Genomic DNA, 1,153,433 nt, shown 5'->3' with positions numbered 1-1,153,433 from the left:
TACTCGCTCACACAACCGAACATGCAAAATCTGCTCAGTAAATAAAGATGTGTTACACTGGCTCAACGCACTACTTTGCTGAAGTGCTAATCCCAAGGGAAATGTATGCCAAGTACTTCCCCTGCTTTACAGATGTGTTGCTTGGCTATATGTGTCCTCACACACTTGTAGGTGGGGGAATACACATCCTAACATCGAGACATCTCTCTTCTGCTCTTTGTGAACTCAGGAGCAAGCAGTGCAAACTGGGATTTTCAGCTCTGTCTAGTAAAGATGAATGCCCTAATCCCATTGACCTTAATCTCAATCTATTTGCAAGAATTGAGCATCCTTTCTCTGCTCTGTGTTCTTACAGTCCTGGACATAATCTGAAGCTGCTGTGTAAACCTGTGATGTATAAATTCACGTCAGCCACTTTCTGGGATTCCTATGGGAACTACAACCTCTGTTAGGGCCAAGTGATATGTCTTCCCTGTGTTATCTCCATCTACCCTTGCTGTACATTTGGCTCAGATGACTAAATCTTTAGGGCCTTGGCCATCCATCTGAGCCAGGACCTGGCCACAGAGCACCAGAGACCTGGCTTGTTTGCCTGTGTTTCCCCAGTTCAGGACTAAGACACAGCAAAGACCAAGTATTCAATGGATGCAGACAGCATGAGGACCACTTTTATCCATGGGCTACCAAACGCAGAAGTGTTCTGTGGAGCTGAATGAAATTACTGGTGGGATTTGCATTTTCAGAGTCCAACTACTACTCTGATGTACACTCAGTGAAGTAACAAGATTAACAAGCCGAAATAAAGCCAAAATGGAGTGCTGTGACATCCAGATATGAGAACTGAAAGCTCTCAGACTGTTGAGACCCCATCAGCAGTATTGTAGATTCACCTTAACGGACTAAAACCCAGTCCTGGATGGGAATGGCCTTGAACTTAGAAAACAATCTTGTTCTGTTTCTGACCCATACAAATGAAGCTTTCGCACAATTTCTGCATTGAGATGAATAAAAACATGCTCTCCCAGCTTTATAAAGGCAAAGGGCAGAAATTTGTGTTTTATATTCATTGGTTCTGGAAAAACCAAAAAATTTTAAATGTCACAACACTACAGATTTATTCATATAGAGCCCAATTTCTTGGATTCTTATTTGTGCAGATTTTTTGAGTTACTTCTTTTCGAAGAAGAGGGGCAACATTGCATCAAATCCTGTGGCATGTTCTGTATTTGGGGCAGTGGTTTACTTGACAAGAGACAGCCTCACTGGATTGCACAAAAAAGAGAAGGGATATGGGCTTTTTTTGTGGAGTTTCTTTGGAAAGACCAAATAATATACTTTGCTCACTGATTCGTCATAGACCTACACTTGACTACCCCACATACCGGGTTCACATTTCACCTTAGTCTCATATTAACATCATAAAGAGTACCTAAGGTATCATCCATTTCTCTGCAAAGGGGTGGACTTCATTATTTTTACTTGGTCAGGCACCATTACCCTTGATTTTTCTATTAGTTCAGTTTGAAAACTTGTCTTCTTTCTTTTTTTGGTTTTGTTTTTCTTTGCATCTTATCTTTCACAAGTTAAGAAACAACAACCAATTAAAAGGAAACATTTTCTTTGTTCAAGGGAATTTGACTGCAGTAGCTAAGGGAGAGATCTGTGAACAGATAAACATGTTTCTCATATCCCAGGATCCCAAAGCATCAGTGGGTTTGAAGACCATGTGCCTATGGTGTTTCTTCCTCACTACGTCTTTGGAAGGTTTATGACTTGCAAAGGCAAATCTTTGTGTCCTGCAACATGGCTTAAAATACAAATGATCTTCATACCTCAGACCTTCCTGCATGTGGTGTTTCTAATGGGGGCCTGGCCTTTCTAGAGCAACCAGAACAAAACACTTATAATTCCTGCCTCAGCCCATGGAGGACATTTAGTGACAAGCAAAGACATGACTCTACCTCTGCCAAGACATCGACCTCATGTCTGAGCTGGTCTGTAGATGATTACAAGTTGTTGTTTGCTGTAAACAACAGCAGGTGGCTTCACCAGAGAGCAGCTACTACGGATAAGAACTTACAATGGGATTTGGATAGATGACTGGTGTAGGCAAAACTCAGAGGATAAACATTTACTTCTGCAGGGCCTCCTGATAGCTCCAGACAAAGCAAATCTCGGAGCAGATACGAATGAGGGACTCAGCACTGAGTCTGATCCAAATAAGAGGACTTTCCTGGGGCAAAATTTCATGCATTCCATGACAAGGACTGCCAGAAATCTCTATCAGCCATGAAACTAGAAAAACAGATTGGGTAGAGAGCGCTGGAGAAAGCTGCAGATCATTAGTCTGCTTTGCCTGATTGCATGTGGTTTCTCCCTTGGCTCAGCAAAACCAGCTCAATTCCTTTCCCTGTTAGACATTGGCCCAAATTACAGAGTTTACATCCAAACTTTACAAAGCATTAATATTTAGATGGTGGGTTATGTTTCCATCTATAATGCCTTTAATTTTATGGGAAAATAACATATATTCTAGTTTAAATGTCCTAGTTTTCAACTGCTTGTCTGGTTTCTCATCTGATTTCCTGCTGGTTCTATTCCACTAGTGTAATTTCCTGACTCGATGGAGTAGTATCTGATCTTTGTCAGAGTCGAGGAGACCAGAATCACCTGATTCACCTGGTGATTCACCAGAATCACCTGGCTTCCAGAGTCAGGGGCACAAAGGACCTGAGCCCAGTGGCTCCTGGGACCTATCTTCTGGTCCAAGAATAAAACTGAGACAGTTCCTATACTTGAAGAGAAAATTCTACCTTTAACTGAATCCCTTGACACAGGAAACCAGGCAGGTTTTTTTGTGGTTTTGTTTTTAAATGTTCAATGGATAGAAACAAAGCTATTCTGGGAGATGAATTTCAGTTCCCAGAGACAAACTCTGCCTCCTTTGTGTAACCCCATGAAAACAAGGACTGGGAACAGGAAATGTTGCTATAAACTACAGTGTCGTTAATGGGTGACTCTGTAATAATCAGGTGTATTTATAAATCAGGAACAACTTTCCCAGCAAGACTACTTTCCATCACCTCCCACTGCATTATTGTTCCCTGCCAAATCTGTCAGCTCACACTTGCATTGTTAATTAAGTGAACCACTCGAGGCAGGTGAACAGTGAGGAAACAACCAGTAATTTTCCCTGTGATCATTTCTCTTTGGGTCTCTGCACTTGGCTGCCTTCTTTCCACATGACCTGCTTTCTCCCCAACACAGAGGTGAGCCTGTGAAATGCACCTGTGGGGAGAAAGGGGCAGCGAATCGGGGGGAGAGAGAGAAAGCAAGAGTGAAAGGACAAAATTTGCAGAAACCCTCACCTGTAGCTTTCAGCATCTCAGGCAGATCTTTTTACTGACTTCAGAGTGAGGAGGGTAGAAATGCTGTAAGTAAAAGGATCAACAGGAAAAAACCACTTCTTTTCCACTTCCCTCCTTCCTTGCCTCTTCAACCCTTCTTCTTCCTTCCTCTGCTTGCTTAGGAAATTGCTGTACGACCAAAATCCACAGGCAGCTTCATCTCCTTCCCCTCTCTCTTGACCTTTTCACAGTTCTAAGCGTTATTTAATGAGCTTAGAAAAATAATGCATCAGTTAATGGCAGAATCCCTGGAAGGGCAGCATTATCAAGTTTCCCTTTCCTCCTCCTCACCCTCACTGGGGGCCTCATCACCTTCAAACCTCCACTTCCAGCTTTCTTTCTTGCGTACTTTAAAATGTCTTCAAATTAGTACCACTTTATAAAATGGAGAAAGAGATCAGTGAGAGGCCTGGAAAGGGGCATTTATATGTTGCACTTTGAAAAACATAGTCACAGAGGTTTGATCTTCTTAAGCTAGTGAGAATGAAAAGTAATTTCTTTAAAATCAGGATATAACAACTGGTTTACATCAGGAGACATACTAATGTAGTCACACTATTATATCTCATAAAAAAGGCCACTCCACACTGTAAAATAGAGAGGTTATAGGATCACCTATTGCCAAAAGATTGGTAGAGCTTCATCCACACTATGAAGAGCTCAGCAATCCACACAAAATTAAGAAAATTTGTTGTAATAAATCTAGATTCAGTTTCAAGGGACTGGAATTCAATAATTCTGCCCCTTCTCCAACAGAGACAAAACCTACTGCCCACAGGCACTATAAGCAACTCATCTTTCTTCCCAAAATTAAACTTCCCATGATTTCCAATGACACCTGAGACCATGTTATAATTTAATGCAGAATCCAGAAGCTGCACACAGTTAAGAAGATAAAACAGAATACTCTTGGCAGCCTAACCCTCCTTTCGAAATATTTTTGGGCCTTAAATGAAAGAAAAAGCTAGCTGTAAGGGTATTTAAAATGATATCAATTTGCAGGACCTTTCAAGAATCAGACTGATCTAAACCAGAATTGAGTCTTCAAATGTATGCATTTGCTCTTGCAGGTAGCCACTCCATGTAATATCATTAAAATAATCATTCTTCATCTAACAATTAATCGGGCCATTCCATTTGTAGATTCACCCACCATACTGTCAGGACCTAACTGAGGAATGAGCAGTAGATACTAGTTTACCTTAGACCTCAGGTCAGTGTAAGGACAGACATCTCCAAGCGGATTCAGTGCACCCAAGATCTGAGTCACACCCTGGAGGAGGCTTTTTACATTAATTATAGGGGAGTCGAGTATGACTAAATCCCTAGGGTAAGTACTTTCATTTAGTGTCTGTAGTTAGGTGGGATGAATTTCAGGTTTTCTCTCCCCTAGAAAGGCTTTGCAGAAGAGCTCTCTCTCCTGCCTTTGAGAAGCCTGCTCATATTTTTCAGCTTGAATTTAATCGTGGCTAGTTGACATTCATTTCTTCTGTGTCAATGTTACCCTTGAGATTAACAAATCATCTCCTTCTCTGGCATTTTGAATCCTTCTGTTCAACTTCTCCACATACCCTTCAACACTACGTTTAGCAATAACAATTGTTTACCTGTCTTAAAAATTCAAGACTTCAGCTCTCCATCCACTTGATTATCCCATCAGTCCTTTCCTGAACCTGCTCTTATCTGAATTAGTCTACACTGGACATGGATGTCTAGAACTGTACATAGACTTACGGATGAATGCGTACCAGACTTTTATAAAAAAATATTTCCATTTCTCTTGCTTTATTAGACACACGTAGCCTGAGGCATCTTAGAATGTGCCTTTTCCTGTTCCATCACATACTGATACCTCAGCAGACTCTTCTAAGCTTGTCTAACATATCCAGGTATTTCCCAGGCTTATAAACATTGTTTTTCCCACACAGATTTCCTAGTTCACTTGTCCAATGCTCATCAGCACTGTGGCACAAGGAAATTCCACTCAATTTATACCAGCTTCTTCTAACATAGTTCAGTGTTTTGTGCTAATTTCCATTATTAATGAATATGTGAAGTTGGATCAGACAAGAAGAATTTTACTAGTAACCTCCCCCCACTGAAACCCTTCCCTTCTTGGAGAAGTTATCTCTTTTTGTAAGACTCTCTGGTCAGATTTCAATTAATTTAGCCTGGCTCTGCCTTAATGAGTATTTCTCATATTGCACGTATCAAATTTTCTAGCTTATTTGGATACAGATCTAAGTTACATCAAATAGATAGAAATTAGTTAACTTCTCAAAGCAAGATACTACGTTACTGTTTCATGGTCTTTTCCCAGAAAAAAAAAAAAGTTGTGATCCACCTTACACTGTTTTAATTATTCTGCCATTCAAAGTTGTTTTGCATACTACAGGTCACACTAATAGACTTACAAAAGTCTTGTTCAAAACATTCTAAAATACATGTGCTCACTATTCCATCATGTAACATCAACCTGCTACTGAACCAACATTCTGTAAGACAGCTCCTTCAGATATCAGAAATGGAGGCAATTTGTTCCTCTCATTATCATCATATCAACCAGTTTGAATTTTACTTCTACCTCAGCTATAGTGATTTAAATGTCCATACGCTCTTTCCCATTCATGTCCTGCCTTTATGCCACGGTCATTATCAACATCTTTACTGAAATTGAAATAAAATTATTCATTTTCTTTTGAGGATGAACAGAGATTACTTTTAAACTTGGTCCCCCCCAGTATTTCTTCTCTCATTATATTCTCCTTATTTCTATGGGTAAGGAATTTCTACTGTTTGTTTTAATTTCCTCTGCAAAGAATTTCCTTTGCGAGGAAATTAAAACCTTGACATTTTGCAATTCGCACTTTATCCCCACAGCTCATCTGAGATGTTGTTCTCATTGCTGATCAGCCCCTTTCTTTATAGGCCTACTCATAACCCAAGTGGGTATCTGGAAACCTTTGATTTTTCTATTGTCACAGGACATTTATCCTTTTGACTTTCTGAATCCACCTAGTTGTCTGATGGTTTTAATCTAGAGAATTACACAATAGATACCCTTTTATCCTAGAATCTCCAGCCATTTCCCTTGAGTTAAGGTAGCCAGTTACATAAAAAAAATTAATAGAGTTATTTCTAGAGTTAAGAGAATGATCTTATTCCTCAGAACTTCCAGGAAGAGGAGGGAAAAAACCAAAAAGACATTTACTCACTCTAATTAGAGGTCCAAGTGCTGCCCAGGGTATTGAATAGGGCTGGAGTGATTTATCCAGCATACCCAGAGGATGGACATTGTAACACAGGTCAAGTTCATCTGAAAAACATGATTTTGAATATTGAGGTCAGATTCACTCCTCTAAAGGGAAGTGAGCAGAAATACTTTTGTCCATGAATTACATAAGTTTAACCAAAATACATTTATAGCATATAGAGCAGAGAATGGCTTTTTTTCCTAGTGTTCTGCACAAAGATGACTTTCACTTTAGCAGATAAAGCCATTTCTTGCCTCTTGGTCTTTAACTGAAATGCACATCTGAAAAACTAGATTTAACTGTAGATATCGGCTGGGAAAAATCCAAGATCTACACTAGATTTTAATTCAGATCCTTATGGATCTGAATTTCCTTTGCTTTTATACTTTCAATATATTTTAAAGTTAGACCATCCAGTGGCCAGTCAGCTCACTGCCCAGGCAAGTCATTTTACTTTACCCTCCAGTACCTCCCATCAGATCTGGTTGTTTGGGAACACAAATGAAACACAGCAGCGACATCACCATTCAGCCTCTCTAATTTTTGTGTTTACTGGGTTCCCCTGTTGACTGCTTGTACCGGATATTTAGAATACGCATTGTCACTCATTCTGTACAATTCCCTTTCTAGTATATGTACTAATACACAGCATCTGGTAGCATATACATAGCTGTTCCACGAAGACTGGGTAGTTTAAGGACTGTCAGATGACTGGGGCTGAATTACCTAGGGATTCCTTCTCCTTGAGTTATTTCACAATGAAATTCTCATCTGCAGGCTGCAAAGGGGAAACGACAGGGAGAAAAGAAACAGCTTCTCCCTGTCTAAACTTTCTGAGGAGCCTGTCGTGCTAAGTACTGGCCTGTCTCCTCTCGTTTGCATTAACAGTGTCTAAATCACTCTTTCAACTCACTGCCTTCCACAGGAGGAGCTGAGGCAGCAGCACAAATGGATCCTTAAGTACAAGCAGCCAGAGCGAGCTATTTCCATATATACTTGGAGGTAGACAGAAAAAAAAAACCAACAACAAATCCCAAGTACTTTTATCTTCATGTTTCCATCTCTTATTTCCATTACTGCAAGCCTAGAACACCCCAGACCTTTATTCTTGTATTAAATACAGTTCAAAATGGCTTTAAAACTGGTCTGAATCTTAATATCAAAAAATAACAACATGGAGAAGAGTTTTGTTTCCACCCACCAGTGACCAGATAATATGATGATGTTTTAGCTGCAACTCTTATAAGCTCCTGGCTTTGGTCTCATAAAGACCAGTGTGAGACTTAAGACCAAGGTCTGAGCATACCTAGAGCTCACCTGGCCCTGAAGATGTTTGCCTCATGAAGCAGCATTCAGGTACACCTATGAGGAGCTGCCTTTGCCCTTACCTTTAGTCCAGCTGGTAGATGAGTGTAAAGAGCAAAAGCTGTGTCCTCCAGGGCTGTCAGCTCAAACACCCCTCACCTATTTCCTATTCACAGAGGAAAAGAAACCCATGAATGGGTATGCAACAGAGCTTTGGGGCTTTAATCTGGCCAATAAGTTGATCCAGCTGGATCCAGACAACAATAAGGCAAAGAAAAGCCAAACTTCACCTCTTGCAGGCTTAGGTGCTCTGAACACCGCTTTGTCTCTGTTGCTGCTGGAAGCTTTCGCTTTGGAGCGTTAGAGTCACCAAAAAGGAGACTAAGGCCACCTATATGCTCTCTTGCTAAAATTGCTTTCATTTAGAACTATTTATCAGCATTTTCACACCATTTTTCAACCACTCTCCTCAGCTCTGTGCAATGCAAATACCTCCAAGTCATCACTGCAGCCTGAAAGAGCCCAGCCTAATAAAATATAACACACAAGACAGGGAAATTAAATTACAACACATTGGCTGTGCTAACCCCAACTTTTTGTTGTGCTTCAAAGGGGGAAGAAAACAGGTAGACAGATTTTCTAGACGTGTATGCAGTCATTTTTGCTGCTGATCTCTCAGAGGCAAAGTGATGGGTAGGTTTTCCCAAGAGTGGGAGAATTTAACTCCTGTGATACGACCCACTACAAAACCTGAAACTTCATGTCAGTCCCTCCTGAGCTTGGTTTTGAGGATTTACATTAGGCAAATTTCACCCTTAAACTCAGCTCAGAGCATTCATAGATTAAATCTGAAACATTTCTTTGATTTGAAGCTGGAATGGTTGAAAATATTTTCAGTCGTAGCACCAGGGCAAGTAGGGAAATTTGCACATCTGCCTTATCAGTCATTACACCAGGTAAGTAAAAGTCACAGGTTCTCTGTGCATATTTCTCCGCATATTTGAAATTAACCCCAGAAAGTTGAAGACCAGGTAGAAGAATTATTCAGTGTTATATCAGCAATATGCATTACCTGCATCTGATCAGCCCTCCAACCATATTCCCTTAGCAACTGGCAGGACACTTACTTTACCATTGCACGCCAGAATACATAAGAGTGTGTAATGAAATTCCAGGGCAGAACTGTGATCCTGGTGCGGTTTCCAAAACAGGCAAAGTCTCCCTTGTGGTACTTTCCTAATTCAGGACCTTCAGTGTGCAGCAAGAACAAAGATGTCTCCCTTACGATATTCCTTTAAAACATAGTACAGTCCTATGGTACAGTTCAAAATTTTTTTTCTCTTTTCTGAATACACTCATACATATGTACGCATACATACATTTTTTTTCTGTCCTTTGAGTAATTATTTTTGTTCCAGCAGAATCAGAACAAGCAGAGCAGCTACAAATATCTCAGAAGCTTTTAGAGAACAGGCAGCAGCCCACACACCAAGCTGCTTGAAGAGAAAAACTTGACATGATGAAATTCAGATGCATCTTCCCAAGAGGGAACTGCAGCCCGGGCAGCCTTCAAGCCAGGGTGAACCAGGGAGCAATGAGGCACTGCGTCTCATGTCATTGACTCTACCGCTTCCAAACCTGCATCTGTAACACCAGACACGGGCGGCTGAGTCCCTCCCCACTTCGCTGCAGTGAAATGGTTCCGTTGGGGGAATATGGGGAAGGGAGACTAATGGGAAAATAGCATTTGGCTTCTAGGATGTGAAAAGAAGGAGCTGACAACATTTGCTCTACAAGCCTGTGCTCAGGATAACACTGAGAGTATCCATTTCTTCTGCTGCCATGGGACCAAGAAGTTAGGAGCCTCTAGCATGGAGTTATATACGTCCAAAATCTCTGCGACATTTCAGCAGCACATCCAAGAAGTTGTAGCACATTACAGCGACAGACCCTCCAGCACTCATACATATCCATTAGAGCCCAGCTGCATCCCAGGATCCAGGAACCTCCTTTGCTGAGACATGTGCTCTTTACCTCTTCTTTATTACCAAAAACCAGCTCAGAATCTCTGACTTTGAAACATCTGTGAATAACCTATGCGATCTTCTGCCAGCCGCTGCCAGGAACTCCCCCAGCCAAGCCGCACATGCAATTTGTTAATTCTAACCGTACCTTCCTGACGTGCAAAGTCTTATTACTGCTATCCATTACCTTGGATAAATATTGGAGCAGTAGCATTCAGAACACAATGCACTGGGTTGCAAACATGTTCAGCCTCAAGCCCTAAGGATCCTACTGAATTTTTACTCAGGAAAACTGCTCTTTTGAGACCACGGTGATACAAGGAATTAACTTGGCCACACCTATGGAGCTTCAAGGACATTGAGATGTGGCTGCATTGCCTACTTGTGACAAGGTTTAAGCACCTGCTTAATTTTAGGCTGGTTCTTAAAGCTCACAGAGTTTGCACAAAGTGCTTTTCTAAGGGGTGTTTTCCTGTCCTGAATGCCAATGCAGCTACAGCTACATCAATGAGTATCAATAAGAGAAGAGAATCCTTTATGGGGAGAAAAGTTTTGGAAAAGCAGATGTAAAGGATCCATTGCCTCACGCTAATATTCCATTTTGGAAAGCCAATTTATTATCCCTAAGGTTTTGAACATTCTGTTATGGGAAAGCAGTTGTTTGAATAGATGTGTGTGAGAGAAGACACACGCACCCACACACACACACCTCACACACAAGATATTGATTTGAACTGTATTTATGATTCCTCAGACCTTTAAGAAATTGATTTTAGACTATTCTCCCTTTCTCTGTCTCACTCCAGCTGAAAATCAAAGCTCAGTGTAGGATCCCTTAAAGAATTTTTCTGATAGAGAAAAAAAAAAAAAGACTTTTCCTAAAGTTTGTGTGAAAACCAAAAAAAACAACAACAAACAAACAGAAAAAGAAAGCCCAAGAATCCTGTGGATTTGGTGTTCAATATTCTGTCAACTGTCTTTACAAAGAAATAGAAAACTGAAAAATGGCATTTAAAAAATTAAAAAAGCAAACACAGCTCCATTCTTTCTTTCCTTTTCAAGTAAAGTATTGTATTTATTTTCAGTAAGTTCAGATAACAACTTGATTTTGCAATTCTTTCTCTCTCACCAAAGTCTTCCCTGGAATTCAGTGTTCTCATTAAGACATTTTTTCAGAGACTCACACAAACTTAAAGTTACAAAATAACCCCTGTGCCAGCCGTCTGCACTGGCACATATCTGCCAAACTGAATTCAGACTGAAATTCAGGCTTTGGACCTAAATAAACAATCTATCTTTATTAAGCAAAGCACTTAAGTGTTTGCTCAACTTTAAGCCTAGGTTTAAAATAATGCTGTAATTTTGCTGAGTTTTAAATATCGTGATAAGCAAATGCACAAAGCAAGTGCTTGTGCTTTGAAGGAGTTTGTCCTCTTAGCTGGTGTCAAAACTCCTACAGACTCCAGCAAGACCTGCATTAATACCAAGTCACCATAAACTCAGCCTCCAGCGTTTGACCACAAGTAAGTCTTACTTGGGCATATAACATGAGAATAGTTTTTCAGGTATAGACCGCAGGCTTCTTTTAGCTCCTTCAATCTCCTTCATTTTTATTAGCCCCTGTGCTTTCTGTCCAAGTCAGTGTCTTACCCATCCAGGGGATCCACTTCATTTCATTCTAAGCACCAAGCACCAGCTAATTATAAACCAAACACAAATTAAACCCATCTTCCCATCCTCCTCTCTGAAACCCCTAATTGCCCATTACCCTGTATTGTGCTCTGACACAAAAGTAATTCTACTAAGTGGGGAGTTTTGTTGTTGTTTTTTCTTTCATAAAAACTGTTAATTTGCTATTAAATCTCTTGTTGAAAGACTAATAGCTTAATGAATGCATTAAACATGTGCAAATTAGGGTTTTTTTACTGCATTACTTAGCTGAAGATTGAAAGGGTATGATACATCATCGTTGGTTCAGTAGGATTTAATGAGGCATTAGACCATCTTCTGTCTTGGAGGCCAGACTTACGAATGATCCCCGAATTGCACAGGCAACACTTCTCCCAGGTCCCTCTCCTGCTAGCGACATATATTTCCCCCTTGCCTGTTTCTTCTCCTGTCGGCGCTGATGTACGTGAAATAAAAATGTAGTTTCCAGATCAGTTTTATAATGAAAAGTAGCCCATTGCTGATGACAAATGTTGTTTACAGTCACCAGAAAAGAGGGTGGAATGGTGAGTGAATATATTAGAGGAGGAGAGGATAGCTTTTATATTCATTATACTGCCATTTTGGGCCTGCGAAGACACATAACCTTTCCCTTTCTCCCTCCATCATACAGTCACTTTCAGATGTCTACACTAAAATAAAAAGCTGCAGGCGGAATGCTTTGCATTAGCTACTATCAATGAAGACAACGTTTTCCACCAGTCAGACAGAGCTCCTTGTGGGAATACCATCCTTCTAAACACACTTACTGAGGTTTTCCTGGATGCTTTCCCTACTACACTCCTCCCCAGGCTCCTTCTGCTCTACACAAAAGAAAACCTGTGTAAGACAACTAATAAAAGCCAGTGCAAGGTCTTGATCCTCATCAGCTAGGAAGGAGAATGGCGTTACCCCATCAGGATGATGTAGGACAGCAGCAGTCATCAGTGCCTACTTGAGGAGAGGGCAACATCTTCAGAGAGGGTTATTTAGGAAGATTTTGGCTCTCTGGGGTCTGAAGTGACAGTCACAAGCCCCATCTGCTGGGGATAGGAAGAAAGTACCCTGATTTCCTCCAAAAATTGCATCTGAGATGGTGGAAGACTGGTGGATGGCCTCAGGTGGACATGGCTTGCAGAAGCTTGCAGGCTTCTAGCATGGGACCAGGAAGACACTGTTCCCAGAGAGGAAGATTTTGAGTGTGGAGAATGCAGATATGAACAGATTTGGAGGAAAATCTCTCCTGTGAGGCCTAGTAGACTTTGCTGCTCAGGGAGAAGTGGGGACAAAAGGAGGAGGTTTGTAGAAGAAAGAGTTTTATCCTGGCAATTACAAAAATGAAACTGTTTTGAGAAAAGTTAGATAAATTAAATTCCAGGAAAAGAATGCATAGTTTTAATACTTCTGGGGTTGTGCTTGTGCCTGTCAATTAACAGAGGAAGAGGCCTGTGGAGAGGCAGCTGCAGGACAGCCATGAGCTGAGATGTTCTGGAACAAACCCAGAGTCAGACAGGCTGGCACCTATCCCACCCTCATGTCTTTACTTATAACTACTCTGTGGTGTGATCAAAAGGCTGTCAGATACTAATAAAGTCTTAATGCATCATTTCTCATTCACACTGATTCATGTGAGACATCTTGGGCATCCAAGTTTAGTAGGTCATATTCCTAGGCTCTTCCGTAGCCAGCAAAGAAGGATTAGCTCTTCCAGGTTCGGAACAGATAAGTTAGGATCCTGGCAAAAATTACCATTTTTTCAAGTCTTTCTCTGTTGATTTTACAAGGAGCTTTAGGGGTTCCAGCCAGTTATCTCTGACACCCAAGTCAGATGTCTGAACTTAGACAGTGAATATCCTTATAGGACTATGATTTTATTAATCTCTACAAACACAAGTATGTGAAAAGCAGCAGGGCTCAACTGCTGCAATTAACGGCTTGTGGTTAGACATTATCTAGGGGCCAAGAAGAGCCACAGGGCATAGAAGTACTGCTATACCTGTATGTTTTCATCTGAGCTGGTACCCTCCACTGGCCTGAAAAGAATCTCATGGAAAGGGCATGTAAAGGAACAATAGAATGAAAACAAAGTTCTGATTGTATGCAAAGCTGCAATGATTTGGCCGTGGTATCATTCCTGGTGCTGTCCAGCTGTGTTTATATTGGGAGGAACCTCCTGTGGTTTGCATTGAGGCCAAAGCAGATAGACTCAAATTGTCAGGCAGTTCCTTTCTGAGGGATCTAGATTTTAGGGGAATGTACATGGGTAAGAAGGAATGATGGCTTTTCAGGAAACATTCATGTTCTACTGAGTACTAAAGACACGCGTTATTTAGCCCCAGTCCACTGACACATTCATTAATATGTTAATTAATTGAAGCGTAGCTTCTAAGCTACATTTACCTAAATAGAAGTTAAGGGTTTAGTCTCGCCATCCCCTGAAGGTGCATCCAGACGCTGACGGACATCTGTAGAACACAGATTATTTGTCCCATCTATCTGGATATCAGAGTAGGTATGAAAGCAATCATTGTATGAGATGTATAATGCTGTGCACAGACTTTAGAAAGATCCTGAACTAGCATCCTAGACAAGATATCTAAATCTCCAGTGGCTAATGAATTGAGGTGGATCCCATCCTACTGACACTGGAGAACAGCTCCATTAGCACCCTCTATTAATACACTGGCAGTGTAGAATAATACCATCATAAGTTCAGCTAATCTTTTTGCACTTCGTAAGTTATGAAAATGTTTTACAGGTTATCAACAGAACTCACTTCTCCCATAATTAGGAAACATTGGATTTAAAAACTTGCATGAGTGCCAATAGTTACTCTTTAGAAGTACAACTGTTCCTGGGGGGAGAAAAGGCAGTCCATGTACTTTACAATAGAGTTGTTGAAAGCACCTACACCCAGACACAGAGAGTAGTGGAATCTTGTAGTTTTTAAATATTTTAAACCCAAAGGTTCATGCATGGGGAGTTACAAAGAACCTTTTTTTTTTTCAGGACAGTTAGAAATCAGAGGTATTCATTCAAACCTTAAAAAACTGTGAATAATTGTACCTTATACACAGGCAAATACTGGCACATGCACTATGGAAGAGGATGTGTCCCTGCTATTCAAACTAAACATTTCTGTGTTCATATTGCTTATAGTCTGTGCTCACATTGTTACCTGCATAGAGTACAGCAACGACATGCAAGGTCAGTGGTAGACTGCACTCCTGTTGTTAGTATTTGAAGAGGGAACATTTTATCCTTCACAGCAAATCTACATATAAGCTATTAAATGAAATACAATAGCCTCACTACGTTACTTCATCCATTAGCTAGATGCCTGTAAGAAGAAAAAAAAAAAAACAAAGCAAAACAGCAGTGTGTTTTTGTATGATCCATTATGGATTGGGAGGTAAACAACTTGCATTCAGGGGAAAAAAACTGGTATATGATCCCAAAGCTCCCTCTTCCTCCCCAGTATTCCTAGTATCCCTCTGAGCTCAGGACCCAGGTGCCATTCTTCAAAACCTGATGTGCAGGCGACACTTCAAGGACGTAATCAGAAAACGTCTTAGGGGGATGGAGGAGGAAAAGATGCTGACACAGAAAAAGACGTTCTATTTTAAGCAGGCCAAGTGCACGCCTATTCCCGCACTTCAGATTAGCAGGGCAGCCTGCTCTGTGTGCCATGAATCACCCCAATCTGGCTGGGGGGTTAGACTTCTTTCCCCAGCCTTTGCAACAGCATGCTGAAAAGGGTGCAACAAATCCCCCGTTGGGGGTTAAGGCAGCTGGGGTCGGTTTGCTGGCTCCGGCGGCAGCAGCGAGCGGCCTCTCAACGTCATCGGGAGCTGTGGCACAGCAAAGGGGATGTATCTGGCAAGTCAAGGGTGACTCGTGAATCTCTTGAAGATGTCACTGTAGTGGCTGTAACTGGCTAAGAGCTCTCATCACAGCAAGCGCTGCAGCAGGGCTGCTGGGGAAAAGGGGGCAGAGGAGGGATGATGGGAAGCATTTGAGGAGAGGAATAAATTATACACTCCTGGCATAGGCCTTTCCTTGTGGCTAAACTCACACCCTCCAAAAGTTTCCCGTTAATAATTTGATGTTCTCCAATGAGGAACATCACTGTGTCTTTGACCTGTGAGAAAGCACCACTGTACAGGCCAAGGAGAGCTGGGACTGGGCTAGCATAACGGCTACCCCACTCGTGATCCTCCTGTGACTGAACTGGAGCAGCGCACCCCATATTTTGGAGCAAACAGCAAGTGAGTAAAACTACTTCTATCCTGCATAAGAGGGAAGACATCTATTTGCGTTATAAACATAATCCATAGGTGGGCAGGGATTCCACCATTTCATATGCCCAGAGATCACATCAAAACAGGAGCTGAGACTGGAAAAGAAGCTCCCCATAACCTGTCGGTGCACACTATCTTTACTCTAGTCTTCTGAGCATGTAATCCTACAGACCAGCACTTTTTTCTCTCTTTTATTCAGGATTCAGGAGGCATAGGAATGAGAAGGTGGTTGGTCTTCCAAACATTGCACTCAAGCAACTCTTCAGTGTGGAGGTGAATCAGACCTGTGCCCAGTTAGGCATGTTAAAATAGTGCACAGTGAAGGGCAAATTGTCTGCTTCACAGCACTCGTGCATTATGTCACCATCTAGTATTTGTCCCTCCAGGTCTTTGGGAACAACTTCTAATTCCTAGAAAGAAGAATCGGACACGTTCTTCGAGGAAGGATGGGTTAGGTAGCAATCTGGGTTACTTATTGGCATTGCAATTATTTGCATGCTCTGGGCAAGGAGTCTGAGGAGAGTAAACAAAACCTGAAGGGAAGAAAAACAGAATTATCACAGCAGACCTTGTTTTGAGGCCCCCAGAATATGTGATTGCTTTTCGTATGGATAGGAGAGTGGCGTGAACCGAATGTCACCAAGTCTGAAGCAGAAAACATTTGAATGACTTGTCCCATACTGAGACAGAAATTCCTGTGAATCAGGCATATTACATATAGCTGAGACAGCTCGGCCCTTTGGCATGTTTCTGAGCCTGACTCAGTTAAAACAAAAAGCAGGTAAAACCAGGAGGAAAACTCATTGTTTATTTATCATATGTAAAGAACATGTATAGCCTTCAGATTAAAGCTTGGCGTTGTGAGGGCTTCTGCCACCCAGGCCCTGCTCTAATAACAGGCTGCTAGGAAACAATGCCACAGAGCGGATGGGCAAAGACGCATCGGGGTGACAAGGCAGGAGGCAGGGATCCCACAGGCTGATCTTGGCTTTGAAGCTACTGAATGCAATAGAGAGTCACTAGAGCGTGAAAAGCACACCTTCCAGCTGCAGCTGAATTAACTTTCCTCCTGCTGCCTGTGAGTCGAGCAAAGCCTGTTTGATGGCACCTGGGCTGACTAAATTCTCACTGACTATGAAACTGCTGGCTACCTGCATCCCTTCCCTTAGTGCCAGGAGCCTAAGCAAACATGAACCTCACTGTCAGCAAAACTCCTGACATTACCGTTGTATTGACTAACCTTTTAACCAAAACATACATAAATCGGCATTGGACAGCCATACTATCCTATTCACCCACTCACATACCCAGTTTCTGATTCGTTAAGGGTTGCCCTTCACTTACCACCTTCCCTCCAAAATGCTTCCATGTATCTGTTAAGAATTTAGCTGGAATCATCCCCCTAACTAAAATAATATATTGTCTCTGATCTAAGCCACTGCTCAAAATTCCTGTCTAAATTAACATAAAGTTTTCTGCACTACCTTAGAGCCATGTTCTGGTCTAAGGCTTGTTTCACCATCCTCAGCCTACCTTTAGCTTCCATGGACCAAAGCAACTTTCATGGCATCATATTCCCCGGAGCCAGCTTGTCTCCTGAAGCTTTTTCCACTGCCCCAGCATCATCTACCTTTCTGCCTCTTCAGATCTATTTCTTCTGCAAATTCAATTAAAGCCTCTCTGGGAGCCTCATGATCAGGTCAATACAATGGCCAACGGTAGGATGGGTTAAACAGGTTTAAGGCAAGCAGACGTGAGGAACTGATAGGAAGGCAGGCTTTGTTATTAAGAAACTGGAGAGGCAGGGTTCATCACTCCTCACTTAACACTGTACAGCATAGTGGCTACTTTTAAGGTAGGTGTCTATGCTCCCACTACAGTCATTACAGATCCAGCCGATACACTTGTATCCTCCAATCTGCTGACCATACTAGTAGATCTTCATCAGTGAGGCAGGAATTGATCAGAGAAATAAGGGGGCAATATCTCATGCCCCATCCAATTTAGTATGTGATTCTGGGAGCATGAAATAAGCTCATCTGTATGGTCTGTACAGTCTTTTCTCTCAATTACCCTGCAGCTGTATCTGTTCCAAAAATAACAGCTAGCTCCTTTGCATTTTGTGATTGTGCCATCATAATTAAAACAAATTCCAGTCTCCAAACAGCAGTGGTAGGAGCCCATCAATTTTATGGGGGAGAATGGACAAATGTTTTTTCCAAATTATTTTTCCTCCATCCTACCTGGTTTCAAATCTGTCTTTGATTCAATTTTGTTGCTGTGGAAACAGCCATGACATCAGACTTGGGAGTCATGACATCGTTGAGTGAATAATCATATGCTAGAGAAGGCAGCAGGAAAAAATGAAGTAAACAAATGTGTTTATCCACAAATGCTCCTACCATGAGGAACTGGAATCTCCAATGGCAATTTACCACACGTTGCTAATGGGTTTGTTATAATATATTTCTTAATTCTTTTTTCTCTTATTTTGGCTGAATATGAAAGTTCATCAGGGCTGGAACAAACAGGGGAAGCATATTGAAATGAGCATTACAGATCTGTCGTGCTCTAGTTTATGGTCTTTTCTCAGTGATACACAGTAAGTAAAACAAGCACTGATTGAGTCAGCTGCCTCCTGGGTGTTCAGTTGCTGTAGTGTGAGGAATATTAATGCTAAGTACATCCGCGTGCATCAGGAAAGGCAGGAGGAGGCAAGCAGATTACCCCGGCTTAGGGGTATTATACACGCGTCTGCAACTTCCAAAGACACAGAGAGGAAACATTTCTGTGGGGTTTTATCTCTTATCTTCTTACAGTCTTATAGATTTTGGAGATGCATTGCACTGGAGTTTTAATACTTAGAGTTTTCAGGGGGGATTGTGATTATATTTTTTTTAAATCCTCCTTTTTACAGAAAAGAAAAAGCAAAAAAGCAAGCACTGAATTTCATCAGGATAAAGAAAAAGCAGATTCCAAGAGAAGAGAGAGCAGATGAAAAAGAAAAGTTTGATTAAAATCCCCTCTTGTTCCATGTGTTTGATGTAAATATCTTCACACCTTTCTCTTTTCCTTTGCAACCTCAGCAGAGGGCTCAGCCCGTCACCAGGGGATTGAGTTCCAAGCTTAGGGCTTTGTAGTTGCTGCTGCTCTTGCTGCTGTTGTCTAAAGGGATTATAAGCCTTTGTAAAGCTTGTGTTAATACCCTGGAGGGGAAAAATGAGTTTCCAAATAACCTTTTTTGTGTATCTCCTGTCTGAGGTACTCTAGGAAAGGAAAAATTAGGAAGTATTTTGGCTTCAAGAGGAGGTCATTTAAAGTTCACAAGCAAGGTCTCCAGCCTTTCTGACCCGGTCTCTCCCAGTGCAGAGATGGCCCTTGTCGTTGTGTTGCTGACACCACGACCTGTTAGGAATAGCAATGCATTTCTTTGTTCACCAGGGAACATGTTCTTAGACTGGATTTTTAAAAAAGTGCCTGGAGAAACTGAATTAGGTGCTTAGCTCCCACTACATCCTTTGGTAATGTTTGTGTACTTTATATTCTATACCTTCTTTGGAAAATCGTAGCTCAGGATCCAACTCTACAGCTTCAGACTCACTTTCTGTATCTTTTCAAACCCTGTTTTTTTTCTGCAGGAGGATGGTTTTGAGCCACGTCGCAACATTTCCCTTCAGACGCAGTTGCCATTGCAAAGGTGCAGAGCTACTTGGTATGCAGGGAGCGTTGGTGGCTGGGGGTCATTCAATATTCCAGTATGAGGAGTGAATTGCTCAGCAGTCCAAGTGTGTGCCACCGCTCGGTGTCAGTCGGTACCCAGGACTGTACAGCTGTGGATTGCTCAGTATTCCTAGGGTGTGCTTCAGGTGCTTAAGGGCTGTCACGGAGCACTTGGGTGCTTGCCAAGATGAGAGTCTTTCAGTATTCACATCTGTCTCTCTAGTAAGGGGTGAGGCACGCAGCCATCCATTCAATTCTCTGCCCTACCAGGTTTTGAGAATAGAAATGAAAGCGATGGTCAAAGAGAAAATTATGATGGAGAGGAGAGGAAAAGAGAAGTGGGGAAAGAAGGGAAGGGAAAGAACTAAAGGGCAGTTCTTTAGAAAATCAGACCTTTGAACCCCTCACATGGGTACTTTCCAAGATCCGTAGTTTAGGTTTAAATTAAAAGGGGGAAGGCAATGCATCCCATCTTTGTAAGACTGCTCTGTAAGGCAGAGCTGTCCAGATACATTCATTATCACATTTTTTTGTACTGGTCAGTATTAGATTATGTGTTAAGAGGCTAATCCCCACAAGCACAAAGGAGGACAGCAGGAGGTGGAGGAAACCCAATGACACAAGTAGAGAAATGCAGCCCCCTGACTCCACTCCTCCCAGGGCTGCCACAGTGTCCCATCGCTTGGCTGAAATCCACCATGACGAGTGGGAGAGGTTCTTCAGACCACCCTCGCAGCGAGAAGGTTTACTGCCAACAGGGCTATGGGACTTATTGTAGACACAGAGATGACCCTTCTGGGACTGTACTAAACTTTATAAAAATCTAATTCTAAATTTTCTTAAAGAAATTTGTAGAAATTTTGATACGTTGTGTTTCAGCGAAGCAAAACTCCCCAGTGTGTTTTTTTGGGGTTTTTTTGTGTGTGTGTTTTTTTTTTTTTTTTTTTTTTGCCAAATTATAGCAATTTCATAATAATATTGAAACATGATAATAATGATTAAAATAAAACTTTTTCATTCACCCAAATAATTTTCTCTTATCAATTCTCCACTAACAGTCATGCTTTTTCAGAATAAGATTCAGATTTGGGACAGAGAAAAAAGAATCTTGAGTTTTTAGATAGGAGAAAATGTTCTTTTCACAAGACCATCCACTCCTTTGTTACCAGATGTGAGTTTATAGATATCGTCATGGTTTAACCCAGCTGGCAGCTCGGCACCACACAGCCGCTCGCTCACGCCCCACACAATGGGAATGGAGGAGAGGATCAGAAGGGTGAAAGTCAGAAAACTCATGGGTTGAGATAAAGACAGTCTAACAGGTAAAGCAAAAGCCACGCACACAAGCAAAGCAAACCGAGGAATTCATCCCCTCCTCCCCACGGGCAGGGGGTGCTCAGCCATCCCCAGGGCAGCAGGGCTCCATCACGCCTAACGGTGACTTGGGAAGACAAACACCATCGCTCCCAACATCCCCCCTTCCTTCTTCTTCCCCAGCTCTATGTGCTGAGCATGACACCACGTGGTGTGGGACATCCTGGGGTCAGCTGGGCTCAGCTGTCTTGGCTGTGCCCCCAGCCCACTCGCTGGTGGGGTGGGGTGAGGAGCAGAAAAGGCCTTAAGCCTGTGCAAGCCCAGCTCAGCAGGAATGAAAACATCCCTGGGTTATCAACACTGTTTCCAGCAAAACACATGCCAGCTACTACAAATGACAAGCCAGCACTGTGTGCAGGCAGTTCTGAGGATGCCTAGCACATGTCTGAACAAATGGACCGGCTGTGGAAGTGGGAGAAGAAGTTCTGTTTTGGAAAACTGAAAATGAGGATAGAATCTACTGTCTGCCATAAGAGATGTTATACCACGAGGAGAGTGGAAGTGGCCTGTAGCTAGAGGGGGCACCAGTTAAAACTCACCCTGTGAGAGACCTGACAGCTGAGACCTCACCCATCTCCAAAAGCTATTGATCTTTCTGGAGTGAGTAACAGTGAGTCCCGGACAAAACTATGTTTCTTCATTGCTAATATTCAACATTTTTACACAGTTAACATAAGTCTTAATGGTTCTCCAGATCTCTCTTCTGCAAATCTGTGCTTCACAGCCTACTCCCCTTTTCTCCTTTCTGGGTATGCCCACTGATCTGGAAGGCTTTGTGTGTATCTTTTCTTTCCCCATCAACCCTTGGTCTTAAAACATTAAGTTCTCTGGATCTGCTACACCATGAAAGTATTTAGTGGATATAATGTTTATTTGTGATTCTTGATTCACTCAACCCACTCTCCAAAGGAATCTCTCCCAACACGCCCTCAGTACTCAGCTATGAAAATTACATTCCCTTCCCCACGACTTTGTCAACGCAGGGAACATCAGAGTCTGCTTTCAAATGCTGCGCTGCACTTCTCAATGGTATTTTATGACACATTTTTCAAATCAAATTTAAAAGCATAACTGAGTGGAATTAAATTAATGCCGCCTGGTAATGTCAGCAGCACCAGAGCTGTGCATGGCTGGCTTAGCTTCTAAACCTCTGGCAGCTTCTTGGGACTTATTTCTGACTTCAGGGAAATAGTGAGTGTGGTGATGCAAATTTTTTTTTTAACCTATATATATGGAAGGGAGTGTGTGGGAGTAAATAGATGGTAGCTATGGGTAGGGTTTCCTAAAGGAAGATATCTTTAGGGTTATACATTGCTATGTTTCTGGTACATCTGGGAGAAGGGGGGCATATGAATGTAGAATAAGTATCCATGTGAGTTTTAGTGTGATGGATGCCTATCCAAGAGGCCTGAGAATATCCCTGAATTACCCAGGCAGACCTTATCAGGTCTGGGTTTTGTGGGTTTTTGGTTTTTGTGCTTTTTTTTAACCCCTCCCCTCACACTCCCAGTGCCGACTCTGGTAATGAAGATGATGATTTAGAATGGCAAAATGTTGCATCACTGAGCAGAACGTATAGTTTTTACCTGTGTGTATTTTCATCTGTGCATAGTCAGGAGAGACTGCTAGTAGCTTTTGAGCTGGAAAACTCTTAACACGACAGTATTCATACAGGATGAGAAAAGCGAGTGTGTTTATCGTGTGTGTGCAGGGTCATGGACACATGCAGGCTAATGCACTGGGTGCCCATAGATGCTTTAATGCTTATTCTATGAACACAGAGTCCACATATATCTGTCTGATATGGTGTCGGTATAAACACAGCCTCACCTGTGTACCTCCAACTTTTTTCTTTTTTTCTCTTTCTCTGTTTTAAATGCAATGATTCCAGTCCCCCCCGCATTGTGAAAGCATCCCATAATAATTTTAGCCTAAGCAGATCCCGATTACTCCAGGACTATATAGCACAGGATGTACTTCATCAGTGCCTAACAATATTTTTTATTCCTCAATGACTTTACATTTTCTTGTCCCATTCAAAGAGGCATACCTGACTGCATCGATTTTCTGTGCCTCTTTACCTTCCCACGCAGGCAATAATTGAAATGTTCTCTCCATAGAAGAAGAGCAAGAAAATTTCTGCTGGCAAGGCTAGATTAGAACTGCACAGACCCAAGGTGGGTCCCAACAAGCTCTGCAATCTAGTAAGTGTGCAAGTCTCCTCTTGCCCCACTAAACACGCCAGCTGCCATTTGAACTTGGGTTCACATTGTGGAGGGAGGATGAACTACATTTCTTCTGGGATAAATTGACCCAGGTGCAAACTCCCGCTCAGTCCACAGGACAAGACTAGAGCTTGTCTGAAGTAACCCTTCACGAAACATAAATAAAATGACTGTTAGTCCTTTGCTGCTTTTTGTTTGTTTGCTTGCTTTTCACCTTCATAGCCTTAAAGGAAAGGTATTTGCTACGAAGCATATAGTCCTCCCTTTATGGAAAAGGTCATAAGCAAAGACAATAGCCGTCTCCCATAATGCACAGCATGTTTATAGTGGTAACCTCATCACCTTAACGCCATGGTGACTTCTCCCGATTCCTACACTTGCACTATAGGTTTTGGTATCTTTTGGATGCTTTTGTGACAAGCACACTTTAAGGTCAAGTACATTTGTACCGGTATATAGACCACCGGAGATGTTTATGCTTCTCTATAAATAATAAAGCTTTCTTGGATTTACTTGGAGATGCAGGAGTACAGAAAGAGGGAAGCGTAATAACAGAGGGGAAAAAGCCCAACCAAACAAAAAGAGTCAATGAAAACTTATACTAATCCTGCCTAAGCACGACAGTGATGAAGCCAGAGGAATTCCGTACATGAATGAGAGATCTGAGATTCAAAGAGGAAAAAAGAAAGTTTGTAAAGCTGCATTGCTTATTCTGAAATACTGTTTCATAAGCCACAGAGAAAGACTTTTATTTCTAGGTGCCTAGTTTGAGCATGGAGTTTTGCTAGAATTTCCAAAGGAATTTGTGGGACCTGGGATTATCCCAGCATTTCACATTTTATTTTTAAAATGTCAAAGTAAAATGGCTGCGTAAATATTGTTTTCTCCCCCTTTTGTTTCTCAAAGCTTGGACTCAATCAGTGCTGTGCAAGGTCGAAGTAGTTTCATAAACAGTTCTTAATGCACAGGGATTTACACCAGCTAGACTGCTGAGATTTTGTACGCTAGAGAAAGTAAGACTCATTTCCTTAATTTAAGCTTCTAGGTGTTCAACATCTAAGTCTGATCTAGCCATTCCAGGCTTCCTCTACAGACAGCAGCGAGAAACAGGCTCCCCCAGAAGATGTCTCGTTTCATTCTCAAGAAGAGGGTCTAATCTGGGTCAGATGAATTGCCTGTGGAGGTACCCACAGCCCCAGACTACAGAGAGAGATTGGGGTGATTATCTCAGCTCTCTCGCTGTTAGGCTTCTAAAGAGAAGGGAGAGGAATCCCAGCCTTAGCAGCTATTACATTCCTGTGGGTTAGGGTGCTTAAAAATGTCTGTCTTTTTTACTAGCTTGAAAGACTCCATCTCTCTCACCAAGAGACAATTTCATGCTCTTAAACAAAGTACTAAGGCATGAAAGTACAATTTGAGTCTGTTCTTTCTGTAGGGCTGGTTAAAGAAAAGGGCCATATGACGTGCTTTGGATTGAACTGAGGAGCTGACATTGGTATCTGGGAAATGTTCCAGTAGACTAAGCAAGAAGGCTGTGCTCAGTGCCAGCATCAAAAGATACAATTTTCATGGAGATGCATCCATTTACACCTGGTCTGCGTTTGGCATGGGGAAAAGAGAAATTGCCCCTTGATCAGGGCATATTTGACATATTGAGTTATCTCTCTCATGAGTAATGGAGAAAAGATGAGTGCACGTTTGATATGTTATGGTGACTTCCTATAAATATTAAAGCAAAAGGAAACTTCACAGACTTATGGGATGGAAGCACCTGCAATTCATCTGCACAGACCATACTGAGTTTGAGGTGACTGCCAGAAGCAGGCTTCCATGAGGGATCATTACTAGCTCTCTCTGGGCTTTGCCTGCTTGCTTTTCTGCTTTTCCAGGGTCTTTGTGGCTGGAAGGAAAATTTTGCCTTGCTCAGCCTCAATTTTCAAGGCAGCTGAGCTCTCAGACCTCTTTCTACTGTGCTTAGGGAAAATGTGAAATCACCATCACTGGAGGTTTTTAAAAACAGACTAGACAAACTTGTGTCTTGAAAAACATTGATCTTCCTGACCCTACTGGAAAGCAAAAGGGTTGACTAGAGGTCATTCAATAATTTGTCCACTTCTGTTTACCACACATGTTCTCAAATGATATGATCTCCAAAGAATGATTTCTCAGTCTGTGGTCTGCAAAATACCTGGACACATTGCATGAAATAACTGCAAAAAGCAATTGAACTAAGAAATTAAAATGCACTTTCACATGCTATAAACCAGCAAAATGGTGAGGGAACAAATTAATGAGAGACTACTCAAAGGTTTAGCCTCATTTCTGTGTGGCTGTACATGAAAATTGCAACAGAAGTTTCATTTTTGTTTTGCTTTAAAAAAATTTTAACGATTCTCCATCTGAAAACAGAAACAGCATTCTAAAGGCCGGTCAACTGGATCAATACCACAAAGCCTGGGAGGTGGCAAGCCCCACAAGCAGCTCAGTGAGTTTTCTGTTATTAATCACTAATTCACTGGTAGAGCACCATGGGAGCCTGGTATCCCCCAGCCTCTCTTTTCCATGTTTTTATTGTGTCTTTCCACTGCAGATTGCAGGGTAACACATCAAATAATCCCACCAGAGGAAGACTGGTCTCAGCAGGGTTTGCTGGTGTCGTCTGAAGTCATCTTCCTCCTCTTCCTAACCCGCTCTCTTGCTGATGTCTTGCTAGGTTGTTTACACTCCAAAGATTTCTGCTGCACCCCTGAAGAAAGGAGCTGTAATTGCTGATCCAGCTGTTAGATGTTCCCCTCAGTACAATCTGGAAGTCAGTAAACAACTATGTGATGTTTATTGTCGTGATGCAGAGGAACTGAGTGGTGCTGCCCGATTCCTCCCTGGAACAGAGCGGAGGGAGCCCTGCACACCTATGTGCTCTGTTCTCTGCTGGCTCAGCATTTGCTTCCAAGTGCATTTCAAAGTCAGAGTCTGGGATTTTTCAAAGGTACTTGCTGAAAGGAGTGACTTTCTGACAGCCAGAGGGTCGTTAGTAAAACTGGGAAAATGTGTCCTCTTGCTAGGAACAATGCTCATCTCTTGACTTCCCTGGATGGTTTTGCGCAGCTACCTGTCCTAAGGCATGGAGTTAACTGAAAGATGCAGAGGTCACTAAAGAGCTGAACAAGAAAAGTAAAATGATAAGAAGTGTAACTTCACCTCAGTGGAGGTAGCTTCAAAACAGTTGGCTCAGCAACGGCTCTAATTGCATCTACTATTTTGGTTTCTTTTTTTATTTATTTATTGTGTTGCTGTGAAGAGTAGCTTAAAGAAAGGGGAGTCAAGATAAGTCAGACAGGCAACTGCATGTGTCAGGGAGAAGTGTGTCAGGTTAGAACATATAATCTGACAGAGACAGTTGTGAAAGCCATAAAAGGCTTCCCCTTACACAGAGATGGGTAATTCACCAGACCTTTCAACCTGATTTTAGCAGAGAGAAATATATCTGTGAGTCTCCCCTCCCATGACTTTCTTCTTCAGCCCACATGCACTCTCACGCACCCTGTATGAGAGCACAAAGGACAAGTATCAGAAGTCATTTTGGGAGCTGAAGATTCTTGAAAGTAAACAGCTGTGAGGCTCAACATCTGGCTGTCCCAGGCACAGAGCAGGGGAAGCACAGTATTACACTATGAGAGAGGTACAAGTTGAAGAGGAAGAGTCTGAAACCACACCAAACGTAAGACCCCTGAAAAGAAAGGTGCGCATCGTAATTAGCAATACTAGGATATAAATGGTGTATGGTGTGTGATACCTAGAAAGCTGCAGGTAGAAATATTTAGGAGTCCGCTGACAATTGAGGAAATGCATATTAAGAATATAGAAAGGAGATACACTTCTCTAGAGTCACCCTTCTTTCTGCCATTCTTTTTTTTTTTGGTGTCAGCTTTCACTATGCTGATGTCAATGAGGAGCTGATACGAAGAAAACAAACTGACTGGTCCTTTCTCCAGTTCTGACCAGAGTGAAGCCAAGGGTACTGCTCTACCACTAAGAACCACATAGGGAGGTAGCTTCCATAAATCACCCGACAGCAGCTTTCCAAGATCCATATCACCTCTCAAAAATGTTCACACCTCACCACAAGTACATGTTTTGTGGCCGAGCAGCAGTCAGGGACCATTACGTTTCAGAGACTAGCCAGCAGCTGGGTGTGCTTCCACCCAGCGCGCCCGTGAGCCGAGGCACACGTGCAGAAACCCATTAGAGCCGTAACTCCCGGTTGGTGCAAAGCCACGTGCAGAGTCACTGCGCCTTGCGCTCTTTGCGGCATGAATCTTTCTCCCCCCCCCACCTCCAGTGCAGTATCAATCTTTAAATCTTGTCCTCACCTCAATAAAATTATAAGTGTTCTTTTATTACTGCCGTATGTATTGTCAGACACAAACCTCTATCGGCTGCCTGGAGACAATCTGAAAATGGCTCTTGCAGGCTTGGCAATAACCAGCTGAAAGCCCACCTCTGCTTAGACCAGGTATGAAGCTTGAGAAACCTCATTTGTTTCCTTACCCTTTTTCTAGATTTTCACCAGTAAGAGAGAAACAAAATGAGTTTCTTAATCAGCAAGGTGATTTCAGGTTTTAGTGCAAGACCTGGATGCAGTGGACAGATTCTTGGCTGCTGTAAGTCACTGTGTCAATTTATATCCAGCTCAGGTGCCAGTATGTTGTTAAATCAAACCTCTGCATCTGATAAAATAGTTCTTTATGAAATTAAAATTCGGTTTTAACATCTGTAGCAAACAGAGGATGTGTTCACATGTCACATCTGCACCTGTGCCAACGCCAATTAACCCAGTATAATTAGTTACAGTTTTTACTCATTACCACTAAGATCAGAATATAAACCAGGATTTACTCACTCATGTTTTGATTATTTGCTCTCTTACAGATCATGATCTTTCTATCACTAGAGTAGATTGGACTTTTTATGTAGATGACCATCTGGGGGCAATTTGTTTTTCTTAAAAATAAAGCCAAAAGCACACACACCAAAAACAAACCCTCTGAACCAAATTCCCAAGAGCTCAGCGCCTGAAATGCAGGCATGATTTTCAGAAGAGTACGGTTCTTATCTAACCACCCAAAAGAAGGGGTAAATCTTTGGCCATTCTCTGCCTCTAGCAGTTTTACCATGGTGCAGATCATCAAAAGAAATCAATGCACAGAAAATGGAGCATTTTGAGAAAATTTGGCTCCTACTGTGAGCCTTGAACCCTTCTGAAAATGGTGACAGAATGTGGCTATTTCATCACGGCATGGGGCTTTCCTGCCCTACTTCAGATTTTGTGAAAAATACATGTTATATGAAAAGCAACAATGCTCCCCCCACATTATTTATCATTATTCATTAATCACACCTCAGCAATCATCTATATTATTTGTTATTACTCATTACTTTTTGAATTAATAATAACCATAGCAGGGACTACCATTGTGAATAGCATGGGGAAGGACAGGATATTTTTGTAGGTCTTTTCACACGTAAAGTACTAGACTCCCATAGACTTTATTTATGAAGAAGCGTGCTGTGGCTATGAAGAGTAGAAAGATTATTGTAGCTACTATGATTTAAGTGAGGAGAGGCTTGTGAGAAGTATTACTGATTATTGTCCTAAATGATATAATTGAGGATGGGGGTAAAAAAAAAAAATTTCAGAAAAGCTTTCAGACACTGAACTCTTCATTAAAATTGAAACAGGAACAACAAAATTTGCTTTTGGATGCTATTTTTTATCATTGGATTGAAAGGAATGGATTAACATCCATTGTTAACATCCTCATAGGTACTCAGAACTCCTGAGCACTAATTTCTGTTTGGTGGTTTGGTTTTTTTTTTTTTAAAATCTATTGCACTGTATGGAGTTGCATCGATTTTGATGGAGCTCTGGCAGAGAGATTTGTCTCCAGGATGGCTTTCTGATCACTTCCAAAGGTAGAGACTGTGATTCTGATTGAAATAGAAGTCACTCGAGAGCTTAAAGAAAAGGGACATCTAGATCAGGGATGTTAATCAACAGAAAGCCTGTTAAAGTATTCTTAAAAGCACCCACTAATGGATAGTTCATGTTTGTCCTTGCTAGTTGTCTTAAGGGCTAAAATTTCTTCATCTAACACAGATCATCTTTCTGCTGGAAATTAAACCTACCACTCATTGTCTTACACCCTCAGAGAACTGAACCTCTGTTAAAATGTCCTTTAGCATATTAGAAGGCTGCATTGTGTCCTCTTTAAGTCTTTTCTTATTAAGGCTTAACTCCTTCAACTTTTCTCATAGGTCCTGTCTCCTGAAACTCTTCTCCTCTTTGATGGTGTCTCTTTGACTCTCTCCAATTTGTCCACATTATAAAACGTGATACCCAAAAGCCCTCATACTCCATCTGAAGCCTCCTCAGTGCCCAGCTAAGCAGAATATATGATCTGCCTGGTGTTACTTTCCAGAGTGAGATTTGCCTCTTCTCACTGTTAATTCATATTCATCTTGTACAGTATTATAACCCCATGATCCCTTTCCACTGTACTCCCATCAAGGCAGTTATTCTCTGCTTCATGGACATAGCTATGATTTCTCCTTCCTAAGGAGTCATTTGCACCATTGTCCTATTGAATTTCATCTTGTTGCTTTCTTACTGCTCCTCCAACATATCAGAATCATCTTAAATTCTAATCCTGTCGCCCAAACTGCTTGCAGTCCCTTCCAGCAAAGTGTCATTTGTAAATTTTATAGATGTTCACCTTAATACATCATCCACATAGATAATGAAAATATTGAAGTGTGGGTCTCCAATTCTAACGTCCTTCCAGTTTAAAGGAGAACTATTCATGTGTGACTTCTCAGCCAATTGCGGACCCATCCTGATCTAGGGGACTTCCTCTAGATCATATTTTCCTACTTTGTTTATAAGAAAATGAAGTGGTGTCGTATTAAAAGCAAGATACATCACAACTACTGCATCCTTCTAAACCACTGTGGCAGGTGGCTCTGTTAAAGAAGAAAATTAGGTTGATATGACAGGATTTGTTCTTTGCAATCCCATGTAGACTTTTATCATTCTATTATCCTCCAGGTGCTCATAAGTTTATTGTTTAATAATTTAATCTATTATTTTTCTGGGTTAAGATGACTAGTCTACAATAATCTGGGTCTACCTTCCGCCCTTTGCATACGTAGGAGCTATGTTCATCCTTCCCTGGTTCTCTGGGCCCTCCCCAGTATCAGTGAGTAGTTGAAGAGAATTACTAATCTTGCAGACACTGCAGTAACAGTTTCCTTGAGAGTTTTGTGTGGTTAGTCTGACTCATATGCAAGTCACCTGCAAGCTCTTCAAACAATTTGTCTCCTATTGTAGAAGACTCTTGTACTTCACAAGATCCCTGTTATTTCTCCTCCTTGGTCACCTACACAGGTACAAGTCTGTATTTCTCCCTCTGCGTCACTTCCAGAGCCTTTCATTTGGAGGTTGAACTTCTCCAATTCTCTCCTTGCTTGTTTGCACTAGTCTTTTGTATCTTTGTGTGTCTGCATTGGACTCTTGCTTTTCTTCCTGCACTGCTGTAATTTACTACTGTGCCTTTAACATGGTTGCTTTTAGCAACTGCCAGGTACCCTGCATCTCTTCCCATTTGTGAAGTTCATTTATCATTTCCTGCATTTGCTCTACTCTGCTCTCCCTGTTTTTCTGCTTTTCTGCCTTCTCTTTGAATCCTGAATCCAATAGGTTTGTTGTCAACATTTTCACAGAGGCTTATTTCCACCATCTAATTCTGACCAAGTACTTCAGGTTAGGACTACATTAAACAGTGAAATACACAAACAATCCTGAGTGAAGACACCAGCGCTGTAAGTCTTTCTCTTCCCGTACGATTCCTACCAACCATTATTCCCTATCAGAGCTTCAGTAACTGATTTTAATTGGAAATGCCATAAAGATTAGAGCTTGTTTAATTGGATCCTTCAAGTCTGGCAGGTGAATAATTCAGCTCATCCATGTTTTCATCCATCTGTGACATTTTACATCATCTAGGCCTACAGCAGTGTGTGCTATAGGTTACCATTTCCTATGGGGAGACATTACTTTATGTAGATTTCTTAAGAATCGCATAAACTACATTAAGGAGGGGGAAAAAACCAACACACGAAACCAAAAAGACTTTTGCAAAAAAACCAACAGATAGTCATATGGCTAACCACTCTAGGGTCTCTTGAAATCTTTTTCTACTACACCTCTGTTGTGGTTTAACCCCAGCCGGCAGCTCAGCCCCACTCGGCCACTTGCTCACTCCCCCCCCAGTGAGATGGGGAGAGAATCAGAAGGGTAAAAGTCAGAAAACTCATGGGTTGAGATAAAGACAGTCTAACAGGTAAAGCAAAACAGTAATAGTAATAATAATAATATAATGAAAAGGAAAAGCAAAAGCCGCGCACACAAGCAAAGCAAACCGAGGAATTCATTCCCTCCTCCCCACAGGCAGGGGGGTGCTCAGCCATCCCCAGGGCAGCAGGGCTCCATCACACCTAACGGTGGCTTGGGAAGGCAAACACCATCACTCTAAACACATAACTCTAAGCACAGGGCAATAATAGTAATGAGGAAAGAGAAAAGGAGGAAAATTATAAGTTCAAGAGAAAGAGACCTCTGGAGTCAGGCCAGGGACCTGTGCCCCAGCCTTTGTGCTTAGAGCACGTCTGACTGCAGGAGTTTGTTTCCCCCATTGCTACCAGTTTGATATTCTGCATACAATATCCAAGACCACTTCAAGTCAACTCCCGGGGAGCTGGCAGAAAGACCTTTTCCCATCCTCTCAGCACATGTTGATCCACAAGATTGTTTTACCTAGAAGGCAAATTACACTCAAGTAAAGCATTCTGAAGTTTCCTTACCCTGTGTTTGGTGCTACCGAGCCGATAAGTGAAGTTTGCATCCAAAGATCTCGGTTTGCCAAAAGACCCCAGTTTCCCTTTGCTGTCTGTGAAATGATCTCTTCCCCAAACAACCAAGCTGCAAGACAGGAAGGGCATCCTCTCTTTAAACCATAAATCATCCCTTTAACTGGTGATCAGATGCTGTGTGAGAGACCTGGCAGGTGTCAGTTCATCGCTGCGTAATTGAATCCAGCTTGCTCAGGTGCATCCCTGCCCCTCACCTCTGCAATATGTTGGAGAATCAATGCAAGCCTTAAGTGTGACTTACAATGCTAAAGGGGAAAGAGAAACAGGAGAACACAGAAGTTTATCTTCCTCCAGAGCAGTGTCTGGGTGACAGCTGAGGCAGCCTGAGTTGAAAGGCATCTCAGCTGTGCATCAAGATGGTTATCTGACATCAGAGAAACTCCCAGTAACTGGCTGTCCTCTCTCATCACTGTCAGTGGCTGGAAGGAGATGGGTGTACATAGGATTTCCACTACACGGACTGGAAAAACAAATGAAAGAAACTTCTGTGACATACACGCTCCCTCGGTGGAGCTAATGTCTCCTTTAGTTCATATGCTTGATCTTTTCTTTCTTCGATTTCTTTCCCCCCCCTCACATAGGGTGGAGGTACACCATCATGCACGTTGAAGAAAACCCACAGTTTTGTGTAACCACTCTAAAATTTCTGAGAATTAGAAGAAACGTGCTTTCCTTCAGGATAGATATTTAGGCCTTAGATATTTTGGTTGCCTCAAGATTTCAGTCACCTAATTCCTATTTAGGCAACTAACTCCTATTTTAATCAGAAAAAGCTAGGTACTTAAATAACTTTGAAGAGCTGGTCCCCAGTGTCTTCCAGCTACAGGATCCAATCACTGATTCATCAGTCTCTGGATCCAATCAGCAGTGATTGATTTAATGATGTCAGTATTCCTTTCCACTCCTCCATAATTTCCTGTCCCTGCCCTTTATGACTTACTATAGGAAGCAACCCATTATGATAATTCAGTATTCTTACTGCAGAAACTATGCTGAAAATGAAACCCAAAATTCTACACAGACCCAAGAAGCATCTGTAGCTGCAGCATCAACGTCCATGCTGCTATTTATTGAATTGTTTATCTATAATGCAATGCCACAGTTTAAAAAATTAAATTAGTCTAATTATCCTATTTAAGGAGATAACTCTCCTGTTGCTACCACTCCCATAATTTTCCTCATTTCCATCTCCTAAATTATCCACTTCTAGGCTTTTTCTAACCCGTATGTACCTGAAAAAAAAATCCTTCGAGGTATAATTAACTTTTTCATTCAGAATCCTAATTTCCTCTCTCAGACACTTTCTGCAGTGTTTAAACTATTTATTATGCAAACTTAGAGAAGTCAAATGACAAATTGTGTACAAATCTACGTATTGGAGCTCTCAGCTAATCACTGCATCTCTGTGTCTTCTGGTTCAAGGTAACCAAAATGTGCAGAGCGGAAAATACCAGAGTCCAACACAGCATATGGATTTTTTTTTCCTCTTGTAAAAGACATCCTTTCCCCAAAATTAAATAACTCAATGTCATCTTTTTAATTATTTTTTTTTCCATTCTGTTTTCAGGTAATTTCTTATCACCCACCGCTATGTTTGCCTTCCTTCACATCATACTTTCTTCATCTCTCCTACAGTGCTCTCAATAAACTGCAGTCGGACATGTGAAGACTTGCAATGACTTCTTACGCCTCGTGAATGTCTTTACACTTGGTGTTAGATCTTTCCCTTTTTCCTGATCTCGGTTCATTTGCTTATTCTTTCCCCTTGCATTTCTTGGGTTTTGCATTGTGATTTTACATTGTAATTTTGAGGGTGGGGACTGTCTTGTGTGCATCTTGTTTTGTACTTATCAAAAGCATTTGTCTTTACATGTAATTTAGGCTTTGGCATCATCATAAAGGGCACTGTCATTACTGTTGTGATGAAAGCTACATGGGGCTCCAAGCCTTGGCTAAGGCCTTAAAGACACCAAAGAAAAAGATATTTGTGGTCCCAAAGATTTTTCAATCTATGATTATTCTTTCTCCTAATTAATAGCTCATCAGTGGCTATCTGTCCTGTCAGCAGGAAGATGTTCAAAACCCCCTCTAGCTTTTCAGTGGCATATTTTCTTGCAAATCTATTTTAACCAAAATGGAATTATATTGCTTGGAGAAACCTTTTCTCCCCCAACGTATGCGACTTGAAGAAAATGAAAGGAAAAAAAATGCTCTTATTTATTTTTGCATATGGGATTGTTATGATTCATTAGCACAGAAAGTGGACAAGCACTGTGGGGTTATGTCCAGTGAGACAACTGTAAAATAAGTGAATTGTTAGAGCTGGATCTTCTGATTGTACAAGGCTGCGACACTTCATTGAAACCTGTTCCGTTGGGCTGATAGCTGGAGCAGGATTTTCTGAAATACAAAGAGATCTCACAGGGCTTTGTCTAGGGAAATGGGACTTACTCCCTCTAAATTTAGCAGCCAAAAGGTCAGGCATTCAGTCTGACCTACCAGCCCAAATTCAGCCATCCCAGACTAAATAGTTATCAAAATAGGTGGGATAAAATGTCATCCTGGAATTTTTCTGTATGTTGCATATATGTAAAAATAGACTACACTATGTATGAACATAGACTAGACACCTTGCACAACATTTTTTGTTGAAGGGTAATAGTTGGAGCAGGGGAGAAATACAGTCCTGACTCAAGGGCTCTTCTCTAGGAAAACTCTGGCTAGGCTTTAGTTTGCCAGGGCCTTAAAAGCCAGTGGCTTTTAAGCACAGCAAACAAATGTTTGCTGAAGCAGTTTTCACATTCGAGCGCAAAGACAAAGATGTATATGCTTCTGGAATGAAGCTTGACTAATAGATAAATGTTATTAAATGTGTGCAGGTGAAGAAGGAAAGCTCCAGGTTGTTTTCTGGGAAGACTCTTTTAACCATGAGGTTGAACACTGCGCTTTAGCTCACATTTGCAACCTTCTTGAACGTACGTTTTATTCCATGCCTTCAGCCACCAGCCCAGTGGACATAAGGAAAATCTGCTGGATACAATTCATTAGGAAACAGAGGATGGAACTTGTGAGCATGGAAAACAAAATACTAAGGGTCTTTCTGTGAAGCCAAAGAAGATTTTTAGGGGCTTTGGAATTTTATTCTGTGGAGGGACATAGACCTTTCTCCAGATGGATTCCTCTAGAAACCAAGCCTGTCTTCATTATGACTCTATCTGCTTCAGCATGATGTTGTGAGGAAGATGGGTCCTGCAGCCTCCCAAAAGGAGAAGAAAATGTACTGTTAAAGACTTTTATAGCCTCTCCATTTCTTCATAATCAGCTTTGCCTCATTACCAAATCACCCTACGTGCTCTTCTCACTCATGCACCTGTGTGTGTGTGTGAGGTAGAGGGACTTGTTGAGATTTTTGTTTCCTTCTCCACCCTTTCGGAAGTCAACAGCTCCAGAAGAGGAGGAGGAGAAAGAAGGTGGTTACAGCCTCGCTGTAACCCAGTGAGCTTAATTTAACTCCTAAGTCAGGCCAGCTGGGTCTCAAACCTGCAGTTTCAGAAAACCTGGTGGGAATTACAGACTTTGTGGTGTGGTCTCTTAAGCCATCTTTTTAGTCTGGAAAGTTCAAACAAGCTTGCTCTGGGGGGAGGAATAATTGCAGGAAAACCCCTGAGCTGGGGCATCAGATCGAGAGGGGGAAAAATCAAAACAAGTTAAAAGTATCTTCTGCAAAGACAACTACAGGCTGGCAGTTCTGAAAAGCTGAGGTCCTCATCAGGATTCTCACTATCATTTTTATTTACTGCTTCTGACACCTGGTCTATCATGCCAGGAATTCTGGCTCTTCAGCCTCCGACAGTTGCAGTGTGCAGCAAATGCCTTCCCAATGCATCTGCCTCTGTCCTAGCAACAGGCTCAGGATGCAACCAAATCCCACTGTGATCAGGGATGGACAATCTGAAGGATGGATCAGATGGATGCAGCGATGGCTGCTGAGAGGATGAGGCTGAAACCTGCATCTAGGAGACTTGAATGACTGGCTCTAACAAATAAAATATGCACAGCAAGCAGATCAGATGTCAGTTCAGACCTTATTTACCTCCTCAGCAGCAGCTCTGCAAGTTTGTTGCTTTCACTTTTTTAATTATTTTTTTTGTTCGGGATGCGGGATGTCTCTCATTAACCTGCTTTTCTCTGGATTTGTTTGTGTCTGTCTTTGGCAGCTGGCCAGCAGAAAACAGGGCTTTAATTCCACAGACTGTAGATTGTGTCCCAGTTATTAAACCATATTTATTTCTCGGTTTCCAGAGCTTTGTTTTAGGCTTGGGTGGTTGTTTTTTTTCTCTCCCTAGGTCCGCTTTTCTTTTTATTTTTAATTTGGTTTCTGGTTCGCTGTGGGGTTTTAAAATTATTATTATTATTATTTCTATATTATTTTGCTTCTCTCATTCCCACCAAGGAAAAAAGTGTAGAGATTTTAAGAGATTTTATTTAAGAGATATTTAAGATATTTAAGAGATATTATTTTAAGAGATTTTAGAGATTTAGAGATTCTTGGAGTGCCAGAAACCAAATTGTCTTTCCATGTGTCATGGGGGTTAGCCTCAGGCCCCTGATTCAAGGGCCAGATGCTGCTCGGGAAAGGGTCCTGGACAACGTAGTCGCTGGCAGTGCTCGGGGCTGTATGCACCTGTGCATTGACACCGTGACAGATGCTGCCTTGGGCCGAGTGTGCCATGGAATGACTGTGCCGGTGAGTGGACTAGCTGTGGTTTGATGTGACATCCCAGTCCATGGGCTGAGCGGTACCTTGATAATGCAGTGCCCTCTGGATACTTTACCAGTCAATGGGTGAGGTTTTAAGACACTGGAAAGACATTCATACTGCTGAACTTTAACTCTCTAACTTGGAGTGGTGAAGTTGGTTGCTCAGCCTTTACACGTTTGATGGTCAGCAAAGAAGAAGCCTTTTCTAGGAGACAGTTTGAGAAGAGACCTGAAGCCCCCTTGCACGAGCCTCTCTTTTTCTGAATTTGCAAGGAATATTTCAAAGACAAGCTGTCTAAACTTCAGTGTTGTAAATCTTCCCCTGTCATAAGCAGAAACCTGTTTTGCAAACACAGACTCACAGTTCTGCATCTTGGAGTTTGAAAGAGGGTTTAGGCATCTGTGACCTTATTTTAAATAGCCCTTGTGCCTGCTGGAGCATGGACCCACAGATAGGAGCAGCAGAGCTGAATAATCCACATTCAAAGTTGGGCTCAGTCCAAGTTACCACTGTGAAAATTCTGGTTGCACAACTCAGGCAGAATATTTAAGCAGTGCCTGGGAAAGGGGCTTTCATTTCGTAAGCTTCACCAGTACTCAGTGATGTTCTTCCTCACCTAGATCTTGGTATGCGACAGGTCTGAAACTAAAAGCAACACATGAAAAAGGCAAATGGTTCTGTCTTCCTCATAACAAGACCCTCATGGATATACAAGGAGACATGTTTTATCAGAGTGTATAATCAGAACAATCTTTTTTAAATTACCCATTTCTTCACTGAATATTATCCAAATTCTGTAATTATGCAATATCTGAAAATTCTGAAAACCATCTTCTCACTTCTGCAACTGGCAAAAAAATATATCAGTCCATTGTATTTCACCCAGTAATGTCTCTTTTCTTCATGGAGGTGCTAAGATGGCTCATTCAGTCAAGAGATATTACTTAGAGTTTCACAATCCATCAACTTGGCATAGACAAGACGGATGACAGATTCTTTTTAAAGACATGTTAGTTTACACAAGTACCCTGAGAACTGTATTTTGGATCAACTCATTCAACAAAAGTCAGGATTTGTAAGAGACAAAGGTACCCTTCCGATTTTCCCTATCACAAAGTGTAGGTAACGTTTCTAGCACAGCTGCTATCCCAATTAAAGCCTAGTGTGCTTTAAAGCACAGGCAGAAAAATACCATTTTATGTTATTGCTGGTCTCCACGGAACACTTGCCAGTCCTATGAGAAAGAAGAGACACAGAGAGATGCGGGCCCAGACATTAGACATGTTTAGGCTCTTAAGTCCCCATTGAAATGGTTTCAGTAAGGAGCCAGGATAGAGGAAATCATAAGCTCCAGAAATGTCATTCATGGGCCAAAGGTCTCGGTCTGAGGCCTATCTCCACCTCCTATGAATTCCTTCTGTAATTTATGAAATGTTTGTGTTCGCTGGCCTTTCACTTCCCATTCATTGTGACGTTCACTCCTAAGCTGGCACGAGCCAAGCCAAGAAATTATTGGTGTCCCTTCAACAGAGCGGATGTGGGAACCAGATGGTGCATAGCTCTTGGGCTGGCAGGGTATGCAAAGTTGAATTTCAATGTCAATGAGCAGCTGAATGACTGAGGGCTCATCCACACACACACAGTTTATTCACTGGTCTGAAGACATCTAAACTGAACCGTCACAAACACTTAGTGCAAAACTACTTCTGTGGTTTCGAGATAGCTGCACATTTTGCACTCATACCTTGAGCAAACCTGAACATAGACTTTCTTGAATCTGGTACCTGCGTTTTTCTAGGTCACATTTGACATAGCAAGTTATGAATTGTCCTCTAAACATTAGGCTACCCTTTCTTCAAGTGTGGTTTTTGTTTGGTTTGTTTTTTTAAAAATCTTTTTCCCTTGCTAGTGCTAGTAGTATTTTTGAAACATATAAAATGTTGTCGTAGAGTTCCTAGTAATTTACTTTCTTCCCTTTAAATCCCTTTACCCAAACGATTGGGTTCATAATATCTTTCACTGTAGTGAAATCACCCCTGTGTATGCGAGTATCTGTGTGGTTTGGACGTTATTCCATTTGCATGTAGCAAGTGTCATCATGTCGATGTCACTTGCATCTAAACAACTCCAACTTTTAATTTTGTGACTGAATTCTCTTTATCTGACAAGATGATGAGGTCTAGCACCATTTTCCCTCCTGTTGGACAAAACACTTTTAAAGTTAGGAAATTGTCGTCTTCCTTTCAAAAAAAAAAATAATCAAGGATATTTTATTTCCAGCAGCATGAGACCTCCTTTATAAACCATTCAGGTTAAAGTCTTTGTCTTCCTACCTACAATAGGGAGGTGTGTAAAAAAGCCAGACAAGAAATCAAGTCACTCTCTGGTCTGCCATGGATAGCACTCAGGACCTGATTTGGTCTTTATTTGTGAGAACATGAGTTCAGATCATTTGCTTCCGAGTTTTCAGAGACTCAGAAACATGCAATGCCATTTTTGGACATACGACTATAGTCCTCTCACTTTTATTTGCCCAGTTTTGCTTCCTAAATTGATTGTAACCAGTGTTCTTAACATTCCAGTCATGCAAATCTTCCCATCAGGTTTCGGTAGCACCAAAGTAGGTCGAATTTATGCTCATATGTGAGCAATTCCTATTCCTCCTTTACTACCCAGAATCTTCACATTGGTGTACAGGCAATTAAAGAGTTTCTATTCCTTCAACTCTCTTGGTACCTCAATTAATCTGGTTCTCAACATCTTGATTTTGTGCTAAATTAGTGTCCCCTGTCCCTTCTTTTCATCCTACCCTTTGCTATTAGCGTAAAGCTCTTCTGCACCCTTCCTGCTCTGCACAGACCGTCTCCAAACGGCACAGCCTTGTGCTCACAGAGGATGACCAATATTCCACAAAAATACATCTTCTATCTTACACAATTCCACTATAATTTCACTTCCAGAATTTTCTGCCTTCTGACTTACTTTAAAGGGAAGGAGGCTGCCTGAGACGGTTACTTGGGCTTGCCTGTTCTTCAGCTGCCTCTTGTGACCTGCGTCTGGGTCCAGACTTGTCTGTAACAAGTGAGGTTCTATATGAAGCTGAGTTACTTTTACTAGTAAATTGCTTTTACCATACACTTGTCTAAAGGGTTCAGGAATCTCCTGAATTCTTGTCTACTTTTTGTTTGGTTCGAGAATGCCCAAATGAGCGCATCAGGCCTTGGACAGTCTTTCTTTCATTTCTTGAGAGAATCTGAGATAGTATCTCTCTTCTCTTTGGCTGTTTGCTTTTTTCTTCTCCTCCCCCCTCCCCCCCCCCCCCCCCTTGTTTTTTTTACTAGGCATACACAATTTTCTTTTAATCTATGCTATGAGTACATTCTCAGTCCCATGTAGATCCCTATTCCCTTCTACTAATTGGATCATCAGAGATAATTTCCTACATAACAGCCTAAGAGACTAAAAACAACTGAACATTTCCAGTTAAGTGAAAATTATACTGTTTTCCTTCTGCTTGGTGCTCTCATTCTCAGGACTCTAGTCATGTAGTAGGTCACCAAATCCTTTTGGTGCTGGTGGTTACTGAATGCCTGATCGGACAATACTGGACTCAGCTTTTCTGCTAAGGTCGAGGCAGTTTGTGCAATATTAGTATGATTTGCATTGGTATCTCATCAGCGGAGCAGCAACCTTCCTACAGCACCCCAAGCATCGCATACGTGCTGCAGAGAAGCGAAACCATTCCTGATGTTTGCCAGACCCTGAGTCATCATGTTCTCAGGACATTCCTCTAACCACCACCAAATTCAGTTCCCCCACTTGAGAGTGGTCCCTAGTCACTATGTTCCCTTCGAGGATGTGCACATTGACTTAATCCACACAGAGACAAGGCACCAATGCTGAGCCCCAGCGAAAGGCTGGCCCTTCCAGTCCACAGCAAGGTGCTGACTCACCCAAGGGTTTCCAGTGACGGTTGCTTTCCTTAAAAACTAGTACTTTTAAAAGCAGATAAATAATGAACTTCAAGCCACATTTCTGTAGCTCAATGGTGACATCAAGTGACTGGCTCCGTTATTCCCAGGTGTGCATTCTGCAGGGGCCGGCCGGCCCTGTTTCTTGGCTCGGAGAGTGGCTCACATGTCCCTTGCAATCACGGCATGTTCATACTGGAAAATACTTTAAAACAAAACCCCTGTTTGAATTTACATAATCATTTAATTGCAGCGCCTCCCCTCTCTTTTCTTTCCATTGAGCAGCGCTTTGTGCAGCAAGCAAGGCGGCTGTAAACTCGGCTCACGGTCCTAATATACCTGAAAAGGGTTTAGATCCATTGATGAAGGAATTCCAGAGTTTTAGCCTGATTTTCACAAACCGCAGCTGTTTACCTTCCTTGTGACCCAAAGTGATCTGAAATCTTTTATAACCCAGGTCTGGAAATTATTCTTCTGCAGTTACAGCACGCCTGCCTGAGGGTACAGGGCTCGGTGGTGCTCTCCTGGGCTATGTGGGCAGAGACACAGTGGCAGTAAAGGCAGAGAAGAGGAGCAACACTTTGGGTAGGAGAAGAAAAACAAGACACAAAAGGAAAACGGAAAGAGTGATAAGGAACAGAAAAAATAGAAGAGGAAAAAAAAGAGAAAAAAAAGGAAAAAAAAACTTATGGAGCAACACGTTGGGTAGGAGAAGAAAAACAAGACACAAAAGGAAAACGGAAAGAGTGATAAGGAACAGAAAAAATAAAAGAGGAAAAAAAAAGAGGAAAAAAGGAAATAAAAACTTATGGAGGGAAAGGTAGAAAAAGAAGGAAAAAGAAGCTGAAGGGAGAAGTGGAGATGAGGCAGAAGGAGGAGCTGCCCTGATCTCAGCAAGAAATCCTGCCATTAAGGGCTCTCAGTGCAGTAGAGATGGCGTGTATTGAATATACTCTGTCAGTGCAGCAGCACCCAGCTTTCCACAGTGATAAATGTCATATGTCTTTGCTGACACTTGATAAAGGTTCTGTCTATCAGTGGTGCCAGCTAGCGGGGCCAGCCGGCTTGAGCTTAACCTTCATCACTGCTCTTTCAGAGAGAAGTCCCAGAATTTCCTCTGTTTTGCCACTCCCTTTTCGGAGATGCTTCCCCTCTTCCCAGCCCGCTCACCCGGCTCACCCCAGTGCTTTCTGGCACTCAGCTTAAAAGAAAAGACCATGAGCAGCAGAAATAAAACTGTGTCACTTAGCCAGCCAAGGAGAGACAGTCTGGGGTTGGACTCATCTGAGCAAGGCTCTCAGGTAGGATGGAAGACATGGAAAAATCATGGGAATGTTAAAATAATAGAAAAAGTAATGACAAAAATTCTCACCTTTCAAACTAGACTTGCAGCTAACAAGTCACTGTGCCAGACAGTTCCTCAGCCAGTGTTAACAAAACTGTGCTGATTTACACCAGAAGGATTTTGCCCTGTGTCTCATATACCCACAAGGGGAGAGGCACAAGGTGCCAAGGGCACTGGAAGACCAGATCAACGGAAGTGTCATTATACATTTAAATATACTTTAGATTCAGCTCTGAGAACACCGGGAAGTAACTAGAGGCATAACACTACTCATGGGAAGGCCAAAACATCCTTTAAAAATACAAAGATATTGTAAAGCTTGTAGCCATAATTGGAAAGTGCAGGCTGGCCACAATGTTAGCTTCATTTTAGAGGTTAAACAAAAAAGGGAAGGTTATTTTTATAAGGTGAAAAATCAGCAAAATGCCCAAGCGCAAAAACACTGAGCAGCTGGTCAACCTGGAATAAAAACAGGCAGAAAACACCTCAGTTGCACAACAAAATGAACAAATACAAAACACCTGAACTGCAGCTATTTGGGAAGTGAATTATTCAGAAATACCGAAGGATAAGAATAAATCACACATTAGCACATCAGGTTAATATGGCAGCAAATAACAGGAGAACAGGGTTATTTAGGATATATATAAATTCTTGTCAAGAGAGGTCATTTTTTTCTTCCCTCTGGGCTCAATGAGACAAACAGTCAGTCAGTTCTGAGTACCTCAGCATCAACAACATATTGACAACTTGGAGAGAACTCAAAGAACTTCTTCAGAGATGATTTAGGGACTGGAAGGATTGATTTACAAGGAAAGATTTTATGATCTAAGCGGAATAGATTAATCTCTACTATAATTCCCTTGATGTCAAAGGGCCAAATTTTGCCCTCAATTACAACAGTGTAGATGTGGTGAAACTTCACTGGGGTAAAAATATAAGGTCATCGTTAGTGGGGGCGGGGGGGGGGGAGGCGGATCAGAAAGGAATGTCTGTTGGACGTGTGTCTGTGGAGAAATAGTAGAAACTCCAGTCTGCTTGTGACATTTAAAATTAACCAAGATAATAGTATTGAATATTATTATACAGAGACCTGTAGTGACAAGGGAAATAAAAATACATAAGTGCTATTTTCCCATATTTTTATTATGATGATGATTACCATTATATGAAAGGCGGAATCCACATCTGAAATTAACTTCCTATCGGCCCTTTTAAACATTACATGTTTTAATACAGACAGACAAATATCAGGGGAAAATCCATCTTTGGCAGAGCCAAAGAAAATAGAGTTTTTAAAGTATGTTAGGGATAAAGGAAAAGCTGACACCAGTATCAGCCTATCACAACATGGTACAGCTGGTGATGAGAAAGCAGAGATGACAAACTGTTAATAACAATGGAAAAAAAGCAATTCTATTCAGTAACTGTTCATATACTACAGTGTAAAGAGATGGGTCCGAGGAAAGATTTTAGAGGATGCCTGAAGTAAGTTTCAGGTTGATCTGTAATTTGAAGTACGAAGATGATATAGTCCTTACTGGAATCACAGAATTTTACCAATGGGTTGTATGCTGTAGTAGGGAAGAGCTGTTACCCCTTTAATTTATCTCTAAGACAAAAATTATGTCTGTAACAGAAAAAAAAGCTGGTGTTTTTGGAAGAAGGGAGAGGACCTAAACAGATTTCAGGGTTTTTTTGTCTAGGTTTAGAAACAAATCAAGGCAGCTAATGTGCATAGGGTGTGTGGAGGAAGTCAGGCACAAGAAAACCATGTCTGTCACAACCGAGATCTGGAAGATAAGAGGGACCAAAATTCAGGCAAAAGCACACTGCTTTAAAGCAGCTCTGCGAATAAGTATCGCATCTGGCTGGGGGGCAGGACCTCTTCCAGAGAGAAGCGAGAAGTGCTGACTGCACAGTCCTGCAGGCACACGCTGCTGCTTGCTGTGCCTCCCTACCCCACCCAATTCTCCAGCAGTGTAAAACAGGGCTATGAATGGCTGCAGGATCACCCTGCCCTGGCTGGGAGATGATAAGCAGCGCTGATAAAAAGAATTTCTGAAGAAAATGTGCAATAACTGAAGAACAAAATCTTTTAAGGAAGGGTGGAATGAAAAGGAGGGGAAGGAGGAGAAAACCATGCTTACAAGGCATGGAGATGTGACCGGAGCGAGGCTAAATCAGCTACAATACTTCCATAAATGACCGACCAAGAAGTTAATTTGATTGTGACTCCAACCTCTGAACTGAAAACTACTGGTGGCAAGGAAGGTGAAGAGGTCATTTAAGTTCACCAACAGTTGAACAACAACTATTATAGACCAGTCTGGATACTCCAAATCTAAATCAGGAGGTGGTTTGGGAGATATCTATATCACAAATCCTAATAAAAGTCATAAATAATAAGAGAGTTACAGGTAACATGGTCCTCTGATAACAATGTCACATTAAAAAGAAAAATCTTATGTGGGATTACTAGTTACCCTGGATTGATAATTTATCCTGACATAAATGCAGCGAAAATAATGGAAGAGCTAATACAGGAACCAATTAATAAAGAATTAAGGGATGGGAATAGAATTAATGGCTGTCAACATGATTTTATGGAAAACAGGTTTTATCAGATAAACCTGATTTAATTATTTGGGAAGATTCCAAGTTGGACTGATAATCACATTGATGGACTTGGCTTTAGTAAAGCCATTGACTCACTATTGTACAATGTTTTGATTTTAAAAGTTAGAGCTACACTAATACAAAAATACACTAAACAGATTAAAAACCGAGAAACTTGGTAAGTTCAGCAAGTACTAATTAATGGGGCTTTATCATAAGCAATTTTTTCTGTGGGGAATTCCCATAGATAAGCATATCTACAGTCAGCACTATGCACCTATAGCTACGCACTTCTAGCAAAGAACCACAAATTAATATACAATATACAATCACTGTTGCTAAAAACTGTCAATGGAACAAAGGTTGATGAGGTGGTAAATGAAGGTGCTTAGGGGTACCTCCAGGGAGTGTTCAGGTTTGTCTGACTGTTAGGTCCATTCAAGAAAATACCCAGCCACGTACGCGGGCTGTGCACTGAAGCCCGAGTACCTGCCGCTGTTCCGCTGTCCACGTGCAGAGCTGACTTTGCATGACCTGCAAGGAGATATGGAAGGCTCTGGGACACATAATCCAGACATTCCAGATCCCGTTTTCTTTTTCACGGATCCTGCTGGACTGCCCAGTGCACTGTTGGAGGCGACTGCCTGAATTGTAAGTCTTCTGATGCCTCCTCTTTCTTTTCCAGTGTCATCTTCTACTGCCTGCCCTTAGATCCTAAGGGCCTGGCCTAAACCCACGCCATCTGCAGACAGCCACTTCTTTGCAGCCATCCTGCCAGTGACTGTGTTTAACTAATAACTTCGTAGCTTTGGTATATGCTATTAAAACTGGAAGCTTTCTCCTTACGTCCTTCAGCTGCATAGCTAGTTTCAGATCACATCCCAAATAACTCTCCACAGCCAAGCCACTGAAACAGGCTGTTATTTTCCTGAACTCAAACAATCAGACACCTTTGTGAGGGTATTTTTCTTCCCCTCCCCTTTGTCATCCCGATAGATCTCTGTCAGATCCTGTAATAAACGTAATCCCAAAGAAAAACAAGCACTTAGATTTCTCCCCCTCCTCTCCACTTCCCCACCCACAAATAAGTGGTATGCTTTTAGTGCACTTAGTGTTCTCAGATTATGTTAAAATATACCAAACATATACTGTTCTACTCTTTCACGAAAACTTTAAATTGCTATTTCTGGGCTCAATTCAACCCTTGCCTCATTCTGTGATAAAAGGACTTAAAAGCGTTGTTCTACAATAGAATAGGGTTTGGGTTTTATAAAGCATCTTTCTTGTTCACAGTATCCCAAAGGGCTTTACAAAGCACTGATGTAGATACTGGAAGTACAGTAAGCGTGGGCAAATGCAGCATCCATTATGTGCTCGGGGATGGCGCGCACGTCTAGCACCCAGCCTTACGTAACAGCAATGGGTTTGAAGAGGGAACGGAGCATTAGTTGGACATCGACATTACTTTAATGGGCCACAGGGATGTCTAGGAGTCTGAAATAATAGGTGGGGAGAAACAGGGGAGACAGGAAAGTGTGGTGTGTGTGGTGGGGGGGGGCGCAGGTGCATCACTTGAAGCCGTGCAAGCAGGCAGTGGTGCTAATTGCTCAGGGAGACTGCACCTCCCCATCGCTCGTGGGGGAGGTCTGGAGGTGGATGGTTTCCCGAGATGGAGGAGGCATACGTCACCTGTGTCTGTGAACGTGCTCGCCAGAGGAAGAGCGAGCAGACAAAGAGTGTGTGCGGGATAATGTGGTGATGTGGTTGAACAGCTTGCCTGCGCTCAGGGCTGGGAGTAAAGTGTGGGAGAGGCCATAACAAGATGGAAATACTACACGTAGAGCATGACTGTGGAAGGAGTCCGTGTGTAAAATCAGCAGGAAGGAGGCGATGCATGCTCGCGGCTGAATTTTGTGCACGTTATCTCTGTATTTCAGCAAGAGAAGGGGTGAGAAATTGCTTACACTTAGTGTGCAAGATACAGGATTAATATGCACAGATACTTATTCTTTGGAGAACAAAAAGATTCTAAAGGAAAACAAAAAAGTGAACTATGTCAAGTATGGTGAAAGGGTAGAGGTGTGTTGGGACAAGACCGTACAGCAGGAAAGAAAGGTGAGATCGTCAGGGGTCACAAACATCACGCAGCACCAGAACACCGCGCGAAGGGGAGGTACCTCTGCCTGCGACCACAGCTCAGAGCGAGGCAAGGGGATGAAACTACTTCCCATAGCAATGGAGAGGTTTTGTTTGAAATTGGCTACGGGATTTCTTGATGTTTGCGCCAGAATTATTCAGAAAGAACACATATCATTCTACTTCCACTCAGTTATACGTTCCTTTCAAAATCTGGCTTTTTAGGGATGCAGCATTAAAAATAAATGAGAATTTCCCACTAAAGACTGGGTTTTTTCAATACGTCATAAGGTATGCATTTAAATGTAGAATATTTTTGAATGACGGAAACACCTAAAGGAAGCTACTCCCTCTGGTAGAAGCAGACTTTTGTTTTCATGTCATTTTTTTCACTAGAAAAGGAGTTTAAGACAAATTGAGGAAAAAAAGACGAAACCAAACCCACTCTGTAACCTCTCTTTAAACAAAAGCAAAATAAAAGAATAAATTTAAGACACTCCCTCTTCTCTCTCTTTCCTGAAGAAATGCAGTCCAAGTCATGTTATGAGGTGATGAGGACTAAGAAGTCTCAAGTCAGAGATTATAGATGATAACTTACTGCAGTGACATGGAGGTCAGCGTGTAAGTCAGGAAGAGACTTGTGCAGGGGGCAGAGAGACCGTTATAGCTTTTCATGGGGGAATAAATAACTTATTTCAGATGGAAAGGTAGCAGAGATCTTCCATTTTAGCCCTCTATAGCTCAACTGGGATAACCAGAAAAACTTTCATGTGTAGGCACAGATATTAGCAATGCCTATTACATAAAGGCTTTAAAAAATATTACGCCACCTTTCCATTCCACACACTGATGTCACCCCGTCCCTAACTCCCCAGCAGCACTTGTTTTGGGCAGAACTCTGTGAGAGCGATTTGGGTTTGGGAGCTTTAAAGAACTGTGCTTGTTCTTGCTTGTAAAAACGTCCAGGTGTTCAGTTTGCAGCTCCTTCATGGGGCTACACACGGCATTTCCTTTACCCTCAGTTGTCCCATGAATTATAAAGAAGTGCTTGCTGCAGGCCAGAGAGCACACATGTCTGAAATACTGCAGGAGCCCTGGCCCACGATGCTTCCATGGCTGCTTGGAAGAGAAGCAACACTCAGTCCCTTGCGAGAGAGAAGGCGAGGACAAGGAGAAAGAGAACGACACAGGTCACAGAGGGCGACCTCTGCCAGACATCTTTTCCAAGCGAGAATGTTATAATACTCAATTAAAGGAGATCTCAGCGAGTAAATCCACTGACACTTTATCACCTCCCATCAGCCCAGGATCAGACCAGCCTACTGCTCCCGGCCTACAGGTATCGTCAGGCAGCAAAGCGAGACTTGCACAGCCTGCCCGTCCCTGCATTGTTTGATTCACTGCAAGGTGTAAATCGCAGGCTTTTCTCCAGTGACCAGCTACAGAGCGTGTGGGTCGCTCATGCTTCGCTTGTGCATGGGATGAGAGCAAAGGAAGCAAAACAAAAAGATTAAACAGTGGCAAAAGAGCAACGTTCCTATCTAAAAAACTGGTGGACAGAAAGTAGATGAGCCATAAAAGCAAAGAAATGTCTCCCGACTAAAGTAAATAGTAAGCTCTAAAAATCTACCTCTAAGAGATTATGTAGGTGGAACTTTACAAAAGAAATCTCTGGGGTTTACCCCAGTGTGAGCCGTTGCTTTAAATCATTTGCCAGGCACTTGAGAGTTTAATATCAGCTTTTGATACAGTATTTTTCTAAAGTGATTTTAGAGATTACATAGAAGGAAAAGGTAAAAATAAACCTGAATGGGAGGGTTTTGTTGCAAAACCAGTTTTAAAGCCTGACGGAAAAGTCACAAATGTCTTGTTTAAGAATGAAGCCCTAGCAGCGTAGAATATCTTTTCTTAGCTTGCAAAGTTTTCAGTGAACTGTCTAAATATCAATGTGTCTATATCAAGACAGGCAGATGGAAAGGAGCTGATAAGCCACAGAAAAAGGAAGTATCTTTAAATATCCTTTCAAAGGGGTATCATTTTAATGAACAAAGCATAGAAATGGGCTTGGATCAAAGCACTGAACTAAACGTCCACTGGCAAATGCAAAGGTTCTGTTTCATGAACAATTTGAAGATTTGTTCAGTTTTCCTGAAAAAATTATGCATGACAGACTGGAGAGGGTGTGGAAAGACAGGGAAAAATAGCACGACAAAATTAAGTTCCAAGAGTATCAGTAGCTGATGGAGCTCTAATAACCCAGCTTTCCTGAATGAGTGGTTGGAAAATAAAATATGTCATATTTTCCTCATTTCTAGAACCAAAAAGAACACATCATAACTGACAGTTTTCTCCCCAAATGTTTAATGAGTCAGTCTCCCCACAAAAATTCAACAAAACCTCCAAAACATATTCTTGAAAATTTATGGACCTTCTGTAAACACAGATCTCATTATGAAGCTACTTTTTTTTTTTTTTTGAGGGGTTGAAACCAGTTCCCCCTTATATTTGGGCAAACTCAAGCCCTGTAGATTATATGCCCAGCAAGAAGGGACCAATACAACTCCAGTCAAGTTATATTAATGTCACTGATTCATGCTGGCTAAAAGTCTGGATTTATTTCTGCACCGTCCCTTAGGACAGTGTAATCTATAAACTTATTTATAGATTTCCACTCTGTGCTTTAGATTTTTCTTACAGTAACAACAGATGTAAGATGAAACTGAAGCAGACTCAGACTGAGATCTGGGTAAAGCATAACATTTGTGGGATTTGCACAGCACATAAAAGCCTATTTCCCCACCAGGTGATCCCTTTGGAATGGGCTGCAGTCTCAGGAAATAGATGCTTTTCTTGGAAATACTCTAGTTTGACAGCTCAAACTAAGTAATACTCGTAATTCTGAAGTAAACCATGGCAGAAGGAACTATGCCAGAACCTGTCATCTACATGCAGAGAAGATCTGCTCACCCAGGACCAGGCGCATTTCCCTCCTGTGCCCTCCCTGCCTGTTCTGTGCTCTACTAGCTGCCCCTCAAAATAAAGTAATAAAAATTCAAATTAGTTTTCAGAAAAAAATACCTGTGGAAGGGAGACATCTCCTGTCACTTTAATAACATACCAGGTTAATAATATTAAATCACTAGAGGCCAAGGAAATGTCACTGGAAATATTTAAGGCTCCCCACTCGAGAGTGATGAGACTTTCAAGCAGCTGGGAGAGAATCAGAATGGGATAGCAAGGACTGACGAGGCTGATCCTGGCCCATAAGGAAACATCATTTTGCAGGGGTTGGCTCTCATTTAAGGAACTTGTTAATATATTAATATAATAAAAGCTTATGTAACCCTGGAAGTGAAATTTATGCAGGTGAAAAGGGGTAGGACAGATCTGCAGAGAGCAGTCCCCAGTTTATCAACCAAACCAGTAGACGATAGACAAGAGTGGGGCCAGTTTCCAACCTTTTGCCCTGCCAAGAGACTGGTTCCTCAGTCAATGTCAGAAGTGAGAATTTTACTGACGTGAACATAATCGTGCCCATTGGATCTGGCCAATACTTGTGCTTGGGTTTTGACCGTACCTTGATCCACGTGGGCGTTTTGCTGAGGCAACCAGCCTTAAAACAAACCTACCAACCAGAAATGCAGAAACCTCTCCCAAAGACAGATGGACAGCATGAGTTTAAGGCTGTCTGCAATTGCCAGAATGATAGAAAGCTTTTTGACAGAGCTGTGGGATTTGTGTCATTTAAAAAAAAAAAAAAGAAGTTAAAAAAATAGAATTGTATTGAACCCCAAAGATAACTAGACTGTGCGAAAGTGACCACATGCTTAGCTCAGAAAATATTCTCTGCAGTTGTTCTGATTTATACCAGCTAAAGGTAAGATCCTCTTCAACTAGGGGATAAATCCACATTTGTTTGGTTCTTGAGTGTGCTGGACAATGATTCAGGAAGAAGAGAGAGTGAAGTGGGTCTGCAGTTTGAAGGACCCTTACAGCTCCTGCTGCTCACAGCTCTGCTTCCCTTTCCATCAGAAGGAAGACTCGAGCACAAATACTACTTGTTCAGACTCTGAGCTGTCAGACAAAACAGAGCAGGCAAAACCTTATCCATAAAAAACACACAAATCTCAATTTGCTCGTATCTCTGTAAATATAACTTTTGCCTGGTGCAGGGACAAACCCCCATATATGGATTGAAAAGGTAGTCACTGCTTTCCCCATAACCTAAGGATGAGAACAAAGAGAAAGTAGACTGTGACAAACGTGAGGTTTCAGCTTCCCGTCAGTGTTGATCCTTCCCTGGCAGGCCAACATGCAGAGTCATGCTGGCCACCTTCTGACCCTGGTGGAAAGCAGTCTCTGCCCAAGAAGGAAAACTGGCAAATACAACTCCAGCCTTAAAAAACACATTCTGGAGCTGATTCCACATCTCTGATCAACAGATCTGATTGCTGTACCAGGCAAATTAGCCAAATTATTAGAAACTAAACCAAACAGAATTAGTGAACGCATGGATACATAGTTCTCTGGGAAGAGTCAATACAGTTGTTGTAGAGGGAAGTCATGCATCACAAATCCTTCCGGGGTCTTCTAAGTAATTAAGAAATATATCAATAAGGACGATGTAGTCAATGTAGTGCTCAGGAATTAAAACAAAACTAAACCTCTCATGGTAACATCCAAAAGCTCTTAAAGAAGCTATAACCTAATGGGATGAGAGGGAAAGTTTTCTTGTTAACTGCTTAAAAGGACAGAAAGCAAACATTCGGCTATTCATAAGTGGGCTAGAAAAGGAGATTCATAACAAGAAGATGAAGTTAGTCAAAGACACAAAATAATTGAGCATATTCAAATTTGAGTCTGACTATAGAGAATAGCAGAAAACTCTTGAGATACAGAATGATTCAGTGATAAAGTGACAAACGAAATTTAATGCTGATAAGTGCTAAGCAATGTACATGGGGAAAATAAGCCTAACTCTATATTTCCAGTCAGGAACGGGATCTCAGAGTCATTGTGGATAGTTCAATAAAGATGTTAGCTTAGTGCTCAGAAATGTTCAACAAGGCAAATAAAATAGCAGGAACTGCTAGAATATCAGAGAAGAAAGCACGAAGCAGAGTTGTGCCAATATATAAATCTACAGTTCACCTGAAGCTCCAATTGTGCATGTGATTTTCATCTCCCCACCTTTGGGGGTGGAGGCAGGGAAGGGAAAAAAAGAAAAGCGATAACTAAAAATGGAAAATGTGCAGAGGAAAGGAGCAAGTATCAAAGACCTGTAATGGTGTGTGAGGAGAGCCTTACTAACCAAGGGCTCAGGAGGGAGAAAAATCAAGAGGTTAGAAGAGAGGTCTGTAAAGTTCTGGGTGGAAAAAAGGGACTGCAGAATGGGGTGCCAGACTGCCTTATATCAGAATAACTGTGGGGCACTCCACAAAGTCATTGTGCACGTGGTTTCAAATAAATGAAACAAGCCCCTTTTCAAACCACATACATTTCAGTCCTTACCTCAGGATGCAAAGGGAGGTCACATAGCCTCAAAAACGGAGCAAGGAAACTCAGACAGGGAATGCACGTCTGTGGGTTTGGTGTTGGTTTTTTTTAAAAATCAGGCACTCAGGAAGCCCTTGAACCACCGGCTGCCAGAACCTGGCAAGGCACTCCATGAGGCAGAGTGGAATGACACGTGCGAGTCATTTGTGCACCGAGCACTTGCTTCTCTCTTGTGGAGAGTTTTGATCTGACCAGGCTTGACGGCGTATGCAACCATCACCCCCTCCCTCAAAGTTAGAAGGTGAAAGAGCTACTATCAAATGTCCTTCTACAAGGCAAAGCCCTAAGTCACATTCTCTCTCTCACACCAGTATGTATTTAGCCTTCTTGGGAGACATGGAGCTACTGCACAGTGAAGGAGAGTCAGGCCACATGGGGGAGATGCACCTGGTCAAGGATGGTCCCAGTAGTGCTGAGGAAAGGTGGCTCCATGTCCCCCGCTCTGCCCCATGGCACAGCACATGCAATACCGGGTAAGCTCGTAGGAGAGAGGGACTACAGTCCACTTAGCTTTCCACCATACTCTGCTTTCCAGGAAATATTGCACCTTGCCATGAACCAAGCAATAACGCAACAGTTTTTTATGCAACCTAAACACTTTTAACAGGCTTTGTACCAACTGTTCTTCCTGTGTGCTGTCACAGAAGCAACCTGCTTTCATTCTCCACAAGGTGCCACCAGCACCGATGTCACTTCTCATAATAACACACCAGATTCTCTACAGGTGTAAATCGATTTCATCCCTTCAGTCTCATCAATAGTGATAGGCCAGTTTATACCAGCCCAGGAGCTAGTTAAATAACAGTAACACGGGAGATTTCTTGAAAGGACTATGAGTTTTTCATTGCATCTGAGGATTGAAGAACAGGATCAGGTGGGTTTCATGTTCATCAGAACAGGACAAATAAGGTTTTGTTCAGTGCAATACAGATATTTATTTCAGTGAAATAAAAAAACCTGTACTTGCTCTTGTTTATTTGATGTTTCCCCTCCCTACATTGCCCAGAAGAGAAAATAAGCTGATAAATTCTATATTAGCACTAACACATGTATCAACAATACTGACATGTTTTCAGTTGAATTTTCAGTTCATTCTATTTTCCATCTCACAATGAAATTCAGTTCAATTGAAAGATTCAATAGTAATTGGAAATAGGCTCTGGAAATTGCATAATCTCGTTCTCAAAGACCCAGAAATTAACAAACAAACAAACAGAATACACACAAAACTAAAGTAACCACATTCTGTAAAGATGTAATAAGTCAATTAAATTCATGCACAATGTGATTCTTGGCTGACGGGAGAATACAAAGAGAGAGGTCAGATCCTGTTTTCAAAAAGGAGCCTCATGAAAAGGGAAGCAAATGGAAATGTCATTATTGAACATTATGATGAGAGATGAAAGGAGTCTCATCCAAAAAAGCTCCAAGGGGGTGAAATGTAAATTGTTCAGAAAGGAAGCAAATGAAAGGGGATGTGATAAAGTCAGTGATGAGTAAACATGAGGGAGAGCTGCAACTCAGGTTCAGATGATAACAGTAATAAATACTAAAGGACCTGATCCGTAGCAGGTAGAAATCAGCACTGTTTCATCATCTTCAGTGGGGCTGCGCAGATTCACACCCACTGAGTCTTGTCTTATAATAGCACTCAGTATTTAGGTAGCTCTTTCATCTATTGATATTGCGCACAATTATCTTCACCCACATATGGAGAAAGGGAGCGGAGTACAAAGGTCCTGCGGCTTTTCATTTGTTCTCCTAACTGCAGCTGTGCTTTTTGGTTGTTGTGGGACTCGAGGACCTTGTGGGACCTTGTTGAAAGCCAGAGCCAAGTCACCTCCAAATAAAACCGCATGCCTGAAACTTCTGAAGACAAGATTAAATTATTCACCCCAAAACAGATGCTTCCAAAAAGCCTAAGGGAGTCAAAGGACTTGTCCATATAACACAACTCAGGCCTACATAACACCAGTTAAGATCCCTTGTTGAGATGGCTTGAACATAGACAAGAAGTACAGCATTAGCTCAGTTGTCCACTGGGACTGCTTCATAGGTTTCAGGGAAAGACTCTGAAAGGACATTCCTTCATAAGAAAAAACTTGTGTTTGGAAACGTTTATGCCTAAGAAAGGGTTGGATTAGATGAAAAGGGCCAATTCTGAGTTATCATTACCTAAATCTAAGTTGACATCTATACCTGCGATGCCTGCAGGAATTCTATACACAGGCAATGGTGAAAGGGGATCCCTAACCCATATTTCATGCCGGCTCTGTTACAGGGCTCCTGGTGGCAGCTACATGTAAAATGAAAGCCCTGCAGAGACTTCATTTTCGTAGACAAGTTAATCGTTCCATAAAGGTACTCCGTACTCCCTGCCGTGAACTGTTGTGTAGCTCCAGCGCCTGCTTTTAAACTGTCGAGTGAGTCGACTCAAAACTGGTTGCCAATCATTTATGAAGAGATAATCCCTACGCTTGGCATATGCAGGTTTGTCTAATATGTGAAGCTCCATATGATCCACTGGGATGGAAGGTTCTCAATGGATGCTCGTCATCATCAGATGCAGGATGATAGTTAATTAGCTCGCGCGTGTCTCGGTACCCCGTGAGAATAGCCATTCAAGCTTGACAGAGGTAACTTGCCTGAGAAGCGAGTAATCCTGATAAATGTAACTCCAGGAAAGGACAGTAGAAATTAGAGAGGCAGAAGCAGTATCTCACCACATAAGAGTATGAATTTTGATCCCGCTTCTCCCATTGAGTGAGTTAACACTGACACCCTGGCTGGATGGGAGGTTAGGCAAGTGATATTTAGTGCTCACCAACTATACGAACATTGACTCTAAATATTCATAGCTAACCCCTAACAAGGGGACATCAAGAAGTACTTCTTTCCACCACGTTCCAACACAAATATAAGAAATAAATAAGCTATTTGAATGCAAATGCCTTACTGCAGGCACCCACAATTAAAAATTATGTCACTTGGCTGCTACATAGCAAACCCAGAAACAGCCGCCTTTTAATTGTTTTAGTAATGCAACAAATAGAGTTCCTACATGCATCTGCTTATCACTGACGGTAAAACACCACAAAATCTCCTTAAAAGTTGACATGCATGTCCAAGTCCAGCTATGCATAAAGATGCTCTCCAAATCTGGGCCACAGTTTGTGAAACTGCTGAGCGGAAAGGTGTTCCATAAGATATTATTATTAGAATTTTTATAAAACTTTGAAGGTTATTATTGCTCAAGATTAGGTTGAAATGTTTAATTATGAACAGAGAGAAGGTTTTTGGCCTTTTCAAAGGATAGGAGCCTTTATTGATTTTATTAGTCAAAGAAGGTGATAATTTTTATATTAATAACCAGAGAGCAATTTCTCTGTTAAACAGTGATTATAAAATACTAACTGAAATACCATAGGAGAAGTCCGAGGAAGGTCACCTTTTTTTCTTATGTCTTGTAATCAATCTTACTCTATCAAAGGCTGCAGAAATATAGCAATAATCTAAGTTGAATTGTGGACACTTCTGAACTTGCAGGCAGATGTGGCAGTGCCTTCCCTGTTAATTGAGGCTGGATCAAAAGAAAAGCCTTTGATTGAATGATCTATAATTGCTTGCTCGATAGGTGCAAACATGGTTGGCTACCTGATGTGTTTGTTTAATGGCTGTATGCCTTATGCAAACATGTCTGTGGAAGGCCCTGGATAAACAGTCAGGTGGAGACTGGACAGGAGTGACTTCAAATCAACTGAGCGACCAGGTGCAATTCACTTTTGTGGTTTTTGGAGGGTTTTTTCTGGGATTACACATGGGGGAGATGGGACAGGTTTCAGCACACCCTGTCAAGGTGGCTCAGCCATCCTGCCGGCAAAACCAGCACTCTCCAGTTGCGCTGGGAGCTCGTGGAGCCACTGAGACCTCCGCACAGCTGGGGAGTCAGAAGCAGTTGGATGCAACGTCAAGAATCGCAGTTTCACTGTGCTATAGGCTACCAGGCCACTATGGCTCAGCCACAGTTGGCTTGGTTGGACCTTTGGTTCTTATTTCCACCTTTAGGTGGGAGCTGCCTTACTGCAACAGGGCAGAGGCTCAGGCAGACCAGCAATCCCTTCAGCAGTCAGCATCCCAGCTTCACACAGGCTCAAGAAGCCCTGCAGCAAACCACCCCAGGATGTCCTGCCCAGAGGGGCACGTTGATTTCCTAGCCCTCATCAATTAGTAGCTGCTTTATACCCTGAAGCATGAAGTTCTCCATCCCTCATACATTTTTTATTTTCTCTAATAGAATTTCTCATTATTCATATGAATGTCTAATCCTTTTGTGAATCCTCCAAAGCTCTTGGCTTCAATAATGTCTGTGGCATTGAGTGCCACATGTTAATTATGGGCCGTGTAAGAAAAGTATTTCTTACTATCAGCTTTAAATCATTTGCTTTAAAAAAATATTTTAATGGTTAAATAAACCATAATAGAATATCGCATTGGATAGATAGGGCATATCTTGCCTTAAAAATTAATTTTGTTTTCTTGAACACTGGGAAACTGAGGCATGAGAGGACACAACTTACAATTGGTCATTCGCTGCTAGACATAAAGATAGAACCTAGGAGTTCTACTACTCATATTTTTTCTATAAATAATAATATACCATAGTTTTCCCATATACTGAAAGCTGTTTTAGACATCTCAGGTTTTCACGTTCATTTTAAGGAACAACCTTATTGCCTTGCACTCATAAGGAAAAAAACCAGCATTCCTATCTGATACAGAGGCTGTGTTAGAAGAAATGTCAGGGATCATATTCTGCCAAATCAAGTTTACTGTGACCTACTGGAAAGCAAAGATAAAATTCTGAAAAACAAAAGACTAACATGTGGAAGCTACTGGGAATTCTCTGTACTGGACAGGATTAAAGTCATTCCGACTCTTCTACTGCCAATAATCTCTGAGAGGAAATCTGATTTTCCCTCACCATAAACAACTTTGTATATTTTACTTGCTAACATTATTGGGGTGGCGTGATAAACTCATGCAAAATATACCCTACTTACCAATGTGTAGAAAAAGGCTCTGTGATAAAATAACTACCCCCACTGCAAATATACACCTCATCCACATAAAAAAAAAACATAGCTGAGGACAGGGAATTACTTTCCCACTGCTTCTGGATTGTGTGTTGTATATGATGGTTTCTGGAAACATTTTTATCATGCAGGGATAAAGGAGATGGAAAATAATCAACCTTACTTATCTAAGTATGGTATTTAGATGACCCTCATTACCACTGTATTTGAGTGCTTCCACACATTTAATGTATTTATACTCTGAAAATCTCATGAAGCAAGAAAGTGTTGACAGCCCCATGTTAGAGAACAGAACTGAGACAGAGAGAAGAGGTGACTTATCCAACATACAGAGAAGACCTGTAGCAGTGCAGAAACTTGAACCCAGGTCATCCAAATTTTAACTTATTGCTCTATCTACTGCTGTAGCCTGCCTGATTGACCCAGGCTTACAACCCATTTCATCTATCTATAAAGCAGGGATTTATTAGTAAAAAGAAAGTCTCAGAAAATGCCGCTCTCCACCTAAGAAAGCTTTCCTGCTGGAAGCGATATAGATAGTACCGTGAAAATGGCCAGTGGCATTTTTTTTTCAGCCAAAATGGACTGATTTTAATCCCAGCAGGCATTACATGGGATAGGAGTGCCATCATCTTGCAGGCTCAGACGGTCAAATGCCCTTGTGAGACTCAGCCACCGTCACGAGAGATGGCTGATGGAGAGGAGAGTTAACAGAGGTTTCTGAAGACTCATGTGAGCGCTGAACTATCTTTTCCTCTTACTGAAGAGGAAAGACTTTGAGAAGAGCTAGAAAACAAGCCTGAAATGGTTTTGATTCTCCTCATTTTAAAATATACATGTCCCGTATGGACATAGGTATAACAGTACTCCAGTCAGATGTCCTGCAGTGCCTTCTCAATCCTTACTCGTACAACATCTTTCCCCTGTTTACAGTTTAAATTAATGTTTTAATTTTTCAAACAAACAGTGACATTGCTTATGAATGTATTACCATTGAATAATCTCTCTTGAATATCAATTAACTTAAGCAATTTTAAACTACAAAGCCCTTTTAGTCAGAAACATGTGCTTGCAGAAACGGATTTAAAACAACCAAATTTCATCGAGTTTTCAGCTGTCAACAGAAATCAGTGTTTGCGAGGAGTGCTAGCTGTATTCTGGAAGGGGGAACTCGGATGGGATATATATGGTCTCCAGAGCAGCAGTCCAGCAGGAGCCGGTATCATGTCTTACAGCCACGCCAAATGTGACCAAAGATGACGGTTAGATGCCACAGAGGTCTATGATGCGGTAGGACTGGCTGCAGGGGCAGTTATAAGTGCTCTGCAGTATGTCAGAGGGTAAGATGCTGCAGAAATTAGAATTAGTCAGTTCAGGGATACAGGGAGGAATAGGGTCTGCCTCCCGCTTGACACAGTATTGGTCTGATGGAAACTAGAGGGTCTTGAGCGTATCATCCTCCATTTCCTTGTCCCTGTGCAAGGAGAAATGATAGCTCAAGGGTGAGAGCTCAAAAACCAGCAGTCCCAGACTAAGGAGGCAACTAAACCAAAGCGCAGCTATGAACTTTAATTTACCCTGAGAAAAGTAAGCCATGAAGTTTGAAGAAGTTCGCAGCTGAGGTATGTCATTAGGTCTGACCCGGTGACAGAGAAGAAGTATGACCTCTGAAGAAGCTCTCTGACAGGTGTCTTGAGTTTTGGTTGTGTGGTTTTTTGGTTTTAGACTTTTTTTTTGTGGTTTTTGTTTGTTTTTACTGTTTTTTTTGTTTGGTTAGTTTGGTGGGTTTTTTTTTTGGGGGGTGGTATTTTTTTATTTTATTTTTTGTGTTTATTTTCTTCTTGTTGTTGGTTTGTCTTCCCCCCCAGGATGGAAGAAAGACTTGGTTTCCATTGAATTCCTACTGATTTGGATCATGTTCTAATCAGAGGTGAGTAGGGACACAGCTGACGTTGCTCTGAGGACACAGATGCCACACAGCCCCTTCTTGCTCTCAGCTTCCTCTACAGCTCCGGCAGCGGAGGCTGAGCCTGTTGAACTGGGCCAGTGATCAGTCCTCCGAAAGGGTCTTTCCTCTGTTGCTTCTAAGCATGCAAACATGTTAGCAGAATTCTGGCTGCCAAGTGACTCCCCAGAGCACTGAAAGCTCAGACCTCAGCCACAAAAGAGCACGAGCCAAGGAGATTACAAGTTACGATCTATGGTCAACACCTCCATGATCCCAGATTAGTTCCTCTCCTCAAATCTTGCTCGGGGGGAGACAAGTGCTGAGTGACTGCCTCAGCCTGCCTCGCAGGGCTGAGCTTACAAATGGAGGCTGCAATATTTCGATCAATATGGGGGCGGGGGGGGGGAAGTGTAACAGTCAGAGAAGACAGAGACATTATTGATGCTTCTATTACTGTCTGAAATTGGTCACTGTGGAGAAAAACAAGTAGCCACAGAGTGGACCTGGCCTGACCTTTTGCTCCTCAGCAGGCAGCAGATTGGTCATTCTAGTCACTTCCAGTGAAAAATGAAGCTGAAGTCGTCTTCTTTTAGTGGATGAGGGACTAGTGCTCAGTCCCCATAGCAGGAGAGAATTCACAGGTCAGGGGGGAAGCTGTAGCCCTCACTGTGGACTCCAGAGAGATTCCCATATGACACACCAGAATAAGGAATACGGGATTGATTTGCTGCTTAACATGAGTTGTGTGTGTTCAAATGCGAAAGGACAGACTCCCCAGAAAGGGAGAGGAGTTTAAGAGTGATGGACAAACCAGAGCAGAAAAAATTATGTGTGCCCAGCAATGCAGTGAGGCAGGGAAATTTCAAGCCAGGCAGTAAAATGGTGAAGAACAGGACAGAAAAAAAAGCACAGGGGGGAAATTTTGACTACACAGTACTGAGACACGACAAAATGAACTGGGGCAACTCAGACCAAGCCATGTGCTTGTACAAATTCAGAAGAAAGCACAGACTTGGGACTAATCCACAGGGTAGAGAGCCTGGAGTACTGATTTTGTACCTGCCTCTTCTACAAACTTTCATACAGCCTTGGATAAAGTCCCCTTGACTTTCGCTGTGCCGTAGTTCCACAGTAGCTATAAAAATGCTTTCCTTGTCTACTGTGACAATACAGTCCCTGAAGCACGTATCCAAGATACCTTCTTAACACAAGTCTTAAAAAATATATATTTAAGATTTTCCAGCAACAGAGCAAAACTTGTATGCTTAAGGCCAGCTGAAATCAGTCAGACACCTGCAGGAAGCCCCACCTTGGTGCAAAGGAGAGCAGAGGACATCTACGGGGAATAAGCCTACCTGGCATAGAGCAGGAGAAACTTTGCCAAGTGGGTTACCGTTGGCCTGGAGAAAGGGACATCCTCTTCTGTGAGGCCAGAGTGGTCCAAGGAGAGATTTGTGTACCCAAAGGGATGTGCTGGCACAAGTTTAAAAAAACCCAAACAATGATACTAACCTACAAGTGGGCAAAAGCTCGTGAGGAAGCATGCTTGAATTCTTGTTAGAAGAACATAAAATCAGTGTGGGAGAAATTAGAATCTCTCTCCCTCCCCCAAGTGTTTTGTTTTAATCATACCTGCACATTCTGCAACCTAAATGAACACAGAGACCCCTAATATCAGTCCATCTTAATGGGCTTGGCTCCCACGATAAGCTTCAAGAAACAGCACTTACCTTCTTCTTATCACTTTGAACCAACTTGGGTGGTCACCTCTAATGAAGAGCAGACATCAGAAAAGTTCTTTAGAAGAACAGGTCGCAAACACTCATAATAAGTCTGTTTGGGTGCACTTTGGGGAATGTAAATCACTTAAATTATTAAAGTGTTGAGCTGCTGCAGTGAAAGCCACGGCAGCCCAAAGTGAGCAGGGCAAGAAAGGAAACAAGCACATTTTAAATTCAAGCTGCTCCACTTGTGCTGTAGCTTGTAACCATCAGCTGCAGCTGTAAGACTTTACTTAACAAATGACAGGGCTGAAACAGTTTGGCCTACAAGGTGGAGGAAGGGGAGGAAATAAGGATTGGACAGTAACAGCAAAGAAGTGAGGGAAGGCAGTAAAAACACTTGACCGGAGCAAAGATGAGAATAGAAGAAAGGTATAGGTGATGTGATAAGTAGCTCCTCAGTTTAAAATGCAGCCATGATATATGTAGAAAGGCACTTTGAAGAAAGGAGGTTATTCTCCGCATGTACCTGGAAATGTAGTAAACTGAAGGAAATACTAAAATCTTGCTCAAGCATGAGAAAGGTACAGAGTTGGGTTCAGGACCACTCCTCCGCCTCTGCCACTTGGCTGCAGTGCAAGAGTGGCTCCATCTTAAACCTAGGCGGGCTACTTCACCTGCCAATGCCAGTCCCTAACTAAAGACTGTCTATAATCCAGCTCTTCTGATATTTAAACATATTCTTCTAATTAACAGCCTGAATTTATTAATGGTCTGTTTATACCCATTTGTTCTTCTTTCAGCATTGTCCCTTTGATTTAATAGCTCTTTTTCTTCCCCGCTGTTATGCCCCAATCTACTTATATGCAACAATCGCCTCCTCTTTTTCAGCCTTCAGTTTTGCTTGGCTAAAAAAGCTAAGCTCCTTAGTCGTCTCTTGTAAGAAAGGATCTTCATTCCCAGACCATAATTTAGTATTCTGTTGTTTGAAAAACGCCTGTCAAAAGTTCATTATTTCGTCCTCCTTTTCCTTGGCAAAAATTCAACATTTTGAGCAAAATCAGACGTAGGACTTTTTCTGTCTACCGTTACCACCAGCAGCACAAAGACTGACTCAAGTTACTATAAGGAACAGCACAGGCAAACTGTGCAAGCAATTCAGTCATCAGGGGACTTCAATTCTACCAACCCACCTGAAACCTTTTTAATTTGCTTTTCAAACATATTTTAAAGAAGTAAATCCTGCCTGTGACAAAAACACACAGGTATTATTCGCAAGAAACAGTGTTTATTCATCAAAGTCGATAGGAATTTCTCTGGTTTATATAGATCAGGTCCTATTCATTTACAGACGGTGCAGTTCAGAGAATATCCAGCCACAGATAAATACTGGACTTTGTTGATATGATATCTTGTGTCTCTTTCTACTTAAGGGCTTTAGAAATTGATTAACTGAAACCCTTATCAGGAAGGTAACAATTATAATACTCATTTTACTGAGGAGGAAAGCAGAGCACAGAAAAAGCTTAGCGACAGACACAAGGTTACACAGTGATTTAGTGCCAGGAATACTGATCCTATCTCCATCTCCCTGGTTTGACCATTAGATACACTCCCTTAATCAGAACCTGTCTTCCCCCGAACCCTCTGCCTAATTTTACTTGCCTTTTTTTTTTTTTTTTAAATACATTTTCCCTTGCTTTTCAACATTTTCTACTCTGGCTGGAAGCTATGGGAAAACCACTACCTATAGACAAAAAGTTGGCCTCAGCAATATTTTAAGTATGACAAGGAAAAAAAAGCCTCACTGAAAGTGCATATCCTCATAAGATTTTCAGGCTGAATTCGCAGCTTCAGAGAATTGAGCTAAGCCACTGAACGGCTGGGTGCTTTATATGAAGCAAACCTCTTAAGGCTTTGCATTCATGCATTATTAGTAGCTTCATTCTATATCTAAGTTACTTATATGGTTCCTAATTACAACAGTATCCTAATGCCTCATCTTAATGTATTTATCCTTACTGCAGCCCAGTGGTGCAAGACTCTGCTGAGACTCCTGCTCCACGGACAATTTTTATGTTGCAGAAGACTCCAGAAAATGCAGTCTTCAGAGCGATTATAAGCTGAGTCTGCCTCTACTTCCCCTGCTAAAGGCAGACGTCAGGTTACACCTGGTAATGCTTCCATGAGCTTGGCTTTTGGGGATCTGTGTGCTCTGGCCACGCAGAGAACAGCCAGGCTGGTGTAGAGAGGTCCTTACAACTTGCAGGTTGATAGATCAAGGTGTCTATATAAATTTTTGAGAGTTCAGGCTTAAGCACATGCCTGAGGTCACTCAAGAAGTGGGTGGCAGAGATAATTCACCAGGGTCCTGTGAGGGCTTTCCTAGTTTAGCAACAGTGACAAATTCTGACTGAAATTAGAGTTAAATATGCAGGAAGAGGTGAAAACACCAGCACCAGGACTCCATTTCAGGGCTGTAATGCAGGAAAACTTAACAGAAAAGTTGTAAGATAACAAACAATAGCTACGATTTTTCATCAGCCTGAGAAAAGTTCCTTCTTGGTCTCGTCTCCTAACTCCAGTTTAATGATTAAAACGGGTGTATGAGCAATTGGTGTTCAAGATTGATTGAGACCATTTCATTGTAAGTCTAGAGATTGCACCCCAGTGCCAAGAAGTGTCCTCCAGGGCTTTTGGATACCTAAAATGTTGCTAAAATCTTGATCTAGCCCTTTTGCCCGGGGGTAAATTCTACCTGTAATTATTAGGACCAGGAATGCTCACCTAGTCTACGAGTCTGACTACTTGAACATTTATCTCCATAAGCTTTACACTTTAATAAATAATTTACCCCCCAAATGCACTTAAATTAGATCTATAATTCCACCATGAGGCTCTAGTGGTGTGAAGAGACCTCCTGACTTTGCTCCGATCATTTATAATGCCACCATAAGCCATCAGTGGAATTGCAGCATTATTATTTATAACACCGCTTATATTGTTCCTCATATCGTTTATTATACTCAATTGGAGTGGCCCCAGCTAGCCAGTATGAAAAGATGCTGCACAGTTACCAGCTTAGGTTATTTCTTAGCACAGAAATGCTACCTTCTTAAGGAAGCAGAGATGTTATCAGTGTGAGGATGGATATAAATTGCCTGGACATCCTGTCCTCGTTTCTGCTAGTCCTTCCATTCAGTTTGGGTAGTATTGGGGATGGCACAGAGGCTGAATCTTTTGGTGGTTGCTTCTACTTTCCATCTTGAGGGGGACAGACTGCACCGCCGACACTACATGAACTTGTGCAGGAACCTGTACAGGAAAGGGGACAAGAAATGGTGACATATAACGACGCAGTTTTGCCCCATCTCCTCTCGTGCACTGACACACGCTATTCAGATCGGAGCCAGACCTCTGCAAATACGAATCATGTCCTCATTACTGTTAGAAACAGGTTAAAATTACTAAATCAGGGATTCAAAAAAAAAAAGTGTCAGATTTAAGATCACCTAGGTATCCCCAGTGGTTTTTCTTTCCAGATGCATTATGATAATTCTTAATGACATCATCTCACGCTATTTTTATCACAGGTTTTCTTTTTTTTTAGTGGGTAGAACATGAGAACGATCTCCAAGGTGGTGGTGGGGGAGTAGTACTCTGTTTCACTTTATCTAAAACTGCTCATGCAAAACCTAACTTGCAACAGATGTTCCGCATGACAAACCAGAGCCCAGGTAATTAAAAGCAGTTAAAAGCAGAGTATTTCAATGGGAGATGTTGCAAGCATAACCCATAACAAGCCATTGCATTGCCACCGCCCTGCCTTGCCCAGGGCAGTCCTAAATGAATAGGAAAATTCTGCCTGTTTTATTCTCCCCTCCTTAAGTTGCCTGATTTTATTCCAGTGACCAATTCGCTTCCCTGCATCTCTATCTCAGTGCCGACAGGTTTCACGCTCCCCAGTTTAGCCATTAGCTGTAGGGTTTGGCCTAGACAACTTGTTCCCATAAAATACGGCGCTGACAGTCGTGAGGGTACAGAGCTGCCCCTGCAGACACTCCCCTCCGGAGCCAGCGCCAACTTTGCGGCCACGCGCCCGGCTCCCATGGCCTGTGTTTTGGGGGCTGCCCTGGCTGCTGCGTGTGCTGCAGCCCCTATGGACGCGCTGCCAGAGGGAGCAGCCGCCCTGCCCCTCGGCTGCCAAAGGCACCTGTCCTACCTGCGATGTCTGCTGGCCCCCTGTGACAGGCACAAGCACCCGCTGCTCTCCCATCTTAGCAATCACACCTACAAAAAAATACAAAGCAGAAAGGAGGGAAGAGAGAGGCAGGTAAAGGATCAGCACAGCTAAAAGTGGGAATACAGAAAATAAGGAGGAAGATTTCATATCCCTGTAGTTTATATTCCTGCACAGCCAAGCAAGGCAATAATAATGCAGCACATAGTTGGTGAATATGTCATGAACATCAGTCTGGATTTTAGGGCATAGCAGAATCCCACCAGGAAAGAGGGTTTAAATCTTGCAGCAGGAACACAGGAAATAAGGCCTTTTGTAACCCCCTCCCTTAAGAAAACGTATCAAGACATTGGAGTCAGAAGGCCTTCCCAGGTTAAGGTTGGGTTGGGTTTTTGTCTGGAGCTTGAGAACACCAGAGTTTGATTAAGCAGAGCAACCACCCACCCCCCTGAAAGCAGCAGACAGGCAGACAGACTTTGGGGATTTCATTTTTCTTGTAGGAAAGAAAAAAGCCAAGGAAGGAGGGGGATATGACTGCGCTGCCATGTGGAATCATTCATTTTACACTGATCCCCGTCAGCCATCTGAAGCTTTGCTTAAATAAATGTAGGGATTGAGGCTTTCAGAGGCAGTTCCTGCTCACCCTCCCGTGCAGGCAGAGCCCAGCAGCAGGATACAGGATGCACACGGAGGGCTTGGCACAGGGTGGCGGAGAATCAGCCCCTCTGTTTCTCAGGTTCATTTCTTAATTCACTCTTTCGGTTTTCTTCTGTGTATTTCTGGAGAATTAGGAGTCAAACCAGGGAAGTTAGTTAGGTAATGAGCCTGGCTCAGGGGAAAGACGAACTGTCAGAACCCCTGAGTTTCGTTCTGTGCCCCTTGTAACAACCTGGTACAAATCTGCAACACTTCAAGCTGGCTGGTATGCGTGTGCTGCTCCGCAAAGCAGGATGGAGTGGTTTAAGAGGCAAAACATGCTTTTCTTCATTAGGAAAGAATTGCAAGAAAGCAAATTGTAGTGCTGGTGTCTCAATTTTATAGCTGGAGAAACTAAAGCTTGGGAAGATGGTTGTAGCCAAGGTTATAGAGAAAGGTCAGTGTCACAGTCAGCCAAATGGCTGAGGTGTCTCAACTGTCACACTGGCTGCTGAGCAAGGGAGAAGGTTTTGCATCCTTCCTTCTTCTAGCTACCCCTGGGGAGGTCTGCCCAGGCAGCGCTTGTGCTGCCCTCAGCTTACAGCAGGATGGACCACGGACACCAGTGCCAGATGAACCGTGCGCTGCCTCCATCCCCGGCTCAGTTTCCTCTGACCAGCAAGATTATTTCCCAGCTGCTTAGTACATTGATGCTAATAGGGCTGTCTGCAGGCCCAGCTTGCTTTTAAGAGGGCAAAACCTTTCTGGGCAAATGGTGCATTGTCCAAAATGTCAGAGCATCAGCTTGTGGCGGATGGGTTGGTACAGCAGAACAAACTCAGGACCCGTGCACTATGGGGGGGAAAGAAGGGGTCTGCATTCACCTGTGGGGACACCAGTGTCTGAATAGCTGAGGCGATCTGGCCAGAGAGAGCTTCAAATGATGGGGGGTGCTTTTTTCCCTCTGTAGTTATCTGCTGAATATTGTAAATTCAGTGGACTGAGAAAATGACCATCTGGGATTTTAATGTAAAGATATATGTCATTAAAGAGTTATTCAGTTCAGCCCTAAAGTTAGCTGTGTGTCACACTTTTGATGTCTTTTCTTCTCCTACTAAAAAGTAGATATATTAAGAATAAAAGATCTTGAAAATAAAAAAAAAATAAATAGTGAAAAATAATCCCTTTCAGTCTCCTGTATATCAAAGGGTTTGTTTTGGCCACTTACCTTGGCTTTTTGTCATTGACATTTGCTGTGTCTGGTGTGCAGCATAGCAGACAGAGAGGGGTGTGCAAGTTCCAGTAGAAGCCATTAAGGCCTGTGAAATTGGACAATTGGCTATGCAGACATCCCTTAGAAGTATTTCTAGCACTTTTGGTTCCTGGCTGGGTACTGAAAATGGGAATGGAAGAAAGAAAATCTCTCTATATATGTATCAGAGCTTTGAAAGAAAAGAAAAAGGCACTGAACGTGGGACACGGAAACATGAAACTTTCAGTTTCTGACAGACTCTGCTAAGCCTTTATCCCCTCTCTTCTTCTCACCATTCAGAAGCCCAAGTAATTTTCCAGGCATGGAAAATACAACACCCCTCAGCACAGTCAGCCACCTGCATCTACAAACCTGAATTAATTCACCCTCAGTTGACCTGGATTTAGGCAGTCCTGGCTACTCCTGTACTTAACCAAGTGCATAGCAAAGTTTCACATTATGTTGGCATCAGGTATAAGGACTTTTTTTACAGAACTGTAAAAACAATGTTTCCATACATCCTTCTTCCCTCAAAACTGAGAAAGCTTGTTCCGTTTTATGAACAATCCCTGTTTGGCAAGACAAGAAAGGAGAAGCAGTTATTACTTTGCTCCTTTGCTGTCACTGAACCTCCCATGAATTTCAGTCTTTTCCTCCTGTTGATGTATCACTCCTCTTGAGATTTCAGCCCAGCCCAGGAAGGGACTGTTTGTACAATCTGTATCCTCTATATATAAAAGGAATGGACTAGATTCATCAGCACTTTAGTGCTTTTACTCCATAGCCCTATCCACTTCAGTGTTTTTCAGATTATGCTGTAGCTGTTTAGACCCTGCCCTTGCTTTGCAGGTGAACTTTGCTGTCAGGTAGATGGAAATGATTGAAAAGTTCTGGTTATTTCTCAAGAATTGCAGGCTCTTTTTGTCTATTCATCTGTCGATAGGTACATTTTCTCTCTTGCTAACATGGTATATTCAGACAGGATGACATTTTTTCCCCTGAAACATTACCCAGCCAAATCCTCCAATAAACGGCTATATCTTCAGAAGATTTCCAGATACTGATTGCAGAACTCCTGAAAATCTCTCTGGAAGGAGCAAAGGGTTTGAAATCACCACTGTGATTAAGCAACTGACATCTGCTCTCTGCTTTGGAGTGCAAAGGTACACAAAAAAAGTACCGTACCTTGTAATAAAAGCTATTCAGTGATTAGACCTTTGCAGTTTTTTTTTTTAAATTACCTGAATTCATATTTTAATTCATTAAACTTCACTCACAAGATCAGAGAGTAAAGGGGTGCATGCAGTACAGGGAGGCCATACAATTGGCATGGACGCAAATACAGCTGCATGATGTGCCCTTCAGGCCACAGTGATGAGTTTGGGGCAGCCGACTACAGCCCAGAGCATGTGGTTTCTGGTGGAATCGTGATTAAGGGGCTTGAAAGGCTTCCTTGTGAGTACTGAGGGTCTGATTTCACTCAAACCGTTGCCTATTCTGGAGTGAAATTTCAGGTGACAAGAGGGTACATTTTCCCTGGAACGTCTGTATTACCCTGTAGTCAGCAGGAATGAAATTGTCTGACTATGTCCTCCCCTTGGGGACCCTGCTGAAAATGAGATGTATCTCTCATGAGGACCTCCCAGCAAGCACAATTGAAATATCTTTGTGACTGCAGTAGCTCAGTAATGAATGAATTAATTGATTTCACCCTCAGCTTCTTCTTCATCGACCCTGCTGGCCCCACAGAGGGGAAGGAGCTTTGTTCCAGTTCCAGTTTCCCTCAAAGCCCTGTTCTATTTAAAGGCAGGTGAAATGGCTTCAGAGCTCGGGGTGGGAATCCCAAAACTTCAGCTTTGGGTGCCAGCCAGATGGGTCATCAAACTCCACACTGAGTCTGGCTGGAAGGATGAGAACTCTCACCTTTCAGCCATCCCCGAGGTCTCTGTTAACAGACAGAGAGTGGGTCTGGCAAGTCTGACATCCTAACAGCGCATCTACCTATATCTGCATATTGCCTGCATGACTGCCTAAGGAGCTTGTGTGGACATCTCTGGGTCTCCAGGCAGCCCTGGTTCTCCCCTTGCTGCTTAATCTGAATTATCTTGTGGGAAAACAGCCTGGGACTCACGCACCTAACAAACTCCTACCACCTTCAAAAGTGTGATGTGTCCAGCTCTTCCAACCCCTGTGACCAGCAAGGTGACCATAGGCACCACACAGACGGGGCAGACTCTGACATCTGACCTGATAAAGGGCAGGACTGTGCATAACAATTCTGAAAAAAAAAGGTGAAATGATTCAGCAGTGCCTGAAAAGAATGAGTGCTATTCTCATTTACAGGCAAACAGCTCCCCCTCGAGTCAATGCCTGAGGGTATCACCTCAGGGTACTTCGCACAGGCTGCTCGGGCTGGGATAACCAAGCAATTAAATAGCTACAGAAAAATGAGCCCATGGGACTCAGGACACTGCGGGGCTGTTAAAAACCTGAGATTTTTCTTCATACCCTGGAAAGCAAGTCACACAGTGCTGAAGGTCTTGTACAGGGTATCAGATACAACAGGTTCTACTTGGTGTGTTCCAGTCAGCAGAGAGCAGCTCTGAAAGTTACGGCCTCATGAATTTTAACCGCGGCTCTGAAGTCACTCTTCTATGTCTTTGAGCAAGTCATGTGGCTTCTGCTGTGCCTCAGTTTCCCTGTTGTGTTCTCAAGTTCTAACCAGATTTTCTGTCAATTGCAAAATATCTGGTCTCAAATACTGCCCCTCTTCCGGAAAATATTGCTACTATTATATCTCCAATTCAAATTTTTTAATGGAATATTTTAATTAGCTTTTCAAGGGAACATTTCAAACATTTGAATGTTCAAAGTGTTGTTGTTCCACCTTTAATGAAAGGGTTGAGTCTCTTGATTTTGTCAAGTGGACGCGGACATTTTGCAGTTTCATGTTTTGTGGAAGTTAAAATATTTCTTCTCAATTTGGGGATGAAAACAGATATTGAAAAGTGGATTTTTTTCTCCTGGGTAAAGTCTGCCTTATGGAAATCTGAGATATTAATTTCTGAGTAGCCGTAAATATCACTAGCAGCATCATGAAAGGGTTAAGTATGATTGCACAAGATCTTGAATGCCTCTTAAGCAATGCTCCTATTATGTAGGACTTCTGGGTGAGCCAGTAACAAAGGATTAAATCCATCTTTTATTAGTAGATGCCACCTGCCTCAGGACATAATGTTTAAAGCACACAGCTGTATTGTAATCATTTTTACCATGGTGACATCTGAGAACCGCAGGTGTGGATGAGATTCCACTGGTATTGCTCATTGTGAGAAGGCAAAGCAAGAAGTCAAAGCGCTTGTAGTGCAGATACAGCGTGAGTGGACACAAGGGTGGATTTACACAGGTCAGGGAAGGACACTGCAAAGTACGCTTGGTCCAGCTCATGGATTTGCCCTCAGCCTCTTCCGTTGGTTTAAGGACCCAACAAGTCCCCGCAGCAGAGGCTGTGGGCAGGAGGCTAATGGGGCACCCAGAAGCAAGGTTTAGGTGGAGGAAGGTGTCACACCTGCAAACATTCTGCACACAGAGGAGGAGTCAAGTCCCAGACTACTGCCAATGGAGGAATGGATGAATCTTAGGGAGAAAGTTTTAAGGAAGCTTCAGCGTCTTCAGACAGCTGCTCACTACGTCTCAGGCCTGCCTTCACTCACGTTTTCCCCTTGTCCCACCTGAAGGGCTGCATTGCAAGGCGTGTTGCTAAAGCTGCTATAGAGGAAAAAGACTTTGTGCCGGTATTAAACAGGAACTAAGAAAACAGTAAATGAGATGTCCGTGTGAAGGAGGGAGAGGGGATGCCAGAGCCACCACTAGGTTGCCCGTGTCCCCTCTGAACTCTGTTTCCTGATCCATTTCCAGCTGCGCCATCCTCAGATGTGGTTCAGATTCAGGATCCAGACCTGAGCGCCCAGGGCCAGCTTGGCACCTGAGGCGGCCCTGGGCAGACATCCACCTCAAAACGGGAAAGAGCTGCTCCTCAGCACAGCTGAAATACTGCCCAGTCTCCTCTCACTCTTTCTTTTCACTTCTTTTTCTGCCGTGTTTCACTTTGGTAGAAGGGAATTGTTTTGACTGTATCTTCCTTGTAGACATTAAGTACCTTTCAAAGCAAGGTCATAGTCCCTGGAGCTACGACAGCACACATGAAGATAATGGTTCAGGCTGGGTTTGCTACCCTCGTTGCAGTCAGGGAGCTGCCACTCTGTGTCACGGGGGTTTCTCTCAACAGACAGCATCACAGCTCAGCATTCTGAGCTTCCACGGGGAAGAACAGCTCTTGTGAGCCCTCTTTTCCATCCACGTGCACACCTGCGGTAATAGACATGTCACATCTCCCAGGTAATTCGGGAGCTGGATATCTCCACAGTTCTTTGGGATTTTTAGTATGCACCATCAAATTATTGTGTCCAAGGAGAAATAATGCATCCGTTGCATTGAGACAGCACGGAGAGGTACAGCCTCGAAACAGGAACAAGTAATGATCTGTGGCAGACAGGCAGGGCCTGGACAAACCGCTGCACAGCATCATACCTGCCAAGCGGGTTCCTGGCAGCTGGTTCATCTTTCCATGTCACATCTGATGTTTGAATAGAGGAAAAACACATGAGTTTATTTCCAGTGCCTCTCCCTGTTAGACAGGTGACCTTTTCGTAGCTCTGGAGGGCGAGGGAGAAGGCAGCCTACGAAGTGTTCAGACGGTGCTTGACAAATGATGATATGTAAACGAGGTGAGGGACAACAGCCGAGCGAGGGAGGGCCAAGCACCATCAGGCGCGGGGAAGCCTGTCTCACAAGCGGGGGAAGCGTTTGCTTTGGCTCCCATGTTGAGGAATGGCGGTGGGGGCTAATAGCTGGGATCAGACAGCGCATGGGTTTGGATGGAGCGCTGTGGATGGCTTACCCCGACTGGGGAAAGGAAGCCAGCCTGGCAGCTCTCCCTCTCACTGGAGCACAGCTCTGCTTACAAAGCACTCGGGAGAGCACAGAGGGTCTCGCATTGCTTCATGCTGCCCCCTGCCAAACAAGGAGCAATTTTTCCCCCACCAACACCACCCAGCACGCTCTGAGATCCCACCTCTTATCACCCGTGCATGATACCCACCACAGACACACGCAACAGCCAGGTCCCAGAGCTAACTCTGCGCTGACATTCGGTGTTGTGGAGCCTGTAGAGAGCCTGTGGTGGTCACAGTTGCCTGGTTTGGTGTCTTCTGGTCCGTTCAGTCATCACTTCAGAAAAGGCTGTTAAACCTGTAAGGGCAGAACGGTTCCCCCTTATGTCTGTAATGTCAGTTTTGCTCCAGTGTATGCAACCCACATGTATGCCTTAATATCTGCTTCAGAGCATTTCAGTCTCCACCTCCCTTTGCAGCTCCTTTGCCCAGAGCAAGCAGAAGATCCCAGCTGGCCCCTTTCAGACTTTCCCTGTTGGCTGCTCATAGGCACCAGCCTCCTCAGCCAGCTTCTGCATTGTTCCCACTGTGCCGTGTTGCTGCTGATTCGGGACTCTGGGCTAGGAAAGGGCTTCCTGAAGCCAACAATAACTGTCTAACCCCCTACTAACTCCGAGAGGGAACCATTCGGTTCTGGACTCCATCTCATCTGATCCATCTGAAAGCAGAAAGAGTTTGTAATCTGACTGATCCTGACCATAACCCCTCAGCAAGGCTTGAATGTGGTAGATACAAACAAGACTTTCTGCTGGGTGAGCTAAAAGAGCTGGAAGCGATGACTGCTTGGATTACACTACGCAACAGCTTTCTGATTTGTACACAGTGACAAAATTGGACTGGGCTTGGATTTGCAGCTATAGGTAGCTCAGATTATTCTGCATCACTCACTTCTGGGAATGGTGAGACAAGGTGAGTTTTGGTTGAGTAGTTCATGTTTTCTAAAAGTTTTCTTGATGCGATACATAGGTTGTGGATTTTCTGACTAGATAAAAAGTTTGCAAACAGATCTGTTCTCCTAGAAATCTCTTCCTGGATTGCTTTTGTTTTAAAATAAAAATCAATACAATGTTCAACCCAAGCTGCAAGGCACTTTTTCATCAAAACTCCCTCTGCCCTCCCCAATCCAAGCACTTTTGATGACAGATTGGGGATGTTGTTCCTTTAAACTAAGAAAAAAAACCCAAAACAAAACCACCACCACCACCACAAACAATAAAAAAGGGTTTCTATGTTGGTTTTCCACAGAGGATGGAAACCAACAAGTTTTTCTCGGTAGCTCTAAATACAATACCCCTCTAAACACAATACCCCTTAATTTCCACATGTGAACAGGTGGGTAGATATCGTCCCTTACGCACACTTCCCATGTTCAACCCTTGCAGCTTGGGTTGAACATTGTATTGATTTTTATTTTAAAACAAATACAATCCAAATTTAAGGACCCACAGATTCTTTCCTCAACAGTGAAAGACTCATTTGATTTCTTCCTCCTATCCCTTTCATTGTCTCTCTGCCTTTTGGGGTATAGCCAGCACCAGAAGGAGAATGAAATAGAGTGAAAAAAGCTATTTTGTCTCTTGCCAGCTCAGTTGGAAACAGGAAGTACTGGAAACCTCCCAACTAAGCCCAGCTTTGGAAGACCTCCAGCCCACTTTGTCAAGGCCTGAGGCTCCAGGGGTTCTGCAAAGTGGCTGAACTTCTGGGAATTGCCACATACAGCTCACAGACTTCAGCTGTGCTGGTGAAGAGGTGTTGATGGGGACTGGGAGAGAGAGTACCCCTGCCTGGAAAAAAATTTAGTCCGGAAGCTCTGAATTTTATATGTTTCCCTAGGTTCATGCTCATTTATGTGAATACTGATAAACTTCGTTGCAGGTTTGCTCATGAGTAATTTGGGGGAAGTCATGGAATAGTAATTTTGGGGAATAATAACTTTGGGGCAGTCTGCTCTGAATTTATTGGTAAGGATGAGGAGCAACAGGATGCAGGAGGATTGGTAGACTGATCTATGCACCAACACAGTGTATTAGACATATATACATCCTGGATCTAGATATCCACAGATCTTTAAACACAGGACTACATAGAACTACAATTAGCTCAAAATATTAGACCATGAAGGCTTTTGTAGACACCAGGGCTCCAAGCTCTAACCCTACCGCTGTTCCAAATAACAAACCACTTTCTGACATAAAGCCCTCAGCAGCCGCAGACTTTGTGCTGGTGCCAGGTGCACAGAGACACAGCAAACACAGACCCTTGAGAGATACTGAAAAGGCTGCAACTAGTTTTTATTCTCTGGCAGTGTAATCTAGATTGGGGAATTAACAGAAATTTCGTTTTTTGGCTTCTTTTTTGTTGTTTTTGGTTTTTTTTTTTCTTCTGCTGGCAGCTCCTGCTGTCTTTCTAATCATGGCCCCAATCCTTGCCCAGGCCAGCCAGGAAGGCTCTGAAGCTGCCTCCAGTTTGCAGTCAGATAGGTCTTGAACACACGGCCACTGTTTGGATTCAGAGCCTGGAGGTGACAAGGAATGGACAGCACATGCACCTGGTGGGAGTTTTCCATCCTGTTGCAGTGTCACCAGAAAGCCAGGTCATGCTCCCAACCCCAGCCTCTGCAGCTGAACTGTCTTTTAATGCCAGGATAACTCATTATAGCGATGATTGCACATGGCATTATCTCAGCATGACAAATGCAGTCCACGTGTGCAATGCCTCTGCAGCCCTGGACTGCAATCTCTGATGCAGTTAACACTTTGATGCAATCAGGATAACTGTTTCCCAAGGTTGGCTCAGCAGAGACACGTGGCTCCAAGTTCCTACCCTCCACTTCTGTGGAAGACTTGCTCCCGGTCCCTACCTGTGGCCATGGTAACAAACAAAAGTACTCCTCACCAGGCACTCTCCATCTTATCGATTCCTTGGGAGATTTATGGCAGAGACCTGATCTCAGTGAAGGAGCTAAATCCAATTCACTAAGGAATTACAAGCCTGTCCGATCAATAATCTATTTATCTCCTTCACTTTGCCATCTTTAAACACTCCAGCCCTGTCAAAATAAATTGAAAGCTTTTTAAAAATGAAATTATTGAACTCTGGAATGGTTCTGCTAAGGGTTCTGGAAAGGATCTTGAGACTAGGATGGATCCAGCTCAGATCCAGCACTTAGGAGAGGTCTGTCATAGCTCCAGTAACTTGACAGCAATCCAGCATGCAGGCTGGGATGGCAGGGGATGCTGACACACAAAGAATCCAGCCCAGGAGATCACAGGTAGCATAGATACGCAGCTTGCAGGAGATCTCACTTCGACATTAGTGCCAAGAAGCAATATGCGTGTGGGGGGAACGCAGCAGAGTGACTCCTGCATTCCCTTTAGCCAACTGAAACTGAGGAAGGATCGTGCATCCTCTGCTGCACTGGCAGAGCCTAGGAAAGGCTCGTATACCTACATAGAGGTACTAGGAGCTAAGAGGAAACTGAGGTGTGAAGTGCTAACCCCACCTGAAAATGCATTACTGAGGGCCCTGGAAGCTGCAAGCCGCATTCGTTCATGACTTGAGCATGAACGTGAATTAAACTTCATGATCATGAAGTTTAATTTAACGAGCACATGACTTCAGAAGCAGTCATTATGTCTCCCAAGGGCAGAGGTGTGCTGCATCCCAGAAATAATGTTATTTTTCAGCTCTCATGCAGCACTTCTAATTAATAGATTATAAAGTAGTTTGCATGGAAGAAAACCCAGGCTCAGAGAGGAAGCAGGGCTAGCTGAAAGCCAGCCAGTGTCAGAACCAGGAGCAGAATCATAGCCTCTTTGAAAAACAGTTTCCACCCTTCTCCAAACTTCATAGCTATTTTTATCTAACAGATGCAGGTCTTTACAAACACAAGGGAGACTGCGGGATCAGTTCACAGATGTGAACTGCCTTCATAGTAAAGCTCCTTGTCAAAGAAATATTTACGCACATGTTTAAGCCTATCTTTCTTCATACTAACTCTTAAACAGAACATTATTTGCAGTCCCAGTGGGACTGAGCCGTATATTCTGCTGGCCAAAAGACAGGGTATTTTCTTGGTTGTGTAGAACTGGGGAATCACAGCCACAGTTGCTCTATGGGAACAACCGTGCTGGAGAGCAAGCATGATGTTCAGACCTGAAGTCATAGACGTTTGGGTAAGTCAGAAGTTCTGCTGACATTAATGGTGTTGCACCGGTGCCTGTGTGAGATTTCCACCATACTTACGACCTTGCCTGCGGGGTATTTGCTCCCCAGATTGCCCCATTTTTAACAGATTCATGTACCTAGTTTTCTGCACCTGGAAATCCAGCACTGAAGCTGGAAGGGGCTAAATTTCTCTGGAGATGAAGAGGGGCCAGTTCCTCTCACTTCAGAGGTTAATGAATGGAGTCATTAGGATAATTAATGTTTTACTGATGAATTAATCACCCTCTCAAGCAGTTTCTGCCTTTAGCTGTGCAGAGAGGCAGGGCCCTCTTGAGATCTAACACATCCCTTGCTAAGGTAGCTACCTTGTCCTGACAGCTGCCTGTTTTTGGAACAGGTTACCGTGCATCTGCCTTTTCAGCAGGGGAGTTGCTTTCCTGTGGGAGGGAAAACCTCAAAGCCAAAAGCTGTGCTGGAGCTTGAGAGACTCCAGGCTGCCAGCTGCTAGGATTAAGCTTTTTTCCAAACTGTACTAACACTTCCAGTTCTGACCTGGGGCCACCTTGTCCGTCCTCATCCTGAGCCCATTTCACTCACCACCCATCCAGCCCTGCCAATAAGCCTCACTTTTCCTCTGAAGAACCATCTATCCTTGTCCTTCAATTCCTTCTCCTTTATGCTTTTCCTGTCTTCTCCACCCCCCCCCCCCCCCCCATGTTACCCTAGCCCTGACCCCAGGTTTGCGTATTGATCCCAAGCCTGACTTGAATCACACTCTTTTTTCAGGTTCTCTTTCTGAAGATCGTTACTGAAGCACTTCACTAAAGAGCAAATGCCCTTGTTGTTTTCTTGTTATTGGAAGTGTGAGAAAGTGCGTGGTGACCATGCCAGAAAAAAAATCACTAACCTTTCTGTGGCAGTCTATACAGCGCAATGAAACACTGAAAAGAGCTGCTGTCACACAAGAACTTTCTCCCTTGGCTGCAGGCACATTTGAACTGTGATTTCCAGGGGATGGAAAGCTGAGAGTGATTTCACAACATTGCTCCTGTAATAATCCCAGTAAAGTCAACAGGGCTTCTTGAGCAGAGCCCTCAGAGACACAGCAGCATCTCCAGGCAGAGTCCCACATACAGGCCAAGGCAAAGAAAAGGCACCCCTCCTCTTTAAATTGGCACCCTTCAAGATCACAGACTGTCATTCTGTGTTAACATGAGTTAAGGAACTTCATCACTGAATGTCTTTGGCAAAGAGTATTTCAGGCAAAGGATTTTGTAAAGACACCTCGGATAGGATGAAGATATCCTGTAGAAAATATGTAAGGTCTTGGATTTTCTGGTTGGTTCTTATCACAAGGAGAAGGCAGAATCGAAAACTTGACCTTTTTAGTGAAAAATGAATACTACAACAATTTGCTGCTTCACAAGGGAAAAAAAGGTAAAAGTAATTTAGAAATGTTGAAGTGTGGCAAAACGGGATTGCCATCCCACGGCCTGTACTTCTCAAAACCCATACCTTTTCAGGTCAGCTTCTCCTCTTACTTACCCTGCGAGCATTCGGCTCTGCCCTCAATGCTCAGACTTCAATTCTCAAATCCTATTTCCTCCTCCCACTCCGGCTGCCTCGTCTCCTGACTTGTTTATGATTGCCCCTCGGACGGTCCCCTCGCTGGACATCCATCCATCTCTATGTGGCCTTTCTTCTTGTCGGTTTAAATGCTGCCTGTGATTTATGGCCCACGAGCTCCCCAAACACATCTCGGGCATGTTATATGGCACTGGCGTAATGCTAACTCTCTTAAACCACGGAGGAAGCAAACAGCGCTAATTTATGCCTGGCTTTTTTTATTCCCTAGCATAATTCTGATTTTAATGTTCCATCTACACCACATCAATATCCTTTCACTGCTAGCAAGTAAAAACAAAAAGTAAATATTTCATTTCTCATTCTTTCCCTCTTAAAAGGTTTTGCCTAAACCAGCTCACCCGCCATGCCCTGAGGTTAGACAAATAGGAAGCGACTGTGGTCTGCCACAGGGGTGCTTTATGGGAAGGGCACTGCCCACAAGTGTCAGCTTTCTGGGATAGTTGCTATCTATTCGTGCATGAATATAACAAATGCAAGCATCTCCGGCATCAGGTTAAATTACTAGCCTGAGCAAATACAAGGCTCTAATACATCGCTAATTTATCAGCCTGGTATTACCATTTACTTCATGCAGCTATATTCAGAAAGCACAAAGTGCTTCAGGAAAGCAGAATTAAAAAAAAAGGAGACACAGAGAGAGGTAGAGAGGAAGAAGGATAACAAAACATTATGCAAAAATATTAAAAGGCTAAAATAAATCTCTGGCCAAAGGCACTGACAAAATGACTTGGCGGCTGAAGGGATTCGTATCCTGCTGGATCCAGGATATCTGCCACAAGTCTTTGCCTGACTGAGGAGCATCTAGATTCCCACTGGTGTTCCAGCAGCCCCACAGGGTTCTCCACACTAAAATGCAAGCCCTGTAGTCCTGGCTGCTCTTCACATCTCCCTAAAATTGTGGGTCAGGGAAAAACCATACCCATATTTTCAGGGAAAGGACAGAAAGACAATGATCTTGCTAAAATCCCAGTTGAACCCAGGTGTCCAGAGCACTCTGGCTCCTCATCTTGAAACACAGAAGAACACTTCACTGATCCAGCCACCCCAGAGTCTCTACCAAATCTTGGTCTGGGAAGAGATTCACTAGGTAGACACTCTACAGATGAGACCTTTATGCACACATAGCCTATAGATTATGAAACTTCAGTGACTCAAAAAGTAATATCTCTAAGGGGCACTTCTGGTCTTCTGCTGCCTGTTTGCTCCCTAGAGAGCCTATCTTCTAGATGGCCACCGTGCAGACTCCCACTGGAAAGCTGGCCCCAGCAAGGCTCAAGGAGCACATGAGGGAGGAGATGTGCAGAGGGTCTTCCCTCTAGCATTGCCTGAATGCAGTTACACTCACCAGGTGCATGAAAAACACACCTAACGCTTGTGTTCAGCACCCTGCAACGCCTTTGCCTCACTTTGCTCTTCCTGGTGACATGAAATGTCACTGCAATGGGATTATATCAGGGCCAGAGACTTCCTACACCCCAGTGTGTGTCACCACGGTGCTGAGCAATGCTGAAGGGGGGTCACAGCCCCCCATGCCAGGATAGGTCTCGAGACTCCTCCCTTCCCTGCTGAACACAGAGCAACAGCCAGAGTCTCCACTGGAAATCAGGTTCCTACCCTGGAGCTACTTAAGATCATAGTTTGTTTTCCTCCAAAATGAACTGTTGCAAGACAAATACCTCTCAAGATGATTGAAGTAGGTCACATTAGATGGTGCTCTGGAGAGTCTGCCTGACACTTTCCCATCGGCAGCAAGCACTGCTCTGTTCCTTTCTTTTTTTCTCCCTCTCTCCCCCATCCTTTCTCTCCTTCCGTTGCTAAAAGTCCGTGAAAAGGGAACTCTGTGAAGGGGAAACATCTCAAGCAAAATCTGTGTTCTGGTTTGGCAGCTGGAAGAATCAACGCTAACATGGCCCATGACTGCAGACAGCAGCTTACACTCATGAAGAAGCACCAGATGGGCAAAAACATGATGGAGATGAACGGAGCAAGTCAGCACTGTGCAGGGAGGGAGCCCTGCAGGTCTGCAGGGAACAGGACAATAGTATAAGGACTATAGTATAAGGTCAAACATAATTTAAATGAAAGGCATCAGGCACTGGAATAGCCTGAGGGATTCTATTTGCTGTGCTCTAGAGCACAGGCATGAAGGGTCTTCTGCTGCCCACACCAAGGGGAGTGCCCAGGGACATCCCAGCTGGGCTGCTGCCTTCCCTCATGCTTGAAGGGTGGTCCCGTCTCCTCCCTGGGTGCACCCTGAAGACTCCCGGCTCCAGCATCACCTCCCTGCTGCCTGCCCCTGCTCCCTCCCAGTGAGACTGCTGCCAGCTAATGAGATGCCTAACCCAGGACCCCCAGACTCCGTGTTTGTTTTCCAACTGGAAGTGATTAGCGCAGTGGCACGTCCAGTCAGCTTAAGGCTGTAACACTGCAGGGATGTTGCACCCCACCAGCTAGCCCGGAGGGACAGAATGAACGTTAGTTAAATTTAGTTACTCATTTCAGTTCATAAATTAGCAGCAGGCACCCCTCAGCCCATGTTCTGGTCAGTTAAAGCAAAGTTCGTGTGATCAGATAATAAAAACTAAGCATCATATAGTAAACTGGCCCAGACATCAATTTATAATTGGCAAAAGCCATTTGGCTGGAAAAAGGCGACAGGAGATATTTCTTTTTTCCCCCTCTCTCTTCGTTGGGTACTCCACATAGCTCATGCGATAAAGCCGCTCTCTTCTCACTGCCAAGACACTGTGGCTGTAGCTCGATGGAGCCCCACTATGTCCCTCCAATCCAGCACTCCCTACAGCGCTCCTGATAAACGCAGGGTCATTTCGAGCATATTTAAAGGGCTTAAACAGAGCAATAGGAGAAAGTGAGCCCAGAGATGGCAGCTGTCAGCAAATGCCCAGCTACCAGCTCCCTCGCCTGTGCAGCCAGACTCTCTGGTGGAAAAACGAGACGAAGACCTCAGGACCTCCTGCCTGCAAGAGGGACCACAGCCACAGTGGCGGTCCTGCTTACAACAGTCAGCTGAAATCCAGTTTGAGACTGTCTGGTCATGAACAGGGCTTTGCAGTTCAAAGCCTTGAAGAAATGCAACTGGGATTATACTAACAAAAACCAAATTAATTCACTGGTTTAACGCTGTCTGAATTTTGGAAGAATTTTGAGCTGGATGTTTAGAAAGCTTCTGCCTCTCGCAGATGAGCTGCATAGACTGCCAAATGTATGTCCTCTCAGAGGAAAAAAATGAGTTTTATTTCTGTTACAAACCTACAGGACTTCTTTCAGTTTTACAAATTTCCTTTCTAAATGGAAGCATTTTAGAGGAAAAGAAAGTGCTTCAAAAAATCCTTACGAAGAATCCTTCTGAAAATGTTTTGATCTGATTGATCCATCAAGCAGTGGCTCAGGGTAAGGAAAAGATGACAGGTGCTCCTTTTGTTGCATGCTGTTCTGATTAACTTCAAATAAGACGCTCCCTGTCACCCATGGCCCTCCACATCGTGAGTGCACAGAGCTCTGTAGACTCTGCTGAAAACACCTGATGCTGTAGCAGATCTCCTCCTGTCAGAAGGACAAGATATTTTTGCCCAGGACTGTTTGGAAAACCATGATTGGACTTGAACTCATAAAAGCAATAATAAAAATTTAGAGAAGCTTTAAGGAATCTTTCCAAAAGTGTCCGAAGTCAGCCTTAGTCTGCAGTTGTGATCAACACTGGCTCTTCTGAGAGCAAAATCAGGAGCAACCACACAAGGAGGAACTGTGGAGTTTCTGGTTTCCCAGCATCCATCCACCTTCCCTCGACCCTCTATCTGCTTTGGATTGACTGACTCACCTGCCATTTTTTCCAAGGACATTATTTACATTCCTTTCTCATATAAAAAAAGCTGTGCCAGAGCAGAGAGCCACAACCACAGAAATCCAGCAGTGTCCTCCCTTGAATTAATGATACAGGGCAGACTGAAAAAGGGAAGAAGGCTTTTTTCTAAGACTATAGCTAAGAATAAGCTTGCACACACATTTGATGTTCTTATTGATATGGAATATATATTCACCTGAATCTTTGGGATTCTTACTAGATATTTGGAAGGATTTTTCTGTCACTGGGGGAACGTAAAATCCTTTCCTAGCTGTTTCCAGGCAGCGCAAACTTTCTTTCTGAGCTCCCTTTTCTAGGCAGATGAGGCCGCTGATGGGAATTATAGATTGTTTTTTGGTGCCAGGGGGTCTGAACAAAGGCCAGAATGGAAGAACTCAGCCACATTCCCAAATGAGAAATAAGTTTGGCTCCAGCTCAAAACTCCGCTGCCCAGGTCCATCCATGTCACTGAGGATAATCAGACAAGTAGCTTGTTGGAATCCTAATCCAAAAAACCCGAAAGCCTGAGCTAATGGCTAAATAATCCCCACATTAAAACCTTCCACAAAGCTGAAAGAGAGAACCGAGTTTCCAAATGCTTCCAATTAAATGAAACATTAAGGTCAGCACCCGGGTTGAAGGCAGAGGGGGAAGCAGGCTGGGAGTCTCCGAGGGCGGCTGGGACGAGCAGAATTTCCAGGGCAGCATTTCTGACTCTCTCATCTCTGGCAGCATTAAGCACTGACACAGCATTAGTGAAATGTGGTCTTCATTGGTTCATTTTTGTCTCTGTACGTCTGTTTGTATGAGTACAGGGGTAACTATTCAATGACAACCCTGGATGGACAGAAAGGATTTTTCTTTGCTTCTTTTCCTTCTTTGTACACCTCCTCCACCCCCACACCCCCTTCTCCCACCTTAGAGCAGCGGGTAATTTGTGTACTGGCTGAAATAAAACCCACTTAACGATGAAATCCATGGCCAAAGCCTGTGGACATCAGTGCAGACTTAATGAAATTTCTATGCCTGAAACACATTAGTAGGCAAGAACTGAGACTGGAAAAAGATTAGGCTGCTGAATAGCTGGCAGAGCTGGAGCTTTCAGAGTGAAAGTCAGCACAGAGAGTAAGGGAGAAAAAGGAGACGGTCTTACAAGGGGCTGCTCTGGCTGAGCTAACCACCTGTCCACCTGAGCCACAAGCCTTCCCCCACGCCCATGGCCACCCTCTCCTCAAACCCCTTCTGATCTCCAGCCCTCCCTGTGGGCCTGCAGAGCCCTTACAAGCTCCCATAAACCTCCCCATCCTCAGTGGCCTGCACCCACCGCACCCAGAGCTAGCAGAGAGGCTGAGCTGCTGTGACTATAAAGGCCTGCTGGTTGTTTTGTCAGGCTCCCTCAGTTCTGTAGAGATTTAGATTCCCTTGAAGTGGAGGCTTGCATACTTTTGCTTGACTTCCATTCCAATTTTATTCTTGATTTTGGTCCATTTTACACCTAGGCAGCAGAGAGATGCCCAAAGGGCATGTTTATGTGCCGAGAGAAGAAGGCAGGGGGGTCAGATACAGGGAAGCCCTCAGGCTGTTTAAATTTCTCTCGGAAGACAGGTGACTAAGTAGATGGCATCTCAGAGCCTAGAAATGTGCTCACATCAGCACGTTTTATGACCATGCATCATTCAGTCAGTGACATCATTCAAGTCACCTCTCAAATTTACACAGGGCAGCAAGGGGACAGGGGAAACAAGGGGAGAGCACACGGAGGGGAAATACAGCTTCACTATTTTGAGACCCCAATTGGCAGCTTTTCCATCCAGTTTCCTGAGATATTCACAGCTGAGGTTGTGCACACTGAAACCAGGGAGCCAGGCTGGGGCTAGGAGTAGTATGCCTTCCTTCTTGGAGACCTCCGTCCAGGTGGCTCTGGAAGTGTTTGGTGCATACAGGTGTGCGTCTGGAGGGAGATTCTCGGGGGCTTGGGACTAACAAATGCCAGAAGTCGACAAATCTGACTAACAAATTGGGAGAAGCTCCCCTGCACCCAGCCCCATCGGGTGCAACGCCAGCAGCTGCGCCCCATCCAGGCCATTCAGCCATGCTGGTGAAGCTGGCTCTGCTCAAATTGCAGAGGGACCCTGACACCCCTTGGGGTTTGACACGGCCACGAGCTGCACTCCAGTAGCAGTGTCCACTGACCCCTTACCCTGAGCTTTTACATTATTTCTCTGTGCCTTGAAAGGGTCATAGCCATCAGACTTTTTTTAAAAAAAACCCCAACCAACACACACAAAAAAACCCTTTTGAGATCTATTGCTTTTTAAAAAAAAAAAAAAAAGAAAAAACAAGAACAATAAACCCAGTGAATAATTATCAATACTATTGCAGGATTGGTCCCTCAGTTGCCATATTTTCCTTTAACTCCAGTGTAATTTTGCTCTGCCTCCCAGAAGACGAGCGTTTGACTTTTCTGCTGTGCCCTTTCAGAGGCGTTACAGACTGTGATCTTGTCTGTGCTCTTAATGGCTTTGTCAAGAGATCATTTCTGCTCAAACCTTGTTAGCCTTAATAAAGATAAAATAAAGTCATAAATACTTTTGTGGTTTCCTTTTTGCTGGGCTGTAATTTGACTAACAAATTAAATTACTTTAACTTGGAAACTAATAATTATTTCGTTAGAAGTAGATTGAAAGAAGTTTAGTTGAAAATGGACTTTTCATGGAAGGAAAAGGGATACCAGTTCTTGGAAATATAAACTAAACGTAGGAAACTGGATGAGTGGCATTTTGAAAATCTGTTCTCATTAACCAGCTTTGGCTTTCAGTATGTGTCATTTTTATCCCCATTTGTAAAACTAATATTTCTTTCCGTCACATCTGTTGGGCAGACAACTCCACAAAGCTAGAAAACTTTGGTGATGGAGCTATAAAAGCAAAAAGATCTCATGATAGAGATAACGGTCCATTTTCAAAGTTCATATCCCAGACTGCATTGCTTTCTCCTACAGCCTCCAAAGCCACATCCAGGAAAACAATGCTCAAGCAGTGCTGCTACAGGGTTTTACTGATGAGCTGTGATCTAAGTGGAGAGAGTGTTCTGGTACTCTGTTTTCATTTGTTAATTGACTCCTCTCTTACTTAAGATAGGAATTGGAGTAGTTTGTGATAAATGGATTACACAGTCCCCTTTGTTCCAGTGCAGCTCCTGTGAAATAACTGCCAATTCCTCGCGACAGGAACAGAAGTACTGCACCAGGTAAAGGGGCGGAGGGTGCAGTTTGGGACTCCTCCTCTCGATCAGTAGAAGGACATGTTTTTTAACTCAACATTTATCTAATGTAAAATGAATAAACAACACATGAGGCACAGTCCGGAACCCACAATTCCCTTTTCCTGCAAGAGTTATGGTAATTCAGCCCTCCTTGCGAGGGCTCACGGAAGCCCCTGGCTCCTGCATACTTCGCACAGCAGGTCTGGCTTCAGCAGGAAGGATGGAGAGTCTCCACCCCACTTTCTGCGCAGTGGCTAGGACCCTGCCTGGCAGGGAGAAGGTACTGGTATGATACTCCTCCACCCGGCCGGATGAAAGGGACCGAAGGCCTTCCTTTTTCTAAGGGAACTTTTCCACGAGGGAGGTGGTCTCATGCACACTACAGCAACAGCATTTTCAAACAAATGAGGGAACCTCATGCAGGTCGTCGGAAGAAAAACTTTGGCAATCACCCTCAGAAGAGGTCTTTGGTCTCTCTAAACTTCATCAGAAAATCACATTCTTTAGTATTCCTCACAGGTTTCCTGTTTTAGCACTGAGATTTTTAGCTCCACCTTCTAAAACATGTAGTTCACTTCAGGTGCTTAAAAAGAAAGCAAAACTGTCTAACTATGTCCTTTATTGGATCTGGCCCTCAAAAAACAGAAGGTGTTGGCAAACTCTGCTGCAACTCCATATGGTTGCTTTGTGGCTCCCTCTGCTCTTTAAAGGGGAAGGAAGACGTGTTTCTCACTCTCATCCAGACAGGGTCTGCTGCCAGGCTCTGATCTTCCAAATTATCACCCCTACAAAGAGTCAAAGAGACCTTTAACAAGGGCTGGCTTGTCCCCTCCACTGGCTCTCCAGCCAGCATTTCTTCAGTGTCAGAGCTGTAACTCTGCATCTTCCTACCTCTTCATGTCTGATCTTTCTGCTTCTTACTCAGTCCTCCTCCTCTCTCCCACCATACCTCTCCTATCTTTCAGCTTACTCCATCACCAACACATTTTCAACAAGGAGGATCTCTCTTGTGCTTCTTGCTGCCAGCCCGTGTTGTCCTGACACGAAAAGGTAATTATTTCTCCAATGGGGATTTACGACTGCAGGCACATTCTCAGCTTTATGTGGGATCAGAAATTGCCAGAAAACAAGAATTTATAAGAAGCATGGCCGAGTTACAGTGGAGAGAGCTTACAGTTTCTGGCACATCAGGGACAAATTTTAATTTGGATTGTACTGAATGAGAGCCCTTCTCACCGATCCCTATGGACGCTAATCACACTGGGTAGTAAGAGCGGTTCTTGGAGACGGACTGACAGATGTGGGTGGCAAGAAAAGGGCTGAGAACAGGCCCCACTTCAGCTTACAACCTATTTACCTTTTGGAGAAACTGGTGTCTCTATCTCATCCATGTGCGGAAACACTATGGACATACATATGCACGCACACCATCCACGCGTGTTGACACACATACACATTGCTCTTGCTGAGCCTGTGAGGCCGTTCTCCACCCACCTGGTTGAGGTAGGGTAAGCAGCAATGCACAGGCACAAAACTCCACCTACTCTCAGAGCTGCAGCCCTGAGGCCCATGGCACAGGCCTTTTACTCCATTCCTCCCTTACCATTCAAGTCCTTATGTATCCTAAAGATTTGGACATGTTCTGCTTTTTATTTTACTACTCATCGTCTTAATTCCAGCAAAGGCTGAGTGCATGGGTAGTGAAGTTTCCCCCTTGCCATGCATATTTCCAACTCTAACTTACTTTCTTCAAGAGGTCTTTTATAAAAAACAACAAATCCATCTCCAAAAAAAGCTTTGCAGAACAAACAAACAAGGAAATTCTTTGTTATTTCCACCAACCGCATCAAACCAATTGAGAGAGGAGGCAGTGCTTTAACTCCCTAAGGGATGCCTGATGTGAGAGCAGGAGCAAGGCAGAAGCAGTGGTGTTGAGAAAGGGACAAAGGTTTCTGCATTTAGGAGGGAGCCTTGTGTCAATATTCAGACTTGTTCTTGCCCACAGAAAAGGAGACATTAGAGCTCCAGAGCTGAGAGCATGCTCTGCTCTCAACTTACACCAGCATAAATCTACAGGCAGGGCTGTGATATCACTGAGGAAAGAAGGAAGAGACACTTGCCTGTAAACACCTTCACTTCATCCCCTAAAGCCTAGATGAAGGTGGAAGAGCTTCAGAAGGTGCCATCTGGCTGGCAAGCAAGTTGGCATTGGGCAGAGCCTTGGCTTCAGCTTGAGTCGGCATTTAAATTCAGAGGAAACTTAGGCAAAGTCTCAGGCACCACCTTCTCCCTCCTCCCACACTGCATGACACGTTGCAGCTGAGCTTCGTGTAACGACCCATGAGCACTGCTAACACCCCCAGCTCCTCCTGCCAGGTGGTCCCAAGCAAGCCAGGGAAGAGGTTTGGCCCTAAAACGCCTCTGATCTCCAAAGTCATGGGAAGCTGTAATTTGTTACTCACTACAGCTGCTTGCTGCAGACACACAGCCTGGCCCACAGGCTCATCCTGGGCTGAGAGCCTTCTCCCCTTCTTGGGGGGTCTTGCCATCCCTTTCCTCTCTCTACTACTTGAAGTTAAAAAAAAAAAAAGGTAAGAACAAACACTGGGGAAAAATACCTCTAGTCAGATCAATGGATTTTATTTTTACCTCAGTCTTAAAAGTTTCCTTTTACTTTTATGCCATTTGTTTTGATTTTCTTTTGGTTTTCATCATAATAAAGTTACAACCTGAAACAAGGGGGAAAAAAAACAACTTTCAAGCAAGGCTTTTCTTGGTTTCTTTTTTCACTTAAAGCTGCCGCTTTAAGTTGCTAAAATGAGGAAAAATTGCCCTTTTATTCTCACAGAAAACCTGTTTCAAAGAATCAGCATTTTCTGATGAAAAATGCTTTGTTGAAAATTTCCCGACCAGTGCTTTTACTGAGCACACTGAGCATAGTCCTACCGATACTTCCCTTCCCTGTGGAGGGTGCAGATCACCCCCTGAGAGCTATGCTGTTGTGGGTATCAGCTGAGCTAAACGCTGCACCCGATTTGGAGCTGGGTCATGAGAGCAGACACTCATCTTGGGCTTCCCATTTCAGAGACTTCTGCAGATATAGACCTATTATCACATATTCAGCTTTTCTCCCTGCCCCAGACGTTATTTTTAATCTACGTGTCATGACTATTAGTGGAGGTAGTCCTGCGTCCAAGGTCCCAGCAGCAAGGCAGCATTGTGCCTCCAGCAGTACATTTTGGTAGGCGTCATTCTCTCGGTTGTAGGACAGAGCAAATGTCGCCCTCTTTCCTCCAGTTCTGCCAAGAGTACGGGCATGATTAGACTTCCCTGAAACAAAGTGCAGACCTGTTCTCAGGGTGATGAAGGCCACTCTACCACTTGGCAGCAAGGTACAAATATGCCATAGAAGCTCATAGCCCAAACTAAAATACTTCTCTTTTGGGGTGTCTCCTAACCATGGGACGTTGGAGCAGCTCAAAACACACGCTTTCTGCAGGTGATTCAGATACCACTGTCCATTTTATAGTGCTGTTGTGTTCAAAAGAACAGCACTGAATCATTGAAACAGCCTTGCTTCCCTGCCTAGGCCCCTGCCTTCTGCCTCCATGCGATGCGGCTGCTGGCAGAAGATGGAGCCAATCTGCAAAATGAGCATCTCCATGGAGATAAGCTGAGAGCACGAGAAGGTCAGAGCCAAAGCGTCAGGAGCAGCAAAGGAGTTCTTCAAACTTCATTTCCTTCCACAGCAATCACTTGATGGAGATTTGTTGAACATGACACCTGGCTGCCTCGCATTGCCGACTCAAATGAGGAGACAAAAGAGGAAGCTAATTGTTTCCAATGCATTCAAGTTTAATACAGTGCATTTTTAATTAGGGCTCTAAAGGGGAAGGGAATCAATTACCTCTTGCAGAGGCAGACTCCACTGGCAGGTGATGCCGTGCGGAGAAAAGGAATTGCAGCAGGATGCTAAGGCTCCCTGATGAGGAGAGGGCCAGTGTGCTCTTTGGGGAGCCCTGCGCACTGGGTACTCTTGGTGGCTCCAAGGAAGCTTGCCACGAAGTGGCACTGTGACACCATCCAAGAGGACAAGATCAGGGGAAAATGCTGTTGATCCACCCTGCTTTGGAGGTGCTTTTGTACCTGGGAGTCTTTGTAACCCCTAGGGAACATCTGCTCTCCAGGACCTGAGGAGGAGATAAGGACATCTGAGAGAGCACACTGTGAACATCCTTTCCCACAACTCTGGTGAGATCTAGTCCACTGTAAGACATCCTATTCCTTATTTCAGCAGGATTGGGGAAGCCCAAAAACTATTGCTCGATAGGTGCTTGGTGACCCATTCTGGGGGAGGCGGAAACAAAGGCACTCTTATGGTTGGGATCCAGATCCCTGGAGAATTCTGTGCTAGAAAAGCAGTCCCAGTGAGCTGGGGTTGAAGGGACACCAGTGAGCAAACACAGCGAGCCCAAGGACTCCCTCTAAGAAGCAAATCCCTATAGCATACTGTTGAGACACATGTATATACAGCAAGGAGCTGGTATTTCTGAAAACTTATGTTCGGTTTGTTCAGCAGACCAAAGCTTAGGTCTCCAAGGAGCTCAATTTCATGCCTCTAATGAGAATTACATTTCCTAAAGGAAGCAGCCAAAGTCCTTCAATTCAGTGTAACACATTGCAACAGCAGAGAGGTCTCAGGATCCTGCATTGTCAATACCTTCATATTCAGTCTTTGCCAGACAAAAACCACAGCCTTTTTCATGTCTTTCAGCAGGACACCTTGGGATGTGTCGAATTTATTCTTTTTGGATATGAGTGACTTCTCTGTCTATTGCTGAAGTCTATACCACAGAGATTTCTTTGCAATGCCTAAGGGGACAAATTCAGCTGGCTAAAAAGAAGATTAGTAGCACCACCTGAGGGACCCTACAGCATCCTAAATATCTGCATTGGGCTGGCAGAAACAGCACAGGACCAAGAGCAGACTGACAGCCTGGCGGCTAGCTGGGATACTTGATGGTTTCTCAAAATGTACTAGACACCTCTTTTTAGCCAACTGAAGCTGCCAGTATTGGGCCAGTTCAGTGGATGTTTGATACAAAAGCTAGTTCAGTTGTAACAGAACAAGGCCTTCACACTGTGCAATGCTACTTTGCAGCAAGTCTGAGGACAGAAATTAGCTCCTAAAAATAATTTGGGACATTTTGATTGTGAAGCTGGAGCTAAGTTAATATATGGCATTGTAAAGCCAGGAAGTAAAACAAGAACAATATCCATTAAAATAAAATGGTGAGTACAGACTGAGTGCTAAAGAAATAAATCCGAAGGTGAAATTCAACTTACACATATAAGATTGAGATCAGGACTTTATTGCCAGGAAGAATGTGGGGCTTTTTTTTCCACTTTGTGTCTTTTCTATTACTTCATATTTTCTCAATGAATCTCTGGAAGATGCTGTTTATGGGCAAAATGGAGCATGCTTCATGAAAGATTTATTAATCAGAACTGCCAAATTCGTAATTACTTTCTGGGCACTAAAACTGTTTGGCCTTATCAAATAAATGAGAATAACCACTGATTATTGTTTTTGGAGAAAGGAGTAGCTGGTAATAAGGAAAAAACATGCACATATGAGAAAGAGAAAGATAATATAAAAGGACATAGATGTGTTCATATAGATGTCTGAGTGGTCAAATGACTCATCTGCCCTAAAAAAGAAACGTAATTTTCATATTATGAGGCACTCAAACAAGCCAGCAGTACTATCACTCCAACACGATAGATGGACGTCATTCATTTCCCTGGCCCTCTTCTGCCACTGTCGTTTTATGGTTTAGAGGCAGTTGGATTTTCCTTCTGTTGTTTCTAGTTCAAAAATAGGAAACTCTGTTCAATAGACATCAGTGACATTTAATGCCAGCAAGAAACTCATAAAGACCTCAAGCTTTTGCAGTTTTTCCACCTCCAGCCATAGACTCCATGGCAAAATAGCCGCTTCACATACGCAGACGCAACCCTACAGCAATTTCTTCATAAGTGTTTAGGTTTTTTTTTACACAGGCCCTGAAGTTTCTGAAAGTGATAAAACATCTCAACTTCTGATCAGAAAACTGTCACCATACACAGGTGCTTTTGAAAGTGCAACCAGCTGCCCAGATATCCAGGAAACCTTGTCAGTAGGTATGGGACACCCAGCCTGGCGTGAAAAAAATTTCACAGTCTTCAAAGAAGGAAGATGCTTTTGCCCGCCTGCCCTTTAAGCACGGAAAAAAGACATCTGTCTTTACTGACAGGATTTCAGGTGCTCTTGAAAACGTTTCTTGGACTTTCCCAAAGTTGCTCTGTGTGTAACAACCAACCGCCCTCCCCAGCTGCTGGCCCCGAGGCTGCCCCGCCGTGCCCCTCGCCGCTGCCTGCTGCAGCCCCCGGCCCTCGGCTCTTTGTGCTCATGCAGAAGCCTTGCAGCGCCCAAGTGAGAGTGCGGGAGCCACTCTCGGCTCTCTTTCAGGCTGCTAACTTGGGGATTCCTCTCTTGCCCTCTTCCCAGCTTTTGCAGATTTTCCCCCTCCTCTCCTCCATGATGATTTATGGGGGGGGAAAGTATAACTCTAAAATGAATAAATGATATTCTTTCGAAGCTATCTCCTTTACTCTACTTGTTCTCTTAATTTACTTGGTTTATACCAACTGATGACAGAAGCCTATTGTTTTGCTGAAACATTAACTTCACAAAGTCATTCTGCTCCCATCTGCAGCACTAAAATTAATGATTCCCTCTGCAACATCTGTTTAATTAACTATCGGCACCATAGAAGAGGCATCCAAATACCCCAGCGACTAAATCAGCCTCAAATTAGGGAAATACAATGTTAAATTGTATCAGAGAGAAGCAGAGATTATCCTTTTGAGCACTGACATTCATTAGCTACCAGCCACCCCATGTATCTTCATAATGAAAAAGTGTCAGCAGCTCTTTGCTGTAAAGTTTTCATTTGAGGGCTGCTGCTCCTTCAGCCACGGTGATTGGAAAGAGGGGGTGGAGGGAAGTGAGCAGGCTTAAGCCAGTGCTCCATCATCCTCGCTGAAGGATCTCCTGCTGGGATGAAAGATAAAGGTAAAATAGTGCTGCCATTGAGCGCTGCCTCTGCTGCCCTCACGCCTGTGGGAGGCTGGTGCCAGCTTCCTGAGCAACAGGACAGTCCCTGCAAAGACAGCAGGACGCACCGCAGAAGCTGCCCCTGAGATAGTCTACGGGATGGATAGTACCTGGGGGTATGGCCAACGGTAGCAGTCTCTTGGCTACCCTCTAAAAGAGAGGTGGGAGAAGGCAGCTGTAAGAGGGAAAAGGGGAGGGCGCGTGCTTTGGACTCCAGTGAGGTCTCTGAAGTGCCTGGGGTTATTAAAAAGGTTCCTTGCAGGCTCTGTTGCTAATGTAGCTACCCGTCCAACTTTGTATGGGGAATGCACAAAATAAGGGCATGATTCAAGAGTTTTTTGGGTTTTCTTAACTTTTTTCCCTCCTTTGAACTCCCCCTCCTTACGTTGCTACGGCAACAAATGCAGCGTGAAATTGCAAGTTTGCAAAGTGCACAAAGTCAGCAGGCACCCTAAAAACACGGGTCTAGCAAAGGAAAGGAAGCAGGGGAGCAAGGTGGGGAGACGGGCAGGGAAGGAGCTGGGCTCACACAGCTGCCTGCAGAGAGGGCCAGGCAGGCAGGGGTGGGAGGGCGTCAGTAAAAAGAAGGTGGTGCAGCTTGGGTTCCCACTGTGTAGTTATACTTATTAAAATACACATCTACATCCAGACAGTCTGCCCTCTGTCCAGACTTGCTACCTGCTATGAACTTTCTCCGAAGAGGGAACTCTCTGGGGTTTTTTGCCATTTCTTGGAGAACTAGCAAAGCATTAGGTTATGCACTTTAAAGAACGAGCCTGAACTCCTGGAAGTACTGAAATAACTCTAAGGTTCTTCTCTAATGCATGAGCTCAGGTCGGAAAAGTGCACCCACTGAGTCCTCTGGGGTGAGATTTTTCAAAAGCATACCAAGCCTGAGGCTCAGTGCCCACAACGGCCAGGCTTTCATCAGAGCTCAGTTCCCATTTAGGCAGCTAATTAATCTTTGCAAACACCTCAAAGTATCTAAACTGCATCTGTAGCTGTGGTGTTGCCCTGAAAAATGGCTGTGGCTAAACAAAAACTTCTCAGTTTAAAAATCCATTTCTTCTCTCTTTGGAGTAGTATCTGCTGGCTTCTTGGCGAACCATTTCTGATTGTTGTTTCCTGGCTTAAAGAACCGATGCACATCTGAAAGGCCACTCTGAAATCTAGCCTTTACCTTGTCTTCAAATCAAACATATACTTAAGTACCAGGGAGGAGCTGAATTTGGCTCCTTTATACCTGTGCAACCAACACAGAAGCAGTGTGTTAGCACATTGGGTGCGTGAATAAGTTTCAAAGGGACTATGGGAAGACAGAATGAATGAGGCTGCTGTTAGACAATAGGCAGAAATACCACCCTTTATTCAGGAGTGGCTGAAGGTCAATCTACATAATGACTCTTCTACCAGATCTTTGTGACCCTCACCTTTCACTGAGAATAAGTGGTTTTTAGCCCTTTCCTTCTCACCTTTTCCCAAAGATGCTAGCTGTCCTCTGTGTTCTGCCATTGGTCTTAGTGGTTGACGCCAACTCCATCATTAATTCGGTTTTTCAAAGGTTGGTTTCCACAGTCATGCATTCTCTTGTTTCCTAGCAAAGATACGATGGTTGAGCCTTGGCTTGGTATAAGGACAGCCGGGGGCTTTGTGTCTCCATGGAAGATACTCCTGAACACTCCTTTGAATTAATTTTCAGAGTGGGTTTGTCAAACCTTGTTCAAGTTCATGATAATTCATGGTGAGAATGTTTAAGACCATTACAAGAAGCTTTGACTCGTTTGCTTTAAAAATTAGTTCAAACTACATACTCAAGCATTTCTTGGGAGGCATGGCCTATTGTTACCTGTTGCTTAAGGCAGGATTGCAGGTGAGTGGCCCAGTTGAAAAAAATGCTGCCTTGTTGAGAAGAGGCTCCCTTGTGGCTCCAGCAGCAGGACAGTTCCTTCCCATGCAGAACGTATCTACATTTGTGACATCCACACACTTCAGCAAGTAGTTGCTTTCCTAGTGCTCGTGTGCTGAGGTTATTGGCAGAACTCTACTGACAGAGCATGTAGAGAATGTACCAAACCACATTTAAAAAGTGTGACATGAAATTCAAAAGCAGCCAGGGGAATTACAACACTCTGTAGCAGGATAAGATGCTAAAGGAGCATGAAACACATGCTATGCTTAATGTGATTTTTTTTTTTATAAGACTGTTTCCTTTCCAAGCTTGCCAAGGAATACATTGCACTGTCAGAGTACAACTTCAGACATGCACAGCCATGGCAACAGTGGTGAGATGGATACAGAGCCAGAGACAGCATGGCTTATGCTTCTGCCTAGATAAGGGAGTCAGATGAACACTGGCTATAGTGCAACACATGGAAACCTCTCAACACACGGAAAGATGAAGAACGAAAGTGTTATTCTAGGTGCAGAGGATCTCAAACCCTGGATGTTACTGATAATGTAAGGAGAAGGAAGATAAGGAGATTGAAGGCTTTAGGTGAGAGTGCCCCTTGAATAGCCAGTACTGGGAAACGAGGTATCAATATTTACTTGGCAAAATGGCACATGGCTCTGAAAACCAGTAGGCAGGGAATTAGAGATTGCTTGGACGATGCACAGAGAAGCCAGCTGGGGCTGGATGGCCAGTGTGATAGGGACTGCCTGCACACAAATAGGATAGGAAAGCCACTGCCATATTGTGCTTATAATTTTAAACAGATATGGTGAAAAAATAGTGGGAGAAGATATAAGGGGGAAAGGTGGCCTAGAACTATGTAGCAGATCGGTGCCAGAGCTGGGAAATGATTCCCAAGGCTCACAGTCCTTAGCCCACTGTAACAAAATACACTGACCATAAGAGGAACAGCTATGAGTCTCTGTCTTTCCAATTATCCTCAAGGTTTGGGTTTATGTATTTATTTATTTGCCAAACACAGAATGCGTAAGAAGGTTCATAAAAATCTTTTTTATTATCTTTAATCCATCATGACTAGTGTATCACCCATACATTTTTCCAGTTTAAAATAGAATAAAGATGTCCCCTCACATCCTAATCTTTCTCCAGGCAGCTGTGCTCCTTACATCAGCACAATGACCCAAACAGTATGGCTGTATTAACAGATATGATCTAGTCTTTAATGGAGCTCAGCAACTGGGATTAGCTACCTGTAATGTAGTTTGGGCTGTCAGGCACCGTACAAAACTGCTAACACATTACAAGTTATAGGCATCAATTCTTTCTAAGTGAAAAGGCATTTCAAATTCAAAACTTCAAACCTAATAACAGGAAATTATCTTGATGGATCCCCTTCAACATGTAAAAAAATAAAGAGATGAGGAGAGAGGGTCAGGCATCCAATCAAAACAAAATCATAGCACCTTTTTTCTCTCTCTAGTTCAGAGCAAAGCAGAAATGTGGATTTGGCCATCAAGGAGGGAAGAAATTGTGGAAATGTAAGTGCAATGAGAGAGGAAGTTTGCAAACTACATTATAACAGGAGAAAGGGAAAATTTAGCTGCCTGTTTCAGTCAATGTGTACACCAGAAGCATCGGTCTGACCTGACAGGGACTTGTCGTCTAAGATGACTGTTTGAAAAGTTCCTTGCAGCTCCTTAGGGCATTTTTCCAAAGAAAGCTGAGTTGGGAGTTAGTTAGGGCTTTTTCTTAGCTTTCATATTTTGAAGATGCCCAGTATGGACATCCTTAATGAGACCTGATTTTTCAGATCAGAAGACACTCAGTGCTTCCTGAAAAGCAGGTCTTTGTTAAAAGTATCTTTGAAAAAGTACACATTTGGAATGCACACTCCAAAAGTGTGCAGAGTGTCTGAAAATATTGTCCGTTTGCCCCTTTAATCCTTGGCAATGATCCAGGGCTAGAAAACCTCCGGCAGGCTTAGGAGGAGAGGAGGAAGGGTCAGAGTTCGAGTGATGAATGCTGACAAGCTGAGTCATTGATGAGTTGCATGCTATAATCTATCATTTTTAAACCTAGCTTGTCTGAAAGCTTTCTCTGTTGTCAAGCTGAGTCATTTCTGCCTGTGAAAGAGAGGGCTAGGGAAGAGAACTTTATTTCATCTCTCAGCACTGTGTCCATGCACCAATCCTGCCGCTGTCCCGTTTTCTCCACATCTGTCTGTCTCTATCCCTGGCACGTGAATTGGCCAAGCCACCATGTGACATCCCAGAAAGAACAAAGCTTCCCCAAGTTGGCGAAAGAGTCCCTTAAGGAAAACAAAAGGGACTGAAAACAAATTGAAAGCAAGACAGACAAACCAGAAGGCAGATTTTCCTTTTAGCACATTTTTGGAGGAAGAGTGGAGAGAAGTCCCTTATGGCCAGAAAACCACACTGCCACTGGATTTCCAGCTCAAGTCGGAAGCCCAGGGGAAAGAGAGCTCTTCACCACCTGTCAGGAGGGATTGCAAACACAACAAAGTATCTCGTAGAAAAACAGTGCAGGATAGTCATTTGAGACTGCCTCGTTAGTCATACAGCATTTGCACATGCTGATGGCTGAAGGCAAAATATGACCTTAAGTTACATTATCACACCAAACACAATGTCTTTTTTTTTTGCAAGGGGAAAACAAGAAAGAGCGAATGTACTGCATGAGATGTGAGAGATGGGGCTTTGATGGCAACAGGATGTTACAGCAGCCATAAATGTGGATGTCCTTGATTATCATCTCTGTTGGGGTGGTAGCTCAGACCAGGGGCAGCACAAGGTGCTGGATAAAGGCACTCTGGAATAAAGGTGCTCTGATCCAAAGAGCTTTCACCCTAAATATCTAATGTCTCACAGTGGGTGAATATTATCAGCAGACAAGACGGTCCAAGGCAGCAGTGTGATGACATTAAAGCTGTTGGAAATCTAATTCTTCCTGAAAAAGTCAAAGCAGAAACTAGCCCTGACTATGGAGGGAAGGGGGTGTTTTACAAAGTGCAAAGCATCTAGTCCACTCGAACGGAGAGTGCTCTCAAAGTCCTGAAAATGCTGCCTCCATGCCCATGGAGGGTGATATTTGTCTTCATGCAGTGGGTGAGTCCTGCATACTGTTCTATTCAAAAAGAGAGTGTGACTTAAGTAGCATGAAAGGCTGTGTGCTGGTGATCTGCATGAAGAGCAACCTCACATGCAACTTTGTCTTGCCTCTTTCCTGCTTTCACATCCCACCTGGATGAGTTTGGCTTTCTTCTAGCACTCAGAAAGAAATTGAAGTGCTAAGTGTGCCTATGGCTTTCCATGAGATGACCCAAAACTTGTTTTCTTTTTTGACTGAAGAAAACAAAAACACTTTCTGTATTTGAAACCAGAACTAGAGTAAGATTCTTCAGAGTACTTTCTGACTAGGGTTGCTAGCTCAGATCACCTTTCAGTCTGCTGACCAGGTGAGCAGAGCTCTGTTTGAGTGGTCCCAGGGCTGCGCTGTGAAATTCTCTAACATTCGTTCAGTCCCTCCATTTTCTTATTGAAGACTGAATGCATTGGATACAACAAAGAGTGTAAAGGAGGCTATGAACACAGGTTTAACCTAGCAGAGTGGATCCCAAAGTGCTGAGGAGGGATTTGTAAAGACTTCCTTAAAGTTTGCTCATCAGTAACATCTGTGTGCCTCTTCTTCTGGGTCTTGACATATTTTACATCTATTTTGAGGGCTTGTAACATAGGAATATTGGGTTTTAATGGGAACCACTGGCCTCCTGCTTCTAGGAAGGTATTGTTAGGTTGGCTCAGATGAAGAAGGATCATCAGCACGTTCTCAGAGCTTCTTGCTTTGGCACTGAGGAAGATTTAGCACGTTCTGATATCCATTTCCTCCAGAGCTCTAATCTTAACACCCACCTACTGCATGCTAAATGAACATCCCAGCACTTCATAATGGAGACAGGAAATTAATTCCTCATAAAGGTTTTTTACTTCTGCCCCTCTTATTAAGGCCCCTCAGCCCTGTCAACAGCCAACTGAGCTTTCAAAAGTCATAAAGGTGCATTTCTGCAGTCTCATTTCCTCAAGTCTGTTACTTGATGGATTATGCCCATTAATAACCTTCACACTGGAGAAGAGCAGCTGCTGGGGATTGAAGGTACCTTGTTGGATGGTGTAACTCTGACCCTTTAAGCAAGGCACTCAGGAAAACGGAGACATGAAGCAGGGACTCTGATGATATGTGTCTACTTTACTCAGTTCCTCTTAGAGGCAGCAACTATAAGATGATGACCCTCCCTGATCTTGCTGACCTAGGGTTCCCATGGGAACCAGCAGAGCTGGACCACTACCCTGAGGAGGACAACATCTGGAACAAAGCCCATGGTCCTTGAGACTGATGCAACTTTGAGCATTTCCACATCTCCAGCATCCACTAAGTGGATGCATCCATGTTTCCACCATACAGGAAGTCCAGAACAAGATTTTAAGAGGACAAAGTCCATGGAGGTGTCTAACAATAATCTCCTTCCTTGACATATAAATTAGCTAGGAAGTGTAAAATCCCTAAATTTGGTATTATAATTTTTCTCTCCAGCTCATAGTCTGTTGGGAAATTTCTTTTCTTTGGTGGATGTACCTAATCTTTAATTGTAAAAAGAAAATCAGTTTAACGTGAGCATTAAAATGGACTAAGTTGCATCAGAATGACAGATCTGGTTTAAAATTGTGCCATTTCACCCAGTTTTGAGCTCAGCAGCATGATACAAGTTGAGATGATGTTTAGAGAGATGGATCCTAAAACAGCAGGCAAAATTCTTGTGAAATGAAAATGGATCATATCTGTATGATATAGATTTGGAAGCAGCAGAGTGAGAATTTGGAGCTGGTATCAAAAGCTGGAGGGCAGTGTAAAATAAACACACAGATTGCATCCTCAATTTTGGGAGAAACCTTTTAAAAGAATTTCATGCAGCTATCAAAAATAAAAGCACAAGACCAATTCAGTGATCTCAAAACTGGAGAAAATATCCTGGGAACATGACGTTTGGAACTTTCCTTGGTTTCCTTTTCAAAATGTTATGTAACATATAATTTTGGTTTTCACATACCTACGCCATGAAAACTATGGAACAGCAGCATAATGTGACTTTTCACAGGATTTTTAAGTTTTTCAACCAGGCCTAGCATCAATGTTCTGTAGGAAAGGACAGTTACGCTGTTGCTGCCTAGTAAAATGTCTGTGAGAAAGTGTTTCTGTTTAAGGAAAAAACCAAATTAAGTATAAACCTTCTGCGAGGGCATGCTCCCCTGGGACAGTAGATTTCTGTAAGACTCAGAGGGCAAAATTGTCAGAATCTCTTGTTAAAATATAGGCAGCACATCACAGCCACAGAGACCAGAGATATTAAAGTGAAAAACCCTGGTAGTTCTGGCTCAAAGTCAGAAATAGCCGAGTGCTTCTGGATCTCTTGACCCCAGGGAGTTATTAGTAACATTTTTTTAAGTCTTCTTTAACATTGTGTCTTTTGTTTTTAATACATTAAGAAATTACACCCCAAAGGGGAATGGACTCCTGAGTTTTGTGTCTGTGCCTGAAACAGTAAGTTGGCATCTCTAACTCCGCAGCCAAGTCTGTGCGTCCATGCTGGGAAATATGCCCTATGACTACTTCTAATGAGTATTAAACTGCCTTTGGGAAAGGATTAATGGGCTGTTTTGGCTTTTAAAGTTCTTTCTTATTTTGCTGAGATATTTCTTTAAAATCCTTCAAATTCCCCCCTGCCCCTCCAAAATCTTTTCCCACGTAACAACAAAATGGATCAGCTGGCAAGGTGGAGGCTCTGTGATAATGTGGCTTCTGCCTCTCACTCAGGGGGATCAGATTAGGGCCATAAAAGTTCACTAGGGATTGCATTTCAAGAGAGGAACACAGAATAACTTGTAGATAGATGTTCAAAAACATGACCCTTGGCGCCATGGAGTGGGAACTGGAGAAGAACGCAGGACCTGTTACTTTGGATTCCTTCTGCTCTCACCCATCCCCCTCCAGCTCCTCTGTGCCGCACGCACTGCTGTGCCACGGTTGCATCCTTGCTTTCCGTAATGACTAGGTGTGGAGTCCCTAATTAAGTTAGGGTTAAACCTGATTTCCCAACCAATAGCAATATATTCCTTAAATAATTTTGCCAGAAGTCCAGAGAGAGATATTTCTTGAGTACTCATGGAGGGGCTTGACCTGTTAACTACCTACAAGCCCCTTCCAGTACAGATTAACTCCAAGGACTATTTATCATTTAGCGGGGGACTGATTTATCTACCCGGGGGCTAGGTTCTGAACTCAGATCATGAAGATGGTGTCTGTCAAGGACTATTGCACATATTTCATGCATTCTTTCAGAAGTAGGGGATAATTTTTTGACCTGGGTTTCTGAGACGTTGGGACAAGAGTGAGAATGAATATTCTCATTCCTGATCATTCCAGGAGAGTTTTAATTTACACATTCTACATCTGGGAGTCTTTCCAATCCATAAGCAGCTTGTTGAAAGGAAAGAGTATCCTTTAAGCCAAGGGACCCAGGGTAAAACAGCTCTAGGAAAGACCCTCCACATACCTTCCCCTATGAGCTGTGAACTGCATTATTAACAGAAGTTCTGGAATACCTCTTGGGAGATAATCTTGAATATGTGAATGAGAGAAAATGGTATGAACAACCCACAGGGATGCATATGATCAAAGAGGTTTCATACGTGCTTGCAGGACAGATACAAATACAGACAAAGCAAAAGATTGCTTAGAGCAGGAGGCAGTTCCCTCATCTGTGTTGACCTGTCACACCTGTAATGGCTGGCAAGTCCCAGCTCTGCTGTGGCCTCTGGGTCTCAGGATGGCCTGGAGGAGGCACCAAGCCGACCAAGCCAGGAGAAAGGAGGCAGTAGGGAAGGTGGAGGAATGGGGCAGCCACCTCAAATGCGTGCTTGGTGGGCTGTGTATCCCTCTTCAAATCCATCTCTTCCATGCTTCCCTGGCATCTGATACTTCCTGCAGGCAAGACTCATGGCCCAGTTCAGACCTGGCTTGACTGCTGTGACTGTGAAAAGGGCTCTCCACACATATTACTGAATAAAGGCAGGACTTTGTTGTCTCCAGCCCCATGACTGAGGCAGTTGTCACTATTGAGCCTGTCCTAAACCCAGAGGAGGCACTTATCAAATGGATCATTATTGCAGAATGGCCTCACTGGTTGGGTGGACATGCTGGAAGCTTCTTGCTTATGCAATACAGTAGCAACCAAATGAATTATCTTATTATTGTAAATACCTATTTCCAGGCTGGAAAATTGTTCATCAGTCTTGTCTGAAGTTTCCGATCTCAATTCTCAAGCTCTCCTAGCTTCCAGTGGTGGCAAGATGGAGCATGCAGCATATAGTAAAAGCGACTACATGTTTGTCTCCTTCTCAGCTATTTGCAGAAATGTTTAGATGTAGGGTGAGTTTGATTTATGTGCCTTATCTTCCTGAAACCAGATAGAACACTTCCCTTCCATTACAAACACTGCTTAATGGATCTCTAACAGCCTTGCTTTCACAACATCAAATATACAAGAAAATAAGGGGGAGAAGGATGAACCAAACTAAAAACTCTTTATTGTTTCCAGGTGTCCCTGATTATGGTTGGAAGAAGAAGTGGAGAAGAAAGGAGGAAGAGAGATTAAAAAAAGTAATTGGGTCCTTGGCACAAGCTCGTCATATATAAACAGACAAAAAAACTGAATGTTAAAAGGAGTTGTTCTTAACTCCTAAAGATCCCGAGTATTCAAAGGATCTCTGAAAACAGACTCGCAGCTCCTTTTCAAGCCTGTTTGCCTTCTCAAAGCTCTACACTCAAGAAGCAAATAGCCAAGGTAGTGTTACCCCCACCATGGAAGGCTGCTTTCCATCATGTTGCAGACCAGTTAGGGGAGGGGACGTACTGGAAGAGTATATACCAGCTGGTGAAACTCTCTCCCCTTCACCCTCAATATCCAGACTACACAAAAAGTAAAAGTCATCCAATAGCCTCTCTTTTGGGGCAATACAGTTGTTCCGCAAGCTTAGGTGATGGAGGTTGCTCATTACATACAATTTTATTGATCTTGTGCTCATTCCTGCACAGACTTATGCTGAAATCAGGTATAAAGAGTGTAATTTCATTCACACCAGCACCATATTATCTGTCTCCTATGAACTGGACTGGCACACAAACCAAAGCGATCCCAACCTCCACACACCCATGCGTGTATGAAATGGGCTGGCCCAAATGAGTTGAAAACATTCATTATATTATAACAAAATCTTCTGCTATATTTTTTTTCTGTCTCCTGTCTCCTATACAGTCCCATGCTTTGCTTCTGCTTTTCTTACTTTATAACAGTCTCCATCCTTATTCTCCTTTCTGATCTTTTTCTTCACTGACTGACTGTAAAAAACACTCAGTTTGACAGCATTCAGTTTTGAAAATGAAGGAGTCCATAAATAAGGCTCAAGACAGACCTAGGATAATCTCTAATAGAAATGATAACTTTTACAGGGCTGGGCAGCAACTTTTCAATAACACCTTTTGATAGGCAAATATCACTGAATGGGATGTGATCACAGAGAATGATATTTTTAAAATGAAAAGTTCAGGTGTTTTTGCTCAAAAGCATTACATTTCTCTTGAAATGTAGGGGAAAAGTGGGGAAAGAAAATAGAACAAAATATGAAAAGGTGCAAAGAGAGTATTACACCTGATGTGATTCAAATCCTCCCGTCTATTTCCCTTACACTCCAATTTATTTTTAACTTTACCTGTTACCCTGATTCTGGATAGCGAAAGATATTGACAAGTCTATTGTTGTAGAGGTGAGAGGGGAGGAGATGGGAAGGCTTCAAAGCACCTGGTGCAATCCAGGGCCCAGTTCCCTTAGAATATAAATGAGAATTAAATGCTTAATTCCTGCTGGTGGTGCCTGAAGTCCATCCTGGCTTCCTGCTGTAATGCAGAGGAGGAAAGACTCCGATGGGTCTGTGCTGCACTAGTATCTCTTGAGTACAGAAGCAGAGATTATTTGAATGTTTCCTTAGCTGGCAGCCTTAGATCTGTGCACTTCAGGGAAACCTATGTCATACAAGTAGTCCTACAGCTTGTATAACAAGTGGGGTCTTTTCCCCTCTTTCCTATGGCTTCTCTGGATCGGAGCTCAGTCTCAGCCTCTCCATCAATAAATTCCCTCATTTATTTAGATTTCTCTCTGTTACTCACTTGTTTCTTTTCAGAAAACATGTAAAAAATCAATAGCTTTTAGGACTCCCATCTTCCTGTCATTTTTTTTTTTTTTCAAATAGGACACTTTCAAATGATAATCAGGAGAAGCACACAGCCAGATGATGCTCTCAAGCAAGCTTCATTTTCTTAAAGAAACAAGCTTTAAAAAGTCCTGGTTTATAGTGTACTTTCTACAATATAGGAACTAAAATCATTACGTTTCACTCATCCTGTCCAAAAGCTGTTTTCAATGAAAAGGTTGGTTTGAGTCCTTCTCAATGATTCCCAAGATGAATTTACTGTCAGAAATGTTGATCTTTGACCATTTCTTAAATTTATTCTGTAGTGTCATCCTCATCATTCCTCTTTGGTCTATTGTGCACCTACAACTCACCAATAACTTTGTTACTTGTCCCACGACATCACTCCCATCACAGACAACAAGGGATGAATAGTGCCTGCTTCACTGGAGCGACCCTCTCTGAAACACTCCTGAATGAGATCAGAGGAGAGACATAATAACCAAAGCAATCAGAAAACCCCTTCTAACAAGTGTTTGAAGATATTGTCAAGTTGTGCAGGAAAGCAGCATCTGGCAAAGAATTTTCTACTTGGCAGCCTGAGATGCTCAGCTTCGGGCAATGATGGGAGTCACCTCAATGTACGCCTGGGTCTTCACTGCTGCTTGGAAAGATTTGCTTTCTAACTATCAGAAATTATACAATATTATACTGTATTAGATATATTATACTGTACTATACTGTACAATATTAGAGAGCCAGCTGGTATCATGTCCCCTACGAGACAGTGAGCATTGCTTGAGGTCCTTCCTTCCCTCTATCATCCTTCAGGTGACATAAAATGTCATCCCAGATATGTGGAGATTATGGCATTTACAGAGCGGAGGGGAGTTCTTTAACACGCACAGACTGGCTATTGCTAATAGCAGGTTACTGTGCCAGTAATATCCAAGGGGCAGCAGGTTTGAACTTTCCCTGCAAGGTGCACCTGCATGATTTTCAATTCCCACACATGCAGAAGAGATCCACATATCCATTCATTTGTCCTTGATGGTTTAATTAATACCTGAACCGTTCACAGTCATATCTTCCCTTGTCCTTTACATCTAAATGTCACCTCCTGAGCTAGTATCTCCCAAGAAGGTAGAGAAAGGGGGAGAAATACGAAATGAAGGAAATCTCCCCTTGTCTTCCAGATTAACCACCCCTTTTAAATAATTTACCTATCAGATGCTGGAAGGGGAAGGAACAACCCTAATATGAGATATAAAAAGGGTGAGAGATGGGACATAGCAGAAGAAGAAAGTACTTGAGCGATATGCAGGATAGAGATAGGGAATCTAGTGTAATGTGAGACCTTGAGATCCTGAGAGATTTTTACTAGTGGTCTCTGCGAGTCTTATTATTTCATACATACTCTTGTATCTCTGACAAAGATGCTGCATAAATTACTTCCCCTTGTCCCAGGCTGACCCCTTAACCTCTGAGAGATAATGAGACACTGTACCTAGCATCTTCTAATGCTGCCAAGATCTATATCAAAGAACATTAATTCTCCATGATTATGTCTCTATTTATTAATGCAAATGCCTTTAATCCCTCCCCAGCCTCTGCTCAGCAAGCCACCTTTACTTCTATTACTGAAATTTCATTGGAGTTAAGTAAATTGGCTTAGTGTCCCCAGAAGGTGGATGCCACTAGGAGCTGAAGTCTAATGTGTCCCTCTTGGCATTGACACTCACCTCCTGGAAAGATCAGCTCCCAGACTCATTACAGTTGGCAGGGGCTACACATTGGAGCTTCCTGGAGGTGCTGCAGTGTTTGTATTTTCCCTCAGAGTAGAGGAAATAATTAATAATTAATAATTTTTAAACTTTTGCCCCCTTTTTTGGTAATATTTGCCAGCTGTCTGTGAGCAGATTGTGATTTCTCCCTTTCTTCCCTCTCCCCCAGAATTTCATGAGCTGCTAAAGTTATTTTCAGCTTCTGTCTGGGGAAAAGCCTTGCAGTGCAGGTTAGCTCTTCCTGCTAGCTATCAGATGTGCCAGGCCATTTACTTTTCTTAGGACTGGATCAGGGAACTATGCTGGTTTATGCTGAATAATAATCTTTTCCAACCACAGAATCTCAGGGAACTAGGGAAAGAGCTTTAAGCTCTCACAAACAGGCCAGCAAAGAGAGAGGCAACTCCTTCTGTTTAAGAAAATACGGTAGGAGAAAAGCTTGTGGATCTACAGTTCTGCCATTGCAGGATCGTGATCTGACAGTTCAGCTACACAATCAGAGGAGAGAAGCTGTCACCTTCTGAACTACAATTAATCACTAGCGCTTGCCTAAATTACATGAAATGATAAGTCTTTAATTAGCACAGCTACATGTACAGCCTGTCCCTAGCTCACCTCTGCCACACCTGCCTATGCCGCATGAGCAACCACCCCAGCAAAGGTTTCCTTTGGGCACACGAGAGAGGGAGTTATCCGGTACCTCAGTGCAGCAGACACAAGGCAGTATTTCAGCGCGGGATTTCTCTGCCACAAACTCACGCACACACATTCTGGTAGACTGGACCTATAATGAAAAATGATGGGGCTCTTACAATCCCATCCTACCATACTCAAGTGGGAAACCACTTCTTCTGGGGGTAATGCCTTGTGGCAGGAAGGTGAGAATAACCTTTTACACTAAAGGGAGCTAGGAAAGGGAACAGAAACCCCCGTCGCGTGAAGAGAAGGGTGCAGCCACTGCAGCGGCAGCTGGCCCAGCTCTCAGCAGAGCAGCAGTCTGGGGCGGATGCTCAAGAGCTTCACAGGAGGTCAAAGAGACAGGCAAGAGACCAGGGAACCCCACAGTGTGAAGTGCTGGCACACTGCTGCACCAAAGCGTGACTCTATGCTCCAAGAAGTGAAGGACCCTGGAGAACAAGGTGACAGGAGGCTGCTAGATCAATCCTACATCTCTTCCTCCAGCTGGTTCTGGCTGTACCCTCAGGCACAGGAGTGCCTGGGGATGGGCGTTTAGGCTCTGTTCTTGCCAGATGACCCACGTGTAGCATGAAAAAATACTTTGCTTTTCTTGCTCAGTTCCCTATCTGAAAGGGAATTTTATGAAACTTTCCTTCTCGCGTTCTTTGGCTGGTACATTTATCAGGACAGGCACCTTCTGCTATTATGTTTCTGTATGGAGAGCGGCACCGCAAGGTTCAGACCTCAAATTTAGTCTTTGTATGCAACATCAATATTAGTTACTAATAAGTATTAGACATCAGCCTATAAGCAGAGAAGAACAAATGCTTCCCTCTTATGAACTGGTATTATTGTCCCATAAGGCAACGACAGACAAAAGTGGAAAATCTATGTAAGAAACTGAATATCTGGACTGAACTCCAATTTGTCCTACGGTCCAATCTGGCACCTATTCTCCTCTTGCTATTCAAGCCTAAGTCCTGTCAACATCAATGGAAGTTCTTTACAATTATGGCAGGAGGAAAAAAAAAATAACACACTCTGTAAGGTTGCAGTTCTATCACCTTTTCGTTTCTTGGCCATCAAATGCTGAAAGAGTGACCTTGTTTTCATTAAGAGGAACACCTTGTGAATGAATACAGGATGTCAGATGGAAACAGAAGCAGACAAGGCAAAGAATTCATTAGACAAAGTTTCAATACTGCAGAGTGAGACATTCATTATTTTACAACTAGTTCCTGTGAGTTTTAATTAAAGAGACCAAGGGATTTGTATATAATATGAACCGCCTAATATTGTGCCTTAAAATCACACTAAACATGAAGCCAAAGTTTTCCTGGTTTAAACAATATTTTTATCACTACACTCCACCACATGGCCAACTCCACCTAGAAAGCCGGGAGACAGAGCAGTTTGAAGGGTGCAGGTTCACGAGAAAAACCTGTTCTTGGGAGACTCCTGGCTCCGCTGGAGATTTATATAATTCAGGACAACCAGCAGAGTTTTCACTGTGTGTATGTACGGAGTTAAATCTGCAAACACTTCAGGCTCCCTGACATTGTGAGTTGAGAAAATCACGATGAATAAAGCAGCTCTCTGGAGCACTGAATCGAATTGCGACACAGATGGCAATTTCTGAAGCGTTTGGATCGATCCTCCTCCCAGACCCACCACCAACTCCATCTCTTGCAGGAAGAAGTCCATCGACTAGCAATGAGCTCCTCTGAAGCTAGGACACTTGCACTTCGGAGGCACTAGGGCTATTTTAAAGACCTAGGACAGGCAATGATGTTATATAAAGTTCTTGTTATGGGATTCAAGAACAGGATTTGACCCTGCGTAAGGAAAACCTGCAGCAAAACTTCTGCGGAGTGTGCTATGCAGAGCGGGCTCACCTGCCCTGAGCGCTGCAGCCTGCACGCTCGTCATATCGTTGACTAGAAAAGCTTGAACCGATGATAGGTCTCCATGTGCAGGCAGCAGCGCTTTCCCCAGGGGCCTTGGCACACCAACATCTTTGCAGGGACATTTGGATTTACACTGCAGGGGCCCAGGGAATCTGGTCTGTTAAAACAGGCTCAGGCTCACACTTATCTTAACCCACACAATTAACTTCAACAGTCACAGATCCCTGCTGCACATGCAAGAGCAGGAAAGTTCCCTGCGTGCAGCGGGCGTGCTGGATAAGTCATTTGCAAAAAGCAAATTCAGGACTTCTGAATTGAATAATATGAATTTCTACAACCTGAATTAACTGAAGAAGCATTCCATTAATCTTACACATACGTGACCTAACCACTAGTCAGAGCTGTTTGCAGTTAGTAAGGATCTTTTCTTTGTCCTGGTAACTGAAATTACGGCAGCCACCCTGCAGCCCTGCCCCTCTAGGAAGTGGTATTTACTTGTGGATAGGTGCTCAGGCACACACAGGCGGGGGATCCAGGAACATTTTGTCAAATAAATGCATAAAGGAAGGATTATTTTAGGCTGATCCACCTCCCTGTGTGTGTGCGTGTGTGGTGTGGGGGTGTATCTAAGTCTGTGTGTGCATATGTGTGTCTGTGTGTTTGACTTGACTGAATGAATCACCCTACCTGTTACAGTGTAAAACAGCAAACATTAGTAAAACTGATAATAAGCCTAGTGGTGGTGATTCAACCAAAGCTAGCACATCTGTCACTGAGCAACAGACTGTCAGGTTTTTCATCAAGGGAAATACAATTGAATAATAATGTAGTAAAGGTAAAGCAGCTTCAACAGAGCTTTCTGCCAAATTAAATACAAGGTACGCTAAAGAAAAAAAAAAAAGCAATACAAATACATAACCTAACCCCTCTTGAATACAAATCCTGTAGTAATGGGTACTCGATGGCTAAAGACATCACATCTGCAGTCTGAGCAGCTTGTTCAGGAGGTGGGGGGGTGGATGTGGGTGGATGGGTGAGTGCCGAGGATCCTGACAAGCGTCCAGCTCTGGGAACATGAAATCTTCTCTGTGCCAACAGCCAAATAAGGAATTGAAGGGGAGGAGGAGATGGGCTTTTTGACTAATATTTTGAGGCCCGATTCTCTAATGCCATCTGGTCACTTGGCAATGCTTTTGGCGATGCAGAGGATCTGTAACCCCATCCAAAGTGGTCTCAGAGGAATTTCCCTATGGCGGAAAATCCTTTGATGGCAAAGGGCTTCTGCAGTGTTTGTAGGTGACCCTAACCTGGAGAGAAAAGACAACATTGCTGGGGTTGCTCCACTCTCCACAGGCCCTGGCTACTGGACTACCTTTCCGCAGCCACCGGCAGCCAGTCAAGACTCAGCAGCCCCGATCACAGCCCGACCTGGCCAGCACCTGCTGCTGCTGTGACCAAATATCCACGTGTAAAAATCGCCCTGAGATATTTAGTGCCAGTCCTCCTTCCCTCAGCTCAGGCTCAGCACAGGTCAGACGGGTGAGCAATTTGCCCCATAGTGTTTTACAATAGTCCTGCAGCAGAAAGTACTTTTATAGGTAGCGTCAGAGAGGCCGTTTGTAGCCTGCAAATAGGATGGAAAATAGGCATCTCAAGGGTGCAATAGCTCTATATGGAGCTCTTCAAGTTCAGAAGTGAAATCCTAGGGGATTTTTTTTCTGTTAACTTGTATGGACAGGTCATGGGTCCATTCCTGGTTGGGTGCATAGTAACTGCCTGAAGGGCCTCCAAGCAGCGTGGCCTGTCTGCCTGCAAGGTAATGTCAGCACATAGCCCTGCAAAATTAGAGCCTTGTCTCATCATATAAGCCAAAGGAAGGAAAGGATGGGGTGAGACATCTGGTGAGATTACTCCCTTGGACTTGCTTGGGCAGGTGAAAAAACCCCAGAGACCCAGGGGACAGGAGTGATGAAGCCAGGACCTGTGGGGCCAGAGGGGGATGGCCCTTCTCTCACTCACAGGCTTCAGGACCCAAAGCTTAGTCAAATCTATAAATCCCAAGGACTGCAATGGCTGTTGGAAGAGGCAGCACTAACTTGCAGGAATGAGCCCCCGAAAAGGCCTGCCAGACGTTTTAGGAGTGTGTTATGGTGGCAATGCCACTTCTCATAGGGGCCAGAACCAGCCTGATTTCCATATCACCACATCCTTTGTGTATTGCCCTGGTTGTGTAAAGAGCCTTTAATGGGGGTGTCATTGTAAGTGACCCTGACTTTCTTCTGCCAGAGTGTAAATAAGTATAATGGACCATCAGTCTGTCGGCTACAAAACAAACATCTTCATAAAGGAAAGAAAAAAGGGAAAGGGAAGAAAAGCAGCTTATAGTGTAGACACTTCTGTCTGCAGAGGAGCTGTTTTGGGGCATTTCATTTTCCACATCCTATTTCTTTACATTTTCTGTTTCCCTTGTACATGGAACAGTTTTCTTCTATTCTGTTTTTGTTCCCATTTACCTTTTTCTTTTTTAACCAGAGGGGCATTAAAAAAAAACCCAACACCTTTTAAGCATTTGTATTGAGCATTTGCTTGGCTTTTGAAACTGCTGCAGGGCTGGAGATAAAAACACACACACGCGCACACACACACAAATATTCAGACCCCTTCTGGCTGGAGCGGGAGGTGAAATAAACCTTTTGGACTATTTCGAGACGAGACAGATTTGCAAAAGCTACAACACAAAACCCACGACAATCAACACAGCGACAGTTCTGCCAGGCTGAAAGGAAGCCCTCCTGCAAATTTCATTTTAAAACATGCTTTGCAATTGCCTCTCCTAAGCATGTAAACAGCCCTGCTAAGCAGTTCCAGCTGAGTCACCGTTGCAGGCCAGCCGATGCCTCCCCCTCCCCTGCTTCTCCTGTCTTCCCACCGCCTCTTAACTGAAAGAGAAAAGATCAATGCATTCTGCCCAGGCTACCAAACATGCTGAAATATTCAAGCTAAAGAACAGCGTTAGAGGGAAGTGGGGGACAATAAAGCTCACAATGTTAGTGCAGCGCAGGGTGGGCTGGGTTTTTTTCACTCCCTTCCAAAGTTGAACGATAAATAGCAAGCAGTCATACAGAGGCAACGGGGCTGCAAAAGGTGCGATGGCAATTGGGTCGGGGTGGGCAGGATGATGAAGGTCCCCTAGACCAACCACATCAAAAGAGCAAACTGGCTGAAAGGTGAGGAAAAGGATTTAAAAAAGCACCAATATTTGTGAGTGGTGTCACAGCACTGGGTACACCCACGAGGAGCTTGCCGCTCATGTTTACGCATTACTGTACACTAACATTTCGTACACACACAAATTACCCTTTACTGCTGGTGTTGAATCCACCTGCAGCAAACCGCTCCACTGAGCTTGATGCGAAGGGGCTGCGCTCTGCCCCTGCCAGACCCATGCCCACCCCTCCCCTTCCCCGGCTGCAGCCCACGGATTTATTGCTCCGGAGTAGCCAGTCCTAACCCACCTACCTTGTGTTCATCTAAACCCAATAATAATAAAGGAGAAGGTCTGGAGCAATTCCATACAATTCCTGAGCCAGAAAACAGCCGTGCGTTCGGCTCGCCGGATTTTCAGCGCTGGGTAAGGTCATCGGTACCCAGTGCCTGGTTTTCTGCCTCGGGCAATGGCCTACATCTGACACTTCAGAAGAAAGTGAAAATAAACCCATAATGCACTTAAGTGAGCTGTGTGATGCTGTACTTGGGTTGGGAAGATTTGTCTCTCGTAATATCCCTGCAAGAATCACAGCTGTGGGAAAACAAACCCAAGGCAAAAGCAGTGTCTCCTTCCTGAGACTACGCACCAAAACGCGTCGTCCACCTGCGCTGGTCATGGAGAAGCCCACTGGCAGAAGTTTGCAGAGTATCACAATTTTTCCCTTACCGTGGAGTCTAAAAATTGTTTAAGCAGTTTTTTTTTTCCTTAAAATCTTTCTGACGTTTGTTAGTGTGTTGGTGTTTAAAAAAAAATTTCAGGAGAAAATGTTATTGCTACTGCTTTTTCTCCTTCCAATTCTTTTTAGTTGGATAGTTTTCCAACAGAAATATTTCAAAATAAAATGGGTTATTGAAGACAAATAAAAAACCTACATATGTTTTCAGAAGAAGATGCTGAAACAATATTTTTGTTATAAAAAAATTTGAAAAAAAAAAATTGGACGAAAAAGGAAGGAGAAACAGTGATATTATTTGTGGTTCTCCTTCCCATCCTAAACTGAATAGTTCTCAGGAAATTCTTATTTTTAAAATATTGGACTGCCTTCATTCCATGCCACCAAATTGTATGGCTTTTCCTACAGGAATGAGGCCGGCTGTTCTGATCAGAGATCTCTGCCGTGCCTTCAAGCATCAGCTGTTGCGGCCATATCTACCATTGGGAGGTGGCCTGGGATTTAAAACCCCACATTTTTGCTCCTTGCCGTCAGCGCCTTTCCATTGAGTAAGTGAACTTTAGTTGGGTGGCTTATGCTACCCAGACTAAGATCACCTTCCAAAACCAGCCAAGTACAGTCACCAAGCCCCAGGGTGAATTTGAACCAGGTTTCTGGAAGAGAAAGGTAAGAAAAGTAGAACATGGATGCAGTTAGGAGAAAAACAGCAGCATCTTGTCTCCGTTTTAGAGCAAGATGATTTGCCATGAAATATTACTTCTTTAAGACACATCATTGCATCATTCAGCAGTGCTTTCAGACTATTGGCCTCACCCATTTATTTCCACACAGACTGTAAACCTCTTAGGGGAATAAAAATGGAAAGTCTGTTTTCCTACCAGTTTTTGCAGATGGATTTTACCTCTTTTTTTGTTCTCAAAAAAAAAAACCCGCTTGAGCAAATCCCTTACTTGTACAGATAGACTTGGGTACATCTAGGTGCAAATGTGAGCAAAAGGCAACACTGGAGGATCTTATTGTGCCACGCATTTTGCCGTAACCTGATATTTTTAAGCCAAAGTGTTAAAGGATTTTCTATTTCTTTTGCAAAAATAATCAAGAGCAAAATTTTAACCCTCCTTGCTTCGTAAGAGGAAGGGGAAAGGCTTAAAAATGTAGCTCCTAAATTTTCAAATGCAAGTGTGCCAAATAAAAGGAATCTTCCGTATGCTGTTATTTTCTTTGGTACATTTCATGATTTTGATGTTTTCTGCCATGATTTCCGTATGCTCAGGATTGGCAGTGTTGCAGTAGGGATGCGCCATTGTCAGCCCAGAGAAGCAGCCTTGCTTCGGACCCTGTTCTAGCCTTTCCCAAAGTCCAGTGGGATCCAAAACTCCACCATCAATCCCACCCAGACAGCTCCTAGTCTACTGCTGAGCAGGTACCAGAGCTTGGGGGTCTGACCCCTTCTGCAAACGAAGCCTCTGGTGTTTTTCCACAGCATCATGGCACAGGATTTGAGCAGCATAAAGGGTCTGCTACTGCATCCTACATGCCCTTAGTGCATTTTAAATATTAAGTAATAAAAGTATGTTTAAGTAAAGAATACATTCATAAATAAAGCAAAAGTATAACTCAGTAAATTAACTACTATTCCATTACCAGCAGCCATGTTCTCTAACAGAATAACTAAGAGCAGAATTTTCTCCTGACTTTGCTTCTCATTATTAAAATACTACCAACAATTACTTGCAGAACATGCATTCCTGAGCTAATCATTTGAGGATTAATTTTATGTATGCATAAATAACTCATGTTTTGACTCAGGGTCTTTCAAGCAATGTACTTGACAAAACATGCTTGTGTTTGAATAGCACTGGCTCAGCGAGCATATATGCACACAGAGTTTGTGCTTATACAAAGGTACAGGAGTATTAATGCCCTTTTGCTTTCCTAGGAAACCTTTTCACTCTGCCATGTAGCTGGGGTTATTCTTTGAGAAGGGCTTGAAACTTTGTCACCATCCTGCCATTTAAAAATCAGCACGTTTAAAATAAGTGCGGTCGTCAGTAGCTTTTGAAATCAGCTCACGAGTCCCACATAATTTTAAAAAGCAGCAGCCTCTAACTGCATGTGCCCAGGGATGTCACGGCTGAGATACACACGAGGCCTCGGGTGATAAGACAATTTTTGTTCTGCTGCAAAGCTGATGAGACTTCAGGCCACCAAGGTGCTCTATGCATTGCTGTTACCTGTTAGAAGGACCGAGCAAACACGCCCCTAGCACCTCCAAGATATTTATTTTTTCGATGTCAGTATGCTGGCTAAAGCCAAAGCCTTCGTATCTTTACCGCTGCTGCCTGTGAGCGCAAGCTTGTGCTCGCAAAGGTATACTAAGGCATGTCACAAACACAACTGCATTTGCCTGTGTAGCTATATCTTTCCTTTGCCTCATCCACGGAGATTTTAAGTTGTGGCAACATGCAATATTTAGCACAGAAGGGGTCTGATGCCAATGTCAAATACTGTAAGTGATAATACACACCTTCATTCACATGCGCATATGCGGCCTTACCCTATCGCTTAATTTTGCGGAAGAACAAGTTCCATCAGTTTCTAATCTGTTGAATAAGTTATTTCAGAATTGTCAAGTAGGTTATTTCTCACCTCTTTCTCTGATTCAAAATTACTCGGGTGGGAGAATGAATTATATAGAAAATCGTCTGTCTTTTTAGATCTGACTCAGGAAAAAAGTTGAGATTTTCATATTTCTCACTGAATTAGAATTTTAGAAATGATTCGTTACTTAAAATATTTTATTTCAATTGTGTTGCAACACTACATTTTAATAGGAAAATGGTCCATTTTTGTTACATCTAAGTAGCACAATATATTACAAAACACTGGCCATAGACATTTGTATTTATTATACTGTGAACTGTCACAATAAATGCAGTTGGCACTTTTTATTTTATCAAAATAGTGAAGTGATATCAAAACAAAATCTAAATGATTTGTTTCAACCATTCCCAGCTGGAACTATCATTGAAACAGACTCCTTCCAGCAAAATATTTTGTTTTTGACAAACCCACAATTTTTGGAACATATACTATTTTCTCAAGATGTTTTTGGTGTCTTCCACTCTGTATCTCTAATATTGGCCATGGTCTGAGCTCTGATTAAAAGGCAGTGGGGTAAAACCTGTATTTTTACTAGCTTCAGTTACAGGGAGGCTGCTATAATGCAGGCTGGCAATGCCAAGACCTCCATGAGATTCTGCTCCATGGGCTGGGGCCTTTGCAGAACTGCCCCCATGACTTAATTCTTGCAGACCTTCTGGTTTTCCCATTGGAAAATTCTGGTTCATCAAATTTGGTCATCTCTTCTCTCAGGCGACAAACACCAGGACCCGAGGGAATGGCAGGGAGATGTGCCAGGGGAGGGTTAGGCTGGGCATTAGGGAAAGGCTCTTCCCCCCGAGGGTGGTGGAGCCCTGGCACAGGCTCCCCAGGGAGGCGTCACGGCACCAGCCTGGCGATATTCCAGAAGCCCTTGGCCAAGGCCCTCAGAGACACGGTGTGAATTTGGGGTGTCCTGTGCAGGGACAGGAGCTGGGCTCGATGGTCCTTGCGGGTCCCTCCCAGCTCAGGGCGTTCTGTGATTAAGGGTGGGACCTTCCAGACCCAGCAACAGCCTGGTAGACTAATTAGTCACCTGAAACATGAGATGCAACCCACATCAGGACTGCAAATATGTGCAGCGTGGGGATTGTTTGACACTGGGCAATAAACTGGCAAAGTTCACAATGCTCCACAAAAATTCTCCATCTTCCCACTGCATTAGAATGAAATCAAAGCTCTAAATCTTGATATTTCAGGTATGGGGAGGGGCAACAGAAAGCTCTTTTCTGGTTTTTGCACCACCCTTATTTCAAATCAAATCCTTTCTTGTTCTGCACAAGCAGTGTCTTGCACAGAACTGTCTTACCACCATGCTCCTGGGAGTCAGCCACCAAAAAGAAGATTAAGTTCCCAGTTAGAGGACCTTTCCCAAGACATCTTTCACCACCACCACCACCATTTAGTTCCTGTAAGGCAACTGGACTCTGCAACCTTGCTTATCGTGCAGACATCTAGGCTGAACCTCATAGGTATGGGTGTAAAGCACAACAACGGGTATATATGCTTGACTCCCAGATACATTCACTGTGTTTCTTTTGTATGCCCAAATAGTCCCACTTACACAGAAGTGGGCCACAAAGGTTTAAAATCCGGGTGCAAAAGATAGTGCCTCGAGAAGCTTTCCTCAGGCAAGCAGTTGTGGTCCTTGGGTGGCCTGGAGCAGCCACCTGCCGTACTGAGACCGCTGGGGTCGCACTGCAGCTGCGTGACATTAACAGGTTGCTGCCGCTGCAGCCTAGCGCTGCAGGACCTGGTCTAAGCCAGTGTTGTTTTACACCTGATCAATTAATGTTTATATAGCAGTCCGGAGGAGCCAAGCATGCTACCTCTGCTAAGCAGAGTCAGGAGGCACTAAAATCCACACTTTCTCTAAGTAATACACTGTGACTCGCGGTTCTGCCGACGCCTGCTGTTTGGTTTGGTTACACGCAACCAGACCGGAGGGGCTATTCACTTCCCAAGCCCTCCCCCTCCTCAGCACCTCCATTAAACGCAGGGACACCGGCAGAATCTAGAAGGCTGAAAAATTAGAATATCCACACACCTTAAAGGCTACGGACTGCTGCTGCTTAACTTCCAAGCAGTCTGTCTCCGTGCCCCTAGCCTTGTTTGTTCTGAGCAAGGGCGAGCAGGGAGCTATCAGGGGAAAACGGCCTTTGTAGTAAAACCCTTTGCGTTTGCTATTAAAGCCTCATCTGCAGACCTAAAGCGCGGGGCCAGTGGATAAAGGGAGTGAGCACACACATCCATTTCACCTGTACCCGCTAAGGAGTCAGTAACGAGAAGGCCGTTAAAACCACTTTTCACCTCTGTTACAGACCTCCTGCCCCCGGGTACCGCCCTGCACAGAGCGCAGGGAGCGGGCCCTGTCCGGGGGCAGCCCACGGCGCTGAGACGGCACCCCGGGGCTTTTAGCTCCAGCCACTGCACCCAAGACGGGACCTGCCACAGCGCCCACCTCTGCCCCTCGCCTCCAGCGCTCCTCCGCATTGCTTCTCCCCCCTTCCCCTCCCTCCCGGTCACTGCTTTGCCCATGGGCTGCACAGCACGGGGGACCGACCACGGGCGGTGCGGCAGCCACTGCCCCGCAGGGCAGGCAGAGCCCCCCGCACCTCCCCATGGCACAGGCTACCTCTGTGCTGCTCCGAGGGGAGAACCAACGCCATCCTCCCCACCGAAGAGTGGGGGTCACAGCGTTTTATAGCTCTCCTTCCACCTTCATCGCACAGAAGTGCCCTTTTACCTCAGGCTGTAGCAGCTCTTGGATTTAGACCGGTAGGTCTGCGAGTTCAGTCCCCAGCACGGATGACTCACGCAGCGCCATCACGTTATAAATCCTGGTGAACTTTTGAACACAGAGCTGTTTGTAAGCTGCAAAGCAGCTCAGCCAGCCTGGGGCTCCCACCAGCAAACACAGGCAGCAAACTAGGGACTGCAGCGGGGCCGGAGAAGTCCTCGGAAACTGTGGATGCACTGCCTACTTCACTGTCCCATATTTCTGCTGCAGCAACACCAACTGATGCTTTTCCTCTCCTTCCTTGCCACAAAACAGAGCCAATTCCTTTGCTTGTTTACTGCTACCTGCGCCTTTGCCCCAGAGATGGTGCCTACGGCAAATACACAGCAAATAGAAATGTTACATGTGAACAAGGACAGCCAAGTCACCGCAGAAGAATATCAAAGAGTGAGGCAGAGGAGTGGGGAAAAAAAAAAAGGAGGAGAAAGAGAGAAGACTAGAAATGAATGCTTCTCCTGTCTCAGTGTCCCCATGGTGATGTGAAAAGTCATTAAACACCTCAACAGACTTGCACAGTAGAGCAAACAGGACCAGCTAATAGGACAAAGGCACTGGCACTTTATCTCTTGCCTCTCTTTGGATTCAGAGCAATGAAGGCTACACATTCTCACGGCATCCTCCTGTGTTTTTAATATTCTCCTATCAGCAAGATAAAATGCTCCTCACTCCTTTCCTTGAAAGAAAACATACAAGAAAGAGCGCCTTGCTCTCACCACATGAGGAATTTCAAAGCCAGAGCTGCTGGGTTTTTTCTCCCTGCCCCCAGTCGAGAAGACTAGTTGCAAAACAAACTGTTTCACTACGTGTTCTTGGCCTGGACTCCCTACAAAAAACCAGCAGAAGAGGAGCACGGATCGCCAGGAGAAAAACTTCTCTGAAAACCTGCGAAGTGATTCCCTCTCAGGCCTTCTGCGAACAACGGCGGGAGGCAGGACCAGAGGAGCAGGGAGCGGTATTGGACAGAAAAAGGCTTCACCATAGAATGGTGGTGGTGTTGTAAATAACAATAAGGATTTCTTTTTTTTTTAATTAGAAGTTACTAAGCAATTACAGGTGAACCTCCACTGTGCTACATCCTGTGCAAAACTCACTCAGTATCTAAATCGAACAAAAGCCCACTTAGAAAAATAAACAAGTAAATACCCACTGAGAGGGAAAAGCCTCCTGTTGGGAACTTGACAGAAAGCACTGGAGGACCAGAGTCCAGCAGCACAGACCTCTAATGTCAGGGTATGCACACTTCTTTGAGAGAGAAAATGGGTATAAACCTTCCCCCAAATCCTTCAGAAAGGGAATATAATGTCATTTCCCCCTGCAATACTCCAGAGAAAACATACACTCAGGTAAATCCCCAGTCCACTATGTCCTTACTTTTAGCTTACAAATCTCCAATTTAAGCTACTATTCTCTTTTAATGTAGATTTTTGGCCAGCTCCTTCTTACATTCTCCCTTTATACTGGTCAAAAGCCACCTTTAATACTCTCTCTGGTGAGCAGAACTTTGACAGGGGAATATTTTTTCACTGCTATACTACACAAACCAGGCTAGATCAGAGCCAACTGTGAAAGCCTTGTTTGCAGATGATTGAGACAGCTGGCATCACTTACACACTTTTTGCCTTGAAAGTGGGGTTCATCCTAAGTATAAAACCATTTTACCCCAAAGTGCAGGTGCTACTGGATGTACTTCAGCATTCATTCCTCTCCCTGTCCTTGAGTATGGAAACGATTGTCCAGCTGGGGCAGCTGGCCAGTGAGCAAGGTCCACAGACAACCCTACTCAAGAGCTGCCACCTGCTCTTCTGCAACACACCCGAGCACTGATGCCTTCAGAGAATAGCAGAGACCCAGAGTGGATATTCCAAACCTCTCTCACTACTTGTTTTAATGCTGCTTTTTAAGCCAGTTTTGTCAGCAGAGAAATAATTTTATCTCCAAGGATGTATATCGGCTCTGCCTTCAACGCAACTGCCCCTCAGTCGCGCAGAAAGCTGACTCCGAGCGAGTTCTGCTTCCATTCCCTACCAAGGACAACGGAGGTTTAGAAGACGCTGATGGTCCTTGACCAGCAGTATTAAGACACTAAATTACACTGACATGGCCCATAAATCGCTAAATGAGGGACTCCCAGACAACGATGTGGCGTGAGCCGAATGACTACAAGGGCTGCCCGTTTGCTGGGGTGCAGGCTGGAAAACTCAGCAGACAACAGATGCACCAAGTGCCGTGCACAGCACCGAGCCATCCTTGTGCCGGGAGAGGAGAACGCTCTTTACCACAGGGCTTTGTCACTGCTGTGGTAATGTCCCAGTCGTGCAGGACTTAGGAGGCTTCGTTCTATTTTCACAGTAATACTGGCTGTTATTTACATACGTTGGGTAAAGGACAACTCTCTGGGTAGATATAGACAAAGACAGTCTCCACCGCTAAAAATAGAATGAAATGACTATTTCTAAATAGGGGGAAAAAGCCTTTAATCTCCTTAAGATTGTGCCACCTGCCCACTAGCAGGCAGGAAAACATTATTTCGATATTTCCATTTTATTTGGATTTATACGTAAGTTGATACATAAGACCTGAGGCAGCACGGGTTACATTTCCCCACATGAACACGGTCTCAATTTCCAGAGGACGCCATCTACATCTCGCACATGAAGATGAAACAGAACCGATCTTGGCTAAAATCCTACAGACTGAACTAAAAGCAATAGAGTGCAAAGCCCAAGCAGCTATGACGTGAGCTAAGAAACAAGCAGTTCTAGGTGGGAGTTACCCATAATTTCATAACTTCTGGGGCTGTGTGAATAATAGGCCACTAACTGACCTTTATGAATTTCCTCCTTAATTGATATCAAAGTAACAACTAAATGTTAAGGTGACATGAACAAACGGGCTATGCTTGCTATAAAAGCACGCTGTGCTCTGAGAATGGCATGCTCAAGAACCTCTTCTCTTCAAGGAAAGCAACTTTTTTTTAAAGTTACTTTCAAATAAATTGCAGTGTCTTTTCTCTTTTCAGTAAAATATCAGGGTCTTATCTCTTGATGCAAGAATGAGGCAACACAGAGGGTTTCTGCTCCCCCAGGGGTTTACAGCATATAGCTGATCAGATGGCTAGGAGTTTCAGTGACAGCATGGTACTAGGTGAACATAAATCACTATTTATACCCAATAGTTCAATAATACTTCACACGATGCACAGTGCTTCACCCTGTACTTCTGTCTGCTAAGAAATCAAGTGAGTTAAACTTTGCTTTTTAGGATCTCTTATTTGCTCTGTCATGGCTAGAGAATACCCTGGAGAGATAAAAGACAAATTTCCTATGTCCTGTCCAGTTGGCACCTTGTTACTACTTGTAACTGTCACCTCCCAGAACTTGCTCAGGATTGAGTTGAGATCTTTTTTTTTTTTTATTAAAACAGATGCTATAAACAGTCCCAGTGTCAGGATTTCACAAGGGGGATGGGGGAAGACCCTAAGACATAGGCAAATCAATCATGCTTGGTTCTTCCCGGCCAGGCTTTCAGATGAGATTCCTACGCTTTACCTGCGTTTTAGGCTGGTAAATGATCCTTTGACAACAAACAAGTGCAAAGGGAGAATAAGCCATTTCAGTGACAGTAGTTATGCTTCCTCCATCCGAGGTACACAAAATTCAGATGATCTCTACTGCTTTCTCGTAGGGAATTGTTTTGTTTCATAGTGTTTAAACTGAAGCAGATAACTCCCCCCTCCTCTCCCCCCAGCCAAGATTGAAAATGGTATGGGAAAGATGTCCAGATAGCTGATAGAGTCTGGCATCATTTACTCTGGATACAGAGTGTGAGGAGGAATAAAAATGCAGACTCAACAGTTTCAGAAAAGTACCAACACAGCAAGAAAGGCAGGCGGACAGATTGCTTGGATAGACTCCTTTTTAGTAACAAGATCTATAGCAGCACGGGTTTTCTGTTTGTTGTACAGTTTTAAGAAGGATGTATTTTTGCTACAGGATTAAATAAAAGGGAATATTTTGCTTTCCCTAATTCTCCGTTCCCCTCTATCTTCAGAGGTTTGTGTTAGGCTTGAGTAGAAGGAGAAAGATTATTTTTACACTCCAATTTCAGAAAGCAGCTTTCAGTTTGGAAACAGCTGCTAATAACTTCAAGACCTGTGTGGAAAGATTTTTGCTGTGGGAGGAGGGAGCTGATCTGGGTCTCAGAAACTGCCGGCTCCGTTTCACCTGCCATGCATTCACTAAGACTTATTCAAGGTTGCACAATTTGAACGTTTACATTTCTCCACCCGTGAAACCCAGATGAAGATCAGACTACTTATTTTCACCGGTGGTTGTTATAAGGACTCAAATTGCCGTGCTGGATTGCAGACGCTCAGTCTAACCTGGCTTCACGCTTCTCGGCAGCAATAACCCCAAACTTCTCAGATGCCAAGATTCTCATCCAGAGTAAATATCAAAAAATCTACTCGAGGTGAACGTATCCTCCTGCTGGGTCCTGGGCCAGGTTGTACCACCTACAGAAATTTTACATCTCTCACTTTTCAGCCTATGTAATGCACTGCTGAACCTTTTCTTTACGCACGGAATAGCTAGCCTTGCTACGAGTCCAAACATCTGGTAACTTGACCTAGACACCCTGTTCTTTCTTTCTTACCCTTGTGTTAAAGTATTCCAGGATTTTACATGGAAACATGGACACTAGAACCATCTCAGGGACCCTCAGCTTTAAAGACCATTTGACACAGCAGAACCCAGCTCCACTCCCACTATTAAACCCGCAAAATTCTTTTTTTATTCTCCCATTTCAGTTGCACCCCACAATATAGTGTGACAAGCCATTAAGCAGTGCTTGTTCATAGGGTAGAAGGAAGGAAGAAAGAAACGGGGAAGAAAAAGGCGACAACATAATCAGTTATATGTTGGCATGTATGACTGGGTACAAAGCAGAAAGCAGCTTTCCGGAGCTGCTAGCGAGAACGCCTGCAGTCACTGCGTTCAGCCTGCCCTTCAAGTTCTATACACTAGGGCAGAACATTTCATCTTCCAAGACCATGGACAACACGCGTGATCTCAAATAGAAACTGTCCTTCCTTTTACACATCCCTCATAATAATCTGATTTATCCCAGACAGCTTCTTCCATAGTATGTATCTCATGCTGACTCTCACATTCTCTTTTGAAGGCAAAAAATCATATTGCCCCTGTTATGAAATATTCCTTTGATCTAAGGGAAATCATGAGCAATTTGTGTGTGACATTTACTAGCTAATGTGCTGAGGGAATATCACTTCTAGAAAAACACTATTTTCTGGTAGTTTCAATATACTGAATAATGCTATGCCAGTGATGATTCATCTGGAAAAGGTAACTATTTCAGCATGATGAGCAATATTAATAACAACACATTATACATAGTGCTTCTCAAGCAGACAGATCCTAAAGCCCACTGCAAACCTTTTATATAAGGACCACTTCAGTCATTCAGTGAATTGCAGACACCTGTGAATAAAACAGGAACCCCATTTCTGCACCAGCCACAATACACAGCATACAGCAAAAGGGAAAAGGGAAGTGTGATTTGAGTTGAAATACTAGAAGTGGGAGAAATGAATAAAACAAATGGCCCCAGCTGAAATCTGACATTGAGTATGATGCTCCCGCAGCTTTAAAAGAAGTGTATTGGATCATTAATCGTCCAAAGCGGTCAGCGTAGGGTCTGTCAAGGCAGAGAAGAAACAGGGCTGAGCAGTGATTAATGCAAAGAGAATTTTCTGTTGAAGTTGCTGCACACCGACAGTCCTTGCTCTCCTGGCTCCCAGGATGGCTATCACAACCTGCTGTGCGTGAGTCACCAGAGCTCCCCAAGCCCTGGCTTGGATCCGACAGCCACAGACAGCCTCAAAACCACCTTATACCAGTCACCATCTCACCTGCAAGGACATGTTAACCCCTACCTGCAGTCACACAGTAAGTACTACCCCAAGGGTGGGAAAAAGCAAAATCATTGATTTCCCCCTCCCCTGCTGGCAGTCCCCTTTGGGGCCCTCTCCTAAATGCTGACCTGGCTCACCCGTGCTCTGAGAGCTGACAACAGGACAGTCTGTGGGGTCTGCAGGAAATACAGTGCAATACTTAATTATCACTTGCTTAAAATTTAGGTTTTATCTATATTCCATAGTGACATCATTACTGACATACAAGACGTTTCAAGATCCCTAACAACTATACTGTAACACCAAAACACCCAATAAAAATCTGTTGAAATTTGAGAGAACACATGAATGTATTAATCTATTGTGTAGAGATAAAAATATGGACACAACCCTTGCCTACAGTAATGTTTTAAGCTTTGATTCGGCAAAGCGCTTAAACACACACTTTACGTTCAGACAAGCACCGATGCACTTCCTTTGGGGCTTGGCTACACCACGGAGAAATTCCCCTTTTTCCTTCCCCCCCGCTGTGCTCCCATGCTTGCAATCCTTCTGAATTCAGCTGCTGCGTTTGCACAAATTGGATGAACGACCCTAGAGGTGGATTCAGTTCACTTTGGAGTAAGGTGGTGCAGACAGCTGAACTCACACCAAGATGACAAAGCTTCCACAGGCATCCCGCATTCAGGCTTCATCCAGAGCCCTCCCTCCTTTCCAGAGTGCGCTCTCTAGCCCCGGGGCTAAGTCAGGTAGATGTTACTTCTGTGCTTCAGAGAGATGGTCATAGCCAACACCACCGTGTCACCACGTTTTCTGAGGGAATATACCCAGAATCAGAGATCTTCCTTGCTTGTATAGGGTTGCAGAAGAAGGCAACCTGCTTTGTGCACCATGGTAAGGCATAGGTTTAGATGAGCTTCTAATTCAGGACTGGGGAGAGATGAGTTAAAATCTGTTCTCCGGGCAAGTCACTTCATTTGCGTTACTTTGTACAATGGGACAATAGTAACATCTTTCTTACGTTGGCTTTTAGAAAATATATAAAAATTCAAGTCCATTAGGTGCTCAGTGCAATAATCATGTCTTTGAAGATGTACAACACCAAGCATAATGGGAGCTACACTCCCAGCTATGATCTTCAGCTGCCGACATGATACTGATCCCTAGTAACAACCCCAGATATCCGATACCACATTCTGTTTATCCAACAGCAAGCTCTTTTCAGGCACAAGATAGTTTCAAAAGATTCTTAGGCCGGTTTTGCCACTCACCCACAAATTTCACTCTAAAATCATGTTTGCTTTTGGTTCTCTAATAGGAACCCTGAGCTTATTTTCCCATTCCTTACCCCCCAAGGAGCTGTTCACTTTGCATGCTTAGCATTGTTCTCCTTCTATGGGCTGCTGTACCCTCCAAGGAGTTGTTAAGCTGAACATGTGTTGTAGTTCTACTTTTGTATGTTAATTGATACACTTTTTAATTTTACTTTTGCATATTATTTGAATTTGTTTCATTGTAAATTAGATTCTAAAGAACCCCTGTAAACAATTGCTGCTTGCCAGCAGATCTCTCGAACAAGCAAAACCTCCTTCAGAGGAAATGCTGATGAAATTCAGTCTTGCTTCTGAATCACTGATGCAATGCAAAAAATGCCACCTTTAAGAACAAAGAGGGGAGGGGGGAGCCTCCATTAATATAAATGCCTAATTTCCACTGACATTTACAGGGGTTATGATAGCTTCATGGAAGCCAAATACAACCCAAAGGATTATACTTAAAATATCTGCTCAACCCCACCTGATGTTTTCTAGCGCTTAAACATTAAGAAAACTGCCTTTTATAAATATTAAAAATGAACTCAGGGGAAAGTAGAAAATGATTCAAAAAGATTTGCTTTCAAAGTTATTTCTTCACACTGGTTCATAAGAGGAATGCTAAAATACACAGGATTAATTGTTCTATCCAAACTAGTCTCTTACATTATCACCTGCCAGCCTTCATTTTTCCAAATATTTTAAACTTGGAATTTATAAAAACTAAATAGAGGATTGGTTGAAATGAAAATTTCTACATTTTCTTAATTGTAACCTCAACAAAAAAAGGTAAAATTAACTGTTTCAAGAGCCACCATTCCTGTAAAATACTCCTGGACTGAAGCACACATTGTCAAGGCTGTGGTACAGCGTAGGCTGCATGCCAAGCTGGAATACAAAGCCAGCCTTTTGAGGTAGGCTAAAGCTGGTGCCTAGCCACAGTTCAGCTCTGCTAAAACTCCTCAAAAACATAATGCATTCATACTTGGTATATGATGAAGTCACAGCTGGTAGCGGACCACGTTCTGGATGACAGTTTAATTTAATCTGAGGGAATGGGAGAGAAAATTGCTCAAAAAGGAACACAAGAAGTAAGATTTCCAATTCAGCTTTCCTATCAGACTTGCAACAATATTAAACATGTAAAAGAATGAAGCTTCCCTCAAAACATGTCCTTCACTTCCTTAATGGACCCTGTGCACTCTGCAGGGAGCAGCAGTAGAGGCAAGCTCTAGCCAAGAGGGCTGCCTTCCAGCAGACCTAGCAAAGGCATTGATTTACTCTGACAAGTACTAAAATAAAAACAGGGAAAGAACTAACTTTGCGAATAACAGATGTTTTCCTTCCCTTCTCTACTGTATCTTCCTCTTGCATTGCTATATTCAAGCTCACAGACAGTGGAGATGGGGAATTTGTCCTCAGTGCTAGTTCTTACCCTTAGTATTTTGCTTTAATTTTATTTTAAAGTTCACTGAAAATCAAAGTCAGTGGAGCTTGAAGGAAATGAGGTTAAACTAGAAAACGTTTTGAAACCTAAGAAACAAAAACTTGTCTTGGTACCAAAGTGTTTTATCAGCTTCACATACCAAGTCCTCCGTGAAGCCAGCTGAACTGTGTCACTTGCTTTATTCTAGGTTTAGATCTGCCATATAGTCCAGTGCTTTGACTCCCAATAAGACAGATGCTAGAGAAACTCTCAAAATACTCTGTATATGTACTGGATGCAGGAAATTCAATAAAAGAACAATTGGTTGAATAATTATTGAACTCAATTGGTGTCTGAAATCAGATGTTCCAATAAGCCAGAGGCTTTGGCTTGCTTCTCCGCAGTGAGCCCCAGTAAATCTGAACCTGGGAGCAGCATTGTGGTGGCAGGTCAGGCTGGGCTTCAGTCAGAGAGTGAAGAATTTGGGTCCTCTTGGTGCTTATCAATGGGCTGCGTTGTTTGCAGATGCAATTAGACTTTACTCCATAGCAGTATTGGCAGCCAGGTTAGTCCTATAAATCTGACTTAAGTCTTTAGCTCCATGTACCATTTTCAGGTCTTGTTCTCTCTCAGAAGAAAGAGTAACTTGAATGATTTCCAGCACCTGTATTGTTAAGAGATAACTAGCTTTTCCTCAGCCATTTTTCCTTGATATCCTTTTTCCTTTACTCCATTTGTAAAAATATTATGGCTGGACAGACTCAGATTTGCAACATCTCAAAACTAGCTGCAAAAAACAAAGTAGTGAGTGAAGAACTTATATACTGCAGGACCATATTTTCTCTGTATAAATATTAGATTATCAGAACAAAAAGACTCCCTGGGATTCAGCAGCCATACTGGCATGAGCTGAGGACAGAAGAGGGATGACAAGGCACACAAGAGTGGAAGCTCTTCTAGAGCCATGCTTACTAACCAAACTTCCTTCCCCTCAGAGGCAGCTGATCCAATACGTTATTTCCTTTGCTTTTCACCTCCAAGATCTATAGGCAAGCTTTAACTAGGTCACAAATGAGATACCTGGAAAAGAAAACTGCTTCCTAAGGAATATTTTCTTCTCAGCAAGTAATTGGCAATTTCTTTGCCAAAGAACCTGAAGAGGACAAGAAGGAGCATCACAAGTTGATCTGTCATTTTGATGGGGTAAAGAATGGAAAACTAGCTTAGTTTCTTCTCCTTTTAATGACACTTTTCCCTAAATCCATATTTAAGTTACCTTTGGGGATAAATCCCAAATACTTATTTTCATCCAGCTGAACTTCGAATCACACATGTACTTCCTCTTCTAGGAGGTCTCTAGGCAAGGATTTTTGCCAGCTTCATTAGGTCATCCAGAGCACTTCATTTTTTCCACACTCCTTTTCTGCTTTTCTTATTATCAATAGAGGAAGGGACACTACTGATTTCTCTAGGTGTTCATACGTAAACAGAACAGGAACCTTCTATTGAGCAGAGAGGTTTCTGCAGGTGTGGAGAGATATAAGAGTCTGTCTCTCCCTAGGTAATGTTTTCAGGGCTAGTTTTCCCTCCATTTTTTCATGTAAAAACAGAACCTGCCACATTCTCTGCTATTTGATAAAGACTTTCTCTAATACCATGTTCTGTGTCCATGCTTTTTATTTTTAACACAATCAATACATCACAAATCAATTCTTCCCCATGGATGCCACAGATACCCTAATTAAGCCATTATTGTCCAGCCCTTCATTAACTTTTCAAAAGCTTCCAGACAAAACTACTCACGCTGCAGACTCAGGTTCCACTCCAAACTTCTCGGTAATGTGAAATGGTGAATATAGTGAAGGGACCTAAGAAAAAAGCCTTTTTGCTTTCGCTCTGCCACTTGAGATACAGCCCAACATGGTGACAACGCAAGTTCCAAACACCAGAGGTTAAACTTGAAGCACACTCATCTTGCTTGAATCCCACCTATATCTTCCAACCTTGCTGGGCTGCAGGATACTTCCATCTGGATAGGGCAGTAAGTAGAAGCCCTCCCATTAATTTTGAATGATGCATTTCTATCTTCAGCTATGAATAAAGCAGATCAATGACACCAGCATGTTTTATTGGGCCTCCTGTGCAATGAATTGGTAGTGAGACAGCCAGGGAGATGGAGTCGACATGCAGATGAGATTTGTAAGTGAGGACATATTGATTATTTCCATCTCAGTTCAGGCAGTAATTCCACACAACGCCTCTTCCCCTGTTTTAGCTCATTATTTATGCCATAAAAACACTATCTCAATGATAATAACAGGCTTCATTTACAAGCCAGAGCATAAAGCACTGATGCTTAAGGTTTCAGGAAGTGGGTTAAAGGAAGTGAGAGAGATTTAACAAGTCCTGGAGATGCACAAAACTGCTGAGGCTGATCTTGTGGCTTTTTATGCCCTCAGAAAGGAAGATTGAAAGCAGGTGTTAGATTACCAGGCTTTTTATTAATAACTCAAGGCTTGTATGAAGGCTGATTGATAGCACAGTCAGCACTTTCCCAGTGAATAAAGCTCTACTCGCTCTGTGCCATCGGTAGACGTGTCTCTTCTCAAAGAGAAAGCATCAGGCACGCTCCTGATCTCTCAAAGGCAGAAGGCAGATCCAGAGCCAAGAGGATATTCCCCAGGAGACCCTTCACTGGAGAAGATCCCATGTGATCTCTGCAACACAGCTAGGGTTTGTAGCTGTGTTTTATCCCCAGAGTTTTTTTCATTCATTAGAACCATCACCAGTGAGCTACTAACCAGCATGACTTATCCAGCAACAGCCTCGTCCTCCAGACCATCCTAGGAAATTCCTCTACCAGGATGGGCCCATGATAACACCTATGCTTCAACTTACATAAGAGAAACATCACTCCATACTTCCACACATGAAGCAAAACACATTTTAGGAGATAGAAGTATTTATTCTAATTGTTTCATCACATCTGTCCTTTGCAGCTGTGTTAAAATAGCAATAGCATCAACCTCAGCCTGCTTCCCAAACAGCCAAAGGGCATCTGTGGTTAACGGCCTGTACGAAAAGTCTCATGCCTTCAGTTCTCTCCCTTAATTGCTAGGAAATGGTCCTTGAGCATTAAAACATGTCTGATACTTCTATGTTTAAATATCTATAGAGCTATCATGTGCAGAAAAAGAATAGAGCTGGCTACCCAGCCAGATAGCCCAAAAGCCTTTGTTAAGCTATAGTTAGGGTTGTGCATATGTCAGATAAGTCAAGAGAAAAAGAACAGCAGGAAATCCTCTTAAGGCAGCAAGAAATTGTTCACTAAGGCAGGATCTATTAAAACACAGAAACAGAGTTAAGATGTTCTAAACACTCCTCAACAACTGCCATCTCCACACCCAGCAAAATATTTTATAAATGCTGTAGTGCAGCACAGAAGTTCTAGTGCTCTGCAGAGCATGGGGGTCTGTTTCCATCTCTGCTGCTTCAGTTATGAGCCTTTAAGTGCTTAATGAGCCTAGGTAAGAGTAACCAGGCTAAAATATTTATAGATACAGGACTGAGTAAGCTGAACACACATGAGCGATTAGAACGACACTGGAAGACATTATTTGCAGAAAGTCATTGCCCAAGTTCTCCCATATTCCAAGACAAAGTATAATATCTAGCAGCATCAGCACATTACTGGACAATATGTGTATGTATTCAAATTCTTAATGGATTTATGTTTGATAGGACTTTACGAAGTCTTCTTCCAAGATACATCAAGGGATGCCTTTTTAACCTGGCTGTTTCTGATTAGGAGAGCCAAGGGAGTCCCTAGATGCTCTAGGAGCCCTGTTATCCTCACACGTGACTTTAGGACTAAGATGCTGTTCAGATGTTCTTAAAATGTTACCAGCCTTGGTAGTCCCAGCACAACCTAGGAAACTGCAGCAGGGAAGGAAGACTTTTTTTAAAAATATTTAGAGCAACATGGGAGAAAAACATCCCCTAATATAAGCTGTTGATTTGCTCAGGGCAAACTGACAGCAGAGGCCAGCCATAGCTAAAGTGGAAGGGATGGCTTTGTCACTTTTCAGGGATGAGTGACAACCCTTGTAATGAAGTAAAGATAAAAGCTGACCCAGAACTTGTCTAGGAACCAGAGATGAGTTCAATCTCAATATTCAAGAGGCAAATATCACATTTCGCCAAAGTCAGGAAAATAGGTAGAAATGTATTATTGATGAAGCCATGCAGAAACCGCAGCAGGTTATAAATGCAGGCGGTCTTATTTAAAACCTTTGTGAACATAAGGGATATGAGGAACAAAATTGAGAAATGCTAGGTTTTATTGTGCCTGTGCTAGTCACCTGGGGACACAACCTTACTTCTTTGAGTCCACAAAGTTAATAGGAAACAAAGGCTCACAACATCTTTGCCCTTCCCTGGTCTCTAAAACATCTCAGGTCAGCAAGGCTCTTCAGGACATGTCACCAAACATACTGCTAGGCAGGATGCTATAATTATTCAGCTTCTGTGAATTTTTAAATATGAAACCTGTGTGCATGTTATTACAGCACATCAGCTGGAAATCTGCCATCCACAAAGGCCAAGAACAGCTATGAGCTGAATTATGAGAGTAAGAGCAACAGAAAGGAACACCTCCCTGTCAGCTTCTTCACTTACTGCAGGCTCATGCAAATTGGCCAAGTAAAAGCCAGCAGTTCTGACCCCAGTCACGGAATAAATCCATCTTCTATAAGGAAGGAGGGGGAGGCAAGGGAAGGATCTGGACTAAGGAGGAGTTGTGCAGTTTATAGGGAAGCATATATAGTGCGGCATGCCCTGAGAATCCTTCCCTCTGTCCACATCAAGATTTTCTGATTCATTAAAGCTCCTAATCTGCATCATGTTTAACTTTTGTGATCTTCACTGCAATCAGTGGTGAGAGGAAAAATATCTCTGGGGAAAGGCACAGAGTCAGCAGAAAGGATAAAGCCTTTACAGCTCTATGAACCGATACTCCCTTTTCCAAGGGAGGGGCCAGGTAAGATAAGAGTCACAAAATGGAAACGAGAGGAAAGAGAAAGGGGAAATGGAGGCATAAAAATATGGCTATTCACCCTTCTGAGCCACCACTATCCCCTAGACCACACCGCTGCTGCCATGCTGTCCCGGTTCCCTGCTTGTCCACAAATGCAGGGGCGCAACCTTCTTTGAGGTCTTCCCTTTCTCCCTGGCTGTGCACAGGCTTGGGGAATGAAAGATCATGTTCAAAATGGCTTCGGAGGAGAAAAGGGGCCATTGTGATTTTGACGTGGTTTATGACATCTTTGCTACCTTTCAGCGGCTGCCAAGGGGCAACTTCTCCAATAATTACTGGAGTCTGACTTTTTGATTAGGCTATATTTAACAGTTTGTCAAGGACACACAGGCCTTGGGATGGGTGGCTTTGTATGCTGCAGTATACAGTTGATTATGATTAATACACACCTACTAAATACACAAGCAATACAAGGACAAGCAAGGGATGTTCTTTAGCTTCCTCTGTTCCATACCAGAAGAGTTGCCTCCTGCTTTAAGAAACAAAGTTGTATTGTTCTTTTCACCTTTTTAAACACTTGCACAGCAGCTCCTTCTCCTACCTCCGTCTTCCCTTTTGAAAATAAATCTGTGAGCTAGACTTATAAAAGAGCTACAGAAGCAGAATTATTGGGTTGTCCTCTGGCCTCTGATCTTAGCCAAATCATTGAATTACAGCTAAATACCCAGTTTGTAAAGCAGGTAACCAAATCACAGTGCCGCTCAATTCATAAAGAGATTCCACAGAGTGACAAATAGCACAATATTTGTAGTCCGCTTTGTTGTTACCCACTGGCACATCCAGCCTCAATTAGACAAGTACAAGTCAGCACATTAGCTGCAACAGTGCTTCTTTTATTTCAGTGTTCTAATGTCTGCAGTCACAGCACCACACAGCAAACTTCTGGGTGCAAATTTATCCCGCGGTCCCGCCGGGTTCAGTCAGTTCACGCCTGCTCTAATTAACCCGCGTGCAATCATCTTCATTTCCACACCATCTAGAGCAAGAGAGAGAAGTCACTCAGCACTGGGCTTCGCTTTCCTGCGTTTTAAGCAACAGATAACTTGTTCGTTGCTGTGTAATATTTGCTTCGCATAATGTTTCAGGAGTGCGTCATGAGTATTTCTACCAGTAATCACCTGCACACGACAGAGTGCATGTGGGCACGCAACCTAAAATGAAAATCCTGTGCACACAGGTTGCTTCTCCACATAAAGATATGGGTTTTTTCAAAGAACAGAGAAGTTCCAGCCCACATCCTACTTGCACACAAATCTCCAAGGTGTCTCTGGGGTTAACAATCCTCCAGGAGGCTCGGGCTCGTTTGCAACTCAGAATATTTTGGTAGATGCCAGTAAATTTTTACTCCCCAGTCATCAGACTCCCACGATGCTTGCCAATTCCTCTTTTTTTTATTAAATACTCATATCTGTAAACTGCTACTCAGTCTGGCCCTTATCACCACAGAAAAAGAGGAAGCCTCGTATCTGCTGCCTGCTGGCCTTCATATACCTCCTCTCCTGAAAGCAAAGCAAACTTTTCTTCACCTTATTTCTATGCAGCAGTGTCAAAGGGGCCTCTGCTCAGAATGACAAACCAGTCCACAAATCACTTGGGAATCTTCTACACTCAATTTGCTCCAGCTCTGCCTGGCAAACAAGAGACAGGAGGCACATATACATTACTACTGATTAGTCCGTGTCTCCAGTATCAGCAGCCATGCACACAGGCTGACCGTAACTTTAAATATTGATAACCAAACTCATATATCATGGGCCTGGGAGAGTGACAGTTTCAGTGCATAACAACAAAGGCTTTCTACAATAATCAAATACTCAATAATTCATGAAAATATATCCCCCCAAATCAAATTGGAAGCTATTTTGTGTAATATATTATTTAAAATTCAATATTATAATGCACACAACTTCTGCTCCTACCACAGAGGACCATTTCAAAATGTGATTATGTGTGGACTCTATTTAAAAGTGACAATTTTGCTTTTCATTTGTTTAACAGCTTAAATGGAAGAGCTCAACTGGAACTAAGTCGTCTGACAATGAAACCAAAGCCGACATAAGCAACTTTGCAAACTTCATGACAGCTAAAAAGAAGTATGGCTCTTCCTCACTGGTAGCACAGATGAATTCCCCACTCTGACGCTCACCTTTACAACTTGTTCAATGCTTAGTGAAAGGAAATACTCAGCAAAACTGTCTGACAAACATTTTTACAGTTCTACTAGTCTGTCACTCTGGGCTGGTCAAATAGTGAGGAAAAAATATTTACTTGCAATCCAGGGACTCTTGCATAGAAAACAACTTTGGCTTTGCATCTGTTTATTGCCGTTGGAAAACCCATTTGTGTAAGGGAAGGTTGCCTGGTGTAAAGTGCCAAGAGAAGAGGTTTTTGCCCTTGTAAACAGAATGCACCGGAGCATAAAATACAATCAAGATTTGTGACAAAATTCATCCCAGGCAGACATCACTCCTCAGTGGCAGCAGGGAGCGGGGTGAAATGGCACCGTGTGATTGAGGGGACCAATCTTGCAAAGTGATCACAGAGGGAAGCTTGGCAGCGAGGAGCCTGGGCAGCCGTGGCTGAAGAGAGCTGACTCCAAGTGCACGGATCAGCTTTGAAGGATAAAACTATTTTGTGAAGAGGAAAATCTCAGCCTGTTTATGAAGTGTTTACAAGTAGAGTCTGCAGGAGTTAGGTGTCAAACAGTTGCCAACTCTTCAGTCCGTTCGAATGCCAATCTTTTCTTGTACGTCTGCTGCAGATCAAATCTTTTTTTTAGTTCTCTCAAACCGTGGTTTCTAATGAAAGCAAAGTTGAGGGAACAAACATTAAACTCTCTCAAGTTATTAACCTGTAGGAAAAAAGATACTGTCTTGAATTTTCTTCAGTCTGTGGCTTTTTACTGACTCCTTTCCACTTGTCATATTTGATACTTTTTGACCATTTTATTCCTTTTGCTCTGTGGTACCAAATCAGGACACAAAGGCTGCATCCGAACACTGCCTCCTTTCTACAGCTGCGACGGGGCAGCTGAGCAGGGCTGCGCCTTCCATAGGTGACAAAACAAATCAGACTTGGAAAGGTCCTTTCACTGGTGCTTGGGAAAAGGGACTGAAGTCCTGGGGCAAAGCTGGTGCCCACGAGGACAGGAGAAGCTGTTGCAGATGGTATGTCTTGGTTCAGGTTCTGCTCCCATCCCTCAATTTTTGAAAAGTTCCTAAATTACTGTGTATCCGTATCTCAGCTGAGGGCACTCCTCTCATGCACAGCAGAGTCCATCAGACTGGTGTTCTAGGACCAGTTCTGTCAAATACTGCAGAAGTTTAAAGTGTCTGCTTGCACCAAGAATATTTGGTTCTGTTTCACTCTAGTTCAGTTTCCTATACTCCATGTATTATTAGAAATAAAGAATTTAAAAAACATTGGCTCGGCCTTTTGTTTCTGTTCACCCCTGCCCTCAGAGGTTCTCAACCTTGTATCACAGATGCCGGATGCTTTGCCACTGACAGATGCTGACATCATGTTAATGCCCAGAAGCAAATGGAGAAGGCACAGAGGGGTCATAGCGCTCATTTAAGGGACTAGTTTCAGAGCAGCTATAGACAATATGTTAAGCCAAAAGATTAAGAGGTGATGCCATGACAGTGAATGAAGACTCATAATAGGGAAATGTCAGGTATGAAAGAACTTCTCTGGCAGAGAAAGGCAAAACAGAATCAGTGACTTGAAGTTAAAACCTCAAGTTCCCAACAAAAATAAGTCATTTTTGAAGAAGATATGAATCACCACCTGCTTCAGAAAAGAGATGAGCTATTCAGTACCCTGATCTCCCCGTGGATGTTTTGACAGCAGCAGTGACTTAATAGGGGGGGATGGCAGAGAGGAAATATTAGGAAAACACACTCCTGTGGAAAGATATTACAAGTTTGAGTCATATTCTGGAGGTTAGAGTGGTTCACATGAACACACAGGCAGTGTGATTTTTATCAATGAACCTCCAGACTTCCCATGCTCTGAAACAGCTGCCTCGGGGTTTGTGACATGAACTGCTAGCTGAATTCCCTCCCATTACGTTTTCTAAATTACCCAGAGTATGGCAAACCCATACCTCAAGTACCATAACCGCAAGCATGTTTCATGCAACTGTCCATTGCAACAGGACTTTGCAGGGGCACACATGTGGTTAGAAATAAAAGAATGGGCAACTTTTCTTCTGCAGAGTTCCAAAGACCCAGGAAACGGCAATAGATAAATATGAAAAGGAATTCAGAATCTTGGTCTTTATAGCAAAGTCCACAAACTGCAGGTATAAAGAAAGGGCTGTAGACATGGCAACATGCTTGCAAACCTCCTGTGCCCAACCAAGCTGAAACAACTGGGAAGGGGCAGTTGATTTGGGTACCAGTATCACCTTAGGTGATGCGGTCAGTGTGGTGAGTGAAGAGCCTTGTCTCTGAAGGGCTGACCACAGATACCTCCCCGAACCTGAAACAGGTTTCTTTTGGGGAAAAGTGGAATCTGCAGCAAAGTCACCATGTGGGATGTTGAAATTCTTCAGTGTGGTATGGCACTTCAGTATATATGCAGGCATTCACACATGGCTGCATCTCACTTTTAAATGTCTCTCAAGAGTTGTATATTAAACATAAGAAGGATTTTTCCAGGAACTAACACAGTTGGCAGCCTTTTGTCTCTATTTTTTAAAGTAATTTATGAAAGAAGAAAAGTAGCAGAGTCAATTTACAAAAGGCTGCAGTCTGGACTTTGATAGATGAACAGATCTGCTAACAAAACCTCTCACTTTTCACTGAGCACTCCATCTTCTTATCTGTTAATCCTGGTGAGGAAAGAATAAGGAAGGCAGGCAGCTGAATAGAGGAAAGACCTAGGTAATGTTTAAACCAGTGAACAATCAACCAAGACATCAACCTCCCTGCTTTTTTTCCAGAGCCAACCAGATAATCAGCCATGTATTTCCTCTCATATTTTGCCTCCCTTTCAGGAGGGGCTGAGTACGATCACAGTGATTCACACTACAACCTGTTGAAAAGGTCCTATATAATTCCTTGACAATCGAGGACATTGTACTGGGGAGTAATAACAGTTCCAGCAGTAATATCAAGGAGGTGATAGCAAATAACAGCACTTTTCCCAGCTGGTTACGTAGACTTGCTCTCAGGCAACATGTAGGTTTGCTTCTGAGAATGTTACTTCAGTAGAGTTACTTTCATCAGGAATCAACACAGATGTATCTCAGTCATGAGCATACTGTAAATTAGAACTGAAAAGCATCAGAATTAATTAGGGAAAATGCCCTTTCACTTCCAGAAAGACATGGAGGAAGCCTGGGCTCCTCCACTGAAAATTGTGGAGTGTTTCACGTGAAGGCTGGGATGGATTAACATCTATTGGTACACGTGAAGAGCACCACAGTCCTTTCAGTGCCAAGTATGCACCTGCCACTCTGGAAGTGATGCCTACAGTCTCCGCTCCGTCAGCAGTTCTTGTCTTCCTGCATCCTCAGTGGAGTTCCTACCCACTGCACAACTTGATACCTTCACACTGCTGTCTCATGTGGTATTTTTAAACACACTTCCCATTTGTCTTCTAAGTTTAAAATGAAAACTAACTTCCAAGCCTCAGCATTTTTTGTTCAGTGAATTTCTTGATTTGTGATGAGTGTTATAGGAGGAAGCAACAGTCTTTGTGCTTTATCTGTTCCTGTCCCTCAAGTACAGCCTTCCCCTCCTAAACTGAAATTTGTAACCCATTAGTCTTTAATGCAGAAAAACCCTGTAGAGACTTGAAAGGAACCAGAAACCAAGTGAAGAAGAATTATTACATTCTCCTGACTTCAAGTATGTTTCCTGCAATTTCTGCTGGAGCTCCTCACAAGCATTATTAGCACCAGACACATAACGAGCAAAACAAATACAGATTTAACTGGAAAAAGAATCTTCTTGATAAGGGCCTCATGTATTTCTGTAGCAAAACTGTGGACATTTCCTTGTCCAGTAAATCCATTCCATCACCACATTAAGATAAAAGAATCTTAGACAAGATGAGGTGAAAGCCATTTTAAGCAAAAAAAATAAAGGAGTTCCTTGAGCAAAATATGAATGTAAGTGAAAATTGAGATTAAAAGGAAGCAATCACTCAAGTATCAAATGAGCACAGTTCTGCTCCTGCTGTCATTGTTACTTTACTTCCTAAGCTTAGATCTGCAAATCCCATCATTCATTTTTTTCCTAAAGCCCCAGGTCCTGGAGTCACATGATGACACAAAAATCACCTTTCAAATCAAGCTTCACCTTCTCAGGGAGTAAAAATGCTTGGAAAAAAGCAATCATTAAAAGACTCAAAAATAAAAAATAGTTTATAAAATCAACCATTTTTGAGCCTGCCCTGAAAAATATTGCCTCCCTCCTGCTCTGAATGGTAGAAACAAGTGAATGCCCAGAGCTGCTGTGCTACTGCATTACAACATCCAGACAGTCCTTTGCTCCTTCCCCAAATCCTACCTGAGCTCTAGGATCTGCAGCACAGCTTCCCCTCTTCCTTGCTCTGCACTGCATCACTACACGAAGCTCCCTGCATTCCCTCCCCCGTCTCTGCACAACTCCTCTGCACTGCAGCATTACCAGAAACCTCCTTTCCCTGCTCTTTTCCCTGCAGCCCTGAGGCAGGAGCATCACAGCCTGCACTGCTTTGCCTCCCAGCCCTGTGCTGCAGCAGCTCAAGGGCCTCCCTGGTCTCCCACATCCCTGCTCGAGGGTTCAGGTTTTGTACAGCAGAACTGCAGAGATCTCCTGGCTCTGCCACCTCCCTCCAGAGCTCTGTGGCACAGCCCAGCCCGGAGCATCAGACCTCCTGTTTTCTTCCCTGCACTGCTCTTCCCATTCAATACCAGGCTGCATCACTGCTGAAGCATCCCCTGGCTTTTTTTTAACCATCTTTTTTGCTCTTTAGTCCATACCTGTGGTGTTACAAGTATTCCTCTCCTACCCCAGTATGCCCCTCATCTTCAGCCAGATCCTGCTTTGTGGTCCCATAATAGGGTTCACCCCTCCCTCCATCACTTGAGGACAGCTTTATAATCTCTATATTTGTGCAGAAGTCTACATTCGCTGCTCAGGGACAATATTGGAACACACTTGGCAAGTACAGATTGTTTAGAGAGTCATCCTGGATTTAAAGGGAGGTCATGCCTAACAAACTTGATTAATTTCTTTGAGGAGGTGACAATGACAAGGGACAGGGTGAAGAAGTAAAGCATAATTCAATTGGACTTCAAGAGCCTTTTGATACAGTACCGCATAAAAGGCTAATTTATAAGGCTAATACATATGGTATTGATAGCATAATACTTAGCCAAGTAAATATCTTTTTTTAATTACCTTGCAAAGAAAATAGGAGGCAAAGAAAACAGTGGCTAATAGTGGGAAGGGGGAAGGAAACTATCACAGGAACTTCACGTATTTGTGTTCTCGCACCCCTGTCTTGCGGGCATTTTTCTTCCAGTACCTTCTAAGAAGGTGTATATCAGTCACTGTAGAAACTACTTGTTTTGGTGTCCAAACAGGCTTCACATGGTGAAGGATCAAAGTTACATCCTTACTGTGCCTCTAAAGGACATCTAACATAACACAATTTATAGCTGGCTACCGCTTAACGGTGCTTAATACAAGGTATCACGTGAGAGGAACTGGTGGCGTTACAAGTACATGAGACCAGCCTGATATGCAGGGGATGTTAAACAGAAAGCCAAGAAGGAAGAAAAAAAGCAAGCCTCAAAAGTCAGAATACAGCCTTAGGTCTACCAAGGCAGTCATACCTTTTTGGTTGCTCCGCAGGAGACATGTTGCTGCTACCCTCAGCCGTCTTGCTCCGAGCGTTACTAGAGGTTGGTGATCACAACAGCAGAGTTTATGTGCCTTCACCTACAGTCCATGCGCTCCTTAGACTTTAGAAGACCATCTGACAGAATAAGTTTACCCTTCATATTCAGAAACTACCACAGAAGAAGGAGGTAATTCTCCCTCTTGACATGATTTAACTAGAGTTGCAAGCAATCACAAGACCTCTGGAAGGTCCCTCTGGAGGAGCCCTGCACCACCTTCCAGCTTCTTCACAAACTGGAGACTACAACCTGACCACTGCTCTCTACTGCCAGCACAGTCAATATTTTCCTCTTTTTCCCAGAAAAGCACATCTGTTTTCAGTAAATGCTGTAAATTAGTTAATGTTTGTAAAGTGCTCTGATCATGTGAAGTGCTATATAATTACTATGTATTATCAATATAATTTGGCTAGATTGTGCCACAGCCGCCTCCTCTCTTCATGACAGTTTTCAGAGTTTTCTTAAACATCAGCTTTTTGGGGCAGGGACTTGTGTGCCATCCATCTCAAAACAATCTTGACCTTGCCTGAAAAGCCCCAGAAAATAAATTTAACCACATCACTGAAGCACATCTCTGGAGTCATGCACCTACCTGCGTTTCTAACTAGGTCAGACTGATAGGTGCCTCGCAAGGAGGAAGAGCTGCTCTTCAGAAGTTACCACCTCCCAAAGCAAGTGCATGCAGTCCACAGCTTAACAACCCAAAGAATACATAACATATACTTAAAAGTATCCCAAATCCTAGGAAAGACAACAGCAGCCTCTGGTGATGGGCTCACAACTGGTAGAGTCCCTAGTCTAGCATAACAGGAATTGGCTATTAAGGCACTAACAAACCCCTCTGGTCATCTTAATATATCCCCTAGACCTTCCACCTAGGGCAGGGAAAACAAGAATAAACATGAACTGCTTTTCCCAATTGCCTGTTCCCTACCACCTTCTTCCAGGGAATCCCAGATCTTTATGGCCTTGAAAAAAGGGCAAAACCTATGTAAAACACTTTCTAGTTCCAGGCTAAAGTTTGATAGAAAAAAATTCTTTAACATAGGACAAGTGAGCTTAATAACAGGCAGTCTAACTCTCCTTAAAAGATAGAGAAAAAGAATCAAAAACATCTTAAAATTTATCACTTGTAGGAAACAGAACCTTAAAATCAATAAAAAAAAAAACCTGAAACAAAAAGACCAGGTAAATGTTCCATGTACTTTCTACCCCTCTAACATAACTACCATATATAAGGCTGTTACTCACCCCACCCTAATTTAAGGGGCTCATGGGCAGAAGAGGTGCCTACTGGGAAAGGCTGCTCCCAATAAAAGCACGAACCATAAGCTGCTTGCTTTAGCTGACTGGGACATGGTGCTGGTAGGTAGGGTTAGCTCTTTGTATCTCAGTAAGCTAGAAACAGTTATACTTCCTAAAGATAGTTCATTTCTTCTGTATAGGCTATTGTTGGCCTTTTCTAGTGGAAATCTGTGTAGTAGGATTCTAGGTTGATGCTATTGAAAAACTAGGTTAGTATCTCTTGTAGTCTAGGCATAAGTAATGCAATACAGAAGTATAATGGTAAACTTGTGTAAGTTGTTAACCTGTAGTTTTTCTGAAAGTGTTAGTGTGGTGTGAGGCTAGTCTTAAAGTACACCAAGAGGTGTGGTTAGGAATAAAGCTTTCAGTACATTAGTATAGTGAGCCTTCATGAACCAGAAAGGAAAAAACTAACTTTGTTTAAAGGTATTTTCTAGTTCTCTTTCTCATTCCTAGGACAAATAATCTAATTTCAGGGTAAAATTCCCCACAGATCTGAGATCACTGAAGAAATAGAATGGGGAAAGTATTTGGCCTGTGACAAGATGTATTTAAAATTGCTGAAGTGAGGAAAGGAAAAAAATGTTACTAGACTATCAGATCTTTTAAAAAGTGAAAACTATCAGACTATGAAAAAGGTATGATTGGAAAGCTGAAAGACTTCTAGAATATATAAGATACTTTACAAAGGACTAAAAATGCTTGGTCACACTTGAAGTCAGTGTTTCCTAGAGGTGTTACCTGAGAAAAATATTTTCTAACAGGTTCTGTATTTGTATGAAATAGGAAACTGTCCTATGTGCAGACTCTCCTGAAGAGCAGAGAGATGCTCGCTTACAGGTAAGCATCCACGCTGATCTAATTTGCCCAATGTTGCCCATGTTCAGAATGAAATGTCTGAATTAAGCTGTTAAAAATCATGGAGAACCTTATTTCTAATCCATGGTTCACATGCTATGGGTTTCTCTTTTAGGAGTTTTCTATTTCAGAGGTTTTTACCTTTCAACTTTCTGTTTCTGAGAGCCTTCTCTCTGTGCTCTAATGGGGTGGATGGGAAGCCTCGATTCACTCCTAATGTCAAAATGATGTACATCAGACTCATAGCCGGTTCTTCTAGTTAAATCTGCAGCTAATAACAGACTAACATTAGAACATTCAGAAAATTTAAATATAATATTTAAACAATTGCTCAAATAGGCATGGAAATACATCGGTTTTATGAAGCATATGTTACAGTGGGACCTGGAAGGTCTGCCTTTTTCTGGCATTACCACAGATACTTTTGTGTAACCTGCATCTCTTCAGCTTCTGTCCCTGTTCTCAGTGTCAAACATGTAAACTGGAGGAGGGATGGTGCTCGCAAATCTTTCAGAGATAGACTAAGACACGAAAATATTTTTGGCATGGGTGTGATTATAAAGCAATTGCAGGGGGGAAGGGTATATAAAACAGTGGGCCAGGTCAGCTGGAAGTGCAAGTGGTTTTAGCTCTGCTGAAGCCAATGGAGCAGTGTCAATTTACAGCTTCTGAGGCTTGTGCTCAGTCTGCAGACCTGGGCCAGAAATCAAGGCACTGGAGTTGAAACACCTGGCTTCCAAATCCTGAAGGAATAGGTTTCATTGTAAGTTCTTGCTTGTTAGGGTTGAGACAGAAGGAAAGATTCCTTCTTGACCAAGCTTTACCTGGTTAGAAGGAGAAAGAGTGGGATTAAGTTTCTATTTAAAAACCAGGAATGCTGGGCAGAGGCAGACCTCTCTGAGGTGGCCTGCACCAGACCCCCTTTCCTTGTCTCTTGTATGTTGTCCAGCATTAGCTGTCAACTGCTGGTTAAGGTTGTTCCTTTTTCAAGTATATTCCTTGCTTCTCATCTTGCAAAGTGAGAGGGGTTGCTTTAAGGAAAAAAACCTCAAGAAGTGCCAGTAGTTAAGGTTATAAATATATTCTATTAGGGATTCTTTTTCTTTCCTTCTAGACAAAAGCATTTCTGCTTCCAAGCTTGATAGACCTCCTGACCCTGCTGATGTGGGTGGATGGCTCTGCATGTTCTGAATCATTTGCTTCCTTTTCAAGTGTTACTTTCTCCTTATTTCAATTACCCTTCCTTTATAATTACATGGGCTGCTCCAATGAACGGGAGTGCTCCAGAGCTGACAGACCGTCTAACAACAGGGCATGCTGGAGGCAAATTCTACATCCTTATCTACCTTGGGCAGTAGGGAAGGTGTATGTTTAATAGCACAGGAGAAATTGTTTGAGGATATTCAGACCCAAGCACTCTGTAGTGGGTTCACTGCCCAGGCTTGCACCAGGCTGGACCGTGTGTAATTGTTCTCCCCGTCCCCTGGAGAGTTATAAACCATATGTACAGGGATCGCCTCCCCTCATTCCTGCTGAGTGATTGCCTCTGACAGCAGGAGTCAATGCAGCTTGATCTGATCCCATTTGATCTCAATGGGAGCCTTTTAAGTAAACCTGAAAGGAATTAGTTTAGCCCCCAAAAGGTGCAACCACCACTGATGTGGGTAGCACGGGAAGGGAAGGTGGGACACAGCAAGTCACTGCCTGGCTGTGCTGCTGCGGGTGGCTTATGGATGAACTGTGGCGCGACTTCTGGGGCCAGGGATAAATCTGCATAAAATCCAGTTTTGTCCTATATGGCTTTTCACAAAAAACTTGACTTTTTTGTTCTGATTTTTCTTATTTGCAACCAAAATTAAATGGTTGGTTTTGTATTGGGATCTTGCAAAGTGGCACACTTCTGCAAAAGATTAAGCTTTACTTAAGAGAAAGGAAGAAGCTTAACTTCTGTGTTACAAGCTTCTAGTGAAACTCTACCCTCTCTGTTCCAAGAAAATGCTTTGTTAGGTAGTTTCCCAAAGTTAATAACATTTCTGAAGCTTCTTCCTGACTTCTGTCCCTGTAAAAGCCAGTTTCATTGAATATCCCATCCAAACAGTGTGCTAATAATGGGAAGCCTATTATTAGCACATAGGGATATTGGAAAAGTATCTATTCAAAAGGTCCTGAAATTTATACCAAAATAAAAGCAGAAGAGCTACTGCAGCTGTTACAGGAAAGGCACACCCAGTGAGGGCCTGCAGCTGACTGGTGTTTATTGTAGGGGAAGGGATTTTTTAGCCACTTAATTACATATTTCAAATTTAATCTTAAATAGAAATTCTACGAGGCGTGTGTGGGGGAACAGACTAGGGAGAGGGTGTCACAGCCTTCTTTAGCAGCATTTAAGTTTCTGCTGAGAGTTATGCAGAAGGGGCCATAACTGCTGCCACTGTTCTGTGCACTCTAGTACAGCTACCTGTTGGTTATTCATGAACACATTATCTCTTGTATTATTTTGGCTCTGTATGAAAGAGATTAAGCCGCTGGGGTTGACTGGCTGAGCAATACCATGGTACCAGAGAATAAGAACATAGGACTGTTCTTTCCTTTGATTCATCTAGGAATTAAAGGTGTAACAAATAACTTGTGAGACTGCAGATTGTACTACAAAGCGATTTTTTTTTTTTGTACCACCTACATGCACAACTTTCCACTCCATCTGCATTTCCCTTGCTTCTGCTTGTTCTGTGCTCAGCCAACAGGTAAAAGGAGAGGCACGGATGCTTGCTCTCTTCAAAGAGTCAAGGCTACTGCTTTGTTACTGGGGGCAGGGAAGCAAGAGGAAGGCAGTCTTCCCTTACATTCAATGGGCATCAGAAAGACATTAGTGCATATGAGCATGTCAGGGCTATTAGGAAGCAGATAAGTGTGATTGCAGACTAGATAGACTTGTCTCTGCAGTGCTTTTAGCTGAACTTACAAGGTACAACCTTGCTGCAGCAGTTACGGTGACTCCTATCTCCTTTCTCTCACCCAGAGTCCAGTAGGTCCAGAAGCACCTGCTGCTGCTCCACTCGCACAGCGGATTGCCTGCTGAAATACCCCTTTCTTTGCAGCCTAAGCTTATGGGGGCAAAAAGCAGGAGAGAAAAAGGAGCAGGGCAACTGAGAGGAAAAACAGAATAGCTAGATAACAAGTTTAGGGGTGGTTTGTTGTTTTTTTTAGAAGCTTGAACGTATCTAAGTAAAACAAAGAATGGTGAGGAAGACTGTTCCACTCTGGAGTGGGTGAGACTCATTTTTATTTGACTTTTATTGGAGCTGCCTTAAGGGTAATGGATCAGCACTGTCTTAGACATCTGTACATAGCAATGCAAGGGAGCAAAGAAAGCTACAGCTTCCCCAACGCCACATGGGGACATGACCAAGTATTTTTATCTAGGGACTGTATTTTTAACCGCACTTTTATTTTTGGATGCAGCAACAGAGGCAAAGGACTGCTTAAAATTTCCTTTGACCTTTCAAAGCATTCCTGGGAGCCAAAGGTGTTCACAGGAACAACACATTAAATTACAACCTAGATGCTGTAGTTCAGACCTCTAAAAGGATCTGGCAGCTGCTGGAAGCAATGGCAAATAATACCCAAGCCTCTCAGAAATGGCCCTGGATCTTGAGACCTTCCTGAAAGCTAAAATACTCCTTTTAATGCAATATAAACAGATTAGATCCAAGCAAGTCCACCACCATGTGCAAATCTGGAAGTAAAAGAATGATTTATCTTAATGCTTCCATCTTTCCCAATCGCCTTTCAAAACCTGGAGTTTCATAATTGACAGTGTGTCATACCTGCAAAGGAATCAAATGATGGATCAGAGGAGAGAAAATAAACTAGCATCTCCCTTATTCAAAGAAACTTCAAGTTATGGCAGGAGTGAAATCTCACGTAGCACAGGCTCTGTAAATAATGGAGTTCAGATCTCTATTGATGGGATAAGAAGGGAAAGTGACTTCCAGGATTTTCTGAGAATGGAAGATCACTTCTCATTTGAGACTCAGTGAGGGAGGGTAGGAGAGGGCTGTTGCCTTGGGAAAGGGTAAGTGGTCTGTGGTCTGCAAAACTTGGCTCACTTAAGGAGCTGGGTTTTTCTGAAATCCCTTGGCTCCCTTTCTGAGTGACTAGGGCAAAGGCTTAGCAGCATACTGTATTTCTGCCATAGAGAAACTGCTTGTATCAAACCATATTTCTTCTCTTATCACCTGTGTCCAAGCAGAGGGTTGGTATTACAAGCACAAAATAATGAAACAACTTAGAGTTGCCTCTATATCTTAGTTTCTAGTAAAGACTCCACTGCCACAAGTTGTTTTTTTTTCCTCAGAGCAGTTGTGCTCTGCCCTGACTCAGTCCTACCCTGAGGAGTTTCCAGCTTCACCTGACCCTGGGAAACAGAAAATGGGCTACAAGAAATATGTGATTGTTCTTTCTGGGCCTTCACTGATTCCTGCTGCTTGGTTCTGCCCTTCCATGCATTTTCAGCCTCATTGTTTAGCTTTCTCTGGCTTTTTGCAGCTGTCATTCTTCAAAATCCAAGATAGGATTGAACTAAAACCTTGACCTAACAGTGGAGTGCCAGACCAGCATACATTTTCCTCCCAATTAGAATGGATGAAAAGCTTGGTGAGAATATTTGTTGCATCTGTATCACTTCTATTTACATCATGAAATCTTTGTATGGGTCTTCACCCCATGAATTGCCTTGGCTTGACTCACCTTTACTCAAACATCAGAAACTCATGAAATGCAAAGTCAGATAGCTTTGAATGCTAAACCACATGGAATGTTTGTTCTTCAACTGGACAAAACTTTTTTATAATCGGGGTCAGAGGCAGGTGTTTCCTAGATTATATTCTCTCTGCTGTGCACACTGTGTTCTCTGCTCCTAGGGCCTGGGAGATCAGAAAGCTTGCTGCCTTGACAATTCACAGAAAGCTGCCTCAACCAAATCAGCATGAAGAAACATATTGCTTTACTAAAATCTTCTAAACTTATCCTGTAGTGCAATATTACCCAAAAAAGTGAAGTAGAAATAGAAGACAGATGAAGAATGTCTTAATCACAAAATTACATTCCTTTCTGGAAACAAAATCTTCCCTTATGTGTCTATGCACTTGTGCCCATTTGTAGATCATCTGCTGTGTGTGCTGGGGCATCCACTCACTCCTTTGTCTTCCAGCGCAGTAGGAACTAGTGGGCACCAAATTTACTTTTCGCTGGCAAGTGTGCAGTGCACCTGTAACATGTTCTCATGCAAGCTCTGAGATATAGGAAAAAAAAATACAATAAAAATAACCCCGAGAGCTGCCAAAAGATATATTTTCATTTTGGAAGGCTTTGCCCCAGCAAATCAGTTCACCGTGTACCAAAGATAATTAGGGCATCTTATTTAAAACTTACGATCTAATTAGTGCCTTTAATGGTAGTTAATTACACAGAGAGCAACAAAGCAGTTATATTTCCTGCCAGGCTTCCTCTAAGTCATGGTGCAGGTACTTATCTAGGGCCATAAAGGAGAGTGGCTACCACACTTAACATCTAATTACACAAAATTGTCCGCAGTAATTATGAGCAATGTGATTTTATTTATCTGGCTTAATTACTGGGGCTACGCGCAGTCTCTGACCTGGCACGGTGAGAGGGAGGACAGAGGGAAGACAAAGCGCCATCCCTTCGTGAGCACCGTGGCGAACTGCAGACTGCTCATCCTGAGCACAAAGAGTCTGGTTGCAGACCCGTGGTGCCCCTGAGGACTTGGGTACCCTCTGACCCCAGAGGCTTGGAGGAGCCACGCGTGCATGTGGCATGGGCAGAGGAGTGCGTTTCCAGAGCTCCATGAGGTACCTGAGGTGGAGGTGTCATACCTCAAGGAACCCACTGTGAACAGCGAGTACAAAAAGGACAATTTTTCTTTTTATTCAGCAGAAGAGACACTCTATCCCCACCACCAACATCCTAAATCTTTCTCAGACACCATCCGCTGCTCAAACTTTGTAGAAACTTTCAGGGCATCTCCAAAAAGTCAGTGTCTTGTAAAGGATCACTTTTTACTCTCAGGGGGAAGCATAACAAGTTCTTTTTGTCTGACTTTAGATTCTTCTTGCTCATCTCCTTAGCTTTTAACATCTATGTGCATGGGCATAAACCCAGGTTCAACTTAAACCTTATAAGTGCCTGTCATAAAAGAAATCTGCTCTATATTCAGATCAACCTCCACTATTTGCAAATCCCAATAGAATGAGTAACTATAGCATGTTAGTCCTTGAATCATTAAAAATAGTAATAGGTCATGAGGAATATGAGTGAAATGTGGTTATCTGATTTGTCCTTTTACGCCATTGGAGCAGGCGGACATGTGTTAGTGAGAGATGCATTAGTGCTGTCATCAGAAGAGACCAAAGTCCACCCAGCCTGTTACACTTGTGAAAATAAAAATAATGAGTGTTTAAGCAGGAGTATAAGAATAAGGGATTCTTCAGTTTGTATTAGTAACTTCTGTTGCCCAGTCTCTGTCTTCTTATTAATTACTTATCCCCTGATGAGAGGGGTACCTCTGAGATGTAAAATTTAGAGATACATCGTTTACGTGCCAGAAAGATAGCTGGTCTTATGCCCACACCCTTGAAATATTGCATTTTCAAATACTTCCACTTTATAAAATTGCAAGCAGCGGCATGTATAGCTCTGCTTCTCAACTCATACCCCCAGGACATTTCCATGTTATAGCAAATCACTTGTTTAGTGGCTCACTAAGATTTCTGAATTAGTAGTAAATACATTTTGACCTTATTTTTCTCCTGATAATTGCTCTATTTATAGAGAAGTCACTGATTGTCATGCTAATTTCTTCCATTTGAGGATTAGACTGGCTCTATCAGAAATAATCTGTGGTATATCCCATTTAAAAAAAAAGAATAGCCAAAAAAGGGAAAAAAGGAAGCCGTGTCCTTTAAGAGTGGATTTGCTCTTATTCCCTTTTTTTTTAATGAAAGCTAGAAAAAAAAATACTCATTGGTGAAAAAAACAATGATAACTTTCACTGACAAGTTAGGTCATTCTCCTTTAGATATGTTAGCTGTATTTTATGCCTTTGTTTTCCAGAAAGTATTTGAGTATCAGCTTAGAGTAGAATGGCCTATCATAACAAGATGTTTTATAGTCTTCGCATAACCTATCAAAATATCTGTGGCCAGATTTAAATAAAAAAAAATACCCCAAAAGTCTGCTTTTCTGGTTTCTCAGTATTCAGGGCCAGAACTCAGATCTGGGCAGAGGCAAGAGTCTTCCCTTTTTTTTTTTTCCTTTTAAGAAATCCAAGAATCAGTGCTACTTTATTTGATTTGCTCCATCCCTGAGCTCATATGAGCACAATCATTTTGCGATGCCTGAGCAAGGAGTTCTCGAAGCACCCGACCTGCTCGGAGCACAGAGCACATCTGCAGTGCTCTCCTTCTCTTTTTAATCACACAGCACCACGAGTGCGCCCTGTACTTGGGCCACCTTTGCACCCTGATGCAGTAAATCACGGCACGGCTTGGTGGCCGCTGGCTGGGAGGTCCGTGTCTGTCGGTGACAGCCTGGTGGCTGCAGCTTCTAGTTCCTACTGACACAGCAGCCGGGCCGGCTGTAAATCTGGGAGGTTTTGTGCTGCGAGCGATCAACTGGCCCACAGTCTGCGGAGTGATGGAGGGGCCTTGATCTCACTGCGGCTAGTCACCACCGCCTGCATCGCTAGGAGGTTGCTCAGGCTTGAGTCACTGCAGGTTTTATGGTTCAGTACCACAAAGCAATTAACAGCAAGTGAGTGAGCGTTCCCAACCTTTGCTAAAAATCGCGGCTGTTTATCAATGTGTCAGGCTGTTGGCGGATTCAAGAAATCTAAATTTAACAGGTGACTGGTTCCTCCATGCCTGGCTGCAGCCAATGGATCTTCAGGATACGGTGTCCCAACTGGGCAGCCAGAGCAAGCTGGGGAAGAGAAGTGAATGAATGGGGCCAGCTCCAGAGTTCAGTGCAGGGGAGGCTTTTTTACACCTTTTGCTGCTTAATGACTTTTTCAATTGATTTCAGCAGTGCTGCTTTTCGATTACTGATTCCATCCCAGCCATTGGGCAGAAAAATGGGCTTAGGAAAATAATAGGAAGGAAAGAGGGGAGAAAAAAAGTACTGAAAAACCTCTGCACCTACCATAGCGCACTGACATTTGTCCAGATATTTTATGCTGAATTGGAAAAAAAGAGAGAGAGAAATGGCAATTTCTCCCATCGCTCAGCCCATGTTGTGGAGGCGAGTGTGCGTGTACTTGCTTGCTTTCAAGCCCCAGTTCATCCATGCTCGTTGACCTGCTCCTTGGTTTGGAACCAGCTGCAGAAAGCAGCTGTCATCCTCTGTTACTCTGCCAGCCCTATTCTTAAGGCAGCCATCAAAGTCTGGCACTGACTGAAGGCAATTCAATTAGCTGTGACGGTCAAACAGAAACCGAGGGTCAATTGAAATATCTCTTTTTCTTCCCCACCACCCCCATTCCCCTCCTTGCTCTCTCTATTTTCATCTTGAAGCCTGGAGATGCAGAAGTCTACCCCCACCTTGGGAAGCCTTTACGGGGTAAATATCGCAGAACGATGGTGCCTACACAAGAGAAGCTTGCTACAGCGAGGCGAAAAGGGCAAAAGGCAGGGAGTACACACCGGGGAGAGGGGTGTGTCTTTCCTCAGTCCTGCTCAGCTCTTGTGCAGCCTCCTTAAGACGCAACGAGCTCGGGAAGTGGTGCCTTGTTGGATGGCTTGTGCTGTGCTTTGGCTGAATCGGATAGTAATAATAAAACCTCTCTTAGCTTTTCTGCTGCCATCTGCTCTGCGCCAATCACAGTGGCCATTCCAGGTATTTGTCAGACCTGGGGGCTTATTCCCAGCATGCCCAGAGGAAGAAGGGAAAGTGAGAGGAGGATGGGGGGGAGGAGGACAGAAAGGTAGAAAGCGAGAGCCGGGATGTGGTGCCAGGCACAGCTGCTTTCACAGCCCCCTTTTTGCAGCCAGGCTCCACAGCAACTTGCTAGCGTGCAAATAGTTGTAAAAATAAAGGTCAGACAGATAATCTTGATAAATATTTAATAGTTACTGGTTTTACGCCTCCTTTATTGTTATAGATTGAATGTCTAACGCTGGTGACATCTGGCACGCACCGAGCTGGAAGGGAGCATGTACAGTCTCGCCTGGTGCGGAGGGAGTGGGCACAGGGCATGGAGGGGACAGCCACCGTGGAGCCTGCTGACATCGGGCCACCAGCTCGGCCACATCCATCAGCCCTGCAGAGCCTGTCTGGTGTTTGCTCAGGAACAACTGCTTCCACTAGCAGCACAGGCCCATCTTTTTTACTCAGTGAGGCCTCACATGGGGTTCAGTAAATCACAGCATCGGGACTCTGGGTTCCCTCATCCCTCTCTGAGTTAAGTCATATTACGGACCATCTGCACACAGGTAAATCTGATGCACCATGGCTGTGATTAGCAGCTCATTAGGTCACTGTGGGCCCTCTTTCTCTAGAGGTGCAGGTAGTATTTGGCTCAAAGGGTTTACCACAGGACTGGAGACAGATTTCTGCCCCTGTGGTTTCTTGCTGGCCTATTTCCAGGCTGAAGCAAGTCATAGGGAGACTAAATGAGACTTGTGGTGATAACGTTGTTGACCTCAGAGTCCTATCAACCAGCCAAGTTGTTATGGCAGAGCAACTGCAAGCTGTGCTTTTAAGGGATTGCTTGGCAATTAAGTGAACTGTACGCTTCCGTGTAGTGGCTGGTAAGAAATCATCCATCTTTGCACAGCAGATGAATACTTAATATATTGCGGGAGTTTTTCAGTTGTCCATGCATTAATTCATTGTGATCAATAGAAAACTCAGGGTGCCCTGAAAATGGTGTGTTGAGAAAGAGGAACACGTTTTAGACACTTTTAACTCTCTGATACTGTGCAGCACAAGGGTCTCAATATAATTTTCACTTTATAGAGATTCTGTATGAAGCATTTCACTGGGCTTTGGAAATAGCTGGCAGTAATGGATCTCCATATGGAAGAATAATGACCCTAGATAACAAATGAATCAATGTGACAAAAGGAAGAGAATCCAGCTCCACAGTCCCTGCTTTGCATGACCTGGGTCTTTGTACAGCAGATGAGAAATGCCAACGTAGTGGCCTGGCTATGCATCACAACCCCTTCTGCACCGGAGCAATCAGTCCTAGTTTGGACAGGGCAGCCCAGGGATTTAGATCCCCTTTTCAGCAGCCTAAAGACCCTTCAGGTTGTTGGTTTTGTTCTGAGTAGGAACTGGTCTTGGAACAAATAACTTTCCTGTATTCTTTCAGGTGGAATGTGAGATTTTTTTCACTTTTTTCCTTTCAACCTCTGCCTCTAAAAATTCATCTATACTCAGAGCTTCGCACACCTCCTTCCTCCCCCCTGCCCCAACCCAATCTTCATCTCGTTCACAATGCAAGGAACATGTCATTAACATTTGGCAGTGACTCCTTTCCGTCTCCACTGCTGCATTCATATTTTTTCTTTTGTTGAAGCTTTGCCTCCCTATTTTACAGGCTACACAATGTGGAAATTGACAGAAAACCAGGTTCAGATAGAATTCAGAACTGACTCTACATGTGAATTTAAGAGGTGCCAGCATTGGGGTAGCATATCATGCTCCCAAACCACCTGACACAAATAGTGTAAGCATTGATGGCAGTTGAAGACTCACTCAAATACTGTTTAAAGTCCTTAAGAAAAAAAAAAAAAAAGACTGATGGGTTTGACTTCGATGGGAAAGTGTCTTCTGTCAATATTTCAACAGGCTGCTAGGAAGACATGGGCTAGTACTGCAAACTTGAATTACACCACAAAGGCAACAGGTTCCCTGCTCAGCAGCTAATGAACAAACACGGTATCAGGGCAATAACCTCAGGGAGATGCAAGGCAGGTGCTATAGCCATCAAAGCAGTGTAAAGCAGTAAAACCCAGAAGGTCTGGAGCTTACATATAAAATTATGACTAATATTGGATCTTGTGAAAGGGAAGGGGACAGCAACTCTTTGGGATTAGCCTAATAACAGGCATCAGCAATGTCTCTCATCAAAACATCACTTTAGGAGCACAAGTCTGAATAGTAACTCCTAGGTCAGCAAATAAATCTCATTTTCCAGCCTGTTTGCAAACAACTCTCTGAACCCAGCTATGCAACAATCACTCCTGACAGAGTATCACTGGCTGTTTCAGTTGTCTAGTGTTATTTCTGCTCTGACTGGATGGTCAAAAATTCTCCAATTAGAAGAAAGTCAATCAAATATTAAGGTATCTTTAAAAAGAAAGAAAGGTGAAAACGCCCTTTTGCCTGTGAACCTTTGCACAAATAGTCACGAAAGTGCTTGTGGTATTTTTACCTCTTCGAATATTCTTGAAACAAAGGCAAAAAATATCACTCAGTGTTCACAGAATAACAGTAAAATAGGTCAGAAATGCAACTGGAACAAATGTGTTTGAGTAAAAGAAAGCCAAGCAAACACTTGCAGATACTAGAACTGTGCAAACACAGCAAATAACGTAAAGCTTTTCTTCGGGAGAAGAACAATATGCAGAAACCTTGGTGCTTTGGTTCACTTAGTGCAGAACCCAATAGAGAATGACAATGGTTGTGTCCTACTATTATACACCTTTTAAACCCTGAGGGAGTCCGTTATCATGGTTTTGTGTGCAGGCTGTAAGGGACATGTGGGAGTCAGCGGTGGCATTTGACTTGTACGAGTTAGAGCAGCCTCATGGCAGCTCTGAATTGGGCTGTAATAAGAACTTCACCAAAGAGCCGGGGATCGTTGAAGTGTACGCTGCGATAGCTGGGGCTACAGTGTCACCATCCACAGAAAATGCAGAAAATCCCACGTACTCTTTCAAGGGAATAACTTCTAGTAGGTGCCTACCTTCCATCCCTGACATTATTTCAGGCTCAAAAGGCCACATGCCAGATAGATCTTCCGCAATGGTCAAAACGGTCTCATGTCCACGAAAATGTGCATTTTGATGTAAAGCGAGCCCACAGCCTCTGAAGCGGTATGCTTTTGTCCCCTGCATTGCGGACCCAACAGAACTTCCCTTGCCCAGCCATTCAGGATTGCTTCTTTTGTCCCGATGGAGACATCAGCTGCCCTTCCCATACTGCATCCTCACTGCTGGTCCTATTCAAGAGTTTTGAAGGCTAAATCATCACACGGATATACACATGAACCTTGTACTTCTACGTCTCCTGAAGATATTTTATAAAAACCTGCCGAACTCTGTGTTTCTTCCTGCCTTTGTCCCCACGACTTCCTCCAGTGGACGGCACCATGCAGCAGCCGCTTGCCCTGCCTGGGAGGGGGAGAGCTGCTGAGGGGCTCACACTGAATCCTTGTCTGCAACTCCCTCCGAGCTTGCTGGCTTTCGCTTATTGAATTAGGATAAATTGGAACTTTCATAAAGGGTGATATAAATCATTATCTCAAGTTAGCAGATGCGGACTCACCAGGGTAGAGCTCTGTTAATAACTCCTTCGGATTAGGGCTGATTGGTACAATTTGAAACTTGTTTCTCTCAGCTTGATCAGTCTAGTTGTAACTGTGGCAATTATCCCATTTCACTTTCAATAGCTCAGCACAGAGGAACTGCTGCCTCCAATCCATCCCTCTTTAATGAATCCGGTGTGATATGTTCATTCCTGCGGACAAATATACCCCGTTTCCCCCCTACTCCAAAATAAGCATTAAAAAAAAAAAAAAATCCTGTGTCCAAATGACACATAAGTATGTGTTTTTTAGGGAGTGAGATGCTAGGTGTCCCTGTAAACGTCATTTACATATTTGGCTGTTGAAAAGCCTCTCAATTCTTACACCATCATTTGCACTTTTTGGCAGACTTCCTGCCTGAGAAATTAGACGAAAAGACAGGGCTTTGTCCAAGCATTGAAGCTGCTTGAATAGATTCTGATGAATGTGTTACACGCTGAATTGGTGGGGTTTTGTTAAATAACTTATCTGGTGATTTTTTTCTTTTTTTCTCCAGGAGTCATTAATAAATGATTTAATGAGTGAACACAGAATCCTCAGAAAGATGTTTGACAAGTATGTTCTTTCACTCCTCTATTTGACTCCAACAACAAGTCTGTGTCTCAATTTAAAAGACCCTTGAAGAACACACTTACCTTAGACAGTAGTTATAAATTCATCTCTTTTTAGAAAGGCACTTGAACAAGTGTTTGCTTTAAGCCAATGTTTAGATCTTACCTCTGATATTTTGCTGGACCATGGGCTTCAGCAGTAAGGTTGACCTTGTGCTTCAATCATTGCAGTAGTGCGTTACTTGCAGTTATCAGCTCTGCTGTTGACTCTTTATGACCTTTCCAGTAACACATATATATTAGAAGAGCAAGTTGCATATGATTTCCACATTTCCTGTGATTAGGAGCTGCACAAGTGTCTTTGAACCCTCCCCACCCCACTCAGCTCTCAAGCTATAAAATGAGTATTCACTTTCCTTCCAACCGTTGTCTTATCTTTCTGGTTGTAAATTCTTTAAGCCAAGACTGTTGCTCACTTCGTGTTCATACAGCACCTCATACCATGTTTTATGAAACCAACAAAATGTTAGAGATTAAAATACATGGACTGATTTGTCTCCCAGCACCAAAGCTGTACATCTAAAGGAACATTGCTGATGCCCACGGAAACGTGCCTGTGAAAGCAACAGCGTGATCCCACCCAAGCTTTTATTTCTAACAGTGGGAATACGAGAGCTTTCCCATTTTGAATCCAGACCCAGGGCACATCCATTCCTGGAAATCGTTTGAGGGTGCAGTGTAAATAAATGATGGTCTCCCAAAGTTTCGGAGGAGCAGCCACTCCCTTCCCCCCGCTCTTGCCAGCTGCCTCCTGCTTGGCTCTGAGTGCTCAGCCTCTTGCAGGGGCTTGGACAGCTCTGAATCATGCTGCTTGCAATATGTTTCTGCTAAAAATAATAGTAGTAATTAATGCTCTTAGTTTTAGTGCTGCCATCTGCCTTGGTGCCAGCCACAATGGCCATTTTCCTCCTTGTTCCCCAATGCAGGAAGGAGGAAAGAAAGGACAGAGGCGGCTGCTTGTGCCTTTCCCCAGAACCTCTGCTTCGGCTGGCAGTGATTTTTCTGCTATGGGGGTAGCTGTCTTTTGCAGAGACAGCAAGAGGCACTGAAATTCCTCAGAGCTAAAGGTAATAGAGCTTGAAAAGAGACGTGCATGGGAGAAAATACTCACACAGAGGTATAACTTCCCCTGAAGGGTATACTTATACAACTAAATAGCCCAACATTTATAGGAGAGGGTTTTTTAAGAATGGGAGCTCTACAGAATAATTTTGGGGGTATCTATCCAGCTATAGACCACAGCTATATCTCTGGAAAGTGGCTGTCTTGCCTGGGCCGTGCAGATGCCAGGAGCGCACAGGCGGGTTGGGGAATCGAACAATAGGAAGTGGCAGAGTGTTTAACAAACAACATCACAAAAGGCATCTGTCACAATGCACCACTTTCCGTTCCTCCGAGGCTCCCACCAGAGCCTTGCCCTTTTCTTGCCTCCTTCCCCTAATTACAGAATTTACTTACTGTCCCACCAGAGAACAAAAGGGCCACCTCAGTTCACAGGATACGAAGGGTCCATAGAGGCAAAACCACCCACCTGCATGCAGACAGTAACCGCAGCGGTAAAAGTAATCTTCACCCATGGTAGGAGGATCTGGGAGATCAAGATGGCAAACAGTGTAGAAGGCAGCCAGGACCCCTTTAGTTCTCAAGAAAGGGAAATTTTAAAGGCGGTACAAAACCTCTTCTCCCTGATCCTTGCTTAGCAAGCTGGTGAGGCCTTTCTCTTCTATGAGAGGAGAAGAGCTATCACACATCAGCCAGCCACATCTCTCCTTCACAGTGAATGACACTTCAGAAGGCAACCTGTTGGTCCTAGTCCTATCTGCCACGAGTGCGCTCTGAGATGCTTATTTTGTCTAAAGCAGGGCGAAAACGGTTGTTGAGGGTTAGGAAAAAATGTGAGGAACTGCAGCAGCCTGGATTTTGATATGGCTGGCCTAGAAGTAATATTTTTGATAATCCAAAACCTGCGCTGCTCCCCCAGGCTCTCAACCCTCCACAGCCTGAGGCCCCATGTAGCCTCCACAGGCCAGAAGCTTTAGCTCTCACGCACTACTGCTAACGCTCAGACAAATTGCAGGGTTTTGAGCAGTTTCTGTACGTGGGGCTTATATTCCTTGCTTACCTCCTTCCTTGGATCTGACCCTAGTGTCTTAAATGGGAGCACTTCCCCAGTTCCCTTCTTCCTCCCCATCCCCAGATGGTGCTGAAGGGATTTAAGGTGAGAGTTTCCACCCAGAACCATTTCATACATCCCAGAGGTCATCTCCATCCAGGCTCTGGGGTAAGTTACTGGGAGGACCTAATAGGTCTGTAGCTCTTTCATCGATCCTCTTTGATATATGCTTGGTTTTCGCAGGACAGTACAATCTCCAATTGCAACAATACTCAACCCTGCGAGCCTAGACTGAGCAGCTCTGATATAAATTCAGATAACCATCTTAGCAAGCCATGATGCCCCTGCTAAGGCTGCTCCCTTTTGCACAACTAGCTAAGCACTTCCCTTTAATCCAAATATTAGAGATTGGCAAGAGTTTTTCTCTTATTTTTTCAGGAAAATATACGTTTTCAAGGTGACACAGTAAAGTTCATGGTCCACCAGTCCTGCAGACGGTAGGTCATGTCTTGTTTTGGGGGGCTTTTTGGGTTTTGCAAGGGTGCCTCTGCCAGAAGCAGAGCAGATGGTTATATTTCAAAGGGGGGTTGAGCCTAACAGGCAGCCCCGCTACGGCCAGGCTGTGGCTGTGGAGAACACAGGAGTATTCATGTGAGACAAGATCCCAGAAGGTCAATATTGACTATTCATTATTCACTTAAAATATTTGCCATGCATTTTGTGACTGAGACAAATTCCCATGACAGAGGTGACCAGCCACACTCTTTCGCTAAAAAGCATTATGTTACCATAAACAAGGACTGAGCCAGTTTCAGAAAAATAGAGGAGAGAAAATTATTCATCCACTTCTTTGCCAGAATTCTAAAAAAAAAAGTCTGTATAAAAATCTGGATCAGATAATAAATTTCTGCTTTTTAATCAAAAAAGGAAGAAAAGTTATAAGAAATGTCAATTGTGATCAATACTTCAAACAGGATAAATGACATTATCATGAGTGTTGTATGGAACTGAACAGACATCACCTGGCATTTGCTGTCATAGCCTGGCAGCTATCCAGGTAGGTGGCTACTTATCTTTAAAGGTAGGAAAGCTGTTTCAGTTTCAAAGTTTTTCCTTTTTCTTTTCCACTTTGAAAAAATAAATTATAAAAGTCAAACTTTACTGTAAAGCAAAATTCCAGACAAAAATAATAACAATAAAAAGCCACACAAAAACTACACCCAACTTATTTTAAAAAGGAAAAAATAAAGCTGCTCCATTTCCACTTGGAAATAGTAACTTTTAATTTGTGGATACTATTTATAGTGGATTTTTACAAGCTGCTGTCTATAATGCAGAACAATGTGACTTTCTTGTTTAAACCAACGTGCTCTGGCAAGCACGGTGTGATCCAGCTGCAGTACACCTCGGAGCTGGTACCCAGGAGACCCGAATCATCTCCTGACATAGCTGACTCCGAGCAAAGAGATAAGGCACGCAAAAGTACACAAGTATTGTGGTAGGACAATCACGAAGGAAACATGTCAAGGAGCAGCATTTTCAAGAATGTAGAGAGCTTGTGGAGGAAGCAATTTGGGGCAGGGGAGGGGATTAAGAGTCCTTTAGAAGAAGCAGAAGGACATTAGGACACCTACAGGGTCAGAAAAGGTCCCAGAACTTTATGGGTTGCAGGGTGTAAGAGTGTAAGAACAACCATACCAGGCGAGAGGGAAGGCCCAGCTAAGTATCTTCCCTTGGCTGGTGGCTAGCAGTGATGGCTAAGGGAAGCATATGGCTGTGAGTGATACATGAGGACTTGTCACTCAAACATAGTCACCAGTCTAATTCCCATCATCACCACATATTCTATAGATTCTGGTTTGAAGATGAGAAAGATATTTTAGCAAAACGTCCTAGAAAAAATAATCAGACAGCAGACCTTCTGCTTCTCAGAACAAGCAAAAGGGACAGCTGTATATTTTGCTGGTGAAGATGCATTTTCCTCCTCTCCAGCGTGGGAATTGGTTGAGCAGGGAACACGGGGCTGCTCAGTCATGTGCAGGACCCACGTCTCCACCCCTCACATTGCCTGGTGCTATTGCACTCCCCAGGGCTCCCTGCTTCCCAGACCTTTTAATGCTGTTTTAGTATTATACAACCTTTGTCATGCAAGCAAGAAAACAAAGGTAATTAGTATAACTGAAATGTGTATTATAACTTGTCGGTCCCTCCAGTGTCCCTCTGCCTTTGTACTTAGAAACAAATGATGAAGGTCATGGGAATCTTGAAGTAGCCCAAATTCCCTATCTTCAAACCAGCTTCCTCTCCCCCTCCCCCTGCCTTGGCCCTGGAAACAAGAGAAAGTGTAAACAAACATAAAAACCTCCAAAGTATTTCAATAGCAAAATAACTAAAGCAGTTCTCCTAGGGGCTGGTAAATAGCAGGCAAGCTATCAGAGCCCAGAGGGGGAAAAGTTCAGCTGAAACTCTTGAGATGCAGTGTGACAAACTCCAGCCTGCTCCTGCTCTTGCACAGCGCTGCTATTTTCCCGCAGAATGACAGTTTTCAATTACCGGACTGTAGCTAAGAGCAAATTGTGCACTTCAGCAGCTGGAGTTCTCTCTCCTAGATTTTCAGACGTGGCTGGGTAAAATGTACAGGGGCAATGAAAATGGCTTTCTCTGCACAGCTAAGCAAACAAGGACAAGCCCAGAGACTGTCAGGAGAAAGAGAAAGTGAAAAGGGACAGCAAATAGGGAGGGGGAATGGCTGCTGGGTTGATTTACCCCCCTCTCCTCCCCCAGCAATGAGGCTTCAGCTGTACATGCTACAAGTGCAAGCCTGTATCAACCTGTCTGCCTAAACTTTAAAAATAATTTAGATATTTTTTTTCCTAAGCAATGGATTCTCTAAATAGTCTAAGATCTGGACCCCACTATCTTCATTCTTATACATGTAATAAATTTCCCCTTTCCCCCATTAGAGTCTCCCATTAGACCAAAAACTGGATTTCTGAATGTAAGGATGTACTTGAGCTAAAATCCATCCATGGGGGTCAACCCCTTTTGTAAAACCCAGCCAGGAGAAGGAGACAAAGCTAGGCTTAACAGGGTACTAGAGATGTTGCATTGGGTACTGTTCAACTGAATTGTGGAATAAATTGGGGGAAGTTATCCTAATAAAATATTTGTCCTAATAAAATCAAACCAGGAGAGACTCACAAGCCTTTCTCCCCCTATTCCATGCAAGGCAATTTCATCTAGATAGAGACCCACTGAAGTCTGGGGCAGATTTTTCCTGTTTCCTCTGAAGGAGCTTGGGTCTGTAACCAGCTGCAAATCACACAGCATGAAGGATCGAAAAGTGCTGGGGGGAACAGGCTGGCGGCACCCCGAGCTTGTTGATAGCTGCCTGAACGTTGTCCACAGAGTGGTCTTGATAAAATCTTTACTGCTGGGCACCTTGGGATCAGTCATTTTGATGGTTTGGGGTTGTTGTGTTTTTTTTTTTTCTTACAGCAAATCAATGTTTTAACATGACTGCATTGCTTTTCCTGCAGAAACCTTTGCCCTGTGAGAGGGGCCTCTCCTGCCCAGGGCAGCTGTGAGTGCACTTGCTAGAGAGGACAGTGATTCCCACTGCAAGGCTCAGCCACAGGCTAAAAGGCTGCTCTGTGCTTCTCCCGGCATCACCGCCTTTCACCTTCCATCAGCAGAAGTGACGTTGCTTGGAAAAAACAAAATGTTGCAAGGGCTCTGCTGTTTCAGGTGCTCTAAGGAGATCCAGTTCTTGGCTGAGCCCCGTGCCGCCCGTGATTCCTGTCCTCCAGCATGCCACCTTCACGCTTCGGACAGCCACCCCCTGTGCACAGACCCCTGGTGCAGCGCAGGACGACTGAGCGCTCAGCTTGGGAGGCTGCCGTTCTCCTGCACCCAGAGAATCAAGATAACGCTCTTCTCTAAACAACATTAAACATCTCTGACAAAGGCAAAGAACCTGGAGAAATTTCCAGTCACGTATGGCAATGTGTAGCAATGCATTCCTGCCGAATGGGAAGGGGGAAAGCAGAGGGTAGGGCTAGATGAGTACACTTAGTGGTGACATGCCGTTTTTAGACGTAATTATGTAAATTACATAATTCATCTTGAAATATTGAGGGTTTTTTCTGTATTTACTGCAATTACGTCAATTGACCTATTTATGTTATCTGACGTGCTTATCATTAAAATGGGACAATATATCCCATTAGATCCTCTTACTACATTGAATAGAATGATGATTAATTATATCATAAAAAGGAGCTGTGCTACGCATCTCTGAACATGGGATTTGAAGCTTAAAATAAAACAACAACCTACCATCATAATTTCCTGCCTTAAAACTTCATCTTACCCAGTTGGGGAATAGGCTCAGGGTTCCCCACAGAGGATTATTCTGGTCCACGTTTAAATCAATAAGATATTTAGAAAGCCGAACATTATGTTTTCTAGAACCTATTGCTGTGTGTTATGCAGAGGCAGTGTGCCTAGAGAAAAATCTAAGGAACTTGACTCATGTATATGACTTCATTACTATGAGTATCTCCTTTCAGAGTGGAGGAAAGGGGGTTTTTCCCAGCTACATTTGTTGTAACTTCTTAGAAACCACCTTCTGCTTTTCTTGTGGATTTGAGATCTCGGAGTGATCTCAAAGCGAGGAGAGCCCCGGATCTATGGAAGAGTTGGGAACAGTCTTCTCTCATTGAGCAGGAGTTAAACACAAGCTTCTCACGACTGGTGCTGATGGCCTGCCAATAACATCACTGATGAGGCTAGCACACAAGAAAGAAGATAAGCCAGCCAGCACCATAACAAGAAACATAGGAGGGAATCAGTGCTGACCAGATGGAAAATGGCAAAATTAGAAGGGGAAGAACAGTGTGTCTCCAGGGTCCTTGGATGAGGCCTAGAGCAGAGTGAAGTCCAAATTGAAAGTGGAAGGACAAAGCAGGAATAAGGTACTCCAAATTTCCCCAACACCTTCCCTCGCCTAAGACAGGCAGAGCAGCTGGGCATTCAGTTTAATTCTGTAACATAAATGTTGAGTGTCTCAACTCAGGACGAAGCGAAGTCAGCTTCACAGGTTACCCAGGCACCCTCCGACAGGATGTGTTGCACAGGGTGGTGAATGGCATCTACACTGCTTTTTGAGATTCTTGTTCTGAGTTTATTCCATCAACTCCTCTTCCCAGGGACTGGACCATCATCTAAGCTGCTGTGGTGATGCTTGCGTCCCTGAACTACAAACTAACAAGTTTTACAGTCTATTCAGCTTAATAATTGATAGCCTTTGAGAGATCTAATTCCTTTTCTTCCATGTGTGTCTCCCAGTGCATGGAAGATATTTTTGCCTGTTCGCCTCAAAGATTTTCTTTTTATATCTGACTTTGAAGGAGTCTGAATATTTCAGGCCATGTTATGGCTAGTAACACGGTGGCTCTGGGAATGCAGGATGACAGTGAGAGATGTAGTTTTAATTTCTACTTTAAATATGAACTTGAAAGTGTAAGACAGAGTCACTTACTTGATCATGTTTTTCCTAAATAAGGGCTTCATCCCCATCCTCACTTGAGCCAAGCTCTGCCTATTTCTCCTCATCTAAACCTTGTCCTCCTTCAGCCTATGCTACTCTTCAGCAATGTCTCTTTTCAGCATGGGCATGAAAGTTTAGACCTGAACATAAACTGGGCCAGAGAGAAGACAATGTGTGGTGTGTTGGGTGTGTGCAGGGAGCCAGGGTGACCGCTCAAAGGCACAACTGGGTGGCCCCATTCTCCCAGGTGTTTGCTCTGTTGGAAGCTTACAAAATGCCTTTAGCTCTTCATTTTCTGGACAATGATGCAGTCTGGTATAGGCACAGTTTTTTAGTGACTAACATGAAAGTCCCTATGCACTGCTATCACATAGTTCTTCAGAAAGAATAATGACCATATGTCCTTAGGGGACTCAGAGCTATGGAGACAAAGACTCTCAGAAAGAGCATGAAAGGGATCCATCATGTGGATTGTACTGGAGCTCGGTGCCGGTGAGGACTGTCTCCGCAGAGATGTCTGTTAAGTTTCTTCATACTGTTCCTACTCAATCCCTAACCATCTGCTGCTCCTTTGAACAGGCAGAGGTGATGGAAAGAAAAAGAGGATTATTGCAATATGCCCCCTCTTAGCTGGTCTCGCCCTCCCTCACTCGCCAGCACACAGTCCCAAAGGGAAATGTTTCAGCTCATTTTAATCCAATGGAAAGGGCTCGAGTGCATCTAAGGAGGGTTTCATCGTCATTTGTTTTACTCAATTAAAAACCTGCAGACACAGATTAGCTCCCTGCTGCTCAGTGTAGGAATTCTTTTAACACTACAGTGATTTACGATCTACCAGACAGTGTTTAACGAATGTCATCCAGAACCCAGAGATGCTTAACATAGGACTGGTCACTCGTGTTAATGAAAAATGGATTTGAGGCGACAGTCACTTGCGTGGCTGCATTTTGATAACAAATGACATTGCGGGGCCAGAGCAGAGGGAGATTTTGTAATTAATATTACAGTAGAATCAGGTATGTAACCGAGAGCTCGACTTAGAATTAAAATCAATACAACAACTGTTGGGACGTGTCACTCCTGGTCCCTAGGCCCTGAGATATTATACCAGACGGAGGAAGGGCTGATAGGGAGGTGATGACACACAGTGCATATCCATCTTGTGTTAACTTCAGGCAAGAAATTATGCTTAGTGAAACGTGTTGGCAGTTTGGGGATATTTTATTGGTTTTTTGTTAGATTTTTCTTCTTTTTTTCCCTTTTTAGTGGATGGGTGAACAGGAAGTATTATGGACAACTCTCTGTTGCTATTGCTGATTTTCTTTTCAAGCAATATTTTACACAAACCAATTACTGTGTTGCTGTGGTGTGGCAGGTTTTTGGTTTTGCTTTGTTTTCCAGTCTTCTTGCAAGTCAGAAAAAATCAAGTCTACAGTCAATGATGGTCTTGGCTCTCATAAAAATATAACGCACCTCCATGTTTCTGACAAAGCACATTGTTTCTTGCAGCAACAGGGACGTCTCAGTCTATTTTCAGCCTCCCTCTTCCGTCACCTTCCTTCTCTAGCCATTCAGATGGCCACCATCATCTCCAGAGTGGCTGTCATTCTAACAGAATTTTACCTTGAGGCATCACAATGTGAAGATGTGAAAAGGTCAAGTGGTATCTGTATTAGGCTAGCAGAGAAATTGTGTATTTCTAGGAAATTCTTCTAAAGAAAAAAAACACTGGAAATTTACAATTTAACAGTTTAACCACGATCATGAGCAAAAAGTCTGCAGCGGGTAGGGAGACAGTTTGTACTTGATCAAGATATATGATGCTTTGCATTTCACATCAATGCTGACCTTCGTCCTCTCTTGCTTTTTTTGTGTTATAAGCTAGAATTTCAAAACTAGAAGTGTAAATCCATTTTTGTTCAGAAATGCCGGTGGGGATACTATGACAATGATGGAGTTTTTCTGCACTTTCTTAAATTCAGTTATATTTAAATGTGATTATTTAGGAAGCTAGGCTAGTTTTACAACAGGTTTTAGCTCCAGCAAAACAAAATAAAGCCCATGGATCATAGTAACACTCCAAAACAACCTTAGACAGCATCTTTTTGGTCATGTTCTGTACAGCTGCAATCTGTAAACATTATGGTTGGACACTGTAGCAACCAAATACCATAGCAGCTAGTAAATGAGCAGCAATGTCTATATATCAGATGAAGGGAAATCCATTATCTGTATGCATTGCCCCGAGGCTGGAGTTCAAAGCTCGAGCCAATCTCAGAACAAAAATCGACTCAGAAATGATGCCCAAATTTCTGTCAGCGCCTGTGAGTGTGACAGAAGTGCTTGTTAACATCCACCACCAAGATCAAGGGCTGTAATTGTATCCCTGCAGCGAGGTGCCTAAATTAAGGCCTCTTCCAAAGTCCACCAAAGCCAGTAAAAAATGCCCTGACTGATTTCATTAGGCTTTGGAGCTCCTCTTAATGAAAAGCCCATCTGCTACTCAATTCGCAGGCCCCTGAATCTCTCACCTTCTCTTCCTCTACTCCCCACAAAACAAAATCATCCCTCTCATGTGACACCAGTGAACTTCTCAGCTTATTTTTGACTAGGAATACAGAGGACAAATGAAACATGTTAGTATGCAATCTGAATCACTGTAGTAGGGTTCATTATGGAGGGACTGTAGGTTTCTTGCTGTAGACAGAAATCTGGACAAACATGCTCAGTTTGGTTCTTGCTCCCTTCAGCCACAGTTCATGAATGGCTTAATCCAGCAAGCCAAGCTATCCCCATTTATTTTAATCTCTGAATATATGGAATGACCCATAAGGAAATTTTAACTATATCCTAAGAATAGCAAATGCACTTAGAAGTGAAGGTGACATTTCTTATGCCTTCTAATACCCGTCTTCATCATGCAGTCTGACCATGTGTACAGGGGGATAGGAACGGCCTCCTTCATCACTGGCCTTTAAACGAATGAGTATCTGCCAAGCATGATGGAGGAAGAGGTGATCCTGCCTAAGATGACCCTTTGAAGGTCTTTCCAGCTCTACTTTCTACAGTGTTGAGTGCCCAGGCATGTGCAGGCAGGCAGAGTTTTCAAAGAAGGAACGGAAACACCTGGTAAGCCGTGTCCAGACCGTGCTCACATGTGCGTGATACAGACCACAGTCTTCAGGGCCAACACAGAATTCTGAACAAAATGCTTTCCCATGAGAGACACACAATGGGATGTATGTCAGTTTAAGACTCTTGAACTGCAGACTGTGTTGAAATCCAATTTTTCTTCACCATATTTATGAAGAATGAGCTTCCCCTCTCCTATGACCAACCATTGCACAAGACTGGGACCATACTATGAGCCTGCAAATAGGGAGTGTGCTTTCCAGTGGGCCCTTTCCACACTTGAATTGTTTGAGCCTCTCATCCTCCAGTGCTGTCTCAGAGCATCTCCTGCTTTTCATGATTCTTGTGTCCCTGGCTGGTAGATCCCAGTTTAAGGCGAGTAGAGGCACTTAGGACACTTCACCCCAGCGTAAATGAGAGGTCCTTCAGCCAACTTGCAGATGCATGAAGTAGAAGGCTTTGGTGGTTTTGTGTTTGTGGAGAAGGAAGCAGAAGGTGGGACTCATGATGTGAGATGATCTGTGGACCCTGTGGACCTGGGATGCAGACTCCCAGGGAAAAAGGGGAAAGGGAAGGACTGTTCTGCTCTATACCTTTGTGCAAGCACACTTTTGTGGACTCTTTCCCCACAGGGCTAATGCAACTGATGATCAGCAACCCCCATGAAGAAAGGTTCTGAAGGCAGTTGGCCATGATGCAGAAAAAAAGTGGAAATATTTCCATAAGTGGTGATTTAGTGAACACTATGAAATTGAAACATATAGCAGAGAGGGCAGAAGGGCTCTGTGAGAGATACGTCCACAATTACCGATGTGACTGATGTATATATATACGTATTTTAGGCCCACCAGGTGTCTCCAACAGTGATTGAGGGTCTAATTCACCAGGGATAATTACCTTCACCCCATAGGAGGTGAAGTGTGCTCACTCGGTGAATAGCGCTGATGAAGTGCCATGCAGGGAGGCCCAAACAGATCAGTGGAAGCAAATCGTTTCTTAATAGTTTTCAGCCTGTGACCTGTACATTTCAGTAGTCTTAAATGCCACAGGAACACCAGCTCTGATGTGCTGGAGCTGCACCACCCAGGAAGGCTGGTTCGGAGAGGCAATCGGCTGCGAATGCCATTTGCTATTTGTGGTAGTACAGGCAAGGAGGGGAGCAATGAAACCTGTGGATGAGAGGGACACAGTGCATCACTTACAGACCAGACCTGAGCCATATGTGAATTTTTATCCAGATCCAAGACTTTTCCTATGGGTTTAGGACTATTATTGCTGTTCTAATACTTTCTCTTTAATGAAATGCTTTCATTTTCGTTACAAGAAGACATTGTTACACCTAAGCTGTCTGGACTGCCTACTGGACAACTGGCCTCATCATCAGAGCAAAGCTCGTGGCTCCACAACCCTTGGAAATGTGGGAAAGGCATATGTTCATCAGCTCTGAATGGCTGCCCTGGCTTCATCAAGTTGGCTAAGAACCACAAAGAAACAACATGCATTAGCACAGACTACTCCTGCCTGCTCATTGACATCTCCTAATGCACATTTACACTTGTGCCATCTTTAATCAACGGTGACAAATTTATCCAAATCCTTGGCCGGATTTGAGAGCTTTATACGTGAGAAATGCAGTTGCTCTGTTCGTTTCTATAGGGCTCAACAAACAGGAGCCGGTGACGTGAAGCGCAAGTGAGCAAGTAAGTGTGTGCATGTACTCACACAGAATTCAGGTATTTAACCTCTGGCTGAGAAAAAAAAGGACTAGGGTACTTATGAGAAACTCATGACTGTACAGTGGCATCACTTGAGTGGTTATTGAAATAATGATTTATTTTGGAGGCTTTGTATACAAACAAAAGAAGTCTGTACCTAGAATAAATTATTTCCTTTCATGGGTTAAGTCGTAAAGTGTCTGGAAGCAGAGTATTGTCAGCTGAAGGAACTGGCAAATAGATCTGAATAACGTATGAAATTTGGAGAACTTTGTGATCTCTTCAGACAATATGTGAATATGCATCAGTATGCCACGTTCTTTGAATAAATTATTCCTTTTAAATTATTCACTCAGTTCTAGTGATTGTTAAGATGAGGGGATTTTGACAGAAAGTGCTAACTAGTGAGATTTAAAAAAGCTATATACTTCTTTTTTTTCTTTTTTTTTTTTTTAGAATTTTCTACCTGCATTAGCATCACATTTCTCTTTTCAGATAACTTTTTCCTTAAACTTGTCTCTCATTCTCTTCTCTCTATCCATCACTTTCTTCCTCTTTCTTTTCAGAACAGCCTGAAGACAAAACAATTTCTCTGAAGGAGATCCTTTTAGGCTGTAATGGGATTAGGCCTTGGAGCGGAGATCTTGTTTGGATCAGCTGTTGAACTCACAGGAGTCCTGTTAAAGGCCTATTAAAATTCCATGTAATACCTCAGTAAGTAACATGCGAATCCCCAGCTCATCTTTGGGAATTAAAGTGTGCAGAGCTTACTTGGCTGCTGTCAGGAAGGTTACACAGACCTAGGACTCATTTGTTTGAAGAATAAGAGGACATCACCTGCCTATTTCCTACACCTCCAAGCATATATCACAGTTAAATATTGCAGAAGAAAACTGTTCGTTCTTGAGCTAAAAGAGCTAGAGCTCTGAGGGGACCAGACTGAAGATAACTCCAATGCAGACAACTGATCGGTGACCACGGCCTTTCCAGGGATGGCACAGAGATACAGGTGACGTGCATCTAAAAGGAAGGTTTGGAAGATTAGGTTTAATTCAGATTATTTTATCAGAAGCTATAAATTCCGCAGAGTATCTCAGGATGAGTTGAAATAGCTCTCGGCAGGATGGTATCAACCCTGAGATCTCCTAATTCCGCGTAGACAAGAGACACCATAAGAACAGACTTTTTCTCCCCTCTGCAGACACATTTTTCCTGCTTAGACTTGAGATCTGAAAGTCCTTCCGTTTCTTCAGTTGCTTGGCATTTTCAAAGTTAAAAAGTTAGGGATAGCTCTCAGAATGTGCTTGGGTAAACACAATATTAATACATTCTTATAATATATTGATCACCCAGCACTGCCTCAAGCTTTGGTGGTGCTATTATGATGCCAAAGAAATAATTCCTTCCACCCTACCAGGCAACAGCAAACTGCCAGAGCCAGAGGGGGCAAAGGAAAGCAAAGAAGGGGTGAAATGTGAATTCAGAAATAAATAGTCTTTGGTGCCTCTGAAATTAGAAGCAGCTGATCCAAACCCTGTCAAAAGTAAAAGCCCTTGCTTGATGTAAGGCTTGCACTTGCAGCTTGACAGCCGCTTCCATCTCAGACCTTTGTAACCCAAGCATGTCCTCCTTTCCCATGGCATGGCCAAGTGGTGCGCTTCAACACCCAGCCCTGCTTCAGCATTCACATGTCAATGGGGCAGCTTGTACCTCTCCTCATTCATTAGTCTTGGACGATGCTGAAACCTTTTGTGGGCATTTCCTTTTTTAAGAAGATCTCAGAGCTTTTTACAAATCTTTATTGATTAAGCATCAAAACCTTCGTCTGATGTAGATAAGTTTAATGCTATTATCCAGATTTCATGAGACAGGTTTTATTGAAGACATGAGAAGTTAACCAACTTGGTCAAGGTCAGACATCAACACGTGGTAGGACAGGGAACAGAGATGGACTTATCTGTCGTCACTCTGTGCTCTTCATATACATCACCTCTTATAACATTGTATTTCTAATTATTGGGCTTTTGGAGTATTTCAGGCAATGTTATGGATTTTGCTAACAGATATGACAAGGGAAATATATTTGCATACACAGAGAAATAATTGTACAGAAGGGTGTTATGGCAATTGAAGGTGGGAACTGGCTGGCAGGATTTCTGTGAGCTATTTCTCTTTTTCCTGTGATTTATATAGAACTCAGGCTGTCTGTCTTGGCTCCCTTTTGTAGTTTTAACCTGACTGAGGTGAATGCTCCATTCAGGAGGGCAGGATCTGCTGATAGCTTCTGTGATTGGGAAGGGAAGATTCAGAGCTGGGATAAGGTCTAGGACTTTCATATGGTTTGAAACCCTTATTTTGCCCCTGATCTTGAGGGAATTACTGTTGCTCTCTATGCCTCAGCTTTCCACCTGTAAAATGGGATCATTTGTGACATTTAGCTCTGCTGCAGAGACTAATATGGCCAAAAATGTCCGTGGTGATACTGGAATGATGGAAGTTCTTTGAACTGGAAAACTATTGGGCCAAAATTTACTGGGAGCCTGGCCATAGAGCTGATGCATGTTTCCGTGGTGGGCACAGACTCTGCGAGGAGGGGGCGGGGGGGGAAGTCTGCAGCCTTGTGGCCCAGCCCTCTGCCATTGCGTCGGCTGGTCCTCTCCTGCCCTCCTTCCCCTCTCAGGTCTGCTGCTGTGTCTGAGTAGGGCCTGATGTCCATTTGAGCAATAATTTGTCTGGAATGACCCAAATGTGCAGCTGAGCCCTTCCCGCCTGCTGCTCTCCAGCTGTTCTTGCTTGTTGAATTTTACCATGTATGAGTGCTGCAGCAGGGAGGAGGAAGAGAAGGCCTTCCTCCCCTCATCTGTCCCTCTGCAGAAGCTAAACAGGGCAAGTTAGGATTGTTGCGGCTTTTCAGGAGCAAAAGCCACCTGAAAGCTTCACAGCCTTGGTCAGGCTCCCTGAATGGGCTCGACGGGGGGATATGGTTTAACTCCAAAAACAAATGATCTTGAAGAGCATGGTCTAAGTCCTCTGAGCCAGCCTTTGCCCTAGGCCCCTTAGTGCTGCTGTGCAGGAGAAGGCTCTGCTGGTACCTGCCAGACAAGTCCTACGGCCGAGTGCCCAAGAGCTTGTGCTCGGGACGAAGCCCACCCGGCGTTTTGCAAGGAGAAGGCTGCTAACTCACAGCACCGGTGGTGCATCAGCCCTGGGCTGCCTCGCACCCCGCCTCCTCGGCTTCCCCCGGACAGCCAAGGTGGGTCCTCAAACTATCAGAAGCTGGAAGAAAATGTTATTGCTCATTAGCAGTCACGCTAGGCAGCTGTTTGTGAGCCGTGCCAGGCTATCACAGTGCTAGACTACGAAGCCGTGGAGCTGTGGGCATCCACAAAAAGGAATTTGCGTGCTTTTATCCTCAGGTACAGCCTTGCCTAGCGGATAAATTCCTTTTTCCTCATGCCGACAGGGGAGACGCAGTAAAGAGCAGAGCCTTTGCAGCGAAACGTGGAGCTGAAGCAGCGACCACCTGCGCAGCCGCTGCCTTCAGCGCTGCTGTAGATCACAAATGCCCCCTTGAGCCCAGGGAAGGGATTGTTCACACAGACGTCCTCTGTCATCCTTCGACCTTCCTCTAGCCTTCCGGTGAATGAAAAAGGGCCTTTTGTGGTAGAATTTTAAGAGATATTCCTATTCTTTCCATCCTCCCTATTTTGGTGGCTAGCTCTGTGGGCAGTGCTGTTTTGCAGAGAAAAGGAAGGCACAGTGGTTTCCATCTCCACCACCCCATGCATCCCTGCTCTGCCATGGTCTCCTCACCAGGCAATACACAGAAAATGATTTTCCATTTCCTGATCCTTTCTTCTTTGCCTCTGGCTGTGCACGGTGCTGACTACGCAGTCTTTTAAGGGCAGCTTAAATGCAGCTTCTGTTCAGAAAATGTTTTTGGGTCCCTTGTAATAGTCAGGGGGGAAAAATGCATAATTAGAAAGAGTCTGTAAGCAACTGTGTGGGGCATAAGTGAGCTCCTGTCGCCTAAGCCTCATACAATTCATGTCACCTGGGCCTTCTCTGTTCCTGCAGTTTCTGTGAAGGGCTGGCCATGTGTCATGCCTGACTCTTCTTTTTCATGAGTTTATTCTCACCCCACTAACTTCCACGAAAACTTCAGACCTACTTCCTCTCCTATGCCCAGCTAGTCCTAATAGTTAATTTGCTAATGCCGAGCTGTCACGGAGAGGCCCCAGCGTGTCAGCTCCCAGGAACTTAGCATTTAAGTGCTTGCAGTGGTTGCATCCTCCAGCAACCAGCCACTGAGCCTAGCACCTCACTGCTGCCTGGATTGCTGCATGCCACGTTGTACATTTTGATGAAGCAAATGATGCAGCATTCTGCCCTGGCAGATCATCAGATCCAGGGAAAAAACTGAATGGGTATGATAAAACCAGTGATTTAATATGATGTCTGCCCTGCTGTTCCCCAGTTTGGGGGATTCAAGTAAGTGAGGAGCAGATGGGATCTCTAGAGGGAAATTCTAGGCTTGCATTACTGAAACCAATGTAAATTTAGTACTGTATTTCTAAAGTGTTTCTGGAAAGCAGCCAGGAGTCTGAAATCTGTCCAGGGTTTTCACCTCTCTGATTCATATATATACGCACATATATTTATATATATATAGTTATATATACACACACTTATTTATTCATATATTTCTCATGGGTGGGCATATGGGGTTTCATTCTCATATGTTTGTGGTTCAGCTTGCTTTAAATGTCACCTGACTCTCCATTTGCCCTTTTTGGAATGAGAGAGAACATTAGACTCTTGACCAACTGCAACTACCAAGGAAATGCTTGCACTTCTTCTGAGAACAGGTACCAGTAACGCCAAATTTTAACTTGTATAATAACCTTCCAGGTCCCCAAACTTCTCATGCAATTTGCAATGGATAAAGACATTTGTCACTCTTCCTTTTGTGACCAACTGCCTGACACAGTGTCACCGCCAGCTATTGGACCATCATCCCTCTTCTGCCCCTTGAAGATGGCTGCACATAAAGATGCCCCCCCTTTGCTTCACAGTCCATAGTGTACATTTTGCAAAGCCCCTTGAGGAAGGCAGGAATGCTATAAGTACAAAATCCTTTTCTAGAGGTTGTTAGGGTTGCACCCGGGGTGTGGGACGTCGCTGCTTTTCATTAAAGCCCTCTCAGGCCATTCTAGAGGCAAGTTTCATCTGGCACGTTCTGCATCCTGTCCCTATGCTCCCTTCCCCAGCGGTGCACTGAATGATTTGAAAGTACTACAGCCAAGAGAAATCTTGGCCTTACCCTATCTAATCTGATCAGTTCAACAGAGCAAGAGTGATAGAAATCCACAAACCCCGCCAATAAAAAGGTTTTCTTTGGCCAGGGCTGACATTTGGTATCATCTTTATCTGTGTGTGAAAGTGATTAAAAAAATAATCAACAAGAATGTCCCTTAAAAATCAAAACTAAGATTGGATAATATAAAAAAAGAAGCTGACATGAAACAGTCTTTAGCAAGGGGTGTCATGTCCGCCGACATTCCATATTGATTTCAGGAGAAGCCTAAGGGTGGAAAGTCTTCGTGTGATTACTTGCTACTTACACTCTTGTCTTAAGGAACCTGCATAGCACCAGCACCTCCAAAGCAGCAGCGGCCTTTCAACCTGCGCTGGCAAACAGCATTTATAATGCTGTCTCATAGGGTTTTTCCTGGGTAAGAAGCCTCCTATGTCTTCAGCTGAAGATACTACAGAAGTGCTAAATGTTAATGTGATCACAAGTTTGCCAGTGTGCAAGCGAGATGCAGTAATCTGGATTTGGAAGTGAAAAATCAACATTTTTCACATCTCCTTCAAAACTATAATTTAGGCTTTATTCTTCAAGTTCAGCTTAAATGAAGCTAAGGAGTTAAATTTGGCTTCTTGCTTTGTCCTGCATTGCATCTTGTAACTTTTACTGAAAGTCCTCAAAAATTTTTAAGAAATCAATATATCCCTATTAAACATCTTGCTTTCAATAAATCAGCATTTTCCAATAGAAAATCTGTCTGCCTATTCTTATTTTATTTTTGATCAGTGTTATATTTCAGAGAAATGTATTTTGCAGTGCAGCCTCAGAAACAGGTAAATTACTGTGCTGGCTCAGATCCATAATTCGATTGGATTCATATTTTGCATTTGACAGTACAGCGGAGAGGTCATTTCAGAACCCATCGCACGAAGCCCGGGAATGGAGTTACCTGCTCTGGGTGAATTTTCTCCCCAGCCCACCCTAGACAGCCACGATGTGGCTGAAGCTTCCCGAACAGTCTCACACACACTATAGCCTCAGCGACCCTGGTCCAAGTGATTTCCACCTCTTACTTCCCATAGGAAAGCTATTCACTTTACTTAATTTCTTTATTCAAATCTGATTCTCCCAACAGCTTCAGAGGTGACATTGATTTACATCCACGCGCAGTGAGCGGTGTAGAGAGAAGTACTGGGCTCCCCATGAACTGACCCCTCGCTGCCCAGGGACTCTGACTCCATGGATAACCTTTCTTTCCCTACTTCCTTGGGACTGCCATGACCTTTCATTTCCTACGGGGAGGAGACAAAAAGGCAGCCGCCTCCCTTTGGATGGAGCTGCTGGATCATCCAGCAGATGTCTGGTTGTGTGCCACTCAGAAAATGTCACTGCCTGCCGGCAGCTCCAAGCAGGTGATTAATGCCAGATTGAGGATTTTTCTGAGCTACATTTGGATCCTTCTGTTCGTTGCAGCTTAGTGAAATGACAACCTGGCCCTCGTGCCACCGGAGGCAAGCGTAAAGCCTGGCACACAACAGAAGCAGGGGATCTTCCAGGTCTCGCGTGGGGAGGATGAAGGTCTTACCAGAGGACTGGTGAATTATAGATGAATGGGTGATTCAGCTAGGGGCAAATCCTGCAGTCATGGCTCCAGCGAGGGCTCGTGGACATCATCCTTACTCTGTTTGCTTTGCCTCATCAGCTACAAATTGGTCATTAGAAAAATGGTGCTAATTATTTGGCTGCTTCCCCCAGAAACAGATGGGTTTGAGCAGGTGCCATAGAGTATCAAAAACATTTAGGATGGAGACGTTGCAGAGTGCAAGTGACGGCTGGAGTATCAATGTGTGTGCAAGAAAGCCTTCAAGGGGTGGAAAGAAATGTGCTGTTTGAGAGATTAGATTTTTATCCTGTTAGAAGTAAGAAAAGAAGAGGGAGAGGTGAGAGATGAGGGAGGAGTGAGCATGAGAAAGTAATGCCTTCTTGAACCAAAAGATATCATAGGAAGCCTCTGTGTGCGATCGTAGGGGAGTCGTCGACTTGTCAGACCTCCACAATAGGAAGATTGCCCAAACAGACTCAAATGGGGGGTTGCCCCTTCAGGGAGTTTCTTTCCAGTCTAAAAGGGTCAAACATGATAGTGTGATGTCTCCTGATAAAAGCAAAGAAGATTCTATCCTCAGTCCCTTTAGAGGCTTTACAAAACAATATTTGTTTTAAAATACAGGTTTTAAGTAAACAAACAAAAGAATGCAGTACCCTGACCATCATTGCAAGCACGATCTCAGCCTTTTTTCAAGGTCTGGTGTTGAAAAAAGGAAAAAAAAAGTCAGCACCTGACTTTCTTTCCTCCCTCTTCCCAGCTCCTCAATATATTTATCTTTTCTCCGCTTCCTCCACATCCTCAGGCTGGTTGCCTGCACTGCCATGTGAGGGGCTGTTCCTTCAAGCTGACAGTTCCTTTTTGCAAAGTGAAGCATTCCTAAGTTGTTGGTGCTGCTGGTTTCTGTATTTTAAATCTTTGATCTCATGACTGAAATGAGAGAAAAGAAAATCAAGGCTTTGGCTAAATTCCCAGCCCTGTCACTTTCTGACCTTGAGCCAATCACATGAACTTCTAATGTCAATATTCCCATCTGTTAAGCCTCACAAAGATGCTGTAAAGCAAAATTAATAAATTGTATTGGGATATCTACACTTACAGTCAGTAGCATTTCTTTCATGAGTAATCCCATCGACTTGTGTGCAATCACATTGAATAAAGTATTACTCATCATGAGTAAGGGGCTAAGAATCCAACCTTTCATATTTGTAAAAAGCTTGGAGATTTTTGTGGAAGAAGTTGGAGAGAGAGGAGTTCTCTCGGATCCAGCCTGTCCTTCAGAGAGCTCCCGAGTCCCTGCCCGCAGCGCTGTGTGTACCCTTGAGGAAGATGCTGCCCTCGGGAAGAGCCAGCTTGGCTGCTTGCAGAAAGGACAGTGTCAAACTTTGACAGCGATACACTCACAGGAGAGGGTGCGGTGGGAAAGAGACAAGGACATTAACTTGGAGAATGAGAGGCTTTTCTACCCCCAGTCCACCTGCTTATCATGGTGAGACAACAGCTAACATAAGCAAAGCTAGAAGAGCTGCTGACAATTCCCTGCTGATTCTTTCCTCTCCCTCTACACACAAGAAAATATAAGAAATACCTGACTTCGATAGCAGCTGTCAGGCACGGGTCATCCTGCCAGACAGAGTTCTTAAGACTTTTCCCAAGGCAGACTGTAACTCTGGAGGGGGGCGAGGTGGTGGAACTGGGAAGGCAATGGAGAAGGGCCGCGCAGATGACCAGCCCCCCAGCAGTGATGTGCTCTGGGGCTCTCAGTGTCACCTCTTTCCCACAGGCATCCCTGTCAAGACCTTTTCACAGGGAGTTACTCCACCTGTGCCAAATCAGATGCCAATAGTGCCTTAATCTGTGCCTATGGGGTGTGTTTATGCTCTGGCAAGCTAGATCAAAATGCAGATGCCCACTGATGAGTTTTTGTGTCTGGCCCAAGCCTGGTTTCTGTTCAGGGTTCTCCTAGGACTGAGATAAGCTCATGGAAGTGTGGCTGTTTTGGCATCAGTATCTCACTTCATTGTAACTCCTGTGCAGCAATCGCAAATTTTGGCTGTTTTCAGTATCTCTGGTATCTGATGCTGGAGAGACCAGGCCATCACCTGGAATTCAACTGACAGCATTTAAAATTGCACAGATACATCCTTGCCACAGCAGAAATAAAGTCATAGTCCCCAGGTCTGGGTTTTGACGCAAGTCATAAAACATCATCCATTTATATGAGCAGAGGGCTATATCCCATCAGACCTGTTCACAGGAGAATTCAAATGGATTTGCATCCCTCCCACAAATAGAAAAAAATGGATAGGTCCTCTTGTGTGTTCATAATTTTAGCAAGCGTAATGCACTAGTATCTACAATCAATATGCTATGCCCTGACAGCACATGTGATAAACAGAAGGGAGCCTACCATGGTAACTGATGCATATTTTATATATTTGGCCTGATTCTGATAGCTTTTTTGCTTGTGTAATCCTCCTCTCATACCTGTTTGAGTCCATGTGAGATCAGAATTGGGTTAATTGATTTGTGCTTCCACCAGCATAAGCCTGGAAGCTTAAAATAATCTCCAAGATCTGATGTCTAACTGCATTGGGCACCTAGCATACCAGTGTCTCCTATAGGCTTTGGAAGAAGACCTTAAATCACTTGGCTGATAAGTTAATTCTAATAGCTCACTTAACAGCTCACTTAACAAGTACTCCTTCATGGATATATATCCCTCATGACAATATCTAATGTTAAAGCAGTGTTCTGAAGCATATAGGGGAAGTTAGGATCAGAGTCAGAAACTGGTGAGGTTATATGGGTCTCAGCCCACTGCACTAGCTACAGGACAATTTTGGCTGTGTGCAGAAGTGCTGCTCGAGGTACTTCATCTCTTCGAATGACCTGGGCAATTTCCTTCCCCATTTCCCCGCTACTGCAACTCTTCAGACTTAGATGTGTCCTCTTTAAGGAAAGTATTGCCCCATTTCTTTCCTGTGGTTGCAGAACTAACACAATGAGAAATGACTTTATTTAAGCACTCTTCAGAGGCTTAAGGTTGTCATTACTGCCCATGCTTTCTTCCTCGGAGAAATTCAGGAAACTCTCATCGTTATTTGCCTCAAAGCAAACAAGCAGCTGGAAATGGCACAGGTTAGTTATGTTTAAAGAGAGAAATTGTCTCCTTTTATTTACTCTGTTTTCTTCTTAATTTGCTTAAGTGACCTTTTTCTCCATTTAATGCTGTAAAGAGCAAACAGAACAGCTGATTGACCTGGATATCTTTTATTCTTAGATGTTGAACTCCAGGTACTCACATGCAGTTCAACTCACTTCTCTGGGGTTTCAGTCTGTTTTTTTCAGCATAAGCGAAATAAGAAAAACAAGACCACTGTTCATTTCTTTACCTTTTCTTTCTCTTGCTCTTCTACCACCTAGTTACCCCTGCAAGATGGTGACACCCCGGTATTGACATTTTTCCTATGTAAGACAAGAAAGCCTGCCTTACCTGCAGAATTTCTCATTCTTGTCCTTACCTCCTTTGGCCCCTATCTATTTCTGCAATGCTTTCCTTAAGTTGCTGCTCCCAAATTATTGTGTTTTCCAGGGCAAAAAACCCGTGCAGCTGATGTTACAAAACAAGGGAGGAAATATAGTATCTCTCAAAACAGCTTTACATTTCATCCAGGTCTTTGATAACCACTGTGCATTGAATGCGTATCTTCTGCTGAGCTCCCCACAGTAGCACACATCTTCTTTTGTCCCCTAGAGGATATGATTCATTTGTATATGAATAGTTTCAATTGTTCTTCCCAAAGCATGTTATGCATGCAACAACCTCAAAAGGATTTTATTTGCCATTGTATGGCTCACTTACATCCTTCTCTGAGGTCTGTCTTAAATTAATTTCTTGTCATCTTCTCCAGACCTAAGTGACCTAAGAAGAAGATGGGGGAGGGAGGAAATCTCATTCTTTGAACAAATGTTGCCCTTTTCCACTATACCTCCCCATCCTCAGGCCCTTAATACATACCTGTAACAATGCTTGTCCTGGGAGTAGTCCCTGGAGCACCTCCCACTATTAACCTCTTTCCATGCTGAGAATTGGACTTTTTATTACAGCTCTTTGATTTTTATGTCATAGCTTGTTTTCAATCCATGAAAGAACTTTTACCTCTTACCTTAAGGTAACCCACTAAGCTTTCCTTAATAGCTCCTTGTGACGGCTTTTCTCAAAAAATCTTTTGAAAACCTAAATAAATCACCTCTGCTTGTTCAGAGGTATCCATTATTTTTGTTAACATTTTGAAATGCATTAAAATAGACTGAGAAGCACCACGATTTACCGTGACAGCCTCTGTGCTGGTTTGTCCCAAGCATCTGGGGGCATTGTAACTCTGTCTTCAATGGTTTTTCTCTTATCTTTCCCTCAATTGAAGTAAGGCTTGCCAGCCTGTAATTCCTTCATCTCCTTTCACACCTTTATTTAAAGATGGATACAGCACTGGACACTTTACGACCCTCTGGCATGAGTTCTGATTTTAATGAAAAAAGTGACAGGCTTTGTGCTAATAGCTCTACTTCTTTGCTCTCTCGTTCCTTCTGAATTTGTGTCTGGTCCCAGTGACCTATAGAAAATTGATGGTCTCATCCAGTAGTCTTTACGTGTGTGAGTAGGTCCATTAACTTCAGCAGCCCCTCGTTAACTTCAAAGAGCACATCTGTAGAAATGAGTGCTCTTCGATCAGGTCTGTTCCTCCGTCTATCATACTAAGCATGAATGTTTCCATGCCGACTTACACTTCATGAATTGTTTTATTTTGGGAGGGTTTCTTCCACTTCTTCCCCTTTTCTTGCCATTTTTTGTTGAGGTTTGGGCATGGATGGTTTTTTACTGCATATGTGTGTGGTCTGCATTACAGCAGGTATCTAAGCCTTTGTATGAACTGTAGACTTCCCGCACACATCCTTGTCCCTCCCTGGCAGTATGTCACCTTCATTATCTTGAAAGGAGAACTACAAAATGAAGACTTTTCCGTCTTTCCCATGGAGACTTTTCTGTCTTCCCCATGGAGACATGTATGTTTTTAAAAAAAAAAAATAAATTACTGTTTCAGTTTTGTCTGATATGTTTCCTCTTAGGGCTTGAGGATTGAGGGAATTCAGTGAACCAGAAAGTAAATGCGATTGCATTCCTAGAGTAAAAGGTATAAAAAATACAGAAAGGTATAAAAATACAGGAGAGTGAAAAGCTATTTAGGTTAAGAAACGCTGGTAGCACAGTAGTTCATGGGTATAAAATGTCACAGGTGGACCAAACACTAAAAGAAGTATTATAAGAATAAGTGGAGTAACTCTTCAAATAATGGAAAGGGGACAGAAATCAGGCTGCCTATAAGTTGGTGTTTGATGTGTTTCGGATCAAGGTTATATATGTGATTGCCTGAGATGGCAGAGAACTGGATTTGATGACACAAGAGATTTCTTTCACCTTTTTGTCCCAAAGTTTCTGAGACTTAAGTAAGGATGATGCCCTCTGTGGCAGCTGATTTGGACTATGGTTAAAGAAGAATAGTTGGAAGACAGACGTGTCATTAATTCCTCTGGTATTATTGCTGCCTTACATGCTACAACCTTGTTCAATTGGACTGAATGATTAACCAAGAATGTGGATAATCCTCTCCAGTTTGCAATTTAGGATGGATGCAGACAACCCAAAGCCTTGAGCATCTTTGTGTCAAGACAAGTGCAAGGTCTGCAAGATGGTGACCTGTATCCCCTAGAAACAACGCAAAGAGTAAGAGAGTGTTTTACAGAGAAAAAAGGAGTAGCTGAAGGATGTCACCAGAAGGGAAGCATGAATCACAGTTCCTCTCTTGCTGGTCCTTATCCTTTTGTCTTGACAGACTGTCAGGAACTGCTTTTCTCCTTTCCTCTCCACTTTCTCACATGGCATCTTCACAGTCAGCCCTTGGCAAAGGCTTTTTGGTGGCCATTCATTAATTCTGCTGTGGCCTTTAGTAATGTCATCTTGGCTCAAACGTTTTCTTGAAATACAGTGCTGCAGATTTCCCCAAATATCGTTGGCATGTTATATGGCACTGGGGTAATGCTAACTCTCTTAAAACATAGATGAAGCAAACAGTGCTAATTTATGCCTTGCTTTTTATTTCCAACATAATTTTGATTTTAATGTCCCGTCCTCGCCACGTCAATATCTTTTCACTACTGGCATGTTAAAACAAAAAGTAAATATTTCATTTTCCTTTCCTTCACTAAGATGCTCACCCAGAGCATCTGGGAGTATGCAAATGAGACATAACTGGGGGATGCTGCTTGGGTGCTTTATGGGACATCGGGGCATGAGGATATAGCCCACAAGTGTCAGCGTGAATGGAAAATTAGCTACACTGGGTAGTGATGTATGATTTAATATAGCAAACGATATTTACAGTAAAACAACAGCTCACAAGAATACATTGCAGAAATGTAGACTCTGCCTGAAGGATCAGAAAGGTTTATTTATTTAAGATATAAAAATCAAGCCGCCCTTCTGCTTTATTCTGCTGGGTATACGGAGCAGGGCAGTGGCCTATTGCTTTAACTATGATGTATTCCCCTTCCCCACAAAACCCCTACACACTTTAAATAGTAGGCTATCATAATTCTGGATTTCTCATAATTTGAACTGCAGGTGGTGTACAGAAATCCTGCATAAGCGGCCACTGAACACGAGTAAGGCACATTGCCTTGGAGGGGCATTGAATCTGGCCTGGCTGCAGATGTGCAGCTCCTGTGTCCATCAGTTTCATCATCCTTTTGACAGGCTACGGATCTGACCTAATCCCAGAAACTGGGACCAAATTAGTGGTGATTCTGATGTCCAGTTGAGATGTTTTCCCATTATACGCTGCCTCTAAGGGGTTTCGAAGCAAAACTTAGAAGCAGACCCAGGACTGGGCTTAGTCACCTGGAAATGGCTTCTTGAAAAATCTTACTTCTGACAGCCAAGATTATTTTGGGCAAGAAACCCACTTCAGCTGAAACCTTGCCCCTGTTGGAGTCTACAGCACTCACACTCCAGTGGGACAATGGCTTATGAAGAAACACTGGAGTCTGTTTCTGAGGCACATTTTCCTCCTGAGGAGCTGGATTTGGCATTCCTTTCTGCAATTAGTTCCTATTTTCCACCTATTTATTATCTTAGTAATTGAAAAAACATGGCCAGGCAAGCTCTAGGTAGTGCTGCCAAAGCAAAGCTGATAGTTTCACATGTAAGCCCACATGCATTTACATGTAAGCAAACACTTTCTGCTGTGATATAACTTGAAGAACAAGACAAAACAAATATAACCTTGAGATTTTCTTTCTTTTTCTTTTTTTTTTAATAAATAAGTGACTTTAAACAGTGAGATCTTTTCTATCCTTCCCCCCAAACCCACTGAACACAGCAATTTATTATCTGTGCAGCCACCTGCCAGGGTGCTGGAGAGCCATGGGGAGAGCCTGGGTTGGGGATGCTGGAGGAGCCCGGCTGCGAGCTTATGGGAACGGGGCGCAGGTCCCTTCCACTCCATCAACCTGCCCAGCAGGGTCCTGGCTCCCCCTCCTCTTGCACTTTATTTCAGTTTTTAATGTTTGCCAGTAGTGTGCATGGTGAAATAAAACATGAAACAGCTCAGTATGTGCTGTAGACTGTTTGCTGGGGATCCAGCACTCAATTTGTCTCTGTACTTGCCTTGTACAATGGGTAATTTAGTAGCAGCACTTAGATACTGAGGTGATAGATGCCTTGTAAATACAGCAGATAGATTAAGTTATTAGTGTAAATGTGAAAAAAAAAATCACAGATAGGGAAGGCACTGAAGCTTTACCCCTCATACGGTCCATGGAGGATGTCAGTGAATGCTCAGCAATCCTTTAAAAGCGGTGCCCAGGCTTGGAACTGAGTCCAAGAAACCTTTACATAAACTGTACAACATAAGGGAAGGAAGCTAGACCATATTTTCCCACCTTTTGCCACTCCTGGATTGGTTGTGTCTTATCACATCTGACGTAAGCTAGACCAACCCATCCCCAGAACTGCCACCTTCCCCTGGCAGCTCACAAAGTGGTGCACAGAGCTTGCAGGAGAGAAGCGGCCTGGGGGAATCTCAATAGCGTCATGTCTTAGTGAGAGGGCAACGAGAAAGGTCTTTCTGCTAAAGCAACCGTAGTCTTAGGAGTGAAAGAGAAGGAGATGTAAAATAAACCTGACCCTAATCTGAAGCTGTGGGGAGGAACTGCCTCCGTGCAGTAGCTTTATGCTATCAAGTGTGCAGCTGAAGCCTTTGCAGTGTGTGGCTGGGCCCCCTGCGGTGCTTTTCAGCTGGCTCTGTGCAGCAACAGCGAGACTGAACGCAGCGAAGATGCTAGCCCTGCCACCCACTGCAGGGGTGAGCCCCGACTTGGCAAGGGGTGGGGAAAGAGTCAGCTTCGCTTCGTAGAAAAAAGGAAGATGCCAGGGTCTGCCAATAAGGAAAATCTGACTTCTGTATCAGAGCATCCCTCCGCTCTGGAGCGTGCGTAGTGGGATTTCCTCGGGGGGTCACTCCCCATTTCAAGCTCTCGGGGCTGGGGAGGAAGCACGTGGAGCATGCGTGGCAAAGCAGAGCTCTGCTCACATCAGGGCATTGCAGTGACCTCCCTCTGGGCCCCACACCAAGACCAGGGTCTCTCAGGCCCCCAGGGAAGGACCTCATCAGCAGGAGCTGGGTAGCAAACCCTTGGAGAGGATTATGGAATAAGCTGCCACAGGGGAGGGAGTCTCACAGCTCCCTGTTAGTGAGAAGCTGGTTTGTGCCCTTGAATGACTCTCTTTGAAGATTGTGGGGAGGATTGGCTGCCGAAGAGCTGCTTCTGTTCTCACAAATCTACGTTTCTTCTCTGAATCTTGCGCACTCACTCACTTTGGCGCTCAGCTCCATGTGCTTTTGTATAAATGCAAATCATAACAGTTTTAAATTTACCACCCTTCTGTTTCTTGTTCACTACTACTTTGGAGACAATTCTGATTGGACTTGAAGCCTGGGAAAACTTTCATTCCCTTGAAAAATAATAAATATTTCTAGGATATATTCATATTGCCCTTCTTGTTGCAGAGAAAAAAGGAGGGGACTGCAGAGATGACAGACAATTTTCTCTCTTCAGTATGAAAACTGAATGGGAAGCTACTTTTCCTGTTTGCATACAATAAACGCCCTTCTTTCATGCAACTCCTTTAATCAGGTTTTGTGATCAAATTCTGGCCTGTTTTGTTTAATTCACAGGGCTGGTTTTACGTATGCTTTGCAGTGAGAAAATGTCAATGACACATGGAAATGCTGGTACTTGCAAAGCAGCAGTTAAACGTTTGCTGGCTGTAAGCAGAGACAAGCAGGGCAGCAGTCAGTCCGGAGGAGTGAGGGGATGGGGGTCTGTGTTGTGTCCACAACAGCGTCACACGGCGGGGAAAGGGACTATATTGAGTGAAACATGGGAGCAAAAAGTCACCTTCAAAGCTGCATGTGGGAGAAACTTGGACTCGTCAGCAACATCTTGTGAAGCTTCCTGGCAGCTTTTCACTCCTCCTTTCCACTGGTGTGATGACTTTGGCTGTCTCAGGACTGAGCAGGCAGGCCCTGGGTGTCTATCAGTAAGAGTATTTGCCTGAATGTTTTCACACTCCTGACGTGTAGCTGAGTGTAGGGATTGTGCTAAATGTGAACAAACACAACAAATAAAACAGCCTGGGGGTAGGGCTGTGAACTGTGAAGTTATAGGGTGTGAAGTTACAGCTAGGACAGTGAATGAATTTGAATGGGGAAGAAAACTAGATGTGCACACATACAGCTTCATTTAGCAAGTCGCAATCAGCAGAGGTGCTCCAAAATTTGGGTGGACATCAGCACAACTGAAATCACATCGAGGCAGTGCCATTGCGTTCACGCTTACCCTTGGATGGTGGGGCGCTCCTGTGAGAAAGGGCAAACTGTTTAGAGTGACCCTGCATCAGCCCGTTAGCAAGAGTGAATCTTCCTGGCTCGTACAGATTCTGCCCAGGACTTAAGAGCAAATAAAGAAGCCTGAAGCTTGCCAGAAACTGATGATACCTCAGGGAAAGAAAGTGCAGAGGAAAAACACAGACACTCTACAAAATGACTGTGAGAGCTTTCCAGGCAAATACCTGTAGATGAACAAAGACTCCCTGGCACAAAATAAAGATGGCTCTGGTGAGTCTTTATGACATTACTGTGCATGGCAGGAATTACGAGGAATGTACAACTATATGTTCCTCGTGTATATATTATACGTATTAAAAGCAAGTGCTTGCACCATTAATGAACAAGAAGAGAGGAGAAAAGAAAAAAACAGAAAGCGAGGACTCAGTTGTTCAGAGCAATGAAGGAGGAATGTTCTTATATCAGTCTCATTGCTTCATAAAATAGAAGGGAACTGTGGCAGTTCTTCCCATCCCAAGCATCCTGGGGCTGATTCTGATAATTTGTGCATCATTTACACCTATGTATCCAATCAGAAGATGAAATAAGTTGAGATGGCAGCTAGACCCATTGATGGGGGGAAAAAAAGTACATTAATTGCTGGGTGCACAAGCTTAGTACCCTGCATAGTACCCTGAGTAGGGTAGGTACAACTTTGAGATGGGTTTATGTGTCTAAGCCACTTTGCCCATCCTGCCAAAGCAGTCCTGTATGCTCCTTCTCCTCACCCGTACCCTGGGAGCGTGCTTGGGAATCATAACTCCAGCACACTTTGTATGGGCAGTGCTGCTCACATGTCCAGGAGACACATCCAGTCAAATAAACAATTCAAAATCACTTAGAAGCAAGCAGGGAAATCAGTAACATCCATCATGGATTTGTCATGCACAAATCATTTGAAAATCAATCTAATTTTCCTTTGTGGTGGGACAACAGGCCTTGTAGGTAAAGAACACGGAGCAGCTGTGGTATACCCTGATGTCAGTAAGGTTTTTGATAATTCTTTTTCATGTAGCGTTCTTGGAAGCAAACTAGGAAGCATGAAAGCAATTTAGATGTCGTGCCAACGGGTATCTAACCTATACTCTGAGTGGCTGTCTGTCCTGAAGCAAAAGGATTCATGGGAATGGATTCTGTAGAAATTGGTCCTGGCAGCAGTTCTGCTCTATGATTACATCACTGGTCTGGATGAGAGAATGGAGCTCAGTAGTTTAATACAAAAATGAGACTGAAAGGGCTGGCGATGCATAAAAGCACAGGAGTTTTAAATGAGTTTGACATGAGGGAGGTGGGGTCTGAGAAGGACATACAGCAGGTCAGTAGGGAGAAGTGCAAGGTTCAGCACTGTAATATTCAAATGCATAAGTGCATGGGAAAAATTAGCAAAGCAGAAGTTCCCCAGGCAGGGCCCTGGGGTTTACTGTCTATCAGAAGCCAAATATGACACTCCAAACATCATGCTACACTATGTAAAGGAAGCGTACGGCTGATGAGACACAAAGTGATCCTCTTGCAGTTAGCTACGGTAAGACTGTTAGCTGGAGGACTTTGTGCTTCCAAGAAAGGTGTCCAGGTTGAAGACAATCCGGAACAGAGCTATGAGGCTGGCTAGAGGTCTGCTAAAGCCTGCCTTATGTAAAGACAGCATGATATGCCTGGTTGTCTTCCAGAAGTGAAAGGGAGTGCAGCATGACAGTAATTCTTGCACTGAGATAAGTTTGTTACAAAAAGGAAGGGGACATACTATTCTCCATGTTCTTATGGGGTGGCTAAAACCCCAACGTTCCCATAAGGGAATTTTTTTTTCTTTCTCATAGGACAGATTGAGAGACTGGAATGGGCTGTCTGGGTGGGGAGCATGGGATGTGACATGCAGGAGATCATGTCACAAGCATGACTGCTCTGCCTTGTCACAGGGACAGGGACAAGACAAAGTCCAGCAGCCTGTTCCTACCCTGTGATTCTGGGACTATAGAAGTCATGTTCTCGGATTTTGTTGTTGTTGGGGTTGTTTTGCTTGGCTGATTGTTTCCTGGAAGACATTAACTCAAAGTAAAACACCAATAATCACCTTACAGTATTAAGAGTTTACCAAACTGAGGAATTTCCTTTCAAAAAACGTCCTTAAGGAGGACAGTCAATGCAGTTTATGAGGATAAGAAAAGCCATCTAGGGAGCTAGTACAGGGAAGCTGCTCCTGTGGCTAGGATGCTAACTAGGACATAAGTGTTAGGTTTTATTTGTGGTGTTCTACCATACATGTCTTGCGTGCTCTTGAACAAGTCTGCTCAATCAGTAAAATGTAACTAGTATTACCTTCTGGTTTGGATATCATGCTTAAAGCATCTCTGAATTCTGCCAGGGGCTTACATGTTATAAAATGAGGGTTCATATAAAATACCTAAGATAGAGAAGTGCAGATATAAGACTCTGTAATCATTTTTACATGGAGAAAACATATACCTAGCCTGATAGTCTGTCTCCAAATAGAAGCTAAGTAAAATGGTTTATTTAGGATGATTGATTATAGGAACCCCACTCATACATCCCAAACATATTCTACAATCACATCTTCTTTTCATTTGTAATGGCTGAAAAGAATTTTCATCTCTTCTCCCCCTTGTGATTTATCATTTCTGAGGCTAAGCCTGTTATCAACATGGGCTCACTCTAGAGCTCCCATAACACATTAGCATGTCTTATTAAACCAAGGCTGTGGTTAGATCTGCAGAAATAGCAGTGCTCTGTCTAAAGAAAAAGAAATAATAAAGGATCGAATTCTGCATTTATTATTTCTTCTCCTGTCAAAGATCTCTTTGGAGGTTGACGGGCCTTCTGCTGCACTATCAAGGGCCCCATATAACAATTTAGGTAGCATTGATCTAATCAGGCTTAGCCCATCTAAGATTTAGGTACTTGGTCTAAGACAGATTCTGCCAGTGGACAGGGCTAGGTATTTCATCCCGCTTGATGGTACATGTTCAAGATAGATCAGAAGAATTGTCCCAGAAGTGCCCATCTTTGCAGCTGCTTTTATAGGAGTCCAGCTGCTCAGCCTGGATTTAAGCTGACCAGATTTTAGACAGCTAATGTCAAGTATGATTAAATTAGTGTTTGACTCAGAGCCCATCAGCATAAACAGGAATCTTTCTGTTGACCCAAGTGAGCCCTGGGCCAGGTTTTGATGTCATGAAAATACGTAAATCTAGTACCTTTCCTCCTTCCAGATCAGGGTGTCAAGATGTTGTTCTTCACTTATACCTGTTATTCCATTGCCTTTGGAAATGATGACAAAAAGGCCCAATAACCGGAATGAGAGACTTGTCTGAGGCAGAGCAGCAGGACTGGGCCCAAAGAGCACCATTTTGGAATTAATACAATGATAAATGACAGCTTGCTCTGAACCCCATCAAAAGCAACAGAAAGATTCCCAATGGGAGTTAGTTCAGATTGTATGTTAGGCAACAGAGATGATCATTTTACCTTTGCAGATGAATCATGGTTCCTGCGGGCTTGATTTTACAAACTTCCTACAGAGATCAAAACTAACTTATCTGAAATGTGATCCTCTGCGTGATACTAACTGTGCCGGTTTGCCCCAGTGGGATATAGCTTCCTGTTCATTATAAGGGTCCTTCTTCTAATCCATCTCTACAGAGGTGTCTTAAAGAGCTCAAATAAGTGATTAGAGGTATTCCTGCTGTCACTTTAACACACTTCCACAATCAAAATGAAGTCCCAGGTTCCAGTCATCTAAAACAGACCCTTGGTGCCATGGGAGTGGGCAGGCTCCAAAGCCCTCTGGGAGATAGTATGTACTTAGAGCAGCATTAACACCCATGCTCTTCTTGATCTGTCTTTGATTTTGTTTTAATTTTTCTTCCTGAGCCAGGTATAATGCAAGTTAGCATGGTCTTCTGGCTGCAGCTGGGAAGAGTCTGCATGTCCAGGGGAGGAACTGGTATCAGGAGATGCTAAAGGTCTGAACATTAGTGGTGACCCCCTTTGAATTGCAGCCCAAGATGCTCTATTGCCCAATTATCTCTTGGGACCATGATGTGTTTGTTGCCCACAAGAAAACCCACTTTAGGAAACACCAAGGATTTCTAGATAGTGGAAAAGCAGCCAGTTAGAAATCTCAGAAGAAGCCTCATCTTGTAAGATTGACTTCTCACATGCCAGAAACCTGTCATCTCCAAAGAGACCTATCCCTTGCTAGTAATGATTATCAAGAGGAGGTGGGTTGTGGCAGGAAATCAAAGCAGAGGTGGAAGGGATATGCTTCAGTTATCCACCTCTGTGAGGGGACGGAAAGACAAAATGATTGAACAAAAGGCTGGCTTCTCAGGGAGGAAGGTAGCATTCCTCCATCCCTTGTGAAGCTTAAGATGGCTGGTGCAAAAAATATCACCATAATGACAAGGAAGAAGATGAATGGATGAGAGAGATCCTAGCTTATTCATCTCCCGTTTCTCAGAAGAGAAAAATACCTAAAGATGGAGGAACCAGGTGTGTAGCAGGTGTAAACAGACAGGACCTAGTCATCCCCTGCAGCTACACTGATTCACCCTAGCTCAGAACTGGGTGTCCTGGTGCTTTGTTGGTGTCAAAGCTTTGCCTGCAGAAGGGAGCTAACTTCTTTCCCTGGGTGACACGGGGATGTGAATGTCAGGATGCTGCTGTCTTCAGGAGTAACTGAACTCCAGAACTGGGCATGTAAGACCCATCTCACACACTCAGCTGGGCTCCAAATGCCGCAATTCCCTTCTCGCTTAAATCCCCGCAGAACAACACACACTGCCTGCACAACGCTGCTGTTTCGGGCTCAGCCAAAGAACATAGGGACCTTTAAAAACTGAACCAGATAGGGCACATCCCAAGGTAAACAAGCCTAGCTATTACTGGTTTCTAACTTTCAATGGTCAAAGGCAGAAAAAGGAGCACCTTTTCTACAGCATCTCCTTCCCCCTGTGTAGATGGGAATGTTAGCAGCTGCCAAAGACCCTACAGCTGATCAGAGCCTGGAAGCTGCTGATGTACTTTGTTATTGTAATTTCTTTTTCATTGTTTCCTGTGGAGCACAACCACGCTGTCCAATCGCCTGTGGCAGCAAGCAGGTGAAATGAGGCATCAAGGTGAGAGAGAACAGAACATCTAAAAAAAAAAGTCCCACCAGCTGAAAATGCATTAGTACTTCTATTTTCCCCCTTTCCCACACTCCCTATCGTGTTCATCTTCCCTCTACTGCTGCCTGGGCTTTTTGCAAATGTGTTGTGAATAACAAACAGCCCCACAGGCAGTGGTGTTCTTTTGGACACAACTGGTAAGAGGTCCCTGAGTATCCTCCACAACCAAGAGAAACCACCTCCATGTCAGAAAATCAGGTCCTGCTTTAGAAACCAGCTTGGCACCCTGAAAAACAAGTGTTTGAAAGGCTGGTCTTCCTATGGACCTGCTCCTTGGGTATGGGAGCCAGCGTCTAACATAGCAATTGCTCCTATCCCTCAGCAACCAAACCTTTTCCTATCCATCCTCTATCCAGATGCTGCTTTGTCACGCAGCTGCTGGGAGCGTATGTTTGTTTACTCTACCTTTCCACTCAGCTGGTTGAAATTTGATGCTGAGGCAAAGAAACAGATAAATAGGCAAATTAGGAAATGTTATTATTTAATCTTACTTCCTTAAGGAATACTCCTCACCCCTGAATCTGCTTCTATCCCACAGCACTGTTGTTGTTATTTTATATCTCTTTTATACCTGTTATGTAAAGCTAGTCATGATTTTTCTTCCCCTAACTGAAAGGATAATTTCTGTATTGGCTAAGTGCTATATCTGTGCCTCCTTTCCCTGCTGAACGATGATGCCTGGTACAAATGGGTACAAATGGGCTTAATTCTTTCTTCTCACCATCCCGTGCTACGCACCAATGTCCTCAGCACTCCACTGTAGTTGTCCTTGAGCGCACACCTACCCAGGTTGTATAAGGAAGTTTGCCTTTCTCTTTTACTCTCATTGTAGGGCAAGAGTGCGAATGAAAAGTACATACTGGGAGAGCAGAGGGTGTGTAGGATCTGTCTCTCTGACCAATGGCTCATGTTTCCTGAACTACTTCACGCAGTGACTCAGCCCACACCACTGGCATGTGTTACGCAGGCTTGGGAGCAGGCAGGGTTGGATGGATAAGCAAGAAATGTGGTAGGCATGGACCTGGGCAAGGGGGACGCACCCCTTCAGAGATGGAGAGCTAGGTCAGGCTGTGAGCATTCATAGAGTAGACAGAGCAATCCGCTTTCTTTAGGGCAGTTTGGAGTTTTGCTATCGTGCAATTTGCACATGGTAGTGTCTGGAAAACGAGAACGGCTGCCCATGGGTCAATGCAAGGCTCAGCTTCCTTTTGACCCTTCAGTTCTTGCCTATGGTTTGAGCTGTTGCTTGAGGACTTGGGGTAGTACTTCCATCCTGCTGGGAATGAAGTTCAACAACCCATGGGGACTAACCTGCTCCAAGGGAAGTCCTTGAGAGTTGAAGCCTCCTGTAATTTCCCCATCAAGTTGGTCCTGTCTTCCTGGCTCAAAACTGTTACATGAGGTACTGAGGAGGAGGAGGAGGGAGAGGGAAAAGAAGGGGCAAGCGCATCAAAAGTTTAATCCTCCACAAAGAGTTCAAATGCAAAAATCTAAAGATGTATCACAAACAAAATAAAGCTCCCTGAAGTATTTGTTTAATATTTATCCAGTTCTGAATCCTTGTCTTGGCAAACGGTCTGTTCTCCCTGTGAAGTGAAAGGGCTGTGACTGCTTGCCAAGCGTTTGAAGACTTCAGAACAGTACATGGGAGACTGTATCTCAAGGATGGAAGCAATGCAAAAGCCTACTCCCTGCATCCCAAGTCACAGGTGAAAAATGTTCGAGTTCAGCTAACAAAAAACTCTGGTATCTGCATACACTTTCATATGGGTACATCTTGCATCTGTTCATTTCTTGAAAGAAAAGCATCCTGGCAACTGTCTGTAGAGTCCCTGCTGTTTTGCATCTTGCCATCTTTTATTTCACCATCATCATCATCATCACCACCATCATTATTATTAATACTGATATTAATATTACTTCCCTATAAAGTTGCAGCTAAACTGCTGGCTCTGAGATTTAAAGTCTTCATTTCTTCAATGAAAAAGCCTCATGGATCTGAGCCAAAAGCCAGCAACTGGGATTTATTTAACGGATAAAGTTCTTTTGCTCTTTTCAATGCAACACGGGGACATTGAATATTTGGATTTGAGGATGTTAGAACTTGTTTTTAAAAATTCATGTGCATACCTACGTTCTGTAGATATACGCATAGCTTCAAAATATGCACTCATGTATCTATAAGGGCTGATCTTATTGTTCTACATGTGGTTGCAGACAATACACTTCCCTTAAAACCACTTTTTTAAAAAGGGAGGAGAAAAAAAAATTTAAAAAGGCTCTCACTTTACTGAGAGCTGGTTTAGAAGAAGTTTTTAGTGACTATTGGCTCAGGTCAGGATCCTTTGCACTTGAATGTCTAAAGGAAAATAAAGTTCCACATGGAAATAAACCAGGATAAGGGAACAGGTGAGAAAAGGGATATTTTAGCAATGAAAAAGGGCAAAGCACATGGCCTCAGGAGGTGGGCGGGATGCCTGGAGATCTCAGGGGATTGGTAATGAAACATAAAGTCTTTCACCTCCAGGTCGTGGTTCAAATCCAGCTGAAGACAAAGAACGGGTTGATGGTCTGTATGCAGGGAGTTGATGATCGTCTCAGACTGGTTTCAGACGGAAAGGGCATCCACTTCTCAGCCAGCTCTTTCAGTGGGACATTCTGCCTAGCAGAGGAGGTGTCTAAGGCACAGAAAGCAAATTCCTTGCTCAGTCCTGACACAGAGCAACCAGAGGTCAAGACTGAGACACACTGGACCCAGTCACCATGTGCAGAGGCTCCTCCAGCTCATTCATGCACCAGGGCTTTCAATTCCACAGCCTTTCTGAGAAGTTACTTTTTATAGAAAATGAAAATAGAGTCTAGGTCACTTTTTAATGGTATTCTGCCATTTCTGTAAAGGCCTGTAAAGTTAGACTCATGGGGTGTAATTTTCTAATTTCCAGTGGTTCCAGTTATTTCTGTACGTGCAGCACCTGGAATTATCCCATCACATTAATGGGAACATTGTATTTAATACACATAATGTGGCTATATATCGCTATCCTGCCTTCCTCCTGTGATCCTACGTGGAGGTTATGCAGCAAAGTCCAAACCATGGCATGGGTGTGAACTGAGGCTGACAGTCATTCCTACCTATGCACACTGCTCTTTTTTTATCTTTGTTCCCCAGAGCAAGCAATATTTCTGGGAGCACTGCTACCCTTTTCAGCCTTTTTCCTGTTACTTTAAGTTTTTCCAGCCCAAGAGCCCCTGCTTCAGGCCACCAGTGTTGAAGAGCCAGGTCCACCGTGTCCTGCCCTTATTTTCTGCTTGGTCATGGCTCTTTGACCCCCATTCTGTCATTGTCATCCATGACAGCAAGGCATCTGGGACATGACCGAGGGTTGGGAGATGATCAGTATAATGGCCGTAAAGAGGTGGGGTGGGCACATTTCTAAAAGCATTTCCTTCTCTAGCAGGCTGCTTGTTTTCCCTGATGGTGCAGCTGCAACCACCATCAGCTTTTAAAACGGGCTGTGAACCGTTCACTCAAATCCCTTAGTGGGTCCCTCCGCAAACAGCGAGAAACTCCATCAGCAGTGGCAAAGCCCTTCAACATACCCTGTGGTGTCTCTTTTTCCTTCCCTCCTCCCTTTCCCCCTCTCCAGCACTCCCAGTTAGGTCATTAATCCTAAATCAGGCACACCAAATCTGCTGCCATGGCAGTGTAAGCGTCCCTGCCATGAGGGAAAAGTGGGCTCAGCATGGGAAACCAGCAGCCACTCACTCTCAACTGCTTTGTGTGTTAATATAACAGCACTCTGAGGAGGATCCTGTCTGGGGAATGGAAATCTAGTATTTGCCACTTGTTGACAAAATTTTTCTCCATAAGCCACCTGTGTGTTATATATATACACATATATATTTTTTCCTGTTTTCCTCTGGCTTTCCTCCCCCTGCTAACTTGCGTGTAGCAATTATTCTAAGTGAGAGCTGAGACCAGGACTGTGATTGGAGATCTGGAGCTGATAGCCCTCTTCTTGACACTCAACCATTTCTTTTGACTTCAAAGCAAGAAACAAAAGATGTTTCAAGGACTTCTTTGGAAAATCACCATTAGATATGATGAGGCTTAGGGCTGTTTCCATGGCAATGGAGCCTTTTTACATTGTGATCATTGCTGCAAAATGGAAATGTTCTTTTGTCTCCGAAAGTCTGTTCACTTATTTATATATATGCGTGTGTGTTTCTTTCAGCAACAAAAAATAATAAAAGGAATTAGATCTTATGGCAGGTTCCCTAAACTGAGTCACCTTCTCACCCTGTGAAGTTTTTCTTAATACTTTAAAATCCTGCATCAAAGCAAAAACTTCACAAGGGTTTGATTTAAGTGAATATTAGTATTTAGGCCACCAGACTAACAGCCTTTTAACAGAGGGTACTAACATCCAATTGTCCCAGTAGACTGGAAGCATGATGAACAGAAGGTGCTCTGTTGACCCAAAATAGCAAATCAAACGGTTCCCTATGACTGTGACTATCACCTCTTTTGTCCTACTGTGCTTGATATCTTGTATCTGGTCCTTCATCCTACTACTTTGTCACCACTGATCGGAGTTTGCTTGAAAATCAATGATGCAATCAAAACCCAAGGCTGCCCCAAAGCTGTATCACTTTCCTGGAGCACACACACTTCTGTCTTCATCACACATGGAGATGACTATTTGGGCACGCCGAAAATGAACCCTAGCCTTCAGATTAAAATATTTGAATTTCCTCTTTCTGATAACCAAGTTATTTTTGGACAGGGTAAGAGGAGAGCGGTGGGGCGGTGACAAGTACAGCTCGGGGGCTGACGAGTATGCAGTTCCCATTTTTGCAGGCATTGTTCTGCTTCTAGTTTATGCCTGTGACCAGAAATGCCAGGACCAAAATGCCACAACCAAAAGCCACCTCTGGCACAGCGTTTGTGTATACTTCTCCATTTCAAATGGCCCATTCTGAACCTTGCTGAGGTTATTACTAAGAACTGTGCATGGTTGGGAGCTGTGCTTGGCTGCAAGCTCTGTGATGCAAGGGAACCTTCTGGCCCCTGTGCATGCACCCGCCGTACAGCTCAGGGCCAGATCCTTGCACAGCTCTGACTTGTGTCTAATGAGCAAATCCACTCCAGAGGCTTTGCTCCCTCCCAGTGCCACTCTCTTTTTCCTCTCCACCCTCAAATGTGGACAATGGCCTTCCACTTGTGATAACAACTGAGGAATCTGCCCATAAAAGCTAAGGTTTCTCTCCTGCCAGTTTCCTCATTTGTTGTTTTATTGTCATTTCACTGTCAGTTAAATGGAGTTTTCTTCCACTCTCTCCTCACGATCCTTTTGCTTGCATAAAACATGATGCTGTATTGTGAACAATGCAGGAATACATTACATAAATTTCTCTTTGATATCCAGCGTGTTTCCTGCTGTAATGGAATCGGAACAGAGCAACCTCTCCTCCCCGACATGTCAGATAACTCTCTATCCACTCTCCATTAGGACAAATGTCTGCAAGCCTTTGAAGAGCTAAAACACCATAAAGAAAAAAGAAAATGTTAAGGGTGCTCCAGTGGGTATCACTGGAAATAATTGGGTTGAATTAAGGGAAGGGAAAATTTAGGCCAACTAACGGGAATAAAAGAGCAAAGTCTGTTATGCTGAGAAGTTGTCTCCGAAGCTATTAGCCTGGGGAATAGTCTCAAAGGAAGATGGTACAAACTTTAAAGAGCAAAATGTATGATTTAGGGAGACAGTCTATAAAGACAGTTGGTGAAAAATGTATGGCTTTGAGTCATTTTAAGCTAGACTGAAACGAAACACTTCAGACCAAAATGCAGTAGAGAACACTTTGTTAGACTGTGCAGAAGATGCTGACCTACTGAAACTCTTCCATATTGACTCCTTGTGCCTTGATAATTCAGAGAATAGCTCCATGTACACTTACACAGTATATCTGCAGACTGGCTGGCAGCCGAAGTGTACCAAAGCAGACCACGAATCCTGGTTGTTACGCAAGATGAACTGGGGGAAATTATATACGTCACTATCTTCCTGGACTGGTTGCTTATTCCCTGTTGGAAAGTACACACCCTGTCAAGTTGTTTGTCGGTGGCAACCTGAAGGCAAAATTCTGCTCTTTGACTTATGTTCCCTTAACGCTCTCTCCCACGCTGCTCTGGGCTATGGTATAAAACAGGCTGTTGGATGTCACCGAGACATGCCTGAGCAGGTTGGCATCCCACATGGTCTAATCCACACAGATTCAATAAGAGACTGGAAGAAAAGTGCTCAAGTGCCACCCACACTTCCTGATTCTGACTAGCAACTGAGATTGGAAATGCTACAGATACCTTTAGAGAGTGATGAGAGCAAGATGCCTTCTTTCATTCAAAGGTTTCTGCTTTGATTCTTCTTACTACTTCCTTCTGATACAGCAGTAGACCATATTTTTATGTTAAAAAGCCTGCTTTTTTTTTTCTGAGAAGAAACTAAAAAACTTATTTTTCTCCTTGGATTATTAGACTTCCTGACACACTCTCCACAAATCCAGTATCTACAACCTCATCTCCATCTGGTGAAGTTCCAGTTCACAGTTCTTACCTCCATACCTTTGTCCTTCACTGCCAACCTCTCCTTATGTTTCTCTTAGATTTCTTATTCCAAAGACAATTCCTAAATCACAGCTGCAGATCAAGACTGGAAAATGAAAGGCAGGCTCGGGTCATTCTGGATCACACATCGGTCACGACTCGGCCCCAGCTGATGGGGCGTAACTCTCAGTTCCATGTTTCTCTCTAATCATGTGAAAGCCATGATTCTATTCCCAGCTATTCATATGAGTGAGTTACATCCAAGCTTTGCTTTCTGGGACTCTTGTATCTGGACATTTTTTGACCAGTAACTGCATTCATTCATCTCTAGTGTCATGCATCTAAAGCTATTAGTATACATGCTCTTTCAAAAGTCCCTTGATCTGGGACTCCTTGTCCCCTTTGCCATCATAAGCACTCAAAAATTCTTCCAGTTTACTGCTTTCATTCTCCCTCCTGGGTTTTTGCTGATCAGATCTTCTCAATGACATGCTAAGTTGTTTTACTGACATTGATGCATTATGCCGGACTCCATCAGCCTAGCAACCTTTGGGACCAGTCCTAGGAGTCAGGCAGCCAGACAGCTCAACTTGTCTCCATCAATCAGGAAGTGAGACTGTATTGGCCACAATGAGGGCTACAGGTGTACGCCACTGTCACAGTTTTAAATAAACACGATCAGTTTGCCCAGTGCTAAGCAACTGTTTCTGAGAGCGTGTTGGTAAATGTGTTTATAAAGCATAAGAGTCCAATCCATCAGCCCTCAAAGAGCCTAATCAATATATTCCAATTTGATCTTAGAGAAGTTTCGCCTCTGGGAAGTTTAATTTATTTCAACTCATGACCATGAAAAAATGAACAGCCACGGCACTTTGACAAAATAGAAAAAGCAGGTGATGTTGTATCCAGCACCCGTTCCATTTCAATTTTCCATTTTACCTGAACAAATCTCCCCTACATCTTGAATGACCATGAAAACTGATCGAGCGATGGAGAGAGACTGCAGGCCAAAGGGGAGACAGAAGGAATAAAATATGGATGGGAAACATAAAATGCAGGACTCCTAAGATGCTTGGCTGCATTAGTTTGCTCTCTGCGGAGTATAGCTGAAGTGGAATAACTACTACTTAAAATGCAAGGTAAATTCATTCGAATTGCAACTGCACAAGGCTGCACACCTAGTGTCTAACTCGGCTAGTGTATAGAAGCCCCTTCCCTGCATTGATACAAGACTATTCTTGTGTATTCTTATAACCTTTTCACTGATGACCCTACCGCCCATTGCTCCTGATCCCAAATTCAGGAACCAACTCTAAACCCTCCTTTAAAACATTATTACAGTGGCTAAACAAAAGACCATCTGGAGTTCTTCTCCTGAACCACATCCAAGTGTTGCAGTGTCTGAGCAAATTACAGCCAGAAATGAGTAGCTGAGGAGCACCTCTCCAGGGAACACCTGCCTGAGCATTACAGCTGTGAATCCTGTGCTTACACCTTCCTGTCTGAAGAACTGTTTGGACAGGAACTGGTTTTCATGGTCTTTATGCCAACTCGTTGACTGTCCCTTTAGCAGAACTACCAGGTGAAACCCCGCTGCCATGGATCAGGGGTATTGCAGGTAATCCAGTTGTTATTGGCAGCGGCTCACCTCTGTTCTAGAGGTTCGGACCACGGCACTCTAGTTAGATCAATGTACAAGATACTTCAAAGTGTATTTAAGAAAAATACCATGTAAAACAAATGAAACATTTATTTCACTAGCCCCCTAAGGAATTAAGCCAAGATTCTTGACATCCTTTATATTTTACAATGTGGTGGGATTTTTTTTCAACCCATGCTAGTTTCCAGCAAGGATTTTGTTCAGAATGGACCATGAGACTGTGTTATAAAGTCTCATTGGTTTTCATTCAAGGTGGAGGCTGGAGGAGGGAAAAAAGGTGTTGTCCCATTATCAGACTCACTTTTCTTCCTGGGAAGCATCACTGCGTAAGCAACAACTTTTTTCTGTCCTTGTCCTATGCTGTCAGAAAGGATTTGAGGGAGGAGGCTCTGTTTAATGCTAATTTGTTAAGAATTGAATCTAGTGTCCTCAGCAAATGCAAATCAGTTGTTTATACTGATGCTAGAAAATGTAAAATCAGAAATGAGTGTGTTGATTTTCTTTCCTCCAACTGCATTTCATCCTAATGCTTTCTGCTTTGATGCCTCCTCCCCAATCTTATTTGATATAGCATCAGACCATCTTTTTTATGTCAAACATTTGCTTCAAAGCTCCTCATAGCCTGTGCTAGTTGTCAAAAGTTGGAGGCAACACGTTTTAAGCATTCAGCAAGCATTCTTCCGAAAAGAAAACCACTATTTCTAATGAGCATTTGAGAGTGCCGTACATTGCAGAAACTGTTTTCTAAGATCTGTCACAAATGATTTACTTTTATTAGTTTTAATGGCCCTTAGCTACAGGCATGGAATATAAGTGAAAATTAAGATATTTTTCACAAGATGAAAATAGATTTCAATCAGAGACGGTGGGCATTTCCCTCCCCTCACTGTTACCCTCTCTTCTTTTTGTTTCTGAATAAACATCCCTGCTCCAAGGAAATGACTTCATAGTGCTATGGAAGACACACATCCCTCTACCAAGCACGAGCCCTGCTGACATCAGATGCCCTTTTCCTAATGCTACACAACCCTATTCATCAATAGCACTTGCATCATTCCCATTGAAGCGACTTCATATGTTCTACCAGGGTTTGGCCACAGACAGGAACATAGCAAGATGTTCAGAACCATAGGTATGTCTTTTCTGCTGTTGAACTGAAGATCTAATTTGAAACCAACATTTGTTAATTCCAAGTCATAATTTCTCCCTCTTTTCATTTCTTGTTGCTGTTCACATACTCTTCGTCTTAGATAAAAGCACACTCTTCCTGTTTGCATTTGTTATTTACAGTTTTTTTTACTTTAAGATTGCGTTTTTTTAGAATGTGCTTCTATAATGATTTTTATCACCTCCTTTTGGTTTGTATTCAGTGGAGGAATAGTATAGCTAAGCCCAGATACTTACATTGTGAGGGCTGCACCTAGAAACTCCCTGCATGAGCAAGGCTCTGCAAGGCGCGTTGCAAACATGAGCAAAGCTCCAAAGGAAAAATGTTTCTGCAAAAGGATCTCACCATGCCAAAACTCCTACTTTGTTTCCAGCCACCATACCATGTTATTCTTATTCAGCAATAGCTTTTTGTGTTATCTGCAACCCATGAGAGTGAAGTAGGGGTCTGTGTTTCCCACTACAGCTCCTCTGTATCAAAGGTGAGTAGACTTACTGTGGCTGTCAGTTCATGGAGTTCTTTCTTTGGCATCAGCAATAGAAAAACTCACTGTATTCGTTGTAATAGTTCCAGATTCAAACCTTCTCTAAACCCCAAGAATCATCACTTTCCTCTCTCTTTCTAAACTGTAGCAGTTCTAGAGCTCCAGACTGGATGAGATTGGCAAGAACTGTGATAACTAACGGAAGACACCAGACACCTGATGTCATGAGCTCTTCCTGTTTAGTCTTTGGGCACAATTTCCAATCTAAAAGCATTATTGTTTTCCTCCTTAGTCCCAGTCCTACTTTCTCCATCTGGAATGTGCTCATTGAACTGGGTCTCTCCTGCCTCCTTCATCATGCTCAGTAATTAAGATTTTACAGCTAGAACCTGACTGATATCTTTATTGTTGATTTTAAAAACAGGCTATCTCCAGCTCTGTGCCCACAACTTCATCAGCTGTGTGGTATCAAGAGAACAACCACTGGTTTTACCTGGGGAAGTAAGTATTTGGGACCTGAAGACATGGAAGAAGGCAGACTGGGCTCTTGGTTACCCCAAAGAACATGGAGACTGACTTCACCAAGTCAGTAATTACTCTGGATTTACATCAACAGAGTTGGGAACATGGTTTGGTCAAGAGAGCAGATCAGTGGAATAAAACCAAACTAATTTTACAGGGTTTCTTCTCTGAGCACAGCCACAATTTAATGGTCACCTATAACTAGTTAATTCATTTACTACTATAATAAATGCTTTGCAGCATTTATAAATGTCCATTAAATGTGTCAAATCCCTTCCTCCTTTCCTCCACACAAGCGCAATTTCCTTGGCAAGTGAGAAAGCATAACCAAATCAAAAGGTGAAAAGAAGGATGTTACACGAAGAGGGCATGCTTTCCCCTGTCACTCAAATTCACATGCTTGAATGAGTAACAAGTATTCTATAGTGAAGTTTTAAATGCAACAGATTCCACCCTGAAAAGAGGAAGCAAAGTCTTATCCTTTTTTTGTAGTTACTGGTTTCAGTGGAGCATCACTGATTTAGCCTCATGGAGGATCCTGTTGTGGCTTTGACTGGAAATACCTCTATAGGTAAAGAATGATGAAATAGTAGAGGGATAATTGCATCTTTTCATGAAAAAGGTTCTGAATTTGGTCTACAGAGATACTTCATACTTCCGGTTTAGGTGATCAGTGACTCTCAGAGCCTGGAGAAACACCTAACAACACAGGTCAATTATTCACCTTTCTTTCTTGAGCTCCTGCAGCTTCTCCAGCATCTGCCTCTCCCCATTGCTCCAGCTCTCTCTATTAAAACACATGAATGGTGATGTGGCGGGTTGACCCTGGCTCGATGCCAGGTGCCCACCAAAGCAGCCCTATTGCTCCCCCTTCTCAATTGGACAGGGCAGAGAAAATATAACAAAAATCTTGTGGGTCAAGATAAGGACAGGGAGAGATTATTCACCAATTACCATCACAGGCAAAATAGACTAGACGCAGGGAAATTAGCTTAATTTATTACCAATCAAATCAGAGTAGGGTAATGAGAAATAAAACCAAATCTTAAACTACCTTCCCCCTACCCCTCCCTTCTTCCTGGGCTTAACTTTACTCCCAATTTTTCTACCTCCTCCCTGCCAGCAATGCAGGGGGACAGGGAAAGGGGGCTGTGGTCTGTTCATCACACCTTGTCTCTGCTGCTCCTTCCTCCTCGGGGGGAGGGCTCCTCACACTCCTCCCCTGCTCCAGCGTGGGGTCCCTCCCATGGGAGACAGTCCTCCATGAGCATCCTTCCTATGGACTTCAGTTCCTCACAAACTGCTCCAGCATGGGTCCTTTCCACGGGATGCAGTCCTTCAGGAACAGCCTGCTCCAGCGTGGGCTCCTGTCCCCACGGGGCCACAGGCCCTGTCAGGATGCACGGGCTTCCCTCAGGGTCACAGCCTCCTTCGGGCATCCACCTGCTCTGGCGTGGCATCCCCCATGGGCTGCGGATAGATATCGGCCCCACCGCTAACCTCCCTGAGCTGCAGGGCACAGCCCGCCTCACCAGGGTCTTCTCCACGGGCTGCAGGGGAACCTCTGCTCCAGCGCCTAGAGCACCTCTTCCCCCTCCTTCTTCACTGACCTTGGTGTCTGCAGAGGTGTTTCTATCACATATCCTCACTCCTCTCTCAGCTGCAGTTGCGCAGGTTTTTTTCCACCTTCTTAAATGTGTTATCCTAGAGGCACTACCGCTGTTGCTGATGGCCTTGGCCTTGGCCAGTGGTGGGTCCACCATGGAGCTGGCTGGCACTGGCTCCTTCGGGCATAGAGGAAGCTTCTCACAGAAGCCACCCCCATAGCCTCCCCACTACCAAATCCATGCCACACAAATGCAATAATGCATTTACACATCAATCCATATTTCCGGAAGCTCAAAGGTGAAACTCGAATTAAAAGCAGTTTTGAAAGCCTAAGCTCTATTCCCTTTGTTTCCCAGCTCCATTTTCAGAAACACAGGGGACCCTCTGAGTCTGGCCACCAGGACCAGGCACGGGTGAACTGGAGCAGCCCACAAGCCACCCATGATTCACTGGTGGAGTGGAGAATCGGGGTGTCCTCTTCCTCAGTGGAGTTGGGCATGGCGGAAAGTCCAATCAGTCTTTCACCCTTGCACGACCCCTTTCCTGTTAGCTTTTTAGCCCCATCGCTGACCCAGTAGCCAGGCATGTGCTTTCCCTGAGGAGTCACTGTCCAGTGTGGCAGGCAGCAGAGCCCTCTGCTCCCGTAAGACCAAATCCTCACCAGTTTAGCTGGGCCATGGGCTGGCTACTTCTGCTGGGGCGGCAGTATCCTAAACACAGTGGTGCACAGTGCGGTCTGCTCCTGAAGTCCATGGTTTGACCGACATCCACAACACAAAGGAGCAACCCTTAATCTGTCACTTATATAAATCTCCTAAATCCTTCTTTAATCCAAACTGTATGCTCAGGTCACACTGGATTCATTGACTTGCTTGCTTTCTCTATTTAAATACAGAGAACAGACAGATAGGTGACCAACAAGCAGAATCTCAAGTGGTGGGTCGGAGAACGCAACTTAATCTGGGGTTGAAACTCTGTATTGAAATGTTAAGCACAGGAGCAGACATTGCCGGCTGTCCGCTGGGATTCTGTTTAGGGAAAGGGGGGTCATTTCCCCAGCTCCGGCTTTCAGCATCTAATTCTTTCTCTCTTTTTGCTTCCCCCAGAGGAAGTCAGAACAGAGAGATGGCAGGAGAGTAATACAACAAACTATAACACATTGTGTAATTGAAATGGACCATAATCACTAATATTAAAGACAGTGAATCATTCTAATCGAGCCATGCTCAGCAAACAATGAAAAATTATGTGCCAGAAAAGCTAATGCTGGTTTTAAAATGAACAGAAATGAGGCGAAATGGAACCTCACTCTTTATTCATGAAGGTCAATTTAACGTGATTATTTTTTCCCTGGCATCACAGCTTCGTGATTACTGTTGTATACCTCAGTGCTATTTTCTAACCTAATAACAGTAAAAAATAACCAGCTGGTGATGATTCTGTTTAAAGCAGAGACTAAATGCTCACAAAAACCTGCCACTGAACAGTTGCACATGCTAATCAGACACAGCTCAGCCAGATTCCCAATAGAGTCCATATTTCGCAAATTTCAACTGGTTGACTACATTGAGAAATTAGATTATGCCTCGGACATTCAAGACTCAGAGTGATCTGCGTTCATTCATTCCTCCTGGGTGAAATCAAACCCTCCGCAGATCCAGCCAGGCGCTTTTAATTCATCCCACTCCATATCTTCCCATAATATTTACCATCGTGCGGTACAATCGCTTTAGGGGCTTGGTGTTTCTGTGGAGGCAACGGGGTCTGATTCTCCCTGGGCATATTCTCGCTTTGTAGGGGAGAAACAACTTCGACTTCAGTGAAATTACTCCTGGTGTCAGCCAGGGACAACAAGGAAAGGATCAGTCCCCGCAGCGTATGTGACACTGGAGGAGGGCTCTGCTGACGACATTTGGAGGAAAGCTGACACCGCTAATAACTGATAATTTCCAGACTTGCCTGTGAGTGCTGTGAATTTCAAGGAGGGGGGCAGGAGGAGGGAGAAAAAAAGTTAATTAAAAAAAATGCCCAAACGTTTCTCTGCTCGGAGGAAAGTGTTGTTTATACTGGAATGGAGTAATGCCTTTTGTTTTGTTTATTTCTCAGCTGTCTGTAGTTCTTAGCAGCGATGTTACTGAGGTTTATGCTATACAAACACAGACCTTTTTACTATATAAAAAATATTTTTTTTTCACTTACCTCATTTTTTTTAATTTTGCTAAAATCCCAGAGAGACAAATTAGTAAAGAGGCAGAGCTTTGCCAGGGAGCCTTCATTAGATCAGCACTAATAACTTCTTTCAGCAGCCATGGATAGCTTCTGACATCACAGCTCAAGCTTGTCTGAAAGCTAATTATTTTCCCTGTTATAAAACAAAGGTTCTGTATCAAAGGCCCATAATGTGACACGGCACACGCTCCAGATGCACTGATTTGCAAAATAAATCAACTGTGTCAGGGTGGAATTTGGAGGAGAAATTACAACAAATTGCAATTATACTTGCAGTGGTACACTATTTAAATGCATTGTCAATTTGTTAAATGCAAGACACCATGTGTGTCTTTTTCCAGGTTGCTTATGGGGGAATAGAAGAGGAAAAATTCTTATCTGCCAAAAGGATTAAAATACTCTTCTCCTCCCCTTCACCCCCTATACAGCTTCTTCCAGCCTACAGATGCTATCATAGCAGGCTTTATAAAAAATTTAAATGTTGTCATAAGAAGGCAGACTTAACTAGCAGGAGCAAATGGTTGGAGCCCATCCCTGGAAGAACAAATTAAGAGATATGTTTAATAAGAGAAAGCATTCAAAACCTTTCTGATTTTGTTATCTTGTTTAGACTGCTATTTAAACCATATCACCAAGTAATACAGTACCGTGAGAGATTTGTTTTGCTTTGTTTTCCTTGTCCACAAGGAGACAATTTTCTTTCCTTTTTCCCTTTTCCCTTCCTAACCTTCTCCTCCCCAAAGAGTACCGAAAGAGCGGCAGTGACCCGCCCTCCTGACAGGCAGTCAAAAGGCCAATGGTCGGTGAGACACAAACGGAGGGTTCCCCAGGATCCTGCCTCCACCAGCCTGTCTCACCTGGGTAGTTAGATGAGAAAGGGACAGCAAGATGATGGCAGGAAAGGCTACGTAGGTGGAAACATAAGAGGTGTTGTCTGCATGGGCTGGTGTCTCCAGAAGTTCCTCAGCACTCTCAAAGCCCAGATGAAACGGGCACGTCCCCATCACACCGTGGCACCGTGAGAGGTGGTGTCTTCTGCAAGGCACGGACACCACGGCGGGTAATTAGAGCCCTCTCGCTCCCAGTTTGAATCCCCTTCCCGGCCTCACGACGTTGGCCTCCTCCTCTTTCTTTGTGATTGTATTATCTGTTTTCTTACACTTTTTCCCTTCCTATCCACTCCTTCATCTATTTTCTCAGTTTCTTCTCCTTTTATCTGCTTGTGCCTGTGTATTTTCAGCCTCTAATTTCTGCCACATTTCCTGTTTGAACTTCTCCTGTTCCATCTCCTTTCCCATATTAATGTCATCTGTTTACTTTAGTCTTTGCAAACACTTTTCCTTTCATTTCCAGGGCTTGTTTCCCTTCGATTTGTGTCTCTCTGTGTGTATATACACACATACAGATGCATACATATATATACACATAAATCTTGAAGCCTTAGCCTTTTGCGTTTCAAAACTAGCCTGTCTCTGGAGTCAGTTTGTTATTCCGGTCTCATTCACTTTATTGAGTTATTTTCTTTGCTGCTATCAGTCTCTAAATACAACCCAGTAAAGATACAGCAATGATTTTTGACAACTTGACCTTTCTGTGCTTTCTTACACTTGTTTAATTAGGTACCGCATGCAGCTGTGACTTGATCTTTACAGTTTTCCAACCTCCCCCACCCCCTACCTGGAGGGGGAGGAATAAAAAAAGAGAGAGATATTGTTGAAAGAAGGTCATTTTTGACAGGTCTGCCAGTTATTTCAGGCGTCAGAAGGCCAGCAAGTTCTTCAGGAATGGCAGGCCGTGCTGTCTGTATTTTGCTTAACAAGTTACAGAAAACTTTTAGCTGGGGGAGGTAGGGAATTAGGTGATTTACTGGTTTGATGAGGGCCTGCAGTGATTTAACCTTCAGGTATCCAGTTTAAACACAAATTTGACAAACAAGAAAGGAAGCTGGGTAAAGATCTGCCAGGTCTTTGCTTTGGCAAGCTGGGATCTCTGGGGTAGCCAGGCTGTGGGTGTTTATAGGCAGACAGGAGGGATGCCCCCACAGACCCTTAGGTATGGGAGATTACTTCAAGGGGTGATGGCAGGCAACCATTACTAGCAGAACATTGCTTTTTTGTGTCCCAGGTGGAATGTTTTGGTAGTGTATGAGTTCTTCCATAAAATCAAAGATACTTTTTCAGTTTCTGGTGGATCATAGGACTATTCAGGCTTTCAGCAGACACATGCCCATCTCATGAACTCCTCAGGGCACTGTAGTGTGAGCCTGCACCCTCGTCAGCAGGTCTCAGCCATGAACCAAAAGCCAAAACGAATCATATTCCCAAGAATTAGCACCCTCGTGGCTGTTTCGGCCAAATGTGCAGGCTGGGAGGGTATATTGCTGTTGTCCCACATGAACTGCAATGACACGTTCACGCACACCTGAGATCCCTCTTTGTCTGGCGGAAAGGTTGAGGTTTGCACCCAGTGGCAATGCCAGGTCTGCAGGCCGTGGTCACACCTTCTGCAAAGTTGTTTATACCTTTATTGTTCAGAATGATCCTAGTTCAGCAGTGGTGGTTGGTAGATTTTCCCATTGTAATACACGTGCTAACTCAAACAATCTGCTGCAGGATCATTCAAAGCCCATGGAAGACAACTGGAGTCCTTCAGCTTTCCAATGTCCTCCAGTACAGATCCTTCTGTCCTGACACAGGCAGATCTCCCACTGACATCCAGGTGCATGCATTACTTGTATTTTGGTATGGATATTATTTAAGCAAAAGGACATGACAAACTGCCTAGTAACGCTGATTAATGGGTGCCCCTGGGGAATAGTGAGGCATGAGATGAAGTTAAATAACTCCAATGTGCATTACTCAACACTGCCACACCACCTGAAGTGTCTCATTGTGCCTAAAAAATGGATTCCCTTTTAAAAAGGAACATTTTTAATGTTTCACATTAATTTTCTCAAAAGTCCTTACACTGTGAAAAATATTGCCCATGGAAAGCCCTCTCCCCACCCCCACCATCACCGCCTCCCACCAAGCCTTGCCCTACAGGTGTCCAACGTATCTTTGACAAGGTGAAATAGCTCCATACATGTACTGATAACCCACTTGCCTACCTTGATTTATACTGCACACTTATGTGGTGTTGCTTTGAAAACCAGTGGATTCCTCACGAGAGGCAAAGCTGACTAAAATACGTTCTCGCTGGGCAGACTACCAAGGAAAATGGTCCTGAGCCCTTGAGCTGCATCCTCACCTGCCCCAGAGCACCACAAACATCAATTAATGCCTGCACAAGCTCTGACCATCCAGAGTTCTCTTTGGTGCTTATACCACCACTGGTTTGCTAAGCCTGTCCTTACGGGCACATGATCTGCCTTGAATTCGGTGTGATTATGCACGCATAAGTGGGCAACTCCCAATGTCCTTGGGTGTCACAGGAGTTCATAGCAGAAGGACTTCATGTTTTTTTCCAATGACTTGCAAGGCTGGCTGCAATGTGATTACTCAAATGTTTTAAGTTATGCATGTGCTTGTCCCAGATGTAGCAGGGAATTTAAGTCTATGTGCTAAAAAAAATCTTCCTGATGCTTAGTTAAACAAATCATGTACTAGTAGTACGCCATAGCTCTTTTCCCTCTGATTTTATTTTTATTAAAATTTACATTTACTAAAGATCAAAGATTTAATACAAGGATATAAAATGGCATTCTCTGATTGTATTCACAACAGATGCTAGATACTCCTATCGCACAGTTCATTCTTCCAACCAAAAGATCCATGCACAGATAAGAACTGCTTGGTCATTTATCACATGCTGGCCCTCAACAGACCACATACATAAATACAGAAAACAACATTTTCCAGAAGAAAAAACTCTTCTTCAAAATTTATCCACCTAAAATATTAGTGTGCATGATATAATAAAGGGTGATAACGTATCCACTTAAAAAATTGAAAGGTTTGAGTTATAGGGACACTGGCAGCATTCTCTTACTATAGGGGGAAGCTCTAGGAACCAAAGGATTTGATACCTAAGGCTAAATTTTGAGAAGGCTCATATTTGCTTCCTTGAATCACAGAAACATCTGTGTGTCAAATCAGTCCAGGGACCAGCGGTCCTTTAGACCATTGAAAATCAACATTTAGTCCACCAAAATCTGTGGCTTAACCTCATGCTAGAAAAGAATGGTGGCCCATTTGTTTTCAGTGACTCACTTTTTAACCTCTGTCAGTTTATTAGGAAAAAATGAGTATTTAAATAACTATCGTTCCACTGCAGAGACCCCGGTGCAGGTGTGAATTCTGCACCAACAAAGTGAGCCTTTGAAGGAGAAATTGCCCTTCCCAGGTGATGCCACTGGGCAGGCTGCAAACTGCCGTGCATAACCAAGTCCCCAGCCTCATCCTAAGGCTAATATCCTGCATGATGACTTTCAAGACAAAGCAAATTTCTACATTCCCGTGATGAGAAAATGGAATTTGCACTGCAAATTCTGGTGCAGGTGTGAGGGGTGCTCTCACGCAGGTGGTGGGGTTGGCTACATGGCAGCTGTCACTTCTCCCAGGCACGGGGTTTTACAGTGACTTCTCAGCAGCCTTAGTTGTCCTTAGGATAGAGAATGTCACGGCTGTGTTCTGGAACGCGCAGCGTCCTGGGTGGTACGCAGCTCCTTTGGGATCACGGAAACGATTTGATTTACAGAGTCCTCACAAGCCTCTATTTTATGCTGAGGCAGGAAGACTTCTGCAAAGACTGTGTTTAGGGCCTAATCATCTACTTCGCTTGCTCAGCCTGAAGTCAGCTTTGTTGCAGAGTTGAAACTTCAACAGTTAGTGACAGGTCCCACGTGGGCTGGTGAGGATACTCCAGTGGGATCTGACTGTTGTTCACCTTGGAGATAGGGCAAAATAACCATTGAATCTTGCCTTGCATCTGCAAGCGCTGTGGATCCACGGCTCAGCACAGCCTTGTTAAAATCTAATGTAAGAATACAAAGTAGAGGGAAGCTATTTTCAGTGCCCGTCAAGAAACACCGTGGACCTGAAAAAGTCTGGGAGCTAGGCTGCTGGGTTTTAGACATTGCCAACAGGAGGTTTTAAATGAATCATTTGTCAGAGCACAGAGGCAGATGTTTCTCATAATTGGCCTGAGGAGAGGGCCTCAAATATGGGGAAGTTCAGGTACAAGTCCTCTGTACATCCTCCTCCAAGTCCAGGCTCAGACAAACATTCCAAACCTGAACACAATCTTTCCAAAGTTTTGAGACGTAGATGAGGTGTGTGCACGGTCTGTGAAGGACTGGTTTAGTAACAGAGCAGTAAAAAGCGCTATCTTGTCTGTCGAATGCTCCAAGCAGGTCTTCAAGGTCTGCAGACACTGAAACCACATATCTGAAAATGATTGAGTTACTCAAGTAATTATTAAATTGGATACGACTCAAATCTGTTCTGCTCTTTATTATACACAATGATTCACCATTTATAGGCCCATAAATTCATTTGAAAGAGGTGTAGCAAATCCGGGCTGTGGACATACTGCAGAGGTTTGGAAATGAAACAGAAGCTGTAAAGACTGGCTCGTCTCCAAGGGGCCGAGACGTGAAGCCCTCTGACCTGTTAATGGCAGCTGATAATTTGTGACCTGTAGTGCAGCTACTCCGGCAGGCGCTCAGCACCTTGCCATCGACCCTGGGCTGCAAGGGGATGAAAGACAGGGAAATAAAGGCTTTGCCCACATGCCAGGAGTCTCTCTGTTCTTTTTCATGTTGCTCTCTTATCCGCTCCCTCAGCCATCTTCTCTGACTGTCAGCCCACCAGCCCAGCTTTCCGTCTGACAATGCATTTTATTTCCTTAAAGTAGTTCTTTACCAAGGATTCACTTCAGTAGCTGTTTGTTTGTTTTCCCTTCTGGGAAGTGGTTTAAATTACCATACTTTGATCACCTATTTCCCCTCCGCATACATAGAGGCAAGAAAAATAAAAACAGTTCCAGTGAAAACAGGGTCTATTTTGCAAACAACCTAGTTTTTGGGGAAAAAAAAGTAGTGGGGAAAAATGCTTCATCACAAACATGTTGGACATCCTCTTGTTTTCTCTTGCTTTTGTTCCCTTGGCAGCTGGTAGAAGCAGATTTTTATAAAATAGCCATCCAACACTCGGAGGCACCGATGAGGTTTGTTAGACTCATGAGTTTCACAGGGCAGACACTGTCCAGGGAAAACATCTTGCTGCTGTAGTTATTTTGAACTAAAATCTGTGCTTCCACAAACACCTTCCTTTGTTCTTACACAAGCCTAAATGAAAAGCTATGCTTTTTTGAGGCCTGGATTAATCAGGTACCAGTCAGCCGGTAACAAGGAAGCAAAGTTCCATCACATCTGTTAAAGCTGCTGTAGCTCCTCAATTGCTCAGTAAAACAATCTGGTAATTTTTGTCCAGTACTACATGTTCTTTCTGGACTCGACTTCTGCTACCTGCACAAAGGATTCTCATTTTTTGAAGAGAGCTGTCTGTCAGAAGGAAAAGAAAAAAATATGTTTTGTGCGCTGCTCATCATCTCTGAGCAAGAAAGTAAAAGAAATACTCACCAAAATCCCGTGAATTACTTTATCCTTCTAATTGCAAAAGTCTTTGTTTTTCCATCTGTCAGTGGCAAGGACTCAGTTTTGCAAAACTGTTGAAAAAAAAGAATTGGGAGTTTTTTTGCCAATCTGAACGTGGAAAGCGTTAGTGAGTCTGCAAACTTGGACGAAATTCAGTTACATTTTGCACTGTGAACTTGAAAACCTCAGTTTGGCTGAGAAAATATGTTAGAAAGTGAAAAAGCAGATGCTGCTTTCCAGGTCTGTCATTCACTTTTTAAACGTATTGCTCAATAATCACTAAAACACAGCTTTATCAGGTGTTAAAACATCTGGGATTCAACATCTCTCTTAACCCAGATCACTGGGAATTCTGAACTGATTCACCAAGTTTCAGAGAACAGAACAGGTAACTTGGCTGAATTTAATCCCATTAGCTGAATGTCCAGGTTCCACCAGCTTTACCTCATAGATCTGAACTGCCAGCGAGCATCTCTTTTGTGTGCACAGAGAAAGCCGATGTTTTGCAGGAACATGCCATAGAACAGACTGAATATCCAAACAAACTGTGTTTGCACGCTTGTCTATGGCACCGTAGGGGGGAACTGTGTGGGCAATTAAAGAATTGGCACCCACCAGTGGTTGTCTGCACCAGCTCTGCCTGCGAGCCAAACAAAGGTTGCATATAAGTTTGACCTACAAGAATGTGTCTCTTAGACACATGGTGTGGTCTAACACTGGGGAAGGGGCTTTCTCAAAGTTCGTTTTACTGTAGTTCTTCCAAGGTACTTGAAACCCGCAGCAGAACTTCAGGGACGCTGCATCTAACACCACCCTTGAACGCAGAAAGACCTTGGCCACCTCTTCCATCTCCTCCTCACCACTCACCTTAAAATATTCCCAGCACTGTTACAGCTCACTCAAAGGTAGGCAGGAATGTTGTGCAAAATAAGGATTAGGCTTTAAAAACAAGTAATTCACTGGTCACCGATTGTGTGTTAATTAGTATCGTTCTGTCCCTGCTTTAAGAAAAATGTTCCACAGATGGCTTCAGACTGAGAAAAAAATGCAGGTTTTGTTCTAGCAATCCTGTTTGTTTCCTGCCACCACCCCTCCAGCTACCCTCTAATTGAACAAAGTGGACTTAATTTGAATTAAACTGTCAAAAATCTTCCACTTAAATTGATTTATCAGCCTTCCCGGCTGAAATGGATTCATTTCTGCACAATATATATGAAGTGTGTGTTGATGGATTACATTTCATGGAATGGAAACATTTTTTATGCATCTTCATTAGATTCAGCTCAGGTATGCAAAGGAAAGGGGGGGAAGCGGGGAGGAGGGAGGGAGAGGGAAAAATAAGTGTGCAAGAGCACATGAGGGAGGAAACACGAGATGGAGAACTCCAGCGTGAGAGTAACAACAGTCATCTTTCACTGACTGTGTGTGTTCAGAGCCCATGCAACGGTCATGTTGTGCCCATATACCCACAGGCACTCTTGGTGGCACTTCCAACAGATGTCAAGCAGAAATCTTATGCAAACTCAAGGTCCCTTCATCACAGAGGGTCCCTTCTCCATACCCTACCAGCTCTCCTCCCCAACCCCTCCCTCCTTTCCCATGCATCAAACTAGAGAGCTCTCCACCACCTCAGCTCTGGACCCACGTGTGAGTCTATCCAAGCACACCGACATGGCTTTTTAGGGATCTAGCTGTGCCATGGGAAGGGTTACTGTCCCATCTGCCTGCTGCTGTCCACCCAAAGGAGTACCCTGGACCCAGCTACTTGGCAGCTGAACTGACTTAAAGAGTTAAAGAGAAGATTCTTGCTAAACTCAGAAGTGAGAGAGACACTCCCATGAGAAGCAGAGCTGTCTGGTCGGAAGGACCTCCCACAGGGCCCATGACCAGCAACATCGAGTGGGTTGGAAGATAATTATCCTTTCATTTGGCCCAGCTCTGTTTGCAGAAACATGTACTTCTACCCTCAGACAGAGAATGCCGCTTGACAGGCAAGTAAGGGAGTATGCTGGGCTGGCTGAAATGCAGCGCACCAGGAGGACACTGTGGCGGTACGTCTGGGTCCCCCCAGGACAAACAAATCAAACCTTCCTCCAGTGAGATGGTTTTCAAAAGAAGGTTTATATGGAAGGGGCATTAGACAGAGAAAAATCAAAATCTTCAGCCAGCTCCACTAAAAGCCTTTCAATTATAAAATTTGTTATTGTCTTTATTTCTGCTCTTTTCCTGACCTAGTGTGTGTTTAATGCAGTAGGAACCATTCGACAAACTCAATTAATTTCCACTTAGAATAAGGTATTTAATCAGAAGAGTTTTAGATGAACTGGGGCAGGTGTAGTTTGACTCTCTGATTGATTGAATTAAACTTCTATTCATTTCCAGCCATGCTAGATCCAAAAATTTTTCAACAGTTTCTCTCTTCTGTTCCTTCTGCCTGGCATGTTTTCTTTCCCTCCTTCTGGACATAAGAATGGTGGATGGGATTCAAAAGGGGCATTGGTTTCTGAAAATGGTTGAAATAAATGTCAGAGACAGGGAATACCAGAGTGAAGGTGTCCAGCGTGGAGACGGCAAAGGAATTGCACTATTTATGGGCAAGGAAAGCAGTGACAGGAGGCTGTTTCTTGAAAGCTATCTGAACAGACGTGATGATCGGGGAATTGAGGGCTATCCATCCAGCCAAATGAAGCCGGAAGAGATGGATTTTTCTGAACAATTTAGCATGTGGAGTTCTGAGCACCTAGTCCTGTTGCAGGTAACAAAACCCCTGAAAACAAGACCTGTAGTTTCACTCCGTTGGCCTCAAACAAACCTGATCGAAGTCATCAGGAATGTTTCCCATGGCTTCAGGCTTTGGAAAGGGCTTAAGTCAACAGGTGTATGATTTCTTGTTGTGAAACCTGCCTGCAGAGAATCAGAGAGCTCTGCCACTGATGACTACAGCAGTAACATTCGGTTCCGTATCCGGAACCGGCATCTTTTCTGATGAAGGTTGCCACAAGGAGATGCCAAAAGTCTGCTCCCCTTACACCCCCTCCCTCATGCTCTTTCACCAGCAAGAATATGAATCAAGTCCTGAAGAGAGCTGTCAGTGAGGGATGGTTTTCCTGTGATTATTGCCTGGGTGAGAGATTATGCCTTGTTTTTTTGCAAACTGCCTTATTTGCAGAGCAGAATGCATTGGGCTCATGTCCAATTGATACATTCCCCTTCAAACAGCAGATCCAACTACAGAGTGAGATGCAAATTTAATTATTTCACATGTAGGAAACAGAAACGGAATCTCATTGTTAAATTTGTTCTCCTATGTCGGAAAGATAAAAAACAAAAAAAGATGTTGAAGTGGCCTGTGTGAGCTGAATACATTTTACTCCCCAGAGCTGGAGAGAAATGAACTCTGTTACTGCTGCAGAAGCTTCACTGGATAGAATTATTTTTCTTTTTTTTACTTTTGCATATTCAGCATTACAATGAGCTGCTGAAACTTCTTCCTCATAAGCAAGCATATGTACAATTCCCACCCCATTTCCAGGGACCGTTTTGGGACCACTTCACTTTCCGTTGAAAGTGATCTCCTGGGATGAGAACCAAGTTAGTTGGACCTTAGACAGTGGGACATCTAGATCAAACCTGAGACAAATGATTTTCCTTAAGGGATTTTTCCACGTAACACAGCTCTGTTAAAGCTGCTTAGGGGAACACTCTGTAACCTGTAGACTCTGTTGTTTCCTGCTGTCCTTCACAATGGGGTGGGAGTCCTCTCCCATGGTCCCATTTCTCCACTGGTGTCACAGATTCTGAGAGGGAAAGGGATCTATATGGAAAGATTTGCACTCTTTCTTTGTCTCTCTCTCTCTCTCTGCATTCACTAATTGCTGCAGCTTTACTCATGCCCTGCTTAGGTAGTTCTAGTTGCAGTGAGGCCCGGATGTACTTATGGGCATTACAAATGAGAGGAGGTTTGTGGTAGGGAGCACCATCCTCTTTGGCACTGAGTGACTTGTTCATCTTGAGTTCATGGGCTTATTTGTGTAGAAATGACTCCAAGGTCTACTTTGAGGACAAGCTGATCTTTCATCCATCCATCTCAATAGCATCTGGCTCCAGGAACTGGTGTTCCCTAAAGAGGAGAACCCAAAAGGTTCCTAGAATCATCTGCCGCAAGAACTGATGTGACTTATGGGAAACCAGAGCTCGGAGTTTGGTCTTGTGCAAGTCTGTGCTTCAGGTCTGTCCCCTTCCACTTGCAATTCAGGGAGTACAGCTTTTGTCTCAAGGACAATTTGCCTTTTCTTCTTTGGATGGTACTGGGAATCCCATTCATAAGCTAAACATAACTGATGAGGTCTGTCGTAACAGGCAGCAACAGAGCCCAGAGCCGCTCAAGCTCACCTGCGTTAGACTGACTGCTGCCCCAGAGCCAGTGTCACACTCTGGCCAGTGATGGATCAGCCATGCTAGACCCATTAATTATAGCTCATATCTTATGATAGCAGGAATAGATCTGTACCCTGTCACCCAGAAGAAAACTCAGTGTTCTCTCTCTCAGTGCTTCCCCCATAGCCATAAGCTATTGAGGAACATCAACACTGCATAGGGATGGGGAAAATGTCCATGAAAGAGATCTGTGTAATAGATAGCATATCACCCCACAGAGCAGTGGCACTCATCTCCTGCTGTTCATTTGCAGATGCCTGCAGGATCATCCTTTTCCATGAGCTGCCAGTCATTTACTTCTGGAGGCATGCTCCTTTACTGTACACAAACATACCAAGAAGATCTGTCTTGTCTGAGCAAATTTCCCTACCAGGAGCAGAACAAAGGGCGCGCAGGACTCCAGAAAAGTGCGGTGCAGTTTGATGGTGTTTAGAACCGTGCTGTGCGTCAGCAGTGTCTTTTTCAAAAAGGGTACCTTTCCTGAAATGATCAAGCAGGATATGAGTGGCAGGTGTTTGGTGGTTTTTAAACATGGATCATTTCTGCGATGTGGTTTGCAGCATAACCCCCAGGTAAATGCACAGGTGAGGGGGTGAAGTGCTGCAACACAAGGGCAGCCAGAGGCAAGAATTTTTTAATTAGCTTTTACACCGGAAAAAGTGTTTGTGTGGCCACACTTTTAGCTCAGGGGAATCCTTAACCCAGCCTCGCACAGCCTGAGCCTGCTTACCACAGAAAGGGAAAGAAGTTAGTCAAACAGGGGAAATAAACATTGGGTCACAGCTAAAAGGACATAATTTTCTACCAAACTCCTTCTATGTTTACCATATTAAATGATCAACACATTTGCACTGTATCAAACTGTGCAGATGTAGCATTAAAAGGTCAGCTGTTAACCTGAAGAAGCAAAGAGACTCCACATCTCTCTCTTAAAGATGATACTCCATTCTGAATGGGTCCCCATGGTACTCCTATAATAACATTAATGCTCTGAGTGATCGTATAGTGGCTCTCATTCACAGTGCCTGGAACCTTTTCATTAAGACTCAGACTCCCACTGTGAAGATGGGAGCTGACTTGCTTAATGGCACTTGAACAACTGGGGAAACTGAGACACAAGGAGATTAAATTCCTTCAGTAAAAAAAAAAAACCAGTCTCAAATTCCTTTTTCTCAGCCTCTCGTTCCAATCTTCAAGCAGGTTTCCACACAGTAGAGTTTGTGGGATTGAATATTCAAGAAATCATGGAATTGGGAAAATTCTAAAGATCTTGGATCTCTTCTGACTAAATTGTTAATCTGTATGGTCAGTAACTCTAAAACAATTAAAATGAGAATGTATTTTGATGCAGTGAGACTTGAAGGAATAGGAAAATCAGAGTCAATGAAAAAGCAAGGTGTCTCTCATGTCTCATATTCACATAACATAGGCGGGCCTACCCTTGGGTGCATCTTACAAAATAAGAGCTGTATTATTACTTAGCCCATTTGGGACAGATAAGAACTAATCTTGCTTGAACATCTCTGCCAGGTCTGATCCTTAGAGCCTGGCAGGGCCACGCATTTGTTTACATTCTAGTTCAGAAAAGGATTTAAGGCCCTATTTATCTTTAAGGCTCCTAGTAGATGCATGAACTTTCAGGTACTTTTCATTGAAGAATGAGCCCTTCAGTGAATCAAAGTCTTGTTACGTCCCCGTAGCAGATGGAAGAGGTGAAAGCCTGGCCCCACCTGCTCAACTTGCTAATGGAGCGGCTGAGCCAGAATACAGATGTTGCCATGTTACCTCTATTTCACAGAAGAAGCCAGGAGTAGAAGGAGGTTTGAGATTTAGAGCATATCTATACTCACAAGACTATGCAAATTACTTATTTCTCTGGCTTCAAGCCTGTGCTTGGAGGTACAATATAGGTTAATTAAAGACACAAGAGAGTATGGGGAAGATGCACAGATTGGACGAAGGAATAATGGTGTGGCAAAGACTGAGGAAAGATGTCCCAAGTCGATTCCTGGATAGAAAATTGACACCACAAACCAGCTTTGCCTTTTTCTTCAGAAGGGAAAAGCACAGCATCAAAGCACTGAGCAGAGCTGGTGCAAAAGTAAAACGGTCACTGTAGATACTGGTTGCCCCACAACTTCACCAACATGGGAAATCTGGGATAAATTTCTCTGTGTGCTTTCCCAAAAATCATGTCTCCCTATTCAGCGGTGCACAGCCTGTTAACGAGTCCTAGAGGGCAAAAAGTCTCATTCTCCACAAATGATGTAGCAGGTTTTCTGGTCTTCTGACATACTGAAATCATGAAGGCATGGGGTATGTTTCTGAAAGACAGGCTTCAGTCACGCACCTTCTGATTCTAGGGTCAGAACAGGGACAACCACTGGAAATTCAGCAATGTATAGTATGGAAGGAGTCAGGCTAAATGACCCAATAACTTGTCCGTGTCTAAAATATATTAGTGGTCTTTGTATGCCAGGACTCTTATGCCTCTTTTTTCCACACGTTAGGGGTGCAGCAAAGAAATTGGTATGGAATTGTCGTTGCTGCTACTTCTACGAGCACTAAATCTTGCTTTGTTTTTCCTATTTTCTTTTCTTCATTTTTTTTAATAGCCATCCAGGCTTCTTTACTGAAGCCATAAAAAATACAAGTTATGAAAAGAAAAAGAAAAAGGCTATTTCTAGGCAAAGGAACGTGTCTTTGTGTATGTTTGCGGACTGAGTAGCACAAGAGGGGACCTGATCCTCAATATGTTTGTAGGATGAGTTACACAATAGAGACCTGAATTGAGCCCTCCAGGCACAACTGTAATGTAAATATTAATTAACATTAGTGGTCTGTGGCCTTGCTTGTCAGCTGGAAGCCAGCAAGGCTGTGCGTGGTAGAGTAGTATTAATTTGTTGTTGGAGCCCTTAAAGCAGTGAGTCTTGTGGTATGGTGAGCACAGCAGCTTTGCTCCCACAAATCTACCCAGCTCTGCTACTGGATCATTCACAGGGAGGAAAATCACAACTGGGATGAGATGCCCGGGCGGGCAGTTTCAAAGAGCACTAGGGACACAGGTGGGAGACAGTCTCTTTGCTGAGCTCTGTACCCTACTGAGGTGGGTACCCTACCACCCTAATGTGGGCTCCTCATGTTACAAACCCTGGGCATGGTGCCATGTATTTGACACTCTGAGAACACTGCGAATGGTGGGTCACACTTCCAAGAGTCTCTCTTATTCTCCTGGGCCAGTCTTTGCTAGCTGCACCTTGTTCTTTTTGCAGCCAGGCACACGGCAATCATTCCAGGGGCTCCAGCTGGAATGTCTCAGGTTCCCACTTGCTCCCATACGGTGGGCCCAATTCTCAGCAACAGCATCTCCCTCTCTTTTCCTCCCTCCTTCTTTCTTCAAGCACCTCCAATGAATTATTAATTGCAACTCATCCAATTAAAGGGCTCCTGCATGTTAATAATTCATGGCTGCTCGTCAGAGCTGTTGGCTGGCAGGCTAGGCGGCACTAGGGTTGGGGTTTCGGTGAACTGAGAGGAGTGAAGTGCAATAAAGAAAGGAAGAAATCAATAGTGTAGCACAGGCTGTACACATCTAGAAGACTCTTTATTATATCTGAAAATTGCTTTCTGTGATTGCTACCATCATTACTTCTGTATTTATTTTTTAACGACTCGTCCATCATGAAGCCCGTATACATAACGAAAAAGGCCAATTGCACTAAAACAGTTAAATTCTTTTAATACCTGGCACTGGGTGAAAGCAGTAATGAGTTCCTTTTGTCTCTACTCCCTCTTACGGTGAACCTTCCTCATCTAGGAGCCAGTTCCATTGCTATCTCTGTAAGTTAGAATAGATCTACTGCTTTTCCCTCTGGAAATGGACCCTTCAGTGATGTTCATGGGACTAACTTGCAGCTTAGCAGCTCTGACATTACTATATAAAGGCAGTTCCTAGGACATGAAGGGCTAGCGAGAAAGCTAGAAAAGTCAAAGTAGAAATAAGGTCCACTTTTTTTGCCAGTGATGGCAGTGCACTGAAAGAAAATACTCAATGAGGCTTTCAACAAGGGTATGTGTAGGTGGAAATCACACCAAGACTCAAAGCCTGATGAAAGGTATGCCTCAAACATTGGGTAATGGTTTACTGCCAATAAATAACCCAGTAAAATCGTGTAGACTATATTGAGCAGGAAGTCAGCTTAAATCAAATAGCTATGTCCTCAGAAGTCTTTTTGTCTCTGGAATGATATCTCTTTAATAGGGGTCATACCTTCCTTTTATAAGCTTCAGGAATATGAAGAGAAGGTCAGATGTACTGGAAGTTGGGGAATGCTTTTTGTAGCCTTGCACATTGGGGCATTTTGTTTTAAACCACATTTGGTGGAAACCATAAAAAAGCCCATTTCTAATGAGCGGTACAATTGGTAGTACATGTGGGTTGCGAGCTTATTTTGAAAGAAACCATGACTTTGTACAGCATCTACTTCAATCAGACTTCAGACTGGGGCTTTGCACCACACTGCGAATGCATAATATTGGTGAAACGCTGTTCCTGCATGGGGGTGTGATGTGACTGAATCGCAAATTTTGAAATATGTAAGAACCTAGAGAGAAGAGTTATTCTTTTTTTAATGCAAGTGATTTTAGTGCTGATTTGAGAGCCCTGAGGAGAATGTGGAGTTCAGTCTTCATGGCCCATTCAGTCTTTGGTCTCTCAGCTGTAATTTCCAATTAGTGCTAATTTGATTGTGGTTTCTGTGGTGTGGCTCATGACGACCTTCTATACCCAGCTGATCTGGCACTGCAATTTGGTGGATCTTTCCCAATGGACAGTAGATAATTTGAGACTCTGCCACCACCAAACGACCCTTATTTACATGTTTTGCTCAGCCCCAGCTCCCGGTTAGCCTGATTCTGAAGGTTATTCCTGGCTAACATCTGTTCCCTCGTCATTTCTGTTTCTAGACGCCAAAGCCATATCCTAGTTCCTGGCCTCATATACTGAATGTGCACTATATGTTTCAGATTCCACTGAAACAATACCACAAAACCTATAAATTGCACAGAAGAAAGCAGGAGAGTTAGCAGAAAGGCCAAACCCCTTGAAACAGTAAGGGACACTTAGTGGAGAGGTGTGACTTAGGAGTGGTACGGCACAGCTCTGGGCGCTGAGGAGGTGCCCTCTAGTCCAACTTACTGCATTGCTTGGTAATCAGCTGCTGAAAGTGCTTGAGGGAAACAGATCAGGGGTGGTTTATTCTGAGGTCTCAGGAGGCTTCTTGGTGATCATGGAAGCATCTCGCCATCCACGCATGAGACAGCAAGGTGGGTCAGCGAGTCTTCGCTGTGACACCCCATCCTCCTGGTATTGCCGTTGCAGTAACTTCCCTTCCTTGGACGGGAACCGACTCTTCTGCTCAGGGACGGGTGAGACGAGAGCATAGGCAGTCTGACACCTGGCATGCACCATTGCGATACAGCCAGCTTCCGTAAGCCGCATGGCTTTCCACATAGCTTTCTTCTTTAAAAGGAGAAGGGGCACTATGGACATTTTTTTCCAGGTTTTTGCAATATCTCTATTTGTCCACTGTGTACGCACAGATCAATTCCAGAGAATAAAACCAACGTGAACTTGTAACATTGCTGGGCTTTTGAACTACAAGAATAAAATCAACAAAAATCTTAGCAGAAAACCAAATTTCTGTTGGGTTTTTTTCATTATTTTTATTGACATTTTCATGAGGGAAGAATTGATCATATCTCAACTCTGGGGTTGAGTTCTTTGAAAAAGCTAGCTTTTAGCTTACAATAAAAAGGTGGAGACATGGGCACAGGTGATACCCCACTTCCAAAGGCCTCTCTGGAAGCTCCAGTCCAAATCCACATCTCTTCTGGCATTGCTTTGTACAATACGATTTCCCACTTGATTCTCTCTCTGTTGTTTGCTTTATTTGTCTGTTAATATCTAAGCCAGTTCTTTTTTATCTTGCTTGTATTTTTGGCTTTTTTTTCCCTTTCCCTGCTTAGTACTAAACTACAGCGCACACATTGTGCTTTCAGCTGCCTGTGATCTGTCAGTGGGCCCAGGAGCTTAGCCTTAACGGTCTATGTAAATATTGTCTCAAAATTACAAATATTCAGAATGGCAGTAATATATGGAGCTTTTTTTAAAGCATCTTGTTTTATGGGCTTAACTACAGGCTGGGAAGCATGGAGATGTTGACATGTTATTTGTACAAGGGACACACACTCACGTGTACACAAAAGCCCAACATTGTACAAATAGCAGTTCAGGCCATAAATATCATGGCAAAATTGCTCCCAGATCAAAACAACTCCCAAAAGAGACATGATTGAAATGAAGTCAGACTGCATTACTTTCAGGGTACACACCCCCTTTTTTTTATTTTCTCTGAAAGTGGGTGGAAAAGAAAACCCCGGTGCTGAGAAGCCTATTCTGGATTAACACATTTAGAAACAAAATGTACCTTTGTATCTAAAAACCTGAGTGTCATGAATATTTAACATGGGGAGGAAAGAATGATTTTGTCAGTGTGTAAAGCAGTCCCAGAGAGGCTCGAATTCTGCCTAGTTTCTATTAGTTTTCCTTCTCTGTAAACAGACTGAGTCATTTGCTGCAGGAGAGGTGTGTGAGCACAGGGAGGGAAAGACACGCAGGTAAGAAGAAAAAACACGCAAAGGGATGGAAATGGATTTGCTGTGCAAAGTGCCGTCTCCATCCCCATTTCTCATGATATGTCGCTAGGTCTGTACAGCCAAGTTTAGCTGCAGTTTTCAGTCCAGCAATGTCACAAACCTGGAAGGTCTACTGCTCTGCTAAAAAAAACAAATGAAAGGTGACTGTACATCCTGAATGACCTGCCTTAGAGCAAAGCAGAGACCCAGAGCCACTCAAAGGGAAATCTTATATTGGTGAAAATGTGGGAAAAAAATCCTTTCCTATCAGCGCATCCCCATTTGGTTGAAACCAAACCTGTCCCCTGTCAAAAGACTGTGGTTATTGGGGTGTGGTGGGTTCCCCATGGACCTCGTGAGCTATGTGCACGCCACGGAGCTTCCAAGCTGCACACTCAACAAGAGGCAGGGGCTGACTCTGATCCAGCACAGCAGGGACAGTTCAGGGCATCTTGATTTTGTGATCCTGGCACAGGGAAGCCTCTGGACTCAGGCAATCATATCAGCAGGTATTGAAGTCCAAAGCAGCAACCTTTAAGTTAAGCATATCTGAAGAGTTTGTCTGTGTATCAGGGCACCAGCGACTTCAGCTTGTTGTTCTCCGTTGTGTCTTTCTCTGTATTTGCTGAGATTGCTCTATATTTCATATTCTTTAGTCCAGTCTTTGGACTGTAGCAGAGCTGGGGAGGTGCAAAATTAAATCCGCCTGTACCTCCTGAACTGGGAGTGGGATAACTTCTGGGGGTATATGGAAAGGGAGATTAACCTGGGAGAGGAGTGGGCTGCAGCCTTCCCTTCCTCACTCTGCGTGAGCACATCCCAGCGGTGGGCAGGGACAGCATGAGTTTGGTAGACAGTGTGTTTTATAGCCTTTTGCCCCTTCCATCTTTCCATTACTCCAATTTTCATATGATAAGGGGCATAGTGCTCATACAGTCTACCTGGGCCAGTCCTGCTGTTTTGCAAATGGAGCTGGTTTGGCATCAGCAAGCAGCTGAGATTTTTATCTTTTCCTGCCTATGTTGCTTTTTTTCCCTCCTGCCTGTACCATGCAGGTGCTTGGTGCAGCCATGAGTCAGAGCTTTTGAGGTGGGCTGCTTGTACCAGGCTGCCATCCAGAGGGGAAAGATACGGTGCTGGGAGTACCAGGCACTTACTGGATGGGAAAGACGGATGAGAGGGATAGGTCCAGTCAGGAAATCAGAGCAGGGCTTTACATCTAGGGCAAGGAGGGGTTTTGAAAGGGGTCAGGTGATTAAAGTAATTTTCAAGATCCTGTGAGCTTGAGCCAAACCTTTGGTCCAGAATCCTTTCTGATCAAATGCCACAACGTGAGCAGCAGCAAAATTTGCAAATTAAAAGAAAGAATAATTTCTGTACATGACACTTGTCACTGGAAGATTTCAAGCACCTCACCCTCTGAATCTTTACTGCTCTGCCCTCCCTGCATCTGGGCTAGTAACTCAGCCTCTGGCCACAAACTTGAGCCTTTCCATCTGCAGGACTCCAGACCTAACCCCAAAGTGTGTCACTCGAGCCTTTCTGGGGCAGAGATGGCCCAGACTGTAGACAGGACATAAAGCAGCTGATACCTGTGCTTTGAGGCAGGACCTGTCTGGTGTCTGCAGGAACACTTGATCCCCAAACTCTCAGACCATGTTACTCAATTGCCATCAGTAAATAAGATGAATACATGAATACACTCCGACAGGACACACCTATATAATCAATACCTATTATCTTTTTCACACATGAATTGTATGTACATATGCATATATAGAGGTAGGCCTAGACACATCTGTGCACACATTCAGGACCTTTTCAATGACTACACATAAATATATGCCGGTATACCTATTATATACAAATATAGAGGCAGTGTGCTGCTCTCTATATAAATTTTTGCTAGGTCTTCCTTTTGCAGTGTGATCAATAACAGTTCTAGTGCAGAAGGTGAGCAAAGTGCCTTGTTAAACTAATAATTGCACAGGAACCAAATCCTTTCTAATAAAATCTTTTAAAACCTTTATAAAATTTCTACTCTAAGGCCAGTTTTCCTGGGAGACCTATAATTATTGAGAGTGGAAAGAAAGGAGCATAACTAGCCTCTCTTACCAACAGCCCAATAGACACTGAAATGGGGCTGCACCGAGAAGGTAGCCCCTGTGGAGTCTCTTGATTGAGACACAGACCTGTAGGCTTGTGCTGTCCATCTCCCGGCAGGGTTTATAATTAAAACTGTATTGCTGTTTATATTCCAGCAGCACCTGTAAGACCCATTGCACAAGGTGCTGTGCAAACAGAGAGACACCAGGCTTGCTGCAAAGGATTTACAACTGTAATAGATAAAGCATGCTGGGGGGAGTGGATGTGGAGAGGGATGAGAAGGAAGAAGGACAGTCAGTCTTTCAAGGTTGTGTGTTAACAGAAAACAGAAGTCAGGGGCCTGATTGCCAAGCTGTTGCCACTCCCTGCCAAGCCATAGGGGCCCTCAGATTTAGTCTTGAAGAAATCCATGTGTGGCTTGACCCAGGCAGGTCCATGTTATATTTGTGCATGTGATCCCACTACGGGGCAGAAACAATGCCTCTTAGCTGCAGCTGAGGTTGTGGGTAGCCTGTCAGGTCACATTTGACTGTAGGAACATGTGATGCGTATTTAGAGTTGACACTGCTAGTGAGACATGCTACTCCCGTGCACCAAGCGCAGGTCCGAGGCAGGACTCCCTGTGGCACAGTGGGACTGGGGAAGGGCAGCTGCTCTGCACGGCAGTTGATGCAACGGAGGCCTTGTTCCTCACCAGCAGGTCACAGGCAAGTTTGGAGGATTGATTCTGTGAGATCTGTGTCTGTAGCTTGTGCAAGTGAGGGACAGGCGTACTGGATGCTGAGGCAGGCTGGAAGCACTGGAGAGGAGGAACCCAGCAGGCTGAGGGTAACAGACGGTCATCTTGTACAGCAAATCCCATCACAGTGGGTGCATTGAGGATCACTCCCAGCCAGAGCAGCCAGAAAAGCATGCCAGTGACTTTTTCACTGGAGCATCCTGCCTGCGCTCCATGGGAAAAGGTCAATCACCATGTAAATGAGGCGGTATCTTCTCTGGAGAGGCCGTTGTTTCTGTGAGGCTTTTCATTAGCTTCAGTGCCATCCATCCTAGGCAGCATTGGCAATATGGGGAAGAAAGGCAAGAAACAAGAAAGTTAGTAAGTCGTGAGCTGTGTTTGGTTAAAGAGTGTCTTCATGCTTCAAAACTAATGCATATGGAAGGGGGTATTATGTAGGGAGACTCAGCTTCCTTCCTCCAAGTTAATTAACCTCCTTCACCTCCACACTGTTATAGACACAAGCAGTTCTACCACATATGTCAAGGGCATAATTAGCACAGGCTGAGCAAACCACACACACACAGAATGGAAGCATGCCTGCAAGATGGACAAAAGTGAAAGCCAGGCATCGGCAGAGACAGTGAGCCACGGCACAGTTGACCAAGTATGGCAGGAGCAAATCTGAGCTGCTGGAGGGAAAGATAAAGGCTGCCCCTTTTCTGTCCCTCCATCTGCTGTCTGCAGTTGCAGGGCATGGATGAGAGGCTGCATCCAGCAAACAAGAGGAGATTCACTCTCTGGATAGATGACAAGGGGTAGGAGCAGCTTGGTGGTGGAGGAAAGTCTTCCTCAGTTCCTATTCGTTGCATCCAGTGGACTCAGACCTCCAGCATTTCCAGCTTTTTGGTGCTCAGAGGACACAACTTTCCTCCCCCATTCAGGTATCATGATGACAGATCCTCAGGTGACCCTTCTCCATCATCCAGGAGAAGGTCTCCATCCTCGCTGCCAACTCTGCAGCTCTGCCCAGCCCTGATCTCCCAAAACCTCTGCAGCCCCCATCTGCCCCCAGTAACTCAGGCTCCATATGCCATCTCTCAGGATGATGACATGTCTGCTGCCATGAAAATGAACCCCCTTGACAAGGAAGACTGAGGTGGAGCTCAACAGTGTTTCATGGATAGAGGGAAACCGCATTGCCTAAGGGCAGGTCTGCAAGGATCCCTGTGAAGGTGCCCACCATTGTTCACACAGCTCATTTCACGGGATCATTGTCCCTCACCCCTCAGTCCTAATGGATGTTGATCATGCCTGTTGATCAACTCCATACGTGCTGCTTCCTCTTTTTCCTTCCACTTCATCTACTAGGTTCTCCTGTCACACCTTACCTGTCATATAGATTGCAAGCAGCCTGGGACAGCCCTGCTCCATGACCAAAGATCCCCACTGCTACTGTCATGCAGATCCCTGTGAATGGAGGGTGTGAGAGGAGCAAATCAGAGAGAGCTCATGGTTCCCTGTAAGGTCTCTCCTCTTCTGCAGCTCACAGCTTCGGACTTTGCCTCCTCCCTTCTCCCCAGAATCACAAAACAGACATGCAAAACATTCCCAGTTTTTAAAAGCTGCAGTTTTAGAAAAGCATAGTGCTTGTTCCAGCTGCAGGCACTAAATCATCCCTCTCCTCTGGACGTGTGCTGAGGAAGTAAGGCCAGTGATGAATGGGGCTGTCCATATTTACATTGGGAGCAGAACAGCTGTGTGAATCTCTATGTGCAAGGAGTACTCTGTGCAAACTCGGCATCCCCCTTGCTTCCTCCCCCACTGCTTGGTGACAGAGACTGATTGTCCACTTCTGCAGAGTACTGCCCAGCAGTTTGTATGACTCCCAGCACCTCTTGAAAGTGAGGAGGGGGGGTACCTAACCCTCAAGTCATGAGAGTGACTCTGTTTCTTTGGCGAGTCTTATTTCCTGTGATGACTTTGCAAACAAGCAGGCCACAGAAATAAAAGAGAAGTGTTGGTGAATTGGAAGTGAGAGCGGGGAGGAGAAAGGGTAGCCTGGCTGTTTCTTGCAAAGAACTGCATCCAAAATGTTGAGCGCCTGTAGCACTTTTCATCCTTCAGACAAATGCTCAAGGTAAATATTGGTGCCAATATGCTCTGTGTGATCAGACACCAGCTCTCTGCATAGAGCTCTTGGACTGTGGCGTTTAAGAAGAGCTTAAAATACTGGTGAGACTTAAGTAATGTATGGACAACCAATACAGGCTTCCTACCCTTTTCCCCCACTCTTTCATCCCGACCCTGGTCTACGCTGTTGACTGCTACCTTTGCTTCGTGGCCTATCTCAGCCCTAGGTAGAAGTAGATGTTTTGTTCTTCTACCAGATCTCCATGAAATCCGGCCACTAAACTTCACTCCTCCTAAGCAGACTCCCATAATTACAGATCTGCCAGTTTTCCTCATACCTGTATCCCTATAACCCATCAGAAAGGTTTCTAGAGATGACCACGATCTGTCAGGAGTTTCATTGCCTTTAACACATCTCAGCGGAATGCATCTCTTTCACCAAATCTGCATATTCTGAGACTAAAAGTATGGGAGTCTGAAATCAGTCAGAACATTTCTGATCTGCTCTCCATTACGCTCCTTAGCTGATGGAGATACGCTGGGTACAAGCAGCAACATTATGGAGAAAGGAATAAACTGTAAGGTTGTCTACATCCCACGTATCTGCAGGAGAAACAGGAGGCTAAAGAAGGAAAGCAGATAAGACTCTAATACCTTCATCCAGCACTTTACATGAAAAAAGACTTAAATTATAGCAGTAGGATGGGTGGTGCCACTGCACAGGGAAGAGGGGTGTGTCTAAAGAAAGGCACTTGGCACTGTGGTTTGGAGAGATGGCACTGTGTGAAGAGAAGAAGAGGAATAATTACGGGCTCCATTTGTATAGCCTCCTACTGTAGCAGACCAGAGGAAGGCTCACCGTGAGATCCCAAACTTGGCAGAGGTTCCCTTGAGGCAGGGTTTAGCACACGGCTACCATCCACACCTGGACTCAGTTCAATCCAGCCCAGCACAAGCTGGAGATGGACTAAGATTTGGGGCTCCGTGGGCTGAAACACGTCTCCTTCCCGCCATCATGGGCTGGGTTAATCACTGAATAAGGAAAAAGAACTGCAAATGGAAAATGCCATTTTCAATCTGCTGGAGTGTCTGGGGAGGGGGAACAAAGCTAGACTTGGGGAAAGGCAAAAGAATGACAGGGAGGTGGGAATGGCTCCTTGCCTTATTCCTATGCTGCTCCACTCCACGTTCAGATAAAGTGGTCCCTTCTCTCCAGCCTTCTTCTTTCTAGTCACACACTCAGTTGGTTAATTCTCTCCTCGTCGAGATCAGAGATTAGATAGAGCCTGGATTTATAGCTAGTGAAAATAAAAAGAGCTGCTCCTATCAAGGATTCAAATGATTAAATATCCCACCATAGAAATACTTTTAACTTCACTTACAGTACAATTTCACTTACAAGCTGATGCAGTTGACAGCACTAACAAAAGCCGCTTGAGTAATATGGGGCCTGAAGAGAGGGAGAAAGAAGCTGGAGGAGAGAATGAGAACAAGGAATAGGGTCAGAAATGGAGAGAGAAAGAGAGTGAGATGCAAAGAGAGGAAAGGGAAGGCAGGGAAAGGGAAGGAAAGGAGGAGGTTGGCTTTCTCTGCCTGTAGCGTTAAAAGTACAAGAGCTAAACCAATTAAACAATGAAAGGAAAGCAAAGGATTAAATGAAGGGCTATGTAAAACAGCTCCTCTAATCCAGCTCATTTACTGCTCTTTATTCTCCATTTCCCTCTCATGTTGATCCTCAGATTCAACAACGCCAGACCCGTAGTGCGTCGCGCCTCGCACATGCAGGGTCCTGCTGGCACCGTGGTGTGCCCCATTCGCTCCTCTCCTACCCCTGCCCCTGCCCACTGCCGGCCGAGGAGGGAACGGCTCTGGTGAGTGATCAGATCATTGGTCTGGGGATGCTCCTGGGCAGGAGAACGAGCTTGGACCGAGCTTTGGTCGCACCCATGGTTAGACTGCTCCTGCTCTCCAGCCAAACTCACTCAAGGACAACCTCAGCAATGCACTGAGAGCTTTTCTGTGAAACGGGACTGTCCTTCTCTACCATCGTTACCAGCAGATCAGAGGAGGACTGTTCCTCTCTGGGCGCTGCTGGAGAGCCCCATTTTGGACAAAGCCTCTAGGCTGCTGGTGATCCAAAGGTCAAAGAGAAATTTTCAGGGCAGCTTCTCCTGCCTCCTCTGTGGCTTCTCTTTTCCCTCATTCCCTTCCTTTTCACAGATTTACAGACACAGGAGCCATGAGGTCTGGAGTGGACACAGCCCCAGTGTGCACGGAAAGGCTGCACCTCTCATCCAATGCACGTCGTGCCGGGGGCTGCAGATAGCAGCACGGCAAGGAGCATTTCCACTCCCTGTGCCCCACCTCCACCATGCCCTGCTGATGCTGGGCTCCGCCACAGCTCCCAGGCCTGTTGTGTGGGTCAGGGAGTCCTGCAGAAACCATGGCAGTTACGGGGAAAGTGTCTGGTAGTTAACATGCAGCAAAAGGGAGATTGGTGGGGACTAATATCACTTACCCACCATCTCCTTTTCCCCTTTTTCTCCATTTGCCTGATGTCCAAGAATGATTGTTTCTTTCCTGGTTACTTCTTACATTTTGATCTCAGCCTCAGGGAGAGCAGAGGGATGGCAGAGCAAGTCATTTGGGGAAGGACTTGAGCACTGGGGGAAAGCGTGGCTCCCTGGAGGAGGATATCTATGCCTGGGCACTGTCTGCAGGGATGCTGTGCTATTTGGAAATGACGTTTTTTCCCCTTCAGCACTCCAGAGCCACAGATCATTTGAATTCACCCTCTCCATCCCTTTCAGGAGACAGAAAGGCCCCAGCCGTACTTGAAATGAGACAGATGCTTATGGAATTGTGGTTTTAAAAGCATTTTTCAGTTGAGTTCTTTCCTTTTCTACACAGAGCAGTCCAATGTGAGCTGACTAATAAATGCATTATCTTTTTTTTTTTTTTCCTTTCCTAGGAGGGTTTGATATGGCAGCTCCATAGATCAGCCAGGTCTCCAGGGATATTTCTGCCCTAAACAAAATGGAAATTGTCTGCCCCCTCACAAGCCCTCAGTGACTCATACAATAAAGAGAACCCATAAATATTTGGGTAATTACAGTCCGTTCACCTAAATTCCATAAGAGGCAGAGCACTCTCTCACTTCGTGTCCTTAAACAGCCGTTGCGTGTTGCTGTTTGCTGCCTGCGTCTTGCCGTAAGCACCCAACTCCCCCTTAATGGTCAGCTCCCAGCTAGCGTGCATTCAGCTCTTCATAGGTAGGTGGCAAAGGTTGGGAGCACTTCACAGTAAAAGGATGAAAAGTTATGCAATGAAGAGTAAGTTAGATGCTGTATTGCTTTATACATGGCACACAGAGAGCCAGTGCCTTCTGCCTGATGCCCCGTCGTGGGTCACCGAGCCCACTCTGTAGCCACCTCCAGGACACAGAGAGCAGAGGACCCCTGCACCTGGCACAAGCATTTGCTGAAATTTGCTGTAGCCAGACTCTCCAGTGCAGAGGCAGTCCTACAGATTAATGTATTTTATAATGTTATTATTATAATAACATTATAATGTGGTGGTGTTATTATTTTACAGCTTGTTGTCACCACTCTATGAGGCAGATCCAGCTATACATATATCTGATCTGGGTGGTCTACAGTCCTTTGTACGTGCCCTGGAATGGTTACACAGGGATCCTGTTACAGCTATTTGATGCTGCATAAATATATATTTTTAAAAGGAACGATTCAGTGAAAGTTTAGGCTATGTTATTTCCTTCCCTCCCTCCCTGCCTCATCAGCTCAGGGTAAATTACAGGCTGTGCAAGAACACTTTTAAAAAACCCTCCTTGAAATTAGCATGTCTGGAGCAGCACTCTCTGCACGCCCCAGCAGTCTGCCTTTTCTCAGTGGCTCATCTCTGCTCTTTGACGACCTCTTGCAGCGCAGCTGATGGCCACAGTGACAGGAGGGCCACAGGTTTCCTTTTGCCCAACCCAAGGCAAGTAAGATAGACACGGAGTGGATTTGCATAAAGTGTCTTTCTTCCTTGACTTCCTGATGATCCTCCGAAGAGCATCTCCACTGTGAGAAAACCGGGCATCGTTGGCTTGCTCGGACCACAGGCCCCCAGCAAGCAGAGGAGTCGCGCTACTCCTGCCACAGGGAGGGATGGACAGGTCTACAAAAATATGTGTGGTCTGGACGGCAGAGGGGAGCTCTCCAAGGAGCTGATGACTGGCAACCCCAGCGTGGGAATGAAAAGCTGTTAAGCTACAGGAACCCGTGAAGGGCAGCCTCCTGCCTCCAGACATAACCAGGCCCAGCTACCTCCAGAGAAGGTCTGAGCAACCCCAGAGCCTGGTATCAGACCTTGTCAGTCACAAGACTTTCTGTTACAACCTGCTGCTTTATCAAATGCTTCATTTTATCTATTTTTTCATCCTCCCTCTCCCTTTTTCTCCTGCTACCTAAAATTTGTTTCTTTCCTCGCTATGGGTGATGGTACTTCTAATCAGCACTTTCCCTGCCTAATTGCCTCATTGCGAGCTTCTCCCTGAACCTGTCAGACACAAGCTCACACTTCTTGCCTTACTTGTCACAAGAAAAATTGTTCTTTTAAACGTGTCTGGGAGACGCACAAGGACATTGAATACTCCAGGGAGAGAGAAGGGTGGAGGAGTGACTGACTGCAGTTACTCATTACATGGTGTTTCTGAAAGTCCCCCCTACTTACCTGGAGGTACACAAACACAGAAAAAGGAAAACTCTCTGTCTCAAAGACATAACAGTCCGTAATATGTTGACACTAAAAAGTCCCTACGGAAGTTATACCTGTTATGATTACAGCAGAGGATGAGCGGATTACTCGGTGAAACAAACCATCCATGGCAGGAGGGATTATTTTGCATGTTAGAGGAAGATTTGGGGACTTTAAATACTAATACCCCATTTACGATTAATGCATCTATTGCCTAGGAACCTGTGTGCTGACCTATTCACTCCCTGTCTCAATCACACCAGATGTGCTAGCAGAGAAAAAACACTTGGTATGTGTTTGCTTTACCAGTGTTGCATTCATGTAAGAAATTTCTGTCCTGTTCGTAACCGAGCAGACCTCTGAGTTTTACCTCCCATATCCAAGTCCTCTGTTATCCACCTAAATTAGATTATTTGTGAAGCATGTTGATGTTCACCCCTGGTGATAGCAGAGGAGTCTTTCAGGCCAAGGTATTTGTGGTTGTCATCTTATCTCCTGATAAGAAGATAACAGTGTTCTTCCAGCCACTGACACATTGGCTTTAGTGCTGGTAGATTTGCCTATCAAAGGCTGGCAGAAAGATAGAGCAGGGTTAGATGTTTGTGTAGCTCAGCTTAGCTTTCCTTGGTGAGATAAATGATGACCTTGGTCTTACCTCCACCTGCTTTGTCTCAGACTAAACAGGTGACAAGGCTGATGTCACACCTTCAGGTCTTGCCTGAATTTGGAGGGCTCCGACTTCATGGCAGTTATATTGGTGACAAGTTGGTCTTGTCCTTTACATTTTGCCCCACAGAAGCAGATTCCCTCTGTGGCACAGGACAAGCCGCTTCAGACCAGGGTCCCTCTCACCTCAGGTGTTAGCCAGAGAGCAAAGTTTTATCAGCAGCAAATAATCTCTTTGTGCCTCGGTGCCTTGCGTACGGGTGACGAGAGCAGAGCTGTTTCCTTTTCCAGTTTCGCCTTTGTGTTTTGGAGTGGTTTTTTGGGGGGGATGGTGCTCAGGGAGGCCCCCGTGGCAGTGCCGTTTGCTTGCTCTTGGGAACATTAGCAGGAGAAAGTGTCCAGGAGCTCGCGGTGCCTTACGTCTGGCATTGGTCTGCCCTTACTGACTCTCTTACTTCAGCTTTGAAAAGTTTCCCCCAGTCCTCCTCTACCTGCCCAGGGTTTCATTACTTATGGTCGCTGCAGAGCTGGGAGCGGTGGCTTCTGGCAGCTGAGCTGCTACAGAGCAGCTGTGACCTCCTGGTGAGGCAAAAGCACAGAGATATTAGCAGGGCACAATTAGAGGGCGGAGTGGAGAGGGAGAGAGATTGACTGTGGGCCACTGCTAAGTATTTTACCTGTCAAAAAATTACTTTAACCTGCACATTTAGGCTATAAAAATATTTCTTCAATCAAGGAAAGGCCTGCTATTCACAAGGACAAAGCTAAGGCAGCATCTTCTCCTTGTCTCAGAAAATTAATTTAAAACAAAAATTGTGGAGAATTCAATAGCAGGAGAGAAGGAGAGAAAGAGAGAAAAAAAACGTGTGTGTGTCCATGGTCTTTAGTTCCTGCCCTTCATACCTCTGCTTTGCCATGGGGACATGGTATAGCTCTTTTTTCCTGGGACCAAAATGTATGCATCTGTGCCTTAAAGCCCAATTAAAAGCTCTGAAAGCCGATAGCACGCTCAAAAGAGATTTTACTTTAAACCACCCTCTGTACTGACTCACTGCTGCCTTCCGAGGAAGGTACCCAAGTCTCCATCTCACTGTGCACGAGAACACCCGTCCTCAGCCCTACACGTCCCCTGAGAGCCCAACCACCACCGCAGGGGCTGCGCTCACCTGCCTTCACTCCAGGTCACCTCCAGGGCTGAGCTCTTTGCCTAGCTCCTGCATGGCTCGTCCAGATTTATGCTAAGTAAAACAGAACCGATTTTGGCCCTTTTTCTCATTAGGATAATAATTCTTTTCCTATACTTTTCAAATCCCTTGCTGTCTGAACGTAGGATACAAATGGTTCAACCTATGCATTTCGTGTCATTTGTGAATCGTTAGACCTCACTTAAGAGGGTTTGCATCACTCCGTGCTCATCTTTATAATCCTAGCCTAATTCTGGGCTTTGGCCAAATAGCATTCAAGCTTCACTTCTTTTCCTTTACCTTCAGTTCTTTATGTACTGTTGAGTTATTCAGGCACTTTCCACTGGGATGAATTGGAAATATAAATTGGAAAAAGCAGTTCCTCAAAAGAAAAATTTACATTTGTTGAAGTTTGTTTCTTTATTTTAAAAATCAACATGCAATACATAATTTTGGCCAGAATAAGACTGATTAAAAAAAGAAACATGGCTCAAATACTACAATTTTCTAAGTGTTTTGCCTGAAAACAATACAACAAAATACTAAATGTATTTTACTTATGACACATTACATGATGCCTTATAAAAATCTTAAGCTGGACACATATTGTCTTTTAACAGCTAGGCTCTCTGTAGAAGACTTTTGGTATGTTGTGTATCAAGGTCATTAGAGGACTCCAGGATATTTTTGGATATGCTCTTTGGAATTCTGTTATCCCTATTTTTGCACTACAGGTCCAGCAAGGAATGTGTCATTAATGACAAATAGGAGCTTAATACTGAGCTGATCTGAAAAATATCAGGGAAATGCAGTAAATCAAAACAAAATATTTTGATTCATTAGGGTTTTTTTTATTTTTCAGAACTGTAACTAATTGCAATGGAAATATCCAAAATAAAGTGTGTTTTTTCACTTTGGAGCTTTTTTTTTTAGGTTTGCTCATCCATAATAAATGTCTCATTAAAGTTTTCCTTGCAAGTTAGGATAAAAACCAGGAGTAGCAATTCCAAATGTAACTTTGTGCTACCTTTTATGGTGACAGAGAACGAAGAGCCAGCAAAAACAGGAATTAAAGTGAGGCTCTTCCCACGCATTGATCACAGTGGGCTCACACTGGTGATGTTTAGAGCAATTTTGGCCAGGTACAAAGAAGGGATCATCACTGCTTAGTTTGAGAACAGAATAAGCACAAAGACATTTCTGACTAGAGAAAACCAGCATGAAACTTCAACTGTGCCCAGGTTCCATCTCTGTCTTAACAGAGATTTTGGCATCTCCATCAGAGGTCCACTGTGATGGGATAGAAAGTCTGACCCACTCCAGTGATCCCTGTGAGCTACAAGACTGCTGTGTTTTTCAGATGTGCTTAGCAAAATGCTTCTCATCTTCCTCCATAGCACTCGGTGACTCCAGGGGAACTGCAGGCGCCCTGGCCCCGTAGGCATTGCCCATGGCAGACACCCATCTCCCCACTCCGGGGACTACGATAAAGACAAAAGGCTTCACTCTCATCGGTGCTTTTGTGGGCATTTTTACCATCAGTAGGATACATATTGATTTTAAGCTGGTCTTGTTTGTCTGAACTCCGGAGCTGACAGTCTGTGGACATCATTTCAATCTGTCAGCACTCCCAGGTGTAGGGTGCCCTCTTTTTATTTTTAAGGCATGTAATAAAGCACAAAATTAATTCCATGTCTGATTTATGCCCAAAGCCACCATTCTGTGTTCTTCCAGCTGAGATTTGATTGGATTTCATTAGATTCTTTCCCATAGAGGGAGATAATTTTTTTCAGGTTTAAGTTTGAGTGTTTCTGGGTTTGCCTGGAGTTTGTTATTGTTTTGTCATTGTTCTTAAATAGCTGAAAAATGCATTCCTATATTTGTCTGTCTGGAGCTATTCAAACAAAAATAGAGAACGTGCCTTTTTAAAGTCAAAAGTGCAAGTTTTGCATAGACGAAGCCATTCTGTAGTTCTTTTCCTTTATTCTTGCTATTTTGTGAACTATCCTGTGTTATGAAAAGGTATTGTCATGAGATGTCTTTGGCACCTTTGTAACAGAACTCGCAAATTATTTACCTACCTAGATTCTTGCAGGCCTGCATTTACTAACAATTCCAGCTTAGCAGCTATCATTTTAAAAAAAAAAAAAAACACTAGACATGCCTAGATGGGCTGGCAAATACCTATCCTACCTTATGTTTCCAGCAGGAGATAAAATAGTCCCCTTTGCTCTGTAGATCCTACCTTAGCAGATAGGCTTGACGATATGACTGGGAGTCAGCAAACCCAGGCTCCGCGAGGCCAGATAACAGGCGCCGCAATAACCCACGTCACGTTGTCAAAGCAATAGCCTGCACCCACCCGTCATTAAACACGCATGGGCTGACTCCTAGTGCCTCTCTGCCAGAGTGAGTCCTCGCTGCTCTTGATCATGTTACCCCAGCTTAAAAGGGGTCTGAGTGTGGCCCTGACAAGATGTATCACAAGAAAATGGAAGCCAAAGAAAAAAAGAAGAAAAAAGAAGATGAAGGAGTGAGATCAGAAGAGGAGAAGCTAGGGAAATAAGCAGAGGAGAAAGAAGGTGATGGTGAAGAAGCAACGCAAGGTGATAACAGAGCTGGATTTAAGTCAGATTTTAATGCTTTCCTACATAACAAGACTAAATTGTCCTTGATGTTCATATAGTCTCCACCAACTAAAGAGAAGTGCCTGAAACATTTTTAACATCCTGCAGATCTTTAAGGAGCCAAAAGCAGCGTGTGCCGCAGCTGGGTACGTCCTAGCCAGAGAGGTGCCGCCGCCGTAGCCCAGCCCGTGCAGTGCGTGCTTCCGCCCTGCCTGATGTGAGAAGGAATTTCATAGAGACCGACAATTTCTTTAAGGTCTGAGATCACAGCTTGCGACTAATTATAGAAATAAATAACTGGTGACTGGAGCCATCTGTTCTTTCTTTGGCAATGCCTTTCTTCTTCATGAAATTAGCACACCTGCAACCCACGCGTCTTCCTGAGGATGGGTCACTCTGCCCTCTAAACCGCAGACGGATTGCTGGAGTGCAGGCAACCCTCTGGAGATGTTGCTGCTTATCCTCCTTCTCCTCACCCCCAGGGAAAGATAATTAACATCCTCAATTGAGTTTCATTAGTTATTCAGGTTGAGGAAAAGCAGCGACTAGGAGGTACAGTAGTAAAAAGTTATTTAGCACCATGGTTTGAACGTCATCGCCAGTGCGGGGGGGGGGTTTGGCCTCGCATTCCGACAGCCAGGCTGCACCCTTAGTGGTGGAGCAGGAGCCTCACGGGGTGTTTGCACAAGCCAGGGGACGTACATGTAGCAAGCAACAGAGTCTGTGATGGGGAGGCCAAGGGGGGAGGCGTGGTGGCAGGGGGTTACCCCGACATGGACCGCTTCGCCCAGGCTGGCCCCGCAGGTCCCGCGCTCCTGCCTTGCGCAGCACTCCTCTCTGCAGAGGTTTCTCATCTCCCGTCACAAGGGTGTGGGACGGACGTAACCCAAAGCCACACAATTAAACAAGAGTTCTCCCATGCCTTCGGTGGGGATAAAATCAGGGGGTAACATAAGAAATTCTATTTTCTTTCTCCTTTTCTTCCCCACTCTCACATTTCCCTTGTTTAATCTTTTGCATTGAGGTGTTCTGTACAGCAATGATCATGGGAATGAATTTTAAAAGGATTATTAATTTTACTCTTTTTTCTTTTTGGAGTTTGACTTTTAGCTTAAGTCAAAAATATTTCAGGTCTTTAGAGCCATAATTAGACATATTGTCCTTAACCAAATGCCAGATAATTTGTACGCACTTGAGGTAAATCTTTTGCTGGAAAGGTAGGCAAATATTGAAATATGTAATGAAAACAAAAGGAGTCATGAATAAAAAAAACCACCTACACAACTATTTTAAATCTTTTAAATTACTTTCTCTTCTCCCTCTCATTAGTAAATATTTTAGTTATTCTTGCATTGAACAAATCCTCCTTTCAGGGCCTGTGTGTGTCTTTCTCATTAACATGCTTTTTTTATTATTTTAACAAGTCATAAAGACCTAGTTATTTTTACAGATCTTATCCTGTACAAGATCCAGATGCAGGGACCAGAGAGAGAGAAATAGCAGTCTGTTAATTCATTCTGGGCAGGGAGTTTTTCCTTCCTACCTTTAGATGAGAAGGAGTTTTCTTTTGGCTGAAAACATTCAAAGTAAGTGCAGCACTTTGGGAAATGGCACATAAAGGGACTTTAGTGGGAGGGAGAAATGAAAAAGGATGGAAAAGTTGACCAGTGACAGAGGTAATCATAGAATTTACAAATTATTTTTTTCTGACAATTTGGCAGCTTTAGGAGGCTGCCTACTCTTTCAAGATAAAGTCACTTGTCATTCCATTAGAAAAAGACAGGCGATGCGTCAGGAGTTATTTGAAATGTAAAGTATTGTTTTTAGCTTCTTTTTCTCTCATTATTGTCGTAGCAAAGTCCTCTCTCTGTGCTGATGGAGAGGCTGAAAGTGCAGCAGGTACGGCGGGCTGCGGGGCCAAGGGAGCTCAGGAATTCCCAGGGCTGGGATAGACCATGGAGGAAAATGGAATTTGGGGACCCACAGCATTGAAGACATGGGGCAAAGGAGTATGTTTGTAACAGGAATGAAGGGAAAGGGGGATAATGAATAGCTCTGTAATGCTGATCAACTCGAGAAGTACTATAGGGCAGCAGGGAGGTAAGGGCCACAGCTCAGCATCGGGGATCCCCTAAGGACATGGGGGCTGCACAGATAAAGAACCATCAGACCACGCTCCAATGAAGGATATCAGTGCACTGACTATTTGCCTATCACAAGGCCCCAGATGCTCCCTTTTTGTCTGAGTCCTCTCTGTCTCCTGCCCCAGGCCTCCAAGGCCAGGTTTCTTTAGTGCTCTTCCAGCTATTCCTCTTCCCAGAAAGCTCCTTCATGAAGTTTCCCCTCTCCGCACCCGTGTGTCTTGGAAGCGCCACGTGAATGCAAAGCGCAGCATGGCCACAAAACAGTATTGCTCTGCAAAGCTGTTTTGATTTTCCACGCGCACTGATCGCTTCAGAGGAATCCCACTATCCGAACAAAAATCCCGAAATTCTTTCTCTGGGCACCTCCGATACTCCACCTGCCTCCTCTTCCTCCTCCCCAGCCCAGCCCCTCCCTGCTCCCATGCAAAGGAAGATTCAAACCAACATTGCATTCAGTGCCAGCCTGCTGCAAGCCCCAGCCGCTGCAGAGACTCGCTGCTCATCGGCTCTGAAGCCCAATGGCACGAGAAACTCGAGGCCCTGAAGAAGCTGGTTTCCAGCTCCCCCTCAGCTATTCTGAGGATGGCAGCAAGGGTTACCCACGCAGGTAGTGCTCTGGTGCTCACAGCTATCCCAACTTTCCTTCTTTAGCCTCTCCCTGTAATGGCTGCAGTTAGCAAAATAACACCGGTGGCAGATAAGCATCTGGTAACCCATGGCAACCAAGTTCCTTTAGAAAATGGTCTTCCGGTAATTTCGTAAATGAACAGGGTTTTGTTGTTGTTGTTGTTGGAAATGGGAAAAAACAGAGGACAAGGGGCTAGAGAAAGGCACCAGGCATGTTTGTGAGCGCACGTGTCCACGCAAGTGTAGAGAGGTGCCATGGGCACCTCTGCAGGCTGCACAGGGATGCTCGGCTGCACCTACAGGTCAGACAACATGGACTTGCACATCTGCGTCTGCCTTTCTCTCTCCACCCCATCCCACCATCCAGGGCCTAGGGCTTTGAATATCCAACCAGCAATTTCTCCCAAATCTCACCATAGCAATGGCAGGCAACTGCTAAAACCCAGTTACAGGATCAGGCCAACAGATGAGATTAGATAGATGTATAGACAGGACGGCAGACAGTGAGACAGATATTTGTGCAAGTTGTTGTTACAAGATGAGGCTGATTATATTCCATTCTGAATTTGATTAGATTGCATAAGTAGACAGACCAGCAGAAATGAGCTGCCTGGTAGAGCAGGACATTTAACTAAAGGTCAGACAAAATTGCCCTGGAAACTGGTAGATACAGCAATGTGTGGAGGTGGAGATGTTAGGGCTGGTTTCTGTTAGAGAGACAGCAAGAGAGTTTAATTGCTAGAATTTCTGAATGCTTTGTACATGTCTCACTCCAAAAGTGCCCACATGAGCACAGCCATACTGCAGCATGCACACCGCAGTGCTCACCTTGCAGTTCAGGGATGACACGCCAGCACCCAAACCCTCAGCGCACAGCCACAAACACCCCAGACCCCCACTTCATGGGCACAGGCATCCCCTGCTGACCATCCCTCGCGGTATCCGGCTAACCCAAGCCACGGAGGAAGGAAAGCACAATCTTCTACTCCTGCCCTCCGCTGCTGGGACGGTGAATCCAGCCAACAGCCTCATAACAGGGAAATACTCTCCCTGTTTGTAAATGAAACCAATTAACAAAACCAGAACTGCAGGGGAACTGATACTCACAGGCTGTGTTGACAGCATCTGTATTATTTTTTCATATATACTTTTTCCCCCTCTAAATTAACTTTTCGTTTAAATACATTTTTCCAGCAGGCCAAATAATTGGATTTTTCTTTGTTAAAAGAAGGGAACATAAATTACTCCTGTTGCGTGCAGATTAGGTTACGGGATTTCTTTTCTTCTGTCACCGTCAATGCCCCAGTGTCAGAGAGCTTTAATATTTAATGCATTCCTAATTAGTCTCCATTGGCCCAGGGCACTTAACAAAACCTGACACCAACCATCGAGTCAAGTTCATTTAGAGAGCACAATTACCCGACCATCATTTCCATACTGCAGCTGGATTACCCATGAAATTCCCTTCCCAACCCCCCATCCTTGCTCCCACCTTCCCACAGTCGCAAGTTAATTAAAAAAAAAAAAAAGAGGATTTGATTCCAGTGACAGAAGATACAAATTATCTCATTTGGTCAGGGCAATGACATTTCCAAGACTCCTTTAATCGCTAGGAAGCTCTGCTGCGTTGAACGGCATTTACTGAAGGATATTGCTGCCTGTGTCACTCTGCTGCCTTGATGCCTTGTTGCTCTGCATGCTCCAAAGATCTGAAGTTCATGCTTTCCCGGTGCGCAGGCTGATCATCTGGGAAAGGAGGAAAAAAAAACATCTGAAAAGGAAAATAAAATATAACTTTAAATAACAATTATTTGCCCAGGGAGACTTAGACTTCAATCAACAGCCATGATAGGGTACGTGCAGGGATTAGTTGGTGGTGATAGATGGCAGAGACAGCAGTAATGATCAGGAGAATGAGCTTTACAAAGAAACCTGGGGGTGAAGAGAGAGCCCAGCTTCACTGCACTGGAAGCTGAGCCAAAGCACAGGATATCCATGCTCTCCAGTTTCTGGGACCTAGTCCTAGTGTAACCCAGGTGCAATTCTTGATAAATCCAAGAGAAACAAGCTCTGAAGCTGTCTGGAAGCACCGACCTTTTGCTGTCAACTCTAGGGACACTAGCAATGCAAAGTGCAGCTTCACGGATTCCCATCTAGAGAAAGACTCTGGCTTTTTGCCCCAAAAAGCCCTGGGTATGACTGAGCTGGGCAAAAAAATAGGCAGCAAAGAATTGCACCAGGACTTCCCTGCTCTGGAGCACAGCAACCCAGACTCCACCAGCCAAACACTAACCTCCTCTGGTGACAGCTCTTGTTGCCACCACAAATGTCTCTGTGTGGCAGACTTGGGCTAAAAATTGTCATTTAAGCGACAAAAATGCTATGAACTGAACATTTTTTGGATGTTAATAACAGTGAAACCAAACTGCTTTGTGGGGATGCATTGGCTTGACCTTCATTTTCAAAGAATAACCACAGGAGCCTTCTCACGGATAAAATCGACAATTACAGAAAAGATAATATCTGTAAAATCTGTCACCCTGTGACTAATTTCAATGACAACAACAAATGCAAAATGTATGCCACATGCTGAAGAATAATTTAATTTGAAACCTTAAAAAATGGTTAGTTAAAAAACATATAATATGAATTAATTAAAAATTGACATCGGTTTCCTCCTCATACTTTCCCCACTGCTTATTGAGGATGAAACCTACCAAATAGCATACTTTGCTAAATAAGCAGTTATAGGTTTTGCAATGCCAAATTTTAGATTGCGCGGTCAATTGCAACATTTGCAGCTGAACCTTTATTCACAGATCACACAGTGTTGCTGCTCTGCATACGTGGGTTGCCTGAAACTGCAGTTGGTGCAATCTGAAGTGTTTGATCCAAGCTCATTGACTTAAATGGAAATTTCTTCTCACCAGTGCCATGCAAATATTTTTCTTTTTCTTTTCTTTTTTTTTTCCCCAGAAGAATCACATGGCGCTGCTATTTATCTGTGTCTGTTCAATATTCAGGAAATAAATCCCTCCACAGCTTCTAAAACTTCTTAAACCGAGCACTAAGAAAGTCCATTCCATGAAATCATGACATTTCTCTTCAGTGAGTGAGAAACAACCACTTGTTGTTAATCCTGTGTATGCACCTTCATCCTCCTCACGCAGAGGCAGCAGCTGAAGGGTTAATCTGTAATATTAACTTGTTAGACTGTTGATCTGCCCTGGGGCCATCGGGAGCTTAAACAGCCAACAGTTAATTAAAAATAAACTGACACTTTACTTTAAGGATAGTTTTAATAACCATTTATAAATGTTACATTAAAAATTCATGCACTGTTATCAACTCCTGCTAAGGATTTACAGCACAATGGAGGTGTTATGAATGTTTTATAGCTTCTGTGGAAACCTCTTCCTGAACAGATATTTTCAGAGGTCTATATGTCTTTCCAGGGCTGCATCATATCTACCCAAGACAACAACAGCATGGCAAATACAAGCAGCTTCCCAAGATGCTAGGGCTTAAGTTTAGACTTGCTCTGCAATATACGTGGGCAACATATCAGAGGCCTCAAATATCTCAAGAAAGTGTTAAAAAATGCCTTCTGGTTTCTCCTCTGAAGCAGCCCGTTCAGCCATGGTCTTTAGGAACAGCTACACGTAGCTTCCCTATGCGATGCACAGATCGGATCAGTTTTCTCAGTCGGTACGTCATAACCCCCAGGAGGGTCACGATAAACAGTCGGGGGCCTCCAAAAGTGCGGAAAATATGATTACAATCTAGAGCAGAGAAAACAACCTAATGCTCCTGAGTAATCTTCATCAGCCTCTCCAAATGCATACACACACAAGCAAACACGCTCACAAACACATCCGCCTAAACACAAACACATACTCGCTGTGCATGTATATAAGCTTGTCACGGGTAGATTTTTTACTTCTCTTTGCAGCTGAGGAGAGGCAGCAAAACTGTTGTGCTTTGAATAAGCAGTCTTTGACCTGGAAAGCATTGAGAAGCTCTAAGCCATGTTGTTGAGTCAGGACTCCCGGGTCTTCCCTTCCTGCCTGGATGCAGTTGCAACGTGTGATCTTACCTTCCCAGAGCCTTCCCTCCCCATCTGTCAGGAGGGATGATAATCCTTCCCATTCCTTGTACAGATAAACTTATTAATGTGTGGGAGGTGGCAAGACAGTACAACGATAACTGCTACGGAAAAGATCACAGATAGATTGAAAGCCTTATTGTCATTATTAGCCATTTTGAAATGAGCTCCCTTTGACAGTGTTGCTGCCCCTTTTGTTTTAACTCTCTGCAAACACTGGCATGATTGAAGCTGGCTGTCTACATGCTTATGGAGAACAAATTTAAGCTTATGCTTACCCGCTTATCTGTGCTACTTCTAGCTCATTCTGCGTATCACTCTGAGAGTGATATTAAGCGGGTGAGATGCTGCATGCTGGAGGAGGGGAATCTGGCTGCCAAGGCCCCGCATGGCACTCAGGCACAGAAGTGATTAAATCCACAAGGTGAAGGCCTGACCACATCCTTTGTACTTAATACCATCCATGCAAACGCAGGTCCTCACTGTGTACGCACTGATGGAGAACAGCCTTCAGACTCTGCAGCCAGCCACCAATCAAACTGGCACCAACCTTGCTTGCTTTTCCCTTTTTTTTCTGTTTTGCTGTGTTTTACAGAAAAGGTTCTGTGAGGATTGGCTGTGGGGCCTGGCAAGAAAAAGGTTAAAAATGAATGAAAAATACTTGGTGTCAGGCAGGTGTCAACCTCTAATTAGGGTAATTGATAATACGATGTTTGCAGGTAGCAGAAGCCCTCAGGCTGCCATGAAAACACCCTGAAGAGACGATAAAGATGAAGTAGGCATTTGCCTAGGTTCATCTCATTAAATTTACACCCTTAAAAGCAGCCAAACCAATGCTGGGTTTTATCCTCTGGCCTAGAGCTGAAGTATATTCCTGACAGGATCTCCCAAGCACCCCCTTCTCCTCTCACTCCCCTTCCAGAAACGGCAGGGTGAGGGCAGCATCCTCAGAGACCAAAGCTACACAAATGTAAACCCTCTCTGAGTCGCAGGAAAATCTGGCCCTGCAACATGACACCTATAGAAGCATATGGTATGGTCAAGGCATGGCCCCGCTATCCAGCTGCTCTGTGCACAGCCAGCCCGGCACGCATCCACGCTCCCCAGAGCTCGTAGGGGCACACAGCCAGCGGCCCGTGCAGGGCACTGGGCCAGATCTAACCCCCCTCAAAGGAGATGGGAAAACTGGGGGTGGTTTTAGTGGGTGACAGGCACCGAGCTCCTTTAAAATGTTGTCTTCTCTATCTTGCATTCCTACTCGCTCTTCCTCCGTGCTGTTCTCTGAATTATTTTCATTCAGGGCAGCTTCTCCTCTTTTCCCTCCAGTGACGACAGTTTTGTTCTGATGGAGTCGTGAGGTTCACTAAATATAGTGAAGGGCTGTTTCTGCAAGGACTTCAAAAAGTTTGTTTCATTTGCGTGGTTCCTTTCATCCTTTGTTGTCCCTGGTTGTGTTGGACTCCCAGCTGCTACCAAGCCTTATCTGCTCAAATTTCTGCTGAGGACTTTGAGGCAACACAGTCAAAATCCACACGTGATACCCAGTGTGAAGGCTGCTACTCCCGAGCTCACACAAATGAATGGCAGCTCAGAGGGACCCCACATGCCATGCACACACATGCACACACCCACACGTGCACACCCACACACGCAGACGTGCACACACGCACGTGCAGCTTCCTGCGGATGCCGCCACCACATGCTCTGAAAGAGTTTCACCTGAAGATACAGGAGGATGATATGTGCATGGACATGCAGAGGATGCACATCCCACGTGTGCACTCAAAGTCTTCCAGCTGCTTGTGGCCACCCTCACCAACACTCAGAGAAGGCCCTTTTGGGCACACTGAGCACTAGCGAGCACCTCTGCACCCCCTCCACACGCAGAGAGCTCTTGGACATGCTTGCAAAGCACCTTCTCTCTGCAAGTCCCAGTTTCAGCCTGCGTGCATGGGCCTTGCTGCTTTTAACGCCGCCTGTCTTTGCAGACGAGTCACGCACTCGCACATGGCGCACGGCAAAAGCCATAAATGCCCCTGCACTCAACGCTGTGTGTTTCTCTCACGCACACGCACACGCCCTCCCCTTCTTTATGAGCATAGAAAAGGGAAGAAAAAAAAAAGAGAAAGGAACAAAAAACCCACGTAGCTTTGGATTGAAACTGGGACAGGACCCCCCGTCCCTCCCCAGGCCTATCCCCAGCCCTCTAGCTATTGCTCAGCTCCGGGAAATTTTGTTGCAGGAATGCACCCCTTCACAGCACCCCGTTCCTGCTCCGACTCTGCTGTAGCTGCTGCGAGCCAGAGAAGACTGGTGTTTTACACATCTAGCTTGCAGTTTTACACCAGATCCTGAGAAACTTGACGCCTGCACATCCGCCATCAGACTGAGACTTCTGGTCAGCCCGTATCCATGCACGGATGCAAGCAGTGATGCAGAGGCTTTCTCACACAGAAAAATGCACACTCCGCAACATTCAGAGCCCCTACCTGGTCCAATTTGCTCTTGTATTATTGCCACAGGAGGATTGTTGCCATGTGTTCACTCACCCAAATCTCCCTGCAGCATTTTTAATCTAATCTTCTCTGTAACTGCAAGGTGAGGGTCATTTATAGCTATTTTTCATAAAAACAATATTTCAACCCAAATACTAATAATGTAGAAGAGAAAAAAAAAAAAGAACATGAGAACTTGTTGGAGAGGAGAAAACACACATGAATTAAGCTCAGAGGCTTGTCTCCCTCTACTGGCCCCCAGACAAGGCAGACAGGAGTCAAACTCCTTTCTAAGGAGAAAAATACAGCACCAAACAAAGCCGCCATCCCGTCTTGTTTTTGCACTTTCTCTGTAGTCATGCACACTCCTCTGAGAGAAGCAGGGACAAGCTGAAAAGTTTTTTTAAAGAAAACGTCTCCTGTTCACAAAGGATTGATCCTTGCACATGCAGCGTAGGTACCAGCACCAGAATACACTTAGATCCTTTTCCCTTCCCTTTATTCCAAGGTAAGATTGTTCACTCCTGCATATTTCTTAGCGATCCTCCTGATCTAATTTTCAAAGTCTCAGCTACAGATCTGCCTCTAAACTAATTAACTGTAACTTGCCCCATAGCTTTCCTGCAGAATCACTTCGTTTCAGCCCGCAGCGTCGCTGCTCTGTTCCCCTCCAAAGCCCTAACCCAGGCTTCAGGCTCACAGCGAGAGGCATTTCGGCTGACCAGGAGCCGCAGGGAAAGCTCTGCTGAGCTCTCATGTAGGTGTTTTTGGTACGAGAGGGAGGAAAGGAGAGGCAAAGAGCAGTCACATACGTAGATCTGATTTCAGGATGGAGCTTCAGAGGCACAGACACCACCTCTCTCTGTAATGTCTCATTCCCAAATGAATTCTGTGCCTGGTACCTTGAACATGTGTGCATGGGGTGAGGGAAGAGTCAGAATTTATTAACTAAAAATTTTCATCAGAGTGGTTTAAAACTCTAGCCTTAGCACAGTTTGCATCAGGGTCTGAGACAATCTGCAATTATTATCCCTGTCCTCATGATTTTTTGAGAAACTGGGGTTGCATTATACTGCTGATATTTATATCTACAGAGCAACCATGGGTTTGGGGTTCTTTGGTACAAATCTTGGCTGAACTGTCTAGATCTTAAACATTTTTGAAGTATCCATGCTGGTTTCTTTCTGCTTGATAATCTGCCTCTTGAAATCTGTAAGAATGGGCATCTATAATGAAAGGAAATCTGTAAGAATGTTCCCTGACTCCTGTGATCATCTGTATTGCAAACAATTAAGGTCTTTCAGTGGCTTGGCTCTCCAGAAATTACTCTTCTTTTTTTTGGTTGAAATGTTAAAGGAAATCAATGCTGTTAAGAAAAAGACATCATAATTTGCAGGGGGAAGGGCAAACATGGTCATTTTTAGCCATCATGAAAACAAAAATTGCTATCCCCTGCTTAAGTATTATTGTGATGAAGTTGTTTTTCCAATCAGAACACATTTGTGCTGGATACTTTACAAGTATACTGGTTTACCCACAGGTAAGATCTCATTGGCATTTATACCAGTATGCCTGGAGGCGAAGCAGTAGAGAGTCGTTATATTATCCCTATAGCTCTGCAGAAAGAAAACTGAGAATTTGCCATTTATGTTGCTCTTGCTTTTCAGATGTTGTCCCATTCATACGCTATCCATACACAGAAACTGCCCTACAAAGTTTTCAGCCATTCCTTGGAAATGCAGCCACCCCTGGAAAGAAACATGGGAGCTTTTTGACAGCCGTATTGGATGGCACTGTAGCACAGAGTGGAGGAAAGGAAAAAACATACCCATCTGAAATCGTGAAGGGGAGACTGGGGAGAAGCCAGTAAGTAGTCAAATTGGAAACTAATAGGAGCGATACTTAATTCCTCAGTAAGGAGGAGGAAGAGAATGAATGACCACACGTGGATAGACAGTAGATGCTGTTTTATACCAGAAATTTTCAGCCTGGATCACAGAAAGTGGGGCATCCATAGGCTTTTCCTGGGAGGTCTGAGCAAGCCAACAGAGGAAAGCGAGCCAACTGCAAGAGCTTATTTTAGACTTCCACCTCCAGCAGGCAAAGCTTTAGGGGGCTTCAAATCAAAACAGGGTGGAAATCAGTGTTTTCCTCCAAAACAGGTCAGCCAGACCCCATCAACACCACAAGGTGGGGTTAGTCCAGCGTAGATCCGCTGCGACAAACACCAGGTAGTGAATAATAATTGCAGTCCCACTTCCTGCAGCAGTTTCTCCATGGAGGTTCCTTATTGACCCAGTGCGGTTTAGCTTGTGAGATGTGATGAAATCATAGCCGGAGGGTTTATGGCAGTGGCTGCAGGCTATTAAAGCTCAGATGCCATCCTAAACTTGTGCTGTGGGCTCTTCTTTATTCATGACATGACAGCCAGAGGATGAGGTCTCAGGCGTAACACTAACATTTCTTGGCACCCATTGGTTTGTATTGCTCACAAAACTTTGCCTTATTTAGGAGACGATTTGTGTATTTATAATTAATATGGATTAGATATTATTATCTATGCAATATGGCAGGCAAGCAGTTTAGAGAGGCTAACAGCTGTTCAATAATGCAAATGATGCACACATAAATTACAGTTTAGTAATGGGATACTATTACGAACACATACAAAAGTTCAGAACCCAGGGGTGGCAAATATAAATAACCATGGCATGGAAACTTTCCCAAGCTTTCCCTAGACATGCAGCTGCGGTGCAGGGAACGGACCCAGGCACTGGTTCCTCCTGTATTCTCCAACTGGTCTCACTGTTCGCAGCAGTTATGAATGAATGGAAAAACAGCACAGCTGGCCTCAAAACAGCCATCTAAGCTTTCTGTGCTTGCTCCCAGCCAAAAAATCTCCCAATGCTTTTGTTGGCACCTGGAGTTTTTCAAGAACGGCATTGGATTTGACAAACATTCACTTGGGAAGGTCGGTCAATTCTAAAAATAGTCCCCAGGGAAGCATCTGGCTGCATGGCCTATTCTTCCATTTTTTGCTCCGTGGAAGAGATGCTGTAGCCAAGATGGGTCTGGGGGTCAGCCAGAAACCCCAGTGTGCTCACTGGACCCTCCCAGGCAGTGCAGGCAAACAAGACCTGGGCTGATGTGCTCGTCCCTCCGCATGCGCAGTAAATCCAAGGCACTCTGGACAGGCTGTACTCCCTCTCTATGAGCTGCCTGGATCACAGCACATATTTCTCTCTAGGAAATCCTACATGAAAATCTTGTCTCACTGGAGTGAAAAACTCCAGTCACAGAGACTTCTGCTTTTAGACCCTGAGTTCTGCCAGCAAGGTGCCCTAAGGTATGGGTTCGCCCCAGATTTCAGGCTCAGCGATACATTCAAAACCCATTGCACCTATGTCAAACCTTGCTTAGAGAGTCCTTGTCAGCAGCACCCTGTTAAAAGTCCTGAAAGCTTCAGCTGGAGTTTATACCTTATTAAACACCAAAACCAGTGTCCAAGACACAAGAACTCAGTGTTTCTTGTGTCTTCAGGACTCCTTATCCCACAAACACCAGGGCCCTGTTCAGGAAAATGCGCCTCTCTTCTGCAAGAGATCTGCATGGGAGGATGTCCTGCTCCACCAGCACCTACCTGAGTAGTACCTCTGCAGGGAGAGGGGAAGCAGGACGACTTGCTCACCTCCTGACGACAGCAACGTGCTTATTTCCTCTCTGGCATCCTGCAAGGGACTGGGAAAGGATGGTTGCCAGCCCTGCAGCTGGGAAGTCTTGAGAGAAGTAAAAGTGAGGCAGAGAAAGCACCGCAACTCTGGCATAGCCTCCCCTCCCCCATATGGGTGATGAATGTAGTAGGGTTTGGCACCAGCACTCACACAGCTCCTCTTGTACTCGTTAAGCCTGCCTAACTGTATAAAATATACTGACAGGGGTCCTGTTAACAGACCAAATCCAAATCAGCTCCTCTGCCAATACCCCAGTAAAGAGCAAAGGAGTGAGAGAGAAGCGGGACACCACAGAAAGGTTTTGATTTTGCACTTCCGAATCAGCTCTCACACAGAAAGGGCTAGCTGGAGATATTGAAATGGGGTGAAAGGGAAGAGTGGAACAGAAGAGGTGAAAAAGCAGAGAAAAGTGAATTAAAATTGCACTTGTCTTCCAGTCTACATCTGCTGAGGACACACATACATCTGGAAGTCTCCATGAGTCAGAAGCTCAGCCGTTGCCAATGTATCCTCACTGAATCCTCCTGCAAGGTGGTTTACCTAAGCTGTGGTACCAATTGACTCCTATTTGGGGCAACAGACAAAATCCACAGGTCTCTCTTCCATCTCAACTTGTAATTCTGCCTGCACTGACAATGTGCAACAGAGGGAAAAGCACGGCATTTCCCCAGTGTTGCAAATAAGGCTGAGATTACTGACAGCATAGAATAGGGCTGATTATTGCAATATTTAATCTGCTGGGTGGGCAATTCATTAAAACAGATATCTAGGCTTTAATCACTCTGCCAGGCTGCCATCTGCTTCCCTCATGCTCCCTCCTGGCTTAGGCCAGGTCTTGATGTAGGAGGGGACAGCTTGTGAGAGACACTTTGGGGTCTGTGTCATAATTCATCATGGGCACACAACAGAGCTCGCTGTTTGGTGCTATGAATCCTACCGCACACATGCAACCATGATGGTCCTATGGGCACACTGAGAGCAGAGCTAGAAGAGCATGGCGGGTCCCAAGATTTGGTTTAGTCTCCGGGCTTAGGCTTGGGAACAGAAGTGATCAGGGGAGCTGGATCCCCTAACCTTGCTGTCATGTCAGCAGGGTTTACAGAAAGCATCTGGCAATATTTACAGAGATGTTATTCACAGATATGAAATCAATTCATCTCATCAGCTTTCTTGCTGTGATTCTCAGTGGCAATAGCCTTCTCCAGAACCTTAGCTCTTGCTGTCCTGTGTACAACCTTAGAAACAACATTCCCACCTTGCAGATCGCTTCTGCCAACAGCTGAAAAACAGGACTTCAGAGTGCTCCTGAGAGGGATCTACACTCAGCCTGCTAGTGACCTTGCCTTCTTCACATCACCCGACCACACCTCTGTGTCCAGCCTGACAGGACCTAGCTGTGGTCTGGCTATGAAGCCTCCTATTAGTGCAAACCCTGCTTTTTCTCAGCATCCCCAGCCAGCAAGTAGAGAAGGAAAGCTCTGTCATGGGCTTCAAGCTCACCTGGCCACGTACGCAACAGAAAAGTACTGTGCTACGTGGAGGAGAAGATCTCTCTGCCTTAGAGGTCTGAAGTTAAAGGTGAGTACGATTTGAGAACATTCCCCAAATGAATTAGCTACACCACTGGCTGTGGACTGCACAGTCTGCGAAGAACAACTCTTTCTCACACACCAGAAAAGCAATCCTGTACCTGAGGGTGGGGAATCACTGGAAAAGTTGTTTCACAGCAGGTTGCAGTAATGCTGCCTATTTTGTGCCGCTCTGGTAGCCAGGTGACACCCATTGCCTGCACTGTGAACCATTCTCCAGAATCGGAAGAACCATTGGGTAGCTGTGGCATCCGTTCATCCTGGTCACCATCTGCCTTGATTTCCTACCTCTGCCATATCCTCCCTACCTTGTTTTCACCCAGATCCACAAAGGGTCTGTTTTTTATTTAGTTACATAGGTCCTGCAAAACATCACAGGGACCTATAGAGGACCGCAAGTGCACCTGAGGATGCGGGGTTCATTCCTTAGCCCCTCTGTTCCTTGCCTGCAGGATGCCATCGTGAATCTGTCTTGTCTACTTAGTAATACGTCCAGGGTCTGGGCTCTCCCTGTTACTCTGTGACCCATTACCACCCGAGCAGTAGATGTTTTAAAATCTAAAAGAAAATTAGTAAGTCTACTTTTTCACTTACTAAATAAATATTAACACAAACAATAAACAAAATGAAGCAGTACTTACCTAATCCTTCCTTATCCATATCAACACATGAGATTTCAGATCCCTCCAAAACAAAGGAGTTTGAGGAAACAATGAACATAATAAAGAGCTATTTTTTAATGAATCTTCATCATATTTGAGCAGGTATTTTTCATTCTTTGTATAATATGCTACACAGCCGGATCCTGATCTGCTAGTCCTAGTTGTGACCATGACCACATGACACCACTGCCACCATCTGTGTCAAATCCTGGGAGGACAGAGAGAGCTCAGGGGTCTCACAGCTTGCAGTTCCTTCAGCCAGGCAATACAAGGGCTGCTTGTCCATGCTGGAGTGAGCCAGAAGGTCATGATCTGAACAGCCACCCTCCAGCTCTGCTAGTTCGCAGGTCTGCTCCCAGCTTTGCGGAGCTCACCAAAAGGCAACTGAGAAGTCTGTTTTTCTGACAGATTTGGTTTATTACACGCATTTATACCACGGTCTGAGTGAGGTTGCCTCACCTCCTAGCCGCAGACTGAGAGTGACATCGCTGCACAGCTTCAGAGCATCTCCTGGACATAGTAGTGCTGTGCTGTTTTATGCAGGTTGTGGGAATTAAAGACAAGTAATATCTCAATCATTTACACTGAGGTATCCGTGAGGAAAACCTTTCCTCTCTGCTTATCTTTCAGCTTCTGGCTCCTCTTGACACATTCCCATCCAGGTCAGGTATAGCTACCTTTGGCTACCTTTACTAGTGGTAAATGCTCACGTATTTCTCAAGCAGACATGGGGTTGTCCAACCACCAACTTCCCTGCTTGCTGGTAAGCAAGGGGAAGGTTGAGCTGCACTAAATGGTTAAATGTCTTCACTGCTTCTCCCCACGGTCACTGACCTGGGTGAATTGTGGGTCCCCAAGAGACGGGAGAGAGGCGCCAGAGGACAGGGAGTACCTCCTAACCTATAATGCTGCAACTCAGACACAGACTGGCAAGGGGAAGGAAGCATTCAATAAACTGAGATCCCCCTTGAAAGACTTGAGAAGGCTCACAGAACCGTATGCCAATGGAATGAAAAATATAAATATCTCATAATGAGATAGGCACTTGAGTCTCAGGAAGATTAAGAGAGAAATGCAGAGAAAAGAACGGATGGCAGTGGGGCAGATGGGGAAGAGGAAGTATTTCTCTGGTATTTCTGCCATAAGGACTAAAAGATCCCATGGGTGACAAATTAAACACGTTATTATTCCTGGGCAAGATGCTGTCATTTGTGTTTGCTAAGGCTCCCAATTCTCTACCCGCATTTTCCAATAGCTGGCCTACATGGGGAGCAATTATGGCTGGGCTGAACTTTGGGAGGAAAGAATCTTTGGGTGGCTTCATGCCCACTGGGCAGGGAATTTGGGTAGACCTGACTGAAAATAGACAGATGGTCATGAAGTCCTATGGAGCCAAGAACAGGGATGAATTAGAGACCCCTTCTTCCCCCAGAGAGGATGACAAAGCTGGTTTTATGGAGATGAGCATGAATCATGGGAAAAGATGTGAGGCACATCACTTGAAGCATCACTGGACAGAGCTCTCCAACTGTGGTGAAAAAGGCAGTGCAATAATGGGGCAGAGCACAGGATTCTTCATTTACTTAAAGAAAATGGTTAATACTAGTTAAAAATAGTGACGTGGTTTTTAGTTACGTGACATCTGGTACCCACCTGGTGTCAGAGAGCCTGCAGTGTGCTACCTCCCTACTCCCAGGTCTCTTCCTCGCAGCAAACTCATCTACCCAACCTCCCTGAAGAAACTCCGCACACACAAAGATTAAGGAAGCATTTAGCCAGCCAGGCAGGAGCATGGTCCCAGTGAGAAGTCCATCTTAACCAGTAGGGGTTCAAAACTAATTTGTCCGTTTGATTTCCAAGAAGTTGATGCCTTCAGTGAAGTAAATGAGTCTCGTAAATGGAGGTCACAGCAGGGCCTGTTGTTTGCTTTTGCTCCTGTCAGGAGCCAAGCATAAGGGCTTTCACATGCCACTCTGCATTTCAAACCAGCAACGGCAGCCGGGGAGCCTTTAAGCAGGCCATAATTAGCACTGATAGATTTCAGGGTGCTCCGAGGCTAGGTTGAGCAGCCTTTCAGAACTGGGAGGCAGTCTCCTTCATTGCTGGAATGACAAAAAGGTTCATTGGGACTTGGTTTTGAAACAGCTCAGTAAAAGTGGTTATGACATGGCCACAGGCCTTGAATTAACAGCTGATCCAACAAAGAAAAGAGGTGAAACAGCAACCAATTAATGTTTCTTCTTGTGCCATCTCCAAAAGACAAACTTCCAGACAACTGCTGCGGGTTTGGCTTTCAGCCATTTACATGCATTTTCTCCAGTCCTTTGAATCCACAAAGTTGGGATGATCCATATTAAAAGCTGTGCCAAGTCATAAATTCCTGGTACCTTTTAACCCCTCTGTGTTTCTTTGATAATTTATGAACTGTTGCAGAATTACGATGACTAGGTTAAGTCTCAGCAGCTCATGCTTTTAACTTGGCATGCCTCCAGTTGTGACAAGTGTGTGTGGGTCAAAAGGATGTGACCTGTGTGTCTTTTACTCATAGAACTATAATTCTGCATAAGTTCTATTCCAATGGGGGAAAAATTCCTCAGAAAGTTGAAGAGACAAATTGTTCGTTAAGAATTAATAAACCCCAATTTCCGTGTATTTGTGTCACTGTTTCACCCCCAACATTTTCCCATTGGAGGCACCTTGCTAGAGGCATTTACAGTCTTAATCACCCACTTTGCATTACCTCTGGCATTCCTCCACCCACACCAGCTCTTTACTATGAGCTGGATGCTCTCACTGTAAGCTGATGTGTTATGTTGGAGCTACAGCTGCCATGACTGGCTGGCCCATGCATGCATGCATGATAACCTTTCAAAGGTTCCCCACTAAAGTCCACTGCAGTGGATCGTATTTAGTCTTGCTCAGAGGCTTACATCCCTCACATTCTGTGCTATGTATGGAGAGGAGTAATCTTGAGGTAAGTGCAGTGGAGGTGCAGGCTATTGAATAGCAAGTGAAAGCACACTGGAGTTACCTTTGCTTTTCTTTGTCATCTTCACATACCCTCTAGATACAGCCACTGCATCCCAGGGAATATGTGAAACACCGTCGGAAAGTATTTGGATAAACTCATGAGTCCTCAATCTTCAGCCTAGGTGCTGAACTGCACCAGCTCGGTGGCCATGGAGAAGCACTTGTTTTGATTTCTCCTTACAGCAGAGCACAGCTATGCTGGGTTTCTTGGCCTCTTTGCAGACTGAGCACTCTATGTGTGCCTGTAGGTCACTTAAAGCCATGGGACCCAGAATCATCTGTTGACCAGTGCTACTCTGCTGCTGACTCAGGAACAGAACAATCTCCATACCCAGCTGGAGAACCTCTATTACACACAGCAAATATACTGATGTCTGCACAAGTTCAAAGAGGGTGCACTGACTTTCAGGTGTGAAATAAACTGGAGTCCTGTGTTCCTGTCTTATCACTGCAGTGGTATTAAACAAAAAAAACCACCCAACAGCAAAAGAAGTGTTGTGTTTAGAAAGTTAATTTAGAAGGGCAAAGGGCTTTATCTATAAATGAAAGGTACGCAGGAATGCAGAAGGAGAGGAAAAACCCAAAAACTTACACAGCTAGGGAAAAAAAAGGGCAGTTAAGAAGGGATTTAATTGATAATGGTTTAGATAATGTCAAGTGAAGTTTCTATTCTCAGCCCAAGTGCAGATGATGAGGCAAAAGGACTAAATGTAGAAATTAAAGAAATACCCATTCAAAGCTAAACTGAGAAACCTTTTGTCACACAGAGAATCATAAGCGTGTGAGAAGTCCCAGCAGGAGAGGTTCTCAAGGCAAAATAACACTGGGGGCATTCAGGAAATAATTAGCTGGCTTCCTGGAGGGAGCAAGTAGATGTGTGTGAGGAGAGGAGGAGTGTGCGAGAGGAGGGGGAGGACTGGAATGAGATAAGATTCTAATAGAAAGAATGGATGAGGAATGAGGGGCCTTTAACTCATTCCACGCAGGGGGAAAAAAAGTAAGCAAGTAAGTAAAGGAAGAAGAAGATCTGTTATGCTCAATTTAATGAGCTCCTCTGGAGTGGCAGTCTAGATCAGATGTGTGAAATGAGGCTCCTGGCTCAGTTGGAGATAAACCGTCCCCAGCTCACAGCATCATCTCTGCGGGTGGCCACTAGTTGCAGAACAAAGTGACCATGGGCTGCTCCTGATCCCTGCAGCCGGCGCACGTATGTTGGTGGGTGTTTGCTCTTCCCTGTTCACAGTTACCTTGTTCAAACCATCCCCAGCTGGAGCCCCTGCTATGGCTTTGCAACCCTCGTTAGGTTGGACCCGCCTTGCTCTTGCATTGATCCCCATTTCAATCAGGGATAGCTGCATTTGTCAATAATATTATTACTACTGTTATTGATGCTGTTGTGAGTCAAAGCTTTTCTGTAGGAACAGTCATTTCAGCTCTCAGGGGAGGAACTACCCATTCCATCTATCTCACACACCACATGTTAATACAGAGAATTGCCCTCTAAATATACTTGTCTCTCTCAGTTGACTACAAATGGAGGTCAGATAACCACCATACTGTCACAGCCTGACTTTTGGGTGGTTCAAACTGTGAGAGGCAAATCTCACAGCACAAGTGAAAACTCCAGTGCAGTGTATTTGCAGTAGGGCCTTGGGGTTTTTGCCTGGAATTTCTCTGGACACTTTGATGTCATTAACCTTTTGCAAGTACCTTCTGATAATTCCTGTGCAAGAAGTTTCTGCCACAATTGCTCTAATCTCAGTATTTTCTCTCTTTATTTTTTTTTACTACAAAAGTGATAAATGATGATGCTTTTAAAATTAATTTTCATTCTAACAGCTCATGACAGCCCCTTTGTCTGTATTACTTGGGACAAAGTAAAAAAATTAAGAAAGGGATTTCATGGTTTTATCCTCAGTGCTAACACATAAGAAAACCTAAAACAGTAAGGGAAAACTAAGCACAGACAAAAGGTGCAAGAACCACAGAAAGACATGTTGCAGATGTTTTTCTGTATCAGATACATCCTCTGATTTTCTTCCTTCATAACCATACCCAAAACGAAGGATGTTCTTTTTAAGAGAATATGTGGAAGGTTTCTGGGCTCTAACCTTGAAATTCCTACCTCTAAGCAGGTAGCAAACGTCTTACCCCAACTGCCTGTCAACCCTTAATTGGAACATTCACCTTTAAGGAACAGAGTTCACTATTTGGGCCTATTCAACAAGTGGCTTTCAGCAGTAACTGCTAATGAGGACACCAATTAGCACGAAATGTACTGGTGGCATTTGCTATATAAGCAGGGGTCCACTAGGAACCAAAGTGGGACTGCCTCAGGATCTGACCTGACCATCTAGCACAGGCCACTGTAGAGCTGCCAGAGGCTAATCACTGCTACCCTTTACCAGTCTTTGCTAGACCTGAACCACTGGCTGCAACGTCCAGGTGCAGTCATGTCCCCAAGACAGTCTTCCCCCATCCTCAGAAAGGTTCCCTGTCATTAGCAGTCCCTCCTTCCACAGCCTCACTCCAATCTCTGCACAGAGGCAATCTGGGCCAGTCTCTGCCCTTGCTTTGATGCAATGTCCTGTAAATGACAAATCCCAATAAAAGTCGTTTGTAGACTGCAAGCAACAGCTTGTCTGGAGGGTTTCAGAGCTGCCAGATACTAAGTATGGATAGGATGGAGTCCAAAGGCATGGGTCAAGCCACTGAAAAGGGGCTGGGAAAACATTGCCTATACCTAGGTGATCTGAGACAACAGAATTGGATGTTAGTCAAAGTCAGAACTCAGATACCATTGCTAGAAACCTGCCTCCAGTCTGTCTTTCAACACCAAATGGTCTAACCCAACATACACACCATTCTGTTGGGTATTTTCTAGCAGCCTAAATCACCACCTGAAAGCAATTCCAAGCTCAGGTCTCTCTCCAGGCAAAAGAGCTTCCCACTCTTCACAGGTGTGGAAATCCAGAGCAGATTTCACAAAGAGCAATTCCTTCTGCCTTAAATAGGCGTGGATCTCTGCTGGAGGGCTTGAGGCAGCCCCTTCCCCACACACTTCCCCCAAAGTAGGGGCCATCCCAAATCATCCCAGCAGGAAACCACTGTGCCTGATGGAGGACCAGTTTCCTCCCTTGCTGCTCTTCTGCAGTCTGTTTCCATTCCTTTCTATTAGAGCCTGCCAGTGCAAACAGCAAACGCACAGTCTAGCACCAGTCACAGCTAAGAAAAGGTCACTGAAGCCTAAATCACACTCTCAGGCTATACCTAAGGAGATGAAGGGGAATAGGGCACTGTGGCTGTAGGCTACAGCTTAAATGGGAGAGAAAGACAGGAGAAAAGCTAGCATCTTCCCCTGAGGTCCCTGACAAGGGGTAAATTAATGAGGGGATACAAAGACTGGAGATTAGCATTTAGTCTTATTGAAGGAGAAGAGATTGTAGGAGGTCTGGAAGGGGACAACCGAGAGTGTATAAACCCTTTAATCTGGCAGATAGTGGCTGTCGGGGGTACATGTTCCAACCTGCTCCATGACACTGTAGGCCATGTTAGCCTTTGTGCTGGTTTAATTGGAGCTTTGCAGTTGCCCTTGGTCACTGCTGATTGCCTTAATTGAAATGGCGCGCATCTGCGCAAGTGGGAATACCTCCCTGTATGGGTTTAAGAGGAAAATACATCCTCAGTGTTCCTAGCCAATGTCCAACAAGTTTGGGCTGAATTATATGATTGCATCGGCTGCCTGCTGTGCTTTAGAAAAGCTGGTTGGATTTATTGCAAGCTTATAAAAACCCAGCTTTAGGCTGCATTGGTTGCATGTGGTTACTTAAGGGAAGGGAGAATAGAAAGAGAATGGAGCAGTGTCTGGTTTTGTAACATTCACCCTGCTGGGGTAGGATCTCTGTCTGCACCCTCTCTCCCTACACACAGCATGTCTTCCCTGACTGACTAAGGTTTGTATGTGCAGCAAACTGAATCAGAGCAGGAGCCTCCATTTTATGCACAGATTTTCTCCGGGCTGAAAGCAATGAAACAGGGTAGTAACAGGAGCCTTAGAGATATCATAAGACACATTTGAGTGGAGGAGATGGAAACTCATCTGTCTTCCCTACCTCTGAACACATGTCATCTCATCAAGAAATTGAACACATAACTCAGTGCACCTCTGTATCCAAATTGTAATTGCAAAATATGGTAATAGGCCTTAGCATAACGTTAGGTGTCTCTTCTCCCTAGCAAGTGCCTTTTACTGTAACCAATTGTCTATAATCATGTGAATCCCCCCAGAAAGCAGAGTCCATCACTCCACCACCTTGCTGAAGGCTCTCATCTCTAAGCAGTCACGTGAAAGCTGTGACTTAAGTTAAAGGAGTCCCACACTTTGCAGTGAGAAGCCCAAGCAAAGGGCAGGACTTAAGAAACATCTCTGTACATGGCATTCCCATGCTGGCAGCTGACTGCCTGGCATCTCCTAAGGTCTTTTGTTCTCCCTCATTTCACAGGGAGACGAGGTGCTGACCTCAGGGCCACAGACTCTGCTCACACCCGTAACCTAGGAGTTGGGCTGCTGTGACACCAGGACTAAATCCTTTAGTTATATCTGGGCCTCAGACTCTCCATCATTGCAGGGGCCTGGAAGCTTGCACAGATTTTGGCATAAGGAGGCTTTGGCAGCCCACAAAGATGCATCACTTTGAGTTAATTTATAAGAACTTGGACAGGGAGAGAGTTCATTTAATTGAAAGATGTAATTATCAGGTGTTGGAGGCAAAGGGGCTCATTAATTTCTGAGACATGCTGTTGACTGAGCTGTCCTCATTTTCATTTTTCACTCCATATCAAGGCTGAATCTGAAGACACCAGATCACTGTTAGTGTTCTGTTTGTTTTATATTCCACAGGGCAGAGGTTTTTCTTTAGCCCAACAGTAACCACAGAGTGAGCGGCCCTGCCCTGCACTGTGTGAACACAACAGCTCCTGTGGGGATCTTGGCATGATTTCATCAGGGCCTGGGCCCAGAGGACTCTCAAACCTTCTGGTAACAGCGTAGACTGGGCTGTGGTGGAAGGTGATGGATTACACAGGCCACATCCAGTGAGGGGAAGGAAGCTATGGACTCCCTTAACACATCTCTTCTCCTTCCTTTAGCTTTAAGGCTTATATTCAGCACTGAAATGAAGAGGACCATGGTGCTTAGAGGATACAAGGGGCCCTACAGGAGGGAATCCCTGTAGGGGAGGGTCCCTGTAAGGGACCAGTGAGGGGCTGTGGCTGTAGGCTAGCTGTGTCCTTTACCAAAAAATTCAAATCACAAACCTCTCCGCCTGGATTCTTACACCCATCCCGCTATTAGTCCCTCCTCATCTCTGCCCCTAACAGAAACTGAAACTACCCTGCTGTCACCCTCCTCGCATTGGTATTCCCTCCAGCTTGCCAGTCTGCGCTTAGATTTATGATTTATTTAGAATTGGATTACACCAAGGCTCAAGGCCAGCATTCCCTAATCCATCACCATCCCCGCCACGGCCATACACAAACATTTGTTTTAGCTACGTCAGCATCTCTTGCTCCTGAAGAAGAACGCCCATTGTTAATTGCTATAGCAACCACGATTCAGGGTTTGGCCTTTTTTTTTTTTTTAATACTCCTTTCCCTACCAAAAAGCACTGGCATTGTCAAGTGATAGATATTTATAACTTAATATAACAGTGGCATGTCTAAGTTATGCCACTGAAACGCATCACAGCCAGAGTTGTTCCGTTATTTGTTTTTGTGCTGAATAGCAGCAAGCGCTTTATGTTATTGTCCTCACACACCCATAAAAAGGGAAAAGAAAGGATGTATAATTGTTGCTCATATTTATAGCAATTGGATGCAGAGTGCCAGGGCACAAGGAAGTCTGCTTTCAGCAATGTCACCCAAGATGATACTGAGGACCATGTTCCCTTCAAATACGCTGATCGTGAATGTCTATTTGAATTGGGAAATGAAGGTTTGGGGCTTGGATGAACGAACTGATTATGCCAGGGATATTTTTGGCCCCAGCTGGCTAAAGTTTGATGAGCTAAGATATGAGCATGCTCAAAAATGTGGAACCAACACGAAAATAATGAATAAGCCCTTTGAAATTACGGAGCACAAGTGCAAATCAGGAAACAATCCATCTTTAATGCACCATGACACACATGCAAATAGTTTGCACTCAGCCACCTCTTACTATTTTCTAGGCAAGGCTCTGTGGAGATTTATTCTTCTCCAGAAACCCCTCAGGAAGGCACGGTGCTCTGACCACACACAGCTATTTCCTATTGAGACAACTCAGAGCTATGGTCTCTTCTCAGGCGCTGCAGCTGATATAAGTTTACACCAAATACATATGTGTGCACATGTCACATGAACACCCGGTGTCTCTGTCAAGGAAAAGATTAGAAGTTGAAACCCTTTTTCTTACCCAGAATTTTTTTCGTTTGATAAAACACAGTCATGTGCAAAGTCAAGGCTGAAGCATGCTGGAGGTCAGGCATGTTTGTCAAGCGCCATGTGGAGTCTCGTTCCACAGACAGCTGCTCTTGCTAAGCAGGAGCTTTTGTAAGGGAAGCAAACCTGAACACACCACATGCCACCAAGTCAGGGGTCCACCTGCTGTGAAGGGGCACAGGGTGCAAGTGTCCCCTGAGCCAGAAAGGAAGCTACAGCACAGGATCAGGTGGGCTGGAGAAAAAGACAAGCAAAAAATCTGCTGTTGTGAGGACTGGAAGAAAGGTATGAAATCCAGGGCATGAAAAACAATCTGTGGTAAAACAAAGCTGAAGGCAACATGGGTGAGGTGGTATGAGAGCAGAGAAGCTTAGAAGAGGGGCCTGTATGGGCTGTGCTGTGAAAAATCCAAGTTGCTTGTGACTGCAACTAGACTAGGGCCTCTAGTCAATGGCCTTTGCATGCTGAGGGAAGCTGTCCACAGACACAACAGCAGCACGCTAAAAGGAAAACTAGAAATCAATGAGGGCCAGATAGGAGTTAAGATCTTATCGAGGTCATTGGATAGATTAAAAACATGTAGAGACACAGAGGAGATCTGGAGGAAAGAGGGAGCCAGAAGAACAGGCATGCTTTCTCTAAAGAGCTGGGAATAGCCTTGGGGATGACAAGGCTTACACGGAGGACAGTGCTATAACCACTATAGAGACATCTGAAGGAGGCATCAGAGTGGAAATCAAGGAGCCTCCTGATAAGAAATGCAACCCTCTGTTTCACCCCTCTATGTCCAGGTTCAGTTATTCATGCCTCATCTTCCCACAGTCTGAAAGCCTGGCTTCCATGATGCCGTTAGTGCTTTGATGATCCCAGGCTGGTGGGATGTGGGAGTCCTGTCATACCTTCTTCTATTTCTAGGGAGACAAGGGGTGGGGGGGGAAGGGCAACTGTGACAAACCACAGACAGAAACCACAGTGGGATGACATAGGATAACATGAGGACCTGTCTCAAGGAAAAGGACAGACCTCCCTCCTTCTCCTGGACCCATTCTGAGCTCGCAGCATGAGCCCTCTCACCGCACATCCTTGGAGGAAACCTCAGGTAGACTATGTGCATTTCCTCCTCCAGACCGCATTTTCCCGTGTGCTTGCAGACTACTTTTCTTGCTCAGCTTCTTTAAAGCAGCCTTCCCCAGTCCGTTGTGGCTCTGGATAGTTTTCGGCAGATCAGGTCATCACCTTATGCTGAAGGGGAAAGCTCCCCAGCTCAGCTGCTCTCGCATGAGGCACCTGATGCTACTTCCCTATAGCTGCTAGGTGGACTGGGGACTGCATAAGAAATGGTTCATGGAGCTGGGGTGGAACGAGGTAGGGCATTTTCTTAAACAGCTTTAAAACCCATCAGTGATTTGATTTGCTTTCTGAGAATGGTTTGGCTCAACAAACAATTGCGAGCTACACAGTCACAAGGTAAAATGAAAAGCCCATGGGCATTAATTATATATATAGATATTAAAAAAGAAGCTACTGCTTAATTATTGTTTGCAAATCTCGGTATTTAAATTGACTTATTTGCAAATGTCTGTTTAGAAATTGACTTTGTAATTATAAAGTCGGTGCAGGCATATCACAGGCCCTGGAGGGGTCTCTAACGAGGAATGATAATGTACCAGGCAAAGTGAACTATCCTGAGCTGCATTTTAATAACCAAGAGGTGCTTGGAAGGGGGAGCGGAGGGTCTGTGAGAAATCCCAAAGCCAACAAAAGAAGAAGCAAGAGATAGAGGATAGAGCTGGCTCCACAAAGCAGAGGGCTAACATGTTTGAGAAGGGGCTTCAGGGGAAATAACATCTCTTCCTGAAGCCCCTGCAATAGGAGTGAGTTGGCAGCGACCTCAGTTTCAGCTCTTGAATGAGAATGAGGCAGTCAGCTGGCAGCAAACTGCTGGCTGCTGCAAAGCTGTCGCTCCCTACCAGAGCAAACGACATGGTCCAGCATGTACCCAGCCATCCCTTCTCAGCGAGCACTCTCTGCAGCAGACGGTACAGACTCATGTCAACTGCCCATAAGCCCCTTCATGGGCACGTTTGCACGCAGGACTGAGGGCAGCTCGCGCTGCCTGTTCGCAGAATATTCGTCAGTAAGGTTATTCCCAAACCTAACACACCTTTCCTGGGCCTGAAGTCATGTCAACTAAACTCTATGGTTGATGATCATCTATAAGAGGGTCTGGAGAGTCTCACGTGCTTATGGCGGTGCTCTGTCATGTGAAGCAGGTGACGTCTAACGGGATACAAGGTGCTCTGGGTGAAGAGTGGTGTCTTTTACCAGGCCACAAATCCTTGTCACTCCCACAGCATGTGTAACAACTCTTAAGAGTTAACTTCAGCATGTGCCCAAGAGGTATAAGTACATCAGTGGTGAAACAAGACCATTCTACCATCTTTTTCTCTCCATCATCTTTGACAACAGCATTTCTAGGTCTCCAGATCTAGTGGTCTAGGGCATTTCTTCTTTATGGACCATCACTCTTACATTTAAAACCAGCCACTGGCCCGTGATTTCTTTCATAGTTCATTAACCAAGAGGGAACAAAGTTTGGCTGCTGAGCAGCACATTAGCAAGATCAACAGCTGGCAGGGTACAAAAATAATAACCAAAAAAATTATCATAAGCAAAAGCTCTGGGTTTTTGACTCGTCTGCTATGCATAGTCATGTTATCCCTTATTCGTGAGCATTCAGATGGCGCCAGTATATTCATGAAAATGTGGCAGCTTAAGACAAGGTCTGAAAGTTAAATAGGATCCAGCATCCTACTAAAGTAGAATAATATTTTTCTTTTGAGTGAAATTATGAGTGAAAGTGTAGCCCTTGTGAAATCAAAGGCAAACACCCAAACACATTTTTTTACATCACTGTGAAGGCAAAGGAACTATGTGAATTAAAAAACAGCTGCTTCCCTGACCAACACAGCTATGCCAGTGTAAAAGCACAACTCTGATGGACTCAACACCCTCCTGATCTGTCTCTCTAAATGCTAACTGCTGCTCAGTGTTTGCGCTCTGTTCCACTGTGCAGCTTGTGCCTATTAAATACAGAACAAATTCTGCTTGGAACAGCAGTATGTGCCTTGTCTGGGAGAGATAAGAAACCCCACCCATTAAAACCAGTGACAGGGAGGACCCAAACTCCTTTATGTCTGCTTGAGCTGGCCAGAAATAAGATGTCTGCCATCTGGAGGCCAGGTAGCCGTATTAGGACAGAGCTGTAAACATAAAATCACCACGGAGAGATCTGTTCTCAGGCACATGGCCTTGGACAGTTTATTCAGCCTGTATGGTGAAACTAGCCTGGGCAATGACTTCGATTTTCTGGTTGTCCTGCTCACTAGTCCAATGCATTTGGTTTTTAATTATGTCAGTGAAGCATTAAAAAAAGAAAAAAAGGTAAAAGAAGAAGCCTGTGTTGAATTTAAAAGGGGAAAAAAAACCTCCAAGCATCTTGATTAGGTTTGAAATGGAAGAGTAAGCTACTTGTTTCACTGGTTTAAAAAAATGTACATTGCATCTTGCATCTTAGTATCAACTTGTCTAACAGAGAAATGATCTATTGTCCTTGTAGAACTGCAACGCTTCCTCAGTAAGCCTCAGTGTTGCCAAGAGGTGTATGCAGTCACAGCTGCTTTCCCAGGTATGAGATTCAGACCGTAGGATCAGGGCAGAGTCGTGTGAGCCTGCACCGACTCATATGTTCCTCCCCAGGTGGGTTCTGCTCAGAGGTCTGTAGCGTCCCATTTACTTTTATTTTTTCCCACAATCCATGATTTCTAGTGTTGTGCTAGGACGGTAATTGTTGAAACAAGCAGCATATTACATCTCATATTTGTGCATTAATTAAAAGCATCCAAAATCTCACAAAGTTTGTCACTGAGCGAATGGGACCTGCAGATAATTAATGACTCTCCATGACAGTTCTTGAAAATTTGGTTTCTGGCAGCAGTCAGCATATGCTGGATAGGTTTGTATTTTATAAGCCTGTTCTGTTCTTAAAGACACAAGAAATAGCAAAAGCAGGCTGTTCTTTTCAATATTAATTAGACCATTATTTACTTGGAAAAGAGAGGTTTTTGTTTTAGATACTTACATGTCAGCTGCTGAGAATTCCACCCTAAGTCACTTAATAGCCCATTAAGAAATTGTTGTGATGACTAATTATTTATTACAAATGCAGAATCTCTTTACTAGCTAGCATTAGTTTTGTTAATTAGTAAGATTACCTTTTAGATTCCAAACTTGTGATGCCTATTCTGGCATTGTCTTGAAATACAACATATGTAAAATATGATGCGTCGTGCATTCTCCTATTAGGGTGTTTCAAGTTCTGCCTAAGGAATATGACTGTTCTGTGCTCCGCTGTGGACATATCATTAAGCCCAATTACAACTAACAGCTACTAATAACAAACACTAATGAAGGGCTTGATTTTACCTTTAGGAGCAATGGAGCTGTAGATGCACTGTGCCTTTACATTTATCTGTGCTAGCAGCCAAAATAAGCGGTGACAAGTCATGACACAGTATGACTAGCCTGAGTTAGCCCACTGGTGAGATGAAGGTAACCTAGATCCTAGCTCAGGTGATCTACCAGAGGTCAAGTCCACATAATGGACCTGAATTAAGGTTGAACCAGGGACCTGACCTATACCCCCTCATCCAAAGTGAATTTTATTTTTCCTAGGAATTTATTCACGAGTTCAAATTCAAATCTTTTTCCCTCCACACAGCCATTTCCCAAGCATTCAAAGAATCTTTTAAACTTTCACACCCAGGCTAGGTGCTACAGTGTCCTGTCCAGGTGCCGCAGCCCCACTAGAGCATGCTACTGCAGCTTGGAGACAGCCAAGTTCTCTGCTCAAAGAAGCCCACAGTCTATATAGCGTTCATCAACTTCAGTGGGCTGACCTTGAGGAGAGCACCTTCTTTGTGTGGAAACAGCACCACGTCTAATGAAAATCCATACTGAGAGGGTATGCAAAGATCAGACTTGATTAATTCTTTCCAGAGGTGCCTCCACAATGTCAACATTGATCTGCTTCCTAGTCGCACCGTTTTCTCTCGGCTGACAACCATATGCCAGTCAGAGCAATGCTGTATTGTAAATTTTAACAGATATGGAGATAGGATCATTAAAATACCCTGAGAATACACAGCAAGTCATTGTTTTGCTGCTTTTGCTGAGAAAAATCTCACAGTAACACTGAAAAAATAAATGCTATAGGCCAATCTTATGGCAAAGAAGTTAATCCTAGAATGAAATTGGATGAAATGCCTAAGGATAGGGACCAGTATGTGGGTGTCTTGTGCTGTCTATGGTAAAAAGTTGCTGTTTTATGGAGCAGGCTTGTAGGACAAGTGCAGAAATACACATGCATTTTATTTCTAGCCATACCCATGGGAAAATAAAAACAGCCTAGTCTCTATAAATGGTCACTCAGAGAGTGCCTATGTTTCAGTCTGCCCTCGCATGTTTTTTCATTAGAGATAGCTTAGGGATAAATCATTTCATCTTACTGGAAAGCAAGCTCAACCACCATCTGTCTTCCTACATACACAACAGGACCTTTTGTATTCAGACTGTATTTCTATGAGTCTCGAGTCATGTGGATATGGCTTTTGATCCAGACCTGCAACAAGCACCAGAGACATACAGCAGCCATTCAAACCCACTTCTGATAGACTCAGCTTGAATCTGGGTTTAGCCCCACCTCCAGCCAGCTATTAATTGCCTAACTGAGTTCAGGTGCAACCAATCTCTGCTAATGGGCCGGGCATCTTTTCATTTTAAATACAGACCTGGGAAGACTGGGCTCTAAGGAGGTCTAGTTAGCATCTTCATGTAATGATGATCTATTTCAGTGGTGACTGTTATTATTAATAAAATGCAGTCATTCTGATGTCCTTTTTAAGGCCTGCTTCACCATTACTCAGAGATCTACCTTTTTTTCTCTCATCTTCTGCCCTTTTGGTTTAAATTTAACCCAAATTAAACCACAGAATGAAAAAAATAAAAGGGAAACTTCCTAATAAAAAAAGTAAAATTAAAAAATATCAGAGGAGAAATAGAGAAATTCTTTTTTTGGGGGCCCAAACTTTGAAAACACAGCTATTTTACCCTTGCAAATAATCACTGCATGACAAAGATAACACATGCGCTGAAGATATATTGAGGGCTCTGTTGTCCTAAAGGTCACAAGCATACATGAAAGATCTCCTTGCCAGGGTAAGTGGTGCCCAGGAAAAATGCATTGCGAATTACTCACCTTTCAAAGAAGTTGCAGAAAAATGAGTACGGCCTTTCGAAGGGGCGGCATGATTACAACCAGATGTTTTCCTTAAAATGCCTCTACAGGCAATAGGAAGAAGTAGTCAAATTAAACCATCAATTCAGCAGCATCTTTGCTACTCATCATGCTGGCATTTCTAGAGAAAGGTTGAAAACAATCCAGAAAGAGATGTCTGTGCAGAACTCAGAGCCCTTTCCATGTGCTAATCTATTCTATTCACTTGTGTCTTACCTGCTCTGCACCTCTGCGCATTTCCCAGCCATGCATTAAACAACACGTGCAGGTTGCTGAACCTTCTTGCTCCGACACTAACTGCTTTGACTTCCACAAACTTGCAGGCCAAGAAGACATCACAAAAGTACCTAACCTCATCTTGAGAGCAGGAGAGGGAGAATTATGAGAACAACTTTAAAGGGAGAGAAAGAGAGAGAGACAGAGAGATTTTATTGCTCAAGGGGAAAAAAAAGAGATTCTAATTGAACTGCAGAAAATTCTCCACATCACGGGTAATGGTGCCTGGGTTACCTCTCTTTATCTGTGCAATAGAGATTAGCAAACGGGGTCATAAAGGGAAATTAAAGTCAAATACATTCTGGGCCAGCACTTGGTAAGTACTGATTTCCTACCATTTAGAAAAAGGAACATCAGAGCAAATGAAGTGGCACAGCATAAGGTAGCAGCCAGCGGAGAGAGCCACGCTGCCATAAACATTGAATGGAGTGGGGACAGACAGCTCCCTTGCCGCAGACTGCCTTCATGGAGGATCGCAGGAGGTTTCCTCCAGGAACGAAGGGCTGTTTAGTGTGGATGCTGGCAGACTCAAGCCCTGAGCACTTCACAAATTGAGGTCTCAGGCAAAGTAGACGTCCAAAGTGACTCTGGAGAGGTAAGGTATTATCTCCCCACTGGTTTTTATTGCCCCTGTCCTGCAGGTTCCCATTTTCCCCAGAAAGATAGATTAATGTAAAGCATGTACGTGCCGTGACCACTTCCATGAGGAACTGGAGACTTAGCATCAGTCCCTCTCCCTGCCCAGACCCCACGCACCTGTCCTTCCTCCAACAGCTTACACCAAGCCCTGGGACCTCACACTGAAGCAGATGGGGAATGCTCACACACAGCCACATTTCCCATTTGGGCACGGCAATGATTGCCAAAGCATAGCAAGGGGAGGCAGGCACTCCAGGGCCAGCCAGCAGAGATCTTCAGTCTTTGTTTGACAGACCCTTTGGGACCACAGCTCCTATTGCAGACAGTGCTTCACCTTTGCGGTGGGACGTGTTGGATGTCTGCAGCCAGCACTGTCAGAAATGACAAGAGGGTTTGGAGGCTATTATTCTGTGATTTCCCAATCTGAGACCCCTTCAAGAGCTTGACTGTCCAAAAGTGCTGGAAAAAAAACCTCTGGAAATTAGGTTTCTGTACGTATCTCATATAAAAAATAAATAAAACACATGGGGAAAAAAACAGCCCAAAGCAGACATTACTACAAATCACTGTGGATCTGTTGAAAGCTCCTTCCTGCTCTTTTTAGAAGTGACTGTTGCTTGTTACGAATGTTTTTTCTTGACTTTCTTAAGTAATTTTTACTGCCCTTCATGCAAATACAGCATCACTGTCCAGTAAAATATTCAGGGAACTTTCTGAAGGAAAGGCGATGTCTGTATTGAGGTATCTTTATTCTTTTCCTGGAGTGCCAAATTAAATCAGAACTCACCTTCCTCCCTGCTGCCTGGATGGGCAATACATGATGAAGAGGAAGAGGGTTTGGCTGTCAGAAGCTGTCAACTGGCGAGAGAGCTGGAGAGCCCACCCCAACCTGTCTCCTGCCTATTACTTTGATGGTAAACTGGACCTTACATCTCCTGGCAAGTCCTGTGCCTTGCAGCGTTGTGGGCAGTTGAGCACGAATCTGGGTCGGCAGCTGATAGGACACTAAGCTTTGCAGCAAGCAGCCTCATCCTTATTTCTCAGAACTGAGGCGGTCATATACGTTGGGGTTATTAGACTTTGCAGTGCAAAGAGCCTGTTTAGGATCAAGTGGGGCAAGGAAATTGGTCTTGCAAGAGACAACAGAGACAACTGGAGGAATAAAGCTGGGGTGTGGGTAGCAAAGATGGACAGAGATCAGAGATAGAAATAAGCCCGTCTGTGCTCTTCTCCACTCACCCCTTTCAAGGGAATGTGTTCCCAACCATTCATTCCTTTGCTCCCTCCCTCTTCCCCTGCCACATATTCTCACTTGACTTATTTGATGCTGTTTGAAATCAAGCACTTGGTTTACCCTTCTCAAGCGGAGCTGATCTCTCCCAGCATGACTCTGACTGCAGCAGGAGGCACAGCGGGATGCTGGATATGGAAACCTGGCATTAGTATCACTTTCAGATGACAGCAGATCAGAGAGCTGGACCTGGGAGCGAATTAATATAGGGCTAAGATTCACTCAGAGGGTTTGCTGCTGTCATACTCCTCTCAAGATGTGAGAGAGAGTTAATGCGAGGGGCTGGGATTCTCTCCGAGTGCTGCGATGGCTGCCTGTCATCCTCAGGGAGCAGTGGGACCTGTGATGCAAATGAACACAGGAGATGGGTTTGCTCCAGAGCCTGCAGGTATCCCAGGGAGCAAAGGGCACAGTCATTTAGCTCCCAATGACCTCCCAGGCTATTGGTTAACTGTCTGATCCAAAATCCACCAGTGCAGATGACTAAGGGTTGGTTTAACCTCAAATAAACAACCAGTTGGCACAGGGTCTTCTTGCTCTGGCGTGATCCTGAGGGATTCACACTCTTCGCTGTGTATGATGCAAATGGGAGTTTTGTGGAAAATCATAGCAGTGCCCCAGATCTCCAATCAACCAGTCAGCCAGGGGACAAGGCACCCTCAGGTCCACTGGAATCCATCTTGGACAAATAAAGTAGATGAACCCAACGGGACCCCTGGTCATTGACAACCTGTACAGGCAGGGAGAGAGCACGTTTCTCTAGGGGAGGACAACAGCGACTAAACTACCCACATCTGGGTAACAGAAATTTGTTTCATGTGCAGCAGCTGCTGATTATCCAGTAGCGGGGCCTTTTCCATAGATCCTCATCCCTGAAAAAGACAGCGTCAGATGTCCTTAAGCAATTTATCTCACCCTTTGAATCACAGAGGGCCAACCTGCAGCCCACATGTGGTCTGCCATGAGTGGTTATAGGCCTCCGTCCTTTCCTGTTCCAATAAGGATGACGAGGACTTTGACTGGGAGCAACCTGGAGATTTTCTGGTGGCCACAGTCAGTCTGTTTTTGCTTTCTGTGGTCCACAAAGCGCCTCCCCTCCCACGGTGGACTTGTTTGCCCAATAGCAATGCATACTCACAAGGACTTGTGTACAGGCATGTTTGTAACAAGCATGGATGTAGAAAAGGGTGCAAAAAAGGTGCCGAGAAAGATCTGTCATTGCAATAGGAAGTGACCCACATTTTGGGGAGGTTAACCATAATTTAGAATAAGGCATCTCTGAGCCAGTGGCTCTGCGGGGCAGGAGGCAAAGGGAGGATTTGCTCCCTCTTTTCAAAGAGAGAGAGAGTTTTGGAGCCTGGAGCGTAAACACAGCTGAGGATTCTGAAAATAGACAATATCCTTCAAATGCAGCCTAGGGACGAGATCGAATCATTGTATACACCCAATTTCTTGAGAAGAGAAAACAAAACAAAACAAAAAAGGGAGGAAGTAGGCCCTTGGAAGCAAAATAAAGACAGAACAATGGAAAACTAAGCACTGGAGGAGACAGCTTCAAATAATTACGTCGTGCAAGCATCATGCTGGGAAGAAGCATATGCTGGAGGAGCCCTCACTGGGGACACAGGATAAGCAGGTGGGAGGGAGGCCAGGCAAACCATCAGCTTCAAAGCATCACACACCAGGCCAAGTTCAGAGCAGCTCCAGCTCCGGTGAGGTCAGCATAATGATGCCAGAGATGAAAATATCCTTGTGCTTAAAACAAAATCCCTTCCTTCCATTGCCAATAGCACCTGGTAATAAGCAGCAGGCAAGGGACTAATATTATAACAGATATTTGGGTCACAGGCTGTCATTTAGTATGAGTGAGATAGGTGTACGTCACTCAGTGCCCCTGCTAAGAGTGGTGAGGCGGCTCAGCTCTCCAAAGACACTTGGAGAGTTGACAAATGGCATTTAATTGTTTACCTGAGCTCAGAGGTGTCTCAGTTCATACAGCACTGAGCACAGGGGGATCTGCCGCTTGGTTTCTAGGGATAAACACCATTCTATTTAAGTTGCAATTTCCTAATGAAATAGATGAAAAGTTAGGACCCAATGCCTTGTAAGAGAGTTGAAAATGGTCAGTTGAGTCAGAAAGTACGTATTGCTTGGGCTGTGCTGGCAGTGCACTCAGTTTAGAAAGCAAGGTTGAATCAGGCCAGTGTTCTGGTTGTGGTCGGTTTTGTGTTGCTGTTTGGGAAAGCTTGACAAATGCTTTTGTGCCTTTGCTCCTGACAGCCCTTTACATATTATATTTAAATTTTTAATTTTAAAAAAGATTTTAAACAGGTTTTTTTAATGGGAACATCTTGGTCTTGTTCTGTAAAGATAAGTAAGTACGTCTTTAGAGAAAAAGAAATTCCTGAAAATGTTCCACTTAATTTCACTTTCCTTTGGTGGGGGAAAGCAGTATATAGGAAGCAACTATGTGTTCTGTAGCTTTATGATCCAAATTATGCTAAGCTGTGGGACCATCACTGTAAAGTCCATCTGGACATGCCTGTGAGAGGCAGGACTTTGCTGCTTAGAAGCTGCCCTCAGCCCAAGAAATTCCCCCTTTCACCTCTCTGTGAAGAGACTGCCACAGAAAAGTGACGTGCCTATAAATCTGTAGTCCAGTGTTTTTCAGTCTGGAGTTTGTGAATCCTTGGAGGCCCTCCATTATTTTGCTAACGGATCCGTGAGTGGTAACTACAGAGATCAAGTCTGTTGTGACAGAGCTCGCATCTGCTACGCAGGGTCTATGGCTCCCTTGGGGAAAAATTTAGGGAGTCAACAAACTGCAAGATGTGCAAACCACTGCTGCAGACAGGCATGGTGCCTTCACCCTTTACGCAATAAAAATACAGTGAACCTATACGAGCACAGATGCACCTTAAATACCCATGTTTACTAACTCAATCCAGACAAACCCAACCTATCTACATATATTTATCCACTCTAGCTGGTTGTGAAGAAACAGAGAAAACAGCAAGCCCCACTAGAGGGCTTGCAAACTGCTCAAAGAAATACTCCATTAGTAGCAAAAAATGTCCCCTAGAGGCACATTAGTGATACACGGGGTCGCTTGTTAAGTTTGGATGTTTTGTAAAGTTCTCTGAGATGGCAGATGTCTTAGCATGCATCTCTTCCCAGCTCCATCCCTCCCTGCCTCCCCTCACCCTCGCTGCCTGCAAAATGAGAAAAATGTCATTCATACAGAACGCTCTTCAGCGATTCTGCTATCGATCCCCGGCAGTTTCATTTCAATATCGACCAGCTCCGTGATGATAACTGATGAGAGATGCAAGTGATGGAAGAGTGAAGATAGCAGCCCTGAGCAGATCTTCCAGCCCAGGTGGCAGGAAGCCCCTCACTGTGCTTTATCCCCATCCCATTTGGTATTTCAAAAAGGAAAAAAGAAAAAACGTTTTTCTATAATTTTTTTTTTCATTTTAGGAAAAGGACACTGCAAATTTCAATATTCCAGTTTGCATGAATGGTCCAAGCCAATCAGCGTGATGGAGTCAAAAAGCTTTTCCCTGAGAGAGAAGAAAGAAAAACAATGAAGAGCAGGAGGGAGCAAGGCAGGCTGAACATGCCATTGAAGATAAAAAAACTGAGCAGCTGAGCTTAATGCTTGGAGGGATTTTGACTGGTTTTAAATATAAATCTCTCCCCCAGGCATCCTGCTGGTGAGGGTAATCTGGAAAGCACAAGAGACAAAAGGTTAAGAGTTAAACTCCCCAGCTCAAAAACCAACAGGCTAGAGGAAGCAAAGGTTGCACTGAGACATCCAGGAGGAATAAGCATCCCTGAAAAGCAGCCTTTGTTAAGTGCTTCATCAAATGGGGATTGCTGCAGCACTGTCACTGCTTGTGCCCATCCAGACTTCCAGCACTGAGTTACTTTCCTCACTCAATTTTAATACCCCAGCCAGCAATGGACATGTCAGTTTATATCCCCAATGCTGTTCCTCTCTAGCTGCTCAGTGATGGACTTTTAATATCACCATCCTAAGAGAGCCTAAGAGATACAGCTCCCGCGGTGCACCAGGCACAGGATCGAGTTGTGAGCTACCAGCAACACAACAGAGCAAAACATATGCATACTAATGCAGACCATGTCATGGAGGTCGCTGGATGTATCAGGTTTCTCATGCCTGCCTCTGCTGTGCAATTAGCTCATAAACAAGGGAGAACATCCATATATATATAAAAAAAAAAAGGTGAAAGAGGGGAAAAAGAAATCAAGGAAAACCTAATTATCTTGTCAGGGACAGCAGTGAGATGCTTTACATCTCCTGGTTGTACAATTGGTCCATGGGTAGAGAGCTGTCAGGTTCTACCCCAGAAGTGGATGCCTTTCAGTGAGGTGATGTCTCTGCTTCTCCTCCTTGGGGAAGGCTTCATAGAGAAAGCTGAGCTGCACTAACAACTCACTGATGTCAAAAAGGGATGGCTATCAACACCTTCTCATGCTGTCCAAGACTACCTGCCATTGTTCTGGCTGTGCACATCCCTTTGCTTAGCTCTGAAGCTCACTAGACTGTTCAATGAGTCAGCTCAGCTCTCTAACCCAGCAGAAGACTAATCCAGCCCCACAAAAATGTGTTAATTTACCTTATTTAATATTATATTTCTCACAGTTTTTATAGTTAAAAAGTTTTCTCATCTAACAACCGCCTCCTCATTTCTCTTGCTCCCTATAGACCATGTGTCCCATTTCACCTTGACTTCTTTTTCATGTTGCCACCCACGCTGGGGAAAACAGCTAAGTCACTTGGTAGCATTTCACAATTGGTTAGCAGCAGTGAGAATGACATTTGCAGGAGTCCCCAGATAGTGCTGTTACAGATAGTGTTACAAGCTCTTTGCCTTAGCCCTTGTGTGGGGTTTAGCCCTAGAGAGTGGTGGTGCAGTCAGTATGAGGTGGGTCTTAGGTTTGAAAGATCTCAGAAGCCAACCTCTGCTGTGGACTCCCCTCAAAGCTAAAAATCTCTCTGGGAGTGGGGTAACAAGCAAATGATGGGGCTTTATATAGTTAGATTTACACACACATGTACACCTTGAGCTCCTAGTGGCTGCTCTCAGAAATTGCTCTGAAATGTCTCAGAAATGGAAACAGAGTAATTGCAATGTATATTCTAATAACTGCAGCTATAATAACACCCCCTCCTCTCCGCTTTCCTCTTTAGGGGTGATCTGCCAAAATGAGAAACAAAATTACTGTGTCTGCTCAGCAAATTCTTACTGACAAAATCTTTAAGAGCTGACAAGAGTAATATACTGAAAATTAGTTTAGAAGTGTTTCAAGTTTAAAAAAATCAATCAAAATCAAATTAAGTTCTGAAGACGCTGTCTGTAGAGTTTAAAGAAAATAGACATCAGCTGCAGCAACATGGGTTCATGGGCTCAACTTCTGAGCAGGAGACTTATGTCTGCTCTGCCACCTCCTCTGGCTTAGGGTAGAGAGCTACAACTGATCATGAGGCTTTGCTGATGCTCTGGCTAATCTGGTGATCTTGGGTACCAGCAACAAGAAACCCAGTCTAAGCAATCTACAACAGGGTCCTCAACATGTCACTTCCCCCATCCTAAGGCTATGCCTTAACCAATGGGCCATAAATCAGGGGTTAGAGATAAAGAAAAGGTTTCCCCTGCTCCTTCCTTATAATTTGTCTCAAGATTTGTTCATCCCAATGCCAATAAAGGGAAAAAAAAGAAAACCCTATCAGAACTCCCAAAGATCCTCAACAAGGGGGAAAATCAGTTTCTAAACTAGTTTTATTGCATGGGATAACCCAAAGTAGGGGCAGGGGCAGAGTTAAAGTCCATTAATATTGCTGGTGGGCTCTTTCCTTCTTGGCTGTGTGACCTCATTAACACTGCTCATAGAATCTGTTTCCTTCTTGGCTGTGTGACCTCAAATAACCCAAGCTTATACTGGCCCCAGTGCCACTGAAGAAGCCCGAGACTCAATGCCTGGTTGAGAATGTGCAAAAACATTGCATGAGGGTTTGTCCCGCTTCTGAGTGATCAGATCCTTTCCGGGCAAGCAGAGTGCGTGGCGTGCTTGGATACGCTGTCTTTTTTGCCCTTCATCCATATGGTACCCTGACCCCGTCTTGGCCCAGCAGGTCCAAGAGCTACTGACCTACAAATCCTCAGCCATCTGCTTTGCAGCTCAGCCGCAACCCAGCTATTCTGGCTTGCTGTTTCAGCACTCTGAGTGGATGGGGTTGCTTTAGGTTTCCAATTATATCTGTCTTAATTATATTCCTCCTTGGGGTCCTAGAGGCCCTGGAAATTTTCCCCCACTCTGTCTTTTCCCAAAACTGTGAGTCAACAGTTCAATTATAGTCTCTTTATACAGGCATGAGAATTTGTTTCTTGGGCAAAGTTCCTTGATAAGATGATATGCTACATAAATGTCTCTAGCAAAACACATTTCACAGTGAATTTATCTCTGCACAACTTCTCCGCCTTATAGCACCTTATCATTCCAAGACGTCTCAAGGCACTTTCCAAAAGGTGTGCAATAATAATACTTCACAGTTATACACAGCCTTTCATGGGAATATCTCAGAGTGCTGTATGGAGAGAAGCATTCAGCTCCATCAAACAGCTGGGAGTGCTGAGGGAAGGGATGCAGAAGAGCCTTGCCCCAACGAATTAGGAAAATGCAGGGCTTGTGATAGAGTCCAGGACCCCACAGAAACCCCCTTCCTTGCTCCTAATGTCCTTCTTACAAGTTCTTTGCCCACCACACCACTCTTGGGGACCAGCCACGCTGCGGAGAGGAGACACAGCTTTGTTCCTTGGTCATGGGATGGGAACTCAGTTCCTATCTACCCTACACCCAACCCATGCGTATTACACAAGGACTAAAACAATCCAAAACTGCAGGTGGTAAAAGGTTTGTAACATGCTTTCTGTCTATCCCTGAAATGATGACGTCTGTGCTCTACTGAGGATCTTGGCCTGGAGCACAGCTGAGTAAAGACCCTGTTTTCTCTGTGGGGCAGAGCTCTGAATGCTGCTGTGATGTCTACAGGAATGGGATTTCCTAGGAGGGCTAGCCAGAAGGGCATAGCAGCTAGGTCCCTTTGCTTCTTCAGCGGCACTTTCATCAATACTTTTAATTCTTTAGCAGTGACCCTAAATTTTGGATCACAAGTGTTCTTTATTTGTTCCTGCCTGAACTCTTGCCCTTTGCTTGGGAAAACTTTCTACCTTCTTCCACCTTCCTGCTGTAAGGTTTTCCCTCCTCTAGTGCTTTTTCTTGATTGCTTGAGATTAGGCTACAATTATAAAACAGCTACATGAAAGAAAACAATCTTCTGGGCTGCAGCATGCAGCTGGATTTCTGATGGACTGCTGGGTTTGGTGTTGAGCCACAATACTTAAAGCTGCTGCCTTCCACCACTCAGCCTGCTATGGCCATAGGCACAGATGCTGCCACACATAATCAGGCTCCATCAGAAGCATCTTCTGTTCCCAAAATCTGGGTGTGGAGTGATGTTAGAACTGTTCCTTGTCTTCAGAGGGGTACCTACTCCAGCCCCCATGGGGTATGGGCACTACTGGTACTCCTGTCCATTGATGTGAGCAATTGCCCACACACCTCATGCTTTGATTCCCTCTCTGTCTGGATGAGAAGTGCCTGAAAAGCAGGAAAGCCATGAATAACAATAAGCATTTGCCTCCTCAGGGGTGAACTTCCCACCAAATAAACAGTCGACTTCCAATATTTGATGGGAAACAGGCCAACAGCCCTGCACTGGGGTCCTGGTTATTTTTAAGGGTGCCTGATGACTACTCAGCAAGCTCCTAAATAACTAACCTTTCAGAGGCACAGCAGCCTGGATGCCTATCCCCTATTTAAGGAGGGGGGTCTGCCTATCCAGAGCTATTTCCTGGCATTGACCATCCCCTTCCCAGCCACACATCTCCTCTAGCACTCTCCCTACACTTTGCTGCCACGTCTCACGTCAGCCCGGTGTCCTTGGCTCCAGCCCTGCCCATCACCTTCCTCTGCATTTTATCATGTTCAGCAACCTCTCCTCTCCCTCCTCCCTCCCAGCCCAGCTTATATCATCAAAAAATCACTTTGGCACCTTCACTGTCAGCAAGCGGCTGTTTATCTGCTATATCATTGGAAAGATCTCTAAAGCCAGGCTTGGAAAACAGCCCTTCTTTTTATTTGATGCAGGATCATCTGAAAGGAGGATGAGAAGCGGCAAGAACATGTTTTCCTTGTACAGATCAATATGACTTTAACCTTCCTCTACAGCAGGGCTGCCTGCCCACCTCCTTAGCTCGTGTATTTCTCCTTCCCTCCCTCTTTACTCACCCTTCCTGCATTTGGGTGTTTGCAGCACTCCTGACACATGGACCTCTCAGTCCTGTGTGCATCAGGGAAGAATTTCTGCCTTGCCGGAGCAGATCCATTCAGGCCAGGGAAAAGTTTCCTGGTCAGTCAATTCACAGACTCAGACACCCCACAGATTTAAAATCCTTTTTGTCTCCTCCTCACTCCACTCTTTTTTGCCACTCCCATGTTATATGCTATACAGAAACCCTCTTCCAGCTCTTGGGAGTCACTAAATGAATTTTCTCTCTCTTCTTTTTCTTCTCCCCTTCTGGAGCAGAAACAATAGTGTCCCTGACACCCTTCACTTCCACCAGTGGCAGATTTACTCCTGCCTGGCTTCCTGGCAGCTGCTTCAGCTGCAACCCTGAACAGGAGCTCCAGCGCCTTTCAGTCCCTCTCCCACTGTGTTGCTTTCCCAGTTGCATCAGAAATAGAGAGGACAGTTGTGCAGGACCCCCAGTGCAGCTCTGAAGACTCCAGGTCAGTCTGAGAAGGACAAGCTTACTCCTGAGCAACCTTGATAATAGACCAATATTATCATTTTATACACAGGGAAACTGAGGAACCGCTTGGTGGAAGGACCCAGGCACGTTGGCACAAGAAATGAGCAGGAGGTCCCGTCCGCCTGGCTCAAACATTAGAGATGTCTTTGCTAATGGGGGAGAAAGGCTGAGACGCGGTGAGTGGGCAGTTCATGGGGATAGTCTGGGCTGCTCACTCTTGACAGGTATCTGCTACATGAACACAGAGCAACCACCATTCACCAGGGTTTATCCTGCCATTCGCAACCAGTGCCAAACTAATTTTTAAAGAAAAAAGGAAAAGGCTGAGTCCTTTCTCAGATCGAAATCCAGGAGCAAACGCCATCCTGCTATTCATACCCAGAGACAGAGAAGCACTTCTTTCTTCTCAGATGGAGATAGGAGGGGGGAGACAGGTTGTTACTATAATAGCAATAAAGACGCCCACCACTGTGCTAAATGACATATTTATGTGTACGTATGTAATGAGAGAGTGTTCTTGTTCCCAAAGCACTGACAGCCTGAAGGAGAAATGCAAGTGCCTTCTCCAAGGTCACTGAGTGGCGGGGACTGGCATCCTGGTTTCAGACAGTGCAGGGAAAGGATTCACCCGCTGTCCCTTTCCACCGCCTCCCTTCAGATGTAACGTGCTTAGCCGGCCTCCTGAGCCGCCTGGTTAGCTAATCCAGACTCAGGGGGCTGACACTTATTCAGACAAACAGGCACGGAGTGTGACCAATGCATATGCAATCTGGTCCTTCATCCTCCATGCACGGCCCTCTTCCTGCAAGGAAGGAGCTGCAAAAACATTGCTGCAAAGATAAGGACAATAAAAGGAAAATAAAGGGAGAGGGAGAAAAAGCCAGAGGTGAAAAAGAGGTGAAAGGACAGACAACAGAATGGATAGCAGCAGGTCAGACTGACAGATCTGTCACTGGGGCTGTGGGGAAGCAGGGCTTTGGGGCCAGCAGCTGAGTGGAGGCACTTGCTGCCCTACAGGGACATGCCCTGGCCTCCACAGCCGCTGGCACTGCGGGCTTGGACCTCTGTGTCTCCCACCTGCGCTGCTCCAGCATGGGATGCACATGGCATCCCTAGCAAATTCAGGATTGCTGCTGTCCTGATAAATAATGTGAACAAGCGTCACTGTTTCTGGGTGGTCACCCTTCACAGACGGCCCAGCACGATGGCCACTCTGGAACTGCTGTAAGCAATGGATGCTGAAAGCAGCAAGGGAGAGAGAAGTGCCTGGGCTGTAGCTGTTTGGCTGGGAGATATCCATCTCCTCACCGCTGAGAAACAGCCATCAGTCAAGGGCATTTTTATGCACCGACTGCAGCAGAGTTTCATCAAGGATGACTCTGGCCTTATAAGCCAAGCGTGATCTAAAGAGTTTTCTGCTCTCCTCCAACACCGCTCCTGCTCCCACCAGTTCCCTCGCTCTTCACAGCCCCAGCTTGTTCTGTGCAGAATAAACGTTGCTCATGTGCACTGCCAGGCATTGCACAGTAAAACAGCTTTGAGTCTCAGAAGCTGTGATTAGCGCCTGAGGGCAGCTGAAATGCCTGAGGGAATCTGCTGTACAGTAGGACGCAGGCAGCGGGTAATGCTGCAGGGTTGCTGTCCCTCAGAGGCCTGCATCCGTTTGTTTGAGATGCTCTACGTAAAGCCATAACAGCATTTTTGATCCATCATCCACCGTTCCCCAGGCTGTCTGTAGTGATGTATCGCCCCCTCCGTCCCGTCTTACACCAGGGGGTCTCTGCAGGAATGGGCTGAACTTTGCGTTCCTCTGCAGAGGGGATTTTGATGCTTTTACTTTGTTAAAACCACATAACTGTGACTAGAGGCTTGGAAAAGAGGTCTCAGCCTGTCATTTCTTGCCAAGGCCTGCCTCCCCACGTGAAGAAAGGACAAGGACGCGCGGCCGCTTCCCAGGGAGCGCCGTGCTGTTTGCAGCAGCCAGGCACGCTGCATCCCAACACCCCGCCTGCCCGAGGGCTAGGCTCCCTGCAGGGACCCCTCCAGGTAAAAATGGGTGAACAGGAAAGAAAGGAAAAGCAAACCTGCAACATCATCCTCTCTCCCCTCACCTCCCACCTCCGAAGCTTCCCTGAGCTGCCAGTGCTGTGGAGCGAATCAGGACCTCTGCGCGCCTTGCATTAGAGGTGGTCCAGATCTGTAACAAATGGGCTCTCAGCCTCCTCCCTGAATGTGATGCATCAGCACTGGCGGTTCATTTAACTGCCATTAATTATACCTTGTGAGAGAAAGGGGCATGTTCAGGTTGGCCGTTTGTCTCTGCTTCAAATGCCTGCCACCTAGACGGGATGCAGAAAGCTGCACCCTGCAAGATGGGTAATAAACCCCAGGCTTTAGGCACAGCAAAACATTTATAGGGAATGGTCCCATGGGGGAGGCAAGGGCTTAACTCCTCAGTTACCCCAGCTTCTGCCTCCTTTCCTTGGCAGCTACCAATGAATTCACCTCAATTTTCCTTCTTCAACAGGCTCCCTTGAACTCCCTGTTGAAGGATTCAGCAGTGAGCTTAAACTATTTGTGACTCGCCTGAAAATCTTCAGCGTGATACACAGAGTCACCGTCTCTCCCTTGGACCTGGTGAGAGCTGCGAGAGCCCAGCACCTCATGCTGCTCCCCCCGCATGGTGCAGGTTCAGGCTGTAAGCCCTGGCACTGCATTACGCCCGTCGCTCCCCCTGTGTGCAGCTGCGGCTGCTGGGGAGTGTGGTTTGACCCTAATAGAGAAATATTCACCTCTTTCTATGATTTATCTTCTGTTTGACTAGCCTGATAATTCCCAAATCTAGTATTCTTCCTCATAAGTGTGGAGTCCTCCTCACTTACCAGCTTCCTTCCTGACAACTTAATATCAGGGGCTCTGAAGAAGATACTGAAAACCTGGAAAGATCTTGAAAACCTGGAGTCTCGCAGCAAGCTGAACACTCTGCCAGCAGCCACAACAGAGAAAACTGTTTTCAAAGGAGGCTTAAAACCCAGTCCTGGCCAGACGTGGCTAATAAATGTCCCTTTGCAGTTTTTAAGAAGCTGATGCTGATGTCCATGCCCCAGTGAAGTTTCTAACTTTCTTTACTACCTTTTTGTTGGCAAGAAGGGAACAGCAATTGAAATTTGAAGCGTGCTTTGCACAAAATGTCCTTTGCCTGATGCTTAGCCCCCACTGCGACCCAGAAGTGGCTAGTCCAGTACTACAGCTGATATCCCTCACATGTGCTAGTGCATAATACAAAATGGAAAACTATCTCCATGCCTGTCCCAGAGGACTTAGAGATTTTTCCTTTACAGAGGCAAGGAGAGGGGGAAGGAGAGGGGATGGCAGTGGCCACTGGGGGAGTATGGGTGAAAGTCTATAGGTCTATGAATTGAGCAGAGGCTATAGCTACAGATGTGACATGTTCATAGACTCCTTGGCACAGCCCAACCCCTGCAGCAAGAGCATGAGGGTACAGGAGCGGGATATTGGTGGGCGAGTGTGACCCCAAACCACATCCACAGCAACCTGCTCTTGTCACTCCTTTAAGCAATCAAACCTCAGTGCTCTGAAGCTTACGCTGTACAAAGAAAAAGTCCCTCTTTTCTCCCCATCACTTGTCGTGCACAGGAGAACCCCACACCTCAGGGTAACCAGGGTCCTTGCTCCATTGCTGGAGTCATGGACAAAAGGGAGGAGGAGGGAAAAAAGACTTCAAGGATTGCCATTAACCGTCCCAAATCCACAAAGGGTTCAACACCATTCCAACTCCATCTGGGCCACATGCACAGCTGGAGCCAGAGTCCAGATTTTAAATTTCCCCTTCCCACGTTCATGTACAGGATTTTTTCTAGCTGGGAAAGATAGACACTATGGCACGTGCAGCATTTGATAGGAGACCCAGGTTATTGATTCACAGCTCTACTTCCCTGAACTTTTCTGGAGGAAAACGGGGCTGCTTTGCATAAGGCAGGCATATGTTGCAGCTTTGGCACAAGGAGAGCTGGTTGGCATTTTCTTGCCAGACTTTTCCCACCCTCCTCTGATACCATCTGCCCCTGTGAAACGCTGAAACTCCCATCTGTCAATTTTACTGTAAACACACAATTATCCAGGCTGCTGGGGAAGAAAAGCAGCACAGCCAAACCTCAGCCATTCATGGAAAGGACCGAGTCGCAATGTGTGGCCCTCAGTGTCCTGACAGGCAGCTTGGCGGAGGGACCCATGCCTTTTTATTTTCAGCACTGCACCCACAGTGATGCCACCAACCACTCTGTCCATGGCCTGGGCCTCCAAGAGCAGGACGCAAACCTGGAGCTCGATTGGAAGCTGGTGGGGAGCTCCAGCCATTTGCAGCAAGTTATGTGGTCATTGCAAGCTAAGTCATGATATTTCCACTTTCTTCCTTTTCTGCCATGTCATGCCAGGGAGGCCAGCCCAGGCACAGCCATCTCTAACCCCTGCCCAGATCCGTGCTATACAAAATATCAGCCGTGCAAACATCCTGGTGACAGTGTCCACCCCAAAAGCAAGGTCAGCACCAGAGAAAAAGCCTTCTCTTGCCAGCTCATGTCAGCAATATACTTGCAACCAACTCTGCCTGTGCCTCACCTCTGGGTTTCACCCCAGCAATGCCCAGATCCTGCAAGCTTAGGTGCCAGTTTGCTTGTTGCTTTCTCCCTGGAAATGTTCTTTTTTCTGGCTCGGGGCAGCTTTCTCTGACCACAGCAGACAGCAAAGAGCTGACAGCAGCCCATGGCATGAACTGAGCCCTGCCAGCCCAGCCATCAGCAACTGGAAGATCTCCTCATCAGTGCTCTGGGTTACTTTCATCCCTTCCAGGACAGCGAAGCCAAAAGAGCGTCTGAGACGAGCTGGTCTGCAGGATGAGCAAGTGAAGCGTGAAGGTGGAGGGGAAGAGAGGCTGCTGCAGATAACCATGGGCTGAGGGCTGATTTGGGGAGGTGGGAGGTGGCCACGTTTTGTTTTATTAAATATTGATCCCTATGTGGTGTCTCCAGCCCAGAAACCAGCCCCACCACCTGTTTCATTTAGCTGGGAAGAGGGAGGGGGCTGTTGGTGGCAGAGGAGCTGGCAGATGGCATGTGTTCCCGGAGATAACACGGGGCTAGTTCAGAGGTTACTAATTGGGTTTCTGCTTGCCTCTCATATTCAATATGAATCAAAATGAGAACATGTGGTTCAACACACACACACACACGTCATCCACCTTCCCTGAGGATGTTCCCCTACACCCCATTCCCCCACCCGCTCCCTCCACGTCCTCACCCAGAAAGCCTGGATCGCGGAGGAGTTTACCATTCATTCACAAGCCAAAGCAAAAAGGGAGAGGGGGAAAATAGTAAGGAGGTTAGTGGGGAAGCAATTAATACATTTCATAACCCAGGGTGGACCCTCAGGCCTGCAACCAGTCCTTCTCCATCACATGCAAGGTGATGTGCAAAGTCCTACTTCGTGCAGCCAGCATGGGAATGCCACACCGCGGGCAAGTGAGGTGGCAGCAAGGCCACCTTGCAGTAAAGAGCACTGTGTGTGCAGAAGGACAAACTGATGGGTCCTGCCTTCAGGCAGCACTCATAGGTTCCTCTTAGTGCCTCACACGGGCACTTCAGTGCTCGCCCCTGTGCGCCCATCTTGCTGCTTGAGTCTCCTTCCCACTGTGGCATGGAGCAGGCTTCAAGGGCAACATCTAGAGATAATGGTAAAGCTGCAAAAGGGAACCCCACCGTGGCACCTTTGGGCAAAGCGCAGGACCCTGTCGTTACCAGTGTCTACCCCCAACCTTCACCTCTGGCACAGAGCTACCCTTGAAGGGCTGGTTTGGGGAAAACCAAAACCTTTAAAGGTGGACTGGTATGTCTGAAGACGTGCTTCAACCTTGAGCTAGAGAGAAAGGCTTGCACCCAAGGAGGTCAGTTGTTACCTGTCCTGGTTTCACCTGAGATAAGGGTTAATTTTCTTCCTAGTAGCTGGTACAGTGCTGTGTTTCAGATTAGTATGAGAATAATGTTGCTAACACACTGACGTTTTAGTTGTTGCTAAGTAGTGCTAACACTAGTCAAGGACTTTCTATCTCCCCATGCTCTGCTGGGTGCACAAGAAGCTGAGAGGGGACACAGCCAGGAGAGCTGACCCAAACTGGCCAAAGGGATATTCCATACCATATGGCATCATGCTCAGCATATAAGCTGGGGGGGAGTTGGCTGGGGGGCGGCGATCGCTGCTCAGGGACTCGTCTGTTGGCAGGTGGTGAGCGGTTGCATCGCTTGTTTTTCCTGGGTTTCATTCCTCTCTCTTTGTTGTTGTTTTTCTTCTCACTACAAAATATTATTGTTATTGTTATTGTTATTGTCATCATCATCATCATTACATTTCAATTATTAAACTGTTCTTATCTCAATCCCACCGGGCTTGGGGAGGGTGAGCGAGCGGCTCTGTGGTGCTTGGTTGCCAGCTGGGGTTAAACCATGACATTACCCTAGCAGAGGTATGGGGCAACACATCTCCTTTGGGGAAGTTCTTCTTCCACAGCCTCCTCAGGCCATGGAGTGTCTTGTGTACATTTTGTGCAGAGATGCAATCTCACAGTCAGAAGCAGGGAGAGACAATCAGGAATAGAAAGCAGGATGTGCACACACGTTCTTGGAACGGGGAGGAGGGTGGAAGTTAACTGAGAAAAACAGAACACTCTTTAGAAAGGAAAAGAAAAAAAAAAAAAAACAAAAAACCAACTCTTTTTCAAGGCTTTTTGCAAATATTGCTTTTTCTCCCCTCCCATTTTCTGACAAGCTGCAATCAGTATTCAATATTGTCACTCAGCGCCCAATTTCACAGGGGATAGGTATCCACAGAGCTCTTTAAATGAAATAAATAAATACATCTGGCCACATATTGCAGGGGTTTAGCTGGGAGCTGAGCTTTTCTGAAAATCTGGTCAATCATGGTGACATTGATTTCAGGACAATTACTCCTGATTTACACTGGTGTAAATGAATGGAATGGCATTAAACTGCTGACTGGGGAGTCCATACACAGGCAGAGCTCATCAGAAAGCCGAGTTCCCATTCTGTGAAAGATTGAGATCAGCTTCCCCATCCAAATCAGGACAAAAATGGTCTATTTTTCTTAAAATGGAACAGAAAGAGGGTGAAAAAAAGCCACTTGGGTTCAATAAAAACTTTGGTTTTGAATGCCTGGCATTTATCAGTTTGACTCTTCAAAATGTTATTCATATATAATAAAAGTAGATAAGCCAACTTTTCTTAGTGTCATAATGAAACTATTGGCTTTGAGTTTTCTTTTTGCCCAGCTAAAACCTAATTGGGGCTAGGGAGGACAGAAATCGGTTTTTTAGCAAACAATCAAACCTGTTCCCCCTGTCTTTTTCCCTCCTGCATTTTCTACCATCAAGCTGTGTCAGTGAGGTTTCCAAGCTCATTTCCACGCCAGCCGGGCTGCCTCCCTTTGCAAGCACAGCCCTGCACCGGCACCCGGGCACAAGCAGGCAGCTTTGAAAGATGCACCCGTAGCAGCACTCAGGGCAGGGTAGAGAGATGGAGACACAGGCTGAGGAAAAGGACAAATGTCAGGAACCTTTAAAAGCCATTTCTTTAGGGATAACGGGTCTTCTCAAATGAAGGAACTGCCTGTTATAGCATTGGGGCGGTGAGGACAGCCATGGAGAGGCGGGAAGGCTCCCTCACACTGTGTCACCCCTGCATATTTTTAGCCATGATTAGTTTATGGGGAAGGAGAGGAGGGGAAGAGGCTAAAGCAATTTGAAAGCCCCTCCCCTAGTTTTTAAAATACTTTTTACCTGGATATATGCCCTGGACATAAATCACTGTTGCTCAGGATAAATGGAGGCCCATAAGTGCCACGAACACTAATGACAACATTCATCAAACACTGAACCGCTCCATATTGCACCAGTCTCCAGGATGCCTGCGGACATATGGACCGAGCTCGCTCCAGCAGCCCCCGCTCCCCCCTGCACCCCTCTGCTCCCTGGCAGCAGGCAGTGAGCCTCAGCCTCGCCACAGCCAGCTCGGAGCAAAAGCAGGAGCGACCATCAGGCAGTCATGCACTGTCTCCTCAAGGAAAAAAAACAAGTGCACAGAATAACTGCCCTGGGAGCCCCATTTCTCAGCGCTTCCCCATCCTATTGCTCCGGAGCCGGCTGCGCTCCAGATTCCCAAAAAACCGGTCTATACCTCACAAAAAAATAAATCAAGCCTCCATCAAAAGTCAGCAACACAGGGCATATTCTCTGAAGCAATCGAGTTACTGAGCCTCCATGAGATAGTCGCTGGCTGGTAATCCTGCTCTATTGCAAAGTGAAACGCATTAGCTTAATTGACAAGGAAAGCTGGGCGAAGCTCTGAGAAGGTGGTTTGAGCTAACAAGAGCTGCTCCGTAGCAGCAGTGGGCTAATATCAAGCAGAGAGTCGGTTACTGCAGCTCAGCTGGCTGATGGGAACTGAACCATGTATTTATCCCTCTCGGGACTAAAGTACCTCCCGTAGGACAGGGCAGTTTAGGAAAATAAAGTTTTCATAATTCTGTATCAGCACTGGGGCTCTGAGGGGGCATTTAGAGTCCTGCAGATCCAATTCAGGACAAAATCCCAACCCCAGAAATAAGGATTTTCACAAAGAAAGTGGAAAAAAAATAACTGTTTCTGGGTAGGAGGAATTTCTTGCATGTGAAACACATTTGATGCTGCTTGCGTGACAAGTCTGAAGGGAAATGCTAAGTTCACGGGTCCAAAATTTCACAGCGTAGCCTGAATCACCAAATAGGTCAGTCTGAAATTACTTATATTTGTTGAGAAATTTATTAAACTGAGATTTTTCTGCAGATGTGTTTCAGGTTCAAGAGTAAATCTTCTCAAGGTGAAATTACTGCTCAAAACCCAGAAGAAGGACCAGAAACCTTATAGGATAAGGGAAGCTAGGTAATATCCACTGCATGATTCACAGCAGGAATCTAAAACTGGGTCTCTCTCACACCCCCAGCTGAGCTGATTTCTTGCTAGACCAAACTCTTTCCCTCTGAAAAATCTGAAAGAGCAAGTTCTTATTGCAGCTCTGGATAAAAAAAAATAAAATAATAAAAAAAAAAAGCAGTGTAGCTTTCTCATTTCCTGGCTTTGAGCTTTAAGAACAAGGTGTGCAAGCGATTTCCTCTATTTCCTAATTTAGTTAAGTTGCAAAACTTGGGTTCAGTTTAAACACAGAAGGTATGGCTACATCCACAAATGACATAGTTTCCCCTAGAAAAGAGGGTAAAAAGTACAGCTCCAATAACGTCCTAAGGAGAGAGCTAGAGATCTTGTTTGCTTGCTCACTTCTTTTCTTAAAACCTATCAGAAAGTTAATTTGGTGTTTGAGCTAAAGCAATTGTATCTGAAGATGTTTATTATAGTTATCTTGCTGCGTTCCCATTGGCATGGAGGGAGGAATATCAGTATAGATCGAGGGGGAACGTGGCTTTACCCTAGTGAAAATCAGCTTTCGTTTCGGACAGTGCTCTGAATCCCTCAAAATATTCATGAACAGGAACATTCACTCAAATGGAAATAAAGACAAGTTTATTGAAATACAAAACTGCAAATCGAAATGGCTGGTTTAGGCCCTTTGCAGCAATTATGGAGGAGACATTCATTTCCTAGCTTTTATATGCAACTAAAAAGATGCTTTAACATAAATTTATAATTTATTTACTCGGGGAAATCCCAGCTTAGATGCAACATCTGTTTTCTTTTTCCTTCTCTCTGCAAACCTCAGTGCAGAAGACTCTTTTCTTATTCAGTTTCTAGTTATGAGCTAGAAGAAAGACAGATGATGTTCCTAAGGTCACGGTGGCAGCCAAAACCACGAATCAACTTATGAGACCGCTGTTGCCAAGGCTAGTTTAATGTCGTGTCTTCATATTACATTGCCTTTACAGTTGTCAGACCTAGGAAGGCATTAGAAAGGGGATGGTGTGTGGTGGCCAGAGGCACCAGCCGGGTTTAAGGACGGCAGGATGGGGTGGGCCACCCTGATGGGAGCCAGTGGGGTCGGGGTCTTTTGGAGATGCAGGAGGGAGAAAAGAAACATGGCCTGACAGGACAAGATTAGGAATTAAGGGCCAGCTTTTGCCAAGTGTTGGACAGAGATCACATCTGTCCAGGGGAGATTACAGTTTGAACAGGCAGAGAGGAGCAAGAGGAAGCAAAGGCATGAGGAAATGTTAAAGGCTGGTCCAGGACGATGCGCATCAGTGGTAGAGCTTGAAAAGTGGCCCAGAAACCCTAATGCAGCAGCAACTACAGCTTCCACTGGATATCTCAGAGTGAGGAGCTGTGACAGCCATGTATTGCCTGGGGACCAGACACCAAAAATCAATCTTCAGAGCACAGTCAGTGGGGAATGCTGGATCCTGCTCTCCCACACTAATGCCTGGGCCGTGCTGCTTTTCCAAGCCAGAGATTTGGGTTTACAAAAAAGGAGTTATTGTGATACGTGTCCTCTTTCATCAGAACTGCCACTCGGGGAGGAGTTACAGAAGTAAGAGATACAACATAAGGGTTCTCCAGGTTTGAGCCCAGCTGCACCTCACAGATAGTTTTAAAAAAATTATATAGGTGCCTACGGTGTACCTTCATCTTATTAGACTGAGCCAAGTCAAGCTGAGTTCTCACGACAGTTAATTTCATAATTCCCTCATTTCATGGGTGAATTTCATGCGTAGAAAATTAGTGGTATGACTGTGCTTTGCAGGTATAAGACCAAATGAGATCTGGATGGAAGACAACTTCTTCCATGAAAAATGTCAAGTTATTTTTACATTTTTAAGGGGAAAAAATCTTCATTCCTTCATCCTGGAAGGTCAGATATTAAAAAGTCAGGAGAACAAATTCTTAGAAAAAGGATAGGTTTATGTTTCTACTTCAAGAAAAGTTTAATAACTTTTTAGCCACACTCTTCTGTCCCTCTGAGTCACCCGCTGAGGGACTAGAGTCCCTGTGCCTCCAGGCCCCCGTCTGCAGAAAGGCAGTCCCTCCAAAGGGGCCTGGCCTTGCTATTTGTTTAGTGAGTCCGTCCCAACAGACATACCCAAGCTGGCTTTGCAGATGTTTAGGAAGAGTGACCGTTGCAAAGATTAAGGTATAGATAGTTGCAAACTCTTGTCTTTGGCGTAGGAATCCTGCTCCCGTGCCACCCACCTCCACCCGCACCCTTTTCATCTGTGGCAATTGTGGTGTGAAATGGCTGCCGAGCTGCAAAAAAAATCCAGCTAACTACATTCAGTGCAATTTCAAACAAGCAGCTTTTCAAACCGATAATATTTCAGGGGCCATTAATCACACACAGAGCTCACTGCTACAGCAGGTGACCACAGGTTAATAAAAAGGGGCTTGAAATCAAACCTAAAAGCGAAGCGTGATGAGTGGCAGACACCCCCGCTCCTCCTCGGCCAGCAAGAGCTGAGCGGTTTTGTTGGGGCAGAGTATGGAGCTTTATTCCTCAAAGCATGTGCCCTTCTGACCAGCAGAGCATCCGACCTCCCTTCCCCTCCTGCCAAGCTGGCTGGGGCTGTCCCTGCACCCTGAGCACCCCTCTCTCCTCTCAAACCTCTTTGAATCAACAGCAGGTATCTCCCGAGCACTGAGGCTTCCTCTTCTAGTTTTGTAAGTGTCTCGCATTACCAGGGACCTGGTTTATGTTTCCCTGCCTTACCATGGTCATATCTCTCCATCCAGAAGATCTCCTTCCACTGCTCATAATCCTCAAGCACCACAGACTGCATCCACCTGGGTGGGGATGTCCTCCTCTCCCCGCAGCCACAAACCTGCCTTCCCAACTACCACATCTTTGCATATTTATTCCATTTCAAACAGCTCGCTGTTTTATTTCACATTCATACAGAAAGGGTTCACCGGGGGAAAGTCAAAGGTTTCCCACGGGGAGCACGACCCGAGCAGGAGCCGTCCCTGTCCCCCGGCCAGCCAGCCTGCAGAAGAAGCAGGGGAGAGACGACAAACGGGGACAGGGGAGGTGATGCTGCGTGTGTGTGTGAGCTCACGTTTGTTTCATTAAGAACTGAGGAAGAGAGGAATTGAGAGAAAGGGAAAAAAATACATCAGTGGCAGAAAAAAAACCACCCAGATAATAAAAAAGTAAGTGCAAGTGACTGAGAGAGCACATGCGGGAGAGACAGCACTTCTGAACAGCATGGACTCTAATTTCGTTACTGACTTCAGTTCGGGAGGCTGATATACCCCTGAGGACAGGTTGACATTTTGATGCTCCTAGTTAAGGAAAACATGAACTGGATGAAGCTGCATTAACAAGCAAATAAATTTATGGTCGGCTGGCACCAAAATGAATCTTGCTGTTTGTCGGCGGTGCTTCCTCAGTGATATATGAACAGGGTGAGCTCCTGGCAAAGTGTCCCTCCCTTCTCCTGCTCGGAGCCAAAGCTTGGTGACAAGGGAGTGGGAAGGTCATGGGATTTCCAGTGCTCCCACCGTGCCAGAGAATGGGACTGAGTAAAACCATGTCAAGGTGAAAACTCAGACCAGCCAGAGGGTATTTTGCAAAGTGCACCGCCACAGACCCGGCACCCAGAGCAGCCCAAGCCGAGTGTGATGTACCCAGCCAGGGAAGCGTCGTCGTCACTGAAACGAGACACCTCTGATTTATAGCTAAAGTCAGAGTGCCTGTGATTTCAAGCAGACTCCTCTCACTCACGGGGGAATAAACATAAATATCTCCCAGAATCCACACGAGGCTAATGCTTAGAGGACCATCCCGGGGCGCAGACTCGAGGGGTTGCTGGCAGGCCTTGGGGGAGTCACCTGGACTCATCCTGCCTTCATTTTTCAGGCTCACTCACCCCACAGAGGGGTGAGAGGGCTTTGGGTGCTTTGGGATCTCTCAAGGGAGGGGTGTCTCCAGGCTAGGAGCATCTTTTCAAGAGGGGAAGCAGTGGTCGGGACGGAGCATAGCACTGGTTTGTAAATCCCTGTTTTTCTGCTGAGGTGGGTTGCTTTCTCCTGAAAAATAAAACTTCAGAGGGTCTCACATCTTTACACTGCAGATAGGGGGAAAAAAATCCCCCAAACAAACAAAAAAGCTGTGAAACCTGGACTTTCTCCACTTCCCCTCCAGCAAAGGATACCTTTTGCTCTGAAAGCTTCCTCCAAGGCACCTTGTGCAGAACAAGGGTGTCAATCACCGGGTTTTGTCTTGCTCTTTTAGGATCCAGATCAAAACTTGTTGAAGACAAAATTCTTTTCACAGACATCTGTGCATTTTTTTCATTGTACTTTTATTTTCCATTTAGGGATATGATTGAATTAAACCTTCCAACCTCTCCACAAGGGAGAAAGAGAGGAACAGCAAGTACTGAACTGTCTCCTGCACGCTTCAGGGAGGGAGACTAGCAGCAATTTAGCACTATCCATTAGCACAGAGAAAAGGGACTATGGGGTCCGATTCTCTTCCCACATGCATTGATGCTAATCGGGTGTAACTCCACAGATGTGGAGGCAGCCCCATGGGCTACGGGGAGAGTCAGGCCACTCTATCCTTTCTACCTTCATAGGCATCGCTAAATACCCTCTGTTTTCCAACCAAGCTGAAGTGGGAATTTATAGAAATAATAATAATGATTAATCATGATTTGCACTTCTCGAGCATTTTTCTTCTTGGGAACTCAAAGCTCTTTTGAAACCGCAAGTAATTATGCTTCATAACCCCCCTCTCAAGGTAGGTCAAGGACAGTTAGGGGCTGTTTCCACCTCCCACAGAAGCAAAGGGAATGTGCGAGCAGCTCAGAGCCGCCCGTCCCTCCAGTGCGGGCTGAGACGAAGGACACTGTGCCGAGCTGAGACCGTGAGGGGCTCCAGGGAATGGCAAAGCATCACGAGCCAAGGCTGGGATGCCCTGAGATTCCCAGTCTTATTCCAGCAAAAGGAGCCTCGGACTACAGTTGGAAGCAAATTTTTTCTCTTGTGAGAGATGCAGAAAGTAATAATATTAATAATAAAAATATCTATTTGTTTCCAGTGTGGAATATAATAAGACCTTTTTAACTGTCTCATAACACTAAAGGGAGACTTGTCCATGCTACTTATCTAGTGTACTGCTGATAAAGAGGGATAGGGTGAGGTGGGAAAGATTCAGGTTCATTTTGCCTCTACTTCTAATTAAGACCAAGGATTAGAAGCAGGTTCTCTTTAAGTATCAGGTGAACATGTCCCTCCAGAGCTTCTCAGCTGTTCTGCTCCCTCTTCCTCTCTTCTCCTTTAACAGAAATTTGATCCCAGACGCAAGAAACCTTTTCCAACAAAAAGTCATCAAATCAGGTAGTCGCCCATGAGCTTTGGACCTTGGAGCCTGCACTTCACACCAGCACAGAAACACTGAGCCTTTTCTCAGCCGTTCCTCCTAATCAGGCCCCATGTTACTCATCCTGGAGGAGCTGAAAATACACTACAAGACAGCAGCTTATTTCAGGAGCGCTCAATTAATTTGCAGGCAGCCAGAAAACAGCAGAAACCTCAAATTTCACTGGTCCTGTTGGTTGTGAAGGAGGTTAGGAAAAGCACAGCAATATGGAACCAAGGCATGCAAGCTAAAAGGTTATCAGCAGGCTGAGTCACTGCAGGAAGTCTTTGTGCCACAGAAGCTCAGCAAACCCCAACCACTCTTCTCAGCACAGATTTTATCTCCTCCCTCCTCGTCCTGCCTCCTCATTTGCAGCTTGCCACAAATGAATCCTTGGAAGTTTTATTCAATTTGAGTTCTTTTTCCCCGCTCACTGGAAACTCAGGGAATGGGCGAGGTGCTCAGTTCCAGGTTTCTCAATATCAAAGCCCTGGTGGGTTCAGCTGGGTCACAGTCTTTTTGAGCATGAGAAGTACGTGAGAGAGAGCAGAGAAACAAGGAAAGAGGAGGGAGTTGCAGTCCCAGGGAAGTCCCCGTGCAGTCAGTGGGGTTGTTGGTCGTGATGCCACTGAGGTCCCCATCGTCCTTCCCCAGGGAAGCAGCCAGCAGCAACAGCCTCCCTATGAATTAACGGCACTGTAAGGTGAAAAACAGAGCATTTAGTGAAAAAGGAAATCCCTCCTCCTCGCACATCTCGAGGCATTCTCAGGGATACCCCCCAGAATGATAAACATGTAATAAAGCTCCCCTTGGCAGCCTCACCGACAGCTCAGCACACCTACGTGGCCAAGGAGCTGGGGTTTAAAACGAGTAAATAAAGAAATAAGCACGCTGTGCCTGCACAAAGTCAGTACAACTAAGGATGCACCGAACCTACGTCAGAGGGGAGGGTGCACTGCCACCGGGGAGGCACGGCTCTGCAGAGCCAGACCCCAGAACACAGGCAGGGGCACGCTGGCGCACGCGTGTGTAGCAGAGACAGAGTCCCTTTGCGCGGCACATGTGCACGCACGCCCTCAGTCTGCCTCCCTGGCGGCGAGAGCTGAGGTACCCTGTGAGCCTCTGCAGTGCCAGGGTGTCCCGGGAAAGGGGAGAGCGAGACGGCTGCCAGAGCCCGAGCTGGCCTGTGGGGCAGAGCAAGAGAGGAGCCCTCCTCTGGGCAGCTGCCTTCCCCTGAGCACTCGCAACCTGCAGGGAGCGGTTATTACTGTCCTCAGGCACAACAAACTTCCTCGATAAAATTAAGCTTACATGTATTAGGGGGCAGGCCTTCATTTGGTTAATTTTTAAGGTCCGCTATATCTCTTGCCAGCAGTGCCAGTGCCTCAAAACTCCTTCAAAGAACTGCTCCCTGGGAAGGCTCAGGCAGCCCCTTTCCAGCCTTATCTGCATGTCTCAGACCAACTATTTGCCTAATAGCATCGCTGTATCTGCCATGAGACACACCGTGTACCTGAGGGAAGCAACGAGGGCTGAGCAAGGGCTCCCCTAACTCCTTGTTTTACACAGCAAACCCTCAGAGTCCCCTTGCACCCCTTTCTGCCTCCCGCTTGGCTTCATCCAGTATTGCTGTGTTCCAGGGGAAGGGCTGAAGTAAATGAACCCCCAGAAGAAGCAACCAGCAGGATATCCCACCGACATTCCATCTGTTAAATCCTAATTGAGCAGCTGAAAAAATTAAACTAGAAATTCATCTATAAATGCATACATGTTTATATGCACATATTTACATGTAAATATACCTCAATTTATAAGTCATATTATAAATTACAAGGCATTCTGACCTGAGGATTACATATGCACGCTGCTCTTTCCATCACAAATGAAAACCTGAGCAGAGCTGGGTCAAAAGTTAGTCCACAGAAGATTTTTCAAGCAGTGGATGCTATGCAATGAATGCAAAGTGGCTTGCAGGAGCATGACAATTCCACTTACATTTTATTGCTTTTTTTAAAAAAAAAAATCCAAATGATACAGTTCTACTTTGTCATTTATTTTGGCTTTCTTTTTTGCACTCTTACCACATTATCACTTGTAAAAGACTCTAAAAGTCAAGATGGACGTGTCAGAGTGAGCTTATCTACTACAAAAGCCAAAACAGTTCAATGCTGATGATAATCATTCCAAATGCAAATATTTCTCTCCAGATTATTCTGTTTTTACAGGGTAAAAAAAACCCCAAGTTTTATTCTACTTTGGAATGAAATAAGCCCTGGGAATTTCACAGGACATAAAATCTGAGTTCAGCTCTATTCTACTTGCTAATTCCCTGCACGCTGATGCAAACTTACCCTACACACTTCAAAACACCAGCCCCAATTGCCATCCACATCTATTCCTGGGAATATTCTACTCCTCACAGAGCCAGCGCTGTGAGGAAAACACTGAGACTTCTGCCAAAATGCACCCAAGCCTGTATTTCATCCAAAATTTCATTTCTATATTCAGTTTTAGTGCAATTCCTACTGCAGTTGTTCTGGCAAAATCCCTGCAGCTTTTCCAAAGTTGAAAATTGAACTGTGTTTAAAAGCACCAGAAAAACAACAGCAAAACAAAAGGTGAAGGCGCTGCGCGGCCAGGATGCCCCAGGCCCCCTCTGTGTGCTGGTGCTGCACAGCCAGGACAGACACACGGACAGGGTCAGGGATGGGGGGGGGGGTGTGAAATGGGGGAGCTCTCTGGGAACCTAATGCTCATTGCAGGACGCTTTCGTGTTTTACAAGCGGGGTGCATTCTCACCCGCGTAGTGATCATTTTCCAGAATACAGCCAGATTGAGCTGAAATAACCCCAAACAGCTTTGCCTGGCCGCACGGATCGGACAGCCGGGCGTCGCCTCCCGGCAAGGGCTGCAGAGGGGCAAAGGCCGACCGACCCCAGCCCTGCCAGCGAAGCAAAGCCGGGGCAGCGCCAGAAGCCCCCGGCGCTGCAGGGACCCGAGCGAGCCGCGCCGCGCACCCCGCGGCGTCCCCCCGCGGCCGCCCGTCTCCCGTGGAGCGGGGACGCCACCTGCCGCGCGCGGGGCCCGGCGGAAAGCCGGCTCCCGAACCCACGGAATGCAGCCGCCACCCCCCAAACCCCCTCCCCGGCTCCGCTTTCCGGCAGTGCCGGGGGACCTGCAACGCTGCGGGGGTGAGGAGGCAGCCTGCCTGCTCCTGGGGCAGTCGCACGGCATCACGGGCTTTGATTTTATAGAGACACACATATATATAAATAATATTTTTTTTAATGGATCCAAAGGATTTCCTTGAAAATCCTCAAGGAAATCCACAGCCGGAAGAGCAGCTGGAGAAGGGAGGGCTGATCCTAACAGAACGCGTCCCCAAAGGCAAGGCTGAGGTGTGGGAAAACTCGCGTTGCCGGTGCCCCCTCGCCCTGCCAACCCCTCTGCCCCGCGCAGGGATGGTGCCTGTCGCGGTGCGCAGGGTCGTGCCTGCGCTGCCCGTGGGGTTGGTGACGGGGCCAGGGAGCCCCGCAGGGCAAACCGGGGGCGTGGTGTCCACGCAGGTGTGTTAGTCCTCACCGCAAACAAGCATTTCTTTGTGGAGAGGACTTTCCCTACGATTTCTGCGTATTTTCTAGGCCAGCGTGGTTTGCACACTTCTCTAAACTTTATTGCAAAGCCCTCAGCTGGGACCAGTCCACCCCGTGACAGCCCATGGCATCCCACCGCTCATGCCCACACTGAAAAATGAGCCACCAGGAGCGTGGCAAGGGTCACTCTTCAAATCAGGCAGGGAAAGCCAGAGAAGCAGGACACATGTCTTACCCACTTTATCCATTTTATATATTCAGTATAGGCTCCCACGGGCTCCCACCTGGAAAATGCCGGGCATCTTGGGTTCCTTTTGCCCCATGCGCACTAGACGTGAGCAGCAGGGCTGCAGGACTGCCAAGGGTAGAAGTTTTTAAGCCAAGTCCCCGGGAAAGCCAGGGATGGAGGCAGGAGACAGCCAGGCAGGCAGGGCGTGGGGAGCTGCTCAGCCCGGCGACTGCCGTGTGCGGGGTCACGCTGCAGCAGCCAGAGTTAAAAATACAGAGCGGGCACGTTTTAAACAAGCTTTCTGAGCTTTAACTGCAAAGAACAAGGGCCCCTTTGAAGAGCGCTGATTGAAATGGCTTGAGGTCAGCGTGTTTGAGCAGCACTGCTGCTCCAGGAAGAGTTGCTGCTCCACGGCACCTCTCGCTCTGGCAAGGGCTGGCAGGGAGCAGCAAAACACAGAAAGTTTGCATTTGGCCGGGGCTCATCCTAAGGCAGTTACAGCACAGTCCTGGCATAGGTACCCAGAAATTGCACACAGATGGTCGAGGAAGGAGGGCCCTTCACCACGCTCTGGGTGACACACTGTGCAGGATCAGGCCCTCATACACACGTGGCCCCTGGCCGCCATGGCTATGTTGGAGAAGGACAAGCCTGGGACGTGGGGGCTGTTTGGGGGACGGGGCCCATCGGTTCACTGCATGGTTTTTTGAAGTCATTTAGTCCTCATATTTGATGCAGCATTGGCTTGGCAGCTCTGAGAGGCTGGTCGGGAACCTCTGAACACAGAGGACCTCTCCTCTTGGGGCACTGCTGCTTTCAAGGGAGTTAGAATAGTTTGCCTAGTTTGCATGAAAAATTTATGCAGAGGCAAAAGATTAATTTCAATCCCAAAGTTTGTTCACAATTTCTTTAGGAAACCAGGAGAAAAAATTCCCCCTGTATTCAGAACAACTCTCGGAAAATATTTCTTTCGATAAGACAAGCTATTTTGTGCTTCATGATTAGTTTTGAAGGGGAAAACAAACTTAACCCAACCCACACAGCAGCTTGCCCATCTTTCTGCACAGCCTCTGTAAAACAGGGGATAATAAACACTCCTTTATCCAGCAGGCATGTTAGTGAGGCTTCATTAACTCCGAGGCTCAATTAAAGTCTTTAAAAGACTTTGAGCTGCTTGACCGAAAGGCTCTATGAAAATTAATTTAGTGCTTTTGTATCTGCTCAGCACCAGCACTGCAGCGAGATGCTCTGTCCCCCCAGAATGGGTACGAGGAGGCTGATGGCAGGCGAGGGGATGCAACAGGCGGCTTATCTGCCGGCACATGGTGGCCGGCGGGCACGGGCCGGCCGCAGCGAGGAGGGAAGAGCTCTGATTTTTAAACACTGGTTTTCCTCGGGTAGCTGGCTTGCAGCTGCAGGCTGAAAACAGCGTGCTCATCTCTTCACAGCTGTAACGTTCGCCTAGCTTGGGAGCCTGATGAGACAGTGGAGGGGCGGGGGGGTTAATTGCCCATTTTATGGTTGCTAAGAGTCCCCCTGAGCCAAGCAGACTGCCTGCTGCACCGGCAGAGAGTCACGTCCAGGCTGAGCGGTGCACCGAAATCCCCAGCCGCGCGAAGGGACGCTCAGATAAATGCTACCCCGGTGCTTCGGTGGCAGATTTACCAGGCTGTTTAGATCTCCGGTGTAAATCCAGTGACTTAGAGATAAACTCGGTCCATCACAAGGAATTGTTTCAACAAAACAGGGCCTGTCAGGAGCAGGGTTATGTTGACAGAGTGGCAGTCCCTGCTGTGCCAGCTCTTGGCATCCCCCAGCTGGAGCCTTTATTTGCACAGCTCTCTGCGTGGAACACCATTCCTCTGAGCATGTATTGCTCTTTCCCAAAGGCAAGGAGTCAGTAGGAGATGTGGGAGAGCAGCAGCATCCTCTCGGACCTTCCCAGGCAGGCAGGAGGAGCGGAGGCATGCCTGGCGCCTGGGAGCGTGGTCATTTCCTCAGTTTCCCCATCTACAGCTACCCCTGAGAGTCCATCCAGAAGGTGGAGGGTCTGGTACCTCTGCATGCAAGCAGAGACATTACCGAATAAAAGGAAAAGTGGAGGGAATGGGAGAGGGAAAGTACGGAGAGAAATAAAAAAGAAAAAAATGGGCACTGGTGAGACACGCCACTCTGAATTTAAATAAACCCCCATCTCTTTCCTCCTGCTCCCTGACAGTTCTGCGTGGAGGTTTCCATTCAGCATAGGCTCCTCAGTAAACAAACACGAGAGTTTTATGCAACAGAATAATTGTTTAGTATTAAATAATTCTCTCCATTTGTACACTTCAAGCCTCAGATGCCTAGCAGAGCTGACACTCTCAGCTCAGTCAGAAAAGGAAAAAAGCATTCAGGTATGGGGAGAGCCCAGCTAAAGCCTTGCGGAGGAGCACACAGCAGAGGCCAGGCTTTGCTCCCCCACCGCCTCCCATACCACAGACTCACCGAACTGCTGGGACTGGCGGGCACCTTTGCACCGTCACCTCAGCCAGGTGATGCTCGCGCAGGGCCAGCTGGAGCCGGCTCCCCCGCCCCACCACCCAGACGTGTCTCAGCAGGGCTGGGCAGAGGGGCAGGACCTCCTCCCTCCTCCTGCTGGCCTTGCTCTGCCCAATGTCCCCGGTGCCTGTTGGCTGTCTTTGCCACAAGGGCACGACTGTGGCTCCTGGTCAACCTGGTGCCCACCAGAACTCCCATCCTTCTCTGCAAAGCTGCTTTCCAGCATGTGCCGGTGCCTGGGGTTATTCCTGCCCTGTTTAACTTTATGAGATCCGTGCTGGCCCATTTCTCCAGCCAGCCAAGCTCCCTCTGAGTGGTGCCACAACCATCTGCTCTACCACCCACTCCTTACAGTTTTGTATTGCCTGCAACCTCGCCGAGGTGCACTCTGTGCCGTCGCCCTGGTCATTAATGAAGATGTGGAACAACGCTGGCCCCAGTATCGACCTCTGGGTTGCACTGCCAGTGACTGGCCTCCTCTAAATTACCTGTGTGGGTTTGTAGTGCCCATCCCGAGCATCTCACAGCTGTCCTCGTGCATCGCCTGGCCTATTTGAGACCCTTCAGAGGCAGAGCGGTTTTATCCTCCCCACTAAGATGGGGGAGACTGGGACCAAACCCTTCCAAAGCAGCCGCTCATAACAAAAAGGCAGGGAAGCTCCCACTGGTTTTGGAGTGAATGTCTCAGAGAGCCGGGAATGGACAATGCTCAACACTAAACATCCCTCCCAGAAGAAATTTCTTGTGCGTTTTCCCAAAGGCCAGCAGCATATTAGCTGCCGAGCCAAGAAGTCTCTGCTCGTAGCTCACAGCTTAAAGCAGCAGACAGAGACAGCAACTCTGGAGACTTTAGTGCTGTCTTAATAGAAGACACTGCGGTAGGGGAAATATTATATTAAATCTCTATATTTATATGTGTAACAAAAGTGGTATCAGCAAAATCCTACAGCATCAAAGCAAATCACTTACCTATTTTTAGCTGTGTGATTTAGTCACACACTCTGAGGAAATAAGGTCAGGTTCTTTGCAATGTATCCCTTTCTCCCTGTCTCTCGGTCTTTTTTCCTGTCCTTATTAAAATTCTCCACCCTGCAGCAGAGCTTAACGACACGGAGACTTTGCGAGATCCTTACCATCTGCAGGGTCGAGCTGTAGCACTGTCCCAGTAGGAGTCTGTCCTGCTGTCAACGTGTCTGGATTAGAGGTAACAAAGGCAGGCAAGGCAGAGCCAGAATTTGCATCCCAGCATCTCCACTAGTCAAGGCTGCCCGGGGGGGGCTCCAAGCCGGTCTCTCACTGGTCCCACAGTGGTGAGAGGGAGTCACTGGCAAATGCCACCACTGATGCCACCAGGGACCTGGTGTGGGAGTGCCCAGGGGTGACAGTGCTGCTTCCGTCTGCTTCAGCTAGTAAGAAATCACTCCCTGCCTCAGTTTCCCCAATTTCTATGTCATGCTTTTGGTCTCTCATTCAATAACAAAATGGGGAGTTACAAGCCTTAATAAGAGCATATTAAGTTTGGGCTTCTTTTAAATGTCATTGGAAGAGCAATTCGAGCAAATAATGGGAAAATTATTCTATTTCTTTGAATATTTAATTTCCCAAGACCTTTTTATAGAAAACATTCTGGCAGACATTTTTCCAATTAAAAAATAAAAAAAATCATTTTTATATTTCAAAGAGAAACTACCTGGCAAAACTCCCATAAAGAAAACACAGTATTTTCTACCTGCCTGTAGAGCACCTCAACATGATTAGCAGTAACAAGGGAAGCTAATTTAATAAACTAAAATGGCTCTTGTTACCTTCTTTTCAGTGAGACTTTATTTGTTCTGTTTCCACTTTAGTTACTACAAAAAGATCTAGTCTGGGAGCAACAACACATTCATCTCATGATGCAGCTGAACTTTGAACCCCTTGGTCCAGCACACAGTAACCTTATTACTGCTGCTTTTTTCAGTTTGATAATTCACAATTATTTTTAACCGCAACATTAACTGCTCTCTGATATATTTTGATGTTTTACCTGTTGAGCAATGCCCATGATTTATAGCCTTACTATCCAATGTATACAGCTCCTGACCCCTGAAAATTCCTTTTTGCTTTGCAAGTTACAGTAATACACATGAAAAAGCTAAAATTGGCTCAAACTTGATTTCTGGACCATGTGAAAAAAAAGATTTCTGGTAAGGAGATATAGAAAAACTTTGTAAAATTAGTTTTTCAGTCTAAAGTCAACTGAAATTTTCTTCATTTTAATAACCTAAAATTAAGAATAATAAAAAATGCCTTTGAATTGAGAAATGTTTTCAAATTAAAACTTTTTTTTTTTAATGCTGAGGATCTAAAGTAGAGGGCTTTGACCCCACGAAACATTTTATTTCATTTTAGAGGAACATTTTAGTTCCTCTAAACAAAATTATGCTAACGTTGCAAAGTTAACAGTGTCAGTTCAATAAATAATAATAAATAAAATGCTTTCCCTTGAAATTAATGTTATGTCTGAATATTATCAACAAACTCTTAAGAAAAGAAATGCCTTAAATACTGTTTCCAGTTTTGGAGGTGGGATATAGTCTCTAGCCCTTAAAACAAACTGTTTTACAGTTATGGATTGATATTTGCTCCAAACTCTAGATGTTGTTTTCATGTTCATTATTTACCACCTGGAGAATGTATTTTGTTTGCATAAATTACGTTGTTTTGAGTACTGGGGCAGAGTTAAGGTTATTGTTGAAACTTCAGTCAATACCTTTGATGCGTTTTGGCCTGTGTGTTTTTTGACCCGCTGATTCTACATTTGTTTTAAATCTTGCCATTGAATAACAACAAAAGAAATCCTACTATTTTCATGAATAACTGCAAGGTACTAATTATGTTCCTGTAAATTAATGGTCTATTTATTGCCTTAACCTATCTTAACAAAGATTTTGTTTGGGGATATATTACTAATGAAAAAGCCTTGACATCCTAACACTCTCCTGGGTAAATCGTTAGAATAGATTCCGAATGCAATTAAAGAAAGGGGGGTTTTTTTAACCACTGTATTAGGAGATAAATAGGCCCTTACTCCCCTCTGAACGCTTGTTTGTAAATTCACAGAATTTCCATTAACTCCATGCTTCTTGCCTCAGAACTGGTCTGCTGCAGGAGGACTAGCAGAGGTGGTTGGGACTTGGGGAAGGAGTTGGTTTTTTGGTTCGCTTTCAGTTTTTGCACATGAAGTGAAAAATGGAAATGAGGGAAATCCCCAGAGGTGGCAGCAGAAGAGGAAACACTGGGGGAAGCTGAAAGCAGAAATTTTGACCTGGGGTGGGAAACTCCTCCAGGCGAGCAAGGAAGTTCCTGTACGTCCCACAGTCTGAACCACCGAGAAGAGGCTTCTTAGCATGTGGGGGGGAGCCCTGGGCGCATCAGGGCCGGGCAGGCCAGCTCCCCCCTTCACAGGACAAACGCATTGAAGCCATTTCTTCCCTTGGTCTTTGTGCCCATTTCCCCTTTTGTTAACAGGAGCGGTTTCCAAAGCATGGCCAAAAAAACAGAGCATCCGAAACGTTTCAGGACAGGGGGAAGGAGAAGGCAGTTCATTGCTGCCTCTCTGCCACAGATTTGCATTCAAGCAGCTGAATTAATCCGTAGTTTCATGACTGCTGGTCCCTCTGATTGGGCTTTTATAATTGGAACAATCTTGTCCCCAAGTGTTTATGAAAGGGCTCCAGTGCAGGCTCCCAGCTTCTTATTACAGCTGAATTTAAGTGCATTTATTTGGTTTATTGCTGCCACTCCCCTACGCTTATTTGCTAACAAGGGCTTTGTTCCATGCTGGGGATTTAAGAGGGACACAAGATTACTGCAGCCCCGCCACCCCTCCTCTCTCCGTCCCAGATCTGTCTCCCCGGCACACACTGGCTCCATTGGATTACAGCATTGTGCCATGCCGCATTTCTGTTTTTATAAAGTGGATTGATTTACCCCTCTCAGCCTGCTCACTTTTCTCCCCACCTTCCTCCGAAAGAACAAACAACATCAGATATGCCAGAGCTTCTCGTGTCACCATTAAGATTTACTGTGCTTTGCAAAACAAAAGCATGTGACTCGGTGGCCAGAAAGCAAGAGCGACAGGCAGGAGGGTAAGACTTTCTGAGGACGAAAGAGGGGAGAATTAATTACAAGAGAAGGCTTCGTGCCAGGGCTTCGAAACAAAGCAGGGCAATGCCCAGCACACCCCACTCTGGCATCCGGGAAGAACGGGACGCTTTCTCCTGCAAGTGTGTTTATAGGGGAGGTACCCATTCCCCATGCCCAGACAACCATCTTCCAGCTATTTAGTCTCCTCAGACCTCCTGAGTTGTAGCTCTCCTGTGTCAGTGGTCCTTAAACCACGCAAGGCTACCGCTGGCACCATAGCCCAGATCCTGCACCAGCCACATGCTGCCTAACTACATTTTTGTGCTAATGTCTGCAGTTTCAACCCTCGGTGGGTTTGAGGCAGGAGGGAAGGCCGGGTTTGCTGTAAAAGGACAGTTTTCAGCCTTGAAGAAGGCATTAGAAATCTCCATGTTTAGTCGCTCACTTTCTTCTTCTCAGTTTGGTTTTGTTTTTGTAGATTTATTCCCCCCCTGGTGATTTTCCTGCAATTTAAATATGTGCCAGCAGTTTACAAGCCTTTCTCGGCACTGCCTTAGGCAGTACTGTATGTTTTCACCTTCCCTGCCTTCAAGATTTAGCTCGAGGGTCGAGCCTCCCCGGTAAAATACCTGGCCCTTAAAATTCCACCCTGCTGCCATCGATTGCAACAAATAGTCTTGGGCTTACTCGTCAAACTGAACAAAACCGAGCCCATAAATATGGGGGTTCAGAGGGCTGAGGGGCAGGGGAGGAGGCAAAGAGGGGGAGACACTGGAGGGCAGAGCCGTGGGCACACGCACGGCCCGGGAAGGGGCTGCCGGCTCGGCCAGCTGTGCACGCAGGCGCCGATCCCCCCCAGCCTCGCACACTGTGGTCACCCCACACAATAGATGCAGCAAGCTATTTCCAGCAGGTAGGTCATAAATCCCTCGTTTATTGCCTTTTATTATGTTGTTTCAACAGCTCTTAAAGCTGGAACAGCGACCAGTTGATAGCTGCTTTAAATCTCTTTCATTTTCTGCCCATATTTCTTTAGTTTTCGGGGAGGGGGGCATCCATCTTTTTTTCACCTATCCACCATCTCTTTCCCTTCATGAGTCAAATCCCATCTCTTTCCCTTTATGAGTCAAATTTTATAGATCCCCCTCCACAGTGGGAGACGGCAGCGGCATCGAAACGCTGCTAGTGGTTGGGAAACAGCAGCCGGGGAGCACGCGTGGAAGGGGGCACGGTGTTTATGCTTTGCTGGGAAATGCATATCGATTGAATTCGAACCAAGAGGGGCAAAGCAAAGAGAGGAGAAGAGGTGACCACTCAATGTGGAATGATTGACTGCCGTGGAATCGGGAGGGAGAGACCCACAATTAAAATACTATAAAATGATTATAGCCTGGATCAATTTTCAGGCGTTCATTTGCAATTGCATTCCCTTCTCTTGAACAGCTGTCTTATTCTATGGGAACAAACACCACTTTGGGGACGGTGTCTAAGGATGCCAGCAGATCTTTAGGGAGATGCCGGAGGGAAGTTATGGATCAAATCTCAGTATCTCGAGCAGCCCCTGTGCAGCCCCTAGTACAAACCCTAAGCTGAAGGGTCACCAGGGACCTCTGAGTCACGCCAGCAGCAACGGTGGTGCCAGGGCTTCCTCAGCCAGCGAGCCTGAAGGCAGGGGTGTGATTGATGGTAGCATTAGGAAATCTCAAGCATCACCCTCCCAAAACCTGCATTTTTTCCAAGAGTTGATCAAAAACTTATTATTTTGGTCAGGGTAGCTATCTACTAGCAAAATAGTTTCCCCATGAAAACATTTCATAAGGATATGTCCACAGCGCTGAAATTTATAGTGGGGGGGGAACGAGTGAATTATTTCAACAGTGTTTGCTCCAGTTCTCATTTTGATTACCTTCATTTTGACACGTATTTTAATATATTCATATTTTCATGCTTTGACCTTATCAGAACGAAACGCTTCATTCCATCTAAATGAAGGGATTACAAATGGGCTGGATGAAACTCCTGGCTGTTCTGAATCGGAAAATGTGACAACTTCTGTTCCATAGAAAAGTTCCAAATTTCAGTGTCTCATACGCATTCAAAGCAAACTCCCCAAAGAGTGAAAAGGTCTTGAATGAACACCGATTAGAAGTCCAGGGCCACTCACCAAATAGTAGCCTTTTTAGGCAGGTTTCCAGCCTTCATTAAGGCTCTAACTAACAGCTAATTTTCATGCTGGATTCAGACTGGTCACATCTGAGAACTTGCTTTAATGGTGGGTTTTAAGCACCTGGAAATCCAATCCCAGGTTCTCCGGGCACATCTGATCCCACAGCCCTCAGCACATCTTTCAAAACTCCTTTTCTGGCTGGAGGTGAGGCCTCTTAGCAGTCCATTAGCTGTAAGCAGCCCCTTTGCAGGGGTTTAAGAGAAACACCGAATACCAAAAAAACCCCCTATGCTTAAAAAAAACAAAAAAATAAACAGTCACAGCAATTAACATCCTTTCCAGTAAGAGTCTCTTAGGGCTGTCGCTCTATGCTGTGAAAGAAGCCATCTAGCCAGCGGGGTAACTCATGCACCATCTGGGAGGCCAGAAAAAAGTATCTTCAGGCTTCAAGGGTTATGTATTTCCACACAGTGCAAAGGGATTTATACCAATAAATCCCAAAGGCCAAGTGTGAAATAACTAAATCATGTGCACATGCCAAATAGTGTGTGTGTGTGTGTGTGTGTGTGTGTGTGTGTGAATTTCCAGTCTCTTCAGTCCAATAAACACATTTCCTCCCATCCAAAATGAGAATTAACTGTCTTATTTTCTTTCTAAATTAGCATGAGGGTGCAGAAACCAGATATTTTCAGCATGTGACTCCTAGTTTTACATCAAATACAGCCAGATCCCATGTCTTGACTGACTCCACCTTTTCTGATTTATGTGACAATTTGTTCTACTGGGAACTGTGACAAACCTTGTCATCTCTGATGGATGGGATGTCGCCAGCCAGTGAATTCTTACCTAGGAGCTTTTGAAGCAAGGAGCACACCTACTGTCCAACATCTTCATTTCAACACTCCATTGCTGTATTTTTAAAGCACTCACAGATAAAGGCCAAGTGTACACTTAAAAGTTTGGCCAGCATGAGCTGTATCAGTTAAAAGGGTGAAAAGCTTTTCAAAATTTTTTTATTATTTTATGACTTAGATGTACCAATAAAACTCTTGGCCAGTTTTCACAGTTTGCTTGCTGAACCAAGCGCAAATTAAACTGAGAAAGCTGGGTTTTTTTCCAGGGACAGAAGTTGTAGAAGAGCTGCTTTCTAGGATAGCTGTCCAGGCAAACCTTCAGACTTTATCCAGAGTTCCAGTTGGGATTTGTAAAACTGCTTTTCTTGCCTTCAGAGAGACATCAACTAACATTCTCTTCTTCATGCAATGTGAAGAAAAAGACATTCATCTCTGAAAAGTCTTATTCCAAGGATTTAATACATGATCCAAACAAATAAGCACAGAAATAGAGTTAAGAAAAGGTGGGATTGAATCTAAAGTAAATCTGTGTCCAAACAGGAATAAGGGTGGCACAAAACAACGAGGAGGTTCAGGGCTAAAACTATCCAGCTGGGTCTTAGGTGTAAACTTCTGAACATGGGTGAAAATTCAGCATAAAAGGCAGATTCCACCCTGCCTTCCCATCAGATCTAGTAATTATAAAATTATTGCCCTTAGCCCGGGAAACCTCGCTGGGCTCTGCTTGTGCTGAGCTGTAGAATCATGCTTCCAATCATGGTTGGCTCAGCATGATTTTTTTGTTTAAGGCACATGAAATCAAGCCCTCTCCATCTAGTTCCTGCCTGCAGTCTCATTTATGCTATAAAACAAGAGTTGCGCTGACAGGTCTGCAAAGTAGGACAGCTAGCATGCCCAACCGACGTGCCCAGCGAATCACAGAATCACAGAATCCCAGGTTGGAAGGGACCTCAGGGATCATCTAGCCCAACCTTTCTGGGAAGAGCAGAGTCTAAACAAGGTGGCCCAGCACCCTGTCCAGACGACTCTTGAAGGTGCCCAATGTGGCCGAGTCAACTCCTTCCCTGCGGAGATTATTCCAATGGTGACTGTCCTCACTGTGAGAAATATCCCTCTGGAAATACCTGGCTGCGGGCAGCTACACCACGACCTCCCACTAAACCTCATCCCCAGTGTAACACATCCCATCCAGGACACTAAGAAATAAACAATCCCAAGGGTTTGGGGCTTTGAGGGTTTTTTTCAGGACCATTAACAGCAGCAGAAAAAAACACTCTGGAAATCCTTGAAATTGTACAAGAGAAAAAAAAAATACACGTGTCAGTATAAAACGCATCTCAGTCAAGCCCCCTAGTGCATCTGCAGGTCTGCTTGCCTTAGGCAGGGCCTATATCACAGACTGCCTGAGCATCCTTACGCCAAATGTTTTGAAGACCTGTGCCTCAGTTTCCTCACTTGCAGGTTGGAGGAGGCAATGTTCCCCTGTCGCACAGACCTCTGCATGTGGGGGTGGCACAGAGGCCGCTGGCACTGGGAACCTTGCAGAACTCAGACTGTTGGATCCAAGAATACTGCTGTTTCGCATTAGCAAACTGTTTGTGAATAACCACTGCCACAGCAATCAAATATTGTCCCCAGCAGCTCTGCGGTTTTCCACAAACCGTGACAAGCCCTCACAAAACTTCTCTCTTAATCCAAGTGCCAGACTGCCTGCGCGGGTGACTCCGTTTCTTACTATTCCTGCCTTTAATAGCTGCAGCACTGATTAGATTGCTTGGAGTAGCCCATGTTCAGCAGTTTAATGGGTGCCAGTCCAGACAGACTAATGGATGTGGAGACCAGGAAAGAGCAGGAAGGTGAGCTGAGTGGAGAATATTGAGGCTTTTAAGGCAGAAAAGTAGCAGCTAGACATGGGGTAGCTGACTCACAGAGCCTCGGTGGAGACAGATATCCTCGCTGATCGTCCTCGGTCATTCATCACACTGCGACATGCCCATGAAAACTGGTCATTTCTAGAAACAATTCGTAAAATGCAAAGCAGAGCTGGAAAGGGTTCCTGGGGCTCAGGGCCAGACACTTAGCCAGGTGAATTATTGTAGTCTGAGCTCACAGGCTTTTCCCTCTCCTAAAGAAGTGCATTTCCATTCCTGATGCCTCATATCACCACATAGGAGATGCCAGCGGCTCACAGAAACCAAATGTCCTAGCTCCATCCAGCACAGTTCATTTTTCTGGCTCTGAGAGGTCCAGACAAGCGGTATCTGCTCCTCCTTCTCATAACTACCAGGCCCCAATAAACAAGATCTGCTGGGGAGAGAGAGGTCTTGAATTCACTCCTCTGCAGGGAGTCGCCCAAAGGCTGGTTTTACCTGCACGTGGTCACTGGTAGGTGACTTACAGGGTCTGAGCCACAGAGGACAAACTTCAGCCTACTTCAAGAAGCATCTCCAGACAGTGATGCCTGGGTTCTGGGAAAAAACTGTTTGAGACATCTGCCATAGCAGAAATAGAGTAAATAGGGAAGGATTTGCTAAAAATTATTCTCATGTTCTCATGCTTATTCAGTGAAACCCTTAGGGTCTTTGTTTTGCTTTTTCGTAAAAAAAAAAATTCTGATTGCATAGGAGGGGAAGAAGATAGAAATCAGGGACACTGCGTGTCCTTTTGCAGAAATATTCATAGAATAATATTTATCGTTCCCAAACTGACTGTGAAGTGGATGACCCTTTGCCCTCTCCTCCCAGGTATTAAGTATTCTGAGCAATGAAGAAGGGTTTGCACCAGCAGGAATATGAACAGAGAACATCTAGAAATCGTTTGAGTAAACCATCAGTCGCCAGCAGAGAATGAAGTGACTTCTTACTGATATGATGCAAGGGGAGGCTGGGAAGGGCAAGAGATTGGAGGGAATGTGAGTGATCTCATAATTAAACAAAAGGCTTTCTCTAAAGTCCCCACTGATGGATATCCTCCTGCAGGCTGGGAACCAGCTTGCGTTGTTTGGTCTTGCTCCACCAGCCATAAATAACAGCTCTCCTGGGACTTGCGAGGAGGGTAAAAATGGCATTTGGCAGAAAAATTGCAACGAGGACAAGGATGCAATGGAGACCTCGAGTAAGGGATGCAGAAGCCAAGGCGGAGACAAACTGTCAGTTTATCCTGACCTTCCCTTGGAGCGTCCCTCCCCCTTCCCAAATCTACAAAATGAGGAAGCCAGAAAACAATAGCTCAGCACAGACACAGAGATGATGAGGAAAGCAGCAGACAGACAGGACGTTACATCAGGAGGCAAAACCTTGTGGGGAAACAAGCTTCCAGGGGAGGGAAGAGAGTGACATCAAATGTCGCAAGGCATGCCATCCTTGCAACAACACCGCAACAATTTACTAGAAGATTTCTATGCACATTGAAGGGGGCAGCAAATCATTCTCTGGCTGCTGGAAACCAAGGCATGGGGAAGGGAAAATATGTCTGAGTCAGAAGGAAAAGCCCTGGGAGAACTTAAGTACCCTGGTAATGCTTAACCTCTTTGCTCATGCTGCTTGGTGTGCCAGTCTTAACAATGCTGCATCCGTCTTGGCCCTGGAGGGCACATGGCAAGTGATGCTATTTAAGAAGTCCTCAGACATCTGGAAATCCCCCAACCCCACCAGCAGGAATGAAGATTTGCTGGCCCCCCAGTTCGGAGGAGGCCAGGCCAGGTCTGTGGGGGCATCTCTGCATCCCAGACAGCCCAATGTCACCGATTGCCAGGAAGACCTCAGCCCAGGTCTGGTCTCGGGAGGTTTCTCACACAGCAGCTCCTCAGTCCACTGGTCACAAAGCCAGTACAAGAGACCCACAGACACTCCTCCTCCCCAGTTTACCACCCTCATCGATTATGCAAACACGTTTATTTGTGGAGTTATGCAATAAAACAGGAATTAGCTTAGATTATGACCTGAATTAAAAAACTTTATCTTAACCTAGATGAAAACCCTTCATGAACACCACTTCCACCTACAACACACACACAAAAGGGGTGAGCAGATGAGCAGCAATATTTCAGACACCAGGGAATTGGATCAGACTTTGCTGTCATTTTGCTGTATAGTGACGAGGTGGCCTTTCTAGAAAATCTGTCTTTTGGGGCCTAAATATTAAGATCATATCTGCAAATGTGAACTCAGGCTTGCTGGTTGCATTCGTCTGCTCTTCTGAGTAACGGGTTTTGGACAGTGAAGTACCTACCCCTTCTCCTGCAGACCTGAACCTCAGCAGCTACGCCCTACAACAATGTTATACACCTTTTCACTTTAGTTACTTAAACCAAATTGCATCTCAACCCTGGCAAATTTAAAAGGTAGCCGGCAAACCCTCCGAAGAAGAGCCATGATAGAATTCAATTTGTGTCGACTCCAACCTGGCAAGGATTTACAGCCGTGCTTGATCCAACACAATGCACTTTATTCTTTTTATAGTGCAGCCTGAATGCAATAGTGTAACAGTCACGTTAGAGGGAGTCAAGCAGAAGCTAAAGAACAGGAAGGGATTTTATAGTTACAATAAGATTTATGAAGAGAGACGTTTCTCTGGAGCGGGAAGCGAGGGAATTTCCAAAAGCAGCAGAATACTTCTGCTCTTCCCCAGATGCTTTTAATGGTGAGAGGAGTCTGCCATATCCTTGAGGGTTTTTTATCATAAAATAGAAAGGAGCACAAAATAGCATTGTGTTCCGGTGACTCAATGGCACAGGAGGTGTACAGGGGTCTGGGCACCTTCACACGCCCTAATTCTCCACACTACACGCTGTCTGCTCTTATGGGATACAACTGCCTGCTGACTTCAGGGGTGATGAGGAGAAAGGGTTTAGGTCTAGAAGGGTATGGTGGGAAACCGTCACCATGGCTGAATTTAGGAGACCGTGAGATGCAAACGTTGCTGCTCCAGTTAATGGTCCCACCAGAAGATTAGTGCCTAGGGGTTGTGGGGCATGATTAATTGTCTATCAGTGACTGACCACAGAGACTGGTTGTCATCTTAGCTATCAGCCTGAGTTAGCAGAAGAGGAAAGTGTCAGCTGAGTGTGCCCTCTCTTGCAGGGCATCGCAGCACAGACAGGAATGATTCCTCCATTCAGCACATAAACCATTATTTTAACTGCAGTTAAATCTTCACTGAACTGCAGACAAAGCTTGTGCAAAGTCTGGGATGCCATGGCACTTCTTGCGTGTCACTCAGTTTCCTCTAAAGTCAAGGTACTGGTATTTACCTATGAAATCCGTAAAGCATTTGGAGACTTTCAGATGTAAAGATATGTGGGGTAATAGATCTCTTCTAACAACTGTACCTGAGAGCTGCTCTCCCCTTCCAAAGGCAGAGAAGCCTTGTGAAAGACCTCCATTGTGGTGGGTCAGCAGAATGTCCACAAAGCCACAGCTGGTTCAAAGTACATTTCTGAAATTACAGGCAACTCCTAGGCAGCAACATATTTTCTGAGCTCCCCTAAATAGTTTTGAGGCCCCCAGCCCTATCATGTGCTCCTCTGAGCTGGTACAGACCCCTCAGGGTGTCTCAGTGGCAGAAGATATTGCACTCCTGTTAATTCCTTACTGCCATCCTCCTTCCCCAGCCGCCAGTGCTGCAGCTCTGCTAGCTCCAGCTGCGATTAATTGGAAGATCTCCCACTGATTCCTGATTAGCTGCTTTTGATTAGGGTTTAATGACTTCACTCGGCCCCTAATTCACAGGGACGATCTTTGAAATGCCTGCAAACTGCTCAGACAGAATTACATTTTCTCCCACCCTGGAGCCACCACTTAAGCTCTGTAAACACAAGCCCTGCTCCTCCTGACCCTGCATAACCTACCACCCCCAGCCCTCCTCCTCCCTGCAGCATCAGGCAAACCTGCAGCCAGGGATGCCAAGCTGTGACTCCTGGTGGCTGGGGGGGAGCTGGAGTGAAGCGCAAACACAGGGATGGATATTTCAAAGCTACTTTGGGACTCAGGTAATCTATAAAATTCAGTATTTTGAACGCGGCTTAGCCACATAGCTAAAGCGTGCCTGAAAAACTCAGCCTAGAGTCAGAACCACGGACCCTTGGGTGACTATTCTAATGCCTAGTGGGATGATCAGGGATGGCCAAGACAGACCTATGTCGGACTTCAAGTCTTCAAGGAGTGCAAGAGCTGATGTGGTCTAGCCTTCAGTGGAGAGCAGCAGTGGCACTGCATACTGGGAGCTGGACATCTGCTAACTGGTGCGTCCAGATGCAGGACTTAGGGCTGAGTAAAAGTCTCAGTACCTATATAGTCCTGAATCCTGGAGTTTTGGCTTAGTCCCTCCCCCTGACTCCATCTTCCATCTCTCTCTTTCCTTCTCCATCCCAAAATTCTCATTCAATGCCTGAAGAAAGAGGGTAGGCAGAGGTGAGGGCATTTGCCCTGGCAGAGACTAGAGATAAAACCAAACACCACATGGCTGACTGGTCCGGCTATGCTACTGGGAGCTCTGGTACCCACTCTGCTGCTGGGGACCAGGATTTGTATCTTGGCTTGACCTCAGAGGCTGAGCCGAAGGTCATGTCATGCTGCCTGCCTGGCTTGTCACCAGCCAAAGAGGTTGTAAACACTGGTTTGAGAGGCTGCCTTGCCTTTTGAAGATCTGAAAGTGCATTTATCTTCCAAAGACATGCATTAATCTATTAACTACCAGTGAAGATAAGGGGATGAAAAGAGGCTTGGAGGGGGAGGGAAAATAAAATAAAATAAAATAAAATAAAATAAAATAAAATAAAATAGCCATTTTCAAGAGAAAGAAGAGGTTCATGGGCTCTTTCACAGTGCCTTAGGCACAATGTCCCATCACGCAGCTGCCTTATCACAGCTCTCCTCTGCTCCAGTCTCACCCCGACAGTGTGAGGTGACAGCTCACGAAGAGTTGGGGTCCCCTCGCTGTGCCCCAAGCTCCACAGCTGATGTCTTTAATCGCCATATCTCGGTGACAAGGCAAAAAAGCAACTCAACTCCCAGCAAGGCAAATCCAAAGCAGGTTGTTTATTTTCTCTGCAGGCAGCTTCAACTCCTTGCCTGGAAGAGCCAAGCAGGGCCAGAGCTTGGAGCTTTGCAGGAATAACCCCTTGGTACTCTGTAGCTGGACCTCACGTCCTGCTGTGGGAGGCAGAGGTATTTAATAGAAAATATGCCTGGGCTATAATCCCAGCTACACCGAGCAGATCACCTCCTTGTTCCAAGCCTCAGTTTCCCCAGCTGGGAGAGAAGACAATGAACGTTCTCATTCCATATAAAGGAAGTAGACGATAAAGTACCTTTTGGGTTTTGTTTTGAATTATTCTCTGCAGCCTGCTCCTCTGCTGGCCTCCCTCCCTGCTGAATTGCCTGCAGCAGGCGCCTCGTGGGTTCAGGCACTGACGGGGTTGCTAACAAAAAGAAAATAAAGGACACCAAAATGGCTCAGTTTGGAGGAAAGGACACTAGAGCTGGTAGGAGGGGAAGAGGGGCTCAGCTGCCTCCCTAACCTGGCGGGAGAGAGTCCCCCAACCCTTGTGCAGGGAGGGGAAAGGTGGGCTCCTCCGCCATGCAGCGCAGTGGTGGTTTCATCAGCAACATGGGGAGAGCTGTTTTTGGGCTGCATTTGCCCTCAGCTACATCGCGACAGGCTCAGGGCAATGCCACCACGTTTACAAGTGCAGCGGAGATCTCCCGGGCATCTCCAGCCAAGCCCGGCCCTGAGCTGCTGGGCTGCTTGTCTCCGCTGCGGCTGAAGACCAAAGAGAAATTAGGGAAAGGGAGGGTGGGAGGAAAATGCCGCAGAACTAAAACAGCTTTGAAGGAGATGGGGAATTGAGTCAGGTCCACATTAAAGAGCAAGGAAATGAATGCTGAGATGAAGGCGCCTGCAATTTCAAATGTATCAAGCTGATAAATAAATAAAGTTAAAAGAATGACTTTCAATTACTTTTGAAAGAGAAAAATGGGGAGAGCTTGGGAGAACAACAGGAAAAACACAGACAAACCCAGGCGCTCTCGAGCACTGCACTCCTCTTGCGGGGCGCTCCTCTCGCCTGCCCGGGTGAGCCCAAGCCAGCCGTCGGCAACGGCAGGGCTGCGGGTCCCAGGAAGATCAAATGAACGTGGTTTTAATGCCTCAATTAAGGTTCATTCTGTTCAGCTTTAAAAAGCGATTTAGCCCTGCTAAGCTGCACCAGGTCAGAAGCAGGGATAGATGGCAAGTCTCATTTGAAAGCCAAACACATATGTTCCCATCATTAACAGTCCCTTCCCATTAATGGGAATAATATTGTTGGCTTGTAACGTTGCTTTCATTTAACAACTGGAGAAGAATGAAATGCTTTCCTCTGATTTTGGTCTGGTGCCAGGAGCTGCCTGTAAAATCCAGATAAGAGCTCTCAGCACAAACTTCTGATAAGGGAATTAACAGGTAAACTTTAAACTTTGGGGAAGGAGGAGGCGAGGAGGAGAGGGGAAGCATTTGTGATCTCTTTGCTGGTGTCAGCTTGCCAGGCTGCATCTCAACAAACCCGGCTGCCATGCTCCCTGGGTCCTCATCACTATTATCTGTCTATACTGGGAAATTAGCCTTTTCCATAGCTTAGGCTAAGGCTTCATCTCCTTAAGGAGCCTCCTTTTTCCTCCTCTTTTTGCTTTCTTACCTCCCCAGAGACCACCCTCGGTACTATTCCTAGCATAGCTCTTCTCTTAAGTGGAAACTAATTCCCCATCAAATCTTTTGGGGTTCTTTCATCCCTTTTTTTTTTTTAAATTACTTTGCCTACTTCATCCACGAATTGAACCAGAACTAAAAATGAATGTATTGACTCCAGATACCGCTTCCCCTTGCAGACGCTGCTAAGAGCTCCCTCTCATGGTCAGGATGAAACACCTGGATGAAGATGAAATGCCCTCTGGGGAAAGACACTTTCACCCTACTTGTCTACTTTGCCAGGGCTCAAGCTCACGAAAAGCTAAAGCTGATCCACCAGATCTAGGAAATCCTGGGACATGTGAAACTTGGAAGAAGAGGATAATAAAGAAATTAGTCGGTTCTTAGTAGCAGTTCAAGCTATACATCCAGAGGGTGCTCGGTGATAAATTTCATTCATCTTTGGCCACTATTTGGCTGGACAGGTTAACTTCAAGGGTATTTCTTCCATCTCTCCTCTACAACTAATTACTCATTCCACTCCTGGACAACCTATGCCCAAGGGAGATTACATGAACAGCTCATGATCACGGAGCAAATTAAGGTCAGAAGAAGAGCAAAGATTAGAGCCTCAAGTCCTCTCTCTGTCTAGCACTGAGTCCTTGGAGTAGCTCCTAGCCAAGTCGCTCTGTGCTTGACTTTTAAAAATAAAGTGGTGATACAATCAGCTGGTAGGCAAGAAAATTTCTATGATCCTCCTAACACTGAACATACGAGTTTGCCTATTCCCCTCTGTTGTTGAAAAGGTGAGTAAGGCACAGGAGCAGAATGACTCCTCACAGAAGCCCCAAGGTTTAGCAAACTGCTCCTTCCTTCTTTCAAATACTGGCACTTTCCTTCAGTAGCTGCTGCCTGAGCCAAGCAAACCAGCTTTGAGAAAGCAAGGGTGAAATCCAGGCAGCTCAAATAGAAATACCAGAGTTTTTCAGATGCTAAAAGGAATTTGATTAGTTTGCCCAACACTGCTGTTTCTGGACTTTTATATCCTGAGAGGGAGCACCAAAATAACATGTCAAAGGCTATTCACAACAAATTTCCTGCTTGCACCGGAGCAGGCAAGCTGGGAATCCCAGAGCATTTGTATGATCAGCAGCACTAACTCACCAGGCTCTCAGTTTTAGGACTGATTACGACCTCCCAAGTCCTCAAAGTCTGGGAAAGGCTGAAGTCCTTGTCACCCTTGGATACGGCTCCTTAAGACTTATATTCTCCTTTTTGAACTGCAGCCTAATATTGCCCCACAACTTCTGTCCCCTGCACTGCCCGTCGTCAGGTATGCCTGTCCCAAGAAGCTCACTATTTCTGCAGCAGCAAGCGCTGGGCAGGAATATCTTGTTAAGACATCTATTACTGTCTGAAAAAGGCTGATTCATTTCAATTGAAATGCTTCACAGAAAGAGAGTCAGTTTGATGAATTTCTTCTGTCGGGAAAAAAATTGAGACTAAGACAACCTGCTTTAACTTTTTATTCAAAGTCACTTTGTTTTGAAATTTAAGCTGATTATAATAAAAACATTTTTTTTTAAATGAAAAAGAGGTCACACATGAAACACTTTGATATCATCAAAATGAGGTATTGCAAGCAATTTTTTTTAGTTTTTGTCAGCTCACAAAAGTCTTAGCGATTTTGACTTTTCATCCAGGACAAGGAATTTCAAGCCTCTATGTTTCTTTCCGGGATGAGAAATCATTTATTGCTCATTCCTAATAGAAAAACAGAACCAGCCTTTCAGTTTCTAGTTCTGCTTTGAACCGAGACTGAGTTAACTAGAGTGATCCGGAGTTGTTAAAATCCAAGAGAAAAGCTTTCATATTTCAGACTTCAATCTTTCTCTGCTCCCAGTGGCCAAAGAAAATGCCATTAGCCTTGGAGGTACTTTTGGTAAATAAAAAAAAAAAGGGAAAAAGAAAAAAAGAGAAAAAGACAGACGAGAGAATAGTCTTTATCCTTTATTTTTCTCTCATATATATATTATAAACCATTTTCTCAAAGGCATGAAAGTGTCTCACTTCAGCCCAGAGAGTCAAGGGAGTCTGAGTTTTCAAAGTCACATTTTGAAAGGGACCAGTGGCTTTAAAGCCCATCTCAAACGTAGTTTGCTAATACGGGGTAGTTCACATGGGTTCGTGCAAACGCGGTGCTCCCTGCAGAGATCCCTTCAGCAATTCTTATTACGAGTGTGAGAGTCTGAGGCAAAACAGCACAACTCTGCGCTGGCTGGAAACCTCAGACATTATTTGCACATCAATACCCAGAAGGAGGGGACAAATGCTTGCTTATCAGATCTCCCAGGCTTTGAGTTTCTTGCTACTTAGCTATTTCTTTGAAAGTATTTAGGAGGGGGAGTTGTTCCAGGGAGATGGGTAGAGCCCAGGGTCAACACTGCTGTCCCCCACCGAAGGGATCAGGGATTTGAGCAACTCAGTGGCGACTTTTGCTCTTATAAAGCTGGAGCTGATGATATTTTTACTTATAGCTTTGCTGTCAAGACCACACTGACAAACCGGTTGCTACAGGAGCTGCTGTTGTGTGGAAGCTTATTTGGAAAGAGGTTATTTTGAGAAGTGTTGCCTGTAAACAACGTCATGTGGGAAGTTTGCATCTGGGTCTCTACATTTCTTGTGGGTAGGTGAATCAATGCACAGAGAAAAAGCTGACCTCTCACTTTGTTCTCTGCTGTCTCCCTGCCCCAAGGTGGGGCCAGTTATGGCTTCTCCACAGGGCCTTCTTTTACCTCGTCCCTTATTGCCGTAGGGGTCCCTTTGCTTCCAAACTGGTACCTGCTAAACCCAGAGGAAATAAACAACCAAAAAAACCCCTCCTGAAAACCAGCAACAAAACCAAGGCACGAATCAGCAGCCAGGCGAGACTGCTAGAAAAACCCCCTTTTACTTCAGCATCAGTGTGTCCCCAAAGGATCGGCCTCAGGACCAGCACTGCAGGGCCGTGACTCCGGCTGGCCCTCAGCGAACTGCTTCCCACACGGCGATTCCCACCTCACCTCTGTGCTTCTCCCCATGAGAAAACTCTCAAACTTCAACCTACTCCATGAGACTACTGGGATCTCGCATGATTTGGAGTGACCACATCTCAGATTTCTTCAGGACTGAGCCCCTAATGGACTTCTGACAACAGCAGATATTCTAAAAATCAGTTTTAAATTTCTGCCAAGCATGCTACCCATTTGAATGTCAATCTGGGAAGCATATTCCCCTTGGGGAAGTGTATCCTCCATGACTCTTCTCCTAATCCATCTGCTGCCTAATGTCTGCGTTGATACATAATGAAATGCAGCTCCAGGAGGGATGGGAGCGCGTTTGGGACCTAAGGCGTTGTGAATCTGGAGAGTGCATTGCTGACAAATTACACACAAACTTTTGCACCTTGAAGATTTCTGACAATGCTTTTGCATTGTGCCCTTGGAAAGTCGTATGTCTGCCAAAACCAGAAACTGTCTCCCTGCTGAGGGCATGCACAATTGCACACTGTGGATTTCAGACTGAGAGAGGAGAGGAGAGGAGAGGAGAGGAGAGGAGAGGAGAGGAGAGGAGAGGAGAGGAGAGGAGAGGAGAGGAGAGGAGAAGAGAAGAGAAGAGAAGAGAAGAGAAGAGAAGAGAAGAGAAGAGAAGAGAAGAGAAGAGAAGAGAAGAGAAGAGAAGAGAAGAGAAGAGAAGAGAAGAGAAGAGAGGAAAAGGAAAGGAAAGGAAAAGGAAAAGGAGGAAAGGGAAGGGAAGGGAAGGGAAGGGAAGGGAAGGGAAGGGAAGGGAAGGGAAGGGAAAGGAAAAAGAGGAAAGGAAAAGGAGGAAAGGGAAGGGAAAGGGAAGGGAAATGGAAAGGAGATGGAAAGGAAATGGAAAAGGAAGGGAAAGGGAAGGGAAAGGGAAGAGAAGGAATGATTCTTCTATCTACTAGCAAAATCTGTCCTCTGAGTAATTATTTGAAGTGTGTCAAGATTTGCGTGAAAAGATATTTGTTTCCCTGGTTGCAAAAAGAAAAGTAAGAACTCTGATTCTGAGTCTTTTCCTCTGTTCACTCTAATTAAAAACTCCACTTTTAAAAAGGGGATCCTGTAACAAGTGCCCTGGTCTCATGCAGGTCCTGGTAGGCAAGATGGTCTTTCCCAAGTCAGATGCGGGCTCACATCTCAGTAACAGCTATGTCTAGGGTTCCTCTCCTGGAGGGCGGGTCACAGGCATTTAAAGTGACTTTAGGCAGCAGCGATTTGGCAACAAGCATGTGTTGTGCTGGGAAGTAATATTTGCTGCAATGACGCTGCATTACCAGCCCTGGAGAAGCCCTCGTCTGCATGTCAAGGGAAGGTCATAGTCACCCCACCTTGTGCCATGATGCACGGAGGAAAGGGGAGGGTGTCGAGGTCTGCACATTGTGTTGGAGGAGCTCCGTGAAACAGCGCCACAAGAGAAACACAACAAGATAGTTTGAATGCTTCCAGATAAATGGTTCCCAGAGTGAGGCATCTGCTTCTGGCTCTCCCTGCTGAGTTCTTTAAAATGCTGGCGACACAGTATTCAGATTTGAAGTCACTGGGAGTTTTACAACCAAGATGAGTAGAGTCTGGCATTTCACCCTTTCTGAGAAACTATTTGCAATAGCCAGCCATTGCAGTGGTGAGGAGCCCACGAGGGAGGAAGGAAACCACAAAGCACACTTACTCAGTAGTGCAGGAAGTCAGTTAATGGTATGGCTGGTTTTGCCCGTTAAAAAGCAGATTCACTTTCAGCGAGCTGCCTCCAGAAATCCAGCACTGGCAGTGCCACCAAAACCCGTTTTGGGTGGAAGAAGCAGTACAACTATGCTTGTCTTCTAAAAGGAAATATGCAGGAAAGGCATCTCAGGAAGGGTACAAGGTACATTTATTGACAGAAAAGAGACACTGATAAGCTTATTATTACCATTATGGCAAGGATTCTACTGAAAATTAGGCTAGTCCTAGTGGCGGATGCTCTTCACATTACAGAAGACGTTCCCAAATTCCAAGGACCTATCTGCATGCAACTCCAAAACAACCGGGTCCGGTAAGGTGACCATGGCCGCTTGAGACATCAGTGGCGGAGACAGGGTGGTTCTGTCCCACTCCAGCCATGCGCTAATTGCATCCGCTTTGTTTTTCTTGCTATGGAGTGCAAGCCTTGATAACGGAGCTGCAGCAAAACACTGCTGATTTTGAGCCCTCGGGGAGCCGCAGCCCCTTTCATGGATAAAGACAACTGCGCAGAAGCAAGGCAGCTCTGGTGTTAGTGACGCTCCCGCACTGCAGTGCTCGGGTGCCTTTTCTGCAGATATTTACAGTTGCACTCCTAGGGAGTCTAATAGTCCCATCTGGAAACATCAGAGCTTAGAGGGGGCTAGAAGTGGTTGTGGCAATTCCAAGCAGCAGGAGATGGATGTATGGGGCTTCATAAAAGCCATTGCAAGGATATGACACAGACAGTCCTCATCTCCTCTTGCATCAGAAACAGGGCGAGGACGCGGCATGGCTCCTGAGAGAGCACACAAGCATGGAGTGCCTGCACTGTGCTTGGGGGGCAGAGAGTTAGTGTCTACCTCCCCTGCGCAGGTGTGTACGTGTACGCGAGTGCGCGCAGAACACCCCGGGCAGAGCAGCTGCATCTCATCTTCGTGTGTCCCTCCAAGACTCCTAGCCTGGAAATGGCCTGGAGGTCTTCTTAGCAGGCATGTCCAGCTTTAGGGAGCGGGCTCGGAAATCTCTAGTGAAGGAGTACACCGGAGGCATTGCAGGGCTTGCCCGCCTGCTGCTGGTGCCAGGGGAAGGTGAAGGGTGGGTGCCCAGCTGCTGCTCTGGGCTCCATGAGGGCTTCGGACTGTGCTGCCAACCTTTGGGAGGGTCACAGGAGTGGGAGGGCAATACCCTGACAACTTCAATAATCTCCTTTCTAAGGCCACATTGCTCCCAGCCATTGCTTAGACTCAGGGTGACCCTTGCTACATTGATCAAGTATTTCACATCCCTGTCAAGCAAAAACTTCTCTGTCAGCAGCCTCCCCCATGATCTCCAGGAGTATTTGCATAAACATGCAGCTTTACATCCTTATTATGCACAAATGGATACTTCTAGGTGCATTTAGGGGATAGTCTTGACTGTTTAACTCCACCAGCCCACTTCCACCTGAGACCCACAGCCCCATCCTTTGCTCATACCATCACAACGCAATGGTCACTAGAAACCACATGTGTATAGCACAGCACAAAAATAGCTTCCTTCCACGTAACCAGCCAGATCTGACCTTGTCTGTGACATTCAAGACCAGGTCAAACCCCTGGTCATCCTCTGAGGAGTCAGGATGACTCTCATGCACCATTTGCAAGGTTTTGCTGGCACAGGTGGAAAAAGGGAAAGCAAATTTGTTGCAGAACGACAGATATCTCAAGATGCAGGTTTTATCATCTCTGTCAGAAAGTGTCTAGTCCTCACTGTTGTGCAGAGAACCATCAAAGTCGTGGCTGTGGTAGCTTTGTCAGGGCTCTCCTGCACAAAAAACCACAGGCCACTTGTAAAGCGGGACTGTTCCCCAGGGCTGGTCACGGTCACTCGCAGCTCCCAGTTCTGCAGAACAGGCTTAGGCTTCCAATGCTTCAGGAGTACCGCAAGACAGGTTTGAGCTGAAAAATTCTACCCCCCTCTCATGGCTTTATTTTGTTTTGCAATCAGTCCAATCCGGAGGCAAATTATGATTAATAAAAGGAAAGGAGATGAAGGTGGCCTTTGCTTTTAGGCAAAGTATGTGATAGGGAGCACCCCGGTGTGCCTGCTTATGAAAAAGAAGCTGTGCTTCCCAGAGAGAAAATTGCAAGTGTTCATTTAGGATAAGACAGCCACGCAAGGCACTGCCTAAATAGGCAAGTGGTCGCTACTCTGTCGTGCTCCCCCAGAAAGCCTGCTTTTTCTGGGGCCCTTGCCATGTGCTCTCAGACAGCAGAGGCGCGCCGGCCACCGGCACAGGTCAGGTTGGAGGGCCAGGGCTCTGCCTTCCATCCCTTCTGCGGTGCTTCAGTTTCCCCATCCTGTTGCTACCAGCCAAGGATATTGTGAAGGTGAATGCAATATCAGCTGAGAAGGGTTCTCAAGTCATTGGAGGGAAGGACTGAGGACAAATATAATGTTAAAAACAAAATAAAGCACAGAAATAGTATTCTTATGAGCAAAGCAAAAGAGGACATGCTATTCTGGGCAGGAATAGGGAGCTGGGCAGGAGCCGGCACAGTGTGTCTGTGTTTGGGATGCAGCACCAGGGGTGGGAACCCAGCAGCATCCTTCCCTGGCAAGAGCAGGTAGATCGGAGCTCCTGCAGGTGGAAAGTCACAGCGGTGTGGGGCTAACAGCCGAGGGAAACAGCCTGGTGTTGTGGTCCACGTGGATAGAAGTGCTAGACTCCTACAGCTCATCTGCACTGCAAAGGGCTGTCAGGATAGCAGTGTTGATAACCTCGTGGAGCAGGGACACAAAACCTTGCAAAAAAGAGCATCTTTTGGTGAAATGCATGACGCATCACCTCCCCTGCATGTCTGGCACTGGTGCGAGCAATAAAAGAGTCTTTCTCTCCTGCCAGCTGCCAGTGCTAGTTTGTGCCTTCCCCAGCCCCATAGCCCGGAACCCCCAGCCCGTTCCAGAGCTGCCAGGATGCCCGTTCCTTGCCCCCCTTGCAGAGCACCTACCTGTCAGCCCCAGAGCATCCTCAGCGGGAGGAGCTGGACGCACCCAAGACCCAGCTCAACTTCTGATCTCGGACAGTGAACTTGAGACACTTGGAACTCTTACTTCTCTTTCTGTCACCCAAAGCACTCAGCTGGAAAGGGATGCAAATTTTGTGACGGCAAAGAACAGGGTGTGGAGACCCAGCCCTTGCTAGCAAAGCTAAATCGCTATTATCAGGAGGTGGTTTGCTCCCTTCCACCACCAGTTTTGTTCACCAAGCTGTGCCAGAAGCAGACAGGGGCAATCTTACGGGGAAACCCACAGCCCCACACCGCCGTCAGTCGGTCTGAAATGCACTCAGGACTTGTGGTTTTTGCTATGTTTCTTCATGCAAAATAAAATGAACAAAAAAGTGTCAGCAAATTGGAGGGGTTCCAGGAAAAGGAGATAAAGATGATTAAGGGTTTAGAAGGATTGACCTATGAGGAAAGATTAAAGGAACTAATTATGTACAGCTCAGATAAAGGATGAGTAAAGAGGTGATTTAATAATGGCCTGCAAATACTCAGGAAGGTGTCAACAGTACGGAAGGGGGAGGAATTATTTAGAGTCCTTCACTGGGGAACAACACAAGTGATGGAATGAAAGGGGAAGGTGACATGGGACGTTGGCATAATGTGGACAAAACCAGAGATTTCTTTAGGGATCAGCAAGTGAGTTAGGAGCACAAATGCTCTGGAAGCACTCTGGCCTTCCACCCTTAAGTCATCTGAGAACGCATTTTCAAAGGTGTTTAGGTGCTTAAAGGTGCAGGGAAGTGCTTTAATAGCATTCTCAGATGCGTCTAAGCAGGTTAGGCAACAGATTTCAATATTTCAGTGGGAGTTAGGCACTTAAAGAGTTTCATCAGTTCCGTCAGTTGCTTACTTATCTTTGCACAAAACAGTCTGAAGGTCTGGCTCTAGGACTCATCAGAAATCGCCCAGTAGGAGAAGATTAGAACTGAATCCCAAGCTGCTGGAGCAGTGTAAATGTGGACTGGCTGATGTGCTGGAGTACGTTTTGTAGGAAACCATCTTGCCTTGTCAGGGCATTGTGCATTGATCTGCACAGTCGATTTGAAAGTCAATGAGATTTAGACTCCCAGGCCCATTAAAATAAAAATTTTAAAATGCCTTTGGCATTTAAGCACCTTGGTCAGTTAGGTAGGTCTTTGCTGCAGAGCAGCTGGGGGTTATCAGTGCCCAAGGTGAACAGAGTCAGAGCGAAAAAGCCTACCCAAAGCTGCATGTTCTCCGTTGTGCTTCGCTTCAGTGTGACTCCAGGTCCCCAGGGAAACACGTCCCATATTTCTCTGTGCTGTAATTAAGTGACCCATTGTTTTCCCGGGGACAGGGGACATCTTTCTCCAGTAAGTGACAGGAATAATGAACTGGATGGAGGAGGGGTGGGAAGACATTAAGGGAGAAGCAGCATTGACAATGTAAATTGAAAGTCAAGAGGTTGCCGGGATGAAAGCCCCGCCAGAGTTTCCAGCTATAGTTTCCTATGAAATTATAGGTAGGAAATGGCAAGTGTGGACTTAGAAGAGGATTACTGACCTGAAAGCTGTCTCCCCAGTGCCCCATGCAGACATTGTGCAAAGCTTCAACACCAATCCGCTCTCCAAGGAGCTCAGCCAACAGCGCCTACTTGGTGGGGCTCTCCAGTGTCATGCACGGAGATTCACCCTTGTGCCCGAGGCTGTCCACTTGGCTCATTGCACCTACCTAAGCTCTCTTGGACAGCGAGGTCTCAGAGGAGGTTACCACATCCCCACCAAACACCCTCCAGCTTGTTGGTGGGACCTCGAACCCTGCACTGTAGATGGTCACAGTGAACTCACATCTCTGCCCCAAGCCCAGAAGCATGAACAGTTGTGAAGGGCACTTGCTTTCTCACTGCTCCTAAATACACACGCAAATACTTTAAAACAGAAAAAAAAGAAAAAAGCAGCCAGAATTGCCAAAGGTAAGCTTACCCAATATCCAGCCATTTGTCTGTCACAGTTATCGCAGCTGCAAGTTTAGATTCTGTACCAGAATTCTGAACACAGTAATAATAGAAGGCAAGGTGAGAGGACAGAGGTTGTAACTCGTTCTTGTTATCGCCCTGAAGGGTTTTTCAGGGCAAATATTCTAGAGACAGTTTTCATTAAACCACAAACTTGTCAATTTAGCCTAAAATATATATATATTTTTTCAAGTAATTGCTTAAAAATGGGGAGATATTTGAAAGACTGGTTTAACCCTTTCTCAGCATTTGAGACCACTTGAAACATTATGAAAAAGGGAAGTTAGATACAAAGATAAATGCATAAATGGCCAAAGTTGCTATAGAAATGTAAGAGGATGGAAATTGAAAGTCAATAGAGGACTTACTGTTCAATTTTTAAAATAGTCTTTCTATACAGAAATGGAACATTTTTCAAATCTCTGTTGGCCTGTATTATACAAAATGGGAACTGGTTTTGTGGCTGGGTACATCTATTTAATGCTGCATGCTCAATCTGCAAACTGTATGGTCGATGGTACATACTAAGTGGGACCTTTTTCTCAGGTTAATGCTAATCTCCATCACAGCTACAGAGCTCTGGTGATAAATGTCAGCCATGAAAAGCACGGGTATGTGGGTCAAACTTTGCGGGATATAATGACAAATAATTTGTAGGGATTTCAGGTAAGGTTTGTTTAATTTTTGAACACAATTTCCCAAGGAAACAAGGCTTATCTGATTGGGCTAGCTGGCCTATAGGCACCACATAATAGCTTTCTAAACCTGCTGGCCTGCAATCAGGTTTGATGGAAGACGAGAGGTCTCAGAGGAATTAAGTTCTAACAGGCTTTATAAGGGAGAATATACACAAATTAGCACTTCTTCCCATTGCCCTTCCACTTTCCATCCCACTCCCAGGATGTGATATGAGCTTAGCCACTCTATCAGACACCAGAGAACCCACAGGGGAGACGCCCGTAGGAAACCAGGCTTCCTATGTTCCACCGCTTGCAAAATGACTTGTTTTATTAAGATAAATGTAATACACTTCCCTGGTTCCATTCAGAGAGGGAGAGGGAATTATGTTTGAACAGCGTAAAACTCCGTCCATGAGCAGCATATCAAGTGGAAAGCGCGGCTTTGCTTCACACCAGCCACACTTGCGCTCCCTCCCCACTGCCAGGCGCTGCTGGGGCTTGTTGGTTGATTTCTTCACCTACAAAATGTCTGGTGCCATTTTGGCATTGGCAGCCCAAAATTCACAGCTCACGGTGTCCCACCTCGCAAGGGCACGACTCTTTTAGCCCCTTGGTCTCCCCCCCGCCGTTTGCAGTGGCTTTCCCCACCGCTTCCTCTGCGGTGCCCAGAAGCTGCAGGCAACCGACACAACGCACAGCCCTGAACGGGAAAGGGGAGTATCCCTGGGACATGCTCCTGACCGTGTTTCTCATGGAGCGGACGCCCGTGACCCTCTCATGTGGCTGGACGTGTATTTGAAGCACACGAGCCTCAGACAGCAGTTTTCCGACAGGTGGAGGCATCTTACTGGCTTAGGTACAGCAAACCTAAAAAAAGATTAACAGACAAGGAAGATGCCGAAATTCAGCTTTCCAGTGTGAAGAACTGGCACAGGCTTCAGACTTGGCAAAATAATTCTGCCACTTCCTTTTTTCTGAGCCATGTTCCCCAAGTCTAGCTCCATCCACTTCTGCAAGGGGTTTGAAAGAAATCCATGGCACCGGCAGGATTCTCACCAGCCCCATCTCCCAGCCCGTTAGAAAAACACCTTTAAAAATAGTTACATGCTGCTGGGTGGGATTTTCTTCTGCAGGTGCTGTGCAATATAGAGTGAGATGAGATTCTAATCATAGCTCCTTCGCAGAGGGAAGGGTTCAGGGTTGAGCTGTGCGGCAGCAGCCTCATTTTCACAGCAATATCGTTATATTCTCTGGGTGTCAGGGGGACACATATTGCTGTCATTTCCCCGCGCTGTGTTTGGATATCAGATGCAAAGAGCAGGAATGAAGCACACAGCTATCACCACTCCATCGCACTAAGCCAGAGGAGAGCAGCCCGCCTGGTGGCCCTGTGCATCTGCTCTGAGCTGAGCTCCGATGGCGACCAAAGAGCTCTCGGCCAGTTCGTCCCATCGGGGAGAGGGTCCCTGGCCTGGAGGGTGCTGTCCCCTCCAGCTAGAGGGGTGGGGAGAGAGGGCTCCCCAGCCGAACAGGGGCTGGGCAGAGAAATAGGAGCTCAAGGCTGCGTTTCCCCGACACACACGTCCCACCATGTGATTTACGCTCACCCGTGCGGCTCTGTGCTCACCACTGAGGACTGTCCTGTCCCCAGCAGCCCAATGATGGCTCATTAAAAAATCCCCACACCATAAGACAAATGGTTTTCCCAAAAATTAGTCAAAACCCCCAAATTCCTCTTACAGCAAGTTGCCACCCCCCTGCTCAAGGTGTATGACCTGCTTGGTGTGTGAGTGCTCATTTTCTCTAGCTGGCTATCTCACCAGGGTGCCAGCGGACGCTCCTGCTGAATGGGTTGTGCACCTTCTGCCAGGCCGCTTCACAAAAGAGCTGTCCCCAGGCGGAGAAGGTCCCTGCCAGAGCCTCAGCATCTGGACCTCTTCAATGGAGCAGACTGGAAGCCTCAAGACACGGGGGATTTCTGACAAGGTCTCCCAACCTAGTCCAGCAAACATGACTACCATCTGCTGAAGTTCACATGACTGAAATGCATGTGGGAATTGCATCACCACCACACAGCACAGGCAATAGCACCTTCTCCTTCTGTTTTCCTCTTTATTTGGCACCATCTCTACTGAGCTATGCCCACTGCCTTCTGCCAGCTCATACGATTAGGGCTGCAGTAGCTCCGCGATAGTGCTGTCTTCCCCATTCCTCCATTGCTGCGTTTTCAGAAGCTTGCGTCTAGCCACCTACAACGTCCTGGAGGGTCACAAGGCATCACCAGCTTACTTATGGTTAAAGAATGTTTTCTAAATGGAGGTCTGAGCCAAAACACCGCTCCAAGGACTCTCACTGCCATGAACAAATCCTGGGAAAGCTTGAGAAGGGACGCACTTGGGCCCGGCGTTCAACTCCTTTGGTTGTTTTGCCTGTTGTTCCTTCCTCCCCAATGTATAGTTCTTTCCTGAGCTCCAGATTTTATGAGGATGTTTCATTTTCAGCCTTTTGCTGCAATATTAAAGCAACTAGTCTCTACTTTTGCTTTAAGGACATGGAAATCCTCAAATGCACACTTCCACATAGAGATGCTTCATCAGATGCACGACAGGGCTCGCAAACCCTGTCTCAGAGCTGTTCAGTAGTTACCAGCAGCAAAGCTATTAAGCCCCCTTTGCACCCCCATATGTATTCACTCCATGCATTTAATCCTGACAGATCTAGTAAATTCTTCCTGAAAAGAAAAGAAACCCTTTTTCCCCTCCCCCTGAGCTACTGCTTCTTGTTAAATGTCATTAAAAGCAGAACCCACAATAACATCAGTCCTTGCTGAAGGTTGAAAACACCTTGACTGTAATCTCGGTGTGGCACTGGATAAGAAAAAAAAAAATAAGCAAAAATCCCAGATACTTCCTTCCACTTCTCTGTCAGCTCCACTTTGCATCAAAACCTCTTTTGTATGTCACACAGTTATTAAAGTTGTGGATTGCAGCTCGGAGTGTGTGTGTGTGAACATGTGTGTGTGCCTGTGCCTGTGTCTCAGAAACTGGGTCACCCGGAGAGCGCTCCGTGAAAACTCTGCCCTGACAAATCCAGGCTGGCGAGACTCAAAGATACCCCTTATAATGTTTTTCTGCCTCCCATCATGCTTTGAAAGGAGCAAATAATACTACTTTCTGCTGTATTTTTGTATCTTTTATTCAGCAGCTTCCCGAGGTAAATAACCTCTGGCAGGCAAATCTAAGGGGATGCTCCTATCTCACTTGCTGTCTGCTCACACCGAAATCATGATATACTTTGCTTTCATGAGGCTGTCTATAAAACATTCCCTTTTTTCCAAGAGAAGCAGCTATCAGGGAGGGCAAGCAACTCCCCAGATTTGGCTGAGGCTCCAGTCCCAGCATCTTGGCATCTTTCTCTCCGCCTCGCAGCCCCAGGGATGCTGGGAGGGCACCTTCCCAGAGCACGGCACATCCCCGGCACACCGGGGACGTCCGCGGGCATCTCCCCGGACAGGGCAGAGGGCTGCTTTCCAGCCACGGCACTTTTTAGCAAGCAGGTGTCCTTTTATTTCTGTCAGTGTTCTGAATAACACTGCCCGGGCAGTTTCTGTCTGAGGCTGAGGTGTGAATTCTGTCACCCCCCTGCCCTCATCAGGGCAGTGAGAGGTGGGAAAAAACCAGCAGAGCGTAGAGTGGGGCTGGCCCAGCTCAGCACCTGGCAAGACATGGGCTGCGAGAGGTGGCAAGCGGCAGGGAACTGAAACTTGCTGACTCTGTGCAGGTCAGAAAGACATGGGTCACAGTCTCAGGAGGAGCGGAAGTAGGGAATACTGTGGGTTTTCTTATTAACAGCTTATTTTAACACTTACGGTGTCAGTGAAGGGATGGCAGAAAGAAAATCCTTGGCAGGGATGGCTTTACCACTAAGGCAGAACTGCAAAGAGGGTCCTGGGGGCCAAATACCGCTTTTTCTTGTGCTATTGTCAGTGCACTTATTTCCCTTAAAGAAAGCAAAACTTAAGTGACCACGAGCAGGACCAGTGATGGGCCAGGGGTTGGAAGGACCTGACTTCAGACACACATTTGCTGGCATGGGGAGATCTGTAGAGAAGAATTTCAAGACCCCAAGATGGGGGAAACGGAGTTGTGGAACAGAAAGTGCAGTTTTCACGGGCTCTGATCTGGACTCCACCTACCTTTTAGTGTTTCACTGCAATCAGTCACAGCAGCAGGTAGTGAGCCCCATTTTACCAACAGAGAAAACGAGGCAGGGCAAAGACAACAGGCAGCGATTGTCATCTAAGAGGGCTCGGCAGCATCCAAAGCCAGGCAAGGCTGGAAGCGTGCCCTTCCCAGCAGACTACGCTACTTGGAAAAGAAAACAGATGGATCACACCCCAGGAGCAGGGGAGGGGGCACAGGCTCCCACCAGATCCATTGCTGAGACAGAGCCCGTGAGAAAGGAAAGGAGAGTGACTTTCAGGAATCGCCTTGCGAATCCCGCTGCGTGGCAGCCGAAGCACTGCAGAGCATCCCAGCGCTGCCACGTCGGGCAAGTTTGGGTTTGTTTTGGGTCACTGAGAGAAATGCCCACCCTGGAGCCTCTGGTGGATGCACTAAACTGGACCACCGGGCTGTAGGGAGCGGGGACACGTGTAACAGTGTCCTCAAACCTGCTCCACGTCCTCTGGCTAATGTATTCAGGAGTGAGTTTAGGGGATCTCTGGAGAATGAATTGTCAGAGCGTCGGAAGCGAGCGATGGCAGGGGAATTACTGCTAATCCTTCCTGCAGACCAAAACACTCCAAAGGATTTAAAGGCTGTTTAAAAAATGTAAAAAAAATAAAAAGGACATCCCTCCCTTCTTTCTTACATTTTGGGTTGGTCACTGGCTGCTGGCTGGGAGTTGAAAGGGAGTGAAAAACTTTGAGAGGGCAAGGATGAGAGAAGGGAAGAAGAAAAGATTAAAAATGGAGATTAGATCTGGAGAAAAGCCTATCTTACTCTCTCTGGGAATGTAGGCTGCAATTAAATCTCTTTTGCCTAACAATACTCTTTTGTTATTTGCACAGTACTCAAGATGTGGCGATAAGGGAGGAAGGAGCTGCGGGCAGGGGAGGCTGCAGTTGTTCTCTTATCACTGCACTGCCGACAGTGTTTGAAATCCTTGGGCTGGGGGGATATGGGCCCGAGCCCCAGAGGTGGGGGTGATCCTTTCTTCAGCTGAGAATCTGCCCCACCACCAGTAATGAATGCTTTTTGAGCAGCTCTGGTGAGAGGACTTTGGAAGCGTGGGGCTCGTACGCCTCCCTGCTACACATCTGATTTGTAGACATGATCAAGACTTTCATCGCCCTTTCAACCTTCTCCTTAATGCCCCTCTTCACTCACCACCTCAGCTGCGGCTCAGCAAAGGATGCTGTTGAAGAAGGGGTGCAGTAAGGTGCTGCAGGGTGCCGAAAGCCTTTTGGGAAGCGGAGCCCACACTTTGCCCATCAGTTCATAGGACTGAGACCCTGTGTGAGAGAGGGGTTTAGACAGGCCAGGAGGAAGGGGGTATGTGCTGTTGATAGGAGGGCTTAGATAAATGGGTTAGATATGCAAGCAGATGCGTGTTGCCTTAGGACTGTCTCTCCTTCTATAACTTGTGTCCTGTAATTAAGAATGACTATAAGCAGAGTGAAGAATAACAAATTGTGACCTGGAATATTTTTCGTATGTGCTGGTTCACTCCCTCTGTATATTGGGTAGTCGGGCAGGCACAAAGGCAGATCCCGGCTGGGCTGCTTTTGCCCCGCAGAGACGCTGAGGTGCTTTCATTCCACTCACCTGCCCCAAGGGCTACCAGGCTCCACCGTGTCACCTGCAGACCAAGGCTGGTACCCGCGCAATGCTCATTTCCGTCCCTCCCGTGCAGACCCAGGTCTTAAACCAACACCAGCTCTGGCATGTGGGCTGCCAGGGTACTGCAAGGGCAGCAGACTTATTTATACCATTGCTAAAGCTGAAGTGGCCCAAAGATGTCGTTTGGGCAGCTGGTAAATACAGACGTGCTTTCAGGTGCGGGTGTTTCATTTGTTAAAAGGGGAGGCTGTAGGGGGAAGCAATGCAAGGGAATGTTAAGGGAAGTGCCGTCATGCTTTGCTGACAGGGCACCCAGTGACAGTAATAGCTAAAATCACACTTTTTGCAGAGTGAGGTCATAGAGAGCATTGCAGAAGGGGTTTAAGGCTCCCCTAATGAACGCATGAAGGCACGTACATAACAGGCATAACAGACTTCAAGGCCAACGTTTCATCTGTATTTAAATACATTTAAATCGTGACTCAGTCCCTCTCCTCCACATGGGTGGGAACAGGACTAATGCAGGAGTGAACGCTTGCCCAGCCTGAGCTAGCCTCTGGGAACTGCCCAGACATGGAGAGGAACATGCAATGCACCATTGCCATCTTGGATGCCTCAGGATTATGCTTCGAGAGGGTGAACTGGGCTCTCCCAGCAAGGAAGCACCAAGGAACCACAAGGAAGAACCTCACAGGTCCCCAGTCTGGGCTCTCCCCTGCAGGACTTGCTGAACAAAGCAGAATTACCTCCCTTTTCTCAGGAGTGATGGAAAACACACCACTGCTGCCTTAGTTGCTCTCTGAAGAGGCACTGGCTTGCAAAAACCTGATTTAAAAGCAACTTCTCAGAGGTCCTGATTTCAAGACATGTCTTTATGAAAAAGGTAGCACTTACAGATGCATCACAAAACTTCTGCCCTCTAGGCGCTTCAGGCTGTTAGTGCTGGAAACCCTGGGACCAAGCCACTTCCAGCAGCTGAGAGTCACCCGGCTGCTAAATTGTGGCCACTTTCTCTGAGATCCTGTACCAATCGCTTTCCTATTCTTTTTGTCCCTCTTTCTTGATTTTCAAGGCTTTTAACAGAGCCGTTCTCAATTTTGCAATGTTTCTATCTCTGTGCTCGCAGCAGTGCAGGGAGGTCCAGGCTGGCGGATTACTGGCTTTGTCCTCTACATGACCTTGAAGCTGAGGAAGGTTAGCACTATGGCAGATGGGCTCTTCTTCTCCAAATCATGCTTTGCTGTCATTTGTCCCAGTTCTCAGCCTGAGCTGCGATGGCAAAGAACAACTTGTTAAGAAACTGCTTCTTTCCTATCATGTTCAGCTGGTCTCAGTCTCAGGCAGTTCGTGTTGATCGACGGCACCTACTCAAGATATTTTGCAAAAGACACTTAGTGAAATTAATTCTGGGGATTCTTCAGTGTTTTTTACTGCCCAAACTACATGTGTGATACTGCCAGGTGAAGGTTTAACTTTCAGAGGATCTGGGTAAGAGCTGTCATGGAAGAGGAATTTCCATTTTGTCAAAAGTTCTGCTTTTCACCATGGTACAAAAATGAGAAATCATTAATTTTCCCATAGAATTAAATTTGTGGGTTTTAATTTGGGTATGTGGAAACATTTTTACGTTTTGGTTTTTTTTGGGCGGCTAGTCAGGTTATGTAAGTAGAAAGAAATTTCAAAATGAAAAGGTACTCTGAGAAACAACAGCAAAAGCCTAAAAGGACATTTTAAAAAATTATGTTCTGGAGTAATTTGACTTTTAGTTGAAAACCCTTTTCCCAAAGCCTCCAAAAGGTTGCAAAAATCAGTGTTTCATGCAAAGTGTCTGTTCAAAGATTACAACCCCATGCAATACTAAACCAGAAACCCTGCTATGACAATTTCTGTTCCATAGATTCGCTATGCTACCTCATTAAATTACACAAACCACCTACAAAATAGCATTTCTCAAAGAACAAACACTCTTCCAGAAAAGTTTCAACCGGTTCCTGTCAAGTATCAGTTGGTCCAGAGGAACCAGCTGATTTTTCTTGTTTTCTTGATTTTATAGCTGACACTGGAAGTCTGTGCTAACACTTGGGGAGGCCAAGGGAGTATTCACGCAGTGCTGCTCCTGCAGCCAGCCAGATCCAGGCGGGCAGCAATGCAAATGGCTCTAGTTTTCAGCTTTTATATAATGCAATCATGCTAATGAGGGTTTGCTCTGTTCAGAGCCCTCACTGCAAGCCACGTCTTGGTGGTGATGCCAGCACATCAAGATGGCCCGCCTCCGAGACATCACCTTCTGCGATGCAAGACCAGAGCTTCATCTGCACTGGCGTTTTGCATGGGTCAAATTAAGCACATAGTGAAATCAGGGCACATCCCCAATACAAATGAAATGAAATAGCTTGGATGCAACAACCCTTTGGAGCTTTGTCGCCATCTGTTTTTATGACCTGGGTAAAATGAATGCTTTAATAACTGGACCGTGTTCAGCTATTTACATGAGAGATGAGTGCAGACCTGCATGAACGTTTGGTTGGCTGCTCATTTATTCACCCAAAAAAATAAATATCAAAGCTACCTGCTGCACAGTGAACATTTTCAAACAACAATGCATGCCAACATGTTTGGAGACATGAGAACATTTGGTTTTACTTTAGAAATTCGCTTCCTATAAAAAAGGCAAAGAAGTGTGTCTGCTTCCATTTGCACCACAATGTTTTCCCCATTTATAGTATTGGGGAAAGTTATTTTGAGTTTCCAAAAACAAGTCTACTTTTTCTCTGCTGGGTAAATGGTGAAAATACAATTGTTCACACAGCCTCTTCCCTCCTAGACTCAGACACCACAAAGTACGGAGGACAGGCAGCGCCAGGGCAGGTTAATGCCCCCTCAGGGAGGGCTGGGAGCCGCTCATCCAGCAGGCGTTTACAGCACGTGGCTGTGCCTGGCACCCAGGTCCCATCACGGGGTGTTCATGTCACCAGCCAGCCCTTCCTGAGCCTCCTTGTGCCACGCAGCAAAAAAAAAGTAATCCCGGTTCTGTTGCTGAAGGTCTCAGCGATAAAAGAAATCAGCTCGTGTCTTCAAAGCTCCAACTACTGCTGAGGCCAAGCCAAATCTCTAAATGCATGGAGGGAAGCAGGAGGGATAGTGACTGCGGGGCTGCAGAGGATGAACCTTTTCCAAACTCCCTTGTTTCCTGAATGCTCCAGCCTCCAGTCTCTGTCTCACTGAACCGTCTCGCTCCCCTCACCCCTTCCAGAAGCTATGATGGGGTTGGCACTTTCTCTCAGGAAGTAAAAAAGCCTGGGGCAAGTCACGTATCCAGCTCTGCTATAGAGGTTCGGAAGAGGAAGAAAAGAACAAGTGACTAGTTTCTTTTTAAATTGCGCAGGTGGCAGCTCTCCTCCTAAAGTTGCTTTGATATTCAACAAACACTCGCTTTTTAAACAATACTGTCCTAAACCCTTATTAAAATGCCCAAACTACTTGCAGGCTTTCTGAAACTCATTATTATAATTACAATCAAGAATCATAGGACGCTCTGCTTTGTGCCAGAAATACATATACAAATTGTTTGTGAGGAGCCACAGAGAGAAAGAGCGAGGGAGAAATGCCTCTTCAGTGCTGCTCAGTTCAGGAGCAGGAACTCCCACCCCTATTATTTTTTCCTCTTTTGTTTTTCAGTTTAACTTGTAGCTGCTGAAAACTGAGCTAATATTTGCTTTGTTCTCCATGCCCTCCTTTGGCATCAAGCCAGGGAATCTCAAGCTGTGCCCTGGTTTACTGCACCCCTTCCCCAGCCCCAGCCGCCTCTGCTCCGGGTGAGGAGGCAGGTCTGCTGGCAAGGTGCAGCGCTTTGGGCCCATCAATCACAGCAGAGGTGAGGAGCACCGCACTTTGGAAATTGCTGCAACAATACTTAGCAGATGCAAAACAAACTCGCTGGGCAAGTGAACATCGAGCTTGGTTTTATTAAAGCTTCATCTCATGGGTCACAAAAAACCTTAGAGAGGCCTGTGGGGGTTTTTGGTAGTGTTATCCCAATGTACTACTGACACAGCACAGAGGGAGGGAACCGTGATTCAGCTTTAGCCAGCACAAGCCCTGGAACTAGCTCTCGGGCTTTTGCAAATAGGGTCTGATGTCGATCTCACTTATCACTGGCTTCCACGGAGATGTCACTGACTGGTGCTTAGAAAAGTGAGATGGATCAGGCCCTTCCTTCTGAATAAATATCAGATCTGATTCACCACTCAATTGCTTCTGTTTTATCTCTGTAGAACGTCATTGATTATAGAAGGATTTGCAAGTTTAAAACTAGACTAATTCAGTGATTAATCCCAACCAAAGCCTTCCGTAAATAGAGAGCGGTGTTCAATATTCAACACATCAATGGAGTGCTCTGTAATATGATTCAATGGCATTTAGACTTTCCTTCCCTTTTTTTCAGGGCAGTGCTGGGATACATTTAGTTTGGCTAACCCAGACTTTTCTCCTCTATCTATTCTCACTGCAAAATGTCAGGCACATTCTCAGTAAAACAAAGGCAAAACTCTCCCATCCAGTGACTGTCCCGTCCAAAGTATCAGCCGAACCATTGGAAAGGCTGAGCACGCATATTGAGATGCCCACCAGGACCACAGGCTGCCACAGCGTGATGGGAGGGAGGAGGAGGGACTTTCAGCCTCATTGCTAGGTCCACACATATCTAAAGCCCATTTCAAACCATGGGCTGAAGGCTCCTGCAGTGCCTTCCAACAGTGAATTAAGGCTGGTCCACAGAGTGGAAAAGCTTATTCAAGAACTGGCTGGCTATAAACATCAAAACAGTTTGCTCAGGCTCAATCTTCCTCATATAGGACAGTCCCACACAGTATATCTAGAAACACTGGATAAGGAGAAGCAGTTGGAGCAGAAATATCCTGATTAAAAAAGGTATCAAGCATTTCTGCAGCTTCTTCTGCTCCCACTGATCTGTGGTTATCAAAAGACTTGAAACCACTCTCAAATGCTATATAATCTGGATATAAATAAGGGTTCCAGGTAATGGAAATACTTGGGGTGTTCAATATTTAGTCTCGGTTCAAAGAAAACTGAAATAAACATGTTGGGGAAATTTCCATCAGCAACCTCCCCCCCCAACGATGACATAACTGCTCAGCTTCACTGAGTAGCTGCCAGGTGGTCTGCGGTTGTAGGGCACCCCATTTCCCTCTGTAGGGTTTTTCCCCTGTGTCATGGTGCCTAAGGAGGCAGACTGAAGACTTTCAGGATCCAAATCTTGTTTCTGGGTCCCACCATTTTTAGAGCCAAGAATCCTGTGCCTTTTCTCTCCCCTGGAGATCCTGGGGACTACTCAAAGCAACAGACCCTGAAGTTCCACTTGGTAAATGGCCTCAGGACCCAAATCCAGTTTCAGAGGCAGACAAATGATGGTAAGAGCAGTCCGTCTATTCACCAAGCCATGGACCTGTGTGGATTGCTGGACCAGCTTTGGTCGACAGCTATAGACAAACATGGAGCTCAGATATGCAGCTCTTCTAGCTGTTGTCACTCCTTCGCTTGCAAGTTCCCTTGAGAAAGGGTGACCACCCAGGCAGGTATTTCTGTAGTGCTTTTACATCCCGCAACTCTGAACAGCCACAGAAGAACCACCTTCTGAGCACCAGCCACCAGCCAAGGCCAGGATGGGAGACAGGACAGAAGTGATCTCTTTTTCTCTCACATGAGCTTTATCTGCTCATGATTCCATCTTTTGCCTTCTAGCAGGACATCTGTCAGCTGCCGCCAGAAGATGTGCCTGCTTATTTCATTGTTTTTCCACTCCAGATAGGTGTTCCTCCTCAGGTATCGGGACAGCCCCAGCCTCTGCCTCAGCAAGGCCTTATTCACTTCTTCTAGTACAATCATGATGATTCCAGCCTTTCCTTCAACAAGCTGCCAGGACTGGGCAATGTCAAACTCAAAGCTACACCACTTGCTCTCCAGAAAGTCAGTAGAGATGACTGCGATGACATTTCTGCTACTCAGAAAACCTTCTTCAATGATATTGGTGACAATGGGTACTCCCGGTAGGAAATCCCTGTAATAAAGACAAAGCTGCAAGGGAGGTTTTCCTCCTTCTAAGGGTTCCACCAGCTCTTTTATCACCCATTCTTGGTCTTTGCTGGAGTGGATAACAAACGCATCGTAGGTGTCACCCCTTTCTGCAGAGTGTTTACACCCAGTGAGCAGCACCAATGAGTAGTATATCTGGAAGTAGTACTTGTAAATCATGAAGAGGATCACTGCTGCAGCGAGCAACGTGATCACTGAGAATGCCACTGTGCTTGCTTTGAGTTGGCAGGAGGACAAATCAAAACCTGACAGGCTCATGTTCTTCATGTATGCAGGCGTGTGGCATATCATCAACTCCTTGTTCTGCAGTAGCTCCTGCTTTTTCTTGATCCATTTCAGAAAGTTCAGGTATACACAAGAGCAGTCAAACACGTTTTGAGAGATGTCTAACAGGACCAGACTATCAGGCAGGATTTCCAGGGCCGAGTCCAACAGAACACTCAGCCGGTTGTTGCTGAAATCCAGGACTGTGAGGGCTTGGAGAGGCTTGTAGATTAGAGGATCAAAGCTCAGTAGCTTATTGTTGCTGATGTTTAACTCTTTTAGTTCAGAGAGGGCGTCAAATGTACCTTTATCCACCTGTACTAATTTGCAACTTGAAATATCCAAGCTGTGGAGGTGACTTAGGTTTTTGAAGTTGTTGGCCAACTTATTGTTCTCAAAGGAGTTGCCTGCCATCTTGAGCACTTGCAAAGAGTTCAAGCCACAAAATGTACACTGGGATTTAACAAAAACACTGGCATGGGAAATATCAAGATAAATGAGTTTCTGAAGGGATAGAAAGACAGGGTAGGAGCCAGGACCATATAACTTTGTGTGCTGCAGGTCCAAATATAGCAAATTCTTTATATTAGTGAAATCCCCATTCATTCTTACATCAGAATTGAAGCTTAGGTTCAAGTGTTTCAAATTTTGACACTTGTGAAACTGAAAGGAACAGCAGCCAGAGATGGAGAGGCGATTCTCACTCAAATCTATGATCTCCAGGTTACTTAGACTCTCAAATTTCTCCTGGAAACTATTGAGGTGTTTGCTCTTGGTAATACGAAGCACTCTCAGCTCCTTGAAAAGAGAGAGCTTCATGGCAGGCACTTCCTTAAACTTGCATTTCTTGCATTCCAGCTGTTTCACTTGGGAGAACATAGGAACCTGTGACAACTCTTCAATTTCTAGGTCCACCAACCGAATACTGGAGACATTGTGTGTGCAGTTAAAAAGAGTGTCTGTCTTTTTCTCAAATTTCCTGTAACTAATTAAGACAAATTCTTGCATTTGTACCTGACACAGTCCACTTAAGACGCCAGTCTCAGAGCCTAGCTTTCTCTTACTGTCGCTGAATTCTCCAACTATTAGTCTGCTGACCTTTAAACCAGTCAGGCCTTGAAGAGAATGCCTCACATGTGAGTTCTCAAAAGAGGACCTTAGAACCAGCTCACCAAGGTGAATGTTTGCAAAGGACCCTGGCTCTATGTGTTTTATATCATTCAAGGAAAGCACTAGGGTGAGGTTGAGCCTGTTTGCTTCCTTCAGGGCATCAAGGTCTCCTTTGGAGATATATGTGATCTTATTGGAGCGAAAGCTCAGGTACCTCAGAGAAGTCAGGTTGGTGAAATACTTGGGAAGCTTCACTGAAGCAATGTTGTTGTGGCCCAAATTCAGCTCCTGCAGGGTATGCAAGTGTCCAATGGGTAGGTCAGTCAGAGAGGCTATGCTGGTTTCCACCAATACTAGTTTTTTCAGAGATGTTAAGCCATGGAAGGCTGCTGTCCCCAGGTACTGGAGGGAATTGGCAGTTAAAATTAAGGTGGAAAGTTTATGAAGATCCTTAAAAGAGTTATCTTCTATTGTATGGAGGTGGCACCTGTTGGGCATAAAAAAAAAAGAATAAATGTGCATGAAACACTGTCCCTTTCATTACATGCTCACTAACACTACTGCACTAAGCACTGGTGCAACATTCTCAAGCTCAGCTTCACACTGGGGGTTGGTTTGGCTTTACCGTGCTGGGCAGAGCCAGCACTCCTGAATGTGCAAAGAGAACCCTCCCACAGCAGGAGGCCTTCTCTCACCTCCTCCTCCCTCTCTAAATCTGAAGTTCATCTGCAAAGCAAGAGACCTTGAGCCACAGTGAAAGTCAAAAATTCATGCAGGCAGCAGGAAAGAAGCATTTTAGCTTTCTGTTTAGGCCAAAGTAACATCATAATGACCACCAGCGATGGCAGAGCCAACCAGATAGAGCACTCCCTTACGCCTTGCACCCTCACAGCCTTCAGGCTGTCACTTCAGCCACATCTGGGAAGTCCCACTGGCACCGGCATGATGCAGCAGCAGCAAAGCTCACAACTCTGTCAGCGGTTTTGCTGATGATATCTGAGAGGCAACAGACCCCAGGCCGTGATGACTCTAAAGCAGCAAAGGGAAAGGGAAGAAAAGGGTGGCCACCTAAAGGTGGTTTCACATGGGAAGATCCAAAATTTGAGAACCAAATCCATTCCACAATGAATTCAAGCAAAATTAGTTTTATAATGCAGCCAGTGCCTTACAGCAAACCTGCTCTGCCACTCAGCCGCTTTGGAGCTGTAACTGTGATGGGACTGAGTGACATTTTTCAGTGAAACAATTTACCCAGAGAAACTGTTGTCTCAAGTCAATGGAAATTATACATCAATTCAAATTTGCTAATAAGCCTCCCCCATGTCCTCCCCCAGATATGTGAGAAGGGAAAAGAGAATATGTTGATATTTTAAAACAGCCTTTTAGAAAATGAATGTACCTTCATTTTATTTTTTTTAAACTGTGATTAGAAAAACAGCTCACCCAAGATGTTCCACTTCAGAGTTTTTGTAACAGTGAGAAGTCTGACATTTTTCATGTTCAGAGAGAAGTAAAACATTTTTTCACTCCTTCTCACATCCCAACCTACAAGATCAGACTGACAGACCCAGCTCTGAGTAGAGGGTGTTCACTCAGTAACTGGACTAAAAGCTGCACATCACTTGCCCATGGGGATGTGCGCAGAGACAAAAACAAGGATACAGACCCCAAAATAAGCAACCGTAGTGGCCCAGCTGGTGAAGCAAGATTAACAGTGCCCACATAAAAGAGGTCCTTACCTTGTAAGATCCAGAAGCTGCAGTTCAGGGACTGCTGAAAAATAATTTGATCCCAGTGATTTCAAATTGCTGAAACTGAGATCCAAGTTCTGGGTGATATTTGGGACTTCGACAGGAACTCCAGGGACATTCAGTTCTGTGCATCTGAAAGTTTTGTTAGGGATGACCTGTAACAGTGGCAGATCCAATCACGGTCAACATCTGCTCTTCCTGAAGCGTCAGAAAATTACACTGTCAGGAAAGCAGGAGCAGAATGACTAAGCTTGTGGTTAATTTCTAAACAAGCTGCCCTGAGTTTTAGGAAATAACCTCATATATCCTAAGTATCTTTCCCACTTCTAATAGAACCAGCCCTACTCCCCAGGAAGAGCTACATTTCTTGCTGACTGAAGCAGGTGCAAAACTACAGGACAGCGTTCTTTGAGGCTGAACTGGCAGCAACCCTTGGGAGAACCAGCAAAACAGCATATGCATTGCGAGTCCAGGATTAGCTCTCAGCTTTGCTACATTGCAGATTAGCGGGCAGTTCTAACCACAGTCGGTAAGTAATAATTGTCGGGAAAAGTGTGCAAAAGACGGTTGACTAGTGCCAGGCACTTGGGGTACTTGTGAAATCACTCTACAGTACAAATCAGGTGAAAATACTGTATTTTGCAGAAAATATAGACAGGGCTTGGATTTCTTCCTGAAGGGAAACCTAATCTATTAGATAAACTGTACTGCAGTAACCTCAGAGGTACAGAAAGCCAGAAGAAGAAATGGTTCATGCTGCTGGTTCTGGTTCTCAGAGGTTTCTGAGACCAGCATTTATTTCAAATACTTCAATTGCCTTGGTAACAGCCTTGGAAAAAAGATGGGCTTTCATAAGACAGCTAACACATAACAGACCTGACGCACAAATCTCCCAAGCAGAGGGAAAATTTGCACCAGAGAAACAGAAGGATTTCATGCTCGTTTAGAGATCACATACCTCCAGACAGGAATTGAGGAGGCAGCCTGCCAGCTCTGGTGGGACAAGCGCCAGCTGCAGCAGCACCACGAGTGTCCACAGCTGAGGAGCTCCTCTCGTGGGCATTTTCAGGAGGCCAGGCATGCAGGAGAAAGCGACATGGGTATCAGTCAAAGACCTGGAGCGAGAAACCTCCTGAAATGCTGAGCATTGTGTTTCACCACTCCTGCTGCTCACTGCACGTCACAGAGTCGTGAAGAGCAAGGAGGGAAGTGAAACTGGTAGCTGCAAGTTTTTTAGACATGCTCTGAGTGAATTGCTCTTCTTGCATTTTTTTTTAGTTATATAAAAAACAATTAAAAAGGAAGTTTGACTAGAAATTAAAGAGGACCATGGACTGTATCAGTGTACCTCTTTACTTGATTGCCTCAGATTAGCTCAGGTGAAACTGGCAAAGGAAACTTGTGAAATTTGGAGTCCAATTTCTGGAAGGCCATGCTTCACATCCCAGAATTCGAATGCACTGCATAAAGTGAAGGACTTCTGCCTTTGCACCTCTGCCATGCTCCAGCTACACCACACTGGCAAGTAGTGGAGAAGTGCTCAGCTGTGGCAGATGTTGTCTTGAGTCAGGTGACAACAGGTTTCTCTATGGCCAAGCTCTTACTAACATGCATCTATGTCTTAGCCATCTGGCTGGACCACAGTGTTGCAATTATCGCAGGAACAAGCTGCACACAGCCAGGCACGGGGAGTAAATACTGGAGATTCACAGAGCAGTCAGAGACCAGGACCTCACAGCCTTCCCTGGGGTGGGTGGGTTGCTGCGGGCAGCAAGCCCGGAGAGGCACAAACACCCCAGCTGGGCTTGGAGCTATCTGCCCTGGTCATGCCTGAATCTGTGTTAGATGCCTTGCGACAAAAGCGAGTACATCTCAATACCATCCTTAATTTACAGTGCAGACACGGCTATTGTTTCTGGAAGAGGCTTTGTAAAACCTCACAGTTGGCAATATTAATTTAAATCAGCTGTGAGCCTTCTAATAAAGCTTCCTGCCTTCATTTACTCTGATAAATGGTAGTGCATTCATGTACCTACTCCTGTCTTTCTGTAGATAACTACGAAGTGTTACTGGGGATCTAGCCATAGGGTTGCTGGGAATTATTAACACCACGTATTCAGGGAAGGTGCAAAAATGCGAGACAAGAATGGGCTACTAGTTTAGAATTAGATGGAATAGGGAATGACTACTCATGAAAATCTCTGAAAATTGATATTAAATATAAGCTGCAGTATCAGGCCAGTGAGCAATCCACTTATAAAGAAAAGTTTAAAATATGGCAGGAGGGGATTGGACTTCTTTGGCAGGTCAGTAGAAAGGCACTGAGATATGGGGAAATCCTAAAATAACAGATGATCTCTGTGATGAAAACCACATGGCAGCACAATGGGAGCTAAAACCAACACCCTGATGTGCAGCCAGATAATGCCCATTAAGCCAGCAGACAAAAAGTTTGTTGAAATTGGGCAAGTTCTACAAAATCCCTGTTCTGAAAAGCCTCTTGTGATTGCAGGTATTTCCTTTTACAGATGGAATCAAAAGTGAATGGAAACAATTGCTGACTGCTTCTGTGCCTGGATTAAGGAAATTGGCAGAGCATCATGTGTCTGCAGAGAGGACAAATGAGTGCATCTTTTAGTATTCAATATGCAGAACGAAGCAATCCACATTTAATTTTTATCTAAAGCTGAGATGAGCCTGAAGTATGCTCTAGAAATTACCATTTCAATGGAGACTCACTGAAGATGCTGGAGAGTTTGGGAGCATCAAAAAATCCATCCAACAGCCATGCTTAGGGGTCAAGTGGAAAGTACAGCTTGAAGGACGTTCAGAGAATGTGCTGCTTCTATCACAAGGGACAGCTTCACAATACACATTATCATTTGTTCAATGACAAATTGTATAGAAACTGCAAGGGATGGGGCACCAGCAGAAAACATGCAAGCTAGCAAATCAAACCCAGCCACCAGTTTAGAAAGTCAATGCTGGTTAACTTCATATTCTTCAGCTTGCATACAGCAATGTGCAATGACTGTAGAAAACCATAATGTCTATGTAATTGCCTCTTTTGGTTCACAAGAAACAAAAGTATTATTTGGAATCCTTTAAAGCGACAAGAATAACTTCTAAAATGAAACATGACTCACTGTGCTGGCAATTTACTGGTGGGATCATCAAAGATCTCTTAGAAAGGAGGTGTTACAGAAAATCTGTGTTTCTAAAAACACATGCCCAAGTAATCTTTGTTCTCCTGAACATTATTAGAATATATAAGTAACACAACAGCAGACAGTCTATACTCAATCTCTGTGATCTCAAGCAAGGTATTACACAGCATAAGACTGCCACAGTGTAGCTGGACTGACAAAATATCTTGTATTTGCTTATATTAAAAGAAAATCATTTGTGAACTCCAGCCAAAAAGAAAAGTTAACAAAATGCTTGAAGAAAACAACTGGTGATGGCTATGAAAACAGATAGGGCTGTCTATATCTATGGTAGTTTCAAGGTCACGGATAACCCAGTAACACATGTAGAACAACAGCTATTACCCAGAAGAGAGGATGTATTTGCCTCAGTAGACATCCTAAGCAGTTCCCAAGGAACATGGCAAGAACTCTTTCAAGGTTAAACAAACCAGGTCTTATTTTATGTGAAAGGACCATCTGTAACAACTATTTGGTTGTGAGTCATGGATCAGATGGGAGAGAGGATTCCTGACATGCTGGCACTTACACAACACAGTATTTGTGGAGCTAGAGATGAGGAGCACCACAAGAACTTCCAAAAGTACTTGAGAAGGCCAGGCGTGTAGTCAGGCTACACCAGCTGAGCCAGTATTGCTCTCAGATGGCTTGCAGCGGTGACCATATGCACCTTCCTAACTAGCACAGTATCAGCTAATACAACTCAGCTTAGCAGTCACCTGTGGTGAATCAAGCTTAAATCACACCAGGTTGCAGCTGGGGTCTAGGCTCAGGGTGTGTAGACAGTTACTGAGTCCTTGAGGTTCAGCTGACACATCACCAGTCCTTACACTCAGCAAGTCAGTCATCTGTCCAAGTTTGAAAGGTTGTCTGAGTGGATAGGAAATGCAAAAGCAAATGTCTGAAAAAATTTAACAGTATGTTGAATTTTCCCAGCCATTCTGCTGGGAAAAACAATTTGTATAAATCACAAGGAAAAACTGGGGCTGTGGGGGATGTGGGGAGGGTGTGTGTGGGGTGGTAATCTGAAAATAGTTTTAAGATCTTTTTGCTGTGAATTCCACAAATACATTGCTTGCTGGAAGTGGTGAGTCACCACCTCACACAGCAACCCCTGGCTGACCGGGATGGAGACAGTGCTGATCCACACGCACCCTGCACCAAGGCTGGTGAAGGAGCTGAGAAACTGGTGTCATCGGAACAGGTCCTTACTAGAGTGCCTTGATGCCTATAACTCTCACTTGTGATGCTTCCCCACATGATGTGGGTATAATAATCTCACGCTTGATGGAAGATCAGCCTGGAAGACCTATTGCCTTTGCTTCTGGATCTCGTACCTTTGAAGAAGAGAACAACGTTCAAATTGAGAGAGAAACTCTGCATTTAGTTTGGGGTGTTAGACAGCTTCGCTGCTGTCTGTCTGAGCAATGATTGACTCTAGTTATAGATCATTTAACTGCTAGTTTCAAAGCAAGTAGCATCAGTAATGCAGATTGCTTGTCATGCCTGTGACTGTAAGTGACAGGTAAGGACATGGAGGTGGAATCAGAGACAGCCTCTACATGCTATTCAGCACAGACCAAGCCCCAGCCCATTGCAAATGGTGCCACCTAAACCAAAAGGAATCCAGCATAGCTAAGGTGTTTCCCATTGGAGAAAAGGGCAGGTACTGGTGCACAAAGGGCAAAGAAAAAAAAACCAAAAAGCTGGTGTCCAAGTGCGTTCGATGAAAAGCAGCCAAGCCTGCTTTGAAGTAGGCAATGTGTGTCATCAGATGGGCTATTCCCCAAAGCCAAGGTCATATGAATACCCCAGAACTATTCAAAAGCTATTAGGGAAGAACTGTGTCAAGTAACCAGGGACAACTACACAGCTAGAAGAAGTGATTAATCAGTGTCAAGATAGTCACTATCTGTGGCAGCTACTCCATATGGACTATGTCAGGTCAGTTAGGAGCCCTACATTTTACTGAAGTCAATGTTTAATCTAAATGGTTGGAAGGATTTCACACAGATGGTGAAGGCATCCAGGCTCGCTTGCCAAGCATTCATGGAGAGGCAGTGAGTGATGGTGGAGCTCCCTTGACCCCTGGAGAGAGGCAGGCTGGCACCAAACAGCCCAGCACCTCCCTACCCTTCTGCCTCGGGTGAACCATGGTCACCCCTCGGCTGGCCACAGAGCCAGGGATTCACTGTTGCCATTGATGCGAAGGCGTTGGCAGTGCCTTGGTATGAAATGTGCTGTGCTTAGAAGGAGTATAATTGCCTTTCTGCAGCCCTGAGAAGGGTGGATTTACCACCTCAGACTGATGCTAGCTTTTGCTACTGAAACAACAATAGGAGTAATTTTCTTTTTCTTCCCCCCTCCATTACATCCTTATTATGGTATCTCATAGCCTAATTTACATATGTTTTGTATTACTGTGGCTTTGCCTTATCCTCCTTATTCCACCTCCTCTCCCCCAGGTCTCTTGATAATAATGAGTCTGCTGTAGGGCAAGGATTTATTCAGACTATCAAACACGAAAGGTGTGTAGGACATGGAGGACTGCAGATCTCAGACTTCTTAAACTGGATACAAGAAAGGTTGATCTGGGGATTCAGTGCCACCACCAAAGCATGGTTAAATACTAAGCCTCCACCGCATTGCTTAGACATTCTGGGAAAGCTTGAAACAAGAGGCAGCTCTAATGATCGTGGTTACCTGGAGAGATTACAGAACCCTGGTTTGAGGGAAAACCAGCCAGATCTTAAACATAATAGCAAAAAGCTGTGCAGCAGACCTGCTTGCTACAGACTCGGAGAGCACTGCCACAGGTGGTGACCAGTGCTAAGACTCTTGAGCCTCATGTTTATGGTTTCACTACCATGAGCTGACACTACATGACAGGAAGATGTTGCAACAACTGTGGCAGAAAGTGCAGGCACAGCTCCTGCAAACTGTGTCAAAGTTTGTGTAAACGCATTACCTAGAGGGAAAATGTAAACCGTCTCCTGGGGTTAGTTCATAGCATGCTTTATACATCAGCTTTTAAACATTAAGATTTTTATGCCATTTTACTCTACCAGGAGAAGAACATAGAATATTAATTGTCCGCATAGTTGGGAGCCCACTTCTGTTACTTACAAAGCAATAAATTCCAAAAGAGTGGTCAAGCCAGATCCAAATGCATATTTGCATGCATTTGGAACACCATAGTTTTGGAATCTGCAGAACCTGTGTGGCTATTATGTGTTATTTAGAGAATAAAGACTTATTTGTGTACAGAGTAAACCCCAAAACCAGCGTTTACCTGATAAAGAGGCATTTATTAAAACACCCCTTTTCTCCCAAGCTCGGTTCAGTTCTGTTTGCACCTGGAAGATTAGGTCATCCTCTTTCAGCCTTCAGGGGACCTTCCTCAAACTGAGCTGGACCAGGGCCTCCGTTTCTTCCACCAGTCTCCCAGGGCAAGGCAGCTTTGGGGGACCTTTGCCAGCATTTCTTTCGTTGTGCATTGCATGCACCAACCAAGACAAAACAATTTCAGCTCTAATGGAGGAGGAACCAGGCTGGCAAAAGGGAACAGGAGTGGAAGCAACATGAAGGGCATTAATGTTTTGCAGATGATGGGAGACGGGGTGTTTCTGGAGACAGGGCTGAGGTAGTAGAAGAGAAGTTAGCCAGGAAAAGGAGTGACATGAATAGCCAGGAAGTGCCCTGAAAGCCTGACCACAGCAAAGGGGAGGGAAGAAGGAACTGGGAGGGAAAGCAGAAGCTTAATCTCCTGTGGAAAAAATTAGCAGTTATAATGGGTACTGTACTAACGCTCCCACACCCCAAATGGTGCTGCTGTATGACACATGCAGCCTGGTGCAAGTTAAGCCAACACCACTGTTAGAGTTTGCCCTCTGATAGCTATGCAGGAGGAACCTGCTTCCCAATGAGCATCTTGCTGAAGAGGCTGCAGCAAAGTGGTCGCACCAACATACCAATCAGCTTGTAGGTTCATCACTGTAGGTTCTTTCTGCTGGTAGAGGCAGCATTTTGGTGAGGCTGCAAGAGAGGTGAACCCATGATGATAACAGGCCAGGAAGAAAGTAGCAACAAGAGAAGTAAAGAAGGGGAAATATGATATAGCTGCAAGGAAGCAGTAAAGGATGAGAAGATGTGGTCCCAGACGTGGAATGGGGACATGAACCAGCCACGGATAAGTGGGGATTTAAGGCTTCTTAAGTGGGTGTTCTTAAATGCAGAAGATCTTCAGCACACAAAGTAGACTTGGTAGGTTGGCTCCATGCTTAGAACAAGCTGGAAGAGACATGGAAACCTCCAGACAGCATGCTGAGGAAAAAAAAACAAAAGATGAGGGGATTACATGGGATCATAAAGCCATGAGAAGGTCTCAGAGGAAGTACTAAGGTAATTTTCACCTGTTCTGACCTCCTCCTACAAGACCGTGCCAACTTCATGAAACCAGAAGTGCATATAGTCAAACAGAACAATAAAAGAAATGTTTCTTGTTTCCTGCAGACATTAATGATTCCCAGCAACTAGCAAGTCATTGAGATCTCTGAGTGTTCAACCTGGCTTTTTTCCAAAGTGATGGCTATGACTCTCTCTCACACCAGTCTGCTTAGGAAGGAGTTTGAAATCCCATGGCAGGTATTGCACCCTCACTCCCTCCCTTTCTCAGGGGCTGAGAACCAGCTTAATCTCAGTTTAGTGCTTTTCACAAATAACTGATGAGCCCAGGATGGCTGTTTACAAAACAGGAGGGGATTACTCAAGGCAAAAGGGTTGTGCAACACTCCACTCCCCACCACAGCAGTCAGCGGTGGAAACCAGAGGGCAGTGGAGGAAAGGGCAAGTGCTCTGAATCTCAGGGATTCATCTCCCTCCTCACATGTGACAGGACATACTGTGACCTGCTGACATGACCTGCTCAGAACAACATGGAACAAGGGCAAAACCCAACTGGGATCATCAGTGATGTCTGGAGAAGACAGCAAGGAGCAGTTCTGCGCCTGGAAGGAAGGACTGGCTGTGTCAGCAATCACCCCCCACTCAATCATTATCAGCAGTCAGTTCCTCTCAGCAGTGATATTGTGCTGAAAGACCTGCAGGGGCAAGAGAGGCAGAGATTATTCTTTACAGTGCCTCTCATCCTGTCCAAAATACACCAGATCCTGCCCAATCCAACTTTGCATGCAGCTCCTTGCAAGACTTCCGCTGCACAGGACCCTCATCGCCAAACTAGGACAGATGAAAGGCACCCTGAAGGTGCCAGCATCTGCGCCCAAGCTGTTCTCTGAGAACAAAGCATGTTCCAACACATTCCCCTGGCATGTGCCAGCAGGAATTTCCGTGGGTAACACCAGCAATAGCTACCAGACCTCTCAGCTGCTTGACTCCCAGCTTTGTCTAGTAGGTTCCCCGATGGAGAACACCTTAGTTTGAAGGGGAGGCATTTTCTACCTCTGTTTTCTGTGAGTGACCCATATTGTAATAGTGTATTGGTGTAGTGTTGTCATGTTGCCAGAGTAACCGAAGCCTGCAATATTGACCTCTCAGCACATATGGAGGGCTAAGCTCAAAGCGATCGTTCCCATGGTGCCATATATCTCTGGGAAGGGAAAAGACAGAACATCTGTTTAGGATTTCAAACTCATACTTTTACAATACTGACACCAGCAACACCTTTGCAGCTGGGACCAGTAGTTTCTTCCACACTCAAAATAGCAAAAAAAAAAGTAAATAAAATATGACAGGTGCATGGACAGCACTCCCAAATGTCAAACAAAGAGCCTCTTATGAAAAGGTGCTGCAGAAGATGAGGGATCATGAACACACAAACTCTGGGTTGATAGGACATAAAGCTCCATAGAAATCAAAAAGCTTTGGATGGAAGAAATCAGCATACTTTTTAACAAATCCACATCCATGACAAAGCCTATATGAGGTCTTTGCCTTTCTGCCTTTTCCATGTGCCACTTTATGTGTATTCCCTGCTAGCAGCCCTCGTGCGATACCTCACTTTTAATCCACGCATTAAATTCCTGTCCCTGGCCTGTGTGCTACAAAACTGCCTTTTGCTCACGTAAAGCTAACATGACCGTGTACAAAATCAAATGCTGCCTTAAAAGCTGTGTGACAGAGCAGCACGGCCACCATGCTCGCAGGCAGCTGGATATGCTCTCTAGTCCCCGAAGCCTAACTGAGGACTTCGCACTCCTCGCCTGGATTGGCCCACTTTGCACTTTCCAAACATTTTAGCAGGGAAATGTACTTTTTTTTACAGCATTGCTTCATCAGTCAGGCACTTGGCATGTACTCTCGGCCCCAGCCAAGAGTCAATGCATGACCTTGGACAAGGTTATTTTACCACACCAGGCCTTCAAGCTTCTCCTGCATTTGTTGCAGATTATAAACATTCTAGTAGTGCCTGGCAGGCTTAAAGTTAATTAAAGATTGCACAGCACCATCACAAAGATGGTCAGGACCAAAGACAAAGTATCATTAGATTCATTAATGAAATAATCCTCTACCGTGCAGTGAAGGGGAAATCTGTGCTCCAGAAGCAGCGGGCATAACAGCCAGCCTCAGGCCAGAGATCTGTGAGAATGGAGTGTTTCAAGGAATGCCAACCAAGATTCCTCCCATTTTACGCCAGCTAATTATCAGTAATGGTGTTCAGACAGAGAAAGCACAGGAACAAGTATGAAAGGGCTTATACAGCACAGCTGCTCGTCACTAGAGAACCAGGTTTTCTGAGGTCTAGACTATGGACAGAAATATAACTCTAAAAAGGGGTTTGAATGCAAAATGGCAAGTGGTGATGGGACAGGCTGGAATGAGAATAACACTGCAGTGCTGTGAGAGGTGGGGAAAAGTCTTCCTTTTCTGGGTAGGAACAGGGCTGCAAACCTGAAGTACCATACAATAGGAAAAGACTGCATTTACTAAGGGAAGGGACTAGTTAATCTAATGAAAAAGTTTTGCTTCCACTTGCATGACACTGAAACAGTAAGGGGTAAGGGAAGACACAGAACACTGATGCCCATCTCTCTGCTCTCCAGTATGGTATCATACCCTAGATGTTGTGCTCACCTGCAGCAGTTTGTACGTCTGTATGTCATAGGTGACATATGTTTTGAGAATATGCAGCTGAGAGACATTCCCATTCCACTCCCGGGTGGTTAGTGCCCAAACCCCGCCTCCATCTGTAGGAGAAAGGCAGAGAGGTACTGAAGGCATGTCCATGCACACCAGCAAGTGCTGTGATAAAGATCCCCGAGTTGGCTGTGGTCTGCTGCTCTGGGTGGGTGCTCAGAAGGACTCAGGACAGTTCGGAGGAACAAAGGATCTCCTGATCTTTTACACTCACTCCCATACACCTTTCTCCAATGTGGCTGAGACTGGGGTCTTTGTAGTTAGTGAAAAATAAAGTCTCCAGCATGTTATGCAGCTCATTAAATATTTGAAAGACACATGATTATTAGAGCCATTGAGTATGTCACTACAAATAACCTGGTTTCAATCTTCTCTCATTAAAGACATCTCATTTTATTCCTTGTTTTCATCAATACTTCCCTAAGCCAGGGGAAATCCAGGGGCTTGAATGGGACAAACATCATCAGTGCACTGTTGTCATCGTTTTCCAGAGGGTTGGGCAGAGCTGATTCAGGGAAGAAGATTCAGATGCTGGTTCTCTAACCCACGTCTTCCGTGTGCTCTTTTACTGGAGCATCAACTAATCTGAGAATCAAACCCAGAATTTGTCCAATTTAAGTGCCACTTGTTCCCAAGCATGGAGGCAGCTGTGTGCTGCCAGATGCATGGCTGGCCGCATGAACTCACCTGAGGGCACTGACACACGTCACAGCCCGGCCCGGCCCAGCAGCCTCGTTCCATGGCATGGGGCACCCCACACAGACGCACAAATAGTTCCTCCCTTGTAATAAAAAGGCAGAAAGCAGACAACCACTATTTTGCAGAAAGGAAAGTAAAGCACAGAGAGATTAAATTACTTTCTCAAGTCAGAGCAAAGACGCATGTAGTCCTGTAACGCTGGGGTTGCCTGCCACTCCGCCGAGCTGGAGGTGGCTATCCAGCTCCCAGGTTCATCATCTGTGAATGAGTGGTACAAATTCTGGCTCGTGCAGTGCCTGTGCTTGGCCATGAACTGCAAGAAAGTTATTTGATTACCTGAGCTGATGGATCCTAGATGTCATGTTTGCCAGGCAAGAAAGTCACATGCACATTGTCATTCCTCAGCCTCTGCTTAATTGTTAAGGCTTTAGTAAGGATTCAGTACCTTGTGACAACGTGGTGAGAGTCAATCATTTTCTGAAAGTGTTGGCCATGGATGGAGTAGCCATTGCAAACCACAAGGCACCTTTGGCACCGTAAGCTGGCAAAAGAATAGATTGCAAAAGATGAAGTCCTCCTCTGACAAGTGTCTCCGCCAGGTTAGATCAGCATCTGCTGAGGGCCTTTTCGATATTCCCAGGTAACTCCTGGGATGGCATCAGAGGAGCAAAGCCCTGACTTGTAGGACTCTGGCTTTATTCTAGCCAGATGGGTCTTATCTTAGTGACCATAAGGCAATACAGTGCTATCAACATACTACGAAAATTGCAAGATATCTCTTGTTAGCCAGAGGACACGAGACACTAAAGAAATGGGAAGTCGTGTGGATAGCCAGCAGACCAGTAACTAGCAGAGTGAACCTCTGCTTGAGGCGTGCAGTGTATTGTGGAGAAGAAGAATGAGAGACCACAGAATAATTCCTTTAATGAATTAGAGAAAAGAAGAAGGGGCCAAATGAAAGTGTTCGCCAACAGCTGCCACAGCCTACTTCACTTTCTGCTCTCCCTGAACGTGGGCAGGCAGAACTGAGGGAGGCACCCCACTTCCCAAGCCCTGGGCTGTCACACTTGTGATGGAGTTAGAGAAAGAGAAAATAGATGGGAGGGGGCAATACTGAGAACAGAGATCAGGGTATGACAGAGTTAAAGGGAGGGAGCTGGAATCTAGCAGCTTAAGTTCATCAGTATGAGAGCTGCTTGAAAGAGCATGCTTAAAAGGGAGAGAAAGAGAAACCTACTGAGAGGAGATGAACGGTGTCAAGAGTGAGAGGCAGAGAGGGCTGTGAAGTTGAGCACTAAGAGAGAGAACTTTGAGTAGCTGCAGAAACCAAGGCTCTCAACCCAACTATCACTTCTCTCACATGCCTGCTCCCCCAACACCCATCACCAGCCCAGCCTTTGTACCGGGCAAAGGATCTAGGCAGCTCCTGCTGTGGAAGAAGCTGCAACGTGGTAAAAACAGAGAGAACTGGAAGACAAGAAGTTGAAGAGTCATCTTCAGGGAAGAAACGTGGCCCCACGACTGCCAACAGGCCAACTCTCCTTTTTCTTCTGCTCTAAAGAGATAGTTTTCATTTCATAAAGTGCCAGGACACTTTACATGGGAGAACCTGCTCAAGCACTATTCTTGTCACATCCTTCTCCCAACCCTGTCCAAACTGAAGCATTTTTCCACATAAAAGGTATGCACTTTATGACCAGCGCTACCAGCAATCAAAGCTGCTCTGTAATACCTCACACAGAAAAAGGCAAAAGGCACTGACCCACAGAGTATCTTTTCTCCATTACCATTTAGTAACTTCCACAACGGCTCGTCCTTCGACCACAGGAGCATTGCTGTCAGCCTTCCCCTTTCCATCCTTCCTGGCACAGCTAGAGCCTGGAGTTAAAGCGCTTCCCCCTCCTCCCTCACCACCATCATGAACTATGACCATTTCTCAAAAGCATGCCATCGAGTCAGCCCAGAATCCCCCTGGTGCCCAGCTGTATTTCCATCTCTTCTGCAGCACTCACAGCTCCCCCATAAGGGGGAGGCTCTCCAGCTGTGCAGTGTCCATCCAAGACACGACAATGCATTGCAATACGTGAGCTCTGCAGCCCAAAAGGCTGTTTATGGAACCGCAGAACTTTTTCAAGCTCTCTTCTAAAAGGTCTGGCCATGAGCGTGTATAAGGATTTGCTGATCAGGGAAGGGTTCCAGTGAGATTCAAACTTACCAAGAGATTCAAAGAGCCAGTGGTTCAGGGATGAGAGGAGCAGTCATAGCAGTATCAGACACATGGACTACGGCAGCTGAAGCAGGCTGCATAATGAAGAGCTTTGGAAAGCTGCAGAGCTATCCTGAAGTACTTCCCAGAAATGACCCCCATCTTTTAAATACAGTCCTTAGTGCTGTTTCTAATCCACCTTATGAGCTGCTGTGACAGCAAAACCTCATCTCTCTCTGGTTCTCTCTCCCCAGTTCCTCTCCCTTTTCCGTCATTCCTTTTTCTGTACACATCTGGGCAACACTTATTCATCCTGTCATTGTTTATCCACAAAAGGATGGATGAGCAGAATTCCAGTTCCATCCCCAATTTCACTTATTCATTCACTTCATGGCAAAGCTCATGACACCCATGGCAAAACCTCACTGCACGCTGATCACTTAAACAGTGCAACATTTCCCTTTTGATTGTCCTTCAGAGGACATTTTACACACACATTTGTATCCAACATTCTGGTGGCCTGTTGACTCACTTTCATTCATGTCTAGATGCCGTTGTGCAACAATTAACGGAACTTATCTCTGTTCACCTTCTTGCATATCTGCACATAAACCCCAGGCTGCCAGACTCCACCCATCAGCAGCCACTGAGACACTGATTCATCTCTCAACAAAATTCCCCAAACAATGAGACATGGCTAACAAACCTTCCAATAAAAGGCTTTCTCCACACAAAGCATCTCTGGCAAGCACCAACACACCTCTTGTGGAAGAAACAAGGTTCATTTCCTACTAGCCCTTCCTAAAGGCTCTCAGACTGTGGCCGGAGGATCAGTGATATTTCAGGAGGTCTCTTAAAGAAGTCTACAAATTGAGCTCCTGACAATGTCTGCCCTGCCCTTAAGTCACTACCAGGCAGAACAGAGTCCTCCAAGTCTCCAAGGATGCACACCTTACTGGGGATCCGATTCTCATCCAGGTTTTATCCGGGGAGGGTGGTTGCCTATTCTTTCCACAATAATGAATTGTCCCCCACCACTAGCCCAGAACACAGTAGCACTGAGGTCAGAAAAGGGAAGAAGAAAAGGTAAGTTACTCGATGTGACTTTCATGTGAATTCATCGGAGTGGCACAGGCTCTGCACACACAGACCTGGGAAGGCAATGCAGACGGTGACAGAGGCGGAGCTGCTGCACGGCCCCAGCACTACAGCTACCACCACCCCACAGGACCTCTCCCCCCTGACATCTTCCCAGCATCTTCCCAGCCCCTGCAGCCATCAGACCTGCAGAACAGCAGACCCTGTTTCAGCGTTTGGAGCCTCCAAGTGGCTATATTTGAGTTAGCCCCTTACGAGACAAAACTAAACCGGGCCTTCTGGTGATGAACCCTAGTAAACGCAGCATCCTTTTCCCCAGCAGCTAAGGACACTTGCTTACAAGATCAAGCCTTACAGCGCTCCAGAAATTGCTCACATTGATCTGCAAAATGTCAGGGCAACAGTGCAGAGAGGGGAAGGGACTGACCATGGCACTGTCTCAGCCAGACAAGCCCTTGGCCCCTTGGCATGCTCCCCTTGGGGCTGGCCTGACCCCAAAGCCTGGCTTCCCTTCCCTGTACCCACAGCCCTCCTGGCTGTGCCCACTGCTGGGGTAAGCGGTGGAGTCCCAAATTGACAGTGTGGGCTCCCTCACTCCTTTTCCTCCATAGCTGTCAGCTCCTTGGGATGTCACAGGGGACAGGGAACTGTAAGGGCCTTCAAACAGCCCTTGTTGCACAAGGTGATCCGTTATCCCACAGACAGGCGGTAGGATGCAGCTGCAACCCACACCACAGTGCTTGGGAACATGTCCAGAGGACAAAAGCCTTTGCTGAGGACAGCAAAGACTGGCAGCAGTAAGAAGAACTCTACACACAGGAGAAATCCTCCAGTCCTGACCAGGGCTGCTTTCCAGGCTGAAATGAAGAGGTTCAAGCCAGACAAAAGATTAGACAAAAGATTAGCCAAAAGCAGTTCAGTAACACAGACGATAGCTGTCCGAGCAGCTCTTCACCTTGAGCAAGGCACTGTGCTGATTCAGAGCATGAGCTCAGCTCACCCCCAGTGCCCTGCTCTACATGGGTGCATCTGGGTCTGCAGATGCAGAAGGGACAAAGTCCTCCATCATTTGCACCCATCTAACGAAAATGACAGCTGTCACATCTTGGTCATTCAGCAGCAGTGGTTTTTTTCTGTGACAAACAACCAGCCTTTCAACGATGGTATGAAACTAGAATTGGGTTTCTTTCTCTTGGAGGGAGGTCACAAGCTGTTACATACACTCGTACAGCCACTGTACCAGTGGATCTTTCCTGGACCTCTTACACACACCACACAGAGTCTTTCATCAGCCGATTGCTTCTGGGCTGCTACACACATACACACAACACAGGTAAACACCCACCTCTGGACCTTAATCCTGCAAAGATCGCAGCAGCATTTATCAGAGGGTGACTGCTAGACCTCCCACGCACACAGAGGAATTTAATTTGTGTATCACAGAAGCACATTAACCCTGCTCTATCCTCCCACAGCCCTGTGCACACATATCACACAGGATGCAGGCCTTGCACGGGTGTTTGCAAATATTAACACTTCTGAAAGAAGTCATTCCTCCTTTGCCCTTGCTGCAGAAGCAGCATACGGAGTGGGCATAAGGGAGAATTCACTTTACAATTGTGCAAAACAACAAAAATATTTTTACACTTTGGGAAAAAAGCCACCTTTTAGATGCTTTTTCTACTCACCAAACACATACAAGATGACTTGAATTTCTAAAAATACACCCAAAACAGGCACAGTTCAAGCCTCTCTGGAAAAGCCCAGCTTTGCCACTGACAAACACAAATGCAAAGCCTGTGCACAGAAGAGGTGCGGGTGGCAGGGCCGTTTTCAGGAGGGGCCTCAGCATTTGGAAAGTCCAACTGCTGGAGCAATCCCCATGACTAGGGCCTGTGCTCCCATTGCCGATGCCCATGTGTTGGGAACACGTGGGAGTCGTCCCCATCTCAGACTGTGGGGGACACCTAAGGCTGCATGTGTCTGATTTATGGAAACACGTCTCTTCCCTCCCCTCTTCTGTCACTTCCCAATTTGGGGGTCTCTCCAGTGAAGACATCAGTGGCCAGGAGGCTCCCCTCCCTCTGTAGATCCCCAGCCCAGCAAGGGCCTAGGGCAGTGAGTGCTGGCTGGGAGATATCAGGGCTCAGCACGCTCTGAGGTTTTCTTACCTACGCAGAGCCAGATCACCAGCTTTTTCCACTGGAAGAAGGCAAAGAAGAGCATCCCTGCCACAGGTCTGGCGTCCATGCTGTCTCCATGCACAACCTGCAAAACAGTGGAGACCACACCAGTCAAAAACAGGGCTGATAAGCTTTCACCTGGCTGTTTTGCAGAGAGGCAGGCTGGGTGCCCATCCTGCAAGCCCACCCCAATACTGTGCTTCCATCCCTACAACATTGGTCCACCCATGCTCTGTCTGCTGACTCATAAGAACCCCATGCACGGAGAAGAGCGGCTGTGTAGGGTCAAGACCTACTCTCATTGTTTTGCTGGATTCTCTGGCCAGTTGAGGCAGTAAATAAGCACTCAAACTCCCTGCCAGCATAGGCAGGTCCCACCCATACCCTGAGCCCCAGAAGCAGACTCTGAACTAGAAACAATGATCAGGATCAATGTGGCTTATCCCACGCCCTGCACAGGACCCATGGTCACAGCTAGCATATCCAGCAAGCACTGGAGGCACCTAACCACTTTCCCAGGGAGGTTTCCTTCTCACAGCCCTACAATTTGTTCCTCCAACAAGGGAATAGAGCCCACAACATGCTGCTTTGACTGCCAAGCAATAAAGTCCTGTGATCAATCCTCGTAAGCCATAGAGTTCGTAGTGTTTAGGTGTCTGAATTTGACTGACAGCCTTAATTATATAGGGACAGCATCACAGCTCAAAGAGACAATTGCTGGTTCAGGCTGGTGAAAAACAAGAATGATATGCTCCTGTCTTAGCGTGATGGTGCAGAAAGTGAGAGCTTAGCTTACCCATCTGATGGTGATCATCTAATTATCCTCAATGAGCTAGATACAAATCCCAGCTCAGCAGAGGGAAGTGCTTTGTGGTGCTCTCAGCCCACCCTTTTCCCCCCTATAGCCTGGTCTGGAAAAAGACCTTTGCAAGGCTAATTAATCTATCCAACCAGATCCTTCTTGGATCCTTCTTGGACCCAGATGGAGCACCACTGCCCTCTGAAACCCAGGGCTGGATTTCAGAGCAGCAGTTTTGTACTTGCAGCTTCTCATCCCTCTCATCTGCCCCTGGAGTCAGTGTCATCTGGGCACATTTAAGAGTTACTTGCTGTTTCTTGCTGCTGTGCTTTTCCCAGGGGTGAGCCTAGGCCAAGGGAGGGAGAGCAGGTACAATGAGTCCCATAATCAAATACAGCAACCACAGGGGATTAATTTAACATTTGGGTGAAGGAAAGAGGCAGGGCCAGGGTAGGTAGGAGATCCTGTTTCCTTCTCATTCTCGAGACACAATCATCTGAAATGAAGCCATTGCATCTGTCCTGTACACAGCCTGGACCAGAGCTGTAGGAGGTGAAGGTCAAGCAGTTTGATAACAGGTATCTTGTTGCTCAACAGAAACGCAACTGGGTTTCTTCACGCAGTCAGGGCTTTCACTGGCACCTCTCTCCTTGCCTTGAGCAAAATAGTCCCGAAAGCCTGGGTGGGTATATGCACTCGTTCATGCAAAAAGCATCCTGGCTGCCAAAGGGCTCCATTTGCCCATTTCTACTTCTCTCAAGCCTTTTAGGATTCTTTTCACAGAGGATTTTTCTTTTTCTCTGTGATATTTTTTTTAATTAAAGTATTTTTCTCCACAGCAGGAAATATAAACTGTGCAGCAGACAAGCTTGATATATATTTTAAAAGAGAAAAAATGATTTAGCAAAGCTATTATAATCAGGTATGCGGAGAAGCAATCACTAACCCTGTTCCTAGAAGCCAGAAGAACCAAAGAAAAAAGGGAAAAGAGGGATGCTACTTCTTGAAAAAATAGAAAAAAAGTGATGAACAAGTTTTTAATTTGTCAGAATTTTTTAAAAAAACCCCACAACATTCTGTACCGAAAGGAGGAGCTTTTTCCCTAAAAAACTCCAAGAGCTGGCAAGTAGGTGAACTCTTCAGAAAAGCTGCTGCTTGATATTATCACAGAAGAAGGGCTGGCTGCTAAGCACTGGTGAAAACCTTGCTTTGTCTAAGTTTCACTGGGAGCTGAGTGCTGCTGAAGGTCTGGGTTGCGTGTGCTGACTCTAACCTGGGTTTGGAAATCAGCCCTTAGTGCCTGTGCCATACACTGTTCTTGACTGCACAGGCAATCTGAAGGGGAAGGGGCCAATTTACTTACTCTGTGCCTCAGTTTCCCCACTTACAAAACGGAAATTATCACAGTTTAGGCTACAAAACTAAAATCGTTGGCATAGAGCAGCTACAGCGAGTCACTGCAGCAGACCAAGAATAACACAAAAATACCTAAAGAGATGAGGCATTCTCCTTCCTTCAGAGAGCAATTGATTAGTTGAGCTATACTGCGATTTTTGTCCATCAGAGATTGCAAACTTGAAAGAAAAAAGGCCTAGAAAATGAAAGTGCATTCTTGCTGATTCTCTTTCCCTCTTCCTGCACCACTCCCAGCCTCTGCCTCCCCTGCTCCAGAAAAAATTAAAAATCAGCTTCTCTAAATATTGTTTCTCTCACATCAGCCCAGCAGGAGAGGCAGAAATCAAATTATAACCACTGAAATAACCATCCGTGCTTAGTGCCAGGAGGGTGGGTGGAGACACTGGAACATTTTGTTTTAGGTTTCCAAAAAAAAAATAATATCTATATTAAAATAAACATGTGCAAAAGAAGAAACAGAAAGAAAATCAATCAGCTGCATTTACAACAGGGTAATATCAAGCAAACAGTGCTCTATCCAGAGACGGACAAGAGCTGCAGGAACCAGATCCCCTCTGTCCTTCTCTCCTGGAAGAATTTTTTTTCCCCCTCCTCTCCTCATTCTGTGCTTTCTCTCCTTGTTGCTTATGGAAAAGTCCTAGAGAGAACTTTTTCCTAAGGGGACGACAGGCAGAGGAAAAGCAGAGCCATCTACCTTGTGTCCACCAGATAATTCAAGACAACCTCTGTGAAGGGGATCACACTGTTTTCGATACCTGCAGGATCTGGCAATAATTTGAGCAGAACTTGCTGGGTTTATACCTCTTCAATTCTTTGTAGATAAGAACAGATAAATACCAGGATTGTCACATCCAGATGATTTTACCGTTTCTGTCCTGCAGGGATTATCTCAGGAAAAAGCATGTGCTATATAGAAATGCTGTTGCAGCCTTTCTGTTTGTCTCTACGTCTCTCCCTGGTTTTTGGTTAGAGGATCAGTAACTTCAGGAACCAGCAATCTAACAAATTTGCTCATTCTCTTCCAAATCCCAGCTGCCAGCCTGCAGGATGTTATCATGCAAGACCTGCACCAGGGCCTGATTCTGACCGGTGTGTATTTGAAGACCATCCTTCTGCCTGTGTAAGCTTAGCAGGTGAAGCCAGCGGCAACAGGGTCTGAGCGAGCCCAGGGCATGGGCAGCTTTCCTCAGTGCACCCAGGCAGGTGCATTTGGGGCACACTGGTTTACAGGTGCTGCTGCCCAAATTAGTCCTAGACCCACCTGTGTTGCTGCCTGGCTAAGCACAGCTGGTCTCTTTGGGGAAGGTTTGTTTGGGCTTATGCAGAGAGGGAAATGGTCTGAGGCATGCCAAGACCAGGGACCCCCTGCCACGGACAGCTGTGAGGAACCGCTGCACAAAGCATCCACCGTGCATTTGGGAAGATGCCAGCTCATGAACACATGTTCAGGCTCATCTTGCAGCACTTGTGTCTCCTCTGGTCCCAAGGATATGGGAAGACCCTGCAGTAGCAGCCAACAGCTCAAACTCAAGGCTTTGCCCTGGTTCGGGACAGCAGAGCCGGCCCCAAACCTCCCTCCACACCTTGTCCCTGGAAAGACACGGCACCTTTAGCAGCTTCGCCTCCTCAGAGGGGTTAAAAATCCAGTTGAGTTGCAGAGGAGGCTGAGGCGGTTTTGCGCTCCTGCAGTGCCATCATGTGCTTTAGGTACGCACTGCAGACATGCTCCCGGCTGACAAAACTTGCAGGGGCCAAGGAGGCAGAGGCACTGGCAAGCAAAACCTGGGTGTCCCTGGGTGTCCCTGGAGGTGGCATGTCCCAGCTCCCAGCACCCAGGAGCCACTGGCCACCACTGCCGCACGCACACCGAGAGGCAGTCACAGGGCAGCCCTGTGCCATGATGCTCTCTGGGCAACCAAATGTTTCAGCAGTCTTGACATCCTTCAGCACAGGGCTGAAATCAGCCCCATATCCTGCAGGGCTGTTGAAGGCTGCAGAGATCTCAGAGGGGAATAGCAAAAGATCCCCCAGCAAAGGAGCCATGGAGTGGAAAATGGGGATTTTTGCCCTCTGTTTCGCCTGGAAAATTCCCTGTGCTGGAGATTTCCCAGCAGGCCCTTCTTGCTGCTTAATAAACCCTGCTCCAGACATGGCAGGTCCTCAGCTCCTGTCAGCAGGCACTGTAGCATGTTGTTAAGTGAATCCATGGGAGAGAGTGCTCATTAACAACGCCAGCAAACGGCGTCACGGCGCCTCGACGGGACCTATGGTGACAGATGCAAAATGCCCCAATCAGTGATGGCAGCAGTGACTGGCAAGTGCAACATGGTCTCCTGCCACTTCGGTGGACCTGGGAAGGGGTGTCCATTAGCAGACCTGGGGATGGAGAAGCCCTCACCGTGCATAGCGTGAGGAGAGCAGGGCACATGGCTGGCAGCACTCAGGACACTGGTGTCACTGAGTTCCTTTTGCTTGCTGCTATCTGGCTCCCTGGTGGGAAAAGGCACCTTGGGATGCTGCAGCCATGTCTCTTGGGAGCCAGACCTGCTTGCATTTCCTCTGTGGTCAGTGTGGAGGGCTCTCACTGTCATCGCATGGCCTGTTGCCTCTTCCCATTCCCCTAGTCCCCTCCAAGGCATGACTCAAAACGAAACTGTCCTTCAGTCCTCATGTTTTCTCCCATTGCTCTGACACTAGCTTTCTAGCCCAAAGCTTTGGCAATTCATCCTGCCCTCTGCAGGTCTGGCCTTTCTTCCCCCTGAGCCTCTGACAAGCAGCAAGATATGCAAGCAAGCCCTGGAGCCTACCAAAGCCCTAGCCTATTCTGCAAGGAAAAATTAGCTATTGCAAGGGAAAAATGAATTATTGCAAGGGAAAAATGAGCTAATGCAAGAAAACCCCAACCATTCAGGGCAGAAGCCCTGCAGGGCAGGTAGAAGAAGATGGATCCACATGCACTGTCAGGCTCAGGGAGAGATGAGGGCTCTCACAGCCCTGGGGTATGCACATGCTTTCCCTCGTCTCCCCAGCTTGTGGTCCAGCCTGACACAAGCAGAGGGGAAGATGTGCATGTCATGAGATCCCAGCCTCCCCTCCAGTGACCCCTGTTCTGGAGCTGAAGCCCAAAGCCCTCGCAGCTCTCCCCGACTGCCTGCCTGTACCACGTCCTGGGGCAGAGACTGTCCCACTGAGCACTAAGCCCCTGGGAGGGCAGAGCAGGAGGAAATGGCTGGAGAGCAGTGAGAGGGAAAGCCTTTCAGGGCTGCTTCTGCTTGTGCCTCGCAAAGGAGGCTGCAGCCGGGTCCGGCCCTGCATGCTCGGGGCCAAAAAGCAGATGCTGTGAGGACAAAGCTGTGAGGACAAACACAGTGGCAGCACGGGGCACTCCTGGCTTCACTGCCCTTGTTTCTGGCTCTTGCCCTCACCAAGAAAATAAAACCAAAACAAAGTAAAAAATATTAAAAAGCACCAAGAGGGGAGGAAAGTGTAGCGGTCTGATGGCAGCTGGGGTGCACAACACAGGGCACTCTGCCAGCTAGCTGTACCAGGGCTCTGGGTTGTGAAACCAACTGCTAAAATAGCCATGGCCTGAAATAGCTTTTCTGGGGTGAAAAGGAGGAAAATAAGGCCTGGTGTTAGGTGAGGGCAGGCAGGAGCACAAGGGCTGCTCGCAGTCTGCAGGGGCTCCTCCTCCAGGCCCCTGTTTTTTCCTGCCAGCCGGGGCAGCCGTGCGGAAGGGGACCCCTGCCAGAACACAGTCCTGCCCTGTCCCCACAGCGCGGAGGGCTGCCCTGCGCTGCCTGCGGCTGCCTGCCTTCGCCATCCCCGCAGGAGGTGGCCCCAGGGGCTGCCCCCAGGAAGGGGGTGGCATTTGAGCCCCATGCGCTGCAGGCCGGCCTGCAGCAGCTTTAACGCTTCAGCGCTAGAAGGGGGCCCTGTCCTTCCTCGCCACCCAGCTCGTGTCCAGGTGGCCTTACTCACAGTGGCCTTCGTGTCCCCAGAGTGGCAGCCCTGGCCTGTCACAGCCATGAGGCACCGAGCGCCCAGCAGCCCCTCAAGCCCGGCAGCCATTTTTAGCCCTGTGCAGGCCCGTCCCCATTTCCCTGCCCTCATCGGGCACTGCAGACCCTGCAGAGACATGGCCACGGGGGGACAAGCCGGGGCCACCACCATGGTTTGAATCGCAGCCCTGCCCCGGCTGCCAGCCATCCTCACCCCGAGCTGGCAGCACGTACATCCGCCATGGGCCCCCCTCAGCACCCCCTGGGCTGGGGGATGAAAGCCCCGGAGCGGATGAAAGCCACAGAGGCAGGTGGCTGGGGGGATTTGTTTTTCTGAGAAGCTGCTTTCTCTGGCTGCCTCCCTGCCGCAGGGGGGGGGTCCCTGGAAAGGGGTGGCTCACCGCCCCACCACAACGCCCAGTGGAGAAGAGGAGGGGTGAGGTGGGATGGGGGGACCATGTTCCCATGGAGAAACTCAGCCAAAAACCTTCCTCTATCAAAGATTTTTTTGCATCAATTTTGACTTTTTAAATAACTAATAAGGAACCAAACTGTTTAGGCTGAAAGTGTTATAATTGGCTTTGGCGATGCTCCCACCTCAGTGCCCACATTGGGCACATTTCTTGTTCCCTCTCACACTACAGCTCTCTAGCTGCACTGCTTTCACTGCAATAGGTGGCTTTGGCTGGCCATGTTCACTTATTACTTTTTAATGAAAAAAAGATATTTGGGAGAAAGTAGGTTCTTTGCAATCAAATAATAAAATAAAGGATCTGCCCCAACCAGATTCTAACAAAAATTTCTACTCAGAGGAAATTTATGCCAGCGTAAATAGATGCAAAAAGTTATTAGAGTGGAATCATAATACTTCACATTCATTTTATAGTGGTCTAAATGACAGCAAAAACATAAGCAAAATTAGTTGTGTTGATACATTTTCATTTCTTTCCTCTTTGCATGTCCTTACCTTTCCTAGCCTGCTCCATCTGGAGGAAGGTTTCCAGCCAGGCATGCCTGGCAAGGCATCAAGGGCAGAGGGGTGCCCTCAGATCAGTGTCCAGGGCTGATTTTGGGTAATAAGGGAGAAAGAAAAGCAGGATCTATTTAACCTCATGCTCTTTTTTAAGGCTTTATAGTAAAGGACTGTGGTAGAGAGGACTCTGACACTGTCCATCCCATGAACACCCTTAATGCATGCCTTCTATCACTGCAAGACAAAAACTTCCTACTGCCAACTATTCTCTCAGTCCCTCCTCTACTTGAGCATATGTTTAATTTGAAATCACGTTGAAAACGGTAGGATGCAAGTGGTTTTGCTTAGATGGTCTCCTGATGTGGGTGTCTAGATACCGATCAGCCCTATCCCTTTTCCTTCCCCCACTGAGTCACACTTCCCAATTTTTTTGCTGGTGGTGGTGTCTATTTTAATAGATATGAAGGAGATGCCTCTTCAGACTTACTATGCTGCAATCAGCAACCATCTAGTTAGGAGCTGCTGGATTGCTGCTTTCTAATTACCCCTTGAAGACCCAAAAAACCTGCAGCTGGCGGCACAGTGGAAACAGGCTGGTTTTCAGGTTCTCCCTGACATCTCTCGAAAGCAGGTTAAGCCCTTCCTGTACAAGTGGGAGCTTTTGTTTCACATATTTACACAAGACGTCTGCAGGAGGGCTAAAACAAATCACCAGAGCATCCAGAGCTTGATATATCCTGGTATATATACCAGAGCCAGATATATCCTGGTAAATTGAGCTAAGATGCTGCAATCCCCTCAATATCTGCTGGACACCGCCATCCCATCACAACCAGCAGCTCCCACCGTGGACGTCTGCTGGAGCCCTCGCTCCACACACACTGCTAGGAGAGGCAGAGGAGGAAGCACGAAGGCACTGCATGCGAGCTGCCAGCCACCCACTTGCGTCTGCCAAACTTCCCAGTGCGCTCCCCCAGCCCAGATGAATAGTGTAGGTTTGGTCACGCCACTGAGAAGCGTCACTGCTTCAAATCATGAGACCGACTTAAAAATAATAAATGGTGATAAGTGAAAATGCTGACTTCCTCTTCATTTCCACAGGGTTTAGGAGGGTTTTGCAAGCCTTTAGAAGTCCAGTTTTCAGGTTTTTCTGTGATGGATAAAAGTTTGCTTTTGCTTAGGACTCTCTTGTAATTAAAAGGCCCCAAGAACAGGACTTAGAAGTTAATCAAACAAAAAAAATCCAAATATGACTGTATTTGCAATAAAGCCTACCAGAACAGGCTACAGTAAGAGGAGCTTTTTGGTCAGGCAGCTTGCTTGCCTGTGTATTTGCAGGATTTACTGAGGTGCAAGAGGAATGGATATAAATTGACATGGGGACAGAGATGTGTGTTTTTTAAGTTCTGTAAGTAATTCATATGACTTCATCAGAGTGTCTTGCTTTCTGTGCCATCCCCTTTCCACTGCAGCTGCATCGGTGACTGCCACCAGCATCACCTTATGCATTTGCAAACAGACCGTAACACAGGTAAGGACCCTGGCTTCCCTCCAGGCTCGCAGCTGTAGGTACCGGAGGCAGAAGGTATCTGTGGGCACATGCAAGCTGACATGCCCTGAGGAATCAGACTGTCCACGGCAGACTTACCAGTGCTGGTCTCCGTTAGCCCAGGCGTCTCTATGCTGCTCCCTGTTTTGCGAGCCAAACGTGTCCAAAGATGGGAGGTGAAGAGAGAATGATTTTTCACTGTCTTTTTAATGCAAGAACTGGGAACACCATGTTAAATTAGTAGATGGTATGCTGAAAATAAGATATACAGCTTTGCGCAGGAGAACTACGGGACTATTTGAGTAGAGATTTTGTGGATGTTCAAAGTTTGCATAACTTTAAAAGAAATGACTAGGCAAGCTCGTGGAAGAAAATTCCAGTCAGAGCTAGAAACCACAAAGATCTCCCTGGGCTGCAGATTGCTGGAGGCTGCTAGAGAAATAGCACTATATGACTGACCTATTCCTATCATTTCCCAGAGCACACACTGTTGGTCACTGCTGGAGAGAGAATACTTGGCCGGATGCTCTTGTGATTTGATTCTTTTTTCCTTATTTATACCAGCGTATCAGCACTTGAGGGAGGCAGGATCTGGTCACTGAGAAGCTGTTTTCCTGTTTTCGGAAAAAAAATCCTCCTGTGAAGGCTGAGTCTTATCAGGAATCAGTGGTGGGGCCCTGGGATGGCAAGTTAGGGTCCAATGACTGTGTGAGCAGCTATGTCCCCAAAACAGCTAGCAGGACTTTATTAATAGACAGCACTGTCAGGTAGCTTGGATGGAAAACACATTCCTGCTATCGACTCCAAAGGCTCAGCCTGGCAAAGAGTGTGACTGCAGATTGTGAGTGTCTGTTTCCTTTTCTTTGTTTCCTTGTTGTCTTTTTTAAACAATCTGCCAATTCATCATTAAGAAATTAAATATTTTATAGCTGCTGTGATGCTGATGACAGGTGCCAGATTGATTGGTTCTGGCAGAGGAAATTTGCTGCTCATTTCTTCCCTTTGCAGCAATAAGTTATGCACACAGGGGCAGAAAGAGGGAAGAGCTGAAGTCTCCAAGCTGTCCAGATCTGACCCAATAAAGAGTTTAAAAATAGGTGCAATCTGGAAACATTTTGGTGCCAACAACAACAACAACATAAAAGCCCAGCTAGAGTGGCTGCATTTGCTAGTCCTTTACGCAGCGGGTGGAAGGGGAGAGTCCTTGGCACGGCCAGCAGAGATGTCAAGGTTGCCCTGACTTACAGGACCCCCAGGACAGTGCTGTTTCAAACCAGCCACAGCGCTCCAAAAGGAATAATCATGTAATTAAGCCACTAGCCTTAGTGCCAGAGACCTTGATCTCTGTTCTGGCCTCTGCCACTGACTTCTCATGCGGCCCCAAGTAACTCACTGGGGAAGTTAATACACCTCTTTTTTTGAGCCTGGCCTATTTTGGACAGTTTCTGATTAGGAATGAGCTTATCTGCACAGCACCTGGCACATCAGGGAGGCGTTAGCCAGTGCGGCCCAGCAGACCTCCCCTTCCCACATGCCACCTGCCTGCTCTCCCCTCAGTCCCATTCTGAATGGAAAACATCTTGTATCCTGGGAGAAACGGGATTTGGGAAGTCTGTGCCTATCTTTGCCTCTGCCTCCTCCTTCTCCACTGCCTTTCCCATAAGCCAAGTTCCCCTGGGGCAACCTGGTTTATGCAGCACTCAGCTGAGGAGACAGACGAGACACGTTCCCAGAGATGACACTAACAAGATTTACTACGTGACTAAGGCTTGCAATTGGTGGTGATAACTAGAGAATTACCCTGATAAATATTTGATATGATTTGGAGAATAATAATAGATTTTTCTTGCCCACGATTTCCATCAGGAAGAAGCAAGGGGAAAGAGCTGCTGAAAAAGGGAATGTAATTGTGGCATCCATCTTTCTGGCTGAGGTTACCTGTCCTCTGCAATAGATCAGTGGGGAATAGGGCAGGAGGGATGTGGCAGGGCAGAAGGTGACAGGGCAACCCTCAGCCCCACCGCATTCAAGATCTGCTGGCAGGTCTGTGGCTCTGGGACGATTGAGTGTGTGGCTCTGTGTGTGCATGCGTGTGTGTGACAAGCCAAGCTGAAAGATGGAGGGGGAAATAGAAAGGGAGGCCAGAGGAGGAAAATAGGATGGAAAGATCCAGGGTAACAATGGAAAAGGCCTGGGCTGGTGCTGGGGAGGGAGGGCTGGGATGCAAAGGGAGTTTTTCTCTGCGCTGTTGGATATGAAAGGATGTGAGGGCTGGCTGCTGCTGCAAAGGCAGGGCACCCTTTTGGAAACCATCTCAGGGTGTGTGTCCATGGGCAGGTGTAAGCAGTCTGCCTGTAACTCCACTATGCCCCCGGCCAGCCTTGCACCAGCCGCTGCCGGGCCAGAGTTTATGCCTGTGTTAATCAGCCCTGGTCTCAGGCTGCAGGGAAACCTGGTCACCTGTAAGCTGCACCTTTTCTTTAATGAGAGCACCCCAACACCACCAAATCCCAACAGGATTTCAGCTCATCAAAGCCAAGATATTTTGTTAACATGTAGCTCAGAGCAGCAAATTTCTCTGTTGGAGAAGGTCAGAGCAGCCAGTGACACACAACACGGCTTTGAAGAGTGTGAAAGCAGATCTTCCCCTTCTCCCGCAGGCACAGGATGCTCTCAGAGACCCCAAGGTTTTTGCTGTCGCTTGGTATCACAGGCAGCAGGACCAGTGTTGTCCCAGAATCACAGGTCTACCAGCACACCCTCAGCAAAGGCCAATAACTGGCACGTAAGGGTTCAATTTCCATCTTTCTGCATCCACCACAAAGATATCTTTAAGACCATGGGTAAGTTTCCTTTCTGAGAAATCACTTTTCCTCTCACTGCCATTGACACAACAGGATGACCCTGCCAGGGCTCTCCAGCTAAAGAGCTGGGATACCCAACACAGCGGTCCCAGACAGAGACCCCAATTCCTGGCTCTGCCACCAATTCCCTGTGACACAGAAGGCAAGTCACTGCATCCCTCCATGCCTTCATTTTTTTTCCAGTGTTTCCTGTGCCTGGTGTAGCTGTCCCCTTTGGAGCAGAGGTCTGACAGTGCCTAGCACAGTGGGGACTGGATCTTCAGCTTCCAACAGCATATAAATCAATGCGTCCTGATTTTCAGAGAAACTGTCACTGGCAGAAGCAGCGGAAGCTCTCTGCCTCTGAAACAGTGGGCCTCCTTTCACTTTGGTTCCCAGTTTGAGGCCTCTGACAGTAAGTGTTCACCTCATTCTTTATTTCCATACTTATTTTGCACTCAAGTCATTACTCAGGCTGCATTCGGTGGCATCGGCTAAAGGAGATTTTAAGCTAATGCAGAGAAAGCAAGTGAGAACAAAGATCACAGCAAGGAAAGTGGTACTTTGGCATGTTCACATAGCAGCTACTCCATCAGGTGCAACATGACAGTTATTGTAGGAATCTCTTCATAAACCCTAATACACACTCAATTATATACTCTTAAGATTCCGATTTTGTTCCATGTCATTCATCTAAAGAAGTGTCAGATGGAGGAAGGCAATAATCCACAGAGACCCCAATTCATTTTATCCACATGCTCAGGGATAGTTATTAATAGCAAAGCCGCTGGATAATTGCACATGTCCTGTTACAGGAGATCAATCACATATAGAAGAGCTTGAAAACAACTTAGCGCCGTTTTACACAGAACTGTTTAGTCAGGGCTACACGTGTGTCCTTGCTGCGCTTGTACAGCCTTTTGTGAGGGTTAAGGCTTGCCACGGTTGATCTGTCCTAGAGCCACTGCTTCCCTCCCGGAGTTTATGGCTAACTCTAGTCTGTCTGCACAAGCTGGTGTTATCCTTTTGGGCTCTAGTGTAGACAGAGGGGCTAGGGCTTGCAATGTGGATATGCACAGCCTTGATGTCTTCTATGTTAAGAGATAACAGGAAGAAAAAGCCAAAGGGCTTTTCCTCTGCAAGAGGCTGCGGACAATGTGGTTGTCTCTTCTGCAAGCCAGCAGTGGCAGGAGGAAAGGGAACGTGCAGCGACAAACAAAACTAACCACTTCGCTTTTGATAAATCACCCGTCTTTTATTTAGGATCTAGGAAGGGATGGGGATCTTGTTGCATGAGATGCTGCACACACATACAAGCAAGACTTCAGGCTCTTCTAAATCTTTTTTCTTTTTTAAATAATAATAATAACACCACAGTAAAATCAAATGTGAAAAAGTGGACGAGAAGAGCCCCATCAGAGACAAACTCCATTTCCACCTCTCATTGTGTCGTCAAATCCCAGGCCTGTTTCCATCAATTCCAGCTCCCAACAGTCTTCGCTGGCTCTTGAAATGAACAACAACAACTTCCATCATCACATCGTAAAGGTTAATCTCCCCTTCAAGCAATCATCTTCATAAGAATGACGAATTTAATTTTAAGGGATAGGTCCTAGACAATAAAGCTACAACTTACACTGCTGGGCTTAAGATGGATTCAGACAAACAAGGCTCTGCCTCCAGTGATGGATTCATTCAAATCCAGAGAGCTGGAGTCAAAAGAAAAATTCAATAAAGCCTTCTTGATTTTTTCCTTTTCTGCCCATTAAGTTGTTGCCAGATGCCTTAATTAGATACTGTTATTAACAAGAACGTAACACACAAATTAAACCTACTCCACGCTTCATCTCATTTGGCCAGTAAGGTAATTTTACCCAACTGCGTTCTCTAGAGGGCATGGGATCTGCTTTATCTATTCTTCTCACCTCTGAAATAGCTCCAGATCTGGGCCCCAATTCTGCTGTGCATTTGAGCATGAGCCTTGCTCTAAATATGCAGGGTGATGAAATCTGTGTTTCACTGAGTTCAGACAGTTAGAAAAGACTTTTGTGTGTCATCCTGAAACTAAAACAGCCAAAACCCCACGGAAAATGTGGTAACTTAGACCCTGGGCTAAATAATTTTCTGCTTTTTTTCCGAGCCATGCGCTTGCAGCCTGTTTTCACAATACTGATACAAGGGGGAAGTAATTCTTATCCTGACACAGAGCGAGATGTATACAGGCTCTGAAATGCAAACATGGTTTAGTTTAATTTCATGGAAATATGTTGGCAAAGTATTATTTTGAGTGGGGCAGCTCTGTGCGTCGCCTGCAAGTTCGGTTCTGACCTCTCTTCATGCTCGTCAGCAGTGGCCCCGTGCACGGCACTTCTCAGCACACAGGCAGCTAGAGCCTATCCCCTCTGCTTTACAGCCTTGTGCCCGGGATGGCTTCGGTGCCGGATGGATAATAAGACTGGATGGCCCAGCTGGAGAAGTCAGACACGGCTCCATTTCTTATCCCTCGTGCATGGGGGTAAGACTCTCTAAGCACCAGAGAGAGGAAAGCCAGACCCTTGGAGCACAATGAGAAGATGAATCGAGTGGTCTCACCGTGTGCAGAGGAACTAGGGAAGCATCGTGCAGATAGGAGGAGAGGGTTGAGCAATTGCTGGTTCAAGCACTACAGCACCACTGAAGTCTCTGGCTGTAAACCGATTCAGAGCGGCTGAGAAGCTGGCCATAAATGTGTATGTGTTTGGGAGACTTGTACATTCTGCCACTAAAACGGACTCCTAGAAAGGCAGCCAGCTGCCCTTCTGCCCTGGCCTTTCTCCACAGAGCCACTTCCATCTGTCCGTGCTTTGAAAAGGTTGTGGTGCCACGGCCCCAAAGTGCTGGGCATTGACCTTTTCTGGAAGGAACAAATACTAACACTCGGAGGTTTGCCATCAACCTGCCAGCACGGTGATCCCACAGGAGGGGGAGGAGGGCTTCCTCATCCGGTAGTTCAACATAGACAGGGAGGTAAAGCCTGATACTCTACATATGTATCTGAAAGAGAACTCTGGCCTTAGCAGAGCTATCTTCCCCATACAGACCTGCTCTAGGAGAGCTCCTGAGCTGCCAGGGAAAGGAGAGGGGCAGGGGCAGGAGTGGGTGACACAGAAGCCACCAGGCACATACCTGTGTGCTGGGCTGACACACCTCTGACGGAGTGGGGGAATGATGCTCCTGTCATTCAGACACAGGGATCAGATAACCCAAATCTTACAGTGAATGAAGCACCAACTGTTAAAAACTCCTGAATACTTTTTATGGCTGTAAACCTTGACTTTGGACCACTTTCATTCCCTGTGCCCCAGTTTGCTGCTCTGCCAAATACAGATGACGGCATTTTTTGGGGGGTATGGCAAGTGTAGATCCAGGACAACATGTGAGACACTGTGGACAAAAGCATCACCAGATGGGACAACTGGCCAGGCATGAGCATGTAGTATAGGAATGAAGGTGCCACTTGCTGCCCTAACTGCCTGTCCCCATCTCCTCTGAAGCTAGACCATCACCCCCCAAGATGAATGCTGCCTACCAGCCTCTCTCCTGTGCTATGAAAAGAACTTGGGTTAAAAGCAATGGGAGCTGTGGAGAGGGAAATTAACAGTGACAATTATGATTTAGCAGAGTTCCCAACATAGAGAGGAGCAGGTACATCAGAAGGACAAGCTGCCCTTGCATGTATGTTAAAGAGATGCAGCAGACAGCCAGGCAGAGCCCATGTCCAAGATATAATGCAGTCCTCCACCCCCATGATTACAGGAGGGTTAACATTCTGTAAGAGGCAACAAGTCATTGACAATCCGTAATCCACAGCTCCTGCTTCTTCCTTCCTCAGGGCCCGACAGGTTCCCCAATGCCTGGCATCTGCTAATGTAATCATCACAGCAGGGGAAAAAACTGTGTAAAAATTTCCTTAAGCAGCTCTCTCGCCACCGTGCCAGCGTCTACGTGTAATTACAACATGCGTGCTGCTGGTCTAAAGCTGAGAAGAAAACCTGCAGGCTCACCAAAGCCTTCCCCTCCCTCCCTCCCAGGCCCTTCCAGGGACGTATCACCTTGATTGCTCAAATCTGACTGTTTCCCAATCTTCTTTCATCTCGCATTGACCTCCCAGCATGGCAGACAGCAATAATCAAAGCTGTGACACGTGTGATAGCCCTGTGCCAGACAAGGCATTAACAGTTCCTTTAGATTGAAGCCCAGTTCATACCCACCCAGTAAATAGCATTCCCAGCAAGCTCCTCAAATCCATAGTCAGTTCATCAGAAAGCACTTGTCCCAGTTTCACAAAAGGCCTGAAAATGAGGCAAATATAAAGTGAAAGAAAAAAGCATATGCTGGTTAAAATGACTCTAACACAGGAGCAACAGACAGGAGGGGAAAACAAACACTGCGCGAATTGTATCAGCACGCCTTATTCCAAATGCCAGCTTACCCTCTTTAGGCATCGTTAGACCACAAAATGCAGAGGTGATTGTCTCATATGTTGATGTAAGTTAGGAAGAAAGTGGCGAGAAATGCTAACCCCCAGCAGTAGATAGCACAGGAGAGTGAGCCAATCACCGGGACCCTGCACAGGTAGCTTGCTAACTCTTCGTCTGACCTGGTTTCCCTTATTGTTTTACCTGTTCTGGCTACATTAGACTTGAGATTTCCTATGTCTGCTGCAATCATCACTTCGGTTTCCCATGCAGATGTACCGACTCTCTGGCGGGAGCCTGAAGGGATTCTCAGGAGCATCAGGAATGAGAAAGCTGTCCAGGATACTAGGAAAGACTCAAGGGAGAAGTGCCCTGCCTGGGAGCACCTGAATGCCAGGGACCTCCTGGGTGAGCAAGGCCAGTCCTTGTCATTGCAGGCGTAAAAGGAAAAGCTCAGACCTCAAAACCTTCTCTTTTGTCCCTGTGTCTTCTACCAGCAGGAAGGGAACATTTCTCCTCTGGTCTGACTGCGTTCTTGCCCTAGATGCTGCAGGAGCTGTATCCCATCATCTTATGGAGCCATTTTAGCTCTCTGGAACTTCTCCCATATCAACCTGTGGTTTACCAAATTAAACATGCTGTTCCTGACTCTTCTGCTCTCCTTTCTGTGATCTGTTTTCCATCTCCTGTGTCATCATCCAGCCTCCCTCTGCATTCATGCAAGGTTAAGCTTATCCATCTTGACCTTAAGAAGCCACACAGTCAGTGACACCATTTTTTGTCTGTATTTGCTGAAATATCCCTCCTGATACATCCAAGAATAGCACTTGCTTTTCTGTGCCTGACATCTCAGTCAGCCTGCAGTCACTTAGACCACACGGTCCTTGATCATTTGCAGTTCATCATCTCCTATATAATATCTGAGGCTATCACAAGTCCTCAGATTCGTGACCTGTCATCTCAAACTTTCTGTTTTCTATCTCATTTCAATTATTCTTATTCTCAAGGTCACTTAGTTCTTTCAGACTTGTAATGTCATTCTCCTCTGCATTGCCAAAACTTCCAGTTCTGTGTCACTGGGCAATTTAAGCCTCAGGATCCTGCTTTCACTGCCAAGATCATCCACCTGAAGAAAAGATCGGTTCCAAAACTGTTCTGTGAGAAACTCTTTTGGTAAATTCCCTCCAGAGAGTTGTACCTCACCTTACAGTTTACTAATCCTCCTTTCCTCCAGCTTCATTAATAATTTCCCACATGGCACCTATCAGATACCTTACTGACGTCTAGATAAAGGAGATCAGCAGCATTTCCTTTGTCTAGAAAATCAGGTATCTTATCAAAACAAAGCTATCATGTTCGTCTGACACAATCTACATTTCGTAAACCCATGTTGCATCTTATCTCATTTCCCTTTTATCTCTGGGTATTTAATTGTTCTTTCCTTCAAAATTCACTTTGAAATCTTCAGTCAAGGTTAGATTAAGAGGCTTGTAGTTAACTGAATAACTTTTTCTCCACACCTTACTACCTCTACTGTTCTCTGCTCATATGGCATGACCCCTACAAGACATTATTAATCACCTTTTCTGCTGGACCTATACTTCAATGTGCCAATTCTTTCTGACATGCAGCTCCATGGTGCTCAGTTCACTCAGGTGCAGTCCAGTGTTAAAGCCTGGTTGGGGGCATATTACAGGAGAAAGAAGGTGCTTCGGTAAACCCAGGGTGCGGGTGGGATGTGATGGACAAAGACAGAGCTCTGTGGGAGAAGTATTTTGGGACCTGGGTTCTGCTGAGATTCCTCAGAAAAGTGAATAGAAAGAAGGCTAGGTCTACTACTTATGCAAAGTGCAAAGAGGGAGCCTAGGGCATTAACAAGGTATGACCAGGCTGTTTTGTTTGTGAGCAGCTTTAAAAATGTTAGACTTATTAGCGACGGCTGTCAAAGTGCCACTTGCAAAGTTCCCCACATTGCAAGCGACTGCCAGAGCTTTAATGTTAATTGGACAGATTGTCTCTGGTTTTGAAGAGAAAGCTGTGATTAATGAAACAACTGTTAACGAGGCTGGAGGAAAGCAGACCCTTCACCTTCCTTCTTTTGAGAGGAGGTAAACAACTGGCTTTGGCTGCCCTAAGAAGTAGCTGATCAAAAGTAGCTCCTTAGAAGTTCCAAAGAAGTAGCTCCTTAAAAGCAAGGCCAAAACCAAGATGCAGAGATGAATTCAAGGAACTGAGAGGTGTGAAGGCGCTTCATGCCTCCAGGTGCAGGCAGGGCATCTGCAGCCTCTTCTGTAGTTTAATTCCTGGGGAAATCTTCCTAGGTTTATCTGAGATTCATAACTGTCTAGAAAACACAGTCCTGGACCTTAGGTATCTTTGGCCCCACGCAGGTTCTCCATGGTCTTTTGCACTCTGTAACTTTGCACTGGTCTAGGATGGGCATGGTTTCCTCTCCTAACTCAGAACTGGCTTTTAAGCTTATACTGGCTGCTGGGTTCCCTATTTACACTCACACAACTGGCCAGAGGAATATCCTTGGATATAAAAGCTGAAGGGAATGAGTGCTTTTCTTAGTCTTTCTTTATCATTGGCTTTCCCTGTCCATGGACACTTGATCTCTGCCTACCAGCCCTCTGGAGCTGACACCCTCCCTTAATTTCAGATCTGCTTCCTACAGAATTCTGAAGATGCCCATCACATGACACAGAGCTTAAAACAGACAGGACCTTCACCCTCCATTATACACCCTTCCCTCCCATCTAGGAATGCAGTCCCTTAACACACACAGGCTAAAGTATTTCCTATTGGTTTCAGAGGGAAAGTGCTCAGGAGTATCCGGCTCTCCTTTGACTTTTGTCTCCAACTTACCTTCTGCTGAAGGATAATTTTGGAGTACTTGGTGCCTGAGCTCTACCAGTCTTCCTCCTTCCCCAGTGAATTCACTGGGGCATCTCTATGGAGCCATCCAGCCCCATTACCAGCACTTAGGTCTTAATCTTCGTCTCCCTGTAGTCAGCAGCAAAACTCCAGGCTGACTTCAAGGGGAGACAAAGATCACGCCTCACATGTCTGCCTCGAGCAATGAACTAAGAGTTCTCCCCCCTCTCTCATGCTGTGCTCGCACTCTGAGGTCTCCGGTCATTACTCTCCTTGCTGCCTCATTACCAGAATGTGCCATTAAAGTTTCGCTCACTTGAAAATGATCTCTTATTATCTCTCCATGGAAATTGCCCCGGCAACAAGCTTCCTTCAATACCTATCAAGCCAAAGAAAGCCATTAGAGAAATTACAGTGAGCTGCATGGATGCTCATGCCCCTTCCCTGCCAGGTAGGCTCCCTTGGCACACCTCCACATGCTGCTCTGGCTCCATCATGAGGCCAGTGGAAGAGCAGCCAGATGTCTCTGTCAAGGTCCCTGTGGGGATGGGGTGGAGGAGACCTGAAGCCCAAGCCAAAATTGGTACCATTTGAGGCAAGACCGCTCCCCAGAGAAAAAGTGATGTGCTGGGAGCCCGGTCCTCTGTGCCCAGCACCACAAGTGCTGTTTAATAGCTAAAGAAGAGGGGAATGGCCCAGACCACCTCTAAAAAGATGGCTAAAGGTTCCCAAATAATCCTTTCGATTGCTTTCATTTTGGAGTGTCTCCCATGAAATGCTCAGAGAGCCTCCTCTTTTCATTCTGGACATCCATAGTGCTGTTTGTCTGGCTTCATGGCACTAGGCTGCCTTTCCAGTCCATGGACACAAGAGGCATGTCAAGGACATGATTCATTTCACCTACTTTAGACATCAGCACAGGATGAATTGCACCCCAGAGGTATCTGTTCCTCTCCCCTGCCTACAAAAGAAGACAAAATAGCTCACTGCTGTAGGTGTCTGTGTTGCCAGATGAAGCAAATTCTCAATGTATTATTTCCAGAGGTGCCAAATCATTTGGATTAGGGACCTTGAAAAAATTAGTAACACCAGATGACTACCTGTTTCCAAAATATAGCCCAAACCTGTGCGCAGGGAGGACTTTGTCTCATGGTATCTGGGTGTCTGACAGGGGAAGTATTAGGCTTCATCAGACTACTTGAGGCTGTATTTGATATTTAAAATGTTACAAAATCCTCTGAATTCACATGGGGTGGCAGCAGACCAGGTCCCCAGTCCTTCTTTATTCAGTACTCCTTCCCATGACACCGAGTCACAGTGAAGGCACATAGTTATTATTTTTATTTCTATTTCTCTCCCTCAGCAGAATAACAGCACTGCCGTGTCTGCCACCTTTGACAACAGTGTAAGTATAAAACACTCAAGGCATTTTCAGACAAACAAACTAGAAACAAACTGTGGGAGCAGGGCCCTGCTCTGCCCTTTCTATCACCAAACTCTGCAGGTTGCATTTCTGCACTTAGGAAAAGGTTTGGTTTGCTACTTGCAGCCCTGAAAATGGTGAAAGGAAAAAGTATAGGGGCATGTCTTCATTGCCAGTCGGAGGTCTGTCTTCAGGAGGATTTTTATACTAGGAGCTGCACTATAGCATCTCCTTGTCAAGCACTGGATAGCCTAAGTGCAACGTGTCTCCACTACCAGGGTTACATCTTGCCTTTAGCCAAGACATACTAGAAGGGAGAATGGCAAGAGGTTATCTTCCACGCTAGGGACAGGAGCACTGAGTCTGAGTGATCATTATGCTAGAAGCGTAGACTGATCCCCAAGGGTGTTGCATGTTGGATACCTGCTTTCGTCTAGTCAGTATGGTAGTTCCTTCCCATGCTACACAGCCCTCTGCTGTGTGTGTATCTTCCTACCTCCCTGCATGTCTATCATGAAGGCTTGTGCCTCCCCTAAAATGACTAGAGCTTTCTTGTCCCTTTGCCATCACCTTTTGCAAATATAGGCCACTGGGCTCCGCATTAAGCAAGGGCTGACACACGTTTCTGGGAGCAACTGGCTCCAGGAAGATCTTCTGTATCCTGCCTGCTGTTTTTCTGGATCTTATCTTGACTCTATCATCTCCCATTTCAGACATTTACTCTGGTACTCACAGCCTCCCCCTGAACTGGGGCAGCTGCTGTGCTCGGTGATGGACCCCAGCACTCAACCCAGGCCCCCAAGGGCTGTAATTATGCCACTAAAAAATAGCTCAAATTCCTTGACCCCACCTTATTCCATTTGTACAGCTCCCCTTGCCAAACTGCCTGGGCAAGGTGGTGTGATGGCTTAGGCCAGCAGAGGAAGAGAGAGGGAGAGAGGGAGAAAAAGGGACATTGAAAGAAAACCAGGAAACCAATAAACAAAGTCAAAGTGATGCCAGTACTGAAAAGCAAATGGGAGAGATGGACAAAGAGAAGCAAGACATTGGTATGTGCCTTGGTCACATCTGTTCGGTGACAGCAAGTTTCTTGATAGAGCTTTTGAAAGCCTGCCTGGTGTGTAGGACTCTAGGGAGCCTAATTTTTGGTGCTGGAGTTGACTGTACTGAAGTGGAAGGTGCGTGCAGGGGAGTGTTGGGAAAGCATGCTTGCATTTACCCTCACAGAAGGCTCGCAGCCCCAGCAAATCTTATCTTGGTAGTTTCCCTTGCCAATGTCACTCAGATGAGTTCATAGGGAAAAAAAAAAAGGCTAGTCTCATGCAAGAAGGGACAAGTTTTGCTAAGCACAAACCAGAAAGAGGGTCTCTGGAGGCTCAAGCAGTGTTTATGGGACTTGGTTTGGACTTTATAGCCTGCTCAGCTGCAGGAAAGGGATGTGGCCCGAGACTTCTGCTAGCTTACCGGGTCATAAAACAGCCAATTAAGTCTGAAACTCCCATGAGAGGATTTCATTTATTTCAGCTGGACCCCATATGTGCTCTCTTTCTCTGGCTGGCCAGCAGCCAGGTCTGCTAGAGCCGCCTTGGTGTTTCCTGTACCTGGAGAGACTTGTAAGCACTCAGCTGGTTTCTACTTACACTCTATAATGGAACTGGAAGTCAGGACTCCTGGGTTCCTTTCTTGCCTCTATCCCCACCTTGAGGTATCACTTCAAATAAATCATTTCCCTTCCCTGTGCTTGCCATCTGTGAAACATAGCTAATGATATTCTCCTACCTTTTAAGATTGCTGTGAGATTCTCTCTAATCACAGGGTAATACTATTGTAGCAACCGTCCTGGACTTTCCCAGGTCAAAAATTATTTTCTGAGATCTGACTGTGTTGAAGGCTGGTGTTTGCTGATCTGAGGGAGAGCAGTGGCCAGAGAGTAAAAGATCAAGAGCCAGGATATGAGAGGTCTGGGATCAGCAAAGATAACAACATCCAAGGAAGAATATGATGAACAAAAGGGAAGATCAAACTTGCTTAATATTAACGTCAGGAATGGCCTTTCCAATGTTTTATTCACCAACCAGTAAGGGGATGGAGTAATTTTCTGCTTACTGAAACCTGTTGGGAGTTCTGGTTTTGATACTCCGGAGTAGTGAAACATCCAGGATAGTACCCGGGCTCTTCAGTTGTAAAGATAGTCTAGGAATATATTCAACTCAATCTTTACTGACTGGATCACATTAGATCATCAAAATTATGATACCAAAGGGGCTTTCAAATGTTTCTCCAGGCATGGGTTGTTGAGTAGACTGTCATTGCTCTGCCTCTTCAGGGAACAGAAAGAAATTTGATCTTTGGGAACTGGGATCGGAATTTTCTGTTAGGTAAAGAGCCACTGCCCATGTCTCCCAGATGTTGAAGAAGAAGATTTGGCCGAATTTAGCCTTGATATACTTAGACTGTAGCACAGTATGTTCTGGGTCATTTCACACTGGGGAAGATGTCAATGTTTAATTGAGATTGAAAAACTGAAGGGAAACAAAGACGATTGAAGGCCTAAATGGGGTTTGTCTACAACTACCCCATGTGGCCAGAATTCTCAGAGGGTATTTAGCCTGGGGAGGAATGTTAATAGCAGGAGTATTTTAGACTTGTAAGAGTTATAGTGAAAAGTAATTTATTGCTCTTCTTGCCTTATCCCATAATATGAAAACTATCGTCTTATTCCATTAGATTAATGGTTAGGCAAATTTAATACAGGTTAAAAGAAAATAAAACCCCACCACACCTGACGTACCGTGTAGTCAGTTCATGTAATTCACTACTGCAGGAGGTCAGAGAGTGATATGCTGTAGTTGGAGTTTAAAAAGAGCTCTGTAATTTTACAGCCATTAAGAGCATGTCATTATACCTGTGAATGGGGGAATGGAAATCTCAAACTTCAGAATGCAGAGAAAGAATAGCCCTAGGAAAGAAATTTCCCCATCTTCTCCCATCACCTTTCACACTACTGGGGAGTTGTATTAGACTGGGTTATTGCTATTACCCTTGGAATTGCCTGCTGGCAGCCACCATAATGTATGCAGGTGTTCACCGGTGCAGTGAGGCACATCAATGAACATGGTCTCATTCAGTTTACTGAACAAAGGTATGCTTCCTTGCACACTCCGAGAGTCCACTTGCTTATTGGTTTAAGGAAATACTTGCTGCCTGCACCCTGAAATGCAACAGCCACACCATTCCCCACAAGCAGGTCTCCTCCGTCTCCAGTGGATCTGGCCAGCAGCAGACAAGAAGAAAGGCAGTGCAGTTTTGGTGGCACTTGGTGCTCTTCAGCTGATAGTCCCTTTTCCTGTAGAGGCCCTTTTGTAGTTGAAATCAAAGACTGGGCCTCATGGTTTGAAAGTGATGGGTATTCAGCATGGCACTCTCCCTGTGGGGAGTCAGTTCCACGTAAGGCAACACTTACTTGGCTTCCTAAAAGCTTAAGAGAACTTTATTTCCATGGAAGCATACAGAACCAGGAGCAGCCAGAGGCCTCCATGCCAGCCATTTCACCCTCTATATATTCACGGATACATGAAATCAGATGAGCTGGGAAATCTGGAGCTTCTTCAGGGTTTCCTTTTTCCCAGGGAGAACCATGGCATTTGATTCCCAACATCATGCATTTTCTGTCTACAAAGTAGCTCCTCATGTTTAAGTGAGGAAGGCTATCATAGAAGGGCATCTTGGATCCAGGAAAGATGTCATGGATGTGGCAAGCACACCGTGAGCAAATGGGATGCTTCCTTGGGTGATGTATCTCCATCTCCCTTAGTTCATGGTTCACGTGCACCTTAAGGTGCCAAGCTGCATCTTCCTCCCCAGAAGCTAAATGGAGACAGTTTGGTTTGTCACATTTCTAAGAATTAGTCACATGTGGGAACTCAGTGCCTTTTCAACCTGCCTTTACCTTCAAAATTGAATTAATCTGGATTTAAATTGGCATTGTTTTCTGTGTTGTGTGAGGAACTAGGGAACAGATTCATGTTTTAGTCAGGTTCTAATTTGGTGGAGAATTAAAGCCTCATAAATAAGGCACAGTATTTATTCAGCATGTTTGATGAAGATGCCCTTCATAGGAAGGAATACAATCCTTTTTCTTTTTAAAAGCAGAACACACTGAAACATTCTGTATGCCATCAGCACACAAAACTCATGGCCCAAGTGCTCATCTGGTGCAAACTGGCACAGAGTAGGGGCTGGCAATGCAAATGCATCCACTGATACTGCATGAAGAGGTGTCAGAGCTGACCTCGCTTTGCTCTCACATGTCTCTGTAACATTGCCCCCAACTTGTGCAGTGTCACTTGCGTCTCCCTACAGCTTCCCCATCTCCACGTGGAAGCCTTTGCCAGCATGCTGGATGTGGGGGAAAGGGGTCCCAGTACTGCAGTAGGGCAGTGTGAGTTATTTCCTCCCCTGCATGGCTAAAAATTTGCTGTACCATCCTATAGCCTATATTCGTGGGGAAACACAGTTGAAATATAAGTAGTGGAAATGTGCTGGAGAGCATTTCTTGGGCTTAGGCAAGAGATTTGCCTTCAAGCCACCAAAAAGACCTTAAGCAGGAGCAGCCAGCTCAGGACCTGAAGTAAAATGTATTTTATCCAGTCCCATGACTCGAACTTCCCTTCTTGCTTCCCTGGGCTTTCCGGCTCTGCTGAGATTACAAGAGGAACACACACCACTCTGCTCCATGCACTCCTGCTGCTGGCCGTTGGACTCTTCCGCCGGCCTCGCCAGCGTCCCAGGGTCCAAATGGCCTTTCTCCAGCTCAACTAATCTGTCACTGCTAAATCTGTCAGCTGGCAGATAATGTATGTGCACAAGCTCTGAGGTGGGCAGGGAGGAACGGCACAGACCCAGGATTTACAATGCATGTGTCCAGGGGAGGGGGGGGTAAAAGCTGCAAACATGACACTTTTCTCTCCCCATTTATAGCAGGCTCCCCAGCCCATCTGAGGGAGTAACCCCCAGGAAACTGGTGGTTTTGTAAAAGCTTTTGCTGGTACTGAATTAATCCTAAATTTTCACTGTCTCCCTGCAAAGTTCCTTTGCCCCCTGAGCAACCTGCATGGCTGATACCTGCCAGAAAATTAAAAGCAGGGTGTTTGGGGCAAAGCCAGATTTTCAGGGGTGTATCTCCTGCTCTCCTAGGTCCATTTGGATCATGCTTCCTCCCAGCTCTCAGTGCCCGCCGCTGCGGATGAGCAGATCTGCGGTCACGGGGTCCCTTCATCAGACCGATCCAGTGTTGTAAATCCACAAGCTGTACACGTGTGCACCCCAGAGCCCCCAGCTAAAGCCCTGCGCAGCGCAGAGGAGCTGCAAGGCTGGACCCTGCGGCAGGAGCCCAGGTTGGCACTGCTTCAGCTGGAGACCATCCACCAGTGACAGGCCATGTTAAGGCTGTGTTTCAGAGCTTGGAAATCTCTGTCAATGCCTGGGCGTCTTTGGACTCTGCATGGCGAGCAACGCTCAGCTCAGACCTCTAGCGTCCCTGTTAAACAAAGCTCCTTATAATTAACCATCTCCAAAAGTGCTGCCCCTTCACTCGCAGGCCACCATCCCCTCCCTGCAGGCCAAGCTGCCCATTTCAAAAGACGTGGGTCAAACATCAGGCAGGACTTTCAGTAAAATGTGTTGAAAATGATGCTATGGTAAGTAATTATGATGATCCCTGCCTCAGAGATCAGCGACTGGACTCGCAAAGCAGTAACGCTAATCTCTTTGTATCAGTGGTAGGACAACTCTGAACTCTTGCATCCACGTCCAGTTACCTGGGTCATGTCCCATACCAAGATCCAAGGACCCACACATGCTCGTAGGAAGCCCAGGAGCTTTCCTGGCTGAGTGTCGGAGCAAGCGCTGCCTAGTGCATAGGGCCGGACAGCCAAAAGGCTTGACATTGAGCTGATGAACCAAACAGCATGCAGCGTCACTGCAAGCACCACATCGCCCAGGAGGATGGAGCGTGCCTTTGTAAGGAACGCTCTAATTGCACGGAGCTGTGACAGCTCTTGTGGTGCCATCTGAATTACTGTGTCAGCTGGACGCTTATCACCAAGAAAATAATAAACACTTAGAAACAGGGCACATGGAAGCTGTGGATGGCCTTCAAAACCTGCTCAATTCCCCCACCAAAGGAGCAGGTGTTTCTACTCGATGCTCTTCTTGTGAGGCCAGAGAGGCAGAATCTCCCTGCACGTTTCTGGTGACACATAAAGGAAACAGTAATTTAGCACCCAGTCTGCTCTCAAGGCCTTGCTAAAGAATTGGGACCTGACATTACCTCCCCGTCACTGATGGAAATCGGGAATTAACCTATGGCAGTCAGGTTGCTGTAACACTGGCCTGAGTAATTCCTATCTTCTGATTTACACCTGCAGATTTATTGAAGATTTTAATATGATAATTACAAACCAAATTTTCCTGTCCTTTACACTGAACTTCCCCACGCACCTGCTCTCTCTCCAGCTCCAGCTCTCTGGCGCAGGTTGTCAGCACATCTTCTGAAGGATTGCCCACACGCAGGGTTAGATCCTCAGCTGGCATAGAGAGAACTGACCCATCTGTTTTGCATGGTGATGCTGCCTTATGGGAGACCCAGCAGGATCCCTCCCCGCTAACTTCAGCTGGCCAGAAATCAAATACTTAGTATAAGCCAATTGTCTGGCCTTTTCTATGGTCACTGGAGAAAGATTGGCATGTCCCAGGGCAAATTATTGCCATCATACAGTGGCTGTCTAGGGAAGGAATGGTTGAATTACCACCTCATTAGGGCTATGCAAAACAGCAGGAACATGAAACTCACTAGATTTAGCTAAAAAACCTGATCTGCCCCTGGGATAAGTTAGTAAAGCTCTTCTAAACCATGCCAACAGCACATTTGGATTGATCAATAGCCCTGGCTCAGCTATCCTTGATATGCAGTAGTGCTCATCCACAGCAATTACCTAAAAGCCTGGGAAGGGGAGGAGATCAAGTAATTTAGCAAGGGGACAGGACCTTTGCATTGATTAAAAATGTAATGGGATCTCTGAGATGGCTTCAGAGTTGCCCCTGAGGTGCTTCATCAGCTAGAGGCAGAAGTCACAGCACTTCTGGGGCTCTGCCTCTGTTCTCTAGCCCAGCAAACCAAATATAGTCAGGGGACCTCTTTTAGGTAAAGGCAGTGCTTGGTGGGGAAGGGTTGTCTCTACAGCCCGGTTACAGAAATGGTGGATCGGAGGCTGAAAGAGAGAGAGAGGTGCCAGAGATTAGAGAGCATAGAAAGAGGGGCAGGGCCAGCATGTTTAAATCGATGGAACAATCAGTTGGAAGCTAAAGCAATTTCGAGATTAGGCCTCCTTTATGGAAAGCAGTGATCTCTCTTTGATGAAAAAGCCATCCCAGCCTACTGTAATCTTACCTCTGCTCATGCAGTTTCCCGGTGTCTTGTGGCTGACCCACTTCCTTCAGGTCCTTTTCTTGTTTCCTTCAAGTGCAGTTTTAGCTCCATCCACATAAACACCTTGTTTAAATTGCTTTAATCTCCAAGTGCTCTTTCTATTGATTTGAAACAGTTAAGCTGTCAGTCAGCCCTTTCTCCTCACACTGTGGACCAGGGAGGAAGATTAAAATAACAAACAAACAAGAGGCGGATGGGCAGAGTTGTTCATCTGAATTTTGTCGTGGATGCTAGCTCTTAGGAGCCTGGAAACACGTGGAAATTAGGTCCTTCCAGGCGCTGAACTCTGTAGAAAGGCCCTACGCAGAACAGAGGGCAGTGTGTGGTGCCCTGCAATGCCCAGTTCCTAATGCATTCAGGCACTCACATGGCTAAGGTAGGACCTGGATATCTCTTCATGCTAAGTGTTGTGTAAATGCTTCTAGGAGACAACCTCATTCTTACCAAGTAGTATTTCCAGGGACAGTGCATGGATCCAAAGACAGACCGCCCCCTCATGAGGATCTAGCACCTCATCAAACCAGCTCAATAACCACACTCAGGGTGACTTTTTTGAGCAGTAGTGAGGGAGTGAATGGACCTGCACTCTTACAGATACACGTGGCATCCAAGACCCAGCCCGCTTGCAGGTCTGCTCCCCAAGGCTGCGCAGAAGTGCCATTGGGGAAGGACGTCTGAGCTGGACCACTGAAACTGTGGATGCTCTTGCAGTCAGCAGATACAAGCCCTGGCACTTTCCCTCGCTTGGATAGCATACCAGGCCATCTGCACTCAGGACAATCTTGATGGCAAGCTTGAAGCAGCAAGCTATTATTTCATCATTACAGCAAGGATAATGACGGGGCCAGAAAGGCTGATTGCTGCTGGAGAGGTGAACGGTCAAGGAACTAAGAAGGAGAATAAAGATGAGGCATGGCACATGTGGCTTTGCAAGAGGTGTAGAGCTGGCTTAAGCCTTGCTCTAGTCAGAATATTGATCACTAAAATGAAGCTGAGGGTCTCTAGTTAGAGTTTTCAAAGTAGAAACGCACTGAAGTCCAGTCCAGTGCTAGTCACACTCTCTGAAAATCCATCAATTAATCACATTATGCAAAGCCAATATTAGACACAGCAGCACTCAGATACCACATGGGCTCACTGCTCTGCATGGGCTGAGGAGAAACCTCTCTGGTGACACACTTGTTTCTGCCCCTCCCCTATAAAATTTTTTTATAGTCCCATGAGTGCGATAAGGACGTACCCTCTTGTTGTGGTTTAGCCCCAGTCAGCAACTCAGCCCCACGCAGCCGCTCGCTCGCTCGCTCCCTCACAGTGGGATGGGGAGAGAATCAGAAGGATAAAAGTGAGAAAACTCATGGGTTGAGATAAAGACAGTTTAATAGGTAAAGCAAAATTGTAACAGTAATAATAATATAATGAAAAGGAAAAGCGAAAGCCGCGCACACAAGCAAAGCCAACCGAGGAATTCATTCCCTCCTCCCCACGGGCAGGGGGTGCTCAGCCATCCCCAGGGCAGCAGGGCTCCATCACACCTAACGGTGACTTGGGAAGACAAACGCCATCACCCCGAACATCCCCCCCCTTCCTTCTTCTTCCCCCAGCTCTATATGGTGAGCATGACACCATGTGGTGTGGGACATCCCTTTGGCCAGTGTGGGTCAGCTGCCTCGGCTGTGCCCCCTCCCCTCCCACCTTCTTGTGCCCCCGGCAGGGCACGGGGAGCTGGAAAAGTCCTTGACTAGTGTAGGCAGTACTTAGGGACACTTAGCCGCTACTTAACAACAACTAAACTAAACTAAACAACAACTAAAACATCAATGTGCCATCAGCACCACTCCTACTAAAACCAAAACACACTATACGGTGGAAAAAAATTAACCCTATTCGAGCCAAAACCAGTACACCTCTGCTCGGCTTTTATGAGAGGGAGAGCAGCATTCCCAGGACTCTTCCCCTTGCACCCAGCGCAGAGGGATTTTCAGAATAACGCTCCTCCTGCATTGGGTGCTGAAACCTTCTGAACGTCATGGCCTGGGAGGGACAGCAGAGCAGGGAGACACAACCCCAGAGCGGCTGGAGGCGCCCAGGGGTGAGAAGCAGGGCTTGCAGCAGTGCTCTGCTTTCTCCAAGGCAGAGCTGCTGGTCCCGCAGCTGCAGCGCACAAGGATTCCTCAGAAGGTTTTACAAAGAGGCCTGAAATTGACTGGATCATTCATTTGAATGTTTAAAATAATAATAATAAAAAAACCCACCCTTCTTTGAATAGGTTTGTTTCCCCTCAAGCAATTCAGGCAGCTGCTCGATTTCCATTTGAGCTCAAGATCCTTTTATTTATGTGCCATAAAAATTTGCAGGCAGTGGAAAGGTTGCTGGAGGGTTTGCGGTCGGAGGGTCACACCTTTCTCGCCACAGGGACTGAGGGGTTTCCACTTTCTTCTTCTGCCTTTTGGGAGCACGAGAGGGAATAAAGATAGGGACAGAGGGGTCACAGAGGAACCAGTACAGATAAAAAGAGAAAAGATCAGTGTCTGCACAAAATGAAGCAACTGTCCTACAGATAACAGTCTCCTACACTGCTTTTCACTAGTCCACTCTCAAAAGGGGCCAGTGTTAGATACAGAAGGCAGCGGCGGTCCTGGGGGGAAAATAGTAGGTGACAAGAGGAATAAGGATGGCTAAATGAATTTAAATAAGAGGTATATTTAAGGTTAGATGGACAGCTGGCCTTTCATTTCTGGCTGTGCAAACGCTTCCTTTTTAAACACCTACTAATATTCTTTGGTCAAATGGGAGGAGAAGGGGAAGGAAGGCATCGGAGGGATTAATGTGATTTTTGGCATGATAGCAAGGAGGGGGAGGGAATGGCTTCCGCGTAGGGGAGCTTTAGAAATTCCTGATACCTTAGAGAAAACCTTCTGGAGGCCAGTAGAAGACAACTCTACACAGGGAGCAGTGTAATATGGAGAAGGAAGACTATATGTCAGCACTCCCTTTCTGATGATAGAGCAAAGTGTCATGAAAACAAGCAAATTTCAAGGAGGGGAAAAAAGTGAGGCTATAAAACAAGCAGATTTTTTTTATATGTATACAAACCACACAGCCTGGATTGATTTTATGTTTTTAGAGGACTTCAATCATATGAATAAAGATGGCTTTCCCCAGCTCCCCTTTCCCAGTTGTTCAGAGCTGGCTGACAGCCATCAACCACAGCAGCAAGGGCCGGAGCACAGAACGGAGCAGCCAGCACCGACATTGGTGGATGAAGACTACGAGAACAGGACAAAAGAGGCCTGGGGAGAGGTATCAACTAAAATAGAAAGGGACAGCAGCAGGGCCACAGCACAATGACTTAATTTGTGGGTTTGTTCTCCTCTGTAGGGGTGGGCTGATGTGACACCCACGCACTGAGAAACAGCTGGCAACATCTGCCACAGCCCCTCCTCCTCTTCTTCAGCTTTCAAACACTTGCTGTCCTCATCAGTTCTTCTTACTTCTCCTCCCCTTGCACTTCCTGATTGCTGCAGTTTGCTTTTTTTTAATGAAGTCCCTTATCAGGGCTTCAAAGGGGAGGTGCACAGAAGTCAGGAAGAGGAGGGAGTGGTGCCTTCCAGTCTTTCAGGTTAAAATTGCAAACACACACATATGCATACACACTGAGAAAGCAAAGCAAGGAGGGAAATCAATAGCCCTGGTCAAAACTCATTTTCAAATCTGAATGAAGCTTGTCATTAGTAGAGCCCCACAGAAGCCACTGATTCCAGCCTTGATCTGATCCTTAAATGTCAGTCTTGAAGAATCATAGAAAATTAGGGGTTAGCAGGACTTCCAGGTGCCACCTAATCCATCCACTTGTCAAACAGCCCCATATGCATGAGATTCACCAGTAACGGGAAATGCCAGCTCCTTTTAATGGTTTGGTGCTGTGTTTGGACTAGAAAAATGCAATGAGCTGATCCTGCTCTTTACTGAATTTACGTCACCCCTGAAGGCCAGCGTGTCCCAGGATCTCCAACACGAGCAGGGCTGATCACTTACTCAGACCCTCCCCATCGCTAGCTCTGCCAATGGGCTTTAGCATCTTCCACACCGGGTTCAAAAGGGGTGGGGAGAGTTATGAGGGATGATTGTGTGTGGAGGAGGAGTAAATTCAGACAAGTCTAATCTTGTCTCCAAAACTAGTGGTTTGTGGGGTTTTTTTAACCTCTATTTCACTGAATGACAACTTACCAGGACAGTCAATAAGTTAAGTGGTGATGGGGTGGGAGGGTGGAGGACTGGGGAGGGGTAGATGGGAGTATGAGAATGTAAGTGAACAGAAATGAGGAAAATAAGTCCTGTCCACCTGAGCACATTTCTGAAGGTGGACTTAACTGGTGATTAGCAAAGTCCGACTTAGCTGCTATTATCTCCTCCCTAGCTTGCGATGTAAATGTCAGCTTCCTGCAGCAGGGAGAGGACCACTAATGGCTGCGGCAAAGCAAGGAGGGGCAAGGAACTTCCAAATGAGCTTGACATTTTCTTAACCTGAAACAAACGGAGGCTGTGAAAGGCCAGGGAAGGAACCCATCGGAGCGACTGAGAGGGCTGTAAATGAAGAGCAAGACCTTGCTTAAACGCAGCCATTTGTAATGGGCTGTCGAGCTGTGACAGAGGGTGAGTTGTGGGAGTTTGCGTTGGGAGGGAGCGCCAACAGGGTGGGTGGTAGAGCAGATGTGTTCACACTCCCTTTTGGCAAAGAGGATAATAACATTTGCCTTCTTTAAAGGGAATACTGATGAATAGTTAGTAAGCCTGGGCTGGGCTGCTTTCCATAGGCTCACTATCCTCTCTGAGGGCATTTTATATGGGAGGATTTGGGAAGCAGGACCTCTAAGCTAAATAAAAAAAGCTACACAGCAGGAATGATTCCCTTTCTTACAAAACTCAAAATTCAAAAAAATTTTTTATCTTCCTCGGGGCAAAAATGAGAGCTCAGAATTTTATGAGCTGAACTGGGAGGAGCAGCACAACAAACGGTTCCCTCAGATGAGTCAATAGCCTGATTATCAGCGCAGTCACCTAAGACAGTAAATGCAGATGCAGGTCTTTGCCTCAGCCTGGTTCAGAGCAGGGCTGGTATCAACCATAGCTCAGTTGCTTTTTGGGCAACAGCCCTGTGTACCTCACCACCGTGACTCAGTTCTGCATCTATGCCCAATACTCATCCCACTTAGGATTTCATCTAACCTGGTCCATCCCTCCCCAGAAAGAACTGATGTCAACCCCTGAGCATTTTCCAATTAAAATCCATTTCAGGGAATTCAGGGCATAGTAAAGGATTTGTGGTGCTGGGTCAGACCATAGGTTCCTTGAAACCTGCCTCAGAGAGCAGACTGGAAATATTCAGAGCAGGTCTGAGATCAGGACACAAAGAATTACTCTTTCCGCTGGCAAGTTTCCAGAAGTTACATCTCTAACTAAATGTAGTTTGTGCCACTGGAAGAACGCTCGAGTTTCAGGTACAGCTCAACCTGCTAAGTCTCCTGGAAGACCAAAGCACCGGAACTTTCCTTGAACCAGCACACAGTCACCACATTATTTTTGCTGCACATAGGTACGTGCATGGGTTTGAAAAAGCTGCTTATTACAGTTCAATGGAGAAGGATAGACCATATTTTATCACAGATCTGCTTGTAAGGTTCATTATTGATTTTAATGTACCTGTGCCAAGAGGCAACGACGGGCACAGTTTTTTAAAGAGAAGGAAGGAAGATTAAATATACTCAATCCTTGTCACCTTAGCAAACATTTATCCATCCAGTTGTGTGTGATGAGAAGTCTCTATTCCAAAGAAGGAATTAAATTTTAATAGGACAGAAACATGTTTGTAGGGCTGTCATGGCCCAGGATTGGAACAGACTACAGCACGGCAGGGAAACGCCAGAGGCTGCTGACAGAAGAAAACCAGAAGGTGGTAATTCATGCCTGAAACGACTGATTGTGGGGAAGTCAGTGATGCAGGACAGGACTAACGTGGAGTGTCCCAGCCACTGACGGTAGAGAAATTCCCTGCTCAGAAAGGAGGCAGAGCAGGCCCCAGCAATGCCCTGGCTGTAGCTACTGCTCACAAAGGTGATGCCAAAGCTACAATGAAGGCCAGAAAATCTCAGTACAGACAACAAAGTGAGTCACTGGTGTACCAATACGTAGGGTCACTGGTGTACCAATACGTAGGGTCACTGGTGTACCAATACGTAGGGTCACTGGTGTACCAATACGTAGGGTCACTGGTGTACCAATACGTAGGGTCACTGGTGTACCAATACGTAGGGTCACTGGTGTACCAATACGTAGGGTCACTGGTGTACCAATACGTAGGGTCACTGGTGTACCAATACGTAGGGTCACTGGTGTACCAATACGTAGAGTCACTGGTGTACCAATACGTAGATTCTATGGCTCTATACTCACTGCCATGGGCTTCCCTAGCAGCAGGACTCAGTCTGCAGGACTATGTTTACAAGTAAGCCTCTTCCCTTCGTTGCACATGGGCTTTGCTCCGGTCGAGGAAAGTTTAATCCTTCCAGGTAACACCAGCCAAGCTCAATGTTAATGAGAAGGTTAATCTCCTTGCTTGGGCAGAGAAAGGCTGGCCCTGCAGGTGAAACCTTAGCTGGGCACTTCAGGTTACAGCCCAAGGTCTTCAGGACCAGAGTGAAGCGGGTGACATAACGTGCACTAATGAACTGGACCAGTGGAGGCTGGCGAGTGGTTTGGGCAACTCGCACCTCCTCTGCCGTGCCGTGCCACAGAGCAGGCACAGCAGAGGCTGCTGCTCTCCCACTGTCCTGGTGCACACTCAGGTTCACTCCATGCTCCAGCAAAGAACTCACTTTACCTCCTGCCCTTTAGTGGCCTCCACAGCTTCTTACTTCTAGTCATTACCAGCCATGGTCTGGATTTAATGAGGCCAGAGTTCACTGGATGAAATAAATGCAGGTCCCTGAACCCTCTAAACCAAAGCTAATGAAAAATATATGCTCCTGCTCTCATTTTCACATCCTGCAAATTATCTGTGCTAATGCACACAACTCTGCTCCTCCGCAGCTTCAGATGCTGAACTTTGAGTCTTTGTCACATCAGCCAGCACCAAGTAATTCTGTACAGAAGTCTGACATTTCCAGTTGAAAAAAATAAATTGATTAAAATTCAACAGGCATGTAGTGTTCAGCTTTTAAAGGTCGGCAAATCTAAGGAACTATCAACTGTAAAATAATTCAGCATTTAGAGGGGAGGGGCAGCTGGGGGGGTCCTGGGAAGAGGGAGGGAGCACAGAATGTTAGGATCATTTACTGCCTGCATTTTGCTGTCAAGAACATAATTACAGGCAATTTAATTACTGTATAATGGAACGGGTCCATCTTCCTGAGCGTCACGGCCAGCTCCTGCTTTGCCTCCCTGGGCCCTGTGCAGTGCAGATGTGGGAGGGGACTCTGACAGTGACCGGGACCTCCCATGGGCGTCTGCAAGGGGACCTTGGAGGATGAAGATGGGTGACATTGTTTCTGCTGCTTCTCATGTTCGAGACTGGATCAGGCTCATATGAAGGAAACTTTCAGTCATCCAGTAAAAGGAAGAAGGATGGGGCTGTTGGTGCAGTAGTGGCAGAAAATCCCTACTGAGAGAACTGCTTTCACATGTGAAGTATGAATTTACAGGTCCTCTTTCTAGTACACTGTTTTCTATTTGGTCCTGCATGTTTCCTGTGGGCTTCCCTGTTATTAGGAGGCTCTGCTGACTATGGAAGCTAAGATGGACAAGCACAGCCCTGTAAGTGAGCTACAAAGATGAGTACCGATCCCCAAGGAAACCAGGTCAGCATTTCAAAAGCTGCCCCATCCATCTCACTTCACTGGAGTTCCACCAAGACCCAAATCAGTACCTTGAAGTTCCTCCAGTTCTGCCATCTGGGTTTTGCTTTTCAAGGTCTGCACTACCCACTTCTGAATCAGATCACATTAGACAAACAGGAAGCAAAGTCCCTTTGCACCAACCTTGATGGACCACCAACATCTACATGAACAAGAAACCTGGATGCAGAAGTCGTCAGCCTGCACCTTCTTTGACAGGTTGCAAGTTACTAATTAGGACTCTCTCCCTTCCCTTGATTACACTCTGCATACATAAATCATGTTATCTAATGCATGGCTTCTCTTCCTTATCCCACCCTCTTGGTAAAAATCTTTGTTCTTCACATCCTTTTGTGCAGGAACTTGAGACCAACTTTTTCCAGACTGGAACATGTTTGGTTTCACTGTTCTGCTGAAGTCAATAACTACATCCCATGGGAAACATCTCCTAGAGCTTAGTGCCAGAGAGCAGAGGAGGCGTTGGAGCCCACCTGAGTGGGGTTTGGGGCAGTGGCCTGTGGGCAGCCAGTAATTGGCCTCCTTCTGGCTTTCTGTCCTGTAGGTTAGCAGGAAATGGGCAGGGTGATGTGCTGATTGACTTTCCCAAGGACTTGATCACAGCCTATTGTACAACCCAACTGTGACCCCTACAGGTCTTTGAAAAGAGAATACTGCTTTCCTCAGAGGCAGGCACAGGGAGAAGAAAAGAAAATGAGCAAGGCATCTCCTCCATCCTTATCATTCAGTACCCTTGAATATCAGGGCACAGTTGATATGCCTGTGATTTGTTATTCCTTGTAATATCAAATTCTCCTGTTGCTCACACAGGTGCCATGCATTGATTTTAGTGGGGACAGGATCACTGTGACTGAAGGGAAAAACATGGTCCATCAAGTTCCTGGTGAATCATGCTCTCCAGGCCAGAGACCACCAGAGGACTTGGCTCCAGGGAGCACAAATACACATCAAAGGAGAGCAAGATGACTCCTACCGCAAGGTGGCTGTAGGAAGCTTCCCCGGGGAAATTGTGACTCAGCAACAGGCCAAACCAACCTTGAAAAATTGAAATAAGGGGAAAAGAAAGAGAAAGAGAAGGGCCAGCAGGCACATTGCTGTTGCTCTGTCTTTCGCCCAAATGCTGTTTCATGTCAGTACAAAGGAGAGGCAGAAGAAAGGGAACAGTCTGTCTTCTTCATTTAAAATGCTCCCAGCCTAATCTTTGCTAACTCTGCTCCACCCCTGGGCCTCTGTGTTGCCTTGTCTCAAGAGGAATCCACTACGCTGCATCACTGCAATCTCCTGCTAAGCTTTTGATCTCACTGGCACTTATATCACTCAGAAAGTCCCTCTGCCCTTTACCCTGCCTAGCGAGTCCCTTTTGCAAGCAGTGGGAGACTCACACCCCTACACTGTCTCCACCCATTATCTTAGCCCAGCAGAGGAATTCAGCTCATCCATCTCCACATACAAAACCTCAACCTCCCTCCTCCGAGACCATGGACTGGCAGCCATCAGCTCCAGTGCACTACACATCACCCTGGATCATGGTGGATCAAACCCACAAGTGTTAGCACAGCACCAGGCTGCATGGGTACATCCCCACATGGTCAAGATGCTCCAGATCCTAATCCTTCTGGCAGAAAAACCTATGGCCTGAAGCCTGTGCCAGGGAAAGAAGAGGAACCCCTGCAGCTCCACATCCCATCAGTGTGGAGCTTGCAAAACCTGGACCTGGCAAAGGTGGGCACCATAACTCCCCACTGAGCAGGGCTTGCTGATGGCAACACCCAGGGCTCGCTCATGAATCCACAGCAGCCAGGCTAGCTGCTCTGCCTCCTTCCCCCCCTCCCACTGATACACAGCAGCCAAAAAGCACCATGTTGATTATTCAAGAGTGGAGTCTTAACAGCTCTAATCAGTTGATAATCCAATAACACACTCAGCTGAGCCACACTCTCAGCTCCCAGGTCCCTGCCACTGAGAGAACATTTACAGCTGCGTCATGTTGATAATAACTGCCCAGCGGTCAGGAGGAAGGCACAGCAAACGATTCCCCCCTTGCTGCTGCCTCGTCCTCCTTAGCCAGGGCAGAGGCAGGCAGACTTTTCCTCCCCACCTCCCCACTGCCTTCCCCGGCCCCTCTCTGCCTACAGAGAGAGTGAACTGCTGCACAGCTGGCTGCTGGTGCGGTCCTGTCCCTTCCCGTGCAACAGCCCAGCTCCTGGGATCCTCAGCAAAACAAGTTGCCTGTTCTCTTGAGCTACCCCCCTGGCAAAACTGCTTTAAACGTAATAAATAAAAGAGGAAGCATCAAATCCATCATTTTGAGGGCATTTGAAATGCAAGATGCCAGGGACCAGCCAGCACAGCCTCAGGCCCTTTCAGTTCTCCAACACTTCAGCACAAACTGTGAGCATTCAGCCTGGGTGGCCTGGAGCCAGCACGCAGGGAGAGACATTAAATGCAGAAATATCCCTTCCTCTGCACCACCCCAGCTTTCCATCCACAATCCCTTCCCGAGGCAGGCAGAAAACCATTCACACCTGCTTCTCACTGCTTTCACAGCCTGATTTCTCAGAGTGCCTGGCTGAGTCTCCTGGCAAAGCCCCCTTTTTGCCTCACCTTCCAGTCATCCATTCTGTGTAACTCCTCTTGCCCACCCAGGCCCCTCTCTGGGTCTTTGACACATGCCTGGGTCTGTGCTCAACCCCCTCCTGCCCCATACAGGGTGTGCCTGGCCCTGCCTCATTTATCAATACCCCTCATTAGCCCCGTGATTACTTATTTCCTCCAGGTGTATTGTCAGAGCTGCACTAGTAAAATAGTGTGGAAAGCCATCTCTAGGCCTAAATACAGATTTTCCATGAAAAGATTAAACCAATTTCCCCATGCATTGAAAGGAATTGCTGCATTTGTGTGTGTATGTGCTTGCATGTGTGCAGGAGTTTGTGTGTTCAGAGCCTATCACCCTTTATTTCCTGAAACACTTTAGCTGGTAGATTTACTAGACAGAAGAAAGCTGGATTCCTACTGTAACCCTTCTTTGGGTACCTGAAGAAAAAAAGTAACATGAAATAACCCAAAGAGAGAGACCTGTGCAGGTTGTTTCTTCATCACCAGCTCATAATGTCTGAATGCCTCCCGATGCCTGTTTTTCATGGGCAGCCCCATGGAGTAGGAAAATGCACTGCTCCTAGTAATATTAAGATGTTCAGGTCTAATGGAAACTAAACAGGTGTTGTTGTTCACTAGGGAGTTGGAAAGGGAGGAGAGCTGGACCTGGCCTCCTCTGCGGCCGGGGACTGTGGGCACCGCGCACCCAGGGTCCCCGTGGGTTTACGCTGCTCTGTTCTCTCCTGACGCAAAACTTCCTCCCCCTCAAACCCCATGGTGGGACATGCTAGCCTGCTCTTCCTCCCCTTCCTCCTCCTCCTCCTGGGATGCTGCCTGTTGCCATGGCAATGCTGCCAGCCAACCTCACACCCAGAAAGAACGTGCCCAGTTGCCCATCCTCTGTACAGCCTCGTGCAGCACCCAGGAGGGTTCCCAGGAGGGCTGTGGAGGCACCGGCCACTGCCATGCACAGATCATTGTGGACCTGCCCTGCTGCACCCCTTCCACCTCTCCCCAAAAGCCAGCTTGCTCCCCTCTGCCCCTTCTCCTGGCTGGGCCCATCTTCTCCCTTTCCTGCAGACCCCAATTAATGCTGGATGTCAGTTCCCCAGAGCTGCACCAGGAATGAACCGTGCTTGCATGGGGCTGGCTGCAGTCTCTCCCTCCTGTTCCGGCAGGTGTCTTCCATCTCCAACCTCCTCTCGCTCCCTGCAAGGTCTTACCCATGATGGATCCCAACCGGTAATTCTTTCTCTCCTGGTACTTTTGCTCGCTGCCCTCTTCACAGCCTGCCTCTTCTGGCACGGACTTCCATGCCAAACTACTGGTCTCAGGCACAAAGCAGTGGGCATTGCCGCTCACCGCCCAGGGTCGACGCTCGCTGCTGCAATACCATCAGCCTTCAGGGCTGCAGGAGTGGGACACGCACATCCTGATGCTATAGGAATGCAGGGAGCAAAAGAAAAACCCATTAAAATCCAGACCCCAAACCTCTTTCTTGCCTGCAAAGCACACGCAGCAAAGTTAGTTCACCGTTTCCCCTTGTACTGCTTATTTTGGGTAGAATGCAGATCCTAATAGATTGCGATAGCTCCGATGGGGCTCTTCTGCTCTATTGTGTGTGTAATCCCCTTTCTAAAAAACAGTCCTGCCTGATTATATGCTTAGGCAAGAGGCTAGAAAACCCCCAGGGACACTAAGATTCTCTACAGTATATTCTGGGAAGAGCTGGGTTTTTGGAACTGAAAACAAAGTGAAGTGCCACTGGCTCACTTCTTCCTCGCTTTGCAAAAACCTTCACAGCAATAACGATGACGTGCGGGGGGGGCTGGGGCCATGGACGTGCCTGGGAAACATCCTGTCTGTGTAGCGAGGGGGGCGAAGAGGAGAGGAGCTTGTACAGCACATCTCCAGGGAAGGACTTTCCTGGTAGAGGCTCTTCAGGGCTGCAAAATGCCGCTGCCAGCACCGCAGCTCCAAGTCCATATGAGCGAGTTGGGGCCAGATGTGACCACCCCACCAGTGGTTTCAAAGTCCTGGCCATTCAATCCTCTCCAGTCCTTTCCGATTTCACATTAATTGGGCCAGTGCACAGCAATTTAGCGTGATCCCACTGGGCCATGGAAGGTCCACGCAGGTCCTGACCAGCCTCGTTTCATGCTCCAGGCAGAGGGCTAATCCCCAGGGATATGGTGAACTGCCTTCACCTCCCCCCTCCCAGGGCCAGCCTCGCTGAAGCTTCGGGGCCTTTTAGGATGAGGGCCTGAGGAAGGGGTAAGGACCCATCCATGCATCAAGATCAGCCCCTGCCCAGGTGCTTCCCTGTGCCAGAACCTTTGATCCCCTTTCTGGAGGCTTGGGGGGTGTTTTTAGGCAGACTGTAAGGGGCGAGGATGGGCAGAGAGTGTACGAACAGCACAGGAGCTGGGTATGTGGACTGGTGGGCTGCAGAAAACCACACATATGGTGCTTAAACATCTCCAGGGCTTCCTCAGCCCCTTCTCCACATTTGGCCCTTGGTCTCTTTGGTACATGGACTCCGCAGCCTTGACGAGAAGGGGCCCAATTAGCAGAAACAGCTTTACAGCAGAAACCACTGGGCTGAGACTCCCAGCTCATTTCACATATCGCTGGGCCCTGCAAAGCCATCAGTTGGTAATGGCTTTCTCTCAGCACTTGGACGGGAGCCGGTAGCCCTGAGCCGAAGGCTGTGTGGTCTGTTACAGTCCCCTGCACCACCCACCCCACCCCAAATACCACCCCTCTGTGCCGCAGGCATCCCCGCTGGGAAGAGACGACAGTGCACAGGGGTTTGTTTCTCCCCGGGCTCTGCGGAGATCTTCCTCGCACAGAGTGCCCATCGAGGAGTCGCTGCACTGATTTTCCAGTGTTCTGGGGAATAAAACTCTTCACGGCGGTCATTTTGGCTGAGCACTCTTTGGGGTATATTTGATTTAAGCCGTGATAATCAGGTGTACCCCTGGTCCTCAGCAGGCAGCAGCTCTTAATCAGGAGAGTTTCTGCTGTGAGTAGTAAAAGGCGTGCAGGCACGTCCCCCGAGGGCCGTCGCTCGCTGCCTCCCGCCACTGCGCATTGCTTACCGAAGCTGGGGCTGGGAAGGGCAGCGCTGGCAGCGGGAGGCCGGCCAGTCTGGGGCAGAAAGCGTGGAAAAAGGGAGTGCCAGCAGTCAGAGACCAGGCAGCAACAGGGAGGTTTTGGGGCTGTATCTCAAACATTTGGGTGGCACCTGGCACAACGGGCACCTGACCATCTTCTGGGGGCCTTAAGTCCTGTGACGGCCGTGCCCCTGCTGCCGTTGTCTGCGCTGGCTGCCGCGAGGAGCCCTGCAGGGACTCCCTGCCTGTCGCCTGCCAGGATCAAGCCCATGCCTGGGCTGGGGTTTGGCACGACCTGACCCGCTGGCACCGCTGTGGTCCGCTCTGCCGCCGTGCATCCAGGGCTCCCAAACCGAGCTCGGCGTCGCATCCCCTCGCTGCTGCTCTGCCCCCTCCTTCCTGTCATTCGGTGACATAATGGAATCAAATTAAAGCCCCATTTACCAGTTTTATTGCCTATTATTTATAATACTCCAGCTCCAAAGTGCTGTTTTATAGAGTGCTTAAGCTGCCATTGCTGGATAGAGTTTGCCATAAATGTCTCCACATGCACAGAACATAATGTCCTCGCATCGTGCAGGAAAAGGGAAGAGATTATTCTCAATTATTTCATATAGTCTGTTTTATTGTCTTATTGTAATAAACTGTCATACCCTACAACACTTTAAAATCAATAGTTTGCATTAAAAGTAATGAAAAGTAGTTATTAATCCCGCTTAGTGCTTCCGCTCTTCCGCTCACCGCGAGGCGCTGGAACAGGGAGCGGGTGATAATTATTCATTTCCGATCAATAGGAACATTTCCCAGCGCTCCTGTGTGTATCGCCGCTCTCGCAGCTGTCTGAGTTCATGGGAATGGAGGGCAGGGGTGGTGCCTCGGTTTTCCTCCACTGTCAGCGCCTATGGGACAGAATGGTTTTGTTTGAGAAGTAATCCGGACTCTAAATGCAAATGAAGCAGGGGATTGTTTTGTTTTGTCTCCCAGAGAGCTGCCAGATTTATGGCACACAGGGGATTTTTTTCAAAAATAAATCAGATGTATGGTATTGGTCCATGGCAGTTTTTTGCTCATCGCTGGACTAACTCAGCTAACTCCTTCCCCGGACCGGGTGTCCTGGACATCCGACCAGCAGTGACTGAGTCACTGCCAGGCATTTCTGAAACACCCATCGGTGCCACCTCGCAGCATCTCAGGAGACACCAAGGCCCTTGTCACAGGCTCTCAGTTTGAGGGGACGTGTGTAGTTCTCTGGAGCCCCAAAATGGACTCCAGCGACACGGGATGTGGGTGGTGCCCACTCACGTACTGCATCTGTTCCTAAATCTGTGTGTTGGGGCATGAATGGAACCTGTGCTTAGGGCTCTGCTCACACGGGGTGCCAAAGGCCCTGTAAAGATTTAGGAGGAGCCTGGACCTTGGAAATGTAGGAAGACCCAGCCAAGCAGACCCAGCTTCTCTCTGGCAGAGAGAAGCCTCCAAACAGCCACCACCAACTCTTTCCAAACGTAGGCTGTATGTGTCCCCAGTACTTCAGCCCCTGGTAATCCCCAAAATCTTGGATTTATTCATAGCTCTGAGGCAAAGACTTTATGTTCTGCAGGAACAATTTGCATCCTCCATCCATGGTGCAGGCTGGACTTCCCTGCTCCCAGAGCAACACAGCTCTTGCATTGCTCAAGGGCAGAGCATGATGAATGTAGGAAAAAGTTGAGCTGGACTCCAGGTTTCTTTAGGATCCTGCAGTGAGGTATGCAAATCTCGTATGTGCTGGGCAAGATGAACCAACTTTGACCTTTTTCACATCTGTCATCTTTGCTTCATGAGTCCTTGGCCTGGTTTCACCTGAGATAAGAGTTAATTTTCTTCCTGGTAGCTGGTACAGTGCTGTCTTTTGGATTTAGTATGAGAATAATGTTGATACCACGCTCATGTTTTAGTTGTGCTAAGCAGCGCTTACACTAGCCAAGGACTTTTCCAGGTTGCCATGCTGTGCCGGGGGCACAAGAAGCCGGGAGGGGAGGGGGCACAGCCAGGGCAGCTGATCCAAACTGGCCAAAGGGACATTCCACACCACATAATGTCATGGTCAGTATATAAACTTTGGGGAGTTGGTCGGGGGCCGGCGATCGCTTCTCAGGTATGGGCTGGGCATCGGTTGGCAGGTGGTGAGCGGTTGCATCATTTTTTTTCCCTGGGTTTTGTTCCTCTCTCTCTTTTCTGTTGTTTTCCTTTTCACTATTATTATTATTGTTATCATTATTACTATTGTATTTTATTTTATGTCAATTATTAAACTGTTCTTAGCTCAACCCACAACTTTTCTTATCTTTTGCCCTTCCGATTCTCTCCCCCATCCCTTGGGGGCAGGGAGGGTGACCGAGCAGCTCTGTCGTGCTTGGTTGCCAACTGAGGTTAAACCACAACTCTCTTCATACTATCTGGAACAGGTGAGTTCCTCCCTACATGTTGTCCAATGTTGCGACAATGTGACACATAAGTCATAGTGCGTATTAGTACTTCAGTAAAGCAAAATGGCCCTTTCCCAAGGGCACACGTTTATGTTAACGCCTCATTGCAGACATGGTAACATCCACCAATGTGTAAATTATGTACATTTTCCAAAAACTGGATTTTGTTAAACCTGGACAATGGGGTTATGATACAGGCTGAGCTCTCTGCCACTCTACACCTCCAAGGAGGCAGGAACAGTTATCCCTGACCTCTGTATTGAAGTGTAGAGAGGAGAACTGACTGATGCAGGAGTCAAGGCCAGGAGCACGAGCCTGGACACCTTCCCCCAAGGCAGTGTCCTGCTCCAGGCTGGGGCCCGCCCTGGTACACACGGCCCAGCTGGGAATAGCTGCTGAGCAGAGCTCAATTTCAGCTGGGGAAGGATGGGGAGAGCAAATAAAGGGATAAAGAGGCATGCTGAGCACCAGGCCCATTCTTTTATTTCTATTATTTTTTAATCATATTCCCAGTTCTTTTTTTCAATGGGAAAACCCAGCTGGTTGCTTGGATTGACTTTGTCTCTGATTCAATGCAGTTGTAATGAAAAGAGTCCACTAGCACATTAATTGCCATGATAAACATCAAAATCACCCATCCACCTGCACACACAGAGCTCCATGGCAGGCTCATCACAGCAGCATTTCTTCACCGCCACTGTCTGCAATAACTGAGAAATAGAACAAAATACTAGTAGAACCCAGAAGGAGTTATCACTGCCTGATCAGATCTCAAGAGATTTTTTTATTTTTAATAAAGTCCGTCTTCCCCCTTGTTTGTCAGAAGCACTTTGCTTTAAATGTTATATGAGCAGAAGCAGGAATTACCTGTGTCTGCATTCACTCAGGGAAGAAAACATAACAGGGCATTTCCACGCCTTCCATCCAAAGATCTCAAAGCAGTTAAAAGCACCCTTACTCCAGCCAAATGGCTCCATTTTTATAGGCCCCAAAGCATCGATGTGCGAACCCAAAGAGCCACAGCTAACAAGAGCACGAGTCGGAGCAGGCTCCTGGAAATCAGCAAAGCTGACTCTGACCCAACACGAGCAAGGGAGAGACTGAGGGAGGAATAACATTAAACCACCAAAGCACTGACTTCCAGGAAAGGTGAAACATCCTCTGCACACGCTGCTTCTCATTAGCTGTCAATAGACACAGGTGTCTAATTTAGGAGCCTCTCTCATTTGATGATGCCATTCTAAGTGGTGTTCCTAATTTCTGTATGTCTCTGGCAGAGCCAGGAATAAACCCCCCAAATCAATAACCCTTTCTTACTCTGCAGGTGTCCCAGCAAGGGTACTGGGGGACAGCCAGGGGCAATGGGGAGCTCTACCAATGCTGTTTCCACCTTGTTCTTTAATGGTTGACCCAACCACCCCTCACCTCTCCCTGCTTTTCCCACACTCACCCGCACTGGAAGCTCGTTACCCAAGTGTCCGTGAATGGCAGTACTCTGTGCCTCCCAGGTCCCTTTCCTTGCCCCTAGAAAAGGCACCCTGGCACCTTGCAAGCACCATGGGCGCAACTGCATTGAGGATAGGGGGCTCTGCTGCCCAGGAACAGGAGCTGGGGAGGAGGTGGGGAAGGGGGCCAACCTCCTGCACAGGAGCCTTAGCAGTGTGCCAAGACCCAAGTGTGTTCGAAGGGAGAGGAGGGAGAGATGGCAGTCACTGTCCTGGCAGCTCAGTGAGATGGGTGAGAAGGATGGGTCTTTTTTCTTACCTAGACGATAGGGCTTTAATCTGGCTTTGACATTATCTGAAATTAAAATCAAACCTGACACACGGACAGTGGCAGAAATGAATTACACCTCTCCTGCCAGTAGATAATCCCCTTCTAATTCCCCCACTTTATTCAGATGGGAGATGGTTTAAGGAAAGAGGAGGCAAGAAATATTTTCCCTCTCCCCCTTTGCAGATGGCAGCTCTTCCAAAGCCTCTCCCTGGCACAGCCCTCCCAGCGTGCATCTGCTGGCTGCCAGCGCCACACCACATCAGGTCACCCAGCAAACTTCTCCCCCCGATGAGCAGCACCCTCATCACCACCGTGCACTGGTACAGCCGCTCTCAAGACCAAAGCAGAGGAACTGAGAGAGCAGCATGCAAAGGGGTAATGCCTCGGTGCGCAAAGGAACAAAGAAACAAAAACCTGTATCCTGAAACAAAGGATCAAAGAATGAGGACACAAATGTTAACACACAATAGCTTTATGTCTTCTTACCTACTTTTCCCCACCTCTCAGCTGTGGTTCTCTTTTGCACAGCAGCACCTCGTAGTTTTTTTCATTTTCTGAATTACCCTGGCTGTGCTGGACCGGAGGGTTCTCTCTCTCATCCCTCCCTTCCCCATAACTTCTCAACCCATATGCCAGTTTCAACCAATTTAACACAGTAGCTAATGCAAATCTATCATGTTCCTCCAGGCTGTATAAGAAACAGGTGGTCAGGTAGAGGAAAGAGATAGGAACATAATTAGACATCAGAGAGGTCACAAATGACAGCACTACAGGAAACCTGGCTTTGCCTGTCCTGCTGCCCACACGGTGAATCGCTCACTACACCACTGTGCCATCCAGCAGAGTGTTTTTACCCCTGTCAACAGCTGTGAGCCCAAGACACCAAAAGTCTCAAAGGTCTGCAAGGACAGACTGAAGTGCTGACCTTTGCAGGCTGAAGTTCCCGAGGACAGGGGTGCCAGCTGTCTCACCTCCCCACGCTCTGCCGGTGATCGCTACCTTGTGTAGGCAACACCACAGTGGTGAGATGGCCCCTGTGCTCTTCGTGCCATCCCTGGTCAGCACAGGTGAACTTTCACTGTTCCCGGGCAGCTGTGTGTCCTCACAGGAGCTACTGCAAGATGTTTTGGCCTTTGGACCCCTTCAAGACCTCTCAAGACCTCCTTGTGAGAAACTGTTCCTATCATCCCTCCTTTCCAAGCTGTTGCCTTGGAGAGAGGACATAGAGGTAGATGTTAGCCCTTAGTTCCTCCCACATCCTCCATGCCCTTGTTCTCCCTCATCAGCATCCCCCAAGTCGCTCATGCCCCAGCGCCCCTACCCCCTACAGCAACCCTGTCAAACGCTTTCTCCTTCCCACCACTGTGTGCCTTCCAGGCAGCCACAGGCGGAGGGTGTGAAAGCCTCAGCTCCCAAAAGAGCAAAGCTGAGAGACCTGGGAGCATACTCAGAGGGAAGCGAGATGGTAGTGGGGATGCTGTTAGCCTTTGTCCCATCACTGCAGCTCCAGGCGGACACAGGGACATGGAAGTGAGGAGAGATGAGACTGATGAGCTGTTTGCTCCTCAGTCACAGCTTCAAACCCATCTCAGAGCAGTATTAGCTGAAAGCAGGGGAAACACAGTGCTTTTAATGGCCTCACAGCATCTGTCCCTTCCTCAGCCAGCCTGTGGTAAGCAAATACACACTGAACTCCTCCAACACAAATGACCATTTCAGTGGAGGAGGTACGATAAAGGGCAGCAAGACGACCTCGCTGTCCCCATAGTTGAATACCAGCTAGTGCTGCATGCATCAAGTCAGTTTGCCTCAGTGGGTAAATTTTGAGTAATTAAATAAACAGTAAGTTTTAATGTGGGTTCTTTGTCTGCCTGGTGAAAGCTTCTGCATGGGAAGAAATTATTTACAGAGCCCCTCCTCCCCAGAGGGATCCCCTCCTCCATCCACTGTTTCCTCTTCCCCAGGACTAATGCAATCCCTGACCATAAGTGAGTGTGGTTAAAATCAGCTAGGAATCTGCAGCACAATTCAATTTCAGAGCCATTCCAGCCAATAACGGCTCTAAAGAAAATATAATGTGTAATTCACATAGTAATATCCCCTTAATTACATTTTTTGGACCAGTCTTTTCTCTCTTGGTGTCTGCACCCTCCAGCCCCAATAAGCATATCTAAAACTAGAGAAAGTCATCCATCTCTTAAAACATCACAAGGGATGGGAGGGAAATTGCAGGAAGAAGAGATGAAAATTGCAGGGAATTTTGCCCTTTTTGTGGTGCATTGTTCTTGGCATCACCTCCGCATGCTGGGTAATTGATTTTCCATGGAACACTTAGAGATCTTTTTTTTTTTCCAATTTAGTTTTTGAATTTTAAATTAACTTCACGCCCATCAGCTGGACCTGCACATTGAAACCTCCTGTGTTATCCTCAGAATAAGCATAGAAAAGAGACAGCAGGGATGAGTCCTAATCCACATGTCCTACAGCTACGGCTGAATCCCACTGTGTGCTGTGTAAACATTGATGCTTATCCATCCTCATGTATCTGGTCCTAGAAATGGTTAGGCCGTACTGCCCTACATAGCTCTTTGGTGTGATCTTCTCCTGGAAGCATAGATCCTAAGGCCAAAGGGACAACCTAGTTTGACCTCTGATATAAGAGGCCATGGGATTTTCCTGCATCCTGACCTGTTTGGAGTATCAACTTTGGAAGAAAAAAACCAGTCCAGTCATGATGGACGAGGTGGAAAAATCAAGGACCTGGGTGGAAAAATCAAGGACTGGGGTGGAAAAATCAAGGAGAGCATTAAGTCTTCTACTCCTGCACAATGGAAAGGCATCAAACTTCGCAACAGGTATCTAATGTAGCTTTGTCATGGCATCTCTCTCAGCATCACTCCTGTATCTGACCAGAGAGCTTGGGCACAGTCACATCCAACCCTCGCAGCAGAGTCTGCTAGGTGCCTCATGGCCTCCAGCAGGGTATGAAATCTGGAGACAAAACTGCAGCTCTGGGTGGAACGCCAACATATTGCAGAGCTCTGCATTGCAAATCTCCAGCATTTGAGCTGAAAGATGCAGCTCCCTTAGCAAAAGCTGTCACAGGTTCATCAGCAGCTCCGTGTGACCCAGACGGCACAGCGAGGGGGTACGGATTACAAGTGCACCTTCTGTTGGAACAGCTGATCCCATCCATGGCGGCAGGAAAACAGCTCATAACACCTGTTGAGTAAGTGCTGGAAGGAGTAGTATTTGCCAGCAGCTGCTACACATGGGCTATCTTCATAACACGGACACAAGTCATAATCTTGACTGAGATTCCCAGCAAGAGGCTAACTGGGAGGCTATAGCTAACAATGCACACAGCTGCGACTTACCAAGCAAGAGCTGAGCCAGGAGCAAGAAGCCATTAGAAAGTAATAGTGTGAAAACACTAATGGCCTAGAGCCAGATTTGAATTAACAGTCCAGGAGAAAAGAAGCCTATCAACACTTCTTAGTTTCCCTTTTGGTTTGCTATAGGACTGTAGTGCTCTCAGAAACCTGGGAGAAAAAGGTGGTGTATCCTGTCAAGGATTTTGCCCCCAACGCTTTGCAGTGCATTAACCTCTGCTCAGAAGATCCTCCGCTCACTGGCCTTCCAGGCTGGGAGGCTAATGAAGAGAAGCACTGAACGGTGGACCAAAAAATTAAAGACCATTAGGGCTTCCCATATGAATTTACAGGCAACTTTAAAGCACGTCACGTAACAAAGACATACGAGTGACTCAGACTGAAAGCAGGTTCTACTTTATTCTCCCTGTTTGAATTACTCAAACTGAAAGCAATTACCCACTGAGAATGCAAGAGAGCCTGTGCAAAGGTCCGTGACAGATGAACGTGCAATGGAGTCCATTCCCTGAGACCTCCTCCAGCACGCACCTGAGTCAGCACCTAACACAACAGGAATCTGATCTCCTTTGTGATGGGACTGTCGCGGTTTGGCCCCAGTCAGCTACTAAGCACCACCCAGCCGCTCGCTCGCTCTCCCCTGGTGGGATGAGGAGAGGATCAGAAGAGTGAAAGTGAGAAAACTCGTGGGCTGAGATAAAGACAGTGTAACAGGTAAAGCAAAAGCCGCGCACACAAGCAAAGCAAACCAAGGAACTCATTCGCTGCTTCCCATGGGCAGGGGGTGCTCAGCCATCTCCCGGAAAGCAGGGCTCCATCACACATAATGTTTACTGGAGCTGGTTTTATGCATGTTTTTCCAGCTCCTACACACCTTTCAGCACACTGTCCACTCTTTACCCTCTTCTCCCAGACCCTGAAGCCGTTTCCTCCTCTTTCCACCGTGCTAGCTCATTCCACACAGCAGCAGGGAAGGCAGGGTGTTGGAGAGCCCCACACTGATAACCCCGAGGGTCTAGCTATAGAAGCAAAGCACAGACAGCGCACCTCCTCCTTTCCAAACCCCTGACACCATCAGCCTGTACCTGCCATCCCTTCACAGCCTGAGCCATGAGCTTCCCACAGCTGCTCTCAGCATCTCTGTTGTACAATCTCACATGTGCGAGATATATACCAGGTGCTTCCTAGCTCAGCCCCCTCTGGATGTGACTCTCCATGGCCACACACTGGCCTGACTCCCTTCCACAGATGGTTTCTCCCCCTCCTTCCCCTCCCCACAGTAAATATGAGGTCTCTCTGTGATTCTGCATTCTGGTGTGACCGACAGCACTGGGGTGAAACCACTTAGCACAGATGGCAAATTATCCTTCCCAGCTGCTCCTGTGTGATGTAGACCTTTTCTAGCTACGTCGTTCTTCAGCCCTGGGCTCTTCTTCCTCCATGCTGCCAGTGGACCTCAGTGCCTGGATGAAACTGGGTTCCAGTAACTCCCAGTGATGTCAGTAGGGGTTACATCCAGGCTGAGAGGACAGGCCCCACCACAAGCTCTCTGTTGGCAGAAGGAAAGGGAGTTTCTATTCTCTAGCTTATGCTTTGATCTTTTAGTTTCTCTTTTCAGAACTTCTTCGACTTCTTTCTTCAATGGAGGGAGTTCATAGAGGTTGTCAGGGAGGACTACACGCTTGTAAATACGTGTGTAACATCTTACATCTTTTTTTAAAAATCTTTTTTTTTTCCCATCAAACAAGTCAATAAAACACAGAAAACATCTTCCACAGATATCCTCAGGGCCCCCTTATTCTGCCTACTCTGAATGTTTCATCTTTTGCTGATGCTTTGTCTGCCTTCCTCTGTTCTCTATCTACGATCAGGAGTTCCTCAGCTGCGATCCAAACAGAACAGCACTTTCTGAGAAGATACAAGATGGCCTCAAATAGTTTTAGTTGTAGTTAAAACAGCCCTTCTCTTTCCACTCCAGCAATGGCCCTCTTGTCATCATTCAAGTTGGGGAAGGTGACAGGTCTCAAGCTGAAGAGGAATGATGAGAGGACAGATGCTCTGCTCCATGAAGAGATCCATCCGCTGCTTCTGCTCCAGTTAGGCAAGAAAGCCCAACACTTCAAAGTCCCCCTAGAAAGAAAAATCCAGGTAAAGATGCAGAGGGGTAGCCTCAGGTAGACCAAAAGTGGGGTCTATTCACATCTGCTGAGGAGCTGGCCCTGAGAACCTGCCATGGAGAAGCAACCTGATGCCTGGCCTGTCTGTATCCATGAAGTGATGCTCTCTGTCACTGCTTTCTGTTCACTGGCTCCCATGGCCCAGGGGCAGGGCGTCAGCACGCCAAAGATCATCATCCACATTCAGCTTTTATCTGTCTTTCCCAGTGCTGGATACATCTGTGCTGGCTATTAGCTCTCTGAGCCTACATGAAACCCTCTGCAGCACCCACTGCTGATGGCTCCCTGGTGTGTGTTTGTGCCAAGCATGAGATAGGCTGCCCTTTGCTCACGTTTCCAACCTCCCAGATGAGGATGATGATGCCCTTGAGATTCAGCTTCAAATAGCCTTGCAAGACATAAAGTATACGCCATTCCTCCAGGGAGACTCTACCTCCCATCCCCTATATCTTGTGGGTCAAAGCTCCAGTCTACATTTGCTCAGATAAATGCAAACCTTGGGAAAACAATCAAGAAATGTCATTCATTATTGAGGGGGAACTGGGGAATAGGTGGAAATTACTGGCAAAATGACTTGAAAGCCCTCCCGTTTTCTGAACATTTCTCTTTGGTTTCTTGCAGATTTAAAAGGTCGCTAGGAGCTAATGAACCTCAGATAGCAAAGCTGTCTCTTGTTTGTTTGTCATTTTGAGTTTTTCTGGTTGATTAAGATCCATGCTGGCAGTAAGGTATAAAATAGCACATTTCTGTGTGTATAGTGAGGTTGCATTTCCTGCCCTGAAAAACTGCTGAACTTACCAGGAAAAACTTAATCCTAAGGACCAGAGAGCCATCTCTCAGCAGAGGACGTTTGCATGTAGTTCTGTTACCCACATTTCATTTTTCATTCCTAGTCCCATAGGCTTTCAACAGCATCCACCAACACAGTGGTGTGCCAGATCATCTGCAGCCCAAGAGAGGCTCATTCCAGGGCAACCCTATATTTGGGAATGGTAAGGTGTGTCTTCTTTCTCCACCTGAGAACTTGAGCTGGGGTGAATTTGAGGACCTTGTCTGTTTTTCTGTCTCGTCACTCACTTGGAATAGTGAAAACAGAAGCCCAAATGAACAGATCACCTCCACAGCACACGTGCAGTGAGTCCTGCACATCTGGACATGTCACCCCTTTCGGATCTGTGCTGTCCAGACGCCTGGTGCGACGCAGTGTGGCCATGGCTTCGACATACCGACAGTCCGGTTCTAAGTGCCTGTCACACCAAGCTGAAAAATTATGGAACCTGGAAAAATGCCATTGTTTGTGAAGCAACTAGCTCTGCGGAAAGGTCCTGCCGGGTGAGCCCGATGCATACAGGACACACTGATCTGCGCATACTGTGCATATGAACAAGAAATATGCCACAGCAGAGCCACTGGGTTATGTGTACTAGTAATACAGTGGAGCACTGGAGGCTTGATGACTCCTGGATTTGTCAGATTCATGTTAGCTTGCATTCATGCTAGCAAATGCTAGTCAAAAGTATGTTAATACCCCTATTCACTACCATGACTGATGACTCATATTAGTCCTATTCCACTGGAGAGTCCTTGAAGGCCAATTCTGATGATTTTAGCAGTAGAATCATGTCTCTTACAGCTCCAGCTCTGGACCCAAGTGACTATGGTAAAAATAAAGAAAGAAAATAAAATTCCATTTACCTGCTCCTGCTCCCAGCCTACTCAGAGCTAAAGGACAAACACATCATTGTTCTCCTTTCTTTAATCTCCCTGTTTAGCGGAGCTCAGGGTTCACAGCACAGCGCTGAGCAACTCACATTGTTTCTGCCGAAATTGCTGGAGAAGCTGAAGGTGCCTCAGCATTTGCTGAAGATCAGATCCTTCCCAAGAGCTGTTGACTGAAGTGGGAACTTACTGTTTCCACTCATACCACAAGTGAAATAACCCTGGGGAAAGAAATCTTTCTTGCTGGAAGCTTTTCTGTCTGTTTTTTCAGCAGTTGCACCAGTTTTGCAGGCACTTCAGGGGATCCTTCAGACATACTGCTGGGCGCTCATTGCTTTGCCTCTGTCAGAGACAGTGCCCACTGCACAGCTAAGAGAAGCCTAAAGCAAGTGAAAAGTGACCTTACAGACCCAGCTCAAAATGTTTTAAGAATTAAGGGCTCTGTTTCCAGCAAACAGCTCAGCCTGCTCAGGCTCAGAGTTTCATATGGTCCACACCTACCTCCTTGTTGGGGGAGCGGAATGATTTTGGACCCCTACCACAAGGCCCTGTGCTCATTTCCCACCAATGCCGCCCTGAATGGACAGCACACCTTTGAGTGCACCTATGAGGCAGACGAAACCACGAATTGCCGTCCACCCCCAGTGTTACAGAGCCCACCATCGAAACACAGGAAAGGCTTGGACCAGAGCACAACCAACGTCTGGGCCAGGAACCATGACCCCCTTGGATATATCTATATTATACTGCAAAGTACTGACTTGAATGGACAGGGAAGGGCATCTTGAAGGGAAACACTATGAGGAGTCTGAGTTCCCCCCGGTAACTTCAGCATCTGTTAGCACATGATGGGGAGCCACCACCATCGCGTGACTCTGCAGCCCGCTCCGCACGTCAGTGTGAAGATTCCCCTTACCTTCCCAGCGAGCAGTCAACCAACGTGAGGGTGTGTTTGCTTTCCAGTCCAGGCATGACAGATGCTGCCAAGGAGCCAAATGTTGGGCACACAAAATCTGGAGCTTCTTTTGAAACCCTTGCCTAGCCCAACGCAAAACTGACTTGAACTTCCAAAGCAGCAGGTGCCCATGGCAAAGCAGATCCTTTTCTACCTACTCCATCAACAATGGCCTCAACACCTTTGCCTTTCCCTGCTGTGAGCAGACCTCTGCTGAGTGGCATTACCTCACCAACCCTGACCCTTCCACTGAAATGCATCCCTGCTCCCACAGGGAACAGGGAGCAGATGTTTAATCGCACATCGCAGCACAACAAAGTGGTGCGGGCCAGGGAGGGAAGACAGACTCCACACTCCAGTGAACCTGCAGGATGGATTTTGGTAGACAGAATGCAATTATCCAAATTGTAATTTACTCAAGACATAAATCTTTTGAAATAGTTCAACACTTAGCACATAGAAAGCATTATACATGTTCAAAGAACAAATGGTAATGTTTTTGCCAAAAATGTTTGAACTTCCAATAATTAATAATAAGCGAGGAAATTGCATAGCTGGGAGATTTTTTTCCAGCTTTAATTCACAGGAGCAGCATTTTTTTTTTCCAGGAAAACTCTGCCTAGACTTCTCCCTGTCTTCTGTGGATCACGGCTTTCCTCCCAGAGCTGTGCCAAGGAATAAATAAATAAAAAATTAAAATCCCCATCCCATTAAAAAAAAAAAAAAGACTGCTGAATCTTATGAAAACAAAGAAAATGAAAGGAAGATGTGAATCTGTAAGTGGCCACTTTTTAAGGCTAAGTGTCTATAAATAAACTAGACATATACATACCCACTATACATATATTTTATATGTACATATAAACAGATAGATACGTATAAAAAATGCAAAAGCTCAGCCTTTGGATTGAACCTTTGGTCCAGCCCAGCTCCACCCAGCTCAGATAACGGTACATAGCTCACTGTGAAGTTTCCTGTCTCCCCGGATGTGGGATCCAAAAAGGAACAGGTTACATCACTCCATAACTTAAAAAAAACACATGGAGATGGCTATAACACGTCCGGGCTGGTAAGCTTCCCCTCCTGCCTCCTGCTGCCACCTCCGCTTTCAGAAACGCCTTAGTGTGTTTGAGAAGCACATACGGGATCAAACCTTACGCTTGTGAGGAGCGGAAAACCCCCAAACCCCTGTCCGCTGCTCGGAATGGACACCCTCCTCAGGACACCATGAGATTTCACCTGCCCATGCACAGCTCGTCTGCAAACCCGCCCCCTTCAGATGCAAAACTTGGTAACGCGAAGTTGCTCGTAAGAGAGTTTGTTCCAAAGCCAAACACACGCAACGAGCCCTGGTTTTCTGAGCCTAATTGGGATTGGGCTGAACAGCCGGCTCTCACTGGAGCAGCTGGGGGAGTCTGGGATGTTTTTTCATTAGAACAGTAGGCATTGTGTTGAAAAAAAAATGAAGCCATGTCTCTGGACAACTCTTGGAGCCAGAATTCATTTCTCTCACTCTGTTCTCCTAAAGCGTCAACAATGGCCAACATTTCGAGCACTAGTGGCACATTGGCAAATTCACCCCAGCTCCAGGGCCTGTTTCTCGTTTGTATATTTACATAAATTTCCATATGGCTTGGAAAAACAATAAATAGAAGTAGGAATGTAATTTTGTAATTTTCCATGTATCTGAAGATTTTTTCCTGCAAGTGGTGGAGCACTCGCTGCCCAATTCAGCACAAGGGCCTACGCTTTAGCTTTAAATTAAGCATGTGCTCAAGTGTCTGGGGCTGGAGTGCTGAGCCTTCTGCGCTCTCACAGAAGCAGCCCAGGATGACAGCAGGAACACAGGCATTTTTTTAACAGCTGGATGTATCATCTTATAGATGCTACAGGGATAGGAACCTTGGAAACAGGCTGGGGCAGCGAGAGAAGCTGCTAGAGGAATAGACCGGGCCATGGTGCAGAAGCAGGTAGATGGCTTGTTGGAATGCAGTTCGTGCCTGGGCGCTGGATGTGCATAGTAAGAAGGCTGCAGCCTTGCCTCGATCTGGCCGGGAGTACACCTGCGTGCATACACATACACACCACGCTCACTCAACACACGCATCAGGCTGGTTCCGTGGGTCACACGTTGCCCTCAGCCTGTTTTTATTAACGGGGGAGCTTGACAGAAAACCTGAGGTATCCCAAGCCCAGCTTCTAGGTTGGGAAACAAGTTGGCCCTCAGCCCCCCCCAGGCAGGGGTGCAGAAGAAGGAAAGGCAACGTGAGGCCTTCGGCATGTGGGGAGGAAAAAGAGATGCAATCAGTGTCCTGAAATATATTCTTTCTTTAAAAAAAAAAATAAAAATTCAGGGAAACAGACACAAATTCCACCCAACCAAGGCACTATCAAAGCAGCAACCTTGGTTTAAATACCTTTTCTAGGCACAATTAAACCGAGCAGGCTGCTTGAATTTTCCCCACACCACGATGCCGGTGGGATTAAGGCTTTCCGAACTCTCTGAGCCCAACTTTCTCCCCCCTCCTGCTCAGAGATAGAGGGGAGACTGACTCATTTGGTTAAAAATAAAAACACTGCTATCTGAACTTTAACGGCTTTGTTTCTCATTGCTGCAGGCAGTGGTTCATATGCATTCCAAACAGTACTTTGGCTGCAAATGTACCGTTTTGGAAGCTATTCCACCTGAAAACCAGTATCTTTCATCTCTCTGTCTTGCACTGTTGGGGGCTGGGAGCACTCCCGTCCTGGCTCTGGCAGAAACTGGGATGGTGGTGGGGTGGAAAAGAGAAAAGCTGGCTCTGCTGGAAGGATGCCCCTTGCTGCAGCCTGCCTCTGCCCTCCTGGAGAACCCGACGGCGATCTGTAGACGGGCTGGGGATGGAGAGCGGTGTGCTGATGAGCTGGAAGTGCTGCTGGGTACGGCTTCAACCTGCGCTGGAAGCGAATTCGGAATGGTGGGGTGGGGGGTGAGGCCAAGCCCTGCCACACCCAGGACTTACTGAGGGGCCAGACCAGCTCTGTCAGAGGCACTGTGCTCCCTGCACACCTCCCACCCACCGGCTTTCGCTGCCCAGAGGCTCCCTGACACACCCGGAGCAAACTTCTGACTGTAGCATGCACCCATGTGCACGCACCGGTTGAATCTTCCTCGCCCAGGGACCAGCGGCAAAGAGGGCAAAGCGGGAGCTGGGGCTTGCTCTGCCTGGGAGCACACACCCGCGGCGCCCGCACTTGCTGCACACCCTGGTAGCCCTTGCTGAAGCCTCTTCCATGACATCTTCATTGCTATCGTCACCTTTGTCAGGACAGTTGTGTTAGAGCACGTATGCCCTCACCTGTTGAACCGCTATAGCTTCATGGAGCTGCAGAGACATAGCAGCCTTGCAAATGCACACCTGGACGCAGCTGAGCCAGCCTGCAGGGCTCATATGCCTGCTCACAAATGCACATATATTCCCCTTGCCTACATAAAATGCCACACAGACCTCGGGTTTGTCTGAGTTTACGCAAGGGGAAGGCCACGGTAAGGTCTGGGATAGGTAGCTTCTGCAGTGGTCATCACTCTAGCCCTGCGCTTTGGAAAGCAGCGTGGTTTTGCTGGTGGCCTCACTTCTGATGTTGAGTTGCTCGGTTTGTTAGTCTTTTTGTCTAATCTTTGAATGACAGTTCCTCGTATCGCCCCTGCTCCCACAGAAATGTGTGACTAGCCTCTCACCGTTTTTTACATTGTGGGATCTGGCTTAAAAGGGACAAAAACGAATCTGAGTTGGGGGTCACAAAGGGACGGTCAAATAACCGGTCCTCCAAGGGGGTTACATATTCATCTCGTGCATATAATGACTTTGTGGTGTTACCCTAGCAACTAAAGCTCAGAGATGATGCAATCAAATTTGGGAAGGATGTGATTAGAAATGACAGGCAAGGGGAAACAAAGGGAAGCAAAGTTGCTGTGGCAGCTGGGATGCAGCGCTCGGCGCGTAATGCGTGTATCAGGGCTGCGAGATATTCTTCCAAGCAATTACACTAAGTATCATAATCTATTTGCTGGCTAATTACAGAATATCATTCCGCGCCTGCCGTCCAGCCCGTCCCTGCTCTCCCCACTTTGGTGAGGCCCAGGGAATGGTACTCTCATTAACCCGCCTGCGTTTGATCTGCTCTTACATTTTCACTTGGCACCTGTCCAGCACAAACTATTTGCTTTTTCCCCCTCTCTGCATATTCCCTCCCCCACATCATGGCCCCCTCTCGTCCAGGGACCTGCTGCTCTCCCTCGGCAGATCCCCATCCCTGCCTTTGCAAGGATCCCTCCAAGGGGCAAGTGCTGCTGCTGAGCATCTTAAAGGGGAGTGCTTTGCTTTGGGCTGCCTGTGCGTGGCTGCAAGCGCTCAGCCAGCCTTTAAACCCATGTGCAACAGCCCCAGTTGTTCTATGCACCACCTGAGGTGTAATAACACCATAATGTAAAGCTTAAATATCATTTAGGCCTGCACTGCTTGAGCACAGCTGCCCAGATATTCTGCTGGCTTCCCACAGCCTCCTGACTTCACGTAGGGTGCATTGCTAAGCCATGAGCACGCAGCTCCTCTGCGCAGTGCGGGGGACTTCCTGCCCTCCCTCCAAGAGACACCTTGTTTGCTATCACCCCCACCTTGTTTGGGGGGAACGGCGGGGCCAGGGGTGCAAGATGTCCATGAGCTCTGACAGACCCACGCTTTGGGCTTGGCTTGTTTACCTGCCATGGGGATGCACCCAGGGCTCTGCCCCTCTGCTCCTGGAAATAATTGCCCTGGAAAGGAAAGAGAAACAAGTAGAAATATAGAGAATAGGGAATTGCACTGTAAATATTATTGATGATTCATAATCCCTTTTTCTCAGAATTTCAGGTTTCTTAACTATTATCCCTCTCACCGGCAGCCCTGGCTGTTCTTTTGACAGGTTTATGTGACCCAGCAGGCACTTTTCATTCATTTTCACTGTAAAAACAACAGGCTCGATTCTCTATTGCTCAGTACCTGGCGGTGTCATTAGCCTAGTGCCGAGGATGAGGAGGGGGAATGGGAAGAAAGAAGAATCACTGCTGCTCTGATGTGACACCTCTTTACCACCATCCATGCTGTCCTCGGCCGTCATACGTATCTGACAGCAACCAAGAGTCACCGCAAGGATGCGGAAACCAAATGTTTCCAAAGAAGCACTGAGAAGGACACAAAACTGATGCCATTTCTCTCCCAGACCCTCCGGCCTTGTCTCCACTGCCAGAAAAAGAAAGGGTGATTTGAAATATGCATTACCTGACATGTTTTAAGATGATTGTGGTGACAGGACGCGTTGGTAGATGGTCAGGATGAACCCTGATGTTGTCTCTTATGAGCAGAGGAGTGCAGAATAGAGCAGGCTGCTCCTAAATTAGGATTTTAACATGTGAGTTAGCCATTTGGCAAATGTGATAAATGGCCTTTCCCCACCCTCCCCATGCACTCATAATCCCTCTGTTGTTGGCACCCCAAAAGGCTCCTTTCCCCTCCTCCCCATTAATTTCTCCCTCAGGCAGGAGCTGAGGGCAGAGAGGGGGGAAGGAGGTTCTGACTCATATTATCTCTTATATTTTCAGTATTTTCTAGAAAGCTAAAGGAAAGGCTCCACCTTCCATCACCCTGTGAGGGCAATGTGACCCCGTGCTGGCTGGGAGAATGGCTATACCTCACCATAGCCCGACATGTTCCCAAAAACCTCTGGCTTCCCTTTCCTTCTGTCTTAAGCCAGGTGACAGCATCAATGAAGTGCCAGAGGGGACAGTGAGGGTGGGGGGCAAGGTCTGGCCTTCAGCTCCCATCTCGGGGTCACCTCTCCAATCCCGCACCTACATCTTCCTCGTTATCCCCAAGCGGGTGCCCAGCCCGACTCTCTTGGGCTGGTGCCGCGGGCACCATTTCCATGTCTCACATCAGCAGGGAACTGCAGCACCTGCAAAGCAGCACTGTGATACGATCTCCTGCTCCCCCAGCCCTCTCCCACTAGCCCGCGTCTTGCATCCAAGAGCAAGTTGTTTGAAATGACTGGGGCTGGGATGCAATGAGCCCCGGCAGGTGCCTGTGGAGCACCGTGGGCCTGCAAAATTCAGACAGATCAAACCACCATAGGATGCGAGAGAGGGAGAACAGCTGAGAAGGCAGCAAACATAAACGGGGGAGCTGCTATTGCCAGATGGGGCACGGGGAGCCGAACTTAATTTGAATTGCTTGCAGGCTTAGCAGCCAGGCAGAAAGAAATCATCGCAAATCCACCTAATGCAAACTAATGCTGGTCATTAGAAAGCAGGCTAGAAGAGCACAGCCTGCATCGGGGAAAAGACATTAGGTAGAAAGTTTCTGAGCAGGTTTCCGAGCCAAAATAGATCATCTCTGAACAATTTACTCTTCATTTACTGTTGTACTCCAGCCTAGGGAAGGGAGGGTTGGTATTTTCTTTCCCCACAAACAAAAAGTACCCCAGGATGATCTCGCTTGTTGTGTGGCCAGCTTTTTAGCGACGCTGGGCAGAAAGCAATCCTTGTGGCTGTCAGCATAAGGCCCAGTCACTCAACATCACTTAAAAGCAGAGTAGCCCTTCCCTCCACACATGCATCAAGGGTAATATCTGCAATTGGGTTTATGGAATTCTAGAACGGAAAACAGCCCTGTCCGTGACTGGCACTGACCACAGCCCCCCTCCCCACAAACACGGCTGCCACAGCGGTGGTTTAACAAGAAACAAATGGTTTCTGATGACCGTTTGTAAAATATAAACAAATCAATAATTCCCTCTCAGCTGCACGCCTTGGATGAGTTCGTCTAACCCTCCTGGCTGCTAATGGAAGGCAGCAGCACGGCTGAAGGGACATCATGCCATTAAAAAGTTAGCTTTCAGAAATAACCTGTCCTTTTCCAAAACAGCCCCTTTGATTATTCAAAATGGCTTCAGTGTCAAGGCTGCTTCCAACCATTTTCCCGCATTCACTGACTTGTACGTCGTTTCACTGCACAGGGCAATCTCTTAGCACTTAGTATTGGGCATCAGTTGCCATATCACTTGTCTAACCAAAGACTGACAAGGGAAAGAAACTGAGTTGCTGGAAATGGCCTGCTCCCAGCTTAACGTCTGCTCGTGCTGGAGTCGGGAATGGCTGGGAAAGCTGGACCCCCACCCCACAGTCTGGTATCATAAAGTGGCTGGGAGCCTTGAGGGGAAAAAAATAAAAATCACTGGAAAATGCTGATCGACTTTTGCAGTATTTTTGCCAAAACACAGATCATCCTTTGACAGAAACTGCCAGATCCCTTCAGCAGTTACCTTCAGGGCCTCCAGCCTCCAGAAGGAACTTCACAGGATGGGTTGTCCACAGTTAGGATATATGAAGCCCTCCTGTGGGTCACAGGAGACAGGAGCTCTAGTTCAAGGATACTCCCGTCAACTCACAGAGCACCATTTCTCTGAGAAAGAAAATGAAAAAACAAAAAAGTATTTTCTAGATGAAATTACTCAGCATTAATTTTTTGGCTTCCTGAATCAGGTTGAAGACTCTGTAACTCTCAGAGTATCAACCCACTTGCAAGTGACATGAAAAGAGCTTTTCTCTCCTCATGCTTCAGCTGCCCATGTCGGATGAAGCCAGGCAGTGTCTCATTACTGGAGCTGAACTGAAATGGTTTTTGGGGAAATCACCTCTTGTTTTGAGGTCTCTTCAGGGGAAGGAAGGCTCAGGGGAAAGAGGCTAAAGCATTGGAGGTCTTGGGAGCAAAAGCCTTTGGGAAGAGTCTGTAATTCTCCTTGGGACTGTTAGCAAATCACCCCCTGCGGTTGCTCTCTATGAGATTTCAATGAACTCTGTTAATTTTCTATAAAACCACTCCATCAACTGCATTCACATTAAATCCTATAGCACTTCCGCAGACATCCCCAGGGAACGATAACCTGGATCTTTGCCAAAAAAAAACAACAATTCAGCAAGAGAGACTTTCCACTAGAGCTGGTTCACAGATCACCAGGCTGGGCAAGACCATCTCTGCCCCTGCCCAGCCCCTCCTGTATTCTGATCCAAAGACGTTAGTCCTTTTTCTCTGCCAGGGCTAGCTAGCATGCTCTGCACAGGTCTGTTTGACCAGCATAGGGAGTTCTTGCTTTAAACTGGGTGAGCATTTCTTCACTACTGACTCAGCAGACAAGACACTCTTGCCCACCCACCTCCCAAGGAAGGAGGAATCTGTGTGGAACTGATAGTCCTTCCTTTCCTGCACTGAATCCCAACACCTTCATGGAGCAACAGCCACTCAGCAGTTGTTGCCTGCCTGATATTGAGTCTCCGGAGCCAAGAGCCACCAGCTGACCAGAGGAGAGTGACCATGGAGCAGCCCACTCAGTGCCGTCAGTCCAGCATTGGTCTCTGCTGCACTCCATGGGGAGGACGGCAGCTGTTGTAGATCAATCTGAGCTAGTTTTAAACCATCCAACTTGGGCATCGGTGCAGCTGGAGCAGGAGGAGTTTCAGCATGGGCTGTGGAAGCCAGCGAGGAAGACTATGCTGAGGACCCAAGTGCCCTAATGCCCTGATTACACTTCCCATGTTAACAAATATGAAGTTTTAGTGACGCTGGGGGTAGGCAGATCCCATTCCATTGCCCAGAACAGGTGAGACTCTGTAGCCATCGTCTTGCTGTGGCTCCAGGGTTCTGTATCCCTTGTAGGTGTGGCCAGCTATTAAGCTGTGTTTTCAGATAATGGCTTCGCTGTATTTTAAAGGCAACCAATTTTCTTTCTAGGTGATTTGTTTTTTCTTCCCGCATCTGCACTTACAGTTATTTCTATCCTTTCTCTTACCATCTTTAGCCTGCCTTATAATGATTTGCAAATTACAGGAGTTGGAGGTGACAGAAGCGTCATCTTTTGCTGCTTTTCAGTACAAAGTGTCATGAGTTCCCCTAAGCACAGGCAGCACCAGGTGCACGCGTGTTAGCACACCATGACCTGCACGCCAGGAGACCCTGTCCAGGCTCTTGGCGGGGAAGGAGTTAATATGTTTGTCTTGCACAAGTGAGATTGAAGCCAGACTGGGCTCAGCTGGAGAGAATCACTTTATCAGGAAAGGTTATGAGAAAAAGAAACTCTTAAAAGACTCTCTAGCAGAGTGTAGAGCTGGTGGGGAGTTGTGTTGTTTGGACCTGGGAGCAGGCGCTTGTTGTGAAAGCCTCTGTTGATCTCTTAGGGGCAGATTTCAGTGCTTGGTGTTCACCATTAAAGCTGGGTTTTTGAAGGCGGTGGCAGGCAGGGGCATAGTGGCACAGAGAAGGGACTTTGCAGTCATTCAAAACTTTTGATGTTGTTCTGATTGGGAACAGCTGAAAACCTGCATGTACTTCTCACAACAGTATTCCCGAATCAGAAGTGGTTTTTAAAAAGACTTATTTTATAAAATTTGAATTTTTTTTTTTTTCAAAGAGTTTAACTAAACGTTTGTGTTTTGGGTCAATTTCGGGTTTAGTTTCAAGTCAACAAAAAAAAGGAAACATCTGGGATCATGGAAATACCGTTTGACATTTTTTCCTTAGACTTTTCCTTTCTGGTGGGATATGCACGAGCAATAGTTCTGCTAAGCACAAAGTTCTTTTTCTTTTCTGATGTAGAAAAGTTAAAAGTTTAAATATAGGTTGAAAAAATCACCTCCTGGACTTGAGGAAGAGAGTCTGACTGAGTGAGACCAAGGCTGCAGGCAGAGTGCAGGCAGGATAACCGGCCTGCTGAGTACATCGCCATGGAAAAGCCCGGTTTCATGGGGGACCCCAACACACGCAGTCATTTCCCAGGGCGAGCGCTGCTCCGTTAACTCCCTACCAGGAAACCCACAGTCTTACTCCCAGCACATGGTGTCTCCTTGCAGCTTCTGTTTAGTCACCCCAAAAAGATCCCGTCTTATCTCTCGTCACATAACGTGATGGTCCCAGAACTTGAAGGCTGTTCCCAGTCACCATCTTCAAACCGCGCCCTTTCTGTGTAGGGCTCACATGCATGAGCATTTCAGCTGTTGTTTGGTTTCATTTTGTGACTGTTTTGCCACTGCTATTCACCTCCCACTCCTCCTTTTTCCTGACAGGCCAAAGGAAAAAAAAAAAAAGAGAAAAGAAAAGAAAGGAGCTTAAACATATTTTGCGGTTAAACCACTTTTTTTCATGTCGGCTGGTTCCCACTGGGCTGAAAAGCAATAAAAAGTCAGGAAGAAGTATGGGCTCCCCTCTCAGCTTTGTCATGTGGATGAATAGCACAGTAAAAAGCGCTGAATGCTATCGGTTAAAACGAACTCGCTGCTCTTCCAAGTACATTTTGCAATGCTCTGATGCAAAGGGGTGGGGGATCGGATGGTGAAAAACCTCTCCTAGAGATGGATCCTTTGTTGGGCTAAAGATTTTTGCATTAAAAAGAAATTCTGGTTATAATCACTCTACCTACAGCAACATTTTCGGTCCTCCCTCCCTCTGCCCTCACCCCCCTCACTTTTCTGTGGTGCTGAAATAAATCTCAAGGTAATGTAACTTGCAGTAAGGCTATCTTTGAGCATCTTGGAGGCTCTGTCAATAAGAGGCCAGGCAAGAAGTGCTGGAGTGCAAAGATCTTCTTATTATCTCGCTTTGCAGCCCTTCCTGGGCATTTCTCTCCCTTGTGTTCCTCATCAGGTCCCTGATCATGCTGATAAGGAGGAAAAAAAAGAAAATGTGGGGGGCGAATAGCAAAACTGGACGACAGGACCTTGTAGTATTTCACATCATTACCTGGAAAATACCGTGGCCTGGAATGTTAATATCTAATTGCAGATAAAAGTAGACGAGCAATTGCTGGAGAATTTCCCATTAAGATACTCAGGTACTTAGAAATCACTTCTTACTTGGGTTTTGATCTCCCATTGTTGAGCAAGCTGAAAGCAGTTCACTTCAGGAGAAAGCAGGCTCCATTGTGTAAGATCCCTTTCCAGCAGCGACAGCTGGGCTGGAGTTTTCAATAAAAAGGGTTTTTCTTTTCTCTCTCACTTTGCCTCTCCCCCCCCCCTTTTTTTTTCTTATTAGAGTAAAGCCAACTTCTCAAAAACCAAACCTTCCTGAAGAACTTCTCCACCCTGATAAGATGGTTTAGCCTGGCCAAGAGGGATATATGGTTAAACCCTCTTACAAGGGGATAGAGACCTCAGAAGAGCAGAGGATGATCCAGGACTGTCGAGCGCCTGGTGCTCACACCTCCCTGATGACACGGATGCTCTAACGGCCAACTCTCTGTCAGGTCGATCAAGAGCAGGGATTTGAGTCTCAGTCCCTCACGTACCCCCAGAGACCCCAGCAACCGAGTGCTTTGGTGAGGACAAGCTTGTCAGTGATCTCAGGTTCAGGATGGGATGACATTAAAATCTGAACCAGCTTTAGAGGTTGGAGAAGCCATTTTCTGCCCAAACGTACCCAGATCCTCTCCCTTCTTTTGCCCTTTTTTTCAGTTCCTAGAGATTAAGCCTATATGACCACCTGCTTCTAAGACAAAAAGAGTCTCAGACAAGGGTAAATCCAGTTGGTTTACAGACATAGCACCAGAGCTGTGGGAAGGGTCTGCCTACAGACATGATCCTGCCTGCAAAGGCTTTATCTTGGGCAGCTATGGCCAGCCTCAACCTGCAGGCAGGCACTCGAAAAAGCAGGGAGCGGCATGTCCCGTGAAGACAACGGGTGGGTCTCAGTGAAGAATAGTTTGACACTCTACTTCCGAAGCTTTTCTCCCTTGTCTAAACATGGATTTTCACATATCTTCTTTCACTGGTGGGAAATTAAGCAGGGGGGCAAGGATATCTGATATTGCACTCTGGTTGCGTTTGGTTATAATTCACTGGGGAGATGTTGAAGAAAAATAAAAGAATGGAGTTTTATTCCTTAATATCCTCACAGGGTATTTTTGTGGCCATCCCATCACACCCATCACTACATTGGGAAGTCAGAAAGAGTTCTGGGGTTTCCTGGGGGGACTGGGGGATTCTGAATAGAGACACAGATCAGGACAGGCACGGTACCCTGGCACTGGAGGCTGTACACAACAGCCGGTACAGGAGGAGGTGAAAGGTGACCCTCCCCTTGACAGCCCTTGAAGAGGAAACACCAAAAAGGAGGGATGTAGTCATGGCCTCAGCCACTGTGGAAAGAAAAGCTTCATTGCAAAACCACAGGCTGACGGGACCTTTGAAGGGTTCAAGTGCTGCTCAAAGCCAGTCTAACTTGGGTCAGGCTGCTCAGGGCTGGTCCAGTTGAGCCCTGAATGCTTCCAGGGCTGGCGCTCCATCCAACCTCTATTCAAGACTCTTGCTGTGAAGGTTTTTCCTTGTGTCTAGTTGAAATTTCCCTTGTTGCTACTTGTGACCAATGCCGCTCATCCTGTGCTGTGAGAAAAGTCTGGCTCTGAATGCGCTGAAATTCGGGTGGGAGAAAGGTTCTGACCTGTGGAACTCGGTGCTACAAAACAACCACGGAGGGCAAGGGCTCCGGAGGATTCAGAGAGTGATAGACAGATAATGAACATCCATAGATAAGCGGATAAAACGCTTACAAGGGATATAATCCTTTCTGTTCCTGGTGATAAGCCAGCTGCTGACTGACAGAGGCAAGGAGGAAAACCCTTCCGGGAAGATTATTCCAAACCTGGTGAATTTAAGCCATGGATACTTGCAGAACTGGTTGTGGCAATCTCAGATTCATTAGTGGTTATCTCTGGAAGCAGCAGAAGATTGGAAAGGGACAAAAAATGCTTAACTTTTAAAAAGTATTAGGAACATGGGGAGACGTGGGGAACTATAGACCCTTCAGTCTAATTTCAGTCCATGAAAAATCCTGATGGAAAGGTATGAATCCACAGTTTACAGGAATCTGGGAGGTGTCAAGGACAGGAGTCTCAGTGACCATGGATTTGTCAAGGACACCCGTCTTCAAACACCTCTGTGACAAACTGGAGAAATGAGCTGAAAAAATAAGAGGTTGAGATTCAGCTGGGGCAGCCAGAAAGTAATATGCCTAGGGATGATGGACTGCACAGGTGAGCTAGGCTTCAGTTCAGCAGAAAAAGATCTGAGGTTTGTTTTGTTCCACCAAGTGAGCATGAGTCAGTGATATCAAGCTGCTACAAAAACGGCAAACATCATCCCAGGTTGTATAAGAAGGCCGATGATGCAGGAGATGTGCATTAATCCTAGGGACTGGTGATGCCACAGCAGAGCTCCATGACCAGGGTTACCATGTGGGAAGGAAGAGGTGGGAGAATGGGACAGTGGTCAGGGGGAAGCAACAGGAATAAAGAGGGCTAGAAGAAATTATTTCCAAGGAAAAACGTAGTCTAGAAATGAAGGGAAGTGGAACGTCCGTTTGGGTAATGCAAGGCTTGCCTAAAGGGCCAGTTTCGGAAAGAGGAGATCATGGCAATTTCTTTTCTGCCTGGGTCCGGGATTGGACTGAAAGGTCTAGCCAAAGTCAGTGCCTGGGAAGGGCAACTCAGAGGAGCCCTGGAAGAAGAGATTGCCAGACTTATCTGAGGATTGGTGGGTGGTGTAAATAAAGCTTAGGATATACCCAGGCTACGCGTCAGTGGGAACTGCCCTGCATGGCCCCCAGCATCTGCTGCTGCAATGCAACAGGATAGCAGACAGGCTGAGAAGATGTTTAATTTAACATTTTCCTTTTGTTAAATGGCTCCTGCTGCCTAGGCAGGCCTGATAGGAGGGTGGGGGATGTGCCAGACCCATGGTCACCTGGGAGGTGACACAGTAGCAGTCTGCTAGGGTGGGATAACTGAGTCCTCACCTTTGTCAGCACCCCTGACACTGCTGGCTGCTCAGCAGCACTGGATGGACAGAGAGGTTTGAGCAGAGAAGAAAGAGCCCTTGCCCTTGTGTTCATCTGCTGCTTTTTGGGGCCTTGTTTTTTATTCTTAAAGAAAGATGTCCTCCAGCACCACCCATGGCTGTTGCATCTCCCTGGCTTTCTGGGTCAGGAGGTGAAGAGGCACAAGAGAAGGCATTCAGCAGTCTGGCAGCAAGCCTGAAAGCATCATCTCCACCAGAGAGTGGCAGTTAGCAGGGAAAAGTCCTGTTGGACCATCCCAAATGGATGCCCAAAGGCTGAGCGGAGAAGCCTTTGGCTGCAAGCAGCCTGCATAGAGCTGATCCATCTTGGGGACCCTCTTTGATGAGTGCCTGGGGGGAAATAACTTTTATCCCTTTGCAGAATCACAGTTTGATAGAGAAATAGGAGCGTATAACAGCTACCGAGAGATGGGCAGAAGCCCAGGAGAGGAGCAGAGAGAGGGCCCAGCCTCCCCCTGCTCCTCGGTCCGCTGGCAGGACTAGCGCCAGACAGCCCCATGCTGCTTCCAAGAACCAGGCAGCAGAAAATGACTCACGTCAAGTGAGCGCAAAATGGTGTGCAGACAGTCAACCTCCTATTGTCTGTGTCCTCGGACGGCTGCCAAGCCCCGGCGCCTCGGCGAAGGCGGGGTAAAGAGCCTGGCTTGGTTGACATCTGCTCTACTCAAGCTACGACAGAGGAGGAGGCTACAGGGCAACATGCCGTTCTCCTTCCCTCCCATCCGTGGTTGTGCTGGAGACGTCAGCAAGCACTTCTGTTCGTCCCAGGAAGCTCTGGCCTTGTGGCAGTTGGCCATCTCCGGTCATCCGGCAGGTTGCACTGTGCTTAAATCTTGACCCCAGCTGCTGGCACTCCACCACAGACCCCACCGCGGGTGCTTGTAATCAGCTCTACAGCAGCATGAAATGCAGAAAGGAGAGGCTTTGTGGGGCTCCTCTCTCATGCCACTAGGCTAGCGAGCATGAGGCAGACCTTGATCTCACCTGGGAGCATGGTGGAAACCAGGAGAAACCTCTGGCAAGACTCAGAGCCCCAGTAAAAGAAAGAGAGAAGAATATGGGTTTTTTTACATTAATTAAGGGGATAATATCCATACTGACGAAAAAAATAGCTTAGAGCACCGTTAATGTATGCTGTCCTAACATATGCTAAGTCATCAAAACCATGCCATTTTAAAAATATCCAGCATGCTTGCAGTGAATATCAGCCCATGTTATATACACGTTTTACCAAAGAAGACTTTCAGTCTCATTTAAAGATATCCAGGAAAGATTCTGCTTTCCGTCACCCAAGGGTAAGTCTCAGCATCAAAAGAGATAACATCCGTGGCTATAAAACACTGTGTACATTTATCCAGACTCAAAAGGCCATTTTTATAACTTCAATCTTGGTTTACTTTTCAATACTCTTATCTTTTTTGCCACGTTTTGGAAAATATATAAGGATTGGCTATTGGAACATGCAGCTTTGTGCAAAATATTTAATTGAAGCCCTTAATTGCAAGCTGTGAATGTAGTCCTGGTGACAGATTGTAAAGCCAGAAACCATTTGGTCAACGCACAACAGCTAACAAGGGTGTTTAAAAAAAAAGAAAAAGAGAAATACCAGCATATAGGACAGTATTTTAGCACAGACATGAGTTTTATTGCAAGAAAATAACCCTTTCAGAAAACTTAGGAAAAGGGGGAATGTAGGAATGTGTTATCAGATCCATAAGGCATATGACAAAAATCAGGCTGCTTTTTTTTTTAATGTAGGAAAAAATATCTACCTTAAATCAAGCAAAAAGAAGTGATATATTCTTCTTACTAAAAGCAATTCTTGTCTATAAAAACTTCCAGGACTTCAAACAAAAACAAACCGAGGACTGGAAAACAGTCTCTGGAAGATGCTAGCTACTCCTGTTCAACTCATGTTTCCTCTTGTTGCCGTAAAGCTTGGTTGGTTCCTTAAATGTTTGAAATGACAAGCTTCTCTCGAGATGTGCGGTTGCAACTCTTGTGCATCTGTGTACAGACGCTCACAAAATAACTTCCCCGCCGCATTTGCTACACGACTGGCGAGATGCTGCTTGTACAACATGGCAAGGTGAGATGATGCTGCAGTTGGTTACTACTATAGCAGTAGCTGAAGCATAGAGTATTTATATTAATTAGGGAACTAGTTATCTGTCAAGAGGCACCTCACTAAATGTTGTTAAGAAAAAAGGACAATAACTTCTTTAATGACTGCTCAGGTTTAAAGGCACCCTTTAAGAATTAATTAAATTAAGATGATTATTTTGAGAGCTGGAAGACTTTTATACATAAAAGTGAGGTTGTTTGGACTTATTGGAAACAGGATTTCGGTTACTATTAAACCCTGATGAAACTAAAAGAATGACTCAGTAAATTGACCGAATAAAAGAAAAACTCTTAAGATGCTCTGCGAATTTCCCACCGCAAGAACGAAGGCAATTAGAAGTGTAGTGCATAGGCATTCAGCAGATTACGTATTCATGAGCTGAAGACATTACCGGGTCCTTCCCCCACCGAAGGGATGACAGGAGCCGATTTTACATCAAACGTCATGTTACCCATTCCACAAAGCGATGGGATCAAGCGGGGTCTGAAAACTCTGAACTGAGCTGAAAGCCGCATGTTTGTCCTGTCCCTCGCTCCGGGGTCCCCGCAGGCTCCGTGCGCGGGCAAGAGGATCCAGCAGAGCGAAGCACAGGAAGGGGCAGCCGCAGCGTGGGCTCTGCCCAGCCATATTTTCACAGGTGAGATGAAGCCATAAAATACTGCCACAAAATTTTATTTGCATTTTTGGGCTGATTTAAGGAGATATCAAAATGCTCTTATAATTCACAACATTGAGAGCTTCTTCGGTCAACACCAGATTGGTTAGAAATGTTTTCTTGCAATGTAGAGACAGGCTAAATTTGTGTCACAGGGCAGGATAGCATGAGTTTATTCAGATTTAAGAACTTTGGTATTCTTTGAGATGCCTTTCTTAAGGCAGGTCTTACGATGGTTTCTTTTGAGTAAGAGACTTAAATATTTGCACTGGCTTCACAGGGTTTGCTTAAGATTATTCATGTTTCTTATTACTAGCTGTTTAGATTATCCCTGATATACCAAAATAGGATTTACAAGACTCCCCACACACATACAGACAAACCATGTCTGGGCCTTGTTTTTTATCTACCATTAAAACAAGATTACAACTCATTTTAGGAAAAAGGTACTTAGATCCACTCCAAGGGTAAATCCACTCTTGCCATATATAATCTCTGTTACAAAGTCTCCTCAGAGGGAAATGCAGAGGAAACTGTAACTGGAATAATCATCATTTATTGCATACAATCTCCTTTGGTTCAGATTGTTCTTTTGCTTTCTTTGGCAATAAAATAGCCACGAGTCATTCACAAAAATTTTTGTGTTCGTTCTTTATTGAGACAACTTTTGAGGATGGGGCGAATAGTGGCATCACACCTTCCAACTGCCATGAAAGGCGATTTTAAAGATGGGGCCCTCCTTATGCATCTTGCTTTTAGCTTGCAGCAATTCCTGAGGCAAAGCCCAGCAGCTGGAGACATCATTTCTAGTCCCAGTCAGCCTGAAAGGTCCCTTCCTCCTGCACCTGAGAAAAGGGGATATTCAGCACCTACAGCTTAAAAAAAACCCCTTCCCTTGCCATTGGGGTGAATGTCAAGGTGTAACATCACCTGTTGTGTGGTGGGACCCCCAAATTCAGAGGACGGTGCTACCCAGACCCCCAGTACTATGCAAAGCCACAGTGGACACTTCCAAAGCTCAGCCATGCCCCGTTATAGGAATGATTGCTCCTTGGGAACAATTAGTTTCCTTCTTCACTGGAGACTGAGTTATGGGCATCATCTGCTAAGGAGATACACGTGTACCCTCCTCTCCCATGGTATCAGGGCCAGGGGAGCTAACGGGCTATCATGGCCTGACCAGCCCCACCTATCACAGGCTGTATTTAAGCCCAGACCAAGTACCCCAGCCTCCCTTAGGTTATCCATGGGCTGTCTCTAGACCTTTTGTGGTCATACTGCTCCTCTGTGTCCTGTCCCACCAACTGGCCTCCTGGATGGATGCTGGACTTGCCCTGTTCCTACAAGCCTTCCCTGATGCTGTGGTTTCTCAGCAGCTGGCTCCAATGTCCTCTTCAGGTATCATGGGATGGGCTGGGACCACAACAGACCTTTGGCTCCTGGCCTTGAAGGAGCATCATGGCACTTGGATGTGGGGGCTAGAAGTGCCACCTACCTCACTGGTCATTGACTGGAGCTCCTCAGAGGGCTGGCATGGGTAGGGAGGCAGCACACAAGGCAAAATCAGCAGTACTGCGAGCCAAAAGGTGGGGCTGAGTCAGGGTGGAGATCCCTATGTAGGTCCTTCTTTGCACAATGGAACTGAGCTCTCCAGACTACCTCTCCATGCACAGCCTTTCTCCATGGAGGGATGTGGCCTTCAGGGTGTGTCATGGTGACCTCCAGATGCATGAGAAGCTTCATCCCAGTGCAATGAACCTTTCCTGGAAACTGCCTATCTGACCAGGACCCTTCTGCTGTGCTCGTCCTCCCTAGGCCGTGAGGACTACTAGGAGGCACCAGCTGACCTTGCTTTCTGCGGTGCATGGGGCAGGAGAAAGCTTGGTCACAGGAAAGCAGTTTCTCAGCCTGTTTGGCCTGTGCAGCAACAGCTCTGAAAGGTGATTGCTCTATATTTTGGGTTTTTAATATATGTGCTTGAAGGGGTTTAGAGGAGAAAACCATCAGCTCCAAACTCAGTGTTTGTGCACGCTGCAAGACCCTGCTTGTGCATCATTCCTTTCCTCTCCCCTTGTGCTCCCTTTGCTTGTTTGCGACTCTCGATGCTCTTCCTGGAGCTGCTGAAGGAGCTGACCCCTGCAGAAAGCCGCTGCTCCAGCACCATAGAGCCCCAGCATCCACTGAGGAGGACCATATGTACCCTGGCTAAGCAGCCACGAGCATCTCCCTACAGCTCCCAGCCAGAGCAGGAGCGAGGTAGGAAGACTCCGCAGCTCCCTGCTTTGTGCTGTTTGCATTGCTGAGCTGCAAAGGGTGTGCAAATATTCTCTTTGGAGCGCGGGGACATTACTTGTGACAGAGCAAGTGAGCGCACTGGGGCAGGGGCTGCCGTTTACTTTGTGCTTGTAGATTAGACCCAGCTCTAAGAGCTGTTGTACATGGCGCAGGATAAACACTGGGTGAACCGCACAGATCTGAGCTACCAGCTTGTGCATCTAATCATATTTCTAAAAGGTGCCAACAGAGGGCATCCGCTGCCAGACATGTAGCCTGCAAACTCCCTGCTGCAGCCCCTGTGCCTGGCTTCAGGAAAAGAGCATCTCAGGCTTTTTTAACCCTCTCCCACTTAGGTTAGGTTAAGCTTTGTCAGAGGTTTTAAGCAGATGGGTTTTTTCAACGGGTGTTTTCACTGTCCTTTGGAAAAAGGAGGAGGTGGGGAAACAATAATTCACAGCTGCAGTCTTTTGGTCAAGGCAGGACTTTGATAATTAGTGTCTAAGGGCAGTCTCCACACAGCCTGGCAGAGCAGCAGCCAGGTTCAAAGTGAAGGTGGATGCTCTGTTGTCCTGAGCAGCTGTAAACTAAATCAGAAAGACTGCTGTGCTGGCATTGAGGGAGAGCAGGAGATTTCATGACATGGCTTTGGTGGATTTAAATAGTCAGCTTTATTTATAGGTGTTTATTCCTGCTGTTTAATCTCCTTGTTTCATGTCTCTTGTGGACAGTCAAAAAGAAATCAAACTTCTAAAGCCTGCTGCTCCCTCTGGTAAATACGTATTGATGTTTAGGCTGCGGAGCAGGCTCACTCTGAGCACATCGTCACTCTTACTTTGTTAACATCTCACACCAAAACATCCAAGATGTTCAAAGGCCAGGCAGCCTGTCCGATGGCAAGCTCATTAATCCAATTTTGACTGCAGCAGCAAAGGTCCCAAGACAAGGGCTGTTGTTGGGGCTTGTGTGAGGGTAAGGGATGGAAGAAGTCTTATCTGAGGTTTCCTCCCTGCACATAAAACCAGCAGAAGTTTAACAAGTGCAGGAACTGGGGAACTGTGCCTCTGAGTGGACTAAGAACAAGGCTCAGCCTGAGCCGGGTGAGGGCTTAGGTGTAAATGGATGATTCCAAGTGATGTGTTTTATCAGAAATAAGGATAGGGCACAAGCCAGATATTCAGCTCCCTGTAGTTGTGTATTTCTTTTAAATCAGCCTGGGTGGAGTGTGACCTCTTTGAGATCCAGCTCAGCAGTAATGGGGCTGGTGGTTGCTGGGCTCCCAGAAGTATATTCTGTTCTAGGGTTTCCAGTTGTTTTGTGCACAAAATGGGGTAAATACCTAAAAATCAGGATGGCTGGTAGGCCTGGCTAGGATAGCCATCTGTGCTTAGGAAAGCCCTGTCCCTGCCTCATGAAGCTAAACCTGATCCAAGCTGTGCCATGTCCGGCCTGGTCCAGTAGTACCTGTTCTGGGTCTGGTTTAACTCCTGGTGCAGGAACATACACCTTTTAACTTCCAAAAAGTGTACACATTTTCAATGGTGCAGCTTGAAATACATGAACCTGATCTTTTTAGAAAAGGTGTTTGCTTGCTTTGATTATTTACCCAGGGTTTCCCAACTGGCCACCAAAAAAAAAAATTCTGCCCTGTACTCGTAGGTCATCTCTGCTCCACATTATAGGTTGAATAAGGGCCAGAAACATACAGCCAAATCTGATTTATGGACTGCCATAGAGATTTAAGAAATTTATGATTTGATTAATCCATCCCATATATCTTTTTCTTTATTACCGGTAATTCATGCTATATATCATAGCCTTCTGTGCAGCAATTTGGCTGCCTGGTGCATGCCGATGTTTCCTAAGGGTTAAATTCTACGGTGCACCAAACAGACAAATTGCTGTGATATGCTGGTTAAATATGTGTTCAGCAGTACTGGAGTCTGACTTACCCAATAGATTTGTTCCGGTTTAACAAGTGAGTATGTATTTAGGACACAGGGTATGTGCAGGACAACATACTGGGCAGGGGGGTGGTTGGAAAAGAACCTTTGCAAAACACACTGATGTGCCAGGGTGACCAAAGCTTGTAGAAAATGAACAGGGATCTGCAGTGCTCCTATAAACATGCTGAGCCTATAGACAGGGTGACCAGCTCTTGTTATGCAGGAGGACTGCCTGGTGACAGTCTTCACTAGCGGGGCGAGGAGCCTTGGCAGCGGGGTTGGCTGCTGAGAACTGGTCCCTGCTGGCAATCTTTGTTTTCACTCAGAGGGAGGTGGGGGTTTGGCATAGGGCAGGAAAAGCAAATCAACTGATTAAGTCAATGAGATGATAAAAAATAACATACCTCAGATTGAATGAGGATGTGACCTGAGACTGTAGATGCTTCTGCTGCTGGTAAACATGTTTTCTGTTTTTTTTTTTTTCCTGTAACGCTATCGACATTTTAAAATGATCAGAATATTTCAGAGTGCATTTAACAAGACAGAAGTACTGGATTTCAATACTGTCAACTGCAGAAAGCAGAAGGTAGGTCCTAAATTACCTTCAAAATCATAACAATTTAAAAAGTGCAATACTTTCTAATTTGCTTTCTGTTTTTCCAGCTAGTCTAGGTTACCCTGCTCACCGCCTCCTCCCCTGGGAGCAGGACTTTGAAAAGGAGGAGGAGAGGGGTGACTCTGGTTGCACTGGGGGAAGCAGCAAGCACACACCTGACAGCCCTGGAGCACATTCCCTGTGCGGGATCCAGGTGTGTGAGCTTCCCCTGCCTGGCCCTGCCACTGCTGCCTGGGGGGGCCGGGGGACCCCTCTCCCCAGCCCTGCAGTCCTTGGTCTCTGCTGACGGGGAGTGGGGATGCCAATTAGCAGGAGCCCCACTTTCATTTTACATTGAGGACTCCTGCCTGTTGGGGGCTGGTGGGAGTTGAGCAAGGTTTCACCCAGCAGCCTTCAGTAATGCCTCAGCTCTGTTAAGCTGCCCACAATTTCAGCCAGCTGCCTCTTTCAGAAAAGCCCTGCATCTTCATTACCTTCCCCTCGAGCCATCTGGTCCCCCAACCTGACCTTTTTAAAAAAGATTGGTTAAAAAAACTGGAGCAGTCCCTGAACAGAAGACCTTGTGTGTCATGTTTAAGCCCAGAGCAAATTTTTATGTCCAAGCTGTAAAACCTTGAAAATAAAGATTTATAATTGAGATTCTGGCTGAAGCAGAGTGAAGAGAGATGGTCTAATTAAATTCTGTAGTGGATATAATTAACCCATTTATTCATTTATTACCCTTTATACAGCTAATGCAGGCTACCCCATCACCATTTGTTTATGAAGAGCCTGTTACCTGGCTGCCCGGCTTGGGCTGCACAGCAGCCAGGCCCATCGTGATGCTCTGGAGGGGCTGCAGAGAACAAGCAGGTCTGATCTGACAGATGCTTTTTCAGAAGCCAACCCAGCTCTCGAATGAGTCAGCTCAGAAAGAGCAGAGTGGAAAGGAAAGAGGCTCTGGGTTCTGCTTTGGACTCTTGGGCAGAGCTGACAACTGACTTTGATCAAGCGTGGTGGTTTGGGAGAAAAGGGGTTTTGGGGTTTTTCTGGAGCAGAGCGGTTCTCTGGTGTCGTACACACCTGGTACCATGGCCCTGAATCCTTGCTGTGCACTATGGAGGGCCTCTGTAACAGCCATGCTGACATGTCTGGATTTCTGCTTTCTCTGCTTCGTAGTTCAGCATGGAAATGGCACTTGCAAACCCGTAACACAGATAACTACTCACACATCCTTTGGGAGAGCCTCATCTGACTAAAAGCCCAGCTGGCTTTTCCAGAATGGAGCTGTTTCCTTTTACCAAAGACTCATTTTGCTTCACTTTCTTGCAGCCATCACAAGATAAAAAAAAAAATAATGAATCAACCAGAGATTATTTTTCATGAAAGTTTAATCAGGCACTGTCCCCTTCCTGCTCTTGTGTGAGCAAACCTTGATGAGTGTGTAGGGCTTGAATGTGGAGTAAAAAACATCTGCTTGAGAGGCAAGAAGTGCAGGGAAAATCCTTTCCTTGCTGGCATCTGTCTATTTGGGCAGACTGTCCTGCTGCAGATGTGCCGCCTGCAGTTCAGCCTCTGGGTCCCTTAACCCATCCATCTCTTCAGCAGTGAAAGCGAATACCTGCCCCCTCCTTTCCCTCCCTTTGCTGCTCCTTAATATTTCATGCATCAAAGAAGTTTCACTTGTAATGCAAAAACTGATTAATCAAGTAGAGTGCAAGAGTTACATGCATTCAAAGTTTCTTTCCTCTTGGGAAGGAGAGGAGCCACGCTGGAGCCTGTTATTGCTCAGGAAAGAGCGTCACAGGTCAGGCATATTGGGGTGGCTACACAGTACTGATGGAGGGGAAGGACAGCCTCAGTTGCTCGACTTTGGCCCGAGCAACAGGCTGCTTTCCAATTGTCCCAGGGTCCTCCCCTCCTCCGTAGATATACTTGTCAGCCACCTCTGAGGTGGTTTGGAGGGGGAATTGTAGCAAGGCACCTGCCTGGCTCCAGGTGCCTAAGGAAGGCCTTGCCTTAGGGTGTGCGAGGTCCCTTTTTGTTGTGGCTTTGCTCCTGAACATGCCCAGCACACTGCTGACACGATCCATGAGCCACATCTGGCTAAAACCCCAGTGTGCTCCGGGGGGGGTTACAGAGGTACCTGGTGCAGGATGGTGTCACTCAGGAAGAAAACTAGAAAATGCCCTGATGCCACAGTGATGGGCACCTGACCACAACCTTCCTGCCCGGGTAAAGTCAAGGCTGTTACTTGTAAAATAACAATTTAGTCTGTACCTCAACACAAAGTGCTTAACAGCCTTTCCTAGCTGTAGAAATTGTGCAGCCCTCTGTTACCGCTCCAGGCCTTTCTGAACTGAGCCCAGGGGCTGTTTCCCAGCGCACAGCGGTGTTTCACGGCCCTCCAGTAAAAGGTACGAATCAACTACTTGTATCTGAGAAGGAAGAAATTCAGCCGCTCCTGGCTGCTAGCTTTAGCTTCCCTGGTTTTGCAGAGTGTCCCCTCAGGGTGCTTATCTGGAAGTGGTCAGGAAGCTCCTAGTTTGATGCTGTGTCAGAAAGACAACATCTCCTGCAGCTCTGGGCACAGCGAGGGGTCTGTTGCCTCACCACTAACCGAGAAGCAAGAACGTCACCTACTGAATTGCAAAGGGCACATTCTGCATCCCCTCGCTCTCTCTCCCAGGAGGCATTTCTCTGAATTGCTGACCCAGCCTGTCTCTTGCTTTGCTTGCGAGAGCTGACAAAAGCACAGCTTGAGCAACGTGGTCGTTGACCACAGTCAGATACCATATGGCTGCGGACCAGCATTCGTACACCGCAGCTTAGAAACAAAATTAATTTTGTGGCGTTTCCTTCAGAATATAAAAACCCTTCTCACTTTTTTAGTGGAGTTATTGATGCTGATGTGACTCTAACAGGGTGAAATATCAGCCTCTGATTACATCATAGCTGTATGACTGACTTTCTCCTCCACTTGCTAGCAGTAGGATTTGCGATACACGTTACAGACATAAATTCTTCTCTATATTGTAAATACATAGTGCATTTTAATGATTGCTGCTGTATGTACATATCTTTGGTAATAGGGCCAATTGAAAACCACTTCAGAAAGCTGCTATTGATATCTTTGCAATAACCTCCTCCTCTGCGCCAGCCGATAAAAGAAGCATTAGTTCTGGGTGTCCAGAAATCCAGCTCACAGGACTGAAAGTCGAAGAATGCTTCATCTGTGACCCTTTAAATGAGAATTACTTTTTCCCCTCCCCATCCTTTTTAAACTTAGATAGTATAGGTGTATTAAGCATTTTTCAGCAAAATGTCTGCACAAAGTTCTCCACAGAGGCACAAAATCGTGGGTTTGCCTGAATCCCACTTGGGGTATTGTCATACAGAAGAAACTGTCCCTGGGGCTGAGCTGCTCTGCTTGGGAATAAGAAATAAATTGAAGAGCGTCTCAAAGTTCCGGCTAAAAAAAATCCACTCAGGTGAAAATTGGGAGTGAACGTAGGCAGATGCAGACATAAGGTAGGCATAGTTCAGTGTAGCCAAGGTTCCCGGTTCACATGACACACAACATATGCTCTGCCTACTTCTAGAGGCGTCTCCACCTGATAACAGCCCACTATTGCTGCTCAATAGTGGAGAAACTCCCAGCTCATGCGGAGAAAATCTGTGCTTTTTGTACCGAAAACCTCACGCTTGGGACCGTTACAGAATCGATTTCCGCAGCCCTCGGTATCTCTTTTTATCTCTTATGGTAACAAGTAATTATTTTCTTGAGTTTTGATATGTAAGTGAGGACACAACCCGCAAGGGTGGAAAATAGAAGGGATTTGCCCCCAAACTGCACAGTCAGTTAGCAGCTGAGGTGAGAACGGAGCTCGAGTCTCCTGACAACTCGTCAGATCCCCTACCCTCCCCATCACACCCTACCCAGATGGGTCTTGTCAGTGTAATGCGTTTTCACTTGTAAGACGATTTCCATTTTCAGCCCTGAGTTTTTGCTAGGAATGGCAGTTTTTGCTGGTTTCTTGGCCCTAATGCTATTGAAATCGATGGTCAGGCAGTGACTGACTTCCCTCAGGAAAGGCTGGACTCATGAAGAAAAGGAAAAAGATATTAAAAATAGACCTCATTTACAAATAGAAACCTGGGTTACGAACTATGCAGTTGGCCTGAAAATACACATTTTGTGTGGACTTAAAATAACCCCAAATCAGCAAGTTTAAGCAAACTTCTGTAAGTGTTCCTAGAATATTTTGCTAGGAACTGAAACTTCCTCAGTGCAATGTGCTTTACCCTGTTCATGCCATTTCCTTTTCTGTTGAATGCTGCTCAGGGGGGGTAATGGAAATCCGTTACCTCTGTTGTAACCCAGGGCTAAACTTATTTTCCTTTGGAAATATTATTGGTGGTTTTCAAAAAGTGAGGTTTTGTGTTTAGCTCAGTTCTTTGGAATTAAAAAGCAGGTGGAACCCTTTTCTCCTGAAAACCAGAACAGAGGTTTGCATTTACACCAGGAAGGCTCTAGGCTAAATGGAAGCCGAATGTACCCATTTAAAGGCAGTGGTTTGCAGAACGTTCCCCTTTATTGTTGTGTCCATGTTTGTACAGGAGGACTTGCAAAAACCTCTGTGTGCTTCTCAGAAGATAGTTGTTAGCGGTACTTTATGAATACAGACAGCAAGGCAAAATAGGATTGAATGATGCATGTAGAGCTGCTCAAATCTTTGGGTAGGGGCACAGCCAAGACAACCCCTCAGGTCCCTCCCAGCACTCTTTGCTAACATCTCAGGGCTTGCCCAGAGTCAGTCAGTCAGGGGCAACGCAGGCATTTGAACCCATGTCTGCTGATCATTGCTTTCCACCCCTAAACCCTGAAAAACATTCACCACGTTGCTTGATGGTATATGCTGCATCAGAGAAAATCTAGATACACCTAGAACGTGTCATCCCTTCCAATTCAGCTGGATCCATGGCAAAACTAAAGAAGAAACCCCCCACACCCCAAAGCGCACTGCCCAGAACTGTGACCGCAGTAGGTACCTCTGCATCCCCTTCCCACCCCAAGGACATCCCCTTGCCAAAATCCTCCTGTACTTGACAGCAGAAAGAGTCTCTACTTGTGGCACACACAGGGCTGTGCAGCAAGTGGCTACCAGGAGATCTAAGTAACAGGGATGTGGCCTTAAACAGAAATAGATATTTTTCTTTTTCAAGATTTTCAGTTCTAAAAAAGATCAAAAATGTACTTTAGCACTTTAGACATACTGCCTACTAGTGTGACGTTTTGCATATCTCTGCGGTATTGTTCCTTTGCTCTTTTTGCCTAGAAGAATTGTTAAAATTAGGAAAAAGAAATTAGCACACACCCTGCTAATGCCTGGAAATTAGTCCACATACTGACAGCAGCCTAAGTCAGTCCAAAAGCCAACCTTTCCTCCTTTAAGAAAAGAGAAAAAACAAGGGGAAACTCTTTTCTACTGTTACAGCTGACATTTAGGACTGCATTTTTTGCTTGGTTTGTTTCTTCTTTTCCAGCACGCCTAGAAACTTCATCCCTCCCAGTTCGGCAGAGCTGGGGTCCCACAGTAACTATTTTGTTGACTAGTTGCCTGTTTGCTGTTGAGCACTTTTTGGTCTCTCTCTATTCCTGTAGCTGGAAAGAGGCACCGTACTCACACCGCCACTCTCACGGCAGCTTGTTACGGCTGCGAGCTGGAGCTGCGGCTGCTCCTGGAGCAGGGACGGGCCCCGGCAGCGGGGCTCGAGCTGTTTGTTTGCTGGGTTTCACGTTCTTTGCCATCCTGATGTTGTTGTGGTTTTAACATTAGATGACCCAGGTATCTCAGAAGGCTGTTTTGCCTCAATAGGCATGTGATGAATTGATCTTAATTAGCTTGTGGAAATAATATAAGCCTGAGCATTAAGCGTGCTTTGTTAGGGTTTTGACATCTTCTTTTATATGTACATCTACAAATAAAATCAGGTAGATTAGCAGTCACTAGGAAATTGTTGTGAGTCACTGACTCATAACTACCGTAGGCTGCCTCTCCTCGTCTCGGTTAGTCATGCCCGACCGTGGGCAGCAGTTCATGCAGCTCTGGGCTGGGGTTAACTCTGTCCCTTTTGCCCGTGGGGCCAGGGCTTGCCTCCAGGCTAACCCCCATCATTCTACCTTCCCTGCTGGAAGAGCCAGTTGGCTCCGTAGTGGCTCAAGCAGAGCGCGAGCCAAGATCGCAGCAGGGGAGCTCACCTGGTTTGTCTTCAGGCACAAACTCCAGCCCTCGGGAGGCACCGGGGCATCCGTGTGATGGGCAGGTACAGGAATCCGTGATTAGACCTCAGCATCGCTTACTCCTCTGGCTCCCATTTAAACGCTGGCTGTTACAGATCAGGTCAAAAATCTTTGGTAGAAGTCACTGGTTTGTCTCCTCCAGGCTTGTCATTGCAAGCCATCTTCGCGTGCCCTGGCCACTGGAGGTGCCGATTCCCTTGCGAAAGGCCAGTAACTAGTAAAAGCTCACGGGAAGCATATTTCTGTGCTGTTTCTAACTGCAGCCTTGGCAGTTGCCTCCAAGGAAGGGCTACCCTGCAGGTGTGCGTGGCGATGAGCTGCATCCCATGGCCAGGCGGGGGGGCCGGGGGTGTGTGTGGAAGGGAAATCTCGATTTTGTGGCTAAGGAGAGGACGCGGTGATGCGCCCAGGGCAGCAGCCTGGGGTGGGGGGTGCAGGCCAGGGGGACGGAGGGATGGGAAGGGGGGGAAAAGGGCCGGGGGGGCTGGAGGGCCGGTGCCCGGCGGGTCAGGGGGCCGCAGGGAGGGCCGGGGCACGGAGCCGGGCGCGGGGCGGGCTCAGCCCGGGGCGCTGCTCCCGGGGAGCGGCGGAGGGTCCCCGGAACGGCGGCGCGGGCGGGGGGCGGCGGCGGGGCGGGGCGGGCCGGGAGGCGGGGCCGGGCGGCGGCGGCGGCGGCGGGCTGGGGCGGCTCAGAGCGCCCGGCTCCGCTCGCCTCCCCTCGCCTCGCCTCGCCGCGGCTCTCCTGCGCCTGGCTCCGGCCCGGCATGGCCGCTCCGCCGCGCCGCCGCCGCCCCGCCGCGCCGCCCCCGCTGCTGGTGGTGCCGGTGGTGCTGGTGGTGCTGGGCGGCGGGCCCGGCGCGGCGGCGGCGTCGCGGGAACCCCCCGGTCCCTGCCGCGTGAAAACGGTCACGGTGTCCACGCTGCCGGTGCTCCGTGAGAACGACATCAGCTGGAGCGGCGCCCCGCCGCCCGCCGCCGCCGATTCCCGGCTGCTGCTCTTCGTCCGCAGCGAGCTGCCCGGCCGCGTCTCCGTGCAGGACGACCTGGACAACACCGAGCTGCCCTTCTTCACCCTCGGTAGGTGCCCGCGCCGCTTCCCCCGCCGCGTCCCGTCCCGTCCCGCCGATCCCCCCCCTCCCGGGGGTCGCGGAGCATCCCGGTGCGGGCAGCCGGCGTCCCCTCCCGCGCCGGGATTTGTGTGTGTGTGCGTCCCCCCCGCCCCGCATCGCGGCCAGCCCGGTTGCGTTTGGAGCTCTCTAACGCTGCCCTTGCTGCACCCTGGGTTGTTGGCTTATTTTTTCCTGCCGGGGAGGGATTTTTTAGCAGGGCCTGAGGGCTGCTGCCTTTTAAAAGCCCTGGGAGTAAAGCGTCTCTGCTCAGGCTATAAAGTGATGGGTGCTGCCTCTTGTGCTCCAACTTGAACGCTTAGCCCTGCAGGAGGTACCACCGAGCCTGGGAGAACGGCAGAGGCTCGTTTTCTAGGCAGAGCCTAATTTTATAAATGCTTCGTCTTAATTCTCGAAGCTCGCTCTCGCCTCACGCACAACTCCGGCGCCTGGCTCTGTGGCGAACGCCCGCAGACTTTCCTCCTATCTCAGCTTTTGTGGGGAGGGGGATGGGACTAGAAATAATTCTGTTGTTGGACTTTGGGCTTGATGCCGGCTCCTGTTGTCTCAGGTGGGGTGCCCGCGCTGCCTCTTGTCACTTTTATCCTGTGCTGTGCTTTAATCAGCCTGGGGATCCTCCGGGAGAACTGTGGGGAACGCCGTATGGACAGCGTGGTGTTTACTCTGCCAGGTCACCGAAGGTTTTCCGTTGATCTCTTCTTTATCCACTAGCTTTCTTGCTTTTCGCTCTCTGAACCTAGGATAATTCAAGTACCCGCTTAACTTCGGGTCTGCGATACCGCTTGACACGGCTGGCTTGTGACTTCGGCGCATCGCCCTGCGTGCATCAGGCGTGTCGTGGTGTGCCGGCGTGCGGGCTGACCTGGCGGGCACCTCGCCGCGATCCCCTTCCCACACCCCGTGGAAGTGACTGCCTTTCACTGGGTGCGATGAGCCGGAGTAGGAAAATGACTGTCCGTGTCTCCCTGTCCTGTCATTTTACCTCTGTGAAGCTTTCTTGTAGCAAGCGCCTGTAATAAATAAGTTGATGGTACTTCTTGAGCCTCTTGGGTTCTGGCTTTGCAGCGTGGCTTCCTTAGACGCAGTTGGTCAACCACAAAAATCCCAAACAAACCAGATACTCTATTTCAAGTAATGAAAGTGAAAAATCAAAGGTTTGAAGGAATGACGTTTATCTTGCAGTGATTAAAAGTAACAAGAAGTTTCATGGTTCACTGAGTTGAATTTTCATATTGGAGTACGGTTCCTTCAGGGACGGGGTGGGAATTGCACACTGATCTAAATATATCGGAAGGCAAAGAAACCCCTCTGTGTGTTGCTTAGGTAATAGCTCAAGTTGGAGGAGAGAAATTTGTCTTGATAGATCAGAGATATGATCTTGTACAGCAAATCCTATTTCTGTGAGTGACTGCCGACAGAGAGACCATGTCTCGGTCTAAAAAATTATCTTTTGCTTGCCTGGGATATTGGTTACGCGTGTACTCTTTCATATGTAGCATGTCTCTTGCAAAGCTGTGTTTTTGTTGCTGCCCCTTCATAGAGAAAAGACCCCAAAACACCCCCTCCTGTTCCCCCGAACCCGTGGGCATCAGGCGATCGGAAGATAAATGGAAGCTTTGCCCATGGTGGGATGGCTTCATCACCATCCTGAAATTAATCAGCATGTTGCCTCCGGAGAAGGTAAAACACTTGTCCTTCCCCAAGGTCTAGCTCATGAATTGCTGTGGATGCTCTGATATTTCAAATTTGTTGCACTTCTCCCCGTCTCCTGGTGTGGCAACTGAGTCTCGCTTGCAGTTAACTCTTTTCTGGGTGAGTGCTTTAGAGGATTTCTGCTGGCTCGTTTTTCTAGTGCAGGAAGTAAGGCTGGAGTTCTCTATAGTGGTTTTTCCCCCTGCATCCGTCTCGGGGTTCATTGGTGGTTGGGAACCCGAGAGCTGCTGCTGCCTCGGAACGGGCTCTTGGACCTCAGTTGAATGGCTTTGGAGTGACTTGAGGGCAGGGATTGCTTTAAACTGTGGCTTCTCGTCACCAGAATCTTTGAAGCCCTTATCGTTAGCTGATTTCTGATGCTTATGTGTATTTGTGCATGTTGCTGAACATGTTTAGAGGCTGCTGGGCCTGAGCTCCAGAAGGCAGTAAGAGCTGACGTCCTGCTGATTGCAAATGTGTTGAGGGTTCCTAAATGTCTTTAAGTTCTGGCTCTTTCTGCTAGCAAAGACTGCTCTCTGGCCTCATGGGGGTGAGGATGGGGTAGGAGGACCCCCTAAAGCACACATTTCAGGGCAGCCACCCTGACTAGCATCCTGGAGGTGTTTTGAGGAGGAAAAAAAACCCAACCCACCAACTCAAAACCATGAAGCAGGTGGAGCTGAGTCCTGGTGCTGATACTACAGACTCAGAAGCAAAATAAGTTTTAAATAGAGGCCATGCTGTTCTGCAGGGCTCAAAAGTCTTTCCAGACCAGGAAGTATGAAATAAAACATTGCCTTGCTTGGTGATGATGAGTTTGTTTAAGCGCTGTGGGCAAAGGCAGGCAGCCTGAAGTCCTGGGCCTGCTCAGCAGCTCCCAGCTTAGTAAGTCTCCCGAGGCTGGAGTGGTTCCTGCACCTCTCATCACTCCTTTGCGATGGTGGTGGGGGGCGGGGGTGGTGGTGGTGGTGGTGGTTGTCGGGTGTCTGTAGCTAAACGCTGACAGGTGCCAGAGCCTTGCCGGCAGCAGCGTGAAACTTCTGCTCATTCTTTGTAAGGGCAGAGCAAGTTAAAATATGCTGAGGAGATAGATGCTCTGAGTCGGTGGCTGGTACAAAGCACATGCAGTGCTCTGTGTCCCTTTTCTCTAAAGGATTCCTCCTTCTAGGAAGGAAGCAACTTTTTCTGTTCCCTGACAATAACAGATTTTATTCACTTAAGTATAAGCGCATAAAGTGAGAGAGCTTGCAGGGTTGCATCCCTGCCTGCAGGGAAGCCTGGTCTGCAGGAGCCACCGCATGACTGAGACGGAAGGAGAAAGGAGCGCTAGGAAATTCCCACGCAGCTGACCCCCGGCCCCGTGGCGCGCGGGCAGGAGCAGCAGCAGCAGGGACAGGAGCAGCAGCAGCAGGGACAGGAGCAGCAGCAGCAGCAGGAGCAGCAGCAGCAGCAGCAGGAGCAGCAGCAGCAGCAGCAGCCGCTTGCTCGCCCGCGTGAGCCGTGGGTCGCGAGTGGAGGCGCGGGAAGGAGCCCGCTAGGGGGTGGTGGGAGCCCGGAGATGCTCCGCCAGCAGCATCTGCTCTGCCGGAGCCCTCCCTGCGAGGGGTGCAGCCTGCACGCAGCCTCCTGCAGCGGGTGGGGAGGCCAGCGAGGGGTGGTTTTGTCCTCCCTGAACAGAGAGAGAAAACTTTGTTTCCTCCTTGCATCCTTCCTCGGGCTGCAGCAGGGGGACCCGCTGCTGAAACGCCACTCAGCAGCTCTAGTTTGCTCCGTGTCCCTTCTTCAGCAGAGTGTCTTAGTTTCCGTATTTTCTACGCCTCGCTTTATTTTTTCTCTCTTGCACTGGAGACAAGAAGGATGTTTCTCCCCCTACCCCACAGTTACGTTGCTATAAAATTACCCAGCAGAGCACAGTGGTGGCAGGAAATGACAAATGTAACTTTGCCATCGGTGCATTATGAATTGCTGTGCATCCCCTTTCCTGAAAAAGCATCCTGCCCTTTCCTTAACCTTGGATACAACTGATGCTTTGCGGTATTTCCCCCCCAGTTCTTCTAGTGTTACGCTGGCAAATGGTGCAGCGTTGACTTTATTCTTGTACAATGAGGTCTCTCTAAGGTATGTATCTTGATTTAGTCAGCAGCCGTGTGTTCTGTACAATAGCTGCTCCACAAGCAGCGTAGACAGCTTTAAGTGCAATTCAGGGAATGAAGCAGTTAGCTTCTGAGCTAATTTAGATGAGCTCTGCCTATGTGTGAGCAGATATATATAGAGGAGAGAGAAAGCAAGAGGCAGACAAATTTTCACCGCTGCTCTTACCAGTAGTGGCTTACATAAGAACAGTTTACTACACACTTCTCATAAATGGCCTTAATGGATGCTGTGTGACTGGTGTCTGCAGTGCTACAAGGTGCTTTGTTTTGGTGGTTGTCAGAAAAGGTGCTGGTGCACCTACATCACAGGTACATCACCATGACCCCTCTGCATGGCCGATGGTTATCCCCCGCTTCTCGAAGCTGTGCAGCTCCTCCATCTCCTCAGCAGTTCGTGCCACTTCTTTTACCTTCTTTCTTAACTTCTCCTGAAGCCGTCTTGTAACTTGAGCAACTTCTCTTTAGGGTAGGAACGCATTAAAATAAGGGCAAGCACTTAGTTCCCTGCGGATTGTTCGAAATTACTGCTTTTTCTGAAAATACCTGAGCAGGGTTTTGCCGCCCTTGCTTTTGTCAACAGGTCCTGTTTTTGCAGGGCAGGGTGGGGAGGCTGGAGGGTTACTCCTGGGGAGTGCAGGAAGATTTTTGAAGCCACTGTTCAGAAGTGCCATTCTCTGCTTTGAGTTGGCCTGTGAGATGTGGAGCAGCATCGTGCAGGTAGAGGAGAGGCAGCGTGCCGGGCGTGAGACCCCGCTCGTCAGGGCATGGCATATAAAACTGGGTTGTCTCTGCAGAGAGAAGCCAATGGGTAAAGATCGGCTTCAACACCTCCCTTTTCTGTTAACTGTGTCCTGCTAGACTCAAAGAGCTGCACTGCATATCTGGCCGGAGGTTTGCTTAATCAAGTGTTGGGTTTCTTTTTGTTCATTTTTCTTTTTCTGGCTGTTCCCAAGGTAGTCCAAAGGGTAAAGAATCACGTCTTCCACCAGGCAAGTGGAGGGAGCCAAAAAGTCTCAGCGAGGTGGTACAGTGAAGATGAGACGCATCAGTGGGCTCCTTGGGGTACTGGGGAGGATGTAGACCTGAAACCAGGGGCTGCTTCCCTTCCCCTTCATGCCCATCCCCAGCTGTGCGTGGCTGTGGAGTCTGGGCCTGATCCCTCGTGGCAGGGGCTGCCTGGGGAGGGTGTAGGAAAGAGGGGAAACCTGCTGGTAGCAGTCTCCTCCCCTCCTCGTATGAAGCTATGTGATTACTTCAGCTTTCCAGGCCGTTGGGTTCTTGTAGTTGGAAAGTGAAGGAAGGAAAGCCTGGCTTGGGGTGAGGTTGTATTGGTGACGTGGGTCCTGAGCTCGAGATCTGTCCACTGTGGTTGCAGGAGAGGCGAGCTCTGTAACACCCAGAAAGGCTGTAGGTACAAAATGCCCATGAAAATGGGTCTGTCCTCAGATGACCGCTTCCCTCCCCCAAGACAAGGTTGAATGTGACTTGTCCAGCACGGTGGGGTGTGGACTTGCAGGGATTTTGCTTTGTCTTGGGTATTTTCTGGGGTGAAAATCCATGTTAAAACTGGGAATCTGTACCTGAGTGGCAGGCTGTACTCAGGGAGTTGCTGCTTTCCAAGAGTACCCGTGTTGACCAGCTAGTGGCAACAGAAGATTAACTATAGAGAGAGGAGCCGGTTTTCTGCAGCTGAATTGTCAGGCTGGAGTAGGAGGAGGAGGAGGCTGATGGCTGGGGATCCCCTCTGCTCCCCCTTCCTCCCCTGTGATGGCAGCGGGTTTTGCATGATGTTGGTGTGCCAGAGACCTCTACTGCTCTTCTGCTGGAAGAAAAAATGTGCTTTTCTTCAGAATTAGGTGGGGACCTTGCATTTGTCAGTGGAGGCTGGGGAGGTGAGTGACTTCCTACTGCCACCATGCAGATACGCATTACCTCCAAAACTTGCTGCCTTTTCCTTTCTAAGCGCTAGAAGTATGAACCCCGGCTGTGTGACGGACAAGCCTTTGTGCTGCCTCAGTGATACGGTGCTGCTGCGCAGTGTTGGCTGGCTGTGAAACCAGGCTGAGCCCGCGGGCTTTGCTGGTGTGACAGGAGTTCAGGTGGAGGACTGGCTGGGACAGGAGGAGAGCAGATTGATGCCACTTGTGGGAATGATGAGGTATTGATCTTATGCTACCTTGACATATATGTTAGCAGTTGCAGGTGGCTTGAGAAACACCTACCATCACACCAAAATGCCTTGTAGAGTGTGGGAGTAGACTGGGGTTGGAGACTGAAAGGAGAAGTGAAGAAAATAGAAATGCCTTGATTGAAGCCTTTCATCGTCTAATGCCCACAGTACGGCTCGTGTCGGGAGTGTCCTCCTCCAGCTGCAACTATCTGAATTGGGAATTAATGAGCCTCGGCCAGTCTACTCTTGCTGCTCCCAGTCCTGCCCCTGTCGCTACCTGTGGGGTGGGTGACGGCATCGAGCAGAGATGATTCTTGTGCATAACCAGCTCTAAGAAATGGGGCCACTTAAAAGAATTGAATGCTTGTGCTGCTGCTCGGGTCTCAGCTAATGCAGTTAAGGTTTCCAGTGTCCAGACAGTATGGAGACACTTAATGGTATTGAAGAAACAGAAATGGCATGCGGAGGGGCGAGCGGTGATCCTGGCTGCCTGCATCTGTGCTGCCTGGGCGAGGCTTTCTGGGCGTCTCTTGAGAAGGAGGCAGGTGGGGGGAAAAAGCAGAGTAAATGATTTTGGCCCATCAGTGTCTTTGGGCATCTTCCCTGTGTGCCATGCAAGAGGCCCCGCTCTTGAGCGCGTCCAGCGTGCTTATCCCGCTGCGGTCCGGGAGGAAGGAGGGATTCCTCGCAGGAGGAGGTTGGGCTGTGACTGCCTGCGAGAAGATGGGGCAGATAAGGTTTGGAGCCAGGGCTCTGCCTGTGGGCAGAGATGGCTGGTGGGGAGGAATACAGAAGTACGAGTTCCCCTCTGTTTCTCATTATCTGTTCCCTAACAGTCTTGCACCCCTCCCTCTGTGCTTCCACCTCTCCCGTCTCTGTGCAAGACAAAGTCTGTATGAAACCGCAACTGGCTTTGAAAGCAGCAGCAAAAGGGGAGAAATTTTCCATTAGCAGCATCAGCAGTAAAAGAGATTTTTTCCCAGTCACCTGGTAACTGCTGTATTTAGGAAGATTACTGAGCTGATGGTGTTGCTCCCAGGCACATGCATGGGAGCGATCCTGTTAGAGGGGGAAGCAAGGGCCAGCGTGCATGGCTACAGGCAGCACGGTCTGCAGGGAGGCGAGCTGGTAAAGGTTAGCTGCGCATCTCTGCAAGGGAGAGGAGAGCCACGGCACTGGAGAGGGGACCCGCTGGGCCTAGCACCTTGCATGCACCGTCATCTGCTCTTCTAGTGCACAGAGAGTGAAGCAGAAATTTCATTGCCAGCTGCACTATCGAGCTGGGTGGGGGGAGCGGAGTGCGGATCTTCGGGGGTGGGCGCTTGCCCATCCTCAAGTGGCAGAGGGAATACCTCCCCTTTGGGAACAGGCCAGTTATTTTGGGGCCTGATATCAGACCCAGGGAAAGAAAGGTGAGATATGCCTACTGAGGGGTGCTGTGCTGGCTGCAGAGACCCTAAATGTGAATGTGAAACCTCCCTCCCAAAAGCCCATGGTCCCAGAACCGCGTAACCGGGGTGCAGGGTCTGGAGACCCCAGATTTGTTCCCAGCCCTGCTGGTGGCCCTGGGCATCCTCGCAGGGCCTCAGCTGTGCTCATACCTCTGAGGCTTTGGTTCTTTTCCCTTTCCCTGCTCCTTTATCTCTCTCTGGGGGGCAGCGGGATGGCCTCGCCTGGGGCCGGCTCTGCTGCATGAGTGGGGCTCCCCGGCCAGCCCCGAGGGCTGCTGAGGTACTCGCCTAACGTGAGCTGGCGTTGCAGAGTGTGCCTGCGGCTGCCGCAGTCGCGCTGTCTGTCCCAAGGCCGTTCACAGCCTCTATCCTTCCCTTGCTGCTCTTTCTGGTTCTCAAGCAATTGGCGTTCCAGGGAGCGCAGCGCATCCCTAAGATGTGGGATCAAGTGACAGAAGATAGGAGTTGGCAACAGCATAGGAATTTTTTTTTTTGCCTCTAGCCAACTGCTCAGTAACATCAGCTTCTTGATGCGCCGCTCCTGTGTCAGCAGCATGTTGTGATGGCAAATGCAGGGCAATTTGTGTGGGGCAGCAGGGAGGAGGGCTGGAGCAGAACGTGTTTGCTGCAGCCCAGGACCAGGACCTGCTGCTTGTCTGCCCCGACCAGGGAGCACCTGGTCTGTGTGCTGAGGCTGAAAAGCCTCTAGCTCTGCTCACGCTTGCTATGTTGTTATTGCTCTTGCTGCCTGGGGGTCTGATAGGAGCTGGGGTAAAAGCTGATGCCGCCGACCTCATTCATTACTTGTGCAGCGTGCACCCAGAGCGAGATCTGCTCTCTCAAGCAGTTCCCCACTTAGATGGGCTTCCTGGGGCAAAGGGGCTCCCACGGCAGATGCTGCCAGTTGTTCCCTCCTCAGTCTCAGTTGCTCAGTGCTGCCTGGCACAGGCTGCTCTGTGGGGGTAGAGGGAGATTTAAAACCTTTCACCTTGGCTTGCTGGGTCTCAGCAGTGACCTGTGTGGTGGGTTCAGCATAAGTGGTGGCCCTGGAGAGCTCTGGGTCTTGTTGGACATCCTGATATGTCCCTTTTCCTTCTTATCCCATCACACTTCTTTCTTGTCCTTTGTACCTCTCATCTGTTTAAATTAGAGGAGTTTAAACTCTCTTTCCTGCCCTGTAACTTGCCCAGGGAATTCCTCCCAGGCTTCTCTGAAAGCCGCCTTGTTGGCATCACGCTCCGCCTTCTCTGCCCCTGAAGTCTTGGGAAATCTGGACAGAAGGAGGTGTCCAGGAGGAGTGAGGTGTTGGGAAGGTGATCCAAGAGGTGGATGCACGTTCCCCTCCCTCTCTTCCATGCCATCCAAACTGTGCAGCCCATGGTCAAGCTGTGTCCACAGATTCATTTGTAGCATCAATTAGGCTTCCAAAAAAAGTAGAAACCGTTTCCTCCCCTTCCTACGAGGAGCAGACAGGCGTTTGCAGGAGGCACAGCCTGAGCCAAAGCAGCCTGTTGGGGTTTAGTTCCCTGTGCCCGGGGCTTTTGCTGGTTCAGACTCTGGTGTGGCCTGGGATCCCCCAGCCCCGGGGCCACCCGCTGAGTGCAGCAAACGTCTCCTATCATGTTCTGGCTGGAGGAGGAGCTCGAGGTGGGCAGCTCAGGGTCTCCCAGGGGGTGCCAGCGCTGGGGATCCCTTGATTAAGGTAGGTTCAACTCATGGGAGCCTCTGGGCCCTTACTGGGGATGGCTTTTGGTACAGGAGGTTGTATGGTAGCCCCAGCTGAAGAGGAGGGATGGTGTAGAGGAGCCGATCACAGCAGTGGTATTTTGGGGACCCGACAGGTATGTCTGGGAGTGAGACACGTTGCAGGCTGAAGTGATCCAGCAGTGATGACGTTGGCCTTATCTGTGCAGGCAGGTCCTCACCTGCTGTTGCTGGAAGGGCTCTGGCTGCTCCGTCTACCATGTTCATATCAGGGGCTTCAGCATTTTCATCCCCCGCAGAGCGGAAGGGAGGGCTGTAGGGGTGCATTCGTCACCTGAAGAGCCCCTGGGCTTCGGCTGAACTTTGTGTTCGAGCAATAAAACCGTGCTAGGAAATGTGTGCTGTAACAAAGCCCATGGATATAATACATCTGTATCACACTGTACCTTTCATCTTGAAGGATTCCCAAGGAGCTTTACAAACTCGGTGTGCTGCAGCCTGCCAGGGTGACTGAACGCTATCAGTGCAGGCTGCAGTCTAATCTCTGTGGTAGCGCGTCCCCCCCCCCCGCTCCCCCTCGCAGGGGGAACTTTATGAAGTCTGATCTCGGACTAGTGCTGTACCAGGTGTTTTCCTCTAAGCCTGAGTTTCTCAGGAGAAAAAGGAAAACCATGTAGCTGTTTGTTATGCAAAAACAGCAAAGAAATATTCTTCCTGGGGCAGTAGGAGTGGGTGGGAGTTACTTTCGCGCACCTTCAACAGCTTTGGATCTTGGCAGAGAAGCATTTGCAGGGGAACATGCCCTCCCTGCTGTCCCAAGAAACGGGATAATAAAGTTTGAGCACTTGAGAAATTGCTTCTGGGCATAAGCAGGGTGGCAGAGTTCAGCTGATGGGCACCTGGGCTGCTGCCAGGGCATCTCTTGGGAGGGAGACTGCAAATGTCTGCTTGAAGTCATTGGTGTGCAAGTCTTTTGTCACCCAGTGTCCCCTTCTGTCCACGCAGAGACACTCCCTGAGCCAGCTGATGGTGTGTCCGTGTCCTGCAGCCTTTGGTAACGTCTGGGCCGTTGCTGCCTCCCACTGCACAGGACGGCAGCAGGGAAGGGCGATGCAGCCTTCTGCCTCGGTCACCCTTGGTGGTCTCCAGCTCCAGCTGGTTTTATTTTCATCTGTTTTTAGCTTACTTGGAGCCGTGGGGGAGGTGGGAGGTGTCTGAAGTTGCTGTCAGTGGTGGCAGAGCCTAAAAATCAAAACTGGAAGTGGGATAAGGGGCACTAAGTGAAGCTGTCATCAGAGACATATGCTTGAAAAGTGGAGGTTAACTTGAGTCTATTTTTGTTTGGAGTGGTACACGCTGAGGCTGTTTTGTGTAGCAGTTTGTTTATGGGATGTATTTTCCCATCCTGTGTAGCTCCTCAAATGTATGCTATAAACAAACTGTAAAATCAAAAGCAGCCTTTACGTGTTCCCATTAAATGCATCCTGGAGCACAGGAGGTCCAGGGCGCGTGGTGCTGGCAGAGGTACCTGCCAGCTTGAGGTCCGCAATTAAGGAGGAGACAACACGCCATCAAGGGAGGTTATGTTGTTATGTTTGAGTATGGGAATTGCTGCGGGTGCCCCTGCGATGGAGCCTGGACACCTGAAAAGCACGCCTGCCTTATTGTCCGTTTGCTCTTGCACTGGAGGCTCCGAGCCTTCTCGCGTTCATCCCCGAGGAGCGCAGGTGTTGCCACCTGCAGCTCCTTTAGCTTCTCCTCCTTCCCTAGACCCCATCGAGGCGGTTCCTTAGGCCACGAAGGATGGGATGTGGTGTTGCCAGCGTAGTTCATGGATCCTGGCTATTAAGAGCCTTCAGTATTTATTGAATTTCAAGAAGGCAGTAGAGGTTTGTGCTCATCCTTATTGTAGTTGTTGCAGTCGCATGCTGTGTACTGGATCAGCGGCCACATGTTTCTCGCTTTAATTTTTCTGTGCGTGATCAGAGGGGCTAGAAGTGTATTTAATTAAATAGCAACAGCCTTGCCTTTTAACACAATTCAAGAAGCCTGAGCTGCTTGAAGACACAAACTCCATTACGTTCCTTTACGTCTTATCACATCCCAGTGCTTGCTGTTTCCTTCTCTTCTGTTCTTTGCTCTCCCCAGACAAGCAGCACAGTTGTCCTTACTGTGTTCCTGGCTTCTGCTGTGTCGGAGGAGGAAATCCATTATCCGGTGGCATGGCAGCTGGGAGGGAGGTCGGGGACGCTGCCTGTAGGGGCTGCTCGTAGCCAGCTTGGGGTCTTGCCGGAGCAGCAGTTTGCACGACAGACACGCTGCTCCTTGTTGTACTCAATTTTATTCTGCTTTTGTAGCAGCTGCCTTTGCCGCTTAGCTGACAAGCTGTTCCTTAACGTGCCATGGCCCAGCGGCGTGCGGGAACAGGAACAAGAGCTGGGGTCTGGGCAGGATGTAAGCTCCATGAGCTGGAGGTGCGGGGACGCTGCCAGCCTCTGCTTCTGCTCTCCGGGAGTGCGTGCGCTGCCCAAAATCACGTGTGCTGCCCAAAACTGTGCGTGCCGGGGGAGGTTTTCTTTGCTGCCTGGGCTCGCTTTAAAGACTGTTGTAAAATCTTTTCCCTCCTTGCCGATGAAGGGTTTTACAGCGTGTTGCAATGAGCTGCTTAAATGCAAAACAGGAGGAAGAAATCCTCTTTGCAGCACTCCTCCCATCTGAGCGGAGCGGCAGCCCAGGGCCTGCGCTGGGGCGAGATATGGGAGATATGGAGTGTGTGCAGGGGATGCTGAAGGAAAGTTGAGCCTCCTGAGAGCCTTCCCTTTGCAGAGCAATGCACCGGTGTTTCTGCTACGGCCTCTCCCAGCTGCATTGCCTCCCCAAAAACATGTTCCCTGCTGCTCGGCAGGTTCCTCTGCCGGTTTGGGGTGTGCCAGGAGTTGCATAAACTCAATATTTTAGTAGACCTTGGTCTGCAAAGCTTTTCTGCAGCAAGAATGGTGCACATTTGTCCGTGGGTACCTGCCCCCCATCTGAAGCAGCTCTGTGATCACCTCCCTGGGAAGGGTGTCCCAAATCGCCCCATGTCCTGCAGCCTCTCTCTGCAGGGAGCTGCTGTGGGACAGCAGCTGCCCACCCCTGCTCCCGGAGGGGCTTTGGGCTGGGAAGGAAGGTGACTTTTTTTTTTTTTTGCTGTGGTTTTCTGTGGATGTGGGGCTGTGGTTTTTAATCACTGCTTGTTCTGATCCTCTCTCTACAAAACTGCTCTGAAGGCACCTAAGGGCAAACGAGCAGGTGTTAATATTATTCTCCTTTTGCTGTTGTTGACTGGGGGAAGAATTTAGGTTGAAGAAGAGCTGTTATTTGTTGTGGCGCTTCTCGCCTCAGCTGTGGCAGCTGGGGGGCAGGTGAGACCAGGGCGAGAGGAGAGGTCCTCTGGACCTGGCTGGGGAACAGGCTGCAGCTTTAATTTGGCTGGGAATGGCCGCGCAGCGTTTCCCCAGCCTTCTCCATGCTCTTGTTCTTCCAACTCTATGCAAATATTTGCAGCAGTTAGGGAGCTGCCCAGGGAGGTTTTTATTCCTGGCATGAACTGAGTTAGAGGGAAAGGCTGGCTCAGGAGGATGGGCTTACGGGGCACACCAAGGCTCACCCTGTCCAGCAGCCTCTGCTGTGGTGGCCCACAGAAGGTGGGGAACAGGGCACGGGTCCCTGGAGCATCCCGCGGAGGTTTGCTCCTGCATTCCTATGGGATGATTGCTTGCACAGAGCTGCAGGAAGCATCTGTGTGTCCTGACCGAGCTGAAAGGGTCCCACAACAGCTCCTGAGGGGCTCCTGCATCTCCATCATGTCGGCCTCTCTGGGACGTCCCTCTGTTGACGGGGATGCTGTGTTGTGCCGTGCAGACGGGCTGCGGTGAGGGAAGAGGGAGGTTTTTCTTTGAGGTCTCATGGACACGCCAAGTGCTGACCAGGGGCGAGCACAGAGGGAAGGATGCTTCTGTTAATTAGCACTAGATGAAAGGAAGACTTGTCTTTATTCAAAGAGCACTTGTTCCAGTTTCATTGCGGCCCCTTAGTTCTGAGCTTTAAAGTTCGGTGTATGTGTGAACAATAAGTTTGGAAAGATGTTTTGAAGCTGAAATCGCAGCATTGTTATGAAAATGCTGAAGGGGAGTTGTGACACTGTTTTGAAGATGAAAGTATTTTTACAATCTTAAACTGACACATTTAAAAAAAAAAAAAGAAAAGAAAAATAAAGTTTGCACGAAAGACAGCTTTCAGCAAGACTTTCCTTGGCCAGAATCAAACGTGACCATCCATGAAGATTGGTGAAGGCACTTTGAGGTGCTGCTGGCTTTGGTGGTCACATAGGTGACCCTGTGTCCAGCGTGGCGAAGTGAGTGGCTCCTCTTGGTTTTAGTGGTATGTGCTGGGCAAGGCGAGCTCTGTGCGGCCCTGGCGGAGGGAGCGGTGGGTGCCCTCTGCCCTTCTGGGTGCCTGCTTATCTCTGGGCACCTGATGGAGCAGCAGGAGGAGGACACGAGATGAGGTGTTGGTGGAATACGGCCATGTGCTGGTCTCATCCTTGCTGCCCAAGTGATGCCTTCACCACTTTGACCCTAGCAGTGCTCGTTGCTGTTGGAGTTGGTCTGTGAAAACAACATTTTCACAGCTGTTTAGCAAGCATCTGCATAACAGGTTAGCTCAGCAGCACCCTCTCAGTGAGGAGTGAAGGAAGAGGCTGGAGCTGGCCATCTCTGGCTCCGGCTCTGGGCAGCTCCTGCTCCTCCTCTGTTTCCTGGGGCTCATTGGTTCGTGCCATTTCGGCTCACCTGCAGGCACTGGGGAAGCTGGGCTGTGGGGCAGAGGCTGGCTATGAAACACCGGTGTCAGGAGGGGGAATGGCCTGGTGGGTCTGGGGACTTCCAGCACCTTGGGCTCTGTCGCAGCATCTCCCAGTGACTGGCTCCCCCGTCCCAACGTTGCATCTCGCCAGTTTAAGCTGCGGTCCAGCCCTGGCTGCTCGTGCATCGCCTCCTGCACGGAGCAGCCTCTTGCACCCCATGAAGACGTAGCATACGAGAACGTGTCTGGGGTGTCTAATGAGGCTGTGCTAAGCGCACCTCCCCTTTGCCAGCTGCCTGCAGCTCCTCTCGGCCGGGATGGCAAACAGCATCGTTGGTCACTCACCTACCACCTTTTCTTGGGATTTTCTTTTCCATTACCACCTAAATGCACTGGCTTGTGGTGATGGCTTTTTTTTTTATTCCCATTAAGCTCTAGTTTCCATTGCACTCTCTCAGATACCCAGGGGCCTCTGAGCACCTGCCCTATAATTAAAAGCAATCTATTACGATGTCTGAGGGGGTTGTGCGAGTTATAGGGCCACGAGCCCTGCTCTGCTGCAGAAGAGCTGCCAGGCAGTTCCTTCGTTAGAAAATAGACACCAAAAATTCCTCTTCCACCCCCAACTTTGTCTTCCTGCCAGCCCTGGATTCCAGATTTATTTAAGGGTCTTTTCTTTTGGGCTCGGGTAGGTGTGGAGCGTGTATTTTTTGCCATGTCAGTCTGACAAGCCCTTGGGGAGGATGAGTGGGTGTCTTGAAGCATTAGGGAGAAACTTGGCAAGTGCTTCAGCTCCAGGGATCTCTTTGCATTTTTGGCTGCATCTGCTTTTTTATCCTGCTGTGCTTAAACTTTTCTGAACCAGCAAAGTCACACCCCAGCAGCACTGCCATGCAGGAGTAACGCAGCTCCTGTTCCTCGAAGGCCTGGCTGCAGAGACCAAATGGTTTCAGTGGTTTCTCCCAAGGGTGCCAGTGATGGATGGTGCTGGATGGGACAGTCCCGGGTCCTTCTGCCCAGCACTCCTGAATCTGGGTGTTAACCATGGACGGGGATGGTCTTGCCATCTCTACATCATGGAGGAGGGTCCTCCGCTCTTGGAGCTGGGATGGAGCTGGGCAGGAAGGTGCTCAGAGCTGGTTGCACAAAGGGGCAGCTGTGTGTGGCACGTGCATACTGTGCTTGGGTGTTTTCCCAAAAAAAAGACAGGTTCTTCTGAGCCTCTTCAAGGTGTTTATTTCTTGTTGTGTGGTGTTCCATGCTCCCAGCTTGGTTCCTAGCCTTGTACATGGTATTTGGGATCTGGTTTCAGGAGGTGAAAGTAGTCTGTTAGCTGTGTTGGGGGTTAGGGGGAAGAGCTTTATGTTCCATGACCTTTACTGTACTGCAGTTAAAGACAGCATACATGAGTGTGTGGATTCATCTGGTGGAAAATAGGGCTTTTGAATCCTTCTGGGATTGTCTTCTTGGCTTTGCTGCTGACTTCTGAAACGACCTTGAGCAAGCGGGCACACCTCCCTATACCTTTTCCTTATCTCCTGTTTGCAAGGGCTCAGGGGGCTCCCTGTTTGCATCACCAGGGTGGTGTAAAATTCCCGTGTGGAGGCTGTGCCAGTGGGTAGGAAGGAGGGACCCTCTTGGCTCCTTTCCTGCTACCCTGCCTACAGGCTGGTGGTGCATGAAGAGCTGAGGAAAGGAGACCTGTGGAAGAGTGGTAAGTGGACTTGATGGACCAGGATCCGCTGCTTCTCTGAGCTGGGGTAGCTGCTGCCCCATACCTTCTCTAGCTGAGAGCTCTCCCCACGGCTCAACAAGCGGCTGAGCAGTGGGAAAGCAGGATGCTGCTGTGGAGTCCGATGGCTGTAACATGCTGTCCTAACGAGGAGTGGGGGTTTTCTCTCTGCTTTAGTGTGCTAAAAATGATCTGCATGGTTGAAAGTTCTCCTCCTCTCCCCTGCGTGCACGTGCTGTCTCCTGATCTCCGCGAGAATGACAGCTTCTCTAATTAGGCAGCCAAGGAGGTAACCTTAGCAACTCCACGCTGGTGCTGGGGACCATCTCCAGCTACCCTTGGAGATGGCGTGTCTGGTGTTCAGATGGCCTCTCACAAGGACAGGAGGGCTCGGGCTGCTTTCATGCCCTGACGCCACTTTGCATGGCTGCTGGTGTCTGCCACGGAAAGCAAGGGCCGGCCCGGGAGGAGGTACCTACGTCCCATCGCTGCTTGCTCTGTTCCTGCTGATGCGCAGGCTGGGTGTGCTACCTGCCGCAGCTCTGGGGAGAAGTGCTCTGGTGGCTGTGGGCAGTATGGGAAGGGAACTGATGCAGAAGGAGATGCTGAGCCTGCTTCTGCACTGGTGATGCCTGCTCTGCTGTGAGGGGAGGCTTGGAGCAGCGTCAGGGGAAGTGCTGGAGAGCCAGGAGAGCAGGAACCTGCCCTCAAGGAGCTCAGCATGGGGCATGCACTTGGCTTTCCCGTCTCCTTAGGTTGCAGGCAGTGGGACCTGATAGCCTGGCCGCAGAGCAGCGCTGGCCGGGGCTTGGAGGGAGGGTGGTTGCGAGCGCAGTAGTGTCTGTGTTTGCTGCAAAAGGACTGCTGGTGTCCTGTGCCCTGGGAGCTGACAGCTCGCCGTCCCTCCGTCCTCGCCGTCCCTCCGTCCTCGCCGTCCCTCCGTCCTCGCCGTCCCTCCGTCCTCGCCGTCCCTCCGTCCTCGCCGCCTGGGCTGGTGTGACGGCTGCTGCACTGAGCAGTCCCTTAAAATCTGAATGCGCCTCCTGCTCTGTGGGCTGGAAGGGGCCTTGGCTACTTGAAACAGTGCTTGGAAATACTTTTTTATAGCAGCTGGGAGCGAGCCAGGGTGAAAATGAGCTAAGGCCGCTGAAGGGAGATAAGCTGAGACGTAAACTGTGATTTTCTGCCCTGTGAGCCCTATGCATGGATTTCATCTTTTAATGGAAGTGCAGTAAATAAAAGCCATTTTCACAATAAGCTGAGCAACAGGTCATAAGCGTCTGAGCCACTGAAATTGATAGAAGTGAGCTAAGCGTAACAAATCTCCCAAAATTGCACCAGACTCCACTTGTATCTAGTCCCTTCCTGCATCTCACCAATTATAGCAAACGGCAATTATTTCTGAGCCAGAGCTTCCTCTGAATAAAACCTCAGCCAAACTGCAGATGTTTTATCTTCTTCTCAAATAGATTTGTACCGGAGGAAAAAAACGCCGGTGGGGAGAAATCCCATTTGAAGGGGCTTTCCTTAGCAGTGTTTGCAGAAAAGTAGATGCTGGACACGCACGGAGGCGTAAATTTGACCGATCCATAGTTTGCTGGCTCTGGGTGAGAGGGGGATTCAGGGAGATGTCAAGCGTGTTCCCTTTCAAATGTCACTTGTGTCTTTGTTAGGATGGAGCGTGGGCTGAGGATGTGCTGGCGTCAGCCGTCGCGGCATGACCCAGTCGCTGATGGGATGCTCCTGTTGATGGGGCCCTTGTGGAGCATCGATTTTTTTTCTCTTTCTTCCAGTTAGATCCTTCCCAGTCCCTACCACAGGGCTCCGTGCTGGTGCCCAGTGATGCTTCTGGGGTGTAAAGTAGGCTCTCAAGTGCACGCTCAGAATAAATGCTAACACTTTTGTCCCATATAAGCTCTATGCTTTTTTTACAAACCTCTCTGCGGCAGAGCCTTGGGGATGCACCTGCAGCAGGGGTAGCGGGGTGTGTGCGTGAAATTTCCTCATCTCTGCACTAGCTTGATTTGAGGGGGTTACCTGGGAATTTATTTGAATTTATTTGCAAGCGCTTCTAAGGAGGTGCTCATTTTATACGTGGAGATGTGGCACCACTGGTTTTACCTGCTCGGTCTCCAAAGTCAAACAGCCTGGTCTTCACCGTTGTTTCTGGGGTCGCGGTGTTTGAACAAGATGTCCCCGGTACCGTACAGAGCATAGGGCTCGTGGAGGAGGGTTGTGCAGATGGCTGTCAGCGTGTATATGGTCACTCCTTGGCCGAATCTTTGTGCCGAGGCATGAGGCATCTCAGCCCTGATGTTTTTCTGTACGTAGGAGTGAAGTGTGTTGCTTGGGATTTGTTGGAAACGTGCTTCTGCTAGAGAAGCTGACGAAGAAGTGCCACAAGATAGCGGGTGTCTGAAGCTCAGCTGGCTTGCTGATTGATGTCATTAGTGCTCCCTACTGAAAAATCCCTCAGAAGCTGGACACTTTCTGTCTCTGGATTCCTCCAGAAGTTTTAGCTGAACAGCTTCTTGTTAGGTGCTTAGAGGCTGCTAATGTGGCACCTTCCTGGGTCCCTGAAAAAAATTGCAAGGTCTTAAATTGCCCAAGGACTGATTTGTCTCTCATGGTGCTGTTAGCGAAGTGCATCACTCGGTTATTTTGCAATGCCTGAAGCCTGTGGGACGGGATGGGGAGGCTCCATTGCCTGCCGCAGCCCTGGGGCCGCCACTCGGTAAGGCTTTACTAGCACAGGTGAGATGAGAAATCACCAACGGGGAGCGATGAGCGTTGTTCAATGATGCGTCCTCCCCTGTCATGGGGGAGCAGAGTTTGATTGATTTACTTTATGTTAGTTTCACATGAAGAAAAATCTTGGTTCTTTTTCTTTTTTTTTAACACCTTAGACTTGGGAATTACATTTCTGCCCCCCCTCACCCCCATGGAGGGTTGTTAATCAGAGGCACTGAACCAGCTTCTCTTCAATTTAATTTGCTTGCATGAGCTGGCAGTGCCCCACTCCCCAACCACCTCCCAAAAATATATGTCAAATATTTGTTGAGAGGCTTCCAGGGCTGCTTCCAAACGGGCTGCACACATGATTCTGCCGGCAGATGTTCTCCATAAACTTTGCAGCTTGATGCTTGCAGGCAAATACATATCTCTGTGGCCGGAGTCCCCTTGTCCAGTTTGGAGAAGGAGCATGTGTGTGTGCTGCGTCCTCGGGAGCAGCTCGTGGTGGGGGGCTCTGGGCAAAGCAGCTCTCGGAGTAGCGGGAGCCCTATTTCTGTGCTGAGGGAGCAGGTCGAGGAGGGAAGCATTGAAAAGCCACAAATGTTGTATTTCAGACCTCTCCTGGGCTTTCCTGGCAGGGGGAGGGGAGGGTTGGCTGGTCTTGGGGTGATGAGAAGGGCCCTTGTAGCTGACCACAGGCTGGGAGGTGGAGATAGAGGGTCTGGGTGAGCAAGACCTTGGCACTGGCCAGGCCGCGAGCGCCTGTTTGGCTGAAGTTCAGAAAACAATCTGAAGTCCATGCCTTTCTGTGCCCTCATGCCTTTCTTTGGAGAGGTGTTGCAGATTGTTAGTTAAATTTCAGGTGTTCCCTGAGTAGCTTTTTCCTTCCCACACGCAGGTGGGCAGCCCCACCATCAGCATCTCCGCTGCCATGGGGTGGCACAGTCACCAGATTTGGAGCTGGCCAAAGAGAGCCCTGCTCCCCACGGTACCGCTCTGCTGGCTTATCTGTTATCAGAAGCAGGGCTGTCATCAGGCTTTACAACCTCCTTTGCCATCTCTCTGCTAGCTGAGGCACATCTGGCTCTTCTCTCCTGGTCAAGCGGCAGCCAGGGCTCTCGATGTGTCCCATCGCAGGGATGCACTTTGTTGTCCACCTTTGGAGTCTCCTCTACCAGCGGTATTGGAGGCAAATCAACTAAAATGTAGGATCAGAGTGATTATTTAGTACATCTACCTTCCTCTGGCGAGCGGTTTGGCATGCAGAACATGTTCATTTTTTCGCCTAAACAGAATTTCATCGTCCACCTCCCGTGGTGCATAATGAATCCAGCCAGAGACGATTGACCCTCGTAGCCACAGCAGCTGAATCTCCCCAAGATCCTCCTCAAACTGCAACTTGCTCTCCACACCTTGCAGTGTTGCCATAATGCAGTTGGCCCCTGCGAACCTCTTTTCAATTTGGGAAGCACTGTCTTTGTTTCCTTTTGCCTAGCCAGCTGTAATCCCTGCCTGGCTGTACCCCTTACTGGGTAGCCGTTTATTTTCCTTAATCTTTTATGAAGCACTTTTATCATAAGCTCTCTGAAAATCTGCTGAAATTAGACCCTCTAAATCACCTTCATCTATCTGAAAGGCTTTCTTTTGCAGATAATACTGCCAGGTTGCTTAGCATGCCCCTTTTCCACCATTCCTTAAGGAAGTTGTGTTGCCTTGACCTGTTCAGATTATACTTTGCCGGTTTCTATATTGGCTGACCCCTAATTAGACTCTGAGTGAAGTTCCTGCTCTCCTGCAGTTTGGTATTTAGCTCTGTGGCCCTGGGGCCACAGTGTTCTGCTTTTTAAAAATAATAATAGTAATAATAAAAATACTGCAGCTGTTTTAGTGTTTGCATAGCTTTTAGGAAAAGCATCCAGGGCTTGGTGTGGATAGTGTGGGAATTATATTAATGTTTGGTACAACTCTGTACCTGATCTAAGAAGCTTTTTCAGATGTGAAGGACTGAAACTAGCTTGTTGGCCAGCTCTGCGAAGGGTGTGCTGAGACATTTGGGAAGTGCAAGTTTCACTGCGTAGCTACAACCTTTGAGAAATCTCACTGTACGCCTCTGATGTAGCTTTTCTAATAGTTTATTCCTCATTCGGTGTGGGGGGCATTTCTTCCTGGAGATGCTGACTCCCATAAGATGGGGAGAGCCATGGGTGCGCTGGCTGCCCGCAGGCAGCTGCCTTATCAGTCCTTCTGTGCGCAGGGAGGAGGGAGGCTGGTGCACAGCCCGGCACTGCGCTTGAGAATTAGTATTTTCTTTCTTATAGGCTAAAAGAAGTGTGTTCTTGAAGCAAATGGCTGTAGCCTTTCCCTGATTTGAAAGCTTGGGGAAAAATAGTGTTGGTTGACCAGCTCTCTGTACTTGGGAAGGTAAGGCTATTTGGAGCAAAGCCTCCGCCTTGCAGGCTCGGGCAGAACTGTATCCAGCAGCTGGAAGCTGCAATTAGATAAATTCAGGCTGAAAATGAAGAACAAATCCCAAAATGAAATTAGCTGGCCCCCGTTGGGCTGGGGTCGTGCTGCGTGATCTCTCCTGCCTGCGTTTTCGGGAACAGCTGGTTTCTGGAAGGGCTGCTCTCTGGCAGCGTTCTCTCGTACTCCAACTGCTGGAAGGCTACAGCGGGCCGTAATATTGCTTTTTTTCCCCCCCTGCTTCCTACAAATAAAGCAAGCTTCTTTCCAGACTTCTCAGGAAAGGTAGGACACAGGAGGGATGTCTTTGAATAGAAACATCTGTGCTTCCCCCGTCCCCTCACTCCTTTCGCAAGGTTAAATGCCACAGCAGAGAAGGAAATTGAGTTTTGGTGTCTGTGCTCCCGAAGGCTGCTCTCAGCTGGGGAAATGCATCATCCTGCTGGGCTCTCATGCTAATCCCTCCTGGGATTGCTTGTTGGCCGGGAGGCAATGACAGACCGAAGCGGTTGCAGCCAGTGCTCCCAGTGTCCTCGGGTCAATGGGATGCTGGTCCCATCATGCACTTATAATGGAGAGGGTATCTCTAGAACCAAGGATTTATTTACTGTGTCTGGCCTGGCAGGGGTAATTTGGGGTTGCAAGGAATAAGTAATCAGATTTCCATTTTCTGAGGGCAATGCCAAGTAAGAATGTATGAGTCTAATGCTTTTTTTTTTTATTGTTTAGAAGAAAAGAAACCTTGCACTCTCTGCAGTGGGGTGGGCTGTATATTAAAAATAGAGGTTAAAGCCTGGAAGTGGACCTACAGATGCCTTGCAAGAAAGACTCCAGGACATTTTCCTATCTAATCTCTGGTGGAAGAGCTATTGACCCTAGGGTGGCCTTGCGAAGAAGGGAAAATCATGCAGTTCCCCATCCTTTCACCCCTAGTCTCCTTTCCCATAGGACTCAGTGAATTCTTCCTCTGATCATGCAGCTGTCATCAGCTGATGGGAGACTTTATCTATCTTCTGCGTCCACTTGGTGGGGTGTGGATCGGGCTATCCAGGAGAGATCCTCCTGCTAAAGTGTTACAACTCCTCGTTTGGAGATTTGGCCTGTTTAGGAGACTTCCTGACAGAGTCCCTCGGGAGGCAGTCCTGAAGGGCAAGGGGGTCCAGCTGACTGGAGATTAGCAAGCGTGACGCCCATCCACAAGAAGGGGTGGAAGGAGGATCCAGGGAACTACAGACCTGTCAGCCTGACCTCAGTGCTGGGGAACGTTATGGAGCAGATTGTCTTTAGTGCCATCACAAGCATGTACAGGACAACCAGGGGATCAGGCCCAGCCAGCAGGGGTTTATGAAAGGCAAGTCCTGCTTCACTAACCTGATGTCCTTCTGTGACAAGGTGACCTGCTTAGCGGGTGAGGGAAAGGCTGTGGATGTTGCCTACCTAGACTTTAGCAAAGCCTTTGGCACTTTTTCCCACAGCATCCTCCTGGAGAAACTGGCTGCTCATGGCTTGGATGGGTGAACTCTTCGCTGGGTAAAAAACTGGTTGGCTGGCCAAGCCCAGAGAGTTGTGGTGAATGGAGCTAAATCCGTTTGGTGGCCGGCCACAAGTGGTGTTCCCCAGGGCTCAGTGTTGGGGCCAGTCTTGTTAATATCTTTATCAATGATCTGGACGAGGGGGTTGAGTGCACCCTCAGTAAGTTTGCAGATAACTCCAAGTTGGGTGAAAGCATCGATCTGCTCGAGGGCAGGAGGGCTCTGCAGAGGGACCTGGACAGGCTGGATCGATGGGCCAAGGCCAGCTGTGTGAGGTTTAACAAGGCCAAGTGCCAGGTCCTGCCCTTGGGTCACACCAACCCCAGGCAACGCTGCAGGCCTGGGGCAGAGGGGCTGGGAAGTGCCCGGCGGAGAAGGCCCTGGGAGTGCTGGCTGACAGCGGCTGGGCATGAGCCAGCAGTGCCCAGGTGGCCAAGGAGGCCACCAGTCCCCGGGCTTGTGTCAGCACTGGGGTGGCCAGCAGGAGCCGGGCAGGGATGGGGCCCCTGTGCTCGGCCCTGGGGAGGCCCCACCTCGAATGCTGGGCTCAGGTTTGGGCCCCTCGGGACAAGAAGGGCCTTGAGGGGCTGGAGCGTGTCCAGAGAAGGGCAGCGGGGCTGGGGCAGGGTCTGGAGCACAAGTGTGCTGGGGGGCGGCTGGGGGAGCTGGGGGGGGTTAGCCTGGAGAAGAGGGGGCTGAGGGGAGCCCTTCTCGCTCTCTGCAGCTGCCTGAGAGGGGCTGGAGTGAGGGGGGGGCTGGTCTCTGCTCCCAGGTCACCAGTGATGGGATGAGAGGAAACAGCCTCAAGCTGCGTCAGGGGAGGTTTAGATTGGAGATGAGGGAAAATTACTTCACCAAAAGGGTTGTCAAGCATTGGAAGAGGCTGCCCAGGGAAGCGGTTGAGTCTCCATCCCTGGAGGTATTTAAAAGATGTGCAATGTGGTGCTTGGGGACATGGTTTAGTGGTGGACTTGACAGTGCTGGATTAATGGTTGGGTTTGATGATCTTAAAGGTTTTTTCCAACCTAAACGATTCTGTGATTCTATGATCCCATGCTGTGCTGAAGAAGAAAGGTCTCAGTTTTGGGAGAAGGGAATTGAACCCTTGTTGCCCATCAGCACATGTGTATATGTACACATGTATGTATGTGTATATAAAAAAGCCTCTTTAAACATGTTGGCTAATGTGTTAAAAATAATTGTTATTAGTTACAGAAATTACTAGCAATATTGCAATAGCTGTATTACAGCCTAAATTTTCACTTGATTGCTGCCACATAATTTTTAGCAAATAACCAAAGTATTCTAACTTAAATATTGTCACAACATCCTTTTAATAGGCAAATGAGGTAATTATAATCTCCTTGGATAATAGGATAGCTTCTACCTACCAATGTGCATGTAATGCATTTTGCTGATTTCAAGCAGGCTTTGGAGATCTGCGTTTTCTTTTACAGTAGTTCTGCAAAACTTTAAAAAAAAACCCACCTTCAGCTGGGTGAACAGGGGGGTCTGCAGATGGGCAGATGAACACGCAGGTCCTGGTGCCATCCTTCCTGATGAAGCTTTTATGTGGTTGCTTTTTTCTGGGAAGAATTTGTCCATGGGCAGGGGATAAACTCTGACATAATGTGCAGACTTCAGCCCTGCTCCGAGCGTGCCGGTGACTCGGTTTTGGGATTAGTGGCTGAGTGGAGCTTGTGGCAAAGCAAGTGTTTTGGACATGGGGCTGGCTTTTTAAAATGAAATCCCAATCTCTTACAGCCCCCAAACCTGAAATCGTCTCGGGTTGCTTTCCAACTCTGCAAACTGAGTTTTGTGCATGAGTGGCACAAGCAACTCCAAGCTGCTGGTGCTGCTGGGGTCCCGGGGGCTGCAGGCAGCTGGTGCTGGGCACAGGCAGGGGTTGGCATTACAGTTGTCTTTGGGGCCCACCAGCTCTGTGATCTGCTTTGCCTCCTTCCCCTCCAAATGCACCTCGTGAGTATTCATGCTTCCTGTGAATAGTGGGGTGCACGAGGAAGGGCAGGAGCAGGAGGGGTTTCTGTTTGTAGCTTGTCTGTGTTAAAGTTTTCTTGGCCTGGTCTGAGGTTTGCAGTGAAATGTTGCTAGTGGATTCCGGTGGCTTGGATCTTGAATTGGTGGAGTGGAAGCTGGCAGCTCTGCGTTGCTTTGGATTTCAGAATGAAGGGATGGGTGCTGGGCTTGGCTGCAGGAGCCACCGCTGTTGGGGTGCGTATGGGGAAGGGAGGCTGGGCTAAAATTTTACCTGAATTAATTGCAGCCAGGGAAAGGAGTTGGGATGCAGCAGGTGCCTGGGATGGGAGCGCTGCCTGTGTGGGATGGCTGGCTGCCTTCATGCTGCCTGCTGACAGCTGCAGTCGAGGGGGACGTGGCACACGCAGGTGAGCTTGTGGGCTCTCGCGTGCCACCCGCTGCTCCGAGAGCCAGTGGTCACAAAACGTGCATAACAGGTTCATCCCCTGCAGCATCCCCTACTCCTCCGATCTTGGAGGTTCTGGGCTTGGCGGGTCTCAGGGGCATCCAGCATTTGTCAGGGAATTGTTTCACAAACCAGCATCTCCTCTGTCCCCCCAGTCCCCCTGATGCTCCCTCCTGCCTGCGATGGATGCTGATGGGGAAGGAAATTGCAGCTGCAGAATGAGCTGCGCTGCTGTACCTTGCCATCACCTAAGCTATACTTTTTTCCTGCTCTCGCTCGCACCCTGCCTCTGATGATTGTAGCGGGGAAAACGCCTTGATTGCTGACAGCTTCTCAGGAGTTGCGACACAATTGAATCAGTTCCCTTTTAGTGCATAGAAGCCCTTCAAATTGTAATCACAGGCCATTCTCCATCTCAGCATTGTGTTCAGCAGGCAGCTGTGAACCGGCGCTGTCCTCCTCCTCCTCCTCCTCGGAGCCCCCAGGGCCGTGCTGGCTCCAATCCCCTTGCTCTCACCCCTGGCAGGGCTGCTCCTTGGCAGGTATTTGCATGCCCCCTGTGAATAAAAATTGTGATGGAATGGGCTGGGATGGCGTGGCAAAGCCACCAGGAGTGGGTGAGGTGGCTTTTGGGGACAGCCAGCGGCAGCCGGGTCAGGGGCTGTGGGTCAGGTGCTGTGCTTGCGCATCTGCCTGCCGCTCCCAAGTGGAGCGGTGGAAAGCCCTGGGCTGAAGGCAAAATGAGGGTGCTGCCAGGCTCCCGTCCCACCTGCCTTGCAGCCCGAGGCAGATGGACGTAGCGCTTGGAGCTGTAATACTGGCTTCGAGGTGGGTCTTCTAGGAGCAATCCATTTTCTAGTGCTCTTCTTTTTTGGGGGGAAACCCCAGGAGTGAACTGGGGGCAACCACCTTCCACTTCCCAACCCAGAAGAGAAAGCAGAAACGAGCCTCCACAGTCGTGGGAGCAAAACCATCCATGTCTTCCCCTGCTGCTCTTCTGGGTGTCCCAGCGGGGCTGTGGAAAGGTGACCGGGAGCCAGGCAGGGCTGGACTGGTGACAGCTGGAACCCGGAGAGTTCCCACGGGGCGAGGAAACGTCAGCCCTGCCGGTGCCTTGTGCTGGTGCCATGCGGCTATTTCATCACCATGTGTCGATGTTGGGTGCCCTACCCTGTCAACCACATTTTTGTTGGTTTTGCTCTCTTTCTCTTCCCTGACCCTTCACTTTTTGTGCTGCATCATTCTTTGCTTTCCTTGGCTTTCCTTTCGTTCACCGGCTCCCCCTCCGTGTCTTTGTGCTCCCTTCAGAAACTTCCCAGCCTTCCCTCTCCTGCAGGGCCATGTCCACGCAGATGCCGGTAGGACCAGACGGGTGTCTCTCCTGCCCCTCAGCTCCAGTTTCGTGTGGGCAGGTGACCGAGCGCTGCCTGCTGCCTGCCCAGAGCTAGCAAACGCAGCAGAGGGTGGACGTGTCAATGAAAAATTGAGTGCAGAGAGAATTAGGGCAGCAAGGCATAATAATAAAACCTATTGCTGTTGAAACCAAGCCAGGAGAAGCTATAGAGGGAGGGCTGGGTGCCAACTCTAGGGAAAAAAGTATGATTCAGCGTTGCCCTGAGCTCATCTCTCTGGAAGTAAGGATAGGGCTGGGATAAGCTTTTGGGCAAGGGACTGCAGGGAGCAGACGCTGGCCGGGGCAGAGCCCTGGGACCACCTGCCTTTGAGAGCCTCGCTCCCCTCCCCGCAGACCCCAGTGCCAGCTGGTGGTGTTTGCTGGTCTGGCTGCTTCCTTCTGTTCTGTTCCTTCTCTGTAGAGCTGGGGAGGTAAATCTGAAAAGAAAATAAATACTTAGTGGGAAAGAATAGCTTGAAAGGGGTTCTGTGCTTTGGGGGTGGTGGGGGGGGAGGTTTTGTTGTTCTGGTTGTGCTTGCTTGCTTTCCGCAAGGAAAAAACCTAAAACTTGTTAAACTTGAAAGGCCTGAAGTCCCCAGTGCACGGCGTGGCTGGGGGTGAGCGCTGTCGCGGCCTGCGAGCGCACGACAAGTAATTGGGTGAATTTGTTCTGGGAGTGCTGGTCCCGATTTGGCAACGCAGCTCAGGCGTGTGCTTTGCTTTAAGCACCAGTGCTGTGGAGGCTTCAAGCCAATGCTTTGCTGAAAAGCATCCGATAGGCTCAAGATACTGTTTTCTTTGCTGTGATTTTTTTTTCTTTTTCTTTTTTTTTTTTCCTTCATGTTGGGAAGAGGAACTATCTCAAGGTGGCAGTCAATTAAAAAAACAAAACTCAAAACCTGGCTGCTGTGATCTGTTGTTCTCCCCCCCACTAAGCCCCATCGGTTCCTTCTGAATACAGAAGTAATGTTAGCAATGCTAACAACCTCGTTATCACAGATGGTGTCTTTAAGGCAGCCTGGTTTGTCTCCAAGGCTTTCAAACTTTCTTTTGTCCCAAGAAGTCAAAGTAAATTGTAGGCAGCCAGCTAGAACATGGGTTCCTGGGGGATCGGCTTTCCTTGGCAGATAAGCAGGCTTTTTTGTTACTATTGAGGCCTCCTGCATTGAGGTCTCCTTGTGTTCCCGAGCCCTCTGATTGTACAACTGTCACCATTATGTGCTGCATGAGGGCACAATGGGACATACTGGGAAACCAGGTCAGAGGAGCGCAGGCATCCCTGGTGCGTCTCGCAGCATCCTTGCTTGGACATTGCTGGCACGTCGTGTAGCATCTCAATGCTTCAGTGCCTAATAGCAGCACCCAAGCTTGAAACACAGGGAGAGGGGACCCTTTGCCGTAGGACGGCTTGACCTCCGGTTTCACGCATGGCTTCGTGCTGGTGGGAGCCTGAGTTTCCTGAGGAGGGTGGCCAAACCTCGTGGCTAACCCAGTCCTGGAGCTGAGGAAGGACCAACCCTCTTCCCATGCCAAAGCCAGGAAACAAATGGCCCTGACTTCAGCTTAAAAATTGTGTCCTCACATCAGCTGGGGTAGAGTAGCTCATATATTCTTGTTTCCCTAAATGAAGGATGCACTCAAGCAATTGAAAACAACTTCTGGGACAATCTCGTTCCATTATATCTAATGGAACCGGGTGTACGTGGCGCGTCGCGCGTGCTGATATCTTAGAGAAACAAAGCGGGATTTTCCCATTATTCAGAGAATGGATGAGACGTGAAATGAACTCAGAGGCGTTTCAGTTTGTCACAATAGAGCAAAGTGAGTCACGTTTGGAGGATTCGGGAACAAAATGTGTGCGATTTCTTGTATTTCCCTGTTTGCATGCTCCCTCCCTCTTCGGTCCCCCTCCTCCCTTTCCTGTTAAAATTTGTCAGCAGAAACCCGAACTCAAGGCGCACTTGCTTATACTTAAGAGTCATCAGTGGAGGTTAGACTGTAGCCCCCTCTCCTCCCTGGATGGGGCTGCAGGAGAGGACCTCACCAGCTCAGGCATCAGCGGGTGCTCCTGAAATGGGATTTTATTTGTCATTTTGTTTGTAAGCCCAGAGGAGGCGTTTGCTTGTGTCTTAAAAGCTGGCAGTGGCCATGAGGAGCAGCTAATCCAGCGAGCCAAGGCAAGAGCATCTCAGCTCTTTCAAATGTTTTTGTTGGAGCATTAAGAAATAACCAAATATCCTGTGAACTGGAATAATTAATCTCATATTGATAAGTAAGCTAATGGATTCAATGGACTATGGGATGCTGTATTTGCAGCCCTGGGGCTGCTTGATGCTTCCCAGCCAGAGAGGAGCATCCAAAACTCCTTTCAGAAAATATAATTTCACTGAAGAAAGGGCGGGTGGGGGCAAAGGGTGAACACTTAAGCTGTACCCTCCAGTTGGCTGAATTAGAATCAAAACTGTCATTTTACTTTGAAATATTATTTCTCATGGCTGGACTGCAGGGAGTTTGGGGTTCTGCTGGGCATGTGTCCTGCTTCCAGCTCTGCGCCATCATAAATGAGGGATGGGGGAGGCTGGTTTGCCATCGGCTTCGGCATAAACCTGGCGAAGGTGTGCAGCACTTGCCCAGGAGCATGGCCTATTCGAACACCTTTGCTTTGGTGGCACTGAAATATTTCCAGAGGCCAAACGGTGCCACCCAGGTCTGTCCTGGCTTGGGCGGGTGTAGGTGCAACCTTAATGCGAGTGAGGAGCACCACAGATCTGTGTCCTCCCGTAACGGGGGACCTTGTGCTAAACTTGGCAGTGCTTCCAGGGACAATGACCGGCAACGCCTTACCTGGGTCAGCATTTGCTGGGCACCCCCCCGTTTTTGGTTATTTTATGGTTATTGGAGTTTTTTCCAAAGCAAGGCAAGGAGCCGGTGTAGAGATGGCAGAGACTGGAGTGGGCAGCAGCTTTCCTCAGTCAGATGGTGCAGAGTTTGGAAGCGGTGTGGAGTATTTCTTTTATGGCCGGCATGAAATACTCTAGTTTGTTTCTCCTTAAGCAGTGTAATTTAATTTTCTCCTGCAAAAATGCTGCCCAAAAATAAATCCCTTACAGGAGAAACTTAATTAGAAAGCCTTGGACATAAATCTCTTGCGGGGCTTTTTGAGCATTCCGGATCCCATCCTGGCCGTAGGGGTCTCCTGCCAGGTGAGGAGGGGAGAGGCCCGCTTTCAAGACCTTCCCCTGGAGTCGTTTCTACCTCTTGTCAAGCTCCTCTTTGCTGCACCTGGGTTGCTGATTAAGAATTACCTTGAAAGGCATCTTCAAACTCTTAAAGGACTGTTTCCCGACTTAACAAATCAATGCATTAAAATCTATAAATATTTAATCACTGTTTGCTCTCCAGCGAGGCTGGCCTTGTGCCTCTTCCCCTCTCTGTTCCCCTCCACACCAGTAAGACCCTTCCCTGCAATGCCCAGGTAATCCGTTTGCTAATGCCCACTGCACAACTGTGCCCCTTCTTCTCTGGTAGCAGGAGGTCCAAACAAGAAGCAGCCCCCAAAGAGCATGGGAAAACCCTGGCCGGGGTTTCTGCTACAAGCAAATCAGCAACTGCCGTGGCAGGTTGAACCACACAGCTTGAAGGGTGTGGGATTTTTTATTTTTAAATGTTCTCCCATCTCCATGAAGCATCTGCCAGTGCTTTGTCTCGTGTGTGAGGGTTTGAAACTGGTCCTTCAGCACATCCAGGGTAAGCAGGAGGGTGTGTGTGCGGCACTGGGAAGTGAGGGTCCAGCAGGTAACTGAGAAGGCGAGATATTGGCCCTGGTTACGCAGCGGCTGGGTGTGACGGCGGACACCTCCCGTGCTGTACCAGCAGGATGCTCATGGGCGACTGGCTGCCCAGCCGTACGCCTATTTCTGTGCAAGCTGTGGCCCTGAACTGCAAAACTCAAACCAATCCCCAAGAAAACTCTAAAATTCTTTAGAAAAGAGACACAAATAATGTGGCTTATGAAAGGGGTTCTTTATAACTCTGAACTTTTTTTTTTCCTCCCGCTGCAGTTAAATTCAAGGTCTTGTATCATCTGCTCTTATCATTCCCAGGGAGAAGCCGTGACAGCCCGAGCACTGGGAGGAGGGAGCCAGGCTGCACCCTGAGCTGGGGGAGAGGTGGGAGGGCAGCCTGCCCTGGGTGCAGTGCCCAGACCCTTCTGGGAGAGGCTGCTGTGGGGGGCCCTGGGATGAAATGGGACGTCCTGCCCGAGCTGGGCTGATGGACAGGGAGCAGAGGTGCTGGCGTGGTGTGCTGCGGGTGCAGGAAGCCCAGTTTCCCTGCAGGACTGGTGGCTAATGTCTCCAGTGCCCGTGCTAGCTGGGGTGTTGCTGCATGAAACTTGTTGTGGGAGGGGGAACAGGGCAAGTTTTGCGGGGAAAAAGCATTTAGACAAAAACTGATAGCATGTTATGTAGCAGAGGAGGAGCAAAATCTCCCAGCCAGAGCTGCAGGCTGTTGCTTGCAAGAGCTTTCCCTCTCCTCTCCCCCTGCTTGCGAGCTTGATGGCTTCTTGCTGCGCTGTCGCATGCCTGCGGCGTTTGTGTTTTCCCCATTACTTGTTTGGAAGATTTCTGGGGCTGTTGGCCTGAGTTATGGAAAGAGGCAGGCGTCGGAGCAGCTGTGTTGGTGATGATACCAGGGCTCAGCCAAGCTGGGCGCAGACTGCTGCTTTCCTTCGGTTGCCGGCTGCACTTCCCGGGGAATCTCATTATCCTGGCTCTCTTCTCAACCCTTAACAATTTATTAGCCTTTGCCCATCTCTGGAGCTTTGGCTGTCTTTGCCTCCTTTCCTGAAAAGGTGACATTTGAGGGGATTGAAGATGTCAAAGTGAAGGCTTAAAATGGGCAGGCGCGGGGAGATGGGCGCTGGTCCTTCTCCAGGCGGTCGGCAGAAGGTGCTCCCCCAGAGCGGCAGCCCTGTGCCCCGGGTTTTGTGCAGAGCGCCAAGCCCTGCCTCGCGGGTACCGGGACCGGACTTGGCAGGCTCTGTGCTTGTGTGCTGTAATTTTGAGAAGTCCCAGCGATGTGGGTAGACTTTCCTGGGTGTTCAGGGGGAGATGTGTGCCTGGAGATGCAGTGCTGGATGCCTGTTAGTGCTGGCCATCACTGGTCCAGGAAGAGGCTGGATGACGGATTCGCCTGCAGGAACCTTAATGGGGTGCCCCCTTGTCCCATGCTCTAAGTGGCTTCATCTGGAATCTGCTTTATTTCTGAAAGTACAAATGAGAGACAACCAAATATGTGGGGCTGGCTGGCTCCATTTCAGGGGCTTTCGTGGAGTCCTCCAGCCAGGAGCCTGTGGGGAGCCCAGGGAAGCTGGAGGCGGTGGCAGGAGCCATCCCATTTTGAAAACAATGAAATGCAAAATGTCTTTATTTCCCCCTGCCCCTCCCCTGAAATGGGAAGGAAATTCCAAAAAATCTCGTCATGACAACTCTGACACTTCTGTTCCCATTTGCTCCAAAATTACCTTCCAAATATAGTTCAGTTCTTTCCAGCAGAAGACCTGTCAGAGAGACTCTTCCAGGACAGCTGAGGAAGAGGGAAAATACTGAAGCAGCATCCATCCCCACTATCTCTAAGGGAACTAAACGTGGCACATTTCAGCCCTGGGTGCCTGTGCTGTGCTCTCTCCTGCAGCATGAATCCCAAAGGGAGACAATGTTCTGAGTAGTATAATTTGATGATAATAATTCAGCATTTACAGAATCTTCTATCTCTGAATAACAAAGGATGTCAGGAAAAAAATATTACCCCCAGTGACAGGTGGGGGGATGAGAGGTGAAGTCGAGTGAGTTGAGCTGAAGATCTGGGTGTGAAACCTGGGGTTTCTGACTTCTGGGCTGAAGAGCTTTACTTTCCTGATGCCCTCCCCACAACCCAGCTGCCTCGCAGGGGATGTCACCCAGAGGATGCTGATGGAGTGCTCTGGTTGTGGAGGTTTTGGGGATTCTGCAGCCCTTAGTGCAGTTCGCGGGTACATCGTCGCTGCGGTGGGCTCTGCTGGAAGGCGAGATGCCAGCAGTGAGGGGAGGGTGTCCCAGAGCTTTGGAGACAACGGACAGAAAATGATTTGTTTGAAAAGTAAATAAATGCAAGCTTTCAGAAAGGATCCTGTCGCTGTTTCTGATGACATAAGAAATGGCAAGGCTTCAGAGAGCAGGCTGGGTTTGTGCTCCTGCCCTTGACACGCTATTCAGATATCTGTATGAAAGTGATGTCCATATTATCATTATACCTAATTGTTCAAACTCCTTCTTATCTGCATGACTTCACTTCTGAAATGACCGAATGAGAGGATGGGGGAGAGGAAGGGGGGGGTCTGCGGTAGTGAGTCAAAACCAGGGATTAGAACAGAAATTGTCTTATAATTAAAGTTACAGAGCTGCTGCCGCAGCAGTGTAATTACTAATGGGGATCAGTGAAGCGCAGATGAGGAAACATAAGATACCTGGCTGTTGGTGAGCATCTGAGCAGGGGTGAGGAGGCAAAATGATGCTGTTTGGGAGGACAGCTGGGGATGAAGTCAGGGGATGAGCAGGGTGAAAGGAAGGGGAGAGGAGAGCAGTCCTGTGCTGTCACAGCTCCCGGAGGTATTTCAAGCTGGATGCATGGTATGGGGTTCTCTTTGACCAGGTTTGTGTGTGCACCATCAGGTATGGCGAAGCACCTTGCAGCCCCTCCCGCCTGCTGCCGGAGGGGCTCCCGGCACGTGCATGCGTTTCACTCCAGGAGCAGGCGACCTGTTGTTTCTGTGAAGGGAACCTTTTATTTGGTGAGCATTGGCCTCTGCTGCTTCATTTCATGCTCGGTGCTTGAAGATCAAGGGCTGTTTCTTTCCAAGACCTTTATGAAATGCTCCTGAGTTAGTGGAGCTGGATAGGTAACACTGGGAGGGAGGATGGGAGGTGGTTTTTTCCTGGTCCGATACTTGTGGCTGTTGTGTTGCGTTCCTCTGCCCCTTCCATGTACGTGCTGCCTGTTTTTTATTTATTAATGTTGACCAAGCATTGGTTTTTGGGAGGGTTCTCTGCGGTGACACAATTAGAGCTGTGCATCGGCAAACGCTCAGAAATGAGCAGTTATCTGTGTCTGCTCCTGGCAAAGGCCGCGGAGTTGCTGGCCACCGAAATGAGCTTTGGTGACCCTGGTTTGGCTCTTGTGCTCAGGGTCAAAAGGAGTTATTTTTATTTTTGCCTTCTATATGGCCGATAGCATCTCTTCTCATTTGGATGCTCTTTCTGCTGGTGTCTCTGCCCGGTTGCTGCCTGGAGGATGGAGCGCAGCTGGATGTGGCTATGGTACCGACAGCCTCAGTATCCTCCACCCCAAGGCAGGAGCATGGGATGTGCTTCTCCACTACCAGAAGTTAAACTAGAGAGAGGCAAGGGCTGTTTCCTGGGTTGTGCTGGGGGGGTTAAGGTGGAGAAGTTGTTCCTGCTGGCGTGAGCTCTGCACCCGGTGAGGACCGAAGCGGGCTGGGACGAGGGGAGTGCCAGGCTGCAGTACCTTGTGCTAACGCACTTCCCTGCAATATGCAAAATGCTTACAGGAGCAATGGGAATTTCTGCCTGACCTCAGCTGGTGTGATCAACTGATGCCCTGAAGCATGAAAATAAATAGCTCTGACTCATAAGAACAAGTGGTGCAATTACTTTAGCTAGGATAAAATATTTGTAAGTATCTAATCCTTCTCTGTACCGTGTGCAGAAGCGAGTACTTATCTCCCCGCTGCTTCCTCTTCCCTGCAGCAGCACAGCTCCATGCAAGCAAGGAGCCTCTTAAACTCCTCGTGCCTTGGTACATCTGTTCCCGCAGCCTTTGCTCCAAGCTGGGGCGGTGGGAGGGAGGCGCAGCCCCGGGAGTTGCTGTGAGTGGAAGTTGTATCTCTTAGTTTGGGGTTATATTGTGGCTTTGCCTTAAAAAAGTCGGGCAAGAGCGAGTGCCTGGAGATCTGTTAGCAAAAGGACAGCTCAGAAGGAGCAGGAGGTATGAGTTGAAGCCCAAGGAGAGTTCCCTGGCTCCTGGCTGGGTGTGTGGGGTGGCGAACGTACCCGCCAGCAGCATTAGGGTTTCTCCTGGGGTCACTGGTGTGAAGGGGCTAATTCGGGGTGTTTGGCCTGGCTGAGGGTTGGCTGCCGGGCTCTGGGGCTGGCCAGCTTGCCTTGCCTCGCCTCTTTAGCCTGGGAGCGGTGGAAGGGAGATGGGACTGCCCCGCCAGCGGGAGGCTACAGGGGTGGCAGCAGTGAACCCCATTAAATGACACACAGAAGGTGAATTCAGATGTGAACTTAACTTTTTTTTTCCTTCCTTAATACTAGCCACCAGCTGTGTCTCTCCCCTGGATTTGCTAGGTGCTGTTTTATGTTTTAATTTTGACTTCTAATCACTGCAGCTGATCTCATGTGTAGTGGTGGGGAGCCCTCTGCATCCCCTCGCCCCCGTGCGTGGGCACACACCTAATCCCTCCTGACCCACAGGTGTGAAAGGCCTTGTGCCTTGGATGCATTGACGTGGAAAATAAACAGCTTAACAGGCAGGATGCTGGAGTCGTGTCGGGGCTGCTGCGCGGGGCTGGTGCTGGCCGTTAGCAGCTCGTGTTGCCCAGATCTTGGCGTGCAAATGCTGCCTAATCAATGCCGACATACGGAGGCAGCACAGCGGGCAGGAGAGAGCCGGCGAGATGCAAGTTGCGCTCCGGGAAGGGCGAGGGCAGCGCCATTCGTCCCACAGGCCGAGCTCGTGGGGGTCTCCGTCTTGCTCTCCTTTGCGGTGCCCCATGGTCAGTCCCAGGGACAAGGCTGGTCCCAGTGCAAAGCTGGGATTTTTCTGACTCAAGCATTTTCTTTCCTTTCCTTTTCTGTTTTTTTTGTTTGTTTGTTTGTTTGTTTTTTCATTGGGTTTGGCCCAAGAGTGATTTAATGATCTTCTTCTACAATTCAGGGGGTTTTTGGCTTTGTTTCAAGCATTCGCTATTTCAGAACTAATTGTCAAATGAAACATCAAGTTCACAACAAAACATTTTAAGGGTTTTTTTTCCCTTAATGCTTTCAGCAAACAGAAAAATGACTTAATCTCATGGCTGTGGCCTGATGTCCAATCTGCGTTTGATAGTGCTATATTTGGACAAATGTACAGGGCAATACATTCCTCTTTTCTTCTTTTTCCCCCCGCCGATTTCACAGTCAGCAGGAAAATAGTCCTGACTTCAGCTGTACTCTTACAGCATTAGCATCTTGGGAGGACCTGCCCCGAGCAGCTGGAGGTGTGCAGATCACTGCTGCAGGCTGCCCGTGTACTCGCTGGCGGCTGCATCAGTCTGTCTCATGGTTTCCAAGGTTTCTTGCATGTCCAGGGAACAGGACTTGCTGAAGGAAGGCTCTGTAGCTCCGGACCGCAGCGTTCAGATGACTCAAAGGCAGCCTGAGTCTAGCTTACAGCAGAGCTAAAACTGGGGTTAAGGATCTGGTAGTCCAGCGCTACCCTCTCTGATGTTCCCCATCCTCCTCTGAGCCCTGGTGCTGCTGGGGAGCTGCGGGTTTGCCCTCTCCCCCGCGTCTTCAGGGTGTCGTGAGCTTGGGGTGGTGGTGGTGCCTCGGACCAGGGGAGCTCTGCCTGGGGGGGACATCATCTCCTGGGGCTGGGAGAGCGGGGTGAAGCACTACCAGAATAATAGGATTTGGTTTGTTTTAAGGAGACTGAAATAAGCTATTTCTCATAGCTGCTCATCTCTGGAAGACGCTTGCCCATGGGAGAAAAACAAGCCTGGCGTACAGCGCTTTTTAGATAGCAAATAATTGGTGGGAGAAGGCCAGTTTTCGAGAGCTTGAGGCCAGCGTTGTACCTGCTCGGCACCCACCAGCAGGACGAGGTCTCTCCAGAGCGCTCGCTGCCCAGCAGCTTCAGTATTCCTGCCAGGTTCCCCGAGCAGGGCTTGAAACTGAAAATGCCTCCAATGCACACAAACTAATTACCGCCGCCTGCCCCTGGAGAGTGCGTGTGATTTGAGCTGCAAGTCCTGTATCTTGATCATTCCCTGGGAAAGAAACAAAAACAGGCTTGTAGCCGCGGTCCCCACAGACTTGGGAAGATGTGCGACTCAAGCTTGATTGCATTACTCTGTCAGCAACTGCGATATTAAAAACATTTAATAAACACATTTGGAGCGCAGATTGACGCGCCTGCGTTAGGCTCGCTTTGGGAGCCGAGCGCTGAAGTTCACCATGGACGTTGTTTCTTGCTGTGGTGTGTCAGCATGGCCCCGGCAGCGGCTGGTCCTGGCCCCGAGCTGGGCTAACGCTGCGAGTCACCGGTTTCCCAAGGGAATAATTTCCTGGACCTTAATGCTAAAGCTGGCCAAGGGAAAAGGGGGCTATCCTGTGGCAAGCCTCTGGGCGTCAATGATTCTGAGCCCTTAGGATATATATATATATATAAAATAATTTTTTTTCTGCCTTCAGAATGGGGTTGTGTTGATCTGCCTGTCGCATGCATCAGGTTGTGTTTTGCAATTTGGTGGGTTTCTTTTTTTCGCTGTCATTCTGATCAGAAGAGACAAAAGCCTCCCCATGGCACCGGGCAACCTTCCTGCTGAAAGGGGAACACCCTGGGAAGGGTTTGGATTGAGCAAAGCAGGCCCTTCTGATGGAAACCCATTAGCTGCTGCTGCTTCTTTTCTCCCTCCTCTCTTCCTTGCTAGAATAAAGTGGTTTGCATCATTTTCCCCCTTGTTTCAGCCAACAAACATGTTTGTTCCTCCTTAATTACCTGGGTGTCAATGGGATGCTTCATCACTGTCTCTCCTCAGCCAGTTTCTTTTCCTTTCAATATGTAGCAGATAACCAGGGGCCTCAATTGCAAATCCTGCAAAATCCTCCAAACTGGAAAAAAAACCCAAAAATGACCTTAAGATGACTTTCCATGTCCATGGAAATTAAAATTAACTGGACTGATTTGACTGGCCTGAGGGGAGGAAGATATTAAAAAAAAAAAAAAAAAGACACAATCTGACAAATGAGCCAGGAAAGTTTCGAGTGTCTCAGGTGAATGGGAACGTTAGAATATGTATTAGTTATAAATGCTCTAGTGCAGGGTGCCCGAAATTGTTGTAGGAAAATAATCTGTGTGTATGCACGAGGAATGGATGTGAGATGCGCAGGGCTGCGGTAGGAACGTGACCCCGCGAGCTGGTTTCCCTGCAGCTGGGAGAGAGCAGGAGCCGAGCGGTCTGCGCTCGCTGGGGAGCTTGGGGGACTCGGCTCGCTTTCGTGCGCTTCGCTCGCGCTATGAAGATTCATTTTGGTGGTGCTGGCAGCTCTGCCTGAGCTTGGCCCTCACTTTTGATGTGTCTTGCACAAACGCAGAGGGCGGCAGAGCGAAGGGACGTGGCGTGCGGGTACTGTGTTCTGGTAGCTGTGAAGCACAAAATGGCTCACACAAGGTCACGTAGGCTGGTCCTGGCGGAGGTTGTGCTTCAGTCCAGATCCCCTGAGATGCCACTGCTGTATCTCACCTGTGAGGCCTCTTCCATATGGACAAACAAGCTGATGGACACGGGGCGGAAGGTGGCTGGAGATGTGCACGGGGTTGGTCCTCTTGGGATTTCCCAGGCCCTGGGGTTTTGCTTCAAGCAACCACATTCCCAAGGCGGTCGCACACTGCTGTACCACCATGTAGTGTCACCCTTGCCCTCATGTCAAGGGGACGCATGTCCCATGACAGCCTAACGGAGTAGCTGTCCTTTTCTGTCTACTGCTCGAGTGTGCTCCTTGTCTTAGCCGATACCTGGTGAGGTGAAAAGAGACTAGATGAAGGCAAAGAAGCCAAAAGCACGGTGTGTGGAGGGGGAAGGCGCTGGGTGTGTTAACTTGAAGGAACACACCGTCTCATTGACTGTGAGGGTACACTGGGGTCATGTGGCAACCCCCGTTCCCCATCCCCCCCGCACTGCTTGGCTGGGGAGGGGGTAGAAGAGTTGGGAACGAAGCAGCTCGAGTGAGAGCGGCTCGGTGGGGTATGGCAGCCAGCCAAGGTGAACCCACCACGGCAGGCAAGCAAGGTGTGTGCAGGTACAACCTGTCACCCAGCCCAGGGCAGGGTGGCTGTGCTGAGGTTCTCAGGGTTGTGTGTTGGAGGCTACGGCTGTCGCTTCCAGTCTGGAGCTGCTGGAGAAGGGATTCCCTTGCACTGCAGTGTGAAGGGTCTGTGCTCCCTGATGGTCCAGGCCATTGTTCCATCTCCATGACTGCTTCTTGTTTGCCTATGGACTCGTTTGTCAGGTTGGGCAGCAGCATTATCTTGACAAGAGAGAGAGATTTAGAGCTCTGTAATCCATGCTTGTCCATCCTAATTACTTCCCTTACTAGCCTTCAGGAGAGTAACTTTACAGTGGTAATTAGTCTCTTCAATCCCACCCTATCTTAATAATTAACATGGAGTTAGAATGTGAGCGGAGGATCTCTGTTTTGGGCTGAAAAGGTCCTTCGGGGGGGAACAGTGACATAGATTTCTTAAGCCTAGAGAGGACAACCTTGGGGATGGCACGGGGAGGCTGTGTGTGAGGACCTGTGGGACACTGACAACAAGTCGCAAGCAATGCGAGCGAAAACTGTGTTTCCACAGTGTGAGTTTGGATGTTTTATTACAGGAAGCGTTTGGCAGGCGCTGATGATGCGGTATCGGAGTGGTAAGCATCTGCGGTTTGTATGGGCTTCACCTGGAGCTGCGAGCATCCAGCTCTGCTGAAAATGAGCCCATTCATCATCTCTAGGGTTTGAGACACAGCACAAAAAGGGCAGTTTGACCTAATACTACCCTATAGCAGCTGTAATTACTGAAGTATAATTAATTTCAAATGGATCCAGAGACTTCTTTCCATTAACATCCAGAGTAAAAAAGAGTGAGTGGGCAGGAATCGCAAGCCAGGCAGTGATCATCCTGACAGTCATCGCAGGCAGGGGATAAGTTGCATTTTGCAGAGGCAAAGGGCAGGATTAGACCTAGCAGGGCTCCTGCATGCTTCTCTGGGAAGACACTGGTTTTCACTTCTGGTGTTTAAATGAGGATCTTAGCTCTGAGTACAAGCAATATAGCTTATGATGTGATGATCAAGGGCAGCCACGGTGGCAAATCTATTGCAGGAAGCTTGATTCTCAGCTTTTTCCAAGTGCAAGTGCTTCAGTTTATAACACTCAAATCTCATTGGGGTTGTGTGCTGGTTTTGGTTATGTCCTTTTTTCAGAAGGAGGCCCACAGAAGAAGTTTGCAGGAGACGGAAAAGTGGGGCCCTGGAAACTACTCCATTCTCACCAATTTTAGATGATATTGCTGAGGCAGGATGCACAGAGACTGGGTTGTTAGTCTGGACACTCAGTGCTGCCTCAACTCGAAGATCTGGCTGTGTGTATCGAACCTGGTGCTTCTTTGAAATTGGTTAAGTCTCAGTTCAGTCTTGTTTTGTGCTTCTTGGAATGAAGCCGTTGATCAGCAAGGTGGGTCTGAGGAGCAGCAAGTGCTTTTGCATGGTTTGCCAGCTTCTGGGGATGAATGCAGCTGGGGCGCCGCTGCTCTGGAGCTGACCTCTGTCTCTGAGGAGCTTGAGAGTAAATGTATGTAAAGGGAGGGATGGAACTGAAATATTTTTTTTAAGCTGCTCCTTTAATTTTCAGACATCATGTATGTAATCTGGCTCTGGGAAAAACATCTTGGTTTTTATTACAATCCCCAAAGGCTCATACTGATAGGTTGGTTTAGAGCTGGCAGTAATCCCTTCGAGAAAGCATCTGCAAAACTATCTGAAAGCTAGACTCTGCACCATCTCTGTTTCTCAATATCTGTCCTCACTGGCTTTTTCCATCCTTATCCCTAGTCTGTTCCCTTGTGCTGGAGCTCCAAAGAAAACCTGCTTCTGCCAGGTCAGCCATCCAGGTTAACCACTGGACATGGCCAAGAGGGTCTCAGGTCCTGGTTCCACCCAGGCTTTGAAGTAGGAGTGCAGGGACATGGAGGGGCTCACCCGTCTGAAGAGCTTCCCTCCCTTGCCAGCCATTGCTGCGGAAGCTGTATTTCCCTTGGCTTCTTCCAAGATTAATTCGATCCCCACCGTGGAGTGGTGCCAGGCAGGTGTCAGGCTCTGATGGATGGGCAGAGACACTAAGCAGTTGGGTAAGGATCCCGCTTGGTCGTGCCCCTTGGCTCCTTGCCCCGCTCCCGTGCTGGGGACACGGCCCCTCTGCGGTCCACCTTTCCCTTCCATCATCACCATCGTGCTAAACTGAAGAGACAGCCCCGTTCAATAATTCATAACCTCGTGTAGTCTTTGTAATATTTAAAGGAGGAGAAAAAAAAACCCTTTGGTTTGTCCTTCCTCCAGGCTGGAGATAGAGGAGCAGGAGTGATGGAGGCTGTTGGGCTCCTTGGGCAATGCTGTTTGTCCAACCTGGTGCAGCGACGGATACAAATGCCTTCTTGCAGCCAGATGCAGAAGGGAGGGACACAGGGCAGGCAAAAGCCCTCTGAAGGTGTGAACGTTGTGTTGGAGAAGGCTTTGCAAGCGACTCGTGCGGGGGCCAGAGAAAGTGCTGGCTAAGATTTTACTTTTTCATTTGGTTTTGAGTGTGTTTAAATGATTCTTCTGCTCAAGTCTGGCTTTCAAATGGGATTTGATAATTCCGAAACTGGGATGTTACTGAAACCCAGCAAAACTGGCTCTTCAAGCAATTTTCCGATGAGTTTTGAACAGTTGCCTTCCCATCTGTGTAACATAGCCTCATGCAATAACTGTATAAGCTGTTCTGCTTCCTCTGGCTATAAGGTGAGGTGCTGGATTTATCCCCCACCCATCCAGGCTTATTTTCATTCTTGTACAGACTTTTCTGAAACCTGAGTAGAAGGTGCTGTGCAAGTCCAAAGTGTTTGATTGTTTAGAAGTCACTGGAGTATTTTGTGTTCATTATTTTAACAATTGGAGAGAGGGTTTTATTTTCTCCAGAATCATAAACACAATCTTCAGTGTGTTTTATGAAAACAATAAACCTAAACTCTAATAACCACACATTTTCCTTGCTTTATGTACACACATCCTTGGGGAACAGAGCCTCAAGGACTCATCTTGCTCTGCTTTTAACAGAGTTTTAATGTGCTCAAGTTGGTAAGTGGTGGAGAGCTAGATTATGAATTTGCTTTGGTACCTAAAGGAGTTTTCTTTTCCTTTAAAAATGTTCAAGGTGAGCAAAAAAGGCACCTCTGGAAGAGAAAGCCAGTGACGCAATGCGAAAATTTCAGCACTGCGATCCGAAAATCAGGCTTCATTTGAATGCTGTATATTGCAAAATCCTCTGTATGAGGACTAATTAGCTTTCTTGCATCTCTTTCCTATCCTGTGAATAATACTGTTTTCTTTTAGAAGAGATCTGAGGCTCTCAGAGGCAATTTATAAAGGAGGATGCTCTGTTACAGATGGAGAACCAAAGCGGGGAGACGAAAGGACGCAGTTCCTAAAGTATTTAGCCATCTAATGGATTTTTTATTTTTGAGTGCAGAAGTAGGTTAGGGCCTGAGCTTTGTCTGTGGTAGTGCTTTTTTTTTTTTTTTTTTTTTGATTGAGAACTCACTTAACAAGACAGTTTTCATCCAGAAGTGCTGAGAAATCCAAAATACCATGGAGATGCTCCAGTTTGGAACATGTTTCAGGGGAAGGGGGGGAGAAAATCCCACCTTTTCGCATTCTTCAAAGCAGAGCGTGTGACCGGGTGGGTAGGGGTCCGTGTGTGCTGTAGTCACCCTGGGACAGCAAATGGCCATGGTCCTGGCTGCGTCACGACCTACGTTCACTGTTGCTGGAGGGGGTAGACAGACAGGTTATTTTCCCCTCTCCCTCATGGTGAAACTTCCAAATGGTCTTTATTTTGCACCAGAGGCCAGGATAAGGTTCAAAATCTCAGAAGAGCCTCTTTGATCTTCATGGGAGCAGCTTCTCTATTTGTTTGATTTCACTGTGGTGTGAGTAGGACGTGCAGGCCGCGTCTTTGCCTGCCAGAAGCCCCAACAGGGCCAAGCAGATCTATAAATATGTGAATTTATAAATTTCTGTGGGGTCAGTGGCAGAGCCAGGGGTTGAACAGAGGGCTCCTCAGTATCTGCCCAGTGTGGCAGCGATGGGCACTGTAAAGGATCACCAGGCTGCACTTACGGCTCATCCTTGCAAGCACCACGTGCTCAGAGCAGGAACCCCAACGTGTGGGGCACCAGGAGGGACAATGTATGTCTGTAGATCCCAAAGCCGCAAAGCAAAGGGCTGGAGCCCTGAATGCCAGTATCCCCGGTGCACAAATGGTCTTGGCGGGTGGAAAGTTGTCAGGGAGGAAAGAGGAGGAGATGAAAGGTGTTGCTGCTGCTGACGGGCAGAAGGTGGTGTGTAAATGCAGACAAGTGCCTGCCTCCTTGGGAGGGGAGAGCTCTGAGCCAGCACTGCATGGGCCGGCTACGGGCCCCATGCTTACGGTCCTGGGCAGCCGGAGTTAATTTGTGTGGGTTTTAACACGGCAGAGCTGCTGGGCGCTGTCGCTGTTTCAAGCTAAGGTGGAGTTCTCGCGTCCAAAGTCCTTTGATGGTTGTCTGTGAGTATCAGGGCTCTCTGGTTTCCAAAAGGAACAATCCACAGAAGAGTGATAAATGTGTTTAATTTTTGCAGAGCTTGTAGCCTGGTTTTATCCCAAGATCCGTCTCTTGAGGTTTTATTAGCTGATGGTGTCTGCAGGAAAAAGTCAAAGCGACTAGACAGGAACAGCCGTGGAATTGATGTAGGAAGCAAGAGCATGTTTTGGAGATAATGTTTCTCATTCTTGCCATTACTATGTGCTGAGTTTAGGCAGCGCATTTCCAGTTTGCCGTGGTTTTACAGCTCCTGCCTGCCAAAAAATCCTCCGGCTGGCCTCCTGCTTGGGCAGGGTGTGAGCTGCACGCTCTGGTCGTGATGGGCCCCCTGCTCTGGTCACTGGGACAGTCCCTGCTGGGTAGGAGCACAGGGACCAGTGACAAGACGGGTGACAAATGCTCTTCTCCCCTGCGCCCGGTTCTGATAACCGTGGTGCAGAGGAAAGCTTGGCTTGGCTTGCTGAAAGCTCCAGGTGGCAGGAAGGGCCCATCTGCTCCGGGTGTGCTGGCACGGGGAGATGATCACCCTACCTTTGAATCTGGGAGAGAGACGATTTGCAAACATGTGTTGATGTGTTCCCGTAGGAAGCCAGGCACTAAATCATCACCTTGCAGCTTGCATGCAGATTCATCCAGGGAACCTATTTAATTAGGGGATAAATTTAGAAATCAATTATTAGTTGCAGAAACAGTTTCTTTCCCTCTAATGAGGCTGCAAGGATTCATCCCCCTCTGCCTCTTTCCCATGACCTTTGTGTATGCAGATCAAGGGTGGAAATGCTCCGGGTCTCTTCTTTCTCGGTGTAGGTGGCCCTTTTTGGGCAGCTGCCATACAGCTTTCCCCGAGACTCTGTAAGGACAGCAAGTGGATCTCATGGTGTGGTAATGATGGGGGCACCAGGTCCACTGTTAATGGAGACATGGGTTAGCCTTTCCTAATGGGGTAGGGGTTGGGAAGTGATGTGAACTTGTTGGGAAGGGGAAAATAAGGATGAAGGGCTGGAGCGGGGTGGTAGCCCTGTTGCTAATGATAGGAAGGAAGGATGCGGGGCAGGAAAAGCTTCATGAAGCATTTCCACTGGTGGGGAATGCTAGGCAACCTGGCTGGGAAGGAGTGGGACTGTATGGGGTGGTGTGGGTTGATGGTGTAGTTGGCAAAGGTTCTGCAAAGCCAGGTTAGGGCTGCAATGACAGTAAAGCTGGGCCTCATCTGCCTGTTTGGAAAGATGTGGTGCCGGTGGGCTCGAGCTACCAGCAGAGCTGGAGGAACTCCTGTGCAAGCGCAGCGGCTGGAGACCTCCCTGTGCCTGGCTCGGGCTGGCACCCCATGGCATTGCACCCTGGCACTGTCGCAGGCGTTTCCCTGAGCCTTGTGCAAGGGCTGGCACCCCGGCACAGTAACAGGGGTGTTGTAGCGGCCTGGCCACCTTCTGGAAGTGCTGCAGGGTTTTCTAGTGACACAGGATTGCTCTCTTATTTCGGCAGGTGATGCACTTGTTGCAAGACGTGGCTAGCACCCCTGCTTCTCCACTTGCACTGCTGGAGAAAGGGACCCTGCTTTTGCCAGCCCAGGGCGGTGATTGTGTTTGTGAGGACACTGCTGCTTCGGGCTTCGGTCTCTGCCACTTCATTGCTTCTAATGACAAATTGCTTACCTTCTCTTTTGGCTTACCCACTTTTAAATGGGGAAAAATTATTTTGCCCACAGGCTCCGAGAAGCCTTAATAAATTTGGTTGCTTTTATTATTTTGGATTTTAATGTCTCCTCGTCTTACGATGCCACTTTCTGAGCCCTCCAGCGACTTCTCTGTGCTCTTAGATCAGCTGCTTTGAGTCCAGTTCATTTCAGTGCAAGTCAGTCCAGAGAGAGGTGAGGATTTTCACAGCTACGTCTCATTAAACCCTTTTGCTTCTGGCAGCCGGACGGCTTGCAGCCTCCCACCGCAGCCCTTTGCTCCAGGGCTGAGACTGCCCAGGTGGTCTGTCCTGCTCAGGGAGGGTCCTTGGTGCTTGGCCAACGGGAGGCTGTCCGTGTGTCCCGGGCTGATGGCATCCCTCTGAGGTAGATAAATGTGCAGGTTGCTCCTGGATTAAGGTGTAATACTGGGCTCTCAGAGGGAAGTGAATTTTCTGTGAGGTTGCGAGAGCTCATTTCTGTAAGTAGGAGCTGAATTTGGGGTTTGTGTGTAGCCAAGACAGAACCTGGGTGCTTGAGTGGTACCTGGGAGGCTTTGGAGAACAGGGGGCTTTCCAGGGAGCGAGCGCTCAAGAGCCTCTCCCGCAGAAGAGATAAGACCCTTAATACTTTTTAACCGCGGTGGATGACTGCCTTGACAGCAAGTGAAGGGACCCTCTTAGTGTAGGAGCCCCAGGATGCACGTGAAGGGGCTCCAGCAAATGTTAATTCCTGGTAACTGATATTTTTGCCTTTTTGGGTGAGGGTATGCCCAGAATTTTCAGGCTACTTGGCTTCTGATGCACGTACCTGCTGCTCCAGGTGACACATAGGCTGAAGAGCCCAAGTTATCCACTACCTACTTTTTTCCTTAAAATCCCCAGCCAGCTGTCAGCTCCTCTCCTTTGCACTTCTGGCTCTTCCTCCTTGGAGAAGGACATCTGTCTCTCAGGAGGGTGAACATCCTAGTGCTTGTGTCTCTAGAAAGTGGTGAGCCCTCTTTCCTCCTTCCCTACTTTCTCCTCCTCCTCTCCCCATCCCACCCCAGTGCATGGGGAGTTTCTACTGGGAGCCCCCCAGCGCTCAAGAACTTATCGGGAAGGGAGATCCTTGGAGGAACCATGATAGAAAAATTACTTTGCTTCACAGTTTGAGCAGTGCCCTGAGCTATCAAACTACCTTATCGTTTTAAGAGGTATGTTTCTTAAATAGAGACATTTAAAAAACACATAGAGGTTATAAAGCACTTGGCTAGTTTTAATCAAGCTCTGAGTGATGCTCGCCCCTCGAGGCCGGCCCCGTTCGCTCGCTCCCCAGCGTACGCTGTGCAGGACGGCGGAGGCTGTGAAACGTGGTGCGCTCCTTTGTTGTGAAGTCTGCCTGGCTTTGCAACGCTCTTCAAGTCACCCGAATAGGTCACGTTGCCCTTCTGCTCCTGCCGCAGCTTGCAGGGAAGAGAAGGGCGGTCCCCGCTGCCTGGCATGTCCCTTCGCCTGCGTGACAGCCTTTGTCTGCCCCTCGGTGCCCGCCCCGCTGCGCTGAGCTGCCCTCTGCCCCGCTCCGCTCCCAGCCCTCAACTGCTGCAGAAACTAGCAGTCAAAGACAAAGTTGCACTTGCTGCTCTCACCTCCACAGGGAAGAGGCCACAGTGGGTATTTTTTCCGAAAATGGAATCTGTTCTCTTTGCACAAGCCTCATCTAGAGCCATAGTGACACCGGGGTCGGCTCCGCTGCCGTGGTGTCTGTGCTTGAAGTGCTGCTGGCTGCACTGGAAAAAGGCATCCCCACCCCAGCCTCACCGGCCAATGCCTGTGTCAACGGAAAGAAAGCAGGAGGGATGCAGGCAGGCTGGGGCTGACTGAGCACCTTCTCGCTTTTGCTGTGGGACTTGGGTTAAAATACCAGCAGAATCCATCCGGCCCTGTCTCCACGTGCCAGTGTTTGCCACCCACTCGGGGACCGCACGCTGCCACTGCAGGCGATGCACGGTGCCTTGCCCGTGCCTTGCCCGCCCGCCCGGCTGCCTCCTCCCTTGTGTTCCCTCAGCTGCTGTGAAAAATCAAGCGAGTGGTTATCGCAAAAACAGCTCTTGCTCAGTAGCCTCCAGTTGTGTCAATAGACACCTCAGATCTGTTCGTGCTCCAAGCGAAGCTCCCACGTCACCGTGCAGGCAGCAATCTGCGGCGGCAGGCGATGGCACTCCAAGCACCAGCACCTCGGCTTAGCTGAGCTGCGCCTGGGCTTGAGGGTTAAATAGGGTTTTTTTCTTGCCCAAGTGCGGTGGGAATAGACCCTGTAATGCATGTAGCAGTCCTGCAGGAGCCAAGCTGGGGTTTTCAGACGTGTTGGAGTCACGTGCCAGGCTGGAGCAGTGACGGAGAGATGTCCTGTGTGGCAGCGGGTGCGGGCTGGCACCCGGAGCGGGGCAGACCAGGCCCCTGCAGGGCTCAGGCTGAGCAGATTTGCCTGCTCTGACGCAGCAGATCTGCCGGTCCCCTGCATGTTGCTGAATTTTCTGAGCCAGGACATCCCTACTGTCTTCATAAAAACCTGTCTCATTTAATCAATCCTTAAAACAGCGGCAGGCCAGGGCCGGCATTGTTGTGTGCCCATTACCTGTAGGAAAGCTTCCTCATCAAAGACATTGATTTCTTTAACAGGGGTTGGACGCTCAAAAACTGATGCTTGTGCCTTTCAAATAGACTTTTTCCCCCATGTGTCAAGGTCTGTCTCTTGTTGATTTTGAGGAGTAAGTGGGGAACAGAAGCCTTTTGCAGCTTTCCTCATGTACTTCTACAGCAGCAACTTCTGTGGACCGGCAGCTCATTCTCCTGCGACAAAAGGAAAGGCTCGTCTCTTCCTTGCACCATCAAGTGCTCTTTCAGAAGTGAATTCCGTGACTCTCTTGGGTGAGCTGGGAGGCTCCAGAGAAGTGGTAAAGCTCGAGCTTTTCAGTAAAACCCCAAAGCAGCTCCAAAGCAAACTCCTGTCCCTCAACTGGGTGATGGGGATGGAGAAAGGGGAGAGGGCTGCTAAGCAAAATCTGTGCGTCAAGGCTCTTTCAAGGACCATGTTCACTCCCATCCCTCCTGCAAGCCTGCCCTTCATCTCTGCAGGATACACGGGAGGGGCTGTGACACTGAAAGTCACTTTCCTTCGCCTTTTTTTTTTTTTTTTTGACAAAGGCTGCTCAGCTGGGTGGATGGCACTGTCGAGGGGCTGTGGCAAGCCTGGATGTCCCACCTATCCGAGGAAGCTGCACCCAGGAGCTCTCTGCCAGCTGCTCTTCCAGACCCAGCGTTTCTCATTCAAACCGAGATGACCTGTCGTGTTGAGCTGTGCGCGAGTAATTTCTATAGGATTGGCTTAACATGCAGCAGCGCTGTCTGCCTGCACGCAGTTGGCTTCCACCGCTGGTCAATGGGAGTCTCTGCTGACAAATAAAAATGGAATTGAATGGAAGGGAATTGAAAGTCAAAAGGGCCCTGTAATAATTTTAGAGCGCCTGAGGCGCCACGCTGAAGCCCTGGCATTATAAATAAGGGTAATGTACTAGAGACTGAATTGCAATCAAAGCAGCTGTAAGAAAGTGGAGCGTGCGCTGAGCTTCCTTAAGGTGCGTGGAGTCAGGTTATGATCTGAAGGCAGTGCAGGCTAATCAATATCCGCTTGCTGACGTATATAAGGACCCTAAAGCCTGCGATTAGAAAGGCCGAAGGGATGTGGGGACGGTGCAGAGGGCTCCAGAGCCAGGAGGGAGAGCTGTGTTGGAGCAGCTCAACCCTCAAAGTGTTTCCAGGGGCCGAGCTGTGGAAGAGGCTGTCTCTGTCCTCCCTGCTCACCCTGTCTCATCTCCTGGACCATCCATGTGATGATGCAGTCTGCTGACCTCTTGCTGCATTTCATGATAATTACATCTACCTAAATATTCTTTTTTTTTTTTTTTTTTTAAAAAAAGGCATGTCTATGAATAAGGTTGGTGGAAGGATGGGAAGAATCCAAACATCCTGGCTGAGTTCGCTGTCCCTGACATTAACTGGAGTCAGTCCAGTACCATCACTGAGCTCACAAGTGTAACACCAGCTCATGCCTAATTGCACAGGCTGCCCCAGAAGGGCTGGAGCTGAGTCAGAGGGTCGGGCAGGGAAATGTGACGTTGGGTTGGCGCTGGTGCCTGCTGAAGCTGGGCAGATGCTGTGGGCCTGCCTTGGGACAGCTGGTGCAATTGCATGGCTCTAATAGCTCAATGGCGAGACGTGATGGTAGCGAGGAGAGCCCTTCTTGTGTTGGGACTCACTGTCTGGCTTCAAGTGCCGGTGGCTGAATTTATCAGCTCAGTGCATTTATTCCTTCACACCCCACTCAGCCACCGCGGGCCGTGCATGTCCTGCTTTGTGCCATGTGCAAGGTGAGAATCCCTTTTTCTGCAAAAGTGAATGGGCTTGGGAAGAGTACCAGCTGAAGGGGTGCCATGTACCTCTGTGTTGTGGGTGTAGGTGTACCCACAGACCTTGCTCCCACCAAATCACTGCCTGCAGGAAGAGTTTTACTGGTAAAAGGGTGTAAATTTTCAAGCCCACAAGATCAGATGCACGGGATGGGTTTCCAGCTCTTTGAGAAACCAGGGGTGCTGGTGTTCACGAGGGAAGAGTTGCTGGGGTGCTTGGTGGCTCCTTGCTGCTGACAAAAGCATCGACAAGCTCAGTCTGGGAGTCACCCCTGCATGGGGCAGAGTCAGTGCAAAGCCTTTCTCAGCATTTTTTGAAAAGTCTCCAGAAGGATTTTTGGCCAAGGCACTGTGAAGGAGGGAACAACGCCTTCTCTCGCAGCTTTCTGTGCTGGTGATGCCCTACCAGCAGCATGGGGCAGGGCTGAAGGTCGAATGTCCTGGGGTTGCAAGGAGGCACGTTGTCGGTTCGCAGCGGTGACAGAGCAGGCAATTGTGCTGGTGTTTTGTCTGTCCCCTGCCTTCGATAGTGTGGATGGCGAGGTGGTACCGACGGTGCCATCCCCGGTGAGTGCCAGTTCTCCCTGGCAGCACGGGGGGATGCTCTGCGGCTGCGCTTGCCCCTGTGCCTCTCCAGCCTGGCTGTGGGGAGAGACAGGCTCTCCATCTGAATTGAGGAGGCTTTCTCATTTCTTGGGTTCCTGTTGAGCTTGGGCTCAGCCCTCAGGCATGTTTCTCTGATTGTCAGGGATCCTTCGGTGGCAGCTCATCTCTTACCACATCTATGAAGTCTTTGAGGACTGCCAGTCCCAGGAGCATGCCTGAGACCTGGCTTCTCCTTCTTCTTCTTGGGCAAAGACCCAAAATAGCCAAACCCACTTCACTGCAAATCCCATCTTACCCTTGGGTACCTGTTTCACCCGTCAACATCAGATGCACGATGCTGCTGGCAGAGCAAATGAGGTGCAGAGAGAGCACCCCAGCCTGCCCACAGTGTTGGTGGGGTGCCCCATGGACCACCCCAAGACCAAAGCTCCTTGAAGCCCTCCTCCATCCAGCACCATCCCTGGACATGCACCGTGTCCTAGCAGACATGCACAGTGCCAAAGCCACCCCTGAAATGCCCTGCAGATGCAGCCCTGCGTTCCTCGGCCTTTGAAAAGACATGATTAGAGGGAGCTTGACATCTTTTTTCCCCCCCTTCTTAAACTTCTGGGCTTCCCTATTACTTTTTATGATCTGCAGCTGCATTTTTGTGTTGCCCTAGGGAGTACTGCGGGGGGAACAGGGGAGTAGGTGTAGAAGGGAAGGAACATGTTAAAAAATGAGCGGAGTGGTGTGGGGGGGAATATAACCCACCACATTGCCACCAAAAGACCCAAACCCTTAGAACTGTTAGGGCCTGTTTGACTGCAGAATAGTCCCCCGGGGAGCATGGGGGAAGCCCCATTACTAGGGTCGTTGTGGAGCTAGGCTGCTCAGAGAGCGATAATCTATTCTGCAGGGAGCAATCCTGTGCTGGCAAGGGCACTGGGGAGAGCTCTCTGTTTATGACTTTCTGCATAAATTTGGTTTATTAGCATAAGTGGTAGCTAGCACTGAAGAACCTATAAACCAACACTTCACCGGAGGTTGGCGCCTCTGGAGAACATTAACACAGCAGAGCCCCTGGACTAGGCAGGAGAAATGGGGTCGCAGGATTGGGGGTGATGCATGGGCAAGAAGAGGACGATGGTGTCGACAGTGCTGGCTTTTTGTTCGAGATGGGATCGTGTTTCTGAGCCTGCCTTAAAAGGAAATATCATCAATAAACAGATCTCCAGCTTTCCCCCTGCCAACAGATTAAGACGGTGAGTTGTGCAGGTGACCGGATAAAGCCTGGCTGCAGGGTGCAGGTCCTGCTGGGATGAGGCAGGTGGTGAGGAAGAAGGCAGGAGGAGCCTGGGTCCGTACTTGGAAATTACTCACAGGCTTCCCACCCATCACACCAAGGATTTGGTCCTTATTGTGAAGGTGTCTGGCAGGTCCCAGGGTCTGAGCAGCGCTGGGGAGCAGAGAGGAGGGGAAACACAAGGAGGGTTTGGTTATCCGGGGGTGGGGAACCGTGCAGCGATGAACTGCCGTAAGCAAAATGGCTTATTTTAATAATGACCTTCAAGAATTAAATAAAAATACAATAATCATGGTAGATTAGCAAGAACAAGCCAATTAAATACAAAACAGGCTTTGTAAAATGCCATGACAGATAAGGCAGGGCTGCAACCTCCCAAATAACTGATGAATGTTGAAGCATTGCATAAGGTCGGGGCGGGGGCTGGGGGGAGCTATTGAATATTTCAAGCCTGGCAGCCTGCCTTGGAGAAGGCAGAGGTGAAAAGGCTATCTCTGCCTGTTCTCTGCCTTCAGTAAAATAGAGCGGGAGGGGGCGGAGAGGAGGGAGGAGATGGGTAGGGCGGCCAGGAGCCCGAAGGCATGGAGTAACAATCCTCCAACTTTAATATCTGCTGTTTCATTTTATATTCATCATGTCAGCATAATCTGCTTTTATGGGAATCGTCTTGGTTCCCAACCAAATGCATTTAGGCCCTTTTGCTTTTAAGTTTGATTGTAATATGAGTTGAAGACTTCAGTGAAATGTTTATATGTAAGGATTGCAGCAACGGTAAAGGGAATTAGAGAATCACTTGGAAGGGGTCTTGCTGTGGTTGCTGCTGTCCCTTGCCTTGTCCTGAGCGGGTGACCTCCTGATGGGCACGAACCCAGGTCGGGGGCTGAGCCCCGGGAAAGGCTTTGTTTGGATCTCTTGTTTGATTTAAAGGAAAATGTGGAAATTGAAGTTTTATGGGACCCAGAGCCTGAGGAAGGGCAAAAAAGAATGTGCTCTGTGTGCCCTTTTTCTTTTAATTAGGTGGTGCCAAAGGCTGGTGGGGCTGTGGGGTGGCGGCACAGCTTGGGCTCAGCTGAGCTGCGTGATGGGAGACGAAGGGCAGGTGTAAAGAGTTGGGGGCAGGGGCTGGCTGAGGCTGGAGAGGAGACATCTCTGCTGACATTGCAGGGGAATAGGCTCCTCAGGTCTCTGCTGTGGGATGGAGAAACATGTTTGCCTGTGGGCTTCTGTCGGGAACAAGGCGTCTGGCTGGCTGCTGCAGGAAAGGAGGACCCTTGTCCCTTCTCTGCCCTTCTTTGATGGGTGCAGCGAGCAGGTGGGAAGATGGCGTGGCAGATGTTTTGTGGTCTGTTTGGCTGTTTTACTCGGTGTTTTACCCATGAAGTTGTGTTTGAACCCTGGCTGAAAACTCCCTGTCTGATAGATGCTGAGATTTTAAATAGCTATAGACCATAAATGCTTTTTCCATTGCTGCCCATTTAAAACCTTAGCTGTATCTCATTCTGTTTTGGTGCAGGAATGCCCTTAATTTGTTCCAAAAGCATTTGAAAGCTCTCATAACAGGCAATCTTGCTGCAGACTATTGCATCCTTTCTGATGGACGGGCTATCGCTGCTGTAACTACCGTGTAGATAGTGGAGTGACAATGCGTGTCCAGTGAAACACAGGCGGTGTAATACTCATGTCAAGTATATGAGGCCAGGGAACTTCCCTGCCTTTGGATATTGAAGGGTTCTGCAGCTAACAGGGCTTGAAAAGGCTTTTTCTCTTTTGTGAGCAGTGAATCTGATTGAAGGCTCGTGATGTCCTGGCAATGCTGGGAGGGGTAATGGCCGGGTTTCCTGCAACACGGGCTGCAGGGGTGAAGAGCATACTGGTATTTATAAATGTATGGTAAATGGTACCCAGGCTTGGCAAGTCAACTTTCGTGAGAAATTGCCTCGCTGCTGGGTTTGCTTAAAATTGTGAAATGAATGTGAAATTGAAGTTTCTACTTTTGGAAGAGACCTTTTGAAAATGAAACAGGCTTATCTTCAGTCTAGGCTAAAATCCAAAAAATTGCCTATATCTCAGAACTCCCCAGAAATGTTCTCTGTGATCCTTTTAAATATCCCATGCGAAAATGTGTGTGCAAGGGAAAAAATTTGAGGCAAGATTGACCCTGGAGTTTTTTTCCTGGCTTCCTTAATGTGTTGTAGCCTTTGCAGACTGTAGCAGTGGGATCCTGGTGGCACCCACATCAGGTCTGTGCTGTGGGCTGGGTGATGTAACCTCCTTTCCTGAGCTCTTTTGGAAAGGTCTGCTGCAGGGATGTGCGTGTAATGTGTGTGTAATACTGAAAATCATCCTCTCCTACGGGTGACTGTCCCTCTGAACAGAATTAAGATGGCTTTGCATAACCAGAGTCAAGCCTCTTGATGCTTCTATGCTGTCTCACAGGCTGTTTGCTTCAGTAGAAGAGGTTGTGATATCTGTCCCAAAGCTAAGTTACCGCTTTTAGTCCTAAAAGTAGCATTGTTGCAATTTTAATTAGACAAGGAGATGCTTTTCAGGACAGACCTTTGAAGTATTGCTAGGAAAACAACTGCAATTAAGCAGCCCTGATATTCCTCTCATTTTGTTCTTACTTTTACTGCTATAAGAAACCTTCAGTTTTACCGTCTTTGGTGGTGAGAGACACAAGCCTCATTTCATTAGATTCCCAGGTGTTGTGCAGGCTGCTGTCCTGTGGTGCGAGCTGCAGGGCTGGCTTGATTTTCAGGGTAAAGAGTGCAAGAAATGTGTCTTGGTACTGATCTGCTCCAGCAAATGGCTATTTATATTACATTGAAGGAGGGATGGGATTATTAGAAGCAATCTCATTGCAATGACAGAGATATGACAGGGAGCTCGTGGGTCCCCTCCAAAGTGCAAGCCTGGGCTCTTGATGGGTCCCATGCATGGTCTGGAGCTGTTTGGTTTTTTTCCCTTTGAGTGCTCAGATGTGTGTAGAGATTGGGGATAACGACAGGCGCTGTGCTTGGGAGGCAGAGATAATGAGCACAGCCCGCCGATTAGATTCAGGTGACAGTGCAGCCGGCTCAGGTATGTCAGCGGTATAATTAATGAGGTGCTGAATCAGGGACTTGGCAGTAATGGGGTAACCTTGTCCCTGCCCTCAGCTGGGCTGTGCAGCAAGGGGGGGTCCTGCAGGGCTTCGGACACGATGGGGACTTTTCTGTGAGCATGGGGTGGTTGCCTCCATTTTAATCCACAGTGGAAAGCCACGAGCTTGCTGGTGGAAAATGTATTGATTTCAAGGGTAAGAATAATTGGTCCTGAAGGATCAAAAGGTTTTTTTGCTGGGCTGGGACGTGGGTCTGTGGAAGTGGAAGTGCCTGGTCTTGTAGCCTGCATAGTGGCTCATGCGCCAGCACCCAAGTGTCTTGAAGCATCTTGTCCTGAAAGGTGTGGGTAACTCCTCAGGCCAGCCTCAGCTGGGCTTGTTCCTTCCTTCATCTCCACTGGGAGCTGGAACTGGGTGTGCTTTTGCTCAGCAGGGTTCAGGAAGATGAAATGCAAAACGTTCCCTTTGCCCGTGGGGGAGCAAGCCCTGCCCTCCCCACTGACCCTCCGCGGCCAAGGTACGGAGGAGGACCTTCTCTCCACTCCCACCGTGGTGCCAGGGCAACCTGAACTCGTGCTGCCGGCCTTTCTGGAGCAGGCACGCCAGGCAGACTGCAGGTCGTGATCTGTTATAGCTGCTCGCCCTCCCCAAACAGGAGGGAATTGAATTTGGGTCTCCCACAAAGCAGGTGGCTGCCGAAGCCATGGGCCCAGTGACTAAGAGGACCTGACTTGCTTCCCATTGCTTATATTGCAAATGGAAAAACAAACAGAAAAAAAGAGGTGGTGGAAGGAGAAATATTTTGGCTCATTTTGTGCTAGTATTTTTTTTTCGGTTTTGATTCGGCTGCCAAACTGCCAAATCAGTTCTTTGCAGAGATCCGTTTAAAACTTGATGGGCAGCTGTGGAGCTGTCAGCACTCCTGCCTGTGTCTGCTGCTGCCTGGCCAAGGCGGGAGCTGCAGCTGAGGCCCGGAGCTGCTGACTTTGGCTGCGCTGGAGGCTGCAGATCTGGGGCTGGCTTTTGGTTACGTGGTGCCTGGATTGTCCAAGCCCCTGATTAGTCAGGTGTGGTGCCCTAAGTCAGGGGAAGCTGCCACGATGGAGGTGTGTGCTGGGATGCTGTAATCCCAGCTCCCAGGGTGGTTACGCTGTAAATCAGGATCAGGTGGGGTGCAAAACTAACAGAAGGCTGCAGAAGATGACAGACAGACGTGCAACCCTGAGGTCAATAGACATTTGTCAAGCCCGGTGGTTACCTCTTCTTGCTGGTGCTCATTAGTCTGTACTGGCAATGTCCCTCTTAAATACAGCTGCAGTGCTACCTCGCAACCTGGGAGAAGGTTTCTGTTGTAAATGCCGGCAGAGTATGTGCTGATGTCCGCAGTTTGGCTTGCGTGGCACCAAGTGTCCTCCACCGGGTTTGGCTGCAGATCTCTAGGAGCTTCTTCCAGCTTTTTGCTGGGAGAGCTATAGGAGGTTAAAGGCACCTTGTGCAACATGTTATTTGCTGCTGTTGCCTTTCTAGTGCAGAAATCCCAAGGCACTCCGTAGCCCCCTTGCTTTTTATTAAGGAAGACATCTGTTAGTGTTCGTATATGGGGGAAACAGCAGACAGAGGCCAAAAAGCAATGCTTAAGCTCATCCTGTAGATCAGAAGCAGCACTAGGGGTGAGACTCAAAAGTCCTGTTTTCCAGAACTGCTAAGAATACCTGCTTTTAGCCCCATGGAGAAAAGTGATCCTCAGTTGCATGTTTTATCCCTGCAGAGATGTCGGGGACCGTGGCTGACATTTCGCTGGTGCACTGGAAGCAGCAGTGGCTGGAGAACGGCACCCTGTACTTCCACGTCTCTATGAGCAGCGCTGAGCAGCTCTCCCGGGCCACCCCCCCCAGCCTCCAGGAGCCTTCGGAGATAGTGGAGGAGCAGATGCACATTCTTCATATCTCGGTCATGGTGAGTCAAAGCTGCCGATGGCATTGGAGGGCGCAGAAGACCCTCTGGGGGGGGGGGAAGGCGGCTGGCAGCCAGATCGTGGTGGGAGGGTGATGATAAGGAGCAGGATGGCAAGTCCGGTGTGCAAATGTCCATGTCCCTTCTCAGTTGGGCCTTCAGGGAGGGCCAGATGTTTTTGAATTGGCCAGGAAAAAGAAGAGTGGTTGTTCTTTTAAGAAAATGAAATAAGATAAAACAGACCCTAGGGAAGAAGCTGTTGGGAGGGTGACAAGGAAGCTTGTGGTTCCTCCTGCCTCTGCTAGCAACTGGCAACGTCAGTGGAGTATTTCTCCTTGGTCTTGCATTTGGGCGTGTGCAAAGGCAAGGTTTTGGGCTTGGTCATTTCTTTCTGAAGCTTTCTGAAACTGAATTTTACCCATCAAGTGAATATGGGCTGTAGCATGATCCTTCTCTAGCAAAGGACAAGCCTGACCTAAAAGTAAAAAGAAGATCCAGATGCTCTGAATGTCTTAATCTCAGGTGTTTATGTGACCTTTTATTAACAGATTGTGTATGTGCTCTGTTGCCTTTTAAAATGCCTATTTCAGTATCTTCTGAGGTGGTTGCCTACGTATTTGGATCTGGTCCATCTGTGCATAGAGCTCCATCTGTAAGACGGGACTAAATGTATTGTCCCTTAACTCCCATTGGGATAAACTATCCTGCCAATAAAAGAAAAAAAATAAAGTTAGGCTTGTAGGTCCTGTGTACGTGCATGTCATCTATTTGCCCAAAGAAAGTCTTTTATAGGATTGGGGATCCTGTTGCAGCAGCCCTCTGCAAAATGTGTGTCTGTTCATATCTCTAAACCCGTGCATGGTCTCCTTGCCTTCTGTTCTTTGTTTTGGAAGAGCAGAGATGACTGCACAAAGCCTTCCCCCCCACCCCTTTGAACAAGCGGCTATTTGGCTTTTACAACTTAAACTCTGGTTTTTTGGAGTGTCTCAGCTGTTGTCATTGGGGCTTTAGATTGGGCACTGAGTACGTGTAAGCATGGAGAGAGGCTTTGCATTAAGGCTGTTGGGCAAGATAAGAGTCAGCGTGATAGCAGGATGGCAGAAGGGAGGGGAATCGGCGACTGCAGCTTACTGGGTTGGACGGGGAATGATTATTATGTCCTGCTAAAAATGTCAGTGTGATGGAGTTTTGAAGGGGGGGAAAAAGGGGTAAAACTGGTATACTTAAAAAATGGGCCTGAAAAAATGAGTGAGAGAGCAAGGAATGAAGATGGCAAAACCCAAGTCTGAGGTGTGAAAAGCTCGATCCCTGTTTGAGTGTGGGATTGCTCGGCTGTGGTGGGCAAACCTGAGCCATGGAGAAGAGGCCCGTGGCTTTGGGGGGACGCTGGCTCTTGAGGCTGGTGATTACTGCAGTTGCTTGAAATGCGGATTTTCTTTAGTAGGGAGAGATTCAATCCTGGTCCTTGGACCTTGCTGAAGCTGATCTTTCTAAAAAACATCATGATGATTGTAATGAATTGATGCTTTGGAGGGAGAAATGAGTGCCTTTGAGAAATTACTTCCCAGAGCCTTCATTTGCTGTACTGCAGAGCTCAGGAGCAGTGATGCTAGTAGGCTGGAGCTGGAAGCATTGCTGTGCATATCACAGAGAAAATGTTTTTGCACTCTAATCCGGGGTTAGCCAGTGAAGATCTGCTTTGCCACGTCTCGCTGAAGCTGATAGCATGGGAGCATCCGTGGCTTTGTTGTGAGAGTTGACTCATGACTGAGCCTCTCCTGCCTTTCTACAAAACAAGGGGAAGACAGGAAAGTTTGTCCTGCACAGAACGAGCCATAATTCCACTTTCTTTATAAACCCCGATACTCCTTGCAACGGGAGCAGAGTTCCCAGGCAGGGATGTGGGCCCTGGGGAGGCAGAAGCCCTGGGTGTTTTTTTCCCTGGGTCAGGATTGCAGCACTGACTTGAAACTTTGCCCAGGTTTTTTTGAAGATTCCTTAACTTGAGTGAACCCAAGCCAAGTAGAAGATAAATGTGTGTTTTGTTAGGTTTTTTCCACACCTCAAAACCACATGGAGTTCTGTAGCTAAAGCAAAATGGGGCAAAAGTCTTTGTTTCTTGGGTGACATACTTCATCTGAGCCCTTGGGCTCTGTTCAGGCTCCTTTCCCATGCTTGTACTTTCCTCCCTGACCCCAGTTAAATGGTGTCTCAGAGACCCCTCATCGTTCGAGCCCTCCTGCCTCCCCGGTGGTGGGGTTCCCTGGCCGTGCCGTGCTTGGCAGCCGCCCGATCCCAGCACAGAGGGGCTATGTGGTACCCCCCACCCCGTCCTCCCCTGTGCCCACCATGTCCCTATCCCTTCCCCTGCTGTCCACGCAGCTGGATGTCCCTGTGTCCTCCTTTCCAGCTTCTCAAGCACTTTTCCTTCTGCTTCCAATGTCTCCTGCGTGCTCTCCGTAGACTCAAACACCATTCCAGCTATGCAGGAGGCGTTTCAGGCCACGCCAGCGCTGCTGTGGGAGTGAGGGTCTGCGTGCCCCGTTCATCATCAGCCCAGCATCTCGCTACAGGGGACAGGAGCAGACACGGCCAAGTGCTTCCTTCCATCTCCTTTAAGTGGCTGTAACACTTACTTTTACCTGTCTCCTCGTCCTCTGGCTGAGTTATAGAAAGCCGGGGAAGGTTTGCCTGGGGGATCTTGCTAATCTCCCGCTTAGGGAGTACTCTGGCAAAGCTTTATTGGACAGTGAGACATCTCTAAGCTGAGCTCCCTCTGACGGGAACGTTGCTTTGGATTTGTGTAGATGTTTATGACTTGGCTGGTTGCTCCTGCTCTGCCTCCAAAGCCAAGACCTCCTCTGCGCTGTGTGGGGGCTGCAGGGGGGCATAAATCCTGGGTTTACTCTTCCTTCCAGTGATTTTAGCTGTCGGAGTGTGGCTTTCTGGTTTGGGGTGGGTTTGCTCCCAGTGCAACAGGAAAAGGGCCAGTGCTGTCTGTGACCCCACGTCCCTGGGGCCACCATCTGCCCCTGCAAAAGCCATGGGCACTGGCTGACTGCAACGCTCTTCACACCTCCCTTTCTGAGCTCAAGGGCATCTTTGATAGCAAAATAATACTTGTTTTTTTTTTTTTTGTTTGGGTTTTCCATCCCCATCCCCCCCCAGTGTTTTTTCTTCGTCTCTCCCCAATGAGACATAATGTTAATTACTGCAGTTAAAGGGAATTCAGTCTCCATTACTGTCTGCCACCCCTTTCCTCTTGGCGAGGGCATCTGAAATTTGTCTCCCAAATGGAAAGAAAGGAGGAAGGGGAAGAAACAAATATGCAAATGCTAGATTTTATTTATTTACTTTTTTTTTGCACAGTGTCAAGTAGAAAGGAATCAATATTTTTGTCATTATGCCTGTTGTGTGTTTTCCCCACAATCTTAGCTGTCATTTGGGTTTAATTGTGTTGTTTCCTCTTGTGTGGAAGTAAATCTTATCTGTTTTGGATTAAAATTCAATGAAGGTCACAGCAGCTCGAAAACTTACCAGGCTGCAGCAATTAATGTTCATTTGGCTTTGATAAATTGGAATGTTCCCCACAATAGGACTGGAGTGGATTTCAGAAGCAATAATTCTTCCATTAACTCAATGATTCCCCGCGTGATAGAGCGTCTTGTCATTGCTCTGTTTGTCATCTGTCACTTCAAGGATCTGGGCATATGCCTGATATGATTTATCATGATTATTGGGGCTGCTTGTGTCAAAACATTTTAAACCACTAATTATTCCAGCCTTGTAAATTGCTGAATTTAACAAAACATAACAGATATTTATTTTTCTGTTGTTCCCCACCATCTTGTGTCCCTGTTTAATTATTGCTCTGTGTTGTTGTAAATTCAGACCCAGGGCCGCATCCAACAGCATTTGCTGTAGATGGGGGCTTATTTGCTGGGCTCTGGGGAGATGGAGGTGTGGGGAGGGGCAGGACAGGCACATTTTCTCTCTGCATTGACCCACCTTGCAGACCTTTGGTAGGGCCGTTGCACCCCACAGCTCCTCCTGGCCCTGCGGGTGCCCGGGGTGCAGGTTTGGGAAGAGGATGCAAAGCTGCGTCCCATCCCGCTGGCGGAGGGACCAGCCGCTCCGCTCCTGCAGATGTGGCTGCCAGTGCTATGGGCTGGTTTTGCCTCTCGTAAGACTGTATGAGCGATGCTGGTAAAAGCCCTGGCTGCGGGAGATCAGAGCCGGGCCTGTGCCCGCGTGGTGTGCGGCTTTGCGTTGCCTCCGCTCCATCTCCAGCAGAAATAAGGTGGGCTTTTTTTGAGAACGATAACAAGCAAAAGCCTCATTTCATCTTGTACTGCTGCCCTGCAAGGGAGCATTTTGGCGTCTGGAATAAAAGGTGACTAGACCTCATCAGGCTGCCTTTTTTTTATATTAATATTTTTTATTTTTAATGCCTACTTTTTGTTGGTTGTTACTGGCAGTAGACAAGTTAGCTGCTGGTTTCTAGGGCTCCCAGAGGAATTTTTCCACTCTTATTTACGAGTTTCCTTTTTAATTCTTGTTCTTATGTGTTCTGATGTTTCCATAATGATCAGCCATTGGTGCTGTGCTCTGGCAGCCTGAGACGAATATAAAGTCTGCTCTTAAACGCTTTGCTCTGATTTAGCATCCTGCTCTGAAGCGGAGCCGGGTAGGGGTCCCGGGCACCCGATGTACCGCGCAGGTTTCTCATGGCTGCCTCGGCCTGGGGCAGCTCTCTAGTTTCTTAAGCATTGCAAGAGCAAGTGAGGTTGTAGGAGCTGCTGCTGTCTCCTTTCTGAAGCTGCGGTCACCTGGGGAGGGCCATGACAAATGCATTCATATGCCTTTTTTTCCCCTTTTTTTCCTTTTTTGCCATTGTCTGTGACCCATATCACAGGTCCCCCTCCCTCCATGCTCCACTGCCTGTGTTTCCTCAGGGACCCCATGTCTCATTAGGCTCTTGCCTTTCAGCTTGGCCGCAGTGTCGTGTGTGGGCGGCATCACGCTTCTCCTGCGTAACCATTGGGGTGCGATGGGAGCCGTACCCCGGTGGGATGAGCCCCTTGGTGCCTTGGCTGCCCTGGACACAGCGTCCATCCAGCGTGTTGGACAGGATGGTGAGGTCTCCTCCAAACAGCTGCGCAAGCCCAGCTCCCTTTCTGTGCATGTGCGGCAGGGGTTATTCTCCTTCCCATAGCTATATCGTCATGGCGGTGCAGCTGGGCTTATCCTGGCACACGCAGGAGGGGAGAGGAGGCCAAAACCCTTTGCAAAGATGGGGTGATTCCCACCCTCCCCAGCAAACAGGTCTCTGAGGGATTGCTCCAGGTCCTGCAGGCTTCAGACACATCCACGTGCAGGCTCCTTCAGCTCCGCCATTCCCCCCTGCTTGGCCGTCATTTGAGTGGTGCCTTGTTTTCCCACCCCACGGTATTTTCTTCTCCTTGGTGCAAAACCTCCCAATGGATTTACTTCCCTCCCGACCGCGTGCTCACAGCTTGCATGCCGGCGTGTCCTGCGGGATGGCTGGTCGCTCCAGCGGAGCCGGCTGCTCCGGTGGATGCACAAAGTTGCTTGAGCGTTACTCTGGCTCCTTGCAGTGTGTCTTGCCGATGGCAGCATTGGAGCTCCTGTCAGCCAGCGCAACTGTGTGTGGGGGGGAAATAATGGTGTAACTTGAGTAATGAGGTAGTGAAGAAGGCACAACATCTGTGTCATCATTTCTGCACCAGGAGGTCAACCAGATTCATAAAACATGCACTTCCAGCTTGTGATATGTTTAGGAATTAATTAAGGTAGGAAAAGAATTGCTGCCGCAGCAGATTTCCTTATCTGAAAGGTACTAAAAAGCTAAATTGATCTCCAATGAGCTGTTTTTATTAAAAAACAAAACCAAAAAGAAACCTAAAACCCCAGGAGCAGGGTTCAGTTGTGTCCCTCTCTGAGAATCACACCCCCACTCCTCGCATGTGGGGAGAGGAAAAAGAGGTGCCCACCCCAATGTGCAGATGGACCGAGCATCCCCAAATTCCTGGGGGGCGGATGGAGATGCAGGCTCTGTGCTGATGACAGACCAAGCACCTTGCCTGGAGCAGCATCCCATCAGCAGCCCTTTCCAGTCTGCTGAAGATGTCCCTAAGATCCTCCCTGAGCGGCTTTGGGGTGGCCATAGGGGCTTGTGGGACCTTTTCTGGGTCTAGTGGCCCAAGGTGGTGGGGCTGAGCGCTTGCAGACCCTGTCGGTTTGGGGACTGGAGCTCAGCACAGCTGGAAGCTGAACGTCACCCTAACGACCTTTACCTGCCCTGTTGCCATCAGGAGCACCTTGGAGACAGTAATAAAGTCACGCATGTACATTTGGACTGGCGTGGGGAGGGGTTGCTGCTGGATGAAGCTATAAGCAACTGGCCCCAATGTCTTCTCGTTCCCAGGGTCAGGACATTCATTGCCTTGAAATTTCATTTCCATAATGTGCCACTAACCAACCTCTTGTGGACTGGGAGAAGCAACCTCTTTCATTCACCCTCCTTCTTTGCCGAGACAGTATAAAATGGGAATTAAATGTAGTTAACGATGTGCTCCTGTATTTAGGGAATTCATTTTGGGGGGATTTGTCTTTAAAGTGTCACTTTTGTGACAAGGACACCTGTTACGTTAATAATTTTTCACTAATCTCTCTCTCTTTTCTACCTTAGCTGCTGTGAATACATTAGACACTTTATAGCTTTCTAGCTAGCAGATCCTCCCCCCACCCCGTGCTAAAATATGTAACTGGAGTGCTTGATTTGCATCTCTGATAAAGCAAGGCTGGGTAAATACTCTTAGTTCATCCGAACTGAGCAGCAAGCTAACTTTCTTGTGTCATCCCCAGAGCAATCAAAGTTGGTACCGGGGAAAAAGCAGCCATAGGAAGCGTTGGGGAGGGGTTTGCTTTTTGCAGATGGCATCGAAATGCGTGGGAGGGATCTGCAGCCTTAGAAAATTCCCAACCTCGACATGCTGAGAAGAGAGGATGGAGGATAAAAAGTAAGAGCTCGCATTGGAAAGGTGGCCGGTGTAGTCAGGGGGTGCTAGGGCTGGAAGGGGGATGCTGAAGTGGTGAGGAGATGGAGAAGAACCGTGGAAGGATGGTTTTGGAAACAGGGTGAGGAGCATCGGAGCAGCGTTAGCTCATGGCTCAAGGTGGGACACGCAGCAAGGCGTCGTGTGCGTCTGCCTTCGCCCCCGTGGCGGGTCCCTCCACGCTGCTGGCGACAGCGAGCCGTGTATTTTTATCGCACGGCGCGCTGGGCTGCGCGGGGAGTTTGCCGATTTCAGATTCTTGTCTTGAACTTGTTCCCTTCCTTCCTCCTCCTCGCTCTTCCCCTTCCCACCATCTGTCTGGGAGAAATACTTGTACATCTACAGCGCCGCGGGGTGTAGCTGGTAGCATGACCTTTTCTTGGTGCTTTTTCTCTCAGCTTGGGCAAAGCAGATGGAAAAGCCAGGCTTTGGTGGGATAGCTCTGCCTTGGCTCCGGGTTTGCAGAGCAGTCGGAGAGGAAGGAGCATCCCTGTCCCAAGCAGGTCAGGTATCCTGGTGCTGCGGGTCTTGCTGAGCTGCAGGGCTCCCAGAGGGAGCAATTCCACGTGGGCCCCCCCGTGCTAATCCTGCGTATAAAGTGCCGGGAGTGTTTGATGGGTACCTTTTGAAACATTGACATAAACACAGAAATGCTTTACAGCTACTAGCCTAGATCTAATTGCTTTAAACTGCAAGGCTCAAACCTACATACGGCATTAAAGTTGTCATGAAACTTTAATCCAGGAAAACTCTGGTGGATGCTGAGCTCTCTGGGAGGTGCGGTGGTGCCTGGCACCTGGCTCCAAGGCAACTGCTTAGGATGGAGAGTGTTTCCCAGGGCTGCAGAGCTCGCGCTGCCAGCCTTGGGATGCTCCTCGGCTGGGTGCCGGCGGGGTGTAGCGTGCTGTGCCCCCCGGCGAGGCCGCGCTCCGTGCCGGGGGACACCCGGCTCCTTACCTCCCTGCAGGAGTGGCAGGGCTTGCACGCTGTCTCTGGCTTTCTGTCAGTACAACGTGGGCTCTGACCCTGGGGACGCAGGGAGCTGGGTGAGGCTTCTCGCCCTGGGGTTGTATTTTTCTGTTTCAGCTACAAGGAAGACCCTGTGGGCTTGAAGGCTGGGCTGGGGTTCAGTCAAGGAGTGAAATATCTTACTTTTTCCTTCAAATCTGGTGTTACCTCCGTTCTCTCGGTAGTTATTCTTGTTTGAATGCAGGTTAGAAATGTTTGCATTGGTTAAAATGTTGTCGGTATCAGGCATTGGCTCATGTAGAAGTGAACTGTGATGAACCTGATGCAGAATAGCTTAAAGCTGTTTATGAAAGATTTTGCATTACAGCACTACAAGAGACTGAATTTTCATTTGGTTGGCAAATCCCAAAGATGGGAGTGTTAACGACAGGATGAAATGTAATATCGTATTTGTCCCCAGAAATATGATGTTTGCTTTCAGTTTGGGCTTTTTTTTTTTCCATTTAAAAATAAATTGGACTTAGTTTCTCAAGGCAACATTATACTGTGAAAAGGCAGAGCGCTTTTTGTTCAGGGAAGTGTCAGAATGAAATGTTTCTACTCTTCCACACTTTCCACACCCTCCCCAAAACCACTTACACTTTAGTTTCAGCTGATGTGAAACTGTCGAAGCAGATAAACCCTTCCTTGAAAAAACTTGCCAAGCTCTTCATGGAGTAACTGCGCCTAAACCAGAGGAGATGCGGTGCCGTGGGGGATGGCGATGTGGGCCTGATGATTCCTCACCAAGTTTCTCCAGCCTCTGTAGCACCCAGCCCCGGTGAAGAGGATGATAAAATACCTGCTGGTGTGAAACAGGGGGAAGAAGCTCATGCATAAATGATTTTTTTCTGATCATCATAGAGATGCTAATATAGGAAAGGATTTTTTTATGTGCGTGTCTGGTTCTTGCTGCTGTAGGAAGTTGGGCAAAATTCCCACTGGCTTAATTGGGAGCAACATCAGGCCAAGTGTGGTTATTTTTACCTGTCACTGCTCCCACTCCACCTCCTCCCTTCCACCTCCATCCCCCCCCGGACAGTTTCAGCCTTCAAAAGGTCTCCGCCAGCTCCGAGCAGCAGCCTTGTGTTCATGATGTGCAGCAAAGGAAAAGGGGGGGGAAAAATGTAATTGTGCTTATTTTAAAAATCCAATTATCTAAAACTGCAGGAAAATAATTATTTTTGAAGGGAGCTGTTCGGACTGGCTGGGCTTTGCCCGTGGGTGGGAGCAGCCCAGGGCTGGGCTGGGCTGGATTTGTTATGGCAGCAGCTGGAGAGGGAGTGAGTGGGAGCATCAGCCCCAGCTCTACTGGGAAACGCTCAGCTTTCAGGGGTTTGGCACTTCATTCGTTGTGTTGCCCTTTATCCAACAGGGAAACTGGTTGTTTCACCTTCCAGCTTCCTTCTTTCTAGCTCCTCAGGGCAGGGGAGACCACTTTTTTTTTTTTTTTTCGGATGGGGAGGTAAGAAACCTGCCTGCAGAAGGATGGCAGCAAAGCTGGCTGATACCTGCCATTGCAAAGGCAGAGATGCTTTAGCAGAGGCATATCTGGTTATGAACTCATTGCCAGCCACGCCTTAGGCAAGCTTGAGCTCTCCTGCTGTCCTGGGCATGGTTTTACTTATTGCACCAAACTCATGAGTCTCGGGGTGAAACCCAGGTGGTGACAGCAGAGATTGCAGGGGGAGCGGAGAAGAGCCCCGGAGTTGAATTTACTGGTTAATTTACAAACATTGGGTTTTGGGAGCATTGTTCTGCAGAGGTCTGCCTTGGGGTGTGGGTTTGATAAGGCAGAAGTAAAGGGATGGGCAGCCCTGTCTGGCTGCTGTGAGCTGCAGCAGCACGGCAGCCGTCGGCAGCGTGAAATTGCAATGGGGGAACGACTGGATGGAGGGCACTGGTTAACGTCCCAACGGGAGTCCCTAGCTATGATTAAGCTGCGGGCTTTGCTTGGCCTCTCCTGGATATCCATCATTATTCATGCCAGCACTGGGCCTGTCAGACTGCCTCTGCCACAGAAATTGATGATTTGCGCTCCCCGACCTGCTCAGGCACCGGGATGGCGCTCGGTGAGGCAGGCGAGGGCTCTGTGGGGTGCCAACGGAGCTGGGTGCCAGGGACCTGATGCTGCACTACATCCTGGGATGGCCAGGACCTCAAGGATGGTGAGGGCAGGGCAGCCGCTTCTCCTACCACCCTTCCTCATGCTGGGGGCTTGGTATGCGTAGCTGTTTAGACACTGTCTCCTTCACGACCCTGGGGGTTCAGGCATATCTTCAACCCCCTTGGAAAGTGGTCCTTCACCTGCGGGCAGCCTCAGGTGGTTGGGAGAGGAGGGGATGGGGATGAATCCTGGGGCTCCGGTTTCAGAGGGCATCATAGCCATCTGTGGCACAGGATTAGGTAGGGAAGAGGCTCATTTACAAACTGCAAACAAAAGCAATAATTGCTGCAAGGCTCATAGGTCGACGTACCTGTTGCTGTTGCCTCATTTCTGTTTGTTCCTATCACTTGAATTAGTGCCAAGGATTCCTCTCGTCCCGCAGCATCCAGCTAACAAGCCGTGAGATGCCTCTTGGCTGCATGGCTGAGGATCCAGTTATCAAGTAAGGATTGTGCCCTTAGGCTGAGATTACAGGAGGGGACATGGAGGGCTGTGCCCTCCTGTCCTGTGCCCTTTCACTGTCGGCTGCCAGCAAAAGCTTTTCTGCCCGCCTTACGTGCCCTGCCAGGAAGGGCTGGTGCTGTTGCTGCCTGCAGCTCCTGGATCCTGAGGTGACACAGCCAGCATGTCACTGGCCCTGTTCCACACCAAACATCTTGAAGAATCAGCTATCTGGGGATGCTGGTTGGTCTTGGGGATGCTGGTTGGCCTGACAGATCTTACCTCCCTCTTTGAGAGCTACCTTGAGCTTATGTCATCCTCAGCTTTGGGGTTACCCTTTCCCAGATCCACCTAGGATGCTCGTGGCTTGTGCTGCGTTGAATGCTTCAACACTAAATATAGTGTGGAGCCATTTTCAGTTCTCCTCTCCCTCTCTGTGTGCTTGAAGAACCTCTGCCATGCAGCTTGGCGCATCCTTCCCTCGTCTGGGGCCAAGGCAAGGAGGAGGAGTTGGCCACATTGTTCTAGTAGCTGCTGCTTAGTTCTGGGAACTGGGGAAATAACCAGAGGAGTGACCTGATTCTTCTCCCCCCTCAACCCTGTGCTCCCTGGGAAGCAGGAATTAGCTAAGGTGTTTGCTGGCTTGTATTTCCCAGGCTTCCCCCACTGCCCCCACCCCTGGCAGGGAGGTTGGGGTTGCATGAGCATTTCAACAGCTTGCATGTGGTCTGCAGGGATGGCTGAGGCTGGGGTTAGGCAAGGACACAGAGATTTTCTCAAGGATACTGACTGATTTGGATTTGGCTACCACAGTCCCTACATACCACCCCCCCCCGACCTTGTACCCCTCCCAGCACCAGCCCCAGCACCCTGCACTGCTGCCAGGCAGAGCCTTCCCTGCGGGCGTCTGAGGATGAGCTGTTCCCAGTGGTGCAGAAGTGCCCTTCCCCAGCTGAGATAGGTTGGGGTAAAACATTGACCTTGGCAGACGCAGACCTCTGAAGGGTCATGTCCCTGCCTGTGGGCGCTCTGGCTGGCCTGGGCTTCATGGCTGGTGCCATATGGCAGGAGGTAGTCCTGGGTGGAGGTGACCCGTGTTGGCTCTGGGGCACTTGTGCTCCACAGGCTGCTGTAGTACCAAGGTCCTGGCTTTGCCCTCCGGGCAGATCTTTGTGGAGGGAGCACTGTGTACATGCGAGCAGGCTGCGCTGCTCCCAGGGATGGCTTGAGCTTTCCAGGTGTTACACGGTGTAGCTGAACCTGGGGAGGTACCTGGTGCTCAGTTGCCAACATGATTCATGACAACAGGAAGACTGGCTTTAATGATGAAGTCATGTGCTGTGTATCTCTTTGCCAACCACTGTTTTAAAGTGACCACACTTCACCTGGCCAGGCCTTGCCTGTCACCTGGGTGTCTCTGCTCACGTGTGATCTCTTTCCATGCTGGGGTGCTCTGCTCTGCTGCAGCAGCTGCGTGGGGGCTATATGTCCCTCCTCAGGTAAAGGTACCCTGTCTAATAACAGGTGCTGCCCTGCAGCTGGGGGCAGAGCTGTCACCCGGACGGGCTGTCCGTGTGCTGCACTTGGGTTGTTCCTGGGATGGATGGCTGGGCTTGTCTCCTTGCTCTCCCGATCAGTCTTCTTCCTTTCTTCTCCCTTAAAAAAAAAACCAAAACAACAAAGCATCAGACTCATCCTGTCCTTCCCTGGGAAGCTGCTGTGCCCAGCTGCGAGGCTCTGGGTGCAGAGGGCTTCACCCTCTGTACCCTCTGGGTGCTGGCGAGCTCCTTCCTGCTGCAGCATCCTCAGCAGAGCAGTCACCTCTGTCGGGATGGCTGCGTGCGCCCGGGAGGAGAGAGGAGGCTTGTAGCCTCTCTGCCAGCTACCCTGCCTTTTTGGGTCATGAAATTTTGAGGCAAAATCCCTCTCTTTCTCCCCCATGGACTGAAGCCTGTTGGCAAAGCTGTGCACCCAGCAGCGCTCATCTCTGTAGGCTTGCTGGGGTGGGCATGATGCCTGCCTGGGAGACCTTTCTTGCTTTTGGGGGCTCTGTACAGCAGCACGGGGTGCAGGGGGGTGCACAAAATGCAGCCGCTCCCTCCTGCCTGTGAAGGAGGCAGTAGGAGCCCTGCTTTCCCTGTGCTGACTGGAGGATGTGGGGAGGGTGATGGCTTTGCCCTGGCTGCTGAGCAAAGCGATGGTCCCAGGATGCGTCTGCTCACCTCCTGCCGCAGCTCCGTCCCCTTGGCTCAGCTCTGTTTCCCTTAGCAAAACAAGTGGTGGGGAGTTTTTTCTTTCCTTTTTAAATGGCCGCTTTTCACTTTTTTTATGCTCTTCCTCCTTGGCATGCAGGTCAGCAGGGGGAGGGAGCCTTCAGCCAAGCTCTCCATCACATGTCCCTTGTTTTTTGTGTGTTATTTTTTCCCCACTGCTGTCCTTGCCAAGGGAAGGACATTGTATAGCCGCTGAGACTGGCAGGGGCTGTAATGCTGCCTGCCAATAGCCTCGATGTCTGAAAAGGCTTAGGAAATCCAAGCTCTAAATTAGCTCCCAAATCTTCTTCTTCCCTTTCTCTGGTCAGAGTGCCCTGCAGAGCAAGCCAAGCTCCCCTTTTGTCGCTGGGCTCCCCGGCGAGCGGCTGGCTTTGCAGCGGTGCTGGGGGGCTTTGCCTGGCGAGCCCAGTGCGATGGTCCCATGGGGATAACCGGGGAGACCCTCAGCATGGCGTGGCTCAAGGCAAGCTGGAGCACCCCGGGGAGAGGTGGGGGGCAAATTTCTGGCATCCTCCCTGGCCACAGCCTCCTCGCAGCCTTTGCCGCCCCGTCCCCCTGCCCAGCTCCCTCCCCGTATAACCGCTTTGCAGCCTGGCAAGCGCGTTGGGGTTCTCAGCTGTGGCACTGGAGAGGGCGGGAGGGGAAGCGCAGAGCTGAGAGATGGCTGCCAAAAGCCTCCCTTGGGAGGTGGGAGGCCCAGCCTGTGCTTGCCCCAAGGATGCTGCCAAGAGCAGCCAAGGTCACAGCATCGCTGGCAGTGCACACGGCCAGGAGATCTGGGGCCAGATGAAGCCAGAGGAGGGGAGCAGGAGGCGTGCTGGCTGCGTATCTGGTAGAGGAGGGGACAACCTGTGCTGTGCCCAGCTGTCACTCCCGCCCCAGCACCTCATTTCTGCCCTTGCCAGGTCAGTCGGTGAAGTCAGTGGCTGCTTCTGCTGCGCTGTGAGATGGCAGCGGGCAGCAGGTCTGTGCCCCTGCGCTCTGTGTCTGCAGGATGTCTGCAGGGTAACTTTTTTCCTGGGGCCTTGGTGAGAGGTGATTTTGCGGCAGCCGAGCTTGGGGAAGAGCTTTGCTCGGCAGTGCCGCTGTGTTTTGGCGAGACTGTGTCGTGGGGCTTCGTCTTCTGCTTTCTCCTCTCATGAGATAGAAATGGAAAGGACTCGCCTTTGCTATCTCTCCGGGAAATTCAGGCTTCAGCTCTGCAAATGCCTGGCGGTTCAGCACCCCCACTGGCCCTCCAGCCTTCACCACCAAATACAAATCGTTTAAGTGTCTCCAGCAACTCTCTGTAAGTAGCTTTTGGTGCTCAGGTGCCGCAAAGAGAGCACAGGCATCACATCTGATATGCTCTCCTAACCCCAAACCGTCCCGGAAAGGGCTCCTGCACCTTCTGCTTGGGGGTCTCTGCGTCCCTCCTGGCTTTGCCTGTGGGTGAGGAAGGCGATCTTTGCCCTGAGGGCTGAGCGTTGCCAGGGCACGTTGGTGCAGCTCAGCAAGGGAGGTGGTGAGGCCAGGCTGCTGCTGCGAGCATCGCTCCTTCTCCAGGCCCTCGGAGGTGGCACATGTGTGGGGGAGAGCGTGAGCTGTGCAGAGCAGCCTCGGGCGGTGAAGTCTGCCCGCTTCGTCCTAGCGGTGGGTACCTTAGGAAACAGCAGAGGAAAATTCCACTTCTAGAGGCATGTAACTTGGGCTTTGTGGTGTGGTGTTTTTTTTTTTTTTTAAAGGCTCTGTCAAGCTCCTGCTCTCTTTCCCCCTCCCCGTGCTATGCAGCCAGCTCTGAAGCAGAAGTGATATTCTCTGCCAATGCAATGATTAGCCTTTCCGCTAATGACCCAAGAACAGTGTCCAAAATAAATGAGCCCAACCTGCTCATCTTATTAGCCAAATGATTGCAAAGAAAGAGGAAATATCTGCAAAAACGGCTTAGGCAGCTGGAATTTGGAAGCGTGGTGGAGTCATTGCTCGAAGTATGGAGAGGAGCCATATGTCTTCAAAAAGCCAGTCCTCTCCTGGAGGGGGAAGAGCCTTTGTGTTGTAAGGCGGGGTTCTGCTCACCCCCTGCTCTCCCTTTTGCGAGGTGACCCCGAGGGGCCGGAGCTGTGGCTGTTGTTGAGCTCTGTTGGCTCCCGAGGCTGAGAAGCTGGGGATGGACAGGTGTTTCTCTTCCTGTCTTCCATGTACGTCCTTTAAGTGACAGGCAGCAGCACTGCAATGCTGGTCAGGAGAGCAACTAATGTGGTAACCAGCACTATGTCATTCTTTCAGAAGTTGTTCTTATGTCCTCCAGGCTCTTCCCAGTGCAGTTGGCAGTGTCATGGAGCATCCTCGTTTCACGTGCAGAAGGGTGAGGACCAAAAAAGCAAGAGCTGTAGAGGCACAGGGGGTTCTGCAGGGAAAGGAGGTGGAAAGGGCCTCTTGTGATCCCCCTTGTAGGTCATGGTGATGTTGAAGTAAAACAAGATCTCACCTTGGGAAGGGATTTCAGGCTTAATGTAAATGTATGAGAGAAATAGGGCTGGGTGCAGGAGAAGGGGTATGTCATGTGGAGTGGTGACTATGCGGAGAAGCTGGAGGGCTGGGTGTGATAAACCCCCTGATTTCGGAAGCAGCTTGACCTTCTCTTTGGGGTGAACTCAAATGAAAGTTGGGTTGTTTCCTCGGTTGCCGCTTGTGCAGCCCAGTAGGTCTCTCACTAGCTGAAAGGCCTGACCCTGGTGTGAGGCTCTGCGGGAGGTGACAGTAGTGCTGGGGGCTGAGGCTGGAGGCTGAGATGAGCCCTGAATACATAACCCTGTAGCCCTGAGGCTGTATCGCATCAGAGGATGCACACGAGTCTCATGTCTTGTTTGATAACAGAGAAAACCACCCTTGTTCCTCTTGTTCTCTTGAGCCAGGGGGACTTGGCTCACAAAGCATGAGGCCCTAAAAATTGCTGAGGAGGAGGAGGTTGTCCTCCTTCCAGCACCTGGCGTGCATGCCATATGATTCCCTGACCTTCTCCATAGCACAGCCGTTGTGAGCTCCCGTGTGCCGGCTCGTGTGTTCAGCCTCGCAGCTCACGGGCTGGTGTCCCGGGCTGCTCGTGGGGTCCCACCAGCCCCTCAGCGTCGCGGGGCTGGGCGTCCCACTGGGACTCTTCAGCAGGCAAATATGCAGACTGACACATGACCAAAAGCACTTCATGCGCATTATATGGCTCTGCGTGTGCGTGTATGAAATATAAATTTCATGTATATATGTGTATATATATTTTTTACTGAGCTGGGATCTGAAAGGTATAATGTACAGAAACAGGAACCGTGACTTCTTTATTTTTTTTAATTTAACTACATACATATGTAGCTAGTTCTTTGCTCTGTTCCATTTTATACAAACTTAAATTGTGCCTTGAACTTCTTTCTTCCTTTCCTAACTGGTGCGGGAATTGCAAATTGTATGTTTTTGTTCTGAAAAAGTTTCAAGTTTAAACAATTATCTGTGCTGGAAAATATCCTGACAGTGCAAATATTGAAAACTCAAATATGAACTAGATAAACAAATGTCCCTTGCTATCTTTGCACCCGTCTATGTCTTTCACTACACTGAACCTCCCTGGAAAATGCCTTCAGTCCGTGGGGTTTGGAGGTTGGTGAGGCGCGGGAAGCTTCACCTGCACGCCCCAGGCCGCACAAGCGTACCCTGTGCTTTGCGAAAGCGTCAGCTTGTGCTAATTTTTCATTGTCATTTTCTTAAACAAGTTTTTCAGGTTAATGCTGAAGTGGTTTGGCTTGGGAAGGTGTGGCGTTTTGTTGACTGCAGGGTGGTTTTCCTTTTGAGTGGGGGAGTTGTTTGTTCGGTACCCCAAACCTCCCACACGTGCCCACCCTCTCGATGGCACTGGCATCATTTGGCATACTCCAGGGGCCCCGCCTTTCTCAAGGATTTTGCAGGATGAGGATTACTTTTCCATAGGATCTCTGGAGTGGAAGAGATGTGGAGAGGTCATTAAATCCATTTCTCTGCCCCCAGGCAGGATCAATAACCCTTTGTCACTGGTGATGGATGTTTCTTTATCCTGCTCTGCAAGACTTCACCGTCCCCCCAGGCAGTTGTTCCAGGCTGAGCTATCTGACCCAGATTTGGGCTTGGACTGTGGCTGACCCGAGGAGGAGCAGCCTTACAAACCCCACCAAAACACGCTTCCCTTCCAGAACGCTGCCTTCAGCCCAACTTTGCAACAGCCTAATATTTCAAATAACTTCTACAATGTTTGGACTGATTTAGATAAGCAGGTGGTTTGAAGTGATTGATGGAAATCCTTTTTCTGTAAATGTTTTGCTCTGAGGATTTAGCTGCAAGTATCTTGCTGCCGGTAGCGAGCTGGAATGCAGGCTGGCATCTTCCTCTTGCCCCGACGTTGCCCATGGCTCCTTGGACAGAGGTTGCAGGCCCGTGTACGTGCGGAGGATGGCTACCTGATTTTTAAGGGGAAAGGTCTAAGCGCTTGTATTTTCCTTTCCAAGGTGTCACTTGAAAAGTGGGATGTGCCCATGCTCCACGTAGCCACCTCCGTTCCTCTTGCTCCAGCAGCCGGTCGCTGCAGGGACTGGACGTTTGGTGCCTGCAGCGGTGGAGAGCTGCTGCGATGGCTGAGGCCCTTGGTCCTGGGCTTTCGTTCCCAAGGGCTCCTCTTGGTCTGTGCAAGACACGTTCAGCACATGGTTTTAAAACACATCCCCCCTGTCTGGCTTGTGTGAGGGCATCTGGTCTTAGGTAAGTAACCGAGCTGCTCTTCTGTGGTGTCCAGCACAGATCTATCCTTGGATTTATGGATTTATCCTTGTCCCGCTCCCATGAAACAGGGGCAGGGCTGTTTGAGTTGCTGAAAGGACATTGGGGTGCAGGGATTGAATGATTTTTCGGTCAGATAGAGCTATGGCAGGAGCTGGGGACTGAACACATCGTCTCCCCAGCTGTGCAGCGCCCTGACCCCTGCCCCAGCTGCCCTCCCTGTGCCTGGGCGAGCAGAAAGCAGTGAGCTTTGGAAGTGCTTTGGGCAAGGGGTGGCTCTGGGCAGCTTCCTAGGTGTGTTCTTCCTCTTCCTCCCACAGGGTCTCTGGTGCGTAGGAAGGTACTTGTGGTGGATAGCTTGGTATCACGATGCCCAGCAGCCCTAGCCAGGGCAAGGGCTCTCTTGATGTTGCGGCAGAAGCTGCTGTCCCACGTTCCTGAGCTGGTGCTCATGGGTGGTGGCAGGTCACCATAGAGCAGGGACAACTGCTGTGTGCAGGGCGGAGAGAGGGCGCAATGAAGCATTTCGGTTACTGGCCTCTGCAGTGCCAAAGGGCAGAGCTGATGCTCAGCGTCGTTCTGCTGATGCATGGGTTGCCTTGCCCTGGGGAAGCCCAGAAAGCGTGCCTAGCACAGGTGGGTGGTCACCAAGGAGAAGAGTGGAAAGCCAAAGCCTGGTGCAGGTTCTTGACCCTCTTGTGGGGCTGTTAGTCTTGCTGTTTTCATCTTTACACGTTTGCGGCTTGTGAGCATTGTGGGGTCCCTACTAGTGCCACATGTCCCCTCTCTGCTGTAAGGGTGGAAACTGCCTTGTGGCACATGGCAAATGTTCATGGCAGAAGTTAATGATTGAGCTGTTGGCTGGGAAGGATCCCTCAAGCTCAGCTGCACTGTTAAAGAGCATCACTGAGTTATGTGAGGAGGAAAACAAGGGTGGAAGTGAAGGGTCATGAGAATCTATGTTCAGATCCCCTAAACCTCAAGATCCCGTTCTGACAAGACCCATCTGTGGTGGACATGAGGTGCTGCGTTTCAGGGTCCTGTGGCAAATCTCCCTGGAGCAGCCCTGCCTGCTGCTGACCCTGCCAGCCCTTCTCTTTGGGGTTGTACCCACGCTTTACATACCCAAAAGGGGTATTTAAGCCCCCCCTTTAGCAGACCAGTCTTGTTCCATGGTGAGCATTTACGGGCCAGGCAGGGATGCAGTTGCCGAGTGTGTAACTTTACTCACCCGGTGCTCTTGGGACAGGCTGTTCCTCGCCTCCTGCTATCCAGGGCTATCGCATTAAATTGTCTGCTGCAATTGCTTGGCCATCACATAGATTTTTATCTCAAGTGTCCTTACGAAAGGGAGCCCTGAGCTGTTGCTGTGAATGTTAAAATGGTAACTGTGTTTTGCACCAGGTGATGGGAAGGAGCAGCATTAGGGCTTGTGATTGCCAGCAGCAAAGGCTGTAGACTGTGGCTGCGTGTGGGCAGCTCTGCCTCTTCTCCAGAGGGCTGAGCATCCCAGAGGAGTGGGAGAGGACCAGCACCTCTCTGCTTTAGCACAGCCAAGCTCTTCTGGTGGCTGGAGGTGGCTCAGGTCTGTGGCTGTGTCCCGGGATGAGTTGGGGAGAGAGGCTGTGGTGGAAGCAGGACTTAGTAGGGCAGAAGGGTGTGCTGCTGCTTGAGATGGGGACACAGGAGAGGGAGCAGAGCCCTGGGCCTTGTTTTCTTAGTTGTTTTCTTGCATGTAGTGACTCTGGCCCCACTTGGGCTCCTGAGGTCCTGTTTGTGTGCTGGATCCTGTCCCAGCCCTCTGCTGAGGCTGCCAGGAGAGAGCAACTTGTTTTGGAAACTCCTTGATGGAAAGCATTTGCTTGCCTTGGAGCGAAGGTTTCCTCCGTTTGGCTGGGCAGTGCTGGCTCTTCCCTCCACGGTGTCTCAGATCCTGGTGTGTGAACTAGCCCCGCAGAGTCGTCTTCTGCCACTGGAAGATCCCTGCAGGTGTGGAAAGCCTGGCCACGGAACCTCAGGGAAGGCTGGGATGGGCTGTGCAGTGGAAGGGATTGGAGGATGACCGTCTCTCCTTAGCCGCAAGTTAAGCTCTTGGTGAATGGTGTCCCAGTGTAGGGTGCCATTGCTTGGGATCATGGCTAGTAAAGAGCTAAGCATCCTCCTTGCCCTCTTGGATACCGCTTTGCTGCAGTGGCACGTGGAGCACTGATTTCACCAGGTCTCGCATCCAGGTGCTCTCCAACCATGAACTGGAAGGTTGCCTTCACCTCAGTGTTTTGCATGTTGACTGGGTGTCGTCCTGGGCTCCCTGAGTTGGGTGCCTGGACATGGACCAGAAAGGTTGAACCAATTCGCCAGGGCTCTGTCTATACAACATACTTGGGATGCATTTCTGGTTTTTTTGGCTTCCTTTGTCCTGTAGGAAATTACTCTTTTGCAATGAAAGCCTGAAAGGAGGTCAGATGCTGAGGACATCAGCTGAACGCCTGGGGACCAAGAGGTTCTTTTTGTTTGGAGTAAGGGGAGGATGAGAAAGACAGAGGAGACCATGCAGATCTGCGCTGCCTCTCTAATGGATGCTTCTCTCTACCTGGGGGCTCTCTCCTTGCCACCTGCCTTCACTTTGCTAACCAGGCAAGCTCCTCTGGGAACATACAGCTGTATCTTCATCTCCCATTCATGCTTTTCCCCTCAGGCAAAGCTGTTTCTTCTGCAGGAGGCCAGGCCTTCTCTGACTGTGAGAGCGTTGCATGGGCTGGGCTTAATTTAGATTGGATGTGTGCTTGTAAACTCCGCCCAGCCAGAGGATAGGCACTGCATCCAGGTGAGGTGTGATGGAGCTGTAGCTGAGTGGGAGGTGGTTTTCCTGTGTCCCAGAAGCCAAAAACAAACTGTTGGGGGTGCCCGTGCATTGGTGGGGGAAGCAAACCAAAGCTTAATACCCCACTGCCCGCACCGGGAGCGGCACATGGGGGAGTAAAGAGGTGCTTTGTGAGCCGAAAGGTGTGGGGAGAAGGGCTTTATTAGCTCCTTTTGAAATATTTCGTCTTGATTCCCATTTAGCTGTGGAATCTATTTTAGCTTTAAATTTAGATTTTCAAAACAGGCCTGTCAAATTAGCAGAAGGAAATTTGATTAGAAAATGGCAGCGGGATTGAGATCTTTGTTTTTCTCTGTGCGTGATTTGGCTCAGAGATCACTCGTAACCAAAAATACCCTATTGGAAAGTGGTTTCAGCTAATGAACACTTTCCAACTGGGGGGAAAAAAAATCGGAGAGCAGAGCTGGAAAATTCCTGCCACCAGCTTCCCAGCCAGTGGCCGCCCCTCGGCAGGGACCTGGAGGGTTGGGCTGCAGGGCCAGAGCTGCGGTGGTGTTGGGGATGACTCGGGGACTGGAACAACAAGGAATGCAGAAGAGGGTGGAATGGTTTTGTGCCTTCCCCTGTCCTCTCCTGCTCACTGCTGTCCCTGCGTCTGGGTTCAACTGTTTGAACTGTGTGAAGGCACCGGTGGCTGAGCCTCGGCACGGCTCTGGGCGCTGCCCATCCTGTGCCTGGGATAGTGGGGGATGCTTAAATGGGGAGGGGTGTGTGTGCGCGCGCGCTGTAAGGCTGTTTTGGGGTGGAGGTGCAGAGCTTTCACCTGCCTGTTAACCCCAGTCCCTTGGTGCATCTGCCATCCATCCATCCCCAGGCCAGGCTGGGGGGAGTCCGTCCTGGAGGGCAGGATTCAACGGGGAAGGACCAGGGAATTAATTAAATGGTGGCATTAAACACTGGCTAATAACAGCTTTGGGGAGAGGGGGGAGCTGCCATGCCCAGCACCCAGGGCTGCCCCACAGAGCCTTCCTTGGGGGGGGGATAAGAGGGAGGTTTGGGGTTGGGGGACAGTTTTCCTTGCACAGAGCCCTGTTTGAAGCCTGTTTGCATTAATGAGCTGCATCAGCTGAACATCCAACCCGTATGGCTGTTCTTGGCCCTAGCAAGCCCCTGCTGGTGTCACTCGGTGGGCGACCAGGGACGGGGTGCCGCAGAGCTTGTGCCGCAATCAGTGCTGCCGTGGGGGGCAGAGGGCTGGGAGTGGGTAAGTGGGGGTCAGGCTGGCTCCAAAGCAGCCATCCTTGCCCTGTCCCTGCCTGCTGACGGGGATGGTGCCGCCTGCCATCAGAGGCTGAATTCACTCCGTGATTACTCACAGATGCTGCAATTACACTGGCGACACCGTGTCAAAAACCTCATGGCAGCATCGGCGTGCACACGGGGACGGGAGGGGGTTATTAGCCTGTTATTATCCATTTACCCAGATATCCTGGCTAATCAGCTTTCAGATGGGGAGAATTAATTGGTTTCATTTGTAGCACCAAGCATGTTTAATTGAAATGAATTCTTTCCCATTTCCAAATGGGCACTTTCTCAGCTGCTGTTGGGTGGGGAGTGGGCGCCGCAGCGTTCCCATCGTGGACCCTCACGGTATGGTGCAGCTGGGCTACAGTGAATCAGCTGTAATAGCAGTGCCCTTCAATCCTCTCTGCATCTGGGAAGGAGCTCTTGTTTCTTCACACACGCACCCTGCTCAGATGCACTCCAAACCCTTTGCTTAAAGCAAGGCTGGGGAGTGCAAGTCCCAGCCCGCCTCAGTCCTTCGAGGCGTATAGAGCAGTGTGTAGCGGGGAGCTCGGCAGGCCATCCTGGTGGCATGCCGCGGCATTGCTGTGGGCAAGAGGTGCAGCCTGGGGGATGGAGGCAGGAGGTGAGGCTGGGTGGGCCTGTCTAGCATGCGTGCAGGATGCTCAGGGCTGTTGCGAGCTGTGTGCCTGGAATAAAACTGCTCTATACCCCAGCTGCTGCAGCTTGCCCTGCTCCAGGTCTCACCCTGGCTTTGCTGCAGCACCAGGCAGGCTGCTGAGCTGCCCACACAAGAGAAGATCATAGAATCATTAAGGTTGCAAAAGACCGCTAGGATCATCAAGTCCAACCATCAATCCAACACCACCAGGTCTCCTAAACCATGCCCTGAAGTGCCACGTCTACATGTTTTTGAACGCCCCCAGGGACGGTGACTCCCCCACCTCTCTGGGCAGCCTGTGCCAGGGCCTGACCACGCTGGCAGTAAAGACATTTTCCCTCATCTCCAATCTAAACCTCCCCTGACGCAGCTTGAGGCTGCTTCCTCTCATCCCATCACTGGTGACTTGGGAGCAGAGACCAACCCCCCACCTCACTCCAGCCCCTCTCAGGCAGCTGCAGAGAGCGGGAAGGGCTCCCCTCAGCCCCCTCTTCTCCAGGCTAACCCCCCCAGCCCCCTCAGCTGCTTCTCATCAGACCTGCTCTCCAGACCCTTTACCAGCTTTGTTGCCTTTCTCTGGACACTCTCCAACACCTCAAGGTCCTTCTTACAGTGAGATGTCTGTGTTGGGTGGGCCCAGAACCAGGGGACCGAGCAGCGCCCTGCAGCCCTATCAGAAGTGGAAGGGGTGGCAGCTGGTGACCTCTCCTGCAGGGGATGGCACTGATGTTGCCTGTGAGGATGCAGGGAGAGAAAACCCAGCACCCTGGGGGTGTGTGTGTGTGTGGCACTGAGTGAGGCCACCAGCTCCCCCAAACCCTTCTGCCCGTCGGAGCCATTGCTGCTGCCCACTGGCCTCTTCCTGCTCTGGTGCCAGCTTCTCTTAATTAAAGGTCTGCCTCTTCTTTGCAAGAACGTGGCTGTAATTAATGCTGGGTGCAAGGACTGCTTCTTGCTATATGAGAACACAAGTGAAAGCTCACAGCTCTCCAAAGGTCACTTTAGATAGCAGGGACGCATCCCTGAGCCCTGCCCCAGTGGGGGCTGCACTTGGGTTGTCCCCAGGGAGTCCCTTCAGGTCCACTGTTCCCAGTCCTGCTTTAGGAAGGGTGTGGGTTACCTTGGTGGGGGACTCAGAAACAGTCATAGGCTTTAAATTCAAGTGGTTGAGGAGGGCTGGACTGGACTGCCTCAGATCCCTGGTCCTTCCTCAAAATGCACAGAAAAATACTCTTTTGGAAGTGCCACCATCTTGGTACTCTCCTGTAGCATTCTACAGGGGAGAGATGTAGGTGGGATCCCTGCCTTCTTCCTCCTTTGCTCTGCCTCCATCATTTTTTGGGGTTGTTTAGCCTGGAGAAGAGGAGGCTGGGGGGAGACCTTATCACTCTCTGCAACTGCCTGAGGCGGGGTTGGTCTCTTCTGCCAGGTCACCAGTGATGGGATGAGAGGAAGCAGCCTCAAGCTGCGTCAGGGGAGGTTTAGATTGGAGATGAGGGAAAATGTCTTTACTGCCAGCGTGGTCAGGCCCTGGCACAGGCTGCCCAGAGAGGTGGGGGAGTCACCGTCCCTGGGGGGGTTCAAAAACATGTAGACGTGGCACTTCAGGGCATGGTTTAGGAGACCTGGTGGTGTTGGATTGATGGTTGGACTTGATGATCCTAGCGGTCTTTTGCAACCTTAATGATTCTATGATTCTCTGTGGCGTCCTGTATCCATACAGAACAAAAGACTGGAATTGCAGGTGCCTTGAGCCGCAAGTGCATTGGGATGGGGGCTTTCCCCTTGGTGTGCAGAGCTCTCCAGAGCTGAAGCTGCTCCGGCTGCACCCCGGGGATGCGAAGGGCCCCATGGCATTTGCAAACTCAGCTTCTTCCCCAGCCCAGCAGCGAGATGCCCTGTGCTCCCCATTTGCAGCTCTGCCCCCCCGGCAAGGAAATCGCTGGCCTAATCCCCTTCAAAGCACACTTGAAAACAAACGAGCAAAATAAAGCTGGCACGTTCCTGTCCTGTTATGTTACTGGATTTCGATCAATACAGCGAGAGGGGGCTGGGCAAGCGACTAGCTGGGTTTTGGTGAGATGGCTTAGCATGGTCTGACATGCCATGGAATGAAAAGGTTTCCGTGGGCCCATGGGTGCATAAGCAGGGAGTGTGGGAGCTGTACGGCAAGTAAACCCCTGTCCCAGTGGGTTTCCTTTTCCACCGTGGGAAACCTCGAGGTGATCTGGAGGCATCACTCTGAGGGCTGGGTAAAGGGATCTCTTCATTCTTGGGCAAGAAGACAAAAAAGCCTCTAAACACCTGATAAATTCTATGTACGTGCAAAGTCCTGGTGAAGTTAATGGGAGTTAAGGGTATGGTTAAGTGCTGTACTTAACTGGGCTCTTAACAACCCGATGGGAATAGCTGTGGTGTTTTTTGGAAAGGAGAAGGTTGGTGGACTTGCTGAGCTTTTTTGATCCTTTCTTTAAATGAAAGTTTCAGATCTGCCTGCTCTGTGGTGCACGGGGTGGGGAGGGGTCGGTGCTTTTGTCAAATTGCATGTGTGCAAACTGATTAACTCCTTCTTTTCCTGGTGTGCAACGCCCCAGGAAACCAGGAACCAGCGGAGGCTCTTCTCCAGGGCAGGGGGGGCTGTGGCGTGTATCTCCTGCGGTGTGAGTTACAACGCCGGGACTGCAACGATGCCAAACGCTGCGCAGGCACATGCGAGCAGCTTTTGTCGCTTATTGTGTTTGTATACCCTCCCTCTCCCCCGGAAAGCAGCGGTTTGTGTTGCTGCTTTTCAGAAGGATGTTCATTATGCTGACATATTTGCACTTTAAATATGGTAAGGCAGGTTTTTTTTTACGCAAAAAGCTGGATCGTTCTCAGAGCAGCTGCCAGCTCTGGGCTCTGTAATAGACCTTTAAAAAAAACCCCACTGCCAACAAAAAGAGCTCTTTCCCTCCTTTCCTGTGTGCACAACAGCACCTTCCCATCAGCTGCTTGCTCCGTAAATTGTTCTGAGATGCCCATAAATAAACTCTAAACTCCTTTTCCAGTCTTGTTACCTGCCTTCGCTCCACCCTGTGTATGCAGGAGAGCGGCAGTACACACCAATGCAGAGACCACCTGGCCCATCGGTGGGGCTTGGAAGTGTTGGGTTACTCTAAGAAGTCCCTGTTCCTTAATGCCGTGGTGAATTTTTCTCTGTTTTGCCACCTTTTCTGGACAACTGTCCAAGATCTGGCAGCCCCCAGAAGCTGGCTGGGTAATTAAGCAGAAAGGATGTTGTACCACGTCACTCAGCAGTGCTTGGAAGCTGGAGGCACAATGTGAATTGTGTTCGTGTTCCCTCATCCAGAGATGTGCATCTCTTATTAGATTAATTTTTTTTTAATACATGCAGAATATACAGTGGGAACAGCATTAATTCGCACTAATGGTTGTGAGATCCACTGAGAATTAACTGCATTTTTTGTAAATTAGTGGGGAAGCGGATAAACAATTACTAAAAAAACCAAGAAAGGTACTTTTGCAACAGCAGTACATGTTACTCATTTATCTGACAAGTGTTCTTTTCTTTTAATTATATTTCATCGTTTGCTAGCGAACACTCTGCTGGTAGGTATTGTAATAACCCTAGTAATTTGAGACCTCGCTTTAGCATTTGTTAAACCTTTGGAAGGGGTACGCCCTGCAGTGGCTGTGATTTCGGGGGGCCCCGTGGTAACTGTCACTCGAGTCTGTGGTGGCTCCTGGAGGCCCCGGCTGACGCCCGGGAGCCGCAGGGATAAGCTGCGTGCACGTGCTCTGGGAGATGCTCCTGAGCGCTTGCTGTCCGAACAAAGCAGATAAACACGGGGCAGGAGCAAAGGCAGGACGTGCACCGCGTTTTGTGGGGGGCACTGAGCGCTGGAGATGCTGAGGTTTGTGGGTGGCCGCTCAGGTGGGTCTGAAATCAGCCTGAGGCAAAGGCTCCAAAAAGATGTGCAGCTTCTGGGTTTTATCCTTTTTTTTTTTTTATTTTGAATTAGCAGCTTTAACTGCATCCCTCCTTCATCGTGCCACCTTGATGCACCTTTTCCTGTGACTAATACCAGTGCTGCTCTGTTGTTGGGGCCAGCTGAGCAGCAGGTTGGCTTCTCCATCAGATGCTAAAATGAATATTCTGCATTTTTTTCTGGAGTAGAAGGCACCAGCTCAGGCAGAAGCTGGGGAGGAGTTTGTGGCCTCCACTGGGCAGTGGGCGAAGCATGGCTGTGATTAAAAGTGACTGCAGAAAAGCAGAGCGGTGCGACTTGGCCAGCACAGCCGAGCGTGTTGCGCTGGATGCTCTGCCCTTGGATGGGACGCCTGCGCGGGCAGGGCTGAGTCCGCAGCTCAGGTCAGGAAAGTCTGGAAGAACTCCATGTGACGTTCCTGTAGGCAGCACCATCCGTCCCTGAAACGGGAGGAGCGAAGTGCAGAGCAAGGCGGGTTTGGGCTCCTGTGGGACTGGCTGTTCCCGCCCGGGGGTGCGCAGGTGCAAGGCCCTAATCTGCAGGTCTGTTGGAGGGGTCTCATTAAGAGGATCCCCCAAATGACCATCTCTGCGCTCAGATGGGAAGCTCTGGAGGGAGAAGTGGGGCAGGGATGTGGTCCTCGCTAATGTTAGGCAAAGCAGGAATGGTCAATCTGCTGTTACTGTTGATTTTGGTGAAACCAAGCTGAAACTGAGCCTTGGAGGGCTTCATTGCTCTTCTCTTTCGTGTGAGAAGGTATTAGGGCCACAGGCAGTCTCCTTGGTCCTCCTTGATATTGGGTGGATTCCCATTTGCCCTTCCCCTGGCAGAGGCTGCCTTTGCTGGGATGCAGCCGCCGGGCAGCTCCGCCAGCTGTTGGCGTGTTCCTCGCCTGAGCCGGGTCCCCGCGGGCGGTCGGGCTTTGGCCTCTGGCCTGAAGGTGCTTCGAGAGGGGCATTGTATGGGTGGTGGCTCTGCACTTGCCGGTTTTGAGGGACTTGCCTTTACCCCATGCTCAATTGGAAGGTGCTTTGTGTATTGGCACCACCCTGGGCGTGCTCAACCTGCGATGCGTGGCAGCCCGTGCTCGCGAGACCCCCGTGTGTCGGGGAGAGGCTTCCCGTGGCTGTGGTGACTTTTTGTATTTAAAAACAAGGTGGTTGTTTTTTCTTAACGCAAGTGGATTTTTCCTCCCCTTTGGAGCATGGCTAAAATGCAATTCAGGTACTGGGTATAAATGAGCCAAGCAGGAGGAACATGTGGAGGTGTCTCTAGCAGGCTTGACGGCGGGGAAGGATGGGGCTCTGTAGCTGAAACTCCTTGGAGGGGGGAAAAAAACCCTTTTGTATTTGTCTCAGCTTTGTACTCAGCCAGCCTGCCCACATTAGGGAAACATGAGCACGAACGCACGAGACCTTATGCATTTTAAAATCTCTCCTCTCTGAGGGCAAGCTCCAGGTTAGCAGGTCAGCCGATTTAGGTGAGCCATTTACCGCGCATTAAAATCACAATTTATGCAATCTGTGCTCTGGTTTTAAAAAGAGCTAGCAATCAGGTGCTTAATAAAAATCACCTCCAGCCCTCCCCTTTCAGTTCACTGCAAATAAATGCCCTTTTTTCTTTTTTTTTAATTTTGTTTTGCATCATAAAAATGGATTAGGAGTCATTTTGAATTGCAATCCTAGCAAGATGTGCAGCTTGGGATATGCAGGCATGTTCGGTGTGATTGAGGTTTGTCTATTTTGGTGCTTGCATCTAGCCGGTACCTGGGAGACCATTCAAATAAACATTTACTAGAACATCACATTGCATGTCTGAACGGTGCAGAAAGGCCGATTGGCAGGTTCACTCCTCCTTTTTGTTTCCGTTCCTGGATGAAACAGCAAAACAAAATTCAGCGTGGCTTTTTAAAAAAAATAAAATTATATGGAAATGTGACTTTTTGTCTGACTCGTTATTTTTTTTTAACGCAGAAGAGTCGGAGATTTTAAAGTTATGGTTCCCACAGCAACTGTAACTCTAATCTCTTGTGCATGTGTTATGCTTTGCAGGACTGTATATGCTATTAAATTTATGCCCAATGTGCGTGTATGTACGGAATGGCAAGCAGAGCGGCCGCGTATGACGGATCTGCACAGGCCTGATGGAGCGATCCTACGGGAACCCTTCCTTTTAAACCCCTGGGCCAGATCCTGCACTCCCTTGCACCAGTTTAAGCCCTTTCGGAGAGGGTGGTTCGTAGGTGCTGTCGACTCTGGGCAGGGTTGGGTGGCACAGCTGTGATAACAATGCAGTGCCTCATCATCGCTGGAGCTTGGTGAAGTTGTAAGAGCGTGGAAAGAGGGGAGGAAAAAAGACATAATGCAGTTCTCTTCGGGCCACAATTCAAGCAGCCATCCCTGCTCAGCAAAGCGCTGAGGCGTGTGCTTTAGTCTCATGGACTGTAATGGGTATTAAACACATATTTAAAGTTAAGCGTGTGGTTAAGCACCTTGGTGAAGCGGTGCTCGAATGGGGATTTGAAGCATACAGGGAGAAAATGCTATATTTTTTAGTAGATTTGCCTTGTGTCATTGCTGTCTTTTATGGAGAGGTGAGGTTGAGTTGTTTTGAGCTCGGGACTGGATCCAGATCTTTTTGGAGTATTTTTTTTTTTTTTATTCCTGATCTTTATCTCTTCCTCACTAGCCTTCATGCTGGCTTGCTGTCTGTCCTTGGTCATCTTGTCATGCTCTTCCTCAGTTTCCCTGCCTGATGCTCACCTGCCCGTGGGCTCATTTACTGACCCCCGCGGCACGTGGGGGTTCGTGCTGTCAGAGGGTGGTTCTGATTCATGGATGGGGTGGGTAACTGGAGCAGAAGGGACTCAGCAGGACCCCGCACCCCGGAGGCGTGCCAGCACTGCTCCACAATTCGGGCAGGTAACCTGCAGTGACGGAGGTGTCCCAGCTCTCCCAGGAGCATCATGCTTCTTACAGTTGTGCACGTTCTCATCGCATGTCAAGCGGTGACTGACTTCTCGCACCATCCGCCATGGATGCAGGAAGAGAGTAAGCATACTTCTGTCCTTGGTGTACGCTGTCACATCCCTTCAGCTGGCAGAAGCTGTGTGAGGACCAAGCAGGCTTGGGCAGGTCCGTGTCTGTGGGAGCATCTCCTGAGACGGGATCCGGCGCCTTCCCGAACTTCAGGTGCTGCTGCTCCATTTCTATCTGTGAGCCCTGCTTTCCTCTTGTAGCAGATGTGGCTGCTTCTTGCAAAGCCTGTTTCCCGAAGCCCTGTTTCTCTCCTGTCCTTTCCCCCCTTGCATGCTTTTGGTTGGCTCCGATAACCCTTCCCTGCCCTCCTCTATGGTGTGCATTAGTGGATGGGGTGATCTGGGGCCTCTTTCTTCTGCTTATCTCCTCTTATCACAAAGTTGAAGAGATGTCTGTATTTCTGAGACCTTTTCTACCTTTTTAGACTTGGTTGTGATGGGCCAGTGTGTATGGACATGAGAGGGGGAGGACCGAGAGGCAGACAGAGGTGCTGTGGCTGCAGAAACCTTGATTCTGGAGGAAACAGCCAAAACTCCCCCATTACGGGGTTCACAGCTGGAGGCTGGTGTATCCCCACACTAGGGAAGAGCACACTGAATACCATCCTTTCCACTGCCCTGCTGTTTCTTTAAAGTCAGAGGGATTGAGTACTGTCTGAGTATGGCCTACACCCCAGGAGGGTGAGGAAGTGGCAGGGTGCAGAGGAGGTCATGATAAACGGCAGTGTGCGGGAGAGGGAGGACTCCAAGAGATGTCTGCAGAGATCAGCCTTATTTTTCATAGTTAATGATGTGAAAGAAGGTGCAAACAGCATGTTAATCAAGATTTGCAGAAGAAATATTTAAATTGAGAGGTGCAGCAACGAGAGTAAGAGCAATAAGGTAAAGGAGTCCTAGGGAGAAGCTGGTGTGGTGCGGAGGCTTGATCTGGAAAGGGAAGATGCAGATACCATGCAACCCAGCGTGTTAAATGGGGTATTTTTCTTCCAAAGTTGTCCTGAGCATAGCTTGGTCGGGGTACAGGTGTGGGGGTCCTGGTGCGGGGTCTGGCCTTGCAAAGGGACCTGCTAGTGGAGCTGGGAGGGAGAGGATGGACAGACCTGGGGCTGCTCCCAGCCAGCGTGGCCACCGATGGGTGTCCTCTCTGAGTTTGGCTGCAGCAGAGGGTTTGGCCGAGAGGACTGATTGCCGATTAACAGCCACTGTTACTTTGGCTAACGTGGATAATCCCAGCTCTGGTTGTGGTTCACTGTGGGACATGGCCGTGGTGGATCTGTGCCTGGGAGCAAGCCTCCTCCTGGTGAAGCAGCATTTATAGGGTCTCACTGCTGTTGTTCGCCATTGCTTTTAGTTAAATTAATTAGAAATCAGTTAGCTCAAATTACAGCATCGCTAAAACCTAATGCAAATGTTTGCTACACCTGCTCATTGAGCACTGCTTTATTAGAGTCCTTGGCAATGGCAGGGCCGGGCCGGCAGAGGTTTGTGTGCCAAGCTGCGGAGGTCCAAGGTTTGGCCCTTGCTGGTGGCGATCCCCGTTAGCTCTGTGTTAGGTGGATGTGCCTTACCTGCCCGCCTGTGTCCATGGTCCGGTGGCGCTGTTGACCTGGGAGGAGAGGAAATGTTTGAGAGGTAAGATGCTCTAGAGCTGAATGCTGTGACTCATGAAGAAACATGGGGAGGACAAAATTGGGGGACTGGAAGACTAGAAGGGACTGTGGGGTCATCTGCTCTGCCCTTCACTGCTGCACAGGGCACAAGAATTCCCTGAAGCCTTTATTTCTTATTTGAAATAAAGCAAAACTTTTCTAAAAGCTTCTAGGCTTGATCTAAAAAAAAAAAATTGACAGTGATGGATAATCCACTACAACCCTCGGTAAACTGTTCTAGTGTTTAATTACCTTCATGGCCAGAAAGGAAAGAAAGGAAAAAGTACACAGTGTGAAGAGCTCTGAGGATTGTGTGGTTATTGCTGATACCTGTTTGCTTACTGTGGGTCGCCTGCGGGGACTGCGCAGGGCAATGTGATGCTCTGGCATCAGGGTCCTGCTCGCCCCAGCTCTCTGAAGCTGCAGGGTGGGGTGGGGGGGTCTTTGTGCAGGGTTTGTGCTGGGCAGAGCCCGACTGTCCCGGGGGACTGTCCTTGGAGTGACAGCCCCGGGCTGCGAGAGCCCCGTTTCACTCAGCAGCAGGTGATTCGCGATGGGGCTCGTTGTCAGCACAATGTGGGACAATAATCGGTTCTGGATGTCGTGTGGGAGAATAGTGGCTTAAAAGTTAGGAGAAAAAAAAAAAAAAGGATATTATATCCTCCCTAGAGCAAAGCTCTGTGTCAGCGTTCAGAGGAAGCAGCAGAAGGGGTTCTGGTCAGCACCAGGCCGAATGCCGCGTTGATTTGCACTGATTTTGCTTTGTCCCACAGAAGGGATGCTGTGCTGTAACAGGTCTGCTCAGCCCAAACCATGTTCTCCTCCAGCCTGGGACCTTCTGTGGCTGCAGCCCTGTTTGGCGTGGCGGCTGGCAGACCCTCAGGGCTTGCTTTCCTGACGGCTGGGCTGCATCGCTGCGGTTGTGCTGTGTTTGGCTGCAAAGCTGCAGGGCTGGAGGGCCCCTGTGGGGAGCCACGCCAAGTCCGCCCCGCTACGGGGAGCAGAGCTGACCGAGGAGCCCAGGCAGAGTTGGGAAAGGGCAGAACCTGTTGCAAGAAAGAGTTTATCCAGACCCCAGAGGAGCAGGACTCCCCCCTCATCTTTCACTGCTTTGGCAGAGAAGGGTGGTGGCTTGTGTTCGAAGCAGCACATGCATCCTCTTGCTGCTCAGAAATTGTTCAGCAGCTCGGACGGATGCCCAAGCAGTGATCATCCTCCAGGTCGGCAGCTTGGCAGCCTTCATAATTTATATGAGCATCCAATCTCTTGGGCTTTGAGGTGGCCTCTTCCATCAGTTTTCCTTCAGTGCTTCAAGTAAGTCCCAGCCTTGCTGCTTTCCAGCTTCAGCTGAGCTTTGCTCCCGTGCCACGAGCCCTGCAGTTCTGCACACACTTGGGTTGTCCCCGCCAGCCCTCCTCTTCCCCATCCTCCTCCTCCTCCCATCCCTCCTCCTCTCCTGTAGGTCTCAGCAACCCTCCGGTGCCCAGCAGCTCCCGCTTGGCCAGCACGGGGCACATGGGAGCACGACGGGAAGGACATTACGTGGGAGAATATGCATGTTCACAGCTCAGAGGATTAAAGGCCCGTGTTCTTATCACTGCAGAACAGAGTATTATAAATCCAGCCTTAGAATACCAAATCCCCGTGCGGCTCGGCCATTGTTTGGGAATATTAAAAAGCTCCGAGACAGAAATAATCAGTTTCCGAATGACACATTGTCAAATAAAACATTTCTCATATTATCCCTTCCTTCCCCTTTCTCTCTCCCGCTCCCTCAGTTGGATAATTTAACATGAAAAATAGATTAAAATGAGGCTGGCTTGAATGCCTCCTAAGTTTGTCTTTTTTTTTTTTTTACCCTCCTTTCCCCCCCAGAAAGCTCCCCCGGCATGCGTACCACGATTAAATAAGCAGCTGCTGGCCCGGGGTCAGGGACGAAAGGAGCACATTGAAACTGAGCCGCCTGCTGTGAGCCTGTGAGTGTTCACCTGAGGGGCTGGCACAGGCACCCCCAGCCTTTCCCAGGCAGAGGGGGGGCTGTTGTCTCGGTGGCTGGCAGAGCAGAGATCTCCGGCTCACCCCCAAAGGATGCGGGAGCCGCGGCCAGGCTGGGCTGGGAGCCCTTGGCTTCCTTGAGCCGACGCTGTAGGTCCCAATCCAGGGCGGGGGGAACAGCACGCTAATAACCTCTGTGCCTTTACACCATTTTGTAATTTCTCCTAAGCAGAGATATCTTTAAATTAATATGCTGGCAGGTTGATCTGTTCCAAGGCATTTCCTGGGGGCAGGCTCAAGGTGAGCCCAGCCAGGCAGATGCACGGCCCCAGCACTGCCATGGGTGCCCGGACACCTTTCCTGGGTCCAGCTGGCAAAGCTGCTGCTTGGGCAGGGCTTTCTTAGTCACCCCAGCCTTTTCTGAACATCTGGGTTGTCTCCAGTTGTGTTTTTCCAGGGAGGAAGCGTGCCCGCGTCCCTGTGGGTGTGGGGTGCTCTTCTCTGCACCCGCTTTGCAGTTGCAGAGAGCACCCAGGCACAAGCGACGTCCAGCTGGGCGGCTCGGGGGCTTGGCGGTGCAGCCTTGGAGGAGGCTGTTCCCAGTAGTCATGTCCGCATTGTTCTGAGTGTGGAAGGCCAGGTAGGGTTCTCATCCCACTGGTGCTTCAGGTACTGCGGGGCATGAACCCGGTTGGATCAGCAAGCCCTGCCCTTCTCCCACACGGAGATCCCCGAGCATCTCCTGGATGCTAAACCAAACCGCCTTCCTTGATGGTGCATGTCACCTACATTGGGGAAGTCAAGCTGAGCAATATCCTCCCAAATCCCTGAGCCCTTCTCCCATTACTGCCAGTTTGGGGGGAGAGGTGGAGGGGAGAGACACGAGGCTGGGCTCCTCTCTGCAGCGCATTGTGGTGCCAGAGTGGGCCAGGGAAGCATCTCTCCTCTGCTCCTGCTCCTGAGGCCTCTCCCCCAGCTAACTCATCCTGTGAGCTGCAATTTTCAGTGCTGCCTCTTTATAGCTGATCCTGTTTATGAGTCGGAGCCGCGCTCTGGGTACCGCATGGAGCTTTGTATCGAATGCAGATGAAATATTTGAATGTCTCCGCTTTGTTTTTGCACGCTCGGTAAAGTTCTGGGCTGTGGCATCCCCTGTGCCAAAGAAATGCCGGCCCTGCCTTGGCTGTTCCACGTCGTGCTGCAAAGCCCCCATTGCTCACGCCGCTCCGGATTTACATGCCCTGCTTCGCTCATCTGCCACGGGATAAAATTTCTCCAACACTGCGGAGATTAAGAGGGTGGAAGCTGGCACATGCACAGCTCCTGCCTGCACAGGGCTGAGCGCCTGTAACCTCCAGAGCAGCCAGGAGCAGGGCTGGCGCTCACTTCAGTGCTTCCTAGCCCAGCTCCCTTGGGAGGAGATGCCACTTCCACGGACATATGGATACTTAGGAAGTTTATTTTTTTTGGTAAAGTTTGGTGTGGTGTTTTGTGTGGCTTTTTTTTTTTTTTTTTATGGTATGGTGGTTGGGAGCTGTGGTAAATAAAATTTGGAGGTGGGGGAAGAGGAGAGCTTTGCAGAGAAGGTTTTGGTCTGGAAAATGTTGTGCTGTGCCCCCTGGTCTGCACCTGAAGTCTCGCTGAAACCATAGGCAAGTCACAACCAGAAATGATGGAGCTGGGGTAACAGTGCCCTGGGGAGCGGCAGTTGCATGGTGCAATTTGTTGCACCATCATTTATGTGAAATGTTGTGTGTCTCTGCTGAGGCTTTACTGCTCCAGTGTCAGTGGCTGGGTGGTTTTAATGAGGTTTCTTTCTCCTCAGTGGTGGGATGCGATTGCCTCCTTTCCCATCTCCCCGTGCAGGGTGGGAGGGGGAGCTTGCCCGCCTCAGCCCCTGGGCATGTCGGGGGGCTTGGGGGGGACCCAAGGGTGCGTGGTAAGAACAAAGTCACCAGGAGGGTGGGCAGAATAACTTGGGCAGAGCTGAGCTGGGGCTGTCACTGTGCTGTCCCCGGCCAAAGGCCACCTCCAGCATCCTACTGCTCCTGCCTGTGATATCCTGCTGCAGAGGTGGCAGCTCCGTGAACCCACCGGTGTGCGGTTCGTGGAGCACTGATGAAAGGGTGCTCTGGGGGTGGAAGAGGGAGAGGGTCTACAGATGCTGGCCGCAGTGTCTCCTGACCCATCCCTGTGACCCGTGCATCTCCTGACCCGTGCCCTTTGCTCTCCTGCAGGGTGGGCTGATCGCGCTGCTCCTGCTCCTCTTGGTCTTCACAGTGGCTCTGTACGCCCAGCGGCGCTGGCACAAGCGCCGCCGCATCCCCCAGAAGAGCGCCAGCACGGAAGCCACCCACGAGATCCACTACATCCCCTCAGTGCTGCTGGGCCCCCAGGCCCGCGAGAGCTTCCGCAACTCGCGCCTCCAGGCCCACAACTCAGTCATCGGGGTGCCTATCCGCGAGACCCCCATCCTGGATGACTACGAGGACGAGGAGGAGGAGGAGATGCCGCGGAGGGCAGAGCCCAGCACCAGGGAGGATGAGTTTGGCAGCCAGGTGACGCAGACGCTGGAGAGCCTGGGCCGGGGTGGGGAGGAGAAGCCTGACTACGAGAAGAAAGGTTCGTGGCTCTTCTCTCTCCTCTTTTCCCTCTCCCTGTCCTTCACCGGGGTGTCTGTGATGCGCGGTTGCCCTGAAGAGGGTGGCTCATCCATGCATAGCCCCTGTGGCTAGTGCTTGGCTCTCTAGGCTTTGGTCCTCAGGTGTCATCTACAAGGTGGTTTGCAGACCATGTGCTGAAGCTGCCCTTCCCGAGAGGGGAATCACCTTTGAATGGTGCTAGGGAAACTGAGGCACAGTAGCTGTTGGCACTCAGCTGTCACTGTCAGCCCTGAGGACCAGGTCCCCTGGTCTCGCAGCGCTCCCTGACTGTGCTATGCTGGTGGTTTAAGTGCCATAGGGGCACGTGAGCTGTGTGCTTGGGTGCTCCACAGAGGGGTGGGTTCATAGGATTTGACCTGGCTCCTTCATCAGTGTTCTCTTCCAAAACCAGTCTCCTGTTTCCAGCGTGAGCCTGCCTGGCGTGGTGGGATGGGAAGCCGATGGCTCTGCCTTCGGGCTTGGTGGTGGATCTCGTCCTTGCAATGGCAGAGTCTGCTGTTGAACGCCTGGTGGGTTGGGGATGCCTGGCTGGAGGGAGCAGATCTGGCATTGTCCCAGGGAGGGGAGCTGGTTTTTTGCCACGGGCTTGTGCAGCGCCTTGCACGGGACAGCAGGGAGGAGACCTTCCCGCTGCTCCAGAAGCACTGGAGCTCCTGTCTCCTCAACAGGATGGGAATGCTGGGATTCATCCTGACTTGTGGCTGTGGGTGAGTGCACATGGCCATCAATCAGGCCAGTCTTTGCTCTCTAGGTGGCAGAAATGTTCATTTCATTGCTGTCGAGTAGAGCATCAGTTCTAGCGAGCGAACGTGTTGGTGCGCCAGGGCACCACCAGCCTGCTGAACCTTGGTGCTCCTCCAAGAACTGCTCCATAAAGCTCTGTTTTCTACAAGCAGCAAAATATCCCCGGTGCTTTATTCTCTGAGCAATCAGATGAACGATCCTGTAGTCATCTGCAAACAAAGCCATCAGGGCTGTAGATTGAAGGCAAGCACACAGGAGCTCTGTGCGGAGTTGGAAATGGCAGATCTGAAAACTCTCATTGCGGCAAGAACCGCAGAGCTGAACCCACGTGGATCTGATGGATGGACACAGACCCCGAACGTGAGCTGTTTCCCACCTGTGGTGTTTGGTCCTGTTATAGATGGCATGGCGGGTATTTAGAGTATCTGTGGGTCAGATTAAAAAGAAGCCTGTGCAGTTTCACGTGTGGGTTCTGGCTGCTGGCTGTTGTACGACCTGCCTGTCCCTATGGTGCTTGTAGGGTATAACATAGGTTTATGTTGCTGTTATGAAGTATAAATCCCCTGGTAGTAGCTGCAGGGAGCTGGACAGTGAGAGCTGGGCTGGGGTGCTGTTCCTGAGCAGGCGAGGTGCTGCGGGTGCTTTGTGCCTTCCCTGAAGGTGCTGGGCTGGGATTTGGAGGAGCTAAGGTCCCTTTGGGGCTCCTCCTCTCCAAAGCTCTGCCCGGCTCAGAAAGATAGTAGTGGTGGGGTCCCTCTGGGGAAAGCAGTCTAACATTGGCACAGCAAGTAGCCAAAGGCTGGATACAACAGGACAGGCAGAGTCCTCTGCAGTCACAGTGTACACGACGGCACCCGTTGCTGGGTGTACCAGGTGTGTGGGAGCAGAGGGAAGCCTGCGCAGGCAGGGTTGGCAGCGGGTCCTGCGGGCTGAGCAGCTGGGGAGGCGCCTTTCCTGCTATCAGCCTGTGCGGCTTCTCCTGGGAGAGGAGAGACCCAGCCGCGGGCGATGGGTGCTGGTGGTGTCTCAGTGCACTACTGAAAGGCGCTCAGGAGCTCCAGGAGGCGGCCAGTGCCAGAGCCTAAACGAAGCAGTCTAGGCTGGCTGCTCTCTGTTTAGTTGTTCTCTTAACTAAAAACAAAACTCACGCTGCCGAACCGTGTGCTCTCTGCACTGGGAGAGCCGTTGCCGAGAGGGCCAGGCAGGGTCTGGGTGCTGCCCCCCTGCCTGCGCAGCGACGGAGGGACGTGGGCCGCGCGGTACAACTGCGTGACTCGAGGGGATGTTTCTCATGCACGGAGAATAGCGGCTCTTTCCCCAGGGATCCCAAGGCTAATGCACACTTGGTTGTCTGCATTTTTAAAGTATCTCAGAAGCTGCAACACCCACTTCTGCTTATTGAAATGTCATTAGAAGCCATTTAATGTTGTTCACCTGCAATGCACAGTAAAATGCATTTGAATAAACAAAAGCAAAGTACATTAGTGCTAATTGCTGAGTGACTCCAGCAGGAGCGAGGAAGGGATGCTCCAGCTCCCTCTGTGCAGGGAGGGGCCTCCTGGGGTGATACTGGACTGTCCTGCCCTTCCTCCCGTGAGCGTGTGGGATTTCCATAAAGGCCAAGCGGTCCCTGCGGGAGCACCCGTGGTGGCAGGGCTGGGGGACAGGGATGGGGACAGGGACTCTTCTCAGCTCTGTGGAGGAACATGCGGCTCTGAGCACTGCAGCCCGGGAGAGCCCAGGTGATGCATCCTGTCTGGAAAGCAGATCCCTGCACCCGCAACAGTCATAAGTGGTGGCTGAGGCTGTGTTTCTTCTCAAACAAACATGGAGGTGCCCAGGAGTCCATCTGCCATCCTCTAGTGCTGATCTGAGCATCCCTTTTGGCATCCCCCTTTGTGTACGGTGGGCTGTCACCAGCCCACGGTGTTCCCCAACCCTCTGCTTCAGTGAGAATGAACAAATGAAAGCCTTCATATATCGTAACTGAGCTACCTTTTTTTATTCTTTCATATTCTCCTCTTTGTTTTGCTTTTCTATAAATTATTTAAAGTTGTATGAGTGGGGAAGACAGCAGTAACTGCATTTCAGTCCTCTTCAAAACATAATAGTAAACAAGATCTAGGGCAGAATATTAAACTATCCGAGGGCTTCAGGAATTGGCAATAAAGAACTTCTTACGCTGACTGAAACCCCCCCCCAGGCCAGGGCTGGAAGCTGCCTGCAGGGCCAGGGCTACCCCAGGCTGAGGGATATGTTCACAAGTGCTCCCACCAGTTCAGCTCGTGATGCTGTCGGGCTTTGCACCGTGGGTCAAGGCAGGTTTGTGTCTCGCCTGATCTCATCCTTCCAAACCGTGCCAGTTCACTCTGTGTTTCTTCCCAGATGGATGCGGCTTTGCTCGAGGAGTCAGGCTACGGTATGTGCTCGTTGCTGTTCTCTGCTGAAGCTGGCCAGAGCCTGGATCACCTAGGGTGAGGTGGCTGTAGTTCAGATATAGGATTTATAGACTAGAAATATAAATATACGTGCCGTGGGCTTTGCGCTCTGACCTGGTTTGCACACGCATTGGAAACGTGGCGGTCCGGGAGGCGTTGGACGTGCCGCACACACGGGCGCTTTGCCCTGCCCGCAAGCAGCAGATGCAGCCGGGATTCCCTGGGGATGGGGCAGGTGGGGTGGGGACACTCTGCAGTTGGTGCGAGCAGACGCCATGGACCTGGAGCTCCCCAGGGGCTGGAAATGAGTTCTGCTCGAGCATGGTTTTGCAGGTGGATTGAAGATGGATGAATGAAGGCAAACGCAGCTGGAGCACGGCCCTAGCTTGAGGACAGGGTCAGCCTTCCCCCTGGTGCCCAGCTGCCTGGCTGGAGCTGCCAGGTTTTGGTGCGATCACCGGGACCAGGGGAGGAGCTGTGCCCGTGTACCGGGGGCTCCGTCAGCACGCAAGGGGAAAGCTCTCCTTGCTGCTCCTGCAGTGTAGCTGCGTCGTGATAAGGCATCAGCTGGGACTTGTCAGCAGGCTCCAAACAGTATCATCGCTGACGCTGTCACTAGAGGCTCTTTCAAGTGTCACTTCGCAGCATTAATTACCAGGGATGGCGAATCCGATGAAGATGGAGCATTTTGGCTCACCCTCCACCTGCCTGCGCTGCTTGCTTTCCCCCACGTGCCGGGCAGCGATGGATTTGCAGGTGCCAGGTCGTGCCAGAGGCGGGCACTTCCCATCATTTGGGATTCATGCACCCTGTGCTGCGCGGCTGTTGGGCTCCATTGCCCTTTCCATGAGGAAGAGTGTGGGGTTTTTTTTATTCCCCTCATGGAGCTTCTGGATGTACCAGGCCAGGCAGGGAATTGCACTGGATGACTTGCTGTGCACAGCCGCGCAAAATGGGAGAGAAATCCCAGCCCAGGAGGTCGAGCAGCACAAATGTGTGTTTTGCAAATCACGGGCAAGCGGAGCATGGATCAGCGCGCCAAACTTTCCTCCCAAGTCTCGGGCAGCACTCTGCAGCGATGCGGATGGGAGGGCTGCTCCCACGTGGTGCCGGAGCATCTGAAGTGAAGCCCAGCGCAAACAAAGCATGGGAGCAATGTGCTGAATAATGACATCGAGCAACAAGCGCGTCTGAGTGATAAAGTTAATGAAATTACAGGTTCTGACCTGATACCAGGCTCTGCTGTGGGTAGATAAACAGCAGGGCAAAGATGAGATGTTTATTTCTCCCTAGCTGCAGTTGTAATCTGGATGCGCTGTGCTAGGCCATTAACATTATTACTGTTATGCAAAATAATTTTTGACTTGGGGGGGAGAGGGAAGAAAGAAAGAAAAATCCCCCAACTCCCTAGAAAATGGAAAGCTGACAAAATTAGAATTGCAGCAGGAGCACAAGCTGACCTGGTGACATTGCACAGAGCCCAGATGAATTTAGAAGAAAAATCCGAGGCAGTTGGAAAAGAAAAGTAGTCTTTTTTTTATTAATATAATAAAATGAAATGGAGCGAGGAAGGAGGCAATAGCCAGACAGTCCTAATTAGCCAAAAGGATCCCTTTGTTCTGGTGTGGAAAGGGGACCCTGCCATCTCCTCGTGGTTTTGGGTTCTCTCTAGAAATTAGAAAGTCTCCAGGGGCTTCGTGCCCCGTGGGTGTGTGTGGTGCCATGGGGGTTCTGCTGGTGTGGGGTGCGGATTCTGGGGCCTGTCTTTGCTGGGGAGGCCCCCATGTCCGAACCCAGGCCCTGTGTGTACACAGTGCTCTGCGATTAAGAGGATTTCGGTAAATTCATGCAGGTGATGTTCCTGTCCTCACTGCCTCGGTCCTTACTTCTCTGGGTAGTTTTCATTCTATGCTCCTGATGATTTCTGCTCTCCTGCCTTTCTCAAGCAGATGGCCTCAAGCTCCAGCCCTTTGGGAATTCCTAAGTTGCTTTTATCTTTTAATATACCTGGCTCTGATCTTCACTGACACGGTTTCATCCTACAGCAGCAGGAGCACTTTGCTTCTGTCCATCAAGTGCTGTTTGAGGGGCTTTGGCCCCCAGTCCATCGCAGGCAGCACCGCTACGACCCCAGGAGGGACACGTTGCGTGCACAGAGATGGAGTTAGTAAGTGAAAGCAGGTAAAGGTCCAGCTTACCCACAAGTTGCCCAACCAGAAGATTTTGACAAACCAAATCTCGTAAGGGTCAGTGGGAAGCAGAACTTCTGCCTGGTGAAAACTGAGGAGAAAATAGATGTTAGACTTGAAAATCGAGTATCTGCAATTCCAGTCCTGCAAAAAAGGACACATCTTTATTTTCTCAGTTTCTTTCATGTTAAAAAAAAAAAAAAAAAAAAAGAACTTTTCAAGCAGGCCTTTGTGCTGGCTTCACAGACCCTGCAGTCTCGGTATGGCCTCCAAGTCTAGACAGGAGACAGGACTTATTACCGATGATACCGATGATTAATACCGTAGGCATATCAAAGGTGTGGTTGTACAGTCATCTTGAATTCATATCTCCTGGACTTTCTTCTCACCTGCTGTGTTAACTTAGGTAAACCTCTGAAGTTTCTCTTACTTAATCCATGGATGCTTTTCTCTGTAGTGATAGCGAGAGGCTTTGGAGGATGCCCGAAAGATGGTCTGGCACCGGGAGTGAACCTGGAGACGTAGAACCAGCTTCGCTCTGCCGCTGGTTGCTTTGGTTAACCCTGGTCATGTCACTTAATGGTCCAGTCCTCTGTGGGTTGGAGAGGGGAGCCAAGCCAGGCAGCACAAGGAAATGTTGAGAACTTCTAATGTAAGGGGTTGTGGTCCCAGCAGCCTCCCAGCCAAACGGCTCTGGGTGATGCAGTCTGGGAGAACTGCGGGAGAAGGGTTTTTGGCCGGGGGAGGCAAATAGCTTAGGTTTGAGATAATGGCGAAAGGCAGGCAGGGGGAGGGTCCTGGTGATGAGGACGGGGAGCTTCCTGTGCCACCCACCAGCGCTGGAGCAGCTTTTCTGGTGGCCACATCTCAGTCACCAACTTCACCTCCCGGTGAAGACTCCTCTAGGGGAGAGTTAAGGCAGGGCTCTGGCCTGAGGTCATGGGGGCAGGGCTGGGGAAAGGGGCATTTTGGGGGCTGAGATGTGGAAGAGGAGGGCAGGTAGTTAAGCTGTGGCCTAGAGTTGCTATTAGTTGCAAATACATGTGCTCTGCAGTGTCCTGCAGGTGAGATTTAAAGACATGGTGCGAGTCAGAGGTGGTGCCCTCGCAATGGGCAGGGCGGTGGTGTTCTCCTCCGTGATGCAAAAGGGAGAGCCCACGGGCAACGGGAGCAACATGACCATGCTGGTGTTGCCATCCCTGAGCCGGCAGCCCAGCATCCTCGGGGGGACGTCTGCACCCAACTGGGCTCGTGGCTGGCTGCCGGCAGGGCTGTGCCGTCCCTGGTGCCCGCGCCACCGTTCTGGGGCTGGGAGCTGCTGCCGGCAGCTGCCGCTCGCTCGGGTAGGCAGATGCAGTGCCACCCTGAATCGAGCATTAACCAGAGGCTTTCTGAGCCTTTAATAAATAAAATGATGGCTTAACGTTTGCTGGCGCTGGAAGCTAAAACGGGACAGTACATCAGGCTGGCATCTGATGTGTCTTGGGGCTCTGTCTTCTTTCCAGTGACCTGATGGGATCATGACCCTCTTTGTACGTGATCAGCTTTTCCCAGCTTTAATCCCCGTCAACTCCTTGCGTAATTTACAAAGACCTTCGAAAATGTATATTCACATAGCCTGCCCATGGAAAGTGTTTTTTGCAGTCTGCTATTCCTGGCTGAAAAAATGGGCTGCAAATTTCAGCTTTAAAAAAATACTAAAAGACGTGAAGCCCAACAGGACAGGAATAAGGTCCCAGTTCAGGAAGACATTTAAGCATGTGCTTAGCTAGTGTCTGTAGTTATTAGATAAATTAAATGTGTCTTTGTGTCCAACATGCTTAATTCCAACTGGTTTGAGTGCATTAATGAAGAGATATGGGGCCCCAGTTGCAGAGGTTACAACGGATATGCCATTGGGCCCTTCAGTTCTATAGTGATGCCAGCTGACTTTTATGTTGATTTTAAAATGTCCACACCTGCCAGCAAAAAGCTTTGCTTTCTAGAGATATAAACACAGTCATAATTAATATATCAATTGTCTTTTGAGCTCTGGACAGAGAGCTGCCAGGCTGGTGTTTTAGGTTTGTTTTGATCACTCCACACTGAACTGGTTGCCCCCATCCCAAATTTGGGTTGTCCCCATCAATGTGGTGGGAGGGAACAATAGTCTCCTGGCCTGGTGGTCCTGCAGGATACCCTCCACCTCCGAAAAAACTGGCCGAAGGCAGCACCACAGATGTGCAGGAGCGTGCCCAGGAGGTCTGCACAATGGGACGCACATCCACCGTGCCTCCTGCCTCCAGCAGCAGGTCAGAGGGGATGGGGAAGCTCCTGGGCGCTGGTGGCCTCCTCTGGTCCTGCACCCCCCCTGGCCAAGGGATGTGCTGTGATGGCATGTGCTTAATGACTAATTAAGGCTTAAATATCTCAGGCTGGTTGGGGCTCTTCCTGGCCCACTGTTGAGGAAAGACTGGTAGGTTGGATTTCCTGGTGTGGTTTTGTTGTTTCTCTCCCCTCCCTTCACCGTTGCTATATCCCCACTCACTAATTTTGTGAGACAGAGGGAAGAAGCAGACAGAAAAGCAGCTTCTGATGGTGCCATAGTGAATGGAAGAGAGGTGCTTTAATATTCCAGCATTTTGATGAGCATCCCAAAGGGATGGCGGTTTCCCACTGATTTATTGCTGCTTTGCAAGGCTTGGGCTAGTCTTGCCCTGACACTGCACAACAACCCATGTGAGAAGAAATAGTCTTCCCTTCTCCCAGCCACAGCTGGGTGACTTGTGGCTCCTCAAGTCAGCAGCAGCTCTTTTAACATGGGTTTTTGTTGGGTTTTGTGGCGTTGCTGATGCCTGGTGGAGATGTCATGGCAGCTTTGTGTGCAGTAGCCCTGATTCCCCAGGTGTCCAAAGTGCTTTTCATCCAGGCGAAATCACAAGCTCACAGAAGATAAGCTGTGAAGTTTTGGCTGTCCGAGGAAAACAAGCCATCAGGAACTATATTTATATAAATGCTAGGCGTGTGTTGTTCATCACTTTGTGCATCACTATGAATGTTTGATAAAGCACTACATTATTTAAGGCATAGCTGGGTTGTAGGCCAGTTGTTGACCAGGATTAGTTTTGAGATGATTTTTTTTACTACTTTTTTTTTTTCCCTGATGCAAAAATCTAAAAAAAAATTAGTATGGTGGCTGTTCATTCCCCATGGGAGACCCTGGGGATCTCAAGTGTCCTCCCTTGAGTTTGTGTTGCATTGCATCTTGCAGCTGCCTTGTGTGCAGTGTAGAGGACCTGGGGGAGTGTCATCTCTGCCCAGGGCTGTCTGTCCATGGTTTCAGCATGGAGCAAAAACCTGCCACCAGTTTCTGAAGTCAAGCTGACGAGGAGAAGAGGGTGTGGGGTCTGGGATGAAGGAGAACCACCCCACAACGTTCCCCATTTCTGCTGGAAATATATAGATGCTCATGAACTTGGGCAGCCCGTGGGATGCATGGCTCAGAGCTGAGGCTGCTTCAGATCCTGTCACCTGCATGAGAGCGATGGGTTTGTCTTGGACCATGATGGTCAGCGCTTCTTCACCTTGGCTTTTAGCGGTGTTGTGGCTCTGTCTGTGTGCGCAGGATGTTCTCCCCATCAGTCTGTCCCGAGCTTACGGGGAGGGGAGCAGGGAGGGCAGCTGCAGCACCAGCTCTTTGCTCTGTTTGCATGTCCTCTCCCTATCGGTCGTGTTTTACCTGGCCACGGCACCGAGACAGTTAGTTTTGTCAGCTGGCTCCTAGGGAAGATGGATCAAGGCTGGGCACCTGCACTGATTGTAGGTCTGCAGGCACCTTCCAGCCCCATTTATCATTAGGCAGTGACCTACCCAAAGGACCAGCGGGAGAGGAAACTTATTAACAAGGTGCTTCAAATCAATCCTTTCCGACGGCCCCACTGAGTTACAGCGTTTGCTGCAACTCACCTACCGGGTCCTGCAGTGTCTGGCCGCGCTCAGCCTCACTTCTTTGCCCACGTGGCTTGAAACTGGTTTGCTCCCTTGTTCTCCCTGGCATGTGGCACTGAGTTGCTGGTACCATGAAAAGGTATCTTGCCTATTGGGCAAAGGGAATTTAATTTCCAGCTAAGAAATTCATTCTGCGTTGCTGAGCGGGGAGTTGGGTGGTGGTTGAGACTGGAGAGGGGTCACTGTGCCACATTTCCCACCCACATTTGCTGGCCGTTGCTGTTCCGGGAGCCCTGCTCTGCCCGTGCCCATCCCTAGGAGTGCCAGGACTCGCAAACACGTGCTTTACAAATGCTGAAGTGCTGCTGCACCAGGTTCTGTCCCCCAGCGGTGGTTGCTCGGCCAGGTGGGGATGAGGCTTTCCCCTCCCCTTGGTGGGTCTCTGTCCCAGCTGGCTCCATGGGGCAGTTTTTCCTCTGGATTTGTGGAGTTGTAGGAGATGTGCCGTAGGGAGAGGGAGCTGGAGGTCAGCGCCGTGCTCTCGAGCCAATGTCTCTCCTCCGTGCAACGTTAGCTGGGGCCGCTTCGTTTGCCCCTTAGCACCAAATTGGGAAGCTTCCTACAGAGTGTTCCTATTTAACTTTTTCATTATCTTATAACTTGAGGAGCATTAGCTGCTGCTGAGGGTCTGCCTTCCTTCCCCATGCCTCTCTGCTTGCTGTCTAAGTGAAAAAGTTACGGTGTCTCATAAGAAACGGTAAGTTAAGGGTTTATTACAGTGGAGATGGTGGGAAGCAGAGCCTCTCGTGGCCTTGGACCTTCTTGGTGCTGGGGCAGCATCCCATGGCCAAAGGCTTTTGCTTGCAGAATGACAAATGAGGTAAAAGGACGAATCATAGAATAGTTTGGGTTGGAAGGGACCTTTAAAGGTCACCAGTCCAACCCCCCTGCAGTGAGATGTCCCTGCAGTGGGACATCTTCAACTAGATCAGGGTGCTCACAGCCCTGTCCAATCTGATTTTGAATGTTTCCAGGGATGGGGCATCGACCACCTCTCTGGGCAACCTGGGCCAGTGCTTCACCACCCTCATCGTAAAAGATTTCTTCCTTATATCTAGTCTGAATCTACCCTACTTTAATTTAAAACTACTGCCCCTTGTCCTATTGCAACAGGCCCTACTAAAAACTCTGTCCCCATCTTTTCTTATAAACCCTCTTTAACTATTGAAAGGCTGCAATAAAGTCTCCCCAGAGCCTTCTCTTCTCCAGGCTGAACAACCCCAATCTGCAGTGCCCTGGAGGTGTCAGGGGAGGGGTGTGCTAGAAAAGTCTTTGCCCTGTAGAAGAGCTGAGGATTTCCTCTTCAGAAACAGCTCCTGGGAAGGTCGAGCCCAGCTGGTGGCAGCCCAAGGAGCTCAGAGACCCGTCCGCTTTTGCAAGATGCTCGCAAGGCAAAGGTGTGAGGCAGAGGCGGGGGCTGTTGGATTGCGGCTTTTAAGTGTTTGATCTTTTGCGATGTGTGTATAATGATATTGCATTGTCTTAATTATCGACGTGGGAAGTTGGGAGTGTGGCGGGGGAAGGGAAAGGAGGAAGGCAGAAAGGCAGGGAAAGTACGGGGTGACAAATAACTTGCAGCCTCCATCGATGGGGCCCCGATTGTGGTTGGAGTTGGAAACGATGCTATTAATACAATGCTTATTCATTTCCTATAATAAAAAAATGGAAGTGCTTTGCAATTACCCAATTCCGAATGAAATTAACATTCCGTGGCATTTTCCAGTAAACGGTTAGTTTGCACACATGAGTGGAGGCAATTAGCTGGGAAGCGATTGAGCGTCGTGACTGGAGAGAGGATGAAGAAGGGTCAGGGCAGCCGGTGCTGGGAGGGTGCTGCCGTGGGTGCCGGCTCTGGATGCCCCTTCCCCGGGGGACTGGGCGTTCTCCTGGGTCCTGCCAGTTTGAGGAGCCGCTCCGCCGGCTGCAGCAAGGACAGGAGCTGCAGATACTATCTCCTCTTCTCCATAGGTGAGGGAGGAACTGCAAAGCTTTGCAATGAAGAGGAAAAAGAGTGGGGGTGTGGTCAGAGGGGCTGGGGTTGCCCTGGTGCTCCCCGGGGTCCCCGTCCCTGTTGCGGGATGCTGAGCAGGTCTCCATCCCCCTCCCAGGCTGCATGCCAGCCTCTCCCAGCATCCCTCCCTCCCCGTGATGTGCCCCAAGTTTTATTAAAAACCAATGGAGACATTTTTTTCCCAGATTTGTTAAACTGCTGAAAACTTCTGATCCTATCAGGTTTTTTTTGGGGTTCCCCCCCCCCCCGCCCCATACCAGATAAGGACTGTGCTGGATCTGAGCCCGGAGCTGAGGGTGGTAGAAAACAGGGTAGGGAAGCAGGCATCTCATGAATATATGAAGGAGGAAAGTACATTTGTTCAGTTTCCTTCAAAGGAGATGTCTCGAATAAAACTTTATCTCTTCTTCTGCTACCCTCCCCCTCCAATTTGCCATTAAAATCAGACTTCTATGTATAAAAATCTATTTTTATAGCAAGAGATTTATTAATGTATATGATAATCTATTAATGTATTAATACCTATATTAAAAAAATTATACATTTTCTATTTTAAAACTCAACAAAAGGGGCCGGGAGAGAAAAGAAGAAAAAAGTCAAGATAGAACTCAAGCATTTTCAAAACGCTCCCGGGTTCCCATATCCCTCCGTCGCTGCATCTGAAAACCCCTCTGTGTAAAAGAGCTTCTCGGAGAGAGATTGATCCTCCCTCGCGCCGCGTTGGCAGCTGGGCTGGGGGCCAGCTCCGGCAAAGCGCGTGGTGCCACGTATATCATTTCCCCTGATGGGTTCGCCTAAGAATGGCTTGGAGCTCTACGCGTTGCAGGAGGTGCTTGGTCCCTTGATGTATGGGTATGTGTGGTTATTTGTGCTTTGTTTTGAATTTTATATATATGTATATTAAATATACGTATCTATATATCTCCTGAGTTGGTTGTATAATGCAGCCAGCAGTGTCCTGGTGTTCTTGGACACGGTGTGCCTGCATGTGGCATATGACGTGACTAACGGAGAGCAGGGGACCGATGGGGACAGAGACTCTTGCTCAAGAGGTGGTAGAGTTGCTTGTTGGCTGGAAAAAAAGGTGGAGAGCTAAAGCTCTCAGTGTTTCTCACGTCTTTGCTGTATCCACCACGCTCTGTGGCAGGATGTTGTTCTCCAGATGTGTTTTCTTCCCAATATGTGTGAAGCTGTTGTACAAATCTCTCCCACCATCATCACCAGGCATCAGTGTAATTACCTAATTTTATACTAGCAAAGGTCTCTGGTTTCTGGAGCTTAGCACCTTCAGGGTGGCATTGTTGAAACTCAGCCTGCATCCCAGCTTCAGAACAAAGACTGTTGCTTATTTCATGCTTCGAAAAGCAACAAACACCCATTATTTAGAGCTGGTGAGAAAACAGAGTTTCCACCATGTGGAAAACTTCCAGTATGGTGAAATTTATGCTCATTGCAAGTAGAATCAGAAAGTTGATTCCCTTAATTACTTTGTAGAACAGAAATTTCCAAAATACCGATCCAGAAACATCAAAATGTGTGTATTGAAACTCAGGGATCAGATTTGGAGGAAACAATTATAATGTTATTAAACTGCCTTATACACACCTGATGTTTACATGGTGCATTAGGGACATGGCGATGCATTAGCCCTTTCGAGCCAGCGTCAGTGGTTGCCAGGAGGGCGCCCTCCCCTCTGCCTAGAAAAAGTGGATTATTTGAAAACTACTGGAAGCAGTCGGTGAGAGGGCAGGAGGTGGGCCTGGAGAAGAGCTAGGTCTGAGTCAAAGGGGCCGTGTTCTACACGTGGCTACACGTGCCGTCTTGAATGTGTGCACAGGTCAGGAGGTAAAAATCCCACCACCCGTGACTTCTAATTGCACCCAAACTTTTTCATTTAATCCTTGATTGAGTTTGACATGTTCTTGCAAAACACTTTGATTCCAGCAAAGCAGCACGCTCAGTCGAGCAGCTCTTGAGCTGCTCTGTGAGTTACTTCTCTCTCCAAAACTCTGGGAGTATTTTAACCACCAGTAATGTTGAGGAATCAATAACTTGCCCTCTGACACTCAGAAATCAAAGATAGGGATGGGAAAATCAGATGCTTGAAAAATTATATTTTTAAAAAATATGTTTTACTCAACACCTAGTGAGGGAGGCTCCAATAACAAGCTGCTCTTGCCTTCCCAGTCTTCTTGCTGCAGCTGTAGCGTGAGGAGGACAGGGATGGCTGTAGCTCCAGGGACCAAAACTTGAAGCCGAATGCAGAAGACTGGGAGACTCAGGGATACTGGCACCTTTGCAGACCTTAAGCCTCACTGCTCAGTTTTAATGTGCCTCAAGACCTGAGCCATGGGGCTGTCCAGCTCTCCCAACCGCTCAGCGGCAGCACGAGGCGTTGAGACTGGTTTGGGGAGAAGCTGCTGCCTTTCCCCACCTTGCTAGCGTCCGGCGCAGCGCCAGGTGGGGCTGCCAGGTACTGGGTGGGTATAGTGTCTCTGCGGGCTGCAGGAGCATTGCCTGAGGGCATTCTCCGGTGTGGGGTACAGCTGCTCTATTGGGGTCCTCCAAGGCTATGTCTGAAGACCCTAAAGTATCTCAGTGAGGTTGAGGGCTTTTTTCCAAGGGCTACGTGGTAATTCCATCGCCACCGGCTTCATCCTGGCTTCCCAGCCTCTGTGGGCAGAAAACAGGTTGCACAGTCAAAGGGGTATTGCAGTTCCTTGTTCTGGCCCTCAGGAATGTCCTGGGACGATGGAGGCACCATCCAAGTGCAACCAGCGGAGGTCAAGGCATGCAGCCAGCACGTCTCTCAAGTACCGGTTGTGGGTGGTTATGTTAATCTAAGCCTGCGACGGTGTTTTGGAGAATCCTTCCTGGCCACTGACGCTGGGGAGATGCTAGTTTTGGTATCTCCCCAGAAGAACCCCTCAGACCCATCCTGTGTGTCTGGGAAAGGTAGGGCTCTCCTGGCTGCACTGGGAGTCCCGTGAGAACTGAATGGGTGCTGCCGCTTCCCATCTCCATTGCAGTGTATTTTTACCCGAACATCGCTTGTATTGTTCAGTTGATGACTTTGTTGTTGTTGTTGTAATTTTTAAGCCAAACAACATATTTTTCCACTGCAATTTGTGCCAGCAAAGAGGAAGGAAGAAAGGAAGGCTGTTGGTATGAATTGTTTTGTGGGAGACATGCAAACGAATAGGGGAGCCATAAGGAGAGCAAATCGCTTTCAAAATATCGTATGGGGGTGGACAGGAGGGAGGTGTATGACGGGAACATGTAATGTGCTTTACAAAGGTACGGTGACCTTCAGCTGCGTCCTTAAATTGCTGCCAGAGATGGAAGCTGATTTTGCGGAGGCTGAAGAGCCTCATGCTTCCTCTGCTTCAGCTTGTTCCTGGGGTTGTTACGCTGCCAGGGGCCCTCGCTATAGGATGCGGTGAGATTGAGATCGTAGCGTTGTGCCAAACCTCGGGGTGGATCTCACCACCTCTGCCAGGGTGGAGAAACTCTCAATGTGGTGGTGAAGACGTGAGCTCAGGAGCCCTGATGGATTTATCTCCTGGAAACCAGGGATGGGAGAGAAGATAGTCTGGCAAGCTTCACTCGAGGAGAGGACGGGCCTATTGCCTCTAAATCTGCGTCGTGTTTGGCAGTCGCTGGGAGGAGCTGGTGCCCGGGCGCTGGCGATGCAGCCGCGGTGTGCTGGGGAGGGGAGCGGAGCAGCATGCGGGTAGCGTGGCAGCGCTGGGAGCCGCCGGCTGAGCCCGGGTTTAGCCCGTGCAGCCCAGGCGGGTTCTGCTGGGGTATTCGAAGCTTTGCACTACCCTGCGGTAGTGTGTGTCCCTGTCCTTTTCAGAACTATTAAAACCTCGGTGGGAGACGGGAACGCCAAGCACATGCGCAGCGTGTGCGTGGCACGGCGGTGCGTGTGCGCAAACTGGTGTTTGCCGTGCGGTTGTGTGATGCCTGCGGAGGCACCGGTCCAGGTGGTGGGTTCCTACCCCTGGCTGTCCGGGCTCAGATGCTGAATATGGAAACCCCTGGGTGACAAAGCCCAGGTGGCAGTTTGCGGTGGACTGTGTCTCTTTTATGGGTCTGATGGACACCCACATAGTCAATAGGGTCCCAGCAGCCTCGGTGAGTGCAGTGCCTCATTAAGTTACGGTGCATTGGTTTCTTCTCCCTCCCCCTCACCGTGGTTGGCAGTGCATGAAGGGTCCTTCCTTCATCCTTGACCTCTGATGCTCGTTCAGTTGAAGCCCAGCTACCTTTCATTTTCCATGAGGGTTTTATCCATGCTGGCCATGTCAAACTCTACTTGCTGAGATCATGTCGACAAGGGTTGGTTGTTGGTATTTTGTTTTGTTGTTTTTGTTTGGTTTTTTTTCTTATTATTGCTCTAAATCCCTGAGCTCAGGGACACAGAGAGCCCAACAATGTGCTGCTGCACACGAGCTGTGCAGCGCAATGCGATGCACCAGCTTTTTGCTCCTATTCCTGGTATAAGTATTTGTAGCATCATTGCAAATAGCCAGCGACTGCAGGGGTCCTCTCCCCACGAAGGTAATGCTCTCCCCCTGCTTTTGGCGTTCGCTCTGCTGACGAGCAGGCGAGCAGATGCCTATGGATGGATGTGCCGAGCGTGGTGGCCAGATGGGATACGATCACTGCGGTGCTGATTATTCCCATCAGCCGAGCAGGGACTATGAGAGAGCCGTGACCTCTCCGCGTTTCATCGCTAGCTGAAGGCATGGCCCCCTCCTCCTCCCCTCCCGTGCTCTCCTTCTGGCCTCCTTTTGGTAAATAAGCCTCAGCAGCACGGTTCCCGAGTTCCCTGATCCTCTCACACACGTTATATATCGCACGGCCCCAAGGTTCAAATAACTTGCCATCTGTTCGCGGGGAGGCCCTGCTATGCTTGCTCCCAGGCGGAGGAGCTGCGGGGACGGGCTTCCCCCCGCAGACACGGTGCTGAGCCATGCTGGTGCTGCCGCAGCATCCTTTCCCGGTGCCGCGGAGGCACCCTGCAAGAGGGGGTTGGTTATGTGCTCTCAGAGGTGGGACTAGATGCTCTTTGGGGACCTTTCCCTGCTCTGGATTTTGGGTTTTTTTTTTTTACCCCTGCAATGCTGCTTGCTGGGACATCCGACACCACAGGATCTGGCCGTGCCTGCCATAAACGTAGAGGGCTTTGGGAGCTCTGCCTTTGATCTGTGGTGCCTGGGGGACCCCGGTGTAGAACAATTGGAAGACGTAACATAGCTGGTCCCTTAGGCCACCCTGGAGAGAGCTCTGGAGCTCTCATGAAATGGTTCCCACCTTTGGTGCTTGTGCAGGCGGTGGGTTTGATCCTTGTCTCTCCATCACCTGGTGCAGCAGTGCTGAGTGGATGGATCTTCTCCCAGGCCCTCCCAACGCACCTGTGCCCACGGGCACAGCAGCCTGTCTGCTCTTCTCCGGTGCTCCCCCTCCCAATGGCCCCAGTAGATGTCGGTACGTTCTCTGCAGCCTGTGTGGGTAGAAAAAGCATCCTGGGGAGGTCTAAGAGCCTCTTTTCCCTGGGGAGGCCCAGGACATCACGTTTGGGATTTGAGGAGAATTAAGGAGGAGCTGCTTCATGGGCTGGTGTGGCACTGCCTGTGGCATGGGGCCGTGGGGGCTCTGTCTTCCCTGCAGCGCCGGTGGCTGTTGGAGGAGTCTGCTGCAGACTCCGCGTTTCAGTCAAATCCTTGTCTGGATTATAAATGTCTCGTCCTGCATGGCCACCTTCTCATTTCACACTAAAATGGGCCCTGCCACATGCTGTGGAGGGAATTAGAGTCCATGGTCCGGAGCAGTTACGCACCTCGAGCTCGCCGGGTGCCTGAGGAGCTCCATACAGATCTGATGTGTCTCTGGAGCCAGGAGATGCAGAGGGGTGATGCATCAGCCTGCAACTCCTGGCGGGCTGGGGAGCTCCAAGGTGCTCACTCATTCCTTACCGAGCGGGACGCGGGGTGGATATAGGGCTGGGGATCCCTGCCAGCCCCGCACGGGCACGCCATGGGCAGGGCGAGCTTCAGGAGCTTATCAGAGGGACTTTATGACTCTCAAAACAGAGACAGGACAGAGGTTATGTTCTGCTAATGAGTTTATTCAAGGAGCTGACAGAGGCCAAACCATTTGTTAAACCTGGGAGACCGCTGTGGCCTGCAGGAGGACAAGCCTTTTCATCCTGAATTTCATCTTTGCTCTTTGTTAGTGCTTTCATGATTTCCCATAACCGCCTGTTGTGCGGGTGGGTGGCGAGTTTCATAGGACAATTCAGGGGCTTTTTTCTTCTGTATTGCTGGATAGGGGCTGTGTGAGAGCAAGGAGGGGAGTTGCTTAAATATAAGCAAGGTGTGATGTGCCAGGGGACATTGCAGCAAGCTTTTTCTTGAGCTCAGGTGCTGCTGCCCAGCGTGTGAGTTCAGCCCCTGGAAGTCCCCAGGGATTCCTGGTGCAGCTCGTGGCATGCCCAGACCGGCTCTACATCGTTCACCTCACTCCCACCCAGCCTTGCCCCTGGCTCCATAATCCCAAACTTGCCTGCTGGGGATTAACCAAGGCCCCAAAAGGCTGCCAAGTCTGGGGTTTGACTCCAAGCTCCCAGGGCAGAGTTGAACCTGACCTGAAGCCATCTCCGTGCTTGGGGTGTTCCGGTGTGTTTTGAACCCTTCAGGCTTGGATAAGCGCACGATGCTTCCAAGTGCTCTGCATGCACGTGGGGGAAGAGGCAAGGAATAATCCAGAATGCTGGGAAAGCAGTGTGAAAAATGCAATTTCCATAAACTCATAATTTTCTAATTCCTGTGGCTTTGGTAAAGCTTGGAAAGTGGTGGATGGATCCCCGTGGGTGACTTCGGAGGGTCTTGGCAGAGCTCCTGCCCCAGGACTCAGCTCCAGCTCACGCTGCCCTCTGCTAGGAAGGGGTTGTACGGGCAGTGGGGACGTGGCTGCCCGGTCCTCTTTTAACTGCAGTCTCTTTGCTGGCGTTGCAGCTCCCGAGGTGACGCAGGAGACGGTGGAGTCCCTGATGCAGAAGTTCAAGGAGAGCTTTCGCACCAACACGCCCATTGAGATTGGGCAGCTCCAGCCTGCGCTGCGCAGCACGTCCGTGGGGAGACGGAAACGCCGGAGCCGGCCCCGAGGTAGGCTGCCGCGGTCGCCAGCCGCTCCTCTGGTGCCCTGGATTTGGCCACGTCCACAGGAGTTTGGCTGGGGACGAAGGCAGGAGCTCCTCGGCCTCACTGCTGAGCATGGGGAACTCGGAGCTCCTTGGTGATGGGGTGAAGAGGCGCAAACACCATGCAGCGTCCTCTGGATGGTCTGGCAGAGGTGCTTGGGAGCGGTGTCACCTCACGTTACGCTCCTCCCCACCCCCCCGGATTTATCCAGGTCTGCTGCACAACCAGGGTCCCTGCCAGCTGCCCCATCTAACCGAGGTTCGGTGGAATGAAATACACTTTCTTGTCAAGTTTTTATTTCAGAGGAAAGAGTGAAGTTCATTTTGGCTCTAACTCCCATCGCTGGGGCCTCTCTTCGTTGCACTTTCCCAGTACTTAGAGTTTTTTGGGCCATTTTTTTAGGGGCCACACAGAGGGTGGGAGCAGCATTTCATGGCTCTGTAGGCTTGCGCCACACAAAAGCGTGCTGGAGGGCTGCTGAGTTGTATTTGTAACCTTGATTGCCATTGCCAGCTGCACCGGAGCAACGGGAGGAGGTTGGCTGGAACAGCCCCGTGAGCAGGATTGGTCCCTGCGTTGCCTCTCATCAAGGGAAACCACCTCCTCCTATTGCTATCGCTGCTTAAAACGGTGATGGCGTGGGCTAAGCGGTGAGTGCCGAGGCTGTGTGGAGGGTTTGGGTCCAGATTTCTAGCTGGGGAGGAGGAGGTGTTGGGGTCCCTCCAGGGATGATGGGCAGGGACGTCCCTTGGCCGTGGGCTACCCTGTGCACTGCGGGTCTCTGTGGCAGTGCCAGGAACCGAGAAGGAAATACTTTTCTTTCTGTTTACTGTTGGTGTTGTTTTTCATTTATTTATGAGTCTGAAATGTGATCTTTTATTCTGGATACATTTTCCTGTAATACAGGCCTGGAGAGGGCTGCTTTTATTATAGCTCTGCTCATAAATTATTCACTTAGTGTGAAGAAAAAGTTCTGACTCTTTAACTGGTTTAAATTATTTGGTTTCTTTTCTAGTAATTTTTCAAATAAGTATATCTGGATTTTAGCGTGTGTGGGTGCTTTGCTGTCCACAGTGACTGTCTGGTGAAGTTTCCCTGACTCCCTGCTCCAGCCTCATGTTTTTTTTGTTTTTATCTCACTTTTAAACCGCTGGAAGGCAGGAGGCTTTTTGGTCATTAATGGAGCAAGTCAATTAATCCTTATGGCCAAGCTTAGGAGGAGACACGATGCCCAGCTGCAGGGAGAGCGTCTGGCTGCAGGGGAGCAGAGTGCAGCCCCGAGCCAGCCTGGCTTGTCCCCCATCTCTGGCGATACGCACCCTCCATCTCCCACCTCCCCAGGCCGGTGCTCCCCTGCCTCCCTGCAAATCCCCAGCTGTGCCAGAGCATGCCCCAGCGCCGTCTTCCCAAACCTCGCCCCATCGCCACTATCCCCCTGGATTCCCTCTGCCCATCGGTGGCCACAGGAATAGTCAGTGGATACTGGGTCAAGAGATCCCCTTCATCGCCCTCCATTTCTGCCCAGCTTGTGTTTCCTCTATACAGGGGTTGGAGATTGGCTCATGCCCAAAATCTCTGCTTGGGATGGGGAGCTGCACTTCCCCTCCCGCTGCGGTGACCCGATCGGGAATCCAGCTGTGGTACTCAGCCAGGTCTCCCTCCCTCCCTCCCTCCCTCCCTCCCTCCCTCCCTCCCACGGCTGCTGCACGGGCAGTCCTCAGCCCTGTGCAATTAAAGCTGGGCTGTCCAGCAGGTCCCCAGCAGCAGGCTCAGCCAGACTTGTGTTGGAGAAAACATACTGCCTCCCCTGGGGCCCTTGTGCCCTTCCCTCTGCTCCCGGTGAGGAAGGGGCCCCCTGGGAGCCAGAGCATGCCCAGCTGCCCAGCCTCAAATCTTCCCTGCCATGCCCGTCGCCGTATTTTGCTCTCGGGCTGTCTCCCGCGGCGTTGGGCATGTGCCTCGGGTATGCCAGGGTGCCTGCTCCGGGCAGCCTCTTGAACACCCAAATTGTGGGGCTGGGGAAGGGCTTTGGGGGTGGGATGCAGGCGATGGGGAGGAGCTGGGCACCAGCACTTCGAGCTGTTCTGGTCCTGAGCTGGTCGCGATGGTCCCAAAGGCGCTGCAGGACGGGTGGGGATGTCTCGCTGCACCCCCGTGCTGCTGGGCTCAGCTCCAGTAGAAGCGAGGAGGGTGGCTGTAAGGGAAGGGCTCAGGTTAGCTGGGAAGGGGCTGCTGTGGGTGTTCCCTTGTCTGCACTGGGAGCAGGACGGGTACCCGCAGCATCAGTGCCCAACTTACCATGGTTTCCTTGGGTCTCTGTTCCTCCCAGCAGCTGCTCTGCAGATGGTTGCATGTGCTGTCAGAGGTGGTGGGGAGCTCTGTCTGGCCTTAGTTGCCCAAGGCGTAATGTACCCCATGGGCTTCAGGAGGGGACTGTGACTTTGAGTGTCTCCACCTACAGGGGAGCCCTCACTGGCACACCCTAGGAAAAAGATTATAAGGTCTCAATCATCAGAAATCAGTGAGCAGCCCCCAAAATCAAACTAGTTCCAGCACCTCCAGTGGAGATCTCACTCCCCACAGTCCCATCCCATCCTCTTTTCCTTTTAATTTAAATTTCTTTTCACTTGGCAAAACTGTGGCCGAGCGCTGCTGCTGAGGCTGTATCCATGCTTTTCCCTCTCCTCTCCCGTGCTGGAGGTTTTGTTTTTACAGCCCGCAGTTAATTGTCCCTCCAGCGGGCGAGCGGTTGGAGTGCTATCAAACATTAAGGTTAAATGATGATATCACAACTCGCGATGTTTGCATTTTACATCCAATTGCAAACACAAACCCTTCGCCTCATTAATCCTTTGCAGTCCGTGAGTTTTTTTTTCCCTCCCCCTAAATGAAATTGTCCGTTTGGGATGCATTTATTTCCTTTTAACAGCCCTGTGACAGTTCTACCGATGGAGTTTGCATCCAACTTTGTTACTGGGTAGTGACAAGTTGGCCTGATGGATGCATGTGTGTAATTATTTTCTCGCAGTTCGATTTAATTAATGCTTAACCTCATCAGAGCCCTGCAGTTGGAGTGCTCTCCCCGCAGGAACCGCGCGCAGCAAAAGGATTTCCTTACGGAAAGGCTCCGAAAGGGCTCCGAGTGCCGCTCCTGCAGCAGCACGGGATAAACCAAACCAGAAAACAACCAACCCACCTCCCCGGCCCAACAAAAACAGATCTGGGACAAGCTTTGCCTTGCTTCGCTTCCCTGCACTAAGTGCACTTAAACTGCTGCCTATTGCTTGTCATTAAATCTGATTCTGCACTAAGTGTTTCTAACAGCTCTGGGAAAGGTCGTATTTTGCCAAGATGATTGAGTTTAAAAAAAACAAACCCCCACACCACCCTCTCCATTTACAAGTACCGTATAACTTTATTTTGTCTAGTGCCTTTTTCATACAAACTTTCTCCCCAAACACTTTTATGGAGTGAAGCACGTTTAGAGTTTATAAATAATAGAGGGAGAGCGAGGATGATAAGAGCTGAGGTGCAGGAGGGGTGGGCTGGAAGGAGGATATCTCTGCTGAGGGCTGGCAGCGTAGAAGGGAAGGATGCTGCGTCTGAAAGGGTCTGGATTCACTGGCTCCCAAACTGCAGCCAGGCTGGTACCGGGAGCATCCCAACCCAGCTGCATCAGAGCGGGGCTTAAACTGGGAAGCGATGCCCTGGGAAATGTGGGGAGAGGCAGCGGTGCAGGGACCGAGGGTGCCTTGGCCGATGGACCACCCTGCGCGCCCGCCCCAGGGGCTGGGGGGTGTCTGGGTGCAGGGGCTGGGAGGTGGCCTTGGGGGGAGGCCTGTCTGCGCAGAGAGGGGGTCTGGTGCCCTCTCCTGGGGCAGGCCTTTAAAACACCCTGGCTTTGAGAATAAATAAGCAATTAAATAAATCCTTCTGCCTGAGGCGGGATGGCGCTGTTCATCTGGGTTGCGGCTTCTTGTGTTTTAGAGGTCTTGGTTGTGCCATGAGTTACCCCAAGTTACCCTAGGGAGGAGAGCCGCGGCTCGGCCGGGCTCGCCCACAGTCCCTGCTTTTGCCGGGACACCCCTGCCTCCCCTGTCTGTCTGTCCTGTAGTGCCCGTGGAGCATCGTGTTTTGTTGGCGAGGCTTTTTTGGGGTTCAGCTGGGACCTTTCACCTCATCTGAGTCAAAGCATCACATCCAGCTCCTTGAGATGGTTCTTGGTGAAAATAAAACCCATCAGAGCTGTGCAAAGGCTGGGGTCTGGACTCAGTGCGATCCCAGTTTTCCGTGGTGGAAGCTGCGGGGTCACCACCTGGGTGTCGCAGCACCTGCCCCGGGGTGGGTTTTCTGGCCATAGGCAGAAAGAGAAAGGAAGATCAATGAGGAGGAAGAATTTTCAGCAGCTGAAGCCAGCGTGCGTGCCTGTGTACCCCTGCTGCAATGACAAACCAGAGCAGAGCGCTTCATTTTTTAAAGGGCTTTTTTTCTTTATCCTTTTTTCGTGTTGACTGGACACATTTCAAAAGAAAACGTTTGCGTTTGTTTTTTCTCCCTAAAATTGCATCTAATTTATGTTCCTCTGGTCACGTTTGTTTTTGCAGTTGGCTGGTGTGCTTTTTGGGGATAAATGAATGAAACAAAAAATCTCCCCTTAGCTAATTGTATGGCTCCTCATCGCCCTGCCAGCCCTCGGTGCGCGGACCTCGCGGCAGTGCTGGGGAGGAGGGGATGGGGGCTCATCAGCTCGTTTTCACTGGGAAGCCTGGGAGCAGAGGGACTCGTTGGACACCCAGGAGACTGTGTTCCACGGGGCAAGTGGGCGCGGAGGTGGAATGAACGGAACGCGGTCGAGCAGGGAGGTGGTGGGTCTTGAGTGCTGTGGTGTGCAGGGTTTGGCCCTTGCTCTGGAGGGGTGGGGTGCAGAAAATCCTTTCGCATTGGCAGTGGGGTGCACGGGCACAGATGTCACCCAGGGGGACAAATACGAGCTCCCACTTCTGTTACAACATCTAGCTTGGAGGGATTAAGTATCCGAGGTTAACCTGGCCTCAGACAGGAGTTCTCCAAAGAGCTTCTGTTACTTATTTCTTTATTTTAACTTGGTTTTGATTTGTTTTGCATCCATTTGGCTTCCCTGAGACACGCTGTAACCTCTTGGCTTAGGGGAAGGGATTTAAAATGTCACGTTTGCTTTTTTTTTTTAAAATGACAGAAATGCGCCTTTAAAAATACACGTGGTTCTGGCTAACAAAAAGTCTTTGGGGATAACAGAGCCCTCTAATTCCCAAATTTTATTTCCTTAGTCCCTATTGAGCTTTAAAGCTACCATCTTTAATTACGCCATAACGAGAGGTGTTTGCCTTGGCACCCCGCCTTGCTCCCCACTAAATTAATGTCGGGCTCAGAATGAGCGCCCTACCCTGGCGCGTGGCTGAGCTGCGATCTATTTGAACGGATTAACGAGCTTGTAAATCTGCAAACAGGATTAGAGGCGAGAGCATCCTCCTTGAGCTCCCCCTCCTCGGCTGGTCCCCAGGCAGTGGGGCAGGACGCAGGGAGAGCAGGCGAGGAGGGGGAGCTTTGTTTTTTCTTAAATCTAAATGACGGGGTATAAAAGGGGTGTAGCTCCTTGGGGGAGCTGCTGGGAGAGTTGCTGGTGCGTTACGGGTACCTGGTGCTGCGAAGTTGCTGTTTCCCTGTCTTCCCTCTTTTAAACATCTTATTCTGCTTTGTAATCGGTTGTGGCGATTAGAATCCTTTTTCTGTTAGCTGGTGTTTTTTCCTTTCTCTTTTTAAAGCAGAAAGGAGTGCTGACCAGGCAGGGCTGCTTGGCTTTAGCTGGCTGCCCTCCCTGTTCATCTCCACCAGCAGCTGCACATGGGGGCTCTCTGCTGTGAGTGTCCTCAGCCCCATCGTGAGCATCCTTGGCCCTGCCATGAGCATCCTCAGCCCCGTGCCCCGGCGAGCTGCCTGCCACAGAGGCCAGCCAGTGCAGCTGGTGCCAGGACATATTGCCCCAAGTGCGAGAATTATCACAGGGATGCTTCAGCAAGATTTTGGGGCCAGTTAAACATGAAATCAGGTTCATGGTGGAATCAGTTGAGGATCAGTGCTCCTGCATCCTACGGGCTGCCTCAGCTGGGCTGTGGGACCGCCAAAACTACTACCAAGATGTGTTCCAGCATCCTTGGCAGTGTGACGGGGTAAAAGGGCGTCCCTTGCAGCCATTCCTCTGCCCTGAGCTCGTGTTTCCAGGCTGACCTCTGCCACCGCGTGTTGGGTCAGAGGAGACATTTCCGCTGTGGGCTGGGGACCTGCGCCGGGTCTCCCAACTCCTGTATTTATACATCCTGCGTAGTGCTGGGTAATCAGAAAATGCAATATCGCTGTCACCAGCTCTCCGAAGACATCCAGCCTGAGTAATTTAACATGTCAGCGCCATCCATCACGGAGACGCAGCCGGCAAACAAACGTGGAGCGGCCAGAGGGGGCTGGAACGGTGGCTGGTGGAGCGGCTGCTGCCTGCACCGGCTGCCTGGTCACCTTGGCAGCGTGCGAGAGTGGAGCGGGCGATGGAGATCACCGCCTCTGTCCACCCCCGGCCATCTACCCGCACAAAAGCAACCAGGTCTGGCTCACAGGAGGGTGGGAGAAGGATGTGCCATGTCCTGCCTGCACAGGAAATATCCAGGTCCCTCTCCTGGGTAGACGAGATGCTCTGCCGAGCTCCCGGGGGAAAACCCTCCCATAGCTGGCGTCTTTCTCCCAGCCCTGGGTGCCTCCGGCAGCAGAAGAGCCTGGGGCAGCCCCTGCTCGGTGGGAGAAGGAGGTGTGCAGCAGAGCTTCAGTCCTGGCCAGTTGCCCAAGGGCCTGTGTTAGAAGCCCAGGTTAATTAAGATTTTCCTTGCTAATGCAAATAAGCCTTATTGGTTTTACCATTCTGCTGTGCCCTTCAGAGCCCCTGTCCCTGGGTGCAGGTGTATCATGACATCAGATGTTCACTGTGATACAGGGGCCTGAAGAGGGGCTGACAGTGGGTTATGGTTTGGGTTGCAAGTCTGTAAACCCCCCAGACCCCGTGTCCAAGCACTAAATGCTGCTGGCTGCAAGCACTGACCCCTCCTTCTGCTTTCAGGAGGAAAGGAACTGGTGGAGCCTCTTCCTACCCTCCCTGTTGAGACCCCCCCTGAGGGCACTGCACAGCCAGGTTGGGGCCTGGATGGGGCAGGAGCCACGTGCTGAGCTCCTGGCATCCCTACGGCTTCTGCCAGCCACCTCTCATTGCAGTGATTCAGGATTTCAGAGGGCAGAAGGCACTGCTCGTTTTCTGTTCTCCTGCCAAGAAGTGGGGAAATTGTGCTTCTGCCTAGAATAAAAGGTTTTTTAAAAACAGTAAAATATTTTAATGGCAGTTTAAAGGGCCACTGTCAACCCCTTGAGGCCTCTTTGCTTTAAACTCTGCAAGGATTGAAGGACTTCTGCCAGTTAGAGTCTGTGCTGCTTTTTAAGCATCTGTCGCTCCTTGGTGGGGCTGGTGGCTGAAGTGAGCGGGGCCCCTCCAGCGCCTCACACCGGCTCCAGCTCCGGGACGGAGATACTGGGTAAACCACGAGCCAGCCCTGCTCCTGGCCACAGCTGTCGGTGCCGCCGCTGTCGGGATGGGTGCTGCTGGCCATTGTAACGAGATGGTGGGCCAAAGTGGGTGCTGAGGGAGGGAAATGGGACCCTTGCCATGCAGGGGGGTCCTAAGAGCCCCCCAAGTGCTGTATTCCCCCCGTGTCTCTTGTCTCAGCTGGGTTTGCTTTGAAGCAAGCACCTAAAATTTACTGTACTTCACCATGTGGGTGACCTTGGGAAAAGGAGCTTCTACATTCAGAGGTTTTCTTTGTAAATACATTGCAATGCATTTGTAAAAGTCATTCCTGAGGGGAGGAAGCATCTTATATTTATGTTGCAATTGGCACCATGGGGACTTGATTCACGACAAGGGCAATAAAGAACCAGCCAGATCATGAGTGGTAAAAGCCCCGAGTTGATTTTGGTGACCCCAAGCAGAGCACCTGGCCTGGGAGCAGTGGATGCTGGCCAAACACAACAGCTCTGCGGAGGAGCTCCTGGCTCCCCCCCGCTGCTGTGCATCCCAGCTGACAGGGCTGATTTTTTCCTCTCTATTGCTTGCAGGTGGGATCGGGTTTGGACGTGCCAAAGGAAACTCTGGCTCTGAGGCGGACGATGAAACCCAGCTAACCTTCTACACTGAGCAGTATCGAAGCCGGAGACGAAGCAAAGGTACAAAAATTATACAGGCATCTGTGACAAACGTGGGTGTAAGTGGCAAAAAACAGTTGAGCACCATGACTGTTTCCATGGGTGATGCTGTCTGATACTGCATCAGCCTAGTAAGGACCGCCATACGAGGCTGCAGTGGTAAGGACATCCCAAGGTGTGCTGTCTGTGCGATGCAGCACCGTGTAGGAGCCATAAATAGCATTTCCTGGTGATGTTGCTGAGGTTCTGGGTTTCTTTGATGATTTCTAGTATCAGTTACATTGCACATGCCCTGGCACTTCCCTAAAGCTGCATTGGCACGTGGTGACCATGTTCGTCATCGTCCTGGCACCAGTGCAGCTGTCAGGGATGGTCACCTTGGCAATTCCTTGCTCCAAACTCCTGTTTTCTGCCCTTTATTTCCCATGCAGAGCATCCGTCGGACAGAAATTTCCCAGCCTTCCTCTCGGCACAAAGGCAATTAAAAGGAACCAATTAAAAATGAGGGCTGGGGTAGGGATTTGTAGATCGGCATCCCTTGAGGCTTTTTTGTGTGTTAGAGGAGCTGAGAAACGGAAATATCATCTGCAGTTGGAAATTAGTGTCCATGTTTCCTCCGGTCACATCACGGTGGATTGTTTTCGCTCGGGACCCTTGGACCAAGCTCTTTGTAGAGGATAGGGCGAGCCTCGCTGCTGCTGCTGCATTTGAAAAACCACTGTCAGGAAATAACTACGCTGGGAAGCAATCTAAAAATTGCACAGTGGGTCTGCTCCCTTCATTTGTTTTCTGTATTAAGCCGGGCATCGGCAGAGCGCAGCATGTCAGATAGATGCCTGTGCCCGCAGCAGCAAACGTGGCCCCGTTTGTTTCAATGATTAGGCATTCCGATAAATGCTCGCAATGTGTTTATTTGAATGTGAAATTACCTCAACACCTCTGATCGGCTTGATGATTGCACATGGGTATAAACACAGGCATGCACAGGGGTGTATTGCATTTGTTCCTGCCGAATGGCAAAGCATTCCCCTTTTTTTTTCCTTTTCCATGAGTTTTAGAACCACGAGAAGTTCTCACCGAGTTTAAAATGAGCTTTTGATGAAAAGTAGGGGAAGAATTCGTGAGTTAAGGATACCTGTTGCAATATGAACATAGCTATGTTACGGGTAAAATGATTTGCGAGAGAAGGAAGAAACTGGTCGTCTTGCAAACAGAGACAAAAGAAATGGTCCTGAAAAATCGGTGGCACGGGGAAAATTTCCCAAATGATGATGTAGTTTTTTCAATAACTTACTCTGAAATACTGGGCTGGGTAAAAGTCCTTGGGTACTTTGGAAAAGTTGCTGGAGATTGGGGTCTTCTTTTTTTCCAGCCACCAGAAGTGCATGAGCAAGGTGTGGAAAGCTGTGTTTTAATGAAAAGCAGACAAATCTTTGCTTTCTTGCCGCCTTGATGCCATTCCCCATGAGTTCAAGTGCTCTGTCAGTCTCTCGAAACACGCTTGTGCTATGTGCTGGGTACAAAGATATGCTTATTGACAGATACGTTGGCTTTGGGGTGTTTGTTTAAGCTTCTTTGTAGGGCAGATACAAAGGAGTAGATAAATAGGACAAATTCCTTTATTTTTCATTGAATAAGCTGTTGTTCACCTGGGCAGCTTTGATGGCTGGGTTTGAAGGGAGTTCAGGAGGAAGAGCTGCCTCGCACGGTTGCAGAGAGCTGGCTGTTAGATCTACGTTGGTGTTGGAGTGATGCTGTGAGAACCTGGTGTGTTCGTGTTCGGTGGTGGCTAACCGAGGGAATTGTCTTGCATAAAGTCCCCATTGTATTTCCCCTCCTGTCTAGCTAAATTTTGCCAGCGCTGCGTCCTTGAAAGGAATTTTCCATTAGACTTTCATTGACTCTTCTCTCCCTCGTGGAAGGAAAGCAATAGCTTAGTGGGAAGTCACAGTACCGAACTCATAATTACAAGTTCAGCAAAGATCCATAATTGGATGAGATCATAACTCTAATAGAGAAGGATGCATCGTCAGATACGGTTAATTCTTACAGTGATGTTCCCGTATTGATTTCGCTGTGCTTACGTGCTATTGTAGGTGCCGTGAGATAGTTATCAGGTCCAAGGAGAGAGATTCTTTGGGGTTTCTCTCCTCGGATTAGGTTTTGCAGGATTGAGCTTAATTACTGATACCGTCAAGGCATTGTTCCCAGCTCATGCAATGGGATTTTTCCACTTAGATGGTGCATAGGCTCAGTTTTACTTTGAGCTTTGTTGAATTCAGCTGGTTAAAAGTAGTTGTGGGCTTTGTCTCCTGTAAAAGAAAGACTGCAGGTTTCATAGTGCCTTGGCAAAGGTAAATTAGAGGGACGCTCCCATAGGTAAATACTGAGCAAGGGAGAGCTTTTTCTGGTAGCTCAGGACCAGGAGACTTGTTGATATCTGCTTTTCAATGCTGGAATACATGGGGAAGTAAATCTGATCAATCTGGGCACAGAGGCAGGGACGGCCGATGTGTGGCTGCACCACACATCTTCCCAGGTTCTAGGTCTGTGGGATCCCCTTACACTTCTGCTCTCATGTCTTTGGAAAGTCTCCAAAGACATTGGAAGTTAAAGAGGGGGAGAGCGTAAGAAATAATGCAGCAGAGGCTTTCCCATGGAGCCTTGGTCCTTTGCTGTTGGGCTCAGGCCCATTTCTGGGATTAGAGCTGGGAGAAGCAGTGCTGGTTACTGGTCTCTCTGGGGAGCTGGCTCATGCTAAGAAGGGCTCTGTTCATACCTGTCTTCAGCGAGGCATCAGTTTCCTTCACCATGGCCCTGGGCCCATGCCCACGCCGGCTCTCCACTCTCTGCTTCTTTTTGATGGATCAGTGTGGCCTCCGCTCTGGGTGGCAGCGCTGACGGCAGGGTTGCAGTGCAGTCCCAAGGGAGCTGGAATTTGGACTTCATGTCCTGCTTTTCCAAGTGAAACAAGTCCTGAGAAGGCTGTCAGGCCATGCGGAGCTCCGTGCTCGAAGGCAGGAGGGGCGCTCAGCTGGGGCCAGGGGTGGCTGGTTTGCTTCTTTCTGCTGACCCCCATTACTGGCTCCACGAGATTTTCCAGAAATGAGGTTTTCTTGCAACCTGTTTGTAACAGGTTTGTGCGCTTCAAGACTCTGCTTGCGGGGTGCAGGGGGGATGGCTGTCCCCTCTCCTACGCCCCTGGGAGAATTAGGAAGCGTGGGACCCCCCCCCCCCACGTGACAGCAGTAGTACTCGGATGGCTTTTGTCTCCAGAGCTGTCAGTCATCCCACCTTTCCCCAGCACTGACATCTCTGCGAGAGAGAGCCTGCCAGTGTTGTAGAGATGCTAATCTACATCCCCAGCTGCCCATCACTGGTGATATCAAGCTTTGATACTTACTCAGCTCCTCTCGTCTCCTGAGCAGTGTGGAATGTGTTCAGTCAGGTCCGCCTCTGACTTTGAGAGGAAAATATTAGTAGCAAAAATAAAAGCCCAAACCAAACAGGGAAGCAGAGCCCTGTGCACAAACCTTGCTTTGCACAGTGCATTGCTCCTGCTCCATCCCTCCTGCTCCGGAGTGGTGGTTGTCTCCTGCCCAGCAAAATATATTCAGCTCTGGGTCTGACTTTGCAGCCCTGAGCTCCTCAGGTCGCATGAAGTGCCTGCCTGATGGCTGTTGAAATAGAGAGAAAGGCTGGTGGGAGAAAAGCAGCAGCATCGTAACTCCAAGGCCGTATCGGGCTCCCTGCAGCGGTGGGCTGGCCCCTGCGCTCTGTGATGCACAGCTTGTCAAGGACTCCGTGAGTCTAAGGAGCCCCTCCGGCTCGCCGGTGGGGAGGGGGGAGGCGCGAGCGAGCCTCCCCCGCCTCAGTCTGCTTCCTCGGCCCTGGAGCAGCTGCTCTGTAACACAGAACTGTTCCTGCTCTTTTAAAGCCCTTCTAGGAGAAGGTTTCTAAGGGATAAATGAAGGGTAAATCGTCATCGCTTCGGGTCTGCAGAGCAGATGCTGTGCAGCTTCCTGAGGAACCTGAGACAGGGAAAGCGATGGAGACCCTGTGAGGGGCTAAGCACCCCGATCCCATGCTTCTTGGAGACCTGCAGAATCCCTGGCTCCTCCTGCTCCCCAGCCTTTGTCCCTGTGTCTGAGCCCCTGGGACCTGCCAGGAGCCACCACGGCTGCTGGTGAGCCCCTGGGGCTGGGGCTTGGGCTGATCTCCACCCCCCCGTGAAGCAGAAAGGTCAGGTACAGAGAGTTGCTGGAAACCTGGGAACAAAGCAGAGCGCTGGGTGCAAGCGCAAAGCGATGCTGTTGGCACCATGATGTGCTGAAGCGCACCCAGCACGGTGACCCAGCTGGGATCTCTCATTGAATGTCCTCAGCTGGCTGCTGCTCTTCAAACAGGGCTCTGGCAGGCGTCTGCTTCAGCCCGAGCTGGACGACCCCCAGCCCATTCCGTCATGTTTGGGTCTGGGATCACTTCGCTCCTCTCCGCATCATCTCGGTTGCAGCCTCTTAAAAGAGGAGGGGGGAAATATCCCACCCTGTTTGCATGCATTGCTTGCACCCAGGTGGTACCTTCCCGTCCCAGCAAGCTGCTCCCATCCCAGGTGAGCTCCCCAACACTCCAGGGAGGGGGGGGACGTGGGTTTGAGATGCTTCTTGGCTGAGGTCTCCATGAAAAAGGCACCCAGCTGTTTCCGTACCACACAGTGATAGTTTAGACAAATTAGCAGAGTCCAATTATGTAGCTAGGATTGGTGTCAGCCGCGCGTGTGTGCGCACATGTGTACGCCTTGCTGGCTGGTGAAGTCTTCTGAGGGCTGTTAGAGAAATGAGAAGCTGAGCTTTGATCTGCCTCTGTGTTTGGTGTTTAAAACAAGGCCTCTTATAAGGGAATATTAGGTATTCGGAGTCTGTTACATACAAGGAATCTTCGCTTTGATCCTCTCCTGTCTCCGGAGGCAGCAGACACTTATTATTTCATGGGGAACTAAACGAAATGCAGAATGAAATTTGGGTGCTGCTCTCTGGGCTCTGGCAGTGCCCCCAGCCCCGCCGGGGCTGAGCAAACGTCATGAGCAGCGTGTTGCCCCAGCTCTGCCGTGGTCCTCAGGGTATTGCTCCCCCCGGGTCCGCACCGCCTCGGGCTCGCCATGCCGGCAGCCTTCAAACCGGGGGGGGGGATGCTTTCAGGAGTCAAAGGGACACAAAAGGTGATAAAGCAAACATGTTGGTTTGGGTTGTTTACAGTAGCAAGAGGGAGCAATGGGTCTGTCCATGCCTCGTGCTGTCTGTCTGTGCTCGGGGAGCCTTCTCCCTCTCTGCTGGCGCTGGCAGCCCCGTGCAGCTCAGCTGCTGCGTGTCCCCTCCTCGTGTGGTCAGCCCACAGCACGGCCAGCCGTGCCCCAGCCCCTGCAGCGCTGCACGACTGGCTTCCCTGGGAAGGGGACACACAGCCGCTCGCTGCGGGGACAGACGGACGGGTCAGGGCTGGTGTCTGGCACACACCCGCTGGTTTGTGGCACATGGCGCTACGCTGCTCTCTGTGGGGCCAGGGAGGAGCACCCCAGAGGGGACAACTGGTGTCTCATATGACCCAGAGACCCCTGAATCTCTGAGGATGAGACCTTCATGACACAAGTCTCATTTTTACCTCCCAGAGCACTGGGGTACATCCACCCCTGCAGCTGCACCCCTGCAGCACAGCCCCTGCACAGACCCCTGTGGAGCCCCAGGGCAGTGGTGCCGATGAGGGATGCTGTAACTTTCCAACCTTTCTTGGCTCTCAGAAGCTGGCATGGATGGTGTTTTTCCAGCAAGCAAACAAACGTGGTGCTTTTGCATGATGGCTTAATTTTGCTCACAGAACAAGCAGGCACTGCATCAGCAAATGAAACCCACCCAGCGCCCCTCGCCATCCCTGTTAGACTCCGTCTGTGCAGGGAAGCTGGGCTGGGGCGGCTCCAGCCGCCTCTTTGGTTCCGTAAGTCCCCGGTGGCTGTAGGTACGGGGGTGCACACCTGCTTCTGCCCATGCATGGGCACGTTCGTGGGGTAATGAGGTTATGGGGAGAGGGGCTGCTGCAGGGAGCTGGTTGCAGAGTGTGAGCTGGGGAGCAGAGGGGTCCGCAATTAAAGTGGTTGTGGTGCCGTGGCAGCCGCAGGCTCTTTAACTTCCCCGGACTGCGCTAGAGATAACAGCTTTTACATCTGTTCCTGGAGGCAGTGTGGGTCTTTCTATTTATTTATTTATTTTTTGATTGTATCTGATACAGCCTCAGCGAGTAATTGAGTGTTTGAGAGTGAAAAATTATCTCCCCGGCTTGGCCCTTATCTTGACAGCAAAGCAGCACTTTTAATTTAATTTTGTTCAGAGCATGTGGGTAACAAATTTCACTAATCGCTCTGCTGTCGCCCTCCGCATGGTAACGAGTCTCTTGTTTCCCAGGAAGCAGAACATAAACATGGTGCTGGATGCGGGTGGGAGGAGGGCGAGGGTTAGCGCGGGCTGGAAGATGAAGACGCATTTCGGCACCGATGCTTGGCGCGCCCGTGACGCGATGGATTTGTCTTGTGGCTGGAGCAGGAGGAGGAGTGGGAGGAGGCACAGGGTGGTGGATGTCACACTGTGCTGGTGAAGCTCGCCCTTGCGCAGCGTTTGGCTGCGGGGGAAACTGAGGCACGGAGGGGACGTGCCTCAACCCTGGGGAGCTGTTGCAGAGCAGAGTTTTTTAGTCCCGCTTTGCATCTATTCCAAAAATAACGGAGGGAGGGGAAAGATGACGTGTCTGGCTTTGGCAATCCCAGCCCACTTCCCAGGTCCCAGGCGGCAGCGCGGCTCTGCCTGCGGGGCGGCGGTGGGAGAGCGGACAGGGCCTGGATGGGCGGCGGGGTGGAGGTCCAGCAGCGACGGGCAGCTCGCCGGGTGCTGGGGTATCTCCTGCCAGGTCCCGAGCCCTCCATGGCGGCCTGGCCCCAACCCCAGCTCCCTCCTGGTCTCCAAAATCAGTTCAGCTGTCTGGCCAGCCCTTCACTCGCCGAGTGCAATCCTACCTGAGCTGTGACTCAACATGAGCTATTTCCTAGATAATGATTACTTTTTTTTTTTTCCTGTAGGAATAATGTTTTCATTACACTGTATTGAAAATTGCTTTCCCTCCTCCTTTAAATGAAGCCTTCCACTCAGATTTGCCTTTGTATTTGTATATTGTAAAATTGGGACTCATTTGGAGTTTAAAACAAAAAAAGATCAGGCTTTAATTCCACGAGAAGTGTTTCCATTGATTTGCGTGAAAGAAAATTCCAGTGCAGGCAATCTCTGCCTTTAAATATGTAACTGTTTCTTTAATGTGATTTTATCTCAACTGATTCAGCACCAAGAACATGAAAGCAAAACTGACTTCATTGATTTTAATTGTCCATGCCCAGAGAAATGCAAAAAACATAACAGCGCCAGGAAAGCAAATTGGGTTTGCACAGATTCTTCCCCGTTTGCTGTGCCAAGGGAGGTCTAAGACAGGAGGGCAGGAGACCCTGCCAGTGGTGAGCCTGCCTGTGGCGATCAGGGCTGGTGGTGATGGGGCTGGGGGTGGTGCTGGGGCTGGGGGTGGTGACCCTAGCGGTAGCGATGCTGACCCTGGTGGTGATGGGGCTGGAGGTGGTGACGCTGGTGGTGATGGGGCTGGTGGGTCAGCAAAGACCAGCATCTCAACCTGTGCCACCTTAGTCATCTCCATTTCCCCCCTCCCCTCTGCTGCCCCTTCCTTGCCCAGCCTTCAAAGCCTTTCCCTTCCCTCCATTTCCCCTCTTCCTCCTCCTCCTGATTGAAATTTGCTAGTGGCATCTCCCTGCGAGCTGCAGGCATGGTGTTTTAGAGCAAAGGGGGAGCACCACTGGCAACTGTATAAATAGGACGTAAATACATTTATTCAGTACATGAGGCATTAAAACTCCAGGAGAACATAAAGAGCCAAAGCTCACTCCTCTTGCAGGAGGAGCGCAAGAGCTCACTGGGGCGAGCAGCGCAGACTGTGGCGCGCACTAGAGCTCAGCCACCGAGCCCTTGACCTTGCCGCAGGGTCCGACAGCCTGACCCCGACCTCCCTGTGGCCCTGCCACCCCTTGGCATCCTCCTCTTCCTGACCCACACCCCAGGATGGACTTTTTCTGCAGCCCCCTGTGCCATACCAGAGGACGCGTCAGCTAATTGCTAGTGGGTAATTCATAAATGTTAATAGTATTAATCTGATTCAGTGTGTGCTTAGCAAGATCAAATCCTCTATAAATCCAGAAGTGTCTGATCTCACCCTCCTGCTGCACAATGCAGCCGTCTTTCCTCCCTGCTTCCCCCCTCCCCTCCCCTTCTTGTGTGCACCCTCTCTGCCTTCTTGGGGGTGAAAGGGGTCTCCCCCGGCACAGGGTGGGAGCAAAGCTGCCACTTCGGGGCCGATCCCATCCTGCTGGCTCTGGGGCAGCCCTGTGCCCAAATCCTGACCCAGATCCAGACTCTGGATGTGAGCACCTTCACTCGGGATTTGTCCGAAGGAGCGATGGAGAAGGTGCCAGCTCAAGGAGAGGCTGAGGCCAGGCGAGGTAGAGAGGGTCTGCAATGAAACACCTGCTTGTACTCTCACCCCGCTGCCTGCGGGCGTTCATTGCATCAACGTCCATCGCCTTCTGAGAGAAGCGCCTTGGGGCAGGGCGGTCCATGAAGGCTTGGTAGGTACTGTGGTGTGGGAGAGCTGGAAGGAGGATGTCCCATCCCATCCCGTGTGTCTGGTGTACTGGAAAAAGAGGGACCATCCTGAAGTGGAAGGGGTGGGGAGGCCGTGGCGAGAGGCAGAGGCTCAGGGCAGGGAGGGGAGATGGTCCCTGGCGGGGCCGTGTCCCGTGGCAAGAGCCACCTGCCAACACCGCTGCTCATCTTAATTGGCGTTTGATTTGATTCAACGCGATCTCCTGCTTGTAAAACACCTTGAGATGTTTCTGTGTGTGAGGGTGTCCTGGAAACGCTGTTGTACCGTATTAATGAGCCTCTGCTTGAACATAAAGAAGGATCATTAGGAGCGCCCAACTGACATGGCAGCAGCAGCAGCGTGCGTTGGGAGCAGCGTGGGGAGGCGAGAGGGGCTGCGGCGGGCTCGCTGCCCCCCGGGGGTGCCGGAGGAGCCGCTCACCCCGCGCCGGGCGCTTCTGCATGCGGCACGGCACAGCGGCCGGGCGCTGGTGGCTGCGCCGCACGTTGCTAAGCAGTTCAGGCACTCGCTGTTCTGCCGCTCGGTTTCCCCAGCCCCATCTTCCTTGGGCGGCAGAAATACATTTTAATGTCCAGGTAGCCGCGAAACATTCTGTATTATGCTATTATCTCCGGGGGGGTGGCGAAGATTGCAAAGCACTTGGTGTTTAACACCCACATATGGCTAACACCATGGGCTGTGTGTTGATAAAGATGGGGTAATTAAAGTTTATTTTTTTTTATAGACTAATCTCCCAAGCATGTATTTATGAGCCTGATTTAGAAACATCATATTACCAAGAGTGCAGGATATTTGTGTTGCTTGTAAATCCATATATGTTCTGAACATGCCTTTTTTTTTTTTTTTCCTTAAATTTAGGCAGCACTGCCAATATTAAAGAAATGAGCTCGGGGTTTTGGTGGTTCCCCCCCCCCTCCTCGTCCTTTAGGTGGGCAAGGCAAGTGTACAAAGCAGCGAGTAATTAACTGCATGAGGAAATGATATTTCAAAGGAGACAGAGTGCATTTGGAGGGGCTGTTTGCAGAGTGTTTACACCAGTGGCTTTGAATTTATCTTCATCTTGCAGCAGGTGCAAAATCTTCAGGGGAAGGTGGCGCTTTGCAGGCTCTTTGAGCTGTCTGCAGAGGGGCCCGCATTTCTCCGGGAAGCCGGAGCTGGGCTAATTGGCACTGGTGCTTAAGGGGGGAAAAGTCCTGGATGGGAAAGGTGGTGGTGGCAGGAGTCCCTCTGACCACAGCCCTGGCTAATCCTCTTGTCTTCCAGTCTAATTAAGCTGCCGTTAATTGGATCACTAGCAGGAAGCATCTCAGGTAAGATTCTGCCCTCAAACGGAGCAGTTTGCCTCTCCTTTCTACTTCTCTCTCCTTTTCTCTCACAGGCTGGGGGAGAGGTTATTTTTGCCCGTTTAGGAAGAAGTCATTTCTTCTTATTCTTCATCCTTGTCGTGTGTCCTGCCTGCTGCTCTGCCCGCTCCTCGGGTCTGCCTGTCCAGTGAGCCCCCGTGGGCCATCGCTTTCCCCCTAAGACAGCCTGGCTGAGCACTCAGGCACCCGCTTGCTCTGCTGCAACCATCCAAAATACAACAGAAACATGTTGAATTTAAAGTACAGAGAGGCCATCTCAATATATGAAGGATTTATTAGGGCAGAAGAATCTGGGGAGCGAGTTTAGTCACAGCTGTTCCTGGTCGCCACCTTCCTCTTGGGCATTTTGGACCCCACAGGACCCAAACAAAGACTTGTGTTGGGTGCTGAGGCTCTCTTCTGAGTCCAGTCGGCCGCCCATGAAGGCCTTGCATTCCCCCCAGGCTTCCTCCTCTTGATAAAGGAGCGGAGGTTGATACTAGCTTGTCCAGTGGACCTGGCTTTGCAAATCTGCACTTTAAACACCTCCTTGGATATCTGGAAATGACAAGGAGTGGAGGGAAAGAGCAGGCTTCACCCAGGTAGAGCTCCCATCGCCAGTGTAGTGGTTTATCCTGGTGTTGCCTGAGTTACAGAGGTGGTTTGGACATCCAAAGAAGGAATGGGTCATTTTGTCTCGCATCCTGAACAGAAGCATCAAGCCTCAGTGAACCCATTGAGGTTGGTTTGGTTAGCAGTGGCTTGCTAAGAATACATTTGCTTGTGGTTTTAGAGGCCTGGCATGAAGCTGTTTATCTCCAGATGGGTGTTTAAATGCAGCACAGGAGTGCTTCTGCTGCAGCATCAGTGGTCTGAAGAGAAGGTGATGGGATGGAGAATGGGAGCCACGTCCTTCCCCTTAAAGAGCAAGGGAAGGATCTGCTTTTCCAACAGCCTCCCATCAAACCTGGCAGCAAATTGGCCGTGAGCAATAAAGAGCTGAGCTGGAAATCCAATTTCTGCTCAAGCAGAAGACCCGTTGTTTTGGTTCAGTTGGTCAAAGCCAATGTCAGGCAGTTCTAGAGGTCAATAATTAGCACTGTGGTGGAAACAAGTGGGGAGTGGGAGGCAGGGGAGCGTGGAAGGTAGTTATAGGAGACTTGTAGCACATTGTCCCTTTCCTTGGGCAGCCAAGCTCAAACTCATTGAGCTGTAATGGGCTTTTTGCTGTTTCAAGCTCCTGTGCCCCCCGCCTCCTAGTCACAGGGAAAGAAGCAGCCGCATGGACTGGTGGGGATGGGAGCTCCCAGATCCTAATTCTTCCAGCTCCCCTCTGGCTGCAGGATGGTGAAAGCTGCCGTCGTACCTGTGATTCAGGCTCTTTGTGAACAGGGGATAATACTCGTCTAACTCGTAAGGGATTTGTGATTTAATGTTTGCAAAGCACTTTAAGACCCTGGATTGAAAGGTGATTTATAATGGTAAAATCCAGTGTTCTCTGGTCTATTGTATACTTGGCTGTGTCCAATTATCCTGATGGAGGCTTTTTTCCTTCTTCTCCCCCCCCCAGCTTTTATGCATTCCTGTAGTAACTCCAAGCAAACGCGGCGTTTGTGGCAGGCACAGTATGCCCAGCGAGGGGATGAGTTTGCCTCCCAAGGAGGTGCTAACTTACGCTGAATGATATGAATAAAGATTGGGAAGAAAAAAAGGGGATTGCAAGGTGAAGGGCGCAGGAGTTTGGCAATAAAGCTGTGAAATAGGGGTGGGAAGGCTGTTTAAATGATGCAAGCAGAAGGAAACTAAAAGATGCTTCATAAATAATCAATTTGCATACTCATGTTGGTCATAGTGATGGGGGTATTTTCCAGCAGATCAGCCACTTCTCCTGTCCTGCAAATGCTGGTTGGAGCATCCACTGTGCAGGCTCTGTCCTGCAACAAGGGATGCTTTAGTGGGGCATGCTGCCCTGCCTGGAAAACACAGGCCGGGCTCAGACTGAGCATGAAATCCCTGCCCTGGCACCAGCATCTCTAACAGCGGCTTCTGTCAAATTACAACCACTGGATGTATTTTCCCATTCAGTTTTCAAAGTGAAGCTTTTTAAATCTCACTTTGCTGATGAGATGGCAAGGGCCGGGGAGCAAGGGAGGAGAGGATGGATTGGCTTCCAAAAATAAATAAGTGTCCTCACCTAAATCCTGAGCAGGGACACGGTTAGGTCTGCTGGGAGCTCCGTCATCTCAGCTGCACTGTAATAGGCTGTGCGGTGGCTGGAGTTAATTGCCGGGCTGTGCCCCCTCCTTGGCATTGCCGGGCTCCCCAGGTGGGTGTTAAGCAGCGTTCCCCCGAGCACTGGCAGAAGGGAAATGGCTGCTCCACGAGGCATCTATTGTCAGCTTTGAGCAAAGCGGAGCGCTGGTGTGAGGCGTCAGACTGGGTGGCCCTGGGGGATGCGGTGCAGTTGGAGCAGCAGTGGGGCAGCCCCCAGCTCCAGAGAGGCTGGGTTGGGGGGGGGGAACCAGCGGTGTCCCAGGGATGCAGACTCTAGGGCTGCTCCCTTCTCGGGCAGTGGAGACCTATTGAGGGGGTAACGGTGGCCAAGGGACAGTTTCTCCTGGTCACCTCCATCGGTGGAGGGTGTCTCACCTGGACACGTCGTGCTCCTGGCATGTGCCCAACAAGAGCATCTGAATCTCCTGGGGCAGCCAGGTCTCTCCCAATTACTCTATATTGCCCAGCTTCACCCCATTCCCCGTGGAGTTTGGGGGTTGCTCTGTCCCACCCGACTGTAGTTGACAGTGATTCAGTCATCTTAATGCCACCCTGCTCCATGAGGGTTTCCCAGGTTTGCTGGCCTCTCTAGACCTGCAGATGCCCAAGCTCTGGGTTGGCTTGTTGGCTTTCACCTAATGCTTAGAAAAAAAAAACAAAAAACCACCACTCCTCCCCCCCCCAGCCAACCAAACAAAAAACAAACCAAAAAACCCCAAATAAATAGAAGCCACCAGCCAAGCCTGGCCGAGTGTGCAGGTCTGAGTGGAGCCATGGGGTGATGGGATTGTTCCTCAGTGCAGGCATCCCTTAGCCTTGGTGCCAGGCACGTGGCCTTCGAGACAAGGGAGGGCAGCCCGGGAGTGACCCGCGTGCTGTGCAGGGACCGGGCGGGCTGGGTGTCTGCTTCGGTGACCGGCTTTTGTGTGTCAGAAAATACTGAGTTGCTTTGTGGGAGATGCTGTGAGCTTCTGCACACCACAAAATGAAACTGGTTTTGTAATATCTCCTATCTCTCAAAAGCGGCTGGCTCTGTAGGTCACTTTGTTGTTCGGTGTAGTCCCCCTGTGATGAGTGAATATTTGTGTAAATAATTAATACTCATTGGTTCTCTGTGACACCTACAGGTGCAGATTTCTCCTGGCGTTAAGCGAAAGCAAATGATGCCGTGGCCCAGGCAGCCCTCAGATTTGGCTTGATTATTTTTTTCTTTTTGACTTGACAAGATTTGCCAGATAAACCGAGGCTGACGAGAAGCGACGGCGGCTCTGCTGGCAGGGGCGGTGAATGGCGCTGGGGAGGGGGGGTTCCTAGGGAGAGGGTCTTCACAGGGCTCTGAGCAGGTTGTCTCCCTCCTCTAGGAAAATACAGTCCCCGGGATGGATGTAACTCAGTGAGTGAAACAACACGAATGTTAGAAACCCAGCCAAACCAGGTGTGATGGGAAGGATGGGGTTTGCAGGCCTCGGGAGCTCTTTCAGTGCTACTGAACCGACCTGTTTGTTTTCAATGCCTGCCCTTCCCCGGGGCTGGGGCTCTCCTGGTACATCTTTGCCTTTTGACCACCCACCCCTCTCTCTGCCCTCCAGGTTCGATGAAGAGCCCTGTCAACAAGACGGCGCTGACCCTCATCGCGGTCAGCTCCTGCGTCCTGGCCGTGGTGTGCGGCTCCCAGCTCTCCTGCCCGCTGACCGTCAAGGTGACGCTTCACGTACCCGAGCACTTCATCGCGGATGGTAAGACCCTCCGGGGACTCGAACGACCCCGCTGCCCCACCGGGTGTGTTTGGGGCATGGGGGGTCCCTCTCTTTGAGAATTGCCTCGGCTGTGTTCGGCTGCAGGGATCCCCCTTCCCAGAGGAGCGATGCACGTCTGCAAGCCTGAGGCCAAAATCCTCTCAGTTGTGTCTTTTTTGAGCTTTGTTATTATTACTACTATCAGTGCCTGATGGATATTCTGGTTTTCCTCCGAACCCTCTGATGTGCCCTGGGAACCTGCATAGACAGATGTCCTCCTGTCCTGAAGCAGCAAGGCTGCTCTTCCCAGCCCCTTGCAGCACTGCGGAGTGAAATTGCTAGGATTTGAGCAAAAGCAGAGATGCTTTGAAAAATTAGACGAGGGCTGCTGTCACTATTTATTGCTTTCTCCAACTGGGCTCCCTGTGTTTGTTGTGTTTCACTGACCTTTTCTTTATAATGTGCAGTGAGCGTCGAGTGCAAGTTTTCGGTAACACGAGGGCAAATTTCATTTTCTTCCAGCAGACGGGACCCATTATTCAGTCAGTTCCAATTCCTCAGCTCCAGCGCTTGTCTTGCTACGCGGGGCGTGCGGAGGGGGGCACCTTTTCTCTGCCAGAAATGTGCTGCATGGAGTTGGTGCATCGCTGGCTTGCTGGGGTGTCCCAGCGTGGCCAGCTGCTCTACAGCCCCTCACTTTGGGGGCCGGGATGAAGGGCAGCTCTTGGGGGGATTAATATTTTGGGAAGAGGTAGAGGGTTAAAGCAGTGCAGCGGCACAGCAGCAGCAGGGGGTGATGGAGAGGGGTTTAAACCATCACCCCATGGCAGGGAGGGACTCAGCAACGTGTTTGAAGTGGGATTCAGCTCTGCTAAGGGTGGTTTCTTCTTGGCCTGGATATGCATATGTAGGACATCACCTGTGCTGCAACACCAAGAGAGCACGTGCTCTCCCCGGCCCTGCCACTGACCCTTGCTGCCTCGTTAACCCCGCTGCTATGTCTGCACCTAACGGTGCTGATGGGGTGGGCGTTGGGTGCAGCCGGCGGGTTGATGCTCCCGTGTTGGCGTGCGAGGCTGCCTCTGCTCCGATCCCCAAGGATGCTTCTTAGCTGCTGACCCTGCAAATTACAAGCCAGTACATGGGCTATCCCGGCCATCAAAGCTTGGTCCTTAAAGGAAAAAGGAGGAGAGCGTCTACTTCGCAGTCTGAGATTGGAGGAACTAAACATCAGAAGGGACATGAAAAAGGCATAACTTGAAACAAGGGACTTGTCTACACCTTGACCTGTTTCTAAAATGTTTTAAGGATAGTCCAGGCTGCACATAAATATTCTGAAGTCTTCACAGATCGTTATGCCGAGTAGCTGGATAACAGAAACTATTTTTGCACTTGGGAAATGAGGTTGCTCCAGTGTTAACTCGTGTCCCTTTGAGACTGGCACCTGCCAGTTCATCGCTTGGACTGGGAGTTCACAGCTGGTTCTGGTACTTGCTGAAGGTCAGCCAGGAAGGCAGTGACGGGGACAGGACCTCGGCATCCTGCTCCTGCCCTGCGGTTCAGGGACGTGGAAGACAGCATGTCCTCGAAAAAGAAAATAAAACAAAATGCAATGTGACTCTGTAGAATTACAGTGAAAAGCTGAGCCTGTGCTTGTCACCGGGAAGGGGGTGGCAATGCAAATTATGCAAATACGGAGAAAACTCGAATGAAAATGACAATGAAATACCAATAAAACAGATTAATATCCTTGAAACTGGGGGAAATGGGATGATCTCCAGTCCTGACTTAATGACTTTTCTAAAGAGAAAGTGGCAAGAGGACTGGTAAAAATGGTTTGGAGAAGGATTAATATGAACTTTGTAATGAAACTGTAAAATATAATTACAAACTGCAAAAACTTTTAAAATATTTTTTTATGAGAAACAGTCAAATTCTTCACATAGAAGCAGCCAAGACATTTTGCAGTGGCTATCACTTTTACTGAAATCTCATCATTTTATGCGATGGCAGAGTCCCTTGCCTGGGAAGAGAAAAGCTCTTAAAATTGTCCCTTCATTTTGAATAACAACAAATCCCACGGCAGCACCCAACTGGCAGCAAAATATTATAAAACATTTAAAGACATCACAGAACCGAGCCAGGTTGGGAAATGTTAATGATACCCAGGAAAGCGTGGCCGGCTGTGTTTGCAGAGGCTTGGCACCTGGAGTCTTACGCTGATGAAAAATAGGAGCCTTGCTCTTCCCTGGCCATCTCCTGGGTGGGTTTAAACCTGCTTTTTGCCTGGGTGCAAAAGGGGGTTGGCATGGGCATCCCCACGTGAGCGAAGTGGTGGCGGGGCCGGTGGCTTTGGCCCAGCCGAGGCTGGGAGCTTTGATCAGTCTTAAACCAGCCTCTCACGTGGCACCTGATGGGGCACACCGCGTCTCGTGAATGTTGCTGTGCACTTAAATTGTCTGGTTCCTGAAGATGTTCTCTTTTGTATTTCGCATGACGATAAGGCAGGCGCTGCGAGAAGGCAGGGATGATGCATTCACAGGAGATGTTCCTGTGCAAGAGAAGGGTGCCCTCTCATTCCTTTTTGAGATGCGGTGTTTCAATAGATGCCAGTAGCCAAGGAAAATCTTAAAGCGGAGCAGCTACCACCACCTCTGCAGGAAAAGCCAAACAAAGACAGAGGCTGAAAGAAATCGAGCTCTTAGCAGATGAAAACTCGTCTTTGAAGGAAACATTAAACAGACCCCAGCCAGTTCCAGTGTGCCAGGAGCCAAAGCCAAGTTGGGAAAAGGAAGGGGGGGTGGGGAAGAAGCCCCACCAAATGTCTCCAGCCTCAGAGGAAAGCAGCTTTCCCCCTCTGCAGTGAGCAACAGCGTTAGAGAAAGCTTCTGAGCCTGCTGGAGTCACAGGATGGGAACAGGGATGGGGAGGACTGGGACCAGAAGCCAACTGGCAGCAAAGGCTGGGAGAATGTATTCCAAGCAGAAGTATTAATAACCAGCCGGTCTCTTGCCCTTATTTATCTCTCTCGGTTTGTTTTCTTCCTTTTATTCATTTGATGGGGTTCACCCGCCCGCTCCTCTCCCCTCTGAGCAATTACTGCCTGGTTTGTACAGCTGCTCTGCCTTCATTTCGCAGGGTGGCCAAATCCAGGAAAGCCTGGCAGAAGCTGCCGTGCTCTTTGCTGCCGTAGCTGGCGGGGGCAGGCGGGGGGCCTCCTGCCTCGGAATCGGGCCGGTGCCTCGCAATCTTCTGCTAGGATGCGGTGCTGGGGGCGTCCTCTCCTCCCTTCTGCTGCTCCTGGGCCTCGTGTTGTGGGGCAGCCTCTGCCCGTGCTGAGCTGAAGGCATCGTTCTGATTTCAGAGACGGTTTGGATTTATAGAAAGAATTGTAGTGGCTTTTATGAGGATATGGAAATGCAAAGCATTATTTGGAGGACCCTTTAGCAGTGTCAAAGGAGGGAAGGAAGGAGAGAGAGCTCCTCCATCTAAGTCATAAAACCCCTTATGAATATGTGAGCCACTCAGCCCTATACATTCAAATAGTTGGGGTTTTTTTCTTTCTTTCTTGTAAGTAATCATTTAAAAAGTAGAGATACAGCAATGGGAGCAGCTTGCAGGGAAGGCAGGTCTGGAGAAAGATACCCTAGAGGACTCAGTCTGGAGTATGTCCTTGCTGCACAACAGTTTGAAATATAGTATCAATTAAAGCTTCCCATTTTTACAGCCTGCGAAGAGGTTATATACGGCGTGGGTGGATGTTTGTATCTGGATACTTTAGTGGGAGAGGTAGGTGAGATCCTCCGGTGCGTACAGAAGGAAGCAAGAGCTACATTTAGCTAGGGGCTTGTAGGGCTTCGTTTTATAAGTGGAAATAAAGTAAAGGGTATAAAGTAGGTTTCTGTCACTTCAAAGACATCTAGGGCATTCGCAACCTCCCTCCCTCCGCTTCCGAGACGCATGCCAGAGGAGATGCGGTAACCCCTCTGCCTGAAGCCTCGCTGAACGGCGGGCTGGGTGGCTTACGGAGGTCGGGAGCAGAGGCAGCGCTTGGCGGGCTCTGCTCCGAGCCGCCCGCGTTCCTGCTTCGGCCCTCCGGCGAACGCGGGTGCACCCCCCGGGATGAACACTGCCCTGCGACGGGGGGAGGAGAGCAAAGCCAGCCCCACCCCGTGCGATGCCAGGAGAGCAGCGGGAGGTGGAATTGCCACTCGAGAGCGTGCTTTGGGTTTGAGCGTCTGACAAGATGGCAGAGTTGGAGGAAGCTTCTTTTCTTTTCTCTTTTAAGCTTCGTGTGCCTGCGTCTGCTCGCCTGAACGATGACGTTCTGTGATTGTCACGCAGCTGATCGGTAATTGTTTCGTCTGAAGATTATTTCCTACCTTCCTCCCACCACTGTTTCCTCCAAGTCACCGGTGGAATTGGATGCTGCTATTAGCAGCTTGTGTTAATTTTCCCCGAAGATTGCCGAGCTCTGCAGACTGCAATTGTTGGACTCGCAACAACTTCTCATTTTGGTTTTAATTAAATGTGTTGCTTTAAATTGTTTGCTTTTGACATCTCCTGCTCAATCTTCTGCAGCCCTCAGAGGTGACCAGGCATTAGCTTGTGTCCTCAGGCGCTCGCCTGCGTGTGTGCTCAGCACGTGCCGTGCATGCGGTCGCAGAGAAATGAGCAGCAGGAGGTGGGGGACCAGCTGCCTCCCCGTCCTGTTTTACAGCAAGCAGAAGCTGGAGACACTCTTTGATTTACCTGTGAAGCACCCCAGGTTTATACCAGACGGATGGAGACAGGGAACTGATCTCAAAGGTATTTCCCTGAGCTTTCAGAGGGGTGCTACCATGGGGTCCCCCACGTTCTCCAGCTGGTCCCAGCCCCACCAGCCCCCTCCGAACTCAGCAGAGGAAATTGGCTGGCTTAAAATAAGTTTTCTCTTGTTCTGTTTTCTCCCCCTGGAGTCATTCTGCTGCAGAGGTGCCTGTTTTGCTGTACAGAGACTTGGGTCAGGGCTTCGGCAGAAGCAATATTTTCTTGTTGCAGACTCGGTGCCAGGTCTGGCTGCGCCAGACCCCATGTGTTTCTGGAAAGGTGGCCGTGTTTGGGGGCAGCTTTACAGGCTGCATTTCATTCCATCAGCTCTTAATCACCGGGTCACCTCCGTGTCTGCATTATAGCTCACTCCTGTTCCTGCGCCTCTTTGGCTGGCAAGAAAATGTGAGCAAATGGCTGTAGCATTACCAGACATGAACTCTAAATATTAACATCAATTTATAAACTGTATCAGCGTGGATCAAAGGGATTCCAAGACGGTTTTACGGTGCGAATGCTCTTTGCATGAAGAACTAATAAGATTCTGGAAGCTGAAGTACATCATGTTTTTACCGTGCCTTTGACAGGCTCGGGATCCTGCACTCGGCTCTTCCCCGTGCCAGCCTGGCTCCCCTGGCCACGTGCCTGCCGCAAGCGTGCCTGCCTGCTGGGGCAGCTCGCTTTGCAAGGGAAGGCGAATGCCTCTTCCTTTCTCCTTTTAGGATTCATCGGAGCAAGGCCAGGGGGATCGGTGCTGGTATTTGGGTGGTGTCAGCAGGGCCTGGCTCAGAGCTGGGAGATGTTGCATCTGAGAGGCAGGATGCATCCACCAGTGGGGAGGTGGCAGCCAGCGCCTGCTGAGCTTCTACCAGCACCATTTACCCTTTAACTGGGGAGGGATGGTGAGGGAAGGCTACACTAAGGCACAATATCCTTGACCAAATAACCTGCTCCCTTCCTAGATGGAGGAATGCAAACATTGACTTCTGCATCTGCAGGATGAGACCCTGCCTGCTTGCAGCGTGGTGGTGGGTCAGTCCTGGGAAGATGGTTTAGGCCATGCGTGCTTTCAAACAAGAATTGATGGGATACCTGCAGCAGCTATGATGCAGCAATGATTTTATGGAGGCTGCATAGATAGGAACATGCTACTTCACTTTATCATTCTCCCAACAAGTAGCATTGCTGATGCGCAGTCTCTGGGTGAGTGGGTGGTAGCTTGCCTCGGCCCCGTGGCGTATTAACTTTACATGTGCTGCCTCTCGGTTCTGTTTTCTGCCATCCTAGTCTTGGGGCTGGCTGAAAAATCTCCATTCACACACAACTTTGTTTTTTAAAGCTTATCGTAACTCATCCATCATATACTTTGTGGCATGATTAGATTTAGGCTGGATTTCCCCAAACCCTTGTCCAATATCTAGAGAACATCACTGAGAAAGAGCCCCAGGCTGGAGCGTGGGAGTTGGGAGATACAGAGCATTAAGGAGAAGCTTTTCCTTAGGAGTCTAATTTCTGCCTCAGCCATTGCTGGCCCAGATGCCTACTGAGGACGGAGTCGTGCTGTTACTAATGCCTGCACAATTATATTGTCTAATAACGCCATGGGAGATCTCATTGCTGTGTGAGCTTGGCCACAAGGCAGGGGTGGGAAGATGCTGTCTCCCTTGGGTTTGGGAAAAGGTGGCCAAGTCATTACCTGCTGAATAATGTTAAATCCGTGCGTTGCTTGTCAGAAGTTCATCCGTGGCAAAATCAAGACTGACTGCCAAGAAAACCTAAAGAAAGAGTCTGTCAGAGTCATCAAGAAAGTGCAATTTAACAATTAAAATGTAACCCTGCTCCTCCCACAGGAAAGATGCTTCTAGTCAGAGCTGTGATTACATACAGATTTGTATCACTCATTTGCCTCTGCTTTGCCAGAGTGGAAAAGCTCTGGCAGGATTGACGGTCTTTCTAAGGGATGGGGGTCTCTGGGTTTGATCACCGGTGTGTTGGGGAGCGCTGGCGTGAGCAACCCATGGCCGTGCAAGTAGTTTGTGTGCGGAAAATACCTCCTTGGGTCAAGCGCTGTGTGCCGTATAAACTGTATGTACCTCGGCTGATGGAAGATGAAATGAAAGGAGTGTCTATAGGCTTTTGTGGTTTTAAAAACTTGCTATCATAACTTTCTGTTTAGGCATTTCATCTTGTTCAAGAGAGGAGTCATTGGAAAAACAAGATCAAGTGGATGGCTTGAATTTTAACCCGCTGTGATACTACCCCTGGTGTCAATTTAGAATAAAGAATTAGGAGTTCAACTTCAAAAAAATTTACATTATTCCAAAATTACCAAGTTTTGCACTGAGCAGGAGAGGGGTGGTAAAGCTGAGCACCGTGTGAGTCTGTGGGTGTGATCCTGCACCAAGCCCGGCTTCCTTGCTTAGGTCAGTATATGTGTGTCCTGAAAATCCAAAGACCTGTTGGCTCTCCTGCATTTTCTGAAAGAAATTCAAGAAGCAGAAGTTTTCATTCCCTGGGTCCAGAACAGGAGAACAACAGCTGATAATGGAAAGAGCTGATAGGGGAGGAGTTTTCTCTTTGGGAAATGTTCTTTCAAGTTTAACAAGGAGGAAAAAAAGAAGGTCTCTAAAAAATGAAATAGGGTTGTTCTTTGTACCTATAGAATGGAGCAAGAGGGGTAATCCTTTCTGTAGCATTAAAAAAAAAAATCTGTAATAGGATTATAATTGTATGATAGTATAGGGATGGCTACGGTAATAGCAACCTGTAGTATGACCTACCATGGCTTTCCAACACAAAATACTAATTTTAGATTAAAGGGAGTTTCGTTGGCCAAGATGCAGCGAATGGACCAAAGACAACAAAAAAAACGGAGGGAGGAAGAAATAGAAATTCTTCAAAAAAATTATTTTTTGATCTCTTCCCTTGAAAACGAGAGAGAGAGAGAGAGGAAAAGCCAAACCCTTTTGGCTGCCTTTTGGGTGCTTTGTTCTTTTCCCTTGTTAGATATCTCTTCTGAGCTGTTTTATCCTGTTGTGTTCTGGAAAATGATTTTTGAAATGTCAAAACTTCAAGCCTCTTTTGTCAAGGCGTAAGCACTTCCACTGAACTTTGAAGGAGACCCCAGCATGAGAGACATTAACTTTTGATGCTGCCTTAACTGATCGGGCTTTGATCAGCATTGGAGAAGGAGGGGGGTGGGGTGGGTGTTGAACGTACGCATGCAAAAACCCAAACAAGTCAATCCCCTGAAGTGCTGGTGGACTTCATGGAGCCGGGAGGCAGTTGCGTAGCTGTGTACTGATGATCTCCATGGCATTGCAATGCTGCTCTACCACATAGACTGGATCATAAAGCCGACAGTGCTCAAGGGACAAGTCCTACAACAGGGGTTCCTGGGAGGAGGTGGTGGTGGTGGGTAGAGAGCTGCCATTTCGTTGTTGTATTCCCTTGTTTGGCTGACGGTTGCCTTACCCTGATGGTTGCCCTGGGGCCTAAATGTCTCCATTTAAGGGGGATTTCACTGAGCTTTTGGGTGGGAAGCTCAAAACTTGTGTCCAGGAGGACACCTGGGAGGGGACGGGGTTAGCAGTAGAGGACATCAGGGTGGACAGTCTCTCCTGGGTGTCTTTGGAGAGCGTCTCTGCTGGGATCTGCTCCCGGGGTCTACAGGCAGCAACTATAGGTGTGCGTCAAACTGTAGGCTGGGTGCAGTGTAGGGTGCTTCGGTGGGGTCTGAGGTCCTTGATGCAGATTTTCAGAGGTTGGTTCGGAGTGGGGTCTACCCCCCACTGCCCCGGTGGTGTGAGCCCCTTGGCTTCCCCGTCAGCCCCCTTCCCTCCTCCTTGATTTCTCTCCATTGAGAGACTGCTGCACGTTGGTGAAAACAAACCTGGCTGATGTTGCTGGCAAGCTAAAGATGTTTGAAACGACTCTTGCTTAGAAAATGTTTGTTCTCGGTAGTTTCTGAAAGGATTTAGTACTCAACCTGCCCTTTCCGATCTTTTTCAAGATGGTTTTGATAAGTGCGCACTGTTGACTTTTGAAAACCGTTTTCTATGTGTGGTTTCTTTGAAAATAAAGGGAAAAATTGTGTGAAAAGGCTTTGAAATCTTCAGAATTTTAACTTTCAAAATATTTGTAAAATGCCTTTTCCTGTTATTTTTTTCTCAAGCAAGCTGTAAAAGGATCAAGGTTGGGATGTTTGTTTGTTTGTATTTTCAGTGGGAGTGAAGGTGATGAGAGCGGCTGTGAACACGTCTAAAAACCTCACCCAGCTGAGCGGCGATGCACTCAGCTTCAAAGATGTGAGAAGTTTTCTTGCTTGGAGTTGTCCCCTCCTTCCTCCTAGGAAGGAAGGAAAGTGTTTACAATTAACCAAAACCTTCTAATTTCCCCAGATTCCTTTTTTTTTTTTGCTTCGACTGAGGCAGAAAAGGCTCCATTTTAGACTGCAGAGGAATTCAGGGATTGTGGATTCAAATGTTTTCACTTATGCTTTTTTTTTTTTAAAAAAAACACTTTTGATATTGGGGGTAATTTCTCAATCAGACTTACTGAAATCAAAATAAGTAATTCATCTTGAAAATGCCAGGACTTTTCTTTTTTATTTAAGTTATAGTTGCATTATATTTGGGAAGGTCTTCCTCTGTACAGAATACGACAAAGTTTGATCAATTTGCAAACTATTTCAAACTTCCAAAATTTTTGGTTTTACATGGACACCAAACTTCTGCTGAAAGACGAGTTATTGGCTCCTGGCCAGGTGTCATATCTTGGTGTTGATTTAGGAGGTGCTTCCATAAATAGATAATTTTGGGGGGTTTACACTTCCAGCAGCAAACAGGCTGGGTTATCCAAAGGCAACGAAAATTTGGCAGCAAGGCCATGAATGTGCTTCCTCCTCCCGGAGAAGCTCAGGACGTGGGGCTGGTGGGGAGCTCCAGGAGTCACCCCTCCATTGCTCACCCTGACCATGGGTTCCCCTCCACGTAGCAGCTCCTGGGCCAGGATGCTCTGCCAGCTCGAGTCACCTTTGTCTTTATGAATACTAATTATATGGCTATTTTATGTCTGATTGGTTCCATTACTTTCAGGCTGGCTGTATTTTAACTGGAAGCGGGGTTCATGAAGTAGGGATTTTATCGAGAGCTGGTGGTTTTGCTCTTCAGTCTTCAGGTGCAGAGGGAGTTGTGCGTAGCTGAGCCTTAAAATGTGCTTGCGTGTATCCCAAGCCTCGCTTCTTATTAGGGAACTAAAAAAAATGAGAAAGCAAGATTGACAGGTTACTACATTGACAGGTTACATACACGTAAATAGTAAACACTCCCAGTGGGTTCAGAAATTCTGTTTGATAAAACAAACCAGCAATAGTTATCATTGGTATTTAAAGCTATCTTTAAATATTCATGGAAAAGAATAATTAGAAATAAAATCACGTGGCTCTAAGGTACTTCTTTGTGCTCAGCGTTTCGATGCTTTCCACTGGTGCTGTGGAGTTTACCCGGCAATTTACTGCTGCCGGGTGTCTGATGGAGGCGTATCCTGCAGCCTTGGTGAGGCAGGCTCCCGCCTCGCTGCGTCTCCAGGGCAGCTGGACCCTGGATGTCTAATTTTCATTTGCTTGAACAGTCACTAGCTTGGCAGCCTCCATTGGCTTTGAGTGTAGAGGTGTGCCTGCGAATACATTTATGGTGTATAAACAGTGTAAGTGTAGAAGATTTGAATTCATGTGAAATTAGGGCCCAGATCTGTGCGGTGCTGAGATCTCAGGATACCTGAAAATGGGGTTGCTCACTGGGATGCTTGACTTGGAGCTTTGCTTTTTTTATCCTCTGCGTGGATAATGTGGCATGGGATGAGGTTCAGAAGGGCTCCTTCTTGGTAAAGCATCAGTGATTCTCTTCAAAAGGAAATTAGGAGTTTGTGTTCAAGCAGGTTCATGTGGGGTGGTGGCTGCTATGGTCTTTTTCTCATGCTTTTCTAATCGCTTCGCCTTCATTGAGCTAAGATCTTACGCAGTGCATAGAAAAATGATGTCCCAGTCCTTTACTAAGTGATACAAGCCCTAAAGTTTCATGAAAATACTCCCTGGATCTATAGACTTGCCATCCTTGGGTGACCGCTTAGGAGGATTGGGATCTTTAGATAGCGGTTGCAGATTTTGCTCACATTTGCAAGTCCTAGCGTGTAGTGGGAGGGTAGCTGTGGGTTCCTGGGCTACCTGGCAGTTTCTCTTGCCCACTCATCTTTGAAGGTTTCTTCTCCCCTGTTTTTAGAGGCTTTTACCCTGGTAACTTTTGGAAAACACCACTTAATGGCAGGGGTTTTTTGGCTCCCCTCTGATCTGTGCAGCGCTATTACGGAGGCAGTCTTATAATCAATGTAATTGAAGATCAGAGTTAATGAGGACCTTTGTGCCTGCAAAATCCCCCAAGCGATGCTGGGCCTCAGATGTTAGATAAGGAAATGATTGGGCTGAACTGAAAATCTATTTGGCTAATTAGATGATGCATATTCCCAGATGCCAGTAGGGAAAAATACATTTCACAAAATAAAGAAACATAACATTTTGTAAGAAAAGCTTTTTGGCAGGAGTTCGCTTCTGACTCTCAGGAGAGAGAGGGGAGGGATTGTCTCTGATACGAGACCACTCATATGAGAAGTTGTGTTGGGCCGGTTCACTCACTTTCAGCTAAAGAGCTGAAGTGGGAATGGCCCACGCTGCTGCTGCCCACCCCTGTCCTGAGCCTGGCATCCAGGCGTCTCGCGGACACACCCTGCATGAGCTGGGGAAGCGATGCTCCAATCTGGCTGATCAGAATAATTCCATTGCTCCATATTTCTGCAGAGACCTGGGAATCAAATCCGGTATCTCGTGATGCTGAGTGGGGTGGGGGTAGGGGTAGGGGAGTGTCTGGGCAGAGGAGTGTCCCAGCTGATGGGCCATTCATTGGGAAACGTTTGTATGGAGAAAAATAGTCAAATGAAGTTCTTTGGGTCCAAGTGTGGGTGAACTTGGTATTACTTTGCTGATCTTGACATTACAGCAGCTCCTGAACCATAGAGCGTTCTGATATTGGGCCGGAACGTGTTTGGGGTTTTTTTGATTTTTATTTTTACACTCACTTAACATATTTTTTCCCCACCCTCCAGGCAGCAGCTTCGTTGTGAGCGAGGGAAGCTACTTGGACATCTCCGACTGGCTTAATCCAGCCAAGCTGTCCCTGTACTATCAGATCAATGCCACATCCCCCTGGGTGAGAGACCTCTGTGGGCAGAGGACCACTGATGCCTGTGAACAGCTGTGTGACCAAGAGACAGGTAAGGGAGGCGGGGGAAGAATGAAGACCTTGCAAAGCTTGGAGGTGCAAGGGAGAAGGTTCGTCTCTGGGTACTTCGATGCCTGCTCACTCACCTCTGTGTGAGTCTGGTGTTAGGCACAGAGGCCAAGGGGTACCAGCAGGGTCACACAGTGGTGACCCCCATCAGCAAAGTATAAAGAAGGTGGGCACAAGGATGGGGATTCAAAATGATGGTCCTATCAGTTCTTTGGTGTGGCAGCTACAGGCACGTGGAGTTTATCTGCTTCTAAGTTGTGCCCTTTTGCTCTCTGGTCTGGAAAACCTACTCGTGAGCTTGCCCATCTCCAGAGCACCACAGTTCCCATTAGTGCTCCTGCCTGATCGTCAACCAGGTTGGATCCCTCCCCCAACCCTTCCTCATGGAGCTGTGCAGCCTGCCATCTTCCCCCATCTGTAAATGACCTTTTTGCTGAGCGCGTTCTGCTTGTGCGCAAAGGCTGCCCCTGTGAAGCAGCAGCCAGCCCTGCTGAGACTCTGAGATGTGGGGCTGGGCAAAGGCGAAGTGTCACCTTTCCTTCTGGCCTGCGTGCTCCTGGGTGACAAACAGGGATCCCGGAGTCCACAGTGAACTGAGAACACAGAACCCAGCAAACATGCAACTAGAGAATGCAGACGGGGGTCTGCGTGGGTGGGAAATAAGTATGTGACCCCAGCCAACAACTGGCATCTCCTTAGCTGATGCAGGTGGCAAGACCTTGCATGGGAAGGTGGCTCAGGGACTGTGCTGAGTTTTTGTAATGCGGGGCGCACCATGGCTTCTGCAGCAGGGAGCGTTGCTCCTGCTCCTCAGTGCCTCGCCTCGGGTGGGATGCCTCCTTCGTGGCATGGAGACAAGTGGCCCTGTTGCTGCTGTCATGCTCTGCATCTAGAGAGCACAGCAAACCCCCGTCTCCTTGCAGAGAAGTAGCATTCCCAGGTTAGCCCTGGCTCTCCTTGTGAGCTGCTTTCCTCCTCTCTAAGGGAGGGAAAATGAGAAAATGGGAATTTCTCTGCTACCTGTGTTTGCGCGTGAGACTCATGGCTGCAGGTAGGGATGTTGGTTTCTGGCTTTGCCAGGGGCTTTGAATAGGCGTGGCTTTCACAGGAGAAGGCTTTTTCTAAGCCTCTTATGGCCACGAACTGTACCGTTAATACACAGCACCTTGAGAGGAAGAAGCCCTCCTGGGTCATGAACACACCATGGGCTGGTGAGCATGATGCCGTTCTCATCCCCCCCCGCTCAGTTGAGATGCAAATACTGAGCTGGATCTCAAAAATCCATTTTCCTTGTCAAGGCAATGTTCTTTTTAGTACTCCAGTTCCTCAAGGCTTGTCTGCACAGAAGCACTGGCAGGCATCACTGCAGCAGGATAATTACGCTGGATGAACTCCCTGTGTAGACGAGCCCTGGGCATCGCCTACAGTCCCAAGGAGGGCTGGGAGGTGGCAGCAGCCACCCTGGCAGATGGAGATGGTGCGGGAGGAGGCTTCTCTCATCCAGATGTCACAGAGCAGAAGGATTGTTTCAGGTATCAGTGAAATGCTGCAAGGGAGGGAGGATGTGTTCAGCCCTCCCCTTGTTCAGGGGAGGAGGAGAGGAAAAAAAACCTGTGTCCAGGAGAAACCGCAGGGAGACCATATGGAACCAGACTATGACTTCCCCATTGGAAGAGCCCCGTGGCTCTGCTTGCCAGCCCCACGCCATCCTTGGCACCGAGCAGGGCTGGTTGAATCCTTGCATAGCCTCCGCTGCGAGGAGCGGCTGTTTTCCCGAGCTGGCCCAGCTGCTGCTGCCCCTGCATCCCCAGCTCACCAGGGCAGCTTGTCACTCTCACTCAACGTCCTGTGCTTGAGCAGGATGTGTCAGGTCGCGTTTGCCGGGAAGGGAGCGGTGCTCGTTAGTCCGGGAGGTGCTCTGCTCCGGCACCACGCTCGATCCTAACCTCGCCAGCTGCTCTGCAGCTCCTGTTGCTGGTTCCCATCCTCCCCGCTGTATGCGTGGTGGGAGGTGAGGGCAGAGCAGCCTTGACCTGAATCTTCAGGTTCCTCACCCAAAATCTGTTGATCAGCTTCTTTCCTCTCTCTGCAGCCTAGGAACGTGCATATGGATAAAGTAAAAGTTCTCTCCAGTCTCTGCCAGTCGGTTCTGTAGGGGTAGAGCAGGACTAGCCTGTGGGGCTGCTGATTTTCAGAACCTAAATCTAGGTCCCCCTTAAGACGTCAAACTTCACAAGAGCTGAGCAACCACCCACTGAAAATTAGGCCTTTGGAAGTACCTATTTGACACCCTACCCTAGGACATAGCCCCAGGCACCACTTACGTCCATCACCAGCCTTTAGCTGGTGAGAAGTTTCCATGCTAGGCTGGGAGATCGTAACTCCATGATGCCCTGCATGTATTTTTAGATTTATTTTTATTAATGTCATTCTATTTATAAGGGTGATTTATTTTTATCACCATGAGAGAGGCAGGCCTGTGGTTTTACTATGGGGCATAAATCCTGCCGAGATTTCAACCTTCTCAGGTCAGGGATTTTATCATCTCTGTGAGCATCCCAAGCGATGGGTGCTGGGGGTTTCCCCTGCCCACCGTCCTCTTTGGCTGCACAAAGCGTCCATGAGGAGGATGGACTGAGGTTTGTCCTGTCTGGAGGATGAAAGCCTTGAAGGTTTCCTCTGTGAAGAGCAGCAGAGCGAGCTTTGAGGTCCTCCAGCATATTTATCGCTAATGTGACTTCAGCCTTACCCTTGGAGCCACTCCCTGTGGCAGCGTGGATGCAGCCTTGCCCCAGAGCATCCTTGCCCCTAGGTGCAGGCAGGGCTCTGCAGGCAGGGCTCGTCCTCGGTTGCAGTGCCACGGGCTCCTGGCACATGTTTAGACAGAGGCCCCCCAGGTCATGGATGCTCTGTCTGGTGAGACTTGAGCTCTTACCCCTTTCCAGCACTGAAGACCTCTTTCGGGTGGGAGTTTTATATAAGATCTGTCTGTACAATGCGCTGACTCATGACTCCAGCCACCAAGTGCTACTTCAGTATGAGAAAACGGAGGCTCTGAAACACTAGGAAATGCCAAAATACATTTTGCTTGCCCGACCTTAATTTGCCTTCCCTTGTGTCTTTGCTGTGTGACTCACTCTTTAATTAAATGATTGCTGCCCCCCTGACAAATTTCAAACCTGCATTGCAAAGCACCAGCTCATCAGAGCTTTTCAGAGGAAGCACCAACATCTGCACATTAGCAAAATATCATCTTTCTCCTCCCCCCTGCCTTGGAAACGGCCAAGCTGGTTGGTCTGATGTGACTGCAAATATATAAACACATGGATGCTGCTGAGGGTCTTCCCCCTGCAGACTTTACCTGGTGGCCGTGCCCCAGCTGCCACGTCGGACGGGACAGGTACCTCTCCGGGGTCAGGATGCGATCCTCAGCTGAAGAGGTTCAGCCGAAACACTCGATCCTCTTGGCAGGTGCTGACTGTGCTGCTGGAAGCAGGAATGGGGAAGGTTTCTCATCTTCTGGGACTGGCAGTCAACTCTCTTCACTCTCCGTAATTTGGACAGATGTGGAGTACATTGCCAGCACCGCCGCTCGTACCACGTGCTGGGATACCTCTGCGTAAAATCCAGGAGCACTGCTTTTTCACTGGCCTCTTTACCAGCACCGGTAACATTTATGAGAGCTTCTGTTTTCAGCGGCATATGCAAATCCTGATTTGTGAGCACAATTACCTGCTTTGTATGCACAAAACTGATTCACTTGCACATTCTGCGGGCATCGCTTAAGAGACCTGCTGGAGAATCAGTCCCTTAGGGCCAAATGCTGGAAAAAACAGCCTCTGATTTTATGCTGTCAGGCTTGCTGGAGCAGTGGCATAAATGAGATGGATAGCTACCTTGATTAGCAGGTGCAAATGTGCTGAGTTTTTTTTCCCCATCTATAAATCAGGCACTTCTCCATCAAAATTCTCTCCTTTGCATCCACAATTGATGGCACCCCCCAAAGCAGTAGGCACACACTTGTAAGGACCAAATGAGATGTGGTAGCGAAGGGTCTTTTCTGGAAATTGGCAGGAGGAAAAAACCCAGGGTTTCCATCATCTTCCAAATGGGCTAGTTTGTCACCAGAGCTGCAGATGGCGTTCCTGTCCGGGTAGGACAGGGGTCTTGCGGGCAGGAGACAGATGAAAGTAATTTTTAAATAGAGCCATTTTTTAAAGGCAACCTGTTAAGGGGATTTGGAGGTTGCAGAGCTGAGCATGTAAATCAGGAGATGACCAACCTTGGTGAGGGTGTATTTGTGTTTATGAAAACAGCCATTTTCTCTGATAGTTCAATGTAATATCACGCAGCTTTTGTGCACATCAAGTAATATTTGTTTGTTCTTGTGCACTTCTGCTATTTTCGCTGTTGGAGGATCCTAGTGTCTTTATTGACTTAGACTTTTATAAGATGAGGTTCTGTCTCTCTAAGGTATGTAGTTTAATAACTTGGTCAAAAACCATGTAATATACGATTTCTTTTCATGTGGCGGCACAGCTTGCCTCGTGCACCAAGCAGGGCAGGAGGCAGTTAACTCCCAAGCTAATTTAGCTTTGGGCTGAAGTGTTCTACATAAACAGCAATCAAAATGCATGCCTGCAAGGGGGCTGAGTTAAGGTTATCTGTGCTGTCTTTACACTCTCATTTTCTGCCATTAGAGTGTTTAATCCTGCAGCTGCTAATGTTCTTGTAATGGCATTTCTGTGCTTGTCTAAAGACCACGGGGAGGGGGGGAAGAGGAGTGAGGTTTCCTGTATGGAGCTGCTTCCAGGCCCGCCTCCCCGGCTTGACCTGTCCCACCAGCGCTGCAGGAGGTGGCTTCTCACCCCACCATGGTCAGCTCTGAGACAGTGGTCACCCCAGAAGGTGACAGCTGTGGCATTTTGGACCACCCTTGGTCCACCCTTGGGACCTCTCAGTGCTTCCTTGCGTTAGCCACACTCATGTGCCCAGGGAGAGCTTCCTCAGCTGAGCAGATGATAATGAGAATAAAATCCATGCAGAGTGTAAACCCAGACGCCATCCTTGGAAGTTAAGCTGTGATGGATCTGGGTGAAGAGGGTGACTTGCAGCGGGGGGAGAGGAGGGATAACTGTCGAATTAACCCCAGTTTTTCCCTCCATACTCTGTGCCAGGTCGGCCAGGCAGAAGCCACCTTCCCTATCTCGTTCCTCGAGAGCTAAAGTGCTTTTACTAAAATTGCATTTCTTGTCAGGATGAAGCAGAGACCCCGGTTTGGAAAGTGCCGTCCCCAAAGGCCTTGACCAGCAGATAGCAAGGGCAAGAAGAGCAGTTTTTCAGAGAGCTTTACCGGGAGCCGGTACTGCCACCGCGGTTGTTGGAGGAGCCACGGCCTCGGCCGGGGCCAACATGACTCGAGGAGCAGCTCTCTGAAGATGCTTCACTTGTTAATTGAATTTGGGAATTTAATGACCTACTAAGACCCTCATTCATCCTTGCCTGTGTTTAAATTTATCCAAATATCTTTTTTAAGAGAGGCCCTTGCTCTGCCATCTCGCAGAGGCACAGCAAACTCTTTAAGGAGGGGTTTTGTTGCAGGGTTTTTTAACTTCCCTCTCATCCCTACCTCTATTGATGGGAAACCGTGATGCCAACCCTTGTGCAAATGCATGTCTTGCCCCATCCCTGGCGAGCTCACCCTTGTCATCGCGCTGCTGGGAGCTGCCTCTCCCAGGCTAGCTGCACCAGGGCACCTGGGCAGCCGTGACCTGCTGCAGTTGCACCCGCAGCAGCCAGTTTGAGGCTGGCATGGGAAGTGCTGCTAGCAGATAGTTTGGTGTTTTATTGTTTTTATTTAGTCCAGACTGCAGGCAGAGAAAATCCTGTCTGTGGAAGGACTTGGTGTCTGACATCTCTCGTGTATTTCCCTGGTAGAGTGATCGTCCCTTGGCAGGAGGGCTGGCAGCAAGGGGGGCTGTTGCTGCGTCGGGCCCGTGGCACCTCCCTGTGGGTTATGACAGCTCTAGGGTGGGGTGCTGGGGTGCAGCCAGATCTGCCTGCACAGGGGTTGCTATAGGCAGGGAGGGAGACAGGCCAAGGCAGGGAGCATCGCACGTGGTTCGGAGACAGTGGTGGGGACCGTCAGGCCATGCCGTGCCCCCGAGGGTACTCCGCAGCCTCCTCTTGCACCGAGGGTCCAGGGTGCTCTGCAGTGGCGAGGAGGTTCTCTGCCTGTGAGAGATGCCTGTGGGGCCAGAGCATGCCCTTCACACGGCTGAAGGACACAGGGTTTGATTGGCCCTTGTCAGACTTTTTGCGGATGCTGGACAAAGAGGTTGTTTCTCCACCAGAAGCTCAGAAACATTTTGCAAAGGATAAATCAATGCAGGGCTTTCTCCAGACGCAGATGAGACTCTTGAGGCCTTGACAGCTTCCTTAAGGGAGGTTTGTGGCCGTGGCTCTTGGAGAGATGGGGTGATTTGTGTTGGTCTGTTGGCGGCTTGTGCCACACAGCTGGTGCTCAGGGCTGCTGGTCATGGTCCTGGGTATTGCCACCACCTTGGAAGGGACATGTTGGGGGACAGCAGAGCTGAGGGCAGCACGGGGTGTCCCTCATGGTGGAAGGAGGCAGCCCATGGGTCCAACGGGGCAGCACCCAGGTCCCCTCTGCCCCCATGGGGGCTCCTGGGCAGTGGCTCCTGCTGTAAACAGTGGTGACAAGGGGACATGGTCCTCACAAGCACCAAACTGGTGGCTGGGACAGCAGCGCCAGGCCAGGAGATTCTGTTTGCAGCCACCTTTGCTCCTGGAGAGGGGATTCAGGCCACACAGCTTGAACTGCTGTTGGGGGCAAAGGCTTTGCATCCTGGCAGGGAAGAAGGGGGGGACCCTCCAGTCCTCCCACCTCGGAGCAGGCTGGTAACCCTGGAGATGGCTCTGTGCTTGCCCAGAAGAGAGGGGCTTTGTGCTGCGGCCCTGCAGCGAACACTGGTGCAGTCAGGGCTGGCAGGGCGGGCAGCCGCTGCGCTCAACGGCCGCCTCTGTTCCCTGAAAAATGATCGGCCTGGGCTTGCCGCCCGGCGCCCACCTCCCTCTGCAGCCCCTTTCTCCTCCTGTGCCACGGTGGGTGGAAGGAGGAGAAGCAAGAGGTGGTGTCGGAGGGACAGCTGTGCTGGAGCTCACCCCGCCACCAGGATGCCTGCTGGGATGGCGAATCTGCGGGGAGGATGACCCAGCTGGGCTGCGGAGCTGAGGGTGGCTGGGGAAGTGGTGCTGCAGCTCCCTGGCTTGCTGGTACTGAGGGTGCTTTGCTGGGGCAGCCCTGTCCCCTGGTGTGTGTCCCCAGAGAGGAGGGTCCACCCTTGGGTGCTGACCTGAAAAGCTGGGGCCAGGCTGTACATCACTCAGGGTGGGAGAGGCAGCTTTGAAGCAGGTGTGAGCGCGTAATGCAATGCTCACGCAGGTCAAAAGGCACATGTTTGTAGTCCTGCAGCCTCCAGGAATAAGCTACCACCTGAGCTGGGGGGGCTTGTCCCCAGAACCATCCTTTTGTGGCAGGGGCATGACCCAGTAGAGCAGGGCATCCCTGCAAACCCAGGGGTGGAGGTGCTGCTGTGGAGAAGGGAATCGTGGACACTGGCAGTGCCAGGAGAGGATTGATGAGCCACAGGTTTGTTCTAACACTGCCAAAGCCCCTCTGGCTCCTTAAATAAAAATGCCAATGACAGCAAAGAGCAGCTTCCCGGGGAGCACAGGGACTCCAAGAGCTTTGTGCTGCACGCTGGGTGGGTGGATTAGGGGGATCTTGCAGCTTTATCACCGCAGATCACCTCTCTCCCTAACGAGGCTAACAGGATTACTCTGGCACACCAGCGGTTCATCCCGCAGCCCTGCTCTGCTGCTCCCTGGGCAGAGCGTGGGGATGGCCGGGGAGGATGCAGATGCAGCACAAGACCCCCTTTCCCCTTTCAGGAGGAGCAGCAGCACGGTGCAGTGGGCAAAATGGAAGAATAGTTCTGCAACTTCCAGCTTAAATAGAAAAAAAACCCAAAAGTGAGCTAAAGCCTCCAGCTGCTCTGGTCAAGATGCAGCAGGGGCCAGAGGGCTGTTTTCTTCCACGTACTTGGCTTTGCACCATGCCTGTGCCACTGGAGGTGATGAGCTTGGATGTAGCTTGTGTTAGATTCGCTTCCTTCAGGCACGAGCAAGCCTCAGCATGGGCCATCCCTGAGCCAAAAGCCACGGATGCTAATGATGACTGCAGACTGCTCCAGCCCTGCCCTTCTGCAGCTCCAGCCCTAAAGCCCGTGTGAAGCATGGGCAATGCAAGAAGCCCTTTGCTCAGAAATGGGCAGAAGCAGCTCATGTCTGCATGATGAAACCAGGTTGATATGTCCTTAGCTTGCCCTGTTCCTCCAGGTCAGCCTCCAGCTCCTTCTCACTTCCCAGCTGAGGGCAGGAATGATGCTGGCAGCGTTGCCTGCAGGATGCCTGCAGGAGTGCTGCCTGGGGCCAGAGGGAGCTCGGGCTGCTTTTCTCCAGGTGCTGCAGGCTGGGTTCCCTGCTCCCGCCCGCTGCCTTTCTGTGTGCGGCTCTGTGTGGCACTGTGGGCTGAGCTGCCGGTACTCTCTTCCACCAGACTCCCTGGGGATGAAGGCTCAGCAGGTGGGAGGTTGCAGGTAAGACACGCCTGTGGTGTTCTGGGATGTGTCCTGCTGGTTCAGAGGTTCAGGTTCACCCTCCCTGAGCAGAAACCAGCCCGGAAACTCCATGTCACCCGTGATTAGTCATGGCAGCGTGGTCTTTGATGAGATTTTGTGTAAGTGGGGTGAGCGGAGCAGGGGAGGATGGAGAGCAGTGCTGTGGGTGCTGCCGTGTTCTCGTGGCCTCAGCTGTCCCCTTGCCCTTCCCTGTAGCTGCACGTGTCGCAACAATAACGTGTTTTCTGAGTCTTGCTAGAGCTGTGGTGTTGCATTTCCCGGCTTAGGCACCTTTTCTCTGCAACAGCAGAGGTTTCCTGGCCCGCTCCCAGTGTTTTGTTGAATAATACACTGGAAATGTAACATGGGACCTCCAGTGCTGAATGAGCAGCGATCCTTGCTTTTGCTGTAACAGTTCATAATTTGCCATGGATTATCCAACACAATTTGTGGGTTATGAATCTGAAGGAAGAGGAAGGGCCACACATGCCTGTGTTTTTAGCATGGGCAGAGTGCGGGTTGGTGGCTGCAGAAATAGGATGCTTGTCACAGTGGTTTGTAGATCCTGATTTATTTGTCCTCCCGCAGCAGCCGAACACTGCGTGGAGGCATGTGCAGGACCTGTGGAAACTGCATCTGGCTTCAGGTGCAGTTATTTGTCAAACTTGGTTATTTTGGTTAACCCTGGCTTTAAGCTCAGGTTGAATCCTAACTTAGCACGCATGATGCTGAGGGGATAACTTCACTTATCTCAGAAGCACATGGGATTTAGTAACTCTGAACAAGGGCATTGTTTTGGATTTTGATGGTTTGGGTTTTCTAATGGCATGTTGAAATCTGCTCTTTAGAAAATACACCTACCCTAAACAGGCATTAGAGGTACAGGAACCTCCATTTCTGCCACTCCAGGGAATTTACTGGGTGTTTCTCTGTCCATGGGGATTAACCTGGCTGGTTCAGCTCCCCCCCGGCTCAGCATCGTGCTGAGGAGAGAGAGAAAATAATGGACTGGCTCAGGGGGCCGAAGGAGGAGAGTGGATGCTGATGGGGAGAGAGCAAAAGCTCCCGAAAACCTGTTAGAGCACCGTAGGTTCTACTGAGGTGTTTTTGAAACTCCACTAATTGCCTGTCAGTAGTTCTGGGTAGAGAAATGGATCCTAAACCATCTGTCCCAAAGAGGTGGAGTCCCCACTCCTCCAGCAGACTGCAATGTTCAGTCGATCCCGTGCTGGGAGCCTTCCTATCCAATTTCTGAAACTGCCAAAAGTGTGCCAATCTCCCTGGAAAATCTGTGGAAAGCTGGTCCCAAGTGGTCCTGGAGGGGGGAAGGTACCCGTGGTCTCCGTGCCCTGAGTGGATTTCCCTCGTGTCCCATCTTCCTGCAGCCCTGGATCTCCCCAGCGGGTGACACCATTTGCCCTCTCACTTACTGAAATAAACCTCCCAATAAACCTCCCAATAAAGCTTTGAGCACCGGCTATAGCTGTTGAAACTCCAGGATTGGAGTCAATAAAATCAATATTTCTGCAGGTTGATAGAGTTTCTCCTTCCAACACCAAACTGACGGAGCAGTAAACAAACCAGTAGACAAAATCAACCCTCCTGCACTGCGGGAAAGGGGTTCATCACCCCGGCACCTCCAGCCAGTGATATGGAGGGAGGTGTTTGGGCTGTTTGATACCAACAGCATCAAACACCATGATGTTTAATAGGTGGTTTTTCCCTGCTTGCTCTAATTTCCATGGCAGGAGCTGAGCACGAGCCGGTGCCCCAAGACTCCCAGCTCTGCTTCGCAAGCACTTTGAGATGTCTCTTGTTTGCAGAGCATATATTTGTTATGTAATAAGCGCCAGGAATTAATGATCCGCGGCGCAGCTGGGGAAACTTGCGTGCTAAGCACCCACGGAAAAAAAATAACTTTTCTTTTTTTAAAATCACTGATAGAGCCATTAGGACCCGCGTTTTCTTGCAATGAGACCTCCCCAGCCCACGGGCACGGCTGAGCTGGAGCAGGGGCTGGCGCCACCGCCTCTCTCCCAACTCTTTCCCTTTGGAGAAGCAATGTTCCTGCTGCTCCCGTTATGAATCATGAAGTTAGCAGCTTTTGACAGATCATAAATCAGTGCTTCGAAGTCGCTAGGACAAATCCCAGGACATTTAATCTTTAATATTAGACGTGTTTAAGGCAGTGAATATTTCATGAAGGTGCTGTTGCATTTTAGCACATCATTAGCTGTCTCTTTTTTTTTCCCCTCTTTTCTTTTTTGCCGCCTCCCCCTTTCCAGGCAGCTCTTCCTCAAAAATCTCAGCAGTTGAACCCCCGTCTCGCTCCCTCCTGACAATAAAGCTCTTTACTGTAATCCCTGCGAGACATTTTAAGAACTTACTTAGGATCCTGATGAGCACGCAGGTACCTGCCAGTCTGCATTAGTGCCGTGATGGGGGTCCCCCATGTCCCCCCCCAGCATGCTCCGCAGATCCCCACCTCTGCCAGTGTTTACAGCTCAGCCTGCCCTGACGTCAGGCACGATGGGGAGAGGAGGGGAAGCAGGGGGGAACCATCAGCAGGAGCTTGTAACAGAAACTCCACGTGCAAATCCAATTAATCTTTTGATTTTGCTGTTTCTTGCTCCGGGTTATGTATTTCTACCAAACACAGAATCAATTTGGGCCAAGCACAGTCGGGTTTCTGGTGTGGGAAATGTCTTTTCCTGCTGTCAAAAGGGTGTAACAGGGTGAGCCAGCGTCCAGAGAGCGAAGGGGAGCAGGGCCGAGAGCCCCTCAGCCAGGGGATGGGGAAGCAGCATGGGCACTGCCTGCAGAGGATGGAGGTCAGGGCTGTCTGCATCCTCCTGTGGGACTTTGGGCTGCAGGAGGCTGCGCCATCCCATCGCTGTGCGAGGTGTTGGGAGCAGAGGTGGGAAGGGGACATGGCCAGGATGAATCGGGAGCATCCCCTGCCTGGGAGGTGCACGGAGTTGGATGCTGGCTCTCCTCAAGCGAGGTCATGATCCCCGCTGAGGAATGAACCGCTGGCCCAAGAGCAGAGATTTGCTGAGCCTGGAGAGCTGCACGGCTGCACAGGAACACAGGTTAAGGACAAACCTTCTGCATCATGAAATCCCACCCCCAGCTACTGTGACTGCTACATCATGTAACCCCCTCCAAAAGAGCTACAGGTTTCGTGCAGCTTTCCACATCTCATCTCCTCTTGCACATCTCCTGGAGGTTTTAGAAGAGTCCAAAGTGCTCCAGATCCACAGCAGGAACCAGGAATGGCCGTGAACAAGCAGAGAAGAACCGCAAGGGAGGAGGACCCAACGCTACGGTCGCTGACATGCCTCTGGGGCAGAAAGGTCTCATCTCCCCCTCTTCTCTTTTAGGAGAGTGCAGCTGCCACGAAGGCTATGCCCCGGACCCCGTCCACCGCCACTTGTGTGTGCGCAGCGACTGGGGACACAGCGAAGGGTGAGTGGTGATATGATGGTGCGTTTGCTCTGTCCTGGCTCCCACATCGGCGAGGTGCCCCGTTCTCCTCCCCACCGGCCGGCACCGGCACCAAAGACCCTGGACTGGGCTGAGGTGCTTTCCCTGCCGAGCGACGTGCCACAGCTGCTTTTTCCCTCTCTGCCTCCCAGGCCGTGGCCCTACACGACGCTCGAGCGGGGATACGACTTGGTCACAGGAGAGCAGGCGCCGGAGAAGATACTCAGGTGAGTCAAAGGTGTGTTTGGCTTGGATGTTCAGGAGGGGAGAGCCGTGAGGACATCCCAGTGAATGCTATCTCTTGGTTGCTCCTGGCTCCGTCTTGTGCTGGCTGGGGCACATGAGTGGTGTTTGTCTTTGACAGACCTGAAAGATTTATCTGTAGTCTGCAGATGAGGAAGGGTCTCCCTCTCATCCCCCTGAGCTGGACATATCTCTGCAGAAGGGAGGACAGTGCACACATAAAGTCCCCCTGGACTAAAAAGAAGAATCTTGACCATCCCCATGTTCTCCCTGTCACATCTCCAGCTATTCCTCTCTCATTCGGCTTTCAGGACAAGACCAAATGACTAACTCATCCCATGGTGCCACTGTTGCGCTGACTTCCAAGTGGTCAGGTGCAGTAGAGGGCCGCCTTTTGCTGTGGACACTCTGTTCCTATATGACATGTTTGTCCTTATTCTAGGTCCACCTATAGCTTGGGTCAAGGCCTGTGGCTGCCTGTCAGTAAGAGCTTCGTGGTGCCCCCCGTGGAGCTTTCCATCAATCCTCTTGCCAGCTGCAAGACAGATGTTCTGGTGACGGAAGATCCAGCAGATGTCAGGTAGGAAGCAGATTTCTTGTTTTCCTCACACTTGAGTGACTACACTGCTCCTTAAATTGTTATTGAGGATGCAGTAATTTCTATGATGATAAGTTTGATTAATCTTCTTCCAATAAGAAATCTGATGTGATAGCTCTCCAGGCTCTTTTGGGCCTTACGGGTCTGGGCCAAGCATGTGTATATAGCTCCGAAGTCTGACAGTCCAGTCAGGTGAATTGGTGTGAACCTGTGGCAAGGCAATTTTAAAGTAGCTTAAATCTGATATTAGATTGCATAGCTTAAATTGATGCATTTACCAGTATGAAAGTGGTGTCATCTTTCAAAAACTCCTAGGGATATGGCATCCACCCAGTCCCTGATACTCTGCTATGGTGCTCCTGAAGGGCCAAGGTCAGACCCTGGTGAAAGGCCATGTTTCCTGTCCAATTATTATACAATTAGAGCGTTTTTTTTTTTCCCTTCCTTGAATTCAGTAAGCACCCGGATATTTCTCTGGCACCCCCATTTTGGCTAGCTTGTATTTTAACCAGATGTCGTTGGGCTTGTGACAGTCTAGTTCAGAAGTGGGGCCTAAGAGGGCATTGCAGGAGAATTGCCCTGGTGGAAGGAGAGGCTGTTTGCTGGGAGAATGTGCTGAGGGTGGGCAAAGGGGGGTCCCTTGGAAGAGGAGCCAGGCAAAACAGTTGTCCTCTGTGCCCCAGCGGGAAAGGGAGCAGCAGCCTCTGCCTCAGAGAGCAATGGTCATGATAGTCCTCCTCTGCCTGGTTTACAAGCATTTATCAGTAAACTACACGGGTTTAACTGTTTAATTTCTAAGGTAATTAGTCCGTGTTCCTCTCTCCCCCATTAAACTAAGACTGAGTATGGGAGACTCTGTGATCCCTCCCTCCCCCCCTTCCTTCTCGCTGCCTTCTCCTGTTGACGGGATTTCCTCACCCACAAATTCTTCTGTTTGTTGCGAATCATCTTCCTGGGCACGAGCAGGATTCTTATATCTCCCAGACCCTTCTGTCTTGTCTTTTGCTAGACAAAGAGTGATGGGATGGTGGATTTCCATTCTTCTCTCCCATCATCATGAGGCTTGGCAGGGCTATGCTTGGAGCAAGTGCCGACAAAACCTACGGCAGAGCCAGGACTGGCATCCAAGAGGTCCTCACTTCCAAGTGTGTTTTTGTTACTAATTAGCGCTTGGCCCCAGCCTGCAAAAAGAGACTGATGGTACATATCTATCATGATTTGGCTGTCTTAGGAGTGTTGCTTTTCTTGTCTGTGGAAGACTACTGCTTTGCATTTGAGAAGGTGAAGGGGTGCCTTGTCGAACGTTAACATTTTCCAAGCTAAAATGCCAGGAGAACATGATTTCTTTCTTGCCTCCTCACATCTTCATTGAAAGCACCTTAGTGAAAGCAGAGGCTAGGAGGCTTGCTTTCTGCTCCAGCGCAGTAACTGGGCACTGATCCTCATGGAAGAGTCTCGGTCGGGATGGATCAGCACCAGGCAGGAGGAGGGAAGCTTCTGGCACAGAGGCTGTTGCCTGCTCCCCTCATAAAGGGAACCCGAACTGAGAATTCCAGGTATAAATATTGGAGTGACCCAGCTAGAATAAGGGAGGCGAGTTCACGGTGCTTGTATCTTGCATACAGGAGATGCTAAATTATTAAAACTTTAATAAACGTAATAATAAATATTTGATGTTGAATTATGGAAGGTTTCACAGATACAGTGAAAGCCAAAACGTGATCTATTATTTCTGCATTAGAACTTAAACACTTCTCAAACGGGGACCAGGCCGCAAGCTCGGGGTCCCGTGACCCTGGGGTGGGTGGAAACCAAGGCGATACCACCAGAGCGGAGCGTTACGGTGTGGAGGAGCTAATGCTGGGGCTGTTCAGGTCCGCTGCAGTCAGTGAGCAGGGATGTTGCTGCATTTGGAGCTCGCGGGCATCGCGTTGGCCTGTCTCTGAGAAACTCGTCTGAGGTTCTTGGGTGCTTTCATGAACTGAGAAAGGTATTTTTAGAGCTTGCAACCTCTTTGCTTTGTCCCACTGGCCTGAGACAAGTGTTGGTAGCTTCTCAAGGGCGCAGTAATGCAGCAGTTTTGGTGGTTCAGCTGTCCAGATGATGGCGCGTAATGTCAGACCTACCATCAGAGGTGAACACGTGCTGTCCATAGGGTAGGTGTTCGAACGTAGCCATCCTGCTGCATGGGGGCACCTGTTCCCTGGGCTGTGGGACCACGGTAACACTGCTGTCCCTCCATGCTGGCAGCTCCTGCAGGTGGTCCTGCAACGCTGGAGCTCTAATACAATCACATCCCCATGCCAAGGGGCAGATCTGGGCTGTAATTACACCAGCTCCCACACAGCCGCATCTCAGCACCTGGAGTGCCTTGTTTGCTGTCCTGTAACTCTGTGATGGTAGCTCAGTCCTGTATTTCTTCTATTTAATTGTATTTAATAATGAGCATGCTGCATTCCTCCAGACGTTTCATTAGTCCGACACCTTTTGGCTCTGGGGTCACTTGTCTTGAAGAGTTTAATGGAGGGAAATTGCAGAAAGCCTGGTTTGGAGAAAACAAGCAATGAAATCTTTACAACTCAGAGGGTTGAAGGTTCAAACCTGGCCTTGCGTTTTTATGAAGATGCTTGAGACTGCGGAAGGGACAGGTGGGGCTCTGCCTTTCAGCAACCCTCCAGAGGAATGCTGACTCCCTGCTGCTTCTCTAGAGGGACACTGTTCTCCGTGTGTTTTACCACTGAGCAGTGCAACAAGTTGTATGCAGCGCTTTGGTGGGTGGGAACGAAGGGCCCAAGCCTCCTGCTGCTGCTGTGGCCAAGTCATTAGAGAAACTTCCTATAGACAGGAGCCAAAGGTCTACGTGCAAACATCCCACCGGGGATGCTCGATGTGTGCTGGGGCTTGAGGGAGAACAGGACTTTGCACGCAGAACTCAGTGCTGGAGGTTTTAGGGCTGTGCACCATAAATTAAGCATGAGGGTGCTTAGAGTTAATGAAGCTCACATGGATAATTTATCAGTAACCATACTGAGCATCCCCTCCTTGACCCCAGAATCTGATCCTCTGTGCGATGATCAGGTCAGTCCCATGTCTGGGATCATGGCGGCCACACTAAGAGTGTCATCTTTGTTCATATGAGGTTGGCCAGCAGCGCTGCAGGGCTCTCCCTGCACTGGGAAGCCTCTGGCTTGGGCTGGAGGCTGGCTCCCAGGCTGGGCAGGCTGCCCCAGCTGCGCATCCCTGCCAGGATGAGAAATACCTCCAGTCCCACCTTGTCTCACTTGTTTTGAAGACCTCTGTTTCCCTCTCCCCATTGCTCCCGTCTCTCTCTCTTATCTGTATTTCTCCCATAACCTGGTGGTAAACACAGTAGTCTATTTTTTTTTTTAAACAAATTACTATTAGGTGTTTAATCCTTCTGCTGGCTTTCCCTGGATACCTTGCTGTCTCTTTCTGGCCCTTTAGGAGGTACTGCTTGTCCTGTGGGACCAGGAGTCGCTGTAATTGCAGCGGCGTACGCGGCTCTGCCCCGTTGGCAGCTCACCGGGAGGACCCACACCCACAGCCCCCGGGTCCCACCACCATCAGCACCGAGCATCCCTGCAGGGGGTAATAAAAGCATCCTTTGGGGTGCAGCCGGCTGCGGAGGACCGAGAGGGGGGATAACCTGGGGGGCAGAGTGCGGCACTGGCAAACGGCTGGTGGTCCTGGTTCACTGTGCCACCCGCTCTGCAGAAAAGTTGGTAATTTCTGGTGAGCGGCTATAAATCAGAGGCGCGAGCCTCAGCCGCCGCCTGACATGACATATAGCTCTATCGTTATGGCAACCATAGAAACAAATAAAAGCCTTGCCTTTACTTGACAAGCCTTTGAGATGTCCTGATGGAGAGACAAGTGTTCAGCGGCAGAATGAATTCTCTTGAACTCACTGTCGATTCATCTTTGTTTTGCTCCCAAGTGAGCCCCTTTGCTCTCTGAATTCTTTTCCAAAGTACAGTCAGCTGGATTTTTTCTTTCTATTTGTTTGTTATTTTATTTTCAGTTCTCTCGGCAGCAGGGAGCTCTGCTCTCCAGCTCTGAGCCTGCATGCGTCCCGTCTCGTGTCGAGGACAGGAGCTGGGGTTTTGCTCCCTGCCTGTAGCTTTCCCTGGCTCAGCCTTGCCATGCCCTTGCGACACCATCACTTCTCCAGGCTTACAGGGGTTTTGCAGTGATTTTTTGCAGGGGATTTACAGTGATTTGGGCACTCATGGTTTTGCAAGTCGGTACTGAGCACTGCGATGTGAGGCTCCCTGGGAGTGGAGGAGGATGAAAAGTGAAGTGGATGAGAAAGGCAAAGGGAATCTGGGCCAGGAGAGAGGAAACAATTTTGCCGTGGCCATGCTGCCGCAGCAGCAGAGCTCATCTGCCTCGTGCCTTAGCCTTGTGCCTTAGCCTTGTGCCATATCTGCAGGGACACAGGAAAACAGGTGCTCCTGCAGGCGAGCACCACTGAGGCTCAGGAGGTGCCTGGGCTGGTCCCCATGGGCAGCGTGCCAGCAGGGTACGGGCAGGAGCAGGCAGAGGGCACCTTGCCAGCTCTTCCTGTCATTCAGTGCGGGAGATGCCATGGGAACTTTTTTCCCACCTTTTCTGCCTCCCAGAATAGAGCAGGCTGTGATTTCTGGATACTCAGTGCTGGCAGGACCCCCAGCCAGGAGGTCGGGGGAGAGGAGAAACCCTGATTTTGGTCTGTTCCTCAGTGGGGACCCAGGGAGCTGCCTGCAGAGGCTCTTGATCCGTTGGTGCCAATAAAGCGACCGTGAGCGGCTATCAGCAGGTGCCTGTGATGAATGGATGGCTTCACATGATGGAGCAAATTGATCATTGCATCACCAGGCACAACTTACTCATTTCTGCTAAGAGGGCAATTCATTACCGTTCACATCACAGAGACACCGTCATCCCTGCAGATAACGTCCCTGACGCTCTGGCCTGCGCCTCTTATCACCCCAACATGCTGTCGTCTTGCAAAAGCAGTGGAGAAGCAGCTTGCAGTGCTTAACATGGGAATAAAGGCAGCCTTTGGCCTCATCCTCTGCAGGGAAAGGACAAATGCTTTACATAGAGGCAGCCACCAGCCTTGCATCTGTCAACTTAGCAGCATCCTGGCTGCTTACCGGGATTTCTCCAGCTCCCTGCCTCCCACTTTGATTTATGAGAGGAAGTTAGAAGGGTCAGGTATGTCTCACTTGGTTATGGGGTGACTAAATGGGAGTTGTAACCTTCTGGCAGCCACCGAAGGGTGTGAGCAGCAAAATGAGAGGGATTATGGGAATGGTGAGATGGGGAAATAGGGGCAGAGAGGAAAGGGGGGAAGCCACCCCAAAACTTGAGCTGAAATCACCCAGGAGGTACCTAGCGTAGGTCAGAATTGAAACGTTGGTCACGCAGGACCTCTGGGAGGGTGCAGGGACCTCACTGCCCTCAGCATGTGTCAGCATCTATCACCAGCCATGGGTGATCTTTCATGCCCAGAAGCAGAGGGACATTTCATCCCTCCCTCTTCAGGGGCTTTTAATAATTCCTGCTACGGTAATGCTGAGTTTCGCTCTGTCTCTGTGCTCCGGTCCTTTGTGCGAACCCACTGCATTTTTGAGGTCTTGATGCTGGGCCGTAAAACTGTACAGAAAATGATCAAACCCCTTGGGGTAGTGGATGTAAATTTGAATCTGGCTCATTGGCAGATCCATCATAGGAAGCACCAACAACAGCTACAAGTTTGGCAGCTGAGCGATTGCTGTTCCTCTCGTCCATGGAGCCACACAGCCCAGGAGGGAAAAACAACCCGACGAGTGAACAGATTTTGTTTATGTATTTATTGAGACAATTAAAAAACTGTGACACCCGCCAAACATGCAAATGCTGTCTCACACCCAGAATGATTCCCTTTAATGTATCTGGGATCTCCCATCACAGAGTAGGCTTTGGCACTGGGCTCTGCAGCCGCCCCTTATGCCAGATCTGCTGCTGTAGCTGTGTGTCCATCCATCCAACTGCCTCTGGAGCAGGATCCGTGGTGGAGCAGGATCGTGCCGGTGCTGAGACAAGCAGCGAGTGCAGAGGGTTTAGAGGGGCAGACAGGGGTTCTGAAACACTGTGCTCATGTGTGTGCTTAGCAGAAGGGGGGATGCAAGGCAGTGAAATCAGCAACCTTGGGTTTCTTCAATGAAAGGAGTTCTCCTGTACCGGTTTCCTGGCGTTATTTGTTTTTATGTCCCTGCCTTTGCTTCTTGTTAAACATCAGACAGAGTGTGCTTTGTAGCTGCTTTTTCAAAGTGCAGCCCCATGGCCTCTCTGCTCATACAGCCTGTCTCTACTATGTTTCCTCCATTACGTTTATTTCCCCCTGCCCTGCATCTGAGTTTTATTACCTTTGCCTTTGCGTGCATCTCCTGCCTGGGAGAGAGGACTAGAAGGTTTGCAGGCAGGAGGGGGACCAGACAGTTCATCCCTCCCACAGTGCCATGCTGGGGCAGCAGGGACCTGCACCAGGCTTGGGACAGGGAACCTCTGCTCTCCTCCTCCTCCTCCTCCTCCTCTTCCTGCTGTGCCAGGGAGGGAGCCGCCTTGTTTTTGGAAAGGGTCAGGTCGCTGTGTGTGGACACAGCAGTGCCAGGCCAGTGCTGCGGAGCCGGTTTGTAGTGCAAGTACTTGAGCCCCAGCAAGTGCAGAGTATTTGGGGTCAGCTCTGCCCTCTCCTGTTTCAGGAGGAGCCGACACACATCGCCTTCAGCCGGTGCCAGCCGAGAGCGTGTGGCTGCCTGGCCGGTGGGCTGGGGCTTGGAGCTGCACCCGCAGGTGGCTGGGGCCAGGAGAGGGATGGCGGAGGAATGAGGATGGTGGCAGCAGCAGGAGGGACAGGATTTCCTGGGTGCCTGGGGAGGATGCTCTGGGCTCCTGCCCCTTGCCGAGGGCTGTCCTCAGGAATTTTGTCCTTAAGACCCCAAGATGATTCAGGGTGGTGGAACAATGGCCCTGGTCCTGTCTGGATGTGCAGCTCTCCTTCAGCTTAGCTGTGTTGTGGGATATACGGTCCCAGCTGGGGCAGTGACATTGGGAATGGGTTAATATCTTTTCTTCAGCTATTTCTTAATGCAACTTAGTAGAAAGAGCTGGCACCACCCACCAACCAGTTCTTATGAGATTTCAGTTGCCTTAAACTTGCTTGACGTGGACCGTGTTTCCTCCTCCTTTCTCGTTTTTATCTCCCATAACTACCATTGGATCACTTCATCCAGAGGACAAAACTAATAAAATTCAGCCGAGCTGAAACGTTCCTGGGAGTGCGCCAGGGACCTGCGACAGGCTCCACAGCCGGAGCAGGGAGGAGGCAACGGGAACGGAGGTGGACACGACCAGGGAAGCTTTGTCCTTCTGCTTTAAGGGCACCGTGCAAAGACACTGGTCTTGCAGGCTTGGAAAGGACGCTTGGAGAAGACAGACCCCTACATTTATGTTTATGGGGTTTGTTTAATTGCTGAAGGGAAGGGGGGATGCAGACGTTGCTGCAGAGGAACATTGTTCTTGCTGTGGAGGGATGAGGGAAGGCAGCTCGGTGCAAACCAGACAAAACTGAGGGAGAGAGCTCGGGTCCAGCTTTCACCCCAGGGCAGGCAGCGACCGTGCTGAGCCCAGCAGGGTGGGCAGCCAGGGCCGGGCATGGGGGCAGCCGCAGCCCCAGCCAGCGAACCAGGACGGGAGCACCCTCCGAAGTCAAATCAAGTTAATTGGTTTCAGCTCCTGCTTCTGAGTAGCCGGGGCCGGGGTGATGTTTCCTTCAGCTCCAGTGGGCTTGATCCAATGCCCCACCACCACAGCTGCTGCCCCCAAGGGATTTGCACTGCTCTGGTATGTCACCCCAGCTCTTGCTGTGATTTATTAGGGCAAAATGCCCTCCATCTCTCCCACCAGCCTCAGGGCAGCCGAGGGAGCGACCAGTGAAGTGCCTCCTGGGCAGCTCAGAGTAGCTTTGCTTGTGCCGTGCTGGTTCTTCTCATTCCACACAGTTTCCAGACGCAGGAGGAACGCCCTGCAGGCTTTCCCTGACCTCCAGGCAAAGGAGCAAAAGCAGCTCAAAATGAGGTTAGAAACACCAAAAAGCTCAGCACATGGTTTAGAGACAGCGTCAGCATTGCACAGGTCAGGGGATGGTGCACCCTGTCTGGCGTTGCCCGTCGGCTCGGAAAACCTTTCCGTGCTTTGCTGCAGCTGGCCAGCGGGACCACAGCCCGACTGGATCATGCGTCAGCTGGATTGTCTGCCCTTTGCCTCTGCTCTGGCCACCTCTCGCATCGTTGCCCCTCTTACTCTGTTTATTTGGTGCTTACTCAGCGTCTCTTTTTCTGATTTAGATGCTTATAAGTACCTGTCAGGTCTTTCTCCAGTCTCCCTGAATCTGGCTGCTGGCTACAGAGTGAAAAGCAAAAGCTTTCTTGACTTCTTCCTGCTGCTACACGTTTAAAGCCTAGAGGTCCGGTGGACGGCGGTGCTTTCCTGGGCACCACGCTGCAGTGTGTTAAGCAGAATATATTTTTGAGGGACTAAATCAAAGAATGATGCAAAGCTGGAGAGGTTTGGAAGAAGGGCTGGGGAACGAGCGGAGGGAAAAAGAAAAAAAGAAAATTAGGTGAAGCCTTGCAAAAAAAATCCCATCTTAGGAATTGCCGTGCTTTCACTGGGCTGTGGTTTAACCCCAGCTGGCAGCTAAGTGCCGCACAGCCATTTGCTCACTCCCCCGCAGTGGGATGGGGAGAGAATCAGAAGGGTAAAAAAAGTCAGAAGACTCGTGGGTTGAGATAAAGACAGTCTAACAGGTAAAGCAAAAGCCGCGCACACAAGCAAAGCAAACCAAGGAATTCATTCCCTCCTCCCCACGGGCAGGGGGTGCTCAGCCATCGCCAGGGCAGCAGGGCTCCATCACGCCTATTGGTGACTTGGGAAGACAAACGCCATCACCCCGAACATCCCCCCTTCCTCCTTCTTCCCCAGCTTTATGTGCTGAGCTTGATGCCACGTGGCGTGGGACATCCCTGGGGTCAGCTGGGGTCACTGTCCCAGCCGTGGGACCCAACCCCTTGTGCCCCCCCAGCCCCTCGCTGGTGAGGTGGGGTGAGGAGCAGAAAAGGCCTTGGCTCTGTGTAAGCCCAGCTCAGCAGGAATGAAAACATCCCTGGGTTATCAGCGCTGTTCCCAGCACAAATCCAAACCAAAGCCCGGTACCGGCTACTATGGAGAAAATTAACTCTATCCCAGCCTAAACCAGCACACACTGCCTGAAGAATTACTGTGCCGTAATCAACCGATTACAAAACATTTCCTGCCATGTTTTTGATATAATAAGGTGCTGCTGGCTGCAGTTAAGTGCCTTTTATCGTAACACAGATGGGTGCCATTAGGAACCCGCTGCCGTGCCATGCCGCAGGCTGTGCAGCGCTCAGGGCCAGGCTCTGGCCGGGCTGAGCGGCGCTGGCGGTGGCCGGAGTGGAGGCAGGGAAGGCAGCGCTGGGAGGAAGGGATGGGGATGAGGGTGTTGATGGACCACAAGGTCTGTACGTAATTCATCTAGCACATCTTTCTCATCCACTGGGGGAAACGAAAACAGCTGGTATTGAGCAGGCTTTGGAGGGCAGGCACGTGGGGGGTGAAGAGCCTCCAGTTGGATCTAGGGCACATTCAGGTCTGTTGGCATTGTGGCTGGATGGGTTTTAAGGGAGAATGTATTCATGTCTCCCGCAAACAGGAGGTCGGGGCGTTGCATGTGGGGGTTTGTCCCAGGCATCACATAGCCAGCTCAGGCTGGGGTAGTGTCCCCCAGTGCCTCTCACCCTCCCAGCTGGTGGCTCTGCCATGGGCTATCCCATGGGCTGTCACTGCCTTGCCACATGCACCCCAGCCCTGCCCCTGCCCTGCCGTGGGGCTGTCTCCCAGCAGCAGCTCGTCAGGAGCCACGCTGAACCCAGCCGCGCACAATTAAACACCAGCTAATGCTTCCCTGCTACTGCGGAGGGCTTAAAATGACATAAATGAAGAAGCTGAGAATTAAGGCAGGATACTGTGTAAATATGCACTGAGCTTTTGCTGTGAGAAGTCTCTTTGTTCAGTTCAGACTACATTTCCCTTTTATTCTTAATCGGTGTGTATCAAATACAGATGGGCCAGAGCTGGAGGTGTTGGCTCTGAAATGGGGCTCCTCTGGAGCTGGACACAGCTTGGGGTTAATGATAAAGCTGTGGGTGGTTCAGTAAAGGGCTTCTTGACCCGTAGAGTCGAAGGGGTAAATACATTGCTTATAACCATCCATACCAGACATGACCTATATGTGTAACAGGTCCCTGACATGTGTTAGGGCTCTTCTACCGAAGTAAATGCTGTGGAGCAGCTATTCTGCACTATCTCCCCAGGGGCATGCCCTGAAGACCCTGTGGGAAAGGATGGAGTTAACTCACCACAAGGCTCTTGATCTCAGCCCCCCTTTTATTCTATATGTGCTCATGCTAACAGCCCGTAATCTGCCATTAACCCTTTATTAACTCAAAGCCTGCCCTTATTTTGAAGCATGAACTTTAAGCTCAGTAGCACCAAGGCTGTTTTCCCAGGCGGCAGTCTCTGCAGAAGCTGAGTGACATCTGGGCAGTGCTGCCTCTTGCCTGCAAGCGTTGGTAGTGGCTGCTGACCTGGCTCACAGCCCGGCCGTCCCCGAGCTCCCTGCGTAGGCGCTTGGGAGGTGTTGAGTGGTGGTACCCGGTTTCCTCCTGTTCCATGTCAATGCCTTCCTTCAGGGGAGCTGTGTGTTTCTGCTCACCTCATGCCCACAGCCAGTCTTTGTGGTGGCATTTTACCTATAAGTTAGTAGTTGGCTTCTGTTTGGGTCCAAAGGATGTTGACTGGTGCTGAGAGCTAAAATGAGCCCTCCTAGACCTGCTCCATGTAGTTGGGATGGGCACCACTGCAAGACAAGACTATTTATTATGGATGGACTATTCCAGGCTATCTGTCTCCTTAGTTCTCACCCTTTCTGAATAGGTGCTTCATGTTCCCTGTTCCTCCAGGGAGCTATTGATGGCTCTGGTTATCATCCTGATTCTCCCCATGGGAAAGGAGACCTGGGGGAGGCAGGGTGTGGTGCTTCACTTATCTAAGCCAAGAAGCCAGCACTAGGTATGTTATGAGATCTGGCTTCTCTCCCTTATAGGAGCTTCTCCAGGACTTAAGGCAGGAGCAGATCATCCCTACCTGATGTGACTGTAGGCAAACCTGAGCCCACCCTTTCTACCCTCCTGCCTGTGCGGTGGGACCTGGGTCCAGGTGAAGGAACCCTCCTGGGTTTGTGTTAGTTGGACTTGGTGCCAGACCACTGTGAAGACGTGGGTCATTTTTGGGGGTTAAAGCCATGATTTGTGCCCAGACATAGCTGATACATGAGGAGAAGGGTCAATAATGGCTGCCATTGACCTGAAGGGCTTTTCGTGGCATCTCATCTGAAGCTCAGTGAGAGTAACAGACTCCCACTTTCCTGGTTAAACTGGGATATGCTGCATCACAGGCAATTATTATATATGGAAACCTCCTCTTTTATTGAAGCCTGGTTTATAAAAAGGAAAAGGAGCTTTTAGTCTGAGCCTGAAAAACTTCCTTGCAGTGAAAACAGTGCCTGACTCAATTATAAAGCATAAGCAGGCAGCAGACGGGCTTGGAAGCAGCTGGGGTGACTGAGTGGGGGGACACTGCCGGTATGTGGGGAGCAGCCATGCTCATCTGCTGCCTGGTTCCATGGTAGAAAAGAAACCACAGTAATTCCTGCTGTCCCCTTGCCCGGCTCCAAGAGGGGCCAAGAAACAGGTGGGATTGAGTGCAGATCTGTCGACCGGTACAGGGAGAAGCTGTGATTTTTATGTGCCTTTTGGATTCATCAGCTGGGGTTTTGGTGGGATTTAAGGGAGCATGAAAAGTTTTCCTGGTAAACATCCGGCTCCCCGATATTTTGGCAGCCTGCTGGGAGAGCACCGTGTGGGGTAGGCAGAGGTGGGGAGGTGGCAGCAGCTTTGCTGTCCCTTTGCTGCGGGGATGGTGGTCCTGAGCCCACCACTGCTTACAGCACGGATGGGTGGCTGTTCCTATGGAGGTTGTTGTCTTCTGCTGGTCCCTTGGTGTCATTCCAGCTGTGTAGCTGTGGGTGACAGGGCATGGAGAGAGTTGGAGGCATCCCCATAGATGCTCCAACCTCTCCCCCTGACCTTCCCCTGTGGCACCTGGTCAGGCAGGGTGTTCCCAGAATAGCCCCAAACAGTCTCATTTTTTGGGAGTGTGTGGGTTTGGCTGTGCAAAGCCCAGCTGGAGGAGCTGCAGCAGGTAGCTGGAGTGAAGCCTCTGAGCTCTGGCCTCTCCACAGCAGCTGTGACAGTCTGACATGCGTCGGCATGTTGCCTGCTATAACTGGGGTTTTCTGAGCTTTGCAAGATTCATCTGGTCTCTCCTGGCGTTCCTGGTGGGAGCAGCGTTTGGGGAGATTCGGGATGGGAAGTCTCGGCAGTTTAGAGGGAGCTGAGCTGGTTTGCAGGGCCAGCACGGCGTCTCTATGTGTGACATCGATCCTGCTGTTCTCTGGGTCAGGCGCCCACGCAGGCGCTTCCTCGAGAAATAAAACCCAGCGCCAAGTGCTGGGCGACCTAGTTAGGAAATGCACATCTCTGCTCTGACTTGGTGCCACAGCATCCCGGCAAAGTCGGTCCCACGTCCTCTGCTGCAGCTCTGACGCTGCCAGGAGCTGCTGTGGTCCCTCCTGCCGCCGGGTGCCCGCACAACCACGTAGCATACCGGTGTCTGCCCCACGTGTCTTGCAGTGAGGGATTTTCACCTGCAGTGATAGAAATGCTCCTGCTCTGGGAAGGGCAGCCTTTTTTCTTTGCAGATGACAATGTGGCTGCAGAAGGCAGAGGAAGACATGCTTGCGCAGGGGGCTGTGTCACCTGAACAGCCTGCATGGCTCAAGTGGAACAGTTTCTGTGTGTTCAACCTTGCTTTTTGGGGCTGAAGCAGGGATACATGTGGCATCTTTTAATTGCATGCGTGTGTATGCAATCTCTCACTCAGGGAAGTATGTCTCCCTGCCTGCCAGAGAGATGGCATTAACGGGATAGCTGGGACTTTGGTCATAGGCCCATAGACCTCCTGGGCAGCTGCTGCCTCTCTCTGTCTTGGTTCCTCTGTTATAAATTCAGGAATTTTTTTTAGTAGAATTACCAATGGCTTGGCCAAGACCCTGTTTGCCAGCAGATGGCTTTGGCTTTGGGGACAGCACTGGGCATGGCCCCACAAGACTTGCTCTTGCTCTCTCTGAGCTGGGAAATGGGACCCTGGGTGGGAATAGTCGTCAAGTCCTATGAATTTGACAGTGGAAGACTTTGCTGCCAAACTCCTCCATCCTCTGATGAGAACATTAGTGCAAATATCAGATAGGATCATTCCCCAAGCAGCTTGAGAAATAGTACTGAAAGCTCCCTGTCTCATCTTCCAGCCCGACTCAAAGGCTGCTTTTGTATGGTCTCTCAGCCACCTCGTAGTTCTGTGTGAATCCTTATCCACAGTGGCTTTGTTAATAATTTCTCCACATCACTCTATCAAGTTATCTGTTGAAGTCCAGACAGATCAGGTATTTCCCTTTCCTTAAAAACCCCAGTACAAATTCTTTTAGCATGGAAAGGTAAGGGGTGAATCTGATACCCTTCGGAGTCAACAGGTAGACAGATAGAGAGGACAGGGACCAGCGTGTCTGGCAGGAGCTGACGCCCCCCGCTGCCTGTCCTGCCTGGGTGCGGCTGTTGTGCATCGACACCTACTGATGGGGTTGATCCCTGCGGGGATGTGCCAACTCCCCCACCGGCTCCATGAGCTGTGCAAGCCCCCGTTGGCACACCCAAGAGCTTCCCGAGCTTCAACCAGCTTCAGGCCCTCCTCGGCTCAGCCCATCCCAAAGGTCTCTGGTCCCCTCCATGTCCCCTCCCAGCACAGAGCCCCCCATGCCTTCCCCAGAGCCACCCGAGAAGGAGGGGTTCCTGCCTCCTCCTGGTGACAGAATCAATACCAAAGGCCTCCATTAATATTCTAGGAATGGCAGAGAAGATTGACTGCCTCATTAGCAGGCATCGTGTGAAACTCTGACAATAATTAACAACTCAACGGTCTTATTTGCTGGCCTATCACAGAAGTATTCAATCAAAAATGTAATTTGCTCGACGCTCCCATTTACCATAAAGAGAATATTCCTTCAAAGTTTTAAATAGACTAATTAAGAGGGAAGAAATACAGGGAAAAAAATTATTAACAGTATAGTTTTAATGGGAAATTACTGGAGCGTATTAATAATGCAATAACCATTTTTAACAGCTGTCTGTCAGTTTGTGGGCCGGGGTAATTAAATTAGTCACTAAAGGGTTAGTCAAATTAGGTGTTGGAGAGCACTGCTGGGGCTAACGAAGGCATGTCAGGCTTAATGCTCTGGCACACGGATGCTGACATGAGATGCTGACACTCACGGGAGGATCCCTCCGAGGTGCCCAGGGGCTGTGAGGGGGGAGCCCCGGCCACGCCAGGCACCGGCATCTCGCGTCTCCTTGCCTCAGTTTAGATGAACCCGTCGTGCCGGGTGATGCGAGGAGCAGGGCAGAGCTATGCGTTGGCAAAGGCTGGGTCGTCTCCAGGATAATAATAAGAAAAGAGTCTTATCTGAGCATGAGCATGGCCCAGGGTGGCCTCGTGACGTCTGCTTCAGCCTGATGCTGCTCGGGGTTTTAATCTCTTTCTGAGAGCCAGAAGACAGCTGTGCAGGGGCTTTTTGGCAGTTGCTTTCAAGGCTTTTATATTCTGCGGGTTTCAGGCTCGTGTTCCCCTTTCCTCCACGCCTTCGCCCCTTTTGGAATGAATCGCAGTTAATTTTGGATGTTGTCGAGCCTGAAAACACATCTTTCTTGCTGCTAGCCAATTAAAAAAAATATTTACAGCTCCATAAAGCAACGCGAGCTGTCAAGGTAACATCCTGCTGGCTCCCGTGTGGTGTGTTCAGGGCGGAGAGTAAGGATTTGGAGAAGTACTTGCTTGCATGAGCACAGTGAGGATTTCAAGCCCAGCGGAGAGGTTTCTGGCTGAGAAAATACTTGTGTCCAGCCTGTGGATGTGTCCATGGGAAGCACAGTGCCCGGGGGACTTGGGGTGCTTGGTTTCCCACCCAGGGGATGCTGCTGTGACTCCCTTTCCTTCTCTGCTCTGTAAATCAGGGTGGGGATGCTGGCCTCTGGCTCTGTGTGGGAAAGGATTACTCCTTCCGATGTGTTTTTTTGAGATGTTTTCTCCATTTTGTATTGATGAACTAGGACCTTTTTTATAGTATGTTCATGCTGAAAAACAAACCAACACAAAGCAGTAATGAAAGCCCAGAGAAAAAGCCTCACCCATCAAGAGGTACCAAACAGTGTGGTGGTTGGGGTGTCTGGAGGGTGTAGAGGTCTATGAAACCATGGCCTAAATCATGCAGAGCAAGGACATCAATTTCCATATATTGGCTAAATGTCTGGGCTTTTCTGGGTAATTTTCTTGCTCTGATTTTACAGAGAAGCGTGCTTGAGATTTGAAAGTGATAGAGGTGATGGCAAAGCCTGTGTGTTCCCGTGAGAAGTTTCAGTTCACGTGAATCAATGGGGCTTTTTTTGCAAATTCTTTCTCCCATCACCTCCATTTAAAATTTAAGTTAACTACAGAAACAACCCTATGTGCCTGAAATACTTGGGGCTTTCTGCTCCTCTTTCATTAAGATAGATGTAATGCTAGCAGTCGCTTTAACTGGGTGATTTGGGAGGAAAATGTGCCCTGCATGGCACTCAGGGGTCAAATAAATACCCGGTGGAACCCCTCTGGTTCAGCTGTTGACTGTTCAGATTGCTTCAAGAGGAGAACCCTGGGAGAAGGGAAAAGGTAAAACCCGTCAAACCCACCAAAACACCTCAATATCCCAACAACTGCAAATAAAAATGTTCCCGCCCATATTGCAGCGGGTTGAGTGGCCGGGCTGGGCACTCGGGCGAAGGCAGGCCCTCCTCTTTCTCACATGTTGGAGAATTACAAGCTGTATAGATTATTTTAATGGCTGTATTACTTCCAACTGTGCCTTCACCATCTGTTCTTTCCCGATTACGGATGCAAAAACCCAGCATGTTTCTCCATTCCGGCAGTAGAGAATGAAATATAAGCGCTGTAAAAGGATGTATATTCTTTCAACAATGTAGTTGGCACCTGCGATATTTCGCTCATGCTTCCGACCCGCGTTGGTCGAGCTGCTCCGCCTGGTCCCTCCGCACCGCTCCGGGCCGATGCCCGGATCTGCGGTGGCTGAGGGAATCGTTGATAAAAAGAAGGTGATGTGCTACATGGTTTGTCCAAGCCATGCGGGGCAGCTGAATTATTAACGCTGACCAAGCGTCTAAGTGCTACAAAACTCGACAAGAACCTCTTACCTCTGGCACAGCGATAAACAGGATTGAGGCACGGTGGGAGGGAGGGAATTAAGGCAGGACATCAAAGACTGGATTCCGTCAAGTAAATCATGCCATTGCTTCAGTAAAAGAGCCCCTAAATGTTTTATTAGGGATTTTCAACAACTACCAAAATTAAGATGGAAGGGATGAATTATTAAAAAACAGATTAACTAAACTAGCCTCTGAATTAAACATGAAAGGTACCTATCAGGAGCAGCGTGGGCACCGTGTGCTGCAGTCATCGAGTCCTTCAGCCAGGCACGGCAGTGGTGGCCTGGAGAGGGGGAGCGGCAGGGCCGGGGGGGTGGAGAGCTGCAAGCTGCTCTGCGGGTTGGGGTTGCATTGCCAGGGCACGGAGAGGCTGGCTGCAGGGTCAGGAAAGCAGAGCGCCAGGTGCTGCATAAGCATCAAAGGAGGCGGTTTCTGCCTCGGAGAGACGCAGGCTAGGTACACAAGGTGGAGCAAAAGAAATAATGTTAAATAATGCAGGTACCAAAAGATGACTTGCCTGAAGTACTAAAGCCAGGATCTGAACTTTCTTCTGCTGTGTGCTAGTCCGGTGTTATCAACTCGAAATGGTCCGTGGCAGGAGAAGCACTGAGCCCGCATACAGCTCAGGGGTTGTGCTTGGTGTTGGGGACCTCGTGGACCTGCTCCACTGGCTTTGGTGCTCATGGCAGGGTAAGGAGGGTTTGCAGGGGCTGGAGAGCCTCTGGGGTGAGTGGGTGAGGGGTGCTCCTGCGGCCCCTCCTGCCAGCTCACCTGGGAGGATGGGGATGCAGTTTGGGTAGTGCCAACATCTGGGCACAGCTGGCGCTCCCAGGCCGGAGCAGGGGGTCTGTCCGCGCCTTTGCTTAGTTCAGGGATGCTGTTCCGCCCCCAGCTTGCTGCGTGCCCACGAGCAGGCAACTTCGGTGTCTTGTGCTACGTTTCTTCCATCTGTCAAATAGAGACAATGTATTATTCACTTCCTAAAGTGGCCGTGTTATCTTAATTTGCTGTTTAAGTGCCCTTGCAGTACGATCTGTCCCAACGTTATGCATGCAAGGCTACGGCAGCCCGTGAAGGTCAAGCACAGGCAAGAACGGGAGGTGGAGAGATGCTGCTGTCTCTAGTTTGTTTTGTTCCAGCCCCCGGGAGGGTGGGAGCGTCGTCTCCAGGTGCTAAGCACAAAATGGGGTGGAATTTCTATTTGTTTCTTCTCCTTCTCTTTCTTCTTCCCCAACATGTTCAAAGCTCTTATGTGCAAGTTTACAGTCAAACTCCTGCAAATGCCAGCACTCGTACAGCTGCTGGGAACAATTCACAGCGTCTACAGTAGCACTGCTTTAAGGTGTACTCTGGTGGAGCAAGTGGAGCTTCATTCATAATAATAATAATAATAACAACACACTATTTTGCAGTTATAGGCTGCTTTTCATCTTCACAACTCAAAGGAGCATTAATTAACTGCGCGGCACGGTGGGAGGTAGGTATCTGTTGTTGTCCCTGTTTTACAGACGAGTCTGGAGCGTTGACACATCCTGCGCGTTGCCTGCGGTCGTGCGGTAATTCACCCCCCGAGGCTGTAGCCGATCCTGAAATGCCAGCTCCTGCTCGGGGCTTTATTGCTGGGAACGCTCCCTGCTCGTCTCTGGTGGCAGAGCAGGAGTTTAGAGATCATCTTCATTGCTTTAAACCAAGTTTGCTTTTGGGTAGATAGATGCGAATATTGCTGAAGACAAATTTGAGTCTTCTAATGTGAATTAGGCCAAACGCTGAAAGCACGTTCATTGCCCTCAGGCCAGGGTTTGGTCAGCATTTCAGCTTTGGGGTGCTCCTTCCATCAGGAGAAAAACTGAGAGACACAAATAAAGCTCAGTCTTTGCTGTGATCCCTGCTTTTCACAAATACGTATGGAGAAGACTATTTGAAATGGTAAAAATACAACCACCAACTGTTTTCTTGCTCATAAATCCCGAGGTTCGCCTCTCCAGTAAGCTCTGTCTCAAAAAACCTCCTACTTGACTCTTTTTCCAAGGTTCACATTTGCAGAGGCTTGCTTCTGCTGCTGCTCGTTGGTTGAAAAATCAATGTTTTGGCCCTTGTGTATGTAATCAAAGAGGAGTCTTCGCTTGTATTTTGGGAAAGCTTTTGACCAAGATGCTTTGGGTAACCCTCATCTCTCCTTGCACGCAGCATTGGGTCGGCATCGCTCCCTGTGCAGCTGCAGTGTGAAACAGGTCAGGCTGAGAGGTCCCCCCAGGAAGAGGAGTGGGGTGCTTGCTGCTGCGGGTGTCGGGGTGGGATCAGCCCTCCCTCGCCCCCCGCCTCCTCCGAGAGCCCACGCGATGCTCACAGCTCCCTCTCCTTCCCGGAGGCACCAGCTGCCACGGACTCTGATGGATGTTCCTGGCATCCATCCGAAGACCTTCACCTGTCGCTCCCTGCTCTGGCAGAGGGGGTTCATGGGGTCCGTGGTGGGAGCCTGGGCTCCGCACGCCTCTGCATGTCTCTCTCTGGTGCCTTTCAGAGGAAGCATATTGTATTCTAGGCGTTCTCCTCAGCCCTGCGGGGCAGACCGTGGATTTGCATGGAAGCCTTTCCATTTAGCCTCCTTAATTAAGACAGATGCTAAAATAAAGGTGGCGAATGGAATGTGATGGGCAGGAGAAGGAGGGTGGTCCTGCAGCATGCAAGTGCTCTTGTCTGACCCCTCCCTGCCTCCTTTCCTCCTGCCATCAATCTCCTGTTGCTAAATGTGCAGCTGGAGAGCGGGTTCCCGGGCAAACTTCCCCCTGATAGGTTTTGACAGACCTAATCAGGCAGGAGTAGAGACGACCATGTCCCACACCCCTGTGAATTGTGCTTCAAGCTGAATATCCTTCACTGTGACACCGGCAACTGAAACGAATGTGATGGCTGGGATCTGGCCGGCCCAAGGGCAGGGATGCTCCCGTCCCATGTGCACCTCCCTGCAGCTCCCATCGTTGCCCGCGGGCTCGGGCCCCCGATGCATCCCCTTGCCATAGCGCAGCTCTTCTAAACACCTTTCATGTGAGACACTTAGTGCTGATAATTGAGCTCAGGGAAGAATCTGCCAGGAGGTGTAGTCTCTTCTGCCTTTATTAAATGTGTGTATTCTTTATGTTCAGCTTAATAATGCAATAGCACAAAGGTTTACAGATGAAGGCAGGATGTCTGTTCTGGGAAGGCTTGGTATCAGAGCAAGGCCGCAGGCGCTCCGAGTTAAACTTCAAAATCAGCATGTGTTTGTGTGTAAGCACAGTGCTGCCATTGGTTTAATACCATTGTCTGCTCTTTAGAGGTGCTTCAGGTCATGGGTTACTGTTGGGGGAGGGGGTAGGCTTATAAATAAAGAAATAACCCAACAAAATAAGGAGGTAGATCTTCCGAAGTGATGTCTCCTTTGGAAACCTGAGTCTGGGACCAGTGAGAAACCCTGGGAGTCTGCTCAGCCCTCTGCATTTCTACCCATACACACCATTAATAGGCCTGCCTGGGAGGTCTAAACTAGGGTAGCGACGATGTCAAGAGGCTAAAAGATGGGGCAACATGTCAAGGGTAATGAATCCTGTTACGGGCACTGGGATTTTGTCATTTTACAGGTTGGTAGTTCTGGGGTGTCTAAGACAGTGCAAAGTGCAAGGAGTTTCTTCCATAATTGAGGGTTTCTGTCTCTCTCCCAAATGGTGTTTTACCTATGTAATCCTACGGGTGAGCTCAAGACCTTCCCTTTCCTCAGGAAGGCCAATAACAGGCTCCTTCTTCTCTCCTTGGCATCTATTGGAGGAGGTCCCAAGGGCCGTAGGCTGGGACTGATTTGACTGCACTTAGGAGTAGCTTAGATCGTCCCTAGATCTGTATGTAAGCTAGCCCCCGAGGATGCCCTTTCTAATCAGCAGAGATCTGGTCCATGGAGCTCAGGGCATCGATCAGCTCTTGCTGCAGTCCTTGACCACCTTAGGGCAGGGGCATCATCCCCAAATTGAGCTGATCTCTCCCGGTGAGTTTGGAGGAGCCAGAAGTGACAAATCCTATGTGTATCTTGGGTTACCTTGGGATGGGTGAGCTGAATCCCATCCTTGGCATCTCTGAGACCTCTGGGAGGGTTGGTCTGGCCACTTCTGGACCAGAAGTCAGGTCTCAGCCCTGTGCAGGCTGCGCACCCGCTCCAGGAAAATGCCATTGGCACCAGCAGATGCTCAGCTTCAGGAATGCAATCCCCTGTCATCTTATCCCAGGATATGGGTCTGAGATCTTCTGTTTTGAGCACAGCAGACCCCGTCTCACAGCATAGTCCCAAGCCTTGGCAGAGCCGACACAGTTCCTGCCTCCCAGCGTTGAGCTCCCAAGTGAAGTGTCCTTATGCGAGATACGCACATGTGCCTTGCTTCAGCCTTTCTGCCTTTAACCCTCTCTCTTCCTCAGGTAAATGATGATGTTCCCTGTTCCACATTCAACTCCCCACACAATTCATCTTGTTTATTGACCCAAGCAGAAAGTCAATGTTTTCTTCATCTGCCATTTGCTTCGATGGCAGTCAATTTGGTTCAGCAGGAACAAAAATGGATGAACAGAGTTCAGTGCCAGATTCTTCGCCTTTTTTTTTGTTTTTGTAAATGCTGATTATCCTTTTTTCTGAACACACCTGGCCCTGGACGCAGTTCGGCAGCCTTCGCTATACAATATGGCTGCGGGCAAGGCTGAAAATGTACAGCAATCACCCTGCAAATTGGCAAGCTGGGAGGAAGCCCACAGGTCATCTCATTACCGGCAGGTGTTGCCGTGGCCAGGGCTGCCCCTTCCCTCCTGGTGGATGCTGTTTGCTTCTGAAACATTGGCCTTCGGGGTTTTCATGTGCATTTGAAGCTCTGCCTCTTCCTCAAAAGTCTGAAGGTGATGCTTTGCAGCCATCGCTTGGATCAGAGATTTTCAGGCACCGTGCCATGGGCTCCCAAGGGCTGTGGTTTGCAGTGGGGGTGTGAAAGGGAGTGGGGAAAGGCTTGCTTGCCTCTCCGCTGGGGTATTCGTAAGACTGTAAATCAGGAAAGGTTCGTTTAAGTGCACTGAAGAGAGCTGCCCCATGCACAGGTCTAAATACAGCTTCTGCCCCAAAGAGTTTGCAAGTTGGGGACAGCCTGTGGCTGCTTTGAGGTCTGTCCGGGCAGCACTCACTGATGTGGGGGTGAGAGGGGTATGGGGCATGGGGCATCTTTGCAGGGGAGATACAAGACAAACCCTCCTGGCAGTGTGGGTGCAGTTTTAAGACTTAGCCAAGGTGATTTAGTGGGACCAGCCACGGGGCAGTCCAGGTCCTCCCTTAGCCACTGATGCCCATCGCTTCCCCCAGGGGCCTCTCTCTGATCCTGGACTGTGCTTGTTCAGGGATTTAAACTGGCAGAAAATCCCTGTCTTTGTGGTAGGAAATGATTTGCTCTCAAGTGCCCACATCTCCAGGCAGGTGTGGGATGGGTCCCTACCAAAGGCGGCAGCAGATTGGGGTGCCCCTCATCTCTGGATACCAGACCTCTGAAGGTGGTGTCCTCAGAAGGGCTTGGTACCTGGTGGCTTTCCAAGGAGGGTGCTGCCCTTGTGACAAGCCTGGCTGTACATTGAGGAGCTACTAATGGACGCTGGGCACCTTGGAAAACACAGCTGGCGTTGGGTGCCTTGGTAAGAGCTGAGTCCTTCTGAAAAATCTGCCCATACGGATGGAAAATCCCTATGCAAATCTCTCCCCAGGTATAAAATTAATTGGATTCCAACTTCAAAGACTAGTTCTGGAAACGAACTGTAAATAATCTAGTTGTGCCTCAGTTCCTCTGTCTGCGGACATTCACCTGGCTCTTTCAAAGCCAGTGAGTGTTGCTGATAGAAAGTGCTATATTTAGCAGCAAAGCTATGCATATATGTATACATATGCATAAATGCATCCCTAGTAAATGACCCAGGTGTGTGGTGTTTTCTAAAATACAGCTCATGGGTTTGATTCTCCGAAAAGCTCTGGTATTGCTTCTCATGGGCTCTTACCCCTCTCTCTGCGCAGCTGTATGTATGCCAATGCCATGGGATGCTTGCTCGCCCAGTGCCGTGGCTGGGAAGCAGTGCACCCAGCTCCCCAGGTCTGTGGGGTGCAGGTAGGGTCGACAGGGTCTGGTGAACCCTGGGATGTGGAGGCGTTGGTGAAGGTCACCCAGCTGTGTGGCTTTCAGGGGGGTTCAGCTGGACAGAGCTTTATTGCAGAGCCTAGCATTGCCCCTGGAGCTGCATGGGGATGCTGAGCTGCTGCGGCATTATAGGGCTCGCTTCTCCACAGGCCGTCCTGCCAGCGGTGAGCATCTCATCGGGGCAGGGATCCACACTCTGAATGCTTATCGCTGTCCATGAGGAGATGGTTGATCCCTGGCACCCGTTTTCCCAGGGGCTCGATGCTGTCTGTTCCCAGCGGATCAATAGGAGCACCTGTGAAAAATCAGGGCATGGATGTCTGATCCTGCAGCCTTGGCTGTTTCCTATTTGTCTAATCTAATTCTATTGACATTTCTAAAGTGCTTATCACCACTGCATCTAAGCACTTTATACGTTTCTTGAGAAAAAAAATCCCAGTTGCTGTGTGATGAGAGTGGTTGAGTCTGGGATGTGGCTGGTCCCCGTGCCTGGGTGCAAGCAAACAACGGGCTAGAGGGTAACCCCCTCCCTCTCCCAGTTTCCCTGCAAAGTCCAACCTTTCCTGCTGACCCTGCTACAAAGTCAGATCCAGAAGAGCCCATTACAACAGAAGGCTTGTCCAAAATACCCTTGAAGGCTATAAAGGGGAAGGAAAACCCCAGTGACTCATTTGTGCCTAAAATACTGAAGCCTAAGCACCAAGCTGGGATTTTCAAGCTTGCCATTGCAAAATGCTCATGATGACCAAGGGAGATAGAGCTCCCCATGCCGTACCCCGTACTGGGTCGGTCCCCAGCTCTCACGGGGTACTGTAGGACATCTCTGCCTCCGTGGGGCTGGGGGATGAGCTGCAGCACTGAGAGGGCTGTACCACCCCCGGGGCTGGGGCACAGGAGCAGGGGACAGAGCCAACACGTGGGCTGGGATCCTTCCAGCTCCTCTCTGCTTTTCTGGCCCCTTTGAGATCCCACCAACGAGGATCTCAGTTTCGAGGTGGGGAAAGCAGGGAGGAGACATGGGAACTGCCACAGCCAAGCTCTCTTTTGGGATAGAATATATGTCTGTTTTAAATGGGAAAATCCTTTAGCTCATCCCCGGCTCATCCCTTTGGGCTGATGAATGAGCAGTGACCTGAAATCTTGGTTTGCTGACTATTTTGAAGGGCAAAGACAAGGAGAAAGTGGCTGGATGCTCAGTTCCTCTGTGGTGTCTGCCCGGGTCCGTGCTGGGAGCGAATACAGGCGAGGTAGCGAGGAAGTGCCCAGAGCCCATCACGGCAGTGAGGTTAATGGCATTTTTCGCCATGCCACATAAAGTCTATGCAAATCTATGTTTTGTTCAGACCAGCCCAGGCAGGGCTGCAATCGCTGCCTGGTACTGGGGTGGCCTGACCCATCTCATGATGTTTACAGCCTTTAATAGTTTAGGATGAGAGATCCCAAGCCTTCTGTCTAGGCTTTTGCTTGATTGCTTGTTTTTCTAAGATTTCTTTTTCTCCCTGAGGCAAAACTGTTGCAGAGGATTGAGGCAGACGTTTTGTGGAGGGTCTCTCTTTTACAGGCGAAGAACCGCCTTCATTTGACCAGCTTAAAAGCGGTGCTGAAAAACTTGAATCACTGCACACGGCATGAAGTCTTGTTTGATTTTAGCAGCAAGAGTCGGCAGCAATCCTCCATGCCCGAGCACAGCCAAGCATTCCCGCTCGGAAATGCTGGCTGAGGGCGTGAGGGAGAGCAGTAGCGGCTGGCCAGAAATACCGAGTTTGTGTCTAGCGGGGAAGGGGAACTGGGGGAATGGGGGACAAGAGGGGAAGAGGATGGTGAGCGGGCAGGTAGGAGCCTGACAGGATGATTTTGCCCTGGGGAGAGCTCTGCTCACCAAAGGCTGAGTGATGGTGCGTCCTGCAACTGCTGCTGAAAAATGTCCTCTTTTCCAGACTAAATGCCTCCCCTTTCCTCCCTGCTCAGAATAAAAACCCGATGAGGCTCCTCTTCAGCAAACGTTATCAAGTTTGCAAAACTCCAAAGCCGGGAGGTGCCAGGGTCAGTTTGCTGTGCAGCCTTCAGGCAGCCCCTCTGTGCGTATGCATTATGAAACCGTCTTTAATGGCATGATCATATCCTAGTTTTTCACCTTTGCCTCACTCAGTGCAGCCAATGAACCTGCTCTGGGAATGATCTGCATTAATGTGGAGCTGTAAAAACTTCAACCCAAGTCAATGAGAGCTGTGCTTTGAGCAGGAGAAGTGTCGTTTAATGCTAAGCACTCTGAAACATCAAGTCTACATGTCTCAGATTTGGTGCATGTAATGTAGTGGATGTTTTCTATATTACTGTTCCTGGGCCTTAGCTTCCCATATGTAAAATGGGGGTGGTAAGAGGGAGACTGGGGACTTAATTACTTTATTGGTTGTGAAATACTGCTGCGTTTTGGTGTTGAGCAAAGGATAAGCAACCCATGAGGAGCCGAGTAATTGTGCATGCAGAACAGCACCTGAATAGAGCACAGTAAAGTAGGAGCTGTGCGTCCTCCAACAAAGAGAGAACAAGATACTGAGAAGCTGCAAATGAAGTTGTTTGTAGGACGCTGAGAAGCCAGCGGATGTTCATAGGTACCCAGGGATGAGTTTTGGGATGCCTAAAGGTCGAGCTCCGGACTGTTTCAGGCACCCAGAGACACCTGGTTACAGCTCAGCACCATCACCTTTGGTGTTAGGGGAGAAATAGGTCCTTCAGATAACCCTCCTGTATACGGTCTTGGAATCACACCTTCATCAAAGTGCATAATTACCAGAGACTGAATTAAGGTTGCCATGGCAACCTTAGGTCTCCCGTTTTCTTAAGTTTTGAGTAAGTCACAATGCAACCTTTATAATTTCCTTCACTATACCTTTTCTGTGAGCGCAGACCTGCGCGTACCTGCGTTGCGTACGGCCGCGGCTCCCGATTGCAGGATGCCTGATGGACCTCCATGTCTCTGCATTGCAGGGCAGATGTTTTGCAGGATCCCTTCACCGGTGGAGATCCCACCATCCAGGTGGAGATAGCTGGGACGTGGCATGTCCCTTGGAGGGCTTTGCTCCCTGTAAGTTTAACTGTGGGGTACTGTGCTTGGCAGCTGCCCTGGATTTGAGTGGCAGGGCTGCGGGAAGGGCTGGCTGCAGGGGCAAGACAGGGATGATAGCAGAGCCCGTGCCGCTTCCCTGCCAAGCTCCTGCAGAAGCCTGATCCCCATGGAGGATCTGGAGCCGGGCTGGCCTCCCTTGTCCTCCTGGGCCCCTGCCCTTGGTCACAGTATGCGGTTCTGGGGTCAGAACCGGGGGTTTAATCAACATCAAACGAGCTTTCTCTCCCTCCCCCCCCTCACTTCTCCTCCTACAGCATGGTGTGTTTTGCTCCATCCCTCCCGATAAGCCCACGGGACTCCTGGCTGCCCACCTGCGTGGTGCAGGGGTCAGCGTTTCGTTGGTGGGGGTGTTAGAAGTGGTTTTGGATGCCTCCTGTCATGGCAGCCTGCAGGAGGTCTTGCCAGCAGCATCAGCAAGGTCTGCTCGGCTCAGGGCAGCTCCGCCGTGGCAAGCCGCGAGCCCTCCCTGTGGTCTCTACCTTCCCCTTCTGCACAGATTTTTTTCCTCCAGTTGTTTTTTATTTCTAAATTGAAGCCAGAAATGTATTTACATGTTCACTATTTTGAAAATAATATTTGAGAGGATGGGATGGAAGGACTTGATGGGCAAACTGAGCTAGTGAAAATATTAATTAGCTTAGAGAAATCATTTGATAATTTTCATTTATGTATTTTTTAATTATGCATTTCTGCCTTTACTGATAACCCCCGCGCCAATAGCGTGATCCATTTTCCTAGATAAACATTACTTTGTGAGTTAATTAGTGCTCAATTACTATCAATTAATATGTACTACTACTGATTCTGTGTTGAACAAGCAGATTCCATTACTATAAACTGCTTAAATTATTAATATTTGGAGCTGCCTAGAACCCCTCATGTTGTTCTTTCTGTTCCTCGTGGTCTAAATGCTATATTTTTTCATAATTTTATGTCTTAAGATGTTGAAACTACGCTTTTCCCATGCTTCTGGTTTGCTACTGTTTTTTGAACTTCTAGAAATCATGAAGTTTTTCTTTGCAGCTGAAGTTTGGAGAAGCAGTGTAGGGAAAGGGATGGGTCAGGCTCATCTCGGGTAACTTTGGTGCTTCATAGGTAAATAACAACTAAAGTTCATAAAACTGAATTAGGTGTGTCTGGCTCTGGCTGGTGATACGGTCAATAGAGGGAAGCGGATTCCTTGGAAGCTGAAACATCAGCTGGGATGTTAGGAGTGGTTGTGGTAATAGCAGCAGGGAGCCGGGGCTTTGCATTTGCGTGGAAGGGGAGAAGTAGTTTTGTCAGTGCTGGACACCTTCGAGATGGGGACAGTCACATCCCTGCCTTGAAGAATTAGCTCCTGATGAAGCTAATGAGGGGCAGGTGGAAAATGTGCAGGAGCGGGGACATTTGCCGGGTGCTTGGTGGGCCTGAGCCCCTGCGACACAGCTGTCAGCTCCAAGAGATATAAAACAGGAGGATAAAGGCTGGGACCTCAGAAATGGCTGGGAAAGCTGTACCCTAAGTAAATGCAGAACGGGGAGGTGGGGATACAGGACAACACGCATCCATTTGGCCGCGACGAGCTTGGCTGTGCTGTTTCTCCTCCTGGCTGGTGTCCCCAGGTGCTTAGCGCGGGTTTTCTGTCCCACCTGGAGCACTTGCTGTGCTCCAAGCCTCCGTCTCATCCCATTCCACATCTTGCTGTTGAGGTGCCTGATGCACAGGAGCATCCTGACCTGATGATAGCGTCGCCGCACGGGAAACGCAACCGCCAAACTGGGGATTAATTACGATCCGTGGTGAAGCAGGCGCTGACACATGTAATTTTCAGTGTACTGACCCTGGTTTATCATCCCTATTAAGGCTTGTGTGCCTTTTCTTAAACCTCCTGGTGCCAAAGGAGACTGAGCTGGCATCGCCTGTCTTTGACTTTGGCTTGCGCAAGGTTGCAGTGGTGACTGCAATTCTTCCCTGAAACAGGAAAAAAAATGCCCAGAATTAAAACTATTTTATTTATCTCAGCTGTGGCATCCCGGTCTTTTGTATGGCAGAGCCGTGCCGCATCCGAGGATGGGGGCCCACCTGGTGTGATCAGGAAGATCCCTGTCCTCTAGTGTCTCCCGGGACGTGTGCTGCATGTGATGGACTTCCTGAGCTCGCTTTTATTCCAGTGTGTTTGGTTTTGCTTTGCTTTGCTGTAATTAAATTTCTGGCCCTTCTGGTTGCTGAGGTGTCCTCAAAACGCCTTGGCAGAGTGATTGTTTTATTGAATCTCTAGCAAATTATTGGAGCGTGGTAGGGAATTTTTCACAGTTTCAACCTCAAGGTTTTTGGGAGAGCATTTTTGCAAGTGTTTATTATAGTATTACGACAAGAAGTGAAACTACCTGGAAAAGTTTTAGTAAGCAGCTCATCATCTGCAGTATGCCAGCGTAGCTCCGTTGAAGTGCCTTCTCCAACATCACTCAGGTAAGGAAGATTTCTCCCAGTTTAGGACCTGGATCAAGTTTTTCCTTGAAACCTCACAGCACTATTAAAGTGGCTGAAAATTGTCCGTGGGTGTGCTGGGTTGAAACTCAGTTTTTCTGCATAAAATAATAAATCTGCTCCATGCACACACATCTTCAGGCACCACACTGAGAGACCTGGTTGAAGACGTAGGCTTAAGCGTGCCCAAGTTTCAGACTCTGAAGTCCCTTGGTTAGAAGCTGCCACTGCCTTGTTGGGTCCTCCAGCACTGGGGCTGGAGATTAACTTTTCCAATGCATCCCAGCTTGGTCTGTGCATGGATGGACTTGCTCAGGAGATAGCTCATGGTTCGGTGCTGCAGGAGATGGTTGCTGCATGACCTATGGACTTGGTAAATGGTGTAGTGGGTGCAGGAGAGGGCTGTAGAGGGAATAGTCTCTTGCTGCAGGCAGAATAAAAAAGGGAAAGGTTGAAATCCTGGAGAAAACATATTCTGTTGTATTTAAATCAGAGACTGATTTCCTGAGGTGACCATATATTCATCATAATTCGGGTGTTTATCTGCATGGCCCTCTGCACAGAACAGCTGAGCCTGTGGTGCAATCAGACCCGGTTGGAATTGTGCTGTGAGCATGGGAAGTGCTAAAAGTACTAAAAATAATTTTGAAAGCATCTCCCATTGGACACCCAACAGTGGTAAGCACCTTTAATCCTGATCTCTTGTTGCCTTGGCTCCACGTCTTAAACGTGAAGAAAATAATACCCAGTGTAGAGAAGCTGTGAGAATAGGCTAACGTTTGTGAGATGCTGGGGCTCCTGGGTGGTGAGTCCCCAGGAGGGGAAAGGATGGCTGTTCCTTTGCAGGTGAGTGGGAATGCCATGTGCTCAGAGCAGGTAGTGGTACCTCGGGGTCCCGAGGAGTCTGCCTGCAGCCAGGGCCCCAGCCCCGTGTGCTGGTCAAACCCCAGCAATTCACTTCTGACTGTTGGGATTTGCAGACGCAATTTGTGTTTTTATTGGTTATGTGTAATGCTTACATAAAAAATGTGTTTAAAAGTTTTGCAGTGCACCCTCAGCTGGGCTTCATGTGTTGATCAGGCAGGCAGACCCGCTGTGCCCATTTCTTTGATGAATTTTGCTGGGCATTGTGTGAACACCCTGAGCTCTTCCCAGCCTTAACACGGCCAAGCGCTGCAGTGCAGGAAGCCAGGGATGAAGAGCTGGGTTAACTTTGCTTCTGCTACGGTCTGTAACACCCCTCCAATCTGATATTTCAAGCTTGCAGATGAAAGCACCTACCCTTCTCGGCTCTCCATCTTCCACCCAGCGTTTGCAGTTCATCGCTGGTGAAGAAGTTTCCAGCCCACGTGGCTACAGACAAACAAGAGGCAGCAAAAAGGCTCGTGCAGGTCCTGCTTCTATCAATTCCATTAATATCTTTGAACTGTTTAGTCTGAAACTCAAGGAAGAGTTTGGCAATCTCACTAATGATTTCAGTGCTGGCTGGATTAGCAGAGGAAGGCTGGGGTTTAGTGGAGGAAAAAGAGATGTGAAAGAAGAGAAAAAGAGGGGAACAGGTGAGAGCACAAGTGATGCTCAGACAGAGTATTTGCTGGGGAGGAAATAGCCAACCCACTACATGGACTGGGGCTTCAGCTGCTGCAGGTCTGGGGCTGTGTCTGGGGACTCCTTGGAGGCATTTTGCCATCCAGCTCCTCCTGGAAACTGCTCTGGAGGGACGGGTGCTCAGCTTGAGCTTTCGGGGCTGGGTGGGACTGTAATGGGGACTAGAATGGGAAAGCAGCCACGGCTCCCACGTGAGCATCCATGAGGCAAAGGCTGAGGGTCCCTCTGGGTAAAGCCAGCTCTGGGTGAGATGACCTGATGGGCCATGGAAGAAGGGTGAAAGGCAAAGGACATCCAGATTTAGCCCCTGGTTGGACATAACAGGAAAAGGGAGCAAAGTCTGCACAGGGAGACACTTCTCTGGTGGGATCTTAGCCACAAGGACACCAGCCCTTTCTCAAGTCTTGCAGCCCAGCAGAAGTTTCGTGGCTAGAGACAGTCAAAATTGCTCAGGCAAGCAGCTGTTGGGCTGAAAAAGGCAGAATCTGGGTGTAAATTGCTCTGTCCTGGTCTGCAAGTGCATCAGCTCTTAAGTTCCCTGTTGAGCGGGCTCTTGCCAATGGCAGTAGGAAGCAGCGCGAGGTGCTGGACACGAGGCATGGTGGCTGGGCTCCCCCGGGTGGTTTTGGGTCCCTGCTCTGTGCCGGTCCCTCCTTTGGGATGAAGCTTCAGGTTACGCAGCATCATGCCTTTTGCTGCTAGTGGGCCCTGTCTCTAGAAACTCATGAACCCCAAATCTCCCCTGATCCCTCTCCAAACACAGCTCGGGGAGCAGATGGTAGAGCAGCACTGGCTTAGTCCCCAGCTCACATCCTTTTCTTTGTTTTTCTCAGCGATGGTTAACTTTGTAAGATACCGAAGCCTTTAACCATTAGCAGACAATAAAAAGGGGCAGCTGAGTTGGATAACACCCACTAATCCCCTTCCAGAATGAGCTGGAGAGAAGAGCCACTGTGAAGCTCAGGAGCTTATTCTGAGATGAGTGCTTTGGAGGCTTTGAGAATTGCCTGGTGTTGGTATTTCATGAATAAATAACCCCCAGTGATATTTGTCACTGAATCTGCTTCATTAACAAGGGCCTGGAACAAAGAAGGAAGGTGGAGAAAAGTATTTTCAAGGGAATCAAGGCGAGTGCAGGTGATGGAAGGTGGTACGGGGCTGGGAGAGGTTGGGTGCTGTGTTCTGCACCGCAGGAGCTGTGGCAAGTCAGGTGGCGAGCCCTGCTGTTGTGCTTTGCGCCGACCATTTGTGGCAATAGAAGCTGTTGGAAAAGGGGCTTTTACTGAGGCTGTGTATCATCGGTAGGTCCTGGCAGAGAGGGGAGTGCATTTCATTTATAAGTGTGTCATTTGGGCGTCTGGCTGTGGCTTTGGCAGGCCTGGTCACTCAATGAAATGCAATACAGGTAGATGGAGAACAAGAGAAAAGAGCTGTTCCTTTGCAGGCAGCTTGTTACTGCAGGGAAAGTGATTCATCCGTTAGGGCTGGTCTAATCTGGCGTGCCTGGGCGGTGGGGAGGGACGGCTGCCCCCGGCGGGCACGGCGCGGTGGTGGCCAGACGCTGCCATCGCTCCTCATGTGTCCCCTGCCTTGTCGGCACTGCCGGCTCTTCAGGGCGGATTTGGGGGCTGGGGGTTGCAGCCCCATACAGCGGGCAGGGAGCGACGGGCAGGGGTCACCACTGGAGCTGCATGGGTGGAAAATCATCTGCTCCGTGACACGTGTTGCCTGTCCCATTGTCACTGCGGGAGGCAGGTAGTTAATTATTGCTCTTCACCCCGTAAAATTAAAAGGAGGCGTCGAGGCTGGCAGTGCCAAAGCCTCGGCAGCGCCTGCCTGCACCGAGGCCGGCTCTGCCAGCCCCGCTGGAGGCAGATGAAACCAGAGCTTGCTCCGAGCATGTCAGCCCTCTCATCTGCTGACGTCCCCTTTGTCAGGGCGCTGCGCTGAAGTGATGCTCCTCTCATCTAACGACGGCCGATGCAGAAGCAGTCTGGCCAAGCAGACCCCCTCCGTCTGCAGGCAGCACCGTCACCCCGCTCCTCTCGCAGGTGACGTTTGAACACTTACCCCCAGCTCCGCTTCCCCACCTGCCGGCGAGGTTAATATTTTAATGCATTTAGTGGCTCGTTCTGGCTCAGCAGCCCCTGCCTGTGTTTTGTTGGGGGTCATCCATTATGCCAGGCATGATTTTGGAGAGCAAGGTTCCTGTTCCTGTCCTCCACCCTCCTGAGGGCAGAAGGTCATTTTGTACTTCCAGCTTTTAAATTATAAGCGTGACGAGCTGCCCCTGCCAGCCCCAGCCCTGGAGCACAGCACCGTGCGGGATGAGCCATCTTCTCCAGCTCTCTGGAGTTACCCTGGCCAAGGATCTGGCCCCGGGGTCTCCTTTACACCACCCAGCACAGCTGTAGCTCCTCACCTTCTCCCTTCAGGGCCGTGGGAGCTGCAGGAGGGTCTGGTTGGTTGGTGGCCAAATCATAAAGCCAGGAGAGAGCATGGGGACACACTTTTCGCAGTGCACATATGATGAGAAACCCCTCGGAAGGACCAGATGGGGCTGAGCTTTCCGGGTGGGTGGCAGAGGAGTTGTCATGGCTTGTTGTGGTTTTTTTTTTTTTTTTTTTTTTTAAATAATTATCTCTACATTAATAAGCAGAATTTTTTGGTTAGTAAATAATATGCTCTTTCTCTCCCCCCGTATCTCCAGCAGAAATACATGTCCCAATCTAATATATTGTGTCTTTCTCACTCCCTCACTTCGGAGGAGCTGCAAATTCTGGTGGGAACAGAGTGCTAATAGAAAAGGGCCTCTAAAGGTATTTGAAACATGACCAAGAAAGGACAGAGGGAGATTCAGCTCCAAATATGCTGGAAAATCTAGGAGATGGGCCAAGAGAGGGGGAATATTGGAAGCCTTATCACCAAGAAGGAAAAGTTAATTGGGAAGCATTAATTGGGGTGAAAGCAGGCAGCGCAGACGTGACTTTGCTACATGGGGCAGCGATGCTGCCAGAGGCACTGCGGTGGGCACGGAGGTACGCCGGTGCCGGGGTAACTTGTCTGCCCTGACCCACAGTAGCGGAGAAGCTGCCCTCCACCTCAGTCTGAGCAGGAATGTGCCAATTTACCAGCTGGTTTTATGGTGCTTTCCTTGCTGAAAGTCCCAGCTTCTGGAATCCTGTGACTTCCTGGAAATCCAGAATCTGCAAAATCATTACTTCAGTACTGCGTAGGGCTTTATCTCTTTGGGTTTGGTCTCTGGGTAGTTTCTAGCCCTTAAGCTTGCAGGGAAAAGCTCAATTACACTCTAAAGGCTCAGAAAGCAGAAGGCAAATTTAGGGGAGGGGAAAAAAAAAAACCTCACCCAGTGACTGATTTATTTTTAAAATCTCATCATTTTTATGCCAATCTCATATTTTTTTTAATGCCTGACTCATGATTTTTTTGAGCATTTGGTGTTGGCAGGGCTGCATGTGTGAGTGTGACGGCATGTGTGTGTGCGCTGGGGCCCTCCGCTGATAGATAATGCAGTGCTGGTTCAAGACAGCAGTGCTGTGGTCTTCAGGGGCTGCTGAATACTTCTCCACTGCTGTTCCATTGCCAAGTGCATGGTTTTCGAATTAAAAACTCCCCAAAAAGGGAGACTAGCACTGGACATTGAGTCATTGTGTGGTTTTTTAGGTGCTGATGGGAGAGTGGGGGAGATGCTAAAGGGGAATAAACCACCCTGTGACTCCCAACATTGCCTGGGGGGGGGGGATTTTAAGGTTAGAGGGGTCAGTGTTTATTTGTAGCCCTCTGCGTACAATAGTCTATGGAGGTCAAGTCCATCTCCATCACTGACTTGTTCTGTGATCTTGGGTAAATTGCTTTGTGTCTCTCCAGTCGGTAAGAGGGTGACGGGATCTGTTGCCCAAGATGTGTTGCAGGTGTCAGTTAATATTTAAAATGTGCTTTGAAGATGAATAATACCTTGGAGATCCTTAAAGCTCTCGACAGGCATCTGTGTTCCCTTTGCAGGCACCCAGCAGAAAGCAAAGTGCCTGAACACTTTGTCACAGACAAAATCTGCTGCGTGTGCAGCTCGGAGAGGCAGGGCTGGGAGCTTCCCAAGGCTTTACATGGACATTGAACTCATGGGCATTTATACTTCTCGCTTGCTCAAGAGCAGGGCGTCACAGCGTGGTGGTGTCCGGGGCTGGCGGAGCTGTCGCAGGCTGGAGCAGTGCAGCAGAGCGCCGTGCCTGCACCCATCCCTGCATCCCCTGCTCCATCCCCCGGCCCCCGGCGCCAAGCGCAGGTATGAGCCTCCACACCCACGTCCCAGCAAGCGCGAAGCCAAGTTTCATATGGCTTTCCAGCTTTGGCAGTTGTCCCCAGGTAATGGACAAGGTGTGAGTGCTTGGGGAGGCTTGGCCCAGCTGCGAAATGTGCAGGAGGAGTTTCACTGTTGTGGATTTGCTGTTGTCTATTATAGAGTTGGATTCACACACAACTCCAGGCTATTAATAAAGTATCTCTTAGTTGCTAGTTTGCCTGAAAGTGGTAGATAGTATCTTTGAAATGCCATAACTAGCTGATTTTCATCAAGGAAGGCAGAGTTATGCAGCAAATTTTTTATATATAGGGTAATCACAAAGCCTGAATTTTCTTGGGAAGCTTCCTTTGACTCGATTTTGCTAATCAAAATGCCATGACTTTGCTAGAGCAGATGTCTCTGTGGATTGCCCTGTCCATGCCATGCGCTGCCAGTTCCCTGCCAGCCCTAACGGTGCCTTTTCTCTCCAAGGGAAGAAGCGATGCTGTCCACTTACTTTGAAACCATCAATGACTTGCTCTCCTCCTTCGGGCCGGTCCGAGACTGCTCCCGCAACAACGGTGGCTGTACCCGCAACTTCAAGTGCGTTTCGGATCGCAAGGTGGACTCGACGGGCTGCGTGGTAGGTACCGTGGCTACTGGCCCCCAGGGCTGGCGTCTGCTCTGGGGACAAGCCAGAGGGGGACGTTGCCTGCTCCCTCTCCAGGGACGTGGTCAAGGGGATGTGTGTGCTGGTGGTGGACTCTTCCCACCCCCGGGGCCTTCATGGCAAATCACATATGCCTTAAGGACCACAGGGAAGGAGCCTGGGGGCTCAGATCAGCAAAAGAAAAATGCTTGAGGCTGATGGTCCTTTTCCTGCTTGTCAAGAAAGCACAAGCTGAAAGCAATCTCACCTTTTCTCCTGCCTTGTGCTTCCCAGTGTGGGAGAAAGATGAAGCACCTCCCCATCCTCTCCCACTCTGGGCCCCTGTGACACCCTCAGGGTTTTGATGATTTGCTTCTGAACATGCTCACATCTTGCCAGACAATCTTCTGAGTCCCAGGTTTTGCAATCCCCCCTCCAGAAGACCTCTTAGACCTTAAACCACTAGTTTTGGGCAGAGGTTCTGAATCATTCCCAGCTATTGATGCACAGAGGGGTTTTGCTGTTCTTCCGGAGGGAGCAGGAGAGCTCAGCACCTCTCCCAGCTCTAACCCATCTCCCCTGATGGCAAAGCTGCCACTTCCCTGCATGCAGACCTTGTGCGAGTCCAATACGATGTGCGGGGGTGTAGGGTCAAAGTGTTGGGCAACTGGGGGAAACCCGGAGCATCCCTTCTCGCCTGGCTGTTGTAGGAGCCGTCTGCCTGCCAGGCAGCAGGAGGTGGCCCCCGCAGGGGTCCAGAGCTCGTCACCCACTCCGCCTGCCCTGCAAACACACACCCGCTGCTCTGCCCCCTCCCCTCCCCTCTTGCCGTGGGCAGAGCCCCCATCGCCCCATCCCTCCCATCTTGGCAGAGGTGGGAGTTAAGTGTCTTTTTATTTATTGAAGATGTTTATATATGGCAGCCGGGAAAGGTCAGGCTGGAGCGGTGCAGTCCCGGGGGTGGCTTTTTCATTATCCCCTTCTCCGATTGCTTGTTAAGGCCATTTAGCACGACAGCCTGATGTGTCGCCAGCAGCGCCCAGTGCCATCTCCCCTTGCCGTTCTCTCCCTTTCCTGCTTTTTTTTTCCCCCCATTGTTGTTTCCTTTTGTTCCCTTTTCCAGGGAGCAGCTGCCTTTTTCATCTTTTGGGGGATTTTCCCTGTTTTTTTGTGGTGTAATTTTTCTCTGAACACCAGTGTGCCTCCCAGACACTGTCAGAAGCAACTGGGGCTCTGATCACCCCATGCTGCTGGGAAGAGATGCCTCTTTTTTAGAAGTCAGGATGTATTAAGATAGAAATTGTCAATAAATTACAGGCCTAGCACTTACCACGCCAGTGCACGGAGAGGCAGAAATTGAAAACTGTGTCACTGGGGGAAAATAGCACCCCCCGCTTCTGTAATGTCTAAATGAAGCTTTATTTAAGAGAATGAACCACATACAGCAGGCAGTGGGGAGAAAGGGGAAGCAGTGGGAGCGGTTCTCCTGGAGCGCATCCCTTCCCTGAGAGCCATGGGTGAGAGGTGACACATGGGGACCGTGGGACCCCCGTCCCCCCACATCACGCTGGGCTCCCAGGGCCGCGCATCCCACAGGGACAGGAGATGGCCACAGAGATGCCTGTCTCTCCTCCCTCTGCTCTTCAGCACTTTTTCTCCTTGCTGCAGGAGTACAAGGTTGCTCTGCCCTTCTCCACAGTCCCTGGTCGTGGGGTGAAGCCTCCCAGCTACCCAGTCCCAGGTGTAGCCTGAGGCAGCAGAGCTAAGCTCCCTGGGGGGCAGTTTGGAGACGGCTGCTGCATCCCACCTCTGGTCCACGTTTCCCCCTGCTTCCCATCTGACTGACACCAGGGGCACAGTGCTCCATCCCTCCCAGCTCTCCCAACTCCGTGTGACGTCTTACACTCGTCACCTGCGTGTAGGTCCCCAGCAATGGCAGGGGTGCAAGCAGAGGTCTGGGGGGGCACTGCCCCATGTTTCTGGCCGCGGGTCCATGGCTGTCAATCTGAAAAGCCTAAGGGGTGGGCAAGCAGCGCTGCCCCCAGCCCCAGGTCATGCTCATGGTGCTGAGTGGGGTTGCAGGTGATGGGAGCTGAGTTTTGGAGCTCGCCGCAGCCCCAGCATGCAACCTTGCAGCACCTTCTGCACCAGCCCCTGTGCTGAGCGATACGTCCCCTCCTCATCCCAGCTGGGCTCCTGGAGTCTGCCGGGTGTGCGTTGGGCTTCCAGTGCGGGCAGGGATAGGATCATTTGCTGCAAATTTGCAGGGATGTCAGTTACTTTTAAAGCTGAACTGCCATGAACTCAATTTGCCAATTTGGTAAGTGCTATGGGCAATATTGGGATGTAATTTAATTAAGCTATCCCCTTTTTATAGAGTTCAGGGAGCATTCGTGTACTAATTTTAGCACTAGGTTTGCTCCAGCTTTACTCCGGACACTGTTTCGCAAATCATGACATGTTGTTAATCTTTACCAGTCAACAGTTTATTAATTTGCCAAGGACCACAGACGTATATAATCAGTGGTTCATCAATCAAGGCTAAATCCAACAAATGTTCCAGGCAGGTACTGAGCATAAAATATACATGCAGCCTTGTAAGCAATTAATACGCAGCAGAGCCAGAGCCCAGCAGCTCAACCAGGGAACAGCACAAATCTCAAAGATTTCTTATTTCTTTTATAGATAATCATCATCTGTTACCAATTCCTTCATGCCTTTAGTACAGCTTCCAGTAATTCTGCGACGACTGGGCATGCATTTATCTTCGGGCTCTTTTAGCAGCATAGGCTCTGCCATTAACTAATTGTCTGGCCTTAAAAGGACTTGGTTGAAATGTTGAGGGCAGTTGTTTGCAGCTCGTGGTGGAATTTCTTTGAGGGTGGTCTCCCTGGGCTTACAAAGGAGAAAAGAGGGTGTCCCTTCACTTAGTTAAAACTCCGCATGCAAGGTGTCACGTGGAAGACCCCAAAGGCTCTGCGGTGGGGCTCCCATCCGGAGGGGTGGCAGCTCCCCACCTTCCATCCCACACTTCCCATGGGGCCCTTTTTTCCCCTTTTCATGATTTTTCTGTTATTTTTACCTGTACCCAGTAGGTGGCATTAGTGCATAAAGGTTTTCTGCAGTTCTTTTCTTATCGGAGGCTTTTTTTGTTTGGGTGACTTTAAGAAGCATGAGCTGCAACCTTGCTAAGACCTTGGCATTGCTAACTGGGCCTTGCCTTTGAGCCCCCCCTTACAAGATAACAAAACAATCCCCAAGCTCTAGAAAACTTGTTTCTGTGCTGCTTTTCCTTGTTACACCCCAGTATTGCTGTCGTGTCTGGGAAGCCATGGGTATTTCCCAAGAAGCCAAAATCCCAGTAAGCTCTAAACCTGCTGGCTCTGCTTTGCACATTGAGTCTAAGTGTACATTTTGTACCCTCTTGCAGGGATCACAGCAAACCAGGAGAAATTGTGCTGGAGGAATAAGTCAGATTATTGCCATTACAGGAATATATATCGCTGATTCCTTCTACCAGCATGGTGGTTATTGCTCAGCCAGGAGGGAGGATGCTGAAGAAGGGAAAGTGGTTGACCCTCATGTGTTGGTGATTTATAATTTGAGATGAAAACCTGTGAATTGGCCTTGAGAGACTAAAGAGGGAAGAAGCAAACACCTGTAACCTGTCTTAAATTCAGGTTTCCTACCTGTCTCTCAGCTTGGCTTTACTCACTGATGCTAGTCCTCTCGTTTGCCCTGGAAAACGTATCTGCCTCATACCTGCCACCCCATGGCTGTACCTGTTGGTGAGCCCCAGCGAGGCAGGATTGCAGCCCCAGGGGAATAAGAGGGGTGAGGGTTTTTTTTTTCCCAAGGAAAGTAAGCTTTGGTCTTAGTTCATGAGCTGGGTGAGGAGATGGATGGTGCCTCTCCAGTGCAGGTTGGGCAACCTCAGCATCACTGCGGGAGGAGGCAGCAGCAGTTACAGGTGTGCAGTGAAGGTGTGTGTCTGAGCCCCGTGGTGCCTCTCAGGGTGGGGTCTCATCACCGTCAGGACCTCCTGGAGAAGCAGGAGGGCACAAGCTACCTAGCTGGTGGTGGGGAGGGCAACTCAGAGTCCCATGCCAAGATAGCAGCAAGATTAGGGCCCTTGTTTCCCTGCTGCATGAGCAGCTTCACCGCAGTGGCACGGCAGCAGATGGGTGTGGGTGGTATGGTCTGATGGTTCTGGAACATCTGTGATGCCCGTAGATGTTAGCGAGTTGGTCTTTTAAGTCAGAAGAGAGTGGCTTGTGGCACGGAGGCCAAAGATGTTGCAGGGGATGTGGAAGGGCTCACAGCGTGGCTGCGCTCCAGGATCTGTCCCACCTTGGGAGAGGGGTCAGCAAGAGGTAGAAGAGCCTGCTGAGCCCAGGCAGCGGGTGCTGCTGTTCTGCACAGACATGAAATCCTGCTGATCATCACCATCTCCCTGCTCTCAGGCTGGGGTTCCTCTAGCACAGATTTATTTCTAATTTGAGCGAGGAAAAAAGCATAGTTTGTCTCCAAGCATGATGTGATCGGGGGTCAGCCCATCAGGCAAGAGGGACTTTGTCTGGTTCAGCAGTTTACAGAAGGGAGAGCATCTACCAGAGAGTCTCTTAATGAAGCTGTGGCCCATGGTGACACCGGCGTGGTGTTGGGCCCAGCCTTTTTAGGCAGAGAAGGAGGAGAAATTTGCCATGGTCCACGCAGGCGTATAAGCCTCAGCGCAGCCTGTCTGGAGCTAATCCTTCTCTTTTGCTCTCTTCCACATCAAAACGATGGGCTGTTCCTTAGCCGCTGCAAAGTGGGGCAGAGAAATGGCTTAATTTAAGAGTGTAACCGTTTCGATGAGGAATGGGATTAGAAATGAAGGAACAGGGCAGTGGCTACCGCTCTGGTCTCCTCCTTCCAGCACAAGTCACCCAGGGGTGTGGGGAGATACTTTGAAATGAAGTGGATAATGCTGAGAACTGATATTCTTGGGGAGAAATTGCGTATTTGGGAGTTTCAGCCCAAATCAAAATGCTGTGCAGAAGTCCCCTGCATATCTGAAAATTCCAAAATATTTTAGTTCAGAACATCTCCTTTCTATGAAGGAGGGGGAAATGTTTAATTCCAACATTATCATCTGGAGTTTTGTGTTATATATTGTGTTATCCCAGTGTACTGCCTGAAACAAAAACAAAATTAGGCAGTGGAAAGCAAAACGTTTCAACCTTGTCAAAATTAAATGCTCTCCTAATTTCCCAATGAATTTTGAGATGTAATTGATGGAATCCCACAAAGCACTTAAGCTTCATCAAATCTGCATTTTTCTGACAGACAATTGTTCATTGAAAAATAAAAACTCATCCGTCCCAGCCTTATGAGGCACCTAGCTAATTATGTTGAAGATGCACACACAAGGGAGGGAGATGGGGAGGAAGCCATTCTCTTCTAATCCCTTTAAAGTTTAGCTGGCTCCTTGAAGCAGAAGATGACTGCTTGTGCACGTTATGATTGGAAGTAGAAGCCCCCTGAGCTCAACAGCAAGCCCCCCTCCCAAGGAGCCTGCAATTTCGGATTTATCTCATTAAGCTGGGTAACTACCTGTGATGAAAATGGGATTTGAGGAAGAGAGGGAAGCAAAGGATGGCAAAAGCCGATGGGGTTGGTAGCCGGCTGTGGCAGGGAGCAGAGGGGCGGGGGGGAGCCCACCGCCTGCCTGCTTTTGCTTGAAGTGCTGCAAAAGGTGTTCGCACCACGTTGGCAAGCGGTGGCCAAATTTAAAAGCAAGTGGAATAGCTTAGGAAGCACCAGGGAGTGCTGGAGGTCTCTGCCTGCACTGGGAAGAGGTAGCTTGGGTGATAGAAGTCCCATTTTCTCCAGTGTTGGCTTTTCCAGTGATGTTCCTTGGAGGGCTTGGCTGGCAGCAGCCCTTGCCCCTCTGCTCCCCAGCAAACTGGGATGCTTCATGTACTGTGGTTGCAGCTGGGTTGGGTCTTCGGGTTCGATTTGGATCATAGGATTTGGTGTGTAGCATTGTGGCTGGGCTGTACCCTGGATGTCAGGTGAGGCAGGAGTTGAATTTCTGGTCTCCCAAAGGTTTCTGGAGGTGCCAGCCTCCACTCTGGCTGGGAAGGAAAAGGCCCCAATGGCAGGAGGTGCTGGCGCACCCCAAAACGGGCTGTTGGTGACTCCTGGAAGGAAAGCAGCTGGAGGGTTTCCACTAGCTTCATTTCCTTGCTCCAGCAGCTCTGAGCACTTATGTCTATGTACGTAGCATCCCGCCAGCTGCTTGAAACAAGCCCATCCCACTTTGAACTGAGATGCAAAAAATACACAGTGACTTGCCCAAGAGGGTCCATGTGAGAGCTGTGCAGTGGCCGGAGGCAACGAGATGCTGCCTCATTGCACGGAGCTTTGGTCTCCTCCGTGGAGCCCCCAGCCCGCTGTCAGAGGGGGAGCAAGCCGAGGGGCGTGAGCTATCACAGCGTGTGCTTGGGAGCCTGGGAGACAGATGGGTTTGATTTTTTTCTGAGGCTAAAATAATGATTGATGATCTTGAAAGCGAAAAGGAAGCAGGGGAAAGGAGGGAGGGGGGAAAAAGAGTGGGAAGATAATGACTCTTACTTCAGAAAACAGTTGTAATGTTTCCCTCCGGGAAGGATGCTCCCCCACTGTGGGGTGTTGAGGAGGGGTCTGCCGCAGCCAGGGCGGTGAGGACGTCACTGCCCTGAGGAGATGGGGCAAGGGTGACCCTGGAGAGAGACTGCCTGGAGCCGATGGGCACTTCAGTGCTTTTTGGCACGTTTTACCAAAACATTAGGACAGGAGAGATAAATCTCACCCGCAGAGACTGGGCTGCGTACAGCCAGACTCCGGTCCTGCTGCAGCTGAGGAGCACTGCTCGCTGGGGGCCTTCTGGGCCAAGAAAGCGAAGGCAGAATAAGTTGAAGTTGTCCGAATATATATATGTGTGTATATATATATGAACGCATAGGAGTTACTGCATTTGTATCATTTCTGAGCTCCAACAAGCAAATAACACACATGCCACTGCATAGTTTGGAGTTCATTAAAATGCTGGCACTTGCTTATACCTCAGCAGTGCCTCAGACTAATGTTCTTGTCTCACACTGAAGAGGTTCCTTGGTGAGAAGTGAGGATGCCTCTAAATGAAGGGGGGTCATTAGGGCCTTTGGACATTGCACTCGGTGCCTCTGCAGCACTGAGCACCAGCACTTTTTGCAGCCTCAGGCTGGCGGTGCTGGGGATGCAGCCTGGAGGAGCTGCACTGGGCAGGATCATGGGGCTGGGGTCCTGGGTCTTACCTCCAGACGCATCCAGACGTGGGTGTGCAGTACCCAGAGCGGCACTGGGAGCAGGATTTGGTGGCAGTTCCCCTGTGTGGTTTTAAAGAGCTGCGGAGGAGCCAGGCTCGTCTGCGCCAAGAGCATCACCTCTGACACCCCAGTATGGGAGAAGTCTGGGCTTTTATCTCTGACAAAAAGGCTGCTATTGTTGAGAAAACAGAGTGGAATAATAAAAAGGGCAGTTTACTCTCTACAGAAACACTTTATTAAATACTCTGTTTCCTTAAACTAAATAATGGAAGAGAGGAGCTGAGCTGAGAAACCCTGGCAGACAGCTTAGATGGAGAGCTGGTGTCCTCTTGTTTTGGGGATCCTTGTCAGTAATGAGACTCGGATTTTATTTCCAGTGACCCCCTCACCCGTCTCACTGCTAATGAGTTTTGTAAACGAGAAAGGAGAGAAAAGGGGCCTTTGCTCACTAATGTGAACAGGGACTCATCCAGAAACTTCATTTCCTAAGACACAATCTTTTACAGGTTTCAGCAGATGCTTTCTTTCTTCTTCTTGAAGACGATCCTCCTGCCGTTGCGTTTGCTCTGGCTGTGTGAGGACGGTGGCGATGGGTGGAGGAGCTGTGCCGAGTGCCGGTGGCAGGAGGCCACGTGGTGTCCCACGCTGTGCTGGCACGATGGCGGTGGGCACAGGCATCCCGATTTGTTCCAAACCGCAGCCCTGTGCATCGGCAAGGCTGGCTCTGGTGGCCTCCCAGGGGTGGCAGCAGGCATGTGGCAGCAGGTCCGGCCAGCTCTGCCACTCCATGTCACCTTGGATATGTCATTTAAAAGGCAAAAAAGCCCATTTCTTCAAAAACCTGATAAAAATAGCACTTTCTTATTCAGCATATCCATTTCCCATGCGTACCTGGAGTCTGTTTGCTAACTGCAATCACAAAAATAAGGACCTGGGTGCTCTGCCCAGTGCGGCTGGAAGGTGACGAGCCCGTGCCCGGCTGTGCTATCAGGCAAACCCCGCCGAGCTGCCAGCAGTTCCTCCTTCGCAAACCTATCGGCAGCAGCAGGGTTGGGGCATTGTAGCTGTGGGTCACGTTTAGCCTGCAGGTTCTGTATTATCAGTGCTAATGCAGAAGAAGATAAGAAAGTAACTTTTCTTTTCCAAGCCCAAGAGCACTTCCCAGGGCTGGCTGTCATCACAGAGAAACCAATTCACTCCTGCATAGGCAGTGGATTTGCAAGGCAGTGGAATTACATTTGTATGGTAACTGCTTCTCACTGACTTTTCGGAGCAGACCAGGAGCTGGAGTCTCCCCCTACCTCCCTTTTCTTCTCCATAGCACAGATTAAGTCCCAAACCTTCTTCCCAAGTGGTGAGGTTATTTCTGCTTGTCAGATCCATGGATGAAGGATAGTCTGGAGTTTGAAGCGAGTTCCTGAGCAATGTGGGTCTAACGTGGCAAACCACAAACAGCTTTCTTTTGAATGGCAGACTAACTAGGATCCCTTTGCTTCCCTGGATAAATGGATCCACTGTGTATCCGGACGGGGGTTGCACAGAGGTGGTTGGCCGGGGGCTGCGGGGGCACCACGTCTCACCAGCTTTCCTCCCACTGGGGAGGGACGTGTCACCCGGGATTGCCCAGACAGAGTTATTGGCTGAGTTGCTTATTGATTTTCTAATCATTTTCCAACACAGCCCCCCATCCTGTGTCACTGCCAAGGCAGATCGCAAATTGAACTGCAGCTGAATTGATGGAGGATTGATTAAAACTCACTGTAATTATTGGTTCTCTGCTGCCCGAGCCAGGCAAATCAATGTCAGCAATAACAGATCTGGTCCTTTATAAAAGCCCAGCAAATGCAGAGCGAGCACCCGTTTTGGGAGGCCACTTGGGAGCCCAGACCTTTCAGCACAGCCCGGGAGTCGCGATTAGCTCAAGGCAGTTTTTCCTGGGTAATTTCTGACTACTGTGGGCAAGAGCATAGTTGCACCCAAATGGGCTTTAGTTTTCCCCCTGCTCTGATCTGCTGGTGGGACATCTCGATTGCAGATCCTCTGCTCCAGGGATAGGGAGATCTGTAGTAAAGATTTATTGTACCAAGTAGTTGCTCCATCCACCTATTCATCCCTGTAAAACCCTCTGCGCAGGTGGCTGGCGATGCCTTTCCCACCATCTGCCTGTTTGTTTTGCTGGCTGGCAGAGCTCACCGGTTCCCCTGCCTCGCTGTCCCTGGCATCTTCGTCTTCCCCACCCCCAAAAATCAGGGACACGTCCCGTGTTTGTGCGTTGGCTACCAAAACTTTCTGTCCCTAAGAGCTTCTTGATGAGATCTGCCTGAGGGCAAGAAGGCTCTGCAGAGGGACCTGGACAGGCTGGATCGATGGGCCAAGGCCAGCTGTGTGAGGTTTAACAAGGCCAAGTGCCAGGTCCTGCACCTGGGCCACACCAACCCCATCCAACGCTCCAGGCCTGGGGCAGAGGGGCTGGGAAGTGCCCGGCGGAGAAGGCCCTGGGGGTGCTGGCTGACAGCCGGCTGGGCATGAGCCAGCAGTGCCCGGGTGGCCAAGGAGGCCACCAGCCCCCGGGCTTGTGTCAGCCCTGGTGTGGCCAGCAGGAGCTGGGCAGGGATGGGGCCCCTGTGCTCGGCCCTGGGGAGGCCCCACCTCGAATGCTGGGCTCAGGTTTGGGCCCCTCGGGACAAGAAGGGCCTTGAGGGGCTGGAGCGTGTCCAGAGAAGGGCAGCGGGGCTGGGGCAGGGTCTGGAGCACAAGTGTGCTGGGGGGCGGCTGAGGGAGCTGGGGGGGTTTAGCCTGGAGAAGAGGGGGCTGAGGGGAGCCCTTCTCACTCTCTGCAGCTGCCTGAGAGGGGCTGGAGTGAGGGGGGGGCTGGTCTCTGCTCCCAAGTCACCAGTGATGGGATGAGAGGAACCTGCCCCAAGCTGCGTCAGGGGAGGTTTAGGTTGGAGATGAGGGAAAATGTCTTTACTGCCAGCGTGGTCAGGCCCTGGCACAGGCTGCCCAGAGAGGTGGGGGAGTCACTGTCCCTGGGGGGGTTCAAAAACACGTAGACGTGGCACTTCAGGGCATGGTTTAGGAGACCTGGTGGTGTTGTGTTGATGGTTGGACTTGATGATCCTAGAGGTCTTTTGCAACCTTAATGATTCTATGATTCTTGCTGCAAAACTACAGCTGGCTGCAGAGCTGGCTCCCCTCTGAGCCGGGGATCGGTACAGAGCAGAAGGGGTGCTTTCTTTTGCAGATTTTGTGCTGAGCTATTTGCCTGCCATAATTGATGTGTATTCAGAAGCATAATTACAAACCGAAAGGAAACACACTTTGTGGTGATTAAAAGCTGAACTGGAGGAATATCCCAGGGGTGGCCTAGATCAGAGTGGTGTTAAGGATGGGAGGGCTTTGGTGACGTGCTAACCCAGTCCCAGGGGAGAAGCCATCTTCCTCTGCGGGCTGGGGAAGATGCTGAGCTCAGCACATGGACCATTGCCAGGGCGAGAGGCCCAAGTCACAGCTCAGAAAAGCCGTGACCAATCCCCTGGCTGTGATCCTGTAACTTCTGTGGACTTAAGGTCCTCTCTGGTTGCCATCAGCACCCTGAAAGGTCCCTTGGGAGCTCCAGAGGGGAACTGAGCAGAGTCCCAGACCTCCCCATCCCCATTGGTGTGGAGAGAGCAGCAGAGAGGCAGATGTGGTGCCGTGGGACAGAAGATGCTGTTTGCAGTCAGCCCTCCGTGTCCTCCAGGGAGGTGTGTTTCTGCCAGTTTGCACAGCTCCTATTCTTACAATGGGGCTGGCAGACGCAGAGGAGACCGCAGGAGAGAAGTGTTGTGTCTGTGGATTCACAAACATGCTTATCCTGATCCTGTTTCCCAGGCAGCTCAGCAAGGAAAAGCACAGATTGTTCTACGTGTCCTCTCCTCCTTCATACTTATTCTGTGCATGCATCTAGAAGGCTTCCTGCTTCCATGTCTTCTGCTGCCTCATGCCTAGGCAGGGCTAATGTTTCCCAGGCTGCCTGCCCAGGGCCCTGCCTGTGCCGTGCCTGCTCTGCAGAGATGGGCAGCATCCTATTCCAGAGCCCTTTGCTGCCAACATAGAATCACAGAATGGTTTGGGTTGGAGGGGACCTTTAAAGGTCACCTAGTCCAACCCCCTGCAGTGAGCAGGGACATCAACTAGACCAGTTGCTCACAGCCCTGTCCAATCTGATTCTGAATGTTTCCAGGGGGAAACATGGGACATCGACCACCTCTCTGGGCAACCTGGGCCAGGGTTTCACCACCATCAGTGTAAAAAATTTCTCCTTTATATCTAGTCTGAATCTACCCTACCTTAGTTTAAAACTGTCCTAACATCCTTTGGCTAGAAAAGCTGCGTGCCTCAACCTTCCCTTGCCTTCCCTTCCCACCTTACCCAGTACCTGCAAGGAAGGTGCTGAGGTTTGCAGGGTCCGCCCGAGCTTCAGGGCTGAGGGCGTGGGAGCCAGCCGGGTGTCTGAGGGACGTCGGGCGTGGGGATGCCTGAGACGCTGCGGTTGCTGCAAGTGGGGCAGAAGCAGCTTTGACACTGCTGCTGTAGGGAAGTGGCACAGGGTTTCTAGGAGGTGGAGAGAAACTTCTCATCGCTGAGATGAGGTGGGCCAGGGCTCTCTAAAGTATCTTTCTGATATCCACTGCATGCAGTTTGTTTCTTGAGTAGCCAAGAGTGAGCAAGGTTCAGCAGCCCATCTCCCACCAGGACCCTACCTGTGACAGCGAACATGGGCCCAGGGTCTCCTGAACTTTTATTAACATGTACAGCATTTTGCTCACACAGAAAATTGATTTTCTTTTTTAAGCATGAAATATAGCTGTTTTATAACCTTTCTTCTGCTTGACAAAGGCCATTTATAACCTGCCTTCATCACTACCTGTACAAGCTCCAGTCTAACGCATCTTCAAGAAATTCCATAATGCATTTTTAATTGTGAGCTGCTCCTGGGTGAGATTTATTTATTTTTTCAAGGACTGGGCTTTTTGTTGTTGTTTGTGTGCTTGCGTGTTTGGCAAAAAGGGATAAATAACGCAAGTAGAATAGAAGAGTGCTTTAATCTGGGTGACAATTTATTGATGGCATTTGCCGCCTGCTCGCTTTTATCTTTTGGGACAAGGAAAGCCAGCTGGGGAACTGAAATTAAAACCCAGAGCCAGATCCCCAGCTTGTGTGAGTCAGCATAGTTCCCTCGGCTGTGGAAAACTGTTCTGATGAGCCTGGGCTGCGATCCCATCCTCCCCCAGTCCTGCCTCCACCACGGGCCAGTCCTGCCTGCAGCTGCCTCCTCCCGTGGGAGGATGCTTTTGGAGATGATGCCAAGGCCACATTCGCTGGCCTGCCTGGCATGGGTTGAGATGGTTTTCTGGGTCACTCCCAAGCACTGAGATGGTTTTCTGGGTTGGTCCCAGGTGTTGAGATTTTTTTTCTGGGTCACACTGGGCTTCTCTGCATCTCAGAGGAAGAGGTAACAAATGAAGAGGGTTTCTCCAGCATGTTACAGAGTGGGTCATCACACCTTGCCCCATGCTGGCTTGAGGCGTCATTGCTGTGTTATTTGGCTGCCTCAGGGATTTCACCCTCCTCCAGAGGAAAGATGGGGAGCGTGGCTTTTGCAGCAGACCAGGCCCTTGCCCTGTGGTCCTTGCCCCTTCCCCAAAGGCTGTGCAAGGTGGTGCAGGGCCCTTGGGGCTGCCCCATCCATCACTTGGGATGAACTCATCTCCTTTAGACGTAGACGGAGTTCAGCAGCACAACACACAAAGCCCTCTGGCTCGTGGGTGGGCAATGCCCTGGGACTGGGAGGGCACCCCCCAGGCTGTGGCTCCAGGGTAGGTGAGGACCCTCAGGTGACCTTACTGTGTCCCCTCTCGCTGCAGTGCCCCGAGGACCTCCGACCCATGAAGGATGGCACAGGTTGCTACGACTACTCCAAAGGGATTGACTGCTCGGATGGCTTCAATGGCGGCTGTGAGCAGCTCTGTCTCCAGCAGACCCTGCCTCTGCCCCATGACCCATCATCCAGCACCATCTTCATGTTCTGCGGGTGAGTCCCCTCCAAAGCTCTTGCATCTCCTGCTAGGAGCTAAATAGCCCGTGCCCTTTTCCATCCCTGCCAGCCCTCCTGTGCCACCCATCCCCAAACCGGCATGCCCAGCGGGGGAGCTGGGCGCCTGAGAAAAAGGCTTTTTGTGGGGCTGAATTCCAACAGGGCGTGGAGGCACCTGGTTTGGCTGCAGGAAGTACATGTGAGTGCGAGGAGCAATGTGAGCAGATGCACCTTCCTCCTCTCCCCCACTGTGTGACAGTACGGTTTGATCTGTGACTCACCATAAAGGGACCCAAAAATCGTACATTGTGTGTTGGAGGGGGAAGGTGGAGGACTTGTTTAAAAAATACTACTTTTTTTTTTCCCCCACTCCCCTGTGCCTCTCTTAAAATAGAGTTTCATCCCTGGTTTTGGCTGGGATCCTATAATCCTACACAGTTTAGCATTTTCTCTCAGGAAAATCTCCCTGGCTGCAGTATGTTCTAAAAGGAGCTCAGTGATTATCTGGCTTTCTGTTGCACAGCTGCAGCCATCCATCCATCACCTCCCCCAGCCTGTGCCCAGCCCGGCCCTGGGGCCCTGCACATTGCATCCCTTGGCTGGTTCATGCTCTTGGGCACACGAGGAGCCTACTTCGTGCCCCTGTAGGAAGGATTAGGGTGAAGGAGGAGAAAAGGAACCCTTTTGGGAAGGAAATCCCACAGAATCCTAACAGTAACTCTGAGGAGCATCTGTTGAGTCCCGATATACAGGTGCAGCAGAGACCACATGCAGCTCGAGCCGATGGCTGCTCCTCTGCAAGCCCAGGGAGCTCTGCCTGTGTCAGCTTCTCTTTTTTTATCCCTTTTTGCTGGTTTGTTGGTTCCTCCCCCCCCTCTTTTTTTATTATTGTTTAGCAGCACAGAGCGGTTGAGTCACTGAGAGAGAGCACATGGCCCGCGCCGTGCCTGCAAAAGGGTTTGGAAATCCATATAGGCCCCAGCAACATTTGTGGGGAGGGTCTAGAAAATCTTGGGACGTTACATGGTCTCCATCTGCACGCACGCAGAGAATCTGCATTTCAATCTTCCATCCCCAAGGACAGAGGCTGTTTCCCTTTTCTTTCTTCATAATCCCATTTCAAGGCAGAGCTGCACTTTGGGAACAGGCAAGGAAAAGTGCGACAGACGGGTGGGAGTTTTGCTTGCAGCAGTAAAATGCAGTAGAGGACTGGGAGAGGGGAGGAAGCCTGGATGGAGCTGGGATTGGTGTTAGCAGAGCACTGTGGCTATGGGGAGGAAGGGGCAAGCAGGGAATGGACGTTTCCTTGTCAGCTGGGAGCCACAGTTGTGGGGAAGAGACCAGAGGAAGAATAGAAGAAGGGGAGGCAGGATGAGCACATATGCAAAAGATGCCACTGGTGTCTCCAGTGTCTGTAGTTAAATCACATCCTTGCTGCCTGCCTCAGTTTCCCTTACTGCCTGTTGAAGATAAGCATGTGCATCTTACCCACAATGTGCTTGAAAGAGGGATCAAAGAGCAAAGGAGCAGCCATGCTGGAGCTGCTTCCTTGCAGGAGGGCTTTGCTGGGTGGAAAAAAGGGCAGGAGCTCGATTTTGCTTTGTTCTTGCCTGGGGAGTGTTTGTACCTGCACTGCAGCAGCATCAGAGGGCACCAGGCAGGCAGGGACTGTCGGCAATGGTCGAGCAGCAGACGCACAGTGGGCCCAGCTCTGCTCTCCAGTGCGGGGCAGCTCTCGGGCAGGAGAGCGTGGCTGCAGGCAGACAGGGTCACGCTGCTGCAGGGAGGATGGGTGTTGGGAGCCAAGCGCTCACTTGCTGGTCACCCAACCGAGCCACTGCAGAGGATGTGGGCTCTGCAACCTCTGCACCTTCCTGGGCAGCTGCTGCACGTGTTGGCGATGATCGGCTGGGCTTGGCAGAGACTCATCCCGTGGCAGAGATCGTGGGGTTGCATGCTCTGCGCCTGGCCCATCTCATGTAGCTTACGGTGCTCTGCAGGTGCGTGGAGGAGTACAAGCTGGCCCCTGATGGGAAGTCCTGCCTGATGCTGTCTGACATCTGTGAGGGCCCCAAGTGCCTGAAGTCAGATGCCAAGTTCAACGACACCCTCTTTGGGGAGATGCTTCACGGCTATAACAACAGGAGCCAGCACGTTAACCAAGGGCAGGTGTTCCAGATGACTTTCAGGTATGGCCCGGTTCTGCTCCTAGTTCTGGGAACATCAGGATGGTGGGATGAGACCAAGTCTGTTGGTGCAGAGCCAGCATCTCTGACACAGGCACTAGGGGAAGAGAGCAAGAGGACAAGAAGCATCCGTGGTTTTCCTGGTTGCTCATCCTTCCCTCAGGCAGTAGCATCGGACCCTCCTGGGCCAGCGTGTGTCTTGTTGGATGAGTGTTTAATTGCCTTTGAGCTTTTCTTGGTAGTGTTGCCTCATCTCTTTCTGAACATTGATGCCTTTCATCTCCGCGATATCCTGTGACAATGAGTTCCGCCATTTAATTGCTTGTAGTATGAAAGAACATTTCCTTTGGTGTGCTTTCAGCCTGGGCGAGCTGGTTTTATTCAGTGCCCCCAGTTAGAGTACTGGGAGGGGCCGTGGATACGGCTTAAGAAATAACAGAAATAAGCTGAAGGTAAACACCCCACCAGAATGCAAGTAGCAGGTAGCAGAGCGTGTTTGCAGGCTGCGTCCCGGGCATATCAGGAGTGCTGAGGGTCCGATGCAGGCGGGGAGAGCAGGGTTTGAAGAGCCCAGGTCTTTGTCTTTCGGTGCTCATAGAGGAGAGCTTGCTGTTAGTTGCTGAATTCAGGGCTGGAAAATGAGTTGATTTATTTATTTTTCTTCAATTCTCCTGAATGCGGCCACATTTTGATCGCGTGTAAACCAAGGTGTGCCTATGAGTTTCAAAGCAGCAGCACTGATCAGGGTCAGGAGATGACCCAGCCCATATCCCACCCTGACATGACTCTTCCTTGCCAAGCATCTGCCAGTGCACTGAGAGTTTCCTTCCCCTTAAGGCACCGAGACCTCATTGCTGTCTCCAATTTTAGCTGGAATTGTGGGTGCTCATCACTGCTGGCCATGGTGTTTTTCTGGGCACTTTTTCCCCAGCTGAGTGCAAAGCCTTCCTAGCTATGAATTCTTGCTGAACTCTGGCCTTTTGCTTTCTTGATGGCAGTTGAATTACGAGCTCCCCCAGCACAAAGGCGCTCGGAACGCCACAGCCAGCACAGTGCTTGGAGCCAGCGGAGCCGTGGCCTTTGCTGGAAGTGAGAATTGACAGTACATGAAGGCAATTTTCCCAGTGGGCTCCTCTTTGCTTTCTCTCCCTCCCATGTTACAAGTGTCAGGGGGTCCGTCAGAGCAGAGCCAGAGCTGCAGAGTGGAAATTTTCCATGAGCTGGTGGGTTGAGCTGGTCTGGGGGCTTCAAAAACTCCCCAAACCTATCATTTGGAAATGCCAGACCTGGATGTGCTCCCCTCAAATGAGGTCCAGCCCCAGCTTGTGCCGTCGGTCTCTATGCACCAAACTTCCTTTTGCAGAGGCTTTAATTTCCTCTCCAGCTCATCTGTAGCCTGCCCTTTGCTTGTACTGCAAAGCAGGAGGGTTGGAAAGCCATCCTTCCCCTGCCTCAGCCAGGGCTGGGGTCTAAGGGCTGCTTTGTCACTGTGGGAAGCAAACACATCCCCCATCCTCAGGGATAAATTCCAGTTGGAAAACACACAAGGTTGCCGGTGGGTCTGGTTTATCCTGGGAGATGTGGCTTCTACAAGTCATGCCGTCTGAGGGCATCCTGGGGATGGTGGGTTTGGGCAGTCCCAGGCTGGACCAGAAGTGCTCTCAGGATAAAACACCTTTGGTGTTGGGATTGCATCGTCCCGGGCTCAGAGCCCAAAGCAGTCCCTGGGGCTCTGGCTGACAGGTTTTCAGGTTAAGAAAAAGGGCTGCTAGTGATCTGTCCTCCTTCCCACGGCTGGCACAGCTCCTGCCGCGCTGTGTGGGTGATGGCCAGGGTGCATGCTTTTCCCAGTGATGGTCTTTGCAGCGGGAGCCAGGTCCTCTGCACGAGCTCACCACCACAAACAGGGTTTTCAGTGCCCAGCATCAGCTGGGGGACTAGTCCCAGGTCTAGCAGCTGTAAGGGGTGGGAGAAAACAGATCTGAAACAGGAGAAACCTGCAAAGTGTGCCTGCGTGTTGCAGGCTGTAGCATGTGATGCGCTGGCTGGGCAGAACTGGGAGCCTGGCAGGAGGCAGCATGTCTGCTCCAGAAATGCTTTTGGCAGCCTGGAAGGTCAGCACAGCCAACCTTTCCCATCTGAATGTAGCCTAGTGGCTCCAGAAGCACCAGGCAGTGATGAGAAGGGCTCGCTTCCCCGCACACAGCGTCCTTCCCCGCGGCCAGGCTGCCCGGTGTGTCGGAGGGTTACGCTGTAGAAGCACCGTTATATCATCTCCTAACAAGGGAAGAGAAGGAGGTTAATGGAGAAGAAATTATTAACTAAAAGGTGTAATTTGCCTCTGATTTTCATAGATATTCAAGAATCTCTCTGAGCATTAAGACACCAGCTGTTAGAGAAGCCCTTAATTTGGTGCATTTGAAACATAGCAGGAAGCTGCCTAATACCAGGGATTAAAAGCCTGTTTCTGCAAAGTAGGAGCAAGAACCTGCTATCAGAACAAGGGGCTGAGTATTTTAGAGGGATTTATAACTGCTGGGATCCTTTAGCTATGCAGATGTGACAGTCCTTTGAATGGTGTCTGCTTCCCATGTCGCTGCATCTTCAGTGTCTTTAATAAATAGGATATTCTCAATCCGCCAGGCATGTCAGCATGGTGTTGGGAGGAAGGTGGGAAAAGCCTTCTCTCACACCCTGACCTGGGCAACACCTACCAGTTACACCGGTATTTCCATCCCGTTGGAGTTGGGTGGTCTCTGTACCACCCAAAGGTCTGCCCATGCTGATTACAGCCTCTGCCCTTCTGTGGTGGCTGCATGGTCCTCCCGGCCGCGGCTTGGCACGGCAGCGGGATGGAGCCGGTGTAGCGCCGACCGCTTTATTGTGTCTGGCCAGCTCGAAAGGATGGGGATGTGCAGTGGGTACCTCTAGAAGGCAGTGTAAGGGTGGTGTTTGACATGAGCGTGCAGCACAGCAGGCTGGTAGTGGGAGAGCTGCACAGCTTGCAGATCCCAGACCTGAGACCAGCCTGCAGTTCTAGTGAGTGCTGGCTCAGATTTTGGTTTTACCCTTTAACCCACATCATTTTATCCAAGGGAGTCGGGCAGCACCCAGACACTTTGGGGGCATGACTGAGGAGATGGTAACACCCAAGGGAAGGATGGAGGAAGTAAATCTTGGCTGCTGTGAGCAAGGATGGGCAGCAGCCAGAACAGTTCACACTGCGTGTACTGTATGTGCTCTGTATATACACCAGCACTGGTGCAACACCTCATTGTGCTGCACAGACCCTGTCCCTGCTCGCATGTCCCTTCGTGCTGGTACCAAGGACCCTTTCCCCATCCATCAGTGTCAGTGAAGCCACAGCCCAGCAGGACGTGAGCACCACGGCATCCCTGCAGCTCAGCTGGAGCCATCATGAGTTAGGAGTTCTGTGGACAGCTTTTTCCGTACTGAAGTGGCTTAATAACCACTAATTATTGCTGTGGTGTTTGGCGTGCTCGCCTGACCTGTTGGATAAGCCTGTGTCAAGGCTCCTGCTTGGAGGAGTGTGCCACGTCATTGCTGCTGCTGTTTTATTGCAAGCATTTAAATCAAAGCGCTCCTCCGGTGATGCTTCTGCCATGCAGTCCCTCGCCAGGCACTTTGGTGGGGGGCAGAGGAGGGGTCTTTGGTCACACACCAGAAATTCCCCTTGCTCCTTCTGCTGTTGAGCCGAAAGCACGTTCAGAGTCTCTGCCTTCTTCTGGGCATCCCTCTTTTTTTTAAAAAAAGGTTCTTCTCTTTTGGCAAAATGCTGTGCAATGTTAATAAATAGTTGGGATTGGAGCTGATCTATTCCAGTCACACCTCTCGGTCTAGCCGGGAGGCTCAGCAGTGGATCCAGCTCGCTAAAGACTAGATTAGAGCAATTTTCCCCCCGTTGCCTCACGGTGGGGCAGAGCCCAAACTCCGCACATCCCCAAATCTTGGGGGGATTATTTTCCAAATGGGTTGTTTGTTCATTCCTTATCTGTTTTGTGCCATCTCTTTGCCTCGAGGGAATAGAGATTTTTGTTTAAGAGCTGTTTGCAGTTTCAGACTGTTGCTTTTATGCCATTAATATGGAGAAAACCCAAATTACTACCTGTGGAGCCAGCTTTACTCACTGGGTTATTACTGCATAGCAAATGGGATATCAGAGCAATGTGCTGTGGAGCGCTCCCCAGGGAGCAGCCGTCTGCCCTAACCGGGGTCTCTTCCCATCCCTGCCTCCAGCTCTGCCTCTCATCCTGGCTCCGGCTTCAGCTTGGCACAGTCCTGAGACAGGGGGAGCACCCTGCTCACCCGCACAGCCCGTTTGATCCCCCCGAGCAGAGACGCAACGAGTCTGGGGAGTTTTTGGGTGTTGGGCTCAGCTAAGCAGCCAAAATGGTTTGGTGGCTGGAGGAGAGAGAGGTTTTGTCAGCATTCCCTCGCTGCTCAGTGCAAAAAAAAATGGCTCAACACTGAGTGTTCTCCCCTCTCCAGAAGCAGGGAGGGCAGTGCTGGAGGATGCAGGGCTGCTGTGCTGCGCTGAGCATCTTCCTGCAGATTGAAACACTCTCCATCCCTCTGCAAATCGGTCCTCGTAGGATGCTGTTCCGCACATCCCCGCCTGTAAAATAGGGCTGCTACTTCTTTACAGCCCTGGGGAAGGGAAAGGGTGGGTTGGAAGCGGTGCACAGTGCCGGCCGGTGCTGCTGAGCGCAGCACCGAGGTGGCCAGGGTGCTGTGGGGAGGGATGGGCACCCCCTCGCCCCGAGCGCTGCGAGCCCGGCAGCCGGCTCTGCCTCCACACAGCTACGTTAATGCTGTCAGGCGGCGCGCTGGGTCGCTGAACCGATGCGGGAAATTGTCATAATATTGATGGGGAGTTTGGCAAGTTAATTTTAAATCTGTCACTCCTTCCCCTCGCTGCTTCTCAGCCCTTAATAAACTAGCATGGCAACGGCGGGGCGTGCTGACAGCTCGGCGCCATCCCCGCCGGGGGGCTGCTTTTGGAGATGTCCCCACCCCATCGCTCCCCCTGCACGGGGGGAGGCCTTGTGTGAGCTGCACCCAGTGTCTCCCCGGCCATGGGTGGTGCCAGGATGGGTGCTCAGCCAGCTGTGGCATCGCAGCTGGGTGCGGGAGGCCGGCTTGGGGCTTTGCTGGTGCCTCTCAGCTTGGAGCTCACGGGCCAGCCCCAGCGAGAATGGCCTGCCTCCCCCATGGCATCACAGCTGTAGCATCTGTAACTCGTTAAATTAACACTATTGATTTTTTCATATTTTTTTCCTTCTCTTTGAAACCTCTGAGCACAGAAGTTATAATTGCGCTGTTTATTATTCCTGTGCTGGTGAGCTCGGCGCCAGCCGGTACCCCAACGCCTTGTTTACCTATTACCCTTCAGGCCAGGATAACGGATGGGTCTCTTTTCCAGTGGCTGCCTTCCATTTCATTCCTCTTTTTATTATTTGTTGCTGCAATTCTATTACCTGTTCACAACTCTGAAGCCTCACACATACTAGTTGGAAGCAATGATGTCTTTCCAAGCCAGGCTAATGCCTCAGGCCTTGGTCCTCAGTAGTGGGTAAGGGGGTCAGTAGCACTTTAGCAGCTCCGTGGAGCTGTTGTGCGATGTGACGATGGTCCTCCCTCCGCCCGGCTCCCAGCGTGTGCCATGCAGGAGCACTACCTGCTCCCAGCCATGGATGCTGCCTTCGGAGCAGAGATGTGCTGGTACCCGCTTCTGGCCATGCCTCACGCAATGGCTTTGCAGCCCCCAAAGGGCCCCCATCTGAGCCTTTTTTCCTCAATCCCCCAAGGGCCCCTGAAAAAATAAGCTATTTTTCATCAATCCCATATTTTCCACCTCTCAGCCTAACACTGGGGACATCCTGGCTGTTTCTTGAGTCCATCCAGCCCTTTTCAGAGCCCACAACAGGTTGCACATAGACACATGCTCTGTATTTTGAGTGCATCCTCACTGGCCTTGAGATTTTACCAATCCAACGTGTAAATGACTAATGGAATTAGCACAGCACCCCATCAGTTAGGTTGCTATTGCATCCTGCGTGCATCAGCCCTGCTCTGTTTCAAAGTTAGCATCCCACCAAGAAGGGGAACAGATTGTGTGACTTTAAGCTGGTATTTCCAACAGTCTGCAGCCACATGCTTTTGCACCGGATTGGTAGCGGGTTTTTTATTCCTGTAGCAAAACAGAAGCAAGTCTAGTGCCAGTGATATCCTGAAGACAATGCAGAGGTCCAGGGCAGAAGAGTTGTTTTTTAAAATACACAGAGGTGTTAGTAATAGAGGTATTTTAAGTACTAGAGGTTTTTCAGACTCACTCTGCGCCTGGCGTGGGTAGGATTTAGGGAGCAGGCAGCACATCCTTGCCAAGCATGGGCATGGCTATCACAGCCACCTCCTGCTCTTGCTGCTCCAGATGCGCCCCTGAGCTGCTCCGTTTCATTCCAGTCTGTGCAGGCAGCGGGGTAACCTCGCATGGGGTCAGTCTCTGCTGTTTGGCCATTGCCCACAAGAGCCCCACCACTCCCAGCACGTGTGCACCCTGGGAAGGAGGAGGGACAGCGGGAAGGGAGCTGCCGGCACAGCCAGAGCCCAAAACTGCATCCATGACTTGGGGCTTGGCCTCCTTCCCCAGCCCCTCCTGAGCCCCAGTGGTGCCAGGCAGCGTGTGAAGAGGTGCCTGTACAAAAAATAAATAGGTGGGTGTTAAAAAATGCAGCCAAACACCCCACCTTTATCATGAGGCTGAGGAAAAGCCAAACAGCTTTCACCTCAGTCCGTGCCCCAAAAACAGGCTTTGCAGCTGTGCAAACTGATGAGTTTGTGTTCCAAAGGCGAGCCTGGGTCCCGGCGATGGGCAGTGAGGGGGCAGAGCTGGTGTGGTGCCCTGGGAGTTGTGGGTACCATGGGTACCTACCCAAACCCACTCTTCCAGACAGATGCGGTCCAGAGTGGAGACACTGCTGTTGGAGACAGTACCAGCACCCACCGAAGCTGATGGTGTGTCACCCCAGGCTTTTGCTGGGCTCGGGGACCAGCCGGTGGTGGCAGACCTTTCCTTTCCCCCAGCAGCACTGCTGCCCCCGCAGCGAGGGATGCTGGGGAGCTGCTCCCCCACCCCACGCCCCTGCTCCCGCGTTTGTGTCTGTGCAGATGTTTGTATTCTCTGCAGCTGATGAAAATATTCATTATCTTGTTAGCTGCTGCAGCGGAGGAAGTTCAGATTTACATTTCCACAGCTAATCACGCAGCGCAAACAGAGCCTGTCACCCAGCAGCGCTAATTGGGCAGAGCAGCGCTGCACCCAGGCACGGATCCCTCCCTCCTGCCCTTTGCACCGCCAGCGCTGCCATGCCAGTGGGGACGGCAGGGGAGAAGGGCTGGGGCCGTGCAGGTGTGCTGTGGAGGCGAGGAGGATGATGGGGTTTCTGGGAGCAGGAGGTGGAGGAAGGCAGCAGGCACTGGGCCTTGGGCTGTGTGCCTTAGCTGGGTTGGTTGGAGGAGTGCTGGTCCTTGGGGTGGATGGGAGCAGGCAGTGGGATCCCAGTCCGGGAAGGCAGCTGGGCAAGGCATGTGTGTGTGCATGTGGGAAGGTCGTGTCTCCAAGCCCCTGGGCTGGGAACTTCTCGTGGGATGGGAGGTGAAAGGTCTGGGACCACGGCCATCCTCTGGAGTAGCTGGTCTGGGACACGTGCTCCTTCTGCAAGGTCATCGGCCTGTGACCCTTGGGGGACACCCATGTTCCCCCCAGCAGCTGTCAGGGAGTTCATTGAGGTCTTCAGGGCTCACCCTGTGAAAAGCTGCTGGTGACACCCTTGGCTCGAGACCTGAACATGAAGAAAGGATAAAGGTTTGAGAGAGGGGACATGGGCCCACACAAGAGAGGAGGGACTGGAGGTCAGCGTTGGGCACTTGCAGATCCAGAGGGGGCTCTGCTCCTCTCCTTGGTTTGACAGAGGCGTGGTGATTCGTGTGCCATCCCCTCCTTGTCACCGTTCCTTTCACGGTGCCTGGCACTGCTAAGCCTGCCTTTGCTTTTCCGAGCTCCCAGGACACCCAGGAGGTTCCCCACTTCCTCCGTGGTGTGGGGAGCAGTCCATGAGACAGACTGGTTGACCTGCTAGCCTTTCCCATCCCTGACTTTTATGATACTAATTATAGCTGGTGTTATTGCATAGTTAATCTGCATTATTAAGAGATGCAGTGGAGATTGGTTTTGTAATAATAACAGCTCAGATTTATAGAGTACCTTTCATCCCAGGGGGTCCTTACTGGCTTTATAGCCTTGCAGTGGTGTAGAGATTTGCAGAGAGGAATTGCTTTGCCTTCTTTCCTCATCCAACATGGGTTGCCACCACTCCTGGGCCACGGGGGCTCTGCACCCACTCAGGACACATGAAAATAAGGGTTATGCTCAGCTGAAAAGAAATAAGAGAGTGAGGCGGGAGGGTTTGAGGCAGTGAATTGTAACCACCCAACTCTAAACTGTGATAGCAGGGGGTTTCCATCATGCTGTGGGCACATCCCTGGTGGTCCCCATTAGCACAGGCCGTGGGTTTGTGCTGCTTTGCACCACGGACACCGCTCCAGCCGTACCTCCGGGAACAAGGCTGACACTTACCAGCCTGTCACTGCTCTTCCTTGCTACTGCCAGCGCTGGTTGATGGAGATTCCCCATCCAAGGACTAAATCAGCTTGACATTGACTTAGCAATGTGGATCCTTGCTCCAGGCAATGCAGTCGCGAGCAGGCACCAGCATGGGGATATCTGAGTGCTCCGCAGCTATGCCAGCTGTCGAGCCATACCTGCTTCCGAGTTAGCAGCAGGGCTTGGATGCAGTCCGTGGTGCAGCAGAAGATTTTGTCTTGCTTTTTCCCATCCCAAGTGATCTCTCCAGGGATGGAGAATCTGCCCTTCTGCATGTTGCAGTGTAACTCGTGGCTGCGTAAACCTGAAGGCAAGCGTTAGGTTTGGTCTTGGGCCCCGTCAGTTAAACCCGCTGTCCACCAATGGTGGTGGACAAGCTATGCTGGGACCCCTCCCATCCCCTGCCGCACCCTACCCATAGGACACGTGGGATAACCCAGGAGATCTCCTCAATCTTCCACCGCAGCCGTTTCCTGGGCAGTGTGACCTGGCTTGGATGCTGGAGCCATGGCTCAGTGCAGAAGAATGCAGGAGCAGGCAGTGGGGACTGACCCACCATCACTCGCCCTCCTCCCCATCCCCCAGCGATGCTCCCTTGCTGTCGTGCTCTCACGCTGCCCAGATGGCAGCTGGGCGAGGAGGAGTCTCCCATGGGCTGTCACCTGCAATAACAGTTTTCTCGAGGTGAAAGCTTGGGGCGTTTTCACCAGTTCATTTCTCTCCCCGCATGGGCCAAAGGAGCCTGGTGCAGCCTGCATGCCCATGCCCCGGCTTTCCAGGGGATGGTGCCACTCGCCAGCTGTGCCCATACCCATGGGCAGCAGGTGAACATCTGGAAGGTGCGATGGCACCGCCACTTGTCACCAGGCAGCTGCGCAGCCCTGGTGCAATGGCCCGCAGAGCTGGAAGGAAGGAAGCAAAGTGGAAGGTACTCCAAGGCACCTTGCTGAGCCCCGGAGCGGGACTTGGCTCTCAGTGCCCACCTTTCCCTGGGAGGATGGCAAGAGGTGCATCGCTGCAGGTGCCATCACCCCTCCCCGGCTCACTGCGCGCATCGTTTCGTGGCTTCCGTCATTAACTTCGCACACAGAAACGCGACTTCGCAGATGCAGTCACAAATCCCAGCTAATTCACCATATGCTCTGGCTGCCTGGCAGCGCCTGGGAGCTGCTGCTCACAGATGTGTCCCTGAGCTCTGCCCTGCCTGGGCGCTGCCTTTGCCTCCCTTGCCTGTCCCCAGCCGCCGGGGGATGCCAGGCTCTGCACAGCAGCTCGCTGCAGAGCGGCCGCCGTGGTCCATGCTGGCAGGCTTGCTGCTGGGCAGAGCCACGGGCCGCCCAAACATCCTGCATGGGCACCGGGCACCACTGGGATCACCCCAGGCTCGGTCGATCCTAGCACAGGGACCCTGGAACAGCTGGAGCCCATGCTGGTGTGTGGCAGGCCTTTAGTAGAGGGGAAGCAGGAGCATTAACTGCATTGAAATGACTTTGTTGGAGTGCCAGCATATGAAATGTGTGGTGATATTGCAGCCCTGCCACTGCCTGTGGCTGTTCTTCCTCTGCTTCTAATGACTAATAGAGAGAAGACAAAACAATTTCTATTAGTTTCTCCCACGCCGCAGTGGGTTTCTTATTTTCCAAACCTCATTAGAGTTTGTAATACCATGGTGGTAGTCAAGAGCAGTCCGAATCACCCTGGGGGGAAAGAAGAACTGAAGAGATATGATGTGCAGCCCAGTATTAACACTGCTCCTGGCTCATTTCCAGGGTCCCTCCTGATTCCTTTCCAAACTCTTATGCCTTATCTCCATCTTAAAGGTTAACGATGAAGCTTAGGAGAGGGGAAAAGAGTGCTTAAGATCCCAAATTGTTAAAAGAGAATGGATGCGTGTGCTGAGCGTAGAGCTGGGTCTGCATTTACATTGGAAAGGCAAATATTATTTAAAAGGCAGTGCTTGCGCTTCCCAGGCCGTTGCAGCTGGGGTGTGGGTTTCCCTGGGAAAGCTGCTGGTGCGAGGGGCTGCTGGCGTGCAAAGAGGCCAATGGCTTCAGGTTGCCATGCCTAAATCCCCCAGGAACTGGATACAAGTCAGGCACCAGCCTCACACCAGTTTCTTGGGAAGCCCCAGCGTGCGGCCCTGGCTCCTCTGAAGTCAGTGGGAGTTTTGTTATTTGTTGCCTCGTTACAAATAACCCTGATGAAAGCACCAGGCACGCCTGGAGCTGCTTGAGCAATGCTCGGGAAATGATTGGAAACAGCACCCAAACAACCCGTGCAAAAGGACCTGCAGCCTTGGCTCAGCTTGCCGCCAAAATAATCATTCAGAGGAGGCATCCAGCCTGGCTCTGGGTTGCTCAGGCATAGAAAAACCGTGCCCGTAGAGAAACCAGCCCCAGATCATCTCGCAGTGGCTACAGCCCGGTGGGCAGAAGCTTTGTGAGCAGCTCCAGGAGGTCTGTCTGTCTTCACAGCACTTCCCCATCCAAATTGTTAAAAAGCTGAAAGTTGCTGGGCTTATGGAAGCCAACAAGGTCAGATCCTTTGGCTGTCAGTGATGGCAAAACTAATGGAGGGAGACACCTTGAAGAGCAGATATGCGGAGCAAGACGTGGATCCTCCTGGCAGGCACTAAGCAGCACCAGCCCTTGCAAACGGGCAAATTTCTCAGCAGCCACATCAGCTGTCAGGCGATTCGCAGACCTGCCCATCGAGGAAGGGTGGCACGTGGCTCAGACCTGTCCTCCTGGCCACACCACTAGGTTGCAGGCTCAGGACAAGGCTGCTGAGGCCAAAACCTGTCCAGCTGGTGAGATCAGGCAGAGCCATGGAGGGAGAGAGGTTTTGGCTACTTGCTCTTCTGCTTTTCCCCTGTGCAAGGAGAGGAGGAGCAGAGGTGTGTGTGGAAGGGCTTGTTCTGGGTGATGATGCTCCTAAGTGACATGATGCACCTACACGATGTGACTCGAGCAGGGCAATAGTAAGGAGAGAGCAACTTAAAGATGGAAAGCGATAGGTCAGTCATACGCTGGGTTGTATTTCATCAGCTTCCTTGCTGCTGTTGGTGGTGTGAGCGGTCTCCGGCAAAGAGCTGGGGTCCTGCTCTGTCAGAGGGAAGGCACTGTCCGTGGACTCTGGTATTTTGGGCTCTGGTCCTGATGCAGCTAGGAGATGTCACCTGGGTTTGTGTGTTAATGATGGCAGCTTCTGCACCAAGTTGTATCTTGTAGCTCTCATGCATTCACCTCCTGAGGGGTTTGCTCTCTGTGGGTATGGGCTTCCAAGAGCAAGTTATGCCAGAGTTACAGGCAAACAAGAGACAGGTTGTGACTCTTTCCCCTTTCCCCAGCTGGGGATGTGTCAGCTTTTTGTCTTCATTCTACTCTAAAACGGGGACTTTTGACTTCTCTTAAAACTTGTTGCAGAAAATCACCTTTAAGCTTAGGTTAAGTACGGGAAATTTTAATCCCAACGGGAACAACCCATATATTTGTGAAGTTGTGTAAGGGGCTGAAAACTAGAGCTTTGCATGGGATTCTTCTTGCAGCCCCAACTCCGTAATTAAAGCATAAATCCAGCTTTGTGTGCCTGCGCACTGCCTGCTACACAGGCGCCAGGCGTTGCTGTGGGAACCGTAACTTTCCAAATTTGTTTTCACTCGTCACTCTGTTCCAGCGGGCTCCCAACAGGCACTCCGGAGGAAGAAAGATCCACAGCCTAGCGCAGGATTTGACCCACAGGAGACACATTTTACTGGAATAAATAAATAGCTATATAATGGGGAGCAGGGTGGAGAGGATAATAAAAAGTGATAAATGGGCACTGAAGATGTCACCGGGACCTGGCATCTCGAGAGCCAGCAGCTGGGAGAGGCTGGGGAGCCTCTTGGAGTCCCTCTGCATGGCTATGGGCACTCTACCTGAGCTGTGTTGCTTTTGCTGGCCAGAGCCACATGCCGGGGCTCACAAGGGTACAGGAGGGAGATCTCTGCTCCTATTGCTTGTGGCTTCTCCATCTCCCCATCTCAAAGCAGATTCCTGTGTCTTTCCTTTAGAAATGGCTTCAGGAGAGGATGCGCTTTTCCTCACTGGCCCACCAGTGCCACGGTGGTGGGCACTGCTGGCTGGGTTGTCCTGAGTGCTCAGTGGTGTCACCAGGGCTGTGCGGAGCAGGGGAAGGCTTTAGCATTTGGGGGATGTTTGGAGATGATTTGTAGGAAAATCAGGTTGGAATGGTCTGGTGTTGACAGAGGACGGTGCTGATGGGCATGGGCACGCAGGTCCTGGGGCACTGGAGGTAGGGTCCTGCTGCTGACCCAGGCTCGGCATGAGCAGTGTGGAGAGTTGAGTTATCGGTTCAACAGCTGAATTAAAACACCAGCAGCAACATGCTTTGGATTACCGTGAAATGAATTTGATGTTCTGGTGCGCTAATGGAGAATGGGAAAGCAGTCGCAGTCTCCGTTGAGACTTGCCTTTAGCTACCAGGGAGGTGCAGAACCCCCGTGGCAGGCACGGAGGTGCTGGCAACACAGTGGTGGCAACTATTTGTTTTCCTCCATCTATTTTTACTTAAAAAAAAGGACGACAAAAAAAATCTCTGCTCAGGTTCTGCAGCGAGTTCAAGTGGAGCTGACAGATAGCTTTGCATCAACTGAATTCCTGCTTTATGGTGAATAAACTATTCACTGGGAAGGAATCCCCTTCCCTGCCTTTGCTGGCTCCCCCAGAGCAGTGCTGCTCCCACTGCATCCTTCTGTCTGGCTGTCACTGCTGTCCCATGTCCAGATGTCCTTTAGTGGCTGTCACCATCATTGTGCCATGGCTGGGTCCTTGCACGGCACCACATGCCCGGTGGCACAGGCAGTAGTGGGGTCTGCAGCTCCTGCTCCCAGCCACGGTCCCTGGTGACAGCCACCACCCTCTGCCCGGTCCTGCGGCTCTCACCGTCCTCCCGCATGCTTCGGTGTCCCCAAATTGGGTGTGACAAGGGCCACCAAGGGTCACCAAGGGCCTCCCACAGCCGTGCCGGTGTGGCGCCACAGTTAGTGTTCCAGTGCTTGGATCAAAGAGCAACCGAGACCGAGCCCACGGCATTTCGCCAGCATCAGCTGAGCCCTTTCCAACACCTCCCTGTTACGGAGCCGGTGGCTTCACCATCGCGCAGCCCCAGCCCCGCAGGATGGCGGGAGTGTGGGCACAGGGTGGGGGGTCTCGGTCGCTCCCCGCCCCACAGAGGGTTTTGGGGCAGGTGTTGGGGCTTGGTCTGAGGGCACGTGGAGGGGATGGTGCTGAGCACCGTGCTTGTGGGCACATCACACCGGCCCTGAGGAGCACCGTGCGTGCCCACAGGCACTGCGGCCCCAGCGCTGTTGTGATTTACTTCCCTGAAATGCCTCAATTTAAATGCTAATTCCTCCTGAACCGAGGGGGTAAGGCAGCTATTGAATATTGTCTGAATATTGAACTGTTTATTGCTGGCACCGAAGTGGGGTACGCTGGGGATGCGGCAGGGAGGGCTGGGCAGCACGGATACTGGTCTTATCCACGGCATCGGGGCTGATGGAGGGATGGGAGTGATGGCTGTGGCCACACTGGGGGGATTTGGGGGGCACAGGCAGCTCGGAATTGGTGCTCTCCTCTCTTCCCCCCAGCCCAGTCTGACCACGCATCGTTGCAAATGGTGGTTAGGGCTGAAAGTTGGGGAGCCTGAGGGGGCTCTGGGGCCTGGCAAAACCTGAGTGGTCTCTCCTTTTTTATCCTGCCTCGTTACACAGGAGTGGGGCCTCACTAAAATTAATGACCAGTAAATTTGGAGTAAGTAACTGCTGCTTCAGAGGGTTTGCATTAAGCCTTTATAATTCACCAGTGCCTGAGGTCATGGAGATGCGTGGGGGGAGATTTACGGCATGCTTACCTTCTCCGAAGTGGCTGTGGAAACAGGACACCCTCTTTCCTGTCTCCCAGTAACTCCAGATCCATTTTTTTTTGGTGATGACAAACTAAGAAGAAGCTATTTCTGAACGTCCCCGTGTCAGATACAGGCTGGGCTCTTGTGAGCTTGCAGCCACTGCAGCGGCAAAGCTCCTCCGAGGAAAAGTTGGGTCAAAAGCTGGCACTAAATAACCTCAAATCCATCTTGTTCTCCCCAAGCCATTGCAGGACAGAAAGAAGTAAGATTAATAAATTATTCTTGCCAGAGAAGGCATCCTTTCAGACTTGCATAGCAGAAAGTGCAGTCCTCACTTAGTCACTTTGCTGAACATAAGCACGCTGGATGATAACGTGATTAACATTTGTAGCTGTGCCGGCTCAGATGAGGGTAATTAAATCTCACGCTTCAGGGCATCAGCTAATCACTTGTGGGGTCATTTTATATATATATATATATATATATATATATATAAATTTTTTTTACCCGATCATGAATATATCTGCCCAGTTGCTGCGATTCAGGGTGTGCTTCTGCTGTCAGTGGCAGATGGAGGCAGGAAGCCCCATGCCAGCTGATGCTTGGATTTGTAGTAGGCACTGTACAGGAGCAAGGAGTGTCTCCGAAAGGGTGCGCGGGCAGAGTCTGGCATCGAGGTTGTGTCCTTGGGGGGCAAAGTGCGAAGGGAGGAAGCCACAGCCGGCTCAAGGAGGAGAAGCTGCTCCTTCACCCAACGGTGTTGCTAACAGGAAAATGAAATGAATGTGAGTCACCAGCTGATCTTTCACTACTGCAGGCCAAAATCCCACTGCAAGTGTGGGCCAAAATCCCACTGTGAGCTTGGCCCTGGCTTTCAGTGCCTCAGCGAGGGGATGAGGTGCCCCAGGGCTCAGCAGAATCATGCCATGCAGCAGGACCCAGCAGCCGTGGCCCCATTCAGGAGGAACACAGCACCCCGGCTGCTCCCCAGCGCCTGCATCAGGCTCTCCTGCTCCCCCAAAACCGGGCTTTCGCTCAGGGATGCTGCAGGGTGCTGCTCCTTTTTGGAGGCTTCCAGTTGGCTGCATGAGATGATACCAGCACTGCAGAGCACAGCAATGCAGCCCTACGCTGCACCATGCCACAGCTGTATTGCGTGACCTTGGGTGTATTATTTAAGGTCAGATTTCCTGAAAGCATCTCTAGTTGGTGTATCTAATTTCAGAAGGACAGGAGAACACTGGCACAGCAGGCTCCTGCTGCCTGAGCCCTCCCCCTGGTACCTGAGCAGCCGCTAATTGCATTTACCCCGCCAGCACCCCAAGATGGAGGGAGCTGCTCTCTGTTACCTGTGTCACCCGAGGCAACAGGTACATTTTACAACTCGGCCAAGGTTAATATGAAGTGTCCGTCAAAGCCAGGATTTTGAACTCGGTTTAATCCAGGCGACTGCCTTCCTCCTCAGCCCACCCTGGCAGTACGAGAGCTCGGTGAAGCCTTTGGCTGTTTCACCTTCCTCAGCATCAAGACTCGTTTATCTGGAAGTCAGCTCCCCCCCCGAGGGAGGCACGTACTCCTGGGGACTAGGGCTGCAAGGGAGAGACAGCGTTTCCTTGCATAATGACTCAGATTCTGCAAAATGCCCTGAGAGACGTTCAGATCCCCACCAGGGCAGTGCTGCCAGTCAATGAGTAGATTCAGTGTCCATCATGCTGTAGAGAGCAGCGTGTTCGCTGCTCCTGCAAGTATCAGGCATCTGCTCCGTGAGTGTTGGGGAGATGCTGGGGGCAGAACAGGACAGAGGAGGATGTTCTGAGGCTAGGACTTGCAGGGAGCAGATAGGTTTGCCAGGCTCTCTCCTGATCCCATTGGAATAAACCTGGCTCCACAGCTGGTAGGAACTGAGAGGTCACAAAGGCACTGCCGTACCTCTTGGAAACAGCATGGACCCTCAGGTGTGAACCCATGCAGAGGTGCCGGTGGCTCGGCCGTGCCCCAGAGGGAGGCACGTGTGGCAGCACATGCACAGGGATGCTGTGGCATCCATCCCTTCGTCTGTGTCCCTGCCCCTCGCACAGAGCCCGACACCTTTGATCAGAGCTTCCAGAGAGCACAAAAGCCTGGCAGAAACTCCTTTTTGTGCCTTTACAGCGAGCAGCACTGCGAGCTGCCGGGTTATTAGTAAGGCACAGTGGAAAAGGAGCTACAGCCCTCTGCCGGCTGCGGCTCCGCAGCACACTGCCCTCCACGCCCGCCAGGCACGCCGCGGGCAGCAGCCGCCTGGCACAAGCGGTTTTGGGTGTCCCCATCATCCCCCCTCCGGGTTTGCCTTCCTGCCCCCGCAGAAGCAGTGGGGGCTCAGCGCGGTGCTGGCTGCCAGGGCTCTGCGGGGGGGGCTGCGCCATGCTCGGACCCTGCGCCCAGCGGGTGTTCCCCTCTGTGGGGCTTCGGCTCATCCCTGCTTTGGGGTGGCAGGGAGCCGGGGGCTGGAGACGGGGAGGGAGGGAGGAGATGCGGGAAGGCTTTGGTGGTGAAAATGCATCACCAAAGTGCTCCTGGAGCCCTGCCTCGTACTGTTGTGCCCTCCCATTATGGGAGCACGTTGTGGGCACGCACCAGTATGTATGCCCACGCCTTGTCTCACACTTGCCCCTTGTTTTTCCTCCACCTTTCGACTGCAGAGCGGTTAAAGCAAATGGCATGACAGCAAGCAGCACCACAGAGCGCGGCTTTTCAGTAAATACCTTTTCATAGAGGCGTCAGCTCTGAGCAGCAGCTGCTGAGCGCGGGTTCCCCTCATGCTGGTGTGCATTGCCTCCAGCTTCTCCCTCCTTAGCAGCCTGTGCATGGACCACCAGCCCCCGCGGGCTGTCCTGCCACCCGGATGAGCTGGGCTCGCGCCCAGGGAGAGGTGATCTGTGGGTTGGTGGCAAGGGCGGGTGTCGGTGAGATGGTCCGGGTGGGTTTGCATGGGAGGAGGAGACGCCGCTTCTTCGCATCTTCTCTGCCCCATGCTCAGGTGCAGGGCATAGGGTTAATGCAGTCTTCTGGTGTCTGCCATGCCCTGTGTTTCTGGCCACCATGACTGAGCTCTTCTGGCACCACCAGGCCTGTCCCCTTGTGCTGCGGGGTGGTGGGACAACACTTAGGAAGGTGTCCCTCCTGGTCCTCTCGGAGGTGGGATGCAGCCTGGACAGGCTTCTGCCATGACCTGCCTGGCTCTTGTGCTCACCCTGAGGTGCAGGGCTGACCTGTCAGGGAGGGACAGTCCCCATGCCCCGGGCCGGCAGTCGGGCTCAGCACAGCTGTATCCCGCCTTCCTTGTGCGGCATCGTGCCTCTCCGGGGCTTTGGGATTTGGTAGCACTGATGCTTTTCTCCCTTTTTTGCTGAGGCAGAGCAGCAGAGGCACCGACACGCTCCTTCCCGGGTTCCCGACTGACTTGCCTAATTTTGCAGCCCCTGCTTCCCACCACCCACACGGTTCCCAGCTCCGGCAGTAATTGCACTTCCCCATTTGCATCGCTACGACAGTAAAGGGCTCAGAACAGCAAAGCACCGCTCCGCCACAGGGATCCCACGCCTGGCATGATTAATAGGAGATTTGTGAGCACACGTGTGAGCGAGAGGCTTTTCCCCTCAGACAAATAAGCCACTTTTTCTCCAGCAGCGCCTGAAGTGAAGCTCCTGAGATGCAATCAGGTGCCAGTGGCTTCGAGACAGGGGCACAGTGTGAAGGCAGGCTGCTGCCTGGTGGCAGAGCTGCCTGCCAGCCATGCTCAGCCCTGCTTGTGTGTCGCCTCCTGCAGCTGCTCATCCCAGTGCTCCTCACCTGCCTCAGGGCTGGGAGCATCCCCAGGCTGGTTGCGTGGGGCTATGGCATCCTGCTCACCACTGGCACAGCTTGCACCGGCTGTAGCTTGACCCTAGAGCAGCAGGAGGGCCCCGGGGAAGTGCTCCACCAGCCCGGCGTACCACCACAGCAGGACCCTTGGAGGTGCCCAAGGTGTCCCCACTTGCAAGATGATGATGGGATGATGGAGCATCCCTCCCAGGGTCAAGCTGCAGAGGGTAAAACCAGGGAAGGGGAGTGAACTGAGAAGCTGTTAAAAGGAAAACCTACTCAGAATAATGCAGCTGGGGCAGGCGGTGCCAGCCTGAGCCTCCCCCCGGCTTCTGGGGCTGACCTGATTTTGCAGGAACCTCCCTTTTTTCTGCTCAGCTGCCCTTTTGTCTCTGCACCCGGAGGATGCAGAGTTTCCTGGCCTATATTTTGGCTCTAAGATCAATATTTAAAATCCCCCCTCCTGTTTCCTTTGCGCAGGCGTGAGGCATTTTGCTTGCCGGGGGAGGCTTGTCTCCCAGAGACCTGTCTGTTCACCATTTCAAATAATTTCCCCAGTATCGTTGTTCTAGAAACAATTCATTAGGGGCCTATTATACAATGTTATACCTGCCAAGGTTAGAAAAGATCCCGCATGTGTGGTAAAATTGCACCATGAGCTGCACACACTGGCTTTTTTTTTTGTCGTCTGCCTAGAAATGTACCTTTTCTTCCTTTTGGAGAGCCAGTCGTCTGGGGACAAAGCCGTGGGGGCAATGATGCTGCCTGGGATGGGGAGCCCTAGCGGGGCTTGGTCTGGTGCTTGGTCATGGTCCCGTACTGGGAAGATGCTGCAGGTGGTGGAAAGGGGCAGCTTTGGGGTGTAGCAGCCATTCCTCTCTCCTCACTGCTGTCTGCCCCTCTCCAGTGGCACACTTTGAAAATCCAGGCCAAAACCAGTGGCTGGGTTCCCAGGCTGAGAGCGGTCCCACGCCGCCGGAGAGCTAACAGAGCCACAGTCCCCAGGGAGCTCATTAAGTACCACATCGGAGGGCTGCGGAGCCAGGGGCAGGTGGCGATAGGGGCTGCAAACCCCATCCCTTGTCAGGTCTCCTGCTTGCAGGAGATGCCCCTTGCCTTCTTGGGCCATCCGTCCCTGTGCCGCCGGGGCGGCTCAGCCCCCCTGCCTGGCTGTGGCCTGCATCGTTGCTTTGCAGTTGTCTTTTTCTCTCTGCAGGGAGAATAACTTCATCAAGGATTTCCCCCAGCTGGCTGATGGCCTCATGGTGATCCCGCTGCCTGTGGAGGAGCAGTGCCGCGGCGTCCTCTCGGAGCCCCTTCCCGACCTCCAACTTCTCACCGGTACGAGCTGCCCCTGGGCTCAGCCCCCACTGGGGACAAGCGCAACAGCAAGAGCCCCTTCTCCCACCCTGCATCCCAGCATGGGCCCAAAGGGGCATCAGCACCCCCAGCATCTTGGGGTCCTTCATGGCATCCCTCCTGCATCCCCTGGGCAGAAATAGCATATGGGCTGTGCAAGTCCACGCTGGCATGGCAAAGCAGCATCTCCGTCCCCGCAAGCTCCTGGCAGCCGCAGCATGCCACCGCAATGCTGGTCCTGCCAGCACCCTGGGGACCCCATGGCATGACTGCTGGAGGGGGTTTCTCGCCCCTGCTACCATGCTGTTTCTCGCCCCTGTGGTGTGTAGCAAAGCAGTTGCTCGGTGTGAGCAGTAAGCGTTCCCTAAGCACGGCCGCCGGGTCGGCAGGGGCTGAGTGCTGGCTCTTCCTTTGCAGGGGACATCAAGTACGACGAGGCGATGGGCTACCCCATGGTGCAGCACTGGCGGGTCAGGAGCAACCTCTACAGGGTGAAGCTCAGCTCCATCACCCTCTCCACAGGTGAGGGTTTCTAGCGGTGGGGAGACGTGTGTCTATGCGGGTGGGTGGGTGGTGGTCTTCTGCCTCTAGCATCTGTGCTACCACCTCACCAGCGTTTCCCACCGCCAGGCTCTGAACGGGCAGTAACTGAGGCTTCCAGCACTGCTGCAGAGGCAGGCAGAGAGATTTTCCTCCTTTGTACAGGGGGGAAACCGAGGCAGGGAGTTTGTGTGGCTCCGTTGCACAAACCAAGAGCTGGCGTCAGGGCCAGGATCAAGCTAATAAGCAACACTGCGGGGAGGATTCACATGGGGATGGCTGTGTATACGTGTATGTAAGGCAAACGGTAAGTTCTTGAAAAAATGTTTTTTCAAAAGGACCCAAAGCGCTTGTAAATGTGTGTCATATAAAGCAGGGAGTCGCAGATGAAGAAGGGGCGGGCAGGAGGATCTTGGAAACGTCAAAACATTTCACTTCCATGTTTTTATAGCTACACATTTTGTTTCAGAAATGCTGAAACATTTTGTTGCAACCTGAAATGTTTTGCTTTTCCATTTCAAAACCGCATTCTTTATTTAAAAATCAACCTGTTTTTAAATGGGGAAAGAAAGAAAAAAAAAAGATTTAATGCAGACAGGCTGCACAACCCCAGAACAAAATAACCTGCTTGGAGCTGAACAAAATATTTGAGTTCAGCTCAGAATTAATTCTTCTAGCCTTCTCCTTCAATAAACCAACCAACCAGCCAGATAACCTCATTTTGGTGACAGTTATGACGTATTTTCTTGCAGTATGTTTTCCATTCCACCACTGAACCAAAACAATTATATCAGCCAGCTCTAAATGATGCCAGGGTGTCATTTAGTCACCAATACTTCCACGATATTTCATCTCTGTAGAGCAGTGAGGGTCCACGTCCTTGTCCCGTGACAGCAGTCTCCGCTGTCTGCACGGGCGCTGCAGGGAGTTGCTCAAGAGACGCCCCGACCCTTGCGCACCCATGAAGCTTCCATCAGCCCAGCCCTGTGTGTCCCTTCGGGTTGTCTCCAGCTTTCCCAAAAAAAGTTATCGGTTGTGCAGGGTATTTACACTGGGGATGGTCTGCAGTGCAATCTGTAATAAATCACACCAGGAGAACACCTCTGGTTATGGTTACTGCAAAGCAAAGGCCAAGCACATCCTCTGGGGAGAGCGCTGATGATGTCCCCGCAGCCTGCCGAAGGGGATGGAGCTGGTGCGAGGGTGTTTGTGCGTTTGCGTGAATATGTGTGTCTGTGCACACATGCATTCACGTGTACATCCCTACAAACTGATTTGAGAAATCTTGTAGGGAGAAGAATCATAGAGGATGCCAGAGCCACAGCCCAGGGTAAACAGCAGGTTGTGCATTCCAAAGGATCATGTAAAGCATGGAGGCAAGAGAGGAGGAACTGCACTTTGCACCCACGTGGGGACTTGTGTGTGTTGAGCAGGGGATCTTCTGGGCCTCCCTCCCCCCGGGCTGTGGCTGGCAGCCCTGCCTGGCTGACCTGCCGATCCCCTGCCTCCCTCCCACAGGCTTTGCAAACATCCTGAAGATCCTGAACAAGGACAGCAGCCGGGAGGAGCTGCTCTCCTTCATCCAGCAGTTTGGCTCCCACTACATCGTGGAGGCGCTGTACGGCTCCGAGTTCAGCTGCACCATCCACTTCCCCAGCAAGAAGGTCCAGCAGCAGCTCTGGCTCCAGTACCAGAAAGGTGAGGAGTGCGGCAGAAACGGGCTGTGGCACAAATGCCAGTATTAATTCGTGGTGTTTTCCACCCATCAGCCCCTCTCCCCCATGCATACACTGCCACTGTGCTGGTTAGTGGCCAGAGACAGGAGACCTGCACCAAACTTAGTGCCCGGCAGCTGGAGATGGTGGCACATGGCTATGGGCAGCAGCCCTGAGCCAGGGGAACCCATCCTGCCCGCTCCTGCCTGCTTCTGCCCTTCGACTGCCACACTCTGGCTCCATCATTCCCCACAGGGACCCTCTTCACCACCTGCCTCCAGCTCTGCCACGGTGGCCCCGGCACGCCGGGGGTGCTTGGGGTTGGGTGATGGAGAGGTGACATAATTGAGCTGTCTTAGAATGGCTTCATTTTATTGCTTGTGACAATGATGGTCTTTAAGGAAGTGTATTAAATCAATAGCAGACTCATTGTGCTACACCATAAATAATGAGACACATCATTAAACAGGGCAATAAACTTCAGGACTTTGAAGTAATACAATTAGGTTATGTTTATAAAAACTCCCTTATCGCTGTAGCCTTCCATTTACCAATTCATCTCTCTCCTCCAGGTAGCTGGGGATATTCCCCAGGTCTGATAGTTTTTCCATTGAAAAACATCTGTGGTGTTTCATAGGACCCGTTGCAGGGCTAATGGTAATGGAGGTTTGAAAGGCATTTGCATCCTGCCCCGTGGGCGCTGCCTACGGCGGCCTCGTTTTGTGTGAGCCAGCAGATAGATGTGTGCTTCTGTCCGCTGCCTCCATCGCTTTCTGCTCATTTTTTTCCTCTGTCTTTCCAGCACAGCTCGTCTTGTAAGCGTATTTATAACACCCTGTACTCGTTTGTTTGGGTTTTAAATAGTGATAAATGAAGTTTGCCATAGCAGTGTCCCTGTTCAGCGGGAGAAAGCGTCGTGGAGGTAACGTGGTGTTTATGTACTCGCGATGTTATTAATCATTCGGGCATGCTCCCTGCAATCCCCGGGTAAATGCATTGGTGGGGAGCAGACCCGGCGTGGCTCCATGGTCCCAGCGCTATCACCGCACACACAGGGTTTCTCTGGAGATGCCAGGTGGGAAGGAGAGGTGGATGCCGAGGTCTGAGCCTGGCATGAGCATCGCTGCTGCTTCACGGTCCTGGGGCCAGAGGGGAAATGAACGGTGGCAATACTTGATCCAGTGGTGAAATACCACCCACTTCTGAGCCCCCAGCTTCTCCCTGGCCGGGGGCAGCAGCGGTTCCCAGGATTCAACTGCAAAGCCGTGCAGTGGCACAGGGCCTGAAGGCGAGCAGTGGCTCACTGACAAAATAATTTCCTTTTTAGTCCATGGTATGCAGTTGGCCGAGGCGGGCTCCCTCGCTCCTCACCCAGCTCCTGCCCACGCCCCTGGAGTTGTGCCCGCCCCGTGCCGCTCGCAGGGCCGCCCCGGCACGCTGGGGGCATCCAGAGCATCCTTCCCAAGCGCCCGCGAAGCACCAGAGCACTTGTGGGTCCGCAGGGATCCCCCAGGGGTTCTGCATGTAATGCCAGGACATAAGCATTCAGTTTCTGACCATGAATTTAGATGCCGGGTGCTGGCTCGGTCTTCGTGTGTGGCCCCGCCTGCAGCTTCGGTAGCTGGTGGGGTCGGTGAGGTTGAACTTTGGGGCCATCAGTACTGCAGAGGGGACCAGTGTTGTACTTAGCTCTTTGCTGGCCAAAAAATGCTCTTGGAAGGACATGGAGGATGTTCGGGGCTCTTGCTGATACAGGGGGAGATCGGCTCTGTGGACAGAGAAGAAGGTGTCACAGGAAACCCAGGGCTTTCTGCTGGAGAAACCTGTTAGCTAAGAGTGAGAGCTTGCTGTTTATGGTAGATGGATTTTATTCCCAGCTTCTCCACAGACTTACCCTCATCTTGCCAGTGACATAAGGAGGATCTCAATAAATAGCTCCAGCTAGATGTTTCTGGATGCCTTCTCCACTCAGAAACAGCTCTGGCCCGCCGGGCTCCCTGCTGCTAGCCAGCCCGTTTCCGAACTGCTCAGAGAGCGCACATATGCATCATCTCTAATAAATACAAAAGTAAGGCCGCAATAACTGTAATTTGTTAGCGAACAAAGCAGGTCAGAAGAGGAGGGGGAGAGGAGAGACTTGAGCTAATTGGAATGGCACCAAATATGAAAAAAATGCACATTGCAGCATGTTTGCAGCATCTCACAAAATTATTTTAATATTTTAATCAACTTCATAAATCAATCGGCAGGTCTCAGGAGGAGGCCTCCGCCAATACAGCGCACAATCTGTGCGTTGAGCCCTAATTGAAAACATGGTCTCGAAGAAGAGACCGCGCCGCTGGCAGCCGGACTCCTTGTAAAGCGCCGGGCCAGGCGCTGGCTCTCTGCCGAGGCTGGAGCAAGCCGAACGCCGCGCTTGCAGCCGGCACAGCAGCCCGTGATGTGGGTCGGTGTCTGCAGAGCGCTTCCTTCAGCCAAAGAGAGGAGAAAGAGATACAGCTCTCACCAGGGACAGCAGAAAGTTGGTATCTTCTCGCTGCTTGGACCCACCGCCCCGCCGGGATGGGTGGGCTCAGGCACCGCCGGCGTTTGCAGGCTGCTCTGCTTGTAGGAATGCAAAATGTTCCTTTTCCTCCTGCAAGCAGATAAGGTGTGTGCTGGGGGGAGGCGAGGCGATGGAGCTGCCCGCCCTTGTTCCAAAGGATTCCCAGGAGTGAATCCTGCAAACGAGAGCGGCAGAGAGGCATGAAGGCATGGCTGCCCGCCTGCGTGGCTGCGGCACACCGAGCACCATGCTCATTCAGGGCAGGCATGGAAACATCCCCCAGGCTCCCCCTCAGCTGCCACGTTAGCCCGTGAGCAAACCAAACGGAATCCCAATTTTATTTTGGGCAGAGTGATTAAAAGCCTGGGTTTTTGGGCTGCTTGCTCTGGCTCTGTGCAGCTTTAAGTCATTGGATTGGCCTCTGAGTGGGGACCTTGAGATTGACCCAGCCATCGATCTGTGCCACAAGAGCCCACATTGGTTTCCTCCCCCATCAAAGTCAGCATTTAATGCCGATGGTACCTCATTAAGTTCACACCAACTGTGTGAGCATCTTCATCTGGCGGCTGGGGCAAACACGACACCCCTGGCCACCTCCTGTTGTGTGTAAGAATGTGCTGGGTCTGGCCGGGATGGAGTGACCTGGCTTTGTGGCAGCCCTTGTGGTGCTATGCTTTGGAGTTGTGGCTAAACCAGTGTCGATAACGACCCAGCGCATTAGCTGCTGCCGAACAGTGCTTGCACAGCATCAGGGCTTCCTCTCTTTCCCGCTCTGTTCCTGCAGTGAATAGGCTGGGGTGGGCAAGAGGTTGGGAGGGGACATAGCCAGGACAGCTGACCCAAACTGGGCTGTTCCACAGCGTATAACGCCATGCTCAGTGATAAAACTAGAGCTGGAGGATGAGGGTCAGCCCACCACAAAGTCACAAGATGTACAGGAGGAAAGAGAGCATCCCTCCATCCAGCAAATCCCACCTGCCACGGACCGCTTCAGGCCCTGCTGAAGGTTTATCAGCGACCTGGTTGCTCTGTGACCCCTCGGTCTGGCTGGAGGAGGAGGAGGAGGAGAGCTTGGTTAGGGAAAGAGAAGAACTGCTCTGATAGCAAAATCTGACAGCCCCAGTGGGATTTCTCCAAGAGCTGTTCTAGCTTGCTCGTTCCCACTGCGATACACAAAATGCAGAACAAATGTCTGTAAGTGCTCCGGCACTTAGAGAAAATGGAGACGTTATCAGCAGTAATGCGGAGGGTCTCATCTTGTCAAGCATTTGAGTGACAACTCTTTTCCTTCGCATGGTGCAGACTAGCTGAGCCTCAGCATGGGAGACTTCTGTTCTCCAGCTGGGAAAAGTTGGAAAAAAGAAGGGTGTGCCGGTAGCGTGCTGCCGCGGAGGAGCACGCAGGCTCGCGGGAGCTCCTCTCCCTTGCCACCGAGGACCGGGGAGATGCACAGCTGGGGAGTGGGGAGCGGTGCTGATGGGCTTGGGGTGTGTTGTGCATGGGTGGAGGAGATTCAGAGGGTTTCCCCACCCAACTGTTAGGTTGCAGCAGTACTTTAGGTCTGTGGTGAGTGAAATGTTTGTTTTTCTTGCATTTCCTATGATCACTAGATAGAGTTTCCTTGGCTGAGGTTGCCTGGCCACATTGGGCACTCAGCAAGCTGAGCCTTGAAAGTGGCTGCTACAGATGTGAAAGATGTTTAACAAGGCCAAGTGCCGGGTCCTGCCCTTGGGTCACACCAACCCCAGGCAACGCTCCAGGCCTGGGGCAGAGGGGCTGGGAAGTGCCCGGCGGAGAAGGCCCTGGGGGTGCTGGCTGACAGCCGGCTGGGCATGAGCCAGCAGTGCCCAGGTGGCCAAGGAGGCCACCAGCCCTCGGGCTTGTGTCAGCACTGGTGTGGCCAGCAGGAGCCGGGCAGGGATGGGGCCCCTGTGCTCGGCCCTGGGGAGGCCCCACCTCGAATGCTGGGCTCAGGTTTGGGCCCCTCGGGACAAGGAGGGCCTTGAGGGGCTGGAGCGTGTCCCGAGAAGGGCAGCGGGGCTGGGGCAGGGTCTGGAGCACAAGTGTGCTGGGAGGCGGCTGGGGGGGTTTAGCCTGGAGAAGAGGGGGCTGAGGGGAGCCCTTCTCGCTCTCTGCAGCTGCCTGAGAGGGGCTGGAGTGAGGGGGGGGCTGGTCTCTGCTCCCAGGTCACCAGTGACAGGACGAGAGGGAACGGCCTCAAGCTGCGTCAGGGGAGGTTTAGGTTGGAGATGAGGGAAAATTTTGCTACTACAGGAGTGGTCAGGCCCTGGCACAGGCTGCCCAGAGAGGTGGGGCAGTCCCCATCCCTGGGGGTTTTCAAAAAACATATAGATGTGGCACTTCAGGACATGGTTTAGGAGGCCTGGGGGTTTTGGGCTGGCAGTTGGACTTGATGATCCTAGAGGTCTTTTCCAACCTTAATGATTCTATGATTCTATGTTCCCTCTCAGTAAGACCTCTTGGATTAAAGTAGTCTACAGAGGGGCTGTGCCCTGGCAGGTCCTATCACATTCCCTAAGGCTTTCTGCCCACCAGCCCCACCAGTACTTGCTTCTCTTCCCTTGGACCATATCTTGTTGCTTGTATTTACCTTTCAGAGGTTACAGTTTTCATGCGTTTTTGTGAACTCAGGAGTTTAGACAAAAGATCGTCATAAAATGCAAGCCCCTTCAAGCCTACAGCCTCGAGCTCTGCTAAAGTAGCAGTCCATATTCTTCTGAGTAAGGTCTGTGGATCCCTTCTGTCCTCTCAAGGTCTCATTTATCTCCCTTCAGGTCTGGTACTGCCTTAACACAGTTAAGATTCAAGTAGTCCATGGGAACCTTTAGTTTTTATTTCCTAGACACGATCAGGTGCATTAAGAAAGCTGTAAGGCAAGCTTTGCATCTATTAAAGGAGATAATGGCTTTCCCTTATACCTGCTTGGTCAGAAATAAAGTGTATAGAATTTCCCTGTCCTTGAGATCTGTTCCTATAAACAACCACTCTATTACCTTTGTAACACCCTTACTGCTTGCAGTTTATGTCATTATATTTATTTCAAAACCTCCGATTTTGACATTTTGTTGGGAGGAGGAAAAAACAATCTAGCTGGTAGCCGTGAAATTTAGTTTAGACTAAAATATGTGCTGTGACTCAGTCTGCTAAATGACCTTATGCACTGCTCATTGTAATCCAAAATTGCCAGGCAAGTAGAGTAATTAGTTGTGCAAAATGAAATAACTTTAAATCCTCGCATTGAGTAATGACCCAGAAAAATCACTTAAGCTATACAATAGAAAAGACTTGAAGCATCTGGCTTTATTTTTACTTTTGTAGCTCTGCCCCCTTTGATTAAGAAACAGGCTCTCCCCCACATCCCTTTAGAAACCCTGGCTGTCAGTTCCTGCCCAGAACAAATGTTTGTGGCTTAGTTGCCGCTGCCCTAAGAAATCATAACTTCTCATAAAACGGCAGGGTAAGTCTAACAGCACCGGCACAGCAGGTTCGTATACGTTTGATAAACCAGTGACTCGTATCTGTTTAAAGAGCTGCTTTGTATCATCTGAGATTAGTCTAAGCAATAAAAACCTTCACCCAGATCAGCAAACCCAGCCGGGTAGCAAGGCCAGGGGAGGACCTGCACGTGCTGCTGACGTACTGATGCCTTTGAAAGACGAGTGGCAAATGGCTTAGCATTCCTTTGGCTCCACCTAAATACACTGTTTCTAATATGATTTTCTGCAGCATTTATCAAAATTATCCAGAATAAAAGGCGAACCCTCACAGCAGCCCTCCTACCGGCCCCAGCAAACACGTAACCTCTGCAGCGGCGCAGAGCCGAGCCAGAAAGCCCCTCGATGAGCCAGGGACATGGGCGATGAAGCCTTCAGCCAGGGTCCCGCGTCCCATAACTGAGCGCTCGGTGCCAGTAAATTTCAACCAGACCTTTAAAACATCAGGTATCGGCTGCAGCGAAAAGTAAGATATTGCCTTTGTGGGAGTATCGGCGTGAACTGAGGTACGAAACTCGAGTATTTGTTTAGGAGGTGGGTAGGGAAGTGTCAGATAAAGTTACGTGAGACCTGCCAAGGAGATCAGATTTATCCTCTGCAACCTGACAGCATAACAGGGGTCTCGTAGCCATTGTGTTCCCAGGTCTAATCCCACTGGCTGTAAAAACCAGTCTGCCACCAAAGGGAGGAGATGAAGTGTTTTTAGTAAGAAAATGAGCCATTTGCAGCGCACTTTTAATTGGATCAATTTTTTCCTTTATTACACAATCTTTAAAAAACAAACACATATGTATAACCAGACAAGCTCTTTCTCCAGGTACAGAGCAGAAGCCAAACTATTTCATCACAATCCTTAATTACTCCATTTCATCTGGTTTGGCAGACGATCACAACGGGGGGGGACACACCACGGCAAGTAACACAGCTCTGCAAAATCACCTCACAGTCACTATCGAGCTTTCTCAAGGGATGTGCATACCTTGGGCGAGGGACAGCAGGTTTTCTGTTTTCCTTTTCTGCCTGGAACGCAAGCCTAGAAGAGCCGCAGGTGACACACACCCCGAGGCAGTGTCCTGGCCCACCAGTGCATCGCAAGGTAGTGTTATTTTTCTTGAATCTCTGAGTGAGAAACAGATGACAGATGCTTTTTTTGAACTGCGTAACCAGGAACAGGCTGGGGTAACCAACTGCTCAGTTTACTGGACCAGCTTTTACGTCCCTTCAAGCACTCCAGGAAATGTTATTGCTAGTAGTGCGATGTTTATTGCAAAAAAAAAAAAAAAATTTAAAAAATCCATTGGAACAGAAAATGACAGAGGTACATATCATCATAGATAATATTGCTTCAATTATTCAGGTCCACGGTAGCTTTCTGCTTGGAGCAGTTCTTAGAAACTGGAGAAATGTTTAAAAGAGATCAGTAGGAGAGGAACTGCCATTACCATAATACTGGAAAAAATGCCTTGAGTTACAACGTAATTAACTGCAGAAGGGCCCAGTAATAGTCGTCATCTCCAAAAACATACATGCAGGATGAGGTCGGCTCCCCAAATTGCTGTTACAGACCTTAGGCGACTGCCCCCTCCCACCCAAAAAAGAGAAGCAGAGAACGTAAATAATTATGTGCGAGTTGGCAGCCTTGGCAAACACACAGAGCAGCTCGGGGGGGAAGGAGGCTTCAATTCCCTCCCTCGGCACCATCTACCGCGCTGGTGTCTTAGCTCCTACTCCCTTCTCCACAAGCTTTTTCCAGCAAATTACAGCAAAATAGGAAATTGCCCTGATGGAGGGGCACCTCCATCACACAGCGGGGCGTTTGTTGTGCCGGCCCTCTTCAGCGCTTTGGCTGAGCAGAACAGGGAGAGAGAAAAAAAAAAAAAAAACAAAATCCTGCCAAAATCTGTTCCCGGCGCTGCTTCTGCAAACCCTGGAACTGCCAAGCAACCGCCTGCAGCAGCAGTGGCTCTGAAGCCTGTTTTACTTTGCTGTTTCACTAGGGGAAAGTATATGGGAGCTTGAAAAAAATCACCTGTTGCATACATGTTGTAGCACAAGTGGCAAACAATTTGCTGTAGCGTGGCAGCCACCGTAAAATCTACTTTTATATTGTCTGTCGTGCCCCCAGATTTGCAACTACGTTGTTGATAGCAACAAATAAATGCACTGCAGTGTAACTATTTTCTGTGGCAGATTAACATGCTACAACTGTGCCCTATTTAAATGCATCTTTCCTTCAATAAACTATTATAGGCAAGCAGCACCACACTGAGGTACACATTTATCAGCCAGGAGAGTAGCTCTGTGGGGGCCTTGGTTCACACAGCTGCAGTTTTGTGCTTCATTTGGCCCAAAGCCGTGATGAACATGAGCTGTGGTGCCTGCTGGTGCCGTAAAAAAAAAAAAATCTGAGGAATGTAGTGTTTTGCTGTGCAAGGGAAAAAAGGGCAATGCACCAATGGACGTGCTTCCAAGTATTAAAAAAATAAAAGCAAGACAGTCATTCCCCCCACCTCCATCCGCATCTCAGCAGCGAGTACCTCGCACATACGAAGTGCAGATGGGTGGAAACATATCGCTAAATGCAATGGTCTGGAATGCGGAGAAGTGAAGTGCAGGTGAACCTATAGTATATTGCATTTAATCTCACTTACTACAATCTCCCTGCCTTATTCCCCCGGCCCTTCCCTCCCCATGAAGCTTTAGATACCAGACATATCTTCCAAAGACAGTTTCCAGGACACATTTAGTAATAAAACAACAGTAAATATAAACTGTGGCTTCCCCCTCTTTTTTTTCCCTCCAGCCCCTTCCCTTTTTACCCCCTTCTACCTAGCAGAACTCTTAATAATAACAAAAAACCTGTTGCCATCAGAGGGCAGCTCTCTAGCTCAGCGCAGTCTCCCATGATTGCACAGTATTCACTCTACATTGAACAGACACGGTTCACAAATGGCACGACAGGGGTGATCTCCTGAATACCAGAAAAACGGAGAGAGAAAACCCTCCCTTGTCAGTTTGAAAGTAAAGCTCCATCTCCCCGCAGTTTTAGAGGGCTATTTCGTTTTATGCAGTGTTGCAATCAGAAATTGCTTTCTCTGGTAGTTGCCCAGACAACTGCTACCCAGTTCCTTGCAAGCACCACAGCAAGAGGAGGATTGCCTCTCTAGTCCTCTAAGGGAAGGTGATTTAGAGCAGTCAGTCAGTGTTTATGGCACAAAGAAAGATACTAGGGTTAAAGCTGGAAGTGTAGGAGATGCGGCGAAAGGAGGTGAGGTTTATGGAGTGACCAGTCATTTAGCAAGGAACCCACGCTGCAGAAGGACGGATCCTTTCCCTCATGTTTGTTGTTCTTTTTTTTTTGTTTGGATTTTATATAAAAAAGAAGAAAAAGCAGACCACCACCACGTAGGCTATTTTTGTTTCTACACACAAAGCATGACGGCCCCTGTACCAAACCCCCTTTGGGTATGGCACAATCTTCCTGAACGCCTGACACCGGTTCCCATCAGATTGCCATGAGGCTGCTGCCAAAAGGGGCTTTACCTAGAGAGGTGCCTTTAAGGGGTGGAATACCTTCTCAGATGGTAACTGTAGATCTTGATGCAATGATCCCAACAGTCCAGCACCAGCAGCTGTCCTTTGGGAGTGATGGCGATGCCGACGGGACAGGTGAGTCCTTCCCGGATTAAGATATTATAGCCACCTCCTTTAGGAAAATGCAGGATTTCTTTACGGCTGCTGTCAGCAACAATAAGGTCTCCCCTGGCATCGACACACATGCCAGCAATGCATCTGAAATCCTCATTCTCAGAGAAGAAGTGGCTAATCTGGCGTCCCAGCTGCCCATCTGGGCTGACGGAGCCAATTGAAAAGCCTCCTTCTAAATGGTGTTCGTACTGCCGGTTTTCCAGGTTAAGCCCCAGCCCTTGTGTAAAGTATATGGTCCCTTCAGCATCGCAGGTGACAAACTTTGGGCGCACTGCGCTACATAAGCAACTGTACTTCACTACCCCCATGCCGCGATCCACCGTGAAACACCAGAGCTTCCCTCCTTCCACATCAGTCACTACAAACTGCCCAGAAGGCAGGGCGGCGATGCCCCAGGGCTTGCTTAGCTGGCTCCGGTGACATGCCACGCAATGGCCATCCATGGTGTAGACCTTGACAGAGTTATCGTAGCTGTCAGTCACACCTATCAGGCCATGGCAGTTCATGGTGACAGAAAGGGGAGTCAAATTGGGCAAGTCTGCTCCAAGGAAACTCAGCACAAAACTATCAATTCCACTGGGGCTCCGGCGGATCTCCTTCAGAAAGCCCTTGCGGGTAAAAACCTGGATTCGGAAGTTGCCGCGGTCTGCCACAAGCACCTCTCCTTGCAGGGTGACGTGCAGGCTGACAGGGAGGTTAAACATCCCTGGCAGGCTGCCCTTGGAGCCCATCTTCTTGATGAAGTGACACTGCTGGATGCTCGTGGCTGCTTCAGGCATCCTTGGCTTGGCCGGTGAGGAATTTGGTGTGCAGCTGGCCTCTTCCTGCCCCACGTCAGGCTCCCTAAATGATGCTGATGAGCATGCTGCAGTTTCCATGAGCGATTCCTCCATGTTAACGGTCCGGGGTTTCTTCACCACCTGCCCGATCTGCAGCGGTCCCACATGGCTCACCTTAAGGAGTTCAACCTCTTGAAGAGTCAGCTCCCTTGGGAGACTGTTGGTCAGTTCCGGTTCTTCCTCATCTGCTGCTTCCTCCAAGAGAGCTATATCTCCCTGCTTTATTTTGGCAAGGAAATAGTCACAGCGAGACATTATCTGTACTTCTGCTAAGTTCAGCAGATAAGCTTGCTCCTCCATTACCTGATTATTTACCTTCTCCACATCAGACAAAGAGGTGGTGAAGAACTTGCGTGATCTGGCCAGCTCCTCCTGGATCTTGCGCTCTTCTTTGCTGTAATCTTGTAGAACTGCTTTGTATCTAGCTTGCAGGTCTCTCGAAACACCCTCCAGGGATGCTTTTCTTTTCTGCAGATCACCCATGAGCTCACGAAGTCTGGCAAGCCTCGTCCCAAATTCCCTCCTACGCTCTTCAGCAGCCTCTTTGATAGCAATGACTCTATGTCCTTGGGGCGTGTGTGATGTCTCCTTGCACGGCTCACATAAAACCAAGCCACAGCTCTTGCAGAAGTGTCTTGGCAACCTTCTCCCACAGACTTTGCACATGAGAAGACCCACCACTTCCCCCAGTCCGGCGGTGTCTATGATCTTGAGCACAGTAAGATTGTCAGTCAGCTGAGCTAAGCTTGTGATCCGCGTGATTTTGCTGCAAAAGGGGCACCGTATCCCATTAATGCTGTTTGCTAGGAGTTTCTCCAAGCACTGTTTGCAGATGGTGTGCCCGCAGTGTAAGAGCTTGGGTCTCAGGTGCTCCTCGGTGAAGGACTCCATGCAAATGGGGCACTCCAGGACCTCTCGGAGTGCATCCGAGTTGAGATGAGGGGCTGCAGCCATGGCTTTCCAAGGCAGCTTTAGCCAATGCAAGGTCTTGTAATCGCATCTATCCCAAGGTGCTCCGATCCTGTCCAGAAAGGAAAAAGGAAACGTGATTTATGCCATCACCAGCAGTTACAGATGCATGCAATTTATTTCCGATTTATCACCCAACCCTGGAAAAAAGCAGCCCAGTTAGCTTCTTCACGTTTGGAAAGGATGGATTAGTCATAGCTAATCTCAGAGTGGGCAAATTCCAAAACTAACTTGCAGCTCCTAGTGCAATGAATTGTTCACTTGCAAAATTTATAAGTAGAACTGAAAGAAGTGTAATGGCAGCAATAAGGAAGCCCAATAGATATTGATGACTGAATCATCTCCTCATGGTGCCCATCTCCCGCTGCCAAGCCTCCGAGTTTATGTAATTTACTGAAACCCAGGGAGATTAAACCAAGCATTCGAAATGTTGCACATCAAAAGAGGAACCAGATGGTGCAACGCTTTAGGACATTAATATATCACCTCTGGAGACCTGCATTCAGATGTGACATCAGATACGAACGAAATAAATGTCATTGTTTTACTCTGCTTTTCTAGATAGCCAAAATAAATTTTCAAGGTTTCATACGTTTGCCAGAGAGCGAAACTAGAAGGAATGATTTGTCAGCTTCCACTCGTTCAGGGAATGACTGTACATACTGAAAACACACAGCAAAGATTTTACGCCAGCGTATTTCATTACCCTCTGCCACGCTGCATCATGCTTCAGCATGCAGATTAAACACAGCTCGACGCGGCAGTGTTCTAGCGGCGTTATTAGCAATAATGGAGTTAACAGGCAACTCCAAACATTCGATAATACATATACTACAAGTGTTCACTATTAGTTCTTGAACTTAGCTTAATTACATATAATTTCTCCTTATTTCCTTGCAGCATTGACCTCATTCTTGTATTCTGGTTCAGTTTTATACCACTCTGGTTGCCGTTCAGCTTCAATCCAGGTTTCTCCATCCTCACATCCCTCACAGCAGGGAGCTGATCCCAGCAGCTCTCTTGCTAAAGCAGCCATCCATTCAAAAGGAACAGAACAGGGTTCACATCATTAAGTTATTATTCAGTAGACTGGGTTTCAATACCTTTGCAATTGCATTGCTTAGCCATTAAAGGAAATGGGGAAGAAAACATTTCTTCTAGGGAGAGAGAAAGTAGTTAGTCTTTAAAATGAGGAGACGGTCACGGAGGGATGTGAACAGACAGCTTTTTCTGAATAATGGCTGTATGCATGCAGCACTCTCGCTTCCCTGCTGGGTTTGCCTGCTTCATCCTCGGGAGCATTTCAGACAGAAAAGTTCACTGTATTTCAGTTTACCATTTGCTCAAGGGGAAGAAGACAACTGCAATGAAGAAAAGTTCTTTACGTTCATATAGAGAAGGAAAAAAAAAATCATTTTAATGTACCAGCTGCAGTTTACAGTCCTTTGACGCCCACATTTCAGGAAGGGATTCAGTGGCATAGCAGAACCTCCAAGTACCAAGCTGGGATCTGATCCTTGGCTCGACGGCAGCGCGATGACTATCGCATCCCCGGCAGGCCGGGAGCGGTGGCAGTCCAGGCGCTTCCTGCCCCTGGCACTGAATACGCTTCCCTTTTATTCTTAGCATATATCTCAGCTGGGGAAGCAAAAGCCTGGGCACTGCCACGTAGATCAGAAACCCTCCTCAAAGGGATGAAAAATCTGTATTTTAAAACGATTTTTAAAAATGAAACACAGAATACCAAATCTATTATTCCTATTTTCCTTGGAAATATGTCAAAAGACTTGCTTAGGGAAGGATGAGGGAGCAGCACAGACACCAGATACACCAGAGAGTTACATAAAAAGCTGCCTTTAAAAAGTATTTTCATTAAAGAACAATAGCGGAGAGGATTTTAAGTTAGGTTCAGTTTTTAGGGAAGACGAGTTGTACGGCATTCTTTTCATATATAAACCCCTTTTATCGGAATGCCAGCACACGCCTTAGTAATGCAAAATTATTTTCACTGCTGCACTTTTTATCTTGCATTTAGCCGTGCCTCCACGGAGGCTTCCTTAACAGGGAGTCGTTCTGGTGTATGGGTCCCTCCCAAGGCACTTCTGCCACAAGGCAGGGTATCAGAGGGAGCCTCAGCTGAGGGTCAAGATAAAAAAAAACTCTGTAAATTATGCGAGTTTGGTTCCTTCTATTTCAAAAATTTCCCTGACGTAATTTCCTCGCTCTGTTGTCTGCAGTCAGGATGCGCGGTGAAGACATGCTGGACGCGATGAAGACTAGTTTCGTTTGTCGTTCATGCCTTGTGTCATTAAGGAGTTAAAATCACAGGGTGAAGCAGCACAGCCTGCGGCGCGGCTCCTTCCCCCGGCGCTTCCCACAGCACCCGGGCGAGCACCAACAAAGCCATGGCGGCCGTACGCGCCCCCGGGGGGCTTCGGCCCACAGCGAGGGCTGCGGCAGCCCCGCGACCCGCGGCCGGTCGGTGCCGGGAACGGGCCGGGCCGGGAGGCGCTGCGCGGGGGGAGACGCGGGGCTGTACGGCCGGACAGACTGACGGGACGCCCGGGTCGGTACGAACGGGCGCTTTAACGGCAGGACGAGCCCCCCACCCCCTCCCCCTCCCACAACCCCGCCGCGGGACTGTCACCCGGGCGGGCCCCGGGCCCGCGGGGACACACGGACAGACACACGGACGGACACACGGAGGACCCCGCGCCCCCGCCCTACCTGCCCGCCGCTGCCGGGCCGGGCCGCGCCGCTCCCCGGCATGCCCCGCGCCGCCGCACCGCCCCTGCGCGCGGGCCGCTGAGCATGCCGGGAGGCGGAGTCCCGGGGCCGGCAGCGGGCGGGGGGAGCGGGAGGAGGGAGGCCCCGGCGGCCCCGGTCCGCCCTCACCGGGCGGGGGTGCGCGGGGGGGGGGGCGGAGGACCCGCAGGCCGGCCCCGGGCCCGGCCCCGCCGGGGGCCGGAGCAGGGACCCACCCGCCCGGGTCGGCCTGGCCCCTCCTCCGCGCGTGTGCTGTAGCGGTTTGTGGCCCGGAAAGCTATAAGGGGAAAAAAAGGGAGCAGAAACATATTTTGTTTCTTTCTTCCTTCCGTTACGTGCGGTCCCGCCACACACGGGTCCACCCGTGTCCTTTCGCTCAGCCCGCGGCGCTGCCGCAGCAGCCCCTTCCCCTCCCCTCCCCGCGCCCCCGTAGGCTTTGCATCACCGCCTGAAAATTCGTCTTTCTCAGCCCCTTTCACAAAGCGCCTCGCAGCAGCCCGTGGACTCCCAGGACAAAAAGGACTATTTTTAGGTAGAGAATAGCAAATGTAATCAGTTGATTGGGTGATGCGCATAAATGCCGTCAGTGAATAGACAGGCAGCTGCAGTTGCTTATGCAAGGACTTGCTCGGGGCACGTCCTGGTTGATATTAATTTCCTTCCCACGGTGGCCCCGATTCTGCACTGGTGGCCGGCGGTCAGCGCAGCTGCCGCGGCGCAGGCTGGAAATCATCGGTTTATGGGGAACCGAGCAGTTATGTTATTTGCCCTCCATCAGAGGAGAGCTTGCATTGCCCGGTCATTCGGCTCCTCTGCTCACGCGTGGGAGGGAGCAAAGGATGGCATCGCCGTTACACCCCCGCAGAACTAATGAGTGGAGTCGTTAATCATAGAATCAGTCATTTCCCTCCTGCCTCTTCCCTCCTCCTCCTCGTCCCTCCAGCCTTTATTCCTGACCTCTCTGCCCCTCAGACGGGCTCTCGCGCTGCCGGCAGGCTGGCAGCTGGAGCCGGAGGCAAGGGTCCGGCCGCTGGACCGTGGCTCTGCTCTGCCCTGGCATTTCTCGGGGTCACGCTGCTGTAAGAGCTGTCAGTAACACCAGCCCTGTTCCAGCCCGGCTTTCGCTCAGCCATCGTGAGACGGCTTTGCAGATGGCAGAGAGAGGAGTTTTGCCGTGACCCCGCGGGGCGGCATGGCAGATCAGGAAATGGCGGGGCTTGGGGCTTCCTCTGTGGCAGCAGGGAGAAGCCCAGGCCTGGGCAGGCAGGTCCAGGGGAGCCGTGTCCTTCACGCACCAGCAGTGCCGTGGCTCCGGTGCCGCCGGCAGCGCTGCCGGTCACAGCAGCACCCGGGCAGTGTCCTGCAGTCGGCCCTGCTCCCCGGCTGATGTGCAGGTGAAGGTCGGGAGGCTCAGAGGAGCTTGCTGCCGGGGCAGGGGGAGACAAGCCTGCAGGTTAACCATTTCCCGTTAGCCCTGCCTGCGGCCTGTCTGCCTGTGTGCCCAGGTGGGAGCGGGGCGCAGCCGGACGCGTGCCGGCAGCTGTGGGGCCGTGCCCAGACCTTTCAGCAAAAGCTGCAGCACATTTCCACTGTTGCTCACTCGCTCCAGCAGCTAGCAGCTACCAACCAGCACAGAGGAAAGCACTAGCATAATGCAGCAATTCTTGCCACCTTCTGGTTTTGGAATTTTTTTTACTTTTTTCTGTTCAGAATTGACTAGAATAGTTCAGTTGGAAGTGATCTGCACCTGAGCAGTGATCAGGAGCAGCAGGGATCATCAGCGTGGGCAGCGGATGCACTCAAAGGCAGAAAGAGCAGATGCAAAGCCTGGCCAGGGTTGAAAAAGAAAATGAGTGAGAATTATGGTGTCCTGTTTCATACCATGCTTCAGGCCCTGAGCAGCAAACCTCCGTGGGACACCCCCCAGGCACCAGTGGGTCCCTCAGGGTGTTTCTGTGCCCCGGGAGGGGACGTGGGGTTCACTCCCAGCTCCTGATATCGCCAAGGAAATGCTCTTTCGGCCCCTGATGTATTTTCCAGTGAATAAAAGTGGATGTTGGCATTGAACCAGGGTGGTCTAGCAGATTTTCTGAGAGCACACCTGAAAATGAACAGTGTGAGGGGAAAAATAATGGTAGGAGTAAGGAAATAAGCTTTTAATGCATACTGGGGAGAAAAAACAAAGGACTCTGTGGATTTGATTGGAGGTGATAATGATGTTACCCAGCATGTCAGAGTATGGGCACCCTGTGCCATGACGAGGAAGGACGGGGAGGCAGTGAACCCTGACCCCCTGGCAGAGTGGCGTGTCCTGAGGGGCTGCCCCATGCTCATGGTCATCCAGCTGGCAAGGGCTTGGGAGGTCTCAGACATCCCCTGGCAAATGGGCGTGCTGGTGTGTTGGAGCAGGGAGGGAGCCAGCTGCCGATGTGGGTCTTACACAGCAGCCCAAGGGTGGCGGCAGCAGCAATTTGGGGGGTCATGGAGCCATCCTTGCGGGGCCATAGTGGCTTGGAGGCAGTGGGGTGAGCACTGAGATGCTGCTGAGGGTCGGATGAGCAGGGCAGGGCTTCGGTTGTTGTTCCTGGGAGTTGGCGCAGGCAGCAGGGTGCAGTGGGGCTGTGCAGGGCTCTGCTAGTTCCTTTGATAAAGTGAGCTCACCAGTGATGCGTGCACCATCGCCTTTTATAGAGGTTTATCAGTGATCTCTCAAAGCCCTCCTGGCTTTTTTTTCTTTATACCACAGGCTTGCAAGTCTGTAAATGTCTCATCTGAAGCTGAGATTACTGCAGAGCCCGCCTGGCCAACCTGCAGGCGGAGGCGATGGTCTGCCTCTGGATTTCTCCCTGCCGGTACCTTTGGGATCAGCCCCAGGGCAGAGGGGCTCCTGTGGGCAGGCAGGGGTCACGCGTGCCGCTGAGCCACAAGCACTGCGGTGCGGCTCTCTGGCCGCTCCTTGCGGTTGGGTGTTGGGGCACACAGAGTCCACAGGGTTCTGTGTTTAATTGATTTAGGTTAATCAGCTGGGAGCAGCGGTCACAGCATCAGCAGGGAGAACGGGGTTTGCAGCGGGAGGCTGCCCAGGGGCAGAGGCAGACAGGCAGCTGGCAGTGTGGGGCTCTCCAGATATAACGGGGGGAGAAAAGGGGTCACAAACCATCACATTCAGGAGATTATCCCGTGTCGGCACTCAGGGATGTTACGGATTTGGATTGCAGGCTCCCCAGAGGATGAGGCCCAGGAGGTCCCGCAGAGTGGCTGTGGGGTGACAGCGGCGGAGCGAGCGGTGGCAGGATCGCCAGCCCGAGAGCCATCCTCCCGCGATGCCACGAGAGGGCAGCAGGTCCTCACGGACCGCGGTGGCCACAACTGCCCCACAGCCACGCCGGTGGCAGAGCCCCACGCCACCCCACCGCCCGCTCCGAGGGGGGCTCGGCAGAGGTGTCGCATGGGCGCACGCCCGCGGTTGCTTGCAAAGCCCCAGCGTGCACGCTTCTGGGGTCTGTGCTTGCGTGCTGCGTCCCTCCTGGACAGCCTGTAGTCATGCCTTCACCCAAGCTTCCCACGCAGGACACAATGCCACGGGACGGCTACCTTCCCCCAAAATTTGGGCAGCGGTTCCTAGGTGAGCCCTCCCTTGCCCAGCCCACGCGTGAGCCCTGGGGACACAGGCGTTGCTGGCTGCTTGGCAGCTCGGCACAGCCGGGATGGCATTTCCTGGGCAGCGGCGGGGGCTGGCACCGCGCTCCTTGCGCACTTGGACGCATGTGGCCGAGGAGCGCTGCTGGCTCCCCCGAACACTGCGCCCATAACCTTCTCGCAGCCCCGAGCAGTGTTTGCCCATCACTAACAGCAGGCAGTGTTAAATCTGTCCGAGCTCTTCACAGACCTGTTGGTTACCGCACTGATAATATCTCACTGCAAGAGATATTCCCAGGCAAACACATCCATTGATTTTCTTTCTAACTCCCTTTCGATGGATTTGCCAACAAATGGGGATATTATTCTACCAGATAATAAAGGGGCAGCCTGTGCCCGCGGATGTGTATTGGCCATAAATCCCCGCGGCCCTGCCCGTGGTGGCACTAGGGCTGTGAAGCTGGAGGGTGGTGTAAAAGGGAGGTGGACCAGAATTCCATCTTCCTTACATGAAATGGAAAACCCAGGTCCTAAATCAGGTCCAGCTGAGCAGCCAGTCAGTGTCGGCGGGGTTAACCTGTTGAGCCTGGAGGAATCCCTACCTGGGTCTGTTCCTGACGTTCCCTCTACGGCTTCAGCTGGAGAGCCTTCTCCTCCCCTTGTTCCAAGCTTTTCTGCTGTTGAAGAGCTACCACATCCTACCCCTGATGTGGCTGCATTCTTGTGGTAAATGGAGTTATTCCCAGTTTTGGAATGACTTAGGATCTTTTGGAAGAGGCGCTGGATTAAATGCTGGACCACTAGCAAACCCATCATCTTCTGGGAGCTCTCAAGAGAAAATAGCACTCCAACACAAAAGAATTAGGTATTATGCTTCTGTTATTGTTATAGTAGTGGTGTTATCATGCTTCCCTCTTGTCCAAACACTAGGAGGTGCTGCTGGTAACACTGGAAGCGTTTCCCCACATCTGCAACTGCTGCATCCCGAGCAGGGACCCCTGCCCGCTGAGCAGGCAGTCACCTCGTGCTGTGGGGTTATTAAATCCTGGTGGAGCACAGAGACAGAGCCAGGCACCCTGACAGGCGAGCGGTACCTCTGCACACCCTGCGCTGCTCATCCTCCCTTTCTTACGCAAAGCTTGACGCTTAGCGGAAGGCTGTTATTTTATTTGTTTTGTTGTGTTGTTGGTTTTTTTTTTTTTTTAAACACATACTTCAGACAAACAAACAAACTAATAACTCCCACAAGTTGCAGTGATGCGTCTAACCACATCCGCAGCACTGTGCTTCCAAACAGATGTTGCCAGGATTCAACTGAGTCGCCAGCAGTGTTAGGAAAGCATGTTCAGATGCAAGGGCTGATAAGGAATCTCGCTGTCCTCGCTGCTGCTGCGCTGTAGCCCCTGCAGCCAAGCCTCATCCTTCTGCCAGAAGGGGACCTTTGGAGCACCCTGTGGTCACCTGCAAAGCCCTTCCCTGGGAGCCAAGCAGAGGCTTTGCAAGAGCAATCTGAGCACCCTGGGAGGTTATTCAGTTCTGTGTGGGGCTCGTGCAATGTGGACCTGAATGCTAAAGCTGGGTTTACTTACTCTGTGCTGGACCCAGCAAAGACAACAGGAGTGTTTCTGTTGCCTTCACTGGCAGCTGGAGGTGGCATTGCAATGGTACGTTGCAGGGTCTGGTTCTGATTCTCTTCAACAGCAAAAACTTCCTTTGACTTCATCAGGAATAGGGTTGGGCTGCCCATATTTTCATTCGAGAAGAAGCTAGTCAGCTGGGCCTCAGCGCTGACGAACGCTGTACAGCGAGTAGGTAATAAAAGCCAGACCAAGCCTCCAGGAATATGCAGGGTTTCTCCAGTTCACTGTCAGGTTTGCCATGGGGAGAGTGAGCTGGTCCCCAAGCCCCCTCCTTGTGTGCTCGCAGCTGCGCAAAGAACCAAAACTCATCTCAGAGGTAGGAGGGAGGGACACGGGGGGGACCCTGCTCCCTTCTCCCTGGGCTACAGTTGCAACGGCAGGTCCAGGAATAAAGGAGTGTGTTTTGGGGGAAAATACCTCCCAGATCTGAATAATTCCTCTGTGAGGTGCCGTGAGTGGCGCGGGATGTGGGTGGGGGGAGAAGGAAGCACAGTCTCTGTCAAAGAAATTGCCAGCGTTCTAGAGATGAGTGCAGTCCCGAAGGCACCTGGAGCTGCTGCTTTCCGCCCCCTCCCCAAGCAAGCAGATGAGGACCAACAATCCTCCTCGCTGTCTCTGCCCAGCTCTGGAGGAGCTGGCTCACAAGCAGGGTGTGCAGCTGGCACTCACAGGTACATTTTAAGAACAGAAACGGGGTGGGGTTTTTTTTGTTAAGCCCCCAAAGCTCGTTCCACAAAAGCTACCAGGAATTGCTATCCAGTGCTGATGACTTCCAAGTGCTCGTCTGGATGGGAGATGGCAATTTGGCAGTGAAGCCCGTCTCCCTGTGCTGAGCCACGTCCTATTTCATTTTCCTCCTTTGGAGTTGTACCCAGAGCCTTTTTGGTACAAGGGAACACTGTGGATCCCTTGCCAGCACGCTGAACCAGGACGCTCAGCTGCAGTAACCCCTTACCTCCCTAGGAAGCCAGTCTGCAAAGCAATCCTTTTCCCAAAGCGGTTGGTCTCTACCACCCCTGGCTACAATGCCCTTTACTGGGAGCGATGGGCAAAGGAGCCAGCGGGTGGTGCAGGATGTGTTGGATGAGCTGATGCTCATTTTCTTTACTTGCTAAAGGGGCTGTCTTGTCAGAGTGGACTCTGGCAGACGGCTCTCCTTGTCTAGCCCACCATTTGCAGGGAAGCCATGTCCTCTCCTTCCCCAAGGTGACATGTCCGGCGGAGCACAGCTGCATGGAGCTTTGTCTGTATTCCTGGATGGGGCAGCTAGTGCAAACACTTGAGTCTAAGCTCTTACAGCTGCATCAGTTGGGTTGTCCCTCAGCACAGGGCGATGCAGGGAGACTGTTGAGCACACAGGCCGGGTGCCCCCAGAGCTGGTGCTCGCCCGCAGAGGAAAATCCTTGTGCAGAGGTTCATTTTACTCCTTACTTGTCTCGGCTTGCTCTGTGCAAATACAGACCACAACTGAGGAGGACCAAGGGAGGTTGCTCTTCCTGCTTATTCATCCCACTCCTTACTGCTTGTTTGTACAAAGAGCAACTGAGACCACAAGCACTGTGTGTACATGCATCGTGTGCCCTGTGCTTCAGCGCAGAGAGGACGGGGGACACAGGGAGAAAACAGAGCAGATAGCTTGAACTGAGCCTCCCACCAGGCATTCCCAGAGCAGTGCTCCAGGAGCTGGACCATGCTGCCCATCCAGCCTGGGTTTCTTCTTTAAGGTGTTGGTGGAAGCCTGTATATGTGATTTGAACAATGATTTTTGGAAAGCCTTTTAGAAAGGCTTGAAACTGTGTGCCACATCTCCAGATGAGCCTTAGCTAAGCTTAGGCTAAGCCATAGCCTGTGTTAAGGACACATCCAGGCATTGAGGCTAGTGGTCAATAATTCAGGAAGGAAGGTTTGACATCCTATTGCCGCTCATGAGATAGATAACTGATAGCACTTTCTGTTCAGCTCTATATTCATGTTCTCCCTTAATGCATGGCTCCAAAACTTCCTTCCCCATGGAGGACTGCTGAAATCACTGCTTGACCGCTGGTGAAGCTTTGCAGCCCAGAAGTGTCACTGTCATCTCCTTTCTCTTCTAAATGTAGTTTAGTAGTGATGTTAAAAAAAATGTTACTCTTACCCAGAAGTGAGCAGAGGCTAATGGTATGCCTTGTAGCTTAGCTCTTTCTGAGCCACCCAGTTTATTACAGCTTCATGGCTTTCCCTTACAAGGCTTGAAGTTGCCTGGAGCTGCTCTTCAGAAAAAAAAAAAAGCTCTCCAAGAACAAGCTCCAACCCTCATTTTCTATGTCTGCATACACCAGTGTCTCCCTGGATGTTGAGACATCTCCTCACAGCCTTGTTTTAATTTATCTAAGCAACTGTCCCCCTTTTATCCCACTGAAACACGGGTTGGTTGGAATTTGCTTGTTCTTCCTGTGACAGCTTTGATCCTGTGCACAGAAGTGTTCCCTGACAGCCAGACAGCAGGGAAGGGCTGTCCCTAGCCTGAAGGCCTTCAGGAGTCATGAATGAATACTGTGTTTACTTGCATTTCTGATTGCCTAGTGCCTTGCCAGATCAGCTGCATGCCACTGCAAGCCGAGGGCATTGAGACAATCCTCTTTCCTCTACAGCTCCTTCTTGGGACTGGGAGGTTGTTGTTGGAGGCAACAGCCAGCCAGCTCACGGTGTTGGGAGCCTCATTCGGGCATAGAATGGAGAAAGGCTTTTCTTCTGTAGGACTATCACCAGGTTATGAAGGTTGAGCCTTCGTTCTTGGATCAACCCAAGAAGAGTGTCTATAGATAAAGAGTTTAGAAAGAAGGGTGCAGGACAGCGATGGGAGTCCTGGCTCCTTTGCTCAGGGTATCGCCAGGTGCGATGTTTTTCGTGTGCTTTGCGAGCGTTTGGACCAGGGCAGAACAAAGTACGGCTCTCTGGGTTTATCTTCTTGTGGTTAAGACCCCTGGGAAGCTTCACAACGGGTTTCAAAGGCCTGAATATTTCCTGAAAGCAGAATGTTGAATAGTTTGGTTTTGGAAACACCTCTGTCTATTCCCTGTGTGGTGAGATTTTTCTGGTACCTGCTTACCCCCTCTGCCAAGGGGCTTCATCCCACCATGTAGTCTCTTTGCAGCCTCCTTTGGGTCCCTCTGCATGCCCTGGATAATATGTCACCCAAAAGAGGGATTGCAGGGACTTAGAGAGGGCTGGCGTTGGGGCAGGAGTGAGGGCACTCAGCTCTTTGACCTGGTTGCTTTGGAGAGGTTTCTCTTTGGCAGGGAAGATATACTTGGGTGGTTTTGTTTCATTTTGAAGTGCAGAAAGTAAATAGACAAATTCAAAAAAAAGGAAGCTGGAAATGCTCACACTTTCTACCCACTCCCAAGCAGTGACCTGCAAGTTCTGTTTTTCTCCTTCTCTCCTTGACCTTTCTGGTTTCCTGCTCCCACCTGGCCTATACCTTCAGCAGCTGTGTTTATCCTGGCTACAGCAAAGTTTGGGTTTGGGATGACTGTGCTGAGATTTATTTAATGTTGTTTGGTTTCTTTTCTCTCCCAAAACCAGAAACAACAGAGCTTGGAAACAAGAAAGAGTTGAAATCCATGCCCTTCATCACCTATCTCTCGGGCCTGCTGACAGCACAGATGCTGTCTGATGACCACCTCATCTCAGGTGTAGAGATTCACTGCGAGGAGAAAGGGCGCTGCCCATCCACTTGCCATTTGTGCCGGCGCCCTGGCAAGGAGCAGCTCAGCCCTACGCCGGTTCTGCTGGAGATCAACCGAGTGGTGCCTCTGTACGCTCTGATCCAGGACAACGATACCAGAGAGGTGAGTGAGCCGGTGATGGACCAGCTCCACCACTATGATCCTGCCTTGGTCACTTCTCAAGTCTGCCTTCCTCGGTCTCTGCATAAATGTTGGGTATCCCAGAGCGGGGCAGTATTTTTGTGTGCATGTTTGGTGAAGAACACTTCAGGATGGTGTCAGTGATGGAGCTGGCAGGTCCTGCTGCCCACCACCTCCAGCTCTTGTAGACCTATGTCTCCCTGCCTTCAGGGTGGTGAAGGCAATGCTATGAGCAGCTGGGACCACGACCATTCCAGGTGTCCACCCACAGCAGACAGCAGTGTGCAGATTGTGTCCTGTGGAGGGGTCTTAGAAGCCAGGCATCAGGTCAGTCTTTCACTCCTGGCTCTGAGACCTCGGCCGTAGCTGTGCAAGGGATGGCCAAAGTCCTGCAGGGCTCCAGCGTGGCTTTGCAAAGCGTGGGTGCAGAGGGAGGGCATAACCAACCCCTCGGGACAGTCCTGCAGCCACAGGAGGTCACTGTTACTCCAGGAGGGACCAGCCAAGCTGGAGGTCACCCTTCCCTGGGGCTGGGCTCCTCTCCCTCCTGCAAGAACTTCAGTGTTAATCCTATGGAGATTGATTTCCCACCTTCCCCTTTCACTGGTGCCCCCTGCCCCCCTCTGCAGCCCTCTAACCCCAATCCCAAATCCAAAAATGACAGACCTGCTTAAAGTCACTTATTAGCACTGAGCCTGCACTTGATTAAGATGCCTGGAGTTGAGCCAGTGTGCAACAGCTGTGGGAGGGATGCAGAGGGCTGCAGGTCAGGAAGCAATCCTAGCACATGGAGGTGTGACCACCAGGAATGATGCTTCACCCCCTTCCCAGATTCACAGGCAGAAGAGCCCCTGTGCTTCTCCTGGCACCCAAGTCCCTTATGGGGACTGTCCCTCCTTGTCTACCTCTTGATCTTGTTCCTGCTTTCCCATCAATCAGCCCTCCTGGTTCTTCCATGCAACTGTGCCTGACTTCCATACCTCAGTTCCTCTCTCTTTCTAGTTCTTTTTCCCCAAACTCCCTTTCTCCCACTATTTTCTCATCCTGGTTCCTTTCCTCATCCATGCCTGCCCTTCCCACTGGGCAGGTCTTGTGTAGACATTGACCTGCCATTATCAGCATGTCCAAGCCAGTGCTGGGATGAGGCATTACAGGCACAGGGAGAACAGTGGGAAAGTTGGTTTCCTTCAGGCAAGAAAGATATGCTTTCCAGCAGCGATCTGCAAGAAACCAGTTCCTTTTGGTACATGAGAGGTAGGTTAGCCAGCGGGGAAGGGGTAACAGCAAAAGCAAGCAGAGCCCAGCAGGATCTGGGGGATGTCCGTGGACCCTGCTTACCACCAGCTCCCCTTCCTAGCCCCGTGCCCAGGTGGCAATGCCACCCGGCTTCCCTGGCCCTGGCTGCAAGGTCCACTCCTCCTTCTCCTCGCCTGTCCCCCCATCCCTGCCGACACTACCTGCCCTGCTGGGCTCACTTGGGGTGCCTCCTTGTCCTGGGGAGCTGGAGCCTGTGTTTCACCAGCAGCAGCCTCCTTCCCTCCCTCCCCTGGCTCATGCGGAGGGCTGGCCCCATCAGCTGCAGCTGGAGGACAGCCCGCATTGTGCTTTCTGCTGAGGCGCTGGGAAAACCAGCAAACAAACACACAAACAAACAAAACTCCAGTGAAGCAACCAAACTATAGAAGCCCCAGCCATCTTCCAGGGGGCTGCAATCGATGCATCCCTCCTCCTCCCTCCACTTGCTCACCTGGAGGTGGAGGGGCACCCCCGGGGAGCCTGTCAGTGCAAGGGTGCTGTGTGTGAGCCTGCTCCCCCTTCACCCCTGGGTGCTCTCGATCAGCGGTGCTGGGGTTAGAGGTGGCAGGACAAGGGATTCGGGCGGCTGCAGGACAGAGGATGCTGCTGGAGCAGGTGCCAAGGGGACGCTGGGAGCTGGCATCGAGCAGCACGTGCCAGGACAGGTCACCTTCTTCCAACCGCAGTGGTGGGCCCTGGATGGGGGGGCAGGTGGGTGGCAGGCCGTGCAGCTGCACTGGGTCTCGTTGTTTTGGCTGTGGGCTTCTCTTGATGGCAGGCCCTCTCATCCCCCCATCCCTGCAGCCCATCCCAGACCATCCCCACCCTTGCCGCAGCAGGACACAGGGAGTGCTTTTTGGCTTCCCTGTCCCTCCGTCTCTTTCCTGGCCATTCGCATTCCCTCAACGTGAATCCCTTGTCTCACATCAGCCCCAGCACTTTCATTTCCCCTTCTTGCTCACTCTTAAACCTTCATCTGATCGGCTGTCTTGCTCCCTCCATCCCTTTTTCCCAGCTTGCTTCCTACCCTTCTCTCCATCAGCCTCTCTGCTGCAGGATATTTATTTCTTTCCCTCTCTTCCCCCTGCTGCCGTCAGCCCCACAGGCAGGGATGGGTCCTGGTGCCTGGTAGCTGTAATCCATTGCTGCCGGAGGGACTCGCTGCCACTACAGCACAAACCTCACCTCTTGGCACTGGAGGGTTTGCTGGGTGGCCTGGGCTGGGCAAGGCTGCACTCGCCTCTCCAGAGGAGATGGAGCTGATGGTAGCCGTTCCCGTGCCCCAGAGAGGATGGCTTGGTGCGGGGTTGGCGCTGCCTGTGTGAGAACGTGTCCCTGCACCTCTCATGGCATCGTGAGCTCAGGGATGAGGGATGCCCACAGGGGCAGGGGCATGGCCCTCCCCTCACTGTCCCCCATGAGCAGGGAGGGAGGGCTACTAGGAAGGGGCAGGGGTCTGGGGGCAGTGGGAAGCCGCCATCTCCACAGCGGCATCACCCTGTTGCCAAGACCCAGCAGTGTGCCCTGGTCCACCGCGAGCGTGCCGGAAAGCCGCTGGCTTAAACTGCTTCCTCTCTCTGCGCACCAGGATCGGCTCCCAAAGGGCGGGTGCTGTCAGGAGCACCTCCTCTCTGGTCTGCATGATGAAATGTCCTTTTTCAGCATCAAGTAGGGGGCCTGGCGGGGGAGGTGTGGGGCTGTCCCAGCACTAGCAAAGTGGCATTTGCCTGTGGCATAAACAAGATCTGCAGACGCCTGGGCTGAGCCAAGCTGTGCATCTCCAAGCACAGCCCGGAGCACAAGCTCAGTCTGCAGTTGAGTGCTCCCCTGTCTGCTTTTCCCTGTTCTTGTGGATAATACTCGATTGATACAGCAAACGCTGACCTCGCGAGAACCGCAAGCAGAACCCGATTTCCCCATAGTATTAAGAAAATAGTGGTTGTAAAGAACTAAGATCTTTCTCTTTGCATATATGATCACACAGATAATTCTATACATGTACAGAGAGAAAGCAACATCATTAATAAGGTGGATACTCACATCTATAGAGTTTGCTGAAAGTTTTCCCATATAAGCCTAGCAGCAGAGGTGAGGCAAAACACAGGTAAAGACATTTTGCCCATTTCAGTATGTGCAGGGATTTTTTTAGTAGGTTTGTCTCTTCATCTGCCTCAGTGCAGTGAGTTGCACACTTTTTAACATTTACAACTGCCGCACTGGGCAAGGCCATGTTCTCGGTTGCTGATGACCTTGCCAGACTCTAAGTGTTGGGGTTTAAGTTTCCATGATGGGTGTCTGGCTTGGGCTGACTTGCAATTTTTCTATGCGTGCATGTTTGATTTCAGCTAAAACTGACCATTTCCAAGAGGGAGATTAGGTGAAAATATATTGCTTTGCACACATGAAATAAGTTGGAAAACTCTTTATTTCCGTGTCATTGGGAACTGCTGTTTTCTTCATGCTTTGAAGCAATGGCTTGAAATTTAGAAGGGCTCCGGGAGTCAGGTTTTGCCTTTTGCTGCCCAGGGAACATTTGTCCAGAGGCATTTGTGCTGTGAGCTTAAGGAAACTCTCATCTGTATGTGATCAGCAGGGGTTTTCTATCTGTCTCCCCAGTCCTGCTCAAGCATCACTCCTGCTCCCAGCAGCGGAGCGAAACAGTGTCTCAGTGTGTTCAATGAAAACTTAATGGATTGAGCCCCTGCAAGGAGGTGTTTCTGTTTCCCCCTGTGGTTTAATGGCATTGGTCAGAGAACTTGCACGGTCGCTGATAGCTGCAGCCTGTCTGGGGACTTTGGCAGTGCTGGGGTGGAGAAGGAGCTTCCCAGGGTCATGAAAAACATGTTTGAAAACCCAAGCGCCTCTTGAAGGGCTTTGCTGAATGGCTTTTTCATGGCAGCCATGGCTGATGTGGCTGTGGGTAGAAGGTTTCACAGGGGAAGGACTGCTTGCTGGAACAGGGGCAATGCTGCAGTCCTCCCTCCACCAGTCCCAGTCTGCTGGTGAGATTAAAGTAGTCCAAGTAGGTTTATAGCACCATTGTGGTTATAGCTCCATTCCTCTTCAGTCTAAATGCTCACAACATGGGTTGAAGAGATGTAAAGAGACAGAGAAACTGTGACCTTGGCAGTGACTTCTCTGGATGTCTCTGGAACCTGCATCTTATTTTGATTGATGCTGCCTGCACACATCTCTCTTCTGCTTCGCTTGAGCTCTGCAGCAGTGCAGACACCACAGTGTGCTCCGTGGACCCTCCACTGCTGTGTCCAGATGAAGCTGGAGGAGATTCTCCACTGCAGGACTGTGAAAGAAGCCTCCACCAGTGTCAGTGCTGACCAGGCCCAACAGCAGAGAGTTTCTATCCATTCTGGGGCTTTCTGCTGGCAAAATGCCCCCAACATCTCGAGGGCAGGGTACTGTTGAGTGCTTGTGATGGGAGAGAAGGGAGATGTGGTGACCCTGGCTGATTCCCTCTAGTGAATGTCCTGGAGCCAAAGGAGGGGAGAGCTGCATGTCACCCCAGTGCGAGTGCCAGGCTTTGGTGGCCTTCCTCTTCCACCATCAACATATTCCTGCCTGCCCTCACCTCATGGGGCGGGCAGCATACTTCTTACTGCCCAGCATAGCCCTGGAGTCCACCAAGAGGCAGGGGCTGAGAGAGTGAGACCCCAGGTTTGCATATTCTGCAAACCTCTGTGTCCCCTGGACTGAGCTGTGGGAGGGCAAGCCAGGCAGCTAGCCCTGAGAGGTAGCAGGAGGAGCGGGGCTGCCCTGCGTCCCCCCTCCCTCCCAATGCCAGCGCCAGCATGGGGAGCATCACCGAGACCTGGAAGATTCGGTGCATCCAGGAGCACCTTTGACAGGGATGCTGACATGGGTGGCCAGGGCCACAGGGCAGCTGTGGTCAGCAGTGGGGAGGAAAGGGGCAGGCGGGTTTGGCAACGTGGTCCCTCCTGTTTGTGGTCTGTTCCTTTCCCCCCCCCAAAAAACCTGAAACAAACACAAAGCCGCTCCTGCGGAGCAGCTTGGCCAGCTGCAGAAGTGCTTAGAGGGTGGCGTGGCGAGGGGCTCAGGGAAGGGGGGCAGGAGAGATCAATCTCGCTCCTAGTGCGAAATGGACTCAAACCCCTGTAGTTTGTATTTAAGGAGACAAATGGATATGGAGCTTGGATTTTTAGAACACCCCTAGGACCTTGATTTAATTTGAAAATTGAGTAATCTCAGTGTTTGCCTGCAGCTACAGCCTCCTCACAGCACATGCGACCCAGCCTGCGGTGTGGAGGGGATATGGGGGTGGCTGGGGGGCACATCCCCACACTCCCAGCCCCTTCGGCCTCCGCAGGAGCCCAGCACGTGGCTGGGACCCCAGCAGGGTCTCAGGAAAAGCTGCTTCATTGCCTGTGCATGGACCACAGTGTGCTTGTACCAGCCATGCCTGCCTGCCAGGGGCCTGCAGGGCCCCTGCTGGGTCATCTGCCAGGATGGCAGCTCTCGAGGTTGGAGCAAAATTTCCCGTCACTCCTTCCCACCCCTTGCCTGTGAGCACCCACTGGCCCCGAGGAACCATCTCATGCTGAGCAGAGCGTGGCCACCACGGAGCACTTCAGTGTCCCTGGGCTGGCAGGGTGGCCTTGGCCAGGGCGCTGGGAGTAGAGGACCGGGAGAGCCGCGGGCAGCGAGTGTGCCCAGCCTGTGCTCATGCCACAGGGGAGCCCTGTGCCAGCCTCGGCGTCTGCCCGAGCCCAGCCAGATGGGCAGCTGAGTTATCATGGACCAGAAGGCAAGCAAGGGCAAAGACAGAAGAGATCCTCTTTCATCCATCTATCCCATCCTTCAAACTCTCAGCTTGCTCTGAGGATGCCCTGATGATGATGGGATCATGTGTCCTTCCTCCCGCCCAGAGCAGGCTGGCTGCTTGCACAGATGATGGCAAAGTGGTGCTGGCAGTTTCAGAGGGAGCTGCTTTTCCTCCTGTGTCCAGCTGATCTCCGTGCCCTTGCTGCTTGCTTGCTCCGATGGTTATATTTAGGCAGAATTGGAAAGCGTAGCTGGTTTTGATGTCTTCTGTTGGTGGTCCTTGGTCAGGTCTCGGGGTCAAGGCTGTCTCTCACTTGCTTTTGGTGAGGTACAGTGCAATGGAGCCGTACCCTGGCTGCATAGCCAGAACGCTTCTGTGCACTTACACCAACCCTGAATTACCAGGATGGACAGCCTAAATGGCCCACAATGGGGTGAAACACGTCCGTCATACCTCAGTTGCTGCCTGTCTGTCAGGGTGGTGGGGAGCCCACCCTCATTTGTGTAGGCTGGGCTTGCCTATGCGGCTGTCCACCCCTGGGCAAGGAGCTGGAGTATCCAAGTGTATCACTGCTGCTACGACCCCCACTTAGGTGTTGACATTGCCCTCGAAGGGCAGAGCAGATGGAAAAGAGCACACCTGAGAAATCCAGGATCCTGGTGCTGGTGCCCCGAGACCCCATGCTCCCGCAGCAGGAGCTTCCCTTGCCAGGCGACTCCGGGCTCTGCTGCTGGCTTTGGAATTACGACTGTGCCTAGGAGAGGAGCCCTTGGCTCCGTTAGGTAAATGTTGTCCATACAGCTGTCCTGGTTCAGCCTGTAGGGAAGGAAACCCTGTAAGTGGAGACAAGAGACGTGCCTGGAGGAGGTTGGTCCTAGTCCTGAGCAGGACTAGGAGAAACGTACACCTGAGAGAAGGGAGAGATGGGGAGGAGGAGAAGGCAGAGGAATCGAGGCAGGGGCTGGAGAAGCCAAACCGAGGCTTATTTATCAGGGAGGAGTTTGCTGTACCCCTTAAATCGCATTCAGGAAGACAGACATCTGGGCCCTTCCCATTGCCCTATATCTCAGGGCTGATTCTCCTGGTGTCCTCTGCCCATCTGAGCCTTGCAGGAGGAGGGTGAGGTTTTGCTGGATTCCATGGGGACAGGGTGAGAGGTGTCCCGAGGCTGTGGGCTCTCTTCAGCCTCCATGTAGCACCAGACGGCAGAGCTACTGGAGGGCAACTATCCTCCCCGTACACACGCGGCTTCCCCAAAGCAGCCCCTGAAGGTGTGGAGAGACAGTGCCAGGGATTTCTTTCTCCACCACCAAAGCTGAAAGGGAGCCAGGGCAAATGGGGACAGTGTTTGTATTGTTGAGGTGAGGTTTTTGTTTTGGTCTCGGGTGTAGTTTTTTTTTTTAATTTGTTTTTGCTTTGTTTTAATATCTGCTAATTGGCCCTTGTCCTCCTCCTCCTGCACTTGAGCATCCTGCTGCAGCTCTAGCCCACATCCGACTCGCGTTACCGGGGAAGAATAGCTGCATTGTAACCGCCCCGATCGTGCTATAATGGGGAGCTTTGTAGCTGAGGTGTGAAAGCGGAGCTGGCTCCCCAGGACAGGACTCTCACTGCAGCGCGAAGGCTTTTATTTCCCCTGCTGCCAGGTTTTAGTGTCCTCTGCTGCTCCCTCAGATCCCATAAATAACAGAAACCAGGATGCTGCCCACCCTGGGTCCCTTCCAGCACCCTGACCTTTCCAGCAAACTGCTGATGTCCTTCCCAGGATGAAGTGCTGGTGATCCTGCTCCCCGGGGACAGGCAGCCAGTGGCAGGGAGGGTGTGAGCAGCACAAGATGAGATCACCTGCCAACAGCAGTAGGGAAACTTCATCCTCCTTTGCCGTGAACATGGAACAGGCTTTCAGACGCAAACTGCATGATCCTGGAAAGAGTCTCTGGCTTGGGAAATCCTTAGTTTTCCTCCTCCGTTTCCCCCCCCCCCAGCCCCTCCTCCCAGAGATGTCTAGACTAAGGAGCAGCGTTTGTCTCCTGTGAGTGGCACTGAGCGTTACTGTCAGGACATGGAAAGCTTTTCCTCCAGCTACCCTATCATCATGGTAGCATCCCATTCAGGCTGTGATATCCCTGCTTGAGCCTACATCCCATAGTCTTCTTTCCCTTGATGAACAGGCAGTATTGCTATTGCTATCTACAGACTGCTTGGAGCACAGCAGCATCCAGGAGCTGCGGTCAATGGCCCTGTTGTGTCAGGCTCCGTGTGGGGTGGCATCGCTGGGTGACTGGATTTGCTGGTAAGCAGAAGAGGGCTGCACCTCGCCAGGGTGCCCTCTGCCCGCTCCAGTGGCACCTGCCTGCGCCGGGGGGAAGGTGGTGGTGGTGATGCGCAGGCACCATCTCCCTCCTGCAAGCAGGAAGGGACAGAATGTCTCCCTTGGCTGCTGTGTCCCTGGACATGAGGCAGAGCCTGTCTGCTGGCATGACCCAGCCTGCTTCCACTCTTCTTCCCTTCCTTCTACATTTAGAAGAAGAAAAACAAACAAGCAAAGAAAAAAACAATTGAGCCAGATTTTCATATCCCTGTCAGCCATGGAGAAGAGCAGATGTTCACAGATAAGCACCCAACACATGCCCCTTCCAGTACCCCATCTGGACCCACCAGCCCCTGTGGTGCATGCTGAGTCCTGTAAATGCTGATCTGAAAGGTTCCTTCATGTCCTATAACTTACCTCTCCGGGGATGTCAACAGAAAACCCACGGTCAGAAATAACTTAATGCTTCTCCCTCCAACAGCCAGGTCTAACAGAGGACAAAGGAAATGTTCTTCTATATTCTGTTGCAAAGTGTCTAAGCTATAAAATGGGGCCAAATGGCCTCCCTCTGAGCACAAATAACAACAGGAGAAAGATCCATATGCAATCGAGTGTAGGATAAATGTGCTTAGCTGATCATTCGTTTCCCTAATATTTTTTTTATGAATAGGCTTAACTTATGGTAAAATGGGACTTTATGGTCCTCTAAGTCTTGCTTGTGTCAAAACAAATGAACTAGCCATCCTATGGGGGAACTATCAATCCAATATATGTGTGTGTATGGGTGTGGGGAGTCAGACCTATTATACCTTTAAGAGCAAATTAGATGCTGTTCCTATGATTCATAATGCTATATATCTAATGGCATGACTCGTCATCTAGAAAATAAACGTTTCGAGCCAGTTTCTCATCTCATAAATTTCCCCTCTGGCACTGAAGGACATAAACTAAATGGGCTGACTCACAGGGAAACAATACAATTTGGATACTTTTAAATGAAAGATAAAATTGCCTTAGGGCACAGAGGGGCGTTGAGATCCCGGGGAGTGGTTGGCAAGCGCAGGACGTCGCTTTGGGGGCCGCTTGGCCATCCCTATCAGGCAGGGCTGCTCCCGGGAAGCCCTTCACACTTGCAGAGCTTGTTGGGTTGTCCTAGCTCGGTAGCTTGGTGTGACCACCGTGGCAAAGCATTTGATATGGAGATGGTCGTGTTGGAGATGGTCTTCTCATTGTACATGGTGTCTCCTGGCAGGGAAGAGAGCGCTTGCTGCAAGTTTCTGAGCATGGCAGCAGGGAAGGACAGGAGATGTGGAGGTGCCCACTCCAAGGCGGGAGGGGAAGGTTGTCCTTGGCCACTGCAGACCAGGGAGGTCCCTGTGCGTTCCCATCTGCAGCTCTCCCACAGGCTGCAGCTGCCCATGGGACAGGTTTCGGCACCCTCACTTCATCCTTTGTTCATCGCTCTTGGTCTTCCTGCGTTGGGCTTCTGGTTTAGGTGGCATCTCTGTTCCCCTGCGTTTGTGTGAGCAGTTGCGTACCCGCCTGAGCTACACTGTCAGAAGGAGAAAGGGAAGGAGAGGTTTTCACGTGGTTGCCACCTGTGGGGGAGCACATGCCTGCAGCGTGCCTTTGGGGCTGGGCTGGTTAAAGCTATCGCCTTTGCAAAGGAAGGCAGCTTCAATAGCTGATTTCTACCGGGGCCTGAGAGCAGCCCCTGCCACTGCAGCCAGAGCCTGGACCAGGCTGGGGAAGGTGAGGGAAGGAAGGGTGGGCTGTGTGTGAACTACAGCAAAAGCTGTAAGTGGCTTCAGGGCTGGGAGGACCACAGAGTCTTCGAAGCCCACTGAGACCCTGCGTTCGTCCTGGGGTTTCTGTGGAGCAAGTGCATGCCCCAGGGAGCGGGCTGGTGTCCCCACAGAGAGCGTAGAGCCTCCTAAAGCAAGAGTGGCCATCCTCCTGTGAGGAGCTTCATCCCTCCTTTCTGCATGATCTTACCCATTTCCCCCATCAGTTTGCTCTTGCCACTTCCCCACCCTTTGACACACATTCCCTGGCACTGACGGGAAAATCCTGGAAACCAGTGGCTAGAAATCCCGCTGAGAAGTGAGGGAAGGTGAGTCTTGGCTGCCCAGCCACCCCAGCCCATGCCTGACGTCAGCCGGCTGCTGGAAATCGGATGGAGGCAGCAGCCAGCACCGGGGGCTAGCCGTGCTCCGCGAAACCCGGTTAGCGCGCGTAGGTGCGGTCGCCTTAATGAGTGCAACTGAAGGACGCATCGATTAGCTAACCTCATTTGTGTGAAGGTTGACACAAGGCAGATGACGGCTGGGTACCTGCAGGATCTGATTAAAATGTGCGCGAGGCTGCGCAGGCAGAGCAGAGGGGATTGCTCATCCAGCCTTGCACTTACCAGCAGAAAAAAAGAAAATAGAAAGCAGGAATTGACTATTGGATTTGGCTAAAGGGCGTGGATGGGGTGGGTGGGATTTCGCCCCTGGGCTGGGGATGTGCAGGGAGGAGCTGGGTTAGGGGCCAGGGAGGGAGTGTGCAGAGAGGCGGGGGCCGGGGCTGGGGACAGGGTGACAGCAGAGCGGTGCCATCGGTGTGACAGTGCAGCTCTTCCAGGGATCACCCAACATCCGTCTTCGCCCACAGTGCATGTCTGTGCACACGTGTGCCCACAACGTATGTATTTATCCTGCTTCCTAGGGAGAGCAGACACTTCCCCATCCATCTACGTGCATCGCCTTCTGTTTCTATCCTGCACAGACCCGCTGCTCTCTACAGAAGTGTATCTGCACCCATTTATCCATGTGTCAGATAAACTCCTCTCTGTCTTCCCTGCTCTCCAATTACTTTGCGATGCCCTTTCCAGCCCAGCGCTTCAGTTACATTCTAAAGAACAAAATAAAATAACGTCACATTTTCTCTTTCACATGTTTTTTCCTTCCTTTTTTTTTTTTTTTTTTTCCCTTTTTTGAACGGTCCCATTTTGTAAATGCCTGGAAGCAGAAAATGTTTCAGAGGCGAGAGCCTCAAGGCGCCTCATTAAAGGTGCTCGGGGTGTTTGGGGAGAGCGACAAAACGCCGGACAATGGGAGCCCTGACGTCAGGCTCTATTTATACCTCCTCTTTTCAGAAACCTCCCCGGGATGGCGCTTTTCCTAGAGTTTTCTGCTAAATGCCACAGCCGCTGGAGCCATCCCTATCCTCCTCAAAGGGCACGTTTTTATCTTTAAGGCGTAACCTGGCAGCACGGGCGGTATCGCCCGGGCCAGGCATCCGCAGGCGGCTTTGAATGGGCGGAATAGCGCTGCTGCGAGCTGGGCTGCGCGGAGGCTGGCAGCGAGGCTGCTGTACGTGGATGCGGACCTGTGAAGGCATTTCAACCCCAAATTGTGCCTTTTAAAAGGTCAAAAGCATTACAGAGGGGTTTGTTTTAGTAGATGAAGTTTGGGTGTTATGAAATCTTAGCAGGGCTCTGTGGCTTCACAGGGTCTGGCTGAACTGTGTGTGCAGGGACAGATGCTCTCTTCCAAGCTGGAGGTTTAATTAGGCATGACAGGCAAAGGGTAGTGGGAAAAACCACCGTAAATCCACGCAGTCTGAACCACAGCAGGGTACGGAGTGAGGGATGTGCCATCCTGCAGCACGGGGACCGACACCCAGCGCCCTGGGTTGTGGGATGGGCACAGGGAGGACGCCGCAGGGTTAGACATGGAGGCCTTTGGGAATTCAGTCAAAGTGTTTCAGCCTCAGACAGCTGTTATTCTAGGCATCCACTGGCATCACGAGGAGCGGCTGGGAGGGCTCCTGGTCAGGCTGGGGACAGCCTGCGGAGGGAAGGCTGCCCAGCTGGGGAGCATCCTGTGAAAGCATTTTGCAGGATTTAATTTTTTCTTCCAGATACTGGTATTTTGCTTGTGAATATTCCTCATGAAAGTGAATAAAGCAGCAATTTGCTTGCAGGGGGGCAGCTCGTACGAATAACAGACCTATGAGAAGGATGGAAGTGGTCTGTGTTTTTGGGGAGGTAGGAATTACTGTATTCTTAGTGGGGACAGCAAGAGCTATGGGATGGGCATGTGGAAAAGTTTCATTGCGCACAGCAGCCGCGTAAAGAACCCTACATACGATGTCCAGTGTCACAAATGGGCTTATGTTTGTGTTACTTCAGGCAGCTCATTCTTCCACCACAGGAGATTCCCCTCTGTCCAAGGCATCATGCAGACACTTCCCGTCCCCACACCAAAAGCAGCACCCAGGGATGAACCAGCATCGCTCAACAGGCGGGAGATGAAGCGCAGGGAGGTGAAGGGGCTTGTCCAGGGCTGTGCAGAGAGTTAGTGGCAGAGCTGGGGAGGACGCCCCTGTATTTCCCAATCCCGGGGCTCTGCGCACACACACCTCTGACGCTCAGCACCGCGCGGCCAAGCCGCTGGCCAGATTTCACCAAGTCTTTAGCACACATGTTCACGCTTTTTGTTCTCATGTCAGGCTTTCAAGGGAGCCCTGATGAGCTCATACTGGTGCTCAGGGAAAGGCGATGTTATCGAAGACTGGTGCAGGTGTGACCTCAACGCCTTCGATGAGAATGGACTCCCGAACTGCAGCCCTCTCCCTCCGCCTGTGTACGTATCGGTGCGAGCCCCTCCCGCGGGTCACGGTCCCCCGGCACCAGCCCCTTTCCCGCAGGCTCAGCCCACGGGCACCTCCTTCCTCTCGCATTCGAGCCCCAGGGCCGTAGTCCAGCGCTCCTCACTGTGTGACTGATGCCTTTAGGATATCCTGGCTCCGGCTGTGGCCCTGGAAGGTTTCCTTATAGATTTTCATCACCTGATTAGCAGGGCTTGTAGAATGGGATTTCAAATGCTGAAAGAAATGGAATTACGGTGCAATTCATTGTGGCTTGTCAGAGCAAGAGCAAATCAGGAGCAAACTGATGGGGAATTAGCTGAGAAAGCAGGAAGACTGGCTCCAGTGAGCCACAAGGAGCAGAACACCTTCTTAGTGAGTCAATATCCTCGGGGGGGATTCATTTCCCATCCTGAGTCCAACAAACACGCTCGTATGTTTGGAGCCGGACTCTCCATAGCCCTGTACTTCGCCTTTTTATCCACCCCAGTGCAAAAAGAACAGATGCCTTTGCACTAGCACAGCCAGGAGCATAAAGCCCTTCTGCCTTCACCCCTACCCACGTGGTCCCTGGTCTGGGCAGGAGTTCCCACACAGCTGCCCTGCTTTGGCTTTTGCTCACACCCATCAGAGGCTTGCTCATTTGCAGCTGGGTAAATTCACAGCCACACCTGTCCCTTCTCTCCCTCCCTCGCCTTTGCTCGCTGGCGATGCAGACTAGACCTTCTCCTCCTGTAGACTTATCCCAGCTGGGTTGCTTGAAGGTTAAGCTGGATCCTCCCCTTCTCTTTTGTTCCTGGGCAGCTAGTCCTTGGTTCCCTGTGGGGTTGCTGAAGTTCAGCTGTTCTCCCAGGAGATGAAGGCTCCTTTAGACAGGATATTTGGGGTTACATGGCTGCAGTTGCATGGCCTAGGCTTTTCAAGGAGCAGGGGGAGGTAAGGACACAACATTGCAGTAGGCTGGACCCAACTGGCCTTCAACTGGAAGTTCTGTGCTCACCTACCTGCTCTCCCCCGTGCCCCCTGTCCTTGTGGGTCTGTCTGCCCATCCCTGTGGATGAGAGTGAGCCCTGCCTGGGGTTGTGCTGCCTGGAGGTGGATTCCTCCCCAGAAAGGGAGCTGATGTCTTATTTGGTTTCTTTCCTGTCTCCTGCCCAGCCTGCGGCTCTCCCCCAACGTGGAGCCCTCCAGCACCGTGGTCTCTCTGGAGTGGCTGGATGTGCAGCCTGCCATTGGGACGAAGGTGTCTGACTATGTCCTGCAGCACAAGAAGGTGGATGAGTACACGGACACGGACCTCTACACAGGTGGGTGCGGCTGCCAAGGGCGAGCTCCTCTTGGTGCAGAGGGTGCGCAGCAGTGCATCCTGTGCCCCGCCTGCCCGGGAGCTGCTGCTTTTGTGGAGAATGGTGCGAAGAGCCAAGGTGTTATATGAGGTATAAAAACTGCTCCATTCAGGAGAGGTTTCTGAAGGCTTCTGCAGATGTGGGTATTTGAGGGGAAAGGGAAATAAAAAACACAGCGTGGCGGAAATAAATTATTTGCCCTGTTTGGGTAGTGGGCCTGTGAGTTGGAGTTTCTGACTGAAACAACTGTTTGATCTTGTCAGTCTGAAGTGCTGTGAGATGGTGGGTGTGGGAGGAAGGTCAGCCCTCAAAAACTCAAGGACTTCACTGGTCCATTCCAGTGAATACTGCATTGCATGTCAGCCTTTGAAAGGACACTTCAAGTTGCCTTGCAAACCTATTGAAGTAACTCAAAGCCTGCAATATTTAGGGAGATCATTTGAGCAGCACAAAACTTCTCCAGGGGAACCTGAAAGCTCCTTGGGTTGGAGTTTGAGTCTTTGGACTATGTGCTCTGTACCTTGCAAAGGCTTTGTCAGCAACTCCAGCCATGCTCCAGGAGCTGCTGGGCAAGGCAGAGGGGTGTGAAGGATGGGGTTTGATTTGGGTGAATCAATGATGTATTTCAGAAAATAGCACCTGACACCTTGACTGATGCTACTGCTGCATGGAAAGCCAGGCAAAACCTCCTACTGCTTTTTGCTCAAGGATTTTGGATGTAGTTTGTTAAAGAAGCTCATGTGATATGTCAGAGACAGGTGGTGCTGTTGACCGAAGCAGAGATTTACCTTTGTGTGAAGTCTCCTTCCCCCAGATGCTGGCAGTGCCTAATTTCAGCCCCCCAAGGTAAAGGAACACAGGAAGAAGGTTTCCACCTGTCATTGGAGCAAAGCTCTGCGACAGCTACTCCTTTGGGTGATTAAAAATCTCATTTGTTTTAAGGTGGAGCCTGTTCAGCTTATGCAAGGTGTGCATGTCTGAGCTGGCTGCAAGGACAAGGAACCAGACTGACGGTGGGGACAGGGCCGACATTGGAGGGGGAAACCTCACTGCACTCATGCAGTCTTGCAGGGGCTTCCTGGAGGTCCTGTCAAGACGTTTGTCTGTGTTTCCCTGTTGGGAAGGCAATCTCAGGAAGATAATTCAGAGCAAGATCAGGAGTTTCACACAGGCAGGCGTTAGGTCTTGGTTGGAAGCTTTCTCAGGTTTGATGGTGGCTTTTTCTGCTCCTTACTGGTTTTGTAAGACCCTCTGTGCCTCTACCCTGAAAGGAGCGGGTTCTCTGCTGCCATGAACTGCCACAGAGCAAACTGCTCCAGCTCGCATCCACAGGGAAATTTTCACCCTCCCTGTCCATCTCAGGCCCATCTATTCTGCCTCTGCAGCCTCTCTTACTACCATATCCAAAAATTTTGTGCTACAAGAGCTGGACCTGTGGGGCTCTGGCTCTCTCTAGCAGAACATCCTGGGGGGCCCCAGCTGTTTGTGGAGACCCCTGTGAGAAGGAGGTCTGGTTCCTGGCTCATACCCCAGTCCTGTCCCACAGGAGCTTTTTCCTACACCTCGCCAGCATCCACTTCCAGAGCTGCCCGATGTGGCCGTGGCCCCTGGGTTATGTTTCTAGTTTCCCGGCATGGAAGAAGGCTTGTTCTTTATCTTGGAGGGGCACCCTCCAGTAATGGAGAAAGAAAACAAGCCACCAAAGGAGGGGCTTTGTTTTGGATGGGGATTCCAGATTGCTCACACATTGGTCAGGTGAGGCCAGACCAGGGAAACTTGGGGTTTCTCCTTTGAAGTAGCTGGATCTTTGCCTGGCAGCCAGAGTAGGAAATACAGATTATTATTATTATTTTCCTTTTATGACTGCCATGTGTTTGACAGGCGATTGAATTCATTGTGGGGAACTGCCCTCCCCTCTCCCTGCTCTGGGGGACTGTTCAGGACAGAATGACCCCATTAACAATTAAAGGGAAAAGTCAATCCTAAATCTCTCCCTTTTTTTCTATGTTGTTTATAACCAAACAACATTCCTGCCTTCATTCCTTTCTTACCCTACAGGCCCCTAATGCCAGATGACTTGATTCTTGCAAATACCTTGCGTAGGTTTGCAGAGATGCTGACTGCTGCAGCTCTCAAAGGCTTCACTTGGTACCGTGCTTCACCCAGCCAAAAATCCTACCACGGGTATCCCCTCCCCACCATCGCCTACCCATCATGCTACACCCCACCCCCATCACATCTGAGCAGCATCCTCAAAACAATACATCAACCCCAGAAGGAGGGAGCTTTCGGAGGGGGGTGTGGGATATGAAATCTGAATGGCTTTTGATGGATATTGGCAAATCTTCCTTTCCCATCAGTCTCCTGGCTGCTGGCAGGTAGGAGCAGGTTGCTCCCGTTTCTGGGAGGTGCACCACAGGTGTTTGCAGAGTGTGGCAGTGCTGGGCTGGGAAGATTCTGCAAGGTGTGAGGGCTCTTGAGGCTGCTCCATTCATCCCTTGGATCTCTTGAGTCTAAATGCGTGGGTTATTTGTGCTTGTACAGGGTTTTTTTTGTTTTGTTTTACTGCAGTTGTAGCCATTTCTTATTGGGAATCCTGGCATTGGCTGGGGCTAGAGCTGTGCCAACCTGCTCTCAGCCCCGTGGCAAGCTAGATGGTGCCTGGCCCCTGCTGAACCTGCCTTCCTCCTGCCCCCTCAAAGCCTCCAGTCTCTCACCCTTGCAGAATTACTTGGCCCCCCCCTTGCTCTGCAACTGGAAGATGTAGCATTTCCCTTGAGCCAGAAAATATTTGCCCCTCTTCTTGGAGCAGAGTCAGGAGGGAGTTTTGAGGCTGGTCTAACGTGCATCCCTTCTGCTCCCTGCCAGGCTCCGCACGGGGCGGCAATGCGGTGGGACAGGGCAGAAGGAGCCGGGAGCTCGCGTGGGGCGGCTGCCCCCGGCTGTATGTGCTTTTTAAAGAGGCTTATTACTGGTGCTTAGAAAAACACAGCCCTTGGACCATCTGAGGCTAATAGGAGGTGAACTTGTGTTCAAAACAAACCACACTTTCAACACCAGCGCGCGGGGAGCGAGCGGCTCTCGACTCAGGAGCCAGCGGAGAAGACGGAGAGCAATTACATCCCAAACTGTTTATTAAAACTTGTGGAAATTACTCATAACTCTGTGTGCAATGGCTTTGTAGTTGAGTGATGCTCTTTGTTTGAACATGGGGCTCTCGAAGAGGGTGCGAGCGTGTGTGTGTGTGCGCGCAGCCGAGCACGCCAGCGCATTATGTCATGGATGAAGCAGGCGCTGCACTTGAGAGAGGGAGAGGGAGAAATGTGTTTTACAGGGTGAGGTACAAACTGAAATGGCTGTGAACATCTGGAACTGATATTAGGCTTGGAAAATGTTTTCTGTCACTCCAACACTCCTCTGGAGGAAGGTTTCTGAAGTTAAGAAGCTCCGAAGGGGATGAGGGGGAGGGACAAGGGGATAACATGACTGCGGCGTAAAGTGCTTTTTATGTCTCGGTTCTGGTTGCTGTAGCCAGGCCGTGTCCCTGCCTGTGCTGGGCGGGGAACCTGGGGTATTGACGTCGCTCTTTGTGGTGGCCCTGGCTTAGAAGGTCCCCTGGATGAGCTGAGCCCCACTGCCTGAGACGGTCCTGCATGGGGAGCACTGCATCCTTCAGCCCGTGCTGGGTAGGACAGGAGGATCCGTGGCCTGGTTTTAGGGTTGGGAGCCAAGGAGCTGAGGTTGAAGGCTTCATCTGAAAGACAAAGGGTGAAATCCTTGGGTGAGGTTTAACTGCCTGGTTTAACACCACCGGGACCATCTCTGGGGCCCACCTGGGAGGTGGCACCCACCTGGGGGCCAGTGCAGGTTGGGACGGCTGCTGTGGACATGCAAAATGCAAGGCTTAGAAATAAAAACGTGATTTGAATGCGCGTGTAGCACACACACAGCAGGACTGGGAACGGCTGGAGGAGGACAAGGGGCTGGGCTTCTGCTGTGTGATGGACTGGGCTACATGGGCTCAGCGGCGGGCTGCATCATGCCCGGGTGATGGCCATGTTGCTGCTGTGATGCTTTGTAGTTCTGGGAGCTCTTTGGTTCCTTCCTCAATGTTCCTCTCCCTGGTGCAGTTTTCTTCCCCTCCTGCCTGTGTCTGCTGCTGGATCTCTGACAGCGCATCTATCAAACAGGGCCTGTCTGAGGCAGGAGGGGCTCCCTACCAAGGTCAGCCCTGGGGGCCACATGATGGTGCTGAGCTCCTGCTGTGTCTCTGGGCCCCAGCTCTCTGCGGAGACTCAGGGGTGGCCGCCATGCACCTGCACAAGGGATGGTGAGGAGGCCTGTGGAGTTGGTGTTCAGTGTGTGAGCCACGAGAGGATCTCAAAGCTCTTTGCTGTTCATAAGTCAGACCATTCCTCCTGGGGATCATGCAAGGGGCTCTCCCATGCTGTGCAGATGGAGGAATTAAAAACAAGATACAGAAATAAAATGCTTTCTCTGAGATCACAAGAGCTGGTCAGTGAACTGGCCTCAGCACAAGACCCTCAGCATCGAACAGTACTTGCCTCTGAGAGCAGAGGGGGACGCAAGTCCTTGGACCCCTCCAGCTTCCTGCCCTGCTCTCGCCTCGGTGCTCTGTCAGGTCCCACATCTGACCACTGAACTACGCCGTACCTCCCAGTCATCCCCCACCACCCGAGCGGTCAGCTCTGTACCCGTAAAAAGCACATGCAATAGCTGTGCTCCTTGAGCCTGAAGCCGTCTCCTCCTGCTTGTGCTCCAGCATCAAAGTGGGTAGAACTGGGAAGACGCAGAGGGACGAAGCAGCACTTACTGTCACTATGGTTGAGGGTGACAGTGAGCGTGAAGGCGATGCTGCCAGAACGTGCTGCTCACTCTGTGTTGCTGCTACCAGATCGCAAAAGGTAGATTACTAGGCTCTACCTCATTCCCAGCCCATCGTCTTCCATCCTGTTCTGCCTAGGCTCTCACGCTGTGGTTTCCTCTGTCTTTTGTGGTACTACTTCTACAGTTGGGTTAATGTACTTGGGGATATTGTGGGGTATTAGTCGGGAAAAGAATACAACAAATACACCTCTCATTTGCTTTTATGCAGCAGTGCTGCTGTCAGTCACGAGGTGCCATGTCCCAGAAGGTGAGGTCTAAGCAGAGACTCCCAAGCTTTATTATTTCTCACGACATCCAGCGATCCTGGCTGCTCCTGTGTCTCTTTGGCTGGGCAGTGATCACATTCATAGGAAGGAGGTAGCTTGTAGTCCTCAAAGAAAGGAGGAGAACAGAAACACAGCCTGCTGAGTGAGCTTGTTGGAGATCATGTAGACCTCAGAGCAGGAGAATGCAGATCCTAGCAGCTTGGTCAGAGTCCTCTAGTGCACTAGAGCCCTCTGTATACAGGACTGCGGTATGGAGATGAGCTGGCAAGTAAGCTGGGGAGGGTGTCTGGAGAATAGACTGAGCAGAGCGATGTACAGAAGTTGAGGGTATGGTTATATAAAACCTGTGCATGGCACCGTGCCGGCGTTCAGGCTTCTCTGGAGCAATGCTGTTCTGCAGAGGAGTCTCTGAATACACATCGTGTCTGCAAAAGAAAGTGGAAGAGGTCAAACCAGAAGGCTTGGTGTTTTGTAGACTTCCAAGTTGTGCTCCGAATTAAGATTTGAGAGTATCTTATTTATAACTTAACTCTGTTCTGCAGAGCATCGTTCTGACGTGTCTGGGTGGCCAGGCCTGCATAGATATGCATAGATAGCTATGGCAACCGTCGCTTCCGCTACACCCTCTTGTGTGCAAGCTGTGCTGCTGCTGTCATGTGAAAACCAGTGATAGGCTGGAAGAAGAAGAGGAAAAGACTATCTGTCCAGAACAAGTACTGTGCCTGTCAGTAAGGAGTCAGTGCAATCTCTGTACAACCAGGTTGCGCTCCTATAACACGCCTTAAAATCATCTTTAGAGTCCTGACTTCCAAACAGGCTGGGCACCAGAGAGTAGTAGGAGTTGACGCTGCCCTTAGAAAGCTGTAGGAGCTTGAGGTCCAGTGAGGAGTTCGGTAAATATGTGAACACCCAGTTTTAAATCATGCCAATGACGTGTGGAGGATGTTAAAACATAAGTGTTTAAACCACTTGTTAAAGATGCTAATGATCTTGGGTGTGGGTGATGGGATTGACTGCCGCTGTAGAGCCCTGTGGAGGCAAAGCTCTCTCTGAGCGAACTATGGCACCTGTATTAATATAGGTGCCATTCTTGTAGATTTTTGATTTCTAATTTGCCCCAGGGGTCATAGGCTTTGCAGCTGGTGGATTACAAACTGAGACTTGCAATAGAGATCAGTCTCCTTTGGCTTCAGAACAGTAGTTCTGCTCTTCCTATCTCTGATACCGGGCCACTGCTCTCAGCACAGCGATGCTGGTGGTCAGGAAGGTTAGTGCTCAGCTTGGGAGCGATAGAAAGCTCCTTCAGGGGGCATCTGTGTGTTTGACTTGTGTTCCAAAGATGTCCTTGAACATCACCGAAGTAGAGGAGGACCTGATGGTGGTCAGGAGCTGGTGACCCACCGTGGCCAGTCTTATACTCGCTGCTTGGTTGCTTCTGTCTGCTCATTCCTTGGTGATCTGCCTGGTGGATCTCAGCTGGTTCCTCAGTGGGCAGATGTTTGGTGGATCACAACCACCACTCAGCAAGGAGGAGCTTGCTTACACTCTGGGGATGGAAATGCAGCAGATCTTCATCTGCAAAGGCCCGTGCAGGGAGCCTGGGCATGGCAGGGCTGCTGCGAGGAAGCTGTCATTGCTGCTGCCTCTCTTGTAACTAGTGCATGGGTAAAGATGTTTTCAATGCTCAGAGTACCCTTCTTGAGTGCTGAATCCACTTCACTTGTTAGCAAAAGGAAAGTTGATTCAAAAAGAAGCCTTTGAAGAGAAGGTCAAGGTTTTGGAAGCTGCTTCCTGGGATGTGTTGTGTAATAGCACCAAGCAAGTGCTTAATTTTGGCCGTTACACTTGCTGTGAAGCACTGATTTCTCTCCCACTGGGACAGCTGTAGTTATTTCCACCTACTAGTGTCATTTTTGTATCCTGGAAAGCAGAAGGGAGGTGGAGGGTTCTCAGCTCTCAATTACGATTGAGTCAGTTGCTGAAATATTTCATTAATTCACATTTCCATATAGTTGTTCCAGGTTTTTTTATTTTTATCTGCCCAGACACCTTTTGAACAGAACTGGGCGTTATCTTTGCTTTCTCCCACATCACTTCATAGGTGGGGAGCTGGGGCTGTCTGCCTGTTCCCCGCCGACTGCGGAGGACGGAGCAGCCTGGATGGTGCCACGAGTGTGTCATGCACTTTGAGAGCGTAGTGTTTGCCAAGGGCTTTGTGCTGTCTGTTCAGAGCTACCTATCCCTCAAGGCAAAGGACAGCTGTAGATGCTCCCTTTTAGCTAAGAAGGCTCTGAACTTCTTAAATGGCAGTTAATGAGGCCAGTCATGGAGGTTTTTTACTAGTCTGTAATTTTATCCTCTAGGATTAAGTTTCTCCTGATCTGGAAAAGTCAAGGCCACAAATCCATCTTGTCAGAAAGCATCAAAAGCGAAGACTGCTAACACAGACAGACGGATCATGGCATGTGAGTGCACTTCAGTGGAACCTTTTCACAGGAGCCTTTATTGACTAGACAGGCTTTTCTAATCAATAAATTGTGGTTCGAATTTGGAGGGAAGCTCAGTCTGTGTTTGTAAAGCTGGCACTTGGCAATGCAGCCCCTGAGCTACTTGGAAAATTTAGGCTGTGGGGCATCTGTGGATGCAACACAGCCCTGCTCTGGGAAGGAACTTGGGCATGCTAGCTGGGCAAAAACCACGGGTCTTCCCTTTAGATGGGCTCTCAGTGGCACCCAGACTGGGATTCCCTGCCAGGTTAGGACCTTTCTGGAGATTTTGCATGTTCCTCTTATTCTAGCCAAAGCCTGAGATGAGATCCTGAATGGGATGGGGAATCTGCTTTCCACCCCTTTGGCTTCTGTTGAGATTTCCCATGTGTTCAGCTTTGTCAGGTGGCTAAAATACAATCCAAAAAGTCAGACAGCATCCCTCCACACTTCTCTGGAGGGAAATAAGGATAGGAAAGGGATCCAAGGAGGCACAAAGGCTGCCTTGGGACAGCCTATTCTGTCCTGTTTGAAACATTCCAACCCTGGTGCAGGAGGTCCTGTGGGGACATTGCAGCCCTTTTGGGCTGTGATCCTGCCCGTTGCCTGCTCTGCCCTGCCAGCACCAAAGCTGCTCTAACCCACGTGGTTCCCCAAGCACATCTGCATTAGATGACATGTGGTCATACCAGCCCTTCATCCCTGCGTCTCCCAAGCCGGACTGCGTGTGCTCTGTGTCCTGAGGACCGTCGTCCCCTGCATCCCTGTTCGCCAAGACAATTGGGGCTCCTCTTGTTGGGCAGAAGCTCAAGGTGGGGCACGTCACCTATTCCCCATGTTCCTTTGGTGCAAGGGAAGTTAAGCAAAAATGGAGAGGGATTAAACCTTGAGTCAGGGGATTTACTAATTAAAATAGCTGCTCCTCCTGCAGGTTTCATATGATACAAGAGCAGGGAAAGACCCTCCCTGTCTCCCCCGTGACCCCTTCCCAGTTTGTTCAGCTTGCTAGGGATTGAGATCTGGCTCTTAAGAGGGAAGGGGCAGCTGGTTCATGCTGTTTAGATAGGATAAACCTTTCTTCCCTGTAATTGGGTGACTGGACTTGTGAGCTTTCTCAGATATTAATCTGGACACCCTAGAGGGGGTCAGATTAGGTTATGGAGACATAATAGGAAATACTGCTGTGGCTAGTTTGGGTTATGGGGGATAGCGTGGATATTCTGCGGCGTTCCCCTGCTGGGTTCCCACTGATCGGGCCTGCGTGGTGGGGTCAAGGAGCGGTCTTATCTCAGCATCGGGTTGACTTGGTCTTTGCAGGGAGTGACTGTTGCTGAACTCTTTCCACCCCTGTAATCCTGTTCTTCCAGAGATGGGACCATGACCTCTCCTGTGCCAGAGGGACGGGTGGGTGGTGCCGACCTGCCACTGGGGCTTGTTTGCAGGGGAGATAACATCTTATTTTCAAATGGGTGTCATGTCTCCAGAAACCTTGGGATAGAAAAGCTTCACATTCTGAACTGGTGTTGTTTGGACCAAGTAAGATCTTTCTCCTTGCTAGCCCATGTCATGCCAATCGTGTGGAAGGGGTCGATACACCCCAGAGGGGATCATTTAGAGCAGCAAGCATTTAAGTGCATGCTTTCATCTGTCCCATGTGAGAGATGTAGTTGAGGAAGGATGTCATGTTGGTCTAGTCAGAGCCACTGAGATGAGCTTGTCCCTGTGGCCAAATGAGTGTTTCAGAGATGTTTAGGGATGCTGCTTCCTGAGGGGTATTGGAGAATGGAAACCCACCATGTTTATGCTGCAGACCTGTCTGGTGTGTGGGTTAATACCTCCTCCCATTCCTGTGCGCTGTGCCCGGGAGCAGCTCTGCAGCGTTGCCGGGTGCGAGTTCTGCTGATACAAGCCTGGTTCCAGGCATCGGTCTGCAGAGCTCCTTCCAGCCCTTGTTTCTTTTTATTAACAGTGAGATGACAGATAGGGGATGGTCATTAATTTAATAAAGGAAGTTTCTGATCATGACTACAGAAGCAAGGTCGTGAGGTTTTTTTGTGGTGGTCTGATGACTCACCCTGATGAAATAGTGTGATGCTGGGATAGAAAATACCTTGCTGGAGCTTGGAGCATGGCAATGGCTCTTCTTACATAGTAGCTAGGCTCCTACAGTCATTTTGCCATCCTTGGCTGGACTGTCCTTTGGACCGGCCTCAGCAATATGAGCATTACCCCCACTGAGAAGAGCTGAATTTCAACTCCAGAGAGACCCACGGTCCTATGCAGCTAGGTCAATTTGCTGGCTTTAATGAGAATGACTCTTTGTTTCCCTGGTGCTGGCCCTCAACACCTTCCTGGGGTGACGGTGGAGTCACGAGTGTTGAGGAATGGCTGAGGGATCCCACTCTCCCTCGTCCCCTTTGTGGCACACTCACACATGTGCACACACGTGAGGACTCAGAGCAGGAGCGCAGGTGCTAGCAGCGTGGCTGTGCTGGGAGAGGAGAGCTTGTACACAATCACAGACAATACCTGGCTTTCCTTTACCCTGTGCTGTCATCTGTGGAAATCAATAAATCTCACCAACTTGATTGTGCAGCCTGGGAAATCGAGGCACTTGGTAGTAACAGCTGTGTGGGCTCTAAATCCACAAGAGCCAGTTAAGAGCAAGGGGTCTAAATTCATGTACAGTTAATATTTACTGTGCTTGCTGCTCTCAAGCCTCAAAAGTTCACACTTGGCTGCAGATTATTTTCACATCTCAATTTCCAGTTCCTCTGGAAAACCTTGGTGTTGTCTTGGTAGATGGAAAGCATCAAACCCAGGTGAATGTGCCCGCCCTGCTAGGGACCAAAGCGAGCAGGAGCGATAGCGACCCGTGCGCATCAAAGAAGCCACTGGGTCTGCCCCGTCGTGGTGGTGCTCTCGTGGATGGCGAGATGGCCATCCCACCTGGGTGCCCTGGGGTGTGCCAGCCCCTGTGGGCACAACGTGCGGGGCTCTTGCCCCTCTGCACCCTGACTTCATGGGTGGTCCTCCCGCAGCCCTGCAGCTGATGGAGCTTGCGCTGCCAGACGCCCCCAGGATGGTGTGATGGTGTCCAGCACCACAGCCCCATCTCAGCACCCTGTTTTCTGAGGACAAATGCATGAGATCATTGTGTCCCTATTTAATCTATGGAGCTTTCTTTGAAAGCTCCCAGACCTTTTCCAGTCCTCAAGGATAAGCTCAGAGAAGCAGCAAGAGCTGCTTAAAATTGGGTGCTGGGGCCTCTAGACCTAGCTAGAGGCTGCATGTTCCCCTTCTGGGGGGGCTGGGAGGACTTTTGGTGCCTGCTCCGCCTGACCCCAGATCCCAGCCTCCCTGCTCCCTCCTGCCCTGACAGCAGGTGGCTGCAGAGAGGCATGCCAGGGCTTGTTGGGAGCAGGGCTGGAGAAGGGAGCGTGTGAGGCGGAGAGATGGCCTGTGATGGGGTGGGGGGGATGCAGGAAAGCTGCCCAGTTCATCTGGGCAAGGCTGGGCTAGCGCGGGAGGTGGGTAGCTGGACAGGCGCACCTCGGGAACACCCCAGCTGTGCGGCGCGAGGGTCGGCTGCTCGGCATCTGCCTGTGTCCTCCAGCCGCAAACAGCTGGCGCGTTCATCGGGAACACGCCGAGCTGCACCGGGACCGACCCTGCTTCAGCACAGCCGGGTCAGCCAGCTCTCTTCGGATCTCGGTCACGGGCTGATCCTGTACCCTGGGGGCTGCGGTGCCTGTGGGGAGGGTCCTTTCCCCCTGGGGTACCCTGTAAGCAGGGTGCTGGGGTGAACCTCTGCCCTCCTCTCTGCATGTACGGCGGCGGGCAGATGGACTGCAGTAGACACCAAAGCCAGGCAGCAGGGTTGGGGATGGGAAATGCCTTCCTCCCTGCACCCCGTGCTCATCAGCCAACCTCCTTGAGCATGTGATAGATTCCCTTTATCTGCTAATATTAGTCTTAAAACAATCCAGATCTGTCCATAATCCTGTTAGAGCCTTTGACTCTTGCTCCTATGACTCCCAGCAGCTCTAATTACAGATACTCATGCTGGTGATTAATGACTTGATTCATCTTCAGTGGCACCAGGTTTACATGTGAAGCCCGCTTTCCCCCTGCAATGATCTGTGCAAAGGGGGAAATAATCCCTGTTAAAAACCAATAGCACACAAATGTGGTTTTGGTGTTTTGCCTTTGTCTGGCCCTTCTGCATCCTGTCCATCCTTTCACTCATGTCCCCCCAGCCTTTCATCTCTGAGAGAATGAGCCTAATTGCCACACGCTCTAATTTTACTGTACTGTAACCCATAAATCACTCCGACACATGGAGCATTTTCATGCTCCTTAACAAAAGGAGCAGGATTTTCTCCTCTGCTGCGTGTTTTACAAGTGACTAATTGCATCAAGGCACCTTTGAAGCAATGACTTCATCAATTGCTCATCCTGCAGATGCACTGCTGGTTATGTATGCCTGATCAGAATCCTACGTTTATTAGGATTAATTTATTCTCCAATCATTTTTCTTCCACCACAAGGACAGGAAAGTTGAGCGATGTTACTTGCTCAGCTACGTAAGCACGATTTCTTGCCTCATTACTGAGCCTGAGATATTTTTGTTACACGCTGAAACTTTTCCAAATGAAAATGAGTAATGTTACGTCTCGGACAGAAGTGCTCCCGGGACACTAGAGAAATCAAGTTATTTCAGGGTGCCTACAAATTGGCTTCAGATCTTCATCATCTTCCTTTCTAATTTTGCCCCCCCTTCCCCCCCGCCATTTGCCATGGGGCACATGTCTGTGTGAGCGATAGCACACCTTGGGGCCTCGTACAGAGGGGTCCAGGGGTGGGTAAGAGTATAGTTTCTCCCAACTAGAGACCGTCCAGAACAGGGGGATCATGCTTAAGGTTAGCAAATCCTTACGAGGCTGCTGGCAAATAAGCCGGGTATGTGGCTGAGTGGGAGGGGTGTGGAAGGGCTGGCTGTATAAAGAAAAAAGGATGTATTGAACACAGGCTGAGCATCTCCAAGGAGGAGGCACTGTAACTGGTGAGGACAGAGCGCAGTAAACACAGGCAAATTGACACATTTTCTTAAAAGCTGTGGTCAAACTGTTTCGTAGGAGTAGTGGCTGATAACAACTGCCAGAAGCCCTCGACTCAGCTGCTAACCTCCCACCCCCAGAAAGACTTCTCTTTTGGGAAGGACAGAGCTTGTTTGCATCCAGGCAGGAATTTTGCCTTGGCTACTTCCCGTCTGGTGTTTATCTGCCCTTAATTCACTGCTGGCCCCAGCAAGTGTTGGGGGGTGTGTGTGTGATTTTGGAGCATATCTAATGGTCCAAATGGGGTCATTTTGAACTAGAGCTGGGTTTAGGGCTGTGTTTTGGGGGAGCTGTGGTACTGCTGGGGAGTCTCACCTGGATGATGTGCAGTGCTGGGGTGAGGAGGTGCAGGAGAGAGGACGGAGGAGGAGCATTGGGGGCAGATGGTTTCTTTTTGTTGTACCACAAGGGAGTGCACCAAAGCCCCCGTAACGGGCTGGGAAAGTGCTCATGCAGCACTGGGGAGCTTGGGTTTGGCAAGAGACCAGAGAAAAGCAGGTGACGGCTTTGGAGAGGTTGGGGAGAGGGCAGTTCTGGACCTAGAGAGGATGTACCGAAGCCCAGAGCCGTACAGAGGCATGCTTGTTTCACTTTGCCAACAGCAAACTGGCAAGACACTGGTTGTTTTGATGGCAAAACTGCTGTCCTGCTGGATGTCCAGCCTTGGTTCATGTCGCATGTAGCAGGGCTGGCTATTAATGAGCGGCAGAGCGGAGACCAGATCCCCGGCTGTCCTGGAGCCCCACAGTCCCGCTCTCCCTCTGGCCCCACGGTGGGGGGCTTGGGTTGGGGTAGACAAAGAGGGGGTGTTGCCGAAAAAGCATTTTAAGAGGCAGGGGATGCTGGTAAATGTGGATCTTTGCCTACAGAGGGGGCTCCTGCACTGCCCGAGCCCGTCTGGGCTGGGAAGGCAGGAGAAGGGATGCAGCGGCTGCCAGCTGACCTTTCTCAAACAGTTCATGGGTTTCCAGAGCAGCCGAGGTGTCAGCGGTGTAGAGCAGTCACAGCTTCCCAGTCGCTGGAGGAGGAAGGCAGGGGGCACTCGAAAGGGGAGGAAAAGGCTCGGTCCTGGAAGGGTGGAAACCTTGCAACCTATTAACTGTTTCTCGGCAGAGAGAGGTGGAAAGCAAACAAGGGTCTGCTTTTCTCCTGCGCCGTGCTTGCCCGTTCCCATCCTTTCTGCCCTTCTCTCTTCTGCCCCTGCCTGCCTTTCTCGAAGGCAGGACCTAGCTAGTGACACTGAGGATTTAGGTGAAAAATCAGCTCTGGCCCGCCAAGCTGAGCAGACCTAAACAGCAGCGAGCTGGAAAGCAAAGCGTGCCTCTGCGCCCGGAGCCCTGGCAGTCCCCATGGTTGTGTCTCCGTGCAAAGCCCTCTTCTTTGATGAAGTCTCTGCAATCAGACTTAATTAGTAGGCAGGGACCCATGGAAAAAGCCTTTTCCAGCCCTTTTTTAACCAGCGTGTAGCGGTGTGCTCTGTGTTGTCAGATCTTTACTTGCTGAAAGCGCGTTTGTCTCAAGCAAGGGAAGGGGCTGAGTTGCTCCATGACAGCCTAAAACTAAGACGCTCTTGCTCATGGATGACAAAGCTTGGGAGTAAATTAGCAAGAGGAGTCTGTGAAAGAAAATGTTTCCTTAAACGTTTCCATAAAAGCTAATTGGCCTGTAAGAGCAGTGTACCTGTGGGCACGCTGCCTCCGGGGTCTGGGACTTGGGAATCTATTCCTGGCTCAGCTAATAATTTTCAGTGTGACTTTGAGCAGGTCATTTCAGTTCTTTGTGCCTTGGTTTCCCTTTCTCTGAAGTGAGAAGAATATTCCCTTCCAGAGCACTGATAAGGTTTAAGTACTAAAATTTTATTACTCAGTTGAAGATCCTTGGCAGAGGGATATTATGCAGATAGAAGGTTAATGATGATGACAGAAAGAGAATAAAAAAAGAAATTGCTGTTTTATTTTTATTTTGTTCTTTAAATGATGTTTAATAGCCAGTTTTCAATTCAGGAATAAAACCCAGTCCTCTGTGACCACCAAATTATCTTGCAAACTATGTTCTGCATGCTCTTAAATCTTGCAGAGAAAGCGAGGAGCGTACCCCTCTCTCTGCTCTTAGGAGCAATCAGCAAAACTCGTCTTGAGCAGCTGATCTCCAGCAAGAGTTTTTCTTTTCTCAGTTAGGAAGCTTGTCTTGATTCATGATTAATTAAGAAAGCACTTCCTAAGAGTCCTCTACCCAGTGTTGGGGGTCTGTTAGGGGCTCATGGTCCCCGCTGGGGTGACAGCCCCTTGCACCAGGCACAGTGTGTGTTAGGCAGCTCCTTGCCCAGAGCCTGGGCAGATGGAGGGACCTGCCCGAGGTCAGGCAGGAAGTCAGGCAGACCTGGCAAACAGGACTTTAGCCCTGCCAGAGGGAATTAAAGGCTGACCTGAGCTGTTACCCCCCCAAGTTAACCCCATGCCTTTCCAGAAGAATTTCTAAGCAAGCACATCCCACCACTGTGATGACCTGGAGAGCCAAGGTGCCCGTTCCAGGAAAGAGCCTGTTAGTGTTTGCAGCGACGCTGCGGGCTGGGGGCTGCCCACAGGGTGGGTGCCCACCCAGCCCTTCGCTGGCCATGCAGCCCTGCCCACGGTGCCCTGCCCAGCTGCCCCAGCAGCACTGCTGGCCACCCTGGTTTGTCATCCTCACCACAGCTACTGTAGGCTGTAAATGTCAACCACAGCGAAACTGAGCGCAGTCTGCGGCCGGGTGTTTGCTTATTTATTTCTTTTTTCATTTGTTTTTTTCACAAACATTAGCTACGTCAAGAATGCCGTGTTTGTCACCCCCAAACTATTACAAAAGTTAAGGTCAAATTCATGGAATAGTTTTGGCTGGGGAAAAGAACAATGTAGATGAGTTGGTCCCTGTGGGTGAAGTGTGGGGGCTGGAGGATGCTGTCTCCTCTCTTTCCGCCGGTTGTAGATGAGGGTTTTCCGTCTGAGTGGCAATGTCCAGGCATGGGGTTGAGGCTGCGTTCGTGAGGATGCAGTCTTGGTACTTCTGTTCTCTTCTTCCTGCTGAATTCCACTTTGGAGAAATACTTAGTGAGGTCTTGTTTGTTGGGGGAGGTAGTATTTCTTGTTAGGCCAATAGAATTACCTGAAGAAGGAAATTGGAGAAAAAGGACCAGCTTGTGGACTCATGGTCCTCCATTAGTCACCAGCTAATCCCAGTCACCATCCCCCTACACTCCTCATAGTCCAATGGCTCATTTAAGAGGTGCAAGACCTCTGCCCATTTTGCTCATCTATCTATGCTATCCTGCCCCTCTGTCTGCCCACACAACCTTCCTCTGAGCCATCCTCCTGCATGCCCCCGTCACCTCCTGCCAAACTTGTTGTCTTGTTTTCTTCCTGCACAAATTTCCACTTCTGAGATCCTTTCCCTCCATTTGCATCTTGGTGTCTCTCGCAGTGAGCTCCCCCCACCTCATCCCACATGCGCAGTGGCAGCCTTGCATCTTCTCTGGGATCCCCCACTGTGCTGCCCAGCACGAATAGCTCCAGCCAGGGGCCTGCAAGCCTTCCGTGGGTGACAGTGCAAAATACACTTGGGGTATTGCTTTTTGGTTTCCCATGCAGTTGCATTTAACTGCACACAGTATCTGCCCCAGCTCATCTTTGCCATCCCTCTGCTTGGGAGGCTGTGTAACGCAACTACAGTGTTTGTCTGGTTTCTGTGCAGCGGCTCGTCCCGGGAGCAGATGACATTTTGCTATGGCTTTCTCGGTCAGTGTTCCTCCACTCTGCTTTTGGCACTGAACACGAGTCCTGCAGGTAGCTGGGTTGCAAAACACGGTGCTGCTTCCTGCTGGCTGGCCAAAGTGTCCAGCAGAGACCAGCCAGAGTCTTGAGCCAGGTCTGAAGACTTTATTGGCCCTTATTGGAAAATAATCTTCAATGGATCTAAACACTTCCCTGATGAGGCAGTTCAAGCTCTTTGTTCACACTGGCAAGCAAACCAACACCAAAATTGCCACAGCCGCACCCTCTGCAAGAACTTGGTGATTCATGACCCCTTAATCCAACTTGACGACCAAATGCTGGCACAATGGGAAAAATCACTGTAGGAAGATGAAGGAAGAAACCAAACGGCCGGCCTTTATCCTCCTTTTCAGTCCTGTGATGTGGGGCTGTCCTGGCGTGTGTCTCCCTGTGGAGGCTCTCACTGGCAGAGTTTAGGTACCTGTTGCCTCTCTGCCCGTGGCAGGAGCTGAGGGACCTGGGAATGGGAGGGCTTGGGGCCAGTATTCAACCCTAAAGTGCTGGTCCATCGCTTCTTGGCTTTGCTGTTGACCTCTTGAATATCCCTTGAGTTTCTTCCCAGCACTTTAAATTTTGTCTCTGTAACAGGCTTTTAAACAAGAATCCTCACACTGTCCCCACCCATTCATCATGTTCTCTCAAAGATCTTCTCAAAACTTTCCCAAAAAGCTGCCATGTGTACAGACAGCTGGTTTTCTCCTCATCCCAGTGCCCTTCTCCCTCATTTCTCCGTCTCCATCTGGATTCTCCTGGCCATGTCTGGGAGGGATTCAGCTCTAGGTGCAGTGTGTGCACTGGGGAAGGGAAGGACCTGTACTCCCATTAACCCTCCCACCTCAATAAATAAGGTCATGATGAATTTGTTGAAGACATGGGCTGATTTGGGGTTCTTTTTTGCCATCTGTATCTGTACAGAGCTGATGTGGGACTATGATGGTAACAGTTTTTCACAGAATCACAGAATATCTTGAGTTGGAAGGGACCCATAAGGATCAACAAGACAAAATCCCTGAAGAAGGAGTTGTCTGCTCGTGCATATGTGTATAAAATCTCTCCCAACAAGACCCTGATCTCTCTTGGGACCTCAAGGTCTACTGCAAGATGAAACGATCGAATACCATTGCCCGGCAAAAGGTCACATTGCATCGGTAAAATTCATCTTTGTAAAGAAGAGGAGCGTGGTCTATCTCTCTGTTTAAGAGCTGGGCTTCCAGTTGTTGCCAGACGGGCTGTTTGGGTATTTGGTTTGCATAATGGATGATGGGGAAGTGCTGTGAAAGGCTGTAAGGGAGATCCCACAGGTGTGGCTTTGCCTCCTGCACCCCTGCAGCGTCCCTGCTCATGCTCTGGGTCCTGCCACTCACTCGGTGCTTATTCATACCAGGAATAAACCCAGCCCTTTTTTGACCTTAAGTGATGTTTTAGGATTTCTTTTATTTGTGGACCTTGGCTTGGCCTTCTGTCACTATTTGTCTCTCCAAAAAAAGGATTCTGCTCTTTCAATTTCTACGTCCAATTTGGAGGGGGGGATATTACCAATCGGGGTCAGTAAATAGCTCATCTGACTTCGTAATACTTAGCATTTAGATAGTGCTTTCCACCATCAGAGCCCTTTGCAAACTCCCAGTAATCCTCCCAGCTCCCCTCGAGTTAGGTAAGTATAACTAATCCCAAACAAATAACTTCAGTGTGGAACTAATGTAGAGAATGCATAAGAGTAATTTAAGGTTTAAAAGAAAACTAGTGGGTAATTTCACATCAAAATTAGAAAAAAAGGGCAGAGGGAAGGAAAAAAGCCCGAGTTATTGAATGTGAAAGTTAAAACGGGCATGAACAAGTTGTTAATTTGCCTTTCAAGTAGCCAAGATAGGCTGTAGATATTACAACTACTTAGTGTAGGTCCTGCCATTTGGAGATATGATATATATCAAAGCTTCAGTAATAGGTAGGATGATTAAATTAAAGATGCCCTCAAGGTTAGCCTTTCTGTGCATGTTAGACCTTACCAGGTTTTTCATGTAATTTATTTCTAAATCTTGCAAACAATACTGCATTCCGTCTTTTGTGTGTTTATATCTAACAACCATATTTACTTATTAGTTTTAAAGTTTCATCCCCCTCCTGCCTCTCATCTCAGATGACTGGGAACCCAAGGAGATTTGCACACCCTCATTAGTAGCTTCATCATAATGTTTTGTAATTTGTGTGTCTTGGTTCACTTTTTTCCCAAGTCTGGTTGAACAGTTGCATTCGGTCACCAACAGAACTCATTAATCCGTGTTCCATTTGGGATAAATTTCTGAGAGAAAGGGCTCAATATCAGATTCCCTTTGGAAACCGAGTACCTGATCTTTGTTCTAGACAATTACCTGCTGCCTCATGCATCCTGCTCCGCATGCAGGATACTACATCCGCGGGGCATTCCCCGAGCGAGGAGGGAAGCTGCAATTAAAGGCTTAGATCTCTAAATCTGATGGCTCAGCAAGTCACCTGCCATCTGCTTTCCAGTGTCATCTGTGGGTGCTGGACCAGACCTAGGGCTCCAGCAGACCAGGACTCCTGTGAAAACCCATTTGTGCAGCTATTTGCCCATCCAGGAAATCTCCTTGCAGACTGAGTGACTCTGAGCTGGCGTTTTCCCTGTGTGTATCCTCTAAATGGGTCTTCTCCTGTATGGACTTTAAAAGATGACCCCTGTTCAGAGGCATCTGTGTGGTTTTCTTGCACCCATGCATTGCCATTGCAACCGATCCCTGTGTTGTGTAAGATGTTGCATGCTTGATCAAGGTTTTACAGAGCGATTTAGCTGCAGATGCTATTGCAAACTGCAAGTAGCTACTTGCATCATAAGGACATTTTGCAGCATTTTAATTGCCCCCAAGCATTGCCCACGGATCCGAGTCCCTGCCACAGTCCCAGCACTCACAGCAGCTATGCATGCCAAAGCCCCGCGTGTCCCCACTGCCCTGGCTTGAACTGGAGGGTGTTGGGGTGACCAGGCATGACGACGCTGATGTGTGACCCTGGATGAGTGCTGGCAGGGCTGTGGGCAGGGCAGGGCAGGACCGAGGTGTGCAGGGGGCAGTCCTGGCATGGGAGAGGGCTTAGATCTGTGCGTGGGGCAGGGGTTGTGGGTGGGCTGGGAGTCGCAGCTGGGGCATCTCAGGAGTGGAGACCAAGAGTGGGACAAGCTGTGGTCCAGCCAGGCTAAGCTACGTTAGCAGAACTGCAGAGGATGTTCTCCAGGTGCTTTTCTCCCTTACAGTCACCTAAATCCAAAATCCACTGTCTCCTGCCCCAGGCGTTTCTAGGCAATTACATATTTGCCTCAGACTTCTCTTCCCTTCCATCCTCAGCCCTATGTTCTGAAAGCAGGGTAACTAAAACATACCTGAAAAGGACCAAGCATGACTTTATCACAGAGATTAGGTTCAGGAGAGGCAGGACAGAGCCCACCCCTCCCTCGTGCCCCCCACCCTCCCTCTCCATCCGCTGTACCCCTCTGCTGCGAACTTGTCAAGAAGAAAGAATAATAAAGGCTTGGCAGGTCTATTCACACAGTGTAAAATTGAATTAGTGGAGGTATGTGAGGAACATGGCTCAATTTCCATGGGGATGAGGAGATCTCTATCACCGCCCCCCCAGGATTATCCCATGCCGCACAAAGCTGCTTTTGGTGCTAGCGGGTGGGCATCCCCCCGTGAGCCTCGTCGGGGTAAAATCAAGGTGATGTCTGAGTTGGGCTGGCCTTGCTGGACTGGGGGCTTAGTCAGGGCAGGGAAGTGGAAACAGGAGAACCAAGCTGAGGGGAAGCAGAGATGAGTGTCTGCAAAGGTGCAGGCTGGAGATTGGTGAGTGATAGGAGCTGGGAACCCCCTGTTGTTTTCTGCCCCCTCTCCTTTGACAAGGCTCAGCACCTTTTGATGCTCTTTGACAAACCTGTGGGGTTTGAGGAGGTTCTGAGCCACGGCTGGGCCAGGAGGGGCTGTGGCAAGGGCAGGGGAAGGCAATTGGAAGAGATTGCATCCTAATCCCAAAAATAACAGCACTGCTCTCCCTATCTGCTGCTGATGAGCTCCACCTCCCCTGCATTCAGTGGCAGCTGAGAAAATGTCAAGGATACGACCTGTAGAGGTGTTAGCCCTCTTGCAAAGGGATTATCATCTGTCTGTCCCAGAAAGGTCCCTGCAGCCCATCTAAAAGCTCATCCAGCCCAGCACACCCCCATGAAACCTCAGGGAAGGGCTGAGGCTTCAGCCTGAGCGTGGGTGGCAGCACCACAGGACGGACGTGACAGTGCTAATGACAGGGGAGCGACGGGAAAGCAATACCAGCTTTCTGGGCTGACGGGCTCCGCGTTGGCCGCCCTGGATGGGGAAGTGCAAAATGGAAAGGAAAAGCAAGAGGGAAGAGCGCTGTTTGCGCACACGCCCCTGCACAGGCAAGCCAAGCTCGGGGGCCAGGCGGCCGGGAGCGAGCGGCCTCTTTGCTTCCTCCCTCTCCACCCTGGAGGGATGCGGCTGGGTGGAGATCTGGCCAAACCTCTCGTCCTCTCCCTCGCCAGCGCAGCTGAGCTGGGGCAACTGGTATCTAGCGTCGGCGTGGTTCTGGCATCCACAGGAGGGAGACGTGCTGTGCATCCCTATAGTGCAATGAGGGCCAAGGAAAAAACCCTTGAATGGGATGGGAGAACGTATGGGATGGGTGTGATGTGGCTTTAGGTTGTGCAGGGCAGGGTTTAAAGCAGAGTCACACCATGTCAGGTGGGAAGGTATCTTCTCGTTGCATGGACAGCATGGGAAGTGGTACAGGGCCAAGGGAAAGGAGCTGCTCGGGGCAGAAGGGCACCCAGAAAGAGGAGGGGGGAGCTGTGCAGCATCCCCCAGGAGAGCAAGCCTGCCCGGGCAGTGAGGAGCGGCAGGGTCCTCCGTGGGCAGCTGATGGAGCGGGAAGGCTGGAGAAGCTGCCCAGCCCTTTGGTTGTCTCTCCTCCATCAGCTGGATCTGCCATTTGCAGCCTCTTTTTCCCACTTCGGAGTGATTTGTCCTCTGCTTCCTGCGGGAGGGCAGTGGCCCAGTTCTCATGAGCAGCCCTGCCAGGTCTGCTTGCCGAGAGCTGCCCATCCCAGGCTGGGAAAAATGGGCCCAAAATACCATGCGATGTGCAGATGTTCCCTTTGGGTTACTGCCCATCCCAAGTATCGCAAGCCAGGCTCCATCAGCACTGACCCATGCACTGCACGCTGGCAAGCCTCATTTTTATAATTTGGAAAAGCCTGTTTCCTTTAGGTGTGACCCTTCACCATCTTAAAAGTTAAATTTCTCATTTTCCAGAGACTTGGGCACAAGCTCTATAGCTAGGACCCTTCTTGATCAAGCCTGGCCCCTTAGAGCCTCTTTCACACCTCTGTTGTTCCCTGAAAAGGCAACCAAGGCCTCTAAACACTAATGTTTTACTTTTGCAATGAGGAGCTGCTCTCTTTGCAGCGTGTATGGCTGCTGGTAACCATATGCTGCTTCTATACAGCACCCGTGTGCAAGCATTGTACAAAACTTGATATCCACGTATCCTCTAAGATGGGCGGGAGGTCTGCGAGGGGCGTTCAGGGAACTGCTGGGGACCCCCTGCTGCCGCACTTCACCCGTCTCCCCCCTTCAGCAAGGTGAGGTTACAGTAAACCAGACTGGCACTGCACGTTTGGGGAACGGGTGCTGGGGAAGGGCAGAGCAGCATTTCACCCCGCTCGCTGGCTTGCATAGCTCCGCGAGCCGTGTCGGCAGCGGAGTCAGAGACAAAACTCATTGCTGCCTTTGGGGTACCAAAGGTATCCAAGGCCGCTCCCCCTGTATCCCACACCATCGCAGGACCCCTTCTGATGCCAGCACACTGGCGCAGGTAGTGGCGTGAGCTTCAGTTTCCAGACTAGTGAAGGGTTAAAAACAAGCCCGTGGTGAGCCCTGCAGTGCTGAGCCGGGCAGGATGGGGAGCACGAGGGCTGTCTGGCCACAGTGCCAGCTCAAGCCCTTGGCATTTGCCTACCACACGCCTTCCCTCGTCCCTGGGAAGCAGAGCCCACAGCCCTTTTGCTTGTTTGGTTTCGTCCTGTAACCAGCCTGTTTATTGTTCTGAAAAGGTTAAATTGGTCAGGGGAAAAAAAAAAAAGGATAGATTTTTTTTTTCTTCCCCTTTCTAATGAGAGTCTGGGGACCTTTTCCCTGCTGACGTCAGAGTCGTATCCAATAGCCTTTGCAGTGAGGCCTGATTTGCAAAGGACACCCTGGGGAAAAGCAAAAATCTTGGTGAAACCTTTAAAAAGAAAAAGCACCCTTTGAGATGATTTTCTGCTTCTTTTATGTCCTGATTTCACCTTCTAATTACTAATTCCTTATTTCTTTTTTTTTTTTCCCCCTAGCCAAGGGAAGGTGGGAGGGGAGGCATTTGCAGCCCCCCATGCACGCACACACTCCCCGTCTCTCCCTGCGTTTGGCTCTCCCCCCCAGCTGCCATGCAAGGAGAAGCCAAGCCGGAGCAGCTGGGCTGCTCCGTCCTGCCTTGGCCGGGAAGCCGAGGGGGCCCCGTCTGGGTCGCTCTGCACTCAGGCAGCCCCAGCCCTGCCATTCGCCGTGCGCGCCCTGCCTTGCCTTGCCTTGCTTTGCCTTGCCTTGCCTTGCGGGCAGGACGGCGTGGTGCCTGCTGGGCAGTGGTGCGGCATCGGCTGCCTCTGACCATCTGGCAGGTCCAGAGGGACATGGGGGGCCATCCCGTCCTTCCTCCAGGTAGGCAGGAACGGGCAGTGCCGAGGTGGAGTTGCGGCTCTACCTGTGCTCCTGCCTGTCCAGGCTTTCAGAGCAAGAGCAGCATCTCCTGGGTCGTGCCCCAGCCGTGCCCTGCCGCTCCTCACCTCCTGCCGCGGCCATGCCCTGTCCCCCCAGCAGGACCGGCAAGGGCGTAGGTGGCAGGGACAGAATTTTAGCTTGGCCACGCTGGGGAAAGATGCCAGGATGTCCCGGCTGGACCCCATGTCCTGTGTTTATGGTGAGGCTGCGGGAGATGCCCACGGCGCTTGCTGGGAGCTGGTGGGGGGTCAGGGAGGAGCTCTCGGCCGGAGCTGGCATTTCTGAGATGCTGCTCGCGGGGCTGCCTTGGAGCCGCAGCCCACGGGCAGCTGTGGCCATGGTCAGGAATTTGACTCAATGCTCCTAATTGCCACCCCAGCATAAGCTTGTGAGCCCGTGTGCCTGAAACGCGCTCCCCGGGGAGGAGGGTTCCTTGTGCACAGCTGAGTCATTCGATACCCTCCAGGTGGAGACTCGGTTTTAGTAGAAACATTTTAAATTTATCTTTAAAAGTTATTACCTCTTCCCCTCCTGCCCATGCTGCCCAGGGACGGAGAATCCCAGCAGCTTTGTGGCACCAGAACTGCTCTTCAAACCTCTGCCCACCGTGCCTGTGTGGCAGGGGCGGGCAGGACTTCACCAGCCCTCAGCACCACGGTCGAGAGATGTCCTCAGGTTGCTCATCTCCCCTCCTTCCTCAGCGAGGGAGGCTGGGATGCACCCAGGCCTCTTGGGCATGTTTATCTGGTGGTTTTCTGGGTAGCTTTGTGCTGGTTTTGAGGGCATTCAAAGGAAGATGTGTCTCATCCTCATTATAGCCAGACTTTGCTGGGCTTAGAGGTTGTCTGTTTGGAGAATGCAGAGTACTGCTGGCCGCAGGGTGATGGCATTTGGTTACCCTCCCGTGTCCTGGAAGCAAAGACCATCTCCCGTGTGCTGAAGCATCCACATTTCGGGTGGGCTGCGGTACAGGTACAGAGGATGCGGCCCCCCTGGGGTCCCACCTGCGAGCAGCAATGGGTGCTTCCTCAGAGGACAGGGACAACAGCGTTTATGAGTCCAACAAAAAAACTAAAATTCAAACAGTACGAATATAGTTCTGGGTCCAAACTTCATGGCCCTTCTCTTCCTAAGGAGTTGAATCTTTTCCCGGTACAAATACATCCAAACTTCGAGCAAGCTCAGCTTCTGCTCTGGCTCTTAAGTCAAGCTTTGCAGATTCAATTGCTCTCTTTCTCCTGCTTAGCTCTGGACACATTTCAGCACTAAGTAGATCTGGGTCCACAGCCATGCTTTCCTCATCCTCCCCAAAGCTTTTCCTGTCCGGCAGCAGTCAAACCGCTCGGGTTTTGTGTGCCGAGCCCAGCGTAACTCCTTTGCTCTGGTGTGCAGGGCTCCTGGTGCACCGGGCTGCAGGGCAAAGTGCCCGGGGGGCTGCACACTGGTGTAGGGGGACAATTGCACCTCACTGATGCAATTAGCAGGGCTTGTTATGAAACTCTTTCATTAGTATCTTATTGCCTACTATGTGCAGCCTACAACCATGCGCTCAACTCGCTGCAAATGTCATTGGTTGGACAAACCTGCTCGTTCCTCTGCTGGTAGTGGGGGAATCCTGCCAGGAAAAGGTATCTCCTGGGAAAAAAAAATCTCTTCATGCCCTGATATTGGGAGGGTCTGTATGCGGGTCTCTGCCAGTATCCAGGACTCTCTTCGCACTGCGGATGAAATACCCCTGCGATAAAGCAGGTACCTGTGCAGGGTGGAAAGAGGCTTCCTAAAACACAGAGGACAGACTTGTACTATGATGAAGAAAAGCTCAGGATTTCAACTGTCCGTCTTAAGGCAAGATTTCTTTCAGCACTCTTCAGAGTGACTGAAGTGAGTGACTGGCTGGGGTAGGCATGTGTTACCTGTCTACGTGATGAAGGACCCAGGAGTGATTTCTGGATCTTGCATGCTGTGTGCACTCCTGAGGATGCTCCTCTGGGAGAAGGTGGGGTAGCCATGGCGCAAGAGTGTGACGTGTGGGGAAAGGGCCGCCAGGGAAACACAGCAAAGCCCTGCAGTGGCTTCGGCACGTGCCACAACGTGCTTTGCCATGGTGGCAGCTCGGCAGCTGGGAGCAGGTCTGGGGACAGCCCCATTTGCACAAGGGAGCCGAGGGCTGTCGTGAAGCAGAGAGGTGAAGCAGTGGGGCCGTGAGTGACGGCACCGGCCCCCCAGCACCAAACCGCTCTCCCTGGCACCCCCAGCTGCCGGCAGCGCAGCCTGCCCCTGAACAACTGCAGCGGCAACCTCCTCCAAGAAAAATATCCCGGCTGCCGTGGTGGTTGAGCAAGGTGCTGGAGGGGGTGAGTGCAGCGGTGTGACACAGGTGTGGTGAGGAGGTCCCAGTGATGGCTCATGCTGGGCTGCAGCCCCATCCCTCCTCTTCCTGCGCTCCTCGCTCGAGACCTGCTGCCCAGCCAAGTTTGTCTCTGAACAGCCGCGATACATTGGGAAGGCTGGGAGCACCCTCCAGCTGCCCCTCCTCCACCTTTTCCCTCGTCTCCCTGGCTTTTCTTCCTCCCCCCCCACCCCATCATCGCTTTCTGCTGCTGCTTCTCACTTTGGAGTTACCTTCAGCAAACGCTGCTGCATCCTACCCGAGCCAGGCGTAAAAGCAGCTCTGGCCCCGTGGCCAAATGTAGGCTTAGAGGCACAGCACAGACACAGCTCCATTAAGCCAGGCTGAGCCTTACGGGAATCGTTCCTGGCCAGGGCTTGAAAAACAAATATAGCACGTTGGTTTGCTTTGGCTGCGCCAGGAGGGTCATGCAGGGCCACAGGTTTGCTGTTCTGATGGGAGGCAAGGTCCAAAGAGCAGCGTAATAGGCTGGAAAGCTGTGGAAATGGTATGTCATTATTTACATGTCAGGGACGGAGCCAGCAAAAGCTGAGGATGGGCTCGTAGGAATGGTCCAGGTCTGTGCTTGCGCTCATCACGCGTGGGAGAGATGCGGGTCATCCCGGAGGCTGGTGGGGTCTCAGCCACGTGTTCAACCAGAGCAGGTCATGCAGAGAGGGATGGGTGAAAGTCCAACCCTGTCCTGCAAAGGGCAGGCAGCATCCCATCCATCCGAGCTCATGCTGCTTCACTACACCTGCTTGGCTGTCTCAAAGCACAACAGCTCTGCACTGAGTCGAAGCATCCAAAGGTTTGCTGGGTTTCAGCAGAGGTTTAACCATCACGAGCCTGCCCTGGGCGCTTCTCCTGCCTTGGGTCCCGCAAGGGGCAGGCGTGGAGGTGCTGGCAGCGGCGGTTCCATCCAGGAAACTTTCTGTGCTGCCTCAGGCGCGGGGTTTATTCTGCCCCTTGCCGCACAACCTGGGCAATGAGACTTTTCTCCCAGTTTTGCTACATCTAAACTGTTTCAATTGCCAGTTCTTTGGGACAGGAATTATTCATCCATAAGGCATCCAGCATGTGTTGGTTATTATTTGGATATGTTATTATGAGTCAAGTAGGCAGTAATAATTTATGCTGGAGCTGGAGCTGACCTTTGTACACCAGGGAAACCAACCTGAAAAGGGAAAACAGTGACGACATCCACTGTGTTTACTGACATTTTGGCTTTTTACTGGCATGTTTTCAAATACCAAAAGAAGTCAGTAAGTGGATTCTCTATAAGTACACATAGATACAGTATATAAACATGGTGCAGGTTTTAGTTCTGCATCTTTTGTGTGTATGTGCATATCTATATAAAAATGCCGGCATCAGATTTGCAAAATTAATATCTAAATGATTTTCTGTGTGCGTGCTTTCTGTTTGTGACCAAAACATTACTGCCTTTTCTTTCATTACCCATCATTTAAGTGAAAAACAAAAAAGCTATAACTCTAGGTTATATAAAAAAACTTACTGTATCACGTGAAGCTTACACTGGACTAAGAGTGGAAAAAAACTGCCTTAAAGTTAATTTACCATTATTGTTATTGTGTTCGGGGCAGGGTGGGGAAGAAATACGGACTAGTACCAAGATTCAGTCTTTGATTTTATTTTCTTTCCACCTCCTCTTTGTAATTGCAGTGCTGGGTGCTGGCCCCATCCAGGAGATGGGCATAGACATGCCTACGGGCACGCTCACGTGCACACACGACCTCTCTCCTCTCTTTCATGCTCACATCCAACCCAGCCCATGCAGATGGATCTTTGACTGCTCAGTCATCACCTTATAAATAGCTTTGCCTACATGTACTTGGCCAACTGCATCATGCAGTGAGTGATACCCTGAGCTCCTCAGATTCTGGCTGCAGGTTTGTGCTGACCCGTTGTGGGAATTTAAGCTGTTGCTTCGCCCCTTAGATCCTAATTCATCCTTTGGGTTTGCTCTTTTGGGACTGGGAATTGTCCAGGACAGGAATCGTGTCTACATGCCCAGCAGAAATAAGTGCTAATTAAACCTGGAGATGGCCTGGATATTCGGTCTGAAGGGAAGAGAGGAGTGTACGCGTATATACATGTATATAGATGTACACACAATATGCATGTATTTAATTACGACAAAAGGGAACAGTTCCCCTTCTTTCCCTCCTGTAATGATTAAAATATTCCATTAAGTAAAATCTCCCCTTTATAGCCCCCCACATCCCCTCCCTGCCCCCTCATAAAACCTGCTTAGGGTTAATTTAGTGGCTTTGTTGTGTGAAAGTGAAACCTTTTTTTTCTTCCTGACCTTTTAAAAACTTAATATTTTTAATCGTTGGTAACTGTCTTTAAAAAAGTCACTTTGAAAGCTAAAATTTCATTGTTCCATTCCAACAATGTCATAATAGGGCAGTTTCAACACTATTAAGGGGATTGTCTCGTTTTGTTTCCCCTAAACCAAAATTTCTTTGACCTGTACGCCTGTTTCTAAACCTATCATTTTTAACCAGAAGGACTTTTTTGCTGGACAGCTGGTTTGGGCGTAGCATTCCTAACCAGTCCTGCTTATAACTGCAGCCTGGTCTCTTGGGAGATCCTGTAGTTCACTGGGGGTGGCCCAAGCCTTTCGCTGGGTGGGGGGGCACCAGTTTTGGGACCCTTTGCATTCCCCAGGGAAGGAGGGGAGGTGAGCGGCAGCGGCTCTCGGGCTGGGGCAGGTTGCCTGGCCCGGTCCCACCACGCACTGCCCCACGCAGGTGGAGCTTCCCCGTGCTGTGCTGTGCCAACTCCAGGCAGAGGTGGGTCAAACACCACGGAGAGCTGGTGGCCCTCCACACTGAGCAGGGTGCCAGCACATGTGTGCAGGTGCATGCTCGTAGCCTCAATTTATTATTATATGTTTTTGCAAGCTTGTCCAGACCAGCCAAGAACGTGTCCTTCTCCTGTACCACAGCTCCCTGTTGGCTTGGCTCACCGGAGGGTTTTCATGTTTGCTCCTGTTGTCTCTCAAGACAAAAGGGCTGGGATTTCTCCAAGTCTGGGGTGTTTTTGTTTTGGTTTTTTTTTTTTTGCATTGACCTTGCGAGGTGAGCTGCTCCAGCTGACATGACATGCCTTCGGACGTCTCCTTCTTCCCCCACCCATTCCTCCTGTGGAAACCCCGCCGTCCCTCCCTGGGTGTCTCTTGGCTCCTCTTGGCTGCCCTGAACCCAGTATCGTGAACGTGCTCGGAAATAGCTCCAGCAGCACCTTTCTTAAATCATGTGTATTACATGCAGCCTCAACATTCGTTGGGAGGCCACTGGAATGGCTGGGAGGGATTTACCAGGTCCAAATTCACTTGACAGAAAAACAAAATTCCAGCGTAATTTTAACCAGCTGTGGTGGGAGAGTGAAGGAGAGAGAGAGGCAAGGAGAAGGAAAGCTCGGTGTGTGGGGGGAGCGGGCGGGAGGGGCGGTGGGAGAGAGGTGGTGCTGCGAAGGGGCTGCTTTGAGCAGCGTTTGTGCGAAGAGGAGCCCTGGGAGGCCACCGCATCGCAGGCCGGTGACGATAGGAGGTGATGCTGATGCCAACGAGGCAGCGCTGGGATTGCTCCGTCCTGCTGAGCCCTCGTGGCATCACTGCTGTTTGCCCGGAGGGGGGGATGTGCTTTCCCCATTGGAAAGGACGAATCCATACTGTATTCATGTCATCTTCGGAACCACAGTGGAGAGTGTGTGTCAAAAAGATTGCCTATTAATAGCTCATTGAAACCAGGGACATCTCAGGCGTACACAAATCTATGCCCGTGTTGAGATTTTGCAGGATCAGAGCTATGTGTTATGATGCATAAATGTTGGTAAAAATGAGTTCTTATAGGACATAAATAGAGGAGAACATTCACACCATTTACAAGAAAAAGCCACAGTGTTCATGCTGATAAAAGAACCCAAGTGAACGCTGTCCTGTGCGGAGGGACACCCTGCTCAGCTGAGAAGAAATTCCTTGGAGATAAATGAGCTGAGCATCCTGAGCTTCCCAGTGATAATTTCCATGGAAGTATAACAACTATTTTTGTTTTATTTTGTTTTACTTTTCAAAAAAAAAAAAGAATAGCACAGCATTGTGGCTTGATGCTTGGTTTTGTGAGAGCTTGTGCGTGCACCAAACTCGATAAGGCAGGAAATACAGTGTGGTGGGGTTGGCCTGGAGCAGCAGGGCTGTGCAGCAAGGGCAGGAGGTTGGAGAAATCTGCTTAATCTCTGGTGCAAAAGAGGCTTTTGGGGCAGTTGTTCTAGACATCCTACCACACATGAGGGTGACTGAGAGTCCTTGTTTCTCCTGGTCTGCCCGCACAGCGATGGTCTCCCGCTCCCCTGGTGCTGTTAGGGGATGTGTGGGCTGAGCGTGCCCATCTGCAACTGTGGTAGTTGTGGCTGATGTTCTTGGAGCTTCTGAAAAACCCAGAAGACACTGCTTGTCCCATTGACTATGTCCCAGTAGTCCCCTTAACTATGTACCTGCCCTGCTTTCTCTCTCAAATCCTTTCCCACTAGATATTACAGTTTCGTGAAGGCAATTGCATGAGACTGGGTTTTGCATCTTCTGGAGATGGACACCTCTTCCTACCCAGGTGCAGTCTGCAGTTCAGCGCTGTCCAAGCCGTAACCCTGACCAGTGGTAGAAGCTTGACAAAAGTCAACTCTCTGAAAGAGAAACCCTACTAGGTGAAAGACGACCAGTTAGGGTATGGTTAGACAACCTTCAGTATTGGTATAACTCCCCATTTATGTATTTATATGTTGAGTGTTTTTTGAGAGCTTTGTCAAAAGAGGCAAGCATTTAAAGGAGCTGTGTGACTGCTCCAATGTCATCCAGGTAAAAGTGGTACCTCATCTTCCTGGGAGCCTAAAGGCTGCTCATTTCATGTGGCTTGAGATCCCTGGGAGAAACATTTCTGCATTAAAGATGCCAGCAGTGACAGGTTGCATTAAGCATGCAGCCAGAAAGGTGTCTTGTGGGCCCGCTTTCCATAACAGCGCTGCTGGCCACGTAATGTCAAGCTGCCTATTGACTATCGCTTGTTCCCCTGGACCCCAGCACTCTCACTTCCCTTTGCAATGCATGACATGGTTTCTTTCAGACCAAATGGCCAAACCAGGCTTCATACGATTATTTTTTACCCCAGTCAGCATGACTGACTTTGTTTCTATCTGCTCCTTCACGGCTGGGGAAGCCATAAGTGAACTTGGGGGGCTTGGAGAGGGTATCTTTGTCATAACACTGGGCTGTGTTTTACCTACAACAACATCTATTAGACTCAAGCCTATCCAGTACCCAACAGGTTAGGAGCAGGGAGACCAAGAAGTGGCAGCCAATGTGTTGGGATGTTGATTTCCCATTAACTTCTAAGGTGCCCCTTTCCTCCGGCTGTCCTGGGGATGTTGACATCACCACTTCTGGAGACGCTGCTGGCTAAAGTATGATTTAGCGTGAAACGACTGAGTTTAGATGTGTCTAAAAGGATCTACTTTCCCCTGGGGGTCCAGAGGTGTTGACTCTCTCTGATCACTCAGTCCTGGGCTCTCACCCATGGATAATTATGTTCTTCCATGGATCATCGTGAAGGCCAAGTTCTGCTGGAGCGGGAGGACTTGCAGGTGGGCAGTGGTCAGCTCTTCACCTCGTGCTTCCTACAGCTGTTGCTGCAGCCACTCTTCAGTTTTCTGTCTAGGGAGGGTCGGAGACAGGGAAAAAAAACCTTGACGTAACTGTCCCTCCCTTCCCCGTTCAGTAGCAGCAGTGAAATTCATGATCCATTCCCGTTGGCGCTGAGCTACCCTTGATGGCTTCTCGCAGGAGCACTAAGGACTTTGGCTTGGTCCAAGGGGTGATATTAAGCAAAACACTTCATACCTCAGCCCATAGTGATCCTGGACTTGGAGCTGGGCTGCTATGGTGACAGTCTCCCTCGAGATGCCTAAATCAATTAGACAGGGACAGATCATCTCTGGTCTCTCAACTTTTTCCCCATTGCCCTCCCCCATTCCATCTAGCTGCATGTTCTGTGCAAGATACCTACCACTCCCAGCCGGTAATGACTTCCACATGGGGCTGGACCTTGTGGACAAATCCCCTGTAACAATAGGAAATGTTCCTTGGTCTCTCATTGTGTCTGTCTTTGGGAAGGAGGAGAAGGCGTTGACGACAAGCTGAAGAGCTCTAATATTCCTCCCGGACAGCTGATTAATTCCATCCTCTGCATCCGCTCTGGACCATCCCGCCCCGCCCCGCGCCTTCTGCTTTTTATTGTTCTCTCCACCTGGCTCCCTCTGGCAAGGAAACCGATGGGATTTCGTGCCACGTGGAGCTCCAAATGGAAAACCCGGACAGCGAGATCCTCTGCTCCCCCCGCGGTCCAGGCCCAGTGGCTCTTTCTGGAGGAGGAGAGTCTGCGCCTTCCTCGCAGCCAAGACCGAGCACTGGAACGGGGACGAAGCATTCCTCCCCGGCACGTCCGCTCCCGCCTGGGAGAGACGAGACCCTGCCTTTTCCCACTCCTTCCCCCGCCATCAGGATAGCTCCTCTCTTTGCAGATAGCTGCAGGCTCACTCCCCCGCTCAGGCCCTCTTCCTGCACCTGCGGGCACGTTCCTGCTTAGAAATGGCCCAGGCTCCTGCGGGGTTGTGCCCACCCTTGCCCTGAAAATTGCTTTGCCCGTTGCATGCTGCAAGGCCCCTCTAGCTCGTCCTTTCCCCTGCCCGTGTCGTTTGTTCACCCGCAGACTGACGCAGCGAGTGCTTGCGGTGGCTCCCACGCCCAGCTGCGGTCACACGTGCACACAGAGGCGCACAGGTTTGCATGCTCGCTCTTTCGGCACAGTCTGGTTTTGTCTCAAGTACTTGCCATTCCCTCGCCAGATGCTCACTCCGGCCTCATTGCTCAGCTGTGATCCATGGAAAAGGGGGAAAAAGAGAGACAAGGGCATTTTGATTATGATTATGGAGTTGATTTATTAGAATCATTTTAAAACACAAAGCCATCTGTGTGCCTCTTCCCTATCCAAGATTTATAAAAGACCAAACCATCCATCTGACCCCCAGCTCTCCCTCCCCTCCTCTTCCCCCGCCTCATCCTCGCCTTCCATTCTCCTTTGTGGCTCTCTTGCCAAAACACTTGCCCATACTTAATTCTCCTCCCAGAGAGACAATGCTTTGCATTCTTGTATTGGAAGCCAAAAAAAAAGACAATTCTATTCTGTCTCTGCTTTGCAGCTTGGTCTGCTAAGTTGCTTTCCCAAGAGTCTGTGTTTAAAACGAAAAAAGATAAAGGAAAAGACAAGTTGGTGCTGAAAGGTGCTGGAACATCATCGCGTGGGGGTAACGTTTTCATTCACTCCACATATCAAACAGCCACTGGCAGGCTGTCCCCAGGCAGAGCGAATGGGACTCAAGCCTGTTCCAAAGGGCTCACCTTTAGGGCGGAAAGACGCTTTTGGACTTTGTCTCCCATCCTTCCTTTGTTCCCTATTGAGGGCCTTGGCTCAAGCCCCAGTTTTTGAGGGTTGAGGTGTGCTGACAGATTCTCTGAGCAGGATGAGCCGGTGGCTGAAGTCCAGAGCAGGAGGAGAGCTGAGGTCCGAGTTTCCTGGAATCGCGTTGTGACAAGCGGGAAGAGGCTCGGCCCTCCTCTTCCTCACTGCTCTGCTTGATGCCGGTCCAGCCTCCCCAGGGTGCTGACATCAGAAGAGCTGTAATGGTTTATGCCTCTTGAGGACTTGCCTGTCCCCACTGTGGCCAAGTCTTTTCACCTCTCCATGCCTCCATTTTTTCCAGATCTGCAATGCTGTAGGCATTTCTGTGGTCACCAGAAAAACTAAATCGGTGTCACCAACTGGCAGTTAAGGATCTTGATATTATAATGCTGTTGTCCTTCTCACGAGGCTGCAAGGTAGGGAGCAGAGCTAGAGCTCTGCAGCTCCTGTCTTAGATGGAAAGAGAGATAGAGGGAGTATTTGCATGCTGTTTGCGTGAGCTAGAAGTGGTCAAATGAAGTTTGGGATTACCTAATGCATGCTTAGCCTTTTCTTATTTACACATCAGGGAAGCATTTTCCTCAGTTCAGCAAATTAATTTGTAGCCAGTGTCCAGCGTTCAAAATCACAGTGATGGTGGGAGAAGGTCACAAGCAATGGTGATCGCAATCCTGAACAGCAGTGTTTTGACTTTGATTTTGTTTGTGCGTGCTTGGGTACAATCAAAACCTTTCTGGGTTTTGTAACTGTTTTTTTGAACTTCATCTTTCCATATAAATCTTATTTTTATGTTGTTAGTGGTTCTCATATGAGATCTGACATTTGATATTTGATACTGGCAGAGGAGAATGAAACCTATTAATGAAGGCTCATGGGTTCAACAGGATCCTAGGGAATAAGAGCAGGGGTTGTGAAAAGACCTGAGGATTTAGTGTCACTGTCATCCGCTCGAGATCTTGAATCTCTTTACTGACCTCTTTCTATCCACGGAATTGTCTGTCTTCGGTTTCCCTGGTTCCAGGTGTATATTCATTGAAGTTGATGACTTATCCACTTTGTTGTACACTAAATCACCCAAACGCTGAGTGTCCTCCAGGACCTCTTCGCAATTCCCTTATGGCTGCTTAGAAAAGATAGGCATAACCTCATGCTTATTTTTTTTAGTAAAGAAAGAAAAAGGAGTTTTACTTAGAGCACAAAACTGCTGTGATTTGCGTGGCCCGTCTTTGCACCGCAGTCCCTCTCACTCCTCTTCCAGAAGGACATCTTGTAGAGGAAAGACACTGCTCAGCTGGGCTAAAATTTCTCAGGAATCCTAGGAAAGGGCTGGAAGTGATGGTCTTCCAGGCCTAGAGCGGAATAACCCTGCTTAAACCAGCTGTGAGGAGGGTCCGACCAGCAGCCTTCCACATCTGCGCTGAAATGCTCAGCCATGAAAAGCCTTAAAGATGACCCTTCAGTTTAGGCATCCCCAAATGAGTGAGGACAGTGAACGGCTGCATCTCACAGACTCTTCTTCTCGGATTGGAGTGCAAAGATCCCTGCTTGCTCCACGAATGCTGACCTAAGAAAGGGAATTTCCAGCCCGTATTCCCGACACTCTTAGCTTCTCCCTTTTGATTTCTCTTGAACGCGACGTTCATCTCCGCTTCCCGTCCAATGCTGCTGTATCATGGTTTAAACAGCTGCCACGTCCCACCCTCGAGGCAGCTGCGTCTCAGGGCTGCCTGGGGAGCACAGGGCTCCTCGCCCCAATGCTGGTCCTGCTGCCCGAGCATGATGGGGCCATGGGGTGCAGGTCTGGCTGGAGGGACGGGGCAGGACCATGCCAGGCCATCGACTGGTCTTCCTTCACACTTTGCGGTCTGGGGCAGAGATGCCTTTTCTCCTCATTTTTTTCCCTTTCCTTTTTTTTTTCTTTTTTTTTCTTCTTCTTTTTTCCCCTTTTTTTTTTTCTTTCCATTGGTTGTTTGGATTAAGGGGCCTTAAAGGGGCCAGACATTTTTTGTGTTCTCTCATACCCTATAAATAACCGGCACCTCTCCAGTGCTCCAACTCCACCCTTCAGTTGCAGATTCCACTGTCTAGCTGCCACCACTCCGCATGGCCTTTCACACTCTTCCTTTCTAATATGGAAATATTAGTAAAAAAACTTGCTGTCACCAGTTCTCCAAGAGGAGGAGGGGGAAAAGGCAGAGAGAGGTGGGAGGTGGGAGGGGAGGACACAACCAGCCAAAAAAAGTATCAGAAGGAATGTTCTTCTCCCTCCCAGGTTTACAGCAATGCCTTTCCATCCAGAGTCATCTGTTTTGTTTTCCTTCTCCCTCAGCCTGAAAGTGCTGCAGCATTATCATGTAATGTTGCTTAATGTGACCAAAGGCTTCGAGTTGCCTCGTGGACCGCAAGCATAGCCCAAATTCCAAGGCAGCGATGCCTGCGGCATCCCATTAAAGCAGAGGACTTGCAGTCCTCTCTGTGTCCCATGAATGGTTGTTTGGGGTTTTGTTTTTTCCTTTTCTTTTCTTACCCCCCCCCCTTTTTTTTTTTTTTCAAAGTGCAAGCCGCCACCCCAAGTGCCAGGGAGGGATTTTGTAACTGAACAGGCCTATCTGGGAGGTATTCGTGGAATCTTTCAAGTGCTTGGTCAGTCCTCTGTGGTTTCCTTTGAGCAACTGCCCACCCTGCCAGCTCCCACCACCCCTTCCCAAGCCCCCTGACATGCAACCGGTTGCGCCATTCACACTGCATTTTCACATGACAGTCATCTCCTCCGAATTTCTTTCTGTTCCTTCCTCCTGGCCTATTTTCTGATGCTGGTGAAGGATCAGAGGGTAGTAGTCCTGAAGGCTAGAGTCATCTGTTGAACAACAGAGCAGGGAGAGATACAGGACAAGTTCTTACCTATGAAGCATCCTGATCCAATTTAGGGAGAGAGATGTAAGCCCTACTCAGTGCTAGATGGTGCTAAGACTTTGAGTAAGGGAAATGGGATACTCTAGCAGATAAAGGTCTGATTGCTCTACCCGAGATGTTATTCCATCAGTATGTTATAATGTCTTGTGAATTTTTTTCCCACCAGCCATCTCTGGGGCAGGCAACTCTTTTTGTTCCCAGTTTGGGAAGGTAGAGTTGAAGCGTGGAGCCCTGGAGGTAAGGTTTGGCTTGGGCATTGCTAGTTGCCTGGGCTTTCCAGGCCAGTTGGTTCCCACTGGCCAGGGTGATGGGCTCTTAGCCTGTGGGTACGAGCTCCCACGTACCATTGTCCACACGGCTCTGCGGGAGATGTGCTGGTAGGTTGTGCCGGCTGTGATTTTGATCAGAGTATTTGAGACTACATGGATGGAAATGTGGACTCATGGGATGGTGTCTCGCAGTCCTCCTTCCTGGAGCTCAGCCTGCGGCCACATTTCAGTTGTGCTTCCTTGATGGTGTGTGTGGTAGAAAAGTCTGACTATGAGACTGGTGGTTTCCATGACAGTTTGTCTGTATCCTTAGCCCTGGACATATGCTCATTAATGTGATCTGCCTAACCTGCATGGCCAGGCCCCTGCAGTGGTCAGTGGGGCTGCACAGGTTTCCTCTGTGGGCAATCCCTCCTGCATGTCTTCGTTAATGTTGCCTGGATGTGAGGAATCACTGTCAGGAGATACCTTTACTTTTCTGTTGACTAAAGGAAGAACCTAACGTGATGCCTGGTTCAGAGAGGGCTAAAGGGAGGTAAACCCCAGCCAGCGTGATTTATTTTGCAGCCTAAGAGCTGCCCTGCTTTCTGCTTGCACACCACGCCAGCAGGGTTACCTGCCGAGCAAATGGCAGCGTGTCATTTTTGTTACCACTTGCAATTAAAAAAACTAATAGAAGAGAAACCCCGGTGCACTAAAACAGCAAAGCAGCGAGGCCTGTTCATGCATAATTTGCAAGACACTTCTATATTGCCTTGTTACTGGATTTTATTACTTTCTTCTGCTTTTCCTGTATAAGGCCTGAATCCTGCCCCACAGACGTCACTGACATTCCCCAGTCTCTTTCAGCAGGAGACAGGTGAAGCCCTTTCATTCAGGCATTTCTCTGTGCCGTGAGATCTCCGTGCATTCACCAGTGGTGGTCTCGCAACAACCAGCACAGCACCATCTGCAGTCCCTGCACAGCCCTCTGCCCTTTCTGCGTTACCATTGCATTAGTGCTTAATGCACGAGTTGCCTCTCCCCTGCAGCTGCAGCAGGCACCAGGCAGTTGGGAAACATTAAGCAATGTTTTTCAGCCCCTGAATAAGGAGTGACGGAGCTATGCGCTGCCTTTTGGCTGGGGCACGCTCACCCACCCTTTGGGAGGGATGTGTACGTGGTGTGGGCCAGTGCAGGAGCTGTGAGGGGCTGGAGCATCTCAGGGAACTCGGGAGAAGCCAAGGAACCTCTCTGTGGAGTGTGTGCAAACTGAGTACTGATGGCCTCGCAGTGCTGCCAACTTGAATGAAATTTCTGAAGACAAAGCCGAGTCGTTAACTCAGTGACCACCCTGTCTGCCAAATGCCAAGCCCCTGCTCTGAACACTGGGCCTTCACAACAAAAGTTGTAAGTTGGTTTTGGTTTTTTGACCTTTTTTTTTTGTTTTTACACATGAGGAAAACTATATTTTTTTCCTGAGCTGCCTTGTTGGAATTGGCCGGGCTTGTTTTATCTGAGACTTTCCAAAGAAAATTCAGCCTGAGGCAGATACCCAGTGTGGAAAATTTCAACCCAAACAGTTGAAGTTTGGCAGCGGTGTAGGAGCTGAACATATGGAAAGTGCTGGGCCAGCGTACTGAAGCCATGCTACCTGCTCTGCTTGGGGGGTGTTTGCATGGGCATCCCCTTCTCAGGTAGCTGAGCGTGGATCTGTCCTCATGCAGAGATGCAGTAAGGGACAGAAACATCTGTGCTGGGTTATGGGAGCCTGCACGCTAACCATAAAACCACTGCTGATGGTGGGACCCTGCCCGGTCACCTTCTTAGAGATGCTGCGGTGAGAAGGGCCAGGGGAGCTGGATCATACCTCGCTGCCATCGGGGCAGGGCTCATGCGTTTGGGATGTTCTGCGTGAAGGATGGGTAACTTGAATGAGGAGAGGATCCTTTCCTGCCTCTGGTCCCTCTTATCAAACTGAGGGTGACACCAGCTGCTGGCTGGTGGTCTTAACCCTTCAGAGTTCACATCTGAGATATGTGCTCATACCCACGTTGTACCCATACGTATCTTCTGTGCTGACAAGAGGCTTCCAGCATGGGCACCGCTCCACCCAAAAGGTGAGCAGTTGCTTTGTGTTCCCTCCATGGCATCAGTATCAAACAGATCTGTGGTTTTGGACCGGTCCCCGAGCGGGGCAGGTGCTGGGGGGCAAGTGCCAGGGAGCCTTGCTTCTGTGCGAGCTGCTTCCCGAAACCCTGTGGCCTTCCGCCTCTGCCAGCCCCAGGACTCTTCTTACTGCACTCTTCCTGTTGGGTTCAGAAAGAGGTTTGTGAGCCTAGGGTTGTTGTTCTTTTTGTTCTTCTTGTTGTGATTTTAATGAAGCCTGCAGCCTTTTTGAGGAAGTGTTTAATCATGTAAGAGCCTGTTCGGATTTCTCAGTGGGGCCACATGTGTCGGGCATTTATTTCCCCCAGGTCGCCTGTGGCGGGGCAAGGCGAGGGGCTCTGCTCTCACCTCTGCCTCCCCTCTCAACGCCCCTTTCTGAACAAAACCCAGACACAACCTGGAACCAAGTGCCAAGCCAAGTCTTCAGCTTTTCTTTTTCCTGCCCACCACGTGCTCATGCAGATGCACACTGTCCCCATCACCTCCCTGGTGGCCACGAGGCATCCTGTCACCCGCCCCTGCCAGCCGCGTGGGGACGGCCACAGCACGGGATAATGTGTTACCGCCAGACAACCTGGGTGATGACTTTTCTTAATTAATCTGGCTTTCCTTCCCCCTCATTCTTTTTTATTTCTGTCCCCAAAGTGTGGCAGAAAACACCAGATGCTGTCAGATGTGTTGCGCAGGCAGGGTGACATCAGTCGTTTCCTTTGGGATGGTGCTTTACGGTCCGGCTAAACTTTTTAGGGCCGGTTTTCATTAAAAGTGGCTTTTGAAAATGGGTAAGTAATAATTTGCTAAATCAGGCCCTGAACTGCTCAGTTTAACAAATTATTGCTTTTTTTAAAAAAAATAATACGTGAAAAGAGAAGCCCAGTTTAATGAAAACTGGCCAGGTTGGATCAGGCTGCATGTTAATTCCCATTCGGTGTCACCACCATCTTCATCGTCATGGTTTAGTCATGCCCTTCTTTACATGTTAATTAAACTGATGTGTCAGTAAGTGTTATAAGTACAAACTTGGTTTTTTTGCTTTTGCACTGTTGCTTTTGCAACATTTGTTTAGTTTTCATTCAATGCATAAAATATGAAGGGAACAAAAAACTTGTGCACATTGTATCATGTAATTAGATGAGTAACCAGATGTTAATTAATATATGAATATCGTTTTTATTTCCAATCGTCTGGCTGTGGTTTGAGCAAACCTATGTCTCCCAGCTGTTGCTACACGAAACGGAGTCAGAGCAAAAACAGAGCTAGAGTTCAGCTGCTCTGTTCCCAGAGCACAGACTATTACCCCAGCTGAAAGAGGAGATGCTTTTAGGATGTGCTGTCCCCAGACGTGACACAGTGGTGTGACATTCTCCCTCTATCCAGCGGAGGGCAACAGGGGACACGCTCACAGCCGCGTACCTCCTGACCAGTTTGGGGAGCTGGTATACTGGGGCTTTGAAGCCCTGCAGAAATGCCTCCAGGTCTTTCCTCCTGGACACCACAGGCCGGTGGGATTTCTGCTACCAAGCCGTGATTATTTATACACCAGCTCTGTGGCTCTTGGAGGAGTCCATGGAGTTTTTCAAAATTCAACTGGATAAAGCCCTGAGCAACCATGCCCTGGCTTTGCAGTTGGCCCCACTTTGAAGAGGCTGGACTGGAGACTTTCCGTGATTCTCTGATGGCAAGGCAGGCAGTGGGCCACCACACTCAGCCTTTTGACATCAAAGGATTTGATTCTTCCCTGTTTCAGCTGGAAGACCCTTTCTAAGCTGATCCAAAAATTTCCTTTCCTTTTCTCCAGTCTCATCCAGTGGCAACCTGTGGTTGTGCTGTGACCAGCCACTGCATCCAGGTGTTCCTCCTCCTCCTTTGTTTCTGTTTGCAGAGGTTCCTGCTAACAAACAATTTTAATTTTCATCTTTTAGTTAATTTGCATTTTTAAATATTAGAATTCATTCCACTTGTATTACTATAGCCCTCAAGATCTTTTAATTTCTTTTGACTCATCCTCTGATCTCCTGTGCACTAATAATGCATTCTACTTCATTGCTGCTAAAATCATTGCTGTATTTCCAGTGAGATATAACACTGATTACAAGACTCATCATTGAGGAACTCTGCTAGTTATAACTCTGTTCCCATCACTCTCTGCTCAGCATAGCCTGTTTTAATTTGTCCATTACTCAGTTCCTACCTGCTGTATAATTCTTCTGCTAATTCCCATTTTTCCAAGCTTACCTAATAATTACCCATGTCGTGTCATGGCTAGTGCCTCTTGATACCCAGAAAAATCCAATTGTACCATGCTTCTCATGTGTAGGGAATTAACTGTCTCATTGAAGAAATACATCAGGTTCGTCTCACACAATTTACTAAAGCTGCCCTTGCAGTTTATTCTTCTTGTCTTCACGTCATTAACGAGTCCTTTCTTTAAAAGAGAAAAAAAAAAAGAGGGCTCTATAATGAGGTAATTTTCTCTCTCAAAGCTACACATGTGCCTTGAATATCAGCAAGGAAGGCCGAGCCATTCAACCTCTTTGACCCATCACATGGTCCATAGATGCATTGACTTTCTCGAGGCATCCCATCTTCTGCTAAGTCAAAACGAAAGCCCGTGACTTTCTCTAAATTGCTTGTGAACTCCCTGACACTCTCTCTTTGTCTCTGTTTTTCCTTCTCTCCTCCAGTAGCTGGCATGAGGAGAATAACAGTGGAATCTCCCACATTGCTGTGGTCTGAGCAGGTTTCCCTCACATTATGTCTAAATAAATATTAATAAGAAAAATGGAATAAGAGCTCATTGACAAATTCGGCAAATATTTGCCTCTGCCTTCTCTTTCCAGCCACCTGGCTCCTGGAGGAAAGTTTTGCCCTTTCTCAGACCAGAGCATTCAGGAAATAAACACTCGGTTTATTTTCTTGGAGGAGGAGGAAAATGAAAATAGCATTATGGGGCCTGAAGCCCACATCTCACATTTTGTGTGGCTGGAAGGAACTTCAAACCGCTAGCTTGAGCAATGACTTCTGTCTGTGCCTTCAAGTGGCAAGTTATCACAGAACTGGCCAGGATGGGCTTGAATGATGTCCGTGATTTCACCTTGATGACCCGGAGTGCTTTTCAGCACCCTTGGAGGGACTTGGTATCAAAAAAGCTCCCGGAAAAAAGAGACTGATTCTTCAAGCCAATCTTTGCACTTGAGAAATTGAAACCTTGGTTTTAACAGCAGCAATGGGCAGAAGGAATGAAGAGAGAAAAGCAGGGATGGTAACAGCGCTAGCTCCCGGGGGACGTGGTTCAGGCAGCCATAGCCGTGGTTGCTAGCCGAGACCTGGAGCGTGGTCTTGGGAGACAAGCACCCGCCTGGGAGGTGGCTTTTGTGCAAGGCTGCTCGAGGGCTTAAAGGGTGCAGGGGCACCCTGACTTTAAAAAAATTACTGAAACGGTCAACTCATTTTTGCTTGCTGGGATTTGGCTTACTGGTGGCTTGAGCGGAGGCTGTGTTGGAGGGCAAGAAGACAAAGTTGAGATCAAGACCAGGCAGTTGTGTTGTTGCAGTGCGGGTTTCCAGCTGACCCTGGCCTTCTGGTGGAGGTTATATTTGTTCCTGCTTTTTCTTTGGTTTCTGAATAGAAGAGGGATTGGGGCTGGGGTAAACAAGGAGGGATGAGGGAAAACAAGATGATGGGAGGTATGACAGTGAGTCACAAAATGAAAATACGGTAATTGTCACTCTGATTGCTGGTTAATTGGATGCCTTCTGGGAGAGGAAAGCCCATCAGGGGAATACATGGGGTTCAGGGCAGCAGATCCCGTAAAGCAAACAAATGCTGTGAAAAGGCTTTTCTGGAGAACCACAAAATCCAGTGTCTGGGACATTCTCTGGGTGTTTCTGTTGTCTTCTTGTCTTCCTGCTCAGAGGAGCTGTACCGCACCAAGCACAGTTTGGAGCCAGGCTCTCGTCTGGCACAAATTGCTCCGTTCCCACTCACGCCAGCGGAGCTGCTGCGGCTTGTAATGGCAGAGGCTTCGGCTGTGTCGCTGACGCAGTTCTCTCTGTGTCCTGTTTCTCTTTCCTCTGAGGAAACAATCTCGGTGTGGTCTTGCAGAGGTATAGCAGAAAGGGTACTTTAATGATTTACAGTTATTCTCTGCGACAGAAGTATGCGACTGTATAAGACGCTTGCTTTAATTTAATAGCAAGCTTCTGGGGAAAACAAGCAGGAAAACCCAAAACACAGAAGCTCAAGAGAAGCCACTTTCTGCGGAGCAATGGTAGAGGCAATTCCTTAGCCGATAGTTGTGAAGATCTCCTACCTTCCATTTACAACCAAGTTCAGAGCCACTGGCAGGCTGCTCAAAATGTTTGTAAGGTTCCCCCTGTGCAGCGTTTGTGAGTGTTGTTGCTGAGTTTTTGGGCTGATGTGCACAGCTACTGGGGAGTGCCAGAGCTGCACAGACACCCGTCACGAGTGGTAAGGTAGACCTCCTTGTGGACTGTTGGGGTTTGCTGTTGTTCACAAGCTCTCTCTGTCAGACGGTGTATTTTCCCATAGCTAATTGTTAACTACCAGTCAAGAGGACTCCATCTCCCCTGCCCACGCTGGGTTAGAAGGCTAAAGAAGCAGAGGGACCTGAAGCAGATCCCAGGTCTAACTGGGCAAATCGGTTAGCTCTGCCTCTGGGGAGGTAAAGGCAGTAGATGGTGGCTGGTTCTCAAACAGCTGGAGTGGGAGGTTGAGGTTCAGGTAGCTCTTTGGCCTTAATGCCATCCATGGTCCCAGGCAAACGTGAAGGACACCGTTACGCTGCAGAGCGGGAACTACCCCTCCAGCAGCTCTGTGCAGAGGCTGGCACAGGGTAAGACATTTGCAACCCTCACTGGTGCTGACCCTGACCCACAGCTACATGGAAGAGTTTGGTGTGAGGGCTGCCTACCTTCCTCCAGAGCAACAGCTGGTGGTGTTCACACCACAGGCCATCTTCTGACTGAGTGCCCACCTTCAGGTCTCCTTAATCACTGCCAGCAGAGAGCTGCCTTTCAGACAGATGCATCCCTGCCTGGCTCCTGGCCATGACCAAATGGTAGCCAAGCTCCCCGCAGCTCCTCCAGCCCAGCCTCGGCTGCCTCCCTGCCATGGAGCTTTGCTCCAGGTGCTCGCTGGGCAGAAAGCAGACAAAAATTGTTCTCGGGATACCACGTGGTGGCGTTCCTTAGTCCTCCAAGGATGGAGCAGTAGATCCCGCCGTTCCCTTAACGAGACTGACTAATTATTTATTACAAAGGAGGTTGCAGGAATCTGGAGCGGAAACTGCTCCCCAGGCCAGCTAGCTCACACCTAAGCACGCAGGGCTGCTTTCAGAGCAGAGCCCATGCCGGAGCAATCAGACCTGCTGCTGGGAGGCTCGCAAGAGAGGGACCAAGGCTGTTTTATGCATATATGTGTGTGTGTATGTATATATATCTATGTATAGAAAGTGTGCATGCGTGTGTGTGTGTGTGTATATTTTACAATGTTAAGCTATAAACTGTAGGGGTTAGGTATGAATTAGAACCTTATAAAATGTGTTTACTCATTCTGTGTAACTCAAAGCAGGGATTAAACGGTAGGAAAAACTGACCAGGAGAATTTTCCAAACAGAAAAGGTTTTACAGCTCTCATTGTGAACTTGAGAGGGAGGGCTTTTTTTTATTTATGTTTTTTTTCAGCACAAATTTTTTGTGTTTGAATTTTTATGGTTATTAAATAAAAGGGGGGTGGCAGCTGAGGAGGAAGGATGACTGGGGGAATAGCAGGAGAGCATTCTGGCAGGGAGTTTTCCCCAGGCACCTGAGCCCCGTGCTCCTCTCCATCTCTTGTGACAATGTGCTTTCTGTGCCAGTGACATCCAGAAGGGCCTCCCCATGGCATGCCGTGCTCCTAAGCAGGCCCTGCTTTTCTCATCTCCTTGAAGGCATCTATTATGGGGAAAACAGAGTCCCATAATGCTGCCGCAGTTAAAGGGAATAGGTGTGGGAATGGAGCGGTGGAGGGAGAGGCAGCAGGGAGGTGAAGCTCTGCCGAGCGTCTCAGGCAGGGGAAAAAGACAGGTAAGAGCAGGGGATGGGGAAGGATTGAGGTCTTACAGCCTGTTTGCCCTCTTTCTCATAAAGGAAGGCTAGACAAAGCCCCACAGAAATAATCTCACTGCTATCAAGTGAGGCATCCTGGGTCAGTTCCAGCTGAGTGGTGTTCGATAAAGAGCAAGGTGCATGCAACCCGGAACCATTTCATTTCTTATTTCCTTCTCTTCTTGGGTACAGCTTTCTTTCTGCACCATCTTTTTGGTCTGTTCTACGTTCTAGTTCTTGCTGCTTTGTGAATCATCTCTGCCTTCAGGACGGGTGACCCATGTGCAGAGCCTGGTCTGCACCTGACTGACTTCTGCACTGGCAGAACCTGACTCACTCTTCTCTACATGTTATTTCCACAGGCTTAGGAAGGTTGGGGTTTGGTTGTTGGGGTTTGGGTTGGTTTTTTGGTTTGTTGTTTTTTTTTTTTCCACTTCACTTTATGAACATTTTCCAGGGACCAGGGGAAGGGAGAGGAGAAGAGAGACCTGAGAGGGTTCATTGTTTGGGTAATTTTCCCTACTGCTAAATGTCAACATCCTACGCTTGATGCTTAGGACAGGGAGTAGAGGGGCTTCTATTTCAGGCTTTGCAAAGGTTGGGAGAGACTCACCTTATCTCTCTAACATGGTCCAAGCAATGTTTGGGTTCTATTTACGGATTTGAAGAAAAGAGGTCAGTGATAACCTCACTGTGTGAGCTCCCGGTTGGCTACCTGGTGCTGGCTTCCCTCGTCAGCACAGATCGTAGAACAGCCCTGGAATCCGTTTACCACTTGGCTTAATCCTGCTCTGCTCGTTCGGGAATCTGTCTTTTGTCGTCTGAGCAGTAAGATGTTGCACAGTTGCTGGCGATGACGTGTCTCCGACTAACCATCCTAGAGCGATCAGTGATCCTGGGGATGGGAAGCGTGCCCAGATACCTTGCTTTGCCAAGGACATCTAGGAGTCAAACAACTGTTCCCACCATAGAAGGCCTTTGGTGAGATGGGTTCCCAGGGCACATCGTCCATCAGAGCTCTCCTGGCTAACAACTCCCCTTGCCTGTGGATGCCAGGATTGATTTGTCTTGATTTCTGGGAAATGTGACTTAAAATTCAGAGCAGAAGGCATTCCTTCTGTGCCAGCATCCTGCTGTGCGCTTATGGCAGGTATCCTCAGTGCCTGGAGTTTGCTGACTTGTAAAAAAGGGTTAATAGTCTTTCAGAGATGAAAGCCAGCTATTAGTGGCTAGAGGTGTGGAGTGGGGCTTGGGGTTATAGCCTCAAATTTGCCTTTTGCCTCCTATCTTGAAAAAGTAATTTCCTTTCTTTGCATCCCTGCTACTTTGCCTGCCGCCTCTCCTGATGCTGCAGCCTCCTGCGACACAGGTGTGTATTGTAATGGAGCTCACGTCTTGGCTGAGGGATGTAAATGCTGCCACATTGTCAGAGGTATTAATGGTCTTTGTGAAGTGCATTGAAGTCTCTAGGTGTCAGGCACCTTGTTGACACATGTTTTGTCCTCAAGGAAACAAAATCAGCTCAGTTTAGGGAATTGGAGATTGTATTGTATCCTTGTGAGCAGCAGGACTGTGCAGTGGTGTGGGAGATCCTGTCTCACCTTGTAGTCTTAGTGGAAAAGATGGAGTGACTGCTGATATGATGATGGATGCTGAAGTAGACTCCTTATGGCCAAGAGGTTCCCAGATCTTTCTCCTCTTCTCTGACTTGTGTCTTCTAATGAATCAAAAAATGTGAAGAAAAATGTTAACTTCGTTATGGAGAAATCAGTAAGTGAATGATTCATAAGCTGTGTTAAGAAAGCTGTTGTGAATATACTGTCGTAACTCAGGTAGTTCCTTGTTCAAGAACTGATGTCAACTCTTGCATATGTTAGTCCTGACCGAGTGGGTGTTTTCTAGCTTCTGAGTTTGGTCAGATAATTCCTTCTTTTCTCAGTTTTATCCTGATACTGCATTTGTCTTCTCTTGTGATACCTGCTAGGATAAATGGAGAGTTACGAAAAGAGGCACAGTCAAATGACATGCTTTCTAGTCTGAATCTGAGGTAACTGAACATACACATAACTGAACATATACAAAAATATTTAGAACTCGCTGTGTGTTTGCACAAGTTTTAACCTTGGTCCTGGAAGTATGTTCATTAGTTTATCTGGCACACAAGTGTAATGGAACAACTCACATGTATAAAGCTAAACATGTGTAAATGTTTGCAAGATATGGGTCAATAATTCTTTGGAAATCATAGCAAACCAACTCTCTATTTTTTTATGCAGTGGTATTCTCCTATCCGTCTCAGACAAGTGATCTGAAATATCTGTAATAATCATTATGGTGTAGTTGTTCCAAATAGCTCACAGCCAGGATGCAGAAACTCAGCTAGTGTAAATTGTTATTGTTCCATTGACTTCAAGGGAACTACAGGAGATTTTATGAACTGAGGATCTGCCCCCACATTCTCAAATGTCTAAAACTGCATATTAGGGCCAAATACAAGGTCTGCTTCCATGTGGGTCCCTCCATCAGGACCAATTTTTGTAAGTGTTCGTTGGCTAACAGGCTGCAGATCTGGCTGAAGTTGTGTGTGCTGAGCTCTTCAGAATACAGTGGTCCAAAGATTTATCGCTAATTCATCAGCATTTATGTATATTACCTCTATTTAGAATAAATGGGACCAAACAGAGTATATTTTCTTTAAATTGGTTGCTGCTACAGGTAGTGGTTTGGTCCACTTCCCAGCACTGAGCCATGAAGTGTAAGAAGGGACCGGGAGCAGGGTCAAGGCAACAGTGGCAATACAGAAGAAACTGGCTGACCTAAGAAGTCCAAAGGTTCCACTTTCCCAATAAGTGCAAGGAGAAGTGAAGCACAGACCAGCTGATGGCTTTTCAGCACAGGTTTTATTAATTTGATTTGACAATTCACCCGAGATAATTATGTTTTTAGAAATTAACTGCACACTGAGTTTCTTTCTAGGAAATGTTTTTTCCCTGTCCTGCTAGTCTGGTATTTGCATATGTGTGTAAGGCTTGATCTCCAGTGCGTGCAAGTCAGCCAGCGGGGTTCTGTGGGGCATTAAACTACTGGAGTATTTGCTCATAAAGAGCTGAAAATAAAGGTAAGAGACTGCTCAGTGGAGCTGCAGATGAAGGACCTGAGCCTGCTGTTTGGTAGGTCTCCCCTGCTTTCTTCAGACCATCATGTACTGGGCAGGGGAGGAAGTTTGTGTACACACCATGCAAGTGTGTATGTCAGACACATTGTAGGTGTATCACCAGGGCCTGCTTGGCCTGGCCAGAATCACCTCATCATTGACCTTTCTTTAGGAAGGATCCCAGGATTTGTTCTCTGACACATCTCATGGTGAAAGCTGCTCCCTTTCAAGTTTAGTCATCTTAATCCCAGCAGAAGGTGGAACCTCCCAGTGCTCTGGACTGGTGGAGCCCAGGTCTTTGGTGCCATCTTTGCATCAAAAATCTGGGGTCATTCTCAGACTGTAACTCATTCCCCTAGGAACCGCAAGAGTGCAGTAGCTTTGTGCGTTTCAGAAGAAAGAGGTTATGATACAGGTTTTGTTGCCAGGTCCAAAGTATGTGACACATCACTTTATGCTGTAGAAGAATGGCTCTGGGGCTGTGGAAGGGCTGGTGGGATTCCTGGTGAACATCAGGCTCCGTGCAGTCCTTGGATCTGCTACAGACTGCTGACTATGGGCCTTGGGGACCACCAAGTGTTGTGAACCACTGGTCCATTGTTTAGAAATCTCTAATTTAAAAGAAGCTAAAAATGAAAGGAAAGCAAGAATGAGGGTGGGAACTAGATCTGTGGTGATAGACAGAATCTTCTGCCAGACAAGAAGTATCTGAGGACAAAGCTCATGTCTTTGCTTTGTGTCTGCACAACTCCCAGCACAAATGGGTTCCCACTTTGCCTTGAAATCAACTATTTTAACACGCTGCAGAGCCCAAAACAAACTCCAAGGGAATAGATAAATTCATTTGGATTCTCCACCATGCTAATGTGAATACGTGGCTTTGAGATTGGAACTGGCTCATGCCTGGATGGCTCCAAGCATAGCAGAGTCAGCTTGTGTCTGGCTGTGGTTGACCCTTAGCAACCCAGTGAACCTTGAGAAATACTGGAGAGCTCACAGTGCAGAATGAAACGCATTAATTCACACTCTCCTCCAGCAGCATACTGCCTTGGGGGAGATGGAGGAGGTGATGCGTTTTTACATGAGTCAAAGCAGTTTTTCTGAGGTCTTAGATACTAACTGTGATAAGCGGTCTGTGGAGAGCTCAGGTGAGGGAGCAGTGAGTTCTACTGATGACCCTAAAAGCAGAATACACTCATGATTAGCCTTGTGCATCCTGTTTTTAGGACATTGCAGCTCATCCAAATTAAGACCATTTCCTTCTGTTCAACTGGCTGCTCTTGATAAGAACAGTGCAAGACAGCCCATCCTTCAGTTCCGCGTGGTCACCCTGTATGCAGCAAGTTCTAGCCCCGGAGAGCATCAGCGAAGCCTTTTGAGGGACTTTTGTGGCACTGGACTGCAACTTTTGCTCTTAGCTCAGCTAAAGCATTGGTCCTTAAATTTAGCCATCTACAAATGCAGCCTTCCATCAGCAGAGGAACTGGGAAGCCCAGAGGAGAGCTCTCCGTCATTATTAATGTGTCTGGTAGCATATAGACATAGGAAGCAATTTCCCTCCAAATTCACAGCTCAGGCAAGGTGAAGTCAGAGAAGTGCTGCAATTTGCACCTTTGTACAAGTTGGCAAGCGAGGCACAAACTGAGGCATAATCACTGGCTTTTCCGTTTCAGCCTAGACAACCTGTGCCCATAGAGGGATTCCCAATGGATGCATCTTTGAGAAAAGTCACAACAAAGAAATTATTTCAGTGGCTGCGGGCTTTTTGGGCATGGGGCTTAGGCTGCCATCTAACACGAGAGGCTGGCATGCATGGATGCTCCCAGAATGTGGGCAGAATATTTTTCAGTAATAACTAGGCCTTTTTATTTCTTTTATAATCTGGCAAGCCATGTAGGGAAGAAGGTTTTGACTTCCTTCCACCAGGATCAGTAGGGACGGTTTGGTTTTAATGATCTAGGCAGCGAGACAGACCATCTGCTGATGTAAATCGGAACAGCTCCATCGCCTAAAGTTATGTTACACTAATTTAAATCAGCCCAGCATCTCCAAGAGAAACCACCTTTCACTGCCTTCCCCCACCAAGCACCAGATCCGAAGCACATTAAACTCAGGTATGACCTCGGTGTGGAGGAACCACCCTGCAAGCCTGTGCTCCCCACCTACCCATCCAAAAACCCAGTCCAAGCCTTCTGCTCACAGCCCTCCTCTGAACCTCCCTTCCTCGGAGGCAGAGCCCTGGAGGAAGAGGAGGGTGGGATGAGGACCCCCAAAAGGTGACAGACTTGGAGGACTGAGCATGCCATTTGTTTCTTCATTTCAGGAACCAAAACCTGGCAAAACCAAAGCAGATTAAGGTCTCTTTTTCCATCTGCTTCGCTGGCATTGCTCTGGAGGTCACTGCCAGGGATGGAGGGCCTCGCTGGGCCCCATCTGCCTTCCCTGGGCTCCTTCCTTTATGCCCACTTGGGCTTCTGACATTCTACTCTGTTTTTCTTTCCTTGAAAATGGATCGGGAATTGGGAGCCGCTGCGCAGGAACGCGCCTGTTCCCCATTACAGCTCCACCGGGGCTGTAACACGATCGTGCCTGCTCCGTACCCACACAGATATTTATTTATCCATACAGGCTTTCTCCTTGTTTTCATTAAGTTAGGCAGAAAAGGTTAATCTTTCTTCTGCTAAAGCTTCAAAACCAACCAAGCTAAATAAAATATGATTTCTTTCATTTCTTTTTTAAAGGACACTCTCTTCTCCCCAGCCCCCCCGCCCTTAAGTACCAGAATGAGGTCACAGTCAGAGATGCCACAAGAGTAAATTGAAAACAGGTTGAAAAAAAGCAAAAGGGAGAAAGACGGAGAGAGAAAACCGCAATCAGAAGAAAGTTACTGGTAACATTGCAGGGTTGGTTTCGTCCAGTCTAGTAAAGAAGCTGTCAAGACAGAGACATTGGTGCCTTCCTACTTTCCCCTTTGTGCTCTTTCTAGGAATCTCAAAGGTGGTTCTCAGCAGAGAGGTCTGCTCTTGTCTTCATTTCTACTTTGGTTTGCACAACCTGGGTTCTGTCCACGCTGCTCTCGGCACAGGGACATGGGCTGAAGGTGTGGGAATGCTGTGAGGGTCCCAGAGCTTCCTTTTGCAACTCTAACCTCCTGGAGGCTCCTGGCCTTGCTCTTTTGTTTAGTCTGTTTGAACTCAGTGCCGTAACTCTTGTTGTCTTTGGTGGGATGGTTGATAGGTGATTCATCCTGCCTGCCGTCCGCAACTTCTGGGCGCTGGCACGGGTCGCAGTGGAAGGACTGAGGCAGTCTAAGACTGCTGGATGCTGCGGGTGAGCAGTCTGAGCCTGGTCCCATCCATTTTCATTCCTCAGTCTCCATTCCTGCCCATCTGAGCCTCCTGCCACTAGAATTGTGCTCACTTGAGAGCAGATTGCCAGCTCAGTCTTGCAAAATGGCAGCTGAGTCGAGGTTGTCCCCCTCCTCCTCCAGACCAGACATCAAGCTGACTTCCCACATGGCTAGCCCAGAACCAGCACCAGCGGGTTGACCTATATGCCTTGGTATGGCCAGGAGAAGTTTGCAAAGCTTCACAAAATGGCGCTGACCCCCCTGCAAGCTCCAAGCGTGCTGTTGTTTTCCTCTGTTTTAGGGAGAGCTCTGACTCACCACAACACCAGAACCAGTATGAGAGACATGTTTACAAAACCAGAAAGAGGAGGTTTGCTCCACAGCTGTGTGTGCAGAGGAGGACAAGGCAGTAGCAAGGAGAGAGAAGGAAAATGCCACCAAGAGGGAGTTGCATCTTTCTGCAGTTATCAGTAGAGCAGAGACTGATTTTCAAAAGCTGCCTGAGGAATTGGATGGTTTGGGGCAGACCAGTCCTGGGAAGGCAGTGGCATGGAAATAAGGGGGAAGAGAGTCTTGCAGGGATTTGGTCTACAGTTAGGAGTATGAGCATCCCTTTGCTGAGCACAATTACTCCGTTATCTGTAATCAGTGTGCAGCACGTACCATCTTCTGCTCTGTGCACAGCATTTAGCATAGTGATGAGGAGCTCTGGTCTGGATTTTTTACTACTGAGAAGTAAACACAGGTGAGGCATCCTCACAGGAGCTGGTCATTTGTCCTTGATATCTGTAACAGCTTATTGCTTTATTTAGCATGACATCAATTATTTATTACTATTAATGAAGGACACAGATGGCTGTCTGGTCAACAAAATATCTCCTACTCCACAGAGATGATCTACTTAGCTACCATTTACTCTGCAGAGAACCTTTGGATTCTTTCTGAAATTTAATAACAGAAGCAAAGATACTACAACAGTCTAGAAGGTTTGTGCTTCAGGACTTCTTTGGGAGGCTGAAATCTTTCTTTATATTTGCTGGCAGGGTGTGTGAAAACACAGGTCCAGACGGGAAAGAGAAGCCCCTTTGCTTTCTATCTCAAGCTACTTATCCGTATAATCCCTTTTATAAAGTGATCAAACTCCTTCTTAAAAGATATTTGCCTTTCTCAGGAGTAGACCGTTTATTCATATCCAATTTACTTTCTCTTGCCATTACTGCCCATTAGCCTAAATATTTATTTTCCATCTGAGTGCCTGCCCTGTTGATGTATTTACAGTCATGTATTTCTGCTTGGCCTTTTTATGTCTCTGCTCGTATGGTAAACTTATGCTTTTTGTTATTTCCCTGTGAAGCCTTCTCTCTTGTTTTCCCTGTGCCTTGTTCATAAGCACAGATGAGCAATGCTGTGCACTGAGCTCCCACGATGGTCTTGTGCAGTTAGGTCATCATCCTTCCATTGCTGCAACATCCTAAGACCACTTCTTGGTAGGGCAACGTTGGTGGTCCATCATCCTCTTGCAATGCCAGCAAATGCACCTGTTGCAATCCACTAACAGGGCCCCAGTCTAAATGTAGGGAATAACTTATTTTCTGGTCCTAGGGAAGGCTTAGGAAATTTCATTTCAGCTCCTTTCAGAGCACTGTGGACTCAACAAAGAGAGGCCTCTCTTGTGTGAGATGAACAAATAAAGTTTCCGCGTACTCTGCTTCACCCAGGGGAGAGCATGGACAAGCAGCTCCCTGTGTTTGCGGCAGATTGACAGCTCTGGGTAGTCGGTTCGTCCCTGGGGTGTCCCTTACCCAACCCCATCTTTGCTCTGCCGTCCGTGCCGTCTGGCACCGCCAGCGATCTCACTGCTGCCTGTACAGGTGCAGAAAGACTCCCAGCCTTGGGGCTGAGGTTTCAGCACCTTTGCTAGCGTCTGTTTTGCTATTGCCATAACAAACTCTTTGCTTTTTTCTGATTGTAGCAGGGCCAACGGGAGGGGAAAGTTCCCCAGAGGCTCCAGCTTGGACACAAAGCACCCTCTTGCTGTAGGGATTTTACTGCAAGGGTTTTGGCTTAACCCAAGTTGACTCTGCGTTGGCAGACCCTGAGAGCTTCCTTTCCTTCCACGCAGGGGGACAGCAACACACTCCACAGCCTGCGCCTGATCCGTGGCAAACCAGACCATGGTGCGATGCAGTTGCCACTGCATTTCAGTGCAGTGCTCGCTGCCAGCCTGTTCCCCTCAAAGCTACCCGGAAAGACCATGAAAGATGAGCACGCAGAAGTTAGTGGATGCCTTAAAGATAGTTAGCTGTATGATTTTAACACGTGCTTTAATTCAGTGGTTGCACGTGATGTTTTCCATCCCATTTCCAGTCTCCTGCAGGTCTGGTTCCACCCTCTGCACTCCCTGTCTCAGCCCTGTGTTTATCTCTCCTATCCCATCTCTTGTGCTCCCTGGCACAGATGTCCTGGCTCCTCGTACCTGTGGACTGCCAGTCCAAATCTCCCCGTGGTCTTGCCCAGTTGCTCATCACAGTCTCTCTGCCCAGCTGTTTTCTTTCCTACTCCTCAACCCTGCTGCCTCTCAACCCTGAGTGCTCTGGAGGAAGGTGTGAGATCCCACAGCAGGCACCTGTGGGATGACTGTCCCCCCGTGAAGGTTCTTTGTGGTCAGAAGGGAGGTTGCTTGAGGTCTGAGGAGGCTTAAAAGCTCTTGCTCTAGTTCAGCAATACATTCAGGTCCTGTTTCTTTGTTATGTGTCTGTGATTCATCTGCTTTGTAAGGCACATCAGTGTCTGTTCTCAATGACTTCTGGTGACAGGGAGTTCCCCAATCTGGCCCAACGTCGTACGAGAAGGGATGGAAATGAAAGTTGGAAATGAGCAATAGGGTTTTGTTTGTTTGTTTAAACCATAAACCCAGAGCTAAGGGGCTTGCTCGAAGCCGTTCAGCGCTCGTGACTTCCAAGCAGTGGTTTTAGTGCTGCCAGGCCAACCTGCCCGTTGAGTTGACTTGGGGTTTGGTACGGACCTGGGGCTGGGAACTGGATTAAGCTGCGGAGACGAGTGACAGAGCTGCCTGAAAAAGTTTGGAAAGAACAAGTCGTGCTGGGAGCATTAAAATGAATAATTAAGGCTTGGATTCCTTTAGGGAGGAAAAGAATTTACTGTTGCTCTTTTCTCTGGCCAAGGGGGACATTTGTTACTGAGTTGTGTATTTTGAGACAAGACGCAAATGTGGTTTGGGGGGGCTGGGGAGGAGGGGATTTTTTTCTTCTACCTGGGTAATCCAGCCGCACAGCGAGACTTTCTGGGCTGGTTATACCACTGGGTCAATTCTGACGGTCTGCACCAAGAACCTGGACTTGTGCTTCATTTCAGTAGTCCTCAGTCACTTCCACTTTTAGAAAAAATAAAGAAAGGAAAGTGCTGAGAGGGAATTCTCCTCTTCCCTCTGCTGCGGTGTACCTGGCACAGCAATCTGGGTCCAGGTTTGCTTATACCAGCATAACTCTATCAGCTGCAGCAGCCCTTTCTCCGATTCCCATCAGTGGGAGTGGGGGCACAACGAGGGCAGCTGCTCTGGTTTTTTTACTGCTTAGTACCTTGGGCTTTCAGTACCACTGAAGCAAAATGGGACTTAAATGCAATGAGCTCTAACTGACACTGCCCACTGCAAGGAGACAGGTTGCATGTCAGTGGATAACCATGCCCAAAAAGCTTAATAAATGAAACGTTTTCAGTTTCATCAGGGTCATGATCTAAGTGTTTAATAAGCTTTATAAACCAGAAGACAAAAAAAAAAAAAAAAGCTTTTCAGGATTTTTAATTAGTTTTTTTTTTCTTCAAGTGCTTGTAAAGGGGCGAGCACTCTTCAGCACAGCTGAAGCAGCTCCAGTCAGAGCTCCAGGGGCCAGCAGAGCGCTCATGAAAGGGAATGCAAAGCTATGGATAATCATTGAACTTAAAAAAAAACAAAACCAAACAAACAAACAAAAAAAAAAACACAACCAAACCAACCAACCAAACAAACAAAAAAGCACATTGACAGCAATTCCATCAAAGCTCTAAAAACGTCTCCTTTTCCTGACAATCTAACATAGCAGAAACACATTTCACTGACAGGTGATTTTTGAAAATAACCATGTCCCCTTTAAGAATTGAATCTGCAGTTGGGGCAGGAAAGCCCTGTTTAGCCCGACTTCCAGCTCTTCTGGAGACCGCACGTGGTGTTTGCAGTGAGTCCACGCATTGCCCGTATGCCCTGTGAGTGCCCCCTCCCGCTGTCCAAGCAATGACTTAGCACAGGCCCTGCCTTCTGCGGTGGGACCCTGTTACAGCCGATGGCCCAGGTGTGTTTTAGAATTGTACAATCACAGAATGGTTTGGGTTGGAAGGGACCTTTAGAGGTCACCTGGTCCAACCCCCCTTCAGGGAGCAGGGACATCACTTCTAAGCATCATCATTCAAAGCAAGGCATCACTTCAAAGCAGGATTCTGCTTGCTTTGTCCACAGGAGTTATTCCCCAAATAGACTTGGGGCCATTCCTACCAGCCACAGCCAGCTGGGGTTTGCTGATTGCCTATCCTGTGTACAGGTGTTCCTACAGTGGTTTTTTTTTTTTTAAATGGTCAGCAGTAATGTTGCACTTGCATTGATGTTTTGGTCTTGCTCATCTCTTTGCTTTCCAGGAGAATCCTTGAGCTTTGCGGATGATTTGCTTTCTGGCCTTGCAACATCCTGCGTGGCAGCGGGTAGGAGCCATGGAGACGTCCCTGAAACCAGCCTCTATTCAGTCATTTTCAAGTGCCTGGAACCAGATGGTCTGTACAAGTAAGGAGAGGCGTGTGGGGAGGTGCTGGGGACGAGGCGGGATCTCCAATGCTATTGTTTAGTTGCTATTAACCTTTTTGGTTAGCACCATGTTCCATCAGACACTGGACAAATGATGAGACTCTCTTTGTTGCTTTGAGTGTTAGGCTCAGCTAGTGAAATGCAAACCAGTGTCTGCCAGTACATCACAGGAGGCACTGGGAACCTGCGGAGACTCCACTGGAATAACTTGCATTTTCAGTACGCTGGGCTTCCAGGTCCATGCCTGGTGGGATAGGGCTGTCTCTCATGGATGAATTGAGCTAATGTGGTCAGATTGAAGCAAGTTGCCAAATGCCTGGTGGACCAAAATAGCCAGATGTCAAGTGAGATCGGTGTTGTTTATGTAAGTTGCTGCTCATATTGGTAGGACACGTATATCAGATCAGAGAGACACCAAATCCATCTGCCCACCACCCAGTCACCTGCAGGGATGGCTGGCCACGCCTGCGCTGATCTTCTTGTTTCCTTACTTGACTCTTCTGAGATATCCTTTGAGTACATGGGATTGGATTTTCTGTTTGAATTCTGTGGAGTAATTTGTGTCCAAAGCAAAGGGATAACTGCAGGATGTGAATATTAACTTCTCCTTCAGTAGCATTTGGAGATGGTCTGGGCTTTTCAACCTGGCTTGTTAGCCAGGGCATCATCTGTCTCAGTGGGGATAGCAGGAGCCAGGAGAGTGAGAGGAAAAAAAAGAAAGAAAAAAGGCAAGGAGACATAGAAGAGACAGAGGAAGCAAGAGAGAAACACCCAGGGCTTAATGTCAGAGTGACTGTAATAATTAAAACACATTTTGTAGTGTAATGAAACTTTTTATGGGACCACAAAAGCATTTAAAGCGAGAGCTGGCAAATGGTCTGTCAGCGAGAACTTTTAAAGATCTTGATTAATACTTTCCCTTTGCCTCCCCCTCCACCTCCCCCCAGTTAAGTATGTTGACGGCCTCTGAAGAAGAAGCGGCCTTTATTGCGCATCTCTCGAGCAGAGCTGTGTCCAGGAGCGGGCTCCAAGTGATACCTCTTGCCATTTAATAATTCCAAATGTTTTCCTGTTAAATATATATAATGCATAAATATAATTATTAATATCTCTGGGAACTGGGCTGTTCTGACAAGGTGCCAGGGAGAGGCTGGAGCAACCACAGAGCTTGCTAATAACCCGCCACCCATAAAATCGGCTGGTTGTGAACTCTCAGCTGTTCAGCTTATGGGTGCCAGGGGCACCGGGAGAGCCACTGGGCTTGGTGGGGAGGCTGCTGCTGAGGTGAACACAGGGAGCTGGGAGCCAGAAGGTCTGACTCTTGGGCAGCCTGGGCTGCCAAATCATCTTCCCCATCTACAGGGATAATTGCACTTACCCGTCACTTTAGGGGCTTTGTGATCTAATTCCTGATGTCTGCAAAGGGCTGGGAGAGGCTTTCGTGGAAGGTGTAAGGCTTTATCTGGAGTTGTGTCATCCCTTTGGCCAAAGCCAGGCTTCTGCTTCACGGTTGTGAGGCACATTGCCATGGAGGGGGTCAATGACGCCCCAGGTCCTCTATGTGGCTGTGGGCAGCTCCTGCTTTCTGTGGGTGTCCCTGAGTGAGGGACAGTAGCTTTTTGTGGGGAGCCATGGCTGCAGGCAGCCCACAGGCATCAGTCCCTTGGCATTGAGGAGCTCTGGGCCTTGTCCTTCTGTGGGGACGGGCTCTGGGGTGACGCACAACGTTTGCTCTGTCCTGCAGCTAATGCTCAGCAGGGCTTGGCATGCCGTTCCCAGGGCTGTACATACTTAAGCATGCATGTAAGGACACATGTTTGTGTTGGCACTTGTGGGGCAAGGAGCCCTGCTCCTGGGCATCCAAAAAACGTGTGTGCACACACACACACTGCAGCACACCCTCCTTGGCACCTGCTGCCGCATGCCCCAGCACACCTGCATGGACCGATACACCTACTGCTCAGCATGTTTGCACGCACTGCCGTGGACGCGCATCCCGCACACAGAGACATTTGCTCCAACCTGGGACCTGACCAGCATGTCCTCTGATCATAGACACACACACTAAACATTCCACTGTTCAGATGTCCATACAGTTGCAACACAGCATGAAAAAGGCCAGAACAGTGAAATGTGAGGCTAGCACTCTGTTCTGAGCCCGCGCAGACGTAACAACAGAAACATGGGCACAGGGTCGTTTTTTAAATTGAATTTCTTCTGCTTGTTTCATTTGTTCCTGTGGAAAAATAGCTATCTTGGAAGGCTCTGGCCTGGGTATAATCCTGGTTATAGCAACTTGGCAGGGACCTGCGCTTTTCCCGAGGCTGTTAGGTGAGCACACAGGCTTTGCAGCATCAGAGCTCTTCAAAAGCAAATGCTTATGCTTGTTGGGTAGTCTGAGGGTATCACATAAACCAAGAGGGGACTGTGAGATCGTGGAAGTCTCTTCTGCTCTGTAAATATGTTGAACATCCTGTCCCTTTTCTTCTGTAGTACCTATGGCAATTACGCTCTGATGTTGACCGTTAGTTTGGAGTATTACCAGCCTGAGATCAAAGCTGGGCTTGAGTATAAAAAACAAAACCAAAAAATGCTCTACAAGCAAACAAATATACAAAGTCTGATTGATTCCTCCGATTCTGAGACTTCTGTAATTTCAAAACATAAGCTAATGAAAGGAGAACTAATTTATTTTTCCTTTGCCATTTCAGTCTGACAAATATGTTTCCTGTCAGTCCTTTGCTTTCACCTGCCTCTGGTACCTTGGGGTTGGGATACTAGTCCCTGCACAGAAGGTTTTCAGAGGGAAAGTAGTTTGTGGCAGCAAGGATGCATGTGCTCCATAGGCTCATGTAAGTGCATAGACACTCCTGCTGGTCTGTCAGACATGGGTGCCCATGCTTGGGGATCCATGCTGCAGTCATGTGAATGCACTCTGTGTGCACACATACAGGGACACTGAGGATGGTCCTTGAAGACTGTCAAGTTTGGTTTAAGCTCTTAAAAAACAGGTCTTATTATTCTTGCATCACAGGAAAGGGGATTGTTCTCCCCCGAGGTCAGCTAGACCAGAGCAGGCTGTCAAGCTTCCTTCCAAGTTCCCCAAGCTTCCCCCAGGTGGATCTGGAAGAGGATGGGGTGAGGAAGGCAGAGGGAGAGATGTCTCTGTGCCTGTTAAGTGCTCATCTTGCATGGACCGGCCAGTCCAAACAGCAGTTAACGCCAATCAGACTGATGGTTTGGGAGCTTGGGAGTACCATGCTGTGACAGGCAACTGACGATGCACCAAGCACCAAACACCAGTCAAGAGAAAGAGCTCTGGCTTGTCTCAGAGGTCAAACTCAGCCTGCAGGACTAAGCTTACATTGCTTATGGCTGTACTATAGCTCAGCACCCTACAAACCGAACCAATCTCTTTGCTATGGAGACAGGAGCTTCCCCTATGCATCCCACTGTCTCCCTGAGCCTTCAGCCCAGCTCATCCATCTCTCTGGCTCATCCATCTCAGCTTCACACCCTGTCATTCCCTGAGTGCCTGGGGATGCCTCTTCACTGAGCTATACCTGATCGGCTGCCGCAAAGCAGCTTTGCCAGCCCAGCACGTTCATTTCAGATACTTGGGGAGACACCAAGTATCCCTCAGCCAAAAAGGGAAATTTTGGAACAGGAAGTGAAAACCCCCTCCAGCTCCTCAATGGAGCTGCAGTGCAAGCACACCAACTTCTTCCCTGCACCACAGATACTATAATTATAGATTAGATTAAATCCCAATGTTTCACTTTATTTACATTCCTGACCTAGCCTATTCATTTCCGGTGTTTGTGCCAAGAATCAGCACAAAATTTACTGGAAATAATATGGAAGTCATCAGGATCCCTTCCAAAGCCTTTCCTTGGAGTGTGTTCATATGCTGAGAAGGAGCCTTGAATTTGCATTCCCTTTGCTGGCTCAGATAGGGTTTCCCAGGGTGATCCTGAACCAGCCCAAAGGCTCTGGGAGAGCACGTTTCAGGAGTATTGGAAAGGTGGAAACGCCTTCCTAGGGGATGAAGATGGGGCCCTGTCATCGGATAGAAGGGGACTCAGTTAGACCTCAGAATGACAACACAAGGCTTCCGTCTGCAGCCAAGACCTGATGGCCAGCATCTTCCCCTGTAGGGTCTGGAGACTATCGCCAGCATGGCCAGGCTTAGCCTCTATCATCACATGCTGGCTAACAGTGAACATACTGTATTTTGGCAAGCTTAAGGAAAGAGGCAAAGGCATTGAGTAGTGGCAACCCATCGCAGCACAGAGAGTCAGTGACTGCAGTTCAGCAAGCTGAATGCGCTAAGGAGCTGGCCCAGAACACGGCTGATTAATGTTGACTGACCTCTGCCTTATGCATAGCTGGGATAAAAAGTGGAATGGAAGCCCTTGGTGCTCAGGAGTGTGCTAGTGCTGGCAGCAGCCTGCTGCTCCTTATATGATACTAATTGTTATTGTTGGTCATCCATCAGGAAGGCACGTGAATGAACACTGGAGCAATCGGAGACAGATCCCAAATAGCTCAGTGGCACAGGTTAAACCACATCTGTTACAGCCCTTGGCTGAGTCCCCTGTGTGCACAGGAGCTGCGCTGCTTCATTGAATCCACCTCTTCTATTCCGCATGCTCTCCAGCTTCCTGAAGCTGAGTGGTGTATGGCTGTAGTTTCTTCTCAGGCATTCCTGGCTTGCAGAAGCTCAAACAAGGCAAGTCAGGAGTTGAACAAGTGTTTGCTAAATCCCAGGCCTCTGCTCTAACTGCAGGCTCCTCCTTCCTCAGCAGTTTAGGGTTGCTTCAGAACCAGGCTGCCCAAATGCTGGCTTGGATGTGGTTTTGCTGAAGTAAGTCCAGCACAAAGCTGCGTGGGCACATCTGGGCCACGTGCAGATCACTACAGTGGAGTTGGCTTGGTCCCATGGAAGATGGTCTTTACAGAGAGCTCAGGGGCTCAAGATGCTCAGTCTCTCCTTCTGCTGGTATTAATGAAGACCCGTGCATGGAGGAAGGTTGGACTCCTACTGAAGTTTCCAACATTAGGAGACTATACAAATAGAAGCCACAGAAAAGACATGGCCAGGCAAGGTACTGGAGGCTCTTCCCAACTCTGCCATTTGCTCTACTGAGTGATGTAAGCAGATCACTTTGTCTCACATTCATCTTCATCTGTTTGCCTGTTTCCTTTATAAGCTCAGGTTTTAAGCTCCCCCTCACTACCTCTGTGTACAGCCCAGCGTGGATGACTCGGACCAGGGCCTCCAGGTGCTGCTGCAATATTGCTTTACCAACCATTTGCCACCACCCTTCTAAAAGTTGGGTTTTATGAATCCTCATTCCAGATCCAGATCTGTCCCTGCCACCAGTATTCAGGCACCTGGGACAGATCTGGAGTCAGAAGGTACCTTTCCACTGACCTCAGTAGAACCTTCTTCCCTAGTATCTGCCAAGCGTATGAGCATCTCCCTCCTTTTTGCTGGAAAGACCAGGTTATCCTCCCCAAACTCTCTGTTTCTGTGCATACCTCGTGTTGCAAAGAGAAACAGAACAGCCTTTGCTGCCTCCCACGGCCAGCTCCTCCCCACCCTTTCCTCAGGACATCCGGATTGAAATAACATTCTTGGTGTTTTTGTTCTAAAAACAGCTGGCATCCAAGCCCCAAACCTGGCTGGGTCCAGGCCCGTTCGTATTGCTCCTCTGGGGGTGGCTGGAGGAAGGCTGGCAGTGGGGGAGCGAGGAGGAGGAGAAGGCATGGACAGGTTGTTGTGTAGGGTACTGCAGCTGTGGGAATGTGTGAATATAGGATTCTTCTCGGAAATGGTAATGGGATCAAGAAGTTTGGTCTCTTCCTCTGTTGGTAGACAAATGGACCTCTGCAATTCCACCTTTTCCCCATCTCCAAATCCCTATCACCAACCCTTTACAGTTCTGGACTTGGAGAGTATTCTTGTTTCTGAGTGTGTAGAAACCTAATGCACTAACGTAGATCCGTCCAAGTCTTATCTCATTGACTAATGGGAGAGCGAGCACAAGAGATGTGATATAAATATCAACACAGGCATTGCTGACTTTGATTTGACTCTACCCAGCAAAAGCTGCACTGTGCTACTGCGTTCGAGTAGTTTGTTTTGTTCATCAGTTCTTCGTGGTATAGAGTACATTTATCCTGAAGGCTGGAAAGCTGAGGGTCATGCTGATTTGATTCTTACAGTGGAGTTTGAACACTCTCTCCTTCCAGGACACATGGAATTCACTGCTTGGAGTGGGTGTTTCTTTGTCCTGTAGGGGAGAACTGAGTCAGGAGAAGAGCAAATGTTTTTGTTCTTGTTGGCCGTGTCCTATCTAGGGAAACTGAGGCAGGGAGCGGTGACGTGACATGCATGAAGCTGGAGATGAGCAAAGTCGAGGGGTGCCCTTGCTCACACTTCGGAAGAGCACTTAAGAGAATCACTTTTTTGGTCAGGGGATTAAGCAATGCCTCCTGCACAAAAATAGGGTCTCCTCTTCCTAATTTCCTCAGGCAGTCTGGGACCCAGGTACCAGAGAGGTCTCATCAAGGAAGCCGTGGCACGCCCTCAAAAATGCTGCTGTCTGTCATGGTGGCTCACACTCTCCCCTCTCTCTTACTCTTGTTCTCAGTGTGTTGGTGTATTTTTCCCAGCAAAGCCAATCTGGCAGCCAAACTACTTTTTTGCACAGTACTAGAGCGAGTGGGTGATGCCACTTTGCCAGCTGGAGTTTCCCCTCTGTTGCCAGAGCACAGATAAAGCTTCTGCTGCTGCACCTCCGTGCCGGGCGCCTAGCAGGAGCCTTGCGGGGGGCAGCACCAGGGCTTTGACACAAAGAGGCAGTGTTACATCACGTCTGCAGCTCCGGGCCCTGCTTGCAGTCCTGCTGGGGTATGCACAGCCCAAAACAAGCTCTGCCCATGTTGATCCTGGAATTTAAATTACGGGCAAGCGTGATGCAGAGGGATCCAAGCAGGCTGCGTGCGAGCCAGCCTAAGCCAGACGCAGCACGACTGTGTTTGCTTGGCAGTCCCATGGCTTTACACCTGCTCTGCCAAGCCAAGAGGAGAGCAAGGGGGTATCTGACAGAGTGCAAACCTGGGCTGGCAGGGCTGGTCTGCAGCAGGATTGGAGCTGGTGCCTTATGTGCTATGGTGCAGGTGATGTTTTCCTGCTCAGGTCTGTGTTAGGGTGATTATCCCTTCACTATGCGTTGTTCTGTGCCTCAATAATTCTTGTACACCCCAGGCAGACTTTGTCTCTGCAAAATGATGGTCAGATTTACTACGTGTGGGTTCATTCATCACTAATCAACACTTTGGTGTTTGGATGTTTTTGCCTCCTCCTTTGACTGCTCCCCTGCACCCAGTAGCAGCTCAACCTGATATTTGCAGACAATTCAAGTTTGTAATAGGCTAATTCTAGCCTTAAGGAGTGGCCAAAAGCAGCTTAGCTGTATCCATAAATATGCCCCAGGAAGGAGGTGACAAGCTGCTTTGGTGCCCAGGTGTTCAGGTACTACTGCACCCACAGGTCTTATCTGAAGCTAGAGCCATACCCACAGCCCATGGAGTAAATCAGCCCAGACAGACTCTGGATGGGACCCCAGGACCCAAAAGCTGGAGATATTGGGCCCAAAAGGTGATGCTGATCCAAATAAAAAGATAAGTCACAAAATAATCCTACCCACCATCTTTTCTACCTCACTCTAGAGGCAAAGTTTTGATGCCATTACTTACAAGATCTGTCCCAGCTCAGACCAGCAATATGCGTATATCTCATAAGCGGCCTGCAAGTCTATAAAACTAGTTAAACATTTTTTCATTTCATTTTTTCCAAAGGACACCTGCAGCACATCCCACCCCATCCTTTTCTTGTAACAACAACGACAGAGTCTCTCACCAGTCTTGTCTCCCAGAGAATACTTTATCTTCATTTTCCTTTTTTTCCCCTCTGTATTTCAAAAAAAAACCAAAACATTTTTAATCTTTGGCTTGTGCGGACCATTAGATCTGTAAGCACCCACCTCCTGGTTGTACCACACTGGATTTTATCAGCACGCAGCGAGCCCTCCAGCTCTGCCACCGCTTCTCCCCCCGAAGGTCGCAGGGAGTTTGTCACGGGGGAGCTGCACAGCTGACGGAGCCCCTGCACAGGCGGCTGCAGAACTCAGCTGCTTTCCAGTAGATCTCAAGTGACTTTTAACTTATTCCTTGGGTTTTGGGATTGCTCCCCCCTGCAAAAGAAGTTTCCTTGTATTTTCCTAGTTAGAGGATATTGAGTACATGGGGTCTCTTCTGTGCTGCTCCCATCTTCAGTGGTGCCGAAGGCGGGTGGTGGTCCCTTAGGCAGCCGTGGATCCAGATGATGGAGCAGGAGTGTGGTAGGGCATGGCCTGCAATTTCTCCGCAACTGCTGATACTTAACTCTTTTGTTTTAAAGTGGACTTGTCAGGAGTGCCCACATTCTGAGACCTTTTTCAGTTTCACGTCCTGAGGCTTTAGAAATCCCTTAGCTTCACAGGTTCACAGCCCTCATTGCCCGTCTCAAGTTATGTTAGTGCTTAGGTGGCCAAGTCCCTACTGCAGAACCTGTGTTTGCAAAAGTGACCAGTGAATTCAGGTGTCTCCGTTTTAGGAGCATCATCTTCAAGGCTTCACTGGCAGAGCCACAGCTCCCATTGGCTTCAGCTGAATTTGCACTGGAGTAGGTCAGTGTAAAATGGAGACACTCAAGGTTAGCAAGTAACCTCGAAGTAGCTGCTTCTTCCTGAGTTTTCCCACCTGTAAAACAGACATGTTAAAACTGAGCTACATTGTTTGCTAGGTTTCCTGTGCAGTGAGGAGAACAGCATAATAAAATGGGAGAGAAAGCCGAGAGTAGCTGCTTGGTTGCAGAGGTGGCATCTACGTGGAGCGGTGGGACTTGCTATGGGTGGGTGATGCTCCCTGCTGGAGCTATGGCCCACTTGGTCTCTCCTTGGTCTCCCCAACCTGATGCCACCTCGTGCTGCCAAAGATATTTGCCTCGAGTACCCTCAGAGTGATTGCTCCCAGCACACATGCCCTCATTGCTCCTGGTCACCTCACACACACTTCCCTCATCAGGAATGAGATAAATTTGATTATACACCAATATGGTTTCTATTATGAAAAGGGGGAATAAAATACCCTGGCTTTCACTGAAAACTCTCAGAGCCAAAGCTTATGTTATGATTTAAATATTTATTAAAAAAAAAAGGGGGTGAAGGTTGCTTTTTGTTCAGGGGGTGGTGGATGGACCGTGTAGTGGGGCAGGGTCCCTCCAGGTCCTGACTTCATTAAATGAGCTGATGGAGCTAGGTGTGGAGACCTGCTGCCCTGGCAGGAAGGGGTGCAACGGGAACCCCCATTCAGGGAGCTCAGCGATGGGTCACTGGTAGACATTTGCCCAGACACCTGGAGCCACTGGCTGGGCAGCCATCCAGCTCAGCGAGGTGGGCTTGGGTGCTTACCTTGACTCAGCTCTGGGTTGTCATACCCCTGAATCAGGGCCTGCTGCTTTTCTTCCATCTATTCTCCTGTTGCTTTCTGCTGGGGAAGCCGCATGGCAGCAGTAACCTGAGCTTTGTCCGGAGCATGCCAGCCCCTGGTATAGTTTTCTCCTTCCTTCTGAGCATCTCCCACCGCCCTGCAGTTGCAGAAATAGCAACTCAATACCAGTCAGAAGGGCCTGCCTCCAGGCTGGGATACTTTCATATTTTCTTTCTATCTGGTTTGCGTCATTGCAGCATCAGTCTTGCAGCCTTTCTGTGGCAGGGTGTGGGGGGAGTATGTATCCTGCACACCAGAGGCTCTACGAGCACCAATGCCAGTTTCTTCCATGGGGTGGGGAATGCTCAGGTATGACTCTTGCTCTCCGTGACACCCACCCCAGCCTGCTGGGGGAACCTCTCAGAACAAGCACCCCAAACCAAAACACTTCTTCAGTGCCCTTTGACATGTCACCACAGATGTAAGGGATCTGAAGCCATTATGGCTGCCACAAGTTGTCCTCTTGGCCCTACACTGCACCTCCCTTCTTGCAGGAGCATCCGTCCCTCATGGGTGAGGACTGATGCATGTCCCCGGCTTGGGCAGCCTGTTATCCAGTGGAAGTTGCTGTCTTAATAACAGCATCATCTTGCTTAATTGTGAGCTTAGTTGTCCCAGAGCAAGTCTGGGATAATGCCCAGGGGTCGCATCGATGCGGCTCTCCCTACATTACACCTATAAAGTAGATGAAGACAGAAACAAGGACTCTGTCTCACCCCACTCTCTGTCCTGCCTGCCCAGCTGGCCTCATCCCCATCTAGGCAGTAGGTAGGAAACTGGTGAGGGCCTGAAGCTGCCTGGGGTCATCCTATAAATCCAACCTTTGCAGCACTGCTGCAGGCTGGGATGTATTTTCCCAACTCACAGGCTGCCTCTGGGGAGCATCACCACTACCAGTGTCACCTTCTCTGTCCTTTCTGCCTCTTGTTCTTCTCCCCTCTGGGTTTGGGCGCTTTTGGTGGTTTAGTTAGGGTTTGTGTAAATTTTGCGGAGCTGCATCCCTGTGGGTGCTGCCCTTTGTCAGTGCTGGATCTGAGCGCGTGGAAATGTATGGATGAGGACTGCTGTGCATGTCTGTCCATACTGTTTATGCGTTTGGATCTGGGGGGCTGGGACACCTTGCTTTGCCGGGGATCTTTCCTGTACCAGCAGCAGGAATATGGACCTTAGTGCTACCCAATTGCCCCATAACCCACCATCCCATAACCCTTATCCCATAGTGACTCTGAGCCAAAATCATGGCCAGATCCTGCTTTAAATAACCTCTGGGTATGGAGGTGTATTTTGAGGTGTTCGATGAGGATACCAGTGGCGGTGCATGTGTGGAGCAGCGTGTGATCGTGTGGCTGGCTACCCCCGTGCTCTGGCAGGAGAAGCAAACCCTTTACAGAGGGCTTTCCACCAAGGGCTCTGCAGAGAACAGAATATCCTAAATAGTGCTGCAGCCCCGCAATGTCCTGCACCTCATGGTCCCCTTAGCAGTGTACCCCACACCATGCTCCCCAGGCATCATCTTGCAGTGACATCCCTGTAGCTCTTCCATTGCCTATCCAAACCTGCCTGATCGCTGCTCTGGCAGAGCTGCTCCGGTGCAGCTCAGCCCATGGTGTAAAGCCCACCCCATGGCGTGAAGCCCACCTGTGTCACCCCACATGGCTCCCGAGCTCTTGCAGGCCACCTCCAGCTTTCAGCTCTGTCCCTGGCTTCTACCTGCTGCACTGCCACAACCTGAATTGTTTTCCAAGTGGAAATATGAGTTGAAGTATTAACTCCACAAGGGCCTTTCTGTGCAATGCGCCGGGATTAAATATTTATGTTGGCAAAAAGCATGTAATAGGCAGCTCAAGATCAGAGATAATGAAATTGAGGTGTCTGGAAAAAGGGGGGAGGAGGCAGGGGGCTTGCAGGACCAGAAAGGAGAGGGACCGAAGTGGGTTGTAGCATGTGTGCATGGACCATTGCTTTCAGTTTTATTAATACCTGACCTGTTTGCGGGGGAACCCCAGCCCTGTCACTGGGAGCTCTGCAATGCGCAAAGGAGTGCAGAGACCGGCCATCGCCGTTCCTTGTTTGCAGGAGTAATTGTAACCCGGGTGACTTTAGCTTAGAGCCATCTGAAGTGAGGTAGGGCAGTGTCCTGGGAAGGTGCCTGGGTAGGGAGTAGCGAGTGACGAGACCCTCTCTATGTCATCTGTAAAGGATGTGCGATCCTAAATCATTAATAGTAGTGATACGGGATCCCTCGCTCTTCCAGACCACTGCAGTCAAGGTTATTTACCGGTGACTGTGTCCGATCAGGCAGCAATGCGGTTTGGATTATACAGAGGGCTCCCGATCGGGTCAGGAGGATGCTTATCATGGTGACCACAGCACACCAAGCGGGGAAGGCCTGTGTAAGCCTCCATGGTGGGCGTTAACGAAGAGCCCCGTGAGGATGGGCAGCAGGGGTGCACGAGGGGAACAGGCAGAGGTGAGGTGCGCAGTGCGGAGGGTGCTGGGCGATGCAGGAAGGAGGACCCGCTCCTCCGCCGCGGGAGGAAAACAAGGAGCACATACAGCAGCAAAGGGCGCTGCTCTTTCTCAATTCATTATCTTTTTGAGACAACAACATCTCTCTCTTTCCCCCAAATAACAAATATCGCAGAATGCGGCACATGGGGGGTGTGAGTCCCGCGCCGTGCTGTGGGACCGCGGCCAGTCGCAGAGCCTCCAGGGAGGTATGAAACGAGGCATGAATGGAGTGTTAGGAGAGAATGGAAACTCTCCACTGGCTCCCAGGCTGGCTGTCTTGCGGGGGGTCCCTTGCTCATGATGACAGCGCTGCCTCTCATAAACACGCATTTCCTCATCCCTGTTTGTTTCTCTCTCTTGTGCAATCTCTTGTACCAGACGGGAATGGGAATGAGTCCCAATGGTACATGAATGTGTTACAAAAAACCTTCCCACCCTGCCACCAACGAAGTACTGAGAAATAACAACAGGGTTTAAAAGAAAAAAAGAGAAAGAAAAGAAAGATGGGGGAGCCGGATGGATTTGCTACTGGCCATTAGTTATTATTATGAGTGTAAACGCAAGGGCATGGCTATGCTGGTAGTTTGCAGCATCAGCCAGCACTTAGAAGCCCCCACTACACTTGGTGCTGTGCATCCCTCTGGGAAAAAGAAGTTCCTTCCCCAAATGACTTTCCTGGGTGAAAAACATGGGACAAAATTAGGGGCAAAATAACTTGGCCGAGATCACGTAGTGCTCAAACCAAGAGATAGTCCTAGCTCCAGCCTGCGTGCCCAGCACTGTCCCCTGTGCTGGGTTGTTTCACTTGGGATGTACAAGCAGCGCAGTTGCTGCCCTGCTGCCAGTCCGTGAGCATCGGCCAGGCTGCCCTTCTCAATCAACACCTCTAGGATAGAGCACAACCGGAGTGAGGTGTAGGAGCAAGGACAAGTCCCACCATCAAACACAACAAGTCTTCTGGACTGGTAATAGAGGTTAGAAGGTCTCCTGGACCTGGGCTGGTGGAGCAGGGAGGGAGGATCCGTGTGGTAGCTCTAGCTGCAGAGGAGGAAAAGCTGCTGGGAGTTGCAATCCTTCCGCCCAGAGGGAAAAGCAAGGGAAGAAACCTGCAGGGAGCGATGCCTCTGGAGCAGCATTTGCAGGAGAGCGGGCCTGGCTCCACACCTCTGGATGCTCACAAGCATGGGCACTGCAACAACGAGGTGCTCTCACAAAATGCAGAGCAGTGGGTCTCTGCTCCCAGCAGAGGCCTGCTGGGGGTAGCAGGGCTCTCACTCCAGGCTGGTTGGCTGTATAGCCATCATTTCAATAAAGAAATTATTAAAAGGGAGCAGGGAGGGATGGGGGAGAAAAACCCAAAACATCTGTTTTACTTCAAATCAGAGAAGATTCCTTCGCTTGCAAGGAATGTGTAAATCACGCCGGGCTGGGAGATGTACATAACCCTGCCTGAAAGCTCCTCTGCACTTCAAACGAATTCTAACGTGCTTACTGGGATTTTGTTTTTATTATTTGTTTCGGCCCCCCTCCTTGTCCTACCCTCCACCCTCCCTGTCTGCCTGCTGGAGCTGTGAGAATCTCCCGTCTGTTGCCAGCCCCTCACCCCGTCCCCCCTCGATTCAGGGGCCTCGGGGTGTGGGGGGAGCGGCCAGTGGGCTGCAGCGACCACAGACCTGGCTGGCATCCTTCTGCTGGGGCTTGCTGGCATGCAGCATCCCTGCCTTGGCACCATCCTCCCCCACACCATCCCTGAACCGACATCGCAGGGCCATTGCAGGGACCCGCTGGCTGCCCTTGCCGCTCCCGCAGCCTGGCGCAAGGTATAGGTGCCTCTCACACAGAGGCTGGCACATTGGGATCCTGCCTGGGGTGCTGTGAGCACAGGCATCCCCCTCCTCCCAGCTGTTCCCTTGAGTGCTGTTATTGTTGTCATGCTTTGTCTTGCTTTGTTTGGTGCGGAGGGTGAAGCTAGGGCTGGCCAACGGTGCTGGGGACAAGCCCAACAGAGATAGACAGCCAGCTTCTGCTCATAGAGGGACACGTCCACCTCCCCAAGCCAACCTACTAAGGTGACTTGCCCTGCACCAGAGGGACTACCCTCGGGGCCCTGGACAGGCTCCGCTTCTTGTGGTTGATGCAGCCCTTCACCTTTCTTCTGAGACTGTCGAGCAGGAGGCTCTACTGTGGTGGCTTATATAAGAACAGTCATCCATCGACTCGCTTGACGTGGACCACCCACTACTCCTCAGATGACACTGGCCTTTGAAGTCGCTACCAGCCTACGCTGGATTTCAACCAGCAGCCCAGATGGAAGCCAAGTCCCCAGGAGGATGAGAACGAGCCCTACCAAGGGGATCTCCAGCGGCACCAAACTGTGAGGTGTCTGGTTCTTGTTTAGAGTGACTGTGAGGTTGGGAGGGGCAAATGTTTCCCAGTTTGCCAAGGGTCACAACCTTCCTCTCCCCCCATCTCCCCAGGGCCAGCGATGGCCAAGCTTTGCAGAGCATTGGTAGGTTGAATGGCTGCTATGGTTAGCTGTGAACATTTCCATTGTGGAGCTCACTGCAGGGATCCAGGGCCTTGCTTGTCTCTCCTTTCTCCCTGGCACAACTGGAGGAAGAGTTTGATTTATTCCCTATCTCCTTCTGGGCAGCCTTCTCGTCTCCTGCAGCTGCAGCCTCCCGGAGCCCTGCTGTCTCTTCATGAAGGAGGACAGCAGCCATCCCAGGAGTAGCCCAAGGAAGGTACTAAAGTGATGTGTCTCTCTTGGGAGACCCAACCAGCGTGCAGGACCAATGCTTTCAGATGAGGCTGAAAGCCGCCCACCCATAGGTCTGTGTGAAGGAGACAAGCAAAACCTCAGAGTAATGACTTACCCCTAAACACCTAACCTTTGCAGAGCTGGGGCTGGAGGCTTCGCGGTGTCTGTGGCTGAGAGAAGAGAAGGGCAGGGTTGTCCCAGACTTAAGGGGAGAGCAGAAGGTATTGCAGCAGAGGGGAGGGAGGACGTGAGTGCTGCCTGGGGATACCCTGGCCCTGGGAGCAGAGGGGGCATTGGCGGGAGGGTTGTGGAGAGATGGAGAGATTGATGGGCATTGCGGTGCTCATGTGAAGGCTGCGGCAGGACCTGAAGGACATGTGCGGATGCTGGAGAAAACCCTCCTTGGCTGTGCTGTGCCCATCCGTCCAGCTCGATCCATCACCAGCTCTCACTGACGCTCTGCAGCTGGAGTGGGATGAGCCCCTGCGGTTTGCAGCCTCAGGCATCAATCTGAGCCATGGCATGGGGGGAATTGTTCCAGCAGCACAGGGAGTCGGAGGCAATTCGTCTGACCTTTGTCCAAGGGCTTTGTCTGGGATCTCCTGGTGAGCCCCAGCAGTAGAGGGACTCTGGCGCCCAACTGACTGATATGAGCTGCTTTTGCTTCACTGGAGATAAAAGCAAGAGCCCATAGTGGCTCAGCACCACCTCCTTCTGGTTCTTCACTCCACCAAAGGGCATTATGCTTCACATCCTGGGTGACCTGGGACCTCCTCTGGCTTGCCCCAAGCCCTGAGACAGGCAGTGGAGATTGTGAAGAGCTGGGCCAGTTCTTGCTGCATTGCCTTTATAAGCACATCTGTGAATCTTTATCCTCACAGCCAGCAGGACGAAAGCAAGGACGCAACTGCCAAGAAATACGGACCTCAAACCCCCTCTATCCGTCCTCCCCAAAGCTGGTAATTCCTTAGAGATCCTGCTTTTTCTGCCATCGTCGTGTCCTCAGAGTTTAGGGACCATGCCTGTGGGACAGCCTAGAGGGTCCACAGGGCATCTTCAAGCTAATAAAAGACTTCTTGCTCCTTCGAGCGTGCCTAGAAGCTAAAGCCCAAAGGTTGCAACATAGGCTGTGTTAATGTTGTGTTATGTCAGGGCGGCTTCTTTGGGTGTGCTGTTATGCTGCCACGCCAAGGAGCTGTTCTCTCTTCTATGTCTCGTCTCCATCAGCAGTTTTGTGCAGTGCAGTGGCCCCTCTCTCCAGAGAAACTCGCTCTGCTCTTCCTTCATCAGTGGTGTAAAGCTGCTCCTGAAAGGATGTACTCTGAGCATGAGCACGCTGGGGAAATAGAAACCTTATTAGCGGTGAGGGATGAGGGAGTAATTATCTGCTCCTTGCCAGTGGCTGCAAGGAGCCGGGGTGACAAAGGAGGAAATCCATAAGACAGAGAAAAGGGCAAGGTGGGGCAGGGGGCACTGCTGGTGCTCTCAGCCCTGGGATGGTGAAGGCACCCTGGGGACGCAGCAGCCAAGAGGGCTGCAGTGACCGTGCTGCACCTTCTGGGTGAAACCATGGCCCTGCTGAAACCAGCTGGCAATTTTCCCTTGTTTCCAGTGAAACACGTTTTCGCCTAAGGCAATCTTGGCACTGCCGCTTGCAAGGTGTCCGGCTGGCAAAGGGGCTCCTTGTGGGATCTTGGCCCTCCAACACAGGTATCATTCAGGAGCAGGACTCTAGGGAACAGAAAGTGGCCTGTGTATCAAGGCCCTCTTTCACAGCCATGGCGGTACTGGGAATTGCTGCTCTGGTAGGGTTTATTGACAGGGTTTCGAGGGAAATCTCAGGAAATTGAGACATTGCAGCTGAGTCTGGGAAGGTGAATGTTCTCCTGGGGATTTCTCTAGCAGGGAGGCAATGGATCCAGGCAGTAGCAAGAAATGGTCAGGATTTTTAATTAATTTCTTTCTTTCCCTTTCATCCTTTTTTTGGATCTTTTTCAACAGGGATCTGAAACAAAAAGAGATTGATGAAGTGCTATAAGGAGCGAGAGCTGAGCAAATCTGCGCCGTAGCTTGGCTCAGGCGTGCAGCGTCTGCCGCGCGTGCGGAGGGGAGTCGGGGGGACCAGCGCTCACACCTTGCCTGCTGCAGGTTTTGGCTTTCCATGGCCTCATAGCTCAAAGACAGAGGGCAAGCCTAGGAGACCTGGAGCAGCGTGCTATGCTGACCCAGTGCCGTGCGGAGACAGCATTTCAGTGCCAAAAGTCAACTAGCGGCATTTTCCCATTCCTCGATTCTCAAACTGAAATGTCTGTAGCTGAGCTGCCTCATTTGTGCTACCTGGGGATTGAACTTGTGTGTGGACATGCTCAGCAGCCTCCTGTGAGCCTCTCCTCCCTCTTGCCATCTCCCCAGGGCCACCCAGCTTCCAGGGGACAGCAGCCACTGCCTCAGAAAAATCCAGGTGCTGGGTAAGAAGGCATGTGATACTGCCTTAGTTTCTGTGTCTGTGGTCATGCAGAGGTGCACGGCAGCTGTGGGGTTTGCAGTGCGAGCAGTGGGCGCTGCAGAACGCCTCTGTGGGCACAGTGGTGGGGTGCCGTGACGCCGAAGTGGCACAGTCCCACCCTGCACCCCTCTAATGCAGCAGCATTAAGTGGCCCTGCCCTCCCTCCTCGCAGCTTCCCTGAGAAGTAACACGCTCTCAAGTCAGTGGTTTTGAGCATGGACATGGCATCAGCTGCAACTCAGGGTAGCGTTGCGGGTAACCATGGGTGACTTTCCCAGGGTTGCCTCAGAGCAGAGCAGAGATGGACCCATAGCTGTGCAAGCCTGTCCCCAGCCCCACAGCTGCTCCACCTGCCCTCCCTGTCTCAGAAATCAGGTCTCCTCTGCCCTTTTCCAGACATCTCCTTGAATAAGCAGCCTCTTGCTCTGCAGAGCAGCCTGTGCTCTTCCTCTTGCCAGGAGTATTTGATGGGCACTGTTTTATCCGCTTCCAAAAGGCATCAGACACCCAAGGCATGTTGTGGCAGGTACATTTATTTCCCTCCATCTGACAACTGTGGTCTGGTATTGCTGGGAGGCATCTGTTGAAGGATAACGATTAGTCTCATGGCATTTGCTGTCCTGGAAAAAAAGGTGTGAATTGTGAGAACAGTTTACTGACAGCCTCATGTATTTGTGTAATGGCAAAGCTTCAATACTCTGGTGTGGCACCAGCGTTGCTGCTAACCTGTTCCTCCGTCACGCTGATGGGAGCAAGGTCAGTTGTCACAGATGGTTAAAGGAAGCCCAGTTACAAAAGGTAGCTTTCTTCACTGGTAGAACTGTGAGGAGAGGTTTCTAAAAGATGGGGTTTTTTTCAGGATGGCACTCTCCACTGTTTCCTTATTGCCCAGTATAGGCTCTGTGGAAAGACAGAGCCAAAACCGATAGCAATGCAAAAAAGAAGTCAACAGTCCTTTTGCAGAAGAGGTATGATACCTAAGGAGGAATTCACTGGGTGGTGGTCGCAGGTTGGTGTTGCCTCCTGCGGTGTCTCTCCCCAGCATGCAGCAGGCACTGAGCTGGCTCAGAAACTCCTCTTCCACAACAAGCTGCCCCTCTGTGCTGGCACAGCCTGAGGTCACAGCACAAGCCCTTGTCCCCAGCCCTGTCCCACATTCTTGCTGGGCTTCAAATGCCCTAACAAGAGCATCTGGTTGCAGTAATACTTGTGACAGCGCCAGCCCCAGGGAGACAGCACGAGGACATCCACTGCATAAAGCTTAGCCCAAATCCTGAGTCTCCAGCAGGGCCTCTGGTAGGGAAGCAGCACGGTCAGTCCCGTGCCAGGGTACCAGCCTATATCGCTACCTGGCACAATGGACACGGGCAGGGCATGAGCAATCAGCCCAAAGACAGGGCCCAACAAATAGCCCAAGAAATCCTCTCCTCCCCAAAACCGCTCCCTGCTCATTGTCTGCTTGGTATTTGCTGCGGAGACCAGGGGGTTGTTCTCATTTACCTTCCTTAATTATTTCAAATCACAGAGTTGCCAATAAGCTCAGCTGCATTCCTGTGGCTTGTGTGGATGGGCTGCTTTTTATTTGATTTGATTTCTTTTTAAACTGTAATGGTTTCTGAATTGGGAATGCTTGCACTAAGCACACACTCCCCTTTCCATGCTTGCCCAGACTGCTGCTGGCAGGCGAGCCCGGCTCCTGCTCCCTGGCCATCAATGAAAGCGGCTGGGAGGCTTGGCAGGAGATGTACGAGCCCACAGTGGGGGGACAGGTGGGTGCCCAGTGGCCCTGTGGACCACGCACGCCCCATGACATGTGACTGGGGATAAAACACCCACAGGTCTGCTCCACCCTGCAGCACCCCTGGGCTCCCCTACTTTGCTAGAATAGTCCTTTGGGGAAGCTGTTTGTCTAAATTTATTGACGTTTTTAGCAGCCAGGAGATGCTGAGATGAAGGTCTGTTGCCGCTCAGCAGACTGATGCTCTGCTGTGAGTACTGGGACAAAGGAACGCACGCACCATCTCAGCTTCGCCGCCTCCAGGCTGCCTCCAGCGAGCCCCTCACCTTGGTGTCTGGGAGCTGAAGGCACTAGAAGCCTGGGAGAGGACAGCGTTTGCTCATGGGTGCCCTGAGCACAAGGGTGTGCTCAGCGCTGGGTGCAAGGAGTGTGTTCACAGCCGCGTGTGTTTGTGGCACCGTTCCTGCCTGCTCCGCTCTGCACATGGCTGAGTGCGGGCGCAGCCCGAGCCTTGCTGGCCCCGGGTCCCTCGTGCCCAGACCCTGTGTTGACATCACCAGGGAGGGGGGAGGCAGGGATTGCCAAGAGCTGGTCCACTGAGGGCTTTTAAACAGAGGCCTCTGAATTATTGTTCAGCTGGAACAGGAAGCAAGAAGGGCTGGCAAAGCAGGAGTGTGATATGTGTGTGTCAGCGCGCTGGACCAGCCTCAGCGGCGCAGCGCTGGTTGCGTGTGAGCCCAGAGACCCTGGGCTGTGCAGAAGGCACGGATAAGCCGTGACCAACCAGAGGGTGACGGCAGGACGTACACATAACACCGAAGTGATGCAACCTCAGCCAGGTCAGGATTGGTGTTTTTGTGCTCAGCATCACGAGTGGTGGCACCGGCGCTGCCAGGGGAGAGATTATCCATTGCACCGTGAGTGTGACAGCAGCCAGGTCTGCCTTGCACCGAGCCCCTGGAGCTAGCAGCAAAACAGAGTCTCGTGGCTGCAGGAGCAAGGCGCCAAGCCCAGGCTTATCAGCCAAACTCAAGCCAAGCCCTACTGGCAAGAGCATCTTGTGGTTGCACCACTTCGGAAAGCATGAGACCATATTTCTGCATGATGCTGGACTCTAGAGCAGCATCTCTGCCCCGTGCCCCATTTACGTGGTGCAGGGGTCTCCTTAGCCCAGCCCGGGCTTGTCATGCAGCCGTTGCTTTTGGTTGCAGCCAGCTACTCGTAGACACCTGGTTATTTGCACGGGAGTTCGTCAGCTGCAGAAGTGCTTATCGGACTCTTTATCGGACCCTTTTCTCTGCAGCCCAGGCAGCCCATTTGTTGTGCAGCATCTCACTGAGCAGCTTCACAAGCCCAAAGGATTCAGGAAGAGCAGTGCACAAGACAGAACTGAAATGCCTGTGGTATCTCTGTAGGATATAAAGAAATCAGCCGCCGAGCTAAGGAAGGTCAGATGCAGAAGTCCTTATCTCCCTTCCTGCAAATAAGGATCATGAGTAAAGCACTCAAACATCATAAGCATCATGAGAGGGAGTTAAAAAAACATGAGCTGATGTTGTTGTCTATAAATAAATAACATGTTCTGGGATTTCATGCTCAGCCTTACGGTTTCATGCCTGTAGAGTTTTGTAATTTTGGCGTTTTTTTTTTTTTTTCCTGCATTGAGAAAGGATAGAAACATATTTTTCTATTTTCTTTTTTTAACATAATTGACAATTTTCCATAATCATTGGATTCCAGTAACTGAAGCTTTAACACCCCCCTCCACTTTCTCTTCCTCCCCCAAGAAGCTTCTTGAGCCTAGTGATAAAATCCAGGCTTCAGCCAACATTGGGTGGGGTATTTACGAAGAAGGTGTTGTTGACGTTTCATGAGGCCACATGTTAATTGCTTTCTATCTCTCTCTAAAAGTTCCTTTGGTTCCCAATAGGTTTGGATTTAGTAGTAAACATTTAAGCGGCATTACTTTATAGGACTTCATATACTGTGTTTTGCTGCAGAGGTGGCAGTGTTTCCAGCCGTGTAGGGGCTGATCTCTGCCAAGAGCATATGTGCTTCCAGTGGTGAAATGCTCTTTGGAACTTTTTTGGGCAAAATACATCTTAGTATTTCTAGAAAAACAACTGCTTATGTATGATCTTACTGAAGGCACGAGTAAAAAAGAGGATCAGCTGTGAGACAGTAGCAGGTAGCCCCAAGCTCCGTTGGAAAGCACAGGGAGAACATGGGAAAACGTCGTGGGAAAAGTTTATTGCTAAACAAAACACCTCCAGGTTATGAAGGAGAGTCTGCCAGATCGTAGCTACCATATGGCATTCCAGGTTGTCTGACGTGGTTTCATGCACTGAGTGTATGTCTGGGATCTTTTGTTTCCAGCTTTGACTTTGCCTTTGAGATCCTCTGCCTTGGGCAAAATGCTCAGAACCACTCTTTGGCCTCGTTTTGTTTTGTGTTGTTTTTACACATTATCAAGGTTGGCATAATCAGGTGCAGCTCCATCATCATTGGTGGGGATGCCGCCTGTTTGGTCCTTTGCCCAAAGCGCTGTATGTAGATGTACATACGGCAGGAGGATCTGCCCGTAGCGTTGCAGAGCCGGACTCCAGCCTGCCACGTGCTCTGCGTAGCTCCCTCCCTCAGTCGGGCTCGCTTCGGTTTTCCCCTTATTTGCCGTGCAGAGGGATGGGGATCATCCCTCCCATGTGGTAGCGGTCCCTTGCCTCCCGCCGGCTGCCCTCTTCATGCCCTGTTGGGTCCCTGGCTGGTCCCGTCCCTGCCCGCAGCTCCTCGCCTGCATCTGCCGGGGGTTTCTCTTAGATGCAGCAAGCAAGATCCGCCTGTTAATGCTGGGTTTACACTAAGCTACTGGTCTTTGCACTCTCTTCTCTTAATTGTCTGCTTCCGGGAATAAAAGAAAAAATAAGCCCCAGCACTCTGCGCAGTGCCATTAACTGGCCGTAAAAGTGTTTTGCCGCAGAGCGGCTGGGTGGTCAAGTGGTTTGAGAACAAGATTGGAAACCATCATCTCCCGAGTTTCCAAACTGTTCATGTCACTGAGCCTCTCCGGGGCACGATGCTTCACCCCATATGTCTCTGTTTACCGTCGATAAAACAGAACTATTAATACTGCTGTGCTTCAGGGTGATCTTTTGGACCGTAATTAATGTTAAAACCTTCTGAGATCACTCGCTGGAAGGAGCTAGAGAGGTGCAGAGGGCTGCGTACTGCCGGGGCTGCCAGCTTCCACCAGAGCTGAATTTATTGGTGCTGATTTCAAAACATCTCATTCAGAGTGAGTTGAAATGAAAAACTTTCCTCTAAGGTTTTCAAAAGAGGACTGGTTTCAGGTGAGGTAAAGCAATTATTTTCTTTCTCAAAAAAATAATTTTTGACCAGATCAAAATCACTTCGATTCTGATGTTTGTCCATTTACATTTTGGGTCTTTTTTTCTTATATCATCTGCAAAAAATGGTGAAATGAAGGGCTTGTTTGTTGATACATATTTTTTTAACCCAGGCCTGACCAGTACAGACGCTCTTGCTCTTGGCAGATGAGTGACTTTGTTTCTGTGTGTGCTGGGCAGAGGGCAAAAGTTCGGTCAAAGGGCTGACGCAGGTCTTTAACATCACCCAAAGGGATGGATGTGCTTTACCACCCTGCCAAGCAGAGATGCTTCCTCCTGACCCCGCTGGCGATGGAATAGGGGATGTGGGCACTAATTGCCGAATATTACACTTGTATTTTGATAAAAGTCTGCCGTTTTCCAAGGAAAGTGCTCTGGCACTGATTGCCTCAGAGCTAATGGAGCCTTACTGACTGAGCCACTATAGGCAGAGCAGAGGTTACACATTAGCTGTGCTCACCCATTTAAAAAAGAAAACAAAACAACACAGCCACTGTGGCTAAGCAAGTGACCCCAGGGTGGGGATGGGGATCAGCTTGCAGCAGTAACCTGCTTGTGAAGCCCTTTTACTGCTTCTTGTGCTTATGCTGATGAGGAAGACCCAGGCTGAGCACCTGGATGGGCAGCAGGACTCCTGGGGTGAGAGTTCCTCATTTCACTGGGTCTGAGATGTGTCCCCCCCAACACTGGGTACCCCTATTGCTGTTGCATCCTGGACCTGGAAAGAGGAGGATTCATGCCGCCAAGCTGCCGAGGCACGTACCTTACCTGCTCACAGCAGGAGACTCCTTACTCACCTTGAACCCCTTGCCTAGTGAAGGGAGGAGGAGGGACGACGGCACCCCCAGGTTGGGATGCAAAGCCCTGAAGTTAGACTCCTGCCCTGAATTCGATATTACCCTATTGCTCTGTTGCTGTCCCTTAATTATAGCGGGAGAACAGCCTGTGTGTGGTACTTGTGAAGTTGCACAGTGCGGACGTCCTTCCTGAGATGCTCCCACTCTGAGCAGCGTTCCTTGTAAATTAAGGAAAATGATGTCATGCCAAAGAGTTAAATAGCATCTCCTTGGGTGAGCTCAGCGTGCACGTCCCCTGCATGCCCCAGCTTTGTGAAAATGGGAGTTGTCCCTACACACAAGTGGGTTCCTTGGCATCCTTTCAGACAGCAAGTATTGTTAAGGAGCTAATGCTAATTGCTTGGAGAGAATATGTCCTGTGCTGGGAATTGCTACTGTGCAAATGTCAGCTCTTATCAGCCACGTGTGGGGTGCGCAGGGCCAGCAGGGAGGAGAGAGGGGGGCTGGCAGTGCTCCTGTGTGGGGTGAGGAAATTGCTTCTGTCTCCATTAAGATGCTAAGGAGTTAGGACCATTCCTTAAGTAAACATACCTCAGGGTCCCAATCCCATTTAAGCTTCAGCTGCTTTTATGGTACTCTTTGCATTCGCTTGCAAAAGCTGCTTGGTTTTACCTTAGGACAAGGAGTGGGGCTGTGTTATTTCGTGGGAGCTAGGTACCCCGCCACCAGGCACCTCAGACCTCCAAGGGGTTCAGACCAGCTCCTGCACTTTGTCAAAGCCAGCTCGAGTTTCCGTGCCTGGCTCGAAGTGAGTAAGTATGAACCGATGCCTTTTGGGAGAGTGGACAGAAGATTGTCACCCCTGCTGCGAAGAATCATTCTCATTTTGGAGCTTTGATATTCTGACTAGGACTCTGAGCTCAGCATCCTGGGACGTCCCGTGCAGCCACAGCCTGTTTATTCAATGCTTCACCCAGCACAAAAGCCATATTTTACTGTCAGATGCTCTCCATTAGCTTGAAGTGGGAAATTATCTTTCCCACCCTTTTACCAACCCCACCCTGGTGAGGAAATGAAGGAGAAAACAACCTCAAGGGCCATTCACAGGATGTGTACGAGTTGTCGCTTGTCAGCACAGAGCCCACTTACAGCAGGAATTGCTGCTCCGCTCTCAGGAGGGCCGGAGAGGAGCCCAGCCTGCAAACACCAGAACGTTATAATGTTTGCATCGGTGCATCCTTTCGCAGTCACGCGGCTGCAGGGTGCAGCCCCACAGGGCTCCCAGGGACTTCAGGGAGAGGAAACGGTGCTCCTTTCCCTGGGTGCTCTCCTGGTCTAAGCTTGAAATCGTCTCACATCTCCTTGAGATGCCAAAACTGACGGATAGGAGCCTGGACCACGTTTTTCCTTTCTGTTGTGAAGGCTGGTTCCCATAACAACCTGGTGGTGTGGGACTGAGGGATAAAGACATTATTTTCCCTTTCCTTCCTGCCTTCCAGATTTACCCTCTATGCGGTGGATACGCGGGGGAGACACTCAGAGCTGAGCACGGTCACCCTGAGGACAGCCTGCCCACTGGTAGACGACAGCAAGGCAGAAGGTCAGTGTTCAGGCACCTCGTTTTCCATGGGAGAAGACACTTGCTGCTAATTTTGCTTTTCCTCTGTACACTGTACTCCTGCAAGCTCCTCCAGCCCCTCCTCTCCCAGTGAGAAGGCTCCTGTGAATTCACCCACGAGCACAAGGACTTTAATCTGGGGAGAGGTGACAAACTGCAAGGGTGTCCAGTAGCAAGGTCCCCTAGCTGGGGAGCTGGTGGCTCCCGTGGTCCTGTGCCATCCAGCGCCACGGCATCCTTCCTTGTGCGCGGCCGTGGGAGCCGATAACGTGCTTTTGACACACATTCCTTGGAAAAAGAGCAACCTGTTCTTGCAGAAGCGAGAGAGGCCGCCCTCGCTGTGTCAGGGCAGTGAGCAGTGCAGGACACTGACAACTCAGGAGTTTAAAAGGATGCTGGTGGCAGCTGGTTTGGTTCTGAAACAGAAACATCGATGAAAGGCCAGCCACTTTTGTGCATTTACATTTTCCAGTTTTGAAGCCAATACCATTTGTTCTTACGCCCAGAGTGCATGGCTGCTTTCAAATTTAAAAAGATTCCTCTAAAGTGAGTTACCTGTTTTCTTTCTTCCTTGCTTTCTATTTTGAAAAGCACACAAAAGAAAGTTTTGATTAATGCTTTTTTCCATGTTATTGCTAAGCACTCCCAGGAAAACTGAGGAAATGGGAGACAAAAGAAAAGGAAGTGGGGTTTTGTACATTTTTCATTTCCAAAAAAAGATTCTTTTCTACAGCAGAGAATGCACCCTCTTGTTTAATACATCTGAGCTGCTGTACTAGGTACCCACAATGATGATGTGCGCTATTTCTGGCTCAAGTACCGTCTTGCGATCAACAGTGTCATATTCTTCCTATCCTTTAGCATCTTAGCCGTGCAATTGCTTTTGTTTTGCTGAATTAGGGAAGAGCTTGCCTGCCCTACCTGGGAGGATGAGGCTGTGTCTGCCTGTGCTGGCAGCCTTCCTTCTCTCCTTCTCCTGTTCCTTCATGGAGTACTTCTGGAGTGTTAGGGGCTGCGCTGCTCATGCAAGGCACCCACTGCAGGATTAGCCTGAGGAATTGCTAAATGCTCCCCAAGTTGCTAAACCCTGCTGCAGGCAGCCCCAAGGGACTGGCAGCCATCCCAGATGCCCGCCCCTCCTGCCAGCCCTGCCAAGGGCTTCGCTCCTCCTCCTCCTGTGTTAGCACCTTCTGGCTGTTCGTTAATCCCGTCCCCCTGATCCTTTCCAGAGATAGCTGACAAAATCTACAACCTCTACAACGGCTACACCAGTGGGAAGGAGCAGCAGACGGCCTATAACACACTGATGGAGGTCTCCGCTTCCATGCTCTTCCGAGTCCAGCACCACTACAACTCCCACTACGAGAAGTTTGGAGACTTTGTGTGGCGCAGTGAGGACGAGCTGGGGCCCAGGTACCTGTCCCTTCCCTGTGTCCTCCCCTGCCCTGCTCCCTGGAGCACCCTTCTGCTTGGCCACTGTGGAAGTGAACCTCATGCCTTCTCCTCGTAGCTGAGGAAAGTTCCCTTCTGGTGTCCCCCAAGTTGTCCTGCCATCCCCTGGGACTGCCAGGTCCCAGTCGGTCTTTGGATAAATGTTATGGGACATCTAGCAGTTGGGTGGTCTTTGCATGAATGCTTGTGGGACATGTAGCAACCAGCCTGATCCAGGCGGGTGATACTGCAGATGAGGTGAGTGTGTTGGAAAATCAGGTGGGTGATGGGCAAAGGGTGTAAATTAGGCCTGGGACATAGTGAAGGATGCCAGCGAGTGCACAGCATCTCATCTGTTATCTATATACAGCTTTATGCTAGAAATATTTTCTCTTTACTATACATTTGGTACTCTGAGGAGGGCTGGGAGAATGTTGTTCCCGGGAGCATAAAGAGCAACCTTTCCAGAGGGGCTGCATCTGCAAACCCCCAGCGTACAGTGAAAGGGGTAGTAAGACTCTAAGAGATCACAGCTCAGAAATAACAGGTCCACGGACTGCATTTCATCCAGGATGCTGGCAGTGTCCTCGCAGTATCCCGGCAAAGGCCAGATTGCCACCCAGCCCCTTGGGAAACACTCAGCAAGAAATGCTCAGAAGTAGCCCTATCCCTCTGGACATCTTCAGATCTCCTATAGGATTCAATAGCCTTAACCTGCTTTGAAGCTTTTAGAGACATGGTTCATCCAGCATCCTCATCTAACGCGTTCTCTGAGAGGCTGAAGCAGAGGAAGGTGCAGGAACAGGGTCTTGCAGTCCATGAATAATTGGAAAAGATTTTCCTTCTCTCCCCGCTGCTTTTATCTTGCTTGTTGGACACGGCTCAGGATCTGTCCTTAATACCAGGATGACAGCTCCTCACAACATTTTAGACCCCTCCTGGACATAAATCCAAGATGGCCTGGGGCTTGCCCTCCTCCAGAGATGACCTTCGTCATAGTTTCTTTGGTAGTTCATTAGCCTCTGGCATGAAGCCACTCTCATCCTTCCCACTGCCTTCCTCCTTCTTTGATAGTGCTGCTGATATGTTTGTCTTACAGTTGCTCCTCTCTCTATAAATCCCTGGCAACCATCAGCTTCTTCTTACACGTCCTTATTTCCTCCGTTACGTGAGACCCAACACACTTACTGAAGGATGCTAGCTAGCCTGATACCCACATCAAGCCATGAGATTTGCAAGGTGACATTTAAATTGCCCGTGTTGCCTGACTCTATACCAAGCTACCTCTGGAGTCAGTGGTCGATACGGCTGCTGTTTGTCTTCCTCACCGAGCCAGATGAGCTCCTAACAGTGCTCTTATGCCCATTCTGTACTTGAGAAATATGTGACTTGCAGCCAAGGAGAAGCATCTATAAATGCTGCGGCAGCCGGTGCCAGGCTCTTGACAAGAGCGAAGCTCTGCCATCCTGCCTTGCTTCTCGGGGAGCTTGGACAGAAACAGAGGCTCTGACGTAGCGGGAGGCGAGTGAGGCTTTGCCAAGGGAGGCCATCTCGTAACACGATTTTAATTGACGGGCTGTTCTCCTTCCCAGGGGGACATTCATTTTCGTACCTTGAAATGTTTATCAGATGAGCCTCAGCTTCACAGTAAATGTTCGGTCATAAAGCTGAGCGACAAGAGGGAAGTTGATTGCCTCCGTGTAATAAATACATCACACTGGAGTCCTCGTGAGCCCAGTTTCCATGAAAGCCACAGGTTACTGCAAACAGCTGCTTGCGAGAAGACACACTGACAGCCAGATGTCCCAACCAGACGGTTTGCATTAAGGAGACATTAAAAACTTAGCTCATAGGTGGCCCTAAACCAGGACTTTCTGTGGTCAGCAGCATCTTGGCACCTGGCTTGCCTCATCCTGCTAGTCTCCTTTAGCAACAACCACCCCTTTCCTGCTCCCCCCATTCCTCTTACAGACACCAAGCGAATCTCACAGAGTTAATTTGTTCCAACAAAACAGAAGAATCTGTCTAAAGCAGTGAAGGTTTAATGCTACTGTGCATTCAGACCTTTGGATCTGTGCAGCCAGAGCACTTCCTGACACAGTGACAGAGAGATTTCTCTATTATTTTCCCTGACTGTATTTTTCGGGACAATTCTTTGGACCGCTGCAAACAGGGCCTGGCTTTTAGGAGGAGGCGGGACAAATAATTAAGTTAAATCTCCCTTCCACGCCCCTACTTGTGGCTACCAGCAGCAACAGGGTCAGGATGTGGCACCAGCCCGGGGCTCGCAGCCTCTCCTTTGCTCTAGCAAGTCGCCCAGGCAGGCAGCTGGGAGAGCCGCAGGAGACAAAGTGCATCTCCATAGCAGCTGCCTTCTGGTACCGAGGGGGAATGCAATGTACTGATGGGAGGCTGCGATAAGAGACCATCAAGTCCCGGACTCATTGTCCTCCCAGATGAGGGTCTGACAGACCCAGGTCAGTTCTCAGTAGAGTGGAAAAATCTGAGTTTATGACAAAATCACCCCGTATGGGAACACAGCAGCCAGGCAGCCACCCTCTCCCCACAGCAGTCGCAGAACGTTCATCCTTCCCTCCAGCCCAGGTATAATTTCTTTGCTTCTTCATGCTGGTTCGTTCTCCTTTAGTACCCTCCTCCTAGGTTAGAGAGGGCAGGGTTTTGCTTGTCTGGATATGTTTTCATCCTGCACCAGCCATGAAGATGAGTGATGGCTGTCCCCTGTGCAGCTGGGGGACAAATGTCCTTGCAGGAGCACACCCAGGGCTGGGCAAAGCAGGAGTTAGTGTGTCTCCTGCTCTTGGGCATGTTCTTGCGGAGCTGGGGCTGGAAACCAGGGACCTTGGTGCCCTGTCCCCTGTGCAATCACTGCACGGCACTCCTTTACGCTGGGGCTGCTGGTTCATGCACGAGCCCTTGGAAAAATCCCTGGCAGCAGACACCCACCCCCCACCTCTTTCTTCCCCCCCACCATGCCATGAGGTACCGCAGAGGGAAGCAGCCACGTAGAGCCATCACTATTTTTAAATCCCCCTCTTCATCATTTATGACTGTGGCTGTGACCTCCGAAATCCGTCACATAAGTGGAGACCAGAATCAGTCCCTGGCTGGCGCCGACTTAAAACAACTGTCCCTGCGGCAGGCACATGGCAGGTGGGAGGGCACCGCTGGCCCGCGCCAACATGGGGGCACCCCCCATCCGGGCTGTGGGGTGGGGGGAAAGGGGGTTGCTTCATCCCTTTGGGTGCTGAGAGCTTGGGGTCCGGCCACAGGCAGCCACTAGTGTGACTCCCCCTTCGCTCACTCCCCTGCCGTCCTCTCCTGATTCCTGCCCTTTAATAAGGCAATAAATTACCGTTTCTGGCAGGGATGAGGTTGGGCAGCATTTAGGAAGATTTCATTTCCAGTATTTGAAAAGGTGGTCGTTCTGACCCGACAGCCCTCCGCAGGGAGCACTTGGGTAATACCCAGCGCTTGATTTATGGTGTTAAATTGGCAGCCCAAGAACTGCTCCTGTAATTTATTACCCAGCCTTCACCAGAAAGCCTCTCTCTCTTTCTCACGCCTCCCCTTGCCCGCTCTGTCTCTCTTTCTCCTTATTTTTATTAAGAGGGAACAGCTGACAGCCGAAAGCTAAATCTAACATTTACACATGACTTCATTACCCCACTAAAATAAATGACTCAAAGCGGTGAAACCCATCAAAATTGGGGCTTTGGCACTGGACGCCAAAAGTGAGGGGCCTGATTCCCTCCCTCCTCATCACCCTGTCTCCTCCTTGACCACGGCGCTGTGTGTTTTCAGCATCCTCTTAGCGCCAACCCATCATGTGCTGCATCCCACCCTTAAACATTGATACTTCCCTGGGGCTGACTGCATCAGGCACCTGCAGATGCAGCAGGTGTGTGGAGACCAGCTCCTCAAGGAGCACAGCACATGAGACATCAGCAAGTCTGGATAGGTTTACTTCTGGTCTTCTGGCCACCTTGAGCTGCTCCTCACGCATAGGAATGTTTGCCTCAGTAAGAGACTTGAGTATGTATCAGGAAGCGAGGACAACATGGTGATTTTTAGCAAGATCCAGGAGATCATGGAAGTATGGTGGAGCAAGGAATGAAAATGGGAAGGTGGAGAGGGCCAAGGGAAATGGAGGCAAAGGAATGAGCAGGTAGTACAGAGAAGTGAGAGGTGGGTAAAGAAAGCTATGGAGAGGAGGAGAAAGGTGAAGTGGTGATAAGGGAGAAGAGGAAGAGAAGAGCTTGGCCAAGCAGGCATGTGTGGGTGCATGCTGGGATTCTACCCCTTGTCTAGGTTTGGGCCAAGCTGTGGTTACCCACAGCTGGGTTTTGCCTCGAGGGCTGATCATGGCCACTCATTGTCACTCCCCTCTTGCTATGGCTGGGAAAGTCCTTGTGGTGAGCTGGAGTGGAAACCAATCTGAGGGAAACTCAGATTGCTTGGTTGGCCTTTGGATGGATGACTTCCTTGTGTTGGCCCCATGGACACCTGCACCAGCACAAGCAAACGGGCAGGGACAAGCTGGGGAAGCGGCAATACTCCCATTGTCTGTGGAGATGATTTATGATAAAAAAGGGTGACCATGCAGCTATGGCCTTAGAGAGATGATAGTTATCCTTTTTGAGGAGGAGGGTATTCTGGCTAAATGGTCCCCTCCCGAGCACTGACAGCTCACAGGAGTCCATCCTATGAGCTGACTGTGGGCCCTGTGCTTGCTCAGCCTCCCCTGAAAAAGGAGAATCAGCGCAGATGTTAAGAAACAATATCTCAGCGTTAGGATGGGTGAGCAAGGAAGGGTTGCCAACTCCTGTCTCTAAGAACAGGTTAGACAGATATTCATCAGGGCAGGTTGATCCCAGCAAGTAAATGGCACAGATGATGCCTTTTGGTCCCTTCCAGCACCAGTGACTGTGATTTGCTGAAGTTTCTTAACTGTAGTGACAGTCACTGCAGACTTTGATTTGCTGCTGAGCTTAGCTTTAATCAATCAGTCTTTACTGAGAGCATCTAATGCCATCATAGAATTTCATAACTTCTTAGCAGTAGGCGTCCAGCAGTGAAGGACCTGTTCTTGGCAGAGTGTCAGGTCTTGACACGCAGTGGGAGCACCAGATGCTGGGGAAGGTCAGGCGGCTGCTATGGAGAGCAGCATGAGTAGAGGTATTCTGTCAGAGCCGGGCACAGCTCAGCCCATGACATCATTATTATATATGTGAGTGTATAGCTAACGAGGCTCAAATTGCCTAGTCAGGCTTGTCTATAAAATTAAATCGATAGATGGATACCATGAACTGTTGTCCAGAAAGCGCCAACTCCCCTGGAAAGCTGACCCTGAGCCCGTCATCCCTGGGGAGGAGGGGGAAGTTTTCCTCTGCAGCCCTGGAGGAGCAGTGGTTTCCTACAGCCTTTCATCCAGTCTTCCCGCTCCAAAGGGAGACGTCTGTAGCTGGCTGGGGATCCCAGGATGCCCTTTTGCCTCCTGCCACTGTCTCTGCCCTCTGCGCTGGCGCTGGGGCGACTCTGGCCAGCCCTTCCCCGGCATCCCATCCCTGGGTGCCTGTGGGTGTGTGACCGCATCGGGCTCCCAGCGCTCCCCCCAGCTGGGAGCTCACAGCCCCGGCTGAAACACCGCTCAGCTTTCATAATCAGATAATCCCCATGTTTATGCCTTGCTGACTGACAGCGCTGCCCCTGACATATCATTATCGGGAATTTACATTCCTGCAGGAACTGTGAAATCCCCTAGCCCCGAATCCAGAGCTTTCCTGTGGCACCAGCGGGAGAGGAAATAATCTGTGATCTTGAGACTTTCAGACCACTGAAGTAAACCCTCTTCTCCTCCCTTTGTTTGATTTAGCACTTTACAGACTCCCACAAGGGGATTATTGGTTTCTTATGGGTTTATTTTGTTTTGTCTTAATGTGTTGTGCTTTTATTCTCGCTCTTCTAGTGTCAGTCCTTTTGGGCCATTTGCCTCCTGGAGACTTGGGAAAACAGGAAAGGGAGGACTGGGCTCATGAGTCGGGAGCAGTAAGATGCTGGGGGGTCTCACCAGGATGCTCAGGGTACACATGCCCCAGCGCCTGCCAGGAGCACATGGTGGTGGTGGTGACCTTCTAGCTGGGGACAGACAGTGTCCCCAGGGCACCCAAGCGGCTCTGATGGGTCAGACCAGAGGTCTCTCCAGCCCCATTGACCTGGTGCTGTGAAATAGTAGATATACCCAGAACTTTGGGGCAAAACAGAGCTTCTGTCCACCTGAAACAGGAAAGGCATGGACTTAGGCAATAGGTCTTGTCCGTTCTTGTCGCAAGACAGAGCCGGTGGTGGAACACCGGAGTCCTGGCTCACGGTCCCCTCTTTGCATTGCCCTCCCTGCTCTGTCCTTATCTCTGTCCCCTCCAGGAAGGCACACCTGATCCTGAGGAGGCTGGAGAAGGTCAGCAGTCACTGCTCGACCCTGCTACGCAGTGCCTACATCCAGAGCCGCACCGAGACCATGCCCTACTTGTTCTGCCGCAGCGAAGAAGTCCGGCCGCCCGGCATGGTCTGGTACAGCATCCTAAAGGACACCAAAGTAACGTGCGAGGAGAAGATGGTCTCCATGCTGCGCAACACGTACGGGGAGTCCAAGGGGCGGTGAGGGAAGGTGTGGGCCTGGAGCTGTGGGAGGCAAAGGGACTCCGAGGAGTCGAGGACTCGTGATGCGCTGAGTGGCTGGTGGGGTTCGGGGTCGGGTGGTGTTCGGAGGGGGTGGAGGGGGACAGCGAGGCCAAACAGGACTTTCTGATGCAGACGGCAGAGAAACAAGAAATCAGCAAGTTGGACTTTAATTTCTTTTCCTTTTTATTTTTAATTTTTCAAGAAGAAAAACAAAAGAAAAGAAATTACCTAATTTGACTCAGCATAAAAGCCTCTCCTTTTTAATCTTTTCTTACTGAATTTCCTGGACTACATGCTCCAAAACCCTGGGAGGAGGAGATACCCGCTCGAGGCCAGGGCCAAGCAGAGGGGAGCTGCTGGGCACAGGGCGAAGCCCTCCCTGCCTGCCCTGCCTGCCCCGCCGCCGGGCAGGAGCTGTGGGGCGAGGGGCCCCCGGTACCGTGGCGGCCGAGGACGCCAGGAGGAGGTGGCGCGGGTGGCCGGCGACATCGCGCTGCCAGCGGAGGTCGCGGGGGGAAGCCAGGCAGGTGCCGGGATGCTGCAGGCAAGCTGGGCTTTTGTGCCACTCCGAGTCAATGGACCGGCTCCGTGCGCAGCCTTCATTCGCAAGGCTCCCGGCGGCTTGTTCTGTGCATTAAAGATTCATATTAAGTCCCTCTCTGCTGCCTCCTTGATGTTTCTTCCTGACACCGTCTCACCACCGCTGGGGGGTTCGTAGGGTTTCAGGACTGGAGAGGACGGCACCGACAGCTGTCCCATGCTGGGACGTGGCTGAGATGAGGGGCTGTATCTGGAACCAGCGCCGACCCCGAGAGCTGGACACGCAGCGAGGAGGGGAAAGTGCAGCCTCTTTGCGTAGGGTCCTCTCCTTCCCCACCACCCAGCCTGGCCACTGGCCCCGGTGGGAGCTGGAGGCGTGTGGGAAAGCCCCAGAAGAAGCCAGGGGCTAAAAAGACATGGAGAATCTGGTTTCTTTTACTGTCAGATGTGGGTCAGGCTGGCCTGGGATCCCTGTGGGTAATGGATTTTTTAGCCTGGTAGCCAAACCAAAGAGTGCGGAGGGTGAGAGGGGGGGAAAAACAAAAAACCCAAAAATCAGCTCAGCTCAAAGCTATAGCTTTTCTTTTTTAAAGCAAAACGACAAACCTGGAGGGGGAAAGGGTTGAATGTGGGTTGAATGAGTCAGTTTAGTCAGCCCAAAGCAAATAGTTTTGTTTAGTTTTTCAAGTTACTTAACCCTTTAACGTAAAAACAAACAAGCAGGAGCTGAGTTTCAAAATGAAAATGTTTTGAAACCAAACAAAGGTGCAGGATTTGATGTGGCGGAAGTTCAGCCAGAGACCTTTTTCTTCTTGAGCAAAACTTATTTGCCTGATTTGCACCCAGTCAAAAATTCTGATAGTTTGTCCCAAACTGCTCTTTTTTTTTTCCCCTCTCTTCGGTTATGTCTCTTCATTTGTCTTGAGCCATGTTGATGTTGCACATTGGGAAGACCTCCAGTACCTGGTCAAAGTCCCGCTGAAGTTCCCAGAAAACTTTGCCTTGCTGTAGCAGCCTGTGGAGCAAGCGCCAAAGTGTTGCAGGTTGCCTGAGGTCTTAATTCTTAAGCTAAATCCCTTTTTTCTGACAGAGAGGGAGAAGACAGTCACTGAGGGATCTGGGCTATGGCCACTGAGTCACTGAGGCTTGTACAGCACCAAGCACAAGGGTCACGGAGGAAACACAACGCCACGTATGTTAGAACCTCTCTCAGCCCTCAGCACTGCTGCTGCCCGTTACCCATCCGTTTGCCCTTTGGAGGTGGCTGGTGGTCATGGAGTTTGGTGGTGGGGACGAAGGGAGATCACTGTGACTTGCTGCAGACAAACACAGACTCTGCATTTGCCTGGCCAGAGCTCCCGAGCCCCAGGGCAGCTCTCAGCACCCATCCAGCATCCCGGGCACCAGGCAGGCCTGAAGCAGGTCTGTGAGCCGCAGAGAGGCCGGAGCTCACAGATCTTGCACCTCCCGAAATGGGAGACACTGGTGTGGGCGGAGGTGAGGCAATATTTGTTCAGCTTGGCTATTGTGTAAAAAAACCAAAACATAGCAAAACCCTTGAAGTGCAAATGTGCAGGTGTCCCGGCCAGTGCCCGGACTGGCATTTCTGGCACTGCGGTGTTACACCAAGCTGCTCATGTCATGCGCTGCCGTGACACGGTATATGCACTGCTGGGCAGGGGCAAAACGCCTAAACCTCTCTTCGGAGCCACTGATACAGATAACCGGGACTGATCCTGCCCTCCGGACAGCTGCAGAGCGGGCGGTGGCCCCATCGCCCTGCAGGACAGGTGCCCCCGGGCGCTCAGCAGGACACGGCACTCACCGAGACTGCCGGGGCCAGCAGCGACCGCGCAGAGCCCGGCCGGTGCCTGCCCGACGGCGTGTCGCTGCTAGCGCTGGGTGCACCTCCAGGTGCTTTGAAGCCATGTTGTTTTCTCAAGGCTCTGGCCCGCAGCTGTGCTTTTCCCTGTATTTTACAAACATGGTGTTTTATTTTGTTTTCGTTTGTTTTTGCTCGGAGGTGATTCATTTCTCTTGAAAGCGCCGTGCAGCGTGCGGTGCGATGGGGAACAGCCCTGCAGTTTCACTGCAGGCGAGAGCTGGTGTTGACCAACCTAATGGAGAAATTGCTTGTGTTTTCTGTAAGGCAGCTGGCGGGACTGGAGGCAGTCGTGTGTGACGGGGGCTAATGCTACTCGTGGGATTCCTGACCATCATGAGTGTGGTGGTAGGCATTAGGAACAGGAGATGCCAGCCAAAATCCAGGGCGGCTGGCTGGATGCCCTTCAGCATGTTTTGCTCCACTCTGATACAGTGAGCTCCCACACAATGGTATTTTTTTTGCATCTGGGGTACCCATCCCAGCAGCCTCCCTCGGCAGAGCTCAGAGGGGAAGGGGCAAAGCCCACAGCGCGGGGCCGTTTTGCTGCAGCGACGGGAAGGAAACCTTCAACTCTGGTAGCCCTAACTTCTGCTGGGAACAAAACAGGAGCAGCACAAGGACAGGCTGGCTGTTCCCCTGGCTCCATGCTGCAGCCGTGTCTGCTGCAAAGACCAGGGGCCTAATTCTTGCTGCTTACCTTGGAAGGCTGCTGAAGAACTTCACTTCGCATCCTTGGTGAGGCTGGCTGTTGAGTACGGGTATGTATACAGAGCCAGTTGTGTGTAAGCCTGTGCTAATATGTACACAGCAGGTAGAAGAGTCTAGACTCCAGGGCAGGAAGGCTGCGGAGTTTGACGGCTATTAACCTGTCGAGAAGCGCACCTAGCTCCTAGATCAAAGCCAGAAGAGCTTCTGGCTGGTGATGCTACCCAGCGTGGCGTACCCAAGCCAAACAAAACCGAGGAATTCATCGAGGTTACACATCCTCCAGCACGCAGCTGAAAGGAAGGGTCTGTATTTTCTCCCTGGAAACTTTGGAGAATGTTACCCTCTGGCTTTCAAGATAAACAGTTGTAGTCACAGCCCAGCTATTCTGGCAGACGGACCTGTGCCCCATAGTGTGTGTGTATACACACACACGCACACGCACACACTCCCCTGTTCCTCTGGCTCCCTTAGGGAAAAGGGATCTTTGCTCCAAAGCAAGCTGCTGCTGGCCCAGGAGCAGGTTCCTCTTGCCAACCATACCCCCACTTTGCTGTGCCACCAGCCGGGCTTTGGCAGGCCAGGGCCAGCGCTGCCCTGGGTGGGGAGAAGACCAAGGGGTGGATGAAACATGAAAAGTGAGTGGCGAGAGGGGCAAAAACGCTCCATCACCCAGGTTTAATAGATAAACTACCCACATCCATTTGTAAAGCTGAAATTATTTGCCTGATGGCATGAAGCAGGGAAGGGTAACGTGGCATCAGTGGCTGCTGGATGGAGACACCAGCTTTAGGATGAGTTCAGGTCAAAAGGAGCCATCTCCTCCATGTGCCTTTGCAGTGAGTGTATGTGCAGGTAACGCTATTGCTAAAGCAGTCGTGGGTGTGTGCAGCACAGCTGCTCCCTGCGCAGCCTGGCCTGCCTCCCACCATCCAGGGCACCCCACCCAGCACCCCATAAACTCCAGCTCAGCACCAGGAGGGGGTTTCTCTGCAGAGGCTGCTCACTCTTCACCATATGGGTGTTTACACTCTTCCTTTTAACAAACATATTCACTGCCACTTTCAGCACCCCTTGAACGTCCCAGCAGGCACACGCCCTTCTTAAGGGCACCCCAAATCTGCCACTTGTTTGGCAGCTCAGAGCTGGTGACAGCCTCAAGTCCCCTCCCAGGGCTGCGTGGGGCTGCCCCCTCCTGAGGAGCAGAACAGCCCCGAACAATCCCCATTGTCCCCACGGCCATTGTTCCCCACCGCCCTCGTCCCCGGCCAGGCTGCAGCTGGCACGGTGCACAGAGGGGCTGATTGTTTGGGTTGCTGTGCTGCTGATGACACACCACTTTGGGACGGCTTCTTCCCATGGCAAAGGCCTCCTGAGTCAAGTGCTGCATTTGCTCCTTCATTTATTTGTTTGGTTTCTGCTTTTCCTCTTTGTTTTTTTTTTCTTTATTTTCGCTTGGGTGGATGAGGCTCTGCTGAGGCTGTGGAAGAAGCCAAGGGAGTGCCGAGGCTGGTCAGCCTGGGCAGCCCAGGTCCACTCCAATGTGGGGGGGTGGGGGTGCCTGGGGTGGACAAAGCCTTGCAGCACACTAATGCTTAGCCATGACAAAGCCCTGGGTTGTGTCAGATGCCTCGGTGGCCTGCCAGCTCACACCTTGTTGCGCTGGGAGGATGGAAACAGCACATTGTACCTGCTGGGCAGGAGGCAGGATTGGCTCTCCATAAGCTGAACATCACCAATGTGAATTAATTTGTGCACTGCAAGATGCAAAGGAAAAGGTTTCTGGTTTGTTTTTTTGGTTTTTTTTGGTTTTTTTTTTTCCCCCAAGCACACTTGGCCTGCCTGCCTCCCCCACCGTTGGTGGCCGTGACATTAAGACAGGAGGAACCATAGCTCATAGTCTCACCACGGTGGGGGGACGTGCCCTGGGCAGCGCTGGCCCTGCTAGCGCCATTCATGGTGCTGGGCTGGGGAGGGCAAGGCTGTGCCCAAAGGGCTTTCAGCAGCTGCAAAGGCTTCAAGGAATGGTTGTAGTCGGTACGGTGTGTTCCAGCTTTGGCGTTTCATATGGTGCTACGGGGGACCAGGAGGTTTTAAATGCTTGCGTGGAAAGTTTGAGCACTGCAGTATTAATGACGTGTGCAATAAAAAGGATTCCCTTTCCCTTCCCTGCTCCTGCCCACCCTCCCGTCTCCCCAAGCCTGTTTAGCAGCTGCTGTGGTGTGGAGCCTTCACACCTTATGGAAACACAGCGGTGTCAGGGCTCAGGAAGGACCATGTTATTAGGGTGATATCTTGAAAAGAACCTGTTTATTCTCAGCACGTCTGTGCTATGAGGTGAGTGCCCAAAGAGAGAGCTGGGCTTTGAAGTTCAGCCAGAACCATGCCCATATTTCAGTGCTTTCATCAAAAATGCCAGTGAACCTGAAGCATAAGTCAGTGGTGGTAAGGGGCAGCAGCAGCAAGCTTAGTTATGGGGCTCTTAGGCTTCTTTAAAAAACTATATGAGTGAGGGAAGACCTTATAAATGGGTAAAGTGGAAGATAGCATCTTAAAAGCAGGGCAGGGGGTGGCTAGAAGTGACCATGTTGCTGTTTGGACTAGTTCTTCATTCACCATAGGGAAAGCAATCAAAAAGTTGTGAATATCTTTTCATCTGAAAAAAAAAAATAATGTCATGAAAACTGTTTTTAACCACTAACGATCCTTCCCAGGCCTGGAAGAAGTCAGCCAAAAGATTCTCAAGACCTTTAAAACTATTTTGACACAGTATTGCCTCATTTGTACTTAAAAAAAAAATATATAAGACCCTAGCCCTTTGGCTGCATTTTCTCAGAGAACGTAGGCCAGTTGTTGACTTGAATGATGTAGGCAGCTGTTATTCCAAATCAGGGCACAGGGAAAATGTGGGGCCATCATAGTGTTGTGGTAGTGTATGAGCAGCAAAACAGAGAATTCTGGCCTGGAAACTGCTCACTTTTATTCACCTCCCAGGTGTGTGCCTTGGAAACTGAAAAAGTGAAGAAATGGGATGAACGAGTCCAGTAAAAGACAGTGGTGGACCGCAAAGTGTCTGTGCGTGTCTGTCTGTGTGTGAAAGCAAGCGAGCTCATGGGCACACACCTGCCTGTGCACGCACCTGAATGTTCATTTGATCTTCAGATGCTGTTGCTTACATGGAAAGAAGGTTTCTTTTATACTTGGGAGTGAGTTCCCTTTATATTCCAGTCTCTCTACAGTTTTTTTTAAGCCTCTCTGTCTTTTTGTCCAAATTATTCAAAGTTGCTAACAGCCTCATTTTCCTTTACCACAATGACCAATGCCATACTTGTTTGAGAAGCTGTGGCTTTCAGCTGGGAGAGAACTTTGCCGTATGAATTCAGAGCAATTTCCCTGCCTTTCATATATAATTAATGCAGTCAGCTCCTTTTGATTTAATGCAGCCAACAGGAACCGCATCTGGTGGCACAAGCGCCTCGCAGTCACTTCGGCATGTGGGTCTCTTGGAGATGCCGCTGGCCCCGTCTGGGTGACTTTGAGCGTGTCATGAGACCCCCTGGGCTGGTCACCCTACAGCAAGGTGACCAGCAGTAGTGCTACGGGGCTGAGCGGTCAGAGCTGCTGTCCTTGCAAAGTCTCAGCCAGATGTAACATTTGCTGGTGGCCACGAGCCCTGTTGCCATCTCGCAGGACGCTGCCTTCAGACCTTCTTCAATGAATGTATTGATTTCTTTTTTTTCCCCTCTCCCTCTCTTTAGTGATTGATTTCCAGACAGATGCATGAACTGGACACAGAAACTGTTGTTTTGACTGTGCATTTCAATTGATTGTGCTCGGGTGGGTGTGCACATGCTGGGGGTGGGGGCAGAGCTGGACATCGCTCAGCACATGCAGCCCAGCCCAGCAGGAGCGAGCGGCCCGCTGAACGCTGGCTTTATGGGTTGCTCCCATCTTAAGGCCCTTATTAATGCTTAATAGATAGTTCAACACAGAGCCAATTGATTTGTGTATTGCTATAGACACAAACCATTTAATACATTGTTTATGGGCCTTTTTATCTACAGTATGTTCTATTGATAGGTCTGTCTGTGACGTGCTTATACCCTATTAATAATGCATTGACCATTGACAAGGATGGTATAGAAAGCGTGATATGCTCTTGCTGGTGCTCTTTATGTCTCTCCCTGCTCAAGCTATTGCAGTGGATTTTGACAGTTAAAATGCAAAATATCTTTTAGTGAGTGTCTTATGCTAGTGTTAAAAAAAAACCACCCAAATTATTTATTCTCATCCTTCAGTCTATTGCCCTCAAACATCCCACGGATTGAGTGGTGTGGAATTAAGTTATTGTTCAATCCAGAGGGTGTTTAGGCACTGTAGTTTTACTGCCACACTTTCAAAGGGTGCCAAGACGGTACCCACCAGTACAAAGGGAAATGTGTAACAGGGAAAGCATAGTTGCAATTTAACACTCCTTCCCCCATGCACCCCCTCCTTGCCCTCTGCCCCAGCTCCCAGCCTCCATGTCTTATCAGGACTTCCTGGGGAGGTAAATCATTAATGAGTCTGGGAGTTAACTGGGTTAAAAATGACTGCCTTTAGGATCAGGGGGTCAATAAATGTCAGTGCTAAATGGCACCTACCCTGATTGCACGTGCCTCCTCAACGTTTGGAGATGTCAATGCTGAATCAATTCACATTTGGATGCTGAATCAATACAGATTTCTCAGTACAACAGCACAAAGTCCCGTTCCTTGCCTGCCACAGCAGGGACTGAGCAGGCAGCAGGCTGGGTCCTGCACCCCAGCCCCGGCCCAGGGGTCCCGCCGAGCAGCAACGGTGCGGGGAATGCATCGGCAAAGCACGGCCAGCACGGCTGTGACCAAGGGGAGGCAAAGCCTCAGAGAGAGGAAAATCTGGAAAGCTCCTTGGCCAGAATGGGGCCAAAGGACTTTGCCATTAATGACTGTCAACTTAATTACCCAGGGAAGTGGCCCTTGGCTGGGGGCGGGTGGGCTGCACACGCTGTGCAGGGCTGAGCCCTGCGCTGCTGCAGGCTTTGCTGGAGCTGCAGCTCCTCCAGCCCACCCTCCTCTCCACAAACACCTGCCACGGCAACAAAAAGCCACACTTTTGGTAATGAAAGGCCAGAAGTTTCTTACTCCCGTTCAGGTTATGCCACACATTAGCAAGAACTGACAGCCCTGTTGCTTCAGTCCAGCCCTTTTGTTTTGGAGCTGTGCGTTCCCGCGGCCATGCATCGCTGCGCCCACCAGAACGCCGATAAAGGCTTGCAGAGCCCCATTCTCCCGCAGGAGAAAGACGTGCACCTTCGTTGCAGGTGAGGCAGCTCTGAGCAGGGGCCGTGACCAGGATGGGTTGTGACACCGCGCGTGTGCGTGCGTACACTGGGCGCGGGGCTTTATCATCACCAGACACGCGCGCGCTCACTGTGCGTACCTTACCAGGCCTTGGTCTCGCGTGGCGGGACTGCAAGCCCAGCTGTCTCTTGACCACTGGGGACTGCCTTATCTTCAACTGTAAGTTTTCTTGTGTGTCCAAGGGCTTCGCGCAGCGGCACGTTAAGCTCCGTGGCTGCCCACAGTTAGATTTCACCCTTCCTTCTCTCCTAGGAATACCCGAGTCAAGGCAAATTCCTGCTGGGACTCATTTTCTGGATGACCATGTTCTGCACGTGATGGAGAGTGTGAGCAGAGACCCTGGACAACTTTAAGAAAAAAATTTCTTTATAAATATCCAACCACCAAATTGTCAAGCGTCTCCCACACACAAAATCTATGCTGAGCATCAATCTATGAAGCAGGACCTGAACCACGTTGGCAGACCCAAACCCGCTGGAGGTGAAATGGGCTCTTGGGCTGCCACGTGGCTCTGGCCGGCGCTGCCTCCCTCCACCCGCCACAGGCCTCTCCCCTCAGGACTCTGTCGAAACACCGCGGGTTTTAAAACCCCTGCCCAAACGCGAAGCTCAGCAGGAGCCCCTGGCCAGGGTGGCCCGTGCAGCTGTGCAGCCAGATGTGGGACCCCGCAGCCGCGCTCGGCGCTCACCCCCCCCGGTACCTGGCGATGCTCGGGGGCGGCTCGACCGAAAGCAAAGGAGACGTGGCAAGAGCAAGCGGTCCAGTTCAGAACTCTTTAATACAAGCTTATATTGTTTGTGTTTCTGATTCTCTGTTCTCCCAACATCTGGGGACATTAACCCTCATATGTGTGTGAGCATGTGTATGAAGATATATACAAAATCACACAGTTAAATATTTAAGCATACAAGGTATTATATATTTATATAATATAGAACTTTAGGGTATAGGAATCAACAATGGCAAAATATTTCTGATGAATCTGACATAACTTTTTTTGAGTGAAACATGGCCTGTTTTTGAAAGACCAGAGGAAGTTGTTGCTTATTAAAAAGAAGAGAAAAACCTGTATAAAGAAATTCTGTGAAAATGATTTAAAAAACATCATGAACCAAAAAAAGGACAACTGTTAAAAACTGTATTGAAAAAAAAAATAAATTAGATGAACAATTGTGTAAATATAAATTAAAAAAGATGACAATCTTAATAAATAAGCTTTACTATTTACATCTTTATATATTGCTTGGAGACTTAAATTAGATCCGTTAAAAACAAACGAACGCAAAATAAAACCCAAAATCGGAGCAGCAAACGTACAGGCGTGAGGTACAGAATTAAGGGTTGAACTGTATTTTGCTTGTTTCTTTTTTTTTTTTCTTTTCTCTTTTATACAGTAGACCAGTAGAATTCTTGTGAAAATAGATCCTCAGCACTTCATTGGAGTATTGGTTGACGTGGCTTCCAAAAGGTGCCAAGAAAGATTCCATAATAATAATAATAATAACCATAATAATCATAATAATTATAACAATAATAAAAAGATACAATATGATACATAAATATGGAAGAGCAGTTGGTAATATGAATACATTTTTCTCTAGACGAGATCACAGTTTTATTTGTAAATATTACACTGATATATATATATAATATTACACATATAATATTATATATATATCATATATATATTTATATATATATTTATATATATAGTACGGCTCAATCCTGCTCCCAGTGAAGTCAACAACAACAACAAAAACCCCTGTTGACTCGATGGGAGCAAAATTCAGCCTATCATCTGCAGACAGGTAAGTAATTACAGAGGCCGTACAATGCAAACTCCGCAATGGTTCCAATTCCCTCTTTAATTGCTGGTGAAATGTTTTGTTAAAGCCCTGGTTCTTTGCACTCAGAAGATGGAAACTGGTGGCTGAATTATGGCCTCGCTAAACAAATGAAAAACCAAAAGACCAAACCAAACCAGGATGGGAACCAAATGCAACTTGGACTCATTAGCTCCGCATCTCGACCTAACAGGACTAACACCACCACCAAGTAGCACCAAGACTCCTCATCTGACACCTGAAGCCAACCCAAGCTCTTGTTTCTGGCCTCAGAGGAAACGACTGTTATTCCTAATAAATCTTAGATGTGTAGATCAGGTGAAAAGGGGAAAATTCAGTTTGCCAAACTAAGACAGAAACAAAATGTTAAGCTCCACTTTGCTCCTGCTAAAACGACCGGGAGTGTCCACACCAGTTCCCCGTCTGGTGGCAGCAGCTCAGCACCAAACCCCTATTGCCCAAATCAACCGTAGCTCCAGGGAAGTACATCCTGGGCCACCTGGACCTCCCTCTGTTGATGTTTTGGTCACACTCCCACTGAACTCAGAGCTCAAGGTCCTCCAGTGGCAAGGGGCCTGTCCTAGGGCTCCAGTGTGCCCAACACATGAGGTCAGCTGGAGGCAGGGGCACTTCTGCACCCCGGGCGGGGAGATGGCTTTCCCCAGAGGGTGGGATGATGTGGAAGAAATGCAAAGCAAATCAACTCAGTTGCACCACTGAGACCAAAATGGGGCCCACAACCACGAAGATGCCAAGAGCGTATCTAAGCCGGGCATACGGTCCCCTCCCGGTGATACGAACATGCCCATTAGCTTGCGCTGGGGCATCCAGGGATCGGGCAGGGGCGGGCATGACACTGCCAAAAGGCTTGGAATTTCCATGGCATCCAAAAAAGTTCAAAGGCCAAACTGGCAGCTCTGGAACCCCTTTGAGCATCCCAGCCTCAGCTGACTTAATCCCATCCCCTCCTGACTTCTAGCCTGGCCTCGAACGGAAATGACGGACTGGAGTGCGGGAAGGGGACGGTCGTCACCCCGCATCCCGCTCACGGGAATCACCTGTCTGCTCACGTAGCAGCTTTCTCCTTCCCCCCCTCACTCCCAATCTCTCGCAGCTCTTCGGGATTCAGACTGTGCAGTGCTTCTGAGTGCAGTAATTAGAGCACAGTGAAATACTGGATAAATGCGTATGTACAGTTGGATAATGTAAAAATAAGCACAAATACACACTTAAAAAAATAATCTGGAAAAAAAAAAACTCCACCACCCCCCCCCCCCCCCAAACAACAATATACCAGGGGAAAAAATACCTTAGCCTTAGTTCCTGGACTTAGCACAAAGCACAAGGAAAACAAAACCAGACAATGTTATAAAACCTCACGGTACTTCTAGGGTAAGCTACACTTAAGTATCTAGCTCTCTACTCAGCTGGCTGAATCAGTGTTTTCCTTTCAAACACACAAAAATAGGCTTTGCTCTTCTTGGGTTTGGATTATGCGGGTTTTCTTTTCTCCTTTTTTGTGTTTTTTTTTTCCTTTTCTTCCTCTCTGTAAAGCCTCACTTGTTATTTTTTTCCCCCACTTGAATCAGTTGCAGCAAGAAACTTTTGTTGGCTGTTGGGTTTTCTTTTTTTTTCCTCTCTCTTTTTTTTTTCTTTTTTTTTTTTTTTTCTTAAACACAGGTAAAACCTAGAACAAACCGACAGTTACAACCAAGTGAAACCGAAACCGGAAGGGAGGTAGCTGGAACCCGACTCCAAGAGTCCTCTGGTGCCATCCTCCTTTCTCAGCCTGGGCGGGGGACAGCGGAAGATGCAAGAAAAACAGGAGGACACCAGCTCAGCCCGTCTGCGAGAGGGTGGGGAGGGAGAGGGGTAGCAGCTGAGAGGAGGTTCCCACCCCACCGTACACCAGTCTCTGCTTTCTGCTCCAGCTTTCCCTCCCACTGGCCATGAACACCACCCATAGCCAGGAGGCTGGCTGGTGGCCCCAGCTAGGGTGCAGCCTTGGCTCACTGGCTGTGACAGAGAAGATCTTGGCACTGATGTGACCTGGACTTTATGAGCAGCTTAATTTCATCAGCATGAGCACCCTCTCCTGTTCCCCCCCAGCCTTCTTGTTTGATGTTGTCCTATACCACCGGCTTGGTGGGTAACGTCCCCCTTCATCTCCCACCCAATGGCCATCACAGTCATGGAGGGTCTTTCCTGGGGACTCCACTGGGCCTTCAAGGCCCTTAACATTGGTAGTAGATGCTGGAAGGCCATCCAGTTGGCCTTGCCCTGGGCTGGGGGCACAGGGGACAGTAGCTGGGCACATGTCCATGCCCACAGCTACCCTTTCTGCACCCCCTGGGAGCATGGTACAGCACCTGAAATGCAGAAGGCAAAGCTTTGCCCCAATGCAATCTTTTCCCAATGGGGGGGAAAAAATGCCATTGGATTTAACATTACTCAGAGCAGAACTTCTTCTGCTCCTGGTTCTGCCAGCCCTGTTGGAGAAGATGGACCGTGCCAACACAACAGTTGGAAAAAATATCACATAGCAGCATGGAAAGTCTGCCCATGGGAAAGGGAGCCGGGTCACTCCTGGACTGCAGGAGTGAGGCTGTGTTAGCTAGAGGCTGCCGTCTCCCTTGAGCTGAGAAGGACTCCAACTCAGTGAGCAGAGGCTGCCCCTGGCTGGGCAGAGGAGCTCAGCGGGCCCTGAGCTCCTGGGAGCCCACAGCAGCAAGTGGCAATAATGCTTATACAGACAGGTCTCTCCTGGGCAATGTCCTAGGTGGGAAAAGCAGATGGAAAATCTCCTCCATGCTGAGCAACATAGCTGGGAAGGGGCTTTTGCAAAGTGAGCTGCCATCAAGATACATGCAGGACCTGAACTGGGGCTTCCTCCTGGGGCGTAACCCAGGTGGGGTGGAGGGGGGTCATCATGCCAACATGCCTCAGGCATTGAGGACATGATGTGTTGGCGGTCTGAAAGGCTTTTGTGGTTGTGAGCTCTTCTGATGGGCTGGATGGCACATGAAGAAACTGCCAACACAAAAGGGGAGGACAAAGGGACCTGAAGGAAGCAACCTTTTTACGAGTTTTTACTTCCATTGTTAATTAGGTGGCAAGGGATGAAAGTGGAAGTTTTGCCCAGGCCCAGCTTTTGCCAAAGTTCTCTACGCTGGAGGATGTTCAGCCTAACTCCCCAGAAGGAGCCCTGATCCCACTGCGCCTCCCTTTCCTGTAGCCCACCGCACAGTGGGGGCAGAGCCATCTGCACAGCTCCCATGGCCAAGCCTTCTCCGGGAATAACTACGAGCTTCACAACAGAGAGCTCCTCACCTTCTTAAGACAATCACCTCTCCAGGCCCCTAAATTCTAGTTCTTGAGATTCATCTCTGGTTTATTCTGACAGAAACAACCCCAGCAGTGGTTGACAAGAGCCTGGATCCATGCACCTACAACTCTGTCAGTTTTCCATTTCTCGTTCTCCTACCCATCTTTACATCCACCTCCAAGAGCTAAATGACACCCACCCCCCTTACCCTTCTGCCTTGTTCCAGTGCCTAAATGTTCAATCAAGCAGGAGTAGGAAAAAAATCTTTCCAACTTGTCTTTACCCGGTAGATTGTACAAGTCAGGAGAGCCCCAAGGAACAGACTTAACACTTGGAAGGATGCTCTTTTGGATGTGTGGTCTTCCTAGCAGGAGCCTGAAGCAGCAGGAGACAAGCCCAAGTCGCACTGGGATTTACTGGGATGGGTTGTAGCAGCAGCACTAGATGCACTGGGCATCTCAGTGACTCGACATGATGAACCCTACGATGAAATGAAATGAGACCCAAGGGTCTGGCACAACATGTGCCCCCCTGGCCTGAAACAGGAGGATGGAGCTATACAACAGGGAAGTATGAGGTCTGCTGCAGCTAATGCCCTTCCTTCTGGAAGATTACAAGCAGCTAAGCTCCTGGTCTATCAAAGGTGTCCAACCCACTGGCCTGGCAGGTTAATACTGACAAACATGGCCAAAATTCTAACACTGTCTCCTGCGGTCCTTTCCCCACAGCATGTGCCTCCTCCTCCTCTTCCCTTCTCCTGGGAAAACAGGAGCTTGAAGCAGCTGTTAGATATATACCACCATAAGAGGTGGGTGGAGGAGGTCTGGAGAACCACTTGGCTGGATGGAGACCAGAAAGCAGATTCCTTTGGCTGGCTGGTGTCCTGTTTTCTTGCCCCAATGCTGAGGAAGAGACCAGAGGGTTTGAAAGGCAGGTTGTAGGTAAGCTTTAAGGCAGACTGTTTGGTTGCATGGGGTTGTTTTCACCCTGTCCTGACACAGTAAGGAAACGAGTTGTATGGGACATAGCAGCAGGAGTAGCAGCAGCAGACATGCTCAAATGACAAGTGCGGGGGTGAGTTACCCTCTCTGTTCCTCAGAAGCAATCATCCACGTTTGTCGATGCCAGTCCTTAGACTCCCCACTCCCTGACTCCACCATGGGACCACTTGCCCGCCTCCACACAGAAACGTCCCAGCAGCCCTGCAGCTTCCAGGCAGGCTACAAGAGGGCTTTTTGTTGGCTTTTGAGGGCAGGGGAGAAGGAGGAGCTGTACAGAAAGGCCACTGCAGTCTGCTGAGCTCCCTGGCTGGAAGTAGCGTTCCTGTGAGGAGCAGATGCATCCTACATCTCGAGCTGGCTGACCGTCTGGCAAGTCACTTGCCAAGAGACACAGCCCTGTGGAGATCCCACCCCAATCTCAGTGCCCCGAGCATGCGATACCTTGGCATTCAGCATCAGAAAAGGCTCGGCTTGGAGTCCTCCAAGAGCATAGCCTTTTCCATGAACGGTCTGAGTTGTGAGTGCTAGAGAGGGGAAAGTGTTTTTGTGTTGATCATAATCTCTCTCTCTTTCTCTCTTTCCCTACTTATTTCTATAAATATGCGTACATAAATAGCTTGTTTCTCGCCTTGAATCTAGATATGAACTGTTCAGATTAGGTGGGCATAACATGCTGTTTTTATACATGAAAGTCTTCTCGACTTGATTCTTGGTTGTTTGTTTCTTGTCATCACTATTTAAGATATAGTTAATACATAAACCCCTACTTTGAGTTCTCCTTGGACAAAAATTAAAGGCAGACTGGTTGAATTCTAAGGGTCCCTGGTGCAGAAATGCCATCCAGTTGAGCAGCTAAATGTTAAAAACGATACCAAAAAGGATGTGGTGTCTCTCCTAGCCTGCCTTGAGCAGTGTGGTCCTCCATTCCACGTCTGTTGGCATTACCCAAGACTGAAGCCGCGGAGGTCTTTCTGATTGTGCTCTTGGGCATTGGGGTCCCGACAAGCACACTCTCCTTGTAGGTCACAGGACATAGGGAATGGAGTAACCTGTGGAAGGAGACCAAAGACACAGAGACATGAAGGAGTGTACACACCTCCAGCACCCTGGACACCAAACGAGACCTCTGGAGTGATCTTCAGAGATCAGCTGCAGCCTTCAGCTGTGTGAATTTTTTTACAGTGATTTATTTTACTGCTGACCTGGTGGCACACTGAGGTGTCAGGTAGCTACCTGTCCACAAGAGAGGCTGGGAAAAGTGTAAAGAAGAACTTGTTCAACTCCTGCAGCTACTAGTCAGCAAAGACTCCCATAAGAGCTCGCATCAGGCACATGAACATAGCTGGCTAGGGAGACATGTACTTCCCCGGTACTCGGGGGCTTTTTGGGGCACTTACTATGATGCCCAGATCACGTTACATTGCCAACCTTTTCTGAAAAGCTATCTTTACCCCAAAGGCTACAAACACTAAATGACAGGAAAGTTACAAACCCCTCATCTCACATGACCAACTCAAATGATAACCAAACACAACTGGGTCCAGCAGGTCCGAACTCCGGTCCTCCCGTAGCATTCCTATCCACCTCCAGCTCGGGGGTTTCGGTGAACCCTACTCCTGGGCCATAATCTCCCCTCTGTAGGGTACCACTTTACAGTAGGGCCCTTTGGCTTGGGTGCTGCTGCCGTGCCCAAGTCCATTTGTGCACTTAACTGTGAATGTTCTCGGTTTCAATTCCTCAGGGCAGGAACCAAACACTACCTAGCAGGTCAGTGAGGCTGTAATGCAGCAGAGAGACTTCTCTAAATACATGTTGTGTTTAAGGTCAAGAGATGCAGTTAATGGGCACTGAGGAACAGCAAAAGAATGCAAGGAAGAGACTGCTACGTGCATGTTCTGTCATCCGTCCATGATATTCCTGGAGAAGCGTGGGAAGGAGCTGAAAGAATAGCCTACAGTGCCTGGCTAGCGGAAGTTGATTTTGGCCTATTGCATCATGGTATTGACATGAAGAAAAGGGGGTGGCAGTGGAACAGCGTCTTGCTTGCCCTGAAGTGAATTCCCAAGAATTTCTCCCATCTGCACAGACTGAGCAAATGACCTCATTCCCCTCCTTTACGCTCCTTCCAAGACAGTGCCACAACCTGTTCCACCCTTCCCGGCGAGGGCTGCACGCGCACGTTCCGTCTGCTTCCCTTGGCTTTGCTGCCACATGTTTGCTCTCTCTTTCACAAACACATTTCTCCAGGCTATGAAGCGTGGGTCTGCCTGTTCCTTATGTATCATCAACAGCACATCTAGGAATGTGGACCAAGCGCTGTGCATGAACACATAGCTGTCATTTCCACCTCGACTTTCCATACGTGTCCCTGCATGTCCATCTCTAGCATGCCTTTCTCCTGATGCACACAAGAATGGGATGGAGAGGTGTGGATCTTTATTTCACAACTGGGGAGCCTAAGGCAGGGACATGCTGACAGAGACATTAAATAGCCAAATTACCAAATCAGGGTTTAGAGAGCCTCCTCCCCTTGCTTTTGACTTCATTCCCAGAAGACCTGACCCTCCAGGTAGAATAGGGTGATGACTCTTCATCAAGCCATAGCCTTGGTGACTTACAAGCTAAGTAACCAACCAGTGAATAACCTGACTCTACGATTGTGCAAATGAGGAGGTTGCAAAGAGAAGAGATAGTCCAAAAAGTTAATAGCAAATTATTTCAAATAATTGGAAACTAAAAAAAGTTTATAAACTACAGAAAACAATAGGAGCTTAAGGGTCACTTGATCCACCAGAAACCAGCCAGAGCAGGACTGTCTCATATCACAGTGTCATGAATATTCTTAGATAGGAAAACAGAGACATCTGCAAACAATGGGGTTTAGGGAGGAGGCTGAGAGTGGATTGTTTAATGACTGAATTAAAATACTAGAAAGGAAAACAGAAAAGATACATTAAAAAATTACTTTTTTTGTTCAATTTAAAAAGAAACATTTTGGTTTAGGTTATCTGTTACAGTTCAGGTTTGACCTTTCCCTCCAAGACACACAAATAAAAAAGACTTTCAAAGCAAAAGTTATGTTTTGAAATAAAAACTTATTTCGCTTAGAAAATGCTCAAACAAAACATTTAAATATATCTGTTTTCCCCTATTTTTATTTTTTTGTCCCAAATCATTCAGCTCAATCCAGATTTGTCAATGATTTTGATTTAAAAAAATCCTTCCTGTTGTATGACAAAGCTACTGGTTGCAGGTAAGACCTGGGAACCTGATTCTTTCATTTGTCTTGATCAAGCTTTTCCTCTCCCTGGCCTGGATTCACTGTGTTTATCTGTAACACTCTAACAAAAGCGATTAAGTGGCCCCTGCATTCAAAGGGAGACAGGCTCACAGAGAAGGTGGATACGCATTTTGCACTGAACCAGGAAAACCACACACTCAACTCAGGCATTTCAGTAAAGTGGCTGAAATTAGCCATGACAACCTACTGCTCTTTGTCTCTGCTGCTGTCCGTGCGTACGTGGGCAGTGAAACCTGTTGCGGGCACGGAGCTCCATAAACGCTACCATTCCTCTTGCAGGACCACCAGAGCCAAGAGTAAAAGCTCTGCACAACTGTCTCCAAACTACCAACTCACATTCCCTCTGTGGGCTGTGCTGAAATCGCGGCCTTAGAACGCCAAACTGGCATGAGTTTGATGTTGCCTTGAAGTGATCTACCTTCTTCATTCCCTCTCCTCCCATCTCTCCTGGTGAGTCCCTCGGTTTCCCCTTTGCTTTCTTACAGGTCACTGGAAATATGTGCTCAGCACTGGAGCGACCTGAACAAAAGGTGCACGTGAGAGACTAGATTACTACTACATTGCAGCCAATTTCTGGGGAGAGGGAGCCGCTAGAGAAGAAATGTGTTGCCATGTGTTGTCCTCTAGAACCCCTCCAGTCTCCTAACAGCAGTCATGGACAGAAGTGCAGAAGCTTTCTCTCTGGGGCAGAGCCACGGCCCCAGGAGCAGACAGTTTCATGGCTCAGCAGCAGTCACAGCAGCGGGTAGCCTGAGTGTCAGAGGGTTTCTTCCTGATCAGATTAGCCTGATTCACTTTATGTCCCTTACAGAGTTTTTTTCTGCAATTTGATTTTTACAGTGCTATTGTCCAGATAGACGAATTGTCTTACGGCAGTGAGCTCCAGGGATCAGTTTTCTTTTATGTGAAAAGGCAGAGATTTCTATGGGTAATGAGCACATCTGCAGTCATATTAGACAAGACAAAATTCTCCAAACACTTAGCAGTAATACAGGGTTTCCACGTTAAAAAAACATCTACAACAAATACACATTTGAGTTCCCCAAGAACCTGATTTCCATCGGTATTTAGGGAATCAAACCCCCAAACAGCATCTACTACGATCGTCACAAGTACCCAACTCAGAGAAACTGTAAAACCCCACAGAAGGACGGTCTCTTGCCTTGGGCTCGTACAGCGGTAGCCCTCTGGAGTGCAGAGACATGAGTAAAGCTGCTGGATGTGCTAGAAATAATAAATGCTGAACCCTTTTGTGAATGATAGCCCATTTAGGTGTGGAGCCCAGATATACATACTCCAAGATTAACTGCATCTTTTCTTTTTAAATAGGTCTGTGAAAGCCCAACTCATTAACAGAATATATGACCTGCACGGAAACTTCCAGATATACCCATTGTAAAGCCAGTATTAAAGAATCAGCTCTTCTTCCTTTCACCCGCCAAGTCCTGCGTTCACCCTACATCTATCTTCCCTTGTAGAAAACGTGGCTAATATCTAGGAGGGCTGGGAGAAAAAGCTAAAAATTAAGCTTGAGGCCTGGCTCAGTCATTTGAAGAAGTAGTGCAGGACGTTGTCTCCTCAGACTAAGTCAAATAGGTTGAAAAAGGCACAACTGTAGCGCACAGCTCTGCATGCCTACATGCACCCCGTACACACACACACACATCTGGAGATGATCCAGAACACAGTGTGGATCGGTAGTACTCAGGGGGCTGTGGGTCACACCTGAGCCACACTGGACCACTGGCTATCTTCAAGAGAAAACAGACACAACCTGAATCACATCCGTCGCCCCAGACGTGTGCACTGCATGACACACCATGCTCCGCACCTAAGGGGGAAATTGCAGCAGGCGTAGGCTTACGGGGTAGGCAGGAGGCTAGCATGGACGTCTGGGGTGTAACACACAGGACATCAGAGACACCTCCACCTCGACCAACTCCCCACTACTGCACAGTGCATGAACCCATACTTCCATTCTCCACAAAGGTATGGGAGCCCTAAGTGTCCTCTCCCATGCTAGGTACGGAGACCTTGGATAACACCCAAGTTCCCTCTTGGAAACAGGGCAGCATTTGTCCTTGATGCCAGCTCCTAACTGTGGGAACAAAGACAACAATACAACAGACTGGTGCAGAACTGGGATCCAGGTCATGAAATGAATGAGAGGCCACAAATCCTTGCTACACGGCACCTATCTGAAGAGGCTGGCGACATCCCAAGACAGATCCCCTCTGAGAAAGGCCAGTCTATAGGGAACTGGTGGGAATGTTGACAGGAGAAATCCCAGACAGGTACAGGGAGGGATGGGAAAGAGTTCTGCCAAGGGTCGGGGCTCATCCCTCATACAGGCTCGTATCAGGTTGACCCGGCTGTACCTCTCACCCAGCACACTTGGGGCTGGTTCACAGCAGCACCAGTGCAAGCAGAATCAGGCCCCGGGAAGGGTAGGGGTTGAGGGTCAGGGGGAAGCAGGGGAGGAGGGCTGCAAAGTGTTGGGAAACAGCCTGTTGTTAGATTTCAGGCCTGAAGTGTTTGCGAAATCTCCCAGACGAGCCTAGCTGGAAATATGAAGGCCCTGCTGCTGCAGTCAGAGCCTGTGCGAGCGAACGCGGCATGTTGAGATAAGCGTGGCAGGCCGTGCTGAGTGTCGCAGCCCCGCGCCCCCCGAGACCCGCGCAGCTCCAACGCCGGTGAGTATTTTGTTCCCTGGCAAGGCCCTTGTGGGACAAAAATGTATCTTGTAAGGGTCTTCTCAGTGGTTTTCAGCATTTAGGTCACCAGGGCTATTTTGAGATAACAGAACAAGACTGAGCCCCCTTTTAACTCTGGGGGCTGGTGTGCAGGTTCACACCTAGGGCACTGCTCCAGAGGGCCTGGGAAAGGTGAAGATGAAGCTGGCAGGAAACATCCTCTCCATGCAGCACATACAGTTTTAAAGGCTTGAATTTTTGTTAACTTCCCCGCCATAAACCAGGCTTTCCCCCATCGAAGCCAGCTAGCCTGGTGTAACACGGCATAGCTCAAGTAAGCCCAACAGATGCTCCTCTCCCTCCGTCGGGTATAAATCGGGAGCAGCCTCACCAGAACCAGTGGAAGCAGGATGGCCCAAAGCCAGCAGGGATCCCCGGGAAAGCCCTGCCCGCATGGATCCCCGCATCCCCTCCTTCCCACTGTGTGAAGCGAGGGAGCCCGTTTGCCAAACCACACGAAGCTCAGTTACTCAGCAATCAGCTGCACTTCCTACCCTCGTGCTACTGATTGTGCAAACATGAATGTAATTAGTCTAAATAATCACCAAAGATTTAATAGGAGCCAGACCACCCAGAGGCCAAATAGCTGGCGGTAGAGCAGGGAAGGTTTGTTCGCTGGTTTTTGTAACACTTGCTAATGAAGTGAGGTCGGATAGCAAAGCAAACACCCTCCACTAGCACATCCCCTGGGAACGCTGTATGTTGTGGGAAGCCCTATGTCCCTTGAAGCCAAGAACGTTCTCTCAGGATAGGCAACATGTGCTACTACCATCACTGCTTTTAATTTATTGCTGCCTGGAAAGCCTCCCTGAACAATTATGAAACCAAGTTCTGAGCCCCAAAATAAGCTCCCGTCCCAACCAACCATGACTGAAAACGCTCCTCACATGGCAAACAGCTCTCCACTGAGGCTGCGACCAACAGCTCATGGGTAAGTGAGTTCACCCGCACGCCTGGGTGAAGCAGCGTGCTCGGAGCACGCAGCAACGCTCAGCCGCTTCCAGAGGCATGAAGCAACACTCCGCATTGTATCCCTCCTTCCTCCATGCTCACCCACCATTCATTGTATCTCTCCAGCTAATTACAGAGCTGACAAAGACAAACACACCCAGCTGGGGACATTCAAGTTGGGAGCAGCATCGTGGCAGGAACATCAGTTCTTCTGGATAAGCAGAATTTCCTCAGCCGGGGTGGTCACTTAGGCCGCTAATCGCATGAACTACCTCAAAAACGTGTTCTGACGATGGAGCAAGACCTGAGATTCCCCAAGACAGGTCTGTGCTGCAGTTAGAGAGCTGGGAGAAGGCGCTTATGTCTCAAAAATACCGGGAAATGGTTATGTCTGTTTTCTTAGGGGTAGAAGTGCAGCAGACCCCCCTTTCCAGGGAGGCAAGGACAGTCTTTGGAAATCCCTGCTGGAGCCAGCAGCAGCCCCTCAGTTCAAAGCTCCTTTCTTTAGGCCTTGAATTCTCAGCCATAAAGTCTCTGAAGAGGTTTTGATAACTTGCCTATCTTTTAGATAAGCAAAGCTTTGGATGAATCCCACACGGTCCTCTATCTACTGCAAGTCCTCATTTGTTTTCCGCTGAGGCACTTGCTGGTTTTCCTCTCCAAGGTGTTGGACAGAAATGTCAAGAGGCTGAAGGGGCAGCATGTGAGATGGGAATTTTTGCTGGGACGATTTTTCTTTTTCTCTTCTAAGTGCTATGGGGCAAAGCTGTTGAGGAAAAACCCAAGTGATAACTGAGTGAGACAGGCTTTTCTCATGGGAGCAGTAGGTTTACTCCTTATGCGATGAAAAGGAAAGGCAGAGAGGAAAGACAGATGAAAGGTTGCCCTTTTCAAATGGTTTATGTTGGGGGAATTTTAAAACGGCAAATTCTATTTAAATTTGCAGGGACCAGGCTGCAGTATCTTCAGCTAAACAAATTGGCAATCCAAGTCGAACAAAGAACACAAGCAGAGCCTAAAGAGAGACATTTCTGATTTCTGCAAGGCCTCTCTAGACAGCCATGTCCAGGAGAAACTTGTAAAAGGGAAGTGGAAGAGAAAAGAAAAGGGGAACAGCAATTGGAGAGAAGAATTCCTGAAACTAATCAGAAAGAAATAGCCATAACCTCTCTCCCCGCAACGTCGCATGCCCCAGGAGTTCCTCACAGGCAGCCGCCAGCCCAGAGACAGCCAGTTATGCCCAGGTTATTTATTTTTCTCACTTTAGCAGTGTCACGTATTTAATGTTTTAAAAAATAGTATCTTCTTTTATCTGCGGCAGGATACAAAGCAAGAAGCAGCTTCCTAGAGCAGCCAGGCAGAAGGGAGCTGGCAACCTGTGCTGGGTCAGGAGGGTAGGAAGATTAAAAGGAGATGGGATTTTGCTTTGTCCTTCACGGAAGACTTTATCCCCTCCAGATACACAACAGAAGCTTTCTCTCCCTTGGAGGCTGGCCAGCAATGGCCTTCCTGTCTCTCAAAGCTGCTCCTGGGTCACGCACAGGGCAAGCCGCAAGGCGCACAGCCCCGTCCTCTGCCCCAACCGCAAACCCTGCCACCGGCCCCCTGCTCCTCATGCTGCCCACCTGCCCGGGGCTGCACCATCAGGCACCACAGGACGCGCGTCCCCTTCCTTGGGTGGCACTCATCCCCGTGCCAGCCCTGGCTTCTTGCCCGCTGCAGGGGGATGCTGGTCAATTAGCGCACAACAAATTATTAGGCTGATGAATGCCTCTTTTCCCCGCTTGCTGACTGCAGTTGCCTCAAATTTATGCCCAGATTATGACTGAATTTATTCGTTGCCATTTGTAGCATTCAAAAGAGGTCTTTAATGATTTCTTTTAAGCTCTCTAGCCTGATTGTGAAAAATGCAGGGCAAATACACATTATTTCCTATCTAAGCAGCGGCGCTGATTAGTTGGCGGTTGGTCAGATAAGACACCGCTCTGCTCCCCTCTCGCTGTAGAAATGCACAAGGTCATTTGCTGCTAATGCTCAAATGCAAAGGAAAAACACGGCCTAAGCAAACGCTGCGTGGAAACCTCTTGCGCATTTTCAGGGCAACAAAACAGGGACGTGCAAAATCTCACATTAACTAAGAGGGCTAAGAATTAAAGCAAATATGGCTTAAATAATTTTGCTTTCACGCTGCCTGGTTCACAGCATTGTGTGCGGCTGACAGTGCTTCTGGGAGGGTAGTGGGATTGCAGTGAGACTTAAGTCTTGACAGTTTGTGGACATTAAAGATCTGAAGCCAGCTCTTACTTGACTGTTAACTCCTGAATCTTCACATGATGCAATGTTAATCTTCAGCCCTTTCCTAAAATAATGTGTGGAGTTGCTATGTTCTGTTAAATGTGAACCATGTGTCACCTCAGCAATGGCTGCAACGGTGAAAAGATGATAAATCTAAAGCTTGTAAAATGTCCTGGGACATTTTGGGAGAAAAACAGGTGTTGCATAAATGTTAGACATTTATGGGTAAACTTGCAGGGGCTTTAAAAGACTGACACATCTGCCACATAGTATGTAACCCTGAAAGAAAAGGAGCAGAGCAGTCTCTTTCATGTGTCTCACTCTTTCTACAACCGTATGAAAATACATCCTCATCTGGTATTGGAATTAACAGAGCTGGACTTGCCCCTCCCTATGTCTCCTCCAGGTTTCTGGCTTTTACACCCAATGTGTATTTTAAAACTGTGCCTTTTTAAGTAGGTGGCAAACTGTGCTGGAATGATTTGGTATGCGGAGTATTTTTATTCAGCTCCCTTTTCTCTCACCTTTCATTGTTTTTCCCTTTGGAATATCTCCTGCAACGCTCCACTCATAAACCTCTTCAAAGAGAGGGCTGTATTTGAACAGCTTTGCCTGAAATCTGGTCCCAGTCAAAGGCCTCAGACGGGAAAATAACTCGCAGAGCCGAGACCCGCGGCCCCACGGCTGCTGCCGCAGGTGTCAGTGGCCGCTTTGCAGGCAGAGAGGTGCTGCCTGCCGCCTCTTTGGCTTTGACGCCCCGGCCCCGCCGGCTTGGTTATTATTCCCTCCTTTACCCTATAAATGTAATAAACTGGGACTTAGCATCTTGCTTTTGGCATGGTAGGTCCAAGGAGAAAGTGGTTTTCTCACTCCTCCCAAGTGCCTTGTTCGGCTCCTGGGATGTTGCTGGTGTTTTGGGAGAAAGAGAAGACTTTGGAAGCTGAAAGCATGCTGAGGAAGCGATGGGCTCTGTGGTTCAGCTCTCAAACCCTGTGATCTCTGGGATGGGGGTTTCTAAAGTACAAACTAGGGTAGGGCAAGTCTAATTCCCCCAGCCACAAAGATACAGCTCCCAGTGAAATCAGTGGAAGCAGACTTATCTCTGAAAAGCTACAAAACCTCCCCCTCCATGGGGGAAATGCGTCAGATGCGTGACCAGCTGCCTGACTCTGAACCACTTGCCCTTTGCATCGGGCAGTTTTAGCAATGAAACCAGTAACTGACTGGGCTACAAAGCGCTCTCCCCCTCTTGGGTGGTCGCTTCATTTCTGGGTGGCAGTGAAGCAGCAGATATTTTGAGTGTGACTGGCCTGGCTGGTAAGTGCTCACAACTCTGCACAGATCCCACTCTGTCTCAACCCCCTGTCCAGCAATAAATTTGGCTCCCAAACCTTAATCCTATACCTCTCCCCCTCAATTTGGCACTCACGCCCCTTATGTTTCAGTCCCGTCCCCACCCTAGCAATAAGCTGAGCCCTTAGCTCGTGTCCTGTCAGGGCTGGTTTGGGTCGGTCCCCTCCCGGCCACCTCCCTTCCATTTCTCTGGTACCTCTTGGGATTTTTCATCCCCTGCTCTCAAGCCTGGAGGCAGCGAGATAAAGTTTCCTAGGCAGGCTGTTGTAGGAAGAGAAGAGCTATGCCATGCTGAGCTACTGGCCGCTTCCAGCTCTGCCCTCCCGGCTGAGGCCAACGAGCAAGCTGTGCCTGCCCTTGGGCTACTCCTCCCGAGGAGGTGGAAAATCAGCCGGAGATAGGAATCTCTGCTTGGAGACAACACTGAAGATAAGCCACTGCCTGTCACCCTGCTCATCTCTGCAGTGGCTGTTTCAGAGTCCAGGCTCGCCATGGGGAACTCCACCCTTGGGTAACAGAGAAGCTCACCTGCCCATGCTTCCCTCCCAGCACGTGGCTCGCAGGGACACTTGCAAAAGACACACAGCGATACAGGGAAAAGTGTCCAAAAAGCACATTTAGAAAAACTACTTCTTCCCCCACCTCTTCCCCAGTGGACAAATGAACTCCTTCCACTTGCCAAGACATGTTCACTTCCCTTCAGTGTTCCCAGAGAGGCCAGAGACAGCCCACAGTGCTGTACTAGAACGGATCCTGGGCTGAACCAAGGTAAAGAAACCTCCAGCAAAAGCTGTCTTAGAAAGGACTGTTCCCTGCAGACAGGTCTTCAGTCCCTCAGCTGTGGTAGAGAGGACCTTCCTCCTCAGATGGGTGAAATGGATGATGTGTGCTAAGCCTGAGATCCCTCTGTCTGCTCCCAAGTTTGTTGTTTTTATTTACTCATATATATCAGATACTTAACCAGGCTGGATTTTCTTCATTCTGATTTACATTCAAATCTTGAAGATGAGGTAAAAATCTCACATGGCAGAGGCTAAGATTTTCTTTCCTTTCTTTGGGAAACAAGTTCAAAATCTGTCCTGGTTAGAAACACATGAATTGTTGTACTGCTTCAAACCACAAACCCCATCTCTCATCTCCTGTCTGTAACAGTGGCCAGAAATGGGTGTTAAAAGAAGCACAAAAAAGTGGGATGTGTGTGAATCCTTCCCTGGGCTCAAGCAGCCAAAGGTTTAGATATTCCTGATCTAGAAACTGCATCCAGATCACAGTGTCTAATAACCACTGACGGAGTGAACCTCCATGAACATGCCTATTCTCTTTTTGGAGCTGGGACGGTCAGCGAGCCATGCATGTGTGGGTACACACAGGTCCAAGTACAAACCTACAATGATGCTTTCGTTGTGTGCTCTGTTCTTTTCCTAATGACTCCTAACCTTTAGTTTCCCTTCTGAGCATTGAGGGTGGATAGCAGGACAGGCAAATACACAGTGTTTCTGTGTGAAGGTCTCCTAAGTACTAGGTGCGGCTTTTCTCATTAACATCTCCCAGGGTTTTGGAGGGAGCCAGCCTCTGCCTATAGACAAGTTAGGGTTTATTTACAATAAGAATGAATGAATGCCTCTGAGTACTTTATTTAAGAACCTGCCTTGCACAGATATAAGGCAGGTTATGATGAGAAATGCACATCCTTATCAAGATAGAGCTTCAAAATGAACCAACAAAAACTCAGTGCCTATGGTGAGCTGATGCCTGGACTGAAGATCCTTCTGAGACCTCGGACCACCCCTGTTCTAGGAAAAATAAAATTTTCCCAGGCACAAAGCAGCACTCACCAAGGAATTCCCAGTAAAAAGAGGAAGCAGCACCCCTACCTTTTTGGTCTTGACTGTTGAGGCACAGCAGTCCCCACCATCATAGTTGCAGAAGGCTCGGTTGTTGATGGAGTCACAGTAGTTGTCCCCCATGAAAGGCTGAAAAAGGAAAAAGCAGAAAAAGAATGAAAACGCGGACATGGATAAAACCTATAACAGTATGTCAGAAGATAAACATGAAGACTTGAAGGAGCCATGTAGTTTGTAACATTACCAACCGCCCTTAAAAGCAAGACATAATTATTCCCTGCTCCCTTCAAAGCACACATAAAAAAAATGACACTAGATGGAAGGGAAATGAGCCCTTGTTGGCTCTCCACATTCCACATAAGATGATGCTTCAGGAATATTAATTTGACTAGGCCCAGAGACAGCATCAAGGCATCTAAAATTGTAGCACCTTTTGATAATTTTAAGCTAACCTTCCAAAACTATGTGGGCTAAGAGAAGATTATGTATAGCAGCAAAACTGGCTTGCTTTTAATAGCTGTACTTCCCACCACAGTTCTAACGATGCAACAAGTGTTTGCTCTGAGGGCACAAAACATATCACAAAGAGAAATGGAAGTGGCCTGAGCTCAGCTCAGGGACCACGTGCTCTTGTTCTCTGACCAGCAGTGGCCGCGTGTGACCTTGGCCATAACACGTAATCTCCCTCTGCTCCACAGCTCAGAGCTGGGATAATGGCAATTATTCAGAAGGATGTTGTGGAAAGCTATTAAGTAAAATTCATAAATCACCTTGAAAAAGAAAATGTGGTCACTAGTCTGTGCAATGTGATCACTAGTCTATGTGCTGCACAGGACCTGAATAATAATAATGATTCTGAAGAAAAGGCTTGAAGTCTGATTTTTCATTACACATTGGAGCCCTCTTGGTCAGCAAGTACAAAAGTCTTTCTTGGAAGCCAAAACTGTGCCCGATGCTAAAAAAAGGCCCATGCAAGTGTGAGAACCCCAGGCAGCTCTGAAAGCTCAGAAGAACGGGTGCTCGGCAGAGAGCACAGTCGTATCTCTGTAACACTTCTTACACACACAGGCCCATGGGGCCATTCCCATTTTATCTGCTCTTCGGAAAATTCATTTATTCTGCACTGTGAAAAACACACCAGGGACTTTCCTACAAGAAGGCATCATTGCAGAGCAGGTGGGGAGGCTTGTGGATTTCCTGGGAGGATTTTGCAGAAATTGTAGTGCCAGAGTCTCCCTGACGATAGACACCTGAAGAACCAGCAACGCGAGCTCGCCGTGCTCTCCCCAGACAGTGCCACGGCCGTGCTCATCGGTATTGAAATGGACACTGGAGCTGTGCCGATGCAGGCTTTTACTGTCGGTGTTTTGTGAATTTAAATATTTCTATCAGGGTATAGGAAATCCAGGCAATGATGGCAATATCGGACCAGAGCAGGACTACCAGGAGGTAACTTTCTCATTCCATGTCACTTGTTTAGCTACATGCAAATACTACAAATGCTGACGTGGAAATCAGAGTTACAGGGTGAGGCTCCTACCCCTGTAAACTGGCTTAACTCCATTGACTTCCACAGAGATTGACTTATTTACACAGGCAAAGACTTTGACTTGCAAACACCCTTGCAAAGTAATTAATATGCGAAGGGTTAAAAGTGAATTATTTATAAGGAGATGGAGAGATATTTTTATGCCAACCTGGTCATATTCAAAAACGTGAACTTTGCCCAAACTCCCAAGACATTTTGTAGGCTTCTCCATGTTTCCCTTGTATTGCCTGGCTGTGCCTGTGGGTCAAGAAAGGCTTGCCTTTAATGTTCCATGCCTATGTCTGTACCCTACACCTATGAACACTGGGAAATCAGTAAAAGAAACTTGTGGAAGAATTCGCCTTTCATTTGCACTGGTTCAGAGTAGGCAAGTCGGTCCTTTGGAGGAGAAGAATGGGACAAATAACATCTATTCTAATTTGGTATCAAAATCCTCATCTGGAAGACCTTGGGAGCCTGGCTGTGGAGGGTGAGGTCTCTAGAGGTCTTCATGCATATCTTAGTGCTCCTATATTTTTGAAGGACTATGTAAGTAGGCCGGGGGACCAGTTTGGTACCGAAACATCTAAGTTGGTTGCCGAGTTGGCTGACTCAAACCTCTATTCCTGCCACTAGGGAGCGACAAAAAATCACATTGCAGCAGCAGCCTGGGTTACCACTGTGACAGCCAAGAGTAAAATAGTGCCCCGCTTACAGCCTTCTATTCAGGCAACCCTCCCTAATGCTAAGGATATTAATACACTGAGGATTGTATCAGCTTAATGGCCCAGTATTATTGACCTACTGACTTATTAGTCCCTGTTTCCATAGTTGTGAAAAGAGGCTCAGTGAAGATGGCATCTCTTCTGAAACCTTAATGCCAGAGAACAAGCACTGGTCCATTCGTGGATCCTGGAAGCATCATGCTCTAGGCCATTATCAATTGTTTGGGCAAAGCCTTCCAAGATGATAGATTGCGATGCAGTGACTCTGCTGAAAGAATGATGAAAAGAAGAAAGTTCCTATTGATGCAGAGGGGTCTGGCAATTAACAATGATGGAAGGGAAGAAAATGCTGAGAAAAAGCATGTCAGTAATAATGGCTTCTGGTAAATTATTACATCATTGCAAAGTTTGCCTCGGTAACAACTATCCTTAAACAGCAGGAGAATGGATACCCAATGGTGCATCAGCACCTGAATGGCATTTCTTAATGGTCGCTGGATGTTATTTTAGCTCTCTTTGGAGAATAGGGGCGCCTAGCCAGCCTGCATGAATGTAATGCGTGAGATGGCTTATGACATTCAAAGCACTGACAGCAGAATGCTTTTCATTTAGGGAACAACTAGACAGAAACTATTACATTGTTGGAGAGTTATTACCCTCTCGGGCCCAACATTTGTATGCGAAGGAAACCTGTCTTTCACTTCAAGACAAATCACGTCGCACAGCAATGTGGTCTAGAGTTTCATGTCAGATTTAGGAGTTCTGTGCCATGTTCTGCCACTCCGGGCAAATAACTTCAGAGCGCTTATAAAATTGGGTTACTGGTTACTGGTTACTGGGTGCTGAGAGCGCAGTCAATGCTGCAGAAGGTCAGGAGATGTGGGGCCAAGACACGGCTCTTTGGCTGCCCGTCCATGTAACCAAAGAAGCCATCTATCCCTCTACCTGTGAGCTACCCCATTTCTAAAACTTCATGAAGCTTCCCAGCCTCTCAGAGGTACCATGAAGACTGACTTCTTGACGTGGCTGAGATATTCAAGGGCCGGCATGATGGAAACGGCATGAGCACCGTGACCCTGAAAGAGGTGCTTCAGCCCCGTTTAACCACTGGAAGCATCTTAAGACTTCTCAGACTTTTCAAAGCCAGCAGAAACAACATCCTTCAAAATAATTGCTTTTTTCAAATATCACACAAGACTGTAAAAATGTATCACAGCTGAAATGTACCTGAATTTTTCTCATTTTTTTTCTGGTTCAGACGAAGGTGCACAGTGGAGGGATGGGTGATTTACTCACTGTCCAGCTGTGCTCTCCACCCAGTGGTATAATTTCTGCCTCTGGCTTTCCTAAAGTTTATCTGCACACACCAATCCCCAAAGCCAAGCTGGCCTTGGAAAGAATCAGCCCTCTAATGAGATGTCTAAATCAAGGAAAAATGACTGAAGGTTTTTGCAACTTCCCAGAAATTCCAAGATCCTTGGAAATTCTGACTGCCTACCAACATTGTTGGGCCACTCGATTGTCCAACTCCTGTAAGAGTCACCCAACCATCAGCTCTAGGAAAATGACTGTTTCACCCCTGAGTGTCAGAACTGCTGCCGGAGATCCCAGTCTGCTTGATAGCATAGGCAGGGCAAAAGCCTCTTTGACCCACTTGAAAAACAGCATTTACAAGCCAGGTGACTGCAGCGACTGTTACCATAACGCTTAGGAGTGCAAGCACGGACCACCCGAGCTAACGCGAAAGCTCACCTCGCAGCCTTTGACACAATGAATCAGGGAAGGGTGAGGGTACCACTTGAGTCCCGCTGTGCAGACAACGCTCTGGAGAGGAGGAGAAGGAAAAAAAAACAGGTTAAGACAAAGAAATCAGTGTACAGAAAGTCAGCGTGCTGGCTCCTATGGCTCTCCTGCACTTAACCAATGAGGTTCAGTTCCTAACACCTCTTGTGTTCTCAGGACCTGGCTGTCCTCCAGGTATTTACAAGAAGTGTTGGACTTGACACTTGCAATAACAGAACATTTGAGATTAAAATAATATTTAAGGTTCTCCTAAAATGTCATGTCCAATATTTCACTCATGGTGGGGGAACGTGGCAGGGAAAGGCAAAGGCACAGGTCCACTGTCTTGCTCTTGGGTAGGGGGGACACATTTTAGAAATTAAGTGAGGGATTTCTTTGGTGTTGCAAAACGTTGTCCTCTTTCATTACCCACCATATCTGTGCTTCCTGAAGATGCTAAAGGTGGACTTTCACATACATTTTCGCAACATCCTTTAGATCTTAAATGGAAGCACCTCCCATGACATGCCTTTAGAATAACTCCCAGAAAAGACAGCATCATCTGCTACATTATATGAGCTTTATAATAATTTCTGTATTTATGATAAATTCTGCAGTGCCTAGTTTTGGGCAAAAATGACCAGCCAACTCAATGATGACACACCCAGGGCAGCCATTGTTTGCCTATAGACATGGAAACTTAGATTTTAAGAGTGGATGAAAAGTCTGGCCAGTCAATTGGGACGGTGGTTCAACACCATGGAGGGCTAGGAGGTAGGGCTGGCACCTATTCACCAGGACATCAAGCACAATGTTAGTTTTGCGTTATTGTCCGTGGATGAAACACTATGATGTCCAGTTGGGCAAGACGAACACACATAGGCACTTGGGCAGGGGTCGGGGTTGGATGCAGGCCTGGGGAAGGAAGAGATTAACGTTTGGGAAGACCTGACGCGCACGCCATCCCTTCCCCTGTTTATTTGAAGGCTAATTTAATCCATCTGCAAGGGAACCTCAGCATGTTTTTATAGTTTCTGTCATTTGAGGCTTACCTGGCGTGTGCTAGAAAAAGGACTTTTATACTATCTGACTTGGGCTGTTTATCTTTCCGATGCTCTCGGATTTTCCACTATTAGTCAAGCCCGGCTTGCCCCACCTGCCTTGCAACAGGGCCCGTCTGTGTGAGTGGAGAAGCGGCCGGGCGAGGCGGGAGGACGTTGTTTATCCCCCGGGAGGGAGGCTGCAAGGTGCGGGGGCCCTGCGGTGTCAGACATTCCCCCAGCGCACTCCTGACAGACAGCTGGAGATTTCCAGGCTGTTGCCTGCCACAAATGGTGAGATTTTAATCTCTTTTTTTTTTTCCCTCTCTTCTGTTTATTGCACTTCAGAGGCAAAAAAAAAAAAGAAAACTTTTCTAGGTTTCAAAATAAACAAGGCCAGTCAACAGACTGGGAGGGGAGAGAGTAAAGGAAGCAGTTCAAGAGCATTTGAACCCAAGAATTAAACCAAAGTAGAAAAACTCAGGCATTTGCCTGCTGTATCCAAGGCCAGCCAGACAATAAGTAGAAGTGTACTTCCAAAGAGCATCTTGCATTCCCCTGGTAAGAAGCATCAATATTTACAAAACCTCTCGATACGTGTGAATGTGTGTGAGCATTTGGAACTAACAAAAGGAGCCGAATAGCCCTGAAACAGGCTTTTAATACTGGGAGGTTTCCAAGTGAGAGCAATCCCTTGCGGAAGATGCACTGACTACGTTCCTGACCCTCCCAGTATTAAAAACCCAGCACCTTCCCTTAGAGGAACAGATTGAAGGTGAAGTCTCTGCTAGGAGGGTGCTCTCCTAGAAGCTCTCGCTCAAGGTCATCTCAGTCCCAAGGGCTGCACAGTCTTTGGCTGGACAGCCTCCAGGGCACAGCCCTAGGCTGCTCGCCACAGCACAGGAAAGCCAGCTGACCTTATGCTAGATTAATCACAGGGTCAGTGGGACGTTCACATTGCTCTCGAGTGGGACCTGCCAATGGCTTAGTCCCATTTACTTTGCCCTCTCCTCAGCTGATACTTTGCTAGGCTGGTGGAGACCATTAGAGCTACTCCAGCTGAATTCAATCCTTCAATCTAACATTCACAGAGCTGCAAGCACGCTCAGGGAAGGGCCCTCGTCCATGGCCCTGATTCCTCTTGCTGGTCTTCCAAACGCTGAATTCCCACCACCCAGCCTGCGTGTACCCTCAAGCTCCTGCTGTGGTGTGTGTGGTGCAACAGGACCGGAGAGAGATTGTTCATACAGGGAGAGCCTGGGTTGGAAAATTGAGAAATTGGGGATGATTCAGGTTGCTGGGCATCGTTCCTGCCTCTTGTGGTGCTACCGGGCACAAAGGTGCCACAGAGTGCTGCTTGGCACAGCTGAGATAAACACACATATAAAAAGCAAGCAAGGAAGGATATAGGCAGCAGTACTGTAGGACGTGACCAGGATCCGATGGCGTCAGTGCACGCAGAAAGGAAGGTGGGCTTACAAGGCCAACAAAGGATGCAATAAGAGGTGGGTGGAAGGACCACATCCGACATGTGCCAGGCAGGGCACGGGGGATAAAGCCCATCTGGCTGCTGCCTCCGTGAGCTCCATCCCTTCCCCCTGCCGCCACGTGCTCCAAGCCGCTGCGGTGACATATGCTGCCCTCATGGCCCCCGCTCCCCTTATGCATCGGCTTCTGCAGCACAGCTGCCCCCCCGCGCGGGCCGTGCTGCGCAGCCGGGCGTATTGACTTTGGTCCTGTCCCCATCCCAGAAACGCCATCCAGCTACATCTGCGGTTTGGTGGCTGCGACTCCATCTGCCGCGAAGGGAGAGGAAGCGGGGATGCTCTCCCACAGTAGGTAACAAAGAGCCAAGAAAGCAAATCAAGCTGTCATTTTCTCCTTGTGAGGGAAGGCCTAGTGCCTCCGGTCACGGCGCTTCCCTCCCGTGGTGGGACTAACACAATGATGTCAACCATTTGCGGGCTGCAGAGGGGATTAGGTTTCCCCAAGAGAGGCCAGTGGAGAGCTCTCCTCCACCTTAGATGGGTCAAGTGTCCCCCAGGGCTAAAGCCCGTGACTGGCATCTACTGGTCTCAGCTAACTCTTTCCTCAGGCACTAAACGAACATGACAATTAACTGCGGGCTTAATGTCGCAGTGGTGAGGGGATCGGCCACTGCTGCCAAGGGAGGGGAGACACGGTGCTTTGTGCCTGTTCCCTCCTGTAGCTACAGACGGGGTGGGCAGTCCTGCCTTCCTGGGCACCGAGCTGCCGCACTGCAATAAGTCATTTCACCGCTCCGTGACTCGGTTTCCCTGCCTGCAAAATGAGCCCAACACTTAGAGAAAGAGGAGAGGAGAAGGAAGGAGGAAAACTGCAAAGCTTAAACGAATAGGGAAGTACTTAAAGAAAGTTCCCCTTAATGACTTCTGGACATCCAAAATCCCAGGCCTTGCAGTGCATATGGGAAAACACATTGCCAGTGGTAGGGCAGCATCCCAGGTGTGCGGAGGGGCTGTGGCCACACTCAGCCCCACTCGTAGGCAGGGTCGGGGCACGCCGACCCTCTCAGGGCTACCCTTGCCATGTGCCTGCACAAGATTTGGCCTGTTCCTGCTCAGCACAAAGGCAAGGACCCAAATTCAGACAACTTAAGAAATTAGGTGTCTGCCCTGTTTCTCCGCAGTCAGTGGGAAAGAGCTGTCAAGCTGTCTTTCTGAGACATTTCACTTTTTTCTCTCCACTGCCTGCATACTCAGCCTTGGCAGCTCTATCTATAGATGTCTTCAACAGCTCGCTGCCCCTTGCACACGCATGGTAAATGGGAAATCATGGGAACAGCAATTCTTGCTCTGAACATGGCCCACTGCAGAACAACAGGCGCACAAAAGATTTCAGGTGACCTTTTTCCCGCCCCACCCCCCCACCCCCACCCCCCCGCAGAAAATACTGGTTTGGAAGATACTACCAACTTACACTGATTTTGGCAAACTATTTCAGTCCCAGCAAAGCAACTCAGCCCAAACCTATTCTGAAAAACTCTACAATATTTAGACATTTTTCAAAATGATATATCTGTTGCTGTTGTTCCTTTGAGAGAACATTTAAAGCCTTTTTAATTTTCATTAAACAAAAAGTTTTAAAAAAACCCTTGGAAATGAAATGCTAAGTTATATTCAAACCAACATTGGTTTTTTTCTCCAATATTTTGGTTCACCAAAAATCACAACAATAACAAAGTCACTTTGATTAGGAGAAAACATTTTTTTTAATTTGACAGAACTTCCAGCAAACTGAAAAATCGAGTGATTGGCACAGCACTCCTCTAAACAGCCCCCAGAGGAGGGATGGTTCCCTCTTCCCACTTCGCTTCCATAACAGCTGTTGCTTGAGCAGCTACACACAAACATTTTTTTCTTGCTGGCTCTCCCTGTTTTATCTGTGCCTGTCCTCTCAAAGGTAAGCTCCAGAGACCGTCCTGCCTTTATCTGCTTCTCATACCGCACTCATTTGTACATTCCTTGTGCCTGAAATTAAGTAACTAAAAGTGTTTCCTTTGCGTCATTCAGGTACTTTGAGATCCACGAAGACTTGCCGTGTAAATGCAACCAGCTGCTCGCTTTACTCGTGCGGCACAACAGCAAGCTGTCACTCGCCGTAAACGGAGACACATATTATTAATGATATGTAACACACTGCCATGGGGACCTTCCCCTAAGGCATCCCAGTCCCGTCTCTCCGGGGTCTCCCCGGTCCTACCAGCAGCAGCGTTTTCCCCAGTGGCACCCCGCAAGGCACCGCTCCCTGCGGGTGACGTCCCCTTATCTGGGGACTTGAATAAGACGGATGTTTTACAGCTACCAAAAAAATCCCCTCCAGTGTGTCTCTGCATCATCCCGCTCATCTCCTAAAGGCTCCCCTCCACCTCCCAACACAAGTTTTCAAGCCTAAATCTCACCCTCTGGTTGCAAAGTGTTTGTGGGGTTGAACTTTTATCCGCTCACAGCCTAAAGCTCCTGCAAGATCCTCACCATCAGGGCAAAAAAGGTCTTATTTACCACTGTACTCTTGGAAACCATGATTTCTCCTCCATCCCTCCCTCCCCTCTTCTCCCCCTTTACTACTCTATGTTTTCCCTGCTGCCTAATGAGCCCTCCAGAGACCTGCAGGTATAAAACTCGTTACAGCTCCCTCTGCGTACCCGCATCAATAAATGAAGGAGCACAGCAGAGAACGGGAGGGAAGCTGTCACTTTATTTCACCATGAATTACAAAACCACTTTAAAGTCTAGCACTCGGGAAAGGGCCAGTGAGAAATTGCCCTAATACAGAGATAGGGGTTTTCTTTATGTTTCATGCCAGAAACTTGGCAAAGCCTAGGCTTAGGCAGTAATATAATCTCAGCGTCTGAAGTGAATGGGAAGCTGGGAAGGACACCGCGAGCTTGTTGTATTCTCTGGACTTAGGTTCCCCACACCTTTCCAGGATTTATTCTATTGCTCTGTGTGAAATAGGGAAGTATAAAGTGGTGGAGATTTTTGGAGCGGCTCTCTATCCACGGCCAAGAGCAGATTTCAAAAAATCCCAAACCCTGTGTACATATTTAGAGAAGCAAACAGACTGTCAAAGCTGCTCAGGACATGCTGGGGCTGTGTTGTCTATTTGTTCTCCTCCTCAATGAAGTTCAAGTGTGCAAAATAAACTCTTGCAAAGCCAGGGCCAAGTACGTAAGAGCTGACTGCGTTTGCTCAAGCACCACCAGCAACCTGCACCCTGGTGACACGTGATGTGCCAGCATCTTCCGACATGCACTTGAGCATGTCCAGATAAACGTCTACACCTGCAGGAACACTGTGTAGGCACAAGCGCCTGGTTACACGCATTTCTAGGTGGGAGGGCACATTCGTGTAAATGGCATGAGGGTTTTCAGAAAGAGGTAACTGGTATCCAAGCGTAGGCATGAAGCCAAGCAGCTACTTGCTGCAAGTGGCACACGTGTGCAGGGGTGAGCGTGTGCGCAAGGCGCTGTACATGGGTGTGCGTGGCCCCGCCAGGGCAGGCCGGTGCCGGTGTGCGCTGGAGGACGCACAGGACAGCGTGCCATGAGCGGTTAATGCTGCCTGTGCGTTTGCAGCAGGCAGGAGGAAGAAGCGGTGACCTCTGGAAGGGGCTGTGCTGAGCAGGCATCTCTTGCATGCGGGCGAAGGGGCGGGGGGAGAACGGGAGAACTCAGCCAGCTCTGCTGGTTCGGGAAATGAAATACCCTCTGTATCAGCTTCTTTTGTCATCCAAAAGCAGTGCAGGAAAATCCAGCCCTACCACCCAAAGAATGCAAAATACTGAACAGGAGGAAGAAAATAAAACCTGGCCAGTGCCCTTTCTCTCACTGTCCTTCACATCTTCCTATGTAATGAATCGTGTTTCCAGATCAGACCCGCTGTAGGTGCTGGCTGGATCTGAGCACACTGATTTGGGGCCTTTACCTTGAACTGACTTTCACTGAGAAATCAGCTTGGAGAGAAAGCCACCATGTTACTGAACAATATACAAACAAACATCAGGAATCCCAAAAGGCAACATTCCCCACGCATTCCCCTCACTGAATGAACCACAGGTGACACTGTTCACTCACTGCACATAAAAGTGCAACATGGGATATAGTTAGTGAGACCATCAGGCACTGACCTTCACTCTTTGAGGGTTCATCCAGTGCTGGATGTCTTGCACGGTCTCATTCACGCGCAGGAGGATGGGCTCGTGACTGTGATCCAGACATGAGGTGGTGCACTCCGCGCCTGCACAAAACACGGAGAAGATAAAGCTAAAGGATAAAGCAAGCAGCTTCTGACCCTTTCAGCATCCTTCCAGCTGAAGGACAGGATTAGGGCTCGTTTTTCCTAAATTGCAATTAGCAGTCAACCATAACTATCACATATCTTCTAGCCACACATGAAACGCTGAGTACAACCCTGCGCCTCAGCAGGAGACCGTGGGGGTGGCAGAGATTCCAGGGCCTTTTTGTATGAGCTGCATATCGAGGTATTTCTCTGGCTATTAACTCCAAGAAGGGGGTCAGGTTTTGTGCTTTCAGATCATCAGAAAATGTGAAGGCTTTTCCATTTTAACTGCTCTTTCAAGCAATGGGACTGATTAAGCAGAGGCTGTTGAACTCATCTCACCTATGACATGACAAAAACCTACCGTTTGATCTGTCAAATTTACGGACCTTCAATACTAATCTTTTGAAGGGTGACCAAGCCTAATGATATTGCAGACGAGCTATCACCTAACTCCCAGAGTTGATAAGAGGTATGCAGAGACGTAATGATGGCTTTGTTCACACATAAACCTGCTTTTTCTCTGATTAACTGTCATGCCCAGTGGGAATCCTGTCCTTTCTTTATTAAAACATGCTGCGATACTCTGCAGCAATATCCCAGAGCCCTGTGGTGACACAACCATAAGCCCTAGTGTGTTGGACCATTACCATTTCCCCCCTGGAAAATCACTCTTGAATGGCACAGCTGCTGCAAACATGTCATTAGGATTTCTGCACTCCAATCAGCGCTGGGGGAGGAATTAATCTCCATGTTGGTTTGGAGAGCTGAACCTTTGGCTCAACACACACCTCAGCCTGGAAGGGCAGATTAGGTGTCTGAGGAATTACCGAAGGTGTGTGGGATTCATAGTGACCATGACTGGATGCTATTATTTTCCCCACCTGCTTCTGCCTTCTCACATACTCCCACATGGAGGAGTCAGTGGGAGCAGAGCAGACCTGGGCTGTTGAGCCAGCAAGACGGGGAGCGCTTGGGGTTTGTTTTGCTTTCCCAGCACATGTGGCAGAGGCTCCACGGACCCGCTGGATGAGGCCCGTTGACACCAGCCCCATTGCGAACAAGCGGCAGGAGAGCGCCTTCTCGTAAGGGCGCTGATCAGGCTTCCAAAAACACAAAGAAGAGAAGAAAACCCCAAGAACCTGATCCAGAAAGGTGGTGCTGGGCGAGCCTAACAAAGTGCGTGGTATGTCTCCATCTGCTGAGGATAAGAGCCAATGGCTGCTGTGCCCTTGCCGAGCTCTTCCTCCCTCCTCCAGGAGGATCTGGCCCATGAGTCCCTCGCCGCCGTGATGGCCGCGTGGTCCCATCCCAGGATCAAGCCCACTGGATCTGGGATTGGCACCTGCTGGCTGCTGCCCCGGCAGGGCTGGGAGAGGACTGAGGGCTGGCAGGCGCCCGCTGCGTGGGCAGCTGCAGACCCTCCTGCGTCCAGCTGTGAGATGCTCCCCTGCAAACCAGGAACTGGTATTTCTCTCCTTGCTAAAACCTGGCTGGCCCCGGGAGGTAACCTCGTCTCAAGGGTAAAACACCTTGCCACATTAAGAGTCGCCACAACCTGCTTGCCGCTCACTCTTCTGCGCTCCACCATGCTATTTACGCTTACGGAAAGGAGCAGGTCAGAATTGTTTTGATATATGATCTGTAATTGGCATCATTACAGAGCGGTGATCTCATCCAGGTTGTGTTCTCCTCCCCAGGGAAGGAACACAAGGAGGCTCGTGGTCCCTCGCATGGCTGCGATATAATGAGGGAGCTGCGCAACGAGGAAACTTCTCTAAGTTCAAAGGGACGGGCGGAGGGAGGAGGGGGCTGGCAGGGGCTGGGAGTGGGGCTGCAGGAAGGGGCCTCATGGGTCTGCGAGGGCTGCGGCCAGTGCAGATCCCGTTGCAGCCCTTATTGCAGGGACACCTCAAAAACGGGGGCTGACAATACAAAATAGCATGTACAGTCCAGTGTGTGGTCTGTCCCTCCCTCTGCCTGGGTGACACAAAGCAAAGCTGGGCGCAGAAAGTCATCACTCCTTGCAGAGTGAGCAGGCACCCCAGAAGGAAAGGGGAAATCACACCCTTACAACAGCTCCTAAATAATGGTCATGCCAAAGGGGATGCTCGACTGGTCTCATATTCTTTCTGAAGAGGCCTGAATTAGCCTGGTGCTGCGCTTCCCTGCCAGCTCCCTGGGCGTGCATGTGTGCCTGCAGTTGAAGGAGGAGGACACTGCAAAAGTGTAAGAGCGAATGCAGGCACAATCTCTCCCTGTATTTTGAGGACTGGATGTGTCTCTGATGTAGTCTGGCATCCTGGCTGCCCATTGAACCCAGATGGCCAAGGAGGGGCACGATGAAACTGGAAGCGCTGCAAGGAGCAGGAGATCAGAGCATGTTACATGATACCTGGACTCTCAAAGCTTCACGTTTCCTAACAGCCGTTCCCTGAAAAGCCTCCAAAAGTGACTCCAAGGACTGCAGGCTCCTTCCTTCCTCCCTCTCGTTCCCATCCTCTCCCTCGTCTCCTGTCCCACTGCTCCCCACTCCCACCTGAGCTGCATCTCCCCGTGGCAGAGAGCCGGGGCTGGTGCTCACAAACCTATGCCGTAGCCGCCGGCGCACTGCAGCTTCAGGTGGCTGTTGAGCTGCGTGGGCAGCGTGCACTGGCCCTGCATTTCCCTGCAGAGATGAAAGGAGCCACTCCAGGTGCCATCTTTCCGGCAGTGAATCACATTGCTTCCACGGCCCTGGGAACGAGAGGAGATAATGAGGATGGTTACAAAAACAACAGCAAAGACTGGCTGACAAGTGAGAAGCTGGCAGAGCTGAGCTGGGAGCAAAGTTCTGCTGGAGCTGGAAGAGCCCCCGGTTGGGACTGCCAGCCTTGGGGGGCAAGAAGGAGTTTTCTTCCAAAGAACAGAAAAAGGAAACCTGCATTGCATACAAACACACATATGCCTCTTCCGTGCAATGCAATGTCTTTACAAGGCCCTTGCAAGGTCTCTACCTTAAAATAGACCCACTCCAGTTGAGATAAAGGTGCGTTCACGCCATTTGCCTTCTTTCTCGTTGAGAGGTTTGCGTTGAATGCAGACAACCTTTTCCCTCTTCCCATTTTCTAACTAGTTGCATCATCTTTGTCTCAGAAAAGAAAGAATCCCCAATGGCCATCTGAAGGAGGAAGGAAAGCGGGACACGAGCAGGGATGCTTAGCAGGGCAGAACAGGCTCTTTAGAGCTTGGCTGCCTTGAGTGACAGCAAGCAACGAGGCTGAGACAGCCACGCAGAGGGACAGGTGGAAAGGAGGAAAAAAATCCTCGGGTGTGGGAATGGCCAAGGAACAGAATATGACATTTCTCTTATAGAAGAGATTCTCTGTATGATGCTGAAGAATGAATACAAAAGTCTGAGGGGAAATATCATGCCCTTTAGAAACAACAAAGGAGCGCACAGGCAATCTTTTGTCAGATCTATCCTTGTGGCATTGGGGATTTCTGCACAAGCTGTTCTGCAGGATCTGCGAGCCTAAGTGCCACGGGGTAATGTGGGACATTCAACAGGAGGATGTCTGGTGTGGCTGGGCTCCAATCCTCCTGCGGGGGGCCTTGCTGGGTGGGAGAACCATGCAGGATCTCTGCTTCTCCTCACCCGTTTTACATGCCAGGCATGTTGCCTGCAGTCTACCCACCCTGCTCTTGGAGACTGTGCTGGATATCTTTGGGGATCCTTTAAGAGTGCTGCCTGCACTGGGATCCCAGCAGGGCTGCTGAACTTTTCTTACGAGCTCTTCCCCAAGACCCACACCCGTCATTGCACAGGGATCTGCACAAGCCCCCGGTACCAGCGTTGGAAGATTGCTCAGCCTTCACAGTTAGTCTTGTCCTTAGTATCTTAATGCTTTTTTTGCTCAGCTTTGTTGATGAACACAATGTTTAGTGAGATGCAAAGTGGTCTTATCAGCAGACTACTGCGTGGGACCTGCTTCCCCTTCTCTAGACATCTGGCCATTGCCAGAAGTAATAAGAAAATCATATGAAAGGATAATGGACCAGATGGACTAAGGGTGTGATCCAGCTTGGTGACTCTCACCTAAGGGCCAGTTTAGCAGAGACTGATTAATTTAGATCTGACTGTTCGTATGATTTGTGCACAATATTCAGAAATGGAAGACCCTTGCTCTGGGTGTCAGGGGAGGTACCTGCTTAAATGACCATTACGTTCCCGGTGATTAAGAGATGCCATATGTACAGCTGAGTAATGATCTTTCAGCGTGGTGACAAATTCAGGAAGAGATCGCTAAGTGATAATTGAGCACAATTTGCTGTTTTAGCAAGTGTGGTGCACTTCCATTGCAATTTGCATGCCAGGGCTCAAGCACGATTTTTAAAGGTGAGCCATGAAACCTGATTTATTTTCCTGGAGCTGGCTGTGCTTGAGGGTACTATCGTATAGTTTCTGCAACATACTCAGAGATCCCAGGATATCCATTGCTATAGTAACATACTGTCCATCATCCCCTGACCTGCAAAATCTCTTGTGAAAATCCCTGCTGGGTTTCTTGCTTGGATGCAACGTGCATTATCACCTTATATAGCTGAGAGAGACTTAGTGGGGTTTAATCCTTAAATAATTAACACCTCTCAAGTGGTTCTGGCTTGTGCCAGGAGTCCTCCCTCTTTTTCTGTAGGCTATTTTCTGGGATATCTGGAAATACCTTTCTCTGCAAATCCCTTCTGCAAGATGTTATCTGCTCCTTTGCTCGAGGTACTTTTGTAGCTGAACAGTCACTACACTCTTCCTTATAGTGAACAGAGACACAGTTGTATCTCTCACTTTCCACAGCTCGCTTCGTTATTGCTGTAACCCTGACTCCACTGTTTGCTCCTCTTCACGTTCAGCTCATTTAAAAGCAAACACAAACCCGTTATACCAGTTGTCATTACCCGGGTGGCCCCAGTTTGCCTGCATGGCAGCGATGGTACACGCCTTCAGCCTTCTAGATGCACAGAGCCACAGACGCATTATCCCAGAGTTCGCACCCAAACTGCACCCAACTCCTCGTTTCACAAGGCTCGTAACCTCTTGTAAGCCTTATACAAGGCAACCTTTTTCAGGTGCCCTGATGTGAAACGCATGGGCTCTGCCTGCTGTCCCCGTGAAGAGGGCAGGCCAACCTGCCAGGGAATGGGGGCAGCAATTGGCTTTTAACGTTCGGAGCAGGTATCAGAGGTGTCTTTCAGATCACTGGCCCTAGGGCAGTGTTGGTGCCTTTTAATATGGCCTTGGAATCTGGAACGATATTAAAAGTGCTTTGACAGAGCCCTCCCTGCTCCCTGCAGTGCATGTAGCATCAGCAGCTTCTACATCCCCACTTTCTCTTCCCAAGTGTATTAAGCAGCAGTGCACTTCTGGGAGAAGTTATTTATCTCACAAACTATAATTACCTCTGGCAAGGAAAACACACAGAATCACAGAATAGTAAGGGTTGGAAGGGACCTCTGGAGATCATCTCGTCCAAAACTAAGCATTTCAAACAAGATACTAAAGGCCAGACCTTCTTGTATCAGTGAACACAGCTCCTAGGAAGTCAACACGCTGATTTATGCCAGTTGAGGATCTGACCCCTGATGCGGAATGACACCTTCACAGCCAAAAAAAACATGAACGTCTAGAGACAGTTCACCTGAATAGTTGTAATCCTGATAAAGTTGAACTATCATACGGCACACATACATATACTGATAACGAGAAAAAGAATCGGAGGGAAAAGCGAGGTAAAATGGAATGAACAAACAGGACAAGTGCAGGTAACTCATACCCTGCTTACTGTCATTCATTACTCCTTGTTTTCTAGCTAGATCATAGAGCCACTGAGGCAGATTTTTCAGCCACTTATTGTCTGGAAACAGTAAGTCACTCACTGCTAGTCCTCTATGGGTAACAGTTAATACCATTACTACTATCATAAAAATAATATTTTCAGGCTCTTCACAGTAGCTGTCTCTCCCTACTTTAATTACATATATCCCTCCTCCGTTTCTCTGTCTGTGGTCTCAGAAGAGCTCAATGGCACTCGGCCCATCCAAGATCAGGGTCCTTGTAGGATGTATGATAAAACCACGCTTGTATGGACGGTTATAGTTTGGATACGAGAGACTTACCGACTGATTGTCATCATCTTCGCACTTGATCCGGCACTCGCTGTTGAACTGGAAGCCGTTGGAGCACTGGTAAAGCCCATGAAACTTGGAAGGCGGAGGGTCACAGGTAACGGGCACGCAAGCGCCCGGCAGCCACGTGCCATCTTGCGTGCACTGGATCTTAAAGGCTCGCCTTTTTGTGCAGAAAAAAACAAGACCATTTAGTGAGTGGCTGAGTCAGCTAAGAGCCTCTAAAGCCTGTGAGCTCTGCTAGCAGGTTGCAGGGGATGGGTGTGCTTGAGCTTTTAACACTTGGGGAACAAGCCGTGAATCTGCGTCATGAGGTCTCTGAGCAAAAATAACGATTATTTGCAAAGCCAACATTAGGCTGCCCAGCCTAAACGCCTCTTTGGGCCTTGGACATATCTCCCAAAAACTCTGCTTCCCAGGCTTGTGGGCTGTGGTTGGTTTGAAGTGGGTTTGTGCGGAGTCAGAAGTATACGATAGCACTAACCCTTTCCTGCAGAGTTTCAAAGGGGACTCCCCAGGCTGCATATCAAAGGGGTATTTCTAAGGTGAGGTCTGTTTTTTGAGCGCTGGTTAGGATTTTCAAAGAAGCCTAAGTGTGCTCGGTGCCTAAATCCCCTTGAAACTGCGCAACTATCTGCCTGAAGGAATTGCTCAGTGATATTCACTTCAGCACATATAGTCTGTTATAAACAGCCCATCCCTCTCCCAAAATCATTTTAACTCATGGCTTTCTGAATCATGCTGACTGCATGGCATAACTCTTTCACGTACTTTCTTGCTTTTCTGGAGGATCCAGGGACATGGTAACCTGGTTTGCATTTGTACTTGCAAAACGAGCCCACTTTGTGCTTATCTTCTCGGCAACGAGTAGTCTGGAGATCTGCATTCGGGACGATGGAGGGTGCTCGACACATCAGCTCACACAGGGCCTCCGGAAAGGACCACAGCCCATCCTCCATGCAGGTCAAGTTGCTGTTGTTTCCTAAGAACAGCGAGCAAAGTTAACAATGTTCAGCAGGACTATTTTTTTGAAATGTCGTTACACCCATAATATATCAAAAGCCACTTCAGTTCGTTTGACAAATTCAACTGTGTATGTCCTATGCGTTTTCTCTTTCTAGATGATGGCATTAAATCATTAAGGACTCTGTTTCGAGATGACAGGCAGAGAGTGCTTATTTCAGGAAATGCTGTAGGATAGGGGAAGCCACACTGGCTTTGTAATCTTTTATATTTCTCTTCCTTATTTTGTTCTTCTCTGAAAGGAAGCTTGCTTCACACATCAACCCCCTCCTCTCCAAAGTCATGGCATTAACAGAGGGTTTGGTGCCATTACATTCTTCATTCTGCTTCTGTGTTATATCTCTTCCCTGAATCTGTCCTTTTTATTTCAATTTCGAGCCTTTTGGAGCAGCATCTGTTAGTATTAGAGTCACTAGTCCAACACAATGAGGAGCCATTCTCAGCTGGGGACTCTCAGTCCTTGGGGACTACTGTGATAAATACGATTCATAATACTCATTAGAGACTCGTTTTCCTTAGGAAGCTTTCTTGGCCAGCATCTCAAAGGTAAAAGGTACAATAGATCTATTTGCCTCTGCTATGACCTACTTGACTTCAGAAGGTTAAGCTAAAAGTAGCCTAGTCTCAGTGTATTTTACATTCTTTGTTATTTTATACTGTATGTTGAAAAGGAATAAGCTTTTCCTAAGAAACAAAGCACAGCTATGAGCCACTAACCCTTCAAAAATCCCTAATACTCTATTGAAATCCCCGAACACTGCTGCAGGAACTCTTCTCAACCCACAAGGCACATTTTCAACAGTAAGCCAACTTTGGAGTTATCCCAAATAATACTGACAAACTGCTAACCCCAGAGCAATGCCATCTCTCTGAGAGGGAAGGAAGAGAGCCGGGGCATGAGGCTGAAATTCAAAGAAAAAGAAAACAAAAGGCTCTGGAGGGCTCAGGAAGGTATGTGTAGGAGCCCTCCTGCCCTACCCACAAAGATAAGAGAAGCCGCATTAAATCAGCCCTGGCTTTCTCTCTCCCCTCCCCAACTGCAGATGATTGCAGAGGTATTTTGTGCAGAAGGGAGCTCTTTTCTAGAGCACCAGCATGCTCCTCTGCTCTGACTCACGCAGCAGCTCTGCAGACCAGCCCTGGTGATATCATAGTTGCCACTGCAAAGTGATAAGCTGTGACATTAGCAACAGTGGCTGTCATGACGTCAGTGATTGAATTAGGCATGAGTCATTCGAACGCCATTCTCCAGAAGCTTAGTGACCACATCTATTAGTCATCACCGATGGCTGTACACCAAATGATGCCTTTACCTTACAGTTCACAGAGTTTCTGGACAAAAGTGAAGTGATGCTACACACCACAGCTGCACCCCCTGACCCGGGGGTTGGCTATCACCCTCCAGCTACCTCCACTGGAGGCATCAGCTGAAGCTCTTGTTGGTCATAATGAATATCATTGTTTTCACCACCCCCTCAAAAAAATTCCAGGCATTTTCAATGAAAAAAACACCTCTTGTTGAAGATGACCCTCTGAGTGTATGGGCAAAAAAAGGGAATTCTTTGATAAAAATCTCCCCTTTGAGTAGTCTTAACTTTCACTGCGTGTTGGCTGCTTGTGGTTACCCTCCTAAATCAGAGTTAAAAGAATTAAGCAATTTGGTTATATATGAAGAAGTCACCATATCCTTTCACTGAAAAGAAGAATACTTCCAGTGCAATGAATCCTAGCAGAAAAAGTGAGACCACATGTACGAAAAAAGCTTATACAACATTTGTACCTGCGTTGACAAGAGCAGTTAAGAATACCCCGCTGCAAGATGACAAGTTAATTTGGCTGTAATGTTCCTTCAAATACAGTGATACCTTTTCTTGTTTCCTGAGGACCTGACCAAAAAGGGTGATGTGCCAGTGAGCAGAAGAGTTGATGATGGTGAGAAGATGATGGGGATGCTAGCAGAAAAGCAGCAGGGAATAAGGTAAGGGAGGAAAGGAAAGAAGGCAGAAAAGTGTGTTATTTTTAAGGAAAAAAATTGTAGAAAGTCCCAAACAAGCAAAGGAGAGAAAGGTCAGATGAAGTGTGGAAAAGGAGGTGTGATGGGTAGACTAGGAAAAATAGCGATGGGGGACTGTGCCACTGGGACATGGGACTTTTCAGTCTTCTCCTGCCCTTCCAAATACATGGAGGAGGCATAGAAGGGAGGCAGACACAGAAAACAGAGAAGGCATGGGAAAGAAGATGAGAGAGTTCAATTTGATTTATCCCCATGACTTTTCCATGTTTTGGTTGTATGGAAGCAATATTCACTGTCATTACTGCCTGGCCAGCCGTGATCAAGGCAAGGTCAAAGGAAGGTAATAGAGAGATGCAAAGGAACTTAACTTCTAAAATAAATAAACCTTCCCGGAGAGTCTCATAATTCTTCATACTTAAAATATCATGAATAATTCTAAAACAACAGTGAGAGTAACATATATTACTAGGAACAGTCTGTGTTAGCTGTGCGGCTATCCCCAGGTCACTGCACAGATGCCCTCAATACCTTTCAGAAGAGCAGGAGGTCGGCAAGTGAAGGAGCATTTCTTGCCAAAGGTGGTCCCCTCGCTGCAGTTGTAGGTCGCTGGGTAGACATGGTACTGGTCTGGGACACCGCAGTCCACAGGCTCGCAGGTCACCTGCTTGTTCCACTTCCCATCCGTGCAAGTCATGGTGATGCTGGTCTCCATCTGGAAAAAAGACACATGCCTACAGCTACCACAGCCGGCAAGGGAGAGATCAAAACCATTTCAAGCCTATTTATTTTGGCTCTCAAGTCAAGCAAAACTGGGCCTGATCACTACCATCATCACCTGGACAGCAGCTACTAAAAACACCAAGTCCCACAAAAAATGGTGTAAGAGCACCAGGATGTATTCCTGTCACCTCTGGAGCGAGACACCAAAGCGCTTCCATACAAAGAGCGGAGCACTACAAATAATCAGAACTCTTGTCTGCATCGCCTCCTGAGACGAGCTGGGAAAGCTACAGCTCTGCCCTGTGATCAGAAAGCAGCACGCAAGTCTGAGCTGTTTGGAGCTGACAGCTATCCCCGGTCCCTGTCACCTTTGCAGTGACACAGCCACTCCACGGGCATCCCCATGTAGTTCTGAATAGTCAAACGCACTCTTGGGTTTGAAGTAAAAGCCAACCTGACATGAACCCATTTGGGACTCCATCCCAAGGCTCTCCCAAGAGGTGTCAGTGACCCTTGGACTGGGGTACCGAGGGAGGTGGCCTGGGCCATGCCAACATCATGTTCAGATACTGACAGCTGCTGCTACGGCTTCTACTATCAGCGTGTCCGAGGCTCCGGATGAGATCAGGGCACTGCTGCCCTGGCACTGGCGACACGCACACCTGAGAGACAGCTTCTTCCTGGAGGAGTTTGCAATGGACAGACCCAAGAGCATCCTGCCTATACATTCACCTGGCACTTGAGAAGCTTGACTACAGAGTCAGTACCTGTGCTCTGACCTCCCTAATGTCACTCTTACTACACAGCTACACAGATGCTATGCTTCTGTGGATTTGAAGAATAGTCCAAACAATGCAGCACATTGCAAGCCTGAAGTGCCAGGGAGAGAGGAAAAAAAAAGGGGGGAGGTAAAGGAGCCACCCATCCAAAGCTAAGAAGAAGGACAAGTTGTTGGCAAAGAGAACAGAATAAACAACTTTTAACTTTCTAATTAAAAAGGGAAAATTATTAAAAACTATAAGTGAAGAATCTGAAAGAAGGACTCTTCCCTCCACACCAGAATAAAGAGAGGGACAGAAGAAAAAGAAATGTGAGAAACCCAAACACAAGAAGGGGAAGATGCCAGCGAGGAATCTGACCAAGCCGTACAGCAGCACTCCTCTGCCTCCAGGGAATATTTTATTCAGGGCTGGGACGCTCACAGGAGATTTGCACCGCCGACCATTGATCTGGGTTTATAAAAGGAAGGGGAATTTTTCTAGCACACATCAAAGGGACCTGGATTCCCTTTTTGCAAAAACACCCTAATGGTTTCAACAGAAGTTCAGACCTGTCTCCCTTTGATATATGGTTGCATTCAGAATGGAAAAAGCAGTCCCAGAGCTGAGAAACTGGACACTTCCCAAGTGGGCACAAAACCCCTTTTCTAGACCGTGGAGTTTATTTAAACAGGGAGCACTGCTGATGGAAAAAAATGTCTTTTCTACAAATTTAGAGTAGCACATTCTGGGATTCTCAGAGCGCTCAGGTGAAGGGACACCCTGTGTTCTCATTCCCAATCATTTCGCTCCCCAGTGGCAGTTAATTCTGCCTTTGTGGCTTATCAGAATATCTGCACTATTAACAAGTATGTATCTTCTGTAGGCAGCGGATGACTTGGAGATGCCTGTGCTTGCAGGAAGTCACGGTGTGATGGCCATAGGAGAAGGGATGAGACAGCATACTTCCAGCTCTTCACAGCGCATATGCACAGCAGCATCACCACCACATTTGCACGCCAGGCTGGGCGGCTCCAGCATTCAGCAAAGCCTCCATTTCCCTTCACATCAAATAACACTCCAGCACCGTGGCTACCGGGCACCTCGACAGCAGGAGGTTAAAACACAAAGCCAAGCTATTGATGTCAGGGGCTATCCAAATGTTCTGGAAAAGACATGGGTCTTGCACTGTATCTTGCTGGATGCTGCATCCACACTGACCACAGGGAAGCTCTGTCAGTGATAGGAGATTCCGCTCCAAGAATTCAGCTATTAGTGTTGGTGTGATCTAGTGTAGGAATAAATGATTACTTCTACTAGCTGATACTGGCTGCTGAGACACAGTATGGTGCACAAGGGAGTTCCTCTAACGACAGGATAGCACATCAGGTGTACCTCTACAGAACACCAAATAAATAGTGCAAATTCAGAATCCAGAATATAACGCAAAAAATTTAGAAAGAAGCAGTATCTGTGCAAGACAGTCACACCTTCCAGAAAACGGGCAAACCCATTTTGCCCAAGCTAACACTTGTGAGAAGATTTCAGCTGCAGCCGTGGTCTTTGTTAGCAGGAAGCAGCAGGACACTACAGCCTGCTGGAAATGCAACGTGCCTGGGGTGGCCCCTCCTTGGAAGGGATCCCTCATCACAACTGTACGCCCACGGCACTCTATTTCTGCCCCTCTCTAGACCTTGATGTGACAAATAAAAGTCTCTTCATGTTTTCATCTCTGGGTTTTTCCCCATGGTACTTTCCCAACCAAAACACTAACCAAATCTGGTAGAATCACTTTCTTACAGACCCATACGGCTTTTCCTCTTCCTGGCCGACTGCAGGGCCGTTTCCACACAGAGAAGCTATGCCCATGCGGGTAAGACCCTGGCTTCTCAGCTTTTTCCAGTAATTTGTTCCACACTTTGTATGATGGAAGCTGAGGTTGTCAGGGTCAGACATAATAATGGCGCATTTTAGAGCATGTCTATCATGTCATCACTTCAAGCAATAGGAGCACATGCATTTCTGCAGCAGAACATAACAGGGAACATTCCCCGCAATGGAGACAAAGGCTAGTGGCTTTGACTGAACGCAGGCAGGACAGCCCTAACGTGGAAATTATTGCAGATGGCACCCACCAGCTTTCAGTTTCTCCCTCTTGTGAAGTCCCACCCAAAGGTGGGATCATTGCAGGGCAGGACTCCAGGCTGCTGAGCGGGAGCCCGGCTCTCCCCAGCACCACGCTGCACCTCGGGGGTATTCCCAATCGACAGCCTGAGCAGTGCCGCCTTTGGCTCTGTGGCAGCATCCGCATCTCCCACCCGAAGCCTGAGCAGGCACGTGCCTGTTTCGCCTGTCTGATCTGACAAGGTCACCCAGCTCACAGCAGTCCATACGAAGCACTTGGCTTTCTCATCTGGTTTATTAGCTGTCACTTTGGGCACTTTGTGCTGCTTTGACTGGCATCACAGCAACCGCTTCCCTTCATGTCCTGCCTTCCAAAAGAGGCTTATGCAAGGAGGCGGGGGGGGGAGGCAAGGAGGAGAAAAGAGGACAAAAAAAGAGGGCCTCCAAAGATACAGCGTGCAGTACAGTGAAGAGGATGCAAACTTAAACAAATCTGGTGCCAGAAAGATTTGTTTCTTGGGACTTTTAACAGCCTGGGAGAATTCATGTCTCCTTCCTGCTGCCCAAGATCGCAGCCGGCTCCTTCTTCAAGCGATGCTTCACGTGTGAAGTTTCCTCTCCTTAAAAATGAACAGCTGTGCCCTCCCCTCTAAGTATTCTTCCACTTCTGCCCACTACTGTGCCTCTAATTGAACCCACATGAGCCGCGCTTTCTTTTCCTGGCATGATTGATGATGCCTTTGCACAACATTAGGGAGCTGCTGGGTTTTAAATAACACCTCTTGACCAGAGCAGCAGTGGTGGTAGCTTCAAGGAGAGATGACAACAAGTAACTGAATGAGCGGGGCTTTCAGCGAAGGACAAGGGGGAGGAAAACAGTGAAAGACAAAGGGGGAAAGGGGGAGAAGAGAAGAAAGAGTGATGGAGTTGTCAGGGGGTGGGAAGAAATTGGGGGGAAATGAAAACATCCCGAGATCTTCTTTGTGAGAAAGATACACGAAGGATTTTGCTCCATCACTAGGCAAACCCGTTATTGTTGTTGTTGCTGAAGTCCCTAAATGAGGAGAGGCCGAGAGTCTGTAAACAGCTCAGCTTCTTTTTTTATTATTTGCAAATAGCAAACAGTTTCTACTGCACATAGTGCTGACGGTTTTTAGGGTTTGGTGATTTTATGGAGTTTTAATAGAATTTGGGAATGGGAGCTTCTCAGAGAGCAGAGATGAATGAATTTTTTGCCCTAAGACTGATTAAAATGGTGGCTTCAGAAGACACAGAGGCCAGAAAGTGCAGAAACTGTTAAGAAGATTTTCAAAGACCCCTTAGATGTAAAAGATTGATTTGAAATGTGACTTGTGCCCCTACGTCTGAGGTGCTTTTGAAAATTTTGCTTTTAATTCTCTGTTCACCCCTTTTTTCTGTCTTTCAGTGAAATATGGAAGACAAATGTGGTTCAGATGCTAAACCAGGGTGTTTTCACTATTCTGTCAGTCATCTTCATCAGCGTGCAGTGGTCATGGGCCACCGATGTTCAGTCTGCTCTTTGAGACATTGCACCTCACCTCAGCCTCCTTCCTACCCAAGAACGTGAAACATTAGCATATGCAAAGCTACTTTCCTTCCTCCTCTTCTTTGTGTAGGCCACACTGCCATGGTAAATGAGAAAAAAAAAATAGCTCTAGACCCTAAAATTATTTAAACAAGCAAAATATCCAACTAAATGACAACAGTGGAACTACCAACAGCTTTGTGCAAGGTTCCTCAATCGTGGCAGAAGGTCCCTCTGGCCGTAGATAACAACCCACATGCCCTATCTCATATCCAAAGCCTTGTGATCAGAAGAGGACCTGAAGCTGGGAAACAATTCTGAAAGGAGCACAACGCAATTCCGTACAACACAGTACGAGGAATCCAAACCACGGATTCTGGACTTTCTTGGATAATTCATATCTTGTCTACATGTTCCCCAAGTTCTGCTTTGGAGCACCTGACACAAAGAAATAAAACAAGATGATAGTGAAAGAAACTGTCCATTTTTTTTCAACCAAGCTCTGAAGCACATGAATAAACTTTTAAAGCACGTTTCATGTGCTTAGCTGAACATGGCTATCTTTATGATGCTCCAGCTCCTTCTCTGATTTGAACACTGAATGCACAGCACTGAGCAAAACAAAGCTATTGGCCTCAGGGGTTTTATCAGAGGAAAAAAGATGATGAAGTGCAATAGTAGACCAGGGTGAGAGGAAGCATATTTGTAATAGGCAGTGAATCACGTTAGCTGGGGTGCTAAAGTCCTCCACTCCTGTCACATGAGTCTGATCAAGGCTCTGAAACCAAACATCTCAGAGCAAACCCATATACAGTTGGCTGAGCCTCCCCAAAAGGTACTTCTTGCGTTTAAATAACACAGCACTGGTGAAACATGTTTAGGCTGTTTTATTTGGTTTGGGATTCCTGTGTGCTCAATGTACAGATCCCTTCCAACTATTTCCTGGTTCAGCCATTCAGACTCGTTTGAGAACTTGTTTTCTGTTCTGTAAAAATGCTCAGCTGGAGCTGGGGTTCTGGTGCTGATGCCAATTAGGATGGAAGAGGCCCAGCTCGCGGGGTCCTGTATTTGTTTTGTAATTGAGTTGAAAGGGCTGACTCATTCCCCTCCACTCTGTCTCCCCCCTCTGCGAGCTGATGAAGAACACAGTATTTCACAAATACAGACAGGCTGCCGAGCCCGGCTGCCTGCCCCGAGCCCTCCCTGGCCCCAGATGTGCGTGCTGCCCCGACAACACGTGAGAAGGTGCCGACGGGGGAAACCACCCCCACGCCACGCTCACGGGATCCGGCAGCGCTAGGGATGGGAGCGCAAACAGGGGTGCCTGCCCTGCCGCCCAGCTGCACGCCGAGGCTGGGCCATGCTGCACAGACACCTCGTCCACCTCCCCCAGCACAAAGAACCTGCGGTTTTTTGATGTTTAAAGAAATTGATAGCTTTCCTCAATACCCCACTCATTGCATCAAGACATGCTGCTTTTCTAGGACTGGATCATTAATGCATGGCTTAGAGAAGATGGGGGAGCACTCCCTGGCCCACTGGGGTAGGTTGTCGGTTGCTTTGTTTGGAAGCAAAAAGGTTTGCGTGCTTTTTCCACCCCCTTGATACCATGGATTTCTGCAGTGCCAGGGTGTGGTTGGGAGCAGATGGACTGAAACACTGCAAAGGAGTTAAGACACTATTAGCCTCAACCCAAGGAATAAAATGAGATATTTTGCCCAGAAACCAGTTGTGCAAAAAAAACAAAACACCCCACCCCCATAAAACCAACCCAAGAAACACTGTTTGGCTGAGTTCAGCCAGGGAGATCAGAGAAGACCTGAACACATATTTAAACCTTTTGGGCTGAAAATGTCTCAATTTGGGGAACATCTGAGCTTTGCTCACTGTCAGTTACCTCTTCCTACACAGTGCAGATGGCTCCTATTCTGATGAGTATTTGGATAAGGTCTTGTCCCAAGGCTGAGCTGAGATATTGGGTTTTAGGCTGAGTTATTTCTCAATTTCTCCACATCTGTTTGCTCATCCCTGTCTTGTGGGCCATACAAAACCAGCAGAACAAACCTGGCTCTTGCTGAGATCATCGTCTCGCTGGACTTGCAAAATGTAGCCTGTCTTGCAGCTCACGTTGCACTGGGCACCGCTGTACCAGCCGCCACCGGTGCAGTTCAGCAGCGCGTTCTCGATCTCCAGCTTTTGGCAGGCGGTGGCTTCGCAGGAGTAGTGGACACAGCTAGGTGGGAGACAAGAAGTGGTATTTTTTATTCAATTCATTTAATTCATTCCACAAAGGCGAGCGTGTCTGACTGACAAACTCGTCACTTGCCAGGCAGCAGGTACGCAGGGTGCGTACTGAACCCGATTCGGCAAAGGGCTCTTCACCAATGAGCACACCCTCTAGCTGTGTCTTCCGAAGGGAGGGACAGTGGTAACAGTGGTGACAATGAAAGAAAATTACAGGTCTTGTGGCAAAAGGGAAGAGCCTGCCAATTCTACAGAATGATCTGTTCTGCAGTATTTAACTACGCTGTGGCCTTCCTAGTCCTGGACCAACATGTGTCCATCCCTCCCACGAGAGCACTCTCCCTCCAAGAGCAGTCCTTATGCTCCATCCTATTTTAAACCTCTGCCGAATTCAGGAGTGCCCGATATTGCCAGTGATAAGTGTGCATGTGTGCGCGTGTGAGGAGGGGTTCCTGTGATAGACACTCTTATCTTTGAGAAACTTGATTGAAATCAACACATTCATTTTATTTCACTTCATGAGGAACACCAAACATCAGCTGTGTAGCTGTGTTGATAAGCTCTTATCAAGCTCAGCAGCACGCTGTCATTTCAGATCTCTCCAGTTGCTGTCCTGCCGTCCATAAAATGTTTTCCTGGATGGAAACTGTCTGCTCTCCCTACAGTAAATTACTGTTACATTTAGCGCAACTTGTAAAAAGAGGTTTTTGTTTTATTTTTGTATACACAGAGATGTCTGGTTGACACAAAATCTTTCACCATGTCTGATGACCCGAGTCAAACATTATAGCACATGTTCAAATGTGAAGTATGGGGCAGTCCCTCAGCTAAAGGGCAATGAAAATGCTGAGCGTCTTCAAACATTCAGACTAGATAAAAGGAATAAATTTTTTACACTGATGGTGGTGAAACCCTGGCCCAGGTTGCCCAGAGAGGTGGTCGATGCCCCATCCCTGGAAACATTCAAAATCAGATTGGACAGGGCTGTGAGCAACTGGTCTAGTTGATGTCCCTGCTCACTGCAGGGGGTTGGACTAGGTGACCTTTAAAGGTCCCCTCCAACCCAAACCATTCTGTGATTCTGTGGGCAAAGATGTTTTGCTGGATTAGAGACAAAATTTCTGGGGTTAAGGATTCCCATAAGGTGATATGCCTCTGCTGAAAATTAAAATGAACTTAAATTAAATACAGTTAAATTAATTCTGAGGAGGGAAAACCTTGACTTATTTCACCATCTACGTGGATAGAGAAGAACCTGAAACACAGAAGTTACAGAAAGAAGGGAAAGCAATGCATCAATACCCATTTTTTGAAACGTATTACAAGCAAGCTATTCCTGCCTCCTAGAAAAAGGGTTAACAGGCACCAAACCCCCATCCGCCTTAGTAAGCACAGAACTTAGCATGTGCGTGGTGTTTTGCTGCGTTCAAAGCATTGTGCAGACATTATCTAATTAATTTTCATGACACCCCTGTGAGACACCTGGGCTGGTATTGTTATCCCCACGTTACTGATAGAGAAGCACATCTGCACATGTCTCTACTGAGCTCTAGATCAGATTAAACTACAGGATTATGTACCTCCACAACTCATTTCTCTGTCCCAGACTAGTGCTATATGGGAAGTGCCCGCTGCTTGTAATTTAAGTTTGCTTGTTCAGTGGCGGCCCTTCCCTGGAGGGCTATGAGCCATAAACAATTTCTGCATTCAGAAAGGTCTTATTTCCTCATTGTACACAAAGCATTGCCGCTGACAGGACTGAGGAAGGAGAATTCCACCTCTGTGTCAGCCAACACAATACCCTTGAATGCAACAAACAGCGGCCTGTCTATCAGCGCTACAACTGTGATGCTCGTTACTTCTGCAGGAGGGATGGTCCTCTGCTGGTGCTGACCTACACGGAGCGAGCCTGCCTTCAGCAGGATCCTCCCCCGCATACCACTGGTTTCATGCATGTTTTCCAGTCACGGCAACTCACAGCCTGACATACAAATTTCAGCCGCCATTGATTTCACTTTGCACTGATCGATAAGACTGTGGATGAGCCGCTGGAAGAACAAGTGGACAGTATATCCTAGCGCCCAGGTGGTCTCCTCTTGCGGAGAAATGAGGTGAGGAGAACAGCCGTGTGCAACTGTCTTGTAAATGCCAACACGAATCACCCAGGGGCGTGAACCGCAGACCTGACTCTGGTCCGGCAGCAGCGCCCCGGGCAGCCTCACGCTGTGGCTCCCCGAGCGGAGCCGTACCTTGCTGTTGACCTCAGAGCACTGCTGGTTGAGTAAGTCACCAATCAACATTAGCAAGAATATCTGAACGTGGATGTTGAGTGAGAGTGTAAATGGTGAATGGTGTCTTGTCGAATCCTCCCTGCACGTCCCAGTTATACCTACCCATGGAAGCTAACCGCCACTTTGCTCCCCTCCGTTTGTCAGGCGGTGAGGCTGCAATATGAGTTCCTCCCGTGCCAGGGCTCCAGCGACGAGGAAGTTGACTCATTGAGGAAAAAAGCGAGCACCATTGCCAAGCCATTCTCAGAAGTACACATTGAGAACCTTGACTGCGCATTGCAAAACTCCCGCAAAATCAGAAAACCTTTTTGCACTAATGTTGGAAAAATAAAATAATAGCAGACCTAATTCATTTAATATCTTACGTGAATCAATGTGCTACACATCATTGCAGCACTCAATTCAGCCCTGAATGGCTTCAGACAGAAGGATAAGCCTAAGAAAACCTTTGCAATTTGCACAAAGGGAAATCTGGAGGAACGTCACCGCGGTAAGTGGCATCGTTTTTCATTTCCATCAATGTAAAGGAGAAAAAGAATCTGGTTTCTTGAGTTCATATCAGGACACCAGATGAGCAAGCCTGGGCTTAAAAGTCCTGCAGAACTGAAACGCCAGAGACAAAGGCATTAAGAAACACTTATTGTGATGTTCTTCTTTCTGTTTACAAGTCCCCTTGTGGTCTTCTTAAATGGCCAGGGAACATTTTTAGCCACCCCCTCCAGGCTCCAGATTATTCCTCGGTTAGCAGATCATCTGGGCAGCTCGCTCTGTCTGTAACTCTATATGAATGACTTCAGTGACAAACAATACAACCATTCACTTTTTGTAAAAAAACAACCACTGCCACCAAATGTTTCCAATTTAAATATTTCTGGTTCTCTAGCTACTGGTTCCAATTTGGTATCAGCTACTGTCAGCTGTAAATCCCAATGAATTTTGAAGTCATGATCCTGAATTGAGTTCTGCAAATGCAGAAATAAGAAGGAGAAATTAATATCTCCAAGTAGGAAGTTTAGACAAAGAACCCATCACATCTATATTACAGAATTGTGGGTTACAGAAGCTCTTGCACGGGTACTGCCATTTAACAGTGGTTAATCATCACATGCTCCAGAAACTATGCATGCATTGGGAAAGAAACAATATAGAGTATCTGAGAATGAAATCCTGGCATGGGACAGCTTATCCCATTTTCCTGCAAACAAAAATTGGGTGACTTCATCAAAACTGCCTACTTCAAATCATCCTGCGTCTATCCTAGCTCCCCAGATGCACGTGGGACTCGCTTCCCAGAGCATGAGCTGGTCTCGACAAAAGCTATGCAAGGGACCCAAGGACCACCCTAACGATTTACTGATATACACGCAACGAACAACTGCCGGTGCCTGGGATATTCCCTGGCGGCATTTATTTTACTAGGTCCATGGCAGGATTCACCTGCTCCCGTTCTTGCCCCGCCAGTGTGTGATTTCCCAAAGCGACATTTTCACACCAAGCTGAGTGCAAGGAGCTGTGGATTTCTCGCACACTTTCCACAGCCTGCAGCGTGCTAAAAATACATAGTTCAAGGCAGACCATTTCAACGATGTAAAAAGCCCTGAACTGAGTTAGCTTCACACGTAGGCTGAAGTTCTGAGCCAGTTCTTACTTTATTCAAATCCATTCTGCTAATCCTTAATCTAAATGAGCTCAGTCATTATCCTCTAAATCTTTATTTCTCTGTGCCAATATTGGCCCCAATTCAGCAAGGCACTTAAATATGTGCTTAACTTCAAAAGCACGGTTAAGTCCCACTGATGGATTTGACTACAGGGGGATGTAAGCAAATAGCTAAGGGCTTTGCTAAATTGGGGTCTTAGTGACACAATCCTAGAAACATTTGTATTTTAACATGTTTACAGAGAATTATAACAATTAAGTGGAACTCTTCCTTCCTCACATAAAAACAATCCAGAACTTCCTCTTTCGAAAAGTTTATGGCAGCCAAAATTTCTTTTCCTAATGATGGAGTCAAGCACTTCTCCAAGAACTCATCTTAACATAGTGACCTAATTATTTGTTTCCTTCATGATAGCTCTGACACATATATATGCACAGGTGAGCATAAAAGCCCACGGTATACACTTGTTATGAGAAGAGCCACAACATTATCTATTGTACATAGGAAAAACTTCCTTCTTCCCAGTTCAGGACAGCCTGGGTTGCTGCTCTGAAGCACGCTTTGGTTTTGTCCTACACCACCATACATAAACCTCACACAGAGGAAACCTTCTGAGGTTTTTTTAAACAGATTTATCCTTATAGTGGGTTTGTCTACTCCTCTGTAGAGATTCCCCTAAAGGCAAGAGCAGGGACTTTCTAATCCAAATATATAGACACCATATTGAAAAGCAAAGGCTGCTAACCACATTCCTTGCTGTAGAAATCAAACAGTATGAACTGCAAAGGCAGCAATGAATTTACCTTCTTCAGTCTTCAGCTAAAACGCATTGGTCTCCTCGTACTACAACAAAACTCTCAAAGAACATCCGCCCGCATCCCTGGGGCTCAATGGGGACCGGTGAACCTGTGCGGCCCTTTCCTTTTAGGTGTTTGCCTTCAAACCTGGTCCATGAGAGTGACCAGAAGAGTCGCATCACCTATGGTCCCTTCAGTGATCTCACTGCCATACCGCTGGGCCTGACTCTGATAACAATCACAACAAAACCTTAACTCAAACTGATAGGGTCAGGAATGCAGATAAACCCAGACATTTACAGAAAACACTTGATCCATCCCCAGGTAAGCTGTGGGGGAAGGAGAGGCACGAGCCAGCACGTCCCCACCGCTGTCCCCACCACTGGCAGGGCAACATTCTCCTGGGGACTGACTCTGCCTTCCGCCTGCCTGCACCCTGCCTGCACCCCGCCATGTGAGATATTCCTGCCTGGGGGGGTCCATATTGAACCGATAAAGCTCTCAAAGCCCCTTTGCCCTGCGAGCCTGGAAGGGGGGCCGTGTGCCTGTGCGTTAGCAGCCCCACAGGCCTCCCTGCCAGAGTCTGACCAGGCAAACAAAGAAAACGCATCACCTTCCACTTTAATAAAAGCCAAATGATGCCGTTTGCCAATTACCAAAATGGGGCGAAGGTTAAAAACCCATTGAATTATAACGCATGTCACGGACCAAAGCTTCTATGATTAACAGTTCTGTGAGAAATTCATTAATTTCACCAGAAGCAAGCTGACAGAGATTGCGCTTAATGACAGAATGCAGGGCAGGGGAAAGGCAGCTGAATCGGGAAACAGAAAGCTGCATTAAATCACACACAAAAAAAAAAGGATGAGGAGACCCTTTTCTCCCCCCCTTATAAAAAGGAAAAAAAAAAAAACCTGGAGTTATAAAGGGCAGTTGCATTTGTTGTACTGCTGAAGATTTATCTCCATCACTTTTTGTTGGGGAAGCTGACAGCAGGAGGAACAAAACAAAGAGAAGAGCTGGAGTGGGCTACGTCTCCCTGGGGCTTGTTTGGGGCAGCAAAGGGCAAAAGCTCAGAGGACGGCTCTCCATGGAGGCCGGGGCAAGGAGAGGCGATGCCACATTGGCCAGGAGTGGGTCTTGGGTCTTGGTCTACAGTGCTGGTCCCCCCAGTTCTCAAACGCCCTGATGTGCACACTTATGGAGGAAGGCAAACCCAAAATCTTCCCTGCAGAAAGAATTCTGCAGGTGTAACAGTGAGTTCGTACCAATATTTAACCAAACAATGAAAAGGAAAATCTTTTTGCTACACTAACCAGAAGGCACAGCATGGGGCATGTACAGCTGGAGAGCTGCGGGCAGCCAGAGCCCGCTCCAGGGGAGGGGAGGCTTATCTTCATTCCAAAAACTGAGTTAACAGAGGATTAGAAAGCTGGAAACTCCTGAAATCTACAATTCTGACAGCTGAATTGGGGTGTCTACCTGGGTTTTCACACCTCCCACCTGCAGTTTCCAGGAGAGGAACAAATGGCACCAGGCGGGATGGAGGAGAGGACAGGCCTCGTGAACGTGGCAGGGGAATGCCATCGAAGAAAAGCAGCACTTCACAAGGACTGCCTTGCCAGGGACGCGAGGCCCCCAGCTGATGATTCCTACCCAGCGAAAAGGGCAAAAACCTCATTTTTGAGGAACCGCTGTCGAAGGCAGCCCCAATGCACCGGACTTTCTTCCTGCTCGAGTGACTGCAGGTGGGAAATTATACCTCTGCGTCTGCACACCCAATTTCACCATCCATTCCATGAGGCTAAATAGGAAATAATGAAAGTATAATAATTTGAGCTATAAAGCACGAGAGAAGAACTAACTAGGACGTTATATCTGGTCTAAGGCTGCAGTGTGAAAATAAAGTGTGGCCTTTTTACAGCACATCTCCAGCAGTGAGGTAAACTTTTGCTGAAAACAAAAAAGAGCCTGTGGTCAGCTGCAGCAAAAAACCCCAACAACTGGAAAAATACAACTGGAAAGTACAACATATTTTTTTTAAACCCTCTATAAATGTCTTCAGAAGGATGGAATGGATGTTCAAGAGCACTAACGATGACTGAGGACAACTACCTATAAAATTCAATGGGACTTTTGCTTTTAAGCTCCTTTTTCTCTCCTCAAATACTAACTGTAATACATATTTTAAGAAAGAAGAGTGAGCGCATGTTTTATTTTCAGTTATTAAGTTGTCACTAACCCATGGGAGTGATCCATTCACCCTCAAAATAAAAGCTGTGTTAACTTTTAAAGGCCAATATATTTCTTTTCCCTCACATATTTAAAATCTGCACCCTTGCCTAAAAGTGCTTGTATCTGGTTGTAAATCCTCTCCAACTAAAATAATTCTCCTTGAAGAGAAAGAAATAATATCTCTTAGAAGCCAAAAAGCAGGCAAAAAAATCCATGTTTACCTAAGGAAAATGAAAGCGGTAAAATTGATGCTTACACATAGGAAGGAAAGTTTCTTTAAAAATTAAATAAATATTTTAAAAATCATCTAAGGCAAACGCAACCAGTGAGGAAAGGGGAGAAGGGAAGCATGGGCAGTGTGGGACTGGTGCTCGAAGGGCATCTGATGGGGAGACTCTGAGCATTGGAGGCACAAAACGCACATCCAGCTTCTGAACTGGTTAAGAACAAACTAAAAACTCCCTCTTTCTATGTTCTTCCTGGATTGGGTAAAATAACAAACGAAAAAGATGGCAGGTGACAGCAAAGGTATCACCTATTTCCTGGCTGCACAACTTAATAAACAACTTTCTCTACATCTTGGATACCTGAACTGCTTAGAGTTTCTTGTACAGAAGAATCAGTCATATATGGTCACCCAAAACGATCCCATCACAAGGCAAACCGAGATTTTCCACTATAGCACTGTCATCAATGGAAAAAATCCCACTGATTTCAGTTGGCTTTGGATCAGGGCTTTATTTCAGAGAGTTTCTAGGTCCTTGACTGACATGGGAAACTTTATGATCAATCCAGCGTTGTAACCTGCAAGACCTCTGTTACTCTGCAAGTTACTCTGAACGAGCGAGGCGCCGATGGAAGTTTTGGAGAGCAAGGGGCTGAGATGGTTCAGCGCATCAAGAAAAGAAAACAATGTCCAAAAAAACCTAAAAACCAACCCAAACCAAGAAGGAAATAAAGCAGAGGCAAACGGCGACGGGTGATTCTTCTTCAAGAGATTTCTAAAGGTTAGTTTGCTGGGCTGCAGAGGCTCACTGAAGCTTTGCCTAAGGGGAATGCATTTTTTATTAAGGAAATAACTTTCTAAACACAGAGCACTTCTAATTTCGTAAGTGAACAAGTGGTTCAATTCCTACTGAAAACTTGAGAGGCAGGAATGTGGTCCTGCATCTCAGCCCTCTCGAGCTCCCTTTTGCTGCTCACCGTCTCCTTCCAGTGGGTCTTTCTTGCTCTTTTTCTGCCCTGTTCCTGCACTGGGATTTGGCCAAACTTCCACAAGCAGACTTCTCATCTGAAACTTGATCCTGCTGTCTTTGGGCCTCTGAATTTATACAACCTATTGCACAGAATGATCAGACTCCTTGAATCTAGGTCAGAACACACTGACTGGATTGATTTAGCTATAGATATACTCCTTTTTTTAAAAATTTATTTTCCCTTCCCTCTCCCTCTTCTCACCCTCCCGCCTTTCCTGGAATAAAAGCAGGTCCTAAAAACAAGCCAGAACATTATCAAAAAGCCTGACAGCTTGCCTAGGAGGCTGAGCAGAGGTTTGCTGGGATATGCAACTTGTTTTACTATTGCTGCCGCTATGGTATGACGACTGCTCACAACTTTGAATTCACAAAGATAAAAAAAAAAAATCATTCTTTCAGGGGTTTTGCTAAATTCTCCCCTCTTCTTTTCACTGCCTCACTGAAAGGATCCATGAAGCTGCCGCACCAGAGGCCACGAAAGGTCACAATCTCTGTGGGATGCTGTAAAGCAGAGACTGAGAGGGGTTGGTGGTGATCTATTGATGTGTCTGTAATAACAACAAGAATAAAACGGTAGCCATAAACCTTTCATCCTGGGGGGTCCCACAGAGCTTTTCAAAACACGGGCCGGATCCGGAGAGGTGCTGAGGGCCCTTCCCCAGCTATAAAACCACCACGAATACCGGTGCCCAAGCACCTGCTGCACGGGGACGAGCACCTTGCAGGATCCGGCCCCGCTGGGGCACAAGCATCACTTTGTCTCCGCGCGACTGCTTCCGTGGGAGGTCCCTGTAGCACTTTTAGCAGCACAAAGCGGTTTAGATCGAGGCCGGCATGTGAGTGGGGAAAACGATACCATACTGGGGAATGTATGGAGAGTTAACTGGCCCCAATTCCAAGCTTGGGATAAAGGAGGGAGGAGAAAGGAAGAGGAAATAATTCACTAACAGTATCCCATGCGGGTTAAATGTCCCATCCATCCTGATCAATGAGAACACTGCCGGTTTTTTACCAGCGACACAAAAGGGTCAGCAGGGTTCAGCTGCTGTGCCCCTCCTGCCTCCTCTTAACCCCCGGCGCAGGCGGGCGGCGCGGGGGGCGGTGGGTGGCGAGGCAGAAGGAAGCAAGCTGACAGGCTCACCTCTGCTCCGCCGGGCTGTAGGTCTGTCCTCGCTGGCAGCTGCTGATGGTGATGGGGTCGAAGTTGTGGAAGGAACGCAGGGCCACCCCGGAGATGGCCACAAACTGGGAGCTGAAGCTAATGAGGACAGCCTGGGTGTGATAAAAAGGGTGACTGAGGTCATGGATGACTGGGATAATCAGGGGATTGTTCCTGCAGCTCAGGACGTGGACACCTGCCAGAGGAGAGACAAGATCAGAGGAAGGGTCAGACTTAACACAATCGCTTCCTGAAGCCGTGGGCACTTCAGAAGCATTTCACCCATAGGCACAGCCCTATAGAGCTGAAAAGTTATGATAAGCTGCCTGGAGGGGCTTCCCAAATCGCCCCGGAGAGCTTAGGAGAGAAGTATATCCCTCCAGACAGCTGAAGAAAGGCTGCCATTCTCTCCGCGAGCGCGGCAGGCTCTCAGAGCACTTTCTTTAGACCACAGCTACGTTTCTATTGTGTTCTGTTAAATCAGGAGCAACCATCACGGAGGAAGCGGAGTCGCACTATTGTACAACTGGTCTGAGAGGACAGTTGGAGCCTTTATACCGCGCATCAAATGGTGCCGGCAGGCCGGGCGGCTTTGTGCGCCACGGGCAGTGCACCAGTGCCTTGTTTGTAGCTGCGCATGTCATTAGCGCTCAGCGTAAACCTTTTTTGCATGAGCTCTTTACTCAATGTGCCCAGTTTTGACATTTTTTTGGATGATTTTCAGCCTTATAGTATCTTTCTCTTTTCTAAAAAGGTAAAGATGGTCCTGGAGAGAGAAACGAGGGTGATGGACCTACTAAGGATTTTACAGGTGATCTCATTTGAGAAGAAAATAATTGTGTCTCAGGAAAATAAATGTGTCTCAAGAGGGTGAGATACACAGAAGCACCAGCAAGGTGACAAGGAGACTTCTTAATCCCTTTTCTTCAGCAGAGAAGGCACTCAGTGAGGGTCAGGAACAAACTCCCACCTTCAAGCAGAAGCAACTTGAATTCAAATGGGCCAAATCCACCTCAGGAATAACTCAAAGGACAGACAGATGTCGGCTGGCCTCAGAATTCATTAATTGAGATTCATAGCCTGACGGCTGACTGCAAAGCCCTGCCTCCGCGGCTCCGTGGCATCGCTCCGAGGATCAGCTTGGCTCCAGCTCCATTCGCTTCACTGGAGCTCCCCCAGCAATGGCTTTGGCCCAGGCTCTTTGGCTACCCTGATACACTTACAAATTTTAAAAATAAAATAAATTCTATTTGCATGCTTAACTGGCTCAGGAATATCTATTTTTTTTTCCAGTTCAGGTTTCTTGACTCAAAAGGGAAGGCATAAAAAAGTTTTCATTTTTCTCCTTAGAAAGTGATTTCCTGTGAATTAAGACAGACTTCTGACCACTCTCTTTAAACATCTATCTCCCACCCTCTACTTTAAAAAAAATCTTCCTGTAATAAAAAAATAAAATAAAAAGCAAACCTCTTTTTGTTTTGGTCTTTACCTGACCCTGAAATAACCTCCCTGTCTACTTGCCTCCCACAGGTCTTTTGATATCAGCTCCTTGTGGAACGGGGCACGTTTCTCACTTACAAACAGGTGCAGTTAATACTCGAAATCCCGGGTTCCCAAATTCCTTGGTAGTTTCTGCCTTCTCTGATGGAAAGCCAAGAAAGGCCTTATGGTACGAGACTGTTTATTCGCTTCAATTTCATTCCTTGCACTCAGGTGGTGTCCACAACAAAACAGACCCTCAGAGCTGTGCTGCACTTGCTGGTGCTTCCTGACCCAGACAAGGTAAATGGGGGCTGAACAGGTCAGGTTCATTTAACTCACCTGCCTTGATTAGCAAAAACCCACTCAGGATAGTACAGGTGCCCATGGCAAGGGAGTTAGAGCTGCCTCCGTGCTTGCCCCTCTTTCTGTAGCTCTGTATCCACCTATTCAATGTACAACAGCTCTTGCAAAGTACCCAGCGGCTGAGCCCCAGCATCTACAATGGCTCTGAACTAACAGCGCTGAGCTGTTTGGCATCCCAACCTCTCCGTCTCCTACCGAGACTCAGAAGAAGCTTCTCATTATCTTCTGGGAGTCCATACGGTAAAAACTTGCTCTGACCAAGGTGGGAAACTGCACTTCTGGACAGACTGCATTTTCTTCATGGGAGTGTCTTTAGCACACTGAGGACTGATCAAGCTTTGAATTACTGCTACTTCCGTTTGGACGTACTTTTAGTTTGCCACTGACTAAGGCTGGCTGACCATCTGCAGCCAATCCTGCACCGAGCGCTTGCCAAAGTTTGCATTTCAGCTGCAGTTTCTAGCTTGCCACAGTGATAATTCAAACACATCAAATACAATATCCAGGAAAAGGACTTAATGCCACACCCAGAACTCAAGACAAAACAGTGACTGGAAGCTCTGCCTGAGTGAGAACTGCTGGGTAGCCTACCTACACCTCTCCTCTGCTCCGGGCCAGCCTCTTCTGAAAAGATCAGAGGGGCTTTTCCATGATGAAGGCAGCATTTCAGCTGTGAAGATCTCCAGGCATCAGTCGGAGCCATGCCAAGGTCGTGTTGCAACTTCATCGAGGATTTCGAAACCTAGCCCTCAGTTTCCTCTTTGCTCCTCTTTCTTGTTCTCTTTCTCTCACAATCGGACTGTCTCTCTCTATAAAACATTGCATTGAGTATTCGTTGGCATGCTCGTGTCTCCATCACTTATTTCTCAGGGGGAAAGAGCTATGTGCCACTGTTTTGCGAAAGGAGGGTAAGACTGATCCAGGGGCTCTGGCAAAGTGGGAGCTATCTTGACTCAACCTGCACAACTTGCTATGAATTTCGGTTTGTTCTTGGACAACAGACACCACACATACTTCCTTTCTTTTCCCACCAAACTATATTACCCAGGACAGTCATCCAACACTTGTCACTTGTGTGTGTCCCTTCTCCTTCTCATCACTAGGAGGAAGTTCATTTGAGTTTCAGCTTGTCAAAATAGCACACTTATGGTAAACCAGAAAGCTGGGGGAAGGGGGTTGGTTATGTTTCCTTAAAAACTGCTCTCAGGACAACACAGCCAGCTTTCTTCCCAGTGGAAAAAAGGGCAGGGGACAGCTGGAAAGGGATTATGCAAGTCCTACCCTGACACAGAGTTGGGAGCTAGGGTGAGCTCCTTGGTCTTGGAGCTTAAATGCAGCCAGAATCAATTCACCAGACACAACTTTCCCAGATTCAGGGACCTGTGCCCAGGGTAGAGACAAAAATGGTCTATCCTGGCACTGCAGCACAACTAGCAGGTCCACAGCCTCTGTCAGGCATATCTGCTCGAGGCCATGCAAGCAGCCACAAGGGCCCTGGTGTTAGATGTTCATCAAACCTAAAATAGTTTGCATGAAAAATTTTGGCCATTAAATAGCTGTGGAAACCTCCCTGCAAGCAGGACTAGAGTTCTGCCCAGCTACACCTTATGAAGCAGAAGTGTTAGCTGCACCAGCTGGTGCAGGTCCCTCACTCCCTGCTACCAGCAGTTCATCTGTATCACTGTCAACATCTCTCCAGGGAGGTGCTGTGTGTGAAACATTGAAATAGCGCTTATTTCAATGACTAAAGAGGAACTAATCACTTCTGAAAGCATAGTGAACAGGCATGAAGAAACGTCTGCATAAAATGATGCATCATTTTCAACACAGTCTAGTCAAAGTCAGGTCTTGGACCATTAAGCAAGCACTTTTTTTGTCTGATCCTGGAAAAGCTGAGCAGGAGTATTGGTCAGTTTGTGCATGGGGGTACCAACAGATTAAGCAAGCAACGAAGAGGGAGTTGAATATGATACAGTCTTACCAAGATCATGGCTTTGCTCTTTGGTGTCAAACAGCTGCACACCGATGGTCTCCTGCTTCTGATCCAGGTAATAGGTCCCATCAGTGACCAAGTGAACTAGGACTGCCGCAGCCACCATAGGCTGGGAAAAATAAGCCTGGAAAAACAAAAGCCCCACAAAGGCTGAGGCGGAGAACTGTGGTGGGCTTTAAAAAAACCCCAAGAGTCAGTGCAGGACTTTAAAAATAACAATTCCCATCCCAGGTCACACAGAAGTCTTCTCTTCCAATCTCTTCTACACAAACTAGATAAACTCGAGTCAAACAGCCCTGCAGCTGGAGGCTGTAACCTCTCAGAAATTCAATAGCCTTGTCACAGGAGGGGACTTCACCACTGACTCTCTAGACAGTGCTCAGAGACTTTGTTTTGCTATTTTGCACTAAACATACTTCAAAGAAAGGAGCAGCTTGGCCCTGGGAAGGCTGTCCCATGATATTTTGCCTGTTGTAGAAACTTTGCACAGGCAGGCAAAGAGGAGACTTCTGAATGACACGTGCATTTCCTACCTTCAGCCAGAAAACGGTCTGTGTCATGTGGGAATACTGGAAGTTGGCCGTGCAGGGGTACCAGGCATACTGAGAGACACCATCATTCAAGTCAATCACCTTAGTTCGACACATCTGCAGGGCAAAAAAGAAACACCAAACAGATGTAGATGACAGTAAGGAAGGATTACGACTGTTTAAAGTAGGGAAAAAAGTCCAGGTGAACCGTTAGGATAAAACAATACACAATAATGATGTTTTTAAATACCAAGAGATTATTCAAAAGTTAAGTTTCAAGGTCTTCCACCTCATTAAGAAAAACTGAAACACAAAAAGGAGCTAAAGACTCACAGCAGCTGGATGGCAGCCAACAGTTTCCTCTTAATTTGGTACGAGGCCTTTGGCAGCATTCGGAACAACGGTGCTCCCACCCAAATGGACCACGACTCTTCCCACTGGAGTGAAAGTGACAATCGCTTCTGAACGTACCAGCTCACAGCACAGAGAGCCTGCAGATGCTCTCCGCAGTACTCAAGCAATGTCCTATTTAAACCTGCATGGTACTGTAACCCCAGGGAAGCCACAGATGGCCATGTAAACTTGGAAGCAAGCGTAGCCAGGAAAGGCCTGCCTCTACAACCCCATTTAAGCAAACTAGTTTCTTGTTTTGTTAACTAGTTTCTGTAAGTGGGATCACCCTCTTCCTACACCTATGGCACTCTCCGTGGCAGGCAGCAGTGGGATTATAAGTGAACTGCTCTTTTCAATAAAGAACAAGTAGATGAATCACAAGTGCTGGCACGGATGAAAAACTCGAAGAAGAAAATGCCTGATTTTAAGTACCAGAGAGCCTTGCAGCGCTGTCAGTATGTAAGATGTGAAAATGAAGCTGCCAGATATGGTAGGATTTACCCTGAAACCACACTGCTCGGGGAAGCTGCTTCATAAAAGGAACACACACGACCATAGCCTTCGTTCCCCGAATAAGAATGAAGAAGGAAATGCCCACCATGTAAAAGGCTACAACTGCATTAGAAGGATGCTTCCAGCTGAGGCTCTCGGAGCATCTGAAGGGTAACTGTTAAGATTCATGACGCTTTGGTGAACTCAGTCACTATCATGGGGACGGAAGGAATTCCTTGGGCTCACACAGTATAGTGGCAACAGAGCTACGAATGTAACCCAAGAGGCCAAACCATCTCCAGCAGTTGTGCTAGCCACAGGAGAGCCGAGGACTGATCACCCGAACCACCTGCACTAGGTGCTAACTGGAGCCATATACTCTTTGGGACAGTATTAGATCTCCTTCCAAGACCAGAGCCTGAATGAAGTAATCAGGTGGTGATATGCTGTCAGTAAAGCTGTTCCCATAAGCAATTTCACTGATTATTAAAACAAAAAGAAAACCCTGAAGCAAAACAAGAGAATTAACAGAGGTGTTTTTAACCATTCAAAATCCTATGCCCGCTCGGTAATTCTGCATGGATTTGCACTCTTGGTCTTGGCAGGCAAAGTCTGGGCAATGCAAAGACAGCCTGGGACGCCTGGGAATGAGAAACCAGATCGGCTAAAAGTGAGGTAATCACCTCTACAATCTGAGTCCTTCAAGTGCAAGCACAGAGGAATCTATGGGCAAAACATAAATCAGCTTTAATGGGCTGGAAGAAGATTTTTAGTTTATTTATTTTTTAGAACAACTGGGACCAAGCTTCATTGAGGCTAGCCAGTGGATAGTGTTACATTTTACAGCAGAGCAAGGCTTTACATAAACTATCTTTGGCATTTGAAATCCAGGCCAGCAATTCGACATGTACCATTTCGCAATTCTCCCTTCTTGCATTTTCAGCAGCCTGTCTCTTGTTGGGAGCATGGTTTTTATTTTAATACCTCTCCAGCTAGGGAATTTATCTTACCCACATCTGCAATTTATATGGTCAGAGAGCTCTTTGACATGAACAAAGGTCTCATTACTTTTATATGATTTTGTTCTTATTCTTATATCTCCTCCTGCTCTATTGGTCCAAAAAGGTGGCTGAAAGAAATCAAAGTACTGACGTTTGGTGCATTTTAAATACCACTTAACAGAGGAGTGAAAACCTGGGTGATTAAGAAATCACCCAGACGTTCACCAAAAGTTTGAATCATACCCACAGTGAACCCCTGCTAAGGTAGGTTGTGTGATCTGTGTGCGTGTGTGAACTCCAGCCCTTTCTGCTTCTGCCTGAGAATATTAGCAAAAATTGTAACATTGCATAAAAAGCTTGCGCTTGAGATGTGCAACGGAGGTGTCCAGACTTGGTAGACTGGTCTGGTTTGAACAGGTCAGATAAGCTTCCTCCTGCTGAGGCTGGTCCATTGCTACTCAGGCAAGTGTTTCAAAGTGGTACTGGGGTAAAATGTTCTTTTAGGAGAAGAGTATAAATGAGAAGTGTGGGAAAAGTTTAACAGGCACAACATTAAGAGTGACTACAAGAGCCTCTTCTACGCTAGCTGCTCTCTAATAAGCTCAGCTAATGGCAAAAAAAAGTTGTTTAAGATTTTGTAATAACAGTCTGATTGGATAAACAGTCCCTATCACCTACAGACTCCACCATCTCAACAGGCTCTAACGCACGTGGTAAATACATCCCCTTTTCAATTCTACCCAGATACTGAGTGTCACACCACAACTGCAAAGTCTGAGAACCATTTGGTGGGAGAGTCTTTCACACCTCTGCTTTTAAGGCATCCCTAGAAGATGGCAGCAGTGTGAAGGCACTTATTACTGCAGTACCACCACTTTTAAGCTACAAGTTCCAATGGCCTAGAAGACGGATCATCACCCCCCCTCACAGCTACAAAATTCAGAGGAATGCACACTTATAGGAACTTATTTCCCAACATCCTCCAGTTTGCTACGGTGATGCACAACTGCAGCTGAAGCACCTGACAGCTGTGGAGGGAAGAAAGGATAGCTGCACTTTTCATTTCAGGGTGTTACCAAACACTAAAGTATTTGCTTTGAAGAATGACAGCATCACTCAGGGCTCAAAACTTCGCTCACTGGGGCTTATCCAGGTTCTCAGACCCACACAGCAACTGGGATCCCCAGGAGCTTAGTATCTGCTCCAAAGTATTTGGGGACTATTTGTGTCTTCTTACTGGAAGCCCATGTCATACCCCTCCCTAGGAAGCTGCTTTCAATTAAAAGAGCTGATGTCTGTTCCTCTCCGAGGTTCTAATCCAGCCCGTCTCCCACCCACACATTTTGTACACAAACATCGACAGACAGAATGAACAAGGCCAGAGAGCACTGTGGGATCTTCCCACAAGAGGGAATGCCTGGAGGATTCCCTTTGACTGATTTATACAACCTCTTGTCAATCACAGGGACAGTGTGTTCTTCAAACTGCCTCTCCTGTTTTCCTTCTCTTACTCAAGGGGACCGAGGAATGTGTCAACAGAAAGGGAAAAGTGATGTATCGGGAGCACTTAGTTCATTGCCACATCTAAAATGCATTTACTATTGCAATCAACTCCATTTCCTCACAATGTTTTCCTTCAAAGTAATACGGGAAAATTTGCTGAAAAGCAAATTTTGGAAGGCACCCTTGTGAATGATTTCAGCCATCCCATGACTCAGGCGACAATCGTTGCGTTGTTGGGCTCCTGTTGCAGACGAACTACAGGTTAAGAATCACTGATCCTGTGGACTGGGCACTGGACTGGGGCTCAGCCTGACCGTGCCCAGCACGTGTCCCCAGTACAACCTTCTGGCCAGCTTCTCCAGGCCTGACGCCCCCGTCTGTAAGCCGAGGATGATATTCCCCCACGTCACACGGGTATCTTGAGGGTAAAAGCCACTAGCCACAAAAAGGTGCTCAGATGTTACAAAGAGAAGGGACAAACAAAGAATATACATGTGTGAAGGATATACCTCCCCACAGGAGTGGGTTAAATACAAACAGATGCCATCCCACTCTGTCCTTCCCATCAAGCAAGTACAGCCAGACACCACAGGCTTTGCATACGCTGGTGGTTCTCGTCTCTCACATTGTAACATCAAAATAATTCTAAATGCAGACAGGCAAAGCTGCTATTTAAACTAGGATGCTGCCCTGCTCAGCTCTGGCATACGGCTGACGCTGCGGTTGGAGTGGACGTGCCTGTCTGCATGCCCACAGGCGGCTGTAAACAGAGCAAATCTCCAGTGCGCAGATCTGCCTGCTCCCAAAATCCCATCTGTTGTCCCATGGCGGGCCTTCCTCCAGACCATGTCTTCAAGCTACGCATGGCTGTGAAGGGCCATCGCAAGCACTTGTCCATCAGGCAGCAGGGAGCAACCTCCTTCTGGAGGAGAAGGGTGGAAGCGGTTATCGTGCCCCACACGCGAGGCTGCTGCCTCTCCCTCCCTCCTTTTTACTGGGGACTGAGCTGCTGCCGCTTCTGCGCCGAGACAGATAATGCTGTGGGCCTCTGGGATGAAACGGGCTACACCCTGTCCCATTTGCTAAACAGAAAACCAGAGAAAAAGCAGGAACAGGATCTATTGGTAAAACCCACAGTACCATCTATTTGTGGAGCGCACAACAACCTGAGTAAGGTTGTACAAGTGCACAGAACTATTCCCGGACTGATATGAAATGCGTGGAGGCACAAAGAGGACATCCTCTGTTTGAAGATCCAGCTAAAGAACAGATTTCAACTATAATAATGAAATGTAATTAATCTACAATTTTTAGACGACTGCTTTGCAGAATGTTATTTATATTTAACTCAACACACGCCAGAGAATCCCAACCATGACATAAGCAGCATTTTAACACATCCCTTGCAGATGAAAACTTTCTCCCTCTATTGCCAGACACGGGGGCTGGCAGTCACCCAGACCTTTTATTCTTAAATATGTTATTGTTCTTGCAGACCTAAGGTTAATCTTACCCAAGGATGAGAAACTATGGTGCAGTTGCTAAATATCAGAAAGGTTCCTGCTTGTTTATTGCCCAATATTATCAGGCAGCTTGACTGCCACATGGACACCACCCAGTTTGCCGACTGCAGAACAGACCTCCAATCTGTTCTGAAAGCTGTTGCACTGTTCTTCTCATTTAGGCTGGGAATTGGGTTGGAGTTACAGAAAAAAAAGAGAAAATGCCCACATTAGTGAGCACCGAACCATTAAAAAGGCCACCATTTGAGTTCCAACAAACACCCCAAAAATCAGCCAATTTCTATGACCATTTCAAACCTCAAGAGCCCACAGAGCTCAGATGGAAATTATACACAAACAGGCGTAACTCAAGGGACATCAGAAGTTTTGCTCTGGGTTTTTTTTTCCTAGGTTCTGGTCAGAAATGCTTTAGGACTAGTCTCTTTATTAGTGTTCTGGATTTGGCCTGTCAGAAGATTTGAGTCAAGAGTTGTATGCCCAACTATGAAAGTCAGCACTGGGGCATTGCAGGTTGGCCTCTAAAACTTAAGGAAAGCATTCAAAGCTACTTTTTCCAAACCAATGCATGTATTAATTTTTTCTGTGCACTAACAATGAGTTTAAAATACTCTGTTGTTGTAAAATCATAAGCAAAACCCCAAACCAAATCTGAGATTCAGCAGCATAGGTTATAAGTATAAGATGATGAGAGAAAGCTGTGCCCTCCCCCTTTTAATAGCCTCCTTACCTTCTGGTCTGCTGCTTCTTCCTCAGCAGCAACTTTCCCTTACCTCTGATGCTCATGAACCACAGCTTCTATTCCAAACCTCTCCTTGTCCTCTGTGTCTGATAACACAGTTTTACTAAGTTTTGTGCTTTTTGTCTGCTTTTGCCTGTTTTCATTGGGGTACTTAAAGGTCTGATGGCAAAAGATGAAAACCTGCAGCATGCCCTGCTCCAGGACAAAGGCATGCAGGCAGGTGATCAGCAGAAAAGCTTTATCAACTAGAAGCTGATAAAACTCCTGGGGTAGCACACTGACGCTATATTACTCCCAGATTCAGTTGGCTCAGAAATAAGAGGAAATCTCATCTGTCAATTTTACCCGTGTAATGCAGAACAGGATTTGGCTGTGGGATTGGGAAGCACATTACAATGTCCTGCAGGACAAAATAAAGCCCCACTGCCAGTTGCTATGTCCAGTTCCAGCACGGCCACTTCCCCTTTGATTCTGGAGCAGCCGATGGTGTCTGGACCTCACAGACTTAGTATTCAATTAGCACGTTACTACGGCTTTCTTAGCCCAGACCCCCAGTTGCCAGCTGAAGGTTTGGCTGGATTTTTAGTAATTGGAAAGGGATCTTTATGTGTATGAAAACACCACAGCTGATATGGCGTCGGCGTCAATAGTTCGTTTGCAGTGTGACATGATGACAAATTCCTCTACTTTACAATAAAAATGATAGTGTTCATTTCCAAAGGGAAATTTCCTTGGGTAGAATTTTGGATGCAACACAGGGCTGTGATTCAGACAGGAGAGGGAGACGCAAGGGCTATTTTGTTTTGTCGTATAAGTTGGTTTAGTTTCAGGAAAGCGAATAGGGGCTACAGGGATCTCCATTAGATGACGGCCCAGATTGCATGTGTATTCAATGTGTGTTATTAACTTTAGCTTTCTCAAAAAATGCAGTTATTTCACTTCCAAAGACTCCGTATGAACAATATATTTCAATTTTTAAATCATGCAGACCTGCATTCTTTGAGCTTTTCTTTGAATTTCTGTTATCTCTAGATTCAAAGCAAACTTCATTTAAAACCGGTGAGTTCAAATCAAAATCACATAAAACCATAAAATTCACATGGTATATGTGAAAAAACTGTAAATCAGTTCTGACTGGCCCTATCCCAAACCCATATCGGCTTTGACATCCAGCCAGGTGTAATCAAAATATCTAGGATGCTAGCTGGACCTGTGGAAAAAACAATACGGAGTTTTGATTTTACAACAAAACCCTAACCAGATGACTTTTGCATGGTTCAAAGGATCACCTCAAAGACCTTAGTCGAGCCAGGGCCAGACACTACAGAAGAAGAGTGAGAAAAACAGAAACAATTGCACTAATGGGTTTTAATAACCAACTCAACTTCTGCACAGGCCCACAGGCAAACGCCAGCATTCGGAGCTCGTGAGTGCAGTTTGTACGTGCCCCTCCTTCTTTTGCCATGCAGCGATGCACCCTGGAAGGATGTGAACACAAGCGATAGCTCCAAGCGCACAGCTGCGCAGAATACAGCCTCAGCGGAAGCACATGAAAGTGTGCCATGTGCTCCTGTGTATTCACATCAGAGGTTTGCTATTTCTTCAACACAGCAGTAGCACAGAAAGATGCTGCTCTTAAACAGCAGCATCATCCACCCAGCACTGCCAGGATCTCACCTAGAAGGCACAGTTCTTAGAATTAGCCCTAAATTGCATTCTGTTATTATGTTCAAATTCATAAATACATCTACCGGTAGAAATGGCAGCCAAATGCAACCTGCTAGACAGACAGCATAAAGAAACAGCACCCAAACAAGACCTTATAGCTTTAGTTTTGCAAACATCAGCCTCATTAAAGCGATAAGACATTTTCAATCTGTGGCAAAAGCTCCTGTCTACAACTTCCACATTGCTGCTCACAAAAGTGTGAAGGCATTATAGACTGATAAGTGCTTTAACAGACTATATATCCATCCACTGGAGAGCGAGGTTAAACAAATACAGTAGCCAGAACATTATTGTTGGCTGCGCGCTCGGGTTCCCGAACTGCCTGTCTCTAACTTGAACCAGCTAGGTCCACTCCAGCAAAGCTCGCACACAACTGCGGGCCAAGGCTGGCCGTGGGGGTGCTGCGGCAAAGGAAAACAATCCCACCCCATAAGCTTTTACCACTGATGAGTAGAGCGAAAGCTTTTTCTTTTTTTTTTTCCTTTGACTGTAGCATTTCATTTGGGAGCAGCTGGCATCAGAAAATCAAACTGTCAAAGGCAGAATGTGCACCACGCTTTAGGAGGATCTTAAATATATTTTTATTGTTATATTAGTGGATCTGACTTACTGGATTCATTGTAGTTTTGCTGGTTTGGCACTCCTGCAAGGCAAAGCAGGGCTGGGCTTGGTAGCATCCCTTCCCTCCTACCCAAAGCTGGTCCTATCAATTTGCTTGGACAACGAAAGCACGCAGCTAGTTAGAGAAAGCCCAAAAGCAACAACAACAAATCCCTTAAGAACTTCAGCTCGATGAGAAGCTCTCCATCAGAAGAACACGCTGGCTCAGGTGGACAGAGATGCTTAGAAGCACTCGGGCAACATTTCTGATAGGAAGAGAGCCAAACAGGAAAAAATGAAGCCCCAACATTTTCAGCTAGCGAGGAGGAAAAAGCCACATCGCTTTCATTTCCAGCACAGTAGGAGTAGAGCCTAAATATCCCCACACCTAACCCCACCTGCCCTGAACTGCCCCAAGCGCACACGGGGCACAGGAGCAGCTTCCAAGGGATGTGAGGCAACGCAGGTGCTACCACGAGCTCTGAAGATTGCTCACTAAGCTTCGCCTGCGGCTGAAGCAAACAGCCGTGCAGTGGTTAATGTCAGCTCTGACCACATGATCACATTCAGGAAAGGTCAAAAGAGTGATTTTTAATTTAAAAACATCTGTGTGTTTAAAGAACAAAACTTTCTCATGTGCAGAAAACCAGGAGTTTCCAGCGCTTTTATTTCCAGAGTTAAAGTCATGCTTTTCAGCTTTGTTTAGGGTTATGGACCATGTAAACAGGCCATGTAAACCACACGCAACCCTCATCACACAGCTTTTCCACATGCAAGGATAATTGGGGGTGCAAATCTCTCTCCCCCGGCTCCTTTTCTGTCTCCAAGCTACTCGGCTTCCCATACCACACTCCCAGCGAGCCAGCCAGACACCCAGTTGTCGTCCTTCCCTATATGAAGACATACACATGCCTCTAATCCTAAGGGTATAAGCCTGCTCTGGGCTGTCAACAGGCCTTAATTGGATACATTCAGGGAGATGATACATTGGGAGAGGCCCTGAATTTAATAGCGAAAGGGAAGGCTGCGGCAGGGCTCCCAGGGAGCGCGGCGGGGGGGCACAGAGGAGAGCTACCATGTGCCGTCCTGGGCAGCCGACTACAGTTACACCTCAGCAGTCAAACCCTTTTGATTGCCCATCCAACTAAGCCCTACGTCAGTGTGCATTAATTAAGATTAAACCATGTGGCTTGTTTTTCTTAATACCTGAAGGCACGGCTTGTGGTATACAAATCAGAACGTTCGCCCTTGCTTCACCGGGCTTTTTCCACTGAAATTGCAGAGTAACGGAATTCTTGCTGTGTGAACGAATTCCTCTGAATGAGTTGGACCATCCAGGGAGAGTCAATACAGCAGCAGCCAGTTGCTTCCTCCCGTCCACGCACATCTGCACCCAAACAAAGGTTTGGCTGCAGGTGTCCGGGGAAGCCCATCGCTTCCCTCTAACCTCAGAACAGCCCTGGTCGATCTGATAAACCTCAAACTCCAACAAATTAAACCAAAAGATCACTTAGAGTGCTTCATCCTTGATGTCCCAGGCCAGTAGGGGAGTTCACAGAAGCTCCCAGCTGCTCCCCGAAGAAGTTATTGCGGGGACTGAATTATGAGCACCACCTGTGGGAGGAAGCTGACGGCTCCCTCAGCCTCGCTGCCGCCCGGGAGCAGGCTCTGGGAGGACAGACTGGGAGCACAGGGGATGGAGGAAATCATGGCTGTTCAGTCTTGGCCTTTCCCTACAGAAACAAGCACTGGGACACAGTTAAATTCCACAGAGCGAGGGTCTCCGTCCCCAGCAGGTAAGGCTAACAGCGTAAGCACAGTGCAGCGCACCCAGAACAGATCGCTCTGCTGGAAGGGCAGCTTCTTCAGAGATATTTGCTTGGAGAAAGGTGGAAAGGTCATCTCCGCCCTGTGCTTCTGCTTCCCCTCTCTGAAAAGAGACTTGTCTTCTCTCAGGGAGATGACGCAAGGGTTAATTACCAAAAAATGGGAAAATAAGGTCCACTGCCCAAAGCGCTAAGCGTAAGGATTTTGGCCCAATGACCAAAATGGCTAAGCGGAACTTGATGTTCTCCTGAAATGAGGACTCTCCCAGTGAGTAGGTACACACACAGACAGATCATAGCACTGACCATACAACTAACCATTTCCTGGCATGCATTAACGTTTGCAGCCGGACCCTGAGGCTACGGTATAAAGCCAGGCCCCAGGGAGACTCCTGCTGATAGCAGCGGGGGCTGGGCCCACTTACCAGAGGGGTAAATCTTGTCTTCTTATCAGATCCACCACTGAAATGACCCCAGAGGAAATGGTGAACCTCCAACTTTACAGGCAGTATTTCCAAAAATGAGCACGGAGTTGGGGTTCCTCAACAGTTACGGCTCCAGCAAATCCAGCATGATTCAGGAGAGGTTTAGAGCTTATCCAAATGGTCTTCAGTTTTGGGGTGTTTTTCCTTTTTAAAGGAGATACTTATTTGCAGGTGGGGAGAGGGGTTGACTTGAGAGACCTTCAGGACAGTGCTGGGTAAGCATCACCCTCCAAAGACGATGCCTTTTAGAGGCATCTGAAGATGAACACCCTAGAATTCATTGGCATTCAAAATACGAGGTCTCTTATGACAATGTGGGCTAAAATGCCTACAGTTCTCTGAACAAGTAGTGCAGACAATCCTTCATTTAAAAGAAAAAATAAATTCTCCACTCCTGGCATGAGAAAGTTTACTTTCAGGCTTAAAGAAATGATCGTGTGGTTTTGGGGATGGCATTCCGTTCTGCTGAAGAATAGCACCCTGCCTGCCTGTATATCTGTGGCTTTGTAGCTACATTAGAATCCTGGAGAGCTCTGTTTACATATTTTACATGTTTTCTTGTGCAGAACATGAAACCAAATTACATAGTAAAGGCCATTACGGCTTTGCTCTTGCACCCTTTTCCGTCCTCTCCTTCCAATCATTTGTTTTAATTCTATCCAAAATAATCGACTGGGTATTTTTAACTGCGCTTGACTGACTGGCAATGCTTCAGGCAGGTTTATTCGCTGTTGTACAGGGAAATCACGCAAAAGCTGGTGAAGCTACATGCCAGGGGGGTAGGGAGAAGACGGCCAGGGCGGGGGTGGGATGAGAAATGCTGAGGACCCTTCATGCATGAACAAAGCAGACGTGTCGATGCATTTATGCAAAATCATTCTGCTCTGAATGGAGAGGGACCCAAGACAAACAACCCGGATGGGATGCAGGAGCGCTATCCCACGCTTACGGCTGGACATGCTCTGCATCTAAAGGCTCGTGAGCAGCAACAGCAGACGGAGGGACTGGCAGGTTGAGGGGCAAGGGCCGAGGAGGGGGGTCTCCTTTCAGAAGAGTGCACGCTAACAAGCACCGCTGCTGTTGAGGGGTCTGGCTTTCAAGGTCGCTGGTGCCAGGGGGGTCCAAACTGTTTTGTATTTCTGCGTGTAATCTGGGTAGGTGGCTGGGCGGCTGGGTGTACAGCAGATATGATCATAAAATGGTAAGTTACTTCCTAAAGAAGCACATAATCATTATTATCCAAGACAATATTCCTTTCTTGCCTCTCTTGTCGCCTCTAGCAACAACAAATGGCATGGAATTCTGCTCTCGTTTCGTTAGTGGTAAATGTTTCCTGGTCCTAGGAAGACGGGACCAATTTCCGGCACCTGAGGATTTTTGGTTTGACCTTCATCTCTGAAAAGGTCAGATTGAACCTCTCTGAGAGTACTGATGGCTGCTTTGCTCTCTGCATCATCCTTTGTTTCTTTTATCTATTTTCTGTACAGTACACAAAGGGAACACAGTGTACCAGCCCCTGGTACTCACTGTTCTGTTTCCCTTAGATGACTTGCATATGTGCTCTTGAAAAATTATTCTAAAAACTAAGGGGGGAAGGGAGTGGAAAGAAAAAAATATCCCTTGAGTGTTTGGCAAAATTGCTTGGAATCTCCTCTGACATCTCATTGTGTTCTCTCTGTCCTCCCCTCACACAGATCAGCCAGAGGCTACGACATCAGCCATGGGGTCTGCTGGTTTCCTACTGCCAGGAGCAGAGCAGCACTGCTAGACATGGGGACGGAGGGGTGAGAGGGAGGGAATCGCTGTCTGTCCTAGCAGGGAGCAGGCAGCCAGGTGATGGGCAGCATCCCCTTTTCTCCAGCCAGCTCTGGATCGACTTTAAGGGTAACACTCTTTCTCAGCCACCTCTCTGCAACTGAGCCTTTTTCAAGCCAGCCTACCTAGAAATCCCATTTCTTATTTTATTTTTCTTCAGAGACCACCTCAGAACACTGAGATCATTCCTGAGCAGAAGCCATGACACTGATGTTAGCACACATCTTTGTAGCATCCCTCACCTTGGCGTGGGCCCTTCGCAGGGACCACCTCCTCCAACGAGGCGAAGCAGCAATGCAAACATGCGAATAAGGACCAGTGGAGTTCCTTTGGCAGAAAGGCTGCAAAATCCAGCTTTCCCAGCAACACAGGTGGGAAACAAGATTTCTAGCCATTAAGGCAAGGAGTTCGTGGGACAGTTTTCCACTCCTTTTGTACTGGAAACACACAGCCAAACTGTGCTAGGATGAAGACTGGTTAATTCACAAATGGGATGATGTGTGGTGCCTGACAGAGCTAAAAATGCAGATTTAATGACCCCCAAAGCCCTTCCAGGTCTCTGCTCCCAGACAGCGACTCTGAGCAGGCCTTGAACAGTTTCCTTTTTATCCAAGATACAAACATTTCCCTTTCAAGACGTCCTGAACTTCCTAGTCTTGGGGAGGTCGAGGCTCAATATCCCAGTGACTGCAACATGGCTGAAGGATACTGAGGTTTAATCCTCAGCAGTAGCTTTACCCTTCTGTGCTCTGGTTTCCACCTCTATTAAAAGAAACAGAAACCAAGCAGTGTGGCTGTGATAAACCTTAATTAATCCCTGTACATTGAAAAAACATGAAAAATATCATCACTTAATCCAAGGAAGGAGCATTCCAGCCTGAATTTGCCTGATGGTCAGGGCCAGGCTCGTGATGCAACTCTCCAGCCTTCAGGCAAAAGACCAAATTGGCTGGTCTGTAGCATCCAGGGGAAGGCCTGAAATAAAGACATTGTTTTGGACCCCCTTGAACTAACTTTAGACTTGGAGACTCTGTAACCTAAGCCGAAGCCTTTTGGTGGATCAGCCAGTCCTGGAAATGAGCTCAAATGCGTACAGCAAACCTACATTCCTCTTGCGACAGCCTGTGCACAGTGTCCAGCTCATCTTTTTCCAGAAATGGTCTCCGATCACTCATGGTTCCTCCATTATGGTTTTTCTAAGTGGGATTCTGCCTTCAACCTCCAGAGATTAGTGGTTCAAAGCCTGGCTCGGCTATAAATAACAGAGACATTTGCAAAGCAAATCATCTTATTAAAAATGGCGGGTTTTTTATCCCTCCAACCACAATAAAACTCTTACCGTTGAAGAGCAACAGGACTTGGCTGTGAATTGGGAAGTTCAAAAACGGCCACTTGCAGAGCCGACAGACAGACACCCTCCCTCTTCTCAGCAAGATCACCCCAAAGGAAAGGAATGGCTTCTCCATTAAAAGTTGCAGGTTTCCTCTCTTCCCACTCCTGTTCAAGATTACTCTATTTGTTAGCTTTACTGGATCTTTGGGGAATTATCTTCAGTGTTATATTTATTAGACAGAATAAAACTGCGTGGCAGAGAACTTCATCATCCTTCTTTTGAGTTTTGTTACGGTATTTCCTTACCACTCTTGGAGCCCTTGCTCTACCACGTTCTTTCTTCTAGTATTCAGGATATTTTTGTGCTCCTGTCTTCCCCTTTTGTGGGCAATTTCAGACATACTGCAATTCTAGACATCTTTCTGCTGCTGGTGGACGAATAGGTTTGTTGCAGTGAGTCTGGATGAGTGCAATTGTGGGAACTGTAATAGGGGCAGGAGGGGGCCTCTGTGGGAAAGATGTAATAAGAATCCTCTTCCACAACTTGTTACTCCATAGCAGCCCCTGTGGGGTACCCAGAGGAGAACAGGGTGTGTTCGTCTGTCCGGGAATGAAAACGAATCCCAGGATCTGTCTGTGCCCAGCAGCCTCGGGAAAGAGTCCCCTTTCAGTTAACTGTGCCTGAGCTGCACAGCTTTTTCTGTACAGGGGAAAATGAGGCTTGGACAATGGCATAGGGAAAAAAACCACAATCATATATATATCTGTGTATATATGGTTACTTGGTCTAAACAACTTCTGCACAACTGGGAGGAAATGCAATGGAAGTCATAGATACTGGGGGACTGGCCCTCTAAGTCACCAACACAGACCAGCTTCCAAGTCCTGAGTGCGCATCGTCATGACAAGAGTAACAAAGTTAACAATAAGCCACCTATATGGATCTATATCTATTAACCCCCTTTCATCATTCTCTATTATAAAGGCCAAAGGAATGCAGATGAATCAATTCTCCGAAAGCAGGACCAGCAAGAGGAAAGGAGACATGGCATCTCTAGCCTCCCACGGTTGGTCTGCACCCATCTGCCTCTGCTCCTCTTGCCCAGGCCTTGGAGCAACCCTCCTGAAACAGGCCTGTCAGAGGCTTCCTCCAAAGGCACATCTGTATAGAAAAGACATTTTAGCAAGATATCCAAATCCTTCATGCTCAGTACAACCTACTCTAGAAAGGGAGACTAACATATAACCTAATGCACTCAACCCAGTGTAAACTGTGGCAAAACAAAATTGGTGTGCAATGACAGCACGGACATCGAGTTGACTAAGGTCAATGCAAGACCCGGATTTCTTGAACCCTACCAGACAGCCAACCTTTTATGGTCACCTAATCCACACTGCATGGGCCTACTCCTTACTGATGCAGTTTCACCAGTGGTGATAAAATAGGGACTGTCTGGGTAAACCATGAGTTGGCTTTTTAAACTCAGGTGTTGTCAAGCCTAGGTGTGCTTGACTTGGTGTCAGGAGGCTGTGTCCTACCCCCTCTGGCTGGTAACAAGGAGGTTGACCCTAGGTGGGTACAGACTGGTCAGGGAAATAAGTCCCTGGGGACTTCCGATACAGAAAAAAATTGCAGCTACTCACAAAACAGATCAGCCGGAGCACCCTTTGTCTGTTTATGCCTACTGGATCTGTCCTTCAGCTAGTATAAATCTGCCCAGCGCTACCGCCTTTTGTAGTCTTTGCCAGCATACATCAGCTGATGACTTAATGCTAGCATCAATAATTGTTAGCACAAGAAAGGCCCCGAGAAATAAACAGTGCTGTAGAAAACCCCACACAACCAGTACATCAACACTGATAATATTTCACACACAGTGGATGGCAAGGAGAGGCTGTTTACAAACTCACAGCAAGAGCTGTAGGGAAAAGAGCAGCCCAAGAGTGTGCAAAGCCCTTATTGCTGAATTCTTCCTGCAGTCGACAACAGGTACTGAGCAGCATCTGCTTCAAGATCTGCGGAGGATGCCAGATTAGAAATCAGACTGTAAAAATACCCTGCACCGGTGCTCGCATTTCTGTGCTGGTGCAATGTTGCTGACTGGTCCTCTTTGGCTCTAAATATGATGCTGTCAGTACTGAGAATATTTCTTAATCAGCACTGAAGAGTGGCTGCCAGGAAAGTAGAAGTGGCTGTCTATCAGTCTTGCTTCTGCAGAAAGGGCGATTGTTTAAAGGCGGGGGGCTGTTTGACCTTTCCATTTTTCAAATGTGTATCTCTTCGCCAAGACTGTGTCGTTCTTTGTAAGCATTTTGTTGTTCAAAACAAACCTTATACTGTGAACTTTTTTTCTCCTTGCTTAGTATGTTGCCATTCAGCAGCCTCATACTAACAAGTAAGGAACCGGCATGTAAGATCCATCTCAAAATAATAGGCAAGTGCGGGCACCCTACTTCTAAGGAACAACCAATTCTGCAAGAATGGGCAACGACTTAGGTGAACTGGGCAAACAGGTGTGGGGCAGTCAGTTCGCAGAAGCAACCCCACAATAATGAGTAAGTGTGCTCCGGCTTGCGCTCATAAACAATCCCCCAACAGTAAACAAGTGCACGCAGGCAGATATTGCTGAGAAATACCACAACAAACCAACCTGCGATGCTTACTCCTCAGAAACAGCCTAGGCTAAACTACGACAGTCGTGCAGAGAAACAGGTGCTGAGATATCTGAGGATGAGAAATATCTTAAGTCACCAAGGACATGCTTAAAACGCTTTAAAGTACCTTGAGAACATGGGGGCAATTACAAGAAACGGGGATGGCTAACAAACAGGCAGCTTATGTATTGTGTATATTGCTGTGCACTGCACTCAAACATATCTTTCATGGCATTCCTGATGAGTAGCCAACACAAATGCCACTCTGATTAATCAGGAAACTACCCAGCAACAACACGGAAAGTTTGCACAACACCAGCAAGCACACAACCTACTCTGAAAGATATCTGGGTGAGGAAAGGTGCTCCTTTCATCAATACAAAAAACCCCTAGGGCTCAATGGTTGTGCAGATAATGAAGCCAAACTTGTTTACACACCCGTGATCATTACATGCAGTGATTAGAGGAGATCTTAGGTTAATTTTCATCTCCGCTAACTAACAAACTGATGACCTGCTGCCCCACCTAACCTCTCCAGAGTGACAAGTCAGGTGCTTTCACAAGCCGATGAGGCTGTCTTGTTCCTGGGGAAAACAAAGACTTTCTCAACATATACGACTAAAAAGGTCAGTGAACCCCATGCACTCAAACTGGTGTAATAGGACCAGCTGAGCTAAAGCAAAAATTCCTTTTGCTGGAAGTAAATAGCACACTGTTATCTCCCCAGGGGCCAGGCAATAACAGGAGGCATGTTCCCATTCACTCTGCCAGTGTGTGATATGCTAGTGCTCTGCCTATAGATACAACAGCTTTTTTTCCCCTTTGTTTTTTTTTTTTAACAAGGCTGTGACAACTTCATCTCATCTGGGTACAACAAACATGCCTGAGCTGTGGCTACACATCGGGGCTTTCTGCTGTGTGTGCGCGTGATGGTTTTTTTTCCACCCCAGGACCATATGTTACCTACGGTGTGGCGTGGCTCTCTTTCTACCGGTGCATTAGGAGAAAATCAGGGCAGCGGCTGCATGGGGACAGAGTGCCTGGGGACACGCACATAGAGCAGCACCTGACCGGGAGACAGTGGGCTCCAAACTGTACTACAGCACAGGGAGCACGAACGAGAAAGAAGTTACGAAGGCACTGACAGGGGTCCAGAGGGAAGTTCCTTTTACAGTGTGAAATAATAAATGAGACCATGACAAAAAGGCAATGCTGGGCTTGGGATTCTGTCTTGGTACTATGCCAGCTAACCACGCTTTGTGCATTTAAAAACTGACCTGGTCATTAATTTGTTACAGACTTGTGCAATGTGAACAAGGCCAAGTCTCTTGGATAAAGATGTTTTCTCTTGCAAGCCAACTGGAAATGCTTAGCGTTTACTATTCACAAAGAAATCTGCTTGTCATATCTGTGACACGGGATTCCTCTCTGCACTGCCCACTCAGTACACCTCCCAGATAATCAGACTGTAAGAACAACTTGGCTGCATCAAACCAAAAGTCCACCTAATCCACTGCTCTGCATCTAGCAAGGGACAACAGTGGATGCTGAAGGACGAATATATGAAGCAGCTCTTGTATATGATGGTTCTTTCTCTGCTGTATCCTCTAAAAAACCAACAACAAGCAATGTGGGCTTTCCTGAGTCAGGCTGCCTCTGGACTGTTGCATCTGCATTGTGTACAGCTCTGTTTTCCAGGAATTCATTTAACGTCTTTTTGAACTCATTTGGATCTAATTCTCTCAGGGAGACAAAAGGTAAAGTTATGGTAACTGGAACTATTTATGCTACAAAGGAGACATGTAAGAAGGGGGTTAAAGCTAATGAATGGCTTTGGGAATGGACGGGACCTTTCTCAGAATAGAACAATAGGGTGCTTTTATGAAACTGGGAGACAGAAAACACAAAACTATTAAAAAAGAAAGAACGCTCTTTTGTATTATTTGGCATTAGCGTTCAGAACTCATCGCCACAAGAGAGTACCCTGTGCTAGCTGCAGAGAGCCTCTCTAGTCTTTTAGGTGATGCTGGTTAGTCGAGGTGACTCCTACACAGCTTACTGAATCAAGCAGGCCCCAAATTCAGCCAGTTGTTAGTTGGATGATCGGAATTGAATTTCAACCCCTCACTACTAGTCAGGCTCCGAAAGAGGGAAACTGCTGTCAGGGGCCTTCCTTGGTGAAGCAGCAAGTTACCAGGCAGGGGTAACACCGCACATGAACGCTGACCATCTGGCTACGCTCATGAATGTTGCTCCTTGCTGGACATCACTTCCCAGGACATGAAAGGGAGAATGCTTTCCTTACCTGGGTTGCTGCTGGCTGACCGATGATCACCCATCCTGGACACTGCTGGTCACTGTGATGTGAGACGGAGACATTGGAAGCCCACTGATCGAGGAAGCCTTTAGGAGTGTAAACGCCACAGTCTTTGATGCTGGTCATTTGCTCAAATTCCTCACATAATCCATCACCGTCGTGAAAATAGCACCTGCTGGGTTCATCTGCCAGGAGAAAGCAGAGAATAGAAATCACAAAGGGCTGGGTACACACGTCTGCAATTTAGTCGCTAGGACCTGATAACGTCAGTGGTCGTGTATCTGCTGGACCAGGTCACTGGGAAGTGAAAGCGCTGGCCACTTCTAGGCAACAGCAAGGTGATTTTTAGAACGCCAAGCAACAATAGTCAACTTTTGTACTGGGCAATTCCCCCAAGATTCTTCCTAATGTAAGGGTGTTTCTGCTTACTTGCATCTTTCTCCATTTAAAAGGATGGAGACAGAAGAAAGCAGAGATAGGAAATACATAGAGAGACAATGCGGGTGTTGGCGTAATTCCATCAACTGGGATGGAAAAATGCCAACCGAGGGTCTGGTCTACAATGTTTCCCTTTTTGTTTTTAAAAAATATCTGCAAAACAACAACAAAGGCAGCAACTGGGAATTTAGGGATGGCGAAAACTGCCAGGTCCACAGTTGCAGCGACCAAAGGGCCAAACAGATCTGTTTATCCAAAGAGCAGATAAAGTGTACCTAGTGTGAGGGTAAGCTTGCCACATACACACACGGCTTCAACCAACGTGACTCAGATTTGACCTGAAAGGATCAAACGTAGCAGGAGACTTTATTATCCTTGTCCATTTATTCTGTGGCTTCTCTAATGAGACTGCCAACAAAGATGCCAAATTTTTGAGGTTGTTTCTGTAACACTGGCCCATTAAAAACTGAACTAAGATCCATCTACTCTTTTCAAACAGACTGCATAGCAATAATGACTTTCAGTCATTAGAGTACTCTGTGAAATGGAAACCTTTGACCTGTTGGTATCCTATTTTGTATTGTATTATCATTGCCAGTCCCCAGAGGTATCCAGTTCTGACAGCCTGTTGTATTTTTGTCTGGCAAATAAGCCTGCTGAAAAAACGGTAGGAAATTAGCCAGAGCTGCTAGCTGGACTGATGGAAACGATCCCTAAGGAGAGTCCTGTCGGTAGCATTGGACTATCTCAAGCTAGGTGTCAGAAAATCCAACGGCTGCTCAATTTTGAGTTATTTCCAAACTACTAAATCCCCTGTTTATTTTTCCTCCTAGTTTACACAGTGAAATACCATCATGAGCCAGAAAAAAAATCAGTTTATTGCAATTCAATTATTTAATGACTTTCACTCCTTTTCCCCTCCCTTCCTCCCAATCCCCTGTGCAAAATTCCAGGTCCTTAAGAGAGTGTGAGTTTGAAAGAACAGAGAAGTCTATCAGGGAAGTATGTCATTACGGTTTCATTTCAGCACAACCTCCGCAGCCAACTTGCGTACGTGGGCAAGCGTGGGGAACTGTGTATTTGCGGGGCCGGTACTGCGAGCTGGCCAAAAGGAGCCAGCACGAAGCTGGAAGCCGTTCAGCTGTATGAGCACAGCCCTGCGTCGGAGCGAATATTCCCAGGGTGGCCAAACTTCTTGACCCTACGTGTCACATCTTAAAATCTTCATATGGCTGGGAGCCACCAAACATATACCACACACCTCGAAGAGCTCGGAGCGCTTGGGAGAGTGCTTCACAGACAAAAGATGACAATGGCTCCCTGGGGTGTCCCATTACTCCACGGTGGGAGGGGGCTTGGGTGGATGTGCAGATGGGCCCTAAGGCAGCCCAGCAGCGCTGGCCCCAGTGCCCAGCTGCCTTGCCTCCTCCCACAGCCAGATTGCCCAACAGCCCTGATGCCAGCAGGGCCCTGCTACTCCTCCTCCTATAGTGGCGCAGCTGGGAACGGGTGCTTGAACTGCTCATGAAGCGTACGTGCCCTGAGAGCCCCGGACTGGACATCCCTCTATAACATACCTTGTTTCTTTGCAGGGCTTATTAATGCTGGCACAGTGCTACGCCACTGTGGCTCGTTCATCCCTGGGAGAGGCACGCTCTGCGCCTGGCCAGCTCAAGGAAGGGGCAGAGCGAGCGTGTAACTGGGATGGCCGTGGAGCCAAACTCTCGGTTCCTTCACCTTACACTTCTGCATGTCTTGTTCAGCTCCCCTCGCTGCAGAGATGATCAAAGCATAGGCCAGGTCTCCACTGTACCCAAGAACAGTAGGATAAAACTAAGCGGCTCACCCGCCTCAGAGCACTATGTCCCAGTTTGAGTGAGAGTCTCAGCAGAAATCTCTGAGAAATATTCAGCCCTGGAGAGACTGTGGTCAGCAATCAAAAATCCTCAAAAACAAATCCCAAACATATGAAAATATGTATTTTTGGAAAAAGAGATTCTCTGTCATTTTATGAAAAGGGCTTATTTCTATAAAAAGGGAAAAAAAAGAAAGGAATATACCTACCATATTAAAAAGTGCCAACCTTCAGCCTATAAAAATATGCACAGTCAGCTACACACTTACAGTGAAACACCAGCACCCAAGTGCGTCCTGCCGCACACCCACGCTGACAGAAGCCTTGACACACAAACACACGTATGCTTTCTTTACACATCCCCGATGCAGCCACCCCACTGGTGCAAACGCGTACCCAGAAACTCACAGCCCAGTTTTAGGCATATGTGTTTAGACAGTGTTTCCCTGGCCTTCCTGAAGCACTGACTTATTTTCACGACAGGCACTGAAGTAAGCACATTTATATGGCAACGTATTCCTGTGCTGGCTCCAAATGTTCCCTCCTAATGCGATGATAAACGTAATGGGCTTCTGATAAGATCATGTGTTTGGGATAAAAGAATACTCAAGCCCTACTCCAATCCGATGACTTAATTCATACTCACATGGATGGGAAGGCAGCCTTTGAATAGCTGTGATCCAGGCCAGTGTGTGATCCTAACAGAGGCTAATTTGTTCCTGATTATGCTTAAGACCCCAATAAATCTGTCTGCTCAGAGCCTGCAAAACCCGAGGGAGGAACCGAATGGAGAGGCTGAGATGTCTGAATTAAATGGAGGCTGCCGAAACGATTAACAAAGTCTTACTGAACTGCACTGTCATGAGCCCTTCTGCAGTGCCGGCCCTGGAGCATTGCAGCACCCTGCCCTCCTCCTGCAGTGCCAGCCCTGGAGCATCGCAGCACCCTGCCCTCCTCCTGCAGTGCCAGCCCTGGAGCATCGCAGCACCCTGCCCTCCTCCTGCAGTGCCGGCCCTGGAGCATCGCAGCACCCTGCCCTCCTCCTGCAGTGCCGGCCCTGGAGCATCGCAGCACCCTGCCCTCCTCCTGCAGTGCCGGCCCTGGAGCATCGCAGCACCCTGCCCTCCATCGCAGCGCGGGTTCGCGGGCTCGATGACACCTCGCACAAAAGCTGAGAGATTAGGTACCTGATTGCTTTTGTGTGCTTTGAAAAATGATGGGGGAAAGTGGCTTTACAACCCTAGTTTTCTTCTAAGGAAGGTCTGTAAGTCCTACTACTGACATGCCATCCTGAAGCATGCAACGCCTTGAGCGTTGGTGAGAAGAGAGGAAGACTATTCCTCTCCATGAACTTCCTACTCTGATGACAAAAAGGGGGACTGTTTTGAATCCTTCTGAGACACCAGTGAGGGGACTGACGATGGCATCAACCTATGACAGCCAAACGTGGTGCATCACTGGGTGGGTTGCTAAAAAGAAGCAGAGGCTCTTCCTTCCTCAGGTATTGAGCACCAGCTCTGACTCCTGATTCTCCCTGCAGTCTTGGATGTTTGGTAGGTTACGCATTAGGCTTTACATTTTCATGAGCAAACTGAAGAACGACCAGATTGTTTCTTCCTACGATTGCCCTCACAAAATAAAAACTAACAGGATTCTTCCCTTTCCGCAGTGGTGTGAACACAGCTCAGTTAAATCCGTAGAGTCCTACAGGCTCAAAGGCGGGGAGGGCAGTGTCAGGAGTGGCATATTTCTAGGAAGCAGTAGCTAACATCTTTATTTCCGTAATGGTGCAAAATGCCTTTTCTGTTCTCTTCTCAACCACCGTGACATGAAATGCATCCAGGGCTGTGGTAATATGAGCTAATTTTTTGTCCCCACAGAGATCTATAGGCTCCCAAGACCTGGTGAAGGTCATAGCGATGTGTTTGTCACGTACAGCCTGCATCACGGACTACGTTCATCAACACCGTGGACACCTCACTTCAAAGTTGAATCAAATTTGAAGGAGATATGGAGACAGGGAACATGAAGGGAATCTGTTTTGTCCTCAAGGAAAAATTACTTTAAAAATTAAAAAGCAGCTGCCTGGAAATCCAGCTTAGATCTAGAAGAGTAAAATGTCTGCAGGCGTAGCACCTGGCAGCAGGAGACAGCATTTCTGGGGGATCGACAGCAGATGCTGAAGGATCCTGAACTGAACTCCTGGAACATGTATTCATTCACGCAGCCCAAGCTCCTTTTCCGTGACAAAGTTCTTACTGAAGGCACAAAAATGTTGGGGCTAAACCAAAGTCCCTCTCTTGCCCTTGCTTTGGGAAAAGGCACTCTCCAGTTCAGCGAAGATTTCTGTGACATCTGGGAATCCCTGAATGCTCCGTGGCAGCCGTCAACATGGAGAAAGGCGATTTGTTGGGGAAACAGATTGCCAAGACGTGGTCTGCTTACTACTGCAGTTGGGCTTCAAGATCCAGAATAATCTTGGGGCTCTTGTGTGTTGAGCCAAAAAATGCTGCAAACTCCACTTCTCCTTGCTTCTTAAGCTGTCCAAGCAGGGTTGCAAAAGGCAGCCTTCTGTATTGAAATACAAACCCTTCCTCTGAGGTTAATAAATGAAAGGATGCACAAGGTAAGGCAGAGGACTTAGGGAGCACCTGGGAAGCACCTGTTAGACCAGGTCTGGATGAGCAGGTAACAACCCATCATAGTCACCTGTTCAAAGCCAGGCTAGAAAATCACTAGCAAAACGAATGAAGTCTGGTAGAGCTCAGGAAGCAGACATGCAGGATATACACTTATCTGTGGTAGGCATCCTTCCACCTCATTAAAAAAAAAAAGAGATAAAGAGATCCAATTCATAGCACAGGGCACATCCTCCAACGAGGCTTTTAATGTCTGAGCAGCATGGTCAAAGTGCTGGGGACAGACACTCGGGGCGGCTTCCTGTTTTCAGCTAGAAGGCAGTGATTGGCATCAGCATAGTCTTCTTTTGTGCAATAACTACTATTTTTTTAAAAGGCCAGACAAAAAAAAAAAAAGGAATATTTTTAAGCTCAGCTGTTTACTTAGGGATGTTTCCAACTACAACAAGCCTCATGCCACATAACTATTCGTCCGAGAAAAAAAAAAAAAAAAAAGAAAAAAGAAGAAAAGGGGGGACAAAAATGCAGAAGCATTGTCTCACAGTAACAAATTCTTGGAACAGAGGGAACTTCACATTTTAACCCCTGAACGGTCTCTCCAGAGGCGTGCAGGCCTTTTCGGACACAGTGGAGGCCAGATCACAGGCTCACCTAAGTCAGCAACTTCTACAAAAGCGTGATTTTACCACCGCATCACTTAATTGGTATCTCCAGCACTTCTGTTTATGTTCACAGATGAGAAGAAACGTATCCAGAGGTTCCTATCACAAAAGGAGAAATAATTCCTCTGCGGATCACGTGAACCCGCAGCTGAGCGATCACAGAACCTGCTCCATTTATTTCTATGGAAGTCTTACCTTTGGCTTCAGTGGGAAGAGAGTGAATAACATGGCCTGCTTCCAGGATATCTGCTAATCTCTTCTTTAATATTGAAGAAGCCAGAGACAGAGATATTTCCTGCTACAGTAAAATATTCGAGAGTTATTTTCCTTCCTGGATATTCTGATTTGAAAAGAGGAAAACCATTAAACAGAGCTTGGGCAGACCTTTCCGAATAAAGTTGCATATCAATAAATTGTGACATTGTCCTTCAATGAAATAAAACAGACACCTTGGAAATGAAGGCAACGCAAGCGTTGCAATCTACTGCGGAACATCCAGGGGCCTCGCAGGAGGCTTTTTGCTGTACGATATGACAATCGTGTCTGAGCATCTCCTGAACCGAGCAGGCGGGCGTAATGCATTTGCGGAGCGCAGCTCCCTGGTAACTCAGCTGCTTCGTGGAAATACATTCCTGGGCTTGTTCTTTGTCTGGCGTGACTCGGCTCATCGGTGTGATATAGCGGTCGGAGCACAATAATTATGCAATTGATCTGCATGCTGCAGACAGATACAGTTACAACTCCCTTGCAGAGCCCGGCATTGAAATTTGATATTTCACCTCGAAGAACATGAGCCTTTGTCACTTAAGCAAAAGGATATTTTCCATGGCTGGCAGTGGTAGTAAGACTTTATCTGCTCTGGGGCTAGCCAACAGGAGCCAGCGTGGCCTTCCCCCAACCCCAGGCAACCAGGCATGCTATAAAAGCGCTACAGCACGTGTCCTCTTCCCACCTAATCTTGTTTCCCTCCCTGGGTGGCTGGATAAATCAAAAAAGCGGTGCTGAGAATACTTCAATATTTCCGCAGACTTACATAGATTTAGTAGCTAAACTTGGAGCCTGCTTGACTGAAAACCTTGAGGCTTCTGTTATACAAGGCAGCAACCGCTACGACCACGAGAAGGCTGGCCGGCGTGGCCCTTCTTGACACCTGGCCCACTTGCTTGGGAGCCCAAAAGAAAAAACCCAGTGGTGCCATTGACCAAGGAAAACAAACTGCTTGTTTGTGCATGGATGTTATTGCAACGGACGGTCTTGTGCTCAGCACCATCCTCTAAGCACAGCAAGTAGCTGTCGAGTCAGAGGATGCTCTAAGGAGGGAACTACGACCAGCCGTGGAAGCCACTCCGATCCACAGAGAGTAATGTGTGAGGGATGCAAGTAGCAAAGGAGTAATTCTTCTGCTGGGCTTTCGTTGTAGCTGTGTCCTAAAAACCAAAGCTGGATTGAGCTGGGCTGGAGCCACTGGCCTAGGGAAAAATGCAGGCAAATACCACTCCAGGCCATTCTCCCCCACAAAAAAGCATCTGTCCTTTGTATTTTGCTGCCTGAGATGCCTGCTCTCTCTGCTCTGTGGCTCAGCTGGCCCTGCTAAGATTGCACTATTAATGGTGACAGTCTGAAAATCACTTTAAGAGACTTTATGACGATGCTGTGATTACTAACTTGCCAAATGAAGTGCTTAGACATTTTAGAACATGTAGCCACACTCCCATGAGCTGCAGGACAGTCAGCTTCAAAGTATTTGCCTTAAGCTGAAGGATTCACACAAATATCATCTGAATAGGCTCGGTCATTAAATTAATTGCTATTTGCTATGAAATTCTACTGTAGAACCCCAGCTTCTTTATCGACAGCAATCCTCTTTCCCAAGCTCCTTGGTCAATGCTTTAGTCTTATTGATGCCCTGGGAGATGCTGAGTTTCTCTTGCAAGGTGGCTCGGTTTCTCCCATGCTGTTGTTCTACTGAAAGCCCTCGGCAGGGTCAGCCAAGGCCTATTTAATGCTCGTGAAAGAAGGCGAAATCACCATTAGCTGCTGTGTGGGGCCGCGGCTTCGGCAGTCAAAGCTGTGTTCCTGTGCAGGGGTATGAGGAAAGGAGGGGGAGAGGATGGGAGCGAGGCGCGCTCTCAAAGCATGCCCACAATGAATATGGATGGTCATCCATCAATTTATTTTAAGCACATTACTTCTCTGTCAGAAAGGGGAAAAAAAAGGAAAAAGGAAGAAAGGAAAGAAAAGACATATAAAATTAGGTTTGTGTCACTCATTTAACACTGCAATTTCCCTAGAGGATTATGCACCAAATAGAGATAGCAAGCTCATGAATATTAATCATTTCCCTGAATGCAATGCAGCCCGCCAAACAATAAGATTAGGGGAAAGTGCTATGCTTAATTTATGGATAATGGGAGAGGTAAAGGATAGAGCTCCCACAAAGGTAAGGCTCACAGCTGGAGGGAGAGGCCTCTGAGGAGGAGGAGGACAGATCCAGATTTGTAATGTAGCAAAAAAACATTTGAGGCCAAGCAGGAGCGAAAGAAAAGGTGGTTAAGGATCCTTGTCAAATTAAAATCATACTTCTCCCTGAACAACCACTGGCAACTAATGCTTCAAGCATGCCAGAAATTGGTGGTAAATTCAAGAGCTAGATATATTTATTTTCTCTCTTCCGCTACTCTGTGCCTTTTCTTTGTATTTCACATCCCTGAGGCCCTGATCCGACAAACCACGGAGACTTGCGTCTAACCTGAAACATTCACGCTTTTCAGTGGGACCACTCACATGTGGAAGTTAGTGGAAGCGCTGCCCTGTTTTGCTGTAAAAAGGCTTTAGCGAAGGGTCCCTTATAAGCAAAGGAGATAAAGTGTAGCAATAATAACACCAATAAGATGCAACTGAAAACCCCATAAATTACCAGGCAAACTTAAGCTTAGATAGAAGTTCTGAAGCTACTTCCCAGCTGTGTTTCAATGTGTCTATCAGTCTTTACTCATCTCTTTTCATATTACTTTCTCTCCCCCTCCCTTCTTTTTTATTGATCTCTGCATCTTTTTTATTATATCCTTCTCTTTCTTCAGCACTGGCGAGCTAAATCAATGCATAATGCACATCACACTCAACAAAAGGAATGCAAATGAAAGCAGCGCCCTTTTTCAATGTCCGCACATATATCTAGATGCATGCGTACAATGTCGGTGTGTGGGAGGGTGCAGACCAAGGACAAGGTGCTCAGCTGCTTGTTAGACACCCATTTCTCAACGGCCCGGTGGGAATGGATCAAGTGCTAAAAAGCCCCGGGTTCCCACAACTGCAAATCATAACTCTTATGACTGGGGTCTGTTTTACACAGGACACGTCGGCTTGAACTTGGCTGAGATCCGCAGTAATCGCAAAAATCAGTTATCCCGGGAGTAATCAAGAGCAAGGTGAAAGAAAAGCAGCCAAGAGGTAGGAGAGGGGTGCATCAGTCACAGCGGACACGACTTTGATTCACTTGTCTCCTACAAATCAAAAGGCAAAGTGAAACTTTCCCCACGGGACCAAATTCTGTGCAGAGGAGATAAAATATGCAAAATCTGCTATGCAAAGGGGAAAAAAAGGTAGAGATGATAAATTTCAGGATGGGGAAGAGTGAGTGTACCGCAGAACTTAAAAACAAAAGGAGCACTGCCAGATGCTTTCATTAATTAATTAATTAATCTCACTGTCGCTCTTCAGCATGTTGCAGGAAGAAAATGCTATTAATCTTATCTGTTTTCTGTTACTCGGCTTTGTGTTCAAGGAAGGCCAGGACAGCCTGACAGTAAGACCACACAGTTTTCTTCCCTGCCTCCCTCCTTCCTTCCCCCGCGCCCCTCCTCCCGTGGCAGAGCAGATTGATCCGCTGTTATCTGATTAGAGAGGAAAGGGGGGGGAAAACAAAACCGAGGGAAAAAAACAAAAGATAAGTCTAATTTTATTACAGACACTAGTGCAAAGTGTCTTGAGAGCCTTGTGCCATTTATTCAGAGGAAAGTTGGACCAATCAAAAAAACACATAAACCTCACGATCCTAAGAGGCAAAGGGAGCAAGAGAGGCAGAGGGACACCTGCAAACAGGCTGCCTCCATCCTTGGAGATATCCAGAACACAGATGGACATGACCCTGAGCAACATGCTCCAACTTTGAAGCTAGATCTAACTTTGAAGTTGGCCCTCCTAGGACCAGAGACCTCCAGAGATTCCTTCCAACCTAAATTATGCTGTGATTCAGGCTCTAAATCTAAAGCTTGATGGTATTTGCAGGCTCTGTCGTATTTCTCTTCTACCACGTGAGGTGACTTGCGCGGTCTCTGCTTTGGAAGGGAGAATCCCGCTTGGGCTTTGCTATCAAACCTCCTGCTATGGAGCCCTCCTGATGATGCCACTTCAGCCCTGCCTTCGCAAACAACATGTTTACTGATTATTTTCAGGCATGTGGGACCCAATCCTGCAGACAATTTGTGACGAGCATTGCATTCACTGTTGTGGTTAGATTTGCTGTAAGTCTAAAGAATGCCTTGTGGTAGTTCAGAAACATGCCTGGGAGGAAGCATTTGCAAGATCAAACCCCGAGGCCCCCAATTCAGCAAAGCCTCTGAACATGTGCTTGAGGCTCACTGAATTCTTTGGCGAAGGGGAGTGATTCCCGGGGCTCTAAAGAGCTACATAATACGAGAACAACATCATTGCAAGAATAACACTGTCTGAAATAATTACTTGTTGTCCTACAGGATTATAACATGTGTTAGCCTTGTAAACACGGAAATAAATTACACTTATTTTTTGTGCTCCTCACAGAGGGACCCAAGCATTCTGTGTTTTCCAAGAAAATACCCCACCAGTCTCAAAAGAGACTTTTAGTTGGCTAATGGCAGAGGATCCAGGATGATATTATTAGATTGTGGAGAACGCTAAATTTCTGCTCTTTTTAATTATTATTTATTATGTACAGCCTCTTGTTTCCTCAACGTCTTTATGTCTTCTGGTGAGATTTTAATGCTTCATAAAATACACATCAGCACTGTTCATTCATCTGAAAGATTGGCCAGCAGCTTCTCTCTAGCTCTTGATGTCCTACTTCATGGTGGTCCAGCACCCACAAAAGCCAACAGGACCTGCCTCACAGGTATTCCCTGCTCCGAACCTTTCCTAGAGACTTGATGGCGGCAGCGTTTGCCCCAAAACAACCACAGATGGTCTACCCTGGCAGACACTGCATGCACACCGAGACTACCACCACCACAACAGCTGCACCACCGCAACCGCACAGAACAGAACATCTGTCAGGCAACAGAACATTTTTTAAGGTCTGAGTCCATGCACCTTTCCGTTGATTCAGTTGATCTGATTCACCTAAGTCACTCCCCTGTTCAGCATTTGACAAACAATTTGATTTCATTCGCTTTTGTAATCCAGGACCTGTGCAGAACCGCAACCTCCCAAAGCCCATGAAAAACAAACAACGTTTTACCTCTGGAATTCCCCTTTCTTTTTCAAAACAAGCAAATCTGAAAAATCACTTCCTCTGTTACGGTGTAGAAAAATCTGTGCATATGTTTTAGTTGCTTCATTTTCTAATCATATTGCTATCAGGCAGGTTTTATTCCACATTCTTAACCAGCCCTGTTGCTGGTCCTGGAGAAGAAAGCATACGCAGGCATAAAGCAGGCTCCTGCACCCAGCTGGCAGGACATCGCTCTGTGGCCCAAGGCTTGGGACACCCCACTCTTACTCCTCTCCGGGGATTTACTCAGAGCATGATGCAGCTGCCGCCCAGCCCACAAAACCCAGTTTCCTTGAGAACCAGCGTACACAGGGGAGGGCCGGGGTCGTGTCCTAACGTGACGCTGGGATGTGGTCAGAGCACAGGCGCGGACCGAGGAGCTCAGGCCTGCTGCTGAGCAGGGTGATACAGATGCAACCGTACAGCTCCAACCCAAACCCTTGCTGAACCAGCCTCGCACTATGCATGACTTTTGGAGAACCCAAAACATTTGCATAAGTGTTTATCTCACTTTCAAAATATTATGACTAATATCTTTCAGTGCTTGAGGCTCTAATGCAGCAAGTTACTTGAAACACAAATGTAAGTTCAAGACCACCAATAGTCATAATTAGCCTCCACCACAAACACTCTCAGATTTCAATAGAGCAATTTACATATGTAAATATGTAAATAAGTACATCACCAAATCAGGCCTCAAGTCCCACAGACGCTGATGATGAAGTAAAAATGTAGCCATTATGACGAGACACGCAGTCCCCGGCTTACCACCCAAGGGAACATGGTGCCTGTGAAGTCCTTGATGTGTTGCTCCAGGCACGAGACAGAACCGTCCGTTTGCCAAAAAGAGCAAATTTCAGTCTTGCCACCATTACATTATCTGCTTAGGACTGATGTCCTGAGCTGAAGGCGTGGGATCGCTATGTCCGCTCCATGGGCCAGAGTACTTGCTTGGTCAGTCCAGATAAGGAATCTCATAAAATCTCTTCAGAAAAAGCCAGCCCTTTATAAACATTAACTTTGGTTTCAGAAGCTCTGGATATCTCACAAACCTTGCTGAGCCCTGTTTGGGAAATTCAATCCCACAAGGCAGGGCTGCCCCACAGAAGGTGCAGCGTAAATCGGTCTCCATTTCCCTTCTCTGCCCCCAGCATTCCTAGAGAGTTTAACATGTAAAGCTCACAACCGCAGCCCTGCTATCCCCGATAGCTCCAGCATCTTCCGGCCATTGTGCTTACAGGTTTTGCTAATCAGAGCAAACCAGGCTTGCAAATGAAATCTGATTAAGTAGTTTTCACCTCTGAAAAAGGGGATTAGCTAGACCTTTGATCCTCAGATATTGATTTGCAACTCAAAGGAGGTGTGACCTCAGCTGGACTTGCTTCTGCTCCCAGTCCCTTCCCCTTTCACTCCTCCTCCTGTTTACCAGAAAAAAATCAGTTCGTGTCTTCTCACGTAGCCAGATCTAAAGCCTATTGAAGCCAGTGGAAAACCACCCACTGACTTCAATGGGCTTTGGATCAGTCCCACAATGGCTGACTTAGCCTTAAGTCCTAGGCTGTTTCAAAGCCAGCAGAACCAATTTCCCATCAAAATGACCAGAAGCTGGGAAGATATGTTCGCCTTTCAGACCTACAAATTCCACCTTTTTTTCTCTCTTCCATGACAACTCTTGAGCTGGAAATACTGAAAATACTGTTGATTTTTTCCTTGCACTCTGCGTAGGGTTGTTGCCCACCGTGAGTGGAAGGGCTCTGGGCCACACTTACCGATACAATTAAAGGATAACTCCTGCAGGCAGAATAGGGAGCAGCCATCGCCATTGATCTTATTCATATCGTCGCATTCTTCCCCCAAGTCTCTGTAGGCAGGGCACACACATGCAAAAAGGAGTCAGATGGCAAATGGCATCATCCCAACGATTGCTGCAACCCCTCTGCAGAACCCCAAAGCCCTGAAATCCAGTAGAGCGGCTTTGTGAGCCGACCCTTAAAATACCTCTCCCTTTCTTCTCCAGCCCTGACTTTCATCATTCCTTGTTCACAAGCTTGCCTGGCCACTTGTCTCCTGCACATGTGGATACCACTTGCTGTTCTCTGATGAGGATATGAGCAACTTCCTTCATAGATGGTGTGGCTGCAACTCAGCAGGTGGGGAAAAAGAGAACAGGAATCTCTGAAACTCTTTGTATTAAATCTGGAAGGGCCAGACTGTGACCCCAGCATGGGAAAAACAAGGCATAAAGCCTGGTGCTGGGCTATTCCAGGTGAGAGCACTCGGAGGAGAGCAGTTGACAGGGAGCAGGTGGTGTCGGGGATGGGGCCCTGCCTTGCACCAGCCTGCACGGCTGCAGCAGCGTGTGGGGAGAAGAGTGAGAACCAGATGAGAAAGGGGCTGCCACAGCTGCAAGTGGGGCCACAACCAACCAAGCTGTGACACAGTCTGGTTCCTGCTCGCTCCTGAGGCAGCTCAGCTATTGTTCGACGCTTGCTGCAAAGCCACAAGTGATGTTTGAGGAATGTGCAAACATAACAGTAGGAGAAAAGTTATGGAAAGCAAAATTAATCTGTCTTTCTCCACCTCTCTCTCCAAGAATGCCCTGGATTCATATGTCATTTGATTGTTCTCTTTGATTTCCCTGCCTGTTGGGCCTCATCCTGCAAATACTTGCTGCCAGGTATATTGTCTGACACAGTTTTACTATGTGATTGCTGATCAGCATTATTTCAAGCAAATAATACTGGCTGGATTAAGCACTTGTTTGTTGTTACTTTCATAATTTAAATAATTACATTGCCTAATGCCAGGAAGCTTTGAAGCAGGTGGACTTAAGGGCCAACATAGTGAAAGAATAAACCCTAACATAGTTGTGAATGATTGTTTTACTTTTTCAGTGGTCTGGGGATTGGCAGCTGGTGAGAGGGAGGAGCTGATTGAGAACATGCAACTCCCAGCGCTCTCCCTCAGAGGCCAAATCTATCACCTCCAAATGCATCCCAGCTCCGGTGGTCGGTCAAACAAGAGGTTGCACCAGGAACCAGGCCCAACACGTGGCAGGGGTTTTACCCTGTCCACCAGCTGCCAGACACATGGGACTTCATGTCCAAGGACAGCATCAAAGGCTGTGTAAATTTTTCCAGCACTTACTTCAGCTCCATATAGGAAATGTCATATACATGTATAAAGATACAAACAGCATAAAGAGCATATAGCGTACTTTCATATCGATCCTGCTGTCTGGACTCCATTATCTGTATCTCTGTCTGTATCTACTGGTGCCAGGATAGCAGGGCCTAAGTTCCAATTAAATGTCATCATCCTGGTAATCAACAAGCCCATGAGTCATTATCTACAACGAGAGCTGGCCTAAACTAAAGAGACATCAGAGGTCATCAATTCCTTTCTAGTCTCAGATTCTGGCTGAGGAGATGTTCCTGGATTTATCTGTTTGCTCGCTCCAGACTTACATTTGGATAATCCCATCTCCACAGTATCCACTTCCAGAGATATACACAAGCGTGGGGGAAGGCTCACTCTCCTCCGTCCCAGAAACAATGATGACCTGGTATGTGTACGTGGTCCTATCGCTCAGTTCCCTGCAAGGCAAAAGGAAATATTAAGTGTTCGGTACAGCAAAGGCGGTAGCGAAGCACAGAGAAGGGGGTACTGAAATGGGGGTTGGCTGCCAAAAAAGCAAGTTTTTAGTTCAGTCAGGTCCTCAGAATATTCCCACCTCGTTTTGAAGGGATTAATTTTTCGTTGGGTGTCTTTTTCTTGTGCGCACAAGCGCACAGCGCTACCTACGTCCATGCTTGATTTATGCTCAGCTCTGAAATAGATGCCACTCTTGCCTATTTGACAGCTAATCTACTTGCTAAAACCACGCAGTTTGGTGCGTTGCTGCTTACATCCATACCCACCGAGGTGGTGGCATTGCACTGACACCGCGGCAGTGCATCAATCCTCACCACGTGCAGTGGGAAACGGTAACGGCATTGCCGGCAGTCGATAGTACTGCAGCATTTGAGAAAGCAGCCCTGTGCTTCACTCTGTTTGGCCTTGGACACCTCTGCTCCCGTCTCCCCGCGTCAGGGACAGTGTTATCTGCAAGTTTGTGGTATAGTTCATGTAAGAAATTTAAAACACCCCGTAACCACTGATTACTTCCTGAACAGCCCTGAGCTCAATCCAACCGCAGCTGGAGCCAGTGGGAATTTGCCTATTGATTTGGCAGAATTGGACTGGGCAGAATTTATCACTGGTTCAGTGATAAATAAGTCATCCACTTTGCATATGGGTATTAAAACAGTAGAGCTAAAAAGAAGGTTTCTTCCTCTCCAGGAGAGCGTGAAAAATAGGATCCACACCACAGCACTGGATCACGGTATTAGCATCGAAATATTCACAGAAAGAATTAGCAAACTGTTACATATTTATGCAGAGCCATAATTACCTAAATCCTGTGCATCTGTAAATGAGGAATCATTTTTTTACATGCAATACAGAAATAATATAAGCCTAATATAAACGTTTAGCTCTTTTACAATGTCTTTTACATTATCGGAACTCAAAATGTTCCACAAAGAAGCTCATTAACATTATCCTCATTGTGGTGATTTGTAAAGCCACGCAGTGGCGAAGGCAAAACGATTTGCTCGAAGTCATCAATCAGGCTAATTGCAGAGCCCATAACACAACCCAGCTCTTTCCTAACCCACGCCAGTCCTCTACTTACTACGCTCATCTTGCCCCAATTACTGACAGTGATACACACGTCTTTTTGTCACAGGAACTTGGTCAAAAAGCATGTATTAACGCATGTATTAACGTAACTGTGCGCTACGAAGAGACGTATCTGCTACACAGAGCAACAAAGCCATTGAAGTAGGTATCAATGGACTGTGGCTACTGAAATCTTCAAGTTTGTGAAATAAGTATGTCCTTACAACGTTCATTAAATTAACAAGCATGACTTAAACTCCAATATCACACATTGTATTTTACAACAAAGCTGTTTCTCACGGATACCATGCCTGCAAAACGACTGCCATTGAAAAAAAACTGCATGCGAACAGCTTTGGCGTTTGATTCTTGAAATGGGGAGTGAAACTCAGTGGAGCGAAAACCCAACACAACTGGCTTTCTCAGCGCTTCTTCACCTGACCCTGGTCGGCAATAGTCTATAGCTCCTATTAGCGACATTTGAGGATTCAGGTAGCACAAACACTATCTTAATTCAGCTACAGATTGGGGAGACATCGACCCAGATATTGGTATGAGTGTTTATTCAATCAAAGTGAAAAATGTCAAACTTCTGCCCTTGGACCTGTTTAAAACAATCGTTTTGGAAAAAAAAAACAACAAACCAAAACTATAGGAAATAACTTCAGTGACCAAAAACATACTGATGTGTAATACTGAGAGTTTCCTCTAGATTTTACTCCTGGATAAATCCACTTATTAAGATGGGAAGTTTCTGATATATACTGATGAAATCAAAGCCAAAGCAAGCTTTGATTATTAAAGAGCAGTTATTTCTCAAAGTCTTTCTTCAAAACCATTTGTAAGATATTTAAGATGAACAAGTATACTTGCAGAAATGTGGATTTTCTCACTGGGGATCTGCTAACCACAAAAAAAGGTTCAATTCTTAAAGACTGTTAACAAATGAACAGTTCGGCAGCTCTAACATCTACAAAAAAAATGAATCCACGCTGCTTTCTGATGCGCTGAGATCACATGGCCGAGTGCAAAATAGTAGTTTTCAGATCCTGATTTATTTCTGTGATTTCCACCAATACCCGCAGGTGATGGGCAGGCATTCGGCTAACAGCAGAAAGTGTGCTCTGTGAGCATGTTTTAGTATGTGGGAGTGTTTGTGTATGCTTGTGTGCACATGTAAGCAAACGGAAAACAGGAGAAGTTCACATTTGTTTATGTACAGGGCGGGAAGTTGGCAGAACATAATGGAAGAAGACACAGTACTAAATTAAGCACGGGAGAGAATATAGTGTTTATGAATTATTAGGTGACTGGAGATGAATGTGTATGTGGGTGAATAAGAAAACTGGAAATGATAGTTACGAGGTGGGGAGAACTCTGGCATATTGAAGTGTACGGATTGTGAATGCAAAACTGCGCATGGGGACAGGACCCTGCGGGCGTCGAAGAGTGAGCGCTGGCTTTTGGCAGCGGGCTTTGGTCGAATCCTGTCACCTTGTACACGCTGGCGAGGGGAGATTTCCAACTGCAGCCTGCTGCTCAGAAATGGAAAGCTCTTGGAGCAGTGATACGTCCTGACAGGCAAATGATCCTTAGTAGTGACAGGCAAGAAAGAAAAAAAAAAAAAAAAAAAAGGCCATTTCTTCCCCAAAAAAGAAGGTGAGCAAAATACTCCTTACAGGTATATCTAGGTATTTGTACAGCCTGGCTTCCCTTACTTCTACACAGCTTCGGTACAAAACAGCCATTAACTAATTTATGCTCACAATACCCCATGAGCTATGGACGTAATATCCTTGTCTTAGGTTAACGTACAGAGAAAGGGAAGACAAATGCCTAGAGACATAGGGGCACCAGAAAGCAACATCAGGACTGGGAGCCAGCTCCCCAGCCCTTCGCTGCAGCTGCAGGGCCAAATCCTGCCCATCCTCACCCCGGCCCCCCTCTCCCACAGCCCCGTTGGGAGCAACCTGGAGCCTCACGACCTTCCCTGCGCTGGGGATGGCGGGGAAGCCCCAGGCTGTCACACCCAGGAACAGCACCAGCGAAGCAGGCATGCCCAGAGGAGACCAGAAACGGGCGCACAAGCGCTCCGGGCGCCCTCCAGCACCACCGCGGTCCGAGCTGGCGATGTGCCCCGACTGGAGCACCAGAAAGCCACCTCAGAAACTCAATGCAAGGCATCGCACGTTCGGTTCACCCTGGCCTGATGCAACTAGTGGCAAAAACCTGATTGAGCTGGATGTGGCATTTCACGTCTCAACAACTGGAACCTGAGACACTTATATCCTCCTGAACTGTTAAATATATCATACCGGCAGCAACTGAGAGTTTTAGCATTCCTTCACAGTACCCACATTTCGGAAAAATATAGCTGCTAAAGGCATGATATGTGCAATACTTTGGGCAGCAATCCAGTACCATAGCGAGGGAGGGAGGAAGGAATGCAGGAACGGGGAGGGGGGAACGACTAAAAAAGAATTTATTCTTTCCTATATAGTTATGGGGCACCAAGGCTGACATTACAGACTGTATCTGGAGATGTCAGCAAAACAAGCTCTGCTCCAAGTGGTGATAAAAGTGTGATTTTTGACCATTTATTTTCTCTCCCGCCTTCCCCCGGAGCTGATGGCACACTAACAGCGATATTGTGCTCTTTGCACTCTGCTGTCAGGCAGGTCCAGCGCACGCCGGCTTCGTACAATGCTACTTAAGGAAGTGAGACAGAAGAACATCTTTAACATTAAGGATGTGAACAAACACTCTTTTAAATTTATATCTATGGTCTTTTAATGACCTTTTCGAGAACTGAGTAAGCCGCATTGATCGCTGCAGCTTCCGCCTGTGGGGAGGCAGTCTTATTAAAAAGCAATGACTCAAGCCCTCTGCTTAGAGGGGGAACTAGGACGTGCCGTGTGAAATACCACGAGGGCAACTTCCCTGTCTGCTGTGGCGAGTGACAGATCCAGGGTCAGAAATAGAAAACCCTCTAATTCTTTTCCTGTTTTTACTGGGGTGGCTGGGCAGTTGAGTTAATCTTGCTGTGTCCCCCAGGCAAGGGACCTCTGCTTTCAGTTTGGGTGTTCCTGTAAAACTGACGGGAAAAATTATACCTCTGGGAAGTAGTTTTCTACCCAGATCAAGGTGGGTTTAAAGGATCATTGAATTTACAGCAGCAACACGCATGCCCTCGAGTGCCAGCAGATCTGCAAGGGCTGACACCGCCCCAACCACATCGCTCTGTGCCCGGTGTGTAGGGCTTCAGCATGTGGGGACCCAGCACACCCAGACGCCGGGAAGGCACCGGGGGAGAGCAAACACCTCGCGCCTCTCTCCCAGCTACAATGGCATATACATTTTTCTTATTACATGTAATGGCAGGAAGGGTTTTTTTATACAGCAAAGACTTGTTTCAAACAAAATTGAAAATATCCTTAAGGCTGATCCCAGCTTCTGCCCTGTGAAAACATAAATGGCCAGAAAGCAACGAAAGCAGACAGCACTCCTGTTATTTACGGACAAGACGACAAGGTCTTAGGCATCCCCAATTAAATTACGGCTGTCAGAGGCAGTGTCATGTGAAACAGGCAAATTCTGCACCTTACATGTCCTCATGCAGGCCCCGTTTTTGTCTGACCTTAAATAGCCACCAAACTCTTGAGCCAAAAGACAATGTTTCCTGGAGAGCTCTCCACAGCCCGGAATGAGTCTGTCAGCAACGTCCCCGCTTCCCTCTAACACCGTCGCCTTTGCTCTTCTTCCCTAGCAAGGAAGCCTGCTGAGCAAAACAGGAAATCTGCTGGCAGCAAACAGCAGCGACCCACATCTTCACTTGTTGCAGTGCTTTGGATCAGCTGCTCAAGGTGGGCTGGATACAACCACACACGGGAGAGCGGGAGGTCTACGCCCATCTGTCCCATCCTCCGCAGCCTGGAGCTGTCCAGTTGGTTCCCCACAGGCTGCTCACAGCCACTGAAAACCCCAACATCATTTACAGAGGTCCTGAAATACCCCAAATATCCACTAATTCAGTGGAGCAGCACTGCACCACTCAGACATGTTTAGAGCCTCCCAGTCCTGGACACTGAACCGAGCCTCAATGTTTCTAGATCGGAGGAGCTAACACTGCTCTCCTCATTGCTGCTTAGAGAGCCGTCATTAAACTGCAGTGGGTTTTACCTCTCTGCAACGCCACCGGGGTGTTTGCAGGTTCCCCCCATCCCCAGGGCCTCCAGAAGCAATTGATAAAGAGTAACCCAGGGGATGAGTCCGCTTTAGGACAACCCAAACAGATTTGCTCCCCAACTCCCGCCCTTTTTCCCACATTGCCATTGTCTACAAATACGACCATTTTCTTCTTTATCTCCTCTCTCGCACACGCTCCCCCTCACCTTGCCTTTCTTTCTTTTAATAAAAATGGCATGAGAAGCACGGCAGAAGATAATGAAGAGAATTCCTGCCCGGCTCGGCAGTCGGGAGAGAGGAGGGGCAGGATGCTGTAAACAAAAGAAGGACGTCAAAAATCCCGAGCTCTTGCAACGGGCTGTTTTTTCAGCTGCGGTCCGTTCTCTTGCTGTTTGGATAAGCCCAGCGACATGGCAGGTGCAAAGGCCTCAAAACAAGCCTCCCTCTCTCTCAGACACCGAGCTGACTGAGAAGACATAAATGCCAAGGAAGCAGCCTCAGAGAGGCTTTTCTCTCTACCCATGATAAGATAGGTCCCAGCAGGGGCAGTGGGTTTGCTCTGTGCCCTCCAGCTTTTTTAATGATTTATTTGTTTACAAGCAAATCATAACAGAGTACTTGAAGTATTAAATAAATGCATGTAGGTTGGATGGAAGAGGTATATTTCTGTTCCCAAACCCATCCTAAACCTGAGCTGGGTATTTCTGATGAAGAACAACAGAGCAGCCAAGGACCGGATCAGATAATCTCAGCTGCGCGCTGGGTGGGGTACATTTTGTACCATCAGGTAGGTGTCTCTGCTCCCTGAAGCCCAAAGCAGTGGCGTGAAGACAATGCCCAAACTTAACTGTTGCTCCTGGCTGTATGAGGAAGGTATCTCTAGTAACACCTGAAAAACCCACCTTACCCACTTATGCAGTACCATGAGACCCCATGTATTTGAGACTGAGGTCAAAGGTTGAGGGATCCAATCTATTAGGAAAAGGAAAATATCCTTTGCCCCATGAAATACTTCTACGAACCAAAGTTACCCCCCCCTCTCATAATCACCACAAAACCAAAACAGGCAATAAGTGTGGAGCTCTGCTCTCGCTTACGCTGGTATAAATCTCAAGTAACTTTAGAGACCTCAGCAAAATACTCCAGGTTTAAACATTGCAACTCAGCTGCTTGTCCACTCCTCTGACTTGCAAACGGGTGCGCGTTTGCTGCTCAGACCAGCTCCCTGCCTGCTCGAGGTGCCCTGGCGCAGGACTACACGCCTGGCTGCAGCAGCTCTGCTCTGAAACCCAGGTCCTGCTGAGGACCTTAAACACAGTTGGTTTTGAACATTTTTTTACACAGACTGCTCTCTTCTGTCCTTTGTGCAAGAACCGTAAGTTTTTTAAGTAGCAAACATATAGATATATATGCAACAGATTAACTCCAGCAGACTTTGATATAATCATCCAAATATTTGCCCTGCTACCAATTTAAAACACAGTAGCACATTTAATAAAAAAACAAAGTTTGCAGCCAAGGCCTTAAAGGTATTTCTTTGTTTTTCTCAAAAGAAAAAAAAAGTTAACTTAATTTTCTACTTTCACGTTTAAACAACAATTATGGATTTTTGAAGTGGATGATATAAACGGAGGATCTAAATGAGATTGGGTTACAAACCCTGGGATAGAGTAAATCCTAGAGGCCCAGGGCCTCACGTGGGTGTCTGCACTAGACAGGCGATTTCACGGCAGCGCACAGGTTAAGTGTCAGAGCACCTGGTTGTTATTAGAAGCAGGGAAGGAGGGGGACAATCTGTTGGGTTTGCTTCTTCACCGCTGCGATCAGCCCCTAAACTGAGACGGGAGTGCTTCTCAACATGAAGCTCAGACATGGCTGCCGCAGGAGGGAAGGCTGTTACGTTTTGACCGAGGAAGGAAAGATCTGGGACATGAAATGCAGAAAGCCCTATTTCCAACTGGTGGAAGCCAGCACTTCTCTACTGATTTCAAGGGAACAGTGCCAGTATCCACCACCTGAGGATAGTGCTCCGGTCTACCGGCATGGCAGAGAGAAAACAGTAACCCGACCGGCAGGCAGGTTAGGACAGGTTAATTGCTTTAAAGGCCATCATCGTCACTGGCAAACCTTTGCCTGTTGCATCGTGCCTCTCGATGAGCGCTGCCTGATTACTCACTACTAACGACATCCCGGTTGTGCGCAGTTTCTCCGTGTAGGATGGCCAGCGGCAGCATCCGCACGGGCTCCGGCGCTGGTTCAGACCACCCCACAGGAGAAGTGCCTGATGCACACCCTGTACAGGGTCTGGGACCACAACAACCGCCCCATGACTTTTGGATGTCCGTTATTCATCGCCGGGGCTGGGAGCACTTCAGCTGCTACCCTCAGCCCTGTGCCAGTTCGTCAGGTTCAGGTCTCCCTGTGGGCAGAAGGCTCTTCCCAATTTAGGGCCGTCAGCTTGGCAGAATAACATTCTTCAGCTTCTCTGAATCCAGACCCGACCTCTAGGATTTCCTTTCAACAGGCCTGAGCCAAGACCCAATTTTCAGAACTTAATACTCTCCCGTTTCCATGTAATCCCACCAAAATGGTAAACAGAGCCATGGGAGCAGACGCTCGCAGTGCCTGATCCAAAGGCTCCTGAAGCCAGTGGAAGTTATTATGTGCATTTTCAGCAGGGCTTAGATTGGGCCCAAAGCGAACACAGATGTTTGCAGCTTTCTCTGGTTTCACCTCTACCATTCCTCCTCGACAAAACTCCACTTTAGAGGGTAAGGGCACAGGGGCCGCGGCACTCCTGCGGCGCTGCTGCTCGGGCGGCGGGGGGCCCTCTCTGTCCCTATGCATACGTGTGAGACATATGCGCCGTCACGCACGCCGCGCAGCACAGCCCGCGGAGATGGGCGATGGGACGAGGTGACTATTCCAAAGGAACATTTTGTCATTTCCCTCCTTAGGGGCTCTGTGTTTTGCCTTAAGCCACTTCAGATTATGAGAAATCCTACTAGCTGGTCTCCAGTGGGATCTGTAATGGTTTAATAACTGAACATTACTGAACATATTTCCACTAGCCTCTTTCTAAAATCCCATCATGAGCTAATTTCCTCTATTGTCATTACATCTGCAACTGGTCTTACATTTCAAAAAACTCTGTACCACTGTGAATAAATGATCTCCTTTACTGCACTGAGCTCTCAGAGCCAGTATTTTTAGTAGTGGCTGATAATTTGGGGTGCCCAGTTCCAGGGGTACAATTAGCAGAGAAGAACGAGCTTTATTCCCACCTTGCCCCTCCTATCACAAAAAGCTCCAGGAAAATGCTAGAGTTGGGGCGTCAGCACAGAGATGCCCAACCTCACTATCCATTCCAGAAGATCCTGGCCAGAAAAACTAAGACCAAGTTTGGGTGAAGCAATCACCCAAAGGGTGCCTCGGGCCCGCAGTGTGCCCAGTGCATCCGTGCCATGCAGCGACACACCTAAAAGGCTTCCGTCTTGTTTGTCGCTGTATCCAACCAGGCATTAAGGACAGCACAGGTATTTTAGCCTTACTGCAGCATTGTTTTCAAATCCTTGCCTGTTCGAGTGTCGCTCCAAATTTAACAGAGACTTGGAATTTATTTCCTAGGAAAATATATTAAAATAAAATGCCCAGGAAATGATCAGGCCAATAGTTCAGTAAAAGTAGCTGAAAAAAGCTGTACTGGCTGACACTGCTGATAAAAAGGTAGGTAACACATTTCTGCTTCTTCTGCGGTATTTGAGGCTCACTCCAAGTTTTACAAGAGAGTTATTTTTAAATTGTTGCATAACACATGTCTGTCCAATATTTCTTTCCTCAATCAAGCAAAGAAAATGCATTTGCTATTCCTGGGAGATTTCTGGTGCTTCTTATCTTATTTAGAGCCCAAAATAAAGATGCACACAAGAAGGCAAACATCAGAGAGAAATTATTATCCATGAGCTAATGCACAGTCTAATTTACCACATATCTGAGACTGTTTCACCTGCAATAAATTATTTTGCCCAGCAGGAAAAGTCCTGTTTGACCTTCATTTTTTCTTTTCCTGCAGCTGAAAACTCTGCTACTACTTCTAGGTCGCAAGTTCAAATTCCACCCTGGCTGGGAGTGATTAAATATATCAATTTCTAATAGTATCTATTTTGTTAATAACAGGACAGCCGTTAACGTTCACTTTTTCAGGGACACTTGCATCTGGCTAAGCTGTAGTCTACAGGTCTGATCTCTCTACAGCCTCTGTGTATCGCCCAAGAGGTACATTGGAAACGGGAATCCAACGTAGCAGCAGTCCTTGGGGAGTCCCTGCCTGGAGCAGAGCTGGCAGAGCCGATCGCGAGGCGAAGTCTCATTCCCCAAATGGGACAGTCCCTCTTCCCTGGCTCTTCCCATGCTCTCGAGCCATTTCTTTGAGAGAGGCAGCTGGGGGTCATTCAGAGCAATCCCACCCTTCAAAGGCAGACCCAGGCTGAAAAACTCCTGCGGGCTGCCCTGTGTCAGGATCACAAACCCATAAAGATGTAAACCCGCCCTTACTACGTTATTCTTGCATCATGTGCGGCCGAGCCAGAACAGGAGCTACAGATTTTGTCAAGTGCCAACTATAGTTACAGCATTACATAATAAACCTCAACAGCGAAGAATCACAAATCTATCACTACAGCTGGCACCAAATGGCATCTTTGCACAGGCTTAGCAGAAAAGCTGCCAACTGAATGGGCACAGACCGTCAAATTGTTCTTTCTCTTCTCCAGGGCAGGGTTAAGGCAATTTGGCAGAGGGTGGTAAGGGAAAAAATTGCTCTATCTGTTCTGTGTGTGGGGTCAGGAAGCAGGTTTTATTCTTTCGCAAAGATAACCTGGCACCTTTGATGAAGAAAGCAAGAAAGAAGGAAAGCCATCAGAATGTGGCTTCCAGCTGTCAAGTCACATCAGCCAAGTGGAGATGTATAATCCCTGAGAGCGCCGGCACTGCTAGCCCCTAACATTTGATTGTGAGCTCTTTGAAAGAAGGCACCTGGCGTTTTTCTTCTCTAAAACGCCCAGCACACTACTAGCAGCTATAAATAACAACAACCACTACGTTGATATTTAGCAGCACAGCATATATGAAGGAAAGACACAGGAAGAGTAGACGGAAGAGAAGCAGCTTTCCTCTTCCCGGCTTCCCGAGCCCTCGGTGTAGAGCGGGGTACACGCTCCTCTTTGGCGTGGGGAGCAGAGCCAGTCATCCCTGCTGCCTCCCTGCCCAGTCCCAGCTCCCTGCTGCCATCCAAGCCAGAGGCGAGGCCACGCTGACGGGAAAGGAAACAATTTCCCCAGGGACGTTGGCAGTGAAGATGCTACTGGGTGGAGGACTCTGCTTCTACCAGCACTTCCCCTCTGAGCCTATGACCAGTTTTCAGATGAGCCTACGGCCAGTTTCCCGCTGTTGGAAGGGAGGTGTGGGACAGGCGATCATCCCATATATTTCTGTTCTTTCATCGTGAGAAGTTTCCAGGTTCATTAAGCAGGAACGGGGCGATCAATACCGGCTGCACGTGGAAGGAGCTGACAACGCAGCCAAGGCTAGAGAGGCTCTCGGAGAGGCATGAAGAAGGACGGTGCCTGCGAGCGGATCATCCACACCTCCGCTGAGTGCCGGGACTGTTACGCTGTCCTACGCCAGCTGAATAGTAAACTTCACAACTTTGCCAAAACTGACCACAGGCAGCTCTGATACACTCAAAGCTCTTCACTGACGTGCAGAGGCTTTCGGACGGTGGCGGCACGGCTGCTAATCCAGCTGGGAAACTTGGGTCAGAGAGGAACAACTGGAACATGTACTCCTTAGTGCAAGAACTCTGGATGAGGAACTAGGCAAGAACTAGCAGTGCTAGCACTGTACCTGAAACTGGGAATTATAGGGGTAAGAGAAACCTGGTGGGACAGAAGGGTATATGAATTTTGGTAAAGCTCAAAATAGCTTTGTTCATGCAGCATTGCAAACTGATAGGGAAGCTCTCAAGAAGGAGCAAGAAAGCATGAATAAGAGTAAATCTGTTCCTGTTGAAGCTTGGTAAAAGTGTTTTTACTGGAGAAGAGCTGTAAACTTTCATATGGATACAGATAGGGATCTCTCATATATTACTAGAGAGAAATAATATGGAGAATTGTGTAATTATGGGAAAGAAACCTCCTAGATGCAGACTATAGAACAAACGCCTTTAATACTGGCGGGTCTCTGGTACTGCTAGGCGGGAGAGCAGGCACCAAATATTCAGGGACTCAACTAGAGATGACGCTATTTTGCACTTATTTCCTGTAGCTGTAATAGGTTGGATTAAAAGAGAAATTTGAATGAAAATGGAAATTTGTCTTTCAGCGATCACTTTGAGGTTAAGTAACAACCGTTTCCTGCAAATAAAGCTCTGAACGCCAAAAGCCCAAGTATCCGCAGACAACACAGAATTGATAAATAGGCTCAGTCAATGCATAGAAGGATGGAGTTGTGACATAGAAATGACTAATTTACAGGATGTCTCAAAATGGTGCATATGTTGGTATAAGACCATACTATGCATGTAGGACCAAGAAATTCAGAATAGGCTGGGAGCTCGTCATTGCAAGTGAGAGGGGAAGAAGCAGTTGGTTGTATTTATTCAACTGCAAGACACCTATAAGCCATCAGTGGGATGTATCCACAAAAAAAGCATACAAGGTCCTTGCACGCATCAAGGCAAGGCACTTCCAGGGTAGCTGGGTAAGTATTTGTGCAGAAGGACACCTGGAATACCATATAAAGTCCTAAAGCCTGCTGGGAATCCAGACGCGTAGTATGCCGATATTGCATGGACAACCTAGCAGCTCTTGCATATAAATCTGGGCATGTAAAGTGCTTTCTTAACATTTCAGTCCTATCTTAGATACTCCCCAGTATTTCCTGGCATATCAAGAGAGGTTTGGCATGGTAAGTGTGGAGGAGGGGCGAGCATAAGTTGGTGATAATACGGGATTCAGCTTTTGGTGTCGGGAGAATATCCATCCAGTGATCTGTATCTTGTTTGGGTGGAAATATGGTGTTAATTATCTTCATGACAGATGGGTCTGGCAATTCATTTCAGCTGCTTTAGATCATACATTCCTCTGGCTGGTAGACCTTCAGAAAATAGAGAAATAGATCTTCAAGATGAAGGAAGGAATGCCATAATAAGGACAGATGTTGCCATGAAATTTTAGTGTTGCATTCAGCAGGAACTTAGGTTTACATATCATCATTGTGATATTCATATTTTTCCAGTCCTCTGTTCAGCTGGGCCTGTGTCATGTAAATGCAGTCTTCCTATTGAGTTCAGGGGCTAAAGGCATACCAGTCATGGGCTGTAACGAATTATTGCTTATTATGAATAGCCACCGCTGATTCTCCAGCCTTCCAGCTTCTTCATATGGGTAAGAACCTTCAGACTAAGAACTGTGTTCCATCTCCTTCAACTACTCATCCTCCGGGGCTTCTGACAAGTCACTTCTCATACGCCCTTCTGATTGGGCACCAGTAACAAATGGCAAATGCATCAGGAACGCAAATTTTGGAAGACACAATTGTTTTGGATAAAGTACAATGCTAAAGTACGTGAACCGCTAAGGACCCAAGAAGAATGCCACAGCAGCCCTCCAGCTACCTGCAATCTTGATGATGGTAATTTCTCAGTCATCCTACAATCGCTCCAAGAAGCCCGAGCGAGACCTGCACTCCGTCGTCTTAGATGGGGAATTAAAACACAGCAAATGACATGGAGTTTACAAGCTTAGCACTGAACAGAACTCCCGATTCTAACAAACTATTTTAAACTATTGTACTTCCTTAAACAACAATGTACACAGATGACAACCAGTCCCCCCCAACTATTATCGAGCAACAAAAAGGTTTAGGCATAGAATGTAGCCATAAAATAGCCAAAACTGAGGAGAAAAACATATTCCCTATATGAAAAAATGCAAGTTTCTCTCTCAGTCTCTCTTTTCTTTCTTTTTCACGTATGAATGCAGTATCTCTAGGTGTCACTTAAGTACTAAAGCTCTAGTCAGTGTAGGAATGGTTCAGATGAATATATCAGAGGACAGCATACTTGCTTCTCAGTGATGCTCAACTCTGCAAAACCAAAACTCGTAGCAGGGCTTCATGCTGGGATTCTTTCTAAGGTTATTTCAGTCAGTGCCTTTGTTTTGAAAGAAGCCTACAGGTTAACACCACAGAGACGACCCAATCCATCACCGTCCACCACATTTTGAGGTTTCCTACAAAGTCTGTGGCAGAAAAGTTGGGAAAATTTCCAATTCTTAGAAACTTTTCCAGTTATTCTGACAACTTTCCAAAACTAACCTCGGTGTCTCTCGGCTTTGCCTGCCAGAGGGGAGAACATAGGTCTCTCCAGCACACCCGGCCGCTCCCCGCTCGCAAGAGTGCAATGGGGAACACGGGCTGCGCAGCCCAGAGCGTCCTGGTGGGACTGACACCTAACTGCACCTGTGACATCCTCAGGAGAGCGTCTCGTTGTAGGCGCTCTCTTCTCACTAAGCTCTTAAAAAAATCAGTGGTTGCTACAAATGAATGCAAAAGCAATGATTGCTCCCTAACTGCAATGATGTGAGCGCAAAAGCGCTACAGTAAGGGCACCGTGAGGGCAAAGCAATTACCATGTTTGCCATTGTGACTATCTTGCACGTTATTTCTAGAGAACAGCCAGAGCGAAACGCTCTATGTAGGAGCACAACCCAGACTTTGGATTAAATTGTGAGCTGAGACTTTGAGACTTGCAGATGACGCTCCTTCCTTATCACTCGCTGCGGTGTGAAGACTCAGCAGTTCTGTGCTGCACCTGGCCTGACCTCCTTTTTTTCCCCACTGATTTATTTAGCTTTCTGCTGTCTTCCTAGGCTCTGACTCTCATTTTGTATCACAGATACCAGCAATTCTGGCTGATCATACTCAGCGGAATTGAGTGTACTGCCTAGTTTCTGTAAGGTCCAAGGATAAGAGCCCGTCCCTTAGAAATGACTGTTAGCCTCAGCTTGAGCCAAGAGCTGAGATTAAAATTCAGCTTGACAACAGAAGGTCTGGCATTATTTTGCATTTCTTAATAAAACGTTTCCACTGTTCTAGCTATTTACTCTCCTCTGTGGAGCACCCAGTGCTGACTAGGCAAGGGCTATCCATTAAAGGCTCTCTCCTCTCAGCTTAAAAAGAAGTTCCCTCTCTTTGATGGGAAGAAGGTAGGAGAAATTAATTTTTCTTTCAGCATCGCCACACCTGGGGAAAGGATCTCGCTCACAGATAACAGCGCAAGCAAATATTTTCTTTGGGAGAAAAAGAGAAAGCGAAGATCAAGGTCAGAGGAGGCAAGAGCAAAGATATGTAACTGCCTTCAAAATAACCTTCCACAGAACATGTGGGGGTGTCATTTTATTTAATACGGAAAACATGCAAAAGCATAAAGGAGGGGTAACTGGCTTGGGGCTTACAGAGAGATAAAGGGTCTGCAAAGTCTGGTTGCACAGATACGCTGAATTCCAGCTGTACAGAATGAGACAAACAGGCAGATGCAAACAGGTCAAGAGAGACTGCATTTGCCTCTACACACACAAACACACGTAGCAGCGTAGCCCAACACCTGTCCCCAGCTTCCCTGAAGCATCTTCCCTCCTTCCTGCTTGTAAGGGCTGTGGCTACTCTTTGCACAAGGTGCCAATGGAAAATTCATCTTGCCTTTGCCTCTACTACATAACCACAACCCCAGGCAGAGTTTCACCAAGTTTTCTGTGTCTCAAGGCATGGCCCAGCAGCAGCCTGGATGTACAGCATGAGCCTACGAACCTGCGTGACCCCCATCACCAGAGGATACGGATCGAAGCTGCGCACATAGGTGTATTAGGATTAAAAAAAAATCACTCCACTTTTCAAGATTTCAAACACATGCTGAAGTCTTCAATCAAAACCAACTACAAGTGCTTAAGAACCTGCATCTTTGACTCCTCACCCAGTGACTAACAAATTCATTGTAGTTTTCTAAGCATCTCATTGAAGCTCACTGGCAGGATTTTCCCCGTACTCCTTGGAAAGACGCAGACAACCTGAGGCCAGCTAGACTAGAGCGTTTGGTTAGGTTGGCTGTGCCAGCCTCCAAGAGCATCTGTTTCTGTCTACTGATCCCAGGTAGAGCCCAGAAAGACTAGCGTAAATTTTACGTCTGATTTTTAGCTGGCTACGTAACTAGGTGAGACACACAGACAGGACAGTAATGTTACCCCATGGGTTTTATTCAATGACGCACAGGAAAACTGTCATCAATCCCCAGCTACTGATTTAATTATTAGAGCATCCCTTTCACTACAGCTGGCTACAAGCTAGAATTCACCCACAAAATATAATAAAAGACAAGGGAACAGAGCTCAGAATACAAGTTATGTTTTGGGCTTTTTTTTTTTTTTTTGACACATTTTGTTATGAACCCAAAACTGGACCTGATCCTGTGGGAACTTGTGCTAAGGTATGCAAATATTTCAAACCAAACCAGTCCCATTTTCCAATGAGAGTGGGCCAGGTTTCAGGCAAAGATGCTTTCACAGCAAAACCATGGGAAAATTCACCATTTTCCATGTTTCCAATATGCCAATATTCATCTCCTGTGAAGTGCCAGCAATTGTTGGAACGAGGCTACAGCCCAAGAAAGCACTTAAGCACATGCTTAACTTTCAGCACATGAGTAACCTCAGTGATGTCCTGGGTCTTGTTTTTATATTCAGTATTGTTAGTTACCTTGAATTTTTAAATCCGTAGGGACAATTTGCATCTTCTGAGCTGTATAATTGGGCCATGAAAGGGATGGTAGCTCATGATTACTGAATTGTTAATTAATCATTTTTATTATATTTAAATATGCTTTAGAAGACCATAATGATGTATGCTTCCTTGATATTAGCTGTACTAATTAGATCATCTTTTCTAAATTAGAGTGCAGTTTTCTTAGCAGGTTTCCTTTTATCTGGTGTTCATTTTTCAAAAGGGCTTCATGTTGCTCCCACAGATGAGTGAATCATTTCCAGGGAATCACGTTATGCAAAAGATGTTTTTCTTGCCGCTGTAGAATGTCTACGGGTAGACCATGGATCTCCTTGAAATCATTAAATATTTTGAAGTTGGACTTGCCTCAACAATCACACGTTCCTTGACTAGATGAGCATAACTGCATCTGGGATGAAACTCAGTCCCTACAACAAACTAGCACGTTATTATGTTCGAACAATCCCACTCCAACACAACTTTGGTGACACGTGAAAGCAGAAAATGAGAAGAAATACATTTACATATCTGAACATTCAAGTATATTTTTTTGCATTCTTTCTCTAGCAGTTAATTGGTGCTCCAGCACTGAAAGCCATTCTGTTTCTTTCTCTGTCAAAATATTATGTTCAAAAGATTTCTAAGGAAATTATGACCATGTTACTCTAGAGGTCCTTATTTAGGTTATCTTAAACATTTAACTTATCATAGCTCTGGTAGTCCGCTATACCCTTTCTGGTTAATCAAAGCCTGAGCTTCACATCTCTGCACAACTAACCTGGAAATGTCTCAAAAACCATCTGTGAAATCTCAGGCTGTTTCACCTGAGTGTGATGCTCCTGGTTCCAGAGAGAAACTAGGAGAAAGTCATCTCTTGGTGATACTTGGTATGTCTACCTAGTTCAAAATCCTACCAATCAGTTGCGATGCAGGACATTAACAGGATAAGAACAAGAGGTTATTGTTTTATTCTGAACAAGTCTCTCCAGCTCTCAGGAAAGCAGTACTTACGTGTCGACAAATCTCCTGCTGAGGTTTGAGATGACAACTGGAGATCCAGACTGGAAAGGAGGGTCCCGAACCACTTTGTACTGGATGGGTTTGCAGTCTGCGCACAGCGTGCTGTGGGGAACAGAGCTCAGCATGGCAGCATCGATTTCCAGGTGCTCATCCAGGGTGTAGATCTGGATCCCGTACACCTCCTCGCCCACTCGTCCTGCATCCAGCTTTATGGTCAATGGGATGTCGCAGAAGACATTCTGTGGCCCAAGAGAAATGTTCTTCCCGCTGACGGTGAGCAACTTGATGTCATTCACCGCTCCGCTGGAGTCCCAGTCCGGGGAAACAAACGTCACCCAGACCGTGAGGGACTCTGGAGTCAGGGGATAACGGAACTCCAGCTGCAGGTAGCAGCCCTGAGGCTCGGGGCAGGCTGGGGGCACCGTGTGTTGGTTGACGGCCGAGTTGGGACTCCATGTTCTGACACTGGATTTACAAGGCTGCTCAACATCGGGGTGCCCTGGAAAGAAAGAAGGAAGCACAGACATGGCACAAACGAAGTTAGAGGACATGGCTTATCATTGGCATCAGTCTTGAAAGACAAACTGGTAGCAGGAGAGCATATCTGTCCAGAAAACTAATTATTTACTTGAGCAGAACAGGCACGGCCAACATGGAGAGGAGGAATAGAACGCCAAGGTCTCCTGGGCAGGTGAGAGACACAAACCCAGCTTAAGTGCCCAGCTGGAGTGGACACGACACAACACACACTGTGCCGGTGCATCTGGTCCTGTATCTCCTATTTCTAGTGCCTTCCCCTGTGCCAAACGATGGCATTTTCTACCACTTCCACTTGGTACTTTACCCGATAAACAGAGTCACTTTGCCTTCAGAGCACCTCCGGGCTCCTATTTATTCCCTTGCCTCTCACTCTAAAATAAGACCTTTTTCTCTTTAACAAAGACAAGAAAAGAGCTTTTGTTGATTCCAAGAAGCTGTTGCACTGTGCTGTTGAGGGGCAACTCCTATGCCATTTACAGGCTAATCTAGCACCTTGTGTACGACCCCTTTTTTGGAGGCATGTGGAGCACAGTTCTGAGCTGTCTCTTTGTGCTCCTTGTGATGAAACAACAGGCACTTGTACTTTTACATTTCTCACCGTTGGCTATGTTCAACTACATGGGAGGTATTACTAAAAACTAATGAAAGCCACAATGCTTGCTGGGTTCCCAAATACTATGGTAACATTACAATTTGGCACGGAGTCATGGACTGCAAGATCCAGAGAGGTCAGATGGGTGGAACAGTTGGTAAAAGAATCCAGTGAGAGCTATAAATTCCCTCTTCCTTCCCAAATAATCACATGAGAAAGGAGCAAGCAGGACAGGGAGAAGGCAAGGTACAGAAAAGAAGAAAGGAAAAAGTAAAGATAAAGAAAGGTAATGAGAGAAGTGGAGAAGGCAGAGAAAAAAAAACAGAGAGCACAGCTGTTTGCAACTGAGGAAGAAAGCAAGATAAAACACTGGGCAAACATGAACAAACAGGACATCACTACTAATTTAAAGAGAAAAGGGCAATGTGTGAAGGTTATTCTTATTGTCTGCGATCCAATGAAGCATTAGAAATGTGCCTCTTTTGTCAAGGATAAACAGCACAGGGAATTCTCCCATTCATACCAAATGAACCCAGATGCAGAATAGATTTCCTGGTATCTCAGACAGTCCTCCCCGCAATCCAACACAATCATCCTGCAGATGCACAACTTTCAATGCTTCTCCCTCACCCACACATACCCCGTAGCCCTCCACTCCTCCTCGCATGCCACAGAGTAGCGGGAATGCCACTAACCTCAGCATCCGGAGAGACCGCAGCAGTGATATATTTTGAAGAAAGCCAGAGTTCCATTTAACATGCTCAAGTTTTTTCCCCCTGGCAAGCTTGCAAGTACTGCGTATAATCATCCTGAGTAGCGAATACCCCATTCGACTCACGTTATCTCACAACACTCACTGCCGTCCGCATGTGCTTGGCTGGGTCCTCCGATGGCTTTCTCACAGACTCACAGCAAGCTCCTGACTGCAGCCCTTAGAAGGTGGTTTTTAACCCTAGTATCTCACAGGGCCTTGAAAAGATCTGTGAATATTATTGCTGCCATCTCGCAGATAGGAAAAGAGAGTTGATTAATGGCTCACAGCTGAGTATGTTCTCAGAAGTGGTCTCCACCTGGGTTCCTGCAAATTCACCTCTGCCAGTTCAAGGCCTCTGTAAAACTTAAATAGTAAATAAACCCACTTGTTTTGGTAGATCAGGGTGTGATCCCTGGAGCTGCATGAACTGGACTCGGCCTCCAGGGAGTTTAATGCAAATCATTTCCCCAAAATGGGAGCTCGATTGTAGTTGTCCGTAGACTAAAAAGCTCAATGAAATTGAAAAGACCCTTCCCTAAATATCATCAAACTCTCAGACCTGGGTAAGAAACATTCATTTAACTGTGGAAGAGGATGGATACCTTTTTCCATATAACTGTAGATTTCTAGAGATGGGGAAACACTGCGAATATTACAAATACTTGTATATAGCAAGAAATGGTGTAGTAGTTATTCTGCCCATGTGCCCTCAGATTCTGAAAATCCTTTGTCTTATGAGATCATCAGTGAGATTGGTCACAGAACAGCACCTCATGCAACGTCATACCTTGCCTAACACAAACAGGATGTGAGCATAAGGTTTGTGAGGAGTCAAATCCCATCTCCTGGTTAGAGAGCAAGGATGGCAGGCTGGGACGGACGCTTCCCCAAAACATGAGCCGCAGCCACCGCCTGGTGTGAGAGGCATAAGCGAAGTGGCTGGGATGAATGCCCCTCCGCTGCCCCGGCACACGGACAGAGACTTGACACACTTGCACAGGGAGGGCAGCTGGGATCAGCAGCCTCTCAGGATGCAGCCGCTGTCACAACTACAACTCATTTGCCACATTTCTTATGTGGTCAAGACAAAGGGACCATCCAGCGGGACTCTAATGTCCAACTGAGACAATTCCACTTGCAAATACAGAATGAATCACTCCCGAGTGAAATACTGGCCACCGGGAAAGGTGGAGCACTAGAACAGCCTAAGGCAGCAAGATTTTTTATTATATTCTCATACTTCTTCTAGTCAATAGTGAGCCAGGCAGTAGGAATTGACTGATATACGCATATGTTGCACAGTAAGCAAAGGTACTTAATGGGGTTTGAGCCAAAATCACCTTTTGTATATAAAAAACCCCTTTGACCGAGTTGTGAAGGTGCTGTAAGGTTGTTTACATAGCTGGTGTTGCTGGTGAGAATCCAGGTAGGTTAGAGCTTTCTTGCTCTACGGTGAAGGCAAAGAGTAAATCAGAACTGCTCGATCGCCAGTGCCTTCCGAGGAGCAAAGAGCCACTCCTGCAACGGGCACAACTGGCTGAGAAAGAATCAAAAAATATCTCAGCCCAGGGGGTTGGACCCCACCACACTCAGGCACAAGCAGGGCCCTGGGAAGGACACAGTCCCCACGGCAGAGTTTTGCAGTGGGACCACAGCTGGCGTCAGCTACCTGGGGTAACTGTGCAGCGTAACAATGCTATGAGACCTCAGAGAAATGAAATCGGACCAACCAGGTTCAGAGCTGCTTCAGAGACACGTGAGAAATGTGGTTTTTCTGGTAAGAAGCTGGATGAGTACTACGAAACATTTTCCATGAGTGTCATGTCAAATTTGAAAATGAGTTCATTTTGGCCATGCTTATGCCTCTTTTGTATTCACTTTCCACGAACATCCAAGCAGTGGAGATTTACACACATGAACGCTTGCAGAAAGTGAATGTAAAGCTTGCATGCTTGAGTACTCACAGATAGACAATTAAAGAAGCCAGACAATGATCTAACTGTGCTATTTGTAACTCAGACCAAGTGCAAATAGGCAGAGATCCTGAATGTCAGGGAGTGTGGTAGTGATGACAGAAAATTACAGAGCAACAAATACCATATACTCGGTATGTTTTCTACCCTGAAGTGGAGGCAACTTAGTAATAGGATAGGATTCCCAAATTTTCTTTCCAGAGCAATGGCACCAGAGCAATTGAGTGAGACAGATAAGAATCAGACTGCACCCTTCATAGTTAAGAACATGCAGGCACACACTGTAAGAAGAGGAAATTAAATGCAAAATGCAGCTGAGTAATAAATCTTAGAGTAGCTTAGTTTCTCTAGGAATGATGCCGCTGGCAAGACATGTGAGATCTAGAAGTTTTCAAATCAGAGCTCGTTGGAGAAATTTTGACGGAACGGCGTATCTCAATGGAATATGCAGTTCTTTCAAAATCAAAACACTTTGTGAAATTGGGTTTATTTGGCCAAAATTTTATTCTGGAGAAGAAAATGGGACGAAAGTTCTAACAATATTGGAACATTGCGTTTTGACATTTTTGGAAGAAATTGTTTCACTTTTGCACTTTGAAACAGTTTTCATTTAGATATTAGAAGTTGCTTTTGCTCTAGATTATATACTAAAAGGGGAGATTTTAAAATGTCATAATTTAACCGAAGTTCATGAAAGAGGAATTATATGAGCTAAACAAAACATTTTGGCCAGCCTCAAACACTTTTTGTTTTTAATTTTCCTTCATGGAGAATTTCAAAAGTTTCAGGTTTTGTTCCAAATGAAACCAGGCTTCAAAGTCCTGTAATCCTTGGCTAAGTGGAAATTCCACCTTCCACCCTGCACTACTACTGCAAGCGATCCAAACTTCACTAATCCTGTTTACTTGATAATCCAGTCACACTCGTAGCCGGAGCGCTGCTTCCCAGGTCGAAGCTCCTGACCAACACCCTCCCGGGGGGCAGGTGCGCTCTGCCTGGCAGCCTTGGCCCTTGGCTGTCCTAACTCAGGGGGTGAGGCGGAGTGAACCGCAAACTCATGGGGCCCCCGCCCTGGGACACGGGAGCACGGGGCAGAGGACGCTTGCCCACACATCTTGTCCCGTCACACAGCGGGGGCGCAGCTCGCTGCACACGCTGGCCTTAGGGCTAGGGAGGGCTCCTGGGTGCCAGCGCTGTGCATCTCACCATATTAGCTTACAAAAAAATCTTCCTTGTAGAACAACTCTCACGTACTCTAGCCGCAGGACAGAGAAGCCCTTAATGTAAGGAGGTATTTGTATAATGAGTTTGCAAAATCCAGGGATTGGCCTTTGAGTTCAGTGAGCCCACCTGTGTGTTTACAGTGAAGTCTGGGCCCAGAGCGTGCTGTTCCTGGAGGAACAGCTCGTGATTGACAGATTGAAATAATACTCTGCTCTTTCCGAACCGTACCTTGTGATTGCTGACCTCTGCCTAGTATAATCTTAAACATGCTCTACCACATCCACCTACTTATGTAATGGAAGGTACACATGGAGGAGAGTTAACGATGGAGATCTAATGGCATCGTACGACCAGCTCTGCAGACAATTCTCCCTCCAACACGCTCAAAGAGAAGCAGTAAGAATGACTTGCAAAACATCCTGAACTAGACCGGGCTTGACGTAGTCACCTGCATTCATGCTGCAGAGTACTTGCCCAAAGGGCAATCTCCACTCCTTTCAGCGTGTCTGCTGGTGCAGCCTGCTACTATTCAATGCAAGGGCAGCAGAAATCAGGCCCAAATAAATAACACACAATTCTTCACTTTCGGAGTTGGAGTAGAAGGAGTAAACAGCTCCCCTGAGAAATTCATCTGGCAGATGTGAATGGTCAGCGTTTCTTGGCACTCCGCTGCTTTCTGAAATTCAGGTTCAGCTCCCGGAATTCATTTAATTCATGGGCAGGCTGAGGACACGGGGACCAAAACCCAGGTATTTCAGCCAGTGGCATTACCTCAGGGCACAGTGTATTCATCTGTCCTCTGGGTTTGTTCATGGTACATACAGGTCTGATCAGTCACTCTCCCCCAGATTTTCCCACTGCCTTTGTGGCTCCCCTTTTGCTCTGGCCCGACGCCTCCCCTGCCACGTCTTTGTCCCCTGTGACTCACCTTCTGCTTCCCGTGGGCTCCAGTGCCCCGAGGGATCGCAGGGCATCGGGGAAGAGGCGCTGAAGGCGTATTGCACCAGGACTCTTCCTTCCGCGCACAGATCACATGCTGATCCCACTTCTCTAGGAGGCCAGGAAAACAGGAAAACACACCAACTTAGTAACAGCTGAACGAGCTGCTTATTCAACTATAATAAAAGCAGTAAGACTTAGAATTCAGTTCCACTTAACCCTCTTCTCACAACACGGACAAGAGTGTTTTCTGACGCTGACCTTCTGTAGGTTTGGGCTAACAGCCTGCAGAGACGGCATCTGTGAGTCCGCCATCCAACACAAAATGACAGCAACCTCTGAAATCATGCTCAGCTATGTTTTTTTTTCTCCCCTGCACTACAACTGGATCAAACCCTGACAAAAGAAAATACGTGTTGCTTAGTGGTTAGAGAAGAGAAACCAGCCTTAGGAGATTTCAGATCTATTTCTGTTCCCACTATGGATTTATTGCTTGAACTTGTAGTATCTTCAGGACTGTGAAGGCCTTGGGCTTAGTGGTGATTACAGAAGAGGGCAAACTCCCAGGCTGTGAGAACATCAGACAGAGCTGCTCTCCGAAGGACAGCTTTGCTAAGTACGCAAGGACCTGCTTTTGGAGGTGTATCACAGCCCAGATCATTACAGGCCTGGAAAAGGGGTGGGTTCTGAACATACAGGAAAGAACACGCTCTTAATCCTTTTTGCAGGGGAAACTGGATTTGATATCTGGCAGCTCAGGCACCAGCGGATGGCTTTTTCTGAACTGGAACATCTTATGGGCCCACGCCATCAGATGGCATGACATGGCATTAAGAAACGCACTTCACTGCCCAGTGCCAGCATTACTTCGCCTACACAATACATCTGATACCAGCTACTGTCAATAAAGTCCTATCAGCAGAAGCGGTTGAACAGGAAAACACTGATTCACAAATATATTTGCTATTACATTCACAAGATCAGGCCTTAAGCTGATGTGGACTGGAGTGGCTCTTCCATAATATCAAGCTGATTTACATCAGCTGAAAATGCAGCTCACACAGTTCAGCCCTACGTTCCCTGGATCACAAAATTTGGAACTGTGTATGGTTCTTCAGCCCAGTAAGTTGCTTATTATTCAGAATTCATTGTTCTGCTTTAAGGAAAGCTGCCCACTCAAAATGAAAGGAAAAAAGTAATAATCTTAATGATTAAATGCACCTAGGAAAGGACAGAAGGTTTAGGCACACAATTTGTGCGTAAAACATAGTGTACTCTCTAAGCTACCCAAGTAAGAATGGATTGAGCCATCAATTATTATAATCAGCTCTGCAGATTGTAACCAACTCCCACTGCACGATTTATTTCAGCACTGCCTTGCGAAGGGCACTGTGATCCTCAGGCAGAAGTCATTCTGGATCCTCAGCGAGGACACCAGGACTGCACATTCACTCTCCCAGCCCTTCCAGGCTGTGCGATCTCATTTCCCTTTGGTGCTGGGGATGACACACGCTCAGCTGCTCCACAGCTTAGCATCTCCTATTTGTTGACAGGGATCTATTTGAAAGTCAACTTTCTGTTGGGCTAATTAGGCAGAAGCAGGGATTGTCAACGGGGGGACTTGGAATGAAATCAGTGGTAAAACTGGTATCCATTTCAGTATGGCCCACAGCCATACACAAAGAGATAGTGAATGACTAACTTGCAGACAGTGCAGAAAGGGATGCACCTGCTGAAAACGTCTGAAGAATAAAATGTGGCGATGGGGTAGAATAGAGGAGAGGGAGGCAAAGGTGCCCTCCTCTTCCCTGCGTGATCTGTAATGCTGTAATGAACAAATTTGGGCATGTTGTGAATAACTTCTGTCTCTGTCTCATTTTACCCACCTGCACCATTGGTATGACGCTGTCTCCCTATTTCATCTCTCAGCTGTCTTTGTAGCAGTGGTTTAAGTGTCTAACTCAGCTTGCCTAAATAATATATGCAAAAAAATTCAAGAATCCAGAATAAAAGGTACTGAGAAATCAAAACATAGAATTATTACTGCGCAGTTGTTTTTCAGACACATGCATCAACAGTCAGGATAGAAGTCCCTGCAATAATAATCTTTCAGTTTCTCTGCAGAGACTCCTGCATTAGCGCTTGGTTCTGGATAAGGACAGGGCTTTGAAAGCCAAGTTTCCACAATTAGGACTGCTCTTTACTCAAATTAGCAGCTATACAATTTCATCACAGGCTGCCATGGTGGAAAAAACTGTAGGCTTATGGACAAACATTTCCTTTTACCAGCAAGGACTTGGAGGTAAGAGAAATCACAAGGAGCATCATGTGGGAAAGGCTATGAGCAACCTTTCTCTTTTTACTTTTCCAATTTGGGAGCCAAACTCAACCCTGATGTAACTCCACTGGCTGAAAGGAGTTACACAGGGGATGACGTCTGGGTTCAAGTCTGCACACTCTTGCACACAAATCCTACAAACAGCCATGAATGTCAAAACTAATTATGGAATCACATTCACAGGCTTAAGAAAATCTAAGCCAGATCCTCACACCTTATGCAGCCACTGACATCAAGACAAAATGAGCGTAAATTGGTTCAAAACACTATTAATTAGGAACGATAGCATATCTGACACCTTAAACACTGGTGCACATGACTCCCCAAAGTGCAGGGTAATGGAAAATCTAGACTCCTCTGTTTTCTCATAAGCCAAGTACTGGGGAAATTCCAGCTTATGAAGTTCAGAGTGCAGGAGGAATTCATTCCTACAGCGTGATATTTCAGTGAAGCGGATTCAAAATCTAAAGATTACTAGTGAAAAACAGACAATTATCTTCACGGCCAGCACCAGTTCAGTGGATAATTCAAAACCAGTAAAAATCTGTCATTTCTTTCAGTAAAGAGTGACTGTTTTCAGACTAAATTGTATCTGCTTACTTGAAATTCAGAATTGGTGCTCTCCCCTCTAACATACTGAAACTTTCCAGCAAGGTTTAAGCAAGCGATTATCAAGCCCAGCCATCTAGATCTGGGACACCATACTGACCAAAATATTTGCTTGCTAAGAATGAGATAGCATCAGATTCATGGAAATTAATGCAGTCACCTCAATGAAAACTTGGAAGAGCAGATGCATTCAAAGTTTTCTGTCCAAGCAGAATTTGCTGCAGAGCCCTATTACAATAACTGTTTACATCCTGCCTACGCATATCAAACAGGAGGCGCATGAATGGATGCTTAGCGACAGCAGATGAACGCATCTAATAGATGCAGTCAGGAAATGAACAGAGTTTTCTTCTTCTCACTTCTTTTCCCTTGTTTTGTTGGCTCTATTATTATTTTATTATTACATATTATTGTATGTGCATGTGACATTTTTCACTTTTTTTTTAATGGGAAGATGGAGAATGGTAAGTATTCAAATCCCGTGTGGAGTAGCTACAAGAAGAATTGCTGGTTCTTGATATATTTGATTATTAGAGATGCTTAGAAGCTCAGCTAGGTGCTGGAGTATAGGGTCAAACACAAGTTGGCAAATTTAAGTGCAGATAAATGACTCTCTAGAGTAATATAGCAGGCGTCAACTGAACACACTGAACAGGCAAGGAGGGTCTGTCAGGAAGAAGATTTTACTTCTGTGCACAGCTCAGGCAGCTACTCTTGCCAAACTGTGAGGAGGACACAGGAAAGCCAACCCCAAATTTACAAGAACTATGAGTTAGCATTACTCCCTGTCCCCAAATACACATAATTAATGTAATTCCTAGAACTGAGGCCCTAAGAGAAAAGCACCTAATACTGTGGCACCTGTGACAGAGTTGCATCTAAGCAGAGAAAAGGCACACGGCCTTTACTTCCACGCTTCATCTCCCTTCAGCCGCAGGCCTCGCCCGCAGATACAGCCAGCCCAGTGTTACATTTTTAAACACTAGGCTAAATTTTCCCTTCCTGATTTTCATTAAGCAGAGGTCACTGCCTGTGCACAGCTCTAGAGAATAAAAGGGACATAAAAGGAATTCGAGTTACACTGAGCGCGCCTACAGTAGCATTGTAATTTGGATCAGGACTGAACTTTTGAAGTGAAACTCTTCATCTTCCCTACTTAGAGCACTCGGAGCAGTCCTGGAGCATGGAAGCTGGACCCAGTTTTGCCTGAAACCAGAGTGGAGATGTCCTCCAGGATGACACCTGATGTGCTCCAACTGCTAATGCCGAGGGGCCAGGCTAGAGCTAGGCTGAAACCGCCCCCCCCCCCAAACCTCTACAGTGTTGACGTCAGGTCTTCATTAACAACTGTTTTGCGCTAGAGATCTCCTTATATTGGGCCACAATACTTGCTAATGTAGCCAGAGCCATTCATCCTTTTAAGGCCCTTTTACACTGTCAAAACAGCATGGAAGGGGCCTCTGTGCATTAGAAACCAGGCCCAAGGCACTCAGCAGTTGAGTATCAGTCTTCTGTTTTTTACATGAATAGTCCCATTGAAGTGAATGAGTTTATTCATTCGAGTGAGGCAAGTAAAATTTGGGCCATGGTGTGCACTTTGTGTAAAAATATCTGCAAAGATTTACAGTATTCCCACACACAGATAAGATTATACTTGGCCAATTTTACCTCCTACTTGTCTTGCACAGTGACCCAATTTTACAAATTGATACAGGCATGTATCTCTAACCGAGCAGCACTGGACACGTCGGTGCTACAAGTTCAGCACGTGAGCTTTTCCAGTATTAGTCACTATAATACTACTGTCATCCTCAGTTTGATTAATAGATCAGAATTTTGGGCATGCTTTAGACAGGATCGTTTATATATTTCAGTGACGCTTTTAAATGGCCAGAGCAACATTTCTGTATCTGTTAGCACTGGGAACCTCATTTTAACAAGGAACTGGACTCAAAGTATTTGAGGCTGTCTCTTTAAATCTTTTTAGTAATACTGAGCACACAGATTTGAAAACCCAAAGGATTCTTTTCTCTAGGAAATCACTTTTTATTTAACATACGATAACTCTGTTATGAAACTTTAGATTTAGCAGGCTATCCACTGTATGTTATTTAAGAAGCAACTAACTAGGGGTTATTAAGAACATATTGATTGAATTATAAGAAATATGTAATAAAGACATATTTGGTTACATAACAATTAACTCTGCATCAATGTGTTTTAAGAGGCAGATGGTATTTATTTAACACACAATAAGTATCTTCTGAAATCTAAATTAAATTGGAGAAACTTAATTCACCTAAAAATGATTATGGGCTAAAAAATTCTGAATTAATTTTCAGAACTTCACATAAGTCCTTTTCACATGTAGGGAATAAAAGGATTCAGTTGCAAAACTGCAATTAAAACAACTACCGTTCTGAGCACAAGATCTTTCTTTATCAACTCCTAATATGATTTGATTGCCCTCCCTGCATTAATCTGCAATAAAGGTAGAAAATCTCATCTGAGCAGAAAATAACAGCTATCTGCCTACTCAGATAAAGTGCAGGCTGGCCACTGAAATGGCCACGGTGTCCTAGCAGCGCTGGAAGGAGTTTCATCCCTGATGGAGGCAGTGGCTCTCAAGGTGCTCTCACCGAACAAAGCAGCAGTGCTGAGACAGCTCTTTGGGTGCTAATATGCTTGTAAATTTGGCCTCCTGTGATATGTACTGCTACAGTCCTGAAGGACACGCCAAGTTTGCTCTCTATAAAATAACAAAGCAAAAAGTGGAGAAGAAATGCAAACAGGGAAGGTGAGTCGACAGTCATGCGAGAAGGTAAATCATTTAGGAAGTTCTCTGCTAGGACTCCCAAAGCCCCTGCAGCCCATCCAAGCACTGCGTAAGAGTATTTAGATGAACTCCCCAGTCGCTCAGGTCATCCTGGGGTAAGAGTTGCTCCGGCGATGAACTGCAAAGTGGTGCAACTCTTGTCCAGAGCGCTGCATTCATTTAATTTTTATTGGTACCACGTAGCTGCATGCCTACCAGACATGAACACACACGCGTACTCTGACCTACATGCTCTACTCAGGATGCAGCAGGATGGCATTTGCATGAGATGCAGGGTTTTAGGTCTTTGACTCTGCCTTGCTCAGCTCCCATCTCAGACCTGCAGCTCAGGCAAGGAGGCGGCATTTGCCCCTCTTCCCAGCCCTGCCGCCTCTTTGCCCTGTGAGACTCCTCTGGGTTGTCACAGAAGTAGAAACAAGGTTCACCTTGTCCTTGCAAAAGAAACATGCAAGAGGAGGAGGGGGAACGTGCAGGCAGAGCTGAAGCCCACAGGTATCTGTGAGGAGCAATAACAGCAGGAATGACAGGGCCAGAATTGTTGATTGAAAATTCCTCCCATAACATATGGAAAAAGATTTGCCCTTTACATGGCAAATCAATGGCCCTCAACAGAGTGCTACAGGCTGAGAAAGGAAGAGCAGAAAACAGATCAATAACCTCCTCAATATGAACCGATTTAGGAAAGAGCCTTAACCCAGACTGAGCGTAGCACGTGTTAAAGCTGCACTCCTTGAGTGGGGCCGCAGGTCGTCCTCCTATTTTTCCCCTTTCCGTTCAGTTCAATGCAAGAGTACAGAGCAGCGCGTGATCACCTTTCAAAGAAGTGGCCGTCAATGGGCGGAAACCACTCCAGGGTGACGGAGGTGGAAGTCCGAGCCACAATCTGGGGAGCAATTGCAATAGGAGCCGGTTTCTTCGCGGGCTGCCAGCTCTGATAGACGAGGTCCAAGTAGCAGTGCATCCTGGCCACTTGGTTGGGCGTGAAGGAGTTGGTGCAGTCATCGTCTGAAATTAAAACAGAAGCCACATCAACCACGTGGGAGATAAGGTGGGAGCAAGAGAGAGAATTACGACCCGGTGAATGGCAGCTTCTTGCAAGGGCTGGGATGGGTTCTTGCAGCACTGAAAAGTTAATGGCCTGTGAACAAATGAGGGCAGTCATCACCTGTGGAGGCAGGTGAAAGGACACAAAAAAACCAAAAAATCAATCAATAAACATTCCCCTCCACTTGTCCGGGATACATATGAAGCACCCAGAGATCATCCCAAGATGAGAAGAGGCACGTGGAGGTAGAGAAAAAGAAAGCCTCAGTGCAGAACCTTCTGGTCAGAATTGGGGCTACCAGTGGACCTCCAGGCTTAAAAGAATTTCACGTCTAAAAGAATATCTCTGAGAGAGGATAAAAGGGCAAAGGATGGCTAGTGTTAGGGTAAAGTATTGACTGAGATTCATGCAAACCATGTGCAGTAGACTTTGACAGATTTTCTTGCTTAAAAGAACACAGAATTTTAAAAATATGTATTTTTTAAAGGTTCTTATATTTTCTAATGAACAAATAAAAATGTTCTGAAAGATCCATTTAAAAAAATCATTACAAGCACTGATTAAAAATGTAAATTTTTGGTGTACAAAATAACTTTATTTCTACTAAAAGTCTCCCACTTTACTGTTATGATTCTAACCCCTTTCTGAACTTCTCATAAACATTTCTGAAATTTCAAATTTCTTTTTCATTCAAAATGGAGAAATCATTTTGCTGGATAATTTCCCATAAATATCCATTTCTCATTTCATCTGTTTTCCCCAAACATGACTTGCCAACAAGAATGCATCTAGTGCCCTCTGAACACCACGCAACTTTACATCTACAATGCCCAGGAGAAGTCGAAAATTACTATTTCTCTATTGTGCAGACCACCAAAGGCATAAATACGTTGTGCACAGTCACCCAGAAAAGCTATGCTGAGGAACTTATTGCTAGCACTTTAACCATTTTTCTGGTACTCTTCCCATCAGATGAAAAGCTCTCGAAAACACAGGGTGTTTCTTCACATGTGCCTGCCGAGTTCCCAGCCCAGTAAAACTCAGTCGCAGAAGGGACCTCCGCATGCTGCCACGATACAAACAACAATGACAGTTTTGCACAGATCAAGTAATACACTTTTCTGGGAAGATGCAGGTCACCGAAGGCTGCTCAGAGAGTCGCCTGCGTGTGTGTAAGTTCAATATTGTAATAGCGTTACTAGATGCTCTGATGTCTGCAAGCGCGTGCCCTGTGGAACTCAAGAGGAACAAAAAATATATGAATTCATTCTAAAGAGAAGTGTGAATTTGCTGGCTAATTTAAAACCTTACCACATCTTCCCTGAGAGGCACGCACAAGCAGACTGCTTCGTTTGGGATCCTGCTCAGATTACAGCCCCAAATACAGTCCTACCACAGTAAGGACCCGTCAGTTCGCGTGTTCTCCTGTGTCTCTCCTAATTCCACCAAGCAGTGAGCCTCCCCTCATCAAACATGCACAGCAGACAGACAGACAGACACCACCGGCTTGAAAATATCTACAAACCCCTGTGGGTATGCAAAAAGCTGCTTTAATATTACATCTCTGGATTTCCTCAATAATTATCAATGGTCTATCCCTAAGCACGTTGTAAAAGCCACAAATATTCTTCACGGAAGCCCAGAAGGAGACAAAGACCCTTAATAGCCATCATAAAGGAACAATAAAATATATATAGGACAAAGCAGCGAGACAATGGCACAGGAGAAAGATGCCCTGCATTCTCAATCTGTTTAAACATCAGCACAGGCTGTGTCCTGGGGGAGGGGAAGGGAGGAGAGGCGAGAGAGAAAGGTATTTCACTTGATCACTCGATTTCAAGAAAGGTTCAGGATCCTCTGATGAAGCAATAATCAGAGAAATTCAAGAGACTTTGCCGGGCTGATTATTCCAACAGAATTCAGAGGCAGAATTCCTGCTGGTTTCATGGAAAGTGCTCTTAACGACTAACTTATCTTTTTATTTGGGAACACCACAGCTATTTGGACTTGTAAAAATAATTTACAAATATAATTTCTCATACTTCTTGATCTTCTGGACATCGTAACTTGTTATTTCAGGGGGAAAAAAGTTACCCTTTAAGTCAGTACTTTGCTACAGAGTTGGGAGTAACTGGACAGATGGATGTTAGACACAGACAAACACAATATGATCAAGCTGTGTACAAGCAGCAAAACAGAAAAGAAAGGCAGGCAATGTTTAGAGCTGCATGACCTCAACCTAGATGTTTCAAAGGTATTTCTATAGCAATTTGATATCCTGATATATTTTTATTCCACTGCCAACAACAGAAAAGCAAACAGATTCATGCATGAGCTCTAGAGATGCCTATCAAGTTGCTTCACTTAATTTTTCAACAAGAAGAAAAAAGAAAGGTTTCTGCTCCGAACACCAGCACATGTTTAGCTCCAAGAGCAGATAGGTATCTCTGTGGTCTGCTTCTCTGTCTCAGCTCTCAAGAGAATTGGCAAGGCAAGCTCTCTTTGGAAGAAGAGACCTCAGCGGTTTGAAACACGGACGCTCCACCCCTGTCGCACACACACGAGCAGATCTGGTGGAGGGATACTGTCATCTGAAGCGGCACTGACTTATTTGTGTGATGCTAACAGGAGGCTACATCAGGCAGCAAGACTTTCTGCCCTACCGCATGCACAGAAGTGCCCAACACGCCGAGGAGCTGACTCAGTGTATGCTTGTCCCTGAAAACACCCTCTAAATAGAAAAATAAAGAGAAAACTAAGCATCACTTTTAGCTAGTGACCTAAACAGCATAAAAGCATTTCTGTTATAAATCATTTCAATCTGTGCCCCGAATGGCATTAAACACTTTGCGTCTGTACAGTTTTATTACAGAATAAGCACTCCTATGACCTTTTGAGTGGGCAATCTGTGTTTTTGCCTGGAGTATAAAGGTGCCCTTCAGTGGCTACAAGTGTATTGGTCACCTTTAAAATGTTGTTGGTGCTGTCAGCTCAATGTCACAGACCTTCATCACGGCTAGCCCCTGTGACCCAAAATAAGAGGAAATACGAGCCAAGGTATCCCGTTCTTTCTGGGAAATAACAGGATCCTTCAACTCCCCTTGAACTTTCAGGGGGGCAGCAAGGACCCCACCCCAACCTGGTCCGATGGGCAAGGGTCACAGGAGCTCACGCCCCCTTCACGTTACACTCTGTTGGTAGGAGTGCGATGAACCAGCACCCCTGAGCAACACAGCTGTGCCTACAGAAGCCTGTACAACTACAAAATTAGGTTTTTGCTTAAGCAGCTTATTCCTCTTGGGGGGGTCGTTTTACCGCACTGATACGGAGCCTTCGTAGTTGCACTCCCAGCACAAACTAGCACAGCACAGTGGTAGCCTTTGAGCAGAAGAGCAATCCTGATCCAGGTACTACCCCAGCATTCAGACTCTGATGACGAGACTCAGACATGAGTGATGGCGGCTGAATGACAGTGACACCGAATCAATCACCAAACATGGTATTTGAATGGACGCATCAAGGCATGAGCAGTGTTTCATTACATGTCTACAAATCACAGGTTCATTACACAGCCTTGGTGGTATCAATACTTGTCTGACATTCAATACGTCCTTGAGGGAAGGTAAACAATCTCTGAATTTGGGTTTTTCAAAGAAGACCTCATAGATCAGGCATCCGGATCGCAGGGACACAGGGTGTCAAATTTGCTGTAGAGCCTTTAGAAGCTGTTTTCTTAATGCTTATCTCATTTCTTCCCTCCACCAAAATTTCTGCCTGGTCATCACATGAAACTATGTAAAGTTAGGGAAAACTGGGAAAAAAGAACTGGAGAACTGGAAGGGATTCCTGAGGCCATCAAGTTCAGTCTTTCATCAAGCATGGTCCTAGACCAACGGACTCACGTGTCAGCATACAGCCCCGCATGAAATAGACTGTAAAAATCAGAGGTAATGCTGCTATTCTTTGTTCCCACCCAACCACAGACACCAACAGCAAACCAAGGAAACCCAAGTACCTGCGTAGCTCATGAAGTTACTGAACGGCGTATTTAGGAAACTGTGAAAACCGCATGTGTCGTTGCCAGGTCCAGGATCTCCACACAGCTTGTGCTTAGGAGCAGGGTTGGTGTCACTGCAGAGGTCCCCGGTCTCGAAGGACGGCTCAGTTTCCATGCACGGATCGCTGCAGGAGAGGATCTCTGAGATTCCCCGGAAGACGTGATAGAGCCCCAGGCTGTGCCCAATTTCATGGATCATCGTGTGTGTGTGGCCAGGGATTCCATAGAAGGAAGGATTCAGCACAATGCCACCTGCAAGGGGAAAAGAGAAGAGCTTTGTTTGCCTTGTCTTCCTCAGAACAGCAAGAGAAAGGGAAAGGCAGACAATCCTAAGGGCAGATGGACTGGCAGTTCCTCGGATCCTCTATAGCACAGACTGGTTTTTGCACAATCAGGCACATGGCCTGCTCAGAGAAACTGCACAGCAAGGTTTAATCTCACCCTTAATCTGGGGCTCTAAGAGTGAGGAATCATGGGACAAAGTCCAACATCCAAAACGAAAAACACAGTGACAATCGGTCTTTCCACTGAATATGGTCAGTTTGGTTGGTTTGTTAACTCAGAGAAAAATCCTACATGCAATTACCTCATTCTAAGCAATTTTAAATCATTTTGTGTGCTTAAATAGAATGATTCTGCCCAAATAAGTGTACGCAATGCATTTGATACCAAGAGTCAAACAAAACATACCTGAAGGACTCTCCGTATACTATTCCACAGAGTAAAGATATAATAGAAGCCCATTAACTTCTGGAACACCTCAAAAATTGCAGTAGGTTACACCAATATTTGCAAAGTAATAGCTGGGCAAAGGAAACAGAATACACCCAAGGCTGGAAGGGTTTTTGTGGGGTGTTCTCTGATCATACAGACAGCTTTGAAGTAACTGTCAGAAGCACACTCTGGTCATACACTCAGACAAGCCTAGTTTGATCAGAACTGCACATTCCACTAATGAATATGCATAAGTCTAATGTGTCAGAAAACATAAAACCCTGGAATGTGACATTTCTAAAAGAACTGCATGTTTTTTAAATGTGCACAAAGAAAACCAATAGTGATTTTTTGTTGTTGTTGTATGCATTATGGGATGTGCAGATAAGCAAATAGTAAATTAGTGAGGCTTTACAGTATATCAAATTAATCGTAAGAATTATATTTTTAGCTCAGCGAGAGATACTTTTGGATTTATGATATGCTTCATATTTTCTTTATTTAGCTTGTTGACCTCAACTTTTCCCAGCCTTTTATTTAAAACTGTTTGTGTATATTGCCTACCATGAGAATGGGAGACTGCTTTGTAAAAGTTATAGTGGGAAAATAAATCTTGGATATGGTACACTAATAATTTTGTGACAATGAGGAGAGAAAAGGTTTTGGCAAGAGGAACGTTATCAGGGACTGTAGAGCAGGGAAGATGAGATCACCAGGTTCTGACACTCCATAGACTCTTCCTCCTCATCTGCCTGGAGACTTGGTTGCAATAACCATGGAATTACAGGAAAATAAGACTGAGAAGATCTTAAGAAGTCATCTAACTCTGTTCTCAAACAATGCGGGACCAATTAGGTCTACACCATCCCTCACACACCGGCCTAACATCTCTTTACAACCCCTGATGACATCACTACCCCAGCAATCAATTTCAGCACTCGGTACCCTTATGGCTGCAAGGATTTAAATCCCATCTAATCTGAATTGATTTTTTGGCAACTTAAGTTCATGACTTCAAGTCCTGCCTCGCACGGATATGAAGAACAGAAGATTCTCCTCCCCTTTCATCAGCTTTTATGAGATTGTCATCATCCCCACTTCAGGCTCTTTTCCTTCAGTCTGAATAACCGCAATCCATTCAACCTTTCCTTGTAGCTCAACCCTTTTTCTAGACCTCCCTGACTGTTGCTCGCCTTTGGTTTTCCCAGTTGCCTCACATTTTCCTTCAGGTACAGTGTCCAAACATGATACAGTGTTCCAGCTGAAATTTTATCAATGCTCAGGAGAGAGGAAGGACCACTTTGGATGTCTTGCAAGGACACATGCAAATTTAAATACAGACAGAAAAGAGAGAAAAAAATCTCGCTGCAACATCACGCCTGTTATGACACATGCAGCATCCGCGTGTCCTTTTCACAGCGCTGAGCTGGTCCTTACACTGGCTCTCCACAGGCCCAATGAATTGTCAGCAGACCTACGAGTACGCAGCCACTGCAACCCCCATGTTCCTTGCATCCCTCTCTCCCTTTGTATACAATACATGCTCTGAGTCCTCCAGCGCTTGGGGTCTACCCACGTGGAGCCATTTACATTCACAGAGTACCCTCATATATTGTTTTGTGGGGGTCTCTTTCCCAAAGACACTTCCAGGGTTTGTCTTCCAATGGCAGGAGGATTGGTGAAATTCCTCAGCAGGACATGCCTTCAAAATAAAGGCTGGTAAATCATTCTGGCATTGGACAGCCCCGAGGCAGCTGGAGAGAGAGATTTTATTTTTGCCTTTGTTGAAAATTTATATTTTTCACAGCTGTCAACAATCTAAATCAATTGCAGTTTTACAGAAAAGATAAACTCCCTCACCCAGACAATCTCTATCCCAGCCTTTAGATCTGCACCACAGGACATATTTCATATTTTTTATTAAGTACATATTGGATTTATAGAAAAGAGTAAAAAAGATTAAAGATGAATTCTTACAGACCAAGCACAGGTCCGGGAGGGCTATTATGACAGGAAATTATGAGCATTATTTATTTATTTATTTCTACTTTTTTCCACTGCAAGTCAACATTAAACTGTTGGCTAATGTCTTTTTTTTTTTTTCTCGTGAGATCTTTTTTTGGTCAATGAATTCCGTCAATACACTGTAGGAGCTGAATTTAAATTGTTTTGCTCAGGCATGATGTCGACAATTAGCTTAACGAAGTGACAGAGGAACTCATCAGGGCTTTGGGCAAGCCCCAGCCTTCTTGCAGAAGGTTCTTCTTGGCACTCTGGAGCTCTCCCCTTGTTCTCTGCTCCCTCTCACGGCAACACCAAGGTAAGCTGTGATAATAATCATTTAAGGAAGGATTTGCTATACTGCAGCCTTATTGCACTCCAGCAGTGGCATTAGGGCTAGTGCTTTCCACCAGCAACCCATACCGTTGCACAGCCAGAGGCAAACGGAGTTCCTGTGGGGCTGGTGCAGGAGCAGGGGGTTGTGGTGTTACAGAGTGATAGGAATCACAGTAGTGTGGGTGCTGGTCGAGGCTGGGGTTAATATCTGTCTTCGGTTTTGCCAGAAGATGTTGCCACGGGGAATGCTCACTGGCAGGCATTGACAGCATCTTCTGGTTTGGGTGCTCCCAGCTGGAGCCCATGGAGGTGGGGCTGGAGGCGAGTCAGAGTGGAAGTGGCTTCACTTCCAGCCTACCTCGGCAGGAGACTGGATGTGTGTCAGTGCCAGTCTTGGGAAGGGAAGTTTGCTCATACTTCTTCCAGAGCAACTGCAGAGCTGAATGTCGTAATAAAACGTTTACTAACCGAAGTAGGGCAGCCAGCTCCAACTGCTTGGTCTGACCATGGAGCCTCTCTCAGCCATAGAGACAGGTGACTATAAAGAGATGTTAACATCTAGCTTTGGGGTAATGTATTTTTGAACACGGAAAAGCCTCCCTGACTGATGGCTCAAGTTGTAGTCCAGCTCTCATAGTATGCTTTAGGATAATAAACACCACATTTTGCTCTCCTTGTATAGGTTTACATTTGTCACATCTTTTTTGTTTTGCTCAATGTGGTGTTGGGTAATACAAAAACTGGCTGAAACAGCCTTTCACAAAGACTGAACTTGGCTGAAACTACACTTCACTTCCAGCCTAGGAAGGTCTGGACAGGCTGGAGAAATATCTGGAAAACTTGTGAGAATCCCTGCTCTTTTAAGATGACCAGATCAGCTTTGCAACCCCAGGGACGTTTGTGCAGTTAAGAGAAGTATATACAGACTCAGCCAGTGCCTTCTGAACCTTTTGAGGTTCATCTGACATTTTGCAAGGAACACAGGTCCAGTGGCACCGCAGGTGTCAGGGCAGTGAGTCATTCGGGAGGTTGCACAGCTTTGTCTGGATCCCTGGGTTCCAGCAGCCATAGTCAGCAACCTAGTTATGAAACATGCAGGGCAGTCTGCAGGGTACTGAACTCTTTCCAGTTCCACTCAAATGAACATTAGAAATACAATCTCTCAGCAGTTTGCTCTTTTGCACATTGGTAGAGAAAAATAGCAACAAATTTCCACTATAGTCTGTGAGGAAAATTAATCGAACGCTTACTAAGTAATGAGCTAAGGATCAGAACATAACGGGCTAAGGTTAAAAACCCACTCCTGTCTAGCATCCCCCCACCTATCCCCCCAGTCTTCCTCACAAAGTGCTCCCATGGAGTGAATGCCCTGTAAAGTAGCTTCACTTAAAAGGTGAAATACTTTCAGCTTGACATCATCTACAAATACCATAATATGCTTTGGGTTTATAACCTAATATTTTCCTGGTTGTGAGCCAGTATCTGGGAATCGTGAAATACTTTTTTTCCCCTGACTATATATTAGAGGAATGATAAGAAATCAGAACAGAGCTTAACGCATATTTGTCTTTCCTTCTTAGCGCCTCAGAAGAATGCTTTACAAAAAGAAACATCTTTATCACTCACCTAGATGCATCAAGGCTTCCTTGTCCCAGGGCCAAGTTGCCACTCCAGCCAGCTCTTCCTCAGAGGAATTGGCAAAGAAGATGTTGAGGTGTGTGGATCCGTCCAGTTTGAGTATGTTCTTTAGTTCATTGACATCTAAGTATGCTCTGTAGAAAAAGAAAAGCTTTTTTTTTCTCTAAAGGTAACACAAAAAGCAACAAAGTATTGAAGAAATGCTGCAATCCAGGCAAAGATCTTACAATATCCTGCGTATCAGTCACCTGAAATACTTTCATAACCCACTCCCAAACTTCAATTACTTTGCATTCATACAGTGAATCTCATCTAAGGACTTCAGGCCATTGATTAACTACGGCCACAAAATCCAAGGTATATACATAAAGCTGTCCACATTCCTAAGATAAGTATAGGAATCTATTCATTAGGAATGTAATTAACCGTGTATTAGGGTCAGTAAATCTTTTTATATCAGCAGTTACCTTGCACATTTCCTCTAAGCCGTTTATTATTGTTACCTCTAATTTTCCTTCACAATAACAAGTTTCACATCTTCAGGCTGGCGCAACAACCAACACCAGCTCACAACGTCACTCCTTTAGCCCCAGCGGCAGTCACTTGGGCTGAGATGCACACGGTCTGGCCCTGACGTAGGATGGTTGCTGGGGAATTGCTGCTTCCAGCAAGCAAAGCTGTGCCAAGAGATCTCCTTGCGGGAGATCTCCGCAGGAGTGGTACCATACCATGTCATAAAGCCCTGAGGCTCCTCAGGAGTCCCCCTGAGGTGAGCAGCGCTTCTTCCTAGCTTCTGGGGTGTCTGGAGGTTACAAAGCAAGCTGCTTGCAGGCAAACAAAGCAAATCCCTTAAGCCTGATGGCCTTTGGAAGTACTTTTTGCGCTCCTTTATAGGAGTAGACTTTATCAATGCTGGAATACAGGAGCTACTTGCTGAAGTGTGTACGCTGCTTTCAGTGGCACCGTGATGCCCCAACTCAGGGTAAAGCTGGAGAAAGTGAAGCGTAAGAGTAAACCCATTGCTTCTCTGTTTCCAGCTCACATTGCCTTTTGATATGAAGTGTTGTGCTAACGCTAAGATCTAAAACACGGGTAAGTTGTACTACCTTCACTTGTCAGGTGGAAACAACAGAGAGGGAGATCACAACGAGTTAAGCACAGTTGACTAGCTTCTAAGGACAGCATGACGGTCTTGAGCAGGTTGATTCCTGCTTCCTGAGGTCCCCCTTTCTGTATGCGTATGGGTGTGTATAGGGCTCACGTAGCTCTCTCAAACCAAACGCGCTCACATTCAGTAAGTAGGGTTCCTTGCATACTTCGCAAGGCTTTCGTTCCCAGAAGGGTGAAAAAAAATAGGGGAGTTGGCTCAGCACCAAGATCTTTCTGTCCTTCCCTGGAGGACTCCCCAATGGAAAACACATTCATATTTCCACAATAGCTTCCCCTGCCACTTGCTGAAGTCATTGCCTCCAAAATAGTTCATGGCTGGGTGTCCCCAGGCCCTCGCTGACTCATGGAGGAAGACGTGCTCTTTAGGGACACCAGTGGAAGGGTATGTTTCCATTCCATACAGTGTTTTTCTTCCGATCAAATGTGGATGACATCCTGAAGGACAGGTCAGCACTGTGACCCTTTACACATTTCTCATCCCTCCCCTGTTCCCAACACATCTATGGAAAATATACAGATCTTCCCCTTAGCTTCCCAAGCTCATTCTGCATCTTTCTGCACAACATTCTGAGGCTGTGCATGATCTACTTCCAGGATCATCTTTGTGCCTTTGAAAACATCTTTTTCAAAGATGGGCTTATACTTATACATGTCCACGAGCAATAGATTGAAATGACACCTGAGAGCTAACGTGTGTTTCCAGACGGAAGTGTCAGCGTGTCGGGGGAGCGTGTGACGACGGATGCGTGCACGTGAAGGGGCCGATACGTACGTCTGCACGAATGGCAGCATCAGTAAAAGGCAGTGAGCAAAAGTGTAAGAGAGAACGTGGGAGCGATGCGGTACTTTCTGCAAGAGAGAAAAGGACAGAGACAGAAGCACTGCGTACCTCTGAGTAGAAAAACGTTTGTGTGTTTTGTATCACAGTGGGAAGGAAAGGCCCACTGTCTGTATTGAGACTGCGGTTGTTGACTCTGGATGCAGACGCTTTATGGCCTATGCAAATCCCTGTAGGAGTAACTATAATCAAACCCCTCTCCCGAGACCACCACTTTCATCCTCGCACTTCTCTTTACGGTTTCAAATAATCTAAACTAATATTTCTTTATTCTCAGCTGTCCCTTTGCTTATTGTTTGCACAATCCGATCCCCATTTATATCCTCGGTGCCTGGCCACAGTCGCTCTCTCACTTGCGTACAGGCTGTGTGCTTTAACATCTAGGGCTGTTTTGTACCTGCATTATTACTGCAGACAGCATCCAGAGCAGACAGCATTTAACTAATTGGCCAGTGATGTCAGTGCATCCCCAGGACTGAACTCATGCCTTATGTTAATTCACTGTACTAAGTCAACTGGACTTGGTTTTATATTATTTCTCTGACCACTACTTCTCTGCTAGCCAACGAAAGTCTGCCAATGAAGAGAATATATTCAAACGGTGTAAAAACAGACTGCTAAGAGGATTTTTAGCAAAGGGTCTGCACAGGAGTAGGTGTAAACAGATCGTGCTTCGGAGGAAGCAAATGCAACCCCCTTTGTAAAAGCCATCAGTGACCCCCAGCACATAAACATGCTCGAGCATTTAGCTCTGGCAAATCCCTTGTAAGCGTGTGATCGTGTGCCTGCTTGTGCGTGCATGAAGAGGGGTGTGAGTGTGTAAGCAAGGGTTTGGATTGTGCGCACATGCAAGACAGCCAAAGGTATGTACGCAAAGAACCAGAGCGTGTGTAAGAGATAAAAACACGAGCTGGAATTCCATCCTCTCCTTCCTCCCCATGTTTCTAATAACCTCCCATCCCTATCCATCATCACCACATTCCTACACTCAAGGAGGCATAAATTAACTACTTTTGCAGTTCATGTCCAACTACGTAGCCGCAGGCAGCAGACCCAACAGTTACCAGGTCAAAATAGTTTTCAGTTATTGCGTTGGACTAGGCTGACTCCCCCCTGCTGCCGCGGCTGCTTTGTTATCAGCTCAGACTATCTGACCCAATGCAATCTGCGAGCATTGCTTACACTTCTCAAGGTTATGTGGGTCCCCTGATAGAGGACATAATGTCTGTCACATGGGCTCGTGCCAAAGAGAACCAAAGAGCCCAGCCTTTCCAGCACTGCCAAACTCGCATTTCAAAGACATGAGTGCAGTCTTGGAAAGGGATCAAAGCCTTTCCAACTGTCATTAGAATATTTCCTTTATGCATCTCTCCGTGAGTGCCAGCAACATATTTCATAAAAGTCATTGGCTCGAGATGGTACCTCCAATATAAACCTGAATGGGGGAACTGTCAGGGCAAGCCTATGTGGAAAACAAAACAAAACCCAAAGCACAACAAAACACGTGTAATTCCTGTAATGGAAAAAACATACGATGCTGCGAGCGTGCCTTGCTCAAGAAAGCCTAATGAGCCTATTAGTGCATCATAAAAGGTCTCCTTTGCTGGAATCTGTTTTAGACATAGAAATTCTATGGGCTGTTTAAGGCCATTTGGGACACCAAATCATATCATGCAATGTCCACATTCCTACCCATATCTTTTCATCGACTTATTTGTCCAATGCACAGCTTCGGTTTGCCTTTTTCCTCCATTACAGTGTAAATAACCCTCTGAAACTGTACTGCACAGCAGCTCACCGTATCCAGTAAGCCCCAGACCTCAAACAGTAATGCGTATCCCGTACCGTGCTCCAGTTTCAGCCTAATGGAGCCTTTAGCTCATCCAGCAGTGTCTCGCGACCGCCCTACCCGCCACGCAGCCTGCCCCATCAGTCACACCAGCCATTATCCCCGTGCCTGTCTCATCTGTCAGGCTCGTTTCCCATCCATTTGGGCTGTGGCTTCAACGCAGGAGGACTCGTCCCGGGCGGCGAGGCGAAGCCCCCAGCCAGCAGCCCCACCGGCCCGCGGGGGCCACCGCGAGGAGCTCCCTTCTGCCGGCCCTCAGCTCCAAAGCCAAACCCAGCCACACAGCTCTGCCGCTTAGCTACAAACATATGACAATGGCTTCTACACTCGCTTGGTATCAGGTCTAATCATATTAAACCTGGCATTGGTGACTAGAGTCGAGCAGTTTTGTAACTGGGTTGGAAGCTCTTCCTCCCCTGTTTTCTTCCAGGTCAGAAAGTGGCTTTCCTGTGCTTCCCTTATGTGGCTGGGGTGCAGCCTCTTGCACTGGTGGTTGTTTTTGCAAGGAACAATGAGCCTTCCAGCCCTTATTGTTAGGAAATGTTTTCTACTGTTTGCTCTGAGTTATTCTCTATTTGACTTTGTTTTGTTTTTTTTCCTTCAAAGACAAGTGTCATTTTACAGCATGAAAACAAACAGGGTGCTTAAGGGATTATTTGCAAGACCCCACCCAAACACAGAGTAGGAACTTTGCTATCTGCTCAGTATGGAGCGTAGTCTCCAACTGCCTGATGAATTTGTTAGGAATAAAAAAGGCACTGCATTTCATCATTAAAAAACAAAACAAAACAAAACAGAACACAAAACCACCAGCATCTTCTGAATTGGGAAGTCAGCCTCAAAAAGTCTCCATTTTATCTCTTGACATACAATGCCCTATCCTCTACCTAGTGGTTCAGCACACGGCAGGGCAGTCAATCTGCTGGAATCCTAGCGCCCCAGTACGTCACTCTCCTTCCCAAGACTCCTTGTTGCTGCTTTCATTTGGTGTTCCCAAAACAACTGTCCTGCTTAAACCATGGCAAACAGTTTAGCTCTTCTGGACAGCCCCGGCAACCCTCGCCGGCAGCCTGTGACAGACCCAGGTGTGGCTCCCAACGTGTGGCTGATACGTCTCAGTGGTGTTCCCTTTGTCCCTCCAGCTCTGATCCGAGGACTGGGAATTGGGAAACCCCAGGATTGATGCTAACTCATTAGAGCAACAAAGGCCACAGCAGTCGGTATGTGGACAGGCACTTACCAAACGTCTGTCCCAGTTGTTCAAGCTGCATGGGGGGCCCAAGGTTTTAGGATGCAGTGTCCACCTAGAGATTTTCAGTATCTGCAGTGAACAGCAAGGATGGTTTTGAGATAAATGGTGTTCCTCCTGAAGATAATGGCAAGAGCCGTGACTTCAACAGCACTGAAAGCTGACCTTGAAATGGGGCCATTTGGCAGATGTGCACAATGGTAATTTAGCTTTTCCCCCTGTGATTTCTCAGTCTTGGGTGGTTACACACGGAACTCTCCTTTTGGAGACGCAGCGTTGATGCCGGTGTATAAGCTGCCTTTTGCCTTCTGTCACAGAGTCACTTAGAAACAAGTCTGGAAAGGGTGTCCAGAGACCATTGCTGGTAGCCCTCTGCCCAAAGCAGGGGCATCCCTATATGTCACCCCAAGCAAATTTTTATTTAGTTTATGCTTAAGACCACACGTGACAAGGACTCTGCCACTGCCCCAGCAACCTGCAGCCCATGTTTCAATGCCTTTATGGTCAGGAAGCTTTTCTGAAGGTCTACCTAAATCTTTTTTGCTGCAACAGATGGGCATGACTATTTGTGCCATTTCCCACAGACAGGGAGATTAGATTATTTCCTTCTGCTTTGCCAAACCTATTCCTTATTTGAAAGCTTATTATATCCCCTGTAAACCACCTCATTTTTAGGCTAAAACCACCTTATTTCTTCAGTCGCTCCCCACTGGTTATATTTTTTAGGACCTCCGGTCAGTTCTGATGCTCTCATCTGCACCCTCCACATCTTTCTCAAAGGCAGGCCATCAAAAGAGGACACAGTCCTCAAGCTGAGAGCTTATCAGTGCCATGTAACTGCTGCGTTCATGCCACCTATCACCTCCAACCTGACATAAAGTACACAGTAGAGATTTCAGACCTACAAACATTTATAATAATTTTTCTTCTTTTTTGCCTGAAGTGCTACAGGTCTATCAAAAACCTGAACAAAAAAAGACAACCTAGAAACCGTCTTTAGCAGTGGGCTTGCAATAAAACTTTTGTCTGACCTGATGTTACAGATCTGCCTTTGCTGGCAAATTTAATTTTGCTCCTTATTTCAGCCAGATTGCCATAAATCATGTGAAGCAGGAAGCGTGCCTCATCTACATTTAGTTTAGTGTTAATTTAAGACACTGGTGTGAGTGTAGTAAAAGTCATGATAATTTATTGATAAAGGTATAAATCTTTCAGTGATTGGGACAGAGCCTGAAACAGAGTGGAGCCAGAGTATTACAAAGTGAAAGGCTTCAGGTCCCCATTTAGATCCAGATCACTGCCTGTGTTCACACTGAAATCCAAATGTGTGACTGTAGTTCTGACCGCATCCAAACCAGGCAGTCACTAGGTCATGGCCACAAGCATAAATTGCAAGCACTGTCAGCACACGTAGGCTTGGCAGCTTTTAAAGAATTCTGGTTTATCCACTGCAGCAAAATGTCCTCTGCAGCCCCCAAATCTGATCTCCCGTTACAAGAAAGGAGGAATGTTTTGGTGAAAAAAATAGTAATGATAAGCATCCAAGAAAAGACACTTAGGATAATTGTTCAAATATAAACCCAGCTTCTCGGGTAGGTTTGGTAGCCTGTGCTGAACTCTGTGTCACTCTCCGTGACACTGCTAATGCATTCCCGTTAGCTGGTTAAAGCTGGACGAGGGTTTTTTGACATCAGTGGCCAGTCCTACAGTTAAGACTGACCCTAAGCAACACGTATTGCAAAATAAAAGCCACACGGCTACAAAAATCTGGGTTTTTGTTGATCCTAGGGTGCCCTTTTTTCTAAACTGAATTAATTCTACCATTATGCTAGTGACTCAGGCTTTACTTATCCTACAGAAAAAAAAAAGAAAAAATATTATAGAGCTTTACTGTGCAAACTATAGGACTCATTTGGGTCTGGGTTTTCTTAATCCTGCAACAGAGACTAAGAGCAACTCCTTGGTCTAAAGTAGGGAATTTTGACAATTATCAAGTAATCAGTTTCATTCCGTTTGCTTTGAAACGTCGGCTTTCCAGCAGGACAATCCTAGACGTACGCACATATACACTGTAACATTTTGCGCTATATATCTATGGGGTTGCAAGGGAAAAAACCCTACCCCATCCATAAAGGAAATTATTTGCTACTGAGTTCTAAAAGTCAGTAGTATCGTCTATAGAACCCTAGAGGCGGGCCCCTGCTCAGCCTTATCTGACTTTCTCACAGAGACCTTGACTAAATGATACAGCTGTATTTCATACAACTGCCTATAGGTAACTGCTGGATGTCGTAAATGCAATATCTACTTAATGGGCTGAACCACAGCAACAGGTTGGAATAAACCTGACGGTTGGACTACTCCAAGCCCAGCTCTGGGTCCTCCTTAGGTTTGCTTCATGTCAGCTCGCACTTTGAGCCAACTCCTGTTCTCACCGGGCCGCACACGAGTATCAGCTCTGACTGTGAGGTATTTGCTCCAGTGTCAATCTAGAGTTAGTCAGAGCAAAATCTGATTCTCAAAGTGCAGCTACAGGTTCAAATCCAAAATCTCAAAGGAAACGTCAGCTGAAACGACCAATTTTTGCCCAATTTCTGGCCAACGCAACTTGCTTTTTTAAGGAGGGAGGCGGGTTTCCTCAGATCTCCATACGGATTCTCTCAAAGGTTTGTAAATCCTTGCCAAATCCTTCACAAACCTGGGCTGAGATTCAGTAATACAGTGAAAACAGATCTTCTTTTTTTTTTCCCCCGGCACTTTTGCTGCTGGTTCTGGCCAGGATAAGGAAGACTAGAGGCTCAGGGAAAAAGAACGGGGAAAAAGATGATGCAAAAATTTTCAAATGTCAAACATGTTCTGTCTGAGCTCTGGGCAAAAATTTGGGGTGGCTGTTAATGTACACAAAATCATTTGTTCCCTCTCTCCCTTTACCCTCCCAGGCTTTACTGCCCACTTCTTATACCAGAGATCCCACCTTTATATAACCTTTATGGAGGTTTATAGAGACTTGCAGTGCTACAGACCATAAATATGTGATCACTGAGCCTTCTTCCTTTGCAAGGTCCATGTCCAAGAGCATAGCAATGTTTGAGTTCACTTGTGCAACAAGAACTGAAAAACCCCGTTCCCTCGCACGACCATAAAAAATAATTAAGCTAACCAACTACACAGAACTAGGAAAAGATATGCTGGCTGGCCAACTTGCAGGAATTAAAAAGAAAACAAAGGGAAAGCCTTGGCAAAGAGAATCGTGATCTTACTGTACAATTAACTTCTGAGACAGTGAGTAGGATTAAAGCACGGAACATTTCAAGACGCATCTCCTTAAAACAGCAAAGCATTATGATGCATATATGCACATTTTACAGTCCTTTGAAATCAGCAACACTGGCAGGTTTATTTGTTTTGGTTGTCTCTTGTTCTTTCTTTTACTACTTTGGGATTTTTCTTCTCTCTCCTTTTCAAGACTAGAGCCAAATGACCCATGAGAAATGTACTGTAATTTGTCTCTTATCCATCCCTCATCTCCATCTGATATTCCCTCTGCCCTGGTTACCCTGATGTTTTTCCAGACCCTACAGGCTGAACCATTGCAACAAGGAGAAAAGTCAAACGATAAAGAAAGAAGTGGCGTAAGGATATTTTCAGGAACCCGTTCTGTTAAAACAGATTTCCTTTGCCACTTTATGAAAACCTTTTGGCTGCAGCAAACCTCATTCACGTATACTCGACAATTTAAATCAGTATAGGAAGGTATATATATTTTAGGCTATTTTAACCATCAGTTATACTGCTTGGCACTTCCACAGCGCTTCCCCTCTGGGCCTCAAAATGCTTCCTAAACATGAAGACAGAAATTCCACTCTGGTCAAAGCCCTGACACAAGCCCTCTGCACCGCTCCAAACCCCGTCCAAGGGCTTAAGCGATACTAAAGTGGGACAAGAACCCTTGCGCTGGGCCTCCCCTCAAGAAATTTTACCATGACTGAAGAAGCCATGAAATAGGCAAATGGAATAATTTTTCCTTGCCTTGCGAATGGGAAAATTGAGGTAGCGAAATGCAATAATTTGTTCAGAGTAAAAAAACCATTCAGGGTGACAGCTAGGATTAGAAACTCGATCTCTCGAGCGTATGTTCTGTGATAATATGGATCATCTTTCTTTTAAATAAGCGGTGGCTTGTGTTACTGATCCTTTAAGTTTTCTTCTGGTGGACACTAATCATATTTTACAAGCCTTCACTCTTTTTTTACAATCTTTTACTCATATTTTACAGTCTCCAAAAAAAGTCCTAGAGGCCCAGTGCTCAGAGGATGGAAAGTCAGACCTCCCTACAATAAGCTGGTCCTTCCTGAATCCCTCAACTTCACAGTTTCTGAAGACAATGTAGCGCATTTACTTCATAAACAGATTTTCTTGTGGAACGAGGGCTCTGCTTTCAATGAGCACACAGCCACCATTCTAATAATATTTGGCGTTTACATACCACCTCTCATCCCAGAGCTTCCCAGAACAACCAACAGATACGTGTATAGTACAGTACACAATAGTTCAAGTAAAGGACAATTTGGTTTCAGTCACCAGAACAAACCTGGTTTTTTCACGGAAAGCACCAGAGACCAGGAATGCAGCCTGTCCTCACTCCCCTGAATCAGGTCAAGAGTTAGGTAGAGCCTCTGTTAATCAGTCTGGAAGTCAGAGATCAAGAGGAAACTTGAGGCTTTGACTCAGAATTTTCTTTAATTATAGGAGTAGCTCATACCAACTCTCTATTTTAAAGTTGTCTAACAGTTTCCACTACTAATACTCAACCCCAGCCTTGTCTTTCTCATCTCCATGCCGGTGGCTGTGGGGTCAGGCTTGAGATCACGTTTGCGGCCTGCCCAAACAAGTGCCTGGCTGGCGTGACCCTGGGGAGTCACGGCTGGGGTGACCCACGTTTGGAACTTCTGGAGCACCGGGAAACGCTTTGTGTCCCCTCGTTAGAGTCCACAGAAAGCATGGGGTTACCCTACTGCATGGGCACGGCTCTGTCCTGGCCTCCGTCTACCTGTGCCGTCTGCCCTCGCAGCAGGCAACCGCCGGCAGGCAGGACGGGTCAGGACCCTGCCTCAGTGGGCTCTGGCGGGTCACCTACCGAGGGAATCTTTGGGATTTTTAGGCAGGCAAACACATGTCGGGGCAGGGAGCCCTGCGGCCTCGGGGTGCTCGCAGTTGCGCTGCAGTTAGTCACCGCTCCTGCAGGCGGGTGACACGTGGCACCGTCCCTGCCGGCGTGTGCAGCTGGGGCTTTGAGGGCTGGTCCTTTAGCATCTTCCCTAATCAACAGGCAGAAAAAAATGCAGGATGAAAAAAGATCAAATTCTTTGCTCCTTTCATCTCACTTTTTGACACTAATCCTCCCTGCTCATAAACCCCGTGCCACAAAGCGAGATATACATTGCTATTGGAATGAAGAGCGACTTGGAATCAGGCCGACATCAGCAAAAAAATAAAATAAAATCATATATAACCACGAAGGACCTAGCATGTTTATTACAGATACTTCTGGAGTTGATGGGCCAAAATAACCAGTCCAAATATGCATCTTGCAAAACATCACTTTTGCTTTGGAGATGCCGCTTCTTTTCTGTTTTTGTTTTTACAACTCATGGACTTCCAAATCTCGTTTCTTAACCTCCTGGCAGGGCTGTGCATGAAGTTGGTCCTGCTGCAGTGGGCAGATCATCAATGGCTTATGGTTAGGATAATCTCAATTTTCCTCTTTTCTGAGAAAGAAATGAAAACCTGATTCAAATGAGACTGGTTGAATTTTCCTCTTATTTCATCCTATGCAGGATGGGTAGGAGACACCAAAGAGAGATCACAAAGAACATAGTCTGGTGATGAAGAATTCAGTTCAGGGAAACCAGGAAAAGGTTGTGCCCTGGCACTAAAAGCCTCACATTTTCAAAGTTCATGAGATTTTTTTCTCCCTGTTACAACAAAGGACTAATATTTAGCTCTTTTTGCTTCCTGGTTTTCTGTTTGTTTGGTTGGTTTTTGGTTTTTTTTTCAGGGGGTATTGATGGATCACACCAGTGAAGTCTTGAACACATTTTTTAAGAATAAAAAAAGAAAATTGAATAGTCAGATTCAAAGAACCACTAAATATTATGAGATCTACAAAAGCTAGTTACTCTTGTTCTTTCCCAGCAGTGAAGAGATTACAAGGAAACAGAAAACGTCAGTCACTGAAACAGAAATTTCACATAAGAACACATAGCTTTGAAGTTCCCAGAATCCACAGTAAATTGCCAGGTGATCTGGCAGAAACACCAACACACCTGCAATGAAAATAGTTCAGAATTGCAGAAAGAAAATATTGCGGACAGCGTATTTTCTAAATCCAACTTCCCCCCCCCCCAAAAAAAAAAAAATTCTATTCCTGTTCACCAGGAAGACAGAAAGAAAGGAAAAGAAAGAGCAGGAGAGAGGACTTAGATCATGATTTTGTCAAGTAACCACTGTTGGGAGACGAAATGCGGCAGCAATGACTGTAACAGAGACTGCTAACGTAATTCACTCCCTGACATCAAAACCCTGCCCCTCATTTCTCTCTGTAGAGCCAGAGACAAGCAGCAGGAGGAAAGATGCAAATGTGCCTTTTCCAAACACTCAAGAACTTTCAGACTCTCTGGTTTTTAAACCTATGCAGGAGCTGCAACTCCCGCATGGATACAAGGTAAAGCAAATACCATTGTACATGTGTGCTTCTGAAAGCGGGTGTTTCTTGAACTGAAGGTTATATCAAGCAGAAAAGGCCCTCTACCCCTTAAGTAAACAGTGGGCAGCAGACACATCGAGTGCCCAGGTTATTAGCTGGATGGAAGGACGTGTGGGTTGCCTCACATATGGATCTGCTAACATGTGTACCAGAAAACAGGCACTATCAGTCTAAAACATAAGGCTGATTGTAAGCATTCCCTGGAGGACACATTTCCCAAGACCCTACAAAATTGGACTGGCAGCTTATGAAACGTACAATACTGATCCAGCATGTAACAGTAAACTATAGGAAATCATACCCATATATTTGGCCTTCAGACATGAGTGCAGAAATTGCCTGTTTTGGCACTACAAGCCTGTGGATCCACTGAATCAAACACAGACCTCTAACAAGGGCTACGAGAACGCAAAGATCTGTTCTCCCTTGTCAAATAACTAACCCAAGAGGGGGGAAACTCTAACTGTCCGGTACGGCAAATTTCTTGACCAACTTTTGCCACGAGCACGGCCACTACAGACAGGCCCCGCTGTTCAACTTCCCCATAACATTTGCACCTTCTGTCACTCTATTTGCATTTCTTGACCACACATCAACTTTTGCTCTGATTTGCTCCAGTAATTTACTGGTAACATGTCACTAATGACTACTACAGTACTTAAGATCTTGATGACTACAAAACCAGCTTTGCAGAGGATCCGGCAAAAATCGCAGGTTGTCATTCTTGTCCACTGTTTCCCACACATAGACCCTGAATTATACAAACCCGCATTTATAAAACGTATGTTAGCATGAAATGTCTTGCAGCTCCCCGTCAAAGACAGAGCGGGGCTGTTAGGAATTCCCTCACTTCCACAACTCCTCTGCTGCCAGCTCAAGTACATCTCAAGAACTTTGCAAAGCCTGACATCCTGCCTTACTCAGCTGTGGGGCAAGAGAAGGCATCCCGGAACCACCTCTTGGACTGTCTCCTCCTGATGGTTTTCTAGATCAACAACTGGAAATGCTTCACGTACTGTTCCCAGATGGATAAAAAAATAACTTTGCGTCTAATCAAGATGACGATAGCTAAAGATTAGAGCCTGCATTTTTAAGACAACATAGGACATTCTGAAGCAAAACCACATGAATAAATCTATCCCCAGAAGTGAAACAGAGGAATTCTGAGTGTATGAGGAGAAGCCAGGAACTCCTAGCCCTTTTCTGAATCCAAGTGGGTGCCAGGTGGGCGAGGGGGATCAAACAGCACAGATTTCTTCAGACAAACTGGGAGAAACACTCCGATGTGTCCAGTGGAAGCATTTTACTCTGCGCTTGGAAGTTTATCATGACCGATCAATTCTGGAAGAATTAGTGAGCGAGTTCTGGTTCTTGGCACTGACACAGTCATGGTAAAAAGGCTGGAGGCAAAAGGGAAGTAATTTTCATAATGCAGTGAACTGTTGCCATCAATCCTTACCCAAAACATTTCTTCTGCTTACTCTAGTGCAGTGCTGTTCTGCAGCAGCTTTCCTCTCAGCTATCGCCCTTCGTCTCGGGAAGGCTCTCAACCTTACCCGTGCCCTGAATGTAGAGATCGAAGCCAGAGACCAAAGTCTTCGGGAGTTCAAATCTTTCTACGGACTTGAAAGAGCTTGGGATGTGTAACTTAGTCCAGACAGAAAGCATAACATACGTTTGGAACAACATTATATACGTAAAAATAGAAAAGACTGAATGACCGTTCAGGAATGCAGCGTGATGGGGAAGCCTGATGTAAACTGTGCGTGGCATTACATAGCTACTTTGAGCCTCCAACCTAGGTGCTCTGGATCCTAGTGGAAGAACCTACCTTTTCTCCAGCAATTATAAAGACTTTAAGATTTAATTCTCTAAATCGTGCCTATGCTGTGTGCCCATACCGGCTGTGAGCAGGTGGCACGACTGTTCCCCTAAGGAACTAACTGAGCAACAACTACAAATAGCCAATGTTTATCCTCAGCACTTAGTGCAATAGCGTTGAGACTACACATTTTGGGAAAGATCAGCTACTCTCAGAATTCGTCCTTAACAGAAAGCAAGCCAAATGTGAAGGCAAATTAAAACACCTTAATCGGAAATGCCAAGCCCAAACATATTCAGGCATTTTGAATAACATAAGTTTATGTAATTCTTACTATTTCTCAGGCATGCCTATGTTTGTCTCTATTTGTGCTTGCTGGGATTGAAGACAGGAATAGAGCATCATCAAGCTCGTGGAAATCAGGAGATTACAGAAAAATCCTGTTTTGTAATTGTTCTCAACCAGTTCTGCAAACCTAAGCAGTTCAGACAGTTTGGAAACATTTCCATGCTCTCTGATGCTCACATGAAGCAAACTAAGCTCTGGCCTTTTTGAGGTCTACCCACGTTCTCTAAGTAAGTGTATCATATTTCTTTATTTACTTAGGATTTTTCACCAGTTTATCTCTCCCTGTCTTGTTTTTAATTAAACAAAACAAAGAAATGAATCAAGCAAACACAAAACAACTTAAGGCAAAGCTTTTCAAAGTGTAAAGGTGATTTTGATACCCACAAGTGGGTCTTGTCCTGGGAATATAATTCCCTTTTGTGCCTTTGGAGGGTGCACAAAAAATGTGTAGATGATTACAGTGAGAGATCTATTAATTGATATCATCTGGATTTTACATTACTTAATCAATGTCTGAGCTCTGACTGTGAAAGATGCTTAAATTGACACCCTCACTCCTTTCTGCTCAATGCTCCCTAACCCGTCTTCTTTGATATACGAATATAATTTGAAAGGCTGACAAGGGCACAAGTCTCATTACATCATATCACAGAAATTAGAAATGAATCAATAAACAAAGAGGCAAACTCCTGATCAGCCCGTTCCTACCACACAATGTGGAATTCTTCACATTTTAACCCTAATCCCACATCTGATCAAACTGAAACGTCTTCAGGGTCAGGAATGCCTCCGCTTCCTTTTGGTATTTCTTTCACAGTCTAATCACATCTCAGAAAAACTGGTATTTTGTGTTTATGTGTCTTACCTTTATCCTTCGTATAATTTGTGCTGTTTAATGCTGAAGAAGTAATTCAGCAACACGCTTCACGATGGGGCAGGTCCTTAATGGAGGAGAAATGCTGGCATGGCCCGAGTAACAGATTAAATCCCCTTCTTGGCATATTCATTTATACTGTGTCTTTCTGTATAATTTTGACATGGAATTTTCCTGGCATAAATCACACAGGTTTCCCTCTTCCCCTCCACACCACGCTGCGTAGCTCTGTGTTTTGGTAAATCTCATCTATTAATAGTTGCCCTCTGTGGCTATAAAAAAATACCTCAGTAGTCAAAAGCCAACCCTTGCTAGGGAACAGCTGTGGATGCCTGAACGCACGCAGGACCCGGCATCACACAGCAAAGCCCTTTCTTGGCTCCGTGTCAGAGCAAACTGATTAAATAAGGCCATAGTCAAGCTAACGGAAAAGGAGCCCCTTCCCTGCAACAGAGGGAAAGAGAAGCCGACTCCAGCACTAGGCTGGAGAAATATCAGGTTATTTCCATTTTCTCACTGACATTTTCTTTTTCCTTTTTTAAACTCAGCAAACCCCCCTCCTGTGTCTTCCTCGCTCCACCCTTCTGCCAAGTCCCAATAAACTCTTGCACTTAAAGAAATAGAACAAAGACGTCATCGCAGCGAGTATCAAAGGTCACAGGGTAAATTTTAAGGTCTAGTCTACTCTTTTTTGCCTGATTGATTTAACTGATTAAAGCATTTCTGCTCTTCCTGTGCTTTCAGCAGCATCCTGGGTAACTCAGGGGAAATTCAAACCAACCAGCTGTGATCCATATTACAAAGTCAAGGCTGGAAATACAACACAAGGATGTTGACGGGGCCGTACTGGAAAGGGTGAAAGGAGAGGACTGTTGTCTCCTGGTAAAGCGACAAAGTGCTTTTATGGGTCAGAATGAGAAATACTCAGCTTCGCAGAGGATACAGGGAGTTCACCATCTCAGCACTGAAGGGTACCAGTCCCATCACAGAAAGGCTGGCTGGTCACAAAGTCCCCGGCTCCAGGCAGCAGGAACCCTCCCCAGATTTCACTTTGAAGTTTCGTTTGCATGAACTAAAGTTCTCAAAAATCCTCAAGAATTGGCTGAATTTCCGGGACTTCCACGCAAAGTCCATACGATGCCACAGCCATCGCAAGGGTGATGGTACGGGAGCCTCAAGCCCTCTGGAAACCAGGCTCGGGCTGTCCGCACTTACGGCACGCCTGGTCTGAGGCTGCAGGTATTTGCAAAGCTAATGCCACGGAACTTCAGCACTTTTCAAATTTCCCTAGTGACATTTCACTAAGATAAATTCACCTTGCAAAGCTGATGGGAATGATTTGAAAAACTAACAGGGCCTTGTGCCGGGGAAACTACCACAGCTTCTCACCGAAGTCTTCAATTTATTGACACGACAAGGTTATAGCATGAGAAGCAAATTTATTCCATATTATCTACTAGCAATATAGCTCAAAAGATGCACTTTGAGGCAGCAGAAAGAATTTTATTCTCCAAAGCCTTGTAATTCAACCCTGCTGAAGCTGCCCTCACACAAATCAGTGATGACACATCTTTTCAACATCTAGGGCCAAAATTATTTTTAAAAGCATTGCAGGTAATTGCCACTGCTGTCATTCCAAACCACTGATGTTTCCACTGTTGTACCATCACTGATGTAACCCAGCAAGTGTCAACAGCAAATATGGGCTGCTTCTGCAATTATTGAATTAATGGAAATAATACATTTCACAACAAACAGCTCACACATATCAATAGCCACGACCAGATCTTTAACTAGAATGTATATGAGATGTTCTGTGTTTCCAAGGTTTGTCAAATAGTACTCAAACATCTGGGTACCTTCTAAAATAATTGGTCTGTAGGGTGCAGATTTTATTGATCTTTTTCACCGGGGCGGATTGGCCACGAGAGTCTTTTAAACAACGGTAGAAAAAAATTTGCTGAACCTAGTTCTCCTGAAGAATTTCAGAAAGATCAAATTAGGCCAAAAACTCTAATCTTGGTTTCAGTGGGGTCCCTTTTTAGCAGGGGTCCCTCTAGCAGGGTCCTTCCTTTAAAAGAAAAAGGAAATTAAAAATGAAAAACAACACTGGGGAGAAGTTAAGCATGTACTTCAAACTCACACATGCCAGGAAATTTAGAGTTAAAGGTGAAACTCCACCTTAAAGAGCTCCACACTGGAGATATTTCAGTGAACAAACATAACGTGTTCTGAAATACAAAAACCCAGTAGGGTGCACTAGGTATGGAGTTTCAGCCTTCACTCCAAATTTCCTGGCTTTTTGGAGGTTTATTAGGGTTTCATAGCCCAAACGTTTAAGTACTCCAAAAAGTCTCCTCAGTGCAGCTCACCCTGATCCGTTTGGAAGCTGAGAACAAGCACTCCAATGGTGTAGCCACCCATCCATTACTGATGAACCTGAAAATACTTTCTTGCAAATTTATGTTAATTTAGAGTGCTGAAATTATGTGCAAACTAGGTAGGTTCAGTTGAGTTACCCTGAGAAACTCCACATTAGCAAATCTACTCAGAACAAAATTAAAGGACAGGATTTCATTGACCCCAGCAGAGCAAGCGCTCCTAATCCTCCTCCACTGTATGTGGGTCCTGTAACTCCACCTCAGCCACGGCTGCAATCAAGCAAACACAGAACTGCTTTTGATGGCAGTGGTTTGTACTCCTGGTCTCAGCACTCTACCAGGTTGTGGGGTGAGGATATATCCACCCTACTACTCAATGAAACTGGCCCTAACGGATGAAAGATGACTATGGCTATCAGCATCACGCTTTTTTACAACATAGCTTTTATGAACATGTGTTACAAACATTGAATTGATTCCAGAGTAGCTCAGGAATCCTGAAAGATCTGTTGTGAGGCTCTGCATCATTGCATTTCCTGAGAGCTTTAAGGAAATCATTACCAGCAACTCTCCGTAGCCCCTCTGATCACCCACACGCTTCATCCTTCTCAAATACGCACAAAGAGAAACTTTTAGGACTCTCTATGATGATTTCAGTGGGTATCTTGTCATATAGGTAATGGATAAGCCTCACACGTACTTTGAAGTTGGCTTCACCAGTCTGCACAAGCACATCTTAGTGGTGGACAGGTGCAACAGTGCTGGGAGAGGTGCAACAGTGATGGGACGGCTCCACGCTGTCCTGATCCTGGGGCATATGAGGGACAATTAATTCTTCTCATTGCAGTTAAGAGAAGATAAGCGGAGACACCCACTTCTTGGGTTCTCCCCTAGCCCTAGACTGGGCAGAGGAGGGAGCCTGTACTGGAGGGATGACCTTTGTTGGGGAAAGAAGGAAGACAGAATAGGGAGGAGGCAGACAGGGACTTAAAACATCAGGAACTGGTGCCAGAGAAGTTCAGACAAGGGCCAATAGACACAGACTGTGCTCCATGCTGTTGCCTACAAATCTGCTTTTGCGTCCTTTCTCCTTCAGTCTTTTCCAAGACCGTCCTCTCTTCCACCACCTTTCCCTCTAGGTAATCCCCTCCTCGCTCTGTTCCACCTATCACATTTAAACATACATAGATACCCAGAGCCGATGACATACGCTCCTTGTCATACCTCTGAAATCCCCAACAGGCCAACAAACTAAAAAAAGAACGACTACAAAAAAATCACACGCAATGACTTCTTGGGAGAAATATTATTATTGTTTTTGGTACCAGATCAGCTGATTAATTTGGGAGAAAAAAAGGACAAGTTTTCAAGCTCATAAGCCCTTCTTTATATTATGTGTTTTTCCTAACACTATTGCTTGGCTTAAGAAAAGACATCTGCCTACTGCTTAAACTTGCCTCACTTGTAAGCTTGAACCCTCCCAGCTGCATCAAGAACATCATTGCTCTGAAAGTCATAGCACTGCCACAGTATTATCTGTTTCTTCTGCTAAGAACTTGCATCCCTTTTCATGATCTTTCCATCACACCTCCTGAGGCTGCAGGCAAGTCGTCTGTGGCATAAAGGTATTTTTCTATGCAAGAATACAGACTACTTGTAGAAACTAGCTATTTTCTGAGTAATCACGCTTCTGGGTTGGCTTTCTCCCCCTGCATTAAGTTCACGGATATCGGACAAAGGCAGAGCCGCTAGGCCGGTATTCAGGCCTCTGCTCACATCGACATTTTCAGCTGAGACTATATAAAGAAAATTCACCTTATCCTTCTCACCCCTTCTCCTGAACCCCGCGAACCCACTACGTGAAGGCACCAGTAATGCCGAGGGTTTGAAGTGTGGCTGCACAGAGCAAACTCCCCCAGGACATAGCACAAGTCAGCATCACCTCTTCTGAAAGATTTCTGTACATTTCCACTGGTAGCAGCAGTGAAGGGATCATTAGAGGGGAAAAAAAAAAAACAACTGAAGTACTGTTTGTCCAACTCCAGCAATCCACGGGAGGGGCAAAGTCAGATGCGTCGTGCTCAGGGATGTTGGAAATGGAGCATGGTGGAGGTGGCTGCTCTGTGTTTCCCCAGGGGGCAGCTATTGCTTGTAAGAATTGGACTTACATTCCTATCAGAAAAGAATTCTGAAAGATAGGATGGGAATTGCAAATATAAGTATTGCACCTGGCTAAGCTCGCCACAGAAATAACCTGTACTTCGTATCTTTCTCTGAGCGAAAGGTGCTACCTCCTGAATCTACAGAAGGTTTCAGCTGCCGCTAATTAAAAACGCCGAGGACACCTCACACCCGCTGGTGAAGGGAGGTCGTACACAAGCGGATGTGGGAGAAAAACAGGGTGATTAATGCAAAGCCCCATAGCACTTTAAAGAGGCACGTTAGACGTGATCAAACTGTGGGTCTGTGTGCAAGGCAGTATAATCTGAATTGATCAGCAAAGAGAATAAATCTGCTTATACACACTGCTACTTTTCAGAACATGGGAGGGGATGAGCTCCACCTTGTTCGCTTAAACAGAGGCTGGTAAGGGCTTGCTGGAGAGCGTCCGTACCCACTGGGCAGCTGGCCCTGGAGGACGCAGTGCTGCAGAGCAGCAAGGGGCAAGCTCAGGCTTTGCCAAATCTGCAGACTCTGCGCTTGCAAATCTTCCGTGTGGGGTTCCAGAGTCAGAGCCAAATGGGTCTGCATTAGCGCTGGAGAGTATAATAATTCTTTAATATATTGTCTCCCACAAGGATTCTTAATGATCTCTGATAGTTTACTCCATAGATTTTATAGGCTGTCTTCATTCCACGCATCCTGCAGTTTGACCAGACAGTGATCTTTTTACATAATGGATAACGTCCATGAAAGAAACCATGAGTCCTATGAGTCTTGGGGAAAAAATGTTTCTTGAAAAAAACTGTTGGAAAAGATGACTGTGGGTCAAGCTAAATCGAGCAAACTCCTACTGTTTCTAGGGTGTGCAATCGTATATGTAGAAATAGTTTCTTTAGTACTGAAGTCCTGTCTATATCAGAATTCAATACTAGACTTATAAATGTCAGTTGCTAGCATGGGAACAGATGCAACTCCTCCCAGCTGATTAACATCCCTGACATCTGGAATAGAGGACAGAATAAACAGAGAGAACAGAGGATTTCCTGTTGGGACTTGGCTTTTGGGTGACAACTACCAAGATACAAGATACAACTCTGTCCTTGAGAGTGTTACCTCTCCACCTTCTAAACAGCCCTGGGGTGGGTAATTAAAGAACTGGACATTTAACACCGAATCCCTAGACAAAAACTCAGGTATTTGCTATATGTCCGTCTGATACCTGTGTGAATGCAGGAATCCTTGATGTCAAGAGCTGCACAATGGTCTCTTCAAGGCAAGGGATTAAGGTCTCAAGCTTCCTGAACTGAAGAGCTTTGATGAACTACTTCTGTTCTTTTTAGTGTTAGGTGGAAATTAATCCTGTATTGGGGATCCGGGAGTTTTTCTTACAACTCTTCTAGCTCCTAGAAAAGGGCATTAAGTATCCGCCCTCCGCCAGAGTAAGTTGACCATATTTTGCAAAGAAGCCTCATGAAAAGATTTCCAGTGGAAGACAAGGAAAAAGAGTTAAGAGGCTGATCTGATCTGAAACACCGTGGAAGAGCCCTGAAGTGCAGCCACCGCTCAGCTATCTGCACGAGGCTGACCTAGGCTGTGGATTAGCCAGCCACCTCCTGCTTTTAATGCTGCCGCTGCCATCCAACACAGCTTCGCAGGGTGTGCTCATCATACAAGGTTCTGCCATACCCATTGCCGTTCAAAACCACTATGGAGATTTCTACAACTTGTTCAAACATGTATTCAGAGTCGAATTTATGTGTGACTGGAACGTGCCAATGCCCTTAATCTTGAGCGAGCTGATATGATGCAACACTAAGCTTTGCTGAACTGCACAATACAAGCCTTGGAAAAGGCCACAGAAAAGGGTGGGATCAGCAGGGCGCTGGACTCCAGCTCTTTGGTTCTGTGTCAGCCTGAGTCTGCAGGCAGGTGCTGCCAACGGAGCGTGCGAGGGTCACCCCTGCCCCTCGCTTAGGCAGAGCAGAAGGGTTGCGGGAGCCTTCAGGGCACACATGTGGATGTTGAGAAAGCCTGTCCCCAGGGTCGGTTATTCTGAGGGGATTTCCAGCAAGTATTCAGTAGACTGTATGAATCGAGGGAGTTTGAAGACACTCCAGTAGCTTTTCCTGTTTCAGGAATTTCATCAGCATTTTCCTAAGAAGGCAGCAAGGGGAATGCTTTCTTATCTGTCCATGCGATCCTGTGGTGAAGCCTGATGTGCAAGCCCAATATTACATTAAAGGAATGGCTCGGTTAACCATAGTATGGTGCAAGAATTTGCCACATCAAATGGCACTTACAGAGCATGATTTCCTACGATCCCTTGCTGTTTGTTTCAAGTTTTTTGAAAAGGAGCCATGGTAGGTGTCATGAGCTCAGTCTTCCCTATTTTGTAACCAGCAACATCCCAAACAACACAAGGAATGTGTCTTTCTGGCAAGTGTGTTTATCCTTAATCCTTCCTTTTGTATTGGGCCAGACTGTATGATCTTAGCATGTTCTAATTTCCCAGAACTGCAGAACAGTATTTGTAAATCTTGTGCTGGAACTAAATACATTTTGTCCCATTCTCATGAAATTAATAAAAGAAGTGAGGCAGATATTCTTGCATAAAGCCTGCTGTGTGGCTAATGATAACCAATCTTCTGGGTTTTCCCTGGAGGCTATTAAAAAAGAGGAGAGATGATCTAGCTGGTACCACAATGTTTACAGCTTTCTGATGAGCAGCTCTGAGAGCAGAGTCCCCATCCATCGGCGTTGTCCCTCTGAACTGTCCCTCTGGCAAACTTCTTTACAGCTATGCCACTGTACTTAAACATCTACGCACCAACGTCCCCACTACCTGACCACGGCACAGAATATCAGCTCTTTGGAGGAAAATATTTTTGGAGAGATGCCAGAAAAAGAGGTTGGAGAGGGGAGGGGGAAAAAAAAAAAGCAAACCCCAGCTCTGCTGCCGGGATCAGCTCTAAGGTCACCATAGCTGAACAACAAGAGTGGCTGAAGGACACCATCAAAGTACCTGAGCACTTTGTCCAAGGTGCCGCCAAAGGGATCACAAGAAACATAATGCAGATCAGAGGTGTCTTCAGATTGTTTCAGTGGTATCATGTCTGTGGTTGCACTTAGTCCAGAAGCATCCACAGAGCTTTTTGTAACAAGACTCATAGCAGCTTTGTCCCAGGATGGAGGCTTGATGGGCTGTGACAGAGACAGTCAGAAGAGGGAAAGTGACTGGGAACGGATACATCTTCTTTTGGGGTTGAAGAGGCACTGAAGAGGGTTCCTGTTTATAACAGCATTAATCAACCATTAGCACTTTTTGGTTGGTTCCAAAGGACAAAAGTATTTCAGGAGCAAACTCTGCATGGTGAACAGCTGGCTGCAACTGCTGACACTAAGGGTGTAGAAGGAGCAAAACCCAGTAGCAACTGTGGGCCCTCCCAGTACCAAGGAAGGCTGTGAAGAGTCTTTTCAGCACAAAGTTCAGGAAACTTTTTACTGGTCCCATTTCATCTATATTCCCCTTTTTATCCGATGCCTCATCAGACAGAGGGCTCTTTTCTCTTTCTTCTGCTGTTGTTAGACTAAACTTTGGCAGAGGAAATACCTGGAATTAGATGTGAGCCCTCAGTGGCTGTAGAGATGTCTTCACTGATGTGGTGCAAGGCCTGCACTAGAGGGGACCGAGGACTCTTTGCCAATTAAAGTGATGACAAGAGGAGCTGGTGGTGCAAAATGGGCCCAGATGGTGCCAACTGAGTCACAGATTTTGACTGAGTCACTAACTGGCATGGAAATCTCTCTCAGGGGATGATGCTGAGGGCAATGCCAAAGCCAAACACAGGGTTTGGATCTTCACCCTTTTAGTCAATGAAGGCTTTGCTGCCAAAGCCACTGCCCAAAACCTGTATTTGTTAGCCTAAATACTCAAAGCAGTGTTCAGCCTTTCAAAGTTCATTGATCAAGTCCATAGGCCTGACAGCTGTATTTTGCCCTGCTGAGTGCAAACACCCATCGTAGTGGTGGGTATGAGCTCAGCCCAAGCACATCAGCCACCAGATAAAGGCTCCAGACAGATGGAATATCTTCTAGTGCCCTTCTTGGTTTCATTGGACAATGATCAATCCTGCATTACAATGTTTGCACAAAGACAAATGAAATCTATCTGTTTTTAAAAGAAAGTGTTTGGAGGGTCTATGGATTTTCTCAAGCTCTACGCTGTGGAAGAGGACCTTCAGGCCTCCCTCATTGACTTAAGTGTGTCAGTCAAGAGGAGGTGGCTTCTCAAGACAAAATGAACGTATAAGAGATCTGTGAGCTCAATGCCATGAAACACAAATCCTCCAGACAAGTTCAGCAAGGTGGTTGTCTCCAAAAGGAACCTGTAACTCCACACAAAAAGCAACTATGCTGTGTTAAAGTAACTTCCGATTTTGGAATTCAACTCTTTGCTTGGGCTTGTGCAAGTACAATCTGTGCAGCAAAAAGACTTCATTTGAAATAGAAACATCTCTGTAGGTCAGAAAAACATTGAGGCACAGTCTTAAATCTGTGAACTAAAATTTAAAAGGCTTTTCTTGTTTCATTTTGTATGGGTATTATGCTGGTCACAGAACAAGTGATAAAAGGGTACTATCAGATTAAAAATAATGTATTTTTCTAAAAATTGTCATAGCTGTTATAACTAACACCTCAAGTTCTCAGAACTACGGTGTTAAAACAATCCAATTTGCATTATGCTTTTGATGATATTTGCTTAGCTGTGTTCCTCTCCAGTTGAACAGTATTAAAAGATTGGTATTTTTCCTTTCAATATTTTCAATCATTAGTATTTAAAGTATTTCCTCATTTGAGCTTTGTTCGCTGGTAACTGACTGAAGTCAAGCTGAGCTATAAGGATTTTTTAAAAAACAACCTCACTGGAGTTTAAAAAAAAAAAAAAGAACAACTAGAAAGGAAGCATTTCTTTGCAGCTTAATTATGTGTATTTAAAGCTCCAGTAGAGCTGATAATGTTGTTTAAAAAATTCTCTCTACTAAGGAAGTTACAAATTTAGCCTGAATTGCTATAATGGAAGGGACTCCAGAACATCTCATACTTTCCTTCTTAACCTGAACTTCAGCGTTGACAACACTGGGTGTTCTGACCGTCTCGTGGTTTTCCCTCATGACTCCATGAATTGCCCTAAAAAAAAAACTAACATGGGATAGAGACAACAATTCCAGCTTTAACCTTCATCTTCTGTGTGTTTATATTTCTAACTCATTCACTGGGAACGCTTTTCTACTTAAATATACTAACTCTTATCTGAAGATGATCAAAAGCAAATTGGAGTCATTGTAAATACATGGCGCTCAACTGATGCAAGTGTCTCAGGGGTGCCCCTCTTCAAACTACAACAAAGGCGCTCAGGATTTTATAACCTCACATCCACCCACAGAAAGTTGCCCTGCCATCTCCAAGGAAGTGGCATCACCCCCATTTTCATAAGTATGAGAAGGGTGCAGAAGAGTTCAATTATCCACCCAACGTGTGCAACAGCACGCCAGGAACCTGGTACCCACCTCCCTCCTCATAACCCACAGACTCAGCTGCCCCTCTGCAGCAGCGCTTACAGACAGCTGTACTTAGAGCATTAAGAATATAGAATAACCAACCTACCTTCAAAGAAGTCCTACATAATTAAAGTCTACCTAAGAGTATTTATGTTTTGTTCCATGCCTGAGGGGCTCTTCCCTCTCCAAATACATATGAGTTTTCTATGACATCCAATCCCTACTCCTAAGAGTCTGTGGTTAAAATAAACTGTGAAATGCTACAACATACTGCTCATAACCAGCAACTAGTGGGTCTCCAAAAGTTGGCTGCTTCAGTCTTCAGCACTAACTTTCTTTAGCTTAGATGGGGAATCGCAATTCACCATGAAGTCACTGTTGAGACCATTACTGAGATTGCATTTAGTTAACTGTAATGTGAGCTAAATACTAAGAAAAAATTAAATCACTTAAAAACTCCAAAGCCCATAATGCCAATAACACAAGGGTTCAACAACCAGCTGGCTGATCAATGCCTAGACAAATATTCATTGATATGATCACACAAAAGCTTGTTTGTTTAAGAAATTGCCTACCTGTAAGGAGAATATGGGTCAAAGCACGTCTTGGTGACTTCTGTTATCTCTGGGTTACAGCATTCCCCACCATCAAAGTTGTATCTCTCGTAATTACAATCCATGTCGCACACACCGTTCTGCTTCTTCTTGTTGAAGAGCGTGTGGCGTACGTGTCGGCAGTCTCCGCCGTCGTACCCGGTCAAGGTGTGGTTGCACTCAGGGTCACAGTTCTCATCCCCAATCTTGCTGATATCACAGTTGGCCAGGATGAGTCGGTGGCGAAGGGAAGAGTTCTTCACCTCCAGCACCTCCAGCTCCCAGGTGATGTTGTAGCGGCTGAAAGCCTCATTTAAATGCTGGTGCTGGAACTCAATCTGCTGCCGGCTGACGGTGGGGTTCTGGTGCTTGTCATCATAGAGATTTACCACACGGTAGCGAACGATTTTGTTGCGGCGGAAGCTAGGGAGCTTGTTGTAGCTGGCGATTACATCCGTGTTGTCACACACTGTCTGTCCGCAGAGAGGAGGGTCTAGGCTGGTATCCAGCAAATAGCCATGGTGATAGCTGAACTTGCTCTGAGGACTGCTGCCATCCTTCATGGGAGACCAGGTGTTTTTCACATTCAGTAAACTGTCTTGAAGAACTAGCTGAGGTAGAGGCGTGTCTTGTCTGTGAATTGCCTGGCCCATGTCCAACAAGATCTCCTTCTGAGACCGGGCTGTCCTCCAGAGGCTGAAGTGCTCTACGTAACCCCGATAGTTCTGGTTCAGGGCATTTCCTCCAACCATGAGCACCTTGCACTTCAAGGTCAGAAGACTGAAGATGCTGCCCACTTGCTCTCCACTTGTGGCCACCTGGGCACCATTCACATAGAGTTTCATCAGGTGCCCATCATACGTGGCAGCCAGATGCACCCACTGGTTGGGGAGGTAGCTGCGATGTGCTGCAATGGTGGTTACTTTGCGAGCACGGTCCGTCTTCAGAGAGAAGAAATAGCGGGGGTCTCTATTCCCCTGGTCACTGACGGTGTTAATCCCCAGGACCCATCCTCGGTCACGGGAGGTGTAAGAACATTTGTCATACAGTCCTATGTGCCCCCAAAAAAGAAATACGAATAAATAAGGATGACAGAATAAAGAAATTAGTCTTTCAATTGTATAAATATAGCTCTCTATATGTATATACACACACTCACCTACATATGCTAGAAAGTTAGTGTACAAGAAAGACATTAAATCACCTGGCGCATGATTGTGGGAGGTCAAGCTAAGACTTGCTATTAAAGGTCACGCTTTGCCAGTGGCGTGTACGAATGGGATTCCCCTTTTTTGACCAAAAACCTTTTGCTAATTTCTGTCAGCAAAATGTTGTACCGTGCATTTGGCTCTTACCTTCCCTCAACCTATACGTCGCTGACTGAAAATAAGAACAGTCTTGAGAAGCAATCCTTGTTGATCTCACTCATATCTCATACCCCTGAACCCTGTATCTAATAAGGTCCAGAGCAGAAATAAGTACAAAATCTAAGTACTGCACAGTTTAAGAAACGCTGGGCAGCCGCCACAATCTTGGTAGGATCAAGCACCCACAGAGCGTGAATGTGATGTGTTCAGGCTACCTTCAAACCCATACCCAATAAAAATCAGTAAGCAAATGGCATACACTGGTATGCTGGATGTGCTGAACAAGGTGTACACCACACCATGAAAGGACGAGAAACATGCACGGATGGACACACGCATTCGGAAAGATTCCTACCCCCTCACACACACACAAGAACAATTTGGTGCACTGCAGGGAATATACACTAATGATTTCTCTCACAGACAATGTGTGGATCCACACCTAAAGCTCTCTCAACCGGTCTTCAGACAGCTCCAAGCGGTGGGAAGAGCCCACACCTTCTCAGTTTGGGACAATTGGTTTGGCAAGTTGAAGACATACATTTCCATCTTTCAGTTCTCAAACGCCAAGGGCTGCAGGAACACCCCTCAACTGAAAAAATAATCGTTAGATCCTTCAGCACCAAACGGCCTTTCTACTATCAGCACATAGGAGGCGACCCTTCCCCCAAGCCTTCACTTCCAAAAGCCTAAACGAAAATCATAAATCTCTGACAGTTCAGTCCTCACGAAAAGACTAAATATCCCCTTACCTCACCCCTGCACCCTAACCCTCCCAGCACTACAACCAAATAACATCTTCTGCTTCTGACTAAGTTGCTCAACAGCCATCTGTTAACAATCACTCATTAACAGTGCAGTCTTGTCTAGTATCAACAGAGCAAAGGTTACAGGAGCATTCACTGTATTTTTCCTCCCCTCTCCCAGCACCCACCTTCCCCCCTCTCCTCACACCCTTCCCCTCCCCTCCTCCGCCCCCCATAAAAAAAGTCTTCTGATGGGAAAGTTAAAAAAATTTAAACAGGCCTTTTTTCTGCGCGCTGGTATTTTGCTAGGGACTCTGAGCTCCCCCTTTTCCTGTTGCCTTTGGAAGAGAGATCCCAGGGTTCGGAAGGTAATATGTTTATTCATCTGTAGGGCGCACTCAGTTCAAAACCTTTTCGCGACCAGCTTCTAGTTTATACTGCTACTTCTGATCACGAGAAAGGAGAGGAGAACCAGGGAAGGAAAAAACAAATATGCTAAAAAAAATTACATTTGCTGGGATGGATATTTACCTGAGAAATTTGTGACAGGAGAGCCGAAGCTACCAATGACCTTCTGGAGTTTGTTTTTTAAGCGTTTTTAAATTTTTCTTTACGGAATAAATAGTTCTACAAAGCGTTCATTTTCAGAGATATGAGAGACCATAAACATCTGCATTTTTATGAACCTCAAATGAAGGTATTGTCCAACGATAGTGGGTGGATAATACTGCAATGAATGAGAAGACAGCTGGCAAGACAAGTCCCTCTTCCAAATAAGTCATTAAAAAAAAAGTTATAAAAATCTGAACTTATTGTTAATAGAAGCATTAGAGTTGGTCAGAGATTTTGTAAGAGAGATTTTGCCTGCCAAGAAATGCCAACATGGTGAGAGCAGGAAAAGCAATGCAGAAATGCGCTAGTCCCAACAAATCTCTTGGAGAAGGTACGGGTCATCGACACGGCCAGGGGAACCCCAGGGACTCGCTCGGCTCTCTTGACCACAAGCATAGAAGGTCAACCCAGCCCAGCCACACTCCCCATCATCTCCTGCCACCTTTGCCACCCAGCGACCGAATTCTCCAGGCCTGCGGACCACAGGGCAGCTGCACACACAATAGCTTCTCCACCTGCTTCTTAAGGCATCCAAAATCCCTGCTGTTGGACGGACAGATGGCTGGAAGTCCTGGAACAGGCTTCTGGGGTCTCCAGCTCTGGGAAGTCCACCATACACTCTTTACGGGTCAAGTTTTTTGGCTTTTTGTACTGACTGGGGCTGGAAATATTCCCCCAAAGAACTAATAAATTATTGTGGAATGGAAATTCAGTTTCCTAGCCAGCATTAAAGAATATCTTCCTCTCTCTCTGAAGTGCTGCATGATGCTAGTGATTGACCTCAGCTGAACAGATGGAGCTGCTGGAGGAATACTACAGAATAGTAGCAATCCTCCCTTGCCTTTGAGCATTTAAACCCTGATGTGATGCAACGTGTCTTGAGTTTGGCTCAAACAGCTGCCATCAATTCAAGATTTACAGGGAGCCAAAGGAGGGCAGGAAAAGAAAAAAACAGTGACAATAGGGACACCACTGAACATGCCAGTATGAAAGCTGCTGAACTAAAACAGTCTACTATTCCAGTTCCTTACATTTTCTAGTTTAGGGCAAAGGTCATTACTGAATCCATATGCCACGTACAGTATTCTTTTCTCAAACTTTTACTATTACAGACATCCAACTCTTGATGAAAAGATGGATTGAACACAAGCCCTTCAGCAGCAAGACTTGTTTTATTCTTAAGAGAAAGGAAAAAGGGTAAGAAAAGAGATAAGAAACCCACACTCCCTATAACTTGCAAGTCGTACCAGTTCTTTATGACCTTCTTTTGCTGGTATGCTGTACCTACTTTCCCAATCCTTCACTTACTTTTGGCTTTAGACTAAGAATCCTCCGGCTAAGGGAGTGTCACTTTTCCGTTTTGTCCCCAGCACAATGAAACTAATTTCAGCTGGGACTTCGGATGTCATAATAAAAGAATTTATTACCTCTTCTATGACAACTAATAAGGGCAAAGCCATTGGAAGAGGGACACGTGAAATAATTGCCAGAACTTCTGAAAACTGAATAATTTGATGTTTTCACAATTTATTTCAATTTAGTAAAAGGTTCCATAGCCATGAGTTATTTCTCAGACATAATTAAGAACATTTTAAACAAGAGGCCTCTTTTACCCCAAACAAGGCTGGTTTTGAGCAAAATCACCCCTCACAATGGTTGACACTCTGAATTTCAAAATTCAGCTGTGACCACAACCAACATTTACATGGAAAACATACAGAGTTTAGATTCTTATTTACACTGAGAATTCTTTACAATAATATGGTAAAGGACATTTTTAGCTACTTAAATATCCCTTTACAAACCAAGAGTGGTGTAAAGAGGCCTCATGGTAAATGAGACTCAAGCCAACGACTGCAAAACCACAATTTGGCGAATATGCCTGAAGTTTCTGAGCCAAGAAATGGTGCGAAATAAAACTGATGTTTGTTTTCCCCACAGCAATTAGATTAAAAAAATATGTACAAGTTTCATACAGCAGCAAACAGTTTTCCTCACTTCTGCTTGCCCTGAGTTGCTAGAAAGGGATGGAGCTACAGCTGAGAAGAGTACTGACAAGCCCTTCTAACTCCTTAGTCTGAATGGTTTTTTTCCCCCATACAGCTCCTGTTCCTGAACCCAAGGGATTAAAACATAATTCTACCTTTTATTTTAAAAAAAAGAAGAGGCGTTAGTTCAGCTTTCCAGTAAGAACCATTGGTAACCCTCCTTCCCCACAAAGTGAGTCACTTTTCAGACAACTCCAGAGAAGTGCATGAACAGGGTAAGGTGCCATGTTCCTGTTCCTTGGCCAAAGACAGACTTTGATGGCCCACGGGCTTCTTGCAGTCCCGTGATGTTTGTCCTTTATGGGAAAAGTAAAATCCTAGGCATCAAAGGAGTGGGGAAACCTGGAAAATTAAGCTCCGAAGCCCCAATGCCAAAAGCCAAACAGAGAAAATCAGAAATATAGTTGCTCCCCTTTTTTACAAGTGAAATCTCAATGTTCTCGCTACTGACCCACAACTGCTCCAGTATACGAATGTCCGCCTGACCTCTTCCAGGAGGCCCTAACCAAGGCCAGTGTATGATTTATATAACTCTGTTTTCAGGGCTCTGCTGGGGACTTAAATAAAGCCGCATCCTTGCATGGGCCCTGGGCGCTGGACGGGATCTGGCCGCACGAGCACACTGTGTAGCCTCAGCTGCTGAACTTCTGGAAGAAAGTCCTGGGTGAGGACACGAGGCATTGCTGTAACCAAGCTCACGATGCCGAGATTGGAGCAGATGTTTATCAGCAGCAGCCACAGAGAAACGGGAACTCACAGCTAGAGGCTGTAGCTGCTGGAGTCCTAAGTAGCTCGCTCTGTGGGCAGAGTTTGAAAGAAGAGAGGCCGAAGTAGCCCATGCCAGCTGCTGTAATCCACTTTAATATTATCAATAACAGACTCCAGGCCTCCCTCTCTCACTTCAGTGCAGTTTTCTTGTGTCTTGCTAAGAGCAATCTTCCCATTAATCAGCCCAGCCATAAAATTACCTAAGGATTTAATTCTGTATGCAGAAACTTTCCCCACTTTGCCGAGCAACTGGAAGGAAAAAAAAAAAAGAAAAGAAAAAAAAAGGACTTGTTATGCTTTCCTTTCCAGGAGCTGAGAGCTGAGAGGCTGGGGGAAGGGGAAGAAGGAGGTCAGTTTGACTTTGAACACATCAGGTGTGCTGCGGAGCCCGTCACAGCCGTGCAAGGCAGAACGGAAAACAGTGCCCTGCACTTCTGAAAGTTGGCCATGCCTGTTTTGCTGGGGGACTACAACCAGAGGTGACAGGACTCAGTTATGAAAGGGGAATTTAGGTCAACAATCAAAGCTGCAGTCAGGGGGCCCAAGAACAGGGAGCTAAAGGTTGGGGCTGTTTTTTTCTTTAGCATGCTTTAATCGTTTAGTATCAAAGCACAGAGGAACGCTTGAAAGAGCAAATATTCTACAGGAACCTATAGAAAGCTTTTATCTGTCCAGAGGAAAATAATTAAAACCGACAGATTTGGGTTAAGTATCCCCATGTTCCATGCAATTGGATAAGTCAGTGAAGATCCACTGGAGCAGCCCCTGAGTTCTGCACTGGATATTTCATGGTATGACGTTGAACCCAATATACTTTTACAAAAGGGAGAAATAATCTCTCCTTTCCTTTGCCATGCTTACCCCAGCCCCCACTTCCTTCCACGATAGTTAAATAATTCAAAGTCCGGAGTACTTAAGGCAACATCTCTGTCTATACCATTTCCGACACAGCTAAGAGGCCTCCTGAGGTCGCCCCCTGAGATGAGGAGTGGCTCAAGCAAACCACCTGAGACTTGCTCAGGTGGCATTGTACTACTTAAGCGAGCAAAAAGGGGATGTTTGCTGCTCCTATCAATCTAGCTGAATTCACACCAGATATTCTCATTTACAAGCTACGCAATAAGATTCAGATCTGAGGCAGAAAGACAGAGTTCTTTTTGTTTTGACATGAAACACAAGATCTACATCACGTAGAAATACAGAGTCTAATACAGCTATGCCTATTTAATGTTGAGAACTTGGCCCAAGGCTCTTTGCAATATCAAAATCTTTATATTGTTGCCATTTAGCATTAAATTAAGCATATATCTGTACTGTCTCTCAAGTTCCCAGTCAGTCATATGCTCAATGAGATACCTTGAAGCCTGAAAACAGGGAGGTGAGAACAGCTAAAACAGCAAAACATGAATTTGTAGTGGCTGGTTAGTTTTGAGCATTACATAAATCCTTCCCTTCTGATAAGAAAATCCTGTAGGCTGCAACAGAGCAGCCACTGGCATGGACAATCACATTAGGGACACTTCACTGAGCCCATTGTGAGAATATACCCACTAACAGTATACGAGAGCTTAGTGCAGATAGATCTGGTAGGCTGGGGCTAGTGAGAAATTATTAGATTGTGAGGATTTCGAGGTGTAAATGAACACACAACGCTGCATAACCAGATGGCACACAGGAGCGAGCTTCAGTCCTTGCAGCATTATAACAGGGTCATCCTTGGACTGGGTATTGCTTTTGCAAGGGCTCCTCTGTATACAGTATCAGCGTAAACAAGTATTAGTGGGAAGGTTGGCTTCTTATCTAGATCTCCCTAAGCATTTCACAACAAAGCTGCAGAACCAGTGGAGACTGGTACTTGGTTAACAAACTGCAGCTCTTTATGATCTAATAACTAGGTTTAGGCGGACTTTTAGATGGACGCACATCCTTCGCAAGGGTCAAACTTCAGTCCCTGCTATAAAGTCTGGGACCACAGGAACATTCCAGAGATCAAGGGTAAGGATTTTCTAATATCTACAAAACAATTTCTTTCTCTGCCTTATTGTCAGAAACAACCAAATATTTTTGGTTGAAGCTTGGAAAACCAGTATGTGTCCATGTTATTAGACATGACATTAACACATGCAGACATAGGGACAGTACTAAGATAGTACAGGCAGGCTTCGTTCTGATACTATAACTTTAAATCGTGAACTCTGCAGCCATCAGCATGTTCCTTCAGAGAATCACTGGTGTATGTCATAAATATGGGAGGCTTCGCATCAGGCTTGATTCAGACAAGAATTCAGGTTGGCGGCTGCCAGTTTTAGACACTCTAGTGTGGCCCGTTGATAATAAAGCAGAGTTTAGTGTTTACGAAAACCCAAACATCCTTCAAATATGGGGAATGGAAAGCTCTCAGTAGGTTTGTTGGTTTGGCTCGAAGAGACTTGAACACACCTCTCAGCTTCCAAGCTTATCTGTGCTCACTGATCAGCAGCACCAGGTTAGGAATTAACCATCCCAAGGAAGCTGAGGCAGTGTATTCACTGTTAGAGAAAGCCAGCGTTAACATCATTCTCACTTTAAAAGCAGATGTTGCAAAACACACGGCTACATATCAAGAGGCATGCATGAAAATCATCCATCTTTCACAGACACGTGCACAAGTAACACACACAAAACTGGAGGCACACACAAACCTGCAAAAAAGGACATAAATACAATGGCACACCAGCAGAAGGGTCGCTCTACGCACACAGATGAATGCGTAGGCTTCCACGTCTCCTCCTCCCCCCTGCAGTATTAGCCAAATACTGATTAGCTATCAAAGGTCTGCAGATAAATATTCTCGTGTGCATGCTAACACGGAGTGGCTTTCCTCCCTTTTGTAGGAGTTAATGCTTGAGAGCAAACACAGGGAGCATCTTCTACAGAAGGAAGACATGTAAGTACCATATTCCAGGCAATCTAAATGATAACGGGGTGTTTCTGGGCTCATTTTAGAAAACAGCAGAGCGAATTGATCATAAACTGGGTCAAGATAGGTCAGCATACCTCAGTGCAGATCAGATGGCCAGAGCATCCCAGGAGGAAACGTTCTCCTGGAAGGATTATTAGGGGCACATCTGTGCCATCAGATGACCGTGCACAATACCCATCAGCTCACTGGGAGTTCAATATGGCATTTCCTTTCAAAATGTGCTTTGTGCCTGGCAAGCACTGCAAGTCATTCAGCTGCAGCAGCGGCCAAGCCCGTAGTCATGCTGGAAAAACGCCCAGCGTGCTGCCCTATGGAACCCCGCGATGGCCAGGAACGCGGAGCAGCGAGAAGTGGAAGCCTACGCATGAGATCGCTTGTGGTGCTGATCAAAATACACAGCAAGGATTGAAGGGGGGACAACACCACAGCTTGTTTTGCTTTTTAGAATTCCCTTGTCTCTGACCTTTACAGCAGCTTTAGGGCAGCACTGGAACCAGCTGAGCAGTCACTACTCCAGCTGCAGGGAGAAGAGCTTTTACACCACTGCACAATGCCTGTGTGGTTGCGGGGGGGAGGTCAGGGCTAGAGAACAAAGAAGGAAATCTAGTGGCACCTAAATCAAACATTATGATCAATGAGGGAGTGGGAAGAGGACCTGGGGAGCGGGGACAACCTTACAACCTTTCCAGGATCAGACAGATGGCCAACATCCACATTATTACAAAAACAAAACAAAAACAAAAAATTCCATGAATTCAAACTAGGGCACCCTGGGAGGAGACTGTAAAAATCACATCATGATAGCTTAGATTCATCTTTGTAATTGAGGGGCATTTCCACTTGAAACAGTTCTAGTTATTTAATTGGATTTTGAGAACATTCTTGGGCAGATATTTTGTGAGTACAGAACTGAGTAGTTCCAGCGCATTTACACTGATTTATCCCATGCAAGGTCTTTGCCTCTGTGAGAATTAAATAACTTTTTGTAAAAATCTTAGATCTTATCCAGACTCAAATATCTTATTGCATCTGTCTTTCCCATATGATTGCATCTGTCCTGTACTAATAGCAACAACTGAGGAATTTACCAACCTTAAAAGAAACGTCTCCGATGCAATACACAGAACAGCAGGCAGTAACAGCAGGCAGGACGGAGCTGATTGTGCCTGCTTTCTGCTGTCGCTTGTGAGAGATCCGGGCCTTCTCCAATCATGACTATTTCATGCCTCAAATTCCCCGCTCCATACTTGCATACAAGTTCCAAACCCATACACAAACCACAGAGATATTTCTGCTTTCTAGGAAACATCCTGCTGAAAAAACCTGCCTCTCTAACATGATATAACTATTATAGTATGCATTCCAGATCGGCTGTAGTCACCACATACTAACCTAAGTATATAATTTTAGAGCTCTATTTTTCTGCTCAGTTTGAAACCAATTTCATTTGTTTTGGTATGATTTTCCTCCTGGAAATACCTGAGCCTGTATTTCTGCTCTACAAATATCAGTGATCACTTGATCTGTGAGCACAAATAAATAGACATCTAAAAGAAAATTCTCACACAGATACTCACGATGTCTTAGAAGTGTATAGAAACAAGTTCACACCTATTAAACCAAAGGCTGTAGCTGAAAATTCAGCCTTTATTTCTTAAAAGACAAGATGGGACAGCGATGGGCAAACCTCCAAAAGGTCATAATTCTACTTCGCTTTCCATAAGCGTTGCCAAAGTCAAATGCTTCTCAAAAGTAATTGACCTTCTCAAGTCTGCAGAACTGGGAGAAAAATGTAAAAGAAACAAGCTACCTTGGAAGATTTTTGGCAATTCTTGTGTTTAGCTGAGCAGCAGGAAATATCATATGTCCAACCTTTCTTATGTTATTTCAGCCCTTCCACTTCTGGTTAAATTTGGAACCGAAGAAATGAAGACTAACAAAATAGCATGTACACGTACTACTTTCTCTGTGCATAGGCCTATATACACATGTGCACATGGGGTTTGAGGGAGCAGGCTGGGGCATTTCGAGCACTTGGCTGAAATTTGAATTTTGAGGAACAGTCTCCAGCTGGGGATGGCTCAAATGAAACGAAATCCTGTCTCAGAACACTAATTACCTTCGATAGGTCTTTGGTCTATATTTTCTCTTGGCAACACAGCCAAAGTCACAGGAGTAGCTCCTTTCAGCATAGCCTACATACCCTTCGGGACTGCTGTTCTGCCCTGAGACTGTGAGACAGACCACCCAGCAAGGAAATGACAAGCAAAAGTCACGCCGAGCTTATTCTCTGCTTTCTCGTTCACTTCTTTAACGGATGTCTGCTGCATTAGCTTCACAGTCCTGACATTGTCAATGCTCCAGCTTCCAGAGGGAAACTTTGATTTTGCTCCCTGAAGTTTGTTTTCTGGAGGTAAATTCTTGGCTTCATTGAAGTCAACAGTAAAACTCTTACTACCTTCAATGAGAAAAGATTTCAGCCTTGATTTTCAGCACACCGGGCTGTTGAAGGGGCAAAGTCAAGTTGTTGTTCAGCACACCGTGCCAGTTAAAGGTGACAAAATCTAAACAAGATTAACACGTGAAACTGAGCCTGACAATTCAATTGTACTGATACCCAGGAGACCCTACAAAGAGCTGGAAATATTATGGTGATTAGAAATACCCTACCAGTGCCAAGGAGAATCCACAGAAATACTGGGAAATTAAAGGATTTGAAATTAGTGTCCTAGTGCTACCTGTGCTTTACTGTTGGCTTCAATAACTTTTGTAGTAATAGCTGAAAAACCCAGAACAATCTGACATTAGAAGCACTCAGGCACAATACATCTGAGAACTGAATTAACTCCTCTTTAAAGAACTTGTAAGTTGGAAAAACACTGACATTTCATTTGAAAGTTATGGAAACAGTCCACCATTTTACTCAGAAAGGTTTTTCAAGGATTGACTACTCTCAGGGCTAAAACACGGCCTTTTCTCTCTGTTCTGAAGTTGCTTAGTCTCCGTGTGCATCCATTAGATTTACTCATATCGTCTACTATTAGATTTCCAACCTCAAATTATCAGATTAATATTCCTCAAACATATACTTAAAGATAATGATCAAGTCACCTCTTAATCTTCTTGAGTCAAATACTTCCAGACTTGTTACAAATCATATAATTATTGTCATTGTTAATGTTTTTTCTCTAACTCCTCTTTCGTACAACATTCCTCTTAAACTGCGGACACCAGAACTGGACAAAGTCCTTCAGCGGCAGCTACTCCAGTGTCAGTACAAGGATAACACAACCTCCCCAGTCCTGCTCAACGCTTCCTTGTTTACACAGCCAACGATGACTCCAAACCTTTGGCCACAGCATCCCACTGGCAGCTCACATTTACGTGCTTTATCTATTCCAAGAGGCAGTTACTCCTCCACATTTAGCTTCCAGGTGAAAGACCCTTCCCCCACCACCCATCCTTCATGTATGACCTGCCGCCCGTCTTTCTGTATGTATGACTTCACATTTGGCTTTAGTCTAATGCATACTGTTTGCATGTTCTCAGTTTTTGAAAACACCCAAATGAGAGTCCTGTTTTGGTCATTGTTTACCACTCCCTGAACTCTGCAACATCTGCAAATTTTATCAGCGCTGATTTTATGTTTTCTTGCAGGTTGTTGACAGAAAATATTAACTAGTAAAGAGCCAAGATTGCATTGTGCTGAATAGGAGGGAATGTGGCCAGAGTCACACTGTTCAGGCAACAGCTCTGTTTTTCAGTAGGGGAAAATAAATACCTGTGATACTCACGAATACGAGCTTACACAAGTCAAGGGAAAAAAGATGGGACAAATAGATAAGTAGGAGATTGGCAAGATATGCCTCTGTCTTTTTGTCTCTTTGGCATTCTCAGCCTTCTCTTTATAGCAGCACGGCGCTGCAGGGACCTAGCGCGACCCTGGCCAACGGGAATTCTTGGCTAGGCGTTTCTTCTTTTTGGTACAATGGAGTGGCATTTGCCATTTACAGCATCACACATGATCAAAGTGCTGCACTGATGATATTACCTCATCCTTACAAGCAGCATCCCTCTGAGGGCTGCTGAGAACCATTATTCCACCTTCACAGGTGGGAAGGACAGAGCTGAAGACACCTCAGAGCAATTGCAAAGGAGCAACTAAAACCCCAGAGCAAACTGTCCACCTCCAACTACTATGCGACAAAACAAGCAGCTTGAATTAGCAGAAGGAGCCTGATTCTCTCTCACACAGCAATTTCATCATTGCTGAAACAAACACCCTTTCTTTCTCCCAAAGCATCTAATTTATCGCTCAAGGAAATCTCTGTTCTCTTCCCAAAACCACCAGCCAAAAAGAAACCTCTACTCTTTGCAACTGCCTCTGTTTTCTTCTCTGCCAACTAGTCTCTGTCTCTCCTTTCCTTGCAGAATATCTTGTTGCAATGCCCTTCTATAATAATTTTCACACAAAAATGTGTGCCTTGTCAAGCTTGCCCTGTCACCGGTGTTTGACAAGTGTCAGAGAAACCCCATAAAAGCCAGGCTGCGAGTTCATCAGTGCAAAGGATACCATGTGTTGAACACATTGACAGTTCTCAATAAATAACATCCCCGCTGAACAGCTGGTTGGATTTCTTGGGTTTGGAAGAATGTTGGCCATGTTGCCTACTTACGTGCATCCTCCTCAATGATGCACAGAAGATCCCGCGCGTGGGGAGTGGAAATACATCACTTCCAGAAGATACCAAAATATTTTTTTGTTTTTTTTTTAAATGCATCTGAACACAAGTTTAGATCCTGACTCAAGGTTTATGGACAATTTCAGACATACAGATGTGCAATAATGTGTTAGTTTCTTAATATAGGTGCAAGAGATGTTCATCCCGAGGGAGGGGAGGTGAGAGATGGGTGATGGTAGGAAGAGCTATCTTAATCTTATTTCCTTCTTCCGTCTCCCTCATGAAATACATGGCTCCTATTTCATTTAGTGCCTTAAGTATCAGAGCACAGAGATTGTTCACCAAAACAGTTTGGCCTTCACAGTGTGAGACAAAAACCATGTGGTTGGGACAGAAAGACCCTTGCTTCGCTGCCTCTGCCATCAAGTGCTTGAGGCAGAGGGAAGAGTTTGGTCCAGTGCTCAGCCTCCTGCCACTCCTCCAAGGTGTCTTCGTCCACAAGTGCAAATGCTCCCAGCCCACCTTTGCTGCCAAATCCCAACCCTGCAGGAACCTTCAGAGAAGAAACTCAGACCTTCACGGTATCATTTTGCTTCTGAGAGATGCAGCTGCTGTTGCGTCCCTCTCTGGCTTGTTCCATGGAGCCTGCAGGTGTTTGGATGCAGCCATCTCCCAGTAAAACTGGTAGTATGCTGATGTTTAAAATAAAATAAACCCCTAGTATTATAGCACAAAGCTGAAGACCACCCTTGTTTGAGCACTGCCTTTGGTGAGACATAGAATGTAAACAGTCTGTTTGATTAAACCATTTCTAGCAAAAGGACTTTGGGGAATTCCAGTCTTTCCCAGCGCAAAGAGAAGAAGATGCTCTGTTCTTCATTAATTCAGAGCTCTTCAAAGGGCAAGAATGAATCGTTCAACTTTCCTCCTAGGAGAAACTGTTGATAGTTACCCTGGAATTCTTGGAGGAAGCTCACCAGTATAAATCAGGTCCATTTCCACCACCACCCCACTCGGATCTTTATGTAATCTGTTCACAGGCAAAGGGATTGTGCAACAACTGATAAACTTTGTCAGTGCTGCACTATGAAATGCTCATTTCTGATTGTCCTCCCCCCCGTTGGGGTGGGAGGTGGAGAGACCACACTGGAATATTCTCACAGGTAAGGCTATTAATTACATGGCAGAAAATATTTGTACAATAACAGAAACCGCTCTTTCAACATAAAACAACAGATAAGACTATTTTAAACCATCACATTTTAAGGTACGGAGATTCTGCCAGCACCGCAGACCTTTCGTAATACATACGTAACTTCAAGGCTCTTAGAACTGGAAGTGAGGCCACAACTTTCGCATCTATTGTATCTGTAAAAACTCCCTTATTCCCAATTTCCAAAGACACTGCTCATGGAAGAGGGGAGCCTGGGACGGTGACATGAACACTGCACTGATACCAAACCTCCGCACCCATGAGGAACCACAGCCCTGATCAGAGCTGCCCCCCTCATGCCCAGAGCATTTCTTTAGCTGATGATTTTCCCATGCATTTTGAGAAGCCAGAACAGCTTTTTAGGGGATTCCAGTGTCTCCTGGAAGGAAACAAACACATAATTCCTCTACCTGCTACCAGAGACCACCAAGGTGCAGTACTAAAGGCACAACTCAGGAACAGTCACAAGGAAATGGACTTTTTTCTTGGGTTCCCCCTGTGCTGTAAGGGCTTTGGGGGACCTCTGCAGCAAGGTAAAGTACTTTATGTTTTCCAGCTGACAATACTATTACCACGCCTGTCTGCCCCTTGCTCCAGAGCTCATGGTGACTACGCAGTCCCGTGTTATCTACCACCATGGGTGCTGCTCATTCCTATCTCCTCAAGCTGGTGGTTCTGTGAGAGTGAGGTGCAACGCCAGATGTATCAGCCTCTTGGTCAGACTACAGTAGGACAATTTTCCTTTGGGCTATTTTAGTCCTTTTACAGCCTTTGCCCAACTTAAGAACAGTTTTGCCAGAAGCCAGAATCTAAATTTCAGTGTTTAAAAAAAAAAAAAAAAACACCAAAAAACACACACAAAAAAACACAAACAAAAAGCCAAGACAGAATCAGTGGATTTATGAAGAAGAAATTCTACAAGTTCATTGAAGCTAGCCTCCCTGTTTGGGGTTCCCGAATACTGCCCACGCTGATTTTAAAGCAAATTGAGACTATAATTTTACTCCCTCTTTTTTCATATTTTCCGTGATGAAGGGAAAAGAAGAGAAAGTCGCATGGTTAGACAGACAGGCAAACATCTCATCAAAGAAACTCCTACAAGCAGATGCAGAGTAGGAAACATCCAGCAACCCTGCTGGCTCCAACCCACAGCCTGGACCTGAGTGCACGGTTGATTTTCATTAACTAACTTTTCTTCCTGTGAACTTCCTCTGAGGGTGTTTGTTTATAAACAAAGGAGGGGATATTATTGCTGGAGATGGGACAGTATGGGAGGGGGTGAAGGAGTGTAGGGCCGCGAGACTGGAGAGCAGAGTTCAGAAGTGTTTGTTGCCGGAAACACAAAGGGCTCACTGTAAAAACAGTATATGGCCTAATTTCACAGTCTAGAGGGATTACGATAGGTATATGCGAAAAATGCTCCAAAAAGTAAAAACAACCCCACATTGTACAAATGTTTCCCACTGCATCACCATAACCATTACACACCCAAATTAAACCATCGACAGCGGTGACGGTGGTTGGAGGTTGTTCTCCATGACATCCACTTCTCAGCTTGTTCATTCTCCCCATTGCATGCACTCTGCCTCTGCCTCAAATTCTACACGTTCATCGGTCTGGAGCAGCCCCCCTAATTTCCTCTCCAAAGGAGTTACTCTAGGTTTACATTGGTGTGTTCAACAGCAGAATCTGGCTTGCACTGCTCACCCTTCCCTCTGCCAAGTACATGTTTCAAAATCGTGTGCGTAATGCATTTAAGTTAACATTTGCTTTTTCTCCGAGTACTCCTTTTCTCCCTGAACATCTCCATTCATGAGCTACAGCACAGGAGGCTTCCAATTCTTGTCTACTTTACGCTGAAAATAATACCCATTAAATTATCACTGGTGAAAGGTGCTGTTTTGACCTCAGAGAGGCTGCTCTGTTTATCCACAAGACAGATGCAATGTAAGACAGTAGTAATGCAAGCTCCAGATTTCAGCCTTAGCACCTCAGTCTGTACAAGCACAGATGCTGCTGAATTCGGAACAAAATAGCGTGGATTGTATGACATACAGCCTCCCTGCTGACGCTCCCGACAGGAACACCGCTTGTTTAGCCATGAGAGCGTGCGCTGGATGATGACCCCTACTCAGAACAGTCTGGGGGACCAACACGCTGTGTGCAAAGCCCATTCTGCAACCACTCACCTGGTCGGTATTTAACTATGGGGTAAATGAGTTCTTTTTGCCCTTAATTAATAACCTGATATATGCAGAGACAGATTTTCAGCATTTCCTAGGAACATGCTTGGCAGTTACAAATTACGTACTTTACAAGCTGCTTCAGCAAGTCAATATATTAATCAATGTGCAGATGTAACAAAAATATCAGAGTATTCCAATTTAAATAAGAGCACTCTGAACTGAGGGGCTTCGGTGATATTTGCTTTTCTCTCCCATTATGGGCCGCGTATGCGGTTCCATTTGAGAAATGCAATAGTTCATGCTGATTCAAACATCACCAGCATGTCTGGGTCAGAGATATTAATTCAAGACCATCTGATCTGCTGCCATCTCCAAAGAGCTCACATCACAAACGCCAGCTGCCTTCTTCACCCGCCCCCCATGTTGCCAGTGCTTCCAGCAGCGTGACACCAGGGGAAAGACTTCATAACCACCATCAGCTCAGAGCAACAATTACCCGGCGAGGAACCACCAGCAGCTACAAGGAAACATTCTACAAGAATTCGGGTGTGTTGACTTCACGTGGAGAACAACCCAGGCTGAGAAATAACTATCATTGCCCCTAAAAGAAAATAAAAAGGGTTTAACAGAAGGCCGAGCCTGCTGGGATCTGCTTCTAGCTCTGTCACCAGCACACTGCCAAATCTTGGACAAATCAGAGCATCCCTCTGTTCCTCAGTTTCCCTGATTTTAAGGGCAATGTTCTCTCATGCCTGAGAAACTTATCACCATCATCAGCAGGATGTTTTGAGGCAGTTATCAGGACTACAAAACCGCAATCTTGCTGCAATGATAAAGGAAAATAACCGTACCAGGATACATTGGAACAGGAGGAAAAAAACCTCCTACGTTCAAAACTAAGTAACACTGGTAACAGTGAAGGCCTTTCCTTTCCATTTCTTTCTCTGTCTTAAATAAAACAAACAAAATAATGGTGATACGATCTCTTTCCTCAATCCAATGGATGATCTTTCTGAATATGCTTCCAACACTAACAACAGGCAAGGAAGAAAACGAAGAGGGAAAGAAGCCTGCAGCTGATGCTCGGTGTCGGGAACAGGGCCGCTCTTCTCCCAGTTCCATGACGACAGAAGACTCCTGGGAATCAGATGAGGGAGGGGAAGATGGGTCAGAGGACAGAAATCCATATGGGAAAGTGATTTAAAGCAAATAGACAATAAATTAGATAAAGAAAAGGAGGAAAAACACAGCAGAGGGGAGGAAGGAGAAGAGATAACAGAGCCCTAAGTATCACTCAGAAGGAAGACTCAAGGAAAGCCTACCAGACCCCAGGAGTTAATCAGCAAAGAACAGAGTGGTTTTCTTCTCTAACACAGCAATTCTTTGGCTTTCATGAGCTGGTATCATATCTCTCAGATGCTGCTTCACCAGGCCAATTCCAGATGCTTCTCAGTTTCACTTCACCCTCACTCCCTCTTTGTGAGAACAACAGCTCGCTCCTTGTTTGTGTACCACTAGGATGGATATTAAACAGAACAATATCAATAATTCCTGGAAAATATGCATGAGCGTATGCCTGACGAAGCACACGAACACACAGCCTGCTTACCCTCTGCTCCCACAGCACTCCCAGCACGAGTTGGCTGAAGCCACCAACCTGGCGGCCACCCCTGGGCCGCGAGGAGGGGACACCACCATCCCGCAGCAAAAGAAGATGAGAACTACAGAGAGCACAGGGTTACCCCCGGCACGCGCTTGCTAGGGAGGAGGAAACCAGCAACTGTGCGGAGCAGGAAGAAGGGAAAGACAGGGGAATCAAGGACACCAGATAGGAGAGAAAGAACTGAGACTATGATGGTGATAAGAGAGGGTGGAGAGATTGGACGGGAAAGTTACACAATTACATCATCCAGCAAAACAGAAAACCGGACAGAGTGTTGTGTTTTGAATAAGTGCTCTTTATAATGCTTAAAAAAAAAAAGGAAGAGAAAGGCTGAAAGAGACAGGAGCCAAAGTGGGATTTGGAGTATAGCAAAAACAACTAAAATAAACATGTCCCCTTCCCCTGGCCAATTTCTCTGACGTTAGGGCTTCACAATTTTTCTTCTCTTGTATCCAAAGCAAGAAAGGACACCAAAATAAAGGATGTAAAAGCAAGGACCTTGGAAGGCTCCAGGCTGTAGAGGAGGGATGTAGAAGACCAACTGAAATCAGAGCCTAAGGCAAAGTCAGCCAAGGTCAATGGTATCTTTTCATGATCTTGCACAGGTTTAGGATGAAATCCATGCTGCCTGCGTAAATCTAACATCGTCAATCCAGCCCCGTTCTCACCAAGGCATAATCTGACTTGCATTTATATCTGTTCATAGTTTTACCTATGATACATCCTGCACCCTCCCTTGGCAGTGGCAACCTTATGGACATTGAACAGTCCTCAACCAAGCAAATTGTTCTGATCACTATGAACAAGGATAGCAGAAAGTAAAATTCTGGGAGAAGATGCTCACTCCTGTTCACCTTTTTGAGTTCTGCTCTGCTCGTGTTGAGAGTAAGAGAACTCCGACTTCATGGATGGCTTTGGGGACAGTAAACTTTACAAGAGGCACTAAGATCAAATCAAAGCAGTTGACAAGATCTGCCGCTTGTGTCAGAATACGTAGGGAAATAAACAAGCTGCTCTTCCTTGATCACTGGAGTTTAAATGCGCTATTGATCTGGGAAAAAAATCAAAGGTGCTTTGGAAATTGTGTGTGCATGTGCATGCCTGCTCACACCAGAGAAAATGAAAAGAAACGTAGAGACAAGCAGAAATTAGCAGAAGGACAATCAAGCATTTCAACTCCACAGAAAGCTAAAATAAAACTAAGGATCACATCCAGATGCCAGCTACCCCAGGGCAGGGAAACGTCCATAGAGCAATGGAAGCGTAAGGTCAGAAGGAAGGTACACCTTCATTTTCAGAAGTCTCATTTTTGGGCAAATAAACAAACAACAAGGACAGCACAGCCAATTGTTCTGTGTCCAGAACAATGCATGAAGCAAGCGCCCAGCAGCTAGGAAAGAGAAAAGTCCAATATATTTTGCATATTTGCAATAGAAAGATAATATCTACTGATCACGTAAAGACAGTATTAGATGAAAAATCTGGTAGTATTGAGAGAGGAGGTTAAACGAAGATGATGCTGATATTAGACTAGCTGGTGAAGTTGAAAGAAAAATGTAGAGGGTTTTGATCAAACAAGAGTTTTCGGATGTATTTTCAGAATAATCTGGAGTATAAGATTTGAAGAAGTAAAAATGCAGTAAAGCGGACGCGTTCATTCTTACTATGACGGGATGCAGGAACTGCCACACAGACTAAGATCAGAGAAGGGTGGGAAATGTTTGATAAAATATTTTTCTCAGGAAAAAGGGAAATTAATCAAAACAGACTATCTGTGGGAAAGGATCAGTTTTGGCAAATATTCTAACTTAAAATTTCAATAGAAGTTTCATAACTGTCAAAACACCTGATTCTTTTTTAACTTTCTGGAAAGAAGAAAGCTGATACCATTTACCAGAAGATGTTTTCCTTTCTCATACTTGACACTTTTCTAAACCAATGCTTTGGATTTTAGGTACTTAAGATGATGTCAATCTGTCCTCCTCTTTTCCTGTGTTATATTATAGTGGTGACTCTTGGTCTTAGCTAAAGATCTTTGGTTTATAGTACGGCACTGGGAAACTTTCTGTGGCCTGTGCTATATCAGAACCTACAAAGTGGATACTCTGTGAATGTTTGGACTAATTATCTGCTGTTATATCCCTGACACTGCAGGGGACTGAATTTGGCAACCCAGGTGGTCCCTTCTCTGCTTCTGCTCCTATAATTTCTATCAGAGAAAAGAAAAGAGGAGCTGAAAAAACAACGGCTAAAATTGGAAGCAAAACTATTATACGGGAACATTTCAGCTGACCCCAGTCATGGAAGGGTTTATTTTTGTTTTTTCAATATGTCTTTTTGAAAAAAGCCACTATATTTTGGCTCCTTTCTCTGGCTCAGGCCAGCATGAGCAATGAAAATCCAAGGTGAAAGCACTCAGTTAATCCCGTGGTCTTGCGAGTAGCTAAAACTCATTGGTCCGGCAGTATTTTTGTGTTAAAGCTGCTCAGGCAGGCATCGTGGCTGCACCTCTCTTGTGACAGACCTGAGGAGCCTGGCACCTACCTCCTGACAGAGCCAGACCCAGGTGCTGAAGAAGGCATTTCTCCACCAAAAATCCCTGCTCTGCCCAGCTGACGTGCCCCTGCTGCGTTTAACCGGGGTCGGGCCCCAGTGACCAGGGAGGTGCCCGCCAGCGGTTCGGCTCTTTGCTGTTCAACACACCCAGCCAAGGATCTCTCCCGCCCTTGGCAAAGGCTAATGACCACATGAAGCTCATGGAGAAGCACCAGCAAACTCCTGGGCCCGCTCTGAAAGCGGGGACCTGTCCCATTTTTCACGAGTGGCACCTACCTTCATGGGAGGGTCTGGGTTAGGGTCCCCAGGGAGCCACCGTTGCCCCTCGCATCGCTGCAGTGTTCAGTGAGACCTCTGGGATTTGGGATTTAAGTGCACCCCTCACTACGCCACGTGTGGCTGGGGCTGATGGTGGGCACCTCCGCCTCTGCTCAGCGCGGCCGTGCCGCGGGATCCCCTCGGCCGTCTGCAACGCTCGCCAGCTGCCGTGTGGGGAGGCGACACGGGGACCCGGAGAGCAGCTTCAACCTGACGCAATAACTTTCAGGCATCTGAATCACCGACCATGTCTGTCTTTCTGCGATGGCTTAGTGTGCGAAGGCTCTCCAAGGGCTTCTTCTCGCCCTCACCGTCGAGGCCCGCCTGCTGCCGCTCTGCTCTGCGCTTCTCCAGACGTCTCCACAAATCCCCGAGGAGAGCCCCGCTCCCGCTCTCCCTCCAGACACCATTCCCTCAGCTCGCTTTCTGCCTCGTGCAAGTTTTTCTAACTGAAACAGGCTGGCTTGAAATAAATCAGGCTGAAATGAAGCTTGGAGAGGCAAGCTCAGCCTGGGACACATCTCCGTGCCTACTGGAGACAGCCATGCATCATTTAGGAATCTAAATTTATCATCCTTCACACACACAGAGTCAATTTTCCCTCTTTCTTTTATTACCGTTTTATTAATTAGAGCAGCCTAAGTAAGGCAGAGTAAGTGCTGTAAGAAAAATAAAAACCCTACCAGCTTCTAACCGTGCTGTTCTGAGTGTGGTGTGTAGCTGGTCAAAAGAACGAGACTGGTTAAAATTGGAAATCTTATGGAAAGAAAAATCCTTTTTCTTTTCCAGTTTCTGACTCCTGTCCCGGCTTCTGCAGGCTGAAGGAAATGTGCTGTTCAAATACAAATATTTAGTAAATGACAAGCTTTACCGTATTTTTTCAGTGGCTTATTAGTCAAGCTTTATCCAGACCCATAGTCATGAAGTGGCTAAGCATTTGAACCCGTCTGCAGGGAAGCCAAAACCACACAGCTACCTGCAGCCTTCAGCAACGGTGTACAGGAGGCTTGTCGCTCCGACGGAGCATCTGGACCCTTGGGTCCAGCCGTTACTCCATTCCGCCCATCGTGCCCATCACCCCAGGACCCGCACATGCCAGCGCTAATTAAAAACAGAACTACAAGCTTTACGTTTGACTTACTCTATAGTCCTTAATTCTAGTACTCCGTTACAGATCAAAACAAGAAAATTCATTCAATTAAAAGACCAGAGGCTGTTGAAGATGAGCAAATGCTGCATTATCTATCTACCCGTTATTTTAACGCCAGTGAAACTCAGAGTAACTCTCTGTTGACAATGTCCTCAAGTTCCCACCACACCTGCAACAAGGATCAGCTCTGGAGACAGGACCCAGCTCGCCGATTCTACCTGAAGTGTATTAAATCAATATCAAACTCCAAAACTTCCGAAGGGAACCAAATTAACCCCCCAAATTAAACATACATTCTTAAACCCTGTGGAGGGAACAGACCTACGCAGTGTCAATTACATGTCTTATAATTGCCCAATTATTGGACCCCGACACAGATGTTTCTCAGTCTCTTACATGCAAGAGCTGTGGCTTTAAGTGAGCTCCACTGTGCTGATTTTGGCATTTCTTTCCCTTTGGATTCTGCTGCAGTTTTATGTTCATCAAGGACTGAAGTTGGGAAAACATAGGCACTCCCTTACATATGAAGCTTTATTAAGTTGGGATCATGCTCTCTGTTGGCAGGCAGAGGAATAGAGAGACAGAGGAGAATGAAACCGGGAAGGGAAAAAAAAACCAAACCAAAACACAAACAACTTTCACTCTTCAGAGCAGGCACGCCTTCTTACTCCAGCTCCCACTGCCGATCATTCATCCCGCTCCTCGCAGCTCCCAGCCAGTAAAGAGTCAACATCTCATTCCTGTGAAAACATGAGCTACCCCGCTCCTGAGCCATACACCAGAAAACACCCTGACAGGGACTCGGGAGGATCCTGTTTCTTAGGATGGAGTTGCATTTTCACAGTAGAACTGAAATATCTTTGATGACAACAGAAGCAAGGTCAACGGTGCTTTGAAGCGTCTTATTTTGCATGGCATGTGTATTACCTAACTTGACTACAGTCTGGACCTTAACTCCTTCCTTCACAACTAGAGATGCATTCAAAGACTCTACAGGGGAAAGTGTACAAACTTGCGTGATTAATACCACGTGCACATGTGTGTGTATGTAAGAGGGATCGACTGTGCTGTGTGGTAGGTACGCACATCCAAGGAGCGTTCGTCCAAGAACTGTATGGCCCGGGGAAGGAGGGAAGTAAGCACGAGCTGCGAGCTGCCTCGGCTGGAGAGCCGCACGGCGGGAGCCGCGCAAACGAAGCAGAGCCCAGCTCCGAAAACGCCTCTGAGCTTTTGCGTAACACAGACCAATGGGTCAGGCTTCTAGTTTCCCAACAGCTTTCCCTGACAAACGCCAGAACAGATATCAGTGAAGTCAAACAGGGCAGCAATAACATCACTGCCAACCAGCGTGAAAATTGGCAGAGCCTGGCACCAAGGACTGCCTATCATCAGAGACAGGGCATGGCCCGGCACAATGACGAAGCCTCTTAACAGCCCTGTAAAATTAGCCATTTACGAAAACAAATTGAATACTGCAGCAGAGGGTGACGTAAGGAGACTTGGCTCCAGACAGAAACAGAAACTCCTGTAGCCTGGATTAGCAGAAGAGATCCGTTATATCAGGGCTCAGGCGTAGAAGCTGATAACAACTCGGGTCCTACATGAGATTTTCAACAGACACACCAGGCTTTCCCTATAGGCACACATGTGGCTCCTGTATGACTTGCAGAGACTACTTATATGCCAGCAAGGCAGGGTGGAAGGGGAGCAGTCAACAGAGGCAGAAAGCAGAAAGTAGATGAAGATACAAGCAGGACTCCGAAAAAGAGTTGTCTTCCAGTCAGTCCTGCCCTCTCCCTCAGATCCGTACAATCACACAGTCTCCCACTTCACAACTGGGTTGGAAGATGGGGAGAAACTCACTTCTGCCACTGTCAGCAAATCTGACCCAGTCCCTGTCCCCTTGATTTCAGTGGGGTCCTACAGATGCAGCTTCAACGGCAGAACAGGGCTTCTGCGTCTGTCACATCCCAAAACAGTGAAAATGAGAAAGCCAAGAGTTTTGGCAGCCAGAACCCTTGACTTCCTCACTGAGGGAAGCGTAATCTCTCCCTAAGCTTGCTGCAGGTCTGGGAGGCTGTGGTGTGCAGAGGGTACTCCGAGTGAGTTCCTCTTGGACTTCTTCCAGGTGTTTACACACAGAGCCAAACCTGGCTCCTCTTCAAGAGTGCGTGGGGGGGGGGGGAGGCGGAGCTTCAAAATAAAATAAAAATCACAAAGCCCTCCTGAGCTGAGCTGCAACCTCTACGGTGCTAAACTGGGGCATTTCTTTTCATTTTTCACAGTGGAATGTTATTTCCATGCATAAAATGGGTCAAGTGTTTTATACAGGCAACAACCCAACTTCCCCCATCCAATTAAAGTATCTTACTACAAATGATCTTTGTGTGTGTTTGTCTAGGTTCCCTGTTGTATGAATCGGAGATACTTGCACCAAAGACAGACATGGGGTCTTAGGTGTTGGGTTAAGCACATTAGAAAATACACTGACCGTGTTTTGCCACTGGTGAGATCAGCGTAAACCCAAATTCTGCCTTCCCTAACTTGAAAGAGAAGCACTTTGAGCCCTGGGGTTTAAGTTAGGATTGGGAACCAGAAGAGCGAAGTGTGAGAAAGCCAGGGAAAATAAAGCAAGTAATAATCTATTTCAGCTATGAAATAACTCGTCTGCCTGTCGTACTCAAGGCAAAAGGGACCAGCCCATGCCCAGCACCTCCCGCCCGCCCCGGCAGCCACACACCCCCCGCGTCCCCCTCCTCACAAGTCAGCAGGGCAGCCGGGACTGGGGAAAGTTAAGGCAACGCTCTGCTGAGTTCATCTTAGTTTTTGTTTTCCTTAGGACAAAGCAACTTTCCTGCGAGACGACAGTCGCGCGGGTCAGGGATGGGGCAGCGGAGATGGAGCAAATCGGCGAAGGGAGGGCGGCCGGCGAGAGGCGCGCGGGGCTGGTGCGGGGCAGCCGCGGTACCCCCGGCACAGGCATCGCTGCCTTCTGGTAGGAAGTGACTCCAGCTAAAGGGAAAGGGGAAATCCTCCCTGTCTCTTTAAGGCATCCCAGGACATGGAAACTTTGTACTTTCAGGGAATCTCCTTGCCAAAAGAACTGTAAAACATGTCTTCCTTCCCCCCCCCCTCCCCCCCCCCCCGTTTCTCTTTCTGACTTGTTTTCTTTTTTTCCAGGGGCATTTCCATTTTCTATTACTTCCTTCAGAGCGAAGATGGATGTGGCAACATTTATAAGGGTTTGTAACCCTCGGAAAAGTATCCGATTTCACGACAACTTCGCTGCACTTTATCACTAAAGCAGGGAGAGGGCGGGAGGTGGCGGGAGGGAGGGGGAGAGGGAGCGAGCGCGGGGGAAAAGGACCCAAATTCATGATGGGCTCATAAAATTTAAATAAGAAAAGTGCAATATTCCTCATGATTGTTCAGCTCAGACAGCTTAGACTGGTAGCTGCTTTGAGTACTAAATGATTTTATAGGGCTATTTGACCTTACAATCATTTGTGTTACACTTGCCATTTCTAAGGGGAGACAAAAATACTCAATGCATCCTCTAGCTGCAGCGCTAGTCCCAGCCCCAGCTGAGTGTCGAGGGGTTGGGAACTTTATAAACTCATTCGATTCATTTGAGGTTTCACAATAGCCAAAAGTTCCTTTAAAGCTTTTTGGAAACCACATGCTAACATTGCATCTAAAAAGGTAACAGAGAAGTACACTGAAGAGCTAATAAACCCAAGGAAATCGTATAGGGACCTTAGATATGCATTTCTTTGCAGCCACACACTAGACACATACATTTCTTTTCATACATACATACAAGCTGCTTTCAAATGCTCTATTTACAGTTTTCCAACCTGAAAATTAGGTAAAAACCCACCGTAAGAGCTCTCTCTCCTATCTGCATCTTAATCCGCACACACAGAAATAAAGAACCTACCCCGGATACTGCCATTTCCCCATGCAAAAGTTTACATAACTTTTTCTGCAAGCATACACTTTCAGACAGTTTGCCGAGCTCCGGGATTTCACCGAATATATATATAATAAACGCACCCGAGCGTGTTTACACATGCACTCACGTCCATATGTACGCTGCAAGGCACACACGCACAGTTAAATGTACACACACATCCACTACACACACGCACGCCTACAGCTGGCTGTTCTGCCGGCTGCCGAAACGTAAAAGGGATGCTGCAGCCACAGGCACGACGAACTACCTACCTGCAACGACAGCCGGAGATCTCTGTCCTCCTTCAGCTTTCAGCCACACTTGCAAAGTGAAGGCATCTCGGGGCAGCTCAATATCTGCCTTCAGCCGCAGCTGATCACCTTGTCCACTGAAATAGAGCGCCCTGCTCGGGGTAAGGGACTCCTCTTCGTCCTTTACCTCCCGCTGTTGCCTCCTGCGGGGGACATGCCCAGGCTCCAGCCCAGCAGTGGAGCGCCTTCCTCGGGCTAACCTGGTGGCACAGGTGCCCGGGGCAGTGTAGAGGAGCTGGCGGCTGTGCCTGGTGTCCCTTCTTGCCCTGCGGGAGCGCTCGTCCATCCCACATTCGGGTCCACTGGCTAGGGCTGTACAGAGAAGCGCAAGAGGCAGCAGCAAACTCCAGAGCTGCATTTCCAATCTTCCCCCCCCTTCTCCCCTGCAAATCCTCCCGATCTGCCAGCTTTGGGCTCCTCCTTGCCTTGACTTTCTTCTCTTGTTCACCCTTCTTGGTATTTGCTCTTTTTATAACCCTTCTCAGTTGCTTTTTCTTTTCTTTTTTTCTTTTTCTTTCTTTCTTTTTCCTGCTTATAGATTTTTTTTCCTTAAAACAAATAAAAATAAAATAAATCAAAACTCCTTCTTGCTTGAAATGTATTTCTCTGTTCTTCCTCCTCTATCTGTCTTCTTCTCCTCTATTCCTCCACAGCTGGAATTCCTCTCTCTCTTCTTTTCTCTGCTGGATTTTCTTCCCTTTATTTTTTTCTTCTTAAAAAAACCACACACACACTCTCACACACACACACACCAAAACAAAAAAACAAAACAACCCCCCCAGCTTTCTCCAAGACTCAGACCCACTGATTTCCCTCCCCCCCAAAAGATGCTCTAATCTATTTATTTTTTTGGCCTCCTTTATAACATAAGCCACAACCCCCTCCTTCCCCCCAACCTCCCCCCCTCCCTTCTTCTCCACAAAATGAAAGAAAAGAGAAAAAGCCCCTCAGAAGATGAGTAAACAAGAATATGCTAATCTACTCTAGGGTGCTCCACCTTCCCAATTGAATGATTCCCATTAAAACTGCAGGGATCATGACTAATCAATCAGCTTGAAGGAACAGATAGCTCCAAAGGTTCAAACACTTTTGCTGTTTTCTTTCCCCCCTTCTTTTCCTCTCTCCCTCTTTCCCCCTATCACTTTCCCCCCTCTTATTTATTTTTTAAAGAAGACAATCAAGATGAATGGATCAATGTGACAAAAATCCTGCACCCCCCTTTTTGCAGTCTCCCCAGCTTTCTTTCTCAGTCCAGTCCAAAACACACATTCCTATTTTTTTTTCTTGGCAAAAGAGAAAGCTATTTCTCCTCTCAGACTCCCCGTTGCACTTTGCTGGTAAACCTTATGCTCCTCTGCAGCACATAAAGAGTCTTGAAACTTGAGTCTCAGATATTTTTTAATTGCTTGCTTTCTTTCTTTCTTTCTCTCTTTTTCACTCTCTCTCTTTTTCTAATTCTTTCTTTTCCTCTTATTATTTTCTTAAAGTTATGCAATCAGCCAGGCTCCCCCTTTTGTGGTCCCCCTCAGTGCAGTTGTGTGCAGCTAATCCAAATGTTGCATCAAAGGTCCCCATCGAATCATCAGGAGCTAAAAGGAGAGAAGCTTTTTGAAGAGCATTTGCCTTCCAGAAGCTGTAGCAAACAGAGCAGGATTTGGCTTTTGAATGCTCCAAAGACTCCTGTTTTTTTTTAAATAATAATAAAAAAAATTATTAATTTTATTGGTGGGTTGAGTCAAAAAATCCTCTCTCAATATTGCTAATTTTTCAGTCTAAGGAATTCAGCTCTCCTGGTTTCCTTGGCTTAGTTGTAGCCACAGGTAAGATTCTGGCTGCTTGCTGGTTTGTAGATCTCTGTTTCTGAGCTGGGACGTTTCTTTTTTTTCCTCCTTTCTTTTTTTTTTTTTTTAATATTTTTTTTTCACTCTTTAAAGATCTCAAAAGCTCCCCCTGATGGCAACAAAAAGGATTTTTCCAAGTACTTAATAAGTGGAAATGACTTAGCAGTAGCACACTCTGAACCTACGGGCCGCTATTCCGCTCAGAAGTAGTCCAGGAGAACCAAGTTAAACCGCACCAGATGCAGTCACAAACCCAGTAACCCACATCATCCCCTTCTTCCATCTCCAAATTAACCACTGTCACACCTTACTTTCCTAGAAACTTTTAGCAGCAACCACGCAGGAGAGTTTTCCTGGGACTGTAATCGTTCCGCTTTTGCAGATCGCCCTGTTAGTATGAGTTTGTTATGACTGCTCCCACTTAAAATATACATGATAAAATTAATGAAAGTAAATTTTTCAATGAGAAAGAGTTGTTGCGTGCTTGAAAGGCTTCCAAGAGATGTTTTTTTCAGTTTTTAATTTGCAAACACTGAAGAACGTGCAATTGGCATTTTCAGAGATCTGGGCTATATCCACGAAGCCCCCCCAGAAGTCGGCAGGAACTCCAGCTGACCAGCCCTCTCTAACCGTACAGACCTTCCCTCCACAACAGCTCGACTTACAAGACAGACACAAAATACTGGCAACATCTACAAAGTTTTTAATAGAAGACCTCAAAGCAATTAAGGCTCTCAACAACCAAGAGGAAATTGTTAGCTGGGAAACAAACCGTACCACGGTATAAACTCCCACAAATGTCCTGAAGAACTCAGAGGGATGCAAAAAAGACACTCATGTGTACGTGCCTGCTCGGCAGAAACAATTTAAGATCAGAGCTTAAGTACTGCGCTTTACTATTCTAATTCAGCACATAGAGGACAGTGCAAATCAAACACAAATTCAGAAATTTAAAGCGAACCTGTTCAACTTCAAATAAGAGCTAAACCAGGAAGAGCCCTGCTGCCGGGGACACTGCTTTCTCCACTTGACAACTCCCCCAAAGTCCCCGGGAACTTTGCCCACGTCGAGTCTGGAAGAGCAGGCTCTTTAACTTAAATAACGCGGGTTCCCGTTTTTCCAGTGGAAAAAGCTAATTCTGTGAAATCACAATGTTTCTTAGCGACATTATGACTTGGCTGAAATCATCAAAGAAAATTACTGAGGCATTTCAATTGGATGGCACCGCACCGTTTCATTTGGAACATATTTGGCCTTCTACCTCTTAGAATATCACCGACAAAAGAAAGGGCTTCGCTGGGACCAAAGCATGACGCTTCAGCGCATCAGGCCGCAACTCCAGTAACAAATTCTGGGGTGTTCTTGCTACAAAGGACAGGCCCAAAGCTCAGCTTTCTGTACTTACAGAAGACAGAAGAAAGTATGAAAAGATGGAATTTACCTCTAGAGCATGAATTTCATGTTCAGTCAGTTTTATTTCTAAGACAGCAAAAGCATAAAGAAAATGTGATACATAAACTCTTGAGTCCTGAGTGATAAAGAACAGAGAGTGGAAGAGATGTGATTTTTAGGAATAGTGAGTAAATCTGGGATTCCTTAAGTCTGTGGGTCAGATCTAACTTCCCTGACAACAGATGAAATTCTACCCTGCACAGATGGACGTTTATTCTCTGCTTAAGCCAGTACTTAAGTGATGTACGGGCCTTCTGGCAGGGGGGTTTCTGCCCAAGGAGAATAATCCTCCTGTTGAACTCGAGTGGAGTACTCTCCTAAGTAGAGGGAGCAGGATATTATCCTGCATCTAGAGGTATTTTCACAAGAAAAAGGAAAAAAGCACCAAACCCTAGATACACATACAGAGACAAGAATTAAAATAGATATTATGCCAAAAAAATAGCATTGAGCTACATGCTGTATGCAGTCATTGTAAGGAGAAATACTCAGCAGGAATCTGAGCTGAAGCTGCCAATAACTCCCAGGTTCAAGACTAGAGCTGAGTGAATAAATCATAACAAATAATGGTTTTGTCAAATTTTGACTTTTTTTCCCTCCTATTTGCAAGCAGACCGCAAAACCTCTTAAATACGTTCAAAATTATATGCCCATTTCTTCCTCATATTTAGTATTTCTCTAAGGCCAGTTAGCACACAATTTACTGTAATGTACACATTTTCATGTTTGTTCTGTGTTAATTAGGCAAGGAAGTAACAGAGCATTATTTTTGGCTCCCTGGGGGTCAGGTTTAATCACTCACGATATAGTAAGATTCCTAATTTTAGATATGATGGGAGATTCCACCATTTGAAACTCTCATTGTGAAAAGCAGCGTTGGCTCTCCAAATTACTCACATGAAGGTCAATTAAAAACAATGTTTCTTGAAAGTCGAGCTGAAAAGCCTGCCAGTTACAGCTGAATTGAGGCCCTACTATTTTGGGCAAGTATTTGTACATATTTGTCCTCACTGTGCAGAACTCCATCAATCACAGCAGAGGTTTGCACGGTTTTTACCCCTCACCGATATCCCAATCAAGTCTCTCCCAACTTGGCTTGTGTTGAGGATCGCTGAAACACAATCCAACAGCTACTCTGTTCAGAATCAGACAGGGTCCAGACAGCAGATTTTAATGCGACGTGTTGGATTCAAGGAATATTTTATGCAATCAACAATGGTATGATAGGAATCACACTGCCTCCACAGAATAGCGAGGAATGAAACCCAAAGAGCCGAGAATAGCTTCAAAGAAAAGGGATTTGGGCATTCTGGGTTGTGAATCCCATGAAGTCCAGCACCTCTTAGGAGACAGAGCCACTCGACTGGTGTCAAGACAGTGAGACAAGGTTGCGTTAGGTGGAACATGGCGGCAGCTCCTCGTGAGCACAAGGAAACGCAGAAATGCTAATAACCGAAAAACCAACAACAAAAAAATGTCAAACATGTTCAGCCCTGGAAAAGATTTAACAGAAGACCTAATTTGGACTCAGTGTAAATTTGCCAGTTTTTTAAATGCTTTCTCTATCTGTCCTTCCTCCTCCTATTTTAAAAAGGAGAAACGATTAAAGGTTTGTGTGCCGCCTTTGTTGTCACACGCCACACTATTAACAACCCTGATTTTAAGATCCCTTTATAACTATTGCCTGCACACTCATAATTCCATACAGCTACACTGACTTGAGCAGAAATCAGAACGCCAGCACTACATTGCCTTTACAAGTGGATAAGAGACCCTTCTACTGCTGTTCCCCCAGTTGTCCCGTATGTAAAATACACGCTATGTTAATTTACATCAATAAAACAGCTTCACGTCAATTTGAAATATACCATTTAATCCAGAAAAGTTTACTGAACAATTAAGGAGTGCAATAAATGACAATCAAGACTAAATATATAATTGATAATTGAGGTATCAGTAATTTTATAAGGTAATTTGCAGTCAGTGGCTATAAATTCCTATTTAAACCTGGCATACCACTCTTTTTTGCCCTGCAGAGAGCTGTATTTCCTAACAATAGTGATGCCTGTTCGCCTGGAACTTGGTTACTTTATCCTTCAAATTTCCCTCATGAAATATCGTATTTCCAGAAAAGTTACATATTCTTTGTATTTTTTTCACCACATTCTTGAAATACATTCTTGGGGGTGGTGCAATGATCTCTACTCTACAGCATTGTGGTGGGAGCAAAAAGACACTGTAGATGATGTAAGCAATGGGGCACATTCTTCCTCTTCAATTAAACCAGGTAAATGCTGATTAATTCAGTGGGTTCATTTAAATTTGGCCGGTATACTGCAATTCTGGGTGTTCGGGATGGACTGCCCACATGAAATCCTTGCTCGGGCGTGAAGAGAACAACCACCGGACCTCACCTATGTGGGGCCCAGTCGCCACTCCAAGGCCACGTCCCTGTGACCCCAGACGCACACGTGAGGATGCACAAGGCTTATGTGAGCAGCCCCAGTGGGTCCCACGGGGCGACTGTGGGGCCAGGGCCTCTACCTCTCACTTCTGCAGGGCCTCATCCCGATATGGGAGAGCACCACACAGGCAAAGGAGGCAGGTTCCTAAACCAGCAGACTGATGGGGGCAGCAAAATCACAGCCTAAAGCAAAAGATACGGCGAGAAGGAAGGACCTCCTGGGTCTCAGCAAGTGCCCACAGCACCATGCCCAGCCAGCCGCACACCACCGGGGTGGCCGAGGGGCTCCCCTGCACGCCTGGGGCAGGCGCGAGCTCCCAGTACCCTCCCGAGGCCCCCCTGGCATCGACCCTATAGCAACAGCCCTGCTCGGAGCCCCCTGCCCCTCTTGCACCCCAACAAGAACACAAAAACTCTTTGCCTTTCTTCCCCCTCTCATTTAAGGAGACTAAAATGATGTTTATTTTAAAAGTCCGTTTGCCCAGTTATTTAGGATCCTCACATGAAACCCAGGCTGCTGAAACCCAGAAGTGCAGAAGACTGTTTTTATTGCTTCTGCACTGTTTGCCCAATGAGGAATTTCTGCAGGGCCGGGAGGAAGGGATATCAAATGTTGCTCTTGAAAAAAACGGGTAAAACCCAACACGGTGTACAAGGAGATGCCCTGATTTTCCAGAACACAAGATGTGTTATGTGGCTCCCAAACCATCTCACCCAAAGGTTACGTGCCCTCCACTATTTCTGGGGTTGGGCCAGACGCTGGGGAAAGCGAATTGGACCTGGCTGGGAAGGAAATGGCAACAAGACAAGCAGTCAACTGACCGCGAAGGGGAAACTTGTCATTTGCATCCCCTAGTGATTGGCAAATACCAGAAGCTGGTTTATGACCTGCAGGAGGAGGACTGCACAGGGCCATTGCTTTACTCACACCTGAGCACATTCAGTTTGTTTGGGCTGCCTCGCTGCACTCTGTAACTCGAGAGAGTTACAAGCCCACCCTGACATCCACTGGGGCCACCTCAAATCCATCTCTACGATGCACAGGAGTAGTCAGGCTCCCGAAACAGCCAAGACCAAATCGGGAGGGCAACAGGGGAGAAGAAAAGACTATTTCACTGAATCAAAGACTTATCAGAGGGCACCAGACAGTCAAACAAGTCTAAGAGAAAAGACCGAGGCTTGCTTATTACGCAGGGGTCCCCTGCCTTTGTAAACATACGGTACATTAGCAGATGTTCCACCCAAAGAGGCCCATATCCACAACACAAAACACACCACTGGATCGCTGTTAATTAGTCACTGCCCCACAGGCAAGTCTCAGCCCAGAGGTCAAGGACTGGGTAAGCTCTGGAGCCTGAACTATCCTCTTAGACCTACTAATGTTTTCCCCACAAGATAAATAGTGACACGGGTGCAGAGCGGGGAGGGGGGCTGCCTGGGCAAGGCGTAGGGGGCCTCTGCTAGCTGGGTACCTGTTCAGAAGATACATAGGAGGTCATCAGTCTTTGAGCGCTCTGCTCTGACATCTTCCTCTAACCATACATCACTTTTAGAACATTAAAGAGAGAAAGGTCATTATCAGCTGTCCTGGAGGAGGAACACAGCAGAAGCGGCGGGGCGGCTCCCCGGCCCCACGCGCCAGGGTGGGCTCACTCGCGGGGGGTGGCATCGGCCGCTGGAGGAGAGGTGACTCCAGGGGGTGGGGATGGGGAAGAGGATCCGCTTGCTGCACTCGCAGCTCCCCCAAAGTGTAGTCAGCACATTGTGGTACTATATCAGAGGAGCTGCAGAAACTGCTCTGAAAGCCAGAAGGAAAGTCTGGTGCTGGCACGTACGTATGCATGGAGACAGACAAGGAGCAGGACTCAGACAGACAGATGGAAATACATGGCTCAGGAATAATCTCAAAAATTCAAACATCTTTTGGCCATGTTTTGGTATTCACAGGCATCATCTACAACAAAGTTTAACGTACCCAAATGTTTTTCCTAAACTAAATTTCTGCTCCAATGCCAGTACTAACAGGATTAACAAGAGAACCCTGTCGTGTCTTGCTATTGAAGAAGATAATCAAGCAAATGATAAACAAATTGATCAAGAGAAAGACACTGTGTGTCATTCTGCAGCAAGAAAGCCAAAAGACAGAATTCAGAGGAAAAGCTGCTCTCTGCATTTGAGAGCTATTCCCAGCGAAATGGGATTTCCCCTTTCTGCTTTCATTTGAATGGCATTTGAAAAACACAGCTGCAGAGTCCCATGCACACAAGGTACGGAGCCAAGTGGGGAACCCTCCCAGTCAGGCTGTCACAGCCTTCAGCAGCGGATCTGAATTTAGCAGTTTGTCCTGTCTTCACAGCACACAGGGCCCAAGTCAAGTCCTTGACTGAAAAGCTCCCAAGCCTCAACAGGCACCTGATCCTCATCCGGACTTGGGTCCTTGAGATCAGCCATAAATCAGCAGTCAAAGGCTAACTTCTGCCCCAGGCCGACAGAGGAGGTCAGTCCGAACACGAAGCACCCGGCACCTGAACCAAACCACAGATTATACCTTAAACCTGAAGTTCAGACCAAGGCAGGCAGGATCTGGCACTGCAGAGCAAGGTGATCACCTGCCTGCCTGGAAAATGTATCTGGTCTTTTCAGTCACGTGCTTAGCTGCAGAATCTGAAAAATCTCATAGCTATCTGTCATCCCCTTGCACCTGAAGCAAGCACTCCAGAGTCCTCCCTTCCTGACCCCAGCCACACTGTCAAGCTTCGCCATCCTCATACCGGCCTTGCACCCCGTCGGCGTCATCTTCCCATGCCCCCCAATACTCTGCCCCCAGAACCCACAGATATTAATTGATATGTCAAAAGAAAGTTCAGGCAAGGATGTACTAAATCAAAACATTCCACTCATACCTCCCCGGCTTCTCAGTGCAACCGAGATTCTTCAAATAGAGTAAAAAAAAACCAAAACAAGACAAAACAAAACGGAGGAGGAAAGAACAGAAAGAGTGGAAATAGAAACCAGACAGAAGAAAAGCAGAAGGAAAAAGAAAACCAACAGAAAAACACAAATAAATTGGAGGACAGCCCTCGCTAAAAGCTGCAGGTTGGGATATTTTTGTTAAGAATTTGGCATCGGTGGCTTTCTGTGATATGTCACTGTGTGAAATAACTACAATATCGCAGGCATCATAGGAAACAATTGCCATATGTGAAGGTGGTGGCAGCCTGTGCTTTCCCCACCACCCCCTATTGCTTTCGTCTGCACTGAAGCTGCGTTTAAACTAGTGAAATCCACCTCTATCTGTCTTAATGTATAAATACATTTTCAGCCAAGACCCACCACTGGCTATAGTTGTATGGCAACTCTCAATCGAAATGTCTAAGCAGGGTTTTGACTTTATCCCCAGCTCATTGTTAATGCATTTAACAGGATTTTCAAAAATTTCCTTTGCTCTTTGAGGTGATACCCGGTTCTCCAGTGATACGTAGCAGATCTCTCTGATGCAGCGCAGCTCACTATCGAGTGTCAAACCCTGTTTGCCCACTAGCATAGAAAAACAGAAAACATCATATGGACAGCTATAAAAGCTGCAGAGAACTGGATCTGAGAAAACTAAAACCTTGTTTGTATTGGAGGATATTTCATGCATCCTAGTTTTAAAACTGCTTGTTATTGCATGAGTACATCTGTGCACAGAATTAGACACACTAAATGGACTGGCCTGTTGAAATGGCAGCTCAGATACACTCCTAAGGCAGGTAATTAAACCAACGAGTACGTGAGTGACCTGGTTAAGAATCTCAAGAAAATAGAAAATTCCTCAGGAGGCAAAAACTGGAATGGAAATATCAAAATTTATCCTGTAGCAAAAAATAGCCTCCTTTCATTCCTTTGCCACCGATGCTTCAAAAAAGAACGAGGAAAAAGAAAAGGGCATCAAATGAAAACCCAAATAATACATGAAAACATTCTCCAAAACGAAATAGGCGTAGAAGCACAAAGCCCTGTATATATTCAACGCTATTTTTAGAAAACATTTAAACCTACAGACTTCAAAATTAATTCTCCAAAGTACATTTCTATAGCGCAATACAAATCTCATTAAATTCCATAGTTCACAATATTTATACAGAAAGGTACCCTTTGCTATTAAATGCTATAGGACCTGCCCAGAAAGGTTAGCAACTCTTTCTAGGATACCAAAATCTTTTCAGTTCGGTTCATCACTAAAAAATGTTTGGACTGATTTTCATTGGATCAGATTTGAGTTGTTGTCAGGATAGTTTACTGAAGTTACTACAAAAAATAGGGAGGCTTTTTGTTCAGAAATTAAATCAACTTTGCTAGGAGTATTCACAATATTTTAGCCCTTAAAACATCACGTGCTCCGAAACAGAGCATGCTTTGTGGCAAGTAACGTATCGCCAACTTTTAATAGGAATAGCTGTACGGGCAGTTTGCAGCAATTACTTCGCGGGGAATGAGGGCAGCTCGCTCGCTGAAGGTGAGCGGGGTGATGAGCCCCACTGTGTGGGTTGGGGCACCCCAACCAAACTCAAGAGCTATAGAGGTTTGTTGGTGCTGCCTTTTCAATTATGTCAGTGGAAGCGAAGAATTTAAATAGGAATTGATGTTCACATATCCAACTACTAAGTTTCTACAAGGTTGCAAGGATAGCTGTTCTTTTTCCAACCTTGCCAAGTATGGCCAAGCTTGTCGAGTTGATCTGATCCTTTTTGATTGCCTTCTGTGACGTGATTTGTTGGAGGACATCATGAGCCTTCACTCCTCAAAAGCTCACCTAGAATCCACCTGAAAGTACCAGGAGGTAATAGAGGGACCGGGCAGAGGTGCAGCAGAAAAAAACATGCGCTGACATTCATTATACAAATTCAAGTCTTCATCCTTCTATGTCTCACATCTTTTGCCCACACTAAATTCACCAAGGCCACCATTAGAAAAATGCAGTTGAAAAATGAGGAAGATTATCAGGCTCAAGAACCCATACTTTAAACCGCATCCTATATTGGGTCTTTGTTTCCTCGTTCCACTAACTTACTTTTAATAAAGTTGATTGTAACAATAGCATGAAATTAAGAGGGAGAGGGAAAAAAGGGAGGGGAAAAAAAAGGAAGAAAAACACTCTCTGTTTGTTTAGATTGGGTCACATTGTGAATTTAGGTTTCGTTTTTCTCTTAATTTTGTGCAAAGATTGGCCTTAAGAAGAAACACATTTCTGGAATTGGGAACCTACAGCGTGGTACAGCTTTCAAGACACCATGCCAAAGTGTCTCTTTAATTATTTTTTAGATGAATTTTCCTTGTTCTGAGCTAATGGGTAACAGACCATGTCACAAAAATATCCCACATCCCAATTTATTCAGCAGAGAAGAGCTTTTCCTAAGAGTTTTCAAGGGGTTTAAAACCATAGGCAAAGAGTACTCAGACCCGATGCCTACAGGTTGTAGGCATCTAGTTCAGGTTCACTGCAGACACATTCAACCAATGACTTTCCAGTTTCAGCTGCAATTTAAGATTAAACTCAGGATGCTCACGAGGCAACAAACCTGTTTGCTTTCCTCTGTTCTTTCACTGCCTACACACCCCAGAGTAAGACCCTAAGAGAGCTCCCAGAAACTATAGGTACAGCTTCAACAACCCTTTAAAATGTACAAAATAAACCTGCCTGAGTGATTAAGATGTTTTTGGTATTTAAGATTACTGAATGCATGAAAATCAACAGATGCCCCTGAGTCATCTTCAGCCAGGAAAGTCATAAGAAACCCTGGAGCAAGCCATTTTCAGCGATAAAAGGCACCCAGGTCCGCGGCAGGAGTCACTGTGGGAAGCCAGCTGAGAAGCGTGGCTCTGGGAAGCTCTCAGCCCCTCCAGGTTCAGCCTTACTCTTCGGGAGCCACTGCCAGAGCAATGTGTTGGCTTGGGGCACCTCAGGCAAGAGCGGTGGCCAAAATCCGTGCAGGATGCTGGTGTTGGGGAGAGGCCGGCCCAGTGCCCCGGCCGGCCCGGCTCTGGGGGACCGAGAGGACCGGGTGGGTTCCTCTTTCTGGAGGAAATCACACTTTTCTCTAACGTAAGTCCTTCCCAAAAGGGATGCTGAAGCCAGCCTGCTTTTTGTTCTCAGTAATCACTTTACCAATATTTCAAAGGCATTATATAACTGAAACAGTGTAAAGTTATTGCTACCGACATTGTCAAGAAATCATTAACATTTCTTAACAGGAACAGCACAACTGTTCATGTCATGGCTGTCTCATTCACTTTCAAATCAAAGCTTTCAAATTAAATATTAATTTAATATTAAAATATTAATGCATTCCCACTGTTTCTGTAACAAATATTAATTTCTTATGGCATTTCCAGGCAAATGCATATATTATAAACTTCATCTCCCACAGGAGGTCCCTCAGCCTTCCTTTTTCCTCTTTCAGCGTTATCCTGATACCAGGCCAGAAAGGGACTTTGAGAGAAGAAGGAGGGGCTGCCTGATGAAGGGGAAGCAAGGTGGATAATTTAACTTAAAGCGTACCCCATTCCTCCCCTCCCACACAACCTCCCCACCCTTAGATCAGGATATCGAAGGCTGCCATTATATCTCCCGCCTACAGAATGAGTCATTCATACATTCAGCAATTCCTGTTGGAAAAACAGTGAATGCCTCTGTCACCAGAGCCCATTACAGAAATTAAACTTTGCAAATCATCAGGGAGGGGCAAGATTTAAAGTCTTTCAAGGCGCACGCCTGGTCCCTCCGGTCTCAGTAAGAGCGGAATTGATTTGACAATAAGCTTTTACAGGCTTAATGCCTACGGTAGGCAGCACGCACATACCCGGGTAGGAAGCAGGTCAGAGGAACAGACTACTTCTCTCCTGAATAATTTTTTTTTTTTTTCCAGCAGTTCATCTCAGGCAAAAAGACACGGAATGGAAATCTGCAGTGGCATTTCCATTGCTGTACCACAGCTCGACATCCAAGGCTCGCACGAAGAGCACCCCTTGGCCATCCACCTCCGGCTCCTGCCGGGTGTCCCTGTGGGAGGCTCCCCGGAGGCAGCGAGCCGGGGAGGGCGGCGAGCCGGGGCAGAACCTGCAGCACCCTAAGGAAAGCTTTGGGCTTTCAAGGATTTCACTCTGTAGGAAACTCCGACTGGGAGGATCCACAGAAAAAGCTAAGATTAAGTACTGACAAATGGTCAAGACATAACCCCATTCAGAAAGGCTAATTTTCTGCACAGTTTACTATAATTACTTCTGTTGCTTGTAGCTTCCTTATCCCTCCCTCCTGAGACCACTAAATCTACCCTACTCTTCTTCAGAGTTGAGGAATAAAACCTCTTTGGCCTTCAGGCTCTTTGCTATTTTCTCTCACTATTTCCTTCTCCGGTCATGAAATATCCTGGAGTTTTGGGGGGATTTGTTTGTTTGGGTTGTTTTTTGTGTTGTTTTTTTAAACCAAGTACTTCATCTGCATAAAATTCATTCACTCGCATTGTTCAGGGGAAGGAAAATTATTTTTTGTTTCAATTTGCCAAGGGCTCCAGACCTCCCTGTCTCTGTCTCTCTCAAAGGCCTGTGATAGTATTATCAAGGCTTAACAAGGGGCTTCAAACAGGAGTGGCCACAGGTTGCAGCTGAAATACTCTGGTGATGGATTTCAGATTGGTTGTTGGATGCTGACGTTAAAATGATGTTGGGAGATTCCTTCCTCAATAGGAAGGGCAGGAGGTGCCACCCTGGAGGGACCATGTCTCTTTATGCCCTTCTAATCCTGCTACAAGCCAAGCCTTTTTGTCTGAGTATTCATGCCCTGAGTGCTCAATAGGATTAGGAAAGCTACTTTCTCAGTTTGTTCTGAAGGCAAGAAGTCAGGAGAGCTTAGGTGAAAATCTGTTAGCTCAAATGGGTTCTTGCCTTTCTCTGAGGTTTGCCATCACAGGGCATGTTGCAGAAGCCATATAATCGCTTATGATTAAAACCAGAAACAACTATCTTTGACAGTGCTAACTTCAGGTACTCATCACAGAGAGAGGAGTTGGGATGCTTGGTCTACCTGAGGGTGTTTCTCCTTACCAATCTTTCTTTCTATGCAAATCCCACACAGAGACTATCCTAATATTGGAATCGTGTTTCCTTAAATCCCCAGAAATTGCGTAGCAGGGTACAACCATCACCTCCAGGAGGAGCACAGAAACCCACCAATTCGCTCAGGCAAACGTCTCGCCCAGCCACCATCCCTCTCTCACAGCCCTTGCCCCTCTTGCTCCCCTCTCAGCAGCCACCACCCACTAAACCCTTCGCCCTCCCCTCCTGCCAAAACCTGCTCCTCCACATCTAGCCCCAAATCTAACATCCACCTCCCCTCTTCTTTCCCTCCCTATAATTGCATCCTTCACCTCTTGAACTGTCCAACTCCTCCACATTCGTTTTCTTTCTCTCATTACTCTCACTTTCCATTCTCTCCCCTCATCCTTCCCTCTTGTAAATGGTACCTGTCCTTCTTTCTATACCACTTCACCCTTTCTCCCTCCAAAGCAGCATCCAGCTCCTGGAAGCGTTCACTATTTTACCTCCTCCCTGTAAAATACTTCCTGACCTTTTTTTACTTTTTTTTTTTTTAAAGGATGCTACATAAAAATAAACTATATTCTTTTTTGAAAGTCCCTGTGACCATTAAACCACCACACTCAGCTGTGAGTTTTTACAGCTTATCATAAAGCCTCCTGCGGTCCCATTATAGTTGACTAAGGGAATAAAACATGGTTCAAAAATAATCCCAGCAGCCAACCATTACTGATTTCCTCCTGTGCTTCTTAACCGATTAAAAAAAAAAAATCAACATATTAGAAGTAGTCTGTCTCCAGGTTTCCAGAGCAGCGCCCAGAGGAGACAGGGGAAGGGAGAGCGTGCAGGGCAGCTCCTGCTGACCCCCCGCATCGGCCACCAGTCCCCGTGCAAAACAGAGGCGGGTGCAATGCCCCCAGCCACCTGCCTGCCCCGCAACGAAGAGGCATCGGTCCCACACTGGCTGCTGGCTAGGACACCTCCGAGTGGCATCGGTCTAGTTTTTCAACCAGAGATTATGGAGGGTCTATCGAGGCCTCCAGAAGGGACAGAAGAAACCAAAAAGGAAGCAGCGCAGGAGCAGGTTCAGAAGCCGACGGCAACACTGGAAAGGGCCCCGGGCTCGGCTGCGGGGCCAAGCGGACGAGGGCACCGTGGGGCCCCGCTCACGGACGTGTTTTGGGGCGGGTGTGCAGGAGGAAGCCGCGCAAACACGAAGCATGAGTCAGAGCCACACCTCGCAAGTGGCTGTCACCAACGTCTGTTATTGTTATGCAGGAGACTCTGGCATTACTGGGAAGGTTTTCTGGGTTGTGGCCAATGCAGCGATTGCTGTGGAGGATATTAGGTGTAACAGGATGTTTTTCTAGCAAGGGCTAAAGGCAGAAGCTATGTCATTGCTTTGGCTTCCCTTCTTCCACACCTCCACTAGGGATGAAAATGGATCCCAAGGTGGGGGCAGAACTTTGAACGTGCAGTCAGCAACTTGCTCACTCTCTTTTTGAACAAGTTATTTAAAAGTACTAATAATTGTATTAGGGATGAGCACATTTTCCGGCTATCCAGCTCACTCTCCCTCCCTAATGCTGACATTTCAAATAGACTGTTATAGTTATACCATTACTAGATTAAAAGGATGTTGCAGGCAGCCTCAATTATAAATTCAAGCGATTTTATGAAGTGAAAAAAATCTCCTGAAAATAATGTTAGTTTTACAACTTTATTCTCGGCAGTTGTAGCATGTTGTGTGAGCAGTAGGGAGGATTAGAAAAGCTCCACAGCCTGTATCAGAAGGTGGGTAACATTGGCCCGAAGGTTCTTGTACCTCTGTGTGACAACTCTTTAAAACTTTCATTCAAGAGGAATGCAAGATGACCAGCAAAATCTATAGTAGCACAGACTAGGAGCTTTTGTTCAGCTGATCCATGGCTTCTGCTCCTTGAGAAACAAAACAGTCAAAAAATCTGCCACTAAACCACCAAATCCCCAAATAACTATCAGCAATATATGAGAGACCAAAGGATCGCGGTACAGCATCATCGCACAGAGCGAAGCAGGGCAGGTACGTGGGTATCTAGATTCGCCCTTTTTCGTCTCTCGCCAAGGCCTCTTCTGCTACCTGCACTGCCTCTCAAGCTGTCAGTGCCTTGAGCTTGGACCAGACAAAGATTTTCACCTGCAACATTTGATTAACTATATGCAAAAAGTATAGTGTTTAATCCATGCGACACTTGCAGGTAATTGCAAAGCTAAAACGCAGCCCCTTTCTGCATAACATACAAAGCGTATTTTAAAGATAATTCTGATGGGCAGGCATCATTTGGAGCAGGAACACTTCTTCCCAACACTGGGGAGTGAGGGGTTGTTCCCTACCATCGTTCTCTAGTTTTCTCCAGTTTCCTTATCCTGATATGAAATTAGGTAAACACTGACATTTCCCTTAGATCACTTACAACCCCCAAAAAGTTCTGAGGTTTGTTTGAAGAACTGCCCCCAAAATTCAGATGTTTTCCTGCCTTTGCTCTAGGCCCTCCGCAAATCTTCAAAATTCGAAGGAGGGCAGGAAACCTTTCCTAGGATTTCTGTCTTGCATCTGGCTGAACTACGATGCCAACCAAAAAGCCTGCAACACGACGTTCTGACGTGCCTGGCTCTGTGAAGCCAGGAAATGCAGAGGTCTACAGAAACTGAAGCTTTCTGAAGAGGTAACTTGGATCGCCTCTAAAACGCTGGGCTCACAATGTATGCTGAACTAAGCCAAAGATTTGGGAGGAAAGTTGCATTTCCTTTCTCCAACCTTGTATCACCTATCCTTAGCTCGCAGTCTGCAAGACAGACAGGTTTATACCTTCCTATCACTTGAGCTCTGTCTCAGCTCAGCGTAGGGAAGCTAAGGGTGGCGATGCAGCCACGTGAAGCCGCCGCGGCAGAGCTGGAAGAGTTATTATGGTGACAAGTGGCCACTGCCCGGCCACTACCCAGAAGAAAGTAGTGCATTGTGAGCTACCAAACAATGTAAGCAGGGTTTTTTATAACATTGATTAGGAAAACTTCATTTTATAGCCAGGTAATGTCAAACGTATATTTGTATCAGAATCAGACACTTCACACAGTGTATAACATCATAGACTCCAAGACCCTCAATTTTTCACTATTACAGTTTTTTGCTGTATCATGGTTTAAAAAAAAAACCAACCCAGCCATCTGTTGCAATTATAGCAATGAATTTCACCGCCGCAGATGGAAGAAAATACAGAAGGTTGCAGAGTCAAGATTTCAGTGATTAGGAAATCCCTGAATTATGCTTGACTGTGCAATCAAAATTTGTTCCCCATGTGCACACACACTACAGCAATGTCCCCAGCACTACGTTCACAGGCTCCTCTGTCACACGCTACTTAGGGCTGCCTCACTCAGCGCACAGATCCCTGTTCCAGGAATGAAATTGGGGTGGAGAGCAAATGAAGCTCTGTTTTTGGCAGGTGAGCACGGACAGCAGTCCCTTCCTCTTTCATGCACTGATAGTTCAGGAGCAGGGGCTCCCAAACCGTGCAACGTGCACAGTTGGAGAGAATTAGCTGCAAATTTAGGACCAGAAAAATGCACATCAGCAGAGTGAGGCCCCCATGTCCTATTAGCAAATGTCAAGTGCTTTTGTGTGGACGTTTGAGAGTTTCACACTGAAACAGCTATGCGTTTGTTTGTTTTTTTAATGGGTAATACAACATAATTTCCTCCCAATTTGTTCCTGGAAAGAGAAGACTGCTTTGGCTCAAATGTTTTAAGAGATGAACCAGCAGGAAAAAATTCAGCCTGCATGAGTAACTGAAAAAAGTCATAGTTTTATATTGAAAGCACTAGAAAATCATAGCCTTGGCTGTTATCTCTCCCATGGCCTATTCTCAGAAGCAGCTACACCTGAAGGCATTTGTTTTAAGGTAGGTTTGGGGTTTTGTTTTGGTTTTGTTGGTTGTTTTCAAGCTGTAAGTGAAATTCTGGACCATTCACAATCTCTCTTGAAACTATATAAAATTAAGCTAATAGTTTTGGCCAAAAGAGATGAAAAAGAACAGAAGACAAAAGCTTTTGAAAGAGTCCAACTGTTCCAGTTCCAACTTTTCAAAACGATGGGATTCTATTTTTCATTCCATGTGAAGTTTTGAGGCCAAATTTACCTCCATTTAATTTTAAAGCACTGACACTTTGAGGCAATGCTTTATTTTGAGCTACACAAAAATTGTTGCCTAATCTGACGCCCTCCCCATCTGGAGGGGAAGGCACTTCACGGGGTGGTAGTGACAAGAGGCCGTGCAACAAGTGTCGGCAGAGCTTTTCCGCAGGCTGAAACCTTTTCGATGCAAGATCCGCAGGAGTCTCTTTCCAGGAGTTTTTGGACACACGCTAGCCAGAGGAAAATATTTCTAAGACTCTGGTTATCTGAGACTCTGCTTTCCCTCTCTGGGTGTGGTTTGGAAGATGCTTTCCAGAGACATCCTCCTCACTGTTGACTGCATTTAACACCTCCATATTTGGCTAAACTGTGGGTTCAAGGTACCTTCTGGCAGTTAGATGTCTGATGCTGACCTCCATTTGCAGCGCTCGATTAGTCGGGACAGTTCTCTGCAAGGGCATTTTGGTCCATCTCCAGAAAGCTTGTGGGAGATAGGGGAAAAACTGTTAACTGAAAATATTTCAATGTGGTGTTTTGCCTGTCCTTGGAGCAGCCCAGGGGTCACTTTTTCCAGGGGTAATTTATTACCCTCCACAAGTAATTTCAGAAGATGCATTTTTTTCCCTCCAGGAGGGGAGGAATTTCCCAAATTCATTGTGTAGCTCTATCATCCTGATTCTAATTGGGCCTATTTATAAACGAAGGCATCTGTCACCGTGCAGAAGGGAGGTCAGCTCTAGGCTTAGGGAGGATGCTCGTTCCCTTTGCCACGCAGGAAGCACAAGCGCGATTGTGCTACGCTGTCAATGCATCCACTCTATATTTCAGGAACAAACTATACATTTTTCCAGCAAGCACACTTATTACAGGTTTGTTTGCCAAGTGGAGTGGTGTTGCCTCCCTCCTTGATTATGGTTAAGTAAAAGTTTTTTTGTATAAATGGGAAAACAAACGGAACAGATTCTCTGGCCTTCCAACCATCGCAGGCACCTTTGGTATGAGGTTTATCACTCAGCAAGGGAGCGGGGGGAGGAAATAACTTTTTTGGACACCCCTTGTTACGATATGGACAGCTGATCATAATACAAGATAATCCACAGTGACAATGTTTTACAAATCCGTCACAACGGTATGCAAGTCAGAGAAAAAAAGCTCTAGGCCAAATCCCTAGAAAATATAAATCGATTTATACTGAAGAATATACCCCTTTGTCTATAGCTTACAGAATTATTCGTGCCAAATCACTTCATAGGGAAGTTTGGGTTTTTTTCTTGTTGCTGGACAAGTTACTTAGGGATACAGTTTTCCTGGTTCCTGCGTAAGAATAACCTCATGATCGCACCCAGTCTCCATCTAGCTCAGCATCCTGCCTCTGCATCCAGGGCCAAAAGGCAGTGCTGGACCAGGAAATCCATCATTCCTATGACAGAACACCACATGAGGCCTGACGGTGAACCAAACCCCTCTACTTCTTTGTCCCAGAGGAAAAGGGAGCCAAGTCCCTGCATCACCACGTGGCTTTTAGTGTTGTAGTCCACAGGTAACCGGCCGCACAGTTCCCTAATGACTCCCAATTTGCTAGCCATGCGTTCATTTCTACCTGCCACCTTCTACTAGATCAATGCTAAAACTGTGCGTGCACATGAAATGCTGAGCTACGGGCACCCCGCTTCTGGCATTTTAGATGAAACAACTCGATTTCACTGGCAGAGTTAAAAGAAAGCATTACCTATTGCTCTCATCTGAGACTGTAAGAAACAGTCAGAGTGGGATTTCTTATCTACTAAACTTTCCGAGGGCTGGCCTGAAGGACATGGGCTCCGTTTCCTTGAAATAGCACACAGCGTATTACATCAGGCTCGTGTCTGTCCCAAGCTGAACTACAGAGTAACTGGAGAATGGAAAAAACGCTGCCAGCGCCCAAGTTTGCCTGTTGCCACCTCCCACTGTAAGCTCCTTATCTGGGAAATGCCTCGTGGATCGGGTGGCAGAGTTTCAACTGAAGAGCCTCTTCTGGTGCCCTTCCTGCCCGAAGCTGCCCACCGCGGCCGCAGAGCGGCTCCCAGGCAGGGCAGCCCTCGCTCCACGCCGCGGGACGAGGGACAGGGCGAGCGGCCCAGCGCACCGAGGAGGATCGTCCCTTCCAGGCTTTCGTAGCACTGCGTATAATGCAACAGGATTCTGATAAGGAGGGAGGGGGAACGACTAATTTTGCCGTCAGATGGAGTAAAATTAGCTTAGGTAAGTAAGGGTGTCTGGCTGGCAGACAGCCTATTTCAAACACAGCCCAGTGAGCTCAGCACCATGGCCAAGAAAACAGTGGGATTTGTATTTTGAAGTGCTTCGTTAGATCAAGTGCTCGTAGCCAAAGCTGAGAGCGAGTCGTAGGGGGAGGAATGGGGTGGTGGCAGCTGGGAGTCTGGCAGCTGTGTGATCTCTGGGGGCTACAAATGAACATGTAAATTTCTATATTAAGCAGCAAAAGCATCTATTAGAGTAAAATTGCTCCAGCTTAATTGTTAGATAGGCATGTTTGTTAAAATACAATTTAGGCAAGATCGTATCGTTCTTCCTCACTCAAGAGTGTATGCTCGATAACGTCGTTTGTCAGCAACTGCCTATTATGTTAAATAGCTGAGGAATTGCTGGATATCTTTCTGCTTAGATAATAACATTAAAGTTTCTTGAAGCATTTTAGAAGTCTGACTAATCTCTCTGTCTCTCTCTTTTATTTTTCTAAAGTGAATTTACTGCTGGTGAAAGGTTCCAGATTGACAGCCCTGGAGACAGGAGCTGATTGCTTATCCACCTAATAGGTACAGTCCAGACAGCCGCAGTCCGCGTACCGCTCCCTCCCAGCCACCGGCTCTGGCTCCTGCACCTTGCACTGTCACTTTGAACACTGAAGAGCGGCTGCAAGGCTTTGCTGAATGTGTGACAGTGGTGGGCGTTCACAGAGGTGAGCCGTGGTTTTCTCAGGTGAACCTTCTCGGGTGCCCTTTATAGCCCGAGAAGTGGCTATACTGAATCACCCTCCAGAAAAACCAGCAGGAGCCTGACTTACTCTTATCTACCTCCTTTTGGCTATTAAGGGAGCCCTGGGACTTCAGGCTTACGCAGGTGCAATTAATGGGGAGTCTATGTGGCTCCCTCTGATCTCCTGAGAAGTGATAGCTCTTGTGCAGCTGCCCGGCACTACACGCAAGCAAATAACCACCGCTTCGAACCAGTCCCGAGGTCCAGGCCTTGAGAAGTGCCTGCAGCTAAGAACTGGCAAAGAGACGGACAATGGTCGTTGGCTGAAACTGCCACGAAGTGCAACAACCGGAGCCAGCCAAACAACAGAGGATTTGTTTGTTTGCTTCTGACACCTACAGAGCTGAAACCACCTGGATGCCTGGACAATCATCAGCTGGCAACAACATTCAGACACCAACATCCCAAGATGCATCTGAACGACAACCTAGTTACAGGAAAGATAATGATATGTGGTACTAAAGCTATCCAAGTCCCTGACTCATAACTTCACTCTCCATTCAGCTGTCGTTGCTGGGCATTCCCACCTACTGAAAGATATATGCATTTGTAGAAAGAATATCATACTGCAGGAGACATGACAACTTGTGGGAAAGCACTTTGTTGAGCTTTGTGGTTGAAGGCACCTCTGGAAAATGCATCAAGCTAGAAAAGTGCTCGAGTGCTTCACATATTGCACCATCACATTTTCTCCTGCTGGCAGCTCTTGAAGGTCGGCTTTGGCAAATCGTATGAAATCATGCAGTGCATGGAGCAAACAGGTGAAAAAAGGCAGCAAATCCAACCAAAGTGGGTAGATCTGGATGCTGCCTTAAGTAAACGAAGACAATTTTTCATTTGGCTGTCATTCCTGTTTTCATTTGTAGAAATGTTATTGCTCTTTGGATACCAATATGGCAAGCAAGGAAGCAACCATCTAAACAGGCTATTACTTCCTCATAGAGGACAAGGCCTTTCCTTTCTCCAGCCAAATGCCTCCAAACATCCACATACAAGCTCTGCATTGGCAAGCTTGCTTCTATAATGAATTGGGGCATCAAACCATTGTGACAGCCAGTGTGAAAAGCAATCCTAGGGAAAACTGTACTAGATAAATGACCTTTACTCGACAATTCTTAGGTTGCTCTTGAGCAACTGTAATTGATGGAGGAGGGAGGAGGATAAACCACAAGCCTCAACAAGGAGAAAGGTTTACACAACAGTTCCTGTTTTCCAAAAGTTCCCCAAACAAACATCACAGTGGCAAATTCTACACTTTTATTTCATTCTGTTTTGGCTGTCAGAGGGAGAATATCTACATCCCCACTCCTGTAAAGACATATGTACATTATTAATATATACCTTATGATTGTTATTTCATGCAGCTACTCCCAGGACACAAAGTTTTGAATACACACAAAAGCCTTTACAGAATTGGGGGTTTTTCCTCTTATATGCTTATTCAAATGCCGTCAGACATTATCAATTTCATTTCCTACAATTACAATTATATTACAGTCATAAATAATTTCTCTTTTATCCCAAATATTCACTATTCCAGGGCACCGAGTGAAATTGCAAACATTTTGGTTATAGCCCTAAGCAGTACACACATCGTAAGTGCGATGAGCTGAGCTCACTCCAGTCCCAAAATTGATTTGGCTTCCACACCTCTGCAAATTAGGTTACAGATTTCCATACTCAAGTGAAAAAACCAACCTGCAACTTTAATACTTAATATTTAAACAAAGTGCTTAATGTTTACACTCTAAGTTCTTTTTCTAAATTTAAGCCTTTGCCTAAGTTAGAAAATAGTAATAGGTGAACCTCAAACCATTGGAAGGTTGGGTTCAGTTCAGAAGCTTATCCAAACCCTTTCTGTGTTTAAAAAACATTGGCTTGGAGACTTGCAAGAACATGAGTCATCTGGATGCCACTCTGACTTATTACAAGCCATCAGACTCTGAGCGATGGTCCCCAAGTTCTCTTTCTGATCACCAATTTGGCTATTGCTTTCAAATTTAATGATGCTGAGTCACACTGATGATAAAATCTTTTGGAAAACCAGTTTAATCTGTCGGCAGAGCCACAGCCAAATGTAGGTCTGTCTGAGCCATGCCCTCATTTGCTCCCATCTCAGCCTATTCCAGTCCACCCTGGAACATTCCCCAAGGCCACGGCAGATGCAAAGGTGATACAAAATTAATAGATCTGTAGTTTGATTCCCCAGTCCTCCTATTACCAGGAGTACTCCAGAAAGGCCCCGAGATTTCACCTGCAGCACCTCTCTGTCAGGTCTGTTTATGTTAAGAGCCATAGAAAAACGTCAAATCAAACCTTGTGGCTAATGCAAGATGTACATAGTTGATGTGGTAGAGTTACATAAACTCATGACAACTACAGTCACCCAAACTACACCTCAGAGCTGGTCAATGCAGCGTAGGAAGAAGAGTTTTTCTCAAGACTGAACGTGTGTCCACCATAAAGAAGAAGTTGCATGCTTTGCAGCCATCCTTAACGGCTTATCTCTAGAGACTGTCCACAGCCTTAAAAGGCAGCTGTAGCCAGGTCTGGGTGAACTCAGCGGCCTTCAGAACATCACACAGAACTCTTGTTCTGTTAAAACTCACCAGGTTGAGGCATCCCATCCTACTTTATCTCACTGTTTATTGTAGGATGATATGATCCACCACAAAAATCACATCAGCCTTTATACACCAATAAACAATTTAGTCGTAGCTCAGTGGTCCAGAAATAGTAACCATCTTATCACTGAGAGATAAAGGGGGACAAGAAAAGTTAATAAAAAGGAAATAACAAAGCTTTCCTTGGTATCCTGGGCTGCATTAAAAGGAGCGCAGCCAGCAGGGCGAGGGAGGTTGTCCTCCCTCTCTGCTCCGCCCTAGTTAGGCCACATCTGGAGTGCTGCGTCCAGTTCTGGTCTCCCCAATTCAAAAGAGACAGGGAACTACTGGACTGAGGCCAGCGCAGAGCTGCCAAGATGGTCGGGGACTGGAGCATCTCCCTTGTGAGGAAAGGCTGAGAGACCTGGGTTTGTTCAGCCTGGAGAAGAGGAGGCTGAGGGGGATCTCATCAGTGCCTATAAATATCTGAAGGGCGGGTGTCAAGAGGATGGGGCCGGACTCTTTTCAGTGGTGCCCAACGACAGGGCAAGGGGCAACGGGCACAAGGTGGAACACGGGAAGTTCCACCTCAATATGAGGAAAACTTTTTGGAGCCTAAGCAAAACTTGATACAGCTCACAGTTTCAGTTAAGTCACGGTCTTCTTCAGCTTCAGTCTTAATGGAAATAAACCTACCTAGTTAGCTGGTGACACTGAGTTCATTAAAAAACCCCAGCGGGTAGGGGGTGTTTTGCAGACAACAGTGACCTGGTAAAGCATGATTCTTAAAAGAAAAAAAGCGAACCACAACAAAAAACCCTGTTTAAGCTCCTCCAAGGCTGTATTTGAGGCCACCAACATTAACAGAACTCTTCACTGACTTTATCATCTTCTCCATCAAAATTACTCTTCCTTCATGGAATTACCTAATTGACATCTAGGCCAGCCTCACCTCTCTGCTGTCATTCATTTTTGGGCAGAGGACTGCAATCATTCCAATGCATGCTGAAGCAGAAGATTGCATCTAGTGGCAGACTATCAGGTTGCTGTGACACGGTGGACCAGCTGGGGACAAAGTCCACCGTAGTGGGAATTTGTCCTTAGGTATTTATGCTTATATCATTCTAAACAGAAACAGAAAAGACCAACAGAGAGAGCCAGAATTTAAGAAAAAATTACTGCCTTTAAGAAATGGCAGTAACTTACACCAAAATTATCCATCATCTGTGACACTTCTCCAGGAATTTCTGGACCCATTCCTGTCACAACATCAGAGAAGAAACCTGGGCCATGAAAGGACATAAGTTGTGTCCTCTGAAGGCGACATCACAGAGATCAAATTCAATGAAGGGAACCCAAATAACCTATTTCTATTCCTGCAACTTCTGGTAAATTTTATTTCTGTGATTTGAGGTGATTATTTTTCCCTTTGATACCATTTTCAGTGCATGCCCTTCATCTCCCCTGTGGAGCCAGCCCAAATGTCACAGGGACTATTAATGGTGTATACTTAACACACATACTTACAGTATGTTCATTCTCAGGGAGACTAAACATTATTGAAAGGTTACAGCATTTATTTTGATGTGTGTCTGTTTGACCAACTCTAGCAAATGTTACACAAACACAAAATGGGCTTTCCTTCCCTGTTCCTCACAAGCCACCCTGAGCCATTGATTTTTAAACAGAAAACCTTCCTCAAATCAATGAGAAATTAGAAAACCTGATGCCACAATATGGCACACAGAGATAGTTCAAACATACAGCAAACAGACATGGAAAGGAGAAAGAGACGTTTCATCCTCACTCCCTGTAGCCCTACTAAAGCCAGTTTGGAGCTTCAAGTCCACCAGTTTCTATCAACTTCTGGCTGATTGCAGGGACCACCTCCCCAGCAGTAATGCACTATTAGGAAGAATCAGAAGTTTGATTCCTCACTCTTTTGATTCTCATTTAATGGCTGAGATTTGGATGGATTTCTTGTGACTCCTAAGGATTTCCTGTTTTCATTGGGACTGGACGTAACAGTCAATAAATACAGCCCTTCCTGTGGCCAAGTCCCTAGCAAGGAGCACAAGCATGGAGACAAAAACAAACCTGTAAACCACTGGTTAGAATTTAAATTTTCACATTATCCCAGCTGTTTAGTGAGGATCTAACCACGCATCCATCCTTAACAGTCACTACTCATCTGCAAAAGTGGGATTAATAATCCCCACTGTAGCTCCTAACAACTCTATTGACTCTTATGTGTTTTTCAAGAGAGCTAGACCTGTAGAAAACAAACAAAAAAAAAAAACCCAAACAGAACCAACCAAGTAGTTTCCCCCTCGTGCCTCAAACTCTGTATAAGATCACAAAGATTCAGTGCTAGGGAAACCCCCACGTCACACCTCAACGGACTGCAAAGAGAGTCAAGGGCATACGAGGCCACAGCAAAGCAAAGCAAAGCAGGCGGTTCTATTTATCATGTGCTAGTTCCGCCTTGTTTTACCATACCTTAGGAGTTGCTGTTGGGGAATACATCCAACGCCACCAAAGCAGAGTTCTAGCGTGAACACTGTTCACATGAAGCCAGAATCATAAAGCAGTAGCAGCAGCTAATATTCAGAATATTAGGCAAGCTAATGAATAGGTTCCCTCAGTATACACTCCCAGCCCAAAAACGCAACCTTCCATGCCAGCCACCAATTAACTTCAGTGTCTTGTCTTTATGCTGGAAGAAATTCAGCTGACTGGACTCCTTAACCAAAAGGCCAAATGTGAACATAAACCAAGAAAAACCAAGAAAAAAGGCTGTCCTTTCCTCAGGCATCACAGTGCACTTACACCTTGTCCTTGGACTCTAAGCTGCCCTTTTTCTCAGAAACTCATCTTCAAGCAACCAACCATTCATACACGGCTTCTTTCCTACCTTCTAGCTGCTGCCCAGCGCAGGCATCTGCCCCCGCGCTCCCCAGACCTGGAGGAGCGGGAGCAGCGAGGAGGTTTGCAGCTGCGGGCGTCTAGGAGGTGGTGTCAGAGGCCTCATGGCTCCCAAAGAGCCCTGTAATCCTACCCGTGCCTCCTCTGACTGGACCAGAGTTGTATCTTGGGTGATACTATGGGGTAAAGGAGCAGCCTGGAGTTAGGCCGGTAGAATCAGAATAAAAGAGCAGCCGGTTCTCCACCTCAGCCACTCTTCCTGCCCCCCACAGTGACCTTGCATTCACACCCCTCACCTCCCAGCCCTCCCAGTCAGTCAGACTGGAAAGCTCTCAGTGCACTGCTTCCAGTTGAGCAACCTGGGAGGAGAGGAGAAAGACTCCATCCCTCATCTGAACACAGCAATCCTTGGTCCTCAGGAGATGTCCTTGGAAGAAACACCCTTCTCAGGGCAGACAGCCCAGTGATGCTATGGAAGGGACTTTAGTGGCTCTTGCACAAATAGCCATTGGCATTTTTCTATTGCCAAGACAGAAGCCTTGAAAATAAGTAAATAAAACAGAAACCTAAGTCTGGGCAATATCTCCATTCCTTTGCCAATCCTGAGGAGCAACAGGGAAGGTTGCACCCTCCAGTACTGTAGAAGTGGGTCACTTGGGCAGCGGTCGCCAAATATTTCACCAGCGGCTTCGCTTCCACCTGGAAGCATCGTTTCACAAGAAGTTGTCACAGCCTCGTAGGCCTCCGCTGTGCCACAGTCCTGCTGGGAACACAGCAGCCTCCCTGGGGGACCAGTGCACAGGGGGTTCACAGCGACCCATTCCTATCATGGCACCCCATGTTGTCCCCGTTCACTAAGGACGTGTAGGGGTGGATATGTGGGGACACCCCCAGAATAAAGAAATGCCCTTCTCTAACCTCAAAAGATGAATGAACCAGAAAGGTACAAAAACTTCAACCCAGCTGGTATAAAACAGGAACTATTCCCAAACATGACACCAAAGCTCTTACTGAAAGTTAAAAAGCAAATATTTTCGTAATTCATTTTTCAATTTCATGCCACCTCTGCACTAATTGCTTGCGGCCAGGATCCTGCCTGCCAAAATGTTACAAAATGCTACCGATCAACGCTACAAGAGAAACCTGTTGGAGGAATTCTCACACAACGGGCCCCCAGCCAGAAGAAACGATGAAGGCAGGTAAGCTTCGAAAGAGCCACCCAGAGCACTTCGTCAGCGCTTCCCCGAAGCAGGTCTCCAGCCCCCTAAAGTGCCCTCCCTCTCCTCCACCCCTTCCCCGTGCTTGCAGCAGGGCTGAGCCCTGGCCGAGGCCGCACTGCAGGGTCTGTAGGGCTCTGCGGGGTGTTAGGCGGCCGTGCGGGTGCAGAGCTGCTTCAGGAATCAAACAGCTGCATAGTTTCTGACCATCTCGGCACAACAACCCCATGTCGATACGCGGAGAGGAATGCGGAGACCTCAACGGTGCCTCTCGACACCCATCTGTTTTTTAGAGTCAACTTCCCTGAACTTCTCTGCAAACTATTAGCGCGCTGAACGTCCAGTCGAGGGCTATGCTTTGTGTGTGTGCTTTAATTCCAAAGTAAACTCTTTTGCCTCAAGAAACATGCAACACAATAAACTAATTTGAGTTGAGCTTACTTTAATCTTTCTGGGCTTTTTGTTGTTTTGATCTGATCCCAGAAGTGGAAGTCTGGTTTAGGTATCGTGTTTTTGTTTTGTTTTGGGGTTGAGGGTTTTTTTCCCTCTTTCTGGGATTTGCTCTCCACAAGCCAGATTCCTGGATTTGACAAGTTCTGGTTTATGCTACTTACACTGCCACCTGCGCAGCCAGAGAGAGATTTAAAAGGCCGACTTCCCTGTTGGTAAAAGAAACAACAAGCAAACAGAGCGCTGTGTTCAGGGCAGGCTCAAAGGAAATTGGCTTCCTTTCTTCGTACAAATTTACAGATGTGTCCTTCCCCATTTTCCTGTGCCCCATCCTTGGACCTGGCCAATGCTCTTCCTCCGCATCGTGCACTTAAGGAGTCCTCCTGCAATATTAGTTTTGCTTAATAATCCTCCTCTTTCCTACTTTTGCCACAGCCTGCCGACAAAGCACCAGGGAGCCACGCAGGTACGCAGGCTGCCTCGGGGACACTGCTGCGGCAGCTTCTGCTGAGCAGCGTCACCGCCGCGTCACCTCGCTGCTTCTCTCACCAGGCCAGGAAGACCCAGAGACCACAGCCGTCCCATCAAGAGCCCAGTGATGTAATTTGCCCGATATCCAGGCAGATCGAGGCCAGATTTTGCTGACTGGTGAAGTGACTCACATTGTACGGAGAGTCCTACACGGGGTCGAGAGGAGGTTCAAGAGTCCTGATTCAAAATCTCTTGCGTGGCTGAACAGACCACAGCTCAAACAGGAAGGGTGGGGAGCAAAAGCGACGGAGCAGAGAAGAATGAGGTTCACTGCGGCCCAAACCCGGCAGCATCAGCCTGGATATCTAGGCGATAAGCCCAACGTACACACTTCTGCTGCAAATTTTCATTTTGGAAAACCAAAGGTCAAGGGATTGGAAGTTTTGCTCAGTTCCTAGTAAGGTCTGCCAAGCACTACTGTAACAACCCAGCTCTCCGAGTACATTACAGGCACGGTAACGGAAAAGGAAAAATAATAATAATAAAAAAGGAACAAGTAATGCCTTTGTATAAAAATAAAAACAAATAATGCACTGTAAACATAAAAGCTACTTGGTGAGGTGAGATCTGACGTTACAACTCAATGGGATTCTCCAATACAGTGCACAGCTCAGAAAGCCGTCTCAGAAAAAAACCCAGTGTTTTTCTGGACTTCTCCTTCTTTCACGACTGTATCACTATTTAAAGTCAATGAAACAAAAATAATAAAAAAAAAAGGAAAGGCCAACTGTTTCTAAAGGTAAGTGGGACCTTCCCTTCAGTCTTTACACCCTTCCCACTCCCTCCAGGTTCCCTCCCTCCCTATTCAGATAAACCAAAGTGAATAAGCACACCAGGATGCAAGAGCAGAACAGAATGACTAAGACCTCGATGTGTAATTATATGTCTGTACTGTAACTAGACATAAACCTTTTAAAAATTCAAATAGGTGACTCAAAGCTATCGAGACTTTTCCAAACACCAGACAGAACAAAAAAAAACCCCTCCATTAGGATATTTTCAGTTAAAGCAATTACATTTAAATAAAGCTGCTTATTATTGTAATTGCAGAAAAGCTCTACAATTCAGTTTGGCTTTGACAATGAGGCATTGACTGAGGAGCATCCAGGACACACTCCGCCTTGATTTGACATCTGTCTCCCTCCAAGTCACTCATCTTCACCCACTGGAGGTATAAGGACAGACTGTTATTTCAAGCAACTGCAAATTAGATGCTGTTTCAAAAGAGCCTTGACTTTGTACATAAATCACAGCTCCTTGTAAAGCTTATAGTACTCCCGGGTCTGCAGAGACGGGGGAAGTGCCAACAGGTAGGAGGAGATACGGTGACTCTGTGCCACAGATACCGCATAAACCGGGGACTAAAAGCACAAGATGCTAGTCTGAGCTCAGCATAGGACTGAGGCCCATAACTTGTGTGCCAGGCACAAGCAGCTGCTCCACTGCTTACACAGCAACGAATGGCACCCAATCCCTCAATCCTGCAAAGAGGCAGCTTCACAAACCAAATTCTTCTTCAACTATCAACTTTCAGCTAATGAACTTGCAAGAAGACCCACATCCACGAAATGTGGTGCAGAGAATAACTGTATTCTGTATCGGTTGATCATATAGGCCTGAAAATACCTTTAGAAAAAAAAAAAAAAAAAGAGTGGTGCAATTGGATATTCAGTCTACAGTTGACAAAAGATAACTCCACATCAAGGTACTCCTGGAATGCAAGAATGCAAAATATTCTGCTCCAGGCCTAATCCTGATTAGGTGCCTTGGGCTAAAAGGAAATACTTTTTATTTCTGTTACAAAACATGAATAAACAGAAGCCCTGGGTAACACGAAGTGAAAACTCAGTAGGGATTCCAAGATTTACCCCATTAATCATAAATTACTAAGAAAAACAAAACATAAAATGGCCTGCTTTGTTTCCTTCGGTTTCTGAAAGAAGCAGCAGCCACAAAAACATCAGTGTAGATGATAGAATAGAAATGATTGTGTAGAAACTGCGTCTATGATGTGCATGGTTAATGGTTCATTGGATGGCTCACTTCCTAATGGAAGGGCCAGGTTGTGCAACAGCTTCTTACACAGGGAAGAATTACCAACACAGCAGTCCCACCGGTGTCTGCAGAGCTGGGAGACGCCCGTCATGAGCGTAAGGGGCTGCGGGTCTGACCCACCCGCTGAAGTGATTCAGGCAGCAGGGCTTCGGCTTTCCTCATGGGAAGCTGTGCTCAGATCGCCAGACCTGGAGGTGGAGAAGGCCAGTTAGATCATCCAGCTCATTTCCCTGCCAGCGCAGGTTTGTCTTCAAAGACGTTTTCTAGGATTTTGTCCAGACTGCTTTAAAAAAGCTCTAAACAATGGGATTCCACCACCGTCTGCAGTGACTATTTCATAGCCCAGCGGCCTTCGCTTGTAAACGTTTCCTGATAACCACATTTACTGTGTTTCTGTCCTGCATTACTCCATTATTTCTAGCCCCAGACTTCTCCCTCTCTGGCAAGGGGATGGCAAACAATTAAAATTCAGCCGGATTCACCTCGTTGGGGTTGCGGTGGCTTATCCTGTGGTGACAAAGTTTCTCTTTTAAGGAAATAAGTACAGGATTTTGCTCCAGGAAACTGGAATGTCCACTGGATCTTTATGATCTTAGGAGGGCTTGGTCATCAGCTCAGCAGATCCGGAAAGAGTGCCTGCAATTGTTTTTTCAGTCCTTCTCTACATACTCTCCCCTTGGTTTAGGAAATTTGGGAGATTCTGCCCCCTCCCTGCTCCCTCTCTTCCTTATTTACAGGCTGTACATCCCGCAGTGACGTTACACCCTTACCTCGTGTTTCTTGCTGCCATTACTCTACAGAGTCTCCTCTTTTTTTGTTTTGTTCAGCTGATTCAGTGTATTTAGGCTCTTTTTACCAAGTACTTCTCGCCACAATGCTGTATGAATCCTAAAACTCTTACTGATAAATAATGCATTCTGGCAAAATATAAATCCATTTCCCTCTGTTAGCCACAATTACAGCCTAAAATAGTAATGGGGGTATTGGGTTACTAAAGCAGCCATGCTTTCATTAAGAGCAGTCACCATTCAGATCGCACGTTGAGCCCAAATAGGATAAGTTCACATTCACCTTTCTTTTGGTCATCGTCTCCCTCCACTTATTGGCACTGAGAGGTTTACCCGGTTTGCTCCTGCGCTCCTTCCAGATCCTCGCAGGGGCTGACGACTGAATCAAGCCTTCCTTTGCCTGCGTTATTTAATCCCACCTGGGCATAATAAATGGGAAATCCCCAGCACTCTTTACAATATTTGTAGCACTGGGACACTTTTACGACATTATTACAACTGGAGCATTGTTGTACCTTGAGATTTTGAGAGGTCTCACTACAAGGAATTTTCTCTTGATACTCAGCTTGGGTTGTACTTGTTTTCCTTCCACTGCCTGCAGGTTTGCCTCTGTTGGCTCAAACTACACATTTCTGTTTCTCTCTAGTATTTATGTGTTTGAAGATAGTTATCATATACCTACTTAGTCATTTTAAACCAAGCAGCCATATTTAGCTCTTTTTAATCTACTTGTAAATCATCCCACCCTGGTCTCCTTTGCCAACGTCAGGAATGTTTTCCTATAGCTCCAGAAGTGAAATATACCTCTGTTACAAAATAGCTTGTATCTGATTGCAGAGAGAAGAAAAAAATGGTTTCAGAAATTACAGGAAAATGAAAGCCGACTATCCTCTGGCAGGTAAAATTCCCATGAGTCCAGAGCCTCGTGCCTTATGTTCCCTGCTTCAAAATCCTTAAAGAACCTCAGAACTAAGCAATGGCATATCAAAATACCCAATATAACGCACCTAATCACTCATGTCACTTCTGACCCCTGCCACTTGGGATCAGGGCATTTCCTTCCTTGCACTTTGTTAAATGTGTTTTTAATCTGCTTAAATTGCATGACAACATGGCACAATGTAAATGGGCGCATGACCCAAGTGATTTTTAGAAGACCTTATTACAAAGGTGGTTCTTTCCTATTCAGTCAGTGAAAAGGATTGGGCTACATCTTGCCTTGGCCTTGTTTAGGCTCTGAATAAGGGAAGGAAAGACGAGAGTCCCAAAATCCTTTTCCCATGTTGCTGATCATGTGCTCCCTCCACCTACCCTCAGGCGTCTGCTGCAGGACCAACAAGACCGTCTGTCCTGCCTTCTGAGCCAGGGCAATGTTGCCCCTGGGCAGCACTGCCATCCCTTCCACAGATGTACAAAACCTCTCCGGGATGTACAAAAATTCTCTCTTTCTGTCTCTCTGGGAGGCAGAAATGCTCCTGCATCGCTCTGCCCAAGTCTGGTCCCAGGGATGTGCACACATCCATACTGCACACTTGCCCAGCTGCTGCTGGGTCCCCTTCTGACCTCTCATCCTTGCTTTTCTAATGGGATGGCAGGTAGGGAGCAGAGTTCCCAGGGTAATTATCCTGTGAAACAAACCACTCTATATTTCCTTTTTTCCTTTCGTTCCTTTTTTCTTCTTTAGAAGAGTTAATACACTGGATTTCCGCATGTAATCAGCCAAACATTGCAGCACAACTCTAAAAGAAAAAACAAGGGGTTTTTTTCTTAATATGTTTCTCCCACTGTTCAGTTGTTTATAGGATTCAGTCATTCTCATCAAGCCAAACCTGGCAGGACTAACTCTGATCCCACATTCAACAAAATCGCTGCTGTGTTTATATATCCAGGGGGACTTTTCAGAGGGGGAGAAAAGCACCTCCAGTATGTTAATTCCCAAGGACCTGACGATTAATGAACTAATCTTATTACACGTGCCGGGGGCGGAATCCTGGTAGATGAAACCTGAGCTAATGAATTAAAGCCCAAAAACTCCTTTGGCTGCACAAACGTGCTTTTAATTTCAGCTAACCTTTCAATAATAATACTTCAGGATTTTTTTTCCATGATGCTTATACTTTCTGAAGATATGTGACCCCTCTTGGATACAAGCTCCTTTGTTATTTTATTTCTTGGAAATATTTAGCAATGTCCCAATAACTTTCTTGTTAAAATTGTATTTGCTTTTCCTGTCCTGAAGGTTGTAGCTGAGTTTTCCTCTCTCAATGGAAGGCCCTTGGCTTTTTACTGAATTTTTACTGCTGGGAGTAAATACAGAATAGGAGAAATGTTTGCCATATGTTGATATAATGGTCACATTGTGGGAGGGGAGCAGAGAGGAAGGCTGGCCCCTGACATCATGGCAGAAGTGCCCTTTTTTCACAGTTAAAAGTAGGTAAATAAATTATGGTAAATAAAACCAACTTGAACTTTCTCTAAGAGCTTCAAAGGAAACCTAAATCCCATGTGATTACAGAAGCTGAAAAAAGATCAATTAGCATTCCACATGTTTAGAGACATTGGTCAGAAAGACACATTATGAGCAATTTATGCTCACACAAGGACTCCCCAAAAAGGTCACTTTTTCCTCTGAATACCTTAGATACCACGTCGGACAGCAGTAGAGGAAACACAGAGGTAGAGATCTTCAAAAGTCTTTCAAACCCATTCCTATCTCTGCACTTTCTGTTCAGTTTGGATCCTTAGCAGTCTCCTTTTATTTACTGCTTGTGTGTCGTCCACGATAATGTACACAATGCTCTCTTAATCCTTCTGTATATTTCCATAATAAGTGATGACTTTTCTAAGAACTTGTACCAGAATATATTGGTTGAGTCACTGGTTAATCTGCCGCCATGGTCTTTATTTAAAGTGGTTTGGAACTTTATTCTGGGAGCATCAAAGAGATTTTAGCATCTTACTATGCAATACAAGTTGCGAATTAATAGTAAACATGAACAATCCTCTACCTCAATTTGATCCATCAAAAGGACTGGGAAAGGAACAGTAATTTTACCTCACCTGGGTGGAAGAAAAGAAATCCAAAAAGATCCTCTGTGATTTTACACCAAGACAGCTATTACCATGTGAAACTCCAGGTGGACAGGAGGGATCATTGCTTTCGTGCCCACCTAGCTGGCTATGAAAAACCTGCCTGGGAAGAATCAGGGGAGACCTCTTGTCAAACTCTGGAAAGAAAACTTCCTCGTGCCCTACATGTACTGCACTTTCACCCTGAGATAACCAACTTGATGCAATATGTTTCCTTTTTCAAACACAGTGCAACTTCTCCCCACAAGCATACCCCACTTTTCTGAAACCCACTCTGATGAGATGGATGCACACCCACCGTCTTCACTCCGTTTCAATTTAGTTAACGCCTTTTGATAGCTTACATTTAGTTGACACTTCCTGGCCCCATATCTTTCAGCCATGATTTTCAAATACTTCTTGAGTTCTGCAGCCCCATTTATCAAGACTGGGAGACAGGCAGGCTACTTTTGGTCAACCATCAGATAACCAAAATACCAACCATTCAAAAACTCAGAAAACTAAGGATTAAATCCTATGACATCAGGGAAGCACCTGATAAAAGAGAGGGGAGGAAAGTACCATGAGAACATATACATGACTGATAAGTGCGTCCATTGAGATTCTGCTGGCATACCCACAGGCATGCCTTGAATGCTTTGATACGGTTTAAGGCCCTAAAATACACTCTTTCAAGAGGAAAAACGCCATGCCTTTTACAGAACAAAGCACTCATCACTGTGAGAATGGGGCAGAAACAGCCCCACAGAAAATAGCCAACAAACAAAATTGCTGAGCAGCCTCTGGAGTGGCGCTGGCAGCAGAGAAGACCTGGCTTTGCCACCAAGCTCCGGTGGCCAACCATGCCAACCAAGCGCTTTGTCCGTCTGGCCCACGTAGACCTGAATGTCAGTACAGCTCTACCTACCCCCGGCCCAGATTCCCACAGGGACTTCAAGATAATACCGCAATATGAGCATTCATAGCCTAAAAAAGGCTTGCTTTGGACTAAGTGCTACCCCACAGACGTGTGCAGGTCTGTCTTTTGAGAATAAGAGGGGTCTTTCCTCACGGCTTCTCTGCCTCTCACGCCATAGCAAAAGTCTTCAGCAAAGCATTAAAAACACGCTAAAAAGAAACTACGGGGGAGCAAGAATGGATGTTGTAAGGGATTCTACTGACATACAAGAAACCAAGATGCTGCTGCCCGTCTCGATGGGCAGTGGCGGGGGAGGCCCCACGCCCCGAGGCCGGGCAAACCCCGCCACAGAGGGGCACGACCGTGCCAGACTGAGCATCTCCGGCAGCACCGAGGAAACCACCTCACTCATTTGATACCCTCTCCCCCCACACACGCTTCTTTTTCCAGGCATGCCACTAGCAAATATCACTTCTAATGATATGCCTCCGCTGGCAAAGTTTACAAATAATTCTTTCAGGCAGGACGGCGGGGGCGAGGGCGCCCGCCCCAAGGCCTTCTCGCAGGCGCTGCGTGGGGAAGCGGTGGTTTTTGTTGGCAGCGCTGAGGCCCGAGCCCCTCGTGCTGGGGAGCCGCGGGAGGAGCACGGCGGGCTAACGTAAAAGCAAGCACAGGCTTTGGCAGGCTCGCGGCAGCCGACCTTCCTCCCGAGGCGCGCGCACGCACACGGGTTTATTCCACACGCTGCTGTTGGTTATTTCAGCTCTTTTTTTCCCCCTAGATTCCCCCTCCGTCAGCTCCATAAAATAATACATAAGCATGTGATACCTCAGAAGTTGGACGGGGCGGTTGTGAGCAGAAAAACCGCTATTTTAAATTCTCTGGAAAAACGGGTTATAGAATCTATATTTAAATAAAGGTTAGAACAATAAAGCTGCAGGGTTTTTCCACAGTAACTCTCACCTTCTCAGACAGTAAATGCTGAGTAACCGCTCGGCCCTCCTTGCCCCGGCCACGGGGCTCCGGCTTCTCTCGTGTTTACTGAACGTCTGCAGCAATGTCAGGGCAAGCCACAAGGCCGCTCTTTTTCGGAGATCGTTCCACTTGTCACCGCGTTAGGGGGAAAAAAAAAAAATAAAGAAAGGGGAGGGAGGCAGAAGCAGCCGCCTGAGCATGGGCCGGACCGAGGGCTGCTCCAGGCTGGGCTGGCGGCACTTCCACCCGCCCCTGGCTGCGCCGGGACGCAGCGAGGGATCCGTGCGGACGCGAGAGGGGCACTGCCTATTTTTAGGCAGCTGGAGTTTCCACGAGGATTCCTAAATCTCTAGTTTCATTAGGGCGTGTGTGCTTTTTTAAGAACAGGTCATTTAAAATTGTGGTTGCGTCGCTCTACTTCTTTCCCTTCCACAGCACGAGGCTCATGATATAAATAACAAACCTATTAAATAAACGTGTGAGCCTACCGTAAGACACAAAAAAGGCCCGGCCAGAAGGCTGGAGCCGGGGCGATGAACAAGGGCAGTGGCGGGGACCGGTGACAAGTGGCCCGTGCGGTCACCGTCAGTGGCTGGTTGGTTCAGCGACGAGCCTTTGCCTGCTCTGGGCTACTTCTCCCAGGCTACTACAAAGTCGGATTTACCCACTCGAGCCCTCACGGTCCAAACCTGACTGCTTCCCATATGCACACAATTTCTATACACTTTGAAATAAACAGCGTACATTAGAGTCAAGCTCTCAGGCCAAGTCCTGTGTCGCTCTCACTGGGGTCTTCCAGTTTTAAGCCTCACACGGCACTTAGAACTGTCCGGTGATTTGGCTTGTCAGCTCACTGGCATAGGCACTTGTGCACATTACCCTCCTGACCTCAAAACGACAATCCGCCCCCTCCCACCCTTTCTATTTTTCATTTTTTTTCTCCCCCCAACTGCCTGACAAGGCTAAACTGTCTACTTACTGTTCCCCACACAGCAGCAGCAGCTGGGAGCATCTGGCATGGGACATATGGAATTTAATTTCCCGATATTTACATAGATTGAAACAATTCTGACTCCAGACTTCAGAAGACCTATTGCACCAGACCTCAAGGCAAAAGCTTTCAGCTCATTTCATTTTCTTCCTCCTCTTCTTTTGGTGAATGAGCTGGGAATACCAGTTTAAAGTCTGCATGGGCTTTGGGATGTTGAAAGATACTCAAGTCCTTGATCTATAAGGCTTACAGGGTAAATGCTGCTTTTTTGCTTTTGGGGAATCCAAAAGGACTTTTAAGAGCCCTAGCCACTTTAAAAATATCTTTTTTCAATGACCTTGACTAGATTTGAAACAGTCCATTTGAGAGTTTTGCACATGTGGCTACAGATAAAAGTTTCTTTGTAAAAAATAAAATAGCTAAAGGGAATTATGCAGTCATACAAAGGAGAATGAAAAGGGACACGTCTAGTGCTGACTGCAGGGCCAGCGCTGCTGCTCTGCTGCCGCTGAGCAGAGAGTTAAACCAGGACACGCTCCTGAGCAAGACAGATGCTATATGGAAATGGCAAAGCAAAATGTGGCTGAAACACTTCACTCCTCCAAAACAGTTGGTTGTCTTTACTTTGCCGGTCAGTTACCATCCAGGACATTTTCAGTAATTGCAGAAACAGAGACTTTCAAGGCGATGGAGTCCATTATCAACAAAGAATTGCCAGGGATGGCAACACACCAATCCAACTTCACAAAATCCCTCTAAAATCCCTCTTGTAACAACACTTGAAGAGAATGGCTTAAAAATCCCACCTTATTTTAAGGACGTCCACAACAGACTTACCGATTAGCAAAGCAGATAGGATGGCTTGTCTTTTCTATGGCTATAAGTGACCAGATTCTTCAAACGGCACTGGTGCAAACGTGAATACCAGCAGTATCAGTCATGGACCTCCTCCAAGGTACAGCAACTGAGGACCTCACACGTTGAGGTGCAATTTGCCAGTAAAATCCCAGTGGCTGAGCTAGAAAGATAGTACGGTTTCCTGGGAGAGTTCACCCAACAGAAAATATGCCTCTTGCTTGGTGTATACACATTTTTTAAGCCACAGGTAATTTTTCTGAGAGTGCATCAGGTTGAGGCCAAACCAGGACTCAGATCCTCAGATTTAGATTCTGAATTTAGATTCCGATGCTCAAAAGGCAACCTGAAAACTTCCGCCAACCCTAAAGGCACCTCATTTATTTCCTTGGAACTCCCCAAGCTCTTCCAGATTTGCTTCTTTGCTTGCTCAGCTGTTCCATGAAAAACGCTTAAAGAACCTTGGAGTTAAGGCTGGAACTCAGGTCTCCTGCTACTGGCAAAGGCACTTTTTACAAGGCCTCAGATTTTTTTCCCTCCTCCTTATCCAGTGACTCCTGTGTTCTTATTGAGAGACCAGTAAAACTAACTGCAGCACTGGAAAACATGCCCAGTGCAGAGCAACCAGCTCCCTGGGCAGAGATCTTTCTGGAAAGAAGGAGATTCCGATCTGAATTCTCCCAGGCAGAAGCACAATCTGAATCTGGGTCCCCAGCGGCCTGGGTGAGCACTCAGGCACAGGGATGTCATGTAAGAAAGGGTCAGTCTGCGAAATCTGTCCCACTGTCAGAACCAGGTCTTCAATCTTCTTCTAAAAACGCCAGTCTCTCCGGTACTGCCACTGTTCAGGTACGGCCATCCCCAGAGAGGGTTTGCAATACACAAGGCAGATCTCCACTTGCGCTAAATGGGAGCAGTTGAGACTGGAAAGAAGTTTAAAATCCCCACTTCTAATTGCTTATTTAACTCGCTTGTTAAATTTGATTTTACACTTGTGTGCCAAAGGATCTCCTTGTTATGGACTTTAAAAAAATCTAATAATATATAGTGTTTTAATACTGGGTTACTTCAACTTTTGTTACTCTATTTAGAGGACCTTATTATACTTTTATTGCTATTAAAGAACTGTATTCTCCTTATGATTATTTTACAGGGCTCTAGATAGTTGATCTGGATGCTTTCTTATTAACTGTACCAGGTGGTAGAAATGCCAATTATCCTCTTTAATATCAGTAATTCAGACTACACGGCAAGGCTGACCTCAGCGTCTCTCATGCCCCAAGAGGAACTACATTATATCACCGCATAAGGGGTCAGAGATGAGAGAGCTTTTGGCAAGGGACTTTCACTGTGTAGATGAAAGCATCTTGATTAAAAATTATGCTTCCTGCATAACACTGCTGTTCTTACACTTTCCAAACCCACATGAGGCTGCTTTCTAAAAGATGGGTAAAATGATCCCTGTATAGTTTAAGTAATATATGTGCCATGTAGTTTTAGGGTTTTTCAGGATGAAAGGTACTGTGGTACAGTCAGACTTCAGGACAGGTTGTTCAGCATCCAAAAGTAATTGGTACTGAAAAGGAGTAAAAAGATGGTGGATGCCCCTAGGCTGCTCTAAATTGGGCTTCAGAATCGGTACATGGGATTTACACCGTCTCTATTAGCTGAGTTCCCAAACACTTTTTACAGCATTAATGCATTTCTCCTCACAAATCCCTAGGAGGCAAGAACTTTAAAAAGCAAACAAACAAACCAAGAAGTCAGAGCATACCGACTGAGAACGAAACTCTGAGCGATGACTGTGGGTGTCTCCACTCTCGCCGCCTAATCTGGCATATCTCAAAGGGCAGAGGTGGGTCTCAAAATCAGGTCTGATAAGAGGATCTCATTTTTAAGACTCAAAAGCTGAATCACTTCCTTTTGACCCTCAAACATCCATTAAACAGCCTGGGAATCCCAGCCAAAGACCCTGAAGGCCATCTGTGGCGGAGGAAGGAATGAAATGCCCGTCTCCCGTATCGGAGGCCCCTTACCACTTCCTCCCATAGCCTCCCGCAGGATGTCACGCCAGCCCGGCCACTCACGCTGCATGGCGTCACACCACTGGAAACCCCAGGGCAAGGAAGGCAGAGTCAACCCCAAGGTATCCCCAAACACTCGTTGTTTGTCCAAGAACAAGAAATTTGAGGCCAGCTTTCTGAAAGCCTTGAGCCCCAGAGTAGATGTGAAATGTAGACTCTATTTTCACAAGTGTTCAGCACGCAATCTATTGAGCTCTTCTGAAAATCTGGACCTTATTTAGACAAGTAAATGAGAGCCAAGCTCTTTTTAAAAAAGAGGATTTAATAGAAATGTCTGCCGCCTCCTATTCTTAGGCCCCAAAGTAAGTGGTGCTGGCTGTGGTGGGAACTGCTGGTGCATGGCTGGTGACTGGCTTCGTCATCCCAGGAGATCCTGTGGGTTGCTCAAATGTTCATGAAGAGCCAACAGAAAAGTGTCCACTGAGCAGACAGGAAAAAAAAAAAAAAAATTAGCTTCACGGTACAGCAAATGTTCAGGGAAAACGTTTGCATAGGTCTAGTGTGAACTGGTTAAAAGTCAAATCCGAGTGCTGGTCTCCTGGCAGCTAAACCCGTATTACAAAATCCCATTGCCTTAGTTCACTTCAGAATTGTCTCAGCTACTCATTCCTATATCAGTGGGAAATTTGGAAGTGACTTTGGATTTGCAGTTTCCTTTTGATAAATGTATTAAAAATACCAATATAACTGCTTTTTATATCATAATAAAAATACATGGAGGATTAAATCCTGCCTAACTCTTGCTGACTTGGAAGCAAGTTTGCATGCTTTCCTCACATCCAGATTCGATTACACTAACTCTTAATGTACAGCTTTGCCAGAAATGTTTTTATTAGAAGAAATTGCACTTGGTCCAGAATGTGGCAGCAGGAGTGATCTCTGACATGTAGGGTAACAGGCTTTTTTTCACCAATCTGAGATCTCTACATGGGTTTCTAATTTCAGCCGGAATTGAGTTGAAATATTGGCTTTTGGATCAGCAAGAGATTGGACGTGATTACAGGTAATGCTGGACTTTGGAAGTCTTGGACAAAAACTTTTGGCCAATAGGCTTTTTGCATTATATTCCTCAGCTGGGAAGCTCTCTGCCAGAGTGTACTCACATTCGCTCTTGACTTGCCTCCTCTCGTTACTAGTGTGTATTTTATTCCTTAAAAGAACTTTTTTAAAACCCTTTCTTTCCCAAAATAATTTAGCTGCATCTGGAATTGTACTGTGTATCCCAAACAGCTTTCAAAAGTATTGATAATTTTGTGAAGGGCTTTGAAGTAGCAGCTGTGAAAGATACTGCAGAGATGAAAAGAGATTGAATGGTTGACAGCCTTGCTTCTTTTATATTGGCTGACTTTGTAACACTACTTGATTTAGTCAATCAACCACATATCTTTCCAAAGTGTTTTGTGGTGTTTTTTTTTTTGCAAGCAACTTTGACCTTATTAACAGCCAACATAAAGTAAAACAAGGATGGTTTTGAACAGTGAATGATGATTATCGTGTTCACCTTTCCATCAGATGCATAATTTTAAAGAAAAAGTACTAGAACCATTCCCATTGCTTTGCTGGAAGTTGGCAAAGGCCAAGGGAACGTATTTCCATGTGCTTGCACAGTGATTGCCCGTGTCTGCCTTGGGGCCTGCGGACAGAAGGCTACTGCCACTAAAGTGAGACAGTCGTGATGCAAGACTGGAGTTAACACAGTGCAGGACTGAGATCCACCTAAATCTTCTAGACGATTGAGCTCTGCACAGTTGAAGACTGAGGAACACAGGCTGCAAGATCTGTAAGTAACTGCAAGGATCACATTGGGAGTTAAGATTAAAATGAAGGGCAGACTGAGGTTTCTGAAACCAGCTGAGAAAGCCTAGGTCTCAATCTTGCTAGATTCCTGAGGCGGTCGGAAGACACTTTAATTACATGATCAATACAGTTTCAAAGTAAGCACGGAAGCCACAATGACTCTGAGGGCGCAAACATTATTTGAAGGGTAAAGTGAAATCCCGTTGAAGAAAAACATGAGATCTCTGCTTTAGAGAAGCCAATCGATGCCTGCTCTGTCTTCTATGTGTTAAGTTTAGAAACATTTGAAGACATCTGAAACAGAAGTGTAAAGACAGTGATGCAAAAACTCAGCAGTTTCCCGGATCCCTGAGAAAGCGTACTGTGGAACAGACAAGCACCAGGAACAAATTCATCCTGCTGAGGCAAAGCAGGTGCCTGAAACATGGCACTGCTTGTTGCGAAACCATGGGACTCCTGTCACGCAGAACAAGGCTTGTAAGTAGCTTGTCCCCTTCTTCACAGGCTGTTGCTTCCTTGGACAAAATAATGAAGATTTCCTTTTTCACTGAGAAAACTCTGGAGCCAATATCCCAAAAGAGACATTAGACTGAGATGCTGCAGCAGTAAATACATAACCTATCCTGTCTTTACCAATTAAGGCAATATTCCATAATTACAGCACATACCATAGAGAAGATAAAGGAACAATAGCAATGATTGCTGTTGGTATTTATTTGTTTTTAGAGAAAACTCTGATCTGTTGAACTAAACATCGTAGCCATAAGTTTCCGTTACACTGTTGTTTTAAAAGATCAAGACGGATTCGTGAATCTATTCCAGAATGCCCTCCTACATGACTAAGGTACCCACCTAGATTTGACTGAAGGCCCGAATAAAGAAAAGAAGGACTCTGAGTCATCTCAATCCAAGCCACTGGACAGTGATGGTCTCGGATGGATGTAATCATATCCTTCCATCTCCCCCATCCTGAAAAATGTTAAAAGTTTTAAGTCTGAGAAAAAATGAAAACAAACATTAGAAAGTCAAAAAATGTTTTCTGTTGAACTGAGTTCTCATTTTCAGGCCAACTGTAACAAAAACATTGTAGAAGTACATGAGCAAAGCCCAGACCTTCCAGGCTGGAACGCAACACCGATCCGTCAAATCAAGGCCATCACAGTCATGTCCCTCCTGCAAAAGACAACTGCATCATTTAATCACTTGCAGAAATCTATCACTCTCCATCCTAAAACCACTGCCATTTTCAGCAATTAAGTAATGCCATCACACTATAGTACAGAAGAGTGGTGTCAGAAGGAATGACTCTGCAAAGGAAATCTAAGCTTGAGAATGAAAGAAGTCTAGTTGATAAGGTTCAAAAAAGACAAGTCAGTAAAGAAGAGCTTTCTCTGATATGCAAAACCCACAGACTCTGCATTCCTTTTTCCAAATCCTTTTTATGTTCTGTCTACTTGTGGTAGGGACAGGATCAGACTATACACCTGGAGCAACCGGCTCCATCCGACACACCACTCTAAGTCAGTCCCACTGCGTCCTTACACAGAACATCCCAAAAGAATTACACTCATCCTTGGGCATGCCCCATGGGGGTTTGCTGAGGCTTTGAACAGAGCAAGAGGCAGTGGAGCTTCCACTGAAATTCAAAAGGATCCAGGTCCCAGCTTTTCTAGGCTCCTCCAAACATCCCCACCGGTATAAATATTTCAAAGTACTTTTCCCTTCACAGTTAACTTCTCTGGCCCAGAACTAGTCCAGAGTGAAATTTCATGGACTGCAGATTTAAGGGCAGGCACATCCAAGAGAATGATAAACCATGTCCCTCCCAAGGTGTCTCTAATTCCCTGCGATTGCAGAATGAGGACACTGCAGGGTTTTATTGCTGATGAACTCCAAGAGCAAGGAATTTTCTCTGTATTTATTGAGAATGATAAAGATGCAAGAGTGATTATTAATGTGCATCTCATGCATTTGCAATTATGCAAATACACATGCAAATGAAGCACAACCTTTGGGCTCCTGTCATGTTGCCAATGCATCCCTCTGTGGCTCAAATTTTGAATATGCTCCTTGCTTCAATATTAGGTATTACACACAGGTCCCAGATGCTGTAGGATTCTGAGCATCTTCCAGCCTGCCCTAAAAACATGAGGCTCCCTTCAACTTCAACAGATGCTCAAGGGTCTTCATACCACGCCCAAGCCTCAAAACCTCTTCGGAGCAGGTTAGAAGGACACTGAACTCACCACCCACAGGGGAATCTTCACGGCAAATCACCAGTATGTGAAGAAAGGCAGCCAGCAGTGCCCCAATTTGCTGGGTCTGCAATCATTCAAGACATTATTTAACGCTGTGGCTCACAGCGAAGCTGAAGCGTGTGCCCACCTTTCTGTTCAATTAAAGTACAAAATGTAATTAGTAATTTGTTTGGGAGTTCTCTTGGGATGACGAAGAGCAGACCTGCTAAGGGAGCCAAGGCGACGCAGTGTACGTGCTGAGGTGAAGCTCATCTGAATGCGTCGCACAGCGTGCTGCCTTGGACGTAGCAGGAGCTCTCCCTCTCCTGCTACCCACTCCCACCCAGGAACTGCTGAAACAGGATTAAGCCACCTCCTAAAGGAATAAATCTGTTGCTTTCATTCCTCTCTAGCTATGCACACGTTCAAAATCTTGATAAATGAACAGGTCATAAACTTCCTACAAGAACTGCTGACAGTACATCAAAGTTACTATACTTCCACTGCCCCGGTGGTGGGCGGAACCATTGCAGGGACAGACCGTCATCCTCTGCATCCAAGAGCCAACCGAAAGCACATCCCAAGCACATTTCTCAGCCCTGAAAGTGAGGGGTAGATTAAGTGACTTGGGCTGAGCCTGAAGCTGAGCCCTGTCCTCTCTTCAACCAGAAGCACAGTCAGACCCAACAGGGATCCCACAGCATCGTGCTGCAGGTACGATAAACGTGGAAGCCCACGGTTTCTTCCAGAAGTTGTGCAAAGCACAAAAAAGCAGAAGAAAAGGCTATCTCTTGTTATGCCAGAACAAGAACTCTGCTGACTTGAACTCCTCTGGCTCCGTGACTTTACTCCTGAACAGGGACAAATAGAGGTTGGTGCCTCAACTTGAAGAACGGTAACAACAAAGTGAAGAATGAGGAGTGATCAGGCACATGACATGCTGGCATTTTTCCCTGCAATGCAGCCTCTGCCATGCGTTCCCTCTCTTCAAGAGATGTTGAAATCCAGCCCTGATTTGATTCCCATCTAAGTGTGCTAAATAAAACTCCCAGATCACAAATGTGCACAGAGCAGAGCTTTGCATGGGACTACTTGCAAGGTGACTACTGCTAAGGCGGTCTCTGTGTGAGTCTGCTACACATCCAACTCCTAAACGTCATCCCCCAGAAGGGAAACTTTTTTAGGAGAAAAGAGGAGCAAAAAAGTAAAATCAAGAATCTGAACAGGGGCTACATACAAAAAGGCCTAAAAAGTTAACTGAGCAAACATTTGGCAGAATATTTTTAACCTTTTTTTGGTGATTCTGGGACTGCAAGTGTGGGTAGTGGTGGAGCATAAGCCCTGAAGAAATCCTTTCCCAGCCAGTTACCTGCAAGGCAATGTCAGCGTGCAGTTTTCTACCGTGCTCAGGACAGCAAGGGACTTCAGGTCCCAGCCAGGGCCAGGAAGGATTGTGTGAGCATCTTCTAGACCGTGTTCTCATTGTCCCTCTCATCACAGCAGTGGCGGACCAGTCTCTTAATACCGTGGGGTCAGAAACATGCTACAGGTTTCTTTTTAAAGGGCCCCGGATCTGGGAAGAGCTCTTCTCTCAAAACATCCCTCTCTCAATTATGCCCGGTTCCCAATTCATGCATTTCTGGAAATCTTGCCTGCCTTTAAAACCTGTAAAACCATTTCTTCCCCTCACAGTGCTGGGGTGTCTAGGAAGAGTCTTCCTTGCTCCCCCCCATCCCATCAGCTCAGGTAAAAACAAACCCACAAAACCATTGGCACATGGAAGACGATATCTGCATCCTTTCCACAACCTTCCCAATCATTCACCTTCTAATACAATTAAGAGTGAGGGCTGTGAAATCCCTGACGAACCACAACTCCCTTCTCCTGCCCTCCACTGGGACTGCCGCAGTGCCCATTGCTCCTGCAGCGCTGCCACCCCCCGTAGCTGCCCCACCCTTCACGCTGGGCGATGCACAAGCACACGGGGGAAGGAGAAAAAATGGACAAAAGCAAGCCAAGATTAAAGAAGCCCTTCTCACAACAAGGACCAGGCACGCTGCTGCAAACTGCACAGATTTAGTCAGGATGGTGTCTTCCTCAACTATGCAAAACAGTTGAAAGGAGAACACCATGCACCAGCCAAAATTCTTCGTGTAACAGAATGTCATTGCTAAAGCCAGAGACATCAGAAATGTGCCAGATGACACCAGAATTTGAACTCTGAAGCACTGCTGCGCTGGAACGCACCCATCAAGATAGCCCTTGGATCAACGTAGACCAGTGTGCGCTGAGAAAATTGTCATAGGTTGAAATTCAGAAGAAACGGGCTCCGTCTGCTGATATACTTTGTTGAGTCTACACTTCACAAAAAATGCAGTGGCACCATTCAAAGCATGAGCAGCATAATTCATCATCAACTAGATACCATATATGCACAAGTAACGGACACAATTTTGCCCTCAAAAACCCAGGTGCAGCAGTGGTACATGCTTGCTTAAAACTGTCAGAAAACTACTGCTTGCTATAAATCACGGCTTGAAATTTTATATAGGAAAATATCTTTACTCTTACCCTGAGCATCTAAGTACCTGCATCTATTCAAATTCCTGCTTTGCCTGTGTCCCTTAAAAATATATCAAGATCAGTGGAGAAAAAACTGGTCATAAACCAAGATTTTCAAAGCAATTACAGGTCTAATTCTCAAACACTTACAACTCATTGTCTGAAACAGCATTTCAAAAAGTCTTAGAAACAACCAAACAGACATCATTTTTTTGGTCCCATGCAACCAACTCCATTAGCCAACCATTTTTCTTGCCCCAACAAATGGGATAGAGCGCTGAAACCATGAAGATATACAGACAGTTTCAAAACCTGGGATTAGGAACTGCCAAACATATTTATATCAAAAGCAAGGTTGTACTTTTACAGTTTTCCATTTAAAAAATCAGAACATTTAACTGAAACAGTCAATCTTCCTCCCCTTTCAGAAGCGTTCGATACGGTCCAAGGCCCAACATGTTCTTAGGACACGTGTCCAAAATGGTTCAACCAAAGTCTATTTAAACTCCTTGGATGGGGAGCGCTGAGCTCCTACCACCTCCTGTTGAGACACGACCTCACCATTTGTAAAGAGCCTCACAACATGCAATGCCACACAGACTTCATTGGGAAAAAAATAAAACACCAGGAATCAGAACAATGGCAATTTCAGTCTTGCAGCTCTTTCACGTTCACTTTCAAAAAGGAAAAGTAAGAAGCCTGGGAGGCTGCATTACCGCAGGCACCGATCCCTCAATATGCATGTGAACTCAAGTAACCTTCTATTCATCCAGGCCCTAAAATAGGAAGGCACAGTTCTGGACAAGCATATTGATCTGGATTCCTGTAACTATCCCTTTGAAACACAAATAAACTATTGTTAAAAAAACCCCAACAGATCTCAGTGTGTGCTCTGGTTCCTTTGCAATGTGTACTATCTGACTACAATCCATCTTGGCAGTGGAACAGCTACGCAGACATTCTTCTGAGCCAGCTCTAATGTAAAGGGATGCCAAGTATGTCTTCCCTTTTGTATTTACAGTAATAGTTTCAGCTTTCCCCACCACTGGGAGTGCTGTTGGGGATCAGCTGGCAAAAATATACTTATCTAAAAGGACCACTGCAATTCCACTCAAAGCTGAACTGTTTTGCAGGGGTTGTCGGCAAGGACCTTCTCCCACATTAATCTACAGCAAATAACGTCGCCGTGCTGTCACTGGCACGAAGCTGACAGCAAATCCTGTTTCTGCCTCCTCCCAAGCTGGACTATCTCCTGACAGACCACTGGCCTCAGTTTGGCTCTCTTACACTGGTCTATGTTTGGAGTGACACTCTCTGGTGTGTCTGAGCTGTGCTGTCTGCTCTGGGAGGGGAAAAACAAGGGTGATCTATCACAGAAGCGGGTCCTTCAGAGAGGCAGGTACGCAAATGTTTGAATCAAACTGTGCTAAAATGCAGCCAGGCTATTCTGGCCTCCAGGGACTGTCAAGGAGCGGGCAGGGACACGGGATGTGCACCGCATCACTGCACTGAGAAACCTGCAAATAGGGCTGTTCTGTGGTAGTAAAATTTGCCAACTTCAGGGCTGCTTTGCACTGCAAAGCCTAGAGCAAGATGCCTCCAGCTGGCCTGACAACACAGCTGGCAGGTCACCCCGAAGTAGCCAGTGTGACACCAACAGATGGACAGGCTATTAACTTTCATGAGGACTTCCGATACCTGAACAATAGAAAGTTTTGCTGATGATGATCTTAACTACACCAAAAACAAGAGCTAGAAACCAGTTTTCCGCTAGCTTGAACCATGGGTGGACCCACAGGGCTCAGCACTGCCCTAAGGAAAGCACCTAAAAGGACAGACAGCAGGCTGCCGGTCTGCAGGCAGGAGAAGGGGCGACCGGCGAGGGCTCAGACCGGGCCGATTGCCAAGTGGAATCAAAAGTACCATTTTTCACACAACACAGATGAGAAAATCTGCCCTGGGTTTTGAGGACTCCCACCATTCCACACATCTTTTCTGAGCTCCTACACGTGCATGGCAACCTGGATCCCGCGGTCTTACCACTTGTGCCCTTACCTGCACTCTTACGAAGGAAAGGTGCAAATCCTACACCAGCATGACACCACATCAGGCTTGCTGCAGCGCTACTGCTCTCTTCCCCTCTGTAACATTTGCCCAGCTTAGCGTTACGTTCTTTCCTAACAAAGCAGACAGAGAACGCGTTGAAGATCCTGCTGTGCAGGAGCTCAAGGAGGGAGAAATTATTTTATCTTTCCAGGATATGCCTGTGGGTGTGGAAGCTCTGCCCAAGGCACTGTGCAACACAAAGCAATCACTGAAGTCTGTGGAAAGGAATTGCAGGGAGTAATTTCCCACTGCTAACAGCAAACTCGGAGAAGTTTGGCGTATGGGAAATCTGAAACCAGCCTGTCTCCTCTCCATTAAAATGGGGTACAACCACCATATGACTGCCCTGTCTTCTCAATACTACAGAATAATGCACCGGTTTTGTCACAAAGCTAAAACTCCCACCAGGATTTCAGAACTATTTTTGTTGGCTTTTCCTGAGGTGATAATTCATGTAAATAAACTACCCCCCACGATCATTTAACATTCACCTTATTATACCATTATCCTAATTTCTATTTTGTTAAGCCTTAGGGGATTTAGCTGAGCGCGGATCCATTGCAGCAAGTGCTATAAAGCCACACAGTAGAAAGCAGTCCCTGCTTCAATGAATTTACAGTCTGAATAGACAAAAGGCAGGAGAAAGGCAGAATTATTCTCCAGACCCCACCAAAACAGCCAATAAACTTACCCCCACTTCCTGCTGACTTGTACTCCAGAACGTCAGCTTCCATTAAAATAAGCAACAACAACAAAAGACATTTCTAGCTCCTGTGGTTGTAAAAAGACTCTTGAAGACACGCTAAATCAATGCAATCACATTTACCCAGCTATGCAGATGACTTCAGAAAGAGACATAGCCATTCGTCTCTGACAGGGCCCAAATAATTACAGATCTCCGCAGCTGCAGACCTCTCCATTTCAGTGCAGTGACTCTTAGTCCGTATCTCCCCGTCTTACTTCATCCTACCTGAAGCTGTGACTTATCCTCCAGTTTTCCCATCCCAAATCCACACGAATATTTCCATCACTACTGTGGGCAGTCGGCGACTAAAAGTTTTGGCTGCCAGAGCTGGTGTCCTCCTTACCCTCAGCAGCAGGAGAAGCACAGCAGGGCTAAAGATGGGAGTCTGAAGTGAACTGTGCCGGAACCAGGACCCAGAGGAAGAGACCAATGGAAATGAACAGAGAGGAGAAAAAAAACCCAAGAAAATAGTCCCTCATCCACAGCAATACCTCCTCCTGAAAGCATTATATCCACGAAACATCCACAGCCGGCGGGACAAAGGGAATTTCATGGAAAGGAAACAAAGCAAGCTTTACCACGTTGTTTAGGTTTGTACCACAAAACACGTGAATCACCAGCGAGCGTCCCCACCACACAGACAGACAGAGCTCAGGTGACTTCAAAGTCGGCGCTTGAGCCAAAACTAGACCTTCCTGAGCGAAACCAGTAGTGTACCCACTGCCTTATCCTCCTTTCCAATAGGACACGTTGCGCGTTAGTAAACCTTCCTACCTGTATACAATTACATGTGTTGAAAGCACAGACAGGTCTTCAACATAAAAAAACCCAATCCTCTCTTCTCATCTTGAAAGGACGCGGCCAGTCAAGGTGATGTTGGGAACATTGCACACTTGGGAACATACCCGTGCTTTCACCACCTGCTGGCATGCTCAAGACAGATCTAGCTCTGCAAACTTCACCTCCCCTGCCAGCAGGAAATAAATCTTGTGGTTTTAGAGTTGGAGAGTGAATCCATATTCAGTTAGGAATTTATGGTGACTTTATGGATCCCACAAATGCTTCACTACCACCATTTTCTGGAAACTGTACAATTCCTGCAGTTCATTCACTGTGTTCAATTGCCTTTTTTCAGGGAAGCACTTCTAATTGCTTTTTTACAGATATGGGTTTCTGTAAAGAATAGAACATGGCTCATACCGTATAAAATGTTACCATAGCCTTTTGAACTATATATAGCTTTTATAGCTAGTTTTAATTTCCCCAGAGTATTCATCCCAAAGGGTCAAATCTGCCTCTTGTGTAACTCCCATGGATACACACCGAAGTGTATTTCACACAATAATCACAGTGCTACAATTCGAGCAAAGTTTTCTCGTACAATTTCTACCATCTCACAAGGGCCCTTTCCTTTCAGCTACAATGAAATGTATAGCAGTAAGCAAATACCTGTGCAGTCTGCACTGATTTACGGATATCCAAACACTGTTACTAGCCCTTAAGTCCCCATGGCTGTCTGTTTGTTGTTGGATGGGTATTTTTTGTTTTTAATATTGCATCGGATTGTTCCACTCTTTCCCTGGGAAACGTTTGTACACATTTCTGCACCGCAAACACTGCAAAGCCAGTATCAATTTTCTTCCTTTATATTAGCCCCTCTGGTACCTTTACATTAACCCAGAATGAATCACTGGCCTCCCAGTCATTTCTTGCTTCATACAGTTTTGAGAAATGGTGTAACTCGCATTTCAGAGAAGGCCTGGTTTCTGCAGACGGGTTCCTCAACTGCCAAATAGCTGGCGTGATGGCTCACGCTTCCTCTGTACGCGCATCCCATCCAGACAGCCCCTGGCAACTCCTTCGCTTTTTCTCCCCGCTCTGCATCCAGCGTGCTGGCAAAGGAACTCCACTGCAGCCGGCGCAACACACACACGGAATGGCAAAGTGACTCCCATCCTCCCACCAGCATTATTCGTTTCCACCAAACAGGGTCAGCTCGTACCGTCAGCTTTCACTGCCAACCTGGTGTCCTTTTTCTACCCAAATTGCTCGTCTTTTTCATTAACTGACTCTCTCACCCTGTACAGAGAGACATGTTTACTCTCTGTGCTCCTCACCCATAGAGCACCCAGCTCTATCAAAACAGATGAAAGAAAGACACAGCACACACAAGCTGAGCCAACGCTTAACAAACTGCCCGTCGATGGCAAACCTTGGGCAAGCTAATAAGGAGAAACGTGTCCATAAGTGTCTGCATTCGACCAGTGAAATGTGAGTTGTGTTTTAGATTGCAGCAGACGCAGATGGATGAGAGTGTCCTTAGCCCAGCGTAAAACCCAAAGCTCAATGTATCCTTCACAGTGGTGGAAGAAATACGGGAATACAAAGGACAGATCAGTGACCTGAGGATTTCAGTCCTGCTTGGTCCCCTCCTGCCTGACCAGCAGAGAAGAAAAGCCCAGCTGTGAGTGCAGCAGCGTCTCCTCTTGTCACAGGGGACCCAGAGCAGCCAGAAGTACTTGACAGTTGAGACTGAATATTTGCCTTCTCCCCCTGCATTTCCAGCAGCTAACTGGAGAAAGACCCATGCCAAATTTGCTAACTTCAGCGCCTCTGCTGGGCTCTCTGAATGCCACCCTCAAACCCATCATACACTTCCCAAGGCGCCCTTTTCCCTCACTGAGGGAATCGTAGCAGCAACAAAGAGAGACACCGAATGACCCACAAAGCTGAAGGGCATCTAAACGGTGTGTTGCGTAAACTGAAAGGAAATTAAGGTGACTATTTAAAGACCAATGAAAACAGCAAAAAGGAAAGAATTCATTAAAACAAAATAATAGGGCCTCGCAGAGAAAAGACATTATTTTCCATCTTCCTGGTTAGAAGTCTCCTTATTTCATCGGACTTATTCACTCCACTCTCAGAAGTGTTGTTATCCCCATTTAACTCATGAGAAACTGGGGCATAAGAGGAGTTGTTTTTGAAAGGCCATGCACGGTTTGTATGGCAGAGCAGGAATAAAATATTTACAGCCCTAAATACCCGGGCCTTTTTTCCTTAAGGCACCGGCAGGCTGAGGTATTGACTTCTACAGCAAATCTGTCTTGACAACTACAGTAAATCTGTCTCACGACAAGGGTATTGGGATCAGCCCACTACAAAACATGACATAAATCTGTCCCTTATAGTTTGAGGAGAAGGTGTAGATTTGGGTATTAAACCCATTGAAATCTCCCATTACAAAACCCCAAACCTCGTGAAACACATCTAAACACATCTGTTCCTTTCAGGGCCTGACATTCAGATAGCTGAGCTCCATGAAAACTTTGACTGGGGTTAATACATTTAGTTGGGAAAATACAAGACTGAGATTCAAGAAACGCAGTTTTGGTCCATAGCTTTGACATGAATTTTTTGTTGCTTTTGGACAACCGAGCCCCCTTGCCTGCCAGGTTGGAATAGCTGCCGTCTTGTCTCCTTAGCTTCCAAGTTCTTCACGGAGAGGGTCATCTCTACAGGAATACATACTGCACTGGAGCTCAGGCCCTGAAAAGGATCTGGAAGTCAGATCACTTAAAATATAGCTTAAAATGACATCAGATACATTCCGATATCCCACACAATTCCAGTATTAGTTCAGGTTTGGTTTGGGGTTGGTTTTTTTTTGTGAAAGTTCTGGCTGGAATCCCACGGAAAATGCCTGAGGGCTCCCCACGACGGGGAGCCAGCGTGAAGTGAAAGAAACCAAATCATTCAGTCCGCGCTGGTGCCACGGCCCCCCCAGAGCCATGCCTGCACGGCCTCCCCCGAGGCCGGCTCTCCCCAACCCTCCTCGCCCGCACAGCGCGCTCGTGGCAACGGGCAACGCATTTCCAGGGGGGTCCGATGAAACCAAAGCGAGTGCATTTAAGAACGAATGTGTTGCTAGCAATTTAAGCTGCGTTAAAGAGCCAGTGTGAGTACTCTGTTGGTAACATACTGCATACATTTATCAACCAAACACAAATCCGTTTGAATAGATTTCTTGCGGCCTGTTATGTATGAGGGGAAAATATCACCTAGTCTCTGGGCTGATGAGAGCCCATACTTTTCCTTCTAATCTTAACTGCCTATTATTAGCAACCCCGTTTATAGAATGCCCCTCTGCCTTATATATCCCAAGCACCCCAATTTTCCGCTCTGCATGGGCATGCGGCAGGGGAAGACGCAGAGCATTCCATTACTGGCATTTCAATGTGCCTTTTGCAGCACACTCCTACACTCGGGATAATCTAATTACACAGGGCAGAAACCTCACCCAACCATATATTTTCCTTAGACCCTGTTGCCACCAGCTACTTTTACTCCTCATTGAAACAGAGTCCCCCTCTTTTTTATTTCCTCCTCCTTTTTTTTTTTTTTTCCACATCGTTAAAAATTTATTATTTAGACTGATGATGACATCATCTGGAAAGGGACCCAGGCTGTGGTCATCAGGGCCTTTTTCTGCATTACAGAGAAGCAGTTTCTCCTCTCTCCCTTGCAGATCATTAATTTTTAAAATAGAGCTTTGCTTTAAATATATACAGCTCATTTTGCTTTCAGCTGATGAGTCAGAGGAGCTGTCTTTCAACCAGGTCGCTGCCCCCCGTGCCATGCTTCCAGCCCAAACCAGCACGCACGCTCCCTGATGAAGCTCTGGCTTCAGGCCACTGCAAAGAACAGGAGAGAGTTTCTGTGTAAATAAACAAAAAATTGCATTTTTTGTTTATTATTATTTTGACCAGCTTTGCTCCGCCATGCATCCTGAAATGGCTTGCAGAGTAGAAGCCTGGCCCTGCAGGTGCTCCTCAGGGTAGGCTTTGCCTGCAAATATTTTCTTTAAGGGAAGACCCTGTAACACGGCTCTTCCACAAGGAACGTGAGCAAGTGTCAGCCCAGTGTGGCCGTATTTCACCGTACCACGTTGTGCTTTTATGGTGACTATCCCATGAATCCTGACACCATCCTTTTGAGGGCTGTGGTTTCCCCTCCCCAGTAGACACCAAGTCAGGTTTCTGCATTATCGGTAGGATTACACAAGGGATTAGCAAAGCAGATGCTAATTGTGGGTATTCACTACTTGTACCCTAGACCCGAAAAGGCTGGACCACGTCCCTTTCAACCAGGCGGAGCGGGCAGATGTGTGTGTGAGCACCACAACTCTGCAGGCTGGCTGCCAGCAGGAGGGCCAGCACCCGAGGCAGCACGCAGAGCCCTCCGAGAAATGCCGATGCGGTCCGCCACGTGTGCCCCACGGTGGGATCCACAACAGAGCAGATGGAGCCTGGCAAGGGAGAAGCTGCAGAGAACTGTATGCATGTAGTGTCCTTGCCTGCAGGGAAACACCTCCATCCCTGCAGAGCCCGTCATCCAGATCTCACCTTGTCGGGAACAGGAGCTCTGGATAGCGCAATTCTGCATTCATCCACTTTCACTTTAATCCAGCCCTAAATCTACACGTAGTCGTTGCTAATTGTATTTCCTGAGGGGGAACCATGATCTTCTTCAACTGTATGTATTTCTTCATCCTTTAGGATGCGCAAATCCTTGCAAGCATTCTCTTATTTAAGGCAGTATTTTACTGCTTGCAAGTCCCTTCAGATAACTAGATTTTATCACCCCCCACACACGTCTGGGCATTCACAAAAGTACATGGGATCACAACGGATGCGCAGCCACCTTGGAAATGCTTTAACATGATGTAGCAATTTAGGAGGAAAGGACAAGGCATATCTTACCTGAACGAGGATGCAGGTCACACTTACAGAATGGGGTTGTAAACACCACTTACTTTTAGATACCTGTCTGAGCCTACGTTAGGAGACTAAACTCTCTAGACTTCTTATATACAGAAAGAGGGGGAAAAAACGGACTTCCAGAGGGCACGTCAGAGAACAAACAATTTAGGTGCACTCTCCCTTCATTGACTCAATGGAGAAACAAAGTGATGGAGAAAGCCTCCTAAATAAGGTGTTATAAATAGCTGCAATCAACATGTAGAAGAGACTCACTCAACTAAGTGTCTGACCAGGGCAAGGTGTTGCTCATCCAGCCCAGTGAAAGCTGCCATGAGTTCTTTAATAAGCACAAGTGGCTTCAGCTTGGGTTTTAGGTTTACTCCAAGCACAACACCAGTCCTCAAACTGTGCTGGGGCATGAGTTCAGGACAGGTCCATGAAGAACAGTGCTCCCCATTCAATCATGTCCAGCTATTACTTTCTTTAAGGCCTTGTTTTTCACTGAATTTTCCACATCCTAGAACAGGCCCATCCCTTAGCTTATGAGCACTCAGAACCTAATGAAACCCTTGCATGGTATACATGGATTCAGGCTTAAGAAAAATAATTTTATAGTCCTTTGTTATTATACTATTATTATTATTATTATTATTATATTTTCCATAGCTCCCTAGTAGATAGGGAGAGCTGTCAAAGTTCGTACATAGAAAACAGTGTCATACATAGCTTCTGAGAAGAATATGAAAAAGTCATAAGTATAAACTGGCTGTTACATGGACACGTGCTGTAATATTTTCTTGGACTCAGTGATCCAGTAACACAGGTCAACAAAATCTGTCAGAACAATCCACAGTGCCTTGCTCACTCTCAGAATCACTGCTTTCCCCTCCAGCTCGCCAGCCTGACTGCTTGCAGGTCTCGAGCTCCGTCCCCACCCTCCAAGCTTCCAAGGGATGATCTACAGAGCATGCCATAATCCTTCCTTTTTGGCTGAAAAAAAACCAAAACAGATGGGAGATGGAGATGAAGCAAAGAACAAAAGCAGACAGCACAATCAAATACATTTCACTGCACTTAAGTACAAGAATTGTTCTCCAAACACAGTTTCTCCAGGGAACAGGCAAAGGCAGAGAAGGGAGGGTACAATGCTGTATGGTCATAAATGGAAAGGAGCAGCCAATAAGACGACCTCTGGGTGCAGGTAGGCTCTACACTATGTACATTTTTAAGAAAAAAAACCCGTATCTCTATTTCAAATTACAGCAGAGAGCTTGCTTCAGAACTCACTGCTTCCTCTACACCTGCTGGCTCTGGTTCTCCTGTTCACTCCTCAAACTCGGAATCCCCCTTTCCTGGAGCTCCCGTTGCCCTCCACAGAAGACCTCCGCCACCTCTGCCCTCCCCACTCTGCCCCTGCCAAGCACCTGCTGTTCAAAACCTGGTCCTTAGCCCCACTGTGCGGGAACCTTCCCGCTATCTGCCAGGAGCCTGTGAAGTGGGCCCTAAGTGGGCTGCTGGAGGAGAGAGGAAGGTTTTATATGCAGCAAAAAAAGAAGTTAAAATGAATTAGATTATGATCGTATTAATTCAGGGCACCCACCCAATCCTTTCATTAGCTTGATTCTCCTGCTACTGCAGCAATCTATAAATGTTATGAGCTTTAAATGCTCTATGTACTTTAAACTTCATAGGAGACTACTACTATTAACACAGAAGTTGGGAGGAAAGGGGGATGATAAACAGAGTTATATATGAGCCTGTCAAGGCCATGAATACACAACCTTATGCTAAACATTCCCAGAACTTGGGATGAGACTTCCAGATACTTCATATCAAGCAGCTCCCAAGGTGACCTCTAAGGCTACATTTCCAACAGTGCTCAGGTCCCACCAGCAGCGTGAAGCCTTCCTCCTTTTTGGCCATTCATTGCCTCGAAGGAAGATGTTACATGACTGTGACCAGGCCCGAAACACTGAGCGATTCAGCCTAACCCTTTACGCTGCAGCCCAGACAACCACAAGCGTGTGGTTAGCAAAAAAGTTCCGTGAACTTCTGAACTCTCCTTATTTCTCTTAGGCAGGGAATTAAGTGGACTTAGTCACACAGACCTTCAGTCAGGGGTCTTTGAAGATGAGGAGCTGGCAGTGATAACACTTTGTGTGTATGTGTGGGGAGGCATTTTTTCCTCTTAATCCTGAATACCATGTTCAGCTTCTTAATGAGAAAAAAAACAGGGATGAGGGCAGCAGCCTTCATATGGGGATGAAATCACTTCTTCCTAATCGCCATTGGAGCCCTGGCAGCAGGAGACCATCAGGTCACAACCTAATACCTTTTCCAGTCATAAATTTGTAGATATCTCCAGTAATGGGTCTGATCTGAGTTTACAGGAGCTGGGCTTTTTTTGTTCTTTTTTCTCAGAACAGCCTTATGGAAGAACAGCTCCTTTACAGGCAGTACCCTGAATTTATAGAGCTTTATCTCAACCACCCACTGACCATTAAATTCCATATTTACATCTACAGCCAAATGGGTAAACAAGTAAGTAGAGTAATTTTAAAAGTCAAATCTCCATTAACTTTTATGTGACTGAAGATGAGATGAAAGTACCTAGGCGTCAAGCCTAGCCTCAGCATGCTTTCCAGGAATAAAACTATGCTGCTTTCTTACCTTCCATAAAGAGATCAGGACAAAATATTAATCAGTAATAGTTTCACTCCCTTTTTAAAAATTAAGCGTATGTCTCTAAACCAATGGTTTCTCTCTTTACCAGCGGCTGCGTTACCAGCAGACGCCCATTCTCAGCCTTCCACCCGAACAACAGAAAGTCTCAGAAAAACACTTCCAGAATAGGATACGTTTCGTAACCAAAACACACAACAGCAATAGGGAAAAAAAACCCAGAAGCACTTGCTCACAGTAATAGCTATTTTCCTTTCCTCTTAAAGCAACACAATGAAGCAATTACTGTACGCTGTACTTCCACGGGCTGTTTTAGCCAAAGCAATTGGCTGGACGGCTTGGAGGGGGCTGGAGGTGTGGCACAAAAAGAAACAACTCCTACCAGATATGATTCACTACCAACAAAAACATCCCCATGGTACCTCTTACTTTTCATAGGATGAGGACAGGTTTTCCACAGCAGGGTTTTCCAGTTAGAGGAATTTTTCTGTAATGGGATTGATGACATAGGTGTCGGTATGAAAATAGGAAGGACCTCAAAGGTTACAGCTAAGCTGGGAGTCTCCTTGTACCTGAACCGTTGCAGATTCTCAGAAAACTCCTTGTGGTCTCAGTAGGACGCACCATATGGGAAACCCTTTAATTTACTTGAGAAAGGAGAACCCGTTCATGGGTAATTATCTCTCTGGAATTACATTTAACGGAGAATATATGAATAAACATAGACCAGTCCTTGTTAGGCGAGCCATCGTGTCTCTCAGAAACATGCACCATCTATTGCTGGACACACGGAACGGAGAACCAACAGATTGGACCAAGGAACATCATCTAAATTAGAAGTAGAACATCATGTAAATGTGTTCTGTCTCCAGGCATCAAATTATGTCAATCATCAGACCCACTTTACACATATATACTCTAAAACATGTCTTTAGTTCTGACGGCCTTTGGCACACAGCTTCGGTATGAGTGTGCCTGTAAATTTGTATTTGTTTTAAAAGTATTAAAGGCGGAATTGGCAGCAACTTCTACATTTAGCTTGCTTGGCGCTTTCTTTTAGAAAAGATTCTTTAAGCCTTTTTTTGGAAACTTAAAAAAAAATTATGAGACACCCACTATAAAATTAAATTGAAGGACAGGCAGGTGGGAGAGAAATACTATTACCATTTTTCTCCATGTCAGGAGGCACTAATGGTTCAACGTTTTGCATTATAACACATGAGCTTTTGTAACTGTCTCACGGAGGCGGAAGTCTGATGAGACAGAGCTGAGGTTAGGGGCGTCTGAGATTTCTGACTGTCATCCTGTAAAAGTTTTCCTAACATCCAGGTTGTTGTACGTCAGCAGGGAGTCTGGTGCTGCAACACCGAATGCAGTTAAAGGTTGCGTTGCTCTGACAGATTATTAAATTATTGTATAATATATTTGAAGCAGTATTTCAGTATGAGGTTACGTGTTTTTGCAACTTTGACTCACGCACGCTACTCGCAGCTCCCAGTGAGTTCAACCAGAGACGTGTGTGGTTGGTACGTCTTAAAGTCGGACATTTTTAACCATTAGCCAGTGGGTAGTAAACAATTAAGCAGATGATTTCTTCTACTCCACAGGTGTGCTACCACAGCAAGTGGAATGACCATTTTACACCCAAATTGTGCTTTGGATGAATAAACAAAGAGAAGCATGAAACTAAGATACAAAATGTTACTATTGCCTGACTTTTTTTTTTTAATAGATAACAGAACAATGTCAAAAAGCATAAACAATCATTTAACTGCCCTTTCATTTAATGAATCTGCCCTAGGATAAAGGTCTATTAATACCAGATTTCTAGTAATGGATAAAAACAGACCTAGATAGAATAATTCATAAAAAAGAAACAATACCCATGGCATTGCCGGGAATAGTACTGCTGTCAAAAAATGTCAGGAAAAGTTATAAAACTTCTACAATAAAATAGCTTATAAAGACTTTTATCGTTTAAAAATATAAGGAAATATGAGAAAATATACTAACATACAAAATTTCAAACTAAAAAATGCCATTGCATGCTGACATTTATTTTCTACCCCGCCTGAAATCACTTGCAAACTTTGTATACTGAGGACTAGGAAAGCAGAGGAAATGGGAAAATATTTTCTTACTTTCTTACTTTCTCCAAGTCTCATAATTTTGATGGTATTTAGAAAAATGAGAAATTTCTGTCACCTCGGTCCATCAATTATACCTCAGTCGGTGTAGCCTGAACTTGGCATTTATTATCTGTGGATATTTCACCCCAAAACTGGCATATAAGCCCTAAAAGACTCTTGTGCAAATGACTATGTATGTCTTCTATACACTTATTGCTGCAAATGGTACCTTAACTGAGCACTAAGAATCACACCTGCCTGTCACAAACGTTTAAGAGCACATCATCTGCTAATGCCATACCGAAACGTAGCAATACACCCAACTGTCTTAAAAGATCTGCCAATCCATTGATGCTTACGCTTTCCCTTCAATAGCAAATATCTGGTTTTGTCTCAAATAAACACATGCAAATAAAGCCACCCTTTATGTCAATAAATTATGGTTTGTGTACTTCATTTTCATGCCAATGGGAAAGATGTTGTAAGAAAAGTAGTTCGAGGATGGTCAAAGAGAATTGCAATTAATCTGCCAGAAGGAGTTATGGTAAATATTATTATTATGATTATTAATGATTTGTAAAGCGCTGTAAATCTCCATGACAGTAATTATGATGCTTTGTATATATAAATTTGGCATTCTGCATATACAAGCACTTGGGCTTGAACTCTTCCTAGATCATTAGGAAATTAGAGGTCATATCATCGGTCACTTGAAAAGTAATTTCCTGCAGATTTTCAGGCGATTCTCAGATTTATCCTCACTGTAAAAAAGGTACTAATGATTTCTCCCCAGGCAAACAAGCTTACAGGGAGGCTGTGATTAACAGCCTTTTAAGTACAGCAACCCGGAGTTGCAGAAGACACAGTGAGTCTGGAACCCCTTTTGTGTCAGCCACAAGGAAAACCAGGGTGGGTATGGCCTGTCGGGGACGAGGAGGTGGCAGGCTGAGGGCCCATGTTCTACATATGTTGGTAGAGTTTCCAAAATAAACTGAATCTGTGGAAAGCATTAATCTTCAGGGGCCTCCTCTAGGCTATGTGTCACTTAATGTATGGAGAAAGGCAGTGGGATTGAAATGATCTGTCATTCTCATGTTAATCCTCCGTGTGGAGGAAATTCTCTGAGAGAGGGGTCTGCTTCTTCCCAACTCTCTTTCTCGAGACTAAGACTCAGATCTTTGGAAATCTGTGATTCCAGGTAGGGAATTCCCACAAAGCATGACTTGCTGTTAAAAGCGGAGTGAGGCAGCTTCCTACCTCCTCTTGCAGGGAATCAATAACCTTTCTGCTGGCAGCAGTTCAGCTGTGTTTCATGCCCTGCCCTCCTCTGTTGATAAGCAAAAAGGACATTACAAGTCAATTCCATTGAAAATTACACTCAAGTGTCCTCTGCTCAGCTACAAAAGCAGTTTCTGCAGTCTAAAAGCCAGACAGAAATAATTCACCTATTCCATCTCTCCTGCTGAAACGCCCTACCTTTCATCCCAGCCAAGAGCACTGTTCCCCTGCCCTTACAGGAGCGACACCCCACGGGTGCCGCTGGGGACGCACCTGTGGGAAGGTGCAGTTTGCAAACAGACAACAGGGTACGGCTCCTCTAAAGGCATGCACGCTCGCAGCTTCAACTGATGGCTGCGTCTGCGAGGCAAAGCAGTGATACTGGTGTTGAATCTCACTACTCAATGCTGGCTAAACAGGGAGTGCCCAAGCAAGCTGGGCTCTGACATGACATGATTTCTCTATCAAAAAACAAAAGTAAAATAAAATAAAACCATTGGGAGTACTTTATCCACTGTATTATGACTGAGTTCAATAGCCTTGCTATTCCAAGCTTTGGAGTGATGGCTTTATGAGAACATCAAAAGCTGCAAGCCTGACCAACCCTCCTGGATACACGCACGCTTCTCCTACGAGGAGCTGCAAGCGGCTTCAGGCAGCGTCCATTGGGAGCTTCCCAAAAGAGAACCCTTCCTGAATTATGAGTGGGCCCACACACACACACACTCAGCTTCACAGTCCATTGCTTTCCCAGGAGCGGAGTCTGTGCTGTCTGCACCAAGGCAATATATCTCTTTATGGCCTGCCAGTGACTTTACAGAGAGATAAACAAAGCTTTTAAATCAAAAGAAGCAGGAGAAGAAGAAGTTTGGCACCCCAGAACACACGCCACTATTTTTTTTTTAACCCTTCATGACAAACAGGAAAGCAAGGAGTTTCTTATGCAACTGCCAACCAACAACCGAGGGAGAAACAGGAAACCCAAGGGTGAAAATCTGAAGAATTTGCTTAAGTTTGAAAATCTATGGCAAAACCTCTGTTCAGCAAAGAAAGGGCCTGCATTCATTTAAAATAATCTGAGAAATGGATATGGCACTAAAATCAGCTGGAGGAGACGGCACAGAATTGAGCTGTAGAATAAACAGACTTAAAGTAGAACAGTCCAAATTTCCTGTTAACCAAGGATGTAAGATTCTCTTTGCCTCGCCCAGACTGACTATAAATTTTGGGGGGCAAGAAGGAACATCTACCTCATGTGCACAGCATCAAGAATGAGATCCTCATCAAGGTCAGAGCGTAGGGAGGTTCTGTGAGGTAAATAACAGCAGCTCAGGACGATACGTGATGATTTGGCATTATTTTGGTTTTACCAAATCATCATATATTTTCCCAAGCTGCTTTTCAACTGTGGAGCCTTTTGGGACAGGCAAGAGCAAGCAGGACCACGGCTCCTTCAATGATTGGATTTCATCATTTTAGAGTTGAGTGGAAAGTTGAATTTTTCAGAGGAATAACAATCCAGAGCTACTGCAAGTTGGAAAACACCAGAAGCACCCAAAGCACTCCGGTGACTCATTTCTTTAAAAGTTTCATCATTTCCCAGCCCTACAACCTGTTTCATAGATCTGGGCCATGGACTGTAATTAGGTGCTGGGAGAATGTTTAAATCCATTAACCACCTCTCCCTCTTCACCAGAGACTCTGAAAATTCACAGATTCACAGAATGGCAGGGGTTAGAAGGGACCTCTGGAGATCATCTCATCCAACCCCCCTGCCTGAGCAGGCACCCCCAGAGCAGGGGCACAGGGCCGCGTCCAGGCGGGGGGTGAATGTCTCCAGGGAAGGGACCCCACAGCCTCTCTGGGCAGCCTGTGCCCCTGCTCTGGCACCCGCACAGCAAAGGGGTTTGTCCTCATGTTCAGGGGGAACTTCCCGTGTTCCACCTTGTGCCCGTTGCCCCTTGGCCTGGTGTTGGGCACCGCTGGAAAGAGCCCAGCCCCATCCTCCTGACACCCACCCTTCAGATATTTATAGGTATTTATGAAATCCCCCCTCAGCCTTCTCTTCTCCAGGCTGAACAAACCCAAGTCTCTCAGCCTTTCCTCTTAAGGGAGATGCTCCAGCCCCTGAGCACCTTGGCAGCTCTGCGCTGGACTTGCTCCAGCAGTTCCACATCCTTCTTAAACTGGGGGACCAAAACTGGACACAGCCCTGCAGATGTGGCCTCACTGGGGCAGAGCAGAGGGGGAGGAGAACCCCCCTCGCCCTGCTGGCCACACGCCTTTCCATGCAGCCCAGGACACCGCTGGCCCCCTTGGCCCCAAGGGCCCGGTGCTGGCTCAGGGTCACCCCGCTGCCCCCCAGCACCCCCAGGGCCTCTCAGCAGAGCCGCTCTCCAGCAGGTCCCCCCCAGCCTGTGCTGGTGCGGGGGGTTGTTCCTCCCCAGGGGCAGGACCTTGCACTTGCTCTTGTTGAATCCCATGAGGCTCCCCTGGGCCCAGCTCTCCAGCCTGGCCAGGCCTCGCTGGATGCCAGCACAGCCCCTGGTGTATCAGCCGCTCCTCCCAGCTTGGTGTCATCAGCGACCTTGCTGAGGGGACGCTCTATCCCATCATGCAGGTCATTGCTGAATATATTGAACAGGGCTGGACCTGTTGAATGAATATGTTTGGTTTCCCATCATTTCCTCCTAGAAAATTCCTTCTGACTGCAAAACAAAAAAATCCACCCGTATCCCAAGAACTACCCCAAATATTGCTCAGCAGCTACTGCTGTGCAGAAGTGAAAAGAAAGCTTGTGGGGATAGATTTCACAGGACCAGATCATTCAACTTCAGGCAAAAAAAAAAAAAGAGGGTGGAGGCTTATGGGGACCCATTCACTCACGCAAACCAGCGTCTGCTTTTTTTGCACCCACTAGACCAAGCCAGATGCTTTCAGATGTGTGCACAAACTGTTTGAAAAGCCACCAACTTGTACATGCAAGGAGATTATCTGTGTGAACATGTACAGGCCAGCTCGTCATCTTCAGCTCCCCGTTTGCAGCCCAAAAGTCTTCCACTAACAAGAGAGAACGCCTTCAAAGAAGGCAGGTTCTTTCACTAAAATTCTAGCCCATGTGAACCAATCTTACGTCCGCCTTCCCAAATCCCAGTCCAAGGCATGCTGCTATAATAAAAGGGTTGCTTCAGGTCAGGTTCCTGCATAAGATGATTGGCAAAATTCAGAACTAGAACGGGAATAAAGCTGCAAATCCTTTCCCGCCTGCCCAGACGCTCAGAGCTTTCCCTCACGCCGACTGCACAGCAGCTGAACCTCACCACCTCCGGTAGGACTATTCCTGATTATACCTATGTAAAAGTCAGAGGCCAGAAGCCCAAACTCAGTCCAAAGTAAAACAGACTCTCCCTTCTGGCCACGACCACAAATTTCACCAGAGCAATCCCAGCACCTCAGCACAAAAAAGCTGCTTTTCAGTATTTCTAGCTGCTTTCACAGTTCTTTTCACCCAAAACTTAGAGTGCATAAAAGCAACCCCATATTCTTCTGATTTTTTTTTTAATATTATTTCTAGCATTTTGGGGTGTTTTTTTTTCTCTGTGATCACAGCTGAACTTCCTACTGGCCCAGAGGGAGTAGAGAGCAATAACTTTAAATGGCCTCGTAGATGCAGCCATGGCTTCAAGCCAGCACTAATTTCCACTCTTGTTATGCTGAAGAAAGAGGGTGAAGAAAAAAAAAGGGGGGGGGTGAAAAGAGGAAGAATGGAAAACCAGTAAAAACAGAAATATTCCTTAATGTTAGTGAGAATTGGGAAGTCCTGGTTCCAGTGACAGGTTTAAGTTTCTATTAAAAAAAGTAGTAGCATTTGGAATATCATTTTAAAATGAGAGTGAATATGTTTCCTTAGACACAGAACATCCTTGTGACATTCAGGTCTTTGCGTACTGCAGGCAGGATGGAATTTTACTGACCAAATAAAGCATCGTCACTACTTGAGTACAGCAAACATTTGTAAAAACATATTCAACATGTCATAAATTAACTGAATTTGGGAGCCTGTAAACACTCACTTGAACTCACAGTTCTTTGATTTCACCAGCATACCCAGATATCTGGATACCCAGAGGATCCCAAATTCATCCCTTAACCTGTGAAAGCATTGGCTTTTTAACTCCTTTTGCATTTTCTAAACTCCTTTGGGCCTACTTAGCTTACTCACCGTCCCCTTCCCTGACAGTGGGTGAAAATTAAGAGCACTGGGGAAAAGATAACATTCTGCAACACCTTCCCGAAAGCTCTTACTTTCCAAACTCAGGCTTTTACCACTACTGGAGAAAAAATACATTTATAGCAAATGCTAGTCAAGACAAAGTAAAACGTTATCTGCACAAGGAACAGATGCAAACCAGAACAAAACTCCAAAAGGAATTTAGGAAGGAAATACGGAGTTACCCACATAGTTATTTGGCCAAGAAAATGGAGATACTCTTGTAAAGAGCGCTGTGACCACAACCTCCACTAGCCGAGGCCCCGGGCCAGCAGCAGCGATGGGCTCAGCTTTTATCCCCACCGAAGGAGACTTGGGTCTGGAGCACAGGCTGCAAACTGATGGAGAGGAGAAGCACCGTACCCTTACAAACTGGTCTCTGCTACAGTTAGGTCACACAGAGCTCCTGGGGTGAGGATGGCTGCACGGTGCAATAACATCCTGTCAGCACAAGGCAATGAGACTAAAAAGATGCTGGCAGTCTTCATTTTTATTTTTCCCCCACTGTGTTGCCCCGCCATTCAACCTTTCCTTCCAGCAGCATCGCCCAGATGGATTCAGCTTGCAGCTCTGCCCGCCTTATGATCCGGATTTCTGTGCATGAGCGGAAGGTAGGGCTGAAGCAAAACAAGAGCTAGAGTTCAGCACAATACTGCAAACACAACAGAGTTTTCTAAACTCTGTTTAGTTTAGTAATAAACTAAATTACTAAACTCTGTTTAGTAATCTAAACTGAGGAGGTCTGGCAGGTAATCCAGGTTCGGTCCAAAGGGAGTTACACAAAGAAGCGTAATATGCCCAAAGGTGTGAGGAAACGCAGGGTATAAAAATTAACAACTCATTCTCTAATATCAAGTAAGGGACAAGGAAAAGACATCCCCTGTCTTTCACTTCGGTTTCTTTCTCTCTACATTCAGGCTTTCCAAATTCACTAGGGAGACTCTGACAACAAATGATGTTTTCTTTTGAGGCTGCAGGTCTTGCATCCCCTGGAAAACGCAGCAAGACACATTGCCTCCTTTTAATCTCAATAATTAGTCCTCAAGGCTGCCAGGCATTTTATTACCTTCGGTGATGCAAAGCTGAATCCAGATTCCTAAATCAGGGCCATCAGATCTGAAGTTTAACTGTAGATGATACGACCAGTGTTAGATTCCCCAAAGGCTCCCACTAAAGCCAAGGAAACTGCTGCTACTTGTTTTAGTGCAAAGTCTTCCTATCTGCCTTGGACAATCCTGGCAAGCACCAGATAGAGACCTAGAACCGCAAAGCAGTAAAATATGGTCAGAAATAACCATAGCAGGAACCCCTTGGAAGAGAGCTGTAGGGCTGTTGGGACAATTAACGCTGCGTGACAAAGTGCTGCTTCATTGTCAGAGACACACAAGCATTACCCACCCGCCGCTTCAAGTCCTCACTGGGAGAGCAATTTCCAGGCATCTAACTCCTATTGATTTCTCACTGATTTGAATTGGAGTTAGCGCCCAGACAGCAGACAAAGAATCACTTACACAGTCCCTTAAGCTTTTAAGTGCATAAGGAACATTTAAAAACAGGGTGACAGAAATATCTCTGGTGCCCAGTTCCCTTCTGAAATTGGACTTTGTTTGCCTGCTTTCGTTCTTCTTATTTGATGGTGAAAAACAAAACTGGGCGAGCGTGCCTGAACCTCCCCCACAGACCCCTCTCGCTCCCCCAAACCCTCTGCAGGCAGAGACCCAATGCCACACGCAGAACGACAGCGCAGGAGCAGCGTTTCTCCTTTGCTGCAGCAGACTCTAGGCCAGCATTAGGACATGTAGCTTTAGGACCAGATGCTGCCTCCTAATGTGCACAAGCATCTTTTCCCTCCAAATACCGATTGCTCCTGTTGGTCTGATGCCAAAGGTCCCCTCATGAGACACACACACCTCCCTGTTTTTAAACCTCCCTGCATTTGGGTAAGTTGGGAGTTAATTTCTTTAACATGAAAATTGCCCGGGTATAATTGTAAGTAAATCCAGCTCAGGATGCCAAAATGATCTGCAGGTTTGAAAAAAAAAAAAAAATGATAAAGATATTAAAACACCCAAACAACAAAAACAGTCATAATTTCTCAGCATTTTATATCAGCTGTGGGCCCATGCAGAAACTGAGGCAATTTGGTCAAAAAAACAGATGTTAACTGAGGAGACGCATCCTGCGCTGCAGGTCCTTGGCAGTAACGAACAAGCTGTGCTGAGAGTTTTGTGCATTTAAATCGCCTTTAGAGGAAAATTGTTCCAGAGAGCAAAGACTGGAAGGTATTTGGGGCAGGGACCAACTCAGTTGCTCTTTGCATGGGATGCCAACGTCCGGGCATGTAATTCCTAATTGCTAACAAAACAAAACAAAAAAATTGTTATCAGGAAAGATCCCACTGTAGAGAGACTCTGCGCAGGAGGACGGGGCTTACACAGGTGCCATTCCCAGTCCTGCCAGGCGCCCTTTAAAAAGCACCTGAACACTTTGAAGATGCTGTTTCTGCATCTAATCTACGGAGGGGAGTCTCATCAGATGGCCTCGCTTCACCAGAAAGCTGTGAGCCCCTTGCTTCGGATGTACTTTGAGATCCCCAAATGAAGGTGCTCAGTAAGAGCAAACAAACAAGAAGATAAACTACTGATCACCCAGCTTCAAGCTTCCGTTTGAAAAACCACACTCAGAAACACAAGAGATGCTGCCGTGCAAATAAGGGTGAATGAGTAGAGTCGCGTCCATCCCGAAGCCAGTTCAAGCAGAAGCTCACCTGAGGGCAGCAGTGTTTCTCGGGGGACGCCTCTCTGGCTTTTTGGAAAGCGCCTGCACAGGTCTGCATTGTGCCGGGCTGCTCTGAGGCCAGGGAGGAAAATGGTAATTGTTTCTTTTATTTTTCATCTCTCCCCTACATCTCCTCCCTAGCAACTTCGGCTGCAGCCACATTCTATTTTTTCCCCTTACAATTGTTTCAATAGATTCTTTATGGTTTATGGGTTGGTGTTTGGTGGGGGTTTTTTTCCCCCTTAAACTGAAGCCTGAAATATGCTCTGAATTAAGAAAAAGCTCCATGTCACTGGGGATTGGACTGCTGCTGAACTGTTCCGTGTGTGTGCGCGCGCGTGTGTGTGTGCGCAACCTCCCGGCCAAAAATGCCTCAGGGGCTCTCCCTAACTGTTGGGGTCCTAAAAAGGGTCCATTTCTCCTGACTGGCCCCCTCTGAAATGGCTGGGGGGGGGAAGCTTTCTCCACCCCCACTAACACCACACTCCCTCTCTAGCACATCTGTCCAAGCTTGCTCACTGCTGGCCCTTTCCTTCCCCATATGCTACAGGCATTTTTGGCCTGACTGAATCCTTAGTGCATTAAGCAGGAGGCCCCTGGTTCAAGAAATCTCCCCCACTTATACAGTGCAGAAGAAATGGTGTGTACAGCAGCAGGGTGAGAAGAAGGGATCAGCAAGGGGCAGGGAGAAGAAGGTCTGTGGGGAGGGGGAGCATCTCGCCTGTTATCTTTATCAAAGAAGTAGTACATTCACTGCAGGAAAGTAACACACAGCTTTGGCTTTTAACCTCTTGTGCTCCCCAGGCAAAGTGTGAAGGTGGGATTTTACAGAGGCTTGCTGCTTGTAAGCACTGGTTGAGAGGTACAGAGGTCTCCTCGGTCCATACAGTCTCCATCTCTAGTTAGGGTCATTTGTTCTGGAATGATGCAGCTGTATAGCAAAACAACACACATGAACACACACACCCCCCAAACAAGAAACCTTCTGGATATCACTTTGTTTGGTCCCAGGTTTAAAACTGGAATTTGGGAACCGGTCGGTGCAGCTGGAACTCATCCCGTCTGGATCTGGCTGGTCCAGCCCTAGCGAGGGTCATGTGCTGGGGCAGCCAGCTACACTGCGCAACCTCCCTCAAACCTACCATCAGGCTACCTAGTCCTGCATCTCAACTCCCAAGGCGCGAAAAACGGGAATCCCAATGCTAAACACACAGATCGGTGGCGAGGACTCAGCCCTTGTTACTCGGACAACTGCTTCCTGCTGCTCAGGCGCACAAAGCGATGTAGTGTAAGGGAAGAGAGGGTGCTGTGAAGGCAGAGAGGGTGCTGTGAAGGCAGAAAAGCTGCCAACCTCCACGTCTTCTCTCAACTTGTCATTAGGGCGTCTCTAACAAAACTACCGAACTGCCGACGTGCGGGAACCCAGCACCCCTCGCAGGGCTGTGCCAAAACGACCGCGGCCATTTGGTGGTGTCGGTAGCCTTGTCGTGGCTCAGTTTCCCGTAACTGCACAAGCTGGTCTCCGTGAGACCCCTGGGGAAAGGCGGTTCAGAGCGGGACAGCGCGGTGCTGGGTGGCCAGCCGCTGCTCGGCTGGACCTCACCTGGCAGAGCCTCCCCAGGGAGTCAGCGCAGACCAGCCCTGAGGAAACGGTACGGAAACTTTTCAGGTTGAAAGGGCAGAAAGGTGTGTGGCTGGGGGTTTTGCTTTGGTTTGGTTGGTTGTTTTTTCCCTAAACAGCGTAATGAAACGTAAAATGCTGCCGGTTTTATGTATTCGGCCTTTCAAGAGGCCGCTTCTATTTACTGGAAACCTGTGTGCAACAGCTGTGCTCGCACTACCTTTATGTCCCTTTTACACTTCTAGGCTCACGCACAGAAACCAAACAGCATACAATGACATATACGTCCTTCTCGTCACAATTCTAGAAAGGAAGAGGGAAGACGGAATTACATCCTAATTATCCCTGTTTCAGCGATGAGAAATTCATCAGCCTTGGGAAGCTGCAGGTGTCTGGAGGTCTTAGGCACTTTGAAAACCCCAGCCTCTCTTCACCTTTGTACCAAAAAGTCATCTGTGATTTCAAACAAGAGGACTCAGTCGCCAGGAAGCAGCACTCACCCGTTAGTGGTGAGCTTGGGCAAGGAAAGTCCTGTATGTACCAGTACTCTTCTGCTCTGACACGGTTATGTCAGTCAACTGCAAATAACATAAAGCCATGTAAAAACCAAAGCGCATTAACTACGAACCACAGCACAATCAAGTAGAAAAAGTAAAACAAAGGTAGAGAAATATAAGAGACCCACAACACAGCTGCCGAGGAAGACCACCGTCATACAGAACAACTACTCCCTGTTGCCTACTGTCCAAATAACCGGAGATGAGACGGGGACAACACTTCTCACAAAACCTGAAGGTTATTGCAGTTGAAAGGGCACCTGACCTGGAGCTTTTAGTATGTATAATATAGAATAGCCCTGGTGAAACTACTTAATCTACCTTGTTCCTCAGCTACTGTAAGAAGTGTAATAGTCACTTACCTCACATGACTGTTGGATGAATTAAAACCTTTCATGATTATAAGAACTTAGATGCACATCCCTCTGGAAAAGAATAGGCAAATGATCAACACTCCATCTACCTGTCAGTTCCAAATGTTTTCCAGTCTGATCTTTAAATGCACTTACAATTACAAGCGAAGATATAAGAGCCCAAGACCCCCGAAGTCTAGCCTGCTCCCTCACGCAGAGGGTGATACAGCATACTCCTAGAGCATCCCTGGCAGATGACTAACTTGTTTTTAAAGACCTCCAAAGAAGCAGACCCAGTAATCTTCTCATACAGCTTATTTTAGTGCTGAACCACCCTTGAAGCTAGAAAGCTTTTTCTAGTATCTAAACTAAACCCTTTCTACTAGAAATTATGCCAATTATTTTTCTCCTACTCATTGCAGCTATGAGGAACAATTCATCACCATTCTCTTTCTAGTAATGCTTTACATATTGGAGGAATGTTATCACACCCTGTCAGTCTTCCCTTCTCTAGACTAAACAAATCCAATTCTTTCAATCTTTCCTCATAGGTTGCGTTTTCCAAACATCTTATCATTCCTATGGCTCTCCTTTAGTCCCTCTCCAATTTGTCAAGACTGTTCTTGAACTGCACAACCAACGCGGAATGCAGCCAAGGCTGTACGAAGGCTGCTGAAAAGCAAAATCTACCCGTCTTTTACCCACAAGTCCCACTAAAACTCTCCGTTGCATGAGCTGTCGTTCCTGAAGCAGTTTTATGATGCTATATCACAGTGAGTTTATGGTTTTCCAGCACTCTGCATCCTTAATTGCTTTGATTTTTAAATACTGCCTCTATTACTACGTATTTTCTGTTTCGCATTCTATTCTGTACTTGCACTTATTTCATTAACCGTTATGATTTGTTTTACCACATTTCAAGTTGCTAATTTCATATAACCAGGTACAAAAATCATTCAGAGTTATGCTTCTCCTTTCCAAAATGCTGCAATCCCACCCAACATGACCTCAGAAAATTTTATTAGTCTGCGCTTTATATCACCATGCAAGACAGTCACGGAAGTACTGAGCACGTCCCGCCCCAGGGCAGAGCCCTGGGGGACCTCGTTTGACACGCCCTCCCACCTTGACAGGAAACTATCCATATCTACTCTTGGAGCCTTAATTTACAACCAGTTGTGCCCCCACAATGCGGCAATTTGAAACAGAGCACATTTCTCTACTTCGACTATGAGGACGGCATGAATGACACCATTCAAAGCCTTACTAAAAATCAACAAACATCCTATCTACTTTGTGGTTTTTATTTACTAGTTCATCTACCCTGCAAAGAAATCGTACTGGTTTGACATGATTTGCTCTTGACAAATCCATATTTGCTGTTTCTTATTAACTTCTTATTCTCTGAGTGCTTGTAACAGCTAATTCTAGAGACTTTTGGGGTATTGAAGTTAGTTTTACTGTTCCATAATCCCTCTGGTTCTCATTTTCCCCCTATTTAAAAATAGACCTTATGTTTACCCTTCCCTGGGCCTCTGACTCTACCTTGGTCATCAGTGAACTCTGAAAGATAATCTCTACTCACTCTGGGATTGTTTCAGCTAGATCCCAAAGATCTCCAGGGTAGAATTCATCAGGTCCTGCTGAATTGCAGAACATCTAAATTATCTACATTTTAGCCAGCATGGTCTTTTGCTATTTCAGACGATCCCCTTGTTAAAACTTACTGCATTAGTATAGAACGACAATCAACCATTTTTTGGAGAAGCAACCAAAAAAGGCATTGAATACTTCATTCTGTATCATTTGGTATTTCCTCTCCTTCCTTTTTAAGTACTGGACTAACTATCCTAACATTTGTTGGCTTTATGTTTGCATTTATGTTTTTAAGGGATTTTGACTCAGGGACTGATTTATAGGGGATAAAGTAATGCAAGAGCAGGATCTGTATTATCTAGAAACTCAGACACCGTGAGCAGATGAGTCGATGCATAATTTTTTGCTTCAGAAATAACTCAGAGCCATTAAAAAAAAAAAAGACAACGTTCCCTTAGAAATTAACAAGTCGAAGTAATATAAATACATGTGCGGAAGCTTCTGCTTTACTTTAAGAAAGTTTATCAGGTAACCAGCATACGCAAGACCATGCGTGCATGCTCGTGTCTCTGCGCACGAGCTGATGACCGAAAGCATTTTGAAAAGCAAATTTAAATGCTAATGTGCTCAGTATATAATTTCTCGTCTAACTGGTCAAGTCATTTCCAAATGCATTTTGTCCACGGATGTCACAGAGAGGAAAGGGAGACGACGACTAAAGTACACAGTGCACTTCGAAAGCAAAACAACTCAAAGCACTTTTTTTTTTTTTTTCATGTGTAGCCATTAGCAAGAGATCCTTGGAAACCTGTGGGTTTTATGAGGTTTGATGAGCTCTTAATTAGAAATGGCCGAAATTTGAAATGAGGACTTCTGAGCGCTGTGTCTGGATGGAAAGGGGAGGCTTGCTTCTGCCTGATTTCCTACTTAAAACAGGCTTATGTGCAAATTCAGATAAACCTGGCTAACAATGATAATGCCAAAGTGGACTGGTAGCACAGGGCCAAGTGCTGCTGATACAGACTGACTAAAACGAATTTATTCCCAAACTCAGATCAAAATATACTTTGATCAGAGAAACAGGTAAATGGTTCAGAAGCAGGTTAGTGGCATCAAGAAAGGAAAGAAGGATAAGGCTGGGTCAGAGGAGACCAGGGGAAAAAAAAAAAGTAGAGTTTGAGAAATGGAAATAGCCAGGCGATCACAAAAGCTCTGAAAAGCATCTGGGAAAATATCCCAGATTTTCCAAGCAATCTAGGTGCCGAGCTCTCTTGGGATGTCTCGGCCTACACCCCTCATGGTGTAATTAACGTTGCTGGAGTGAGGGCAACGGAGACACTGCCGATTTCAAAGGCAGGACTGCTAATTCCTCCAGACAAGCTGCATCCTGTAAGCACGAAAGAAACCTGACTACTGAGCTTTGCATGCCCGTAGCAGGATGATGGAACATCTTCTGTCTCCTCTTTCTCAGTTCATAGACCCCAGATATAGAAACCAAACTGCAGAGCACCTGGAATCACTGCAACCCTCCGTGCATTTACAGGAGCTACGGAGTATGCTTACAGGAGCTCCGAGAAAGTTCCCTGAGAGATCTGAGCCTCTTTGTTCGAGCCGTACCTGAAAGCAACACATTCATCTCTTGCATATACATCATAACTGTTCTCCTTTATTTTTAATTTCAGGCTGCACTTGATTAACTCTGCAAAATATTTTGGGATGTAGTGGTCTGGAACAACATACGCAGAATAGATTATGATTATGCAGGGTGAACCAGATGACTGAACATGAGATAGATTAGCAGCTATACTAGACAGCCAGTCTATTTAAGTCTTCTGCATTTCATTGTGATTTAATTTAATTACAGTACTGTGGGGTTTTTCCAGTGTAATACTTGAAAATAGGATTTCTTTTCTATCTGGAAGATTAGCATTATTATTTAAGCGTGTTCCTGTTCTGGACAAAAGCCCTCAATATTTTTGGTTAAAACGACGTTTTCAAGAAATTCCAGCCTCTAAAAATTATACATCTGGTGAGGATGACTCTTGTTCCTCACCCCAAGCTGAAACACAGGAAACTTAGAAATTCAAGGTTAAAGACTCAGTGAAAGTTGGTGAAAGACTTCTTTAAAAAAACATTCCAGGCCTAGAACAGAGCTGTTGTTGTTTCTATTAGAAATATTAATTAAAAATGTTTGCTAATCTCACAGTGCCGTTTTACACTAATAATCACTGAAGAGCTGCACTCGCTACTGCTCAGGCCCTCTGCACCCTGCGAGCTCCTTTCCCGTCCCTACAAACCATTCGGACACCGCGCTGACTGCAGTGCCCTCCTCTGAACACAAAGTGTGACCCTAAGGAAAAGACCGTCAGAGCTGTTCCCAAGCGCCTGGGTGCAACGAATTTCCCAGGGAGAGGTGGCCTGCGCAGGCAGGGACGGCAGCCGCGCCTTGCCAGCCACCTTTGTTCCCCTCTTCTGGCGGTTACCCCACGCCAAGCTCCGGGATGCGGCTCTGGGAGACCCCGTTTGGCTGCAGACAGGCTAATGTGGAGCAAGCTGGGGCGGGGGGAGCTGCGAACTGCACGCCAAGCAGAAGCACTCTCCTGTAGCTTTAGATTTCAATCTTCTACTTCAGAGAACCAAAGACAAGTATCAGCAGCTGGGCCCTGAGTAAATCGCAGTCACAGAGCCTGTGTAAATACTGAGGTTTCAGAAGAATGACCTTATGCCAAACAGCTTTGTGCTGGCAAGGGGGGCAGGAACGCTGCGCGTCTGCTAGAGAAACTCCCGCTTCTTGAAACGTCCGTGGACATGTCCGAACAGGCCCGAACTTGCCGGAGGTTAAAGCCAGACAGAAATTTCTGCCTTTTTAGCCTGGCTCCTCTGTTTAAATTGGAGTGATGACATCAGAGGAAATGAAGGATCAGGGACAGAGAGAGGGAGGGAGCCTTCAGAGACGGAGACCGGCTCGCTGCAGAGCGCCACAGCTCAGCCGGCTTCCACAGATCAAATACCTCGGCTTTCACTTATGCATAAGCTGGCCCCTTCTCCAAGGGTGAGCAAGAAATCCAGTCCCCGTGTTCAACTCATGGACAGAACAGAAGAGTGATTTGATTAATGCATGTAGACATATACGTGAGGGGAGGGATGGGAAGAAAGAAAGGAGAAAGTGCTCTCTGGAGGCTCTGTATTAATTAAAGACTACTCTCCAATGAAATAACCATCTACAGAACTGTATTCCAATTACAAGGCCTCCCGTAACAATTTTAGCATCTCCCGCCTATGCTCCTGCAGCTTTCTGCATCAAGCCAGCCAAAGCTCCTTGCTCCCTCCTGTCGCCCGTCCCTGGGCTCTGGGCACAGCTCCTCAAAGCCTGCCGGGAGGGTCACACAGCCGGAGAAGAGGACAGCCCACAGGGGAACACAGCTGGGCTCATATGAAAGCAGGACAGTTATATTCATTGGAAACCAGGGGCAATAATCATAGATAAATGGGAGTCGGACTCCCAGTAAAACATCGATGGGAACTGGGGCATTGGCTTAGCTGTCCTCCCTAAATGTGTCCTCTGCACGGCAGGGATTTACCTACGGAAGCCTGGTGCACTACAAAGTAAGCCCAGATTATAGAGACTATAGGTTTATTAGTTTTTTCTCTGCTCTGGAAGACCTTTAAGCCTGGTTGTAACTTTATGCGTGTGGGTACAGCCCTACACCTGGCTGGAACCCCTTTCTGAAATCCAGAGGCATCCATATGAGAGTAGGGTCTCCCAAACAGATCCCATTTCAGGTCTTCCCTGGCCCAATGTTAAAAAAAAAGCTTATTTAATTGTTTCACTTTCATAAAATCTCATTTTACTAGAGTTTCCTACATCCCCTGGGATCACGGTAGAATTAAGCTTTACCTGTCTTGTAACATTTAATCTGGTATCTTGCAGCGTGCTGGGTATTACAGTGTGGGGGGAACTAAACCAGCTCCTTTTCCTTTTCCTTCCCTTTTTTTGATATGAAGATAGCAGAAAACTGCTTTGGGGAACTGCCAGACAAGTCATACCCCTTCACACAGAATACGGCTCCTGAGAAAGCTGCTCTGGCCTGAAAGGTTGGGTCTTTTGCAACGTTACTCTACTCAAGAGCTTTATGCTAATTGTTCTGATCAGCAATAACATCTTCTGTTTTGCCATTTTATGGACATTATGTAAAGTAAAAGGACAATGAAGTAAAATGGATTTTGTCAAAGCCACCAAACCATTACAAAAGAAGATTCATTGCATAATGGATGCCCTTTTCCCCATAGGGAAAGAAAAATACCCTGGCTTCAGCTTAATTTTTTTGTTTTGTCTGTTTGATATCTGATGCCTACCAGAAGGATTTGTAAAGAAACCTAAGGCATTTAGACTCCAATTTAATGGGATTTAAGCGCTTACTTCTGTTGGAAATGTTTGAAAACAATATGCTAAAGACGAAATGAACTACTGAGTTTTAATCACCTCCAAACTTTGATACCTTCAACAATAACACGTTGAAAACAGCAGAAAATTATGGGGCTGGAGGAAGCAGAATGCAAATGAACCCCTCTGTGCCCTGACTTTCCAAAACATTTCAGACTATTGGTTCTCAATAATTTCAACTGAGGCTGCAATTACCAAAGTCTTCTGAAAGTCAGCTGTCGGCTTTTAAAGTATTTTTTTTTTCCCTATAATAGCAGATGGTTTGGAGATACAGCAGCTCTAAATGCTCACTTGAGGAATCTGAAAATTCCAGAAATAGGAGATTTGAAAACTGACAGTCGGTTGATAAGTTTTGAGGCTATCCTATGAAGCTGAGAAAAGGCGAAAAGAAAAGATCAGGAGGAGACAGTGAAAGAGAAAATATGAACAGGCTTTCTCAAAATAACCAGAGCTCAGTGGCAGTAACAGGGGAATAACAGAACCTGCTCGGTGCCTGACTCCGCTACTTCTGCCTTTACTCTTGTTGAGCAGGAGCATTAGTTTCACTGAAATCAATCAGCCTGCCTCTGGAGTCAGCTGTTATTTAATTTCACTGAAGGGAAAGGGCAGAATCAAGCCAGTAAATACTATCACGTTTATAGATATGTTTTGTTATGTTACATGAGAAATAGTAGCATGGGACTGCTGGGAGTTTTCTGACTGATAAAGCTGTTATCATATTTCTGTTTTTCACTGGGGAGCTGCAGCATCAAGAGACCAAGGTCATGTTTAGCAGAGAGGGCTTAGGGGGTATTTTACATATGAATAACTTTAAGCATATGTTTAAGTGTTTATCTGAACTAGGGTTTCTACAAATGGCCTAAGACAATACAGATCAAGCGAAGTCCACAGCAGTGAGCATCAAGTAGCTGTTCAGGGCTATAATTGCAAAACCATAAACTCTTTGCAATGATAGCTCTATTAATGTCATCATTTTCTTGTCCCTAAAGAACGTTTCTGGCCCTTATAGCCCATCTAGCAGAGGAAAGTAAGGAGACACGAGCTCCAAGTTCCTCTCCATTTCTTATCTAAATACAGCCTCTTAGTTCATCAAGAGCGTCACACTGTCCTAAGCCTCTCATTTTAACAAGAGATGAGAGTTTTACCTGAAGTGCTTCAGTGACTCTCTTAGACAAGTCTGAAGCTCTTGAGACTAGTATTAAATGCACTAGGTGTTTCTTCGTCATTACTCAGATCCTTCAAGAAGTCAGAGGGAGAAATGAATATGTATTCTATATGTCAGCTGGTTATATCAAAGCCTATCTGTGTCTAATTATGGAAAACAATCTGCCTATGTGAAGTTAACGGGGAAAGCTCTAAACAGATGTTGATTAAAGAGTGCCTCTGTAGAGTACTTTTTGAGAGGTCATTTTGCTGAGTTTAGATTGAGATGGATGAAGGTGAGGTATTTGGCAGTGGATTGCATCTTTGAAGTGAGTGACGAGATCGGGTTTTAGTATGGAAGCACAGAGGTTACGGTGACATTCATCTGCTGGGGAGACAAGTGGAATTATTAAGAGAATGAACAAACCAATTTGTGTGAGCGAGAAACCTTTTTGAAGTGAGTAGTCGCATTTACTTTAGAGGTACGTATGAATGTAAAGGTTAGTCTGAGTCGTGCAAGAGAAAATCGGTGAACTTTTTTTGCTGGAGATAATGGCATAGAGAGGATACTCAATAATTTCCAATGAAAATCTCTTAAACGATGAGCCTTTGCTTCAGATTAAATTCTTCCTTACCCTGAACAACATTAGGGTGAATACGTTCCATTAAAAACTTCTTCACAGCCCTGAAGGTACTATCAAAGGTCAATCAGCTTAACCAAGAGGAGGGCTGGTTTTTTAGTTCCCCTAAAACACTGGTAGTGAAAATAAGGCACGGTATTACCCTAAACAATTTGCAGAGGATGGGCCCAGCCCTTTAGTGCTGGAAAATGATAGGTCTGCCGAGCAGAGAACTCGGCCCACGTATTCAAGCCTTCGTGGAGATTACGCCTGAGATGGAACAAAGGAAATGCCACAAGCTCCTCCCTCTCAAATGGTGTTGGCACTCTTCATGACAATCCCAGCAGATCTATTACCTCTCTGGAAACATCCTACTGTGCTTTATACCTCCTTGTGGAATAGCCACAATTTACTGGTAGCCAGAAGCCATTAGGTGGAGATGGTCATTTCTCCTTCTCTTTGATTTCAACAAACAAAAATCCAATGTACAACAAGGAGCTGCAGATAGGAACGCCACTGAATGTTTGACTGTAAATGAAACCCTCAGTAGCTTATTGCTTGGAAGTGAGAGCAGAGGTTGAAAAGTAAATGCACTTTGTCCAGGGCAGAGCTTTGCTAAAATAATTTCTGACAGCCTGTGCCAAAGCACTGAAGTCAACAGACTTGGCTAATCCACCCTGATAAATGCAACAGTTACAAAAATAAATACCTTCAAGAAGCAGCTGGCTGCTGGCCAACGCGAACAATCAGCAGACGGCCACACTGGATGTCCCTAAACCCCGAAACAGTCAATAAAAAAATTACCTTTCCAGTGGCATTTCTTTCAGGCATGGATGGTGTCTGCTTGCTACCAGCCATGGACACCTCACTCATGACTAACCTATTTTCTGCCCCAAAGGACTATTATCATAGAATCATAGAATCGTTAAGGTTGGAAAAGACCCATAAGATCATCGAGTCCAGCCCACCACTAAACCATATCCTTGAGCACCACGTCTACCCTTCTTTTAAATACCTCCAGGGATGGAGACTCCACCACCTCCCTGGTATTAGTGGGTACCAGCTGTACAGTTGGGGCTTATTTCCACAAGTTTCTTTATCCAAACAACCACCAGCTATAAACAAGACCCAGTATTCAAACTGCTCTATAGGACCTTCTGTTTTCTTTGTTGTTTGGCACTGTCGTCACCTTATCGCTTAAAGAGAGATGGGCAGAACAATGTGAGGTGACTTTTGAGCCCATTACATCAACACTGGAAGTAACACGGCTCTCGTATTTACTGGTTTTGCTGCATTATTCCATACAGAATGGAGAATGAAAATATAACGTCACTATTTTTTGGCAGTTAAACTTACTTTTTTGGCAATTTAACTTACTTCAAAACATATTTCACTAAGTACAGAGGAAGAGTTGCCGTGGAGAGAAATGTATAAGGAAGAGTGAAATAGATAATATATTTAAGAACTGTCCTTTCCTTTGGCCCACTTCCCATGGAGTCTTTCCATCTAACTTATCCAGTACTGTGAATCTCGGAGAAGTCAACGGACCTCTTTGCAACTTCCAGAAGAAGCCAGGAAAGAAAGATGCAAGTACTTGTAAGGAAATCCTTGAATTTCCAATAGCTTCTTATGCAGTGGCTTAACGTCTAGACTCTTTCTTGGAATGAAGGCTCTGGATCATTTTCCTTTTTTCCCCCAAGTACTGCCCTGCACGACTGCAAGGCATCTCTCAAACTGCATTCATTGCTTTTCCTACATTTGTACCTCACTTTCAAACTTTAGAAGCAAGGTTATATTATAAAAAAGATAGAAAGAGAAAGCTAAAAGGATATTTTAATCACCATTGATTTTATAGATTTCTGACTAATCCTGCATTAAGCACACCTTCAGTATATCGCAGTTCAACTGATTACCGTCTCACAACTAGGCCTTCATTTCATAAATAATTTTATATATCTTTTCATACTAGATTAAGCTGTAGCTCTCCATACAGTGTTGCTAATCTCAGATTCATTCTGCTTTCACAGCTTGCACACCCTGATTTTGCTCTGCTACAACCATTTCAGTTCAGTATATGATGTTCTGTTGACATCTATAGATCACTACATCACTAATACAAAGCTTTAGCTCTGCTGCTGAACTGGTTTTGCAGGTCCATCTCTATGCCTTACAGAGGGTGACAATTTACTACAGTTTCGCTTAAAGAGAATTTGCTCTTTCCTCAAGTGCTAGCAACTCCTGCTTTAATATTTCAGAGACAAGCACCCACTCCACTTTACTCCAGCCCTGGACCAAGTGCAGTCTGTTTGTCAGCAGCAAAGTTATGCGATCCACATCCATTGGCCTTTGTTCTCACCCTGAGCTTTAACCGTTGCCTCCAAGTAGGAAACCAGAATATATGGGCACGGTGATACTAGGTGGAAGCACCATTTATTAGTATTGTCTATTTATAGAAGGAGCCAAAAAAATCTTATCCCATCACAAATCCAAACCCCCATCTCCATAACCCCAGCAATGCTACCCCAACGTGTCACTTTTGCACACAAAGGTCCCTCCTCCTGTCTGCAAAGCAACTAACATAGCGTGGGTCCCACCAGAATAACTTAGTCCTGTAAAGCAGTTTTATAGACATCAGCAACCGTGGTGTCACTGTGCATCCACAATAGCAGCTTGCAGTGATTTAACGACCAGAGGTTTCAAACTATTCTTTATTTTAACCACGGCTTCCAAGTTTAAAGTGTAGAACAAAGTCATGGTGGCAATGGCAGAACATTGCTTGTCAGACAGCCCTAAATCTGGGATGCATTAACAGCGGTTGGAGACAGCCTATTTATTAATTCATACCGTAGGTTCACAGAGTTGTTGTCTACTAATCTGTTAATTCAGAGAGTCGTTGGTCTGAACCTGAAGGAGCTCGGGATCGTCTACAGAGCGACTCCAGTGCATAAGGCAGTGATGAAAATGAAAGGCTTAAATTTAGAGAAAACGTGGGTCAGCTTTGGTGGAGGTGCACGTACTTTGGCATTGCTGCTTTCTTCTCTCTGTTTTATGTCACCAGCAGCAGCACCAAAACTTTGCAGGGGTTTTTCAGACGTCGTCTCCCTTTAGTCATGTATCTTTATCGTGGGTATTTACACTGAAATAAGGTAATCAAGTTATGAAAGGCCAGCTCCAGTTATCTCCCGCCCATAATGCACTCCATCAGATGAGCCAGCATGACAGGACAGAACCTCAGAATACATCATGCATTATGGATCATTTCTTGCATCTCTCAGGCACTGCATTCTTACATCACTTCTTTACAGGAGGCATGAGAGAGGAACTAATATATGCATGTCTTAGCACAGTATGTAATGCAGTGAAGTCCTGACCTTGTTCAAAGTTACTAAGTGCTATTAATATATATAATGGAAATAAATATTAGCCTTGCTTTGCAGATCGAGCAACCTGAGCCACAAGGCCCCCGAGCGATTTGTCAGGCCCGACAGGGAGCCAGGTATCCTGACAATTCCTTTTACTCTAAGCACCTGACAAAGTTCATTCCCATCCATCCTAGGGCTCCTGCTGGGGGTGGGGAAAATCGCCTCTAAAAATGTTCCTGCTTTATCAGCAAAAAGGGGGCGATAACAAAAACAGCTCAGGCCAGACAAAAGCTAATTGAAGCATATGGGCTGGCGCAGATACTTAGAAGCACTGCCTTAAAATAGCCCAGCAAGACTAAGGGATGAATCTTCCTCGAGGACTGCAGCAGGCAGACAAGGAACGGGCAGTCAGCAGTAAGGCTTGAAATGAACCACGATAAAGCATTTCCAGGCAGGTCAAGCACCTGCTTCAGACTTTCTGAAAGGACAATGTGGTCCACTGTGCTGAAAGCAGCAGTGCCGAAGAGAACATATCCCTAAATCACTCTCCTACACGAGATGGCTGCCTAAACTTTCCAGTGGGCAGTCTGAGTCCTACCATACTCTTGCCTTAGAGCCAGCCTCAAATATAGGTATGAGATCATGGGTACGGAGGTGCTATTGATGCTGCACTGAAGTGACCTTCTCTAGAACCTTGAATATAAATGGAAAACACCATAGGCGACCAAATAAAAATTTGACACATTGCCTGGAGAAAAGACTGTTTCAGTGCTTGAAAGAGGAATGCTGTATGGCAGCAAGCAATAGGTAGCACCCATTAAGCAGGATCTCTTTGGGCACAGGTCTGGGGGATAAGTTTTCAGTGTGACATTGAATTCTTTGGCCACTGTAGTAGGCTTAGCTTCTTTAAAGAAATTTCCTCAGAGGAATATAAGCCATTTCCAAGCATGAACAGCGTACATTAAAGGACTACTCAGGCTTTGATTCAGAAAAGCACTTAAGCACCCTTCTTGTAAAGGGATACTTTTTGGCGCTTGGACCTTGGAAGGGAAGGTGTGTTGTGGTCTCTTTGGCTCAATACCACATATCAGGGTATACAATAAGCCTCAAACTAATGCAATTAAGGAATAATATTTCACAGTGGACATATTTAATCCACTAATGCCCACTGCAGCAGTTCTTGCACCTAGAACTGGTCATTGCCAGGCGCAGCACACTGCCTAGACAGAAGAATGACCCACTTTATAAAGGCATCGTCTGAAATATTTAAGGAAAAAAAATTAAAAAACCAAACCCGGAAACCTTATTGCGTTGCACTGTTAATTTGAAAGGGATGACTTTGCTCTTCAGCTGTGATAGTTTTGCATGGATTGATAAGGTGACACACACAAAAATGGAGGCACAAGGAACAAAGCACAGGGGAACAGCTTCTATGGACAGAGGAGCTTCTTGCCAACGGCACCTACAGGCAAGAGAGCTCCAGGGGACTGTGGATTTTCTGCACGAGAGCGGGGGTGTGGGAGGCAGGAGTGGAGGTAAAAAAAGGTTGGCTTCATAAAAAATCTTTGATCTAGAAGAAGAAAAAGAAGCAAACCAGGGGACAGAACGGGGGGCGGGACAGGACAGGGGGATAGGTCATGACGGGACACAACCCAAACAAAACCACTCATATCTCATAGCTGGCTGAAGTCTTTGGGAAGAAGATTACAAAGAATGTCACCAGAATTTACCTTTTTAAAACTGTGCCAAAACTTCCAAATTAAAAAACCCTTGCATCTGCATTCATCTTTACCATGAAAGCACCAATAATACTGATAACTAAGATTCTAAATCATAGACTCATTCATCTTAGAGGTAAAATTTGTTTGTAATTCCACAGTATTTTATTTCATGATGCACTAGTAAATGTTCAGTAGTGCATTTTGCAATAATAATAAACTAAAAGCAACATGAGATCTCAGTGCTGTAACTTGGCTGTTAAATCTTTTCTTGAAAACGCTATGAGCTTGCCAGAATACTTGGTGAGAGATGTCAGGGTTGCAAGTTGACACAGAAAGAATTAACCAGGTTAATATATACCACAGACTTCTCTTCTAGCTATTTCTGTTATGATTAATCTTCCAAACTCTTTGTAAATGTTTTTATTAGAAATATTATTCTTGACATTAATGTTCTTATTGTAGGACACCTAAAGTTTTAGTTCAAATTCCAGTTTGAATTTGATCCTCATCGCTCATGCCGTAGACACAACTTCCTCATGTCTGTCCCTTCAAAATATTATGTAGACATAGCGACATTATACAATACAAGAAAATAAGATTAATAAGGTAGGAAAATTTTTTCCTTTCAGATGAGAAAACTGATCTTCGGTGTCATAGCCAGGGTTACATGAGGAGTTAACAGGAGAATTATTTATTCCTGTTCCAGTGTCTTAATGATGCAATCATCCTTCCTTGCCAGTTAGCTCTTCTTATAATTACAGTGTACAATGACGCATGTTTTAAGAGTATAGACAAGCACAGAGTTAATATCATGTTAAGTGGTCTGTCAAGTAACTGCATCAGCTCTGTCAAAGTCTGTCCATCTAGGGATGTACTCAGAAGAGTGTGACCAGGGCAGCTGTGGATGAAGAACATCCAGTGAAACCCCTAAGATTTATTTGCAGCCTAGTTCTTACAGTTCCTTTCTGTAGTTCCCAAGGAAGCAGGTAAGGTCTTCTCGAAAGTGTGAGAAGGGCAGTGCAGCACTTCTCCTTGAAGCACTGATACAAAGTCAACAGATGCTTTTCCATGGAAAAGAACTTCAGATTTAACTATGTCCTGGAAAGTGTACAGACTGAGCTTGCTCATCTGTCGTCGGGAGCTGATCCCTCTCAGGCTCATTTCACATCTCCGTCTTCAGCCTTATGTGACCAAAATTACTTTTGGCCCTGGCTGCACAAGAAGGACAGTTTGGCTTTGAGTTCCTGAGACTCCATCCCCTATTTTTAAGTTCACATGAAAAGAGATAGCAGTGCAGCCAGAGGTGATGTACTGTACTGCGAACACGGGGATCCTCTTACACTAGCGAGAACACTCCTGGGCACAATCTACCTGCTGGTAAGAAGTGTCAGCTTAACAGTTCTCCCAGAGTCATGAAACCAGATAAACCTTCCTGTCTGCATTGACCTTCAGCTTCCTGAAATACTGCGCAAAGATAGTTGTGCTTATCTTTCAGATGTTGGTTTAGAGCAAGGGTTAGCTAGACAGCATCTTGAACTCCCTCCCATCTCCAGCTTGCTAGGACTACGTGCTACACATAATGGCACAAGCTCTCATCCTCACTGGCCTTGTTGATACTTTCTTCAGCTTCTGGACACAGACCTCCTTGCAATTTAAATTTACAGCTTCGCATCCTATTCTTGTTCTCCAAAGATAACAGGTTTCATCTTGCATGCACAGGCCTTTTATGCATTTGAAGATTTATCATATCCTCTCTCACCCTTTTAATCTTAGATAAAATCAGACTATTCAGGATTTCTTCAGAAGTCACATATTCTCTCTGACCACCCTGTTGACTCTTAACCCAGATTAACTGGGGAAAAGGGAAAGAATACTTTTCATAGCATTCTCACGTTATGAAGGACTTCTCTTTTAAGGGTAATGAATGCCTTTGCTGCCACTTAAGCTCCTGCCAAGGGTCTCTGCAGAACAGTCTCTTTCTGATTGAACTTTTAATAAGTTCTTCATTTTTCTAACTTGGTCACCTGATCATTAATGGCTATTTGTCTACTTCTATAAGCCCAGAATAAATATTCGTTGGTGAGACTGCTACTGGAACTACTTGATTTGCACAAAACATTATTGGTAGAATATCTAGATACCATAATAAAGGCTCGGTGAAATTATATCAAGTGCTACAGAATTGCATGAAAAGGAGATCTCCTTACTAAAAGATCCAAACTAAGTCAGGGAAGACAGGAGATGTAAGTATCACCATTATTCCCACTTTACAGGTGAAGAACAGAATATAGCAATGGGACATTTAAAAGGCTCCTAAGCAATCAGGGTAACAGGTAATTTCCTAATTAGCTCCTAGCCTTAACGAGTTGCTTCAGAGGTCTACTCAGACCCAGATCAACCCTACAGCCACACTCCTTCCAATCCTTTACAGTTTCAAGGGAAAACGTCTGCTTCATTCTTCATGAAAACAGCTCCATTTCAAAGCCCAAAGAGGCTATGAAGGCCATACACTATATGAAGACTACGATGGTGGTAGGAACACTCTACTGAAGCAATGAAAGGTATGAAGATCATCTTGTGAAAGGCCCGACCTAAGATCATGCCCCTTATGTCAAAGAGAACTCTCTCAGTTTATCTGCCAAGTTTTATATCCCACTTCTTTGGGCTTTCCAATGCTCTGCAAACCAAGCCCAGAGTTTCATTATTTATTTATTTGGAATACTGTGTGTCACAGTGACACATTGAGAAACTGGCATCTGCAATTTTCACATGTCAGAGTGACTGTAACTTGAACTGACAAAATAAATTGCTGTTCACACACTCCCACTGACTTTGTTATGTCCCTGAAGCCCTAGGCCTATTTTTTCAATTAAGATCCCCCCTTCTTCTATCCCCCCTCTTCCTACTGCAAAAGCACAATGAACGGCTGGCAGGAGGGAACGTGACTTCCACAGCTGGCAGTAGTTGACTGAAAGGCAACGGCATTGCTGATACAGAGAGCAAATTATTCTCCTCGGTTTTTCAGGAAAAGGCACACGTCCTTCCTCCATCAACCTACCCAACCTTTCAGAGCTCGGTGTGCAGAAGACAGCAGGGCTGTGTCAGGTTTGCTGTAGCCTTTTGGCTCTCAGCTTCACAAAACGAGTTGAGCAGTTCTACTAGGACAGAGTGGTTCTCAAGTAAAACCAGTGGAAAATTTCCTAATCAGGAGATTAAATTCATCTGATCACAGGAATGTCAGAGATCTGAGCGAGTTCAGTGAGAAACTGTACTCATCTCCCTAGGAATTTCACTAGAAACGGTGGGTAATAAAAATTGCACATATGGGGATATCTCATTTGCTGCATGGTCCAATGAGGAAAAATAACCTTAAATAATCTTAAAGACCTGAGAGCCCCCTAAGCTTTGGCTCACTGAAGGCTCAACATGAACAGTTCCTGTCTCTCCTTTGCCTAATTTCCCATCGGTGAGCCTGAGCCATCACCTCACTTCCGACTCCTACCTCCATTCCTTCTTGTCCTGTCCCAGCGGGCATGGAAAACATTCCCTTCTCTGCAGTGGCGCAAGCCAAACAAAGCAAGCAGCAACTATTTCAAGCACCAGAACAAGTAAGGCTCATGAAGCAATGCTGCCCAACTTTCTTATTCCTGTGACAATTATACCTCTCCAGAGCCCCTGACTTGGATTCCACATCGTCTTCTTCATTTGGTAAAATGCATCACATACTCCTAGGTGCTACCGAAGGAAAATATATTTTGTTTAACACTCCAGGTTGACCCAAGTTGTTCCCTCATTTTGTAATCCTTTCCATTTATATGAGCTGAATTTGGAGCAACAAAACCACATTTGGCTCGCATGACATTTAATTGCAAGTACTTCACACACTTCTAAATTCCTTCCTTTCATGTGCAGCACTACATATTTAGTCAAGGACACATTGGGGAAGGTCAGTAGGAGGGGAGAGATTGACGAGAAAACCGTCTTCTAATGCACTGGCCATTTCAGAAAGAGCACTGATCAACCACAAGGGCTAGTCATATGTATGAACAATTCTATGTTCCTACGGGCAGAGCTGCAAGGGTGAACTCAGTTATCTAACAACAGCCACGTACTGGGCAGTCATCAACTCAGGGAGGTGTCCTGTGGCCTAGGAACTTATGAGAACACAACGTAACTTGGATTACAAAAAGGGTTATTTGGAGGCTTCAAAGTTTGCGGTAGTGACTATCTCACAAAAAATTCTCCTTCTGGGCTATGAGGCTACAAAGAACAACACGGTTCTGCCTATACCAGACGAGCCATGAACAATACAGAAATGAAGAGAGTGACGAAAGGAAAGAGGAAGGGAGCCCAAAGTCTCCACAGACAGGCACTCTGAAGGAGTGGAGTATAAAATACAGACCCAATTAGTGATATTAAACAAATGCAATTATTCAGTTAAGTACATGAGAACACTTATTGTGTTTACTAATTGTAACTCTTAAATGATACAGTTAAAACCAAGGTAAAAATCAAAGAACAGATTCCATGCCCCTCCACCTCTGGGCCCGTGCCTTAGTGCAGATCACTGTTTCTGAACTCAGGAGTCATCGCTTTTAGTCTTCGGCTCAGCTATCGCCCCAAGATTTCTGTGCCATCAGCTCCTGGTTAGCTTTTCAAGGACCAGCCAGGAACCTTCAAACTTGTTTCCATTTCATTTCAATATTTAAACGCATTGTGTGTGGGGGGGGAAAGATTTAAAATGGGAGTAATTCCTTTCCATGGAAAATTCCAAATTTCTACTTTTTTGGTCCAAAATAGAAGAAGAAAAATTTCCCCCCTAAGGTTTTGCCATACACACAAACATTAACCTCAGAGTAACTCTTAGCTATACCCCTTAATCTCAGGTTCCTGAACCGGACCTGCTCCTACCCAGAGAGGGCTGCTTACACATGCTCCTCTCAACCCCATTCCAGGATGTTCTCACAGCCAGATGTGTGCACATACATATGGATCCACTCTGGACTGGTTCTGCTCTAATTTCCACAAGAACAAATGGGAATAAAGCCGTTTTAGCCAACTGAATCTTGCACAGAAAGGATGAGAGATGAGTGTTAAGAACACTGTGTTCTGCTCTCCAAAGAGATTGAGCGTGAACTCAGTAACAGCAGTTAGAACGGGTGTCCAACGGGGAGGAGAGAGCACAGGAGCAGGGACATCTCTGAAGTGCCAACAGGAGCTCCGCGTTCCTTGGGCACAGATGCCCACATCTCTTGGTGTCACTTCAAGCCATGGAAACGAAACTTTCTTCTCAAGTGGGCATCAGCAGGGCCTTTGAGACTTGGTTTCATGCTAAGGAAATCAAGGGCAGCAGTTGCTCTGCCTTTAACCTTGAAGTAAATCTACTGAGAACAGAAATTGCTAACTTGACAGTTGATGAGAGTATATTCCTCTGCACCTACACAGCAGGTAGAACAAAAATAGCAATAGTATAAACTTTTTCCCATCAACTTGTTGCTCCTCAGCATTCACCTTCAAAATACCTGTGGGCTTTTTTATTGTGCAAGTAAGGCTCATCTGTGTTTTCATACCCCCTGGCAGGGATGGTGGATCAGCGGGAGGCACACGCAGGATAACCACAGGAACAAGGAAAGACTGGAGTAAGCATACCCACACCTCCGTACAAGCAGCCCAAGGCTCTAGAAAATTCCCTGGGAGCTTTTGGGGTCAGTGTGTCGCTGTTTCCTTACTCATCCTTCCCTGACGCATACAAAAAAAATTGTTCCCATATGAAAGCCTGAACTGCAGATACACAATAGAGCGAAAGTTAAACAAATTTCTTCCTCAGATAGACTGTCCAAGGAAGAATGGTCTGATTCATGCAACTTAACTATGACTAAAGCCACTGTTTGTGCTTTAGAAATGTGCTTAGGTGTTGGCAGCCACCTCAGATCTTTGCAGTGCATCAGCAGCTTATAGCTTTGAAGACCAAATTCAACCTTTCAAACTCAATTCCATCCCAGACAAAGGCTTTCGAATTTGAACTGAGCAACACACACTAGAAATATTTTAAAGAAGATACTGATTTGTCAAAAACAAAGGTATTTTTCAGAGTTGCATTTGTTTCAGCACAAGCAGAGAGATGTCTCTTCCTGACCCCTCAGTCAAACTAAGCAGCAGTGGCTGAGTGATTACACTACTCAGATTTGTGCAGGTTGAAGAACCGTCTGCTCCACAAAAAGCACCTGAATTCAAGCACTCGCCATGCTGTGTGAACGTCCTGGCAATGTACAGCTGACTATTGGGCTGCAGAGTGGGGGAAACAGCAAAGTCCCCTTTTGGGAATAGAAGGAAGGAAGGAAAAGAAAAGAAAAAAGAAATCTAATTTGTGATTTCATTCTGTAGCAGAATACAGGGCTGAACCTCTGCGTCACCCAGGCGGACCTTGTGTCGTCTAGCAAAGCCCTTTAGCAGAAGTACAGCTTTCCCATTAATAGGGTGTTCAATGAGAATTCAGCAAGGCTGAGACTGCCCCAAGTGCTTATCAGTCAGCAGCAACACACACAAGAGAGATCCTACCTTTACTAGACTATATCCACCAAACATGTTCACATAGTGTTTTCCAGGATGCAGGAATTTTGGTTTTCCACACTGCTGCATGCTACATAAGAATTTCACACAGATGATAGCTTAAACAACATTTTTTCCCCAGAAAACCTTCATAGTGTCCCAAATTTTCTTTGACCACCTCCTCTGGAATACAAACAACAGCCGTCACTGTAGTAAAAGGTCTCCATTCCAGGAGCGCTGGACTTGCACCTGCTCGTCTCCAGAGATCCTCCTAAATCATATTACTCCTTCCCGAGCAGAGCTGATTGAAGAGCAAAAGAGAACTTCAAGGTGAATAAAAGCCCTGTGTTAAGCATGACGTTATACACAGGGGTTGTGATATCACAGCAGCTTTGGAAATGCCCACGAACCTCCAAAGCTTTGATTTCAGCATTAAGTAATGCTGGCCTGAACATTCATCTGGAAATGTGCACTGCACAGAATTTTTTTATGTATAACTTTTCTTTTTCAAAAGGTTCACTTCTCCCTCCAGGTCAGGAGACTAAAAAAAACGCCAAGAACATCAGATTCACTCTTCGGGTCAGTCCAGTAATACATCTCTTGCGGCACCCTGCCTGACAGATGAGTTGAGCCAGCACCAGCTGCTCCAGTGGTAAATATGAAACTCTGCAGTAGGCAGTTATGAAATAACCTTGCTAAGAGGAGCTTTCTTGCTAGCCTCATCCTAACCCCTACCATTTAGCAGTTGGCGTGCACCCAGAAGTACACAGCACCCAGAAGGATGCCTACACCCCTTTTTAAATTATCCTAATATAATTGGATGTTCTCATTAGCCTTACACGTTTCTACCACGGTCAATCATCCCATAAATCAAAATGCCAACTGCTTATTTACATGTTGGGGGCAGAATATTTACGATATTTAATAAATACTTGATGTTTATGTTCCATCAGGCCTCCCAGTCCAAGGCTGACCATGCTGTAGACATAGCAAGAGACTGTCTGCTCGAGCAGGAATATAAACTGCCCGGTCTGAATGGCGGAGCAGCATCAACCCTGTTGAGAGAAGAGGCAGAGGAGTATTTTGGGTGAAGTTAGCTGCGAGGTCTGTAGCAGAACAAGGAACTGGAGCAAGACAGGTGTTTCCCACGCTACCTAGACCAACAACATTTTTGCACACTTTTGTGGCCGGCTCACCGTGGTCCTTTGGACCATGGAGGAAACCAATTTCACAGCCTGGGGACAGCTGGTCTGTGCAAGAGCCTCCCCACGCAGTGCAGTAACCTCAAGGCAGACACACAGGGAAAACTAGGATGAATTTACGGACAATTGGCAAAGCAAACATGGCTGAAGACATTAGGAATATTTTTCAGAAATGGTCTGAAAAAAGCTGGTCACAAAAGGAATCAGACATGTCCAATATACCAAGAAGCTCCTATACATATACATATGTGCTTGTATATAAATATATCTGTATCTGTGGATCTATAAGTATTTATACGCCTTGGCTTTCCCAACCAGGTGAAAACCATCCAAGCAAAACTGCATGATGTTTTTCTCCAGTCACGCGCACGTTAACGTTGATAAAAAATTTTCACTGCTTTCCTCCTTCTCAGAAAAGAGTTAGAACAAGGATATTTCTCTTGCCTGGTGAAACACACCGCCAATTATCTTCCATTTATCTGCAAAATTCCTAACAAACACTTCTAGTGGCTTTCGAGCAAAAGCTAGCCTTTTTTTATTGAATCTGCCTTTCACTCCTTCTCCAAAGCAGAGGTAAAAATAAAACTATTTTCACTTTCTTTCCAAAGCAGGTAAGATTTTCCTTTGCTGGCCTGCTGCTCCCCCACTCCATTTAGCACTTGTTTCCACTGCTGGGGTGATCAATCTTTCAGCAGAGCTACTTTCCCCGGTTTACATGGAAAGTATATACAGACAAAGGCAACAAGCACTGATAAGAACAGTTCGGACTAGAAAGGAGCCATCAGCAATACAGCTGATATACTGCAGCAACGTGGTGGGTACCAAGCAAAATCAGGCTCCTTCACTGCGTTACAGCTGTACTTGTGCACAAGAACGACAAGCTCCCTGGGACAGGGACTCGTAATAAAAAACACAAGGAAATAAAACGATGAAGTGCATTCTGATCTTAAGTAGTCAGTATCTCCAGAGTAAGAAATTTGGTATCATATTTTTTTGGTGCAAAATAGGCTTCCGAAGGATTCACACTGATCACCTAAATGCCTTGTTATTCCATCCGGACTCAACAGAGAAGCAAACACCTTTGTCCATCCTGCTCCAAGTTTTTCTTACCCTTGACATAAAAGGCTGAGCCCTGAACACAGTAAAACCTGGAAAGTACGGAGAAGGTCCAGCTACAGCATGCTCAATTCACCTTCCTCTTTATAAGTAAACAAATAAATAGCCCTTAAGACTCTGTTTTGCTTCACACCTTTGTTTGAGGATTTAGCTTCACCTCCTGCAGCTGGCCACCCTTTCAAAGGGGCCAAATTTTAGCCAGATTTGAGTCTGCACAGAAACCAAGGGAAATGTGACTGGGGGGGCAGGAGCAGGAGGGGGAAGAACGAAATGAGTTTTCTTCAGGATCTGAACACAAAAACTGAAACAAAAGAGCCTGCGAGGTGACACCATCACCTCTCTCAGCTCTGAAACTACATCACATCCCAGAGGCAGGAGGAGAGCGAAGCAGCAGCTCTGAACAGCTCAAACATACTTGCAGATGCCGAATCAGTTGAAACTCTTCATGATCGTAATATAGCAAACATCATGCTCACTTCTATCAAAACTGGCGGCCTGTCAGTTGAAAGGAAAAGCCTTCCTTGCATCTCCAAGACCTGGAAAGGATTTCAGGGTGGCTGCACAATTTTTTTCAAGCCTCCCACCTCCCTCGTACCTCAATGAACAACAAGAGATCTTTTCTCTTTAATCTGCAATGCCACCTTGTGGCTATAAACAATGCGAACATTTAAAAGACAACATTTAAACCAAAATTCTAGGTCACTTTGACCAGAGAGGGAAGTACCACATCTGCAAGAGAAACACCTGATGCAGAAGGACAGAAGTTATCTGTGGATGCCTGCATTTTCTTGAAGCTAGCGTTCAATCTGTATGGGCTTCAGTGATGGGAACTCATAGATTCATAGTGCATATGGAAAAGAAGCTTATTACATAGGTCCAGCGTTGGCTAATTTCATTTCATCCTCTCCCTCCGTACCGTCAGGAGGCAGGTGGATAGATCGTCTCCTTGGGAGAGGGATGCAGGTTTTCTTCAGATCCCTTGTCTCTTATTTCCTGTAATCCCTCCACACCAGACCTTCAGAGAAGCAGCAGCAGCTGAAGCACACAGCCAGGCTGTGCAGCCAGGGCATACACGACGTTCCCAACCCACAGCACTGACATTTGCTGCAAGCATGCAGCGGCTCTCCAAACACCTTGGGCACGTGCAGGTATCGCTTCCCAACTTGCCTGTTAGTCCCATCTTGCAACCGTGGGGCTCCTTCCCACCAGGGATTTACAACCCCTTTCAAGAAGGGCACTCACAACGACTTCCCCAGGCAAAACAGGATTTGTCCCAGGTAGAACCACCTGCCTGACAAACACTGGTGCTGAGAGAGGATATCCAATCTATAGAAGAAATTTCAGCCACAGCTTTTAGCTGTGTGCTACAAAAAGCCCCAGCTCCCGTCCTTCCCAACCCTCCTGGATGGTGGTGCCGACGGCCCAGCTGGGCTCCTCCTTCCTCCCCTGTCTCAAGACAGGCTCATGCTCTAGGAACATGTGCCTTCTCCAATAGCTCCTTCAATCCGAGGCAGAGCGAACATCCACAATCTTTACGTTCTTGCGTTACGCTGGGAGAGGCACTGAGGTCCCCCTCTGGAGAGGAAGACCTGGCTTAATTCAAGTTGGACACTGTTAACCTGTCGCAATGTCCATTATCTAAAAACAGTACAATTCAGCAGTTTTCTTCTGAAGGCCTCAAAGATATATTTTGAAATAATTTAGCATGTCTCAACGTCGCCTTTTGAGCAGACAAGTATTCCTCCCATCTCACAGCTGGCAGGCCAAGGCACACAAATACTAAACCCTTCTGGGTAGGGAGTAGCTGCCCTGCTATGCACAAAAATTATTGTATTTTCAAGCTTTAAAATACGATTCTCTCAGGCAAATTAGGAGCAGCTGTCCCTCCCTGAGACAAGTTGGCTTCTCACAAATATTTGGCATTTATAATACTCTTGTCCTTTGGCCACTGGGCCTGGTTTGCAATTAGGCCTGATTTTAAGATTGAATAACCAGGCTCTGGGTTGCTGGGGGATGAGAGGTAGTACAAGGCTAAATTCAGCAACAGTGCAAGTCAGGGCATTTGCAGAAGCTAGATGGAGGAGCTCTCACGTTGATGTCACCCCAGATCCCTATTCCAACAGTGGTTTCGTTCCCTACTCCTTGCATCCTGGGGAGCTGTTTGCACCTGGGAAGAAGCTGTTATGGACTACTGACATTAACACATACACATCTACTCTACCAAGGTGCAAACACTTCATCCACTCTCAGCAAGGCAAACGCGGACCACAGAGGCGGGGCTCCTTTCTCCTCCGGACCATTCAGCATGTTACCTATGGGACTGAGTATGAAGAAATCTCCACTCATGGTTCTGCTGGGAACTCCATGGAGCCAACAGACTACTTCTAAGTGACAGTACTGAATATTAGCCTAGATTTATCCCACCTTACTTTATAAACTTACTGAAGCCTTTAAGTAGGAAGTCCAGGAGGTACAGCCTAGGGTAAGCCTTCTAGATCCCCACTCTAATCAATAAAAAGACAAAAGCCCTCCTGAAAGTAACTAAGATCTGAGATGGACTAAGACAATGTTTCCAAGTGACGTCACTGGGGTGCTGCCAAAGACCTAACCGAAATCTGGATACATAAATCTGCTGCTGCTTCTCTGCCCGCAGGACCTGTTGCCACACTACACAAAGGACGTTAGATGGCTTGGATGAGATTTTTGGCATGTTATTCTTATCCTTCTTATCTCATAGGTGTTTAAAAAAGGTTGTTAGATTACTTGTTCATGTACCTTTCCAGAAATTGATGTTAAGTTGGTGGATCTCTAGCTCCCCAACTCCTCCTCTTTCTTCTTTTTTTTTTTAAGAATATCAACTGTGCTAGTCTTTTCCCAGGCTTCTGATTCCCTCCTTTGCAAGTTAGCCCCACCTTCAGCACTGAATTTCTTCTTTTTAAGTATTCTAAAAATAAATTCATATTCCAACCAATTTAAAAAAACACCTAAATTATCCAGGTTGGCCCTAACCCATTTTCACATATCTAGGTTGGGACCTTACTGCTTTATAAGTAGTCCTAATTACAGAAATCATCTAATTAGTGTTAAACTTCATATGAAGAAAAGACATTAAACAATTATCTTTAGTGCTGATATGTTGATAGCTTTCTTCCCTATTGTGTAGCAGAAGAACAGTGATACAGAACGATACCTAGCTACTGCCAATGGCTTTAAAACGTTATATCTTTATTTAGTTCTTTGGCCTCTCTGATTTTGTCTATGCTCCCGCTACACTTCTGTTCTCATTCTGGGAGACTGACCTAGTTTCTTCTTATTGCATGTTTCTTCCTTGCATTTGAGGTCAACGATGAGCTCATGATTAAACCAATTTGGTCCCCTACTATACTTTCTGAATGGGATAGCTTGAACCTGTGGCCTTAAGACTCCCTAAGGTTCTGCCAGCTTCCCTTAAGTCACTTTTTCCTTAGCTCACCCTCTCAGGAGATCTTTTCTCCCAACCCTTAAAGTCTACTCCAGTTACCTGGCTTTCCTGAAAGCTATTTAATTTTTTTGCTGTGTTTTTTCACCATATAAAATGTACCCGTTTTGCCTTTGCAGTCTTTGTAAAAGGCACATAATCAATCTCTCAATAAACATTTAATCAGGAATTTATTTACATGTAATACCTGCTTAATAAAATGCAGCAAGTAAGAGGAGTAGAAAGACAGCGGTAAGCAGCAGTAAGAGCAGGTTCTGTGAACACCCAAGTCTTTAGCTTACCAATATATTGTACAGTAGAAACACAGTGCTTGCCAAAGCCATTTGTTAGGCAGTACGCATTGAGCAGATAGCTTCAAATTGACGACGTGCGCTGTTTTGGCCCGAGGAGATACCTAGCCAGAGAGGTAATCATTCATACCCTCTAACCCAGGCAGTGCCATTTTGAACACTGGTATCTGAAGCAAACTGTGCAAGCACAGAAAGCAAAAAAATCCTAAGTAATTGATCTAATTAATCAATTTACCAATGCTACTCTTGCTGAGCATCTTAACTACTGGAGGTGCACTGAATTTTAACAACGTGTGCAGCGCATATTTGCTCACCTTCAGGATACAATGAAGGCACAGATCCCCACCCACAGCAATGAAAAAAGCCAAGAGCGTGAGTATGATGAATCTGTAGGATATCCCCACATCAAGAACTGAAAATAATGCATGGTCTTTCTCAAACTACTCTGTGTCAATTAAAAACTGAAACATGAGGATCCACGCTACTCCTCTGGTTTGAAGGCTTATTAAAATCCTTTCTTCCTCCACCTCCTACTCCTCGCTCCTACCCTTAGGACTTTAACAAGTGGGCCGACTGCCACATAACTCAAAATTCACAAACAGAAAACATCACTTCCAGCTGCTATTTTTGTCATTTCCCTGCTTTCCAAAAGAGCACTCTCACACCTTATTCCTGACCATCTTCACCTCCTACCCCATCCCTGAAGTCATCTTTTTCCTCAGGCGACAGGGGCAGCCAGTTATCAGCCCCAGGTCTGGTGGAGCCCTGAATGAGGATCCAACTTTACAGTCCAGCTAGCCTGTGTCACCACCAAACCCGAAGATTTCCCATCTTCCTACAGCGTACTTCAATGGCTTAACAGCTCAGGGGGAAAATGTCACAGAAGCAGTAAGAGCAACTGCTTTTTCTCACTTGTTCTGAGATTACGTGTGGATGCCAAATCCTGGACAAACAAATGAGTTATTTGGATGAAGACAAATGGAGAGCCACGCAAGTTGGCTGAATTACAGATGTTGTCAATGGAGCATCAAAAAAGTTCATCTGGGGATATATACAAAAGTCTTTGCACTTTACAGTCACTGAACGTCCTTTAGCCTCCCCAAAGAGGTCAAGAGGAGATCAAAAAATAAATGCCATTCCAGCAAATGAGTGTATTTATTTTTTCCCAATGTGTGTTTTTAAGTGCTGGATCAAGCTTGTAAACTCTCTCTCATGCCGAGTACTCTCATTTATGCAAAGTTTGATTGGTCTCGGCCTCCCAGAGACACCTGAAGGGGATGCTGAGATATGACAGCCCTGGCGTCCCCCTGCATCCCTTACAGCAAAACAAGGAGCAAAATGAAGCATTAATTTTGAAACCTTCAGGAGAATGAAGCAGAATAGATTCACTTGTCAGTAATGCCCGTACTGATTAATATAAATGCACATGGTAGCCAATATCAGAGAACACTACGTGGATCGATTTACATAATTATTTGAGAACTCACCCTCCCCTCCTTGACTTTGATACTTGGTACATATTTATTTACACAACACTGCACTGCCAAACAAGCCAAATGTTTTCCAGAAAGACATCAGAAGAATTACAATTGTTTGAGCAGTGGTTATTTCAGGATGATAAAAAACAAACTCAACTCAAATCCATTTAGCAACTGAAGCGCTTTCCTCAGATCACAAACAATGCTGCTGCTGTCCTTGCGTGGTCGCTGACCTTGAGTGGCTCTGAAGTCACCCCTGCAGCTCAGGAAAGAGCTGTCATAGGTGTAACTCAGGCAGAAGACGACTGCTGCGTTCAGCAATGCGGGAGCAAGTTAGGGACAAAGCCCTAATGCCCACAGGTGTTACAGGTAGGGTGGAAGAAATTGTGAGAGACATTCTCCCATATTACAGGGAATAAAGCGATGAAAGTCAAGTGGCTTGTATGAACCTGTATCTTTACCACAACTGATCTGCAGATCTTCTGGACCCAGGCAGGTGCACCAAAGCCTGATTTCCACTGGTGCCCAGGGAGCTACAAGGCACCAGTGGGCTCCCGTTACACCGGCAGACATCGCTGCTTATTTCTGGCGCTCATCACCTTAGCAAGTCAGACCGCAAGTATCAGCTGCTAATAAGGGACTGCCTCTATTATATTGCCCTGTACAGATCCTCCAACACCACTCCGCCTAACTCACACCCCTCAACAGCACGCTCAGCACAGACCCTGACGGGACGGTAGAAGAACACTTGCTCCGATGGGCTGCGACACCACCTTCTCACCACGTCAAGCCTAAGTCCACCCTTGCCCAGCGCCGGTGCAACTGGTGCGGCTCGCGGGGCTGAGCTCTGACACAGCGAGAGGTGCACCCAGCCAGCGTTCACGTGATATTTCATTACTTTTGTAACGTTTCTCTTTAGTTGGGTGAAACAAATACAAAAAACAACTTTCACAAGTTAAATCAAACACGGGGAAAAAAGTTAACTAAACTTTCCAGAACTTCCAAAGGTATCAGTTGGAGTTTCTGGCAGGGGAGGCTCTGGCTTTACATTCATCTGGACACAACATGTTTTTTTTCCAGATCCTAACTGATCTCTAGAGTTACTCAGCACACAAACAATGCCTGTTGTTTTGGAGCTGATTTCTCAACCTATTATGTGTATTCCTGTTTACAAACAGTGGCTGCAGCATGCAGAAAATCCGCAGGGGACTTAACTGCACCCACTTAACTCTCTCGCCTGCCCGCATGTGGGCAACCCTAGAGTCATCTTCTGCGATCACACCAAGCGTCCGGAGCAGAGGCAGAAACTGAACCCAGAACACCCAAAACTGCCCTTCCCCAAATAGCACCGGATTTGTGGGTGGGTAAATGGTGGAAGGAGCTAGGAGGAGTAGGGGAGGTAACATTGCAATGCTTTCAATAATTACAGCAATTGTCATAAGAACATGAGATGGCGGCACATGCTTTAAACACGTTACTCAGTTTACATTCTAGAGCACATGTGTAACTTCTGACGTGCTCCTTTGGGGAACAGGCAACCAAGCTGGAGGCATCAAGAAATTCAACCTACAGCTAGAGACAGCAAGAAGCAGGAACAGTTTTATCTATTTGCATGAGCTTGAAGTTTTGGCTTGTACAGAATTATGGGCCCAGAATTTTATCTTCAGCTCAAATGTGAACAGAAGTGCTCAAAAGTTGAGTGTGAAAAATCAGCCAGAATCACGAAGTTTTGCCTGGCTCAGGAGAGGGATCAGATTCATGTAAAATTATAGTTCAAATTGGTTTCCACCCAAGATCATAAATCCACCTAGGTTTGCCAATAGGATTCTGACTGTCAGCAAATCATTTCTTTGGCAATGCTGGATAATTTCAAGGGCTTCAGAGTAAAACCCTGAGGGTTTGCCTGAGCCATTGGTCTCTGTGGGAAGAGGAGGAGGTGAGGGCCAAGGACACCCCTGAGAATAATGTGCACCCCAGTAATCTATCCACACGGGGAGCAGCGTGGCAGGGAGGTCTCTGGGCATTTTTACCTCCTGATTGGCATAAGCTGTGGAGCATGTACTCCTGCATGGCAGGCCACAGTCTGGGGGCCAGGTAGCCCTCCAACATTTATACTGGGGCTTCTCCAACCTCTGCTTCACCGCTGGCATCTCACCTTAGCATGTTATACAGGTACATCAGCACCTGAATCCCAGTGGAATTAGAAAGCCACAGTTTTTAACCTCTCTGAGGTCCTGTGGGTATAAATACATCCCCTAAACCTCACCTAGTGACTTTCATCCTCAGTTAGAAAAACGCATCCTCCACCCGCCGCTCCAACACAGGCCTGATGCATTTGGCTGGTGGCAGGAGCCTGTCCCTCGGCAAGGGAAACACAGGCTGGGCTAGTGGGGGAAAACGGTGTTTTGAAATGAAGGGATGAGTAAACAAAATCCACTTTGCAGAGCTGCAGGGACTTTCTGTGTTGCCTGCAGTGTATGGTGGCTCAGGGAAGCGGCATTCACAGTAGTATTCCTTCCTAACAAATGGAAAGGGCCCTCTCATATTTCCACTACTTTCTGCAGTTTTAACACATGGGGTCTGAGACTGTGACCATGACCTCAACTGTCTTACAATGTCCCCCCCCCAGGGAAGCCCCACACTTATCGTTTAAGCAAGTATTAAGTCTGCACGCAGCTCTGTGCATTGAGAAAAATCCCAGCACACATTTCTCCTCTTCCACCCAATGCAAAATGAGGATTGATTTTGCTCCAAGCAAGGAGGAGCATTTGGAATATAATGAAGTTGGAAAGGGTGGAATGGGAGTACAAAGAGATGAGTCCAAGCTCAGCATGACAAATGGTATACAGGACCACTTGGTTTTATTATACACTATCAAATATCTGTAACTCAAACAGCAGAGCTAATAAGCATGCCAATGTATATATTTACATTGCCTGAAATGTGCACAACCCTGCACAGAAATTAGAGTGCAACTGTTATGATCAAGCCATTAGAGAAAACAAAATCAATCCAAAGCATAGGCCAGCTTTGCTAACAAGCTCCCTGCTTTGCTGGCTCCCCTTTTCTCAGCAAGTTTTCAGCAGAAAAAGACCTGAATGTCAGAACGATTCTGACCTCGGAATGAAGGAACATCCACAGGAAGCCTTAAGAACTAATTGAAATAGTACTTCATTTAGCTAAAATGCAAATAATACAGCAGCTGTGAGAAATACAGACCATGAACCAGCACCAGGGGTAAGAGGGAAGTGAATCCCCTTTGTATTGATGCAAAGGTAGACTCGACTCTCTGGAGTGCTTTCGGCAGCAGGCATCCCACATCCGCCTCCTCTCGCAGACCTGGGGTGATTTCTCTCTTGCCGTTAGCTCTGGGCAGAGGAGGTTTTCAGGATTTTGAAGATTCGCCCTCCCTTCCCACCCCCATGCCCAAACCAGGTAAAAATAAAGTTGAAATTGCAGAAACTTTGTATGGAGCAAAAAGCTAACGAGGAAAGGGAGAAAAAACAGTTTGGGTAAAGTGGAATGCTCTCCTTTCAAACTTTAAAGATATCTTGTTTTGCTTTAGATCATTTTTACTTGATGTTTCTTTCTCTAAATTTAGCTTAATTCCAGTTATATAATTCAGAATTCTTTGTTGTTGGATAAAAGAATGTCTATAAAAAAACAGAGCCTTGCTCATGAGAAATTTGGAATAATCCAGATTATTCCTGTCCATGAAGATATTAATATTTTTACTGATTTTTTTCCAAACCAGTTCTGCCTCTTTATGCAGAAGGAGAGCTCTTCATAAGTTTCAGATGCTCAGTTTTGCAGCCTACATGACCTTTCGTTCTCACAGAGTTTTATTTGCATTAAGTTATTAAAACAGTATAAACTAGTAGCCTATCAATAAAACACTCTTTAAAGGATTTTAGGGCACCGCATGTTTTGCAGGCTCAGTGCAGGACTGGAGATCGGCGCTAGACAGTCAGGGAAGTTCAAGACAGCCAGTACTTCCCTTGACAATGTTGATTTCTCCTAGTTCTGTGTTGAGAGGATGACAACCGGCTTTGCCGTAGGATGTTGCCAGGCTGCCTGACTCCCAACACAAGGATGTCTCAGCCTCCACACAACAGAACACGCTCTGTGCTTGACACAATAGCACGCTGCAGCAGCACTGGGGATAGGCACAGCATGCAGACAGACGAGAACGAGCAATTTTTAAGGTAACTGCCTCTTAGGCCAGCAAAGAAAACCTCTTCTGGACTCAAACGATGTTTTAAATGAAGAACCAAGTGCTTGACAAAGAGACCTTGGAAGACAGAGATATGCCTCTGTCTGATTACAAGCTGAACACCATGATTGAAGAGAACCTGGACGGATTCTTGGCAGACAGAAATGGGCACTCACTAATTTACTTCTCCTGAGGATCTACTTCTCCTCTACTATCATGTCAGCTGGGATATAAATAAATCTAATGTAAAGAATAAATTTGCATGGCACTTTTATCTGGAAGGACCCCAATGGAACGTATTTAGCTCTTTGTCTGCCATCAAAACGTAGTCGCCACAAAGGTCAAGCACAGCAGCTCCTCAGGTACAGCAAAATAGATCAAGTTTATTGTATCCATTGGAAATTGCACAAAGGAGGCACGGTACAAATAAAGTTTATGTCTTCTGGAACTTAACCAGTACACTGGGACTAAGTCTTCGATGTTTGTAAAGACCTTTTTGCGACCCAGAGGTAGAATTTCGATCTTACAGATTTCCAAGGTAACTCCTACCAACAGATCTCTCCTGAACAATAGTACCACGTGCTGTTGATACAGCATCAAACCACAAAGGAGGGCTGTCTTGCTACTCAGTAACTCCTGCTCCCACCATCTGGTCCGTAGTTCATTCTGCAGACATCTTCTATCCAAGGTCTCCGCTGGCCATGGTTCAGGCTCATGTGCAAGCTAGGCAAAACAACACACATTTTCTCCTGGCTATATACGTATGCCAGCAGATGTCTGAGCTGAGAATTTCAAGATGAGTAAGGTGGTCTGGGTATGTAATCCCTCATGCAAAAATCCCTTGCTTCCTAAAGAAAACCTCCGAGCCCTGGAATCACATATTGTCCAAAAAGAGGCATCCAGAGCATTTTAAGGACAAGGTGTTTCTATCTGAAACACTAAATCGCCATTTCACTGCAGTGAATTACTACAACTGTTATTGAGCAGTTTCTGAAATGAAACAGAGGACTGACCTCTGTGTCGTCTCCAACTAACGTGATTCAGGCCAACAAGGTCAACTAAGAACCACTTGCACCCTCTGCATTCTCGCAGCTCATTAGGGAACACTACTGAAAGAACCCTACACTGTGTCAGCAAATAGTTCAGGAATTCAGGAAAAAAAGAATATGAGGTAATTTCATCTGTCCATTATCCTCAATAAGTGCAATTACTAGAAAAGGGCATTTGCTGCCTGCCTGCTGACATGTCCCATTCCTTCCCACTTAACATTAATATATCCATTGCTTTTATTAGGCAAATAACCAGAGACTCAATTCAAAAGTGGAACCCCATTTTGTCAGGTATTACCAGTACAGATATCTGGACGTCTGTTAGGGTCTAGCAGTTCAGAGATGCACTGAGAAGCACTGCAGGGCTCCCAGCCCCCTTAGCAGTATTTTCCACCAGTCACTTAAAACACCGCTTTGTTCCACAGGTTAATTTCCTTTAACTTTGTGGGTCTTTTCCACCTCTTCCCCGAGTTTCTCTAACTAGCTATTGTCCCTCTTTCTAATATACCAACATTAATCAAGACCAAGCAAAATTATTTGTAATAGCAAGGAACAGGAGAAATAGAAAGAAATTATGATCTGTAGGAACGCTAACATGCCAAGTAAAGAGGAGTTTAGGTTTATATTTCTGCAGAGAGAAAAATGTTCAATGCCTTCAAAACCAGTTAAAATTGTATTTTCAGCAGATTCATAAACATAAACAACACTTGACATGTTTGACTCTCACTTTTTGGCATTTCTTTTGGATTTTTCACAGATCTAAAGGCGAGAAGCAAATTAGCCATTAAGCCATCCATTCTGAGCAGCTACCATTTATCTCATGCACCAGATCTTGGCCACAAAGAACGTCCTGAGAGCTGGGTTAGGGCAGAGGGAAAATGTCCTGATATAACCTTAGCATAGAAATCCTTTAGATAACTGTAGTAGTAGTAGCTTGAAAATGTAACCTTCTAACAAAGATCTTCAAGTCTGGTATTGCAAGGAGCTTACCGCAAGATATATAGCTCTTTGAGATATTGCAAATATGGTTTCCTTAATCACCTTTTCACACCAATCTCAGTCCCACTGGTGATACATCTAAATCAAAAAAAGAGGCACTAATAGCCCACACTTTTGTCCGGCCTAGCCCTTATTACAGCTTTTTAGCTCTAAAGCATTTATAGAGTTAAGTTTTAATAAATGTTTAATTAATGCTTAAAATTAAGCTAAAATATCTATTCAACAGCTCTCAGCTGCTATTAATATTCATACCAGAGCTCCGTGATTAATGCATACAGGGTTTTTATGACCTTTAATTCAAATTCTGAATCACTGTTTGATTTGGCCATTGTTAGCATACTTTTTTGTTGGCTACTCACAGATTGTTTTACAGTTTTGAAAGCATTTGAGAAACACTGGTTCTGTGTGCAAAACAACTCTACTTAATTAGCCCTCTTTTAAGAGTGTTGTCTGCTTAAATTTTGAAGTGTCTGAAAGGCAACAAGGGACAATGATTGTTATTGCATAACGTTTCTTTCGCCCAAGTGCTAGAAATCAATCGGATCAGGATTTTCATGATGCTAAGTGCTGTATAAATACATAATAAATGAAAGTCCACATCACAAAGAACACATCTTCTGAAAAGACAACACATACATAAAGTCTGCTGAGACAGCTCTGCCTTGGGCTAGTCTTGGCAGGGGCAAAGGACCAGTAATAGATTTGACTCCAACCAGAAACGGTATGCGAAAACACACGCTGGTTTATAAATATGCTAATGCCTTAAATTGTATTGCTATCTCACCAGCAACTGGACAGTTTATGGAGAATAAATGAAACAAACTGCCTTTCTTCAAGAAAGAAGAATAACCTAGCAGTCATACTCTGCACTCTTATTAGATTACTTATGATTGAAGAACATCAGCAAAGAATACATCGGGCTAGCCAGTACGGCATTTGCACGATCAATATATTGATGGATTTTATGTACAGATGTATACAGAAAAATATAACTGTGCATAAATAGTGGTTGCTTATAGATGCATAAGCCTCTTTGGCCACAAGTGCTATATGGCCCCTCTTCAAAGATCCCCCCAAGAATGACCTTTTATTCAAATGCTCTGCGTGCCTCACTGGTGCCGGCCGTGGTGCAGCCACCCACCACCACCCACAAACTCTGTGTTTTCCCAGGCCAGGACCTTTCTGAGCTCACTTCCAAAAACCTCTGAAGGCAGAACCCCCCTGGACCATCATGCAGCTGGGAGCGATCCCCTGACGCGCCAGGTGAACCATGGGGAGCGTTGCACTGCCAGCGCAGCAGGGACGCTGCAGACAGTCCTTCCCTCCAGCTCGCTCGTGCACGTGCTGCAGGGTGAGGTCAGGAAAAGAGAAACTTGTACTGCCTCCCGTGGGGTCACAAGTTAACAGCCATGACATGCAGCCTAAGGACGCACAGACTACATGGCTCCCCACCAGCGTGCTCCTGCTCAACCCTTACACAAGGGCACAACGCATTTGCCGCTCTCGGGGACCATGCACCGGACCTGCCAACACCTAGAAGCACACACTAAACCCATCTCAATGGAAAAAGTAGGGTTGGTTTTGGTATTGTGGACTCATAACCATGAGGATAACTGCCCAAAGGCTGTGCTGGAGTTGCCACTGCTACCAATTTGTAAATCAAAACAGGACTCCTGATACCCCAAGATTTGTTCCTCAGCAGAAAGGATGCAGTTTGTGGAGCTACTACAGTCCGTGCTACAGAAGATCCGTGGAACTGACTTCACAATGATCAGCTTTGGTTTTTTGATCCTTGCTTCTTTATACCACATCACAGCCTGCTAATTATCTAAGGAAATAAGTAATCGAAAGGGTAGTATTTTTTAGTATTTTTTTTTTGCAAGAGAGAGTGCAGATGTCAATATCTATATGAAAAGTAAGTTACTGAAACACAAAGCAGTGCACTTGTAGGAACAGCGTAGGAAGAACTGTGAGAAACATGTCACCACATTGCTCTTTGGTTTTGGGCAGATCCAAGTTCCCCTCCCAATTTTTGTTTCAATTCTAAGCATTTTAAGAGTCTCACATTAGATGGAAACAATACTCAGCATACCGAAGTCCAGATTCCCATCTGGGACTTAATGATATTGTAATAATCATCTTAATACTGAGCGATGTTGTAACACAGAAATTCAGCACTATGGATCTTTCCCCATCCCGTGAGATACCCAGGCTTACAGATAACAGGAACATGGGAATTCAACTCTTCAAACTTCATGTGTCTCATTAAAGTAGTAATTTATAGTCTCTCATTAGAGAAAGTGATTTTGTTTTAAATTGTTGTGCATGAGAAAAAGCCAACTATAAGCAGGGGAATTATCGAAGGTTACGCTTGCTCCTTTATCCACCAACTCCAAGAGGGATTAAATTGCCTTGATACAGATTCAAATTTAATTTCAGAACAATGCATCATATTTCTCTGTGTAATATCCATCTGAAGAAAATAAATTATAATACGCAAAAAGGATATAAAAATATGATATCAGATATGACTTGTCTCCACTTCAGCTGAATGACTTTATTGTTAGTCAAAAAAAGAAGTGAGTCATTTCTCTATCCACTGAACTTCTGACTCTGATACATTTCAGTCGCTGATGCAAACGGATGGAGCTCTGGGTGAGTCCATCTGCCTCCCTTCTTGGAAAATTTTGAGGTTTTGATCAGGAGTACAATGACAGCAAGTTTTCTGGTGCTATTTATTCAATCATCAAGTCAAATATTCTCTCCGTAGCCAGAAATCTGACCAGATTTATTTGTGTGAAAAAAAGAGTTGAGTTGACTGGTTTAGCATATGATTGGTACTTTCCACCGCTACAAAAAAATAAGGTAAAAAGTGTATTGCCACAGTAAGGATACCATCTGTTTACTACCACTAAAGAGAATAATAATACTTCGTGTTTAGAAATACTCATATTATTCTTTCCCAGCATTTGTTCAGGCTTGGGCTTCACTCACGACACAGTTCAGCAGCCTCTAAGAACTGCAACTAAAACAATTTACATTTAATATTACCCTGTTTGCAGTATCTGGTCCTGCTTCCTCAAGTTAAAAATGACACTTGAGACTGAATTTGGACAGTACTCTTTAGTTCACCTGAGGACGGGATTTATTCCTGCGCACTCATCTACCCCAGACACCTTTGCTCCATAAGCTACCCGAGCGAAACTTGTCCATCCCAAAGAAGATGCAACTCCGTTACTGTTCTCTGCCAAAGAGTATTAGTTTCAGCCAAGTAATCCACGCTTTTCGATTTCCTTTCACAGTTACAGCTTCAAGCTTTTGGACATAGTTTCAATTTCTGCTAACAGCTACAATTGTGTCCATCACAAGCGTGGCTGTTTCAGAAGGAGAATTGCTGTGGGATTCAGTAAATTAGGATGCATTTCTTTCGCCTAAGAGAAGCAATAATTTCACCAGACAATGGCTGTAACAGACCCTTTCCCACCCCCACAAAGCATGTGCCATGGAAAAAGTCTGTCAGTTACAACAGCGGAAGCGACTTCCTAAATTAGGCTGCAATGACACAAATTTTGGTACTGGATCCCACTATTCAAAAGCAGCATTCCCACATCACCCATGGCTTTTTTATTCAGATTCTCATCACCGGTGGCTTTTTTTTATTCAGGCTAAAGAGCAAAACTCTAAAAAGAGATAAAACCTAACAATTTGCATCCTGCAAGGTAGGTGTAAACACCCCTGCTGCAGGGCTGCCCAAAGGTACCGTCCTCGCTGCCTGCACCTAACAGATTTCTGTTTATTTTCCAACAAACATACAATATTCTCAAAGAATAAATGCTAACTCTTAGTTCCCAGTATACTCAGGTTACTACAGGTTATTGCAGAGTGAAGTTTAGATCAAACCAGAGATGGCTGAAATTATTTTTTCAGATTAAACAGTTTTCTTATCGGGGAAAACACTTTTCCAAACACAGCTTTTTTTATTTTGCACAAAATTGTTGACACTGTTGAATGCTTCCATTGGGAAGAATTGCAGCTTCCACTCCTCGAAATGAAAGCGCAAAACTTCGTAAAGGTTTCACGATGCTACTTTTGGATTGTTTTGCTTTTACCCGCGCTGACACCTCCTTGGTTCGGCTGCAAGCGCAACACGCAGATCCACACACAACCCGCGATCACTGCTGAAAATTACTGAAGTATCTGCAGAAGCGGGTGCATGAGAGATGAGAATTAACCTACAAGGACAGGCATGAACGGGCACTTATGTATAGAAATGACAAGAACCTATGCCCAGCGCTCTCATACCTCTGAAGCCATTTGGTGGGTCGGGACAACGAAAGCTGTAGCTGTTACACAAGACAGAAATTACTGGGTGGCGAACGGGGGCACCACACGTGACAAATGCTTATATTAAAAAGCAATGACATTTCATTCTGCTTGCCAGGGTGGGCATGAGCCTCAGTTTAGGATCCCCCAGAATAAAGAGTTTCACATTGCCCGTGAAACCTGTGCAGCTCTCAGCAGAACAGAGCAGCACTCACAACGGTTTGTAAGTTTTGGTGCATTTTACTAAAGCGTGAGAAGAAAAAGCTACCGGCCTAATGCTGCTCAGCTCACAAAGAGCCAGGAGCACTGGAGGAACGAGCCGGCAGGAGTCACCGGCTCTTGCACATCACTGGGTAACCAGCACACCCACCCTGCCGGCTCCTTGCCCTTCCACAGGGCAACCGCTCGTCAAAGCGGGGTACAGCTCACAGGGGGAACGCAAACATTTTAACTGACAACACCCTCCAGTGCCGTGAAAAAAAAGAATGGGCTTAACCGGACAAGGCAAGGCTGACGCGCAGTCCTCTGCCCCTCCGGCCCCACCGCGCAGCGCCTGCTCCTGGGGAGGCTTCAGCCCCTCGGCCGCTCTTTTCGCTTCAGCAAGATGCAGCAGGTCAGACAAGGGTGGGGGGAACCAAACCAAAAAAAAGGAGAAAAAGCATACAGCTTGACAGGATACTGAATGTCTTTCTGCCTCTTTCCAACAAAGCAGGAAACTGCCCCTTGAAGCCTTACCTCACATACCCCCTCTGCTCAGAACAAATCTGGTTTTGGCCTTAACAGTCACCCACGATGCGGATAGCAGCAGCAGGCAGGACGGCACGCTTCCCTCGGCTCTGCGCCCTTGGCTCAGGGAGAATTCATTATGAACAAAACATCCAAAAGGAATAAACCCTCCTGGTGCTCAGAATAGGACTTTTCTCCCTCTTGCTGCTTTGTGCTCTCTTCCTCCTTTTCTTACTTTCAGAAATACAGAATATGTATTTTTAATAAGAATACAGATACAGATTTCTAAAGAACTGAGTATGCAACACTTTTGTCCCTTAGGAACGCATCAACGGCTGTACTAGCACCGACACGAAGGAGAAACTTTTGAAATCAATCTGCCAGGAGACTCAAATCAGTATTACATTGACCATAAACGCCACAATTAATGTCCTCGGGTTGAGCATCAGCGCTCACCTGAAAAGCCTGTGCACGGCAGGCATAGCGTGACTGCATTAAAAAAATCCACTTCTGCAGCTAGCTGCACTCGGGGGCCAAAGAGCCATGAATGTTTCATCTCCCTCCGGCCCTGGAGGACGGGAACCACACGTAGGAGCTCCGGAGTGGAACTTGCGCTGTGCATCTGTAAATGAACATCACGTTCAAACCTGCCGCTGCTCCGGAGGGATCGGCACGAAACCAGAGCAAGTCGCAATACGAGGGGGAAATGTGCTGTTGCCGAGCTTCTAAGCTTATGAGAGGGCTTTACAGTGTGTAGAGGGATGCCAAAGAAATAAATTTGATCTTACAAGTCTAAAGCTTGACCTGAAGCTTTTTAGGGTCAGTGGGAAACCTTCCACTGGTGTCTCTGAATTTTGATCTAGGTACCCAAAGCACCAGTCTCAACTAGCATCGTTACCATTTATTTTTGCCATTGCAACTTCATGTATATAATTAAAGTTGTAGTTGTTGGTTCCCTGTGACCTTCCACCACTAAAATCCCAGGTTGTTTTGGCAGAATTAAAATGCCTTCCAGATTTTCAAAGACTTTCTGATTGTAAGAAAAACTAAAGAGTTGAAACTTTTACCCAGGATAAAAACAAGAAAACTGAGTAAAAAATAGACATTAATCCTAAAAATCTCCATTTTGTTACAAAGAAAACAACCAAAAAATTTCTTAGAGAAAACAAAATAATACTTTTCTCTACCATTTGGCTACAAAATTTGTTTAAAAGGTGCTCCTAAACCTTTTCTGTACTTTGACACTTCATACTATAGATACTGGCTCAATGCTTCGCTACCAGAAAAACCGACTAAAACACCTTTTAGCACATCATTAATCCTGATCAGAAAAGGAAAAATCAGTCAAGTTGCTGGGGCAGACTCCAGTAAACAAACTGAAAAACTTCACTCAGCCTAGATTTCAACAAAGGCACTTGGGTACCAACGCAAAACACCAGCACTTGTTTGGCTTAAAAATAAATAAATATTTTTCTTTAGGAAAAAAAATCAGGCAAATAGATTCAGTCTGTGCAAAATTAAACCCTAATCTGGAAAGACAGGAAGTAGGAAATGGGTGGGAAGAGATAGATAATTCTATACAAACAAAACTATATGTCAAGGAGCCAGAAGAAAGTTCTGAGCTTAGAGAGGAACAGAGGGCCAGGTCCTCAGCAGAGATAAATCAGCCCAATTCCATCAAAATCAAGGGAGACACAGCTCTTTGCACCAGCTGCCAATCTCATCCACCAACCAAACTCTCAACCAACTTGTATTCTGGGCCCTCCAAAAAATTTCCTCTTGGAGTATAAAGCCTGTATTTATCCATTGGCCTTAGAAAGTATGCACAGCTGTGACATAAGTAACCCTTGCTCTGTTTTTAAATGTATGCAAACATAAAACGAAGAAGAAAAACGACATTAAAATAATGTTAAGGATTTGGCTTGGGGCCATCAAAGCTAGGACATTCCAAGTTAAAGCTGAAACGACATCCTTAACCTTAACTCACCCCATTGTGCCTGGGTATTGCAGCTGCTGAAAGGGGAAAATCAGAGCGGTTACGGTCTGGCGTGTGAATGAGTGCTGAGGGACTCTTAAATCCATGATTATTTGGCTGCCGCACACCATGCACTGGATCCACGTGCTAGCAATCCTTATGCAATCTTTGCTGGGAGAGGAAAAGAAATATCCCTCAGGCTGCACTTGCACAGTGATGGGACTTCTGGAGAAAGTAAAAAGGCCACTTTTTTAATTAATGCAAGATCTATAACTGTTTGCAGAGAGCATGAGGAGCACCCATGATCTGGACTGCTAACTCGGAGTACCTGTGATCAGTACATAGACTGGGGAACCTCCCTGCAGCAAGTGATGCTGGGGAAGCAGCAGGTGAACCCTTCACCATTCAATTATTTCTCATTAGAGAACTTCTCAGTAGAGGGTCTTTCTGACAAAAAGTTACCCTTAACAGCAATTTTTTCATGAGAAGATTCAATACACCAACCCCAAAATTTCCTGAAAGTCAAAACTGCTTTTTGTTTCCAAATGGAAAGTTGAGGCATTGGTCAAACTGTGGATTTTCATCAAACTGGATTTTTCTTTTTTTAAGCAGTTACTAGGTTGGGCATAGGTTCCTTCTCCTTTCTTTCTCACCTAGTCCATCTCTTCCTTCTTTCTCTACTCCTAAAATAGTAGAAGTACAGATAGAGAACAACAGAAAAGAGAAAGAAAGGCTATAAGAAAAAAAAAGACTATCAACACAGAAATCCTTCAAGTCCAAACAGTCAATGCCTCGGGAGTGCCGGAAGCTGTAGGTAAAAGCAATTGTAAAATTCCCTTGTACATGCACATCTGCATGCAAACAAATAGCAACAGATAAGTATTTGTAGTTTAGACTAATATTTGCTTGACTTAAACATCAAAATCTGTGGCAAAGCTGGTCAAGATAGTCTTTTTATTTTTTTTAATAGAAGTCCAGACAGTTCTTGAGTTAAAATAGCTCGTGAGTTGTCAGGTTCAAAGGCTACCAAGGGCCTCTCTAGCCCTGATTTTCTGCACTTCTCTGACTGGCCACACATACACACACGCCTATGGATTTAGCACATCCAAAAGTGCTAAAGTTATGTGGGACAGTCATTGAGAGTCGTGGCTAAAGTGCAAACTGCTGCTGTGATAACTTCCAGGAACTTGGTTCTGTTTCAGCATTGCCATTGTTTCAAGCAACCGACAGCATCCACCACCAGGTAGAACCCTTGGCCCCGTTCTCTCTTTGCCTTGAGAAGTAAGAGAAAATACTTCTCAAAGACTATATTTTCTGACGCAGTGTTTTATCTTGCAGGAGAATGCACAATAAAAGGTATAATCATTATTTTTATAGAACATATTACTATTGTCTGAGCCTCTCTGCTCCACCAGGGATAGGAAAATAACTGACTTGGGACAATGAACTCTTCGTATTTCTCTGCTCACGCAGTACTCATAGATTTATGTCCGTGTAAACTCAGCCCCGATCTCAGGGGTGAGAAGAGACGAGGAGTAATGGAAGGACCTGAGGGCTTAGATGTTTTGCTTTGCCACAGCCTCCATCGGGATCATGCCCCTTTGAACACTGTCGCAAACCGGGGTAAATCAGAGTAACCCACAGAATGGGGAGGGCGCAGGTGTCTCCATCAGTCCTGCAAGGGGCAAGCCATGTTTAAGATAGCTGTAAAGTGATCCCAGGACGTAGCTCTAGTGATCTTCAGCCAAATGGAACTGAAATGCTCACAGACAGGTTCAGGGTGATCTGTTGGGCTGCACATCTTACCAAGGACTAGTTTGTTCATTGGGAAGACTTAGGCAGAGTCTCCACCATCTCCCCTCTATTCTCACTTCCCAGTCTTTCTCCGTGGCTGCCGAGAACACTTAATTTCAATATGAAGGTAGTAGAATGGCACAAGGATAGACTGCGATAATAATTTAATCACAAAAAATAAGCTCCATTGGAAAATACTGAGGAGTGGTCATATTTAACTGTCTGGCTATTATGTTTGATTAAAGTACAGTGCAAAAATATTAATTAATTGGGCTAGTTACATAGACAGCTTTATGTCCTGCAGCAATTCATGTAATAACAAATTGATTTTTAGCTAAGCGAGACACTGCAAGCTGAAGAAAAGGAGAAACTGGAAATAGTGCCTGAATGCATTATGTATCCTTAGTCTGAAGCTATAATGTACGTGTGGCGTAAAATGCTGGGGAGAAATACAGAGAACAGTTTCTTCAGTGGGAGAACGAAACCTAATTCATTTAGTGCCCTTTGAATATTTAAACTCCTCCATTTCACATTCATGTAATTTCACTCTTACTAATATTACATGCTGGGCAGACTTCAATATTAAAACCCCCAAAATAAATTTACAATACAGCGACAAGTTAAAGAAGCTTTTATATGGAAATGCCTCCAGCTGAAATAAGGGACAGTTGTATTTCAGCTCCTAACAGACAACTCTGCACAACCAAAGTCACTTCCAAAAATAACAGCTCCTTCTACCGTTCTTTACATGCAGAGCCAGAAAAAAAGGTTATATAGATAGAAATTTGATTCAGGTCCCTAAATCAAGTCTAATGGCTTTGTGCTATGATTTCAGTGGATCCTGCTGGTTGTGCCTTATGGCGGGGCTGCCGCGCAAAGACCCTGCAGATCGCTGACGGAGCCTGCACACAGCTCTCCCATGCCACAGGAACACGTCGCCTGCGCCGAGAGGCTGGCCAGGCGGTGCCCAAAGCCACGCGCACCAGCGGTACAGCCGGGACAGGCCCGGCGAGCCGAGCTGCTCGGGTAAGCAGGGCACGCTCACACGTCGGGATGTTGCAACATTTATGCCCTGATACAAGTCCTTGATCTGCTGTTGAACTCAGCATCAGCAAGACTGCTCGGGACTCTAACCCTTGAGAGCAGCTTAGAGAAAAACCCACCACATCCAAAGGGTGGGAGACGGGTGAGGAAGAAAGAAAAAAGCTTCAGGATTCTGCAGCATTGATATTACAGGGAGAAAGAATATGAAAGAACAGATGTGCATGTTCAGGGCAGAAGGTAGCTGCCTTCCTGCCTCCCTGATACACATGCCCCAGAAGTGCCCATGCTTCTCACAAGGATGCAGCTTTTTGGAGGTGAAACAATGAACCCTGAGTGGAGAAAGACAAGAGCAAGGGGTTTTTTCAGAAGAAAGCAAGCACTCGTGAAAACTGTCACAGCTACTTAGGAAATTGAAAATATTTTCCATCCTTGTCTGAATGATGATTTCCAGATTTTAATTATTTCCCAATTGTCTCTGAGAAGGAAACATGGCTACGAACCTCATTTGGGCCTGAGGAAATAAGACGACTGTCAACTGTACAGACTAGATCTGATCAGATTAAGAGATATTTGGGATATTAAGCATAAGAATTTGACAAGGGAGCCAGAACAGTGTATATGTTTGGATACGTGCAAAACCCCAGAGTATTTCTGCAAGCTCATGTCTACTTCACTGTGATGCTTGCACGGAGATATGAGAACAAATTGTTTGAGTGCATTTACCTCTACACTTGACTCGTTTCACCGTTTATGCTCCCAGCATCTGCATAAAGCAACAGATGGTTTCAAATTATCTGAGTAGAGCTGAAATTCATTTTAGCAAAAATGAAAGAACAGAATCACAGAACACAGAATGCTCTGGGTTGGGAGGGACCTTTAGAGGCCATCCAGTCCAACCCCCTGCTGTGAGCAGGGACATCTGCAACTAGATCAGGTCGCTCAGAGCCCCGTCCAGCCTGGCCTCGGATGTTTCCAGGGACGGGGCATCGGCCACTTCTCTGGGCAACCTGGGCCAGTCTTTCACCACCCTCATAGTAAAAACTGTTTTCCTTATATCCAGTCTAAATCTACCCTCCTCTAGTTATAAACCATCACCCCTTGTCCTGTCACAGCAGCCCTTGCTAAAGAGGTCACCCCCATCTTTCCCATAGTCCCCCTTTAAGCACTGAAAGGCCGCAATAAGGTCTCCCCGCAGCCCTCTCTTCCCCAGGCCGAACAACCCCAACTCTTCCAGCCTGGCCTTGCAGGAAAGGTGCTCCAGCCCTCAGAGCATTTCTGTGGCTCTTAGAAGAGAGCCTTAAGTTAGTTATATTAACCTAGAAATGGGTCTCAGGCACGACCACAGAGGGAAAACTGAGGTCAGTAAAACGAGGGTATTGACAAACTGGACCGAGCCCAGAGGTGCACGACTAAGAAGGTAACAGATCATACCTCAGAGCACGTGAAGTATGAAGAGCAGTGGGGAAAGCTGAGTTTGCTCTACCTGAGGGCTAAAGGGACATCTCACCAGAGTCTCCAAGCACCTAACAGCAGGGTAATGAGAAGACGGTGCCAGGCTCTTCTTAGAGGTACATAAACAAAGAGCAAGAGGAAACACAGAGGTTGCAGTTAAGAAAATTTCCAGCTAGAAAAGGGGGACAAATAATCATAAGAGTAAATACTGGGACAGACTGCATGAAAAGACTACAATCTCCATCCTTAAAGACACCCACACGCCAACTGTACAAAGCCCTAAGCAACCCCATGTAACTTCAAGCTTAGCCTTGCTGTGAGCAGGAGGGTCGGACCAGAAAGACCCAGATGTTCCCCCTTGCACCCAACCTAGTTATTCTGTGATGTATTTCATCTTCTATTGAGACAGTATTTTTCCTAGGAGAAGAGGAAGTCAGTCTTTTAACAACAGAAATGAATTTTAAAAAAAATACTGTGACTTGAATATGAACACGATTCAATACAAAAAACAAAACCCTTTTTATGCCACTTAGCGGACAGCAGTGCCTCTGATGGTGAGTGCACTTAACAGAACACCCTGTGAAATAAGAATACGCTTTATAGTGGAATTTGACGCCTTTGGTTTGGTGATATAGACAGAACGAACAAAAGCAATTGAGAAGAGATTGGCAGAGAAACTCAACTTTACCGTGTTCTTCACAATGGCACAGTGGTTAGTTCAGAGCCTCTCTGAAGGGTGATAGCACAAAGTCCGAAACTGCATGGGCAGACACCGGTATCGCTTCAACAACAATCAGACACAAAGGGAGAACGTTTATTGAGTAAATGAATCTGGTGGCTCAGCATCTGAGGACTTTGATCAGAAAGCAAACAGTAAAGCCTCTATCCTTAACACTGTCCTGCAGTAAGCTTTCACATAAAGCTATGTATATAAGGTACTGTGCAGAAAAGGAATGGGCTGTTCAGCGTGCATTGCACAACCCCTTGTTTCCTACTCACTCCTCCTCAAGCAATGCATTCATTCCCCAGAGGAATTTTCCAGTCTGAGGAGCAAAACAAGCCAAGAATGTGTTAAAACAGGTGTTTCAATCAGCTCTGGGTACGATCTTAGTACAACTGAGGTTAAAAATATTTGGGAATGATGTAATAAAAAAATAATAAGTTCTTGCTGTATGTTCCCCTCCACCCACGTAGTACGACGGTCTGTGTGGAGGTTGTCAGTTGTTCTCTCTTTTCATAAAGTACACGCTCAGGTTCAAGGGCCAGAGCCAGCTCTGACTTTTGCCAAATTAAGCTAGAACAGCCCGGGATGGCGAGGAATTGGCAATGGCAAGTCCAGGCTTTGAAGGAAGTTTGTGGTAACACAGCGCTGCTTGAGTCCACTCCTATGGTGGGTGTTAACACCAAAACAAGCATTTGCAGTTGGAAATCTGCTCCACTGGCAGAGAATGAGGTGACAACGGGTCAAACGTACCATGCCATTTGTTCCCAGCCCCTGCACACTTTAGTCTCACCGTGTTACAGGTCCCTTAAATGAAAACCGATCCTCTTCCTCCAGTCCCACTTGTTACGCTGCAGAAAAGAGGTGCTGCTAACGTGCCTGGTTAACAAGCGAGCGCGCTGCAACACACAGCGCTGCAGCTGCTACAAAAATCCTAATAGCGCCTGACTGATGATCTCTGTAGACAGAACTTAGGAAGAATAAGAGCCCTTCGTGTTCTCTCTACCTGTCACTGGAGATGAAATCCTTGTGGGTTTGCAGTCAATTTTCCTGAGATGTGAAGTTTGCTAGCAAGTCAAAGTGTACCCCTAAATCAGTACTGAGGTATTACATGCATTATTACCACTCTATTTGTTGCCTCCATAAACTGAACTATTATGTGGTTTGTCATGGCAAAGTGCTTAGGGAGACTCTCAGCACAAAAAGCACAATAGAAAAGCCTGTTCCAGCTGAAATGAAGGCTGTTAATAGACAGCTCAGATCATTTCCATCCTGTATCCTGATCTTAAGACAGACCAGACTGCTTCACTTGGAAAATATCACATCACTTTACATTCCACTCTCCCCAGTTATAAATCATTGTTTAAAACCTACCTGATTTAAATTTGGAGAGCATCCATCTGTCAAGCTCCAAGTCTCCAGCACCTTTTGTGCCAAAAAGGTGCCACCAGGTGTTCTTATCAAATACTCACATTAACAGCTCAATTAATTATGAGTTAGCCAGATCAAACAGGCCAGTCTCTAGCTTGACAGGCATCTGATGTTCAGATATCCTACCTATGCAAACTTTACAAAGTCAAGCAAATTCAAATTCCAGAGGGCACAGATCAATACCACATTAAAATGCTAAGCTTATCTCTTCACTCGAAAAACTCATGAGAGAGAGTGTGTAGAATCTGCTGTTTGTCAATTCATCTATGGAATGAAAATAGAAGAGCAATCCACTAGATCATAACTGTTTGATATGGCCGCAAAGGACACAAACCGGGAGGCAAAGAAGTGCAGAACTCCACGAAGCCAACAGAAAGCAGGAAGCAGTGCCTGCTAGATGCATGTTTTAGAATGACCGCAGGGATGTAAGCCCTTTCCTGCTCAGTATGTCAGAGGACAAAACATTTCCGAGCAAGCACAGGGTCTGCAAAGAAGTCTGTCCACCCAGTGCTATTACTGTCTTTGCAAATCTCAGCCTAGCTAGAGAGAGAAGTTCCACAAGGAGGTTTTTGGTACAGCACCTCATCAGCCTTCCCCACCTAAGAAACACCACTGCGGGTATTTCCTTCAGTGTTCACCAAAGCTCCGTGAACCAAATAAAACCATCTACCTTGAGCCCACCCCATTCACTCTCCAGGCTAATGATGCTGGGAAGGGGTGCAAACAACATTGCTCCAAATTTAAGCTCCGTACATGAGACGACATACAAGCTTCTGCAGATACCGACTGCTCATCACTTTGGGATCCTTATAAAACTTTAATGTTCGCACAGTTTCAGCTATCCCTGTGTTTAGAGAAGAGGCCAAGATAAAAGCCAAGGTATTAAACCTGGCTGCAAAGAAACGGGAGGAAAAACATACATTGGGATACAAAGCTAGAAGTCCTCAGCATTGCAGAGTTCCAGGTGTCAGACTCATTCTGACATTTGGGGATCTTTTCCAGCTCATACCTTTAATTACTTGAGCTTTGTCAATTCAAATTTGTCAGCTACAAATTGTCCATTTATTTTGTTGTTGTTAATGACATGGGCTGTTACTTATTTAAAAGTAAGGAACTGAGTCACAGATGCCTCCGTAAGAGTAATACTTAGTATTTATGGCAAATAACACTTCCCAGCATATTACAGGCAAAGACTAATCAATCTTCCTGGCATATGTATGAGATAAGAAAGTATTATCTTAGTAATGCATTATTGGTCAGGTCTCACGTGCCTGAGAGTACTGAGCTATATTCCTTCATCCTAGTCACTCCGTTGAATTGCACCGTCATTGAATTACACGTCTGCATAATCTGTTACTTTATTTGCATTGTACCTCGCAGTTCACACAAACTAAAGGTAGGATATTTGCAGGAGCTTATGCAGAGAGAAAGACCCTAGCTGTGACTGTGGTTGGTGGGCAGACACAGCAGCAGCTGGCCTCTACCCTGCGTGGGCTTTGAAGCCCTCATGGGCAGCCTGCAGATGGCTTATCTGGGAGCCCTACTTCATGCCTGTCAGAGACCTAGGCAGCTGGGCTCTTCGAGCAGACATGGTCCACTGTTTTCCAAAGAGCACGCCTGGCTTGACCTCGGCTGAGCTTGCTGCTCTCTGTGCAGACCACAAGTCCTGTCCTCGACATGGCCCAAGGGCAGGTCTCTAGATGCAGTTCAACACACCACACTTCCACCTTCCTCTGTGAGGGAGCGACAGCTGTAGGCACACTTCAGCTTCCAAATGCCTTTATTTTAAGATAGAGACCAACTTCTATATATCACTAATCTGTCCAGAAAACTGAAGGGGTTGAGGAAGCCTGCAAACACTTTCAAACAACTGTGTGCTTTACTGCAGTTAGAAATGCCTAATTTGATAAAGCTCACAGGGCCCTAAATGTTTGGTTTTGAATTCCCGAGAAACAAGGACATAAAGAAAATACAGCAATTAACAGATATGCGCAGCCAGGTTCGGTGTTTCCCAAGGTCATACAACGATTCTGGGGCAGACACACCATCCAAACCCAAGGCACTGGCCTTCATTGCTTTTGACCAACATCATCCTTCTTCCTAATTCATGTGATCTGATGCCACTGCTATTTAGTGTTCGAATGCAATCATATGCCAGAGTGCTTTGTTGGATCCGGGCCTTCTGACTGACCCTTGCCATTGCCAGCTGCGTGCTGAGATAACAAAATGAAACGCATAAAGGCTGGAAACATCAAATGGGGCTAAGGTATTTTTATGGCCAATTCTTGCCAAAACTGTAGAATCCCCACTGGGTCTCTTGAAAATTTCAGCTCAAAGATTACACAGCAGGGCTCAACAGAGGCATCAAACCAGCCTGGACCAGAGAAAGTTTCTCTGCCTTAGAATCAATAGGGAAAGAGAGAAGGGCGATTCAGTGCTCCGGCAGGTCCTTACATCTCTGCAAATGTACCTTTATGACAGCAAAAGACAGAGTGTCACGAACATGCTAATTCCACCGGAAGACCAATTTTGACTGCCACAGGAAAATAAGTCAAGTGAAATAAAACTAAAAGGAAATAATTTTCTGTTAAGTTTAGCTTCTCCTCATTCTTGGTCGCTTGTTTTACGATGCATTGTCTGTTATGATCTTCCACTAAGAACATCTACTTCATCCACAAGGGCTTTCCTCATGGCTGAAAGTACTACGCTAATTGTTTTCCTCTTCCATTATCATTTATCTTTTATAAAGAGGTGTTAACTGTGACACTTGCGTTTGAAAGGCAGTTTTTCTTATTGAAAGCTTAGCTTCAGAATAACGGGAAAGATTAGCATACTTTTAAATTGCCTCATTTCTTTACAAAAACATGACAGATAAAAGATATGTCACATAGCTGATTCACTCATTCTAAGTACTGCATTTAATTAACTGAAGTAGAGCACCTATATTTCTTAAAGGATGCTTTTGAGTTTCCCAGCTATAGGTTACTCTCAAGAGTCTCAATCTTCAGTTTTCTGGTCTCTAACAGGCAGCTCTGGAAGACATTCAGAGCTTTTTACACAACTCTAGAGTAAAAAAAAGACATTTTCTATGCCTCCGTGGAAAACAGAAAGGCCAAAAAACTTTCTGAAGTGAAACAGAAAGGGTATCTTTTTCTTCGCTACAGAAGACTGTAATGACCACAAGTGAGTCTTTCCACACACACTCCTTTTTTAAGTCTTTTAATCAAAAAATCTGAGAAGAAATCTTTCTGAAATTACCTTTTTCTTTTCTGTTTTTGTTTGCTTCTGTCTAAGGGAGAGGAAAATTGAGGTTGCACCATTTGAGCAGCAGCTTAGTGCAAACTGTAACTAGGATATATCAGACTTGTACGAAAGAGATAGATGGGAGTGTGATTCACCCACGTAGCTTCTCCAAGGCAACTAAGCAGCACATTTCCTTTGGCAAATTTGAAATCCCTATGTCTACTCAACACAAAAAACAATGCAAAACTATTTGTCACAATGACTCCTAAGCATAAAGAAAACAAAGTGAATGATAACCAGGAAAAAAATGTGATAAATTGGAAGCTGTAAATTGCATACTCTTATGAAAACACAATCAAATTTTACGCACTTACAGACACAGTGTGCAAGTATGCAGGGGCAGGAATCACAGTTTATATAATACATCAGACTTTAAAAGATGCTTCATGCATCAAAGTTCACTGCTAATAATTTTCTTCAATGGGCAACACGAGGGTGAGAAGCGAAGAGCCCAGACACAAAACTGCCTGCATGCAAAGTGATTTCAGATACAGAACACGAGCAAACTAGAAAGGCAATCTTTCTTTCCTACCCCTTCAAAATCTGTACCCATGACTGTAACTCTGAAGGTCATTTGTACTAAGTAGGTCAAGTGTTTCCAACAGATGTATGATTTTCAAGTGGGCACCATGTGTCTCAGTGCATCTTTGTTTCTGCTTCATGAACATTGTGTTACACAGTTGTAAGGCACGATGCACTGTAATTTTTAACAATAGGATTAAAAATTACTTGGATTGTAAATGCTCTGGAGCAGAGGACATCTCTTTGGCATTTGTACCGTGCTGAGTACAACGGGGGTCTTGTCCGTGGCGGAAGCCCCTCAGAGCTACAAGGTTAATAAATTTTAATGTCCTATAGAAGTTTCAGAAATGTCAAACACCTGCAGCTTCCATTAGCATAACGGGGCAGTGTGTTATTAATTATTCTCATGCTTAAAATGCTTCAGTTGCCCAATCAGGAAGCAGAAATGACCCCACGTCACTTGGGCGACCAACCACACTGCGGGCGGTGGGAATAGAAAACAGATTTGGGCCCGGGGCCGGAACGCGACCCCTCTGAGCTGCCTCCCAGTAATTGCAAAACAACCAACGCTCTGAAAGCGAGGCAGGGCTGATTTGCGACTACTTAACAGCTATAGAGGCATTAAGTTGTTAATACTGTTTGTAATGAGTGTTTTGGCCAATTCCAGTCTTGAGCATTCAGGACTCTTGAAAACAGCAGTGATTTCTGCCAAGCTGTAGCTTGGCTAATTTCTTCCTTACATCCCTACCTCACAGTTTCATTATTTGTAGTAAGTCAAATGCTGAGCTGGAATAAGTCAGAGCAGATTCATTTGTGTATGGAAATACACTAATTTTTACCCGCTGAAGATTAGCACCAGAAGTCTTTGCCCTCTGTGATAAACATTAACTACATGAAAAATTACTTAATTTAACAGAACCAATGCTGGCTTTTTTAAAATGTAAAATATTTATCACTTCTATTCTGCACTTCCAGAAAATTTAAAGTGCTTTCACTGAGCTAAAACTCATGTCCTACTTTTTGACCCTGGATATCCTTATTCACAGCCCCGTGGAGCTGGCACATGTGCTGTGCTCACCCCGCAGAGGTGACTCGGAACTGCACAGGCTGAAGGAAGCTCGCTACGCGATGGCGCTCTCTCTTCTACAACGAGTACCAGTTTTCATCCTGCTTCAGCTGAAGCCTGGAAAATAGCAGACCCAACAGTTTCTCTGGCTCTGTGTTGTTACGCAAGCCGCGGTTCCAGGTAAATAATGTCATTAAATGGAATTAGAAAAAGCACATGACAATGAAATTTATAAGAAGAAAGGCCTGGATGGGCAGTAAGGGGAGAAGGAATCCCATGTTTGACTCTAGAGACTTCATGGCAATTTCTCATTGAATTTTCTTACTAAAAATTCTAAATTATCCCTTAAAGCATGTGGGCTTTTTTGGTGAGCTTTGTTTTGTATCTTCCTTGATATTTCTTTACAATTTCTGCAGAATGTACAATAGTGAAAAATTATCCTTGCACACTGCTAGGATACTACTGATAGAGACTTGTGCACCATAAAAGAAGCCACTCTTTATGGCTTTCAGCTTTACACCACTCTGGTGCCCTACAGTCTTATCTTTCAGTACAGAGAAGGGCTTGAAATCCACTTTTACATTACACTGTAACATCACTCATTTAAAGCAGATAAAGTGAAAGAGCGAAAACACTGCGGACATCTGAATATGCAACTTAGTACAACAGAATCAGAAACTTGGTGGAAGCGCTGAGGTTGAAAGACAGAGTGATTCCCCTTCTCCAGCCAGACAGCAAGCCCGAGGTGGCCGAGCAGGTAAGTCTCTGCACAGGGTGCTTGGACACTGCCCAGAGCTGGAGCTACTTCAAGGCCTGTCCTCACACACAGGTGACTTGAACATCTATTCTCTGTCACTGAGTGCTGTTGGTCAAGCATTTCTGCCTATTAGGTTCCAACAAAATTTGATGGTGTCAAGAAATAAAAGATGAGTCCTAGGATTCCACTAAGCTACGAGTAATGTGACTTGTCTGAAGGCCTCTTGGCACGCTCCGGACAAAAATAGTTCAAGCATCAATAAATAAGCAAGAAAAATACACCTAAAGCTGTATGGTATAGAGAGTAACAGCAAGAAAAACAATAATACCAATTCACGACTTTGCAAGGGCGTTCTTTCTGCCACAGCCAGTGTATTCTCTGCTTTAAAGAGACCATCTCCATAACTTGATATATCTCTTTATTATTATCAATACCATTGTCGCTTTAGAACATAAGCATTTCAGAGAACAAATAAGGTCTTTGCTCAGATGGACGTTCCATACAGCTTATGATTCAATGACACAATGATCATTAGGCTCACAGAATTAAAGCACTTGAATATTCATCCAACCCTTATGCCACTTCTGTCTGCCAACTTGGACTGCGAGACTTTCACAAACAGCCTTTAAGCTGCCTTTTAGTGCCTGCCCTTCCTCTCGTATCAGGAATGCCGCAAGAACGAAGGCAGCTGGCAAAACTGAAAAGCAACAGAGGAAAAGAAAACAGAGAAATAACTAACTACAGTTTTGTGAACTTCAAACAATCAGAACAGAAAACAAAAGAGGAAAGAATACGCATTTTGCATTAGCCTTACTCCGTATTCGTTATACGCATGCTGAGTCTTTTACCCCGTATGCCAAACGTAACGCTACCCCTAGCGTCAAGCCATACTGCATTGCAGTTCAGCGGCTGAGCAAAGTCTATCAAATTCTGGGAGCCTCAGACATAGCAAACTTGAGGAAGCTGCCTCGCATAGCTTTATCCCTGGGTGAGGGAACAGGATGATTCCCCGGCCCCAGAAGAAAAATGTGAACCTTCACCCATGAAGAGGAATTCCCCTTAACATACAGTCTGTAGGGAGAGTCCTCCACCCTGATTCCTGGATACTGGCAATAGGCTGAAGGCCAGCATCGTGCCTTGCCATGGCCTTTATATGGTCAACATGGGAAATGACTAATGGAAACCACCATTTTTGGCTTCTCTCAAAAGCAGCTAAAAATAACGAATAGCTATGTCAATCCCCAATTCTGACTAGAGTAAGAACCACTCCCCCAGAGAATAAGAAAACACGAAAGCTGTGGGGACAGATCAAGTGGATTCCCCTAATGACATCCTCGCTCCTCCTTGGAAATTCTTCCTTTTTCAGAAACAAGAGTCACAGGGTAAACTTGACACTTGCTACAATGGTGCCTCTCCCCATTGAAAACAGACACGTTCCTGGGAGTCCCTAAAGGAAATGGAGAAAAAAATAAACACGCAAGAGACATCAGCACTCGGGGGCAAAGGGAATATAACAAGAATGGAATATTTGTAAAGAAAAATATATAGGGAAAAGGACTTTGCCTCTGACCTACAGCATCCCGGTGAGAAAAATGGCTGCTGGATAAGTCCCATAGTGTTCCTATAAAGGAATGAAACCTATGGAGTACAGATAAAGTAAAAGCTATTAAAAAAAATAAAAACCTTCCAGAAAAGATATCAAAGAAACCCCCAGGTACTGGGAAAAAGCTACAGACTGCAGCCAGTTCGCTGCAGAGACGTGCAGGACCGGGCAGACACTGAGGACTCATTTCTCCCTCGCATCCAGGTGCCGCCGACAGAGGCCCCACGGGCTCGGCGGAGCTGCTACGAGCCACAACCACACCAGCAAAGCAATGACTCGGCCCTCCCCGGCCCGGGGAGAACGCCTCGCCCAACGCACCTCTGAGCCAGAATAAGTTCCTCCTCTGAGCAGTAACTTCTCAATCCAGTCATACTTATTCGACAAGGATATTCCTTACTCCAGTTTGCTCACACCCAGAAGTTACTGCCCCGCACCAGTACGAGACCACATTATGCAAAGCGTCGGGCTGCCAGCGCCCAGCCTGCGCCATCGCACCTCGTGGTGCGGGTGCTGGCTACTCACGCGCTTGCACACGACGGCACAGATTTCACCAACGCTTTGCACGTGACTATGTTGGTACAACTGCTCTGTAGCCAAGAAGCCCATTCTTGCCGTGACAGATCACACAGGTGTCCCACAGTGGGGTCTGTCCCACAGCGGGGCGGGCTCCTGGTGTCCAGCTCGATAGAGCACGCCCCTCTGCCCCGCCACACGCGTAGCTCTGGGTATGTCACCAAAAGCACATTTGTCTCAGGGCCAGAACGTGAGTGTCTGTTACGTGAAGATAAGTATTCCAGAAAAGTAAATAAAAGCAGTGTGTATGAGAGAAGATGCACGATAATCCCCTACAGCACCTTCCACTATAGGAAATTAAAAAGCTGAAGTGGGAGCTATTACCGAGCCAAGAGCGGTGCACGCAGAGCATCTGCGGCGAGGCTGGCGGGGCAGGGGCTGCAACGCAGGCACTGCAGCTCAGCTTCCCCTTCTTGTTTTGCAGATTATTTCACCCTGCGAACACTGCCGTTTTATTTTACCTTAGTCAAAGCTGTTAAAATAGTGATTCTAAATACAGGCATCTTTTCTAACAATATTTTTCCCACTTTCATTTGGGGTAGGGGATGGGGGAAGGGCATTTTTATAAGCATTGTTCAAGCACGGTCCCTTTTCACAACAGAAAGCATATTTTTCTCATTTCCTACTACGCACACCACCAAGCTTATCTGCTTTGCAAAGATGAATAGCTGAGTCAACTCTGCTGGGATTCAGCCCTCTAGGCTTAAACATCATGAGTGCTTCCGTCTCCCTCATTATCTAAAACAATTAGTAGAGAGAAGAGAAAGCTGCATTAGAGCTGGCAGCTTCCTAGTCTCATCCCTTGCTACAACATCTCTCAGAAACGCCTGTATTTCCATGAGCTGATCTTAAGCCACAGATACTGGATCCAGACACCGGTTCATATTGCTATCAACTCTCCTTGCGTGAAGCTGGTCAGGATGAGTGATGGAGTTCAGACACGTCAATAGAGGCCTGAAATGCAGCACACAAGTCCCCCAAACACTTCCGTTTGGGAAGGGGCTTTCTCATCTACGCCAGTTGGGTTCACCTCTAACGTGCTTGCATCAACACACATTGTCAGACCAAGACAATTAAAAATTCAGTCATTTCAAACCCAAAAAGCACCTAGATCCCAGGGAGAAAAGGCCCAGCTGCAATTCAAAAGCAGCTCCGGGCATAAGACAATAACTGCAACGGCTAATGTGTTTGAGGCATCTGCCCCCTCCCGTTTAGCACGCACCAGGTTCACTTAAAAAGCTCTGTACCAAAGTTAGGAATAGAGCAACTTAGGCTACAGTCTAATATTCTTGATTAAGTATATGTTTAGGGGCCTTGATGCTTTGATAAAAAGTGAATTTTAATCCCATTTAGAGCAATAAAACCGCTTAAGTAGTATCCTTCTTGGAAGCCTGAATCATTGCTCAGGCTAAGCCTGGTAAGTGTATCGCCTGAAATTGCCTCTTTCTGCGTTTAGAGTTGGTAAGAGCAAAATAGTGCCTGCATTTCTCAGTGAAGGTTTTATGTCCAGTTATAATTTACTACCTTGGAAACTATTGTCAGGAGAGCATCAAAGGAATGTCGAGAAAGACTGTCAATCTTGAGAACGTATCTCATTAACCTCCCCGCTAGGACTGCAACAACATGGTTCCTTTATAATTTATTCTGAGGCTTCAGGGAAGAGGATCCTAAGACAGATCTTTAGCTGAAAGGTAGCAGGCTTTAAGGTGTCTCTGCTGGACTTGGGAAGACTGGACAGCGAGTTACCTTTTCTTCAGAAAAGGGCTGATGAGGCAGTGAGCAGGATATGGAGTTGGCCTGTGGTTTGCTAATTCTCTGCAGATTCCCCAAGCTCTTTTATTACCAGGACTTAAAGCTGCACTATACAGAGCCAAGGGGGATTTGAACTTCACTCAGCAAACCAGCTGACTTTGATGGGAATTACTCAAAGTTCACGTAAGGGCTGTAGGACTGGACAGAAAGAGTGGAAAGAGTGGAGGAGGATATTACATTCTTGGATGCAAGTTGTTGGCTAAAGAATATATGAGATGTGAATAGCCACTAAAGAGCATGTTCAGGCTGCCTAGATTTCTCCCGAGTCCCTTTGCCTCTTGGCTGGCTTCAGATTCAGGTCTTCAGATCTTCATTCGGGTCTCCAGAGGATTTCAGTGGTGCCTGGATTTTGAGATAGCCTAGGCAGAGAAATGTAGGTGAAATTTAAACTCTGAATAAAAGCCTAAATGGACCATTATTTCAGCCTCCCCAGGAAGGGCTGTTTACTCTAAAGGGAACACTTAAGAGTAGAGCCTTTACACATTCAGCAGCTTCATCTGCTTAGCAATAAGGTGAACTTATTACTAGTCTATGCAGACTCTACCATTTTGGGACAAACTTCATTATGGCCATCCTTACAATATTTTTCGCTCCTGTCTCCTTCATATTAGTGTGTTTTGTAGATAAATAGTAAAATAGCACTGATATTACCCCATTATCACATCAGAAGAAGAGGGTACAGATTTTGTACTCGGGCTGTTAAACTTCCATGTGAGCTTTGTAAGGTGGATCTAACCAGAAGGGCAGATTTGGCAGCACTTTCTCCTGTTGAGCCACAGAATGAGACTAGTTTGGGGCCAAGGTACTGGGGGTGTTTGTCTTCTAAAGCTCAGGTAGAAAGAAAGCAGAATACAGTCAGATCACGAACAAAGTACAAAAATATATACCAACCAGAATAGTTTATGCATGACATCAGTGCAAGCCTTCACCTAAATGCAGACTCAGACTTTACGTAAATGCACGTGCATTGACCCTTAAACCTAAGAGGCCATAAGGAGCAGCACTGAAGCATGAGACACAATGCAAGGAAGATTCAACTCAGCATTCCTGATCAGCCTCAGCTCTCTCAGGGCTTTACGGATAACTGGAGGTTTGAGAACTATGAGTTCAGGGCCACTGTACTGGAGCTTGGAAATATTATATGCTTTAGGAAGTTTTATGTTTCCAGTTTTGATTCTCATCTGAGTAGAAAGAAGAAAAGCAGTCTAGAGCAGGTGAATCTTATCACTGTTTGTACACACTTGCATCCTTTATTTGCCAGATGCTCTCCAATAATTTAAGGAGATTAAACCCTGCTCTAAAACTCAGTTAAAAAACAGATAGGCATATGCTAGACAGAAGAGGAAAAAAAGGTGACTGTGTTTGCTTCAAAGTAATTACACTGTAAGTGCGGGTGTCTACAGAAATACATGTTCTAATGATGGGGGGGAGGTGTTAGAGCAAAGATACACAAAGAATCTTTAATCTGGTTTGAGCACTGAAAGCAGGGAAGCAGGAGCTGCAAAGATTATTCCTGCACACGTAGAAAGACTCAGGTTCCCTTTGTGTACCTTGCACTGAAGCCTGGACTACTAAGGTGCACATCTGTCAGGGAGCCCTTGAGCTACCAGGACTAAAGCTATGCCGTATGCGTGTTTGCTTCCAGAATAGAGTCTTGTTCAACATGGAGAGAAGGGATAACTTGTAGTAACTGCACTGAACTGATTTTGCAAGCTTAGAGGAGTGTACCTTCGGTTAACTTATTCGTGCGTCCATACTTCTCTATCCCAGACCACAAGGTCTGGCTCGAAAGAAAAAAAAAGTCCCAAACACAAAACACCTTTTACTAACCATTCTGGCACTCGGGGAGCCTCCAACATCATCGAAAGCCCAGCAGGTGGATTGGACACTTCGCAACAGAAAGACTTTTGCCTCTGGTGCTTGATGCGTTTGAGGCCTCTGCCAAATAGCAGGCGCAGAAGCACCTCTTTTCCCTGGAACCTGAACGTATCCTCCTCGCCAAGAGGAGAAAGGCTGCTGAGAAGAGAGCTGTGCTGGCCCATTTCGGTAATTGATGCTACAATAAAAGCCTTGGCCAGGTTCCTGGGGAAGACGCTGCATTGCACCGAGGTACCAGGGGCTTCTTTAAGTGCTCATGCTCATCGGGTCCTTCTTGGGATCTTTCATAAGAACAGTACAGACAGGCATGCATTTCCCCTCAGAGATTTAAGACAATGCCATTACCAAAATTTTTTCTTCTTCAACCCTCTCACATGACACGTAGGGCTTTAAAGGAGGCACAGGTGATGGAAGTTAACCTCTGTAAACCACCTCTTCCGTGTTGCTGGACCTTCTCAAATAAAGCCAGCCTCATCAGATCTCCAGCATGGTGTTTGTCAGCATTCCCAGTGTGAGAGGATATACTGACCCGCCTCTGCTCTTTCTGTATTCAGGCAAATTGGGAATAACAGGACCAAAATCAGGTTCTATAGCCATACACACTGCTTATGTTTGTTTTACTGCAGAGATCAGTTTCCTGGTTACCCTTTTGTCTGACAAAGCATTTTCCTGTGGGCTGGGATTAGCTTAGAAAAGCTCTTTTGCAATATACGTATATTGCATATATGTAGAATATAAATTCCATATATATTTGTATGCAGTGGAATATACATACATTGCATATACAAGGAAAGACTTCCATGCAAGGGTCAGTCCATGAAGGGGCTAAATACATCTTTCTTAAATCACTGTTACATGCCCCATCTCCACACAACTCCCCCAAACACCTTGCCAATTGAACAGACAGAAAATTAGCACATTTTCCTCACTGCACTCCTGAGGAAGAGGAAGGCATGAACAATCCTGAATAAGGTAAAAAAAAACGTACCACAAGGAACACGCAACCCATTTTGAGCTGGTTGTTTTACAAGGCTATGAAGAGAGGGAAAGCATCCACACAGATTTACATTAAGAACGGGTTGGTTTTATCTTTTCAAGCAAAAGCACATTAAGGCAAAGAGTGGTGCCATCCAACGCCTGCAGATTTTGTACGTGCAGGCTTTCTTACAAGCAAGCAATGTGAAAACACGCTTGTTTCACCTCGTTACGGGTACTCTTCTGCCCCTTGCCTGGGGAAGAGGATCATTATTGATAAAGAAATATATCTTTCCTTATCAATAGAAGAAATGTTTCACCTAATCAAGTTTCCTGGAAGGTGTAGGAGTTTTATACCCCCATTTATTGTGGTGTGTAGCACAGCAGTGATGGGAAGGAAGAGACCAGCTGGTAAGGAATGGACTCTGGGCACAACTTTCCCTAAACTTCCTTTTAATCCAAACATCCAAGTTATAAGGAGGCTCTCTGGAAGACAGGATGTTTCCCAAACCCTGACTAAAGCTAACAAATTAATTTTAAAGTCTGCAAGAATGCCTGACAAAACTGCAACCCAGAGAGCCCAGCAGGATGACAGCCCTACAGACACCGTCTAAGCTACCTTCAGTCCAGGAGGTGACACCCCTTCTGCATAGGAACAGCAAAATGATGGAACAGGTCACTGTCACATGTCTCCGAGAATTCATTTCGTGTCCCAGCTCGGTAGAGGCCAGATCCGAAAGGTTTTATGACCTGCTGCAAATTTATGGAAGATGCATCTGAGATGAAGGCTGACTGAAAGGGTCCAAGGAGCATTTGATGTCTGAGGCTTGGAGGATGTTAGAAGAGATCTTTGTAGTTTGCTTAAGGATTTTATAAGCCAAGCTGGAGCATAAATGGTTTCAACTGTGTTTTGTAATGCAGTACTACTGAAAGTGAAAAGAAAGGGTCTGCGTTTCAAATACTAGGCTACCAGTGAAAACCCTGTATTTTCTCTTCTAAGTTTTCTTCCTCTCCATTTTTAAAATCCAATAAATGAATATACACTAAATGGGCCTGATAGTGGGGAGCTATTGATTCTAAACAAGATCTGCCTGTGAAAGAGAGAGCTAAATGGGTTAGAAAATAAGAGAAAATTGATGTCTGAGGCCTCAGACAGGCACATTTCCACAGAAATGTAGCTCAGGCAGTAAATACTAGGACAGGGAGAGAAGAGCGTGTGTATTTTTCTGCCTACCTGACTTGCCCTCAATGCAAGGTGAACAAAGTTTCGCGCTGCCTCACACTTCAGCTGCAGCGTCAGCTTTTTCAGGCTAGCCTTGTTCACATCAATTACAGCACTGTTCACACATGCACAGGAACCAGCGTGATGATGCCCTAGGATGCTCACAGGCAAACTACTTATTATGCCTAGCTTTCCTTTGAGCCAGCTTGTCAGCCGGTGTAAATCAGCACAGCCTCCCCAAAATCAGTGCTGGAATTTTACCCCAGCAGCAATTTTTAGCCATTGGTCCAACATGGCTAACAGAAGCTCTTCACAGCCACAGGCTACTTTGTGCACAGGTACTTTAGAGCGCCCGGTTTAGATCTCACTGGCACCATGGTAAGGCAGAAGCAACCCCATTAAAGCTGATGGTACAAATTCTCAGCTCATATTAAAAAGTCACCTCCTTTGAGTTACAGGAGCTGTGCCTGTAGAGCAGCAGAAGCACTTCAGGACAAGGGCTGAAGCAGGGTTATAGAATTTGAGTTCCTTACTCAAAACAAAAAGTCAGCCGAGTGCCTTTGTCATTCTGTGTTTGCAAAGTAGAAGGTTGGGGAATGATATCTGCATTGCCTAAATGTCCACCTTTCAAAAACCTCTCCTAGGAAACTATCAGGTAGATAAAACTTTTAAGCCACCTAAATCACTCTCAGACCTGGTTCTGATATTTGTTGTTACAGAGGTCTCGGTGCAGAGATTTGTTCCACTTGGTTTTAATCAAACTGCTTAATTACAAAATGCTGGGGGACCTACTGCTTGCTTTTCAAGTTTGGTCATTAATCTGTGTTAGATTCTGCTCAAATGAATTATGGCACCGAGCCATTTTGCTTCACAAAACTAACATTTAAAGAAGTAAATAACTGAAAATGGTTAAAAGGCATAATTATTTTTGTAATGCAACATCTAATTAATCCATGAAGCTCACTGAAAGAAGTGCTAATTGAAGAGAATACCTTAACAAGATTTTCAAAAGGAATGATTAGCCATGGTTAGGAATAGGAATTATAGGGATTTTGCCATGCCAGTAACTGAAATCAAGCTGCAAAGTCACTTTCACATTTCTATATATAAGCTAACCGCAGGCAGGGGCTGAGAACGCTTCTGTCTCCCTCGCATGAGCAGCCTGATGCAACACGTTGGTTGTTTGCGTCTGTCTGAGGCATGACACGTTAGCCATTATCAGAGACAAGGTCCATCTAATCTTGTATCATTCATCTGTTTTCTTGCGGCAGTTCCAATATTGCTGTGTAACGTCAGAGGAATGCAATAATGAATAACTGACTCATGATGAAGCCATCATCTCAAAAGCCTTCTATGCAACTAAATGAATTAGTGCTTGGTATGAGCAATATCTTGATGTGACTAAGCTCCCAAGATAACTCAACCGTTTACCCATTAGCAAAACAAACTGGAAACAGCCCAGAACTAGGCTTCTGGCAGAACACCTTCAGGGTAATTTCCCCATTGCAAGCATGACAAGCGTGCCCTCAAGAGATGTGATCCCTTATAGGAAAAATTGCAGAAAGGACAGTAGTTATTGAAAACACGATTGAAATTCTGGCTCCGCTGAAGCTCCAGGAGTTCTACCAATTCACATGGCTCTTTAAATCCCATTCCCTGTTCTGCCGCTTGGGAAGATGGGATACAGGAGCTTAGGCAGCCTACATGCAGAGAAGCATCACCTCTTTCCTTCACAGCACCAGCACCAAGCTTGAACAGAATTTATTCTTCTCGCCTAAGAGATCTGCTTGTTGGAGCTACACATAGCACTGAGTACCGCCACTGCACGGAAGCGATCGTGGCCAATCCTTCACCACCTGTTTCTCCCATGCCTCTGCAGGCTCCGCGCCAGCTCACATGTGTCAGGGAGAAGACGGAATCTTCAAGAAATCCCGAACATTTGAAAGCTGAACAACTATTACTGGCTCCAAGTACCCATTTTTATTTTTTGCCCAGGAGTTTTTCCTCTACCTTCAAATTCAACCCATTAGTCAATGTTTTATAGTAACCATAACTGACATAAAAGATCAAACCAGCCTCTGGTACATGGTTCTGATTTCAGCCACAGTCGGCCGATTACTACACTTTGCTGTTACAAGCCAAGTATTATGACACAGGAAAAAATATTGAAGTGAGTTCAAAAAAAAAAAAAATCTTAGAATACGCACCCAAAGTATTAGCTGTTTTCTGAGTGAGAATACATAATAAAACAAATTTTGTTTATACGGAAAATGTGCTGGAAATAAGACACCCACAGAATCTACGCTTAATTGTCTCAAATGAAGAAAAGCTATGGCAGATCCACTGGTGTATGGTTTTGTGTACGTAAATGGATAGCTATAGTTTGAGATGCTGCAGAGCAGTTTTTCAAGAAGCCTGAAGTAAAATACAGTCTCTGGACTTCTATTCTTTTATTACATGTTTAAGTTGTTCTTTTGTCTCCACATATTTAAGAAATACTTTCCTTATGATTTCTGTCCCTCAACTCATTTTGTCCAATGTTCAGTATTAAAATAAGTGGTTTTGCAGATACAGCTTTTCCCTTCCAATATCTCTTATCACAGAAATATTGGCTGGGAGGGACCTCTCAGCCTCCCGCTCAACACGGGACCATTGCCAGCGCTGGCTCAGGTCAGCCACGGCTTTGTCTAGCCAAGACTCAACAACCTCCAAGGATGGGCGCTTCCACAGCCTGTCTAGACAACCCGTCCCAGGCCTGCACTTCCTTTCTAGTGAAACCTATTCTCCTAGTGTTCAACTTACAGCTTCCAAATGGCTGTTTTACAGCCACTGCCCCCTTGTTTTATTATCTGGCACTAACGCCTCCCTCACCTTGGTAACTCTGCTCCAAGTGGTTGGAGATCGCTAGTAGGGAGCTGCTTCATCCCTCTTTGCCCGACTAACCAAGCCCAGCTCCGTGAACCTCCCTGCTCAGTCACATCTTGGTTGCTCCTAAAGATCTCCAACAGTTTTGTGCTGGGTCTTCTCCCTTATGCTCAGGGAACCGAAGCTCTCAGTTTTCAGGCCCAAGTACTGCAGGAGAACGGGGCAAACTTGAAAAGAAAGGAAACAACAGATTTTTTTGTTCTTTTTTGCACTTCAGCAGGCGCCCACGCCCTGTAGCTGTGTCTTACTAAGAAGCTTCCCACTTCTTATTTGGGTAAATGTAGGATCCCAGCAGCCCGTCCTCCAGCTGGCAGTACCTGACAGCTTTGGCAATTGTGCATTATCCCTATACAATTGGAAATTATGTTGCCATTAGATCACCAAGTACCCAATTCATTCAAAAAAAACAATGCAATACAAGTGAAGTAGGATAAATTAGCCTTTATCCCCGTTTTCTCATATGGACCTTTTACAGCTGTTACATTAACATCCATCTGTCTATCGTATTTCTGATGCCATTCACCGCTATCATTTTAACAGCTACAGTCTCCTTTCATCCAAATGAAGGATTTGTGTGGGAACAGCTGGACCGCTACGCGCAGCTCCCAGTCCATCGCTCCCTTATTACTGTGAAACATGTAGAGAGGTGCATAACTTCATGTGCCGCTTCACAAGATTTCAAAGAGAACCGTGGCCTCTGTCCAAAGAGGGTTTAATCATGGTTTTGCCAAACCAAAATGCTCAAAAATCACAAATACAGCCAGCCCAAACCCATGAGATTGATTTATTTAGATGCTTCATTCAGCAACTCTTAAATAGGAAAAAGATGCTGAAAGACTTCAAGGATCTGGGCTTTAATACCTTGCAAATGATACTGAAATCACCCTCTTGGCTCCTCCAGCATTTAGGGAGGTTTTTTTGTCTCACTTTCTGGATGAGGGACTGAGTGAGAAATGTCAGCAAGGTCTGACAATGCCGGCGAAGCAAAACCTTTACTCCCCTTAATCTCTGCACCTCAATTCAGAGCCACATTTCCTATATAACCCTTCCTCCTCACTGCTTCTTCAGCCAGAGATCTGTGGCAGAAGACTCCACAGGAGCACAAAACAGCGGGAGAAGTGCCCAAGCTAGATAACAGCTTCACGTACTGAGAGACTAAAACGGAGGAGATGATGCAATTTATGAGGGATGCTGTGCACTACACAGAAAGGTCTGAAGGGGCAGCTGCACAAAAGCTTGCTTCATGAGAGGGCATTCACCTTGGCCTACCTACAACAAACAACACAGAGCTCTGCTAGTTTTGTCTCAGCAAAGCCACTTCCACGGTCCGAAACGTCCCTGGCAGCTTCACATAATGGCAAACGCCCACAGAACTGGAGCGTGCCGCTGCCTGATTCAGTGTGGTGCCCGCAGGTGCCCCTCCGCTTTGGATGACTTGCCAACCTCCTCACCCTGGTACGAAACAGAACCCACTGCAGGCATTGTTCTTTAGCTGACCTTAAAGAAGCTAGAGCAGAGCAAGTACAGCTTGGCTTCGTGCTTATGGGAAAGCCAGTTCCACTGAAGACCTGATTGCTACTGGTTTCTGAGTGGTCTCACACACAGCGATTAATGCTGCTTTCTTCGGACAATATGCAGAATCTTTTCACGTAAAGTTTTCAGAGCTTCAGAGTTGGTTTGGTGTTATTTGCTCAATCTTGTGGCCTGAGGAAGTAACAGAGAAAAACCAAGCCTTCTTTATTATTATTTTAAAAGAAATCTTGAACTTCGGGGCTGTCTCCAACCCTTTCTTTGAATTCCTTATTTTCATTTGAGTGGAGCTCAATTATGTACTGCTTTTGAGCCAAAATTCATGAGATCTTAGGGAAACAAATTGCTGCACAAAGCCAGACCAAAGGTCTGATAGGGGTTCCTGAAAAACCGAGGCAAGTCAACTCAACAGCCATTCCAAAATAAATTCCCAAGGATTCACCCACAAAGCACGCAAGGAAAGCGGGCAGATGGGGAAACAAGTGTCCCTCCTCCTGATCCCTGGCCACCCACTATGTATAATCTAGTCCAATGATCCACACACACTTTTACCCATCGCAGCCCCAGCAGTCATGGCAGATCCCACATCAGCAGGAGCAATGCTAATACACAGCACACAGCTTTTCCAGGAGTACTGTAGACAGCTAAGGCCGCATTAATTACAGTGTGAGAGCCCCTGTTCGAATCAATAAAGATTAGAGCACCAGTCTAAAAACTGCAGTAACCAAAAACCTGTTCAGCGTGCATTAAGCAATGCACTTACCCTGCACAGCTCGGTCGCTCTCACCCTCTTCTGACCTCCAACACACTCACTCCATACATATTGTTTTGTTTCTAACAAATTAAAATTCAGTTAACATTCCTGGAGACTTCAATCACAGTGCTTAAAAACCCTGCATATCTCAGCAAATGCACTCATCTTCCAGTTCTGAGATGATCACAATTTTTATTTTTATTATTTTAAATGTTCTTGCCAGTTTCCACTGCAAATCATGCAATGTCTGGTAAGCAAATGAAAGGGTAGAATGTTCTCATGCTTGGGAAAGACATTCAGTGTGGGAGAAAGTTTCTTAGAAGTCGCTGCACTCTTTTTCTAAAAAGAAAAATACAGTACATACTTGGAATAGAATGAATAGAACAGAAAAGATGACACAAAGACAGGGGTGTAGGGAATATTTTGATGGTGGCCTTAAGAGCTGAAGATGTTTCTCTGCTACACTGGAACTGAGAAACATCTGGACGAAGAAGGAATCAAAGAAGCCTTTATTACAAGCCCTAGTGTAAAAAGAGAGTGTTTACTTGCTAAAGAGAATACAGCAAGTTTTTATGCCCATTTCATACAGAAAGTCATTATTAACATCCTCGCATTATGGCTGCCTCAGGCAGATGCACTCAAGCTCCAAACTAAACTGAGCCGATAGAAATAAATTTCACCTTTCATGGGCGGCTTTGCCCACTACTTCAGCTCTTGCCTCAGCACACTGCTCGCGTTTAGGGATCCTGCTACATCTCAAAAGACGGGGAGCTTTAGAAACCACCATTTGTCAGCAGAACAAATGTTGGAGGCTACAGGTTAAAAAGCCTTCCCTTCTGACTACTTAATGCGTACAGCCCTGAACACTCATCCTCTCTGGATTTTAATAACTACCAGTTGCTCTTTTATTTCATAAAGCTTACCTGAACGGCATCTGGGATTGTAATAGCTCATGTCAGTACCTGCTACATGGAGCCAGTTCTCCCTCACGCTCAGAGGAAGCGGAAGTTAGACGCCCTCACACAGCACATTGCAAAGCAGGACTAGAATCTGCACCACAGCCATTTACATTAAAGTGAGTGTAATCATCCAGTCTGGTTTAGTAACACTCTTGACTTCTGCTTTGACATGACTACAACACGCAGGGCAGCAGAGAATCCCGCCTTAGCATGTTAGGCATTCAGGGAACAGAACAGCATGGTACAGGTTTAATGATAATGGTATAGCGCTCTATAGTACATTCTTTTCAGCCTCTCTTTAATTATAACCACCATATATAACCTACACCATGAATGATAGCCTGACAAAGACAAATAGAAAATTTGGGATCTGTAGAAGTTTCAGTTTGGCATCTCCCAGCAGCATGAAATTGGATGAAGCAAATCATATTTTAGACCATAAGCAGGGGGTGGGGACATGATTTTTTTTTCCCTATTCGAAGAACTTCTGAATAGGATCAGCTTTGGGAGCCAAGCACAGGCTAAGAGCAATTTCACATAAATACAGGAAGAACCAATGACAACACTTGGGAATAATCACAGCGAGTCAAACCTGCAGAAGTCTTCCCAATGCTGCAGGATCACTTGGAAAAACACTCTCATTTTCCAAAGACAGTAAGTGATGATAAATGAGGACACATTTATTAAGAGGGAACTCTGCATCCAGTTTTGTTCTCTCAAATCACAGCAGAGGATGGGGTCTCTGTATGCTGAGCACTTTCCTAATGCAATAATCCCAACTTGTCCAAGATGTGACTAATAACCTCGTTGACAGATTTGTTTAACGCCTTGAAGGACTTTGCAGCTCCAGAAAAGAGAGCAAGCAGAAGGATGCTTGCTTTGAAGAAAACTCATCTTCTCATTTAACCTCAGTTTCCAGAGGTTCAAACAGAAGAATATGCACATCTCAAGGGGATCTCTTAAGCTCAGAAAAAATGTGTAATTAAAACTGGAGTATATGAGTGCTGAAGGCTGCTCATCGCCTCTGCCAAGATGGGCATGAGCTTTAGGCAATCAAAAGACTTTTCTCCCTGTAACCCAGCTAATGATGCATCGGCCAAACCAAAATCCAGTAGCACAAATGAACTAGGCAGCTGGCGGCTCTGCAGCTTTTCCTCCTGCTGTGGATTGCCACTGTCTTCGTGCACAGCATTCATCTCTCTCCACCTTCTTTTTCCTCACTTACAGGACATAATCGCACTTGGTTCCCATACAGAACTACTGTGAATTGAAATTCATTCAGGCTGGTTGAGAGATGATATGGGAATGTAAAGCATCAGCCGTGCCAGAGGAGCCTGCAGGCGAGCTTCAGCAGACAGCCATGTGCTAAGCCGGAGCAGAGTATGCACGGGAGAAGAATTACATTCGGGTGGTGGCACAGGGGAAGTTATGAAAGCAATTCAGAAGCATTGTAATAAAGTACAATGCACTGTAGCACTGCTCAAATTCAAAACAGGAATAAATTCTTTCATATGTTAAGTGCTCCCTGAAGTACAGGGCTGCCTGAAGCGCGAGGCCCTGTATGGGGGGCACAGTGGTACATGCTTAAAGCTGGGTTTGGGTGCGTGACACTGAGCTGCAGCTGAAATTCAAATTGACATGCCCACAGCTCCTTAGCTGACTGAACCACAAAAGCCAAATTAAACATTGCTTCAGCTGGAACTTACCCTTTGTACCTTTAAAACCATTATATTAAAGAGCAATGTCATTTATGAGCTGGCCATGGGGAAGGGCAGGTGTCTAACACTGAGAAATCATTTCAGCTATGGGTGATAAATCCAGTCTATAAACGGAAAGCATCCAAAATGAGCTCCCCATTCAATCCACCCCTTTTCTTTATTTTTCAGTTGCTTTTGCTGGGATAGAAGTGAGCTCCAAACCTGAACAACCTCCCTTAGTGGCAGTGGCACAGCTGTAACCTGAGGTCACATCAGCATGTTGCTGGCAGCTTGATCCAATACCTGCTGAATTCAATGGAAACCCTTCAATGGGCTTCAGCAAGCTTTGGTTTACTCCCTAGGTGACACTGCATGTCTTTTTTTCTTCTTTTAAGCTTCACAGGATCAGGCAGTTAAGAGTGTTATTTAATCTCTAGCCAGCTTGAGTTGACTTCTCCACAGGAAGCTTGGTCTCAGCAATAGACCTTGGAGCCTTCCACTGTGAAGCAGCAGAGAGGAACATGTGTCACTTGGGGGCTGTTTTAATCATCATTTCCTTGGGGATGGTTCAAGTAGATTCTGACGTCTAAGCGACACAAGCTCACCAGGGCAGAGAAGGTATCTCCGTGCCTCCTAACTCACCCACTGGCAACACAGTCCCAGAGACCGTGTTGATCATAAAAACATGCCTGGCTATTATCTGAGCCTACAGGAGCTGGCCATCGCTCCCCACGGGGCATTTAGGGGGTGGGAGGGCACAAAGACACTGAGTACTCTAGCTTCAGAGGAGATATTTAGCAATGATGATGATAGGCCCCTGTCCCCCCAAGAAGCTCAGCTTGTCAATGCGTTCACATTCAGTACATCCTCATGTTCTTCCAAAATTCTTAGTTTCAAAGGCCTGACAACCATGTATGGCACTGCCTGTTACTCATGAATATGCAAGTGTATTTACATTGCAAGAAGGTTACTGTACAGATAGAGCTTGAAGAAATGGATTATAAATCTTCTGCCTTTCATAACAGCCTAAGCTGAAGAGGACATGGAAACTAGGATGCAGGAGAAAACCAAACCAATGTCCTTCTGTCTAGAAATCTAGAGAGGCGATCTGCTACTAGAACTGGTAGCAGGTCAGCAGCAATACCAGCAATGCTTCAGATGAATGATTTGCTGACAAGAGGACACATCTCCAGCATCTTCGACTTCCTCTTTCCATGGTGCTAAATGAAGGAAGGTGAACACGGCTGCCTGGCACATGCTGACTGCCCCCTCTCCTGCCACCCGCACGAGGGGGGTCTGCAACCGCCTGTTACAGCTCTGCTGTCCCAACAGCCGCAGAGCTTGTCCAGTGCATGAAAAGAGCCATCAACAGCGTTTCCTCGAACACAGGGCAGGACTCCACTACCTACAAGCTTTAAGTTCTTCTTTCCCAGGGAGGAAGCTCTCCCCTAGAGTGATCAGCAATGGGAAATGAAGACGCATATGTTACCTCACAGCTCGGTCGTAGGAAACTATATTTGCATCCTTGCATCCAGAAATAGATGAAAATTTGCCTGCTGCAGGAAGGAAATTCAGATTTGTGTTTGTCATTTAGCTTTTCCCAGAATCATCAAAGTGACAGAACCACAAACCAGGGACTGCTTCAGCACCTGGCACTGTTACCTGGAGTGCCACTTCTCAGGCTGTTATGAACCAAATGCAGAATCCTCTTCCACCAATCTCATACTCCCTGCATGGCACTTCTTCAGCAAGATACTTGGGCTTAGTTGGAAATATACATGCTTTGCTATTAAATAGCTTTCTGCAGCCGTGTTTGCAAAATACAGTCACACAGACTGAACATAGTTTGTAAAATGTAAGCTGTGTGTCAAACTACGATGTTGAAGGGGACTTCTGCCCACTGCTTTGAGCCTCAAGCCCTATAATTATTGAGTGGCATTTTAAGTTATCACACTAGGCACCCATTATGCCCATCTGCATGAGTGGTCTCATTTCCTTACATTTACAACCTGCAAAAATCATGAATAAACTTTGACTTTATGATTTTTTTTTCGCCTTTCCAGTAAACTTCAGATTTGTAACTTGGCAGAGGGAGCCATTGTATTTAACCACCTGTGCAGACATTAACTAAACACTTGAGCTTTAAAACCAAGAAAACACGAAGTGTTAACACCGCTTACATAGATGCTTGGGTACCTTCCAACTTCTCTTAGCAAGATGTGGTTGGGAATGTGCAGCACCTTCGTACAGCTCTGCTCTCCCTTACTGTACAAGGACATGGGAGTGCTGCCTCGTGCAGGAGGATTTACAGTGTTAGAGCCGTTCCCAGGCAAGAGTCATTGCAAGGGAAGGTGCACACAGGGCTTCAAGGAGGTCACAGACTCTCTCTGTGCTGTGCTTACTCGACACAGGCTGCTCGCAAGCTGAAAGCCACAGAAATTTCACAGCTAACCCCAGCAGGCGTTTCCACTTGTGTTATTCTTAATATTTCATTGAGAAACACCACCAGCTCTGAACAAAGCAACAGCCTTGTTCTGCAAGGTACTTCACATGCACTTGGTCACAAGTGGCCCCATCCCAAAGAGTTGTGGGCTGTACTGACAATGAACAGAAGAAAACCTTTTTTAACCACATTTCACAGGTGGAAAATTGAAGCCCAGAGGGAATAAACTGACTTACTGATGGCCACACAAGTCAGGGGCAGAACCAGGATTTCAACCCTGGTACACCAATTTCAAGATCCATGCCTTAACTCCAACATTACCCTTAGCTACTACTGGAGAAATAAAGACCACAAGAATTGGCTGGAAAAAACTCACTCAAATTCTTTCAAGCTAGAGACATAACACAGAGGAAACCATTATAGCTGCAGGAAAGGCAAATCTATACCATACCCTGGCCCTTCTTGGACCCTTTCCAAGTCCTTGCTGTTCAACCCTCCAGGGACTTTGATTTCAGAGTTGTCAAGTTTCAGTCAATTATCTCTGTTTTGTTAGACTCTGATCTGCCTCATTTCTTCCATATAAACCACAGCAGCGGATGTTGTACCCACCTATGGTCTAGATATATGCAGAATTACCTTTAAGCCTGAGTCGATGTGACAGGGCCAGAGCTAACGGGCTGAAGCCAGTGTCCTTTACATCGACTCCATTGGGCTGGACCTCCTCAAACCAAATCCCTGGTGACTGCTGCACTGTACATAAAACCTGTGCCATTACAAGGCTCTCGCCGTGCAAGCCAGCGCCGAGAAGCCCGTCGGGCCTCCGAGCAAGAAGCCCCTGCTAAATGGTCAGTTCAGAGTCAGTACAAATAAACTGACATTGCTCAAAAGTGAGATCATTGGCAATTTATTCCTGCCCAAGCCCTACCAGAAAGAAAACAGTGTTTCATGTTGGGGCTTTTTTCCTCCTCTCTCCCGTTCTCATTTCTCATCTCTTTGCTATTTCCATGTGCTTCCCACCACACTGTGATTAATCTTTTCTAAGGCCTAAGGGACTGGAGTAAAGAGGTAAGTCAGACTGTATCAAAGACCCTACACAGAGGCAGCCAGGATCTGCCCCTGCCTTTGTGGGGCTGCAGCATTCCAAGAAACATTTTCCATCCTCAGAAGTTATAAAGAGTCAGAACTTTTACAGCTCATTAGTAAATCATTAATGAGATATTCCCTCTACCTCTCAACAAGCTCCTTGCTTCCCTCCCCCAAACCAATCCTGAAATCCTCCCGTGAAAAAGAGCATTTTGTTTTCAGGGCCCTGTAAACGCCAAACTCCTTTTCTTCCACTCCCCAGCACAACATTTTCCAAGAGCTAAATTCAAGTCCGCCAAGGCTACTGCCAGGGAGGTGCGGAGCCGCAGCCAACCTGCTTGGCACAAGCAAGGGGATTACCACGCTATGCCACACATGTATCGTACCTAAATTCTGTCTTTCCAGAAAAACCCACCAAATTATTAAGAGCTGGAGCCCTAGTGAAAGACCAGAAGATATTCCACTCTAGCACGGATGCCAAATCTACACAAGAAACTTGCCAGTCTGGCCATTGATGTCAATTAAAGCGAGGAACAGGGTCAACTTTTGCGATGTGTGCCAGTAAAAGCTTTTCCAATGCAGCCATATAAACGCACATTTATCAGCAGCTTTCACTCACTGAGTAGTTATCAGTTGATATCAGCAAAAGTAGTTTCTGTCAGTATAAATTATGCCTATTTGATGAGGATCCTGGAAGCAAAGGTGTATTAGAGGAACAGGTGTAAAATAGGTCTTGAGCTCCGGCACTGAGAAATAATGCAATATTTTCCAAAAACCAGTTGCAAAAAGGGTTCTGTGCAACACGGATGAGAGCTCCAGCATCTGAACACTTGCCTGAACTACTGGAAAAGAAATGGCCTCCTGCCAGGTAGCCAGCTCCAAGAAAGTCTCCCACCATATTTGCAAAGATTTGGGTTCTCTATCGGATCCAAACCTTACGACATTACAATTGGCTTTAAGAAACAAAATAAAAGTTTAGAGGAATGCCTCGTCATGTGGCCTCTAGTTTTCTTTACTTTTTATTAAGTTAAAAGACCCCAAAACCCTCACATATGTATCTCATGGCATGTTAGCACTTATTCCTACCCTTGCCACAGACTCAGTATCTGCAAACATTTAGTGTTTTGGTGTGGTCGTTCTTGCAAAATTATCAATAGTCTAGAAGTACTTGACAGTATCCCTGAAGCCTGAGCTGCTGACACCTTCTGATTGAAAACAGAATTCCCCAATGAAGCCTGTCCTCTGTTTGAGAGAGAAGTCAGAAAGTATAATGTTGCTGAAAGATTAGAAGTAAAAGCAAAGAACTCCAAATATGTTATATATTTAAATATCACAGGGAGTATGGTACTTGGCCGTAATGTTTTAACATATCACTGATAATAACAGGACACACAAGCTCTAAGCCTGAGTCAAAAAGTATCAATGCCTAGAAGATGACCGGAAATTCAGAGTTCAATTTAGTTCTGTGTTTTAAATGGAAATCCAAACCAATTATACTCCACATAGATTTGTCTGAAGAATTTTAACAAAAATATTGTCAGCACCAGAATATTTCACTCAGGACATTGCCTCCCATGACATTACCTCTCAAACTCTTCCAGAGATTCTCTCATGCCTGTGAGTCAAGGGAAAACGTGGTGGGATGTACAGTTAATTTTTGCATGGGGCTTTGGTAATTCAGAATGGACACGCCAATAGTAGACAATCAATAACTCCATCCTAACAATAACAGGTCCTGTAACTAATCAGGACAGTTTAACAATAACCCTAACAATAGTAGTCATAAATGCTGCACGAACTGGGATCTTGCGTTCATTATATTCCTTTCTAAATTTGAGGGAGAAAAAACAGAAATCAGTGTGAAAACGGGCATTGCCGTACAATGTCAGAGGAAGGAGGGACTGCCTAGCACGCAGCTCCTGGTACTGGTAAAGAAAGGTGCTGAACTGGGGCCACATTTCAATGACATGACAAGACCTTTCTCCAGCTGCCCTTTGCTGCTCTGCTTTACCCATTCTGCTCACTTTTCTGTCAAATCTGGGCCTCGGGGCAGAAAGTCCGCCCGTTTCTGTAATATTGAGCTATCAATATTTTTAGAGGTACAAAGAGCTGGAGTTAAACCCAGAAATACAATGTCTCGTGCATCCTGGAAAAGCGTCCAGCACCCATGCAACAGACTTCTCAAAATTTATTTAATTGAAGGCTGTATCCCATAGATTCTCTCACCTTCATAAATGAACACAGCATCTGCAAGTCAGCAGAGGAAAAAATAAAAAAAAAGTCTTGGAGACGCTTTACTTTTTTGCGAAAATTAAGATGGCAGCTGCTAGATTTTTTTTTTAAGAGACTACTGAGATGCCCTAGTTATTCAATGGAAAACTACACAGAAAAGCAAAATATTTCTCTACTTGCCAAAGGGCAAAGAGGGAAACCAGACAAGATTAAAATCAGCAATTTTACCCTGACAGTGACATCAAATCTTTCCTAATGGAACCACATGCAACATAAAAGTGATCTATTGCCAGGATGCAAGTGTTCTGGTTGATTTCAAATCAAACTAATTCTAATATCAAAGTACAATTGGTGGAGCCCTTGTTTATATATGGCAAGAATTAAATCCAGAACAACTATTTGTTGGAAATTGAGTACTTACGCTTGCCATCAAAGTTGTTTGGACTTTCCCCGCTTTAATCTTTCTGGTTTTTAACAGAGCCTGGATTCTCTGGTCATCACCCGTAAAGGTGGACTCGGACACGCCTGTGTCGGGGAGTTAACACGGGTGTACTCAACCCCCACAGTGCTGGTGGAGGCAAAAGCACGAGCTTTTTCAGGCCGGTCACAAGCCAGACGGATACGGCCCAGGCCCGTCATTCCTGGTCACGGTGGCCGCCACGTCCGTCTCCCTGCCCCAGGGTTGGGTCCAGCACACAACCCCGCTGCCCGCCCCTCGTCCCCAGGCCCCTTGTGCCCCTCCGGGGCACGGAGCAGGCACCGCACCCACGGCTCCCCGCAGCCCTTGCCCTCACAGGGACAAACGCCTCCGTGGCGGCGGGGGGACAGCGAGGGGGACGCTGCAGGGACAGGCGCCGGCTCAGGCACAAACGTCAGGCCCATCCACACCGCGCGAGCGGGCCGGGTAGTGAGCAGATAGGAAGCTATCAAGGAAATAGGTAAATGCCAAAATATTAGCACAGAAGTAGCAACAAAGGGATACATTAGGAAAAAATAGTTCTGATTTAGGCCACGGTTCTGCAAAGCAAATGAAGCAAGAACAGCTACAACCAGTTAACAGCCAAGCAAAACCTGCCCATTAAGAGATATTTGCATTTTGCAAGGGCCCAAAGAGACCTATTTTTCTATTTTATTTCTTCAAACATCTTTTTTTGAGGGAAAGGGTAATTTAGCTCAAATTTTCCTTAGATTTTTCTTTAGTGAGCACAGCCTGGTTTTTATTGGGAAGAGAATAATCTTTTCAGGAAAGTTATTAAAAAAGCAAGCCATGTCTGTTCAATTAAAATTTTAAATAAGATATGAATTCATTTGCAAAATGTGAAGTGCTAATAACCTTGGCATATTTTAGTCAGATGCACTTTAAGAACAATTCTTTTCTCCATGAAAAGCATTTCATATGAACAACTTAAATCAGCTCTATTAGCAGTTTTAGACACAGGGATGTGGTTATGAAGACAATTCCAGCCAGAAAAGGGCAGACATTTGTAGGGGAAAATTAAGGGAATGTAAATCATTTTCCAATAAATATTCCATGCAGAATATTCAATTCTGTGATACACAATACTGTCTTTTTCCAGAGATATTGCCTTCCCTCCCTGTGGATGCTGAAAGTGATTGCAGTATTAAGTTTCAATTGATTGTTAACAAAACCCCAAGCCTGTTCCTACTTCTGATTCAATCCACTTAGAATAGCAGGCTGAGCTTTTCTAATCTCATTTTAATTTTCCATGGGGGACTAAGTGTCCAAAATCCTTGCGAGGGGGCTGGAAGTTTCAGCTGTAGGATGCAACAACCTGATTCAAAGTCAATGGAGAAAGACTGTCATTTAGATTAGGTCCCTAATGGTCTCCGCACGCTCTGGAAAGTGCCCTGAATTACCATCTTTCTCATAAAGCAGAATATCGTTCTGCCCATATAGGCCTCCAAATACAGTTAACACTCAGCCTTTGGAAGAAAAAGGATTACAAGAAACAGCCTTAAGAGAATAGTCTCGCATTACAGCTGCCTGTTAACGGGCAGCAGGACTGTTTTTCCTCAGTTCGCTATTACCGATGCTAGTCTGGAGTCCCCTGTGCCATGCCACCTTTCCAGACTTTGACTTTTGCATATCTGGTAACTGCCTGAATCCTAACCCGTGCCTCCTGTGCATGCAAGGACTGCAGGGGAAACGTGACAATCATTCCCCAAACTTTCCTCTTGACCTGCCCTGCTCTACCTGCACCACCTCATACCTTCCCCACCTTTCTGTCCCGCTCCGTACCTGGCAGGGCAAGAGGGAGTCACCTATCTGGGCAGGTTCACTGTCTCTTCACTTGCTTTCACCTTCCAAAAAAATAAACCACAAAACCAAAACACAGTTTAGCAAAAAAGGCACCCCAAGCACTTCGGTTCCTCAAGTCCTGTTCACTCAGGACTGGTTCCTGTAAATCTCATACTGGTTATTTAACACAAACCCTCCCGCCAGTCCCAGAAGTGCCATGGTGGTGTTCAAAGAGGAATTTCAACCTTGGCAGATGTTTGGGGACAGCCTCAAAAGGCTCACTCAAATAGCCCACATCCTCCTTTAAAAATCAACCCCTTAACCTGCAATTTCTCTCTCCCGCCCCACCTTAACTCCTTTCCTCTCCGCATACCTTTTCTCGGTAACTTCGACATTTTCAACATTAATGGGATAAATACAGGAAATTCCTGCTGCATGTTAAAATGAAGAGGTTTTACAGTAATGTTTCAGTCCCGCATATCAAACTAAGAATAAACTTTCTTTACAGCTCAGTGCTTGACCCCACGTACAACTTTTGGAATACACAAGATGACACACAATAACCACAGAAGTCACGTTCAACAGCTCAAGAAACAATGCCAGTAGAGCAGTGCCCGAACCACCCCGCAGCCAGCACCCTGCTAAGCAGCTCTGCTCCGTACCTCTCCTCTACAGCTTTGTTCTTCAGACTTAATGAGACAGATGCAAACAGCAGGCACTTATTCTCTAATTAACCAATTTGGCTGCCACTTTGTGATCATTAACCCAATGCTGCTGGGTCAAAATTGCACCCAAAGTATTCCTTCCTTCCCCGCGCTCTCTCCCTTTCAATCCCAATGTATGCCGGGCTTTGAAATCAGCCGCCTCCCTCCATTCCCCAACCTCCGCTGCGTACAAACCATCTTTGCTCACTCACTGCAGCACCTTACAAGATGTATTCCTGAGATCTAAAAATAAGCTTGTTAGATTACCTGACAGTCAAAAATTAAATGAAATTGGAAGTAGTAATTATTTTCTTGATTATTTAATACGGGCCAGACTTTTATCAAAATATTTTGACATGAGAAGATTTGTGAAAATAAATAGGCAATCAGCAAGTCATTGCTAACGGAAAAGAATTTTTTTTCCAAGGAAACAAGTATATATTACCTGTCACTGCCATGTGAAAGTCTCATGCTTTAAAAGATGATGTGTTAACAGCACTTTATCTAGAAGACAGCGTAACAGACAGATCGACATCATCAAAAGACAGATTCATGAGGTGCCACCCTGAACATGTCAGAAGCACTGCTTTGTACCCAAAGATTAGTGAACTTCTATGTATTTAGGAGTTCCTGGGGGGCAGAAACTGGAGTACAGGTCTCTGCTAAGCTTGATGAGAGCCCTAATCACTAGCCTAAAAACACTGAAAAGAGGAAAAAAAAAAAAAAAAAAAAACCCACACACATTCATCCATCCTCCTCCTTTCTCAACTGAGAAACTCTGGACAACATCAACAGAGGAGCTGGAGGGCACTTGCTCCGCAAAACATTGATGCCAAACATGAAGAGGGGGCTCGACAAATTTGTGCCATCCACCACATCAGTACCTTAAACCACACAAGCATAGGCGATCTCATTGCCCTCCATCTTCTAGAACGGTATGGGACACCTCCTGCCCGAGCCAGATAGCTGTCATAGCTGGTTACGCTCATTTGGACTTGCCATTTGTACTCTGAGTTAGTGAGTGCCAATGTTAGTGGAGCATTTCTTGCTTCATACCCAGGTAACCCCAGTCTTTCATGATCTTATTACGAAGAGTCTTGGGATCTGCAACAGATCAGCTGTTTAGTGTTAGCTATGAATACACAGTGCCAGCTTGTTATAGCACAAACAGCTGCTATAATTATTTGCCTCTACTCTTTTAAAAAGAGGAGGAATAACATATGAAATGGATTTTTTCTGCTTTAGGGATAACATTAACATCATTTTCCTATGCTTCCCTCTTTTTTGGAACTGGTTTGCATAACATTTCCTAGAAATACGCTCCATATGTACACCAGCTAGCTACACCAACCACACTGGCACGACGTTTCGAGCGGGGGCGATTCGGAGGCGGTGGGAGGAAGGACCCATCTACATGCATTTGTTAACACCAACAAATACAAAGATGGGCTGTGGTTGAGCCAGGTGAATTGTTCCAAAACAGCAGGAGAACTCCCATCAGACTTACACAAACTAGGTCTGGAAAGATTACATTCAGCACAGAAAAATACACACCTCAATTTGGAAAGGCCTCATTTAGCATCTGGTGTGGTGTGTCAGATTCCATTTGAGATACTGGGCTCCGGAGACCAGTGGGAGAAAACAACACACTCCAGAGTACATGTGTAACATGAGGAGTTAATCCCACACAGGCATTCATCTTTTCAAAGTATATATTTCTGACAGTTTTGGAAAGCACACTTACAATTTCCATAATGTTTGAAAACATACAGACACTTTCTCTCAGTGTCACAGCGTCTTGAACTTCGGAGGCCCTCTTCGTGACACCATAAACTTCTCCTTGGAAGCACAGTATGATGTCAGAGGATGTAACAGTACAAGAGGTGAAGAGGAAAGCTGTGGGAGCATTCAAATAACTTTTTCTGGCCTAAAAAAAAAATAAAATAAAAACTGGAATTTGATCCAAGAACATTTTGTTCATTTGCTATACAGGGGTGCCTTTTGTATGAGCACAGACTGTTTTGTGGACTCTGGTCCTCTGTAGTCACCATGAAACAGAAAATATACAATGAAGCTAGTGATGTGTTATCATCGAAGATTTCTATGAATGCTATTTCTGTCTTATGTTCACAGTGACTGCTGGTCAAACGTTCACCCACTACAACTTGATAAAAACAGGAGTTTTAATGAATTATCACAGATATTTATAGGTTATTTTCTTTTCTCTCTTATCTTGTCTGCACAGTTGGCGTGACAATGCTCATTAGTGTTCAGGTTTAAGTGAATCTTCCAAAATAAATAGCGTTTTTCAAAGCTGCTGGTTTCTCACACATTCATCAGGGTTAAAAATATCAATATTTTTAATACATACATACACTTTGATATAATCCAGGTAAGCCAAGCATAACTGAATGGCTGTATCTGTCACCTTCAGGCTTGACTTGTGCCATAGTTCCAACAGAGATTTAATGAATAAGTCAAATTTGATGCAAACTTTCAGAAGTTTCACAGCTCTAATCAGCAAAATAAAAGTGTGCTAGATAATTACTGGAGTGTTAAGCTGATATTTATCTCTGTAATCCCCCAGATGAAAGCACTAGATTTCACAAGACCAATCTTTCTATTTAATACCATATGCCAAAAAAAAAAGCACAGGACATTATAGCACTGTTTGAAGGCAGCATCAAGATGTTAATGAACAGCAAAACTGTTTGCACCTTCAGCCCTTCTCAGCCCCTGTGAAACGATTCTCTTACGTGACCATGCTGGCTGTCACCAGGATCAGGCTCAGGGCTAGCAATGCTCATGTATCCCCCTTCCCCTCCTTCAGCACTCCACTTTCCCCCACCATTTCTTTATTCCACACACTTCAACCTCTGTTCTCTCATTTCATCACAGCCTTTTCTGCTGGAAATCATCATTTTACCAAGCAAGAGCTCACAAATAGCAGCATGTACCTACACTGCTTAAAAAGGCCTACTAGCCACTCAGACAAGGCACTGGCAGGAAGGCAGAACATCATGCCCATCACCTGAAGTAGCCTCCATCGACACCTCTTCATAGGGTTGTGTGTGGTTTCAGACCTTCGGAGAAGGCTGAAGCTGCACATGCTCATATATCTGCAGGACAGAGCTCATGACCCACCTCCAGGACATTCTACTTATTTCAAATACTCCAATGCCCTGAAGTTAAAATATATTTTTAAATATGGGCAACACATTCATCTCCAACCATATATCAAACAGATCAGCTGTCTCAAGATTCCAGAAAGGTATCACTCTGCAGTTAGCATACAGCACTTTCCCAAATGACTACCACTTCAGCAAATTTATTAGCCTCTGAACACAAGATAGCATTACTAACAGTATTGAACAGCCTTAAAAGGAGTCAAAGCTATTATTTTTACTCAGTTTGATCCTGCAGTTTCAAAAACTCACTAAAAACAAAGCCCCAGAGGCAGTGAATACGTTTTGGAGATCTCAAGCTTTTTTTAAAGCCCCAGGTAGAGCACAGCTGTTCAGCATACCACATTTATCAACCATCTTCTATTCTATCATTATATTGATATTCACACCTACAGAGACACACAAATACTTGTGATTAAGAAAATTAAACACAAATGAAACAAAACCATCTCAGGAAGAATATGTGGACTTCAGTGGTAGAACATGCCTCAATACACTAAAGGAAGAAGAGGGGAGAACAGATGGGTTTCTCGCTTTGCCTTCATACTCTTTCATACTTGTACTACTTCATACTTTGGATTAATATTTTTATCCAAACTCAGTGATTAACAATGAAAAGAGACAGACAGAGGATTGTATTTCACTCTATAATTAGGCAGACACAATGAGGTGAGTTCTCAGCGTGGTACAGAGGAAAATAAAGCATCCGTAGCTCCATTAGTGATACTTCCTACACACAGGGGAATAACTTTTATTTCAAGACATGCAGTAGCAAGGAGAATTTGAAAAGCCCTCAGACCCACGAAAACCAAGGTTTACAGTGTTATTAATAAAAAAAAAAAAATAGCACAAGGCCTTCTTTCAGGACAAGACTTAACTCTTCCTTAACTTTAAGCACATTCTTACGAGCAGCCTGATCACTTGGAGAACAAAGAAGCGGACAACATCCTATTTCAATACTAGAAATATGATGCACTTGCTCTTTTTAAACAGTCTGTGTAAAAAAGCTGTCATAAACCTAGTTTTAATCAGACTCCAACATCCTTCATGCACATTTTATGCAACTGAAGCGTCACTGGCCAAGTGCTGATTCCATCTACACCTCAGTGAGCCTGTGCACGTGGAACAGAGGACACTGCTTGTCATGGGATCCTGTGACAGACTCGTAGGGGAGCACACATTGAAAGCAAAAGGAACCCAGCTCTGGGAAAGACACAAGGCTCTGCAAACAGGGCACAATCCAGGTGCCGATCTGCTGAGATTCCCAGGCCACGCACAGAACAGTCTGCCTACCATCACTGTGGCAACGTTTTGCTTCCCTGGGTCTGCTTGTGACTGAGGTGCTATCACACAGATGGGCCGGAAAGAATTGGTTTCTGGCAAAACATGTGAGACTAAATTACACATACAGCAAAAAAGCCCGTTTACCACAGTAATGAAGATATTGGTAGTTTCAGACCTGAACACAGGAGTACATGCTTGTGGCCTCAAGCTGTGTCAGGGAAGGTTTAGGTTGGATATTAGGAAAAAATTTCTTCACTGCAAGAGTGGTCAGGCCCTGGCACAGGCTGCCCAGAGGGGTGGGGGAGTCACCGTCCCTGGGGGGGTTCAAAAAAGGTGTAGATGTGGCACTTCAGGGCATGGTTTAGGAGGCCTGGGGGTGTTGGGTCGACGGTTGGACATGATGATCCTAGAGGTGGTCTCCAATATTAATGATTCTATGATTCTATGACCTAGTTCTAGAGACTAAGCACCCACGAAGGCTGTACAGAAGTGACCACCCTGATCACCCGTACTCAGTTTAAAAACTGATGTGGAACTAGGACCAAGAAAAACACCACATGAAGGGGTCTGCAAGACTCTAGTCCCATCAGTCTCCACACTGATGTTGGGGCAGTGTCTTGGTAAGCTAGACTTGCATCTCACTGGCTTTCCACGACGGTTTTGCTCTTAAACAGCTTGTTCTTTACCAGTGACAGCAGAATGATGGCTAACTTATTAGTGCCACTACAAAAAAATACAAAGCAGGTGCCAAAAATAACACGAGGTCTGTTGTGCTCAATGCAAGTAGCAGGAGCCCGCAGCTGAAGTCTGAACAGCCATGGCAGAGGGTGACAGCCAGCAGCCCGGGCAGGGCGTATTCGAGGCATGTAGGGACAAGATCTGATGATTCAGCTCTTCTAGCAAACTCACCCTGCTCTATTTAGAGCAAAGCACAGCAAAGTACAACCTCTCACGTCCCTTCCTCTCCCCTCTTGGAAGCACAGGAATTGCCATGGTGACTGACTGGTGGCCCAACAAATTTAATACCCTGCTGTCAACAGTAGCTGGTACTCAGTGCTACAAAGGCAAAAATACAACAGCTCTGCAGCAGGCAGCTACAGAACAGCTAGTCAAGAGGGAAAGTTTCCTCCTAATCCCCTTGCCATTTGATATTGGCTTATAGCTTCAGTAGCAGCAGACTCAGACCCTGCATGAGGAAGTATTTGAACACAAACATAGCATTAAACATGGGCTTATAGGCACATGCTCAAATCCGACAGTCTTCAATGAACTGTTTCCCTGCACAGAGCCATGCTCCTGAACTGCAGCATAAGGGTTTAAGCCACGGGGGCTTGTTCTTTCCCTGCAAGAAACACAGTTCTTCTGTAGGTAACACCAGTTCCTCACGTCAAAAAAAAGATGTGGCCCATAATGACAACACAAATTCAAATGCAACTCTCAGACTGCCTTAGACAGAGACACAGATCTGCTCTGAAAAGGTCTGCAGATTTCCTGGGAGCTGCTCCAGTCCAGATCTTAAATTGATATCCCTGCACATATGCTCCTTGCAGAAGCGGGTAACCCACATCAAGACGACATTTAAAACTGGAGTTGCCTGGGGATAGAACTTGATGCAATTATCACTGGCTGTAGCCAGACCTCAAGGGCTCAGACAGTACCCCCAGCTGAGTCAAATTTTCCAAAGGAATCAACAGCCATCTCCACCAAAGCTCTGGTCTCTCTTGGAAACCTGGAACTGCCTCTATATACTAACGCCAGAATGACGGACAGCACTGGCCCAGACAGATATAAGAGGTACCTGTCAGTCTTTTGTAAAACTATTCTGGACCAAGACTTCTTTTCCAGTTGCGATGGAGAACTCTCTCAAATAAAGCAGCATATGGAAAACCCCCAGCACTGCATGTTCTCATAATTTTTGGAGCACTGTAAATATTTGAGTCAGTAGATCTTAATCCATAAACACAGCTGGACTCAAGAAACAATGATGGTAACTTACTATAATTTAAACAATTGTGTAACAAAACAAACCAATGATAATCACTTTGGTTTTCTAAGGACAATAGGCACAACCTTTTCACAAAGTTAACATGATGGTACATGTAATTACATGAAAAATAAACTTACATATGCTAAGATAAATCATTCTCAGCTTTTAAAGAGCACTGTAGAGGAATTACAGCAGAGGAGAAAAGCTGTATGGTGCAAAGCCAGCATTTCATATAATGTACAGAGCTGGAATGGTAACTGCCAGCCAAAGGACATCCCTCTTCCCTTCTATCCTCTTCCAGAACATATTAGTTTAATTGCTTTATGACCAGGAACATCATTCCCCAAAGTTCACCCTCAGTGTAAGCCCTCGTGCACACAGTTTACATACAAAGAACTAGTGGCTGATCTCTGCTGTGATTAAGGAGAGGAACACTTATCCAAACTTCATAAGAACAGACCTGGGCAGTCAACTCACATTCGAAATAAGGTGGTTTAAGTTCTTTCCTGAAAGGTCAAGTAAGTTCACTGCCTTCTTATTTCCATTGCTTCTTTGCATTTTCACAAGTGTTTGCATTCAGCAACGTAACCTAGAAACAGAAGTAAGGACAATTCTGAAAGGGATTTGAACCGCACTGTCCCAGGCAGGGTGCTATTCTGAAGCTTTTACCGGAGATGTAAAGTGGGTTCAGCTAACACCAAAACCCATAGCCAAGAAAAACTATGCCAAAACAAAATAAAATTTAAGTGGACACACATTTTTTTGAGCGAAATCCTGGTTATGGCTATAAACCCTTTATTACTTTGCTAACACCAACACAAAAGAACTCCAGCTTTCATATTTTGCATCCAATTTTCAAAAGATAAGATTCCTATTCAAACTTCCACAATCCACAGTTCAAATAAAAACTCCAGATAAGGAAGGCTGAAGCTCGCTAGCCAGGCACTATGAAAAGTTGCTGTTCCAGAACTGCAATACCCATACTAACAGAGTTTGGCCCCCTTGCATGTACCCCTTAGGGATTATTGTGGATAAGCCTGTAAACAAGCTAAATACATGCTGTGAGCCCCAACTTCCAGCTCTTGGTGGAATCACCAGTACCACATAAAATGAGAAAGCTGACATCTGAACTAATTCCTTATACCAGGAAAATTCCTAGTTTTAAAATTGCTAGTTCAAAAAGGAGCACATGAGCAAAACGGCATATTTTCCAGCTCCCTCCCTTGCACTGAGACACAGATGAGCCATATTAACTGCAACTTGCAAAAAAAATCAAATATGGAAAACGTCAACCCCACAGTACAAGTCTGGCAAAGTTATAATCAACTAAAATCAGGATCTTATAATAGGAACTGACAGGGAAATTCTAGCTACTTGTGCTGCTTTATAAACGCTAACATTATCTGGCAAAAGGATGAAGCCACAAAGATGAGATCCAGCTCTGGACGAGAACTTCTCCAAGTTTTCAGGAAAGTTTGATAGAGGAGTTCAGTTTGGTCCAGGTGGAAGTGTACGTCGGTCAGAAATAAATAATTAGAAGGTCTAAGAATGGTTAAAGGTTCAAAGGAGCTGTTTCCAGTCAGATTAAAACTTTCTTTTCAATACAGAAAACCACAATACAGAATGGTCATTTCAGTGCCTGACACATGACCCCTAAATCAGTATGCTGCACTTCACACTAGAAATGTTGCCTCTGCTCTATTTGAATATGCAAGAACATTCTTTAAAAAAGGGAATAATAAATCCAGAACAATGACCACATTAATCCAGACCCTATTTGGCTGGGTCTGCCAAACAACCATTAACAGCCATTTATGCAGTTCCTAAATGGGAGATCATTCATTGACTCGCAAATGATGTCACACTCCAAATGATGGAATATTTCTTTGCTTTTGTGGCTTTGCCATACTATTTCTGCAAGGCTGCCAGGCAGGTAAACAGAATTCCACTTAATCTGTCTGCAACTTAAGAAAAAAAAAAACCACCCAACAACATACAGCTTGTCCATTGAGGCTAGCACTTTCAAAGATGAGTGCTTAACATTGGCCACCTAGATCCAAATTTAGGAACATAAATAAGTACCCTGGTTTTTTAAAGCCTTTAAATAAGTATCTTATGTTCCACACTGTTTTCCTATTCCATGCTGCTCTTCAGTAAGGACCTCGAGGGGTGGGCAGAGAAGAAGGACATTGTGCTATCCAAATGTATTGTCTCTCAGACTTCACTCTACTTGCATAGTAGGATAGCAGGAGGACTGGCTACAGAACAACAGTTCTGCTCCACTAAACCCTCCAGCATTTTGAAATTTAGCTTCATTCCACATCACTGGTGCAGTACAAGGAGAACAGTTCTGCAAGAGATTTAGGGAGAGGTGAGAGTGACTGACATGGTTGAGAACAGAGACTCCAATCTGCTTTAATCAGAAAAGCAACTGCACCTTATCCATCATCCCAAGCCAGCAACTCTGTCACAGAGCTGCCCTGAACCTGAGGAAACTTCCTGATGAGTATTTCAGGAAAACTTATTACTCCAACTGGCTTAAATGCTTTCCGCAAGCAGGACACTTCAAACAGTAAACAAACTTTTAATCAAACCTTTCTTGGCCATCTCTATTTATAGGACAAGTCGTTTTCCTAGTAGATAAGTTTGCAAATGCAAGCTGGGACCCGACAACATGACAGCACGGCTCCAGCACTACCACCACTAACAAGAAGTCAGATGCAGGAATATTTTCTCATCATTTTCTTCACAACAGATCCGTGGTAAGGGCTCAAGGGAAAAGAAAGGAAGTTGCTTGAACTATGAGAGTTGGAATGTCAGAAGTACTCACCCTACTCCCACTGGGGTCAGCAGCAGGAGAGTGGGCCAAAACTTTCAAAAACTTTTTGCCTTATATGTATCAATTTCAGGAGTCAAGAGACAACGAGTGATCAGAAGACATCTCCTCATCAGGCAACAATACCTAGGCCCAGGTAGAAACCCCTTCTCTACTGCCCATCTAGGATGGTGACGAGCTGCAGACCACTCTTCAGCTTCCAACCACCTGCTCCGATGAATGCAGGTCTGCATTCATCTTACCGAAGGTAGCACATGGAGCCACATAGCACCTTAGACCCCTTTATTTGTCAGTGTGGGGGGAAAACATGTTCCAAAGGAATCTTCCATAGCGTCAGTATACATATACCTACCTGTGTGCCACTCATCTATCGTGGGACACCAAGCATCGGTGAAGTCAGTGCCAAAAGTTAAATGGAGCTAATACAGACACTGAAGTCTCTTCTCCCTCTGCCACACAATAATAAACATTTTTCTGAATCAATACCATCAGCAGGACCTTGCAAGCATTGGCCCAGTTTTATGTGGACAGGCGTATAGCAATGGGGATGTTGCTACTGGCTTTGGTAGGATCAGATTTAGGCCAAGACTAAAAATCAAACAAGAGTTAATTGGGCTACATTAGGTTCAAAGTTTGAGCCAAAGTAGTCTCAAGCCAGTCTCTCCTCACTTTGTGGTTTAAATGTTTAAGTTGCCTAAACCCATAGACATAGCAAATTGCAAACAGCTCCAGCTGAACCTAACTTCCAGATTCCTGCTTTTCAATTCTTGTACTACTTCTCCTTATTTAGTCTTCCCTCATTACTATTTTTGTAAATTATTCACATCAGAAATAGTGAGTCACAAAGAACTACATAAATAGCTAGTTATGTTACAGGACAGAATCCCTCAATATTTTCAATCTCCTAAATGACTGATTGCTGGGTCTCTCAGTTTGTTATTTCCAAAGTGCACCCACCCAGCACCCAAGGCAAAGCAAGTTTTGGGGGTGGGAGGGCATTGCTTTTTACTGAAAATAATCCAAAGCAAAACTTAGCAAAAAGAAACACCAAACAACTTGAGACAATGCAAAATTACAGATTTGCAAGGAATTCAGATGATGAGATGACATTAAAGAATAAAGTGAGCACCAAACAACCCAGGTAAATTTGAAAATCTCAGGCTGGGTATCTGAAAAGAAGCTAGTTTCAGCTAATTCAGTCCATACTCAGCACATTTGCAGTATTTTTTGTTTTTTTTCCTCCCCCCCCGAACACATGCACAGCAAACTCTGTGTAACAATTTCTCCATTACTTCTACGCTTAAATAGGTCACTGAAAGGCAAAGAGCACGGTGATCTATGCCTTTGTACGCCCCAAATCCTGCTTTGGCGTTCCATCTCTGTTTAGCTGAGCCGTAATGTCATGCATAGCTTGTTTGCAGCAAGTCTTAACAAGCCTGAAGCTGACCATGCTTTTAGGAGTTCATTTGTATTTTATTTTCTGAATTCACACCCCGAGCATCTTGACCCCAATTTCCACAGAAGCAGACTCAGGCAGGCTGCTGTTCCTAGCAGGATGGTGCATCGCGAGGAGTGTGCAGCCCAGATGCCAGGTAGGGGCTACTTCGTCTCCTGCTTCTCTGGGAACTGCATTTCCCTGACAAAGTCAGTCAGCCTCCTCTAAGGCTGAAGTGGCACCAGCTGGCCAGGGTGTGGGCACCACATCAGCCACACACCCTTTTCCATCTGCTCTGAGGATAATTTGTTGGATAGGACTCCTAGGCTGAAATCAGAGGGGTGCCAGGTCTCCCCGAGGCAGGGAAGGGATGGGATCTCGGTGCAGCAGCAGCTGCCGGTACCCAACAGGACTGTGTTCTCACTTTGAAGAGCTCCTTCCCCTTAATGCTTATTCCAAAATGATTTGCAGATTTTTATAGAAGTGTGGCAGAGATGAAAACTAAGCATTACCAAAGAAAAAAAGTGAAAAAATACATTTTCAGTTGAATTTTGAAAAGTCAATGAGACAACAAAATATGAAAAAGTTGTTCCAGATGGCGGGAATGTACTTGAGGAATTTCATTTAATCACATTCTTGCAAGATGTTTTGATTTGGATGACATATATCAATTGCATACTTAAATTAACAGCCCTTCCTACTGAAGTAAATGTAAAGCTCCCAGGAGCAGGAAAGGGTCTCTGTGCTTTTACTTTAAGTGCAAGCACAGTATATATGGAGCTGACAGTCTTTTTGTTATTCTCTTGAGGACAAGCAATGATTTATCAAGACACTCTGCAAGAATGCATCCATTTTGAAAGCAACCTCAAGGCCGTTTGCCCACCTGGGGCCTCAGTTCTCTGCCCACTGGAGATGCCAAGACAATTCCCACCGCCTGTGCCCTACCTGACAGGTAGGTTGGCCAAGTCCCAAACGCCTTGGAAGTAAGTGTGATGGCCAGAGAGAGCAGGAACCCTAGAAAAATATGAGGGTTCCAGCTTCTATAAGCTGATTCCCCTTCAGCAAGCCCCCAGTGCTCTTGCCCCAAGGTAATTCTCAGATGGATATTCCAGAGGTGGGGCACCAAGACAGCCCAAGCCACTCCGCTCTCCTCAGGTAGGTGGGCAGGGTGTACTGAAGGCCTCCCCAAAGCCAAAAAGAAGTCAAACAAATCACTGAGGCTCCACTTGGAAGGGCAATTCCGTGTTCCACCCAGGTTTCCCACATGCTACAGTCATTTAAGCCACCTTCCAGAAAAGCCTGATGGTTCCAAGATGACCATTTCATTTTACATATTTTATATATGTATATTTTGATGTGTATATATAAAAAACATAAACTGCATCCCCATAGTGAGCCAACTGATATTTTAAGATCCTACTTGCGTTAATAATTTCATACGTTTCTTCCCTGGCAAGGGAACCCAGGTAAGACGACCTAGCACACGAACAGGTCGGTATCAGAACTATAGCACAGATTTTCTACATTTCAGATAAGAAATTTTCTATCTTTGAGGCCATAGTACCTCTCAGATAGAACATTAAAAGCAGATTATTTATTACAGAGGAGTTTTCATTATGAGTTGAAAATCAGTTTATACCTTAAGTGCACATCAAAGCTTTGAAAGATGGAGAATTTCAGTCACCTCCAAAAAACTGCAAATGCAAACTATCTTTTTGCACAGCTTCCTCCTGCAGCTGTACTCTGAAGGGAGATATACATACACGTACAGGTATGTATATTAGTTATTACTAGAATAACTGTAATAAGGCCTTTTGTTTGGCGACTGTCTATTTCTAAGAAGTGAAGCATGATGAGATTTAGCTCGCCAGCTGCACACTTCACTTTCCCATATCCCCAAACAGAGATTTAAAATAGCCTGTTTATCAGATGTGTATCTAACTCATATTCCACTGTGAGGTCTAAAAAGGAATTTCCATTCTTACAAATGTCCCCCTTGTGGGGCATTACCGTCTGTTCCGATCATTGTAAAGGGTCCCTCTTTCCTTCTAGTCCAAAACCCACTGAAGCATTTCTTTAATGACTCTAAAACAAAAGGCTAGAGGCTTTCTTGCCTTAATTTATGTACAAATACATTACCAATTAAAAGGTAACTCTGAAGAATAGAGCTGATAATGGAACGCCTTCTGCAACCTGAACTGCAGCATTGCTACCATGACATTATAATAATTAGTTAATCTACCCTCTAATTTGTCTCAATTTGCAGTGGCAGACTAGAAGCTGCTGTCTACATGATTTCTCATTGAAAACTGTGGTAGGAGAAGACAAAAAAAACAAACAAAGAGAGGTTTTTTCCCAACACCCACCCATTCTATGCATAATCTTTTCCCTCTTCTCTCCACCACCGCTGTAATCTGGAATACATCTCCATTAAGACAAATGGAGGTATCCTCCAGATCCACTATGAAAACAGAATTTGGCTTACTACCACTGAAATACACCAAACTCATGCATTCAGAAATGCCTTATCACTGCAGCCAGGCTGCTGCCTGTGCTCTCGTGCCCTGCCAGGTTTCACGCAGTGAAGTTTGCGGCATACTTCCCTGCCGAATGGAGGCCTTCCTCTTTCCCTTCTACGCAACACCACCCCCCCTTGCAAAGGATTTGTGGTAAGTTCATCAGTTCCCCGTTACTCCTCTGGCTATTCAAAACAACAAAGGCAGATCCTCCCTTCTCACCTAAGCTGCTCAGATGGATGGAACATCTGTGCATCAGAAACACAGGGGGTAAAGAGGAGTTCAAGGCAGAAGTCTGTACTTCAGTAATGCCCTCACATGACTTAGATGCACATTTCTTTCCATCAGGAATCAACTATTTTGCTTCCACACCTGTGCAGCCAGATGTCATACAACAGTATTTCAAGCCATTAGAAAGACATTTCAGAATCTGTATGCTGAAAAAAGGCAGGGAGAGAAAAAATCATAAATTAAAGATTTCATTCTCCAATTAGTTCAAGATTTTAAGAAAATACATCTTGCTTTTTCAGGAGTTATATTTACCTATCTGTACAACATTTGTGACACCCCTTATTTCTTACATCAACTCCATTTTCATTGCTTCCATAAGATGAAACCACTGTTATCTAAAAAAACAAGTACAAAGTGTACAACTTGTAGCAAGCATTTGCCAAAATACTGGCCTTCAGCGCTTCTTTTTAAACAAACATAAGGAAATGAGATGACCTTTAAATCACTTCTTGACATGTACTAAATCTACAGAAATTAGGAAGATTCTCTGGAAAGAGCTGTATAATTTTAGTACTCACAGTATATTTTTAGCATATGCTAAGAATATTTTGTATACTAGAAGAATGCCGCATGCAGTAAAACTTCAGGGATTTTGTCAAGCTTTGAAAGCCTAGGGTTTAGGTTAAAGGGCAGTAGAAGTAGTAGGTGGATGGCTTGAAGCAAGCATGAAATAACCACCATAAGCTAATCAAAGCTTGCATCACCTGGGCAACATCCTTTTATTGCCCCCCTTCTCTTATTCTTTAAAAGTAGAGCTTGGGGATTCATTAGTAAACAAACTCCTTCTCCCACTCATCCCCTTCTGCTCCTAAGACACAGAAAGTAAGGGCAAGCGACAAGTCTGATCTGCAGGCTGCACAGGTAGATCGGAGCAGACAGCCGAGTCGGAGCCCTAAACCAGGATGAGCTCAGTCATCCCATGTTCCCTTTTTCCAGTGAGATGAACTCTGTATCCAAACAGAAGGTGGGTGGCAGAAGAACAAGAGTCACAGGAACCGGTGATGCTGAGAACAGCACAAGGAAGGAGAACAGGCAACGTAGCTGCTGCCTAGCAAGAACCCCAAGAGACCCTTTGCACGTATGGGGTGCATCAGCTGAAGCACAAGCAGTCCCGCAGCAGATGATTTGCTAAGACCTCTGCTTAGTGTAAGCAGCTTGCCTCAAAGGGGAGATGTGTTTCATTGGGAGGGAAAGGACTGCAGCTAGTTGTTCCCATCTGAGTGCAAAGAGCACTCATTTTCCTTCTGTATCACTGATGAAGTGTGATGAGCAGCAAGCTTCACAGGGCAAACGCAGCCCAGCCTAGCTCCATACGGTGTCACAGAGCTGCGCCCATTCGCACCGTCACTGAATCTGGTCGCAGCACCACATCAGCTCTTTGTGCGAGAGGTGTAAAGGGGCACCTTGTACTACAGCCCGAGACGTGATGGTGTAAAAACATCGTGGACTTCCACATAAAAGATGGAAACCGGACCCAGTAGATATCAGTGACTGCAAGTATTTGCTTCTCATCACAAAAATGCCAGCTCAGACTAAGATAGGCTTAACATCACATCTAAATAAAAGAGACAGAACAGTGCAAGCCTGGAAGGAAAAGCAGACAAGGACGACAATTCTGGGCACAATTAGCAATGTCTCACCTAGTAAGCGTATCACTTAAGCAACCCAGCACTGTGAAGACTGAGACAAAGTCAGAAGAAGGGTTAGGTGCCATTCATTGAACATACAACTCTTAACAATAAGAAATTAAGAACTGCCAACACATTTCTCCCTATTTCTCCCTATTTCTCACTCACACATGTGTGCATTATTCCCTGCAAAATTCATACAAGCAAGGCTTTCAGAGTTTGAAGAGGCAGGCTGCGCTGTCATTTAATCTTGACTAAATCAAGGAATTGCTCTGCTCAGTTTCCTGAGA

General features: G+C 47.3%; 4 protein-coding genes, 2 long non-coding RNA genes and 1 pseudogene across 12 annotated transcripts; 2 read left to right on the top strand and 5 right to left on the bottom strand.

The window, feature by feature from the left end:
* Positions 1-66,099: 66,099 nt before the first annotated feature.
* On the bottom strand, positions 66,100-117,733 carry LOC142065686 (uncharacterized). Its single transcript, XR_012663498.1, has 3 exons — positions 117,642-117,733; positions 72,746-72,894; positions 66,100-72,220 (listed from the first exon to the last, which is right to left on the bottom strand). It is a non-coding gene; the product is annotated as an uncharacterized LOC142065686 (long non-coding RNA).
* Positions 117,734-333,313: 215,580 nt separating this feature from the next.
* On the bottom strand, positions 333,314-341,205 carry TLR4 (toll like receptor 4). The gene is made up of 3 exons (XM_075111951.1): positions 340,993-341,205; positions 340,023-340,189; positions 333,314-338,770 (listed from the first exon to the last, which is right to left on the bottom strand). The coding sequence occupies exons 1-3, from the start codon at positions 341,113-341,115 to the stop codon at positions 336,514-336,516; spliced, it is 2,547 nt and encodes an 848-aa protein (XP_074968052.1). The 5' UTR covers positions 341,116-341,205; the 3' UTR covers positions 333,314-336,513.
* Positions 341,206-344,549: 3,344 nt separating this feature from the next.
* LOC142065833 (CMP-N-acetylneuraminate-beta-galactosamide-alpha-2,3-sialyltransferase 4-like) lies at positions 344,550-363,037 on the bottom strand (annotated as a pseudogene).
* Positions 363,038-438,976: 75,939 nt separating this feature from the next.
* On the top strand, positions 438,977-797,779 carry ASTN2 (astrotactin 2). 2 transcript variants are annotated; one of them, XM_075111901.1, is made up of 24 exons: positions 438,977-439,395; positions 469,860-469,925; positions 495,348-495,535; positions 530,965-531,349; positions 549,785-549,934; positions 558,155-558,262; positions 572,208-572,354; positions 584,319-584,486; positions 596,589-596,673; positions 596,844-596,918; positions 597,377-597,514; positions 632,264-632,414; positions 645,661-645,827; positions 647,831-648,019; positions 667,669-667,793; positions 668,229-668,333; positions 669,870-670,049; positions 693,252-693,517; positions 706,438-706,571; positions 707,734-707,882; positions 763,897-764,038; positions 788,876-788,976; positions 790,224-790,407; positions 796,867-797,779. In XM_075111901.1, the coding sequence occupies exons 1-24, from the start codon at positions 439,083-439,085 to the stop codon at positions 797,102-797,104; spliced, it is 3,954 nt and encodes a 1,317-aa protein (XP_074968002.1). In that variant the 5' UTR covers positions 438,977-439,082; the 3' UTR covers positions 797,105-797,779. The 2 variants fall into 2 exon arrangements, with proteins under 2 accessions (XP_074968002.1, XP_074968003.1); XM_075111902.1 differs by lacking the exon at positions 469,860-469,925 and having other exon boundaries at positions 438,978-439,395.
* TRIM32 (tripartite motif containing 32) lies at positions 679,474-684,468 on the bottom strand. 5 transcript variants are annotated; one of them, XM_075111903.1, is made up of 3 exons: positions 684,370-684,463; positions 682,550-682,665; positions 679,474-681,694 (listed from the first exon to the last, which is right to left on the bottom strand). In XM_075111903.1, the coding sequence occupies exons 1-3, from the start codon at positions 684,409-684,411 to the stop codon at positions 679,684-679,686; spliced, it is 2,169 nt and encodes a 722-aa protein (XP_074968004.1). In that variant the 5' UTR covers positions 684,412-684,463; the 3' UTR covers positions 679,474-679,683. The 5 variants fall into 5 exon arrangements, with proteins under 5 accessions (XP_074968004.1, XP_074968005.1, XP_074968006.1 ...); XM_075111904.1 differs by lacking the exon at positions 682,550-682,665 and having other exon boundaries at positions 684,370-684,468; XM_075111905.1 differs by lacking the exons at positions 682,550-682,665; positions 684,370-684,463 and adding an exon at positions 683,068-684,348.
* A 2,307-nt stretch (positions 797,780-800,086) lies between the features above and the next one.
* Positions 800,087-806,862, top strand: LOC142065617 (uncharacterized). Of its 2 annotated transcripts, XR_012663457.1 has the most exons (3): positions 800,087-805,595; positions 805,723-805,794; positions 805,888-806,862. It is a non-coding gene; the product is annotated as an uncharacterized LOC142065617 (long non-coding RNA). The 2 variants fall into 2 exon arrangements; XR_012663456.1 differs by having other exon boundaries at positions 800,087-805,794.
* Positions 806,863-809,099: 2,237 nt separating this feature from the next.
* Positions 809,100-990,383, bottom strand: PAPPA (pappalysin 1). Its single transcript, XM_075111900.1, has 22 exons — positions 989,546-990,383; positions 963,030-964,098; positions 937,425-937,570; positions 932,706-932,999; positions 928,458-928,650; positions 921,852-921,973; positions 915,832-916,339; positions 898,548-898,676; positions 896,850-896,941; positions 883,948-884,144; positions 865,554-865,667; positions 865,009-865,144; positions 861,165-861,378; positions 851,605-851,773; positions 844,921-845,104; positions 842,127-842,337; positions 841,347-841,518; positions 837,785-837,932; positions 835,045-835,154; positions 828,308-828,379; positions 824,333-824,431; positions 809,100-812,854 (listed from the first exon to the last, which is right to left on the bottom strand). Exons 1-22 carry the CDS (start codon positions 989,940-989,942, stop codon positions 812,747-812,749), a joined length of 4,884 nt encoding a protein of 1,627 aa, XP_074968001.1. The 5' UTR covers positions 989,943-990,383; the 3' UTR covers positions 809,100-812,746.
* Positions 990,384-1,153,433: the final 163,050 nt, after the last annotated feature.

The sequence above is a fragment of the Phalacrocorax aristotelis genome, chromosome 17 (assembly GCF_949628215.1).
Source record: "Phalacrocorax aristotelis chromosome 17, bGulAri2.1, whole genome shotgun sequence".
Classification (NCBI taxonomy): domain Eukaryota; kingdom Metazoa; phylum Chordata; class Aves; order Suliformes; family Phalacrocoracidae; genus Phalacrocorax; species Phalacrocorax aristotelis.
Note: the sequence above shows the minus strand (reverse complement) of the source record. Positions and strands in the feature narration are given on the sequence as shown.

Excerpts from the sequence above, each read along its gene's own strand:
- TLR4 (XM_075111951.1), bottom strand. The coding sequence starts at position 341,115 with ATGCCTGGCCTCCTGAAAATGCCCACGAGAGGAGCTCCTCAGCTGTGG. Across the intron at positions 340,190-340,992 it reads TCCTCAATTCCTGTCTGGAG|GTCATCCCTAACAAAACTTT; the intron begins GTATGTGATCTC and ends CCACTGTTACAG. Across the intron at positions 338,771-340,022 it reads CAGCTTCTGGATCTTACAAG|GTGCCACCTCCATACAATAG; the intron begins GTAAGGACCTCT and ends TATGCCCAACAG.
- ASTN2 (XM_075111901.1), top strand. The coding sequence starts at position 439,083 with ATGGCCGCTCCGCCGCGCCGCCGCCGCCCCGCCGCGCCGCCCCCGCTG. Across the intron at positions 495,536-530,964 it reads TTCTTCATATCTCGGTCATG|GGTGGGCTGATCGCGCTGCT; the intron begins GTGAGTCAAAGC and ends GCTCTCCTGCAG. Across the intron at positions 667,794-668,228 it reads CGACCTCCAACTTCTCACCG|GGGACATCAAGTACGACGAG; the intron begins GTACGAGCTGCC and ends CTTCCTTTGCAG.
- TRIM32 (XM_075111903.1), bottom strand. The coding sequence starts at position 684,411 with ATGCCGGGGAGCGGCGCGGCCCGGCCCGGCAGCGGCGGGCAG. Across the intron at positions 682,666-684,369 it reads GGCCCGGCAGCGGCGGGCAG|CAAGAGAGCTGCTGGGATCA; the intron begins GTAGGGCGGGGG and ends TGGCTGCTTTAG. Across the intron at positions 681,695-682,549 it reads AACCAGAATACAAGAATGAG|GATCGGAGCACCTTGGGATA; the intron begins GTCAATGCTGCA and ends CTTTCTGGACAG.
- PAPPA (XM_075111900.1), bottom strand. The coding sequence starts at position 989,942 with ATGCAGCTCTGGAGTTTGCTGCTGCCTCTTGCGCTTCTCTGTACAGCC. Across the intron at positions 865,145-865,553 it reads AGACCGTTTTCTGGCTGAAG|GCTTATTTTTCCCAGCCTAT; the intron begins GTAGGAAATGCA and ends TTGTTTTTCCAG. Across the intron at positions 837,933-841,346 it reads AAGATGATGACAATCAGTCG|GGCCGTGGAAGCAATGTGAT; the intron begins GTAAGTCTCTCG and ends TCTCGTTCCCAG.